Below are 1,153,433 nucleotides of genomic sequence, written 5' to 3' on the forward strand. Positions count from 1 at the left end.
GACATCAAATAGAATAAGCATGTAAGGTCTGTTGTAGGGAAGACAAATGGTTGACTTTGGTTTATTGATAAAATTCTGGGAAAGTATAGCTCATCTATAAAGTTGACCACATACAGAACACTTTTCGAACACATTCTTCAGTACTGTTCAAATGATGGGGGGTCTCAAAAGGATCAAATTAAAGGAAGACATTAAAGCAATTCAGAGATATGCTACTGGGTATTACAGTAATGCTCCATGACCTTAGGTGGGTATTCCTGGATGGAAGAAGACCTCCTTTTCACAAAACGCAGATGAAAAAATTTAGAAAACTGTCATTTGTGATAGACTACAAAACAATCCAACTAGCATCAACATAAATATTGCATAAGGACTATTAAGGGAAGAGTAATAAGCTTGTATGAAAGCATACAGAGAGTAATTGTTCCCTCACTCCATTTGTGTATGGAAAATTATTGGGAATGATTAACAGTGGTACAGGTAATGTGACCCAACGTTGGATCATGGTTTAACTGGATGTGAACAACATCTGACCAGGATTATACGAGGGGTTTAAGGGAGATTTATTTGTAATAAATGAAGCATGCTCTGCTTACTTTTACTCTATTAGATCATGCAGTATCATATTTTGGGATAGATCCACAAACCAATAGAGTTTTAGGGTACAAAAGCATGTAATAAGCCTCATTTGTGCTGTAAATAGAAAAAATAGCATGATAAACCCTATTCAAACAACTAGATATACTAATTTCTGCTTCTCGGTATATCTATTCCTTAGCAAGTAATATGTATCTTTTCGCATTTCTTTGAACCAAACTGTCTTCCTTCTGTGGGAGCAGGAACAGGAAAAGGACTATATGTTGACAACAATATTGACCATTATATGAAAACTTTTTGAGTTCTGTCAGTCAGGGAATTTGAACTCTGCAGGATTAATATTTATGACAGTGAACACTGGTGAAACATGTTGGAGAAATCAGCAATTTAAAACAAATACACTCCTGGAAATGGAAAAAAGAACACATTGACACCGGTGTGTCAGACCCACCATAATTGCTCCGGACACTGCGAGAGGGCTGTACAAGCAATGATCACACGCACGGCACAGCGGACACACCAGGAATCGCGGTGTTGGCCGTCGAATGGCGCTAGCTGCGAAGCATTTGTGCACCGCCGCCGTCAGTGTCAGCCAGTTTGCCGTGGCATACGGAGCTCCATCGCAGTCTTTAACACTGGTAGCATGCCGCGACAGCGTGGATGTGAACCGTATGTGCAGTTGACGGACTTTGAGCGAGGGCGTATAGTGGGCATGCGGGAGGCCGGGTGGACGTACCGCCGAATTGCTCAACACGTGGGGCGTGAGGTCTCCACAGTACATCGATGTTGTCGCCAGTGGTCGGCGGAAGGTGCACGTGCCCGTCGACCTGGGACCGGACCGCAGCGATGCACGGATGCACGCCAAGACCGTAGGATCCTACGCAGTGCCGTAGGGGACCGCACCGCCACTTCCCAGCAAATTAGGGACACTGTTGCTCCTGGGGTATCGGCGTGGACCATTCGCAACCATCTCCATGAAGCTGGGCTACGGTCCCGCACACCGTTAGGCCGTCTTCCGCTCACGCCCCAACATCGTGCAGCCCGCCTCCAGTGGTGTCGCGACAGGCGTGAATGGAGGGACGAATGGAGACGTGTCGTCTTCAGTGATGAGAGTTGCTTCTGCCTTGGTGCCAATGATGGTCGTATGCGTGTTTGGCGTGTGGGGAGCAATCTCCTACACTGGCCATACACCACTGGTGATCGTCGAGGGGACACTGAATAGTGCACGGTACATCCAAACCGTCATCGAACCCATCGTTCTACCATTCCTACACCGGCAAGGGAACTTGCTGTTTCAACAGGACAATGCACGTCCGCATGTATCCCGTGCCACCCCTCTAGAAGGTGTAAGTCAACTACCCTGGCCAGCAAGATGTCCGGATCTGTCCCCCATTGAGCATGTTTGGGACTGGATGAAGCGTCGTCTCACGTGGTCTGCACGTCCAGCACGAACGCTGGTCCAACTGAGGCACCAGGTGGAAATGGCATGGCAAGCCGTTCCACAGGACTACATCCAGCATCTCTACGATCGTCTCCATGGGAGAATAGCAGCCTGCATTGCTGCGAAAGGTGGATATACACTGTACTAGTGCCGACATTGTGCATGCTCTGTTGCCTGTGTCTATGTGCCTGTGGTTCTGTCAGTGTGATCATGTGATGTATCTGACCCCAGGAATGTGTCAATAAAGTTTCCCCTTCCTGGGACAATGAATTCACGGTGTTCTTATTTCAATTTCCAGGAGTGTAGCTTTAATGTGGGTGATCCTGAGAAATACTGGAGAGTTGGTCACCATAGTGCAAGGTACCCTATGTCAGAGTATATATGTAGATGTATATATGTAGATGTAGACTTAAGAACAGATGTTAAAGAAAGCACTATTTGTGGAGCAGTATCCTGCAAGATCTCTGAATAAATGTTGTCAGAACCTGAAGCTTTACCTTTCATCATCTTATAGATGACTGAGGTTGAACCCTTCTTTGGAAAATAAGGTACCACACCACTGTTAAGATAGTTAATATGCATTTCATTTTGAAGGTGACTGTGATTCTCACTGTCTGTATAGCAGCATGCTCATTAGCAATAAATGTCCAGAGAAGGTGTTCTACTGAGTCCACAAAGCTCCTAGGCAAACTCTTGTTATCTCTTCATAGATGTGAAATAATTGCAAGTGATTTAACTTTTTCAGCCAGGAATATGTATTGCTGTCAATATGTATTGAACATTAAATGATTACATAGATAATGTTCACTATGCACAAGTTTATGATTAATAGTTTTCTCTTGTACTCCCCCTTTAATTGTGGCTATTCTCTAAACTTAGTTTATGCTCTTGTGTTGGAATTGATCAATGGTAAACTCTTCATGGTTCATATCATTGTTCTTAAATTGCTCAGTTCTCCACTCCACGGTGTTCTGGTTTTTAATTTTGTACTCCATAGTTAACAGACATTATAACACTTCTATCAGTTTATGTGCTGACATTACCTTCATCATAGGGCATGGAAACATCTCTATTACATGAGGTATAAGATAACAGTTGACGTGTTTCAGGTCAAAAGCAGTTTCCATTGAAGTCTGTTCAGTCCAATTCACATTTGGAATTCCTTGATGAAATGTGATGACACTGTGGTTACTCATGGTGACACTTTTTACCGTTCAACCATGATTCTCCCCATTCAATATACACAAACAAATGTGCATACTTATAACCACTACTATGAAAATAACTTTGACTGTACAGTACTTTGTTGGTCTAACCTTTATTACTGGCTGCTAGAAAGAGAGTCACTAACAGCAAAAGAGCTATTATATCTGTGTTTCTGCAAACACATTAAGTGACAGAACACTATGTGTTGCCCAAAAGTGAACACATCAGTAAACACATTATATTACATAAGGTACAATCAAATTAATACACATAATGTGGGACTTTGTATATAAAGTACACACAACTGTCTTGCTGCATATTGTAAGAAATTGTAATATTAATTGTAAATAAAACTGGCATAGATCACCCAATTAAGCCACATGAAATATTTTTAAATGTAAAAACATTGGTGTACTGAGAATGAATAAATCAAATTTTATGAATTATTATGATTTTTATTTCTGAAATTTGTTACATTGAGTCTGAAATATATCAATTTACAACTGACTTATGATTAACGTAAATATTTTATATGTTTTTCCTTTTGGGTGACAGTGGCTTCCACAAAGGCAATTAAACAATATTTCTGTGCACTACAACTTCCAACACAAGTTTTGTTTCAGTATGCAGCATGAGTAGCAAGAATAATGAAGTCGGGTGCCATTAGGCATCATAATTAATCTTGGTTTATGTGAACTGAAATTATTGGCCGCAGGAATAAATACCTCAAGAAAGCTATGGAGGCCATAGTCATACCTTTCTTCAGAACACCTCTGATTGACCTGTAATTAGACATATCTTTTTGCACCCTGCCAGAAATTATTTCTTGTCTGGAATGCCTGTTTACCATATGTGTTCCGAAGCAAACACACAAACTTATGAACACTGCCGGACAGTGACTATGAATTATAGTCTTGCATCAAATCAGCCTACAAGGTAATGCCATATTTAATTCTTTATTTACATTTTCTTTGCATGGAGCCACCACAATATGACTTTTGCAAACAGGAATTATGGAAATTGCAACACCAAGAAGTAAACGCATGAATTCAATACCACAGGTTAGGTACATGACAAGTAACAAATGATTACCTTTTCAAATCTGTACATGTCCTTTGAGCCCTACTATTCAGTATGTCGTGTGGCCACCAAGCACTGCAATTAGAGCTGCTGTACACCATGACATTGAATCAATAGGGTTCTGAATACATTCCTGAGAGATTTCCCTCCACACAGTTTGTATCAGAGCCCACAAATCCATGACACCAGTTACTGGAGGACTGTGATGCACTATGTGCTGACCCACCTTATGCCAGACATGTTCCATGGGCAACATGTCTGGCAAATGTGCAGGCCAGAGAAGCAATGATACCTGTCACTCTTCGAAGAAAGCCTGTACATTCTTTGGAATATGTGACCAGCATTTTCCTGTTGAAATGTGGCCTGTGGAGATGCCTGAAGCAGGGGGAGTACCTCAGGCTCCACAACCTCTGTTAGGTACTGGTTGCTGTTCAAAGTGCCTGCAATACATATGAAGCGAGATTGGTTGTTGTAACCAATGGCGTCCCAAATCATCATGCCTGGTGTTTGTCCACTATGCCACTCCACAATGCAGCCTACCAGGTTGCGCTCACTACGGTACCACCAGACACGTATGCAACCATCACTGTATGACATGTTGTAGTGGGACTCATCCGAAAAGATTACATGTTGCCACTCAGCACCCCAGTGATAGTGTTCACATGCCCATTGCAGTCAGAGGTGCTTGTGGTTTCTGGACAAAGGAAGCCAATGTAATGGAATGTGTGCAACCAGTCCAATCTGTAGCAGATCGTGACAGACCATCGATGCAGACAAGTTCACACCTGTTGCAGTGCTCCACCAATGAGCCAACACTGTGGATGACGCTGTATGGTCTGTAATGGCCATACAGACAAGATGATGGTCATCACATGCTGTGGTCATGTTCCATGGTCCAGTTCTCATGTGTCACTGCGTTCGACCTTCCTCTATCCACTGCTTCCACACACGCATCACTGTTGTAGCAACATGCCCTGTGCGAGCCAAAATGTCACAGTATGACAACCTTGTTTCCCAGAGACCGATCATTCTGTCTTGTTAGAAATTGCTCACATGCCGATATGGCTCCCTTTGACATTGACAAGGCATACTGGCACTCACTGTATTGTTTACACCTTGTGTGACAGCTCTGCACCAACTACACTGGACGCAACACCGACCCTATCGGACCGACACGATAGGGCGCTGCTCGGCCTACATGTACCCCATCTCGCTGCAAAATGTATCACGTATTGCTTGCATACCTGTGGCCACTTCCACGAAGTGTGGCACTATTCGGGTAACTCCTTCTAAGTGTTGCTCTTTCCACAAATGGCAATATAGTATTACAATACTTACATTTACAAAATATCAATAGATATTATAAATAAAAGTCTGCTGCCATGTTTTTCTGTCTGTATGTGAAGGTAATCTCAGAAACTGCTGTAGAGATTTAAATACAGTTTTCACTAACAGATAGAATGATTCACAAGAAAGGTTTGTATATATAATTAATTGCCTCTAAACCAGCAAAGTCGTGCAGCCACAGACACGTGGTAACCCCTTGCAGTAGGTGAGGAAATAGCAACATCAACACACATTAACTTACTGAACACAGTTTTATTTGTGAATATCAAATACACAAGAACACAGTATGCTAAACAACCAGCACACAAAAAAGGAAAGTGAAGTTAAACCAAAGAGTCTCTTCAACCAAAGCCCAAAGGTGCTGTTTGAGTGGTCAATAGCCAGCACATAGACCTCACACGCCTGTAGTTCAGAGCACAGTGGAGAAACTGGACAGGATATGCTTATCACAACAAAGTCCTCTAGCCATGTAGGAGCACGAAGGCAAAATCCTGCATGAGAGGGAGGAGGTTCATTGATGGAAATGTGGTCCACAAATGGCAGTCATAGAGGGACGATAATGAAGAGTGCACCATCACTTGAAATTTTAGCCATGAAGAGGTCCTCATCTGCATCTGCCAGCATATGGAATGTGGGTTGTGAATGTGTCAAGTTGGACTGTCAGAGAGACAAGGAAAGTGGAGGCTGTACCATCTCATACCTCAATGGAGAGTTCATCACAGTTAAGGCTCACATCAACTGTAAATGTTGTAGATGGGAGAGGGGAGGCGAAGGGATAGAGAGTGATGTGTTACATGGGGACATGATGTCATTGGACAGAAGTTGTCCGCTGGCAGAAGAAAGCAATTAGATATACCTTTAATTTAAGTAACTTAATTCCTTTTGTTGAGCATAAAATGCTTGCAGTCCCCAGTCTATACATACTCAAAGTACTTACACATGCCAGACAGAAGGTCCAGATGTACGTTCATATGGATTCACAAAGAAGAACTTCCTGGACATTTCTTGGACTAGGTTGAGTAAAGCCAAAAATAATTTTATACATGTTAATAAAATGTTTTTCACATGACACATAGAATTGCTTGAAAATGGTAGAGTCATGCATAAAATAAAAAGCATTCTATAACATAAATGATTTCATAGATAAAGAAAAAAGTATGACCTTTAACTATAAATGTGAATGTGTACAAAACATGTTGTAGCTTACGGCACAGAACTTAATTTGTAGTCCCATGTAATTTGTGTAAAGAAATTAAGTAGTACTTAATGACTACAAAATAAAATGAGGTGCCACATCATTATACCCACATAATTTTTATTGTTAGTTCCTCTATTTTTAATTTGCAAAGAAAGCATTATGTGCTTCTGTAAATTCCTCAGAAAATAATCATATAATTTATATTCTTACTGATCACCTAGGATTTTTTTTTTAAATTTGTGCCACAAACTGTAATAGCATGGTGAAAGACTCAAAATAACAGTAAAGGGAAGAACACTCAGGCATCAATCATGCAGGGAAGCAGATTTAATTTCCTACAGCAACATCTGCCTCACTTCTCTGTGGAAAAAACTAATCTGGCTGGCTTTTGGTATCACAATATTTCTTCCCAGTTACTGACATCTTCTAAGAAAATGTTAACTATTTCTTCTCCTGTGAAATGTGTGTAATCTGCACTTAATTTGATGACCCCAGAGACCTTAAAGAATTATAAGTCAATCAGTAGTTCAGCTGCTGAAGTATATCATTCATGGCCATGTGACTAAATTATTTTACGATAAATTGTAAACCTCAGTGAGAAATTTGTATGTACCACAGTATGAAAACTGTGTTAGTTACAGTAACTAATAACAAAACATATGCCAAAATCAAACTCCAGATCGCAACACACTCTTAAAAGAGCTTCCACATTATGGCATTAAAGACAGATCTTTGACTTGGATAGAATCATACTTACAGAACAGGAAGCAATGGGTTGTCTTAAGTGAGACAGGTACAGCATTAAAATCAGACTGGGAAAAGTATGGAGTTCTGCAGGGCTCGATTCTTGGGCCACTACTTTTCCTGATCTACATTAATGATCTATCAATCACAATTAATAACAGAGCAAAATTAGTAATGTTTGCCAATGATACAAGTATCCTCATAAAAGGACCTACAGCCAGCAGGATACAGCCATGAGAGTCTCTACTGAAGCACACAAATGGTTTATGAGACTGTTAGTGTAGTTCAGTTATTATTAATAGTTGTGCATTTACCATTTGAACTTTTATCTCTCAGTGATCAACATTGGCTATTGTTCCAATAGAATCACCTGTAATTTTATAAAGTTCATTATTTGCAATGATTATGATCTTTATAATTTTTGCAGATTTTTGAATGGTAGATTTTTACAAACTCCTCCTGACAGCACTACTTGCTGCTTGCTCAGTGTCATAATAGCCAGTTCAGACTGACATTTTACCCACATCTCTGTCTGTCACAACATAACTTCTCTTAGCTATTCGACTATCCAAATCTTGAGGTAAGAATCTGACCTCTTCTGCTGATTTCCTCTCCAATCAACGCTAAATGCCATCCTTTGTAGACTCAGTTCCTTACTAGGCATATGTTTATTAATGAAGGTTTATGTAACAAGATAAATAACACATCTCATTAGACATAACTTGTTGTCAGGAAAGGATGGACAACAGAAAATGCAAGTTATTCTTTTTTTACTTGCAAAACTGAACAAAAATTTGGGGGCATTTGGTATCTACATGTACAAAAGGCATGGAAAGGAAAGGAAGGATGATTAGGGTTTAACATTTCATCAGTGACAAGTTCATTAGTGATCACGTACAACCTCAAAAAAGGGAAGGAAATTGGCAGTGCCCTTCCAAAGAAATAATCTTAGCATTTGTTTAGGCAATTCAGGGGGAAACAAACACAGATACATTTGGATGTTTCCCTCACAATATTCTCTTGTCTAAATTGTAACATTGTGGAATCAGTGAAAAAGCATATCATAGGTTCCTTTTACTTTCTAGAAAAAAAGAAACAGAAATGGAAGTGTTTATAATGTCAACAAAAAATGAAGAAATTCAAATCTTAGTGTGGTGCCACTGATTTCCTGAACATTTTAATTGTCTTCTACAAAATATGAGAATTATTTTAAAATTACAGTTCCTAATGATTTAATTATCATTTTGAAATGCAGGAAATGAAATGTAAATGACTTAGGAACTGGCTTATCAAAAGCAAATGCACACATAGTTATGCGCATAAAATTTCATCTAATGGCAACAAGACACTGCATAGAATAGACATAAAAGTAAGATCTTTACTGTTGTACTATTTTAAGACTGAACATTTTAGATTTTTTATAGACCACATGTGCTTCTCTCTTCAATTATCAAATCAGTCGCCAATGAAACACAGAAGCTTATGTATTTTGTTTATTTACAGGATATTTTGTTCATTGGTATTATGTTGTCATATTATTTGGTAACTGTGCATTCACAAAGGATAATCTTAGCCAAGAAAAATATCATCAAAATTCGCATGGACAAAACTGAGAAATGTATAGCAATCGGTTTCTAATAATCTGTTTATAAAAAGTCCAGCTAGATTTGAAGAAGTGTTTTGCTACAGTCAGTGTAGCAAAGAGCAAGTTAAATCATCATCATCACTTGAACTGCAATATTGACATGGACAGTCTACTAGGGGGCATTTGTTTTGCCAAGCAATGGTGGTGATTTGACTTTCATCTTAACACACTGATGATACCCACACAGTGGTTAAAATCTAGCTAGAGCTGCAATACAGAGATTATTAGTGACTGATTGCTGTACATTTCTCAATTTCCATAAACACAGTCACTGATCACACCCATTCCATATGAAATCTAACCTGATTTCCATAGGCCATTCCAGTACATACATTATCTCAATGGATTTATAATTTCATTCAAAAGAAACTCATAAACACTAGTCCAAAAATATTCTTTTGGTTAATACTTTCTTAAAAATAGTTCAAGTCACAGAAGTGTCATCATTCTTCCAAGTTCTGTTTTCAGTAGGCTGCCAACAGAAATGAAATCACAAACTTAAGATTTTCAAATTTAATATGAATGGCTTTCTGGTAGAGCATTTATTTTATTTTGAAAAGAAGTTCCAGTAATTTACAGCCCTTACTTATATACACCATTTAATTTAGACCATTTATGTCTTGAGAGTGAGATCTTGAACTTGGCACTTTCTTGTAAAAGCCAAGTTCAAGATCTCACTCTCAAGACATAAATGGTCTAAATTAAATGGTGTTCCTAGGTTTAATACAATGAAACTGAAAAACCCAAACATTCTCAACCAGTACATTAGAGAATTAGAAACACACAAACCTGAAGTGGAAAGTAAAATTAACAATGATGATACTAATCAAGCCTGGAACGCTCTGAAAGAAAATATCACACGAGCAACTACCTCAGTTTTGGGACATTTTACTACAACTAAGAACCCCTGGTTTGATGCCGAGTGCTCGAACGCTATCGAAGATAGAAAATTAGCAAGGGAAAAATTCCTACAAAAACCAATAACACAAAACAAACTTATTTTTGAAGAGAAACAGAAACATGCCAGGAAACTCATTAGGAAAAAGAAAAGGGATTTTATGAATTACAAATTAAAAAGAGCTGAGAATGACCGTACCACAGACTCCAGAGGATTTTTCAAGAGCATAAATATGTTTAAAAGTGGGAATATAAAAAATTATGGACAGTTCATAACAGACCCAGATGGCTCCTTGCTAACAGAAAGAAGTGACATTGCTAACAGATGGAAGGAATATTTTAATGAGTTACTAAATGCTCCAACTATAAGCGTCTCTCAGGAAGATGACAATGAATATCTTACTGCTGACCCATCGGACGAAGAGCCCAGCTTAGCAGAAATTAAAGAAAGCATCAAGAAGCTGAAGAGACATAAAGCTCCTGGAAGTGATGGTATAGACACAGATATATGGAAGCTCAGTAAATTTCCTTTTGTAAACTGCTTACACAAAATCATCACCAACATCTGGAAGCAGGAACAGGTCCCACATGATTGGAAAGAAGTAGTTGTGTGCCCTATATACAAGAAGGGGGACCCAACAAATTGTTCAAACTACAGAGGAATTGCGTTACTAAACACAACATATAAAATTCTGACAAATATACTGTTAGCAAGGATAAGCCCTTACGTTGAAGACTCCCTAGATGATGCCCAATGTGGATTTAGACCTAACAGATCGACTATTGACAATATATATGTCCTAAGGATGTTGGGTGAAAAGAAATATGAATTCAATCAAAATGTACATATGCTTTTCATTGATTTTAAAAAAGCTTTTGACAGTATCAACAGGGAATATTTATGGAAGTGCATGAGGCAGATTGGCATCCCTAACAAATTGATAAATTTAATAAAAGCTTGCACTTTAAACTCAAAATACAAAATAAAAGTAGCTGGCAAACTTTCTGAAGACTTTGAGGTTAAAACTGGAGTCAAACAAGGGGATTCACTCTCACCAGTTCTTTTTAACATAGTAATCAATAGAATAATCCAAAAAGTAAAGCTACTACAAATTGGAGCACAACTGGAAAGCAAAATTAACATTGTAGCATACGCCGATGACATTGCATTATTATCTGACAGTGAGAATGATTTGAAGCTTCTTACAGCACAATTAATTAAAGCCACAAATGGCACAGGCCTCCAGCTGAATACAGACAAAACAATGTACTTTATCTTATCCCGCTATCCATCAAATAATAATGTACTGCAAATTAATAACACAGCTTTCACAAAGACAAATGAATTTAATTACCTTGGTACAATAGTAACCTCTGACAACTCCATAAAAATTGAAATAGAATCACGAATTCAGAAGGCTAACAAATGCTACTATAGTCTCTTGACAGTTTTCAAAAGTAAGTTAATATCTAGGAACACCAAACTACAAGTATACAAATCATTGATTATACCAGTACTCACCTATGGATCTGAAACCTGGACTCTCACAAAAAAAGAGGAAAACAGATTAAGAGTATTTGAACGAAAAATTTTGAGAAAAATATTTGGACCCATAAGAGATAGGATCAGTGATGAATGGAGATTGCTAAATAACAATGAAATTTACAAATTATATAAAGACTCCGATATAGTGGCCAAAATTAAAGCCAAAAGACTGAAATGGATAGGGCATGTCATCAGAGCACCACCAAACAGGACCATCAAGAAAGTGACTGAAGAGATTCCCACCGGAAGACGACCTCTTGGACGCCCACGCAAGAGATACTTGGACAATATTCAAGACGATCTCAGAAAACTAGGACATGACAGACAGTGGCAAATTACTTGTAAAGACAGAGCAAAGTGGTTCAACATTGTCCATTCTGCAGCAAAAAGCCTTCATGGATTGTAATGCTTAATAATAATAATAATAATAATTACTTATATGTATATACTACTACATATCGATTTTTATCAGCATTTTATGAATTATGTAGTACCTCATTACTTGACTGAAGTATTTTGACTCAGATTTATTACGGAGCCTAGAAATTTAATTCACAAATTATCAATTTTTTCTTTGACTGTCTCAAACAATATGCAACTGTTGTGTCTTGTGTACTAATTAGTATTATAACTAAAGATGTTTTTTCTTTTAGGTGCGTTATATATGTACAGTTCATTCAATTTAATTTTATACAAAAACTGGAAAATGCTCACTTTGGTTCTCTGAATATTATTAATGAGGCTTCTGGAAATAAGCAAATGTGTATAGGTGAAACAATATGAAAGAGGTGCTTCATTATTGAAGAGTGTAATACCTGTTCTATTAATAAAGTGGAATATGTGGCATCTTTGTATAGACAGGTAGTCCTTTGTATTTTTTGCAGTTCATAAAGTGGTCTTGTATATAACTACATCACATTATTTAGAAACAAGTTGATAATATTGGTAAGGAAAGTAATCCAAGCGTATGAGCACATTTTGTATTAAAGAACTGCCAATTTCATAAACTAATTCATGACTATATAAATCACAGACAATAAGACTTCCAGTACTTAGCTAAATGTGATTCTGTTCTTGTTACTATTGTGTTGTCCTAGAAATATATTTGTTCAACTTGATGTTATAACAATTGGCAACGAGGTAGTGAATTTTTCTATTTCATCATTGACCCACAGGTTTCCATGGCTATTTTAGAGCAACTATTGCAAGGTCTCATTGAACAGCAAACGCTTCTCACATCTGCGATTCGTGATTTTGTCACGGAATCCAATGCAGGGCATCTCTTGTCGTTGTCTCTACCTCCTTTTCCTCCTTACGACGAGACGGCGGAAGAATGGTCTGATTACGAAAAAAGTCTTCGACAGCACTTCTTGGCATTTCATGTCGCGGATGACCAAACATGTAAGTCTCTGTTCCTTTCATGGATTTCACCTCAAATGTATCGGTTGCTGTCGCAATTGGCTCCTTTGAAAGATCCTGCGTCTTTGTCCTTTGCTGAAATGTGCTCACTTCTGTCCGTATATTTTCAAAAGCATACGCATGTGGTAGCCTCTCGTGTTGCCTTTTATCATTGTCAAAAGCGACTGAATCAATCCTATCATGCTTGGGCTGCTGAACTTCATGACCTCAGTCAAAGGTGTCAATTTGTTACTGACGTTCACAAAGAATCCTGCGCCGATTCCATGGTACGGGATGCTATTATCCCGTCGGCGCCCGACAAAGAAGTTAGGCAATGTGCCCTTCAGATGGCAAATCTGACTCTAGATCAAGTCCTATCCATCGCTCAGTCTTTTAAAATTTCTCGCGCCGCTGGAGCGCAAATAGTGGTGTGGGGTGATGTCGGGGAAGTACAACCTCTGTGCGCTGTTTACAAAGCGTGTGGCGTGTCCCCGCTGGCCGACATGGCCGCAGAACGCTCCCAGACGCAGCCTCAGCCTGACCATAAACAAACCTCTAAGAAACTGCAGCAAAACCCACGGCAACTTCCTTCATGTCTGCGGTGTTTTATGAAACATTCACGGGAGGATTTTCCCCAACATTGGGCCGTGTGTTACAAATGCAAAAAGAAGGGTCATGTGTCATCCATTTGCAAATCTGACCACATACCTGACATTCATGAACGTGATGCTGATTCTGCTTCTGTGTTGTCTGTCAATGGTACTTCTTCCCTTTCAGGGAAGTTATTCCTCACTGTCCAAATCCTTGGTCGGGATGTTCGCATGCAGATGGATATTGGTTCTGCTGCCACTATCATCAATTCTCAGATGTATCTTCATTTGGGTTCTCCAATCCTATCACCTGTCACTAGGCAATTACGGACGTACAATAAACAGAAGATTTCTCTCTTGGGACAATTAAATGCAGGGGTATCTTACAAATCCGTTGTTCGCACTGTTCCCATATTTGTGGTCGACCATAGTAACAAGGAGAATCTTTTTGGTTTTGATGCCTTTCGCGTTTTTGGGTTGTCCATAGATGACTCTGTCAATATTGTCTCTGATGCTATTTCTTATGCTCAATTGGATTCCTTGTCGACAACATTTTCGTCCCTTTTTTCTCCTGGGTTAGGCCATGCAAACAACTTTGAAGCTCATATCATGCTCAAACCCACTGCTCGGCCTAAGTTTTTTGGGCTTGGCCCATTCCTGTGGCCCTTTGTGATTGGGTCAAATGGGAGCTGGATCGTCTCATTGCTTTAGTGGTCTCGCTTCCTGTCACTTCCAGTGAGTGGTCCTCTCCTGTCATTGTCGTTACTAATTCCAATGGCGATTTCAAAGCCACTGTAAATGTTCAATGCCTCATTGACACTTACCCTATGCCCTGACCTGAAGAATTGTTCACTAAACTTGCTGGAGGCCAGTATTTTTCTAAACTTGACCTGTCAGAAGCTTAACATCAACTTCCTCTTGATGCTGCTTCCTGGCAGTTCCTGGTCCTTAACATGCCTTTTGTCCTCTATCAATACCAACGATTGCCATTTGGGGTTGCCAGTGCCCCTGCTCTCTTTCAGCGATTCTTGGAACAATTATTGCTCCCTGTCCCTGGGTGTATAAATTACATGGATGACATTGTTGTCACTGGCTCCACCACTGAAGAACATCTTCAGAATCTCCACACACTTTTTCATGTCTTACAGACTGCCAGACTTAAGTGTAATCTTCAGAAATCAAAATTTTTCAGGCATCTATCACGTACTTGGGGTTTCAACTCTCTCAGGATGGTATTCGTCTGCTTCAGCAAACTGTTGCTGCGATCAGTGCCTTTCCTTGCCCTACATCTGTTAAGGAACTGCAGGCCTTCTTGGGGAAAATAGCATACTATCACAGGTTTTTACCGTCTATGGCTTCGGTGGCTCAGCCGTTACATAGCCTGTTGCATAAAAATGTGCCCTTTCACTGGTCTGCATCATGCAATGCAGCTTTCCAGAAATTGAACAATATGCTGAAATAGGCCCCGTGCCTGGCTACTTATCGACCTGGCACATCTTGTTCTTGCCACGGACACCTCTCAATACGGGGTCAGTGCAGTCCTTGCACACCGTTTTTCTGATGGTTCTGAACAACCCATTGCTTACACCTCCAAAACGCTCACTGATGCCCAATGAAAATATTCTCAAATTGAAAAAGAAGCTTTGACCATTATTTATGCTCTTCATAAGTTTAGTATTTTTCTCTATGGATCGAAATTTCATCTTGTTATGGACCACAAACCACTTGTTTCCTTGTTTCAACCATTAACGTCGCTTCCCGACAAGGCTGCACACCGCCTCCAGTGTTGGGCTCTTTACTTGTCTCGTTTCAATTATGAGATTCATTTCTGGCCAATGGCTCAACATGCAAATGCTGATGCACTGTCTCGCCTTCCCATGGGTCCTGATCCGGCATACAATAGGGACGAACTTTTGTGTTGCCACCTGGATGTTGCCGAGCAGCGGGTTGTGGACAGGTTCCCCATCACCGGGGACCGGCTGGCAGCTGCTATGGGTTCTGATCCTACCATCTCCCGGGTTTTATGCTGTATTCAGAACGGTTGGCCAGATTGTCTGTCCACTAAGACTTCTGATCCGTTGCGGAACTACTACACTTTGCGTTACCGCCTCACAGCTAGGAATGGTGTTATCCTCCTTTCCACCGACAATGCTTCGCCGCATATTGTGGTACCTGCGTCTTTGCGTGCTTCGGTCTTGTGCCTCCTTCACCAAGGGCACTGGGATGTCTCTTGCACAAAATCTCTGGCACACCATCATGTGTACTGGCCCAGCATCGACTCTGAAATCACACACATGGTCACTGCCTGCGGCCCTTGTGCGTCACAGGCCGCCGCACCGAAGTCATCTTTGTCACCGTGGCCTTCACCTGAGAAGCCCTGGGAGCGTATTCATGCTGACTTTGTGGGACCTTTTTTAGGTACTTATTGGCTTCTCATTATCGATGCCTACTCTAACTTTCCTTTCATTGCCCGTTGCATGTTGCCTATTACTGCAGCAACCACCAATGCTCTAGCTTGCATTTTCTCTTTGGAAGGCCTTCCCTCTACTCTTGTTACTGATAATGGTCTGCAATTTGTCTCTTCCGACTTTGCGGACTTTTGTGCCCGTCATGGCGTCATGCATGTCACGGCCCCTCCGTTCCATCCACAATCAAACGGTGAGGCTGACCGACTGGTCCGCACATTTAAGGCTCAGATGAGGAAACTCCTGACTTCTTCTGCTGCTTGATGATACGCTTCTCCAATTTCTGGCTTCTTACCATTTTACCCTCATGGGCGACCACAGCCCGGCATAGCTCTTACATGGCCGACAGCCCCGCACACTACTTCATCTTCTGCGGCCTTCCACCTCACGGCCGCAGGTGCCTTCGCTTGGCCGGTTCACCACCGGCGACCTTGTATGGGTACGGGGATATGGTAGGCAGCCAAAATGGAGTCCTGGCTGCATCTTACGACACCGTGGCCGATGGCTGTATGAAATCTAGACGGACACGGGTGTTGCAGTACATCATTCGGACCAGCTTCAGCCTCGTGTGCCGGCAACACCTGTTCCGAATGCCGTTACACCACCTTCGACTCTACCTGACACTGGGGATCTTGGAATCTCTCATTACTCACAATGCAGTCCTCTCACCATCGTCTCGGTGCCAGCACAAGAACTGACGCCACCAGGAGAAATGCCCATGCAGGAACCAGATGACCATCATCTGTCAGAGCAACTCTACTTGCCTTCTTCTCCTATGGACGCCAACACATCGCCCATGTCTCCTGTTATAACAACCGGACTTGCCGCAACGGGCAGATTGGGGCACGGGGCCCCAGCAGATTCGACCCCCACATTATCATCGGGAACACTTCCGTCCATACGGGAAGCCACCTCCTCGAGACTTTATGTCCAGTCAAACAACACCTATGGACGTTAGCAATCTACAGGCCACTTCCATCAAGACCAGTGGAAAAAATGCAAAGGGGGAAAAAGTGTTGTGACTCGCCGATCTTTCAAAGTGCTGCCGCGCAGTTACGCGCGTCCTCTACATGCAGCGCTGTCTTCCGGCCATGCAGCAGCCGCGCCACCTAAGCGGCCAGCCAGCCAGCGGCTGCTAGACTTGGACTCAGTGCTGATTTGACTACTACAGTGTACACACATCTTACTTTGTTTACTTGATCTGAGACTTACATGTATTGTGTCATCCTGGAAATAAATTTGTTCAACTTGACGTTATAACAGCTACACTTTTGCTTTGTTTCCAAATTCTGCATACCTGCTTCTGCTATTCTGCTGTTCAAAATTACACTTACACCCTTAACATTATCATTACATTGTTTCCAGAAACATATTTTTGCTTAGGCATTGTCTTACTGTTTGCATTTTGACATAAGTGAAGTTATTGATACTTACTATCACTTTTTGTTCAACAGTTTCGCTGTCATTCAGTCTTGTACTTTTGTTTTGAAAATGCTCAAGGCAAACTGAAGTGTTGCAGCAAAACTTGTTACTGGTATATGATATTAAATCATAACCAAGAAAACCTTTTCAATTTTATTCATACATCCACTCACAATAATTAAGTTACAATGTATGTGGTACTGTCATGTGGAATGTCCTATTGTTTTCCACTGAGAACAAGAAACATTAAGGGTTAACGTGGCCAAAATGAAGGACACTTCTAATCAATGCTATATTTGTACTAGCAAGAGACCAGTAAACAAAACAATCTCCATCTACAAGAAACATTAATAAGTTGTATATGGGAGACTACTCTAAGTCTGAACAAATGGACAGCATGAGGGGATCAGTTCTTAAGAGAGACACAGTCTAAGAGTAATCTGTCATCAGCAGCTGTGTTAAGTCCTGGAAGATGTCACAAGGAATTTGATTGTTTTGTTTAAATTATATTCGTAAAGGAAGCCCAAATTTCAGAGTAATTGATGCAGGTGTTAATATCAGTTGTAGTGTAACTAACAGAGCTAAAGTATTTCAGATAGAAGGAAATTTTGATGATGAAATGTTCCAGTAACTTTTGAGTGAGTTTATCTATGTTCTGTTGTTAATAGAAAACATACCATATAATCAAGAACAACTTGACAGAGATGAATTCAGAGAATTCAGTCTGACATTCTGCATCCTGTTACTGCCTGGTCCGCAACACTCGCTGGAAATGCCTTTCATTACACTATGTGTTTCCATGGCTGGTAAACAATATATAGGGAGTCCATAAATTCCCTTTACAGCTTCAGAATTGTATTACAATGGCAGTTGTTGAAATATTTTAACAAAATTTCTTTTATTCAAAAAACGGCTCTGAGCACTATGGGACTTAACATCTGTGGTCATCAGTCCCCTAGAACTTAGAACTACTTAAACCTAACTAACCTAAGGACATCACACACATCCATGCCCGAGGCAGGATTCAAACCTGCGACCGTAGCAGTCGCGCGGGTCCGGACTGAGCGCCTGAACCGCTAGACCACCGCGGCCGGCATTTCTTTTATTGTAATAACTGTTTACTAAAGTTTTTGTATACAGGGTGTTACAAAAAGGTACAGCCAAACTTTCAGGAAACATTCCTCACACACAAACAAAGAAAATATGTTATGTGGACATGTGTCTGGAAACGCTTACTTTCCATGTTAGAGCTCATTTTATTACTTTTCTTCAAATCACATTAATCATGGGATGGAAACACACAGCAACAGAACGTACCAGCATGACTTCAAACGCTTTGTTACAGGAAATGTTCAAAATGTCCTCCGTTAGCGAGGATACATGCATCCACCCTCCGTCACATGGAATCTCTGATGCACTGATGCAGCCCTGGAGAATGGTGTATTGTATCACAGCCGTCCACAATACAAGCACGAAAAGTCTCTACATTTGGTACCAGGGTTGCGCAGACAAGAGCTTTCAAATGCCCCCATAAATGAAAGTCAAGAGGGTTGAGGTCAGGAGAGCGTGGAGGCCATGGAATTGGTCCGCCTCTACCAATCCATCGGTCACCAAATCTGTCGTCGAGAAGCGTATAAACACTTCGACTGAAATGTACAGGAGCTCCATCATGCATGAACCACATGTTGTGTTGTACTTGTAAAGGCACATGTTCTAGCAGCACAGGTAGAGTATCCCGTATGAAATCATGATTACGTGCTCCATTGAGCGTAGGTGGAAGAACATGGGACCCAACCAAGACATCACCAACAATGCCTGCCCAAACATTCACAGAATATCTGTGTTGATGAAGTGATGACACAATTGCGTGCAGATTCTCGTCAGCCCACACATGTTGATTGTGAAAATTTACAATGTGATCACGTTGGAATGAAGCCTCATCCATAAAGAGAACATTTGCACTGAAATGAGGATTGACACATTGTTGGATGAACCATTCACAGAAGTGTACCCGTGGAGGCCAATCAGCTGCTGATAGTGCCTGCACACGCTGTACATGGTACAGAAACAACTGGTTCTCCCGTAGCACTCTACATACAGTGACGTGGTCAACATTACCTTGTACAGCAGCAACTTCTCTGACGCTGACATAAGGGTTATCGTCAACTGCACGAAGAATTGCCTCGTCCATTGCAGGTGTACTCATTGTTCTAGGTCTTCCCCAGTCGCGAGTCATAGGCTGGAATGTTCCATGCTCCCTAAGATGCCGATCAATTGCTTCGAACGTCTTCCTGTCGGGACACCTTCATTCTGGAAATCTCACTTGGTACAAACGTACCGCGCCACGGCTATTGCCCCGTGTTAATCCATACATCAAATGGGCATCTGCCAACTCTGCATTTGTAAACATTGCACTGACTGCCAAACCACGTTCGTGATGAACACTAACCTGTTGATGCTACATACTGATGTGCTTGATGCTAGTACTGTAGAGCAATGAGTCGCATGTCAACACAAGCACCAAAGTCAACATTTCCTTCCTTCAACTGGGCCAACTGGCGGTGAATCGAGGAAGTACAGTACATACTGACGAAACTAAAATGAGCTCTAACATGGAAATTAAGCGTTTCCGGACACATGTCCACATAACATCTTTTCTTTATTTGTGTGTGAGGAATGTTTCCTGAAAGTTTGGCCGTACCTTTTTGTAACACCCTGTATACTAAAATTTTGTGTTTCAGATACTCTGTTGATGGAAGGAACAGAACCTTTATAAAATGGCAACTCCTCAAGAGAAGGCACAATGTGTGTCCTGGTTTATTGAGAAAAAATCGGATGTTCAGACTCAATGAAACTTCAGAATAAAGTATGGAAGAAATCCATCATCGCGCCCTTCAATCCGTGCATGGCTCAAAAAATTTATAGAGACAGGGACAATGTTGGATAAAGGGAGGAGTGAGCGACCAAGAACATCCGAAGAAAACATCGATTGCGTTTTAATCATCTTCATTCATTCACCTATGTAGTCCATCCGCACTGCTGCCAGACAGTTGCAACTACCACATTCAGCTGTGCATAAGGTCTTCCACAAGAACATATGGTTGTATGCTTACAAAGTGCAACTGTTACTGACACTTGGGCCAAATGACAAGCCAAAATGGACAGAGTTTGCACTCAACATGCTGGAATGCCTTTCGGAGTATGAAGCATTCCTCAAGCAAGTTTGTTTCAGTGACGAGACAGCTTTCATTTTTCTGGGACATTAAACAGACACAATGTGAGAATGTGGGGATCTGAACACCTCCATGTGACTAGGGAGCTTCACCGGATAGTCCAAAACAGAATGTGTGGTGTGGAATCATGTGCAACTGAATAATTGGTCCATTTTTCTTCAACGAGTCAACAATTACTGCAGATGTTTACCACAACCTTCTGACCGAATATGTAGCACCACAATTGATTGACTTACAACCAACTATCATTTTCCAGCAAGATGGTGCACTTCAACATTGGGAACTGCATATTCGTCAGTTCCTCAATGAAACATTTCCAGGCAGATGGATTAGTAGGGATGGGCCAATTCCTTGGCCACCACGTTTGCCAGATATCACTCCCTTGGACTTTTTTATGCGGGTATGTAAAATATAGTGTGTATCAAACACAGATATGGGACATTGCTGACTTGAAGCAAAGGATCCGTAATGCAATTGCCACCATTGATGATGCTATGCTACAGCGAACATGGCAAGAAATCAAGTACTGTCTTGATGAGCTTCGTGCAACTAAAGGCGCCCATATAGAGGTCTTTTAAACACTGTCAAAAAACTTTTATAAATACTGATTCCAATAAAAGAAATGCCATTAAAATATTTCAACAACTGTCGTTGTAATAAAATTTTGAATTTGTAAAGGGACTTTATGGACATTGACTTGTAGTGAAGGATCCGTAATGCGATTTCCACCATTGATGATGCTATGCTACAGCGAACATGGCAAGAAATCAAGTACTGTCTTGATGTGCTTCATGCAACTAAAGGCGCCCATATAGAGGTCTTTTAAAGACTGTCAAAAAACTTTTATAAACACTGATTCCAATAAAAGAAATGCCATTAAAATATTTCAACAACTGCCGTTGTAATAAAAATTTGATGTTGTAAAGGGACTTTGTGGGCACCCTGTATACCATTTGTCACTAGTATAGTTACTTGTAGGAGCCATAACTTGATCTTCCAATACCTGCTGATGTTTCATTTCAGCTTCCATGAAATTACACTTTTTAACACTGAAATAAAATTTAGAAGGTTAGTTATGTGTTCAAGTAAATCCTGCTGATGAGACACTGCAATTCTGTTGAAGTAGGCACTGACAGCTACTGGTACTCCAAAATTTGAGAAATGTCCCATTTGCTGGTAGGGATGGGATTTGAGATCAACAACTTCTCAATGCTTTTCTCGTTAGGCACTTTTTATTAAAATCTCAAAATAATGAGCACATTTCTTACATGCACATAGGGACAAGAAGCTTTGACTTCTCATCCAATGGAATAATGCACACTGTTCCAGCTCATGTATCCACTACTGGGCAGCAAGGTGCCCATGGGCACAGGCTGGCAAACAGCTAACATGTGGGCAGTGAGGCAGCTGGGCCATAGCCTAGAAAATCTATGGCAGCAGCTGAAAACATGTATACAGGTGTGGTCAAGTGCTTACACATGAACAGAATGAGTGCAATTGGTATGCCACATGGTAACCTATACTAGCTGTGTCTGCCTCAGCATGAGCTGAGAATTCCCAGAGTTGTCTTTACCTTATGGTGGATTGCTGGAACAGCCTGCAGTAATGGAGATACTAATATCTTGCATTCTATGCACTCTTAAAGTAGTATTTGAGCCAACTAGTAGTAGATCTGCAACACAGTACAATGAATGAAAGGAAAAGATAAATTTCCATTTCCTCTGAGCCTGAGCACACAGAACAGCATCACAACAGCAACAAGAAAAATCTGTACCATATAATATTATAGTGCCTGTGTTATTCTGAATACGCTGCATGCATGCACATCCACAGGAACAGGCACTGTAGCAACTACAGCCATTATGGAATACACAAAATTATTTGCAATTGCAAATATGTACAACCATCAGCTGTAGAAAGGAATGACAACCAAGATAATTTGTGCCAGTCCGAGACTCAAACCTAGATTTCCCACTTACTGAGAGCAGTCGCTTCACCGCTCGGCTATCTGTGCACGACTCATGGCCAGACATAAACTTCCATTCATTGTCAACCAGGCATCTACAACCTGTACTCGTACATCCATTATGTATATTCCCATCCAGATGAGACATTTTATTTGAGAGTCGCTTGCCCAGTTTCAGTGGACAAATACAATATTGCAGTGCCTGTGTTATTTTGAATAAAGTGCAAAGTTCCTTGAGACATGCATGTATGTCCAAAGGAACAGGCACTGTGGTGGCTACAGCCACTGGGAAATACATATAATGTACTTGCAATTGTGAATATGGATTGACGACAACGAACACCTGTATGGGAATATACATAATGGATGCATGTGTACAGGTTGAGGGACATGCTTGATGACATACGGAACTTTGGGTCTGGCTGTGAGTCACACACAGATAGCCAAATGGTAAGGTGACTATTCGCAAAAAGCAGGAAATCCAAGAACAAGTCCCGGTCCAGCGCAAATTTCCATTGTCGTCATTCCATTCTAGAGCTGATGGTTGTCCATTTTCGCAATTGTGAATACATTTAATGTGTTCCATAATGTCTGTATTCATTGCAGTGCCTGTTCCTTTGGACATGCATGTATGTACAAAGGAACTTTGCATCATATTCAGAACAACACAGGCACTGCAATAATGTATTTATCCACCTACACAGGGAAAATGACTTTCAAATAAAATGTCTCACCTGTACAGGAATATAAATAATGGATGTATGAGTACAGGTTGTAAATCCATAGTTGATGACATATGGAAGTTTGGATCTGGCTGTGAGTCATGCTTGGATTGCCAAACAGTAAGGCAACTACTCACAATAAGCAGGAAATCTGGGTTCAATTTCCAGTGTGGCACAAGTTTTCATTGTGGTCATTCCATTTTACAACCGATGGTTGTCTGTAATAGGGGAGAGAGTGTGGCAGATATGATACGCGAGTTGGGATGGAAGTCATTAAAGCAAAGACGTTTTTCGTCGCGGCAAGATCTATTTACGAAATTTCACTCACCAACTTTCTCTTCCGAATGCGAAAATATTTTGTTGAGCCCAACCTACATAGGTAGGAATGATCATCAAAATAAAATAGAAGAAATCAGAGCTCGAACAGAAAGGTTTAGGTGTTCATTTTTTCCCGCGCGCTGTTAGGGAGTGGAATGATACAGAGATAGTATGATTGTGGTTCGATGAACCCTCTGCCAAGCACTTAAATGTGAATTGCAGAGTAATCATGTAGATGTAGATGTATTCACAATTGAGAATATATTTAATGTAGATCTGTACCAAGCACATAACACACAGTTTCACTTACACATTACAGTTTATTGACGTACAGCTTTCAATGGCAAGCATCTATTATCAAGTTTCCTACAAAAATCTAAAATTACTGAAAATGTTCAAATTCTATTAACTGAACATCACATAAGTAATTCGCAACATAATATAGTATAAACTTTTTGTAAAACCCCTGAGAAAGTGATACTTTCATCACTATTTGCAAGCCTTTTGGCAAATCGATATTGTAAGTAGATTTCTTGTAGATTTTGAACATTGTTATTAGCCGTAGATTTTAGCTTTTTTTAGATGACTTGATAATGGATGCTTGTCATCCAAAACCAGTTGTCCATAAATTGGGATGTGAAAGTGATACTGTATACTACACACTATGTTCCGACCGGTTGCTGTTATTCTGTGCAAACATAGCAATTATTACCAATACCTGCCTTTAATCCAACAAGTGCTTGTGTAGAATAGTTGTTTCACATTGCTGGACAGAGATGCATATCTCACTGGAAAGATACGTAGAAGCCTAAGTTCTGACTAACCTTTGATTTTTCTTGTGAGACCAAATGAGAAGATACTTTTGAAAATAAGTGATAAAACTGATATGTAAACTGCCAAAAGGGTATAAAATTTAAATATTTCCTGACTGAGATGAATAACTAGAGGAAATAATAGATTTTGGAATATTTTGTGACTATCATGTCATTTTAGAGAGTAAAAATAAAATTTCGTGATTTTTGTGGATTAGGGGGCTCAAAAATATGCCTTTTGATGTGTAATATCCTAACTGAAAAGGATTTTCTTTGTGGATAAACATTTTGCTTGGTAAATTTCCTCTTGATTATAACGTATATTGAAATTTCTGACACGAGAGCATAAATTGGTACAAAGTCTGCCAAAATTTGCTCAAAAAGTGGTTTAATGAACCCAAAGAGTTTTCTTTATATTGTGTTTCTCTTATAAAACACTGAAAAAAACACTGGAAAAATGCAAAAAGCTTCAGCCAACAATATTCATCAAGTCTTGCTTTGATTCATTCCTAGAAATCAATCTTCTGCTTGCTTGCTGGCCTCTAATATATTCTTTTCATTTTGTGTGAGTATACACTTTACCAGAATTCTCTGTTACTTCTTTTGCACAACTCTCTATGAACTGTCCATGACATGGACACTTTGAAACTTGCATTGGCTCTTCAAAAACTTTCTTATTTCTGATAGTTTGAGTACACAAGTAAGTGGAGGTTCATACACATATTCTGAGTGGCCTATCAGTTCCAAGAGTTAAGTTGCATTTGGATTTACTGCAGGTATCTTCCTAGGCCAAACAGATGTCTCCTAATGTGTCGTCATCTTTATTCCTCATTTCAATTGTGTTCTCTGGACCACTGCCCTTTCTTCCTAGTCTTCTGAGCATAAAAGTGTCTGGAGCACCATTTCACGACTTTAAAAAAAAAAAAAAAAAAAAAAAAATCCTCTCATATTTTAGATGAGTTGATTGTAAACCAGTAGCGACAGAAAATGCGAACAATGTATTTCGCAAGCAGTTTTAACATCAAGTTGTTGCCTTTAAGGCCATGTTTTGAAATCAATCTGTGAAAAATCCTATTTCCAGTTGTTTACTACAGACAGAGGATTATAGGTCCAATTTCTAATGATGCCAGATCAGTTCGAAGTGCACCTGTCCCTAAAACCTGAGTTATCCTGTAATCATAAGCCTGATCTGCAGGGATATCTGTGACAACAGTGTCACTCAATGGAACCAAAGGCTCTGGAAAGGATATTTTGACAAATGAGGGTTTGATTTCAAGTTCTCTTGCACTATCAAGCATGTTGCCAAACTTACCCCTCCACTTGTTGTTAGACAGTTTTCCCATCCAACTGTTTAATCAAGCGCACAACAGTAGCTCATTGGTATGAAGAGCACAAACAAACCAGATGAGTTTACAATTCAACTTCGTATCAGTCCAATGCATGACTCCTCGTTCCCAAGTGTTCAAATTCACTGAGTCCCAAGTGTTCAAATTCACTGAGCCACCAATAGCCTCCGAACTTTTATCAAGGCTGGTTTTATTTAAAAACTCCAAAAGATTGTTAGCAATAACTTCAGCAGGTTTCCTATTAGTTAACTCTTTCTCTGGAGTAAAATATCAAAGATGCCTTCCACCTGGCTCACTGCAAACAATACTGGGAAATTGATGACTTAAGTTATCTACTTGTAACATAACTTTAATGAAATCTTGACATCAATCAGAGAACATACATTCAAGCTCACTTATCCTATGTTGAGCATGAATTATTCATCAAGTGATTTCCTGACTTTTTCTTCGGCTCTTTTTACTTTGTTGTGATCAACCACAAGTCTCCTTCACTAATTAATTCAGCATCCAAATGTACAGCTATTGTAATGACAGCTGTACCACGTAGACCAACACTGTAACTAATACTTTGCAATGCAACATTGCAGAGTTATAATGTGTTATATTAATATATACGTGAAGCAGAAGGTACATCAAAATCATCACACAGTATCTCCAAAAGGATCTCCAGATTCTTCATCTTTAACATCAGTTCTCTCTTCATCTTCTTTGGAGAAAAGAATTTACTTTGATTGCAATGTTAACTCTTCTTTCCTTTTTTGCTTATATTCAGAAATTCTTCTGGACTCATCTTCTTGCCTCATCTGCTTTTTAAATTGTATCTTTGCTCAGGTAGCTCTGGTAACCCAATTTGATTCTGTCCAACAGATCCATCTTTCTCTCTTTGACATTTATTACTGTAGTTATTTGACAGGAATCTTCATATCCTTAGAACAAGAGCACGAGACATACACTTCACATTTACAGTCAGCACCACTTAGGCATGGACCCTCAAATTCTGAACATACTTAATCTCACATGTGCAACTGAGGACTGCAAGCAGCTTGTCTAATGTTCCTGTGAAAGCCTCTTTCACTTCCAGTTTTCCTATGCCAAGTAACAGCTTTTATACAATATATACAGTAATACTATGCATTAATTTGTATTTCTTGAGTTTATGCCTGAGTACAGGAAATCAGGTACCATACTTTGTTTTGAACTTTTTTTTTGTTTTTGAAACTTTACAGATCATCCACACACATACTGAACCAAACAGAGTTGACCATGCGACCGCCAGTGGGCACACATCGTCAGACACAACTCTGTGCTGTTTATTGAAAGGCATCTTCAAAATACCATGACCTGCATATGAAATGTTTATTTGACAAACCGGTATTAGGGTGTATAACCCATCATCAATGGCATCTGATACAGAGGAACAACCAACTGTAAATACATCAATTTCTACATAATTTTAATATAATATCGAAGATATGACAGCAATAATATATATGACAATCTTTGCTGTGTACTATGTGATAGGATATGAAATCCATTCTATCATACTGACACGTCATTATTACAGAGGTACATTATATAATTAAATTTATATTTCTGTTATACACAGTGGTCCACTTACATATTTCCTTGCAAATATCTCTGAAATAATAGATACTGAAAAACAACTTCTAACAGCTGGGAACGTAAGGCAAGGGCTCATGAAAGCAAATACTAAGAGACATCCTAAAACTTTAGGAATTATTATTTTTAACACAAAACTATGTTTTTTAACACTTTCGCTGTGGCTGACGCTTATAAGCATCACAACAGGCCACGAGCAGTGCGGCTGATGCTTATAAGCGTTTGCACTTATTATCGGATTACTGTCTAGTTGCAGCGTCTAAGCTAGCATTAATGCGTGTAAACTTTTGTTTTGTGTGATCAGTTATCGAATGTATATCATTCGTAATGACGGCTAATGAACCGACACCTAGACCATCCAATGTGAAGAGGAGCAGGAAAAGTGTTAAATTGACAGAGGAACAGTTACTTAGTGTACTAGACGACAGTTATTTTCTGTGTAGTGAGGACGAGGCATACCACGGAGATTGTCATTTAGAGGCTGCAGAAGAATTGCAGAGTGATGATAGCATGGAATCTGTTTCGTGACAGTTCCGAATCTGATGATACGGATCACGATTGCGTGGAAATCGACGACGAAAAAGAGCCTGACTTGTCACATGGAGATAATCCAGGTGAGTCCTGGTATAAAGAACCACATAATATGTAGTATCACACATTTACAAAGAAAGAAGTTCTGCAAATTCATCCTGCTGGCAATTCTCCTATAGATTTCTTCAGATTATTGGTAGCAGACAAAGTGTTGCAACTTGTAGTTGACGAAACGAACAATAACGCAGTCAACATATTGCTGACCTAAAATACAAAAGAGGGATCTAGGATCTGTAAAAGGAAACCCCTAAATATAGGCGAATTACTAGTTTTCCTGGGTGTTTCGTTACATATGCGTAACATAAATATCCGCGATTACAAGACTACTGGAAGAAAGAACCGTTGTTTTAGAATAGAGGAACAGCGATGAGACCGGTATTTGATCATATTACGCTCTCTGCATTTTGCAAAAATCCACTTCCAGGAAACCCGAAACCAGACGATCGTTTATGTAATATACGACCTATATTGGATTATTTTAACACGAGAATGTCTCAAGTGTATTACCTGGGAAGACATTTAACAGTAGATGTATCAATGATTCTTTGGAGGGGAAGATCGTCATTTAGACAATACACAAAAAGCAAACGTAATAAAATGGCATTAAGATATACATGGAATCCAAATTTTTCCTGAATGCAGTGGATTTGTTGCTTGTTTGAATCGTATTTTTTGTTACATTATCAACAAATCACGAACATTTGAATGACACCTGTGACCCCTATAGGTGTCAGACAGCAAACAGACTTTAAAACATGACCACAATAGTCAAAGCTTATTTGAAGTAATGCATCTAAGGTGGCATCATTAAGTCAGTATAGAACATGATCCTACAGATCTTACAAGGTCTTGACGTCAGCCTGTAGCTCAGGTGTGCTTAGGAGTGTCGGCTCCAAGCGGTAACTGCCGTTTCAGTGTTTCCGGCCCGACATCGCACTGGAGAGTTGCGCGCCTGCACCGGTGCTGCAGCGAAAGTGTTAAATGGACACAATGTTTCTTACACAGTTTATAATATGAAAAATGACAAAGAAGGTTTTGGTTGCATCACAATATGTCAGTTACATCCAGAGAAATTGTGAAGTATTGGTGATGCTTGAAATAAATAAAATGCCCCTCTATTGCACATTAGGAGATGCTATGTGAACCCCATATTGCTCATAATCGCAATGTAATTTTCGTACTTTGATGCAACAAATGGTTTACTTATTGATATTTACACTGTTAAATGGACTGGAAACATTTATGTACATTCCTGTTTGTTACTCTGCATCAAGTACCATTGCCAATGGATCATACACCTATGCACTGGTTTCACACATTTCAAGTGCAGTTCATGTTGTTTTGAATATGTTCTTTCAAGCTTTACTGAAGCTGCAGAGTACCAAGCATTCAAGATGTTAATCCTCTGCTGTGTTAGCTGGAAGCCTCGAAGCAGTCGACGTTGTTAGCAATTAGGGCATGGATTTAACTGCCTGTTGAATGAAATATTGATAATGCCATATATGGCAGCTTTAGTATGAGTTCAGTTGCCAACAAATCACATCACACATTTAAGATCTATTTCAACTTGCTGTAGCTAATCACATACCTGCACATTACATTTGGTGACTTACATGCTTCATTAGTGAAAAAAAATAACTGCAGGGAAACACTAAACACTACATGTGAGTGCAGGTTTTCTCGGCGAATTTCATATATGAAGTCTTCACGGGTTGTCAGCCGAGTAGCTTCGTCATCTCGTAGCAACGTTTCGATGAAATGCGTCACAGCAGATTTGCTTCTCTGACCCAAGCATACACGCCTGATGTGTTCATTGCGGCGCTGTGAGATGCAACGCTGCATTTGTCCTGTATATTGCATACCACATTCACATCCAATCTTGTACACAGGTGCCGTCAGACCTAGTGGATCCTTGGTTGAACTGAGAAGGTCTGATTTTTCCCGCTGCACGGAAAATGGACTTCACTTTATGTTATCGAGAATTCTCGTGATCTTGGCCGTTACAAGATACTGCAGAAGCTACAGAGCAAAAAGGGGAAGCTGCTTAGTAGGTTGGCCTTCTTACTCCAATGTCGGGATAACGAAATGATGCCTAAGTTCGCCAACTTACAGCATCCTGTCAATACCAACAGGACGAGACATGTTACAACGAGTGAGCATGGCCCTGGTACGAGAACACATCAGGGTCGTAAAACTGGAACTCGAGAAGAACGCTAGAAGCCTGCTTTCTCTAATCCTCTGACTGGCTTCCTGTCTCCCGGAACACATCTGGGATTGGACAGAAGGCAATACCTTTACCAATGGCGAATAGTCCAAGAAGAAAGCCACCGAAAGACAGTGCAAGAAATTCCTTCAACTTCTGAAGTGTGACAACAGAAAGAAAAACCATCTCCCAACAATGTGGTCATTAATCTAATCAAACAAGGAATTGGATGGGCCAACACAAGAGGTGCTGTCCAAGGGCCTAAACTTTGCCCCTGTTCCGAGGGCCCTGCCGAAACAGGACATCATAAGTGGGGTAGAGCAAGCCATAAGGAGACCACCTGAAGAGGTTGCAGATGAAGTACGAAGAGACATCTGCAAAGTACTAGACAAAGGAAAGATGCCAAAGAATAACATTTCGGCAGCAGAACACAAGGCACTATGGGCACTCAGGGAGGACCAGGACACAGTGGTCTTGGCAGCGGACAAAGGGAACGAGATGGTGTTGCTTAAATCAGAAGACTATTGGCAAAAAATAGATCCCCTCCTGCAGGATCCTGCCTACAAATGACTAGGGAAGGATCCCACCCCAACAGTGACTCACAAGACCGTTGAGATGCTAAACAACTCGGGACTCAAGAAGAATATCATCAAGAATCTGTACCTGAGGGCACCAACCACCTCATCTCCACAAAGAAGGCATCCCATTACGACCTGTTTTGAACACTATTAACTCGCCGACATATGGTATTGCAAAGCATTTATCACAGATGCTAAAACACTGTGAAAAACCATATGAAAAACGCAGCTGAGTTTGTGAAGGTACTACAGAGCACACGGCTGGAAAATGAAGACCTTTGATGTGGCATCCTTATTCACATGAGTACCAATAGAAGACTACCTGGCTTTACTCAAAGAACACTTTGAGGAGGATATCGAGGTCTTTCGCCATGTGCTAATAACCACCTATTTCAAATGTGGTCGGAAGTTCTACAAACAGATAGATGGTGTAGCTATGGGATCCCCCTAGCACCAGGCAGGGCAAACCTATACATGGAGCACTTCGAAAAGCTAGCACTGGACACTGTTAAACACAAGCCAAAAGCCTTCTACAGGTACGTTGATACTTTTGTAGTTTGGCCACATGGTAGGGACAAACTGCTAGAGTTCCATCAACACCTCAATGGGATGCATGGAAATATCAAATTTACCATGGAGATAGAAGAGAACAGAAGCTTACCCTTTCTGGATATCCTCATCACAAGAAACATGGACAGCACACTGGGACACACAGTGTACAGAAAAAAAAACACACACACAGACCTTTATCTTAATGCCAATAGCTGCCACCACCCTGCGCAACCCAATTCTGTACTCAACATCTTAGTGCACAGGGCGAGGTCCATTTGCGATAAGGCAAGTTTGCCAGGAGAATTGCAACACCTCAAGGACACCTTCAAGAAAAATGGATACAGTAAAACACAAATAAGGAGAGCTCTGAAGACCGACCACAAGGAGAGAGAAGAGACCAGATGAAGACGAAGCAATGGGCTGTGCATTCTTGCCATATGCGGGTCCTCCAATGGCCAAGATCACGAGAATGCTCAAAGAAACAAAGTGAAGACCGTTTTCCGTGCAGTGGGAAAAATCAAAGACCTTCTAAGTTCAAGCAATGATCCACTAGGTCTGACGGCACCTGGTGTGTACCAGATCGGATGCGAATGCGGGATGCAATATACATGACAGATGCAGCGTTGCATCTCACAGCGCCGCAATGAACACATCAGGCATGTACGCTTGGGTCAGAGCAACATATCTGCTATGCCAGAACATAGTATTAACAAGAAGCGCACCTTCGATTTCGAGGACACAAAGAAAATGCAGTACAAACGGATTTTGGGACTCAGTACGCAAAGAGTCCATAGAAATACTCTTACACGACAACCTAATCAACCGCGACAACGGCTACCATCTCAGCATAGCCTGGGAGCCTGCAATCAAGAAAATCAAACATTCCATTCCAGCAAGGGCCATGGACAGAGCAGACAGACGGATGCCGGGACACTAACCCCGCACACGCGTCCCTCCCACCACGGGCCGCTCCAGGTGCATCGGGCGATTCCGCGGGCGATTATCCGGCGGCGGAAAGCTAAGAGCGGTCCAGCAAAGGTATCAGCCCACGACCGACGATATCCCGACACTTCACCTGAAGATGGAGAGACATTCCATCGAAACTTTGCTACGAGATGACGATGCTACTCGGCTGACAACCTGGAGACTCCATATACCAAACACTACACTTTTAGGAAAATACTCCACGATATGAATACTACAGGCAATTTAATCTTTCCAAGGTTTCACGTTCTACTGGCAATAATGCTAACCATTTTTGCAAACAGGAATTAATCTGGTACACTAAAGACCCTTGTGGCAATCACATCAACTGATGCAAAGAAAACTTAACTCAAAATAGTTTAACTGCTTCCTCTTGTCTTCTAAAATACACACAAACTTTGGACAGTGCACTTGGTCCCCTTCACTTTACATGACAAATGCAGAACTCAACCTCTTCCCCCACGCACGCACGCACCTGCCCACGCATGTGTGCTCTGCATTACCTTCTTGAGTTGCCTACATAACTGAACTACTACTATTGAGACTCCTGTTTCACATGTTTTGAACCTGCAAGTGACAAACCACAAGTTCGCATTTGATAAGTAAGTTAACTCAATTTTTGTCTCTCAACAATAGCACAAACAGCAGTTTGCTGAAATGCTTAATACAATTCTCTAATTACCCCCACAGAAGCTTTTTCAGCCCATGACAACCATCTTCCCCCTTCACACCTTACCCACAATTTTTCTTACCTCACTGCACAAGACAAACTAATTATTTTTTGACGACACTTACACAATGTTCTTACCTCTTAACTTTCTCGTAACAGTGAAGGGCATCTTACAAGTGGATGCTTGCTTCATGTGAAGTACACAAGTAACCCACATTTATTCGGGGGACTAAGTTTTCAGCTCTCATCACAATACATTGCTAAAAACAGCTTGGAGCAGTAGCACAAACTTTAATAAGAGCAAGATTTTATTCACAGTTTAGATCACGCCATTTAAAATTTATTACAATAAATTTCTTCGTTGCTAAATCTAGCACTCTTCTTACTTCGTTTGGTCATTGTGCATATTGTTCTTGCACTCTGGATGAAATTTCAAATCAGATCCCAGCATTCTCCACAGTCACTTAAATATTTGAAATTCTTTATCTCAAGTAATTTTCTCTCCACCTTTTACCCAAGAGTTTAGTTGCAAGGAGATGGTGTGCTTTTTATAAATATGGCACAAAAAAGCATTAAACATGATTTTATTATGATTCTGATACAATATATTTTATTGCACTTCTGCAATGAAATTTCTATATATGATTGAAACAATATATTAAGTACAAACTGAAGCCAAGCACAGCAAAGGGGCCAGATAAATATATAACATCTAAAATATAGTTTCCAAATTCATAGAATGCTAAAAATCCTTGCAACAACAACATTCATAAAATACCAACACCATATTCCATGGCAATCTTCATAAAAGAACGAAATAAAGTTTGGGGGGGGGGGGGGGGGTTGTGAAAGGGCAGGAGATAAAGGCCACGTTGTAAATACCCACCAAATTTATACAAATTCATTATAATCAATAGTTAGAAACAGTTCATTTCACAAGTAACAGGAACATCAAGTACTGTTACTTCTTATTAACAAATTATTATATTGTTCACAAAAATTGCAATATATTCTCAAGTATACATAATTACATATGACATTAAAAGAAGGGACTATATATAAACAAAGTAAATAAAGTAATGTCAAATTACACTGAAAAAAGAATACAAAAGTATGTCCATAGTAGTATTTAAATGCAAATAAGTTACAACAGATAACACGATTCAAATTATGTATCACTGCCATTTTTATAATTTGAACTTGACCTGTGGCAGCAACGGGTTAGCCCAAATTGTTTGTTTTCAACATACTGACTTGGGTGGAAATCAATCAACACCTTGAAATACGTCATTTATTTAATATACTATGCCTTCCACATGACATAGTATCAATTTACCTGTTTGATATTTGCAGATTTTCTTATGTTACTTATTTGCATCAGTTGAACTAAAAGCAGTCAATCTTATTTCACCAGTGACCCACCCATTCGAATTTCATAACTACTTCAAAATATTTTCTCAAAATTTTTTCAACAAATCCTGATAAGCTATCTTTTACATTAACATTTAATACTACTTTTGGCAAAATGTTTTTATCTGCCCATGTATACGGCCTCTTTACACAACTCAATGTGTGTCTAATATAACCACTTGCAACAACAGATACGATTTTCCTTGGCTTACGAGGCATGCAAGGTGAGAAATACTGATTACTAAAACACTGTTAGCACTTCATGATGGTTGCAAGGGTATGTGGAATGACTTATAGCAGGATGGCAGTAAGATCCAAGAGTTTAGTGTGGAATATGCACCTCAGCTGATGCTCCAAAACTTATTACTCAAGGTATTAATACTATTGATGTTATAATTATTATTAAGGTTATTGTTATGATTCACACTTGAAGTAGTTAACCGAATAAGCAACTGGTGTTATATCTCAACCGCACATAACCATACGAACAAATTCTTCATAATTAATATTTCCTTGAGAATCTTCCTGACCAGCAAGTAGTTGCTCAACTTCTTCATCTGTCAGTTTTTCACCTGTAAAATAGTACATTTGTCTCAGTATAATTTCACAAATAGTAAGTGAACATATCACTACTAAAAAATCTGAAGAGAAGCTGAAGTTAACAGAAGGTTTCAAGTAATCTTTAACTCAACAGAAGTATTGCTTGTCTCCACAGCAGCACATAAACCTCAAATTTTTATGGGCAATTCACATGCAGTGGTGGTAGTGTATTACATACACATTAAGAAGACGCACAGCAAGGAGGTTGATGTGATTAGTTTGGTCTACAGAATCTGACACTGACGTGCTGATCAAGTTCTGGTCATTACCAATCACCTTTAGATGTCAAGCAACCTTTTCGTGCAACTGTCTACAAAAGCAGAAGTGAAACAAAATGAATGGTCACTTAATGTCATATGTAATTGAGTAATTAATTTATTGACATTTGAAGTGTAGTCTGCTAACTAACATTGGCAGTGCCCCAACAAGAGTCAATAACAGCTTACATCAGATTTCCGTCAGTAACTATTTACACGCACCAGCCACCTTACCATGCAATATCTCATTAAGGGATCATTAATTTTGTTTTTGTAGGCAGATGCATGAAAGGGTTGCTTGTCAGCTAAAGTCGGTTGGTAACGACGAAAAATTGGCCAACACCAGTCAGCGTCAGTTTCTACAGATTCAGCTAACCCCATTAACCTCCTCCTGTGCATCTTCTTAGTGTGTGTGTGTGTGTGTGTGTGTGTGTGTGTGTGTGTGTGTGTGTGTGGTGTGTGGTGTGTGGTGTGTGTGTGTGTGTGTGTGTGTATTAATATACCACATTTGAACTGCACACACAAATTTATTTGAAATTTGTGTGCTGCTGTCAGAGAGAGAGAGAGAGAGAGAGAGAGAGAGAGAGAGAGAGAGAGAGAGAGAGAGAGAGAAGAAACAAAACACAAGATACTCTCCTGAAGCTAAACAAAATGTTAAATATTTACACAAGAAACAATTTTACATTAACAGTACGTTGTACTGTTAGCATACCTAAAGTTGACAATAAATGACGCAATTCAGCTGATGAAATATATCCATTCCCATCTTTATCAAAATGCCTCAACCCTTCGATGAAATCATCTGCAGTGTCTGAAGTGCGGTTCTTTGAAATAGCTTGGTAAATTGGCAGAAATACCTCAAAACTTATTCTTTCATCTGCAAAAGAAAAACAAAAGTGATGTAAAGTATATGAGACCTGTAAATGACTGCAAAGTATGTGAACAGCAGTTTCACATCCAGCAAATAAAATGTTGACTAGTCTTCTCAAATGTCATCAGATTCGCATACAAAAATAATTTCCTACTCAGGAGATCCTAGGAAACAGAACATGAGTTATTCAGTTGGAATTCTATGAATATCACCACAGGAAGCATTATTTTCTACTACCAGCAACAATGGAAAAAATATTTAATCTTACTGTAATATATTCTTTGTTTTAAGTTCTACTATCAGTAAAGTAAAATATCACAAAGCAAACAAAGGTATCACTGTTGCTATCAACTACAACAGTAAAACTAATATGCACACCTCCCTGAAAGACCTACACTACCATACAGCAGTAACTACATTTTACACAGAGGACTTTTGCATCATTACATGAAGTGCGATACAAGGTGCCAAAGCCAAAAGCTGCACCAATATAACAACACTGCAGATCTGAAGAAACTTTTCTTATTTTACACTGCTGTTTGAATTTTACTGTGATGCATCAGAGCTTCTGGCAACAAGAAAGCCACACACTGTCTTATATGAAGTCACTTATCCATGAAATGAATACTAAGTTTCAATTACAATGCTACAATTTGTGTTTGGTGTATATTGCAACTCGTTATGACCTGGCCTCAAGATAAAGTTAGTTAGAATGTGTCTGAAAGTTGGTTACACACCAATGAAAGTTGAAAAATCATTGTTCTTGCATTGAAGTCTAACTGCAACAAGATGTATATGATTTTAAATGGCAGATTTAATCCACTGTAACTGTTACTCACAACGTTTATGGTGCTGTGATTTTGACATTAGGAAGGTAATTTTTTACTAAACTCAAGAATTCCAATAAAAATGAAGGTCAAACTTTTTGAAATGCAGGTCTTTTGTTAACACAAGTAATACGGCTTATGACCTACATGGGTTTTCAGTGAACCCCATGAATCTGTCTAAGACCTGGCGTTGGAAATGTAATGCATGAACAACACAAAGCTGACAACTTTCCAATCTATGAAAACATCATACTCCTTTAAGGCAGATGCCAGTTTCAACACGATTTCTGTCCAAGTAGTAACTAAGCAGCAGCTCACTTACAGAATGCAATATACTTCAGCACTTTTCCTTTAAGATTGGAGCCTCTGCAAACTGAGTTGATCCTGGGCTTACAATTTTAAAATAATCTGATTCATACTGGGGCTATACGGTTTTTCACATACATGCAGTATTATTGGTAAAATACTGCAAGCTACCAGTGGGGAAAAAACCAGACCAACTGATTGATGAACATTACTTCCCTCCCCTTCTAAAAAAAATTATCCTCACTTTAATAATACAATAACGAAATTCCATGTGAAGTAGTGGAGTACAAGTTTCTACATCTACATCCATACTCCGCAAGCCACCTGATGGTGTGTGGCGGAGGGTACCCTTAGTACCTCTATTGGCTCTCCCTTCTATTCCAGTCTCGTATTGTTCGTGGAAAGAAAGATTGTCGGTATGCCTCTGTGTGGGCTCTAATCTCTGATTTTATCCTCATGGCCTCTTCGTGAGATATATGTAGGAGGGAGCAATATACTGCTTGACTCCTCGGTGAAGATATGTTCTCGAAACTTCAACAAAAGCCCGTACCAACCTACTGAGCATCTCTCTTGCAGAGTCTTCCACTGGAATTTATCTATCATCTCCGTAACGCTTTCGTGATCACTAAATGATCCTGTAACGAAGCGCACTGCTCTCCATTGGATCTTTTCTATCTCGTCTATCAACCCTATCTGGTACGGATCCCACACCAGTGAGCAGTATCCAAGCAGTGGGCGAACAAGTGTACAGTAACCTACTTCCTTTGTTTTCAGACTGCATTTCCTTAGGGTTCTTCCAATGAACCTCAGTCTGGCATCTGCTTTACAGACTATTAATTTTATATGGTCATTCCATTTTAAATCACTCCTAATGCCTACTACCACATAATTTATGGAATTAACTGCTTCCAATTGCTGACCTGCTATATTGTAGCTAAATGATAAAGGATCTTTCTTTCTATGTATTTGCAGCACATTACACTTGTCTACATTGAGATTTAATTGCCATTCCCTGCGCCATGCGTCAATTTGTTGCAGATCCTCCTGCATTTCAGTGCAATTTTCCATTGTTACAACCTCTTGATATACTACAGCATCATTCACAAAAGCATAGCAATGGTCCTACGACACTCCTCTGCGGCACACCTGTAATCTCTTACTTCAGAAGACTTCTCTCCATCGAGAATGACATACTGCGTTCTGTTATCTAGGAACTCTTCAATCCAATCACACAATTGGTCTTATAGTCCATATGCTCTTACTTTGTTCATTAAACGACTGTGGGGAACTGTATCAAATGCCTTACAGAAGTCAAGAAACACGGCATCTACCTGGAAACCTGTGTCTATGGCCCTCTGAGTCTCATGGGCGAATATCACGAGCCGGGTTTCACATGATTGTCTTTTTCGAAACCCATGCTGATTCTTACAGCAACATTTTGCAATTGCGTCAATTTTGCTGTGCATATACTGACAACTGCTGTTTTAACCTGTACAGAGTAAATGGTAATTGACAACTTTAGAATGATGCTTGTGAAAGCTAAACCAACTTTATGAAAAATAAGCACACTGACAGTAGAAATAAACACTAAGTTTTTTAAAGAAACAGTTAAAAAGAATTCTATCTAATCAAATGTAGTGTTGTGTGCAAAAACCCAAGCCAAAACAGAAATTCTAAGTAAATTTAGTGACACTGGTCATGTTACTTCCCCTGAAAATTAAAAGAACAATAACAAAATCATTGCACAACAGTATACATATTAACAAGTAGGATTATGTCAACATATATTTCCAGTTAAGTGTTTTAATTAGAAGATAGAAACAATGGAATGTGTATTTATGGTGTAACATAAATCTCTTTAATAACTGTGAAATATCTGTTTATATTTTAATGTCAGGTGGATTCGTTATAATTTCTTGAAATTACCACTACTTCACTGGCAATTAATTTTGGTCGTCAGGGCGTTATATCAAGGCAATAACAAGAAACCTAACCACACAAGTACAAGTTGAACTCTCACTCTGGGGGTTGTTTTATTATTATTATTATTATTATTATTATTATTATTTCATATGGCTCAGTAGCCTGGTGCATGTCTTTATTGGACATCACTTTGGCCCTTACCTACCACAGCTATTCAAACCATGTGTCTTTTCTGGAGACTCTTCACATAGCTGAGTTATAGCTGAGTTAAGGCTGTGTTAAAACAGATTAAAAATCTGTTGTTCAACCAACATTTGATCCCCCGATTTGTTTCCAGGCAAGTGCTTTATTAAACTGCCTATTGGCTTCTTTCTCTGGTTTTTCGGCTGATATCTAATGATTTTACTGACTTTTTGCCAGCACGAGTGCTTGGCATTGTCAAAGCTTCACCCTCCATTGCCGATGGTGAACAATTCACCACCAGCAATGGAGGGTGAAGCTTTGAAAATGCCAACCACTTGTGCTGGTGAAACATCAGTAAAATCATTAGATGAACATCGGCCAAAGAACCCAAGACAGAAGCCAATAGGCAGTTTGTCAACAAGTGGCCGCAAAAGCCTTAACAATTTTGTAAGTGCTTTATCGCTAGACCACCAGGCCCAACATGTATGTAAATAGGTCTTCACTATAGTGTCTTAGATGCTTAACTTTTTTTACACTGCCAAGGGATGACAGACCTTAGTACCTGATATATTTCAACTTTATATCTCAACCCATTCCTGAGAAAGAGGGATCTTGGCAGGCAGACAAAGTGATCCTATAAGCGTTATGTTTTTTTTATTGACAGATACAGAATCCTAAAAATTAAATTTAGGCTTCTGTTTGTCAGTATGTAATGATCCACATAGAAGAGTGGACAGAAAATGAAACAACATCCAATGGTGCAATATTTTACATTGTGTTGCATGTTCTCAAAAAAATAATGGAAATACATTCCTGCCAAATGATAATATACAATGTTACAACAGTCATGTGAAATATAAGCAAGTAATTCATTTTTTATGTCTTGTTTGATAACTTTGAAGGACAGAAATTGAGTTAATTGACAATGAACTAAACTGTGTTTCAGACAAACAGTTTGAGAATGAATTTTTCCTGTACATTTAGTACAGCTGGGAAGCAAAGAGAGAGAGAGAGAGAGAGAGAGAGAGAGAGAGAGAGAGAGAACTTCTACATAGGTGTCACACGCTGTGTACCAAGTAATTTCACAATCTTACACAGCACTGCACTGTTGTTTGCCACACAAAAACTACAGTATTTCAAAATGGTAAATTTATCAGACACTTTACATCAAACAAACCAGTCATAAATGCTTTCTACAGTGGGACAGCTGGAAACTGGCAGTAAAATCCCGCAATAACATTTGTACAATTTTAAAAATAAGTGAACAGTTCCACCCTTCCATTATACTGTTCCACTGATTTGTGCTTTATATAATTTGTTACCTCCTGAAGCAAACTAGGTAAGTACACACACAGTTTTCCCACTAACTGCAAAACCAATTCACTATCATGCAGCTGTGCCTCAATCATTCACACCCAGCTACACTCCTGATTGTTTTTTTTACAGCTGCATTGCCAGAAAAGGTTCATACTGTGGTACAAAGAGAAATTTGTCACTATCAGATCAGTTCGAATGCTTAAGTGCTGCTGAGCTGTCAACTGATTAACATTTCTGCAAAGTGTCAGCAGCTTAGGAAAATATGCATCTTTTTGTATTAAAAATATCATTTGTCTTTCAGGTGCACTTCTTTGACACTAAGTGGCTCATGTATTACTTTACTGCTCATTTAATCCAACCTTTTTGGCTTTATGAGGTACAATAAACCTTGTACCAACAAAGAAAAATTTGAGACTGTCACCAGGATTGTACCCTGGGGTCTTCTATACAAGCTACTGATGCTAACCTCTCTACCATTACGCAATCTATCTGTGGCTGACAACAACAAATGGTCTAGCAAAATTAAACATGCAAATTCTGTTACAATAAGATTGTCTTCAGGATCTCAACAATAACCCACAGCTTCTCCAAAACTTTCCTGATCAATGAAATACATGACTTTTTCCGATACATACATCATGTTTGACAACAGTGTTCCTTATTCTGACAGATGACTGAAGTTTTATCCAAGAAAATGTAATAAGAGACTCAGTCCTACATAATTATGAAACTAGAGAATTCCATTGAATCATTAAAATTAAGTTTCATCTCCAAAGAATCTACAGTGCTTATGCAAATATTTCAGATAACAATTTTTGGAACCTGTAATTCTAAAGATGTGACAATTACCTGGCTTATGTTGCTGGGTGAATTTCTTGACGTCTGATTCTGTTGGATTCTGTCCCAAAGCACGCAGAACATCACCTATCTGAGTCACGTGGATTTTGCCATCACCACGGGAGTCAAACAGCTGGAATGCCTCTTGAAATTCTGTAAAATTACACAAAATATAAACTGATAAATATGACACAGAGAAGCACTGAGAAAAAGTTTTACACATACACTTCCCTACCATATCAGGGTCAAGGTTTATGTCTGTTCTGCTGTTATTTGCTAGTTCAGGAAATATCAGTAGCACCAGTAATAAATTTTGGTGACATTTCTTAAAGTAACAATACACACTTTTCCATTTACAAACCGCTACTGGCAAGACTGCAATGCTTTGTCTAGAGTCTAGACAGTATTAAGATCTAGGTTTTGTCTCACTTTTCTGTCAAACTAGAAGGTAAGTTCCCTACCTAAGTCTGATTGTACACTTGTCCTAAAACAAAAAATTAACTGATAGAATGTGGCATACTGTGAGCTGAATGCCACAAGCAAAACACAGTAGAGGGCCTACATCATAAGAGGATGAAACCTTGCATCAATGGACCTTCAGTGAATGATCAAGGTAAATTTGTACCACCTGTGGCCAGCAGTGAGATGTGTGCCATGTCCAAACATTTTTACTTCCTCAGTAACATCTGATTACCATTCCTCAACATCAGCTATTTTTAAGGGAATGGAAACAGTCACACTACATCCCCAGCAGGTGTCCTTGGCCACTATGAATGTGTGTTCATAGCCACTCCAGTATGACCTCGACAATGTCTAGTCTATGGAACACCATTCCTCAATTCAACACTTGTAAGGTACACGTGTGCATACAGGAAATAACCATGGACACTCAAACAACTGAAGATTTGGTGAAACAATATGATGGAGAACAGCATTTTGCCCATGCTACCCTAAAGGTAGTAACCTTTCAAAAATTTGATATATAGTCCAACTTCTGCAGAATCCCTTCCAAGGTCTTCTAAGCTGTCCGGAAGATTATGCTACAGATATGTCAGCAGCAAGATTGTTCATGATATTGGTGTGATTCATCACTAGACACTGTGCACACTCTACCAAAGCCAGTTAGGTATAAGGAGTCCCATTTGCCTTAGTAACAAGGGGAACTCCCCATTGCACCCTGGCAGATTTAGTGGTAAGAGGGCCCAGTGGACTGTTTCTAAAAAAAACTGAACACAGAGAAAAATAGCATTGCGGTTAAGTGATTATGGTGTTGGACTGCCAAGAGGGTGAGCCATATTCAAACCTCCCTCATGCCAATCCTTTTTTTGTTATTCAAATTTGTGTGTGTGTGTGCGTGCGCGTGTGTCGTGGTGTAAAGTCCATTTGCAACAGCAAGATGTAAGGTAGGGACCTGTAATGATAGCCAATTCTGCACAACCACTATTAGCAGCAGAAAGGAAGTGACTTTCGAATGGGAACCGGAAACGTTTGATGAGAATGTGGCAAGTCAACCAAAACCTCCACCTGAAAACACATCTGATTTGTCATACACAGGATTAAAGACAGTATGTGTGTCATGAGAAGAGATTCCTGTCGACACACCTAACTTGTATGACTGGTAAATGAAATATGCCACCTTGGCTGATATAGATGTTCATATGAATGTGCTCACTCCCAAGGATATGTGAACATAACAGTTTGTCACATACACTGCAACAAATTAATGCACCAGTTTCACAATCACAAAGTTTCTCTGTGCTCTGTCAAAACATGTTTTTAACATTTTTGAAGTTGCATTCTGTTTTGGAAGTCTTGATTCTTGAATTCCTTTGTTGTACCATAGTTCACACTTGTTTATTTGTTGTTTTCACTTCTGTGAGATGTCTATGTTGTATCTTGCCTGCTCTCACTAGTCATCACGTTTACTTGCGATGATGATGATATTCTTTGTTGTGGATTGGCAAGACAGCCAATCCACTATGACAGGAAGCCGAAAGGCACGCGTTTAAGCTCACGCAGGCTGGCGTGAGGTCTGGAACAGGACACGAAAATGAGACTAGTAAGTAAACGTACGTAGCTGCTGGAATACTTAACTTTAATCCATAATTGGTGAACATCGCTCTTGACAGTACATGTTTTACAGCATCAATAGTAACTGGTAATAGCGCCTTGCTAGGTCGTAGCAAATGACGTAGCTGAAGGCTATGCTAACTATCGTCTCGGCAAATTTGTCAGTGAACCATCGCTAGCAAAGTCGGCTGTACAACTGGGATGAGTGCTAGGAAGTGTCTCTAGACCTGCCGTGTGGCGGCACTCTGTCTGCAATCACTGATAGTGGCGACACGCGGGTCCAACGTATACTAACGGACCACGGCCGATTTAAAGGCTACCACCTAGCAAGTGTGGTGTCTGGCGGTGACACCACATTCTTACCACATGACTCATATTCTACAGCCAGTATATAGCGTGACAACTGCCACGACAACAGAAAGAGAATCAACATTTCTATTACCGGACAGACAGTTCATAATGCTGTGGAAAAAATTGGGCGAGGGAGTCTAACACAGCTCTCCCACTTCACCGTCCAACACAATGACCAATTACCTACGGCACAGATGCTGTTTCAGGCTGCTCTTTATTGCACTACTACTTTTTGAACCATTCACTGTTTCTATTTTCCTTCTTTTCACAGTTCAGTACATCTTCCTGTTTTCATGTTTGTTCTGTGTTCAGTTTTTGACAGGCTACCCATTGTGACATCTTACCACTAACTCTGAAGGAGGTGCGATGGGGAGTTCCCTTGTAAGCAACTATTATGGTAGTTTTCTCTCAAGCACTGCTCTGTCTGATAATTGTATGCAGGTTTTAAAATGGTCACCGGGGAGTCTAACATTTCCAACTATGCAGTAGGATTGAAAGCGTGAGAGCAATGGCGAAAAACAACTCCATACTAGTGCATTTACCCGAAGTTCAGGAGACAACGTTCCTGTGGAAAAATAGGCTCAACAGCTTGATCCCCCACTGGGATGTGGTCGAGTCCCATAAACAATGTGCACTGAAATCTCCACAGAGGAAAGGTACAATATGATAAGTGGTGAAGTTAAAGAGAGCATCTGTCTGCCGATTCATGGTGAGGCCACATCAAGGGGGCATATGTGTATCCTACAATGCACAGTCAATGTTTTAGCAACAGACTATAATGAGGGGGAGGGACAAGGGGTGGTTTGTCCATTACTTACAATAGTTCAACTGAAACCTACAGCTCACCATTGCACCTCTTCTGTATATTCATCAAATTCGTTAAATCTTCCTCTTTGAATTCATCTACTAACTAATAGCTATATAGTGGGTGTCCCTCCTAAGAGTTGCTACATTCTTTTCTGATGTTTTGGCAGATAATTTAATTTTTGTACTGTGTCCTGCAGTCAGCCCAAACAAATACTGCACATCACACTTTTCATGCAATGCCCAGTGTCGACAGGAAGTTACAAAAAAAAAATATTTTTAAAGCAGAATACCACATACCCATTTGATAGAGTGGTCCCTAATTAGTATAGTGTGATAATTATTTCATTAATATGTATTAACAAGGACATTAAAACCTTTAAAAATAACCAGTACTCCAGCACCGACTGAGCAGCACAGCTACATGACAGCAGCAGTCAGCACTGGCCAGAGTGGTGCTTCTCTGTTAATACACACTCATGAAATTAATCACACTAGACTAATTTGAGACAGTTCTATTGAGAGTGCATGTAAAATTTCACTAATTAAAAATGGTTTTGTTTGTAATGGGAAACAAACCAATACTTTCCATCAACACTAGGCATCACACAAAAGACATAATGAGCAGTGTGTTTGGGCTGACTAGCTACATATTGCAAAAACTGAACTGCAGTTATCTACCAGAACACCACAGAAAATGTGATGATCACTTTTGAGTAGCATCTCTTGTATTTTACTGATAAGGCAAAATATATGACTCACTGCTTAATACTGTGTGTCCACCTTTAGAATGCAAAACAGTAGCAATTTTACATGGCAGAAGTCTTGACAGTTCTTTGTTAGGTTTCCAGAGATTTGTGGCACAAAATCTCTCTGTGAAAGTCTGATGTTCAACACCATTCCAGACATGTCCCACAAAGTTCAAATCAGATGAATTTGGTGACTAAGACATCAAAACAAGTTCACTACCACACTCCACAAATCACTACACAATATTTCTTGCCTTTGGCGAAGACACTTTTCCTGCTAGGAGAGACAGCCGTAGGGTAATGTATCAAATATGAAAGGACGAATGTTATCTTCAATAATGTTCATGTGAAACATCTATCACTGTGCCTTCGATTACTACCGCAGGTCCCATGGATGCCCACATGATTATCCTGCACAGCATAACACTGTCTCCATCGACGTGTGTCATTTGCAGAGAGAGGGTTTCGAGAAGCCCTTCACCCGGATAATCGTGTATCCGGACAACTGTTATCTGGAGCAACAAGACTCCAGGACTGTCACCACAGATCACTGCCTATGCTGCTTTAGAGAGCAGGTAAGCCTCCAACCTCCATGTTCTGTGATGTGTTGATGTCTGTTTCACCTAATCATGGTTTCACTGACCTTCAACCACTTTCCATAGATGCTCATGACACCAGCACACGAGCAGTCAATCAGTTCCATTGTTTCCTATACTCTCTTTTCCAGGTACCAGGCCACAATTTGCCCTACATTGCTGCTAGGATGATTTTGCAACTCTGATCTGGTTATATACTTTCCTTACTTGACGTGCCTGCAGTAACACCAGGTGGCATTCAATCTCACAGTGGTCCTAACATTGGCTCGTCAGTATTTATCCATTACACAAAAACTTTACTATATTTGGGTGAGTTTCATGAAGTTTCATAGCTATTTGATGTTCACTCATAATTTACTGTTAGTATTTGCCTAGTCTGATGGTGGTAGCTAACTATGCTATGTATTCCATTTTTAAGATGATTCAATAACTTTAGTGTGTGTGCTTTGCCCTCAAGAGGCTTTTGCACAAGGCAGGGAGACATCTTTTCAAATCACCCATCCATCCTTTCACTAATCAAGACGACACTCAAACATATCCACATGTTGCAATTAAGAGCACTTAATATATTATTATTGCTCCCTGAAAGTACACCCATCCAGATAGAGTGTTTTTGCTTTTAGAATTGGATGAATGGGAGTTTCCAACAGACTCAATGGTATTATTGATCCCTTTACCTTTAACAGTAAGCCAGTTGGAGCAGGAAGGAGTAGAAGTTCTCACTAGAACAAGAGACCTATTCATTTTATTATGGATGAAGAGGAGAAATATTAGACTGACAATTATGAGGAATTTCAAATTAGTGATCATGGTATTCTAACAAGCAGCTACGGAAATAAAGGTGAATCCAGACAGATCAAAGGTTTCCCCGGTCAATGTTTTGCCACAACAGCCATCCACCTTATCGACAAGTAACCCACTTTGAGGTTAATTTGTGCACTCCAAAGTGACTACAAAATTTAACACCTACAATAGAACCAGCAATATAAAACAAGTTATCATTAAATTCCTAAATATTATGAATAAAACTTTATGCTACCACAAATACAGATATCCCTTACAATGTTTTACATCTACATCAACACTTTGCAAACCACTGAAGTGCATGGCAGAGGGTATGTTCACTATACCCGTTATTAGGGATTTTCTCCAGTCCATTCATGAACAATGATTGTTTGAACACCTCTGTGTGTGTGCTGTAATTAATCTACTCTTATTCTCATGATCCCTATGTTAGTAACATAGGGAAGTTTAGTATATTCCTAGTCACCATTTAAAACCAATGTTTGAAACTTTGTCAGCAGGCTTTCTTGGGATAGTTTCCATCTATCTTAAAGATGCCAGTGGGTCAAACAAACTTGTGACCATTCATGCTGCCTTTCTCTGTATATAAAGGGTGTGTAAAAAACAAGCAGGGGGATAGTTACAGAAACCAGTACCTGTATGTTAGAAGTATTGACCCTGGCTGTTGTGACACTTGTCTCACTACAACAAGGCGGTGAACGGTTGTCTCATAAAATTCCCGAGGCTGTGATGTTAATCAGTTGCGCATGTACAGCTGGATGTCATCGTCCGAGGTGAATCGTTTGCCCTCAGAGCCTTTTTAAGGGGACAAAAAATGGCGTAATCACGGGGAGAGAGGGGTCCGGACTGTATGGAGGGAGGCCGAGAACCTCCTATCTGAATTTCTGCAGTAGTGCCGTGACTGTTGACCGTATGAGGCTTTGTATTGTCGTGGAGCAGAATGACCCCGAGGGTGAGATTGCCTGGTCATTTTTATTTGGTCACTTGGAAAAGGTGGTCAAGATTCGCAGGTAACACAGGGGCATTCACTGTTGTTTCGTGCTGCAGGAAGTGAATCAGAAAGGGGCCATCTTGGTTAAAGAAGAACGTCAGCATAACGATTCACCTCTGACGATGACATCCAGCTGCAAGTGCACAACTGGTGAACATTGCAACCCTGGGAATTTTATGAGACAGCCATTCACTGCCTTGTGTCACAGTGGGGCAAGTGTCTCAACAGCCAGGGTCAATACTTCTAACATACAGGTACTGGTTTCTGTAATTACGCCTTCGGCTCCTTTCTTTTTGAATGCCCCTTATACATTCAATATCCCCTGCTAATCCCATTTGGTAGGAGACCCACACACTAGCAATATTCTAGGATGGGTCACACGTGTGCTTTGTAAGCAATCTCCTTTGTAGATTGACTGCACTTCCCTATAATTCTACTAATAAACAAAAGACTGCTACATGATTTACCGACAACAGCCTATGTTATTGTTTCACTTCACATCCCTATTGTCTTACACCCAAATATTTGTGCAAGTTCATAGATTCGAACTGTGACTCACTAATATATTCATAGGGTACTAATTTCTTCATTTTGTGTTTAGATACAAATGAAAAATATCAGAAGAGTAATTCCATTTGTACCATAGCCATACTACACAGTAACAGTATCTTCCTAAGGCCTTTATTATAGACAAATCTTTTCCACAGATTTCAATAGGTAGTCTAACAAAGGTGAACACTTATGTTTAATCAGGGTGTATATTGGGACAAGGAAAAAATTCCCGGATTTTTCCCAGATTTCCTGGTTAAAAATACACTTTCCTATATGAAAACACACTTTTGTGTTAAGTGACAGAATATTTTCCCTCAGAACTGTAGAACTTATCAATCCTGGGAATGGTTGTGCTTTTACACATAAGAGTAGAATTTCCCAGCACTTTAGAAAACAAAACTCACGGGAAAAATCACGTTCAGGAAAGATCTTTGATGTGCAGCAACATGGACACTGCATATTTTCGTATTAAGAAAGTATAAATTCTAATTCCACTAAACACCGCATGGTACTTTCCAAAGCATTGAAATCAAGGTTGTGATGTGCTTTTTTAAGCCCATCATAGCTCATGTCACATGATCTTGCCAGTTGATGACATCGGTTATTCAGAGCATAGGACACATGATGTAGTCAGCCAATAGCGAGATCACTGTTAAGTAGTGTGAACACACAAACAGGAAAAGTAAATGGTTTAAATTAATATACATAGTGTTACAAAAAAGCACAGCTTTCACATATAATATTAGTCTCTAAGGTTAATAAGCTGCAAGAAAAGCTAAGCTTTTCACATATAATGTAGACCTTTTTTGCACTTTTACACTCTAAGATGTATCGCACACGTGCCAGTAAAATTTTTAACGACGACATAAATGTCTCCTCTTCTGGGCTCCAGAGCACCAATATCAAATGCCTATTACGCCTACTATAAGCAAAAAGCTTTATGTTAGGAAATAGTTTCACATTTCACTCATATGCTCCAGTTTCTCAAGCACAAGATTCAAAAGTAGTAGTAGGAAATTTTTTAAATAAATTTGAAATTGTCATATTCTTCTTTAATTTGTGTGATGTCCCCACTTCTCCTTCCTCATTCTAACAATCTTGTCATCACTAATTCTGTAACTATTCCTGCCACTGCAGTAAATTATTCGCTGTTCAGTTATCCTGCAATTATTCTCCGGTTAGGGAGTTTTTACATGTTTGTACAATGCATTGCTGCTTCCAGAATAGAACTTAAGCAGCTGCTAGCCGGGAACTGTACCACTGGACCCTAGCAGTGTAGCTATCTGGCAAAAAATTTGTCAAAATTTCATTTTCTTGGATATACCGAGAAGATAATGCATAATCTTTCTTACCTGTTATTCCTGTTAGTAGTTTATTTCCACTCTGGTAGTCTGAATCTATGGATTTCGCTAGCAATTATAACAACATTGACCATTCACAAACCCAATAAACCACATACGCAAACAACGATTGGCGTTCACCCGTTCGGCTTTACTCCCTGTCCTCTTTCGTCTGCAGGAAAGTTTATTTCTAGATGTGATGAGAATTCCCCTGATCGAGACGACATGTACACTATGCACGCACTCGGAAACCAGTTTATTATTTGTTCAGAAATCAACTGATGGTGTGTTCAAAAATGTTCGAAAATCAACAGGGATGCGTTTCAAAATCATATGAATAATCTATAGACCAACATGCACTGAAGGCTAGGCGCTTTTGGAAACAACGTCTTCCCCCTCTCCCCCCTCAAGAGTATGAATATGGCACCCCCCCTCACTGCCACCCACGTCAGGTATCTCAGTTTGTCATCGTCCCCCCCCTCCTACTCCAAGGTCTGGGTCTGCTGCGCATGTGTGAATCTGACAGCTTGGGTGTGCCAGTAAAATTCTTCCCGGTAGCATCAAGCTGCTTGCTGTGACTGCTTACACAACTAACAGCCACACTGCAATAGCCATAAGTGGGAGAAGGTACTACTCATATGCGACTCAACTGTGCATGCGCATCAGCCCACTCACAACTGCTAAAACAAATCTATCATAAACAGTTGTGACATCACACTCATCGGAGGCAATTTGTTGTTACGAAGCAGTGCATAGTCTTCCTAAAGCCTTTGGCAAATTTTGCTGTTGGCAGACGCTTGAATGAGCACTGTTTTGTTGTTGTATATGGCGAATTTCCTTTGCAATTTAAGTTATTTTCGTTTTTTTTTCTCTTGTTCATGTATTATTACCACAGTATTATACCCTCTGTTACAGTTTCAATTCTTACCAGTCAAAATTACAGAAAATTAACTGAAAACTAAAACAATGAAAAATTCCTAGAATTCTAAACAATTTGCGGGTTCCTCGCAGTTTGCTCCCAGATGAAAAAATTCCCGGGTTTTTCCCTGATCTCTTGGGTCATATACACCCTGCTAATATAATTCTGAATTTTTCTACAAGAGAAAGGATGTGAGAAAGTTAAGCTTTGGTACACCATGACAACCCTGACTATTTTGACAAATTAAGCAGGGATGTGACAAAAAACGCCAAAAGCTGCTTAACCTGTGTACAAAGTCGAGAGTCAAAACCTGTGTAGTGTAGTTGCATGCATTTATTCTGCTGTTTGAAACAGATACTACACAGATTCTGATTCAGTATTTACAACATGTGAATTTCTTTAAAATAATGTACATGTCAAATGCTTCACATGCAGTGGTCACAAAAAATCTATTCCAACAGAATATTAGGTAACTGTAACCTGGCAGGTTTTACACAAACATGGTGGTGATTTGTCAAACTGTTAATCTGGAATTTCTCAAAAGATGGATAATGTTAAAAAAAAGCCAACCTACTTTAATATTAGTAGGCCCTAATCCACTGCCAAATTGCTCTCACATAGTAAATTCTATATTCCAAGAGAACAGATGGGAAAAAACTCAATCTGTACTCTCAAAGCATTACTCTTTTCCATTTCTGTACTGTACAAATGTATGATAAGGAACTTCGCAGAGTCGACAATGTTCTTTGGTTTGCGGTCCTAACAATCTTAAATAGGACAGGGGGAGGCATATTGGAGAAGAAATTATACATTGCATGCTACTTTAATTGGAATATTAGAAGGATGCTGTAACAAAGAGATTGAGAACTGTATACTATGCCTACATGCACTTACAACTGAAATACGGAATTATTTTTTGGGATAATTCTCTCAGTCAGAAGCTCTTTAGGCTACAAAATGGCATTGTAATAATGGAAGAAATAAAATAGAACAAAACCTGTAAACCATTCTTTAAAAAGCTGGAAATTCTCCCACTTCCGTGTATTTATGTGCATGAGAACTGTTTCGTGGAGAAAAAATGCAATGGGAAATCCAGCTCTTCCCAAAAAATGAAAATGTTCACTCCCATAACACCATGCAGAAATAAAACTTTCACACAGAGCCAATAAAGACTAGCCTAAATAATGGCATGTCAAAATTTAACACTAGCAAAAGCAACACATTCTCCATAATGTGGACTACCAAGGAGGGGCATCTTTTGTGCCCACCACAAAATAAATACAATTTCACTATTTGTTGTTAACTTAATAAAATACTATTTAAATAGTACAGTAATGGACCCAAAACTATCTTTTAGCACAATCTTTGCAATACCAACACATTTTTTGAAATGTGTACACCAATGGGAAGGTTACTTTAGGATCCCCACTACTTTTTTAAACAAACTTCTGAAACTCATTTCCTTTTACTTGCAACATACTTTTTTAAAGAGATCCACAGGCCCATATGGAAGATAGATCCCACATGGGGAAACAGGAATGACATTTGTTGGGAAAATGTTGTATTCACTGCTAATGTTTTGGATCAAATTTTACTGAAAATGTGAAACAATTACTGAATCTGGTAAAAAAAAAAAAGGTTTACAAATATTTCCAAAATTTAAAATATGAAGTACAGAACTACATGATATTTGAAAGATGGAGATAACACACCCTCCCGCAGTACTGTGACAAGTTACCCACCAAGGCATGATTGACTCACTACTACTGTGACTTGCACAAGTTCCTACAGGAAGTACACAAAATATTTATCTTTGTCCCTTAGTGATTTCTATAAATGTTACTGTAATACAAATATTGCTTTACCTATACAGTATATACAATCTCTCCACCTGTACAATATAATGGTCTGTATGTATAACTTTATGCGCATTTAGTGTAAAATTACAACATAAATTAAATCATTAATATATTTTGTTATACCCTTACTTCCCCTAATCAGCATAAACCATTTGTGTGATATTTTATTACTAGGACCAATAAAGATCTATTAGATAAGGTCTTAAAGTGTAATTGCTCTGACAATTCATACAGGATGAAAATTATAACTTGAGCAAGGGGTAATCAAATGTTAAATTTTATTGTGTGTTTTATAACAAAATTTTATTACTGTGATGCTGTTTGTTAAAATCAGCTGTTCTTTGTTTATGGTGAAATTTTACCACAATTTGACATGTCTCCTGCACCTGAATCAAAGGATTTAGATTATGTACGTTGTGAGACAAACAAAACAATTCACAATGCATTTTTAGAACGTTAACATAGTACACAGAGAGGTAACTGTGTGCCCTTGGCAAATGGGCACAGTCATTATTGTCTATATTTAATTTATGTTACTGCCAATGAAGAAAGGTTAACAGATGTCCCTCCAGGCACTAAATACATGCGGTACAGTAGTAAATTATGAATCGTCTTGTACACAGGAACTTCGTCAATAACTACATAATTAAGGAGTCAACCACAATTCAAATTACACCGTGTGTGTGTGTGGGGGGGGGGGGGGTGAACTTACACAGGTTTTATTAGAAACTTGCCAACACATCATGTAGTCAAAAGAAATATATGCACAAAAACAGCAAGAACTCATGGAGGAAAAAAAAAAAAAAAATGCTGTATGGGTGGAAGGGGAGGAGGGCACAAATTCACTATACTGAGATTTTATCACCTGGCCCACTGACAAAAAGTATTCATTCTAGCTGCATGTGAGAAAGGGTTTTAGTCACTTCCAGTTCCCCATTTTATTCCAACCCACTGCAAACAATTCTTCTAGCACACAGAAATAACTAGTCTCTGATTCCACACAATGAAGTGAAGTGCCATAGGGAAATTATATCCTTAAGTGACAGCAGTAGCCAATAGCAATTAGAGATCACACACACATTGTGGAACACCTAAAAATTAATATAGTGAAATAAATTACAGCGGATGTAGGCGAATATGCAATCACCTAGTAAACAAATTACATGAGAAACTAGCACCCGTAAAATATCAGGTTAAGTAGTTGGGATTGTTTAACCAATTATTACTGTAACAAATCATGACTGTTCCCAAATGTACAGAATTACCACGATAAGCAGCGAGGTGTTGCTCGTTCAGATCCCCACTGTCTAAAACAATTTTAATACCTGCTCCAATTTAATTAACATTTGCGTTCTAACTTCATTCAAACAGAACAGTAGTAACAAACTTACTTACATGAAACTACTGCAAACACAAAAATCGACACAAACTTCTTTGTGCATCAAAACTGACATATTCGCATGAATTTCATACACAGTATTAATTGCTCCTCTTCTGTATCTTTAAACTGTGCACGCATACAAAGACGAAACCTTAAAAAATCTCTGAAACTTTCACAGTTTGTATGGTGCGCATGCAGTGTATTTTCTCGTTTTTGTTCGCTGATATACCATTTCTTACTTGGGGGGGGGGGGGGGGGGCGTGGTTCTAATATACATTCTGATACATTCGGTGCCTTACCCAAAGCACATCTCTAGCACAACATTAGATGAAAGCTCGTTTAAGTTTATATGGTACACCATCCGAACTGTCATACGCCTACATACGACAATTAATGATCGCACCAGAACAACAATACATTACGTACCCTCAACGGATGTCATTATCTTATTTGATACTTCGTAACCGTACATTTTGATGCAGTGTAACGCAGTGCACACGGAATATGAACAGAGCTCGAAGACAGTCTCAAACGTACTGATGCGAGGTACTTCTGCACATAATCCACAAAAAGCAAGCACACCGCAACCAGTTATTTAGCTTTCAAAGTACTGCCTAATAAGGAAAAGTTTGGCGCGGGGCGTGCCCAGAATGAATCATGATGTAAAAGTTGACCTCCTTTTACAATGCCTTTCAGCACTTACCGGCCAGCTGGTCCTCTGTATAAGAAACCTGCAAATATTAACAGAAGGATTTCAATTTCAGAACATCAACAGTAATTCAAAAATCTGAAATAATCGACTAATTAAAAGAATATCGAAATCTACCATTCCGCCTATCTGCTATCACAGCTTCTTTCAAGAATGGAATGTACCATAGATTATGACACCTGTAGAAGTGCAACTGCACCTTAGCGCCACTCTTTGGTTTAGACAGAGGTATACCACAATAATGACGTCCAGGATGTAGGTCATTCATGAACAACCTATAACAATACGTTGGAATTAAACGTTCTTCACTTCGCAATTGGCAAGTATTTTTCTATCGTCATCCCAAGGGTTCTTTTTAATGGAAGAGTGCAACTGGTGTTACATATCTGTTTAATGCTCGTAAAGTTTTCAAATGTAATCACAACGGTATTACGTAAAAATATAAAAATATAAATGTATCCAACATCAGTCACGATTTCGTTACTTAATTTAACGTAACCTATAAATGATGAAAAGTACGTAGGATCCCGAAAATTAATCCATAAGAAGCGATACTAACATGAAACGAATGCTCAAAATTTTGTCTCGTGTGAAACGTTATCGTTCTTTATTTTTGTTTTTCTTCTTTGAGGTAACGTACCTTTTAACTGATAAAAATGGAATATCTGTAATTTGCCTGTAAAATCTCAAAGGATAACAAAACGAATGAACATGTGATTTGGTTGGATGTCTGTATCTAATAAACATATGGATAGTATGATGTCTTTTAGAACATGATTTAATAACCTGAGTTTGGAATGCAGATTGTAATCGGATGCCTACCTATGGTTTGACATCCAGTTCCTGTTGGCTAGATCTCGAGAAACAGACTGCCACATGTGTGTACTCGTTCTATTCCGTTGAATGATGTAGTGTTGAACTTTTGAATTTTCAGCTTTCACTGTTAAGCAAAATGAAGACTAAGCTTTCCCAGCTAGTGTGTGAATTTTAAATTCAGTCACAGTGTGCCTATATGGCATGTTTGTCTATCATTTTTCAACATATTTCTGTAAATGTTTTAAGTTTTAATGTTTAATCTATTCAGGTACGCCAGTGTACTCGTTCTATCCCGTTGAATCATGTAGTGTTGAGTTTCCAGCGTCCACCGTTAAACACAACGTAAAGTAGTGTGTTCTGACATTTTACTGTACAGTATAGTATGTTACGAAATTTTGTCCAGTTGAGAAGACTAAACTTTATGAGTTTATATACGACACGTTTTACTTCACAAGTGATCTGCGAAGTTTAAAATCAAATTCTAGGCAATTTGTACACCATAACATCTGCACTGGCGAGTAGTTATCCATTTCACTTATCAGTAATTCGAGCGATGGTAAAAATCTTGTAACAGTGCTTACATCTCAACTTGTGCATATAAGATCAGGAACCCTCTGATCACTTTATCAGTTTAAGTGTACACATGGCCTAAGTACTGCTGTTGGAAATACATTATTCTGATTCTATGTTAGAGATGCTTATTATTCGTAAAGGACAAACTGAGTAACTGTTTCAGACTTTTGATAGTGGCATTCAAGCGACAAATATCACGAGCGAAAATTGTGGCTCTCTTCAGCTTTTAGGCGAACATGCTATACAATGTAATACAGTGCTTAACATTTGTATCCCAATGTGACATATTTTATACACATAAAATACGAAACCAGGTCTCCCACTTGTCAAAAGTGACCGATTTTTACCAATTTCTCGCACCAGACAGGCCCAACTCAAACTCTGAATGTCATACGACTTCGCCTCAAATATTTTGGAGTATATATTAAGTTTTCATCTATTTAAATAGTATAGTTCACCACGGAGGTATGAAGCTCTATTCTCCTTCGGCTGTACCCTCTGTTGTGATGCTCTCAAGCTACAGAAACGAATTGCTTTCTCTAATTTCAAAAATACATTTTCAAAATTGTTGCAATTAGGATGAAGATCTACATAATGAACTCCATATGCCTTCTGTATGGAGCTTTTTGTGTAATACATCAATGTTGCCAACAAACATTTATAAAGTATCATTAAATACTGCCAAAATTTTAAAAAATCCTGAGCAGCTTCTCAAGTCATTATATGAATCATATCACGTGTTAGTGAAATGCATTTCTATTTCTGACAAACTGTTGCACGGTTCACATGCTTCACAAGGTTACACATTTATAACTTTCGGTGGAGCACACCAGACACAGACGTCACAGCAGTTGCAGAAGCTGATTTTGGCGAAACAACAATTCACTTGATATCGAGTGTATTCGTGGCAGTATGATAGTTTTCTTTCTTTGTGCGTGCCTCCCTTTGAGATGCCACTTGTTTGGACATGTTTTGTGGATACTACAGCACTGTGTCCGCTAATATTAATACAGTACAGCTCTTAAAAAATATGTCTGCTGTGTACAATGTTAATGTAACCCTTGTGTGTCTGTATATTTATAAGGCACAGTTCTGCGTTTTAATGGCTGTCTAAAGTATATTTCCGCCATCTTTAGTATGGATAGGCACTGTGACTACTGTGTTCAGATGTGAGCTGAGTTGGTGATCCTCGCTCTCAGCTCCATAAATTCGTGGCTTTGGTCATGCCGATTGAGACTGTTGCCAGTGAGTATCAGTATGGGCGGCCAGAAGTGGGGATCTAAAGGTTTTCCAGCATGTCCCAGGTGTCCCCAATTGGTCCACTACTGTGGCCATCCAAGGTACTGCCTGCACTGATGTTGACACATAACCTGTGGACAAGTGGAAAGTCATTCCAAGGTGTGGCAGCCATAGGAAGGCTTTCTGTGGCGCCGATTGAAGGACATCTTCGGTATATCTGATGAACAAGTTTCAGGAAATCCCTGTTCCAAGGCAAGTCTTTTGGCCTACAAGATCTGGGCAGTCACAGAGGGTGGGATTCCTGGCAGTTGGGAGCTCCACCATTATGTGTTTCATGAGGCCCCTTAGAGATATGGCTGCCAGGGAGGATAAGAAATCCAGTGTGTATTCTGTGTGTATACTGGGAGGAGTCATGCCATATGTGAAACGGTGCTTTCAGATGCCATGAAGGGCACATGGTGCAGCCAAATGCAGTCAGCTTATGTCAGTACAGACAATATGTTCGAGTTTGGATCGGAAGAGAGTCTCTCTGATTTTGGGCAACTATCTTAAGTGGTAAAGATGGCCAGTCTTGCTTATGAGATAAAGGTGGAGCTCACCCTTTGTAGTATCATCAACAGGAACTACTGCAGACCTTTGGTAAAGAGCCAGCTGGAGGGTCTGAATCAAAGGCTCAGACTGTTTTGCAAATGTGTAGCCTGCAGATTCCTCGACTTGCGCCATAGGGTGGTGGGTTTTCGGTTTCCACTTAATGGTTCAGTGGTCCATTACACATAGGAAGCGGCTACACAAGTAGTGGGGGCTGTGTGTAGAGGACCTGGAGGTTTTTCAAATTAAAGGGTCACAGGAAACTACACAAAGAGCATCAGTCTAAAAGGGTGCAGGGAAACATAGGATGAGGGTAGATTTAACAATATTCAGTATTGTAGTTGTATAGTGTTGTAGCTGTGGTGGAAAATAAGAGTTTCAAGTGCTAATAGAAAGCACTAAAGCTCAAATCGTTATAGGTACTAAAAGCAGGATAAAACCAGATATAAGTTTAGCAGAAATTTTTACAAAGGACCTAATCTGCTCAGAAAGGATAGATCAAATACAACTGGTGGTGGAGTGTTCATTGTGATCATAAGTAATTTGCCTTATAATGAAATTGAAGTAGATAGTTCCTGTGAATTAGGATGGAGAGAACCAGAATAAATTAATAATTGGTTCCTTTTACTGATCACCCTGACTCAGATGATAACGAAACTTGAGTCTCATTCCAAACAGGTACCTCACTCATACGAATATAGTTGGTGGTGATTTCAATCTACCCTCGCTTTGTTGGTGGAATTACATGTTTAAAGTCGGTGGTAGGCGTAAAGCGTCATCCAAAGTCGTACTGAGTGCTTTTTCTGAAAACTATTTTGAACTGTTAGTTCAGGAGCCTTCTTGAAGTGTAAATGGTTCCAAAGTCGTATTTGACGTCTTAGCAACAAATAATCCTGAACATACAGGAAGTATTATGAAGAATACAGGAATTACTGACCACAAGGGCGTTGTAGACTGAATACAGTAAAATTCAATAGTTTGAAGATGGTTTGACAAAACCTCTGATAAGCACTTAATTGTGAACTGCAGAGTAGTCATGTAGATGTGTTTGATTTGTTCTCATATTTTACGTTGAGCCATCTGATTCCTATATACAGATATAAACTGTAATATTTAGATGACAAAATGTTATGCAGACGTGACTGACATGTATTGATATCTTTCCCAGTTACACTTGATCATGGTTCAAAAGATGATACTGTTATAGTGAAAACAATAAAAAAACATACAGTCATACAATGTCAGTGTTATGGAAACTATGAGTATGGTATGCAATAAGGGACAGATCACTTGTAGCATATTAATGTCAGTCTATTTACACTCTTTGCCAAAGAAACTGGTAATAAACTGTAATCTGAGTCTTTGTCATATTTTCCCGCTTAATATCAGTTATTATAAGAATGATGTGGTGACTTATCAACATTTGACTTCAAAACTTTAAGCAAGGGATTTCAGGACATGGTAGCAGAATATGGTACTGCATTATGAGGTAGGGACAAATTTCTTATAAAAGCTTTGAGTGACACAATACAAATTGCAGATATGCAAAATCCGACACAGTCTCCAACTTTTTTGTGTGACTGGCCTTCTGTGCATGTTTTGTCTAAATAGGATGATTAATCGTTAAATTTATTGGTGGAGTGATACTGGCCATCAACGGAACAGAAGGTAATGTTACCAGCAAATGGTGTGTGTTCATACTGGATGAAACATCAGTATAATGTCATATTGCTTAGCTCAGTGCAGAATGGTGAAAGGGATGTTATGAGAAACTATCTGCCTCACTGAGAGTCAGGTGATACAGAACAACAGAGATAGTGGCATTAATTAATCACTCCCAGACATTACTAAAGAAACTAGCACTAGCAGTAGAGTTCATTAATGGCCAGAGCAAAATTCGTTATGGATATTCTCAACAATGATGGTTTAGTAGGCTTTTCGCACTGATGAGAAGTGAAAGAATAGGAAAAGTCATGTTCAAAAGTTTGAAAAATCAACATTTATTTCTATGACAAAATATATTCATACAAACATGTGAATCAATATTTAATGGGCAAAGAATAGCGCCCTTTTACTCTATTTACTGTGTTTTGCCTTCTTTCTCAGTGTCAAATAATGTCAAAGAGACTGTATTTTCCTCCTTCCATGGCTAAAAAAGGTCCTTTAATGAAAAGAGTTTCATTTATTTGTATGCTTATTTATGCACACTATAGTTTTCTTTCTTTTTCCAGATCCTCTAAAACCTAAATATTTCTCCACTTTTGGAAGTTTAGCCTCTTTTGTGGAAGAACACTCATAGGGAAAATACACAGATCCTGCGTCTTTTGCAATATTTTACAAAAACAAAGCAAATAATTAAAAATAAAGACTAAGAAGACACATAAGCACATAATCCACTACCATACATTAAATGAGTGCGGCGATAATAGGTTAACTTTCCATGTTAGTAGACGACACCACTGTACCCTCCCCGGCTGTCAATGTCAAAACTTTCTTCCTGAGATTCCTTGATGTTGACATTCCATTTCATCCCTCTTTGTTGATGGTCAGTATTTATTCCATCATTTGAAATGTAATGTGGACCATTATGATGTTCAAGTCTGTTCTGTTCCATGATGTCCTCTGTGAATCGAGCTTTATCCAGCGAACCACATGTACATATATGGGTGCTGATAAACACCCAAGAATCACAATGATGCTGACTAGCAGGTTCAATGCAATATGATGTGAGAGGTTGAATTGAGACAGCACATTCCTTCATAACCCGAGAGATATGTCACACTGAGACACAGCCAAGCCAGAAGATTATAGTTTATGTCTGGAAAGGGTTTCAAACCAAGGGTTTTAATTTAACTATTTAACTGTCTAAAAATTGGTTTTTCAATGACATATGAATGGAGCTAATAAAATCCAACTGAAAGAGTTAGTTTTACTGTGCTGAGTAATGTTTAGCTTGTTGCTCACATATGGTTTCAGAATAAAAGTATACATTATCTTTTGATTATTAAATTAGCTGAATAAAATATTAATAAAACTTACCACTGTATTTTATATGGAAGTAAAATATGTTAAAAAATGTGGGTTGATATTGCAGGACAGTGGCGCTGTAGTACATCTGTTCTACAGTACTACAGCAATCATGAAACAATCCTGGTTACTCATGGCAAGATTTTTAATATCTAAACATAATGAAGCAATTCTGTAGAGTTACTATCGTAGAGCAGAATAAGGTTACCCATTTACTACATATAATCTAAATGCATGTATACAGTTTGCAATGAGGCAGATTAGACACCAACATTTGATGTTGATAATGATTTGAAATACACATCCTACTATGAAAGCATAGTATAATTTTTTGGGCACTGCCCTTTCAAACAGTGATGATTAACAATTGACATTTATATTATAGTGCCCAATGAATAACATAAATAACTGAAAATTCATGAGTATAGAAAATGAGCACACTCAGAAATTTATCCAAGAGAGTGCAATATTCTAAAATTGCTGTTTCTGGTGTAATTTGTTTGATAAGTTTGAAGGTATGTCACACACTAACATTTACAAGAGATACAAAAAACAGGCCACATCTCAAAAATGATAGGTGTCCACTCAATACGTTTTTGGTAAATTACTTTAACATTTGAAAGGTAGGTATATTTCTTAGCATGCATAAGTTACATCTCTTTAGTTTATTAATATGATTATGGATACCATCTTTTTTGAGTTAATGATCACAAACTACATCTGCATATGACTCAAATGAAGTACATTAAAGAGTTATGAAATAAAGCTAGTAAAACTAGTATATAACAATAATATTAAGTCCACACTGAATATTAGAGGCGTAAAATTGTAAAAATTAACTTACTCCCAGAAATCCTGTTGGATATCAACAAAAACAAGCAGTGAATAAATACCACCAATAAATATTCCAGATTGTGGAGACAGAGGAACCAAAGTTTAAAAACCCCTAGTCTATTCAACTTTGATCACATCTGTAACCCTGTGTGCCTACAAATTTTCACATTCGATTACGTTAATGAATTTCTAGCATCATTTATTCTATTTTTGAATGTCAACTGACATAATTAAAGCTTGTCAAAATGCGTTATGGAAGCCACATTTTTCGTGTAGTTTGCATAAAATTCTTTCCACACCTAGATGAATGTCAGACACTTCACAGAACTACTACCAAACTGGCTTTTAGAAATGACGCTTAGCAGCCTAGGACAGAGACAAGAATTTCTTCAACTCACTTGCCAGACACCTTATTATGCAGCCTTTCCATCTGAACTGAGAAATCTGTAACTTTTTGACAGCGTGTTGCATTGAGTTGCAGTCTGTAGAGACTAAAGAAGTTTGCACTTCGCAAGAGGATATCTTTTTGACATTACAATTTGACATCATTTGTCTTTTTTCTAGCACAGAAAATAGCATTTTGTCTTTGTGACTTTGCATTTGAATCCACAGCCAAGTCATAGATGGGCGCATCTACAATATAGCGTGCCCATTTTTTCAGGGTATGCTACAATTCCTGCACTGAATGTAGTCCTGGAAAGCCCTCATAGATCTAGGTTATGCAAGATAGGAAGGGAGAGGCTTTGCAAGATTTTAAGATGAATGGCACCCAGGTATGTTACAGGTACATTCATGTTCTGCTATTGAGGGAGGAAAGGAGTGTCTGGGTAATTAGCATCAGATTTAGTTTTTGGCTTCTGACCATTCCTTTTTATAGCTCAATAAGGGCTCTCCAAGCAAGCGATAAAAAAAACTGGGTACTCTATTTTGGCAATGTTCTATAAAATTCGCATTCTCTTTGAATGAAAGGCAGCACTGTGCATTGTGGAAATAACATATTTTCCTATGAACAACATAGCAACGAAATAAACTTTAACTGTGTGCCAACTGTTAAATTCACACATTAGTAGAGACTGCCCACCTTGGAACGGAGGGCCAAGCATACAGATTAGGTTCCCAAATGAACGAGAGGCTCAAAGACTTCTTAAGTAGCAGAATCCAGTATATTGTCCTCGATGTTGAGTGTTCATCACCAACAAGCGTATCGCCACGAGTACCACAGGGAAATGCGTTAGGGCCACTCTTATTCTCTGTATAAATAAATGATCTGATGCACATGGTGAGCACTAATTTAGACTGAGGTGACAAAAGTTATAAGATAAAGATGCACATATATAAAGGGCAGATGTATCCCATATAAAAGGTATAAAAGGACAGTGCATTGGCAGAGCTGTGATTTGTACTCAGGTGACTTATGTGAATAGGTGTCTGTCATGATTACGGCCACGCCATGGGAATTAACAGACTTTGAACGTGAAATGGTAGCTGGAGCTAGACACACGGGTCATTCCATTTTGTAAATCGTTAGAAAATTCAATATTTCGAAATCCATAGAGTCAAGAGTTTGCTGGGAATACAAAATTTCAGGCATTACCTCTCACCATGGACAACGCAGTGGCCGACAGCTATTGTATTGTATTGTATTGTATGTTAACCGGGGGCCTAGAAACGACGGAGAGGCTCCATCCCCGTCGCAGTTGCTGTGGTCCACAACCCCACGATGGATACCGCAGTCCACTTCACCCCTCTGCCACCCCAAACCGACCACTCTTTCAGGGTTATTGTGCGGTTTGGCCCCCAGTGAAACCCCCCCCCCTCCCCCACCGGAACGTCTCACACCAGACAAGTGTAACCCCTATGTTTGCATGGTAGAGTAATGATGGTGTATGCATACGTGGAGAAGTTGTTTGCGCAGCAATTGCTGACATAGTGTAGCTGAGGCGAAATAAAAGGAACCAGACCGCATTCGCCGAGGAAGATGGAAAACTGCTTAAAAACCATTCACAGACTGGCCGGCTCACTGGGCCTCGCCACAAGTCCGTCAGACGGATTGGTGCCGGGGACCAGACACTCCTTCCCAATCGAGAAAGCAGTGGGTTAGACCGCACGGCTAACCGGGCGGTCTGCCGACGTCCATCACTTACCGACCGAGAGCAGGGGCATTTGCATAGAGTTGTCAGTGCAAACAAAAGCAACACTGTATGAAATAACCATAGAAATAAATGAGGGACCTTACGACGAACGTACCTGTTATGACAGTGTGGCGCAATTTGGCGTTAATAGGCTATGGCAGCAGAAGACTGATGTGAGTGACTTTGCTAACAGCATGGCATCGCCTGCAGGGCCATATCGGATGGACGCTAGACGACTGGAAAACCGTGACCTGGTCAGATGAGTCCAGATTTTAGTTGATAAGAGCTGATGCTAGGGTTCGAGTGTGGCGCATACTCCACGAATCCTTGGACCCAAGTAGTCAACAAGGCTGGTGGTGGCTCCATATTGGTGTGGGCTTTGTTTACATGCAATAGACTGGGTCCTATGGTCAACTGAATCGATCATGGAATGGAAATGATTATGCATGGCCACTTGAAGACTATTCACAGCGATTCATGGACTGCATATTCCCCAACGATGATGTCCTGTCACCAGGCCACGAATGTTCACGATTGGTTTGAAGAACAGTCTGGACAATTCAATAAAATGATTTTGCCATGCAGATCGCCCGACATGAATCTATCGAACGTTTATGGGACATAATAGAGAGGTCAGGTCATACACAACATCTTGCACCGGCAACACTTTTGCAATTATGGACCAGTGTAGAGGTAGCATGGCTCAATATTTGTGTAGTGGACTTCCAAAGACTTGTAGAATCCATTCCACGGTGAGCTGCGGCGCTACGCCAGGCAAAAGGAGGTCCAACCCGATATTAGGAGGTATCCCATGACTTCTGTCACTTCAGTGCATAGCTGTTTGCAGGCAACACTGTGGCACATGGGAAGTTGTCGTTGAGTGAGTAAAGGACGATACACGATGACTTAGAATTTCTGGTGGGTTTGAAGAATGGTAACTTACTCTAAATGTAGAAAAATGCAAGTTACTGCGCATGAGTAAGAAAGGCAATCATGGAACGTTAGAATACAGAAGGAGTAGTGTGCTGCTTGACACAGACACATTAATTAAATATCTAGGCAAAACGTTGTAAAGTGATATGAAATGGAACGATCACATCAGACTGGTAGTAGGAAGAGGAATTTTGGGAAAATGTAGCTCATCTATAAAGGAGAGGGTGCATAGTTTATTAGTGCGACACATTGTTGGATACTCCTCGAGTGTTTGGGATCCACACCAGTTCGTGTTAAAGGAAGACATCGAAGCAATTCAGATAGATGCTGCTAGATTTGTCCCTGTTAGGACTGATCAGCACACATTTATTATGGAGATGCTTCGTGAACTCAAATGGGAGTACCTGGAAGAAAGACGATAGTCTTTTCGTGAGGCGCTATTGACGAAATTTCTTGCGAGTGGAACATGAAAGGAAATGCCTAACAATGATATGTGATACCCTCCACCATGCGCCGTATGGTGAGTTGCGGAATATGTATGTGGATGTAGAACGCAGCTATACAAACTCAAACTTGCATGTCGAACCCTCTCAAACAAAACGCAATGAAAGCTATACCTCGATGGAATAACTTCGTGATTGGCGTTTGGGCGAAGGTGATGAACTTCCGAACGTTATTTTTCACGCACTCTTTTCTTGCTTCATACAACTTGGTTCTTCTGTCTCCTCCTCTCGCCTCACTAGGAACTGCATCTTGGTCCAGAATTTTGTGACACAATCCGGTAACCCCACCTTTTTTAATTTGTAAAATCGACAACAACGCCGCTTTTCAAACAGCAACATTTTCGATCTCCTCGCCTCTCTTTTTAGGTAAAGAAAAACTGGTGGTGATCGTTCGTTTCCTTCTTTCATCCTAGCCAGATCCTCCTCCTGAGGTAGATACTCATCGAGCTTCGCACTTGCTCTGCCACTCTTGGTTACTTTTCTGGTAAAACGTTTGGTAAATTTTTCTTATGTCTTGCATGATATGTTCGTTACATCTTAGTTTTCCGAAGGGATGTTTACAATCAGACAGCTTTGGGAACGCCTTGGGTATGTAAGTGACACAAAGTCCCATGCTTAAGTACGTAGAAGCAATAGACGGTGACGAGGGGGTGGGCGGAGGGGGAACCACAGACCGGGTCTTGAAAAGTAGGCAGTAGTCTGTACATGCAGAGAAATTAAAAGGGATAGTAAGTACGACGAGCTAAGTTAAAAAATCAAGTAGCATAAATAAAAAGAGGTGATTAAACCACATGACCGGTGGAAAATTTCATTCGTTACTGCCACAATCCTCTCCCCCAGTTGTTGCTTAAAATCCTCTACAATGGACAATTCCTGCGAAACTGAAACTGGGAGCAATCTGGCACCAGTGTAAGTGTGGTGCATAGCACAACTAAGCTAGATCACGCGCACTCCTTGCTGCTCCCTGCGAGAGCTACTGCATTTAACACACATTTTGTTTAGTTTTGTTATGCAGTACACTTTTGCTTTGCTGGCGGATAATTATTCGTTTCAGTTTCGCAGGAATTGACCATTAAATTGATCGAACTACGCCACTGTGTAGGAGAGAGAGCACAGATCGTACCACGAATTTGTTGACGCTATGTCATAATAATTAGTGTCAACACAGTTTTCATTGTGTAACATTGTTTTAGTAATACTTTTCGTTTTCTTACTTTTCTGTTTCGGAAAAATTTCTCTTCCACTGATCAGGATGCCACTTACTTTTCCTGGAGGGACCGTCACCCTTGGTCATTTGCAACTACTACAACGGGTTCGACTTCTTGCAGAATTCTTACTGTTTCAATTACTCCCACTTCGTTTATACCACCTTCTGCATTTAAACCGTTCACTAAATCACTCATTTTCTTCAAAACACTCACACAAATACGTCAGGAAATACCATACTGATCAGCTGAATTGTGCTTATCAGCCTATATTTCGACAATGCGTGGGCAGCGAGAGCTTCATTGTTGCGTACGCGTTCGCTACAGCGCAGCCAACCTAACGCTGAATAAGAAAAATATCCCTTTTAATCGTAAGAATCTGAAAAGTCACTTTGAATGTCTCGACTGGTAAGTCTGATATGAGTTGGCGTGCTTTGCATCCGGCCATGGCACATCGACTGCCATAGCGGTTGAACTTAACAGATTTTGCAATCTTTGGACATCTGGCGGACTTTGCATCCGAAGACAACGTACAGTAAGCACCTTTTGCAACCGAACACGATTTTATACGACCATTTTCAACGGTTTTTAGCGGGTTTTGCACCCAGAAACTTATTCCATCGTGTAGGCGCTGAAAAAATCTATGCGGCAGTGTGGCCAAGTCAAAATCGACAAAAATGTACACTACTGGCTATTACAATTGCTATACCACGAAGATGACGTGATACAGACGCGAAATTTAACCGACAGGAAGAAGATGCTGTGACATGCAAATTATTAGCTTTTCAGAGCTTTCACACAAGGTTGGCACCGGTGGCGACACCTACAACGTACCGACATGAGGAAAGTTTCCAACCGATTTCTCATACACAAACAGTAGTTGACCGGCGTTGCCTGGTGAAACGTTCTTGTGATGCCTCGTGTAAGGAGAAGAAATGCATACCATTACGTTTCCGACTTTGATTAAGGTCGGATTGTAGCCTATCGCTTTGCAAAAACAGACATAATGTCTTATGGGATAACAGCAATCAGTGATTTTATGTTACTTAAAATCCGTCTTGATTGCAATTTTTTTTTATTATTATTCATATGACCGGTTTCGGTTCATTCAGAACCATCTTCAGATCTGTAAAAATAATGATACTACTTTACTATTTCACGGAAGCAAATCTTTTTCATCCTATCTAATCAACATCAAATGTACCAGAACGTACCTGATATTTCAGTTACAGGAGTAACCCGTCCAAATCCAGCAACTTTCACATGCTACGTCACATAAAATTGGTTGGCAGAGTGCACGTCACTTATATTAATTATAACACTATTACCGACAGGTGGCGTCTGGTGCATTTGTTACATTCCATTTGCACATACTGTATTCACTAGATCTTTTTTATATTAAAAATATTTAATTAAAATATGTAGATGTCAAAGTTAAAATCTGTACTTGTCAGGTTTAAAAAACAGTAAAATTATCATTTTTATACGATCTAAAAAGCATAAGGCGATTTATATATCTATGGTGCTGGTGTGAACTTGTTTTCCTCTACGGTCTGCTTCCGTGGTTCCCGCCATTTTGGTGTTGTGCCGCGGTCCGCTCAGTCGTCTGATGTCCATCGCCGCGGGCAAGAGGGCCACACAGGAGGCGCTGCACGCGTCTTCCGGCTTCTCCACCGCGCATCATCTCTCATCCCTCGGCCTGGATCTCCACACGCAACAGTTGTCATCTTAGTAGGTCGTCATAAATGCTAAAATAGGCGTTATGATTGAATTCGCTTTGCTCGTTTAGGATTAAATCCGGATCTTTATTTTTGTGGGTGTATATTTCGATCTCTTCCAAAATGTTAAGAAACCGTCCCTTATGAGCTCTATGCAGGATGTCTAAATTGTTTTCAATATTCGTGACTGAGTGCTTTGTCGCAGCCATATGCGCCCCAAAAGCTGTTTTGTTTTGAGAGTAGGTGTGCTCCCTGAATCTGGTTTCAAAGTTCCTACCAGTCTGCCCTATATATTGTTTACAGCAGTCATTACATTTGATCTTATATACACCTGAATCCTGAAATTTATTCCTACTATTACATATTCTATGCCGGAGCTTCAATTTTAACGTGTTATTTGTTCGGAACCCTATTTTAACGTCGGATTTACGAAAGCATCTTTCAATTTTGTCTGCAGTTCTTCCATTGTAAGTGAGAGCTACATATTTTTTCTTGTTGTTCCTCTTAACTGCTACTTGACTTCCTTCTGTTTGTTCCATTTGCCTCTTCTTTATCTTCCTATAAATATTCATCACCTGCTTACACGTATATCCGTTCGCTACGGCCACTTGTTTTAAAATACTTAACTCCTTTTCTACTTCGTGTTGGCTTAGTGGCAATCTTAGTAGCCTGTATACCATCGAAGTAAAATATGCCCATTTGTATTGCGGTGGGTGACAAGAGCGCTCATTGATAACTAGATCTGTATACGTAGGTTTTCTGAATATGCTAAATTCATGCTTCCCATCTTTCTTTATTAGTGTTAAATCTAAGTAATCTATACGGTTGTTTTCTTCAAATTCCATGGTGAACCTAATTTTCGGGTGTTGAGAGCTCATTTTTTGTGCTAAGTTTTCGATATCATTTTTATCTCCTTTGTATAATAAAATGGCTGACATTTTTGTAAATCACTTAGAAAACAAATTCTTTGATGAAAATCCTAATATCGCTGAGAAAATTGTATATTACACGAAGTAGAAAAGGAGTTAAGTATTTTAAAACAAGTGGCCGTAGCGAACGGATATACGTGTAAGCAGGTGATGAATATTTATAGAAAGATAAAGAAGAGGCAAATGGAACAAACAGAAGGAAGTCAAGTAGCAGTTAAGAGGAACAACAAGAAAAAATATGTAGCTCTCACTTACAATGGAAGAACTGCAGACAAAATTGAAAGATGCTTTCGTAAATCCGACGTTAAAATAGGGTTCCGAACAAATAACACGTTAAAATTGAGGCTCCGGCATAGAATATGTAATAGTAGGAATAAATTTCAGGATTCAGGTGTATATAAGATCAAATGTAATGACTGCTGTAAACAATATATAGGGCAGACTGGTAGGAACTTTGAAACCAGATTCAGGGAGCACACCTACTCTCAAAACAAAACAGCTTTTGGGGCGCATATGGCTGCGACAAAGCACTCAGTCACGAATATTGAAAACAATTTAGACATCCTGCATAGAGCTCATAAGGGACGGTTTCTTAACATTTTGGAAGAGATCGAAATATACACCCACAAAAATAAAGATCCGGATTTAATCCTAAACGAGCAAAGCGAATTCAATCATAACGCCTATTTTAGCATTTATGACGATCTACTAAGATGACAACTGTTGCGTGTGGAGATCCAGGCCGAGGGATGAGAGATGATGCGCGGTGGAGAAGCCGGAAGACGCGTGCAGCGCCTCCTGTGTGGCCCTCTTGCCCGCGGCGATGGACATCAGACGACTGAGCGGACCGCGGCACAACACCAAAATGGCGGGAACCACGGAAGCAGACCGTAGAGGAAAACAAGTTCACACCAGCACCATAGATATATAAATCGCCTTATGCTTTTTAGATCGTATAAAAATGATAATTTTACTGTTTTTAATCCTGACAAGTACAGATTTTAACTTTGACATCTAATATTTTAATTAAATATTTTTAATATAAAAAAGATCTACTGAATACAGTATGTGCAAATGGAATGTAACAAATGTACCAGACGCCACCTGTCGGTAATAGTGTTATAATTAATATAAGTGACGTGCACTCTGCCAACCAATTTTATGTGACGTAGCATGTGAAAGTTGCTGGATTTGGACGGGTTACTCCTGTAACTGAAATATCAGGTACGTTCTGGTACATTTGACGTTGATTAGATAGGATGAAAAAGATTTGCTTCCGTGAAATAGTAAAGTAGCCTATCGCGATTGCGGTTCATCGTATCACGACATTGCTGCTCGCGTTGGTCGAGATCCAATGACTGTTAGCAGAATATGGAATCGGTGGGTTCAGGAGGGTAATACGGAACGCCGTGCTGGATCCCAACGGCCCCGTATCACTAGCAGTCGAGATGACAGGCATCTTATCCGTATGGCTGTAACGGATCGTGCAGCCACGTCTCGATCCCTGAGTCAACAGATGCGGACGTTTGTAAGACAACAACCATTTGCACGAACAGTTCGACGACGTTTGCAGCAGCATGGACTATCAGCTCGGAGACCATGGCTGCGGTTACCCTTGAAGCTGCGTCACAGACAGGAGCGCCTGCGATGGTGTACTCAACGACGAACCTGGGTGCACGAATGGCAAAACGTCATTTTTTCGGATGAATCCAGGTTCTGTTTACAGCATCATGATGATCGCATCAGTGTTTGGCGACATAGCGGTGAACACACATTGGAAGCGTGTATTCGTCATCGCCATAGTGGCGTATCACCCGGCGTGAGGGTATGGGGTGCCATTGGTTACACGTCTCGGTCACCTCTTGTTCGCATTGACGGCACTTTGAACAGTGGATGTTACATTTCAGACGTGTTACGACCCGTGGCTCTACCCTTCATACGATCCATGCGAAACCCTACATTTCAGCAGGAGAATGAACGACCGCATGTTGCAGGTCCTGTACGGGCCTTTCTGGATACAGAAAATGTTCGACTGCTGCCCTGGCCAGCACATTCTCCAGATCTCTCACCAATTGAAAACGTCTCGTCAATGGTGGACGAGCAACTGGCTCGTCACAATACGCCAGTCACTACTCTTGATGAACTGTGGTATCGTGTTGAAGCTGCACGGGCAGCTGTACCTGTACACGCCATCCAAGCTCTGTTTGACTGAATGCCCAGGCGTATCAAGGCCGTTACTACGGCCAGAAGTGGTTGTTCTGGGCACTGATTTCTCAAGATCTATGCACCCCAGTTGCGTGAAAATGTATTCAAATGTCAGTTCTAGTATAATATATTTGCCCAATAAATACCTGTTTATCATCTGCATTTGTTCTTCGTGTAGCAATTTTAATGGCCAGTAGTGTATTTAGCGGCTTTTTCATCTGGGCTACCAAATTTTGGCACAATATCGACTGAAGCACTGCACGTTACCTTTGGATTGCCGCCGCTTGATGTACATTTCAGAGAAAAACAGACATCTGATCGTGGAAGAAAGGCCAGCTACATAAAGTAAATGAAACTCTTGGGAACCGAACAGGTAATCGCATCTCCATTACGGGGTATATATTAGATTAAAGGTAAGAGAGATGGCACTTCTCTACCCTTGGAAGACGAACGCATTTTTTTGCGATACGTCACAAAGGAACTCCAAATGGTTCACACTGGACCAAACACTGTCCTTGCTCACTATTCAGCAGGACACTGTCCCTATCTAGAATATCTGCTTTGAATTAAACTGTGGAACAACAGGTACCTGCTACCGGAATGTCCAGTTTATGAAACATCGATGGCGGAGGGGAGACAGTAACAGCGATACTTTCTTGTCTAGGAGGCATTGTGCAATGAAGCGAAATGCAGCTTTAAGAACACAATAGTTGCAATTTTCTCAGAGGCAAACAAAAATAGTGCCCGCTGATTAACTAATGCATACTCGTGGCAGCAGGACACGACGTGCTACGGAGGAAGGATAGGGGTTAAGTAGCTGAATGTAAGCATATAGCTTAAGTAAATTGTCAACTTGTCTTCAGATGCGTAGCAGAAATACGGAGGGAGACTGGATCTCGAGTATCTTATGTACCACTGCCTGACAAAAAAAAACTTAACCACACAGAAAACATAGTCGGACGTCAGTGTAACTTAGTACATGTACACACCACTGGCCGATATCTAAGTGGTACCACAAGTTATCAGTATCGTTCGAGTTTAACGCTATTACCAGGTCTGGTAGGATGTATAAGGGGCCTGAATAGCGTTAGACATTGAGTGAACACTGTGAAGAACACGAAGATACCGCGTACTTGTGTGAGACAGCGTTATCAGCACCCGACAAAGTTTGAAAGGGGCCTAATTGTGGGTCTTCATTTGATGAGTTGGTAGAATCGTGCAATAACCATATTTGTAGGGCATCGGATGTGACAGTCGCCCGATGTTGGATTACGTGGGAACGTAAGGGCAGGCATATTCGTCGTCAAGGTTCTGGTCGACCACGACTGGCCACCACAAGGTTCAAATGGTTCAAATGGCTCTGAGCACTATGGGACTTAACATCTTAGGTCATCAGTCCCCTAGAACTTAGAACTACTTAAACCTAACTAACCTAAGGACACCACACACATCCAAGCCCGAGGCAGGATTCGAACCTGTGACCATAGCAGTTCCGCGGTTCCGGACTGTAGCGCCTAGGACCGCACGGCCACCGCCACCACAAGGAAGGATCGCCATATTGTGCACCAAACCCATCTTTAACCCCTTCACGATTGAGCCTAGAAAATTACCGTCGCAAACGTAGACTGCCGCAAACACAACAGCACAAACGGCTGAATTTGGAGTTGTGCCGTGTCCAGGAAGCATGGAATGCTGACGAATGAGGTCGCACTGTGTTCGGCGATGAATCACAGTTCTGCATTAATCTGTATAACCATCGTGGGCTTGTATGGTGGCGACCTAGGGAGAGGTCCCTTTCTTCCAATGTTTTGGAGGGGCACAGCGGTGTTATCCCTGCCGTCGTAGTGTGGGAAGACTACAGGTCACAAGTGGTAATGACTGAGGAAACTCTGACGGCACAACGGTGTGTCACAGACATCCAGCATCCTCATGTGTTACCTCTCATGCGACAGTATGGTGGTGCCATTTTTCGGAAGGTTTATGCTCGTTCATACATGCCACGTGTCTCTGTGAACTGTTTCCGTGAAGCTGAGGTACTCCCACGGCCATTAAGATCCCCAGATCTGTCTCCAATAGAACACGTGTGGCACCAGTTCGAACATCAAATCTTTCCGTGTGTCAGTATCCAGGATATCAAGGATCAGTCACAACAGTTGTGGGACAGCTTGCATCAGGAGGAGAATACAACTGTTTTGTGATCACCTTCCCAACAGAATTAGAGCATGTATCCAGGACAGAGGAAACGAAATGAAACTTCACGGTTTGACAGGCTATGTGATGTTACTTCAGTCGTTACAAATTCGAGTAAAATTTACAGAGAACTCGGCAGTAAGAGTTCCCTTATCTCTATGACGTTGTAGTCCCTCTTGCCTGGAGGTACACACTGAATCGGTTGGGAAGGGTGTCATAAAGCCGTTGAATCCTCTCCTGAGGCAAACTGGCCCACGCCTGTTGTAACTAGTCCTTCTACATCTATATCTACTCTGCAAATCACATTTAAGTGCCTGGCAGAGGGTTCATCGAACCACCTTCACAATTCTCTATTATTCCAATCTCGTATAGCGCGCCGGCCAGAGTGGCCGAGCGGTTCTAGGCGCTACAGTCTGGAACCGCGCGACCGCTACGGTCGCAGCTTCGAATCCTGCCTCAGGCATGGATGTGTGTGATGTCCTTAGGTTAGTTAGGTTTAAGTAGTTCTAAGTTCTAGGGGACTGATGACCTCAGAAGTTAAGTCCCATAGTGCTCAGATCTATTTGATCCATTTTTTTTCGCGCGGAAAGATTTCCCTATTTTATCGTGGTGATCGTTCCTCGCTATATAGGTCGGTGTCAACAAAATATTTTCGCACTCGGAGGAGAAAGTTGGTGATTGGAATTTCGTGAGAAGATTCCGTCGAAACGAAAACCGCCTTTCTTTTAATGATGTCCAGCCCAAATCCTGTATCATTTATGTGACACTCTCTCCCATATTTCGCGTTTATACAAAACGTGCTGCCTTTCTTTGAACTTATTCGATGTAGTCCGTCAGTCCTATCTAGTAAGGATCCCACACCTCACAGCAGTAATCTAAAAGAGGACGGACAAGTGTAGAGTAGCCAGTCACCTTAGTAGATCTGTTACATTTTCTAATAAAACGGTCTTTGGTTAGCTTTCCCCACAACATTTTCTGTGTGTTCCTTCCAATTTAAATTGTTCGTAATTGTAATACCTAGATATTTAGTTGCATTTACGGCTTTTAGATTAGACTGATTTATCGTGTAACCGAAGTTTAACGAATTACTTTTAGCACTCATGTGGATGACCTCACACTTTTCGTTATTTAGGGTCAATTGCCACTTTTCGCACCATTCAGATATCTTTTATAAATCGTTTTGCAGTTTCTTTTGATCTTCTGATGACTTTATTAGTCAATAAACGACAGCATCATCTGCAAACAACCTAAGACTGCTGCTCAGATTGTCTCCCAAATCGTTTGTATAGACAAGGAACAGCAAAGGGCCTATAACACTACCTTGGGGAACGCCAGAAATCACTTCTGTTTTACTCGATGACTTGCTGTCAGTTACTACGAACTGTGACTTCTCTGACAGGAAATCACAAATCCAGTCACGTAACTGAGACGATATTCCATAAGCACGCAATTTCACTACAAGCTGCTTGTGTGGTACTGTGTCAAAAGCCTTCCGGAAATCCAGAAATGCGGAATCGATCTGAAATCCTTTGTCAATAGCACTCAGCACTTCATGTGAATAAAGAGCTAGTTGCGTTTCACAGGAACGATGTTTTCTAAACCCATGTTGACCGTATGTAAATAGACCGTTTTCTTCGAGATGATTCATAATGTTCGAACACAATATATGTTCAAAAATCCCGCTGCATATAGACGTTAACGACATGGGCCTGTATTTTAGTGGATTACTCCTACTACCTTTCTTGAATATTCCTGGATACTGGCACCGGAGATGACGTTCGAGCTGGCACCACACATATTTAACCAGGAACAGATTGGGAATCTTGATGGCCATGGAAGTGCCTCAACATCACGTAGATAGTTCATAGAGACATGTGTCATGTGTGTATGAGCATTGTCCTGTTGAAAACTAGCACCACAATATCGTCGCATGGAAGGTAACACAAGAGAACGTAGAATGTCCGTGACTTACCGTTGTGCGATCAGAATCCCTTCAGTCACTACCAGTCACCACCTGAAGTAATACCCGATGGTTCCCCACATCATGAGGCTAGGAGTAACATCGCTGTGCCTCTTCAAAACATTGGAAGAATGTTACCACTCTCCAGGTTGGCGCCGTAGACGTTGACAATGGCCATTTGGGGTTATGTAGAACCATATTTCATCGTTGAACACAATGCTTCGCCATTCATCAGCAGCCCATGCTTTCCAGTCATCACACCACTCCAGCAACCGTTTTTGTTGTCTTGTTAACAACAGACTCCGCACAGGGCGCAGTTGCCTAGTCTGGTTGCTGCTAGTCTCTGACCAGTGGTGCAGGATGACACAGGATGTATCAGAGAATTTGTTACTTGTTTTCGGATGGCAGGTGCAAAGGTGAATGGATTACAGTGTCTTTGGCGCACAATACGACGCTCCTCTTTTCTAGTGGTCAGACGTGATCGACTGAAAACGTGACGACGAATATGCGTGCTCTTACGTACCCATGTAATCCAACATAGGCCGCTGCCACATCCAAATGCCTCACAACACTGGATGTTGCACAATTTTATTTGCCGCCCAAATGGAGACCAACAATAAAGCCCTTTCAAACTTCGTCAGGTTCTGATATCGCTGTCTCACACAAGTTTGCGGTATCGCCTTGACTTGGACTGTGATCACTCAACATTCGATGCTTTACACACGCCTTATACAGGGTGGTCAGAAACAGTCTGAAAAGCTTGTAAGGTTGTTGCAGGAGAGGTTGTGCTGAGAAATCATTGTCAAGAAAAAGTCGATACTTGAGGCTGTTTTCGAGTTATTTAGTACTGAAGTTAGCTAATTACGTCATCACGCGCGCTAATTTAAGCAGCCTGCCAGAGACAATGTTGCCAAACGTGTCCATTTGGTTTCCTCAAACCCAAAAAACGTAGCTTCTGCTCACCTACCTTAATTGTGTCACTTCAGGAAATGCACGATTTAACTGGTAATGAACATTCGAACAAGTGGTAACTCACGAAGGCACAAACGTCTATGCATTACCGCATTTTAACGCGTGCAAGTGCTTAAGTTTGCGCAAGCTGCGACCTGATTGTCTAACTGCAGTGCTAAACAACTCGAAAACGGAGCGTATAGATTTTTTTTCTTAACAGTTATTTCTTAGCTCAGCCTCGCCTGCAGCACCCTTAAAATCTGATCATCTTGTATATTTGTACACACTACCAGGCCAGTTATCTACACTAAACACAAACAACACTAATGCACTCTAGTGGCCGTTCTGCCCATCACGGAGAAATGAATTGCAACTAAACGTAAGCAAACGTAAACACCTCTCACGGGTTAGGCGATATGTTTGTTCCGACTGGCTGACTGTGGCTTGCAAGACTGTAGGGGGAGCGATGTATGACCGCGGGCCATATGATTAGCATGTCGCCCATCCTCCCTCCAGCCGTTATGGAGACGAATGCTGATGATACTGTCACTTCTCTATTCAAGCAGCTCCTCATTTGGCGTCAAAAGGGATAGGCGGACCCTATGCCAGACCTTCCAACTTCAGAAAACGAATCTTAATAGGTACCAGTAATCGCATCCGCGTCCTGCCATACAAAAGTCAGTGACGATACCCTGTTCGTGTACAGAGGCGATCGAGAATCTCACCTCTAATCATTTACATGCCTGCCAATGGTGTGTACATGGTTCAAATGGCTCTGAGCACTATGGGACTTAACATCTATGGTCAGCAGTCCCCTAGAACTTAGAACTACTTAAACCTAACTAAGCTAGGGACATCACACAACACCCAGTCATCACGAGGCAGAGAAAATCCCAGACCCCGCCGGGAATCGAACCCGGGAACCCGGGCGCGGGAAGCGAGAACGCTACCGCACGACCACGAGCTGCGGACGGTGTGTACATACACGAAGTTATATTGACATTCGACATGTGTTTTGGCTCCTTCACTTTGTTTGTCAGGCAGTAAAGAAAATAAAATGTTTATACAGGGTGTTTATATCTGGAAACAAATAGTTGTTGAAATATGTACCATGTACGCTTCATGCAACTGGCAACACTGCCTCTGCTATGTTTTTGTGAGGCTAGGCACGAACGCATCAAATTTAGCAACAGAAGCTTTGGTGTGTCAGCTTGATGCTTTTATTATCGTTTTTGTGTATTTCCATCTGTTTTATCAATGTGGTGAAATTTTGATATACAGTAAACGTCAATATGGGCGGTAGGAAACGTCTCATCGGCGCAGGCTACAGAAAATTAGTTGAACAAAAGAGGAGGAGGGGATAAGAAGAGTTCGATCAAACGCTGAAGTTACACACATACTTCGTTAACAGCAGACTAGATTCTGTAGCTGCAAGTTCTTCCTCTCCTGAGAACTGGAAACCTACAAATGATTCACTGTGCAGCGACGATTGTGGTGAAAAGGTCGACCTTAGTGAATCTGAAAATGATAACCAACATACAAACAATTCCACGGCAAGTGAACCAGAGTTAGGCCTGGGGAAAGGTACGTCAGATATTACAGTTGCTGAAGATCCCTCTTGTATGAAATCGGTGAGAAAGCATGAGATCACACTTTACGAAAAGGAATCGTGCAACGTGATTATTTCATTTACTCTTCCAGTCAGGGATCGCTTTGCTGCGTACCATGTAATGTGTTTGGGGGTCCGTCCCAGATCGGCACAAGTGGCTTTAGTGACTGGAAACACGCTAATCGAAGAGTAACTGAACGTGAAAATTCCAGTGAACATCATGATTGTGTTGTAAGTTCAAAATAAAGCGGAAAGACTCTAAAGAAGAAGTAAATTATTGGAGAAATGTACTGCAGAGGGTAGTGGCTATAGTGAAATTTTCTTCAAGGGGATTCTCAATTCGTGAAGATGAGGAACTGTGATTCCTTAAGTAATCGTAATTTTATGATTTTTTAGAGCCGGCAGCTAAATTTGATCCATTCTTAGCAGGTCATACAGCTAAATAATGAAAGCCGGGTAAAGCAAATACCTCATATGTATCATTTAGTACTTATGCAGGAATTATAGATATTCTGGGGAAGACTGCCATAGAAGAGATAGCTGATGCAAAGTATTTCTCCATTATTGTGGAACTACCCCTGATGTTTTACATAGTAATCAGTTAAGTTTCATTATACGATATATGAATAAAGATGGTGTACCACACTAGCGGTTTGTAGCGTTTATGCAAACTTGGCATTTTTCATTTCTTGCTCCACTCATTCCCTGAATCTGTTAGGATCAAGTGCAGCCACCATTTTTTGACCTGCTACAAACCATTTGCAACTTTTTCAGCTGCAAAATACTGGAAAACTCTACGGTCACTTTCTGAAGATGCAAACTTAAGTTTAAAGTCTCTCTGGATTACAAGATGGTGAGCTCGAGAAGATGCCTGCAAGAGCATAAAGGCTAATCGGGATGCAGTCAAAAAACTTCTGAAGTGCTTTTCTGAAGAGAAAAGCGAGAAAGTTGTGATTAAATCGGAAGCAACAGGGATATTGCTAAGGTTTAACTCTAAAGATATTGAATTCAGGGCTACAATGTGGGGGAGTATTCTGGAACGTTTCCATGTGGTGAGTCCAAAAACACCACAGTCAGAAGAAGTTAACATATCTGCAGTAGCGAAACTTTATGCCTCGCTTCTGGCTTTCATAGATGAGATGACAAAGTCTTTTGAAGTGCACAAAAAGTTGGGGGGAGAGAGAACAGGAGACTCCACAACACCTTCTTCAAATCAATGAAACTAAAGAAAAACACATGAAGAAACGAAAAAAGTTCTTTGACGACTCTAGCTCTGAGCCAGAAAATGAAACAGTGGTTTGTAAATCTGATGCTGACATACTGAAGATAAATCATTTAATTATATAAATTTGACGAAAATGGACCTTGACGAACTCTATACCGTTGCAAAACAACTGTAGCACGTTTATTCAGAGGATATACAGGAGTCTTTTGGAACAGAATGTGTCCATCTCAAAAGTTTCATTTAGTTCTGGGCACGAGAACGGTTTTTCTTTACCGGTCCTAAATAAAAGGCTAAGAGAGAATTATCTCTTTGATATTTATCGAAACATCAGAATCGCTCTTCATATTTATTTGAGCACACCAGCAACAAACTGCTCTGCTGAACAATCGTTCTCAGTTCTTGGAAGAGTTAAGAACTACTTTTGCGCTCCTTAGACTCGGGAGCGTTTGAGATATCTGGCTGTACTACCAATTGAAAATGATATAACTGAGAAACTGGACTTTGAGAATATGATAAATGAGTTTGCTGATAACAGGGCAAGAAAAAGCCATTGAGCTACTGGCATTCTTTGTTGATATAATAATCCTTTTTTGTTTCTATTGAGTTATCCTTTCTTTGTTTGCGTGTGTAATTAGTAATAGTGTGTTTGGGGTCTCCATCCTGAATTTTGTACACGCTACATCTTATTATTCTGATCTCAAGATTAGTTATCATAATTGCGTACAATATTGTCCTTTTTCAACAATTTCTTCTGTAAATAATATACGTAGGTTGGAACTTAAATAGCGGCAACACTGCTGTGGAGACACTATGCAATGGAATCTACTATTGTCGCTGATAGCACTAGTTGTTGACAAACCTACCTTACCTATGAGCAAATGGACTCGCCCGTCCCACGGCACCGGCGTGCGCGCAATCAAGGGAAACACAGTCACTTGTGAGCGATGGGTCTAACGTAACGATGTCACTATGTTTTCGAAACAGGAACAACGGAATTGGATCAAGATTGAATGTGTCAGAGGTCGTACAGCACGACAGTGTCATCAAGGTCTTCAAGAGGCGCGTGGGGAACCGGCATTGCCCCAGTATGGTGAAAGTTATATTGATTCTCGTGTACGACTGTGATGGTGTTATAAAAAAAAAATGGTTCAAATTGCTCTGAGCACTATGCGACTTAACTTCTGAGGTCATCAACGCCTAGAACTTAGAACTAATTAAACCTAACTAACCTAAGGACATCACACACATCCATGCCCGAGGCAGGATTCGAACCTGCGACCGTAGCGGTCGCTCGGTTCCAGACTGTAGCGCCTAGAACCGCACGGCCTCTCCGGCCGGCCGATGGTGTTATTATAACGCATTACGTTCCTCCATGGCAGACCGTCAATGCACAGTATTACTGTTCGTTTATGGAGCATCACCTGCGACCAGCTTTGCGAAAGAAGCGGCGACACTTTCTGCGCAACCCACCCATCATTTGCACGACAATGTGTGGGCGCATTCAGCGCAAGATGTGGCTGCTCCGTTCGGTCGATGGGACTGGAAAGTACTGTACCATCCACCATACTCCCCGGACTTAAGTCCTTGTGACTTTGATTTGATTCCGAAGATGAAGGAACCACTTCGTGACATTCGCGTCAGAACTGTTCCAGAGATTCTACAGGCAGTAGACAGCTCCATTCGCACCATCAACAGAACAGGCTCAGCTAACGGTATACTACGCCTTCCACATCGCAGGCAACGCGTTCTACACAACAGTGGTGACTACTTTGAAGGACAGTAACAGGTGCAAACATGTAACTCTTTTTGTATCGGTTGTCAATAAATAGTTGCCACTATTTAAGTTCCAATCCTCGTATATTTATTTTAAAAAACTTGTTTACAGTTTTGCTGCTAAATGTTTTTCAGGATTGCCTAAGTTTGCTGTTGGGGGAGGGGGGGAGAAGAAATCAATTATTGGGCCCATGAGCCTAACATTACATAAATAGGGAGCTGGGTGTTTGGCACAACTATCGACAACGTGCACGAGATACAAGAGCGTATGTTCCACACAAACGGCCAAACCCGGAGACAGCCAGGTGCGTTCGCACTGCTTCGTGATGCTTCGTGATACCTCCGCATTTCAGCATATATGGCTCAGCAGTCAGTGCATTCAGAAAGTTCTCGTTCCGAAATGTGCGTACGTAAGACTAAAATCAAGGAATGTTGCTTCTAGGAGGGCAATATTAGCTGCACAGAAAACGTAGTTTAAATCAGAAATGAATTGTGGTAGAGAATATGTGATCACGTGATTACACATCTGAAATTAATGCAGATGCGCATGTCAGCCCTCTTACAGCCTGTAGAGTTTGATATATTGGACAGTGAAGTGAGACAAGACGTTAATGAAATCGTGAATACCACGCACTAAAAGCAGAAGTCCAAAACGGGTAAGCTATTCAGTAGTAAATAACTTTCAGAACCAATTCAAAAGATAAAGTTAGCAGAAATTTTGACTAATCTGCCGGTTTTAGAAACAACCAGTCATGACCTCATTGTACTAGAAGACTTCAAATACCCGCCTTCACAAAAGTTTCAGAAAAACAACTAGAAGCAATAAAAAAGATTTAGAATCTAGAAATCTCGTAGCTCACGAACTGAAAAAGATGTAACATTGTTTCTACTGCCTCAGCATATAAAGAAAAAAAATTTTCAAACAATTTCAGGAGAAAAATGAGTGATAATATCATAGCAATCAAATCAGACAAAAGTGATGAAATCAAAATGGAAGATTTCTTAAACTCTGCCAACTTCCAGGAGGTGAAGAAAGACCCCACACAGTCTTATAATGTTAATGTAAAAAGTATTGACAAACTGTGTAAAAGTATCATATTTGCTCTAACTATTTCCTCTTCAACATGGATCCTGTAGTTCCAAGGTTGTATGGCTCCCGTAGTGCCAAACTATTTTCTTTTGACGTCAGCAGCTTATTCACTAATATATCTGTGGTGTCACCACCAGACACCACACTTGCTAGGTGGTAGCTTTAAATCGGCCGCGGTCCATTCGTACATGTCGGACCCGCGTGTCGCCACTGTCAGTAATTGCAGACCGAGCGCCACCACACGGCAGGTCTTGAGAGACGTACTAGCACTCGCCCCAGTTTTACGGACGACTTTGCTAGCGACTACACTGACGAAGCCTTTCTCTCATTTGCCGAGAGACAGTTAGAATAGCCTTCAGCTAAGTCCATGGCTACGACCTAGCAAGGCGCCATTAACCATTTCTAGAGAGAGTCTAACTTGTATCATCAAGAATGCTGTATACAAATGATGGATTAAAGTTAAGTATTCCAGCAGCTACGTACTTTTCTTTATAGCATTCATTACGTATCCTGTTTCAGACCTAGCGCCACCTGCGTGAGTTGACGCGTGCATTTCGGCCTCCTCTTGCAACACAGTGTTGGCTCTTCTGCCAACAGTACAATATCCGTTCAGGAGTGGCTAAACAATCTTAGAGACTTGTTTGATAACCCAGGAGTTAATCCAATTGACACAGCTGATATAAGTTTAGGAACATATACTTGCCTAGAATAAAATTATTTCCGTTTCCGTGGCAAGATAACAAGCAATTAGATGGTATAGCAGTGGGATTCCCCTTCATTCCAATCCCAATAGAAATCTTCATGGAAAACTTCGAAAAACATATCTTGGAAAGTAGCCCATTCTCATCCATGGACGGACACTCGTTTGTGTATGTTTATGATGTGCTCTGCTTGTGGACGGGTGCTAATAAATAACTTCAAACATGACTCAAACAGATAAATTCTAAGCACAACAATAAATATTAAATTCACAACAGGGTATTAGGGTAACGCCATAAATCATTTAGAACCAACCAAAGATAACAGTGGCTGCATTCATACTTTCAATATTTACAGGAAGCCCACAACCACTGGCATTGTTGCACCTGTCAATTCTCAACACCCAGCGCCATATAAAAACGCTGCCTTTTGTTCGATGATGCATCGGCTAATATCCGTCATCATGATTGATAATAACTTCCAAACTGAATTAAATACTATCAAATAAATAGCGTCAAGCAACAGATACACTTCTACCTTGGTGGAATCTGTAATGCATAAATAACAAAAATAACAATCCTTCTTTCTTCCTTGCCCTGTGCCCGACCCGCCGCGTCAACACCTTACAAAAGGTGCACAGTTTCTTTCAATGTGGTCAGAAAGCTTAAATACAGGAACTTTAAAATGCCATGTCATGTGCACAAAACCACTGGACACTTTTGTCCAATGGTAGAGACAGCACATCGGCTGTGGAAAAGAGTGTAATGTACTAAGCCATTTGTAATTATGGCACATTCTATTTAGGCCAGTCTAGCAGGGCAGTGTCTACCTGCTCGAAGGAACACCACGCAAGTTGGAAAGTTAGAAACGGACCGAGCGAGGTGCACACTGGACTGCCATTCGGGAGGACGACTGTTCAAACCCGCGCCCGACCATCCTAAGTCATATTTTCTGTGATTTCCCTAAATAGCTGCCAGCCGTGGTGGCCAAGCGGTTAAAGGCGCTACAGTCTGGAACCGCGCGGCCGCTACGGTCGCAGGTTCGAATCCTGCCTCGGGCATGGACGTGTGTGATGTCCTTAGGTTAGTTAGGTTTAAGTAGTTCTAAGTTCTAGGGGACTGATGACCTTAGAAGTTAAGTCCCATAGTGCTCAGAGCCAGCCTAAATAGCTTCAGGCAAATGCCGGGATGCTCCCTTTGAAAGGGCACGGCCGACTGACTTCCCCAGCCTTCCCAGATCCGACGGGACCGATGCCCTCGCTGTTTGGTCCTCTCCCCCAAATCAGTCAACCCCACCGACTTAGAAAAGGAGACTCTACTTTTGCAGATAACCTTCTTAAATAAGGACATAGTTACAAGGTACAACATGAAGTCTTACCTAACATCGACAACTGGAGGAAGATGAACTACTCTGAAATGATGGAAATTAATAAACATATGTCTACTTAACGATGCTTAGTACTGCGTGATTAATAGTTCCCTTGCCTGTCACTTCTAGCTGCAGATACTGCTAATAATGCCACCGAGAACACTTTGTAAATTGGCCCTCCTGCTTATATGTATAATTCTTCAGATGCTGTAGTTTCTCTTGCAATATTAACAAAAATTTACTTTGTATAATTAGAGTTGTTTCACTTACCTATTTGGCCTAACTTGTAATAGTGGTCTTGTTAAGTACAAGATTACTGTATCATGTTCAGCCACCCACTTGGAACATGACATCGAAGTTTACTGTATACTGTTCACGTCTTTTTATTCTCAGAACAATTGTTGTAATTGTTCATGTGGTTCATTATTTAATGTGTCATATACTTTATCTAAACTAAATAGTTTTACAATATATTTTACTGAAATAATTCCTCCCGTTTTAGTCCTAAATCGACCATTAATAAATATCATCGCTGGAAACGAACTGAGATGCTCTGTAGATGCACTAGTTTAAAATGACTGACTGTACCTGACGACGGCACAAAATATTGTTCAAAAATGTTCAGATGTGTGTGAAATCTTATGGGACCTAACTGCTAAGGTCATCAGTCCCTAAGCTTACACACTACTTAACCTAATTTATCCTAAGACAAACACACACACCCATGCCCGAGGGAGGACTCGAACCTCCGCCGGGATCACAAAATATTGTAGAATATTGCACCAGCGTCGTGTGTTTTTACATTCATAATGCATCAAAAGAACCAACGGAACAGTCAATTAACGCACTTCAAGCAGCGCACTCCTAAGAAAAAAGATTGGTTTAACACGTTCACGCCGGCGTGTACCACTGAAGGCTCACGCTAGATCCCCCAACCGGGCGCCGTGTACCACCGGTGGCGCATGCACGAGTTTACCAATTATGGCGCCAGCAGTACACTAATGTATGACGTTTTACCTATCAGCGAGGTGCAACGAACAGCCGTGAATACAATTTTATTGGACTCTTCAACGACAGAGCTTTCAGAACAACTGAAATAACATATAATAATCAATTTAGTATACAATTATTTTAGGTGATATCTCGTTGTTTCAAAAGAACGGATTTTAAAAAATAAAAGATTAATATAGTAAAATAGTAGCCCGGGGCGTCTAAATACGACCGTCACACTGCGGCAAGAAACGGGAAGAGCAACGCCGTCAGATTCAGGAAAGGATGAATACGCGCCGCCCCACAGTGAGAAACACAATTCTCAAGGCCGGCGTGAACGTGTTAACGTGGTTCCTGTCATGTGATTATGAGACTGGTTACGTACTGGAATTCATTGTTAATACGGGAGCCGCCAACGACATCAAATAATACGGCCTGGGGAAATCGGTGGATATAGTGGTCACTCTTCTAAGACCATACCTTCAGAGAGGGCATGCTTTTGTATAACTTGCACTCCATTCGAGCGTTATTTGCATGGTTGCACGACAGAGATACAAATGAGCGTGGCACCGTCTGCAACAAACCGAACAAGGTAGCACAGACGTTAGCACACTGGTCTCTCATTCGCGAGGAGACGTCTCAAATCTTGGTCTGGCCATCAAGACTTACGGTTTCCGTGATTTCGCTAAATCGCTCCAGTTAAATGCCAGGATGATTCCTTTGGAAAAGGAACGGCCAGTTTCTCTACTCATCCTTTCATAATCAGGGCTTGTGCTCTGTCTCTAATGACCTCGCTGTCGACGGGACGTTAAACTCTAATCTTCCTTCTTGTCCGCAACAACAAGCGAGGTACGCCCAAACTGGCAGAACAGCAGAAGAAAGATGAAAAAATGTTCAAATGTGTGTGAAATCTTATGGGACTTAACTGCTAAGGTCATCAGTCCCTAAGCTTACACATTACTTAACCCAAATTATCCGAAGGACAAACACACACACCCATGCCCGAGGGAGGACTCGAACCTCCGCCGGGACCAGCCGCACAGTCCATGACTGCAGCGTCTAAGACCGCTCGGCTAAGAAAGATGAAGTCTAGTTTAGGTCAGCTGATATTTTTGCTAGCAGTTAAACGATGTGATGAAAGATCAGTTTGGGTCCTGACCATTTGGAGCACAGCGGAATTAAAGGATAAAAAAAAAAACCGATGTGTACTCTTGACTACACTGAGTTATTGGAGACAGTGGACATATCGGATGTGATTCAAAGTTCGATAAATCTATTTGGAAAATAGTTAAATCGTAAATGAAGTATTTTTCGTGTTTTGCACGTGTCTGTCGTAAATGTGCACATAATACCCAAACCGAAATTGATTCACTAGTGAAATTTCACATTTTTCTTGTAAGATAAATTTTGGAGACGTATTACAAAGCAAAACTGAAAAGTGTCACATAGAACCCGTGGCTAGCTGTGTCATCCCTTCAGTCAACGCGATATTACAATCCCAAAAGATGGTGAAAACAATAAAGCATATGCTTTATGTGTTCGAAACGGAAAAAATGGGAAATATATTAGTTTCATATGTAAAATACGTGGTATGGGATTATGCAACGAGCTGTGCTTCAAAATATACAATACAAAACAAATTTTAAAGTCATTCAAAATTATCACTGTAGAGTTATAAACTTAAATGCAGACAAAAATTTCAGTTCCTTCTTGGTTTTAGGTCTTCATTTTCTGATGTGTTTTGATTGTAGTAATAAATAAACACATCTTTATTGAAATGCTTCATTCTGGTCATATTGTTGTTTGTTTTCTGTTTCTGAAGTGACGATTGGTAGTGTATTGAAATAACGAAATTACAACTGGAGTACATCGTACAGCAGCTTAATGACAAATCTCTGTATGTGAAAGGCAATATCCAGACTGACTGACTCATTCGCTGACTCATCAACGCCCAGTCCAAATCCCTGAGGAAAGAAAATTGAAATTTGGAGAGGGTGTTGATCGTATACTTAGGTGTTGTTTAAGCAGATATTTTTCGGAATCCCACCCCTAAGAGGAGAAAATATGTCGATATTAAGGCAATTTTGAAGCTATACCAACGAATTTGGTTCATCGGTAAGAAATAAAGAAGTTCGTGTTTCAGCGTTTTTGGAAGTTCAGGGAGTAAAATAATTTTTTGGAAGTTCAGGTGATAAAATGGTGGGTGAAACTTCTTTTTGAAAACAAATCATTATTAAAGACCTACTAAAACATTTTTAAAGCTACGTCTGTGAAAACTGGTATTTGAATTCTCGGTTAGAAATAAAAAAAATATGTGTTTCAGTGTTTTTGGAAATTCTTTCCCCTAAAGGAGTGAAATACGGGATGAAAAGTTTTATGAATTTATTTTGCTTTAAAACTATATCAATGAAAAACTTGTATTTCACTTTTCGGTTAGATATAAAGAAATGCGTGTTAGGGTGTGAATGTTTCTATGGAAATATCACCACAAGAACGCATTGGCATGATTAATAAAAACCTTGGACTTCAGCTACCAGAATCCCTTTATGGTGAAAAGTACATGCTTCTACGGCCCTTACTAGAGTGAAAAGCTTAGAAGGTGTTGCAGTGTGTAAACAACATAAAAATTCGATTAAAGAACAACAAAACAAATCTTTGCAGAACATCAGTCTACAGGATCGAAAGAGTGGGCTCTAAGCTAGTAAAAAATAAGACTGAAATGCAGTAATAACGCAGGAAGAAATAGTGAGTGGGCCACCAGTCACGTCATATGGAAAAGCATTTCTTTGTTGAGAGTAGCTGGATGATGCTTTTCAAAACGGAGGTGTAGTAACATGTAGTCACCATTGTAACGTGAAATTAATTCTATATTTCATCACATATAAATTGAAGGTGGAGGGGGGAGAAAGGAAAGGATGGGGAGGGGAAGGGGAAGGGATTACTGATGTCAGCTGCATCGGGACATTACGCGGAATAGGCGGCGATAAGTGAAAACGTGTACCAGACCAGGATTCGAACCAAGGATCTCCTGCTCAGTCTGATCGCAACTGCGTGGATTATCTTGATACACCTCACGGCCGACCCACATTCCCACCGACCGCCACTTACCCGCAGGCCCGTCCATTTCCTCCATGCTCACTATTCCGAGATCCCGCAGGAGGTCGGATGTACTTGTGCATCGACACTGAAAAAGTGGATCCCTTGCCCATCTAGACGAATCAATTATATGAATTGGTTTTGCCTGTTCTTTCGGACATGTCCGAAAGAATAGACACCACGTGGAATTCACAGCTGTGATACACTGTATGTAAATTGAAGTGGAGGGGGGAGAAAGGAGAGGATCTATTGATATCTAAACCATAGGGACTTTACTCGCAATCTGTGGCGGCGAGCGAAAATGTGTGTCGGGTTGGGATTCGAACAGGGGATCTCCTGCTTACTAGGCAGCTGCTTTAACCACTGCGCCACCCGGACACTGTTTATCGCAACTGTGCGGATATCTCGGCTGATTCTACGTAAAGTTCCGATCCAGCTGACATCAATAGACCCTTCCCTTTCCTTCCCCTTTCCTTCCCCTTACCTTCTCCTTCTTCGCCCTCCACTTTCAATCCACATGTAATATATCACAGCTACGGTTTCCGCGTGGTGTCTGTTCTTTCGGACATGTCCGACAGAACAGGCGTCACGCATTCATATAATCTATATTTCATGTAAAAAGTAATAATATGCAGTAATTTATAAGCTAAAATATAACAACCAACATAAATATGTATTTCTAGTATTACCAATGCCGAGTCTAAGGTCGGACGCAAAAGAAGGATCGGAAATATCTAGTTTGTTCCTTCGCGTGTAGTGTAGTTTCGGGTCATGCCTCCGCTGACACATTATTTCCGTGCGGAGAGGAGCTCGCCCGCGCGGACCACTCCGTATCACGTGAGGTCGGTCACACCCTGCTGCCTTCCACGGCGTCCAACGGCTACGAAAACTCTACAGCCACAATTATTCTCTCAGCTTCAATTCAGTAAACCATTGATTTGAAGATGGAAAACATATGAAATTGTAAAACTGCACGTTAATACCTTGTATTTTGCTGCTTCTGAGAATACGCTGATTCTGTCACTAATATCTGGCCAGAAATTGTTTTTAATAATCTTCAGAGTCAGTTGAGTAATTACACAAAAATTTTTCAGGTCAGTATAGAGATAGCTGTTAAATAACTGAGTTATGTGATCACTGCAAAATGTTAATAAATCTTTCTTTGAATGTAATTAATTTGAAAGGGTCCTACGGGAATCAGCCTTTAATATTCGTTACGTAAAAAAATTACTTGAGTTATTTTGTGTAAATGCGTATTGTATACCGGCATGATCGTATCCGCTAACTAGTTCCGTTCAGCCGTGCAGTGGGCTGCAATGGGACGGAAGAAACCAATACAACGTCTGACTAGAGATAACTAACCTCTTTCACCACGGGGAGAGTCACAGTCAAAGAGATACTGCTAATTTGTTTAGTATACCCATAAGTATGGTTGGGGATATTAAAAGATGATTTGAGACTAAGGATTCCATGCAGTCTGTCCCTCAAAACGGACAGCAAAGTGAGCTAAACGAAAGAGAAACGTGATTAATCATAGCAAACATTATGCGTAATCTTCGATTAAGTGCTCTTAAGACTGCAATCCATCTGCTGTAAGAATGTGGTAAGCAAGTAAGTGAATCATCAGTCCAGAGGATTATAACAGAATAAGGGTACAACGAGAAAACAGCAACAAAGAAATCATGTCAAAAATTGAACTGAAGCAAAAGGTACCAGTCCACAATGGACCACATTAACAAAGGGCCAGAATGGTAAAATGATGTTATGCTTGCTGATGAGAGCAAATCCAACTTCCTTTCAACAGATAGAGAAACTATAGTGTTGCTAAAGCCTAATCATGAGCTGCAGGCTTAACATTTGCAACCTAGAATAAAACATGGAGGCGAAGTTCTTTCGTATGGTGCTGTGTTTCATCATCTGGTGTGGAAGACAGCACGTTCAAAAAGGAGGGGCACCTCAGCTACCAGATGGAAACTATTCAGAAGAGTGCAGAGAAGTTAGAGATTAAATGTATATTCAAATTTTTCAAAGGCAATGACCTGAAAGGATATATCATACCCTGTAAAAGAATGACTTCTTTATAACAGCCCCAGAATTATTCAGACACCATTTCAGTATGCACACTTTAACCTCATAGAGAACTTATGGGACAATCTCGATAGAAAGAGAACTACAATTAACTAGAAATAACAACTGGAAAATAAACTGAAGTCAAAATTTTTGCATATACCTCTAAAAATCAGTGGTACCATGCAAGAGCGTTTTCAAAGAGGTTGTGAAGCAGCGGGGATATCCTTCAAAGTTCTGAGCTCGAACATTACTCCTGTAGTCAAGAACCATTTTATTTTGACAGTATAAATGTCTAGCTTATTGCCCGCTGCTCGGCTTGCGTATGGTCTGCACAGATCTTCTTGTTTTTCTATAATAGAGTGTTTATGTTTTTCACAAATGGTAACACTTACTACACTTTTCATGCTAATTAAGACCCTAGAAGTATTATATTTTCGAAATGTACTTCTGACTAAAATGCGATTCTGGTAGCTGGAGTCCAAAGTTTTTGTTAATCATGCATTTTGTATTCTTGCGGTGATATTTCCATGGAAACGTTATCCCTTAACACATATTTCTTTATATGTAACCGAGAAGAGAAAAAGCCATTTTCATAGATCTGGCTTTAATAACTTTTTAATACAACGAAATATTTTCTTAACAATTTTCAACACTTATTTCACCCCTTAAGGAATGAATTTCTAAAATCAGTGAAACACATATTCTTTTTTATTTCTAGCAGAGAAGCCAAATAAAATTTATCATAGATTTAGATTTGAAAATGTTTTCGTAATAAAATAGCCCCATAAAAATCTTTCAACACCTATTTCACTCACGTAGGGGGTTAAAAAGTCTACAACTACTATTTTACTTCCTTAACGATTGAATTTCCAAATATGGTGAAACACAAATGGTTTTTATATCTGATTGAGATACCAAACACCAATTTCCTTAGTTGTAGCTTCAAAATTGGCTTAATAGCGACATATTTTAAAAAAAGGTTTCAGACTTTATTTCACGCCATTATGAGTGGTATTTCAAACAGTTCCTTCTAAAACGATGCCTACAGTAAAAGATCAACATTCTGTCCAAATTTCAACTTTTATCCTTAGCAGATTGAGGAGTCAGTGAATCCGTTTTGCCCTATATCACCCTCTCAAGGGTTGAATATCCAAAAACAGTGAAATGTGTATATTTCATTACCAACCAAGAAGCCAAATTCAAAATTTCGTAGATTTAGCTTTAAAAATCCTCACATAATGAAATAGTTTCATAAAACATTTCATCCCCTTTTCCACCCTCTGAAAGGATGAATTTCCAAAAACACTGATATCCGACAAGTCAAATACCTATTTTCATAGTTGTAGCTTTAAAACTACTTCCACCCTCTGAAAGGATGAATTTCCAAAAACACTGATATCCGACAAGTCAAATACCTATTTTCATAGTTGTAGCTTTAAAACTACTTAGGCAGCACTCTAATAACGATTTATTTCCAAAAAACGTTTGCCCACTATTACACCACCATAACCGATAAATTTCCGAAACTGCACATATGTTTCTTTATTTCTGACTGTGAACCCAAACACCAGTTTTTGTAGGTCTAGCTTCAAAATCAACTGAATAGCGATATAGCTCCAACAAATTTTTCATCCCTTATTTCACCTCTTTATAAGTGGTATTTCGAACAATCCGTTTTTAAACAGTGCCTACAGTAAAAGATCTACATCCTGTACACATTTCAACTTTCTATCCTTAGCAGCTTGGGGAGGGCGATGATCAGTCAGTGGCTCAGTCTTGCCCTATATCACCCTTTTAGGGACTGAATAGCCAAAAAAGTTAAATGCTTATATTTGATTTCCAACCAAGAAGCCAAATTCAAAATTGCATAGATTTAGCCTTAAAAACGCTAACATTATGAGATAGTTTCATAAAACACTTTATCTCCTCTTCCATCCTCTTAAGGGATGAATTTCCAAAAACTCTGATATGCGAGGAGTCAAATACTTATTTTCATAGTTGTAGCTGTAAAACTAGTTTAGTAATTCTCTAATAATGATTTATTTCCAAAAAGCTTTTGCTCACTGTTACAACATTTCAGGGGTTAAACTTCCGAAGCTGCTGAAACACATGTTTCTTTATTTCTGACTGCGAAGCCAAATACCAGTTCTCGTAGGTCTAGCTTCAAAATCGCCTTAAGAGAAGGTTTACTATCTTTTGGTTTAAAAAAAGGATTTTTTTAAATTGCAGTTTTGGATCCATAAAAGTGCTTAGAATCCACCCCTGACAGGATTTTTCCGAATACGGAACGGAAATGTTTGTTATTCGCGGTGGAACAAAAAAATGCACCTGCCTGAAAGCGGCCTTTTTCAGGCAAGAGTTTCTTTCTTTCAGGGGACTACACAAAATTCAAATCAAAGTTAGAACGCATGTGTTTGGAAGTTTGCCCCCAAGCATTTGCATTCGGGTGCGAAAAATGTGGAGATTGCGACTTTCCTAGCAGTGAGCAGCTTCAACGAAGGGTTTTCAGCAATTCTGAAGACCATGACAACGATGGACGTCACCCTGGGACTCTATTCGACGCAGTTCGCCAAGCATTCGGACGACTACCGGATTCAAGCGGCCGAAAACCGCTTGCCATCAGCCGTACGAGCAGCTCTGGAACAACGCAGGATGGCCCAGATCGAGCAGAACGCCCTCTATGAGGAAGATGAAGGACTAGTTAATGGACCCAGGATAGCAGATTGAACGTACGTTGTATAATATTGCATTTATATGTAATCAAAACTACAAACCCGTTTTTCTCGAAATGACTTTTTTTTATCGCTGTATGGTAACTTCAAATCTACTGAACCGATTGGCATGATTCCTTGTTTGCGACGAAGCTAACTAAATTGTCTATGAACTGTACCTCTTTTATTCCGAGCCATCAACTATAAATATTTTTACTTGGCCGACGAAGTCGGAAAAACAAAGAAACAAAACCCTATTTTTTTCAAATGGCCGCCATCTTGTTGCCTAAGATCCAAATACCTTAAGCGAGGTACAAAGCCTAAATAATCGTATATACTTCGCTAACGTCAACTCAATTTAGATATCACACGAGCCGGCTGCCCTCTGACATACTGCGCTTGGAGGTCTACACCGAAATTTTGTTTCGTTCCGACGCCACTTCCGCCTTTTCTCATCGACATTTCCGGTCGAAAAATTTCCATTTTATAGAGGAAATATCAATAAACATTTTGACCAAATTTGGCATTGATACCTATAACAAATCCCGAGAAAAAAACTCTACAAAGAACATGCTTTTTTCGGGTTAAAGATAGTAAACGTCCCCTTAGTAGCAATATAGTTCCAAAAAGGCTTTCATCCCTTTTTCATCTGTTTATGGGTGGTATTTCGAACAATTCCTTTTTAAACAGTGCCTAAAGCAAAAGATCTAAACGCTGCCCACATTTCAACTTCCTATCCTTAGCAATTCGGGGAGGGCGATGATGAGTCACTGGATCAGTCTCGCCCTATATCACCCTTTTAGGGATTGAATTTCCAAAAAAGTGAAATGCTTACATTTCATTTCCAACCGATAAACCAAATTCAAAATTTCATAGATTTAACTTTAAAAATCCTCAAGTAATGAAATAGCTTCATAAAACATTTCATCCCCTTTTCCACCCTCTTAAGGGATGAAATACCAAAAACACTGATACGCGAGAAGTCAAATAAATATCCTCATAGATGTAGCTGTAAAAATACTGGAGTAGCTCTCTAATAATGATTTATTTAAAAAAAAAACTTTGCCCACTATCACACCACCATCATAGGGGTTAAATTTACGAAATTGCTGAATCTCATGTTTCTTTATTTCTGACAGCGGAACCCAATACCTTTTAACGTTGGTCTAGCCTCAAAATCGCCTTCATAGCAGTATAGCTCCATAAAACCTTTCATTCCTTATATCACCCCAGTATGAGTGGAATTTCGAACACCCCATCCTTATACGACGTCTATAGTAGAAAATCAACATTCTGTCCCAATTTAAACTTTCATCCTTAGCAGTTTGGGGAGGGCAATGGTGAGTCAGTGCATCATTCTTGCCCTATATCACCCTTTTAGGGACTGAACATCCAAAAATAGTGAAATGCGTATATTTCATTTCCAAACGAGAAGCCAAATTCAAAATTTCGTGGATTTAGCTTTAATAATGTTTTCATAATCATATAGTTTCATAAAACATTTCATTCCCTTTTCCACGCTCTTGAGGGATGAATTTCCAAAAGCACCGATATGCAAGGCGACAAATACCTGTTTTAACAGTTTTCGCTTTAAAAATGGAATAGTAGCTCTCTAATAATGATTTATTTCCAAATAAACCTTTTGCCCACTATTACACCACCATAGGGGTTAAATTTCCGAAACTGCTGAAACACATGTTTATCTATTTCTGACAGCGAAACCAAATATCATTTGTCGTTGGACTAGCTTCAAAATAGCCTTAATAGCGGTATAGTTTCAAAAAACCGTTCATCCCCTATTTCACCTGTGTTTATGAGTGGTGATTCGAACAAACCGTTTTTGAGCAGTGCCTACAGTAAAAGATCTACTCCATGTCCACATTTCAAGTTTCTATCTTTTGCAGTTTGGGGAGGGTGTTGATGTGTCAGTGGATCAGTCTTGCCCTGTATCACACTTTTAGGAATTGAATTTCCAAAAAAGTGAAATCATTATATTTCATTTTCAACCGATAAGCCAAATTCAAAACTTCATTTATTTAGAATCAAAAATCTCACGTAATGAAATAGTTTCATAAAACATTTAATCCCATTTTCCAATATCTTAAGGGATTAATTTCCAAAAACACTACTATCCGAGAAGTCAAATACCTATTCTCATAGTTGCAGCTTTGAAAATAATTTAGGAGCTCTCTAATAATGATTTATCTCCAAAAAAAAATAACCTTTTGCCCACTATTACACTACCATAGGAGTTAAATTTCCGAACTGCTGAAACAGAGGTTTCTCTATTTCCCGACAGCGGAACCAAATACCTCTTTTCGTCGGACTAGCTTCATAATCGCATTAAAAACGGTATAGTACGAAAAAACAGGTCATCCCTTATTTCACCTCTTTATGAGTGGTAATTCGAACAATCCCTTTTTAAACAGTGTCTACAGTAAAAGATCTACACACTGTCCACATTTCAACTTTCTAACCTTAGCAGTCCGTGGAGGGCGATGATGAGTCAGTGGATCAGTCTTGCCCTATATCACTCTTTCGGAGATTGAATGTCTAGAAAAGTGAAATGCTTATATTTCATTTCCAACCGTGAAACCAAATTCAGAATTTCATAGATTTAGCTTTAAAAATCGTCACGTAATCCAATAGCTTCATAAAACATTTCATCCACTTTTCCACCCTCTTAAGGGATGATTTACCAAAAACACTGATATGCGAGAAGTCAAATACCTATTCTCATAAATGTATCTATGAAAATAGTTTAGTAGCTCTCTTATAATGATTTATTTAAAAAAAAATACCTTTTGTCCACTATTACACCACCAAAGGGATTATATTCACGCAACTGCTGAAACACATGTTTCTTTATTTCTGACAGCGGAACACAATAACTTTTTTCGTTGGTCTAGCTTCAAAATTGCTTTAATACCGATATAGTTCAAAAAATCCTTTCATCCCTTATATCAGCCCTGTATGAGTGGTATTTCGAACATCCCCTCCTTCTACGACGTCTATAGTAGACGATCAACATCCTGTCCAAATTTCAACTTTCATCCTTAGCACTTTGAGAAGGGCGATGGTGAGTCAGTTGATCAGTCTTGCCCTATATCACTCTTTTAGAGATTGAATTTCCAAATAGTGAAATACTTATATTTCATTTCCAAAGGAGACGCCGAATTGCAAATTTTGTAGATTTAGCTTTAAAAATGTTTCCATAATGAAATAGTTTCATAAAACATTTCATCTCTTTTTCCACGCTCTTAAGAGATGAATTCACAAAAACACTGATATACGAGGAATAGATTACCGACTTTAACAGTTGTAGCTTTAAAAATGGTTTAGTAGCTCTCAATAATAATTTATTTCCAAATAAACCTTTTGCCCACTGTTAGACCACTATAGAGGTTAAATTCCCGAAGCTGCTGAAACACATGTTTCTTTATTTCTGACTGCGAAGCCAAATACCAGTTCTCGTAGATCTAGCTTCAAAATCGCCTTAAGAGGAGGTTTACTATCTTTTGGTTCAAAAAAACGACTTTTTTTAAATTGCATTTTTGGATCCATAAAAGTGCTTAGAATTCACCTCTGAAACGGTTTTCCCGAATTCGGGACGGAAGTTTTTGTTATTCGCTGCGGAACAAAAAAATGCACCTGCCTGAAATCGGCCTTTTTCAGGTCCTTCTTTCAGAGGACGAGTTATTGTATTGGTGCCCTGGAGGAAACACACAAAATTCAAACGAAAGTTGGGAAGTTAACCCCCATGCATTTGCATTCTTGTGCGAAGACTGTGGTGATTGCGACTTTCATAGCAGTGAGCAGCTTCAACGAAGTGTATTCAGCGATTCTGAAGACCATGAGAACGATGGACGTCACTCTGGGACTCTATTCGACGCAGTTCGCCAAGCATTCGGACGACCACAGGATTCAAGCGGCCGGAAACCGCTTGTCATCGGAAGTACGAGCAGATCTGGAGCAGCGGATTATGACCCAGATCGAGCAGAACGCCCTCTATGAGGAAGATGAAGGACTAGTTTAAGGACCCGGGATAGCAAATTGAACGTACGTTGCATAATGTTGCATTTATATGTAGTCAAAACTTTAAACCCGTTTTTCTCGAAATGACTTTTTTTTTTATCGCGCGGTATGGTAACTTCATATATACTGAACCGAATGGCATGATTCTTTGTTCCCGACGAAGCTAACTAAATTGTCTAGGAGTTGTACCACTTTTATTCCGATCCATTGACTATAAATATTTTTACTTGGCCGACGAAGTTGGAAAATCGAAGAAAAAAAACCCTATTTTTTTTCAAATGGTTGTCATCTTATTTCCTAAAGTCCAAATACATTAAAAGAGATACACGGCCTAAATAATCGTATATACTTCCCTAACGTCAACTCAGTTTAGATATCAGACGAGATGGCTGCCCTGTGACACACTTTTCATTCCCTTTTCCACCCTCCTAAGGGAATGATTTTCCAAGAACGCTGATATCTGAGAAGCCAAATACGTAATTTAACAGGTGTAGCTTTAAAAATGGTTTAGTAGCTCTCTAATAATGATTTATTTCCAAGTAAACCTTTTCGACCACTATTACACCACCATAGGAGTTTAATTTCCGAAACTGCTGTTTCTGACAGCGAAACCAAATACCATTTTCGTTGGCCTAGCTTCAAAATTGCCTTAATAGCGGCATAGTTCCAAAAAACCGTTCATCCCCTATTTCGCCTCTTTATGAGTGGTAATTCGAACAATCCCTTTTTAAACAGTGCCTGCACTAAAAGATCTACACCCTGTTCACTTTTCAACTTTCTATTCTTAGCAGTTTGGTGAGGGCGACGATGAGTCAGTGGATCAGTGTTGCCCTATATCACTCTTTTAGGGACTGAATTTCCAAAAAAGTTGAATGCTTACATCTCATTTCCAACCAAGCAGCAAAAATCAAAACTTCATAGATTTAGTTTTAAAAATGCTAACATAATGAAATAGTTTCATAAAACATTTCATCCCATTTTCCATCCTCTTAAGGGATGATTTTCCAAAACCACTGATATCCAAGAAGTCAAATACCTATTTTCATAGTTGTAACTTCAAGAAAACTCTAGTAGCACTCTAATAATGATTTATTTCTAAATAAACCTTTTGCCCACTATTACACCACCATTGGGGTTCAATTTTGAGCAACAGCTGAAACACGTTTCTTTATTTCTGATTGCGTATGAGAATACCAGTTACCTTAGATCTTGCTTCAAAATCGCCTTAATGGCGATATAGTTCCAAAAAACCTTTCATTCCTTATTTCAGTGGTATTTCGAACAATCCCTTTTCAAACAGTGCCTACAGTAAAAGATCTACACCCAGTCCACATTTCAGCTGTCCATCCTTAGCAGTTTGGGGAGGGCGACGATGAGTCAGTGGATCAGTCTTGCCCTATATCACCCTGTTAGTGACTGAATTTCCAAAAATGTGAAATGCTTATATTTGATTTCCAACCAAGAAGCCAAATTCAAAATTGCATAGATTTAGCTTTAAAAACGCTAACATTATGAGATAGTTTCATAAAACACTTTATCTCCTCTTCCATCCTCTTAAGGGATGAATTTCCGAAAACACTGATATGCGAGAAGTCAAATACCTATTCTAATAGTTGTAGCTTAGAAATACTTTAGTAGCTCTCTAATAACGATTTATTTCCAAATAAACCTTTTGTCTTCTATTACAGCACCAAAGGGGTTAAATTTCCGAAACTGATGAAACACCTGTTTCTTTATTTCTAACCACAGAACCAAATACCAGTTTTCGTTGGTCTAGCTTCAAAATCGCCTTAATAGCGATATAGTTCCAAAAACCCATTCATCCATTATTTCCCCACTGTATGGGTGGTATTTCGTACAACCAACCACTTCTTAAACGATGCCTATAGTAGAATATCTACACCCTGTCCAAATTCCATATTTCGTCCATAGCAGTTTGGGGAGGGTGATGGTGAGTCAGTGGATCGGTCCTGCCCACCTGCTAGGGGCTGAATTTCCAAAAAAGTGAAATACTTGATTTTCATTTCCAACCGAGAAGCCAAATTCAAAATTTCATAGATTTAGCTTTAAAAATGCTCAAGAAATAAAATTGTATCATAAAACACTTCATCCCCTTTTCCATCCTCCTAATCGATGAATTTCCAAAAACAGTGCTATCCGAGAAGTGAAATACCTATTCTAATAGTTGTAGCTTTAAAAATACTTTAATATCTCTCTAATAATGATTTATTTCCAAATAAACTTTATACCTATTATTACACCACCATAAGAGTTAAATTTCCGAAACTGCTGAAACACGTATCTTTATTTCTGACAGAAACAAAATTCCAGTTTTCGTAGGTCTTGTTTCAAAATCGCCTTAATAGCGATATAATTCCAAAAAACCTTTCATTCCTTATTTCAGCTCTTTATGATAGGTATTTCGAACAATCCCTTTTCAGACAGTGCCTACAGTAAACGATCCACACCCTGTCCACATTTCATCTGTTTATCCTTAGCAGTTTTGGGAGGGCGACGATGAGTCAGTGGATCAGTCTTGCCCTCTTTCGAGGGATTTAATTTCCAAGAAAGTGAAATTCTTACGTTTCATTTCCAACCGAGAAACCAAATTCAAAATTTCATAGATTTAGCTTTAGAAATGCTCACATAATGAAATAGTTTCATAAAACTTTTCATCCCCTTTCCACCCTCTTAAGGGATTAATTTTGAAAAGCACTGATATCGGAGAGTAAATACCTATTCTCATAGTTGTAGCTTTGAAAATACTTTAATAGCTCTCTAATAATGATTTATTTCCAAATAAACTTTATGCCCATTATTACACCACCATAGGGGTTAAATTTCCGAAACTGCTGAAACACGTTTCTTTATTTCTGGCTGCGAAACAAAATACCAGTTTTCGTAGGTCTAGATTCAAAATCGCCTTAATACCAATTTAGTTCCAAGAAATCTTTCATTCCTTATTTCAGTTTTTTATGAGTGGTATTTCGAACAATACCTCTTCAGACAGTGCCTACAGTGAAAGATCTACACCCTGTCCACATTTCATCTGTGTATCCTTAGTAGTTTAGGGAGGGCGACGATGAGTCAGTGGATCAGTCTTACCCTAATCACCCTTTTAGTGTCTGAATTACCAAAAAAGGAAAATGCTTGTATTTCATTACCAACCGAGAAGCCAAATTCAAAATTTCATAGATTTAGCTCAAATAAACTTTATGCCCACTATTACACCACAATGAGTGGGTATGAGTGGTATTTCGAACAATCCCTTCTTAAACGATGCCTACAGTAGAAGATCAACGCCCTGTCCAAATTCCATCTTCCGTCCTTAGCAGTTTGGGGAGGGCGATGGTGAGTCAGTGGATTAGTCTTGCCCTACTTTTATTGACTGGATTTCCAAAAAAAAGTGAAATGCTTACATTTCATGTCCAACCGAGAAGCCAAATTCAAATTTCGTAGCTTTAGCTTTAAAAGTTCTAACATAATAAAGCAGTTTCATAAAATACTTCGTTTCCATTTCCATTCTCCTAAAGGACGAATTTCCAAAAACACTGATATCCGAGAAGTCAAATACCTCCACACGTAGTTGTAGCTTTGACAATACTTTAATAGCTCTCTAATAATGATTCATTTCCGAGAAAACCATTTGCCCACTATTACAACACCAAAGAGGTTAAATTTCCGAAACTGCTAAAACACGTTTCTTTATTTCTGACCGATAAACCCAATACCAGTTTTCATAGGTCTAGCTTCAAAATCTCCTTAATAGCAATGCAATTCCAAAAAACCTCTCATCCCTTATTTCACCCCTGTATGAGTGGGTATGAGTGGTATTTCGAACAACCCCTTCTTAAATGATGCATAAAGTAGAAGATCAACACCCCGTCCATGTTCCATATTCAATCCTTAGCAGTTTTGGGAGGGGAATGGTGAGTCAGTGGATCAGTCTTGCCTACCTGCTAGGGACCGAATTTCCAAAAAAGTGAAATGTTTATACACTCCTGGAAATGGAAAAAAGAACACATTGACACCGGTGTGTCAGACCCACCATACTTGCTCCGGACACTGCGAGAGGGCTGTACAAGCAATGATCACACGCACGGCACAGCGGACACACCAGGAACCGCGGTGTTGGCCGTCGAATGGCGCTAGCTGCGCAGCATTTGTGCACCGCCGCCGTCAGTGTCAGCCAGTTTGCCGTGGCATACGGAGCTCCATCGCAGTCTTTAACACTGGTAGCATGCCGCGACAGCGTGGACGTGAACCGTATGTGCAGTTGACGGACTTTGAGCGAGGGCGTATAGTGGGCATGCGGGAGGCCGGGTGGACGTACCGCCGAATTGCTCAACACGTGGGGCGTGAGGTCTCCACAGTACATCGATGTTGTCGCCAGTGGTCGGCGGAAGGTGCACGTGCCCGTCGACCTGGGACCGGACCGCAGCGACGCACAGATGCACGCCAACACCGTAGGATCCTACGCAGTGCCGTAGGGGACCGCACCGCCACTTCCCAGCAAATTAGGGACACTGTTGCTCCTGGGGTATCGGCGAGGACCATTCGCAACCGTCTCCATGAAGCTGGGCTACGGTCCCGCACACCGTTAGGCCGTCTTCCGCTCACGCCCCAACATCGTGCAGCCCGCCTCCAGTGGTGTCGCGACAGGCGTGAATGGAGGGACGAATGGAGACGTGTCGTCTTCAGCGATGAGCGTCGCTTCTGCCTTGGTGCCAATGATGGTCGTATGCGTGTTTGGCGCCGTGCAGGTGAGCGCCACAATCAGGACTGCATACGACCGAGGCACACAGGGCCAACACCCGGCATCATGGTGTGGGGAGCGATCTCCTACACTGGCCGTACACCACTGGTGATCGTCGAGGGGACACTGAATAGTGCACGGTACATCCAAACCGTCATCGAACCCATCGTTCTACCATTCCTAGACCGGCAAGGGAACTTGCTGTTCCAACAGGACAATGCACGTCCGCATGTATCCCGTGCCACTCAACGTGCTCTAGAAGGTGTAAGTCAACTTCCCTGGCCAGCAAGATCTCCGGATCTGTCCCCCATTGAGCATGTTTGGGACTGGATGAAGCGTCGTCTCACGCGGTCTGCACGTCCAGCACGAACGCTGGTCCAACTGAGGCGCCAGGTGGAAATGGCATGGCAAGCCGTTCCACAGGACTACATCCAGCATCTCTACGATCGTCTCCATGGGAGAATAGCAGCCTGCATTGCTGCGAAAGGTGGATATACACTGTACTAGTGCCGACATTGTGCATGCTCTGTTGCCTGTGTCTATGTGCCTGTGGTTCTGTCAGTGTGATCATGTGATGTATCTGACCCCAGGAATGTGTCAATAAAGTTTCCCCTTCCTGGGACAATGAATTCACGGTGTTCTTATTTCAATTTCCAGGAGTGTATTTCAATTCCAACCGAGAAGCCAAATTCAAAATTTCATAGATTTAGATTTAAAGATGCTCACATAAAGAAATAGTTTCATAAAATATTTCATTCCGTTTTCCACCCTCTTAATGGATGATTTTCCGAAAACACTCATATCCGAGAAGTCAATAACCTATTTTCATAGTTGTAGCTTTGAGAAAACTCTAGTAGCTCTCTAATAATGATTTATCTCCAAATAAACTTTATGCCCACTATTACACCACCATGACTGGGTATGAGTGGTATTTCGAACAACCCCTTTTTAAACGATGCTTACAGTCCAAATTCCATCTCCCATCCTTAGCAGTTTGGGGAGGGCGACGATGAGTCAGTGGATTAGTCTTCCCCTATATCATCCTTTTAGGGATTGAATTTCCAAAAAAGTGAAATGCTTATATTTCCATTGCCAGCCGAGAATCCAAATTCAGAAGTTCATAGATTTACCTTTAAAAATGCTCACATAATGAAATAGTATTATGAAACACTTCATCTCCTTTTCCATACTCTTAATGGATGAATTTCCGAAAACACTGATATGCGAGAAGTCAAATACCTATTCTAATAGTTGTAGCTTAGAAATACTTTAGTAGCTCTCTAATAACGATTTATTTCCAAATAAACCTTTTGTCTTCTATTACAGCACCAAAGGGGTTAAATTTCCGAAACTGATGAAACACCTGTTTCTTTATTTCTAACCACAGAACCAAATACCAGTTTTCGTTGGTCTAGCTTGAAAATCGCCTTAATAGCGATATAGTTCCAGAAACCCATTCATCCAGTATTTCCCCACTGTATGGGTGGTATTTCGTACAATCGCTTCTTAAACGATGCCTATAGTAGAATATCTACACCCTGTCCAAATTCCATATTTCGTCCATAGCAGTTTGGGGAGGGTGATGGTGAGTCAGTGGATCAGTCCTGCCCACCTGCTAGGGGCTGAATTTCCAAAAAAGTGAAATACTTGATTTTCATTTCCAACCGAGAAGCCAAATTCAAAATTTCATAGATTTAGCTTTAAAAATGCTCAAGAAATAAAATTGTATCATAAAACACTTCATCCCCTTTTCCATCCTCCTAATCGATGAATTTCCAAAAACAGTGCTATCCGAGAAGTGAAATACCTATTCTAATAGTTGTAGCTTTAAAAATACCTTAATAGCTCTCTAATAATGATTTATTTCCAAATAAACTATATACCTATTATTACACCACCATAAGAGTTAAATTTCCGAAACTGCTGAAACACGTATCTTTATTTCTGACAGAAACAAAATTCCAGTTTTCGTAGGTCTTGCTTCAAAATCGCCTTAATAGCGATATAATTCCAAAAAACCTTTCATTCCTTATTTCAGCTCTTTATGATAGGTATTTCGAACAATCCCTTTTCAGACAGTGCCTACAGTAAACGATCCACACCCTGTCCACATTTCATCTGTTTATCCTTAGCAGTTTTGGGAGGGCGACGATGAGTCAGTGGATCAGTCTTGCCCTCTTTCGAGGGATTTAATTTCCAAGAAAGTGAAATTCTTACGTTTCATTTCCAACCGAGAAACCAAATTCAAAATTTCATAGATTTAGCTGTAGAAATGCTCACATAATGAAATAGTTTCATGAAACTTTTCATCCCCTTTCCACCCTCTTAAGGGATTAATTTCCAAAAGCACTGATATCGGAGAGTAAATACCTATTCTCATAGTTGTAGCTTTGAAAATACTTTAATAGCTCTCTAATAATGATTTATTTCCAAATAAACTTTATGCCCATTATTACACCACCATAGGGGTTAAATTTCCGAAACTGCTGAAACACGTTTCTTTATTTCTGGCTGCGAAACAAAATACCAGTTTTCGTAGGTCTAGATTCAAAATCGCCTTAATACCAATTTAGTTCCAAGAAATCTTTCATTCCTTATTTCAGTTTTTTATGAGTGGTATTTCGAACAATACCTTTTCAGACAGTGCCTACAGTGAAAATCTACACCCTGTCCACATTTCATCTGTGTATCCTTAGCAGTTTAGGGAGGGCGACGATGAGTCAGTGGATTAGCCTTACCTTAATCACCCTTTTAGTGTCTGAATTACCAAAAAAGGAAAATGCTTGTATTTCATTACCAACCGAGAAGCCAAATTCAAAATTTCATAGATTTAGCTCAAATAAACTTTATGCCCACTATTACACCACAATGAGTGGGTATGAGTGGTATTTCGAACAATCCCTTCTTAAACGATGCCTACAGTAGAAGATCAACGCCCTGTCCAAATTCCATCTTCCATCCTTAGCAGTTTGGGGAGGGCGATGGTGAGTCAGTGGATTAGTCTTGCCCTACTTTTATTGACTGGATTTCCAAAAAAAAGTGAAATGCTTACATTTCATGTCCAACCGAGAAGCCAAATTCAAATTTCGTAGCTTTAGCTTTAAAAGTTCTAACATAATAAAGCAGTTTCATAAAATACTTCGTTTCCATTTCCATTCTCCTAAAGGACGAATTTCCAAAAACACTGATATCCGAGAAGTCAAATACCTCCACACGTAGTTGTAGCTTTGACAATACTTTAATAGCTCTCTAATAATGATTCATTTCCGAGAAAACCATTTGCCCACTATTACAACACCAAAGAGGTTAAATTTCCGAAACTGCTAAAACACGTTTCTTTATTTCTGACCGATAAACCCAATACCAGTTTTCATAGGTCTAGCTTCAAAATCTCCTTAATAGCAATGCAATTCCAAAAAACCTCTCATCCCTTATTTCACCCCTGTATGAGTGGGTATGAGTGGTATTTCGAACAACCCCTTCTTAAACGATGCATAAAGTAGAAGATCAACACCCCGTCCATGTTCCATATTCAATCCTTAGCAGTTTTGTGAGGGGGATGGTGAGTCAGTGGATCAGTCTTGCCTACCTGCTAGGGACCGAATTTCCAAAAAAGTGAAATGTTTATATTTCATTTCCAACCGAGAAGCCAAATTCAAAATTTCATAGATTTAGATTTAAAGATGCTCACATAAAGAAATAGTTTCATAAAACTATTCATTCCGTTTTCCACCCTCTTAATGGATGATTTTCCGAAAACACTCATATCCGAGAAGTCAATAACCTATTTTCATAGTTGTAGCTTTGAGAAAACTCTAGTAGCTCTCTAATAATGATTTATCTCCAAATAAACTTTATGCCCATTATTACACCACCATGACTGGGTATGAGTGGTATTTCGAACAACCCCTTTTTAAACAATGCTTACAGTAGAAGATCAACGCCCTGTCCAAATTTCATCTTCCATCCTTAGCAGTTTGGGGAGGGCGACGATGAGTCAGTGAATTAGTCTTCCCCTATATCATCCTTTTAGGGATTGAATTTCCAAAAAAGTGAAATGCTTATATTTCCATTGCCAGCCGAGAATCCAAATTCAGAAGTTCATAGATTTACCTTTAAAAATGCTCACATAATGAAATAGTATCATGAAACACTTCATCTCCTTTTCCATACTCTTAATGGATGAATTTCCGAAAACACTGATATGCGAGAAGTCAAATACCTATTCTAATAGTTGTAGCTTAGAAATACTTTAGTAGCTCTCTAATAACGATTTATTTCCAAATAAACCTTTTGTCAAATGGCTCTGAGCACTATGGGACTCAACATCTTAGGTCATCAGTCCCCTAGAACTTAGAACTACTTAAACCTAACTAACCTAAGGACATCACACACACCCATGCCCGAGGCAGGATTCGAACCTGCGACCGTAGCAGTCCCGCGGTTCCGGACTGCAGCGCCAGAACCGCTAGACCACCGCGGCCGGCAAACCTTTTGTCTTCTATTACAGCACCAAAGGGGTTAAATTTCCGAAACTGATGAAACACCTGTTTCTTTATTTCTAACCACAGAACCAAATACCAGTATTCGTTGGTCTAGCTTCAAAATCGCCTTAATAGCGATATAGTTCCAAAAACCCATTCATCCATTATTTCCCCACTGTATGGGTGGTATTTCGTACAACCGCTTCTTAAACGATGCCTGTAGTAGAATATCTACATCCTGTCCAAATTCCATATTTCGTCCATAGCAGTTTGGGGAGGGTGATGGTGAGTCAGTGGATCAGTCCTGCCCACCTGCTAGGGGCTGAATTTCCAAAAAAGTGAAATACTTGATTTTCATTTCCAACCGAGAAGCCAAATTCAAAATTTCATAGATTTAGCTTTAAAAATGCTCAAGAAATAAAATTGTATCATAAAACACTTCATCCCCTTTTCCATCCTCCTAATCGATGAATTTCCAAAAACAGTGCTATCCGAGAAGTGAAATACCTATTCTAATAGTTGTAGCTTTAAAAATACCTTAATAGCTCTCTAATAATGATTTATTTCCAAATAAACTATATACCTATTATTACACCACCATAAGAGTTAAATTTCCGAAACTGCTGAAACACGTATCTTTATTTCTGACAGAAACAAAATTCCAGTTTTCGTAGGTCTTGCTTCAAAATCGCCTTAATAGCGATATAATTCCAAAAAACCTTTCATTCCTTATTTCAGCTCTTTATGATAGGTATTTCGAACAATCCCTTTTCAGACAGTGCCTACAGTAAACGATCCACACCCTGTCCACATTTCATCTGTTTATCCTTAGCAGTTTTGGGAGGGCGACGATGAGTCAGTGGATCAGTCTTGCCCTCTTTCGAGGGATTTAATTTCCAAGAAAGTGAAATTCTTACGTTTCATTTCCAACCGAGAAACCAAATTCAAAATTTCATAGATTTAGCTGTAGAAATGCTCACATAATGAAATAGTTTCATGAAACTTTTCATCCCCTTTCCACCCTCTTAAGGGATTAATTTCCAAAAGCACTGATATCGGAGAGTAAATACCTATTCTCATAGTTGTAGCTTTGAAAATACTTTAATAGCTCTCTAATAATGATTTATTTCCAAATAAACTTTATGCCCATTATTACACCACCATAGGGGTTAAATTTCCGAAACTGCTGAAACACGTTTCTTTATTTCTGGCTGCGAAACAAAATACCAGTTTTCGTAGGTCTAGATTCAAAATCGCCTTAATACCAATTTAGTTCCAAGAAATCTTTCATTCCTTATTTCAGTTTTTTATGAGTGGTATTTCGAACAATACCTTTTCAGACAGTGCCTACAGTGAAAATCTACACCCTGTCCACATTTCATCTGTGTATCCTTAGCAGTTTAGGGAGGGCGACGATGAGTCAGTGGATTAGCCTTACCTTAATCACCCTTTTAGTGTCTGAATTACCAAAAAAGGAAAATGCTTGTATTTCATTACCAACCGAGAAGCCAAATTCAAAATTTCATAGATTTAGCTCAAATAAACTTTATGCCCACTATTACACCACAATGAGTGGGTATGAGTGGTATTTCGAACAATCCCTTCTTAAACGATGCCTACAGTAGAAGATCAACGCCCTGTCCAAATTCCATCTTCCATCCTTAGCAGTTTGGGGAGGGCGATGGTGAGTCAGTGGATTAGTCTTGCCCTACTTTTATTGACTGGATTTCCAAAAAAAAGTGAAATGCTTACATTTCATGTCCAACCGAGAAGCCAAATTCAAATTTCGTAGCTTTAGCTTTAAAAGTTCTAACATAATAAAGCAGTTTCATAAAATACTTCGTTTCCATTTCCATTCTCCTAAAGGACGAATTTCCAAAAACACTGATATCCGAGAAGTCAAATACCTCCACACGTAGTTGTAGCTTTGACAATACTTTAATAGCTCTCTAATAATGATTCATTTCCGAGAAAACCATTTGCCCACTATTACAACACCAAAGAGGTTAAATTTCCGAAACTGCTAAAACACGTTTCTTTATTTCTGACCGATAAACCCAATACCAGTTTTCATAGGTCTAGCTTCAAAATCTCCTTAATAGCAATGCAATTCCAAAAAACCTCTCATCCCTTATTTCACCCCTGTATGAGTGGGTATGAGTGGTATTTCGAACAACCCCTTCTTAAACGATGCATAAAGTAGAAGATCAACACCCCGTCCATGTTCCATATTCAATCCTTAGCAGTTTTGTGAGGGGGATGGTGAGTCAGTGGATCAGTCTTGCCTACCTGCTAGGGACCGAATTTCCAAAAAAGTGAAATGTTTATATTTCATTTCCAACCGAGAAGCCAAATTCAAAATTTCATAGATTTAGATTTAAAGATGCTCACATAAAGAAATAGTTTCATAAAACTATTCATTCCGTTTTCCACCCTCTTAATGGATGATTTTCCGAAAACACTCATATCCGAGAAGTCAATAACCTATTTTCATAGTTGTAGCTTTGAGAAAACTCTAGTAGCTCTCTAATAATGATTTATCTCCAAATAAACTTTATGCCCATTATTACACCACCATGACTGGGTATGAGTGGTATTTCGAACAACCCCTTTTTAAACAATGCTTACAGTAGAAGCTCAACGCCCTGTCCAAATTTCATCTTCCATCCTTAGCAGTTTGGGGAGGGCGACGATGAGTCAGAGAATTAGTCTTCCCCTACATCATCCTTTTAGGGATTGAATTTCCAAAAAAGTGAAATGCTTATATTTCCATTGCCAGCCGAGAATCCAAATTCAGAAGTTCATAGATTTACCTTTAAAAATGCTCACATAATGAAATAGTATCATGAAACACTTCATCTCCTTTTCCATACTCTTAATGGATGAATTTCCGAAAACACTGATATGCGAGAAGTCAAATACCTATTCTAATAGTTGTAGCTTAGAAATACTTTAGTAGCTCTCTAATAACGATTTATTTCCAAATAAACCTTTTGTCAAATGGCTCTGAGCACTATGGGACTCAACATCTTAGGTCATCAGTCCCCTAGAACTTAGAACTACTTAAACCTAACTAACCTAAGGACATCACACACACCCATGCCCGAGGCAGGATTCGAACCTGCGACCGTAGCAGTCCCGCGGTTCCGGACTGCAGCGCCAGAACCGCTAGACCACCGCGGCCGGCAAACCTTTTGTCTTCTATTACAGCACCAAAGGGGTTAAATTTCCGAAACTGATGAAACACCTGTTTCTTTATTTCTAACCACAGAACCAAATACCAGTATTCGTTGGTCTAGCTTCAAAATCGCCTTAATAGCGATATAGTTCCAAAAACCCATTCATCCATTATTTCCCCACTGTATGGGTGGTATTTCGTACAACCGCTTCTTAAACGATGCCTGTAGTAGAATATCTACATCCTGTCCAAATTCCATATTTCGTCCATAGCAGTTTGGGGAGGGTGATGGTGAGTCAGTGGATCAGTCCTGCCCACCTGCTAGGGGCTGAATTTCCAAAAAAGTGAAATACTTGATTTTCATTTCCAACTGAGAAGCCAAATTCAAAATTTCATAGATTTAGCTTTAACAATGCTCAAGAAATAAAATTGTATCATAAAACAGTTCATCCCCTTTTCCATCCTCCTAATCGATGAATTTCCAAAAACAGTGATATCCGAGAAGTGAAATACCTATTCTAATAGTTGTAGCTTTAAAAATACTTTAATATCTCTCTAATAATGATTTATTTCCAAATAAACTTTATACCTATTATTACACCACCATAAGAGTTAAATTTCCGAAACTGCTGAAACACGTATCTTTATTTCTGACAGAAACAAAATTCCAGTTTTCGTAGGTCTTGTTTCAAAATCGCCTTAATAGCGATATAATTCCAAAAAACCTTTCATTCCTTATTTCAGCTCTTTATGATAGGTATTTCGAACAATCCCTTTTCAGACAGTGCCTACAGTAAACGATCCACACCCTGTCCACATTTCATCTGTTTATCCTTAGCAGTTTTGGGAGGGCGACGATGAGTCAGTGGATCAGTCTTGCCCTCTTTCGAGGGATTTAATTTCCAAGAAAGTGAAATTCTTACGTTTCATTTCCAACCGAGAAACCAAATTCAAAATTTCATAGATTTAGCTTTAGAAATGCTCACATAATGAAATAGTTTCATAAAACTTTTCATCCCCTTTCCACCCTCTTAAGGGATTAATTTCCAAAAGCACTGATATCGGAGAGTAAATACCTATTCTCATAGTTGTAGCTTTGAAAATACTTTAATAGCTCTCTAATAATGATTTATTTCCAAATAAACTTTATGCCCATTATTACACCACCATAGGGGTTAAATTTCCGAAACTGCTGAAACACGTTTCTTTATTTCTGGCTGCGAAACAAAATACCAGTTTTCGTAGGTCTAGATTCAAAATCGCCTTAATACCAATTTAGTTCCAAGAAATCTTTCATTCCTTATTTCAGTTTTTTATGAGTGGTATTTCGAACAATACCTCTTCAGACAGTGCCTACAGTGAAAATCTACACCCTGTCCACATTTCATCTGTGTATCCTTAGCAGTTTAGGGAGGGCGACGATGAGTCAGTGGATTAGCCTTACCTTAATCACCCTTTTAGTGTCTGAATTACCAAAAAAGGAAAATGCTTGTATTTCATTACCAACCGAGAAGCCAAATTCAAAATTTCATAGATTTAGCTCAAATAAACTTTATGCCCACTATTACACCACAATGAGTGGGTATGAGTGGTATTTCGAACAATCCCTTCTTAAACGATGCCTACAGTAGAAGATCAACGCCCTGTCCAAATTCCATCTTCCATCCTTAGCAGTTTGGGGAGGGCGATGGTGAGTCAGTGGATTAGTCTTGCCCTACTTTTATTGACTGGATTTCCAAAAAAAAGTGAAATGCTTACATTTCATGTCCAACCGAGAAGCCAAATTCAAATTTCGTAGCTTTAGCTTTAAAAGTTCTAACATAATAAAGCAGTTTCATAAAATACTTCGTTTCCATTTCCATTCTCCTAAAGGACGAATTTCCAAAAACACTGATATCCGAGAAGTCAAATACCTCCACACGTAGTTGTAGCTTTGACAATACTTTAATAGCTCTCTAATAATGATTCATTTCCGAGAAAACCATTTGCCCACTATTACAACACCAAAGAGGTTAAATTTCCGAAACTGCTAAAACACGTTTCTTTATTTCTGACCGATAAACCCAATACCAGTTTTCATAGGTCTAGCTTCAAAATCTCCTTAATAGCAATGCAATTCCAAAAAACCTCTCATCCCTTATTTCACCCCTGTATGAGTGGGTATGAGTGGTATTTCGAACAACCCCTTCTTAAACGATGCATAAAGTAGAAGATCAACACCCCGTCCATGTTCCATATTCAATCCTTAGCAGTTTTGGGAGGGGAATGGTGAGTCAGTGGATCAGTCTTGCCTACCTGCTAGGGACCGAATTTCCAAAAAAGTGAAATGTTTATATTTCATTTCCAACCGAGAAGCCAAATTCAAAATTTCATAGATTTAGATTTAAAGATGCTCACATAAAGAAATAGTTTCATAAAACATTTCATTCCGTTTTCCACCCTCTTAATGGATGATTTTCCGAAAACACTCATATCCGAGAAGTCAATAACCTATTTTCATAGTTGTAGCTTTGAGAAAACTCTAGTAGCTCTCTAATAATGATTTATCTCCAAATAAACTTTATGCCCACTATTACACCACCATGACTGAGTATGAGTGGTATTTCGAACAACCCCTTTTTAAACGATGCTTACAGTAGAAGATCAACGCCCTGTCCAAATTTCATCTTCCATCCTTAGCAGTTTGGGGAGGGCGACGATGAGTCAGTGGATTAATCTTCCCCTATATCATCCTTTTAGGGATTGAATTTCCAAAAAAGTGAAATGCTTATATTTCCATTGCCAGCCGAGAATCCAAATTCAGAAGTTCATAGATTTACCTTTAAAAATGCTCACATAATGAAATAGTATCATGAAACACTTCATCTCCTTTTCCATACTCTTAATGGATGAATTTCCGAAAACACTGATATGCGAGAAGTCAAATACCTATTCTAATAGTTGTAGCTTAGAAATACTTTAGTAGCTCTCTAATAACGATTTATTTCCAAATAAACCTTTTGTCTTCTATTACAGCACCAAAGGGGTTAAATTTCCGAAACTGATGAAACACCTGTTTCTTTATTTCTAACCACAGAACCAAATACCAGTTTTCGTAGGTCTAGCTTGAAAATCGCCTTAATAGCTACATAGTTCCAGAAAACCTTTCATCCCTTATGTCACCCCTGTATGAGTGGCATTTCCAACAACTCCTTCTTAAGCGATGCCTGCAGTAGATTAACATCCTGTCCAAATTCCAACTCCCACCCTTAGCAGTTTTGGGAGGGCGATGGTGAGTCAGTGGATCAGTCTTGCCCTACTTTTAGAAATTGAATTTCCAAAAAAGTGAAATGTTTATATTTCATTTGCAACCGAGAAGCCAAATTCAAAATTTCATAGATTTAGCTTTAGTAATGCTCACATAATGAAATTGTATCATAAAACTTCTCATCCTCTTTTCCACCCTCTTAAGGGATTAATTTCAAAAAACACTGATATCCGAGAAGTCAAATACCTATTCTCATAGTTTTAGCTTTGAAAATATTTCAGTAGCTCTCTAATAATGATTTATCTCCAAATAAACTTTATTCCCACTATTACACCACTATAGCGGTTAAATTTACTATACTGCAGAAACACACGTTTCTTTATTTCTGACCACTGAACCAGTTTTCGTAGGTGTAGCTGCAAAGTCGCCTGAATAGCGATATAGTTCCAAAAAACCTTTCATCCCTTATTTCACCTTTTTATGAGTGGTATTTCGAATAACTCCCTTCTTAAACGATGGCTACACTAAAAGATAAACACCCCGTCCAAATCTGAAGTTTCTATCCTTAGCAGTTTGGGATGAGCGATGATCATTCAGTGAGCCCGTCTTACTCTATATCGCCCTCTTAGGGATGGAATTTCGAAAAATTCCTTCTTAAACTGTCACCTACGGTATGAGAACAATAGTCTCTCCAAATTTCAATGTTCGATTCTACGCGATTTGGGCTGGGCGATGATGAGTCAGTCGATCAGGACATTAAAGTATTATTTCAGTAAATACTGTCTTATTTACTTAAAAACTGTATGTCGTAGTTTAAATTTTTTAAGGGAATGCATTTTTCATATAGTGATATTTTATTTGTGTGTTATGAGTCGATGTGAAAATAAATTATATACTACCAGAAACAGTGAGACAGGGAAGTAATCGAATACTAACGGCATGCTCTGCAATTTTATGTTTCTTTGTGAATACACAGTCTGTTGAATTATTGTGCGGTACTGAATAATTTGCTGTCTGTGTTTCTTTGTACGTACTCCCATTGCCAAATTTCCATGCTTCCCTGGTATTGCTGCAATGCTACTTGTGTATGACACGAGATTGAACCTAGACACATACCATTTGGAAGTCAAAGGTTCAGAGTTAGTAAAGTTTTGGGGAGGCATATGTTACAGAACCTTTTCGTTTCATTAAAATAAACCTTCGTCGTAAAATTATCATGATAAGTTGCAATTCATGTGTATTAGTATTGTGCATATTTTCGTTGCGTTCCTCTGCTGTTTTATTGCACATTACCGAGGAACATTAGAGAAAAATTAATATTCAACAATACTTTATCATTACCTACAACACTCTTGATGGTGTAGTTTTTCGATTCTACGATTCTATATGCCTTTGATTTGGGGTTAAATAAATCGCCAAGCCAAATTTGAAACGCATTTTCATCCGGGAAGCAGTGTTCTCGGAGGTTGTTCGATAGTACACGAAAGAGGTAAGCAGCTGAGGGTGAATCATCAGGATGAGTGCGTCAAATTCCCAAGCAAGATGATAGATTAATTCAGCAAAGTGCTGGCGTTGGTTATTGTTCAGTAGTAATATTCGATTTAGCCTTCTTGGTAGTTTTTCATTCATTAAAGCCAACAGCCACTCTGGTAGTTGGCAAAAATGTCAGCTGCGATGGCCACACCCTACGGAAGCATTTCGTAAAACACAACACTATCTTTGCGCCACTTTGTGCCTACAAACTGATCTTTGTTTGAGGGAGACGTATTCGTTAGGGCTCAGCCTTCACTTACATTTTATAAGTTAACGTAAAGGCACCGCATCTTGTCACCAATAGCGATATTTAGTGTGAATACTCCGTGTTGTTCACGAGCCAACCGATAACGTTCAAGCAAAAGTGCAAACACGGCAATCCATAGGTTTTTGTTGGTTTGAACAAGCGCATGCACTACCATACACTGCACTTTACAGCCTAAGCTATTGAAAATAAATGTCTCATCAAGGTTAAATGGTTGCTGTTCATCAGAACTGTCATACGTCGGGTAAAATGTCGTCAACCATCGTCGATTAGTGTTCATCTAATTGTTTCAGAACGACTGTCCATGAAACAATAAAACTATTTTCTGATGAGATATTTCCGATGGCGCTGTTCCATGGCACAAAAGTTTCGGAATGCCTCTGCTACCAACACTCTGCTATTAAAATGTTAGCTTTTTCCTACTTGAAACTCCATTTCCTGATGTCCATAACTGCATTTCAAAATACAAAAATCAATATCTACCAGCAAGCACGATACCAGAGCTTCAAATAAAAATAGTAATTGATAAGTGCGCTCGTAACAACCTTCACGCAACAGCATCAAACAACGACGGTACGAATTTACGCACCAACATAATTTTTCAGATGAATTTAACCGCGACGGTACATTACATATTTTAATAGTCCTCATGTCGAATGCAGCACGAGCAGTTGTTACATCGCTGTGCACGGTGGTCACTTGGTTTATCGTAGACATTTCACGCTGAAACTCACGTTACAAAAACAAATATTTTTACGCTTACAAAAGCGAGAGCAGGTACATGCACTGTAGATCATGGGCGTAGGTGCGATCACTTACCTGGGCGGGCGCCGGCTGCGACGAACCGGCTCGTGGTCTTCCGACGCCTGGAAGTCATACTCCCGAGCAGAAAGTGTTCTGAGCAACCACGAACTCCTTCACAGAAAGTGAAATAAATTATCATAGTACTTCTATCGGGCAGATAATTTTACCAACTAGAATAAATGCAGTTTAAAATATTTACCGGTAAGAGAAGAGTGGCCTCAAGCGCGTCTACAGCACAGGGAGTTGCGCACTAGGCACTGGACCACCAGACTACTACCATAGACAGCGGTGTAACAGCACGAGCAGACGACGAAGCCTCCTCCTGACACTGACGCATGCTACAGTGTTGCCAGTTTGGGCAGAGATCGAGATTTGAATTTGAGGGTGACTGATCGACTCGGAAAATTTATTTATGTTTATCGAATTAGAGCTAGATGTTCTTAATTATTTTTATTTTCGTCTTTTATAAAAGGTGTTAGTTGCCTGTTCTACTAAACAAAACTTTTAGCGTCATAGCGCCAACTCCTTGGCTATTTTAATGTCAATGAAATAAGCTCTGTTTTGGAGTTACAAGGTTTAAAATATTTCTGTTTATGTTGGAAGTCGATCTGATTCCCTGATATAATGGTATGATCATGAGTTAAATATTATTTCGCAGCACTGTTGATTTTTACCGCTAATAATACACCCATATAATCCCGTTCAACAGCAAGCAAATTAATTACACCCTGGCGAGGTATTTCTATGTTACTGAGTTTGGGCTGTCTTTGAAAGACTCTGCGATCGACATGTCTTCAATCGATAGCTCGCAGAAACATTCGATTATAAATCCAAGTTCGCATGAGCCAGTTACACTTTTCACTATAGCCTCACAGTCAGATTCGCTTTCGACCTCACTACAGCTAATATTTTTTCTCGCAACTTCAAATACTCCACCTGTTGCAAGATCTAACCTAGTAGTAGGGTAGAGTGCAAGGCTCAAAACAAAGATGGTAGCGAGCCTTCCCACTACTTCAGATAGGAGAAGTCAGAGGTAACATTCCGTCCCCCTCAGCTCTCTGACTGGTTTAAGCACACTAATCCTAAGTACAACCAAATTTATGAGGGAAGATCGGAAAATAGCACAACCCTAAAAGTGGAAATGGTTGAAAAATTGCTATAGTGTCCTCACACTGCCCTTCCTGCAGATTGAGCGTATAATCCTCGTACGCGTATTTACACCCAAGAAGTCATGAGTTTGGGTCCTGACAACGGCAGTTATCCGAATATTACCTAATTTTCACTTTCCAAAGAAACACGATGTTGTTACTTGGTTAAGTTACTTGTTTTAGTACTAAACAAGCTGTTTTATCAATTATGGATTTATTATTTTCGGTTTTGACAACTGTTGAAAGTATGCACATATGCCTTTGGTATGTCAATGTTGTTCTGTACTAGAAGCAACCGTTGTGTGACAAAAATTTGTTTCACGTCTTGAAGCAAACCTATCAGCTGTTTCAAATAGCTGCGGATGAAGTAACAGTCGTATTTTAAAGGAATATTTCGTTCACAAATAACTTCAAGTCTTACACTACACTTAGCTCAAAGTTTGGACAAAAAATGTATGTTTTATCAATTTAGGCAATCATGTTGCGAGTCTAATCAATTTTAACAATGATCTGTTCATGTCGGGTTACTTGAAAGTAAAAAAGGGGAATGCGTTGTGCATATATCATACAGTGTCTGCTGGACTTCTGCCAGTGTAGCGAAACCAATCTTGAAGCTACAGTAGAGTGCAAGAAGAGTTTCTTACGGAGAGTTGATGCTGAAAAGACTCTTGATTTCATCCTTATTATCAAGTCATCTCTTCACACATATTCTGCAACCACTATGAAGCGCATGGCGGTGGGTACGTCCCATCGTAATACTCCTACGTCTACATACTGACACTTTGAGCGCGATGGTACGGTGCATAGCGGAGAGTACCATTTACTACTAGTAGTCATTTCTTTTCCTTCTCCACTCACAAAGAAAGCGACGGAAGAACGACTGTCTATAAGACTCTGTATGAGTCCTAATTTGTCTCATGTTCTTGGTACTTCCGCGAAAGGTACGTTGGCGGCGGCAGATGGTGATCCTCTAAATGTCCGAAATAGTGCCTCGCGAATAGAGCGCCGTCTACAATTCAGGAATTCCTGTTTCAGTTTAAGAAACAACTCTGTAACACTTGCTTGCTGATCGAACCTACCGGTGACATATCTACAGCACCCCTCTGAATTGCTTCGGTGTCTGTCTTTAATCCGAGCTGGTGGGGATCCCAAATATTCAAGCAGTTCTCAAGAATGGGTCGTTCTAGCATTCTATACGCCGTCTCTTACATAGATGCGTTACACTTTCCTAAAATCCGCCCAGTAAAACGAAGTCGAGGACTTGCCTTCCCTGCTACGAACCTGATGTGCTCATTCCATTTCATATCGCTTTGCAACCATACGCCCAAGTATTTAATAGATGTTACTGTGTCCAGCATCACACTACTAATGCAATATTCGAACATTACAGGATTGTGACACCAGATTACAGGATTACTGACACCAGACTCAACATATTTCCCATCAGGTGAAATATTTCTCACTGGCTCTGACTCACTTTAAGTGGGAGACGACACCTCGAACTTGTTAGTTAGTGGGACAGGTGCAATACCCTGAGTTCTCCCTCTCTCCCCTGTACAAGGTGCTAGATTTATCACTGACATGTCAATCACAGCCAAGTTGACGATTGGTGACAGATCTTGCACCTCCTGTAGAGAATACAGTATCCATCGGAGAATATAGAGCTTGAAGTCTCTTTGGTGTCTCTGGTATATGTATCTCGGTAGCTCTTCCAACATACTGATTAGCAGCAGCTTCCAACCGCTTGAAAGCAGTCTGGCCAATTTCTAGCTGCTTATGTACAACAACTAAGTCATCCGGTGACCGAGAACACTGTTGACGGTGAGGTTAAATTTTGGCTGGAGCAATATTCCATACAACTGTAAAAACATAGCTTTCAGTTAAGCTCGCTCTGAGTCTCTTTAAATTTCTGGATCTTCTATGCTGTAAGGATTATAAGTTATCTTTAAGAACAGAAGCGAGTAACACCCAAAAAAGGTATTTTTGTTGAGAGGATTAAAACCCGGTTAAAAATTATGTTCAGCTTCGTGTTCTTTTTTTTCCCTTTTTTTTTTTTTTTTTTTTTTTTTTGAGGTAACAGACTTGAAAATACTGGAAATTTACGAATAATTTCTTGTCACTGTCTTTTGAGTCGCAATACTGTAGTGACAAATTTAGCTTCACGCCCCGCGCTGCGCTAACGTTATGTAGTGCTGGATTTCTTATTTAATCAAGGTTAAATTTATTAATTATATGTCAACTGAATTTGAGAGCAGGTTTAGCAAAATAGTATTAAACAAAGGATCTGGGTAGACCGGCTGCAAGAACGTGAATGAATTATGCTATAAGTATTTATTTACAGAAAAGGAAATGTTCAGGAGAACGGCTATTAATCTCAGTTACCATTTTCAAATTACAGTTACAAAATAATTAACGCCTCTTCATCATTGCTAATGAAATAATGAAATAAAAATTTTCTTTCAGCGTGGTTGTCAGGGTTTGTAGTTATTGTTGCTAATACACAAACTGGATGTTGACAGGTGGACATTGATGGGAATGCTGAGGTGCAAGATTTTTACCGGGTAGTGATCTGTCTCTTGGCTGATTACAGGCGAGCGACGGCTGGGAGCATCTACGGGACACGGCTGGTAGTGAATGCCTTTCTGCGTTAGCGGCAGTGATTCTGAGAAGTGTGCATCACAGAAGTAACTCAACTGAGGGCTATAGCTGAAGCGTCTACCTCGAAATCTAGCAGTGGTGTGGCTTCTCCGAAGTCTCGCCGTGCAGTCCCACACTGGGACGATCTCTCTTCTAGCATTCTTCAAATATTTCTCTTCGTATATCCCTTCATTCGAGTGTTCTGCTCTGGTTTGTTAGCACTTTACAACAACTTTCGTGGTTGTTGCGTTCAGAACGCAGTTCCCGCAGTAAAAATGTAGGTGGTGAACGAAAATATGGAAACACCAAAAACACAATACACCGACGCGACAAAAGTCATGGGATAGCGATACACACGTACACAGATGACGGGCCGGCCGAAGTGGCCGAGCGGTTCTAGGCGCTACAGCCTGGAACCGCGCGACCGCTACGGTCGCAGCTTCGAATCCTGCCTCGGGCGTGGATGTGTGTGATGTCCTTAGGTTAGTTAGGTTTAAGTAGTTCTAATTTCTAGGGGACTGATGACCTCAGATGTTAAGTCCCATAGTGCTCAGAGCCATTTTTGAACAGATGACGGCAGTATTGCGTACACAAGGTATAAAAGGGCAGTGCATTGGCGAAGTTGTCATTTCTACTTAGGTGATTCCTGTGAAAAGTTTTCGGCGTGATTATGGCCGCACGACGAAAATTACCAGACTTTGAACGCGGAATGGTGGGTGGAACTAGACACATGGGATATTCCGTTTCGGATATCGTTAGCGAATTCAATATCCCGAGATCAACAGTGTCAAGAGTGTGGCGAGAATACAAAATTTCCGGCATTACCTCTCACGAGGAACAACGCTGTGGTCTACGGCCTTCACTTAACGATCGAGAGCAGCGGCGTTTGCGTAGACTTGTTAGTGCTAACAGACAAGCAGTACTGTGTGAAATAACCGCAGAAATCAATGTGGGACGTACAGCGAACTTATCTGTTAGGATTTTTTTTTTTGTCATCAGTCTACTGACTGGTTTGATGCGGCCCGCCGCCCGCCACGAATTGCTTTCTTGTGCTAACCTCTTCAACTCAGAGTAGCACTTGCAACCTACGTCCTCAATTATTTGCTTGACGTATTCCAATCTCTGTCTTCCTCTACAATTTTTGCCCTCTACAGCTCCCTCTAGTACCATGGAAGTCATTCCCTCATGTCTTAGCAGATGTCCTATCATCCTGTCCCTTCTTATCAGTGTTTTCCACATATTCCTTTCCTCTCCGATTCTGCGTAGAACCTCCCCATTCCTTACCTTATCAGTCCACCTAATTTTCAACATTCGTCTATAGCACCACATCTCAAATGCTTCGATTCTCTTCTTTTCCGGTTTTCCCACATTCCATGTTTCACTACCATACAATGCTGTACTCCAGACGTACATCCTCAGAACTTTCTTCCTCAAATTAAGGCCGGTATTTGATATTAGTAGACTTCTCTTGGCCAGAAATGCCTTTTTTGCCATAGCGAGTCTGCTTTTGATGTCCTCCTTGCTCCGTCCGTCACTGGTTATTTTACTGCCTAGGTAGCAGAATTCCTTAACTTCATTGACTTCGTGACCATCAATCCTGATGTTAAGTTTCTCGCTGTTCTCATTTCTACTACTTCTCATTACCTTCGTCTTCCTCCGATTTACTCTCAAACCATACTGTGTACTCATTAGACTGTTCATTCCGTTCAGCAGATCATTTAATTCTCCTTCACTTTCACTCAGGATAGCAATGTCATCAGCGAATCGTATCACTGATATCCTTTCACCTTGTATTTTAATTCCACTCCTGAACCTATCTTTTATTTCCATCATTGCTTCCTCGATGTACAGATTGAAGAGTAGGGGCGAAAGGCTACAGCCTTGTCTTACACCCTTCTTAATACGAGCACTTCGTTCTTGATCGTCCACTCTTATTATTCCCTCTTGGTTGTTGTACATATTGTATATGACCCGTCTCTCCCTATAGCTTACCCCTACTTTTTTCAGAATCTCGAACAGCTTGCACCACTTTATATTGTCGAACGCTTTTTCCAGGTCGACAAATCCTATGAAAGTGTCTTCATTTTTCTTTAGCCTTGCTTCCATTATTAGCCGTAATTTCAGAATTGCCTCTCTCGTCCCTTTACTTTTCCTAAAGCCAAACTGATCGTCACCTAGCGCATTCTCAATTTTCTTTTCCATTCTTCTGTATATTATTCTTGTAAGCAGCTTCGATGCATGAGCTGTTAAGCTGATTGTGCGATAATTCCCGCACTTGTCAGCTCTTGCCGTCTTCGGAATTGTGTGGATGATGCTTTTCCGAAAGTCAGATGGTATATCGCCAGACTCATATATTCTACACACCAACGTGAATAGTCGTTTTGTTGCCACTTCCCCCAATGATTTTAGGAATTCTGATGGAATGTTATCTATCCCTTCTGCCTTATTTGACCGTAAGTCCTCCAAAGCTCTTTTAAATTCCGATTCTAATACTGGATCCCCTATCTCTTCTAAATCGACTCCTGTTTCTTCTTCTATCACATCAGACAAATCTTCACCCTCATAGAGGCTTTCAATGTATTCTTTCCACCTATCTGCTCCCTCCTCTGCATTTAACAGTGTAATTCCCGTTGCACTCTTAATGTTACCACCGTTGCTGTTAGGATAGTGTGACTAAATTTGCCGTTAAAGGGCTATGGCAGCAGACGATAGAAGTTAGTGCCTTTGCTAACAGCACAACATCGCCTGCAGCTCTTCTCCTGGGCTCTTGACCATGTCACTTAGACCCTAGATGACTGGAAAACCGTGGCCTGGTCATATGAGTCACGACTTCAGTTTTTAAGAGCTAATGGTAGGATTAGAATACGGTCCAGACCCTGCAAAGCTATGGCCCCAAGTTGTCAACAAGGCACTGTACAAGCTGGTGGTGGTTCCAAAATGGTGTGGGCTGTGTTTACATGGAATGGACAGGGTCCTTTGGTCTAACTGAACCGATCACTGTCTGGAAATGGTTGTGTTTGGCTACATGGGGACGATTTGCAGTCATTCGTGGACTCCATTTTCGCCGCGTGGAGTGGCCGCGTGGTTAGAGGCGCCATATCACTGATTGTGCGGCTACTCCCGCCCGAGGTTCAAGTCCTCCCTCGAGCATGGGTGTGTGTGTTGTTCTTAGCATAAGTTAGTTTAAGTAGTATGTAAGTCTAGGGATCGATGACCTCAGCAGTTTGGTCCCTTAGGAATTCACACACATTTGAACATTTGAACTTAATGTTCCCAAAAAAAGATGAAATTTTGTGGACGACAGTGCGCCATGTCATCAACACACAGTTGTTCGCGACTGGTCTGAATAACCATTCAGAGGAAGTCATGCTTCCAAGTAGAGAAGGAATTAGCAAACAATGGTTTAAATGGCTCTGAGCACTATGGGCTTCTGAGGTCATCAGTCCCCTAGAACTTAGAACTACTTAAACCTAACTAACCTAAGGACATCACACAAATCCATGCCCGAGGCAGGATTCGAACCTGCGACCGTAGCGGTCGATCGGTTCCAGACTGTAGCGCCTAGAACCGCTTGGCCACTGCGGCCGGCAGGAATGAGCATATTTCATCAAAATAAAAGAGGTATTAGAGATGAAGTTAATGAATTGCTTATAGATGTTGACTCTGAAATTATTGGTATATCTGAGCGCCACTTAAATAATTTGACAATTCAGAGGCATCCTTTACCAGGATACAGATTAGCTGGCTGTTTTTCAAGGAGTTCCTTGCGGGGTGGGGGAGTGGCTATGTACATAAGAAACAGTATTCCATTTCAGTCCATAGACGTTTTACGGCACTGCAGTGAACAGATATTTGAATGTTGTGCAGGGGCAGTTGAATTTAGTGAAACTAAACTTCTAATTGTTGTTATTTATAGGTCCCCTAATTCTGACTTCAGAGCATTTCTGCTCAAGGTAGAGAGGGTTCTTGATTCACTTTGTAGGAAGTACCAGAAGTTAGTTATATGTGGTGACTTCAATATAAATTTTGTGTATGGTGGTGCCAGAAAGAGGATGTTGGTAGATCTCTTAAATTCATATGATCTGATGCAGACTGTTTTTCCCAACTAGCTTGCAGGGGAACAGTAGCACAGCCATAGACAATATTTTTATTCATTCTTCATTACTAGAGGGGAATTCTGTTAGTAAAAGTTTGAATGGTCTTTCAGGCCATAATGTACAAATTTTAACACTAAAAAGCTTTTGTACTCAAAAAAATGTCACATGTAATTCCAAACTGTGTAGGAATGTTAATCCAACAGCAATAGAGGTTTTTTTTTAAACCTTGTCAAGGAAAAAGAGTGGCAGGATGTTTACAGTGCCGATAACATAGATGATGAACACATTTCTCATGCTCTTCGAGAGCCGCTTTCCATTAGAACGTACTGAACAGGGTACTAGCAGTAATAGGCAGCGCAGGTGGTTGACTAGTGGGATAAGGATACTATGTAGAATAAAGCAGGAATTATATTAAAATGTTACAAGTGGTCACAATCAAGCTACGGTAGTCCATTACAAACAGTATTGTAAGGTGCTTAAAAATGTTATTAGGAAGGCAAAGAGTACGTTGTAAGCAGACAGAACAATTAATTCATAGGTTAAAATTAAAACCATATGGTCAGTTGTGAAGGAAGTGTCTGGTCAGCAGCAGAAGGTCGACGATATAAAGTCAGTTTATAGTAAAAATATTTCTGCTTCTGATAAATCAGATATATGTACAGTGTTTAACAATCATTTTATGAGCATTGCTGGTAGATTAAATAAAAATTTAGTTTTTACAGGGAATCATATAACTTTCTTGGCAAATGCCTTTCCGAGATTGATGTCTGAAATACTCCTCTGTGATACAGACAAGGGGGAGATTGAGTCAATAATTAAATCACTGAAGACTAAGGTCTCTCATGGATACGATGGAGTGCCTAGCAGAATATTAAAATACTGTGCTGTACATGTTAGCCCTGTATTTAGCCATATCTGTAATTTTTCCATTAAGAATGGTCAGTTTCGTGAACTACTAAAATACCCAGTAGTAAGGCTGCTTTATAAAAAGGGAGAAAGGGATAATGTAGACAATTTTAGACCTATTTCTATGCCATCAGTGTTTGCTAAAGTTATTGAAAAGACTGTATGTAAGAACAATTGATCATTTTATATCACGCGATTTGCTATCAGATATACACTTCGGCTTTAGAAGTCGTTTAACAACTGAAAATGCTATATTCTCTTTTCTTTGTGAGGTACTGGATGGATTAAACAAAAGGTTTCGAACGCTAGGCATATATTTTGATTTAACTAAGGCATTTGATTGTGTTAATCACCAAATATTGCTCCAGAATTTGGGCCATTACGCAATACCAGGAGTCGCTCATAATTGGTTCACCTCTTACTTTAGCAACAGACAGCAAATCGTCATTATTCACATTGTTGAGAATGGCTGTTATGTGGGGTCTCAGTGGGGTACTGTCAAGTGGGGGGTGCCGTAGGGATCAGTGTTGGGGCCACTCCTGTTCCTTATTTATATAAATGATATGCCCTTTAGTATTACTGGTAGCTCTAAAATATTTCTGTTTGCTGCTGACACTAGCTTGGCAGTAAAGGATGTTGTGTGCAACATTGGCTCGGTCGTGACATAAGTTCATGGCTTATAGAAAATAAACTAACGCTAAATCACAGTAAAACTCAATTTTTACAGTTTCTAACATACAATTCAACAAAACCTGACGTTTTAATTTCACGGAATGGGCATAGGATTAGTGAAACTGAACAGTGCAAATTTCTAGGTGTTCAGATAGATAGTAAATTTTCGTGGAAAGCCCACATTCAGGATCTTGTTCAAAGATTTGATGCTGCCATTTTTACTATTCAAACGATATCTGAAGTGAGTGATCGTTCGACACGAAAATTAGTCTACTTTGCTTATTTACATTCGCTTATGTTGTATGGTATTACATTTTGGGGCAACTCTACCCATTCTCAAAGGATATTTTTGGCTCAGAAACGGGCGGTTCTAGCAATAAGTGGTGTAGGTTCACGAACCTCTTGTCGAACCCTGTTCACGAGTCTGGGTATTTTGACATTGGCCTCTCAATATATATATTCCTAAATGTCATTTTTTGTTAACAATATTAGCTTATTCCCAAAAATAAACAGCTGTCACTCAGCTAACACTCGGCAGAAATCAAACCTGCGTTTGGATAGGAGTTCCTTAACTGTTGTGCAGAAAGGCGTGCAGTATACTGCTACATCCATTTACAATAAGCTACCACTCGAATTCAAACTTCTTAGCAGTAATCCACGCGCTTTCAAATCGAAACTGAAGAGTTTCCTCATGAGACACTTCTTCTATTCTGTCGAGGAGGTCCTGGAAAAATTATGCTGATTCTTGTTGTGTTGTTGATTGCTTTTACTTAAACGTATGGATAGACATTTTTCGGGTTCATAAACATTTTATTTTTATCTGTTATTACTTTTATGTTGTAATTTCATGTACTGACACATTCCATGACCTTGGAGATTTGCTCCTCAATTTGCCCCTGCAGTACTTGACGTGTAAATAAAAATAAAAAGATTCTGGACAATTCGAGCGAATGATTTAGCCAACCAAATCGCCCAACGTGAATGCCATCGAAGATGCAAGGGGCATAATAGAGAGGTCAGATCGTGCACAAAATCCTGCACCGGCAACACTTTCGCAGTTTTGGACCGCTGTAGAGGCAGCATGGCTCAATATTTGTGCAGTGGACTTCCAACGATTTATAGAATCCATTCCACGTTGAGCTGCTGCACTGCGCGGGACAAAAGGAGGTCCTACGCGATATTAGGAGGTATTCCATTACTTTTGTTGCCTCAGTGTACATTACGTTGCCTAATCGGTGCCGGCCCGAGTGGCCGAGCGGTTCTAGGCGCTTCAGTCTGGAACCGCGCGACCGCTACGGTTGCAAGTTCGAATCCTGCCTCGGGAATGTCTGTGTGTGACGTCCTTAGGTTAGTTATGTTTAAGTAGTTCTAAGTTCTAGGGGACTGATGATCTCAGATGTTAAGTCCCATAGTGCTTAGAGCCATTTGAACCAAGCCAAATCTGTGAAAAGTACCTTTGGCATTGAAAACACCTTCCAATCGCCTAGGAATGGAAAAATACAGGTCCTGTATGGTTTTCAAGGGAATCTTATTCCATTTTACCTGCAACATAGTGGCGAGTTCAGCTAACCATTACGGAGCTGGATAGCGATCACAACCTCCTCTCCAGTGTAGACCACCAAGACTCCGTAATAACGAGATCTGATGGCTGTAGTGGCCAGGGAAGACGCGACAATACACCATCGTGCTCACACAACTAGTGTTTGACTATGCGAACTTTGTTAACAGGGCCCTGTCGTGTGGGAACACAACATCACCATTGAGGAACAAACATTGTACCGTAGAATGGACCTGATCAACTAAATTGGTCACAAAAACCCTGGCAGTAATGCGAACTTGCAGAGTAAGCCTGGGGCCCCTGGAATACCACGATATGGCTGCCCTAATCATCACGGAACCCTCGCCATGTTCCACTATTGATACGTAAACTCGGCCACAAGCTGGGCATTTGTGAAACAGGACTCATCCGACCGTATGACTTTCTTGCATTGTTCCACAGCCCGGGTTTTATGACTTCGGCAACAAGTTATCATGTTGAGGGCATTTGCATCACTGGTCAGTGGTTTTTGAATTCCGGTTCACCCTGCATTCCCAGTTTTTGGAGCTCCCTTAGTGTTGTTTTGATGCTGACAAGGTTCGCGGGTGTGACATTCGATATTGCAGTGACTTTGACAGCTATTATCCACTTATTTTTCGTAACAATGCTCTTCAGTGACCGTCCGTCACTATCACTCAACACGTACTTTCGTCCACGTTGCGACTTTTACGCTTTCCATTGTTGTTGTTGTTGTTGTTGTTGTCTTCAGTCCAGAGACTGGTTTGATGCAGCTCTCCATGCTAGTCCATATAGTAAAGCCGTATGCTCTCGGGAAAAAATTACGGCTGTAGTTTCCCCTTGCTTTCAGCCGTTCGCAGTACCAGCACAGCAAGGCCGTTTTGGTTAGTGTTACAAGGCCAGATCAGTCAGTCATCCAGACTGTTGCCCCTGCAACTACTGAAAAGGCTGCTGCCCCACTTCAGGAACCACACGTTTGTCTGGCCTCTCAACATATATCCCTCCGTTGTGGTTGCACCTACGGTACGGGTATCTGTACCACTGCGGCATGCAAGCCTCCGCCGGCCGCGGTGGCCGTGCGGTTCTAGGCGCTCCAGTCCCGAGCCGCGCTGCTGCTGCGGTCGCAGGTTCGAATCCTGCCTCGGGCATGGGTGTGTGTGATGTCCTTAGGTTAGTTAGGTTTAAGTAGTTCTAAGTTCTAGGGGACTGATGACCACAGCAGTTGAGTCCCATAGTGCTCAGTGCCATTTTTTTTGCAAGCCTCCCCACCAACGGCAAGGTCCATGGTTCATGGGGTAGGGGGGGGGGGCGGTTCGGTACGGTGCCTCTTGAAACACGAAACACTTCGGCTACCTCGGTTACGGAAACACACCACCACACGAGCACCATCAATTTGACCACACTCGAATTCACTTAGCTCCTACGTAGTAATGGGTTGGTTCATAGCTTCGTAGCGATTTTTTTTTTTTTTTTGCGTGTTGGTATTCCGGGCTCTGTGGGTTTATTTATCGATTGTAATTTTTTTTTATTTGTAGTTCGCTGTTGTTATCTGAATTTAGGTATTGTGATTCTGTCATTTGGAGATAGTGAATGGAGCTGTGGACGCTAGAAAATGGAGTACGAAGTGGAGAAATGGGAACATTTCCGACGTATTCTTCTATTTGCGTTCAATAGAGAGGTGACAGCCGCGGATGCAGCCGGAAACATTTGCGCCGTGTATGGGAATAATGCCATTAGACACAGCACAGCAAGAAAATTGTTAACTAGTTTAAAGGACTATCGATTTGACATTAATGACACTCCATGTTCGCCGGACGGAGCGGCCGAGCAGTTCTAGGCGCTTCAGTCTAGAACCGCGCGACCGCTACGGTCGCAGGTTCGAATCTTGCCTCGGGAATGGATCTGTGTGATGTCCTAAGGTTAGTTAGGTTTAAGTAGTTCTAAGTTCTAGGGGACTGATGACCTCAGATGTTATTTCCCATAGTGCTCAGAGCCATTTGAACCATTTTTGAGCCATTTGAACTCTACTTTCAGGGAGAGGTTTCTCAACAGCACACGTCCGTTTTCCCGTGCACATCTCCACACCCGTCGTTTACACCTGTCATCAATGGCCCGAAGAGTAACACAGTTGCCTCGTCGCTGGTTTTCAAGAATGCCATTTTCCCATGCAAGACATATCGTAGCCGCGGCGGTTCACGAACAGTTTACAAACTCAGCCTATTCTGAAGTGCTTCCACCCTCGGCATGAAAGCCAACGATCTTGTCATTTTTGACGTAAGATGAATCGGTCCGTTTCCGCATTACAACGACTGCACTGTTGTCAGCACCCCGCTTCTTCCCCCTTTCTTCTGACATGCTTGATATATCCATCTCTGCTGACGCTGCCACGTGCTGTCTATGTGTGGTTATTGGGTTATTGCACGTTGACGTCAAACTAGGCTGTGGTCACATTAATGTGACTGCAGTACGTATCTTAGACGCAAAGAGCACGCGTAGTAATTTGTCGCCACTCTAAAGCAGATTCATCGTGATAAATGCACGAGCTGTCTAAAAAGACCTGTTTCATACGAGACAAATGTTACGTGAACGAGTTATTCATTCTACCTTGAAAACCGTGCACTTTAAATTTATCCTAAAACTCTGTAGAATGCCACAGTCGAATATCTTAGACATATCATAACAATTTCGGATGGCAGAATTCCGTTATTTAGTACACGGTCGGTGAAATGGCAGCTGACACATTCTGTCGAGGGCTCATTCTGGAATACAATTTATGACAAACATATACTATCAATCATTCCTAGCCACATTCAGTTTTACTAAGCTTTTCATATGGAAGTTAATAGTGAAATTGTTCTTTAATATTCGTTCCAATACAATTTTTAAAGAGAACTCTAGTAGTGGCACGTTTTAGTCTACCTGGATAGCTGTCATATGAAGGGCTTATTTCAATAGTGGTACAGGTCCATTACCTTCACTTTTCTGTCTATAATGCTTCTACAATTAATGATCCAAACAAGCAGAAAGAAAGGTTCATCTCTAACAAGAAGCCATATGCTTGGATATTTCTGGTATCTCAACTGCGCATTTTTCAGCGTTAATTTAATTTTAGGACTCTGTATCTCACAATGAACAAAAACGAACTCGTAGCACTATTGAAATTAGCCCTTCATATGAAAGTAATGCATTACATACACGGCTGAGTGCAGTAGTTGTTCCAGAAGAACATGCTTTTAACATTGATCATTGTCGTTTGGTATTACAAACTCGTTTCTTGTATTAAGTCGTCTTGGCGCCAGTTTGCACACCCGCCGAACAAATCTCCCCGAAACACTTTGCGTGAAAAATTTCCATATTTGGCTGCCACATGCTGCTGGCCACGGGGAAGTTCCTTCTACGACAGTCAGGTTTCCAGAAAGTTTTCTTTGTCCAGTTAGACGGGCCAGGGTTTAGAGAGGTACGGCAAACCGTCTTCCGACAAGAAGCTAACAGGTATTTTCCAGGAAAACCTTTTCTTGTAGTAGCGCGTACACTGCGCTCCCACGATCTGCCGTTGTGAATTGAACTCTTCACAGTGCCTACGTCAGTGTATGGAATCAGATCACGCCATATTAAGTCAATTAGCTACTACGTTTGGTACCCACAGAAGAGTTCTGTCACAGGAGAATAAAATTGCTACACGTTAGTTTGTAATTGGAAATTTTGGAAATTTGAGGTAAGTTCCTATGGGACCAAACTGCGGAGGTCATCGGTCCCTAGGCTTACACACTACTTAATCAACGTAAACTAACTTACACTAAGGACAACACGCACACCCCTGCCCGAGGAAGGACTCGAACCTCCGACGGGGGGACCCATGCGAACCGTGAGAAGGCGTCCAAGACCGCGCGGCTACCTCGCGCGGCAGGTTCTAATTGTTGAGTAATATTTTCATATCATGATTTTGCTCCGGCTTCTTCAAACAATTATTACTGAAATCAGCACAAATTATTATCGATATTTATCTCTCTGGCAGGTGACTACACAGTGTTCCGCAGTACCCTAGAAACTTCTAAAACTTTCCTGGTTGGGAACTCTAAAAATAGTAATAATACTTATAAGTGTGCCGATAGGCACTACCACTCCTCACATGCAAATGTTTTCACACATGAATTCTGGAAAATATAATTATAAGGGCGCTAATAGTCAGCAACAATCCACATGCACATGCTTTTCTTGCATATGTGGCAACTTTTTCTTTCTCCATGTTTATTTTGCAAAGAAGAAACTGCTAATTTATAATTCTTGTAGTTTAGCATTTCTATTCCTCTATTTAAATGGTGCTTAGACAAGCATAATGCATCAACAGCGTATTCACTTCCTCATTGATTAAGCAAACAGTACGTTTATTAACTTTATTTTTCAAACCTCTCATGTTTTGGTTCATGACACAAAATATCCTCATCATTTTGTCTTTATTTACAGTATTCGGAAAGTCAATTATTTTACTGTTTTTCAGTACTGCCTTTCTGAATGGACAGGATAACGTAAGTGAAGCAGTCCCAGCCACACTAGTAACTAAAAGAATTTAGTCGCGTGTGACTGCACCCCACTTCCATCACTTTACTCAGCTAAACTGTCTTCTGAGCAATGTTTCCTCTTCCTTTTAAGTTCTAAGAAGCTTAATGTATTTCCAACTCCCAGTAGCACTAAGAGGCACATCTCTCAAGTGAGCCCTATCCGAAGGGAACAGAAACCGCCCGAGTTACCAATCCTCAGCTGTACACCTTTGTTAAGCCAAAGCACATCATACAAACCCTCGGGAAGACTGACGTTTGTGCGTACAGTTGCTGCTCCTAGCCTGTCCACGTTATCCTTAATACTACTGCTCACATTCCTGATCAGGCTCTAATCAACGCCCTCAAACATCAGTACCTTATCCTCCTCACAAATTCCCCAGTTAAGTCCTCAATATTCTGTACGACCCAGTCAAGTTTCGCACTTGGTTTCGTAATGCTTGTCAACTGGAAATCGAAGCCTAGAGGGATGTAAATAAAATTAGTCAAATATGTTCAATCCCCCCCCCCCCCTCACACACACACACTGCTCTCATTAATAAACGGTCACAACGCCCATATAGTACTGGGGACAGAAAGTTGGCTGAAACCAGACGTAAACAGTAATGAAATCCTAAACTCAGATTGGAATGTATACCGCAGAGAGAGGCTGGATAGTGAAGGGGGAGGCGTGTTTATAGCGATAAGAAGTGCAATAGTATCGAAGGAAATTGACGGAGATCCGAAATGTGAAATAATTTGGGTGAAGGTCACGGTTAAAGCAGGTTCAGACATGGTAATTGGATGTCTTTATAGGCCCCCTGGCTCAGCAGCTGTTGTGGCTGAGCACCGGAAGGATAATTTGGAAAATATTTCGAGTAGATTTCCCCACCATGTTCTAGTTCTGGGTGGAGATTTTAATTTGCCGGATATAGACTGGGAGACTCAAACGTTCATAACGGGTGGCAGGGACAAAGAATCTAGTGAAATTTTTTTAAGTGCTTTATTTGAAAACTACCTTGAGCAGTTAAACAGAGAACCGACTCGTGGCGATAACATACTAGATCTTCTGGTGAGACCCGAACTATTTGAAACAGTTAACGCAGAACAGAGAATCAGCGATCATAAAGCGGTTACTGCATCGATGATTTCAGCCGTAAATAGAAATATTAAAAAAAGGTAGGAAGATTTTTCTGTTTAGCAAAAGTGACAAAAAGCAGATTTCACAGTACCTGACGGCTCAACACAAAAGTTTTGTCTCAACTACAGATAGTGTTGAGGATCAGTGGACAAAGTTCAAAACCATCGTACAGTATGCGTTAGATGAATATGTGCCAAGCAAGATCGTAACAGATGGAAAAGAGCCACCGTGGTACAGCAACCGAGTTAGAAAACTGCTGCCGAAGCAAAGGGAACTTCACAGCAAACATAAACATAGCCAAAGCCTTGTAGACAAACAAAAATTACGCGAAGCGAAATGTAGTGTGAGGAGGGCTATGCGAGAGGCGTTCAGTGAATTCGAAAGTAAAGTTCTATGTACTGACTTGGCAGAAAATCCTAAGAAATTTTGGTCTTCTGTCAAAGCGGTAGGTGGATCAAAACAAAATGTCCAGACACTCTGTGACCAAAATGGTACTGAAACAGAGGATGACAGACTAAAGGCCGAAATACTAAATGTCTTTTTCCAAAGCTGTTTCACAGAGGAAGACTGCACTGTAGTTCCTTCTCTAGATAGTCGCACAGGTGACAAAATGCTAGATATCGAAATAGACGACAGAGGGATAGAGAAACAATTAAAATCGCTCAAAAGAGGAAAGGCCGCTGGACCTGATGGGATACCAGTTCGATTTTACACAGAGTACGCGAAGGAACTTGCCCCTCTTCTTGCAGCGGTGTACCGTAGGTCTCTAGAAGAGCGTAGCGTTCCAAAGGATTGGAAAAGGGCACAGGTCATCCCCGTTTTGAAGAAGGGACGTCGAACAGATGTGCAGAACTATAGACCTATATCTCTAACGTCGATTAGTTGTAGAATTTTGGAACACGTATTATGTTCAAGTATAATGACTTTTCTGGAGATTAGAAATCTACTCTGTAGGAATCAGCATGGGTTTCGAAAAAGACGGTCGTGTGAAACCCAGCTCGCGCTATTCGTCCCCGAGACTCAGAGGGCCATAGACACGGGTTCCCATGTAGATGCCGTGTTTCTTGACTTCCGCAAGGCATTAGATACAGTTCCCCACAGTCGTTTAATGAACAAAGTAAGAGCATATGGACTATCAGACCAATTGTGTGACTGGATTGATGAGTTTCTAGATAACTGAACGCAGCATGTCATTCTCAATGGAGAGAAGTCTTCCGAAGTAAGAGTGATTTCAGGTGTGCCGCAGGGGAGTGTCATAGGACCGTTGCTATTCACAATATACATAAATGACCTTGTGGATGACATCGGAAGTTCACTGAGGCTTTTTGCAGATGATGCTGTGGTGTATCGAGAGGTTGTAACAATGGAAAATTGTACTGAAATGCAGGAGGATCTGCAGCGAATTGACGCATGGTGCAGGGGATGGCAATTGAATCTCTATGTAGACAAGTGTAATGTGCTGCGAATACATAGAAAGAAAGATCCCTTATCATTTAGCTACAATATAGCAGGTCAGCAACTAGAAGCAGTTAATTCCATAAATTATCTGGGATTACGCATTAGGAGTGATTTGAAATGGAATGATCATATAAAGTTGATCGTCGGTAAAGCAGATGCCAGACAGATTCATTGGAAGAGTCCTAAGGAAATGCAATCCGAAAACCAAGGAAGTATGTTACAGTACACTTTTTCGCCCACTGCTTGAATACTGCTCAGCAGTGTGGGATCCGTACCAGATAGGGTTGATAGAAGAGATAGAGAAGATCCAACGGAGAGCAGCGCGCTTCGTTACAGGATCATTTAGTAATCGCAAAAGCGTTACGGAGATGATAGATAAACTCCAGACTCTGCAGGAGAGACGCTCAGTAGCTCGGTACGGGCTTTTGTTAAAGTTTCGAGAACATACCTTCACCGAAGAGTCAAGCAGTATATTGCTCCCTCCTACGTATATCTCGCGAAGAGTCCATGAGGATAAAATCAGAGAGATTAGAGCCCACACAGAGGCATACCGACAATCCTTCTTTCCACGAACAATACGAGACTGGAATAGAAGGGAGAACCGATAGAGGTACTCCTCAGGTACCCTCCGCCACACACCGTCAGGTGGCTTGCGGAGTATGGATGTAGATGTAGATGTAGACAGTTCTATAGCATGTTAGAAGTACTGCCTCCAATTTTTAAAGTTCAGTTCATGCAACAAATGATGAAAAAAACCATCTTGTTTCAACCAATGTGCAGTGACGCGTTCCGTTTTCTACACGACTCTGTAATTGTTTGAGATGTTTTATTATTTCTTGCCGTCAGAGAAGCATCTGAAGAAGCAAAGCCAACATTTCAGCATTTAACTCATCCAGATTTATTTGAACATGCACGCATGGTGCAACAAAAAACTAAAATGAAAGTTTTAATAACCTCATTTGACCCCTATGAAACTGGGATTTGACGACGTTGCTTCTCTGAAAACCAGTTGAAGAAGATTGATAATGCACGTAGTGCTAGTTTTGAAATGTCAGTGAAGGATGTAGCCAAAAATCATGTCATCCGGGTCAGACTAGAAGAGAAGAGTCACATCAAGACCAAGAAGACCAAATGTATGTTTATTGCGAACATTAACGTACTTGTTTATGGCATAAATGCTAATAAAATCTTCTTTTACGCGCAACTTACATTTTCCAGCGCGTAAGGGACGTTTCCCGTTGGAACATAGCATATAAAAAGGTGAAATTTGCTACAGACTTTGTAAACACTGTAACACTACTTCCTGTGGTACAAGATTTTTCAAAGTGAGTTAATGCCCGATTTATTAAAACTTTCGTGGGATAAACATTCGTGTTCATCATACACATAAATTTAAAAAATTGCTGCGAGAGTACTGAGAAGGATACATAGAAACTAGTACTCAGATTTGTTTATCTGATCACTAAGAATAGCCTACCGCATTGTGAAAGTGATAAGTAATCTTTGATAAAATGTTCCTCATGTCATAGTATGTGTACTAAAAGTATCCAGCAATCTCCTAATCAAATTATATGACACGAAAAATTGAAAAAATCCATATTGTAGCCAGCAAAATAATGACAACATATATGGTTCAGTTGACTATCAAACAGCAAAAGTTACATTAGGTTATACACTGAAGCGCCAAAAAAATGGTATAGGCATGTGTTTTCAAATACAGAGATATGTAAACAGGCAGAATACGGCGCTGCGCTCGGCAACGCCTATATAAGACAACAAGTGTTTGGTGCAGTTGTTAGATGGGTTACTGCTGCTACAATGGCAGGTTATCAAGACTTAAGTGAGTTTGAACGTGGTACTATACTCGGCACACGAGCGATTGGCCACAGCATCTCCGAGGTAGCGATGAAGTGGGGATTTTTCCGTACTACCATTTCACCAGTGTCCTTTAAGAACGGGACCAACGACGACTTAAGAGAATCGTTCAACGTGACAGGAGTGTAATCCTTCCGCAAATTGCTGCATATTTCAATGCTGGGCCATCAACAAGTGTCAGTGTACGAACCATTCAATGAAACATCATCGATATGGGCTTTCGGAGACGAAGTCCTGCTCGTGTACCAGTGATGACTGCACGGCACAAAGCTATACGCCTCGCCTGGGCCCGTCAACACCGACCTTGGATTGATGATAACTGGAAACATCTTGCCTGGTCGGACGAGTCTCGTTTCAAATGGTATCGAGCCGATGGACGTGTACGGGTATGGAGACAACATGAATCCATGGACCCTGCACGTCAGTAGGGGACTGTTCAAGCTGGTGGAGGCTCTGTAATGGTGTGGGGCGTGTGGAGTTGGAGTGATATGGGACCACTGACACGTCTAGACACGACTCTGACAGGTGACGCGTACATAAGCATCCTGTCTAAGCGTACATAAGCATCCCATATCACTCCTGTCTGGTCACCTGCATCCATTCATGCCCATTGTGCATTCCGACAGACTTGGGCAGTTCCAACAGGACAATGCGATACCCAACATGTCCAGAATTGTTACAGAGTGGCTCCAGGAGCACTCATCTGAGTTTAAACACTTCCGCTGGCCACCAGACCCCCAGAAATGAACATTATTGAGCATTTTTGGGATGCCTTGCAACCTACTGTTCAGAAGCGACCTCCACCCCTCCTTACTCTTACTGATTTATGAACATCCCTGCAGGATTCGTGATGTCAGTTCCATCCAGCACTACTTCAGACATTACTCGAGTCCATGCTACGTCGTGTTGCGGAACTTCTGCGTGCTCGCGGGGACCTACACGACATTAGGCAGGTGTACCAGTTTCAAAAAATGGTTCAAATGGCTCTGAACACTATGGGACTCAACATCTTAGGTCATAAGTCCCCTAGAACTTAGAACTACTTAAACCTAACTAACCTAAGGACACCACACACACCCATGCCCGAGGCAGGATTCGAAGCTGCGACCGTAGCAGTCCCGCGGTTCCGGACTGCAGCGTCAGAACCGCACGGCCACCGCGGCCGGCGTACCAGTTTCTTTGGCCCTTCAGTGTATGTACTGTACCTGTGTATTTTCTTGTAGGAGCTCCTCTTAACTTTTTCTCGGCAGCTGGCCTACACGTCACGCTTCGTTACCGGGTTTCCCCTCCCTCCTCCCTCTGTCTCCTGGTGAAGTTACTTAAAGTTGCGTCACTTCCTGTCTTTCCGTATTTCCGTCGATGACATCAACAGTGTTAACATTTTGCGATACCCACTAGTGCTAAGTAAATACGACATGAAATTAAAAACTTTGGAGGGAAATATCAGGAAAATTTGTTGTATACGTCCACTTCTGCTAAATAAATACGAGTATTCAAGATAATTCTTGTTAAAGCTTAAAAACCTCCGAAGGACGTAGATGGCACTGACGCAAGTAATTTTATAGAAGACACATGGGATCCCAAATGTTGGGAAATCTCCAAAAAATGGATGACAAGTACTGAACATATGACGTCACTAGGTCACTAGGTAGCGTGCCTCTTGCCCACATGCAGCGGTTGAGCCTTTCGGTGTGTCGCATCTTACCATCCCAACCCAAGTATCCACGTCGGTGTGGCTCTGGACCCAAGTGCTCGACTTCAACGTGTGGAACTCAGGGTTCGAGTCTTGTGTCTGGTAGGAAGTTTTATTTTTATTTTTTTTTCATCGCGATGAGCAATTATGTGTTTACATTGAGGTAAGATTTATTATTTTATTTACCGGTATTACGGTCTCCGCTAGTTTACTGCAAAGTACAGTACAAAAAAGAAAAGCCTACCGTACTGCGTCGCAAGTAAATGAGTATAACGTTCCGAACTGCACCGTTACCAGTAAATGACCGCCGGCCGCGGTGGTCTAGCGGTTCTAGGCGCTCAGTTCGGAACCGCGCGACTGCTACGGTCGCAGATTCGAATCCTGCCTCGGGCATGGATGTGTGTGATGTCCTTAGGTTAGTTAGGTTTAAGTAGTACTAAGTTCTAGGGGACTGATGACCACAGATGTTAAGTCCCATAGTGCCCAGAGCCATTTGAACCATTTTAGTAAATGACCTACGTTTTCTTTACTAAATAATGTCTGTAAACGAAATAGAAGGGGCAAAAGAACAGAAACACAAAACAAGAACAGCTTTTATTTGGTTAGAGCGAGGACAATAATTTTGTAACTTTTACGTTTATAACAGATCGCATATACAAAAGGTGTTCGAAATTTGCACCGTTTGCTCGAAAGCAAGTATTGCAATGCTCAATCATCACTTCACTCTCAAGCCTAACCGTTGCACGTGCGGCGAGGTAAGTCACGTGTTCCACATTTCTGATCCATTTCTAGGGTATTTCCCGACATTTGCGACCCAATGTGTCGTATATTAAATTTATTTTCCTATCATCATCTACGTTGCTTCGGGGGTTTTTTAAACGTTAATGTCCGCCGCTCGTGGTCTTGCGGTAGCGTTCTCGCTTCCCGAGCACGGAGTCCCGGGTTCGATTCCCGGCGGGGTCAGGGATTTTCACCTGCCTCGAGATGACTGGGTGTTTGTGTTGTCCTCGTCATTTCATCATCATCCAGAAAAGTGGCGAAATTGGACTGAGCAAAGATTGGGTAATTGTACGGGCGCTGATAACCACGCAGTTGAGCGCCCCACAAACCAAACATCATCATCATCATCACAAACGTTAATAAGAATTACCCTTTAGAGATAAGACTTATCCCCCTTCTCCACTACCGAGCGAGGTGGCGCAGCGGTAAGCACACTGGACTCGCATTCGGAAGGATGACGGTTCAAACCTGCGTCCGGCCACCCTGATTTAGGTTTTCCGTGATTTCCCTAAATCGCTTCAGGCAAATGCCGGGATGGTTCCTTTGAAAGGACACGGCCGACTTCCTTCCCTAATACGGTGGGACCGATGACCTCGCTGTTTGGTCCCTTCCCCCAAATCAACCAACCTTCTCCACGGGGTGAAAACACAAGTATCATAAACAGTTCATAAGTCTTGTTGTCCTCTGGGGGAAAGCCTTGAGTGTACACACTTCATCATGCGGTTCGACTTGCCATTTTCTCGCAATTTTTATAATTGTATTGTTTTCGCACATTGCAAATATTGCGTAACTGGCAGTTTCTTCACCTTCCGGTTTCAAGTCATCACGGCTCAAAGTATTATAAATGTTTGTGTGTAAGGGTGGGTTGAGGAAAGGATTCGTAATATTTTTTCCCAACAACTGTACAAGGTTGTAAGGAAGTATTTATGCATTTATATCAAAGTCGCATTTTAATGATATTACTGGACTAGTTTCGAGCGTGATTCATGTTAATTAAAAGCACTCCATCTTCAAGCCACGAGTGGCCTACCGGGACCATCCGACCGCCGTGTCATCCTTAGTGGAGGATGCGGATAGAAGGGGCGTGTGGTCAGCACACCGCTCTCCCGGTCGTTATGATGGTGTTCTTGACCGAAGTCGCTACTATTCGGTCGAGTAGCTCCTCAATTGGCATCACGAGGCTGAGTGCACCCCGAAAAGTGGCAACAGCGCATGGCGGCCTGGATGGTCACCCATCCAAGTGCCGACCACGCCCAACAGCGTGTTAATGCGACACGTAATAAACGTCTGCGCAACAAGAATATCTTATCGACTGCCGTGAATATGTAATGTGGCTTGGGAAGGAGATTCACCTCATTAGTCACGGGCCCGTCGAGTAACACATCAACTCCAGACGCTCTCACGCAGCGTGAGTCACTGCAGTTCGCTCGCTACCTAGGACAAACGCTTATCAGAGCTGAGTGCATGTTCGTCGCGTTTGGAATTCATGATGCGTCCCTTGAGAGTCACGCCAGTGCTGAGTCACATCCTTCCTAAATTGACTGACAGACACGCGGCGGCCGTATGAAGATCAGGCTAGCTCTAATCTAGTTTAGCTAAACAACAATAAAATACAGCTTTGATATGAATGCGTAACACCTTTCCGACAACAAAAAAGAGCTGCTGTGCAGGAGGGACCGGAAGATTCTTCTAGAGCGTGAGGGTGACAGCTTGTAGGAATTTGAGCACATAATGAATTCAAAGTTTACACACAATAATAACTCACACATTGATGGTTTGCACGAAGCTGTAGACGTGTACACGGTAACAGTAATGATATCCTCCTCCTCTAAAAAAGACACCTCCCTATGAACGCTATAATTCTCATACTTTCGTTCGTTTTCCTTGATAAGGTTCAAACATTACTTGCTCAATTTGTTTCTCAATATGACTATTAAATATGGAACTGTGATAATGAAAGGTAATAAATTGAAGGTTTCTTCTTATTAAATAAGAGAAACGTAAGGTAATATATTTTTTGTGTATTCAGATTCAAGACCTTGTTGTTGTTGTGGTCTTCAGTCCTGAGACTGGTTTGATGCAGCTCTCCATGCTACTCTATCCTGTGCAAGCTTCTTCATCTCCCAGTACTTACTGCAACCTACATCCTTCTGCATCTGCTTAGTGTATTCATCTCTTGGTCTCCCTCTACGATTTTTACCCTCCACGCTGCCCTCCAATACTAAATTGGTGATCCCTTGATGCCTCAGAACATGTCCTACCAACCGATCCCTTCTTCTGGTCAAGTTGTGCCACAAACTTCTCTTCTCCCCAATCGTATGCAATACTTCCTCATTAGTTATGTGGTCTACCCATCTAATCTTCAGCATTCTTCTGTAGCACCACATTTCAAAAGCTTCTATTCTCTTCTTGTCCAAACTATTTATCGTCCATGTTTCACTTCCATACATTGCTACACTCCATACAAATACTTTCAGAAATGGCTTCCTGACACTTAAATCTATACTCGATGTTAACAAATTTCTCTTCTTCAGAAACGCTTTCCTTGCCAGTGCCAGTCTACATTTTATATCCTCTCTTCTTCGACCATCATCAGTTATTTTGCTCCCCAAATAGCAAAACTCCTTTACTACTTTAAGTGTCTCATTTCCTAATCTAATTCCCTCAGCATCACCCGACTTTATTCGACTACATTCCATTGTCTTAGTTTTGCTTTTGTTGATGTTCATCTTATATCCTCCTTTCAAGACACTGTCCATTCCATTCAACTGCTCTTACAAGTCCTTTGCTGTCTCTGACAGAATTACAATGTCATCGGCAAACCTCAAAGTTTTTATTTCTTCTCCATGGATTTTAATACCTACTCCGAATTTTTCTTTTGTTTCCTTTACTGCTTGCTCAATATACAGATTGAACAACATCGGGGAGAGGCTACAACCCTGTCTTACTCCCTTCCCAACCACTGCTACCCTTTCTTGTCCCTCGACTCTTATAACTGCCGTCTGGTTTCTGTACAAATTGTAAATAGCCTTTCGCTCCCTGTATTTTACCCCTGCCACCTTTAGAAATTGAAAGAGAGTATTCCAGTCAACATTATCAAAAGCTTTCTCTAAGTCTACAAATGCTAGAAACGTAGGTTTGCCTTTCCTTAATCTTTCCTCTAAGATAAGTCGTAGGGTCAGTATTGCCTCACGTGTTCCAGTGTTTCTACGGAATCCAAACTGATCTTCCCCGAGGTCGGCTTCTACTAGTTTCTCCATTCGTCTGTAAAGAATTCGTGTTAGTATCTTGCAGCTGTGGCTTACTAAACTGATTGTTCGGTAATTTTCACATCTGTCAATACCTGCTTTCTTTGGGATTGGAATTATTATATTCTTCTTGAAGTCTGAGGGTATTTTGCCTGTTTCGTACATCTTGCTCACCAGATGGTAGAGTAGCAAATACAAAAGTTGTGCAATACTTTTAATTAGCGGTCTGCATCAATTTTTATACAAAAGCAGGAGCAGACACTAGAACAACAAAATATAGAAATCATATACATTTACAGCAATATGCGTATCCGAAAGCCAAGGTACTGTGCATGGCGCATGAAACTTCTCACCAATATTAGCGATTTTTTGTCCTATTACGTTCCTGTATGGAGCGGGTCTATATGTCTATGTGCCTTAATCTCTCTCGTCTTATTCTTATGATCCATAGACGAGGTATAAAACGAGGGATCAGAATTGTTCCCTACGAGTAAGTGACTGCTCTGAAATTCACACTTAAAGTGTGGGACAGAGGGTTCATCGATCCACTTGCAGACTGTTACCCTTCTGTTCTGCTATCGAATAGCACGTGGGAGAGGCGAACAAATAAATCTTTCTGTGTGAGTTCCGATTTCTGTTATTCTATTACGATTATCTTTTTTCCCTGTATATATGGGAGCCAACAAAATATTTTAGCATTCAGAGGCCAAAGTTGGTGACTGAAATTTTGTGAAATGATCTCGCCACAATGAGAAACACCCTTTTATCATCGGGTTTTTATTAGGTCGCTTTCTTGTCTATCTGCCTATCTGGTCGTACAAAGTCTGCATTTAACTTTAAACTAACCTCCTGATGAGCTAGAGTTTTGAAATTAATCTGTTCGAGGCTGTATGCGAGTGGAAGGGCACGTATTGCGCTCGCAACTTTAAGCAGCTTCACAGAAAAAGTGTCATCAAACGCGTTCTTCGTTTGGTTTCCTAACTTAAAATTTTCGCTTCCGAAAAAGGCCATTTAAACTAGTAATGAGCATTTGAACAAATGGCAACTAACAAACTCACAGACGGCTGTGCATTATGGCATTTTCTGCGCGTGCGAGTGCTCGATTTTGCGCGCGGGCGACCTGATTGCCTAACTTCAATGCTAAATAACTCGGAAAGGGCGCAACGTATCTAATTTTTTCTTAACAGTTATTTCTCAGCACACCCTCCTCGGCAACACCCTTAAATCTACAAGCTTCTCACACTCGTCCTGACCACGCTGTATAACTAATTATTTAAATAAAAAATATAACTTCAACAAAAAGGTTTAAAATCCATTAAGGAATTTCACTCATTCACGACTAAAAAGCAGAATATAATTATTTAACTAAAAATAAAGTTTTAATGACTAAAAACTATAAAATGATTTATCCTAGCCCCAGTTTCCTAACCCCATACAGGCGGTCCGGAAAATTTGTGCTTGTAAATTTTTAATAGGTATGACAATACTTATAAAATTTATAATGAAAAACGTTGGGTGCATACAATACATAATTGATGCATTGGTAGTTCAGCTCCTGGCAATTATCTGTTGCATACGACCCACGTTTTTCGTTATAAATCTCACAAGTGTTGTCATTGAAAAAGGTAAAGTTCCGCGTTCTGGTCATAGACGGGACAGTCGGGCCCGACTGACCGCCATGTCAGCCTCTGACAATAGTGTCACTGGATGCAGTATAGGGAGGCATGTGATCACCACACTGCTCACCTGGACGTTGTCGGGTCTCTTGACCTTGGAACCGCCATTAATCGGTCGAGTAGCTCGTCAGTTCGGTTCGCTAAGTGCACACGTACCAGTGCCACCAATCTTGCTAGTTTACTTGTAATGGTGCAGATATCAGAAACCCACGAGGGTAGCCAAGAACGCTAACGCGCTGCATCCTGGACTCTGGTAGGCACGCCGGCCGCAGATCGAATCCGTCCGTCGGATTCACGACGATGACCGGTGCCCCGACCAGCCTGGATGTGGTTTTTAGGCGGTTTTCCACATCCCGCTAGGTGAATACCGGGCTGGTCCCCACGTTCCGCCTCAGTTACACGCCTCGCAGACATTAGCACACATTCGCACTATTCCATGGATTACACTAGACGCAGATAGTTGGGGTACACTAATTTCTCCCTGAGGGGGTATGGGGTGGCGACAGGAAGGGTATCCGGCCACCCCTTCCAATTAACATGCCACATCCGATTAACCAGCAGACCCCGCAAGTCGGGATAAATGCTTGGAAAGAGAGAGGTGCAGATATTAGATATTTATACAGTTCCTTCATGTGGCACGCCAGTTAGCACACTAGAGTCGCATTTGGTAGGACGACGGTTCCAATTCTCGTCCGACCATCCTGATTTCGGTTTTCTGTGATTTTTCTAAATGGCTCCAGACAAATGTCGGGATGGTTACTTTGAAATGGCACTGCTGATATCCTTCCTCATCCTTGAAACTATCCGAGCTTGTTCTCGATTTCTAATGACCTCGTTGTCGATGTTAAAAGCTAAACTTCCTTCCTCTTGCTTTTAGTTCCTACATATCGATTCTACATTTTACATTTTAAGATTTGCACTTTAGAGCCTATGTTTACTGGACATTTTTGCTTATTTTGGTCCGTACCACTACCTCTCAAAATATGGAAACCAAAGAGCTTGCAGTAGAAGAGATTTGTTTCACAGTGTCGCAGACGAAGAAATGCTCATAGCTCTTAGTGTACGCATTTTAGAGTCCATGATTACTGGCCTTATATGCTTCGAATGATCGTTTCCTGTCGTATCCCTGAATATTGATGGTTTCTCCTGGGGTACCCTGCAGATGCATTATGGCACCTGCCGATTTGGCGCGTGGCTGTCTGATGTGGGCCAGCATGCAAAGCGAATAGCAGGATAGCAAGACGCGCACAAACGCGCATCCTTGTGTGAAAAGTAGGTGCTGAAAGAAATATTTATCAGTTCACGTTATTTTTGTGTGAAAAGGAGAACACACATAATAATTTTACGGTGAACGGGCTGAATCTGTAAAGCAATGAATAACTCAAGTGAAATTATAAAATCGTGTGAATGCTAATGCATTGTGGATGGATGAACTTTGGACATTGTAGGGACGTTTTCTATGAACTTAAAATATAATGAAGTCAGTGTTTAATATAAACTGCTTCTGATTTCAATAGACCTTTCACGCCATTTTTATAGTTATATGGAAAACTGAAAGTAGGTGTTTGATAGTGTGTGTGTCACTTAGGCACATGTTTAGAAACTTTGTCGTTGTGATACTTGTACTTTGGGAATAAAGCCACCAATCAATGCTGTCAAAATCAGGAGTCTGGAGCCATACGAATACGACAGCAATCTAATGAATTCAGTATTCAAGAACCAAAATTTAATGCAAATATATTATGTGGGGGTTACAAACTCATATCAGTTCTGAATACAGTGCTAGTGTTTGTTTCTGCATGACGTCGACATTATGTCAGCAAGTAGTGAAGTATAAGACCACCCTCCCGTTGGCAGATCTGAAACATACTAGTGAATATTTAACCACAGGTTCTTCGCTGAAGCCTCTCCAAGATCATATTCCTTAAACTCTAAGAATTGTGCTTGGATATTTGCTTTGAAAAAGACAGTCTGTTTCCTTCTCAATCGTTTCCCAACCGTAGCTTGCAGTCGTAGTCTTTCCTCCTTCCTCCTAACAAACGATTTTCTAATCATTCCACCAACGAGATAGGCCAATGTAATCACACAGAGCTGCCTCCAGATGTTACACTAGTGGGTCTGAAACTCCAAATCTTTTGTAATGACAAAATTTCAGTATAGCAAAATTTGCTCCTCGTGGAGAGCGTGTCCAGACCTCAACAAGTTTTGAAAATCCAACTTTCCAAACACGCTTGCATACCTTAACAAAATAGATGGGAGCTTTACTTCTGTGGAAATTATTTACACAACAGAGAAAAATCCTACTTTAAAATGCCCATTGCATAAAGGGAAATAGCCATTATGTTCAACAAGTCTGGTTATCTCATCATTAACGTTATCAAATAGGGTAGAGAAATAGCTACTGGCGGAGAGTCGATAAGTCATTACCCAGTACATCTTTGGCGGTGTCACTACATTACTCCAATTCTCCTGTGTAGTCGATAATGATGATGATGATGGAGATGATGTTTGGTTTGTGGGGCACTCAACTGCACGGTCATCAGCGCCCATACAAAGTCTCAATTTTTTCACAGTCCAATTTTTTTCACAGTCATATCCAGCCACTGTCACGAATGATGAGGATGATGATGAATTGATGAGGACAACACAAACACCCAGTCCTCAGATAGAGAAAATCCCCAACGCCAGGAATCGAACACGGGACCCTGTGATCCAGAGGTAGCAATGCTAGACAGTAGACCACGAGCTGCGGACCTGTCTAGTCGACAAGCTCAGTATTAAACAGTGGATCTTTCAATACACCTCATATAAAAAATGGTATAGAAGTATATTGGATAACGAAAAAACCAATATGTATTCCAGTTTATGCTCCCCATCCAAATCAATACCCATCAAAATCCCTAGTCATCGTAACTGTGAACCATCGACAGGTACGTTCTCCACCATATTTGGTCGTGGCGAGAGCACGGCGACAAAAGACAAATTATCATATCACAAGAAAAAAATCATAAGTGTGTAAACAAGGCTGCCTACAGGACCTTAAAACACACACACAAAATTTTAAAAAGTGTTTCTTACTGTAACTTCCAGTTACTTCGATTCGTTCGAGTGTTATTCCTCTATTGCTGAATAGCTCTCGTTCGTGGTGTAGTGACTGGCTGGGTAGCACACATTTTACCGGCCTATCGATAACACCGTAGAGCGTGGCAGTAACGGTAGCAGTGAAGATGAGATTAAGATCATGACCTATCAAAAAAAGGGAAAAATGTTAAGTATATATTCAGCACTGAGCTTCAGGAGGCTCTCTCTCATACACACACACACACACACACACACACACACACACACACACACAAATAGTGATACAGAAGATACTTTGGTATCATTCCAGGTGTCTAACTGACTGTAGCAAAGTCAACATACCTGCCATTAAGCCAGCTCCACTTTTGTAGATATGTGTTACATGCATTCGCTGATTAACTGTACAGGCACTGCTTTATACTACTTTTTCAGGAAGGAAGATTGGGAGGAGGAAGTGGAAGGGGATGGGAGGGGAAGGATGGGATAGGGTGCTTTGGTTTTCCCAAATAATACTTTTATATTGGCGAGAGGGAACCCAGTTTTCCAATGATTTATTTTTATTTATTTTCTAGCCTTTTACATTTAGATTCGCTCATGTACGTGTTTGACACATATATTGCACAAATCTTCTCCCCCAACCTCTCTGTGTCCACCTCTTCCTCTGCCTATCTCTCTGTCCAACTCATTCTCTCACCTCTACCTTTCCACCTCCTCTTTCTCACTCTCTCTGTCTCTCCATCTTCTCCTCCCCCTCTCTTTGTTCATATCCTCTGCCTCCTCTTTCCGACCATATTTTTCTGCCCCCATCCATCTGTCCATATTCTCCTCCCGATCTCTCTGCCTATCTCCTCCTCCCTTCGTCCTTTCCCACTTGCTCTCTCCCCCACTGTATCTTCCACCTGCCTCCTTCATTTCCCACTCCACCTCTGTCGCTATCTGTCTCCTCCTCCTATTCTCTCTGACCATCTCCTCCCCCATCTCTCCATATATCTGCTCTTCATGCCCTGTTTGTCCATTCCCTTCTCGCTTTTCTCTCTGTCCATCTTCTCTGCCCCCCACTCTCAGTCTGTTTCATCCTCCTGCAAATTCGCTCTGTTCATCTCCTCCTCCCCACTCTCTCTCTGTCCATCTCATCTTCCACCTCTCTCTGTGTCTATTCCTCTCATCCCGTCTCTCTGTCAATCACCTCCTCCCTCTCTCCATCATCTCCTCCTGCCCCTCCTTCTGTCCACCTCCTCCTCCCCTCTTTCGAGAATCTCCTCCTATCCCCCTCACTGTCTATCTACTCTTCCCCCCCTCTCTTCTTCCAGTTTCTGTAAATCTACTCCTCCTTCCCATTCTCTCTCTATCCATCGCCTCCTCCTCTCTCTCCCTCTTTGTCCATATGCTCCTCCACCCTCTCTCTCTGTTTATATCCTCCTGCCCCCTCTCTCTGTCCATCTCCTCCTCCAACCTCACCCTATTCATCTCCAGCCCCCATCTCCCCGTCCATCTCTTCCTCCCCCTATATATTACATGAAATTCTTTCGTGCATTTCGTAATAGTAAATATGTACTGATATTTTACACACAATTTTACCTGTGATTTAAACAAGAGGTGAATTTTCCTTGGCTCTTCCCCTTCAGATGATTTTGTGGTAAAGACCCATAATCTTTCATGTTCATTATTATGACGTATAGAAACACTTGCAACCACACAAATTTTTCTATGCCTTGAACAAACACTGTGCATTTGACGTGGTCAAATTTTCTCAGTAACTGTGGCATGTCATTGTATCAAATCACTGCATCATTCCAAGAAATACGATGATGGTAATTACTGTTTGTAGAACTTTGGGGATGTGGAGAGCAGAGAAAGCAAATTCAGCCCAGAATTTAACTGCCACAGGGTTAAGAGAGATGCAGAGGTAGCAATTTACACTTCCCTCCTATGGTGCTGATATAACACATATACTTGTACTTTGTCTTTCGTACCGAGCAACAGTACAAAAGAAGAAGTGACACATGGAAGTAAAGAAAATTGGAATATTTCATGGAAGCTGCTTATTGACATACTCGTTTTCAAAATTGGTACCAGCCATCATGGGCGTCCACAGAAATTTTCCAAGGGAGAGAGGGATCGGGAAAATCTCTTAAATTGCCATTTTTGATTTAAATGCACATTTTGACAACCACACAAACGTAAGTTATACAGAAACTGTTAAATCCATAGCAGTAAATTAGTGTGATGAGCCATACAGTGCTATTATTGCCTCAAAGAGAAGTTTGGTGGCATCCGGGGAAATCATTTCTAGAAGTGTATAAGAAATCTGTAGTGAATAATACTCTGGACTTCAGATTCCAAGTGAGAGAGCGGGGGGAGGGGAGACTAGTGCCCCATCTTGCCCTCTTCCCCCCTTTCCTTTGCCGACGCCGATGTTACAAGCTATGTGTCAGTTCTCAGAAGTAAACTATGCAATACCTGCTACAACGCTAAACACCAAATTTCTACTGTGAAATATGTAACGATGGCAGTGGTCCTACGTAAAACACTATCATCCGGAAGTCTTCCGATTTGTACTGATTAAGAACTAGAGAGCCCAACGCTCAAGAATAGCACAACAAATAGTAGTAAATCCTTGAGCAGTCTTTTTTTTGTGTTTTGGCATTTCAGCAATGCTAACAACCTGCTTGACGCTACAGACATATTGATTGTTGTTCATTGCAGAGAATAGGATTTAGCATTTGTGCATTTGATTGATCTTCTTTTACACGATATGAGCGACAGAATGAAACATAGATCTCATATACAAAGAGAAAACTCTTCCAGCCGCAATGTATTGTAGAGATAAAGTTCTGCAATTATGAATATCTTAAAATAAGAAACCTGAAAATTTCGATTACCAGTGTCTTATGCCTTTCCTTTACAATTGTAATTCAAGCTTTTGAAACCTCATATTCCAGTCTGATTTGCAATTCCACTGAACGGAAACCTATTCATATCATTTTGTGAATTACGGTTTTAATATTTTCTGTATAGGTCCGTGTTATAAATATGAACATGTTCAGTAGCAGTCTGTACTATAATCAACTCGTATATTAATATATGAAACATATTCTCGTTAATGACAAGGAACCCAGTTATCTGTTTCAGCTGATAATATACAGTGCAGCTTAACTAGTCAGTTGGTAACTTTTTCTTCGCTTATCATCCTGAGTTTTCGTCTATACTTAGCTCAGATTACTAACAAACATGTTTTTTTTTTGTAAGATGAGGTAACACCGACATTCTGAGAACGATCAGATACAATGCAGTTCAGTTCGTCGGTACGCGTGACAGCATGCGCTACCTATGTCCCAAAACGCCACGCATTGAAAAGGGATATTTTCGGAGGTCATACCTCGGGTTCTATTGGCGACTGAAAGGTAGGGTCAAGTTTTTTGGATTGCCCTTGTGCTTAAGACGATTTGTACACCCAACAGAAGAATGATATTACTGTAGCCATCCTACAGTATTCTTCTTCTTTCTTGGTTCTACAGCTCAGGATGAGCCTTGGCCTCTTCTACAATTTCCTTCCATTTCTCTCGGTCCCTTGCCAATACTCTCCAGTTTCCACAGCCCATCTTCCTAAGATCTTCGATTATTCCATCTTCCCATCTGGCTCTTGGTCGACCACGTCCTCTCTGCCCTCCTAGCTTTCCTTGTAATATTATTTTTGGTACTTCTGTATCATTCACGCGAGCCCCGTGTCCTGCCCACTTCAGTCTCGATGATTTCACTATCCTTCTGATGGGATGGTCTCTGTATATGATATACAACTCATGGTTGTATCACCTCCATCTTCCTCTTTCAAAGATTGGGCAGATAATTCGTCTAAGTACAGGGCTATTACAAATGATTGAAGCGATTTCATAAAATCACTGTAGCACCATTCTTTGACATATGGTCACGACACACTACAGATACGTAGAAAAACTCATAAAGTTTTTTTCGGCTGAAGCCGCACTTCAGGTTTCTGCCGCCAGAGCGCTCGAGAGTGCAGTGAGACAAAATGGCGACAGGAGCCGAGAAAGTGTATGTCGTGCTTGAAATGCACTCACATCAGTCAGTCATAACAGTGCAACGACACTTCAGGACGAAGTTCAACAAAGATCCACCAACTGCTAACTCCATTCGGCGATGGTATGCGCAGTATAAAGCTTCTGGATGCCTCTGTAAGGGGAAATCAACGGGTCGGCCTGCAGTGAGCGAAGAAATGGTTGAACGCGTGCGGGCAAGTTTCACGCGTAGCCCGCGGAAAATTGTCTCATGCCACAACTGGAGACCGACAGCGCCGACTTCATCTTTCAACAGGATGGTGCTCCACCGCACTTCCATCATGATGTTCGGCATTTCTTAAACAGGAGATTGGAAAACCGATGGATCGGTCGTGGTGGAAATCATGAACAGCAATTCATGTCATGGCCTCCACGCTCTCCCGACTTAACCCCATGCGATTTCTTTCTGTGGGGTTATGTGAAAGATTCAGTGTTTAAACGTCCTCTACCAAGAAACGTGCCAGAACTGCGAGCTCGCATCAACGATGCTTTCGAACTCATTGATGGGGACATGCTGCGCCGAGTGTGAGAGGAACTTGATTATCGGCTTGATGTCTGCCGAATCACTAAAGGAGCACATATCGAACATTTGTGAATGCCTAAAAAAACTTTTTGAGTTTTTGTATGTGTGTGCAAAGCATTGTGAAAATATCTCAAATAATAAAGTTATTGTAGAGCTGTGAAATCGATTCAATCATTTGTAATAACCCTGTACTTTTCTTTCAAACGCATCCTGTGTTTCAATATCTTTAGTTGTTAATGTCCAGGCTTCAGAGGCACTGGTCATATAAGAGATTTAAACATAGTTAATTTCTTGGTACGAGTCAGTAGCCTTGGGGATAGAGGTCTTGTTAGGGCAAAATAGGCTCTATTGGCTAGTATTAATCTCTACTTAATTTCATAGGAGGTATCATTTAGATGCATAACTGTCGAGCCCAGGTACTTGAAACGTTCAACTCTCTCAAACGTATAATTCCTATTGTTATTGCATTTGGCATATTTTCTCTATGTTCTTTTCCAGCTGCCATATATTTTGTTTTTTGTTCATTAGTAATTAACCCCATGTTCCTACTAGCCTTTTCAAGAGCTTGTTATCTGCGTAGGCCAGTATCTGCACTGATTTATAGAAGATCGTTCCCCTATTTAGAAGGTTTGCGTTTCCCATCACCTTCTCCAGGGCGGCATTAAAGAGAAGCATGCAAATGCATCCCCTTGTCGCACTCCGTTTTTAATACTCAATGTATGGGACATCATTCCTCCTATTCTTACACTACCTTGCGTTTCGCTCATTGTCATTCTCACCAGCCTTACCAACTTTCTCGAGATTCTCAGTTCATCTAGAGCTTGATATAACTGCTCTGTATTTATGCTATCATAAGCTGCTTTGAAATCTATAAAGAGGTGATGCGTGCCAACCTCATATTGATTTGTTTTTTCCAGGACTTGTTCAAATGGTTCAAATGGCTCTGAGCACTATGGGACTTAATATCTTAGGTCATCAGTCCCCTAGAACTTAGAACTACTTAAACCTAACTAACTTAAGGACATCACACACACCCATGCCATAGGCAGGATTCGAACCTGCGACCGTAGCGGTCGCGCGGTTCCTGACTGAAGCCCCTAGAACCACTCGGCCACTACGGCCGGCCAGGATTTGTCTTAAGGTGTATATTTGATTCACGGGAAGGAATCCGCATTGGTACGGCCCCGTCTCCCTCTGTATGAACGGGAGTATACTGTCGAATAGTATATTAGAGAATATTTTATATCCCAAATTAAGTATTGTGATCCCTCTGTAATTGCCACACTCCATCTTATCACCTTTCTTATATTTGGGACATGTGATACCCTCTTCCCATTGTTGGGGCATTTTTTTCCTCTTCCCACAGTCTGGTGACCATTTTCAGAAGGCTTCGTTCCAGCACTCTACCTCCTTGCTTAAACAGTGCAAGGTCAAAATTTGAATGTTACACATTTCCTTTAGCTTAGGCAAATGGAATAGATCAGTTGATCTTTCGACATTAGACTTGGTCTATGGTGCGCCTTACGGGGCTTATGGAGGCACCATTTAGTTCATGGACGGTTCCTGAGAAAACTCGTAAAAAATGGTGTTTGGGCATCAAAACCGAGTCATGGATTCCAAGCCGGTTATGCACAGCAAATGGCTGAAAGTTTTAAAATATATTCCTAACATTCAAATCTCATAAAGTGTTAAAATTTTACTGATATCTTTATCTATCCGAGATATAGGGGCTCAAAGTTACCCTACTTATAAACATAAAATACGCACGGATAATTCGGTGTGAGACGAAATTCAAATAATAAATAACCACAGCAAATTGAACAGATTTTACCAGTATATTATCTAGGCGTTTATGTAGAAGTGCCATCTTCCCGTTCTCAAAACACCCTACCTGTCGTCGAGATACGCCACAGAGACATGGTTTTTGGGTACCAAAACAAAGCCGCGAATTCCAAGACGGCTACACAGTAAATGACTGTAATTTTTGCGAAATATTCATAAGATTCAGATCTCGAACAACCCTGAAAATCTGCTTGATGCATTTATCCGTTTCTGCGATACAGAGGATCAAAGCTACCCCACTTGTACACGTAAATACGCACATAAATTCCGGTGTGAGGCAAAAATGTAGTTTTTTAAGTGACATAGCACGGAGAAATATGTGTTTCCCTTATTGCTTGCTCAATATACAGATTGAATAACATCTGGGACAGGCTACAACCCTGTCTCACTCCCTTCCAAACCTCTGCTTCCCTTTCGTGCCCCTCGACTCTTATAACTGCCATCTGGTCTCTGTACAAATTGTAAATAGCCTTTCGCTCCCTGTATTTTGCCCCTGCCATCTTTAGAATTTGATAGAGAGTATTCCAGTCAACATTGTCGAAAGCTTTCTCTAAGTCTACAAATGCTAGGAACGTAGGTTTACCCTTCCTTAATCTATTTTCTAAGATAAGTCGTAGGGTCAGTATTGCCTCACGTGTTCCAACATTTCTACGGAATCCAAACTGATCTTCCCCGAGGTCGGCTCCTACCAGTTTTTCCATTCGTCTGTAAAGAATTCGCGTTAGTACTTTGCAGCAGTGACTTATTAAACTGATAGTTCGGTAATTTTCACATCTGTCAACACCTGCTTTCTTTGGGATTGGAATTATTATATTCTTCTTGAAGCCTGTGGGTATTTCATCTGTCTCATACATCTTGCTCACCAGATGGTAGAGTTTTGTCAGGACTGGCTCTCCCAAGGCCGTCAGTAGTTCCAATGGAATGTTGTCTACTCCCGGGGCCTTGTTTCGACTCAGGTCTTTCAGTGCTCTGTCAAACTCTTCACGCAGTATTGTGTCTCCCATTTCATCTTCATCTACATCCTCTTAAATTTCCATAATATTGTCCTCAAGTACATCGCCCTTGTATAGACCCTCTATAAACTCCTTCCACCTTTCTGCTTTCCCTTCTTTGCTTAGAACTGGGTTTCCATCGGAGCTTTTGATATTCATACAAGTGGTTCTCTTTTCTCCAAAGGTCTCTTTAATTTTCCTGTAGGCAGTATCTATCTTACCCCTAGTGAGATAAGCCTCTACATCCTTACATTTGTCCTCTAGCCATCCCTGATTAGCCATTTTGCACTTCCTGTCGATCTCATTTTGAGACTTTTGTATTCCTTATTGCCTGCTTCATGTACTACATTTTTATATTTTCTCCTTTCATCAATTAAATTCAATATTTCTTCTGTTACCCAAGGATGTCTACTAGTCCTTGTCTTTTTACCTACTTGATCCTCTGCCGCCTTCACTACTTCATCCCTCAGAGCTACCCATTCTTCTTCTACTGTATTTATTTCCCCCATTCCTGTCAATTGTTCCCTTATGCTCTTCCTGAAACTCTGTACAATCTCTGGTTCTTTCAGTTTATCCAGGTCCCATCTCCTTAAATTCCCACCTTTTTGCAGTTTCTTCAATTTTAATCTACAGTTCATAACCAATAGATTGTGGTCAGAGTCCATATCTGCCCCTGGAAATGTCTTACAATTTAAAACCTGGTTCCTAAATCTCTGTCTTACCATTATATAATCTATCTGATACCTTCTAGTATCTCCAGGATTCTTCCATGTATACAACCTTCTTTTATGATTCTTGAACCAAGTGTTAGCTATGATTAAGTTATGCTCTGTGCAAAATTCTACCAGACGGCTTCCTCTTTCATTTCTCTCCCCCAATCCATATTCACCCACTATGTTTCCTTCTCTCCCTTTTCCTACTCTCGAATTCCAGTCGCCCATGACTATTAAATTCTCGTCTCCCTTCACTACCTGAATAATTTCTTTTATGTCATCATACATTTCATCAATTTCTTCATCATCTGCAGACCCAGTTGGCATATAAACTTGTGCTACTGTAGTAGGCATGGGCTTCGTGACTATCTTGGCCACAATAATGCGTTCACTAAGCTGTTTGTAGTAGCTTACCCGCACTCCTATTTTTTTATTCATTATTAAACCTACTCCTGCATTACCCCTATTTGATTTTGTATTTATAACTCTGTATTCACCTGACCAAAAGTCTTGTTCCTCCTGCCACCGAACTTCACTAATTCCCACTATATCTAACTTTAACCTATCCATTTCCCTTTTTAAATTTTCTAACCTTCCTGCCCGATTAAGGGATCTGACATTCCACGCTCCGATCCGTAGAAGGCCAGTTTTCTTTCTCCTGATAACGACGTCCTCTTGAGTAGTCCCCGCCCGGAGATCCGAATGGGGGACTATTTTACCTCCGGAATATTTTACCGAAGAGGACGCCATCATCATTTAACCATACAGTAAAGCTGCATGCCCTCGGGAAAAATTACGGCTGTAGTTTCCCCTTGCTTTCAGCCGTTCGCAGTACCAGCACAGCAAGGCCGTTTTGGTTAGTGTTACAAGGCCAGATCCGTCAATCATCCAGACTGTTGCCCCTGCAACTACTGAAGAGGCTGCTGCCCCTCTTCAGGAACCACACGTTTGTCTGGTCTCTCAGTGTGAACATATTCGCAGTTTTTTCTTTTATTCCGAGAGGGAAGGAAACAGTGGCATTGGGAAGGAGAGGGAAAAGTAATAAATAGTAGATGATACTAGACAGTGGTTGTGGTATGGAAAAAGTCATGGAGACAGTGGCAGTGTGTGAGAAAGAGAGGGACACAGTTGCAGTGGAACGTAGTTGACAGTGACAGAACAGCGCGTGGAAAAGAGTATAGAAGACAGTGCCAGTGGGAGAGGAATAACGATAAGGAAAAAATGAAAGTGGGTGAGAGCCTGTGATAATGAGAGACAGAGTCCATGACAATCACAACGAGGAAGAAAGAGAAAGTGACAGTGAGAAGAGACCATAGCAGTGGGAAGGAATGAATGACATAGTAGCAGTAAGCGAGCAAGAGCGAGAAAGTGACAGCTGGAGGAGACATTATTAGTAGGACAGAACGAGGGAGAGTATGATTGTGAGATAGGAGACACCGAAAGTTAGAGAGACATAGTGAGATAACGACAACGAATTGGGCTGAATTAGTGAGAACGCGGAAGTGGAAGTGGATGTGTACGGGCGACTTACAGCGATGGAGTAGTAGGTGTGAGCAAGTTACATTTAAGGGATCCTGTGCAAGTTAGAGGGGTAGTTACATGTTGGAAAGAGCGCGAACATGTTAAAATTCCTAAATTTTTGGGAAAATTTTTAAAGGTACTGAGGCAGCTGGTAACTCAATTTTCAGAGTCTTTGTGCTCCGATAGGAGCATTTTCAGTCTTAAGGGATAGAGCTTCAATGTATATAAAAGTGTTAGATTAGATTGTTAAGGCTCCATGATGTGAACCGGAAATGAGAAATTCGTTGTTACTACTAAACAGTGAAGCAAATGGTAATTGTGAAAAATTTTAAAGACAAAAACCGCTCAGCCGGTCGGGGTGGCCGAGTGGTTCTAGGCGCTACAGTCTGGAACCGTGCGACCGCTACGGTCGCAGGTTCGAATCCTGCCTCGGGCATGGATGTGTGTGATGTCCTTAGGTTAGTTAGGTTTAAGTAGTTCTAAGTTCTAGGGGACTGATGACCTCAGAAGTTTTGTCCCATAGTGCTCAGAGCCATTTGAGCCAAAAACCGCTCACCGTATTTTGTACCTCTGGTGATACCAAGTGTGTCTTATTTTGCTTCTGCCTCCACAAAAGTCAAATGGAGCGTTATGTTGCTCCACTATGCTTAAGACTCAGTGATCTGATGTTTGGATACTTCTCTTCCTCTCCCTCTATCTATCTATCAATCTGTCTATCTACGTGGCGTATTTCGAAAGTAACGTCCGATCGGTCACGAAATGGAAACCACAGTAAAAATCAGAAGTGTTTATAGTGCAATAGTTAGCCGCACCTTCCAGCGACGTCTCTACATAGTCGCCGGCCGCTGTGGCCGAGCGGTCCTAGGCGCTTCAGTCCAGAACCGAGCTGCCCCTACGGTCGTAGGTTCGAATCCTGCCTCAGGCATGGATGTGTGTGATGTCCATAGGTTAGTTAGGTTTACGTAGTTCTAAGTATAGGGGACTGATGACCTCAGATGTTAAGCCCCATAGTGCTTAGAACCATTTGAACCATCTCTACACAGTCGCCGCTCCGTCTGAGACATTTGTCGTAGCGTTGTATCAACTTTCCAATACCCTCGTCATAAAAGGTGGTCGCCAGCACTTTTTGACGATTCTCTACGCTGATCTGCAATTCGCTGTCTGTGCCAAAACGTTGACTCCATAGCCAGCGGTTCATATCAGCAGAGATGAAAATCAGAGAGCGAAGTTCGGGCTGTATGGAGGGCGATCAAACACTTCCCATCGAAAGCGATGCAGGGGCGTCGTCACTGCCCCTGCAGAGTGCGGCCGATGATGATGATGATGATGAGGATGTTCGGTGTGTGGAGCGCTCAACAGCGCGGTCTTCAGCGCCTGTACGAGGTTCCAATTTTTACATAGTCCAATTTTTACACAGTCTAGTTTTTACACAATCTAGTCTAGCCAATGTTACGCATGATGATGATGAAAATGCGGCCGAGAACTGTCAAGAAGAAGGAAATGCATGACTGTTATGTTGTGTGGGTTGCATCAGATCAGGCGAAATCTCTCACGGGCACTCATACTTCGCGGGAGACACTATTTTCTGCGCATCTTTATGTGCTCACTGTGCGCTCAGAACAGAAAAGACAGACGTACCGCAATCAATGGGCACACGAGAAACACCGTCCAACACACATATTAAAAGATTTACTAGATTGTCACTGTGGTTTCCATTTCGCGACCGATCGGACCTTACTTTCGGAATACGCCTCGTATCTACTCTTTAGTGGTCAACTCTGAAGTTGATTTGCAGCAGTGTACAGTTCACTCTTCTATCTTCCTTTCTCGTCATTCCTGCCGATGTAGGACATTTCACATCACTCAAAATCTGATATTCTTGTTAATCCCTAACGATTCCTTCCCTCAGTATCTCCTTGAGTTATCGCTCCAGTGATGCAGTTCTATCTTAAAGTGTGTCCTATGGGCTTTTTTCTTCTTGTCTGGATGTGCTTCCAGAGAGATCTAATTTCTTGTATTCTTTTCAGTAGCTACTCACTTGTAACTCCGCTTCTCCATCTGATCTTTAACATCATCTGGCAGCACTAGTTCTCTGGGGCAGGGTGTTCCAACACAGTTTCATAGGGCACGGTAGGGATAAGAAAAACCAACTGGTTAAATCCGATACCGGTATTTTAGTTATGAATAACTGGTATTTTTCGGTATTTGTTTCGTCTCGGTTTTAACAGGTGTTTTTTGTTTTTTACTAATAACAGGTAAGAAAACGAAGTATCAATTATACGTAGCAGCAGTGCTAAAAGTTTTGGTTTTTAAATAAGCCTTTTCTAAAACAATTTTTATTCGTAAAATTTCCATTGCTTTGAAATATTGCGCTACAATAGAAAATGGGGATAAGCGATAATAACAATGCTGACAGAAAAGAGCAACAAACACATGGCGTAAGAATTGGAATAGCATGGTCTGCTAGATGGTACACACGTATATGCAATGTGTAATATTTCCTCCATCTGTCGTCATCGGACACAGTTGTATTACAGAATGGCACCATCCCAAGTCTGGGAGTATTTTAAGAATTGCGTTTTCAGTGAAGTATAATGCTTCATTTGTTCTAAGAGATTTTAAAACGGGGAGAGTCACATCAAACTTATGACGTGATATGGGGAAAAAACTTAGAAGCTCATAATTAATTCATAGTTTACGAGAAAAACAGAAAGTAGCTGATCTGCTACCTATGTCTACCTAATATGTCTTTATCTGGAAACGGACAAATTAACAAGAAAAATAGAGTTCTTCAGTCTCAGTTTTCACCCTTTAGCGCTGACTATTCGTAATGACCAAATAGTGGTATGATCCTCGATTACAATGTGATTTTTGAGCAGAGTTTCAAAAAATTAGAACCAATAAGAGAAACTTTTCTTAAGCATTCAACCACTGTAGCATTCAACCACTTTTCACTTTTTGGAGAAAAGCAGCGAACGGTGGACGGACTACGTTTTCTGTTATTTGTCTATTTATTTTACACTACTGGCCATTAAAATTGCTACACCAAGAAGAAATGCAGATGATAAACGGGTATTCATTGGACAAATATATTATACTAGAACTAACATGTGATTACATGTTCACGCAATTTGGGTGCATAGATCCTGAGAAATCAGTACCCAGAACAACCACCTCTGGCCGTAATAACGGCCTTGGTACCCCTGGGTCTTGAGTCAAACAGAGCTTGGATGGCGTGTACAGGTACAACAGCCCATGCAGCTTCAACACGATACCACAGTTCATCAAGAGTAGCGACTGGCGTATTGTGACGAGCCAGTTGCTCGGCCACCATTGACCAGATGTTTTCAATTGGTGAAAGATCTGGAGAATGTGCTAGTCAGGGCAGCAGTCGAACATTTTCTGTATCCAGAAAGGCCTGTACAGGACCTGCAACATGCGGCCGTGCATCATCCTGATGAAATGTAGGGTTTCGCAGGGATCGAATGAAGGGTAGAGCCACGGGTCGTAACACATCTGAAACGTAACGTCCACTGTTCAAAGTGCCGTCAATACGAACAAGAGGTGACCGATACGTGTAACCAATGGCACCCCATACCATCACGCCAGGTGATACGCCAGTATGGCGATGACGAATACACGCTTCCAATGTGCGTTCACAGCGATGTCGCCAAACACGGATGCGACCATCATGATGCTGTAAACGGAACCTGGATTCATCCGAAAAAATGACGTTTTGCCATTCGTGCACCCAGGTTCGTCGTTGAGTACACCACCGCAGGCGCTCCTGTCTGTGATGCAGCGTCAAGGGTAACCGCAGCCATGGTCTCCGAGCTGGTAGCCCATGCTGCTGCAAACGTCGTCGAACTGTTGGTACAGATGTTTGTTGTCTTGCAAACGTCCCCATCTGTTGGCTCAGGGATCGAGACGTGGCTGCACGATCCGTTACAGCCATGCGGATAAGATGCCTGTCATCTCGACTGCTAGTGATACGAGGCCGTTGGGATCCAGCACGGCGTTCCGTATTACTCTCCTGAACCCGCCGATTCCATATTCTGCTAACAGTAATTGGATCTCGACCAACGCGAGTAGTAATGTCGTGATACGATAAACCGCAATCGCGATAGGCTACAATCCGACCTTTATTAAAGTCGGAAACGTGATGGTACGCATTTCTCCTCCTTACACGAGGCATCACAACAACGTTTAACCAGGCAACGCCGGTCAACTGCTGTTTGTGTATGAGAAATTGGTTGAAACTTTATCCTCATGTCAGCACGTTGTAGGTGTCGCCACCGGCGCCAACCTTGTGTGAATGCTCTGAAAAGCTAATCATTTGCATATCACAGCATCTTCCTTCTGTCGGTTAAATTTCGCGTCTGTTGCACGACATCTTCGTGGTGTAGCAATTTTAATGGCTAGTAGTGTAATATTTCATTTATCTAGAAAGCAAGGGAGTCAAAATTTTTCAATCTTTGTTCGATTTCTGTGCTCATTGCAGTGAATAACAGGAACAGAAAACCAAAAATAGGTTATTTCGGAAAGCGGTTATTTTGAGCAGTTTTAACATTCAGGATACAATAGTGTTGAAAAAAACGATATAATCTAAAACCGGTTGTTTCAGCAATAACTGCCATCCCTAGGACACCGCCCCCGCATGCGCCCGCCAGCTCTCCCACAGACAGGAGCACGTAGTATAGGCTACCCGTCAGACGACATCATTGTGTGCGTTCTGTGCACGCGAGACCTGCTTGGCTATACCTGCCAGTGCTTACCATATACCTGCATGTATATACATACTCCGAAAGCAACCGTTTGATGCATGGTGGAGGGTCCGTTGTACCACTACCAGTCATGTTGTTCCACTTGTAAGTACGACGAGGGAAGAACGCATGTCTATAAGCCTCCGTACGAGCCCCAGTTTCTCTTATCTTCGTGGTCCTTACGCGAGATGTACGCTGGCGGCAGTAGCATCGTTCTGTGGTCAGCTTCAAATGACGGTTCTCTAAATTTTCACGGTAGTGTTTCACGAAAAGAACGTCACCTTCCTTCCGGCGAATCCCATTTGAGTTCACAAGCACCTCCGTAATACTCGAGTGTTGATCGAACCTACCGGTAACAAATCCAGCAACTCGCCTCTGAATTTGTTCGATGTTTTCCTTCAATTCGACATCTTAGGGATCCCAAATACTCGAGCAGTATTGAAGAATGGGTAGCTGTCTCCTTTATAAATGAGCTACACTTTCCTAAAATTCTCAAAAGAAACCGAATCCGACCATTAAACCTCTCTACTACCGCTCTCACGTGCTAGCTCCATTTCATATCGCTTTGAAACGTTATGCACAGACATTTAATCGACGTGACTGTATCAAGCAGCACACTAAGAACGCTGTATTTGCACATTATGGGATTGTTTTCCTCCTCATCTACATTTACTTACATTTTTCTGCATTTAGAGCCAGCTGCCATATATCGCACCAACTAGAAATTTTGTCTAAGTCAGCCTTTATCCTCCTACAGTCATTCAACGACGATAACTTCCCGTACACCACAGCGTCATCAGCAAACAGCAGCAGATTGCTTGCCACTCTGCCAGTCAGATAATTTATGTATGTAAAGAATAAGAGCGGTCCTCTCACACATCCCTAGGGTTCTTCCGACGATATCATTGTCTCTAACAACGTACTGGGTTCCATTACATAAGGAGTCTTCCAGTCACTCACAAATCTGGGAACCTAATGCGTATGTTCACACCATCTGTAGTGGGGCACGGTGTCAAGCGGTTTCCGGAAATTTAGGGCGTGGAATCTGCCTGTTGCCCTACATTCATGCTTCGCAGGATATCATGAACTGAATTTCGAAAAAGTGATGCTTTCTAAATCCGTGCTGATTTGTAGATGGAAGCTTTTCCATCTCAAGGAAAATTATCATATTGAACATGTGTTCAAGAACGCAAACGAATGTAAAGGATATCGGTCGGTAATTCTGCGGGTCCTTTCTTTTAGCCTCATTGTGTAACCTGTGATTTTTTCCAATCTCTTGGGACTTTATGTTGGGTTAGAGATTCGCGATAAATGCAAGCTAAGTAAGGAGTCAGTGCCATAGTGTACACTCTGTAAAACCGAATTGGGATTCCATACCGACCTGGCGACTTGTTAGTTTTTAACTCTTTCTGCTGCTTCTCCACCCCAGGGATGCCAAGTTCTGTCCTTCATACTGGGGTCAGCGCGACGCTCGAACAACTGTATGTTTGTACAATACTCTTGCGTGAATGGTTTCTTAAACGCGAAATTTCCGACAACAGCTTTTGTTTTGCTGTCTTCTTGTTCCACACTAGTGTGGTCAACGAGTGACTATACAGACGTGTTCGAACAGCTTAGCGATTTTATGTAGGACCAGAATTTTCTATGTTCGTGGCGAGATCTTTTGCTGAGGTTTGACGCTTGCAGTTGTTGTACACTTCGCATGACGATCTGTTTACATACACCCGAATTTCTACTATCTTTTGCCTGTCGTCATTGGAGCTTTTTTAAAGCGAGAGGCGAACAGGCTGTGCTTCTACAGCATTTCCGAATTTTGCTATTAAACCACGGAGAGTCTTTTTCGTCCGTAATCCACTCACTCGGCACACACTACTCCAGATCGTGATTTACAGTCAGTTTAAACTTTCCCCAGAATACCTCTACATCCGTCATATTAGAAATAAATAATGCCTTTTCATTATCTAAGTGGAATGCTGGCAACTGATTATCTGCTCTTGCTAACAAAACTACTCTCCTAGCCTTCTTCATGGATTTAACTTCGGTAACCATTGTCGGAATGATGAAATTATGATCACTAATCCCCAGCGATGAATTCAGAGGGTGGCCCGGGGAGAGAAAAATTCCCCCCGAAAATTAAAAATTCGATTTTAGACAATCAAAATGAAAAAAATTCTCCGCGATAAATACTTATCCTTAACGGTAAACGAATGTACACGTGTTTCTAATCAAAGCGAATTGTCTTTGCTAGTTCGTTATGTTGCGCTGTCTGCGTCTTTTGAAGTGGAGGAAAGTTTTTTTATGTCTTGTTGAACTGAAGAGTACTACAATAATTTGACAGTGAACTAAAGAATCGAAAACTCTCTAATTAGAATTAGTAACATGCTCTTTCGATGGTGCTGCTAATTTTAGTTATTCTGTCAGTGGAGTCCATGCTCAATTATCAGACAAAACGGGGCACGAGTTGCTATACATTCACTGAAGAGCACATGTTTTGTCAATTGCTGCCACTAACTGTTGCAATAAACACCCTATAATAAAACGCACATTACATATTGCTAAGGACATTTGCAGACTTTTTCATGCTTCTCTTAAACGAGGAAATTTATTGCATGAAATTCATTGTGCTTTAGAACAACCTTATTTTAAAAAACCCGAAGCTGTTGACAGCCACTGGTTGCTAACCTATCACACAGTTCATGCTCTATTAATACGCCACATGCCATTATGATGGCATGTGAACATATACACGAGGACGGTGCGGATTTAGCAAGTTGTGCAAAAAAATGTTCAAAGGTGGGTGAAATCTTATGGGACTTAACTGCTAAGGTCATCAGTCCTAAGCTTACACACTAATTAACCTAAATTATCCTAAGGACAAACATGCACACCCATGCCCGAGGGAGGACTCGAACCTCCGCCGGGACCAGCCGCACAGTCCATGACTGCAGCGCTTTTAGACCGCTCGGCTAAACCCGCGCGGCGCAAGTTGTGCATTAGGAATCTTGTTAGAAATGATGAGTTATAATTTATTGCGAGCTAGCTTCCCAAAGATGTTTGGGCTCACATGCGCTTCTCCTTCATCGAAATGTCTTGGCTCAAACTCGGCTAGGGGTTGAACAGTACAGAAATCGCTTCTGTTTTACTCAATGACTTTCCATCAGTTACTACGAACTGTGACCTCTACAATAAGAAATCATGAATTCAGTCACATAACTGAGACGATATTCCATGAGCACAGAATTCTACTACAAGCCACTTGCGTGGTACAGTGTCAAAAGCCTCTTGGAAATCTAGAAATATGGAATCAATTTGAAATCTCCTGTCAATAGCACTCAACCCTTCGTGCGAGTAAATAACTAGTTGTGTTTCACAAGAACGATGTTTTGTAAATCCGTGTTGACTGTGTGTCAATAGACCGTTGTCTCCGAGGTAGTGCATAAAGTTCGAATACAATATACACTCCTGGAAATGGAAAAAGAACACATTGACACCGGTGTGTCAGACCCACCATACTTGCTCCGGACACTGCGAGAGGGCTGTACAAGCAATGATCACACGCACGGCACAGCGGACACACCAGGAACCGCGGTGTTGGCCGTCGAATGGCGCTAGCTGCGCAGCATTTGTGCACCGCCGCCGTCAGTGTCAGCCAGTTTGCCGTGGCATACGGAGCTCCATCGCAGTCTTTAACACTGGTAGCATGCCGCGACAGCGTGGACGTGAACCGTATGTGCAGTTGACGGACTTTGAGCGAGGGCGTATAGTGGGCATGCGGGAGGCCGGGTGGACGTACCGCCGAATTGCTCAACACGTGGGGCGTGAGGTCTCCACAGTACATCGATGTTGTCGCCAGTGGTCGGCGGAAGGTGCACGTGCCCGTCGACCTGGGACCGGACCGCAGCGACGCACGGATGCACGCCAAGATCGTAGGATCCTACGCAGTGCCGTAGGGGACCGCACCGCCACTTCCCAGCAAATTAGGGACACTGTTGCTCCTGGGGTATCGGCGAGGACCATTCGCAACCGTCTCCATGAAGCTGGGCTACGGTCCCGCACACCGTTAGGCCGTCTTCCGCTCATGCCCCAACATCGTGCAGCCCGCCTCCAGTGGTGTCGCGACAGGCGTGAATGGAGGGACGAATGGAGACGTGTCGTCTTCAGCGATGAGAGTCGCTTCTGCCTTGGTGCCAATGATGGTCGTATGCGTGTTTGGCGCCGTGCAGGTGAGCGCCACAATCAGGACTGCATACGACCGAGGCACACAGGGCCAACACCCGGCATCATGGTGTGGGGAGCGATCTCCTACACTGGCCGTACACCACTGGTGATCGTCGAGGGGACACTGAATAGTGCACGGTACATCCAAACCGTCATCGAACCCATCGTTCTACCATTCCTAGACCGGCAAGGGAACTTGCTGTTCCAACAGGACAATGCACGTCCGCATGTATCCCGTGCCACCCAACGTGCTCTAGAAGGTGTAAGTCAACTACCCTGGCCAGCAAGATCTCCGGATCTGTCCCCCATTGAGCATGTTTGGGACTGGATGAAGCGTCGTCTCACGCGGTCTGCACGTCCAGCGCGAACGCTGGTCCAACTGAGGCGCCAGGTGGAAATGGCATGGCAAGCCGTTCCACAGGACTACATCCAGCATCTCTACGATCGTCTCCATGGGAGAATAGCAGCCTGCATTGCTGCGAAAGGTGGATATACACTGTACTAGTGCCGACATTGTGCATGCTCTGTTGCCTGTGTCTATGTGCCTGTGGTTCTGTGAGTGTGATCATGTGATGTATCTGACCCCAGGAATGTGTCAATAAAGTTTCCCCTTCCTGGGACAATGAATTCACGGTGTTCTTATTTCAATTTCCAGGAGTGTATGTTCCGAAATCCTGCTCCATATCGACGTTAATGATATGGGTCTGCAATTTAGTAGATTACTCCCACTACCTTTCTTGAATATTGGTGTGAACTGTGCAACTTTCCAGCTTTTGGGTGCGGATCTTTCGTCGAGGGAACGGTTGTGTATAACAGTTAAGTATGGAGCTATTGTATCAGCAAACTCTGAAAGGGACATAACTGGTGTACAGTCTGGACCGCAAGACTTCCTTTTGTTATGTGATTTAAGTTGCTTCACCACGCCGAGGCTATCTGTTTTTAAATTACTTATGTTTGCAGCTATTCTTGATTCGAATTCTGGAATATTTACTTCGTCTTCTTTGGTGAAGGAATTTCGGAAGGCTGTGTTTAGTAACTCGGCTTTGGCAGCACTGTCGTCGATAGTATTTCCCTTGCTGTCGCGAAGAGAAGGCATTGATTGTGTCTTGGCGCTAACATACTTCACGTACGATCAAAATCTCTTTGGATTTTCTGGCAGCTTGCAACACAAAGTTTCGTTGTGGAAACTATTATAAGCGTCTCACATTGAAGTCCGCACTAAATTTCGAGCGTCTGTAAAACATCGCCAATGTTGGAGATTTTGCTCCTGTTCAAATTTGGCATGTTTTTTTCGTTGTTTCTGCAAGTGTGTTCTGACCCGTTTTGCGTAACAAGGAGGATCAGCTCCGCCGCTTATAAATTTTTTTGGTATAAATCTTTCAATTGCTGCCGATATTTTTTTTTTGAATTCAACACACATCTGGACTACACTTACATTGTTAATTTGGAATGAGTGGAGATTGTCTCTCAGGAAGGCGTCAAATGAACTTTTATCTGATTTTTTGAATAGGCATATTTTTGTTTATTTTTGGAGGATTTGGAGGTTACAGTATTCAGTCTCGCTACACAACCCTGTGTTCACTAATCCCTGTGTCCGTTTTGATGCTTGTTAGTAGCTCAGGATTATTTGTTACTAAGAGGTCAAGTGTGTTTTCACAACCATGTACTATTCGTATGTGCTTATGAACTAACAGCTCGAAATAATTTTCAGAGAATGCATTTAGCACAGTTTTATGAGTACCTCCGGATTTAAACATGTATACCGAGGGTAAATTAAAGTCACCAAAGTCAAAGTATGAGTCGGGTACATGTTTGAGATTAAACTAAAGTTTTCTTTGAACCTTTCAGCAATTGCATCGTCAGAGATGAGAGGTCGGTAAAAGGATCCAATTATTATTTTATTCCTGATGTAAATTATTGCACGCAATTATATTATTTTATTGATTCTCATTATTTTATTGTTTAAGATAATTAATTAATTTAGGCTATACCTGTTTATTACCTACACATAATTTAATTAAATATCAGAGTTGTAAGTATTAACCGCTGCTATCTTTAGCACGGTATCACTAAAATTTGAAGTCTGAAGTATTAACCGTTGCTATTTTTAGCGCGGTGTCATTAAAATTTGAAGCCTACACCATTACCCCCTCCCCAGTCAAGCTTAATATGCTCCCTCTCACCCGCAAGAAAATGGCTTCATTCATCAACTCTAATCCCAATCTCTATACTGACACTGTTCTTAAGATCAGGCCTGTTTGTAGCTACAAGGACTAAAATATTTCCACTGCGTGTGGGCTGTCGAACTAGCCGCTCAAGACAGTTTTCTGGAAATCTGTTTAAAACTGCTTCACAAGACTTTCTCTCCTTTCCACCTCCAATAAACCATAGGAATCCCACTCTTTACTCTGTAAGTCAAAGTCGCTTTCAGCTGTTATTGCATGCTTTGGGTACTCCGCGCGGCCGTAGTCTACGGGATATAGAGCCTGCAACAATTAACAGGTAGCCCACATGACTCCACGAAACCGGTGGAATGGCAGGAAGACTCCTACGTGAAATTCCGCTGCAATCTTACAAATCACTTGGGTTCCAGCCAAGACCTAATTCCGTCCAAGGCAGTATTGTATACCTCAAATATTCAGAAGTTAAATATCACATGGGCAGTATGTCTTTTTGGTAAAGAAAAAAGTGTCAGATTCGCACTCTTTTTTCAATAGCAGTATTTAGTTGGTAGAGCAGGATTTCTTCAGATTGTTACTTCGTGATGGGATATTTTGAACGTTCGTTCTCCTAAAACTAATTGCCTCTGAGATAGGTTGCTGGAACCACTACTCAGTGTTGATGATGCCACTATTCATAACTTGAAAAATTTATCACATTGCATCTACACGCCCGTCTCCATAGCTTAGTGATCAGCATGTCTGGCTACTATGCTGAGGCCCACGTTCGAATTCTGGTACTTCCAGGGATTTTTCCTTGGTACGAATGTAGCCCTCAGACTTTTCGAAGACTTTTAGAGTACATGGCGAAGTCGCAGCTGCTGGCCAGTCCAGACCCATTACAAAGTGAGAGAGGACAATAAAATTGTAGCAGTATTTCTAGTCACCGATTCAGATTGTTTAGGCCGAACTGCCCTTCTGGAGAAAGCCTAAGGGACCATCGGCATGTCCATCCCTAATTAAATTGACTACAGGAACCTTTTGCTGTCGGAGGAAGCACGCAGTTGAGCGACGTCCAATGTCACAAAACTACTGAAGACGCCCTCTCGGCCTCATTTTGTTACTATTCATGATAGGCATCACTTCATGACCAACTCTAGTGCGGTATTTGCCGCCTTTTTAACGATGCATGTGTTTTTTCCACCACCTTGGAAGCAATTGCACACACTTATGTTCAGCTTTCATCAAGATGTCCACGGTAGAATGCTCGTAGCACAGCAGTCCGTGGTTAAGTTGCAAATACGCAATTGGCACCGCAAGGAATTAACTTCACGCTATCTACAGAAACATCGCGCTGCCCTATCTGCGTGCTCTCATTTCGTGGACAGGACTTTCTCTGATTTTCTGATTCATACTTTCTCTAGCGACTGGACGGTAATCATTATTTAGAATGTGGTTCTGTATCTTTTCTCGTACATTTGTTTTGATACACAGCAAGCCTGCGGATCGCTGTACAGTCCAGAATTGTGGGCTGGGAAAGTCACACTTTACGTAACGAGACTGCATCGCATTTCTGTGTTTCGTTAATAACATATCCGATTTAATTACCACTGTCCGTCTGATAGTGATCTTTAGACTCTCCTTGTTCATTTTATTAATCATTTATTTACTTATTTCGGCAACTGAATTCTCTCCCGTATAAGAAGAAAGCCAATACTACCACGGTCCAGGGAGCAGAGATTATCAAGTGGAGCCACTTTAATCTGACGGTATGGGAAGTAGTAACAAGTAGAGTTCTTTTATTTCTTACAATTAGCTGTGTATTCGGCATGTATTTATTCCAGTCTTCTATTATTCCATCTCCTCCTTTCCCCTCTCCCTGTGGCTCTCCTCCCCTTCTCTCTATCCATCTTTTCCTCTCCGTCTCTTTGTCCATCTCCTCCTGCCTACTCTCTTTGTCTATCTCTTTCTCATACCTCTCTCTGTCCATCTCCTCCTCTTCCCTTTCTTTTTCCTTCTCATCTTACTTCCTTTATCTGTCCATCCCCTTCTCTCCCCTCTCTGTCTCTCTCCTCTTTTTTCCCTTTCTGTCCATTTCCCCCTCCCCCTCTCTCTGTCCAACTCCACCATCACCCTACACCCTATCTGTGCCCATCTCTTCCTTCCCTCTGTCTGTCTGTCCATTGCTTCCTACCCTTTCTCTCTCCACATTATTACCCCTGTCCCATTACGAGGTTGCTGGTTCTTAACCCCATAATATTTCTTTCCAGGTAGTATGTAGTATGTGTACCAAGTTTAGTTGAAATAGATACTAGGTCTTGGGAGGAGCTTTATATCCGTGGCTTTGTCCACGTATGCCACATATATTTAACATATATCAAAGATATTTGCACACGTAGTTCATCTGCATCTCTAGCGAATTTCGCCATGCAGTTTCGTTCTCACGCAGCTCAATGTCTATAGTGTCATATCTCCTGAACTGTGTGTCGTACAATGAAATAGTTTTGCAGGTACATTTAGTGGTACGTATGAATACTGTGTACAAAATGTGTCACGGATACAATTAGTAGTAAATAAGCAATTTAATACGTGATGCGGCAGTTTTATTGCATGAACAACGAAACTGTGGTAAGCGTTAAACTTTTCTCCTTGCGTCATTTTGTGGGGGTTGTCAGCGAGAACGAGTTTCGTGAAGGTTTGAAATTATGTGTAAAGTTTGTCGCAAGTCACTAAGTGCTCCCATTCTCACATTCTGGATGAATAAATCCGTGTAGTCACGTGTCGTGGGCCACACTATTTTTGACGCTCTCCCCCCCCCCCCCTCCTTTTGCTAGGAAGGTGGCTCATATCCGCACAGCGATTCTTTCCAGGCAGTAAGGGATATGTATACCAAGTTTCGATGACATCGGCCCAGTGGTTTAGGAGGAGATATGGAACATACGTACCTACATGTGTGTGTATCTTCACTTTGGAGCCGCTATTTCTCCCTCAATTGGCATCTCAAGGCTGAGTGCGCCCCGCTCTAGTCCTCCAGAAGATGATTGAGACCTTGGCTGAATGGACCATCTACTGGATCATCTACTGGAGGACTGGAGGGGGGTGCGCTCAGACTCATGATGGCAGTTAGGAGCTACTTGAGGCGAAAGTAGTGGCTCCGAAGTGAAGCAATGCCCCTCCATATCACATCCTAATGACGCCACTGGCAGAGAATTACACTGCGGTAGGTAGGATCCATCCGATTCACTATCTGTACCAGAACGTGGAGCTTTGCTTTGCTTCTGGAAATACGCTGGAAAATGTTTACCACTCGCTATACCTTTCTCGAAACATAATGGAAATTGTACACCTGCTACATATTTTTCTTTGTAACAAACAACAACCACAATCAATCGTTTAAGTAAGTTTCAGACAGATTCTCTATACAGAAGGTTTAGCAGCAGTAAGTTTTTTTGTGTATAAACACCTTATGAACAAGTGTTTATTAGGTATATAGGGCCTGTTCATGAACACGAAAGTAAAATAGAAACATCTCAGAATGAATTAAGTATACAGTCCTACATAGGATGTTACACGTCACATTCCTGTGTTCACCAAATACGCTTGCTATCCAACATAAATAGGTGGCAGGAAGAGAAACCTTATTACTGAAAGTAGTTACTATTATTGAAGTGGCTTGCATGCACGCGGAAATTTTACAGCCTCGTCACACGGCCAGACAGGGTTAGACAGCAGCTAAACAAAAATATGTAGCAACACAGATTAGCAGCAGTTTATAATAATTTATTAAAATAAAGAATACACTTCAGTACGAAGGTAACAAACAAGATTTATGTGACAGCCATTTATAATTGTTCTCATATGGAGTAACCATTTAGTTTGTAACTATAAAAGCCGATCCAGAAGCTGAGAAAAAAGGAAAATATATTAATTAGCCTAGAGATAATGAAGAAAGAGACTACGAAAAAGTGCAGCAGCATATGATATACCCATTAAGTACTCAACATATGAGACGAAAATTTTGCTCATCGTAAATTAAGCAGTGTTAAGAATCCTTTTGCTAGAGTTAAGATAATTACGGTAAGTACTCCTCATTGGTACAATATATAATAATTTTGTAGGCACAGTATAAATGTAGATGAAACGGTAATGCAGAGTGATGTTGGCCACTTATACACGTGGAGAAGATACAAACATAATATATTTTAACCATCAGTATATTCTCGATGGGCCAGTATTACCTTTCGGCGAACTGATGGTAGTCTTCTCTTGGAGTCGAGTGAAGCAGCGATAACACAGGTCGCTGAATGAAGGGTATGCCGGATAAATATGCGCCTTTCAGGATTCCCTTGAGACAATAGCGCGACCACGACCGCATCTCTCGCAGGTAAAAACGCAAAACATGAATTTACTCTTGTTTAGTTTTTGAGATAAAGTTTACTTCGACTTATTGATCCTGATCAGATAATAGATAATTTTGCAAAATAAAATTTAAAAAAAAGTCTTTATGTAAATATTTTCACATTAAGTCATTTCGTCGTGGCCTCTGTGTAAATTTTCCTCGTAAATGCAAAAGGGCGCACACTCACAGCATATTGTTATTGCTTGTTACGTATCTCCCCATTTTGGAAAGCAGTTCTTGAGTCAAGACAGCGTTTCATAAGACGATCTTGACAATGAGAAAACCTGTTACTCACTTGACAGTAACGTGTGAAAACGGAGATCTGTTTTTGAGAGTGATTGACAGCAATCAGACACTGCTCTAATCATCGATTCTCTCCAGGTCCTCCTACATATCACTACAGCCTTCTGGCGCTGCAGACTCTCTATAGACAACAACATCGTTCACGAACAGCTTCACGGAGCTTCCGAACTTCCAGTCACGCGATATTTCACTCTTTTCTAGTTACGCGTAATTTTGACTCTTTTTTTTTAGGTTGCTTGACTTATGCGGCGTTCTTTCAGTTTCATTGTATAGAACTAAAAATTTATCATTTCTGCGATAGTAGCAGAAACATTGACTAAAATCCAAAAAATCAGAAAAATTAGTTACGCAATATTGTTTCTTCAAGGACTATTTGTCATTTCAATGAAATTTAACCTCGTTTTCAAATTTATAATTCAGTTCCCCTTATACTAACCTACTTCTGCATTTCAAGAAAGAAGAAACGAGACTCTTGAAAAATACCCAATATTAATATGCAGTTACGCATGTTATCCTGCTCTTTTTACGAATATTCTCTCGCCTTGAAAGATTTCTGGTCATTTGTTGTGACACCTCTCCGTCTGATCTCCAGCATACTTACGTTTCCATGCCAGAAATCCAGCTGGACGGTTTTTACGGGCTGCAAACTGACTCAAAATAATCGGAAAAAACCGCTCCTATATCAATACACCGCAAGTAAACTTACAGCGTGTGGCGGAAGGTATGTGGTGCATCACAGTTACTTTTTCCCTTTTCCGTTCCAGGAGCGAATGGTATGCGGGAATAACAGATGCCGATATGTCGCTACATGATTTTGAATCATTTTCACTTTTCCTTCACTATCTCATAGAAACACTGCAAGGAATACATGCTTGAACATAGCTACGTGCAAATCCGATCGTCAGGCAGTGCGCATGCTGTGTCACTTCAGTTGAACATCCCGTGGTCCACTGTACGGAAGGTCCTTCGAACCATTCTCAAATGGTATCTGTGCAAGATCCACATAGTACAGCAGCTTGTACCACAGGACGCACAACGACGTGTTGACGTCGCTCTTCATCTTCACACAAGGATTGAAGTTGACGAGGGCTGGCCGTAGACTATCCTGTGGATGGACGAAGCTCATTTTTCTATGACGGCTGAGGTGAACACACAGAATAGCCGAGTATGGGATTCACCTCCAGTAATTGTGCATGAAGTCTTCTGTACGGTGAACGGGTCACCGTATGGTGTGGCTTCACGGCTACGTTCATCATTGGCCCATTCTCTTTTTGAACATGCTGGCGGTCAAGGGCCAAAGACGTGCAGTGTGACTAGCCAGCATTATTGTAGTATGCTTCGCCTGCATGTCATATCCTCCCTACAGGATAGAGGCGCACTGAACTCAACAGTTATGCAAGATGGGGCCCCACCGCACATCGCTCGTGAAGTTCACATGCTTCTCCGCAACACATTTGGAAACGATCGAATTATCAGCTGATCGTTTCCAGATACTTGGCCGGCACAATCAGATGATCTCACCCCCTGTGATTTCTTGTTGTGAGGCTACCGGGAGGACGGGGTTTACCAGGGGAATATTAAAACATGTGCTGATCCGAAGCGCAGCATATCAAGAGAGGTAGCCAGCATACCTATACACATGCTTCGTTCTGCTGTGCAGAATGCAATCCTGCGCTTTCAGACTTTTCTGGACACTAATGGGAGCCATATTGAGCGCCTTTTGTAGAAGTAATTGTACCGGTATGTAATGGTATGATGTACCGTAGCAGCACATTAAAAGCTTTTCAATTGAACTGATTCTGCATTATTTCTCTTCCTCACGTCCAGGTTTGGTACCCGTACGGTAGTTAATATCCGTGTTACAACGTGTTAAATAGGAAAAGTTTAATTATAACCACCCAGTATGTGCAGATGCTAGCCAAGTCTGAAGGTTGCGCTGTTGTATTTGACCACGAACTGCACCTGTGCTATGTATTCGATATGTTACAAGTCTCATTCGTGGTCAGAACAGTGTCCTATGAAGTTGTACGTTCGTTAAGTTTGGAACGGGGAAAAATTGCTGGACTCGTAGGGTGGGTGCTTCCGAAGTATTCCGTATTTCAACTGGCACCGTATCGAAGATTTTATCGCATACAGAGTGCGTTCCGTAAGTAATGCGACCAATTTTTTTTCTAACGCAACGGTACACCACAGCGTGTTGTAAGATGGAGGGGGTGTGTTAGCTTCAAAACGCTCTTCGTCTCATTCGGCTGCGAGCTGCCTAAGAGTCAGGACGTGCGTTTCCATCAATCCCGTTTTGAGTTTATGTAACACGGCACAATGGATCATTCTGTAGAGCAACGGTACGCTATCAAATTTTGCGTTAAACTTGGGAAGTACGCAGCCGAAACGTTTCCATTACTTCAGCTTGCCTTTGGCACTGATTGCTTGTTCAAATCACAAGTTTTCCGATGGCACAAGTCGTTCATGGAGGGGCCGAGAGGACATCACCGACGAACCTCGCAGTGGACGGCCATCAACCGCACACGTCGACGAAAATGTGACGCGTATGCGCGATTGTTCGAACTCTGACAGACGGCTGAGCCTTCAATTGATAGCACAAACTCTAAACATGTCAAAAACAACCGTTTTCTGCATTGTGACCGAAGATTTGAACATGAGAAAGGTGTGTGCCAAACTCGTCCCAAAATTGTTGACCGACGAACACAAGCACACGCGAGTGCTTCGGAGCCGAGAAATGTTGGAAATGTGTGAAAATGATCCTCATTTCTCAGTTTTCATTGGTGCTGAGTCTTGGATTTTTGAGTACGACCCTGAGACCAAAAGGCAGAGTTCAGAGTGGCACACCCCATCGTCGCCCCGTCCCAAGAAGGCACGCATGAGCAAGGCCAGGATCAAAACCATGCTCATTGTCTTCTTTTACGTCAGAGGCATCGTCCACTACGAATTCGTACCTACTGGGACTATAGTGAACTCAGCTTTCTACTTGGAAGTGCTCAAAAGACTGAAAAGGAGGATCTCGCGCTGCCGAAGCGACATCAAGGACACGTGGAAAGTTCACCACGACAACGCGCTGAGTCACAGCGCCTTCATTGTCAACGACTTCCTGGCCTGGACCAAGACCCCATTGGTTCTCCAGCCTCCCTACAGTCCTTACCTGGCTCTCGCTGACTTTTTTTTTGTTTCCTCGGTTAAAAGGAGTCATGAAAGGAAAACACTGGGACACGATTGAAAGCATCCAGGCGCATGTTACATCAGCTCTAAAGGACATTCCGGAAAAGGCATTCCAGGATGCCTTCCAGGCATGGAAACACCGCCGCCAGGAGTGTATCGACGCAAGAGCGTGCTATTTTGCAAATTTTTGATTATTTGTATGAATATATTCAATAAATGATTTTTTATGAATTAGGTCGATCTTATGGAACGCACCTTGTACAAGGAAAGACGGAAAACATCATCGGCTACGTCACAACGCGGACGAAAGTGTGTGTTGAGTGATCGTGACAGACGGTCACAAAGTGGTTTCACGAAAGATAAGAGTGACGAAAGATAAGAGGGACGAAAGGTAAGAGGACGACAGCTCCAAAAGCCACTACAGGACAGAATTTCGCACCCACGAACCCTACAAGCACAAAAAAAAAGAACACGAAGGGACCCCCACACTCAGGGAGTTGCAGGGCGAGCTGGCTTCCAAAACGAGTACTGCAAATGCGTGTAACAGGGAAACGTGGTGCCGAAGCCATAAAACCTGGACTATGGAGCAGTGGAAGAAAGTCATTTGGTCGGATGAGTCTTGTTGCTCATGGTTTCCAACCACTGGCCAAGTTTACGTTCCAAGATTAGAAACATGGCGGGGGTTAAGTGAAAATTTGGGAAGCCATATTGTGGTATTTCACTGGCCCCATAATTACTCTGCGTCGCACTATTGTCAAGGATTATGTGTCCATTTTGTCTGATCAGGTCCATCCCATGCTATAACGTTTGTTCAACTATGGTGATGCCGTGTTCCAAGACGACAGGATCCCTATCGACACAGCTCGCGTCGTCCAGGACTTGTTTTGTGAGCACCACAATGAATTGTCGCACCTCCCCTGTCCACTACAGTCACGAGATATCAATATTATTGTGCTTTTGAGCTCTACTTTGAACGAAAGGGTGCGTGAACACTATCCACTTACATCATCGTTACCTAAAATTACCGCTATTTTTCAATAATAATGGTACAAGACTCCAATTAAAATCATACAGGACATGTATTTGTTTCCTATAAGACGACTGGAAGCTGTTTTGAATGCCTGCGATTTTCCTACACCGTATTAGGCGTAGTAATGCGTTGTATGTGTGGTGTTTCTGTATTTTTGCCCACTCCGTGTATGTAGGTGGGAACAATATGTTCCTCGACTCTTCTAGGAACATAAGATTTCGAAGTTTTCACAGTGAACCAATCTGAGATTCACAAAGCCTATCATGAAGTTTGTCATTTCCCTAAATCAGTTGAGGCGAATGCAGTAATCGTTCATTTGAAAGGAAATGGCCCATTTCCTTACTCATCTTTCCCCAATGCGAACTTCTTCTCCGTCCCTAACGACCTCGTCGTCGTCGGTACTTTATAGCCCAATCTTGCAGCCACTGGAGTCAAATGAGCATCTCAGTTGTGCTTTCGTTGTTTCTGAACGAACCCTTAACGAAACGGGCTTCCCAGACTTACGAGCATATTCAAGTATTGGTTCAACGAGGGCTTTAGAAGATACCTCCTTCGTGGGTGGACTGCACTTCCTAAGTATTCTTTCAACGAATCTGTCTGGAATCTACCTTTCCATGATTAGTTTTATGTAGTCCTTCCACTTGAGGTCGTTCCGTCACGTACTATCAGATATTTGTCGGCTTTTACTGTGTTTCACTGACTGTTCGGTAAACATGTGATCATACAATAACGTATCTTTCCGCCTATTTATGAGCAACACACTACACTTGCTTAGGTTGAGGGTCAGTTTCCAATCTCTGCACAAATCATCGATACCCTACAGATCCTTCTGCATTTCTCTACAATTTTCCTGACCTGATCCTCGTTAATATTCAACAGTATCATCCGCCAACCGTGTCATGGAACTTCCAACGTTATCCACTTCGTAATTTATAATACTGTGAACAGTAACCCATACATACACTATGTGATAAAAAGTATCCGGACACCTGACTGAAAATGACTTACAAGTTCGTGGCGCCCTCCATCGGTAATGCTGGATTTTAGTGTGGTGTTAGCCCACCCTTAGCCTTGATGACACCTTCTACTTTCGCAGGCGTACGTTCAGTCAGATGCTGGAAGGTTTCTTGGGGATTGGCAGCCCATTCTTCACGGAGTGCTGCACTGAGGAGAGGTATCGATCTCGGTCGGTGACGCCTGGCACTAAGTCGGCTTTCCAAAACATCCCAGAGGTGTTCTATAGGATTCAGGTCAGGACTCTGTGCAGGCCAGTCAATTACAGGAATATTATTGTTGTGTAACGACTCTGCCACAGGCATTATGAACAGGTGCTCGATCGTGTTGAAAGATGCAGTTGCCATCCTCGAATTGCTCTTCAATAGTGGGAAACCAGAAGGTGCTTAAAACATCAATGTAGGCCTGTGCTGTGATAGTGCCACGTAAAACAACGGGTGCAAGCCCCCTCCATGAGAAACACGACCACACCATAACATCACCGTCTCCGAATTTTACTGTTGGCACTACGAACGCTGACAGATGACATTCGCCGGCCGGTGTGGCCAAGCGGTTCTAGGTGCTACAGTCTGGAACCACGTGACCGCTACGGTCGCAGGTTCGAATCCTGCCTCGGGCATGGATGTGTGTGATGTCCGTAGGTTAGTTAGGTTTAAGTAGTTCTACGTTCTAGGGGATTGATGACCTGCGTAGTTAAGTCCCATAGTTATCAGAACCATTTTTTGAAGATGACATTCACTGGGCATTAGCCATACCCACACCCTGCCATCAAATCGCCACATTGTGTACCGTGATTCGTCACTCCACACAACGTTTTTCCACTGTTCAATCGTCCAATGTTTACGCTCCTTACACCGAGCGAGGCGTCGTTTGGCATTTATCGGCGTGATGTGTGGCTTATAAGCAGCCGCTCGACCATAAAACCCAAGTTTTCTCACCTCCCGCCTAACTATCATAGTACCCGCAGTGGATTATGATGCAGTCTGGAATTCCTGTGTGATGGTCTGAATAGATATCTGGCTATTACACATTACGATCCTCTTCAACTGTCGGCGGTCTTTGTCAGTCAACAGACGAGATCGGCCTGTACGTTTTTTGCTGTACGTGTCCCTTCACGTTTCCACTTCACTATCACATCGGAAACAGTGGAACTAAGGATGCTTAGGAATGTGCAAATCACACGTACAGATGTATGACACAAGGGACACCCAATGACCTGCCCACGTTCGAAGTTCGTGAGTTCCGCGGAGCGCCCCATTCTGCTCTCTCACGATGTCTAATGACTACTGAGGTCGCTGATATGGAGTACCTTGCAGTAGGTGGCAACGCAATGCACCTAATATGAAAAACGTATGGTTTTGTGGATGTTCGGATACTTTTCATCAAATAGTGTATTATAAAAGTGGATGTATGTACGAGGGATGTTCAATAAGTAGTTGAACATATTTTTTCTTGGTGTAGGTTGGTTTTATTAGGAGTTCCGATAAACCGTATTATTCCCCACTCTTTTATCTACAAATCCGCATTTTTAACGTAACTTCCGTTCAATTCGACGGCCTTAGGCCACCTTACTGGGAAGGCCTGTATGTCCACATGGTACCACTTGATTGGTCGACGTCGGAGCCACCATCTTGCTGTGTCAATAACTTCTTCATCATCCACGTACTGCTTCCCGCGGAGTGAATTCTTCATTGCGTCAAACAGATGGAAATCAGAAGGTACGAGTTCCGTGCTGTAGGCTGGACGAGAAAGAAAATCCATTGAAGCTTTGCGAGCTCCTCTCGGATGCACAGACTTACGTGAGGCCTTGCGTTGTCATGGAGGAGAAGTTCGTTTGCATTTTTGTGGCGACGAGCACGCTGAAGTCGTTTCTTATATTTCCTGAGGGTAGCACAATACACTTCAGAGTTGATCGTTGCAGTGTGAGTTGCGATATCGAACCGAATAACCCCTCCCGAATCCCGGAAGACTGTCGCCTTGACTTTACCGGCTGAGGGTGCGGCTTTGAACTTTTTCTTCGGTGGAGAGGTGGTGATGCATCACTACATGGATTGCCGTTTTGTTTCCCGTTCGAACTGAAGATCCCGTGTTTCATCGACTGTGACGGTGTCCGACAAAAAATGTCACGATCAACCTCGTAACGCGCAAGCAATTCCGCATAGATGGTCGTTCGTTGCCTTTTTTAGTCTTCTGTTAGGAGGCGAGGAAACCGGCAGGCACACACCTTTGAGTATCCCAACTGGAGTAAGAGTGTGTCAACGCTACCAACAGAGCTGTCTAGTTGTGCAGCGAGGTGTTTGACTGTGATCCGTCGATCACCTCGAATGAGAGTGTCTGCGCTCTTCAACAGTGCAGGAGCCACAGCTGTGTGCGGCCGGATGACGTGTACATCTGCGCGACCTTGTTGTGATGATGATAAACGCCTCGCACAACGAGTCACCGTGCTTTTATTCACTGCCAGGTCTCCGTAAACATTCTGTAGGCGCCTGTGAATATCTGCGACGCTCTGTTTTTTCACCAAAAGAATCTCAATGACAGCATTGTGTTTGGAGCTCAACCCCAGCTACAGACGCCATTTTGAAGGCTGTGTACAGCGCCGCCACTTATCGAAACTTCATGAAACAATATAGGCTGAACCGGGAATATTCTACAATGTCCCACAACAAATTTTGCATTTTTTTCAACCGAAAATGGCTGAGAAAAAAATGTGTTGCATTACATACTGAACGCTTCTCGTATGTGTGTACACCGATCAGCCAGAACTTTACGACCACATACCTAACAGTTGGTTGCGCACCTTCTGTTCGGGTAACAGCGGCGACGTGTCGTGTCATGGAAGCAATGGGGCCTTGGTAGGTCACTGGAGGGAATTGACACCACATCTGCACACACAAGTCACCTAGTTTCCATCAATTCTGGGGTGGGGAAGATGACCTCTAACACCACGTTCAATCAAATCCCAGATGTGTTCGATCGGGTTCAGATCTGGCGAGTTGGGAGGCCAACACATCAATTGGAACCCGCCACTGTGTTCCTCGAACCACTCCATCACACTCATAGCCTTGTGACATGGCGCGTTATCTTGCTGAAAAATGCTACTGCCGTCGGGAAATATGATCGTCATGAACGGGTGTACGTGGTCTGCAACCAGAGTACGATACTCCTTGGCCGTCATGGTGACTTGTACTATCTCTGCCGGACCTATGGATTCCCACGTGAATGTTCCGCAGAGCATAACGGTGCCTCCTCCTGTTTGTCTCCGTTTCGCATTACAGGTATCAAGGAGCTGTTCCCCTGGAAGACGACGGATTCCCGTTCCCCCATTGGCATGATGAAGAATGTTTCGTGATTCATCAGACTATGCAACGCTCTACCACGGTGTAAACGTCCAGTACGAATGGCCACGTGCTCATTTCAGTCGTAGTTTCCGATGTCGCCGCGTTAACATTGGCACATGCACGGATAGTCGGCTGCGGAGGCAAATCGTTAAGAGTGATTGGTGCACTTTGTGTTCACATACACTTGTATTCTGCCCAGCATTAAAGTCTGATGTTAATTCCGCCACAGTTCGTCGCCTGTCCTGTTTTACAAGTCTGCCCAGCCTACGACGTCCGACATCTGTAATGTGGGGTGGTCACCGAACCCCACGCCGTCTGGACGTGGTTTCACCTTGTTTTCGTCACGTGCTGAAGGCACTCACCACAGCACTCCTCGAACACCCGACAAGCCTTGCAGTTTCCGAAATGCTCGTGCCGAGCCTCCAGACCAACACACTCTGCCGTCGGTCCAGCTCAGATAGATCGCGTGCCTTCCGCGTTCGACACACGGACAGCACGCTCACTGATACTACATGCGCCGTGTATGTGTCTGACTAGCAGCCTTTTCTCGCCAAGTAACGCTGCTATCGCCTGGACGGGTTTATATCGATAACAGGTCGGCAGTCGTAATGTTCTGGCTGATCAGTATATGTTCCACATCTACTCCTAAACCACTGGACCTATTTCAACCAAACGTGGAGCACATATTCCTTACTGTCAGGCAGCAATCGCTGTGGGGTAAGAACCACCTACCTATCACCGTTCAGAACGTATGACGTCATAAAAGGTAAGACGCGAGAAAAGTTGTTGCTTCATGCATGACGTTTAAATTTGTTGCTTATGTACTACGAACTGAAACACTGCTGTATCATGGATAGTGTTTAAATTCATTACTTCTTTGCTACTAACTCTGTTCACAATATGTTTCACAGACAGTATCCACGTATGCCGCTGAGTTTACCTACGCGTGAAAAATGTCGTATTATGTATGAAGTTTTAATACATTTATTCTTTACCACTAAGACATTCATGCAGTCGAGTCATCTGAAGGAAATCCTTGTTCACGTGGCAGCACTTTCGACAGCTTTCAACTGCGAAGCACAAACGGTTGTAGGAGACAACAATAGCCATCTATAAAGCTATGAAGAGGCGTTGACATAAAGACGTCTTGAAAATCGCGTTATAGACATGCGAAGCGGCGGCGCCCTGCTTACAGAGAGTGTTCGGTATACTGTAGTCACACATTCGTACATTATGCACATTTCTTTGTACGATTGTCTCATAACTTCAAACTTATTTTCACGAAAACCTGGAAACGAAATTTTTTCGATTTTACACTACAAACGCAGTTCATTTTTCGTTTTAATATCTTTGAAAATTGGCGAAATGGATACTCGGGCAATGCCAGGTTTGTCAGCTGGTGGTTCTCTAATACTTCATCGAAGAACGTTTGAAGCTACTTTTACATCTGAAGATTTCGCTACGTTATCCACTTTGTATTTACAATGCAGTGAAGAGTAATGGTCCTATAGCACTCTATCACGACCAAAGCGACTTTGACGTCTGAAGATTTCGCCCCATTAAGAACGATATGCTGTCTTCGATTTGTCAGGAACGCTTCCAGCTTATCATAAAGCTGGCATGATATTCAGTACACAAACATTTCGTTCGTTGGGTGCCATTGTAAACCTGTCTCCGACGACTACCAGAAGTCAAAGAACAAGGCATCACTGGGGGAACGGTATCTACTGCCTTCTGCTTCTCTTGTACGAACAAAGTGAGCTGGGTTGCAGAAGGTCGATCTTCGCGGAATCCATGTTGATTACTGCAGAGGAGGTTTGTGGCCTCCAGAAAGTTCACAATAAAACGGTCCTAACTTCTTCTTCTTTACTTTGACTGATACCGATTTAGCACTGCTATTCGGTTAACACTGTTTTATGAGTAGCTGAAGGGACTGTCTTTCGAGTACGTGTTTATAACGTTTACCACAGTGTTCTACAAGTAAGTGAAGTAAATACGCAGTTGATACTTTCCTCCACCTTGTCAATTAGCACGTACTATCTGAAAGGTCCTTATGACGCATAATCCGCAAAAATTCTGCAGCAAAACGTTCACTAAAACATCTCATAAGCTGTTATTAAAGCACCTCCTACCTGCCTATTTAATCTAACGCTAAACAAACTGTTTCTTTCGTGGACTAATTTGTCTCTGATAGGTTCTGGTGGATAGCTTCCATTTCTACGAAAGATTGAGATCGTTGATACGGCTCACAAGCACACATCAATCACATACAATATAAATACGTATAAGTGTGACGAATAAACAGTTAAAATACACAGAAGTATTATTTGTGTAAGTGTTACCGTAACAATAAACAACTTTTACGTTACTGTTTGTTAATGAAAGTGGATATGTGGACAGGCAGAGCAACTTTGTTATCCGGAAACGTCTTTCACAAAACTAGTAAATCTGATGCGTATTGGCTTTTAGGAGTTTACATTTGTTAGTGTTCAAAACCCGGCCAGTGTGGCCCAGCGGTTCTAGGCGCTTCAGTCTGCAACCGCGCGACCGCTACGGTCGCAGGTTCGAATCCTGCCTCGGGCATGGATGTGTGTGATGTCCTCAGGTTACAGTAGTTCGAAGATCTAGGGGACTGATGACCTCAGGTGTTAAGTCCCATAGTGCTCAGAGCCATTTGAACCATTTTATTAGGTCGGTTTCCTTGGACAGCGCCTTGTTGAAAACTTGGCTCCGCGACTTCGGAGGTCTACATCACACTCGAACCCTACCATCAGCTCCTATCAATTGAAACTGGGACTCATCTGATCAGGCCACGGTTTTCCAATAGTCTAGAGTCCAATCAATACGGTCACGAGCCCAGGAGAGGGGTTGTAGGCAATTTCGCGCTGTTAGAAAAGGCACAAACATCGGTTGTCCGCTGCCACAGCCAATTAACGCCATATCTCGCCACAATGTCCTAACGGATACGCTCGTCGTACGTTCCACATTAATTTCTGCAGTTATTTCATGCAGTGTTGCTTTCTGTTAGCACTGATAACTCTGCGCAAACCCCGCTCCTCTCGGTCGTTAAGCGAAGGCCATCGGCAGGTGTGTTGTCCGTGTTGATAGGTAATGTCTGAAATTTGGTATTTTCGGCACACTCTTGACACTGTGAATCACGGAATATTGAATTCTCTAGCGACTTCCGAAATAGAATGTCCCATGCGTCAAGCTCCAACTATCATTCCGCGTTCAGAGTCTGTTAATTCCCGTCTTTTGGCCATAATCACGTCGGAAACCTTTTCAGATGAATCGCCTAAGTAGAAAGGCACTGCTCTTTTACGCGATACTACCGCCATCTGTATATTTGCATATCGCTATCACATGATTTCTGTCATCTCAGTGTATGTGGAGATGTTTTTCGTTAACTAACCCATCCATCACTAGACTATTAAGTCTGGCATCCAAGTATTTTACACCCTTGCCGGCATAATGACTTTAGTGGAAAACTTTTAGGGTGTAGTCGCATAGCTTCTTTTGTTTCTGCTGGAAGGGCGCCCTTTACATACTAGAAGAGCTTCAGTCACTGACATAACATGATTTCTGTAGCATCTTTCCTACTATAACCAAGTATCTGACAGAGTGCCTTCTAGTACTCGAACGTGCGGCTACCCTTCATCGACATATTTATGTGCCTATCTATATTTTGGATATTTTATAAGGCAGTTTTAGCATGTGTCGATTGAAACGTAATTTTAACTTGGGGTGTTACTGGAGGAGTTCTCGTGGAAAGTAATTCGAAAACTGACTTGAACTTATGTAAGACACTTTAATGTTTGCCTATCGGAGTTTGTTTGTTTTGATGCACTGCAGCAATGAAATGTCGGTTGGCAGTTGACAGCATGATTGCAGAGACGTGCGTTCTGCAGCATCCTGCAAGACGTCTGTTGCCAAGGCTTCGTTGTCGCCGATCGCTGGTCTGTCAGAATACACCACAAATAAACTTTCACTGGTTCAAAAGCCAAACGGGATAGTGTCAGTCGAGTTAAATAAATATTAAGATCGTAGATTATTACAAGCAACAGTGGACTGCTGGCCGAATACTAAGCCTGACCTCCAGTACTCCCGTTTATTTTTCACATCACCAAACGTAAACTGTTTGGGATGGTTCAAATGGCTCTGAGCACTATGGGACTTAACTTCTGAGGTCATCAGTCCCCTAGAACTTAGAACTACTTAAACCTAACTAACCTAAGGACATCACACACATCCATGCCCGAGGAAGGATTCGAACGTGCGACTGTAGCGGTCGCGCGGTTCCAGACTGTAGCGCCTAGAACCGCTCGGCCACTCTGGCCGGTTAAACTGTTTAGGAGATGGGTCCTCACACAGATTCTGATGCAGTTTTGAGCATACTAAACCTGACCGTAGACAGTTCACTGCTGCAAATAACGATCCTTTTCACTCGTAGTATTCGTCAATAGTGGTGGCCGAGCGGTTCTAGGCGCTCAGTCCGGAACCGCGCGACTACTACGGTCGCAGGTTCTAATCCTGCCTCGGGCATGGATATGTGTGATGTTCTTAGGTTAGTTAGGTTTAAGTAGTTCTAAGTTCTAGGGGACTGATGACCACAGATATTAAGTCCCATAGTGCTCAGAGCCATTTGAATCATTTTTGTACATTTTTCCAATCACTTGGAACGCTAAATCTCTCCATCGAATTGCAATAAACTGAGCCTAGAAGTGGAGCAAGTTTTTTAATATAATGGATGTATAGTTGTATAGGTACCCCGTAAGGTTCTGTCTACTGTTCCATTCTAGAGCGATGTTAGAATATACCAGTGAGCCGCCCCGACTTCGCAAGAAAATTGGGAATTTGTGATAAGTTCTATGGGACTAAACTGATGAGGTCATCGGACCCTATGCTTACACACTACTTAATCTAACTTAAACTAACTTACGCTAAGGACAACACACGCATCCATGCCCGAAGGAGGACTGGGGGGGACCCTCGCGAACCGTGACAAGGCGCCAAGACCACGCGGCTACCTCGCGCATCGACATCGCAAGAGTAGTACTAAGTATCTACCGCCGGATGACGTGGCGTAGAGGTAATAAATTGTACACACAAGCCTTCCTCGTGAATCAGTCTATTTATTAATGAAAACCGTATTACAATCCCTACAGTAGTTCCTGGGATTAGTCTTCACATATATATAGAAAAATGTGGCCAGGGACTTTACTGTATGCATATGCAGTCTCATTTTTCGATGCATCTTTATCGAGTTCGTTCGACGATTGAAATGAGGAACCGTAGTGAACAAATTCCGGAAAACGGAATTTACCACTTAGGTCTTCTTCCTGGCACCCTCCGTTTAGGTGCCAGTGTGGTCATTATGTGACTTGATGAAATGACTTCGATTCAGTTAGTAACTGAACACCGGAGTTTCGTACGATTTTTTGTTCGAATTCGTTGAACGCTTAATGCATGGTTCTCCTTATGCTCAGTTGGCTTAATTTAGTTTTTCTTCGTCATCAAGACTCTAATCGTTAAATGTTTGGCGAAGTTCTCTTTTCTTTCGGAGCAACTCTTTAACACGACTGTCGAAGCACAGCTTGTCTTTTCCATTCCTCAGAACTTTCCTCGGCACATACCTGTTTAAGGCAAATAGTATAATCATCCTAAATTTTATCCATTTCTCGTCAAAATTCTTAATTTGAGACATAAACGTTATGTCGACCGTTCAGGTAATCTGGAATCTGCTCTTGTCATGCTTGCTGAGCAGCAGTTTCTTCCTACATTTCTTTACGTCCCTATTTCATACGTTTTCAGTTATGTTACAAGGGCCTTGTGATCAATGATTCCCTGTCCCACGTTAACTGAGTTGAAAGTTCGGACCCGTTTGTAACCAAGAGATCTTTGATATTACCTTCACGAGTCGGTTCACTGATTAATTGCTCAACATGATGATCGAATAAGGCATTTACAATAATATTACATGAAATCCTTCCCTAAGACTCTGCTAATCACTAGATTCTAAAATTTTGTAACAGGTGGGTTGAAATTTCCTCGTAATACAATGAAATGGTATGGTAAATTGTTCGCTAACTTCTACAAGTTTTCCCCTAAAGGTGCCGCCACTACGGCTCCTGAGGCAGAGGGTCTATCAAAGCCCCAGTTGTGATGTGTGATCCACATTTAAAACTTATCATCACCAAACGATTTCGAATTTGGAATCTGTATTACCTCACTGGATACTATAGTATTATTAGTGATTATAAATACTCCTCCACCACCGGCGTGAAGTTCATCTTTGTGACATTTACTCTCATTGTAATTTGAAATTTCATTGCTATCAAAATCTGGTTTCACCCAGCTTTCTATCCCAAGTAATATGTGGGCATTATTACCGTTTATAAGAGAGACTGGTTTTGGGATACGTCCACAGATGCTCATGCAGTTACCTAATTTTATATCAATATTTTCTTTATCCGATTTGCAATACCGACTGCCACACTCTGTACGTAATAGGGCTGATATTTTTCCCTCTTCAAAATCAGTATCCATCACCAACACCAGTATGAAGTATATATTTTCCCATCGCATCCTAGACACGCTCTGTGGGTAACAAATCAGTATACCGAGCAAACCAGACAAGGATCCGTACGTTCCACAAGGCGTTTGTAATGTAAACTATTGTATAGGGTCTTGCGTTACGCTGCTGAAATATGCCATATGGTACCCTGGTCATGAAGTGCATGACGACAACGTTTACCATTCTTGCTACATAACGGCGAGTATTCAGCCTCCCTTCAACAGTTGAATCGCCACATGCTTAAAGGGCCATAATCACGAAATATCCAAAATGTAGTAAAGCCATTGAAGGACTGCTGAGGCGTGGCCACATCTCTTAATGCTAGAAGGCACTCTGTCAGGTGCTTGGTTATGGTAGGAAAGGTGCTACAGGAATCATGTTAGGTGCTATAAGGACTTCAGTCAGTAACTGAAGTCTCCAAGCATATCAAGGGAGCCCTTCCAGCAGAAACAAGCGAAGCTATCCGGTAACACATTGGAAGGTTTCCACTAAAAGAAAGTCATTACACTAGCAAGGGTGTAAATTATTTAGATGCCTGACTTAACATCCTAGTGATGTATAAGTTGGTTAAGGAGAAACATATTCCATACAAGCTGAATGTGACTATGGGAAGCCTTCACCTTAACGATGTTGCAGAGCTATGTACCACTGGAGAGCTAATGATTCGCAAGAGAAGGGCGAAAAAAATTTATACTAAGCATACAGAAGTAGCTAAACGTACAGACGAGTACCATGTACTTGCTATGACTTTTGACTACATGCGGAATGTCCCAAATCCAGAGATTTCTGTCCAGGATACATTATGTCTGCTACAGTTGACAGCTTATATATTTTGTATTCATAAAATTAAATAAAAAGGCTAGGTTCGAGTATGATTCGTGCATTGAGGGTTCCGTACAAATTTAATTATGCATATAAACAGCTCATCCATTCTGGGAATCGAGAATCTAGACCATTTTTGCTTTTGATGAGAAAAAAGTCATTCCTTGTCTGATGACAGAATTTTAAACATTGCGACCCAGTCAGCCTTAATGCAGAACAACTGACTGCTTTCATTTAAAGTCTGAAAGTCTGACGTCAGATAACAAACGACAAAAGAAATGTTTTTTTGGCAACTGCCTGTAGGCTTCTGTCTCGGGTTCTTCGGCCAACGTTTGTCTGGTGATTTTTCTGACGTTTCACCAGCATGAGAGCCTGGCATTGTCAAAGCTTCACACTTCATTTCTGGCGGTGGACTGGAAATGGAGGGTGAAGCTTTGACAATGCCAGACACTAGTGCTGGCGAAACGTCAGAAAAATCGTCAGACAAACGTCGTCTGAAGAACCCGAGACAGAAGCCAACAAGCCGTTTGTCAACAAGTGTTCACGAAAGCCTTAACAATTTTGTATATATTTTTTTCGTGTGATATAATTACAAATTAACAATTTTCAGCGATTTTACTTTACTTATACTCTGAAACCTTACATATTGTCAAATTTCATCATTGTAGATCAACGGGAAGTACCCTATAGATTTGATGAGTGAGTTTGCGGGAATCAAAATTTGCGACATAAATGGCCGTACCTTTTGATTTCATTAACTTAAAAGCTAACGTTTATTATAGCGCCAAAGAATCACAGACCTAGGAATGTGACATAAATTTCAACTTGATCCGTCCACCCAGTCTACAGAAAGATGGATCTTACAGACAGACAGTCTGATAACAAATGATACGAAACTTTTTTTGTGTGTAATATGACTACAAAATAACAATTTTCGAATTTTTTCCTTTAGCTGTAGTGTGCAACCTTGCTTCTTGGCAAATTTCATGATTATAGGTCAACAGGAAGTAGACTACGGGTTTTGCTGAGTGTGCGAGTATCAATATATGTGACACAAATGGCAATATCTTTTGGCTGCACTGACTTAGAAGCTTCGGTTTTTTTACATCGCCAAGGGACCATAGGCCTCAGCATGTGACATAAATTTCAATTCGTAACGTCTACACGTTCCCGAGAAAAAGGGTTTTTAACAGTCTGAAAGTCAGACAGTCGGATGGACGGATAACAGAGCGATCCTGAACGGTTTCCGCCTTTAACAATTGACGTACGGAACCCAAAAAATAATGCACATATGTTTATACGTCATGGAGGTATTGGAAAGCAGATCCCTAACAAAGTATGCGCTTTCCTCTGCAAGTATCTGCAGAACGTTCCTCCATCAGTCACTGGATTACACTTATATTCCGTGAACTGTGGAGGAAAACAAAAATTATGTTGTATCAGAAATGTTATTGTTATTGTTATTGACTGACTGCAATTGGTTTGAGAAAAGTCAACATTATTCCCCTGTCACATGACAATTCTTTCTCCCTTGTGACTGGGATTTCAGCAGAATCAAAAGAGAACTTAGAAACTACCACAGGTTCTATACGATACAGGAACTAGCAATGCTCATCATAAATTCCAGCGAAGTTCAAAAATTTATTGTGGCAGAAATTTTTAATTATTGCTTATTATTGAAGCCACTGGCAACGGCCTTACCACAGTGCATACACCGGTTCCCGTCAGATCACCGAAGACAAGCACTGTCGGGCGTGGACGACACTTTAATGGGTGACCATCCGGGCCGCCATGCGCTGTTGCCAATTTTTGGGGTGCACTCAGCCTCGTAATGCCAATTGAGGAGCTACTCGATCGAATAGTAGCTGCTCCGGTCAAAGAAAATCATCATAACGACAGGGAGAGCGATGTGCTGACCACGCACCCCTCCTATCCTCATCCTCATCTGAGGTTGACACGGCGGTCGGATGGTCCCGATGAGCAACTTGTGGCCTGAAGACGGAGTGCTTTTTTAAAATTAAAACCACTGCTGAATGCGTTTATTAAGAGAAAAACAGTATCTACTATAGGAAATCCTGCTACTTGCTAAAAGGTCCTCAGCTATCGAAGTTTAAACTTTTTTGTGCGCACAATTTTTTTTCACAGTGTGAAACGAACGCTGATATTCACGAATATTATGTATTACTGATAATTTTGTTTTTTGGAGAGAAAAGAAAAATGATTTAAGTGTAATTACGTTTTTATTACCTTCATTGAAACTAGTTCGGAATGACTATGGACCTTTCAGCATGTAGTGATCCATTTCGCAAATCAGTGCTGTTATCATGTCCAATAGCTTTCGATGCATTGATTCCAGGAGCTGGAGAAGAAAGGGCCTCGAAAATCGCTGCTTCCTCTGACTTTTCACTGCGTCGTTTGCGGACACGTTGACTTCGATCTCACCATCGTAAACATAATCGAGAATCATGGCCGAACACCATATAATGCTACTAAACTTTCAAGTGTACTCTGATTCTGCAGCGTGGAAGTCTCTTTCGTCTGTGGTGTGGGGTCAATGGTAAGCGACACAGGGTAAATCGAGATCTCAACCCAGCAGCTTCTAGTAATCTGCTGCCGTCGGTTCGTTGTTAACACTGCGCCTGTTTTTCAGCTGTTGTCATCCGTCTGTTCGTCAGAGCAAGTCGAACAATCCTACGATTTTCTAGCGCTGTAGCCCTTCTGGCAGGATTTCAGTCTACTCTTCTTGACATGCCGTTGTCGTGAGACCATCTTATTACTAATCGTCCTGCAGCCATTGCACTACAGCATGATACTACCATGCTTTTGATGCTAATGGTTTAACCTTTCTCAGAGACTGACAGATGGCGATAAGCTTCACGTGCACGTTCTGTGGTCATGCTGTGTTACGATCCCCACCTGAAAAGTTCCAGCAACATTAGACACACTCATGCACTTACTCCATTCTTCATTTGTAGGACTGATTTTTTCTGTAAAATAAGCTCGCATTGGGATGAAATTTCCATCAATGTCTCCCAGAGGTATGAAGTAGGTGTATCAGTTTGGTAGCGTCCAGTCAAGGTGTTTGTGGTGTAACACTTTCCAGTTCCGTAAGGGTAATATTTTATCGAGAATCTGGAGGGGATTATCTGTGGACAGAATCACATGTTCACGTCAGAAGATTCCAGGTTGGAATCCTGGTATGGTCGCCACATGAGTGGTAGCAATATTATGTTGATACGGGGTCTTCACATGAACGGTTGCTGCGCCTGCCCTGAGATTAAACTGCACCCTCAAATCTGTGATACTTACTATATTTGTTGCTAGAACCACCTGAGATCGCTCAGTTTGGATCTACACATGCCAAATACACTTTCCAGACATACCTTGCAGAGATTTTAGCCCAGAAACGAAAGGCTTGCCCCTATAAAAAATGTGGAATGATCATTAATAAATTATTTAATTATGCAACAGATTATATGAATGTTGATCTGCATATATAGTTACGTGTATATAGAACACTCAGAGAACCTTGCATGTTTATGACGCCACTTTCACCAGTCCTTACATACTTGTAACTATTCGCGCAGATTAACATCCGCATTATCAGTTGCGTATTTAAATAATTTATTAATGGCCATTTCATATTTTCCATCGGGGCAAGCCTCTGGTTTCTGCGCCAAAATCTCTGCAGGGTATGTGTGGAAAGTGATTTTGGCATGTGCAGATCGAAAGTGAGCGATCTAAGGCGGTCCTGGCAACAAATATAGTAAATATCACAGATTTAAGTGTGCAGTTTAATCTCAGGGCAGGTACAGTAACCTTTCATGTGGCGATCACGTACCAGGATAATACTGCCAACTTGCGCAAGCTACACATTAGAGTGGTGCAACGCTCCGTGTTTGACCGGTCACGGCTCGCCTGTTGACATGGGGACCGAGCCGCTCGTGTCCGGCCCCATACGACTCGGCTCGGTCACGTACTCGCCCCATGTCTGATGTCCGGATTCCGGACACGCGGATAACCGAGCATGACCGGTCACCGCTGACGTCTCACCTCGCCTCGCCACGGCTCGCTGCTCTGTACCGTACAAATACAACGCCTCTCTCTCTCTCTCTCTATTTCTGTCTGTCTCTCTCTCTCTCTCTCTCTCTCTCTCTCTCTCTCTCTTTCTTTTAATACAAAAGTAACGTTTCCAAGAACGGGTACGTTACACAGCTAAATTCATAGTGCACTCTCTTTTATAACATTTACTCCCGTCTTCCTAACGTCCGGGAATTTTGTTGTAAATAAAACATTGATCAGAAGATACCAATCTGTGTTAATGTAATGAGATGTGTCAAATAGTGCACCTGATTATGCGAATCAGTCCACATATCAACTATCGCAGCACATGTTTTATTAATAACTTCCGCAATAACAGAAGGCATTATACTGTTTCGTATTGCATCAGTTTGTTCTTTGACATGTCTGCTTATAGTAGAGGGATGTGGCATGACATCTGCCACGTTAACTTTTCCATAATGCGCACCTAGATGTAATAATTCTTGGCCTAGTTCTCTGAAACCTTCACCGCAAACAGCATTAAAAGGTCTCATATCTTTAGCACACATTGCAACACACTTTGCTGTAATACTATTTTTTATTACTGCCGGTATTCCTGAAGGAGCTGTATCTTTGTGAGGTTTCTTGCAACTGTGTTTCTTTAAAAGAGTGGTTCCCGATTGGAAACACAATAATGTGGAGCAGTTTATGCACGGCTCAAATGGCTCTGAGCACTATGGGACTTAACATCTATGGTCATCAGTCCCCTAGAACTTAGAACTACTTAAACCTAACTAACCTAAGGACAGCACACAACACCCAGCCATCACGAGGCAGAGAAAATCCCTGACCCCGCCGGGAATCGAACCCGGGAATCCGGGCGTGGGAAGCGAGAACGCTACCGCACGACCACGAGATGCGGGCGTTTATGCACGATACGTATCCAGTAGACGCACTCTTTTCGTCTACAACCACCAAAAATTTGCTCCGTACTTGGCTTTTTAGACCTTCCCGTCTCTTCAAAGTGTAAACATTGATTTCAATCTTACGTCTTACTGCACTGGTTTCCTCGCACTGCATGATTGTAGAGAGAGAGAGACACACACCACAAATGAGAAGCCCGTACTGGCTGCAGTCTCACACGGATAATTACACGTGTAATGTGTTTGAAGTTGCGTGCTACGTATTCGGTCACGGCTTCTATGCTCGGTCACAAGCCCTAGTGCGGGCAGCCTATCCAGTTAGGGTGTGCTCGCCCCATCTCGTATTTTGTGCTCGCTTACTCGGTCATGCAGGACTCTACTACACATACTCTGCTACGCTAGCAAACAGCTCCTGCGTTTAGTGCATGTCTGAGTAATTAAGGGGCATCCCACAGTTCTCCACCCAACAGCAATCTTCGATAAACCCACATCAATAAATCTGCCTTCATTCGGCTCTAAAGCAGAGGACCGCAATCGGTTTTGGGACTGCTGCAAAATGCTAGTTCAGTGTCTACCTTGCTTGTCATACTAGCTGTCTTCAACAATTCATCCATCCGCCTGGAGGGACCGAGGATAGTCTCTGAACTCATGTGACAGGCATTATTCGTGCTGTCATGAGACTCGCTAAGCAGCCTGCTGCACCCAATGTGCTCATTGTAGACACCGCCATAGTCTCCACATTTCGGACAAGTGGACATTGACCTTCCTTCCAGACATGCATATCGGCTGTTTCCATGAGGAGTCTCCATTACCAACCTAATGCAGGTACTCCAAAGGGCCAGCAAGCCCACCCTCTCTCCACCTTTCGAGGAGATCGGCCAACTTCCCAACAGGTGAGGCGTCCATTGTTGGTAGTGATGGGACTAACGACTGTTTTTAACAATCGATTGGGCAGCCGAAGGTTTTTTTCGTTCAGCCGGTTTTGTCAGTCGAATGAAAGAACCGAACGAAACATGTCTCAGCGACCATGTCAGCTATACGAATTTTTTCACTCACCGTGTTTGAGTGGTATAATTCAGTGTGAGATAACTGACGAAACAAGTCTCCGTCGGTTGCGGCCGTTATATGAATGTTTTCACTTTACTTTTTCAGGCTTTTCAGTTATACATGATACATGACTAGGGGTGACAACTTCTTAGAGATAAAATAGTGTCTTATTTCAAGGAGTTGTAAATAAAGTATATTTCTAAAAATATAGTACATTGAAAATGTATGGATTTACTTAATGAAATGCGAATTTTCGTACTTGTGACATTAAATATCAATTTTTGGTTGCTTTTAATAGTTTAATATCTGGTGCTGCACTGTAAATTTGTGTATATACAAATGAACAATCACTTTTTAACACGTTTTTATTAGGTCGGTTTTGCTGGCCGCGGTGGCCGAGCCGTTCTAGGCGCTTCCGTCCGGAACCGCGCAACTGCCTCGGGCATGGATATGTGTGATGCCCTCAGGTTAGTTAGGTTTAAGTAGTTCTAAGTTCTAGGAGATGATGACCTCAGGTGTTAAGTCCCATAGTGCTCAGAGCCATTTGAACCATTTTATTAGGTCGGTTTCTTGTCTGCTTTTTTGGTACAAATTTTGCAGTTCATTTTAAGCTAGTTTCCCGATAAGCTAGAGACTTCTAATTTTCAACATAGCTCAGAACTGGATGATACTGTAATATTAACTCGCTTTCGAGTCTGGTTTGTGGTGGAGGGTACTTTGTTTTTCGGTCTGTCTGTCTGTCTGTTCGGTGCTAATTTTGTAATTGATTTTAAACCAACTTCCTAATAAACTTAAGACTTGAAACTTTCAGCTTAACTCAGAGCTGGATAACAATGCAGTGTTAAACCGCTTTCTTTTCTGGTGTGTGGCGAAGAGTAGGTACTTGGTGTAAGAACTGAATGACACTGCAATATCAGTTCGCTTTCGGGTCTGGTGTGTAGCGGAGGGTGCTTTGTTTTTCTGTCGGTCTGTCTCATCATCATCATCATCATCATCATCATTTAAGACTGATTATGCCTTTCAGCGTTCAGTCTGGAGCATAGCCCCCTTATACAGTTCCTCCATGATCCCCTATTCAGTGCTAACATTGGTGCCTCTTCTGATGTTAAACCTGTTACTTCAAAATCATTCTTAACCGAATCCAGGTACCTTCTCCTCGGTCTGCCCCGACTCCTCCTACCCTCTACTGCTGAATCCATGAGTCTCTTGGGTAACCTTGCTTCTCCCATGCGTGTAACATGACTCCACCATCTAAGCCTGTTCGCCCTGACTGCTACATCTATAGAGTTCATTCCCAGTTTTTCTTTGATTTCCTCATTGTGGACACCCTCCTGCCATTGTTCCCATCTACTAGTACCTGCAATCATCCTAGCTACTTTCATATCCGTAACCTCAACCTTGTTGATAAGGTAACCTGAATCCACCCAGCTTTCGCTCCCATACAACAAAATTGGTCGGAAGATTGAACGGTGCACAGATAACTTAGTCTTGGTACTGACTTCCTTCTTGCAGAAGAGAGTAGATCGGAGCTGAGCGCTCACTGCATTAGCTTTGCTACACCTCGCTTCCAGTTCTTTCTCTATGTTGCCATCCTGTGAGAATATGCATCCTAAGTACTTGAAACCGTCCACCTGTTCTAACTTTGTTCCTCCTATTTGGCACTCAATCCGTTCATATTTCTTTCCCACTGACATTACTTTCGTTTTGGAGATGCTAATCTTCATACCATAGTCCTTACATTTCTGATCTAGCTCTGAAATATTACTTTGCAAACTTTCAATCGAATCTGCCATCACAACTAAGTCATCCGCATATGCAAGACTGCTTATTTTGTGTTCACATATCTTAATCTCACCCAACCAGTCTATTGTTTTCAACATATGATCCATAAATAATATGAACAACAGTGGAGACAGGTTGCAGCCTTGTCTTACCCCTGAAACTACTCTGAACCATGTTGTCGGTCTGTCTGTTCGGTACAAATTTTACAGCTGATTTTAAACTAATTTCCCGATAAGCTATAGACCTGAAACTTTCCTCTTAGCTTAGAACTGGATGACAATGCAATATTAACCCGGTTTCTTTTCCTGGTGAGTGACGGAGAGTAGGTACTTGGTGTACCACTGCTGTTTCCCTGTTTTATTGTTCCAGTCGCGTTATTCACTTAAGAATGATTGCTGCTAAGCTTCCCTGTCAGCTCAATTCTCTCTAGTTTCTACATTCACGGCCCTCTCGCGAGATATGCCTATGAGAAATGTCAGACGGTTTTAAAACAGACGAATGAATATTAAATAATCTCTCCTAGCCCCATACAGATTCCTAACGCCATAGAGATAGTCCTGAAAATCAGTGATTGTGAATTTTTAATTGCTATGACACTACCTGTAAAACTTAAAACGGGGGGCGTACGTATATAGCTGATGACGTTTTCTGTACGAAATATTTAGCTTCCACACAAATAAATGGCTGATTACTCAAATGATTTTGTATTTGTAGACATCGTCACACATTGCCTATAAAACGAAATGCAAACTGTCGCTAAATGAGGTAAAGTTCCTTTCTTCTTCATATATCCTTAAGGGAACCATTGCACTCACCTTGGACCCCAAATAGGGCTGCGTTACGTACGGATTCCCACGGATTGGTCCTAGTTTTGAAGGCGTACAGAGACATTCTGGGGTATTTTTATACAACTCTCCGGGCTAAGCCTGGACCTCTTTTCGTGCCTGTGGAAATTCGTTAGATTGGAAATAGAGTGCAATAAACATTAGTTAAAGTTCATTAAAGGAGGACGTAACTATATATAATTTCCTCGTCTTAGTCTACTAAAAACTCAGGGGCAAACACGGTTAGCTACTCTCCTATGCACATACAGTATGTTCCAAAATTTTATCTAAAACTTTGGTGACGTGTATTCTTGAAATGGGAATAGGTGGAAAGGTGATGTACTCACACACATCTGAATCTGTTTTTCCTTAGTTCCCATATTAATTATTGCCTGACCACCCTCCATCAGTTGGCAAAGTGTGTGGGATGGTTTGTACAGACCAGATCTGATACCCGTATGCTGCGGAGCCCCATTATATTTTTTTATTCGTGTGGGACTTGCACGAACTGTGAGCTCGCATCAGAGCAGAAATAGTACACTTAAATGACGACATGCTAGGTCGGACATGGAACTGGAAAACCACTTAGATAACCTGTGTTCTACAGACGGCGCACGCATTTAAGGGGACCATCCGTTTCCCCCGTCCCCCATTTTATCGTGACAGTTATGATTTTTGAAACTCTTTCTCGAATTTTTCATGGGTAATTCGGGAGACCCATTTGTCTCCGGCTTAACAATTATGAAACGATTTATCCTGAATTGTATGTTCATTTCACCCGTATCGGTAAGATGTTATTGAAACGGTATTTCCCAAATAAGTAATGTATGGAGCAATGACAAAACACAGTTCGTTGTAGAAACTACGAAAGCAATGTTAGTGACTAGAGTGAATTATTTTGAAACTTGAGTTAAATGTTTTCATAAGACTGTTGAAGAATACAGACATACTGAAGAAAATTTACAGGACTGATAAACACTGTATGTCTGTTCACACTACTTCGTCTTAGAAGATATAATGAAACATAAATTAATATAGTTTTTGTAACGAATTAAAGTTATAGTTTGCATTCATTAGGTTCAATTCAGACTTCTTTTGTAATATTAAAATTTTTTAATGAGTCCCGAATTTGTCTCTAGGAAACATGTCAGCTTAACACACTGAACTCTGTTAATCGGCTACTGGAACCTTTGGTGCATATAAACATTACGCAACAAACAGCGCTTTTCTATGTATCCCCATTTCTAAAATATATGTGATCAAAGTTGTAAAGAAAAATTTGGAACACCTTACTTCTTTATTGAGACAGTGAGAAGCCACCTATAATGGGCTACCGCATACACAGCGACGCCGCCTTACCCACCAGACAACTGTAGGTCTTAAATGTCATTTGCCTTCTGTTCATTGATCTGTATAAAACTAATTTCAAAAATGGTTCAAATGGCTCTGAGCACTATGGGACTCAACAGCTTAGGTCATAAGTCCCCTAGAACTTAGAACTACTTAAACCTAACTAATCTAAGGACATCACACACACCCATGCCCGAGGCAGGATTCGAACCTGCGACCGTAGCAGTCCCGCGGTTCCGGACTGCAGCGCCAGAACCGCTAGACCACCGCGGCCGGCAAAACTAATTTCATTTACGTTCATTTTCCATACTGCAGATTAGTACTACCTCTGAATATGAACGTTTCTATAATGCGCTTTCCCAACTCCTTGTTAGTCTCACGTGTAATTTGTATCTGCTGATCGGTAGGAAGCGTGCTCCCGCTGGCATTGTCAGCACTGAAACGCAAACGAGGGAACATTCCCCCTCTCATGTCCCCGCCCCCTTCGGAACATCGTGGCCATTGACCAGCTTACGTCTACAGACTGTTTGTGTCCGGGAAAATAATCCGATTCGACCCACATGTTAGGGGTTTTTGAAGATTTTGTCTGTGGTCGGCAATTTAAGTGATGACAGGCTTGCCCCAAAGATACGTCAGGTTAATTATTTAACAATTCAATCCACAACAGTACATGAAACAGTTTTAAATTATGAAAAGAGAAATTACTCCACTCAGTTCATAATGTAATGTACATGTATACTGCGTATGTTAACTTCGGCTTACCCCTGGGATATGTCTCACTTAGGACCACGCTCTGTCAGTATAATGTAGCACTGCTTTAATTCAGCTAACTAAAGTATTGCAGGCTGGTTTCACTCATAAGAATGAATGGGTAGCTCAATCAGCTAAAACACTAAAGAGCGGTTTCAATTAAAAGGATGTGTACATGGTTCGACCGAAAGAAAAACTACCAATTGTTTTCACTTGAAAAGAAAGAATGAATAAATCAGTCAATATGCAAATCTACAACGGTGTCCAATCTTTTAATTCGACGGCTTTCACTAGAAAAAAATAAATGGATAATAATCCAACCGAAAGGTAAAACTACAGCCGACTAACGCAACTGTTTTTATTCAGTTGCTCCCACATACTAATTTCGTTCAAAAGAGTGGATGAGTATTCCAGCCAGCTAAACGACTATTTTCATTCGGTTGCTCCCCCAGACTGATTTCACTCGAAACAATGAATGAGTATTCCAGACGACTGAACCGATTGTTTTCATTCGGTTTCTCCCACAGACAAATTTCACTCACAAGAATGAATGAATCATTCAACCGATGTGTATAACTACAACCGAATGAGTCGATTGTTTTCCAATCCATTTTCAAGCCATAAGAGGATAGCCGTGGGCCGAGCATGAACTTTTGTTGAGTTTTATGCAACAATTGTAGATATTTTAAGTTCTACACAATTAAATGTTGTATAATATATTAAAGCTATTTGGAAGATATCGTTTATTTTTCAGTTACTGAATTTTATGGCATGTAATTTTCAAAGTATTTTAAAAACTAGTTACATAACGTATGGAAGACTAATCCATAATTCGAAAGGGAGTAAGGAAGATTGGGTTCAACGTCCCATCGACATCGAGGTCATTAGAGATAGAGCACAAGCACAGATGGTGTCAAGGATGGGGAAGGAAATCGACCGTGCGCTTTCGAAGAAAACATAGCGGCATTTCACTGGAGTGATTTAGGTAAATCACGATAAAGCTAAATTGGGATGACCGGATGCGTGTCTAACAGTCATCCTCCCGATTGTAAGTCCAGTGTGCTAACCACTGCGTCACCTCGCTCGGTTCCATGCTTCGTCGTTCTACGCCATCTTGTACCTTGGAAAAGAAGGTGGTTTATCACGGACCATGTGATACTTGCAAATGATCTGAGTTTCTTTAATGTCTTAACAGTTTTAACTGTCTAGAAAATGAAAATCTGTGTTACTGTCCACAAGCTTATACACTCTAATACAAAATAGCGACACACCACGAAGGAATTATCCGAATGGGAAAATCGGTAGATGTGAGGTACATGTACAGACAAGCAAATGACAGTTTCAGAAAAACTGGATGATTTATTCAAGAGAAAGAGCTTCACAAAATGAGCAAGCAAGACAATAACGCATTGGTCCACCTATGGCTCTGTATAAGCAGTCATTCGGTTTGGCATTACAGAAAGAGTTGTTGGATGTCCTCTTGAGGGATATCGTGCCAAATTCTGTCCGACTGGCGCGTTAGATGATCAGAATCTCGAGCTGGTCGGTGGGCCTGCCCATATGGCTCTAAACGTTCTCAGTTGCGGAGAGTTGCGGTAACCTTGTTGACCCAGGTATGATTTGGCAAACACGAAGACAAGCTATAGAAACTCTCGCCATGCGCGGACGGGCATTATCTTGCTGAAATGTGCGGGCTTTCATAAACGGAAAAGGCGTGGGTGGTGGCCCTCAACTACGTACCCTCCGGCTCAGTGTTGTAATATTAAAATTTTTGGCTGGTTTCGTTGCCTAGGGACTGGGATACGCAGTTGCCGCATTACAGGCCAAATACTCGTGAGTCTACAGTATACGACAAGAATACACATATGAATCGAACGGTCGAAGGTTTCTATCACTCGGCAATTGCGAATTATGAATGTAACATATAAATTTATAAATGAAAGATTGCAATTAAATAAAATCTGCAAGTACTATCTTAACGACTTTAAATGATGAGTACGATAGTAGAAGTACTTCTGAGAATGCAGTTTATTTCTGCAAAACACTTATTGGTGTCGGTGGTCCAGCAATTAAATAAATTATTAGTTGAATAACAGGGAAACAATAGATTCCTACTTCACGTAATTAGTTAGGAACAACAACATAGCTAGCGAGATATTCACTTCCAATCGCCTACTACATCTTCACTGTAGAAACCACGGAAATCTCACAAGTTCAGAAGTCGGCACTCCGAAGTATTTCCATCTCTCGCGACCACGCGCAAACCGCTCCACTCTCTTAAGTCCTTCCGCCGACTCCGCATCCGTCGCGCCGTCGCGTCCAGCGCTTCCCGTGTCGTGTGTCGTACCCTCCAGAACTCCTCACCCAGAACTCCTCATCCAGTCTCCCCATTCACGAGCGCTGTGATTGGCTAGAGCGTTCGCGCCATGTCTTCATGCCAACGCACCCACACGAATATAATGAAACACATTCGAAGTAATGGATTTACAGTTAAATAACTTGAAATTATATAAATGTTCCTACAGCTGGACCGTAAACACGCTATAACACACATTATTAGATACATAAACAAATTAAATAAACATATATCAAAGAAATGGAACAAAAGGTAGGCCAGTAGCATAATGTCTCTGTGCTTCCTATAAAACAGTAAATATTTGACCAATTTCTTCGTGAATAGTATATATCGGATATAAACAAAGACATAGACGAAGAAATATATTTATAAGCATGCTGCTACCGTTTTTTCGTGTTTATGGCCCGACGCAATCGATAGTAATCGGCCACTTTGACCTCCAATAACTCATGTACTATTCAAGTTACATGTCTGTAATTTATCCCAATTTTGGTTTACACTAATAGCTTTCTAAAGACACGTAGATCGACAAAATCGGATGAAGCGTTTATATTTTGGAAATTCGTTGCTGGGTGTTACTTGTATACTAAACTTTAAACTAATAAATATATTGAAAATCTGAGTACATCATCAGAAACTTCCTGCAAATAATAGTAACGTGCATGTTTCTTTTTTAGTTATCATGATTAATCTGGCTACTATTAATGTCTATACGAACTGAGAAATGTCTGTCATTAAGGTTTCACAAAGTCCGCCACCTTTGACACTCCCGGCGTGTCTCTCAACTTCGAACATATAATATTTCCAGGGTGCCACAACTCGTCCGTTACCTCACAAATGTAAGGCCAGGATGGCTTACCATGAAGGGTAACTAAACGGGGCGTATAGTACCGTCGTCGTACTGCCGTGCTATAATGGTGCCGCGGATGGCAACCAAACGGATCCTACTATGAAAAGAAGTGACACCCCAGACCAGCACTCCTGGCTATCGGACCGTATGGCGGGAAACAGTCAGGTTGTCACCACTCTGTAGTGCATCTTCAGACACGTTTTCGCTGGTCATCACTAAAGACAGTTCTACTCCAGTCAATGTCTCTTAGACTGAAGACTTTGTCTGGAGAAGTCCTGGCCGGCGGTGAGATACTAACTTGAGCGTAGACTGCAATACGTCCCGACAACCAGGAGCGATGGTCTGGAGTGCCATTTCATTTCATAGAATCTTTGGTCGGCATCCACGGCAACCTTGCAGCACAGCGGTAAGTCGTTGATATTCTACGCCCCGTTTTGTTCCCCTTCATGATAAGCCACCTGGGACCTACATTTCAACACGATAATGCTCGCCTGCACACAGCGGAAGTTTCTACTACTTGTCTTCGTGCTTTCCAAACCCTTCCTTGGCGAGGAAGGTCGCCGGATTTCTCCGCAACTGAGAATGTTTGAAGTGTTATGGGCAGAAATCTCGAGACAGCTCCGGATTTTGACGATCTAACGCGCCAGTTAACAGAACTTGGCACGGTATCCCTCAGGAGGATATCCAACAACTCTGTCAATCAATGTCAAACCGAATAGCTGCTTGCATAAGGACCAGAGGTGGACCAAGCGCGTTAATGACTAGCTCATTTTCTGAAACTATTTCTCTTGAATAAATCATCTATTTTTCTGAAATTGTAGTCATTTGTTTGTCTCTACATGTACAGTCGTGGACAAAACGAGCGAGACACCTCGCCTTTAGGTTATGCTGATCCGCACAGCTTTAAAGTCTGCTACACAGCATAACAGGCAAAGTGATGAAGTGCTACCAACATACTATGCACAGGCGTGAAATTGAGAGACTATCCGAACTTTGTCAGACTGTTTTCAGTCATGTGTATGACTATGCTGGTTAGTGTGTTAAACACAACACGTAAATATAAGATGTAAATGAAAGAAGAAACGCTAGTTAGTATGAACTGTACTAATAAAAATGAATTTCAGTTTATCGAGACAACATAACTGTTTAAGTAAGACAAAGTACCCCAGATCGTTAAGAATTAGCAAAATATTAAGCGTATTCGGCTGCAAAACGGTCTGTATCAACGTTCAGACCAGTCATACTGGATTACCGTTGCTGACCTCCCATGAAAATGCGCAAATTTAGCAATGCATGAAGTTTCATAACGAAATTCAGTGCCACACATAATTCAATTCAGTTACTGACAGAAGCGGAAAAGTAATCAGTAAGAAGTATGAAATTCTACAAGATCTTCATATTTACATCCACAGGACGCCGGTACAGAATAAAGGTAGTAATAAAACGTATTTGGGCGCGTGAATTTCTTAAAATTGGTTTACTGCCAGTCTATCTGCCTCCATCGTGATTAGAACCGAAAACAAACCAGACATCACTTGCAGTAGCAAATACCTTCCACTACACTAGCAAATGGCTCTGAGCACTATGGGACTTAACATCTATGGTCATCAGTCCCCTACAACTTAGAACTACTTAAACCTAACTAACCTAAGGACATCACACAACACCCAGTCATCACGAGGCAGAGAAAATCCCTGACCCCGCCGGGAATCGAACCCGGGAACCCGGGCGTGGGAAGCGAGAACGCTAACGCACGACCACGAGCTGCGGACTACACTAGCAGACAACCCAGGCAAACAGTCCTCTATTATTACCACAGACTTGAATAAGCCGGCAATTTTGCAATGAAAATGGCAGAATGATATGCAGTTTCCGTTGCACAGAGCTGTCTGGACACAAAAACAAGAATTTTCTACCTTTACGTCACCGCTTATGTGACAATCACTCGGGATGTTTATCGAAATAACAAATTACTATTATTATCGGGTAAATTTAGTAGGATAATTCTGCACCACCCCAGGAAATAAACGGCTACATAGCTGCCAAACGTATTCTACAATGTTTCGAATTCTCCATTAGACTCGCCACAGCCAGAAAACGTTCATTAGCCAAAGTGTTTCTTAAGCTACCTGGCAATGAAAATGCTCGCACTTCTAAAATGCGGTGGCATTAATACTGGGATCTGAATTACCACGTGTATAGGTAAATGGATTTTATTTGCATTCCTGTAAACGTGATTTGGATCGAAAGCATAGCTGCGAGTAATATGCTGATGTATCGACTGCAACTAGAACATTTCCAATAAAGAGTAGGGGGGGTTATTTATGCGGCCCTCACCTTTAGTAACTGTCGTAGCTATTTTCGTTGTTAGGATTTCGTTAACTAATCGGTAAAAATGGAACCCTACTAGTCTCACTTTCTTGACCGTCTGTCTGTCTATCCAGCCCTTAAAACCCATTTTACTAATTCGTAACGATCTGGGGTACTTTGTCTTACTAAAACAGTTACGTTATCTCGATAAGCTGAATTTGGTTCAAATGGCTCTGAGTACTATGGGACTTAACATCTGAGGTCATCAGTCCCCCAGATCTTAGAACTACTTAAACCTAACTAACCTAAGGACATCACACACATCAATGCCCGAGGCAGCATTCGAACCTGCGACCGTAGCGGTCGCGCGTTTCCAGACTGAAGTGCCTAGAACCGCTCGGCCACACCGGTCGGCGTATGTATTTCAAGTCCGCAGCTCGTGGTCATGCGGTAGCGTTCTTGCTACCCGCGCCCGGGTTCCCGGGTTCGATTCCTGGCGGGGTCAGGGATTTTCTCTGCCTCGTGATGACTGGGTGTTGTGTGATGTCCTTAGGTTAGTTAGGTTTAAGTAGTTCTAAGTTCTAGGGGACTGATGACCATAGATGTTAAGTCCCATAGTGCTCAGAGCCATTTGAACCATTTGAACCAGCCATGTATTTCAAAATGTTTATGTAGTAATCGACGAGAACTCGTTGTGTAAAACAGAAGTGATATCTGGCGTTCCCCAAAGAAGTGTTATAGGCTCTCTGGTGTTCCTAATACATACACGATTTAAGAGACAATCTGAGCAGCCCTCTTAGGTTGTTTGCAGATGACGCTCTCATTTACCATCTTGTTAAGTCATCAGATTATCGAAACAATTGCAAAATGTTTTAGACAAGAGAGCTATATGGTGAGAAAAGTGGCAATTGACGCTAAATAATGAAAAGTGTTAACTCATCCACGTGAGTACTAAAATGAATCCGCTAAGTTTCAGTTACACGAAAAATCAAACAAATCTAAAGGCTGTGAATTCAATTAAATACTTAAAGATTACAGTTGCAAATAACTTAAATTGGAACGATCACATAGATAACGTTGTGGGGAAAGCGAACCCAAGACAGCGATTTATTGGTAGAACACTTAAAAGATGTAACATGTCTACCAAAAGAGACTGCCTACACTACGCTTGTCCGTCCCCTTCTGGAGTACTGCTACGTGATGTGGTATCCGCATCAGATAGGACTGACGGCGAACATCGAAAAAGTTCAAAGAAGGGCAACTAATTTTGTATTATCACAGGGCAGATAGTATCATATATATGATACGCGAGTTGGAGTGGCAATCATTAAAACAAAGTCGTTTTTCGTTGCGGCGCTATCTTTTCACGAAATTTCAATCACCATCTTTCTACTCCGAATACGAAAGCATTCTGTTAGCGACCAGCTACATAGAGAGAAATGATCATTGTAACAAAATAAATCAGAGCTCGCACGGAAATATTTAAGTGTCTGTTTTTCTTGCGCACTCTCTGAGAGGTTCAGAAGAAATAGCTTGAAGGTTGTTCGATGAACAATCTGCCAGCTACTTAATTGTGAATTGCAGGGCAGTCATGTAGATATAGCCCGCCTAGCTAGCCGCGCGGTCTAACGATCTGCTTCCCGGGTAGGAAGACCGGCATGTCCCCAGCACGAATCCGCCCAGCGGATTAGTGTCGAGGTCCGTTGTGCTGGCCAGCCTGTGGATGATTTTCCATCTACCTTGGCGAATGCTATCTGGTTCCCCTTATTCCGCCTCAGTTACACTATGTCGGCGATTGCTGCGCAAACACCGTTTCCATGTACGCGTACACAATAATTATTCTACCACGTAAACATTTGGGGTTACACTCGTCTGGTATGAGACGTTCCTGGGGGGCCTCCACTGAGGGCTGAAACGCACTACAGCCCTGGGTTCGGTGTGGGGCGGCGGTGGGGTGGGTGGACTGCTGTGGCATGTTGTGGGTTGTGAACCACTGAGGGCTATGGCGGGACGAAGCCTCTCCGTCGTTTCTAGGTCCTCGGTTTAAATACACAATACACAATACAGGAGGTGTAATGAATGTAAATGACGTTGGTAGCATTGCTGAAAAACAATTGCTGACAAAAAAGGTCGATTCTATTTTTGTGTTAACAGATAGCGTTTTGTTTACTGTCAATCTATCCTCACTTTCCCGTTTCCTGTACATGTGCTCAGTACAATGTTTAGCAGTGGTTGTAAAAAGTCTGGTGACAGCTTTTGTTATATTTGTGGTGAATTTGTGATTAAAAAACACCAAAGGGACATTCCAATAAAGAGTAGGGGGGGGTTATTTTTTCAGAAAAATGTTTATCATATTTTTGATCTAAACTTGGTGATCAAGATAAATCTTGGGCGCCGCATAAGGTATGTTATGTGTGTGTTGAAGATCAGAGAAAATGGTCCAAAAAGGAGAAAAAAGCCTTTAGATTTGCTATTCCTATGATATGGAGGGAGCCAAGAAATCATTCCGATGATTACTACTTTTGCAGTGTTGGTATTACTGGTGATAATTCGAAAAACAAGAAGGTAATAAGCTACCCTAACCTTCAGTCCGCTGATTCCTGAACCACCAGATGATTTAAATTCTATTCAAACAGAAGTATTTGCTGATCTACAATCTTATTGAGATGAACCAGATGATAATGAAGTCCATTGTAATACAGAAAGTCTACAGCCCAAATTGTTTACTCAGACCGAGCTTAACGATTTGGTTAGGGATCTGGGCGTAACGAAAGAAAAACCTGAATTGCTTGGCTCTAGATTAAAAGAAAAGAACTTATTGGCAGTTGGAACCAGCATATACATATATAGAAAGAGAGAGCAGCAATTTTCCAAGTTTTTTCAACAAGAAGGGGATTGAGTGTACTGCTCAGACATTCCCTGTCTGATGAATGAATTTGGTATTGAATACAAAAAGGAAGACTGGAGGCTGTTTATTGATTCATCCAAAACTAGTTTAAAGGCTGTTTTATTAGGCATTGATAGCATGTATGCATCTACACCTGTTGGACATTCTGTACATATGAAAGAAAGCTATGAAAACCTAGAAAGATGCTAAATAAAATAAGCTATTCTGCTCATGGTTGGATGATATGTAGTGATCTAAAAGTAACATGCATGCTTCTTGATCAGCAAGGTGATTTCACCAAATTTCCATGCTTCTTGTGTGAATGGGACAGTAGGGCTAGGGATCAACACTGGTGCAGAAAGAACTGGCCTGTGAGGGAGTCTTTAAAACCTGATGAGAAGAACATTCTACGCAAAATCCTTATAGATCCTAAAAGGGTACTCCTACCATCTCTACATATAAAGTTAGGCTTAATGAAACAGTTTGTAAAGGCTTTGCCTAAAGATGGACCATGTTTTAAGTATCTCTGCCAGAAGTCTCCACTCCTCTCAGAAGCTGAACTAAAAGAAGGCATCTTTGTCGGACCTGACATTAGAAAATTGATGTTTGATGTTAACTTTCGATCCACAATGACCTTAAATGAGAAAGAAGTATGGGTATCATTCAAGCAAGTCGTTACAAAGTTCTTAGAACATGAAAACGACCCAAACTATGTTTCTATTATAGCTACAATGTAAAAGAAGTTTAAAACTTTAGGATGTTTAATGAGCTTGAAAGTTCACTTTTTGAACAGTCACCTTGATTACTTCGCGGACAGTATGGGAGATGTTAGTGAGGAGCAAGGAGAGCGTTTTCACTAGGACATTAAAGTGATGGAAACACGCTACCAAGGCCGCTGGAACACCAACATGATGGTGGACTACTGTTGGTCACTTCACCGAGAAATTCAGCAAGCGACCCATCGTACAAAAAATTACACAAGAAGCTCAAAGAAAAAAGAGAAAGAAAATACAAACCAATTCCAGCTGAGAAGTCAAACCTCCATTAACACATATCATTGTTTTAAGTAGCTTTCTGTAAATACAAACCATGCTTACGTTGTAACAAAGCGTTTCATTAATTTCCCCATTTACCATACAGCATAGGATTCTTATATTATATAGTAAAAAGCATATTGCTCTAAAACTATGGATGATACAAAAAAAACTAAGGCTAGATTTGTATTCAGCTCACAAAAATCTATAAAGATCAGCTATCAAAGAAAAAAATTTTTCAAAAATATTTTTTCGTTGGCCTGTGTTATTGTTGTGTGGCCGAGTAATAATCACCCCTTATGAGGCAAACTGAGGAGCTACTTGATGGAAAAGACGCGGCTCCGGTCTTGTAATCTGACATACGGCTGTGAGAGCGGTGTGCTGACCACATGACCCTCAATATTCGCATCCAGAAACGCCTGTGGGCTGAAGATCACACGAGGCCGGTCGGTACTGTTGGGCCTTCATGGCCTGTTTGGGTGGAGTTTAGATTTAATTTTAGCAGAATAATAATGTAACACACTGCTAAATACATATTTAAATTTCAATAGAATATTTGTTCCAAGGTACGTGACCATGTTGTACCTGGGTACAGTATTTCACATTTGGAATAACCTTAATTTTCTAGAGTAAAAACTTAGAGCAATCATTCCATAATGGAAAAAGTAAATATATTTTGTTTTTACAACAGGACTAGCTAGACGCGAAAGTCTGAAAAGTGTTCCAAGGTACAACACTCTCACCTGTATGTTAAGAACACAAGTTATATAAAAAGTGGATTTGAGGGATTAAAAAACCCTGGGCATATATGTTCAACTGTTGTTGTGGTCTTAAGCCCGAAGACTGGTTTGATGTAGCTCTTCACACTACTCGATCCCATGCTGTTGTGTACATAGTTCCGCGTAGTCAGCGCGTAGACAACTTTCCCACTAGAGCGCGCCCCGCTAAGCACCACAACGCAGGCGCAGCGCTCGTCCATCTTCACACTACGAGATGGCGCTGCCTTAGAGACTGACCAAATTCTGCTTCTGCCGATCCGCATATTAATATGTAACGCAGCCAATGAGATTGCTGCTAATGTAGAACCTTTTCTCCTCGCGGATCATACTCCTGCAGAAATAAATGAATGCGCGAGGTATTATAATGAGTGTACAGACCTCCGATTAGTCAGTCTGCATTAGTCTGTACCAGTCTATAGTCAAGTTTCAGTCTGCGCCTAATAAGATTACCATATTCCTGCACATAGCCATGAAGATAAATGAATAGACACTTTGTCAAGTATCAGAGATATGTGAGAATAAGATTAACGTACCAAAACCAAAGGAACTTCAGATTGTCAATTGTAAACAGCATCCAGAATCAAGTTACGTAATGTCTACGCTTTTTATTATTTTAATAAATGTGTGTGAAAATTATTCAAGTTCTATTTAAAGTTGGTCACTGTCAATCTGCTGCTCTAAGCGTGCAAGTGGCATTTCTATCGTCAGACCTAACGACAGAAGATAAACACGCCACAATAAGACCACGAGACATATTACTGACACTCGCCTACTTCATTAGAGCGACAAGTCAAATAATCTGATCGTGTGTACGGAAGGTCTTACAGTATGCACACCACACGTGCATGCCTTTTCGTCTCCAAATAACGACTGCAATTTACATACTTAATCTCCTTACTGTATCCATCTCTTGGTCTCCCTCTACAATTTTTGCCTCCAACACTTCCCTCCATTACTAAATTAGTGATCCCTTGATGTCTCAGAATGTGTCCTATCAACTGATCCCTTCTTCTGGTCAAGTTGTGCCACAAATTTGTTTTCTCTATTCGCATTCGGCAGGAGGAAGGTTCAAACCCATGTCCGGCCATCCTGATTTAGGTTTTCCGTCATTTTTCTAAATCGCTTCAGGCAAATGCCGCGATGGTTCCTTTGGAAAGGGCACAGCCGATTTCCTTGCCCATCATTCCCTAATCCGAGCCAGTGCTCCGTCTCTAATGGCCTCGTTGTCGACGGGACGTTAAACACTAATTTACTCCACCTCCCCCGCCCCCCCCCCCAATTCAGTTAAGTAGCTCCTCATTAGTTATGGAATCTATCCATCTAATCTTCAGCATACTTCTGCAGCAACGCGTTTCAAAAGCTTCTATTCTCTTCTTGTCTAAACTGCTTGTCGTTCATGTTTCACTTCCACACATGGCTGCACTCCACACAAAAACTTTCAAAAAAATGGTTCAAATGGCTCTGAGCACTATGGGACTTAACATCTATGGTCATCAGTCCCCTAGAACTTAGAACTACTTAAACCTAACTAACCTAAGGACAGCACACAACACCCAGCCATCACGAGGCAGAGAAAATCCCTAACCCCGCCGGGAACCGAACCCGGGAACCCGGGCGTGGGAAGCGAGAACGCTACCGCACGACCACGAGATGCGGACACAAAAACTTTCAGAAAAGACTTCCTGACAGTTATATCTATACGTGATGTTAACTAATTTCTCTTCTCCAGAAATGCTTTCCTCGCCATTGCCAGTCTACATTTTATATCCTTTCTACTTCGGCCATCATCAGTGATTTTGCTGGCCAAATAGCAAAACCCGTCTGCTACTTCAAGTGCCTCATTTCCCAATCAAATTCCCTCAGCATCCCCTGATTTAATTTTGCTATATCCCATTACCTTTGCTTTCCCTTTTTAAGTGTTCTTCTTGGATCTTCCTTTCAAGACACTGCCCATTCCGTTCAGTTGCTCTTCCAAGTCCTTGACAGAATTACAATTCAAAGTTTTTGAAACTTCCTGCCAGATTAAAACTTTTGTTTTTGAAGAATCTCAATTTGTTTGTCCCATAACATCCGTTCAAGTTCATTGTTGATCCATTTATTCAGTTTTTTTATTACAGAGGGTAGCTAACCCTCTGACCAAACACGCTGAGCTGCTGTGAGGGCATTAACTAAGCTACCCAAGCACGACTCACAACCCAACCTCACAGCTTCCGTTCTGCCAGTAGCTCGTCTCATACCTTCCAAACTTCACAGAAGCTCTTCTGCGAACCTTGCAGAACTAGCACTCCTGGAAGAAAGGATATTGCGCAGACATGGCTTAGCCACAGCCTGGGGTATGTTTCCAGAATGAGATTTTCACCCTGCAGCGGAGTGTGCGTTGATATGAAACTTTCTGTCAGATTAAAATTGTGTGTCGAGCAGAGACTCGAAATCGGGACCTTTGCCTTTCGTGTTCTGCAAGATTCGCAGAAGAGCTTCTGTGAAGTTTGGAAGGTAGGAGACGAATACGCATTCCTATACCAGTGTCTTTGGCGCTTCAGTGTATCTTTCCCCTGCTGAATTATGCTTCTAAATCTTTGCCTTTTTCCTCTAGCCATTCCTGCGTAGCCATTTTGCTTCGGTAGCTCAGTTGGCAGCCAGCATGGTAGCTCAGCGTGTTCAGTCAGAGAGATACTTGTCCTCCGTAATAAAAAAAAAAAAAAAAAACTGAGTAAAGGAACTAGTGATCAACTTGAACGGATGTCATGCGACATCCGCCCTGACCAAAGACATCGAACAGTATCGAACACAATGAAAAAAAGAAAAAAAAGAAAAATTAAAAAAAAGTTGGCATAGCACTTGCCTACTTAAAGAAAAGGTCCCGAGTTCGAGTCTCGGTCTGGCACAGTTTTAATCTGCCAGGGAGTTTCATATCAGCGCACACTCCGCTGCAGAGTGAAAAATTTCATTCTCAAAGGTTTTACTTCTTCTCCCTGAACTTTCATTCCTAGTCCAAACTTTTCTTTTGTTTCCTCTACTGCTTGCTCAGTGTACAGGTTGAATAACGCTCACGACAGCCTAGAACCCTGTCTTATTCCCTTTTCTACCACTGCTTCCCTTTCATGCCCCTTGACTCTTCTATCTGCCGTCTGGTTACTGTACAAGCTGTAAATAGCGTTTCGTTCCCTGCATTTTAGCCCTGCTACCCTCAGAATTTCAAAGAGAGAACTCCAGTCAACATTGTCAAAAAGCTTTCTCTAAGTCTACAAGTCCTATAAACGTAGGCTTCCGTGTAAGTTAAGTCGTAGGGTGTGTACTGTCTCGTGTGTTCCTGCATTTCTCCGGAATCCTAACTGATCTTCCCTGAGGTCAGCTTCTACCGGTTTACCCATTCTTCTGTAAAGGATTCGCGTGAGTATTTTGCATATTAAACTGATAACTCGGTAATATTCACATCTCTCAGCACCTGCTGTCTTTCTAATTGGATTTATTGTATTTTTCTTGAAGTTAAAGGGTATTTCGCCTGCCTCTTACATGTTGCACACCAGACGGAAGAGTTTTGTCATGGTTGGCTCTCCCAAGACTGTCAGTAAGTGTGATGGAATGTCTTCCACGCCTGGCTCCTTGTTTCGACGTAGGTCCGCTAGTGCTTTGTCAAATTCTGCGGACAGTATCATGTCTTCTATCTCATCTTCATCTACATCCTCTTCCATTTCTATCATATTGCCTTCAAGTTCATCTCCCTTGTATAGACCCTCTACATACTCCCTCCACCTTTCAGCTCTCCCTTCTTTGCTGGTTTTCCATCTGAGCTTTTGATATTAACACGTCTGCTTCTCTCTTCTCCACAGGGCTATTTAATTTTTCTGTAGGCGGTATCTACACTGAAGAGCCAAAGGAACTGGTAAGCCTCCCTAATATTGCGTGTGGCCCCGCGAGCACGCAGGAGTACGGCAACACGACGTGGCGTGGACTCGAGTAATGTCTGAAGTAATGCTGGAGGGAACTGACACCATGAACCTGCAGCGATATCCGTAAATCTGTAAGAGTACGAGGGGGTGGAGGTCTTTTCTTAACAGTACGTTGCAAGGCGTCCCAGATATGCTTAATAATGTTCATGTCTGGGGAGTTTGGTGGCCAGTGGAAGTGTTTAAACTCAGAAGAGTGTTCCTGGACGTGTGGGGTCCTGTTGGAAATGCCCAAGTCCGTTGGAATGCACAGTGATCAGACAGGATGCTTACGTGGGTACCACTTGTCAGAGTCATATCTAGACGTATCACTCCAACTTCACACGCCCCACACTATTACAGAGCCCCTAACAGCTTAAACAGGCCTCTGCTGACATGCAGGTTCCGTGGATACATGAGGTTGTCTCCATACCTGTACACGTCCATCAGCTCGATGCATTTTGAAACGAGACTTGTCCAACCAGGCAACATGTTTCCAGTCACCATCAGTCCAATGTCGGTATTGATGGGGCCAAGTAGGGCGTAAAGTTTTGTGTCATGCAGTCATCAAGCGTACACGAGTGGGTCTTCGGCTCCGAGAGCTCATATCGATGATGTTTCATTGAATGGTTCGCACGCTGACACTTTTTGATAGTTCATCATTGAAATCTGCAGCAATTTGCGGAAGGCTTCCACTTATGTCGCGTTGAACGATTCTCTTCAGTCGCCGTTAGGCCCGTTCTTGCAGGATCTTTCTCCGGCCGCAGTGATGTCGGAGATTCGATGTTTTACCGGATTTCTGATATTCATTTTACACCCGTGAAATGGTCGTACGGGAAAATCCCCACTTCATAGCTGCCTCAGTGATGCTGTGTCCCATCGCTCGTGCGCCGACTGTAACACCATATTAATACTCACTTAAATCTTGATAACCTGCCATTGTAGCAGCAGTAACCGATCGAACAACTGCGCCAGTCACTTGTCTTTTATAGGCGTTGCCGGCCGCAGCGCCGTATTCTGCCTGTTTACATACTCTGAATTTGAATACGCATTCCTATACCAGTGTCTTTGGCGCTTCAGTGTATCTTTCCCTTGCTGAAATATGCTTCTAAATCTTTGCCTTTTTCCTCTAGCCATTCCTGCGTAGCCATTTTGCACTTCCTGTCACTCTCATTTTTTAGACGTTTGTATTCCCTTTCACTTGCTTCATTTGCTGCATTTTTACATTTTCTCGTTTCATCAGTTATATTAAATACCTCCTGTGTTATCCAAGGATTTCTATTAGACCTTTTCTTTTTACCTATTTTAACCTCTGCTGCCTTCACTGTTTCATCCCTCAAAGCTACTGATTGGTCTTCTACTGTATTCCTTTCCTCTGTTCAGGTCAATCGTTGCCTGACGCTCCGTCTGAAACTCTCAACAACCTCTAGTTCTTTCAACATACGCAGATCCCATCTTCTTAATTTCCTATGTTTTTTGCTATTTCTTTAGTTTTAATCTAAAGTTCATAACCAATAAATTGTGGTTAGAGTCCACATCTGCCCCTGGTAATGTCTTCCAATTTAAAATCTGATTCCGTAGTCTCTGTCTTACCATTCTATTATCAATCTGAAACCTTCTTTCATGATTATTAAACCAACTGTTACCTATGATTAAATTATGCTCTGTTCAGAATTCTACCAGGCGACTTCCTCTTTCATTTCATACTCCCAGTCCACATTTATCTACAATTTTTCCTTCTCTTTCTTTTCCTAGTATTGACTTTCAGTCCCCCATCACAGTTAAATTTTCATCTCTCTTAACTATTCGAATAATTTCTGTTGTCTCATCAGACATTTCTTCAATATCTTCATCATCTGCGGAGCTAATTGGCATATAAACTTCTACTACTGTGGTGGGTGCTGGCTCTGTGTCTATATCGGCTACAATGACGCTTCTAATGGTAGCTTACCCTCATTCCTATTTTCTTGTTCCTTATTAAACTACCCCTGCATTACCCCTATTTGATTTTGTATTTCTAACCCTCTATTCACCTGACGAGAAGTTCTGTTCCCAATCCCACTAAAGTTCACGATATCTAACTTCGACCTATCTATTTCCGTTTTAAATTCTCTAACCTACCTTCTCGATCGAGGAATGCTTCTCAAGATGACGACATCTTCCTGAGTAGTATTCTGGAAATGTGGGTATAGCTGCCGGATTCTGTTTCCACAATCGATTTTCCCTTCCACGCAAATGCAAAACATTTCTTGAAATGTATTTGGGTTGTCAGATAAAGTGTTGTTTTTATAAAAAAAATGGGCTAATCTGGACGGAATAACTTTTTATCGAGTGAAGAAGTAGAAACATTAGACTAAACATGAAGTTGTCTTCGTCTAATACTTAATTGATGAGAAACAGCAATTTCAGTACCCTACATCTGACACTCGAACAGAACGACGTCAGGCCTTAACACGACAGCGAAAACCGGTTTCCGAAATTCGGTTTTTGTATTCCATAAGTTGTGTCACATGTAAACGTAGTGTGCTCTTTGGTAACGGAAGTCATGGTATAGCGATATGCACGTATACAGATGGCGGTAGCATCGCGTACACGAAGTACAAAAGGGCAGTGCATTGGCGGAGTGAAACGGTTTCCTGCGTGATGAAGGCCGCACGACGGGAATTAACAGGTTTTGAACGCAGAACATAGTTGGAGCTAGATGCATGGGACACTCCATTCCGGATATCATCATAGATTTCACGATCTACAGTGTCAGTAGTGCGTCGAGAATACCACGTTTCAGGCACTACTCTCACCACGGACAACGTAGTGACCGACGGCCTTCACTTAATGACCGAGAACAGAGGCGTTTGCGTAGAGATGTCAGTGCTAACAGACAAGCAACATTACGTGAAATAATCGCAGAAATCAATGTGGGACGTACGACGAACGTATCCGTTAGGACAGTGCGTCGAAATTGGGCGTTAATAGGCTATGGCAGCAGACGATCGTCGCGAGTGCCTTTGCTAACAGCATGACATCGCCTGCAGCGCCTTTCCTGCGCTCGTGACCATATCGTTTGGACCGCAGAAGATTGGAAAACCATGGCTTTCTCTGATGACGCCCGATTTCAGTTGGTTAGAACTGACAGCAGGTTTCGAGTATGGCGCAGACTCCACGAAGCCGTGGAATAAACTTGTCAACAAGTCACTGCTAACTTATGGCGGCTTCATAATAGTGTGGGCTGTGTTTACGTTGAATGGACTTAGTACTCTGGATGTTCGGCTACTTAGAGACCATTTGCAGCCATTCATGGGCTTCATAAAATTTTTATGGATGACAACGCGTCATGTCTCCAGGACACAACTGTTGGTGATTGGTCTGAAGAACATTCTGGACAATTCGAACGAATAGTTTTGCCACCTGCATCGCCCGACATGAATCCTGCCGAACGGTATTAGGAGCGATCCCATGACTATTGTTACCTCAATGCATCTGTACCAAACTGTTTCGGTTGTCAGGTGATTACTGACATCACGTTCTGGTGTACCATTGGGCAGTCTGAAGTAAAGATGCGTATTGAGGGGTGGCTCTACGGTGGGATATTGTCTATGCTATTCTGGCAGATGATTGGCTGGTATCAGCGAGTCGACAGCTTGAACCCAGAGATAGTGTTTTTTGCAGCGAGATGTCAATGCCGCACGGCAGTTTTCTTGAGATCTTTGAGACTCCAGTCCAATGGACCGCGTGTATTCGTCAGCCAGCTGATCCACAAGACCCGGTTTCACCAGTATAAACAAGAGGCCACTGTGCGGCATCGACGTCACCCTGCAGGAGAACTACCCCTGAGTACAAGCTGCCCATTGGCTGTTGGCTGCCAATCAACTGCAGGGGTAGCACAAGCAATAGCCTACCATGCATCCAACTCTACATAGGCACCTTTATTTCAAACTGCCAAGTGGTACACCAGAATGTGGCGTCAGTAGTCACGGGACAACCGAAACAAGAGAGTGTATATATAGGGAATACCATCCACCGAATCTAGCCAATTGTTTCCTAGTCGTTTTGGTTTTCCGTCGAGTGTAAGACGTCGATCATAGAGGACGTAAGTGACGCGGTCTTGGCTTCGGTCGAGGATGGCTCGGAAATCTATCAGTCGAAGACTTAAGATACTCGCCTATAGGAAGCGTCAGTCGACTGCCTCATTACGTGACTCAGGCTGTGGAAGAGGACAACGAGCTAAAAATATACCTGGCGACAGACATGGATTACGAACAGAATCGGTTTAAGGCCCAAGTGGCACAAACAGCTGCTTGGGGCACCAAGCTGTGAAGGGCGCTAAAGGCGCACGCAGTATAGAATTTGCACACGGTGTGTATCGTAACTAGTGCTGGAAACAACGTGTTTGCACGTTAACTAGATTTAGTGTTATTTTTACAGGTCTTACCAAGAGCCCAATGAACATCAAGTAATGTATGTGGGATGGGGGTGGCGTTTGGAAAGGGGGTTGGGAGGGCGCCAGATAATTTGATGCATGTGTACGGGGGTGGGACAACAAATGATATGTCACTTGTGTGGAAAAACTTTATGGAACCTACGCCACAGGGGCTTGCCTCCCTCATAGTGCGGGTACAGAAGATCAATACAGGACATCCAGCACTGTAACTGCCGCAGCAATCCGCAACCAGCACTGACACCAACACGGAAGCACGTGGCTTTTGGAAACCTAAACAAAACTTAACGGCACAGGCGAGCCCCTGTTAATCAGACGCATTTACTGGATATCCAGCTGAAATACACTGCCGAATAACTGGCACCATACAGGGAAGCCGTACCGTACACTGCATGCAAACAAGCTCCACACATCCCCCACACAGTGAGATGATCTATGGCCGATCTCCCACTACTGTATAACGATATTGATTGTTCTAGGAAAGTAGCAGCCGCAGCAACTGGGACACATCGCCATCGCCTGTCACGGTAATGATGCATGATACCTATACTAACAAATCCAACCTTGCATGAACTATCGCAGCTAGTAAGCCACTACTGCTCTTACTACCCATCCCACTGTCGCAGAGGTTTTTTTCCCACGGCACGAGCCATGGCACTTTTTTCCCTCTGCTCTTCAAATCGCTACCCTCACTCGCGTTTCGTCCACTATCTATCACCTGATGGACCGTGTTAATGCGTAGCCTTACCCAGACGCACGGACAACATCACAGCCCAGCATCCTGTGATCCACCCACTAGATAACTAACATGTTTACGGAGGTGACAGTAGAACTTTTGGATTGGTCACCACGTTGGTGCGGGCGTGGAGGGGCCCCATCTCTATTAAAAACAAACCATTAAAGCTCGTTGACCGTTGGAAGTAACGCCACTGCAGGTGTCAAATCCCTTTGGAGCTGTGGCTGAAGAAGACGCATGAGGGAAACGGATGACGCCGACAGCGCCCAAAACTTCGAAACCTCATGTTGTGGTGATGCAGCTCGCGGGTGATTTGCGCGAACTGTTCCACAAAGTAAAGTACTTCTTCGGCGGCCACGCCTTGGAGGCCACGCCTATGGGCAACGGTCTGTACAAGATCCACCTGTCAACAACAGAAGACGATCACAGGATGGTGAACTTCTGTTCACAGAACAACCTGAAATTCCACACATATGCAACAGCTCTTGAGAAGTCTCTGAAGATCAACCTAACGGGCTTCCATTCAGCTTCAGGCAGTGCCTCAGCCCCTATGGGTAGGCAGCAAACGGGTCCCAGAGAACTCAGACGCATGCGGTGTTCAGAGGCAGATGGTCAGCCAAGAAATCTCTCGCTAAAATATTGTTGTACCAAACTGTTATTACGAATTTGACAGAAAGCGAAATATATTGTAGATCCGTTTTAATTACACTCATAGCTTCAGCACCGAGAGGAAAGGGGCGATAAAAGTTTTGTCGACCTGTGCTTTCGGCTGCCAGACGTCGTATTAGCTAGTCTCGCGTTTTACCTCAAGACTACGGTCGTAGTCAAGAGTAATGTACTCAGACTGCAGTGAAGACTTCCTCCGGGAAGTGCCACAGTCTACAATGTTGCCAGATCGAGCGTATTGACGGACATAGAATTCTGAGGGGAGCACGACTGTGTCGTCCACCTTACGTGAACGAATCGGCGGTCAATTTTTTTTTCTTAAGACTGTATCTACAACACATATTGCACGCTGAAGACCCAGAAGAATAAAAAAAAAAACAAAATTAGTTTATGAGAGCAACGTTAACTATAGCGTTCGAAGTATTCATAGTATTGTATACGTGTGTGTAAACACCTTCCAATGCCCGCTCAAGGAAGACAAGAATACACAGTCTAGTTTCAATATTATAAATACTCCTCAGTTTGTGGATGAACTCAGACTTAGTTGATAATCATTTCGGATATTTAGCAGTACTGTAGCCATTGGTGTTTAACTCGTTTTCAACCAATGATTCCCACAGCTACAGGAACACTACTTGTTATACCTCTTAGACAAAATACTTACGCAGTGCTATCAGACGGAAAGATCAACCTGACAAACTGTGGGAAGTTTGTTTTACAACCTTCAACTGGATAAAGAGCTTTTCCTATTTGAGATATCTGTGAACGTTGCTGCATAAGACGATTTAAGAAGAAACAAAATTCCTTCAGATACGACAATGTTTAAAGAAATCGTCTTAGCGGCACTAAATCGCAGTTTGTGAATCGTTTACCGGCCGTCTCTGCCGCATTTCGCTGGTTGGAAGGCAAAAAGCTTCCTGACAAATTTCACAGAAGGAAAAGGGGGACGAAATGTCTCCCACTGGAAGGTCATGATGTTTTATTTAAATGGTTACAAAATCATGTAAAACGAAAAATGAGGTTGTCAGTGTAAGCACATTACTGTTGTCAGTATGATGTTGCACTGCCCAAGGCCTGTAATGATAAAGGGCCCGTTTAGGTCAGGCATGTTGTATACAGAAGTGGAAGAGAGAGCACCACTAAATTGTACAATCCGTATGCGTTGCATACACACATAAATTACTGTTGCAGTGTACTTATGGAGCCCAATGAGTGAATTGCGTATTTTCCAGTGAGAAAGAGCACTGGCCAACAGTCTTCGCTACATTAGGTTACTTAAACTGGTGTCCTCTATGATAGAATTTATGGTCAACAACTAAGTGTAAGGTCAATGAGTCGGATGCGGCTTTTCCAACTGTGAAATACTTTCCTACATTATAGAAGCGAATATTAAATTTGAACTAATATTGCGAAAATTTTGAACTTGGATAGCTTAGAATGAAAATCTTTCTGTTTATTGCAAAGGAAAACAATTGATTTTCTAAAACATTCTCTCTCGTACACAACTTGAAACAGGTCACGTCGACCAAATCATGTGGAAGAATTGATAGCGACGTATATCGGAAAGCAGTAAGATCTCTTCCCTTTTGGTTTGCCAGTAGTAAATGAAGAAAGGCAGCGCGTTTTTGTTGTCAAGTAACGTATCCATCAATTACTTTAGTTTTAATGTAATCTACGAGTAATTGGTGATGTTTGATATTAACATGAAAAGGATTCCGTAGACACGGAAAGAACCTGTTCTTGGGCAACTACTTCTATAATGACCAAAAGGCGTTAAATGGTCTCCTAGCACATGTGTCCCAGCAGCAGTCTGAAGAAAATGATAGTAATAATGACGGTAATAATCGAATTATCTGGTAACTTCAAACTTCACAGTGGATTTTCTCGAACTAAGAAATTTGCTGAATTAGTGAAAATTTCAAAATGGCTTCACATCGAGGCTATTATGCCTAGAAGAATCTTTACATCCTGCTGACATGAGAATGGCATAATCTCCGCGTCAGAAGCTTGCTTCTACTTAACCATTTAATAGACTCGCATTTTTTCCACCGTGACTAATTTTGTGAGCTAAGCACATCATCCGTTACAGCACACTCCTGGGGCTGGGAAATGTGGCCACAATGGTCTGGTGGAACGAACTATCACACGTGCAATGGGTGGGTTTCAGGCATTTACATTTAAGAGGCACAAACAGATTTACTGTACCTCTGGTGACCTCAAGAGAAATACGTTATAATCCAGAAACCGCATTAAACATCACGTTCCTTCGTTACCAACTGGGCAGAGCCGGTTTATGTTGGGGAATGACATAGGCGGAAGTCATAGTAAACAGAAATACTGTCGCCAGTAAACTTACTTAGAAAATGTTATTTTATTTGATGAACCGATAGCCATTTAAAGGAAGAGGGCTCTTATTTTACTTGTACTTGATTGAACTAGAGACGCGAAAAATTTGGTGCTGGACTGTGATTCGAATTCGTATCTCCTCTTTCGAGGATCTGAATCTCTCATAACAGTATAGTTCAATCATTTCGTTCCTTTTCCCAAGACTGCAATCTTCTCTAGGTCTTCTCCAAAGGTAAGTATGTGGGTCTGAATCCTGATCCATTACAAAAATATTCATAATTTCATTTCAAGCCCTATCACGTGCACACCGGCCTGCTAGTGAAAATTAACGTGCATTTTTAATGCCTACAATCGCAATAGGTGTCGTTGTTTCTGGTCAAACACGCACACATCTTACTGTTGGTGAGTAAGCAATTGATAGTTAACCTATATTTATGGATTTTAAGGAAGGACGGTAGGTGTGCGGTTCGATTGTCGCTCAGGCGCAAAAATTTGTATCCTTATTTTAGATTCAAACATCTAGCAGCTGGCAAGAAAAACCGATACGTAACATTTGATTTTACTTAGTTAACAATCCGATTACGTGTTGGGTTCGTATCTCCGTCACAGAACTTCACATCATGCACTTCATCTTTAAATGCATGCACATTTTGTTACTTCTGAGTGGAGGTATATCAGACATCTTTCGTGGTTAGTTAACAGGGACGAAACGGACTTGATAGGAGTCCCGGTTTATTACAAAAACTGTTGTCTTTTATTTTCAAATTTCGGTAATTCATGACTCTTCATGGCTAGTCAGCAATATGATATGATTAGATTAGATTAGATTAATACTTGTTCCATAGATCATGAATATGACATTTCGTAATGATGTGGAACGTGTCATTTTAATGAAAGATTGCTTTACTTACCATGATTAAATTTCTTTACAATTTTTTACTCTCTCTCTCTCATTCTTTTTTATTTTTATCTCTCCCTCTCTTCTCTCTCTCTCTCACACACACACACACACACACACACACACACACACACACACTTACCGGCGGGGCACGAAAATGTCCGTGAATGAGTTTCTTAGTTTTGAGTACACTTACGAAAGAAATACAAAAACAACTATGAGAGTTACTCATTTATGATGCTTAGTTTGCAGTCAGTTCTGAGTATTATTAGTAACGACGGACCAGTCCCTAAACCTATTTACAGAAATGCGAATCAGACGAATTACTTATTCTAGGCCGTAGCAGCCGCGTCTTTGAGACGCCAGCTATGGTCACTTCCCAGTCCGCTGTAGGATCACATAGGTCCGTCTTCTGCGTGCTGGTACTGTAAATGAGATTTGGCAACAAGGCAAGGTATGTTTCACAACTCTGTGATCGACGAGTTACTTTCTGGTGAGCCCGGAATTAAGCCTCAAAGTTCATTTGATTTTTCCTGTCATTTCCATTGAATAATATGAGTTACACTCCTGGAAATGGAAAAAAGAACACATTGACACCGGTGTGTCAGACCCACCATACTTGCTCCGGACACTGCGAGAGGGCTGTACAAGCAATGATCACACGCACGGCACAGCGGACACACCAGGAACCGCGGTGTTGGCCGTCGAATGGCGCTAGCTGCGCAGCATTTGTGCACCGCCGCCGTCAGTGTCAGCCAGTTTGCCGTGGCATACGGAGCTCCATCGCAGTCTTTAACACTGGTAGCATGCCGCGACAGCGTGGACGTGAACCGTGTGTGCAGTTGACGGACTTTGAGCGAGGGCGTATAGTGGGCATGCGGGAGGCCGGGTGGACGTACCGCCGAATTGCTCAACACGTGGGGCGTGAGGTCTCCACAGTACATCGATGTTGTCGCCAGTGGTCGGCGGAAGGTGCACGTGCCCGTCGACCTGGGACCGGACCGCAGCGACGCACGGATGCACGCCAAGACCGTAGGATCCTACGCAGTGCCGTAGGGGACCGCACCGCCACTTCCCAGCAAATTAGGGACACTGTTGCTCCTGGGGTATCGGCGAGGACCATTCGCAACCGTCTCCATGAAGCTGGGCTACGGTCCCGCACACCGTTAGGCCGTCTTCCGCTCACGCCCCAACATCGTGCAGCCCGCCTCCAGTGGTGTCGCGACAGGCGTGAATGGAGGGACGAATGGAGACGTGTCGTCTTCAGCGATGAGAGTCGCTTCTGCCTTGGTGCCAATGATGGTCGTATGCGTGTTTGGCGCCGTGCAGGTGAGCGCCACAATCAGGACTGCATACGACCGAGGCACACAGGGCCAACACCCGGCATCATGGTGTGGGGAGCGATCTCCTACACTGGCCGTACACCACTGGTGATCGTCGAGGGGACACTGAATAGTGCACGCTACATCCAAACCGTCATCGAACCCATCGTTCTACCATTCCTAGACCGGCAAGGGAACTTGCTGTTCCAACAGGACAATGCACGTCCGCATGTATCCCGTGCCACCCAACGTGCTTTAGAAGGTGTAAGTCAACTACCCTGGCCAGCAAGATCTCCGGATCTGTCCCCCATTGAGCATGTTTGGGACTGGATGAAGCGTCGTCTCACGCGGTCTGCACGTCCAGCACGAACGCTGGTCCAACTGAGGCGCCAGGTGGAAATGGCATGGCAAGCCGTTCCACAGGACTACATCCAGCATCTCTACGATCGTCTCCATGGGAGAATAGCAGCCTGCATTGCTGCGAAAGGTGGATATACACTGTACTAGTGCCGACATTGTGCATGCTCTGTTGCCTGTGCCTATGTGCCTGTGGTTCTGTCAGTGTGATCATGTGATGTATCTGACCCCAGGAATGTGTCAATAAAGTTTCCCCTTCCTGGGACAATGAATTCACGGTGTTCTTATTTCAATTTCCAGGAGTGTATTATCGCTTGAGGTGTAACAAAAGTTTGTAAATTTACAGTTTTCAGCCCAGGAATGTCGTTGCACGTGGAAATAGCAACCAATCTCGTCCTTTAAATAGCCGTTTGCGAGTTCTAGCCACTACTGGCATCGTAAGAGGAAGCCAAGATACGTACCTCTTCGCTAGCTCTTTGGTAACGTGCTGACCTGTAATAAAGCGTGAAAGAGCTACAAGCAGTTAGACCAAACATCGGTAAGGAAATGGCAAGAACATACTTTCGACTCATAGTGCAATGGTTAAAAACTTACAATGCTGCATAACAGGTAACGCCTGTTTCCATTGCTGACAAGCAAATTTTTGGTTTCTAGGAATACATAACTTTATTTATGAAATGCCACATTTGCATACCTCTTGAGTATGACTCAGCACACCAATTAAACACAGACCCAATCGACATCTAAGTGAGTAGTATTTTACTAATCCGTGCTGATAGAGGCACGCTTGTGTACAGATACTCAGTTTATTAAAATTGACTTTTCTCTTAAGGTTATCGTGGGTAGTTTTATTTCATTTCTTATAATACAGTGCACAATTTTCCTGAAGAATATAATAAAATATAATAATAATATAATATAATATAAATAAAAATAATTAAAAAATAGAAATAAATAAAATATAATAAAATATAAATTTATAAAAATTTTAAAATAATTAGTAAACATGAGAGAGAAATTAATCATCAACGATATATGCGAATTCTCTGATGTTATCTATAACAGTCTGACAATGCTCATGCAGGTTGTTGGTTACATGCATGTAGAAAACTTGTTCTGACTTAAAGCTGTCAAACAAGGTTTGAAGAAGAATAAAATGCCACTACCACACGACAGCAAATTTAGAAAATACTTTTCTGACATATTTTGGCACGATGCGCTCTCCCCATACATAATACAAAAGTTTGAGATGGATCCGCTGCCTGGCTGTCTATTAAACCTGAAAAGAACAAAATGTCGCAGAAGTTAGCCCATTTTCCACATGCGACTATTTTGGGTTGAGAAGTGAAGGGAATTATGTTCAAAGTTCGATTAGATTGATAATCTCAGCAGACAGCAGAATTGCGTTATAAAAAATGTAGCAGTGATTATACTCTATCTCGCTACATTTTAGCTACCGTGCGCGGCGCTTACCCTTACGCTATTGACTGACACATGGGTACAGCAGCTCCAGAAGTCAACAACAACTCCCCCAGAACTTCCGCATTCCACAGTGCTGTGAGATAGTGCATATGGCCGAATCTAGACTTCTGAGAGACAGACAGTTACAGGTTTTCTTTTGCACTGCACGACGTTTTCAACAAATAGACAGCGCAATAGAGAAGCTAAAGTGGAAAGGAACACTTCCTATTTAAACTTCTGCATCCTACACTGTTGGCAGTTCTGTGTAGGTGTCAGTTACATGATTTAATTTCGGTGATTACAAAATAGACTCGAATGAATGCACTGGGTAGCCGAGGCAGCTAGTTCATGGCGATTCGGTCAACCAAGTAAATGAAAGTACTGAACATGCTGCAAACCACTACAGGGAGCCTGTGTGTCAGAATTCTCATCCAGTGTGGCGCAACGGCGTTACGATAGAAAAATGCGTCACAGAGAGGATGACTTGGAGGCTGTTGGATTGATGATAGGTTTATATAGTTGTGGTCTGGTTCCGATTCCAACTTCTGCTGATGATTTTTGATAGTGTGAGACAGATTCTATTCTCTTCTGGCTACGCCAAGTAAAGAAGGTATAATCGCATTGTGGTCTGAAATTCACATTAAACATGATATTCCTTCTCTATGGAGTAGACATTAGGTTGAACACAATAAAGTCAAGAGTGGAGACATGTAGAAACTCTATCACCAGTAACCTTTCTTATACTAGTTATTTATTTCTAGTGACGAAACAAACGCTGTGTAGGGTCACAGGACACTTATTCCATCTTTTATTTGAGCTTCTGTATGTCGATAAAATTGGTTCTGAATTGGGAATGCAACTAAGACCGCTCTTAACGTGGAATTTGATCCCTTCGTGACAATACAGCTCGACTACAATTTGTTGTTTGTTCAAAACTGCAGATTCCTCAACATCTCCACATGTTGCACGTGAATGGGATCGAATCCTGGCCCGGCACTAAAGTTTTCATTATGTATTATCAAGCTCTAGCATGAGAGCACCTACCTGCTGGTGGATAATAATTTTGATTTTTAATGTATTTTCATTCGTTGTCAACACTAACGATATCTGACGTTTTTGACTCCCAGTGAGACATTGAACTATTTGCGAGATCACTGTAAGTTCAAGGATGTTATTCCGAGCTGCTGGTAGAGAAAAATTCGGTAGCTGACGTCTCTTCGTGTGCAATCAACAGGGATATGTGTTCGGTTCGATTCCCAGTCAGCACTGAACTCTTCGTCATATTATTTCTAGTTCAAACATGCTCACATGTCTCTGCTGGTGTAACAAATCCATATTTAACGTTCGTTTTCTCTAGAATATAACAGCGATAGGTGCCGGGTTGGAGTCCTGGGAAGGAAAAAATTAATGTTTCGTCTCGTCATTTCAGTTAAAACATCTTGCTGCTGCCGACAAAATCCGATATGTCACAGTTCATTGTGCTTCGATATCAATACGCTTAAGTTCTGGTTTCGAATCCTGTCCAACACAAAGCTTTACCTCACGGCATTTCAAGTAAGTTACTTGTGAATAAGCAATATTTAACATCTCTCGTAGTTCGTTAACAGGGACAATAGACGCTGGGTAGGAATTCGCCTCTGTTAAAAATGTTTATGTTATGTGATTTAAAGTTGATATTTGCTAACTGATACTGCCTAAAATCAAGGTATATCACTCTTTGTATGCCTAGTCAGGAATGACTGTTAGTTTCCGTCAGTCACGAAATCTTTCCTTAGTCTGCATGACCTGGGTTTGAATCCATATGCAGAACGAGAGGGTTCGTCGTGTCATTTGAAGTTCATACATATTCTCTACTAGCTGCTCGTGAATAACTTAAATATTTAATGTCATTTTGTGTTAAATAATAAGTATGGTATGTTAATTTGAAGAGGAAATCATGAATACGACGAACTTACTACGTGCATTTCGTGTCTGACTTAATAATGAGAGTGGTAACATTTCAGGTATGTCATTTATTGCAATAAATGTGAGCTTACAAGTTTTAAGGACAGTCTCCTCTGTGATAAGGTGTTCCCTGATATTTGTAGTATCGTGGTATTACTTTACATCTTGAGTTATTGCGATATGCCGGCCGGAGTGGCAGAGCGGCTCTAGGCGCTACAGTCCGGAACCGCGCGACCGCTACGGTCGCAGGTGCGAATCCTGCCTCGGGCAGGGATGTGTGCGATGTCCTTAGGTTAGTTAGGTTTAAGTAGTTCTAAGTTCTAAGGGACTGATGACTTCAGAAGTTAAGTCCTATAGTGCTCAGAGCCATTTGAACCATTTTTTTTTTTTTTTTTTTTGCGATACAGATCAGTGTTTTCTAGTGGTGACTTGTTTGAACTATTTTAAATAGTCAAACGACTGTACCAAGGAGCCATTAGAGGACCTGCTAGACAGCTGCGGCATGCGGGATGCATGCCAATAAGGCGAAATGCAATTCAGGTCTTTCGGATACTATTGAGCACGACTGTACATTCTTGTGTAACAGACATTCAAAGAGCGATCAAAGATGGCCATCCACGCCGGAATTCATGGTAGTAGGCTATCTTCCCTAGAAAGGCCTGAATCTCCTTCGCACACAAGGGGCGAGACGTAGACGTCAGAACAGAGATATGGTTCGGCTGAGGGTAAACATCATCCCGCGAGAGCTCGAACCTCAAATAAACAACAGAACGTTGAAAAAACTGAGATTTCGTGAAGTTACACCTTAAGCCTGCAACTTTAAGACAGAAAACATAGTGCAAAAATTTTGCGAGTGGTCGACCGCGGAGGAGGCCGTGAGAACAATATCATCCAAATAATTAATGCTATCTGAGACAGGCAAAATCTATTGTAACAAAAATTGCTGGAAAATTGCAGGGGCGCAAATATTGATAGTAACCAAAAGGCGTATTCCAAACCAGAACTCGCCGAGGCTCTTCGTCCACAGGAACCTGGATATAGGCATCAGACAAATCTGTTTAGAAAAGTACTGGCCACCCGATCATTTCTCCGACAGTTCCTCCTGACACAGGAGAGGATACGTGACCACAATCGACTGTGCGCTGACAGTAGTAGTTTCCGCGACTGTTTTCGAATTACAACCAGCGGAGGCGACCATCCACTAGCCATAATAGGTTGCACCACCCCTAGAGATTGGAATCTGTCCAATTCTGCTTTCACTTGACCTTTCAGGGCGACAGGAAAACGATGCACACAACAACAAAAAATGAGGCCAAACCATGGATTTAAAATAAAAATGAGCAGAATAGTTCATAGCACAACCTATAGCTTCCAAAGACTGAGAATACGTTACATGATCGGACACGAGGTGAACTGCGTCGGTGATAGAGAATACAAATGCCTGAAATGCGTCCATCCAGAACAAATTCTCAACACCGGCATCACCAACCACCAAAAACGCAATGGACCGAACCACTGTCTTCTAAGAGGCAGATCTCGTGCCGCGCGGGGTAGCCCGCGGTCTATGGCATCTTGTCACGGTGCGCGCGGCTCCCCCGTCGGAGGTTCGAGTTCTCTCTCTAGCATGGGTGTGTATGTTGTCCTTAGCGTAAGTTAGATTAAGCAGTGCGTAAGCTTAGAGACCGATGATCTCAGCAGTTTGGTCCCATAAGATATTTCCAAAAATTTCCATTTTTTTTTCTTTTTTTGCAGATTGTCCCAACATGCCGGCCGCTGTGACCGAGCGTTCTAGGTGCTTCAGTCCGGAACCGCGCTGCTGCTTCGGTCGCAGATTCGAATCCTGCCTCGGGCATTTATGTGTGTGATGTCCTTGGGTTAGTTAGGTTTAAGTAGTTCTAAGTCTAGGGGACTGATGACCTCAGATGTTCAGTCCCATAGTGCTTAGAGCCATTTCTTTTTGTGCCGACAGTTCAGTGTTCTGTTTGTTATAACTTCCGTGTGACAGGAGTCGACGACTTCGACCCTAAACTCATATACACTCCTGGAAATTGAAATAAGAACACCGTGAATTTATTGTCCCAGGAAGGGGAAACTTTATTGACACATTCCTGGGGTCAGATACATCACATGATCACACTGACAGAACCACAGGCACATAGACACAGGCAACAGAGCATGCACAATGTCGGCACTAGTACAGTGTATATCCACCTTTCGCAGCAATGCAGGCTGCTATTCTCCCATGGAGACGATCGTAGAGATGCTGGATGTAGTCCTGTGGAACGGCTTGCCATGCCTTTTCCACCTGGCGCCTCAGTTGGACCAGCGTTCGTGCTGGACGTGCAGACCGCGTGAGACGACGCTTCATCCAGTCCCAAATATGCTCAATGGGGGACAGATCCGGAGATCTTGCTGGCCAGGGTAGTTGACTTACACCTTCTAGAGCACGTTGGGTGGCACGGGATACATGCGGACGTGCATTGTCCTGTTGGAACAGCAAGTTCCCTTGCCGGTCTAGGAATGGTAGAACGATGGGTTCGATGACGGTTTGGATGTAGCGTGCACTATTCAGTGTCCCCTCGACGATCACCAGTGGTGTACGGCCAGTGTAGGAGATCGCTCCCCACACCATGATGCCGGGTGTTGGCCCTGTGTGCCTCGGTCGTATGCAGTCCTGATTGTGGCGCTCACCTGCACGGCGCCAAACACGCATACGACCATCATTGGCACCAAGGCAGAAGCGACTCTCATCGCTGAAGACGACACGTCTCCATTCGTCCCTCCATTCACGCCTGTCGCGACACCACTGGAGGCGGGCTGCACGATGTTGGGGCGTGAGCGGAAGACGGCCTAACGGTGTGCGGGACCGTAGCCCAGCTTCATGGAGACGGTTGCGAATGGTCCTCGCCGATACCCCAGGAGCAACAGTGTCCCTAATTTGCTGGGAAGTGGCGGTGCGGTCCCCTACGGCACTGCGTAGGATCCTACGGTCTTGGCGTGCATCCGTGCGTCGCTGCGGTCCGGTCCCAGGTCGACGGGCACGTGCACCTTCCGCCGACCACTGGCGACAACATCGATGTACTGTGGAGACCTCACGCCCCACGTGTTGAGCAATTCGGCGGTACGTCCACCCGGCCTCCCGCATGCCCACTATACGCCCTCGCTCAAAGTCCGTCAACTGCACACACGGTTCACGTCCACGCTGTCGCGGCATGCTACCAGTGTTAAAGACTGCGATGGAGCTCCGTATGCCACGGCAAACTGGCTGACACTGACGGCGGCGGTGCACAAATGCTGCGCAGCTAGCGCCATTCGACGGCCAACACCGCGGTTCCTGGTGTGTCCGCTGTGCCGTGCGTGTGATCATTGCTTGTACAGCCCTCTCGCAGTGTCCGGAGCAAGTATGGTGGGTCTGACACACCGGTGTCAATGTGTTCTTTTTTCCATTTCCAGGAGTGTAGATTTGAGAATTACATAACGTCACTGCAGCACCTGTGTCGACCTGTAGTCGGATCACTTGGCGAAAAACATTTAACTCGATAAACAACATGGGGGAAGTCACATGCATTGGAGTCACATGGGAAGCGATGCTGCCTATCTTCGGACAAGCATTACAAGTATACTTATATGGATATGGTGTCTGTTCTTTCGGACATGTCTGAAAGAACAGACACCATTGATGATCTGTAACCGTCTAGAACGAAATTAGAATTATATTAATACCTTTAACTGCTAACGGGCGTTGATATATATCAACGGGGACAGGTGAAAATGTGTGCCCCGAGCGGGACTCGAACCCTGGATCTCCTGCTTAGATGGCAGACGCTCTATCCATCTTTTTTTTTATCTCATTTTGTTCGCTTTTGTTCGTTGTATCTGCTCGGCGCGGACGTCGTTAGACACCCGATTAAGTTCGTTGATGATCAATTAACTCAGTTTTTTTATTACAGAGGGTACGTAACCCTCTGACCGAACACGCTGAGCTACCGTGCCGGCATCCATCTGAGCTACCGAGGGCACAGAGACGAGGGCGACTGCACGGACTATCTCGCGCACGCCTCCCGCGAGACCCACATTCTCACCTTGTATGTCCACACACTACATTCGTAGTGTCCCACCCCCAAACACTCATTACTCGTGGAGGACATTCTTACCAAGTCCCGTAAGAGTTTGAGTAAGATGTGTGCATCTGCACAGAAGAGGAAGGTCTTACGGGACTTGGTAAGAATGTCTTCCATGAGTAATGAGTGTGTTGGGGTGGGACACTACGAATGTAGTGGTGTGGACATACAAGGTGAGAATGTGGGTCTCGCGGGAGGCGTGCGCGAGATAGTCCCTGCAGTCGCACTGTCCTCTGTGCCCTCGGTGGCTCAGAGCATCTGCCAAGTAAACAGGAGGTCCTGGGCTCGAGTTCCGGGCGAGGCACACATTTTCACCTGTCCCCGTTGATATATATCAACGCCCGTAAGCAGATGAAGGTATTAATATAACTCTAATTTAGCGTTACAAGTAGCCCAGCGTTAGAGCACGCCGAACGCTAGTGCTGGACAAAACAAGGAGGACGAGACGAGAACGTAGAACGCTGACGCCGACGCTGCTACGTTTGCAGTTGCGTCTACTTTCCCTGCCTTTTTCAACTCGGCAGTGGCCCTGCCAGCACCAGTGCCGCTTATACGTACAAGCTATCTGTCGTTCTAGTTGGCACTTGGTGTGACACTACTGCCACATCACCCCACGCTTTAGGTAGGTCATCCAGTGCAAAGATTGTGCTATTCTCAAAACTTCAACCAACGGTTTTTTTTGGCGTCATGCACCATAGAGCCTATAGAGTCATTACAGGTATCAGTAACGAATTGACATATACGTCTAAGGCAGTGAATTTCGGCTGCCCTGGTCGTGTATGACTGGTTTGGTTCGTTGCGGAATCGCTAGAATTCAACTTGCATCGCTCTGAAATGCATTCGTTTGCGATAGTAGTTGGGCAATAAACTGCACATGTGATCAAAAGTAAGGGCTGCCGGTTCTTGTAAAGAATAAGCGATACACATTATGTGGAAACCACGAGTGGAGGAAGGCTTTGCACATATTCGAGTCTCTCACGCCGAAAGCCAAAGAATGATGTCTGAGTCTTTTTTCGTAAGCGCCCCAGTCCACGGCTAAATCATCATACGCAGGCAATATGGGTGGATGGAGCGGTGGAACGGTACCCTGTTTGGTAGTGGAAGCCGAAGTAAGTTTATTCATTATAGGCGCCGTGCTATCGACCCTGACTGGACAGCGCACTTCGGCTGTGACCTCCTTGTTGGCTTCCATTAATAGACAGGGTACCGTTTCACCGGTCCATCTACCCACGTTGCCTGCGTATGATGATTTTGCCGAGAACTGGGACGCTTAGGAAAAAAGATTCAGACAGCATATTTCGGCTTTCGGCGTAACGGATTCGGATCTGTGCAAAGACTTCCTCCTCTTGTGGTTTCCACCTAAGGTGTATCACTTATTCTGTCAACTTGCCCCTTTACAAAAACCGACAGCTCTTACATTTGATCGCATTGTGCAGCTTATTGCCGAATTACTCTCGCAAACGAACGCATGTCACAACGACGCGAGTAGAGTTTTACCGATGCCGCAAGAAACCAAACCAGTCATACAGGGCCGGGAGAGTCGAACTGCAGTACCTTAGAAGTACGTGCCAGTTCGTTACTGATACTCATAGTTACTCTTATGCAGACTCTATGATGCACGATGCAATTGTGTGTTTAGCTCCAAATAATGAAGTGCGCCAGAAGGCTTTACTCTGCAAAAAACGCTCTTTGGCTTAAGTTCTGAAAATAGCGCAATCTTTTGAAGTTCTCGGGCAGCGGGTGACCAAATTCAAGACTGAAATGATGGGGCAGTAGTGTCACACCATGTGCCCACTAGAACGACAGATATCTCGCACGAAGAAGCCGCAGTGGTGGCGATAAACATGCGGGATCAGCACCGAGCTGGCCAAGGTGGGGTGAAGCAGCTGCAACTGCAACCACCGCAGAGCCGGCGTCAGCGTTCTATGTTCCCGTCTTGTCCTTTCTGTTTTGTCCAGCACAAACGTTCGGCGTGCCCTAGGATGGTTCAAATGGCTCTGAGCACTATGCGACCTAATTTCTGAGGTCATCAGTCGCTTAGAACTTAGAACTAATTAAACCTAACTAACCTAAGGACGTCACACACATCCATGCTCGAGGCAGGATTCGAACCTGCGACCGGAGCGGTCGCTCGGTTCCAGACTGCAGCGCCTAGAACCGCACGGCCACTCCGGCCGACCGTGCCCTAGGAGCTGGGCTACTTGCAATGCTTGCCAGAAGAAGGGCCACATCGCCTCTGTGTGTCATTCACCGACGGTTGCTCAGGATATGGACATGGACGTACGAGGTGCATTCAAGTTCTAAGGCCTCCGACTTTTTTTCTCCGGACTGGAAAGAGATAGAAACATGCGCATTGTTTTAAAATGAGGCCGCGTTAATGTCAAGACGTCCCAGAGATGGAGCACCGTATGGCAGATGGAATTTTACCGCCAGCGGCGAGAATGAGAACTGTTTTAAATACTTAAAATGGCGACGTTTTCCTTACTTGAACAGTGTGCAATCATTCGTTTTCTGAATTTGCGTGATGTGAAACCAATTGAAATTCATCGACAGTTGAAGGACACATGTGGTGATGGAGTTATGGATGTGTCGAAAGTGCGTTCGTGGGTGCGACAGTTTAATGAAGGGAGAACATCGTGTGACAACAAACCGAAACAACTTCGGGCTCGCACAAGCCGGTCTGACGACATGATCGAGAAAGTGGAGAGAATTGTTTTGGGGGATGGCCGAATGACTGTTGAACAGATCGCCTCCAGAGTTGGCATTTCTGTGGGTTCTGTGCGCACAATCCTGCATGACGACTTGGAAATGAGAAAAGTGTCATCCAGGTGGGTGCCAGGAATGCTGACGGACAACCACACGGCTGCCCGTGTGGCATGTTGCCAAGCAATGTTGACGCGCAATGCTGACGCGCAACGACAGCACGAATGGTACTTTCTTTTCGTTGGTTGTGACAATGGATGAGACGTGGATGCCATTTTCAATCCAGAAACAAAGCGCCAGTCAGCTCAATGGAAGCACACAGTTTCACCGCCACCAAAAAAATTTCGGGTAACCGCCAGTGCTGAAAAAATGATGGTGTCCATGTTCTGGGACAGCGAGGGCGTAATCCTTACCCATTGCGTTCCAAAGGGCGCTACGGTAACAGGTACATCCTACGAAAATGTTTTGAAGAACAAATTCCTTCCTGCACTGCAACAAAAGGGCTGCGCGTGTGCTGTTTCACCAAGACAACGCACCCGCACATCGAGCTAACGTTACGCAACAGTTTCTTCGTGATAACAACTTTGAAGTGATTCCTCATGCTCCCTACTCACTTGACCTGGCTCCTAGTGACTTTTGGCTTTTTCCAACAATGAAAATACTCTCCGTGGGCAAACATTCACCAGCCGTGCTGCTATTGCCTCAGCGATTTTCCAGTGGTCAAAGCAGACTCCTAAAGAAGCCTTCGCCGCTGCCATGGAATCATGGCGTCAGCGTTGTGAAAAATGTGGACGTCTGCAGGGCGATTACGTCGAGAAGTAACGCCAGTTTCATCGATTTCGGGTGAGTAGTTAATTAGAAAAAAAAATCGGAGGCCTTAGAACTTGAATGCACCTCGTAAAAAGTGTGACTCCAGTGCTTGTGACTTCTCCCAAGTTGTTTATCGAGTTACGTGTTTTTCGCCAAGCGATCTGGCTACAGGTCAACACAGGTGCTGCAGTAACGTTATGGAATTCTCAAACGTTTGTGAATTTAGGCTGGCCGTCGTCAACACCTGTCACGCGAAAGCTCGTCATTATAACAAACAAAACACTGCACTGTTGGGACAAATTACGGCATCTGCCTCTTACAAGCCAGTGGTTCGCACCATTACGTTTTTGATGGTTACTAGTGTTGAGAATTTTTTTCGGAATGGAAGCAATTCAGGCATTTGGATTTTCTGTCACCGACGCAGTTCACCTCGTGTCCGATCAGGTACCGTATTCTCAGTTTGAAACGCTGTCTGAGGAGTTTTCGGAAGGTATAGGTTGTGCTTCGAATTTTTCTACTCATCTTTCTTTGAAATCCACGGCACGTCCTCGTTTTTGTCGCGTGCGTCCTATTCCTGTCGCCCAAAAAGATCAAGTAAAAGCAGAATTGGACTCCAATCTCTAGGGATGGTATAACCTGTTATGGCTAGAAACTTTGCTGCTATGGCGACTTAAATACTATTGTCTACGCACAATCGATTGTGGATACTTATCCTCTCCCGCGTAAGGGGAACTGATGGCGTCGTTATCAGGTGACTATTATTTTTCTAAAACTGATTTGGCTGCAGGTTCGCCGGCCGTTGTGGCCGAGCGGTTCTATGCACTTCAGTCAGAAACCGCGCTGCTGCTACTACGGTCGCAGGTTCGAATCCTGCCTCGGGCATGGATGTGTGTGATGTCCCTGGGTTAGTTAGGTTTAAGTAGTTATAAGTCTAGGGGACTGATGACCTCAGATGTTAAGTCCCATAGTGCTCAGAGCCATTTGAACCATTTTTTTTGCAGGTTCCTGTGAACGAACAGTCTCGACGAGTTCTAGTTTGGAATACTCCTCTCGGTCGCCATCAATTTTTGCGCCTTCCTGCTATTTTCCAATGATTTTTAGAGCAACTGACTATGCCTATCCCGGGTTGCATTAATGAACTGTATGATACTGTTTTCGTGGGTTCCTCCACCACTGATCATCTGAAGAATTTGTGCACTTTGTTTTCTGTCTTACAGTCCGCAAGCTTATGATGTAACCTAACGAAATCTCAGTTTTTCCAACTTTCTTTTGTTTATTTGGGGTTCAAGGTCTCACGGGATGGGGTTAGCCTTCTGCCAAACCTCATCTTTGCTGGTAAGCCTATGCATGGCCTTCTTATCTAGGAAGGAGATTCAGCCCTTTCTAGGGAAGATAGCTTACTACCATAAATTACTGCCGACGTCGTCCACGTTGATTTCGTTGTTTAACCCTCACACTTCCTGGCAAGATAGGAAATCGCCTCCAACACTGGGCACTGTTCTTGTTTCTTTACACTTACAAAATCCATTTTCGACTCACGTCAAAAAAAACACCAAAGCGGACGCCTTGTCCACTCTTCCTTTGGGTCCAGATCTCGACCTTTATCGTGAAGAACTGCTTTGCTTCCGTCTTGATACTAAAACGGGGCCCATTATCAGAGGGTTTCCCAATTACGACCTCGCGCACAGCACCTGCCATTGCTACTGACCGAGTTCTCCGCCACGTGGTTCGGTTTGTTCAACAGGGGTGGCCATATAAATCGCCGGGTCGGCCTTCCGACACTCTGCGCAACTATTTTCCTTTCGGCATTTCCTCTCTGTTAGAGAGCCTGTATACAGGTTCTCTGCCTTCTGTTTTTGACGGTGTTTTGCTGTTGTCCACAGAAGACCTATCTCCCACACAGTAGTCATTCCCACTTTCTCCACGAGGGCCTTTGGGGAGTTCTCTCACTACACTATTAGCTAGGAGACATGTTTCTTGTCCAGGGATTGATGGCGAAACTGCCCGTTTTGTCGCTGCTTGTGAGCAGTGTGCCCGACAATAAGCGGCTGTCCCACAGGCCAGCTCTACGCCAGCCATGGGAATGCATTCATGTAGACTTTTCGGAACCATTCTTGAATTCCTACAGGCTCTTGATTGTAGATGTATTTTCCCAGTTTCCTTACATTCTCCAGTGTGCATCGACATCGGATGAGGCCACAATTCGTACGCTTTTAAGGTTCTTTTTCTATTGAGGGGTTGCCTTATACCTTAGTTTCCGATAATGGGCCCCAGTTCGTTTCTCACACCTTTCAACTGTTTTGTTCCCGTCATGGAATGTGACCTAGTAGATAGTGTCGGAAGTTCCATGCGGCTTTTCGCGGATGATGCTGTAGTATACAGAGAAGTTGCAGCATTAGAAAATTGTAGCGAAATGCAGGAAGATCTGCAGCGGATTGGCACTTGGTGCAGGGAGTGGCAACTGACCCTTAACATAGATAAATGTAATGTATTGCGAATACATAGAAAGAAAGATCCTTTATTGTATGATTATATGATAGCGGAACAAACACTGGTAGCAGTTACTTCTGTAAAATATCTGGGAGTATGGGTGCGGAACGATTTGAAGTGGAATGATCATATAAAATTAATTGTTGGTAAGGCGGGTACCAGGTTGAAATTCATTGGGAGAGTCCTTATAAAATGTAGTCCATCAACAAAGGAGGTGGCTTACAAAACACTCGTTCGAACTATACTTGATTATTACTCATCAGTGTGGGATCCGTACCAGGTCGGGTTGACAAAGGAGATAGAGAAGATCCAAAGAAGAGCGGCGAGTTTCGTCACAGGGTAATTTGGTAAGAGTGATAGCGTTACGGAGATGTTTAGCAAACTCAAGTGGCAGACTCTGCAAGAGAGCTGCTCTGCATCGCGGTGTAGCTTGCTGTCCAGATTTCGAGAGGGTGCGTTTCTGGATGAGGTATCGAATATATTGCTTCCCCATACTTATACCTCCCGAGGAGATCACGAATGTAAAAATAAAGAGAGATTCGAGCGCGCACGGAGGCTTTCAGACAGTCGTTCTTCCCGCGAACCATACGCGACTGGAATAGAAAAGGGAGGTAATGACAGTGGCACGTAAAGTGCCCTCCGCCACACACCGTTGGGTGACTTGTGGAGTATAAATGTATATGTAGATGTAGAATTCATCATGTTCCGGCTCCACCATTCCACCTTCAATCAAATGGCGATGAAGTACTGTTGTGGCGGCTACTGTGGGAGTCAGCACCGACTCAAACAAGGAATGAGAGACGTTGCGATGGCCGGGGGCAGAAATCCAAAATGATCTATACAAAACACTTGCAACTTAATGGAAAACTTTATTTCTAAAAAGGCAAGAAACTAACTTAACTTCTTGTTATGAAGTGGCTTGGCGTGCTTCCAGTGCCTCCCAGGTGCAAGTATTGTACACGCTATTACTTCTCGTAGAATGCAGGCCAAGTATCGTTTTCCTATTACTCAGTGCTGACTCTCTCGAACTGGGCCCCACCATCGATGGGCGGCTGGTTATGCCAGCGTTGACAGAGGGCGCTGAGCTCTGTCTTCCTGAAGGTGTGGTGCTGCCCGTTCTTTACACTGGTATGCAGGTCAGGCGCCTTCTTAATGCCGTTTTGCGACATTGTCGGTGTGCAGTAGATGCTTTAGGAATGCACATCCCTCCCTCCTCCCCCCCCCCCCAAAATGAAGCACCGTTGCTCTGTAGGAAGGCATCTTACGACAACGAGGGGGGAAGGCAGGAAGCTGGGCGGAGTGAGGAGCCGGGAACTGCAACTGGGACCGACGCCAAGCTCCTGACGCGCCCCGACATCCATCCTGCTCTCCGAGGGGAACGTCGGTCGTATGATACCCGAAAAGGCGTCCACCGGCTTCCTGACCAGTCCGACGGAAAACGGGGAGGGCGACGACGACGACGTAACTTTTCTTTTAGGAGTGGTCGGTTTCCTGACCGATTAAAGTACTCGGTAGTGAAGCCACTTTATAAAAAGGGAGACGGGGATAATGTTGACAATTTTAGACCTATTTCTATGCCATCGGTGTTTGCTAAAGTTATCGAGAAGGTTGTTTATACAAGGTTACTGGAGCATTTAAATTCACATAATTTACTGTCAAATGTACAGTTTGGTTTTAGAAATGGTTTAATAAATGAAAATGCTATATTCTCTTTTCTCTGTGAGGTTTTGGACGGATTAAATAAAAGGTTGCGAACGCTAGGTGTTTTCTTTGATTTAACGAAGGCTTTTGACTGTGTTGACCACAAAATATTACTGCAGGAGTTGGACCATTATGGAGTAATGGGAGCAGCTTACAGTTGGTTAACCTCTTACTTTAAGAACAGAAAGAAGAAGGTAATTCTCCGCAATATTGAGAGTGGTAGTGATGTTCAGTCCCAATGGGGCACTGTTAAGTGGGGCGTTCCCCAAGGGTCGGTGCTGGGGCCACTGCTGTTTCTTATTTATATAAATGATATACCTTCTAGTATTACAGGTGATTCAAAAATATTTCTGTTTGCTGATGACACCAGCTTGGTAGTGAAGGATCTTGTGTGTAATATTGAAACAGTATCAAATAATGTAGTTCATGAAATAAGTTCGTGGCTTGTGGAAAATAATCTGATGCTAAATCACAGTAAGACTCAGTTTTTACAGTTTCTAACTCACAATTGAACAAGAACCGATATTTTGATCAGACAGAATGGGCATATTATAAGCGAGACGGAACAGTTCAAATTCCTAGGCGTTCAGATAGATGGTAAGCTGTTGTGGAAAGCCCATGTTCAGGATCTTGTTCAGAAACTAAATGCTGCTTTATTTACGATTAGAACAGTATCTGAAATAAGTGACAGTTCAACACGAAAGTAGTCTACTTCGCATATTTTCATACGCTTATGTCGTATGGTATTATTTTTTGGGGTAATTCTTCTGATTCAAAAAGGGTATTTTTGTCTCAAAAACGGGCTGTTCGAGCTATATGTGGTGTAAGTTCGAGAACCTCTTGTCGACCCCTATTCAATAGTCTGGGAATTCTGACATTGCCCTTACAGTATATATTTTCTTTAATGTCGTTTGTTGTTAGCAATATTAGCTTATTCCCAAGAGTTAGCAGCTTTCACTCAGTTAATACTAGGCATAAATCAAATCTGCATGTGGAATGCACTTCCTTGACTCTTGTGCAGAAAGGAGTGCAGTATTCTGCTGCATTCATTTTCAGTAAGCTACCACAAGAACTCAAAAATCTTAGCAGTAGCCCAAACACTTTTAAGTCTAAACTGAAGAGTTTCCTCATGGCTCACTCCTTCTATTCTGTCGAGGAGTTCCTGAAAGAGCTGAAAAATTAAGCAAATTCCAGTGTTACATTCTTGATCTTCTTTATTTAAACTTACAACTTGTCGCCTGACTATGTTTCTTATATTTCATTTTATCTGTTTCTACTATCGTGTTATAATTTCATGTATTGACTCGTTCCATGACCATGGAGACTTCTCCTTAATTTGGTCCCAGGCCGGCCAGAGTGGCCGAGCGGTTCTAGGCGCTACAGTCTGGAACCGCGCTACTGCTACAGTCACAGGTTCGAATCCTGCCTCGGGCATGGATGTGTGAGCTGTCCTTAGGTTAGTTAGGTTTAGGGAGTTCTAAGTTCTAGGGGACTGATGACCTCAGATGTTAAGTCCCATAGTGCTCAGAGCCATTTGAACCATTTTTGGTCCAACGGAACAATAAATAAATAAATAAAAGACGACGACGGCGGTGCCCGGTCCATGGCGGGCGCCGGGACGAGCGCCGGTAAGTGCTGCTGATGCGGCAGCTCTATCGGTTCCACAGATGGTGCCGAAGAGGCCCCCGGGGGCGGCTACGCCAGCTGCAGGCTCCCGGTAGGAAGCGAATCTGGGGACAGAAAATCTGCGAAAGAATCTCGCAATCGATACGCACAAATCTGGTTCTGATGGCCGAGCAGCAACCAAGCAGGACCGACTGGAAAATGGAAATGAGCGTTTGGCGTCATTGGCCGGAAGGCCCCTTACGGACCAGGTCCGGCCGCCTTGGTGCAGGTCTTATTACATTCAACGCCACAATGGGCGACTTGCGCTCCGGATGGGGATGAAATGATGAAGACAACACAGCACCCAGTCCCTGAGCAGAGAAAATCCCCGACCCAGCCGTGAATCGAACCCGGGCCCGTAGGACGGCAATCCGTCATGCTGACCACTCAGCTATCGGGGCGGGCAGGACCTTGAATTAAATACGTGCAAGCACCCACATTTCGTTCCTCTCTCCCACAGCCTGGTGCGAACAAAAGCTCTGAAAAGAATCGAATCATTAGGCTCAAAGCGATACTTGCAGAGCGTGGGAGGCGCGGTGTGCTGCGGTGTTTGTAGCAAGTGCAGCAGCGTGCGGTGGGCGCTCCGCCGGCGACAGACCGTCGCGGGGCTGGGAGCGGTGCGTTGCAAGGAAGAGAAGCAGCACTTGCTCCTGTGTGTGGGAGGCATGTAGTTTGTTCATATGTTTCTTGAACATACACACAAATTGTTCAGTTTCTCTGTTCGTTTGGGGATGAAACGAAGCACTGATAAGGTGACTGATACCATTGACCGTACAAAGTTGTTCAAAGTCATGAGCCACAAACTGTAGTCCGTTACCAACACATCAGGCAAACCCTCCCAAGCAAAAAATAGATGACAAAACCTGATGGCACTATGTGATATACTCTAGTTCACGATCACTGTAAACGGATATTTGCTAAAAGAGTTCACAAAAAAAGCCAACGAGTGTTCCAAAAGGGGCCAGAAAAGTCAATATTCATTCATTTCCACGGCGGTTGAGACTCTGGCCATGCTGAAAACTTGTACGGTGAGGCCGATAGATTTTCAGCACAAGCGCGACACTGTGACATCATCTGTTCAATGTGGGCGTCCATGCCCGGTCAAGTACAGTGCCGATGCGCTAAGTGTTTTGTGTATACAATTCCTCAATGTCCTTGATGGGGCAATCAACACATCTTTTTGCAACACTTTAGAAATAAGCACACGTGATTGTCCAGAGTCATTTTGCAATAAAATCACACTGTGATGCCGACGAGCAAAATCTTGGCGTACAAAAGAATTCTGAGTGTTTTTCACTAAACGAGGTCAAGCAGTACGGATGTTGTGCAACAAAAGGTGCAAGACGGGGTCTGCTTCTGTGGCCTGTGCAATTTTCCTATAGCTCAGTCTGTAGAAGTTCACTGTCCTGCGCATCGATCTGACAACAAGACGTAGTAGTAGCATCCAATTCACAACAAGAACCAACAGGTAGGCGATAAAGGGCGTCAGCATATGCGTGCTTAGACGTAAGCCGGTGCAGTATTCCGTACTGATACGGTGACAATAACAAAGTCCATTGACTGGCCTGGATAGGAGCAATAACACCAGTATCTCTCCATTCTTTAAGTTCAGTTACAACTTTGACGCTAAGTGCAGGAGGAACGGGATGTGCCCGAAGAAACTTAGGCTGCACATTCTTCGTTGTAACGTGCACCACAAAATTATTTACTCTGCCAAGTCCTTCAGAAAATAAACCAGGAAAGTCACAAGCAGTTGATTAAAACTGTTTCTTGGTCCGAAAGCAGAAACAGAAAGTACACTACTGGCCATTAAAATTGCTACACCACGAAGATGACGTGCTACAGATGCGAAATTTAACCGACAGGAAGAAGATGCTGTGATATGCAAATTATTAGCTTTTCAGAGCATTCACACAAGGTTGGCGCCGGTGGCAACACCTACAACGTGCTGACATGAGGAAAGTTTCCAGCCGATTTCTCATACACAAACAGCAGTTGACCGGCGTTGCCTGGTGAAATGTTGTTGTGATGCCTCGTGTAAGGAGGAGAAATGCGTACCATCACGTTTCCGACTTTCATAAAGGTCGGATTGTAACCTATCGCGATTGCGGTTTATCGTATCGCGACACTGCTGCTCGCGTTGGTCGAGATCCAATGACTGTTAGCAGAATATGGAATCGATGGGTTCAGGAGGGTAATGCGGAACGCCGTGCTGGATCCCAGCGGCCTCGTATCACTAACAGTCGAGATGACAGGCATCTTATCCGCATGGCTCTAATGGATCGTGCAGCCACGTCTCGATCCCTGAATGAACAGATGGGGACGTTTTCAAGACAACAACCATCTGCACGAACAGTTCGACAACGTTTGCAGCAGCATGGACTATCAGCTCGGAGACCATGGCTGCGGTTACCCTTGACGCTGCATCACAGACAGGAGCGCCTGCGATGGTGTACTCAACAACGATCCTGAGTGCACGAATGGCAAAACGCCATTTTTTCGGATGAATCCAGGCTCTGTTTACAGCATCATGATGGTCGCATCCGTGTTTGGCGACATCGCGGTGAACGCACATTGGAAGCGTGTATTCGTCATCGCCATACTGGCGTATCACCCGGCGTGATGGTATGGGGTGCCATTGGTTACACGTCTCGGTCACCTCTTGTTCGCATTAACGGCTTTTTGAACAGTGGACGTTACATTTCAGATGTGTTACGACCCGTGGCTCTACCCTTCATTTGATCCCTGCGAAATCCTACATTTCAGCAGGCTAATGCACGACCGCATGTTGAAGGTTCTGCACGGGCCTTTTTGGATACAGAAAGTGTTCGACTGCTGCCCTGGCCAGAATAATCTCCAGATCTCTCACCAATTGAAAACGTCTGGTCAATGGTGGCCGAGCAACTGGCTCGTCACAATGCGCCAGTCACTACTCTTGATGAACTGTGGTATCGTGTTGAAGCTGCATTGGCAGCTGTACCTGTACACGCCATCCAAGCTCTGTTTGACTCAATGCCCAGGCGTATCAAAGCCGTTATTACCGCCAGAGGTGGTTGTTCTGGGTACTGATTTCTCAGGATCTATGCACCCAAATTGCGTGAAAATGTAATCACATGTCAGTGCTAGTATAATATATTTGTCCAATGAATACCCGTTGATCATCTGCATTTCTTCTTGGTGTAGCAATTTTAATGGCCAGTAGTGTATATTGCCCTGTATACGAAGACCAAACAAATCAAATGAACCTAACCCAAAAATATTTTCACAGTCTCACAAACGCATTGTAATTGTCACTGGTCTGATGTGAGACTGGAAAGTGGTGAGATTAAGCAATGTAATGGAAGCGTCGGTGTCTAAGCGAAGTCGGAGACAGCGTCCGGCAATGACTAAGTTCACAAACAGCTTGTCTGACTGTCATTATACAGCACTTGAGCGGAGGTGACGACACATCCTGTATTTGTTCATTACTAGTACCGGTAGTCGGTTTCGAAAAAAACTACATTCACTGAGTGACAAGATGCTCCGCGCTTACGAGAGTGGACGTGGGTAGAATTCTTTTTCTGTTACAAGTACACAGACTGTACATGACCTGGCTTTCCAAAAGCAAAGCAAGTCACATTCGGAGAACGGCAGTTTTGTCTTTTATGTGTGGTAAAGCAGCGCGAACATGATTTCACAGTAGACACACGCGTCGACACTTGTTTACTCTGTCCAGGCGCAGTGGCCTTTTTGTTTGCGGTGGTTGGTCGCAAGGCCGTTTATTTCTTTATGTTACACTGCAGATGGGAGCTACCTCGAAGTTTTCATGACACTTCCACACGAGTCCTGATGTTCAATAATTTATAACACTTGTTCCAAAGTAAGGTCAGAACGTCTGAGAATTTTTTTTCACTACTCCTACCGTCTGGCACATTGTACGTAGCTGCATCGTGAGTAATTGCGTCACTATAGTACTGTCCACAGCTACAATCAAAACGACACGGTCTTATCAAACCCCGAAGTTCAGTGACCCACTGACAGTAGGTCTGTTCTGGCTTTTTCCGCAATTGAAATAACTTGTAACGATCAGCAGCAGCCGCGCGGATTAGCCGAGCGGTTCCCGAGTTCGAGTCTCGGTCCGGCACACAGTTTTAATCTGCCAGGAAGTTCTTACGCCGGCACGGTAACTCAGCGTGTTTGGTCAGAGAGCTGGCTGCCCTCTGTAATAAAAGAAAAAAAACTGAGTGAAAAGATCAACAAAGAGCTTCGACGGATGTCATGTGACGTCCGCTACAACGAAATACATCGAACCATGACGAACAAAATGAAAAAAAAAGAAAAGAAAAAAGCGTTCTAAGGCGCTACAGTCATGGACTGTGCGGCTGGCCCCGGCGGAGGTTCGAGTCCTCCCTCGGGCATGGGTGTGTGTGTTTGTCCTTAGGATAATTTAGGTTAAGTAGTGTGTAAGCTTAGGTTCAAATGGTTCAAATGGCTCTGAGCACTATGGGACATAACATCTGAGGTCATCAGTCCCCTAGAACTTAGAACTACTTAAACCTAACTAACCTAAGGACATCACACACATCCATGCCCGAGGCAGGATTCGAACCTGTGACCGTAGCGGACGCGCGGTTCCAGACTGAAGCGCCTAGAACCGCTCGGTCAGACCGGCCGGCTGTAAGCTTAGGGACTGATGACCTTAGCAGTTAAGTCCCATAAGATTTCACACACATTTTTTTGATCAGCAGCAACTTGTACCTGATCATCATAATTCTTAGTGAGGGCTGAAACAAAATCTTCAAAAACTAGCATCTCCGACCTACTAGACCGGCATAACTTCTGAGCAAGGCAAAAAACTCCTGTGCTGGTCGTTGACTAAAAATAAGAAAGTTTCACAGTACTTTGCACTTGATGTGTAGCACAATGGGCGTTGAGCCGAGCGTAACTCTCATTCTATTCCTCTTGTTATTCATTGAAAGCTCGGAATAGTGAAATACACGGAGGCGGTGGCGTGGATGTAGCTGGCTGTTGTGGTGGAGTTGATGCAGCAGCATCTTGTACAGTAATGGGCCGCTGGACTGCCGTCACAAACTGCAACATTTTGTGATTCTGAAACTGAATAACCTGCATTAGATCAAAGCCAGCAGCAACCTGAGGCGTAGGCATAGGTGGTATAGGAGTTGGGTTAGAGACCATTTTAATCAGAGGAGCAACACAACAAAATAGTTAGAAGCAAGGCAAATACACAAAAAGCGGTAGCGTTGCGGCTAGTCTGCAAGAAAGAACACAATTAGTAGCAATGCTCCACTGAAAGATAAGAGAGAAATATTAGTAACGGACTGTGACGAAGTGGTGAAAAGCGAAGGCAACGTTTGTTCTATAATCTGTGGCGCCAGATGTTGTTTCACCTGCTGTGGGGGTCAGCACCGCCACAAACAAGGAAGGAAAGAAGTTGCGATGGCTGGTGGCAGGAATCCAAAATGATGTGATTAATGGAACACTTCATTTCTAAAAAGGCAAGAATCATAACTTCTCGTTAAAAAGTTGCTTGATGTGCTTCCTGTGCCTCCTACACGCAAGTACTTTACGCACTATTACTTCTCGTAGAATGCAGGCTAAGTATCGTTTTCCTATCACTCAGTGCTGACGCTCTCGCAACCTGCAACCAAACTAGACCCGACCATCGGTAGGCAGCTAGTTAAGTCAGCGTTGACGTGGGACTCTGAACTCTGTCTTCCTGGAGATGTGGTGCTGCCACTATTTGCAATGGAGCGTGGGCGAGCAGCTTCTCAACGCCGTTTCGCATTGCTGCACTGGTCAGTGTGCAGTCGATGCTTTAGGACTACACAAGAATGACTAGTGCGTACATTCAAGTCCTAAATGTAAGAGTCTATTGTAAGTTCTTTACAATACAACGCCTTCTCCATTTTCTGAGCACCTGACACTTCACGCCTTTGGGGAGTGGAGCCCATCTGAGTTGCTTTATGAATAGCAGCCATGCATGCTCCTCCACCTTCTGCAGCCTTTGCCACACCAACTGTGGTAAGGTTCATCTGGCTGCTTCGCTCTCAGATCACTGGTGTGGACACGAGGCTTTGTTCACCAGCCCAAGTGGATACCAGCTACTGTTGTCCACTGCCAGGAACGCTGTCTGTATAACATCTGTATGGCTGATGAGCTGGTGACACGTCACCTCGATCAGCTGCGCCCCTGCTTGCTGCCGGAAGCTACCAGTTTGCAGCGGTGGTCCCCATCGCCGCAACCCACACTGCTGCCTTCCACCCTGAGCCCATCGTCACCTGCTGTAGTGGCAATCCTGTCCCATTGGCTGCCTCCTCCACGTGCAGTGCCCTCGGGTTCCAGCTTCCGAGTGCTGAGTGCCAGTCTGTCTCTGACCATGAGTCTGTTGCTACAGGCTGATGTTTTGGTCGGGTCACCTCCACGGGCCCCTCTTCCATCATCACGTCAGCCGTTGTCACCGGTGGGTCCAGCCCTGCTGTCCCCTCACTCAGAACTGCTTGGATGACACTGATATGGCGATGTCACCCTCACCTCTGGTGCTATCATGGGGCATTGCACGGGCCCACCACCCCCAGGTGAACCCGTGTGCCTGTACATTCTGGCCTTATGTTCCAGTGCCTGCCCAACACATCATCCCAGCCCTTCCATCGCCACTAGCTGCCAACACTCGGGCCTCGATGAATGTGTCTCTCGTCAGACCACTGTGCACCGTGTGTGGTGTTGCCACACGTGCATGTTTGAATTGGCCACTGACTGTATCAACACGGGCCGGTCGCTGAAGGCCAGGGAGGTGTACACAGAGCAAAGTCTCCACCATTTCATCTACTGGCGACTGATGCATATATATTTGCGGAGCAGTGTTAACTGGCTCTCTTGTGTATCTTTTCAATGTGACATTCACGTCAGTGTACTGTGTCTTGTTACGTGGGAATTTACAAGGGTCCATTTTTCCATTGTAGTTGTTTGCTTCATGAATAAAGCTATGTTGAAGTTAATTTGGACCGGTCTTGTGTACTACATAGGTACAACACAAATATATCAATAACAGTTTATGTAACGAAGACCTTTAATAGGAATTACAGAACAGCAGTGTTAGAGTATACAAGGATATGATTCTCAAGACATTTCCTCCAGTGCTCTCTGACAGATGACGCAGACCAAAATCCAATCCCCGTTAGGTACTGGTTTACAGATAACCAATGGGAGATCTGGAAATCTGCCAAAGTATGTAGTGACTTGGAGAAAATCCAGTGGGTGATGGGAACATTTCAACTTTTAAGTCACCAGGCCCACTTGGAATTTTAACAGCTCTGCTGCAACAAGCAGATGACTGATTGATAAGAGGCCTCTGCAGACTGTTTAGAGTCAGTCTAGCATCAGGAGTCATTCCTAATGCTTGGAAGACAGTGAAGGTCATTTTCATTCTAAAGCCAGCAAGACCTGATCATACAAAGGGTTAGTATATGAGACTAATCAGTCTGTCCTTTTTTTAAAGACATTAGAAAACTGGTTAATGTGTCTACTATAGAAAGGAGGTTAACTGAGGTTCCTATACACGAAAATGGACCTGTGTATCAACAAGGCAAACCATGCAAAGGAGGAGTTCACCAACTTGTTGGGGAGGTAGAGAAAGCTCTACATTTTCAGGACATTGCTTGCTTCATCTTCCTGGGTATTTAGGAGACTATGAGAAATATGACCTTTGAATCCCCAACTAGAGGCACAGAAGAGCATGATGTTAATACTATTTTATGTAGGTGGATTAAGACAATGCTGAGTATACAAAAGATGAAAGCCATTAAGATGAATGTGAAAATGGTGATCAACACCACCAATGCATGTTCATAAGGGTTGGGGAGGGGGGGTCTTGTCACCTCTACTGTGGAACCTAGTGGTAAATGGACTCATTAAAGATTTAAATGCCAAAGAGTACTTTTGCTGAGGATACTCAGATGTTTTAGTCATCATAATACTTGGCAAAATTGCAGATACTGTTAGAACACTGGCACAATGTACTCTGAACAATGTGAAAAGCTGGTGTAAGGAACAGGATCTAAGTGTCAGTCCCAGAAAAAACTGTTGTATTACTGTTCATGAGGAAGCATATCCAGGAGATTACTGGAAGTTTAAGCTCTTTGAATAAATTCTACCAGCAGCAGTTTGGCAAAGTATGCAGGGATAACCCTGGACTGACATGGACTCCTTAGATAAGGAGATTAAGTTACAAGGCAAAAGGTGCTTTCATGTGCAATAGAAGGGTCTAAGTCCTAGGAGCATGTGCTGGATGTACATCTCTGTAATAAGACCTATGATTAATTGCAGGGTTGCAGTATGTTGGAATAAATAAGAACAAAATGTGGCTGCTACAGAGCTTGAGAATGTACAGAGACTGGCCTGCCTGGCCACAACAAATGGAATCAGTAGCATGCCCACTGCTGGGATAGTGACCAGGCTGAACATCACTTCATTACACCTCTGGGTTGCAATACAGGCTGCTACAGGGGCATACAGATTAAAAACTGGAAAAACCTGGAAATCATTAGGATATTCAGAATCTCATATTAATGTACTGAATGTGTAACTATAGAAAAGATCAAGGATATGCAAGATGACTATACATTAGCTTCCGTGTTCTTCAACACACCTTTCAATGTAGCAGTTCAAGGTAGGGAGCAGAGGAAGAATGAACCATGGTGCCGTTCAGGTGACAAAGTCTGGTTTAATGACGGTGCTGAGGCCATTGAATGTGGGACACTACCCAGACCAGAGAGTGGAATTTCTCCAGGCATGCTGGCTATGGAATTTCTGGTTGAGATATTATCTATCAGAGTGTGCATTGAGGAGAATTTGTGTAGAAACTACATGGATTGTAGCATCTACATTCACACAGACAGCCAAGAAGTTTCTATTGAGCCATGAGATCAAATATCATCACAGAATGCCATGAATCCCTTGTGAAGTTAGGTGAAAGCAGCAGAGTAAATCTATTGTGAGTCCCTTATCCCTCAGGTACTGGTTGGTTATATTTAAACTGATCATGTTTCGAGTGCTGGAGTGCAGGCTGTGTATATTGCAATATGCTAAAAATTCATAGGTATGTTCATTAATTGGTGTGCTTGTAGAATACAATGAAAGTAATAATAATTCCAATAACGGCTGCCAAGTAAAAATGTGGCACAGTCAGAATGTGAAATTTTTCCTGTTTTGACATCAGTATGCTCTTTGTTGCTTGGGAATGCGTGTTGATTTATTTGTGAAGTGACTGTAGGTGTAAAGGTTTAAGAACGCTGATTTTTCTGTATGAAACACAATGACTATTGAGAACAAAGAGTGTGCACTGCTGGTAAAGTTATTTTATCAGAATGGCAGCAATAAAAATGCTGCATTGTGGGAATAAGACCAACAGAAACAGCTGCAAAGGGCCCCATCTCAATAAATGGGCTAAAGAATATGATCAAGAAATTTAAAGAAACAGGCGAGTTAAATGATGTAACAGGGAGGGTGAGGCAGTTGTGAGGCAGTTGTTGATGAGGTTGCCGTAGCTATAGCTGATCAAGTAGGTCATGCCTCAGATGCTGCAGGCAGTGCTTGAGCTGTGTCATGGGAATTGTCTCTCCTCTGGTCTAAAGTTCAGAACATATTGCAGTGCTCTTTCACTGGTGTCACTACAAAATTTGGAATGTGCACCAAATTAAGCCCCCAGATAGGCTACAATGTTGTGACTTTGCTCTTTATTTTTTTGATACACACAGAAATGGATGACATGTGGCTGAGGGGTATTCTTTGGACAGACAAGAAACATTTTACACTCCATGGTTCTCTGAATCCACAGAACTGTTGCATGAGATGTTCTACTCTACTACATATTGCTCAGGAACATTCACTCCTCTCAGCTTATGTGACTGCTTAGTGTGGATTTACAAGCTCCTTCAGTCTCAGTCCATTTTTCCTTGAGGAGATCACACCTTGCAGGCATTTTACATGTGCAGTGACATCTGCACATTATAAGGACCTCCTTGTGCAACATGTAATCCCAGCTTTGCAAGAACACAGTTGTGTCCACACTGCTATTTTCATGTGAGATGGGGGTGACACCACATGCTGCTTGCCAGATGAAAGACTTCCTCCACAAAACCTTCAGTAATGACTGCATCATCTCCAGGAAATTTCAAGATGTGTGGCCTTCCAGATCTGCTGAACTAAATCCATGTGACTTCTGGTTATGGGGATAGCTGAAAGACCATGCCTATCAGTGATTTATCCACACTAGAGCTGTAAAATTACTGTGGGCTACCATAGACTATCATAAGTGAGAGTAGATTATGATAGTTCTCCTAGTAGCTTTGGTCAGTTAAGAACATAACCTTGTTACTTTGCATATACAGTAAGTGTCTCTCTAGATTCTCCTACAAAATGAAAGCCATGAACTGTTTGAAAACTGAGCGTGGATATAGCCTGTGTAACCTACAGAACATTTTTGTTCTACATAGTTATCCTCCTGTCTGTTGCTTAAAAATAAACAATATTTGTAGGAAAATTGAAATTATCAGTATTCAGTTCAGGTTTTATTAGAAAATTGTTAATTTGTAATGTGAAACATGGAACTTGTAGCAAAAATTAAAAAAAAATTATAGAGTTATCACATAGTGCTAGAAAATGCAACTTCCTCAAAAAGAAATAAAATTTAAAAAAATGCAAAACAGAAACATACCAAACATTGCTTCAGTACTACATTGAGCTTATGTAAAACATGTTTCTGTTATTGCTAAACAACTTTCCCACTTATCAGCTATAACAGGAAACTCTTACCATTGATCAGTAAGAAGACAATTCTGTTAAGTAGAAAATAACAACAATAATTATATTGATGTTTTTGTGTTTGTGCATGTAAATTGTACTTGCATCAAAAGCAGCTGTTTTGGTTACATGAAAGTGCAGAAGTTATGCAAGTGGCTAATTTTTTTTTTCCTTATAAAATGCGATTTATATTTTATAAGAATATAAAATACACTACGGACTAACACTGAATGATGTGCAGCGCTAATCATGTGCAAAACAAACCAAAAACATTTTCTCTCTCACACATTCCTTTATGTTTCTGTCCCTACCAATGCTACCAATGCTACTGGTAGTCCTCCCATTTTCCAAATCCTTTATGTACTGAACCATAGTTTTGGTAGAGCACAACTCTAATCCATACTCTTGCTGATCTGGAGGATGGCATACAATGACTTATCGCTCTGATTACACTGGATATGTTGTGAAGAACTGTCAACCATGCTGTGTAATGGATGCAGAGACCATATTGTACACATGTTGTAACTTTTGACCATGTCCCAATAAACATGTCACAACAACTGTTATCATGTGTTTCATTATTCCTCCCCTTTTCCCATACCCACACCACATTTTGACTGCTTAAAGTGCCATATTTTCACCTCGTGGCAGAAAACAAAATAATTTTTTTTCAGCATACTCCATGAGCACACCAATACCTATGATGATGGATATAGTGAAAAAAACCCTAAGAGTAGACTATGTGGTGGCATGGGAGATGAAACTCTTTCTGCTATTTTCTTATACAGTACTTAACAAATATACACTACCATGATGTTTTAGCTGGAGGGAATCCTCATAGTGAACCAGAGGATTTGATAAAAAACTCCTTTTACACTACATGTGACATAAGCTTGTAGACAGTGTGAGACACAGAAGTTTGACTTAGTCTGGGGAGTATTCACAGGTAGCTGAAGTTTTCAGGGTGACCCCTGATGATAAACATAAAATCTGGGTTTGAGTCCCAGTGTGGAACAAATTTTCATGTGTCACTATTTCGTAGTAGATCTATATGTAATACAGCTGATGTCAAGGAATCCACTTTCAGCAAATTAGTTTCAAATTATATCCTTCACAAGCTACAGTTATGTCACTAGCTTAATTCATAACCACAAATTCAGGATTCTTGACCACAATCAAAACTTTTTAGTCTCAAAGTACTAGAGGACAATTCTTCTCATGATACAATCCTTGGTTATAAAAACTGTTACACATTTTGGTAAATAACCCACTTCTCTACTATGTAATAAATATACATTTTTGCCATTGCTATTTGGCCAGTCAGTATTATCAATGGAAGCAACATATGGAAGTAACAGAACACTTGAATGATCATCTTAAATTTTATTATGTGTAGTGCTTTATTGCCACTATCAGTTATGTTCTTAGAACATTATCAGGGACATAATAGAGTGCATATGGACACTGCCCTATAGCAACACTAACCCTTCTGGAGAGAAGGCATAGTGAAGCAGCATTGTTAACTTTTTAGTCTGGTCTCTGACCTCAATGCGTGTAGGCACATGTGTCAAGTGATAGAATAAGCTGTATGTATTACAGAATGTATGTGTGCCTTTATCTTGCTACCAATACCCACTGCCTACATGTTTATGCAAAACATTCTAAACATACTTGAAAATTTCTTCTTCCACGAGTGTGCAAACTTTAGTGACTCACAAGTGCCTGTTGTGACACTGTGCAGGGTACATCACTACAATAACCACATCATTCCCTATTATTGGACTATGTTAAGACTGAGTTTGTACTGAATGCAATGACTTTGGTCAATCACTTCTTGGAAAGTCTGATCATGTCAAATCCATTTTTATGACTGTCTTGCACCTGCGAATCTCAGAACATATTTGTATTTCATGCCATATTCAGATTCATTTGCTCTGGCCAGAATTCAATGCCAGCGATATTGCTTCCCACAGCAAGCAAAGCTTGTGCTGATGGCTACCAACCTCACATGACTTCCACCAAACACAGGATTGGCCATTCCCAGCCCCCTCTCCCCCTCTACACCAGTTGCCATATGCCATGTGCCGTTCTGTCAAGTGGGGCCCACTGCTGATACACCCCTCTACAGCCATCAGCACTAGACACTGGATACAGCATGCCATATCACAAAGTATGCTTACAACCTGGCAGGACATTCCTGCATATGAATGACACACTGCTATGGTTTGCATCCCCGAAGCTGTCATTATGCCTCCATAGGGATGACATCCTAGTGCAGGACAGAATACCAGACTTTGGCATTGTATGTTGCAACTTTGCAATGAGGATCCTATGATTCACACACTCAATCATAGGATCAACATATCAGGGTTCAACCTCCTCCATGTCAAGCTATGGTTTGCTATAGCAGAGCTAATAATGCAGCATAACTTTGTCCTTGATGTCAGGTGAAGTTCGTGACACTGACTGCACACATAAGCAGCAATGACAGTTTAATGGATGACATCATTCTCTGCCCTCCAGCCTGTGACAAGTTCGCAACAGTGAAGTGCCCCATATTAGAGTGCCTATCTCTTTCAGCAGAACAGTAGCTGACACAGGTCATCTGTTACAATGAACTAGTTCATGGACACCATCGCAGTTGTGACATAGACTCCATGCAATCGCGAACCATACTGTATTGTCTGATGCCATGTTATGATCTCTCTGGCTACTTAAGCTTCCACTGCACATCCAGTCATCACTCCCGGTTGGTGAGTATAATCTCATGACCAAACGCATCATCTTCGCTGACACACCTCACAGGATAAGGATGGACAACAACGGTATAAGCCAGACACCAATCTGTAGAGTCAATGCACATGCAACGCATTGCTGCACATGGCACCAGCTGAAAACTAGCTGCCCCTACCAGCACTTTCACTGACTGCAGCTGACCACAGCCAACTACCTTCAACACTCCCTCAGTCTGCACCCAACTGGCAGACTGCCATGCTCATCAGCAATGCACAAAGCACACCAACTGATAGTGCAACAAGCAGCCCATCACCCACATGCCACTGCTGATTTCTTACACGTTTCAGAGTGCAAGTTCAGAGCTGTCATTACCTGGACTAATATATCAGCCTGACAAGTTTGCACCAGGCTGTTGTGACATATCAAGCTGCCCATCCTCCATGTTGTATGCCACTGCCTTGAATGTGACTCACCTGCCTCCCTCACGCAGGTTGTATCTTATGGATTGCACAATAGGAAGATTTTGTCATGTGGACACAGGTTTTGATATTAGTGTACTCCCTCATACACTGGCTTCTCTGCCTTCTAGGACACTGTTGACTGCCTTATGAGCTTCTAATAATTCCACAATTGAGGTTCACAGATCTACTACTGCAACTATCGACTTGGCACCCAATCTACAACTGCACTGTGACTTCATTTGTGCCACAGTTGTTAAACTGGTCGTTGACGCTGACTACATTTCTCACCATGAGTTGGTTTCTGACCTCGCCTGACACTTGGTCAAGCACATCCCCACTGGATCAGTTATCCAGGGATTTTCGCTGCCTACAGTCATGGAAAGACTACCCACTATTTCACCACCTATTTGCAGTGGACTCACTTTGCAAAACCACATAGCCACAGTGGAAGTATCGCTTGCCACTGAGTGAGAGATCATTGCAAGCTACAGCTCCACACACGCTGCTACATACATAGCCACACTAGATTGGTCGGAGTATAGCACAGTGTTCAGAACAATGGGTGTCCTTGCATCAGCTGCATGTAACATTCCACCTTCTTTGAATCTGTGCCACTTTGTTATTAATAACAGTACACTCCACTGCATTATAGCCACTCCTAGACACCAACAGAGCAGAAAGTGCACCGCTTAACTCCTGATTACCTTAGGGCTGCGAAATAGATGGTGGACAAAATGTTAGCTACTCAAATAGTCCAGCCACCTGACAGCTCCTGTATGTCTCCAATCCATCTCGTATGTAAAGACAATGTAACTTTTTGGCCATGCAGTGATTATCGATATCTTAATGTATGGACCATTCCAGACTCTTACCCTCTCCAAATCTTTAAGTCATTGCACATGTCCTGATGGTTGCTACCACCTTTAGTGTAGTAGATTTCTGGACCACATACCTGTAGATACTGATGCACCTTGAGAGCATCATAAAGACTGTTATAATTACATGCTTAGAGCTCTTTGAATTGTTACGAATGCTGTAATGTTTAAAAACACTACTCAGGTCTGGCAGAGATGCACCAATGGCACACTTTGCCATATTGATCAGTGTTATGCCTACTTGGACAACATACTGGTAAGTTTGCCTTCCCCAAACGAAGACAAACTACATCCCAAATGAGTTTATGAGTCTTTGGACCGGGGGGAGTAACTGTTAATGAAAATAAGTGCCAGTTATGCAAACATACTGTGACTTCCTTTGGGCATTTACTCAGTGCTGATGGTTACAAGCCAACTGATGATCACACTGCTCTTATCAGTTCAGTGTTTCCTCCTCAAATGTATTGAGAACTCTGTAGGTTCTCAGGAATGGTAAATTTCTATCACAGATGCTTATTACATGCTGCTAACATTCTCCTTCCGCTAACTCAGACCCAACAGAGACAAATATGCGAAAAAGATAGCCACATGGACACCCCACATGCTTCACACTTTCAGTGACCTGAAACAGTGCTTCCCAAAGGCTGTCACTCTTACATTACCAGATCATTGCGCCCACGTTATTACTACATCTGACATGAGAGATACCACCATCAGAGCCATCCTTTAGCAACAAGTTGACAGAGACCTCTGCTCCCTCTGTTTATTGTCGAAAAAACTCCTGAATTCTCAGAAGGAGAGGTCAGCATATGACTGGGAGATCCTGGTAACCTATGAGGCCAGTAAATTCTTACAGGACACATTGAAATGCCAACTCATCCCCCAGCTGCTCAATGTAGAGTTTCAGGCATTTGGACAATGTTTTTCAATTCACTACCAATGTCCAACATTTAAACGGGGCTGAAAACTTTATTGCAGACTATCCGTTTTAGAGTGTCAGCAATTGTTGACAACCTTGACTTTGACATGAAGGTACAGGCCCTTTCTGAGTGCCTGACCATGGGGACAACATCTGCAAAATCCTCCACCATATTAAGCCTGTCTCTATTTCCATTAATCAGCTCAAGCCATCTCATGTACTCCCCAGTCACACTGAGGCTGACTCAGAGAAAAATGAAGAACCTCTGTGGACTGGCCCTCTATGGAGCATCAAAAGTAACGTGGAAGGACGCAAGTCTTAGTCAGTCTCCGTCTCATCTGATCAAGGCTGTGTCATAGAGAGTGCACCACCATCTAACAACCTCCTCTGTTTCATCATGTATGGATGGATCCCTACCAAGGTTGACAACACTAACCCCACTTGACTGAATGCATAGTGAAGCAGCCTCACATTTTAGCCTTGTCTCTGACCTGCATGTATCAACTAATAGAAAAAATTGCATGTATTACAGTGTGTATGTGTGTCTTTATCTTGCTACTGATACCCATCACCTGTAAGTGCTTCAAAACACATCTGGATTAAAAAAAAAAAAAGAGATACAGCACAAAACACAGTGTAATAATATGATACCTTCACATGTATGCTGTGGTTAGTGCCAATATTTCAAAGCTCTCTATAACAAAATGCTGTACACATACAGCCTGATGATGATCTAAGAGTGTAGCCTGTAATGACACTAAAACAATCTGTATGATTGTAATTGTTCTTTTATATTCTCCACTTTTGTGCTAATGCAATTATGTTCAACATGCAACTTACAAGCTAAAGCTCTTGATTGTACAGAAACAAACTTTTTGAAATGGTAAATTTAGATAGAGGACTGAACAGCTTATTCTGATTTTGATTTATTTTTATGCTTGTTAATACAGGTACAGTGATCATTCATCTGGTCTTTAGATTTACTCCAGATGTTTAGAACTGTAAACTGAATATGATGTCAACAATTTTTACAGCAGAAGTAACTGTAACATGTCGATGGCTGAGTTTTCATAGTCACCTATTTTGCATCTTAAGTGCCGATATTAATATCTTTTCCTAATTTTTTATTTTAAACTGGAAGTAATTTCACAACACACCTATGAATGATGTTTGCTTAAAAACGTCTTTAGTATTAGAATTACTGAAAAATCTATGCACAAAGATTTAACAATACTCTATGCCAAAAATATTATTCTGGAAGTCTCACTGCCAATTCAGTACTAAAATTGTATCCAACAAGAAAATTATAGCTACATAATTTGACAGAAGGCAAAAGCACTATTGGCTCAGTACTATACTTTGGTAGCAGGCTGTTGCACAACAAATGTTTGCAATTGCAGTCTTTCTCAGTGTATTCCACTGATGAATTCTTCTCAGGTTATCAGCCTAGTGGTGGCATCATCTTGTCACAATGTTTCAATGAGTTTCATACCCATCATCTTCTGGCCAGAAGATCATTGCAACAAGATGATGCCACCACTTGGCTGATAACCCGAGAAGAATTCATCAGCACAACAAATGCTTTTCCAACCGTATTTTTTTCTTCTATAAAATTATATAAGAATCTGTGTAAGAAGACATCAAAATGTGTTACTGCCTTTGTTAACAAAATAAAGTAGTGAATGAGACTACCAGTGATGCAAGCTTGAACAGTTTACTATTATACGATTCCATTTTTTGTTTGTTACTCATCTGAACAACAGCTAATGCATATTATGTAGTGTTAATTGGTGTCCCATTACCAGTGCCAGTATTTAGGCCCTGTTAACCTCCTCTATCATTTACACATGAGATGTATTTTGCATGGTTTACAACTATATCATGAGTTCTAAATCATTTAATTGCTTGATCTGATATTATTGAACCTCTGTCTATAGTTGAGTTCAGGTTCTTCATGATAAAATTCATAAAATTTGCATTTATTTTTTAAAGTGCATCACAGATATTACTTGTCTATCTTAGTAAAGGTTAGGAAAGAGCGAGGGATAAATGAATTTTACTAAATCTTATGTTTCCTTTTTATAGATTTAAGGGTTTTATCAAAGTTATGATAATTCTGATAGTATAAATGTCTTTGTTTAACTCATGAAATTTGTTTATGAAAACTTCTGAATAATAATGCATTTATTAAAGATCCCTCTCTTCTGCAAACTTTTATTTTCAGATATTCTAATTTCAGTTTAATGGGATATTGTTCTCTGAATTTGCAGCGAACTCATCTGTTTCCTTGATTTCCCACCAACAGCAACAAACTGTCCATTCGCATGAATGGACACAGGCAGACAGTGTTTGTTGGTAATGAGGATCACCCTGTGGCTAAACATGCCTTGGTGCACAACCAGCACATCTTGGCGCAGTGTTACACCGTCCGGGTTATCTGGATACTTCCTACTAACACCAACCTATCCGAACTCCGGAGATGGGAACTTGCTCTTCAATATATCCTCTCTTCCCGTTATCCACCAGGCCTCAATCTCCGCTAATTTCAAATTTCCGCCACTCATACCTCACCTGTCATTCATCAACATCTTTGCCTCTGCACTTCTGCCTCGACTGACATCTCTGCCCAAACTCTTTGTCTTTAAATATGTCTGCTTGTGTCTGTATATGTGTGGATGGATATGTGTGTGTGTGCGAGTGTATACCCGTCCTTTTTTCCCCCTAAGGTAAGTCTTTCCGCTCCCGGGACTGGAATGACTCCTTACCCTCTCCCTTAAAACCCACATCCTTTCGTCTTTCCCTCTCCTTCCCTCTTTCCTGATGAGGCAACAATTTGTTGCGAAAGCTTGAATTGTGTGTATGTTTGTGTTCGTTTGTGTGTCTGTCGACCTGCCAGCACTTTCATTTGGTAAGTCACATCATCTTTGTTTTTAGGTATATTTTTCCTTCATGGAATGTTTCCTTCTATTATAACCATATCATATATATATATATATATATATATATATATATATATATATATATATATATATATATATATACAGGGTGTTTCAAAAATGACCGGTATATTTGAAACGGCAATAAAAACTAAACGAGCAGCGATAGAAATACACCGTTTGTTGCAATATGCTTGGGACAACAGTACATTTTCAGGCAGACTAACTTTCAAAATTACAGTAGTTACAATTTTCAACAACAGATGGCGCTGCGGTCTGGGATACTCTATAGTATGATATTTTCCACATATCCACCATGCGTAGCAATAATATGGCGTAGTCTCTGAATGAAATTACCCGAAACCTTTGACAATGTGTCTGGTGGAATGGCTTCACATGCAGATGAGATGTACTGCTTCAGCTGTTCAATTGTTTCTGGATTCTGGCGGTACACCTGGTCTTTCAAGTGTCCCCACAGAAAGAAGTCACAGGGGTTCATGTCTGGCGAATAGGGAGGCCAATCCACGCCGCCTCCTATGTTTCGGATAGCCCAAAGCAATCACATGATTATCGAAATATTCATTCAGGAAATTAAAGACGTCGGCCGTGCGATGTGGCCGGGCACCATCTTGCATAAACCACGAGGTGTTCGCAGTGTTGTCTAAGGCAGTTTGTACCGCCACAAATTCACAAAGAATGTCCAGATAGCGTGATGCAGTAATCGTTTCGGATCTGAAAAATGGGCCAACGATTCCTTTGGAAGAAATGGCGGCCCAGACCAGTACTTTTTGAGGATGCAGGGATGATGGGACTGCAACATGGGGCTTTTCGGTTCCCCATATGCACCAGTTCTGTTTATTGACGAAGCCGTCCAGGTAAAAATAAGCTTCGTCAGTAAACCAAATGCTGCCCACATGCATATCGCCATCATTTTTGAAACACCCTGTATATATATATATATATATATATATATATCTAAAAACAAAGATGATGTGACTTACCAAATGAAAGTGCTGGCAGGTCGACAGACACACAAACGAACACAAACATACACACAAAATTCAAGCTTTCGCAACAGACTGTTGCCTCATCAGGAAAGAGGGAAGGAGAGGGAAAGACGAAAGGATGTGGGTTTTAAGGGAGAGGGTAAGGAGTCATTCCAGTCCCGGGAGCGGAAAGACTTACCTTCGGGGGGAAAAAGGACGGGTACTCACTCGCACACACACACATATCCATCCACACATATACAGTCACAAGCAGACATATTTAAAGACAAAGAGTTTGGGCAGAGATGTCAGTCGAGGCAGAAGTGCAGAGGCAAAGATGTTGTTGAATGACAGGTGAAGTATGAGTGGCGGCAACTTGAAATTAGCGGAGATTGAGGCCTGGTGGATAACGGGAAGAGAGGATATATTGAAGAGCAAGTTCCCATCTCCGGAGTTCGGATAGGTTGGTATTAGTAGGAAGTATCCAGATAACCCGGACGGTGTAACACTGCGCCAAGATGTGCTGGTCGTGCACCAAGGCATGTGTGTGTGTGCGAGTGAGTACCCGTCCTTTTTCCCCCCGAAGGTAAGTCTTTCCGCTCCCGGGACTGGAATGACTCCTTACCCTCTCCCTTAAAACCCACATCCTTTCGTCTTTCCCTCTCCTTCCCTCTTTCCTGATGAGGCAACAGTCTGTTGCGAAAGCTTGAATTTTGTGTGTATGTTTGTGTTCGTTTGTGTGTCTGTCGACCTGCCAGCACTTTCATTTGGTAAGTCACATCATCTTTGTTTTTAGATATATTTTTCCTTCGTGGAATGTTTCCTTCTATTATAACCATATATATATATATATATATATATATATATATATATATATATATATATATATATATATATATATACACATTGTATATTGCATCTGGCACCAGGAAACACTATCAGAGGCCAAGACAGAAAAGAACACCTTATTATGTAGTAACTCCATATATATATATATATATATATGGAGTTACTACATAATAAGGTGTTCTTTTCTGTCTTGGCCTCTGATAGTGTTGCCTGGTGCCAGATGCAATATACAATGCCATTATGCCTTCTTAACTTATTCTAAATGGTAAAATCCATCTATTCTGTTTTATCCTGCATATCATGTAAACTACATTAACTAAATTGGATATTTTTGCAGTATAAATCAAAAGAAAACTCATGATTCAGCTGAATATGTGTCAAAACCAGACTATAATTAGGTCCATACTAACACTTTCATGAGAAGTTAGAACTGGTTGCCACACCAAGCCGCAAACACGGTTAATTAAAACTCTGTATTGTTTCCTTACCCGCTCAGCAGTAGGTCTACAATATATGGAGCTTGGAAGCTAAGTAGCATAACATGACAAAATGAAACCTTGAGTCAATTACCAGACATGTATGGACAGTGTAACTATTAGTGCATCACCTGTGAACTGCAGTGTCCTGAGTCTGAGTCACTGTCCAACATGCAATTTTATCTTTAGTATAGTACCCCTGATATTCACATGTGTGACATGTATGGGTTCTAAAATGCATACCTTAAGAGCTATGAACACTTGTTCAATACAGGAGATGTGTATCACAATAACAGGGATGAACAAGTGCTCATTGACCATATGTATGCATTTTATCACCCCTGTTCACTGGACTTTTTTTCTTGTTTTGGTCCACACTACTTCCTCCCAAAATACAGTAAGCAAAGAGCTTGCAGTGGAAAAGATTTATTTCACAGTATCAAAGATGAACAAGTGCTCATAGCTCATACTGGGCCCTTTCTTGTTTCTTATAAAAGTTAATCATCTGTCAATATTTATTAAGTCCAGTTCACTGCTGTACACAGATGATACAACATTTCTCCATAGTAACAATGATTTTAGTAGTCTTAGAACTTGTGTTGCAAAGACAATTGATCAAGCACCCTATTGATTTAAAGCAAATGGATTCTTGCTGTATGAATGGTATTTAGTCTAAAAGGCAAGCTTTTGTCAGGTGACATAAGTTGTGTTATGTGTTTGGGGTATATTTAGATCATAAATTATCTTGGGACCTACATGTACAATATATTCGTGGTAAGTTATCATGAGTAATTTATTTATTAAGGTGACTTAGGGATTGTATACCTGAAATATATGTTATAACATCCTATTCTTCATTTTTTCAAAGCATAGTAACATATGATATCATGTTGTGGAGAAACACTAGTTGTGTTCATGACATCTTAATATTGCAGAAGAAAGCTATTAGGGTCGTTACTGGTTATTTCTATAAGACACATTGTAAACCTTCACGAAAAAAATCTTGACTGTAATAAACTTAATTTATACAAAGAAGAATTTACTGGAAGCAAAATGCAGAGAAAATGTATATTGTTACAACAAAAGAAGCAGTAGCTGCATTTATACTTCACTCCAAAAACTGTCAAATCATTTAGTAGCCATGAATTCACAGCACACAAATTATTTAACAACCTGCCACAGTGTGAGCAAGCATTCAAACAAATATTGCATGACTGGTTAACTGCCCATCCATTCTACACTATAAAGGAATTTATCAATTGTACTTTTAATAACAAGTCCATTGTTTCTTTTAAATTATCAGTTGCGTTGTACTATGTGTGTGATGTTGTCTATTGCTGTAATGTCCCACTGCAATAAAATTATTATTATTATCGTTATTATCATTGTCATCATCATCATCATCATATTGCCTTTGATTTTAGACTTCTAATTTGTCTGACAGATAGTTAAAAATTAATATCAAGAACCCTTAATTCTCTGTTTTTGGCACCCTGACATGTAAGATTGTACCTTGCAAAATACATTATTCAAACTGAGAAGTTAAAAGACATTGTTTCCTGTAAAAGGTTTTACTTGAAAGTCCAACTGTTTTTAAAATAAATGATGTTGATTTTTCTGAAACATAATACACTGCATAGATAAATAATCACAAGTGGCAGCCTACTTGGACTTAAAACATGTTATTTTAAATTATTACTCCTTCAGGAGTAAAAAATTTAGAATGGTTCTCTCAGAATGACTTATGATGGAGATACGTAAGTTACGAAATGTATGTTGTCATGTTGGTGGGTGGGTGGGTGTGTATGAAAAATGAAGTTCAACTTCCTATAATGGATTATTTGTAATGTTAGGAAACACTTCTCATATAATCATAGAGCAACTAAAAAACAATTTGTAACACTATCTGATATCTCTTGATTCTGTTATATTTTCTTCTTTTTGCATTCTTCCACAATTTTCTATGCTTAATTCCTGAAATAATTCTAAGGAAATTATACTCTCAATGTATAGTAATACTATGTTTATTTTCAAATTATCTTGAAAGTTTTCCTGAAATTAGATTATTTGCAGAGTATTGTATGACTGAAAGTTGTGTACTTGATTCTTATTTATTTTGTTAATTGTTTTGTATAATTTGAATTCGTAAAAATAAGCAGGTCAGAAAAAATTCAGAGCACAAATCAAAAGCTAGGGCGAGTCACATCAAAAAATAACTGCACCATCAGGCAATTATAACTTGATAGGGAAGGTGGTTATTATCCACAAAGTGGGAGTGTCAAAGAAAGCACAGCAGATTCCTTACAAGTATGCCTTATCTAAAACCATTTTTTTGGTGTTGTAGAATAACAAATGCACAAATACTATAATGTAACAATATATTTTTACTTCAATCAATATATATTAAAACAACACTGCCCAAACACTCTTTATGCATAAACAACAATAGGAAATATACACATTCATGAAGCTGAAGAATAAATCTGTCAAATATAAAACAGTTTTCTGTACAAAATAACATTGAACTTGGAAGTTAAATTAGTTATTATTGAGAGATATTTCCTGCTCAATAAATGCAGATCACAAACTTTCAACAAATTAGTAAGTGAGCTATTGAATCCCGAAAACAAATGTTCACTGTATTACACACTCTTTGAAAAAACAAAAATTGAACAAAGCATTTCTATGTAGCAACAATTGTCTTTTATTTCATACTTCTTGAACTCAGAGAACTGTTTTTATGCAGCCATAAAGTCTCTATCTTGTAATCCAAAGACACCTTTTCCTCACAAAAGCCATGTACAATGTAACACTAATCCATTTCAAGCTAAGACAAATTACAGAAGTAATGAACTTTTCTGCTAATATCTTACACAATATCACCTTCATCATACAGTTTCCTTTAATTCCATTCCTGAAGTGATGTTGATGATTCCAATTATGCATATTAAATTGCATCTTATTTTAAATAACACACTAATTCAAAACATATGACACAAACTCCTGTAGCTGTAAAATATTATAGTAGAATTTTCAAAATTATTGTTGGACATTCAAAATTGGTTTTGAATACTGGTAGCATAAGTGGAAAGTTGTGTCTCTAATTAAACTGTTACAATGTTTACCTAAACATGAGTTTAACAGTTAAGTTACATACATAAAAGAAAAGTACAGATTAGAGTATCATTGTTTTGCAATGTGAAATTCAGATGAAACACAATGACAATTTCAAAATATACAATGTGTGTTGCTGTTAGTATGTTTCAGAAATATAATTATTGCTTTGTCATTTTATGAACTATTTTCCTGAAAACATTCATATACTCATATACTCACAAGCATTCTCTGCAAAATATAAATTTCTGTACACACTGACTTCAGCAGGAACTATGAATATAAATTTTTCAAGACATGAAAGTTTTCCTGATATGAAATGCCAGAAGAATTACATTAATATCTGAAAGAAGGATTATGACTGTAATTTTTAGAAGCATGGTTATGTATTGTGGAATGTTTGTATAGCCTCCACCTGTATGTCTTATGCTCTTTAGCTTGTATAGATTTAAAGAACATTATTGTGTTTCAGAAATCAGTCAAAGCTTTCACTGATTCCTAAATCATAAAGATGTACTATATTCTCAGTTTCACATTCTTGTATTAAATAAATAGCACCAAGCCAATGTGAATGAAAACTGAGTTAACACTTTTAATATGGTGCCCAAGTCTCATTCAGGCACCTGAGTGAGACTCGAGCACCATCTTGGAAGCATTAAAAGACTTTGATGAAAGGAGTAAATACATAAATGTCTTTATCAGTGCAGTTGGAGAAATGCCTGGTACACATTGTGCTGTCTTAGAATATATTTATTCACAACTGGTTTTGATCATTGATCATCTTCACAGTGGAAAAACATCTATTGTGACAACTTCATGTGTCATACATGCTTTTTAACCAGAAAAGTATAAAACATATCTGACTTGCAAACATCAGAAAATGACACTTAATGTCATAATGCTAGCTTAAGCGTTCAGAAAACATTGAAAACATGAAACCACATAACAGCAGTAAGTGCACAGCATCATTGTTCAGGCACATTGGTTGTTGTGTCTAAGTCATAGTGCTGTGCACTAATTGCTGTTAGATGGCTTCATGTTTTCAATGTTTTCTGCTTGTGTAAGCCAGTATTATGCCGTTAAGTATCATTTACTGATGGTCTCAAGTCAGCTATGGCATATATTTCTTTGGTTAAATAGCATGTATGGCATGTGAAGTTGTCACACTAGATATTTTTCCAGTGTGAAGATGATCAGTGACTGAAACCAGTTGTGAATAAATATACTGTAAGACAACACAATGTGTACCACACATTTCTCCAAGTATATCAATGCTGTTCACACTCGCCTGAAAAAATGATGCTTTTCAGTGGAGAGAGAGCAAAGATATGACAGTTCGTTAGAACAGTGTGATTGAAATGTATACTGCCATCCAATATCATACTCAAGTAAGCCTGTGAGGTGTACTAGAAAACAGGGAAGAGTAATTTAAGTATTTTAGAAAATAATTATTAATAAGTTACATGAAGGAAACCCACTAACTCCATTAGTATTACTTTGTTTCTGATTACCACTAACTTGTGAATTATTCCTACAATGAAAAATTTATTGTACTGTGGAGTAAATCATTTGAAAATAGTCTTCCATTTGTAAGAAAAATGCAAAAAAGAAAACAAAAAGAACATGGGGTGATAAACAGTAACACCGTGTTCCGTTATATAAGAGTGACATGTATGAACAGAACTATATGCTGTATTGTTACTTTTTTGACAGGAGCTGGAAGGAGCCAAACAGCACTCAGGGTAGTTGCAGGCTTCAGTTAAATTGACACATCAGTATGCAATACAAACAGATTTTTCATATGAAATGATGGACACATATAATATTCTGTGATAGATGATTCTTTGGTAACTGAACCAACTGAGCCATGACAAATACAGTTCTATAATATAGAAACCAATCACACAAAATTGCAAGCCAACAATGAAATTCTTTTCTGGATCTTTACAATGTTAGGAGTTGTCAGGTGCAAGGAAGATGATTTGCTAATCAGAGAACTGTTTCCAGATACTTGCAGTAAGGGATGTCAACTTATTTTTCTGGAGTTGTGTGTTTTTGGAGTATTCTAGAGCATTAATTTATCATGTGGACTTTAATGAAAATAATATCTCAGTTTTTCCTTGCATTTTTATGATTATTAGCCAAGTAAGCAGGTTATAACATAATTATCTTCCAACTCTTTTTATTTCTGTGTGCACAAAATCATTGTGCTGTAACAGTTCCATATAAGACTGACTTAGGAATCTATAAATAAACATATAAGCTCACTTCTCCTTATCTGAAGACACCACTCCATGCCACAATGGAAATTACATTTATATTCCATTATTTTTTTTAAAAATGAGATGCAAGACAATAGAATTTATATATTTCAATTTTTCTGTCTTCTGCATTGACACTTGTGTGCTGTTTATTTTATTGTTATTTGTCATTTTTTTAGTTCCTGTAGAACCTGATTATTTTAAATTATCTATTTAATCCGAATTACTCATTGAATCTCCTCTTCAATATTCAAGCTAATTTCTCTAAATCCATCTTATCCTCAACTAGACTGGAAATTTAATCCTGGATTAAAATACACTTCTCAGTAGTATTTACACTTATCAGCTTACATTTTATTCGTTTAATCTTCAACTGGAATTAAAACGCATTTCCAAGTAGTAATTATACTTATCAGGTTACATTTTTTTGCTGTGCCCACTTATTCTTTTGTATAGGCTGTGTACATGGGTTCAGTGACCTTATTGTACCTATTTCTTGTACAGATTTTTATAACTCTGAGAGTATTTCATGCATTTCTTTGCAAATATTTGAGGCCAGAATTAATTAAACTTTTTTACAATGAAGTTACTAAACTCACTCTGCTGTTTCCCTATCTCGATGCTTTGGGAGATGGTTGGATGTGTCTGTTTGCCTCTTGTTTAGGACTTCCGAAGTTGTTTCCACTCTCTCCAGCACTTAACAGTAGCTTCTACTCCAAAAGATTATTTTTCCCAAATGCCATTATTTTATCTGCAATGATTGCCTTCTGAATTTCTTCATAGGGAATTTCAATGTTATATTGGCTTCCCTTTATTTGTCACTACACAAATTCTTTATGATTTAATATGTAATTAGTTGATATCCAACTGAGCATTTTGTTCACTATCCCTAGAATATTGTTTGTTACAGTTTTCATTCCAACATGATATCTATATCTCTGTTTAAATGCACTGTTGTCTGTGTGATACATTCCTATCCTCCAAGCATATCATCTTCTCTTGTGATATTTTGAAGTGTGTTAGCTAGAAATAGTCACAGGAAACTATTTCAGTTTCTTGTTTTCCTGACATTTTCTGCCCTTGAGCACATGCTGCTGTAGAACAGTGGCTGTTGCTGGTCTGTTTTGATCTCAGTAACAACAGTTCTTACTAGCAGTGTTTCAATTATAAGTCCATGACCAAAAGTCCTGCATATACTTACATTTTATTAAAGTAAAATAACTTCACCTTATCACTCCCCGCTCTTTCCCATGCAGCGAGTTTATGTGTTGCACGAGAATATCAGTCAAGTCATAGCAATGGCATCATGATATCGTTTCCTTATTTGTATCTATAACAATATCACAAATTTCTATTATTATTCATATTGCAGTCTAATTATTTGATCGTCAAGTTTAAGGCACACTTAATGAATTGTTCAAACTCTGGACATGACATGTTTGCTAAGGAAAAAGCCACTTGCTGGTGATAATGATAAGGCTACGTTATTATGGCTATATTTAAAATTGATCTCTGTAAAGTAACAGTGCATATATTTAACCAACAAGGATAACTACTTTAAAGTGTAATGTATTCTTTTGTACATTGATAATGTGAAGGAAGTTCACTAACATGCATAACTAGTACACAATTACTGAATTTATGTAAGTTTTACAGAGGCCCATTCTCAATGAAACTGTTTTTTGGTTACAATACTCTGTCAGTACAAGAAATAAATTGAGACTCTTGCAACAAAGTCTGGGAACAATACAGATCTTAATATCAGGCATATTCTTACAATGTACATAGTAAAATTAGGGCACTGAGACTGAAAATTTGGCTTAATTTATCATCCCTGCTACCCCCCAAAAAGATAACATTTCTAAATTTTATGTATAGTACTGAATACAAATATAAATTTTAAATATGCTCTTGTTTTCATACTGTGTGATACTAAATTAAATTTTGCCACAAGTATTTCACACTTCTGAACTGAAGTTTATTGTAATAATGCTCTAGCTAATTTTCATCTTGGAAATTTCTGGAGTCTTCAGTTTATCTTTGCTTTTAACTTACAACTAGGAAGCAGAAATGGGTACAGTCTAGCCATAAAAGGCAGTTTACTTATTTCTATTACAATGTTTGAAATACCCATGAAAATTTTGCAGAACATTCATGGGAGCTGTAGGTTTTTTCTTTTACACCATCTGAAGTATTCACTTTTTAACGTTCTCATTTGTGTGAGTACACAAATCAGTATACATTATATTTAATTTTGGGTGGTGACTTTTCAGTTTTTAGGAATTCATCTTTAAAAAAATGACTGAAAGAGAGTAGAATTTTTTCTCGATTGCACATATGATAATGATAAACAGAAATAAAATAAAATACATTTTCCAAGTACTCCTGTTGTGTTAGTACAATGAGAAACAAAATTAATCAATTTCCCAAGCAGATTTGATGGAAACAATACAATATTAACAACCTTAGAAAGAGAGGATAGACACTGCCAAACAAGTATTTTTTTTCAGAATGTGCACATAGTCTTGACATGTTCCTTAAATATGTGTACTCTTCCACAGAAAATTAACAATATTTTAATAGTAATCACTTCCTCACTACATGGAAAGGTAATATTTTTCTGTAAATATTATCCATATGTTATCTGATATTGTACACTGTCAAACTACATTTAACTTATCTGATATTGCATGTAGAATTATTTTTGTTCCCCTCTGCATTTGCAAAGCCCAATGAACAGCACTCAGTCAGTTTGAATATAAGTGATTTTTGAAACATTACAAACAACCAGAAAACCATCATTTTCACCGTCTTTTCAGTGTCTTTCTTTAGGATGACTTGAAACATGGTCAAAAAATTGGTTTTATAGTCGTTTTAGTGTTCCAAAATGATTCAGCTTTATACTGCCTTATTCATTCCAGTTGCCCTGGGTGTGAAGCCTACACAGTTATAGCACCCAGTGAAGTCAGGATGTGAAATAAATTGTACATTAAAAAATGGTATCGTATTGCATTATCTTCTGTTCTTGATCCCAGAGTTTGGTGTCATAACAGGTTCTTTCTTCCAGAAAGACACCTGCTATGATGTCAGTACGTTCAGACCAACAAATGGGAACAACATGATGACATACTACATTTTAATGTACTTTAGAGTCACTGCAGGTGGTATGTACAGTTATATGAAACAAATTATTTGTATTTTTTGACATTAAATGATACAAAATAATTGCCTGGTAAAAATTAATTAATAAAGCAAAAAAATAACCATCATTTGCACTTTGAAAATACTAAGTGAAATTATTCGTCCACAACAGTGCATAATATGACAGAATATTAGATCTGGCACCATGTGAGCTTGATAAAAATTTTTAAATGTTATGAAGACTGGGAAATGAACACAAGATAAATATGACTTTAAAGCATCAAGTGCTATCACATGATAGGGAACAGTGATGACATTAAGAAGCTTACTGGTACATGTTTCATAACCAAATGGAGACATCTAAACTTGTTTGAGTATTATAAAATATTTTGATAAAGGTGACACTCTGTTCAGTTACTTTCAAAGCGGTCTTTATGACATGATACAAAATTAAAATCTTGTGTCCTAAAATAGCATATATTATTTTTTTCAAGATGATGTTTGAAATCAGAGGATCCTTGCAATTGATGATGGTTTAGCAAATCCAATGAAAAGTAAGAAGGAAAGATGGAGGTGGACGGAAAAAGAGAGTAAAAAGAACAAGGAAAGGAAGAACTAAATGAAGAGGAAGGGAGTCAGAGAGAAATTCAAGAATGAGAGACATTCTGAGATTTTGTGGGATGAGAATCCAGTTCATTGATGACATCTAGAATGAGATAACTATTCAAAACTATGCAAAGATAATATAATCAACAAACTGAAACAATGTGAAGGGCTGTAATGATTTTTTTACAGACAAAAAAATATTATTATTTTATGCTACAATGATCAGATGCTCTCAAAAATATGTTGATTTAGACATAAAGTGGACAGTGTAACTAGCACAATAGCAGTGTACACTTAGTACAGATAAAACATTTTACACTATGGTTGGGATGTAAGGAGTGTCTAAATGAGGCATATAAGATGAGCTATCACCTTCATAAAAAATTCTAAGTATACATTCCTGCTACAGCATACATGTATGTCATTTTCCAATGATGTGGTGTTATATTTCCTGTTTCAGTGAATGACAGGCTTTCTATAACAACCACTGGTTGCTGTTTTCCTACAGTTTTATAGTACACTAACATGAAGCCCAAATTTAATTATATGGGGAAATGATTTACTATCACATATGATATATGAATATTGTATGTCAGTTGGTGACAAATGTCCTGCAGTAATGTGGTGTATCACACTTTCTGATGACAATGAGTAATTTTGAGATTTTTAGGGTCATTTAATATAGATATATCTGAAAAAGCTGCACTCCTCCAAGTGCTGAGTACCAAATTATTAACTAACTTTTGTTTACATTATAGATCTACATATATGGTATATTTCATGCAACCTAATCAGTGAAATTTTGTTACAGTGTCTAGCAGCTACAACTTTATTTTGCTGTGTAAAATTTTAACAGTCTATTAGTCGATGTAATGCATACAGAATAAAATCACCTAAACTTATTAGACTTTTTTTAGTGTTTTAATTAAAAGTGCAATCAAATGTTTAAAAGGTCACTAATGTCTGAAAATACAAAAACACATATGAATTTATATTATGACTGCTGGATGAAGACTAATTCAAGCTGATCTCACAGAAGAGAAGGCAGTCCCAATGATCAATTACATTGGTGACAGTGCTACAGAACAAAATATGTAGGCAATTTATATGCAGTTTACAATCTACTTGCATCAGACAGCTGTTTACTTATTTATTAAATAATACTTAATAAATGAATTCATAACTGCACCTTAAAGGATTTGAAGTAGTTACAAAATTCTACTGGTAACTGATTTTTAATGTAATGAATATGGTTTATTTTTGTAGACAACTGTGAATTTGAAATTAGTGATGAAATTAAATGAGAAAGGGGCATTTAAAAATAAAAAATGTAAACTAAAATATGAAGTAAGATCACACCTATCAATTGCTGACAATTTTAACTAATACAATAAAAAGTTGTCAGGTGTTACCTAAACACTAAGATATTGTTTATCACCAGTAATTGAAAGATACTGTTAAACTTCTTTAAAGGAAAATTTGATTTTTTGCCATGAACATTAGCTGCAGTTGAATAAAAATATAGTTCTAAATTAAAGAAGTAAAAGACCTTCAAGTAACGTATCCCACATGCCATGGAATGTATGTTATAATTCTAGATTGATGAAGTGATTTTCAAAGGAAGGAGAGCAGTGTATATCAGAAAAGAGGGAAAACCAGTGAATTACATTCAATCAAAAGAGAATATAATGTCTCAAAATACCAAAATACTTCTTTCAATTATATAGACACATTTATTCCAGACACCAAAGAAAGGATTTATATTCTCCCTTCATTTACCAAAATCAACACACTTTAATATCAGTTCCAAACTGGTGATACGTTCCAATCATTTTGTTACAAAATATAACACAGAATATGCAGATGAGTATGGGGAAAATGGGGCTACCATACATTAAAAACATAAAATTAAGGAGACATTTCCTTTGACTTTATATTATCTCAGATGCTTGAAATCAATGATAAGCAGAATTGAATAGGTTTAATTTACACACAATCATTTTAAGTACAAAATTGTAGCAAAACATATGCAGATATGCCTGAAGCTACAAGCAATTATCCCAAGCGACAAAACATTAAAAGCTTATCAAATTTTGTGCAGTAACAAAACTCTCATCACTCATCATTCTAAATAAATAATGTTTATGAATATCACTGATCATACTTATTACAAAGAGAATGTCTATGATTATGGCTAATTCTATTTATTGAATATGCTGTTACTGTTATTTGACTGAGATCTAAGATGACCTAGTAACTACATCACACCCACCAATTAAGATTTGGAAATTTAAATAAACAAATGACCTGATTATTTTACAGTGGTACCTGTTCATTTACATACAAAAATTTGTTTCTTTGTTTTACTTAAACCATATAGAGTAAAAAAAGGAAAAACAATGATCGAGCATATTCTCACACATAACAGCATGTATCAAAACTTAATTTTGCTCATATTATTAACAGAGTACAACAATGAAAACATATTTAATAACAGCTCTGTTTAATAGACTGCATCATTTTGATCAATGACAAAAAATAAAATAAAATAATTTCATAATTTTGTCACTGTACACATACAACCAGTCACCAAAACTGCATTCTTCTAAAGGAAAGTGATAGGCTTGAAATACCCCATATACATAGCAGTTATGGATCTGTTTATTTCAGTAGGACTTTCATATGAATTATCAGTCACAAAATTAGGCAAGGCACAAACACATATTATGAAGAATATCACAATATTTAAGTGCAATGTATACAGATTACTTAATATTTAAAATCTTTGATAACATACTCCTGCAAAAAAACAACAGTTTATATATTTGGCATCCAAAATATATAACACTAAAAAAATAAAGCATTCACCCAATATTTGTTTGAATCATGTTTTAACAATTTCTATACATTTTGTCTTTAAGTGACATGCTTATAAATTTTTCACATTTTATTTTTAAATTGTTCATTCATTGCAGGATGTGTGATTGAAAGAGCTTAAACAGAAATGTTCAGGATAAAACACTCAGCTTTAAGTAAAAATACTTGTTGAAATTTCAGTCTTGTTGCACTTTGAACAACACAGCTGTTGCTGAGATGATGTTTGTAACTCATCAAAGTACCTCATTCACATTTGTTTTTGTTATGTACAGCATACACAGAAACAACAATGTATTATGTTTGATGTATAATATTCGATAACTTTGCTGTAAACACTTGTGAAAGAAATCTTCAAGGGAACATGTCTACTGTATCATGCAGCAGATACCTCCAACTGGAAACGGTCCCTTGTCCTTTAGGTGCCTCATTAAAATAGCAGATTCATGATGTAATCCATTTGATGCCTTTGTTATATTGACACCTGATGATGTTACAAAATTAATATCTTTCTGATGTGAATGTGCAGCAGACGAAATCTCTGAATTCAGCTTTGAAAAATTAGCATAACCGAATTTGAAAATATCAATATTTTGATTCATTGCTGCTATGACGTCTATTGCTTCTTCACTTTTGACATCATCTTCTGCAATATTAACAGTGCTGTTAGATGTTTCTGACAACCAGCTTTGTGATGAATCACTTTGTATCATTACTTCTTCTTCTGATTCAGTGTCAGTCTGTGAATCATAATTATTTCTCTCCACTGGAAGACCCAAACTGTAATATTTCCCCACAAATAATGATGGGTCACACATGCATGATACATTATCTGATGATTCCAGCTTAAGCTCAGTTTCAACTTGACTGTTCAACTGTTTTTTCAACAGCTCAGAATCCCAAATGTAAAATTCAGCTTCGCAGTCAATCATATCAGAAGTATCTATTTGCTCTGATAATGAATTATCCATATTTACCACTTCACTCAAAGCACCTTTAGTTTCATATTCTTCACTTTCATGATGTTTGTCTGATGATTTATAAAATTCATTAATAATGGAGTTATGGATGTGATTTTTGTGAGGTGATTTTTTCACTATCCTACAAGGCTCCTTATCCTGCAGGGAAAGAGTAAATCCACAGTCAGTGTTAAGGCCATGGATCTTAATTATTGAGCAGATATTTTTTTCAGTATTATTATCACATTTCATATTGGAATTAAACTTGAGCAGTTTCATATGAGGAATTAAATTAGCTAAAGACACACACCCTTCACAAAATTTTATTGCAACCCTTATACTTGCATCATCCATGTACAAAAAATTAAGAGATGATGCAAGCAAAGGGTTGCGTAGCACGTTTTTTGGACCGGATAAAATAGGTTTTGCTAATTCTTCATCTGTTTCGGGACTTTCACTCTCTTCATCACTCCCACACATATAGCTTGAAGCAGCACTTGTAAGACATATAACTTCCTTTCCTTTTTGTGAGTGAAGCCATTTTTCAACAGCCTCTTTAATTTTCAAGTTCTTAAAGTGCCTTAACTGCACTTCATCTAATGCCTCTTTTACAATAATGGCTGACGTATTTTCTGCATACTGAATTAAGCTAGTGCTTGGAGTTACTTCAGTTTCCTGGTCATTGGAATCATGGTGTGTCATTTGACTGGTAACAATTTGATCACTTTCAGTTGATGTGGAAGTAGGTTTCAACTGAAGTTCTTTGTGCCCTTGTTCAAAATTTTCTTCAGTGCTTTGGCTGCTCTGTATTTCACTTTCAAATTTATCTTTGTTACTTTCATCATGTTCACTATGGCCTGCGCGGTCATTTGGACAGTGTAGCCCTCCTGAGACATTCTCTGGCAGTAGGGTGTGTGTTTCTTTGAGAGATTCAGAGAGAGCCCCAGTATTTAAGGTAGAACAGCTCAGATTACCTGTTTGATTTGTCTCCTCATGAGGTAACTCAGTGTCATCAGTTGAACTGAGGAAATTCTTTGATGCAGTCTCATTTGACTCTAATGCTGTAGTTTTGGAATCATTTTGTGTGTGTTGTATTCTGCTTGACTCATCCGAAAAATAGTCAGATGATGATACTGTAAATGCATCTTGATTGTTGCATATGGAAACAGTGTCTTTTAATTGTGATTTATTCATATTTATTGTATCTGGAATGCAGTTCAACTCAGAGTCATGATCTACTATTGTGAGAGTTTCCTGACTGGTGGGATGTTCTGAAGGCATTGTCTGTTTCACAGGCGACAATATGCCATGGTCATCTGGCATACCATTTTGCATGCTATGATCAGCACCAGCTTCTTCAAATACACTTCTTGGTTCAGTTTGTCCTTCATGTGCTGCATGTTCATCCTTTGAATTGCTTTTGCAAGACCTATCGTCATGAGCTATTCTCTTGATGGAATTTTCTTCAAAACATACAGTGCTACTATTGTAAGGGACATTATCTCCTTTTTCAACTGCTGAAATAGACCCTTTTTTAGTAGCGTCTGCTGCATTTTGTGTGATTCCCTTATTTCCTTTCTTTGATCGTCTACTCACAGTATTCTCATGTGCAGTTAATACATCACTACCTTCTGACACCACTTTCTTTTCAGTGTGTTTCACCTTTTTCGCTTTTGATTCTGACAGATGTTTTTTGTGACCTCTGCTTTCACTTTTTGACAAGGGTACATCAGCCTTCTTGACAGCATTGTAGCATGATTCTGTCCGTAAACTTGTTTCCACATCCAAAGAACTGTCAGCTACACAACTGCAGTTCTGTGAACTGTACATCTTGACTGATTTGTTGTTGTCAAGGAGGTGCTCTTCAGATATCCCTGCAATATCCTCACTGGCTTGTACATCTGAAACATATAAAATAACAAATGGCTTCTATCATCTACACCACTATTAGTGAAACTACTGTTACTACAACAACAAGAACAACATGCTATTATTATTATAATTACTGTTATTTTAATTATCAACTAATAAGAACATGAATATGTATATTCTACTTGGATGAACACACACTTATTTGAATGAAAACTGTAATATGATGAAAGAATGACTAGAATGTAATGCACCTTACAAAAACACAGTATGGGGTAGGACTTGCAGATGTTTATAAGCATGAAATATTTTTACATGGCATTTTAAGTGTCCTCTGAATGTATATGTAAGATTTGCATGTACTGGGTTCTTTAAAAGAACAGAAGAAAAAAGTGTTGTAGCTTAAAATGGTTATTATAGCTTAATGGTTCAGTCACAATTAATTTTTATTACAAGAGAAATTGCACCATTTCAGCTGTAGAAATGAGATGCAAAAACTGGCCATAATGCTTTAAAAGAGCAACTCCAGTATTTTCCAAGAATGATTTACATAACACTTGGAAAACTTAAATCAGGATGACTGACTGGATTTCAAAACCTTCTCCTTCAGCTTTACTTAATCACTGTGCCACAGCACTTGGTGAGGTTGTGGAACAGCCAGCGGAGTATTATATTATTCTCAGTGAATGGTTAACTGCAAGGCCAAAGAATGAGTTGGTTCAACATTCAATAAACATTGATGTCAGTAGAGATGGAGCAATAGTTCAGAAGAAGACAGACAGGGGACAGTGCAAGTTATGAGTTTGTTAATGACACAGTTGTGGCACTTCCCTAAACTGATCCATGTAAGCTTCAATTACCAGTGTCATGTAGGTGAAGGCATGGTACATTAAATTATTACAGCATCAAGAAAAGGACATTATGCATTATAAACTGAATCAATGATTCAGTTTGTCCAGTTCCCCTCTCCAACCATGTCTTCTCAGAAGCCTTTGGATTGCTCAGAATAAAAAATAACAATGAAGTGCACATGGAGGAGAAAGACAGTTTTAACATTTAGGAGATATCATATCCATATTCTTAATGTATTTTGTTACCTCATTTCTGTACTCTTTAGATGTTGTTTACTCACAAAATCATAGATCTACATAAGTACTCATGAAAATATAAGGAAGTTACAGCTAGATATTGTTAGTTTGCCTAGTTTTGTTACTGTATGTCAACTCTAACATTTTCTTATGGGTCAGATTTCCTTTATATCCAGATAATTTCTGTCTGCTGCTATGATCCAGTTGAAGGTTATCAATTATGAATGGTGTATTAGCTTTTACATGAAGTTGTACGTATAGTGTAAATACTAAATATATTTTAGGCATTTTTGATATGAAAAGCCACAAAAATGCAACATCACTCCACAATTTCAAGATACAAAATAAGAAAAGAGGCACTGTAACAGCACAAACCTTTACATGAAGCTTGAGTAGCTGGCTCGGGTATATTTTCTGAAGTAACTATGTTATTAGTTACTGAGGTGGTATTGAATTCCACTTCCATACCTAGGGCAGATGTATTTGTACTTCCCACTTGGGCTGCAACAGCTAATTCACAGTCTTTTGATGCATCAGGCCCAAGTTGGCTTAAAGGTTTCTCTGCTTCTTTCTCATATGAGCTAGATCCTTCAGAACCATCATCTACCTGGAATGTAAATTTGATAATGCAGTTATAATATATACTGTTTTCTTTGTCATATTTGATTTTTCTTTACATTACATTATTTAAAGTTTTTTTAAAGAAAGATATTTGCAATTAAAGCAAAATTTGTTACTTCATGCACATAAAAACACAGCATTTCATTTCATTTTATTATCTTCCTGTATATCGTTTACATGATGTAGGAATTGTCACAACAAAGTTATCATACTAGTACAAGTACTACAGACATAATAATGGAATATCACTTTCAAGGCATTTTTTAAAAGTACAAAGTACATATAAATTAAAATTTTTGGCTATAAATTTACACACAATCAAAGTACTCATCTATGTCATAGAAAGTTTTGCTTAAAAGGTAATTTTTAAGCTCAGTCTTAAGTTTTACTTCATCTATTATTGCCTTCATGTAGACTGGCAGAGCACTGTAGAGTTTTATTCCAAAATAACTTACATGCTTTTGGGTTTGTGTTGTCCTTACCCTTTCTACATACAAATTCTTACGAGTTCTAGTGTTATAATTATGGCAGTCCTCATTTGTACGTAGATTTTTCATATGTGCTCTTGTACACAGAATGCTTTTAAAAATATACAGTGATGGTATTGTGAGTATTTGCAGTTCTTTGAAAAGGGGCCTACAATGAGTTCTTGGAGAGTTATGTGTTATGATTCGTATAGCTCTTTTCTGAAATTTGAAGATATCTGTTAAGCTTGATTTAGTTTTACCCCAGAACACTATGCCGTAAGACACGATGGACTGAAAGTATGCAAAATACACTAGTCTAGTACAGTCTGTGCTGCATACTCTAGATAATATCCTCAATGCAAAACATTCCGAATTGAGCCTTGAGATGGTCTTTCCAGCTTAAGTTCTGATCAATGTGCATGCCCAAAAACTTTGTGAATTGTACACTCTCTATCTTCTTATCCATTAGTTTCAACTGGAGGTCCATATCTTGAGTTGCTTTGCCATACTGTATATAATTTGTTTTACTTAGATTAAGTGTTAACTCATTAGCATTAAACCAATGTTGAATATATTTCAGGACTATTTCAGTTGTGGTGGTTAATGATTTTTTATCATCACTTATAATTATGCTAGTGTCATCTGCGAACAACATTATTTTGGTAGAAATATTAGGATTTTTTATGTCATTTATATAAAGCAAGAATAATAAGGGACCAAGAACACTGCCCTGTGGGACACCTATTTCCAATTTCTTTGGATCTGAGACCCACTTGATTTTCTGATTTTTATGTTCTGCGATGATTTCTACCACCTGAGTTCTATCTTGAAGGTAAGATTCAAACCACTGCTTCACAACTCCCCTTACACCTATTGCCTCCATCTTGTTTAACAGAATTTTGTGATTTACTGTATCAAAAGCTTTAGATAAATCTAAGTTAATTCCCGCTACACATTTTTTAGTGTCGAGACTCCTGACAATCTCTTTGGTATAGGCATGGATAGCTGATTCTGTGCTGTGACCCGAGCAAAAGCCATGTTGATTGCAGTTTAGAAGTTTGTGAGCATCTAAGTAATTTATGAGTCTGGTTTTCATTAATTTCTCTAGAATTTTTGAAAATGATTGGAGAATTGGTCTATAATTTTCTACCTTGTATGGATCTCCTTTTTTAAACAGAGGTCTAACCTTAGAGATTTTCAACCTCTCAGGAAACACACCTTCGCTGAAAGACAAATTGACAATATGTACCAGGGGCTTTATAATTGGTTGGGCAACTTTTTTTTATTATTGACACAGGCACTTCATCCACACCTGCAGACTTTTTTTTATTTTAGACTCTTTATCACCTTTAATATTTCATTATCATTTGTAGGAGTTAACAACATACTACTGTCTACTTTTGGGGCTGTTAATTTCTCATGTTTAGTAAAGTTTTTACTTAATGACACTGGTACACTTAAAAAGTAATTATTAATGTAATTTGCCAGAGTTTCATCTTTTAATTCAATATTTTCACTATTTTTGAGTACTATTTCCTGATCCTTGAGGCCCTTACCTGTTTCCCTTTTCACAATTTCCCGAATAGTTTTTGATTTATTGCCTGATTTTCTTATTAATTTATCATTACTTAGTAATTTTGCTTTTGTAATTACTTTTCTATGTATTTTTTTTTTTGTAATTTGTTACAAATTCTTTAAACTTGGGGTCAGTTCAACTTTTCAGTCTATAGTTAAGCATTTTCATGGTCCTGGAGGAATTTCTAATACCTGTTGTGATCCAGGAGTTAGCATGTGTATGCCCATATGTGTTTGTTTTGACAAGTTTCTTAGGAAAACACATTTCAAAATTCAACATAAACAGGGAAGAAAAAACATTATATGCAGTGTTTGTGCTAGTTTGTAACAGTACTTCTGCCCATGATTGGTTAGTCAGTGTATTTATGAAGTGACTGCAACTATTTGTGGAGAAGGTTCTTTTGTACATTTGGTATGAACTATTTTTGGTCACAGGGGCTATGGGAAATTTAAGGATAAGTGCATTGTGATCAGATATTCTTAGGTCAACATTTATTACATCTATATCTATGGCATCTTTATTTGTGAAGATATTATCTATGAGACTTTTTGAAGAGTTTGTTATTCTTGTAGGGTTAGTTATATGTGGATACAAATTGAAGCTATGTAAAACATTCAGGAACTGATCTTTGGATGCACTTTCAGTCAATAAGTTGACATTAAAATCTCCAATTATAATTATTGTTGATTTTTTATTATGTAATATTTTGAGCAATGCCTCTAACTTATTTCTAAAAATTTCAGGATCACCACATGGTGATCTGTACACTGACATTATTATTAATTTACTCTTTTGCATATTCAACTGTATTGCTGCAGCCTCATTAATTGGAAACCATTATTCATTAAAATCATTACACTTTTTACATAAAGCAGTTTTAATTTAGAATAAATTGAACTAAAAATGTATAGCCATATTTTCAAAACATTTTTAGAAACAAGCATAAAAATCAACCTTCGAATACCAGTGCATTTATACTTTAACAGTATTTACAACTGATAGCAAAGTGGAGTTTTAAATGAACAGTGGATCACTTAAGTAATGACAAGAGAGAATTAGTTATCATGTGTATCCTTGTTTATGATCTGAACTGTAATCTTGGCATTTTATTATAAAAATGTTCAGTAAGCTGCCCAAAGAGAGAAGATAAAAAATTGTGAATCTACAGAAGTCCACAAATAAGTTGAAGGGGAATCAGATGAGCCATTCATTCTATGTACAATAAAGATATGAGGATTCTGGTTCTCCAACATCTGTTAGCATTACAGGATAATGTTTATGCAAAAATAAAACTTCATTCTTTTAGTAAATCTATTTATTTATTTGTGTGGCTCACTGCATGTTGCAAGCCTTTTTAGTTGGTGTCTTATTTCAACAACTGTAAGTAATCATACATCAATGTGAAGTGAAATATGACAGGTATATAGCAAATGAATAGTGTACAATATATTGCAGATGAATAGAAAGAGTTTCTTCCTGTGTAGCAGCTTTTCTTCAAAGGATCTGTCTGATGCTGCACTGTAATTTGATCTTATTTGTTTTTGTACTATCACATCAACTGAGACTGCAAAAACAGTGTCCATATTTGCTAATTATGAATGTATGGAATGCTTCTGCCTATCCAGTTATGTTATTTAAAACACAGCACACATCTAACTTTTATTTTAATAAATGTTTAAAGTTCCAGTTTTCCTCTGGTTAACAAACAATATTAAAAGAGTCTCCAGAATTAAAAAGGGTGGTAACAGCTGCCACAGATTAGTTACAGATCATTATTAGTAATTTTAGTACTTTGTAAGGTAGTTGAGGCCATAATATACACTCATTGTCATAGTAACCTTGGGAAAGTGACCTCCTTTATAACAAAGAACCTGATTTTCATGAGGAAGAAATACCACTGCAGTTCTTTTGGAAATTAATGTAAAATATTAATATCTTTTTTAATACAGGAATGTGGCATCACTTGTTTTCTGTGACCATTGAAAAGCCATTGAGTGAATTCCTAGTGATATTTTATTTGGGAAACTGGATTTTTATGGAATACATAATCACGCTTGACTGTAATTACTTTTCATTTTAACATCAGAAAATGATATCTTTCAATCAAAACTGAACATGTCTTAGTTGAAATTAAAATTAGAACACATCTGCTCTCTATCAGAAAACAATGAGTATCTTGATTCTTCTTTCAGCTGGCATACTGCTAATAAAATTCTATGTAACAAGACAAAACACATCATCTTCTGTTTGAAGTGTGAAAGGCCATAGAAACTGAATCACTAAAACCTTTAGATGTGCATATTGGCTACCTAGTGCAGAAACAAAGAGAGATAGTCAACAATTACTATCATTGTGTGACATACTTTGGGATATTCCAGTCACTGTAGGGACATTCCATCACATTACCAACATGAAAAAAAAAAACAGTTTTTAAAAGAAGTTGAGCATCAAAAAGGGGTTTCAGGAAAGGTCGTCCAACAGCTGAACAGATCTGTAACCTCAAAAGGATTATTAGATATTGTACTCTATGTCCTAAGCAATATTTTTTTATGGACATAAGGCAATCCCACATTTCAATAGACCATAAAGTCCTGTTAATTTGAGATTGACTTTAAAGTGCTGGCATTAATTACAGCCACTCTGACAGATACAAATTCCATAATAAAGTTCCTAGGATGCTTCTCAGATTGATTTGAGATCAAAACAGGAGCCAGACAACATGATGAGATGTCACTGATGGTCTTCAACTGTGTTCTTGAAAAAACGAAAAATATCATCAGGATCCAGTGAGCAAGATTAATAAAAACCGACTACAGCCTGATCAGAATGAGAACTAAATTGTAGGGAATTATGGTGGTCTGTCTAGCTTTTGCTGATAATATAGCTGTTTTGTCAAATTATGTAGACACTACTAGGGTTCAGATCGAAATATAAAAGCAAACCAACAAACAAACTGATCTGCAAATATAATTTGAAAAAACACCAGAAATAATAACTAATACGGAAGATGTCACTCCTAAAACCCCAGATGAAATATGGAGACACCAACAGACTAAAAATGTTTAAGTAGCCAGGAGAAGTCATTAATAATAATAAAAAAAAAGAGCCATTCATATAACACTAAGATACATCACTATGAAACAGTTCCAAAGCCAGTAGTCATGTATGCAACTGAAACCGTATCTCTAAATGCAAATGAAAGCCTCCTTGAAGGACTATGGAGAAAAGAGCATAGAATAATTAGAGAAATCATGGGATCTAATTATAAGAATGGTGTTCACCAAAAAAGATACAATAAGGAAATTTATGGAAGAATAAAAAAAAAATTACAGACTTGCAAAAGATGTATTATTTTATGGTCACCTCAAATAAATGGCCAGGAAAGGATTTAACAAGGAGATGTTCCAATTATTTATTCAAACCCCAAACCAAAATTCCCAAGTTTAGATACAAATCAAACCTAAAAATTCTTGTAACAGGGATTTCCTCCACAAGAAGATGATGATAAACAGGTTACACTAATATGAGCAGCCAGAAAGAAGAAACACTGCCCCTTGCATGGAGGAGAATAAGCAAGCCCACTCGCAAAGACTGAAGTATATCTGGGTGACAAAGAAAGCAAAGTTCACTGCAAGATGTAAAAAGACTTAATGTGGGCCTAGATGGCACCACCAGAATAAATAAAAATAAAAAATAAAATGGTCATGTAATTTGTATGATTGATCAAGGAGGTAGTGTCATATATTTTTTTATGAGGACCGAAGTACTTACAATTGTGAATTTAAACATTTATGTTTTGTTACATTGTATTAAAAATAATATTTCTTAACTTGTAATGAGGGAACAGGTTCACCAAAACAACCATGGAAAAAAGGCTAATTTGAATGTACAATGACACAGATTACTAATAACATAAATTCTCAGAAAGTGAAACTACTCAGACTCAATGGTAAGTTAGTACACTCATTCCAGTCTATATCACTAAAAAGTTTCAAAATAAAATAGTGCAGCTGGCAGTCAGACAACAAATTGCAGCCTACAACATTACTTAGTTATTTGATGTGCATAGTGATTAAGTTTTTTCTATGAAAATTCATTGTAATCTACTGTACTCTAATGAAATGTATATCTGTATCAATGGCAAAGCCTATTTCCTACTTAAATGACCAAAAGCTAAAAATGATTCTTTATTCTATTCATTACTAAATGAAGCATAGGCAGAATATTCTTTACTAGCAAAATATGATGAGAAAATCTAACAAAGGGTAGTTTTTAGTGTTGTGTACATATGTAATTAATAACAGTTTTTTTGTTCTTATACTTTTAATTTATTCAACATTGTGGAGGGCCCTCCTTGATGATGGTCTCTATGGAATGCAGCACGTAAGTGAGACAGTTATTTTCAAGTTTGTCAACTGGAAATATCCTGTAATCCAGATACATCATGTCTTTGAGATTGACAGTTGATATGGACCATTTATCCAACAGCAAACTTTGAAAGCCAGGACAGTTCACCCAACATTAACCACTCAAAGCCATTTTCTAAGACATTACCAAAGTTAGTATATCAAATATCATTATCAAAAGACACTTAGAGTGAAATCATAATTTCTGTTAACATAACAAGTTACAGACATTGCAGTACAACAATATTTGTATGAAACACATACACAATCCAAATGACTGTGTGAAGTTCCATCCAACTGCCAATTACATAAACCATACATTATTTGCAATCTTAACTCAGTATGATTAGCCAGTTGAGTGCCAAGAGACAGATTTAATTGCAAAAGTTGGGAAGTGCTTAATAAACTTCATGTTGGAATGGGGAGGAGAATGAGATGACTGTTCACATCCTTCTATGTGAGTGGAAAGAGCAGTCAATGAAATGGCATTACATGATGCAAGAGAACAAGAAAAACATTTTAAAATGTGCACACCACAGGATAGGACATGGAAAGTGTCTTTTGGGATAAGAATGGTGAATTCCTGGTGGTTTTTATGGAGAAAAGGAAAACAGTCAATCTGGTGCAATACATAAGCAGTCCATATACAAATTTAAGCTTGTCTTCAATGAGCTGGCCTATTAAAAGCTCCATCCCATGAGCATATTAATGCAAAACAATGCACAAACCATTGCTGAGACACTGAAATTTGGAAGGGAAATCTTACCTCATCTATCTTACAATCCACTTCTAATGTCATTAAATTACTAACTGTTCAGGCTACTAAGTGAAGCATTACCTTGAAGATGCAAAGAGTTTGCAAAATTCTGTGCAATAATGGCTGAGAAACAGAGGCAGTGATCTTTGGCATTACCTTGTTCACAGGCATATAAAAATATTGAAAAGGACAGAATATAGTAAAAAGAGAATAATTACTGATACTCACAAATTCTGTAATTACATGTATTAACTTCACTTCACTTTCTTGTGGAATAAAAGAGAAATGACTTTATAGGAATTGCCTTCTGGCAAAACCACATGATAAAATAAATAAAGTTGCAAAAAGAAGACTCCAAATGAATAACAAGAAATAGAATGGTTGTACTTATAAAAATATGCCAAGAATGACAGAACCTTTTATAAAGAGGACTGAGTACCTTAGTGTTGCAGCAGCAGTCAGGGGTTTCTTCTGTTGTAGAAAATGGCAGACAAGAAGTGCTGCAAGATGAAAAAATGGCATGCAGGCCACTCAGAATCAGAGAAAACGTATCTCAGAATGCCTTTGGTTAAAACAGCTGTCTTTTTATGTTTACATTTACTAAAAAGTTTTGTAAATTAAACATTATGTAGGCTGATTTAGAAACCCTGTTTTGACTAAAACAACAAAACTGAATCAATGGTAAGATATCACATTGTAATATTCACTGTAGAATTATGAAATATGAAATTAAGCTCTTCGTTACAAAGCTACTTTCCAACTGTATTCTTTTGCAATGTTTTAGCACCTTTCAATTAGTTCTTTAAGGCTGTAGTAATGACTTTTATATCCATTGTTAGTAAATAATTTTAGTTTGCATTGCATACTTATTTAAGCTACAAAGTTTCCAAGAAAGTGAAATGCACACGTTGAGCTACCACCACCACAGCAGGAGCAATAGCAGCAGGACAAGATAGAAATAACATAGTTGCATACAATGGATCCTTGACTTTGAAGGACAAAAGTTCTGCTGGTTAAAGCTAATACAGCAGTTTGAAATCTGGTTCCAAACTCTAAGTCTCACCAATAAATCAGTAACCTTCTGGTCTCTGCAGGTCTCTTCCACATAGACAACCCACTTTCATGATTCTTGAAGCAAGTGTTTGTGATGATTAAACTAAAATCTGTGCAAAATTTTAACAAGAGGCTTCCTCTTTCATTCCTTTCCCCCAATCCATATCCACCCAACATTTTCCCCATCCTGCTTTTCCCACTATTGAATTCCAGTCCCCAACATAATTAAGCTTTCATCTCTCTTAATTACATGAATAATTTATTTCATCTCATTATACTTTTCTTCAATTTCTTCATCATCTACACAGCTAGTTGGCATATAAACTTGTGCTACTGCAGTAAGTGTTGGCTATGAAAATGCATTCACTAAGCTGTTCACAGTAGCTTAGCTGCATTCCTATTTTATTATTCATTATTAGATATACTCCTTGATTACTCCTGCTTGATTTTATATATATAATCCTGTACTGACCTAACCAGAAGGCCTGTTCCTCTTGTCATTATACTTCCCTAATTCCCACTATATCCAATTCAAAACCTATCAATTAATGGAAAACCCAGGATGGAAAAACAACAGCATAATGAAAAGGATGGATTGCTATTCGCCATGTAGAAGAGACACTGATTCACAGACAGCCACAATGAAAAGACTGCTATACATTTTAGCTTTCAGAAAAAGGCCTTCTTCTATAGTAGAACGCAGACATATTCACATAAGCACAACTCACTCACAGTCACATGACCACTGTGTCTGGCCACAGTTGCTGGACTGAGTCATAACTGTACCCAATGGGAGCAGCAATCTGGTGGTGGGGTAAGGAGGAGCCATGGGGCAGGGATGAGGTACAGCAGAGTGGCGTAAAAGAAGGCTTAGTTCTGTATGTGGGACCCTGCAGGGACATGGTCAGGACAGGGTAAGTTTGAGGGTGGGGGCATACAGATGTGAATAAAGAGAAATAGAGAAGGGGAAAACGACTAGTGAGTGCACTGGTGGAATAGAAGGCTGTGTTGTGCTGGAGTAGGAGCAGGGAAGGGGACAGGTAAGTAGAGGACAGGGACTAGGAAAGTTTGAAGCCATGGAGGTTAGGGGAACATAGGATATACTGCAAGCAGATTTTGCACTTGTGCTGGTATTGGTAAGAAGGACCCTAATGTCACACACTGTCAAACAGTCATTGAAGAGAAGCAAGTTGTGTTGGGCAGCACGTTCAGCAACTGTGTGATCCAGGTGTCTCTTGGCCACTGTTTGTTGGTGGCCATTCATGCAGAGAGACAGCTTGTTAGTTGTCATGCCCATGTAGAAAGCAGCATAGTGGTTGGAGCTTAATCTGTAGATCACATTATGGCTTTCACAGGTAGCCAAGCCATTGATGGGATAGGAGATGCCTGCCTGGAAGTAGAGTAAGTGGTGTGGGAGGATGAATGGGACAAGTACTGCTTCTAGGTCTAGTGCAAGTACATGAGTACTGAGACAAGAGGTTGGGGACAGGGGTGGAGCGGGGATGGACAAGGATATTGTGTAGGTTTGGTGGGTGGAGCAATATCACTGTGGAAGTATTGGGAAGGATACTGGGTAGGATATTCCTCATTTCAGTGCATGGCAGAAGCAATTGAGTTCCTGGCGAAGTGTGCAATTCAGTTATTCCAGTGCTGAGTGGTAATAAGCCATGAGGGAAGTACTCCTTTGTGGCTGGGCAGTGAGTATGTGGGAGGTGGTGGATTACTGGAGGGACAAGGCACAGGAGATCGGTTTCTGTACAAGTTTGCATGGTTAAAAAAAATCAGTCTGTGGGGGCCTCCATGAGACCCATGGTACATTAGGAGAGGGACTGCTTATGTCTGCAGATGGGATGACCACAAGTGGCTAGGCTGTGTGGTACGGACTTCTTGGTGTGGAGAGGATGACAGCTGTCATTGCAGAGGTATTGCTGGTGGTTGACAAGTTTGATTTGGACAGAGGTACTAATGTAGCCATCCTTGAGGTGGAGGTTAGCATCAAGGAAGGTGGCTTGTTGGGTTGAGAAGGACCAGGGGAAGTGAGAGGTGGAGAAGGTGTTGAGGTTCTGGAGGAATGTAGACAGGCTGTCCCCATCTTCACTCCCAGTTATGAAGATATCATCAATGAATCTGAATGAGGTGAGGGTTTTGAGATTCTGGGTGGTTAGGAAGGATTCATCTAGATCTCCCAGAATAGAATGGCATATGATAGTGCCGTGCAGATGGCCATCACTCTAAAATGGATTTGTTTGTGGGTGTTGCATTCAAAGGAGAATAATGGTGGATGAGAATATAGTCGGTCTTGCTGACGAGGAAGGACATTGCAGGTTTTGAGACATATGAGCACTGAGAAAGGTAGGGTTCAATAGTGGCAAGGAATGGACATTGGCCCTGCTGATCACTGTTGGTGCCAGCTCCCTCTACACTGACATCCCAAATGCCCATAGACTTGCTGCTATTGAACACTACACTTTCCAGTGCCAAACTGACTCCAAACCTATGACCTCCTTCCTGGTAAGCATGACCAACTATGTCCTCACCCACAGTTACTTCTTTGAAGATATCACTAACAAACAAATACATTGTACAGCAATGGGTACCTAATTCTTCATAGCCACCCAAAAATCCCAAGCCCCTCACCTGGTTCAGGTTCACTGATGACATCTTCATGATCTGGACTGAGGGTGAGGAAAACCTGTCCACATTGCTCCATAACCTCAACACCTTCTCCACCACTTACTTCACGTGGTACTCATGAGCCCAACAAGCCAGCTTCCTTGATGATGACCTGCACTTCAAGGATGGTTACATCAGTACCTCTGTCCAAATCAAAGCTACTAAACACCAGAAATATGTCCACTTTGACAGCTGTCATCTTCCGTGCTGAGAAGTCCCTTCCATACAGCCTAGCCACCCATGGTCATCACATCTACAGTATTGAACAGTCCCTCTGCAAATATGCTATAAGACAATAAATAAATATATAAATAAAATAAAAAAAGAATATGCACCTCAAAGAAGTTATGGAGATAGGGCACAAATTTATGTTCACACAAGGAAAATGCGAAATTGCAAATTGGTGGCTGTTGGATGAATGTGTGATGCTGCAGCACAGTTTCACTGCACAGCTGGCAAGGATAGTAAACAGGGGACAGTTTGATACCAGGGCACCAAGTGATTCTGAATTTCAGTCCATGTACTCAGGTGGATAGTAACTATACCTCACGGACAGGAGCATGAAGAATATACACAGTTGTCAGCATTGCAGGAGGATGTGTATTTGGGCTTCAAGAAGCTGGTTCGAGTAATCATTGAATTATTCAACATTTGAATAGGAGTGATGCCACTATTCAATGATGTCAGCAGCAGTTGCATCAACCATGCCTGAACATAGCTTCAAGAAGGTAACAGTTGACGAAGGGAGACAACAGAATGTGAGGACTGAGTGGTTGTTATGGGGGCACTCATAGCCCCTGATTCATCATTATCATCAGACATTCAGCTGGTGCTTCAGCAACCAGTAGTACTATTAATAGGCAGCTCACAGAAAGGGGGGGGGGGATGAGCTCCCAGTGCCCCTTGCACTGACTACCACTGACTTCTATACACCAAAGTGCCTGTTTGCAGTGGTGTATGGCCTGGTATCTCATTGACTGGAGTAAAATTGCATTCAGTGATGAGGCTTGCTTTGAGCTGAGCCCAATGACCAGCCAAGATGTGTCTGGAAACATCCAAAACAGTGGTGGGATGTACGGCACAACAGTCAGGAGTGATGGTCTGGGGGGCCATTCCACTTCATAGCAGGATTCCTTTGGTTGTCACCCATGGCACCCTTACAGCACAGCGGCATGATGACAATATTCTACATCTCATTTTGTTGCCCTTCATAGCAAGCTCTCCTGGGCTTACATTTTAGCAAGATAATGCCCTCCTGCACCTAACAAAATTTTCTGCTGCTTGCCTTTGTGCTTGCCAAATTCTACTTAGGCCAGTGAGGTTGCTGGATTTGACAACCTAAACACCAACTAGATAGAATTTGGCACAATATCCTTCAGGAGGACACCCAACAACTCTATTAATCAGTTTCAAGATGAATAACGGCTTGCATGAGGGCCAGAAGTGGACCAATGGGCTACTGACTTGCTCAATTTGTGAAGCTCTTTTCTCTTGAATAAATCAGCCAGTTTGTCTGAAATTGTAGTCATTTGTTTGTCTGTACATGTACACCACATCTATCAATTTCCATCCCATAAGGATAAATCACCCATGGTACGCAATCCTCCCCCTCCCCCCTTTAGCGTCTATACCAAGGGTCTCCCTGAGGCCTTCACAGACCAAAATTAGCCACCCAAACTTGTACAGAAACAGTTCTCCTTTGCCTTGTCTCTCCAGCCAACTACCTCCTCCCACATACCCATCATCTGGCCACAACAGAGCACTCCCATTGTAACTTAGTACTGCTCAGGACTGGAGCTACTGAATCACATTCTCCAACAGAGTTCTGACTACCTCTTTTTATGCTCTGAAATGAAGAATGTCCTACCTTCTGTCCTTTGCAAACCTCCCATAGTGGCATTCCACTGCCCACTAAAGCTGCAGAATATTCTGTACATTCCTACACCACCCCTGCTCACAACCCTCTTGTTTTGTGGCTCATATCTCTGCAATAGACCTAGGTGCAAGACCTGTTCCATACATCCTCCCACTACCACCTACTCCAGTCCAATCACTGGCATCTCCTGTCCCATCAAAGGCAGGACTACTTGTGAAATCAGTTGTGTGATCTACAAAGTAAGCTCCAACCACTGTACTGCATTCTATGTAGGAATGATCACTAACAAGCTGGCTGTCTGCATGAATGGTCACCAACAAACTGTGACTGGGTGATACCTGGACTATCCAGTTGCTGAAGATGCTGCCCAACATAATGTGCTTTTCTTCAATGACTGATTCACAACTTGCACCTTCAGGATCCTTCCTACCAACACCAGCACAGGTGGAATTTCTGTCGCAATATATCCTACGTTCCCTTAACCTCTTGGCTTCAACCTTCTCTAGTCCCTGTCTTCCTCTTGTCGATCCCCTTCTCTGCTCCCACTCCAGCACAACACAGCCTACTGTTCCACCAATACTGCCTCCTCTCCCCCATTCCCCCCCCCCCCCTCAAGACTGCAACCTAGCAGCCCCTATCCTGTCACCACTGCATCCCTGAGTACTCCCACAAACATCACTATGCCTTCGCCCTCCCCACCCTGCAATTTCCCCATCACCAGCCCATGCCTTCTCCTTACCCCCACCACTGGATTGATGCTCCCATCAAGCATAGTTAAGGCACAGTCCAGCTACAATAGCCAGAGACAGTGGTCATGTGCATGTAAGTTGTGCTTGAGAGAATCTGTGTTTTTTGCTGCAGAAGAAGGCCTTTTGGCCAAGAGCTAAAATGTCTGGCAGCCTTTTTGTTATGCCTGTCTGTGATTCAGTGTCTCCTCTGTGAGTAGCACTCTGTCCTTTTCATAGTATTGTTGTAACTTCAGCCTGTTCATTTCCCTTTTTAAATTTTCTAACCTGTCTGCCAAATTATGGGATCTAAAATTCCATGCTCCAACCCATACAATGTCTGTTTTGTTTCTCCTGCTAACATACTCCTGAGTTGTCCCCACCAAGAGATCCATATAAAGGACTATTTTACGTCTGGAATATTTTACTCCTCTGTGAGTAGCACTCTGTCCTTTTCATAGTATTGTTGTAACTTCAGCCTGTTCATTTCCCTTTTTAAATTTTCTAACCTGTCTGCCAAATTATGGGATCTAAAATTCCATGCTCCAACCCATAAAATGTCTGTTTTGTTTCTCCTGCTAACATACTCCTGAGTTGTCCCCACCAAGAGATCCATATAAAGGACTATTTTACGTCTGGAATATTTTACCCAAGAGGAGGCCATCAACATCTAACCATATAGTGGAAATTTACGGTAGTAGTTTCCTCTTGCTTTCAGTTATTAGCATGTCCAATCACCCAGACTGTGCTGTTACAAGGGCAGATCAGTCAATCAACCAGACTGTTTCCCCTGCAACTACTGAGAAGGCTGCTGCCCTCTTCAGGAACCACACATTTGTCTGGCTTCTCAACAGATATCCCCTCCACTGTGGTTGCACCTATGGTATGGTTGTCCGTATTGTTGAGGTACAAAAGCCACCCCACCATGACAAGGTCCATGGTACAGGGGAGGGGGGAAGGGACAAATACATTGTAGCAAACAGATGATCCCTCAATAACCATTCACCTCATTAATGGACAATGAATCACATGACTTGTTATAGGTACTTGCTAGTCTCACTACACACTATTAATTGTTCATAGTGCTTACATGTAGAAGTAATGACATTTACGAAACATCAACTGTGTCAGGGTAAAGTTGCTTTCTGCCATTAATGCAGCATATGAATAGTCTGCACTGAATACAATGATGATATGGGAAGGAATGAAACTGATATGCTTTCAAAACACATATTTTGCTAAGCTTTCATTCCAGAAAATGCTTGTCCATAGTGGTTAACCTTCTCGAGTCTCATGTTTCTCTCATATTTTATGATCAAAGTAATAATAAGCAGTTTTGTAACTGGAAACATAGTATTCTATTGCTACAGTAGCCAACTCATGCAAATACCTGGGTGTAACACTTTGTGGGGATATGCAGTGGAATGACAACATAGGCTCAGTCGTAGATAAAGCAGGTGGAAAATTTTGGTTTATCGATAGAAGAGTAGGGAGATAAAATCAGTCTACAAAAGAAATTGCTTGGAAGTCTCTTGTGTGACCTATCTTAGAATACTGCTGAAGTGTATGGGACTCATACCAAGTAGGACTAACAGGAGATATCGAATGAATACAAAAAAGGGCAGCACACAGGGTATAGGTTAGTCTGATCCATGGGAGAGTGTCACAGATATGCTGAAGATACTGAATTGGCATATGCCTGAAGACAGAAGCAAAGTATTCCAAGAAAGTCTACTTACAAAGTTTCTAGAACTAGCTTTACATGATGACTCTAGGAATGAACTACAACATCTCTGCATCACTCCCATGGGGTTGTAAGGACAAGACCAGATTAATTACAGCATACACAGGGGAATTCATTTTGGTTCCATATATGAATGGAATAGGAAGAAGCCCTGATAACTAGTACAATAACAAGCACCTTCTGCCATGCATTCCATGTGGTTTTCCGAGTGTGGCAATACATGTAGATTGTGACAAGAGTATCTTGGACTTGGTCCAAGATGTAGACTTTTTTTTTAATATTTGCTCACCACATCAGCTTTCAAGTTTAGTCTGCCTATAACAGGAACCTCAACAGTAGAAGTGAGGTGCACTGCTTACAACACTACTTTTATGCAACAGAAGAAGACTACACAGAAGTAGAGACTTGTTTTCAGTTTAAGAAGCATTTTTGAATGAAAGTAAAATAATTTATTTGCAACTTTTCCTTCACCATTATTAGCCCTCATTCCATGTTCTTTAGTAAAAATATGTTTTTATTTCTTTATTGTGTAAAATTAGTATGGAATAGTAATAAAATTTTATGAGAAAATTTATTCTGTGGGAGTAACACAAGTGATAATCAACAGTGCACTGTTCACAGCATACGAGAGTTGCAACTTTAATAGTGGCAACTATTTATTTACAGCTTGTACAAAGCAGAACATGTTTCAAGTTTTACTGACCTTCAGAGTAGTCACCAGCATTGTGTATAGCCTGTCAACAGTGATGTGTAAGTCGTGGGTTACTCTTAGCAGTGCCAGTTGTGTTGAGATTTCGAGCAGTGCGGTCTATTGTCCGACAAATTTGTAGCAGCTCTGAAGTGAATGCCATGAAGTGTTTCCTTCAGTTTAGAAATCAAGTTGAATGTATTAGGGCTTAAGTTAGGGGAGTGCAGCCCCATCAGTTAAACACTTCAGTAACAGCTTGCACTGTATGTGCTTGAGCACTGTCCTGCAAAATGACAGTCAGGTCCTGCAAAAACTGTCATCACTTCTGTCTCTATGCTGTTCATTTGTGGAACACAACCTACAACCAGCTTAGAGACAGAAATGATGAAACTTTCTGCAGGACCTGACTATCATTTTACAGGACAATGCTCAAGCACATACAGTGCAAGCTGTTACTGATTTGTTTGACTGATGAGGCTGCTGAGTGCTATACCACCTACTGCACTGTCCTGACTTAAGCTCTCGTGAGTTCAACTCGATTTCTAAACTGAAGAAAACACTTCACGACATTCGCTTCAGAACTGCTACAAATTCGTCAGGCAATAGACCACGCCGCTCGAGGTGTCAACACAACTGGCACTGCTGAGAGTATCCTATGACTTCCACATCACTGGCAATGGGTTATACACAATGCTGATGACTACTTTGAAGGTCAGTAAAACTTTGAAACACATATCTATTTTGTACGAGCTGTAAATAAATAGTTGCCACTATTAAGGTTACAACCCTCATATCTTTATAAAATTACATTATTTGATTTCATTTTCTGTGGTATTCGCTGATGATTCACATGTGCTTTGTATTAATTGCACTAATAAAGTCAATTTTTTGTGTACAGTATTCATGTACATGTTGTTTATGTTGTCCTTCATAAGCAGTGACCCTGGAACTAAAGTGATGTGGTAGTCAACAGTTCATTAATCCATAGGTCACTTTGTTACATATTGGCATGTCACCCATGCATAACCCATTGTGCACTACTGACAGTGCAATCCATGGCATCAAGAATGAGACTGACATTCTACAACACCCCTCTATGTCACTGCTGCCATGGAATTATGCACCTCATGCTGATATCAGTTGTGATATCATGGGATCACTCATGCCAGTTGTGCCATCAGATTCAGTGCCACTGCCATAGGTTGTTGTTTTGCACAACAAGACAGCAGGATAGTGTGACATCAAACCGAAGTTGAACATACTCCCAGTTCAATCATGTGTGCTGGTACCGATCACATGAGCTATAAACTTTCCGCTCAACAGCTCTCCTGCCCTACCAATGTGGCAATTACAAATCCAGGTACCACTATTCATACTCAAACAGCCAAATATTTGGTTTGCTATTGTGGAGAATATTTTTATACAACAGCAAATATATGATGAATTTGAGTAATTTATGTTGTTGATCTACAGCTTCGATCAATGTGCTTCTATGGTGGTCTTGGACATTATTTTACACATTGTTTAACATATCTGCTGTACTCTCCCTCCCCCACTGCAAGACTATAGCACCCTCAAAGTTGTGTTGACCTCTCTCTGCAAGAAGCCATCAGGTCAGTGACCAACACAGCTTCTTTACCACTAGCAGTGCATTAACTGGTTGCTTTTGGTGACACTTATGTGCTATCATTGATTACAGCATTCTTTCGGATGTTCTGCTGTTACACATTTAGCAGCAATATTTACTTCTGCATTTGCATTCAACCTTAACTGCACATTAAAGTCAGCCATTATGTAAGTTTCTGCAAGTGGCTGATAGAGCACATGGCCTGATGGACTCAAATGCTGCCACAACCATGAAGAGCACTGAGTATTGCCAGACGCAGCTGACATGGAGCTGCCAAGAAGCACTGCCACAACTGACCATCAACCACCAAGCTTCACTGAGGATTTCTGATCTCTCTATGCTTCCATGAAGAAGCTGACTAAACAACTCAGATACTGGAACTGTGAAACACAATGGCAGATGGCTTGACCATACAAACTGACCACCCACCACAACTAGGATGTCATGAAACCAACCCAACAGGATTTTGCTGATTCCACAGGCTTTTTGGTTTTCAAGCTATGAACTGTAAAGTTACATGTTCTCCTCCAAATGACTCTCAAGATCTATTTTAGACACAACAGATCATGGCAGCTATGCTGCCAAGGGGAAAAAAAATAGTACACCTGGAAAGACGATGCTGATTTTATTCTGATGACAGCATATGCCACTGACAATGGTTTCAACATCATCCACCAACAGATAGCATAGTGGAATAACTACCAGACTCCCCTTTAATAGGGAATGCTCATAGCCAGAAGGCTTTGTGTGGTGCAAATGTGACAAGCAAGCAGACAACTATGCCACAGATATGCTCTCATGCTTCCTACAGCCACCTGAGTGAGTTTAAAACAAATTGTGGCCTTCTGCATGGCAAGATGGTCCTTTTGGAGAGTTGCCACAAACGTTGGATGTGCTGCATCACTTGTGCAATGATGCTGGTATCACTGGTCATGGCAACATTCTACACCTGTAGACAAAGTTCTTGACATCTACACAGCACAGATGCCCACCAGGATTGTAGCATTGTTGGGGCAGCAATGGCAGATCATATAGCTTTCACAGCTTAGATTTGAGGGCTTGTGATCCCAGACATATCAACATGAACAGCTGTGAACTGGTTATTAGCAGTGAGACTATGGGCATGCACATATCTAGCTCATCTTCCACTCATGCCACAGCATCGATGTGCACAGCTTGACTGGTGTTGTCAGGGGATCACTTGGAAGATGTAATGGCACGTTGAGGCCTTCAGCAATGAAAGCAGATTCTGCCTGCATGCAAGTGATGGTCGTTTGCCCTTATGACGTAGACCTGGTGAGTGCTGATGGGACAAGAAGTGATTCATGTGACTCTTCAGTCCTTAACTCTTATAGAATTACAGGAAGAGGTTGAGCAGGTGTGTTATAATGTATCCCAGGACAGAATTTGCTATCTACATGCTTCAGTGGATGCCAGAGTCAGTGCCTGCATTGCTGCCCATGAATGCTACACTATGCGCTAATATGGGTGTTTCAGCCTGGGTCAACACCTGATGCCCAAGAACTGCTTGTGCTATTGATCTGTAAATGCAATCATTTCACATATTCCATATGCACTGATGCAACAATAAATCTTAAGTGAAATGGAAACCTGTAAAAGGGAGTACTAATTTTTTTTTCCCAGCAGTGTACAAGCAGCGTCTACCTCCACGGGTTGGTGTTGGAAGACACGAGCTGTGAACAACTAAAAATGATGCTACAGTATGCGAGTTGACTTCCCCAGCAACTGTCAGACATGCAGCATCATGAAAACTGTTTATTTATGATCACTCTACAGGGCTGATGTTTATAGTCAACACTGGGTCAGATGTCAGCACATTGCCTGTTAGAGACTTCCCAGATGCCAAATACACCGGCACAGCTCCCTTGAAAGCATTCAGTCACACTGCCATACAAACATATGGACTAAAAACAATGGTGTTTGACCATGAACTCTCTACCTTTGTACTTATATGGATATGGTGTCTGTTCTTTTGGACATGTCCAAAAAAATAGACACCATTGATGACCTGCAGCCATCTAGAATGAAACTAGAATTATATATTAATACCTTCAGCTGCTGATGGGCATTGATATGTATCAACAGGGACAGGTGAAAATGTGTGCCCTGACCGGGACTCGAACACGAGATATCCTGCTTACATGGCAGATGCTCTATCCATCTGAGCCACAGAGGGCACACAGGACAGTGCGACTGCAGGGACTATCTCATGCACGTCTCCCACGAGATCCACATTCTCACTGTATATGTCCACACACTACATTCGAAGTGTCCCTACCCAACACACTCATTATTTTTGGAAGACATTCTTACCAAGTCCCGTAAGAGTTTGGGCAATATGTGAGCATCCGCACAGAAGACGAAGGTCATGGCTGGTATTTCCAGAACTATATTCTTATATGGATATGGTGTCTGTTCTTTCGGACATGTCCAAAAGGACAGAAACCATTGATGACATGCAGCTGTCTAGAACGAAATTAGAATTACATATTAATACCTTCAGATACCATATCCATATAAGTATATACACTCATGCTCATAAATTAAGGATAATGCTGATACATGGTGAAACAATGCTCTGGTGGACAGTTTGTGGGTTTAAATCACCTCGAGGTATGCCCATGCAGTGCAACTGATCTGTGGTCATCGCACTGTGGTTCTGGCAGCAGTCCCCATATGCAGAGGTGTGCTGGTGCATGTCAGAGGACGGTGCAGCAAGTAAGTGTGCAGACATTTTCAGCCGTGTTATTGGTGACTGTGTGTTGAGAATGGCTCAAAGAACACATATTGATGACGTTATGAGGGGTAAAATACTAGGGTGACTGGAGGCTGGTCAAACACAGCAGGTGGTAGCATGGGCCCTCCATGTGCCACAAAGTGTGATCTCAAGATTATGGCAATGATTCCAGCAGACAGGAAACATGTCCAGACGCTACAGTATGGGACACCCACAGTGTACAGCACCACAAGAAGACTGATATATCACCATCAGTGCCTGCAGATGGCCACGGAGTACTGCAGGTAGCCTTGCTTGAGACCTTACACAGCCACTGGAACAGTTGTCTCCAGACACACAGTCTACAGATGACTGAATGAACATGGTTTATTCACCCGGAGACCTGCAAGGTGCATTCCACTGACCCCTGGTCAAAAGAGAGCCCTTAAAGCCTGGTGTCAAGAACACAGTACATGGTCATTGGAACAGTGGTCCCAGATTATGTTCACGGACAAGTCCAGGTATAGTCTGAACAGTGATTCTCACTGGGTTTCCATCTAGCATGAACCAGGAACCAGATACCAACCCTTTAATGCCCTTGAAAGGGACCTGTATGGAGGTCGTGGTTTGATGGTGTGGGGTGGGATTATGATTGGTGCACTTACACCCTAGCATGTCTTTGACAGAGGAACTGTAACAGGTCAGGTGTATAGGGACGTCATTTTGCACCAGTATGTCCACCTTTTCAGGGGTGCAGTGGGTCCCACCTTCCTCCCGATGGATGATAACGCACAGCCCCTCCAAACTCCCATCATGGAGGAGTACAGAAGATATCAGGTGAATGGAGTGGCCTGCCTGTTCTCCATACCTAAACCCCATCGAGCACGTCTGGGATGCTCTTGGTCAACGTATCACTGCACGTCATCAAATCCCTACGACACTTCAGGAGCTCCGACAGGCACTGGTGTGAGAATGGGAGGCTATACCCCAGCATCTGCACAACCATCTGATCCAGAGTATGCCAACCCATTTTGCAGCCAGTGTACGAGTGCATGGTGATCATATCCCATACATGCGCAGGAAACAGTGGTGTTTTGTAGCACATGCGTCTTGAGATGGTTTTCTGAACTTATCACCAATACCGTGGACATACAGATCTGTGAGATCTGTGTCGTGTTTGTTTCCTATGTGGCTATGCTATTAGCACCAGTTTTGTGTAGTGCCACATTGTGTGGCACCACATTCTGCAATTATCCCTAATTTATGAGCATGAGTGTAGTCCTGGCAATACCAGTCATGACCTCTTTTGTGCGGATGCACATATATTACCTGAACTCTTACGGGACTTGGTAAGAATGTCTTCCATGAGTAATGAGTGTGTTGGGTAGGGACACTACGAATGTAGTGTGTGGACACATAAGGTGAGAATGTGGGTCTTGTGGGAGGCGTGCATGAGATATTCCCTGCAGTCGCGCTGTCCTCTGTGCCCTCTGTGGCTCAGATGGGTAGAGCGTCTGCCATATAAGCAGGAGATCCCGGGTTCAAGCCCCACTCAGGGCACATATTTTTACCTGTCCCGTTTAATATATATCAATCCCCATCAGCAGCTGAAGGTATTAATATATAAATCTAATTTTGTTTCTCTACCTTTGTGCTTGCCAACACTGACCAACCCATTCTAAGTGCCAATATCCTTATGATAAACGTTTTGATTGTGTACTTGCACTGCACAATGCCCGCCTTGTTCATACAGCCAATGGACTGATTATTCCCAGAGTCAAAGGACAATTGACATCCTGCATCGACAGCAGGAAAGACAACCTCACAAGCCTATCCTACAGATGACAGAATCTGGTGGGAGCAGTATCACAAGAACCTGGAATCAGTTATCCTTAACTTGGAGGAGAAGGCTGAAGCAAATAGTTGTGAAACGAATGAATTATATCAACAGAACAAAGTTGTGGAAGCTACTATTTTTTAAATTGTGTCCAACCTTCAGGCTGCTCAAATCTTGACAGAATGGATCATAGCAGAACAGAGAGGAGTTATTTCTTCACCCTCTGCTATAGCTTCCAAGCCACTATGACCTATGACAGATAGGGGTGTGACCAGACACAAAATGGTACACCACATATGGCAAATCTGCCAGTTTCTTCATGTGATCACAAAATAGTGCCTGACCATCTACATGAGACCAAGGCTGTCTTCTACAAGATATTACAAAAAGGTGTCATGCACCCATCTGAAACCTATTGTCCTCTACTCTACACCTCATGCATAAAAAAAAGGCTCATTGTATCCATGTGGCAACTATCAGGCATTGAATGCCAGAACCATTCCAGACAGATACCCCATGTCATACATCCAGGATTTCACAAATTCACTGATCAGCAGAAAAGTTTTCAGTGAGTCAGATTTTCATAAAAGTTACAATCAGGTATCTATGGCAAAGCCAGACATATCAAAGACTGCAATTATTACCCCACTTTGAATTTTTGATTAGGCTGTTTGGGTTTAAAAATGCTACCCAGACTTGGCAGTGTTTTCTGTCTGGTGTAGGCCAGCTCACTGATTTGCTTCTCTTGATGACATTTTGGTACTATCAGAAAATGCCAGAGACAGTGACAAACATCTGAATGAAGTGCAAAGCAGGCTAAGTACCCATGGAGGCATGCTGAATGAAGGAAACTGTATGCTCAGTGAACTAGTTTTAACTTTCCTTGGCTACAGAGTGTTGGTCCAAGGCATCTCCCCTTTACTGGAGAAGTTGGAGATGTTATGTTCTTTCTCTCAATCTCAGAACTACAAAGAACTCAGGAAGTTTCTCAGAATGGTAAACTTTTATCATTGCCATCTTCCCTGAACTGCTGCCATTTGGACACCTCTAACCAACACATTAACTGCAGATGTCAGAAGTGGCAAATGCCTCCTTCTGTGGAAAACAACATAAATTCTGCCTTTAGGAACTGCAAAACTGCCCAGCTGATGTGGTGCCCCTTGCACATCCCACCCTGAAGCATTTTTCTGACAGAGATTACAGTTCACTCAAATTTGCTGGAACTCCTCACAATGTATGAGAGCATCAAACATTTACACCCCTTTATAGAGGCCAGACCTGTCACTATTTTCACTCACCACAAACCCATTGCAGCAGCTTTCCAGAAAGTCAATGACAAGTGCTCCTCACCATATTGAGTACATATGCCAGTTTATTATGGTCATCCATCACACCCACAGAGCTGACAATGTTGTGGCAGACTATTTCTCACACATTAGTGGACTGAACATCGCGTTGAAATGTATAGTAACTGCCAGTGCCCAGCTTTCTGACTCACAGCTACAGAGAATGTTAACTGATTCATCCAGCCTGTGTTTACAACTACTGGAAGCATCATGCAGCACAGCTAAAATATAGTGTGATGCCTGGACTATGACTGTACATTACACCCAAGTTTCCATTGCATCCACAACCTGGAATATCCTAGAACGAACTCCACAGTGAAACTGGTGATGGACTGTTTTGTGTGTGGCCTTCAATCAAGAAAGGCTCACAGGCTTGGGCATGCACTTGTACCCAGTGCCAATGCAGCAAAGTGGGACAATTCCCAACATCAACAGAGTGATTCAGGTATTTCCACATTGATTTGGTCAGGCCCTTTCCCCTTATGAGGGTTATAGGTACTTATTTATGGCACTGGATCATTGCACTCAGTTCGCAGAGGCCATCCCGATCAATATTTCCATGGAGACAATGACATGGGCACTTACTGGAACTTGAGTGGCATAGCTCAGGCGGCCCTTTTCCATTACCACTGGCCAGGAGCATCAATATGAATCATCACTTTTCCAGGAACTGTTGAAGTCATGTGGCTTTCAGCACCATTGAACCACAAGCTACCAGCCGGCAAGTAATGGTGTGGTGGAAAGGCGGCAGCAAACCTTAAAGTCACACTGATCTGCAAACAAGATTTCTGGAAGCACACATTGCCACTGATGTTGTTAGGTCCATGTACTGTACTGAAGACTGACATTGGTTGCTTGTCAGCAGAGAACCACTACACATCCCAGCAGAATTTCTAGCACCCACTCCACTTTCTGACAAGGTAAATTTATCCAACCATATGCAACAGCTCTGTAAACACACTGCAAAGCTTCATACTAATCCATTGTTGCAGCATCGCACTCACTCAGTTTTTAGACACAAATCTGTCAAAAATTGTTCATATTTCATGCTCCTTGTGGGCAATCTACATCCTCCATATGGTGGCCTGTACCCCATTTAACAATGTGACACACACAGAATGGACATTCTTCTCCAGGGAAAATGAATCAATGTTTCCATCAAGTGGATAAATCTGCTTGGGTGCTTTTGACATCTTTCAACACTTCCCCAATGTCCTCAAGTGCTCCTGTGACAGGAACTGTGAGCCCAGCATCTCTGGTCAGCTGTTCCATGGGACTGTAGGCATTGTCTACCTTGACTGGCTATCCACAAGGTCAAATTCAAGTACCCTGATATCTCTGTTGCTCTGCACTTTAGGAAGGGGTTTGTGTGAGAGTGATACAATCGGTAATTGAGACAGTGCACTCTTTGCAGTGCATCTGTATAAAACCTCTTCTTTGATTTTGTTTATGGTTGGCAACTGCTGATGATTCACATGTGCTTCTGTATTGGTTGTGCTAGTAAAGTCAATGTTTGCTGAACAGTATCTGATAACATGTTATTTTTGTAGTATGAGTGCTCCTATAATTCAATGCCACTTTAAGCTAAAATACAAGGGACTTCCACTGTAATGATTTAAAATATTTCTTACAGTTCCTTGATGTCTTCTCCTTCGGCGCTTTTTTTTGTGATGCTTCACAGAAATTACTTCTGTAGGTGGAGGCTGTGGAGGACCTCCTTGAATTGTGAGACCTGAAACAATTTTACATAACCCTCCTTCATTTGTACATCTTTAACTGACAAACAGTAATAAGGATTTAAGTTCTGTTGAAACCTGTAGTCAGTGGTACACAAAAGGTAATGAAAAGGATGAAATATGATTAGTTCAAATGAAGCTGCATCAGAAAAATAACAAAACTGTACATGGTGCAACAATAGTGGTAAACAGTAATAAGCAGCAGTACAAAAAATTTCTTCAATTTAATAAGTAACATATCTAATAATAAAAAATAAATAGAAAATTCCATAAGGATCTGAAACTTCCTGGCAGATTAAAACTGTGTGCCGGACCAAGACTTGAACTCGGGACCTTTGCCTTTCATGGGCAAGTGCTCTACCAACTGAGCTACCCAAGCACAGCTCACGCCCCATCCTCACAGCTTTACTTCTGCCAGTATCTTGTCTCGTACCTTACAAACTTTACAGAAGCTCTCCTGTGAACTCTGCAGAACTAGCACTCCTGAAAGAAAGGACGGGGCATGAGTCGTGCTTGGGTAGCTCAGTTGGTAGAGCACTTGCCAGCGAAAGGCAAAAGTCCCGAGTTTGAGTCTCGGTCCGGCACACAGTTTTAATTTGCCAGGAAGTTTCATATCAGCACACACTCCACTGCAAAGTGAAAATCTCATTCTGGAAACATCTCCCAGGCTGTGGCTAAGCCATGTCTCCGCAATATCCTTTCTTTCAGGAGTGCTAGTTCTGCAGGTTTTGCAGGAGAGATTCTGTTAAGTTTGGAAGGTAGGAGACGAGATACTGGCAGAAGTAAAGCTGTGAGGATGGGGCGTGAGTCATGCTTGGGTAGCTCAGTTGGTAGAGCACATGCCCGCAAAAGGCAAAGGTCCCGAGCTCGAGTCTCGGTCCGGCACACAGTTTTAATCTGCCAGGAAGTTTCATATCAGTGCACACTCTGCTGCAGAGTGAAAATCTCATTCTCTCCATAAGGAACTATCAGAAATGAAAATGTATGTGCCTGATGTAAACAATTCCATAAATAGCAGAGCATTAAGGTCACAACATGTGTATGACTGTAAAATATTACAGTGTTTAGTTGGTATTTTATGAGTAAGGAAGCCAATCATGTGTACCTTATTTGTGGACTACTTTTCCATATTTCTGTTCATATTCGAGTATCACATCATTATATTTCAATCTGAAAATTTCAATCAGCTGCAGGGAAAGAAGTGAACTAGGTGCACAGTCTTTTAATTTTTCCAGACTTATCACCAACCAACTTTCATCTCTTCATTAAACTGATAATAAACTCAAGGATGCTGTCAATAACTGGCTAAAGCACTACCTGGCATAACTCTTTGATGAAGGGATGAAGCACCTGGTGTCATGGTATGACAAAATTTGAATTCAGGTTGTGATTAAATGAAGAAGTAATGTCAACATGTAAGTACAGATGAAATATAGAAAAATAATTTCTTTTTTCGTTTTTGATAGCCAGTCATAGATTAATTTAAGAATAGACACCATATAATCTGATTTGTTCTACACCCTTGAAGATTTTTTTGTGACAGGCACTAAAAACATGAATTAATAAAAACTAGATACTATTACTAGTGTCTAACATGCAAAGAAGATAACAATGCCTCCTTTTTCACCTATTGCTTGTGGTTTCATATGACTTTGGTACAGTGCTCTGTGCTTTTCTGTAATGACTCATTGTCATGAAGATGCTGTAGGCATGGGGAAACTTACCATTATAATCTTGCTTGCAAATTAAGGTATCAATCACTTGTATGCCCATGAAAGTGACACAAGTTAACTTCAATTATTGGTATTTTTACAGTTTTTGTTAGATTTCATTGTTTTCTATGTTATGTGTTTTTATTTCTCAAAGTAATAAAATTAATGATCTAGGAAATATAACTTATGTTCTTTTGAGTTGAATCTTTTACGTGACCTACTGCAATGATTTGTTGGTAATGTTTGCTCTTTCCTTCCCTAGTAGTTCTCTTTTCCTCCTCCTTCCCACTGGCTGAACATTACACTAGAAGGAGTGTATTGCTGAAACTAGCACTAATAAATTCAGAAAATATTTGTATGCATATGTATTTATGGTGGAACACCTGAAGTCTAGCCGTCAGATAATTGTTATAGAATGTTCTTCTTAACCTTGAACAAGGGAAAGAGAATAAATATTTCTGTCAGTCTTAATGGCTTACATTTATGAGTGGCATTACAATGATACTAATTATTACCTCACATTACACCATAGCCTTGTAATGATAACTTCTTATCTCAAGTTTACTGTACATAAATTTAAATCTGACTTATTATCACACAACACTCTAATGCGTTTTTCGATAGAGAAGACTTTTCTTAGAAAATAGTTTGGACCTTTGACATTTTAAGAACTGTAATTTCAGTACAAATGCAAAATATGATAAAAAGCTTACCATTCATACTGAACACAGGGGGCCCAAACATATAGCCTGGGTAGACATATGCAGGAGGATGGGGTGGGTAAAAAGCTGGCTCTTCCTCACAAGCTATAACTTCTTCACATTCCTCAGGACTTCCAGGAGATTCTGAGCTCTGTGGTCCAGAGTTCTAGTAACAAAATAATAGTTATAAATTTTATGTATAAACACTTTCTTGTCATATTTAGAGACTAATTTATGGTAAGGTACATACTAATATTGGCACTTCATCTAAGCAACTGGTCATATATAAGTGCCAATAAATCAGAGTTAGTTAGTTTGTTACTTTCATTTGCATGATTAATCATATTCACATTCACATTAATAATACACATTCATACATAAATATGGATATGTGCTGATCATCTACATTAAAATAATATTACCATAGTTTTATGAGTTAATAATTCCTACTCATCATCTTTTACACATCACGAAATTAGAAATTCATCTACAGAAGAGGAGTAGTTATCAAGAAGAAATTTTTCCAGTTTGACTCCAAATTTAGCTTTATTGTCTATTAAAAATTTTATGTCATGTGTAGATGTTCAAAAATATTGGTGGTTGTGTTGTACACCCCTTTTTGTGCCAATGACAAACTTATTGTGGAGTAATGAACGCTATTTTTTCTTCTGGTATTGTAATTATGTACATAACTGTTCCTTTTGAACTGCAGTAAATTATTTACAACAAATTTCATGAGGGAATAAATACTCTTTTAAGCAGTGGTAAAAATGCCTAACTCCTTAATCAGATGTGTACACAATGATCAAGGGTGAGCACCACATATTATTCTTACAGCACATTTCTGAGCAATGAACACTTTACTTCTTAAAGTTGAGCTACCCCAGAACATTATTTCATATGAAATTATTGAATGAAAAAACACTGAATATGTCAAGTTACTGATTTGTCTCTTGCCAAGATTTGCAATAGTCAAAGTGCAGATGTGGCTGAAGTTAGTTGTTTTAGGAGTTCCAATAACTGTTTTTTCCAGTTTAAATTCCATAAATAGGGACACCTAAAAATTTTGGTGTTTCAACTATAGTTATCATTTCTGCACCATGTGTTAGACTTATCATTGGGGTAGTACCTCTAGATATGCAGAACTGAATATGTTCTTTCTTTTTGAAATTGAGAGTGAGACCATTCACAGAAAACAGATCAACAATGCTTCCAAGAACATTATTTACCACTTCTTCTGTTGCTGAATGTATGTTTGGGTTGATTACAACATACAGTAATGATTGGAGGCACTAAAGATGTTTACAAGAATGAATTATCCAAAGCCATTAACAATTTGAAAGAACTTTTGAGCTCTACAGTAAGAATGCCAGTAACTAACTGTCATTCGGATTCCCCACAGACATGATCTTAAAAGCACTTCCATTGTGAATGAAGCAATCACTAAGGCCAATAGACAGTTTGAAAAGATTTGCTGAGCATTCAAGAGCTCACATTCATTGTGTGTAGATTCCCTGGATAACATCTAAATAGCAAGGGAAAGACCATTAGGTGGTAAGACGTGAGACTTCCTCAGTTCATTAGGCAGATTCAAGAAAACTGAGCCTTTTTGCCTCCTCCATCGGGTATCTGATTCAAATGTGTCTTCTGCAGCACAGAAATCATCACCTTCATTGGAAGCAGAACAGGCTACACCACTGGTACCATCAACAATAGTATCAATTAAACCAGCAGAAGCAGTAAGGATCAACCACCTCTTAAGCAAAAGAAGAGTGTCACCACCAGGCCATTTCAAGGATTTATTATTGGTGATGGCAGTAATCAATCAACGAGGTGAGCAATGTGACAGATTCTCAGAATGGCAAATCACTAGTAATTTTACATCAAAATTCACACGTTATATCAAGTCCCCAGGAGTATACAACATTCTGTTAGAACTACTGATGGACTAGGGAGACCCAGCCATGACCAAATTCTTCAATCTGGTGTGCAAGATGTATGAGACAGGTGAAATACCCTCAGACTGGCTGAAACCAGATGTAAACAGTAATGAAATTCTAAACTCATATTGGAATGTATACTGCAGAGACAGGCTGGATAGTGAAGGGGGAGGCGTGTTTATAGCTATAAGAAGTGCAATAGTATCGAAGAAAATTGACGGAGATCCGAAATGTGCAATAATTTGGGTGAAGGTCACAGTTAAAGCAGGGTCAGACATGGTAACTGGATGTCTCTATAGGCCCACTGGCTCAGCAGCTGTTGTGGCTGAGCACCTGAAGGATAATTTGGAAAATATTTCGAGTAGATTTCCCCACCATTATTTTAAGTGCTTTATCTGAAAACTACCTTGAGCAGTTAAACAGGGAACCGACTCGTGGCAATAACATATTAGACTTTCTGGTGACAAACAGACCTGAAATATTTGAAACAGTTAACGCAGAACAGGGAATCAGCTATCATAAAGCGGTTACTGCATCGATGATTTCAGCCGTAAATAGAAATATTAAAAAAGGAAGGAAGTTTTTTCTGTTTAGCAAAAGTGACAAAAAGCAGATTTCAGAGTACCTGACGGCTCAACACAAAAGTTTTGTCTCGAGTACAGATAGTGTTGAGGATCAGTGGACAAAGTTCAAAACCATCGTACAATATGCGTTACATGAGTATGTGCCAAGCAAGATCGTAACAGATGGAAAAGAGCCACCGTGGTACAACAAGCGAGTTAGAAAACTGCTGCAGAAGCAAAGGGAACTTCACAGCAAACATATACATAGCCAAAGCCTTGCAGACAAACAAAAATTACACAAAGCGAAATGTAGTGTGAGGAGGGCTATGCGAGAGGCGTTCAATGAATTCGAAAATAAAGCTCTATGTACTGACTTGGCAGAAAATCCTAAGAAATTTTGGTCTTCTGTCAAAGCGGTAGGTGGATCAAAACAAAATGTCTAGACACTCTGTGACCAAAATGGTACTGAAACAGAGGATGACAGACTAAAGGCCGAAATACTAAATGTCTTTTTCCAAAGCTGTTTTACAGAGGAAGACTGCACTGTAGTTCCTTCTCTAGATTGTCGCACAGATGACAAAATGGTAGATATCAAAATAGACGGCAGAGGTATAGAGAAACAATTAAAATCGCTCAAAAGAGGAAAGGCCGCTGGACCTGATGGGATACCAGTTCGATTTTACACAGAGTACGCGAAGGGACTTGCCCCCCTTCTTGCAGAGGTGTACCGTAGGTCTCTAGAAGAGCGTAGCGCTCCAAAGGATTGGAAAAGGGCACAGGTCATCCCCATTTTCAAGAAGGGACGTTGAACAGATGTGCAGAACTATAGACCTATATCTCTAACGTCGATCAGTTGTAGAATTTTGGAACACGTATTATGTTCGAGTATAATGAGTTTTTTGGAGACTAGAAATCTACTCTGTAGGAATCAGCATGGGTTTCAAAAAAGACGATCGTGTGAAACCCAGCTCGCACTATTCGTCCAAGAGACTCAGAGGGCCATAGACACGGGTTCCCAGGTAGATGCCGTGTTTCTTGACTTCCGCAAGGCGTTCGATACAGTTCCCTACAGTCATTTAATGAACAAAGTAAGAGCATATGGACTATCAGACCAATTGTGTGATTGGATTGAAGAGTTCCTAGATAACAGAACGCAGCATGTCATTCTCAATGGAGAGAAGTCTTCCGAAGTAAGAGTGATTTCAGGTGTGCCACAGGGAAGTGTCGTAGGACCGTTGCTATTCACAATATACATAAATGATCTTGTGGATGGCATCGGAAATTCACTGAGGCTTTTTGCGGATGATGCTGTGGTGTATCGAGAGGTTGTAACAATGGAAAATTGTACTGAAATGCAGGAGGATCTGCAGCGAATTGACGCATGGTGCAGGGGATGGCAATTGAATCTCTATGTAGACAAGTGTAATGTGCTGCGAATACATAGAAAGAAAGATCCGTTATCATTTAGCTACAATATAGCAGGTCAGCAACTAGAAGCAGTTAATTCCATAAATTATCTGGGATTACGCATTAGGAGTGATTTGAAATGGAATGATCATATAAAGTTGATCGTCGGTAAAGCAGATGCCAGACAGATTCATTGGAAGAGTCCTAAGGAAATGCAATCCGAAAACCAAGGAAGTATGTTACAGTACACTTTTTCGCCCACTGCTTGAATACTGCTCAGCAGTGTGGGATCCGTACCAGATAGGGTTGATAGAAGAGATAGAGAAGATCCAACGGAGAGCAGCGTGCTTCGTTACAGGATCATTTAGTAATCATGAAAGCGTTACGGAGATGATAGATAAACTCCAGTGGAAGACTCTGCAGGAGAGACGCTCAGTAGCTCAGTACAGGCTTTTGTTGAAGTTTCGAGAACATACCTTCACCGAGGAGTCAAGCAGTATATTGCTCCCTCCTACGTATATCTCACGAAGAGACCATGAGGATAAAATCAGAGAGATTAGAGCCCACACAGAGGCATACGACAATCCTTCTTTTCACGAACAATATGAGACTGGAACACACTCCTGGAAATGGAAAAAAGAACACATTGACACCGGTGTGTCAGACCCACCATACTTGCTCCGGACACTGCGAGAGGGCTGTACAAGCAATGATCACACGCACGGCACAGCGGACACACCAGGAACCGCGGTGTTGGCCGTCGAATGGCGCTAGCTGCGCAGCATTTGTGCACCGCCGCCGTCAGAGTCAGCCAGTTTGCCGTGGCATACGGAGCTCCATCGCAGTCTTTAACACTGGTAGCATGCCGCGACAGCGTGGACGTGAACCGTATGTGCAGTTGACGGACTTTGAGCGAGGGCGTATAGTGGGCATGCGGGAGGCCGGGTGGACGTACCGCCGAATTGCTCAACACGTGGGGCGTGAGGTCTGCACAGTACATCGATGTTGTCGCCAGTGGTCGGCGGAAGGTGCACGTGCCCGTCGACCTGGGACCGGACCGCAGCGACGCACGGATGCACGCCAAGACCGTAGGATCCTACGCAGTGCCGTAGGGGACCGCACCGCCACTTCCCAGCAAATTAGGGACACTGTTGCTCCTGGGGTATCGGCGAGGACCATTCGCAACCGTCTCCATGAAGCTGGGCTACGGTCCCGCACACCGTTAGGCCGTCTTCCGCTCACGCCCCAACATCGTGCAGCCCGCCTCCAGTGGTGTCGCGACAGGCGTGAATGGAGGGACGAATGGAGACGTGTCGTCTTCAGCGATGAGAGTCGCTTCTGCCTTGGTGCCAATGATGGTCGTATGCGTGTTTGGCGCCGTGCAGGTGAGCGCCACAATCAGGACTGCATACGACCGAGGCACACAGGGCCAACACCCGGCATCATGGTGTGGGGAGCGATCTCCTACACTGGCCGTACACCACTGGTGATCGTCGAGGGGACACTGAATAGTGCACGGTACATCCAAACCGTCATCGAACCCATCGTTCTACCATTCCTAGACCGACAAGGGAACTTGCTGTTCCAACAGGACAATGCACGTCCGCATGTATCCCGTGCCACCCAACGTGCTCTAGAAGGTGTAAGTCAACTACCCTGGCCAGCAAGATCTCCGGATCTGTCCCCCATTGAGCATGTTTGGGAATGGATGAAGCGTCGTCTCACACGGTCTGCACGTCCAGCACGAACGCTGGTCCAACTGAGGCGCCAGGTGGAAATGGCAAGGCAAGCCATTCCACAGGACTACATACAGTATCTCTACGATCGTCTCCATGGGAGAATAGCAGCCTGCATTGCTGCGAAAGGTGGATATACACTGTACTAGTGCCGACATTGTGCATGCTCTGTTGCCTGTGTCTATGTGCCTGTGGTTCTGTCAGTGTGATAATGTGATGTATCTGACCCCAGGAATGTGTCAATAAAGTTTCCCCTTCCTGGGACAATGAATTCACGGTGTTCTTATTTCAATTTCCAGGAGTGTAGAAGGGAGAACCGATAGAGGTACTCAAGGTACCCTCCGCCACACACCGTCAGGTGGCTTGCGGAGTATGGATGTAGATGTAGACTTAAAGTAGAATATAATAATTCCAATTTCAAAGAAACCAAGTGCTGAAAGGTGTGAAAATTACCGAACTATCAGATTAATAAGTCACAGTTGCAAAATACTAACGCAAATTCTTGACAGATGAATGGAAAAACTGGTTGAAGCTGATCTCGAGGAAGCTAGGTTAAGGAAAGCCAAACCCATCTTTATAGCACTTGTAGACTTAGAGAAAGCTTTTGACAATATTGGCTGGAATACTCTCTTTCAAATTCTGAAGATGGCAGGGGTAAAATACAGGGAGCAAAAGGATATTTACAGTTTGTACAGAAACCAAAGGCAGTTATAAGAGTTGAGGGGCAGGAAAGGGAGACAGTGGTTGAGAAGGGAGTGAGACAGGGTTGTAGCCTATCCCTGATGTTATTCCATCTGTACATTGAACAAGCAGCAAAGGAAATCAAATAAAAATTTGGAGTAGGAATTGAAATCCAGGGAGAAGGAATAAAAACGTCAAGGTTTGCTGATGACACTGTAATTCTGTCAGAGGCAGCAAAGGACTTGGAAGAAGAGTTGAATGGAAAGGACAGTGTCTTGAAAAGAGAATATAATATAAACACCAACAAAAGCAAAATGAGGATAATGGGATGTAGTAAAATTAAATCAGGTGATGCTGAGGGAATTAGAATAGGCAATGAGACACTTAAAGTAGTAGATGAGTTTTGCTATATGGGCAGAAAAATAACTGAGGATGGTCGAAGCAGAGAGGATATAAAATGTAGACGGGTTTTGGCAAGGAAAGCGTTTCTGAAGAAGAGAAATTTGTTAACATTGAGTATAGATTTAAGTGTCAGGAAGTCGTTTCTGAAAGTATTTGTATGGAGTGTAGCCATGTATGGAAGTGAAACATGGACGATAAATAGTTTAGACAAGAAGAGAATAGAAGCTTTTGAAATGTGGTGCTACAGAAGAATGCTGAAGATTAGATGGGTAGATCACAAAACTAATGAGGAGGTATTGAATAGATTTGGAGAGAAGAGAAATTTGTGGCACAACTTGACTAGAAGAAGGGATCGGTTGGTAGGGCGTATTCTGAGGCATCAAGGGATCACCAATTTAGTATTGGAGGGCAGCGTAGAGGGTAACAGACTAAGAGATGAAGACACTAAACAGATTCAGAAGGATGTAGGTTGCAGTAGGTACTGGGAGAAGATGAAGCTTGCACAGGATAGAGTAGCATGAAGAGCAGCATCAAACTAGTCTCTGGACTGAAGACCCCCCCCCCCCCCCCCACACACACACACCAATGTAAATTTGAAATTATGGCCAATGCTTGATATTAAAATAAAACAAATTTCTTTCTTCTTCCATATTACTTGATTTTGAATAGCTTTCATTACGTTTCTGTCGCAAAAAACAGCTTTTTGTAAAATAAAATCTCAATGTCCTGTGTTGCCCCTTTCTGTAGGATAACATAGAACACATGAAATTTCATTTAAAAAGGCTGTAAGATGGAAAATTAAACTGAAAATGTTCAAAAATGCACAGGCTACAAAGTCACCAGGATTTTGAGCATAAAAGTTTATAGGTATACTTGAGTTTAATTGGAGAAAGCATCAATGAAAAAAGGTGTCCTATTTTACCCCGTACTACAGTAAGTATTATAATCTTTAAATGACTTAATAAAAAAGGGCAATTCATAAATGAAACTTTTTATTCCGTTCATTATATTAATTTGTTCTTTAAGAGAATAATTTTTTGTATCTCTATTCTAATTTTATCTGTGATATGTGTCTGTTGGAATCAATATCTTACTGAGAGACGAATTTTTGGAAAAAAATACATTTTGATGGCATTTGTTACTGATTACATCTTTGATCAGTAATACTTTTAATTTTGATCAAAACTGTTATTTTGTTCTTGTATTGTCAATTAAATGTGTAACAATTTTCAGATTTTTTAAATATCTGTGTTTATCTGTATAATTTGAGTTTTGTTGCTTTATGTTATTGCTTATATGTGTAAAATGTAATGCTTCTGAGATGTTAAAATTTTGATATCCTTATGTTTCTGTTTCATGGCTTATCTGTTCAAAAATTTGCATATTTTTTATTATTTTTTAAATTTTACTTATGTCTGTACCTGACAACTCTTATGAGACATGAGATGTTTCATAAGACTCATCAGGTAAATTTCCTCCGGGGTTCTGGAAGACATCTGCAGTTTTATTTTTGCAATGTGCAGGTGGTGTCAGACTAAATAAATTTCTCTCATCACATTTTTTATGTAACATCCAGTGTCGATTGGAAATGTTGTTTTATTTCTCATCACAAATAAAATGTCCTTTAAAATGAAAATTTGTTAGTACACTGAATATCACAGTTGACTAATTTGGGACTGCTCTATTAACCCGTAAAATATAAATTCATTTTAAAAATATTTTGATTGTGTTGAGAAAAACACTGAAATTTTCCGTCGATATTACATGGACATTACGTGAAAGACATGATGGGTAGTATTTGTTTAAGCTGATTCCATCTGCAAATCATGAAGGCACAGTTGCTAATACCAGCCAAATGTATGAGATAAAATGCGTGTGAAACTCTTAGGAGAGACTCCTGGAATAGATGTCAGGTGTCACACAACAAAGACTTTTGCCCAGTAATAAAGCCGTACCTGTGACTCTGAGGAACTGTGCATATGTGGCAGGCAATGAACAAAGGCAGTGGGTGGATTGAACCATTCCAGTGGTTGCAGTGGCAGTGGTTGACAAGGAATGGCAGCCAGCACAGGCGCAGGTGCTGGGGCGGGTCCCACCAGCACAGTAAAGTTGCACAGCTCATAACCATCTCCTGCAATAAGAGTAAACATAGGCAAAATGTCACTACAGAAAAGTCCAAGTGACATTACTGTCAAATGTAAACAGCTGTGTAATTGACTATGCATTGTACATTGTGATAGCAACTCTGTTTCTTCTAGAACTTGGTGATAAAATACATTCCACATTTGAGGAAATTTGATTGTTAGCTTAAATTCAGACACAATACAAACATCTAAATCTACATTTATACTGTTTGTCCACGATAAGTTGACGATTCACTACGGCTGCAGAGCGCCGATGAGTGGTGAGAGGAAGGCAGCGTCGGCTACTTTCGGTAATGCTGGCACTATTACCCGCGTTTTGTACTTAGCAGGAAATCGGAGGCGGCACTCGCTGAAAGACTGGGCGCTGAAGTGACACTTTCGTCATATCGGAAATCACCTAATTTGTGGACATAATCATGCTCGAGATTTTTACGTACAGCTTATGTAATATTTATCCATCGCAAATAATGAAAAATGAAAGATGGATCTACAACTTACTGCGTCTGAAAAAATTGTCAAAATGATGTTCACTAAAGATCACTGTCATTTCTGTTTGATTGAAGATCATCATCATCATCATCATCATCGTAGCTTGAGGGCGTGGCACTGATGATAGCTTAATCGATGACCATTTCCATTATTCCATCTCATGTCCAATACCTTTCCCCTAGCTGCTGCACTTTCTTGGCGTAACCTTGCAAGTCATGAGCAGTAACTGAAAGGAAAACAGCATTATCGGTAACAAAAATTCTGCTATCTTTCCTTCGACATGCCACCCGTGAAATTGTTCTCCCTGAAATTGTGTTTTATTTTGACTCATGCCATCTCTGTCGGATTTAGATCGCAGTTGTGGGGCGGTAAATGGTCATTTTGTAGGCTCTGCTCTCAGCAATTTTATCCACGGCGCACACTTTCACGGCTGGTTTGTTTTGCTTTTTAGACAACAGTTCAGTCTTCCTCATTGAGTCGTTGCAGTTTATTTACCTGTCTCGCTACCACTCTAACATCGTAATCCTGAAATCATATTTATTAATGATTCTGTCTAACTTCTTGCTGCGGTATTGTGCACAAACACAGAATTGAATGGAATATAGAAACCACACCATATCTGCCAGCACCCTCAGTCGACGTCCGTTAGTTTCGTCATCTTCAACAAATTCGCTAGTTAGTGAAAACAGTTTCTTGCATGAAACTTCCTGACAAACTAAAAATGTGTGTCCGACAGGGTTCCCAGATTCGAGTCTCGGTCTGGCACACAGTTCCAACTTGTCTGGAAGTTTCAAACCAGCACACACCCCTGTGCAGGCTGAAAACTGGTTCTAGTTTCTTGCAATTTGCAGCAAGTACTTACCGAATTTGTCATTTTGTATAAGTTTTTTTCAAGCTTACGGAAGTTGCGTGTGTTCAGTAGCGATGCGAAAATGTCAGTGTCGAAAATGAGAACGGCACAAAGACAGATGGGCAGAAAAAAATGTACCAGTGGAACCCCTAAACACTTATAATTGGCACCACCAGTCAAAGTGCGAAATGAGTTTATTAAACAATTTGTTTCACGAGAAGGGAAAGCAGAATGACAGTATAGACGTCTTTAAATTTTAGCCGACTTTTTTTTAAATGTTACTGTAAACATAAACGCATTTCATTTGCGATAAAAGTAGTAAATACAGCTTTCAAAAATCGGAGAGTAATTAAAAGGCAGTCTCTTGGTGAGATACCACGCCGAATTTTTGTTTCCTGTTAGCGAATATTTGATTATACAGTAGACAAGAGATGTTCGAACTTGGCATATGACATACTCAAAGTTTTTAATCTGAGTGAAAAGTTTCTTGGTAACATCCTCTAACATTTTTTATTTTGTATTTCGTCACGATTTTTATTCATTAATAATAATGAAACAACAGTGAACACTGCTTTGGTTTTTAAGAACAGCTCCACTTCTACAGCAAGTACTTGCAGATAAACTTATCCAACTGACATGAACAAGTAAACTTGCGTAACATTTTGTTCTAATGTAAACACCTTAGCAAATACTTACAGAACTTACTTAGTAGTAAAGAGCCTTTCGTAATAATTCGTGTCTAGGGGCAGCTTGACGTTGGCAGCGTGCGGAGAAAAATGAATATGTTTCAAGTGGTGCCGATCTTCTACACTTCTGGCAGCACTAGCGCGATCGTCAAGTTATTGTGGCCATTGCCAAACAGTATTACTGGTAGCACTATCTTCTCCTCGCTTCCCTATTCATTTATGAATGGTGCAGGGGATGAATGATTATCGGTAAGCATATGCATAAGCTTTATTTCTCGAATTTTCTCGCCTTGGTCATTACGCAACATGTTCGCTAGAGGAAGTGGTACGTCGCCTGATTCGTGCCGGAACGTATTCTCTCGAAATTTCAAATAGCGAAACTCTCTTTGTTGTACAACACCACTCTTGTAGCGTCTGCCAGTGGAGTTTCTTGAACATCTCCGTAACGATCACGCTCCGACTAAATGATTTCTTGACGAAACGTGTCGATCTTCGTTGAATCTTGTCTATTTCTTCTATTAATCCAGACTGGTAAGGGTCCCAGAAAATGTGTACTAACAGGAATCAGTCGTAGAAGTGTTTTGTTAGCTACGTCTTTCGTGGGTGACTTACATTTCCTTAATATTTTTCCAGTGACTCTCAGCCTGGCACCAGATTTCCCTACAATTAGTTTTATGAGGTTATTCAACTTTGTGTTGCTCTGTACATTTACTCCTAGGCATCTTACATTTTATACTGTTCCAGTGATTTATCGCCAACAGAGTAATCATACACTGTTGGTTTTCTTCACCTATTTATGCACGCTAAGTAACGTTGTTTCAACTGCCTGTCGCTGCGCCAATCATCGATCACTGCAGGTCTTCCTGCAATTCACTGGTCTGCTGACTTTTCTACCTTCGTATGGACAATCATGTCATATGCGAACAACTTTATGGAGCTTCCAAAGTTATCCACTACTTCATTTATGTAGGTGCGTGTTGGTAATCTTGGCTCTGAGCGCCCGTAAACTCCCAAACACAAATTTAAATAGGCCGTGTATTATGAATGAAGAAACACACGGCACTGGTGTAATATTCTACAGTGTTTATTGTTCACAAACCGATTTTCAGTTGTTACACCACTGTCAAGTGCAAAATTAAATATCATGTGTGGTGGTTAGCGGAGAGCAAGAAATCATGTAGGCCCCTATCTATTATAAATCACAGTGACTGCAAAGTCACCGTTTTCACAATAACAGTTTTACAGTGTCTGGTTGTGGTTTCAGTCACAACTAGAAGTCATAAGTAACAACTAAAAGTAGTATTTAACATTCAACATAGTGAGCCATATGTTGGCCGAAGTTCGTCATTTTTTCTACGAACTTTGTGTCACGCTATCGAGTCTGGCTATGATTTCAGTGTCAAGTCGCAAGGAGGATTAAAAGCAGCATTTAACATTCAGTGCCGTGTGTCACCTGCAGACTGACATTTGTACTTCGTTCTAAGAACTTAGTGTCTCATGGATAACCCAGCTGTATCCAAAGAAATGGACCAAGAAGCTCATTTGCTCTGAGAAAAAATTTACTCTTGGTGTTTTATCTGGAAGCACTGATGTGTTTGGCTAGATATATTGGACGCCGACCCCACCCTCTCCGTCCCCTGAAATTGTGGTTGTGTTGCATATACGGAGGTCTAGGTTAGTGTGGTGTCCATACTGTAAGACCTTCGGTACACACACCATCAGATTATTTGACTTGTCGCTCTAGCGAAGTAGGCGAGTGTCAGCAATATGTCTCGTGGTCTTATCGTGGCGTGTTTATCTTCTGCCGTTAGGTCAGACGATAGAAATGCCACTTGCACGCTTAGAGTAGCAGATTGACCGTGACCAACTTTAAACAGAACTTGATTAATTTTCACACACATTTATTAAAATAATAAAAAGCATAGAAATAACTTAACTTGGTTCTGGATGCTATTTACGATTGACAATCTGAAGTTCCTTTGGTCTTGGTACGTTAATCTTATTCTCACATATCTCTGATACTTAACAAAGTGTATATACATTTCTCTTCATGGCTATGTACAGGAATATGATAATCTTATTAGGTGCAAACTGAAACTTGACTATAGACTGGTGCAGACTAATGCAGAGTGCAGACTGACTTATCGGAGGTCTGTACACTCGTTATAATACCTCGCGCGTTCAGGTATCAATGCGCGAGTGTGATCCGCGAGGAGAAAAGGTTCCATGTTAGCAGCAATCTCATTGGCTGCGTTACATATTAATACGCGGATCGGCGGAAGCAGAATTTGGTCCGTCTCGTAGGTAGTGCCATCTCGTAGTGCAGAGCCGGACGAGCGCTACGCCTGCGCTGTTGTGCTTAGCGGGGCGCGCTCTATTGGGAAAGTTGTGTACGCGCTGACTACGCGGAACTTTGTACACAACAGTTAGGTAGAAAGGTAGTAATTCGATTGAGAATCAGTGAAACCACTGATGAGAATGCCAAATAGAAGTCGTTGTAACAGATTGTCCTCTAGTCTAACCTAATGTTTACGTCTGCGTCATATTTAAACCTACTGAAAGCACTTATCGTAGTAAAAACTAAAGCTGCAAGGTAAATTCAGAATACGTATACTAGATAGTGATGCATATTGTACACTTATATCGCATGTAAACTACGAAAACTGCAAGGAGGCGCTTCGACTAAGTAGCTTTTACCAAATGTGTAACAATAGTGGATTCACAATCCGGATATATATTTTTTTCACTACAATACACAGGTAAACTTTTATGTGTATCTTCAAGTATTCCACTTCAACTATGCCCGACGTCAGCTTTTCACTGAAAGATCTGTCTGGCCCACTATTTTCATTTGCATATCATCCATCTTAACACACATAATCAAGTCTTCATCAATAACTACTTGGCGGAAAATTTAGGAACACGTGTCGGCTTTAGAAAGTGGAGAATTGAATGCTCGTAATTCGCACACGGTGTATTTCACATTCATTTATTATCTTTTTCAAATCACATAATCAATTCAACGACACACTATTGAAATATTCGGTTTGCACCCTTTACGGAGAGAATGAATCCCATTGCATTGACACCTTTCACCTTGACAGAAATACCAGTGAGAAGATATATTGACTAGTGCCTGTTAGTTGCCACTGGCGATTAACAACAGTCTAACTAAACACTTTGGCCCGAGGTTCTTTAGTAGTTCTTCGATGATACAGTCTTCAACGGATGTCCTGTTGTTTTTTAATTTAACATGATTGTGGGTCTCTTCATGTGTCGGTGAGAGTATTTCTGGGTGAGTGGAGATGCTGTCCTGTGTTGGGAATCTTGTTTAAGGTTCAGGGCAGTTATGGAGATCAGAGAAATAACTTGCTAATCCCTGACAATTTTCTTTACTGGTTAATACGAGTTTTCCATCTTGTTTTCTGGTATAAGGTATGAAGTATGTACCCACGGACCTTCCTTGCGAAAGTCCTGCAGAATTATCTCGTATTGTGCTTGCGGAAATTTCTCTCTATAGCGTCCAGTTGCTCCTTCATGTACATTCTCTTGGTATGTCGATGAGTTTTGCAGTTTGTTTTCTGGATTCGTTAAAACGATATAGGCTCTCCGAGGCTTTTTTACTGTTCTATTCATGGACGGCCTGTTTGCGCCTTGCTAGTGTATTTTCACATTCTGAGTCCCAACATGGGTGTTCATTGTTCTTTTTCCGTTGTATCAGTTCTTTTCTAGTCCGCCCCCGATAGCTGAGTGGTCGCCGGCACGGTAGCTCAGCGTGTTCGGTCAGAGGGTTTACCTATCCTCTGTAAAAAAGAACTGAGTGAACGGATCAGCGAACAACCTGACCGGGTGTCATCGAACGTCCGCCACGAACAAATTTAACGAACACTATAGGACAAAACGAGATAAAAAAAGTGGTCAGCGCGACAGAATGACAATCCTAAGCAGCCGGGTTCGATTCCCGGTTAGGTCGCAGATTTTTTCCTCTAAGGGACTGGGTGTTGTGATATCTTAATCACTATCACTTCGCCCCATCGACTCGCAAGTCGCCGACGTGGCGTCAAATCGAAATACTTGCACCCGGCGAACGGTCTACCCGACGGGAGGCCCTAGCCACGCGACATTTACATTTAGTTCTTTTGTTTTTTGTGTGATCTTTCTATGGAATTCTTCCCATATATTTTCTTGTTGTCTTGCCCATTCCTGCTTTTTGTTGGATTCTATTATCTTTTTCGTGTCAAACTTCGCTATGTGTGTCCTTTTCTGATGAATTATCTTTTGTGTAAATTTGATTTTGATTCGAGTACGGTAGTGGTCTGACTCAACATTCGCGCATCTGCGAACTTGAATGTCGTGGATCTCTTTAGCTGTATTGTCTATTTGGAACTCTCCCAGCCGCCGTTTAGGTGACCTCCGTGTTTTCTTTTTTATTGTGGATTTGGTGAGGGATGTTGACATAAACTTCAGGTTGTTCTGTTGTATATTTGTGTACGGGAAACTTTCCCACAGTTCTCTGGTGACTTTTTTTCTCTGCCGATTTGTGCTCTGAAATCACGTAGCAAAATTCTTATGTCATCTTTGGGGATCTTGACCATCACTGTCTCTAACGTTGCCCAGAATTTCTCTGTTGATTTGCGGTATTTTTTGCTATCCCCATTCCTTGTGTGTGTAGATTGATCATGGTATATTTCTTGTTTGCGCACTGTAGGCACATCGTCACTAGCCTACTGTTTATGGCGATGACTTCTCTGATTGAATGGATTATCTTGTTGTGTGCCATGAAGGCCTTGCCCAGAGGTGGAACACCCCTTGCTATTCGTTTCCTGTCTTGCTCTTGGTGTGCAAAATTTAAAGGATGACAGTAATTTTTGCATGGTGTGTCACTGCTAAGTAATATAGCCCGATGAAATTCGGACCATAAATTGAAAAATTCTACATCTACATCTACATCTACATTTATACTCCGCAAGCCACCCAACGGTGTGTGGCGGAGGGCACTTTACGTGCCACTGTCATTACCTCCCTTTTATATTCCAGTCGCGTATGGTTCGCGGGAAGAACGACTGTCTGAAAGCCTCCGTGCGCGCTCGAATCTCTCTAATTTTACATTCGTGATCTCCTCGGGAGGTATAAGTAGGGGGAAGCAATATATTCGATACCTCATCCAGAAACGCACCCTCTCGAAACCTGGCGAGCAATCTACACCGCGATGCACAGCGCCTCTCTTGCAGAGTCCGCCACTTGAGTTTGCTAAACATCTCCGTAACGCTATCACAGTTACCAAATAACCCTGTGACGAAACGCGCCGCTCTTCTTTGGATCTTCTCTATCTCCTCCGTCAACCCGATCTGGTACGGATCCCACACTGATGAGCAATTACAGTACAGTAGGTAAGTGAAAGAAATACGCTGTGAGACGAACAGAAACGACACTTTCATTCAAAAACAATAATTACACTGAAGTCATCGCGATTTATGAAGGTCTCTTGGGCATTATAAAAGGCAGGAGATATTTCGTAACAGGATGTGTGATCACCACGGTCGGAAATACACTACTGGCCATTAAAATTGCTACACCACGAAGATGATGTGCTACAGACGCGAAATTTAACCGACAGGAAGAAGATGCTGTGATATGCAAATGATTAGCTTTTCACAGCATTCACACAAGGTTGGCGCCGGTGGTGACACCTACAACGTGCTGACATGAGGAAAGTTTCCAACCGATTTCTCATACACAAACAGCAGTTGATTGGCGTTGCCTGGTGAAACGTTGTTGTGATGCCTCGTGTAAGGAGGAGAAATGCGTACCATCACGTTTACGACTTTGATAAAGGTCGGATTGTAGCCTATCGCGAATGCGGTTTATCGCATCGCGACATTGCTGCTCGCGTTGGTCGAGATCCAATGACTGTTAGCAGAATATGGAATCGGTGGGTTCAGGAGGGTAATACGGAACGCCGTGCTGGATCCCAACGGCCTCGAATCACTAGCAGTCGGGAAGACAGGCATCTTATCCGCATGGCTGTAACGGATCGTGCAGCCACGTCTCGATCCCTGAGTCACAGATTGGGACGTTAGCAAGACAACAACCATCTGTACGAACAGTTCGACGACGTTTGGAGCAGCATGGACTATCAGCTCGGAGACCATGGCTGCGGTTACCCTTGACGCTGCATCACAGACAGGGGCGCCTGCGATGGTGTACTCAAAGACGAACCTGGGTGCACGAATGACAAAACGACATTTTTTTATGATGAATCCAGGTTCTGTTTACAGCATCATGATGGTCGCATCCGTGTTTGGCGACATCGCTGTGAACATACATTGGAAGCGTGTATTCGTCATCGCCATACTGGCGTATCACCCGGCTGATGGTATGGGGTGCCATTGGTTACACGTCTCAGTCACCTCTTGTTCGCATTGATGGCACTTTGAACAGTGGACGTTACATTTCAGATGTGTTACGACCCGTGGCTCTAACCTTCATTCGATCCCTGCGAAACCCTACATTTCAGCAGGATAATGCACGACCGCATGTTGCAGGTCCTGTGCGGACCTTTCTGGATATAGAAAATGTTCGACTGCTGCCCTGGCCAGCACATTCTCCAGATCTCTCACCAATTGAAAACGTCTGGTCAATGGTGGCCGAGCAACTAACTCGTCACAATACGCCAGTGACTACTCTTGATGAACTGTGGTATTGTGTTGAAGCTGCATGGGCAGCTGTACCTGTACACGCCATCCAAGCTCTGTATGACTCAATGCCCAGGCGTATCAAGGCCGTTATTATGGCCAGAGGTGGTACTGATTTCTCAGGATCTATGCACCCAAATTGCGTGCAGTTCTAGTATAATATATTTGTCCAATGAATACCCGTTTTTATCATCTGCATTTCTTCTTGGTGTAGCAATTTTAATGGCCAGTAGTGTAGATGCATTGCAACCTGCTCGCCTGCTGGGCACAAGGTTAGTAAGGAGTTGGTGTGGTAACGGCGTTCCATTCATCCACTGGCGTGTTTGGCCACTGCTAGGTGATCATTTGTACATGTGGACGTACTGCAGAGCGACTCCCCAGCGCATACCACACGTGCTCGATGGGATTTAAATCGGAGGAACAGGTAGGCCAGGCTCTTCGACGACTATCCTCCCGTTCCAAGAGCTGCCCCACCTGTGCAGTTCCATGCGGTCGCCTTGTCATCCATAAAAATGATGTCAGGGCCAAATGCGCATCTGAAAAGATGCACATGGGGAAGGAGTACAGTGTCACAATAACAATGACCACGGAGTGGGCCATATTAAAAGATTTGGAGGTCAGTGTATCCATGCTACATTGTGCCTCTCCAACCAAAACACCTGGACCACAAAATTGTTCCTGTGTGCATTACGTGTGTCCACCTCTCGACAGATGTGCGTACGTGCTGAAGAGCGTAGGTACAGAAGAGGACTCTGCCCCACATTAAAGGTTTCTATGGATTATATTTTTTGTTTGTAGTTTGATTGTTGATTGAGTGTTCAGTTCGTAGTTTCCTAAGTTTATTTTGCAGTGCTAAAACTGTAATTGGCATCCGATCTAATGGCGGGAAAATAGGTCACTTGGGCTACCTCCAATAACCTAAGTCATCCGACCGCCACCTTTTCCTAGGAATTGGCGGGAAAAGGACTAAGCCTATGCTGGATAGGATGGATGTATGTCTTTATTTTAAGTCTTCATTTAAACAATTTGAGGTAGTACCTCCATCCAGAGTGTTCACCATGAGGTCTGGAGTCCAACTGACCTATTACACAGTACTGCCACCAGAGGGCGCTGTTATCCCTCCTGTGACACAATCCAAGATGGCGGTCTGGAGGGGGAAAGTGTCAAGAAAAGGACTCAGCCTGTTCTGGGCTGCTGGAGAGAAAAAGGAGTTACTTTATTTTTGGAACAATTTCTTTAGAGACGAATTTCACAAAGTTTATTTATTACACTGATACAAAACACTCACCCCGACGTGCTTAGGGTCACAGTAAGTAGTCCGCATACCTGCAAACTACTCGTAAATAATGCAGTACACTGATGTGCAGACACGCAAACAAATCGTAAATCACCAAAATAATGCAGTTCACTGATGAGCAGACATGCTCACTAATTATAAACTGTCGAAATAAAGAAATACAATTTATTTAGGGATATATTTCACCTGCAAACGACTCGTAAATCACCGAAATTATGCAGTACACTGTTGTGGAGACGCAAACAACTCGTAAATTGTCAAAATAATTCATGTAAAAGGCTCTGCAAACACGCTTGCTAATCGTCAACTGTCGAAATCATGCATTGCGCAGCACCCAGACTTGTTCACAAAATAATGCGACAGACACGACAACAACACGTAAATCACTGAAATAATGCAAATATAACGCTCTGCCAACACGCTCACAACGCTTAAATGGCCGAAAATAATGCACTGCAGAAACACTCAGTGCACGTAAAAAACGCGTCGTATCAGTGAACTGTCCCCCCTACAGAACTCCAAGGCACGCTCTCGCTGGTCCTATACGTGATACGCGTCTGGCCATGTGTGTTTACCATTGCTGACGCGATGCCTGTGGATACTGACATCACAGGTCGTACTATAGAAATCTGTTCCAGAATAACATCAACTGCTTTTTCCCTAGCGATCCTAACAGGGCATATGAGGCGCATCTAGCCATGCACGCTTGCTTACCTCCCCAACATGGCTGACGCATCACCACAAAATGTCCACATGGCGACTCACCATCTAAAAGGTTCTCAATGCTATATTGACGTCACATGGCTATGTAAAATAAGACCCAAGTCGACCTCTCGGAAATTGTATAGTGTCCCAGAAATAGTTAATGGTTGCTTTCGTAGGAGCATTTGTGATGTCTCAGGTTGTTTACATGGAAAAACTTGTCCTAACAGAACCTGTTTAGCGAAATAGCACAGAATAGCGCCGAATGAATTCCTGCTGATGGTCCTAATGTGACACTCCGTCCATCATGTGTTAAGTCCTGCTTTCAACAAACATCTCAAAATGCAAATGTTCTCACAGCTACGTAGAGGCTCCAACGTCCCGACACACAGGATGTATTGTGAATGAATGGAGCATTATGATTGGTTCTTACGGGATTTACTTGCCAAATTACTGACACACTGGTGTGGAAGCACTGTCCACCTTTTTTTTCTTTCTGCAGACGAAACTTCCAGTGGCAAAAAGTATTTTGCACCGACAATTAAACCTTGAAAAGTGGCATACAGATCGTCAAATATGGAAAGATTCTTACTCAGTTACACTGCTCTGCCACTAAGGACAGGGGCTTCAATATTAGAGCATGAAACCGATCTCCAACCCAGCAATATATCACCGTGTACTGTGTTAGTGTAGTAAACATACAATTAGTGTCCTGCACCTTGCAAAATCGCCACTTTTACGTCATTCCTACAGCATCAGCCGCCAGACACTCATACATTTATCGCGAAGACAGACAGCATAACCACATGTACTGTAGGTATACTCCTCCCTGCACTAGATATTTCCCATGAGGTCTGGCAGTCATCCACTCCTGACACGTGACCAGAGCGCGAGTGCCTACTTTAAATTTCTGATTTGCATTGGCTGGAAGGCCTGAACGTTAAATAATTTCGAGGTGTAGTCTGGAGCTTATGAAAGTGATGAGTCAGCCGGCAACTCCCGTGGTGTTTAGGTGGCAGGCCTCTGGGCTGGAGTTTTGCGTTATAAAGTGGTTATCATCTGGAAGCCTGTTGTTAGTGATCTTACTTGGTCAACGAGGTTATTTTTCCGCTACATAAAGCCTACAAAGCGAAATTGTGTTCCCGTGCGCGTGTCGAATTTCACTTGGGCACTTTCTCGGAGTGTGTTGCTGTTTAATGAGCGTGGACTTGTTCGGTAAAAGGCGCAAGAGCAGAACATATAGTTATTAGCTAGAGGTGGTATTGGATAAAACTTACGGAGTACTAAAATTGATTCACACAAAAAAATGTCGTTTGTTACTGGATAAATATGAGTGTGGAGATTTTGTGAGGCATTTCCCGTTATTGACATTGAACTGTATTGTTGTTTTGCTTTGTGGAGATTATCGACAGGAGCTGTTAGTGGTCAGTTGGGGCCAGTGTATGAATTACTGGTGGTATTCCAGTCCAATGTTCGGATCTCGGAATCTTTCCTAAAAGTGGTTATACGAGGTGTGGCTATGAAGCAGCGGGATTGATGCTGTCACAGAGTAAGTACGTATGAGCCAAAGATGAGCGACCAATAGCTGTGATGTGTGAAGTCTCCTCAGTCGAATGCGTCATCTCTGATGTCTGTAGGCAAGTCAGTGTGGCAGTGGCCTTCGTTTCTGTAAGAGTTGTTACTTTGTTCTGCCGCAGAAATGATACTTATAGTAATAGAGCAACCAATTCTTGAGAAGTTTCACACGAAATTTGGAAAAAAACTGCTACTGAATCCTATACTTAAGTTAAAAGAAGTCTATGGCAAATACCGTTTATCACGTATGCGAGTTTCTAAGTTTTTGAATGGTTCAAGCGTATCCAATATGGCGGAGAAGATGTTGACGATGATACACGCCTGGGACGCCCTTCAACATCAAAAACGGATGAAAAAGCGAAAAAGTAGGAAATCTGATTCGATATGACCATCGCTTGAGTATTCGATCGATTGCTGAAACTGTCGTAATTGACGAAGAATGCGTAAGACAAATTTTACACAATCATTGTAACTCGAGGAAAGTGGGTGCAAAATTAGTGCTGAAAATTTTCACGATCGAACAAGAAGCAGCTCTTGAAAATGTTTGTAGCGACACTTTGAATACCACTGAAATTGACTGTAATTTCTAGCAAAAAGTGATAATACGTAACGAATCTCGGGCTTTTCACTTATGATCCAGAAACTAAGCGTCAGTCCATGTATTGGAAGGGGCTAATTTCACCCTAGGTGAAAAAAAGCTGGGAAGAGCAAATCAAGGTTCAAAGCGATGATGATTGTTTTATTTTTCAATATTCGTGGGATTGTGTATTTTTACTGGATTCCTGAAGATCAAACTATTAATTAACGTTACTACCTTGAGGTTCTTGCGCAACTCCATGTGAAAATAAGTAATAAAAGACATGAATTGTGGAAGAACCTGTCACGAATTTTGCATCAAGAAAGCTCACTGCCTCATACCACATTGTCTATTAAGAGGTTTCTAGCAAAGTACGGCATCCTATTGTTATATCATCCACGCGATTTCACTGACCTAGCGCCATGTGACTTTCATCTATTCCCCAAGGTTAAAGCTGCAATAAAAGGAACAATATTTCGGCCCGTTGAAGCAGTGAAAGAAAAAGCGACACGCTTCATCAAAGAGCTCACAGAGGAAGACATCCAGCACAGTTTCCATTAATGGAAAATTCGCATGAAATGTTGTAGGGACAGAGAATTGGAGGGTATTGAGGGTGACAATAACTAATTATGTACGTTTTTGAAATAAATATTTTGCAACTTTAGCCACATCTCGTATTACTGCAGGGTTTTTAATTATTGACTTCGGAGTGATGAAAAGTTTAACCCCGTCTCGTGGCGCAAAGCGAGGCTGGCGACCCTAATTTATACTAATTTTACACGTGTAGCAGTGCAGAAAATTAATCCAGTTCCGCTAATAAACGTTTCCAATTAAATCCACTGAACAGTGCGTTGCGTAATTAGTTTCACGCGCCGCACATCGCCAAGAGTTCGTGAATTCTGGCCGAGGCCGCTAGTGTTGTTTCGCACGACACTACGAAAGCCCCGAGGCACGGACGGAAAGAACGTGTCACGTGACAGATTAAGTAAGACATACATATACTGGTGATGAGCTAATAACTTTAATGTTTTCATTTAACGTACGTAACAAATTTATAATATAGTCACGGAGAGTTGTACAATGAATAAGGCAGTCACGTCTAACTTATAAGCGGCAGTCAAGTGAAAACTATGTAGGAGGGAGAAAAGTAAGTAAACTGTTTATTATTTCAAAAGTAATCGCCATAGCTGTTAATAAATTTATACCATCGTGAAACAAGTCAGTCAATGCCATCATGAAAAAATGTTTGTGGTTGCCTGAGCAACCATGATTGTGCCCAGGTGCCTACGTTTTCGTGCGAAGCAACTCGACGGCCACGAATGTGCTTCTTCATGGCACCAGAAATATGGAAATCGCATGGGGAGAGATCGGGAATGTGTGGAGGATGTGGAAGAGTTTCCCGGCGAAACTTCTGCCGCGTAGTCAAAATAGCCTTGGTAACATGGGAGCGGAGATTAGCCTACAACAGGATCATGCCTTCCGTCAACATTCCTGCGCTTTTGGACTTGATGTGCGTTAATTGTGGTGCCGTTTTCCAGGAATTCAATGAATGGCGGGCCCTTGCCGTCAAAGAAAAAGGTCATCTGGACTTTCACGGAGCTTGGGTACCTGTTGTTTCGACTAAGCGACAGATGTTTCGCTGTACATTCCTCATCTCACCCCATTCGATTGCAATATTTTTGGAACCCTGAAGAAAGACATTCGTGGATGTCGATTTGCTTCTGACGAAGATGCACATGCCTAGAACAACCATGGTTTCGTAGGCAACCACAAACAATTTTCCATGAAGGGATTGATCATCTTGTCTCACATTGGGATAAACGTATTAAAAGTTACGGCGATTACTTTTGAAACAATAAACAGTTTACTTACTGTTTTCCATCTTCCTCTGTTTCATTTGACAGCCCCTTATACATTCTGTTGTTGCCGGAGGACAATTGGCTCATATTTACAGTTTTTTACTACTGCTGTCAAAGTTTTAAGATGAAAATTCTGTGACACTGTTAAAGAACTGACGTGTTCTGTCGTAATGTTTCGTACTGCAGGTGTCGGAAAAAAAAGAGAGGAAACTCATGATTGCACTTTTCAAAGAATGTACCAAGTACAGTAAAGCCTACAAATGACCAACGCTTACAGATACATGTAAAACATTTTTCAGCATTAGTCATTTCTTTATTATAGCGCTATGTGTGTCGATGGTTCCCACCGTTATTCTCAGGTAGAGAATTACGTAGCTACACACATGGTGTTAGTGCAGGGCACCAATGCCTTTACACAGCTGTAGTCCAAGTGTGAAACAGGCTATGTTTCTACTTTTGAGGTAATGCAGAACCAAAAAGATGCTGCGTACTGCTATGTATTGTATGCAGAAACTTTTTGGTTCTACTTTTGCTCAAAAGAGGGAACAATCTGTTTAACAATTCGCTTGCTGATGTGAAAATCCGTCTCTGCTCTCCTTCAATATTAAGAAAGTAAGTACGTAATTCTGCACCTGAAGATAACGATGTAGACCATATAAACGCGTGTTGATTCTGTAACAAAGTGACTGGCACAGAAAACTATTTTGTTTATATTTAACCATCAGTCGCAATTCTCATGATGCCGTTCTTTATGGACGAAATAACTAAATGATCAGCATTTGCTGCAAGGACGAGGTATGTCTCCATTCACCAGCCGGTTGTAATCACCATTTGCGGAGATGCACATGTGAGCGCGGTCGAGTGTCTTGGCAGCAAGGTGACCAGACGAAGGCGGCGGCCGCACGTGGGGAGAAGCAGGTGGCGTGCTGCAGACACCGATCAATGCGCCAGCGCCGCCACCACCGCCTCGCGTCCAGGAGCACGGCTTCATCAGTTCCCGTTTCTCTCAGCATTCTCAATGTAGCTGCGTCACGTGTTCCACTGACTGCACTTCCTGAATGGTTCTCCTGTTCTGGCCGACTGTGCTCACACCGATATCTGGCAGCCCACTAAACTTTTAGTAAGTTCGTATAGCGCCAATGATCTCGGACATCTGGGAGTATGAACTGGCTGATGCAAGGAACATCTGAAGATAAATTTGACGTTCAGGTTCTTTAAAAAAAAAAGGGAAGTGAAAGTATTTGCAACAACAGGCCTACACGTTTCAGACACAGACTGAATTGTATGTCGCTGAATATTTAGTTGTTTAATGGAATGGCCCTTGTTCGTAGAATGTAACAAGTATCCCGGACACGATGGAGTCCCCGATGAAATCTATACCATTACGGAGTTTTCAAAAGTTTCTTATTAATGGTTTAGCCTTCTAAACCTCGGAATTATAACAGAAAATGCAATAATTTATAAGGAGATATTAACATGGCTCTATTTAGTATCTATAGAGCCCTGTGCTGAATCTGTGGTGCAGACCCTAACAAGAAACATTCTGTAGTAACCAAAAAACGAAAACAGTAGAATTCCAGAAAAATTTTACAATCTTAATTATATACAATACATAATTATTATTTAATTCTGTAACAAATATGCTGTACAATTCATAATTTACAGAATTTTGATATAAAAAAATATGAACAAAAATTGAATACTGAAAGTATATAACTGTGTTCATTAACGACGGTATGAAGTAAGATGTATTTTTTTAAAAAAAGAACGGAAAGTAGAAATCCAGATATTTCAAATTTGAAAATAACGTATTGTAACTACAAGCAAACACGTTTGTTAGCAAAATACAAGATAACAAAAGGAATGTAACAGTCAAGCAATATTTTGCTTTTGTTAAATTCAAATACAACATTCTAATTTTGTCCATCTTAAAGACCGGAGGTGGCGCTTGTTAAGACAATAGCTGTAAATATTTTAGCATACAGCCACTACTATTAGGAACATAATCCACAGCAACCTGTTTCGAGAGTCAAGCTCTCATCATCTGGTTTACTAACTTAATCTTACATAAAATACACTTCAAAAGCACTCAGGCTCAAAACATCAAAACAAATAGAATTAATCGGATATGAAGTCCTGGTCATACTTTAAAAATGGTAGCACGAGATTCCCTAAGCCGTTTATCCACGTTACCGCACATTCTCCAAATCGTTGTTTCCGTAAGCCGGTAAACACCGGACATCTCACCTGCCTCTCCGTGCATCACTAGCTCGTAAACATATGTACGGATCCGACATACTGCACTGAGCCATCTGCCGTTCCGTAACTTTCTAAAAATGTTACAAATGACATGGAGAGACACCATAAAACTGTTATTTTGCCTAATTGTTGACATTTACCATACTGACGCCAACCTAAAAAAATCTAAAAAAAACATTGAAGAAGTTGTCAAACATATACACTGTGATCAAAAGTATCCGAACACCGGCTGAAAATGACTTACAAGTTCGTGGCGCCCTCCATCGGTAATGGTGGAATTCAATATGGTGTTGGCCCACCCTTATCCTTGATGATAGCTCCCACTCTCGTAGGCATACTTTCAATCAGGTGCTGGAAGGTTTCTTGGAGAATGGCAGCCCATTCTTCACGAAGTGCTGCACTGGCATGAAGTCGGCGTTCCAAAACATCCCAAAGGCGTTCTATAGGATTCAGGTCAGGGCTCTGTGCAGGCCAGTCTATTATAGGGATGTTATTGTGTAACCACTCCGCCACAGGCTATGCATTATGAACAGGTGCTCGATCATGTTGGAAGATGCAATTGCCGTCCCCGAATTGCTCTTCAACAGTGGGAAGCAAGAAGGTGCTTAAAACATCACTGCAGGCCTATGCTGTGATAGTGCCAAGCAAAACAATAAGGGGTGCAAGCCCCCTCCATGAGAAACACGACCACGCCATAACACCACCGCCTCCGAATTTTACTGTTGGCACTACACACGCTGGCAGATGACGTTCACCGGGCATTCGCCATACCCACACCCTGCCATTGGAGCGCCACATTGTGTACCATGATTCGTCACCCCACATAACGGTTTTCCACTGTTCAATCGTCCACTGTTTACGCTTCTTACACCAAGCGAGGCGTCGTTTGGCATTTATCGGCGTGATGTGTGGCTTATGAGAAGCCGCTCGACCATGAAATCCAAGTTTTCTCACATCCTGCCTAACTGTCATAGTACTTGCAGTGGATCCTGATGCAGTTTGGAATTCCCGTGTGATGGTCTGGATATATGTCTGTCAATTACACATTACGACCCTCTTAAACTGTCGCCGGTCTCTGTCAGTCAACAGACGAGATCGGCCAGTACGCTTTTGTTCTGTACGTGTCCCTTCACGTTTCCACTTCACTATCACATCGGAAACAGTGAACCTAGGTATGTTTAGGAGTTTGGAAATCTCGCGTACAGACGTATGACACAAGTGACACCCAGTCACCTGACCACTTTCGAAGTCCGTGAGTTCCGCGGAGCGCCCCATTCTGCTCTCTCACGATGTCTAATGACTACTGAGGTCGCTGATATGAAGTACCTGGCAGTAGGTGGCAGCACAATGCACCTACTATGAAAAACGTAAGTTTTTGGTGTGTCCGGATACTTTTGATCACATAGTGTATGTGAGACTACTCAAACCCTGAAATGAATGGAAGAGGACTTAGAGGTGATACTAATGGATAAGAAAGGAAAGAAATTCGACCTGCTTGAGGAACTTGAAATAGGAATCCACTTGATTAAGTTTGACAATGAACTTAATATATAAACTAGCGAGAATGTTAATGGCTTCTTCAATGTTTTTTTTTTAATTTTTTAAAGCTTGGCATTAGTATGAGAAATCTGAACGATTTGGCATAGGTATCTATTAGTATGGTGTCTCTCCATACAGTTTGAAACATGTTTAGAAAGTTATGGAACATGTGATGGCTCAGTGCATTCCCTCAGAGCCGAACATGTGTTTATAGACTAGTGATGCACGGATGTGCAGTTGATGTGACCGGCGTTTACCGGATTACCGAAGCAACGCTTTGGAAAATGTGCGGTAACATGGATAAGCGGATTAGGGAGTCTGGTGCTACTGTTTTTAAAGTAAGACGAGGACTTCATGTCAGAATAATTTTATTTGTTTTTATAATGTGACCTTGAGAGCTTTCGAAGTGCATTTTGTGTAGGGTTAACTTAGGTAGCCGGATGATGGGAGCCTGACTCCCGAAACGCGTTGCTGTGGATTAGGTTCCTAATATTAATGGCTGTATGCTAAAATATTTATAACGATGAAATACAATATGTTTCCATAATTTTTCATTGACGAGTTAAGTTATTCGAAAAGGGTTCTCCTGCCTAAAGATCTCAAGAATCCGCTACTTGTGGCAGGAAGTAAAAGACAATTATGGGCCCTGGTTTGGATGAAATGACACCGTTTTTGCCAACTAAAGTGCCATGTGTCTGATCAGGCACCACTGAGAATTTTACGCGATGAATCTCGAGGTTTGAGACGTTCATGTTGACTTAATTCATACCAGCTCTTCACCAAACCATTCAGCGAAACAAGCCCATACAAAGTAATAACGTCTATGTCTTTTACGAACGTATGCACCACAGTATTAAAACGAAGAAACTTAATTATTTTATATTTTTGTGGTGCGAGCGCCTAGGCAGCATGTGGCCCTAGGGGTTAACCTGTAGTAATAACCAGCTGTATATTATATAGTGTTAACACTGAAAATGTAGAGGAATGAAAACATGTGAACTTTACTAAAAATACAAATGTAACTAGCATTTGACTACACGGTTAATGAGTAATAACTGGAGTCAATCATTTCTAACAAATACTTGGAAGTAGCCTGTAAATCCACAAACAGGGTGATTCTGTGATGTTACAAACTTTCTGGGCTGATGAAAAAGGATAAATGTATCCATTTGAGATAAGCAACCCTGGTCCGGAAACGACCGAGTCGAAAGTTATAGGCTCAAATAGTTCTGATATCTCTGACCTAGCTACTGTGCAACACATCTTTTCTACCGAACAACTGCCCATAGCTCTTAAGGTATGCATTTTACACCCGTTAGTTACTGGAATTTTTTTCTGGTTTCGGTCCGTACTACCTCCTCCAAGAACATGGAGACCAAAGAGCCTGCAGTAGAAGAGACCTGTATCACAATATCAAAGATGAATGAGTGCTCATAGCTCTTAAGGTATGTGTGTTTTAGAACCCACGTTTACTAGACTATTTTCCTTGTTTTAGTTCATATTACCATCTCAGGAAGTTGATTAAAGTACAGTCTTAGCAACAACAATATCGGTACATGTATTCCACTGTCAGAAGTATGAGAACGATTTTCGCTTACAACATTTTGACTCGGTCGTGTCCGGACCGGAGTCCCATACCTCAAATTGATACATTTACCATTTCCATCATCCCAGAAAGTTTATAACATCATCAAGGTATCACCTTATATACAGAAGCATTAGCGCATTTGCGGGTTCTCCAACGTATTTGTTAGAAATGGCTGACTCCAATTGGTACGCCGGCCGCGGTGGTCTAGCGGTTCTGGCGCTGCAGTCCGGAACCGCGGGACTGCTACGGTCGCAGGTTCGAATCCTGCCTCGGGCATGGGTGTGTGTGATGTCCTTAGGTTAGTTAGGTTTAAGTAGTTCTAAGTTCTAGGGGACTTATGACCTAAGATGTTGAGTCCCATAGTGCTCAGAGCCATTTTTGAACCAATTGGTACTCATTAAATGTGTAAGGCTACTAACATTACTTATCATTTATATGTAAAATTATCCATGTGTGTGCCTTTGTCTGTCTCATTTTTACTGTCCGAGCTATGTCTACATCTAAAACTGTCTATTTTCATATCTGTATAATTGTAACCCATCGCATTCTTCTATTAGTTACAAAATTTATAAAGACCTTAATTTACATATGTGATGTACATCTACGGACAAAAAATGATTGCAAATTGAGTAAGTGAGTAACGCATTGCACCATCTCTGGCCTTTATGCAAGCAGTTATTCGGCTTGCCATTGATTTACAGATTTGCTGGACGTCTTCCTGAGGGGTATCGTGCCAAATTCTGTCCAATTGGTGCGTTAGATCGCCAAACGAGTTGCCTTAGGGCTCCTACAAAAATCCTCAACTGCGGAAAGATCCGGCGACCTTGCTGGCCTAGATAGGGTTTGGCAAGCACCAACACAAGTAGTCGAAACCCTCACCGCGTGCGGGCAGGTATTATCTTACTGCCGGCCGCTGTGGCCGAGCGGCTCTAGGCGCTTCAGTCTGGAACCGCGCGACTGCTACGATCGCAGGTTCGAATCCTGCCTCGGGTATGGATGTGTGTGATGTCCTTAGGATAGTTGGGTTTAAGTAGTTCTAAGTTCTAGAGGACTGATGACCTCAGATGTTAAGTCCCATAGTGCTCAGAGCCATTTAAACCATTATCTTACTGAAATTTAAGCCCAGGATGCCTTGCCGTGAAGGTCAGCAAAACAGGGCGTAGAATATTGTCGACATACCGCTTTCGTGTAAGGGTGCCGCGGATAACAGTCTAAGGGTCATGAAAATAAATGGCACCTCAGACCATCATTCCTCGTTGTCAGGCCGTATGGAGGGTGACAGGTTGGTAATCCACCACTGTCCAAGGCGTCTCCATACACGTCTTTGCTGGTCATCGGGCTCAGTTTGAAGAGGGACTCATCACTGAAGACAATTTTTACTCCAATAAATGAGATTGCAGGCCGAAGACACGTCTAGAGACGCCCCAGACAGCGCTGGGGTAACAACCCTCTAATTTACGTCAGTAGCTGCATCACAGTTTGTGTGTCGAAAAGTTGTTTTACGATCAGTATGTTGGGATAAACAGTCACATACAGTTTAAAGAGGTGACAGCCGTATGGCTGATTCAGTTTAATTAGTTAAAGTTTTATCTAAAGGCAGTCATTTAATCTACAACTGGCACACAATTGATAGTATTAGGTAGGTAGAGATTTTGAAGGATAAATGAGAATGCATCCGTTCCATTGTGTAAGTAAAAGGAAATACAATAACTGGGTTCTCAGATCTCAAGCGACCTACTGTAAAAACAGCAATGAAACGGTAATGAAACGAGCATCTCGCCAACTCTGTGAAATTGGGGGAAAATCGGTGTTTGTAGGGCATACTGAGAGAACTGTTGGTAGAATAAACTATGCTTTATATACTGCAGGAAGTTGTGTGTGCGTGTGTGTGTGTGTGTGTGTGTGTGTGTGTGTGTGTGTGTGTCAGGAGGGAAAGATATCAAACAGTCACTACACTGATCGAGGTGGCGCAGTGCTTAAGACACGAGACCTGTGTTAGTGAGGGCCAGGGTTCAATTCCACGTCCGACTACCCAGATGTAGGGCCTCACTTACGACAAATGCCGCTTTCTTCCCCACCTCTGTTGAGCGTGAGCTTGTACTCCGACTCAGATAACCTCTTTGACGAAAAATGATTAAGACTATGAAGAAAAAAAAAGAAATTAAGCGTTTAATGTCTCGTCGATGACGAGGTCGTTGGAGAAGAAGCACTAGCTCGGTCTGGGGAAGGAAATCAGCCACGTCTTTTTCGAAGTAACCGTGCCAGAATTTGTTGCAAGCGCTTTAAGGGACTCGCGGAAAACCTAAATCTGCCTGCTAACCTCCAAAATGCTGGTTCATTTTGTCACCCTGCTCGGTGAGCATGAAGAGCACTGACGCTATGTGTTTCGTGTTTGAACCTCGCCGTTACAGTTAAGAAAATATTCACGTCATTAGTAACAAAGTATATACCAAACCAGCTAGCGACGCTGTTTTATGGTAATAGAACACGCTACAAAAGGACGTTTCTTGACTTACGGTTCAAAGAAAAATTATTAAAAAAACTAAATACGCTATGGGATTAGCCCCTTCATAGCTCACATAAACTTGAAATCTCTTGCGCAGCGAACAGGCTAGCGAGACTGAAAAAAAGCGCAGTTTACTACTCTTTTTTTTTTAAGTAAAAATTCAAATGGTTCAAATGGCTCTGAGCACTATGGGACTTAACATCTATGGTCATCAGTCCCCTAGAACTTAGAACTACTTAAACCTAACTAACCTAAGGACAGCACACAACACCCAGTCATCACGAGGCAGAGATAAAAGTAAAAGAGCGGAGCCACATAATATCGCTAACGTGAATCTGCAACAGGATCCTAGAGTACCTTCTAAGCTTAAATATTACAATGGGGAGACGTAAGTCATCGGGTAACGATATGCACCTATACAGATGGCGGTAGTATAGCGTACACAAGGTATGAATGGGCAGAGCAATGACGGAGCTGTCATTTGTACTCATGTAATTCAGGTGAAAAGGACTTTGAATGCGGAATGGTAATTGGAGCTAGACCCATGGAACATCCAATTTCGGAAATAGTTAGCCACTTCACTATTCCGAGATCCACACCGTCAAGAATGTGGCGAGAACACCAAATTTCAGGCGTTACCTCTCACCACAGACAACACAGTGGCCGTCGGCTTCTCTTAACAACCCAGAGCAGCGGCGTTTGCGTAGAGTCTCCAATGCTAATAGACAAGCAATTATGGGTGAAATAACCGCAGAAATCAATGTGGCACGTCACACTAACGTATGCGTTAGGACAGGGTATCGAAGTTTGGCGTTAATGGGCTATGGCCACAGGCGACCGATGCGAGTGCCTGTGCTAACAGCACGACGTCACCTCGGCGCTTCTCCTCGGATCGTGACCACATTGGTTGGACGCTAGATGACTGGAAAACCGTGGCCTAGTCAGATGAGTCCCGATTTCCGTTGGTAAGAGTTGATGGTAGGGTTCGAGTGTGGCGCAGACACCAGAAATCCATGGACCCATGTGTTTACATAGAATGGGCTGGGTCCGCTGGTCGAGCTGAATCGATCATTGACTGGAAACGGTTATGTTCGGCTACTTGGAGATCATTTGGAACAATTCATGGACTTATTGTCCCCATACAACGATGTCACGTCACTGGCTAAAAATGGTTCAAATGGCTCTGAGCACTATGGGACTTAACATCTGTGGTCATCAGTCCCCTAGAACTTAGAACTACTTAAACCTAACTAACCTAAGGACATCACACACATCCATGCCCGAGGCAGGATTTGAACCTGCGACCGGAGCGGTCACGCGGTTCCAGACTGAAGCGCCTAGACCGCACGGCCACACCGGCCGGCACACGTCACTGGGGCACAATTGTTTGCGACCGGTTTGAAACACATTCTGGACAATTCGAGCCAATGATATGGCCAATCAGATCGTCCGACATGAATCCCATCGAACATTTGTGGGACTTAATTGAGAGATCAGATCCTGTACAGAATCCTGCACCGTCAATACCATCGCAATTATGGACGGCTATAGAGGCAGCATGCCTCAATATTTCTGCAGGGGACTTCCAACGACTTGCTGAGTCTATGCCACGTCGAGTTTCTGGAAGACCGACACGCTATTAGGAGGTATCCCATGACTTTTTTCACCAGTGTATGACGATCCTAGAGGAAAAGAAGCCTCTGAAAGTGTTAGCAAAGACTCAGAAAAAAAACAAGTGAAATACATTTCACTTTAGTTTCAATAACTGACTTTGTGTCTTGTTTAGACAAAAACCGATACAGTGGTTGTGCAACAGGTTTTATTATCTGTACATGTAGCGCATGGCGTTAAAATTGTGGTCGATTCCGGTTCCGTGCGAAGTACCTCCAGATCAGAGTCTGGTGGTTATCACCAGGTGCGTATTCAGAAAGAGAGGAAAGGCTTTCATGAGAGTCGTGGCACACTCCCCCATACCCAGAAAAGCAGCAACACTGTACTAACCGTCCACGAGACACATGACGTTTGTAGGTATCTGAGAAAACGCAATTGGCCATAGTGAGGGTCTTTTTAACGTGGAGAAAGAAGACGTTACGGAACAGCCACGAAATTGTTGTTAAAGAATTCTACTGGCAAGGAGAAGAACCGGAGCTCGTCAAGCAGATGCATGGAAATATCCATACAAAACTTTGCTAGCGTTGGGAGACAGAATGAACCGTACCAAAAGAGACCCTGCGCCCCTGGCAGAATAGCTTAGGCTGCGCCCACTACCCTGACCCTCCCACCGCCGGAAAAACTGCCCACCAGCAATTTCGTACTGTTGTCATAATAATCCACCACTTATAATTTACCGCTACTGCTTTCGAGCCAAGGGCCATTCTCAAGCGGTACCTAGGTACAGTCAAGCTGTTGGCATATGGACATTGAAGAACCAAAGAAACTGGTACACCTGTCTGTATCGTGTAGGACCCCCGCTTGCATGCAGAAGTGCCGCATTACGACTTGGTATGTACTCGACTAATCTCTGAAGTGGTTCTGGAGGGAACTGACACCATGAATCCCGCAGGACTGTCCATAAATCAGTAAGAGTACGACAGGGCTCTTCTGAACAGCACGTTGCAAGGCATCACAGATATGCTCAATAATGTCCATGTCAGAGGAGTTTGGTAGCCAGCGGAAGTGTTTAAACTCACAAGAGTGTTCCTGTAGCCAGCCTGGACGTGTGGAGTGTATCATTGTCCTCCAAGTCCGTCGGAGTGCACAATGGACATGAATGGAAGCGGGTGATCAGACAGGATGCTTACGTGCATCTCACCTTTCAGGGTCGTATCTAGACGTATTAGGGGTCCACTTTCACTCCAATGCACACGCCCCACACTATTACAGAGCATCCAACAGCTTGAACAGTCTCCTGCTGACACGCAGGGTCCATGAATTCATGAGGTGGTCTCCATACCCGTACACGTTCATCCGCTCGATACAATCTGAAACGAGTCTCGTCAGGCCAGGCAACACGTTTCCAGTCATCAACAGTCCAGTGTCGGTGTTGACGGGCCTAGGCGAGGCGTAAAGCTTTGTGCCATGCAGTCATGAAAGGTACACGAGTGGGCCTTCGGCTCCGAAAGTTCATATCGATTATGTTTCGTTGAATGGTTCGCACGCTGACACTTGTTGATAGCCCAGCATTAAAATCTGTTGCAATTTGCGGAAGGGCTGCACTTCTGTCACGTTGAACGATTCTCTTCAGTCGCCGTTGGTCCCGTTCTTGGAGGATCTTTTTCCGGCCGCGGCGATGTCGGAGATTTGATGTTTTACCGGATTCCTGATATTCACAGTACACTCGTGAAATGTTCATAAGGGAAAATTCCCACTTCGTCGCTACCTCGGAGATGCTGTGTTCCATAGCTGGTGCGTCGACTATAACACCACGTTCAAACTCACTTAAATCTTGATAACCTGCCATTGTAGCAGCAGTAACCGATCTAACTACCGCGCCACACACTTGTTGTCTTATATAGGCGTTGCCGACCGCAACGTCGTATTCTGCCTGTTTATATACAGGGTGGTCCATTGATAGTGACCGGGCCAAATATCTCACGAAATAAGCATCAAACGAAAAAACTACAAAGAACGAAACTCGTCTAGCTTGAAGGGCGAAACCAGATGGCGCTATGGTTGGCTCGCTAAATGGTGCTGCCATAGGTCAAACGAATATCAACGGCGTTTTTTAAAAAATAGAAACCTCCATTTTTTATTACCTATTCGTGTCGTACGTAAAGAAATATGAATGTTTTAGTTGGACCACTTTTTTCGCTTTGTGATAGATGGCGCTGTAATAGTCACAACAATATAAGTAAGGCCTATTTTCGGTGGCCTTACGACACCAGATACTTGAGCAATGCAGCTGATGACCAACGTCACAGCATACATCTGTTTATACAAGGGTTAATTATACATGGACAGGGTACAGACGTCTATAGATACAACGACTAATAACTCCTGTAATATCATTAATGAGCCACAGAAGGCTTATTCGTGAATTCCTTTTTATCTACACAGCAGATCGTATCAACCGAAACTTGGGAGCAGCAAAAGTACTGGCTGGAGGGACAAGTATATTTCATATCGCCTACACCTCTTTTTTTCCCCTTCCTCCCTCCATCGTCGTATCTCGCTCCAGTCGACAGCAACCGGAAGCCTGCGGTCAAACATCATAACAGCATTTTTCCTTCAGTACCCGCTCACCGGCCGTTGAGATCGTACAGTACCGTAGTGAAACAGCACCAAGAACTCCACTGTTGAACACGAACGAACTGTGTAGGCAGCAGCTGTGCGCACCATGTGCGCTGTTGACACATAAGCCATATAGCGATAGACTACTGTTCGGTATTAATCGTTTCTATATTATGCTAATTGGACGCAGTGACACTGTAGAAATGGACACTGGGACAATAGCGTGCGTTTACAGCCGCCAGCCGGGGGAAAGGCTTCTTCTCACAGGCAGAATATAGTAACACGAGGGGTAGGAGAAACTTCGTCCTCTCCCGGTTAGTTCTTAAACTGTCTTTCTTACTTATTTCAGTCAGTTATTGGATCTCCTCTTCGTATGCTCTCTTGACGGGGTCCTACCTCACGTAACTCCAAGGTACGACCCTTGAGACAAAACCTCCTAGTCAGAGACTTCACTGTTTCCGTCTGCGCCTTTGGTTGTTAACATAGACAAGTTGAAGTGGCACTGTTCAGACTGTGTCAGGAACTTTTGTGTAGGAAGCGCGGTCGGCTGTGGTGTCACTCGAGTTAAATCGTGCAAGGAAAAGTAAAAATTCAGCGTAGGGACTTCGGTGCGAGAATTCATTAAATTTTGCTGCAACTTAGAGGTTGGTCTCTGCTTCGGTTGCAAGCACAATAATTATCAGCGAGCTGCAGGCGGTAGCAGTCTGTTCCAGGTTAACACGCCTTCTGGCGTACCCGCAAAGCACGCAACAGCCACCGCCCGGGACTGCTACCGACGGCTGACAGCCGTCAAAACTCTCACTTCAGCTCCCCACCACACACCGCCCGGTAATGACTCGCTCTAATACACTCCCGCCATAGTCCTCCTGTCAATGTTCCGTTTGTCTTTCAAGAGTTGATAAGTTCGATTTCGATGTATCGATTGTCAGCCTCGCTGAGACTCTTTGGACAGTCTGTCGTCGCGAGAGGGCGCGCGCGCCAATACAGAGGCGCTTATTATGCCGTGCGCAATCGCGGGTGGAGATTCTGATAGCAGCAGACTGGAAAAAGTACGCGCGAGGCTGTTGAGTGACTTGCTTCAATACTAAATAATACACTATTACCTTGTTACATTTGCTAAAACTAAATATTTTTGTTATTTATGTCCCACTGCTTGTGAGACATGTCAGAAGAAGTTTTTATGTACATGATTTGCTTCAGTATTAATCTGCGCACAGTTCCTAAATCATTTTCGGTATTTATGTGCCATTTCTTGTGAGGCGCGTTAGAGGAAGATTTTGGTGTATACGACTGCTTTATCATGACATGTAAGTTTATTTTGTTTTTCTCTGCTACAGAAATTAAATGGTATACACCGTATCGAAAGGCATCCCGGCGCAAGGTGAGGCTCACGGGCATGTTTTACTTGCGTGCTGGCTATTAAAGTTGACTTCGACCTGGTACGCCTTCTTCACGAGATTCTGCAACCGCTACGTTTTCCTTAAAGATTGTTACAGTAACGTTGTGGTTATAAGTTTTGTATCTTGAGCCGGCCACATAACTGAAGTTGTATATGGACATTTTGGGGAGTGCCATAGTTAAGTTGTCAGTTGCGCTTTAACGATTTCAGACAATTTACCTGCCTTTTGAATTTTAAAATGTTTTATTCCAATTATCTGTTGCGTTAAAGATTTTAATTAGTCCACTTTCCTTGAATTTAAAAGCTATTGTAGTACTGTCAATTGTCAGATTGAAATTTTCACTCTGCAGCGGAGCGTACGCTGATATGAAACTTCCTGGCAGATTAAAACTGTGTGCCGGACCGAGACTCCAACTCGGGACCTTTGCCTTTCGCAGGCAAGTACTCTACCACTTGCCTGCGAAAGGCAAAGGTTCCGACTTCGAGTCTCGGTCCGGCACACAGTTTTAATCTGCCAGGAAGTTTCATTGCCAATTGTGTTTCAAGATGCTAGTCTGTTTCCGCCCCACTAAATTTAAATAATTTTATTTGCAATTGCCTTAAAGACCTCTGACTGAATTAAATATTTCGTTACTTCAATTATCAATTCTGCCATAAAGATTTCTAGCTGATTAACTTGTTTTCGTCTAAAGTTATGTTGTACAAGTACCAACGTACTCGCCCGCCCGGTTTGCCGTGCGGTCTAACGCACGGCTTTCTGGGCGGGAAGGAGCGCCGGTCCCTGGCACGAATCCGCCCGGCGGATCCGTGTCGAGGTCCGGTGAGCCGGCCAGTCTGTGGATGGTTTTTAGGCGGTTTTCCATCGGCGAATGCGGGCTGGTTCCCCTTATTCCGCCTCAGCTATACTATGTCGGCGATTGCTGCACAAACAAGTTCTCCACGTTCGCGTACACCACCATTACTCTACCACGCAAACATAGGGGTTACACTCGTCTGGTGTGAAACGTTCCCTGGGGGGTCCACCGTGGGCCGAACCGCACAATAACCCTGGGTTCGGCGTGGGGCGGCGGAGGGGTGAAGTGGCCTACGGTAGTCGTCGTGGGGTTGTGGACCACTGCGGCTGCAGCGGGGACGGAGCCTCTCCGTCGTTTCTGGGTCCCCGGTTAACATACAATACAATACAATCATATAATAATGGGTCCTTCCGTCTAGATATGCACAATATATTAGATTTGTTTGTATTGAGGATCAGCTGTCAATCCCTGTACGAAGCGTAAATCCTCTGAAGCTCTTCCTGCATTTCAATACAGTTTTCTAGCGCTCCGACTTCTCTTTATCCAACATCAACCGCGAAAGGGCTCATATAACTTAAAAATTCATCTGCTAGGTCATTTATATACATTGTGAAAAGATGGCTCCGTAACACTCCCTTGGGGTGCGCCCGAAGATACTTCAACGTCGGGAGATTTCTCTCCGTTAAGAATGACACGCTGTGTTCGGTTTACTAGGCTGTCTTCAGTCCAATCCCACAGCTAGTTTGATATTCCGTAGACTCGTACTTTTTTCAGTAGGCAACAGTCAGGAACTGTATTAAGCGCGCTGTGGAAGTCTCGGAACACAGCATCAGCCTGGGCGCCGGTGTCTACTGCTTTCTGCGTCTCGTGCACGAGCAAAGCGAGTTGGGTTTCAGACGACGGTTTTTTCGGAATCTACAAGGGGCGTTCGATAAGTGATTGAACATATTTTTTTCTCAGCCAATAGTTGTGCGACATTGTGGACTATTCCCACTTCAGCCCCCGTGGCGGCGCTATACGTAGCCTGCAAAATGGCGTCTGTAACGGAGGTACGTTCCGAGAAGAGAGTCTCTTTTGGCGGAAAGCCAGAGTATCACAGATAGTCATAGGCGCTTGCAGAATGTTTAGGAGATCTGACAGTGAACAAAAACACGGCGAGTCGTTGAGCGAGGCGTCTGTCATCATCGCAACAAGGTGGCGCAAACCTGTCCGAACGCCCGCATGTAGGCCGGCCTCGCACAACTGTGGCTCCTGCAATGTTAGATCGTGTTGACACTCTTATTCGTGGTGATCGACGGATCACAAACACCTCGCTTCGCAACTGGACATCTTTGTGGGTAGTGCTGACAGAGTCGTCCACGAGTTGGGGTACACAAAGGTGCGCGCCCGCTGAGTTCTTCTCCGCCTAACAGAAGACCTTAAAAAGTAAAGAAGGACTATCTGTGCGAAATTGCTTGCGCTTTACAATGCCGATGGTGACAATTTTTTGTCGAACATCGGCGCAGGCGATGAAACATAGGTTCATCACTTCGAACCGGAAACACACTGGCAATCCACGGAAAGGCACCACACCACCTCTCCTCCCAAGAAAAAGTTTGAAGTCGCGCCCGCAGCCGGTAAAGACTGGGCGACGTTCCTGTGGAACTCTGAAGGTATTATTCTGTTTGATGTCCTGCCTCATGGTGCAACCATCAACTCTGAAGCGTATTATGCTATCCCACGCACTTAAACCGCGTGAGTCTGAGGCAGACACCTATATGCACATTGGGGGAAGAAGGTTACCCAATACACACTCTCTTTTTCTGCGGGCAATACGCGAACAATAGACACACACTACACTTAGGCTACACAGATACTGACATAGATATATATATATACACAGCAATAAGAGACGAAGAACAATGGGCACAATTAAACGAACTGACAAACAGTATGTCAAAAACAACACATGAAGAGTACATGCGGACACGACATTACAGACATGCCTATGTGCAGCGTAACAACAATCTCCAGAGGATGGACAGAGATACCTACAGTGACAGCGAAAAGAGTGACAATGAGGAGGAACAGGAGGAGGAAGCTGAGATGACAGTAAATAAGCATAAGGTGCTGGCGATCTAGCCAAGAAATCACCAAATGCTGTACATGTATGGGCACGTAAAGTAGTTAATACTTAGGATTAGTAATAAATAGGATAAGCAACATTATTTCTCCACTAATAACCATTTTTGTGTGTGTGTGTGTGTGTGTGTGTGTGTGTGAGAGAGAGAGAGAGAGAGAGAGAGAGAGAGAGAGAGAGAGACTGGCGGTCAACGGCTCGAAGAAACCATTCCGAGGTACTCACCGTCAGTCACATTCGGTGATGCTACTAACAAAATCTCTCCTCTATCCTATCTTCTTTTATATTCTTCTTAAAAAAACAACAAAATTTTATTTATATTTCAACCTTAAATTATTGTTATTTAGAAAAGTATCATTCTTTGTAAATGTTGTAGATAAAACAAAAGAAAGCTGTAAAAAGATGAAAAACGAAAATTGTAAGATGTACGACTTGTTTTAAACATTAGGTAACAGGTCTATAATTTGGCAATAAATAATAAAAAAAATAATACCCAAGAAAACTGAAGAAACGACTTCAGCGTGGTCGTCGCCACAAAAACGCAAACGAGTTTCTCCTTCTCCATGACAACGTAAGGCCACGCACAAGTCTGCACACCCGAGATAATGTCGCAAAACTTCATTGGACTGTTCTCCCTCACCCAGCCTACAGCCCGGATGTCGCACCTTCCGACTTCTATCTGTTTGGCTCAATGAAGGATGCACTTCGCAGGAAGCGGTACGTGAATTGTGGCGAGGTTATTGATGCACCGAGACGTCGGCTCCGACGTCGAGCAGTACATGCGGCTATACAGGCGCTCCCAGTAAGGTGGCGTGAGGCCGTCGCATTGAACGGACATTATGTTGAAAAATATGACTTTGTAGCCCAAAGAGTGAGAAAAATATGGTGTACTTGAATCCTGAATAAAACCAGCCTGCTTTCAGAAAAAAGTGTTGCATTACTTATTGAACGCCCGTCGTATGGTGACTGCTGCACAGGAGATTTTCGGTCTCAAGAAATTCATAATACGCAAGCATAAAACATGTTCCAAAATCCTACAACAAACGGACGTTAGCGATATAGTGCTATAGCTTTGTGCGACTGTTCGACGACCCTTTTTGAAAATGGAGAAGATTTGCGCTTTCGCCGATCACTAACAGTGCTCTCTAGTACAGTTATCTTATTATTAATGGATATAATCAACTTTAATTAACGTCAAAGTGGAGTCCAAAACATTAGTCATTACCTAATTGGCACTCAACGTGGAGCTTAAAAATTACATCATTACAGCATAAACGACTTATCCAATAAGACCAGGAGCACTATCAGATTTTTCGCTAATAATGCAGTTGTCTGTAGGAACGTGTCGTAAGGAAATTCAGACAAATTTAGAACCAAGTACCACTTGTTGTGACGAATGGTGTCTCTCGTTAAACGCAAATAAAATCAAGCAGTGCCCATAACAAAGAGAATAAAAGCAATAGTACCCTACTACAAGATTAGTTTTGAAGAATATTCTCTTTCACACACACACACACACACACACACACACGACTACGGAGAAGAGAAAAGAACATACATTCACATGTTGGTAACACAACATACACAGAAAACAGATGAATAAACATAACCACTTTGCTGAGTGCTGCACGCGGAAGTACAGTGCTATTTATCTCGTGAAGTTTTAAGAAAGTACTCGGATCTGGATGTATTCGTCATGAGGGATTGTACGCGATTGTTACTAATACAAAACTGTCCAAATTCAGTCTACAGATCGCTTTTCTCTGTTTCCACATACCGATTTCGTTCGAGCTGTCCATTTTTAGCTCTATTAAAAAAATTTAAATTACAATTGGTTCAAATTATAAGAAGTTTCAAACTTGTGTTAAGAACCGGCCGCTGTGACAGAGAGGTTCTAGGCGCTTCATTCCGGAACCGCGCTGCTCCTACGGTCGCAGGTTCGAATCCCGCCTCGGGTGTGGATGTGTGTGTTGTCTTTAGGTTAGTTAGGTTTAAGTAATTCTAAGTCTAGGGGACTGATGACCTCAGATGTTAAGTCCCATAGTACTTAGAGCCATTTTTTGTTAAGAAAGTTTTAAAATCTTTAAGAAATTAGTTAGAATACAACAGTTGAGCAAGTATTCGTTTTTACAGTGACAGAGTAACGTGTGGAATTTGGGAAAGAAAGTTCACTGTCATAACTAGCCTGCTGCAGGTTTAGACAATTCTTTAAGAAACCTAACTGGTGCAACACATACAGCGCTGAAAAGCGGCCTTTATCTGTAGAGAGTGAACTGACGTAATCCAAAAAATTATCTTAAGCATAGCATTACAGACACTGATATGGAATTCAATAGTATTAAAATATTTTAAAAGAACATTATAAAACACCTACAAAAATTTTCTAAATTTTTTGCAAGGATCCTAACTGAAGCAAAATTTGTAACACTCAAAAGTGCCTTCCATCGCCTGACAGAAATATGAAAGATTTTCCTAAATGTGACAAATGAAACACAGATGAGGAGATTATTATTAAAAAGTTTTATAAAACCTAAAAAAGTCCACAAACTCTTCTCCTCTTGCCATCTGGCTATCGTAGAGCCAGTACCGTTCGAAAGAGCCCTCTGTAGCCATAAATAATTCATATATAAAGATGTTCCGAAGCCTAACATAAATGAGGCGTTTAATATCATCACTAAACTAGTTACATTAGAAAATTCCAAAAAAATATTTCCTCTTCCTTCTATTCGGCGATCGTAGAGGAGTTTCTACTGTGGCAGGCCGAACGCCCCACGCCACGATGAAGTTTCCCCGGCCGTGTCCAGTTCGCCGCTGCCAGTGCGCTGAGGGCCGCCGCAGCTGCAAAGTAAGGCTACAACATGTATTCAAAAATTTCGTAATAGCTGCTATGCCTGAAGTCACTTTGCTCATTAAGTAGTTTCTTTCGGCCTTTCAGTTGGTGGGCGTAAATTTCCGGTTCCTCCAGCACATTCGTATAAAATCTTTTCGTAGATCTAGCCGCATTTCCATTTGTTCACCTACTGTGATAACCTTATGCTAAACGATAGCAAGCGTAAAGTTTACACAATAAGTGAAAAAATGGAAGTGCTACATACAGCTCCGAAACGTTTTTATATGAATGAGCAGTAGCAACTGGAAATTTGGGCCCAAGTGAAAGGCCGAGAGAAAGTACTTAATGAACAAAGTGACTTCATGCATAGTAGCTGTTACGAAATTTTTAAACACATGCTATAGCCTTACTTTGGGATAGTGTTGGTCGCTGTACCAAACATTTAAAGTTCTTTTAAAATATTTTAATGCTATTAAATTCCACATCAGTTTTCCATGCTGTACTTAGGAGCATTTTTTATGAATTATATCAGCTCATGCTCTACAAATAGAGAGTGCTTTTCAGCGTTGTATGTGTTGCATCAATGAGGTTTCTTAAAACATATTTCTAAGGCCGCAGCAGGCTGGTGTTTGGCTAGTTATGACAGTGTACTTCCAGTTCCACATTCGACAGGTTTCTCTATAACTGTAGAAAATGGTATGTTGCCCAACTGTTGTATTGTGACGAATTTCTTACAGATTGTGAAGCTTCCTAAATATAAATCTTAAATAATTTGTAATTTGAACCAACTGTAACTTAAATTTTTTTCTGTAAAAGATCCGAAGACGGGCAGTTGGCGCGAAACCGTTCTTGTGGAAATAATGAAAAACGATCTGAAGACTGAATTTAGACAGTTTTATTCAAAGTAAGTAGAAGTGGGAAAACACCAATACTGGATAAGAGAACGTGTGTTAAAAAAAAGGCGAAATTTGCCAAAATTAAACGTGCAACCAATTTTCTTTCGATCTTAACCTCCGCTAACAACGAAAGAAAGAGCGGTGGTTTTTCAGTATATGCAACTAGAGGCAAGAACACGATGAGTAAAATGTACGCCACTTTTATAAGGGAAATAATACTTCTAATCTATAAATACCAAAATGTGTAGATATTTATGTATTAATGTTTTCAGAATGACTACAGAAGACGCTTTATAAATAAAAGCGAAACGTTCCCGTTGAAAAATACGCTTTAATAACTTTCAGTAAGATTAAGACGGAAAAACTAATAATAATTTATTAGTGGGGAACCTTTGGAGCACATGATATCGTAAATGTTTAGGGGTAGTGTTAAAGAAGCTAAATGAAGTGAGATGAACACAAAAAATCTGGAGAACAGATGTCTGACATCGGCGCTCTTCATATCCAGAAAAATTTATCGTATGGCCGTTGGCTACAAAATTCCTGAAGATGGCCGCATCTAGCGAAGCATGCTGTAAAGGGAAGCTGTATGCTACTTGCGTCTACTTCACAATTGTATTTACTAACTACTGTTATGTAGGACAGTAATAAAAATGAGTAAATTAGATTTTTCTAATACATTTTCTTTATTTATTCCACTATTATATTTAAAAGCAAACGGAGGTTACAGCTCAGGTAATCCTTGTTTGTCTGTATCTACAAGAATGCAAATCAATGTTGGTGGTGGTTTAAACCATGTATCATACAGCACATTATGACGGCATTTCTTAGGTTACATAAAGGAAACGGTCCAATATAGGGCAGTGTCCAAACCAATTAAAAGACGCAAACGTGGATTATGGAGTGAGATTACAAATGAATTCAAGAATTTTGAAAGGATGAATGAAAAAAAACACAGTTAAATACTGTAAAGAAGTCGTTGAACGGTGTGGAACCCGAAGACAGAAGTTCAGTGAATTAGAAACCCTTGTATACGAACAATTAAAAAAAAATGGCTCTGAGCACTATGCGACTTAACTTCTGAGGTCATCAGTCGCCTAGAACTTAGAACTAATTAAACCTTACTAACCTAAGGACATCACACACATCCATGCCCGAGGCAGATTCGAACCTGCGACCGTAGCGGTCGCTCGGCTCCAGACTGTAGCGCCTAGATCCGTACGGCCCAACAATTTATTTAAGCCTGAAATGAGTTAAGTGCAGTGCATGATACAGATTTACAAATTGTGGAATTGTATTATGCTACACTAATAGCCCTGCACTTAAAGGCTTCATCTGATTGGCTATTCGTTTTCAAGAGGGAATACAAAATTACGAGCAGAAAGATTACCAAAATTGTAAGTAAAAACTATGTCAATAAACTGGAAGAACTTGTAGACTGTTCGAAGGTGTTTGTTGCAGCAACTAATGTCATATGCCAACAATATGAAGAAGCATATGTCATCAACACAGAGTAATCCTGTTTTAACTACAAAATGAACTCGACCCACAAGTTATCGTTAGGTGGAGAAGATGACACTAAATGTAATGTAGACCATCTGTATGCCACTTCCCACAGTTAAACCATAAAATATGCCCTTAACGAAGCAGGATTTCTTTTACCTACATTTCTCTTATGTTTGCAGGAAGAAAATGGTGTATTTGAACCGCAAGTTCAGGAACTGTGCCGGCTGCTGTGGCCGAGCGGTTCTAGGCGCTTCAGACTGGAACCGCGTGACCACTACGGTCTTAGGTTCGAATCCTGCCTCAGGCATGGATATGTATGATGTCCTTAGGTTAGTTAGGTTTAAGTAGTTCTAGGGGACTGATGACCTCAGATGTTAAGTCCCATAGTGCTCAGAGCCATCTGAACCTTTTTTTCATTTTTCAGGAACAGGTGAATAGGGTACTTGCGCAAACCCCCAATGTCATTGGGGAATTGTAGTGCGTCAGGCAAAATGAAGAAAAGACTGGTGAAAGATTTTAATGAACGTGTGATTGCTCCCTGCGCGAACAAAGATTTTTCTGTGTTCCTTGTCAGTAATACAGGACAGAAGGATCAGGCGCTGTACAATTTTGCTGGGGGAGTAGTCGTTACGCTACGACCCAGATATAATGTTGCAAACAGTTAACAGACACGTCAATGACCGGACCGACACTTCATAATTTGTGAATAAAAATGAGGGGGCACGACGTAGATTTGTACATAGATCTCCCGATTCGCAGTCGAACACCGTGACCACATGACCGCGACACCGTGCCTCTGCGAAGTCAACGTTGCATATCTTTAGCTTAGAGCGTTCACTGTTTCTATTTTTTTCTTGTTGCACAATTCAGTGCGCCTTCTTCCTGTTTTCATGCTTAATTTATGTTTAGGTTACGACGGGCTATCCAGTGGGCCACATTACCACTGAAGCGATGAGGAGTTTCCCTTGTCAGTCTAAGTTCGAATTTCTCGACCTCCGTTATCGTGTGGAAAAATTTAGGGTTGCTGATAAGAGGTCAGGAGTGCTCTAACGCGGAAACGGCTATTAGGGTGGCGGTCGTGCGTGTCTAATGCACATGGTTCTTTTTAGGTTACTGGACCTCCACCCCTCCACGTGCCTTGGAATCAGAGATGAATTAAAACTAAACTCCGCGCGATAAGGCCCTGAAGTCTCAACGGCACCGGCCGGCCGCCGCGTCATGAACTGCCTGCCGAAACAGAACATACATCAGCCCTTCTCAAAGAATACTCGATCTCGCACATCGGGAAAGAAAGTTACTATGACGTCACTAAACTGCAGGAACATCCTTGGTAAAGTCTCATAATTAGTACCGCTTCCTAAAGGTAATAATACCTAGATAGTATTAGGTACAGAAAAGTGGTCTCGTGACATTATTTTGAATGTCCTCTCCGAAAACTGCTTCGATCCGATAGAAAATCAATTGGTGAATTGTTAACGTAGAGAAAGGTATCAGTGGTCGCAAGGCAGTTCAAAAATGGCTCCAAGCACAATGAGACTTAACATCTGAGGTCATCAGTCCCCTAGACTTAGAACTACTTAAACCTAACTAACCTATGGACATCACACACATACATGCCCGAGGCAGGATTCGGACCTGCGACCGTAGCAGCATCGCGGTTCCGGACTGAAGCGCCTAGAACCGCTCGGCCCCTAAGGCAGTGATAGCATCTATGACGACGGGTAATTTTTGCCTATCAAGAGTGATAGGGCAAACACTGTTGAGTATCTGCGTAGTCAACATTAAATATTCAGTGCTGAGGACGAAGATGTTGACTGCAAACGGAAAAAAATTCAGAAGCATCCTTCAATGTTAGTGAACTGCTTATAGATGTTGACTCTGAAATTATTGGTATGTCGGAGTAGCACTTAAATAATTTGACAATTCAGAGGCGTTCTTTACCAGGATACAGATTGGCTGGCTGTTTTTCAAGGAGTTCCTTGAGGGGTGGAGGAATGGCCATGTATGTAAAAAACAGTGTTCCATCTGAGTCCATAGATGTATCACGGCACTGCACTGAACAGATATTTGAATGATGTGCAGGGGCAGTTGAATTTAGTGAAACTAAACTTCGAATTATTGTCGCTTATTGGTCATCTAACTCTGACTTCAGAGCATTTCTGCTGAAGCTAGAGAGTGTTCTTGATTCACTTCATAGGAAGTACCAGAAATTAGTTATATGTGGTGACTTCAATATAAATTTTGTATATGATGGTGCGAGAAAACGGATGTTGGTAGATCTCCTAAATTCATATGATCTGATGCAGATTGTCTTTTTTCCAACTAGGGTGCAGGCGAACAGTAGCACAGCCATAGACAATATTTTTAATCATTCTTCATTACTAGATGGGCATTTGTTAGCAAAAGGGTGAATGGCCTTTCAGACCATGATGCACAAATTTTAACACTAAAATGCTTTTGTACTCAAACAAATGTCACATATAATTACAAACTGTGTAGGGAAGTTAATCCAACAGCAATAGAGAGTTTTTTAACCCTTGTCAAGGAACAAGAGTAGCAGGATGTTTGTAGTGCTGTTAACATAGATGACAAATATAATGCTTTCCTTAACACATTTCTCATGCTCTTATAGAGTTGCTTTCCATTAGAACATTCTGAATGGGCTACTACTAGTTATAGGAAGCCCGGGTGGCTGATTAATGGGATAAGGCTATCATGTAGAACAAAGCGGGAATTATATCAAAATGTTAGAAGTAGTCACAACAAGCTACAGTAGCCCATTACAAACAGTATTGTAAGGAGCTTAAAAGTGTTATTAGGAAGGTAAAGAGTATGTGGTTTGCAAATAGAAAAGCTAATTCAAAGGATAAAATTAAAACCATATGATCAGTTGTAAAGGAAATGTCTGGTTAGCAGCACAAGGTCGACGATATAAAGTCAGTTCGTAGTAACAATATTTCTGTTACTGGTAAATCAGATATATGCACAGTATTTAACAACCATTTTCTGAGCATTGCTGGTGAATTTGCCAAGAAAGTTAAATGTTAGGAAAACCAGATGTCAAACTTATATTGGTAGGGAGAAACTTAAGAAAATGTAACGAAAGAAGTGGTTTACAAAACACCTGTCCGACCGATTCTTGAGTATTGCTTATCACTCTGGGACCCTGACATGTAAGACTAGTAGAGGACTGAGAGAAGATCCAACGAAGAGAGGCGCGTTTCGTAACATGATCGTTTGGTCGGCTCGAGTGCATTATAGAGATGCTCACTCGAGCTAATATAAAGCTTTACTTACTATCGCTCTGCTCAGGCGTCATTTGAAATGGGGGGGGGGGGGGAGACAGGTCTCAATGGTTCCAAAAGTAGGGGAAAGTCGGGAAAGAGTACGCACTTAGAATTTAACCGCTCATACCCAGTAGATGAGAAGATTAAAACGAACTTTTCGTATAAGAAATTATTGCTATTTGGGAACAACACACATCAGTTACAGCTGCCTAACCTTTTACATAAACCTTAAATATCAACATATGTAAGATGCTTTTCGTTCGTAGTCCTAGCCGCATCGTCTGGTAAGAGTAGAAGACACTTAGTCAAAGCGTGTGCACTAACATATATCACAAGAAAATTCACCTTGTCTTTCATAACCGGTGAATTCTTCATGCCATATTTGGGAGTCATTATCACACTTCATCCAGTCTTCCACGATAGTCCCCCTGTAGACTTCACCACACTCTGCGTAATTCAAAATATCAGATCCCACCTTGGATTTGGACCAGGTTGTTCGTGAAGATGAACTCCAGATTAGCCCTAGAGATTCTGCGTTATTGGTACTGTTGTTTTGTCTCTTCTTGGTTTTGTCAGATTTAGCTTGTTCATCTCAGAATGCATTTTTCTCGGATTTTTTTGACACTTTCTTCTTTGTTGTGGATCGATTATATTTTGGCAGTGGGTAAATACTGGATAGGCCTACGCCTTTTCGTATATCAGCCCTCTGAACTTCATTTGAGTTACGTTCTTGGTTTTTCCTTGGTGACTGCACAGTAAATCATCTGTCACTGAGGAGCAGCAGTTGTTCGTGGGCTCCTGTTAATCTTCTTTGCTTTCTTGAGTTGTTAGAAATTCGGCTCTCTCAGTGATTTCTGATAGAGCAAAGTCTTCTGCTGTGGAGACATCCGGATTGAACGGGAATACTCCAGTTCAGTCGAAGGATTTCTCAGCTGTTTGGATTGTGGCTGCTTTAGATGATGATGATGATGACATTTGATTTCTGGGGCGCTCAACTGCGCGGTCATCAGCGCCCATACAAAGTCCCAAGTTTTACATAGTCCAATTTTTTTACACAATCCAATCTAGTCACTGTCACGAATGATGATGATGACGACGAAATGATGAGGACAACACAAACACCCAGTCCCCAGGCAGAGAAAATCCCCAACCCAGTATGGAATCGAACCCGGGACCCCGTGATCCAGAGGCAGCAATGCTAGCCACTAGACCACAAGCTGCAGACAGGCTGCTCTAGAAAATGCAGCTCGAAACAAGGCACTCACATCTGTCTGCCTAATGGCTCTTCTCGTATTAGTAACCGCTAGAAACGAAGAGGGAGGGGTGTTAAGAGTACGCGCCTAGTCTTTCCCGCTGTCACAACGTACTCTTAATCGATGCGCCAAGGAGTTGAAAAAAATATCACAAATGGCAGTCTCTGCTTGGTTCCGCTGTCAGTTGTATTCACGTGCTACAACCACTAAATCTGACGGAGCTCTTCAAGATTACATGCGATGGCGTCAATATCCACTGAAGAGTCAAAGAAACTGTTACTCCTGCCTAATATCCGTGTAGCGCCCCCGCTAGCACGCAGAAGTGCCGCAACACGACGTAGCATGGACTCGACTAATATCTGAAGTAGTGCTGGAAGCAACTGACACGATGAATCCATAAATCCGTAAGAGTACGATGGGGTGGAGATCCTTTCTGAACAACGCGTTGCTAGGCATTCGAGATATGCTCAATAAAGTTCATGTCTGGGGAATATGGAGGCCAGCGGAAGTGTTTAAATTCAAAAGAGTGTTCCTGGAGCCACTCTGTAGCAATTCTGGACGTGTGGGTGTCGCATTGTCCTGCTGGAATTGTCCAAGTTCGTCGGAATGCACAATGGACATGAAAGGATGCAGGTGATAAAACAGGATGCTTACGTACGTGTCACCTGTCAGAGTCGTATCTAGACGTATCAAGGGTCCCATATCATTCCAACTGCACATTATTACAGAACATCCACCAGCTGACATGCAGGGTCCATGGATTCATGGGGTTGTCTCCGTACCCGTACACGTCCATCCGCTCGATACAATATGAAACAAAACTCGTCCGACCAGGCAACATATATCCAGTCATCAACAGTCCAATGTCGGTGTTGACGGACCAGGTGAGGCGTAAGGCTTTGTGTCGTGCAGTCATCAAGGATACACCAGTGAGTCTTCGGCTCCAAAGCCCATATCGATGATTTTTCGTTGAATGGTTTGCACACTGACACTTGTTGATGGCCCAGCTTTGAAATCTGCAGCAATTTTCGGAAGGGTTGCACTTCTGTCACGTTGAACGATTCTCTTCAGTCATCGCTGGTCCTGTTCTTGCAGGATCGTTTTCCGGCCACAGCGATGTCGGAGATTTGATGTTTTACCGGATTCCTGATATTCACGGTACACTCGTGAAATGGTCGTATGGGAAAATCCCCTCGTCCTCGGAGATGCTGTGTCCCATCGCTCGTGCGCCTACTACAACGCCTCGTTCAAACTCACTCAGATCTTGCTAACCTGCCATTGTAGCAGCAGTAACCGATCTAACAACTGTGCCAGACACTTTTGTCTTATATAGGGGTCCGCAGCTCGTGGTCGTGCGGTAGCGTTCTCGCTTCCCGCGCCCGGGTTCCCGGGTTCGATTCCCGGTGGGGTCAGGGATTTTCTCTGCCTCGTGATGACTGAGTGTTGTATGCTGTCCTTAGGTTAGTTAGGTTTAAGTAGTTCTAAGTTCTAGGGGACTGATGACCATAGATGTTAAGTCCCATAGTGCTCAGAGCCATTCTTATATAGGTGCTGCCGACCGCAGCGCCGTATTCTGCATGTTCGCATATCTCTGTATTTGAATACGCGTACACCATCATTACTCTACCATTCAGACATTTGGTATTACACTCGTCCGGTATGAGACGTTCCCGGGGAGGGGGCAGGGGGTTTCACTGCTGTCCGATCCGCACAATAACCATGGGTTCGGTGTGGGGCGGCGCTGGGTTGGGTGGACTGCTGTGGTCTGTTGTGGGGTTGTGAACCACTGAGAGCTACGGCAGGACGAATTCTCTCCGACGTGTATGGTCCCCAGTTTAATACACAATAATACACACACAATACATGTAGACGTAACTAATAGTAATGTTAATTTAGGTACTCACCATTCATGTAATACATGTTCCCATGGTCCACGTAGCCGTTCGTGTACACGTATTGCTCTTCAGGAACATTCACCAAACCGCACCGCTCATTTGGAATTACTTCTTCGCCAATCTGCGCTGCAAGAACGAAAAACCGCCGTTAGCAGAACACAGAGATTCCTATAATATTAAATACCATTCTATGATTTAAAATTATGCAAAATGACCTTTAGGTTTCTATGTCCCCATCGAGCGATGAAACAGCAATGGTTTTGTACGTAAGTATACAAAAATACTAAACAAGGAAGAAATACAGCATTACACATCCTTAAAAAGAACTTTTCAGCTAGATACATTTTACGGAGAACGAAAGTTTTACTACAAGCTTGTCGTGGAGGATCTTGAAGACAGAATTAAGGCCAACACCAGGTTAAAAAGAAATAGTCATTTACAAGACAAAGCAAAATAATACAACGTGAACTTCTTTGAACCAAATTTAAGTGGGCGTAGCTTTCAGTTCGCTTATTTCCCTGTTTTCTTTCCTTTCTTTTAAACGTTTACTTATGTACTCGTTACTGTGCTTATTTACTGCCTCGGTCTAGGTGGCAGCACCTGCTACAAAGGGAGAAGACTAACTTCAGAAAATAAAACATCTCCTCGCCTCAGCGACGAGGTATTATTCAAGGCATCAGCAGCTGCAGAAGTTGGTTGTTTTATTTACCAATAAATGCAAGCCGCCAACAGTAAAGAACTGTGCAGATTAATATGATAAATCATTCGCTATTGGGAGAGGCTGCATCCCACATACATCACACTATCAGGACGGATAAAATGCTACACCGCTGCGTAACAAATGCCCCCCCCCCCCCCAAATTCTATAAGTCCCTCCAGATCCTTGAGCGTGATGTACTCCGCCTCGCCTTCCGTATACGCCTCCCGTCCCCCACGTGGATCCTCTATGATCTCATTCCTTTCCCCCATCTGCTCCTATTCCTCAAACATATCTGCATCCTCTACACCTCCCGCCGTCTTGAATCCCCTCACCCCCTGGTTGCTCCTCTCCTCTCCCATCCCCGCCCCCTGCCACGTCTTCACCGTTGTGTCCCCCCTACCCTCCATCTCTACACCCTACATCTCCTTTCCTAAGGTGGCTTCCATCAACTCCCCCTCCCAGATGATGCCCTCTCTCCCTCCATTTATCCCTCCTATCAACTCTGATCCTCACTCCCCCTCCTTTCCTCTGTCCTTTCCCTGGGCTCCCTCTTCCCCCTTTCTGTCTTGTTTTCTCCCCACTAAACCTCTCCCTACCTCCCTTCTCCCCCCCCCCCCGAGTCCTTTTGTATTCCCCTTCTCTGCCTACCCCACTCCCTGTCGCGTCTGACCAGCGCTCCCCACCCCTCTTATGGGTCCTCATCCTCCATCAGCTCCTTTTCCGGCTCCCCCCCTTTTTTTATTTTCCCATCATCTGTCCAGTTTCCCCCCACCTGCTCTCGGCTGTGGTATGTCACATTTGCCAACTTTTTAGTGCAGTGTTTCAGTGAGTGTTCAGTGTTGTTCGTCTTTCTCATGTTGCGAACAGAAACCATGCTGTCGCTGGGTGTGAATTTTATGTCTTTTGCGAACAGAAACCAGACTGTCGCCGTGTTTTTTTAATTGTCTGTCTATTGTTTTACCTGTCTGCTTTGTATGTATTTTCATAGCGTCATCATCCCTCTGTTCTTTGTTTTAAGTTCCACGATTTCTTTTCGCCATGTTACTCTTTAAGTCTCCGATTTTATCGCCTGTTTTTATTATTTATTCTCTTCATCTTTCTAACAAAGTCTGTAGGCTGAAGAGCGGCATATTAAGCTGCTGCCAACCCGCCCCCTTCGGGGGGAACTGAAATTCAACAAAGGAAAAAAAAATGTAACAAATGTTACTTCTTAATTTAATTGTGTTGCCTTCGTGATACTCTTATCTTTTACTAATCTCTGGTTGCAGTTTTCATACATTACTCAGCTGTACTGTGATATTGCTTGCCACCAAAGCTAACTGCACAGCTAGGAGGTAAATCATTTTGTTCTATCACATATTGTGTCATTAGTTCCTAAGCACTCTTCTCCTTTCCGTAAGCACTCACGACCTCGGGACGTATTACAGAGTGGTTATAATTAAACTTTCGCTACTTGGGTCAGTGTAGACGGAAAACTATTTACCGTATGTGTACCCAACTATAAAGGAATGATGTTCAGAACGTACGCTGCAGGATTTGCGTTGTTAGTAGTGTAAGTGTCATGACTTGCTGTCAGGCGCCGGTACCTGTACAGTGACTCAGGAGTGAAACACAAGCATCAGTGTGCATTACAGCTGCAGACAGTCAGCATGGGTCTGGACAAGACGAGCAGGTCCTTATTCGTAAAGTTGTTTTATCAAAACAACAGCAATAGTACTCGCGAGTATCGACGCATTAAAGGAATACGGAGAGGTCCTCTTTCCGCATCGGGGTTGAAGAGCATGGTTCGGAAACTCGAATTAAGTGGCGATTTGGGAATTTTTCCTGGGAGAGGCGACGGCCAGTTGTACACAGCGCACAAGCTGTGTTACGACAGTTCTACATTCCATGGTCCACCGCTCGAAAAGTGCTGTTTAATAATTAATGTCGTGTGACTAGGGCCTCCCGTCGGGTAGATCGTTCGCCGGGTGCAAGTCTTTCGATTTGACGCCACTTCGGCGACTGGCGCGTCGATGGGGATGAAATAATGATGATTAGGACAACACAACACCCAGTCTCTGAGCGGAGAAAATCTCCGACCCAGCCGGGAATCGAACCCGTGCCCTTAGAATTAACATTCTGTCGCGCTGACCACTCAGCTACCGGGGCGAACGAAAAGTGCTGTGAACAGTTGTGAAATGTTACCTCTAGTGTGGTGTCGTGGATTCAGATGGTGGTAACTTTGAGCAACGTTTGTAATATGGAACGTAAACGTGGTACGCAGTTAACAACAAATATAACCCTTTCATGTGGATATTAAAATGTGTTTCTTTCAATGGTTTATTCGTTATTTCTCTTCCGAATGTCTCTACAAATGTTTTCACAAAGCTTCATTGTCCTGCAATCCCTCGTTTTCCATGGGCACCCTCTCATGTAGCGAAAGTTTAGTTACAACCACCCTGTGCGTTAGAGTGAGATTGCCAATTTTTTGAGCCGTTGATATGAAAGACTTTACTAAGAGACTCATTATGGAGAAAGATGTTACCTGCATTATCGGACATTGCATCAACGGCTGGGCCTTTCTAATAAAAAGAAATATAATAAATTACTAGCAAATTTCCAGACGAAAAGTGAAGACAAGGCGTATATTATTAAAGTTTCGTAGTCTTTTGAACCGCTTCGTGAATGACTTATATTAAAGAGATTACAGGTATTAGTAACGCATAAAAAATATCTTCTATTCAATGAGACACTTTTAACGCATGGGAATATACCTTGCCTAGTTATTCATTTGACATCAAACCCTGAGAACCATCTTTATGAGAGATATTTAAGTACCGAGGTGGGGTTCCTCTTATTTCCTCAGCGCAATGTGCCAAGCTTGTTGCTCCGCGCTATTTATGACTTCAGTGAGTGTTTATGTAATGTACTGAAGGATTTTATTTCAATTGTTAGTGGTGTTTATGCAAATTAAACAAGGGCAAGAGCCCCTGCATAAACTAATCCTCTAAAATAGTAACAAATGTAATGTTCCCGCCGGCCACTGTGGACGAGCGGTTCTAGGCGCTTCAGTCTGGAACCGCGCTGCTGCTACGGTCGCAGGATCGAATCCTGCCTCGGGCTTGGATGTGTGTTATGTCTTTGGGTTAGTTAGGTTTAAGTAGTTGTAAGTGAAGGGGACTGATGACCTTAGATGTTAAGTTCCATAGTGCTTAGAGCCATTTGAACCATTTTGTAATGTCCCCACCTGATGAATGATCCACCACATATTTGTTTATTGTTCTCTTTATTTTTCACAGGTTGGTTCCGAATGTTTGAGTCAAAGTAACTTGCTCGTGAAACTATTCACCAGAGCTTACGTAGCGAAAGAGTTCATTTCGGTTGAACGTAATGACCAGGCCGTTGTTTGAAATCCAATAGTGTTCCCATCTAAGTTTGGACAGTTCTTGTCATATGAATGGACAGTTACCCTGTTGTAGTATTCCACCACTTGGAATGGACGCTTAAGGATTAAAGATTAGCCGTCCGTGGTGGCCGAGCGGTTCTAGGCGCTACAGTCTGGAACCGCGTGACCGCTACGGTCGCAGGTTCGAATCCTGCCTCGGGCATGGATGTGTGTGATGTCCTTAGGTTAGTTAGGTTTAAGTAGTTCTAAGTTCTAGGGGACTGATGACCTCAGAAGTTAAGTCCCATAGTGCTCAGAGCCATTTTTGATTAAAGATTGGCTCCTTTTCACCTTTAACATGTTCACGCCGGCGCTGAGAATTGTGTTTCTCGCTGTGGGGCAGCGGGCATATTCATGCTTTCCTTCAGCTGGCTGCGCTGCTTTTTCTGTTTCTCGTCGTAGGACAATCAAAATGTTCAAATATGTGTGAAATCGTATGGGACTTAACTGCTGAGGTCATCAGTCTCTAAGCTTACATATTACTTAACCTAAATTATCCTAAGGACAAACACACACACCCATGCCCGAGGGAGGACTCGAACCTCCGCCGGGACCAGCCGCACAATCCATGACTGCAGCGCCTTAGACCGTTCGGCTAATGTGGGACAATCATCATATTCAAACGCTTTAGGCTGCTATTTTAATATATCGACCTTTTATTATGAAACTGGTAGAAGTCCAGCCTTTTAAAACAACGAAAAAGCACCTAAAATAATTTGGCCCAAAATTAACCACAAATTATGAGAATGCTCTCTCGTTGAAGGGGCACACAAAATTGTATTCACAGCTGTTCGTTGTGCCTGGCTTATAGGTAATACATCGTAGGTTGTCATACAGCTGTAGCATAATGTGTAGAGTCGAGCGTGAGCCACCAGTGGTACACGCCGCCCGGTGAGAGTGTCTAGCGTGAGCCACCGACGGTACACGCCGGCGTGAACGTGTTAAAGGAACTCACTATCGACTGACATTTATAGGAAAACTAGTGGACGACTTGCAAGTTGCAACGCAATATGACTAATATTTACAGTATCAGCGACGATTTTCACAATACCGCACTAACTATCAGGATTATGGCCTCATGACTTTGTCCGACACCATAACACTTGTAAAATCGAAACAACCCTTGAAGAATCCCATCCTCTAAAGTCGACAGGACGGCTTCACGAGTACAACTGCCTGCTCCGCTGTAGTATTCCTAGAACCACTCTGATGAGTTTTCAGCTTACATATCCCATTGAAGCTAACTTTAATTTCTAGTGGTGTGAGAACCATTGTTAGTGGCTTGATAGAGCCTTCATACAAAATCGTCCAATTATCGTTAGCGACGACAGCATCTGCGTTTGACCAGCATTCTAACCAAAGTGGGTCGCGAAGTTTTCAATCGTGTATTTCTGACACAAAAGATCAATAGTGCATGGAGGACCACTGAATGTCCAACAGTTTGTGACATTATTAGTCCAAATTCGATCCCCGTAATTTAAGCTCTCACGTAAACAGCTTAATCTATATTGGATGTAAACAAACCAGTCAAAATTCGGTTTATCAACATTGTATATCATTTATTTTTATTTGCGTCCATGTAGAAGGTGTACTTACAATGTTTTCCAGTATTTAGTCCAACATTCACAATTACTAGAATGTATCAGGTATTTCCGTGACGTAGTCAACTCGAGTCACCACATTGATGAACATTTAAACTGGAAGAAATACATTTGGAACTCCGAAACAACTTAGTTCAGCCCCATTTTCATTTCCAACCAATGCAAATATGGGAAAGCACATATCAGTAAGTTGAAATATATTCCGTAATTTCATTCAGTAATGTCATGTGGAATAATGTTCTGAGGTAACTCATCTTTAAGAAAGCCCAAAAACGTGCTGTATGAATAATATGTGGTGCTCAAGCACAATCATCTTGTGAATATCTGTTTAAGGAATTAGGTATTTTGACTACTGCCCCATAGTATATTTATTCCCTCAAGACGTTGGTTGTATATAATCTACTGCGGTTCACAATGAACAATAATATACGTAATAACAATTCCAGAAAGAAAATGACAGTAATTACTCCACATTAACGTTGTCTTGAGAAGAAAAAGGGATTCACAATGCTGCTACCAAAATTTTTGATCACTTACCGAATGATATAAAATATGTGACATACAAGAAAGTTAAATTTGAAAACAAACTGAAAAAGTTTCTCATTCACAACTCTTTCTGTCCCGCAGGCAAATTTCTATTTATGCAATGTGCAAAAGGTGGTGGCTAGCAAATAATAACTCCTAACTGAGTTTTAAAAAAATAATTATAAATGGTAAGCATGTAACCACATTTGCATATGAATATGTAACGTGAATGTGTAAAGTGACTTATTCCATACCGTTACTATCAATCATACAAATGATCCATGAAACATGAAACTAACTACACTACTGGCCATTAAAATTGCTACACCACGAAGATGAGGTGCTACAGACGCGAAATTTAACCGACAGGAAGAAGATGCTGTGATATGTAAATGATAAGCTTTTCAGAGCATTCACACAAGGCTGGAGCCGGTGGCGACACCTACAACGTGCTGACATGACGAAAGTTTCCAACCGATTTCTTATACACAAACAGCAGTTGACCGGCGTTGCCTGGTCAAACGTTGTTGTGATGCCTCGTGTAAGGAGGAGAAATGCGTACAATCACGCTTCCGACTTTGATAAAGGTCGGATTGTAGCCTATCGCGATTGCGGTTTATCGTATCGCGACATTGCTACTCGCGTTGGTCGATATCCAATGATTGTTAGCAGAATATGGAATCGGTGGGTTCAGGACGGTAATACGGAACCCCGTGATGGATTCCAACGGCCTCGTATCACTAGCAGTCGAGATGACAGGCATCCTATCCGCATGGCTGTAACGGATCGTGCAGCCACGTCTCAATCTCTGAGTCAACAGATGGGGACGTTCGCAGGATAACAACCATCTGCACGATCAGTTAGACGACGTTTGCAGCAGCATGGACTATTAGCTCGGAAACCATGGCTGCGGTTACCCTTGACGCTGCATCACAGACAGGAACGTCAGCGATGGTTTACTCAACGCCGAACCTGGGTGCACGAATGGCGAAACGTCATTTTTTCGGATGAATCCAGGTTCTGTTTACAGCATCATGATGGTCGCATCTGTGTTTGGCGACATCGCGGTGAACACACATTGGAAGCATGTATTCGTCATCGGCATACTGGCGTATCACACGGTTACACGTCACGACCACCTCTTGTTCGCATTTACGGCACTTTGAACAGTGGACGTTACATTTCAGATGTGTTACGATCCGTGGCTCTACCCCTAATTCGATCCCTGGGAAACCCTACATTTCAGCAGGACAATGTACGACCGCATGTTACAGTTCCTGTACGGGCCTTTCTGGATACAGAAAATGAACGACTGCTGCCCAGGTCAGCACATTCTCCAGATCCCTCACCAACTGAAAACGTCTGGTCAATGGTGGCCGAGCAACTGGCTCGTCACAATACGTCAGTCAGTACTCTTGACGAACTGTACCTGTACACGCCAACCGAGCTCTGTTTGGCTCAATGCCCAGGCGTATCAAGGCCATTATTACGGCCAGAGTTGGTTGTTCTCGATACTGATTTTTCTGGATCCATGCACCCAAATTACGTGAAAATGTAATCACGTGTCAGTTCTAGTATAATATATTTGTCCAATGAATACCCGTTTATCATCTGCATTTCTTTTTGGTGTAGCAATTTTTATGGCCAGTAGTGTAACTACATCCCAACACGTTATGCAGTGCCGAAGAATACCCTCTAGGATTGGTGCACGTTGAGGGGTTGTACTGTTAGTAATTCATTTGCCACAGTTACTGGCATTCCCATGGCGCGCAGGAGCTTGTCTGTGCACCCTCTGTTTCTTCCCCGCATACAATAACTGTGACGAGTTTAGAAGTGAACATTGATTAAAACTTCAATTATACGGTGCCCCACCGACGAATACGTATTCCTGTTGAGCAACTGCAGCCATTTGAACGAGATCGCATTGTGGGTCTGCGGTAAGCCATATGGACACATCGACGGACTGCTGTACATATTGGGCACAGTGTCGCTTATGTGTGGTTGTTTCCATCAGTGGTCTATGGAACATTCGCACACCTGCAGACCAGGTTCTGGACTTCTGCGTAGCACAGAATTAGGCCGAGTCTGACGCGTATAGCTGCCACGTGGTCTCTGGCGCCATGTCACGGATTGCGCGGCCCCTCTCGCCGGAGGTTCGACTCCTCCCTCGGGCATGGGTGCGTGTGTTGTTCTTAGCATAAGTTAGTTTAAGTTAGGTTAAGTAGTAGGTAAGTCTAGGGACCGATGACCTCAGCTTTTTGGTCCCTTAGTAATTCATACACATTTGAATATTTTTTCTGACGCATATTTCGAGCAGCGGTGGCCGACCGAACATCAGCCATGGAAGAAATTCGGGCACATGTTTCACCTATTGTGATGCCGAGGAACATTGGAATCCGTCCGCTTGCAGTAGGACTAATGTCACCGGCAGCCACCGACACCACGACACTCTTAAACATGGCTACTCTGGTGTCGTGGAAGACTCGACTAGAGGATGGAATGACGCTCTGTCGTCTTCAGTGATGAGGGTAGGTTTTGTCTTTATGCGAGTATTGGACGTACAGGCGTATGGCGTAGAGCTGGTGAGCGGACTAGTGAGTTGCATGCGTTCACGACACGCAGATCCCGCCCCAGATCTAATGGTGTGGGAGGGCACCAGTTACAACTCGCTGTCACATTTTGTGTTTCTACATGGTAAAGTAGCCATTGCCCGCTACATTGCATGCGTTGTTATGCCCGTGATACTGCCATTTCTTCGACTGTGAGGTGGTGTGGTTTTTCAGCAGGACAAAGCACGTCCATATGCGGCTGCTGGTATGGATTGTGCTCTTGTACGTATACAACAACTGCTCTGGCTAGAAAAGGCTCCAGATCTCTCGTCAGTGGGACACACAGAAGTCATGGTGAAGTGGGAACTTACTCGTTCCCCAGAGTCTGCGAGAACCACTGCCGAATTGCAACAAAGGTTACAAGATGCTTGGGACAGTCTGTTGCAGGCTTTCATTCAGCGTATAATCATTTGCATGCGAGAACACACGCCTAGGTTGCTGCCAGAGGTGGATCCGTGGTATACTGATGCGACTGTTTGGGTATCCATTATTGTGACATGTTAATTTCATTTGGTCTGAATTTATCAAGTACTCCTACAATGATGAACTATTTCTGGCACATCCTTTGTCAATAAAATGACTTTAAATTTGTGGGTGTTGCATTTTCTCCGGCAGTGTATGATTTAGTTTTATTTTCATCAATGTATAAGGTGTAACTACAATGTTTTACTATATTTAGCCCAATATTCGCAACCACTAGAGAGCATCTGGACTTTCCGTGACGTAGTCATTTCGTGTCACCGTGATATAATCCCAGCTCACAATACGGTGCTCTGTTTCGAAGGGGGGAAGATTGGTAAATTTGTTGTTTCGCTGTACTACATTCATCGCGGAGATTAAGTGTTCCCCCACTTGAAGTCGGAAATAATATGACTCCACAGTCGTAAACTTCTTTAGTACGTAAGCCTGGCGGTCAGAATTATTTAAATAAGGTTTAATTCTTTCACCTGCTGTCTATATGGAAACAATCTCAAGATGTTGAATGGCACAATTTGTTGACATTGGTTCACACAACTAGAAAATTGTTAGTATTGTCAAATAAAAAATCTAGAAGTTCTTGAATTGATGGTTTGGTAGCAGTCGTGGAGTGTGAGATAAAAATTGTACTTCAGTCTTACAGTGTGATTTAGCTGCTCCTACCGATGTCGTTTTATACAACCCGCAATATTTTATCTGGCCTTGAAGAACCACGCGCAAGATTTTCTTATTCCCTCGCTCGCTTCGTGCTTAGTCCTATAGAAAAAATGAACAAGATCTTTTTGTAGGAAATTTAATGTAGTTAAATATTGTACTTGGATATGTTTTCGCTGGAGGCCACGGTTTTTCGAGTGAATCAAGAAAAACGCACTTCCATCCCCACTCATCCCTCATCAGTCAGGATTTCTAGTATGTTGTTCGTGGCACTACCTTCTACTACTGTACATGAATTTCCGACTACACGAACTAATCCCGATATTTGATCTTTTTTGGTCTCTGTTGATTGGGATTTTACGCCACCAGCATAGCTAGTTATTTCGTTAACATTATTAATTTAAACGTGTCCGTGAGGGCAATGAAAGAAAAAAAAACTTCTTTTGGAAACGTTACCCTAAAACTAATTATGTTACCAATTCGATCCAAACTTAACCCTTACAAATGATTCAAAGGGCTCCAAGCACTATGGGACTTAACATCTGAGGTCATCTGTCCCCTAGAACTTAGAACTACTTAAACCCAACTAACCTAAGGACATCACACACATCCATGCCCGAGGCAGGATTCGAACCTGCGACCGTACCAGCAGCGCGGTTCCGAAGCGCCTAGAACCGCTCGGCCACAGAGGCCGACATTAACCCTTACAAGCACATCAGTTTCGTAATCCGAAGGTTCTAATACAACACTGTCATCGTGTATTTTACGCTGTTAAAATTCAAAAAAATGATAAATAAAATTTACACAAACGTCAGTCTTACAACTTGTAAGCGTTCGATTAACCCGGTGGCGTAATAAGGCCAGTCAGTAAAGACCAAAAAAGGTCGAATGTGGGAAATAATCCGTACAGTTGCACGTTTCGGTACAGTGACAGTGACAGAAGGGAGTGCCATGAATGACACACTAGAAATTCTGACCGATGGCGCTGAGGTGCGAGTGGAGGTGCGTTTGAAGGTCACTTTTGTACGTTTCTCTTGAATAGCTCGAGAACTACAGCCTCTAGCGATATCGTGTCCCAGTAAAAAATTAACTACGTTGAATTTTTTTCAAAAAGGTCCCGTTCATTTTTTTTCTATAGTAATAACAGATTGCGCGTAGCGAGCGAGAGAATATGAAAATCTCGCACATTTTTGAAGAGGTAGACATAACATTGCAGGTTGCAGAAAACGACATCGCTAGTGGCAGGTGAATCACCATCTTTATTAACTCAAAGAGATAACGCAGAACGTGAACTTTGTCTTTTCGATGAATACAATGAAGTAGATCCGCAAGGCACTTTAACTGCATCATATTCACATAGAATTACGTAAAGGTTCTTGAAATATCGAGCGAGCCAGTTCCAGGCACATCCCTAAAGAAATTTACATTATTCGAAGCTTCTTACTGTTAACGGCCTAACATCTAATACCTCAAGTCTAACTAGGGAAATCTTGACTTCCGGTCCCTATCTACAGAAGCGATAAATTAGTTTTAATACGAAAAGTATGAGGCACCGATGTGGGACAGAGTATGCATGTGACAAATTTATGCAGCCATTACCACGTTGTCAGGACAAAAATAGAAAAACGCAGAGTGTTGTATACATTTGTTGGCTCGATGTCAACGTGGCCGCATTACTCTTGTCTCTTTATAAACGCAACATGTTAAGGACCATTTTTCTCGGAGCTCCAACATTATTAGGGAACTTTCCTCCATTGGATCTCTGCCAAAAAATTTCATTGTGAGCGCTGGTCTACGTGTTTAACCATCCCAAAAACGTTAACTTCACGGAAACAAGTCGATGGCGTAAGAAACGGATGTCAAATTTATAACGGTATGGTGGAGGTTATAGCATAATGCGACGATGAAAAATTGAGGAAAGCGTTTCAAAGTGTATTACTGAATATCGTAGCGGTGGAAAGACTTATTACAAAATATCAGTATCTCCTGGATGCATTTAAAAAGTTGTGATGTTGTTGGGCTTCTAAGGAATATACACAGTGCTAATTTACACTGTACTAATCACAATGTCGCTAAATGCAGGCACATTCGTTTGTATTCGACCCGGAGATACCCAGTTTGAATCCTAATGGTGGAAGACAGTTTCATTACATGTATTTGGCGGGTAACAGGAATGCAGGTACCACCTCAATGTCTTGGCGTGAATACCAAAACTCTCCACAGTTGTCTTTAATATTTCTCTTAATACGATATGATCCCCCTGGAAAACCGGGGCCCTGATAGTACTAGAATTTAACACAGGATGCTAGCCCGTAGTAATGAGACAGGAATTTTTTGATTACCAGTTTATACCCTTACGAGGTAGATCTAAAAATGGTTCAAATGGCTCTAAGCACTATGGAACTTAACATCTGAGGTCATCAGTCCCCTAGACTTAGAACTACTTAAACCTAACTAACCTAAGGACATCACACACACCCAAGCCCGAGGCAGGATTCGAACCTGAGACCGTAGCAGCAGCGCGGTTCCAGACCGAAGCGCCTAAAACCGCTCGGCCACAGCGGCCGGCGGGGTAGATCTATGGAACATAAATAAAGAAAATTTACATTGGGAAACTTCTTTTTTGTTTTTGGTTCGATAGATTGTACAGAAACCAAGTTGCGGTTGCAAGAGTTGAAGGGCATGAAAGAGAAGCAATAATTGGGAAGCGAGTGAGATAGGATTGTAGCTTATCCCCAATATTATTCAATACGTACATTGAGCTAGTAGTAAAGAAAAGATAGGAGGAATTTGGAAAGGAAATTTAGGTTCAGAGATAAGAAATGCAAACTTGGAGGTTTGCCGATGATATTGTAATTCTGTCAGAAAGGTTAAGAAGATGGAAGATCAGTTCAACAGAATGGGTGGTGTCGTGAACAGAAGTTATACGCTGTCCAGACACATTGATGTGGCCACCCGACAAAAGCCTGAATTACCACCTTCTGCCGTGAGGACCGCTATGGCACCTACAGGAAAAGAGTCAGTGAGATTATGTAACGTATCGACGAGGATGAGGAACCATACGGCCGTCCGCTGTGGCCGAGCAGTTCTAGGCGCTTCAGTACGGAACCACGCAGCTGCTACGGTCGCACGTTCGATTCCTGCCTCGGGCATGGACGTGTGTGTGATGTCCTTAGATTAGTTAGGTGTAAGTAGTTCTAAGTTCTAGGGGACTGATGACCTCAGATGTTAAGTCCCATAGTGCTCAGAGACATTTGAACCTTTTTTTTTTGTGGAATCATGCCGTGGGCAGCTGCCCTAGATTTCACCGTTGAGGATCCATTGAGCGAACAGCCCGATCGAGGTGATTTCGCAGCTTTTCGATTGGGTTTAATTGCGGAAACCTTATCGGCCAGGGAAGTACAGTAAGATCATCTTGATGCTATGCGAACCACGCACATAAAATGGGAGCTGTGTGACACGTTGCATTGTTCTGCTGGTAGATGCCATCTTGCCGAGGAAAAATAAACTACATGTAGGGGTGGACATGGTACCCACGGATAGATGAATACTTGTGTTGATCCATAGTGACTTCCAGATTGACGAGATCACTCAGAGAGTAACAAGAACACATCCCCCAGATCAAAACGCTCCGTCCTCCGGCTTGGTCCCTTCCGACTATTGTTGCAGCGTGTTTGCTTCCCGTTCGATGGAGCGTAAGACGTGATTCATCTGAAAAGGCTACCTGTCGCCACTCAGTGGACGTCCACTTGCGATACAGGAGTGCAAATACCGGCCTTCGTCGCGGATGAACAGCGGTCAGCGTGCGTGCATGAACTAGGAGCCCGCTGCAGAGGCCTCTACGCAGCAACTTTGCCGGCCTTGTGACCGAGCGGTTCTAGGCGCTACAGTCTGGAACCACGCGACCGCTACGGTCGCAGGTTCGAATCCTGTCTCGTTCATGGATGTGTGTGACGTCGTTAGGTTAGTTAGGTTTAAGTTGTTCTAAGTTCTAGGGGACTGATGACCTCAGAAGTTAAGTCCCATAGTGCTCAGAGCCATTTGAACCATTTGCAGCAACTTCCGTTGATCGGTCGTTTGTGATACACTGTCGGCAGCCCCTTCGTTCATCTGCATGGTCAGTTGCTCACCATTTGCGTGTCTATTCTCCCGTACACATCTCCGCAGCAGTCGTCCACACCTGTCACCTCTGGCCCATTATGCACCACAGTTGCCTCGCCACCAGTTTTGGATAGCGCAGTTTTGCCATGCACGGAATACTTTAACCGCTGCGGCACGCGAACAGTATACAGACTTACCCGTTTCGGAAATACTTCCATTCGTGGCCCGAAAGCCACTTATCATACCTATTTGAACGTCAGATAAATCGCTCCGTTTCCTCATTACGACCACGACATCACTGTTTTCGGCGTCCCCCCGGCACACTTCGTACACCATCCACTGTTAGTGCTGCCACCTGCTGTCTGTGAGTGATTGCACGTTGACGTCGAAAATAGGCGGTAGTGACATTAATATGACTGGACCGTGTAATGTGAATATCAACCAAAGGGTAACAGAATGTAGTCGAATCAGGCGATTCTGAGGGAACCGCAAAAATTGACTAGAAGAAGGCATCGGTTGAGACACTAAAAGGATTAGGCGTGTTTGCCAGTAAGGCAACAAAATAACTGAAAATGACAGAAGTAGAGGGGACGTTAAATGCAGACTGGGAACAGCAAAAAAAGCGTTTCTAAAAAAAGAGAAATCTGAATCATTGAATAAAATTTAGGTGATGGGTAGTCTTTTCTGGAAATATTTGTCTTGAGTGTTGCCTTGTATGCAAGTATGACTAGAGCCTCCAGTCGCGTAGGCCGTTCGCCGGGTGCAAGTCTTCCGATTGGATGCCACTTCGGCGACTTGCGCGTCGTTGGGGATGAAATGATGATGATTAGGACAACACAACACCCAGTCCCTGAGCGGAGAAAATCTCCGACCCAGCCGGGAATCGAACCCGGGCCCTTAGGATTGACATTCTATCACGCTGACCTTTTTTTTTTAATTCTTCGTTGATCTCATTTTGTTCTATTTTGTTCGTTGTATATGATCGGGGCGGACGTCTTATGACACCCGTTCAGGTTGTTCATTGATCCGTTCACTCAGGTTTTTTATTACAGACGGTATTTAAACCCTCTGACCGAACACGCTGAGCTACCGTGCCGGCACCACTCAGCTACCGGGGGTGGACTGTATGCAAGTGAAACGTGGGCAATGAGTAGTTGAGACAAAAAGAGAATAGATGTTTTCGAAATGGGATGCTACAGAGGAAAGCTGAAAATTAAATGGCCGGCCGGTGTGGCCGAGCTGTTCTAGGCGCTTCAGTCTGGAACCGAGCGACCGCTACGGTCGCAAGTTCAAATCCTGCCTTGGGCATGGATGTGTGTGATGTCCTTAGGTTAGTTAGGTTTAAGTAGTTCTAAGTTCTAGGGGACTGATGACCTCAGACGTTAAGTTCCATAGTGCTCAGAGCCATTTGAACCATTTGAAAATTAAATGGATAGAACGGATAACTAATGAAAAGGTACTGAATCATCTGAGTGGAAGGAAGATTAAATTTGAGACTAGTCTGTCGAACTTCAAAGCATAACGTTTAAAAGGAACTGATGCAGAGTGCGTGTATCTGATGTGCTACAGTTTGGTCATTTACGTAAATAGTGCTGTGGAAAGAAAAACAGATACAGGTCGTGAAATGTGAGGACATAGTACGTCTAATTCCATGAAAGTAATAATCAATAAACGATCGCCCATTTTATTCCACTAAAATCAGAATGTGCTGTCTATAGAAATGAAAACGAACCCTGTATGAATTTCGTATTCAGCTTGTCTGAACTTCCTGCCATAAACTGTAGTACATAGATTTAATTTTTAGAAACCCCCAGATTATAGCGATTCATCACTCGTTTACAACCTTCAACAATTTTGGCAGTGAATTTTGTTATATTCAAAAACAAGAGTCAACCGCTGGACACAGCAGCGCAGAAGCAGACAGTCGGAACAGAGATGGTAGTATCAGTCGCGACTCACATATGTCATCAGGTAGGAGAATATTCCTTGTATATAACTTTGGTCTTCCAAAATATTGATAGGAAACAGGGAAAAAAAGAAACCATGTCATGTGTCCTTTCAAAATCTAGCGAGCATTTGTTTTTCGAACTAACATACACTTTAAACAACTCTTTCTTTCACCTTGTAAGAACACAGATATCAAGGCAGATAGAATCAACCCTCAGGGAGTGATACAGCGAATTAGTAACGCTCACGAGAAGCCCCACTGTACTCAAAGGATGCTGCTTGGCGCCAGCCGTTCGTTTTGGCGCGTAAGTGAAGCAGTTGTGAATGAGCCTTCAGGAAAGTAGTAATGCGAGTGTGCGGGTTGTGGCGATCGGGTGTAAAACTTCTTAATTTATAGAACTAAAGTCAGAGAATGTCACTTGAATTGAAACATATTCTAAAGACTGTTTTGGCAGTGGCAAACTCGATTCAAACGGTGCCAAGCGCATGATGCGGTTGCAGAGGGAGTGTGACTAAGCTCTTAGCAATAACTTTGCTTATGTTTAAAGTATAATAAATCAGTTGCTGTCAAATCTGTGTGAACTTCATTGAACTTCATCATATTCATGATAGACAGTGCACGTCTCAGCGACAACACGGTTAAGAACTTTCTCGAACTGGAACGAGTTCAAAATGGCTCTGAGCACTATGGGACTTAACATCTGAGGTCATCAGTCCCCTAGAACTTAGAACTACTTGAAACTAACTAACCTAAGGACATCACACACATCCATGCCCGAGCCAGGATTCGAACATGTCGTAATCACCAAGTACGAATGCCTACCAAAACTTAGACAGCCAAAAATACGCGAGTTGGTTTAATAACTAGGAGGAGCCACTTAAAATCTGGTGAAACAGTATGCTTATCTACAAACATCTTCGCAGCCGAAATTATTCGAGCGTGTGTTATAATGACTGGGTCGTTCCGGTGTTCCAGTGCGTGAACTTGAAACACTGACATTAACATTTCCTTGTTTTATGTAGTACGAAATTAGCAGATGTCGTAGATGACTGAACTAATGACAAAGTTTTAGTAACCAGCAATAAATTCACAAGCCAATGGCCTCGCCGCAGTGGTGACACCGGTTCTCGTCAGAAGACTGAAGTTAAACGCTGTCGGGCTGGGCTAAAACTTGGATGGATGACCATTCTGTCTGTCGAGCGTTGTTGGAAAGCGGGGTGCAATCAGTTCTTGTGAGGCAAACTGAAGAGCTTCTTGACTGAGAAGTAACGGTTCCGGTCTCGTAAACTGACATACTGCCGGGACAGCGGTGTGCTATCCGCATCCTTTGACACCTGTGGGATGAGGATGACACGCCAGCCGGTCGGTACCGTTGAGCTTTCATGGCCTGTTCGGGTGGAATTTATTTAGTTTAATACATTTATAAACGACGTGTGGCATTAAAACTCCTGTTATGTAAATTTTGTGACAGTGTTGTGTATTTGATGAATTCAACGCGTGTGTTGTTCATTCAGTTTTTGCTGCCGAATTAAATATTAGTGGTGGAGAAAGACAGTAAAATTGAAATAACGAAAGCTACAGCTAAAATCTGTCCATTCGATAAGGGCATGAGGTAGGCGGTGTCTTTAGTGCTTTTCGAGGGAAGAGCTGGGGCCTGCCCTAAAAAAAAAAAAAAAAAAAAAAAAAAAAAAAAAAAAAAAAAAAAAAAAAAAAAAAAAACACGCGCGACTGCTACTGTCGCAGGTTCGAATCCTGCCTCGGGCATGGATGTGTGTGATGTCCTTAGGTTAGTTAGGTTTAAGTAGTTCTGAGTTCTAGGGGACTGATGACCTCAGATGTTAAGTCCCATAGTGATCAGAACCATTTGAACCATTTGAAAGTCACCTTGGAAGTTTCTACTCATTTTCCCACACTACAATGCCATGTGCACTATCATAATACGACATTCAAACATCCCGCAACTTTACGACTGGGAGACGGAGGAGGGTGTACTGGAACATTCCTCCTATTTACCTGAAATCAGTCATTGTCATAATGATATCTTTCCTGAAGCGAAAGAACTGATAACAGTAATAAACTTCTCTGACTATGCCTTAGTACACTCTTTTAAAACATACAACAACGAAAGAGGCTCTATTGTGCATACTCCGTTTGCCGCTTGTTTACACACTCGTCCTTTCATCAGCAGTAGGTTTACAGTTTAGTAGCTTTCGTATTTGTACACTAAGGGAACAGACACGTGTTCTTCCATCAGCAGTACGTTATAGCGAAGGATTGTAATCACTTACAGTCAAGTTCAAAAATGGTTCAAATGGCTCTGAGCACTATGGGACTCAACTGCTGTGGTCATAAGTCCCCTAGAACTTAGAACTACTTAAACCTAACTAACCTAAGGACATCACACACATCCATGCCCGAGGCAGGATTCGAACCTGCGACCGTAGCGGTCGTGCGGTTCCAGACTGTAGCGCCTTTAACCGCTAGGCCACTCCGGCCGACTACAGTCAAGTAACTTTCGTATTTTTACACTCAGGGAACAGCTCTCGTAGAAGCTCTTGCAGTGGAAACCTAGATACATCTTAAACATCTTCAGCAAATATCAGAAAGTGAGGTCACAAACGAAAAATAGTAGCAAATTCGTGATTCCACTGCAAGAGAAGAGCATAAAGAATTAAAATATGTTTCGCGTCGGGTCTGTTAATGACAAGAAATAAACCAGCCTGACTAGTCTGAGGCCCTGAACACAGATCGTCTGCCTATAATTCAGTCGCACACAAAATTTAAATCCTAGACAGCAGAAATGGCATAAAACAGTCGTGGCAATTCACGGCGATATTCTATGTGGACGAATGCCAAGGCTGCTTTCTTGTGTCAGGTCTGCACGACCACTGAACATCATCGCTCCCTGCATCATCCTCCCTTCGTGTTTTGTTTGTTTTTGGCGCTGCTATTTATACGAGGTGCGCGGTTTCCTCAACTGTGAAGGTTAGGCAAAGGATGTCGTTGTATTTTCCTGAACTATTACAACTCTTACAATGTTCGAAGTTCTCTAATGTGGGTTGACGTTCTTCGTAACCACCGGTGTCTCATTTATCTTCTACGCAAATGGGCATAGAACGTAATGTAACCATCATCAGAATGATGTCTCTCAATCAAAGAAAGCGATCCTCGTACGCATACATTTGATCTCAGACGTAGAGCGACATGAAATAGTGTTCTCACACATACCACAATATTTATAAATGCTGCATTCGAGAAACTAGTGTATTTCTGGCGAAATTAGAAGTTGCAATTTGAAGTGTTATTGTCGTGGCAACAAGGGAAAAAAAAGGGGAACATATACAGGGTGACTCACCAACTATTGCCACCTAGAATAACCCCGAAAGTATGCTAGTAGCTAAAAAGTTTGTGGGACAAATGTTGCATGGAACAATGGAGGCCATAATATGACGTTGGTTTTTTGTTGCTTGGTGGGGTCGCGTCAGAGATATGAAGGTCAACTTTGTTTTTTTTTTTTAAATAGGATGCTATAGTTCGGTACTTATTTTCTGATAGCGGCTATCGAAACGAAACCAATGATGTGTAACAGTAAGGTCTTTTAAGGTCAAAGAAGGTCAAACAGGTCGCATGAACGTCTGTTTACAAAAGGTGTTCGAAGTGATGACCATTGGTATCAATGCAATGCTGCAATCTTCTTATCATGGATTGAGTGGTATTCCTTATCACTTCGGCTGTTACCGAAGCACATGCTTTGACAATTCTCTCTCGTATATCGTGTAAATAGTAAATATTCGCCGAATATGGCGTATTCACCTAACGTGCCATTTACATGTAAACACCATTCGACAGTTTCGCAATACAACACTAATATGAACGGTAAGACTAGTATCTTCGAATCAAGCGAATGTGAGTGATGTATTCCTTCGAAGAACAAGTCGATATGCTTCTCATTTACGGAGAATGCCAATGAAATTCAGTGAGAGCTAGAGACTTATACGCTGAAAGATATCCTGAACGTACTCACCCTTCACGTTGTACATTTAAATATGTGTATGATAAATTGAAAGCAACTGGATCTTTAACGCATCGGAAACATATCCGGCAAAGGAAAGTTACAAACGAGGAAACGGAAATTGGTAGACTTGTAACCGCGCGGAGTGGCTGTGCGGTTTGAGGCGCCATGTCACGGACTGCGTGGCCCCTCCCGCCGGAGGTTCGAGTCCTCCCTCGGGCATGGGTGTGTGTGTTCTTCTTAGGATAAGTTAGTTTGAGTTAGTTTAAAGTAGTGTGTAAGTCTAGGGACCGATGACCTCAGCAGTTTGGTCCCTTAGGAATTCACACACATTTGAACATTTTTGATACTTTTGCCACTGTGGTTTGAGACCCTTGTGTTAATTCGAGTCAAATCGCAAGGGAATCTTGCATGAGCCAGAGCAGTGTTGTTCGTGTTGTGCATTGCCATAAATATCTTCCTTACCATATCAGTCTCGACCAAGAATTAACTGGTATGGATAGTATGCGTCGCATTGAATTCTGCCGATGGGCTCAACTTCAGATTCAGAGAGATGACACATTTATTAATTTGATTTTATTTACCGACGAGGCTACATTCACGAACCACGAAAATGTTAATTTGCATAACATGAATTACTGGGCAACTGAAAATCCATGTTAGCTGCGGCAAGTAGCACACCAAAAACCGTGGTCGGTGAATGTATGGTCGGGGTTTCTGGAGGGCAGAATTATAGACCCTCATTTCGTCGAAGGAAATCTTAATGGTTGGAAGTACACCACTTTCTTGCAAGAAACATTAGGTCTGTTATTGGAAGAAATACCTTTAGTAACAAGGAACAGATTGTGGTATCAACACGATGGGTGTACGGCACAGTTTTCGATGATGGCTAGAAATGAGTTGCAGAGACAATTCCCAAATCGTTGGATTGGACGCGGAGGGGATGTGTCGTGGCCGGATCGTTCGCCAGACTTGACGCCTCTGGATTTTTTCTTGTGGGGATTCGTAAAAGACATTTTTTATAAAGACGTTCCAACTACACCTGAAGGTATGAGAGAGAGAGAATTGTCAAGGCATGTGCTTCGATAAGTGCCGAAGTGGTAAGGAATACCACTCAATACATGATAAGAATATTGCAGCACTGCATTGATACCAATGGTCATCTCTTCGAACACCTTCTGTAAATGGACGTTCATGCCACCTTCGAAACTTTCGTTGACCTTAAAAGACCTTAGTGTTACACATCATCATTTAAAAAAAACGAAGTTGACCTCATATCTCTAAAGCGACCCCATCTAGTAACAAAAAACCAACGTCATATTATGGCCCCCATCGACCCATGCAACTTTTGTCCCACAAACTTTTCAGCTCCTATCATACTGTCGGAGTTATTCTTGGTGGCAATAGTTAGTGACTCACCCTGTATTTTAATTGTTTACGGTAAATCTCATGTGTGAAACAAATGAATTTATTAATTGTTAGGTCAAGTCCGTTTCGTTTTTGTAGTGGAAACGCCATCCTTCGCCATTTGCGTGTAATGTACTACACGTACATTATTGCTGTAACACAGCACTGCCGGTGGAATTACTAAATCTCTTAACTTTTATTCTGACAAAGGAATCAAGTAATGGTACAGGCTACCCTCCGCCACCCACCGCACAGTGGCTTGCGGAGTATGTACGTAAATGTAGAAAAGATTGTTATATACGACAGAGAGGTGCGGTGACGCATCAAAAACTGTTTTCAGTGAAGATACTCTATACTGAGTATTAGATAATAATTGCACTGTGGTTTTGTCTGCACCTTAATACACTTAAAGCTATGAAAATAAAGACAGGAGCAACTGAACAGTGATCCCCTGTAGAGCATTCTACCCGCCTTAGCGGCAGTGTTTGCACAACCAAGTAACAAGCAGAAGCGGTTTCGGCAGACGTTGGTAATTACTGAGCGGTCTGAGATTGCCAAACGCATGAGCTACAGTTGTACTGGTGTCCCGAAGCTGAAATGTGCCTCTACAACACTGCAGGCGACTTCCGCATGAATAGTGATTGGGAAAGCCTGTATCGTACACTACTGAGATTTTTAAATTGTACTATTTCTTACTTAAATAGTACGCACAATTAATTCATCTATATTAATGGCGGATGAGCGCCGTGGTGGTAGATTGAATTGCTTGTAGAAATACAACAGTCAGACACTTTGTTTTTGTAGCTTCATTTTAAGCTAGAACGCGTTTTGGGCTGTCACTCATCTTCAACTTGCGTAATATAAGCGGCAGTGAAATGAAAAAGAGATAGGTTGTCCACATGTTGCCAAGGTTGTTTCGAGTACGCTGCAAACTTTTCCCCGGGGAAGGCCTTACACATCCACCACTCAGTTTCCATCTTTCCCAAGCGATTTCCATATTTATGCAACGCTGAAGAAAGACGTCGCGCACACTAAGGTGTCGATTTCCGTAAGAGTTCGGGCAACCTGTGCGCATTCGCACCGACGGAGGTCAATGGCTGGGTAGCCTTTAACTATATATATGAAGATAGTAACTGTTCTCGAAAGAACAGATACCATCGATGACCGTGCAACTTTCTCTAGAATAAATGATAGTTAATTGAAACCATCAGCTGTCGACAGGTGTTGTTGATATACTTTGATGGGGACAGCTGAAAGTTGCGCGAATAATGAGTGGAAGGGCAAATATCTATTAGGTATATTACGTATATAAATTGTGGGCAGTTGGGAATGTGGGCCTCACGGGGAGCGTGCAGGGGATAAGTCCCTGCGGTCGCCCTGTTCATCTGTGTTCTCGGTGACTCAGATTGATAGAGCGTCTGCCATGTAAGCAGGAGATTCCGGGTTCGAGTCCCGGTCGGGGCACACATTTTCAGCTGTCCCCATCAAGGTATATCAACAACACCTGTCGGCAGCAGAGGGTTTCAATTAATTATCATTTATTCTAGAGTAGCTGCACGGTCATCAGTGGCATCTGTTGTTTCGAGAACAGTTACTATCTCCATGTATAAAACAAACGTTGTTAACACTCTACATCTTTATTCTCCATGTATACATATTTATTTATAAACATAGTCACCCTGGAGACGAACACATTTTTCCCAACGAGTAAACAGTTTTTTGATACTGTCTCGCCGGCTTCATCAACATCAAAGTGAAGTCCTTAATGGTGTTCTTTAAGTTCTGGAGGAAAAAAAAAATGAAAATCGGCGGGGGCCAAATACGAACTGTATGGAGAATGGTCGATGACAGTGAATACAAGGCGTCGGATGTCGCCGCAGTTGTGTGTGGTCTGGAGTTGCATGCTGAAGGACAGGGTTCTTCATGTGTGCATGTGTGGACGAACTCTTCTAAATCTAAAATCGATTACAGCACACTATTTATCACACACCGACATATTATGTGCAACAATTCTGAGCCCCGTTGTGGCAGAGGGCTGCAAATATTTAGACATGAAGAATAAAAATGTAGAATGTTGGTAACGTCTGTTTTATTTTAAAGGCTTTAAGAGTTTTCACCTAAAATATTCGGAGGGATTACTTCTCAGGACGACCTCGTAGTTCCAAACCAGTAGCCGGCCGAAGTGGCCGTGCGGTTAAAGGCGCTGCAGTCTGGAACCGCAAGACCGCTACGGTCGCAGGTTCGAATCCTGCCTCGGGCATGGATGTTTGTGATGTCCTTAGGTTAGTTAGGTTTAACTAGTTCTAAGTTCTAGGGGACTAATGACCTCAGCAGTTGAGTCCCATAGTGCTCAGAGCCATTTTTTGAACCAAACCAGTAGGGAAAAAGTCACGACTGATGACCACAGCAGTGTCCCATAGTGCTCAGAGCCATTTTTGAAAAAGTCACACAAAAACTTCACTTTCAAGTTTGTACTGAAATAAATTAAATTTATTGGCATGAAATAACCCCAGAGAAGTCTGTCACTTTTATCCGACACCACATCCGGCTAGGTTTTAGCTCCACATTCTGCTCTGAGGCCTCATTTTACCGAATAAGTCCACTCTCTCTAACGACACTCGCCGAAAAAACAAAAAGGCGCTAAATACTGTTCCATGCCTACCCTCGGGAATGCACTTACGATTCTCTCAGTCTTCCCTACTGTCTTAGCTAATTTCGTTGATCACGAAAGGTTATCTACACCAGACTTGAGGTATAAACATCGAAAACACTACCTACATCCCAGAGGGCACACAACCTCTCAATCTCACAAGGACTCTTCGATTTCCGTAAAACACAGACCGCTCCACGAAATTGATTTATCTTCAGGTATTTCACCATATCAGAATCAGGAGCAGAATGCAGCCTTTCATTGGCCGTTTCCTGTTCCCACTTAAAGCTTCTGTAAGGTGCTGCTTTCTGGTAAGTCCTTTAGAAATCTCTCTGCAAGCAGTGTTGGAGACACCATCCACGCCGGAGAAATATTCTCCAGAAAAATCCGCATAGTCAGCTTCGGACATTACTCATTTAGGAGGATTACGGAAAAACGTCCTTCTCCCCTGCAGCTGGAAACTGGCTGAGGCGACTACAAAAGTGGACAGGTCCGCAGCTCGTGGTCTTTTGGCTAGCGTTGCTGCCTCTGGATCAAGGGGTCTCAGGTTCGATTTCCGGCCGGATTGGGGATTCTCTCTGCCCGGGGACTAGGTGTTTATGTTGTCCTCATCATTTCATCATCATCATCATCATTAGTAACTGTGGCTCGATTGGACTGTGTAAAAACAATTAGACTGTGTACAAAATTTGAAATTTGTACAGGCGCTGATGACCGTGCAGTTGAGCGCCCCACAAACCAAACACCATCATCATCAAAAGTGGACAGGGATATCACACATGGACCGACATGAAAAGATATGTTACAAGGCGCATTACGTTTTTTCTGTAATTTATGGATCATGTTTCCGCCCTTATACACTGAAGCACCAAAGAAACTGGTATAGGCATGCGTATTGAAATAAATATATATGTAAACAGACACAATACGGCGCTGCGGTCGGCAACACCTGTATAAGACAATAAGCGTATGGCGCAGTTGTTAGATCGGTTACTGTTGCTACAAGATTTAAGCGAGTCTGATCGTGGTGTTGTAGTCGGCGCATGAGCGATGGGACACAGCATCTCCGAGATAGCGATGAAGTGGGGATTTTTCCGTGCGATCATTTCACGAGTGTAGCGCGATTCACTGGAAGAATCCTAAGGAAATGCAATCCGAAAACGAAGGAAGTAGGTTACAGTACACTTGTTTGCCCACTGCTTGAATATTGCTCACCAGTGTGGGATCCGTACCAGATAGGGTTGATAGAAGAGATAGAGAAGATCAAACTGAGAGCAGCGCGCTTCGTTACAGGATCATTTAGTAATCGCGATAGCGTTACGGCGATGATAGATAAACTCCAGTGGAAGACTTTGCAGGAGAGACGCTCAGTAGCTCGGTACGGGCTTTTGTTGAAGTTTCGAGAACATACCTTTACCGAGGAGTCAAGCAGTATATTGCTCCCTCCTACGTATATCTCGCTAAGAGACCATGAGGATAAAATCAGAGAGATTAGAGCCCACACAGAGGCATACCGACAATCTTTCTTTCCACGAACAATACGAGACTGGAATAGAAGGGAGAACCGATAGAGGTACTCAAAGTACCCTCCGCCACACACCGTCAGGTGGCCTGCGGAGTATGGATGTAGATGTAGATGTAGTCATAACTCTGGTGTTATACGCCGGTAATATTATGATGTTCTTGAAATTAAGCTCTACAAGCAACCAGGAAACAGGTAGCATGTCATATTTAAGAGGTCCTCGAGTGCCACTAAGTAGCAAAGTTATCACAAGTTGCTCAAAAACTTAAATACACTTTGTTAAGAAGACCACCTGTTAAGAGATCCATTAGGGAGACAGGGTAACGAAACCACAGAAACAAAAATTATATCAATAAATTTAGGCGTCTTTTTAGATGAGCGTGCATACCGAAGAAATAGGAAAAAGAGATAACGAAAAAAATAATAAACTTGGCCAGCCAAATTAAAAGGCTATTAGTAGAATCAATGCATTACATTCTGAAGCTATTTTAACAGCTTTAGCAATGATCAGAATACGACCATTACTCTATGGGCTGAGAGGAGGTTTTAGCACAGTGCCTGTGGATGTGCTTCAGTTAATATTCAGAGTCTGCTCGCTTCACCTTCAAATACGAAAGAAAGCTGTGATTTATTAGCTGAAGAGAAGTATCTGTAATAAAATCTGGAATCTCATAAGAATACAGACAACAGACAAAATATAAATACGGAATCAGATTCTGTTGCAGTGAAAAAACGCGGTGTTAATGCTAATAAACGGAACATGTGTCTGTAAATGAGACAAAGGCTGGTCCAAAGTCATATACAGGGCTATTACAAATGATTGAAGCGATTTCATAAATTCACTATAGCTCCATTCATTGACATATGGTCACGACACACTACAGATACGTAGAAAAACTCATAAAGTTTTGTTCGGCTGAAGCCGCACTTCGGGTTTCCGCCGTCAGAGCGCTCGAGAGCGCAGTGAGACAAAATGGCGACAGGAGCCGAGAAAGCGTATGTCGTGCTTGAAATGCACTCACATCAGTCAGTCATAACAGTGCAACGACACTTCAGGACGAAGTTCAACAAAGATCCACCAACTGCTAACTCCATTCGGCGATGGTATGCGCAGTTTAAAGCTTCTGGATGCCTCTGTAAGGGGAAATCAACGTGTCGGCCTGCAGTGAGCGAAGAAACAGTTGAACGCGTGCGGGCAAGTTTCACGCGCAGCCCCCGGAAAATTGGCTCATGCCACAACTGGAGACCGACAGCGCCGACTTCATCTTTCAACAGGATGGTGCTCCACCGCACTTCCATCATGATGTTCGTCATCTCTTAAACAGGAGATTGGAAAACCGATGGATCGGTCGTGGTGGAGATCATGATCGCTATTCATGTCATGGCCTCCACGCTCTCCCGACTTAACCCCATGCGATTTCTTTCTGTGGGGTTATGTGAAAGATTCAGTGTTTAAACCTCCTCTACCAAGAAACGTGCCAGAACTGCGAGCTCGCATCAACGATGCTTTCGAACTCATTGATGGGGACATGTTGCGCCGAGTGTGGGAGGAACTTGATTATCGGCTTGATGTCTGCCGAATCACTAAAGGGGCACATATCGAACATTTTTGAATGCCTAAAAAAACTTTTTGAGTTTTTGTATGTGTGTGCAAAGCGTTTTGAAAATATCTCAAATAATAAAGTTATTGTAGAGCTGTGAAATCGCTTCAATCATTTGTAATAACCCTGTACATACAATGAACAGGAAGAAACGAAACAAACGAACGTGAATGTAGAAAAGAAGGTTCTCCAGCGAGCATTATATGGGAGCCCCTTCTGTAAGAGTAAATGACTAGAGTTGATAGAAAAAATTGACTCAGCCTAGAAGACCGGATATGAAGGAGAGTTTATATCATGAGACAACATGATATTAGACAATATTAGCCATGTAGTGGCTAGAAAGGAGTACACCATCTTGTGACTCAACTGATACTCTCTGGACTGTAGTAATGCTAGCGCATCTGAATCGCCTAATAGATTCGGGGACCTGGATTGACGCCAGTCGTCGTGCAGCGATATGGCGATACACCTCTATACCAGGGCTACGTCCCCAGCGGCTAGTGAGACGACGAGAAAAGGATGTCGACACAGTCAGCGCTATCTATACGCAAAAGGCGACATCACAAGCAGTCTCTCTCACACAGTCCCCTGCGATGACTATTTTTTAATGTAATCAGTTGATGAATATCATATTAATATTATCATATAACGTCAGTAGTATGTAAAATCTGACTTCTGCGCAACTGCAATGCAGCAGTGTGAACAATTTAAATAAGTGTCATAAATTGAGTTTCCGTTTGATGATGCTCAGTTACAATAGCCTAAGAATTATCGTATGCATGTCATTGTACTGTACATATACATGTTTTGGAGAAGTTTGTTGTTACCTCTTAAATGAAAATATGCTTAAGATATTTTTTTAATTCAGCATCCATGAATCCCATTTCATTTAAGTCTGTGTAAGGTATATCAGCTAATCTCTTCGTTTGCTTATACCTACTATGTATTCTTGTTTTAAAACATGTTCTACATCCTCAAGGATCCCTGCACTATGGATCTATGGAACAAAGGGTAATTTAATTGAGCCTAATCTGACTGGATGCATCTGTGGACCAGAGTGCCATTGGCTGTAAGGGATCTCCGAAGCAAAAATAATTGTTTAATGGCCACAAGTAGTTAGTTTGGCAAGTTAGGTAATGGTACTTGTAACAATAGCAATATTGTAGTAATTATTTTTATTCCATACTCTTCCATAACAATACCAAAACAACACAACACTGCTCAAGCACACACTTCACAGTCATCCACACAAAACACAATAAAGCGTAGGACACGGCATGGGGGTCTCGGATCCGAGTCACGTCCGGTTCTCCATCATATTTACATTCATGCTAATGCACCAGAACATGTCTCTATACTCAGTCACAAAGAAGCATAGTAGAAAGGAACGCTGCAATTTATATTCCCGTCGACATTGAGTATTTTGAGTGGACTCAGTCATAGAATTACTTAACATAAAATTATACAAGCCTAAACATTTCGGTAACAGGCCTAGCAATTAACTTGAGTTCTTAAGTACAAAAGGATATGCTTTGGTTGTTTAGACGAGAGGTTACCGGATTTGTCTGATGGTGAGGTTTTTGCGTCATCTCTCTGACAACATCTGCCACTAAGCATGAAAATTTTGTCAATTTAGGGATAACTGGCCTTCCTTCCGTTTATGGTTGAGATGGTTCATGTATTACGTGTTCGATCTGACTTGATTCATCTGTGTGTCAGGTTTTGAATGAAGATAAAGGTGATAATACTGCAACATCTAACCCATAAATATAATCATGCTCTTAGTAGAAGTCAAGATAACATGTGCTGGTTTTGAATAGAACAATACTCTTATAAAATGCAAATTATTATAGTGGAGCAGGTATAACTGTAGACTATGAAGATGTTAAAATAAATAGCGTCAGTTATACTGCAGTTTACGCTTTATATAATTCATAGAAAATCGGAATAAATGGTATAAGAGGACTTAACGGGTCAAATGGAAGGAAATTGTCATCTGCAGAGAGGTGAAACATAAGCAGTGGTCATTTCTGCGCAATAAGTAATGCTTCCAGGATAGATGAAGATTAGTAATTTCCTAAGAGATTTGTTAATCAAGCACAAAAGATAATATTAACGCAGTCTTGCTATTTTCCCATAAATATCTAAAACAGGAGACGGGTGCTGTCATTGTTCTCATTACAAGAATTAAAAAGTCCTTCGTGTAACGTCTATGTGACGATAAATCACAGTATTGCGCAGAGAAAGATCACACACATCTGGATCGCCGTTAATGTTTCATACTAGAAGGCGCCGAAGGCTGACTGCTCTGAAACAACACGACAGTGTTCTGTAGAATGACTACACTCGAACCCCGCGCTTGTTGCTGACTTCATTGCTTATCGCAGCCACGGCTCCCGAGTACTAAAATCCACCAGCTTGTGCCTCTCCACCGTGGACTGTCTGAATCAGCGTTACACGCAAATCCGGAATTTTTAACGAGAAGTGGACGTTGATTACAATTAGCTCGCTTACGTTCCGACTCGTACTTCAGAGGTACGTGATGGAAACTAGTTACAAGAAGTGGAAGTTTGTAACCAGGCCATCAGGCATTATAAACGGCCTCATTATAGAATAACACTATGGACACATTTTGAGATCAAGAAAGTGTATTGTCCGCACTGTGTAGAGACTTGGTTCCAGTTGACAGTGTTGGTCTCAGAAATGTAAGGGTTAGTGGTATTTGTCAAAATGAAATAGTAATTACAAGGAATGCTGCGTAATGAGTTACTCAGGAATCAGAGAGCAGGATGGAACAAGACTGAAAACTACAACTTCTTACTTGCGTGTATTGTGGCTTGATTTTCCTATTGATTTAGAGCTTCCTGTCCTAATGCAAACTACTTCACTACGTAAGAATGCCGGTGGTTTCTATTACTGTCTTTATCTAAATTTAGCTACTGCTTACTCCGTAATAGGTTATCTGTCAACAGTGGCGGTCCAAAATATTGTCAGTCACTAGTTGTGTAAGCCAATGAATCAATAGAAAACATAAATCTGGGAGGATAGATTGATTTTTGGAGTCTGAATGACAGCGAAGAAAAAAAAGTATGCCATCATTCCAATGAACTTCGAAATCACGATTATATGAACGTCATTTTTAAGTTGCTTCTCGCAGTTCTGAACACCTAGATACTTTGAAGTTTGCCGACAACACTATAATATTTGACTGGAGTGTAATCTTGGACGGAAATGAAACTTGGACGATAAGCAATTCAGACAATAAGAGAATAGAAGCTTTTGATCTTTGATACTACAGAACAATGGTCGACTTCGGTTTATTGGAAGAATTCTAGGAAAGTGTGGTTCATCTGTAAAGGAGACCGCATATAGGACATTAATGCGACCTACTCTTGAGTGCCCGCATCTCGTGGTCGTGCGGTAGCGTTCTCGCTTCCCACGCCCGATTTCCCGGGTTCGATTCCCGGCGGGGTCAGGGATTTTCTCTGCCTCGTGATGGCTGGGTGTTGTGTGCTGTCCTTAGGTTAGTTAGGTTTAAGTAGTTCTAAGTTCTAGGGGACTTATGCCCACAGCAGTTGAGTCCCATAGTGCTCAGAGAGCCTACTCTTGAGTATTTCTCGAGTGTTTGGGATCCGTACCATGTCAGATTAAAGGAAGACATCGTAGTAATTTGCTAGATTTGTTATTGATGGGTTCGAACAACATGCAAGTGTTACGAACATGCTTCGGGAACTCAAATGGGAATCGCTGGATGGAAGGCGACGTTTCTTTCAAGGAAGACTATTGAAAAAAAATTGGAAAACCGGCATTTGAAGCTGAATGCCGAACGATTCTCTTGCCTCCAACATACATTGCGCCGGCCGGGGTGGCCGAGTGGTTCTAGGCGCTACAGTCTGGAACCGCGCGACCGCTACGGGTAGGTTCGAATCCTGCCTCGGGCATGGATGTGTGTGATGTCTAAGTTCTAGGGGACTAATGACCTCAGGAGTTAAGTCCCATATTGCTCAGAGCCATTTGAACCATTTGAACATACACTGCGCATAAGGACCATGAAGATAAGACACGAGTAATTAGGGATCATACGACTGCATATAGACAGTCTATTTCGCTCGCATATTTGCGAGTGGAACTGGAGGGAAGTGACTAGTAGGGTACGGGGTAACTTCCGCCACGCCCTGCACGGAAGACTGCGGAGTATCTAGGAAGATGCAGAATACTGAAGATAAGATTGGTAGTTCGGATAGTTAATGGTGGTTCGATGAACCCTCTGCCAGGCACTTAAATGTGATTTTCAGAGAATCCACGTTTATGTAGATGTAGAATGAGGAAGTACCGAATCGAAGTGGGGAAAAAATTAACAGCAGAACTTGATTAAATTTTTGGGTGTACATACTGAGGCAAACTTGAACTGGAAAAAGCGTATTACTTAGCTTCTCTAATAATTAGGTTCAGCTACTTTTGCACTTCGTATAGTTGCTTATTTGAAAAAAAAGAAACTAATCAACGTCCTGTCACATTTTGCATATTTCCATTTCGTAATGTCTTATGAAATAATTTTAACTCATCACTCAGAAAGAAAGAATTAATTGCACAAAAGCAGCGAGCAGTAATAAGAAATGTGGAGTTCAACCAAGGACGTTACGTAAGTATCTCTTCAAGGAGTTAGGCATTTTAACTGCGCCGTTACAAAACACATATTCGCTAATGAAATTCGTCATAAATAATACATCACAATTTCAGAACACTGATGTCCATGCTTACAACAACAGAGGAAAAAATTATCTTTCTTATCCATTGTTAAAGCTGTCAGCGGCTGAGAACGGATTTCAATATTCAGCAACAACAAATGGTTCAAATGGCTCTGAGCACTATGGGACTCAACATCTTAAGTCATAAGTCCCCTAGAACTTAGAACTACTTAAACCTAACTAACCTAAGGACATCACACACACCCATGCCCGAGGCAGGATTCGAACCTGCGACCGTAGCAGTCCCGCGGTTCCGGACTGCAGCGCCAGAACCGTTAGACCACCGCGGCCGGCCAGCAACAACAATTTTTGATTATTTGCTCAATGACATAAAATGGCTGACAGGTAGCGAAGCAAGTTCTAAGTCTAATTTAAAATCATTTCTCCTGGCTACGTCCTTCTATTCCGTTGATGAGTTTCTACTTAAAACTGATAGCCAGTATATCAAAAAAATTTAAGAAATGTGAAGTTGCATGAACATGATTAAAAATAATAATGTCTTTATTAATGTTAACACTAGTCACATATACATATCCTGTAAGTTGACACGTTCCAAATCATTTCGACAGAAGAATCGTCCAAATGATCTACGAAACATGTAACTAACTGAGTGGAGGAATAGTAATGGAGGAAAGTTTGGAGAGTACAAATTGTAGTGAGAGACCTAGGCCTGAATACAGTAAGGAGGTTCAAATACTTTTAGGTTGCAGTAGTTATGCAGAGTTGATGAGGATTGGATAGAATAAAGTAGAGTGGAGAGTTGCATCAGACTTGTCTTCGGAATGAAGGCCGCAAGAGCCTTTCCTCATTTCACACACTCTTGCTTCATACACTTACGCAATATTATGCTTTGTCCAACTCACAGCAACTGTCTTATGGAATCTTACATGTTTTACAGAAGACAGCAACAGCAACTTTCTCCAGTTACTTAAGCTCAGGTTAGTCGGCTTGACTACAGTCTCTCACTGAGAAACCTCGCTGCTGGAAATAAATATCATCCCCGGTAGAGAAACACTGCAGAAAAATGCTAGTTCCAGTTTTTAGTTCGCTGCTTCACCGAGCAAAGTGGGACAGTTGTTAGAATACTGGACTCGCATTCCGAAGAAGGCGGTTCAATTCCCCGTCCGACCATTCAGATCGAGTTTCTTTTTGAGTTCCCTAAATCACTTAAAGTGAAATCCGAGATGATTCCTTTGAAAGAGCATAGCCGATTTCCATCGCCTCTCTTTCCCAATCCGAACTTGCGTTCAGACTATAGCGACCTCGTGGTCGACGGGACGTTAAACGCTAACCTTCCATTGTTTGCGCTATTTGATAATTTGATGGTTGCGTTAGGGATGCATTTTGCAAGATTTTTGTCTAGAAAGGAAAAAAAAAAGACTTTCATGTGCGAAGAAACGTTTCGCTACACAAGGAAGTTGCCACTTCAAGCCATGGTGGTAGTATTAAAATCGCAGAATTTGGGGCACAGGTACAGAATACCAGTTCTCAATCTGGCTGGTTAAATTCAGAGTCTCTTTACAGTGTTGTGCTGAAGTGTGAAGAGTGAGATGTTCGTCAGCTACGACAGTGAAATATCGCAGCCAAAGTAGATTATGCGCCAACTATGAATTTCGTTGTCACCATTTCGTTGGATCCACATCAACACAAACATTAATATTCAGTATTTATACTCCACTGCATTCCATACTTAAATATTAGGCACATCTAAAGGAAGACCTGCAATTAGCACTTTGTTGAAGATAGTAACGTTGTGTACCCACATTTTCCTCGTCATTTATGGACAAACACAGAACAGTGATGCAAAGGAAAAGACGTTCTACTATATGTCTCTGAGTATTCGTAACCCTAATATCTACATGTTTTCAGACAGCGTGAGATGGCACCGGCTTAAGATAATGGATTCGCATCGCGAGGACGGCGGTTGAAATGTCCGGCCATCCAAATCTGGGTTACCCACAGGTACTCTAAACTGCTCATGGCAAATGCCGGAATAATTACTTTGAAAAGAATCTAGCCCATTTCCTTTTCCATTCTTCTTTAACATAAGCTTGTTCTTCGTCTCTAGTGACCTAGGTGATAACGGGAGCCGGCCGGAGTGGCCGTGCGGTTCTGGCGCTACAGTCTGGAACCGGGCGACCGCTACGGTCGCAGGTTCGAATCCTGCCTCGGGCATGGATGTGTGTGATGTCCTTAGGTTAGTTAGGTTTAATTAGTTCTAAGTTCTAGGCGAGTGATGACCTCAGATGTTAAGTCGCATAGTGCTCAGAGCCATTTGAATCATTTGATAACGGGACGTTAAACCTTAATCTTCCTTCCTTCCATATGCATTCAATATGTCTTAGATGTTAGGACAGAGACTGTCGTCCACTCATTAAAGACGAAGGTTAATAATTCACAACCTATTTTTCTATTGGGACGGTATTTTTTTTTTTTTTACATATTTGTAACCAAGGGGATATGAACAGCTGTATTTCCAATGGTCTATAATTTTCGGCACGTTAAAAAACGATCAGCTCTGTTAATAAAGAGCGGAGAGCCTTAAAATGCCACAAACGCCACAGTTACAACACGTTCAGACTCATGAGTCCTTCCCATCCCATCAGACAAACCATCCATTAATATGAGGAGTTGACATCCACCGACAACAAGAAAATAGCCACTTACTGAATCCAGAACGAATTTTCAATCTGCAGCGCTATGAGCGTTGACGTGAAACTTCCTGGGAGATTAATACTGTGTGCCGGATAGGGACTCGAACCCCGGACCTTTGCCTTTAACGAGCACGTGCTCTGCCATCTTAGGTACCCGAAACATGAGGTACTGGTGGAAGTAAAGCTCGGGTAGCTCAGTTGCTAAAACACTTTCCCCGCAAAAGGCGAAGGTCCCAGGTTCGAGTCCCGGTCCAGCACATAGTTTTAATCTGCCAGTAATTTTCATCTATTGCATGTTTGTATCGTCATTTCAACATCTTTACATGGGAAAACACCACACGGCGACATTTATGTTACGCAATACTCATGAAATCAACAGCGAGCGCTTAGAATCCATTTTAATCTATAACCTGGAAAGAAAAATTTTGCTGCTGATTGCGGACACCTCGCCACCTGCTCTCCCAATCCCTTTAGAGGGTTACCGTACCGACGAACAACCAACGAAAGGGAGAAAACATAAAAACGCATCATAGACGCGATACATCCGTTACATAGCAGTTTCGTCACTATAGGCAATTGAAAGTGGCAAAATTACACTGTCATCAGCAGACCTTAAGCTGTTAGTCGCTACGTGGCAGAGGATACTTAGAATACAAGCATTATTTAACAGCTACCTTATGGATGCTGTGCTAGAAGAACGACGTCTCCTGAACCTCCCTATAAGGTGGGATGCGTCTAATTTTGTTGTTATAATCATTACGTCAGATGCGCTTTTTGTTTTCTTACGTACAGGGAACGTACTCTGCACGGATTTTATGAGCAAACCTTTACGTAACGGGCGCCTACTGCGTAGCTCTACCACCAAAGACTGTTGATCGTTTCTGTAACTTTCTCACCATGATTAAGCAAACCTGCGACGAGTTACAGGGTTCTTCTTTGCATATTTTTCTTCTTCTTCTTTTTCTTCTGCGTCTCGCTCTCTCTCTCTCTCTCATCCGTTAATCCAATAATACAGGGATTCCATAATTACGAATAACACGCAATAACCGAATAATCGATCGATCGAATGTTTTGTAAATAAAACTGTAACGTTTATCGGGTGCACAGAAAGAGAGCGCTCAGTCTCTATTCCTTCGAAGCAAAACGTTGAGGTGGTTGCATCAGCCCTCTTGCGTCAGCACTTTAGGGAAGCTGGGACGCGCCAGCCGCTGATTGGTTGAGACACCTGTAGCGTGTGACGAAGTTTGAATGGATGTAAATCTTGTAAAATTGCTGAAATCTTTTAACTAGATTGCCTCAATTTTCTCTGCGCAGTGCTGCTTGAAATTTTAATAAGTGTATTGTTTTTAAGTTTTTTTATGTCATGAACCAGTTCAGAATCTAAAATTAGAAGACGCAGGAGCATCGACGGTTGAATAAGACAACAGAAAAGTTCTACATAGAAAAGACTATTAGTAGAACAAGTCGTATAGTAGGCTACGTACGTGCCTAAAGTTGCAAGCGAAGCTGAGGTATTGAGCAGGAGCCATCTATTAAAAAAAGTAGCTGGTTGTGTTTACTGATGAGATGTGAATTACGAAAATGTAAAGCAAAAACAGTTTTTACGAACTGTAACGGTTCGTATCCAATATGAGATGTTTAAATAGTCACGAAGAAGAAACCACGTATTGAGTAAATGGACTGTGTTCGTTCTGGTTAAACGTGTCTAAAGGAAAACCGTGTTTGCAGCAGCACACAGTTCCACTTATGCAATACGCCAGCACAGGCAATACACAAACATGCTGTCTCAAGTTAACTAGCATTGCACCAGCCTGTTGGTCTAATGAGCTACCGCTATGAAATACTGACGAAAATGCATGTTTTTTACTGTGTGAGAATCTGTAGTTAAACCAGAGTCTTTAGTTATCTCAGTAATTTTGAGGGCTGTGATTTCCCAGTTAATATGCGAGCTAACGTAGAGTATCTGACTGTACATGCACATAGTTATTATTGAGCAAATGAAAGATCATGCCGACAGTGTTAGCCTAAAAGCATAAAGTTATTACTAATCAAACAGGTAACTCGAATTGAAGTGGAGGAGACGATAGAAAAGTTTACCAGATCCTGAAGGAAGGAAGAGATATTTAGTGTTTAACGACCTGCCGACATCGATATCATTAGAGACCTAGCTCATCCTCGGGTGTAAATAAAATGGTCATATGATTTTCGCTTTAATCGATTCATGGAATCCACGGGAAACATAAATCTGGGTTCCGGACGGGGATTTGAGCCTTGCTCCTCTCGAATACGTGTCTAGTGTCTAAACCATTACGTCACCGCCGGCCGATGTAGCCGAGCGGTTCTAGGCGCTTCAGTCCGGAACCGCGCTGCTGCTAGGGTCGCATGTTCGAATCCTGCCACGGGCGTGGATGTGTGTGATGTTCTTAGGTTATTTAGGGTTAAGTAGTTCTAAGTCTAGGGGACTGATGACCTCGGATGTTAAGTCCCATAGTGCTTAGAGCCATTTGAACCATTACGTCACCTTAGTTGGAGCGAGATACTGAGTCGAGTTAGTACTGTTTATCGCTCTGCTTAAACCTATCCGCATGTGTTTAGTGTTTGTTTATTAAGTAGTGAAGACATTAAATAAATACGGAATCGAAACATCGCAGAGATGGTCATTTATATTTAAATCGTTTAGGTATTCACCGTGGAGTTAGCTGTTAGGTTATAGATTAAAATGGATTCTAAATGTTCGCTGTTGATTTCATGAGTATTGCGTAACATAAATGTCGTCGTGTGGTGTTTTCCCATGCAAAGATGTTGAAATGACGATACAAACATGTAATAGATGAAAACACCGGAGTCGTTGTCAGTGATACATCTTTTACGCTGGCATGCTGAAAAGTAACACCTCCGAATTTTTTTAGTGAAAACTTTTCAAGCTTAAAAAAAGCAAACGTTATTAACATTCCACAACTTCATTCTTCATGTCTACACATTTGCAACCCTCTGCTGCTAGAGGGCCCCGAACTGTAACGTATAACATGGCGGTGTCTAACGTAACGATGTCGTTGCGTGAGAAACAGCGTGCTGTAAGTGAGTTTCGAATTAGAAGAGTTCGTCCACACATTGAGCACCCTCTCCTTCAGCATGGAAATGTCAGATCACACACAAGTGCTGCACATCTACAACAATCCGACGTCTTTAGATCACTTCCATCGATCATCCTCCATACAGTCTCGATTTGGCCCCATCCGACTTCCATCTGTTTCCAGAACTTAAAGAATACCTTCCAGGACTTCGCTTTGATAGTGATGAAACATTGCAAGCAGAGCCGAGGTTGTCTCCGTAAACAAACTCTAACATTCTACAGAGACGGTATCAACGAACTGATCTCTCGTTGGAGTCCAACAAAACATTTTCAAAATAAATTCTGACCTGGTCGGTGTTCGTCCTTCTGGTGGAAATAAATCGAAAAAGTCTCTAAAATACTTAACGTAGCATACAGGAGATGAGAGAGAAGGAAGTGACCGAACACTTTATTTACCCAGGTCTGCAAGCAGCATTGTAAAACTATGGATGGGCCAATCACGGTTCTGTCAAGATAAAAAGGAAATAAAGGGCGCCCCACTCATGCTAATGGAAAGGTAGCTGCACGTTTCCCTTCTGTGAGTGGCCATTGTAGGGAACGTTGCGGATGCATAATGGGAAAATACCATCAGTACCACCAAACAACTTCAAGCAGGAATTAAACAATTGTAGTCGAGAACAGCTTAAACCGTAAGTGCCATTCTTCGCAAAAATATGTTTTTCGCATCAAAATGAGTTTCAAGCCAAGCAGAATACATAGCTAAAAGAGCTATGTGCTGCAGTCGCTTGTGCCGGCCGCGGTGGTCTCGCGGTTCTGGCGCTGCAGTCCAGAACCGCGGGACTACTACGGTCGCAGGTTCGAATCCTGCCTCGGGCATGGGTGTGTGTGATGTCCTTAGGTTAGTTAGGTTTAAGAAGTTCTAAGTTCTAGGGGACTTATGACCTAAGATGTTGAGTCCCATAGTGCTCAGACCCATTTGAACCATTTGCAGTCGCTTGTAAATAGTTCTTTTAGTCAGAAACAGAATTCTTCGTGTATACTTGAATGTCGCAAGCGCTCGGACGTTCGAAGAGAGCTAAATGGCTCTTATTCCCACTCTTTACAGACATGTTGTCTTTCATGTTCGAGGTTGCTTCGTCCTCATAGCACTTAGAGATAGATTCACATTAAGATGGCACACATGTTCATATTTCTCCACATATGGTCGTATGTAAGAAAAAGAAATGTTACCCTGCACTTCCCACCGAAACGGGTCAGTCTTCGAAGATTTATGTGATAACTGAATAATTGAATATTGTGTTGACATAGAAAAAGTGTGGCATTTAATAGGAATCAGATTCGAAAGACCGTGGACAGCTTCTTTTAAAGTATGTTTCCATTATTATGTAGGTGTTTACGAAACTGTTGTTTTTCGGAACTTTTTTGGAAGAACGTCAGCGAAAAAATATTTACGAAAGGATACAACTCTGAGCAGAATGACTATATAAGATGTAAATATAATTTTATACAGCGGATTAATTTGTGTATTTTTCAACTGAAGTGAAAATGGCTGAATCCATCAGAGTAAAGCACTGACAATAATGTTCGTCGGGTGTTTTAGGTGGTTACTTGCACCCTTTCCGCTGATGCCGGACTTATTCCCTACATGATACTCTGAAAACACAAGAAGAGAGTTTCCGCTGTTGGGTGACCAATGAAATATGCTATAAGACAAAAAAGAAACACACACACACACACACACACACACATACACACACACCACGAATAAAGTATCCAAATGGGACTGAAATAGGAAGATGTGATGTACATGTACATAAAACCAAAAACTGCGGTTTCAGAAAAACTGGATGATTTATTCAAGAGAAAGAGCTTCATAAATTGAGCAAGTCAGTAACGTGTTGCTCCACCTCTGGCCTTAGGCAAGCAGTCATTCGGCTTGGAATTGATTGACAGAGTTGTTGGGTGTCCCCCTGAGAGATATCTTGTGAATTTTGTCCAATGGGCGCATTAGATCGTCAGAATCTCGAGATGGTTGGAGCGCTCGCCCTGCCCATAATGCTCCAAAATTTCCCAATTGGGGAGAGATCTGCCGAACTTGCCGACCAAGGTAGGCTTGGAAAGCACTAAGACAAGCAATAGAAACTCTCGCTGCGTGAGAATTGGCATTATATTGCTGAAATATAATCCCAGGATGGCTTGCCATGAAGGGGAACGAAACGGAGCGCAGAATATCGTCGATGTACCGCTGTGCTGTAAAGGTACCGCGGATGACAACCCTAGGGATCTTGCTATCATATCAAATTGCAGCCCAGACCATCAGTTCTGGTTGTCGGTCCGTATGGTGGTCGACAATCAGGTTAGTATCTCAAGGTTGTCTGGGGCGTCTCAAGAGTCTTCGCTGGTCATCGGGGCCCAATTCGAATCAGAACTCATCACTGAAGACAATTCGAGCCCAGTCAATTATATTCTACGCATAATGTGCGCGATACCACTCCAAACGCGCTTGTCGGTGCTCAGAGGTCAATGATGGTCAGCGCAAGGGGTGCCGCGAGCTCAAGTCCCCTTTCCGTGAGCCACGTATTAATGGTCTTTGTGGTCACTGAAGCACCGGTTGCACGCTAGATCGATGATAGAGATGAATACGGGGCTCTGAGTGCCTCTCTGGCAATTTCTCACTCCTCACTTTGTCTCATCTTTTTAGGTAGCCCTTTCGTCCTTGACGATGTGTGCGGCCATGGTTCACCCATTCCTGCCAACATCGTCGAACAGTAGCATCACTCCTATTCAGATGTCGAGCGATTCGCCGATTACTCCAACTGGCTTCAAAAAATGGTTCAAATGGCTCTGAACACTATGGGACTTAACATCTGAGACCATCAGTCCCCTAGAACTTAGAACTACTTAAACCTAACTAACCTAAGGACATCACACACATGCATGCCCGAGGCATGATTCGAACCTGCGACCGTAGCGGCCGCGCGGTTCCAGAATGAAGCGCCTAGAACCGCTCTGTCACAACGGCCGGCCAACTGGCTTCTTTGACCCCAATTACATGTCCTTTCTCAAATTCTGACATCTTCGTATATGAAACTTCCTGGAAGATTAAAACTGTGTGCCTGGCCGAGACTCGAACTCGGGACCTTTGCCTTTCGCGGGCAAGTGCTCTACCAACTGAGCTACCCAAGCACGACTCACGCCCCGTCCTAACAGCTTTACTTCTGCCAGTACCTCGTCTCCTACCTTCCAAACTTTACAGAAGCTCTCCTGCGAGCTTCTGTAAAGTTTGGAAGGTAGGAGACGAGGTACTGGCAGAAGTAAAGCTGTGAGGACGGGGCGTGAGTCGTGCTTGGGTAGCTCAGTTGGTAGAGCACTTGCCCGCGAAAGGCAAAGGTCCCGAGTTCGAGTCTCGGCCAGGCACACAGTTTTAATCTGCCAGGAAGTTTCATATCAGCGCACACTCCGCTGCAGAGTGAAAATCTCATACTGGGATCTTCGTATATGGTTCACATGCCTATCTGAGGAATAGTTACTGTCGAACTGAGTAAACGGAATGAAATTCGGAAAGACTTTATGCCCTTGTATCGACATGTCCCCTGTTTACTATCTTTGACAGTTGCACGGTGAAACTGCGCTGCAGCGTCACGTATTCATTCATCGGCAGCCAGAGTTTACAGTTTTGCATTTTCCTTTGATACTTGTATGAATATCAACTTGTGACCAGTTTGCCTAACTCCTTCGTGGTGGGTCGTTTTTTTTTCTTTGAGTGTACATTACTTCCCTCCTGTTGTGGAGGGAACAGGTCACAGAAACAAGTGAACAAGCGTCAGATCTACAAATAGTGAAGACTTATCAAGTCCGAGTACCGCATAAAAGAAGAGAAGGATAAAAGAAGGAAAAGATACGTGAACCAATCCAGGCATTCGACAGGAGTGAATGTTGAGTACTAGAGATAACAACCAAATTTCAGAACGAATTGTAAGTACGTTATCTAAAAACTGTGCTATAAACTATAGGGAGATAGATATCAGCATCAAGAATGTCATATTATGTTCCTTTTTAGCGTGCCTTGTTTTCTGCGAGGGACCAAATAGAAACACGCCATGTACCCATTTGTCAGGCCCTCTCTTTCATCTAACCAGGCGTTCTACGTATTTTAAGTTACGTATATCACGATAAACATGTTAACTCAAGGTTAGCTAACCAGTATAGAAGCCGAAATATGGATATTGACGGTTTTCTACCTTCAGTAATCAAAAGCATTGAATTTTCTTTTCCTCCCACTGATTTCCTCTGCTCATAACCATCGATATTTCGATACTGTGTTGACTAACATGTAAAGTAAAGCAAGATTACGAGGACAGTGCCTCTGTAAATGATTGTAATTCCACACAAAGCTGCACGTGCTAAATTAAAATCAGTCTTATTTGATCAGGAAAATGGAATATCCAACGTTATGATCAAATAAGCCGTTGACGTTAATGTTTGAGCTTGTAACACCTAAATGCCTGTATGACCATTTCGGAGCTATTGTAACGACAGAGAGGTACCATGGAGATCATAAGATGAACATACAAAAAAATCTTCGAAGATTTTATCTATGGGGTGTTACTTTGAACGTATCTTAATAGCTTCATTGAATACACTGAGTTTTTGTATGGAAGTGAAGCCTAGAGAAAGACAATCTAATTATTGTCAAACCAAATAGAAAAAATGCACGAGTCCTTCATTGTATGCTCAGTTAATAAATTAAAAATAGTCATAAAATTAGACAGCTTGAATCTTTCTGAATGTCAGTCTCACCAGGACAAGGAAATCGTGTGGAAAATGGAAAAGTTCACTCCTCTGACAACATGGGACTGCATTATGAGTCTACTTATATACTGAAAGTTACTTCGAAACGCATATTTTTACAGAAAGGAAACAAGTGTCGGAATTTCGTAAAAAATCGGCAATAGAGGGATTAAACTTATGCGCTACCGCTACCTTCATAAGATTGTATCAACTGTTAATACCGCGTGTAAGAAGGAGATTGCACCAACTGTTATACCGTGTGTAAGAAAGAGAAACATCTACCAGCACGTTTAGGAAAACGAGAGGGGCAAGATCGTGGACTATCTATACTGCCGTTTATCGTTCAGCGATATTGTTGTCCACATTAGTCGCGACCCCACGACTGGCATCCGTAAGTGGAATCGATAGGTTCAGAAAGTCCATACTCGACGCCATGCGGCTGCTTGAGGGCCTCGCGCGAATAGCGCCCAAGAACACGAACATATTGATCCCACATCCACATCACGTACCTCGAGTCATAAAAGGGTTTTGTTAGTAGCAAAACAAGTGTACACAGTGTGACGACGTCTGGAAAAGCATGGGCTGTCAGAGGTTTCCCTTGACGCGGCAGCATAGAGAGGAGCGCAATAGATGTTCATCCAACAACAATGGACACAGGAGCGGCACCACATCATCTTTTTAGACGAGTACCGGTTTTGCATAAAGCATCACAATAGAAGAATACTGCATGAGTCGCAAACTTCACATCCCACCCCTGAAGTAACACAATACATGACATATTATGTGCAGTCCAGACAACCATGCAATACAAGTATTTTTGTAACCATACAATATTATTGTATGTATCTTCATGGCCATGTAGTATTTTAATGTATTTTCTAGTTTATCGATACACTCCAAGGAAGAAAAGGAAAGACCACAAAGGAATTATCCGAATCGGACTGAAATCGGTAGATGTGATGCACATTTACATGCAAACAAATGGTTATATTTCAGAAAAACTGGATCATTTATTCTAGAGAAAGAGCTTCACAAATGGAGCAAGTCAGTAATGCATTGGTTCATCTTTGACGCTTATAAAAGCAGTTATTCGGCTTGGCGTCGATCGGTAGGACTGTTGGATGTCCTCCTGAGGAATATCGTGTCAATTCTGTCCAATTGGTGCGTTAGATCGTCTAAATCCCGTGATAGGCGGACCCTGCCTACAATGCTCCAAACGTTCTCAATTTGGGATATATCTGTCGACCTTGTTGCCCAAGGCAGGGTTTGGCGAGCAAGAAGGCAAGCAGTAGAAACTCTCGCCGTGTACGGGTGGGCATTGTCTTGCTGAAATGTAAGCCCAAGATAGATTGCCATGAAGGGCAACAAAACGGGGCGTAGAATATAGTCGATATACTACCGTGCTGTAAGGCCGCCTTAGATGACAACCAAATGGTCTTGCTATGAAAAGAAATGGCATCCTAGACTATCGTCACTCCTGCCTGTCGAGCCGTTTGGCGGTTAGCAGTCTGGTTGATATCCCACCACAGTGCGGGGTGTCTCCAGACGCGTTTTCAACCTGGAATCTCATTACTGGAGTAGAATTGTCTTCAGTGATGAATGCCGCTTCGAACTGAGAGCTGACGACCAATGAAGAGCCGGCCACTGTGGACGAGCGGTTCTAGGCGCTTCAGTCCGGAACCACGCGGCTGCTACGGTCGTAGGTTCGAACCTGCGTCCGACATGGATGTGTGTGATGTCCTTAGGTTAGTTAGGTTTGCTTAGTTCTAAGCTTAGCGGACTGATGACCTCAGATGTTAAGTACCATAGTGCTTAGAGCCATTTGAACCATTTGAACCAACGAAGACGAGAGTTTCTAATGCTTGTTTTCGTGTTTTTCAGACACTACATTGGCCAGCGTGGTCGCCTGGTGTCTCCCCAATTGAGAACGTCTGGAGCATTACGGGCAGGGCCCTCCAACCATCTCTGGATTTTGACGATCTAACGCACCAATAGGACAGAATTTGGCACGATATCCCCAAGGAAGACATCCAGCAACTCTGTTAATCAGTGCCAAGCCGAATAACTGCTTGCGTAAGGCCATAGATGGACCAATGCTTATTGACTTCTTCAATTTGTGAAACTATGTCTCTTGAATAAATCCTCCAGTTTTCCTGAAACTGTAATCATTTGTTTGTCTGTATATGTACATCACATCTACCGATATCCGTCTCATCGCATAATTCCTTCGTGGTACATCATAGTTTTGTCTCAGAGTTTATTTTATAGTTTAGCGATATGGGTGTGTATTTTAACACTGTTAATAAACTGTGCCCTATTTTCGAGGTCGCAGTGACATTATGTTTCAACAAGATAACGCAAAACCGCATGTTGCTCTGCTGTCCTGACGTATCTCGATGCAGAGGTACTTCGACTGATGTCCCGGTCACCCTGTTCTCCAGATATGGCTCCTATTGAAAATACTTGACGGTGAATCGCAGAGAGACTGTCTCGCCACTCGTCATCGCTCACTACGACTGATGAACTCTGGTATAGAGTTAAAGCAGCATGAAATGATGTACCTATATCTTTCATCCAAGCACAGTTCAACTCGATGCCCAGCCGGACTATAGCCATTGTTTCTGTCAATGGTGGCAGCTCCGTGCGCTAAGTTTCGTGCCTTCTACACCCCCAAGTCACCTACAATTTTAATCATTTATTCTTCATGTCATACAGCATACGCAAAGTAAGTAAAATCTAGGCATTTTCTATCCTCACTAGTGTTGCAATATTAATTGGCAGCAATGCAGAGGCGACAGAGCTGAGGATAACACGGAAAACATCTCCGTAGAAGATTGGCAAAGAACTAACACAAGTACACTGACGTAAGGGTACTTGTTCATCAGAGCATACTACACTGTAACGTCATTCAGACCACGTTGTAGAAAAACAAAACCGGCTCTACTAAGTTTTATTTAATCGTATGGCTAGGGCCCCCCGTCGGGCAAGCCGTTCGCTTGGTGCCGGTCTTTCAATTTGATGCCACTTCGGCGACCTGCAGTGGATGAGGTTGATAGGAAGATGATGAGGACAGCACAACACCCAGTCCCTGGGTGGAGAAAATTCCCCGACGCAGCCGGAATCGAACCCGGGCCAAGAGGATTTACAATTCGTCACGCTGACCATTCAGCTACCGGGGGCGGACACTCTATTTAGTAATAGACTTTCACTACGAAACAGAGAGTCAGTGTCGATTAAAATCAGAAAGAAGATAATTTTCTCAGGAGGGGTGTGAGTTATTTAGCCAATAAGAATTAGCACTATTGGGCCTAGGTGGAGAATCTATGTTGTTGGGAGAAATCGAGAGTAATTGATGGTTGCTGACAAATCTGTCAGTTACTGGGACGAGTACAAACGATGGATGATTTAATCGACAGAAACTCTTATTTTAACAGAAATAGTAATAATAGTGACGTCAGTAGTTGTAGTAGTAGTAGTAGTAGTACAAGTAGTAGTAGTGGAGATGGCGGTAGCAGAAGTCGTAATAGCATTAGTTTCGGTTGCACTAGTGTTTCACACCAACTTCTAGTTTTCAAAAGCCGTTTCATCGTTGACTCAACGAGGTGATTACAGAGATGTATAAAAATTAGTAAAGATGTGTAACAAAGTAATTATTGACTGGAACAGGTAACTGCTTTGTAAAGGATATACGTTACAACCACTAAATAAATAAACGTTAGAATAATGAATTCTTGTGGTACCAGTTTAGAAGAGACTTCATAGTAGTAACTAGGCCTTGCAAAAGACGGAATATTTCTCCAGTTTTTCTCAGCAGGCACGGAAAGGAGCAAGATCATCGGCATATAAGGGGCAAGCGACTGAAAATGAGATAAATGAAGAAAAATTAAGTAAACTGCTTATTATTACACGTTAATGCATGAGACTGTGAAACAAGAAAGTCAGTACCTTCATGAAAAAATATTTGCGGTTGCCTGCGGAAACATTACTGTTCCTCAGACCTGCACCTCTTCGCCTGAAGCAAATCGACGGCCACGAATGTCTTTCTTCAGGTCTCCAAAAATATGGAAATCGCAGGAGGAGAGATAGAAAATGTATGTAGGATGTGTAAGGACTTCCCAGCGAAACTTCTGCCCGCCCACATGTTGCCAAAGTTGTTTCGAAAAAGTTTCAAAAGTAGTACTCATCTCTCCCCATGTGATTTCCACATTTTTGGAGCCCCGAAGAAAGACATTCGTGACTGTCGGTTTGTTTCTGAGGAGAGGTGCACATTTGGGTAAAATCATAATTTCGTAGGCAACCACAAATATTTTTCCATGAGGATAATGACAGTCTTGTCTCACAGATATGTAAATGTTTTAACAATTATGGCTAATTTGAAATAAAAACAGTTTACGTACTTTTTTCCATCTCTCTCATGTTCATTTGACTGAGCCTCATAAAAAAATGATTATCGCGCTTCGCTCGGAAGGCTTTCATGGCTGCCTAGGTTCTAGTTAGAGCAGAGACTGTGCGCTCACACTAGTAGCTCGATAAGATAAATACGCCGCACAATATGACAGAAGAGCGGGTTAGTACTCGTGTTTGCATATCTGACTAGATCTGCAAGTACTTCGAGAGGTCGAGAAGGCACCGTTTGTTTAAAACGGTCATCTTAAACAGACTCGATTAATCGCTGAACATTGCTGTTTGGTTCAATGTGGTCTATATTTACCAAAAACATCTCTTAGATTGGTGAACTAATAAGAGCAAATAGTATCATGGTCCACAGTAGAAGGGCGATTATGAAGGCTGAGAGAATTTGTAGACAGCGAGGGGTGGACTCGGCGGCACGATTCCTCTGGCGCGGGGCCAACTGCGGTCGATATGGCGCGTCGACGTTTCCCACCTTCCTGCATGCTGTCTGCAAATATCTCCCTTCCACTTTTCTAAAATAATAATTAAAACTTTTCTAAATTTATTCAGTTTTTCACTGCCGTTGTTTATAGAATGAACCACCAAGTGATAGTTACATTATTCGAATACGACCTATGCCTTTGGCCACACACGGGTAAGCTATGTACTGAGTTACCACCTTAGGAAATCTATGTTTCGGGAAAGTTAATATTTGTACTAATTACAGTAAAACAGGGAAAGGGTTGAGATTCTTTAACGTTTGCGTCAATGGCTGGACTTTAGTAGCAAGTTGTTTCAGTATTAAGTTATAATTGCAGGTGTGCAAACATTAGTGAGACAAATTTGGTAAAAGATAAGTCATCTGATGGAATCGTTTTATCTCTTTTCTCTTAATCAATATTACTCTCGATTTATTTGATATTGTGTTTTTTACACCGTCTGATCAAAAGTATATGGACACCTATTAGTATTCATCAATATGGATGTGTCCATGCTTCGCCTCTCTGACGGCTTGAACTCTACCTGGGGCACGTCCAGTGATGTGACTGAATATCTGTTGAGGAATGGCAGCCAGTCCTTCCTCCACAAGCCGGCCGCTGTGACCGAGCGCTTCTAGCCGCTTCAGTCCGAAGCCGCGCTGCTGCTACAGTCGCAGGTTCGAATCCTGCCTCGGACATGGATGTGTGTGATGTCCTTAGGTTAATTAAGTTTAAGTAGTTCTAAGTCAAGGGGACTGATGACCTCAGATGTTAAGTCCCATAGTGCTTAGAGCCATGTGAACCATTTGAATCTTCCTCCAGAGCCGAAACCAGAGAAAGTAGTGATGTTGGATGCTGTGGTCTGAAGCGAAGTTGACGTTCTAACTCAACCCAAAGGTATTCCATTAGGTTCAGATCGGGACTTTGGGTAGGCCAGTCCATTTCAGGGATGTTATTGCCCACAAACCATTGTCTCACAGCTGCAGCATTACGACAGGATGCATTGTCATGCTGATACAAACAACTAACGTGTAAAAATGGTTTCTCTAATGTACGCAGTACACAATTCTGTAAAATGTGTTCGTATCCAGTCGCATTTAACGTTTCCTTCAGTACAACAACGGGACAACACCTTAACCGGAAAAAAACGCATACCAGAATACCACCTCCTCCTCTCTGGTTGTTAGCACTACACACGACGGCATGTAACGTTCTCCAGGATTCGCCAAACACATCCATCAGGTTGTCGCGTAGTATATCGTGATTCATCCCTCCAAGTAACTCATTTCCGATCATTCACTGGCCAGTGGCGTCTCTCTTTACATCGCGTCAAGTGTTGCTTATCACTGACTGCACAACTGTTTGGCTCGTGAAGAGCTGCTTGACTATCGTACACAATTTTTTTAAATTCTCTACGTACAGTCATTGTGCTAACTGAACTGCTGATTCCTTCCGTTGATTTTAAGCGATTTTTTTTACAACAACCCACCGTACTGTTCGGCGGTCTTGTTGTAACTTTGGATGTTCCATTGCATTTCCAGTTCACAATCATTTCACCAATGGTCAACGTGGGCAGCTTTAGTGGAGATGCAACAGTCCTGATGGATTTGTTCAGGTGACATCCAGTTACTAGCCAACGTTAGAAGTGACTGAGCTCTCGTGACCAACCCAGTCTGCTGCTACCCCTTCTATACTACCTACACAGAACTCCCCACCTCCTTTTGTACTATGACCCCCCTCTCGTAACATCTGGTGGTCAGTACCGCATTACATTCGGGTTGAAAAAAAATGCAGGAAAGTACACATCCACAACAATTTAGCTGTTCTCTCTCGTTTTCTGAGACTTCTTTCCTTAGAACCTTTGAGAAAGGTATTCTAGCGGTATAAACAGAGTAATTATACAACAAAATAAAACACAAGATGTGAGACCCGGTTATCGTCGTCAGCTGGAAAAGGAACTCCGTTTCCAATTGAAGGAGGTGAGTATCTGTTGCTCAGGCACTGATGTATTTTAATATCGAAGTTTGATGGTGAACCGTCATGCTGAATTCACCTCTACTGGTAGGCAAAAAGAGGTACAGTCTCAAACAACAGACAGCGCATCACGATGGAGTACCACGTCAGTTGCGTATAATATTATGTTGATAATTATTACTTTGGGTCTGCCTTATCCCAACTGAGTACGACGCATTTTTTATTTGCAAGGTATCTTCAGTGACCTAAAATATATATACGTACTTTTCTTTATGCTATTTTTCTTTTCATTTCTTACGTTGTATATTGTGGTTATAAATACTTCTGGTATATTCGGCTTTTCATTGATGTAGTAATAGTTAAAATTTCTACTTAAATTTTGTAGATGTTGATCTACGAGGCGCCTTCAGTGAGTAATGTAACAGATTTTGTTCTGAAAGCAGGTTGGTTTTGTTCAGGATTACAATGCATCACATTATTCCCCACTCTTTTGGCTACGAAACACTATTTTTTAACATAATCTCCGTTCAATGCACCGGCCATACGTCACAAAAATGGTTCAAATGGCTCTGAGGACTATGGGACTTAACTTCTGAGGTCATCAGTCCCCTAGAACTTAGAACTGCTTAAACCTAACTAACCTAAGGACATCACACACATCCATGCCCGAGGCAGGATTCGAACCTGCGACCGTAGCGGTCGAGTGGTTCCAGACTGTAGCGCCTAGAACCGCTCGGCCACTCCGGCTGGCCATACGTCACATTAATGGGAGGGCGGTACGACCGCATGGTACCACTCTACTGGTCGACGTCAGAGGTAACGTCTTGCTGCATCAGTAACCTCCCCACATCCACGTATTAATTCCTGCGGAGTGTATCCTTCGTTGGGCTAAACAAATGGAAGTCACAAGGTGCGAGATCCGGGCTGCACGATGGATGAGGAAAAACAGTCCAGTGAAGTTTTGTGAGCTCCTCTCGAGTGTGCAGACGTGTCCAGTTGTGCAGCGCGGTGTATGATTGTGATCTTTCGATCACTTTGAATGAGAGAGTCCACACGTTCCAATACAGCAGGAGTCATAGCTGTGTGTTGTCGGTCGGCACGCGGGATATCGGATAAGTTTGCTCGACCTTATTGCGATGCTGACAAACGCCTCGCCCAACGACTCGCCGTGCTCTTGTTCACTGCCAGGTCTCCGTAGACATTGTGGGATCGCTTATGAGTATATCCGGTGTTCTAGTTTTCCGACAAAAGAAACTCAGAGTCAAGTCTCTGCTGCGAATGCATCTCCGTTGCAAATGCTATTTTGAGGACTACGTATAGAGCCGCCACCTATTGGAAATTCATGAAACTATAGTGACTGAAGCGGGAATATTCCATGACGTCCTACAGAAAAATTCCTCATTTTTCCAACCGAAATTGGCCGAGAGAAAAGTGTTTTGCGTTACATACTGAACACCTCTCGTATATGTGCTCATATCCTGTTTTACAGCTGTTATTCTTCTGCTTACTGCCATAGGAAATTTTGTTGTAGCAACACTAGGAAATGATCTTTCGTTTTGCTGTTATGTTTTGGATGGTATTGCCGACTGTCAAATGTTCCTGGCAGCTATTGAATGCGTGTTGGTGATATCAATTATCTAAAAATGTTCAAATGTGTGTGAAATCTTATGGAACTTAACTGCTAAGGTCATCAGTCCCTAAGCTTACACACTACTTAACCTAAATTATACTAAGGACAAACACACACACCCATGCCCGAGGGTGGACTCGAACCTCCGCCGGGACCAGCCGCACAGTCCATGACTGCAGCGTCCTAGACCGCTCGGCTAATCCCGCGCGGCAATATATCAATTATCTCTGTCTGTCTCTGTCTCCCTCCCTCTCTCTCTCTCTCTCTCTCTCTCCCTGTGTGTGTGTGTGTGTGTGTGTGTGTGTGTGTGTGTGTGTGTGTGTGGGTGGGTGGGAGGGTGGGTTAGTGATTGGGCGGAAGTGAATATGTGTTTGTCTTAATGTGGTTGGATGTATGAATGAATTTTTTTACCTTATCATTTGTTTTTTCAGGTTTAGCAAAGTTTTTTTATATGTGTCTGGTCGTTTACCAGGTGTTTTTTCTCTGCACTAGCATTCTGAATATGGTAGTTTTGCTGCATTGTTATAAAGCATTTGTTATGGTGTTTTTCCTGATATTTTCATATCTTGTTCTTGGTTGGCAGGATAATGGTTATGGTGTTTCAAGTGCTCTGCAAATTTGGATTAGTTTCTTTCGTACTTCCAACCTCTGATGTATTCTTTGTAGTGTGTTTTAAAATTCCTGCACTTCATGCCTATGCAGGCTATCACGTGTTGCAACTTTGACGTTCAGTTTTGTATTCCTGATCCCAAGAATTTGTCCTTCTTGACTGTCGATTGGCTTAAGTCTGGAGAGTTTTATATAAGGTGGCTCCATTTCTTTAATTAGTTTGCCATTCTGTAAGTGAACTTATGAGTCTCAGAAATAGTGTACCATGTGCATTTGTTTCTTTGTAGAATTGTCATTGTGTATACACAGAATACACATACACAATGACAACATCACACAGAGACAAAGCATATGATCACTATGACTTTACATACGTAAATTAACTCTCAGAGTGGCAAGTTTACTAAAGAAAAAGGTCCACCATATATGATATACAGCTGTACAAACTCTCGAACCTTAGGCTATCCTACAATAAATAGGGACAAATTCTTTGGATCAGGGTTATACGGACTTGAAGGTCAAAGTTGCAAACCACTACAGCGAATAGAGGCATGACATGCAGGGATTTCAAAACACAGAACAAAGAACACATCGGGGATTGGAAGTATGAAACAACCCCATTCACATTTGCAGAGCACTTAAAACACCTCAATCATCATCCAACCAGATATGAAAATCATCGGGATAAAGAACCATAATAAATGCCTTCCACCAGTGCGGGAAAAATATTATATTCAGAAAGCCAGTGCACAGTACAAAAACATGGTTAACGACCAGAAATATATCAACACAAATTCTCTGTTAAACGTAACTGTTGAACGTTATAAAACAAAACGTAACTGTTGAACGTTATAAAACAAATGATATGGTAAAAAAATCCTTTCTTACATCGGACCATACTGCGACAAACACACACACACACACACACACATTACACTCATCTACTCTTAACAGGTACACATACCCACGCAAATCTCATTTTTTCACGACGGAAATGGCCTGCTAGCATGACGAATGGGAAAAACGTTTTTAATAAGCCGGATTACCATGGCCTTCGATGTTTCTCAGCTATTCATGCCATTCGACTTTACTTAGCTGGAGACCTCAAACAGCCTAAAACATTAATTTCCAAATTTTGGTTCCTTACTCTAAAGTACTCAGTTTAGGATTGTTCACCATATGTCTAACATTGGCTCAAGATTTCGACACTCAGTGTGGGGTGAACGGCAGTGAAGTTGAGTAAAATACTGAAGCCATTGGTGACAGCATGAGTCCACATTGATATTCCTTAGCATAATACATGACAATGTGATTACTTTCGACTAGTTAATGGCCTTTTCAATGTTACCATCAACCTGGATAGTTATAATGCGTCGTCAACGGTACTGGAATCAGAAACTCCTAATTATAACATCACTCCTTTGTACGACCTACTCTCACGTGAGAAGTTTTCTTACCGCAGTATTTGTCCGCCCCCGGTTGCTGAGTGGTCAGCGCGACGGAATGTCACCAAAGGGCCCGGGTTCGATTTCCGGCTGGGGCGGAGATTTTCTCCACTCAGGGACTGGACATTGTGTTGTCCTAATCATCATCATTTCATCCCCATCGACGCGCAAGCCGCCAAGGTAGCATCAAATCGAAACACTTGCACCCGGCGAACGGTCTACCCGACGGGAGGCAATAGTCACACGACGATCGCAGTATCTGCAGTTTTGTTTTACCTTCGCTGATAGCAAAGCACATTGTCACCGATCTCTCAACATTATTTCGTTCTCTCTAAAAGCTGTTAAATGCAACTCTCAAAAATTCTCGAGAAAACCGATATTGAAATTTTCTGAGTCTCTTTAGCACGCTAATAGAGATATAAGTTCGCTACTTCGAAGGGGCAGCGTGGCTCCGTGGTAGAATGCTCGTTTGCCATTTGCGCGCCCTAGGTTAGATGCCTAACTGCCCAAGTCCAACTAGCATTTCCGTGAAGCGTAAAATAAATATAGATGAAAAAATAATTTTTAATGTTTTTTTAATCCAAACAATCTTTATTAACTAATTTTTATAAAATAATATTTAACGTGTTTTTTATTTGCAATGAAAACTACACTGATGAGCCAAAACATTATGACCACCTGCTTAATAGGTTGTTTGTCCGTCTTTGGAACGAATTACATCACTGATTCTGCGTACTAGGGATCCGACAGTTTGTTAGTAGGTTTGTGGAGGTGTGTGGCATTAGATGTCTACTCACAGGTCATGTAATTCTTCTAAATAACGGGCCGCTCATTAGCGTACGCGGTGATGGTGTCCGATAGCAACCCATACGGGTTCCATAGGATTTACATCAAGCGAATTTGGTCGCTGAGACGTCAAAGTGAGTTCACTATAAAGCTCCTCAAACCACTGTAGCACGGTTCTGGCTCTGGGACACTGACAATTATACTGCTGAAAGACGACATCGCCGTCGGAGAGGACATCAAGCACGAAGGGATGGAGGTGGTTCGCAGCTGTCAGCGTGTCTTTGATTATTACCACAAGTTCCACGCAAGTGTAGGAGACTGTCACCCGTAGCATAATACTGCTCCCACCAGCCTGCGTCCGTGGCGGGCTGCACGTTTCGAGACGCCGTTTACCTCGACGACGACGTTTGTGGAGACGACCATCGAACTAGTACAGCAAAAATGTGATTCACCCAAAGAGCCGACACCGTGAATTCATTGTCCCAGGAAGGGGAAACTTTATTGACACATTCCTGGGGTCAGATACATCACATGATCACACTGACAGAACCACAGGCACATAGACACAGGCAACAGAGCATGCACAATGTCGGCACTAGTACAGTGTATATCCACCTTTCGCAGCAATGCAGGCTGCTATTCTCCCATGGAGACGATCGTAGAGATGCTGGATGTAGTCCTGTGGAACTGCTTGCCATGCCATTTCCACCTGGCGCCTCAGTTGGACCAGCGTTCGTGCTGGACGTGCAGACCGCGTGAGACGACGCTTCATCCAGTCCCAAACATGCTCAATGGGGGACAGATCCGGAGATCTTGCTGGCCAGGGTAGTTGACTTACACCTTCTAGAGCACGTTGGGTGGCACGGGATACATGCGGACGTGCATTGTCCTGTTGGAACAGCAAGTTCCCTTGCCGGTCTAGGAATGGTAGAACGATGGGTTCGATGACGGTTTGGATGTACCGTGCACTATTCAGTGTCCCCTCGACGATCACCAGTGGTGTACGGCCAGTGTAGGAGATCGCTCCCCACACCATGATGCCGGGTGTTGGCCCTGTGTGCCTCGGTCGTATGCAGTCCTGATTGTGGCTCTCACCTGCACGGCGCCAAACACGCATACGACCATCATTGGCACCATGGCAGAAGCGACTCTCATCGCTGAAGACGACACGTCTCCATTCGTCCCTCCATTCACGCCTGTCGCGACACCACTGGAGGCGGGCTGCACGATGTTGGGGCGTGAGCGGAAGACGGCCTAACAGTGTGCGGGACCGTAGCCCAGCTTCATGGAGACGGTTGCGAATGGTCCTCGCCGATACCCCAGGAGCAACAGTGTCCCTAATTTGCTGGGAAGTGGCGGTGCGGTCCCCTACGGCACTGCGTAGGATCCTACGGTCTTGGCGTGCATCCGTGCGTCGCTGCGGTCCGGTCCCAGGTCGACGGGCACGTGTACCTTCCGCTGACCACTGGTGACAACATCGATGTACTGTGGAGACCTCACGCCCCACGTGTTGAGCAATTCGGCGGTACGTCCACCCGGCCTCCCGCATGCCCACTATACGCCCTCGCTCAAAGTCCGTCAACTGCACATACGGTTCACGTCCACGCTGTCGCGGCATGCTACCAGTGTTAAAGACTGCGATGGAGCTCCGTATGCCACGGCAAACTGGCTGACACTGACGGCGGCGGTGCACAAATGCTGCGCAGCTAGCGCCATTCGACGGCCAACACCGCGGTTCCTGGTGTGTCCGCTGTGCCGTGCGTGTGATCATTGCTTGTACAGCCCTCTCGCAGTGTCCGGAGCAAGTATGGTGGGTCTGACACACCGGTGTCAATGTGTTCTTTTTTCCATTTCCAGGAGTGTAGATACCTCATCCAGAAACGGACCCTCTCGAAACCCGGACATCAAGCTACACCGCGATGCAGAGTGCCTCTCTTGCAGAGACTGCCACTTGACTTTGCTAAACATCTCCGTAACGCAATCACGCTTACCAATTAACCCTGTGACGAAACGCGCCGCTCGTCTTTGGATCTTCTCTACCTCCTCTGTCAACCCGACCTGGTACGGATCCCACACTGATGAGCAATACTCAAGTACAGGTCGAACGAGTGTTTTGTAAGCCACCTCCTTTGTTGATGGACTACATTTTCTAAGGACTCTCCCAATGAATCTCAAACTGGCACCCGCCTTACCAACAATTACTTTTATATTATCATTACACTTCAAATCATTCCGCACGCATACTCCCAGATATTTTACAGAAGTAACTGCGACCAGTGTTTGTTCCGCTATCATATAATCATACAGTAAAGTATCCTTCTTTCTATGTGTTCGCAGTACATTACATTTGTCTATGTTAAGGGTCAGTTGCCACTCGCTGCACCAAGTGCCTATCCGCGGCAGATCTTCCTGCATTTCGCTGCAATTTTCTAATGCTGCAACTTCTCTGTATACTACAGCATCATCCGCGAAAAGCCGCATGGAACTTCCGACACTATCTACTAGGTCATTTATATATATTGTGAAAAGCAATGGTCCCATAACACTCCCCTGTGGCACGCCAGATGTTACTTTAACGTCTGTAGACGTCTTTCCATTGATAACAACATGCTGTGTTCTGTTTGCTAAAAACTCTTCAATCCAGCCACACAGCTGGTCTGATATTCCGTAGGCTCTTACTTTGTTTATCAGGCGACAGTGCGTAACTGTATCGAACGCCTTCCGGAAGTCATGGAAAATGGCATCTACCTGGGAGCCTGTATCTACGAGAGCAGTTCAATAAGTAATGCAACACATATTTTTCTCGGCCAATTTTGGTTGAAAATATCCGGAAATTTCTTGTGGAATATTTTCATACATTCCCGCTTCGTCTCGTATAGTTTCATTGACTTCCGACAGGTGGCAGCGCTGTACGGAGCTGTTAAAATGGCGTCTGTAACGGATGTGCGTTGCAAACAATGGGCAGTGATCGAGTTTCTTTTGGCGGAAAACCAGGGCAACTCAGGTATTCATAGGCGCTTGCAGAATGTCTACGGTGATCTGGCAGTGGACAAAAGCACGGTGAGTCGTTGGGCAAAGCGTGTGTCATCATCGCCGCAAGGTCAAGCAAGACTGTCAGATCTCCCGCGTGCGGGCCGGCCGTGCACAGCTGTGACTCCTGCAATGGCGGAGCGTGCGAACGCACTCGTTCGAGATGATCGACGGATCACCATCAAACAACTCAGTGCTCAACTTGACATCTCTGTTGGTAGTGCTGTCACAGTTGTTCACCAGTTGGGATATTCAAAGGTTTGTTCCCGAACTTCTCCTTCTTCATGACAACGCAAGACCTCACACAAGTCTTCGCACCCGAGAGGAGCTCACAAAACTTCAGTGGACTGTTCTTCCTCATGCACCCTACAGCCCCGATCTCGCACCGTCGGATTTCCATATGTTTGGCCCAATGAAGGACGCAATCCGTGGGATGCAGTACACGGATGATGAAGAAGTTATTGATGCAGTACGACGTTGGCTCCGACATCGACCAGTGGAATGGTACCGTGCAGGCATACAGGCCCTCATTTCAAGGTGGCGTAAGGCCGTAGCATTGAATGGAGATTACGTTGAAAAATAGTGTTGTGTAGCTAAAAGATTGGGGAATAACCTGGTGTATTTCAATGCTGAATAAAACAACCCCTGTTTCAGAAAAAAATGTGTTGCATTACTTATTTAACTGCCCTCGTAATATATTCTGGGTCTCACGAACAAATAAAGCGAGTTGGGTCTCACACGATCGCTGTTTCCGGAATCCATGTTGATTTCCCCCGACAGCAACAGTGTCAGCAAATATGTGATTCGTTTGGAGAGTGACACAGAAATTGGACATGGGACGGTAGCAAGGATCGAACTCGAGTCAAGGACTGAGCAGTCCCGTGCGCTACCATCTACACAATGAGAACAACTGACACTCATTTTATCTGGCGGACTGCTTGAATTTGCACACGCAACGTCCTGATTGGTTAATTTGAATTCTAATTAAATCGGTAACGGCACAACGTATCGAATTTTCTCCTAACAATTATTTTTCAGCACAACCTACCTCTTAAGACCATTCCAAGCTTTTCATAGTGTTTGTGACCACCCTGTAAAGACGTCCTGGTGGTTTGCCTCTCGTAGCGGCTCCAGTGCAAGGTTGTCATAAACTGTAACCTAGGCATCACTAGCATCCTTACGAGAATTATATCCATTGTGAAATGAACAGTGACTGACGTCTAAAATAAGGAGGTACCAATGGAATCGTACACTCTTCAAGGACTACCCATTTTTTTTTTCATCTTGTAGCAAGTACATTTAGGCATGAAAACTCATGTTTTACTAAATAATAAATTTCTGCACACCTGAAAGGTAAACTGCTGCTGAAACAAAAATTTTACACATCTTGATGCAGGTTCTGTCTCTTGCAGCGTTAAGTGTTAGATCTTGGGAAGTAGCTCTATCGTGTAGTACCGCTTGTGAAAACAAACATCCAGACAAAATGTACCCACAAAAATCCACTGTCAAATGATGTGAAGACAACTGGACAATCACTGCAGGGAGATGGCATACATGCAGGCTTTCCTTGTGTGATCAGTGATCAGAAATGTAGGTTTGAACGTCATGTTCAGTAAGTTAAGAGGTGTCAAACGAAACGGAAACGTGAAAGCAAAAACCGCTAGTCCCAAAACCGTGAAAACATACATGCAGGCTTTCCTTGTGTGATCAGTGATCAGAAATGTAGGTTTGAACGTCATGTTCAGTAAGTTAAGAGGTGTCAAACGAAACGGAAACGTGAAAGCAAAAACCGCTAGTCCCAAAACCGTAAAAAAGGGCAGTCTCAGCAATCTGAGTTAGTCCCGACAAAGGAGAATGTCCACTCAATGAGAAATGGGTTCGGTATTCCGAGACATTTCGGCTCTCAAGGAGCGTGGTGCTTCAGTAGTGATACCTGTGTTCAGTCAGTGGATAAAGTGGGACTGTATGCTGCGACATGCCGTACTGGACAACGCCGTGTGACCACAGTACAGGATCTACATCTACATAAATACTCCACAAGCAATCAAGCAAACGTGCAGTGCATGGAGAAGGGTATTTCGTGTCAATATTAGCAGTTTTCTGCCCTATTCCATTCGCGGTTTTGAGCGAGGGGAAAGTGACTGTCTGTATACATGATCGCGCCCTCGTTCCACTTACGTTTTTCTTCTGATTTATACCCGAGTTATACGATTGTAGCAACAGAATTCTCCCAGTCTTCCTCGAATACAGATCTCTAATTTTACTCATAGTGTTTCGTGAGAACTATATGGCCTTCTTTTCAAAGATTTCCATTTAAGTTCCCCGAGTATTTCTTTTACACTTCCATATGGGCTATACCGACTCCTGATGAGCCCAGCAGCCCATCTTTGAATTCTTTCGGTGGCTGTTGTCATGCCTACTTGATAAGGGCTCCAAAATTTGGAACGATACTCTAGAATTGGTCGCACTTATGTCTTGTACGTGATTCCCTTCACAGATTCACTACACCTTCCGAGAACCTTTGCAACAAATGTAAATCCTTAATTCGCATATATTGATTTTACGTTTTCGTCCCATTTAGTATTGCACCCTCAAATATTAATAGGGCGTGACATGCTTAAAATTTTCGCCACTAATCTTGCAATCAAGTACTATCAGACACCTAGTTTGCACGACCGTAAAGGATGGTTCAAATGGTTCAAATGGCTCTGAGCACTATGGGACTTAACAGCTATGGTCATCAGTCCCCTAGAACTTAGAACTACTTAAACCTAACTAACCTAAGGACATCACACAACACCCAGTCATCACGAGGCAGAGAAAACCCCTGACCCCGCCGGGAATCGAACCCGGGAACCCGAGCGTGGGAAGCGTGAACGCTACCGACCGTAAGGGATTTCACAGCTTCGTCCACAATGCTGGCTCGACACTAGGGCACAGCAACGGATGGCTACCTGACTGCGTCAACATTTTTACAACGTCCGCTGCGAGATGGAATTTTGGCACGCGTGCTATTGCTTCGGCTTGCACTGTCTAGATGCCAGAGACTACAGTGGGCATGTGAATGACGTCGCTTGTGTGCTGAGAGACAAAATGTGTTTCTGGCCATTTCATCCTGTCTTTCAGTGCTAGTCGTATGAATGTTGGACGATATCGTGGTGCCCTCAGCCTAGCAACTTGCACGGTTGAGTGGCATAGCGGATAAACGCCACGGATAATGATTTAAAATGACGATGGTTTAAATGTGACACTTAGACTCCTAAGAATTGAGGGCAATGTTAACAGCAACCACTATATCACAAATGTTTAAGATTAAAAGGTTTTGCCCTCTTTCAAGCAGCCCCGTATACCCTGTCTCAGAAGGGCCACATTTAACTACGAAACTGCATCTTCTCTTCTAAGAACGACAGATTTCATGCCTTTCCTGCTGCTCACGTTTGGATGAAAATGTGCTTATTTGACCTGTCTGCGGTATAACTGGTTCGCAGCTCGTTCGTCACAATTTCCAGGAACCAGTGTGGGTGCTTTGCGCTGTGTAGAGAAATATTCCTGGCTCTCTTTGATACATGGCATGACTTTGAGACTTTGAATTCAATAGGCGGTGCCTTCTCATGGTGATGAATTCTCATTGTCAGCAATCATAGGCAATTTTTTTCATTGTCATAAACCTAATCAGCACCTGAGTAATTTCTGTTAATTCCCCATCCACATTTTTCTGTGATGTATTATGAAACACGTATCCTTTTTGTCAGCAGAATGTCTAACTTCAGTGTGCACTAGCAATCCGCCCCGGCTTCGCACGTGTATCTCTAAGTGTCTATGGTAAACGACTTGCATGTTATGTACAGAAAACTTCCTCGTGAATCAGTCTATCTATTAGTGAAATCTGTATCAAAACCACTATAGCAGTGCCTGCAGTTAACCTTCACGTACAGTCAAAAAAAGGCGGCGGGGGACTTTAATTCATTATAATTCAGCAAATTTGCACAAAATACATATGAACTGTATATACAAACCTCCCTCCTGAATCATTTTATCGGTTACTGACAAACTTATCAAAATCATTACGGTATGTCCTAAAATTAACCTTCACATAAAGACAAAAAACACAGCAAGGAACATGAATTTATACGAGGGGCGTTCAATAAATAATGCAACACACTTCTTCGGAAAGTAAGTTGGTTTTATTCAGCATTCAAATAGGCCATACTATTCCCCTCTCATTTGGCTACAAAACCCTCTTTTTCGATCCTGCATGTTACCACTCTATAACTTCCCCATCATCCACGTACTGCTTCCCGTGGAGGGCATCCTTCATTGGACCAAACAGATGGAAGTCGTGAGATTCGAGATCCGGGCTATAGGATGTATTGGCAGCAACACACCTCTGAGTATCCTAACTGGTGTTTCAGTACTACCAACAGAGACTTCCAGTTGAGCAGTGAGATATTTTATCGTGATCCGTCGATCAGCTTGAATGAGAGTGTCCGCATGTTGCAGCATTGGAGGTGTCGTAGCTGTGTGCTGCTGGCGGGTACCCGGGAGATCGGACAGGTTTGCGCGACATTCTTGCGATGATGACAGACGCCTCGCCCAACGACTCACCGTCCTTTTGTTCCCTGCCTGGTATCCGGAGACGTTCCGTAAGCGCCTACGAATATCTGCGATGCTCTGCTTTTCCGCCAAAAGAAACTCAATGACAGCACTCCGTTTAAGGAGCCGTTTTGAAGGCTACGTATAGCGCCGCCACCTATCGGAACTTAATGAAACTATAGCGGCTGAAGCGGGAATATTCGACGAAGTCCAACAACAAATTCCGAAATTTTTCAATCGAAATTAGCCGAGAAAAAAAATGTGTTGCAATACTTATTGAATGTCCCTCGGAGTATGTAGTGATACTGATTGCAGCTTACGACCTGAAAATAACTTACGGTCGAAATTATAATCGTGGAAATTGTAATAAATAGCACAGTCGATGGCGAACATGATGCAGCATAAGAAAATCAACGAGACTTTAATCCCAGAACAAGTACAACTGTGGCGTGACGCTTATTTCAGGTCCCATGTGGCCTTCTTGGTGTTGCATTTTTCACAAATGTTTTGAGCGTGTGAATAGTTTGTGCCTTAGTGAGTTGGAATGACGCCCGATTAATATGTTACTTACGCTTTTCCTATCACAAAGTAGCTCCAGGCATTATTAATGAGATTCATGAAGATCTACACGTGTTGCATGTACTGTCGAATAAAGAAGCAACCTAATAGAACTTTGCATACGGTGCTCAGTGCGATCTAACAATTATTCAAAATAATTGCTTATTTGCTCTGTGAATTGGATAGGATGACTTTCTCGGAAAATTTCTTCCCGAATCCGGATTGTGCTTATGCCGTCACTGCCATCGGATAATATCGTTTCCACAATCATATGTTGAATGAAATGTTCTTGATTTTTTCCAGTACTGATTCTTTAATGCAGACAGAATGCGGACACCCTTTAAACGCTGGCAAAGAAGAGTGTAATATTCAGTTCCTGTATAGTACCAGCACTTTCCCTAAATGGTATGTCCCGCGTCCGGCCATCCTGACTTGGGTTTTCCGTGATTTCCCTAAATCGCTCCAGGCAAATGCTGGGATACTTCCTTTGAAAGGGCACGGCCTAATTCCCTCCCCGTCCTTCCCTAATCCGACGAGACCGATGACCTCGCTGTTTGGTCTCTTCCCCCAACCAACCCACCCCATAAATTGTATGGAGGCACACGCTACTTATTCGTTAAATGTATTCGCAGTTTCGAATATGGATTAGCACCAGTAGTACGAGGGCTATCCACAAAGTACATTACGTTTTGGAATTAAAAATAAATAAAGTATTGGAAATTTTTTTATTATATGCAGATGACAGCCACACTTAAATACTGCTTTTCTACATAGTTGCCATTTAAATTAAGGCACTTATCGTAGCGATGGACGAGCTTGGAAATTCCTTCGTCGTAAAATTCGGCCGCCTGCGCCTTCAACCACGTGGTTACCTCTTCTTGAAGCTGTGCGTCGTCGTCAAAACGCCGCATAGCCAACCACTTCTTCATTGCTGGGAATAAGTGGAAGTCGCTCGGTGCCAGGTCGGGACTGACGGCGGATGAGGAAACAACTCCCACTTAAACGATTCGAGAACTTCACGAGTGGCATTTCCCATGTGGGCCCGGGCGTTGTCGTGAATCGGCAAGATCTTTGAGCCCAACCTTCCCCTGCGCTTCTTTTGTATTGCTCTTCTGAGGTTGTGCACTGTTTGGCAATACCTTTGAGAGTTTATTGTAGTGCCTCTTTCCAGGAAATCCACAAAAATCACACCTTTTCTGTCCCAAAAGAAGAGGTAACCACGTGGTTGAAGGCGCAGGTGGCCGAATTTTACGACGAAGGAATTTCCGAGCTCGTCCATCGCTACGATAAGTGCCTTAATTTAAATGGGAACTATGTAGAAAAGTAGTATTTAATTGTGGCTTTCATCTGCACATAATAAAAAAAAATTCCAATACTTTATTTATTTTTAATTCCAAAACGTAATGTACTTTGTGGATAGCCCTCGTATAACAGAATGACAACAATGAAAATCTGTGCCGCCCGGCACTTGATGATGATGATGTTTGGTTTGTGGGGCACTCAACTGCACGGTCCTCAGCAGCCGTACGAAGTCCCAATTTTTACACAGTCTTCCCGGGTTCGATTCCCGGCGGGGTCAGGGATTTTCTCTGCCTAGTGATGACTGGGTGTTGTGTGATGTCCTTAGGTTAGTTAGGTTTAAGTAGTTCTAAGTTCTAGGGGACTGATGACCATAGCTGTTAAGTCCCATAGTGCTCAGTGCCATTTGAACCACTTTTTTTACACAGTCCAGGTTTTACACAATCAAATCGAACCTCTATCACGAATGATGATTATGATGAAATGATGAGGGCAACACAGACACCCAGTCCCCAGACAGAGAAAATCCCCAACCCTGCCGGGAATCGAACCCTGGAGCCTGTGATCAATAGGTAGCAACGCTAAACACTTTTTTTTTTAATCTCATTTTGTTCTATATTGTTCGTAGAATTTGTCCGGGGCGGACGTCCGATGACACCCATTTAGGTTCTCCGTTGGTCTGTTCACGTAGTTTTTTGTTACAGAGGGTAGTTAACCCTCTGACCGAACACGCTGAGCTACCGTACCGGCGTCACTAGACAACGAGCTGCGGACGCCCGGTACTCGAACTCGAATTTCCCACTTATCGCGAGCTGTCGCCTTACCATTTAACTATCTGAGCAAGACTCACACCGACCCAAACTTCCATATGTCGCCAACCATGTGTCTACAACCTGTGCTCTTACATTCATTGTGTATATTCCAGTGCAAAAAATGGTTCAAATGGCTCTAAGCACTATCGGACTTAACATCTGAGGTCATCAGTCCCCTAGACTTGGAACTACTTAACCTAACTAACCTAAGGACATCACACACGTCCATGCCCGAGGCAGGATTCGAATCTGCGACCGTAGCAGCAGCGCGGTCCGGACTGAAGCGCCTAGAACCGCTCGGCCACAGCGGCCGGCTATTCCCGTGCAAGGAAGACATTTTACTTGAAAGTCTCTTGTCCTGTGTCGGCGGATAAATACGATATTTCAGTGCGTGTGTTATTTCCAATTACGATGCATGCATATCTGAAGGAACATTGCATCGTAATTGGGTATAACACAGGCACTGCAATATCGTATCGCTACTTATTCTGTCGGTACACAACTTATTTCGGTGCCCAGACCTCTTACTAAAAATGTAACAAGCGACGGTGTAATTAGTCGAATGTGATGTACTGACATTCACTCCCACCTGTCCTTGGATGCTTAGTGCTTCCTATTTACCGTTGAAATTATTTTTGTTATTTTCGTTCTAATAATTAGACTGTTTTCTTGTCCCCGTAGGTTGCCCCGCAAACACCTTGAGGAGTATTTTTACTAGTACGTTTTAAAATAGTTGCCATTCCACACGTGAGCGAAGAATTTAGCCAGGTGCTTTGTTTTTCCATTGTTCTGCCTCTTATGATTACTTCGTGCCAACTGGCAGTCAGTTTCGAAATGTGCGTCATACTTTTGTGTAAACTTACGTGTTCTCACTTAGTTCTCGAAGTAGTGCATGCGGGCCTGTTGCATCTATTGAGTGCTCTGTGTGAAACAGCCAATTTGTTCGTCTAAGAAACCATTTTAGCTACTTTATCATATTCTTAATCATTTCATAAAGGAAACTCTACATCGACACAATATTACAAGTACGAAAGTGATTCTGTTACCTTCAATCCCATTAACAGGCAAAGCCACTGCTCTTGCCAATGGTCTGTTTAAGGAGCAAAATACAGAGTCAACGTTCATCACTCTTGTTAATTACGTGCAAGAATACTGTATCAGCCACTGATTACATACACTAGGGATAAGATTCAGTTCCTTTCATCACAAAGCGGTCTTACAGTATCCCTTCCAACTACTAAATAATTTCCCTTATTGTCAGCTGTTGTAGAATTCTCTGAGACGGGCTTGACATTCAATCACTGGCGAGAAACAGTCATAGAGGTTAAACACAGGCTGTTAGACCTACTCCACGTTCTTGAATAAAACCGCTTGAATATTAAGCAGCGTCATATTGTAATATTAAACGAGATTTTTAAAACAAGTGCCTACGTTTAAGTCATAGGACAACGGACCTCTTAGTTGCGATGAGACTGCTGTCATTTCGAAGAGAATCTCTGCAGATCGCTCGAAACACTGCTCTTTTTTTCAAATAATTGTTACTTCGTTTTACAGTATGATGTAGTTTATTAATCAAAAGACTTTTATTCAGATAGACAGCGCCTACAGAGGCCTAACAATTAATATTTTTCTCCGTTAGCTGAGCATTCTACGTACTTGCGATAAACAGCACGAGTGCGTGAATCCCCCCATTATTTTCAATTGTAATAGCACTTGTTCCTAGAACTTGTTATCTACAGACTACTTCTATTGGTGCTTGAGAATATATTTATTTTCCAAGTTCGGATTACATCCTGCCCATGCAACATTTAGTGGCATTAACAACTGGGCCCCGTCACTCAAAACTCGGTCGGAGCGTGACGTCTGAGCGACAGAGAACGAGGTTCCCATTTCGTCTGTTTTAAAATGTATCAGGTTTCTCAGTATTCAGAGTCCTGAAGTTGAATTTCTATTACGAAAATAAATATTTACTTTGCATCCAGTTAACAAAAATCCAGGTCGTTCATTAGATCACTCACTGGCTGCCTGAATCCATATTTTTATCCGTATACTGATATTCCCAACTATTTTCCGTTTTATTGAGTAACACGACTTACTCTTCGAACACAGCTAAGATTTTGATCACCGCGTCTGTCGAAGTTCCTATTCCCACCACTGTTTTTCTTTTAAGAAGTAAGTTCACTAGTTTGTTTAAAAGTGACGTCTTTCCTAAATTTTAGTCGCCATCTCCTCACTGTTCCTCGACGGTCTTCCTTTTATTAATTCAGGTGACTGAACTCTCTTGACGATAGCGCCATTCAGCATCTGCCATTTGTCCTTATTCACCCTGAGTTACGCTATTGTTTAGTTAAGCATGTATCAGTTGCCCTCATAGCTGTATTTCTATCTAGTTCTTCGGCTGCCAGTTGGCTGCAGTTTTTGATTAGAGGCTGTTGTTGCCAGCCTTTCAGATGTCCGTCTGGACTGTTTAAACAGTTAGCTTTTGTTTCTTTCTCTTATATAACATGCGTTACTGTCTCCTAGTTGCTCACAGTTGATACATATTTTGTAGAAGCGACATTGATTGGTTGCGTAGCGAAGTTGTTTGTACTTCTGACACTTCCTCTGCAATGACTTTTTACTTTGGTATGATTATATTTGTGAATCCTTTTTAATTAATAACTTTTTAACATGAATAATTGCCAATATTATATATGGTAACTGTTTATTACTTGTCGCTGAAGTCACTACACAAGCGTACAGAATAGTGTTACACCTTTCTTTTTGAAGAGACTCATTAGTGACGCTTAATGCCTTTTTTCTTCTTAGCTCTCTGTCACTTCATCTCTGGTTATCTCCTCGTGCACATGTGTAGACGGCGTATTCGTACTTTTTCAGAAATGAATGGTTTTCATGAGTGTTACAAGCCCTCAGAATATTGTTTTAAGATGCTTCAGTGTAAGTAACTAATAAAATTTACTCGCATTCGCGAGAAGCGGGTATAAATCCTCAATGGGTCATCTTGGATCAGTTCTTTGAAAGACTTCAGGCGATTGTTAAAGTGGTCTCACTGTCGACAGAACGTTAACAACAAAAATATCTGCTGTTCTTCTTCACATTACTTATGGTCAGCCGCTACGTGCTGAGTGCCATGACTAAAGATAAACTGTCTGTAGTTCATTCGTCCTCAAACTGTACGTACAGTGTCCTTGGTTGGTTGAATATCCTGGCCTTCGTCTTCTTTAACCTACCAATTTACTGAACTGATGAACTGAGCTATAAATTTTACACGAAACTGAGACACTACGCGGTCATCAAAATTAGAGTGTCTTTATGGGGCTAAGATTCTCATTTTAAACAGTAAGAGAGACACTCAAGAAATACAAAAGAGGGTACGAAAAGCAATCAGGAGAATTTTAAATTCAAATTATACTGCAGAAGGAACATACAGACTCAACATGGAACAAAACCGACAGATGTAAAGCTAATTTCGGGGGTATCCGAAGGAAGTGTTACAGGACAGTTACTATTTATAGTGCATGTAAATAATCTGGTAGGATGCGTTGGAAAATCTCCAAGGCTATCCGCAGTTTGATGCGGTTGTCTATAAGTCGGTAGCTACGCCAGAAGACAATAACGATTTGCAGAAGGGGCTACAGACGATTGATGAACGGTGCAGGGACTGGCAGTTGCACTGAACGTACACAAATGTAACATATTGCACGTACATAGGAAAAGAAATCCACTGCTGTAAAACAAGACTGCTGATGATAAATTGTTTGAAACAGTAACAACCGTAAAGTATCTAGGAGTATCTATCCGGAGCGACCTTATGTGGAATGACCACAAAAACCAAATAGTAGGAGAAGCAGACGGGAGACGGAAATTCATAGGAAGAACCTTAAGGAAATGTAATTCACCCGTTAAAGAAGTGGCTTACAAGGCACTTGTTCGACCGATTCTTGAGTATTGTTCAACAATCTGAAATGATAGAAGAGATAGAGAACATTCAGCGAAGAGCGGCGAGGTTCGTCACGGGGTTGTGTGGTCGGCGCGAGAGCGTTAACCAGATGCTCAACGAAGTTTAAGCGCATGTTTCCACATCCATAAAAGTAATAATTATTCATTATGACATGTTTTATTGTTTTAAGATGTAATCTGTCCACTATTTGTATTACATTTCCTGTGTTTTACTGCAGATCTGAATATGGTCATTTCTGACCGACAACGGTAGTCTGAGGACCAAAAATCTTGTGATCATTGACGGAAGTAAGGAAATTTATTCTATGCTCAACAAACTCGTTACAAGAGAGGCATTGTGCAGCACAGAGTTGTTTAGTATTGAAATCTCGAAAGAGCACTTTCCAGGAAGAGTCGGATTATGTATTACTTCTTACCGCATACGTCTCGCGGAATGACCACAACGAGAAAATTCAAGATCGTAGAGTTAATACAGAGGCTTTCCGTCAGTCACTCTCCCACGCACCATTCGCGAATGGTACAGGGAAGCAGGGATCAATTAGTGGTACAGAAAGTACCTTCCGCTACATACTGTCAGGTGGCTTGCGGAGTATTGACGCAGATGTAGATGTAGACTAAGAACAAATAAAGAAATTGAAAAGTATATTAAAATTTATTTGGATATGAAATTCTGTGTGGATATGAAAAGAATGGAACCAACCAGATTCACTAGACAGGTTGTGAAATTCTAAGGAAGTGGCAATAAATTGAAATTGAAACAATCAAATGGATTGGAGCTGTAAAAGAAGATCTGAAGGAAGCAGGAATAACACAGCATGAGATTGTTGACAGAAAAATTTACAGGCAGAAAATTCATGACTGAACAGTCGGCTGGCGCGGGGCAGAAAAATCCAAGTAGACCGGTACTAATCGGCCTAACGAGTGGAAAAGAGCCCATCCTGAGAGAATGAAAGTAATGTGGGCCAGGGAAAAGCCGAAAAAAACCTCATACACAGTGTTTTCGGGATATAAGTGTGGATATTTCTATTGATGACTAAGAACAGTGTACTAAACAACGAAAGATCAATATTTACTTCATTTGCAGACTAATAATTATAGCTATTAGAAGTAGTATGATTTTAAGTTGGTTAGTGTCTCCAGGTGTGGATGTATAGACAAGGAACAGTTAGCCTATGCTGACAGGTGTGACCCACTTAGTGGAGCAGTTACGACTGTGCAGAAAACATCAGATAGTAAATTATGTGACGTGTTTGGAGGAAGACTGTTCCCATGCAGTCCAACATCGGGCCGCTGTTACATCCGAATGCCCCACAAATCTAGACAGTGCGAGGTTCTACTAGCCGGCCAAATGGAGAAGCATTTTGTTGCCCATTTCAAACTTTGGTAGGTGCCGATAACGCTATCTCACACGAGTTCGCAGCACTTCTACGTCCCACTGTGATCACTCGACACCTAACAATGTCCACATCCCTTACAACCTTACCATGCCTATTAATAACACTAAACACGCGCAACTCTAATGTACACTGGTGGATGTTCAAGACGTCACGGAGATTTGTAACTCATTTACACACTTTATTTACACAACTCGTACCCGCTGATGATGTATACGTGTTGTAAGATGTTACATTGACATTCGACCATATCTTCTGGGTGTTTCATTTTTATTGTCAGGCAGTGTACATATTGCAACCAAAACACTGATCTGTGCATTTCGCATGACAAAAATATTGCTACGGAAATCTGGATATAATCGGCACAGGGAAACAACTGTCACATTATGACTCCCCTGAGTACCTTGGACTTAGACTAGGCCGCACTTTCACTTTCAAAGCTTACAGAGAGAACACGCAAGTCAGTCTGCGGCCGTCTTAATATAATACGGAAGCTTACCAACAGTACATGGGTGTCACAGGAAAATGTCCTACATATATCTCCATTTAGCTCTACTTTTCTACATGAAAGAACAGGAAGCACGAGTTTGGCAAAAGTCCACACAAACAAAGCAGGTTTACACTGGTCTCAATGAAATACACTGAAGCGCCAAAGAAACTGGTACTGGCATGCGTATTCAAATACAGTGATATGTAAACAGGCAGAAAACGGCGCTGCGGTCAGCAACGCCTATATAAGACAATAAGTGGCTGGCGTAGTTGTTAGATCGGTTACTGCTACTACAATGGCAGTTTACCAAGATTCAAGTGAGTTTGAACATGGTGTTATATTTAGCGCACGAGTTATGGGACATAGCATCTCCGAGGTAGTGACGAAGTGGGGATTTTCCCGTACGACCATTTCATGAGTGTACCGTGAATATCAAGAATCTCGTAAAACATCAGATCTAGTAAAACATCAAACATCAAATGACATCACTGCGGCCGGGAAGGTTCTGCGAGAACGGGACCAATGGCGACTGGAGAGAATCGTTCAGACAGAAGTGAGGCCCTTTTGCAAATTGCTGCAGACTTCAATGCTGGGCCATCAACAAGTGTCAGCGTGCGAATCATTCAACGAAACATCATGTATATGGGCTTTCGGAGCCGAAAGCTCACTCGTGCAACCTTGATGACTGCACGACAAAAACCTTTACGCCTCGCCTGGGCCCGTCAACACCGACATTGGACTGTTAATGACTTTAAACATGTTGCCTTGTCGTACGAGTCTTGTTTCAAATTGTATCAAGCGGATGGACGAGTACGGGTATGGAGACAACCTCATAAATCCATGGAACCCACACGTCAGGATGATAATATTCAAGCTGGTGGAGGCTCTGTAATGGTGTGGGGCGTGTGCAGTTGGAGTGATATAGGACCACTCATACATCTGGATACAAGTCTGACAGGTGACACGTACGTAAGTTTCCTGTCTGATCACTGCATCCATTCATGTCCATTGTGCATTCCGACAGACGTGGGCAATTTCAGCAGGATAATGAGACACCCTACACGTCCAGAGTGGCTCCAGGAACACTCTTCTGAATTTAAACACATCCACTGGTCACCAGACTTCCCGGACATGAACATTATTGAGTATATCTGGGATGCCTTGCAAAGAAGAAGAAATATCCACTTCTCGTACTCTTACGTACTTACGGACAGCCCTGCAGGATACATGGCGTCAATTCCCTCCAACACTACTTCAGACATTAGTCAAGTCCACGACACCTCGTGTTGCGGTACTTCTACGTGCTCGCGGGGGCCCTACACGATACTAGGCAGGTGTACCAGTTTCTTCGGCTCTTCAGTGTACATGCATGCCTAAGATAGCCACACATGGTACGTAAACCATAGATGGGAAGCAACAGTAATGTACAAAAGACAGAGATGTAGAGAAAACTCCCTCTGTGCGTATGAAAATGGTATAGTAGCCGATGGGTCGCCTGGAACTGCCCATTCGTAGGCAGCAACGGTGATCTCATATCAGTCACTACCCAGGCGATAACACAAACTTTAAGCACTTAGCAGTGAAGGAGAATGCAAGTTCTATTAAACACACTAATATATCTTTGTTAAATGTCTCTCTAATTCTCGAGGATATTCTCCAGAAATAAAGTGTAGTTAACATTCCACATATTAGTAAAGTTCACCTATCTACTGAAACTGTGTGTATATTTTTTTTGTCCATCTCTCATGTCCTACGCACGTCGATTGCTAGGACCAATGTGAAACTTCCTTTGCTGGTAGAGATGTATAGGTGTCTTTCCATTCTCAGATTTACTGTCATTGAAAATATTTAGATTAGATTTTTCCATACTCTCCACATTGGTTTTATCATTAAAAACCTTACAATCCGCCATGTTAGCATCTAGACATAACTGGACTTTTTAGATTGGTCCAGACAGGTAAAAATATGTACCAATAGAATAGCTTAGAGAGATTTCAACACAATCTGTTGCGTGTTTCTGTAGGCAGTTAGCAACGACCAGTAAACTGTCTTGATACATAACCATTATCAATTTCACGTTCCTCATGGTTTTCCCACTACTACGATCGAATCACCAAGTTTAAAGTGCTGGACATCAGGATTTACATCAAACTCTCTTTCCGTGTTTCTCATGTGAAGATATAGCAGTAAGAGCTCTAGCGATGCGATGTCTACGATAGCGCCATTGAAGATGAAGTGCAAATCGGCTAATATTAGAGTAGCCTGTATATCCCTGTTTAAATCTTTTCTTTCATTCTTTCGTAAGGCGGTAAATGATTCATTCCCCAGCTCTTAGATGACCATAAACATTGTATATGAAGATTTACTCATATGGTTCGCACTCTATTAGATGGTTTTTATGGAACCGTGTTATTTCTTGCAATGGAGTATGGCAGAGCCTACTACTTTGTTTCATCACTGAGTATAACATCTCGACTGAATGACAGTTGGCTAAGTGTCAAATTGTCTTGCTCAAAGAAATTCCTGTTACAAGCAGGTGACTTTTTTTTTTTAATCTTTGGATCATTATCCAGTAGGATAGGAAAGGTTAGGAGCAATTTATTTTCGTTGGTAGTTGTTACATCTTTTCAGTACCTGTTTATCTTAGTATACAATGAAGCTTCCTGCTCATAAACATAAACAATAAGAAACCTCTCGCTAATATTCACTGCATCCATAAATATAACAGTCCAGCTAATCATTGACGTTGTTTACAGTACATTTTAGTAGGTAAATATACAGCTTTGTACGTGAAATTAACACATGGACAACTCTAAGTTGTGTCATTTTGCCTCAATTCAGAATTAATACAATACAGTGCAATTACTTATTCTACTCACTCATTAATTAACCAGTGAAGCGCGGGATTAGCCGAGACGTCAAAGGCGCTGCAGTCATGGACTGTGCGGCTGGTCCCGGCGGAGGTTCGAGTCCTACCTCGGGCATGGGTGTGTGTGTTTGTCCTTAGGATAATTTAGATTAAGTAGTGTGTAAGCTTAGGGACTGATGACCTTAGCAGTTAAGTCCCAAAAGATTTCACACACATTTGAACATTTTTTAACCAGTGAGGTTTGAAGCGATATTTATGATGTAAGTACCATCAGGCATGTTGTTGTGTACATAGTTCCGCGTAGTCAGCGCGTACACAACTTTCCCACTAGAGCGCGCCCTGCTAAGCACAACAGCGCAGGCGCACCGCTCGTCCGTCTCCGCACTACGAGATGGCGCTATCTTAGAGACGGACCAAATTCTGCTTCCACCGATCCGCGTATTAATGTCACGTAGCCAATGAGATTGCTGCTAACGTAGAACCATATCTCCTCGCGGATCACACTCGCGCAGTGATACCTGAACGCGCAAGGTATTATAACGAGTGTACAGACCTCCGATTAGTCAGTCTGCATTAGTCTGCATTTGTCTGTACCAGTCTGCATTAGTCTGTACCAGTCTATAGTCAAGTTTCAGTATGCACCTAAGAAGATTATCATATTCCTGTACATAGCCATGAAGATAAATGTATAGACATTTTGTCAAGTATCAGAGATATGTGAGAATAAGATTAACGTACCAAGACCAAAGGAACTTCAGATTGTCAATTGTAAATAGCATCCAGATCCAAGTTAAGTAATTTTATGCTTGAAACTTTCTGGCAGATTAAAACTGTGTGCCCGACCGAGACTCGAACTCGGGACCTTTGCCTTACGCGGGCAAGTGCTCTACCGAAGCACGACTCACGCCCGGTACTCACAGCTTTACTTCTGCCAGTATCTCGTCTCCTACCTTCCAAACTTTACAGAAGCTCTCCTGCGAATCTTGCAGAACTAGCACTCCTGAAAGAAAGGATATTGCGGAGACATGGCTTAGCCACAGCCTGGGGGATGTTTCCAGAATGAGATTTTCACTCTGCAGCGGAGTGTGCGCTGATATGAAACTTCCTGGCAGATTAAAACTGTGTGCCCGACCGAGACTCGAACTCGGGACCTTTGCCTTTCGCGGGGCCCGCGAAAGGCAAAGGTCCCGAGTTCGAGTCTCGGTCGGGCACACAGTTTTAATCTGCCAGGAAGTTTCATATCAGCGCACACTCCGCTGCAGAGTGAAAATCTCATTCTGGAAATTTTATGCTTGTTATTATTTTAATAAATGTGTGTGAAAATTAATCAAGTTCTGTTTAAAGTTGGTCACCGTCAATCTGCTACTCTAAGCGTGCAAGTGGCATTTCTATTGTCTGACCTAACGGCAGAAGATAAACACGCCACGATAAGACCACGAGACATATTGCTGACACTCGCCTACGCCGTTAGAGCGACAGGTCAAATAATCTGATGGTGTGTGTACCGAAGGTCTTACAGTACGCACACCACACATGTAAATACTGTTATTTGTGGTAGAAATGACGCACATGGAGAAGGAGTACAGAGTCACACAAATTGTGAATGGAGAGTGAACCTTGTTCAAAGATTTGGAGGTCGGTATGTGCAGGCAACATTGTCATCCCCACCATAAAGCCTGGACCACCAAAACGATCATGTTCGACAATGTTCCTGGACACATTATGTGTTCTCACTTCTCGCCGTATGAGGGGTCCAGCATTGTTTAACATCTCATGTTGGTGGTCCAGATATTACGGTGTGGGAAGGCATAATGTTGCATGGACGTACTGCCTTCAAATTTTTGAACACGGTTCACTCGCAAGGCAGTGTAATTGTGACACTGTACTCCTTCCCCAGGTGCGTAATTTGAAGGGTGCATTCGGGTGTGACTTCATTTTTATGAATGACAACGCGCGACCGCATCGAACGACGCAGGAGGAGCAGCTCTTGGAACAAGGGAATATTAAGCAAATGGATTGGCCTGCCAGTTCGCCCGACCTAAGTTGTATCGAACACGTGTGGGATGCGTTGGACAGACGTATTGCAACAGGTCTACATGCACCAACGACTGTCAAACAGCGCCCTACCAAAAGAAATCCTTACCAACGTTGTGGCCACCATGGGAGCACGTTGCATAAAATGAGTAGCTGTGCGTAGTGATCACTCATCCGATGAAAAACCATGTCCCGAATTTAACAATGTCCAGGGACCATTATAAATCGCTGTGATTTCAGTGTAATTATTTTCTGTGAAAAAAGTGTCAGCTCTGTTCCTCTCACTACGTATTCCTTGTTATCTTCTGTACTGTACTGTAATAGCTCTTTGTATGTATGGTCCAAGTTCCATCAAGCTATGTTACTAGGCAGTGAGACACCATGCGAAAATTACTTTCGTCCTTACGTTTTGCACCCTACATTAAGTACGCGTAACATTATCACCACCTATGTGTTGTGGGAATGAGCGTCCCAGGCCACATGGAAGGCTCGTGACGAAGGTGAAAAGTGTGTTACAGGCGACAGTAACACCATCATGAGTTAATCGATATGTAGAAAATAGGTAAAGCTGATGATCTACACTCCTGGAAATGGAAAAAAAACACATTGACACCGTTGTGTCAGACCCACCATACTTGCTCCGGACACTGCGAGAGGGCTGTACAAGCAATGATCACACGCACGGCACAGCGGACACACCAGGAACCGCGGTGTTGGCCGTCGAATGGCGCTAGCTGCGCAGCATTTGTGCACCGCCGCCGTCAGTGTCAGCCAGTTTGCCGTGGCATACGGAGCTCCATCGCAGTCTTTAACACTGGTAGCATGCCGCGACAGCGTGGACGTGAACCGTATGTGCAGTTGACGGACTTTGAGCGAGGGCGTATAGTGGGCATGCGGGAGGCCGGGTGGACGTACCGCCGAATTGCTCAACACGTGGGGCGTGAGGTCTCCACAGTACATCGATGTTGTCGCCAGTGGTCGGCGGAAGGTGCACGTGCCCGTCGACCTGGGACCGGACCGCAGCGACGCACGGATGCACGCCAAGACCGTAGGATCCTACGCAGTGCCGTAGAGGACCGCACCGCCACTTCCCAGCAAATTAGGGACACTGTTGCTCTTGGGGTATCGGCGAGGACCATTCGCAACCGTCTCCATGAAGCTGGGCTACGGTCCCGCACACCGTTAGGCCGTCTTCCGCTCACGCCCCAACATCGTGCAGCCCGCCTCCAGTGGTGTCGCGACAGGCGTGAATGGAGGGACGAATGGAGACGTGTCGTCTTCAGCGATGAGAGTCGCTTCTGCCTTGGTGCCAATGATGGTCGTATGCGTGTTTGGCGCCATGCAGGTGAGCGCCACAATCAGGACTGCATACGACCGAGGCACACAGGGCCAACACCCGGCATCATGGTGTGGGGAGCGATCTCCTACACTGGCCGTACACCACTGGTGATCGTCGAGGGGACACTGAATAGTGCACGGTACATCCAAACCATCATCGAACCCATCGTTCTACCATTCCTAGACCGGCAAGGGAACTTGCTGTTCCAACAGGACAATGCACGTCCGCATGTATCCCGTGCCACCCAACGTGCTCTAGAAGGTGTAAGTCAACTACCCTGGCCAGCAAGATCTCCGGATCTGTCCCCCATTGAGCATGTTTGGGACTGGATGAAGCGTCGTCTCACGCGGTCTGCACGTCCAGCACGAACGCTGGTCCAACTGAGGCGCCAGGTGGAAATGGCATGGCAAGCCGTTCCACAGGACTACATCCAGCATCTCTACGATTATCTCCATGGGAGAATAGCAGCCTGCATTGCTGCGAAAGGTGGATATACACTGTACTAGTGCCGACATTGTGCATGCTCTGTTGCCTATGTCTATGTGCCTGTGGTTCTGTCAGTGTGATCATGTGATGTATCTGACACCAGGAATGTGTCAATAAAGTTTCCCCTTCCTGGGACAATGAATTCACGGTGTTCTTATTTCAATTTCCAGGAGTGTATAAATCTTTGAGCGACGACTAACGTCAGATTGCGACATTACGGCAACTATAAATGCGTATCCTAGAAACGCTGAACCTCGTGGGATGTTCATATGGCCAATACTATCTTTCTAAAAATACTAATTATCGTGAGACAGCTACTGAAGAATGAGGTAGTGGTCGTCCACGAATCATTCACGACCATTTTGTAAAGCAAAATAAGTGTCAGTCTGTGACACAATGGCCATACTACAATACTGGAAAAGGTTTAAGGCTCCGCAACAGATATTCTTCTCGTGTACCATTTATTTACCAAATGCATCTTCAGTTACGAATGCCGTGGTTTGAGAAGCATCATAATTAGATCTTAAAATATAAAAAAATGAGCTGCCTGGTGAGATGACAGCACGTCCGTAGTCGAGTCTGGCTACTCCGTTTTCCAGTCTAATAGCTACTCTACACATGCAGCGCGGGATAGACATAGGCCGCAGCTGTGTGACACACAACTGCCACATCACCATACATGACGTTTTCCAACGAATTCCAAATTCGTCTATTTTCTATCCTGTCCCACACTCAAGGTTTGTCATCAATCATCAGCCCTAACAAGCTTTTCGTAATGCACAGGGATAATGTGGCATGTGCGTGGGCGTCAGGCGATGTTTGCGTTCGGCCATGTACTTAGAATTTCAAAAAGCTATGCCGCGACTGATTGCACTTGTTTCCGACCACAGAGGTAAACCAGGAAGTTATAATGTTAGCGATCATAACATAATGCTTAATTAGCGTAAATGCTGCTGTTTGTGTTTACTACAGAGATGTGAAGAGATCTATGTCGTGTATAACCGCAGCCTCGTTTGCTTACTGTAAATAACATTCAATTATTTCATGTGCCAAGAATCTCTATGTTTTTACGGCACAAATTGAATTCCTGTAACAGTCTATCTATATTATATTATTCTGGTAAATCCAGACTTAGTACCTAAATGCGACGTGTTCGTAAATTCTACTCACGGCCTCAGAAAATCAACTATCAACGATGGACGATGGTCGATGGAATATGGGAGATAAAAAATTAAGTCGCCGTGGCATTTTGTAACTATTGTAAATCAATTCTTACCACTAAAGAAACCTACCATGAAGTGCGTAGGTTTTATCATATATAAATAATGCAAATGCCCGATGTTTACTTAGCATATGATTTGGAAGAAGAAATTGAAGTACCATAAAATTCACGTAAAAGTAAAATATAGATTACAACAAAGCTTAAACGCGACACTAGTGAATTCACTACTATCCGCTGAGCTAAGAGACAACATCCTTAGGGGACTCATGTCCATAAGTGAGGAATCTTCTAAATCTATAAAGCAGTTCGAAACGCGGTGATAATGTCTACCGTAACAAAATGAGACACAATGATGCAGATACGAGGTATACCAGAAAAAAAAAAAACATTTGTGACACTTGGCGTGTATGGCGTGACTCTTCCTGTGGCATACATAACGTGGTTCTCTCGTACGGAAATACGGGATTCACAGCGGCTCCCCTTACTACAGATCTGGCTATACGGCATTACGTCCCCCTCGCTAGATAACCGCTCTCTGGGTGTCAACGGTGGTCGACTGAGGCGGTGATGCGGACGGATGTCTCCGGGCGGATATTCAGTCGCTTGTGAGTGCAAAGAGTTAGTTCGCCACTCTAGGCGCTCAGTGCCTTCATACTGCAGTTATTCGTCCACCAGACCGGCCCTGCGAGGTCCTACATTATCGTCCATCAGATGGAAACCACAAATACGACTCACACACAATTTCATCACTATAGACAGAAGTCGTCTCAGTTCACTTAGGCAACAAAAACAACAGTGAATGTTCTCCTGACATTACGCTTCCTCAGAAGAGAACACTGGTGGCGACATATACACAGTTAGCCATTAAAACTACAGCAGGATGTATATCACGTAACGAAATTTACATTACTGTACAGCATGTTCAGCATGTCAAATTGATTCCATATTTTTAGATTTCCAGAAGGCTTTCGACACCGTTCCTCACAAGCGTCTTCTAACCAAACTGCGTGCCTATGGAGTATCGCCTCAGTTGTACGACTGGATTCGTGATTTCCTGTCAGAAAGGTCACAATTCGTAGTAATAGACGGAAAGTTATCGAGTAAAACAGAAGTAATATCCGGCGTTCCCCAAGGAAGTATTATAGGCCCTCTATTGTTCCTGGTTTTTATATTAACGATATAGGAGACAATCTTAGTAGCCGTCTTAGATTGTTTGCAGGTGATGCTGTCATTTACCGTCTTCTAAAGTCGTCAGATGACCAAAACGAATTGCAAAATGATTTAGATAAGATATATGTATGATGCGAAAAGTGGGAGTTTACCCTGAATAAAGAAAAGTGTGAAGTTATTCACGTGAGTACTGAGAGAAATCCACTCAATTTCGATTACGTGATAAGTCATACAAATGCGAAGGCTGTAAATTCAACTAAATACTTAGGGATTGCAATTACAAACAACCTAAATTGGAACGATCACATAGATAATGTTATGGGCAGAGCAAACCAAAGACTGCAATTCATTGGCAGAACACTTAGAAGGTGCAGCAGGTCTACTAAAAGGACTGCGTAGGGAAGACACGAATGCCACACTAATTCCTTTTCTACATGTCGATGCTTATATACTCGCATCGGAGTCGCGCTACATTGTACACCGAAGAGCCAAAGAAATTGGTACACCTGCCTAATATCGTGTAGTGCCCCCGCGAGCATGCAGAAGTGCCGCAACACGATGTGGCATGGACTGGACTAATGTCTGAAGAATTGCTGGAGGGAAATGGCACCATGAATCCTGCAGGGCTGTCCATAAATCCGTAAGAGTACGAGGGGGTGGAGATCTCTTCTGAACAGCACTTTGCAAGGCATTACAGATATACTCAACAACGTTCATGTCTGGGGACTTTGGTGGCCAGCGGAAGCACTTAAACGAAGAGGAGTGTTCCTGGAGCCACTCTGTAGTAATTCTGGAAGTGTGGGGTGTCGCATTTTCCTGCTGGAATTGCCCAAGTCCGTCGGAATGCACAATGGACATGCATGGATGCAGGTGTTCAGACAGCATACTTTCATACGTGTCACCTGTCACAGCCGTATCTAGGCGATCAGGGGTCCCATATCACTCCAACTGCACACGCCCCACACCATTACAGAGGCTCCACAAGCTTGAACAGTCCCCTGCTGACATGCAGGGTCCATGGGTTCATGAGGTTGTCTCCATACCCGTACACGTCCATCCGCTCGATAAAATCTGAAACGAGTCTCGTCAGGCCTGGTAACATGTTTCCAGGCACTAACAGCCCAGTGTAGGTGTTGACGGGCTCAGGCGGGGCGTAAGGCTTCGTGTCGTGCAGTCATCAAGGGTACACGAGTGAGCCTGCGGCTCCGAAAGCCCATATCGATGATGTTTCGTTGAATGGTTCGCACGCTGACGCTTGTTGATAGCCCAGCACTGACATCTTTATCAATTTGCGGAAGGGTAGCACTTCTGTCACGTTTAACTATTCTCTTCAGTCGTCGCTGGTCCCGTTCTTGTAGGATCTTTTTCCGGCCGCAGCTATGTCAGAGATTTGATGTTTAACCGGATTCCTGATATTCTCGGCACACTCGTGAAATGGTCGTACGGGAAAATACCCACTTCATCGCTCCCTCGGAGATGCTGCGTCCCATCGCTCGTGCGTCGATTGGAACACCACGTTCAAACTCACTTAAATCTTGATAACCTGGCATTGTAACAGCAGTAACCGATCTAACAACTGTGCCAGATACTTATGGTCTCACATAGGCGTTGCCGACGGCAGCGCCGTATTCTGCCTGTATGTGAATACGCATGCCTACACCAGTTGCTGTGGCCCTTCAGTGTGTATTCGCCGCAGTAACGCTCTCTAACGGAAACTTTTTGATGGCCCCTCATATTAGTTTCTGCTGCTTTTTAAAGAGAAAAATCGAAATTGTGAACATTTTTCGTACATATTGTAACTGAAATTATGGTAAATGCCTAAAACTTCTAAGTATAACGCCAGTAATTAAATAAAAGTTGTGGCGAGTAACAACTTGAAATATTAGATCATTCGATTCCTTTATTCATAACTGGACAGACTTTTTTATATTAATTGTTACTACAGGACTTCTCTTCTTGTTTTACGAGACTGTAGAGTGGTCCTGAGTAAAAGTAGAATCAGCCGGCGGCTATGAAGGTCCGATAGAAAGTTCGGGAAATTAATATTTTCTGGTAGTCAAGAAATTGCAGCCTTCTAGTAGAGTGCGCAGAAAATCCTGTAAACATTGTCTCGCGGCTGTTAGTAGGTATGGAAGCTCTTGTTATTGGTTGTAATGGAAACCACGTCTTGAGGGTGCGACGACAGGGATAGAAAGAAGGTACCTTTATTCAACGGGGTTTGAAAAAGGAGCCCACATATCTTAAAACAGACCGCCCGTGAATGCAGAGGAGCGCGCTCTTCTTTCACTGCAGATAAGTAAAGCCTGGAAAAAGCACACTTACCTTTGGCGGCGGCGTCTTCGGCGACCTCGGGGGCTGGCCGCGCGCGGCCCAAGTAGCCCTTCTTGAACAGCACATCCTGCCGCGGCGTCGTTATCTTGGTGTACTCATCTGGAACACAAAGAAAACCAAGCGCGGGATCAGTATCTGACACTGGTTTGAAACAGAATATCGCTTACTGCCCGTCAAGACCTTTCTACATCTACATCCATACTCCGCAAGCCACCTGACGGTGTGTGGCGGAGGGTACCCTGAGTACCTCTATCGGTTCTCCCTTTTCTTCCAGTCTCCTATTGTTCGTGGAAAGAAGGATTGTCTGTATGCTTCTGTGTGGGCTCTAATCTCTCTGATTTTATCCTCATGGTCTCTTCGCGAGATATACGTAGGAGGGAGCAATATACTGCTGGACTCTTCGGTGAATGTATGTTCTCGAAACTTTAACAAAAGCCCGTACCGAGCTACTGAGCGTCTCTCCTGTAGAGTCTTCGAGTGTACTGTAACCTACTTCCTTTGTTTTCGGATTGCATTTCCTTAGGATTCTTCCAATCATTTCAGAAGTAAAGTCCATTAAAGGTGCTAAGTGTTTTTTATGAAAGGGAAACTGCCTGAGAAGTGAATGAAGCACGTTTTTAGCCAATCCTCGATGTTATTCAATCTGTACATTGAACGCGAAACCAACAATAAATGTCGAGGAGTAATTGAAGATCAAGAAGAAGAAATCTAAACTTTGTGGTTTGCTCATGGCATTGTCAGTCTGTGAGAGACAGGTAAGGAATTGGAAAATCAGTTGAATGGAATGGATACTGTCTCGCAAAGAGATTATAAGATGAACATAAACAAAAATGAAACAAGGTTAACGGAATGTAGTCGAATTAAGTCAAGCGATGATGAAGGAAATGAGACATCAAAGGTAGTTCCAGGAGTTTTTCTATTCGGGCGGCGATATAACTGAAGCTAGCCTAAGTAGACAAGATATAAAATGAAGACTGGCTATAACATGAAAATCATTTGTCAAAAAGAGGAATTTGTTGATATCGAACATAAATTCAAGTGTTAGGAAGTTTTTTCTGAAGGGATATCTTGTATCGTTAGACAAGAAGACGTATGAAACGTGGTGCCACAGATAAATGCTGGAGATTAGATGAGTAGATAGAGTAACTAATGAGGAGATATTGAATCGAACTGAGAAAAAAGAAGGCACAACCTGACTAGAAGAAGGGATTGGTTGATAGAACCCATCATGTGGCTTGACAGAATCGTCAGTTTGTTAATGAAAGGAAATGTGGAAAGTGAAAACTGTAGAGGAGACCATCGGATGAATACAGCAAGCAGGTTCAAATAAATGTAGGTTGCAGTGGTTATTCGAAGATGAAGAGACCTGCACAGGATAGAACAGCATAGCGTTATGCTTCAAACCAGTCTTCGGACTGAAGACCGCGACAACTACATTTTCATGTTTCCCAATATTGCATTAAAAACTACAGTCACGTTGATAGTATTTAATGTTACGTTAACAGCAAGATGCACTACGATAGCCTAATGAAGTCCAGGAAATACTTGATTCACTCAACAAATTCTTTGCGGAAAAACGGATGTAAATAATGGTTCAAATGGCTCTGAGCACTATGGGACTTAACTTCTGAGGTCATCAGTCCCCTAGAACTTAGAGCTACTTGAACCTAACTAACCTAAGGACATCATACACATCCATGCCCGAGGCAGGATTCGAACCTGCGACCGCAGCGGTCTCGCGTTTTCAGACTGTAGGGCCTAGAACCGCTCGGCCACTCCGACCGGCCTGTATAGAATGGTCCCTACACAGAATTATTCCAAGTAATTTTCTCTTTTCACTTCTACTTGGTATTAAATACATCTTTCATCTGCATGTGTCATTAGATAAATTTACAGAGGGAGGTGACGGGCCGGCCGGTGTGGCCGTGCGGTTCTAGTCGCTACAGTCTGGAACCGCGTGACCGCTATGGTCGCAGGTTCGAATCCTGCCTTGGACATGGATGTGTGTGTTGTCCTTAGGTTAGTTAGGTTTATGTAGTTCTAAGTTCTAGGGGACTGATGACCACAGATGTTAAGTCCCATAGTGCTCAGAGCCATTTGAACCATTTGGAGGTGACGGAGGCTTTCGTGGCCACTTGTTGACAAACTGCCTATTGGCTTCTGTCTCGGGTTCTTCGGCCGACGTTCATATAATGATTTTTCTGACGTTTCGCCGGCACGAGTGGCTGACATTGTCAAAGCTTCACCCTCCATTCACCACCGGCAATGGAGGGTGAAGCTTTGACAATGCCAGCCACTCGTGCCGGCGAAACGTCAGAAAAATCATTATATGAACGTCGGCCGAAGAACCCGAGACAGAAGCCAATAGGCAGTTTGTCGACGGAGTGGTTCATACAGGCGACTCTTATTCGAGAGGGCCATAGTTCAAATCCTCGTCCGGCCATTCTGATTTATGTTTCCCATGATTTCGCTAAATCACTATAGATTGATGCCGGGTTGTCTCCTTTGAGTACACAACTGTAGGTTTCCTGCCCCATTTGTCCACCTGAGAAGCTGTTCTGTATTTAGTGCACATGTATTCAATGAGACTTTAGACGTCTCATCTACTCCTTCTGTTCTATAAGTCAACTTAACTCGAGGTGGTCAGTGTTAGCGTGATTCGCACTGAAGATAACAAATTATAATGTTTACAAGAAACCAGTTACAAACCCAATGTGGCAGACTGTTGCTCCGGATAGACGCTGAACTCAGTTGTCTATTATTTTGAAGTGGACAGGTGAGGATCAACAGCAATGGGCACGTAGAGGAATCCTCAAAGGAGGAAATGCAAACGGGCATGATGGGATACCGATACGATTCTATACAGAGTATGCGAAAGAACATACTCCTCTTCTAGCAGCAGTTTACCGAGAGTCCCTTGAGGAGCGAAGCTCTCCTAATGATTGGGAAAAAAAGTGGCTGGTCATTCCCGTTTTCAAAAAGGGTCGTCTCTCAGACGCAGAGAACTATATGCCTATTTCAGTGACGTCAGTCTATTGTAGAATTTTAGAACACGTTTTGTGCTCGTGTGTTACGTCCTTTCTGGAGACCGGAAATCTCTTCTGTACGAATCAACAGTCTGAAACTCAGCTCGCTTTATTCATTCATGAGACCCAGAGGGCAGCAGATACCAGCGCCCTGGTTGATGACGCGCTGCTTGAGCTCCAGCAGGCGTTCATTATAATTCTGCACTGTCGCTTAGTGAACAAAATACCAGTGTAGAGGTTAACAGATTAAATTTGTTATTGAAATGAAGAGTTCGTATCAAATAGAACACAAAAAATTATTCTTAACGGAGAGGAATCTTTAGAGTTCGGGACCATTACTCTCGACAGTATATATAAACGACCCAGTGGATTACGTCGGAATTTTCATAGTGGTTTTCGTGAATGGTTCTGTTGTATACAGAGAAGTAGCAACACCAGAAAATTGCAGCGAAATGCAGGAAGATCTGCAGGGGATTTGGGCTTACTGCAGTGATTGGCAGTTGATCTTCATTATAACATACGTAAAGTATTGCGTACAGTTAATCGGAAATACCCCTATTGTACGATAACACCATAGCAGTGACATCCATTATATATCAGGAAGTACGCCTACTGAGCGATTTAAAGAGGATCGACCACACAGAACGAATTGCAGGAAAGGCAGATGCCAAACTGAGATTGATTGGAAGGTTCTCCTTAGAAAGCGTAATCCACCCCAAAAGAAGGCAGCTTAGGGAGTCTCGTTCAACAGATACTTGAATATTGCTTGTCAGCCTGGGATCCGTACCAGAAAGGGTTAACAGAAGAAATAGAGTATGTAAAGTAGAAAACAGAGCATTTCCATGCAGGTTCGTTAAGCAATAGCAAGGGAGTAACGGAGATGCTCACCCAACTCCAGTGGCAGACGTTACAAGAGAGGCGTTGAGCATCACGGTGTGGTTTACAGTTAAGATTCCGTGAGCGGACTTTTCAAGAAGATATTACTACGTCATAAGAAAATCCCACGAAAAGACCATGAAGGTAAAATTAGAGACATTCGAGCTCATACGGATTGTTACCAACAATCGTTTTTCCCGCTCACCATTTACGAGTGTAACAGGAAAGGGGGGAGGTGGCCTTGGTACAATAACTATCCTCCGTCACACACCATAAAGTGTCTTCTGGAGTTTAGATGTAGATGCAGATGTAGGTGTAAACGGTGGAACATCTGCCGTGGCGCGCATCGACCACCAGGAAGGAGTCACTTTATTACGAGGCAGGCGAGGACAAGGCCAAAGGCGTCACTGTTCACCGCTTGGCGACTTGTGACTTCACCGCTAGAGTAAAACATGTCAGGGTTAAAGCTGTTACAAAATAGAGATCAGGTGAATGAATGTTCCGATTTTTCTCAAATTGTTTATCTATGGAAACGTGTTATACAGATAAAATTTCACAAATATCCAGTCCGTCTTCGGTAAGATTTAGCAGACGGTAGATTAGATTAATCATTTTACAACAGCACACTCGCCTTGCTAGTGACCACACGAGGTGGTCTAGTGGTTACCACACTGGAATTGCATTCGGGAGGACGACGATTCAAATCCGCGTCCGGCCATCCAGAGTTAGATTTTTCGTGATTTCCCTAAATCGCTCCAGGCAAATGCCGGGATGGTTCCTTTGAAAGAACACGGCCGATTTCTTTCTGCATCTTTGACACCATCCGAACTTGTGCTCCCCTCTAATGACCTCCATGTCGACCTTAAACCCAGTTTTCCTTCCTTTTTCTTCCCTTGATAGTGACTTGACACCCTGTCGAACCACGACACATGATCATTGTTTTTCATTAGTATGAATCGGATCATCATTCGGATCTGCCTTAACTGACTGGATGCGCATGAACTGGCTTCTAGGAATCTAATCAACTGGAAAATCTTCGCTGCTCCTACGAGGGCCTGCTGAAAAGCAAGGCATCCGATTTTTTTATTCTGTTCTCACTGTCGGTTCGGGTATTACATGTCATGCATTTCACTCTGTCGACTTTCCTGTTACGCTGACATAAGTTGCATTCCTCTGCTCTTGGAGGGCTCCGAATTATAGCGTACAGCAAGGCGATGTGTAATATAACTATGCCGGTGCTTGAGAAACAGCTTACCGTAATCGAGTTTCGAATTCGAAGAGATCGTCCACACTTGGAGCATCCTCTATTTCAGCATGACAATTTCAGACCACACACGAGGGCAGTGACATCCGCAGCAGTCCGGCGCCTTGTGTTCACTGTCATCGATCATCTTACATACAGTCCCGACTTGGCCCCAACCGATTTGTATCTGTTTTCAAAATTTAAATAGCGCCTCGAGGACTTTAATTTGATAGCGATGAAGCTGAGGTAAGGTTGTGGCTCCCTCAACAAAGTCAAACCATCTATAATGACGGTATCAACAAACTGGTCGCTCGTTGGGAGAAATGTGTTCGTCACCAGGGTGACCAAACATGTAAAAATGAAGAATTAAGATTTACAATGTGAATAACTTTTGTTTAAAAAGCTTTAAGAGGTCTCACATAAAAAATTCGGAAGCATTACTTTCCGACATGCCCTCGTATAAAGTTTTCTTCCATACTTTCACTTGATGCTCAGCTACTACAATTGCTGTGTTTTGTTTTTGAACAAAAGACAGTCCTAAATTTTACGCACGATACAAATCGATTTTCATCAAAGATAGAAATTCAATCGCAAACCATACCTTTGATACATAGATCAGTAATGTAACAAACATGCTCAAATATAACAAAATAAAATACATCATATTTGAAAAATTGCATTTACGATCTTATTACGTAAGTAAAAAATTATAATACAATCAAATATTACACACACACACACACACACACACACACACACATCCTGGTGTTAGTAATAGCTTGATTATATTTAGGTACCGTTTGAAAAAGAGCCACAGTAGCAATGAGTAAAAAACATATCATTACAATGCATTTACATTGTTCCTCTAAATAATTTCAGGTTTGGTTCATTCAACAACACTACGTCCTATGCCTTTCCTCATCCTTTACCAACTAATTTCAGTGTCAATGAAACTTTCCTTCCTTTCTTTTATACGGGTACTTAACAGTCCCTCGATATTTCTTTGGTGTATATAGGGAAAACGAGTTGTAAAGAAGGTTTGCGCTAGATATAGAGACAGCAGACAGAGAAGCTACGTCGAATACGGATCAGGATAGTATTTAAGTGCTGCAACTAACAACTATCCTGTGTATATGTACTGGCTCAGATTTTTCGCATAAACCAAATTTCAATTGTTAGTGAAGCGAGCGGCAACCTTCAAATCAGTCGTGGTACTGACAAACCGCAATTTGTCTACGAACGAACTTGCTTACAAAACGATTTGATTATAGGATATACTTTGGGTTGCTGCCGTAGTTAGATATGTATCAGGTTCAGTTAGCTCGCGATATTGAATGTGTAGATCTGTGGGTAGCGTGGATATTCAGGTGTTAGTTCAAAAAATGTGTGCGTTAGACAGATAATTTTGCGAATACTTACCGTCAAGACGTTTTCTTTGACGCTCAATGGAACACCCACAAATGACGTTTATTGAACACAGATTGCCGTGCCTGCTCGACATTCTTCCTGCAGGAGGTCGGCAGAATCATTGTTTCTGAATTTCATCTTTAACATTATACACGCCTGTCAGGCCTATTATATCATAACTCGGTAACCTGAAGTAGTTCTAAGAATGAAAATCGTAGCTCAATAAATTTGCGATAGTACAGCTGAGATTGTTTTTATTAACCATTAAAATTTCTGTAAGTTGCGGTGTTTAACGACATGAAGATTATTATGGCCCATACAGGGATCGCGAAGAAAGTTTATGTATTTCTCTTTTATTGGCTATCGGGTCGTATCTATTCAGCTATCTCAGTAATTTAAAGAAGATACGATAGCGTAATGGAGACGATTTTCTTGTCAGTTGCGACGGTACGAACGTAAGTACAACACAACGCCCAGTCCCCGAGCGGAGAAAATCTGCGACACGGCAGTCAATCGAACCCGAGCCCCTTCGGTTAGGAATCTGCCGCGCTGATTGCAGAGCTACTGAGGTGGACGAAGTATTAGGTTAATTACAGCACTACATTACGAATATGAGCACTCATTTCCCGTTTTTTATGCTGTTCACTTGAGTGAAAAGTGAAATGAAAATTTTCCTCTATCACCTCTTTACAATCTTGTGTGTTGTACAAAAGTAAATCTACTAACTGATGACTACACAGCTCTGTACTTTCCAGTAAATAATGCAGGTTTCGAAGTCTCTAAACTTCCTCAGTTTACTAGCGGATTATGTCTGTCACCCGCCGTAGCACGAGCGGATGGATCAAAACATAATGCCTTCTGTGTCATAAAAAATTGAATAATGAACATATAACTGCAGGAAATAGTACAGGTGATAGCCTGAAGTGTCCTATACTCAAAATTACCGTTCAGCTTAGTCATCGTGGATTTTTACATTTTCGCGCCATCACTGCACCGAGGTTATGAGAGAAAGAGGCCGCGGCGCGTACGTCACGAAGGCAGATCTGAGCTCGCTCGCTCAACTCAGCAAACAAACTACGTTTCAGTACCTGTTAATTCGTAACTAGGTGTGTAAGTACAAACGAGAATTCCATCTTCTACTGGAATCCGCTATTATGGGGTCTTACTGTTACTAGTCATACAATGATCGGAAGTCCATAGGCCTACTTATAATTTGTTACGGCTGTTTGGGGTACAATAAAATTAAAATTATGCCAAAATGATTATCAGTGGCATAAGGCACCACTTCTTGTATGAAATGAGGACTGTTAAACAGAAGAGACTAAATGCTATAAATAAGCCTTCTACCATGTATATCGAGTACTGATCTTAAATTAAATTTTGTTGTAGTACTGCTAATCAGTAAGGCTTCATAATAGCATATTCCAGTAGAAGATGTCATTCTGATTAGTACATACACGCCCAGCTGCGAGGTAACAGTTTAAAAACGTATTTTGTCTGCTGAGCTGAGCGAGCGAATGAGTTCAGGCGTACCTTCGGGACGTACGCGTCGCGGCCTGTCTTTCTCGTGGGCCTCGCACTGAAAACACGCATAAAAACCAGTTTGGAACAATTCAGGGTTTTGCTTCTTGAACCATGTTTTTAAAGCGGTTTTAACATCATTCATGAAGCAAGCGTAAGTGTACGCTGTAACAGACATCAGCAATGTGTGGCGTTGGCTGAAAAAGTTTGGTAACGAAGAAATGGAAATCCAGATAAACCGCGTAGCGGACAGCCGGCATCTGTCACAGATGCCAATTGAGGACGCGTTGAGGAAAAGATTCGAGGGAAAAGACCCGTTAGAGTTCCCCATCAACAGCGAAATTTATGTAACCAAACTTAAGGAGACAATAAGAACGAGGGGACCATGCCATTACGTCAGTGCACGCCCCCGTACCTCATTTTTCACAACCAAATCGACTGAAAAAAGGGGCTGATCACTGGTGCCCCATACACATTAAAGTCATGATTTTGCCCCGTATGACTTCTGTTTGGACCTATGAAAGGTAACCTAGGTGGTCACATATTCAATGACTTGGATGAGGTTAAAACAGGGGTCAAGAAGCAAAACCTTGAATTTCTCCAAACAGGTTTTGTTTCTTGGGTTCGACGATAGCGCAAATGTGTACAGATGCATGGTGATTTTGAGCGGTAGTGTTGTGAAAAGGACAGTTCAGGCTATGGTCTGTACTAATTCCGCTGTTATACGTTCATTATTAATTTTTTATGACACGGGAGACATTTCTGTTTGATTCACCATCTTACTTAGAAACAATGTCTATTGATGGAAACGTTAAAAGTCTGTAAAAAATTGTACCCCATTATTATAACATCTGAGATCCCAGAACGTACAGTGGATTGTTTCATCCATAAGCCGAAAGCAAGTACTAGCATGTTATCAGATCCGCGAATGATGCGAAATGTTTTCATAGAAGTTCCTTTTTTGTCGATGCCTGTTTACAGTCTAGTAAAATTATTGGAAAATAATAGTGTTGTGGCTACAGCATTCAGTCTGAAAAATCAAGGGGCAGAAACAATCCACGTTGTATCTGTCCTACAGAAATAAACGGTCGTTTTGAAGGGAGTGTTCTCAGCTAGCCTTGCAGTATTTCACAACTAAATTAATGTACATGTTTCGACAAATTACCTTAAAAGCCCTGTGTGACGATGTCATATTCGTTTGTCGTTACTTCTTTTCACTAGCGCTGATCGCAACTGTGACACAATCATTGTATTCTGGTACGCACGTTTCACAGTAAAGAGAACAATTATATTTCCTTTTCTGTCAACATTCCCAGCCATGTTCATGGTAAAAAAATAATTGTGTGGTTTTTGGATCAGTGCACGATGTCTAATAAAGCTTTCAGGATCGAAATTCTTCCGTTTACAAACATTCTCTGCCATACAAGCTATAGCTCAAGAAACAAAAAGACAGTAACGACTAAAGAATACTAGACAATGAGAACCGGCATAGCGAGCACCATACTAGTATAGAGTGTCTGTAACATCATTCAGGGTTTCCGTGACTTGGTAAATACAGGCTCATTTCATCCTATATCCTAGTGCAATTACCCGTTGTGTTCGACGTGTTCACTATAATTTGGTTAATTTCGCAGAGCATGCGTACAATTCTGTTTTAATTTTTCTGCAGTTCATGTTCGGCAAGTAACGCTGTTGTTTTGCAAGGCGTCTGAGAACCTGAAAGTAATCTGATATTCAACTGTTCATCGCATAGATTATGGATAAACTCAAAGAATTTGAGAGTAAGAGTAGATCAGCGAAGCATCTGTACACAAATATGAAATAAAAATCTTTGAGTTAGCTACATACCCTTGTCTGTTTTTGTTTCTCTTAGACTGGTGAGTTTTTTAACGGTGTGGCGATAGAATGAGAATAAAACCATCATTTCGAAATCCCATGCATTCACTTCTTGGTCGATTCTTCGAAACAAGTGTACGTGAGAAGACTAAACAGATTTGCGGTGGCTTGGAAAATATTGGCAGCTCGCTAACAGCTCTGTTGCTTAAAGTTTGCTTTCTTAGCCTACGTTTTTAACGAGTCGCTGTTATTTGGCGGTACCGCTACCGTCTTCACACCTAAACCAACCGTACGGACTACAAGCGTCAGCAGTTGCTCCTCGCTGTACAATAGCTGCTGAAAAGGAGGATAAAAAGTATCTTCTCACAAAGGCATTTGTAGTCTGTAGATTCCAAACATAACGACTTACTCTCTTTATTTTTTCGCGATGATAAAAAAATAGTAAGAGAAACAAAATAGCTCCTTACGTTGGGTAGGCATCACCTCCGATCGATCAGGTCTTCGAATGGCACCTTAACGGCCAACAAGGAACAGATTTTCGAAAATTTCTTGGTTTCTGCGTAGTTCACCCAGAGAAGCACAAACGTAGTAATAGATTACGAGAACGACCATGTTTCAGAAATATTTGCAGATGAAGTTGATAAAACTGTTATAGACATAGAAAAACATAAAAAATTAAGCAGTAAAGACGTAAAAATAGACGTGATAAAAGTACAAATACAAGTGTTGAAAGCGAAACTTTCGGAATTACTTACAGAATGCCCGTGTAAAAGATGATTCTGATGCTTATTAAAAAAAACTGTAATTGCTCTAATTAAAAAGAGGAAAATATTAAGCTTTGCCGCGCGGGATTAGCCGAGCGGTCTGGGGCGCTGCAGTCATGGACTGTGCGGCTGGTCCCAGCGGAGGTTCGAGTCCTCCCTCGGGCATGGGTGTGTGTGTTTGTCCTTAGGATAATTTAGGTTAAGTAGTGTGTAAGCTTAGGGACTGATGACCTTAGCAGTTAAGTCCCATAAGATTTCACATATATTTCTTTTATTAAGTTTTTACTGCTAAAGAACAAGCTGATTTTAAAAGTGGGTGTGGGTTAAAGGGTCATCTTCAAGTTATGTTATAGGAAAAAAATAAATTAATGATTCGATAAAATCGCTTCTGAGACCACTGAGACCCAAAGAATGGGTCTACAAATATCACTTCATGTAAATGATGTAACGTCAACTGCAGTACATTAAGAGATAATAGAAAATTCAGAAAGGAAGAAAGTGACTTCTCTTTCGTCAAAACTGTTTTTTATGACGTGACGTTTCAGGCTCTGCCACCGGATGTCGTTATGTAAATCCCATAATATTTCTTGGAGGCAACTTTTAAAAACTGTGAGGTGGCCAGTAGTAACCTGATGGTATCGAACAGCTGCCTTTTAGAACTATTGTGAGATTTGCGCAACATGATCCGGCTGCAGATACGAGATCCATATATTTTCTGTGAACTATGAAGAATCTTCTGAATCACTATAGTGTTATGAAGAAAGAATAATTATCGATCCGTCTTACGCATCTTCGAGTTCCGGATAACGTTTGAATTTACTTTACCTGTACAGAAACTTCAACAAGAAATGGAAAAACTCAACAGCAAAGTATACAAAACGAATTAATCAGCACTCTGAAATAAATACAGCGAAGACTGGCAATAATGTTATTGATCCAGTTGAAGAATTCGAGTACTTAAGTCAGTCGAAATAAATAAGCAGATGAGTTCTCAAAGAATAAACAAAAATACGAATGGCGTGGAAATCGTTAAAAAAGTTGGACACCATTTTCAGAGTACTTTGGCAGTTTTTCTGGACAGAAAATCTAGGACACTGAATCAGCAAATTACGCAGAAATTTGAAGTTGTCGGACTTAAAGTCGAAAAACAAACATTGAGAATAGCGAGAAACGACCAGAAGACTAACTAACTGACAGAAAGAAGAGAGTACATCATGTTACATAGGGACTGCTAATAAAATGGAATCCAGATGGACTTGGTATATATATAGCCAGATTCGCTTTCAGAAGATAGCTCAGAACCCTGGTTTCACTTCTTGGTGGGAACAAAACAACACGTTGTCCTGGAGAGCCAGCCGGAGTGGCCGAGCGGTTCTAGGCGCCACAGTCTGGAACCACGCGCCCGCTACGGTAGCAGGTTCGAATCCTGCCTCGGGCATTGATGTGTGTGATGTCCTTAGGTTAGTTACGTTTAAGTAGTTCTAAATTTTAGAGGACTGATGACCTCACCAGTTAAGTCCCACAGAGCTCAGAGCCATTTGAACCATTTGTCCTGGAGAGTTGTCTACAGACAGAAGTAGTTTCTGGCATGTTGCAGGAAGTGTAATAGAATTGCTGCGCTTCGTGTCATGTTTGAACTTAGAGGATAGTGCCAGCTGTGATGTATTATAGTAACATCTAGTGAGAACCTGGCGAGCTACTAAATACGGACCAGCTCTAAATGTAGACAAGTACAAAGTTGTATACTTCACGAAACATGGTAGATTTTGATCATACGAGTTGAAATAGGTTCATAAAATGGGTGACTTCGGCACATTCATACGGTAACGGACACTGCGAAAGTTCTACGAATAAGTTTATTTATAAAAGAAGTGTTATTTCTATACCCGGCTAGAATTAAAGTATGTGAGCTTATGCCTGGTTTGACCAACGGGGGAGAGCTAATGTGTACGAAGAAGAGCAGCGCGGCTGATATCAGAATGCTTTCGCCCAGGCGAGAATGCAGTGGAAGTAATATCTAAACTAAGCTGTCTAATATCTTGCGAAAACTTACTCACAGAACGCCACTGTCTTGTATTTAAAGTAGAACCAATACGTAGTTTTATGTTCCGGGAATGCTAGGTCAAAGAAACAAGACTAAAACACTTCGCGCTGAAGCATGTTAGTGACTACATCTTCCACACCCCATCCTTTATGAAAACTGCTAAAAACTGATATATGGAATCATGAAAGATGCCGTACGTCATGCTATTTTTGATTTTCGTAGTATATACTTGATAAATTTAACGAGGTTGGTACTTTATTAAGCATTGAACACGCTGACAGCCACACGGTAATCAACATGTTAATAGATATTAGGGCAAGTTTTGCAGGATGTAACTTCCTCACAGTTAGTTGCACCATCTGTGCAATGTTTGAGTCGCCGAGTAATTCCGAATGACCAACTTAGTCATCAAAGTACCACATACACTGAGGTGACAAAAGTCATGAGATACCTGCTAATATCTTGCCGGACCTCATTTTGAATCGCGTAGTGGAACAGCTCGAAATGACACGGACTCAACAAGTCATTAGAAGTCCCCTGCAGAAATATTGAGCCATGCTGCCTCTACAGCCATCCATGACTGCGAAAGTGTTGCCGGTGCATGGTTTTGTGCTCGAACTGACCTCTCGATAGGTCCCATAAATGATTAATGGGATTCATGTCGAGCGATCTGGGTCGCCAAATCATTCGTTCGAAGTGTGTAGAATGTTCTTCCAACCTATTACGAACAATTGTGACCCGATGAGATGATGATTGCCAACTATAAAAATTCCATCGTTGCTTGGGAACATGAAATTTCCCGAATGGCTGCAAATGGTAGCCATGTAGTCAATGATAGGTTCAGTTATACCAGAGGACCCACTCCATTGCACGTAAAAACAGTCCAAACCATTATGGAGCCACCACTGGCTTGTACATTGCCTTGTTGACGACTCGAACCATACCATCAGCTCTTATAAACTAAAACTGGGACTCATCTGACCAGGTCAGTCGGTTAGCGTCCAAGCGATACGGTCACTAGCCTAGGAGAGGGGCTGCAGACGATGTGCTGTTAGCGAAGGAACTCGCGTCGATCGTCTGCCACCATGGCCAGTTAACGCCATATTACACCGCACTGTCCTTATGGATACGTTCGTCGTACGTCGCACATTGATTTATGCTGTTACTTCACGCAGTGTTGCTTGTCTGTTACCACTGACAACTCTTCGCAAACGCCCATGCTCACGGTAGTTACGTGAAGGCCGTCGGCCACTGTGTTGTCCATGGTGAGAGGTAATGCCTGAAATCTACTATTCTCGTCACACTCTTGGCACTGTGGATCTCGGAATATTGAATTCTCTAACCATTTCCGAAATGGAATCTCCCACGCGTCTAGCTCGAACTACAATTCCGCGTTCAGAGTCTGTTGGTTTCCGTCGTGCGGCCATAATCACGCCGTAAACCTGTGTATATGAATCACCTGAGTAAAAATGACAGTTCCGACAGTGCACTGGCCTTTTATACCTTGTGTATGGAATAGTACCGCCTCATTTTTACGTGCATATCGCTATCCCGTGACTTTTCTCACCCCAGTGTAATCAGAAATAATCTTACCGCACTTCTCTGGGGCACATCAGGTATTACTTCCGAGCCTGTAGATGACTCTACACCCATGGTAACTTTCTGTGTCCTGGCTCTCGAGAAATTTTCAAACCTGTTATAAACGTCGTTAGATGTTCCACACGTACATATTATCTTTGGTAGGTGCTGGTGTTGTACTGAATAAAAAGTTTTTCATGAGGCCAGAAACAAGGAATTCACTACATAAATTGAATCAGTGACACTTTAGTTATTATGATAAAGATCGCGGATTGCGTTTCACATGATCAATATTTCCGGAATCCATGCTAGTTTCCATGGAAAAGTCACTGTCATGCCAATCAGGTCGTTGCGTCTGAACACAGACCTTTTCATAGAAATCTGATACATATACATATGATTGTTCTCTGGTGGCCACTGTTATTACAGTGGCATTTTGATTATTGCTACCAGTCTCTCTGTAAATATGATCCAAAATCTCAGGTACATTTGTTATCGACAAGTATAACGCGAGCATATTTTTGTCGTGAGTAGGGTTCCTAATTGTTCATTATAGGCAGTTTTTAGCCGTAGTTTTTATAATACTCCACTGGGACGGAGTTTACTACCGACGTTGCCCCACACGCTTTCTATTGGAGAATATCTGGGATACTGATGACCACGGGAGTACGTCAACATCACGCACTCAGTTCATACAGATACGTGTCATGAGTGGACGAACATTATCCAGTTAAAAATAGCATAACGACCCCGTCGCCTGGAGGTAACACATGAGGACGCAGTATGTCCGTGACGTACCGTTGCGCCTTCCCTCAGTTACTACCAGTCGTGACCTGAAGTCATACGGCACCGCACATCGCGACGCCAGGGTAACACCGCTGTGCCAGTCTGAAGAATAGGACCTCTCCCCAGGTCGCCGTCATACTCTCTGACGATGGTCATCTGGGGTAGTGCAGAATGGCGATTCATTGCTGAATACCATGCGAAGCCATTCCCGGTCACGGCACCACTCCAAATTGAACCCATCCTGCTGTGGGGTTAATGACAGCTTACGCTTAGGACGGTAATTTCTTAGTCTGCCTGCTGCCAGTCTCCTACGAGTGGTGCGGGTTGGTTCAAATGGTTAAAATGGCTGTAAGCACTATGGGACTTAACATCTGAGGTCATCAGTCCCCTAGACTTAGAACTACTTAAACCTAACTAACCTAAGGACATCACAAACATCCATGCCCGAGGTAGGATTCGAACCTGCGACCGTAGAAGCAGCGCGGTTCCGGATTGAAGCGCCTAGAACCACTCGACCACATCGGCCGGCCGGTGCGGTATTACACACAATGTTACAGGGAGTCTATTACTTGTTTTCGGATGCAAATTGCGGCTGTAAAGGGGTTAGCATGTGCTTGGCGGAAAGTTCGGCGATCGTCCCTCATTGTGGTGAGACGTGATCGACTGGAGCCTTGACGACTATACCTGCCCTCCCGTTTCCATGCAGTTCGACGTACGGCCGCTGTAACACCTGAATGCCCCAAAAACCCTAGATATTCCGTGATTCCACCAGCTGGTCAAATGGAGGCCCCTTTCAAACTTTGTCAGGTGCTCATATGTTGTCTCACACGTGTACGCGGCATCTCAGTGTCCTTCACAGTGATCACTAAACATCTGACGCTTTTCACCCCACCTATACATTCTCCACCAGCCCTGGTAACAGCACTAAACACGAAAAATACTAATTCACTCTGGTGGCAGTTCTACCTGTTACAGAGAATTACAGTCCTTGTCACTTATGTAATCGCTGATGGTCTGTACGTATACGAAGTTACATTGACACCCTACCATCTCTTCTGTGTGTGCCACGTTTTTTTCCTCATACAATGTAATTTCGCATAAAGTTCTATACGAGTCACAGTTTCTAAAATTCTGATTTTTTTATTATCAACTGTGAGTTACTTAACATTTTGTAGAATGATTCAGTAATATACATACTAGTGGATACACGTTACCTTCTGAAATCAACAGATTCTCCTGCAGTAGAGTCTGGTAATCAACAGAAGGATTCAACTTTAACTTGTATACCATTGATGTACTAGGCCAAATATTTTGCGTGCAAATTCCTTTTCTGTTATAATTGAATTAAGATTTAAACTATGTCCCATCTCAGAGCATCATAAATTCCGGAAAGCATTTCGGTTTTTTCTTCTAATAATTTTCGGGTGCACAGCCGTATCCCGTTGACATTCTGCCACAACATTTCGGCCCAGAGATATCCAGTCATTTTCACGTGAGTAGACAACTACTGAAGAGCTAAGGTTCACTCACGGCATTTATGCCGAACCTCGGGCATGCGAAATGTGCTGGCGTCTTTCAGTTCATGCGTCAAGTGATGACATGCGCGGGCAGTCGAGTTGTGTGCGCTGCCCTTGGTGGTGGAAGCAAGAGATGATCTAATCACTGAGTATCGAATGGCCCTGTCGACTCCGTTGTGACTGGATAATTTTAGTTATAGGATTCCAATTTTTACCCAGTTGAAAGCCGTTGTCACGATCTATAAGATTATCCTCAAGACGTATTTTCACCAATTCTTTGATTACTGAATCCCAAAAACTGGAAACTGGAGCTAAAATATTTGTTCTATTGCATTCCATTGAGTGTCCCATGGAAATGCAGAGTTCTGCTACTGCTGATTTTAACGGTTGCCAAAGACGGGTGTATCTTTCGTGTTACGTATAGCGCTCTTGACAGTTCGTGTCGTCTGGCCTATATATGCAGCACCACACTCACAGGGAATTTTGTAAACGCCCGCTTTTTTCAGTTATAAGTGGTCTTTAACCGATGCAACCAGGACCAAGCTTTTCAATGGAGGACGGAAGATAACCATCTTATTATTCCTAAGCAATCTGCCTATTGTAAAAGACACATTCCCGTAATATGGAAGGAACGCAGTTGATTTATAGTCATCATCAGTTTCCTCAGTGCGTTGCTTCTTTTTATTACAGCAGTGCATAGCCTTCCCAATTTGGCGTGAAGTGTAGCTGTTCTCTTTAAAAATCTTCACCAAGTGATCCAAGTGGGGGTTATCACCGTCCGATGTTACGTGCGCCCGATGTATCAAGGTACTCAGAACACCGGCGGTTCGTGGGGGTGATGGCAGCACCACGTTTGGAGATATAGATCTGTGTGCATGGGTTTTCTGTGCACAGAATGTTCCAATGACCCGTCATTCTTACGGCACTGTCTGAGGATCTTGAGGAGGAGAAAGCACTTGAGTCTGCTGTTTTAAAGCCCACGGTTTTGTGGGGTTATGTAGACGATACTTTTGTTGTATGGCATCACGGCAAACATGAACTGGAGAAATTCCTCTGTCACTTAAACTCATTACATGAGAACATCAAATTTACGATGTAGACTGAGAAAGATGGGCCTTTTCCCTTTCTAGACGTGCTAGTACGCCGTTCTGTCCTTTTTTTTTTTTTTTTTTTTTTTGCATGTGTCGTCGAACTTGTTTGAAGTGTCGCCGAACCCGAGGTTGACACTCTTTGACCATTATAAGGAAATTTGTAGGCACGTTCGAGCCTCATTTCGAACTTCTGTGCTGTAATGGGAGAAAGTGACGAGGTTTCAAAATAATGGACTTTTAATTTTGTTGCGCAATGTATTTTGGGCGTCATATGGTGATTTTCTTTGTCGTTTGTGTGGTGTCACCGCCAGACACCACATTTGCTAGGTGGTAGCCTTTAAATCGGCCGCGGTCCGCTAGTATACGGCGGACCCGCGTGTCGCCGCTGTCAGTGATTGCAGACCGAGCGCCGCCACACGGCAGGTCTAGAGACACGTCCTAGCACTCGCCCCAGTTGTACAGCCGACTTTGCTAGCGAAGCTACACTGACAAATACGCTCTCATTTGCCCAGACGATAGTCACCATAGCCTTCAGCTACGTCATTTGCTACGACCTAGCAAGGCGCCATTTATCCTTTGCGATGTATCTTGTGAAGCATGTACTATCAGACCGATGTGCACCAATTATGGATTAAAGTTAAGTATTCCATCAACTACGTACTTTATTTGCTACTATACATTCCCTTAACTGTTCCAGACCTCACGCCAGTCTGCGTGAGCTTTAACGCATGCCTTTCGGCTACCCGTCACTGTGGATTGGCTGTCTTGCCAGTCCACAACAGTTTGTACGTAGATGGTGAATGGAATTTGTGTATGAAACATGAGATTTTTGCATTCAGTTCCTCAACAATATAGTAAGTGCTCATAAACTTAGGATTCTTACGAACTTATTTTTCTCTCCTCTGATCTTTATTCAAATGTCTGCAGATGCTCATTTACACACTATATTTTCGAAAGTATTACGTACGCTTTAACTACATATACAACCAAGACGAAACAGACTGCTTTCAGCAGTGACGAGATTTTTATTTAAATGACATTTTGAGCTACCCCGGTAAGTTCGTGTTGCTGTTAAACTTCAAGGCACGTGCTTGCGGGGACTTCAAGATAACTTTCTACTATTACACTAGCTCAGACGTGTTCCATTTATAAGGTGTAGGACACAGAGTGTAAGCAAATTTGTATTGCACGAATTATATCTGTAAGGTGCACATATACTGAGCAGCTGCATGAGGTCTTTACAAGGAATATGCTTCAGTTTAGTCCTTCTTTATCTCCTGTTAAATTCCACTTTAATTTTTGCATTGTGCAATGAAAAAGTTCTTGCCACTGCAAAATTTAAAAACAAAGTTAGTCAGACTGCATTTATTCACATATGGGTTAGATTCTATATGAAGGGGTAATGTTGCAGGACAATAAAATTCTGGGAGTAGTCTATTATGAACTCACGGGTTAAAGTACTAAGTAGTGCAATGTTTTTAGTGTGGTGAATGCATCTTGGGATGGAGGATGTTTACATGTGATAAAATGGATCCCCAGCTGCGTCTACAATTGTCTGTCACGGTTAGATAATACAGGGACCTGCTGTCCAATTATTTGCTTTAGTTTGTTCGCCTGCAACACCAGCCAGGTGACATTTACACTTGGTGTGACAATGTCCCATCCCGTTTTTATTTACCAAAAGAGACTGAATGTAACAATCCATTCCTCTCTAACTGTGTCTGAATAGTTTGAGGAAGACTTAACGGGACATGTCACCTGATCTCAGTCGTATTGAGCACATCTACGTCGCCACCCAGCAAGATATGCGCGTCTGCGAATCAACTCTGAACATCTCCTTTAATTGTGACAGGTGATTGAGCGGTCACGGATCATGATAGTTCCCCACGGTCGTCAGTGTCTTGCGCTCATGCCACACACGGCACTAGGTACGTATATCTAGTTCATTATCCGCCTGGTTAGCTGAGTACGCCGGCAAGGTAGCTCAGGGTGTTCGGTCAGAGGGTTAGCTACCCTCTGTAACACAAAACTAAGCGAATGGATCAACTATAAACTTGAACGGGTGTCGTGGTACGTCAGCCCTGAACAAATACAACGAACAAAATGAGTTTTTTTTTTTTTAAAGAAGTTCTAACGTGCTTGCTTCCCATGCAACGGGGCCAGGTTCGATTATCGGCCGGGCAGTTTCTCAGCTCGTGGACTTGTCTTGCAACCCGGCGACCGAACTTCCCCGGATGGGGCCTCCCGGCCATCAATGCCACACGATCATTTCATTTTCTAGTTCAATTTGCTGATGAGTGTACTTGAGATTAGGCTATTAAATTTACAAACATTGTTGTATCTAATATACTGTATCGTCTAATGGAATTTTATACAGATTTTTTAAAGTATAAATAGACTTCACCTGTTTAACTGGGCTACGTATACGTCACTATCCGGTGATTGTCTGCAAACGCTGTTTCCCATTCTTTAGGTACTTACGGACAAAGTCCACAAAAATATATACGCAATCGAGATGGTATTTCGTGTGTAGAACAATCAAAAACAATTTCATGAAATGTCCACTGTTTTCGAGACGCACTTTCATCATCGTGAGTGAAGGAGAAGAACTTACAAGGGAGTTGCGACAGATGGGTTCTTGTGGGCAAGAACCAAAGGACTGCAGGCAATGTCACGGGAAAAATCTTCTGTGTTTCAGAGTGTATTTCGCTGACAGATTATCTCCAGGAGGGAGGGGACGGGGACGGCGAACACAAATTACTGTGGTGACCTGCTATTCAAACTGGAAGAGGCGGTGAAAGTGAAAAGGCCAGGGAACCTGCGGAAGCCGACCTCTTATTGCGACACAATGCTTCCGTTCCCAAGGCTTGTGCGACTCTAGACGTTTTGAGAAAGTGCTTTAAGAGCGTGCGTATCTTCCACCCTAACTAACTACATCTCATTATCCAAATCTGAGAACACATCCCAAGTTTGCTACTTGCGAGCGATAATGACAGCATCAGGAAATATTTCGGTGCGCAGAAGTGTTTCTTACTTGTTGTTGCTCAAAATAATTTGAACTATACTGCAGAAATGAGTTTATATCTTTGGTGAATATGTGGAAAAACTTAAAACATTCTTTATTTTTTGTTATTTGAAAATCTTTTTAACAACCTCTATGCTTCTGGGGGTCGATTAACTTCACTGCTGGAGAACTGCAAGTTACCACTGTCGAAGAGTTTTCGAGTCGAGGATGACAGTTTGGATTAGGGGCAGTAATGAGAGTTGTCAGTGAACTCTCTGTATATTTGCCTAACCCATGTAACCTATCAAGATTAATGCTGGAAAAATTTTGCCTGCCGTTTAAGTTAAAGGAAAAGGTATTTTTGTGCTCTATTTCACAGATGACCAGTAAACAGAATGATTGATCCAAGAACGAAAAAGGCTACAATATGATTTCTTAACGGCTTTCTTTTCCGGGTCGATTTCAGTTGCATGTGTCTTCTGCAAGATAGCGAGCCGGATATCCACTATCTTACGCTCTGTTTCTGTACACTATAAAGTAAGGTCAAACTGTCACGAACCCGAAGACTGGCTTGAACGCCGTAGTCATTTACAAGCCATGTATAACTGGGGATGAGATGCTCCAGCATTCTTCCGGCTTTGAACTGACTTACCCAGACCCTTGTAGTGGGACCTACAATTTAGGTGGTCTCAGAAACACGTCAACACTCGACATTTTTCATTTTCAAAATCATTTCTAGAGGTGAAAGACGTGATAATTACCAGATAAAATCCTAAGACTGAGTATCGTAACATAGACTCTTATAGCCATAGTCTGGAAGTTTGCGACTGAGGTACCGAGTCGCAGAACATAATATGGAATTGATATTTACAAATTTTCAGTTTTTTTCTGCCAACATTAGATACTCGATGACTACATAACTCAGTGAAGTTTATTTTTGTGCATAAGCACCAACGGACGCTTATTGTGTTTTCCTTGTTAATAGCGCTTACCAAGCACAATGTTCCAGCGGTTAAAACAGTGGACTCGTATTTGTGAGGAAGTACAATTGAAATACCCTTCTGCCTATCCACCTTTCTGGGTCTTAATCATATTATAAAGGGTGCTCAACCGGAATTTAACTTAATTTCTTCTGATGTGGTTAAAGTCTTCGTATCTAAGATACGCAGGTTGTACCATCATATAGATGAGAAGAATAATGGTTTTTAATTTTGTACTTTTTTTCACCGACTCTGAGTTAATAAAAAAGGGAAGTTGCAGTTTGACATCATCTCTGCATCGACGCCACTATAAATCGAGCATTAGCTCAATCGGACTAGAGGGGTGAAGAAATTCGCCCATAGCCTCGCTGAGAAACCATGCCAGTATTAGATTGAATTGATTAGGAGAAAACGTCAGAAAATCTGAATCAGAATAGTCAGACGATGGTTTGGACCCGGCTCCTACCGAAAACAACCAGTCTACAGGAACACAAACCTACGAGGACATGCTGCTAAGTAACTCCACCGAGTTTTTTACGTAAAAGCTCTTAAACCCTTTTAAATAAAACAATGTTATTAACATTCAACATCTTAACTCGTCATGTCTACATGTTTATTTCTCAAAATAGTGACAATGGCGACGAATACATTTCTCATCACGAGAGACCAGTTTGTTGATAGGACACTGTACAATGTCTGACTTCGTTGACGGAGCCATGTTACCTCTGCTTGCACCGCTTCATCAGTATCAAAGTGAAGTCGTCGAAGGTGTTTTTTAAGTTTTGGGAAGAGATGAAAATTGGATGGGGCCAAGTCGGGGTTGTACAGAGGATGATCGATGACAGTGAACGTAACGCATCGGATTATTGCACATGTCTCAGCGCTCGTATGTGGTCTGGCAGTGTTATGCTGAAGGAGAGAGTGTTCCATGTGTGGACGATGATGATGATAATGATGATGATGTTTGGTTTGTGGGGCGCTCAACTGCGCGGTTATCAGTGCCCGTACAAATTCCCAACCTTTGCTCAGTCCAATCTCGCCACTTTTATGAATGATTATGAAATGATGAGGACAACACAAACACCCAGTCATCTCGAGGCAGGTGAAAATCCCTGACGTCGCCAGGAATCGAACCCGGATGTGTGGACGAACTATTCGAATTCGAAACTCGATTACAGCACGCTGTTTCTCAGTAACCGACATAGTAAAGTTACAAACCGCCATGTTAGACGCTTCCATTCGCAGCCCTCTAGCGGCAGAGGTTTCCACCTTGCGTCATTGGATTGGTTGATGAATCTCTGTCGATATTCTACGGGTGTGACTCGGAGTAACTGGAACAGCATTCAAGCACAGGTCTTCTTAATTCAGCAGCATCTCGCCAGGTAGTGGATTATCAAGTTCTACTGAAATACTAAACTAAACTAAACTCCGTCCGAACAGGCCTTGGAAGGCCCAACGGTAGCGATCGACTGCCGTGTCATACTCAGCACACAGGCGCCACTGGATGCGAATATGGAGGGGCATGTGGTCAGCACACCGCTCAACCGGCCGTATGTCAGTTTCCGAGACCGGAGCCACCACTTCTCAATCAAGTATCTTCTCATTTTGCCTCACAAGGGATGAGTGCACCCCGTTTGCCAACAGCACTTGACAGACAGGATGGTCACCCATGCAAGTGCTAGCCGAGCCCGACAGCGCTTAACTTCGGTGATCTGACGGGAACCGATGTTACCACTGCGGCAAGGCCGTTGGCACTGAAATACAGGGTGTTAAAATAAAAGTTTTCCATATTTTTAGAGATGATAGTACGGTCCAAAACACGAAAATAGTCCAGTAAAAATGGGCTCTACAATGCGCACCTTAAGAACTATGAGCGCTTTTACATCTTCGTTCTTGTATTGCAAGCTCTTTGCTATTACGAAAAACCTAGACAATGCAGTAAACAAGTGAGTAACTAATGAGCCACATTATTCTGGTCTATTTTCTATTACACACGACCTGCACTTGTGAGCCATCGCTGAAGGAGGTGCTGAGTATGGTGTCAATTGGTTCAATTGGCTCTGAGCACTATGGGACTTAACAGTTCCCTAGAACTTAGAACTACTTAAACCTAACTAACCTAAGGACATCACACACATGCATGCCCGAGGCATTATTCGAACCTGCGGCCGTAGCGGCCGCGCGGTTCCAGACTGAAGCGCCTAGAACCGCTCGGTCACACGGGCCGGCGAGTGTCCATTTATATTAAGGCATGCTTCTGTCCGACGTCTTAGAGAATCACGTATTCTCTGAAAAACTCAAGGTTTCACAGATACCCTGGCAGGCACTGATGACCCGTCCCTGTAGTGTTTGTACATTAATGGGCTTGTATACACCAAAGATTTCAAGTGTCACCACAACCAAAATTCCAAGGGATTAAGCTCGGTGGAATGGGCTGGCCAACGTACTGGACCTCCCCGACCAATACATTGCACATTAAATGTCGGTGTGAAGTGTTCTCGGACATTTCGGAGGAAATGGGTAAAAATCAACAATCCCTCACAGCTCTTAAGGTATGTGTTTTAGTGCCCTTTCCTACTAGATATTTTTGTCTTGTTTCGGTCCATACTACAACATCTCAAATTATGGAATACTTTTTTAACGCCCTGTATATCTATGAAACGAGTTACTCTGTTGTCCCGCTGACATTTTTCTTGCCGGCCGCGGTGGTCTCGCGGTTCTAGGCGCGCAGTCCGGAACCGCGCGACTGCTACGGTCGCAGGTTCGAATCCTGCCTCGGGCATGGAAGTGTGTGCTGTCCTTAGGTTAGTTAGGTTTAAGTAGTTCTAAGTTCTAGGGGACTGATGACCACAGCTGTTAAGTCCCATAGTGCTCAGAGCCATTTGAACCATTTTTGAACATTTTTCTTGTTTGAATTTAAGAAACTGATAGTTGAATGCTCGGTATTATTGAAAACCCATCAACAGTTGTAGTTAAAGGAGTTCACAGTACGTTCCTTCTGCCAGATGTGATGCTACTAACCAAGGCCACTAAACAAAGGAGGCGTGTCCTCAACAGCTGCGGCACTTCCATGCAGCGCCATTGAGCCAGCTGAGTTATTTCATTGTGAGCGCCTCCTTCAGCTGTCCGTAACTTGGAAGGCGGCCGCCGCAGGCGCTACCATCGCCTGAGCGGCACCGTGAGTGTCGGCGTCGTTCGCATTTTATTTATTCTTTTCCAGTGGCTAGCCGCTTCTTTTTCTGTCAGCATCTCGTGCTGGTTATAATAATAGCTGGCATGCCGTGGCTCGAGCGCAGGCCCGGCACGCTTCGCCGGACTGCACTCCATATAAACGCCGCTCTTTCGCTCGGTTGACGCCAAGCAGACCCACCACTACAACCGATAGACCGCCGCCAGAAGCCAGTTAATTCTATTCTACAACACCTGGGCCATTAAGAAAACATGATTAATGTTTCATAGGCGGAAAGAAAGTAAGCTGCGTAGTTGAAAAATGTCATATTACCGCACTGAGCTGCTGGTAACATTCTTTATTTCGGCAACCACTTAGGATCGACTGACCATCATCAGGTTCATAAAAGTATTACAACTTGATTTTAGGTTAAACGCAATATCATTTCGTGAAATGTTGAAACCATATCGTATTATAAATTAACTATAATTACAGTTGTAACCTGAATGAGTACATTGTATAGCACAGTTTTTATACCTACATTGACGATGTAATTTACACTGAGGTGACAAAAAGTCTTGGGATAACGATTGCACATATACAGATGGCGGCTGTACCGCGCACAAAAGGTATAAAAGAGTAGTGCATTGGCGGGGCTGACATTTGTTCTCAGATGACTGATGTGAAAAGGTTTCCGACGTGATGATGGCCGCACGAAGGGAATTAACTGGATTTGAACGCGGTATGGAAGTTGGAGCTACACAAATGGGACACTCCATTTCGGAAATAGTTAGGGAACTCAATATTCCGAGATCCACAGTGTCATGAGTGTGCCGAGAATACCAAATTTCAGGCACTACCTTTCACCACAGGCAACACAATGGCCGACGGCCTTCACTTAACGACCGAGAGCAGCAGCATTTATGTAGAAATGGCCCTGAGCACTATGGGACTTAACATCTGAGGTCATCAGTCTCCTAGAACTTAGAACTACTTAAACCTAACTAACCTAAGGACATCACACACATCCATAACCGAGGCAGGATTCGAACCTGCGACCGTAGCGGTCGCACGGTTCCAGACTGTAGGGCCTAGAACCGCTCGGCCACACCGGCCGGCATTTGTGTAGAGTTGTCAGTGCTAACAGACAAGTAATACCGCGTGAAATAATAGTATAAATCAATATCAGATGTACAACAAACGTATCCGTTAGGACAGTGCGGCGAAATCTGGCGTTAATGAGCTACGGCAGCAAATGACCGTCGCGAGTGCCTTTGATGACAGCACTTCGCCGGCAGCGCCCTTACTGGATTCGTTACCATATCGATTGGAACCTATACAACTGGGAAACCGTGGCCTGGTTATATGAGTCCCGATTTCATTTTTTAAGAGGCGATGGTATGGTTCGAGTGTGACGCTGAGCCCACGAAGCCATGAAACCAAGTTGTCAACAAGGCACTGTGTAAGCTGGTGGTTGCTCCACAAAGGTGTGTCCTGTGTTTACATGCAATGGACTGGGTCCTTTGGTCCAGCTGACTGAAAATGACCATTTTCACCATTCATGGACTTCATGGTCCCAAACAAAGATGGAATTTTTATGGATGACAATCGTCAAATCACCGGGCCACAGCTTTTTGCGACTGGTATGAAGAGCATTCTGGACAATTTGAGCGAATTATTTGCCATCCAGATCTCCCATCATGAATCTCATCGAACATTTATGTGACATAATCGAGAGGGCAGTTCGTGGACAAACTTCTGCACCAACAACACTTGCAAAATTTTGGACGGCTATAGAGTTAGTATGGTTCAGTATTTCCTTTCTGTGACTCAAGCACGCAACGCTACCAGACTGCATTAAATCTTGCGGGTAGGCAGTGGTCATAATGTTTCGACTCATCAGCGTATGTAATCCGTGTCGAGTATGGAGGCGCATTTATTACGTCATTTACATGAACTAGGGAGGGGCTTGGTTGAAATCTCCGTCTGGTTATCCAGTAATATTTACTCTGTGGTTTAACTAGGTTAATTATTCCTACTGTCAGGATGGCTCGTTTGGAAACGCCACTGTCGATTTTCAGCCTCTTTCTTGTACAGTCTGAGCCTTTGTCTCTAATATAATGATTTCAACGTCAACGAGGCTTTGAGCCCCACTATTTCTTCGTTCCAAGTTTTGTAATTCGAGTTCGGATAACGAATCATATGACAGAGCAAACTATGTGTTTGTGGAATTACTCACAAATAGCCAAAGCTCAAAACAAAATACTCCATGACACGGACGTGATTGCTCGGTGCTGCCAAAACTACTTCGCACTTGTGTGGCATACATTTGTCGAGAGTTTCTCTGCGTTCTACTGACATATTCTGGCACTCGTCCAGAAGAGCAAACTGCAACTCTGGAAATGTTGCGAGAGTAGCTGGTCGGCCCAAGCCCTTCTTTCAGGCATATCCACCTCACTGTTAATGAAGGTATGTCCAGGAATCAGCTAGGATACCGATATGAAACAATACATCGGATTGTTGACTCTCGTCTTTGCGTCTTAGACGAATATCAGATTATATGGAGATTCGCGTGTCCACCAGATCTGATTCTGACCAACAGTATTATCTTGTCAGTGTGATATTTCCGAGAAAAAGTGCGCTGCATATAAAACCCCCTCAACTCTCACTGGAGAACAGAATACTCCTGCATTCAGAGTGATACTCTTCTCCAGCTCCCCTCCCCACTCCCCCTCCACCTCCAGGAAAACCACCATGTCACTCAGCTCAGTGGCAATACGGTGATCTGCTGCTAATGGCCGCCGCTGTGGCCGAGCGGTCCTAGGCGCTACAGTCCGGAACCACGAGGCTGCTACGGTCGCAGGTTCGAATCCTGCCTCGGGCGTGGATGTGTGTGATGTCCTTAGGTTAGCTAGGTTTAAGTAGTTCTCAGTGTAGGGGACTGATGACCTCAGATGTTAAGTCCCATAGTGCTTAGATCGATTTTACTGCTAACCCACACCGTGGAACAAAGTGTGTTGATGCCTCTTCTCGAAGGCAAAAACATGTAACTCGAACTAATGCTGTAAATCCTGCCATTGGTTGCATGCCACGCAACATTCCGCCTCTGTTTACGATGGTTTCTTATCAACAAGTAACATAATTCTCCGCTCTTGTTACTCACGAACAGTCTCATCCTGCTCTTCAAAACTTTGTATTGTTTCAGAAAATAAAGCCGCAATTTGAGCTTACATACAGCATCGCCCTACTGTGACTGGCACGCATCTTCCTTTCAGTGATACAGGAAGCCGCCAGTGCCAGTAAATCACGCTGTGGAAACCATGCAGTAACTCGAATAAAAAATCAGATTAAACTAGGACACACTGGAGAATTTCAATAACTGAACACTTCTCTGTTTCGAAACGTACTCTGCTATCAGTACTTCATTTATAAATATTTTTTAGTGGATAAGCCTTTCCTTTTTATATAGCTATTGTAAACAGCTGTGCTCAAAGCTATTCTAGAAGAGATAACCTTCGAGGAATATCAAAGGGCACAATATCAGTATGTGAATGAGTCTGAACGAGCCAGAACTGTCGGCCTCTAGGAAATCGGTATGTCATAATGTGGATAGTAAGCTCGTCAAACAAAATATTGTTCACCCCCTTGAAAGATCACAGTGGCCACTTTGGAACACTGTAGATGGTGTTGATTGGTACCAGGGTGTGATGTGCGTCTCCATCGCTGACGTAAGTCATGATAGTGAAGTGGTGCTTATGTGTTAGTCGGTTGTATGTATTTAGCGTATTAAGATGGGTTGACATCAAGACGTGACGGAATGGCAGAAAGAAACTACCGCGTTTCGATGTGCCCAAGACCACACTGTGAATGAAGTTGCCTGATTTGAAAATGTTTCAACGCGAATTCTCCTACGTGTCACCAAGCAATGGCGCACCAATCTCAGCCGTGGAACACAGCATAGAAACAATAGTCGTAAGAGTTTCAAACCGACAGGGACCAGATATGAGTATCACACCAGTTACCGAGAAAACTTTTCAAAGAAAACTGCATCCGATGAACAGTTGGAGATGGGTACCACGCAAAAGGCCATTGCTCACAGCAGTACATAATGCTCCACGTCTTCGGTGGGCCAAACAACAGAGGAAATGGACAGTTCCTGACTGTAGGAGCGTAGTGTGATCCGACAAGTTACGATTTGCCGCGTTTTAAATAATGCGAGGCATCGAATGCACTGTTGTGCAGCAGAATAATTTTATAGTACATGTTTAATTTTTTCAAAAATTCTACCAGGCGAGCTCGGAGTAGAGAAGGTTACTTCTGGGCTGGTGTGCCAATTAGAATGTCAACAAAGTACATCACGAATGCGACAGATCTTAGAGAGAGGCGGGCAGAGATGCAAACGTTGCCATGCTACATAACAAGGCACGGTGAGGTAACACTACGTAACTTCACCAGACGAGCACCACTCAAAAATCAAAAGTAGGCAGAAAGAACCACAGCGAGCCAACGAGCGCTGACGGGTTGATAAGTGAGGGTAGATGCGCTCATACACCCAGAGCCACCACGTCATAGGACTGGGCTCGCCCTTCAAATAACGAGGCTTTCGGAGCTCAAAGACACATTCAGTCGTGCTGTCATTCTGCCCATCTCGCTAGAACGAGAGAGAATGACAGTGTATTGACTTTCAGCGAAACCATGACAAGCTGATCGATGATGGCCAGCCTGCTACCTGCTGGCTGACTTCAACATCGAGATGCAGCCAACCTGATGCATACCACAGCTGCGGTCTGCCGTTGTTGCCTGTTGGGTCACCGTTGATGAGAAGACTACTACTCAGCCAGCTCTACTACACTACGAGCCATCGCAGGTCTGCAAGCTGCCATCTCCACACCGACCAATTGTTGTGCGTCCGCGCAGTCTCGTGGCTGACTCCTGAACATCTGCTTTTCGACCCATGGTGCATAACCAGAGCCTAGTTTTCACGACAGCCAGCATCCTGGAGCACAGTTGGCAGTCTCCATCTGAGCACGCGACGAGCTGCCTTCGAGAGTACCGAGGTGGAACCACACTGTCTTGTGGGACGTTCGGCCAGTACAGCACGCGACCGAAGCGCTGACAAAACGGACCGATGTCGCCACTCGCTGAAGAGCCATCAGCACTTCTTCATGACACATATTTACGTCCAGTCACTGAAGATACTTATAACACTTATAACTCTGTACACATTGTACAAGAAATAAAATTCCATTTCCTGTATACGTATCCTTTTTTGAGGTGCAAGTTTCCCTGAAGTTAATTTATTGCAATCAATGTAGATTGATATTTCTTTAGTTTCTGTTGAAATATTACATCCGAGTCTTAGAAGTAATGTATTTGTAGATTTATTTTCTGTTTTGCCATAGATCACTGCTTATCAGTTCGTTTACAGTTCCTTCGAATAATCGCTGCACTTCAAGACCGCTAAATTTGTGTGGTAAAAAACATGTCTGTTTCTTGCTAGTGGTCATGCATGTAAATTGTGAGACCCATGTTATACTTAGACAAAGGAATTTAAAAAAAAGCCACTTTGCCCATATGTATAACTTTATGGAACAAACTACTCAAGAGGTATTGCATCCTACTCATAAAATTATATTAGTTAGTTTTTCTATACCCATCCTATATTCCCTAACGAAACTAATGGCGTTCACTGGAGTTTGAGGATCCTATATCCTCATACATCATTTATATTTATTATTTTTTCGGCATTTATACTAAGTTTATGCTTCCTGTGGCTGCATGTAGAAGTGTGGTATATCGACGATCACACAGCAATAGCTGGTGTTGCTGTGCCCAGTGGTAAAATATAGTCTTTGCCTGTCGACAGTATTCTGTGAATTGTTGTTCTTGTTCACGTTGTGTGAGCGCTGGGCGCCAAATTTCAGTAGTTGCAATTGGTTGTTAGAGCTGGTCGGTAGCATTCGTAAGATGTGGGAGCGTCGATGTGCATGTCGCAGCACATTATCACATTAATTACTGTGTAGACAGGACGTTTGACATGTTATTAATCAGCCTGCTTGGTTGAACATAAGATCCACTGTGAAATAATTTCTGGAAGGTTCTGACATACAGACATTTTTCAGACAGTAAATAGGAAGTCCTTTTTTCCGATTTTAACTGTTCTAACTTAAAGCCTTCACTGTCCGCATTATCATCCATGTGTGGATAAATTTGCACAGTTTCTTTTATTCAGATAATTTAATGCAGCAAAGAGAGACTCGTGAGCCACAGTTTAGGAAAAGATAGGACAGAGTTGGAATTGCAACGGGAAGAGGATTAATGTGGCACTGTTATTTCGGTGGAAATGTTACGGAAGGTGCTCAGAAAACAGGATTTTCTGGGAGGAAAGTTAATTTCAGATGTAAAATCTAAAAGCATTCCAGGAGAAATTAAGAAATGATGGTTGATGCCAGCGTTCATCAAAACATCAGAAAAATTAATGACGTGTGCCAAAGATAGTTGCACAAGTAGCTCAGCAGTCAAGCCTGGTGTTGATGTGTTAAAATGTGTTTATTAATTGCATATGCGCCAGTGCGTCTTGAAAGTGATTCAGGGAGTGTTTGAGAGGTAGAGAACGGGAGCATCGAGGACAATGAAGCAGTCGATAGCTGGAGAGTGGTGACCCTTAGCGAAGCTGCAAGCCGCGCTGCCGCCGCAAGAATATCTCTGAGGCTGGGAAAAGGTCAGCCGCTCTCGGCACTCGGCCAGCGGACTATCAGCCGCCCAGACACCTTCAGAGCTCACCACGTGCCTTCCTTCCGTTATTCTTATAGCTGCACGTCAGTCTAACTCATCCTCCGCGACACTGTAAACGCAAGGCGACCCAAAACTAGCACAGAAATTTAAAAGCCAGCAGCTTGCTGAATACTCGTAAAGATTCAATCAATTTCACAAGACGATATCTTCTATACGAATGAAGGCAGAAACTCCTGGTGAATTTTAACTGATGCATACAATTAATTTTAGGATCAAAGTTTTCATTTATATTTCACAAAAGTTTAATGCGTCCTCCACTGGGCGCTCGACAAAAATCACTACGATATCAAACTCACACCTTGCTTTTGCAAGCGTATCGACAGCTACTGCGTTCACTGCTGTTGAAATATGTGTACGGCACATTTGGGCGGGAGTCCCCTTTAGGGAGTTCGGCCACCTGGTGCAAGTTTTCTTATTTGACACCACTTCGGCTGCCTGCGTGCCAGTGATGGTGAAATAATGATGAGGACAACAAACACCCACTTCCCGATCGAAGAAAAGCTTCGACCCGGCCGGGAATCGGACCTGGATCCCACGCATGGCTTCCAGTTGTGCCGAACGCAGCTACTGACGCGGAAGCTACTGCTGCTACACGGCGTCGCACTTCACCCAACGTTGTTGGAAGCTGAGATATATATACTGTCTTTCACAAACCCTAACAAAAAACCACACATACCGTGAGACAAGGCAATGCCACATCTGTACGCCCCCTATGGGTGATCCGTAGTTGAGGCAGCTCATTAAGAAATGCTCTTACATGCGAGTGTCAGAATGGACTGTAGATTATTTCTCGGCCGGCCGCTGTGGCCTAGCGGTTCTAGGCGCTTCAGTCTGGAACCGCTCGACCGCTACGGTCGCAGGTTCGAATCCTGCCTCGGGCATGGATGTGTGTGATGTCCTTAGGTTAGTTAGGTATAAGTAGTTCTAAGTTCTAGGAGACTGATGACCTGAGATGTTGAGTCCCATAGTGCTCAGCGCCATTTGAACCATTATTTCTCGAGAAACGGTTCAAAACACATGAAGCTTTGGATAATCTCTCTCGTACTCGACTATGATACGTCACTGCTGTGTTCTCCATATTCTTAAGTTGCGGCGGTTCACTTTTCCACTCGAATGGAATTTAACCTCATCTTTCAACGCCAAACGTGAAAGGGAGTTACGATATTGCAGCGACTGTGTTGTTCCGAAGTACGTTGCTTTGGAAAAACACAGGCACTGTAGTGTCGTACTTATCCGCCGACACCGGACAGGCGACTTTCAATTAAAATGTCTCCCCTATACGGGAACATACAGGGTGATTCAAAAAGAATACCACAACTTTAAAAATGTGTATTTAATGAAAGAAACATAATATAACCTTCTGTTATACATCATTACAAAGAGTATTTAAAAAGGTTTTTTTTACTCAAAAACAAGTTCAGAGATGTTCAATATGGCCCCCTCCAGAGACTCGAGCAATATCAACCCGATACTCCAACTCGTTCCACACTCTCTGTAGCATATCAGGCGTAACAGTTTGGATAGCTGCTGTTATTTCTCGTTTCAAATCATCAATGGTGGCTGGGAGAGGTGGCCGAAACACCATATCCTTAACATACCCCCATAAGAAAAAATCGCAGGGGGTAAGATCAGGGCTTCTTGGAGGCCAGCGATGAAGTGTTCTGTCACGGGCTGCCTGGCGGCCGATCCATCGCCTCGGGTAGTTGACGTTCAGGTAGTTACGGACAGATAAGTGCCAATGTGGTGGCGCTCCATCCTGCTGAAATATGAATTGTTGTGCTTCTTGTTCGAGCTGAGAGAACAGCCAATTCTCTAACATCTCCAGATACTTTAGTCCAGTTACAGTAGCACCTTCGAAGAAAAAGGGACGAAAAACTTTATTGGCTGAAATGGCACAGAAAACGTTCACCTTAGGCGAGTCACGTTCATACTGAGTTGTTTCCCGCGGATTCTCAGTGCCCCATATACAGACATTGTGACGGTTGACTTTCCCGTTAGTGTGGGAAGTTGCTTCATCACTAAACACAATCTTTGAAATGAAAGATTCATCTGTTTCCATTTGAGCAAGGATAAAATCACAGAAATCGATTCTTTTAATCTTATCAGCTGCAGACAGTGCTTGAACCAATTTCAGACGATAAGGTTTCATAACTAACCTTTTTCGTAGGACTCTCCATACAGTTGATTGTGGAATTTGCAGCTCTCTGCTAGCTCTGCGAGTCGATTTTCCTGGGCTGCGAACAAATGATTGCTGGATGCGTGCTACATTTTCTTCACTCGTTCTCGGCCGTCCAGAACTTTTCCCTTTGCACAAACACCCATTCTCTGTAAACTGTTGATACCAACGTTTAATACACCACCTATCAGGAGGTTTAACACCATACTTCGTTCGAAATGCGCGCTGAACAACTGTCGTCGATTCACTTCTGCCGTATTCAATAACACAAAAAGCTTTCTGTTGAGCGGTCGCCATCTTAGCATCAACTGACGCTGACGCCTAGTCAACAGCGCCTCAAGTGAACAAATGTACAACTAAATGAAACTTTATAGCTCCTTTAATTCGCCGACAGATAGTGCTTAGCTCTGCCTTTTGTCGTTGCAGAGTTTTAAATTCCTAAAGTTGTGGTATTCTTTTTGAATCACCCTGTATATCGTGTATGTATCAGTACAGGTTGTAGACGTGTGGTTGACGACATGTTGGAGTTTGGACCTGGCCGTGAGTCGTGCTCGGATAGCCTAATGGTAAAGCGACCGCTCGCAATAAGCGGGAAATCCGGATTCGAGTCCCAGTCCGCCACAAATTTTCAATTTCATCATTCCACTACACAGCTGATGGTTGTCCATATTCACAACATCGAACTCATTTCATGAAAGGAAGTTGCCTTCCAGCCCCACGCCCAGAGGAAGTGACAAGACGACGAGCCGAGTTCTGTGGACTACGTGTAAAACTCTGAGGAATTTGCTCTAACAAGGGGACAGAGCCTACTCATCATTAACAATTTCATCAAAATGTATGGTACATGCAGTGCTTGGCCAAAAATGAAACTGACAGAAGTGGGAGCCTCTGACAGCCAAGCGTTTAAAGTAAATAGCATTTTTGATGCGGATAGGGTGAGGCACTGACTACGGAGTCGTCGTAAATAGCATTTTTGATGCGGATAGGGTGAGGCACTGACTACGGAGTCGTCGTACCCAGTCCTGGTAGCATCGCTGAAATGGTTCTACTGGTAGGGCCTTTAACATATCGATCACATTCTTTTGAATGTTCTTCAGAATCCTAAACTTATGTCCTTTTAACACAGTTTTTAATTTCGGGAAAAGTCACAAGGACTCAGATCGGGCGAATAGGATTGGGGAGGGGGGGGGGGGGGGAGGGGGGCTGTGGAAGGCAAAAATTCCGTGATGGCTGCGTGACATGGGGCATTGTCATGATGCAGTATCCACTTGTCTGCAATGTACGGTCTCACTCGGTTCATACTTTTCCTGAAATTGATTAATTATTCTTATTATAGCTTTGTCTATCTTATTGCTGCAGGAGTTCCGACTCCTGGGGAGGTGGGTGGGTTATTAGTATTGTATTTCATGATTTAATACTTACTACTACACATTGATCTTTCGGCTTTTGGCAAGATCAATGTGTAGTAGTAAGTATTAAATCTTCTGTGGGTAGCAGGGGTTACGACCCCTGGGGAGGTTGGTGGGTTATTTCCATGGCTGTGTGCATTGACTGCATGCTGCTGTGTAAGGCGTGTGACCTTGAGCGGGACTTAGCCGTTGAGCGAGCCAGCCGCGCAACACGTCTTTGTAAAACACTCGATTCACAGTTTGTCTTGGAGGAACAGATTATTTATGCACGATGCCCTACTGTCAAAACAGCAAATTAGCATTGTTTTGATCTATGATTTGCTCATTTGAGCATTTTTCGGTCGAGGAGATGTCCAATGTGCCGCACCTCATTTTGTCGCTTTTTCTCAGGATAGTACTCAAGAATCCAGAGTTCACACGACTGTGATTGTTCTCAGTTGTGAGGTTTTTCGGCATCATTTTGGCACAAACATTTCGCATGTGCAAATCTTGGTCAAAATTTGATGTGCGGTGAAAGTGTTTAACTTAAACAGGTCACCGATTATCCTTATTGTTAACCATTGGTCTGATCTCACAAGACCACGCCACAATCGATGTTTCCATCGGTTTTTGAAGCTGAAGGTCTTCCTGAGCGAGGTTCGTCTTCGATGTGTTCTCCACCTTCCAAAACTGATTTGTGCCAGCGAAAAACTTGTGCTCTTGATAAGGGATGTTCCCCATAGGCCTGTTTCAAGATTTCAACGGCCACACTCGCAGATTCTGCAAGTTGAACACAAAACTTGACTGCATAATGTTGCTCTAAATTTCACTGTTCCATTTTCGTAACGCACAACAGAAACATGACTTCCCTGATGGTGCTCCCAAAAATCACATGATGGCTGTAGGGAGCTGAAACTCGGACTGACGAAAACATGGAACTGGAGGTTAGGACATGTTTCCATCGCGTGACAGTAGTGTCCAATACGACCAAGATGTGCGGCTGTTTAGAGTTTGACAGCTTTAACATGTACGCACGACAACCTATGTCCCACAGAGGTCGACATTAATTTCAAAATCATAAAGAACTTATAGCTGACACACATGTCACTTGATACAGAAGTAAGCAATACGTGCCATGATGACGAGCTATATACAGGGTTATTACAAATGATTGAAGCGATTTCACAGCTCTACAATAACTTTATTATTTGAGATATTTTCACAATGCTTTGCACACACATACAAAAACTCAAAAAGTTTTTTTAGGCATTCACAAATGTTCGATATGTGCCCCTTTAGTGATTTGGCAGACATCAAGGCGATAATCAAGTTCCTCTCACACTCGGCGCAACATGTCCCCATCAATGAGTTCGAAAGCATCGTTGATGCGAGCTCGCAGTTCTGGCACGTTTCTTGGTAGAGGAGGTTTAAACACTGAATCTTTCACATAATCCCACAGGCATGGGGTTAAGTCGGGAGAGCGTGGAGGCCATGACATGAATTGCTGATCATGATCTCCACCACGACCGATCCATCGGTTTTCCAATCTCCTGTTTAAGAAATGCCGAACATCATGATGGAAGTGCGGTGGAGCACCATCCTGTTGAAAGATGAAGTCGGCGCTGTCGGTCTCCAGTTGTGGCATGAGCCAATTTTCCGCGGGCTACGAGTGAATCTTGCCCGCACGCGTTCAACCGTTTCTTCGCTCACTGCAGGCCGACCCGTTGATTTCCCCTTACAGAGGCATCCAGAAGCTTTAAACTGCGCATACCATCGCCGAATGGAGTTAGCAGTTGGTGGATCTTTGTTGAACTTCGTCCTGAAGTGTCGTTGCACTGTTATGACTGACTGCTGTGAGTGCATTTCAAGCACGACATACGCTTTCTCGGCTCCTGTCGCCATTTTGTCTCACTGCGCTCTCGAGCGCTCTGACGGCAGAAACCTGAAGTGCAGCTTCAGCCGAACAAAACTTTATGAGTTTTTCTACGTATCTGTAGTGTGTCGCGACCATATGTCAATGAATGGAGCTATAGTGAATTTATGAAATCGCTTCAATCATTTGTAATAGCCCTGTACTGATCAGCCAGAACATTATGACCACCGACCTACTATCGATATAAACCTATCTAGACGATAGCAGCGTCACCTGGCGAGGAATGACTGCTAATCAGACACACTCACGGTACACGTAGTATCAGTGAGCGTGCTGTTCGAGTGTAGAATGGGAAAGGCGCTCCATCTATCTGAGTTTGACCAAGGACAGATTGTGATGGCTCGGAGACTCGGCACGAGCATTTCAGAAACTACACGGCTTGTCGTGTGTTCGAAGAGTGTTCTGGTGAGTGCCTTCAACACGTGGTCAAAATAAGGTGAAACCACGTCCAGACGACGTGGGGTTGAGTGGCCACCCCTCATCACAGATGTAACGTCGTAGGCTGGGCGGAGTGGTAAAACAGGACAGGAGGCGACCTGTGGTGGAACTAACATCAGACTTTAACGCTGGGCAAAGTACAAGTGTGTCTGAACACGCAGTCCACCGAACACTCCTAACGATGGGCCTCCGCAGCCGACAACCTATGTTAACACCACGATATCGGCAACTACGACTGAAATGGGCATGTGGCCATCGGCACTGGACGTTGGCACTGTGGCAGCGCGTTGCACGGTCTGATGATTCCCGATACCTTCTTCATCATGCCGACGGGAGCGAGCGAATCCGTCGTCTTCCAGGGGAACAGCTCCTTGACACCTGTACAGCAGGACGGAGAAAAGCTGGCAGCGACTCCATTATGTTCTGGGGAACATTCACATGGGCATCCACGGGTCCAGTGGAGCTCGTGCAAGGCACCATGATGGTCAAGGTGTATCATACACTGGTTTCAGACCACGTACATCCCTTCATGGTGATCATGTTTCCAGACGGATGCGGCATTTTTCAGTATGATAATGCGCCATGTCTCAAGGCCAGGAGTGTGATGAAGTGGTGCGAAGAACACAGTGGCTAGTTCCAATTGATGTGCTCCCCCCTCCCCATCTCGCCAGATCTGAACCCGATCGAACACATCTGGGAGGTGACTGAACGTGGCGTCAAGATGTCATCGCCCCCCTCCCGGAATGTATGGGAAGTAGGTGACTTGTGTGTGCAGGTGTGGTGCCAAATCCCTCCAGCGAGCTAACAGGCCTCATTGCCTCAATGCCACGACGCGTTGCCGCTGCTATCCGTGCCAAAGGTGAACATACCAGATATTAGGCAGGTGGTCATAACGTTCTGGCTGATCAATGTACGTCAGAACACCGGTCCGGCAATGAAATATTTTTTACACGTAGCTCATGGTGTACAACAAGGTTTCTTTTAACAAATACGTAAGATCGCTTCCCATCACCATCAATAATTATTGAATTGTTGGCATTTTCCCATTATTATGATGAAACTGTTTGTTAGAGGAATATTAAAGGTTTGGTGGCGTCGATTACGTTTCTTCTTCCAGGTACTGCGAAATTTAATTCATTGAACTAAATCTGTAACATGTTTTGTAAAAGTATGGTTAATTAAGAAGTAAGTATAAGTAAGTTCCTAATATTCAAACCATAAATTTCATAAATCTAAAATCATTGCTAGAGTACTTCTCCATCATACGACTTTATAAAAACACATGGCCGCAAAAACTAACAAAAACTAAACGTTTGATACGAATGTATGATGAACAATGTTACAATGATTCACTTGGTTCGAAACTGCAGAGAGGTTTAGAATTAAACTGTGAAAGTCGGTGCATACTCTGGGGGCCAGGAACTGTGCTATCCAAGCCTTCTCCCACTGTCAGTCAAATTAAGTCAATAGACAGTTCTTCCTACCTTAAAACTGGATATGACATCGTGTGAGCTGGAATCGCACCGTCTCACAGCCTTTGTAGCCACCTCAGCCACTTAGCGGACATCCCGCTCACACAGCAATGCAGTAATGACTTTTTGCTTTACGAACGTTGCAAAATAAACACGCAAGTGAGAATTAAATGTATGAAATTTTCCGTTCGTTTAACTATAACCTTTCGTGCATTTTTCAATTTTCTTTCCAACGTTTCGATCTATCAGTCACAAAAACTAGGGATTTTATTTAAAGACTGAAAGACCAATCTTACAGCTACACGTTTCATCGTTCGCTGCAGACCTCGACCGTACGAGGGAGGGATAATTGTAAATTTGCAGACGACACCCCTCTACTGATTTCTCCTTTTTCCTGTTCTGTTCGCTGTTGATGGTTGGGAACAGGACAAATTAGCGTCAGACCATAATTTCAACGGATCGATTTCGAGAACCTGTTGGCCGTAAGATTTTATTTTCTAGTTGGTAGCACGACCCAAATCACTTCAATTTTCATTCATTCTTTTCCAATGGTATAAAACCAATAGTGGTCTAACCTGCAAAGTGGCGGTGACAAGGCAGATGAGATTGTAGATGTGCTCCCTTATAAGATGCGATAGCTGTTACCTTTTTATAGCAGCAATATATTGCAGGGAGAACTCCGTTTCTGTGATTATTATTTTTACTGTAAACCTGATATGCATAAAGAAATATGGATTAGATCACTATCATGGTCGTAGTCTGACTGAAGAATGTAGAAGGTCTAGGATGAATGTTCCATTTCTGATTCATTTCTCTTGGGTAAATAAAATTTTAGCTTATTTATCGGGAGTAACGTTCATTTGGAAATTCTAACGTGTTGAATCCAATTATACCATTTTTATTATTATTATTTTATTTCTTAGGACAAGAGAACCACTCATAAAAATTTAAATTATGAGACTAATAATCAACCAATCACATTTCAGTTTTTCGGTGGACGCTTTTCTTACAGCAACGCTCTCTTCCAGCTGATGTGAAGTAAAGACCCCATATTCTTTTCATACGTACTACCGTGAACGACTGTTTTTTCCTTGTGTATTTTACTACTACAACGTAGCCGTTACGAACATGCAGGTTTGCAATTTTTCTTCTCCGTTGTTTGTGACTAAATTTCCAATCACAAGACCGGCTCCCCAACGTAAATAGCGGTCGATTTTGGTAACAGCGGCTGGTATTATAAGATCACGTTTTGGCACCAGTTTAATAACCGATTATCAAACAATCAGCAGTCTAGTACGACAAGAAAAGGTTAATTGACACTGAAAATGTTTCACTTCCTGCACGGGTTTCACGTATTCCTACCACAGAATCGTATGTTATGTCACTAGTATGTGAAAGGAGATGTTTGTCCTCGTCATCAGGTCACAGTGTTGTCATTCGTTGATTTTGAAGGGTACTGTCAACCAGTATTCACTCTTGTCGAAAGATTACATTACGGATTCACAAAATGCATAAACACACGATACACTAAAATGCCTACTTGTATTACAATAGTATTGCTTTAATAGTGTCATCTGATCTAGAGATTCATTCATAATCATCTCAACGCCCACATGACATTAAACTCTAACTATCTAACTTGTTGAATCTAGTTCCTCCCACATCCAAATCTCATTTTCTGGTACTAATAACACACCGAAGAAATCTTTATCCAAAAGTGTATCACTTTCATTTATGCCGGGCGACACTGGAACTACATGAGCTAAACCTACAAAAGAAATACACATTTTTTAAAAATATCATGTTAACTTGTAACTTAGCTTATTAACGATATTTCTGACTCCATGGTTGGACTCTAACTGTTTCACATGTCCCAAAATAGCCCTTGTGCGTCACTGCTCCTCTTACAAAACCGCAGCCCAGTCCACTGCTTACATGTGGTCAGGAGTTCTTTCTTTCTGCATCGACTTCTATAATCCGCGAATCACTGTGAAGTGCGTAGCACAGGGTACTTTTTATCGTACCATATACAAAGATTCCTTTCTGTTTTATTCACGGATCGAGCGTAGGAAGAATGATTGCTTGTATGCATCTGTGCGAACTGTTGCATGTCTGATTTTATCAGCACGATCTCCTCGGGATACATACGAACGGAGCTGAAAAATATTATTAGTTTCTGTCTTGAAAGACACTTCATAAAGTATTATAAGAAAATTTTAGTGAGTCTTACGCCATTTCCTTCGAGTGTCCGGAAGTCAAGATTTTTCTCAACACTTCTGTTGCGTTCTCTCGGGAGTCAATCAAGCTCGTGACATTTCGCACGGCTCAGTGTCACTTATTAGGCCGAAATAGAGTTGCGCTGTACCAAAATTAGGTTTCAGTAGTTTTGGTACAGGTCATAAGCGACGTAATAAATGGTAGGACTATCGGTAGTATTGGTAGCATCGCTAGTGAAAGATATGTAAATGAATGTGTGGGAGAAACTGGGAGCCGAGGGCTTCTCTTTGCTTTTGTTTGTTTGTTTTGCACACAATTAGAGCCACACATCGTTCACTGTTAATCCATAGTGTATTTTAAATCCTTACAAAATATAGACTGCAATTTATATGCAATAAAAATTAGTTGATTGAGTAACTTCTGCGCTTTTATGTATTAATTTTGATGCAAGTACAGTTTACATGGGCTTCAAACATAAAAGAAAATCTGTACAGTTATAGTCGTTGTTTTGCACTCAGTAGAAGTTCTTCATCATGATCAAAGTCAAGACTTTCCTGTTGTTACTGATAAGTGCGAAAGTTGTTTATGAATAACAGAAATATATTTTATATAACGTCGAGGAAATATTGAAGCGATGTTTGATTTTTTTTTAATTCGACTTTTTTTGGGGGAATCGCGTTTTATATAGCTTTATGATAAATCTGTATTCTTTTTGTTTTTACTACAATATCCCTTTGTTTCACGCTACAAATCAACAATTTTCAAATAAAACCTGAATTAAACACTGAAAATTTCAATTCTGCTATAAATCCTACTTACTTTTAACTGACAGGCAGGAGGATAACTGAGTAGAACAAAAATTTTCCGTAGGTTACGCAGCCCTTTGGATATCCTCACTCAGGTTCTAGACGGTTCACCGCTTCCAGTTTCTAGGGGAATCTAGTAAGACACTGATCGCATACGCAAACAAAGCGATAGAAATGAGGTAATGCCCGAACGTATGCAGCACACCTAAGATGCAGGAAACACGGTTACGATCTTAACTGACGAAGGCTGCTAGGAAAATTATCGTTGTTACGGTGTAAAGTCAAGCGCCGGCACGCCAGTCGGAAACGAGAGAGCAGAGAGGGCTGTGAAGAAGACGTCAGCCAATCGTACGCTGACCGTCCTCTCTCCAGGACGACAACGCGACAGCAGCGGCCTCTATGCGAATAGGACGTATGCGCCGCGCCGACTGGTAGCGGACCCCACCACATCACTATTGCAGGCGTCCAGGTCCCATATTCCCCTGATACCAAATACGTAGGCATTGCTCTTCCATCGCCATGCAGAATATGAAACCCAAAAAGGACTCATGCTGATAAAAGCGTTGTACGCTTTGTTCACCAGCAGGGAACTGAACCTCGACACCAAGCTCCGGCTTTACCGGGCCCTTCCCTCACCAATGGCTCCATAACGTGGGCTATGGTTAGTGCCTCACGGATGTAGACCCTCCAGCGCCTGCAGAATAAGGTGCTTCGATGGAGCCTGCATGCCCCTCCCCTCACGAGTGTAGTTACCCTCCACGAGGAAACGGACATGGCCACTCTCGAAACGTCCATGCGAGAGAAGGCAAGGCGTCTCTATGCCAAAGTAGAAGCCCTACGCGACCCGGTCGCTGGCTTACAAAATATTGGCACAAAGCCTCCCCAGCACTGGCACGGACACCCTGTTCCTCTCACCATCATTGAGGACTCCGATTCTGACCATGGCTAACGATAGCACTATTACGGCCACCAATGAAGCATTAGTGTTGACTTGGTATCAACCATCGTCAACCACCACTGTGGATACGTAATGTAGTTCGCAGTTAGTTAAAATTTGACAGCGACCTGAACTTCCACCGTTGGAAGGTTGTATGGGACTTCAAGTCCCACTGCCAAACCTTCAACGTACACTCCAGTGATGTCTCTCGAATGACATCATTGTCGAATGGAAGAGTTTTACTATCCACCAAGACAGTAAGACCGTGAGCCACCGGTGAAGCTGTATTTCTCGTTGCTTGCGACACATCTGTTCAGCACAAAGTTAAGTATTGTCATGTACTTTTCGTAATAAAACTCATTAATATAATTTGCTTGAATTATTGTCTAGAGATCCGAGGAGCAGGTTTCCTAGACGGGGGTCTTTGACAACTAGGCAGTATTCAACAACCGTAGTCTACGCCTGCTTATGAAAGACTATGGTAGCCTAGGGTAATTTTAACATTCTAGTCCGAACTGATATTGGTCCCACAGTCTTGAGGAAGAAAGGAGATTAGAGCTTAACGTCCCGTCGACAACATGATCTGTTCAACTACGGGCCATACTAGTATTACGTACGCAATCTCTTTTGCAGAAAGACTGTTGCTTCCCAGTACCCTACCAATCGATCATAGCCCTCCATTTGCTTTGTTTACATCTAAGTCTATATCGGCGTACAACTTAATAATTACTATTGAGTATATGACTCTTTTAAACAAATGTCTGTATAATAGGCCCATCAAAAGTGACTTTATTGAAAACAAAAATTAATTTACACCCAATCACCGTTGAAAAAACCGTCAAATTACCTTTACTTCAAAATGTAGCAAACGCATAGAAGGAAGACAAGTGCTTAATTTCAAAGTAAAAGCATGCCAACACGTATAGGCATTTTGCATCGGTACAATTGAAAGCCAGATGGCGTTCTAAAGAGAGAAAGTTGGTAGTGTAATTGACTCCATGTGTTACGTCTAAGAAAGGTAGTCGCCAACTTCAGGCCGTCATCTGAAAATGCTTATAGCGTAAGAGGTATTGTATGCAAATCCTCTACCCGTGACTGTTCTTCCGCATATCTAACTTTTAATATTGCGTACCAATCGATATACAACGGCGTTCTTTATCTCTGTCTCTATATTCTAACAAACTTTTATCAGCATTTTTCTTCTCATTGTACAAAAGGAGTCTTCGCTTTTCGCCGGCCGGAGTGGCCGAACGGTTCTAGGCGCTACAGTCTGGAACCGCGCGACCGCTACGGTCGCAGGTTCGAATCCTGCCTCGGGCATGGATGTGTGTGATGTCCTTAGGTTAGTTAGGTTTAAGTAGTTCTAAGTTCTAGGGGACTGATGACCGTAGAGTAGGGCTCCAGAGGACGTGCTTAGGAAAAGCAATCGGCTTTGGTATCTTTCGAGGGAATATGTCAGGGTTTACTTGAAGAAACTTATAGAAACCAAGAAATTTTAAATCTTATCGATGGGCAGACTCTTTCCAGAACGGCAGTCTCGCGTCTTGACCTACTAAACTTGGTTACTTGAGCTCTGATAATAGATAGTGCAACAAATGAGACATGGCACACAAGTGCTCTCCTAGCGTAATTAGCTGTTAAAGGTGGAACAAAAGCGAGGCTGTTGCATCAGTTTGGAATATATGTGGTTCCGTATGAGTTTCCCAAATGAAGACCTCGGCTATAGACAATGGTGAGGGACAAGATGGTTGTCTTGAGAAACAGCGCAATAAAGTTTTGATAAAATCTCATACATACGATGTTTTAAGTACATCCATTGCTATTTTTTATTCAGATAAGTCTCTATTTTCAAGTTCGCCCCTTTAGCTGAGTAGTCAGCGCGTCTGATTGCCACGCAGCGGGCCCAGGTTCGATTGCCGACGGGGTCGAAGGGTGCCTCCGCTCAGGGACTTGGTGTTGTGTTGTCCTCAACGTTACGTCATCATCGACCCGCAAGTCGCCCAATACGGCGTCAGCTAAAAAGACATGCAACACGGCGTCTAACTTACGGCCATCAACGCCATACGATCATTTCATTTCACTTTTTTTCTGTTTTCAGATATTTCTAGAGGAATTATATATTTTTAAAATAACAAATTATATCCTAAATTTTATTCCAAAAATGCATCAATGAATGCTTGACATTGTTTACTTGCAAACTGATTGCATTTAACACGAGTTAGCTGTTTACGTGTGGGGGTAGTTAACGAAACATTACTGTGAACCCACTAAAAAATACAAATTTAAAAGTTCCGAATAGTTTCAATTTACGATACTAAGATCTACATTACCAATTGTTGCAGCAATAAAGTATAACAACCTCAAAAGTTACTCTATGATTCAGTACAATATGTAATTAATCGCGCTGTCGCCTTACTATAGTACGTAAGCAATATTAAGGATGGCCCTAAAAAATTCTGCCATAGCACTGTTACGTATATTCACGTAAACTATGGAAAGGGACACAGTATTGTTTACTTCCTTAAATAACTCTTTACATTAGCAAGAACTTCTGAAGCGTATTCCAGGAGCAAATTCCGGATCTTTGCCTGAGTCGTATTTACCCGCATCGTCCTCGGATTTGTACAAATCATCACTGAACAGGAATTTTCCTGGCAGGAGCACCGCACATGGTACTACTACTGGCAGCCATATTTTTGTCACTTACCACTGTTTACATGCACACATCCTGACAAAGTTGCCACTAGCAAGAATCTGAAATTAGATATAGAGCAGCCATTTCTCGGTTTATCTTGTAACTGCCAATTAATATGGATAAAGCATATGAGGCCGAGCGGTTCTAGGCGCTACAGGCTGGAACCGCGCGACCGCTACGGTCGCAGGTTCGAATTCTGCCTCGGGCATGGATGTGTGTGATGTCCTTAGGTTAGTTAAGTTCAAATAGTTCTAAGTTCTAGGGGACTGATGACCTCAGCAGTTAAGTCCCAAAGTGCTCAGAGCCATTTGAACCATCTGAAAGCATATGACGTTCCATGTGTTACATGTAATGGCTCTGTTTATCATAGATTGTCCCTTACCACTGTTTACAGCTCAGGTCTTCAATTCACCTTTGCCTATTCTTCTGTTGCTTTGCCTCTCAGGTTTTCAACACGTATTCCACAATCAGAGGTATTGCGGCAAAACACAATAAGACGTATTTAGAGATTAATAAGTGTATAAATGCTTCAGCTTTTGAAAAACCAAGCAAGAATGGAAGTAAGATAGAAGCCCCGACAACAACGAGGTTATTCTAGATGGTGAAACATCGAATAGAGTCTAATTTCCTTATGTTGCCTTCAGAGTTCTCTCTCTCTCTCTCTCTCTCTCACACACACACACACACACACACACACGTCATTTCCTCACAGTCCATCAGATGCTACGTTTTCTGCGCAAATTAATCAGGCGAGCCCTGGGCATTTGCCAGACAGAGTTCTTCAGCGGGTCCCCAATCTCTCGCTACGTCTGTCGTGGAAAGTGCGGCTGTTGTGCTTCCACGGCTGTTGGCCGTTGGATAGGAGGCGTGTCTTTCTCGTATCCTCCTTGGTGTTGCCCCCAGCAGCTTGGCCGCTCGCCCTACGGAGGCACGTGCGTAGCAGGTGCGTTCTTTATTCCCTTCCTTCACCCGCTTGCCCGTCTTTGTCGCCTTCCCATGCTTACTTCATTCAGCCGGGTAGTAGACTACGACGCACAGCATTCCTCTAGGTTTCTGTAGAAACGCTGCCAAGGCGCGTGACTTCCCGTAGAAGCTCTTTCGGGCTGGCCTCAATAAAAAGCACGCTTTCGCTTGAGTCTTTTAGTTTTTCCTGGAGTTTGTTTGTAATATTAATACCTTGTGACATCTTCAGTCTCCTGGGTAGAAAAGTGTTCTGTGCTGCCAGCTACTAAATTGAGCAGCTGCTCAGACTTATGAATGAAGAGTCACAGAATTCTCTGTGATATCTGTTTCACATATGTCCCGCTACAGTTTTTAGTGTTGGCTTACTTGTGTCCCACATCTGTCTGTTTCTGCCATCTAGCGAGAAGCTCACGGAACTTGGAGAAAAATACTATGGTGGATGCGTTGGATAGTTAGAGGGCTGTGTGAAATCAATTTTGGCGACGTGTGTGTATAACTGGCACAGTTCCCCCATTTCACAAAAATCGAATCAGATCACTAACTTCTCCACTCCAAGAGTATCTAAAGTGTGTCGTTGTGTTCCCTTATACACCATAGACTTGTTTTTGAAACGTTACTGCTCTCCTCAGCAGCGTGATTAGTGGAACGTATACGCTCCATCAAGTGCAAAGGAATTTTTTTTAGAGAAACTGGTATGTCGTATGTCACTAGAATTTTTAGATTTTGTAGAAAATTCAAGTGTGATAAATTATGTTTTTCATCCTAATGAGAATGAGTATCTTTTGATACTGAGCCGGCCGAGGTGGCCGAGCGGTTCTAGGCGCTACAGTCTGGAACCGCTCTGCTGCTACGGTCGCAGGTTCGAATCCTGCCTCGGGCATGGATGTGTGTGATGTCCTTAGGTTAGTTGGGTTTAAGTAGTTCTAAGTTCTAGGAGACTGATTACCTCAGAAGTTAAGCCCATAGTGCTCAGAGCCATTTGAACCTTTTGGTACTGACTACACCTTTTTCCGTATTTACTATCCTGATAACTTCCCTCCAAAAGCAAATATTTAGCTTTGTAAATCCTAGATTCAAATGAAAACAAGGGACTAGTTAGGACCATGGGACACGTTATGTCCTACAACACTGATTTTCGAAATCGATCAACTTATAAAAAATTGTAGTGAAAGTGTAATACTGATCGTAACAGATACTAATTTTTGACCTTTTAATTTTGAAATGTATCTAAAATGAGTTTTACCCACGTAAGGGCCAAGCTGATTGCTGGAAAATATAAACTGCGAAGACTGTGCTAGAATTTGAATGTTATTAAAACTTCAAAACTTTGTTCGAACTCAGATCGTATTATGAGACTTAATAGAAGATAAACTCGTAGATTTTCTTGCTGGGCACTGCAGTGCACAGTGTTTAATGACACGGAACAAGACCAGTTCACACATAAAAACGAATATAATGTCAGTGGAGCAGCGCAGGCTAGAGCAAAGCAAGAAGTCAAAGGTTTCCACTGAAGTGCGTAATCACAAGTAAAGTTCGTCCAAAGCACAGAGGTGAACAGTCCGATCAAGAGTCCCACTTCCATACGCCGTTACAACACTCCAGGATCCTAACAGAGCTCAAGTCGAAGTTACTGAAGCTTCTTTATTAGCACTCTTTTATAAAAATCGGTAATTAAAAATTTATATTTGCAACGCAAAATGGATTTTTGTGTGCGATATGTAGTTAGAAATAAGAATACGTACATTTTTCATAAAAATGACAATTAGTTATGTGTTAATTAGCATGTATTTGATGAATCTTATATTTCAATAACGTAGATATTCGAAGTGAACGAAAAAAAAAAAAACGAAAAACATAATAACCAACTCAATACTCGAACTAGCGAGTACTAGTCTCGTGTCCTACCGACTTTTCTTCATCAATATGTATTTTATAGTTCATCTAAATGCTCTTAGAATATACATCATTGATTTAAAAGCTTGCATCGACCAGGAATCGAAACCTGACCTCTCACCTGGCAGGTGAGTGTTCTACCATGGAGCCACACTACCTGTCGAAAAAAATCGACCTTACCTTATGGTGTAAACGACGAGCGGAAAACTTCAAAATAGATTACGTCCATAATATTTTAGAGTTGCATCGATGTGCTATGCTGGACTGATATTTGAGTACTGAACTTCACGTACCATAAATATAAACAAATTACAAAGATCCGACTATCATGTGGACTCCTTGTAAGACACTCAGGGCAAATAATAGCTCTTAAAAAGAAAATGGAGCTTTGTATAGCATACCAACACATCGGTGCGTCAGTGGTGGAGAAAACGCAACGTCAATATTTATTCAGTTCAGTACACTGCTTAGATTAAGTGAATAAAACTCAATGTTACCATTTTATTAATATATAAAAACAGCTCGCTCTAGCACCAAAGTAGGCTTCGTTTCTTTACCTCTAGGTCCATTAATTTTCAGAACTTCAAATGCTTTGCTATGGATTTTATGCAATAGGAACATGTTTGGTTGACTGACTGAATCAAAGTTGTCATTACTTGAGCATAACGACATTTTGAGAGATTGCGCTCTTGTCTCATGGCAAAATGCAAGTGAAAGTGGTATCTCTTTACCGTCATCCGATTATATGTTAGCTATTTTATCGTATGGATAATTCTGATAGGTGTTTATGCAGTGTAATGTAATGTTTTTTCTGTTATGAGTGTTTTGTAAAAGTGAGACGAGGAGAATGTTTGAAACCTGGCTCTCGAGCAGCTCCGTGTTGGCCTACAAGCTTAACGTCCCAATAAAACAGATGGATCATCGTAAACAGTGTCACTTTCTCTCACTCCATTACGCACAATATGGAGGTTAGGAATGTAACACAGGGAACTGACGCACTGTCTCGCTACTCACAAAATATAAGCTACCAGTTCACCTCTCCTTACTGGGCAGCTAGAGGCGATGAAAACTATCTTCTGAACCACATGTTTCCTGGTCCAGCTTCATCGCAATATTTCAATATCCATTGTTCGATTATGCGTAATTTAGTTACGCTCTACGTTTGATATGACAACAGGGACAGATTCTTCATTAAACAATCGGTAATAACCAGTTCGTCCTATCACTCACATCCCAGTTTGATACAGAACAATGGAAATGATAATCTTCCTGATGAAACTCCTGAAACAGCTGCGCTTATTGTCACTGTACAAAAGACATTTAGAATTTCAGCAGAGCTTCAGAATGAAGCACACCTACTGTCTATAAAGTACATAACGAGTGTATCATTTTAATATGTACAAAGGCTTTCCTCATAACATCTACGAGGGTCACTCCAAAAGAAATGCACACTATTTTTTTTTTTAAATCCATCTTTTATTCTACATGTCTGAAAGTTTTACAGTGTGTAGATACATCCTTTAGGAACAATATTTTCATTTCTCCACATAATTTCCATCCTCTAAACTGCCTTACGCCATCTTGGAACCAGCGCCTGTATACCTGCACGGTAAAATTCTGGACCAACCTATTGGAGCCACTGTTTAGCAGTGTGCACAAGGGAGTCATCATCTTCAAACCGTGTTCCACGAAGAGAATCTTTCAGTTTCCCAAAGAAATGATAGTCACATGGAGCCAGGTCAGGACTGTTAAGGCAGGTGTTTCAGTGTTGTCCATCCGAGTTTTGTGATCGCTTTCATGGTTTTTTGCCTGACATGTGGCCGTGCATTGTCGTGCAACAGCAAAACATCTTGCTTTTGCCGATGTGGTCGAACACGACTCAGTCGAGCTTGAAGTTTCTTCAGTGTCGTCACATATGCATCAGAATTTATGGTGGTTCCACTTGGCATGATGTCTACAAGCAAGAGTCCTTCGGAATCGAATAACACCGTAGCCATAACTTTTCCAGCACAAGGTGTGGTTTTGAATTTTTTTTCCTTGGGTGAATTTGCATGATGCCACCCCATTGATTGCCTCTTCGTCTTTGGTGAAAAATGATGGAGCCATGTTTCATCACCTGTCACAATTCTTGCAAGAAATTCATCTCCACCATTCTCGCACTATTCCAAAAGTTCGCCTGTTTCTTTGTGAGCCACTGTCAACATCCTAGGAACCCACCTGCCACAAACCTTTTTTAACGCCAACACTTTCAGTATTCTGCAAACACTTCCTTCCTCTATCCCAACGTAGCGTGACAATTCGTTCACTGTGATGCGTCTGTCAGCAGTCACCAATTCTTTAACTCTCTGCACATCGTCTGGAGTGTGTGCAGTACGAGGCCTGCCGCTGCGAGGACAATCCTCAATATTGCCGTGCCCGCTTTCATCACGTAACCTGCTTGCCCACCGACTAACTGCACTGCGATCGACAGCAGCATCTCCATACACCTTTTTCAACCTCTTGTGGATGTTTCCCACTGTCTCGTTTTCACAGAACAGGAATTCTATGACAGCACGTTTCTTCTGACGAACGTCAAGTGTAGCAGCCATCTTGAAGACATGCTGTGACGGTGCCAGTCACGGGAACAGGTTGAACTAAGTTTGAAAACAAGTGGGAAGGCTGTATCTACATACTGTAAAACTTTCACGCATGCAGAATGAAAACTGTATTTTTACAAAAATATTGTGCATTTCTTTTGGAGTGACCCTCCTACATCTACACTCCGCAGGCCATACCACGGTGTGCGGCGGAGGAGGCTTCTGGTATCACGGAGTTTTCCCCGTCTCCACTATTATGTTTACAAACTGTACCGGGGAAGATCGACTGTCCACAAACTTTGGAATTCCCATAATTTTCTCGTCGTGGTGAGTTGGTGAGACATATGTAGGAGAAAGTAGTATGTTGCCGGATTTTCCATGGAACATGCTCACTCAATTAGAACAGTAAACCTCTTCGTCATGCACAACGCCTCTCTAGTAACGTTCACCACTGTAGTTGATTGAGAATCACTGGATTAACGTATGGCGTGTTGGAAAAATACTTGCATATAGTCCTCTTTTTGTAGCAACTCTTACGCGACCATAGCTGTGTTTACTAAATAAATTTCTAAATTCCTCGCTGAAATAAAATTCTTCATATTTTGTCATTAGTTTTTCACAAAATAATGCATCAATATATTGAAAGTTAAAGCATGATCAGCACACAAGAGTATCAAAAGGAGATGGCATTTTTCCACTTCTACTGCATTTATTTTATGTATCAATATACTAAATGCAGCAGAAGTGAAAAATGCCATCTCCTTTCAACAAATTTCTCCATGTATTACCCACTATGAAGGAAAAGAGTATATTCCATGAGCAGGAAGGTTTATGGGGCAAGATAATGCTTAAGAAGTCCTGGGATTTCAATGGTATCAGGTGGTTTAATTATACTATTTGATATGGTTGGAAGCTTGAGATGTAGTTATTAATTCATATCGCCGCGAGAGACATGCGTTCTCGTTTAAAAACGACTTAATCGCAAGAAAACTGGCAACAACAGAACCAAATATGTAATTAATAGTCATAAAGGCACAAATGGCTCTGAGCACTATGGGCCTTAACTACTGAGGTCATCAGTCCCCTAGAACTTAGAACTACTTAAACCTACCTAACCTAAGGACATCACACACATCCACGCCCGAGGCAGGATTCGAACCTGCGACCGTAGCGGTCACGCGGTTCCAAACTGACGCGCTTAGAACCGCACGGCTACACCGGCCGGCAATAGTCATAAAGGCCATTACATATTTCCTAAAAACGAAAAAGAAGTAAAGGTGTAAAATGTCTTTCATAACAATAAAACGATTTGTGCCGAATACAGTTGCCGGTAGATGCCAGACATTATGACATGAAATGCTCACTATAAGATGTATGATGAGCTCAAACGTCACTTCATTGCCTTCCTCAGAAAGATAGGCAACATTACCGACACACGTCAGGTTTGACATGCGGCGGGCAGGCACTATATCGAGAGGGTTGGCTGTCCCTCTGGCGAGTAGGGATCAGTGGATGGGTGTCTCTGTACACAGGCATTTTTGAAGTGTCCAAAAACTGTGTATGGGTAGCAGCGAGGCAAACTAGGGACCTTAGAAGTACGCTTTGCCGTTTTATTGGCACATGCGTCAATGTCGCAGTCACCCATGCACACCCACAGGAGGGCGCGAAAAAGGAGGGATGGAAATCATAAACACCCTTTTCTGCTTCGGATCAAGATCGAATTTCGTCGAATGGTTTTGAACGGTTCCTAATGGTTTCACACTGTAGACCAAAGAAAAAAATTGCAGTCACGCTATACTCCATAGGAGCGAGATCACGTTCAATGTCCTCAGAGAAACGTTGAATAGTGGTGTGTCAGCGCTGTCAAACATTGTCAAGAACGCCGCCCCGTTGCACATCGCACTGCAAACTCTTGTTGTCGAGCGTGAAATGCGTGAAAATGAACTCCTCAAAGGAATCGGTGGTTACATCACACCCTTTACGGCACCTCCTGAGGTCGTTTCGTGCCGTCGATTTTGAGTAGTGGTGTGTCCGAAATGTTATCCTCCGCCACCCAAAAAAGAAAATCGTGTGATTTCGACACTGGCCATCGCACTTCTGACCTCTGTCGCAGAGGCGTCAAGAGAAGGGGTGAGATGTGGGTAAGGAGTGTGGTGGTGACCTTCTGTTGTGAGACTTCCACTGTGGTATTGGGCAGAACTGTGGTGACATTTTGTGCTAATATGATATTATTCACGTATCTTACACTTCACATGAACAGAGCCATAGAGTGACGTTTCAGGGCTCCACGTTTCTGCATTATTACAATGGAAGGTTGTAGGCACGCTCGAGCCAAAATTCAAACTTCTGCGTCGCAATGGGAGAAAATGAGGGAGTTTATTAATTTTGTTGTATTATTATATTGTGTTGTATTGTGTCATTACAACGAGCGATGTGAACCAAAGGGCAGACTCCAAAGTTAAATGATAAGAATCTTTAGCAGCAAATACATTACTGGAGATCTCTGTTAAGAAAATTGTTTCTGCTTTTATTCATGCAGATGAGACAGCAAAGCAGAAATGCTGATTCACTGAGGGTGCCTCGTAACAGCTGACCCGTATTTCCATACACAAACCGAACCTAATGTTTTCCTGAAGTAAAAAAAAAAAGGGAGCAGTATTCCAGTTTACCGCTGTTCCCTGTAACCCATTAAAAGTTACTATGAAGAGGGACAAGTATAGAGTCTCTCTGCATGAATGTAACTTGTACTATTTAGCCCGATTTCTAGATTTTCAATTAATGTTTCGAATCTTATGAGCACTCTACGCAATGGAAACCTATTTTCAGTAACTGTTTAGCGGGCAATTCTTAACCGTTGCACGAAGTGAACGTTTCTTTCTTCGTTTCATGTATCACGACAATCTGCGTTTTCTACCTACTGATTAGACAGAGCGCCAAAAGGGCTGGCACTGAGCGGTTTCCTAAATCACTTCAGGTGAATGACAGGATGATTCTTTGGGATAGGACGCGGCCGATTTCACGTCTTTTCCTTGTTCAGACCGAGATGAGCTCCATCTCGAAGGCCCTCGTTGTTAACAGGACACCAAACACTAATCTTCATGCCTTCCTCCCTATTGTTACTGCGAAATGGTTTCAAAATGAAACTCATGCTTACAGACGAGAGACTGTTTGTTGGCTACCACGCAAGATTCAGCGTGTGTCATTACTGACACTTTCTACAGTGGGGCTCTATTATGTAGTGTGGAATATCTACAGCTACCTATGAATGTGAGCTGCTAAACTATAATGTCAGCCATTAGAGAAGGAGAACCATAGGAAAACAATGGAGAAATATTTATTGCTTTCGTAGATAGATTTCGCCACGCAAGAATTAATTTTCCTTTGGAATCGTAAATTAAAACGGTAAAGAAAGACTTAGCGTATATAAAAGAGTTGGTAATCAACTGAGCCGGCCAGTGTGGCCACGCGGTTAAAGGCGCTTCAGTCTGGAACCGCGCGACCGCTACGGTCGCAGGTTCGAATCCTGCCTCGGGCATGGATGTGTGTGATGTCCTTAGGTTAGTTAGGTTTAAGTAGTTCTAAGTTCTAGGGGACTGATGACCTCAGATGTTACGTCCCATAGTGCTCAGAGCCATTTGAACCATTTTTTAATCAACTGAGTTATCAAAGTGTAAACACGCAGACATAGTGAGATAAATGAAAGGAAAAGTTTCCCAAATGTCGCAAGATGGATAAACAGGGATGACCGGAGATGAATGTTTTAATGTGACTGCATTGTTTGCCAAATATCGCGCATATAAGAACCTAAATCACAAACGGAAGCAAGCTGTGATAGAGCACGAACTTTAGCGAGATTTTTTTCATAGAACTTTTTCAGTTATATATAGTAGAACAAAACAGACATGTACACAACAAAGTTCTAAACAATGCAGTCATTTTTGATGAGCACCAAACAGTTATTAACTAATTTTCCTCTGCTCATTACAATGCCGAGCATTAGTGTACTTCACACGGGGAAAAGCAACGCCCGACCTAATTACATTAACAACCGGTGGTGCTGAACAGATGGCAGCTTAGGTGTTACTTTTAAGTGTTCTTTATCCCCACATAAATTAGTATTGGGCTGGTCCCCCTTTTTGTTTCAGTAAGAATACGCCGACGCTGAAAATAGGAAGACGCAATTTTTACACTTCAAAAAAATTTTCAAATGTGTGTGAAATCTTATGGGACTTAACTGCTAAGATCATCAGTCCCTAAGCTTACACACTACTTAACCTAAATTATCCTAAGAACTAACACACACACACACCCATGCCCGAGGGAGGACTCGAACCTCCGCCGGGACCAGCCGCACAGTTTTTACAGTTGGCAGATAGATTACATATATGATCATCCCGTTAGGTAATGGTAACGTGAAAGCAAGTAACTGCTGGTTGAAAAATTTGCTAAATCTATAATATACCTACATCCACCATCCGTAAATACACTAAGAGCGATTATAAAAATATGGTAGTAGTATAGTACGGATTTTTTACCATCAACGTTAGGATCTCATCAAAAGGAAATGCAGACATTTTAACTCAACATTAGAACCCAGTTTCAATTTTTCTACCAATAAAAAACGGTTTACTATAAAAGAATAGTACTCTGTGTTCTGATCTTTCTCGTGTAGCATGCAGCTGAGGGGTGAAGAGCAGAGATTAAATGAATCACACACTTATTAAAGCTGACTGAAATGCTGCGTACATTTCCGATAGTCGGTCTTTTAGAGCACTTACTTATTTCAGCCAATGGCGGCAGACAATATCGGCTTCGTACTACTGTTTGTTGCTTGGATCGCGCATGCGTACCTCACAGAATGCGGGAGATACAAATGGAGACAAATTTGTAGAGGTAAACTATTCGTCTGCGGTGTCTAGCTTTAAGCGCCGTATCCATTACTTTCGCAATAACGTCCTCCCCACGATCTTCTGCCCAGTGATATGTAGTGGTAACTGCTTCCGTACACGCGTAAAGGAGGTGACGTATTGGGTGCAGCTGGTAGCGACTGTACATGGTGTTTGGCACGTTTCAGGTGTGGAACTAAAGGCAGAAGAAAAGACATGGAAGGGTTCGCCGATGTTTACTGCGGCTTGGAATGCGGGCCAAGGAGCGTTACGCAACGGCGCCTGTTTAGGAGGGTACACACGGCTGCAGGACCGCCATTCACAACAGACCGCCTCTCCACGCACGTTCAAAAGATAAAAAAAGGAAACCTCTCTCCTCCGAACTGTAAACGGCCGAGAACTAAAATAACGGCAGCTTCGTTACTATAACTAATATTCGGATTCGTTATATTTATGCGGATTCTCATTTTCCGCCTTTTGTATGCTGCAGTAAATATTTACAAAAAGAGGTAATAACAGCAATTAAAGTTACTAATGGCGCACCGTATTCAAAATCCTGACACGTTTGTGAAGTACTCTCTTTCATCTGAATCGGTGGATTTAAAGAGAATGTTGTTTACAAGGTCACTTACCCAAATTTTCTTGATCAGGACGTTTTAACACTTGTTGGCAACAGTGCGATATGTGTTTCCGTAAACTCTAGCAAGCGTCATTGCTGTTTTGGAGGCATGCGTGCGCGCCAGCTTCTAGTATTTTTGTCCTGTTGTCTCGTTTTTCCGTACACGTACAGACATACACTCACTCACTCACACACACACACACACACACACACACACACACACACACACACACCAAAATAAATAAACATACTGATGAACTGTAGAGGTTATCAGAAATGACCTATGAATATTAAGAATCTACAACAGTTCTTGCTCCCCTATATTTCCAAAAACGCCTCCTCATCGAGACAACCTTTATTCATATCACAAGGTCGTATGATCTGCGTTGGACTCTTCAGTCTTCCTCGGAAGTGGGTGTCAGCTTTTAAATTTATTTAGTAGTCCTTCTGTGTCGGACAATCTTTCTTAGTTAAAGAACCTGTCGATGTTTTGGAAACTATCCTGCATTATATTTCCATCCTAACGTTAACCATGATAAACGAAAATAAATTAAAATCCAATTCCACCAAATACCGCGACAATTTCTCGGCGCAACAAATAGTTTGACGGCAGACATCAAAATCTTACACAAAGAAGCAATGATGAATAGGCAACGAACCGAAGAAAACAATTGCCTAGACTGGCGAATCACTGATATCGACAGTCGTATTAGAAGAATATACTGGCTTTCAGGAGAGTTAAGACGCAAAAAAAATTGCAGACATTGGCTGCGAGCGGGCACTGATTGAAATCAATGGGGGAAGTTGAAAATTTGTGCTGGACTGGGTTTTGAGTCCGGGTCTCCTGCTTAATAGGCAGATGCGCATCACTGCACCATCTTTCTTTTTTTACCTCATTTTGTTCTATCTTGAATTTTTTCGTGGCGGACGTCCGATGACACCCGTTCAGGTTCGTTGATTTGTTCACTCAGTTTTTTATTACAAAGGATAGCTAAACCCTCTGAAAGAACACGCTGACCTACTACTGTAGTGTCCCTTGCCCATTACCCTCATTACTCGCGGCATTTCGCCGATTCCCATAAGATTTCAAGCCTGGTGTGCATGCGCACTGAGGAGATCATTGGTAGCCTCAACTTAATTATTATCTGAAAGAACAGACACCACATACATATTTCAGGAGAATGTCTCCTCAATATATCATTGTTGGATGTACACAGGCAGTTGGTCATTTATGCAGTGGGAGACATTCACCTGGTTCCCTTGGGACACGTAGTGTTTATAGAAAGCATTATGAAATTTGGTGATAACGTTTACATTATTGCTGTCCACATGTATCCCTCTGTGGCTGATATCTTTTTAAGCCAGGCGTGGAACTTCCCAGAAGAGCCTTAGTGCATGATATAATGCCAAAATTGTGCTCCAGTGGCTTGAGGAGCATGTTGATGAGTTTCATGTAAGGCACTGGTCCCCACAAGCGAGGAGCGTGAACGTTATCAAACACACCTGGGATGTCGCTGAGCAGCAGCTCGAGCTCAGACTAAGTCAGCGTGATCTTTGGAAATTGCGTGCGCTGAAGCCATTCGCCACGGGCTACATGTCAAGGGCTTATAGAACCGTGCAACGATAAAGTACAGCTGTTTTGCTTCCCACATGTGGACCAGTACTGTATTAGGTTGCTTGAAACACGTATTAGGTGGACGATTATAACGCTATGGCTGATATCTGTACATCCTAGGTCCATTAAAGTTATAGACAAATTTTTAAACCCCTTCTATGCGTATAACATGTGGATGCACTTTTCTCAATTTGGAAGATTGCGCTCTAGGATAACTGCAACATCATCAACGTTATTATAAAACAAGAGGCTTTCCTGCACGTAGAAAAAAGCTTTCCCTCATTACATAGAAAGAGATCGGTAGCTTATGAGCCTCGTGAATGATCAATACGAATGTAAAATGAATTTTGATATTTATCACAGTATGGAGCAATATGGTTAAGGTTTCAGGCCCGGTGGACTTGAGGTAATCGAACGCGGGACACTGTCTCATCTGTACAAAAAGGTTGGGAGGGGCTAGCCGTGTCTTGTGGAAGGAATTATCCTAGCCTTTGCATGAAGCTATACTGAGAAAAAACCGACAAGACCAGTGGAGATGTAATTCACAATGGACTGACGGAGATTTACATTTAGTTTCTCCAGAAAAAGTCTACAATTCATTCATCATTCTTTCGTTTACTCACACACCGTGTTCCGAAAACTCTAGTGATGGAGGACAGCCCTCAGTGAAATGTCTGTTTAGATCAACAAGCAAAAGCAGTCATTGCTGGCAACGAATATAGCTACAGAAGATGGCAACAGCGACTAACAACTAGTGTTAGTCGCAGTGTTAATTACGAAGAGTACGTATTGATTATCTTTTTAGAAATGTGTTGTAAATCAGGGGCTTACAAATATTTGCAGGAAAGCAGCTACTTTCAAATATGTTTAAAAAAATTTTAAAATCTTTTTATTGACATCTTGTAAAAAAAAAGCTTCTGCAAAGAGTATTAGCTGTTGATAATCCTTTATTCCAAGATTATATAAGACCAGTTTCGCGATCTTGTAACCTCATCTTCAGGTGAAGAATCTACAAAATTATAGAATGTGGATTAGGGACAAACAAATAACACCAAAAATGAGCGATGGATTTTGTCACCTGAAGATATGATTACATGATCGCGAAACTGGTGTAATCTTGGCATAAAGGATCGTAAACAGCCAATGCGGTTTCGAGAAGTTCTTTTACAAGAACTTACCAAAAATTTTTAAAGAAATTTTTTGGCATGTATTAATTAAACTATGGATGCCTACACCATGAAATCATGTGTACTCTGAAATAGGCTATGCACTGGATCTGACGCTATTCAGCTGCTGTTTCTAGGTCCTTCTTCATACAAAGTATGTATGTAATTTTACTGATTTTACAGAACACTGTCAGTTGTCTTTTAACTGTGATATATAAAACCTATTTAATATGAACATTACTGTTAACTGAAATTTACTTCCCCTAGTACAAATACACATGTACATCATTGGATTGGTGGCTATTACGACTTACTTTAACTCTATGTTCGCATATCTAGGGGTTTAAAGTTCCCTGCCTGATGTCCTCGGCACTTGTTAAGGACTGCTTACCATGCTTGGATGTAAAGTTTATGTGGAAATTATTTTTACTTCTAATATTGTAGTTTTGCATTTTAAAGTTCATCCTCAAAAGTTCATCCTCAATTCACTTTTATTATCAACATACGCAATTCGAAAGTGAATACCACTATTGTTTCTCATATATATACGACCTTCCATACCATATACAACAGGCAGAACTATTTCTTTTTGTGGTTGACACTAGTAGTCTAAACAATCCAAACATACATATATAGGTAGGGATAGCAACAGATGAAATTGTAAACAAGGTTCTTATAAGTATAGTTGCGTGGCTTTCTGTGAATAGTCTCACTCTTTATTTAAGAAAATAAAAATAAAAAATCAGTTTTGCACAAGTAGGGGTACTACACCAGTGATAAGTAACACATGTTGAGGATATGATAACCAGGATGGAAACTTCAAAAATTTTAGGTGTCCGTATTGATGAGGATTTAAACTGGAAAATAGCACATTTCAGAATTCCCAAAACAAAATTTCTTCGGCAGCCACATTTGCACTTGGGAAGACACAAATCAGTAAGTTGACCTACTTTGCGTATTTTATATTATTATATATATTCCACATATTGTATGGGATACTATTCTGAGCTAGGAATAATGAGGTGCTCATCCCCTATCAACTTGCAGGCACATGTTTAAGGAGTTAGCCAATTAGATTATTGCTTCACAATATATTTATTCCCTCACGAAGTTTGTTGTGAATAATCCACTGCGGTCCAAAAAGAACAACTGATGTACATAATTATAATACTAGAAGAAAAAAATTACATTCATTCTGCACATTAAGGTTTTCTCTAGCACAAAAAGGGAGCACAATGCAGCCACCAAACCCCAGACGGCAAAGTTAAACTGAAAACAAACAAAAACGTTTCTCTCTGACAACTCCTTCTATTCCTCAGAAGAATTTCTGTTTTAGTAATATGTGAAAGTTGGTGACTAGGAATTAATAATTCACATCTGTATTTAAAAATAAATAGATAAATAAAACCACTTTTAAATAGTCAGCATGTAGGGATGTTAACATACGAATGTGCAATGTTGATGTAAAATGACTCGTTCCACATCATTACGATCAATCGTACAAATTATCGATGGAAAACGAAAATAACTAACGAACTGGACATACAGGCACGTGATTGGACGTATTCTAAGGTCCGTGAAGATGCTACTGCAAGGTATTTCGTTCTACTGTACGATGCTGTGAAATAAATATTTGCTTGACCATACCTGCATCGTTCAAGAGGATGTACCACCGAAGAATATCGAGTGAAAGAACATATGATATGCTAGCAATCCTGTCTGCAGGTCAACTTAGTGAGAAAGATTGTTGTGTGCAAAGCAGGCAGAATTGAGCTTTTTAATCAATTTACTCAGGTATTAACGACACCTCACACTGGAATGTCCCTATCTCGTGACGCAAAATCTTCAGTTCGAAAGTACGAGCAATAGCCGTTAAATTATCCAATAAAAAAATTCTGTACAGTTACGCTATACTGCTACGACAGGAGAGTCGGAACGTATGCTGCATCCGTATATGTGTTTGGAACAGCACGCGGTATCGGGTGCGTTATCACGTTACGGGTGTCAAAAAAGCAATAACGTTTCGAGCAGTACCTTTATCTGTTCTTCTCGTCCTCATGAGTTACCGCGTAACTTTTGAAATCACGTTCTGCCGTGTGATGACGGATTAGTCATAAAGTTTTATTAAAAACTAGAAAAAATAAAGTTACGTAATTAATTTGTGTTTGTTTGCAAGTACATTTCTGCGGTCCTGGAGCACTTTGAAATTCCTGCGCAACAGCACCGATAGTACCCCACCAGAGGAGTAAAAGAACTGCGCAGCTCACTGATTACGTGAAGTATCGCGAGGTAATTCGTTTTCGGCACCTATTACAAAACCACATTAGTAGGTAAGTGCATTCTCACATTTTCTTCTTTCCATCGATATTTTATTAATCCAAGTGGGCCTGGGGGTAGTGTAGTATTTTCTGGTTATTATTTTATCATTTGCGTCCTAATCAAATAAGAAGAATCCTTGTTGCACCCACGACTGTACCAGCATTAACCTCTATGCAAGTGAAACAGCGACCGCTCTCTCTTACTGTTTTGATTTCTATTTCGTTTCTGGAGAGTAGTGGTCAACCTGCGTTTCAGTACCAAATCAGTCCACAAAATCAACTGTATTATTACCGAATGAATCTTCCAAAATAGCAGCGAACCGTGAGGTGTTCTGAGTCTCCCAGATTAAAACTGTGTGCAGGACCTGGACTTGCCTTTCGCGGGTAATGCTTTTGCCTATGCTTTTACCAAGAATTTTTACTGTTTATTTACATTTGAATATTTGTCCCTATAATTATAAAAGCGCTATGAGGCTATTGAAAGCTTAATCTACAGATAAAATCTATAAGAACAATCATTTGTTTCACAAATAGTTTTAAAGTTAAGAAATTATCGCATCTAAAAGAAACTGATCCAGTTACAACAAAACCATCTTACGACAAATCTTTGACAAGATAAACCACATTATAGACATCACTTAAATTATGAAGTGACTGAGAATACATTCAGTACCAAGAACCAACTGAGCTAGAAATTAAAACTGTTATCTCTCATATTCACGAGACCACAGCACCAGAAATCAACATAAATAAGCCTATATGCCTTAATGAGGAAAATATTTTCCATCATTTTACATTCCTGTGCAGCATTTACTTAAATAAGTTATTGTTTAAAAAACCCTCAAAAAACTAATTTTTTTTTTTTTACTTCTTCCGAGCTAGAAGCTATATCTGACTTCCTACTAGTACTCTGCTTAGGGGGATCGGCATTTCACTTTTTACCAGTCTTCTTTTTCTGTATATCAGCTTTTTGTTTTGTACCTTATCAGAGCTTTGTTCAGAACTGACATTTTATTTCACTGATTCTTGCTGTGTTTCAATCACTTCTTCAGTTTTTGGAGGGTACGTCGATAACACATTAAACTGACGAACATATTTATACGCGTTGTTTATGCTTCTGTGCTGCATTTTATGTACTGCAATGATTCCTGCAACACCTTCTGCCTTTCTTCCGAAATATTATTTGTCATATGTTACCAGATTCTTTTCTGTGGTTATTTTTGTTGAATCGTTTATCGAAGTCCATCGCAGTTTAGCATTTGTATGTAATCTTCAGTGTTGTCCGAACTTCTTTTCCGAATGATGGAATTTTTAAAAAAATTCACATAACTACACAATTGCTGTATTTTTTCTGGATCGTACGTCACATCAGCAGCAGTTAGTACTTCCGCAGTGGTGAATCTGCCACTATTTCTTCTGAAAAATGCTACAAACTCTTTTCATTTATTTGAAACCCCAGTGGGATTCAGACAGGAGTCTCATTTGTTCGACGAGATGTTAAACTCTAATCTTCCTTTCTCTTCTCGTTTGTGCCTACAATGGCATTAACAACCTGATGCCCTGTCGATCGTACTTCTGTAGTTATGGTTTTGGTACCAATGTTCTTCCATAGATTATCCCAATGGCCGACTGAGCTACCCAGACAAGACTAACAATGCGTCTTCACAATTTAACCCTATCAGTACCTTACTAGTACTTTGCAGACTTCACAGAAGCTCTCCAGCATACTTCGATGGAGCAGCACTCCTGGAAGAAGGATATCGCAGAGTCACAGCCCAGGGAATAATTTTCGCAACGAATTTTGTCCTCTAAGTGGAGTGTGCGCTTGTTTGAAAATTCCTGGCTTCACGGTCCGGCGCATGGATTTGGTCTGACTGGAAGACCCAAACCAGTGCCTACTCCGCTGCAGACTGGAAGATTCATTCTGGAATGCAGCTTAACAGCTTTTACAGGATTAATTGGCTGTCGTCTACTAATGTCTGTTGTTAGCATGTTCAAGTCGTTACCAAACATGGCAGCAGAAATCTCACTCGTACTGTGTATACAGCTGTAACACTGTATATACTGCCCTTCACACAGCGCTAACAGCCGCGAGCGTAGCTTTGCAGATACAAAGCATCGATATTACTCCTACATCATTTACGCATTGTGTTCATTCCGGTAACTGATACTCTCTTGTATTCACAGAGGCAACGAATTAGACATAACAGTAGCTGAGTTACTGAAGTCGTGAAGACAGAGCTTTTTGCGCGAAAATTCATCTGTTATTAGGCGTCCTGCACACTGAGAATATTAAAAAATTGTGAAATAATCTTCTTAGCTGCCTAATTAAGCAGTAAAATCCCCTCATCTCTGCACTGTTTCGTAGCGTTTAAGTAGGGAGCGAGTTTTTGTCGCAGCTGGAATTCTCCGGCTGACGCCCTTTCTGATTGCCTAGGGCATCTGCGCGGCTGCTGCTGTTCTGTTTCACACGACTATAACAGCTACTTAAGTTGCTTGCGTATCTTGCTTCATACCATAAAATTCTTTTACCTCAAGAAATCGTGCTAAAATCACTCTCAGTAACTAAATCGTTGACGTGTTATAACTCGCGCGCGTTTCGAACGCTAGCTTCAGGAAGGAAGATTCGGATTGAACGACCCGTCGATAACGGAATCATTAGCGACGCAGCGCTAGCACGGGTTGACAAAAGATGGGGCAGAAAATCTGCAGTGTCTTGAAAGGAACCATATAGGCATTTGCCTTGTGCGATTTAGGGAAACCACAGAAAACCTAAATCTTGATGGGGCGGGATTTGAATCTTCGAGCTCCAGCATGCGAGTCCAATGTAGAACAGCACCACCTCGATCGGACATAGGTTCACGACGAAAAATATTCGTTTGTGGTTCAAATACGCCTGTCTGGCTGAATGGCTACGCGTTGTCGAAAGCCACTTAAAAATTAAAAGGCTCAGAAGTTTAGTGTGAAGTTTAAATAGCATCACTCACTCTCAATGGAACGATGAGTACACAGGTCAGATCATCGAAGTTAAGTAACGCCGAACATGGCCGTGCTCGCGTGCGTATAGCGCAAGTTGAATGATTTGTTCGATCGATGAGGATGGGAAGTGCTGTCCCATATTACCGTTAAGCGTCCGCTGAAGAATATTTTAGAAGAAATGCAAATCTACATTTACACGAAAAGAAGAGCAGATAGAGTTACTCAATGACCAGAGTTTAGCGAAAAGTGATTTCTTGAACTGTTTACAAAATGAATATCAGAGGATGCATCGTCACTTTTTATCCATAACTTACTGATCTGTTGATAATATCCCCTTCTCCTCCCCCTCCCCCCCCCCTCCACCTGAGTCCTTTCCTCAGGTAACTGGCCCACAGCTGTTGCAACTGATCCTTGATATCCTGGATTCTGAATACTTACACTGGAACGGAGTTGATGTCCGAACTGGTACTACACATGTTCTATCGGGGACAGATCTAGGATTCTTGCTGACCAAGGAAGTACCTAAACATCATGCAAACCGTTCACACAGACACATGCCATGTGCAGACGAGCATTGACCTGTTGAAAAATGGCACCACCATACGGTCGCGCGAGAAGTAACAGATGTGGCCACAGAATGGCCGTGACGTAACTTTGTGTCATCAAAGTTCCCTCAATCACTACAAGCCGTGACATGAACTCATACCCGATGGTACATCACACCGTGCACTGTAAACTGCTAGGACTTTATGCACAGATAACAAATCGCTTATGGATGGTCTTCTGGTTATCAGACTGTATCTATTTAACAAATATTTGAATATAATGAATACATACTTAGTGATATCGAAGACTAATAGTGTGCAGCAAGGTATACACCATCGATAATAGCGTGTGGATCCCACTTTGAAACAACTAACGGCAGATATCGGTATCAGAAAAAACTTGTATAACAAAACCAGGACTTCTTTCCTACTATTTGATCTCAATCCGAATAATGGGGTACGCCGATAAAAGTTAGTCTTACGAGGAAAATCCTACATTCAATCTCTGTTCGTTCACCCTGATGCGTAGAAGAAATGGGCAGTACTTCTCTGCGCACGTCAATGCCCAACCCGTCCCCAGGTTCTTGTCGGGAACGAGAAAGTCAAAAGTTCAATGTTCTCATAATAGAGATGGGTGTCGTACAACGCAAATGAAGCCCACAATCCAGTGTTCGCTATCAACCGTATCATATATCTTCACGCTAAGAGATATTGCACAAGGGTCGGGACACTGGTGGACAGCCTGGTGAACAGAAACCTGTTCGCCAGCAGCTCCTCTCTCGTTTTCAGCGAAATTCTGGTGCTGATAATATACTCCACCACAAGATTCGAACTGAGTGCCTACGGGTCTGACACTTTACGCACAGACTGTGGTCCGCAGCTCGTGTTCGTGCGGTAGCGTTCTCGCTTCCCGCGCTCGGGTTCCCGGGTTCGATTCCCGGCGGGGTCAGGGATTTTCTCTGCCTCGTGATGACTGGGTGTTGTGTGATGTCCTTAGGTTAGTTAGGTTTAAGTAGTTCTAAGTTCTAGGGGACTGATGACCATAGATGTTAAGTCCCATAGTGCTCAGAGCCATTTGAACCACAGACTGTGTTGCCCTCAGCTATGCAGGCGAGTTTTAATAGGTGCCTGGTGGTTATAATTAAAGTGCAGCTACTCACAGAGATCCAGTGTGTGCTGTAATTAACGTATGACAGCGAAACTTCGTAGATATTCTAATACGTTAATGCGTAACCGATTTACACCGGAAAAAATGAGTTCCAATTTTGCCCACTAGGTTCAAATCTGGCGCTATGAATACAAGAAAGACGTATAAAAATGTTTCCACATGTAATGGATTAGCAACGGGCCATGGACAGAAAGGTAAAACAAATGAGAAAGGCATAATGTAGATTTTATTATTAATCCCTGCTTTCAGATTTGTTCAATATGAGCAACAGACGTCGACGAAATGCTGTACTACCTCAGATTTGCACCTGGTGGCCAAAATTTGAACTAATTGTTGTCAGTGTAAATCGGTTCCACATTAAAACACTAGCTTATCTGTCAAATCTCGCTGCCATACGATAATTACAACCCACACTGGATCTCCTTAAGTAACGGACTTTAATTATAACCACCTGCCATTTTACGTTTAAAATAACTTTCCATATGATGTAAACCATTAGCAAAAGGAAGGAGCCAGTTGTTTAGGCGCTTATTTTTGAACGATTTAATCTGGCTGAGACAGACTCCTGTGTGTGTGTGTGTGTGTGTGTGTGTGTGTGTGTGTGTTGCTTCCGTGCATTAAAAAAAGATTGAGAATCCGAACACAGAGAGACCGTAGGTTCTGTTTCGACAGCTCGAAGACAGAAGCAAGTGCTGAATATATGAATTATCATACAAGTCAGTAACTTCGGCGAACGTAAAAAAAAGTAGGACCTTCGGTCATTATTACGTGTGTTCTAAAAGGTTTAGCGAGGGCATGAAGGCAACGGCCTGCCTTGCTGCTCCTGCCTTGGTGGGAACTGCAGACACGTAACGCGCCTGTGAGAGCAGAAGACGGGTGGAATCCGTATGAAATCATTGCGGCGGCTCTTCAACTTTGGAAAAAAAGGCAACAAAATAAGTAAACAATTTTATTAACCTTTTCTGCTGCAGAACTTGCTGCAAGGTATATTGGAGCCGCGCGGGATTAGCCGAGCGGTCTATGGCGCTGCAGTCTTGCACTGTGCGGCTGGTCCCGGCAGAGATTCGAGTCCTCCCTCGGGCATGGGTGTGTGTGTTTGTCCTTAGGATAATTTAGGTTAAGTAGTGTGTAAGCTTAGGGACTGATGACCTTATCAGTTAAGTCCCATAAGATTTCACACACATTTGAACATTTTTTTGGTATATTGGAGGTGACGTTGCACGCCGTACAATGAATACATGAAGGTGCAAACAACAGCATACCTGCTCAAACAACTTGGGGAAATGCAGCCGGGTTACGTCTTCGACAACAGTGGGTATTTCGACAGGTGCTCATCCTGTCATTTCCAAGGTGCAAATTGAATGAGAGAGGGCTTTGCAAGGAATTTGTAAACCCTCGGCAGGCGACTAAACCGGTTGAGAGGAAGACTAAACAGCCTCCTGAAGAAAAGTTCCTTATCGCAAGAGACTGTCAAGAGTCTTAACTCGCATTGTGCTGCTCCCCCTAGAAGATTCCAGGAAGCGGTTCCTCTTATTTCTATTGTCACTACCAAAGGTGGCCAGACATGAAGTGCAGCAAAACGCCTTTGGATTTCTTATGTCGTTTCTAGGGAGTGCGTTTGAATTACTGATATTTTAGTATGTTCGTCTCTCTTATTCGTTACAGTTAACTGAGCTTAGGTTTTGTGTCAAATTAAGAAGGCTATTTCGACGTGTGTTGACTACCGCTTACTTTCTATTTAATAAGCAGTTGTGTGAACAGACAGATGGAGTTGCGAAGTAGACCCCTTTGTCACGTGTTATTACCAACATGTTTATGGAAGATTTAGAGGAACGTGCCCTGAAGTCGGCTGCATAGAATCCCGAGTGCCTCTTTTTTGTCTTTTAAATATGTAGATGATACTTTTGTTTTCTGGCCTCGTGGCAGTGAGAATTTAAACAGCTTTTTGGAGCACCTGAATTCAATCCACGCGAATATTCGTTTCACTACAGAGGTGGAAAAAGATGACTGCTGTTCCTTCCTTGATGTGTTGCTTTGGAGGAAGGGTCACGGTAGGTTTAACCATGACGTTTATAGGAAACCAATTCACAATGATTTATATCTTCTGGCTGATACTTGTCACCCTCCGAATCAACGTGAAGGCGAATTTCGTATCTTGGTTCATAAGGCCCACGTCATCTCAGACCCTGGAAGACAGCCAGCTGAGGTAGCCCACGTTGAAGTCACTTTAGCCAGAATGGTTACAGTGAAAGACAAAGGAAACACGCGTTGCGCTATCGACCAACCGAGAACTGGGTGAGGGATGAAAATAACGAAGTGGCACCAAGATCTAATGCCTTTTTACCTTAAGCAGATAGCATTTCCAGCAGGAAATACGGTATGAAGTGTGTTTTTCGACCGTTATCTACGATTAGGGCTCTTTTAGTGTTTGTACATGAACAGTGATGGTTTACATAAGGCGGGTGTCTAACGTATCCCTTGCATGTCATACATTTGTCAGACCATCAGGACCGTGGAGGACCGGTGTATTGAGCATAAGCCTCACACACCCTTACAACAGCCGAACAAATCTGCTACTGCAATGAATTGTCTTGTTAGCGGTCAACGCAGAGCTTCTGGCGTGCAATTCCAGCAAATGGGATAGTGTTGTTAAGGAAGCAATGGAGATTAAATTAGTAAGTGACCATTTAACTACAGGCGGAGTCCGCCCCCGGTAGCTGTGTGGTCAGCGGGACAGAATGTCAGTCCTAAGGGCCCAGGTTCGATTCCCGGCTGGGCCGGAGATTTTCTCCGCTCAGGGACTGGGTGTTGTGTTGTCCTGATCATCATCATTTCGTCCCCATCGACGCGCAAGTCGCCGAAGTGGCGTCAAATCGAAAGACTTGCACCAGGCGAACGGTCTACCCGACGGGAGGTCTTCGTTACACGACATCATTATTATTACAATCGGAGGTTTTTGCTTAAATTCTATTTGGAATCCTGCACTCTACCTGGTCAAATAACAGACGGACAAAGTTAATGCTACTTGCTGACCCATTGGTAATTGCTAAGCACTATCGGTAACATCTGACATTGGTCATCCTTGCTTGTGTGGTTTCGCTAGTCGAAAAAGGGTTCAAATGGTTCTGAGCACTATGGGACTTAACATCTGAGGTCATCAGTCACTTAGAACTACTTAAACCTAAGGACATCACACACGTCCATGCCCGAGGCAGGATTCGAACCTGCGACCGTAACGGTCGCGCGGTTCCGTAATGAAGTGCCTAGAACCGCTCGTCCACCGCGGCCGGCTTTTCGCTAGTCGTCTACGGTGTGTTTTGTGTTCTGCATATGCCGGATTACGGTTCTTGGTCTGCGTAGCCCCGCCTACCTACGTTTTAAATTTGTTTGTACGGCGTTCTCTCCTTGCATTGTAACCCTCTGCCAGGCACTTTATTGTGAATAGCAGAGTAATCACGTAGATGTACATGCAGACGTCAAAGTATCGACGGTTGTCGAAGAAGTCACTCAGAAGAAGTTGTTTGAGCATTTTATACACCGGGAGGACCTCAGGTTTCACAGCGATATACCTTAACATCAAATAGTTGTCTCCCCGCGTTTCGAGGAATGCAGAGGTGTCACATGAGGCACACTGATAGTAGTTGATCTCCTATATATAGTTAACTCTTGCCGCCACCTCATTGGCAATGGAATCTGGACTGACAAAAATTTCTGCATGCTTGCAACTGTTAGCATGCTGAATACGTCACGCAAAAGCTATAAGGGGCGACCAAAAAATTTCCGTTCGGTGGCCGTACACTCCAGAATCGATATGCCAATCAGGAAAAATCGCCGTGAGCATTGAGGTTATCATCCAATCGATGCATAAGATTTTACCCGTTTGGTAAAGCACTGCGTGCTGCTGTGTGAAGAAGTCCATAACTGTCTGCTGCACATGCTCGTCCGACACTAATCGTCGAATCTTCAAGGCCTGTTTTAGGGAACCGAAGGCATGATAATCGCAAGGGGAGAGATCAGGACACTGCTAGAGTGTTTCCCACTTGCGCTGGCGTTACTACTACGTTACAACATTTGCGACATGGGGACGTGCGTGATCATGAAGCAGCAGCACACCTTGTCGCACGGAACATGGCGTGTTAGTTCATTATGGTAGTTTTCGACAGACCTGCTGCCCCATACACATTATTCATTCTCACGCACGTCGGAAAGACACGAATGCCACTCTAATCCCTTACCTGCCTGTCGGTGCTAATAATTGCGCATCGGAGCCGCGCTACGTTGCATATACGCTGCAGCAACGCCCTCAGGAGAACGGGATCTTTTTGATCGCCCCTTATATATAATCAAGCATCCCTACGGAATATATACAGTCCTACGATTTGCAAAAGCACAAACCTGTCTCGGTGTCTCTTTCTAACCAGTGAAGATGGTTTTGGCTACCTAAAAATGTGTAGCAGAAGGACCGAATATTCCATTTGAGAATAACTCCGCTATTCATTGTGTAGCGTCTGGAATAATGTTACACAATGTATTTAATATCTCAATGTTCCGTCAAGCTAAGGCTAACAAGAGTCGCTTCCTGGACCAGAGGTTGCGAGCGTGCGACTTGCATATACGAGGGTGAACCAAATGAAAAACTTAAATATTTTTTTAAATATTATTTATTGTGCAAAAGTGGTACAAAGCTGTATCACTTTCCAACATAATCTCTCCCACGCTCAATGCAAGTCCTCCAGGGCTTACAAAGTGCATAAATTCCTTTAGAAAAAAATTCTTTTGGTAATCCGCGCAACCACTCATGCACCGCGTGGCGTACCTCTTCATCACAACGGAACTTCTTTCCTCCCATTGCGTCTTTGAGTGGTCCAAACATATGGAAACCACTTGGGGCAAGGTCTGGTGAGTATGGTGGATGAGGAATACACTCAAAATGCAGGACCGAGCGGGGTGGCGCAGTGGTTAGACCCTGGACTCGCAATCGGGAGGACGACGGTTCAATCCCGCGTCCGGCCATCCTGATTTAGGTTTTCCGTGATTTTCCTAAATCACTCCAGGCAAATGCCGGGATGGTTCCTCTGAAAGGGCACGGCCGACTTCCTTCCCAATCCTTCCCTAATCCGATGAGACCGATGACCACGCTGTCTGGTCTCCTTCCCCAAACCAACCAACCAACCATCAAAATGCAGGTCTGTGATTGTTGCAACTGTTGTACAGGCAGTGTGGGGCTTTGCATTATCATCTTGCAAAAGGACACCTGCTGACAGCAATCCAAGTCGCTTTGATTTGATTGCAGGCCGCAGATGATTTTTTAGGAGATCTGTGTATGATGCTCTGGTGACAGTGGTCCCGGTAAGAATGTAATGCTTCAAAATGACGCCTGTTTCGTCCTAAAAGAGAGTCAGCATGACCTCCCCTGCTGATGGTTCTGTTCGAAACTTCTTTGGTTTTGGTTATGAGGAATGGCGCCATTCCTTGCTCGCTCTCTTCGTTTACGGTTGGTGGAAGTGAACCCAGGTTTCGTCCCCAATAACGATTCTTGCAAGGAGCCCATCACCTTCTCGTTCAAAGCGCCGAAGACGTTCTTCACAAGCATCAACACGTCGTTCTCTCATTTCAGGAGTCAGCTGCCGTGGCACCCATCTTGCAGACTCTTTGTGAAACTGGAGCACATCATGCACAATGTGGTGTGCTGATCTATGACTAATCTGTAAACATGCTCCAATGTCATTCAGTGTCACTCGGCGGATTTCCTTCACTATGGCTTCAACTACTGCAATGTTCTGTGGAGTCACAACTCGTTGTGCCTGACCTGGACGAAGAGCATTTTCCACTGAAGTCACACCATTTGCGAACTTCCTACTCCATTCGGAGAGTTGCTGCTGTGACAAACATGCATCACCCTACTGAACCTTCATTCGTCGATGAATTTCAATAGGTTTCACTCCTTAACTACGCAAAAACCGAATAACAGAACGCTGTTCTTCCCTAGTTCATGTTGCAAGTTGGGCGGCCATCTTTATACTGACACTGCGGCGGAATGTGTGCATCTGCACTATGCTGCCACCTACAGGCCATTCTGCACGCTGTTTGAAGTACGCCTACCAACTTAAAGGATAACGGCGCGAAATTTCGATTTGTTATTACAAAGTTAAGGTTTTCATTTGACTCACCCTCGTATAAGTCATAGTGAACCTTCCATCACATAAAAGGCAGAGGAAATGACACATTAGATGCTGTTTCTTCAAACGAAACTATGGACGTAAGTCTACCTGTCTAAAACCGACGTTTTTAAGACGCCTCTGTAGCGATGGCTATTGAAATATAATAATAGTTTCTCTCGATCTATAGGTAGCAGTGTCCAGCACTGACCAGGAAATTATTGTCATCACCGGAACTACAGCAACAACCTTGTTTGATCCAGGCAAGTGTACCACGTCTCCGCTGGCAGACGGTCGAAAAAAAGACGTTGAGCCTTGGCAGGAACTTCTACGTAAAGAGTTATCAAGGCACGATTTGCAGTAAGATATCTAGAAAGGTTTATTATTTATTTCAAGTTTCTGCTACCAGTCACTTTATTTTATGCTTAATCTAACATAATGCAACGCATTTCGAACATGTTCTGTTCATCTTCAGGCGTTTATACATACATACACACATACATATAGAGAAATGTTACTTATAAATAAACAGTGTTAAACTTGATTAATCTAGAACTCTTTGTCCTTTTTTTTTTTTTTTTACTGTAGCTGCTCGTGTGGCATTTGGGGGGGGGGGGAAGGAGGGGGGGCAGTGTACGGCTAGAAATCGAAATCAGTGATGTCTTCTGCTGGTTTTCTTCCTTGTGGTTGACTATGTACCGGGTGATCAAAAAGTCAGTATAAATTTGAAAACTGAATAAAGCACGGAATAATGTAGATAGAGAGGTACAAATTGACACACATGCTTGGAATGACATGGGGTTTGATTAGAACAAAAAAAAAGTCCGACAGATGGCGCTTCATCTGATCAGAATAGCAGTAATTAGCATAAAAAAGTAAGACAAAGCAAAGATGATGTTCTTTACAGGAAATGCTCAATATGTCCACCATCATTCCTCAACAATAGCTGAAGTCGAGGAATAATGTTGTGAACAGCACTGTAAAGCATGTCCGGAGTTATGGTGAGGCATTGGCGTCGGATGTTGTCTTTCAGCATCGCTAGAGATGTCGGTCGATCACGATACATTTGCGACTTCAGGTAACCTCAAAGCCAATAATCGCACGGATTGAGGTCTGGGGACCTGGGAGGCCAAGCATGACGAAAGTGGCGGCTGAGCACACGATCATCACCAAACGACGCGCGCAAGAGATCTTTCAGGCGCCATCTGTCGGATATTTTGTGAACTTCGTTTTCTTTTTTTGTTCTAATATAACCCCATGTCATTCCAATCATGTGTGCCAATTTTTCCTCTCTCTCTACATTATTCCGTGGTTTATTAAGTTTTCAAATTTATACTAACTTTTTGATCACCATGTATATCACAGCCTGTATAGGATGCAGATAGATCTGCATCAGTTATGTGTTACGAAAATAGTAGTGAAAGGCTTTTATATAACAGATCAAACGCCTGAAGATGAACAGAACATGTTCGACACGCGTTGCATTATGTTAGATTAAGCATAAAATAAAAAATGACTGGTAGCAGAAACTTGAAATAAATAATTATCCCATACAGTCACGGTGCACAAACATAGCCATTATTGCTGAAAATAATCTAGAAAGGCATCATCTCGCTCTCCTTTAGGAATCGATAAAGTTACAAGAAGTTTATTTCGAACATACGTATATAATCAGTCACTCCTGCCACCTTCCAACAGTGAATGGAAGGTGAAGACCGGTAACTGAACAGTACACTAATGTGATCACACTGCCGTCACAAAACTCAATCTCTCGTTGCCGTCGTCTCTTACGCATAGTGTATTTGATCAGTGAAGCTGAGCAATACGAGCCTTAATTTTACGTTTTGTAGCTGTAGACGATATGCTCGATTCCTTCTCAAGGTTGACGTGTGCTACTGACCATGGAGCACGTTATAGGTAAACCAGCGTTTGAAACATGGCGCGTCGTTGCACGTGTAGGGCCGGCGCTGCCCCAGGAGCGGGAGGCCTCTGGCGGCGGAGGTCGCGCGCTATCGATTAACAGTAGCCGCCGCGGCCACCACTACTAACGGCTCCCGAACGTTCGAAGCACTCCACTTTGCTGATCGAAAGGGTAAAGGGCAAACCGCGCCCATTACTAACGCGTCTGAATGTCATAGCGTGGCTCCAGCTAAAATACAGACCAATTGACCCAGACAGCAAGCGGCCAGCACCCTGAATTAACAGCGACGTGCTACCACTAGTGACAGCTTCTGTTTCATCAGATTCATTTAGGTCCAGGGAGGTTGAAGTGGAGAATGTGCGCGGACTAAATAGCTCTAGGAAACCGATGGCTCATAGTACCAATCCATATTTTACATAAATAGTTTTGCCTAGATGGTTCTAATGGCTCTAAGCACTGTGGGACTTAACATCTGAGGTCATCAGTCCCCTAGACTTAGAACTACTTAAACCTAACTAACCTAAGGACATCACACACATCCATGCCCGAGGCAGGATTCGAACCTGCGACCGTAGCAGCAGCACGGTTCCGGACTGAAGCGCCTAGAACCGCTCGGCCACAGCGGCTGGCAGTTTTGCCTAGAGCGAAACATTGAAAATGAGATACTCATCCGCAGGATTTTTGAAAATTCTCGTTATTTACGTCCGTATGTACAAAAAAGAATAAATTTGATTAAGGATTTCGCCGTGGCCAAACTGAAATTCCTATTTTTTCACTTTTCCTCGTATCAGGCATTTTTTTTCTTTGTGGAAGTTTCGAGATACAGGAAAAGGCAGGAACGATGAGCCGAGAAGTCCAACAGTATAACAAAAGACCAAAGAAGAAACTACTACTATTCCCGGTTTTACAATGTACTTACATTTTCCAGTAACCCAAAATTATACATCAAATTTAATTGCCATTTTCCATTTGTGCTTACCTGTACATAAATTTTCTTCAGTATTTCTTCTAATTAATATCCGAATTCTTTGTATTCAGGTGGCCATTGGTCCCCTCTTTTCTTAATTGCGAGTGGTTCCCATTCCATGATCCGTCGTGGCAATCTTTCCTGTGACACCCTTTTCAAGTGTTCATACTGTATGAGTCGTTTTTCTTCCATAAAATCAATGATCCAACTTGTGACAGCTATTTCCTTCCTGATAAGTTCATTTCTGACTCTTTCCAGCCTGGATATCCCTGCAGGCTGTATCGAAAAATCCGCCTTAGTTGCTACCAATCTTTTAATTTATTGGGATTTAATCCTCATCTTTCTGTTCCATGTGTCATAATGCTTTTAATAATTCTTTTGAAGATTATTTCATTTGTTTGCTTGCTTAGAGAGATTTGAGCTCACACGGAGGCTTGCCGGGAGTCGTTCTTCCCGCGAACCATTCACGATTGAACAGGAAAGCTTGTGATAATGGTACACATAGTACTTTCCGCCACTTGAGGAGTGTAGATGTAGATGTAGTAGATGTAATGTGTTGATCCTATAAAATGTTAGAGGAAGTAAGTCACGAGGCATAAAGAAGGGTTTCCGATCAGAACTTACATCGTCGGATGTTATGCTATTTTGAACGGTTTCTTTTCTATGACATGTTCCTCATAGGAGGAAAAAAATACAACGCTGAAGAATATTACTGGTTCACAGTCGACTATGACCTGTTATTTCACAGTCGATATACACTTTCACTAATTCTGAAATTAATCAATATATTTTTCAACACGACTCTTTTTCATACAGATGGTATCTTAAGAAACGTATATTCCATAGTGAGAAGTATTTGTGTCATCGATTCTAGTCTCTCGACATGTTTCTGGATTCCCTTGTTAGTCATATTTCCTGCGATTTCTCGGAAGCCTGGAGGTCACACAAGAACTGTGTGTGTGACACTTCAGGTTCCAGCTTTCTTTCTGCAGATATCTTTGTTTTACTTTTTGGCTTCGTTGTCATTTTAGCGTGTCATCACAGCGCGACCACATGAGGCCAGGTCAACTGTACAAGGATGGGTCGCTGCTCCCAGATACCCCGCAGCAGCCACAACAAACAAATCCATGCGCGCAGTTTCTGTAGCTGTCACACGAAGTGACTAAAACACTCGACTTGTATACGGAGTTAACTTAGTTTAAATACCCTATCATGATTTAATCTTTCCCTGAATCACTTAACGATCAGTGCTGCGATGGTGACTTCAGGAAACTCGCTTTTAATTTGTCAATTATGATTTCAGCGCAGCAGTAAACATAATTTAATATGGGTATAATCGAAGTCTGCCTTGAATCAGGTAAGATAAAGGACATCTTGTTGTACACGTTGAGCTGCACTGCAACATTATTTATTTGCCAGACCGATGTTCGGGCACATAGTTTATTATCACTAGCTTCTCGCACAGAGGATAAAGCCGGCCGTGGTGGTCTAGCGGTTCTAGGCGCGCAGTCCGGAACCGCGCGACTGCTACGGTCGCAGGTTCGAATCCTGCCTCGGGCATGGATGTGTGTGATGTCCTTACGTTAGTTAAGTTTAAGTAGTTCTAAGTTCTAGGGGACTGATGACCACATATGTTAAGTCCCATAGTGCTCAGAGCCATTTGAACCATTTGAACAGAGGATAAAACACAAATGTATGCATGTCGATGTTGATAACACGGAACATTTTGTGTACATTAAAGTAGAAACGGAAAATTACTTACATACTGCGCGCACACACATTAAACAACACAGATTATATTGCATGTACGTCCGTCTTGCTCAATCTGTTGTTCATAGCAACTGGAAACGGTTTTTATTTTTTTTATATACTCTATTCTTATATACTATTTGTCCAAACGCTATATTCAATGTTCATAGCGAGTGTATGCCACCAATTTTGTCTACATATGGTCTAAGAAGTAACAAGTAAAATGTACAACAGGCTGTTCATAAAATCATCGTGCAATTACAACAGTGTTGGAAATGATGTTCACGGGTGGTTCCCAATGTCTGGACCCGCTTAATTGTATTGGAAAATACTTTCTGCAGTTCTGATTGTGATATGCTTCTCACGTACTCTGTTATTTCAGTTTTTAGTTACAAAGCGTGCATGGGCGATTGCGATACGCTACAGATTTTGCAGTAGCGTCCAAATGTTGCTACCCATACCTCAGTTTTATGATCACGCAATGACGTTTCAAGCACAGCATGACAATTATCCGTTGAGCATAAGCATGTGTTTTGTGCGTTGACATGACGACAGACATGGAACCTGGCCTTGCCTGTGTAGAAGGTGACGTCAAGAATATCTGTGGTACCCCTTTCAATAGAAGATGTAAACCATTTGCAGTAACGGATTCGCTTTTCATGATCCACATATTTCAATTCCTCACTGCTGACACTTTGTGTGGAAACAATTTCAATGCTTGCCAAACCACTTTATGCACGGTTGCAAGCCCGATATCTTTTTCTTGCGCCAACTAGCGCAACGATTTTACTGGATTCTGCTGCGTAGAGTCATAAATGTCCAATAACTTTTGTTCGTTTAGTATAGGTGATCCCCCAGTTCGTTCGGCGTCTAACACTAAGCCCATCTCTCTAAGTTTCTGAGTAAGTCGATGAACTGTATTACGATGAGGTAAAGTACGGAAGTTTTGAGCAAATGCCTCCTGCACTAAATCCGCGTATTTAGCGCCTTTCCGAAACACATGTTCAACAAGAAAAATACCTTCTTCATTTCAAAGCACCACGATTTAAAAACAAATTGAACGTCCCACATCGCATTCAATAGCTTTTATCAACTTAACCAAACAGTTCAACTGTACGCAACAGGGGAACAAATTAAAAAACAATCACATATCTATGAGAAAGCAGTTCTGTCAACTTGTGTTGTGCCAACTTTGTTTCGAACTTCCAACATAATGTACGTCGGTATTCTAGTCCACAGCGACTTTCCGAACGCACTAGCCGTCACCACCAGTGCCACATTTTCTTACTGCGACAGTAGTGTCTGATACGACTAGGAAGTGTGGCCATAGAGGGTGTCAAGGTTATAACATGTACGCACTGTGGTGTCACCGCCAGACACCACACTTGCTAGGTGGTAGCTTTTAAATCGGCCGCGATCCGCTAGTATACGACGGACCCGCGTGTTGCCACTGTCAGTGATTACAGACCGAGCGCCGCCACACGGCAGGTCTAGAGACAGATCCTAGCACTCGCCCCATTTGTACAGCAGACTTTGCTAGCGATGCTACATTGACAAATACGCTCTCATTTGCCGAGACGATAGTTAGCATAGCCTTCAGCTACGTCATTTGCTACGACCTAGCAAGGCGCCATAGCATTTGATAATTATTATTGTGAAGCCTGTACCGTAACGAGAGTTGTTCACCAATTGTGGATTGAAGTTAAGTATTCTACCAGTTACTCTTGTTTTGCTAGTCTTATTTCTCTGACCTGTTCCAGACCTCACGCCAGCCTGCGTGAGCTTTAACGCGTGCATTTCGGCCTCCTCTAGCTATACGGTGTTGGCTTTTCTGCCAACACATCACGCACGACGATCTGCGTACCGCAGAGGTAAGACTGATAACGGATCCAATCGTTATTATGTAGGTGTGGTTACGTACGGGAGTATAATTAGATTTTACTCGTAAATATTCCATAGGTTTTCTGTTCTCTATCTCCACATCAGTTTGAACCATCATGCAGATTTTATACTCAACAGACACGTTGTTTGACGTAGACGTGCACATTATGTGAGTAATATTATGTTTCTACAAGTTATCACTGTCGCAAAAGACGGTGGTTGATCTATATAACTGTGACCGCGGAAGAAAGAGGCCAAAAAAGAAAGAAGGCAACACGTATATTACGTTTCTACTTCAGTGTATACAAAATGTTCTATGTTATCGAAATCAGTATGAATACATTTCTTTGTTTATCCTCTGTATCAGATGCCACTGATAATGGGCTGTACGCCGTCAGTTCAGGAAGTTTCGAGACTGGATTACTAAAAGAAATAGAGGACAGTTAAGATGGTGGTTTTAATGTTTCAGTGATCTACACAGTCTCCTCGTACTTCAGTACAACACACAGAACGTTCATGCAACCATGTGCAACTGTTCGAAGAGCCCTTCTTTGGAATGTTGTTCAACTCATGCGTCACATTGTCTTGACTCTCAGTTACGTCATCAAAAGCATTGAGCCTTCATGTGACTGTGCTAGGTTCGTATTTGTAACAGCAAGTCTCATCACCCGTGATAATTTTTTCCAGAAAAGAATTGTCCACATTTTACATTTAAGTCAAGTTACGGCAGGAGTCCAGGCGTTGTCGTTTTTGCTCGGAAATCAAACTCTGTGGGACAAATTTTGTACACACTTTTTGTTTCCAAATCATTCTGGAGAATATCTTCAGCACTTGTTTTAGAGGTGTTGCTCCTTTGCGATTTGTGAAACAAAAACGTTGACGCACTATGACTGCTAATTCACTAGTTAAGCACTTGAGTATGAATGGGTTCTGCTTCAAACCATCATGTTATGACCTTTTTTTTAAGTATGAGTGTCTTTCGCATGAAACCACCAATGCTACTGCAAGACAGAGACATCTAGTGGTACACTGAGGTACTTATACGAATTCAGTACGCTGCAGCCGTTACTAGTTCAAGCTGACACAGTAGTTATTCCGCTGGCGTCGCTCGTACGCCAGGAATAAAATCAGTTCAAATGGCTCTGAGCACTATGGGACTCAACTGCTGAGGTCATTAGTCCCAATAAAATCAGTCACGGAACTTTGTTGAAGGGTGGTGTATACCTGAATACCTTTCTGTCTAACAAATGGTTTGAAAGTGCAGCTCATGCTGTACTCCAACACGACCTTTATCAAATAATCACAAGTCCTGGAGCATCAAACGTACAAGACTGTGAATCAGCCTAGTTTTACCCTATTGGATACTGCATCATTCCATTAGCTAACCTGGTTAATAGGAGAGAAACGGCAGGTTCGGTCATTTGGCTCAAGCAACTCGGCTGCGATTCTGGCGGTACGATTCTTGCAGTATGCTGCCGCAACACCAATGCACCATAGTGGTACCAAGGCAGTGCAGACCCACCCAGACCCAACTACGTTCCTGTACAGGACGCGTGGGCGTTGCCATCTTGGGTTTTTCCCAGTGCCGTCCAGTCTCTACCCATCGCTCTTAGCACCCAAAATCATCGGAAAATAGCTTAGGTTGGAAACATGCTGTAAGGAATGGAAAAGAAAATCTTTCAGGCACATTTAAACAACGATTAGAGACTGACATTTTCACTCTGCAGCGGAATGTGCGCTGATATGAAACTTTCTGGCATATTAAAACTGTGTGTTGGACCGAGACACGAAATCGGAACCTTTTTCTTTCGCGGGTAAATGCTCTACTGACTGAGCTACCTCACAGTTTTACTTGGAAGGTATAAGACGAGATACCGGCGGAAGTATAGCTGTTAGGAAGGCTCGTGAGTCGTGCTTAGGTAGCTCAGTCGGCAGAACACTTGCCCCGGAAATGCAAAAGTTCCGAGTTGGTCTCGGTCCGGCACACAGATTTAATCTGCCAGGAACTTTGAATGGTTAGAGGAGTTGCAAGGCATTGCACTTCCTGGAGCTTTTGACGACTGAGAATCAATTCACGGACAATTCTCCCCGAACGATAACTCAGGCATGAGCATTTTCTTTCTCCGCAAGTGATTTCACATCTGTTGATTCCTCGCAGTTAATCACAAAATGGTTCAAATGGCTCTAAGCACTATGGGACTTAACATCTGAGACCTCAGTCTCCTAGGCTTAGAACTACTTAAACCTAACGACATCACACACATCCATGCCCGAGGCAGGATTCGAACCTGCGACCGGAGCAGCAGCGCGGCTCCGGACTGAAGCGCCTAGAACCTCTCGGCCACAACGGCCGGCAGTTAATCACAATTGCTGGCGTAGCATGATGCTACATTAGAGAAAATTGTCGTTTCTACTTCTCACAGAAGCAAATTTATTTTTCGAGTAACCTTAACTTGCACGCTAAGTTCCGAAAAATAAAAGAAACTTGCACGCTACCCTGTAATGTTTCTTCTCATCTCCTTCTGATGAAGGAGGATGGATGAAGAGGAAAGTCCACTGGACCTGACGGGATACCAATTCGATTCTACACAGAGTACGCGAAAGAATTTTCCCCCCTTCTAACAGCCGTGTACAGCAAGTCTCTAGAGGAACGGAAGGTTCCAAATGATTGGAAAAGAGCACAGGTAGTCCCAGTCTTCAACAAGGGTCGTCGAGCAGATGCGCAGAACTATAGACCTATATCTCTGACATCGATCTGTTGTAGAATTTTAGAACATGTTTTTTGCTCGAGTATCATGTCGTTTTTGGAAACCCAGAATCTACTATGTAGGAATCAACAGGGATTCCGGAAACAGCGATCGTGTGAGACCCAACTCGCTTTATTTGTTCATGAGACCCAGAAAATATTAGATACAGGCTCCCAGGTAGATGCTATTTTTCTTGACTTCCGGAAGGCGTTCGATACAGTTACGCACTGTCGCCTGATAAACAATTTAAGAGCCTACGGAATATCAGACCAGCTGTGTGGCTGGATTGGAGAGTTTTTAGCAAACAGAACACAGCATGTTGTTGTCAATGGAGAGACGTCTACAGACGTTATAGTAACCTCTGGCATGCCACAGGGGAGTGTTATGGGACCATTGCTTTTCACAATATATATAAATGACTTAGTAGATAGTGTCGGAAGTTCCATGCGGCTTTTCGTGGATGATGCTGTAGTATACAGAGAAGTTGCAGCATTATAAAAATGTAGCGAAATGCAGGAAGATCTGCAGCGGATAGGCACTTGGTGCAGGGAGTGGCAACTGACCCTTAACATAGACAAATGTAATGTATTGCGAATACATAGAAAGAAGGATCCTTTATTGTATGATTATATGATAGCGGAACAAACACTAGTAGCAGTTACTTCTGTAAAATATCTGGGAGTATGCGTGCGGAACGATTTGAAGTGGAATGATCATATAAAATTAATTGTTGGATAAGGCGGGTACCAGGTTGAGATTCATTGGGAGAGTCCTTAGAAAATGTAGTCCATCAACAAAGGAGGTGGCTTACAAAACACTCGTTCGACCTATACTTGAGTATTGCTCATCAGTGTGGGATCCCTACCAGAACGGGTTGACGGAGGAGATAGAGAAGATCCAAAGAAGAGCGGCGCGTTTCGTCACAGGGTTATTTGGTAACCGTGATAGCGTTACGGAGATGTTTAACAAACTCAAGTGGCAGACTCTACAAGAGAGGCGCTCTGCATCGCGGTGTAGCTTGCTCGTCAGGTTTCGAGAGGGTGCGTTTCTGGATGAGGTATCGAATATATTGCTTCCCCCTACTTATACCTCCCGAGGAGATCACGAATGTAAAATTAGAGAGATTAGAGAGCGCACGGAGGCTTTCAGACAGTCGTTCTTCCCGCGAACCATACGCGACTGGAACAGGAAAGGGAGGTAATGACAGTGGCACGTAAAGTGCCCTCCGCCACACACCGTTGGGTGACTTGCGGAGTATGGATGTAGATATAGATGTAGATGAAGTGGCAGTGAGTATTCAGGACGAGGTGTGGCGCTCGTTATTTCGTTATAGCATAGTAAATTCCGGAAAGGAAATATTCTGTTGTCGCTCCTAGGTCAGCTTTATACAAGCCAGTTCTTGTGAACTGATTTTTATAAGAGCCATGAAACTCTTTGATATGCGAGATAAAGTTAATTTGGTACAACTTTTGTGCCACTTATTTTAGCCTTGTTGCCATCTGATTACACTCAGAATAACTCAGAGATCCGACCATTAGAGCGGAAATTATAGACCGCTAACAGTTAAAAAAAACTGGCTCTGAGCACTATGGGACTTAAATGGTTCAAATGGCTCTGAGCACTATGGGACTTAAATGGTTCAAATGGCTCTGAGCACTATGGGACTTAAATGGTTCAAATGGCTCTGAGCACTATGGGACTTAACTTCTGAGGTCATCAGTCCCCTAGAACTTAGAACTACTTAAACCTAACTAACCTAAGGACATCACACACATCCATGCCCGAGGCAGGATTCGAACCTGCGACCGTAGAAATCCCGCGGTTCCGGACTGAGCGCCTAGAACCGCTAGACCACCGCGACCGGCTGGAAGGGTGGTGACGGGAAAGTTATCGTAGTGCAGGGACTATAAATTAAAAAGGAAAGAACTTGTGCGAATTGCTCGTGAGTCAAGGAGCTTCCTTAAGAAAGCTAAGCTATAACAGCATGGGAGAGTGAATAATTTCATATGAAATCCTCGTATTTCTGAAAAATAATCGCTCTAACTTTCGTCGCCGGATTTTTGTCAGTGGCAGCGTCTGCAAAGTTAACTAGCTATTCGGCTGCCCTTGGGGCACGCTACGGCTGGAGAGACGGGTGCTGGACGTGATTGGCACTCTTGCACAGGGAGGCGCTTCGATCCGCGGCTCTGTGGAATCCCGTGTCGCCCGCTGCGTGGCTCCTCGCCTGTTTTCCAGCCTGCGCTGCGGGTCGTCTTCAAGAATACATAGTTCGGGAATTTGTTAACAATATTCCGCGACTCACTTTAAAGTGTTATTTATATTATCAACAGAAGCGCATATTCTACTGTACATTTCATCAATTAAGCTAACTCTCTTGGATAACGATGGGCAAGGAAATGGGCCGACGTTCATACAAAGGAGCCATCTCGAATTCACTTGAAGTAATTTAAGAAAATAATCGAAAAGCTAAATCTAAGTCACCTGAGAGGATTGTGAGGCCTGTTCGTCACATGAATCACTCGCCCAGAAAACAATTCCCTCTGGAAGGTCTCTGTTGGATTCCTTTCATGTTTAATTTCTTAAATCTGTTGCCATTTATGGAATAAATTCCTCTTCTAAATGTACTGTGGCGTTTCTGACTATCTGGGAGGAGACTGAGCAGTGGAACGTGTTACTTTTACACATAAACAAGAACGATCTGTCACACTACTACACTTTAAAGCACAGTTTATATGTAATTCTTATATGTAATTCATGTCACACAGTCTCATACGGAACCTACATCCGCTTTCTTTTATATACTGTATATGATAAGATACTGTCATCCCCCTTCCCTTTTGTGTGAGAGGATGAATGAGCAGATGTATTTCTAGTTGCATGCTTGAGGGTAGCAGACAAGGCTGTCTGCTAGAGAACAGTAGGACCAACGTCGGAACAGGTAGCTACGCTTCCTAAAAGCAAAGAGGTTTCTATCCTTAGTATGGTCCTGTCCGTCCGTTGTCATGTTGGTATAGGAAGCTGCCCCTCTGGCCACTTCCGTTGGTCTTTGTGAGACCGAGGAAGCACGCTGGGCAGTAGGCAGTTGCAGTGTGGCCGTGGCGAGCGTCTGAAGTGGTAAGATCTCCGGCTAAGCGCATGTCTGTTAAGTCCGTAGGACAATGGATTTCTTAAGTTCAGCCTAACTGAAAATTTAATCACCTTGATTTCAGGTTTAGCTCTAAAATATCTAATGCTATCTTAAAGTGCAGCGGAGTGTAATTCTCGTGTTAAATTCAGATTATTTTGCGGTAGTTGCTTTGTTACTACTTTGTGAGTAAAGTGGAACCACGTGTTGATCAGTAACTCTAACTAAGTTCATCAATCTTAAATGCGAATGTTTGTGTGCTTATAACGTCTCGTCTTGACTATATTTTCAATATAGTAACTTTTCTTTATGTTCAGCTCACGTGGGGTGTACTTTGCGAGACCACTACCACGTGCTTATATAACTGTTTGACCCATCAGGTTAATAGTAAGACGTTAGTAACCAGTTCAAGGTTTTTCTTTTGTCAATTGCTTTTCGATCTAATGTATTTTAATTATCAAAATTATTGTGGAGTTGTACGCTTTGTGTAAACCAAGTTGACCACGTGAAGCATGTGGTGTAATCATCAAAGTAGCCCTCAGCTATTCTTTTTGCGAAGACTTCACAAAGAGTTAATATGAATTTAGTATACCAGTGTGTGGTAATTACATGACGGACAGGATTGCGGTATGAACGTAATTTCTTTGGGTAAAAACTGAATCTGTTGGTTGTGGTTAATTTCTTCTTGCTTATGTTTCAATGTTCTTCGTGTGTTTATTTTATGAATGGAGTGTTGTATGCAGTTTCCCAAATCTTGGCTCCATATTTTATGTGTTCCGTAAGATTACAATCTCACATTCTTTTCAATCGTAAATAAGGCACCAGCTCAGTTATAACTCACGTATAATATGCTGAAATTTCAATGAACAATCTTAAAATAAATTTCCAAGTATAAACTGATTTCTTTCTTTTTATTTAAATTCTCCTTTTTATATATATATTTTACCGGTTTTGTATGACTATTAAAAGATTATCATTAATGTTAGTCTGCTAAATATCTGATGAAACAGTTGCCCAGTAATCCACGGTTAACGTCCCCAGACAGATCACGGCTTTTAACGCACTTTCATTGTCAATTAGCACCGATTTCAGCATACCAAATTAAAGTTACAACTTTACGAATACAGCATACCAAAAATAAAGTAACAACATTACACCTCCCTGTTTCAGATCCAGTTCTACCTATTACGTTCGCCACTATTTCCCCTTGATACGTACTTGTTTTTCGTCCTCTTTCACGAGAGTGACAGTGTATATAAGGTGTTAAAAAGTAATATTTCATGCTTTGAGAAGTGTTAGTATGGACCAAAACAAGATAAAAGTAACCATAAACATGAACTCTAAAATACATATCTTAAGACTTTTGAGTACCTGTTCTTCTTCACAAATCTGAACCATTTCTTCTATTGCAAGTTCTTTGCCATTACAGCTACCTACAGAATGCAGTAAACAATTGAGGACACAAAATGGAAATTTGTGGTAAGGTCTTATGGAACTAAACTGCTGAGATCGTCGGTCCCTAAGCTTACACACTGCTTAATCTTATACTAACTAATGCTAAGGACAACACACACACCCACGCCCGAAGGAGGACTCGAACCTCCGACGGGGTGAAGCCACCCGAGCCGTGACAAGGCGCCTTCAACCGCGCGGCTACCCCGCGAGGCAAATGAGGATACATTATTTTGTTATATCTATGGATATAGTGTGCAGTAAACATTTGTTAGTGTTGTTATTGTAAACCGCATTCACTTACCCAGAACTCTGGGTAAGTGCAGCGCATACATTAGTTCTAAACGAACCAGTTTGTGTTTCATAACCAAGACGTGTGGGCTGACGCAAATCAGCATATGTATCTTAATACATACTCCGCAGTCCACCGTAAGTGTATGGCGGAGGATGCCTTATATTATTAGTAGTCATTTACTTCCCTGTTCCACTCGCAAATAGAGCGAGAGGAAAACTATAATAGACTATATGCCGCTATACGAGCCCTAATTTCTCTTCTCTTATCTTCGTGGTCCTTAAGTGAAATGTACGTTGGCAGCTGTAGAAAAGTCCTGCAGTCATCATCATACGCCGGTTCTCTAAATTTTCTCAATAGCGTTTGAGGAAAAAATCGTCTCTTCCGTCTCTTCCCCCCCCCCCCTCCCCCGTCCCCCTCCCCCCAAGGATTCCCATTGAGTGAATCGAACCAACTGGTAACAAATCTAGCAGTCCACCTCTGAATTGATTAGATTGCTTCCTTTAAACTGAGCTGGTGGGGATCCCAAATACCCGACTAATACGCAAGAATGGGTCGCACCAGTGTTCTTACAGATGAACCACACCTTCCAAAAACTCTCTCAACAAACCGAAATTGACCATTCGCCTTTTCTTCTACCGTCTTTACGTGCTCGTTCCATTTCATATCTCTTTGCAGCTTTTTGGCCTACATATTTAATCGATATGAATATGTCAAACAGCGCACTACTTATGCTACATTCGAACACTACAGGATTTTTTTCTGCTCGGCAGCATTAAGTTACAGCTTAAAGTCACATCCAACTAATATTGAATTACGTGTGTATTTGCGCGGTACTGTGCATAGACTTTTTTTTGAATGATTCTAAAATTGTCACGGCAGAATCGAGTGGCCTGTAAAAATATCCAATAGTTAATTTAAGTTCACCTAGACCTGTTGCACGAGGGGGTAACTTCACAGTCAGAATGAATTTCGACATCGACACGTACATAGTTTTTGTTGACTGTTATATACTCTTCCCCTTCTACAGCGTCTAATCTGTCTTTTTGATATACGTTCGATGCCCCGCAAAATATCTCAGAGCTTCCTACTTCTGGTATCAGCCAGCTCCTGTTTTCGAGAATAATTTGAGCGTGACAGTTTACCTGAAGGTCATTAAATTCAAGAACTTTCTTACAAATATTTCGAAAATCTACTATTAAAATTTTTACATTCGATGGGTCTTTACTTTGTACGCGGGTTGATTTCTCACTCTGGGTATCGACTGGCGAGGATTCATCATAGGATCTCAAACTATCGTCTAGTCTAAAAACTCCATGTTGCCTCCACAAATACTCTACCCCCCGAGTAGTTGTTTCCTTTGTGCAGTGCATCCCTGGCCTATCAACGGGAGTCTTATAGTTCACCACCCCACAACGCAGTTCCATAGATATGCAGCGAAGACCATCACGGAATCGACGGAGCCTTTGACTGGGATCATTCATTCGGCTCCAAACCAATCCCCGATCAACTCTGTGAAAGATGCAAAGATGCTACAAAACATGAGCTCTGCTTGCACCGCGCGAGCGAGGCCAGCAGCCTACACCACTTCCGCCAGCCACCCGTATAACTATGGATGGCCTAAGAATCCTAGCGACAGGAGTTATTGTTACCGGTGTGAGCCACAACTTGCAGAAGACAGCACCCCTGCACGCTCGATAGCCGCAGACATTACCTCTTCCACATCTCGGATGAGACCCGCCGACAGACATACCGAGTGCTCACTAGATTTCTTAGTGGCTACGGACGTTAATTCGTTAAGGGGCTCCATAACGCGCCTAGTATTGGAACTCCCGATAACTAGCAAACCCTCCAACTCAGAGGGTGAATTGGCGAGCCCGTGAGACCAGCCTCCACATTGACTGTGTAAGTAGGCTGTTTATGTTTTCTTATTGGCAACGTTACGTAGCGCTCTGTACGAAAATCACTGGCTGTGCTGTGTGCAGTCTGTGGCTAGTTTGCATTGTTGTCTGCCATTGTAGTGTTGGGCAGCGGCAGCTGGATGTGAACAGCGCGTAGCGTTGCGCAGTTGGAGGTGAAACGCCAGCAGTGGTGGATGTGGGGAGAGAGATGGCGGAGTTTTGTAATTTGTCATGAACTGATATATATATTATGACTATTAAGATCCAGTCAATAAGAAATTTATGATCTACTTCCAAGAAAACGAGGGCACATAAATAGACATTTCCCTTCACAGGAATTGCATAAATAATTTATTTACGATTTGGTAACTTATCTGCTAGTGTAAGTTCTCGTGATGCATCACTCTAGTGTTAAGATGTGACATAAGTATTAGACATGGCCATTTTTACTGTAATATTTTTTCTGCTTGAGCTTTGTCATGTATAGATATAAGTTTTATATTTTTTATATTTGCTGCTGCTGTTTGCCAGGCATAGTGCTACTGAATTTTAAATTGTGTTACTCTGTTAAGCTAGTTTTACTACTGACTTATTTTTCTTGTTACTGCACATTGGCTCATATTAGTTGTAATGTTGCATTGCTTGGTAATTTAGATTTACTGTAGCTTGCTTTGCAATTTTCCATTTTTTTTTTTTTTTGCATTGCTGTTTGTGTTAATTTGTTATGTGCTGCTGCATTGCCTCGTCCCTTAGTTTAGCATCTGAGCTCAGTAGATTTAAGTTAGCTTAAGAGGGGGTAGCCTATAAGACAATGAGTTATGATGAATTGGAAGAAATGCATTGAGAAGCTATACGAAAAAGGTTTGGCAAAAAAAAAGTAGTGTACAATGGAGAAAAACTATTTTTGACAAAGGATGTGAACAGAATACAGAAAGCAGGCTTAGACAGGACTTTTGGGAATAATGATGAACGAAGGGAGATCTCCATGCAAAATACTGCAGTAAAACAAACCCTGTCCTTTCCTTTTGTGTTATCCCACTATGTGTTTGTGTACCCTTGTGTATTTGTTTTCTTCCTGTCTCTGTGTAGTTTCATAGAATTTTTTCTTCTTTTAATATTAAGCTACATTCACTATGATGAGGAATACTGTTATCCTCAAATATAATTGGCATTAATAATATGTTATTGTTCTAAAGGGGACGTTTCAACTGTCCGCCTCCAGCGACACAAACAGGTAACCACGTGCCACTCATCCTGCTGTTAGTGCTAAACCCTCGTGTCTGGTACTGCGAAATGCCTCGGCAGCAGACCCCCTTGTGGGATAATACGTGACACCTGAGGTGCCCCAGGCGACGCGCCATATTCTCCGCCATCGCTACTCCTCGAGGCAGCTGTCTCAAAACGGTTAACCGTGTCCAAAAGCGTCTTCATCTGTTCGCAGACTACTGCCAGTTCTTGCTGAGCCCACACAGAGCATGCTCACATCCTATCCGTCCTTGCACACAGAGAACGTTACATATGTAGCTTTCTAACTTCTTGACGTGTCATGAACCAAGACTGAAGCCTTACTGAGCTACATAGCTGGTAGCTCGAAAGAAATGACAACTGTTCTACAGACAGCGCGAACCTACATTTTACAGTTACTAAAACACGAGATTACACATCCTAAATACAAAAAGCATAGAATTCAAGAATTAAACGATGAAAAAACACAGAAAAAGTGTGCTTGTACCAGCTTGTACTTTGTCATCATTTCTGCCACAGGTCGCAACCCATCTTGCTTTACAGAGCGCCCAAGTCTTCAAAAATGGCTCTGAGCACTATGGGAGTTAACACCTGAGGTCATCAGTCCCCTAGAACTTAGAACTACTTACACCTAACTAACCTAAGGACATCACACACATCCATGCCCGAGGCAGGATTCGAAACTGCGACCGTAGTGGTCCTGTGGTTCCAGACTGAAGCGCCTAGAACCGCTCGGCCACACTGGCCGGCCAATTTTATTTTCCCATGTTTGAACTCACAGCCTGCTGACGAACTCTGCCATTCATTAACCAAATCGAGACGTGACAGAAAAGGTATTGGCTCTGGGTGTACACGAAGCTTTTTCTGGTAGTGATCTGTGTACATTAAGGCGGAACTAGGAAGCCGACTCTGGATTTGCGTAAATGGGCATACAAACCACACTGCTGTTGGCTGCGCGCCAAGCCTCCCCACGCTTAGCTTCGATCTGAATCTGGCTCAGTTCCATGGCCAAAAATGAAGTACTTAACGTGCAAAGGCATGATAGGGGCTGTTGAAAATAATTCAGACATACATATATGAGGGAATTAAATGAGTCGCTTTCTTCTTTCGCACCAGTAAAATTTATTTCCACGAATTCTTCCCGTGTACTATACTCAGCTTATACAGTCCCTCAAAATCTTGGCAGAACATATCCAATTCAGTCGTTTTGGTTACAGCACCTAAATTTTTTTTGAGTTTGTCTCGTCCCTTGCCACGTATAGCCGTTAACTACCTGTGCTGAATTTGTTAATTTTTCAGTCGGAGAGCAGTCTAAAATTTAAAAACGTCTAAATGAACAGTCATGTCTACCATGGGCGTACAGAGCGAAGGGCAGTTTTTCACTAGTTTACTGTTTTATTTAATAAGAAATGCTGCATGTTTTCTCGGATTGTACAAGTGCATTCTTGTATTTAAAATGTTTATTAAAAGCAGTTTTTCACTGGTTTACTGTTTTATTTAATAAGAAGTGCTGTATGTTGTCTCGAGTCCTTGTTTTCTGAGACTAGTATGACCTGCCCCCCCCCCCCCCCCCTAGTTCAGATCCTGGGTACGCCCTTGATGTCTACTGTACACACATGACGGTGTGATTAAGAGCACCATAAAATGGAAGCAATTTTGAACTGTAAGTACATAATATGAAAAAAACTGTCCAGTACTTAATGATACTATGCTGTCAAAAAGAATAACAATAATAATACATAATATTGCGAAGCAAATATGTGGACTACGTCTCATCATAGTAAATGTCTCTTTAATACGAAAAATATACAAAAAGTTTCCACTTATGGAACGCAAGCACTGAAATAAAATAAATACATATTTCACAGTTTTGGCATTAAACGTCTATAGGTGATTGATCCTGTCACGGGAACAACTTTCGTTAGAGACAAAATCATTGGGGGGCTTAGAGGGGGGTACAGGAGCACCTGTCTCCCACCTACGGGGTTAGTACAAATAAAACATCGCTTGTTTGAACATTGTATTCATGACCCACGCATTTTGCACGTATGCACTTGCAACTATGGCCGGTAGTTGGTTATGGTAGAAGCACTGCTGTTCCTGTTCGGTATAATTTAAACAAGCAAGGTTGGCAATGGAACAAACGTGGCGAAGTTGATCACTTCAGTAATTGTTTGTAAGCATACATTATTACTTTTCTTCCCACTGTGCGTTAAACAGGAGACGATATGAGTGGGTTTAAACGACGAAAGACACTTCACCATTTTTTTCAGCAATTGTGGATTAAGCTGCTACTAGTAATTCCTCTCTAAGTAATGTGAGTGATTTATGCGATGATGAAGCTATTGTGTATGAACATGGTATCGGTCATTTGGTGAACAGAAGTCGACAACTGACCGACGAGGAAATATTTCAATGGTTAAACTGCAGAATATATCCTTGCGGGGGCATAGAGATGATGGATTATTGCTTGGTGAGGGCAGTCAGGAGACGGATAGCGAATCATTGGGATTTACTAATGAGAGAATCTTTCGTGCTTTACTGATATTTTGAATGGACGCAGGCGATGAATTATTAATACAACACATGCAGTCCGTCTCAAAAAATGCCAGCAATATCAGTAAGACAATACAAAATGATTTGACAGATTGCTGTGCTGATGTGATCACTGGAAAAATGGTTGAATCCATAAAGGAATCCAAATTTTTCACCATAATAGCAGATGAGACAACTGATATAAGCATTTCTGAACAATTACCTGTATATATACATTTCTTTGATGTTCAGAGTAGCGTTGTAAGAGAAGAATTTCTAAAATTCATTTTTGTTACTGACCTGACGGGTGACAACTTAGCAAACACCATCCTGCAGGAAGTAAAAGCAAATGGCATTGATGTAGCTTATTGCCGACGACAGTCCTATGACGGAGGAGCTAATATGAGTGCTAGATTTAAAAGAGTTCAAGCACTTTTATCACAGGAAAAGCCATTGGCAATTTACAGTCACTGTGTTAGTCACAGGCTCAATCTTGCGCTAAGCAAAACCTGCACTCCGAGCAACCTACGAAATGCTATGTGTGTAATTGGTTCAGTAGCGAACTTCATCAGGGAATCTGCTCAACGACCACACCTACTAGAGTAAGAAATACAGTCATTTCTACCAACAGAAAAGATTCACACAATAAAGAAACTGTGTGAAATACTTTGCGTAGAGAGACATGATGCTGTCCTGCAATTTCGAGACATCGTTCCTAGACTAACTACTGTGCTGCAGAAACTATGTAACATTCGCAGTGGAAGCAGTACTGCAACTTTTGCATTTTCCTTACTTCATGCTGTGCAACCCTCAGAATTTACTGTACGTTTCTGTGTACTTGCCAAAGTACCTGGGATTACATTTCCACTTAATCGACAACTGCAAGACAAGGAAATCGATTTGTTCCAAGCATGGAAACTCGTAGAAGCAGCGTGAGTCAGCTTGAAAGAACTTCGTCAGGACAGTATTTTACACCACCATCCTGCTTTTAAGGCAGGAGGAGAACTTGCTGAGAAATTTGGCAGTGAGATAAAAGCTCCTAAAACAATTGCCCTACAGAAGAATCAGACAAGTGCGCCAGCTCAGTCACACGAGTAATACTTTAGAATGGCAATTTTGACTCCTCTTCTAGATTTTCTGTGTAATGAACTGGCCTATAGATTCCCCAGAGGACCTTCTGAAGCGTTGGCAATTTAAAGAAGCTAATACCAAAATACATTTCTGATGGGTCCACTGGGGAAGTGTTGAAGAGCGCTGAAATATACAAAAATGATTTGCTATCTTTCACGGCTTTGGAAGGGGAACTGATGGTATGGAATCAGTTAAGGGAAAAACAAAACCACACTCCAACCTCACCAGTTCATTTTGTGTTCCAAGTATCGCAGTCTTCCTTCAGCTCCTACCGATTCTGGCCATCACTACTGGCACAAGTGAAATAGAATTTTCTGCGCTGCTACGCATAAAAAATTGTCTTCATAGCAACATGGCAGAAAACGGACTGAATGACTTAGCTCTGATTCACAGTAACAGGAACATCACATTTAAAGCAGAAGAGGTGCTAGAAGTCTCCTGTTGAAAATTTAAGAGAAGAATGAATTAGCAGTATCTTTGAGAGTGCAGTATTTTTTAGAGTGTTTCTTATGTTATACCTGTATCAAATGTTTATTTAACTTGCTTTGCTGTAATTAAACCAGTAAAATTTGAATAAAATAATGAAGTTGATTTAAATTTATGACAAAGTTCTTGTGAAGACCAACTTGACCTTAACATATAGGTATCCATTCTTAGACAGATACACTGTGCTCTGCTGTGACACGGATAATTATTGATGTGAAAGATTATGCTCACCCCGAGAAAAATATTGTAAATCCATCCCTAGACAAAATGTTAGCTGACAATTCTTAGCGATGCTAGGCATCCCTTAGTAGTCACCCGTCCTGGAACGACGAGATTTCATTGTATTAGCGGGGTCTATTAACCAAGTGTGCTGCATACTACCTACAAAAGTAAATTGATAGCGTGATTTTCAAAAAGAAACCCTTAATTCTGAGTGTCACTGAGCGGAGGATGATATTTTAGAAGCTAATCAGAAATTTAATTTTACTGGGCCTTCTCCTTTCGTATAGAGGAGATGACTGGTTTGAAGACAACACACTAGATATATGCACGCTGCAGAGTGCCTACACCCTGCCGTCTGTCAGGGGCATAACCAATATATTGATGGGTTCTGCCTACACATGCCAAAACGGATTAACGTTAACTGTGTATTCGTGTAACTGTAGCATCAAAAGGCCATCTTCCAAGTTAATAAAGACTAATTATTAAACTTGTATAAAGCCTGAAACTAAAAAAAAATAGGTACAACAACCGTATATAAAATATCAAAAACAAGGAAAGAATAAGGACAGTGATGTGTGTGATTAACAAACTACGCAGTGCACAAATTAGCAAAAGTGAAAAACTAGACAAGAACATCAGACAAAATAGAAAGTTATTCTAAAAATACAAGGTGTACAACTTTGCTTCCCCCGTTTTTCCCCAACATTTGAGGCTTTAATGAAACAAATTGGTTACACATGTGTCACTCAAAGTATTTTCCATCGCTGGCCCTTGCTTTCTCCCATCTTCGGGGCAGTGTACGAATCCCGCGTCGAAGAAATTGTTCATCTTTTGAAGCAATCCACGAAGCGATACAATTTGTAACTTCTTCATGAGATCGGAAGTCTTGGTCAGCCAGGCCATGCGCCACTTATCTAAACAGATGATAGTCAGAGGGAGCAATGTCTCGAGAATACGGCGGTTGGGGTAGGACTTACCATTCTAACGTTTTCAAGTACGTTTCGACCTCTTTTGCAACGTGGGGTCGAGCGTTGTCGTGCTGCATAATCACTTTATCGTACCTCTCGCTGTATTGCGGCCTTTTGTCATTTAATGCTCTGCTCATACGCATTAATTGCGTTCGATAACGAGTCCCTGTGATTGTTTCACTTGGTTTTAACACCTCATAGTACACGATGCCGAGCTGGTCCCACCAAATGCAGAGCATGATCTTGGAGCCGTGAATATTCGGTTTGGCCGTCGACGTGGAAGCATGGCCGGGATATCGCCATGATTTTTTTGCTTTTAGGGTTATCGTAATGAACCCATTTTTCGTCCCCGGTCACAATGCGATGCAGGAATCCCTTCCGTTTTTGCCTCTGAAGCCACAAACACCGTTCAACGTCTCTTGGTTTCAGCTCACACGGGACGCAAGTTCCTTCTTTCTGAATCATGCCCATAGCCTTGAGATGTTTTGAAATGGCTTGCTGTGTCACTCCCACTAATGGTGCCAATTCTTCTTGAGTTTGACGCGAGTCTTCATTCAGCAACGTCTCCAATTGTGCATCTTCGAAAACATTCTCTCTTCCACCACTATGCCGGTCTACGATGTTAAAATCATAAAATCACCGTTCTTGAAGCGTTGAAACCACTCACGACGCGTTCTTTCACTAATAGCGTCCTTACCATACGTACTTGAGAGCATTCGATGAGACTCATCCGCTGTTTTCTTCATACTGAAACAAAAAAGTAACACCTCCCGCAAATTACGAGAATTAGGCCCGTAAACTGACATTTTCAATCAAGAACAGCTTTATGATGCAGACACAAATCGACTAATGTTTGAATGAGGTTATGTTGACCGAGGTCCAAGCTAACTGCCTGACGTCTGCGATCTGTTTCTTTCGGCCGCTACTTACCGTTGTCGCCACATATCGGCAAACGGCGGAAGCAAAGTTTTACACCTTTTAACTCGTCCATTAACTGCTGTTATATATTTTTCCCACAATTCTCAACGATTTTCCGTGTGGAGATCCTAATGTTTGTGACAGTCTCGTAAATATGGCCGCTAAATCGCGTTGAAATGATGTCATTCGATCTGGCGAAGTCTGATTCATTTAGAGATGGTGGTGGCAGAAAGTGCCTTCCACACAAATTGGCTCGCAAGGGGATGAGAGGTGGCGGCGCGTAGCTCCTGATCGCGGGTCAGTCCGTCAATGTCGTGGGTTAAACTGCTAATCTTCCGTAGTGCTAATTCTACTTAGGTGTACAAGATTAGCCTGCTGCTTTTATTGGGGTTGGTCCTCCATCATTTCCTGCCACCATCAATCAGCAACACAAACATAACATTGCATCCTGCGCTTTAGACACATCCCTGATAGCTCGCTGAGGAAGATTATCAACGATTCAAGTAGCATAAAATCCTTCCAAACAGGCAGTAGAAGCTCCTTTAGGAATTTAGCAGATAACATTACTATTAAACGTTTTTCAATACTATTTTTTTGTACTTTAATCACATGTGTGTACCGCCAAGCATCGGAAACGACCTGCAGCCAAACATTTCGTGTAGCAACGACAGATAGTTCTTGGTGAATAGCAGGACGTTCTGCCATTGCGATTAGTCGTTTCTATTTAGTTCCTCGCAAGACAGTTTTTAAAAACTGTATATTAACTACGGATGGCCAGCCACACTGCTTTGTTCGTGAACACTGGTCTGCCTTAAACAAATTACCATTACTGGCGAGTGTTGCGTGCACCGACTCAATTTGCCATGCCCTTCGGTGGGCTCAGCTTCGTTCTGCGTGCGGTAATCCAATTACACCACGTACATTGCAGACGGTATCTTTTTCCTAACAAAGGCTCTTCTAGCACTATACCGTTACAATAATGTAGACATGCCAGACTAAATACCCATACACCCTTATGTGTAACTTGCCAACAACGATTGAGTAAAACGGCTAAAGCTTAATTCTGGCTCATACTCATGAGGTTTTGGGGTAAGCAGAACGCTCATTATTTTGGAATTTTCCAGGTGTCACATGCTAAGGAAAAATTCCACTTTTTTTGTGTATGCATTGCCAGCGCACTCAACTGCATTAGTATCTAGTCGTAAGAAGAAAAGTTTAAACAAATCATACAGTGCAGCAACGAAAAATATTGTGACTCTGTGCGGACGTTTAAGTCGCAGGAGGAATGGTCAAAATTCAGGCATTTGACAGGAACGATCATGCGAAGTAAAAATGTCCAGTAAACAAACATAACTTAGGAGTTGTACAGTAGGAGAGATGTAATTTTTTAGTTTCTTCCGGCGTATTTGATAATCAAAATATCCACGGGTGTACTGCCGGTCTACAGTGTCCAACGGGCACAATATTTCGGCGATCATACATGTCGCCATCATCAGGTGAACCGACGGACTGAGCTCCTGTGAACGTGCCGGCACGGAGATCCGTACGCTATGGCTGCTCCGAGGGAACTGGGTTCGGTCGCGGCGGCGGCCGATTTAAATACCCTCCGCCCACGGCGCGCTCCCTCCGCTGTCCGTGCCCCGCGCCACGGTCGCGAGTTGGAACAGATTGCGACGGCGTCTGAGATGACGTCGGAGTGATGGCTCTGTCCGCCGTGGTCGTCACAACTATACGTTTGCTCGGTTTACTCTTGATTAACCCAATCGCTGGTTCCAAAGCCTTGCTAAGATTATAGCCACAGTCTCGGTTTATGAGGTCGTCACTGGTGCGAATTTCGATGGCCTCTCTAACAACGCATTTTGAAGAAACACCGGGTCGGAACTGTGTTTTGTCCTCCGAATAAAACTCATGCACTGGTGGGGAGCGCCAAAGATGACCTCGGTTTGAGGAAGGCCGGCGTGTACCAGATTCCGTGTCAATGTGGCAAGTGGTATATTGGTCAGACGATGCGTACCGTCGAGGATCGATGCCGTGAACACCAGAGGCACACTCGACTGATGTATCCGAGCAAGTCGACGGTCGCTGAACATTGTCGGAAAATCACGCAATGGAGTATGAACGTACGATGACTCTGGTACAGACGTCTAGATACTGGGACAGCGTTCCTCTATGTGGAAGTGTCACATAGAGGAACTTCGCAGAAAGGCTCACGCCAGGATGCAGATTCTGTACCCTGTCTTGAACAGCACCAGTTCCCTCGACCCCGCAACAGGAGTAGCGATCTATCGAAGTCTAATTCGACCGATACTGGAATATGCGTGCCCTGTATGGGGCTATGCAGCCAGATCGACGATAGATCGCTTACAGAAGGTCCAAAATAGAGCGTTACGACGGGCCTTACACGTCCCCACGCGCTTCCCCGCGGCAGACCTGCATGAAGCCGCAGACATAGAGCCACTCACAACACGATTCCGTGCCCTGGCAGAAGCGTTCTACGCCACGGCGCGGAATTCAGAAAACGACTTAATAAACACCCTTGGGCAATATGAACACCATAGGGACAGATATACAAGACCCAAGTCGCTACTCCAGCAGTAGCACTAACAGAACAACTAACAACTCTCAACAAACAGCAACTTACAACAGCACAGTAACAAAAACAACACACAGAAAAGAGGAGGAAATGTCCAAAGGCGACAATAACCTCCACCAACACACCCTCTAACGGTAGAGGACTAAAAGAGAGAAGAGAGACCGAACCCAGTTCCCTCTGAGCAGCCATCGCGTACGGATCCCCGTGCCGGCACGTTCACAGGAGCTCAGTCCGTCAGTTCACCTGATGATGCCGACATGTATGATCGCCGAAATATTGTGCCCGTTGGACACTGTAGACCGGCAGTACACCCGTGGATATTTTGAGTAGGAGAGATGTTTCCCATTAGCGAATATGAACAAGTGCTCATAGCTCTTCAAGTACCACCACTTCTAAGAAAACTAAACTGCATCCGAACAGGTACCGACCGACTGCCGTGTCATCCTCAGTTTTAAGGCATTACTGGATGCGGATATAAAGGCGCATGTGGTCAGCCCGTCGCTCTCCCGGACGTTGTTAGTTTTCGTGAGCGGAGCCGCTAGTCCTCAGTCAAGTAGCTCCTCAATTGGCCTCACAAGGGCTGAGTGCACCCCGCCTGTCAACAGCTCTCGACAGGCTCGGACGGTCACCCATCCAAATGTTAGACAAGCCCGACAGCGCTTGACGTCGGTGATCTGACGGGAACCGGTGTTAGTAATATACTACCGCTTCTCAAAATATAGAAAGCAAAGAACTTGCTGCAGAAGAGATTTGTTTCACAGCATCTAAGATGAAGAAATGCTCATAGTTCTTAAGATACACCTTTTAGAGCCAATGTTTAGTAGACTCTTTTGCTTTGAATGATTGTTCCTGTCATATCCCTGATTGTTAATCGCTCCACCTGAGACACGTGTATAGTGCACTCCGCTGTATGGAGAGAGTCTCATTTAGGAAATGTAGTTAGTAATTCCTTGCAATATCTTTTATTCTAGGATTGGTACTAATGCAAACTACATAGGACAACTTCTTAGACTGAAGCACTGGGACAGACGTTTTCGTACAACTCAGCTGGTATGAATGCTGCCCACGAAAGGCACATATCCAGATTCGAGTCTAAGTACAAGACATTTTGAATGTTTCCAAATTTTGAAATTTTCAAGAAGTTCCAGTGCTCCTAAAGTTGATTATGTACAGAGTTGAACAAAGAACACTGTAAGACTAAGAGAAATGGTACGAACGCTGCATTACGCAAAAGATGGAACTCATTGGCCAGTGGCTATTGCTGAAGTTTTGTATAACAACCTTCTGCATTGGGAAAAATCATTTAATCCATCCATATATAGAGGGTGGCCAGGGACAGTATGAAAAGTTTGTAAGGGTGTTGCATGGTAGGTTGTACTGAGAAATAATTGTTAAGAAAAAATGTCGAAACGTTGCGCCGTTTCTAAGTTAATTAGCATTGATGTTTGCCAATCAGTCAGTTTCCCGCGCAAATTAAAGCAGCCCGCCAGATACAATCGGTGTCAGATAACTGAAATGCTAATTAAGACGGATACTGCGCAATCTATCGCCATTTTTCCCTTAATAATCATTTCTCAGCACAACCTATCCTGCAACATCTTTACAAGCTTTCCAGACAGTTTCTGACCACTATGTATATATTTCGTGTGACTAAGTGACCGGTTTCAAATCTTTCAATTGGATACCACCGCCGGCCGGTGTGGCCGAGCGGTTCTAGGTGCTACAGTCTGGAACCGCGCGACCGCTACGGTCGCAGGTTCGAATCCTGCCTCTGGCATGGATGTGTGTGATGTCCTTAGGTTAGTTAGGTTTAAGTAGTTCTAAGTTCTAGGGGACTGATGAGCCCAGAAGTTAAGTCCCATAGTGCTCAGAGCCATTTGGACCATTTGGATAGGTTCTAGGCGCTACTGTCTGGAACCGCGCGACCGCTACGGTCGCAGGTTCAAATCCTGCCTCTGGCATGGATGTGTGTGATGTCCTTAGGTTAGATAGGTTTAAGTAGCTCTAAGTTCTGGGGGACTGATGACCTGAGAAGTTAAGTCCCGTAGTGCTCAGAGCCATTTGAACCATTTGAACCATTTGGATAACACTTCGGCGACTTGAGTGTCTCTCATCTACCTCAGTTATCCAACCGGGGAAAGAGGACCTACCGTTTAACGTGGAATCCGAACCACGTGTCGTTCCTGGCAACTCGTCACATCGTTGACAGGTGAAAGCTAGAGTAAAGGCTGACTGAAATTTTCAGTAGAGCGGCCGCGATGTGATACCGTGACCTCTCTGTTTCCAGGCACCATTAGATCACCAGGGGTTCTAGATAATCTCACAGCTGGAACAAAAGTACTTCCGTGCGAAACAGCATTCCCAGCTTCTTTTTCAGCAAGCTATGTAGGATGAAGTTGGGATTCTTTTCTGAAAATAGATACAAGGTTTTCTACTCTGATTTGCATTCATTACTACTTACTCCCGTATACAGCACATCTCTTGCGACTAAAAAAAAAAAAAAAAAAAAAAAAAAAAAAAAAAAAAAAAAAAAAAAAAGAGAGACCTTAGAAACACTTTTCTTCTGAATAAACAAAAGTAAATAGTGCAAGTAAAGAAGACGACGTTCTTCACTCTGCGACATGATCAAGACATTCTGTACTATATAACGCAGGTTTTGTCATTCTGCTACCAGTTCCTTCAAGACTCCAGCTGCTTCATTTTCAGAACATGCTGCTTACACAATTAAAAAAAATAAACACACACACAATGTTCTGTGTGTAGTTATTGTCTTCTCACCTTGTGAAGATACCAAGGAAGACAATAATTCAAATACCATGCGAGGTAGGGCACTGCTGAGAAACTGGGCTCACTTTTGGGAGGACAGTGGTTGAAATCCCCATCCAGAGACCGTCATTTAGGTTTTCCGTGTCTCCCCTAAATCACCTACATCAAATTCCGGAACGGTACGTTCGAAAAGGACTCAGCCGATTTCCTTTCCTATACTTCACCAGACCAAGTTTGTGCTTCGTCAGTAATAATCTGATTGTCGACGGCACATCAGACCCAAATTTCTTTCCATATGATGGGGACGTTACGCTAGGCGTTGGCTGTGTATTGGTTCCATGTTTCCTCATCTCCCATGTAACTCACCGTCGTATCCATGTATCTCACGCATCCCCAGTTTACACGCCACAGGAGGGGTGAAAAAGGACGGATGCAAAAGCATAAACAACGTTTTCTAGTTTGGCCAGGTGCAAATTTCGGCGAATAGTTTCGAACGGTCTCTAGTGGTCCCAACCTGTAAACCAAAGCAAAACTTGTGCTCACGCTCACTTGTGTGGTCTGTGGGTCACGATATTAAGGAATTATTTCAGCTACCAGTGAAGATACACTGTACAACACAACTAAAAGTTTACTTTTTCGAAACTCCGGGATTGTGATCCATTTAGACGCATAAGTTTGAAATATGGCTCAAAGGTGCCTACAACCTTCCTCTGTAATGGTGCAAAAGCGTGGTGTCCTGCAACATTACTCTCGGTCTTCTAACAGCAAGGTGTCGACACATGCGAAACAAAGATCAGATGTCAAAAGTTCATGGGAGTTGTAAGGTGGGTTAATGATATCTCACTGGCGCCAGATTTCCCGCAATATTGCCCCATGCCACCGTGGATGCGTCACACGTTGGGAAGGTCGTTACTCCCCCTGTTAACCACATTTCACACCTTCGTTTGACGCCATTATGATGGAGCTCAGAACCGCGACGCTCAGCGTTGAAATCATGAGGTTTTCTTATGGGTGACCGATGAAAACATTTCAGACCCACTGCTGGTCAGAATCGACACGAAAAGGCCTCATAACATCACATAAAGAGCGTCAATGAAGCCACCCTCTCCCTGTGACGTTGATTTCCATGCATTTTGCCGGCGAAAACGATAGTTAGCAGTGCGAAGAGCAACAGGTTGACGTTCTTGACAAACGTTGCCACTACTGACATCCTACGGATGATTCAGTCGTTTTCTAGCGATATCGAGAGGGTCCAACCCGAATAAAGGTGACCTTATCCCTTTGGGGTACAGCGTGGCAGCAATTTTCTCTTGTATACAGGCTGGAACCACAATGGACTATTCAAAACCGTTTGACGAAATTTGATCAGGATCGGAAGCAGAAAAGCGTGTTAATGCTTTTTCAGACCTCCTTTTTCGCACCCTCCTGTGGCAGGTGCACGTGTAAGTGCAACATGGACATTTGTGTGAACTGCCAAACGATGTCTCTAAGACCTCCCAGTTCGCCAACAGCCTCTGTGTCACTCGAGCTCTTTTGTTGGGCACTCATTCACTGATTCCTTCCCGCTGGCGGAACAGGTAACCCGGTCTACACTAGCACCTGCTGGCCGCATACAAAATCAGACCGGCGCCGAAGGGTTGCCAGTGTGGACGGCGGGTATGAACGAGTAGACGGGTGACTTGGTGCAGAGACATTTTAAAGTTTCCAAAAAGAGTGCTAAGGTGGCACCGACGGTGTTGCCAAACTGGGCGGTCTTAGAGGAACACTTTCCCGTTTTATTCACATGCGTTTCAATGTCGCATCCCCCGTTTACACGCCACTGGAGTGTGTGAAAAAGGAGGGATGAAAAAGCATAAACACCGTTTTCTAGTTTGGACCAGGTTCAAATTTCGTCGAAAGTTTTGAACGGTCTCTAGTGGTCGCAGCCTGTAAACCAAAGCAAAACTTGTGCTCTCGCTACATTCCAGAGGGGTGAGATCACGTCGATGGGGTTGCAGCCCCTTAACGTCTTTTTAAAAGATCTGAGTCGTTCTGGGGAATGTCAGCAGTGGCAAAATCTATCAATATCGTCGCCCTGTTGCTCAGAGTACTGTAGACTGTTGTTTTCGACCGCGAAATGTGTGGAAATCAACTCCCAAAGGGAAGGACTGGTTTCACTGACGCCCTTTATGTGACCTCTTGAGGCCTTTTCGTGTCTATTCTGAGCAGCTGCGTGTCTGAAATGTTTTTGTCAGCCAACTATAAGAAAACCATGTGATTTCCACGATGGGCGTCGTGGTTCTGACTTCTATCGCAGAAGCGTCAAAACAAAGGGGTGAAATGTAGGTAAAATGGAGTATGGCGACCTTCAGATCGAGTGATACGCGCACGGTGGCGTTGGGCCGAACTGTGGTGAAATTTGGCGCCAATGTGACGTCATCAAACTACCCTACATCTCACTTGAATTTCTGAGTTCTGGCCTCTTTTCGTATATGTCGTCACCTTGCTGCTTGAAGCGTTGCCGAGCTCGAGGGTGACTCTTCCAATCATCAATGGTACTTCTCCCAGCAGGGGATGCAAAGTCACCCCCAAGAAATGCTGATAGTTCCACCCTGTTAGGCGACGTGGAAGGAAGACTGGTCCCAAAATACGGTCGCCAATTATCCCGTCCCACACATTCCAGCTGCACTGATGTTGATGAATTGCTGTCACCATACCATGGGCGGTTCTGCATACTATCCCAAAGATGACTGTTATGAAAGTTGAAGATACCACTACGCGTAAAGATGGCCTCATCTGTGAATAGGATGGATAACACAAATCCCGGAATCGTGGTTGCCTCGGGAAGAAACCAGTGACAAAACTGCTCCCGGTGTGGAAAGTCTGTCGCTAGTAGGCCGTGCACACACTGTAAGTGATAAGATTAGTAACGACTGACATGAAGAATGTTCCACATGGTCGTCGGGGTTACCCTGTACGGGCGGGCCAACTGTCCGTTGCTATTTGCCTATCCGTAAGTAAACACCATGTCGGAAAGCTCTCAGTTCGAATACGGAACCATTGGGTGCAACTCTGTATCACAGCCACTGCAAGATGACTTAGTAAGAGAAGCGAATCGTATACAACATTACCAATTACTATGACAGGAGAGGAAGCTAGAACGTGACGTATGAAGAACAGTACCATTCTCTAGGAGGAAACCACGCATACTGTAACTCTGGCTGCACGGTACAGCGCGTATTAGACCGCAGTCTCTGTAACAACATATGAGTGAATAAGTGGTCTCTAGCATGGAAACCATGCATACCCGGACGTAAGTCTATTAGACCCTTTTTTATTCAGTATCCTCTCATCCATCAATCCCTAAAGCTTGTACACGGTGGAAAAAATCACGCTGTATATTGGTGAATGTTTTCCTTTATATAATGTCATTTTCGAATATCTGATGGCTACCGAAGTCACATATCTGAGATGTCATTGGAGAATTTGAAGAGGTTGTTATAGAGCGGGTGGTAGTACGGTAGCTGTTGTCTATGTTATCCTAGTGGCTGATTGGAATGCGTCTCTAATAGGTGACTGATAGAAGGTAGCGTATCGGTTGTTTGTTGCCTGTACCACTCTGGTAAGTGATTGGTAGGCGCCGGCCGTTGTGGCCGAGCGGTTCTAGGCGCTTCAGTCTGGAACCGCGCAACCGCTATAGTCGCAGGTTCGAATCCTGCCTCCGGCATTGATGTGTGTGATGTCCTTAGGTTAGTTAGGTCTAAGTAGTTCTAAGTTCTAGGGGACTGATGACCTCTGATGTTAAGTCCCATAGTGCTCAGAGCCATTTGAACCATTTTTATTGGTACGCAATATCTCGTTGGCGATTTTCTATTGTCTTCCAATCACCAACGAGAGACTGCCTACGAATTACTTACCAGAAAGACGCCGGCAACAGCTAGCCTATTACGCTATCTTCTACCAGTCACCTACTTGATTTGCCTTCCAATCAGCCACCAAGGTAGCACAGGCAACAGCGAAGCGTATACCCATCCCCTCCATAACAGCCTCTTCAAACTGTACTGTGACATCTCAGATATATGACGTTGGTAGCCACCAGATAACTGAAAATGACAGTATAAAAACACACACACTATCATTCAGTTTAGCGAATTAAATACTTTGTGTCGTGCATATAATGTGGTTCATATGATGTTTGGATATATGTCTTTGTGCTGCTATGAGGTTGCATGGCAATCTTTTCGCTCGATTTTTGAATTAATTGTGTGGCGTGGAACTTTAATTTTCTCTTTCGTTTCAACTTCCCTGATCATTTACTTGATATTAAAGTGTATATGCATTACTTTTATTCTGCCGCCATTAAATCATTGTGTGTAGCGAAATGTAAGCGTTTTTTCTCATAACCGGCACATTTGGTAATTCTTGACTATTATTTCATGTCATTGATAGCATCCACTAGTCTAAGCTTCATGTATTCCCGTTCTATACATGCATTTACAGTAAACAAGGAAAAAGGCGACGCTGTTTCAGCTTCCAGAGATGCAGTATTCGCTTCTACAGCAGAACATATATTCAGTGTTGTAGTTTGACTGTTATGGCTACGTAACGGTTTCTACAGTCCAATGGCGCTGTGATCGACTATAAGTCGTGTAGCTACAATGCATTCACTACTGCAGGACTTTTATAAACGGTTTTCATGGTCATTTTTATCCACTTTCATATTCCTACACTCACTATTGTATCGTTGCGCTGTTTATGTGTGTATTGCTCAAGTAATCTTGATTCCTAACTGTAGTCAGATTGCATTCAGTACTTAATCACTAGGGTCGTAATTTTATCTGTGATAGGGCACAGTTTGTTCAAATCAAGGCATTTGGGTTTCCTTGCACAAGTCATAAAATTTTAGACCACAGCAGACGCCTTAAAAGCTCCACACGCAATTGTGGTAATGTCGCAAATGGTTACTCAGAGGAACGCAAAGTAGAACGTACGGGGAGGAACGTATTGTACTACATGTGTAAGCAGCAGTAGTAGAGAAAAGATCGATGCTCAGTAGTTTGTCTTCAAGATTAAAAAACAGGCTCTGTCTCCATTAGAAGTTTAATCTCTGCTCATTTTGCTGAACTGAAGTGGAGAGGGAAGGAGGGAGACAGACTGAGAGACACGCACGCACGCACACACACACACACACACACACACACACACACAGAGAGAGAGGGAGAGAGAGAGAGAGCTCATGTTTCTGATTCTAGTTCTGTAGTCACAATTATTTTCTTTTTAATAATCGTATAAATTTCGCTATACGAGAAGTTATAATTTATTATCTGTGTTCTTCCTTCTTCCTAAAGTATAATTCTGAAGATCCTTAACTCAGGCGCCAGCTTAATAATTATTCTCAGTCATTAGCCATAGAGGTGAGTATAAACAATATTGTTACTTCGTCTTTAATTATTCTCAGTCATTAGACATAGAGGTGAGTACAAACAATACTATTACTTCGTCTTTGCGTGCAATTATCCATGCGGTTCTCTGGATTTGAAAAAAAATTTAGTTAAAGTATAGGGTTCACCGCAAAATGATGGCGGAACATAGATATATTTAGTATTAATCTGTCTGCATAAATAAACAACTAAATGCCTCGAATTTGAAGATAATCTAAATCCACCTGAAGTACAGTTATTTGAGCTAATTTAAATTAATAAAGTATTACATTCTGACAACGAATTTTCAAAAAAGATCTTAGGTAGTATTAATTACCTAAGACCTGAGCGTTCCAAGCACCGACAGCTTTGACGTTCATTTCGCAAGGTTTTAATGTCCATTGAGGTTCATTTGTGGGTTACTCTGTACGTGTCACCACGCATACTCCGTTACACCGTATGCTGGAAAAATAATGTATCTCTGAATGCTCATATATCTCAAGATTACTTGAAATATCACTGTAGTTGTAAAATTCAAGAAAAGTCCCACATGTGTGTAACATATATTCCAACCCTAAGCAGTCACATATACGTCTCTTTAGAGAGCTCGTCTTCGCCAAAAGAGAGCACTGTGCATACGATTGTGAAACAATCGACGCGAAATGTTGTGATTTAAGCTTAGGTAGCAATATGTGGAGAGGCTGTTCATGTTGCTTTACGTGGCGTTTCCTGGATCACAAATTATTATATATGCTGGGCATCCGCAGCAGTTGAAAGGCATGATGTTAGGAAGAATTTCGCTAACAGCTGGTAAAATTGTTGTTTATTGAAATACAACTGGTTTCGCGGCCTAAAGCCACATCATCAGATGCACCCTACGTGGTAAAGAGCAAAGTACTCTGTCACCACATGTTGTGGATGTTAAAATTAATAAAGGAATGTCTAACATATGCTCACAACGTTAAAGGGCATAGGCATCCCTTTTTAACTTGAGTGTATTTTAGACATTCCTTTATTAATTTTAATAGCCACAAAATGTGGTGACACTGTATTTTTCTCTTTACCATGTAGGTTGCATCTGATGATGCGTCTTTAGGCCACGAAACCGGTTGTACTTCATGGACGTTTGCGTCAATGAACAGGAAAACTCACTGACATTTTCTAAGCTATCCTCGGCAAGTTCGCTTGAAGGTGGCTGACGTGTTTGCCGCCGAAGGCGGAGAGAGAATCTGTGATTGAAAACACGCTACAGCTCAGCTTTCAAGAAACTGTCAGATCGCGTTTCCCAACATAACAGGCTAGAGAAGATATACGATGGGCCTCTGCGAGATGGGAGTGGCAGCAAGAAGGGGCTGGCAGTAAAATGGAGGTGGCAGCAAGATGGGGGAGGCAAACTTGAGAGAGAAACAGATAGGCTGCAATGAATGTCGCACCGACATGAAGGATATTAAAGACGAAGCGATAGCGCAGTTGAATAGGGTGACGGACAGGGAATTATCCGTGACATAGCTGAAGGAACCGTCCCGGTAGTTGCCAGAAGTGATAAAGGGAAAACACGGAAATCACAAACCACGATGGCGTAAGGTGTGCGCCTGTGAAGTCTGCTATGTATATATACGTATGATTTGATAGTCTCGGCTAGAGACTGTTGTCGCTGGCATATTTCTCATCAGTTCCACTAACAGGCTTGTTCTATTTGATTAAAGGGCCCACTCCAGGGGAAATATAAAAATTTTCTTCTCACATTACGTTGCTCATATACCACGAAGAGAAATTTCTTCGAAGTTACTGTATTTTCCTGTCTTGAGTCGTGCACTCGAGACCAACTGATATACAGGGTGGCGCGTGAAATGTATTACCAATTGTTTCTTTCACAATTTACGACGCACATTAGATATCCCGCTGGGATCTCCACAGCAGTACCAGCAGAGCTTGGAAAAACAAATGATTTACGAAATGACGTGTAATTCACGATACCGCCGCTAGGAGACTAGTAAGCAGCAAATGGCTGACAATGGAAGACTGACGACACAGCAACGATCGGCAATTGTGTTACTTTTTCATGAAACGAAAAGCCTTGTTGTGACTCAGAGGCGTTTTCGACAACAGTTTAACACACGATGCGTCCCTTCCAAGAAGACCATCCACAGGTTGTACGATAAATTTGTACAGGAAGGAATAGTATTGGAAGCGAAGCGACCTCGGCCTAAGCCTGTTTGTTCGCCGGAGAATATTGAAGCGGTACGAGTTGCTGTACAGAGAAGTCCCGGGAAATCGTGTAGAAAGGCAGCAGTGCAACTGGGAATATCCAGACGCTCCGTTCAACGCATTCTTAAAAGTGACCCCCATATGTACCCATGCATGATGACCTGTGCACTGAAACTCACTGAAGAACACAAACAGCAGAGACTACTGTTTGCTCAGTGGGCGGAGTATAAGGAAGAAACTCTCAACAACGTTTGGTTTCCAGACGAGGCGCATTTTCATTTAGACGGTGTGGTTAACAAACAAAATGTACGCTTTTGGGCCACTGAAAACCCACAAGTGCTTCATGAACGACAACATTATGCTCCGAGGATTACAGCGTGGGCAGCAATTTCCAGTCACGGACTTATTTGACCCTTTTTCTTTGAAGAAACTGTGAACAGCGAGCGTTATTTGAGCATGCTTCGCAATAGCTTCATTCCACATCTTCTTGCTACTGTCTTGCCCTTCAACACGCAGTAGTTCATGCAAGATGGAGCAAGGCCACATACTGCAAACACTGTGTTGGAGTTTTTACACGAGCATTTCGACACGCGGATCATTTCACTCAGGTTTCCAGGTCGTTTCAATGACGGACAAAATTGGCCCCCCAATAGTCCAGACCTCAATCCATGTGACTTTTTTCTTTGGGTGTACCTAAAGACAAAAAATTTCCCGAAACGTCCACGTTATTTAATGGAGCTCAGAAGACTTATTCTTCAAGCTTGCAGTGAAATTATGGAAGACATGTGCCGTAGGGTAATCACTAACTTCAGTGTTCGTTTGAAGGAAGTTAGGAAACGAAATGGTGGACAAATGGTTCAAATGGCTCTGAGCACTATGGGACTTAACATCTATGGTCATCAGTCCCCTAGAACATAGAACTACTTAAACCTTACTAACCTAAGGACGTCACATAACACCCAGTCATCACGAGGCAGAGAAAATCCCTGACCCCGCCGGGAATCTAACCCGGGAACCCAGGCGCGGGAAGCGAGAACGCTACCGCACGACCACGAGCTGCGGACAAATGGTGGACATATTGAGCATGTGCTGAGTTAGAACAAATCTCCATGGACGGCTCTTCATTGTAGTATATGTTCCTTTCAGATTGTATTGACAATAAAGTTTATATTCAAAAACAAAATGGTAACACATTTCGTGCGCCACCCTGTAGCTTTCCTGTGGTCTCCCCTAGTCACTAATAGGCATTTGCTTCATAAAGGCTACGCCCGATTTGCTTAGGTTTTCCGTTTCTAGAGATGTCGATAAGGACGGAGCATTCATATCTGATCGCCAGTCATTCCTTCCTACATTCCTTACAAGCTGACATAGAGAGCCACGTGCATCACGCGAAGCGTTACTCGTGTCACAAGCACAGCTTGCAGACGAGGCAAGCTCACTTACAGCTGACCCGACGAAGAGTCGAGTATTTACGCGCAGCTCTCTAATTGCTGTGGAGTCGTCTTCGCAGCTACGGCGTCGTGTCAGCTGTCCGAGAGCAGCCTCGTGCGGGGACGTCAGCACTTCTTTCATATAAAGCACGGTCTTTATCCATCCCGTCTCCTTTACGACATCTGAACGGTCCGCAAGCAGGAAAGGAAATATAAGTAAATTTACTTACTTTGAATGTGTCGAAAACTTCAGCGCCACATTAACGCACTGGACTCGCATGTGGGAATTTTACGGCATGGTTTCAAAGTCGATTATTACGAATTGGGTTCTGGTGTATCTTCAATGAAAGAAATACCAAGGTCGCAAGTTATCGATAGTGAATATCAATTACCAATGTGCCAGGTAGCATTAACTCTGCCCCTCTGTTGTTTGACCAAGGAAAGTGCAGGATTCGAAGCATAGTTTAAGCAAAAACTTCAATTTCTATTTGTAAGGTTACATGCTGCTTTAATCTCAACTGCTTCCTTTATTTACCTCGTTATTTTCACCAAACTGTACGGGAGTTTTAGCTTACACCAGTAGCATTTCCGACTGCATTGGTCATATTCTGCGGAAACAATAAATGAAATGAATTTTTCGACAACCATCTAAGATTAGGGCACTTTGAGGGTTAGCAAAGAATGATCTTGGTTTGCGTAAGGCGGATGTCTAATGTATCCCATGCAGCTGTGACATGTCATACATGGTCAGACAGACAGAACCATGGAGAAACTGTGTATTGACCATAGGCGTCAGACACGCTTACAAGCCGAGCAAATCTGCTATTTCAGAACATGGCCTTGGCATTGGTCGTTCTATGGAATATAATATATGGAAAATAATTTGTGGAATAAAATATATGGAATATAACAACATGGAGATTCTGACGTACACTTCTAGGATAGACATGCTCGATTCCATGATGTTCAAAAATGGTTCAAATGGCTCTGAGCACTATGGGACTCAACATCTTAGGTCATAAGTCCCCTAGAACTTAGAACTACTTAAACCTAACTAACCTAAGGACATCACACACACCCATGCCCGAGGTGCGACCGTAGCAGTCCCGCGGTTCCGGACTGCAGCGCCAGAACCAATAGACCACCGCGGCCGGCTCCATGATGTAACCAAGGACAGAAAGAAGGTCATCATCGGTCGTAATGTCATCTGCCTTTTTATTTCATTGCATATATAGACTTCAACTGACAGTGCAGCTATCATCAGTGCGTTATAAGTAGTCAAATAGACTGAACCTAATTATAACGACACAAATTTCAATCTAACTCAAGCGTGTACAAGCATTAGTCGAACTAATAGTTGGGCTAATAGTTGGACTAATGCTTGTACATTCCTGAGTTAGGCTGGAATAATTGCGTTCAGTCTACATGACTACTTATAACGCACTGGTGGTAGATGTACTGTCAGTTGAAATCTAGTTCTGCAATGCAATAAAAATCACAGATGACATTACGACCGATGTAGAATTTTTTTCTGTCCTATATTTGGATAGAATTATTAAGAAAAAAGTTGGGGTTAAATTATCAAGTAGCCTCATACATAGAGAGGGAGGTTTTTGCTTACATTCTGCTTGGAATAGCCGCGCGGGGTAGCCGCTCGCTCTCGGGCGTCTTGTCACGGTCAGTGCGGTTCCTCCCGTCGGAGGTTCGAGTCCTCCCTCGGCATGGTTGTGTGTGTTGTCCTTAGAGTACGTCAGTTTAAGTTAGATTAAGTAGTGCGTAAGCTTAAGGACCGATGACCTCAGCAGTTTGGTCCCTTAAGCCTTACCACGATTTCCAAATTCGCAGGGACGGAGTTAGCGCTAGTTGCTGTTGGTAAATAATATTTACTATCGATAAGTTTTGATTTTAGTCCTCTTTGGTTGTGTTTTGTCTTTCTCGTTCCGTCTGTCTTGAAAACGACAGTATGTGCACCTGTCGAAATGTCGGCGGTTGTCGAAGACGTCAACGGTTACATTCCCGTAAGTTGATTGAACATTTTTTCACCAGGAGAAACTCGAGTTTCATGACCAATGGAACTGTTACTTGGGAAATTCCCTATCATAACTGAACCTTACTGACTGAAACGATTTTCATAACTCACGCGATTGACTTCTTTCCAGAGAAATAACTCTGTGTGTCTTAAGCGTATATGACTGACAGAGTGTGTGTAGAGTTTAATTTTGTTTTTGTCGTCGACGATGGAGGCAGAAGAAGAGAGAGAGAAACAAATCTGGGTAGCAAAATATTCCGGTTATCAAAATTTCTTCTCTAGCCACAAATCCAAACGGCTATTTCTAAGTCGGGCGTTTCTCTACTACAGTGATTTATTACCTGGCTGAGAAAGGGATAAACTGATTCTCCAGAACACCTCGGATGTATTGCTTTAAGTGTACCTTACACTAAGCCGCAGTCGACTGCTTCTTTGATGCTACCACAAACTATTTACTCTTTCGTCTGGTTAGGAAACGCGGGTATTTCGCTAAAAGTCTCTTCTAACTGCAGACCGATAACAACTGATACTGTCTAAGTGTCTGACAAACAATCAGGATAAAAATTACACACACTGCAGAGGTCCATAAATTGAGAATTTTGAGATAAGGAACTGACATCGGAAATGAATACTGCACGCAGTACGAAGTATTGGATGAACAACGCATTTGAAGCACGTATTTGTAAACTGATTACGTTTGATAAGAAACAACTATAGTGCGGACAGTACAGCGTGGCACTCAGCCGCGAACGTCAACAAACGAAAAGTTAGAACGCCCAATGGGTGAGGAGCTGTGAGAGCCAACAATCCCGCCTCCCTGTCGCAGGACTGGCAGTCTACAGCCGTGTTCTGTGCTTCTGCGAAAGCAGAACTGACCTGTTGTCATAGGGATCGCCAATCCATTCTGGTGTTGTGACAGTTGTACTGTCGGCCCTGGTGGCCTAGTTTTCCACATCTTAACGACGCAACAGCAAAAGCCCTATAGGTCAGTTTAAAAAATGCTAAAGAAATAAAATAAAAAAGGCGGTGCGGAGATTTCGGCTGGTGGCGCATTAAGAGAAGTCGAGATCAGACAACCAGCCATGGAGAATCAACGCAGGGATGTGCATTAAATCGGACAAAATACCTCTGAGAAGATGACCTTTACATTCGTCAGAGAGGTGAGTTTGTAAAAAAAAAAAAAAAAGTACCAATAAATTGTAAGCTCTACTTCAAAAGAAGAAAAAATGGTTCAAATGGCTCTGAGCACTATGTGATTAACATCTGAGGCCATCAGTCCCTTAAAACTTAGAACTGCTTAAACCTAACTAACCTAAGGACACCACACACATCCATGCCCGAGGCAGGATTCGAACCTGCGACCGTAGCAGTCGCGTGGTTCCAGACTGTAGTGCCTAGAGCCGCTCGGCCACTACGGACGGCTCAAAAGAAGAAAGATTTGGTTTTAAGATGAAATAAAAGTTACAGTTCATTTCCAGCAAAATATTTTAGTTAACTCAAGAAATTCCGAGTATGGCTAAAGGAAAGAAATAAGAAAAAGGGGATTTGAGTCCTGCTTTGCGTACAGTTCGAATCACGGGCGAGCCCTTGAGTTTTGTAAAAACGCGTGGAAACTAAAACATAAATAAAGCGGAAGAGCGCTTGTCTAGTAAACCAGGAGTCGCGAGTTCGAACCTCATAAGTGGCAAGTGCATTCTGAAAAGCAGTTGCTCATGGTGCCCATTTCGAAAGTACCAGCCAGAGCTACGAAAGGTTAGCAATGGGCATTATCTTCAACAGCACTCTCGCATGTGAGTCGTGTGAATGGTGTTATTAAAATAGTGCCAAAAGAGCACTATTTCTGGCGACCTTATAAGAGAGAGAGAGAGAGAGAGAGAGAGAGAGAGAGAGAGGCGGCGGTGAAGCGCATGCCTGGAATCCGAGATGTAGCAGCATCGAATACCGGCCAGACCACGGAAATTTTCAGTCTGCTTTTAATGAAGCCTTCACCTCTCAACGATGCGAAGAGTCGCCAGGGGCGACACGTGGTTCGGATTCCACGCTACACTGCAGATCCTCTTCTGCTGGTTGGATAAACGGGGTCGAGTAGGGACACGCAAGTCGCCGAAGTGGCATCCACTGAGCCAAGCAAAATTATTATTACAGTCTCTTCAAAATAATAAAAGGAAACAACAAGTAACGCGCAACCCAAAGGAAATCAGAGTACTCAAAGCATTTGGTAATGGCTACCGCGCCATTACATGCTTAGAATGGCAGTGTCGTAAACGTGGTAGTTCAGGCCCGACCTCTAGCAGTATCTTACACAATCATAGTTTAATAACATTCCCCCTGCCCCCCCCCCCCAACTAAAACTGCCACCTTAAAGAGTCCGCAAAACACCCGCAACACCGACATTCGTGACGCGGCCTTAGAAATAAATCGTCGCTTTCGTGCCCACGTTGACGTTTACCACTATTTACAGTTCATAAAAAATTGGAAATTTATGGTAAGAGCCTATGGGACCAAACTGCTGAGGTCATCGGTCCCTAAGCTTAGACACTATTTAATCTACCTTGTAGTAACTTACGCTAAGGACAATACACAGACAAACACACACACACACACACACACACACACACACACACACACACACACACACATACACACACACATACACATGCCCGAAGAAGGACTCGAACCTCCGACGAGGGAGCCTCGCGAACCGTTATCAAGGCGCCTCAGACTGCGCGGCTACCCCGCACGGCTTACAGTTCATGATTGGTTGCCAAAAATGTAGCATCACTCGTTGTAGGAACTTGCAATCAAGCCTTTCGTAACTGAAAGAAATTCAGCTCCATTGCTAGGAACCTATAAAAAAAAATTGGCTCATTCAAGCCAAAGAGGGCTGGATAGGGATCTCGCCAAAGAACTGTCTGTACAGTTTGAGGAAATCGTGCCGGAACACGAGGGTAAAATTCGTCAATAACCCCTTAAAGTTCACACTCTGAATAATACTGTGTGGAGAGTACTGGCAGAACAGCAATTACATACCTATCATAAAGAAAGTGTGCAACCAATGGGGCAAAATTCTGACAGTGGGTTATGTGGTGGTGGTAAGTTCCTCTGGGACCAAACTGCTGCGATCATCGGTCCCTAAGCTTAGACACTATTTAATCTCACTTATACCTACTTACTCTAAGGAGCATACACACACACACACCCACAAACAAACACACACACACACACACACACACATGCCAGAGGGAGGACTTGAACCTTCGATGGTGGGAGCCGCGCGTACCATGTCAAGGCGGCCCCCGACCACGCGGCTACCCCGCTCGGCAGTGTGTTATGTTTTAATGTTTTACATTGATGATGGGTTTAAATGTTGCTGCGAACTCAGGATATTGCAGTAAGATGTGTTTTATGTTGTATTCACCAAATATTCTTGTCGTAAAACATAATGTGACAGGAAGAGAACCCCCTACCAGAGAAAGTAGTTTCCATTGTGAGGTGAACTACTTGGAACAAAGTAACTATACAGCTCCGTCATAGGGCCAAATAGGGTTACGCAACGCTACAACAGAAATGTCGCCAATACATATGCAAAAATTTTTGATAATTTATTAAAAAATACTGTAACACTTTTAAGCTAATTAGTTAATTATTCTTTCGAGAACTGACAGGGCACGCTGCTCCAACCATGTGCATGTACAGGGTTATTACAAATGACTGAAGCGATTTCACAGCTCTACAATAACTTTATTATTTGAGATATTTTCACAATGCTTTGCACACACATACAAAAACTCAAAATGTTTTTTTAGGCATTCACAAATATTCGATATGTGCCCCTTTAGTGATTCGGCAGACATCAAGCCGATAATCAAGTTGAGCCGGCCGAAGTGGCCATGCGGTTAAAGGCGCTGCAGTCTGGAACCGCAAGACCGCTACGGTCGCAGGTTCGAATCCTGCCTCGGGCATGGATGTTTGTGATGTCCTTAGGTTAGTTAGGTTTAACTAGTTCTAGGTTCTAGGGGACTAATGACCTCAGCAGTTGAGTCCCATAGTGCTCAGAGCCATTTTTTTTTTGATAACCAAGTTCCTCCCACACTCGGCGCAGCATGTCCCCATCAATGAGTTCGAAAGCATCGTTGATGCGAGCTCGTAGTTCTGGCACGTTTCTTGGTAGAGGAGGTTTAAACACTGAATCTTTCACATAACCCCACAGAAAGAAATCGTATGGGGTTAAGTCGGGAGAGCGTGGAGGCCATGACATGAATTGCTGATCATGATCTCCACCACGACCGATCCATCGGTTTTCCAATCTCCTGTTTAAGAAATGCCGAGCATCATGATGGAAGTGCGGTGGAGCACCATCCTGTTGAAAGATGAAGTCGGCGCTATCGGTCTCCAGTTGTGGCATGAGCCAATTTTCCAGCATGTTTAGATACACGTGTCCTGAAACGTTTTTTTCGCAGAACAAAAAGGAGCCGTAAACTTTAAACCGTGAGATTGCACAAAACACGTTAACTTTTGGTGAATTGCGAATTTGCTGCACGAATGCGTGAGGATTCTCTACCGCCCAGATTCGCACATTGTGTCTGTTCACTTCACCATTAAGAAAAAATGTTGCTTCATCACTGAAAACAAGTTTCGCACTGAACGCATCCTCTTCCATGAGCTGTTGCAACCGCGCCGAAAATTCAAAGCGTTTGACTTTGTCATCGGGTGTCAGGAGGGCTTGTAGCAATTGTAAACGGTAAGGCTTCTGCTTTAGCCTTTTCCGTAAGATTTTCCAAACCGTCGGCTGTGGTACGTTTAGCACTCTGCTTGCTTTATTCGTCGACTTCCGCGGGCTAGCGTGAAACTTGCCCGCACGCGTTCAACTGTTTCTTCGCTCACTGCAGGCCGACCCGTTGATTTCCCCATACAGAGGCTTTCAGAAGCTTTAAACTGCGCATACCATCGCCGAATGGAGTTAGCAGTTGGTGGATCTTTGTTGAACTTCGTCCTGAAGTGTCGTTGCACTATTATGACTGACTGATGTGAGTGCATTTCAAGCACGACATACGCTTTCTCGGCTCCTGTCGCCATTTTGTCTCACTGCGCTCTCGAGGGCTCTGGCGGCAGAAACCTGAAGTGCGGCTTCAGTCGAACAAAATTTTATGGGTTTTTCTACGTATCTGTAGTGTGTCGTGACCATATGTCAATGAATGGGGCTACAGTGAATTTATGAAATCGCTTCAATCATTTGTAATAGCCCTGTATATAGCCATATTCTAAGACTAGGGATGAGTACAGGTTTTCTCACATAACGAGAAACATATGGAGAGTTTATGATGAAAAAAGTCAGCAAAGGTTTTAATTAGTTTTCTAGGAACTTCAGAGGAGAGAGCGGCCAAGCAGACGGCAGCTCATCGCACCTTAAGGTAAATACCGCGTCCAGAGGCGTAAACTTCTTGGTCCACCAGCGAGTGACCGTGGGCAATCTTTTGCTCAATTTGTCACATAAATAACCATCCACTGTAGACTTGATTGTCATTATGAAAATAATACCGAACTTTGAAACGGAATCGGATGATCTTTCATAGTACTAACCAATATCATAACGAAATCGTAAGAATAATTTTGTAAATAAACTTATAGTTAAACTTTAATATTGTCGTGTTTAGGATAATTTAACTTTCTGAGCCGGCTTCTGTGGCCGAGCGGTTCTAGGCGCTTCAGTCCGGAACCGAGCTGCTGCTACGATCGCAAGTCAGAATCCTGCCTCGAGCATGGATGTGTGTGATGTCCTTAGGTTAGTTAGGTTTAAGTAGTTCTAAGTCTGGGGGACTGATGACCTCAGCTGTTAAGTCCCATAGTGCTCAGAGCCATTAGAACCATTTTTTAACTTCCTGAGGGTTAATAATTAATATTGTTGTGTTTAAGATTATTTCACTTTTTGTTGTTGACTAGATGCGTTATCCTGAGAACTGTTTTAACATTGTCACATTGTAAACTGTGTAAAAGCGTGTATTTCTATGCAAATATTGCGACATTAAACAAGTCAATACAGCTCACACAGTTGTGTTCAATCCTAGAATAAGTAAACCAAATATATCAGCTTACACACTTAATTTTAGTGTGAAAATAATGCGTGGCACTAGTTTGCAGTTTACTTGCACTGATTTACTTTGAACACTCGTCTTGTCCTGAATGAAGTGGACGATGACTAACATAGCTAGTAGAATATCCAGATGGGCGGCGACGGTAGTTAATTCCTGGTAGTGTCTCGATGCACGCTGTTGATATTGTCGCACTAACTGTTAATACGCTCTTTCTGAGTAGAGCTGTGTGTCTTCTATTTCCGGCGTTTAGCGAGTGGTTGTTCACCTGGGAACTGATTGCGTGACGTAAGGCGGAAGCGTGATATAAGCCGTGTTGTGTGAGCCTTCGATAGCGTCTGATCATAACTATTTAGCGCAACCCTCAAGGATGACCTTGAAGTATGGCGACCTTTCTATGAATAGGTGTGTATCGTATGTTCTGGCGATAAAAATTAAATATTAATTTTCCATCATTAGTATCTTATCTTAGAGTAGTCAGTTTACCATCGTCTGTCATCTGTATAATTTTGACCCTGATCATTTGATTGATCAAAACCAATCACACTACTTAAAATTTGTTTAGTTGTTTTGTTTCCATCACAGTGTCACGTCGGACAGTCGTGAAAGCAGAAATACGTGTTGATCTCTTTGACAGAACGTGGTTTCAGAAAGCTTACACAAAGCAGCTTCTTATGCATCACATTTAATCATCTTTGGAGCCGCGGTCTATATGAGAGTCACGCATCATATCAAAAAGGCAACAACGCATTATCCCAGAGAACGTGAGAATAGTTGTTGTAACTGCTCGTCGTCGTTCTTGAAAATATTATTCGATAGTGTCCAAAAACTATGCATAGTCAAGAAACAATAGTACACATCACTAAAGGGCTGTCAGAATTGCTATAGAATAAGGCGAAGCGCAAAGCCAAGATATTTGGTGTAAAACTGTATCCAACGCACGCAATTACAAATATTCTGAAGCAGAAAATTCAAATTTAAAAATTATTAAAAAACCGTATATCACTTCCACGGCAACAGATGTGTTAGACGGATGGTGACTCGAGCTTGGCAACGCCTTTGTAGGCCCCCTATGAAGTGATTCAACAGTTCTATTGGCAGTAGATTGCATTCCCGAGGAGGTCTTGCTCAGTCCTTGGCAGCCTTTCATTAATGCGGTTCGTCTACCTATTGTATCCCACACACCTTCTACAAGATTCAGGACCGGAGATCTTTAGGCCAGTGCTTAGGTATACACAGACATCTCTCCAAAAGGGGGCAAAATTCTAAAATTCCTATTTTGTATATAAATGATTCTGTGAGTATCGTGTCCGAAGCACTAATTTAGTCGAGAAGTATACGACACTAATTGTATGTCAAACTATCGATAACTATCCACTTAGTACTTTTAAGATCGATGGGTAGGTTACTTTGAATCCTAAGCAGTATGCATGTATCAGTAGTGTACGAAATCTTTTGAAATTATTAATTTGAGTATGGATGCTACCTTTTTTATTCAACATAATAACGTTATAATTGTGGTGTGCTTACATGTTGAGCAACCAATGGACTATGAAACACAGGTAGAAAATATTCACATAAATTTTATTATATGATAATTATTTTAGGCTGGCACTGAAATTAAAAATGTGAAATACAAAATAAAAAGAGTCAGAAAATACTGTTGGAGAGCAACAAAAATAACAATAAATAGAGAATAAACTTTAAAAACACGAATTGAACTTCGATGATTTTTACAACTCTTTCCCAGAAAACCTTGTAGACAGGGCAACAACAGCTGTGACTAATCATCCTAGGGATCAAGAAACCGCTTCAGAAATATTTAATCTTTTAAGTATCTGATCGCAATTGGTTTCGTGGCACTAAAAATCACATCCTCACGTTACATCTGCATAAAAATAAATCATGAAAGAGTAACAGACCCCAAAATATGCTATAATATGAAAAAAATTTTAACAGCTTTTAGAAGCATGTAAAACAAGAAAACTGTACTAATGTAACTAAGTCATAAGAGGTAAATTGCGCGGAACGTAGGATCTACCATTCGTTGTCAGTCCAAACTAATAAACCGCTAAATGGCGGTACGTCAGTGAATCCAAATCAGCCCGACATAGGGAACCAAGTCCAAATCGTCGGTGGAGCCTAAACAAATTATATCATGGTAATCCTCTGGTAAGGCGAACATACATAAAAAAATCATAAAAGACCTGATGGGCGGCTAGTTTAAAGAACAGAGGGAGAGTTTACAGCGAGATGGCGCAATATCCCCGAAAAACTGGACAATATGTGTTAAGAAAGTGGATTATTAACGGAAAAAGAAATATGAATAAAGTAAAGAAGTATCACAACTCCAGTCTATGCGCATTTCAGGAAACACTGACCGCGAAAGTAAACAGCCAGCATACATTTTTACATAGTGGGGGGTATTTTAGGGTCTGCTAATCTTTCATGATTCATTGTTATGCAGACGTTACCTGGGGATGTGGTTTTAAGTAGCACGAAACCGGTTGTGATCTGATAACAAAAGATAAAATACAGCTGATACGGCCCCTGTAACACTTTGCCTGCGAAACTTCGCATCTGACCACGTTAAAAGATTTATTGTCTCACTTCCACGTTTTCTGTTTAATGTTGACTGGGATAAATAAAGCTAAATAAAACGTGTTTTGAAAGCTGTATTTTTTGTGTTAGTTGGAAAAAGTGTAACCAAGGGCCAGCATTCGACTGGATGAATGTGAAAATCTCTGAAATCGCTCTTAAAATGGCCCGTAGAAATGACTTTTAATAACTCAGGCATTTAAATGTGATTTGCAGAGTATCCATGTAGATGTAGAACCAGGGCAGTCCTCTTCTGTCTGTCACGTTACTGTACAATCAAGCCAACTGGACTTCTGAATTCGTAGCTCTGTGACTGCACTGGGTGCTGTGTTGCACACAATAGATTTTGAGAAGGTTGTAATTCCCAGAGGGGACATATTTTTAACGTCTAAGCTTCACGCTTTTTTCCTCTCTTTTGTCGTAGAAAACGGTATCTTTTTGAGACTGGTGTGTATAGCTCCGAATATTAAGTATAAATGTAATAGCACAGCACAACTGTGTTCTTCAGAGAGCACTACAATAGGTCTGCCGTGTAAAACTGATATTCAGCAGGCCACGACGCGTCTTCTTCGTCCGCAAAAAACGGTAGACGTCTGATGTGATTCCGTGGTGCAGCAAAGGGATTGGGCGTCCTTATGGGAATTGGGGGACGGATGACAGATGACGGGCACGTATCTGTTGATGTATTTTTGTTGCTCTGGGAATTGGAGTCGGAATCCATGCGCCAGGGAACCGACAGGTCGATAAGGGCTGTATGAGGAAGTGACAGAAATGATTGAGGATACTGTTTCGGCACGGTTCTGTGAAATTTCACATCCATCTTGGGGACGCCGAGGGGCCAGTTCACCCTGTGAATACACCGACATCTACATCTGTACTCCGCAAGCCGCCGTACGTGGTGTGTGGCGGAGAGTACATGCTGCACCGGAAAGGCTTCACTCATCCTATTCCAGTAGAAAAAAGACGCAAGAAGAAAGACCTCTCCGCATAAGCTCGAATATACCTTAATTTTACTGTGATGTTCATTAAGCGGCATGATGTTGGAAGAAGTAATAAGTTCCCTGAGTCGCAATGGTTATCTTACTCTCGAAATTCTGTGATAGGGAACCCTGTTCATTCACAGATTCTCACTATAGTTTGTCGAACGTCTCTGTGATATTCTCACGTTGACTAAACGAACATAGCTCTGAGAATTGCGATCCACTATGAATCTTTCCTTTCTCTCCCGTTAAGCCAACTTGGCAAGGTATCCAGACCGTCGAACAATACTTCAGAATTAGTAGAACGAAGGTTTTTTTTTTTCAAGTTACCTCCTTCACGTGCGACTTACTCTAATTTAGGATCATTCCTATAAATCAGGGCCTAACATCTGACTTCCACAAGTGTTCCATCTGGTCTGGGAAGACACTTCCAAAACCTTTACAGCTGTGACTGATTCCTGTGACTGATAGTCATCCTTTACAAATGTTATTTCGTCTTAATTGCGCCGAAGAACGGTCAAACCATCACGAACAATATAAATATCTCGTCATCACAAAGAGAGCACGTAATTTGAGTACGCTGCCATTTTCATGGAAATGGTCCCTTGTGCTGGTAAACACTCTGAAATAGTTTTCTAAGCCGTAAATCGCTGTATAACTAAGACGAGATTTTAATACATACGGCCAAACAGGAAAATGTCACCTTCATTAAAATATCACTCTATGTATCAGAAACAGCACATGAGGAATTTTTCAGAAGCATTCAACTACTTCGATATTTAATGTAAATTATTCACCAATTGTTGTCGAAATTCTTATAGTACCCGAGTTTGCACATAAAATTACTGGACTTCAGGTCTTGTTTCGACACATGTTTGCCATCGTTAGTGGATACTTTATATTCAGTTCTGTAAAATGTGAACATGTTTCAAGTAACAATTAATCTAACGAAATTAGGCCTAAAGCAATTTCTTCCTGTAATTGTTATTAGTTTAATTTTTTCTTCATTCTTAAGTTATGTATGACCCTCTGTACATTACTGTATATTGGTAGCTTGTCATCTGCATGTAAATTATGTTAACTGTTACCCAACACTCTAGAAAAAATTAAGATAATAACAATAACAGACAGAAACTGTTTTAGGCCTTATTTCGTTATGTTAATTATTACTTAACCAGCCTATCTTTGGAGTATACGAGTGTTGCACCTGCCCTCATCACTCTAGTTGACGTAGTTGATAGCCATACTAAACATCGGCCGCTTTCGACAGACGAAGTTAGCACGAGATGAACGGGTTTAAACATTGTAAGATAGCAAAAAATAGAGAACACCAGTTTCAAACCAATACTGAAAACAGAAAGAATTCACGAAATTATTATAAATGCGAACATACTTTGGCCGGCCGGGGTGGCCGAGAGGTTCTAGGCGCTACAGTCTGGAAACGCGCGACCGCTACGGTCGCAGATTCGAATCCTGCCTCAGGCATGTATTTGTGTGATGTCCTTAGATTAGATAGGTTTAAGTAGTTCTAAATTTTAGAGGACTGATGACCTCAGATGTTAAGTCCAATAGTTCTCAGAGCCAAGACATATTTTACAATGGGAAGCGTACACTGAAACTAGGGAAATATGTGCATCTTCGTACTTACCCGATGCACTGACCCATATTTTGTGCGTGCGGTAGTAACAGCTCGATTTCTGATAGTGATTTTTCGGAAGTATGCCTTCCAGTCATCTTCCGATCGGCTACCGTGTCACCAGAAAGATGGGCAAAAGATATAAGGCTTAAATATCGGTACAACAAATATAGCTCCCACGGCTGAGCTCCTTAAGTCTAATAGGTTAGAGAACAACATTTTATTACTAGGAACCGCTAGAAAGCTGGCTTCACAAGTCCTTATTTGGGGAGGAGGTGGGGAGAGGGGAAGGCAGTCGAACTATCTGTAGTGGACAGAACACGAGCCTGGAGTTTAAATTTCTCTCTCTCTCTCTCTCTCTTCTGTTGTCTATCACCTAGGAGAGGTAAAGAACGCTGAATCACTTCAGAATACTGCTTTGTGGAGCTGAAATGAGACATATGTATCAAAAATGGCTCTAAGCACTATGGGACTTAACAACTGAGGTCATCAGTCCCCTAGACCTAGAGCTACTTAGACCTAACTAACCTAAGGACATCACACACATCCATGTCCGGGGCAGTATTCGAACCTGCGACCGTAGCAGCAACGCGACATATGTATCGTTTCTCAGGTTGTGCGTCTCACACAACGACGATTATACACACTCCAACAGCGCATTTGTTGATGATTTATAACTCCGTTGCTGTGGAGTCGCGATCCACCTAGAAATATTTAAAAAGCGCTATTGTACACGCTGTATAAGATCGATCGACAGAACTCTACCCGCTCGACGGTATCTTACTCCTTGCAGCTTCTCAAGTAATTGTAGATGTCACGAGTGATATCAGTGCTAAACCCAAAGATACGTTTTCCTAGCTGCGGGAATTTCTCGCAACGTGCTGCGCACAGTGCGTGTAAAGCCGCGCTCGCCACTCACTCAATGCGGACATACCAGCCAGTTTTCCTGGGGTGCGGGCGACGCAGTGCCGGTGCGGGCCCTACGGGCGGGAAAGGCTCGCGTGCTTCGGGAGGTGTGCCTTCCGCACGTCGCAGTGATTTGCTTTGTTGGAAGAGTGGGGGAGTCTAACTGAGCAGCAGCAAACTACCACGTGACAGCTACAGTATTTGTTCGCGCACACGGGCAATATCAGAGAAGCTAATTCTTCAGATATAATTATTGAAACATTCACCAGAAATGTCGGCTGATCGCTTATCTGCCTCAGAGGATGAGCAGCTTATCGTGCTGGTATCCGACCAGCATATTTTGTGGAACATGGCAGAAGCCGAGTTGCAAAACTAAATGCAAAATGAGTTAATCCGGGCACAAATCGGAAGAAAAATGAATGAAACATGTATGAAGAAATGTCTTTGATTATATACAATGTAATACATTTTTAAATATAATTGTACTGAAATTTTAACCACAATCATAATGAGTTGAATGTTATTATGATCAATACTGTGAATGGCGATTAAAATTCGGCCTGTTGACACAATCAGTGAATCAGCTCCTCACAGTGAAGCCCTCAGCTTTGGCGTAACCGCTAACACCAGTCAAGGCTATCATATGCTCCTTGCACGGTTCATTGCCGGCCGGAGTGGCCGTGCGGTTCTAGGCGCTACAGTCTGGAGCCGAGCGACCGCTAAGGTCGCAGGTTCGAATCCTGCCTCGGGCATGGATGTGTGTGATGTCCTTAGGTTAGTTAGGTTTAATTAGTTCTAAGTTCTAGACGACTGATGACCTCTGAAGTTAAGTCACATAGTGCTCAGAGCCATTTTTGCACAGTTCATTAATTTGTGATACGTCTGCGTTGTAAGACAGTGGGAGCTGGCGTTCCTCCGCATTGTCGAGCAACTGTTTTGTTACTAAAATGTTTTACGCTCGTTCTACTTCACGATCTAAGAACATCTGTGTGAGTGCTTTGCGCTTCCTGAGTACTCTTCCCAATAATATACGGTCTTCCTCTTCTCCTCTAACTTCTATGTACTTTCTGACTGCCAAAATTAACGGCTTTTTAGATCGATCACTGGGCAGCATGTTTTACCTTTGCTGCTTCCGCTACTACTGTCGCACCGCGCTGCACCGTGCCTATAATAGCAAAATGCTCCTCGCAGCGCGCTGGAACTCGCGTCGTGCCAATGAACCACACAGTACTGTTCTTGTCTGGGGGAAATTGAAGCATACACCGACTTCCAACAAACTGTGAAAATAAATTCAAACCTTTCTGAAACTTCTTCTCGCTTTGATCTCCACAAAAAGTGTAAAGTGAAAAAGTTTGTCGCTTACTACATTTCAGATGTTGGCTTGTGTACTGTGTATTGTGTATGGAACCGGGGACCTAGAAACGACGGAGAGGCTTCGTCCCGCCATAGCCCTCAGTGGTTCACAACTTCACAACAGGCCACAGCAGTCCACCCACCTCACCGCCGCCCCACGCCGAACCCAGGGCTATTGTTCGGTTCGGCCCCAGTGGACTCCCCCCCACCCCCCTGGGAACGTATCATACCAGACGAGTGTAACCCCGATGTTATGTTTGCGTGGTAGAGTAATTATGGTGTACGCGTACGTGGAGACAGTGCTTGCGCAGCAATCTCCGACATAGTGTAACTGAGGCAGAATAAGGGGAACCAGCCCGCATTCGCCGCGGCAGGTGGAAAACCGCCTTAAAAACCATCCACAGGCTGGTCGGCACATCAGACCGCGACACTAATCCGCAGGGCGGATTCGTGCTGGGGACTGACAATCGCCTTTACGCTTGGAAAGCGGCGCGTTAGACGGCGCGGCTAGCTGGGCGCACGGGTGTTGGCTTACTAAAAATTCCTTGTCATACGTGACATTTTAATTTATTCCTTCAATGTTACTGTCTCTGTTGTCCAGAATGTTTGCACACGTTATCGACACGTGTTACTGAAGTCAAATATAAACTGAGGAGCGCCGGAACAAAAACCGATAAATCCGCATTTGCTGTTAATACAGAAAATAGCAAATAGTGATCTCTAAATGGGTCCACAAGCTATAAAAAGAAGAAAAAATGCTTCAAATGGCTCTGAGCACTATGGGTCTTAACATCTATGGTCATCAGTCCCCTAGAACTTAGAACTACTTAAACCTAACTTACCTAAGGACAGCACACAACACCCAGTCATCACGAGGCAGAGAAAATCCCTGACCCCACCGGGAATCGAACCCGGGAACCCGTAAAAAGAAGAAACACACCATTAAACACTTGATGTCTCGTTGTGCTGACAATTATTTTGTGACAGCATGTATTATTACTCCTGTATGTCCCCGCTACAGCTCAAACACGTGAACACAGCAAAAGTGGATATATCGGGTTTTGTTCCGCCACTCCTCAATTTATGTTGTTGTAGAACACATAGTTTAGGAGATAAGACGTGATAAATATTAAGCAGCGAGAAAAAAAAACTTTTGTTAAAAGCTTAAATCTTTCTCTATTTCAACTGCACAAAATTTTCACTGAATTAAAAACGGGTGTCAGAAGGTAGTTCTCGCATCACTTTGTCATGTACGGTTGTCGCATTATAAAAAATACAACTTTCAATTTTTACGTTGTGACGCGCACTGCACCCACACCTAGGAAAACGTTTCACGCAGCGTCCTTGCGACACACATCGGACAGCGGAAGAGGCGAGCGCATACTGCAGCACGCTGCGATAGATTTCCGGGCCTAGGAAAACAAAGTGGAACGCTGTCTGTTGTGCTCTACGCCAGGCCTGTTCAGGAGGCGGCTAGGCGAACCTGAGTAGTGAGCGCTCGGTAAAATGCAGCTCCCAGACGTCATTGTGCAGAGCAGGGGAAGTGCAAACTGTGCATGGATTCAGATGAATGACAATATGTTAAGTTCGGAGTATTTATAAACAGAAGCGTACATACTAAATGGCACAGTGCTTAAATTGGAGAGCAGCTCTTATAAAATCGATGAGAAGCAGCGTTATGGCCAGGTTGCGAACTTCAAAGCGAGGGTCAGACACGCCAGTATCAATTTAAAACAGGCCAGTGCAGACTGTCTTACTACCCTTAGAATATATAGACATGCAGTGTGACAGGCAGTTCAGTGATAAGTTTCATAAAAGGTAAGTCTTGTAAGCTTGCATAAAAATTTTCTTCAACGTAAATTCCCACAACTTCACAGGTTTTTAACTACGATTATGTCGATTCTGAGCCTACATATTTGTGCGAGCAATTCTTTCGCAATAAAGAGAACGAAATCCAACCACAGCAGCTCACTAACAGACGTCAGTTTACATAAAAGTTTACTTTCGAATTAACAGTGCTTACGATGTGGTACCAGAGTTTGATGCTGGAGTGAAATGCAAAATAAATAGTATTCATTGACATGCAGTGTTTATATGTTTAGCGTGTGAATAAACTAGTCATGTAATGCATGTTGGTCTCAATTTAAACTTCGAAAATGACAGTCATCATCACGCTGCATCAGCCGGAACAAATATCATGTTTCGTACTTAGTTACCCCACGTTCTCTGCTTCATCAATTAAAAGAAATCTAAATTTTATTTCATTGTCATGTCTCATCAATGCAACAGTTTTAGGAAATAAATTTGCCACGAATGGCATTAATTAGCCACCGTGAAGTGATACATCTCTGCATAACTATTAGCTTCCGTAGAATAGTTTCGTTGATGAAGTTTCTCGTGCTGAGCTGCCTTGTTCTGATTCCTCCTCCCCTCACCTCCCCTCTTCTTCCCTTTCCATTACTCGCCGTTACCGGCCGAGGTATGAGCGCCAGCCAGCTCGCACGAGCAGATTGGTGAACAGGCCTGGTTTACACGATGGTGTTAGTAACAAAGACGTTGCACTTCCAGACAGTTTAGTCTTGCTTCCTCACATATCAGTAATATATTCACGTTTGACTCCAGACGAGAGGACCATATAGTATCTTGAAAGGGTGCTGCAAATCTTGATTTATGTTAGCATCTCCGCCACACACCATAAGGTGGCTTGCGGTCGTGGTGTAAATGTAGATATTTTGTTGTTGTTAATGACTGAACCACTGCAAAGAACTTCATTAGTGACGTCATGAGCCACCATTTGCATCCAGTTGAACTCGGCGCGTTCAGTAGCCATAGACAGAATCTTTCTATCATTTCCGACAAATACGTAATGACGGAAATGGGTCTGCACCGTGAATACCTTGACCAAATATGACCAAAGCGATACTCCAGTTATCCTTGCCTATGGGATATGTTGATTAAAATTTCATTCTTATGCTAGCTTATTGTCAGTAGTTTGTATCAGGAAAAAAAGGATCCTTCCTATTGATGAATTTTGGGACTATGTGATGGCTGTTGGGAGGATCCACCGTAACTAAAAATTTTCAGATGGAGTTTGAATAATAGTATGGCGAGAAGACATGCACGTGCAGATTATCTCCATCTTTAGCACTCTGAGAAATGTCCAAATTTGGCATGAGGGATATGGGAGCAACACACCGTCAGATTGCACGGGCAGTTGACTGTAGTGTAATGGCTGCAGAACGAGATGAACGATGGGCAATAGTACAGCAAGAAGAGCAGACACGCGTCCTTCCACAAGAACTACGGCTCCAGAAGATTGTGGGAATCTTCGACAAGTTGTGACGAATATACGGATGACAACAGCTGAAATCAGGACAGAGAATAGAGGCAGAGTGGCACTATCAACCGATGGGAACAGATTACTTAAAGTTGGGTTGAGCTCTCGAGCTGCTATGCGTCGATTAATCCTGACACAAGGCCACAGAGAACAGCTACTTGCATATTGTACAGCCAGAGTCAAGTGGCATTGGGTTCAAATGGTTCAAATGGCTCTGAGCACTATGAGACTTAACATCTGAGGTCATCAGTCCCCTAGAACTTAGAACTACGTAAACCTAACTAACCTAAGGACATCACACACATCCATGCCCGAGGCAGGATCGAACCTGCGACCGTAGCGGTCGCTCGGCTCCAGACTGAAGCGCCTAGAACCACTCGGCCACACTGGCCGGCCAAGGGGCATTCTTCGGTGTTCAGTGGTGTGCCTCGATTCGGTCTGTGGCGGTCAGATCGACGCTGAAGTGTCTGTAAACGACCTGGTGAAAGCTCACAGCAAGCAGCGACTATTGAGATGCACACCTCCCCAACTCATAGAATCACGATCTGGGGAGCTATAAGATTTGACTTGAGGACTGATTTGGTAATTGTTGAAGGGAGGCTGAATAATCGTCTGTGTGTAATACGAATGGAAAAACCTGTTGTCATATCTATCACGACCAGGGTGCAAAATCACACATTCCAGCAGGATAATGCAACGCCACGTAATGCAGATCACATCACAATCGCCTTGGGGAATGTACAGATCCTTGATTATCCTGCTCAATCCCCTGATTTGCCACCCACATTGCGTGTCAACGGATGCGGTGGGAAGATATATGTTGTCATACTAGCCTCCAGGCAGAAATCTTATGAACTAAAACAGCACGTGTTTCAGGCATGCCAAGCAATTACTTAACATAACATTCAGAGGCTGTTTGTTTTCATGTCACAACGAACACAAAGTTTTATTTGTGTATGTGGCGTTAACACTTCATCTTGATATTGCTGATGAGCATCTGCTCCGAATGGAACGAAAATTTTTATAGTTTAATATCCGTTATGTGATGAATACCTTCATAAAGTTGGATAAAGATTGGATTGGTGCTTCGCGTTTTCCATTTCCGTCAGTGTGCTGAGTGCACACAGTATTTTTCGACCTGACCGGTTTTTCTCTAGCGGGCTGATTATCTGCCCAACTATCGGGGCCTATTAACAAATTGACGCTTCTCTTCATAATTATAGAGGGCTGCACGGAAGTATGCAACGATTCAAGGGCTGATTAGTACTGGTTCAATCGCGACAGCAGTGAGAGTCGAGGTCTCCTATCTGTCGTTAAGGCATACAGATGCAGACGTGTCACATGCATCTTCCGCCCAGAGCGGGGGGACAGACCAGCTGGTGAGGCGCATGGGATGGAGCAGCAGCGCCAGAGGCTAGGGACGCCAGGGGCCCCAAACCAGAGCAGCAGCCTGAAGCATGTCGGCAACAGTCAACGATGCTACTAGCTGTTCACAGACAGCGGTCGGCACCATTTGCATCCATACAAAAGCATCACTCACACTATCATCTTTCGTTGCTAAAAACAAGTCATTAATCACAGGGCACACATTTAACGATTTAAAACTGATTTCTGCTAAAATTTGAAGAGCTGGATTTGGTCAGAAGTGTTGAGAAGCTTGTTTGTGTGCCACGTGTTCACAACTGATGAACAGAAAATGAGGCTAATTTTGAATAATTCTGCTTGTATAGGGAGTCCTAAGCGACGATGAAATCCGTACTACGTCATCAAAAAATAAATAAAAAATCTCCGCGGTCATGTAGACCACGCAATGCCAACCAGCCAGCGCATGATCCTATTCCAGTGGCGTCATTTGGTTGCGGTGTGGAAGAGTATGTGGTCAACACACCACTTCTTCAGCCGTCGTTAGTTTTCGAAAGGCTGTGGCAACTACTGCTCTCCCAAGTCGTTCCTCAATTGACATCCTGAAATATAGTGTACTGTGAACTGAAACCGAGTCTCCTTCAGGACAACCAGATGTGCTCACCATTCAGGTACAGAGGTTTACAATATTTCATAAATGATTCAAAATAGTTCAGCAAGTACTTATGTGCAAATAGTCTAGCATATTTCTGTGTGATTACTTCAGGTAACTGTGATTGTGATACCACTGTATATTCTTTTTTATGTGAAACGATCTACATTTATTGACATATTTCGGGAGCTGTTACACTTCTTGAAATTTGAATGTCATGATATGACTCTTATTTGTTTCTTTTTTTGTGTGTCTTTGTCCCGCATCGGCGCAGAGCTGGCATGGTTATTAATGGATTTGGCGTGGTTGGTTCGACAGGTTGCTGGATGCCATTCCTGTCGCTACTCCGTTATCCCCTGGGACGGAATATGTGTGTCCCTGCTGTCTGGGTGTAGTATTGTTCGTGTGAAAGTGAACAAGAGTTTTCCAAATGCTTGCGAATGGTGTAACTGACGCGGAACTTGCGCACCAACCCGGTTTTCACCAAATTTAATGTGGGAAATCGCCTAAAAGTCACACCCAGGCTGAACGGCACACCGACCTTCGTCGTTAATCCACCGAGCGGATTCGATCCGGGTCCGACGCATCTCCCCGTCTCGGAAGTGTCGGTTTAACATTCATGACCCTCCGTCTGGCACATTGATTAGTGTTTACAGTGAAAATATTAACAAAAGATGCTACGCAAAGTGTGCTAAATGAGGAAGTCAAGACAGCTGGTTCAGAGCAGTTTTATATTCATTGCATTACTGTGCAGGAACTACCCTCTACAGGCGACTTGTGGTTCAAATTTAGTGCATTTCCCGTGTCTTTTGCGAAAAGATTCATTGCAAATTTTAACAACTTTAAAATCATTACGTTCTTTACAATAGCTGTTAATCGCTGTTAAAAAACGCAGGACGTTTGAGAAAATCGCAGTTGTTTCAATATCTCGACAGATAAAAAAGCGTTGCGAGTATTAATCATGCATCAACATAATCTCCTATCTGTATTCTATCGTTTTTTACGAAATCATGGATTAACGTCTCCATTATTTCACGAAGCATTAAGTCAGTCCACGTTAAGTAAGAAACTTTGTACACAGGGAGTATCATAATTAATGGCGTAAATGTGTACAGCTGAAAGTACACGATACCTGAAGCAAGCATGGGCTCTAAAAGACAAACCTTAAGAGCTATGAGCAATTCTACCTCTTCGATATTGTGAAATAAATCTCTTATACTGCAAGCTCTTTGCTTTCCAGATTTTGAGAGAAGGTAGTAAGGACCAATACAATTTAGAAAAACTGGCTCTAAAATGCATACCTTAAGAGCTATGAGCATTTTTTTCCAGTAGAAGAGATGTTTCGCGATAGAGAAGATGCAAAATTTCTCATAGCTATTAAGGTATGCTCTTTAGGTTCCATGTTTACTGAACATTTTTTCTTGTTTTGGTCCAAACTACCACGTTTCAAAATATAGAAAACAAAGAGCTTGCAATAGAAGAGATTTAAAAATATCGAAGATGAAAAATTGCTCGTACCTCTTAAGGTATGCATTTTGGAGCCCATGCTTATCAAACTTTCTTGCTTCCAATATCGTGTACTTTCAACTGTATGTGTTTAATTACGATACACCCAGTGTTCATTAGGAGTAGGTGGCGTTTATGGCAGCAGTTTCACTCTTCAGCCATCAACATGCGAAAATCACCATTCATTAAGTAAATCGATCTAAGGGCGCAAAGTAATAGATGGATCCAATTGTTATTATGGGTAATGAAAGTGAAAACTTGGACACTATAAATACACAGAACATAAATGAACAGCACTAAGGAGAAAAAGAAAAATGAAACTTCGTATTACTATTCACTTCAGCAACAGTAGTGTGAAGGAAAAGTTAGCTGCACTGCAGAAAAATAGCCAATACGCAGCAGTCGCTGAGGATGGTAACGCTGCCTAACGATAGCTGCCGTTACTTAACAAATGCAGTTGAGCGGAACTTCACCTTCAGGCTTTTTAAATGAAGATTTTCATTCATGTTATCTAATCCTCAGTTCGTATCGTTGTATGATTTTTATGACTATAAACTATTAGTACGAAATGGCGTTCGCTCGTTTCATGATCTGTTTTACCATCTGACAAGCCCTGTTCCGTCTATGAGTTCCATTGTGTATAACCCGCTTGAAACGTCTTACAAGTAATACTTCCTCTTGGCTTCCAGGAAGAGACCAGGCGAGCTCACTCACGAAGACCTTGGCCGCAGATTGCGCTACACCTCGTCTCTGTGATGACACGGCGAGTTATCTGCATAGCTCTTTCCTGCTCGCACGCTGTGCTGAAGATTATATGTCGAGGGGAAATGAACACCGGTGATGTTTCCATGGTCTAGGTCGTAATTGCTCAAACTGCGCTCCGCGGAGTGCTTAGTGTTCCGTGAAACAATTCCAAGTGCTCCGCAGAAAGGTAAGGGCTTTTTAGGGTCCAATACTTCAGTTGGTAAAAATAGAACCCTTATAGGATCACTTTCTTGTCTAACTGTCTATCCGACCGTTTAAAAACCTTTCTGTCAGGAACGGGTCGACATATCAAGTTGAAATTTACGTCACATATTAAGGTCCCTTGGTAATGTAAAAAAGTTAAGCTTCTAAGTCATTGTAACCAAATGATACGGCCATTTATGTCATATGTTCTTATACTCGCAAACTCACTCATCAAAACCTATAGGGCACTTTCCGCTGGTCCAGAGTCGTGAAATATGGCAAGAAGCAAGGTTTCACAGTAAAAGTATCCAAGCGCTGTATCATCATACGATAAATAATTAAAAAACAGTAAAAGTAAAGGAAAAGATCCGCAAATTATTAATCTGTAATTATATCACACGAAAAAAGATTTTGTCATTTACTATCTGACTGTACATTTGAAATTAAAACATTTTCAAAAGTCTTAGAATCCATGGGGCTGATACTAGCTAGTATCAATGCCGATAAAAGGCAAAAGTCATCGAGATTCCAGGAATGGATAAACTGTCTACATACACAATTAAGTTTGTGCGGAACCCTCAGAACGCGAGTGCTGTTTGCACATGGCCAATTTTTTTATTACAATTTTTTTTTTATTTTTAAGAAATATATGTGGCAAAGATCTCAATACAGAAATTTTTCCGCCGTTGAATGGCGTGTAAGGTAGAGTAAAGTAGAGTAGAGAGTAATATTTAGACCCTTCCACGTGAAACAGAAACTGTGCAGAGGCTAACTGGCGTTCCGTTTAACGTTTTCGCCCGTCGGCTTCTGAGTACTAAAATATTGGAAGAATGTACAGTGCATCCAGATACGCTCGCTGCCAGAAGCAGTGTCTCGCGTCTGTGTCTGTATGGCAGCAGACACAGAGGTTGGACATTGAGAAACACTCCGTAAGCGGGACAAAAGCCGCTTTCAGTGTGTTTCATTGCATACGAAACTGCTTTTCACTTGCTTCTTAAGTTAGTAATCCCTCCTCGTTTCTTCTTGCAGTTCAGTCACAGGCGGCCGGCCGGTGTGGCCGTGCGGTTAAAGGCGCTTCAGTCTGGAACCGCGTGACCGCTACGGTCGCAGGTTCGAATCCTGCCTCGGGCATGGATGTGTGTGATGTCCTTAGGTTAGTTAGGTTTATTTAGTTCTAAGTTCTAGGCGACTGATGACCTCAGAAGTTGAGTCGCATAGTGCTCAGAGCTATTTGAACCATTTTGAACCATCAGTCACAGGGGAATCGACAGATTAATTTAAAAAAAAGGTTATTCTTGTACATACCTGCAACTCTCCCAATTTAGGCTATAGTCTCCCTATTTTTCACTTTCTTTCGCACCTCCTGATTAATCCATTATTTCTCCCAATTTTTACTAATTATCGTCAACCCTAAGATATTTGTTTTGAAAACTTGCTATTTCAACTTTTTGCCAATGGTTGGAATTCGTTTGCTCATTCGTCAGTTTTAATCGATTTTTTGCGTGAAGTTCTGCGTAATGTGAACTGGTGGATAAAATAAACATTTACAGTGAATGAACTTAATGTCTTGTATGCTTAAATTGTCAGAGTACCTTGCTTCGCCAATAACATTGTCATTTTATTCACCAAATACAGTATGTATCCGCAACATAAAATTTAGTGCTCCTCCCTGAAATCCACATTTCAGTGGTGCTCCGTGACTCAAAAAGTTTGAGAACCCCTGGTCTAGGGGGAAGGACCTTGCGTAAACAACTGTACAGAAACTTAATTTTAGTGATTCACAGAAACCAGAAGGAACAAAATCACCACCACCACCATCATCATCGTTATCGTTTAACAGCACATTTGCGGCCTCGTCCATATCTTCCTATAGAGCTAAATATTATTGTTTATGACATTGTCTAGTGTTCCTCCTCTGTCTGTATTGCCCGTATTACCAATCCCGTGTGTTCTGTCTTTCTACCCGCAGAGTCCCTTCAAATTCTCTCTCCAGATTTACCCGAACTATTCTCGTTGGTTCCTTCATTACTGTGCCCCACATCACTTGAGTCTAGTTATTCTGACTTACTCTAATAGTATTTTCTTAATCCCAGCCATCTCTCACCTCTTCTTTTCTTAACTTGTCCACTTTTGTTTTCTGTTTCATAGATCTCAAGAACTTAATCTGCAACGCCCGCAAGGGTGCATGTTCCTATAGCATGCCTTAGGTCTAGTTAGCAGCAGCTGTTGTGCAAGACTGGTTTTGTATTCTTGGTAACTGGGATCCCATAGAAGCGAGGTATGATGGTATGAGACCTCTTTCATAGATAAATTGTCTTGAAATTACACTAGCAAGATAAGCAAAGGTTTCATTATTACAAAGAAAAAAAAAGCACGTGGAGTAGTTACGATCGCTCTACTGCCGCTTAGAGGTTGAACCCGATACTGTCGCCAAATATGGTAATTAGCTCACGTAATTTTCCTGAGCGGCTTAACTACAAGAAACGTAAACTCCCACAGCACAATGAGTGGTACAACACGGCAGCTTGTGTCACTGGGTATAACTGAGTTGGGAAAAATGGTACTGGCAAGAGTATCTTAAACTTTTAGGTTAATTCCTAAAGGACGTCCAGGAAAAATAAATTAGGTTTCAATGTTCCCGCCTCAGGAATTCTGAGTCGAAATACAGATAATGCAATAAAATATTTCCACAGCCACTCGAAATCACGTATAGCTGTGCAGTGGAAGGCGACAGTTTTCCACCACCAGGTCAAGTAAGGTAATGTTTGGGTGGTTTGAAAGTGGCAAGAGCTTCTATACTTCAATGCCATTTCATAATGACGTTAGATAATGCGGAAGAAGTGGAAAGAAGAACTGTCGAGGTTTTTCATATAATTCAGAATGTCTCCTACATGCGTACGAAGAAGCAGGTGCCTTATCATAAGTAGATTTTAGACTATCCTGGGTAGCAATAATGAAAGCATTACGCCTGCTTACATTGACTACGTAATGTCTGTTCTTACGCACAGATATCGGCAGCAATGGGAATGACCTCATAACATCGCATTTGGTATGTATTCTGCTGTCCGCTATTCTTAATGCCTACAAATTCTGTTTCACACACTCTAAAGACATTATCAACAACATGTGCAACTTAAATGCGTTTACAGTTCCCTCGTTGCCCTCCATATGAAAAGACATGAGGTCTTGGTTAATATCTTGAACTTGTATTCGGGAGGGGCAGGTTTCACAACGCCGCCTCACCATCTTGATTTGGATATCCCGTGACCTCTCCTATTAATTTCAAGTAAATTTCGAAAATATTACTTCTACAGGGTGAATCTGAATCATCTGCAATTTTTCGGAGGTGGTTCAGGGATATATTCTAAGTATGTTGGTATCAGGGACCTGTGGTTTCCAGTGGCTCACTGCAGAGTAATAATGCAGTTATGATTTATTAGATTTATTATCACAATTAAATTTGTTTCTGTGACCCCATTTGCATTTGTTTCTATGAAAATACCTTCAAAACAGTGCCTAAGCCTATAATATTGAATCACGAAAAGCTTGTAACATGTGTGTAGACGAGCTAATCGGCCGCCTAGAATTGCTGCAAGGTAAGACAAGTTTGATATACAGCTGTACGCTGGTGAGCACGGGACTCAGGGAAGGCCACAGCGGATGCTCTAGGTCAGCCGGGGATGAGACAATGAGCATATGGCCTGAAATTGGAAATTCCCGGTATGGGGAATTTCGACGACATGTCGATCGCTTATGACGCCTGGCTATGCTCGCAGCAATGGCAGGCATTGAGCCAAACTGAAAGACAAGAAAATGTTCAAATGTGTGTGAAATCTTATGGGACTTAACTGCTAAGGTCATCAGTCCCTAAGCTTACACACTACTTAACCTAAATCATCCTAAGGACAAACACACACACCCATGCCCGAAGGAGGACTCGAACCTCCGCCGGGACAAGCCGCACAGTCCATGACTGCAGCGCCCCAGACCGCTCGGATAATCCGGCGAGGCAAACTGAAAGACAGCTCTTACAGCTCTCTCAGAGGCTGTAATAATTTATAACCAAATATTAATGCAAATATGAATGCATGAGCAATCCCAGAAAAATGAGGTGCATCCAATGACACAACAATATTTAAGCATTTTTTGAAACCTCATAAGTTGATATTTAACACCGAATAAACATTTACACAATGGATCTCTGAAGTAAGTACTTATAAATGCTTCATGCGATTTCAGCATACAATATCACAAAAAAAAAAATGGTTCAAATGGCTCTGAGCACTATGGGACTCAACATCTTAGGTCATAAGTCCCCTAGAACTTAGAACTACTTAAACCTAACTAACCTAAGGACACCACACACACCCATGCCCGAGGCAGGATTCGAACCTGCGACCGTATCAGTCCCGCGGTCCCGGACTGCAGCGCCAGAACCGCTAGACCACCGCGGCCGGCTACAATATCTCAGATGACAGCATTGCATTACAGTTGTCATCATCAAAGCTACACATCTGAATATATTTTATTTATCGGTTTACGACGTCTTTTATATCATTTTCATTATGCAAATGTTAGTCAGAACATTGTATTCTCCACATTTACGCAACAAATGAACACAGCATCAGTACCTCACGTTTTGCCATACTTGTATTTTTATTTAATGAACAGTTTACTATTTTGCCAGTAACTTTATTTAAATGTTGATTCCAAGTGCTATTAAAAAACTGTGCTCATTTAAAAGTGGTCAATCACATGTGCTAGTGGACAACACAATTGAAAAGGGAACCAAAAATCGCTTCCATCAGGTAGGCATAAATATTTGTTTAAATATTTAACAATAATCCATTGTCATTAAACATGAGCACATTAGCGCAAGAATGCTAGATTATTTATTTATGAACCAACTCTTGGAGGAGGAGGAGATTAGTGTTTAACGTCCCGTCGACAACGAGGTCATTAGAGACGGAGCGCAAGCTCGGGTGAGGGAAGGATGGGGAAGGAAATCGGCCGTGCCCTTTCAAAGGAACCATCCCGGCATTTGCCTGAAGCGATTTAGGGAAATCACGGAAAACCTAAATCAGGATGGCCGGAGACGGGATTGAACCGTCGTCCTCCCGAATGCGAGTCCAGTGTGCTAAACACTGCGCCACCTCGCTCGGTGAACCAACTCTTACTTATAATTATAATTATTATAAATTATCTGAGTGTGACAGAATGTGTATAACATTCCTCTATTTAAATATAGTTGTAATATACTACGCAAAATGTTCTTGTTGAATCAAATCATGCCTTCAGAGTTTAAGAATGATGTATTTTTGATGGGGACGGCCTTCAGCCGATGGAGAAGCAGACAATAGCTGAACACAAAGAGAGTCAAATGAAGACTGGGACTTTTCGAGTGAAGATCTCAAGAGAGTGATTCTGGACACTTTACGTCAAGTTCTTGAAGGTGGTGGAGCTACCTGCAGTAGCGTGCATTATCCTGTCGTGGTGGTGTTCGATTCTAGGCGTTGAACAGCTGCTACCATTCTTTAACTTCTGAGGGGACTTACATTTCGAGATCTTTGAACTTGCTCCATAGTAGGACTCTAACTTTTGCCGCTTGATTTACGGAACAGAGAATAGACAGAATATGTGTTACTAATCTTTGTGTGTGTGACTGTTCAAGCTTTCCCGGCGGATGTGTTGTAAATCGTCTTCACTGGTTTTCCGCCGGATCACGTTGTGCAAATTCCACAATATTTCCTCGGAGCAACTGTCCGACATCTTCAGGTGGTTCAACCTTGCTCGTGGCTAGGTACGACTCACGGTATCCACACACCGACGCTTCGTGTTCTAAAAAACGTGTAAGCAGAGAGCGCGTTCTAAAACCGGGGCGTAGGAGTGTGGATACCGTCAGTCATACCTAGCCACGAGCAAGGTTGAACCACCCGAAGATGTCGGACAGTTGCTCCGAGGAAATATTGTGGAATTTGCACAACGTGATCCGGCGGCAAGCCGAAGAAGACTATTTACAATCTTTGTGTTTGTTAATTTGTGAATCATCATGATGAACTCTGAACTGTTTTGAGCTGGGTATTTGCTGTGTGTAATTTAACTGAATATTGTAGGACCATTTCTCGTTTGTTTGAGATTTCCTTTCTTGAGTAAACATTATTCAACGTAAATCTCTGTCGAATTCGTCAATCACAGACGTTAGAGTACAACCCTGTTTATTAAATTTTTCCTTTTATTTTATATTTCTGTGTATTTTATTAACTCACAATTCTACACAATGCATAGATTACGTTACTGCAGGATCACGGCAACAGGTTATTATCTGTAGCGAATTAGCTGCGGGCCACGAAAGCAGACGTGCGCGGCTCGACCCTATGACCACATCGAGCTATTCTGTTTAAACAGAGCCTTGCATAGCCTCGGTACCTACAGTACGAGTAACCGCAGGTTAAGACGCAACTGGTTTGCCCGTTTGGATTGCTGTTTTGAAGGGCAACTATGCAGCAGTAACCGTTTCGTACCGTCGCAACCTGCAATACAAAATGCTACATACAGTTACAAAATTACTGTGATGTGGTTACAGTCGTCGTGATAACAACTCCGCACAGCGCCGTGTCGCTTTTCCATTGCAAAAAAAAAAAAAAATGGTTCAAATGGCTCTGAGCACTATGGGACTTAACATCTATGGTCATCAGTCCCCTAGAACTTAGAACTACTTAAACCTAACTAACCTAAGGACACCACACCCAGTCATCAAGACGCAGAGAAAATCCCTCACCCCGCCGGGAATCGAACCCGGGAACCCGGGCGTGGGAAGCGAGAACGCTACCACACGACCACGAGCTGCGGACTTTCCATTGGAGTCAGTGAATCCATACAGGAGGTGTACACAGGACAACTCATTGTCAGTAGACCTATCAATTCGGCCGTGTATCACCACTAACGTACAACAGTGCCGGAAAAACTACTGCAGGATAGACCCAAGCAGTACTAACTTCTAGCTTTAGAGAGAACAGTAAAGTGTGGATTACTATTGTCAACAACAAGTAACGTGAGTAAATGGAACAAGTGTCTTTCCAAACAGTAATCACAGCGCATACCGTCTCGATATCTACGCTGTTGTGCAGATGTATCTGCGCTGTTGTGCAAATATTTTCAGTGCAATACAGTAACTAAGATAAATGTGAGTAAGAAATTAAACGAAATGAAATTGTTCTGAAACGATCTACTGGGGTCCAAGCGTCCCTTATAACACAATGCTCATAAAATATACCTGAATAATCTCCGAAATTTAGTCGGTTCGGGTTTTCGCTATATTCGCTACATAAGGCTGCGGTTGACTCCTTTATTCGTTCTTCTCCGACCCAGGATGTATTTCAGCATGACTGACGGGATCCACACGTATTGGAATCAGGCTGCTAGCCAGCAGGAATTGGTAAAATTACGGTGCGTTTAGAGCCGCAAAGAGCTTCAATTACATCATCGCTTCCAGTTCCTATTCTCGCGAATTCCGTAAATAACTCTTGGCGAATACCAACATGTATCCTCCCGCAAGGAGACAGGAAATTCCTTCTCCACCCATGTCAAGTGTGAGCTGGTTCTTCGTGTGTGATGACACCAATATAAAAGTCAGAATGAGGTAGTACCAACTGTCAGTGGAAATTTTAACACCAGAGACGAGCGTCTAATGAGTGAAACGTAGCAATACAACTGCTACCTCGCACTATGAAATAAAGTACACCAGTACAGGAAGCAAGGTACGACGTGACGACAGCAGCAATAAATGAACTGCCTTCAACCTGTGGTATCTGCTCAGACTCACCTTTGAAAGTAAACGCCTCACCGAACTCCATGTCTGCCGCGATCTTTCATTTTATAAACACACACAGAAAGAGCTACAACTTGTAAATATTACGGTTTTCACTAGACATTGCATCACGTAATCTATCACAATTAAACGTCTTGAGTCACTTTTACAATAAAATGTTTCAATGGCGCATTTCGATGCCGAATCTCTTTATCTTCGGTTGTCATTTTTGGATAATACACATGTCGCAGAATACTATGTTTATTCGGGAGCTCTTAATCACTATAATCAGACGAAGCAGACCACATCCGCTGAATTTCAGAAGACAGCATCTTTTTAACCTCTCGACACTTGGTAAATATCATATCGTTTCTTAACAATAGTTAGAAATTCGCGTACAAGAACGTCGTGTTCATTCACCATAGATAATTATCATCCGAATATGAAGAAGTAATTCTTCGATAAGCGCCATTGGTTATTACGCATAACTGACTGTTTTATTGTGATATAAAACGTAATTCCATGTTTGTCATTCAGTCGTCTTACTGGTGAATCAGAGGGAATACCTGTAATATTTAGAGAAATTAAACACCTTCCAAATTCAAAAGACAGCTAATGGCCCACATTCTGTCAGACAGCTATCTCTTCTTGCAGCTCACTCTCATCAGCCTTTCCTCCCTCACCACTTTTCTCTCTCCTTGTCTACAGAGTTCTTTATTGAAATTCTCTTCTTTCCCAGCAACCATTCTCACTTTCATTTCAATCCTTTCCTCTTTCATTATCCCTTCCACTTTTTTTAATACCATACAAAGCTTCAACAATGCTGAGCTAGTCTATACCATTACTATTGCCTCCATTATTTTATTATTATTGTTAGTAATAGTGTTACCATTGTTATTATTATTATCGCAAATTATTACTTGTTATTAATAATGTAAATTATTATTATTGAATTTGTTATTTAATAACTAATTACTATCATTCTTAATTACTCCATTATTTTATCAACATTATTAGTGTTACTATTATTATTATTATTGTCACTATTTATTTTTATTAATAATGTAAACTATTATTACTATTGTTATATAACACTTTTTGTATCTTTTGTAGTGATAAGACTTATGAGAAGGCCTTAAGACCCTAACCTGGTCATCTTAAATAAGCAATAAATAAATAAATGTTTTCTCTGGTCTTCAAGTACGACTGCGGTAAAATTTTACTGTGACTGTTGGTCTCTTGAATCGGTAACTACTGGATTAAACTGCCGAAAACAATCTAGTCAGAATCCATCATCAAAAGCTACGCAAATATTTTTCAGTTATGCTTTCAAGCGACTTTCTCAACAGGGTCAAAACAACGAAATCTTTTTCGTATGCGTACCATCAAATATTCATTAAGGTTTCTAGCACCCAGTACAAAATGTTTATTATTTTATTTTTTAATATAATTTCATTCACTCTTCCTGACATCTACATCTGTACTCAGCAAGACACCTCACGGTGTGTGATGGAGAGTACTTATGATACCATTCCATTTTCTGTCTTTCCTGTAATATTTAGAGAAATTAAACACCTTCCAAACTTCAAAAGACAGCTAATGGCCCACATTCTGTCAGACAGCTATCTCTTCTTGCAGCTCACTCTCATCAGCCTTTCCTCCCTCACCACTTTTCTCTCTCCTGATTGAATGATTGTTGATAAATCTCAGTATTAGCTCTAATTTCTCTGATTTCTTATTGTTATTTCGCGAGACATATGTGTAAGGACGTGAACCCCGTACGATGGAAGGCTGTTATTGAAGTCGCTCAAGGAAAAAACAATTAACTCTTTGCCAGGATCATGAAGCCGTCCTGATGTTGGTGTGACTCAAGTAAGCTACATTACTATACAGTAGTTCCACTGTGATCCATTCAACAAGGTCAAAAGTTAATCATGCCTGTCCTTGTCAAAAATGGCTCAAATGGCTCTAAGCACTATGAGACTTAACAAATGGATCTGAGCACTATGCGACTTAACTTCTGAGGTCATCAGTCGCCTAGAACTTAGAACTAATTAAACCTAACTAACCTAAGGACATCACACACATCCATGCCCGAGGCAGGATTCGAACCTGCGACCGCAGCGGTCACGCGGTTCCAGACTGAAGCGCCTTTAACCGCACGCCCACACCGGCCGGCTGGGACTTAACATCTGAGGTCATCAGTCCCCTAGACTTAGAACTGTTTAAACCTAACTAACCTAAAGACATCACACAAATCCATACCCGAGGCAGGATTTGAACCTGCGACCGTAGCAGCAGCGTGGTTCCGGACTGAAGTGCCTAGAACCGCTCGGCCACAGCGGCCGGCCTGTCCTTGTCGAAATTGAAAAAGTATTCTTCAGAATATTTTGAGAAACTCATATAATCAATATGTTGTGTATGAAATCTGAATTCGGGCTCCACTGTAGATAATCTTAATCGAAAATTGGGATCAAGGAACGCAAACCGTTTTCATCACACTAGGTCTTTTAGATACTACCAAATTTAACAGCACAGTCACTTCTATTTGCTCATTAAATTACTGAAAATCAACTAACTGATTTAGCGCACAATTTTTTTTCCGATACAGGAGTATTTCTTTGTCTCATGACAAATTATATTATGATACGTTACATTGGCAAATGTGAGAGGTTGTGCAACAGTTGCCACTGAAGACATAGTTAACAGAGTCCCTTTTCATTCAATCTCATTTTGGTTTTTCACGGCTTCCCTAAATTACTGCAGACGAATATAAGGACGGTGTTTTCTTCAAAAACACAGTCTTAAAACTGAGCTAGCGCCCCTTACTGTGAAGATTGTACTGTCGACTGACGCAACATTTCTTTTTCCTTTCTGCACTCCTAAACCAGTCCACAACATTTTCCTATGTAAAGAACTTAAACTCGGAAACAAGCCGTTTCCGAAACTTGCAGTAACAAGCGTACCTAGCAGCCTGTTATCCAATGTACACTTTACTTTAAGAGTGCTTTTAAATGTGTTAAATGTGTGCTGCATCAAAATAATTCTATTTAATTACTTGATAAATATAGAATTGGTGCTTCATGGTGTAAATTTCCATTTCCGTCAGAGTATTTAAGAATATAGCAAATCACTGGGTAGTGTTGGATACTGCTGTGAACGGAATTATAATGTAGCATATGGAATTCGATAGCATGTAGTGGCAATTTCTACTCACCTAAGGTCCAGATAATGTCATAGCCGTCTTATTAGCAACTTGTTCTCTATTTCTCCGATACCTGCATTTTTTCTAATTGAATACAGTCTTTTTCGCCAAGTTAGGAGATATTTCTTATAATTTACAGATGTATGTAGATTGACTAGCGGGCGTCGTTCACTTTGAAGAGGCGAAAACCAGATTCAGAATGTCTCGATCAGAAGACCGTGGATACATGCTTATCAACATTGTGCTAGCTCGCTGGCACTTGCCTGTTAACAGATATACACGTACCTAGCAAGTGGGCTGCCATGCAAGTATCTGAGAGGTTCGACACTCGGAAAGTGTTCATTTGACGTATAGAGACAATACGTGATAACATATAAGTGCTCTGCAACAAAGCAACGAATGCACTAGTGATGTTGAAAAAGAGCGAACTGGTTTGTTGGGTTGCATCTAACGAAGAGAGCCGGCCGCAAAGCATTAAAGATGTCATTCCCAAGTCCAAGGTTGGCACCGTAGGTTTCCGAGAAAAATGGAGATAAAACGTGCGTCGCCGACAAATGCTCGTGCCACAGCGCCTCCTCTTGGCAAAAAGGACGCCGTTAAAAAGGTGAAGTAGGACTGCAAGCTCGTTAGCAGATAAAACGAGTCGAGAACAACATAACCACCGTAAAACTCTTGCGCCAGCTGCGACAAAATGAACGCAGGGAAACGTGCGAAAATACTAGCAACCTGTTGCCTTTTAATTGCAAACTGCGATGTGTTGTTCGCTGAAGTATCGCTCTTTTCGGAGCTATTATTCTGACCAGGTATCAGAGACACCTGAACAACGAGAAGTTTTGATGCAGTTGACTCTTAGAGACAGGCTGCCCGAGTAAGTCGAATATTTGGACATAACATGTACTTGGATGACGACAGATTTACACTGGTAATACCAGTAATATGAAATGTGTACTGTTTGAGGCTTTCCCGGCGCTGCATCTGCTTGATAGGTTCCCGGGAATTACGCCGGATAATATTGTAGAAACCGCACAATATTTCAGCGAGACAACTGCCCGCCATCTTAACTGTAAGAAGTGCCATTTTTTAGAAAAAGGAATAATGATTAGAGTTTAATTTTGCGAACAGCTTGAGATCAATAGAGAAGGCATATAAGATCAGTCAGACAATGGTTGGCAAAAAATCGACTCCAAAAAGTAAAGTGTGAAGTCATCCGCTTGAGTATTAGAAGAAATCCACTAAATTTCGGTTACAAGATAAATCACACAAATCAGAAGGTTGTTAATTCGACTAAATACTTACAAGGGAAACTCTCCATCGCATCCCCTCAGATTTTGCACTAACGTGGCCCAGTGAATATCCCGACAAAAACTGAACACAAATCTGGCATGAAAACAAGAAGAAGATATACTGAACTGTGAAAAAAGAAGTAAAATGGAAAAAGTGAACGATCCATGCATAAGATGTGCAACACCGAACAAACTGCGAGAATCACGCTGTTGTGGTTGTGTTGTCACGATGATGCACCTAATCTGTGGACACAATGCAGGAGGAATTGAGACTACAATGTACATATTGTTACGAACTGTAACTAAGGATGTAGGTATTAGGTAATATGTACTTACGTACTGTGGTCGAAATGAAATTGGCAGAAATTGCAGAAAGTTTAGCTCGCACAGAAAGTTTAGCCCTAAAGCTCATGAGAATGAAGTATACTGTGCAAAAGAGTAAAGGTTCACTTTTCTGAAACCCTGTCATTTTCATTCACTGCGCTGCAGAAGTTCGAAATTTGGTTCTAATGTGTCTAAAACTTTCTTCTGTAACGGTACAAAAGCGTGGTGCCCTGCGGCCTCACCCTCACCCTCGGACTCGGCGGCTATAAAACGTCAAGGTGTCGACACATGCGAAGAGAAGGACAGAGGTAAGAAGTTCATGTAAGGTGTAAGATGGGTTAATGATGTCACATTGGCACCAAATATCACCACAGTTCTGCCCAACGCCATCGTAGACGTGTCACACGACACAAGGTGGGAAAATCGTCGCACTCCCCCCCGCCGCAACAATTTCGTGCCTTCTCTTGACGCTTCTGCGGTGAAGGCCACAATCGCGACGCCCAGCTTTGAAACAATTGAAACCACGCGATTTTCTCATGAGTGGCCGAGGAAAACATTTCAGACACATCGCCGCTCTGAATCGACTCGAAAAAGAGTCAGGAGGTGGGATAAAGGACAACAATGAAACCACCGCTTCCGTTGGCGCGTTCACTACTGTTGAAAAACTGCATTTCAAAGTGCGATGTGCAACAGAACGACGTTCTTGACAACCTTCGACATTACTGACACCCCCTGAACGAATCAGCCCTTCTCTAAGGACATCGGGGGGTTCAACCCTATTGAATGTGGTTTGATCCCTTTGGAGTGTAGTGTGACATCAATTTTTGTTCTGTTGTACAGAGTGGAACCACTAAGGACGGTTCAAAATCGTTCAATGAAATCTGAAGTAGAAAAGGGTTTACTGTTACGACATTGTTCTCAAGATGTAATTAGTAGGTGGACGTAGTAACTAAATTCGAGTTGTAAGTAGGCTGTTTAGGTTTTTATGTTGGTAACGCCACGTAGTGCTCTGTATGAAATTCACTGACTGCGCTGTATGCAGTCTGTGGCTGGTTGGACTCATTGTTGGAATTTCGCTTGAGTAGTGTTGGACAGTGGGATGTGAACAGTGGGTAGCGTTGTGCAGTTGGAGGTGAGCCGCCAGCAGTGGTGGATGTGGGGGGAGAGATGCCAGAGTTTTGAGAGGACGATCTGGATGTGTGTCCGTCAGAAAAAGGAAATCTGTTTAACTGGATGTCACAAAATTATATATGATGACTTTTGAACATTATTAAGGTAAATTCATTGTTTGTTCTCCATTAAAATCTTTCATTTGCTTAATATGCCTATTAGTAGTTAGTGCCTTCAGTAGTTAGAATCTTTTATTTAGCTGGCAGTATTGGCGCTCGCTGTATTGCAGTAGTTCGAGTAACAAAGATTTTTGTGAAGTAAGTGATTCATGAAAGGTATAGGTTATTGTTAGTCAGGGCCATTCTTTTGTAGGGATTATTGAAAGATTGCGTTGCGCTAAAAATATTGTGTGTCAGTTTAGTGATGATCAGAATAAGTAAAGAGAGAAATGTCTGAGCACGTTCCGTTTTGCTCAGGTGTTTGAAAATCAAATAACGTCAGAGTTTTTCCAGCACTGTCATTCATAATTTTTAAAGGGGACGTTTCAGAGTGAGAACAAATCTGAGGTTAATACTGCTTATTATCACATTGACACAATTAACACGCACTTTCCATAATGTCAAACAAGCTTTGTTTAATTGATGTGTTTTTAGTGCTATGACATGTGTAACAAACTAGAAAGTGAACCCCGCTACATTAAGTACCGTACATGTCGGTCAGAAACAGTCTGAAAAGTTCGTAAGGGTGTTCCAGGGTAGGTTGCGCTGAGAAATAATTTGTAAGAAGAAATTCGAGATTTTGTGCCTTTTCCGAGTTATTAGCATTGATTTTAGGGAATCAGGCCGTTGCCGCGCAAGTTTAAGAGGCCCGCCAGAGACGGTGTTGCCAAACGTGTACATCGTTTGGTTTGCTAAAGCCGAATAAGAGAGCGCTACATAAATTGGACATGGGACGGTAATAAGGATGGAACCCGAGCCAGAGGCTGAACATTCTCCTGCGCTATTATCTATACTATGAGAACAACTGACTGACTGTATCTGGCTGGCCGCTTGAATGTGCGCGCGGAACGGCCTCATTGACGTACGTCAATGGCAATTACATAGGAAACGGCACAACTACCGAATTTTTTCTTAGTAATTAATTGTCAGCAGAACTTATTCTTTAACACTCTTACAAGCGTTTCAGACTGTTTTTGACCACCCTGTATATGAATCAAATATTTGAACCCTATTTCAGTGATTATTGGATGTTTATGTATTTTGTCCAGGCTTGTTATATTACTCAGCGTCTATAGTACTGTGGGAAGCTAATGATTATTTTTTTGTCTTAAGCTATGTTAACTCTTTCAGTTGCGATGTTTATTGTTAAGAGGGTTTGCAATCACAGGTGCTTACACATTAACTCATTCTTGCTAGTGCGAATGCTCTTGAGGTATAGTACACGCTACACAATGCAGATAACTGCTTTTAGAATCTTTATATTATTCAGTTCCATGAACTATTACTGTAGTGTGTGACTAAGTAATGATTTTCGCTTTTTTGGTACACAACCTTCAATTAACCTCCATTAACTAAGGAGACTGCCTACACTACACTTGTCCGTCCGCGACTAGCACCCGAGAGTACAGACAATGTTCACTCGAACTCGCAGGGTTGTAAAGCCATGTCAGGTATCTTGCTTCAGAAAATCAGCTTGTTTACAGTATGACAAGTGCGATGATATCTACAGCACCACGGAATGACAGCAAGGCGACCTTTGTTGCGGCTTCCTTTGAAGGAGAAGCAGAGAGAAGTGCGCCAACATTTATTCGCCCAACGAGAACAGTGGAAACAGCAGTGGCACCATATCGTCTTTTCTGACTTGTCTCGGTTCTGCGTACAGCACGCGATAGAGAAATCATGTGAAGCCTTCGAGGAGATCAAACATCGTCAGATTGAATTCATAATCGACATACGGGTCCAGTACTTTGCATGATGGTATGGAGTGCCGCTAGTACTTCTGATTAGCATTTCCGGTAATGTGGATAGCAGGCATTACATTTCTGATGTGTTGAGACCGATGGCGGTGCCCTATCTCAGAAGTCTCCGTGACATTATCTTTCAACATGATAACGCAAGACCGCGTGCTGCCTGTGCACTCCTGGCGTACCTTCATACACGGGGTGTTCGACTTTTATACTGGTCAGCACGTTCTCCAGTTCTCTCGCCCACTGAAAACGTGCGGCCGTAGGTTGCCGAGAGACTGGCACCCCACCACTCGCCAACCAACACAGTTGGATTCTGGCACAGAGTTGCAGCAGTATGGAATGGCGCACCTGTATCTGTCATCCAAGCTCAGTTCGACTCGATACTTAGCCTGTTTAGAGCCATTGTTGCTGCCACACGTAGCGCCAATGTCCGTTACATTTCGCACCCCGTATACTCTCAAATCCACTACAAATTTAATGGCGTACTGTTCCTCCTATACTGTCTACGCACAATAAGTAGAATTGAATTATTTTCTGTCGTTTAGGGTGTTGTACTGTTGATAGGTTTTCTTGGGATAGTTCAGAAAACCCATCAACATTACAACACCCTTAACGACAGAAAATAATTCAATTTTACTTATTGTGCGTAGACAGTATAGGTGGAACAATGCTCAGATTACCGAACAATCGCACTTATCTCACATGCTAGCAAAGTCATGTTGAAAATCTTACAATATAGACTTCGCCAATATCTAGATCGAGAGCTACCTGAAGAACAACATGAATTTAGGAAAGGAAGAGGAACTAGAGATCAAATTGCTAACATTCGGTGGATTATGAAAAAAACAAGAGAATTCCAGAGAGATGTGTACCTCTGCTTTATTGTCTACGCCAAAGCCTTTGACTGCGTCGATCACAACAAATTATGGAACGTACTGAAAAACATGGGTGTACCAGATCACCTCATTCATCTGATACGGAGTTTATACCTTGACAAAGAAGCCATGGTGAGAACTATGTATGGAACAACGAAATGGATAAAGATTCGGAAAGGGGTCCGGCAAGGCTGCATACTGTCACCGTACTTATTCAATCTGTATGCAGAACATGTTATGTGGAATGCGAGGCTAGATGAAGGAGAAACAGGAATTAAAATAGCTGGAATAAATGTAAAGAACTTCAGGTACACGGATGATACGATCCTGTTGGCAGAAAGTGAAGAAGAATTGAGAACACTCTTGCTGAAGGTGAAAGACGAAAGCGAAAAGGTCGATCTTAGGCTGAATGTGAAGAAAACGAAAATTATGGCAACTACACCTACCAATTCGTGGGATATAGCAGGAGAAACCATTGAGGTAGTGACCACATTCAGTTACCTCGGTTCCCAGATCTCTGCAGCCATGAAATCCGGATACGCCTGTTGCTCGGTAGACAGGCGATGTCAAACCTTGACAAGGTTATAAGGTCCAGAGATATAACACTAGCAACAAAGATCCGTATTGTGAGGGCTATGGTCTTTCCAGTTGTGATGTATGGATGTGAGGCTTGGACCATTAGAAAGGGTGAACGGCGAAGAATTGACTCCTTCGAATTGTGGTGTTGGGGGAAACTTCTTAGAGTTCCATGGACTGCAAAGAGAACCAACAGATCAATATTGGAGCAAATAAAACCAGATTTCTCCCTGGAAGGTCTAATGTTAAAACAAAAGCTGACCTACTTTGGACACACAATGCGAAGGCATGATGTTGTTGTTGTGGTCTTCAGTCCTGAGACTGGTTTGATGCAGCTCTCCATGCTAATCTATCCTGTGCAAGCTCCTTCATCTCCCAGTACCTACTGTAACCTACATCCTCCTGAATCTGCTTACTGTATTCATCTCTTGGTCTCCCTCTACGTTTTTACCCTACACACTGCCCTCCAATGCTAAATTTGTGATCCCTTTATGCCTCAGGACATGTCCTACCAACCGATCCCTTCTTCTAGTCAAGTTGTGCCACAAACTTCTGTTCTCTCCGATCCTATTCAATACCTCCTCATTAGTTACGTGATCTGCCCACCTAATCTTCAACATTCTTCTGTAGCACCACATTTCAAAAGCTTCTATTCTCTTCTTGTCCAAACTATTTATTGTCCATGTTTCACTTCCATACATGGCTACACTCCATACAAATACTTTCAGAAACGACTTCCTGACACTTAAATCTATACTCGATGTTAACAAATTTCTCTTCTTCAGAAATGCTTTCCTTGCCATTGCCAGTTTACGTTTTATATCCTCTCTACTTCGACCATCATCAGTTATTTTGCTCCCCAAATAGCAAAACTCCTTTACTACTGTAAGTGTCTCATTTCCTAATGTGATTCCCTCAGCATCACCCGACTTAATTCGACTACATTCCATTATCCTCGTTTTTCTTTTGTTGATGTTCATCTTATATCCTTCTTTCAAGACACTGTCCATTCAGTTCAACTGCTCTTCCAAGTCCTTTGCTGTGTCTGACAGAATTACAATGTCATCGGTGAACCTCAAAGTTTTTATTTCTTCTCCCTGGATTTTAATACCTATTCCAAATTTTTCTTTTGTTTCCTTTACTACTTGCTCAATATACAGATTGAATAACATCGGGGAGAGGCTACAACCCTGTCTCACTCCCTTCCCAACCACTGCTTCCCTTTCATGTCCCTCGACTCTTATAACTGCCATCTGGTTTCTGTACAAATTGTAAATAGCCTTTCGCTCCCTGTATTTTACCCCTGCCACCTTTAGAATTTGAAAGAGAGTATTCCAGTCAATATTGTCAAAAGCATTCTCTAAGTCTACAAATGCTAGAAACGTAGGTTTGTCTTTACTTAATCTTTCTTCTAAGATAAGTCGTAAGGTCAGTATTGCCTCACGTGTTCCAACATTTCTACGGAATCCAAACTGATCTTCCCCGAGGTCGGCTTCTACCCGTTTTTCCATTCGTCTGTAAATAATTCGCGTTAGTATTTTGCAGCTGTGACTTATTAAACTGATAGTTCGGTAATTTCCACATCTGTCAACACCTGCTTTCTTTGGGATTGGAATTATTATATTCTTCTTGAAGTCTGAGGGTATTTCGCCTGTCTCGTACATCTTTCTCACCGGATGGTAGAGTTTTGTCAGGACTGGCTCTCCCAAGGCCGTCAGTAGTTCTACTGGAATGTTGTCTACTCCCGGGGCCTTGTTTCGACTCAGGTCTTTCAGTGCTCTGTCAAACTCTTCACGCAGTATCGTATCTCCCATTTCATCTTTATCTACATCCTCTTCCATTTCCATAATATTGTCCTCAAGTACATCGCCCTTGTATAGACCCTCTATATACTCCTTCCACCTTTCTGCTTTCCCCTCTTTGCTTAGAACTGTGTTTCCATCTGAGCTCTTGATATTCATACAAGTGGCTCTCTTTTCTCCAAAGGCCTCTTTAATTTTCCTGTAGGCAGTATCTATCTTACCCCTATTGAGATAAGCCTCTACATCCTTACATTTGTCCTCTAGCCATGCCTGCTTAGGCATTTTGCACTTCCTATCGATCTCATTTTTGAGACGCTTGTATGCGAAGGCATGCCTCGCTGGAAAAATCATTAATGCTGAGGAAGATTGAAGGAACTAGAAGAAGAGGACGTCAGAGGATGAGATGGATCGATGGCATCACAGAAGCAATATGTTCCAACCTGGAAGGTATACGGGAGAAAGTGCAAGAAAGGAAAAAGTGGCGTGATTTGGTTCATGGGGTCACGAAGAGTCGGAACCGACTAAACAAATAGAGAGAGAGAGAGAGAGAATGTTGATGGCCAGCGGTGCCTTGTAAGGTGCGCTAAAATGTATGGTGTGACTTACCGTCGTTAAAGGAGATGGTACGGCTCGGGGGCGGAGGCTGCGGCTGCGACTGCGGCGCGTGGGGACGGTACGGGCTGTGGCCGCGCCCCGCCGAGCCGCCGCCGCCGCCTCCGGCACGCGGACGCGTCGCCTCCTCGCCATCTTCTGCGAACACCACCACAACATGCTCACACCTGCACGCTCCACGCTCTTACAGTAGCTACACAAGTTCACAATAACAATAAGCTGAAGCAGAGTGCCGGAAAGAAAAGTTAAGCTCCCAGAACACATGGTCGGATGTCAATGTAATTTTACCTACGTACACACCATCAGCGAGTACTTAAATGATTACAGATACGATTCTCTACGACAGGTAGAAAGACCACCAGTGTACATCAGCATTATTCGTGTGGACTCGCTGCAATATTGATTGGAGGGAATTAAAGGCACGTGGGTATATGCTGCCGTTACCACCAAAAGACAAACGACTGCGTTTGGGAAGCATGGAGTGTTCGTGAATGGTGGTCACAGTACGTTCACCCATTAGCTGTGGTCTTGCACTGCTCTGAATGACCATCGTCGGCGAGCATGGCGGCGAGCTGGGGAGAGATCTCATTCTTGCGATGTTTTGGACAGGCACAGCGGTGTTACTCGTGGTGTAGAGAGCCATCCCGTATGACTTCAGACCACTGTTGATAGTGAATGAGGAAATTCTGACGACACAACGATGCAGAAAAGAACGTTCAAATGTGTGTGAAATCTTATGGGACTTAACTGCTAAGGTCATCAGACCCTAAGCTTACACACTACATAACCTAAACTATCCTAATGTTTGTTATTCGCGGTTGAACAAAAAAATGCACCTGTCTGAAATCGACCATTCTCACGCACCAGTTTCTTTTTTTCGGGAATTTCTACTTTGTAGCCGCGAAAAATTATTCTATGCGCTTGCCCATGACTAAAACCGATAAAGTGATCAAGGAGCTTACGACGTACTACGGCTTGGCAATCCGACGGCATTCCATTTCGGTGGAACAGATGAAGAAGGCAATTTGGGCAACGTATTTCCACAAGTGTTCGACGGATGACCACCCACAACACCAAACTTGTCCGGCTGGGGAAACCAGTTGGTGCAAGTGGCGCATTGCAGAGGCTACCGGACATCTGGACGAATATCAACACGACCAGCCACTCTCCAAAGAAGTTCAAAAAGTGATTCAAATGTTCAAATGTGTGTGAAATCTTATGGGACTTAACTGCTAAGGTCATCAGTCCCTAAGCTTACACACTACTTAACCTAAATTATCCTAAAGACAAACACACATACCCATGCCCGAGGGAGGACTCGAACCTCCGCCGGGACCAGCCGCACAGTCCATGACTGGAGCCCCCTAGGCCGCTCGGCTAATCCCGCACGGCCGACACAACGATGCGTCGCGTTCATCCTACTTCGTCATGTGTTACCTCTCATGCAAGAGTATCGTGTTGTCAGTTTTCAACAGGACAATTCTCGTCCACACATGGCACGTGTTTCTATGAACTGTCTGGGCGATCTTGAGGTACTCCCATGGTCAGAAAGATTCATAGATATGCCTCCCGTAGAAAATATGTGGTATCAGTGCTGACGTCAACTCCGCCCCATTGCCAGAATCCACGACATCAAGGACCAGTTACAACAGTTGTGGGCCAGCGTGCCACAAGAGGGAATACAGCGGCTTCATAATACTCTTCCAGATCGAATCAGTGCGCACATCCAGGCCAGAGAGGATGCAAAGTAATTATGATAAGTTGGCTCATACGCCAAAGTTCTTTATCAGTTTCACTCGATACTGGAATCACCCTCTGAACCCGTGAAGTTCCCTTTCATTTGCTCCTTCCATTCTGGGTGCTTTACTTTTTCTGTCGGGCAGTGTTTGTGCAATATATGCTATCGACCCTCAGCAGATACGTACGGTAATTTCTTTTTGTCCGCAGCGGAAATCTTGCACCTGTGTCAGGTCAATTCAGATGACTTCTTTAACCCACTGGAGTGGCCCAGCACACACGCGAGATTTCCTCTGCTGTTGAAAACGAATTACCGCACGATACTCCACTTTATCAGTGGGCTGCGACACATTGTTCTGTCTCCTCTAGTGGCATGCTACGATACGATGGCGTGGAGATTTCAATGTGTACCACCGCTGATGAGATATACCCGGAGAAACACAAAAATTAATTACGTAACTTTATTTTTTTCGAAGTGATAATTAAAACTTTCATTATCTTATGTCCGTAAGAAAACCCGACAGCTCTTAATTGCCTAACGAATCAGTGATGAAAGTGTAGAAAGTCACGAAATTAGTTGTGTGATAAGGAACGACTTATGGACGTTAATTAGATGTTGTATTCGCATCCTAGTTAAGTTTCCAAACAACATTGCAGTTCGTGTTTCACTTATAATGCCGCATCTACTTACGTATCGAAAGTATAATTTTCATTTATTACAGTATGCAATGAAATGACATGACCTGCCCAGATAGCTGAGAGCGCCTTAGCTAACTTACAGGACTCGGAGAGGCAAACCAGCCCCGGATCGAATCCGCCTCGCGGATTAGCGACTGCCGCCTCGGATACACACTACGCAAACACTTAGAAAACGTTATCACACGTGAATACGAGATTACACCAGAGGTAGACAGATGGGGTACACAAACTCGTCGTCAAGAAGGGCATCCGGTCACCAACTGCTACTAACACTGCCAAAACCGTTCTGTAACAATGCCGACCCCGTAGAGAAATGTGAAAGGGCAAAGAAGGAAAGAAGAATGTGAAATAACTTAGTCGAAACACAAAAATATGCGAGTCATAAAGCATAAAAACGTTAAATTAGTGATAGTCCCGAAGAATACACACATACTTCGGTGGGAGACCGAAACTTGCTCTGACCTGCCAGTTAGGCGAAGTTTTTTAAATTTTTTAGGAGCCTTTGCTGCATTCACCGAACGAGACTTAAGGAATCCTCAGAAAAATCAGCCTGCCTTTTCCCAGAACAGTTTTACTTCAAATGGTTCAAATGGCTCTGAGCACTATGGGACTTAACATCTTAGGTCATCAGTCCCCTAGAACTTAGAGCTACTTAAACCTAACTAACCTAAGGACATCACACACATCCATGCCCGAGGCAGGATTCGAACCTGCGACCGTAGCTGTCGCGCGGTTCCAGACTGAAGCGCCTATAACCGCACGGCCAACAGTTTTACTACCAACTCGTTGAGATAATTCTTATTGGCATTCTCGAAAGTGTTCAGGCATGATTAGGGATAACCGTTAGAATAACCACTGCACATTGTGGTGCCACACTTGGTCTACGCAAAGTGTCGTTCTGTACACTTTTGTTACTCCAGCTTATGATCGGAAGAATTAAATCGGACCCACATGTTTTTTTTCCCATCTCGGGCGATTCTCCCACAATTTGGTTGATTTAGGAGACTTTTTTTCTCGCAGTAGATCTATTCGAGTCAGGAATCGGAACAAAAGATGCGATCGTAACTTTTCTGCTCCCCCACACACTGGTCGTCCTTGTCTGAGTCCACATGACTCTGATATATCAAAATACTGGAGACGTCCTCGAGTTTCCGCGTGCTCCCTGAGATATCTCTTCAATATCAGTATCCGAATGGGTCCACTTTATACTAGCTGCTAGAATGCACCACACAGCCGCGCATCGGATCGCTGCATGTGAGAGCGGATTCGCTCTGTAACAGCGGATTACGTCGTAGTCAAGAAAATCAGGGCCAGAGGAGAATCTGTCCGCAATAAATCAATAACAACATACCTTGTTTGTACTTTTCTTAACGAGACCAGCAGGTGATATGAATTTGAAGAACCTAGCAGTAATCGTAGGTTAACATACTTACGGTTCTTTTTGATAACTCCTATAAATGTCACGGATAATGAAAACCGCACCTATATAAAAATATGTGAACTTTGCGCTTAGTATTTCTGGAAGCTACCTGCGACTAAGTCAAGTCGTACTTGCATCCCGATAGTCTTCGTCCACAGGAATGCTATTTATGTGTCACCATCTAAAAATGTGTGCGTGAATTCCTAAGGGATCAAACTACTGATGTCATCGGTTTCTAGACTTACACACTACTTAAACTAAGTTATGCTAAGAACAACACACACGCCCATGCCAGAGAGAGGACTCGAACCTCCGGCGGAAGGGAGTGTCACCATTTATCTGCCCTTGGACACTCCCAATTCATCCTAGTGGTTGACCGCTTGAACAACTACCCTTTGTTCGACTCTAATTTTCGTAGTGTTCAGTTCGTCCGTCTTTTGTGTTTGTGTGGTTATAGGTTCTATATAGAAGTGTCAAAGACCAGCCACGGTCAGCCATGTGGGTTTGATGAAGAGTACTCGTATATCCTAAAGAGAAAGAAAGTAAACAGGACTGTGATTTGGCGCTGATCAAAACAGAAATTGACGTATTGCCGAGGAATTTTTATGACCAAATATCGTAAGGTTCTTAGTTCAAAGGAGTATCAGTGTGCAGCAACAAAATTGCATTATATTGGGATTTGATAAGAAGAAACTTATCATAGATCACACCAAAGTACAAATGGAAATGAAGCATAAAGTAGGAAAAGGCAGGCAACTCGACGGTTAGAACTGGAGACCTACGCTGCAAAAAGAAAGGAGCCTGAAAGACTGCCTAATGGCCAAACTGAATTTGCTACTAACACCCGTTTTAACGTTTATGATGATCTGCTCAGCCCAGCCAGGTGGTGAGATTTATTTCTGCTAGAGGCGGCTGGTGCTCACAGTGAGGTGCTGTGCCTCCCTGCAACTCACCAGCTGCGTAAACTTCCTGCTACGGGGAGAAGAGCGCCTCCAATAGTCGACATAACATTCTACGACAAGCACTCTTACATTTGCAAATAGCACTGATCCTAGTGGTTTAAAGATGAAATCCTGATTTTCCTTCTTTTATGTTGTAAACGCTTTCCATATATGAAAGATCATGGTGTACATTATCACGTTAAAATGTATTGTTCGTTATTACGTAAGTTACATCCTTCTGAAGTATATCTTACCTTACATAAAATTTTATAATGCTCATATATCTTATACTTGGTAATATTCACGATTATGAACGAGACTGTTTCCATGTTTTGAAGACACATACAGAGAATGCGCGCATATGGTTCTAGGAGTTGGAGCAGAAGCTATGTACAGCTTATGTCCCCTATATATGTTCATATTCGTGGCCTTTTGGTTAAACAGACAAAGTATCTTACGTGCTTTACATGTACCATGTGCTGATCCACGGGTGTGGACCATATTGTAATTTATGCGATATTTGAGTTCCGTTTTGTAATTTGGTTTTTTGGATTTCGACTGAAATTTCTGAAAATCTGGTCACAAGTAAAGATTTTGTGATTGTGTCAGGGAGTTGATAAAATAAATTGCGATCATTTCTATTTGTAAAAAATTTGATATTGCAGTAGTTGTTCGAACATCTTCGTTCCTCTTCATCAGTAGTTATCACAAATTAAAACATCATTCAAGTACCATCGGCTGTTCTACCTGCCGGCCGCGTTGCGAAGTTCGGACTTAGGAATTAATGTACCTTCTTTCGAACTTCTTTGGGCACAATTTTCACTGGATGCAGCATACATGACAGCAAATGTGACTGCTGCAGAGACTAAGAAGAAATGTCATCTTTAAGCTATGATCGGCAAATCTACAACAGAGCATAAAATGGTTTGCTCTTTCCGGATATCATAGTGTAAACAACTGATAAGCTGAGATCTGTAACTGAAAGAGCCTAAAGTACAAATGCACAAATACTAGGACGGATCCTAGAGGTTTTTTAATCTAGTTTGTAGGGAAACGTACCCTGAAGCGCCAAAGAAACTGGTAGAAGCATGCGTTTTCAAATACAGAGGTATGTAAGCAGGCAGAATACGGCGCTGCTGTAGGCGACGTCTGTATAAGATAACAAGTGTCTGGCGCACTTGTTAGATCCGTTACTGCTGCTACCCTGGCAGGTTATCAAGATTTAAGTGCATTTGGTGGTGTTATAGTCGGCGTACGAGCGAGGGGACAGAGCATCTCCGAGGTAGCGATGAAGTGGGGATTTCCCGTACGACCATTTCACGAGTGTACTGTGATTATCAGGAATCCGGTAAAACATCAAATCTCCGACATCGCTGTGGCCTGAAAAAGATCCTGCAAGAACGGGACCAACTACGACTGAAGAGAATCGTTCAACGTGACAGAAGTGCAAACCTTCCGCAAATGCTGCAGAGTTCAATGCTCGGCCATCAAGAAGTGTCACCGTGAGAACCATTCAACGGAACATTATCGATATGGGCTTTCGGAGACGAAGACCCACTCGTGTACCCTTGATGACTGCACGACACGAGGGTTTACGCCTCGCCTGGGCCCGTCAACACCGACATTTGATTGTTGATGACTGTAAACTTGTTGCCTGGTCGGACGAGTCTCGTTTCAGATTGTATCGAGCGGATGGACGTGTACGGGTATGGCGACAACCTCATGATTCCATGGACCCTGCACGTCAGCAGGGGACTGTTCAAGCTGGTGGAGGCTCTGCGATGTTGTAGGGCGTATGCAGCTGGAGTGATATGGGACCCCTGATACGTCTAGATACGACTCTGACAGGTGACACGTACGTAAGCATCCTGTCTGGTCACCTGCATCCATTCATGTCCATTGGACATTCCGACGGACTTGGGCAATTCCAACAGGACAATGCGCCACCCCACACCTCCAGAATTGCAACAGTGTGGCTCAGAGGAAACTCTTCTGAGTTTAAAAACCTCCGCTGGTCACTAGTCTCCCGAGACATAAACATTATTGACCATATCTCGGGTGGCTTACAACGTGCTGTTCAGAAGATATCTCCACCAACTTGTACTCTTACGGATTTGTGGACAGCCCTGCAGGATTCATGGTATCAGATCCCTCCAGCACTACTTCAGACATTAGTCGAGTCCATGCTACGTCGTATTGCAGCACTTCGGCGTGCTCGGGGGGACCTACACGGTATTAGGCTGTGTACCAGTTTCTTTGGCTCTTCAGTGTATATTATAGTATCCACAAATCAAAAAGTTCTCTTTTTTCGCTAGCTGTGGCAACATTGCTCTTCTTTTCTACGGGCGCTAAATTCTTACATGTGGTCGACTTCGAGAATCTTGTTCAGTGCATAGCTGCTGCAAGCAAGCAATGAATGTTTGGCTCCAGAACCTGAATGGTTCATTTACAGTGGAGGACGGAAAAACATGTCGTCTTCATTACAGAGTGCATGTGCCCTCACCTTACGACGATGGCATGTGTGTTCCAGCACCGCTTTTGTTGTGAGTACTCGTGTGCAGTAGTAATTAAGCTGGACGTAACTGTGGAAAGGCTGTCCCTCTTTCCACCTGAATACAAGAGGAAAATATTTGCTTGTAATTAGGTTCTTCAGATACATGAGAACCTGATGCACAGCCTTTGAAGAATGATATCTTTGCTGAGATATTTTACAGAGTTTCGAAGAGCCTTCAAAGACAGTATTGGAAACCTTTTTCTGGCAATTTTGTTACATACTTTGATGAATGTGATGAATGAACTAGATTACTTGGAGACATAGAAATATGTTACTAAATGCAAGAAATCCTCATATTTGTACCCTGTTTGTGAATCAAAAAAGTTGACAACAAAGCCAGTCCAGAAAGTATTCATTGCTCATCACATGATGAATCACCTATGTATGCACGGTCTCTGCAGGAATCATATAAGAATTCACCCTATAGAAGTAAATGAAGTGTAAAAGGCTAACAATCCGCCACGGCTTCGCAGGGTAGTTCAAAAAATTCAAATGTGTGTGAAATCTGATGGGACTTAACTGCTAAGGTCATCAGTCCCTAAGCCTACACACTACTTAACCGAAACTATCCTAAGGACAAACACACACACCCATGCCCGAGGGAGGCTTCGAACCTCCGCCGGGACCAGACGCACAGTCCACGACTGCAGCGCCTTATCGCCGGGTAGTACTTCGTACCTACGACCGGAGGAATTGCCTGGCATAGCGGTAAGAAAAGTATGTACACAAATCTCGTTCGTGAATCAGTCTGTCTATTAATGAAAACCGTATCAAAATACTTAAATAAGTTCCTGAGATAACTGTTCACCTACAAACAAACGCAGCGGAGGACTTTAGTTTATAATGTGTATAGATAATGATTTATGAAAGCCATATAGAGGGTTTCGTGGTTTACATCCCGATATAGCACCCAAACAGTTTGTGTGTGTGTGTGTGTAAAATATCTACCCGACAAAGCACTTTATTAGTGCGATCAGTTGCTAAGCTTTGCATTTTATCCTGGCCCTCTACGCTCATTTGCCTTTGTAACTTTTCTTATATGGGCCGACTGACGTTAATCATGCAATTACACGTATGTGCAGAGGTTGTTAACGCAAAAAATATCCGCGTTGCTTCTAGAATATCAATGAGCGGACTTGGGACTGCTGAAGTTTTGAGTCAATGATACATCACTCATTTTATTGTGGTCTTTTCTCCTTTGAGTTACGTCACACAGATTTTGACTTTTTCATCGACATGTGGCACTGTTAGCACAAGTATCTGCCTTTAATTGCAACTGCTTTAGCTCTCGTGTGCAGTCAAATATTCCGAGGGTGGTAAATTATCTGAGGCTGTGTTGCACACTTCTGTTGTAGAGCAAAGATCTTTTACCATATATTTATGAGAGGTCACCGACAAAGTAAAATAACACACTATTCTAAATTCTAAAACTGCAAACCAGAGTAGATAAAAACCGTTATAATTCCAGTGTTCATGTGTTGAAACATAGAGTACGCTGAACTGACAGCACGTAAGATCAAAGAACGTGTAAATTTACCCCACACAAGGAACCCGCGACGCAGCACTGTGCTATCACTAACATCGTATGGCTGACAATACTGGATGTGGCGTAAGTCACTTTACTAAAGTAAAGTAGCGAACGAAGTAATTATCAGTATATACGAGGGTTGGAACTTTAATAGTGGCAACTATTTATTTACAGCTCGTACAAAACAGATGAGTGTCTCAAAGTTTTACTGACCTTCAAAGTAGTCACCAGCATTGTGTATAACCCGTTGCCAGCGATTTGGAAGTCGTAGGATACTCATAGTAGTGACAGTTGTGTTGAGAGTTCGAGCGGCGCAGTCTATCGCCCGACGAATTTGTAGCAGTTCTGAAGCGAATGCTGTGAAGTGTTTCCTTCAGTTTAGAAATCGAGTAGGACTCACGAGGGATTAAGTCAGGAGAGTGCAGTAGGTGGTATATCACTCAGCAGCCCCATCAGTCAAACAAATCAGTAGCAGTTTGCACTGTACGTACTTGAGCATTGTCCTGCAAATTGATGGTCAGGTCCTGCAGAAAGTGTCATCACTTCTGTCTCTAGGCTGGTCGTAGGATGTGTTCCAAAAATAAACAGTTCAACTCGATGTCTAAACTGAAGGAAACACTTCACGGCATTCGCTTCAGAACTGCTACAAATTCGTCGGGCAATAGACCGCGCCGCTCGAACTGTCAACACAACTGGCACTACTAAGAGTATCCTACGACTTCCACATCACTGGCAACGGGTTATACACAATGCTGGTGACTACTTTGAAGGTCAGTAAAACTTTGAGACAGTCATCTGTTTTGTACGAGCTATAAATAAATAGTTGCCACTATTAAAGTTTCAACCCTCGTATGAGCCGCCACTGCACAGTTTTAGTTATCCATTAAAACAAATGATTTGTGCTTCTCTGTTGGACAGTCACATATCAAATTCCTCGTGTTGTATATGCATATTACTATTTAATACGTATGATAATGTAGGAAAGTTGCATGTCAGTGGTAATATTGTTGTAGATTTAACGAAGTTATACCAGAAAATGACTGCCGTAAAAAAAAAAAATCGCAACACCAAGTAGGAGTTGTGCAACATAAGCGAAAGTTGGTTGTCGTGTTTCTGCATCGGAAAGATGCCTATTGAAATTTCGCGCTGTTGCATAAGAGTGGCTCAAGTAGCGCCACTATAACGAGACAAATCACGTTTCCTTCAAATAGAAGCTGTAAGGGTCGTGAGCGTTAGTTACGTTTGAGATCTGACGTAGTAAGTTGATGTTAGTCAGCTTACCCCGTCAGATGGTAAGTTATGTTCGTTGGAACAATATGCGTAAGTACGCACTTTGTGTACTGCTATTTTGACGGACATTTTACTTGGCAAACATTGGTTGGCCTGAGAATCACAGTTCAAAAATGAGTTGCTGGAGCTATTCTAAACTTGCCTTTCAATGGTAATTCCCTCCGCATTGACTCAACGCAGTACGCCATTGAGCGCCCTGTATGAATACTACCACCACCACCACCGAGTTAAATTTACTATAAGCCACTGCCTATGCTCTATTGTAGCTGCACGAAGAACAGGCACCCAGGTTCGGACGTGGGCCTGTATAGAGTTTTAAAATGATAGGAAGTTTCGCTACAAAATTTGGTTTAAACTACACTCCTGGAAATGGAAAAAAGAACACATTGACACCGGTGTGTCAGACCCACCATACTTGCTCCGGACACTGCGAGAGGGCTGTACAAGCAATGATCACACGCACGGCACAGCGGACACACCAGGAACCGCGGTGTTGGCCGTCGAATGGCGCTAGCTGCGCACCATTTGTGCACCGCCGCCGTCAGTGTCAGCCAGTTTTCCGTGGCATACGGAGCTCCATCGAAGTCTTTTAACACTGGTAGCATGCCGCGACAGCGTGGACGTGAACCGTATGTGCAGTTGACGGACTTTGAGCGAGGGCGTATAGTGGGCATGCGGGAGGCCGGGTGGACGTACCGCCGAATTGCTCAACACGTGGGGCGTGAGGTCTCCACAGTACATCGATGTTGTCGCCAGTGGTCGGCGGAAGGTGCACGCGCCCGTCGACCTGGGACCGGACCGCAGCGACGCACGGATGCACGCCAAGACCGTAGGATCCTACGCAGTGCCGTAGGGGACCGCACCGCCACTTCCCAGCAAATTAGGGACACTTTTGCTCCTGGGGTATCGGCGAGGACCATTCGCAACCGTCTCCATGAAGCTGGGCTACGGTCCCGCACACCGTTAGGCCGTCTTCCGCTCACGCCCCAACATCGTGCAGCCCGCCTCCAGTGGTGTCGCGACAGGCGTGAATGGAGGGACGAATGGAGACGTGTCGTCTTCAGCGATGAGAGTCGCTTCTGCCTTGGTGCCAATGATGGTCGTATGCGTGCTTGGCGCCGTGCAGGTGAGCGCCACAATCAGGACTGCATACGACCGAGGCACACAGGGCCAACACCCGGCATCATGGTGTGGGGAGCGATCTCCTACACTGGCCGTACACCACTGGTGATCGTCGAGGGGACACTGAATAGTGCACGGTACATCCAAACCGCCATCGAACCCATCGTTCTACCATTCCTAGACCGGCAAGGGAACTTGCTGTTCCAACAGGACAATGCACGTCCGCATGTATCCCGTGCCACCCAACGTGCTCTAGAAGGTGTAAGTCAACTACCCTGGCCAGCAAGATCTCCGGATCTGTCCCCCATTGAGCATGTTTGGGACTGGATGAAGCGTCGTCTCACGCGGTCTGCACGTCCAGCACGAACGCTGGTCCAACTGAGGCGCCAGGTGGAAATGGCATGGCAAGCCGTTCCACAGGACTACATCCAGCATCTCTACGATCGTCTCCATGGGAGAATAGCAGCCTGCATTGCTGCGAAAGGTGGATATACACTGTACTAGTGCCGACATTGTGCATGCTCTGTTGCCTGTGTCTATGTGCCTGTGGTTCTGTCAGTGTGATCATGTGATGTATCTGACCCCAGGAATGTGTCAATAAAGTTTCCCCTTCCTGGGACAATGAATTCACGGTGTTCTTATTTCAATTTCCAGGAGTGTATGAAAAGCACCGGTAAACAACATTCACAGATTTCAATCTACAGTCATCGTATTTAAATCGTTTGTATTCGTGTGAGGCTTCCAGTCAAAGAGCTTGCACAATGAAACAAGTATGGAATTTTTTCAGGTATTACCGTTTACTAACTAGGAGACCAAGCTTACTCGTCTTCATCGATTTCGTCCACATTTAAGATAATTCGCAACTTGGCCAGAAATGAAAGTGACAGAAGTGAAAAATCCATATGACCAGGCCTTTAGGCGAAAAAAAGCATTTTTTGTGCTGGTCGGGCGAGGCATGAGCCACTAGTGTTAGCGTAGTTTCCGGGCAGCAGTTGGCTCAGCGGAATGATTAGAGAATGGTGACCCGGGGACCGGGAGATTGTGCCCTACGTTGATTCTTTTTTTTTTCATTTTCAATTTTTACGTTACATACACTGCAAATAAAACAATATAATGCTAAGTATATTGTACGTGATGTGATGAAACGCTGTTAGCAGGAGAACAAATTTCTTCTGTTTAATCGACTCATGGGGAGGACAAACAAATCCGCAATTATACGATGAGATTTTTCAAGATGAAGAAGGACTGCCATCATGCGGTATTAAAGTGATTCTCCCCAAATGCACACCGTTAGTGCAACCCTGCGATGGCTATTTTTTATCGTCAGGTAAAGAATTTGATCTAACAACTTCAAAGCTGGTCTTATCTCGTCGACAGAGTAAAAGAAATCAAATCACAGGAACACTGCATCGAAATAAATGCCTCTGTACTTTACAGTGTCGTCAGTGACGAAATGTGTTGTTACACGTGGTTCACTGCCAAACTGTGCAATGAGGGCAAACTTTTATGAATGTAAACCAATTTGGTTTATTTATTTTATTGTATAGAAACTTTAAAAGAACCGTGTAAATGTGAAAATGCGGCGTTTGTACGCAAATCATGAACTGTTAAATAATAAAAATATCCAATTTTATACACGAAGAGGTCGGTCGCGGTGGCCGAGCGGCTCTAGACGCTCCAGTCCGGAACCGCGCGACTGCTACGGTCGCAGGTTCGAATACTGCCTCGGGCATGGACGTATGTGATGTCCTTAGGTTAGTTAGGTTTAAGTAGTTCTAATTTCTAGGGGACTGATGACCTCAGATGTTAAGTTCCATAGTGCTCAGATCCATTTGAACCATTTTATACACGAAGATCTTGTGTATTCCTTACAATCATTTCCTCTAAATTTCTTCGCAATCCCAAATTTTCCTTTACCTTTTCTTTTCATATTTGTTAAATATTAATAAATACAATATATGGGCATTATTTCAGTTTAGTTGCAATGTAAGTAATGTAAAAGTCGAAAACAAAAATAGTTTTCGCATAGGGATGCAATCATACAACCTTCAGATTACCGTTTTCTACACTTTCTGCTGCGCTAACCATTGCCTGGAAACTACGCTAACGTAAACTGCTGATCTCTCTCCCGACCTGTGCCAAATATATTATTTTTTTCTAAACGCATGACCATCCTGTCACCCTCTTGAAACATAAAAATTTCACTTATGGAGTAGTCCATGATTTTACTCCTTGTAACCAGTGTGCCAATTCCATGTATCAGTCCCAAAGACTGCTGTATGAACACCTTCCAGCTGTAGCTGTTTTCTTTTCAGATGAATTTCCCAATGTTGTAAAAGCATTTCATATGTCACTTCAGAGCGTGATAAGTTCTACAGTACGCAGCAGTGCGCAGACGCGGCTTGTTTCCGGTGCCGCACGCGAAGGGAGCGGCAACAACTGTCATTGGCATAAACAAGTAGCATTCACCAGCGATACGCAGGCTACGAGTATTTGTACACGGACGCATGTGTAGCGCCAGCTGCTGCGTTTCGAAGCAGCGCGCCCAGACCTTCGGTGCGTGCAGCGAAAGCAGTCTGCTTTATTCCGTGCCAAGCATGGTTTCTGCATGGTGCTTTAAAACAAGTATACTGTGTTTTCTTTTCAGGGAGGTAAACATTGCATTGTCGGTTAAGACACAGCAGAAGTTATCATTATTACTCTAATCTATTGTTCTGCTGCGTAAAAGTACCATGCGCAGAGCAAGAATGTCTCGTAACCATTTGAAGTTAACTACAACTTCCTATTTGGGTTCTTTCGTATGTGTCGGATAAATAACGTCAGACAAATGCCGTGATGGTTCCTTCAAGAATGACACTATCAGTTGCTCCTCTTATGTACTCCAACTAGTTAAGTTATTCAGAACAAATGACTGTTGTACACAGTATGTTTGTTGTTTTGATCACTAACATTAACGTTGGTTTAATTCAATCGTTCAGTCCTCACACTTGCCAGCTATTCTCATCATTTCGTGATAATTCCGGCATCTCACAATACATACGATCTGCCTTCTATCCACGTATCTCGGCCTGTTCCTGGAATTATTTACTTCCAACACCCATTCGACAAAAATTACAGTGAACTCATATTATAATTTGTCCACAAGCACTCTAGCTTTTCCATTCATGTGTCCATTCTAAGGCATTTTTTCGTTGCAGAACCTTTTTATTCCTTACTCGACCTCTCCAACTAATTTTAAACACTCTCCTATAACACGACGCCTCAAAAGCTTCTATTTGTTTCATTTTTTTTCGTAGTGTGTTTCACACCCATAGACAGCAGTGATGCAAAAAAAGTTTATTGTTAGAAGCTGTTTCTTTTTACAGAAAGCCCATTAGCTTTGTTCAATCCCTGCTGCTACGTCTTTCTTGCATCATCCTTGTTTAAAAATGCTACGTACGGACACTCTCCTATAACACGACGCCTCAAAAGCTTCTATTTGTTTCATTTTTTTTTCGTAGTGTGTTTCACACCCATAGACAGCTGTGATGCAAAAAAAGTTTATTGTTAGAAGCTGTTTCTTTTTACAGAAAGCCCATTAGCTTTGTTCAATCCCTGCTGCTACGTCTTTCTTGCATCATCCTTGTTTAAAAATGCTACGTACGGACTTCAGAAGGTAAGTGACACATGTCGTACCACGCTAAGACCATTATGCAACAAGAGTGGTGCATGGTCAGAAGAGATTACATGTTCAATGTCACCTGCAGACGCAGTTCTGCCATGGTACGGGTAACAGGCGCTGTAACCAGAAACATACTCCAAACTTGAAGTACTCGCGACAGTATGATTTTGTGGGCAAAACTTCTTACTTGCATACAGATTGATTGTGACATTCTGGCTGTCTATGTACCGAATGCACCGTCGCGTCCAGCCGTAGCTGAAGGGTGCTGATAATTTGGCCAAGGCCGCACAGTCGTGGGTGAAGCTGATCGGGTAGTTCAGATCTTGCGCCATGCGATTTCCGTCTTTTCGGAAACGTGAAAGAATATGTGGGGGAAAAAGATTTTCCAAAGATGAGGACGTTCACACAGTGGTTCTCGAATGGCTCCGTGACCATAAGCGGATCTCTATCGTCGAGCAACTAAACGATTGGAAGAGCCGACCGTTGTTTACAGAGACTTGGTGGCTATGTTGAAGAATGGTGTCATGTATCTGTGTCACTTTGATGCTTAGTGCATCACTCGACAACAGTTACTTGACATCTTGGATATTCCGGAATCCAGCCGGATGTTCGCGTCATTCTCGCACGATATTTCAACAGCATGCCTCGCTGTCTTCTTCAGGTGCTACCTGAGACTGGTCCTTGGGTCGATCGAGTCCAGTATTTATGCCTGGAAGGAGCTGGGCGTTCCCTAATCGGTCCGCGCCGAGTCGAGTGCTCCTTCTGTGGTCCGCGCCCGCCATACTCGGCTTCAATGGACCCCTCCAGTCGCGGATGTTCCAACTGCCGTCCGCGCCCCAACTGCGAGGCACGCTGTTGAAATATCGTGCGAGAACGACGCGGACATCCGGCTGAATTCCCGAATATCCAAGATGTCAACAGATCGCCGGGAAAGCATGAAGAATTAGAACAGTTACTTGGTTTACCGTAATAATGTGTCGCTCACATTCCGAACTTCCCTTGTACTTCCAAGTTGGCATAATTGGTCCACGTCTTCAAGTGTGGTTCGTCCAAGTCCAACTTTTATCCCTCCCAGCATGCCTACCTGCAACGCGAAACATTGGCTTAGTTTGTTTTTTTGTTTCTATGCATATCGTAGCCATCAGCTAGCACACATTTCATTAAGCAGCCGACTCTGGTCCTGTTCGCTATCATCAATCACTGCTATGTCCTCACCGAATCGTGCTGATTTCCTATATGCGACAAACAATTTCCCATTAAATAGCTCTTTACTCCTTTCATTACTTCTCTAACACGCAATTTAATTAATAGTAGTGTCAGAGAATAACCCTACATTACTTCTTTCCTGAATTCGACCTATTATGTCATAGCACTATCGCCATGTGTTTCTCATAATGAGACTGGATTATTGTTACATTACTGTAGACATTACAACACTGCTTAAGCGTAAAATATTTCGTTCTATTCCACTATTCTGAAGCCTTCTCCAAATCTACAAATACGGTGTATATTTCCTTGTTTTTCCTAAATCTATCGTCTGCTAAACTTGACATCTACATCTTTAGTCCACAAGCCACCTTACGGACTGCAGAGGTCGATACTGTGTACCAATATCACTTCTTCCATCTTTTGTTCCATTCTCTAATGGTTCACGGGAAGAGCGATTGTTAGCAAGCATCCGTATGAGCCCGAATCTTACTCAGATTACTTTCATAGTCTTTTCGTGAGATTTACGTGGAGGACGCAACAGATCTCTTGGAATTTTAACAGTACACCACACTGTGATGCTCAATGCCTCTTTGTGGCATCTGTCGCTAAAGTTGGCTGAGCATCTCCGTGACGCTTTCACGCTTACTAAATGAACCTGTAATGGAACGCGCTGCTCTTGTCTGGCTGTTCTCTATGTCCTTTATCAATTTTATTTGCTATGTATCCCAGACGGACAAGCAATATTCAAGTATTGGTCGAACGATGGTTTTGTAAGCTACCTTTTTTTACGGGTGGACTACACCTCCTGAGAAACCTTCCAGTAAGTCTATGTGGTATCTACCTTAAAACTACTTAAACCTAACTATCCTAAGGACATCACACACATCCATACCCGAGGCAGGATTCGATCCTGCGACCGTAGCAGCAGTGCGGTTCCGAACTGAAGAGCCTAGAACCTCTCGGCCACAACGGCCGGCGCATGCACGGCAGTCCGTGGTGCTCACACTCCGTATAAACCACCATGCCCAGCTGTTTCTTATGTTCAGATCGCGGTGACTTCGGTTTAAAAAATGTCCGTAAATATAAATGTTACTTCTGTTCGTCTAATTGCGTATTTACATCTGTTATCTTTTGTACGACACTGTAGCACTTCTTTCTATGTATAGATCAGGCTTCATTGAGCTATGTTACTTGACAGAGACACGTAAAGCGAAAGTTATTTTCGTCCTTAAGTTTTGAACACCAGTGTATGATTCCTCCCACTCTTCTTTCCTTACCCACTGAAAATTCACGTTTTAATTGCTTTCCTAAATTAAAATCATTTAGTAAAATTTTAAGTTTTTTATGCACACATGCATCAGTTAGTGAGTGCGGAAGTAAACTTAAGGGGAGGTTTACTATCTTTTGGTTAAAAAAATCGATTTTTTAAAATTCCCTTTTTGGATCCATAAAAGTGTTTAGAATCCACCCCTGAAACGGTTTTTCCGAATACGGAACGGAAATGTTTGTTATTAGCGGTTGAAAAAAAATGCACCTGCCTGAAATCGACCTTTTTCACGCACCAGTATTTTAATGGAATTTCGACTTTGTAGCAGCGAAAAATTATTCTATGTGCTTGCCCATGGCTAAACCTGATAAAGCGATCAAGGAGCTTACGACGTACTACGGCTTGGCAGTCCGACGGCATTCCATTTCGGTGGAACAGATGAAGAAGGCAATTTGGGCAACGTATTTCCACAAGTGTTCGACGGCGCATTGCAGAGGCTACCGGACATCTGGACGAATATCAACACGACCAGCCGCTCTCCAAAGAAGTTCAAAAAGTGATTCATCCGATCTACGAGGCCCTTTCGGAGGACGAGTTATTGTTCCAGTGCTTGGGAGGAAACACACAAAATTCAAATGAAAGTTTGAACGAGTGTGTTTGGAAATTAGCCCCCAAGCATTAGCATTCTGGTGCGAAGACTGCGACATTCCTGGCAGTGAGCAGCTTCAACAAAGGGTATTCAGCAATTCTGAAGACCATGGCAACGATGGACGTCACCCCCGAGACTCTATTCAACGCAGTTCGCCAAGCTTTCGAACGACTACCGGTTCAAAAACTGGTTCAAATGGCTCTGAGCACTATGGGACTTAACTTCTGAGGTCATCAGTCCCCTAGAACTTAGAACTACTTAAACCTAACTAACCTAAGGACATCACAAACATCCATGCCCGAGGCAGGATTCGAACCTGCGACCGTAGCGGTCGCGCGGCTCCAGACTGTAGCGCCTAGAACCGCTCGGCCACTTCGGCCGACTGAACGACTACCGGATTCAAGCGGCCGAAAACAGCTTGTCACCGGCCGTACGGTCGGCTCTGGAGCAACGCAGGATGGCCCAGATCGAGCAGAACGCCTTGTATGAGGAAGAGGAAGGACTAGTTTACGGACCCGGAGTAGCAGACTGAAAGTAAGTTGCATTATATTGCATTTATATGTAGTCAAAACTTCAAACGCGCTTTTTCTCAAAATGACTTTTTTTTTATCGCGCGGTATGGTAACTTCAAGTCTACTGAACCGATTGGCGTGATTCTTTGTTTCCGACGAAGCGAATTAAATTGTCTAGGAGTTGTATCACTTTTATTCCAATCCATCAACTATAAATATTTTTACTTGGACGAAGAAATCGAAAAATCGATGAAAAACCCTATTTTTTTCATATGGCAGCCATTTTGTTTCCTATGGTCCAAATAACTTAAGCGAGGTACAACTCTTAAAGAATCTTATATAATTCGCTAACGTCAACTCAATTTTGATTTCAGACGAGCCGGCTGACCTGTGACATACAGTGCGTGGAGGTCTACATCGAAATTTTGTTTCGTTCCGACGGCATTTCCGCCTTTGCTCTCCGACATTTCCGCTCGAAAAAATTCCAGTTTGTAGAGGAAATATCAATAAACATTTTACCAAATTTGAGATTGATATCTATAACACATACCGAGAAAAAAATTCTCAAAGAACATGCATTTTTGGGCCAAAGATAGTAAGCCTCCCCTTAAGTTGAAAGGTTTCGTACGGTTATATCTTGCTGTGTAACAACGTCAGTAGAACGCTGCGTTCTTCAAGAACACACAACAGTTATGCACAATATATGACAGTTATCTTAAAGCATAGGACTAATACTTCGCGGGAATGTTTCCAAGAAGCGCGAATAAAAAATTTATTTCTATTAGGACGACCAAAACGTCTCTCGGAGAGCTCCACACTAGGCTTTTGTGAAACTTCCGCGCAGCTTTCTTAATGTAATTACCCATACCTCTTGACTCTTTTGATCAACTTGTAAGAAAGCTAGTTGCATAATTACAGATGTAAGGGAACTGTTATTGTCAAATCAGAATCAATTACGCTAGTTTACTTGGCACTCCATGTCATGAAAAATCAAGACAAACTGTTTGAAGTAAGAGCTTTTCAATTTATGTGATTAGATAAGGAGGAACAGATTATCGTAGCGTCAGCGATATACCACTGGAGTCAGAAACGTCGCTGTTCAGATACACGAGTTGGAACGCAAGGCAAATGGCAGCCTGCGGTTATTGCCATACACCTTGTCTCCTCTCCTGTCTTATCAACGTACAATGTCCATTAACGCTCTTGTCCGTACAACACAGCGGAAACAGTCGTTCCCATCTGAGCGGAATCCTTCTGTCCCATTCTATTACCGATTCTCTTTGTCGAAATCTTTGTCAGCAGCAGGAATGAGACTCTCGAATGATCTCCCTCAGTAAATACTGTCCAGTCACATTAACCCTTTCGTGGGTAAAATTATTGAGCAGGTTTTTTTTAATGAATGGAGAGCAGATAGTAGTTAACAGATAGGTATATTTATCATACAGAATATCAAATTTGCTCCAACTGTGAAAGTGAGGTCACACAACAAGATGGGGAGTGTTCTTCCCACTGCCCTTCCTTGGAGTTAAATGACAAAAACAACTTTTTCAATATATATCATATTTATTTGATAAATTTAATTCTCTTGTTACAATTATTGTTCACAATTACTTGCCATGAAATTTCCTGGAACATGGGTCTATGCAAAGTGGTATTTGACAATATGTACAAATACAGCGAGTGCTCTTTTCCGCAGCTTTGATACTACAATGACGGCACGTCCAGTAGGTTCCTCCTAAAATGGGTTGATGCTCCCCTACAGCCACATGACGAAAATCTTCAAGTGCTTTACCACTTTTTGCCAGAAAGACAGGTTTTGGTCCACGCCTTTTTTGGTATGAGAAACCAGCGATCAATTGTCTGGCTAGATGGAGCCTGTATGTGAGCTGATCATGCTGTCCACTTTCTCTTTTACTTATTTTCCTCAGGATAAAACTGTTCACTGCAGCAACGTCCACCAGGAAGTAAAATATTCTGTGCCACCATTTTATAGAACGTCTGCCAATAGCATACCTTTCTCGTAATTGATTAAACTTATCGACACCACCCATTATTTTGTTGAATTTTGCCACAACTTCAGGACAAGAAATCTCTGTACTAGTACCATCCTTGTTTTTCCTTTCCACTGTGGCTGTTTCTCACGGGTCATGAATTGAGGACAGGAAAGTGACTGGACGGGGCCGGACGGAGTGGCCGAGCGGTTAAAGGCGCTACAGTCTGGAACCGCACGACCACTACGGTCGCAGGTTCGAATCCTGCTTCGGGCATGGATGTGTATGATGTCCTTAGGTTAGTTAGGTTTAAGTAGTTCTAAGTTCTAGGGGACTTATGACCACAGCAGTTGAGTCCCATAGTGCTCAGAGCCATTTTTTGACTGGACGGTTATCCATCCATTTTGCTGCAGAAATGGCTCCTTTTGTTTCGTACTGGAATTCTCCTCGTTCCAATTTTACGTTTGCCTTCATAAATTTGGGTAAATCAAAAGTATTTACCTTATACCATAGCTTTGAGGAAAAAAATCACAAAATGTCAGGCAAACAGCACTGAAAGGCTCCTCTACAGAGCAACACTCAGCTATACAATGCCTCTGCGCGAAGGTACTGCAAAACGGCGCGAACTTCCGATTGGAAGTAGTACCCTATACTGTTCACTAGGTGGTAACACCGTACAGATGTGGGAACTGTGAATCCCACGGGACTAGGAGCGAGTTCATTGTAGTGGGAAGCATGTTTCCCACGGCTCACGAAAGAGTTAATGTGATCACCTCTGAGTGGTCTGAATTACCACCTTTTGCAGCGCGCACCGCTGCGAGACGTACAGACAGAGACTGAATGAGATTCTGGAAGGTACGGACAGGAATGTGGGGCCGTGCTTACCCTAGTTCCGCGGGTAATAGCGCCAGGTTTCTCGGTTGAGGATGCATGACGTTAACAGCCTTCTCGAGATGGTCCACACTTTCTCGACTGGGTTTAAATCCGAGGAGTACTATGGAAAGGGGTTTACGCTGCTCTTCGAACCACGTACGTACATTACGACCTATGTGACATGTTGCGCCGACCGGAGTGGCCGAGCGGTTCTAGACGCTATAGTCTTGAACCGCGCGACCGCTACTGTCGCAGGTTCGAATCCTGCCTCAGGCATGGATGTGTGTGATGTCCTTAGGTTAGTTAGGTTTAAGTGGTTCTAAGTTCTAGGGGACTGATGACCTTAGCATTTAAGTCCCATAGTGCTCAGAGCCATTTTTTTGACATGTTGGATTGTCCTGCTGGTAGATGCCATCGTTTCGAGGAAAATCAAACTGCATGTAGGGCTGGAAATTTTCCCCAAGGATGGATTCATACTAGTGTTAATCCATTGTGCCTCACAGATTGACGAGATCACCCAGGGAGTGCCACAAAAATATTCCCCAGACCATAACGCTCCCTCCTCCGGCGTGGACCCTTCCGACGATTGTTGTAGGGCCATACACGCCAATGGCTATCTCTCCGACGGAGCATAAAACGCGATCCATCGGAAAACGCCACCTGTCGCCACTCATTGGACGTCCAATTGCGGTACTGGTATGCAAATTGCAACCTTCATCGCTGATGAACAGCATTCAGCATGGGTGCATGAATCAGGTGTCTGCTCCGGAGCCCATAATCAGCAACGTTCGCTGAACAGTCGTTAAGGTGACGCTGTTGGTAGCCTCTTGATTCATCTGTGCTGTCAGCTGCGCAATAAAAAAAATGTGTGTGAAATGTTATGGGACTTAACTGCTAAGGTCATCAGTCCCTAAGCTTACACACTACTTAATCTAAATTATCCTAAGGACAAACACACACACACCCATGCCCGAGGGAGGACTCGAACCTCCTCCGGGACCAGCCGCGCAGTCCATGACTGCAGCGCCTGAGACCGCTCGGCTAATCCCGGCTGCGAAATAGTTGCACGTCTATTCGCTCGTGCACGTCTCAATAGTTGTCGTTCACCCTGTCGCCCATGGCCCGTAGTACAGCACAGTTTCCTCGGCACCGGTTTTAGATAGCGCCATTTTGACGCGCACGGTATGCTTTACCCAGAGTGGCATGTGAACAGTTTACACACTTAGCCATTTTGGAAATGTGTCCACCCTTGGCATAAAAATTAATGGTCATACGCTTATGGACGTCAGATAAATCGCTCCGTTTCCGCATTACAACGACTGCGCTGTTTTTCCTCGTCCCCCCTCCCTCCCAACGCTCTCACTCTTTATATACCCTCCACTGGTAGTGCTACCACCTGCCGCCTGTAAGTGGTTGTTGCACTTTGACGCTGAACACGGGCGGTGGTCGCATTAATGTGACATGTGACTGGATCGCTTAATATGCAGTCTAGCAACAGAAAGAAAATGATTGCTAAAAAAAACATTAACGTCGAATATATGTTATGTTAAGCTATGTTAATCGGGGACCTAGAAACGACGGAGAGGCTCCGTCACCGCCGTAGGCGCAATGGTCCACAACCACACGACGACTACCGCAGTCCACTTCACCCCTTCGCCGCCCCACACCGAACCCAGGGTTATTGTGCGGTTCGGCCCCCGGTGGACCCCCCAGGGAACATCTCAGACCAGACGAGTGTAACCCCTATGTTCGCGTTGTAGAGTAATGGTGGTGTACGCATACGTGGAGAACTTGTTTGCGCAGCAATCGCCGACATAGTGTAGCTGAGGCGGAATAAGGCGAACCAGCCCGCATTTGCCGAGGCAGATGGAAAACCGCCTAAAAACCATCCACAGACTGGCCGGCTCACCGGACCTCGACAAAAATCCGCCGGGCGGATTCGTGCCGGAGACCGGCGCTCCTTCCCGCCCGGAAAGCCGTGCGTTAGGCCGCACGGCCAACAGGGCGGGCTACATCGAATATAAATCTAAGTGTTACAAAGTATTCTCAGAAAGTATTTCTATACAGTGTAGCCTTGTACAGAAATGGAAAGTGTACAATTAGCAGTTCAGACAAGAAGAGAATAACCTCCTGCACTATGTTAGAAAACTGAATAATATCTCCAACTCCCAGAGACAGCTATGACTAGTTCGCTGAAGCAACGGTAATGTCTATCTTTGTCCCTGTACACACTTGTTACCCCATTCCGTCCATCTTTCCAGCCAGATCTCCCTCATTTCCCAGCGCACTTAAATGGGGCAGTATACCAAAATTTCCCTCACTCAGAACTATCTATGTGAGAACATTTCACTCTTATACACCTATAAATACGTTTTATATCTGCCATGATCACCGTTATTATTATTATTATTATTATTATTATTATTATTATTAATGACAGCAACAGCAGCCACATCAGTAGTTGCAGAAAAACCGCTAGTATTAACTTTATTAATTCTTAGTACTACTTATTCACATTGTCTCTGCATACGTTCATGTAATTTTAATTTCATTAATACTATTTTATTACTACTTGTCACACTAAGATTATTGTTATTTATTAGGTATCTATAATATTAATAAGATACTGTATATTTGGAACACTGGCTTAATGTTAGAGAGGGCCTGAAGGACCTAATCTGAGCAGAATAAATAAACACACAAAAACTTTACAGATCAATATCGTCTACACTTAGTCTCTTATAGTTATCTGTCAATCGCTTTCTGCAACAGCCATTCATTTTCAGGCAGTTTTATGTAGAATATAAACAAATATATTTGAAATAAACTTGTCTGTGATGTATATACAGTTAATTTTTCGTCGTTCACTGCCCAGTCATTTATAAGAATATCATAGTATTATCGTAATACATGAATGACTTTGGAGAGATCCAGAACATTGGGACAGCTAAATTTTAACAGAATGGAGGTTCTTCGTGGTCTATGAATCCTCTAACAGTATAGCGGATATAGTGTTAGATTTGAGATATAATTTAAGTAATCGATTATCGATTATTGAAGTAAAGTCGATCACAGCACCTTTTAGCGACTCTTTTATTTAACCTAACTTGACATCGCGTTAATCCTGTTTTTGTTACACACAAAACTTGGTTTCAACAGTAACACAACATTGCTGATACTTTGCTGATTCAGCAAATGCCAAACAAACCTTCCGAACTTGTATTTTCAGATCCCTGTAAGAAATCCGTATTTCGGATGTTGAAACCAGATAAATCCATTATCTCATGTTTCGCTACCATAAATTGAGGACCTATAACAACTAGAGATCACCACAAGATAATAAGTTTCATGGGCGAGCTATGATACTCTTCCTGGTAATTACAGAATTTTATCCTATGCGGACAAAGGAATCTGATATGCAGTAGCAAAACTCCATTAAACGACGTTTTCAAATATATAGGTCATCAACTAATGTCAGAGGAAAAAGATCTTGTATACGTACAACTGGATTCCAAATACATCAAGTGTATTAAGATTAGGAAAATATTAATATCAATATTGAGTTATCCATAATTTTGGAAATATGGTTCTAACCGATAATCTAAGACCAGTTTTGGAATCAGCACAATTCCTTTAAGATGAGACAGTTCACGCGTCAGTTCACTGTCTCCCTAAAATTCATAAAAATTGCTTTTCTTTGATTTTGCTAAGATGGCAGAAAGAGTCGTGGAAGGAATTACTAGCTGAAATTTTGTTGCTAGCACATTTGTGTGCATTTGTACCACATTAATGTGAGAGGGACAGTCTGCTTTATGTTAAAAGTATTATAAATCAAAATATTTCTTGGCGCCAGGCAACTTACTTCTACTATGAAGTACGTAGTTTTACTCTGTGTTTATGACCTCATGTCCCCTAAACTGGTTGGTATAGGCATGTTTGTCAGCAAACCAAAATCAGTAACGTCTTTGGACCAAATGATGAAAACGCTACTGTTTGCGTTTGCTTAACTTCTTGTTTGTTTCCCGAGAACGACCAGTCACAGGATGCTACCTACCGTACAACTCTGCGAATTCTCTGATGAAAGATACCTTCCTCAAATTTCATTAAGAGTTTCATTGTTGGTGCGGAATAGAGAAGACATTGTGTGGGCAACTGTTTGAGACTTCTAGTTAGGTCACTCTATAGCTACCGTATAATGGTGCGCTACGTTTCCCACTCAAACGTAACAGCGGTGGGAAGAATGTAAGAAACGGGGAAGCGCGTTGCATAATAGATACCAGACGGCAGATAACGAGCAGTCGAGGATTACGAGGCGCGGCGATATCGCGTAAGCGCGTGACGTAACGCCGGTAGGCGCTCTTCTGCAAGCGCTCACCGATGACCTAAATCGGAAGCTCTTATCACATGTTAGTTACGATGCTTGTCTAATGTCAGCAAGTGCTCTTTTTTCTAGTGTTCGACAAAACTTTGAACTTCAACGAAGGGAATGCTTGCAATCCCTCGAATTTCTCCTTCAGAAAAAGTACCTTCTGCCATGAACAGAGTTAATGTTACTGGCGAGGTGTGTAGCACAATCGTGAAGATCACTAACGCTTTAAGCTATTCTCTACATCCAGTCGTAATTGAAGTTTCTACGCTAGTTTCTAAAGCTTTCGGCTCGTTAGTGGACATGGCGTCATCTACCTTGACTTTGTTGAAATGTATATTATTGGTAGTTTTATTACCTTAAAAAGGTAAAAATAGTTCTGTTGAAAACGTGGAAGATGTTTTCGTTATGCTTCACCAATATTTCTTTTTTTTTTTTTTGCCTCATCAATACTCTTACTCTGGGAGTATGCGTGCGGAACGATTTGAAGTGGAATGATCATATAAAATTAATTGTTGGTAAGGCGGGTACCAGGTTGAGATTCATTGGGAGAGTCCTTAGAAAATGTAGTCCATCAACAAAGGAGGTGGCTTACAAAACACTCGTTCGACCTATACTTGAGTATTGCTCATCAGTGTGGGATCCGTACCAGATCGGGTTGACGGAGGAGATAGAGAAGATCCAAAGAAGAGCGGCGCGTTTCGTCACAGGGTTATTTGCTAACCGTGATAGCGTTACGGAGATGTTTAACAAACTCAAGTGGCAGACTCTGCAAGAGAGGCGCTCTGCATCGCGGTGTAGCTTGCTCGCCAGGTTTCGAGAGGGTGCGTTTCTGGATGAGGTATCGAATATATTGCTTCCCCCTACTTATACCTCCCGAGGAGATCACGAATGTAAAATTAGAGAGATTAGAGCGCGCACAGAGGCTTTCAGACAGTCGTTCTTCCCGCGAACCATACGCGACTGGAACAGGAAAGGGAGATAATGACAGTGGCACGTAAAGTGCCCTCCGCCACACACCGTTGGGTGGCTTGCGGAGTATAAATGTAGATGTAGATGTAGATGTAGATGGTCCGCTTTAGTCGCTCTATCTTCGCTGGTTAAAGGTATCTTCTCGTTTGTTTTATTAGTCAGAAAAAGCAAAACAATGCTATTAAAAGAATCATGGAAGACGCTTCAGCTCTATACATGAATCTTCCGATGTTGTGCATTGGAATATCACTAATTCTCACTCATCCTCACATCTCATCTCCGTTTGCGCAGTATCAAAAAATAGTTGAAACGGTCGGAAGGTCATAGGCTATATATTTTTAATATATCTCATGTATAAATATACATGTAATATATAAAGGAGAAATTTTGTTACCAAAAATTTCGAAAAGTTCTTGACTGATTTATTCGAAATTTTTACATGTTCGGTTGTACAATATAAAAAACAGTGTTATCAAAAATCTCTAGATGTTCTCGACCTGTGTACTTCATATTTTTATGTGATAATGTAATAAACATTCAGACAGTAATGAACCGCATACTTTTTTTCAACAATTCAAGGGTTTTCTGTTAAAACCGGCAGTGAGAAAGAAAATGTTGCGCTATGCTCTGCTGTAAAAATGGGTTATTTTGTTTTCTTTCTCGCAATCAGTTTTAATTAAGATTGCAGAACATTCAAGTCATAGGCAAATTGTTTCTACCATATATATTTTAAACTAAAATTGTATGCACAGCAATGAGCTGTTTTGTTTTCTTCCTCGGAGTCGGTTTTCACAGAAAACAAGGAAAGCGTATTTATGGCTTATCGGCTTATGATTAGAATACTGCTACTGAATCTGAATTTACAGTAACAATAAACGAGACTCAAAGTCAGAGAGAGCGGATAAGGAAGGATGGACAGAGAGAGGCTAGCCGCTGTGGCCGAGCGGTTCTAGGAGCTTCAGTCCGGAACCGCGCTGCTGCTACGGTCGCAGCTTCGAATCCTGCCTCGGGCATGGATTTGTGTGATGTCCTTAGGTTAGTTAGATATATGTAGTTCTAAGTCTAGGGGACTGATGACCTCAGATGTTAAGTCCCGGACATAGATTGGAAAGGGAGGAGATGGATAGAGAGAGGGAGGGGCAATGGACAGAGAGAGGGGGAGATGGATATCAGGACGTACATCCAATTCTTATAGAGATTTAGCAATTGCAAAGCATTGCCAGATGCGCTAGTATCAACACAAGTTTTGTATCATCTCTTGATTTCGGAATTCATTGCACAGAAAACAAAAAACTGACGCTGTGGCATGTGTATACATTCATCTCCAATGTGTCCAGACCATGAAATAAAAAAAAAAATACATTTGTGTAACGACAAAGTCGTCTGTTTCTCACAGCACTCCTGGGCAACGACAATACGTGATGAAACGTCCCCTTGATCGGATGCGTACTTGAATCCGCCGTAGCATATCGTCGATTAGATCATCAAGCCGGCCCGTGTCCAAACTGGCCCACTCTTCAATGACGATTCTGCGTAAGTCGCGCAGAGTACGTGGTCGTTGTCGACGTTCAAAAATAGTTCGTTTCAATCGATCACAGACATTCTGGTTTGTGTTCATGTCCGGGTAAGAGGCAGGTCGCTCCATTCTGGTGATGCTGAAGGAATGTGCTCACGACGACAGAACGACGTGCATGCGAGTTATCATCCATCAAGACGAAACTGTCACAAAAATGTTGGCAATAAGGTCCCAGTATTGGTTGCAGATTCTTGTCCCTGTACCACAGAGCCTCAAGAACCGAAACAGATCTATGTTTGCCTCATATAATGCCACCGCAAAACATCAATCCGCCACCATCTTTTTCCACATGTGGAACACAGCGCAGGGGGCGTTAAATATTACCGGGTTGTCTCCAAACACGTTGTCTGCGATTATCAGGGTACAAACAGACCCGAGTTTCGTCCGTAAACAATACCCGACGCCAATCCTCGGGCGTCCGTTCTGCACAGTTGTTTGCCCATCTGCAACGGAGCCCATGGTGATGTGGTATACGACATGACGTTCACAATGGTCATAGGAAATTGATATTCTAATCATGTAGTCGCCTCCTACCCATTTGATGCCATACATGATGTCGTGTAACCTCTTCGAACGCCGACTTCAGTTCTCGAGCGCTCAGTCCACGGTTCCTTTGACTCAAAAGTCGTAGATGTCGATCAGCCTGTGCGCCGTGAATGGCCTGTGCAGCTAAGTCCTCAACAGCACCTGTCAATTGGAACCGATTCCATGTCCCCACAACATCACTTTGACTCCGGTGCACGCTTCGAACAACTTCGCTGATTTACAAGCCTTCTGTGCGTCACATGGTAATGCAGACCCGATCAGTGGTTACGACTTCGCTTCGTTGCACGACTATTCCACGGACGGCCCTAATGTGACTCTACTGGTGCTTAACTTCCAACTGAAATGCTGCAGTTCAGTCGAGTGCGTCGCTCTAACCATAGGAAATGCTCGTGGTACTACTCAACCACGCTATTAATGCACTTAGCCGTAATTGGAAACACGCGGGGACGTTACTTTAAACAAGCGGAGGGGTCTAAGGAAAACGCATAGCACTGTCAATGCTTTCAGGTCAGTTGTGCTTTTACTATCAACCTCAATTACGTGGTGGCTCACAGTAAACCAACAGAGGCGTTCTCATCCCCAGGTGCAGTAATATTGTAGTCGAATAATAACTGAGTATATGTTTACAAAAATGGTTCAAATGGCTCTGAGCACTATGGGACTTAACATCTATGGTCAACAGTCCCCTAGAACTTAGAACTACTTAAACCAAACTAACCTAAGGACATCACACAACACCCAGTCATCACGAGCCAGAGAAAATCCCTGACCCCGCCGGGAATCGAACCCGGGAACCCGGGCGTGGGAAGCGAGAACGCTACCGCACGACCACGAGCTGCGGACATATGTTTACAATTAATATCAAAGGTAACCTAACTGTAGGTACAGAAACAGTACCAACAGCATCGTACCTGCACGACATATCTGTAAGATGCAAAAGTTTCATTGATGTGTGTATATAAGACAAGATTAGACTAAATGATAGCGCACATAGACACACTTAAGTAGTTATCCTTCCTGTGCTCCGTACACTGTTGGAACAGGGATAAACCATAACATGTAGTACTCATCTTGTGGTTGAAGCGCACTTTTTTCCGTGTTTCTTTCCAAATACATAATTATGGAAATACATTTGTACTTCGAGCAAACATATATTCCCTCCAGAATGAGATTTTCACTCTGCAGCTGAGTGTGCGTTGATATGAAACTTCCTGGCAGATTAAAACTGTGTGCCGGACCGAGACTCGAAGTCGGGACCTTTGCCTTTCGCGGTAGAGCACTTGACCGCGAAAGGCATAGCTTCAGAGTTCGAGTCTCGGTCCAGCACACAGCTTTAATCTGCCAGGATGTTTCATATCAGCGCACACTCCGCTGCAGAGTGAAAATCTCATTTTGGAAACATCCTCCAGGCTGTGGGTAAGCCATGTCTCCGCAATATCCTTTCATCCAGGAGTGCTAGTTCTGCAAGTTTCGCAGGAGAGCTCCTGTGAAGTCTGGAAGGTAGGAGACGAGATAGTGGCAGAAGTACAGCTGTGAGGACGGGGCGTGAGTAGTGCTTGGGTAGCTCAGATGGTGCCGGCACGGTAGCTCAGCATGTTCAGACAGAGGGCTGCGTGCTCTCTGTAATAAAGAAGCCTGAGTCAAGAAATCAACGATCAGCTTTAACGGATATCATGTGACGTCCGCCTAGACCAAACGCAACGAATTATAGCGAAAAAAAAATAGAAAAAGACGGTACAGCACTCGCCCACGAAAGGCAAAGGTCCTGAGTTCGAGTCTCGGTCCGGCACACAGTTTTAATCTGCCAGGAAGTTTCAAGTATTTCCTCCATTACGAGGGACGTTCAGTAAGTACTGCATCACTTTTTTCTGAAAGCAGTTCGGTTTTATTCAGGATTCCAATACATCATGTTATTCCCTACTCTTTTGGCTATGATACTACGTTTTTAACATAATCTCCGTTCAATGTTGCGGCCTTAAGGCACCTTTTAATGGTTATATAGTTATGGAAATACATTTGTAACTTGAGCTAACATATATTTCCTCCAGAATGAGATTTTCACTCTGCAGCTGAGTGTGCGTTGATATGAAACTTCCTGGCAGATTAAAGCTGTGTGATATCATCGAAGTTAAAGCGCTGTCGGGCGTGGCCGGCACTTGTATGGGTGACCACCCAGCCTGCATGCCTACACGGCTCCACTCTACTGGTCGACGTCGGAGCCAACGTCTTGTTACATCAATAACCTCCCCATCATCAACGTACTGCTTCCAAACAGATGGAAATCGGAAGGTGCCAGATCCGGACTGTATGGTGGATGAGAAAGAACAGTCCAATGAAGTTTTGTGAGCTTCTCTCAGGTGCGCAGACATGTGTGAGGCCTTACGTTGTCATGGAGGAGAAATTCGTTTGTATTTTTGTGTCTACGAACATCCTGAAATCGTTTCTTCAATTTCGTGAGTGTAGCACAGCTGTGTGCCGCGGGCAGGCACGGTGGAGATCGGACAGGTTCGCGCGACCTTGTTGCAAGGATGACAGAAGCCTCGCCCAACGACTTACAGTGGTCATATTCACTACCACGTCTCCGTAAAAATTCTGCAAGCGCCTATGAATATCTGTGGCAACGGCCTCGCCGCAGTGGATACACCTGTTCCCGTGAGATCACCGAAGTTAAGCGCTGTCGGGCGTGGCCGGCCCTTGGATTGGTGACTATCCAGCCGCCATGCGCTGTTGCCATTTTTTGGGGTGCACTCAGCCTCGTGATGCCAATTGAGGAGCTACTCGACCGAATAGTAGCGGCTCCGGTCAAAGAAAACTATCATAACGACCGGGAGAGCGGTGTGCTGACCACGCCCCTACTATCCACATCCTCAACTGAGGATGACACGGAGGTCGGATGGTCCCGATGGGCCACTTGTGGCCTGAAGACGGAGTGCTATGAATATCTGAGATGCTCTACTTTTCCATCAAAAGAAACTCAATGACAGCTCTCTGCTTGTAAGTCACCTCCGTTACAGACGCCATTTTGAAGGCTAAGTACAGGGTTATTACAAATGATTGAAGCGATTTCACAGCTCTACAATAACTTTATTATTTGAGATATTTTCACAATGCTTTGCACACACATACAAAAACTCAAAAAGTTTTTTAGGCATTCACAAATGTTCGATATGTGCCCCTTTAGTGATTCGGCAGACATCAAGCCGATAATCAAGTTCCTCCCACACTCGGCGCAGCATGTCCCCATCAATGAGTTCGAAAGCATCGTTGATGCGAGCTCGCAGTTCCGGCACGTTTCTTGGTAGAGGAGGTTTAAACACTGAATCTTTCACATAACCCCACAGAAAGAAATCACATGGGGTTAAGTCGGGAGAGCGTGGAGGCCATGACATGAATTGCTGATCATGATCTCCACCACGACCGATCCATCGGTTTTCCAATCTCCTGTTTAAGAAATGCTGAACATCATGATGGAAGTGCGGTGGAGCACCATCCTGTTGAAAGATGAAGTCGGCGCTGTCGGTCTCCAGTTGTGGCATGAGCCGATTTTCCAGCATGTCCAGATACACGTGTACACGTGTAACGTTGTTTTCGCAGAAGAAAAAGGGGCCGTAAACTTTAAACCGTGAGATTGCACAAAACACTTTAACTTTGGGTGAATTGCGAATTTGGTGCACGAATGCGTGAGGATTCTCTACCGCCCAGATTCGCACATCGTGTCTGTTCACTTCACCATTAAGAAAAAATGCTGCTTCATCACTGAAAACAAGTTTCGCACTGAACGCATCCTCTTCCATGAGCTGTTGCAAACGCGCCGAAAATTCAAAGCGTTTGACTTTGTCATCGGGTGTCAGGGCTTGTAGCAATTGTAAACGGTAAGGCTTCTGCTTTAGCCTTTTCCGTAAGATTTTCCAAACCGTCGGCTGTGGTAAGTTTGGCTCCCTGCTTGCTTTATTAGTCGACTTCCGCGGGCTACGCGTGAAACTTGCCCGCACGCGTTCAACCGTTTCTTCGCTCACTGCAGGCCGACCCGTTGATTTCCCCTTACAGGGGCATCCAGAAGCTTTAAACTGCGCATACCATCGCCGAATGGAGTTAGCAGTTGGTGGATCATTGTTGAACTTCGTCCTGAAGTGTTGTTACACTATTATGACTGACTGATGTGAGTGCATTTCAAGCACGACATACGCTTTCTCTGCTCCTGTCGCCATTTTGTCTCACTGTTTTTCTACGTATCTGTAGTGTGTCGTGACCATATGTCAATCAATGGAGCTACAGTGAATTTATGAAATCGCTTCAATCATTTTTAATAGCTCTGTATAGAACTACATGAAACTATAGGTGGGAATATTCCACGGTGTTCCGTAACAAATTCCGCATTTTTAAACCGGCCGTCGAAAAAGTGTGTTGCAGTACTTGTTGAACGGTCCTTGTAATACGTTATAAAGGAAACGCAGACAGAAGTGAGTTTCAGCCCCAAGATGAATATCTCAGTCAGCGCCATTCCAGAGGTTTCCAAGTAAGCTCTTCAACAAATTCCGTGGATGATAAATGAGAAGAATTTGTGTTTGCTCAAAACAGAACCACATGTCAATATCTTCGGTATTAATAAACCGCTTCAGCTGTTTAACATATAACTAAAACATGAGAGCTCGAAACTTTGTACTAAGCATTCGTTGTCTGTCAAAATAAGACACTCCTAAGAGGTGGTACGTCAACGAATAAAACAGCTGGATGCATTGATTCCAGTCCAACATGTTAGATGGGGCCGCTTCTCCGGTCTATACGCAATCACGGAACAGAGGACGTGACCTCGTGTTGTCTCTTACTGGGTACGAAGTTCAGAGCTTTTTGACTCTAATGTCTTAGTTACCCTGTTCATCTGAAGATGTGGTTCTTAGTGTCATGAAACCGCCAGTGATATAAAATAAGCTGAAGCGGTTTATTAAAACCCAAGAAGACTACTCATAACTGTGGTTGCCCTATCCATTACAAGGCTGCCTGCATATGTTCATAATTACAAATATGGTTAAGTGTTTAGTACCGTCTGCCGTGCACTCCTCAGTGGTTTGTAGAGCATGTGTGTAGATGCAGAAGGCACATTTGCCATCTAAAGGAGTTATAAAACTACATTTCTCCTACTCGGCGTAACCTTTGCTCCCGCAGGCTTTCTGTCTTGCGTGTGGGAGCGTCCGTCCAAATTGTCGGCCGCGTGCTTAACGTCCGCCAGAGAAAACCGGCCGAGTCCAGCCTCAGCTTGATGTAAAAACTCCGCACAGCGCTGCAGACTCTTGAGGCGTTGTCCGCCGCTCACAGACGTGTTCTTTCATCCATTAGATCGCCGTGATTCCGAGTTCCATCAAAGAAAATTTACAGAACTATGGAACCGGAATGAAATTTTCACTCTGCAGTGGAGCGTGCGCTGATTTTAAACTTCCCGGCAGATTAAAACTGTGTGTCGGACCGAGACTCGAACTCGGGACCTTTGCCTTTCGCGGGCAAGAGCTCTACCAACTGAGCTACCCAAGCACGATTCACAACCCCTCCTCACAATTGCACTTCCACCAGTACCTCGTCTCCTACCTTTCAAATTTCACAGGAGAACTTCTGTGAGGTTTGGAAGGTAGAAGACGAGGTACTGACGGAAGTAAAATTGTGAGGACGGGTCGTGAGTCGTGCTAGGGTAGTTCAGTTAGTAGAGCTCTTGGCCGCGAAAGGCAAAGGTCCCGACTTCTCGTCTCGGTCCGACACACACTTTCAATCTGCCAGGAGGCTTCAGAACCATGGAACTTCAGCGTGTTTCCGGTGAAATTCTTCCTGGCGTATTCACCACAAAAGCTAATTCCGTGAAACTGTCAGGCATCAGAACACCCATAAACTTTCAGAAAGCAACAGTTACTGACATATATTTGGTTCATTTAGGTCCAAAGCTTCCAGCAATGCAGAGTAGACATACATTACACTAAAAAACAAAAGCTTTTTGACTTTCAATAGTTCCTACCCATGTTGAACATGTTCTTATTCGTTTCCGTAGAGATGTATAGCTACATGAGGGTTTGAGATGGGGTGCTATATTCATATTTATCGGAATAGCTTTAGACGTTTGTCTTCGGGATCTGAGTGATGGGAAATGCTTTTGCAGAACGGAAAAACTCTTTTCGAGGAGGAGGGTGCAAAACGTGTTCACCAGAATTTCTGGAGGAAAAGAAAGACACTTGGATCAATTTTGTTGTGGTCGTAGAAGACTTGAGTAGCACAAATCTGTCAGACCAACAGCTTAAGCTATGGAGTAACTTATGAACAAGAAAAACGGTAATAGGCAGTGACAAACACTTCCACCACAGTAGTCTCTTTAGCAAATTTCTCGCAGTTTTCATCTCCATTATATCAATATCTACTTACACACTCCGTAAGCCACCATACGGTCCATGGAGGAAGATGTTCTGTACCACTGTTAGTCATTAACTTTCCTGTTCCACTCGCAAACGGAGCGACGAAAAAGCAATTGTCTATATGATTGCATACGAGCCTTCATTTCTGTTGTCTTGTCTTCGCGGTCTTTACTCGATGAGTACAATCTGTTGAGAAAAACGTGGAAATCCCAAAGCACAGCAAATCAACATGCCTAATACGGTGTAGGAAACCAGTTGACATACAAAACGGCCTCCAGTCAGCTCGGAATAGATAAATGCAGGTCCTGTATGATTTACAAGGGACTCTTATACCACTCATACTGCAAAATAGTAGAAAGTTCAGGTAACGATGATGGAGATGAATAGCGATCACGAACCCTTCTCTCAGAAGTAGCCCACAAAGACTCAATAATATTAAAATCTGATGACTTTGCTGGCCAGGGGAGAGGAAACAGTTCATCCCCGTGCTCACAAAACCAGTTCAGGACGATGCGATATGTGTAACAGGAGTCCTGTCGTCTTGGACCACAACATCACCACTAGGTTAGAAACATTGTACCATGGGACGGACCTGATCATCCACAATGGTCACATAATCCTTGGCAGCAATATCACCTTGCACAGTAGCCATAGGGCCCATGGAATACCAGGATATGGTTACCCAAATCATCACCGAGTCCCCGCCATGTGTCACTGCTGGGACGTAAAATCGGCCAGAAGTTGGAAACACTAAAACAAAACTCTCCGAGGAAATGATTTCCTTCCATTGCTCCATAGTTCCGGCTTTATGATTTCCGCACAATTATTACGGGAATTTGCGTCAGTGAAGAATTGCTTTGAAATTCCAGCTCGCTGTACAGTTCCCTGCTTCTGGAGCTCTCTTCGTGTTGTTTTTATGCTGCAGGGTTCGCGAGGGCGGTATTCAGTTCTGCAGTGACTTTTGCAAATGTCGTCCTTTTATTTTTCTTCACATTCCTTTCCAATGTCTGTCCGTCATGATCACTCAACACATACTTTCGCCCACGTTATGACTCAGCGGATGACGTTTTTCCGCTTTCCTGTAAGCGGTATAAATTCCACACACGGTGGCTCTTGAAACGCCAAACCGTTCGGCTACCTTGGCTACGAATCACTCATCATAGAAGCACCAACTTGCTCACGTTCGACCTCACTTAGCTCCGACATATTTACATTCCCCATTGGGGATGGTCCAACAGCAGTGTTAGGCGATGAAGGGTATGCCAGGTGGCATGGATAGGGTGGGTTGGACCCTCAGTTCAGATGTAGTTGGGTGTGCAAGGCGTGTCATGGTTGGAAGAAATTGTAAATATCAGAGTTGATTTCAACAACTGGGAGGAAAAGGCGACCGAAATTCCGCTGGAAAGGAAATTGATCATTTGGAGATTGAAGGAACGTTCATATATCTAATAACTCTTGTGTGTAGTTTCACATTCGGTGTGTTTTCTAATGTACAGTGAAGCGAATACCATAAAACGAAGTGATATTTTGAGTTGTGAAAACGAGAGAGTGCAGTTTTAAATTGTGAATGGCTATGGTAATTTAGATTAAGCACACTCAATATCAGAGAAGATCAGAGAACAAGTAGAGAAGGTTTACAAGATACGCATTTATTTTTTGGATGCAGCCTGTACAATGCCTGTGAGTAGTCGGTTTACCTGCTTGTTCTATTCGTCAAATAAGTTCTCTTTCTTCGAACCTTGTTCGTTTCCGATTCCTGATCAACTCTAAATGATAACCGAAACTTAACGACATTTTATCTGCATACTTAGCATAAGAAATGTGTGCCATTTATGTTTATATCTCATTCACTTAGTTGTAGTTATTTAACTGTTGTGATTTATACGTCTTGTGACGTATGCTACTCTTGAAACTAATCTAGAATTCAACTAGATAGATGCAGTCTCTCACTTAGAGTCCAACCACTACGAACAAGGTTCTAGATAATACGGAGAAAATACAAACAGTGGGCTGAAACAGGGCTTGACTCACCATACATTTCTGGGGACTTATAATGCGCTTAGCTAAAATTTCTGTGATTAACTACAACCGAAATGCCTGGTAGCCGCATAACACTAAATAAATAACGCAAATGAGATAGCTTTAAACATACTCCGCATACTTCCTGATAACACTAAATAAATAACGCAAATGAGATAGCTTTAAACATACTCCGCATACTTCCTGATTTTTTTTGTGAGTAGTATATCTTTTGTTCTGCTTCTGCCTTTTTCTGTACACCGCCCGGAGTAGCCGAGCGGTCTGTGGCGCCTTATCACGGCCCGCGCGGCTGCCCCCGTCGGAGGTTCGACTCCTCCCTCGGGCGTGGGTATGTGTGTGTTGTCCTTAGCGTAAGTTAGTTTAAGTTAGATTAGGTACTGTGTAACTTAGGGACCTATGACCTCAGCAATTTGGTCCCATAAGACCTTACCACAAATTTCCAAAATTTTTTTTCATATATTCTGCGGAGTCGGTATTGATATATGGGTTGAGGCAATGTAAATGATAGTCGTTGGTCGGGTCACGTTTTCAGTGGTATCTCATTGCCTGATAAATTATCGAATGAAGTGTCGGAGTATTTGAGCCATTATTCTCGTATTTTAATCATTGTGGGGCATTTACTTTTCACAAGATTAATTTAAGCTAAGGGCACGTTAGAGCATTCGATAAGGTTCGTGACTACTACTTTCTGCATCACTGTCTAACGGTGCTAATGGTCTGTCTGTCTATGTCTCTGTAACGTTAAACCCTAACTACCCACCCGTAAATCTTAACAGAGTCGCCAAAGAAATATTGTATTTTACAGCGATGGTCGTTAAGTTATGTTGCTAGAAGCATTCAGCATCCAACACTTCCAGTTCAAACGGGGATAATACTAATCAGAACTGACTAGGATAGTTTCGCAGAACAGTTCTGCGAAACTTTAGTTCCCAATCCCCGGGAGCTCACCTTCTCCGCCACTGGTCTGGTATCGAGAAATTTGTGCTTGCTTCAGTGAGTACTTTTAAGCGTTATGCGGGGAAATTTCAGAGACTGGCGAGATTGACTTAAATGATTAAATCACAAAGTTGGTAGAACCGACCTTAAAAACTTTACCTCATAGTGAACCGCGGCTCATTGAGGTTTAAGGACGTAGAAACGAAACTGTTGTTAATGTTAAACCACTGACACACCCGCAGCACTCTAACTGTATTACGGTTCCTCACCCATATGAACTCTGTGTCAACTTGTGTTCCCTCAGTCTCTAGCGAGGCGTCAATAAAGCTCATTAATTCAAATAAAAACGGTCTGCTTACCCCACCCGGCAGCAGCAACATCTACACAATTAAGAGCGCCCAACTGTCGAGTCATGCTGAATCTGTATACAATCAGATGGAGTGTAACTGTAACACAACACGGTCTATCATTCACAATGTGCGTCTAACTGTTGAGAGAGAAAGATTCTGAATAATTTTTATCTCCTGCATTAGAAATTGCTGGCAAACGCCTGCTCCTGTAAAAAAAACATTGTGTTCGTTTTTGAAATAATGCAGCTCGACACACATTGAAAACATCACGCAAAAATGTGATAATATACGGAACAGCGCACCAGAAAATGGAAACCATTTTCCAAAATACGTCGTGCAAGAATTAAATACAAAAATATCTTGACTGGCAGCAGCAAAAGTTATTTTGTAAACTAATCCGTTGAAGAATGAATTTTCGCTCTAATCTGAAATATTCTGGTAACTGACATTGAATACCGGACCGGGACTCGAACCCTGAACATTTTCTCACCGCAGACTGTCGCTCTAATACAGTAGCCCCCCTGCGTACCGTGAGGGGCAGGGTTCATGCATGCATGCTGACTGCTGTTCATAGGCGACGAAGGCTGGAAAGTGCACGCCAATACCTCAACTGAACTTCCATTAAGTGGCGACAGGTGGGATTTTCAGATGAATATAGTTCTATGCTCCACTGGACAGATGGCCGTTGGCGAGTACGTCGTGAAATGTCTGAAAGCAAACACCCTACAACAATCGTCGGAATGGTCCAGGGCGGAGGAGGGAGAATTATAGTCGGCAATGCTTTTGCGACGTTCCCTGGGTGATTTCGTCATTCTAGACGCCACAGTGGATCAACACAAGCATGCATCTATCCTTGGGAACCATGTCCACCCTTACATGCAGTTTAATTTTCCTCTACACGAAGTCGTCAGGCAGCAGGGCGATGTAATATGTCACACAGCTCGCCGGTTACGTGTGTGGTTCGAAGAACATCAGGATGCCAGAATGAGATTTTCACTCTGCAGCGGAGTGTGCGCTGATATGAAACTTCCAGGCAGGTTATAACTGTGTGCCCGACCGAGACTCGCACTCGGGACCTTTGCCTTTCGCGGGCAAGTGCTCTACCAACTGAGCTACCGAAGCACGACTCACGCCCGGTACTCACAGCTTTACTTCTGCCAGTACCTCGTCTCCTACCTTCCAAACTTTACAGAAGCGGACGCAGGAGAGATCATATCGTTGCCTGCGATGGAGTGATGTTTGTAGCGCCACAGATAGCATTGGAAGGTAAACAACTCGGCGTATTCCTTAGCACCTAGCTCCCGCTTTTATGCGCCATACGTTTGTAGAGCTGCTGACTCGGTCAAGATGCTTGTTGCACAGTTTGATCTCTATCGCCTTCACTTGTAACATAATTGTAGTTAGTCGATGCAGCAGACAAGTTCTTCGTTTCATGAAAAGTAATTCTGTTCTTGTGTGTCGTCGGGAATAGCTATATTACCATTTCATAAAAGTTTGGTGCTATACAGTACGTAAACTTCACTACATCAGAGGGCGAGTATTAGATATAAACAGAGGTGCATGAGGAAGAGAGCTCAGTTGCTTTTGCAGGACATACTGTTTGCCCAAGTGTGTCAGAACAGTAGGGCACTCTAACACAGTATATAACGAGAAACTGACATTTGTTATGTCATCAAGTTCCTGGAAGTAAACATACCGGACGGTGACAGAACGAAGTGCATTCGAACATTTTCCTTGACAACGTGACGGTTTCAGTAACAGAGGCACAGACAAATAGCACAACACAAATTCCTTACAGATTCTCCGCTCTCCGTTACGTAAAATATTGTAAACGTATAAAACCTCTTAAAAAAGTCATATTTCAGAACCGCTACGAGCTTCAGATAAAATAAATCTTTGCGATCATCTGTTCACTTTTCGATACCATGACATTACTTACTACAGCCTATTTGGCAACATTTTTACTGCGGCTTCAAGTAATATAAAACCCTTTTTTTAAGTTCATAAAAAAGTTTTATCCTTCAGTCACTTTCCACTGATATTTTTATTAACTCGACTCGTTTCAGCAGCTTGCTGCCATTATCAAGTGCAATACAGTTACAGTACGTTACATTAATCTGAAGTATGTTGAGTATTATTTTCTGAGTATGCCAGTAATTGAACCCTCTACAGAAAGATATATTTGATTGAGTAAGTATCTTAAATGAGCTGAATGTTTAAATCTTCGTTAGTGTCTTTTACTTACAGTTTTGCTGGAAATGTGTTTGTCTGATTCTCAGAGCATAGTAATAAATACATCGTTTTTCCTTAACGCTTACATATTCACATGTTTACATTATTTCAGAGACGGCTAAGATAAAATTATTTCAACTGCTAAAATAGTACAAACAATGAAGATCGAATGTTTTTTATATAAGTGTATTTATCTCACGGTACAAATTAAGTAGTATGATTATTTGGTATGTCTTGTTTATACAGTAATGTTAGGATTTTTTAACAATGGAGAAAATTTTTAAGAAATTTACATTGTTACTTTCTAGCTTATCATTCGGCGACTTATTACCATGCAGTGTCCCATGAACGAAAATTTCTAATTATTGAGGGTATTTTAATTCTGTTTTGCAACTAAAAGAAAATGCTTGTTACGTCACCAAAGCTGTGCGGGGTAGCCGCGTAATCTCAGGCGCTTTGCCACAGTTCGCGAGGCTTCCCCCGTCGGAGGTTCGAACCACCCTCGGGCATGGGTGTGTGTGTTTTCCATAGCGTAAGTTAGTTTAAGTTAGAAAAGCCTAGGCACCGATGACCTCAGCAGTTTGGTCCCATAGGAATTTACCACAAATTTCCAACTTTTTTTCGTCACCAAAGGCGTTTCGTTTTATTGAAACGAAACATCATCAGTCGTCTGTAATGAAACAGACTTACAATTTCACTTACTTTCTAGATCAAGAAACAGTTTGTTACGAGAAGTTGATTTTTACTTATGGAATTTCATGTCTGAATTTTCGCTCACTTCAGGAAACGCCGTTTACTTGCACGTTTTTGGGTTATTTCTGCGTTTGGCACCGTTTATTCTGGCCTTTTCCCGTACTGATTTGCAGGACTATACATTTTTTAATGTTAAATACAACACAGTGTAGTACTACCACTGTTTATTTGCAACCTTTTGGCTAGATATGTATCTTGTGTTTTGTGTAGTGTTGCCAACTTTCTCACTAGTTCCGTTTGATGTAATACTGGCCGTTGTGTGTTATTCCTTTTAATTATGTTACTATGTATTTAATTAGCGAATAGAGAGAAATGGAGTAGTGGTGGAATTGAAAATCTTAGTGGGAGTAGGTCGAGGTGGGGATAAGGCAAAGTTGAGTGAACAGTAAGTGTACAGTAGTGGGAATGGAGAGTGCGTTGGAGGAAAGAGTGAGGGGCAAGAGGTGAAATGATATGGGGGGGGGGGGGGGTGAGGGGGAAGAGACAATGAGAGAGTGAAGTTAGGCAAGGGGAAAGTAGTTTTGTTTTCTTTTCATTATATATGATTTTTTGCAGTTTTTTGAACCGTGTCTGGATTCAAGTATTTATTTATCTTCTTTTACAAAGCTTGGTCTGGGGTATTCCTGTTTAAGGTGGCCTGCAAATGTTGAATGGTTTGTACCGTATTTCCATGCCCATAATGTGCTCTTTATATCTTGTGTCGAATAAAGAAGATTTCTAATTCTTCACGTAAGTTCATTTGCAGTCTTTTGTCTATTTTAAATAATATAGGAAAAAGATTCGCCATATCATGGATTGGAGACCAATGCACTTTATGTGGCTGGCTGATTTAGTCAGTCATTTACAAAACAGTGTGTAGACATGCAAAACCTTCTACCTAGGCCAACGTGGGAGAAACTTCCAAAAACAGGTACAATGAAAACATAAATGCCTTCCACGCAAACAATTACACTAAATTAGCAGTACATATATGCATAAAGAACACTGGGCACCCATTCCATGATACTACGATGATCTTCATATACTACATAAAATGGACAAGGAAGGACAAATGGACTTACAAAAGATTAGAAATTTTAATTGGTGGCACAGTACATGGTGACAAGTTGCTAAATGATGAACTATGATAAGCTATCAAATAACAATGTGAATTTCTTCAAACATTTATCCAATGTGAAGTGCACGTTTTACATAGTGCTTGATTTGTGATGGTACGCAGCTCTGATGAAAAAAGAAACAAAGAACCGCAGATCTTGAAATGTGGAATGGCAGCACTTTATTTTTTACCAGTACAAATATTATACTCGCACTTTTAAAATGCCCAGAAACGCGTCAAAATAACGTTTCAAGAATTCTAAAACTCAGAAATATCTTCCCGGAAGGCCACAGTACTGGACCCTCTTTCTTTACGAATCAAGCACTGTGTATGTAAACATTACTGAATAACCAAGACAGATTAAATAATCAAACTGTTTAATTTGTGCCATGACAAATATACTTCTATAAAAATATTCGATCTCCATTGTTTCTTCTATCGTAGGAACTGAAATAAGTTTATCTTAGCAGTCTCTCAAATGATGTAAACATCTGAGTGTGAAAACGTCAAGGAAAGATGATGTGTTTATTGCTGTGTTCTGTATGTCAAACAAATACATTACCAGCAAAAGCTAAGTAAATACATTATTGAAATGATTTAAACATACTAACTGCTTGAGTACACAATAAAATTAATATATCTTTCCATACTGGGTTAAATTACGATACATAACTTCACTGGCTCCACCAGAAAACAATATTCATCATACTTCAGAATAATGTAATGTACGTGTAACTATAGTACAGCTGATGATGGCAGTATGCTGCCGAAACGCTTCGTGCTAATAAATATTAGTAAAAAGTGACTGAAGCAGCTAAAATTATTTCATAAAAATAAAATCTATCACGTGCCACAGCCGTCATTGGATAAATACATTATACAGGATGGATTTTGTTTTATTTGACGCCACAGTAAGAAAATTGCCATACAGGCATTTGTAGTTAATGTTATGCTATTGTAAGATGATCAGATGATCAAAACCGGTAGTGAATGAAGGTTTAGTTAATCATAAGCTCTTAGCAGTTCTGGGATATGACAATTTTCAAATATTTACAAGCTGTGGGGCCACCACCTGCAAAGAATAAATCATAAAATCTTAATTCTTAGATGGCGGTAATCAGAGAACATTTTACGCCTCTTAAAAACTTGAATTCGAAAAACAAGGTAAAAGCACAATCGATTACTGGTTATTTTGGTTGGAAATATGCAGTGTTTTAGGAATGTATTATTTGCAGTTTTGAAGATTTCGTTGCTAAAAATACTAATCAAGTCTTATAATGTAGAGAAGTCAGACCAATGTCACATAGCGTACGTTATACAACTTACGTGTAGTTGCCGGTCTTGAATACTCAGACTCTACTTCTAAGTGATGATGTATGGTATCTCAACAAACTCTGTCAACTGTCAACAGAAAATACGGATCTAGAAGATACCTTTTCATTTCCTAGAAATACAACTACATCAAAGAAATGTTGATGGTATCAGTGGAAAATGTACAGGAGCTCTGTTGAACGGAATTCACGCTCTTTAACGTTAGCAACTTAAGGCTATAATTATATAGAAACTTATTATTATTTTCGCTGGTTCTGCCCTAGACTTAGTACCTTCAGTGCTAGTCAGCATATCGGGTAAGAAGTTTACTCCAGCGAACTGTATCAGCTACTGTGTTTTCAGTTTCCTCCCACTGAAGATTCTTTGCAAAGATTCGTTTCCAGATGTTACGAGGTTTACCTCTACTTCTGTGTCCATCCGTTGATTTCCGCAACAGTGTTAATTTATGGATTCGCCCATCTTTTAGGCGTACAATATACCTTCCAAGTTCCAGTCTTCTTCCAGCAACGATTCTGCGCAGGCAGCATAGACCATTTCTTCTCAGTACTTCATTATTTGCAACGTGGTCACTATCACCGATCTTCAGGACCCACCATAAATCCCTTTGGTGAGAAACATTGAGTTTGTGTGCTGATTTCGCTGACATTTCCGAGGTATTACATGTGTATGTGGCCATCAGAAGGATGATAGAGGAATACAGACGAAGCTTTGTGGTCATACCTATAGAGTCTAATTGCCACATGGATCATATTCATTGAAAGACTGCAGGAGATTTCCGAATTCTGCTGCTGATGGCTGCATCTAATTCTCCGTTATTACATGTATGGAAATCAGTCAACATCGTGTAGTACCTTCTGTTGCCTTACGATTTGAATAGAAATGTTTCCACTTTTTACGCACGTCATTTTGGTTTTATCGCAATTTATTTTTAGCCCTACAGAACTGACCATTCCATCCACATTGGATGTCATTAGTTGGAAACTTCGTGTTGTTCCTGCCATAAGAACGATGTCATTAGCAAAATCCATATCCATATGCCTAGATCGCTCATTTCACTGTAATGCCCATGCTGTTCATAGTTACTGCTTTAAGCGTAGTGGGAACTGAAAAGCTCTTTAACCAGGTATCTTTTAATTTGTGATACGCTTGAGACTGAAATAACTATAATAATAATTGTTATAACAGCTGTCGATCGAGATGGCTACCCAAAAAAACGTAGGTATAAATAGATACGTTAATCAACGTAAATTCTACACTTAATACTGGTCGTTGCTGGACAGGGTGCTCAAAATGGTTCAAATGGCTCTGAGCACTATGGGACTTAACTTCTGAGGTCATCAGTCCCCTATAACTTAGAACTACTTAAACCTAACTAACCTAAGTACGTCATTCACATCCATGCCCGAGGCAGGATTCGAACTTGCGACTATAGCGGTCGCGCGGTTCCAGACTGCAGCGTCTAGAACCGCTCGGCCACTCCAACCGCCGACAGGGTGCTCATTAAACAACAATTTAACATCCTAAGACAATCATAATCATGATCATCATTACAGTATAATAATAATAGTAGTAGTAGTAGTAGTAGTAGTAGTAATCGTTGTTTGAATAAATACGCTGATGTTCCCTTCTTAATGCTCCCCAGAACTAAATAAAAGAACAATCTGAGATCTGTTACCTGTATTGTGCAACTAAGATTCAGTCAGTGTGAAAATATCTCATTAATCGTAAATAAAATTCAGTGGGAGCCACAACAAGAGAGGTGTTTTTATCAAGGAGAGACCTAATCACAAAGATTCGACAGCCCACGCTCCACGGCGAGTCGAGAAGCACATTAGCTCCTCCATCATACATCTCGCTTGTAATAGTGACAGTAAGGTCGATAAATTTGGTATTATACAGAGTAGTGTCGACAGTCTATCTTCTGTATACATCCTCTAATGAAACAGGAATGATTCTAGTGTAGGTATATTAAACACTTTAGCAGAACACCGAATGGTACTTGAACACCTTTGGTGCAAAGTCAACGTTGTATCTGCGGTCAGGACGTAACGTAACATTTTGTCAGTTAGTGAAACTGATTTTTATGTCAACATCTCCATTCATATAGCACTCCCATGTTGTTCACTTCCACTTCGCCACTAGACTACACATAATAATACTCCTTACTCCCGTTGGGAAAACTCTGAATGTATGTTTAGAGGTTTATTCTGGAGTTTTAGTTAACTTTGTAGTGTAGACTTATGCAGTCTGCAACGCATATGTCATTTGTTTTGTGCACCTAGCGACCATTGCAGACAGCGCAGTCAGGCGCCAGCTGCCACTTGGGATACATGAGGAGAGTAGCAAGTTACGTACCTAGTTTTTTCTGTATTATTTCACAATTTAAATCTCAAATTAGTAGCAGCTGGATGGATAGGGTGTGTGCATGATGTGTGCGGACGCAGGAGGAGCTGGCTGCAGTCCTCGAACAGCTGAAGACTGTGTAATCCGCGAAGAGCCGTCTATGGGCTGCTGCCTAAGATTGTAGTAGTGGTGAATAATCTGGCGCGTCATATGGGACACTCCATTTATCGCTTGTTTCGCCCACGGGCTCTGCTGCCGGGGCACCTCGCAGTGTACCTGACGCGGAGAATCCGCCCTCACCGCAGTGGGAATGGTGGATTGTACCATGTTCGCGTCGCTCGAGTTGGAGAGTCAGTGTGGGGACTGGCCGTCTGACCTCGCCCACTTCACCCTGGGATTGGAAAAGTGGCCGCTCCTTCAACAGGGTCCAATCAAGCACGTGGGAGAAGGGGGTCTGATGGTTAGCTGGTACTCCATTGTTGAGCCGTTATGAAGCCCCTTAGGAAAATAGCGTTGTTACACTCTGGAATAGTCTCACAGGCTAACACTAAAAATTTGTTAAATTTATTCACTGGCGACACAAGGCGTCAAGGCGCCTCAGTCAAAGCTAGGCGGCAGTGCTGAGAAGGCAGAGGTGAACACAGAAGCGACTGCGACAAGCAGGACCGGCCAAGTGCCACAGTCCGTCAACGAAGCACAATGACATCACGGTAACGAACAGATATCGTCATGCTTTTAAAAGAGCAGAGTGTTACAAGAAAGTCCAGTTGTAACACAACAGTAACTATTCAGCCACTGGTGCAGCAAAAAAGAGCGTCTGGAAGACGAATTTAGGAAAGTCTGAAACCACTAGGAGAGCTGATGGCGCAAGAAAACTAGTACACGTGATGATGTCAGTGCTACCCCCAGTGCAGCAGAGCACACGGAAAGCGCCAGCATTAGTATTACGCCGTACTTAATTTCACTCTCAGTTGCAGCCGTCACGTGTTACAGCGAAGCTATGTCAGTCGGCCCTCTGCACTCTTGGTTCAAATGGCTCTGAGCACTATGGGACTTAACTTCTGAGGTCATCAGTCCCCTAGAACTTAGAACTACTTAAACCTAACTAACCTAAGCACATCACACACATCCATGCCCGAGGCAGGATTCGAACCTGCGACCGTAGCAGTCACGCGGTTCCGGACTGAAGCGCCTAGAACCGCACGGCCACCGCGGCCGGCCCTCTGCACTCTTAATGGTCTACAATCATCTATGGAGTCGCAAATCTCGCTGGAGAGACTCTGCCACTTTAAGCTTCAGCGTCATCACTTCAGAGTCATCACTGACGGGTTTCTGAGGCCCCCATCATTATTCTGGAGTATTTGAGTTTCGTCAGCAGAGCCAAAAAGCTGTTCCCAATCCACCATCGTGAGAGGAACCCACTGTTTCCGCTCGCCTCGTCCAGCTGCTGGCCTCTGTCTCCTAACTGGAGGCTACGGGTCTAACTACGCGACAACGAGTACCACAGGCTGGTCTGTAGAGCAAGTCTGCTGGGCGCACGTGCTCGACGAGAGCGCTTCTAAGATCAGCCATCAGAGAATGCTGCCCATCGCCATCCATACAGAGCCGCGCCAGATGCGACGCCTGGAGGCCATCGACCGGGCTGTGACATATCGGCAGCCACGCGAGCCTTCCGCGGTGCAGCAGCAGGCCGGAGTGGCAGAGCGGGTCTAGGCGCTTCAGTCCGGAACCGCGCTGCTGCTACGGTCGCAGGTTCGAATCCTGCCTCGGGCATGGGTGTGTGTGATGTCCTTAGGTTAGTTAGGCTTAAGGGGCTCCGGAACGCCCTATCCTTGCAATGTTAAAATAACGCTTATAAATTGCATCTTTCCTCACAAAGTATTTGAGGTAGAAAGTTGAACTTTTTACAGATTATTTATTGGAATATGGGCTACAACTTAACACAGGGATTTTACAAAATTTTAGTTCAGTTATTAAAGATGATTTTTTTTCAATTGTAATGAAAATTCACAACATTTTTTTGCAATTTTTTATTTATTTATTCAAAAACATACAGTTTTTTGGAAAAAGGCTGTGTCAAATTATGCAGAAGGTACTGTGTAACATTTACTGAAAGTTTGAAACAAATACGTTTGGAAGATCCTTAGAAAACATGTAATTAGTATGAGAAAATAAAAGTTTTGGGAATCGAGCGACAAAGTTTGGATTAACTTTTTAGTGCATTCCAGGTCCATAGGATGGATTATCTTCATCCTCTGCAAACTCTTCCTCCAGCTTCCTCTTGTTCCTCCTCCTGTTTACTCTTGCTTGTATTTCTAGACTCTTTACAGCCCTGTCTGCAGCCCGAAGGCGTTCCTTGTCTAAAGCAAGCATCGCTTGTACCATGTTAGAACCTATCTTCATTCCCGTATTTCTAAATACCTTGCACCTTACAATGTTGCCATCATTGAAAGTCGCAACAGCAACTTTACTTTTACTCATTATTATACTTCAACAAAACAGAGACTCAAGAAACAGAATTAATTACGAATATTTTCGAGATAACGATAGAGTAAATAAACATGAAACAATCGACAATCACACCAGCGATATATATTGAACCATCACAGGTTAGCCACAACACATACTTTATCTCACATCACTAAAATGTACCTGATGAACACGGACGTTAATAATAACACCATTTGACAGCAGTTTAACAGCGCCATAGTGGGTCACGCCCATGTAGAACACATTTAAAAAAAAAAAAAAAGTTGTAGTCTTCGGAATTGAATAAATTATATATCTATTAAAAGGTAATAGTTTGCAGATTCAGAAAACGCAAAAAAGTAAAAATTAAACTTTTCATGATTTTGAGCCTTTCCGGAGCCCCTTAAGTAGTTCTAAGTCTAGGGGACTGATGACCTCAAATGTTAAGTCCCATAGTGCTTAGAGCCATTTGAACCATTTTTTGAACTAACCGCTGTATTAATCATTTCATTGATTATGGGAAAATACAGAAGATGCTTAAACATTGTATAACATCTATATACACCAGGGGCGTTCAATATGTAATGCAACACACTTTTTTCTGAAATCAGGTTGGATTTATTCAAGATTCCTATCACAACGCTATTCCCCACACTTTTGGCTATAAAATCCTATAATCTTCGTTCAGTGTGACGGCGTTACGCCTGCTTAAGTGCAGAGCCTGTATGCCAGCATGGTGTTACTCTACTGGTCGACGACGGAGGCAACGTATTGCTACATTAATAACGTCCCCATCATACAAGTAGTGCTCTAGCGGAGTGTATCCTTCATTGGGCCAAACAGATGGTCGGAAGGTGCGAGATCCGGACTTTAGGGTGGATGAGACTGAACAGCCCAATGAAGTTTTATGAGCGTCTCTGGTATGAGCAGACTTGTGTGAGGCGATGCGTTGTCATGGAGAATGAGAAGTTCATTTGCATGTCTGTGGCGACTGACACCCTGAAGTTGTTTCTTCAATTTCCGTAGGGTACTAAAATACATGTCAGATTTGATCGTTGTACCATGAAGGAGGACATCAAACAGAAAATCCCTTCAGTCACAGAAGACCGTCGCCATGAATTTACCGGATGGGGGAGCGACTTTGAACATTTTCTTTAGAGGAGATGTGGTGTGGTGCCACTCCGTGGATATTTTATCGCCAGTGACGATGTTCGACAAAAAAATTGTCAAGATCAGCCTCCTAATGCGCAAGCTATTCCTCTGAGATGGCCCTCTGTAGCTCTTTACAGTGACGTGGAATTGAGCAGCGAGGTCTCTGTGATCCGTCAGTCACCCCGAATGGAGTGTCCGCACGTTCTAACCATTTCAGGAGTCACAGCTGTGTGCGGCCACCGAGCGAGGTGCCGCAGTGGCTAGCACACTGGACTCGCATTCGCGTGGACGACGGTTCAATCTCGCGTCCAGCCATCCTAATTTAGGTGGTCCGTGATTTTCCTAAATCGCTCTAGGCAAATGCCGGGATGGTTCCTTTGCAAGGGCACGGCGGACTTCCTTCCCTGTCCTTCCCTAATCCGATGACCTCGCTATCTGGTCTCCTTCCCCAAATAACCCAACCCCCCCAACCATAACTGTGCCTGTGTGCGGCTGACCGGCGCGCTGGAGATCGGACAGAGTTCGCGCGACGTTGCTGCAATGATGACAGACGCCTGGCCCAATGATTTACGGTGCTCCTGTTGACTGGCAGGTCTCCACAGGCGCCTATGAATATCTACGTTGCTCTGGTTTACCGTCAAAAGAAACTCAATGAAAGCTCTCTGCTTGTAACGCACCTCAGTTACATACGCCACTTTGAAGGCTGCGTATAGTGCCGCCATCTATCGGAACTTTATGAAACTATAGGATCTGAAGCGGGAATATTCCACGATGTCCCACAACAAATTCCGCATTTTTCAACCGAAACTGTCCGAGAAAAAGAATGTGTTGCGTAAATTACTGGACGCCCCTCGTATATAAATAACTAACTCTCTGTTGCTGTTTTACTGTTAAGTTTCTAATCTAATTCCCTCAGCATCGCCTGATTTAATTCGACGATTATAATTAAAGTGAAACTTTCAAAACGCTGTGGAAACAACACCACTGGTCAGAATGACGTCAAATTGCAACGGAATATTATCGGAGAAGGAGGAAAACATATGGCAGAAGGAAAAAAATAGTATGAAAATTGATCAATATATGTCGCTGTATGTGTCAGAATACGTAAATTACAACACTTGTCACGCGCACGACCCATTGAAGTTGGTACATGGGTACACGGGTTTTCATCCTTTCGCGTCTGCCACTTTCGTCATGACTGTCTCAATGCAGGATCGCGCTCTGCTTGTAAAGCTGTATTACAAGAATGATGACTGTGGACACGTCGTTCTGCAGAAGTTCCGGACACTGAAGGGTTTGAAAAAAGGCGTTGGTTCCATGACTGTCGTGGGTCTGGAGAAAATGATTCGGAAATTCGAAACGACGGGTTCTTTTGGTGTGCAACCTGGTAGAGGGAACAAATGAATTGATTCGACGTCGGTAGAAGCAGTGGCCACAGCAATGCAGGAAGAGACGAGTGGTGGTGTGCAAACGTGTAATGCACGGAGAATTGCCCGAACATTGGACATACCCGTGAGCACGGTGCGTAAAATCCTTCTTTGCTATCCATTCAAAATTACCCATGTGCACGAGTTGCTTCCTGTTGACCTGCCAGCAAGAGAGACCTTTGCTTTGGAATTTCTTGCTCGCACGGAAGTGGACAATGATTGGCTGTGGAAGATTTTGTGGACAGACGAAGATCACTTCCATCTGAGAGGATATGTCAATACACAGAATGGTCGAATATGATCAACGGTAAGTCCACATGCAAAGCAACCAGTACCACTTCATCCTGAAAGAGGTCACTGTGTGGTGCGGGTTTGCGGCGTCATTTATCATAGCGCCACATTTTTTTCGAAGAGACCGGTGCTTCCGGTCCTGTTACCTATACCGTCACTGGTAAGGACTATGAGTGTTTGCGCAGCCACGTAATTCCAGCTCTCCAACAGCGTGGATATGTGGATGGGATCATTTTTATGCAAGATGGCGCACCTTCGCACATTGCAAATCCAGTTAATCAGCTGCTGAAGCGCCATTTCGGAAATGATAGAATTATCAGCCGCCATTTCCCTACAGCCTGGACGTCCCGATCACCTGATCTTAATCCATGTGACTTCTGGTTGTGGGGCTATCTGATAGATGTTGTGTTCAGTGTTCCGATTGCATACTTAGCTGCATTGAAGGCACGCACCACGGAAACACTTCGATCAGATGTGGAAGGTGCTGTTTCTCGATTTCAACTTGTTGCAGAAAACGGTGGACAGTATATCTAAAATGATTTGACTTTGATTGATGCTTTTTATGCGTTTTTTTGGACTCAGGACAAGTAAAAACCGAGTGATGCTTTTTATGCGGTTTTTGGCCTCAAGACAATTAACGATTTTTCCCATCCGATGTAATATGACCTTGCCGTGGTGGATGGACTTACGTAACTAAAACAGTATTACACCTGTACATCCATTCACACTGAGTAGTACAGTTTTTTTAACGTCAAACGTACACCTTAGGCATTGTCGTATGATTCATTTGTCATTTGTAGTCGACAACTATTATGATGCTTACAGCGCCATGTATTGCTTCATGACGTCATTCTGACCAATGGTGTTATTTCTATAGCAGTTTGAAAGTTTAAATTTAATTATATTGACCCTGTATATATCCTTTCATCTGATCTTCGAAGTCCTCTGCTGCCTCTGACAATTACCATGTCGTCAGCAAAACTCAAAGTTTTCGTTTCTTCGCCTTTAACTTTAATTCCATTCCCAAATTTATCTTTAGTTTCCTTCACAGCTCCTTCGAGTTTATAACTGTAGTCTGGACTCTATACAAGTAGTGGATAACATTTCATCAGAATTTAAAAAAAAAAAAAATTCCAGACAACGTTGTTAAAAGCTTTCTTCAAACCTACAACTGCTATAAACGTTAATAAGCTTTTCTTCAAACTATCTTCTAAAATAAGTCGCAGGGTCAGTTTTATTTCACGTATAATACATTTTTCCTGAATCCAAACTTATCATTCCGCAAATTGGCTTCTTCCAGTCGTTCCATTCTTAACTTGTAGAACTAGTATTAAATTCTTCTGTGAACAGGATCATATGACGTAAATGCTCATAAATTAAGGATAATGCTGATACATGGCGAAACAACGCTCTGGTGGGCGGTTTGCGGGCTTAAATCACTTCGGGGTATGATCATGCGGTGCATTTGACCTGCAGTCGTCGCACGGTGGCGCTGGCAGCAGTCCACATACTCAGAGGTGTGTTGGTGCATGTCAGAGTACGGTGCAGCGAGTAAGTGTGCAGACGTTTTCAGACGTGCTAATGGTGACTGAGTATTGAAAATGGCTCAGAGAACACATACTGGTGACGTTATGAGGGGTAGAATACTAGGGCAACTGGAGGCTGGTCAAATACAGCAGGTCGTAGCACGGGCCCTCCGTGTGCCACAAAGTGTGATCTCAAGATTATAGCAATGATTCCAGTAGACAGGAAACGTGTCCAGGCGCTACAGTACGGGACGTCCACAGTGTACAACACCACAAGAAGACCGATATGTCCCCTTCAGTGCCGGCAGACGGCCACGGAGTACTGCAGGTAGCCTTGCTCGGGACCTTAGCACAGCCACTGGAACAGTTGTCTCCAGACACACAATCTACAGACGACTGAACAGACATGGTTTATTCGCCCAGAGACCTGCAAGGTGCATTCCACTGACCCCTGGTCACAGGAGAGCCCGTAAAGCCTGGTGTCAAGAACACAGTACATGGTCATTGGAACAGTGGTCCCAGGTTATATTCAAGGACGAGTCCAGGTATAGTCTGAACAGTGATTCTCGCCGGGTTTTCATCTGGCGTGAACCAGGAACCAGATACCAATCCCTTAATGTCCTCGAAAGGGACCTGTATGGAGGTCGTGGTTTGATGGTGTGGGGTGGGATTATGACTGGTGCACATACACCCCTGCATGTCTTTGACAGAGGAACTGTAACAAGTCAGGTGTATCGGGACGTCATTTTACACCAGTATTGCGGCCTTTTCAGGGGTGCAATGGGGTGATAACGCACGGCCCCATCGTGGAGCAGTACTTTGAAACAGAAGCTATCAGGCGAATGGAGTGGCCTGCCTGTTCTTCAGACCTAAACCCCATCGAGCACGTCTAGGATGCTCTCGGTCGATGTATCGCTGCACGTCTTCAAACCCCTAGGCCACTTCAGGAGCTCCGACAGGCACTGGTGCTAGAATGGGAGGCTGTACCCAGCAGCTGCTCGACCACCTGATCCAGAGTATGCCAACCCGTTGTGCGGCCTGTGTACGTGTCCATGGTGATCATATCCCATATTGATGTCGGGGTACATGCGCAGGAAACAGTGGCGTTTTGTAACACTTGTATTTCGGGACGGTTTTCTCAACTTATCACCAATACCGTGGACTTACAGATCTCTGTCGTGTGTGTTGCCTGTGTGGCTATGCTATTAGCGCCAGTTTTGTGTAGTGACACGCTGTGTGGCACCACATTCTGCCATTCTGCAATTATCCTTATTTATGAGTGTGAGTTTATATCATTTATAGCCTTCTAAAATTATAAAATAATTTCATGCCATTGGTAGTTTTCAAGCGATAGGTTTTAGAGACGTATTAGAGACAGTCTTGTAAAGTCATTGCTTGCGCGAGGCGCCTCGTCGGCAGAGCTCTCTACGTGGTCGCTATGAAGTGCAAACCATCATAACGAGCACAGACGAAACACAAACTACAGCGAAGAACAGAATAAGGATGGGAATTGTTTCCAACAGTGTATACACCAGTATAGACCATGATTGCGAAGCAAGCACTCATCGGTTGACTCTAGAGTTTCTACCAGCACTTGACACCATACCTGACGAAAATAATGTGAAGGATAGCTTGGTAAACACAGACATCAAATAAGTATTAAATTCTAGCAATAATGCAACTGAGAAAATGCTAATCACTCGTTTTCGTAATGTAATTTTTTTATATCTATTTCAGAAGAAGAAGAAACATGTACAGTCTGAAAGAAATGGGAAATATTCCGCTATTGTATCCAGTAACAGTATCATCTGCTGTAGCACCATGTCTGCTGTACTCCTCGCAACATAACAGAAGTGACTGCATTGCATAGTAAAGACTGATCCATTATTTCTTGACTAACGGACTGAACAAAAGGGCTGAAGCTCAATCACGTGGAAGTGTTTCCACTCATGCCTCTTTAATGACAAGCGTTCTGTCGGAGACGCCACTCAAAACAGTGTGACTGTAAACGCTCATAGTAACTTATTCAAAGCCTGAAACCTGTTTTAATACATTATATATGCTAAAGTTACGTCACATTTCATTACCTACAGACCAGCTGTCTATCTCATACCTCTGATTACCTGAAATTTACTTGCTGGTCGAGATGTATACAACCGTTCACTTGAGTTTACGTGTTGTTTCTGCCTCATTTATAAAACGTAAGCATCAGCTAATGGTACCAGAGCATTACTTCATACACCTTACTAAAATGGGACCACAAATACTCACAGGTTACGTTTGCGTCTACTTCAAATTCTTCTTTCAAAGCACAGATTATTAGCAACAAGGGGGAAACTCAGAGTTTTGATTAATATTGTTATCGCCAATTGTATAAAAAAAGAAACCAATGCGGTATGCGGAGTAAGTTGAGAGTACTGTTATCGTCGACGACAAAAATATCTCGATGGCTATATGCGTTAAATCGAATTTGGAAGCCAAACTTTCGATGACTCCGATTCCGACCAATGTCAAGAATAAGACTGGCATTATACGAAAAGTCATTAAGGCTAAACTATGTCACCATACGATGTTGGTTTCTTTTTCAATTAATTAAAACGATTCAATAAACAATCTATTGCAACATAGCCTATCGTAACAAGAAGACGAAGAGCAATTGTTACCTGAACTAATGCGTAACTATAGCAATTTCGTTCGTGATGTCTGACAGCTGTTCCGCTAACTTACTTGGCATACGGCTGTTAACTGCATACGGACTGTTAATGTATCAATAACATAAATTACTAAATACCGAGACACCAAAGCGCTAATATCAAGAAAACTTTTGTTCCGAGCACGTGTGTGTTTCGTGCGTCTTTTAGAGGCCGATAGGACGCTGCCAAGAGGACGGCGAGCGCCAGGCCAACAGGTTGAAGGAGCGCCAACTCGAACGGCTGAGCCGTAGTAGTGTCACTTTTAGAAGAATACGCCTGCCTAAGTCTGAATCAGCGGAATATTTCCACCGTTGCCGGTTCACGCTACAGACGCCGTCGCGACGGCAGCGCCGGTAACAGGCTTCTACGGGAATAAGTGAAGCGGACGGCAGAGTGGAGGGTACCTGTCAGATTGAGACGCACGAGGCGGCAACACGGCACACGTCAGAGGCGGGACGCTGACAGCGCAAGGAGCCGGCATGACAGGAGAGCTGGAGAGCTGCACTAGCAGAGGCGCAGTTTTCAGGGAAAGCAGCGAGCGGGGACACCCGAGCTACCGGCGCTGGCGAGCGCGACGCAAATAGCTGCGCCGGCCTTTCTGTCTCACGGGGACGTCAGCCGCGCGCCGAAATAGACTTACTGTACTGCTTGATGAGCAGGGCGTGGTTGGCCGATCCGATGACGTAAAGCACCCGCTGCTTCCTCCTCCACTGCATGCTGCCCTTCCGGTGGCGGAAAGTATCCTGTCGGTAGCACTACACACGTTTCAGAGATAGCGCGCGGGAGTGTCTGCGAGGCGTGAGGCGTTCACTGTGTGAGCACCGGCAGCAGGGGAGGTGTAGGCGTCGGTGGCGGTGTGTCGCGGGCAGCGCCGGCCGACTGGCGGCGCGGCGGCGGCGTCTTCTCGCGGCGCATCGAGCGGCCGCCGCTCATGCGCACAGACGCGCGCCGTCTGCCCAAATTCTGCGAGCTCTCGGCGCCTATCTAGCCCTGCAAAAACGCCCAATCCGTCGCCTTCGCGGTATAAACGTCACATTTCCGGATCTGGTTTTCAGGCTGATCTGTAACCCACTGCCGTCTTTCATTTTAGCCTTCTCGAACTATTCTGAGCCGCCATTGCGTCTCTGCATCTATATTGTAAACGTAAACTCCGCTCACAGGCTCTGGTGGTTTCAACGGTAGCGACCTCCCACCGTGTCATCCTCTGCCAATGACGTCAATGGATGTGGTACGGAGGAGCGTGGGGTCAGCACACTACTCTCTCGGCCGTTGGCCCCTTTCGTGACCTGGAACCGCTACTACTCGTCAAGTAGTTCCTTAATTGGCCTCACGAGGCTGCCCGCTCTCCGCTCCAGTCTTCCCACACAGAAAAATCCTTGACAGTACCAGGAATCGAACCCGGGTCCTCCATATACCTGTCAGCTGCGGTGACCACTTTTTTCTATATGTTTATTCGTCAGTGTTACTGTGCGGCCAAAGTGACTGCTGCAGTCCTCCTGATGTAAACTTTTTCGACTTCTTTGTGTGGCTCCTGCTTCTACATATCTACATATATACTCCGCTAGCCACTAAGCGGTGTGTGGCAATTGAATCTCAGTGTAGACAAGTGTAATGTGCTGCGAATACATAGAAAGAAAAATTCCTTATCATTTAGCTACAATATAGCAGGTCAGCAACTGGAAGCAGTTAATTCCATAAATTACCTGGGAGTAGGCATTAGGAGTGATTTAAAATGGAATTATCATATAAAGTTGATCGTCGGTAAAGCAGATGCCAGACAGATTCATTGGAAGAATCCTAAGGAAATGCAATCCGAAAACAAAGGAAGTAGGTTACAGTACGCTTGTTTACCCACTGCTTGAATACTGCTCAGCAGTGTGAGATCCGTACCAGATAGGGCTGATAGAAGAATAGAGAAGATCCAACGGAGAGCAGCGTGCTTCGTTACAGGATCATTTAGTAATCGCGAAAGCGTTACGGAGATGATAGATAAACTCCAGTGGAAGACTCTGCAGGAGAGACGCTCAGTAGATCGGTACGGGCTTTTGTTGAAGTTTCGAGAACATACCTTCACCGAGGAGTCAAGCAGTATATTGCTCCCTCCTACGTATATCTCGCGAAGAGACCATGAGGATAAAATCAGAGACATTGGTGCTCACACAGAGGCATACCGAGAATCCTTCCCACGAACAATACGAGACTGGAATAGAAGGGAGAACCGTTAGAGGTACTCAAGGTACCCTCCGCCACACACCGTCAGGTGGCTTGCGGAGTATGGATGTAGATGTAGATGTAGATGTAGATGTAGTGGGCACAATTCGCGCCAAAGTCATATTTCCCCCCCTCTGTTCCACTCGCGGATCACGCGAGAGAAAAACGACTGTCTGAACGCCTCAGTACGAGCTCTTATTACCCTTATCTTTGAATCGTGATCATTGCGCGATTTGAAAGTTGGTGGTAATAATATATGCTCTACATCCTCGGTGAAGCTCGGATTTCGGAATTTAGTGAGCAGCCCTTCTGTTTAGCCCGCCGTCTATCTGCAAGTGTGTCCCACTTCAAACTTTCTAGGAGATTTGTAATGCTCTCGCGATGGCTAAATGTACTAGTAATGAATCTTGCCGCTCTTCTTTGGACCTTCTCAATCTCTTGAATCAGGCCCAACAGGTAAGGGTCCCATACAGACGAACAATACTCCAACACTGGACGAACTAACGTATTGTAAGCTATTTCCTTTGTTGAAGGACTGCATCGCCTCAGTATTCTACCAATGAACCGCAATATAGAGTTCACCTTACCCGTTACTTGTGTAATCTGATCATTCCATTTGAGATCATTTCGAATAGTCACACCCAGGTACTTGACGGACGTTACCGCTTCCAAAGACTGAGCTTATAAGATGAAGGACAAAAGTAGATAACCGTCCGTTTCAGAAATACTGTCAACGATTTCAAAACCGTCATCGTCTATTTCGGGACCAGATTCTTCAAACAGACCCAGCATTTCTTCATCTGTCAAACTTACAACATTTCGCTATTATGACAACTACGGAAGTACATTGCAACAACGAATGTATGGGAACTGATCACGCCTGTAATATGTTTTGCCCGGCCGCTGTGGCCGTGAGGTTCTAGGCGCTTCAGTCCGGAACCGCGTGACTGCTACGGTCGCAGGTTCGAATCCTGCCTCGGGCATGGATGTGTGTGATGTGCTTAGGTTAGTTAGGTTTAAGTAGCTCTAAGTTCTAGGGGACTGATGACCTCAGATGTTAAGTCCCATAGTGCTCAGAGCCATTTGAACCATTTAATATGTTTTGCAAATCACATAGCACTTCGTGGAAGCACGAACATCCATAAGGCTGTTCGTCGAAGTACTTAAAGAGCGAACAACTGACTTCAAATCATCGCTGCTCGGAAATAAAGCATTGTGAAGAGCAATCAGGAAAGACGCGCTCGGAGATTCTTCGAGCACTTGACTTTTAGGTATATCACAACACACCCATAATATTTACGAGCAGCGATGCAATGAGTTAAAATTTCATCGAAGAGTACTTCGCTCAGTTCTTTTTGTGGTTCCGTACCTTAATCGTTCAAAACTGAACCCTTATAGGATCACTTTCTCGTCCATCCGTCTATCTGTCGAACCGTTAAAAACTGCTCTTCTCAGCAACGGACAGACGTATCATGTTGAAATTTATATCACGTTTTAAGATCTACGGTCCCTTGACAGTGTACAAAACTGAAGCTTCTCAGTCAATTCGTTCAAAAGATACAAATGCCAGATTTACCATTCCTTGATTCCTAAGGATGTGCCCTGCCAACCGAACGCTCCCTTTAGTCAAATTGCGCTGTGTATTTCTTTTTTCCCCATTTCGATTCAGTACCTCCTCACTAGTTACTAGATCCAGCTACCTAAGTTTCAGCATTCTTCTGTAACACCATATTTCAAAAATTTCAATCCTCTTCTTGTGTGCACTGGTAATCGTCAGACTTCCAGTTCCGGACGAGGCTACACTCCAATAAATATCTTCAAAGATAATGGGAAATTATATTTGATGGGAAAATATTTCTCTTTTTGAGAGACATTTTTCATACTATTGCGAAGTTTGCGTTTTATATCCTCTCCACTACAGCCATTGTGAGTTATTTAGCTCATCTATTACTTTCAGGTCTCATTTCCTAATGTAATTCCCTCAGAATCACCTCATTTAATTCGACTTCATTCTGTTTGGTTTACTTTTGTTGATGTTCATCTTACAGCATATTTTTAAGACATTAACCTTTCCGTTCGACTGCTCAACAAAGTCCTTTACTGCCTCTAACAGAATTATAACGTTGTCAGCAAACCTAAAAGCTTTTGTTTCTTCTTCTTGAACCTTAATTCATTTCCCAAATTTATCATCGGTTTCCTTCACAACTTGCTAATGTTCAGATTGAATGAAAGAGGCGCTAGAATGCACTCCTGTCTCATTCCCTTCTCACCTACGGCTTTCCTTTCACGTCTTTCGAGTCGTACAACTGCGGTGTGGTTTCTATATATGTGGCGGATAATCTTTATCTCCCTATATAAGGGACGAAGTTTCCGTTCGAAGGCCACACAGGACCCGTGCCTACATGTCGGTGCTTATATACCCGCATTGCAATCGCGCAGGGTTGCATATACGCTGCAGCAACACTCTCAAACGAAAACTTTTGATCGACCCATATATTTTATCTCTGCTATCTTCAGAATTTCAAAGAGTGTATTCCAGTCAACATCGTCCAGAGCATTCTCTGAATTCGAAATGATATAAATGGGCGTTTGGCTGTCTTCAACCTTTCTCCTGAGATACGTCGTTGAGGCAGTACTGCCTTGCGTCTTCGTGTTTCTGTTATCAGAAATTATCTTCCCCGAGGTCGGTTTCTACGGGTTATTCCATTCTTCTTTAAGGAATTTGTGTCAGTTTTTTTATAAAAATGAGATATTAGGCCGATAGTTTGGTAATAATCAGATATATCAGCACCGACCATCATTTGAATTGGAATTACGAGTATAACATTTTCGTTGAAGACTGAGGGCGTTTCTCCTGTCTCATATGTCTCGCACACTAGTTGGAATAACTTTCTAATATGTTCTCCCAAGGATCTTTATAATTCTCAGTGAATGTCGTATACTCCAGGCGCCTCCTTTCGACTAAATCTCTCAGTCCTCTATCGACTTATGGCAGTATCATTTCAGCTTGATCTGCTTCCTCTTCCATTTCTATACTGTTATCTTCAAGAACTGACCTTCTTTGTACTCCTTCCATCTTTCAGCTTTCTGTTCTTTTTTTAGCACTGGCTAGCCATCCGAGCTCTTAAAATTTATGTAGCTGCGTCCCTATAGGCGGCATCTACCTTTCCCACAGTCAAATATTCGTCTACAGCCTTACTTTTTCCTGTAGATATTCCAGCTTTGCCATTTTGCACTTTCTGACAGTCTAATTTTGGACGTCTGTATTTCCTGTTGCCTGTTTCATTTTCTGCAGATTTTCTTTTCATTTTTCGTTTTTTGCATTTAGAACCTCATGTGCTATTCCATGATTTGCACTAGGACTTGTATTTTTGCCTATTTCATCGTCTGCAGGCTTCACTGTTTCATCACCCAAAGCTACCATTCGTCTTCTGTTGTAATCTTCCGCCCAATTTCACGTAATCATCGACTAATGCTTCCCTTGAAATACTACATCTACATCTACATGGATACTCAGCAAATCACATTTAAGTGCCTGGCAGAGGGTTCATGGAACCACCATCACAATAATTCTCTATTACTTCAATCTCGTACAGCGCGCGGAAAAAACGAACACCTATATCTTTCGGTGCGAGCTCTGATTTCCCTTATTTTATTATGGTGGTCGTTTCTCCCTATGTAGGTAGCCGGCACGGTAGCTCAGCGTGTTCGGTCAGAGAGCCGGTTGGCCTCTGTAATAAAAAAAAAACTGAGTGGAAGGATCAACCACCGAACTTCAACAGGATGTCTTGCGACGTCCGCAACGACCAAACACAACGATCAACAACGAACAAAATGAAAAAAAAAAATGTAGGTCGGCGTCAAAAAAATATTTCCGCATTCGGAGGAGAAAGTTTGTTACTGAAATTTCGTGAGAAGATTCCTCCGCTACGAGAAACGCCTTTGTTTTAATGATGCCCACCCCAAATCCTGTATCATTTCAGTGATGCCCTCTGCCCTGTTTCGCAATAATACATAACGTGCTGCCCTTCTTTGAACTTCAGTCTTATCTGGTAAGGATCCTACACCGCGCAGCAGCATTCTAAGAGATGAGGGATTCCTTTCAGCACTCATGTGGATGACCTCACACTTTTCGTTATTTAGGATCAATTGCTAATTTTTGTCCCATACAGATATCTTTTCGAAATTGTTTTGCAATTTGTTTTGAACTTATGATAACTTTAGTAGTCGATAAACGACAGCATCATCTGCAAACAGCCTAAGACGGTTGCTCAGATTGTCTCCTAAATCGTTTATATAGATAAGGAACAGCAAAGGATCTATAACACTACATTGCGGAACGTCAGAAATCACTTCTGTTTTACTCGATTACTTTCCCTCAATTACTACTAACTGTGACTTCTCTGATAGGAAATCATGAATCCAGTCACAGAAGTGAGACGATATTCCATAAGCACGCAATTTCACTACAAGCCTCTTGTGTGGTACCGTGTCAAAATCCTTCTGGAAACCTAAATATACGGAATCAATTTGAAATCCCTTGTCAATAACACTCAACACTTCGTGTGAATAAAGAGCTAGTTGTGTTTCACAAGAACGATGTTTTCTAAATCCGTATTGACTTTATGTAATTCATAACGTTCGAAGAGAACATATGTTTCAGAATCCTGCTGCATAGCGACATTAATGATATGGGCCGGTAATTTAGTGGATTACTACTACTAACTTTTTGAAGATTCGTGTGACCTGTGCAACTTTCCAGTCTTTGGGTACCGATCTTTCGTATGATTGTTAAGGAAGACTACTAAGCCTTGAATATCAATTAGAAACTACCACAGCTGCATTAGTTCACAGCCGGCCGCGGTGGTCTAGCGGTTCTGGCGCTGCAGTCCGGAACCGCGGGACTGCTACGGTCGCAGGTTCGAATCCTGCCTCGGGCATGGGTGTGTGTGATGTCCTTAGGTTAGTTAGGTTTAAGTAGTTCTAAGTTCTAGGGGACTTATGACCTAAGATGTTGAGTCCCATAGTGATCAGAGCCATTTGAACCATTAGTTCACATTTAGTATGTAACGAGCGGTTTCGTTCAAATCAACATCATCATGTTCCACAGCCAACGGTCATCGTAACAATTCCTCACAGAGTTGGGCCAATACCACGGTTTAAGAAGTCTAGTTATCTTGCGCGGCGTTTAAGTCAAATTCTGCAACAGGACAATCATAAACACTCCGTCGACTGCACGATAAAAGGAAGGCGAGCAGTGAGTGCAGGCAGCTTGGCATGTTGTGTACGTTACACTCGATTCCGGTATTCACGGATTGCCAATTTTCCTCCACTTACTGCTCGCCGTGCTTCTACCAGGCTGCCGACGGAATTTTTGATGATGGCCTGTTGCAAAATTTGCCTTTAACGCTTTGTAAGATTACTAGACTTCGTAAGTCATGGTACTGGCCCAACTCTAAGGGAATTTTTTATGAAGACTGTTAGCTGTGTAACGTGATGTTATTTGAACGAAACTGGTCGTTACATAATAATGTCTATTACTACAGCTGTTGTGGTTTCCTACTAATATTAATAAGAATAATTTGTGTTTCACGCCCCGTCGGTAACGAGATGATTAAATATTCAGCCAGTTTTTGAGGAAGGGTGTGTAAGGAAATCGGAATTGTTCTTTTCACAATAATTATTTCGGCATATGCGACAAACGAAGTACGGACATTAAGGAAAATCCAGATCTAGGTGGTAGGATCTGGATTTTAACCGCTGTCCTCCAGAACGCCAGTCCTCTGTCTTACAATTCTGACATCTCACTCGGTCTGAAATGGAAGTAAAAGTCCACGGATCCGTGAACGCAGTCACAAATCTACTGTGGGTAGATACTGTGTCTCATGTAATGGCAGCACAGATATTTCATGGAAAACTCTTTTAAACCCAGTACGGTGGAAGGAGCCCTAAAGGTATTAGCAGTACATGCTTGCATTAAAAACGATTAGTACTTCTAATAAGAAAACAACAACTAAGAGAGCGAATCATAGGCTTTTTATGCCTTTGAAGGACACAGCGCAATGAAAATGGTGCAATGATAACTACATACAAAATTAGCTGTAGATTTGTTGTTGGCAGTGCTCCTATATATCATATAAATGTGAAGATTAGGCTTCACTGGCTCAAGGAGCCACACAGACCAATGGAAACATGTCATTGGGTCTTACGAATCAGTTCTGAAATAATGCCTGCAGTCACCTATATGCCAGAGAAATGAAAACCTTAATCTTATAGATGAGTAGCTTTACTAGCAACTAGGAAACAATACAATTTCGTGCAACGTCTCAAAGATAAAATTAACCTTGATAAAATCGTTGTAATTACGTTCATTCCGATACTGTGATTACTCAGTCGTCTAGTTTCCTCTAGGTCTCTGAACATCTGATAGTAATTCTGCAGTTTATTTATGTTAGGCATTAAACCTTTTCCAAGGAAGTTAAAAGAGTGCGTAATAAACATTATACTGTCTTTTACCAGATGCACATACATACATGCTGCTAGCAAGTACTGAGGAACTTGGAAATTTGTGGTAAGCTCCGGTGGGACCAAACTGCTGAGGCCATTGGTCCCTACTTAATCTAACTTAAACTAACTTACGCTGAGGACAACACGCACACCCATGCCCGAGGAAGGACTCGAACCTTCGACGGGGAGAGTCGCGTGAACCGTGACAAGGCGCCTCAGATCGCACGGCTACCCCGCACGGCGCAAGTACTTAAATGTGGTGTCCTGTGGTGATATGTTACCAACTACCGCGTGTTTTAGGGCTACAAAGCCAAATTCTACGCATTGTACCCGACGCTGACGTATACATGCCAAACTCCCTCATTAGAGTGTCATTAGCGACTCCAGTATTCCATAGCGAAAGCCTAAAAGTTTTGCGGCAAAATTCCACGTTCACTTTTCTCTTTTCATCATTAAAATTGTTGCAACAGCGAGTAAAACTCGATTAATAAATCTTCGAAGGCAAACACTCTAACGAACAGTTGCTTTTCATTCCTCCCCACCCCTTCCAAAAAGTTCTTAGGCCACCGCTTTGGAAATAATATTGGTATTTCTTCCAGAAATTCCAATTTAAACTCCTCGAACATTTCTGTTACACTTCCATAAGTACTATACCGTCCTGCAACGATTCTAGTAGTGCATCTTCGAATTCATGCGATATCTGTTGTCATTATTGTCATACCTACCTGATGCGGAATACAATCGCTGGAATAAAATTCCTGAATTTGTTACACTTGCCTCTACTATGCAGTTTCCATACATATGGACTGCACTTCCCTAGAACCTCTCAAACAACTTTTTTTTTTTTTAGATCCTATGGGCCAAACTGCTGTCATCGCTCCCTAAGCTTACACACTACTTAATCTAACTTAAACTAAATTACGCTAAGGACAGCACACACACCCTGCCCGAGGGAGGACTCGAATCTCCGACGGTGGAAGCCGCGCGAACCGTGACAAGGCACCTGAGACCGCACGGCTACCCCGTGCGGCTCTCAAACAACTCTAAGCCTTCCAATCGCCTACCTTGATACTGATTCTACGTATTCATCCCATTTCATAATGGCCTAAATATACGAGACAGTCAAATGAAAACGAGGCACGTGGATAAAAAGTAAGTAAATTGTGTATTATTTCAAAACTAATCGCCATAATTGTTAATATATATATCCCACTGTGAGACAAGACAGTCAACACCTTCATGGAAAAATGTTTGTAGTTTCCCACGGAACAATAATTGTACCCAGGCGTTCACCTCTTCGTCCGAAGTAAATTAATGACCACGAATGCCTTTTTTCAGGGCTCCAAAAATGTGGATATCGCATTAGGGCAGATCGGAACTGTATAGAAGATGTGTAAGGGCTTTTCAGCGAAACCTCCGTTGGGCCACATGTTGCCAAGGTGGTTGTGAGTACGTTGCCGAAGTTTGACTGAGAGGCCGTTACACATCCTCCATACAATCCCGATCCCCCCCACCCATGCGATTTCAATATTTCTGTAGCCCTGAAGAAAAGCATTCGTGGCCGTAGATCTGCTGATGAAATTGACCATTAATCTTGTAATCGGGTACTACTTAGTTCCTTTTCCTTGTTATAAGTATTACCCGGCTTTCATCTACGATTAAAGAGAGCTTAAGTTCATTGTACTAAGTAGAAATTTTATTCAAGCTTGTCTCCATTGCCTTATTTAGTATCGATGCCGGATTTTGACATCGATATTGAGCTGAACGCACCAGCTTTGGGCGTCCAGAGCTAAGTTTCGTGCCGTACCGCCGGCGGCACGGACTTCGCGTCACTTGGCTAGGTCCTGTGGCGGCATTACCTAAGATGAAAGCGTGTGCGTTTTCCTAGTACACTTGTGTTGACGTATCAAATTGTCTCTGATCATCCACGTTACTATTCGTACACAGTTATTCGCTTGCTCTTGGTTATTTATCTCCGTTCGTTATTGTGATTTTGTTCGTATGGTGTTGACAATACTTCGCTTTCACGTTTTAGATTCCTCTCGGTTGGTCCTTCGGATTTGCGTACAATTTTTGCTGTCGTCCACTCGGTCCTTTCAATCACTCAGCGTTTCCTTAGAAACCCCTGAAGTAGTGTGTTACAAGATCTGGTTGGTTGGTTTGGGGAAGGAGACCAGACAGCGTGGTCATCGGTCTCATCGGATTAGGGAAGGATGGGGAAGGAAGTCGGCCGTGCCCTTTCAGAGGAACCACCCCGGCATTGGCCTGGAGTGATTTAGGGAAATCACGGAAAACCTAAATCAGGATGGCCCGACGTGGGATTGAACCGTCGTCCTCCCGAATGCGAGTCAAGTGTCTGACCACTGCGCCACCTCGCTCGGTTTACAAGATCTCACTTGACTCCATGACGATACTTTCCTGTAGACAACGGAGTCGTCAGCAAACTGTTTGATGCTCCTAGTGATCATATCTGATAAATCGTTTATGTATATTGCAAACATTAGAGGTCCTACTACGGTACACCCAATATTACATTAGTTTCGTGAACCGTCCACTTCTGGTTTAACGTTCTGGGTTTTATTACTCAAATATTCAATCGAGGCAATCGTATATCTGCGAAGATACTCCGTATTACCATATCTTGGGTGGTAGTAGTGGGCGATGTGGTACAGTGCCGAACGCCTTTCGGACATCTAAGAGGACAGTTGGTTCAAAATGGTTCAAATGGCTCTGAGCAGTACGGGACTAACATCTGAGGTCATCAGTCCCCTAGAACTTAGAACTACTTAAACCTAACTAACCTAAGTACATCACATACATTCGTGCCCGAGGCAGGATTCGAACCTGCGACCGTAGCAGCAGCGCGGTTCTGGTCTGAAGCGCCTAGAATCGCTCGGCCACAGCGGCCGGCTAAGAAAACAGTATCTAGCTGTTTAGCTGCAGTGTCTGATATCTGATATGAAGAAAGCAACCTGTGTTCTAAACCAGTGCTTTTCTGAATCCGTGCTGATTTTTTGAGAGAATCTTCTTTCCCTCCAGAAACGTCATAATGGTTGAGTTCAGAATATTCCCTAGAATTCTGTAGCAGATTGACTTCAGTGACACTGGTTTGCAACAATGTGCTTCCATTACTCCACATTTTTGTAAACAGCAGTGGCCTGTGCTCTTTTTCAGTTACGCTGTAGTATTCTTTGTACAAAATGTCTCAACAGCAAGGTTTTCACAGAGTCCTATTCTGGATGGCCCGACAGGGATTTAGACTCTACCCCAGACCAATTCAAGTTCAGTGTCTTAACCACTGTGTCAACCCGCTTGTTGATGATCATGGAATACACACAGTCAGTAGTCGGTCAGCAGTCAGTATTCAGTTTCTGTCATTGAGACAAATGAGAACACATTTAACTGGCATCTATGATTAGTTTTAAATATTGTCTAGACACTAAAGAAACCGAGTAAGATGGAACGGTGAAAAGGCTCTGAATTCGTATACTGATGGAGCGATATTCAAATCTCCGTCCGGTCATCACGATTTTCAGTTTCCGTGGCTTCCCTAAAGCGGATTGCATGAAACGCAGAATTATTACTTCAGTAACGCATAGGACGATTTCTTTCCCCACTCTTGTCGATATGAGCCTGTAATGCAACGTCGACGTTATTTTATACTTTAGCCCTCCTTCCTTGGAGAAAATAGATACGCTGTCAAAACTCGAGGAAAAATTTCTGTCTGCTTTCGCTAACAACGGAATAGAGAGGAGAAAAGAAGATATCAATAAAAGAGTCGCTTAGAGGAAAATAAGAAGTAGAAAAGTACTTGCAAGAGTTGCGCAGTACAACCAGGTGTAAGGCTAAGTGTCGTCACCCGCCACAAGAAGCTTTTAGGAGTTTGTGTTGCTCATACAATCCGATAGTTACAGCAAGTCGGTAACGTTACCTAACAGTAGTTGAGCATAAATACACTGAAGCCACTAAAGAAACTGGTATAGGCATGCTTCAAAAAAATGGCTCTGAGCACTATGGTACTTAACATCTATGGTCATCAGTCCCCTAGAACTTAGAACTACTTAACCTAACTAACCTAAGGACAGCACACAACACCCAGTCATCAAAAGGCAGAGAAAATCCCTGACCCCGTCTATAGGCATGCTTATTCAAGTACAGAGCAGTCGGCAACACCTGTAAAAGACAAGTATCTGGCGCAGTTATTAGATCGGTAACTGCTTCTACAATGGCAGGTTATCAAGATTTAAATGAGTTTGAACGTGGTATTACAGTCGGTGCAAGAGCGATGGGAACAGTATCTCCGACGTAGCGATGAAGTGGGGATTTTCCCGTACGACCATTTCACGAGTGTACCGTGAATATCAGGAATCCGGTAAAACATCAAATCTCCGACTTCACTGCAGCCGGAAAAAGATCCTACAAGAACGGGAACAACGACGACTGAAGAGAATCGTTCAACGTGACAGAAGCGCAACCCTTCCCCAAAATTGCTGCAGATTTCAGTGCTAGGCCATCAACAAGTGTCAGCGTGCAAACCATTCAACGAAACATCATCGATACGGGCTTTCGGAGCCGAAGGCCCACTCGTGTACCCTTGATGACTGCACGACACAAAGCCTTACGCCTTGCCAGGGCCCGTCAACACCGACATTGGACTGTTGATGACTGGAAATATGTTGCCTGGTCGGACGAGTCTCGTTTCAAATTGTATCGACCTGATGGACGTGTACGGGTATGGAGACAGACTCATAAACCCATGGACCTCGCATGTCAGCAGGGGACTGTTAGGATGGTGGAGGCTGTGTACAGGTTTGGGGCGTGTGCAGTTGAAGTGATATGAGATCCCTGATACGTCTAGATACGACTCCGACAGGTGACACGTACGAAAGCATCCTGTCTGAATACCTGCATCCATTTATATCCATTGTGCTTTCCGAGGGAAATCCAGCAGGACAATGCGACATCCTACACAACCAGAATTGCTACAGAGTAGCTCCAGGAACACTCTTCTGAGTGTAAAGACTTTCGCTGGACACCAAACTCCCCAGTCATGAAAGTGCTGTTCAGAAGAGAGCTCCCCCCCCCCCCCCCCCTCTCGTACTCTTACGGACAACCCTGCAAGATTCATGGTGTAATTTCCCTTCAGCACCACTTCAGACATTAGTCGAGTCCATGGCACGTCGTGTTGCGGCACTTCTGCGTGCTCGCGGGGGCCCTACACGATATTAGGAAGGTGTACCAATTTCTTTGGCTCTTCAGTGTATGTGCTGTGTGGCGCATACATACACCAGAACATGATATTACTTATGATTACATCTATTCTCATTTAGGTCTTTCAAAAAATGAAAACAAAATAACGTCTTCATACCCTATGTCATTTTTGTGCAGAGTTGATAGTAAGACGGCAGCTTTCTAAAAACTTTAGTAATATGTACGCAGTAGCTGACCAGAGCTTGGAATTATTGTAACCCATCTTTATGAAAAATATTCATGAATGGAGTTAGAATTACCATCCGGTAGTTAGCATCCACGTGATCTGTCATCTGCATCCGTTTCTCTTCGCCTATTACTCGCCACAGGTGTGATCCCCGTGACCACACCAATCACGCATCTTACGCAAATTGGGCCTCTATCGAAATAAGTTTTTGATTGCTGTCGCGCTGTTATGGTTTGGGATGAAACACAACACGGTGCTGTTAACAGAGTCCACGAAAGTGTAACAGGATCAATCCCGCGTACGACCATACTGATTTAGGTTTTCCGTGATTTCCCTAAATCGCTCCATGCAAACGCCGGGATGGTTCCTTTGAAAGGGCACGGCTGGCTTCCTTCCCCGTCCTTCCCTAATCCGATGACCTCGCTGTCTGGTCTCTTTCCCCAAATAACCCAAGCCAACCATTGCTGTCCTCTATTTACATGTAAAAGACTTGGTGGATAACACGGGAAGATACATGAGACTGTTCGTTGATGATGCTTTTGTATACTGGGAAGTAACAGCAAAATAAAATTGTTAAAATTGTAATGAAATGCAGGTAAGTCTGTCAAGGATCGGCGCTTGGCGCAAGAGCGCGCTGTTGACCCTAACTGTAAGCAGATTTAGTGTATTGTGCATACATAAGTATGCCGACAGACTTGTTACTTTTTTATATTGGAATCACTACTGATAATATCTAGCTGTATGATTCTGGAGTGACGTAAAGTGGAACGACCATATAAAAACTTATTACAGTAAAGCCAGATGCTTGACTGAGATTCACTGCAAAAATTCTAAATAAATGTGGTTCATACCTGAAAAAGAGAGCTTACACAACCCCCGTTCTACCAATTCATGAATACCGCTCAGCAGAGTAAGTCCCTTACCGATTGGGATAGAGGAGCTGAAAAATATTCAAATAAGAGTGGTGTATTCCATCATGGATACGTTAAGCAAATCGGTGATGTTAATCAAACTCCATAGGCAGATGCTACGAGAAACGTTTATTAGCTTCATTGTGAAACAGCAGTCCTTAATATTCTGCCGACAACTAATAACTCATGTATGAAACCTTGATTTGATTTACACAGGGTAGAGTAGTATTCTTGATTATTCGAAAATTCTCATTAAAGTGCGAAATTATGCAGACTAACAATACAAGAAAAAACGAATATTTTTAAATTCATTCGCTTTTGAGACTCGTAAGATATACCGTTCATTTTGAAACTGAGTTTTTAGTTATATCGGTGTAGCAGAGCGTCTCGCAAATCCTTTGCAGTGACTCCATACGCAAAGCATTTCATTTCTTAGAAACAGATGTCTTGGGGAAAAACTAACTTTCTCTGTATTGCTGAACTGCGAGAGTCCTACCTATCGACTAGCACTCAATTGCAGCAAAATCCAAATTTCCTACCAGTTACCCAGATGTGCGTTTTCTCGTCTTTGTCGAATCAGAGCTTGTGCTCCGTTTCCAATAACTTTAAACCCTAATCTTCCTTCTCTCCTAGCGAGTGAATTTTTTATAGCAACGTGGTCATAATAGTAAGCAACAAGCCATCCTGAATCACTTTTGCATAGTTCTCCTAAACTAATGTAGCTGAATAATGGGACGTCTCAGCCTATTCTCTCCCATATTATCATCAAACGTGAGCTTAATTTCTGTATCAAAAGAGCACTGGTCAGTAAGACTTTAAACGTCTACAGGCTGAAAAGTGATGAGTTAAACAGCAAAGTCGGCGCATACACGTTTGAAAGTCAGTGTGGCCGGGTTCGCACTGCCGCCGGCAGACACAAAGCAAACACAGATAAATGGACGCCAACGAAGCAGAAATCTGAGGAGTCTCGAAGCGTGTGGGAGCGGCAGCATAGCAATCGTAGGCGCGCCATATAACCCGTCCCGACGCTGAGATAAAATATAGATTCGTAATCGAGAGCACAGGATTTCGAAATGTGAATCTGCTTCAGCCCACTGCATCACTCGAGGATAATGATCGTACGGAGTCTCCAATAGTTCCCTTCTTTGCGAGGTAGTTCGACTCTAATACTACCATTTTTATAGGAAGTTAAGTCCTACATAAAAGAAATTTCCTTTTTCTTGAAGGCGATTGTCGACACTGAAGAACCATTTACAGTGTCTGGTAATGTGAAGCTTCTCGTTATTTGGATATTATCTGGAAAAGGCTGTCTGTAGTAAACAAAGCATGTAACTCTCTGTTGAACCCTTGTGGACACAGGACAGAAGCTGGTTAAACATTGAGCAAGGAAAGTCGCCAAACAGCTGTTCTGTTTGAGACGTTATTTTATTTTATTTTCACAACCAGTTTCGGCAATATAATATGCTATCTTCAAGCCTCACTTCCAGCTCTAGTACTGATGGCTCCAGTATGCCAATATCGACACGTTTGAATGTCTATTCATGAGGTGTATATGGGGCCTGAAAAAGGCATATTGAGTTGCCGAAACTGGTTGTGAAAATAAAATGAAATAATTTCTCAAATCGCACAGCTGTTTGACGATTGTCCTAGTTGAAAAAGCAAGTCACTGTTCACTGAACGACGAGATGAGAACAACACTACGACATAATTGTGAATGTCATTAATAGGCCGATATTTAAAATTTGATATCTGAAAATTTCTTCGATATTTAATTTCGGAAACTAGGTCCGCCTACTGCAAAAATTTTCTTTTCGCCAAACGCTTTCCACCATGCATATGTCACTGTTGATTCCGAAACTAATGTTCGTTAGAACTATTACACTATTTGCTTTTGTTCACATACTTTTCAAATTGTTCTTACTTACTGTACCATCGAAAGTCGTTCCATGCACATCACACAATTACGACTTAAAACCGCGTTAGTTTCCCTAGTTGTTTGTGTGGTGAAACGTACTTTAGTTAGAAGATGCGGAATTGTATTCATCAAAATGTGGTCTCAGTCTAATAGCATTTATATGTAAGTACGGGGAAAACTGACCACAATTACAACTTTACTGAAGCAGTTTTTTTTTCTTATTGTGTAATACCGTCTGAAGCAATCAACCAATACTACGCTGATGAGCCAATACATCATGACCACTGCTCACCGCGAACTTTAATACCTCCTGGTGGTGGTGTGGTCACGTGACGCAGCAAGGAAAGAATGTAAGCGGAAGAGAGACGATTGGGCAGTCATTATAGCGCGCCTGCAACGCTTCATACTTGAAGTCTCCCGCTACGGCTATGACATCTTTCAGCAGGATAACTGTCCGATGTTGCAAGGCATAATCGTGCTACAGTGGATATATCGGGCGCCAGCTGCGTGCCAGTAAATCGCCACGCCGTAATTTATGGGACTTACTTGACCTGTACGCGGACACCTGGTGCAACATACTTCTGGAATCCTGTCAAGAACTTCTGGAGTCCATACCAAGCGGAATCCCTGCTATATTGTGTTTGCATAGTGGACCAACACACTATTAAACAACTGGTCATAATGTTTTTGCTCATCGATGTAGTTGCGACCTCCTCGGCAAATCAAACGAAGTTTAACTCATTCCTTGATTCAGTGCTACATATCTTTGTTCTCAAAAATTACAAGCGAAAGCGTTGCGCTTACAACTTACCACAAATTTCTCATCATCCTTTTTTAGAAACATCGCGAAAAGTAGAAACAATTTATATTGGGATTTACATACAGAATAGACAATCAGTCGCCTAAAAAGTCAAGCCACACATTTGTTTTAGATTTAGCCATGAAAGAGAGAGACTGCACTACATTTTAGAAAGCCTTTTCTTCGGTGTGAAGTAAGGGGATTTGTACAATTATTATCAATCACTACCGACAGAACATTCTCGTCAACTTTTGCAGCGTTTGATGGCACTGTCATTGTTCGATGCTTTCACTGAAAGACTAATTTAATACTACAACCGTTGGCCCACTATGCGCAAAATTGAAATACCTAGCTGAATATCAAATTCCATGTGGTCAGGTAACTTATTTGTAATGTCTTGAAGTTTTAAATCATTTTCTCTGAACAATACCATATGACAAAACTATGACAACGTATCAAAACAATCTGTTTCCACGAGAATGAAAATGTATTGTATATGCCATAACACAGGCCTTCTCTTTGAAATCAGTGCTCTCGATAAAAAAAAAAAATCTTTAAAAACAACCGCCATATACAGTTTTTAATCTCTGCCAGGGGTTAATTCTTTAGTCCATGTCTTCCGTGACATGAAAAGACAAACAAAATGAACAATTTGATGTTACTGTTGTTAAAAGTTAAGCAACTAACAGTAACTGTATCACTCCTATACACCATGGTTCAAATGGTTCAAATGGCTCTGAGCACTATGGGACTTAACTTCTGAGGTCATCAGTCCCCTAGAACTTAGAACTACTTAAACCTAACTAACCTAAGGACATCACACAGATCCATACCCGAGGCAGGATTCGAACCTGCGACCATAGCGGCCACGCGGTTCCAGGCTGAAGCGCCTAGAACCGCTCGGCCACACCGGCCGGCTATACACCATGTGCGAGATCACAAACTACACTTATGGAAGCAAAGCAAAATTTTCTTACTGTGAAAAGCGTAATCTGAAGAAAAAAAGCTTAAAAGCAATACAAATATCCATCATGCTTGAAAAGTTGTCTACCCTGAAAAATTTAGAACGACTTATAACGTACTTCCTAGATCAGATACAGCGCTTAAAATCCAAACAGCCGTCAAAGGAAATCCATGTTACTGAACGGCATCAATGGCTGTTGAAGCCCGTATTTCTATAAATTTTTGTCTGTCATTGTTGAGAAATATCTCTAATGATAGCAGTGTTCCTTGTCATAAATTAAAAGTTACATTCGTGAACTTATCTACTGATACTCGTTATATAATCCATACAGTATTCCATTGTAAACGTTATCTAAATTTTCAGTAAGTTACAGAGCTTATTCAATATCAGTAGATAGCTACGTTAATAGTATGAAATTGATATACCACGTGTAAGTAGTGCTTCGACTTCGTCCTCGTTACAGAGAACCGTATAGAGTCACACCACCTTTACATCAGCCTGCTAATTCTTAACTGTAGAGACAAAGAACTGAACAAAGAAAAGTGCTTCAGTTATGTGAGAAGAAACTCAGAGGTAGAGAAATAGAAATATTCACAGCAACGAAATAAGAACTAGATGATATAACTGTCGACGTTTAAGATAATTGCTTGGCGTAACACGGCATTTTTTCCTGCAACCCGGGGGAGCGCTAATTTTGTTTTTACGTTTTGGTTTCACCTACACCTAAGCTGTTTCTTATTTTTCGTTCCATGCTTCGAAGCGCGACAGGACTCTCTTTCCTGTTGTCTTTTTGGAGTAGCGCAATCCTTTCCTTCAGTAGTCGACAAAAGGAACATGACAGAAGCTTTTACAACTTATCACATAGTTTCCTCTGTAGTAAGTACGAAAATTGTAGTTCATAGCAGTATACGACAAAATATATATTTTACATCCATCATGTGTTTGCCTTGTAAATATGTGTTGTCATCCAGAAGGACGTTATTAACATTGAAGCTGAACTTCTTTACCATTTCACTTTGATTTTGTTCTCCGCATCGAAATTTTGTCTGGACGCCTTCCTTACGTCTTTAGTCTGTGAATGTTGGGGGAGTCAGGCAGTTTCTGCCGGCAAACTGCGTCAGACTTCTGGTGAACGCCACCAGCGTATGTTGGCACCCCAGAGAACAAGTAGTCCCTCGTAATGCCGCTACTTGTGTTGGCAAATACACAGGCGGCATGTTCACCGCGAGCAGTGCTGAAGCAAGGAAGTGCCAGGACATAAATCTCGACGTCTCTGCAATGACTGTCCATGGTGTCAACACAATACATTGCCAGCGAAACCGTTATTCACCGAAGAACGCAGAGCTTCGATGGCGATATCTAGTCACTCAGTCTGGGACTCGTCAGAGAATGACGGTGTGCGGGTCAATCAAGGTTTTTTTTTTGCGGTGTCCACATCCCAGTAGGTGAATCCCTGGTTGCAATCCAAGTCCCGGCTCAGTTACTCGATTTGCCAACATTTGGAAAACTGTCACTCATTTTCACATGAATATACGCAGACAGCTAGGATACACGCATTCCATTCCGAAAAGTAACGGGGTCTCGACTGGAAGGGCATTTGGCCAACCCTTAAATTAACCATGCCAAGTCCGTTGACAATCAGGCCCACGCTGCGCCAATGATAGACAAAGAAGATGGAAAGCCTAGATCTGGATGGCCACACGGGTATTTCTCCTCATGCGCCTACGCGTTCAGTAGGTTTGAATAGGCAGCATGAAGCACGCACGTGGGGGCTGGGAGGTTGTTACTTTCCCCTTTGACCTGTTTTAACGTCAAGTCGTCGACCTCCGTGGGATCGAAGTAGTGTCGTTACTTCCAACAGCAAAGGTCATGGGTTCGTGCTCCGACTCGGACATGGATCTGTGTTTTCAATTTTTGAATTTTAAATTAACAACAGCCTCAGCTGCAATGTTTGTCTAGATTTGCCTAGGTTTCAGTTGGGATAGCCCAACCTTCTTCAGAATAAAAGGAGCTACGATTTGTCCAAAATGGACAACGTCAAAAACTAAAAACTATAATATAGCAATACATCGTCATATTGCAATAACTTATCTGGGAAACAGCCTCGGCCCCACTTCGCGACCGCAGTACGGCAGCAACGGATGTTGTACTGGAACTGGATATAGCCTCGAGAGCGCATGCGCGATAGTGTGTCATGCGTACTTGTTAACACTGGTACCAACATGTACTCCTCAACTTAAATTTTTTATGAATAACCAGGTGCGGCTAACGAAATTGAAAGGGCCTAGAAATGTTGAAAAAAAATTTAATTTTTTGTTTCTGCGTATCTTTTACAAAACTTGTAAACGCACTGCAATGAAATTAATGTCTAACAGCCACTAGTATAATGTGCTGTACATGTTCTCAAATGTATTGGATGATAAAAAAGATTACAGACAACAAAATACTAATGCTAGACTAGGTTGCCCACTGACTTTTTTTATGGGAAGAGTGGCGTGATTACATGTATTACTGTAAACTGCGCAAGTATCGGTTCGGAAATTAATCAGCCGTAGTTCTGTTTCTATAGTGTTTTCATTTTATATTATTAGATCCAGTGTCTTTGATTCAATGTTGCTTATAATGACATCGTGGAGAAAAATTCTTTGCATAATCTGTAGAAAAGAGCAGGCCACTCGTCATCAGTCCACTGTCTTCATTGTAGACGGTAGCGTCGTTTACTGAAGATACGCGACAGACGTTTTCTTTTCTTTTATGAAGTCAACAGTTCCCAATTTTCCACCGACTGTGACAACACTTCCTAAAGACTAGAAAAGGAGGGCTAGGGTAAATAGAGACGGAGTATTAGCACGATGAACAAAATACCGTATGAAATCGGTCGTTCCTTTTTAAAGCAATCGTAGGACGTTTAGGGTAACAATATTTTACCTAAATTTGAATGGTTCGATTACACTGTGACAAAGTCATCGGATAGCGATATGTATGTATACAGATGGCTGTAGTATCGCGTACGAAAGGTATAAAAGGTCAGTGCATTGGCGGAGCCGTCAGTTGTACTGAGGTGACTCAGGTGTCCGACGTTATTATGACCGCACCACTGGAATTAACAGACTTTCAACGCGGAGCTAGACTCATGGGATATTCCATTTCGGAAATCGTTAGGAAATTCAATGTTCCGAGATCAACTGTGTCAAGAGCGTGCCGAAAATACTAAATTTCAGGCATTACCTCTCACCACGGGCATCGCAGTGGCCTAAGGGCCTTCACTTAACGACCGAGTGCAGCTGCATTTGTGTAGTGTTTTTCAATGCTAACAAAGTCCGCCCCCGGTAGCTGATTAGTTGCCGGCACGGTAGCTTAGCGTGTTCGGTCAGAGGGCTAGCTGCCCTCTGTAATAAAAAAACTGAGTTAATGGATCAACGGCGAACTAAAACGGGTGTCTTGCGACGTCCGCCCCGAGCAGATGCAACGAACTAAAAGGAACAAAATGAGTTTTAAAAAAAAAGTGGTCAGCGCGACAGAATGTCAATCCCAAAGGCCCGGTTTCGATTCCCGGCTGGGACGGAGATTTTCTCCGCTCTGGGACTTGGTGTTGTGTTGTCCTAATCATCATCATTTCATCCCCATCGACGCGCAAGTCGCCGAAGTGGCGTCAAATCGAAAGACTTGCACTCGGCGAACGGTCTACCCGACGGGAGGTCCTAGTCACACGACATTTTTTTTTTAATGCTAACGAACACGCAGCATCGTGTGAAATAACCCTAGAAATCAATGTGGAAAGTATGACGAACGTACCCCTTACGATAGTGCGGCGAAATTTGGCGGTAAAGGGCTACGGCAGTAGACGACCGACGGTAGTGCCTAAGCTGAAACGCACGACATCGCCTGCAGCAGCTCTCCTGGGCTCGTGACCATATCGGTTGGACCTAGACGATAGGAAAACTGTGGCCTCGTCATATGAGTCCCGATTTCAGTTGGTAAGAGTTGATGGTAGGGTTCCAGTGTGGCACAGACCCCACGCAGCCATGGATCCAAGTTGTCAACAAGTCACTGTGCAAACTGATGATGGTCCCATAATGGTGTGGGCTGTGTTTACATCTTATGGACTGGGTCCTCTGGTTATGTTCGCCTACCTCGCCATTTACAGTCATTCATGGACTTAATGTTCCCAAAAAACGATTGAATTTTTATGGATGATAATCTGCCATGTCACTGGGCCACAATTGTGTGCCATTCGTTTGAAGAACATTCTGGACAGTTCTAGCGAACGATTTGGGCACCCAGATCGCTCGACATGAATCCTATCAAACCTTTACGGGACATAATCGAGAGGTCAGTTCGTGCGCAAAATCCTGTACCACCAACACTTTCGCAATTATGGACGACTATAGAGGCACCATGGCCCAGTATTTCTGCAGAAAACTTCCAACGACTTATTGAGTCCATGCTATGTGGAGTTTCTGCATGATGCCGGGCAAAAGGATGTCCTACACGATGATAGGAGGTATCCCATAATGTTTGTTACCTCAGGGAATAGCTGATTAAGTTCGGCGCTACCTCGCATGTTACGAGTTTCATAACAGACTTTCATTGATCCACAGAAACGAGAACATGGCCGCGATAACAAGACAGTGAATTCCCCTGATATCAGTCGGCATTCGGCTCTTAAAGTTCAAACACTTCGTAAATTAATTTTAATCTTGCTTGATGTTCGTTACATACCGAGATATCTGCATAACAGCTCTTCATCTGAATCAGTGTCACTGCTCGTAGTTACACATGCCTTGTCATATTATCACATCTATTTCAAAACTCAAAGTACAGATTCCGATGTACTCATACGACATACGCCTTTCCTCAGGTGAAGAAATATCTCCTGCGATGCCTTGTGCTATGTGGTATGGCATAGAAAATATTCAGTATAAGTACACCTCACTCAAAGTTTCCAGAATGAAATTTTCACCCTACAGCGGAGTGTTCGCTGATTTTAAACTTCCTGGCAGATTAAAACTGTGTGCCGGACCGAGACTCGAACTCACGAGTTCGAGTCTCGGTCCGGCACACAGTTAATCTGTCATGATGTTTCACTCAAAGTTGCTAAAAATCTTATATACAAAACCAATGTGTGTGATAACAGCTCAAAAGACGATCAAGTCAGCTATGAAGACACGCGTGATGTAAGAAAGTAACGATTGTTGATTATTGCAGAACTGATAAGCTTTAGGGAAGACACCGAATACCGCATTATTTTATTACGTTTTTAGCTTACGTGGTTCACTATTCTTTTCCTCATAACTGTGGATGATGTCTGACACTGAAGTGTGAATGAGTGTGCTAAGTACTTTGAAGTTAAGTGTGACGTTTGCTTTCAGCTTGATGAGTAAGAACTGATCATTTGACTGAATGTGATTCCGTTGCATTCTGGCACGGTAGAGTAATTTCAGTGCCAAAATACCAATAAAAACATGCTGGGCTTCATTAATAGGGAACCTAGTACCTTTTCTTTGCACCAAGTATACTACCTTCCTTGTAGGTGTTCCTTGTTTTACCACCTCGTGACCCGATCCCTCGAAGGGAGGGACCGGTTGCAGTTCGAAACTGCCACAGGTCGAAGATGGACTGATACTAGTCACGATGTTCCGTATCTTAAAGTTCGGCCATATTGATTTGGGTTTTCCATCATTTCCCTAAATCGCTCCTGATAAATGCCGGGATGGCTCCTTTAAGAGGACACGGCCTGTTTCCTTCCCCATAGTGGAATCTATCCAAGCTCGATGTCGACGTCACGTTAAACCCAAATATTCCTTCCCTCTTTCCTTTTTTTCACATAAGGTACACTATTTCTTTTGGAAGATCAGTAAAAAACGGCTGCCTCTTATACAGGGTGTCAATTATTGAATTATACGAAATAAAATCGTCATACTTCTGAACGGTTTGCTTTAGGACGTTCAAACTACACGGTTGGCAGCGGGGCATGATGGGATTTAGTATGCTCTTGCGCACGCGCCTTGTTGCTGTCGGCCATTTGCACCTGAAAATGTCACGGTACAGCGTGCCTGAGCGTACAGCGCTTGTGAAGGCCTACTATGCGAACAATAAGAGTCCAGCTACAGCTCAAAGGAAGTTTGCGACCGAGTTCGAGCTGAAGACAACCGGTCCAAGTGTGCTAACAATAAAGAATTCGATTCGCAAGTTTGAGAGAACGGGTAGTGTTCGTGATGACAGTGTTGCCAATGTCGGTCGTCCAAAAAGCGTGAAAACGCCTGAAAACATCGAGAAGATACGCGCTGTGTTTCAAACCAGCCCCAGGAAATCGATGAGACGAGCTGCACAACAGGTGGGAATCAACTGGGAGACACTGCGACAAATTGTTGTTGAAAAGCTGCATCTCTTCTCATACATAATTCAAATCCATCAGCCATTAAGACCCAGGGCCATGAAACAGCGGTTGTGTTTCGTCAACACTATTGTCCACAGAACTGACGAACAGGACTTTGATGTGAATATGGTTGGTTCACCGACGAAGTTCACTTTCATTTGGATGGTTTCGTCAATAAGCAAAATTGGCGCATTTGTGGGACAGAATCCGCATTTCGCGACTGAGAAGCCTCTTCATCCTCAACGATCGACTGTGTGGTGTGCAGTGTCCAGTCACGGAACAATCGGTGCGATATTCCTTGATGGCACAGTGACTACAGAACGGTACGTGAAGGTTTTGGAAGATAAATTTCATCGCCATTATCAAAAGTGACCCTGATTTCGACAAGACGGTGGTTCATGCAAGACAGTGCTCGATCCGATAGAAGCAGGAGAGTGTTCGATGTCCTGGAGAAGGACTTTGTGGACCGCATTCTGGGGTACCCAGAGGCAACTGGCATGGGCCTCGATCGGCCGCCATATTCCCCGGATCTGAACACGTGTGACTGTTTTTCTGGGGCTATATTAAAGACAAGGTGTACAGCAATAATCCCAAAACCACTGCTGAGCCGAAAACAGCCATTCATGAGGTCATCGAAAGTATCGATGTATCGATGTTCCGACACTTCAGCTGGTCATGCAGAATTTCACTATTCGTCTGCGCCACATCATCGCCAATGATGGCAGGCATATCGAACATGTCATAACCTAAATTCAATATCTGTAGTGACATTTACATTTTGGATAAAGTGTGTGCACGCCGTAATTTGTAACTAATTTACGTTTTTTTTCAATAGTTTAATAATTGTCATCCTGTACATGTAATTGAGCAGAGTTGCCTGTTCTCCTATTTGCTGTTGCAGTTTGCTACATTTCGATACTAGAAGTGATCTACTTGTAAGTCAACGGTTTATAGCCGCTCCAGACGCTCGTTAGTTTCTGTACACTGTGAAGATATTTTTACTGTGTTTTAGAAATCGACCCATTAGCTCATCCTTCAACAGTGAGCAAACAACCATCGTTCGAGCGCTTGATGGAAGATTATAAAAATATAAACCAATGCACTGACAAAAAAGTGAACTACGCAGAATACATGAGCCGAAGTCAATGTAACTTTGTACATGTACGCACCATCATCGGATATGCAAATGGTTAGAGTTGCGATTCTCTGCCGGGTAGAGTATACAAGGGGTGAGAACATCGCCAGATATTGAGTGATTACTTTTAAGGATAACGAGATGCCGCGTGCTCGTGTGAGACAGCATTATCAGCACCTGACCGTTTGAAAGAAGGCCTCATTCTGGATGTCCATTTAGTAATATCTTCATTTGTGTGACGTTTGGATATGACAGTAGCCCAATGTTGGATTGCTTGGGAACGGGAAGGCAAGCATATTCGTCGTCAAGGTTCCAGTCGACCACGTCTGACCACCACAAAGGGGGGTAGCCGTATTCTGCACAAAGCACATCATAACTCCTTCACATTTGGGTTTGCCATCTGAGAACACGTAATGAACTCTCCGTAATATTCCGTGTCTTCCCGCATCATCACTCGGAGATTAGCAGCGACTGCACTACAGAACTACCGTCCCATACATAGGCTGCCATTAACTCCACCACACAAACGGTTGCGATTGGAGTGATCGCGTCTCCGGGAAGGATGGACTGCTGATTAATGGCGTCCCACTGTGTTCAGCGACGAATCGAGTTGTGCGCTACCCCAGACGATCATCGTCAGCGATTATGGCGGTGATCTACGGAGAGATCCCATTGTTCCAATGTTTTGGAGATTCACATCGGTGTTATTCCTGGCGTCATGACGTGGGGAGCCATCGGGTATTACTTCAGATCACGTCTAGTAGTGACTGAGGGAACTCTAACGGCACAATGGTGCATCGCCGGCATCCTGAGTCGTCATGTGTTACATCTCATGCAACAGTATTGCAGTGTCATTTTTCAACAGGACAATGCCCCTCAACACAAGGGATGTGTCTCTATTAACCGTCTGCGTGATACCGAGGTACGTCTGTGGCCAACGAGATCCCAGATCTGTTCCAGATAGAACATGTATGGGTCCAGCTCGGACGTCAACTCCGTTCTAGTACCCAGTATCCAGGATATCAAGGTGCAGTTACGACAGTTGGGGCCATCTTGCATCAGGAGAGGATTCAACGGCTTATGACACCCTTGCCAACCGAATCAGTGCATACATCCAAGCCTGCGTTCTTGTAACATCATACTGATAAGTGGGCTCACGTTGTCAAGTTCTTTGTCAGTTTGACTCGATTTTGTTGTCTCTACAATAATATCACATATCATCTCAACTCGTGAAGTTTCACTTAGTACATCCTCCCCCCCACCCATTTTTTTGGTCAGGCAGTGTAATTGAACAGACTCGGAAGCATTACGGGCAGACATTCAGCCTGCGCCGCAGTCCGTTGCAATATAGCCGTTGCTAGACAGCTAGTGCTCTCATTTGATATCCAACAGGCTCTTAAGACTTACAGTCTCGCTTTGGCAAAAACGCTTGAGAATCGTACACACCAGAGTATCGGTTGTTACTCAGAAGTATGTGCTACATCCGTGCGATCGATGAACAAATTTGAGAATCCATTGGCGTACGCTTCCCTTTTTGGTGAGAGGACATGGATGCACTAGATACAATGACAGAAAGAGAGCACTACTCTCTCTGCGCTCATGTGCACGTTTTATGTAGGAAATTACATGCAGAGTCACTATACTGTTTCCTGATCACCCTTTACTAATATCGGAAGCAGTTTCCAAATAGTATGTGTTGCTATCTTATTCATCTGCGGCTGGATATGAGATACATGCCACAACGCAAATGGCGTGAAATAGGTCCTCTTTAAAAGCAGACGTGGCTTAGGAAAGCAGCAAGTGAGAAATTTCTGGTCTGGTCCAAAAGTTTCTTGCGAGCGGCGATAAGATAACGGGAGCGAAGCACACGTGGCTACGGCCGGCGCTACTACAAACGCTTGCTGTCGTCCCGCTATCTCTCTCACTACGATAGCGATAGCGCTAACTAGCTATTTATTCTTTTGAGGTCAATCCAGCGACGGCTCTCCTTTCTTGACTAACGTGGCGTACATTTAAGGTGACTGCAGGCAATGAAATTATACCCTGCCACGAACATTCAGTAATTAGCAGACACTCGTTTCGTTGGTTTGAAAGACATCGTCATGCGGCTAGAATATTTCACATCCTCTCACAATGTGAAGCCGAAGAATGCACGTTCTCATGTTAGAAAAGAGAGAAGTTATCTGTTAACGTGTCGACGACGGTGTACACTGCCTGATAAAAAAAGTGAAGTACCCTGAAGACATGGTCGGAAGTCAGTATGACTTTGGACTCGTACTTACTATTTCTGGGTATGTAAATGATCAGAGTTGAAATTGTATCCGACAGATAGAAGGGGCACTGGAGTGCTTTAGTGCTGCACATATTTAGTGTTGGTATGAGGCCTGGCAGGATATATAATGGGCGTTACTAGTGTCAGATTTTGAGAAACACTCGGAAGGACACGAGGACCACACGTACACGAGTGTGACAGCGTTATCAGCTCCTGACAGAGTTTGAAAAGGATCTCACTCAACTAGACCGCGGGATATTGTTAAAAACAAACGATAATGTTTAAGTTTTGCGATTTTAGTTCTCGCAAGGCGTTCTGATCATTCCCGCGCCTTGGTGGCACCCAAACAAATTCAGTAATAAATGCAAAAAAAACTCGTCATTTTTTCCGTTTTTTCTCCTGCTCAGGTTCTTCCTCTAACGCGTTAGTTGAGCGTGCACTCTTAACCAAGGTGTAACCGCCTCTCTGCGTATACGGAGTACGTGGATGTCTCGGCCGTGGCGTTTCCGACCCTACTTTAGGTGCCACAGGTAGCGTGGCACTTCCGACCGACCAGTTTTCCGCCAGAGCCTCTCAAACCGCTGCTTTACATCAGTCGTTCATCAGCAGCGGATGTGTCAACGTCAGTGAGGCAGTGCCCTCGCCGACAGCCTTCGTTTCAGTGCAAATTCGTATGCTACTTGAGTTCTACACACTGTGAGTACTGGACATAATTACAACAACGAAAGGAAAAATGGTTCAAATGGCTCTGACCACTATGAGACTTAACTTCTGAGGTCATCAGTCCCCTAGAACTTAAAACTACCTAAACCTAACTAACCAAAGGACATCACACACATCCATGCCCGAGGCAGGATTCGAACCTGCGACCGTAGCGGTCGCGCGGCTCCAGACTGTAGCGCCTAGAACCGCTCGGCCACTCCGGCCGGCCGAAAGGAAAGCCGTGACTTCTCAAGAATAGTCATCGCCACTTGGTGCACAGAAAATGTGGCGCGAACACGAGCTGATTGTACGTGAATACCAAGCGGAGTAAGTGCCGAGGTCATTTAATTAAATTGCATATGGCAGAATAATTGTTGAACAGCAACATTCTTGCTCTCCTGATCGAGATGTGCAGGTTAAAAATGAAAGCGTAACAGCTTGAAAGGGTGCCTGTTCCCCATATTTTTGAAAGGGAGTTTCCAGATTTGAAAGACCAAGGTTTAGATTTCGTATCAGATACGCCGAATCATGAGAATTCCAGAACTGTATTGTGAATAGCAAGAGGGGAAACTACTGGGACGTCCCAGAACCCTGCCACTAGTTCGGAGATTCAACTGAGCGAAGACATTTTGAAATTAACTCCGTGAGGAAACGGAGAAGATCCTGTGTGATAATGGAACATGTTTTTACCAACGGGACATTGGGTACTTGCTTGAAAAAATTTAAACAATTACACACAACCCATGTCAATGTCGGAAACACAGAAGAGGGGATGAAGGTATTTCTTGTTTTATTTGCTCTCAGGCGCCTTGTCACGGTCCGCGCGGCTCCATCCGTCGGAGGTTTGGTTCAAATGGCTCTGAGCACTATGCGACTCAACTTCTGAGGTCATCAGTCGCCTAGAACTTAGAACTAATTAAACCTAACTAACCTAAGGACATCACACACATCCATGCCCGAGGCAGGATTCGAACCTGCGACCGTAGCGGTCACGCGGTTCCAGACTGAAGCGCCTTTAACCGCACGGCCACACCGGCCGGCTCGGAGGTTTGAGTCCTCCCTCGGGCATAGGTGTGTGTGTGTTGTCCATAGTGTAAGTTAGTTTCACTTAGATTACGTAGTGTGTAAGCTTAGAGACCGATGACCTAAGCAGTTTGGTCCCATAAGATCTTACCACAAAGTTACCACAAAGCTACAATTTGCTCTGCTCCCAGACAAAATTCAAAATATACATGAAAAATTTTTCTCCAGATTGAAAAAAAGAGGTATCTCGGTGGTTACCGAAAACGTCAGTGTTAAACTTCGAAATGGCTACAATAAAAGCTATGAAAACAGTGTTCCCCAAAACGTCCTGTATGGTTACAATTTTCACATAAACCAAAGTCTGTGGAAGAAAATACAAGAACTGGAGTTAACGGAGGAATACAGGGATAGAGGAGACGTCCGATTGTTTTGCCACGTATATGTTGCAGTGGCGCATCTTCCACTAATGAAGCGTGGATAGCGTGGATAGTAACAACGGAGGAAATGTCAAGTAGAGAAAAGTACTTGCAATTCGCAGACTACATGGTCAGTCAGTGGATAGAAAATCCTAGTATACCAAATGAAATGTGGAAGCTGTTCAACTAACGGCTCAGGACGCTGTCGAACGTTGGCGTAGGAAACTAAACCTCAATAAACCAAAAACAATCTAACGTATTCTTTCTGATAAATATGTTCAAGTAGGGAGCAGTGAATACTATATTAGACATTATAAAAGATCCTGTCACTGGTCTGCGTGCTGTGGGAGGGGAGGGGGAGTACTCTGAAAACTTCGGTGACTTGTTTGAAACGTAGCGAAATGTCCAGAATCTTTCGAATGTTATGTTACATTGCATGAATTCCATAATAAAGTTCACAAACAGAAAAATACTTGAAAAGTGATATGTTTCAGTCGATATTTTTAGAATAGATTTTCCATTCAGAAGATATACACCAAAGAACGGTTGCATGTAAATGCTCCAAAGTGAAGGTTGCGCACCTCGCGTGACAGCTTGACACTGACTGGAAATAGCCGTAATGTCAATACGCACGGAGCTTCCAACTACTACTGATATAGCTTGGGCGAGTGAAGCGTATGACTGAAAAGGCTACACTAAACTGCTTTTGGAACTACTGGAGAAGCAATGTGTACATGCCCTCTTAATCCTTTAGCATTGCTTTCCCTTGAGAGTATAGCGAAAACTGTGCAAGGCTGTAGTTGTGCTTGCAGTTTTAATTCTCCTTGAGTATACCAGGAGGGCCGGCCGCTGTGGTCGAGCTGTTCTAGGCACTTCAGTCCGGAACCGCGCTCCTGCTACGGTCGCAGGTTCGAATCATGCCTCGGGCATGGATGTATGTGATGTCCGTAGTTAGTTAGGTTTAAGTAGTTCTAAGTCTCGGTGACTGATGACCTCAGATGTTAAGTCCCATAGTACCTAGGGCCATTTGAACCATTTTTATACCAGGAGGTTAATGAGTTTCCCTCCGAATTTCGAGACTGCATAGTGCTGGTGTAATCATCGGTCACGTACTACGCTAGTTTTTGAATAACATGACTGTAAATATCTGCATGCTGACCTTTATTGGCTCATATATTGAATTACTGACCAGTTTTCAGACATAGTTGCGATGGTGATGTGTTTGTCATATTCCGCACACACGTCGAAACTCTACATATATGTAGACTTCCGCGTTAAATACTGCATTCAGGAATGCATTTTCATGTAATTAATTTGCTTGAAAAAAAGATTACAGGCAGATTTGCAGTACCCATTTCCACTAGACATGATTTGTTCTTCTTTGTGTGAGGAACATGTCCTGAAAGTTTAGCTGTATCATTGGTCACAACTAGGGCTAGGGTTTTTACGACAATACTCGGTAAAACTGACGTGTTCCTTAAATACATATCAATGATTGTTATGAAAAAATTTAATAGATTACTGTAATTTGTCAAGTCATTTTTACGCATACATGGCCATTTTTCTCTGTTAGGGCATATTTTAGTAAGTAAATGGACATATTCATTACTTTTTCACTATTGAAGAAGACGTAAAGGAATTTTCTCACGCAATTCTTTCTTCCGTGTTACAATTCTCAAAATTGCGCATCTCATTTTGTTTCCTGGAAAATAGAAGATATCTACCTTCCTCCTCCATTTCGTTTGAATTCACCCTTAAGCAACAGCGAATTTGTGTAGCCTATTGCTACTTTATGAACAGGTAGTTGTTTAAGCCATTCTGGACGCAGAATTCCAAACAAGTGTCGTACTGTGTAACGCAATATTGTTAAAGTCGGAAGTATGGGCTGTATAGTTCAGGAAAAATTCCTAAAGTGAAGCAAAGTATCAGAGTAAAATTACAACAGTTCGTGTCTCCATATGATGAGAAATATTTTCGACTGATGGTAAAATAATGCATTGTAAATTGTGCGACTTACGAGTAACTGCGGAGAAATCATTTAAGATTCATCAATCTGTGAAGAAGTTTTTACAAAAGAAAATAGCTCTGAGCACTATGGGACTCAACTTCTGACGTCATTAGTCCCCTAGAACTTAGAACTAGTTAAACCTAACTAACCTAAGGACATAACACACATGCATTCCCGAGGCAGGATTCGAACCTGCGACCGTAGCGGTCTCGCGAAGTTTTTACAGGTTTCCTTTGTGGTGAAATGCAATTAATAAACTGAACTAGCCAAAATTTCGTGAATTCTTAAAAAAGTACATAGGCAAAACTTCACATTCTTCCACATTAAGGAAGGATGAAATCTGCCAAAACTATGAAAAATCAATGCATCAAATCGGACGAGTTGCAAATGAAAAACATGGGTATCAGCTGATGAAACCACGGACTCTGTGGGAAGGTATATTGCGAATTTCATTGTGAGGACTTTGGAAGAATATGGTCCAGGAAAAGAGTTTTCAATAAACTGAGAACATTCAGTGTAAGTAAAATTTTTCACCATTTGTAAACTGTTCGACAGATCTACGAGTGCGATGTTGCCCGAAGGTGTTAAGCATTACAATGTACTGTCCTCCATAACGAATTCTGTTCCATATATGGTGAAAGCTGCAGTTCACTAAATGCATTGCACAGTAAAATGGTGACTTGTTTAGCTCACGCTTTACACTGTCTTGCAGAAGAGATTCGCAGTAAATTCTGTACTGTTGACAAATTTATTGGGCGTGTCAAGAAGGTATTTTTTAATGCCCTGCAAATGTTGCAGCAGTTAAGTTGTCAGCTCCAGAATTTTTCTTACCGTCATCTCCCATTTTGACAAGATGTAGGTCCCAGATTGATGTTATTGTTCATATTTTTGTAAATTTTTGGCCATAACAGCAATTTTTGTGCATATTTTGCGGATGTTGCCCGAAGGTGTTAAGCATTACAATGTACTGCCCTCCATAACGAATTCTGTTCCTTATATGGTGAAAGCTGCCGATTCACTAAATGCATTGCACAGTAAAATGGTGACTTGTTTAGCTCACGCTTTACACTGTCTTGCAGAAGAGATTCGCAGTAAATTCTGTACTGTTGACAAATTTATTGGGCGTGTCAAGAAGGTATTTTTTAATGCCCTGCAAATGTTGCAGCAGTTAAGTTGTCAGCTCCAGAATTTTTCTTACCGTCATCTTCCATTTTGACAAGATGTAGGTCCCAGAATGATGTTATTGTTCGTATTTTTGTAAATCTTTGGCCATAACAGCAATTTTTGTGCATATTTTGCGGTTATTAGGTCACAAAAAGTTTTTAACTCCACTCGTAACACGTACACAGTACTAAAATCCCTAGACGAAATCGCTGACGCACGATAGTACGGGTGTTTTCGAGTAGCCGCTTCGAATATCGCTGGAGAATGAAATTTTCGTCAGTAGTGCTTGACAAGCAAGAGAAACAGAAGTGGTTGTACGATACTACTGCTTTCTCGACTGAGTATCAATGTACCTGGTCTGCAAATTACTGTACGCCATATTTTAATAGAGTGCAGTTTATTTTCTGATGAGAGGGCGAAAGTGAATTTCTGTGGGGATCTGCCCTTTATTTTAGCCAATGACGAGACGAGTGTGGTAAAGGTTTTGTGAAGTGTCTGGACTGCGTCCCAAGCTTTAAGGCTGGGGATGTTAGTGTGTTGCATAGTGGCTAGCTCGTCCTTTTTATTTCAGTGATCAGCCAGCCACAGCTATCTACTGTATTATTTTATTCCCATTCCCCGTTTTTTCGTTTTTCCTGTAAGTTTTCGATCTGTATGCCGTGTGTGTGTGTGTGTGTGTGTGTGTGTGTGTGTGTGTGTGTGTGTTGTCGCGCGCTTCTTTTTACGAAGTTGCTTATATTTTTTCTTGTAGTTACAATTTTTAATAATTTTTCGCCCTTTATCCACACCCATCTCCTTAAATTTTTTTACGGATGCTAAAGATATTGTTGTTGTGCGCCAACATCATCATCATCATCACGGATTTCCGGAACGCTAAGAACCAAAATATCGATATAATAGGACAAAAAACACACCGAAAACAGCAAATGATTGCTAACTTCTTTTGTGTACTTCTATAGGTTATATAAGCTCAAAACGAGAAGAATCGTTAGTTTTTTGCTACGTTAAAAAATCAAAATCAGAGTTACACGGTCGTTCAAATGGTTCAAATGGCTCTGATCACTATGGGACTTAACATCTGAGGTCATCAGACCCATAGAACTACTTAAACCTAACTAACCTAAGGACATCACACACATCCATGCCCCAGGCAAGATTCGAACCTGCGACTGTTGCGGTCGCGCGGTTCCAGACTGAAGCGACTAGAACCGCTCGGCCACACTGGCCGGCTACACGATCGTCATTTCATCATCGGAGTTGCACTTTGTGCTATACAATCAACTTCTGCACCAAAGTACAAGCCTATGTACAATATGCTTGGCAAAAGGCACGCTATGACATTTATATATCAATATCATCGTTCGAAATTGTAATTAGTGTGGCGTTTGATGTTGGACTGTTTGCATGCAGAAGTGGTGTCGAATGTGAAACTATGGTTTTAATCAGATGTGCTTATTGTTCTGTTTCACTTTGCTTTGACCACTTCATTGAAATCCCACACCTGCACTTTGAAGACTGACTGGCTGTGCAGTACCAGGTCAGCAGAAAAAGGTTTTCAGATGGAGTAATTATCTTAAACGGAGAGAAGTATAGCAATAAGTCATGACTTTGAAATATGTGTGTTCTCTGCATCTACATCTATATACATATCCGTAAAGTGTCGTATGGTGCGTGACGGAGGGTACATTGTACCACTACTAGTCATTACTTTCCCGTTACACTCGCAAATAGAGCGAGGGAAAACCGACTGTCTGTATGCCTCCGAACGAGCCCTAATGTCTCTTTATCTTCGTTTTCCTTACGCGAAATGTACACTGGCGGCGGTAGAATCGTTCAGCAGTTGGTTTCAAATGTCGGTTCTCTAAATTTTCTCAATAGCGTTCCTCGAAAAGAACGCCGCCTTCACATCAGGGATTCGCATATATGAGGGTTGTCCAGAAAGTAAGTTCCGATCGGTCGCTAAATGCAAACCACAGTGAAAATCAGAAACATTTTATGTGCAAGAGTTAGCTACACTTTCTAGATACTTCTCTACATAGTTGCCGCTCCGACTTAGACATTTTTCGGAGCGTTAAACCAAATTTCCAACACCATCATCATAAAGGGCAGTCGCCTATGCTTTATGATAATTCTCTACGCTGATCTATAGAGCGTAGCCTGCGCCCAAGTGTTGTCTTCGTATCCAGCATTTCATGTGAACAGAGATGATACTCAGGACTAGCCAATTAGGGCTGTGTTGTGGGTGATCGAACACCTCCCATCGAAAAGGCTGTAGGAGCGTCTTCACTGCCCCTGCAGAGTGCGGCTGAGGATTGCCATGAAGAAGGAAGTGCGTGGTAGTTGCGTTAGGTGGGCTGCATTCATTAAGGCGAAGCGTCTCAACGGGCCCTCCTACTTGGCGGGAGACATCGTTGTTCTAGGCACCTTTACCCGCTCACAGTGCGCTCGCAACTGAAAAGAGCGTCTTCATGCGATCGACGGTCATACTAGAGACACTACCCAACACATCTGTGCGAAGCTTCATCGGGTTTTCACTGTGGTGTCCATTTCGCAACTGATCGGAACTTACTTTCTGGACAAGCCTCGTAAGTTCCCTAAGCATTTCCGTAATACCTGCGTGATGATCAAACTACCGGTAACAAAGTTCCTCTCTTTGACCATAAATAGGAGATCGTTCGAATGCCTCTCGTCGTTAAGACGGTCAGTTTAGCATGTGGATGTTTCATGCCACAGTTTTGGGATGAGCTGCTTATATTTTAAGCACATTTTCGTGCGGTTCTGAGAGACAGATGTCACGCACTTCCCTTGAGGGAAGAATAAGCTTTGTTCCAACATTTGGTTTCAATCTTTTCCTTCCCTATCATCATCATCACCATCATCATCATCATCATATCATCATCATCATCTACAACAACAACAACACAACCCTAAACACGACACACACTTATCATATTCACCTAGAATACATATTTATGCGTAAGACAGAACAGTTGCACATCGCAAAAAACGAGTAAGAAAAACCGTTCCGATTAGGCAGTCAGACATTTCATTGGGTTTTCAGAGACAGTAATTCTACACCATTTTACTTTACTAACAGCGGCTTAAGAGGTGAATTTCCCGATAAGAAAGTTCGCGTACTTCAAGCGTTGGATATTACGCTACTGAACCTCGAACACCTTCCCCTCCCGCCCAGTTCCCCGTTTCAAGGAATGTCTCTGAACAGCGTTCAGACTGGACACGGAAAACGACCTGGCGACGAAGTCAGTGTAGCTGAACTGTTAGTAGAGTGGGAGCGGCTGTGTGGAGCACGGAAGCGTTAAGGCGCCAGTCACGGCGTGGCCACTTGCATACACACGGACACCCGCCAGCCAAACATCGCCGCTACACAACGGTGCTCCCAGCAGACACCGCTCGCACCATAAATCACCATGAGCTGTTCTCTTTCTTTCTGTCTCTCTCTAACCACACACACACATACTCTCTCTCTCTATCTCTCTCTCTCTCTCTCTCTCTCTCTCTCTCTCTCTCTCTTTCACACATACACACACGGTGCGAGCTCTGCCCACAAAGCGCTACCTGCAAAATTCAGGTGTCGGTCCGGGACACATTTTAACTTTCTGCAGATGATCTTCGTTTCATAATATACATTTCCGAAAGAAAAAGTAATTGTTATTGTGATTTAGTCTGATAATGCCCAAGGAGATCAAGTCAGTTAATTGCTGAAATACAGTGTTCTTTTTTTAAATAAAAGAAGAAGCTACGCAGGAAAACGGCTTTCCTTACGAGACTACTTATTTGACACAGAGTTCTTATTCTGGCACAGGATAACGCAGGGCTTCCCAACCTTTTTAGCTGGCGGACCCCTTCTTCAGTCGAAAATCCATGGCGGACCCCTAGTCAGTCAAGAGCACAGTAACTTCAAAATTCAGAACGAAACCTATGGGAACTGAAAGCTTCTTAATGCAAGTGCCATGTTCCCAATGACCCCCCCCCCCTCTCCCCCTTCCCGAAGTATCAATAGTCTTTGGTTTAGAGATGAATGAAAACAACTTGAAATTAACGATCCAATTTGAATTCCCCCTGTATCCAGACACTGACTAGTGGAATTACTCACTTTGTTCAACACACTGTAGCCTGATTAAAATTACTTGGTAATTGACATTTCACACGTTGGAGCTGGCTTCCTCCAAGTGCAGTCAACGTCACTACCAAACTGTTCGCTGTTGACAAGCTGCCGCTTGTGGTCTGTTCACTTCCACTGTTTGGCTACTGTTGTGTAAGGAGCATGCATATTTCATAACAGTCGTGTGTGTGTGTGTGTGTGTGTGTGTGTGTATGTGTAGTATTTCGTGAAGTCCGAGGAAAAATGTTCAAATGTATGTAGTGTGTGTGTGTGTGTGTGTGTGTGTAGTATTTCGTGAAATCCGAAGAAAAATGTTCAAATGTATGTAAAGTCTATGGGACTTAACTGCTGAGGTCATCAGTCACTAGTATTACACACTATTAAACTAATTTAACTTCCGCTAAGGACAACACACACACACACACACAAAATGACGGCGCAATTTAACTGGAACCATTGAACTGTTCGGAAGGACTCGCGTACAAATTACACACTGAGTTTTAACCTCCTTTGTCTCCATAAAGCCCATTTCTAAATAGCTTTTGTTGTACTTACGCTTCTTGGTTATTCCACAGGGAGCCGGCCGCGGTGGCCGTGCGGGTCTAGGCGCTGCAGTCCGGAACCGCGGGACTGCTGCGGTCGCAGGTTCGAATCCTGCCTCGGGCATGGATGTGTGTGATGTCCTTAGGTTAGTTAGGTTTAAGTAGTTCTAAGTTCTAGGGGACTGATGACCTAAGATGTTAAGTCCCATAGTGCTCAGAGCCATTTGAACCATTTTTTATTCCACAGGATATTGCAACCAATGGAGTACTTGCAGCGTTTTCACACAATAAATCCGGCTGTGAGCTTCTTGTGATTGTTGTTCCTTTGGTCGTCCTCCCTCCTCATTCATTTCAACTGGAAACTTCCCTTTTCGTGAAGGCGATGGAGAAACTTCACCCTTCTTCAATGATCCTGACTTCAGCCACCGATCCACGTTAGAAGTAATAAATTGACCAAAAATGGACTTATGAAATAGGTATTGCACTGACAAAGCAAGTTTAACATTTAATGATGCCTGGGGCCGCATACGTGCCAGCGAGCGCTGTGATTGGTCGACAAAGCCCGCTCCGCGCATGCGTAAAATTTTTCAGCGCATCTAGCGCCGTGAGCCGGGGCACAAACGACCCCCGTATTGTTGCGAAACAGTCGATCAGAGAAGCCGCATTCTGCGGCACTAAACTGTGTATGCGTTCTCAATAGAAACCGCAAAGGCTGCTTGGGAATACGACCTGAAGTAAAAGTACACATGTTATTCACACGGAAAAAAGTGATGAATTTGATTTTCACATTTTTATTCAATAATCTTACTCAGGGAAAGTCTGCGATAACGTTTTCTCCTTGGTTTGAGATTTGAAACAAAGCCTATTCGGTGTCGTGGAGACAAGGTGATGTTTTACAGAGAACTTGTGGCCTCGGTTCCGAAAGCGATCATCGGTGGCTGAGTGAGCGGTGTCCTAAGCACCTGCTCTTTCATTACAGCCGTGTAACGATACTATCCCAGTGCCACACAGCACTATAGTGCTACAGAATTTAGTTGATTTTACGAATTTTATGCTATTGTCCACGCCAGCTTTTAATGCAGGATTTGTCATTACCTTTATCCCGTATTACTCTCGTCAGAAATTTATCGATACCTTATGTAAAGATATCCGGTTATTTTTGGAACATGGAGTGCGTATGATGTGAAGCATAGCTTCAGGATTGTTTAAGATTTAGTATCTTACAGAACACTCTCTAATGTTTACGTCATACTTCATCACGATTTGTAGAGGTTACAGATTAATTTGTGTGTTAATACCATTATCGTTCCAAAACATCTTTTGGAATTACGGTAACGTCGAACACTGATTATAACAACATGTCGATATAAAATGTTTGACACATGGAGTGTTTCTTGTGTAATTCTGGCCCGAGATAGGAGATACGAAAAAAGTTTCAAATCACATTTTGAATCTAAAAGTAACTGATTTTTTTCCTGCGGAGTACAATACAACACGCCACCAGCATACTTAATTTTAATAATGGCTACTCTACATTTCATTTGATTAAAAAAAAAGCGGTAATATATTTCTCTCCGAATTTTATGTGTCTTTCAAATACGACACTCTTGAATATCTGATAATTTTGGTTCAAATTTTAATATCTGTATCTGTAACTTAGTATTACGAGCCTTTTTTTTCAATCTCCGATCAGTCGTGAAATGGAAACCACAGTGAAAATCAAAAATGTTTTACTAGCAACCTTTAGCTACACTTTCCAGATATATCTCTATGTAGTCGCCGCTCCGACTTAGATGTTCATCGTAGCATGGAGCCAACTTCCCAGTACCCTCGTCATAGAAGGAGGCCACTTGTGCTTTCCTACAATTCTGTAGGTTAGACTGCAGCTCGTTTTCTGTGCCAAAATGCTATCATATGCAGCGGTTCATGTGAGCAAAGAGATGAAAATCAGAGGGAGCCAAGTCCGGGATGTATGGTGGGCAATCAAACACTTCCCATCGAAAACGCTGTAGGAGCGTCGTTGCACCTGTAGTCTGCAGCTGAGCAGGAAATGCGTGACAGTTACGTTATGTGGGCTGCATAAAAGCAGGCGGGACCACTCAGCAGGCACTTCACACTCGGCGGGAGGCTCTACTGTTCTAAGCATCTTTTGTGCTCACTGTGCGCTCAGAACTGAAAAATGCGACGAGACGTGACTGAGCGGCATACCAAGACGCTGCGCAACATATCTGTGCAAAGCTTCATCGGGTTTTCTGTGTGATTATAATGTCACAATCGATCGGAGGCTGCAAGAGAAAATAACCCTATAGAATGAAAATTCAAAGATTCTGGGTACATTTCCAGTTATATTGGAACCACCCACCGAGTAAGTAACTTTCAAGTGAGCGCGACAAATTGTTACACATAAAGTTAACAGGCTACGCTGCAACTTCGTACTAAGTGAAAATGACAAGACTGTGGTTGACTTTTATGATTACTTAAAAGTCTGTGGTCAGTTGTGTATCAACGTAGTGACTGTATACAAGTTTTTAATAGCTAAAACTTCTTGTAACATGGACACGGTGGCGTACAGCTATCGCACTAGTTGTCTGCGTTGAGGGAGGCGTCGCGAGATTCGAGCCTGAGGTTGTTGCTCGTTTATTCTTCGATTTTTTTGTCTTCTTATACGTTTGTCTAACTGAATGATGGAGCTGGGTATTTCTCGTTGCTACTTAAGCTCCATCATAACATGAAACAAAGAAGCTTTGTAGCAGTGTGACTGTGAGCACTGATTGACTAGACTTTATCTTGAGAGACGCAAATGTTTGTTTTAGGGAATACTGAAGTTAAACTTCCTGCATTTAACGCGTTTCAGTGAAGTTGAAGGTTATGTTTGAGTGAAGCGTGTTACCTTTGAGAAAGCAAGCTCTGTTACTGAGGTGTTAACAGAAATTCGCATCAGTAAACTCAGATTTGAGTTCTTGTCTTTTAACGCGGAGCATCAAAAGTGGAGAGGAACCGATGTCTCTTTTTCTCAGGGAAGCGCTGGTCTCGTTTCTTATGATGTGCTTCTTGCTCACAGATTCAAATTCCTAGCGTGCACAAAGGCCTCGCATCGAGACAGGCTACAAAAGGAGCCACATGAAGTGCTATGTTGACAGGACTTCCTACTGTGCTCCAGTACGACCTAATCTGACGACTAGGCGATGTGTAACTTCATCTGGTCTCCAGCAAACAACGAACATGTAAGAAAGTTTTGAAACACTCCAATGAGCAGGTGGATGGCCGTGAAACCACACGAAGGTTCAGGACAGGGAAATCACGTAAGCTGGGGGAGTTTAGCTTCCAGTGGAAGGTGTGATACAAAATTCAGGTGAAAAAGGGATGCAGAATGAGACTGTTGCGATTTGTAAACAAAGATAGTCCTGGAAGCTATAGGAGGGTAGATGACAGCGCACGGTGTTCCACCGGAGCCACAGACTACCAGCCAGCGCGTGTGCTGTATGCGTGCCGCAACAATTTTAGCCAAATGTGGTAGCTTTTATTCAAGAAAGAACAATGAGCGACTGGTTGTTAAGGACTGAGGCATCCTATATTCTCCGCCGTATTTGCTGTTACATCCTAGTTTGGTAACAAGCCTCTATACGCTACCTGATCAAAAGTACCCGGACAGCCCTATGTAAGGCGGAAATATCTGTTTCTCACGCGTTCAAAGAGGACTACCCATTAAGCGGTTTAGAGAAATGACGGAAAACATAGATCTGGATGGCCGGAAAGGGACTTGAAACGTGGTCCTCCGGAATCCAAGCTAAAGTTTTCAGAGTCCAGACACATGTAAAACGAATTATTTGTGATGTGAACTGAAGAAAGTCCTGCAGGGGCTTAATTAAGGGATTGACCAAACTTTTGCTTTCCAATATTTATCATTAAAAATATCTCTTTTTCAAACCAAGTGTTCATGTAATCAGTACTAGAAATAAGAATAGTCTTTACAAAGATTAAAGCCACGTGCTTTGATATAGAAAGATGTTCATTATTCAGAAGCACGGATTTTCAATAACTTGCCACATTACATATTTTGTGACAAGTTTTTTATTACCTTCTAAATGAAAATATATTTAAGACATTTTCTTATTCCATGTCCATGAGAATCATTTCATTTGGACTCTGTGGAAGGTATATTAGCGTATCTCTTTTTGTTCGTAAATATTTATTTTATATTCTTGTTTCCTTATGTGGTCTACATCCTGGGGGATCTTCTCACTATAGATCTATTAGAACAAAAAGTACGTCTAATATAATATAATCCTTGGTATTAATACAGAAATCAAGCTGCCGTCGCACTGAATAGCGGATGCGTTAATGTATCACCGCATCAAAACATGGTGTCGCACCCATGCTCAGTACAGGCATGCAGACTATCTGCTTCATGTAGTAAGGTTTAATACACAACGGCTTTCAAATCGCCTCACATATGACACTTTAATGGGTTTAAGTCTGGAGAATGTGTTTCCTACGGTTAATATCTTATAAAGAGTTGTGGAAGTTCTAAGATGGAAAAATACTGTTTCCGGAAACATGCCGAAGAAATATATATCATTCTTCTGTCTATGATGAATGTGTCCTGAAGTTTTGTGGCTCGTTTTTGTTATTCCCTCCACAAACGTTGGCTGTGATCTAGTATCCAGTAGTGATTAACGAAAGTAATTTCCAAGAGCTGAAAAAAGAAAGAAATCGGAAAATACGTTTACGTGTGCATTTGCCAAAATATGGAAGTTGGTGCAAACGAAAAATTCAACATCATTATTGGCGAACAAAAGTGAGCATCATATTTATTTTGTTGAAAGCAAGCAACTACTAGGGGCGCCCAAGGGTCTGGTGTATATTGAAGGATTCGTCAGAGGCCTCCCTAGCCGTTCTGACACATGGCAGGGAAAAGAGAAGGATTGCGATGCTGCTGGCGGGCTGGAGATAGCGGCTGGAGGACGGGATCGGTGTAAAGTGCACAGATAAGCGGCCGCTCTCATACATCATCCGCGTGTCACGCAGATATCGACGCACGCCACGCATCGCTCGAGCATGCGGCTCTGCGGCTGCCTTGGAGAATGGGATGAGGTGCAGCCCAGTACTGCTGAATCATGCCGACTGCTTCTGTCGCGACCGTCATAATTTAGGCAAGCTTCTGCCACACCTTTTCCTTCCCTTCTTAGCAAAGATATCGAGATGTTTCCTCAATCACAGGCGAAAATTTACGTTTCTTTGCAAAGAAAAGTTTTTACTATCGGTGCATCGAAGCAACTTAAATCACTTACTAAAGGCAAGACCTGCGGTCCAGACTGTACACCAGTTAGTTTCCTTTCAGAGTATCCGGAAACAGTAACTCTTATTTAGCTATCATATACAAGCGCTCGATTGTCGAATGGCCCATAACTAAAGACTGGAAAGTTGCACAGGTCACACCAATACCAAAAAAGAAAATAGGGGTAATTCGCTGAATTACAGACCCATGTCGCTGACTTCTATTTGCAGTGGATTCTGGAACATGTACTGTGCCCAAACATAATGAATTACTGTGAAGAAATCAATTTATTGACAAACAGCCAACACCAATTCAGAAAACATCGTTTTTGTGAAACACAGCTAGCTGTTTATTCTCTCAAAGTAGCGACTGCTATCGAGAAGGTGTCTCAAATTGATTCTGTATTTCTATATTTCCGGAAGTGTTTTGACTAGATTCCTCACAAGTAATTTTAATAAAATTGCGTGGCTACGGAGTATCGTCTGAGTTGTACGACTGGATCGTGATTTCCTGTCAGAAAGGTCATAGTTCGTACTGACTGAGGGAAAGTAATCGAATAAAACAGAAGTGATATCTGGTATTCCCCATGGAAGTACTATGGTGCTCTAGTGTTCCTGATCGATACAGTAGTAACAAAAATGTACGGCACAAATTGCGTGGCGCATTCCCTACACGTAGACAAAGAAATTATGTCATATGAACGTGGGTATGGAAACGCTTTGTTTCCACGTTACATTTTCTTCAACTCATTAATCATGGGAAACACACAAGAACAGAACGTTAGAGTCATGGGGAACACTCATTCACGGTGACGTCTGGTTACATTGTACACCGCCCGTGTGTTGTTTAAGTGTCCCTGTTGCCGTGCGACGTACTTCATTGCTTGTTTACGGGTTACATCAACTGTTCCAGCGATCAGTACGACCGTTGCAAGCACAGGGTTACTACGTAGATTTAATCACAGGCTTGGCCCGTGCAAATGCAGAGATGATTTTAGCCAATTTGATGTGTGGCTTAGCTGACAACAATTGCGCTCGTGCTCAACGTTCGTTGCGGGAGAGACTACCAGGACGAAAGGGCCCAGACAGAAAAACGTTTGAAGTGATCAATCGTCGACTTAGGGAACATGGGGCATCTAAGCCTGATACTGCTGACAGGAGGAGAGGGGGTGGGGGTGGGCTAGAAGGACAAGGACACCGCAACGGGAGGCCGGGAGGTGGCAGTTCTTCACTGAATGTTGACTACATGACTGTCTGGCCAGTGTTACACGTGGATCAGCTGTATCCATACCATTTACAGCGCGTGAAGGCGCTATCTGCAGCTGATTTTCCTGCATTGCTCTTCTGCGAATAGTTTATTCAACAAAGTGTCAAACCAAATTTTAGTACAACGGTGCTGTTTACAGATGAGGCGTCGTTTCAGCCTAGATCAGGCTGTAAATTTTCTCAATCGGCATGTATGGGCAGACGTCAATCCTCATGCAACTATTGAAGCGAGTCATCAACAAAGATTTTCTGTCAATGTCTGGGCCGGCATTGTTGGTAACTGTTTGGTAGGGCCTCACTTTCTTCCGTGCTGGCTCAAAGGACAAAGTTATCGTAATTCCGTAGAGAATATTCTTTCTGATCTGTCAGCAGATGTGTTTTAGCTGTACGACAAAACATCTATTTCGTGACACAATGGAACACTTCCTCGTTATAGTGTTAATGTCCGTCGGCTTCTAAATAACAGGCTCGGTGACAGATGGATAGGTAGAGATCTACATCTACATCTACATTTATACTCCGCAAGCCACCCAACGGTGTGTGGCGGAGGGCACTTTACGTGCCACTGTCATTACCTCCCTTTCCTGTTCCAGTCGCGTATGGTTCGCGGGAAGAACGACTGTCTGATAGCCTCCGTGCGCGCTCTAATCTCTCTAATTTTACATTCGTGATCTCCTCGGGAGGTATAAGTAGGGGGAAGCAATATATTCGATACCTCATCCAGAAACGCACCTTCTCGAAACCTGGCGAGCAAGCTACACCGCGATGCAGAGCGCCTCTCTTGCAGAGTCTGCCACTTGAGTTTGCTAAACTTCTCCGTAAAGCTATCACGGTTACCAAATAACCCTGTGACGAAACGCGCCGCTCTTCTTTGGATCTTCTCTATCTCCTCCGTCAACCCGATCTGGTACGGATCCCACACTGATGAGCAATACTCAAGTATAGGTCGAACGAGTGTTTTGTAAGTCACCTCCTTTGTTCAAAAATGGTTCAAATGGCCCTGAGCACTATGGGACTTAACATCTATGGTCATCAGTCCCCTAGAACTTAGAACTACTTAAACCTAACTAACCTAAGGACATCACACAACACCCAGGCATCACGAGCCAGAGAAAATCCCTGACCCCGCCGGGAATCGAACCCGGGAACCCGAGCGCGGGAAGCGAGAACGCTACCGCACGACCACGAGCTGCACCTCCTTTGTTGATGGACCACATTTTCTAAGGACTCTCCCAATGAATCTCAACCTGGTACCCGTCTTACCAACAATTAATTTTATATGATCATTCCACTTCAAATCGTTCCGCACACATATTTTACAGAAGTAACTGCTACCAGTGTTTGTTCCGCTGTCATATAATCATACAATAAAGGATCCTTCTTTCTATGTATTCGCAATACATTACATTTGTCTATGTTAAGGGTTAGTTGCCACTCCCTGCACCATGTGCCTATCCGCTGCAGATCTTCCTGCATTTCGCTACAATTTTCTAATGCTGCAACTTCTCTGTATATAGCATCATCCGCGAAAAGCCGCATGGAACTTCCGACACTATCTACTAGGTCATTTATATATATTGTGAAAAGCAATGGTCCCATAACACTCTCCTGTGGCACGCCAGAGGTTACTTTAACGTCTGTAGACGTCTCTCCATTGATAATTGCCTGGCCTCAACGCTCGCCGGACCTAAATCCACTGGAATTTTATTTGTGGCGGCATCTGAAAGCTCGTGTGTATGGAACCCCAGTACAAGAAGTTCAGAGTCTCCGTGCCCGTATTATGGGAATACTCCTGGGATACAAAACTGCATTCGAGATTCACTACAACAGCGGATTGATGCATCTATCAGTGCCCACGTAGGGCAATTGAATATCTCCTGTGAGAAAGAGTTGCATGTCGTATGCTGGTGCGTTTTGTTCGTTTGTATTTCACAAGATTAATGAGTTGGAGAACATGAGTTGGAGAGCATGGAAACAAAGCGTTTCCAGGCCCATGTTCATACTATATAATTTCTTCGTCTACATATGAGGAACATCTCCCGCAATTTGTGCTGTGCATTTTTGTTACAGCCGGTACAAACGATGTAGAAGACAATACGGGCAGTCTTCTTAGATTGTTTGTAGATAATCCTGTCATTTACTGTCCTTTAAAGTCAGCAGATGATCAAAACCGATTGTAAAATTTTCTAGAAATGATATCTGTGCAGTGCGAAAAATGGCAGTTGACTCTAAATAACGAAAAAGTAAAGTCATCCACATGAGTATTAAATGCAGTCCTCTTGATTTCCGAGAACTCTGTTACAGGAAGCACATATCTCTATATGCTTGAGAACTTTTTTCTCATGATTTAATTTACCAACAGGATGGGGCACCGCCATACTTGCATCTGGAAGTGTGGGAATTTTTAAATCAAAGAATTACTGAACGATGGGTGTGTCGCACTGGACCAAATGATGCAGCCTTACATTAGTGGCCTTCAAGGTCACCCGACCTGACTGTGATTATTTCTTGTGGGGATTTATAAAAGACTCTGTTTATGTGGCTCAGTTATCAACAACAATTAATGAACTGAGACATCGCATAACAGCAGCTGTGGAAGCTGTAACTCAAGACATGCTCGCTGCAATGTGGGAACAATTTGAATACAGCATTGACATATGCCGTGCATCTCGAGGGGGGCATATTGAACACCTATGAAAAAGTATGAAAAAACTTTTTGAGTGTCCCGTTCATCAGAAAAAATTCATTGTATATGTTTATTAGTTTCAGAAATATAGACGTTCCAAATCGGATGTTTCTTTATGATACACCTTGTATAACCATCATACTCCTTGGTGTAACTATTATTTTAAAGAGATTGATAATTAATTTGAACATTAATAAGAAGTAATCGTTATGATTTTATCAAGACGTTTTCGCGAAAAATCTACGGCGTGGGCCCCAAATGCGCACACAGATTTTTTTAATATTTGTCTGCTTTCGAACAGAAACTGCAATTATGGGTTCTGCACCGTGGTGACATGGAACACTTAGGTTCAAAGCAAAATAAAATATGGTGTTACGAAGTTAGAGGGCTTGATAAGAACGGTACCCTAACTAGTTCATAAACGTGTGTGTTTGCCTTTAAGCTTTGCTTGTTTATGTCTGGCGTCCCCTGTCAGAGGTTCACACAGGAATTTTGGCGCGTCTGGCTATCTTGAGCGGCCTTTACTCCACTCGCTGACTTGAGCCAACAGCGTAGGCCGTGGACACAGTCGTACGCGCTGTTCCCATTCCCAAGGTGCGCTTACGCCGCTGCCGCCGCCTGGATACGCAGCAACATCCGAGCTGCGACGCGCCGCCATCCGCAATCATCCGCGCACGTGCTAACGTATTTAGCTGGCAGATGCTGGCGATTTCCGAAAGGTCAACAGCTTTCTAGGGCAACGCTTTATCGCAACCAGCTCACTCCTCCTCACCTGGACTACGGCGCGATCTCCAAGTGCATTTGCAAAATAAGGAAACAGTCTCGGAGGTATTATACAAATGTTAAACAATGTAACTTGAATTAGTAGAATTTAGAACAGTCAGCAAATATTTTTAGTGCACTGGAGCAAACAGAAAGTGTTCCACCATAAACACCTTGACCGATCGCTACAAAACAGATACTCCAGTATTTCTATGGTTGTGCGATATGTTGATCAAAATTTCATCGTTATTCGAGTTTATTTTCAGTACAGACAATAGCCTTTCCTTCAGACGATTAATGTTATGAGTACGTATTGGCTGCTGGGTGTGTTCTACGTTACAGGAACTCTTCAGGTGGATATCGTTACACAGCATGCCCAGAGAACGTGCACATGCAACTTACAGCCATCCTTCGAACTTAAAGAAAATTCAAACATTGGTATCAGGAACATGGGAGCTAAATACCAATAGATCGAACAGACAGTTGATTGTAGTGCACCGACGGCGGAATGACTGATTACGAAATTGACTCAAGATAACAGTGTAACTAGATGGGTGGGAATGGGTCCTTTCAGAAGGACTACGCCACCAAAAGATCGTAGGATTTTTCGACTGGTTCTGACAGACAGGAGGATGCCAAAAGCTGAAAACCGGGAGGAATTTCATCAGTAACGACCGGTAACAGAGTACTGGAAGCTGGGTTGAGATCTCGAGTTACCATATGTCCTTTAATGCTGACACCATAACAGGGACTCGTATGGTCAGAGTCACTTGATGTGATGTTCAGCGATGTATTTCGCAACTGTTTCAGTCAGTTAGTCCGACGCCAAAGTGTCCGCAGAGACTGCCTGGAGAAAAATCACAGGAAGCAGCGATTCTCGAGACTCAAAAGTCTCCAAGTCCTGGAATCGTGGCCGGCCAGAGTGGCCGAGCGGTTAAAGGCGCTACAGTCTGGAACCACACGACCGCTACGGTCGCAGGTTCGAATCCTGCCTCGGGCATGGATGTGTGTGATGTCCTTAGGTTAGTTAGGTTTAAGTAGTTCTAAGTTCTAGGGGACTTATGACCACAGCAGTTGAGTCCCATAGTGCTCAGAGCCATTTGAACCTGGAATCGTGGTATGAGAAGCTATTTCATATGATAACAGGACTTATTTGGTAATTGCACAAGGGAGATTGAATGCTCGATAGTGTAGGGAAAGAATGTTAAACACTCTTGTCATGTCCTTTATCACCAGGGTACGAAATGGCGTATTCCAGCAGGATAACGCAAGACCTCACATTGCAGTTCACACCATTTGTGCAATGTATGGATCTTTGACTTGCATGTCCTATCCGCTGATTTGTCACTCATAGAACATGTCTGGTATGCGATGGGAAGACGTATACTATCATACGCTATCATACAAACTTCCAGACAGCAATCTTAATGAACTGATACAGCATATGTTGCAGGCATGGCTAAAAATTCCTCATGATGACATTGCTTCCATGCTACAATCAATACAAGAGTGTATCATGCCCGTGAGGATCACAGCTCATACTGATGTTGATAATTGACATCATTTCCGAATGTAATGAAAATTTAGTCGTTTAATACTTGTTATGATCATCTATTTCTCAAAGTTTGCTTTGATAATTATCGGACTGGTGCTCCACGCTTTCCATTTCTGTAAGTTTTTTGAACGCACAATGTATTTCTGTTTCTCTGGCGGGCCATTATCTGTGAAACTTTGGGGGTCCCCTTAATCACTGACGTCTTTCTTCTTACTTATCGGAGCCTCCATGGAACTCTGCAACTATCCAAGGTGTGAGTCGTGCTGGCTCAGACACGTTGGCAGTAAGTCAACGTTTCGTATCTGTTGTTAAAGCGTATAAGTTCAGACGTGTCACGTACATCTTCCGTTCACAGCCCCGTGATATTCGTCTGTTCACCTCCTTTTAGGGACAGACCAGCTGGTCAGAAGCATCCGATGGGTCAGCAGCGTCAGAGACAGGAGATAAGAGGGGTCTCAAACCACAGTATCAGCCTGATCGCCATCTTTCATTACTACGCACAACTGATTAAGTAAGCAACGGAATTTAAAGATATAATACTAAGATATTTCAGCTGACATTTGAAGAACTGATCTAATGTTCTGAGAAGCAACATGTCAGCGAAGCAAATAATGTCTTTGAACCTAGGCGACAAGCTTGTAAAACAAATCAGGACCTAAAGATAAAGCTTCAGGTTTTTATCACATCTCTGCAATTGTTGATTTCACCCCTTGTAGCTCTGGTGTTAGAAACCTAGTGCTTTGGCCCTCGAAATGGGGGAAGACTGCGCTGAGAAAGCATTGCGCTGTACTATTTTGTGTTTGTATGTGTGTGTGTGTGTGTGTGTGTGTGTGTGTGTGTGTGTGTTTGTGTGTGTGTGTGTGTGTGATGGCGAAAGTGGGGTTGTCATTTACAGTTCCTAAGCACCAGACTGGGTACTAATGCATTGGGTTGAAGCCTAAACATCTACACTGTGCCTGATATATGAGAATATGTGACAATGTTGCCAGTTCGTACTTATGGAATAAATTCTCACCACAAATATTTGACCGGCAAATGTACGAGAAGTAGTGACGTTCATTTAATCACCAGGTTATGTGCCAATGTCCGAACTTTTTCCTAGTGCTACATCAATAAGAGAAAAGTGGCTCTGCTGATGGTGATTCGTCCGTCGAATGGTTGACTAAGTTCAGCTGAGCCCTTGTTGCTATATGCTTTTAAAACGAGCAGGTACTGGGCTGGCGCCCGGTTTCACATTATTCTTACGTTGTCCAAAATACTATGCTCTTTATATCTCATCAGTAATCTGCACCAAACAAACACTCCTAAGACACAACACAATTCGTGAGGAAAAGAAACCAAAGGAATTAGGTGTTGAACTGCCTCTAAGAGCCGCCCACTCAACAAACTGAAGCGACCCTTTCCTTATTTCCCTCTTAATGTTATAGACCTTAAAATTTGTCTAGCAACTCATTCTACAGCTACATCTGTAGAAGAAGGATTCAGAGCAAAAAAGGCTTAGCTACAGTCTGAGGTAGGTTCACAGCGAAAGGGCTCGCTCTTCAGTTGTGTCAATACCCAAACAAATGTTGCCGACTACCGACAATTCTGTGTTGTGAACATTAGAGTATCTGTAGAAGTTCAATGAGTGGGAGAGTGCCATACTCAATCTTTGCGAGCTTCCGAGAGTTGTTTCCAAATAGCTCAGATTCAATAATACAGAACGCAAAATACAGCGATCAGTTGCGCGTCAGAATGACGTTTAAATCTGTCGCAAAGCCACACTCAGAGTATAACATGCTTCCTAGCGAGAAATTACAGCTGGGTAACCTTGATCTCTTCAGTAACAGCAAATGAAACGGAGACTCAGACAATCACAGCATGGGTAAGGTCGTTGCACCGTAGCTACCTTCGCTTCGTCATCGACCCGTACCTCGTCTATTTGCATGCATAAGAAGTCAGCTCCTGATACAGACTTACACGTGCCCTTTATAAGATGATAACAGATGATATAGCACGATATATACTGTGTTTTTAAAGACTGTAAAGTGACCACTTTTGCCCCCGAACACCACAGTTTGAAATGAAAAATAGTGGAATTAAGTAAAATATTCCTCAAGATTGTTGGTTATGTACGGTGTTGTCTTAAGCGTGGCTCTAATAGAAGAAAAGTTCTTCAATAAGGTAGCTAGCAGTCACGGTAACATCTGCAGTTTTCTGTACAATCGAAACCATGCAGCAATCTAGCATTCTTCAAACATACACAGTAAAGCATATATAGACGTTGCGTTAAAAATTTCGGGAGACCCCAGGACCACAACCAGAGAAAACATAGCCGAATCAGCAGACACAACGTGTCACGATGGATCAAGATCAATAATTACAAGATAAATTTCGTCTTTTTCATCCTTTAACAGAAGTGGCACCACAATCTGTACCATGGTGGGATGTTAAATCTCTTCCGTCTACAACTACATCTACATGGCTACTCTGCAAATCACACTTAAGTTCCTGGCGGAGGCTTCATAGAACCATAATCATACTAATTCTCTATTATCCCACTCTCGAACAGCGCTCAGAAAAATAAGAACACTTATATCATTCCGTGTGAGCTCTGATTTACCCTGTTTTGTTATGATTATCGTTTCTCCCTATGTAGATTGGCGTCAACAACATATTTCCGCATTCGGAGGAGGAAGTTGATGATGAAATTTCTTGATAAGACCCCGCCGCAACGAAACACGCCTTTGTTTTAATGATTTCCACCCCAAATCCTGCATCATGTCTGTGACACTCTAACCCCTATTTCTCGATAATACAACTCATCTATCAGTGTTTGTCACAAAGATGCGCTTCATTTGACACGGAAGCTTGAACATTCGCTTTTGACCCCGTTTTCGGGAGACACGGATTTCGATTCCCCAACGAGCCCCCCTGATTTTCTTTGCTCGCACAGTCCACATAAAACACCTGCAGGGATGTTTCCCTCAAAGGCTGACGGCAGATGCCTTGCAAAACAAGTTACTTCTCTGTCTCTAGACACCATGATTTCGATAGGGCAGTGAAATCTAAGTTTATTCTTTGGTTCAAATGGCTCTAAGCACTATGGGACTTCACATCTGTTGTTATTGTTGTGGTCTTCAGTCCTGAGACTGGTTTGATGCAGCTCTCCATGCTACTCTATCCTGTGCAAGCTTCTTCATCTCCCAGTACCTACTGCAACCTACATCCTTTTGAATCTGCTTAGTGTATTCATCTCTTGGTCTCCCCCTACGATTTTTACCCTCCACGCTGCCCTCCAATACTAAATTGGTGATCCCTTGATGCCTCAGAACATGTCCTACCAACCGAACCCTTCTTCTGGTCAAGTTGTGCCACAAACTTCTCTTCTTCCCAATCCTATTCAATACTTCCTCATTAGTTATGTGATCTACCCATCTAATCTTCAGCATTCTTCTGTAGCACCACATTTCGAAAGCTTCTATTCTCTTCTTGTCCAAACTATTTACCGTCCATGTTTCACTTCCATACATGGCTACACTCCATACAAATACTTTCAGAAACGACTTCCTGACACTTAAATCTATACTCGATGTTAACAAATTTCTCTTCTTCAGAAACGCTTTCCTTGCCATTGCCAGTCTACATTTTATATCCTCTCTACTTCGACCATCATCAGTTATTTTGCTCCCAAAATAGCAAAACTCCTTTACTACTTTAAGTGTCTCATTTCCTAATCTAATACCCTCAACATCACCCGACTTAATTCGACTACATTCCATTATCCTCGTTTTGCTTTTGTTGTTGTTCATCTTATATCCTCCCTTCAAGGCACCATCCATTCCGTTCAACTGCTCTTCCAAGTCCTTTGCTGTCTCTGACAGAATTACAATGTCATCGGCGAACCTCAAAGTTTTTATTTCTTCTCCATGGATTTTAATACCTACTCCAAATTTTTCTTTTGTTTCCTTTACTGCTTGCTCAATATACAGATTGAATAATATCGGGGAGAGGCTACAACCCTGTCTTACTCCCTTCCCAACCACTGCTTCCCTTTCATGTCCCTCGACTCTTATAAGCCCCCTAGACTTAGAACTACTTAAACCTAACAAACCTAAGGACATCACACATATCCATGCCCGAGGCAGGATTCGAACCTGCGACCGTAGCAGCAGCGTAGTTCCGGACTGAAGCGCCTAGAAGCGCTCGGTCACAGCGACCGCCGCTTATTCTTTAAAATACATTAGAGAGCTATGAAAATTCAATGTGAAAAGTAGCAGACTACTAGAGATCTTCCCCGTAAGGACTAAATTACGTTTTCAGCAAAACAGGAATATGACGTGCGTTTCCTCTCGTGGATTACCATCACGTAACTGCGTTCTGTTGGCATCGACCGCAGAAGTGGAATTGAACCTACTTGTATGATCGTAACGACTTCTAAATAAACAATTTTTTACCACTATTCTTTTAAGTGCATTATCTCCCAAGATTCTTGCACTCGAATGAAATTCTGAAAACAAAACGTGTAAAAGAGCGTCCTTGGTTAAGAAAAACGGTATGAAAAAGAAACACTTCAGTCTTTTTTCTTATGCGTCAAGAAAAACGATTACTTAAGATGTAGCTCCTAATTTAGTTTAAGTGGGCAGCTGGTGTGTGCTCTGTCCTTGCTTGAGAGCTCACGCTTGACGACAAGTGTGCAATCATTGAGGATTGCCCAGCGTTCCCAACCAATAATCAGTTCCACATTTCTCGCAAGGAAAAACGCCTTTGTTTTAATCAATGCCACTCCAATTCACGTATCATGTTTGTGGCACTCTCTCCCCTATTACGCGATAATACAAAACAAGCTGCCCTTCTTTGAACTTTTTCGATGTCATGTGTCAGTCCCACCTGATGCGGGTCCCACACCGCACAGCAGTACTCCAGAATAGGACGGACAAGCGTGGTGTAAGTAGTCTCTTTAGTAGACTTGTTGCTGCTCCTAAGTGATCTGCCAATGAATAGCAGTCTTTGGTTTGCTCTACCCACAACACTATCTATGTGATCGTTCTAAGCTAGGTTATTTGTAGTTGTAATCCCTAAGTATTTAGTTGAATTTACAGCCTTCAGTGTGACTTATCACGTAATCTAAACTTTGGCGAATTTCTTTTAGTAATCATGTGAATAACTTCACACTTTTCTTTATTCAGGGTCAATTGCCACATTTCGCACCATACAGATAGCGTATGTAAATCATTTTGGAATTTGTTTTGGTCATCTGATGACTTTACAAAAATGACAGTATCATCTGCAAACAATCTAAGAGGGCTACTCAGATTGTTCCCTACGTCGTTAATATAGATCAGGAATAATAGAGGACCATAACACTACCTTATGGAACACCGGATATTACTTCTGTTTTACTCGATGACTTTCCGCTTATTACTACGAACTGTGACCTTTCTGACAGGAAATCACGAATCCAATCGCACAACTGAGGCGATATTCCATAGGCACGCAGTTTGGTTAGAAGACGCTTTGGAGGAATGACACAGAAGAGGCTGTTGTGCCACGAAATACAAATGGTTCAAATGGCTCTGAGCACTATGGGACTCAACTTCTGAGGTCATTAGTCCCCTAGAACTTAGAACTAGTTAAACCTAACTAACCTAAGGACATCACACACATCCATGCCCTAGGCAGGATTCGAACCTGCGACCGTAGCGGTCTCGCGGTTCCAGACTGCAGCGCCTAGAACCGCACGGCCACTTCGGCCGGCCCACGAAATACATTTCAATCAGAACGGTTCGCAGCATGTATACGAACATTGCATATGAAAACTGCGTGGTCGAGAAGGCATTCAGAAGCGAACAGAGGAAGCACCGAAGCCCAGACGACAGCGAACGGTCCAGAACGATTCAGGATGCATTTTCTTCAGTAAAGAATAGTTCAAGCAGTGGTGATGATGATTAATAAATAAAGTATTTAAAATGACAAAGATTGGTCATTTTATGGACACGATTTTCACACAAGTCTATGAACTTTAGGGACCATAGTCCGTTGTTGGCTGATTACGACCTTGTCAGCCCCAGGTAGGTCGGTAAACACCAACTGTCTTGACCAGAAATTACGGTGAAAATCGTGATACGACAGAGATTCCCCTACTTGTAACGGCACTCACGCTCAAAATCAGATACTAAATGTACAAAAATGTAAATTAATGTAGATGATTAAAAAACAAAGCCACAATGTTCGAATACAGCATTAGTAATGTGCTGCTTGACACGGTCAAGTCGATTAAATATCTAAGCGTAACTTTGCCGATATGAAATGGAACAAGCATCTAAGGATTGCAGTAGGAAAGGCGAATGGTCGACTTCGGTTTATTGGGAGAATTTTAGAAAAGTGTGGTTCGTCTGTAATGGAGATCGCACGCAGGACACCAGTGTGACCCATTCTCGAATACTGCGTCGAAGCAATTCAGAGGCAGGCTGGTAGATTTGTTGCCGGTAGGTTCGAGCAACATGCAAGTATTACTGAGGCGATTCGGGAGCACAAACAGGAATCCCTGGAGGGATGGTAACATTCTTTTCGAGGAACACTATTAAGAAAATTTAGAGGAGAAGCATTTGACACTGACTGCAGAACGGTTCTACTGCCGCCAAAGTACATTTCACGCAACAACTACGAAGATAAGAGAAAATAGGGCTCGCATGCAGGCATGTAGATAGTCGTTTTTCCCTCGCTCTGTTTGCGAGTGGAACAGAAAAGGAAATGACTAGTAATCGTGCAGGATACCCTTCACCATGTACTATACAGTGACTTGCGGAGTATGTACAGTATGGAGAGAGTAAAGAATAGTTGGGAACAGGCAGCCCAGTGGACGAGTCGAGGATCACATTAAACAGGCCGCACCAAACTTATGGTTTAATGTAGGGGAACATGTAAATTTGTCGTTGACGGGGTTTTCCACTATGTTTGTATTGCTGTTTCTTTTTTAGTTTTTCCTAGATTTTTTTCAGTTTTTCATTTCTTTCTTAGGTATATTTCATTTATTTAGCTGTAGGTTGCTCTCAATCTAAACGGCTTCTCGGTTTTTTGTTGATTTTATTGACAAAAATTTGTAAACATAGTTTGCAATAGCGTGTCAAACTGAACTAAATGAACGTCTTTACGGTCACTATACCTAGAAAGCAGCAGCGGCAGCCATTGCGACGGCGACGTGTGAGAGAAAAGTGACTTCCCCAGGAAACTTTTTTTTTTCCCGCGCCGACTGACACGGAAGGGCGTTGTGTAATCTTGGCCAGCGGGGTGCTGCTATCTGTGTTATGGGACGCCTAACGAGGACGACGATTCAGATTTGACACAAGCTCTCTCAGGATAAACACAATGGAGATTCGTTAATGAATGTGCCGATCGATTGCTCGGTCCCCCAGTAAATTAATTGCTCCTCCCTGGCAGGATTTGAGCAACATGCCAGCCATGGCCCTACAACAAAAACTGCAAGCACTCTTCAATCAATACGTATTCTGAACTTTACAGACTGAAATTTATTATCAGTTGCATTATTTACTCTAAACATAGTCGTGGATGGACCCATTAAACAAACCCCGTTAGTCCAAAAGGTTTAGAAACTGGACTGATAAAAAATAGAGAAATTTTGTGATGGTGGTTTTATTGCTTCAGGTGTTCTACATAGTTCTCCCCCCCCCCCCCCCCACACACACACACACACTTGAGTAGCCAGGACTGTAGATTCAACGATCAGACATCCCCCTCGTCATCAGCCATGAACCATTTCTAGTTGCCTGTTGGCAGTATAAGATGGTTTTCCGCCTTTTTCTCTTCAGGTACACTTATTCCCTCTCGAATTGGTGCAGTTATGCTTCTCTTACTTCAAAATCCTATTTCAAGTGGTTGAATGACCTTCTGCAGTAGTACTTTCAGGGTTACTAATTTCATCCCTAAAATATTTTACCCGTAACGTATTATGCCCGCTGCCTACTCCATCACCGATTATCACCTTTTCCAGGCAGTCTCAAGTATCTACAGCGGTCACTAGTTTCTACGAAGTCGCCAGCACAACAGTTAATTCTTCCGCATGAAGATAAAATAGTAAGACGGTCGAAATGAGCCGAGGAAGGGTGAGACAGCAATGTCGGTATTCACTACCGCTGCTCCTACTGCGCCGACTGCTGGCTCGTTAACCACAGGACTTAAACCAGAGGGAGGCGGAGAAAGTGGTGTGTGCTGTAGCGTTCAGCGACCGCCTGCTAACTCTGTTGGTTAGTACTCTTGCCAGCAACATTCCCAGATGGGCCAGCGCCGCACGTGCCTTTATATCCCGACGCAGCCAGCAGCAATAATGCATATTCTACTATTCTTCATTTATGATCTCCGTAATTTCTACAGTTTCAAGTACTTCGTTCTATTTGTCACTGTTTTTGCGGTGGCACTCGTTCCCTACACTTGGACGAACAATACGCAGTTAAAATAGTTGCGAACAGATATTTCTTCTTTATGTCTCATAAAGAAGGGTAGGAAAACGGATTAGGTTTAAGCCCCGTCAGCGACGAGGTCATTAGGAACTGTTTGGTGGGAAAGGTGGCGAAAGGAAGTCGTTATTGCCCTTTCAAAGGAACCGTCCCGATATTCCACTTCAGAACTTTTATGAATATTACGGGAAACCTCAGTCTGGATGGCCGGACGAGAATATCGCCCCCCCCCCCTCGCCCCCCCCCCCCTCCACCGTATATGAGTCCAGTGTCTTACGACTCTGTTCCCACGCATGCTATTGTCGTACGAAGCGTAACGCTTTAAACGTTCCTACTTACTAAGTGCAACAGAGACGACCTTCCTAGAAAAACGTAAAGCAACCAGCACAAAAATTGAGTGTTTTGTTGCATAGAAGTGCTGCGCAAAACTACCAAATGTAAACCAGCGTATCTGCTATATGTTTGTACCATAACATTATACAGAAGAATGGAAAAGAAAAATGAAGATCTTTTAGATGACGATCAGTTTGGCTTCCCGAAAGGTGAAAGTGGTGTGAGGGGCAGTTCCAGCATTGTGGTTGAAGAAAAATCAAGACACGTTCATAGGATTTGTCGACCTGGAAAAAGCGTTCGACAATGCCAAATGTTGCAAGATGTTCAAAATTCTGATAAAAATAGGAGTAAGCTATAGGGGAAGACGGGTAATACACAGTATGTACAAGAACCAAGAAGGAACAATAAGGCTCTCTGACAAAGTTCATGTTAACTATAGCTGCACAGCCTTGGAGCGATCACATCGTTGGAGATTACACACATCCTTATGGCAGTACAAAACAGGAAGATTTAATTCAAGAAAGCAATAACGTTCTACAACAATAGGCTATTCTCCTTGTCTAATATCTCGACAGTTAACAGTTTAACGCGTAGCGTGACCGGCTCTAGTTTCTAAATGAATCCAACAGAGGATGTTTTGGATTGTCTTGGGAGACGTGTTATTACTCATACGGCAATAGGAGAAACCTGTCTGTACTATACCTCAGAAGAAGCTTTGAGCTAATGTTTCGTAAACGTTAGGTCGCTAGAGACGGAGCCAAACATAAGCTGGAGAAGCCATTGCGGCTTGTTTAGGAAATCAGCTCGTCATTCAGCAGAAAACATTTATGGAAACCACAGGAAAACTAAATCAGCATGACCGCACGAGGATTCAAGTTTTCTCTTGAATGTTGTTCAACGTGGCAGATAACTACCAAGTCGCATTCAAGGAAGGACCTAGAAGATATCAACAACGAGTTGCTACAGTTACAACGAATCAGTACATTCACTAGAAATGTGTTAAGAAAATATTCACAGAGAAGTCATAAGCCAATCTTTCGGTCAGAGATGACTGCTATATCGTAAAAGTTGTAGTGAATATATATATAATTAGTATTCGAGATAGTTTATAAAACTATTCATCTTCCGCCATTACACATTTGTTGTCACCACTATAAAAACAATGTATGGAGATTAGGGCCGATGTAGAGATACATACTATTTGATTTTGCCCTCCCTCTATGTACGAATAAAAAGCGCCAAATAATAACACGAAATAACGTCAGCTATGGTTTGTGTGATGACTAACGGAGCGACAAATGAATGAAGAAGAAACTTGTTTTGTTTTGGATATGATGGGACCACGGACGACGAACCTGAATATCTATAGGCATATAACTCATGGCTACCGTGAAATTTTCCGGTGAATTCAGCTCCATATAAATTCCTTCTTCATTACTACTACGGGCTACTCCACAAATGAAATATAACTACGTGGCAAAGGATGTAAAACCATTATCCTTCGCTGCTGAAGCTATTACAACTGTGGATAATTCGACTGTTTGTATGCTTCCTCATGACCGTTATCTGCCAGTGTCATATATGAAAGCCGCAATAACGTCGGACAGTTGTTCTCGGAATTCTGCCAACTGCTTAATGTGAGATAGCGTCGCTCTTCCTTGCTGCACTTCACAGAAATGCAGGATTTGCATGTCAATAAGCTTTCTGCCTTCTGTACAGTTGACTGTGTTGTGTGTGACTGCGAAATTAGATCAAGCATAGCACGTCCCCGAGAAAGAGGCTGGAGAAAGATATCAATGGTAGATGATGCTCCAGAATGGTACAACTAGATAACAAAAGGTGTCAGTTCTATAGCCTTGACTACCCTCGCAGAGAGTGAAAGACTTTTTCCCTTTTGGGAGTCTGTAGTTATGTTGAATCACGGTCAAACAGTACTGAGATCATATTCCCTTTTACAAGCCTTTGAATGATTGACAACCAAATGTTTAAAATAGCAGTAGTGAGCTGAGGGGCCTGACACGGAACTTTGTGTAACGTGCCGATTCTTAAAACGAAGTGAATGTTATTTGTGAGTTGTTAATGACTTAAACATTTCTGCTGTATTCTGTACACAGAGGTGGCAAAAGTCATGGGAACCTCTCAGCCTCATCTCGTACCTCCTCTTCCCCACCGTAGTGCAGCATCTCGATATGGCATAGACTCAACAAGTCGTTTGAAGTGCCATTCACAAACACTGAGTCATACTTCCTCAATAGCCACCCATAATTGTGAAAGTGCTGCCAGTGCAGGAGTTTGTGCACGAACTCATCTCTCGATTATGTCCCATAAATGTCCGATGGGATTCATGTCGGGAGATCTGGGTGGCCAAATCATTCCCTCGAATTGTCCAGAATGTTCTGCCATGAGGCATTGTCACCCATAAAAATTACACCGTTGTTTGGGAACATCAAGTCCATGAATGGTTATAGTGGTCTCCAAGTCCCTGAACATAACCATTTCCAATCAATGATCGGTTCAGTTAGGCCAGAGGACCCAGTCCATTACATGTAAACACAGCCCAGACCATTATGGAGCCACCACCAGCCTGCACAGTGCCTCGTTGACTACTTGGGTCCATGGCTGCGTAGGGTTCTCACCACACTCGAAACCTACCATCAGCTCTTACCAGTTGAAATCGAGATTCACCTAACCAGGCCACGGTTTTCCAGTCGTCTAGGGTCCAACCGATATGGTCACAACCCCACGAGAGGAGTCGCAGGCGATGTCGTACTGTTAGCAAAGGCACTCGGGTCAGTCGTCTACTGTCATAACCCATTAACGCCAGATTTCGCAGCACTGTCCTAACGGATACGTTCTTCGAACGTCTCACATTGATTTCTGCGGTTATTTACGCAATGTTGCTTGTCTGTTACCGCTGACAACTCTACGCAAATGCAGCTGCTCTCGGACGTTAAGTGAAGGCTGTCGGCCTATGCGTTGTCTGTGATGAGAGGTAATGCCTGAAATTTGGTACTCTCGGCACACTCTTGACAAGATCTCGGAATATTGAATTCCCTAACGATTTTCCGAAATCGAATGTCCCATGCGTCGAGCTGCAATTACCATTCCGCGTTCGAAGTCTATTAATTCCCATCCTGCTGCCATAAACAAGTCGGTAACCTTTTCACATGAATCACCTCAGTACAAACGAGAGCAAAGCCAGTACACTTTTTACACCTTGTGCACACGATAACGCCGTCATCTATATATGTGCATAGCGCTATCCCATGACTTTTTGTCACCTCACTGTATAAGTATTTCTGCTTCTTTCTGGCCACAGTAGTTAGCCATCTCTTAGTGACGTCGCTGTCCTTTAGTCTTCGCAAAGTGATTTTTCTCCTTGTAAAGGCAGTAATTTTATTTATCAGTTTTTGACGAAAGAAGTGGGATACATGGTTGTGTGAGTAATCTCCTGCTAGGTTTCACGTCCCAGGTCCGTAAAGCATGAAGCTAATATTTTCGTGTATGTTGACGGTAACCAGACTGCCGGAAAAAAAGACGTGTCTATTGGCCGCTCGGGGTAACCGCGTGGTTTGGGGCACCTTGTACGGTTCGAGCAGATCCCCTCCCCCCACCCCCACCCCCACCCCCACCCCGTCGGAGGTTCGAGTCCTCCCTCCGGCATGGGTGTGTGTGTTGTTCTTAGCGTAAGTTAGTTTAAGTTAGATTAAGTAGAGTGTAAGCCTAGGGACCGATGACCTCAGCAGTTTGGTCCCACAGGAGCTTACCACAAATTTCCTATTTTCCGTGTCTAATTGGCGCATTAGTGCTTTCCAACAGAAAAGCTATAATGTTACTGTAAGGTGATCAGGCTGGGCAGACTAAATCCCATAACGCGAACGCAGAGTATTAACTATCGAAATAGAAAAATGGGTCAGATCTTGCAAATGGTTCGAATGGCTCTGAGCACTATGGGACTTAACATTTGTGGTCATCAGTCCCATAGAACTTAGAACTAACCTAAGGACATCACACACATCCATGTCCGAGGCAGGATTCGAACCTGCGACCATAGCGGTCACGCCGTTCCAGACTGAAGCGCCTAGAACCGCACGGTCACACCGGCCGGCCAGATCTTGCAGCCCACAAGAGAGGGCCTAGTTTTTAAAAGGCTTTCTAGAGAGTTTCTGATTAATTCCAGTCTTGTTCCTCATTTCCACTAACATGCGCACTAAGTTAATATTTATGCAGCGTGTCCCATTTACCTTGACTGCCCCAAACTACCTTTTGTTCAGAAGCAAAATAAAAAATGGTTCCTGTAAATATTGTTTAGATACCAGAGGAAAAGTAACAATCGTCTTTTTACTTTGTTCGTTTAAAAGATAAAAACAGCTCTAAGTATTTTTTTCAATAACACCTTTTTTTATTCGGTAATCCACTCATTCTCCTCAAGACCCATTCAACAACAGATCACGTGAACATAGTGTTATTTTATTTTATTTATACGTCAAGTGCCGTAGGACCAAATTAAGGAGCAAATCTCCGAAGTCATGGAACGTGTCAGTACATGAAATTACAACATAAAAGTAATAACAGATAAAAATAAATGTTTATGAACCAGAAAAAAGTCACTCCATAAGTTTAAGTAAACGCAATCAACAATACAATGAGAATCAGCTTAATTTTTCAAGGAACTCTTCGACAGAATTGAAGGAGTGACCCATGAGGAAACTCTTCAGTTTAGATTTGAAAGCGCGTGGATTACTGCTAAGATTTTTGAATTCGACTGGTAGCATATTGAAAATGGATGCAGCAGTATACTGCACACCTTTTTGCACAAGAGTTAAGGAAGTCCGCACCAAATGCAGGTTTGATTTCTGCCGAGTATTAACCGAGTTAAAGCTGCTTATTCTTGGGAATAAGCTAATATTGTTAACAAGAAATGACAGTAAGGAATATATATATTGAGAGGCCAATGTCTAAATACCCAGACTGGTGAACAGGGGTCGATGAGAGGTTTTTGAACTTACACCACTTATTGCCCGAACCGCCCGTTTCTGAGCCAAAAATATCCTTTTAGAATGGGAAGAGTTATTAGAAACGTAACACAAAACTGACATTGAGTTTCCCGTCCTATCACACAGTGCAAGTATCCTAGGTACCAAACACACCCACTTGTCGGAGTCGACAGTAAATAAATCGAATCACCAAGGAAATGCACAGTGGTCATTCAGTTAACCACCTTCAGTTGAATGTTTGTGTGAGTACGATGTACACCAACGTCGAGAAGGTAGAAACAACCTTCAGCTGAAGGTGGTTCACTGAATGAGCGGTGTGCGTTTCCCTTGTGTTCCATTTTGTTTACTGCCAACTGTTACAAGTGGATGGCTTACGTAATCCCCGGGTACTTCTATATCTACATACATACTTCGCAAGTTACCGTACAGTGGGTGCCGGAGAGTATCCTTTACCACCACAAGACACTATCTTTCCTGTTCCATTCGCAAATAGTGCGACCAAAAAACGAGTATCTATATGTCTCCGTGCGAGCACTAATTTCTCCTACCTTGTCTTCGTGGTCTTCACGCGAAATGTACACTGGCGGCAGTAGAACCGTTCTGCAGTCAGCTTCAAATGCTGGTTCTCTAAATTTTCTCAGTGGTGTTCCTCGAAAAGAACGTCGTCTGCGCCCAAGGGGTTCCCATTTGAATTCCCGAAGCATCCCCGTAATACTTGTGTGTCGTTCGAGCCTACCGGTACAAAATCTAGCAGCCCGCCTCTGAACGTCTTCGGCGTCTCCCTTCAGTCCGACCTGCCGCGGGTCCCAAACGCTCGAGCAGTACTCAAGAATAGGTCGTACTAGTGTCCTACATGCGGTTTCCTTTTCAGGTGAACCACTTTCCTAAAATTCTCCCAATAAATCGAAGTCGACCATTCGCCTTCACTACTACCCTCCTTACGTGATCGTTCCATTTCATATCACTTTGCCGCGGGTCGCCCAGATATTTGATCGACGTGACTGAGTCAAGCAGAACACCACTGATAATGTATCTGAACATTACGGGCTTGTTTCTCATTAGCATTAGATTTTTCTACATTTAGAGCTAGCAGCCATTGATCACACCAACTAGAAATTTGTCTAAGTCATCTTGTATCTTTCTACAGTCACTCATAGACGACACATAGAATCACTAGCGAACAGTCGCAGACTGCTGCTCACCCTATCCCGTATGCCCATACCTTCGTTATTAGTCTGTAGTACGGAGCCGTGTCAAACGCTTTTCGGAAATATAGGAATATGGAATCTTCTGCTGACCGCCATCTATTGTTGCGAGGGTATCATTTGGGAGCGATGCTTTCTAATACAATATTGAGAAAAGGTTCAAGTGGCTCTGAGCACTATGGGACTTAACATCTGAGGCCGTCAGTCCCCTAGACTTAGAACTACTTAAACCTAACTGGCCTAATGACATCACACACATCCATGCCCGAGACAGGATTCGAACCAGCGGCCGTAGCGGTCGCGCGGTTCCGGACTGAAGCGCCTAGAACCGCTCGTCCACAGAGGCCGTCTCTGAGAATAGGTATAAGAATTCTGTAGTAAACCACTGTTAGGGATATAGATGTGTAATTTTGCAGGTCTGTACTTTTGCCTTTTTATATATAGGAGTCACCTGCGCTTGTTATCCAAACGCGGTGTGCTAGTAGAATCAAAGTCAGTTCACGTGAATAGTGCACTGTAATACGTTTTTGAGCAGGTCTTGAGGAGACTACAAGCAGTACCGAATAAAAAATGTAGGGTCCTTGCAGGTGTGTCCGTAAACGGTTTTCTTCTTTTGGACTGATATGACATAGTGCCGACAAAAAGGATATTCGGTCACAGAAACCAGTGCCAAGCAGACGACAAGCATGCAATTATCTCGACAGACCATGTATCGACAGCGGGATAACACCACGAATAATAATAATAATAATAATTATTATTATTATTATTATTATTATTATTATTATTATTATTATTATAGAATGGATTAATTTTGACACATGGCTTGTTCTTGCACTACCCAAATTAACAGCAAAGAAGAAACTGTTTAGTTTATAACTTCCTGTCGTCTCCGCGTCGGCCGCTGTGGCCTTTAATAATCAGTCAGGAACCATAAGCAAGCACAAGAAAGAAAATTTCAAACTTCGCTCTACAGTAACGTCGTCTCATAGATTTACAATTCGTGGATGTGCCACTGGTAAGGAAAAGCCTTCCTTTTAAGATCCCTCACAACAAGATTTATATTTGTAACATAAACCGTGTTGTGTCCAACGTTTGCCTTAAGCGATTTAAGGAAACGACAGATCACCTATATCTGAATGGCTGAAGTGGATCATCCAGCTAAATGCGAGTTCGTTGTCTTAACCATTGCGCAGCAGCCATCCGTCGCTTTTGAAATGAACGTGGTCTAAATCCTCGTCGGTAACTTTCATGGAATGGAGTTATTCAATCTCAGAACCTTACGAATGGCTCATGTGCGTAATCCGTTAACGAAAGTTTAGTTATAATGATATATATATATGCTCTGTTTGCGATCTATTGTTCAGCAAAGTTTGTGTGGTGAGATCCTGAAGCATACTGTTGTTTCTGGCGTCAGTAGGACCTACTACGTCCAAGAAAAATTTGCTTGCTAGTGAATGAAAGAAATCTATGTCGCTGTCAGAGTGCTTTTCATGAAAAAAACTAAACTCTGGGGACAAGGATGCACATGCTGTGTTTACACTATCGCGTAGTGGAATTTTAACTTACTTGTAAGCGTTTATAAATTCCGTGTTCCTGAAATAAAAAATACCGTTCTACGACAGGTATTCAGATATGCAGGAAGACGTAGTGAGAACGAGAAACTCGCGCTCCCGTATGTATGTGTGTGTGTGTGTGTGTGTGTGTGTGTGTGTACAAGTCTTCCTTCTCATCAGTCGACACCTTAGCGTGCGTGACGCAATCCCGGCAGTTGCACGACACATCCCAAATGCTGTCACGTAACAAGTCTGACAGTTTCCTCTGCACACAGCTTAACATTTTCTTTTCTCTTTTGTAGACGCGTCCAGCGGAAGAAAGCTGTAGTACATTCAAAATAAGCAACTACCAAGAACAGACAACTCGTGGAGGAAAACACGGATCAGTTATTGACACAGTTAAAAGAATGGTGGTTAGTAAATCCATGTCATCGCTTTGGAGTTACTTCAACAGGATTCTATTATCCGTGTCCGAGCTATTCGCATCTCCGCAATTAGGAACTAATGAGAGACACGGGGTGCGGCAATCGATAGCGCTACTCTAGACAAGGGTGCGGTAAACAGGTCTCGGTTACAAATTCACTCCTACCAGAGCGGAGTAAATAAGGAAACTTCTCCATGTCCTAACGACCTAGTTAATAAAGGGAGCTCCAATAACATAATTGTAAACTTGCAAGATCACCGTACACTTTTCGTTAAACACATGAAAGCTGTTGTCGCACTATACTGCAAACTAATTCGTCTTACGATTATTTACTACTTCTCGAAAGGTAACTGGTTAGTACCTAATTGTTGAAAATTGTACCTAATTGTTGAAAAGCGAGGTAGGCTACACTAATCAATCACAACTTGACGATATGTCATCCAATTGAGTGCTGGTTGAACTTGGTACTCAAAATCATTGCTACTCGTCGTGCAATGTTTTCCATAAGCTGTCAGTGTGTGATCAAAAATGATACTATATTCTAAGGCGTAGGTGATGTGGAAACTGTGAGCTGCGGTCTAATGACGTCTATGAAGTGTACGATATTGGGTAGAAATTTGGGTACGACATCAGCTTTATCCTCAGTACACTGTACCACACTGTGGACTACTAAACATGATACGATCATACGATGTATCTTCGGAAATATGTGACTGTTTCGATGACTAATCTAATGTGTTATACTAGACGGCGAATATCCCACAGAAACGAAATTGACACTAGGTGTGACCCTAGGAAGCTTAATAGGACCTCTGTTTTTGATATACTAAAATATATTTATCAGACAGGACAGAGCAAGTTCGTTAGCTGAAGTGAAAGCAACTGCTCTAGGGGTAGGCATCCCCGAAATCAAGACCCTGGTCCTCCAGGTTGGGGGTTGTGCTTAGGGCCAGCGACCCTATCACAGGATCCTGTAGGAGAAAATGGATTGCTACGAATCAGAATGACAAGAATGCTGGGCCACCAAACTTGATGACGAACTTGCAAAATTTAAAGGTTATGAATATGGGAACATGGAATGTATTAAGTCTCTATAGATCAGGATCACTGATAAATGTCATACAGGAACTTGAAAGGTATAAAATGGATTTAGTTGCAGTACAAGAAATCAGATGGACGGGTAATGGAAGTATAAACAAAAATAAGTATACAATAATGTATGAGGGAAATGATACACAAATACATGCACTAGGGACAGGATTTATAATAAACAACAAATTGTTACCTTTTATTAGGAAATTTGAGGCAGTGAATGAAAGGATATCTCACATTACGATTCAATGCAAATATAAGACTTTAAATGTTATAAATTGCCATGCTCCAACAGAGGATAAAGAGGACAATATTAAAGAAGAATTTTACAACAAATTGGAACAGGTATATGATACATTCTCGGAAAATTCAATTAAAATAATTCTAGGAGATTTCAATGCCAAGTTAGGACATGAAAATCATTATAAACCTACAATTGGACCTCATAGTCTACATCAGCAGAGTAATGAAAACGGAACAAAACTTATTAGCTTTGCCACTTCCAAAAACATGTTGATCAAAAGTACATATTTTGCACATAAAGATATACATAAACAAACATGGGCTTCAAGAGATGGCATCACAAAAAATCAAATTGATCATGTATTAATCGAAAAACAACATCATAAATGCATACATGATATCAGAAGTCAAAGGGGAGCAGACTGCGATTCGGATCACTTTCTTGTAAAAGCCAAGTTCAAGATCTCACTCTCAAGACATAAATGGTCTAAATTAAATGGTGTTCCTAGGTTTAATACAATGAAACTGAAAAACCCAAACATTCTCAACCAGTACATTAGAGAATTAGAAACACACAAACCTGAAGTGGAAAGTAAAATTAACAATGATGATACTAATCAAGCCTGGAACGCTCTGAAAGAAAATATCACACGAGCAACTACCTCAGTTTTGGGACATTTTACTACAACTAAGAACCCCTGGTTTGATGCCGAGTGCTCGAACGCTATCGAAGATAGAAAATTAGCAAGGGAAAAATTCCTACAAAAACCAATAACACAAAACAAACTTATTTTTGAAGAGAAACAGAAACTTGCCAGGAAACTCATTAGGAAAAAGAAAAGGGATTTTATGAATTACAAATTAAAAAGAGCTGAGAATGACCGTACCACAGACTCCAGAGGATTTTTCAAGAGCATAAATATGTTTAAAAGTGGGAATATAAAAAATTATGGACAGTTCATAACAGACCCAGATGGCTCCTTGCTAACAGAAAGAAGTGACATTGCTAACAGATGGAAGGAATATTTTAATGAGTTACTAAATGCTCCAACTATAAGCGTCTCTCAGGAAGATGACAATGAATATCTTACTGCTGACCCATCGGACGAAGAGCCCAGCTTAGCAGAAATTAAAGAAAGCATCAAGAAGCTGAAGAGACATAAAGCTCCTGGAAGTGATGGTATAGACACAGATATATGGAAGCTCAGTAAATTTCCTTTTGTAAACTGCTTACACAAAATCATCACCAACATCTGGAAGCAGGAACAGGTCCCACATGATTGGAAAGAAGTAGTTGTGTGCCCTATATACAAGAAGGGGGACCCAACAAATTGTTCAAACTACAGAGGAATTGCGTTACTAAACACAACATATAAAATTCTGACAAATATACTGTTAGCAAGGATAAGCCCTTACGTTGAAGACTCCCTAGATGATGCCCAATGTGGATTTAGACCTAACAGATCGACTATTGACAATATATATGTCCTAAGGATGTTGGGTGAAAAGAAATATGAATTCAATCAAAATGTACATATGCTTTTCATTGATTTTAAAAAAGCTTTTGACAGTATCAACAGGGAATATTTATGGAAGTGCATGAGGCAGATTGGCATCCCTAACAAATTGATAAATTTAATAAAAGCTTGCACTTTAAACTCAAAATACAAAATAAAAGTAGCTGGCAAACTCTCTGAAGACTTTGAGGTTAAAACTGGAGTCAAACAAGGGGATTCACTCTCACCAGTTCTTTTTAACATAGTAATCAATAGAATAATCCAAAAAGTAAAGCTACTACAAATTGGAGCACAACTGGAAAGCAAAATTAACATTGTAGCATACGCTGATGACATTGCATTATTATCTGACAGTGAGAATGATTTGAAGCTTCTTACAGCACAATTAATTAAAGCCACAAATGGCACAGGCCTCCAGCTGAATACAGACAAAACAATGTACTTTATCTTATCCCGCTATCCATCAAATAATAATGTACTGCAAATTAATAACACAGCTTTCACAAAGACAAATGAATTTAATTACCTTGGTACAATAGTAACCTCTGACAACTCCATAAAAATTGAAATAGAATCACGAATTCAGAAGGCTAACAAATGCTACTATAGTCTCTTGACAGTTTTCAAAAGCAAGTTAATATCTAGGAACACCAAACTACAAGTATACAAATCATTGATTATACCAGTACTCACCTATGGATCTGAAACCTGGACTCTCACAAAAAAAGAGGAAAACAGATTAAGAGTATTTGAACGAAAAATTTTGAGAAAAATATTTGGACCCATAAGAGATAGGATCAGTGATGAATGGAGATTGCTAAATAACAATGAAATTTACAAATTATATAAAGACTCCGATATAGTGGCCAAAATTAAAGCCAAAAGACTGAAATGGATAGGGCATGTCATCAGAGCACCACCAAACAGGACCATCAAGAAAGTGACTGAAGAGATTCCCACCGGAAGACGACCTCTTGGACGCCCACGCATGAGATACTTGGACAATATTCAAGACGATCTCAGAAAACTAGGACATGACAGACAGTGGCAAATTACTTGTAAAGACAGAGCAAAGTGGTTCAACATTGTCCATTCTGCAGCAAAAAGCCTTCATGGATTGTAATGCTTAATAATAATAATAATAGACAGGATTAGCAGCATTATTATATTGTTCGCTATTGTGTTGAGTGAATTATCGTCGGTGAGCAAATTGTAGAAAGACTTGGAGAAAATCTTCATTTGATGTAGTGTATGGCCGCTCTTTTTAATAAAAGAAGAGAAAGAACTCGATAGCATCTGAATAGATAATTAGTGGTGAACATCATGAGCACACAATAGCGTATGAAAATTTAGCTGTTATTCTAAGACGTAAAATCAGTAGTAAGGAAGGCGAATGAAAGACTTAGATTTATTGGACAGGTTCTGGGAAAATGCAATGCCTCTGTAAACAAATAAGAGTACAAAACGCTAGTGCGACAAATTCCAGAGTATTGTTCCAGTTTTTGGAATCCTTATAAAATAGCCAAGACAACAGACATCGAGCGAATACAGAGGTGCGCTGCCAGGACTACACTGTTCAGTCACATTAATATGATCATCTTTTAAAAACCTGAACAGCCACCCTATGCAGCGACACTTGCAGGATTAGGTTCTGGAAGGCACTAACAGTAATATGGAGCTATGCCGACTCCATTGCCTTGGCCAGCTGCACTGAGTTTCTCGGTTGAAGATCCAGGGTGCCAACAGCCCGATCGAGGTGTCCAGAGGAGTGTGGTAAGCTCATCCTATTGCCCCTCAAATCATGCACGAGAAGTGCGAACTGTGTGACACTTAGCATTGTCCTCCTGGTAGACGCCATCGTGCCGAAGAAAAATCAGACGCCACGAGAGGAGAACATGGTCCCTAAGGATAGATGCATACTTGTGTTGATCCATTGTGCCATACAGAGTGACGAGATCATCCAAAGAATGTCACAAAAACACTCCCTGCACCTTGACGCTCCCTTTCAGGCCTGGACCCTTCCCACGATTTTTGAAGGGTGTTAGGTGTCAGACGTCTCACCCCGTAAACGCCAGCAACCGTCTGTCATCTGAAGAGCCCCCCTGCCGTCCAGTTGCGGTATTGATGTGCAAATTCCAGCCTTCGTAGATGATGAACAGCAGTCAGCATGGATGCATGAATTAGTTGCCTGCTTTGGAGGGTCATACGCAGCAACATTCGCTGAACGGCCGCTGAGGAAATGGTTCAAATGGCTCTGAGCACTATGGGACTTAACATCTGTGGTCATCAGTCCCCTAGAACTTAGAACTACTTAAACCTAACTAACCTAAGGACAACACACACATCAATACCCGAGGCAGGATTCGAACCTGCGACTGTAGCAGTCACGCGGTTCCAAACTGAAGCGCCTAGAACCGCACGGCCAGCTGTTGAGGAGAGACTGTTGATAGTCACTTGATTCAGCTAGGTGGGTAGCCACTTACGGTGCCCCTATGGTTCATCTGAGCGATCAGTTGCTCAAACTTGCTCGTCTGTCACTAATGCACATCTCCGGAGCTGTCGTTCACCCCTGTCATCTATGTTATGGACAGAAGCGCACCACAGTTGCCTTGGCGCCGGTTTAGGATACGCCATTTTGCCATGCATAGTATACATACAGTTTACAAACTTAGCCGTTTGGGAAATGCATCCACCCTTGGCCCAAAAGCCAATGATCATGCCCTTTTGGACGGCAGATAAATCGCACTGTTGCCGCACTTCAGCAACGACTGCATTGTTTTTCCGTGTTCCCTCGACATGCTTTATACACCCTCCACTGCTAGTGTGCCATCTGCGAGTGGGCATTGAAGATTGACGTTGAACATAGGCGGTAATGTGAGTGGACTATGTATAACAGGAAGGTACAACACATATGACAGTGCTCGGCGAACTTAAGTACGAAGATATCGATGAAACACTGTTGGGTAAATTTAGAGGACCTGTATTCGATGAAGAATATGCAACCATTGTGCTGTCACGATCGAGTCTTTTGTCTAGGGATAATGAGTATAAGATAATGGAGATTAGGGTATGTATAGAGCCAAATAGATGTTTTTATTGGGTCGCTATCTTGTTTCTCTGTCTGTTCAGCACAAATTTTGTAATCGATTTTACACAAACTTATCTGTGAGATGGAGGCTTGAAATTGTAAATGTAGCTCAGAATGGATGACAGTGCAATGTTAACTCGATGTCTTGTCGGTCTGTTCGCTAAGGGTTGGCGCAGCAGCGAAAGTGATGGTAATGACTGACATCTTGACTCCTCTGCAGAACTGGTGTGTTGTGCAGATAGTATCAGAATGCATTCTAGGCGGTAGGCGAGTGGACAGGCACAGCTCAGCAGAGGCAGGAGGAAAGATGAGACGCAGAGAGAGAGGGGGGGGGGGGGGGAATTATATGTGTGCAGCATATGTGCCACATGTATACATGGGAATATATATATATATATATATATATATATATATATATATATATAGGAGAAATTATTTTATACTTTTTAGTCGAATTTAAAAACGTGTTACATTAAAAATTTGTTTTTATTTCCATAAATATTTCCTGTTTCTAGTCTTATTGCACGATGGATTTTAAACATTTTGAAGACTAGAAACAGGAAATATTTATGGAAATAAAACAAATTTTCAATGTAACACGTTTTTAAATTGGACTAAAAAGTATAAAATAATTTCTCCTAGCTCCATACAGATTCCTAACCTCCCTACAAACTGTCCTTAAGATGTGTACTTTTGGACTGTTAATAGTTATGACAGTACATGTAAGATTTATAACGAAAAACGTGAGTGCACCAAGTGCCATAGATGACAGGGGTGAACGACGGTTGCAGAGATGCGTAATGGCGGACAGACATGCAACTGTTCACCAACTGACCACCCAGATGAGCCAAGGGTCTATCATCAGTATCTCCTCAATGACCGTTCTGCGAAAGTTTCTGCGTATAGGCCTCCTCCGCAGGAAGCGCATGGTTCATGCACGCATGCTGACTGCTGTTCATCGACGACGAAGGCTGGAATTTGCAAGACAGTATTGCAACTGGACGTCAAATGAGTAGTGACAGGTGGTCTTTTCAGATGGCTCTAAGCACTATGGGACTTAACTGCTGAGGTCATCAGTTCCCTAGACTTAGAACTACTTAAACCTAACTAACCTAAGGACATCACACACATCCAAGCCCGAGGCAGGATTCTAACCTGCAACCGTAGCAGCAGCGTGGTTCCGGGCTGAATCGCCTAGAACCGCTCGGCCACAGCGGCCGGCTCGGTCTTTTCAGATGAATCACGTTATATGCTCCATTGGACATATGGTCATTGGCGGGTATGGCGTGAAACGTCTGAAAGCAAACACCTTACAACAATCGTCGAAAGGGTCCACGCCAGAAGAGGGTGTTTTATAGTCTGAGAAATGTCTTCTTGGCATCCCTTGTGTGATCTCGTCAGTCTGGAAGACTTACGATCAACACAAGTATGCATCTATTACGCATCTAGCCTTGAGGACCCTGTCCACTTCTCCATGCAGTTTGTTTTTCCTCGGCACAGTGGCGGTTACCAGTAGGACAAGGCAGCATTTCACACAGCCCACAGTACACGTGCGGAGTTCGAAGAGCACCAGGATGAATTTACCGTACTCTCCTGGCCACCAAACTTCCAGATTCAAACCCAATCGTGGATCAGTGGAAGCACCTCGATCGGGCTGCACGTGCCATGGATTCTCAACTGAGAATCCTAGCTCAGCTGGCCACGTCACGGGAGGCGGCATGGCTCCACATCCCTGTCGGTACCTCCCACAACCTCACCGACTCTTTTCCTGGTCGTCTTTCAGAGGTCCGTGCTGACAAAGGTGGTCATTCAGGCTTTTGACAGGTGCTGACATTAATGTGAGTGGACAGCGTATGTGTCTGATGCCCCTCATTCAAATCGTCGGCCATCTGATTCTCAGCAGACCGTTGATTGGCCCATAAGACTAAGCAGAGACGACATGGTTGATGTTCGTCAAACACTTTTGGCCGTACTGTGCGGCGGTTCACGCGTGTTGAAACGTCATCTCTGCGATATTAAAGATTCACCCTAGACCCAGAAACCCGAATTCTTTTGTTCTCTCCAATATGCTATGACTCATGCGTTTCCCACCAGTTGCCATGCCCCGTTCAATGTTGCTTAGCTGGCGACGTGTTGTTGTGTCCAGCATACTCGTACACCTGTCCGTAACAGACGGTTCAGATATCGCATCTATAATCGCGTCAAACGTCGCACCTAGTCGCCAAATCGGGCGTCGTACGTGGCAAATCCTCAAATGGAAAACAGTGTCCGCTTAACTGTTGAGTACAAGTGACTGCAGTTGCTGCGCGACAAAACGTTGTTCGTAGGTACATCGTAGCTCGAAGCACACACTTCTCTTACTGTTAGTTAACTGCACGTCCTGTGTTGCTTGCATCTTGGAAGTGCTTTCCAGAAGATGATGCTTGGTGAAATTGCCATCGACTTGAAACAATGGTAGGTGTCAGTTAACTGAGGAGCCAATTCTCGCTATTTCTGCGTCATCCAAGGCCGATTTTAGCGTGGATCTGCAAACGTATCTAACAATCATTCTTGGTGTCAGTAGAAAACAATGCGGAATTTGGAGGTCCACTTTGCTGACAAACACCTTACCTATTTTACACAAACTAAAAAGATTTAGACATCAGCAGTGGATTTCTTATGGATTTCATAGCAAACATGAGAAATTTTACAGCTCTGTGTAATATTAATTACACATCACGAACAGTTTGGTGGAAGAAATGGCAAGACGTTTAAAATCCATCCAGGACGATGGAATATCACTGAAAGTAGTTCGGGTGAAAAAGAAAGTGTTTTTCGTCTAGGGGATCCAAAAATTCTACATCGTTACTAACGATATCGTTGAATTTGTTACAGTTTGTTCCTCCTGCTGGAAAAGGCCATTTGTGAAAACAGCGCAGGGAATAACACGTTCCAAACACTTTTGTCACACCCAGAATTGTTCTCCGCTGTCAACTGTGCATGGTGTTCTATAGAGCTCACAAGCCTCTGACTCCAACGTTTCCGAGTGAAACAATATTTAATCGTACACCAGCAGTTTAGCTATTACTCGTTCACCTGCTATAGATACTAATGACGCAAAATGCGAACGTCAGAGAGCCTTACCGTTTGTTTCATTCTCATTCCAGTCACAGAGCTTTCATAGTCTTTCATTTCAAGATTAGGAATTAATAATAAACATATATTTTCTCAATACTAGTATCCATGTATTTCGTTCTATGATGCAACTTGATTAGTTTTCTGTCAACTCATTGAAGGAAGTAATACTTCCAGTACTAGAAAAAAAATAATGTTCAGCAGCAGATAGTGATCGTAGTTAATTCGTAAAGTGAAAATAAACCTCATTGGCAGCAAACAAGCACGCTGATGCAACAAAGTACAGTATAGAGATAGGCCGACCATGTGTTGGCTTACTGCCTCTTCAAGCTCATCCGTACTGGCAAGCGACGGAAGACATGACCTTGAGCCCTACGACGGCGAAGTAAGTTTTTCTTTCTGTTTGGCGGCTTACGTGCCAGTTCTGTTTACAATTACATATCAAAAAGTTTTATTCCGACTGGAGACTAATACTCCGTACGTCCTAATTCAAACTGGCCTAACCGTTAAATGGAACCAACATAGTAGTATCAACAGCAACTGCAGCAGAAGCTTGGAAGTGGATACTCGGTGAATAAATTAAGCATTAGAATATTGTGCGAAAACTGAAAGCCAAGAGAAATACGTTGCACCCAGGGCCTGTGGCCGGTTCGACAACACTTTTCCACAAGCAACTTATTAAACTTATTATCATTTGCCTTCCCCTCCCCCCCCCCCTCACTTTTACCAGTGTCATTTCATCTACATCTACACCAACATGGGTACTCTGCAATTCACACTTAAGTGCCTGGCAGAGGGTTCATCGAACCACTTCCCTGCCTCGTGATGACTGGGTGTTGTGTGATGTCCTTAGGTTATTTAGGTTCAAGTAGTTCTAAGTTCTCGGGGACTGATGACCATAGATGTTAAGTCCCATAGTGCTCAGAGCCATTTGAACCCTTTTTTTCGAACCACTTCACAATAATTCGCTATTATTCCACTCTCGAACAGCGCGCGGAAGAAACGAACACCTATATTTCTCCGTGCAACCTCTGATTTCCCTCATTTTATTATGATAATCGTTTCCCCATAGGTAGGTTGGCGTCAACAAAATATTTTAACACTCGGATGAGAAAGATGGTGGCTGAAATTTGGTAAGAAGATCCTGCCGCAACGAGAAACGCCTTTGTTTTAATTATGTCCACCCCAGCTCCTGTATAATGACCGTGACACCTTCTCTGGTATTTATCGATAATGCAAAACGTGCTGCTCGTCTTTGAACTTTCTCGATGTACTCCGTTAATCCTGTCTGGTAAGGATCCCACACTGAACAGCAGTACTCCAAAAGAGGACGGACAAGCGTAGTGTAGGCACTCTCTTTAGTAGATCTGCAGCATCTTCTATGTCTTCTGCCAACGAATCGCAGTTTTTGGTTCACCTTCCTCACAACATGTTCTTTGTGTTCTTTCCAATTTAAATTGTTCGTAATTGTAGTTCCTAGGTATTTATTTGAATTTACGGCCTTTAGATTTGATTTGATATCGTGGATTTCTTTTAGCACTCATGAGGATGACCTCTAGCTTTTCATTATTTAGGGTCAAACGGTTGAAATGGCTCTGAGCACTATGGGACTTAACATCTGAGGTCATCAGTCCCATGGAACTTAGAAATACTTAAACCTAACTAACCTAAGGACATCACACACATCCATGAGGCAGGATTCGAACCTGCGACCGTAGCGGTCGCGCGATTCCAGACTGAAGCGCATAGAACCGCTCGGCCACACCGGCCGGCATACACCAGTGAACCAAAGCATTGCAATCACCCGCTTAATAGCAGATTGTTATATAGTTTTGCAAAGCAATATAACAGAAATTCTGCGTGGCCTGGATTCGACAAGTCCTTGGTAGGTTTCCAGGGGCATGTGGCACCATTTGCATACGCCCAAGTCGTCCAGTTCCCTTAAATTCCGTGGTTTGTGGACGTGAAGCTTGCGCCCATGACGTCCCAGATGTACTCCCTCGATTTCAGATCGGGCGAATCTCGTGGCCACGGCATAAAATGATTTCATTATTACATTCCTCAAACCACTGCAGCACGATTCTGGCCTTGTGTCACGAACAATAATCGTGCTGGAAGATGGTATCGCCTTCGGGGACGACAGCAAGCATGAACGGATGCAGGTAATACGCAATAACGTTCACGTAGCCCACAGCTCTCATGGTACCTTCAATTACTACCACAGGTCTCACGGAAACCGAGATGAATGTCCCCATGGCATAACAGTTCCCCCCACTGGCCTGTGTCCGTGACGCGATGCATGTTTCGAGCACTCGTTCTGGTGAATGTCAACGTATCCCGACACGACAATCACATAGTGTAACAAGAAACGTGGTTCATTCGAGCAAGCGGCACGTTCCCATTGTTCCACGGTCGGAATTTGATGATGCCGTGCCCACTGCAGTGTAACTGACGACATCTTTGGGTCAGCATGGGAACACAGTGGTCGTCTGTTTAACAATGTGCGCTGAAAAATCTACTTCGACACATTTGTGCCACGACCAACGTTGTACTGTGTCGTCAGATCTGCCATAGATCGCCGCCTATAGGTTCACAGGTACCTTCACGTTCTGTGATGAGGCGTGCGCGTGATTTCACTATCCTTCGACCACTGTTCATAGATACTTACAAAAGTAGCACATGAACAGCCAACCAGCTTCACCGTTTCCGAGATGCTTGTTCCCAGGCAAAGGGTCGTAACAATGTTCCGTTCATCAAAGTGGCTTACGCCGTTGAATTCTCCATTTTCAGCCCGTATTGTCGCTAGAACGACTCACCATTCGTGTCTGCTACGCTTATATACTTACCTACGGCATCACGTGATCGAAACTCCGTCAGACAGTATTCAGGCTCGCGGTGGGCACTGGCGATAGTGATTTGGCTAAACGGTCCATCCTTTACGGTGCTGGAGAAGTTTTCTAGTGGAGCGCTGCTCAAACATCCGTCCAGCCATCCAGACTTTCACTTTTCAGTATTTTTCCAAACATCACTTATTGCGAATGCTGTGGTGATTTCTTTGCCACAGCCACTACTGATTTCCTTCTCTATCCGTGTCTTCTAAGCTCGTGCATCATCTCTGATGACCTGCCTTGGTCCGGACGTAAGGTTCTAATCGTTCTTTCTTGGGGATACCTGAAGAGGAGAACTTACATACATAAACCAGAACTGGTGTACTCACGATCCAAAGCAACAATAAATCTGAATAAACCTTTTAATTTGAGGCGGCTTGCAATGGAACTTCCTGGCACATGCGTACATGGCACTAAACCTGGACTTTATCACGGACTTTTTCATTCCCGGGCAACTCATTACCGACTGTCTCATGCTCATAGATGCGGGCAGATTGCAACTCTGAGATAGACAAACTGCTGTTCTCAGTTGACTGTTTGTACAGTGTACCCAAGGAAACTCAAGGGTCTAGTCTAGCTTTCGGTTTTAATTTGAAGGGTTGGACAAAAATATGGAAACACCAAAAAAACAAATATAACATATTACCATGGCTAATACGGTTTAGAAAAGCTGCTAGCATTCACAACACCTTCCAGTCGTCTCGGAATGGATTAACACAGTTCCTGTATGGTTATCGAGGGAATCTTATACCCTGCTTCCTGCAAAATAATAGCTGGTCCAGGTAATGATGAGGGAGGTGAGTAGTGATCTCATACTCTTCTCTGAAAAGTACACCACAAACACTCAATAATGCCGCGCGGGGTAGCCGTGCGGTCTGTACGCATTGCCACGGTTAGCGCAGCTCCCCCCGTCGGAGGTTCGAGTCCTCCCTCCAGCATGGGTTAGTTTAAGTTAGGTTAAGTAGTGTGTAAGCCTAGGGACCGATGACCTCAGCAGTTAGGTCTCATAGGAACTTACCACAAATTTCCAATTTCGATAAATAATATAGAGATGTTGGGACTGTGGTGACCAAGGAAGAGGCGACACATATCCTCCTGTTCAAAAAACACATCATAGACGATTCAAGCTGTATGAACAGGGGCCCTGTCGTCTCGGAACACAGAATCACCAATGAGCAATAAAATGTTTTACCGTAGGATTTATCTGATCAACCAAAATGGCCACATATTCCTCTACAGTAACGCGATCTTGCAGGATATCCGTGGGTCCCACGGAATACCACGATATGGCTGCTCAAATCGTCACTGAACCTCCACCATGTTTCACTCTTGGGACCTAAACTGGCCAGAAGTTGGAAATAGTATGAAACATGACTCTTCTGATTATATGAAATTGTTCCATTGGTTCATAACCCAGGTTTTATGGCTTCGGTACAATATTTTCCTATTATGGGCATTTGCGTCACTGATGAGTGGATTTGGAATTCCAGTTAACTCTACAATTCCATGCTTAAGGAGCTCCATTCGTGTTGTTTTGGTGCTGACAGGGTTCGCGAGTGCGACATATAGTTCTGTTTTCGCCACAATCCCCTTAAATGACCGTCTATCACGATTATTCAACATTTACTTTCGTCTGCGCTGTGGCTTAGCGGGCGGTTTTCTTCCGCTTTCCCTGTATGCAGTATAGATATAGTGCCCCTTGAAACACCAAACACTTCTGCTCCTTTGGTTATGGAGGCACCGAACAGACGAACACAAACAGTGTGCCCACGTACGAATCCGCTTGGCTCCGACATAATGCTCTCACAACCGCACAGAACACTGTTCTGAACAGGACTGAGACTTGCAGCGCGTTGAGGACATCGCTCAGGTGCTGTTCGTGGTCAAATACAACGGCGCAATCTGCCAGCTTGGCTGGAACCTGCATTTACGTTCAAGCATCCATTCCTCGGGGAGTTTCCATCATTTTGTCCATACCCTGTATTTACGAGATTTATCGAGAGGGAATATCAGGTAGTAATAGTGATTCTGTTAGAGTGTTGTCCACCCCGTGTGACCAAGAACAACAGTAGTCGATTACCTGACAGAAAAAAAATCTCTACAAATTTTATTGAAGAGATGAAGCAACTGTCCTTGGAATGAAGCTAACAATTATGAGACAAGAAGCACAAAAAGTAAAAAAGAAGGACTTCACTATGAACCTAACTTACAGCAGTAATTAACCTCTCTATGAATGCTGTCTCTCAGAGGAAAATACTCAAGTCTGACGCAGAATATTTACTGCCAAGTGGGGTTGTCTCGGTGACGGGTTGCACGAGCACGTGACAGCTGACGTTACTGTGAGGCGACATAAAACTGTCAGCAGATCTTGTGCCTACAGAAACTCCAAAAGATCGGGGAAAGACCAGATATGTAACAGTTTTGAGACATGGGATTCTGAAAAAATGTTGATTTTTACCAATAAACCTCTATGGGCAAGTAATCATCAGAACAGCAAAAGTCTGCTTCTCGGAAAATACGAAACGAAAGACTGAGTGACGTGGGCCAATGGTTAAGATGTTGGACTCAACTTTATGCTCGAAGCCGGCCGCTGTGGCCGAGCGGTTCTAGGCGCTACAGTCTGGAACCGCGCGACCGCTACGGTCGCAGGTTCGAATGCTGCCTCGGCCATGGATGTGTGTGATGTCCTTAGGTTAGTTAGGTTTAAGTCGTTCTAAGTTCTAGGGGACTGATGATCTCAGATGTTAAGTCTCATAGTGCTCAGAGCCATTTGAACCATTTTTTTTTCAGGCTCGAATCTCATACTGCCATCCTGATCTGCGAGATCCGGGATTTTTGCATATAAGCGTCAGCAGTTCGAGGTCTTGCGATTGGCGTTGGCCTTGTCGGAGATTTGCTCCGCTCGAGACTATGTGTGTGTGTGTGTGTGTGTGTGTGTGTGTGTGTGTGTGTGTGTGTGTGCGTGTTATCATCATCGACGCGCAAGTCGCTGAAATAGCGTCAAATAGAAAGACTTGCACCAGTTAGCCAAACTCCACAGAACGAGTCTCTCGGCCAAATATGCCATACGCACATTTCGTTTCACATGTAAATAAGGCAGCCAGTAACTTGAATGTAATGGTTGGATAAAACTTTAAAAGTATCTGACGAAGGAAAGATGTTGCACAGTATGGTGCAAAGATATTTAATGTAATTCGTTAGTCTGTTTCTTACCTTCTTACCTTCAATATCGACACACAGCACAGAAGCTACTTTTGCAAATTTCTTATTCTTGGACACAATACTTCTTGTATTGATGTTTCGATACATGCAGTTTCGTCAAATATCGTGTGGGAAGGCAGAGAGGTTACAGTTAAACATCTGTCGACCTTCCCTTCATCGGGGACTGAACATAAGCCCAGTCTAACGGCGACGGGATATATAGGGCATGACTTGAGAAACGTGTCCTGGTATCCGACTGAACTGATTATGAAAACTACGGAAAATATAAATCGGAATTTGAATCCAAATTCTTTTGAATACTAATCCAACGTTTTAACCACTTTCTGATATCGTTAGTTAACGGAGTAATACATGGCGATACAAAGCAGACACATGATTCACAGGCACACCTGTAAGATATGTAAAATTTGCTCATTTTGAAACTCTACACATTTAGAAAGAATCCAATGTCAACTGGGCAGGGGTCTTCTGCGGTGACTCTGCGAAATCTCAGTGTCAGTGTGGTTCTCATCACACGAATGTCTCAAAACTAGTTTGCACAACTACACATTTATGGTAAGCAGAGTCACTATTTCTAACCACTGCGGTAGTGTGCCATTTACAAATATTGTCAAACGACTTCCGTTTATCAAGTTTCGCGATAAAATAATAAACTTTCTGTTCCTTAACTAGTGGGCCTACTGTGTCAAAACTGCTTGGTGACTCTCTCAGCAGTTAATATTATTTCCACTCAGCATGGTCCCTTATTGTGTTGTCTATGGCAGGAATCACGGCCACACTAGTATTTACTTGTATTCGTTAGCAGTCCACATGTACTTGTCGTATGTGCCTGTTGAATCAGACACTTATTATTATACTCGTGCACAGAACTGGAAATACTGTAAAGGAAAATGAAAAGGTAGATTTCAGTTGCTTAATGTTGTGATTCATTTTACATTAAAACATTGGTGTAACGATACCCTCGTAATTAAATAACTAAAACTATGATAAATTTGGGTTTCCGTTAGTCACCTTTACTTAATCTACAAAGACCCTCTTTGAAATTAATAATGTCAATAATTAGCTTTCCTTGCAGTCCATAAAAAGTCAGTCTCGTAAGTTCAGATAATATGTTCATAAGGCTCACAAAAAATTCATTGCAGTTCGACCTACAACACATTGCCACTTACATATGGTCTTGGGGTTTTTATTTTTCAGACAGTGTGATTCTTTCAAAAAGTCCACCGATGGGATTTACTGATTCTTGATCAGAAGCTGCGTGTAGCATTTATCGCCAGGCTCTGCAGTCTGGTGACAAACATTGTAACTGTTTCTTGCTCTCTATTTCATCCCAGAGTTCACAGAACTCGCTTCACTTCACGTCGTTTATAGTGGAAATAAAAAAATAATAAAAGAACACCTTAGAATCTTGTTTTTGTACAGACATACATCCGTACTCGTTCCCCTTCCCTTTACTAATAAAATGGTACGGAACAAAATGAAAGCAAAGAGAATAAAAAATAAGAAATACGCAACCACTACGCTTGTCAGATCAATGTATGACCTGATATGTTCCTTAAAGAATTAGCCGTGCTGTCTCAGGCGTCTTGCCACGGTTCGCGCGGCATCCCCCGCTGGAGGTTCGAGTCCTCCCTTGGGCATGGGTGTGTGTGTTGTCCTTAACATGAATTAGTTTAAGTTAGATTAAGTAGTGTGTAAGCCTAGGGACCGACGACCTCAGCAGTTTGGTCCCACCAAACTTACCACAAATTTCCAATTTCCTTAAAGAATGGCAATGGAGCACAGCTATTGCTGGATTATGGATAATGATTTCGATGTCAACTGGATGTTAAACAACAAACCACAAAGGCAATTTACTTCTGTCACACGCCCCACTCGAAAGAACGCGTTTCGCTCGATGTGAAGGCGCATTCAGAGGCACGGAAGATGCACTAGTCGTGACAGTTATGATCTGTTACGTCACGCGAGTCGATGCTTAAGAGTTATTTACCGATATAACTGCATGCATTAACGCTCCAAGTAGTCTCAAAGACGGAGCACAACGCGTGAAGTAGGAAGTAAAGATATTAGCAGTTTGGGATGACGTAAGCTGCGCGATCACGAAAGCGTCGTGCGAATGGCGTCAGAAAGCAGCTAGGCGTCACGTTCCGCCAAGAACGACCCAGAGCCGTGTTTTACTGTCGGGGCACTGGAAGTCACAGATAATTGTCAACGAGCCTTTCCATTTTTCGTCCCTTAACAATAGAGAAAGCGTAGAGTTGTCGCGAGCAGAGCCCTGCGTGTGGCAACGTGCGGCCAGAAATAAGCTGCCAATAAGGTCGCGGCTCGCACCTAGCTACTACGGCCGTCTGCACACGCACACCGCACGAATAAACTTGCAATTTTACCACTACCGTCGAATCTCTTCACCGGAAGCCATACGAGATGGGAGAACCAACGGAAATCTGGCTCCCCCTATTAGTAAAAGTCGTATAAAACGAAGTCAATTTTAGCTGCAAGTTATGGCATCGGCACAATCATTATGACACAAACTTCCTTCGAGGCCATTGTTTAACGACAGCATTAAACTTAGAAAACGTAGGTATCACCTGCTGGGGATACAGCGGCCTTTGTAATTAATATTCAAATACAGGTTAACGCAGAATTTGTCACTATTACCAGTTTCACTCGTCAGAAGCGAATATTATCTGATCTGTGGTAGTTACATTATGTAACAACATCAGATAAAGCTAATCACTAAAATTTGGCTTAAAATACCGTAACTTACGCTCTAACCCCTAACGTGTTATCACAAAGGCAATGATTGTAAGTTATCATGTTGAAAGCCAACTTTTAATGATTAACTCTATTTGATGTTGATATTAAATAATGCAGTTTCTACATATGCGATGAAGCTCGCGTCTCTCAATCGAAATCGGTAACACTGAATTAAGTTTTGAGCGACCTGTTGCTGTTTAATCAGAATTTTTATGCAGAACTATACGTTAAAAATAACCCAAGACACCGACACCTGACTCTGCGGTTGAAGCTCAAGATTTAAAACTAATTGTAAAAAATATTGCATGTATCATCTGCACTAACACTATCTGCTCTATAGCTTAACGCATATACTTACGAGGTCGTGAGGTGAACTTGACCCGGACTGAATTCGTATTTGAGTAACGACCGATATTCTGGTTCACTGGCAAGCACGTCGAAGCTTAAAGAACAGAGTACACTAACAGATGAAGCGTGAAAATCCATACACAACAGTATTTACATAACTTTCCCTCTCGTCTATAAGTCTCGGAGAGAAAAACAAATTCAAAACCTTGCCAAGGCAAGTGTCCATCGCTCTGGGACAGAGAGATATTTGTTTTAAGCCTAGGTAATGTCTTTTCCTATCGTTAACCTTTTTATCTAACGCTGTACGCGTGTAGTTTTTTACTACTGACACCAGCGCAAATTTGTGGTGCCAAGTTTGATATTATTCAGCACTGAGGCACTATAAATGCATTACTGACAGCAAAATGTTTAACAATTTTTCTCGTGCGCATTTCCAAAGGATACAAATACCATATTTCACATAATTCTCCCCGAGCCTGCTATATCGCACATTGTTGTTGGCGTGGTCTTCACGCTAATCTATCTTGTACAATCCTCGTTTACAGTTCTTACATTCGTAACTTTATTTTTTTCTCGGTTCCAGATTTATGTGTGTAATACCAAGCTATTACCTGTGACTTGTCTTTGTGCAGTTTTCTTAGGCTTGTCATTACGTAACTGTCTTCCCTGATTGAGAAGTATTTCTCGTTGTTTCTGCTGTAAAGTTGTTGCATTATGTGCGGAGTACACAGTTCGCTGCAGCACTGTGCACAGCCGTTGGTACTGAAAGACGGCGAGGCTCGTTGAAAGGCGACGCGTTTCCGTAGCCTTGCGACAATGCACAATGTCCGAAATAGACGTACGGAATGTGGCGCGTCGGATCGGTGCGCCGCTCTCGCGACTTGGGTATCTGCTTTGCACTTGGCGCTGTTCTGAATACTTAAGATGCACCGTGCACTGTAGGTGTTGATCGCTTTATGAGCTTGCGCACGAATCTTCTTATAACAGTACCACTCTTTCCACAGGAGAGTTTTCCTCCATTCTCCGCAACAACAAAAGCACTATTTTTGTCAGTGCTACTTAGTTTTTTTCCGCCTCTCATGAATTCCACCACTCCTTACACACGCTTGAACACAATGCAGTTCGTATCAACTTGCCTGTCCAGTTAACCTCTTCCTCTGCCAGTTAAAAAAATTCCATCCCTTTTCCAAATTCCTTGATTATCTCCATAAATCCTACATATTCCACCTCCTCTTCAACTCCTTACACTCTGTATTCTGTTCCAGGACCACTATAACAGACTGCCTTTTTTGATTCTCGAACATATTCTCAGTTCGAGTATAATGAATTTCCTTGAGACAGAGAAGTTGCTGTCCATGCATCAGCACGGCTTTAGAAAGCATCGCTCTTGCGAAACGCAACTCGCCCTTTTTTCACATGATATCTTGCGAACTATGGATGAAGGGTACCAGACGGATGCCATATTCCTTGACTTCCGGAAAGCGTTTGACTCGGTGCCCCACTGCAGACTCCTAACTAAGGTACGAGCATATGGGATTGGTTCCCAAATATGTGAGTGGCTCGAAGACTTCGTAAGTAATAGAACCCAGTATGTTGTCCTCGATGGTGAGCGTTCATCGGAGGTGAGGGTATCATCTGGAGTGCCCCAGGGAAGTGTGATAGGTCCGCTGTTGTTTTCTATCTACATAAATGATCTTTTGGATCTGGTGGATATCAATGTGCGGCTGTTTGCTGATGATGCTGTGGTGTACGGGAAGGTGTCGTCGTTGAGTGACTGTAGGAGGATACAAAATGACTTGGACAGGATTTGTGATTGATGTAAAGAATGGCAGCTAACACTAAATATAGATAAATGTAAATTAATGCAGATGAATAGGAAAAAGAATCCCGTAATGTTTGAATACTCCATTAGTAGTGTAGCGCTTGACAAAGTCACGTCGATTAAATATTTGGGCGTAACATTGCAGAGCGATATGAAGTGGGACAACCATGTAATGTAATGGCAGTTGTGGGCAAGGCAGATAGTCGTCTTCGGTTCATTGATAGAATTTTGGGAAGATGCGGTTCATCAGTAAAGGAGACCGCTTATAAAACACTAGTACGACCTATTCTTGAGTACTGCTCGAGCGTTTGGGATCCCTATCAGGTCGGATTGAGGGAGGACATAGAAGCAATTCAGAGGCGGGCTGCTAGATTTGTTACTGGTAGGGTTGATCATCACGCGAGTGTTACGGAAATGTTTCAGTAACTCGGGTGGGAGTCTCTGGAGGAAAGGAGGCGTTCTTTTCGTGAATCGCTACTGAGGAAATTTAGTGAACCAGCATTTGAGGCTGACTGCAGTACAATTTTACTGCCGCCAACTTATATTTCGCGGAAAGACCACAAAGATAAGATAAGAGAGATTAGGGCTCGTACAGAGGCATATAGGCAGTCATTTTTCCCTCGTTCTGTTTGGAAGTGGAACAGGGAGAGAAGATGCTAGTTGTGGTACAATGTACCCTCCGCCACGCACCGTATGGTGGATTGCGGAGTATGGATGTAGATGTAGATGCTGATTCTGCAGCTGACTAAACATTTGAGGAGACTAAACAGCTTAAGTCATCAATTCCTGTTCACCCCAAGTAGTGCACCCAGTCTGTCAGCGTACAGATAAAATCTGTGTACAAGCGTCAGGAAGCGTTCTTAAAGTTTTCGTAGCATGTGTGTCAGGCAGAACATGGAAACCAGCCCAGTGTTCACCTATTGGGATGTGAGAAACCACGTCGACGCCGGCCGGCACATCTACACCTCGTCGTTAATCCGCCAGGTGGTTTCGATCCGGGGCCGGCATGTCTCGCTATCCCCGAAGCGATTGCGATAACACGCGCGCCTCCCCTGCGGATCCCTCTTTTTGAATGATAGTCACACTTACTCATCCTTTCAGCCCTAGGCCCTCACTTCCCATAAATCGTCCTGATGGATCAAGGCTCCACTACTCCACCTCTCATTCACATAGGCTTACCACAGCACCATCCACGCCACAATTCCACATCCCGTTTGTATAATTCCCAACACTGAAAACACTGCTCCTCCCTCATACTCTCCAACATAGTTCTTCACTCCTCCTTCCCCCTTTACTACCTTCACTGAATGCTAACTGCATACAACGACCAGTTTCCGCCAATAGCATCGGCAATCACACTTCAATAGGACCCACACACCATCACCAGTATTTTCCAATAAATTCCCTGTGTTTCAAACGACTTTAATTAAATTTTAATCCCGTAATTTCATAGTTTTAATTGTAAAAATATGTCTCAAATTGCGTTAGGTTAAATAGTAGCAGTATACCAATAAATCACAAAAAATGAACGAAGAACAGAGTCATCAGTGGCATAGCCTTCACGTTACATCATTAGAATGGGACGTGCGCAATTCGATTCCTAAGAAACCTCGGTGCTTTTCGAGTGATCTGATGTCGCCACGTTTGACTTGTAGTTATAATTTCTCGTCCACAACTTAAAAATATCTACATTACACAAAAAATACGATGTAGTAATTACAAAATAACTCGTCTTCAGGTGAACAGCAGCTTTACTCGGTAATCCATGATGATAAATTGTGGAAATGCAACAGCGAAAAATCTTAGAAAACCTTCATAAAATAATTTGAATTTCTTTATAAATGAGCTGGCTGATCAACGTTGGCTTGCGACACGGCTTGTTGTTACGTGCTGTTTACGCCTGTCGTGAATATTGGACGTGCCTGTACTGTGCATTCATATGGAATTTTTTATGTAGCCACATACAACAAGGCTGGGATAGGATTGGATCCGCACTATCTAGGTTGAGACGTTTTATCTGAATGTAGTTGAATTGAATCAGGTGATGCTGAGGGAATTTGATTAGGTCATGAGACACTTAAAGTAGCAGATGAGTTTTGCTATTTGAGAAGCAAAATAACTGATGATTGTATAAGTAGAGAGGATATAAAATGTAGACTGGCAATAGCAAGAAAAGAGTTTCTACAGTAGAGACATATGTTAACATCGAGTATAGATTTAAGTGTCAGGAAATCCTGTCTGAAAGTATTTGTACGGGTTTTGTCACGAATGGAAGTGACACATGAACGATAAACAGTTTTGACAAGAAGAGCATAGAAGCTTTTGAGATGTGGTGCTACGGAAGAATGCTGAAGATTAGATAGGTAGATCATATAACTATTGGGGAGGTACTGAATAGAACTGGGGAGAAGAGAAATTTGAGGTACAACCTGACCAAAAGAAGGGATCGGTTGGTAGGACACATACTGAGGCATCAAGGAATCACCATTTTAGTAGTGGAGGGAAGCGTGGGCGGGGGGTGGGGGGAAGGGGAGGGGGTTTAAAATCGTAGAGGGAGACCAAGAGATGAATACAGTGAGCAGATTGAGAACGACGTAGGTTGCAGTAGTTATTCGGAGATGAAGAGCCTTGCATAGGATAGAGCAGCATGGAGAACTGCACCAAACCATTCTTTGGACTGAAGACCACAACAACAACAACAACAATAACAACGTTTTGTCTCGACACCATTCGTACTGGTGCCCTTTTTTTACTATATTTTCACGTTCGTTACGTAGTTTGCATCGTGGACGTAAATTTTATGTACAAACTTGCGTCTAAATTCCAATACACACAGACACACACTTATCTGTATGTACACAGGCATGCATTTAATCAGGACTTTACACCGATTATCAGATTATGTCAGAGTTCAACAAACCAAGGAAGGCGTACATCCCGTCGACAGAGAATTCATTAGAGATAAGCCAAATCTGACGTTGTGACTTGGCCCCCTCCCTGTTAAAAAAAATGGTTCAAATGGCTCTGAGCACTATGGGACTTAACTTCTGAGGTCATCAGTCCCCTAGAACTTATAACTACTTAAACCTAACTAACCTAAGGACATCACACACATCCATGCCCGAGGCAGGATTCAAACCTGCGACCGTAGCGGTCGCGCGGTTCCAGACTGTTGCGCCTAGAACCGCTCGGCCACACCGGCCGGCCCTCCCTGTTAAAAGCTCCCTGGCACTCTAACTTGTGATCACGTGAAAATCATAACGCTATGACGTTATGTTTTTATAAGAGTCGGTTCGGAAGAATATACGCACGTTCTTACAAGTAAGAATTAATATGACTAGAATCTGATCCTGTATTTGTATTCTACGTAGATTTGCAGCACTTTCTCCAAATTGTAGGGCGAAATTGCTTCTTCTTTATTGAAGGCGTCGATTACTTCGGAACAGCCCTATCATTTCGTTGCTTTGCAGACAAATGATCTCTTTTATCCTTAATGGTTATGAAAGCAGTAAAATGAGTTAGTCATTTTACAGTAACCAGTTTGATTACGTCGTAGCCGTTATCAAAATATTGTTAGTCTTAATAAAATATTTATAGTTACCCAAATCCTTCCTTTGATTAGAATATTAACGGATAATTGTTGGGGTTCTATGTAACGGCTGTGTTGCAGTTGACGAAGCAGAATATGTTTGCTTCATATCAGTACGTAGGATCTGATGGTATCAACAGCACAAGCAGTGGAGATGTATTTAGTACTGCTACAGCCACCCAAAATCAGAGCATAGAAGAGGAGGTGGGTATGATATCGAAATCATCAGGGATGGACGGTGCACTTGAGACGGACAATAACTGGAAAATAAATAGATTGTGCCCTGTTAAACGGCACCATCACGACATTCGCCTAGGCTGCATTAGGTAAAACTAGGGAAAAGGTAGATCTGATGATTGGGCTCCTACGACTAACGTCCATTCGACAGCGATGTCATTAGTGTTGGAACACAAGCTCGGATTGTTTCAAGGATGGGGAGCGAAGTTGGCCGTGCCATTTCAAAGGAACTATCCCGTCACTTGCCTGGAACGATTTTGGAAAATCACGGAAGACCTAAACATAGATAGGCCTTGCACAATCGTCCTCTGACTGCAATTCCTGTGTGCTAACCATTGCGCCACCTCTCCCGGTGTGTTGTGTCCTAATTTACTACATGTTCATATATACTGTTCGGGCCACTGTTACCCGCTCTGTTAAAATTAAGCACAAACTGGAATATAAATACTTGAAAATTTAGTTATTGAAAATAAGAGAATTTGTAATCTCTGTGTTTAGCTGCATACGGTATTTTGATAATAATGTAGTTATCAGTACCACAGTGTTTTTGTTACGTAAAGCGTCTGTATTGTAACATCACAGTAACAAAGACATGTATGTGTTTAAATTTCCACCATAATTTGCTTTTCATTGCGTACGGTGTGAACAGACGTAGGTGATGTAGGCTTTACAAACACGTCTGTTATAGTTTCCGCACAACAGTTTCGTCGTATTGTTAGTGCTTGAGCAGAATCCTCAGCAAGCGAGCACATTTTACAGTTTTCCCTATTGTTGAGCCACCCAGGACTGAGATAGTATTTTCTGATTTTTTTGATACTCTCGTGAAGCTCAGTGTCCCATATAACATTCGAAGGTGTGTGGTTGATGTAGTATGTTGCTTAAAAGTGACTGTTGAAGCTGTTCCAAGTATACTTTCCTTCTTCTTAATTTGTTGCGTTCCAATCGGGAAGGGATCAACTGAAGTCCACAAAATACATGCTCTGTACGCGGAAATACATAGACTGATATAGAAAAAGGCCTTTGGCCAGCGATTTGTCTTTCGTTTAAAGATGTAAGTACTTTTAATTTGATAGTGTGTCAACAGTGCCTAAAGTTCTAATGTGATCTAAGAACATTTCTGCCATTTTGTTGGCTCTTTTTCTGAATTTCCCATCCTGAAGCATCTTACTCACAAGTTAAGTTACTTTTCTTTGGGATGTAATTGACCACAGCAGTATCATTTGCAAAGTAAAATGAGCTATGAAATTTCCTGATTGTTATTTGCTATGGAGGTTCACCTTTTTTCCGTATAATTCTTGGTAGTTTCACTTCCCTTTTAGCAACTGCTGTCCTAAAGCGTAAGAAGTGGAATAGCTGTCACACGTTACATTCAGACCTAATAGAGCGCTGGTGAGATCAGGCACAAAGTTCGATCCGTGATATGTTTCAGAAGCAGACGTAGCAGCGATTCCATAACATAATTTCTGGAAGAAGCCCTCACTTTCAGAAACTTTACTCATTCGATCATCACATTCAGAAGCTGATTCGTCACAATCAGAAGGATTTACGATCACTTTCTGTCTCAGCATCAGTAACAGATTTGTTCACTAAGGTGAGTATTCACGAAGTAAGTTATTCTTGGCAAGTGTAACTTGGCAGTAGATTCCACCGAAGTGGCTAAGGTAAAAGGACGTCTTATCGAGTCATATTGATTTGAACATCACACACGTAGCAGTTGCCATTTGGGACAGGATTACTTTAACATTCAAAAAATATTTTTGAGTACAAACTACTTTTGCAATTACGGAAGAAATCTGTTACCATCACAAACATAACTTATTTTACAAAAATTTATGATAATACTAAAAGAATACTGACGCTAGAACTTGTGAAACGAAGGATTCCCAGGAGTATGTTGAGACCTCGAAGAATTATGCAGCCAGACACAGAGAATCTCGGACACCATTAGGAAAAGGACTGTGTGCTTCGGGCACATTCTTTGATTGGATCAGGGGAGGTTGACACATCAATAACACAGCTTCTTTTTTTTTTTTTCAAACAAGGGGAAAAGAGTATGCTGAATCCAAGAGGTACAAAGGGATCGGGAAAAATGGGAAATCAGGAAACAGATTTGCAACATGGCGACATTTAAACAAAAAATTCGGCTGTCACACATTTCAGAGACAGAATTATACCCCGGGAAAAATCATGATGGACAGAAGAGCGAAGAAGATTGCGAAGTACGAATACTGGACAGTGATAAAGACCAGAAGAAACAAAACCGAGGAAACTTAACTTGGTCCTCATGTCGGCAACACGAAAAGAAGAAGAAAATGAAACTGTTTTTGGGTCCTACAGACACGAATTGAGCAGCAAGCTTAACCTACGTATCAGCTCGTATAAAAGTCACTCGTGTAGACTGACAGGCGGAAGCGTCAGCAGTTCAACTGGGAGCTTGCTGAGCCTTTCGATCGGCGGAGGGATCCGCGTCTTATCTAGAATGTGTCATATGTCAGTTGCTGACTCAATTTATATACAATGCGAAAGTCGCCTTGTTGCTGGCAATATTTTCTGCGTAAACAGGAATATTTGAATGAGATGGAAAGGAGTCGCTGCCAGCGGTGCCGAAGCCGCAGCGCGCTTCCACAGTTGGCGCGTCCTTTGTGTGTTAAGAATAGTCACGTGCGGCTGATGGCTCGCCTCAATTAGACTGGCCGCGCTGCCAGGTAGCGCCTCAACAAAAGTTCATCACGCTGCCCGACACCCGAAACTGGACCAAACCGCTGCGCACGCACTTCCCGCTTCGTAGTCTTTAACAGACATCTCGGTCCAAGAAATTTATAGACATAAAAACATAAACGTTCTTAAAATTTATCTGCTGCGAAGTCTTTGATGCACTCCAAGCAAAGAAAATAAAGAGAGAAACAGCAAGGCGACAGCTTCCGCTCCAGCAGCGCACAGGAAGAGTACATCGTTCGTTTGTGAATTATTTTACGAGCTTCTAACTGGAAGTTACTGATTTAGCTGCGTGTTTAGTAGTTTAATTTCAAACATTTCTTGCGCGTTTGTGCATTTATTAGGCTCACTCTTGCGTTATAATGACAGTAAATTATAGAGTTCTACCGTCTTTTGTATGGATAAGGACTGTGATTTCTGTGATTGGTAGCGAGTTGAAATGGCTCAAATGGCCCTGAGCACTATGGGACTTAACTGCTGAGGTCATAAGTCCCCAAGAACTTAGAACTACTTAAACCTAACTAACCTAAGGACATCACACACATCCATGCCCAAGGCAGTATTCGAACCTGCGACCGTAGCGGTTGCGCGGTTCCAGACTGTAGCGCCTAGAACCACTTGGCCACTCCGGCCGGCAGATACGAGTTGAGTTGGTGACCTTCGCTTACAGCTCCAGGTGGTGCTGGCTTCAGTCACGCAGCTTGAAGCTGTTGCCAATGGGCATCACTGTGGGGTCTGGACGTGGGGATCTAAGGAACGTCCAATGTGTCCTATGATCGGTCCACTGTAGGATGATTACTCACTTGTGACTGAGTGGCAGCTAATTTCAAGGTGTGGCAGTTAGTAAAAGACTTCCAGTAGGACGGAGGGAGAATTGAAAGGCTTCACAGGTTCGCTTAAAAAACAAGTTTTGGTCGCTATATGTAGCTGATAAAAATACTGAGCCAGGCAATCACTTGCCCTGTCTTAGAGGAAACCTCTCGGCCTGCAAGATCCGTGCATTCACAGAGGGAGGCTTACTGGTAGTCAGGGGTTCCAATGTCAAGCGTGTAATTGGCTCCTTTAGGGATATGGCTGCAAAGGGGAGGAAGAAATCCATTGTGCACTGTGTGTGCATACTGGGGGCGGATTCATCCCAGATGTGGAATGGGTGCTTCCAGATGCCATGGAGAGCATAGGGAGCAGCCAATTGCATGTGGTGCCTCATGTCAGTACTAATGATATGTGTTGCTTTGTATCAGAAGAGATTCTCTCTGGTTTCAGACGGCTAACTCCAGTGACAAAGATTAATGCACTTGCTGCCCAGAAGGAGGCAGAGCTCGCAATTTGTAGCATCGTCGACAGGTGCGATTGAGGACCTTCAGTACAGAACCTAGTGCAAGGTCTGAATCAGAGGTTCAAATGGCTCTGAGCACTATGGGACTTAACATCTGAGGTCATGTCCCCTAGAACGTCGAACTACTTAAACCTAACTAAGCTAAGGTCATCACACTCGTCCATACCCAAGGCAGGATTCGAACCTGCGACCGTAGCAGTCACGCGGTTCCGGACTGAAGCGCCTAGAACCGCTCGTCCACCGCGGCCGGCTGAATCAGAGGCATAGACAATTCTGCGACAATGTAGGCTGCGGGTTTGTCGACTTGCGCCATAGGGTGGTGGGGTTTCGAATTCCACTTAATGGGTCAGGGGTCCTTTATGCACAGGAGGTATCTACACGGGTAGCAATGCCGTGTGGAATGAACTGGGCGGCTCTGTAGGTTAAAAGGTCTAAAAGAACAAAACTTCTTCACTATCAAAGGATTCACGGCACATATAGAACGAGAATAGACCTAGGAAGAACAGATATAGCAGCTGTAAATTGTCGTAACTGTGTTAGGAAATAATCAGGGCTCCAAGCGCTAATAGGAAGCACTGAAGCTCAAATCGTTATAGGTACTGAAAGCTGGCTACAACCGGAGATAAGTTCACCAGAAATTTTTACAAAGGCCATAACGGTGTTGAGAAGGGAGAGCTTAAATACAGTTGGTGGGAGCGCTCTTATTGCTCTTAGAAGTAGTTTATCTTGCGAAACAGAGTCAGCATGGGTAGAGGTTATATTTGCAAACCCATCCCTCCCTCCACTCAGATTATACAGTTGCTGAAAGGTTCAAAGAAAACTTGAGTCTCATTTGAAACAGGTTTAAAGTCGGTGGTAGGAATAAAACATTGTCCGAAGTCTTACTGAAATACTTTCTTCGAAAATTATTTTAAACAAATAATTAAAGAGCCCAACCGAAGTGTAAATTATTGCGAAAACTTGGTGGACCTCTAAGCAACAAATAATCCTGAGCAATTGTGACCACGAGGTCGTTGTAGCAAGACTGAACATCGTAACATCCAAACCCACGAAAAGCCACGAAAAGTAAGCGCAAGATATACAGCTCAAATATAAATTCGATTGATGCCTTCCTAAGAGACCGTCTCCTCTCCTTCCAATCTAACTACGTAAACGTAGACCAGATGTAGCTGGCATTCAAAGAAATAGTATCGATGGCAGTTGAGAGGTTTATGCCAAATTAATTAATAAGGGACGGAAGTGATCCCGCGTGGTGCACAAAACAGATCAGAACACTGTTGCAGAAGCAACGGAAAAGGGATGCCAAAGTTCAAAGAACGCAAAATATCCAAGATTGGTGATGTTTTACAGCAGCTCCAGGTTTAGGGCGTACTTCAAAGCGAGATGCTTTTAATAGTTGCCACAACGAAACTCTTCCTTGAACTGGCAGGAATTCCAAAAAGCTTCTGGTCGTATGCAGAGAACACCAGTAGCAAGACAAAATCATTACCTTCAGTGTGCAATAGCAGCGGTAATGTTATCGATGAAAGTGCCACTAAAGCAGAGTTACTATATACGTTTTTCTCAAATGCCTTCACCATATAAGACGAAGTAGGCCTAAATATTCCAGAATTCTAATCAAGAACAGCTGTCAACATGAATAACTTAGAATTAGATTTCCTAGGTGCAGCAAAGAAGCTTAGATCACTTAGTAAAGGCAAGTCTGATATAATAGCTCCACGCTTAACAAGCGTTCGCTCGACGTAAGATCCGTACGTAAACACTGGAAAGTTTCACAGGTCACACCAACACTCAAGACAGGAAATAGGGGTAATCCGCTGAATTACCGATCCATACCACAGACGTCCATCTGCAGTCGGATTTTGGAATACATACTGTGTTCGAACATTATGGATTACCTGGAAGGAAACGATATATTAATACGTAGTCATAGTGCGTATGGTGTGTCGTCTCAGTTGTGCGACAGGATTTGTGATTTCCTCTCAGAAAGGTTAAAGTTCGTAGTAATTGACGGGAAGTCGTCGAGTAAAACAGAAGTGAATATGGCGTTCCCCAAGGAAGTGTTAGAGGCCCTCTACTGTCCCTAATCTACTTAAATATCAATGATTTAGGAGACAGTGTGAGTAGCAGTCTTAAACTGTCTGTTGATGATGCTGTCATTTACCTTCTAGCAGGTTCATCAGAAGATCAAAACCAATTGCAAAATGATGTAGACAAGATATATGTCTAGTGAGAAAAGTGGCAATTGGCTCTAAATAATGAAACGTGTGATACCATTCGCACGACTACTAAAAGGTATACGTTAAATTTCGGCTATACGATAAATCACACAAATCTAAAGGCTGTAAACTCAACTAAATACCAAGGGATTACAATAAGGAACAATCTGAATTGGAACTATCACATAGATAATATTGTGGGGAAGGCGAACCATAGACTGCGATTTATTGGCAGAATACTTACCAAGATGCAACGCCACGATAGTCCGTCGTCTTTGGAGTATCATTGCGCTGTATGGGAACCTGATCAGATAGGGTTGACGGAGGATATCGAAAAAGATCAAAGAACATCAACTAGTTTTGTATCATCGCGAAATAGGGGAGAAACTGTCATGGATATGATACGCGAGAGTGGATGGCAGTCATTAAAACAAAGGCGTTTTTCGTCGCGGCAAAATCTTTTCACGAAATGTCAATCACCAGCTTACTCCTCTGAATGCTAAAATATATTGTTGGCGTCCACCTTTGTAAAAAAATGAGTGAAGTCAGAACATTGAAAGACTTTTGTTCTTTTTTCCCCCGCTGTTCGTAAGTGGAACGCTAGAGAAATAGTCTGGAGGTGGTTCGATGAACCCTCTGCCAGGCACTTAAGTATGATGTGCAGAGTAGCCATGCAGATGTTCAGGAAGTCTTTTACTTAGCAACTAACTTCTCGTCTTTTGGTACACTTGTTAACTAGAATGCATCTTCTGGGAAACTTCTTCTTCTATCAGGTGCCATAATTCACCAGTTTTGCCCGTTAGAGTTGTTTAAGCTCATAAGCGTAAGAGTTTGCGATGTGATTCACCTTGAATTAGTACTCCGGAAGTGAATTGCGGTTTTAAGACGTTTTTTCTCTTCAGGCAAATGCTTGCTTTAGGTTTCCATCTCTGCTACAATCGCACCTCTTGCTAACCCACAGTAAACAGAATCTTTTGCAAGGAGATTAATCGGCGCACAGTCATATTACTTTAACTGTTCTGTAGATCCCTTAAATCGCATCAGGCGAATGCCGGGATGGGTCCTCCAAAAACCCCACAGTTGTTTTCTTCCATTATCCCTTCCCAATTAAGTTCCTGCTTCTCCTGTATTTACCCATCTGTCGACGAAACTTTAAACGCTATACTTACTTTTTTCTGTCCAGTATGTGAAATAAAATTAAACCGTTAACCAAGAATGCGCTAAACTTTCTGCAGTAAACAAAAATTAACACCTATGATCAACTGAATAAAACATTACGTTTTGTTACTACGTTTGTACAATTATTTACATCATATCAGTTGTCAATATAGTGCTGACTGACCACGCTAATCATAAATCTTACATTTCAGTACGGAAATGCTTCAGTGGCCGAAGTCATTAAATTTTAGTAATGTGCCAGCGCGTCGTTTCTCGAAAGCTGCCCGGTGAAGGGAGAAGTCTAATTCGTCATATTTTGCTGTCAAATTGAGGTGAAGCAGATTTCTTCTTTCCATCACGACACCGTTAAACACTGTAGGTCGTCGGCCTTGGAGCCTTACGGGAGAAGTGGTACGTCTTGTGCCTTTTATTTCATAATCAAGCCCAACAATACTACCCTACGCTATGGTACACTACGCTTCTCAGCTACTCATTACGGATATCATCGTTGCGTATTTGTTTACCTAAGGTTATATGTTGGTTGGAGAAAGTAAATGGTAAACCACCGGAACGCATACTATGTCAATGAAACAACGTGCGAGTCACAAATTGCCTCCAAAGCGCATGCTGGTCCATTGCTCTAGTGTGTGGGACCCACATCAAATAGAACTAACAGTAGATGTTGCACATATACGCAGAAGGGCAGTATGAATGGTCACACGTCTGTATGACTCGCAGGGGAACGTCACGGGAAGGCCGAAAAACCTGAATTTGCACAAGCTTCAATTTAGACGCTAACTATGAAGCGACAGCCTACTTACAAAGTTTCAGGAACCGCTATTAAGCGAATAATCTAAATATATTCTTCAGCCTCCCTGCGTATCGCTCCGTTAGTGGCCGCGAAGAAAAAGTTAGACTAATTATCGTGCGCACACAGTCATTTAACAGTCATTCTTCCCACGCGCCGGCCGGAGTGTCTGAGCGGTTCTAGGCGCTTTAGTCTTGAACCGCGCGACCGCTATGTTCGCAGGTTCGAATCCTCCCTCGGACATGGATGTGTGTGATGTCCTTAGGTTAGTTAGCTTTAAGTAGTTCTAAGTTCTAGGGGACTGGTGAACTCAGATGTTCAGTCCCATAGTGCTCACAAGGGAATCTCCCCTTCGCACCCCCCTCAGATTTAGTTATAAGTTGGCACAGTGGATAGGCCTTGAAAAACTGAACACTGATCAATCGAGAAAACTGGAAGAAGTTGTGTGGAACTATGAAAAAATAAGCAAAATATACAAACTGAGTAGTCCATGAGCAACATAGGCAACATCAAGGATTCTGTGAGCTCAGGAGCGCCGTGGTCCCGTGGTTAGCGTGAGCATCTGCGGAATGAAAGGTCCTAGGTTCAAGTCTTCCCCCACGTGAAAAGTTTTTATTTTCAGACAATTACCAAAGTTCAGGCACTCACACATAATGAACTTCGCTCTCCAAAATTCCAGGACATGTTCAGATTTGCTTGGACATATGCATGATTTGACGGACTACACACAGAAAAATTTGAAAACGTTAAAAACATGTTTTGACAGAGCACAGGGAAAATTGTGCGACTGTGAATCTGTTGCATTCATTTGTTGCAGTTTATGTGACAAACTCGTATGCTTTCATCACTTTTTTGCGAGTGATTATCACATCCACAAGAAAACCTATATAGGGCAAGGCAGAAGAATCTTTTTACCCATTCGCCAAGTGTACAAGTTAGGTGGGTCCACAACATGTTCCTGTCATGTGACGCACATGCCGGCACCAGTGTCGTATAGAATATATCAGACGTGTTTTCCTGTGGAGGAATCGGTTGACATATGACCTTGCGATCAAATGTTTTCGGTTCCCATTGGAGAGGCACGTCCTTTCGTCTACTAATCGCACGGTTTTGCGGTGCGGTCGCAAAACACAGACACTAAACTTATTACAGTGAACAGAGACGTCAATGAACCAACGGACAGATCATAACTTTACGAAAATTAAAAAAAAGAAACTTTTCACTCAAGGGAAGACTTGAACCAAGGACCTCTCGTTCCGCAGCTGCTCACGCTAACCACGGGACCACGGCGCTCCTGAGCCGACAGCATCCCTGATGTTGCCTATGTTGCGCATGGACTATTCAGTTTGTATATTTCGCTTATTTTTTTCTTAGTTCCGCACAACTTCTTCCAGTTTTCTCGATTGATCTGTGTCCAGTTTTTCAAGTCCTATCCACTGTGCCAATTTATAACTAAATCTGAGGGGGGTGCGATGGGGAGGTTCCCTTGTCAGAGCCATTTGAACCATTTTTCATTTCTTCCCACGCTTCATAGGCAATAGGAATGGGAAGACGCTCTAATACGCGGTATCATGCTATTTAACCTGTGTCACGCGCTTCACAGTGTTTTACAGAACATGTATGTAGACGAGAATGAAAAAATTGGTTACTTATTTGAAAGTATTATCGATGATGTAAATTTTCGGAGCTCGTTAACATACTACGACGCTTGATGGACAGTCATGGTAAATTACACTTCCACTCCCGCTCAGCGGAGCCTTCGCTGGCTTGATGCTTGGGCCTGGTGCTGCGTTCGTCCTTCATTGTTGTTTCTTTTTGAGTGCAGGTGCCAAGGCTACTCCCTGGGATGGCGAGTAATTAAGACCAGCTCTGTTCCTGTACAAACAATGGCATAGGCCACGCCTGCCGACGAGGTGGCACGGACATCTGTCTTAGAAACGACGCTTTCCGTAAACAACACAGAAACGTTCCTCTTCTCCACGATGCATCGCATTTGGCTGTGTTCCACGGGCGACCTCTCCTGCCGCCATTCATTCGGCGTACCGCGATCGCAACACTAGCCAAAAAAAAAAAATTCGAAGCTGAGTATATACCTTTTTGTTGTCCACCAATAAAGTGATACTGCTGTCATTGTTGCCTGCTCAAAGGCTGTTGTGGCAGAAGCTGTTCTTCTAAAGTCGAACTTCCGAATGAACGTACAATGATGTCGTTTGCAGTTCGACTTCAAGTCTCTCAATTATGAACTAATCTCGTACTAATCTCTAACTTTGCAACAAGTAATGACTTGATTATCAGATCGAATGAAACTCAGTAAGGATTCGGACTCTGCATTACATCCCCGACGCTTTACTTCTTTAATCACCGGTGTTTTCAGTCCCGGCAGCAGCGAGGTCAATAGTGAGAACCGTGGCTCAGTCTGGGGAGACGCGTGGCGCCATCAGTCCTTCGTTCACCTGAAGTGACATAGGTATATGTTAATAAATCGAAAGTAGGATACCCTCACCAGTACTTACACTCTTCGCAAATACACATCTGTACAATAGTTGCTGCGCCACCACAAAATGTTCTAGTGCTACAATAGCCATTTACAAGCCTCCTGAGTTCTGACCGTTACTTTCCCTCTGCACTCTCCAAACTAATCACCAGATGAAATAAAGATAAAACAATATTACATTCTTTACAAAAAAAAAAAGGCCATTCCCACGGGGCTCTGTCTAAACTACTACAAAATTACAGTCGCTTAAATAATAATCATACATCTGCAGCAGATGCATGTTACAGAAAATCTTACATTCATACCTATGGTATTTTAGAATGCAACAGTAAAATTCCGAGGTGCTGTAAAGGGCGCTTGCAGGAAATATTTGAGGACAAAAAAAAATGCATTTTCTATGATGAAACAGAGCACCGAAAATATGGGAACCGTATACTTGGTCATTCCGATCGTCTAACGTAAACCAACTACACAACCTTCTCCGGAGACATTTGGAAAGTATGGCTTTTGAAACACTAATGAGATCAGATGAGGACTTAATTGGCTGCATGAAGAATTTCACAGCGTAATAGGCATCTACGAGCGAGTACGTCTGTCGTTGGTACGCAACATGTACATCTATACACCTTACGGTGTGTGGCAGATCGTACTTGACGTACCATTTTCGGCTCTCCCTTCCTTGTGTAAGGCATGGTAAAATCCTGAGGGAAGGTACTTTACACACGTCCCAAAATGTTGTTCATTTCGTTTTAGTATCATTTTCGATGAGAACACCTATTTTTTAGACAGGTCTCCTTCGCTAACTACAGTAGATACTTTATATACACAGTGTCCCATGTACCGTGCCCACCCCAAATAACTTTTTGTCCAGAAGCAAAATTAAAACCGTATCAAGCAGATCTTGTTTTGCTACCAGGGGGACAACAATCACCATGACTGCCCATTTTGTAACTTTTTTAGTTACAAATGTATAAACATCAGTACATCTTTTTTTTAATAGCGCTCTACGTTTTCTATTCGGTAATCCACTTTTCTCCTCAAAAACGGGTCATAATCTACCATTCACGTAAACATGATGTTATTAAAAAAGTAGCACAAAATTGACTTCGACTTTCTTGTACTAGCACACAGTGCACGCAGGTACCCATCTTTTAAATAAGAAAACATTTTTGCAGTTATGCTTCTGGTAACTTAAATTCTGCGCAGATGAGTAGTAATTCTACCTCCTCTTCATTGGTGAACTCACACTAACCGTCAACTGAATGTGATTGATTGAATGACCGACTTGCATTTCCCTTACGTTTCCATTTGCGACTCAATCAAATGGACAACTTACGTAACCTCAGATACCTGCTCTGTGTGCTAGCTGAGTCAAAGTCAGTTTTATGTTACGTTTTTAATAACATCATCGTTATGTGAATGGTACATTGTGATCCGCGTTGGAATAGGAGAGTTAGTGGATTACCGAATAAAAGAAGAGAGTGCTTTTAAAAGGAAGACGTGCTGCTGTTCATATCGTCGTAACGAACAAAGTCAGAATAAATTCAATCATTTAATGTCCCCCTGGTAGCTATGCAAATAATGCTTGAAAGATTATTTTTTATTTTGCTTCCGGACAAAAGGTTTTTCGGCATGATCGTGATTAATGGGACACCCTGTACATTTTCCTTCATTACTATTTTATTTTTGTTTCCTTTCCTTTCTATTAAAGACCATTGAATAACTCTTCAAATCTGGATTATTTCCAGTGATTGTCACATTGTCGAAAGATAGTCAGCACAACCCTTTACTGCTGTTCACAATTCAGCCACAACACTTCGAAATTCATTATTTGTAAGGACCACATATCTCTTCAGTCTAGAGTAATCTCCCATTAATTTCTTACATGTCAACGTAGCAACTAAGAAATCGGACGATCATATCTCAAACATATAACTTCTAACAATATACCAGAAAGGTAATTTGTGGTGGAAAATATTTATGAGCATGTATCATTTCTGAGGAAGAGGATGTGGAACAAAAATGGAAAAAATTCAGAAACATCGTCCAGTACGCCTTAGATAAGTTCGTACCGACTAAGGTCCAAAGCGAGGGGAAAGATCCACCGTGGTATAACAATCATGTACGAAAGGTACTACGGAAACAAAGAAAGCTTCATCATAGGTTTAAGAGTAGTCGAATCATAGCTGATAAGGAAAAGCTGAACGAAGCGAAAAAGAGCGTAAAGAGAGCAATGAGAGAAGCATTCAACGAATTCGAACATAAAACATTGGCAAACAATCTAAACAAGAACCCTAAAAAGTTTTGGTCATATGTAAAATCGGTAAGCGGATCTAAATCCCCTATTCAGTCACTCGTTGACCACGATGGCACCGAAACAGAGGACGACCGAAGAAAGGCAGAAATACTGAATTCAGTGTTCCGAAACTGTTTCACTGCGGCAAATCGTAACACGGTCCCTGACTTCAGCCGTCGCACGGACGCCAAAATGGAAAATATTGAAATAAACGATATCGGAATTGAAAAACAACTGCTATCACTTAGTAGCGGAAAAGCATCCGGACCAGACGAGATACCCTTAAGATTCTACAGTGATTATGCTAAAGAACTTGCCCCCTTTCTATCAGCAATTTATCGTAGATCGCTGGAAGAACGTAAAGTACCTAGCGACTGGAAGAAAGCGCAGGTCGTTCCCATTTTCAAGAAGGGTCATAAATCAGATGCGAATAATTATAGGCCTATTTCGCTTACGTCAATCTGTTGTAGAATAATGGAACATGTTTTGTGTTCTCGTATTATGACGTTCTTAGATAATACAAATCTCCTTCATCATAACCAACATGGATTCCGCAAACAGAGATCATGTGAAACTCAGCTCGCCCTATTTGCCCAAGAAATTCACAGTGCCGTAGACACTGGCGAGCAGATTGATGCCGTATTCCTGGACTTCAGGAAGGCATTTGATACGGTTCCGCACTTACGTTTAGTGAAAAAAATACGAGCTTACGGAATATCGGACCAGGTTTGTGATTGGATTCAGGATTTCCTAGAAGAAAGAACACAACATGTCATTCTTAACGGTTCAAAATCTGCAGATGTAGAGGTAATTTCGGGAGTACCGCAAGGAAGCGTGATAGGACCTTTATTGTTTACAATATACATAAATGACTTAGTTGACAACATCGGTAGCTCCGTGAGGCTATTTGCAGATGACACGGTTGTCTACAAGAAAGTAGCAACATCAGAAGACTCGTACGTACTCCAGGAAGACCTGCAGAGGATTAATGCATGGTGCGACAGCTGGCAGCTTTCCCTAAACGTAGATAAATGTAATATAATGCGCATACATAGGGGCAGAAATCCATTCCAGTACGATTATGCCATAGGTGGTAAATCATTGGAAGCGGTAACGACCGTAAAATACTTAGGAGTTACTATCCGGAGCGATCTGAAGTGGAATGATCACATAAAACAAATAGTGGGAAAAGCAGGCGCCAGGTTGAGATTCATAGGAAGAATTCTAAGAAAATGTGACTCATCGACGAAAGAAGTAGCTTACAAAACGCTTGTTCGTCCGATTCTTGAGTATTGCTCATCAGTATGGGACCCTTACCAGGTTGGATTAATAGAAGAGATAGACATGATCCAGCGAAAAGCAGCGCGATTCGTCATGGGGACATTTAGTCAGCGCGAGAGCGTTACGGAGATGCTGAACAAGCTCCAGTGGCGGACACTTCAAGAAAGGCGTTACGCAATACGGAGAGGTTTATTATCGAAATTACGAGAGAGCACATTCCGGGAAGAGATGGGCAACATATTACTACCGCCCACATATATCTCGCGTAATGATCACAACGAAAAGATCCGAGAAATTAGAGCAAATACGGAGACTTACAAGCAGTCGTTCTTCCCACGCACAATTCGTGAATGGAACAGGGAAGGGGGATCAGATAGTGGTACAATAAGTACCCTCCGCCACACACCGTAAGGTGGCTCGCGGAGTATAGATGTAGATGTAGATGTAGAAGACCTGTGTCTGACATGTTACAAAAAAGGGAAGATGTGCATTTTTACAATCCATGGACATCGTCGACATTAAAGCTGGAGAAATGACTCCGTCATACAATAATGGAGGAAGGAAGCGACCAAGACCTCTTCAAGAAATTATGCGCTTGTAGTGGTTTAGGGAAATCACGGGAAACCTAATGAAGATTTGGAACCTCCGGGTAGATTAAAACTGTTCGTCGGACCAGGAGTCGAACCCAGCACTTTTGCCTTTCGTACACAATTGCTCTACTGACTGAGATGTCCAAGTACTAATGAAGATTGCGGGGAAAGTGGGGGGGGGGGGGGGGGGCTTTGAAACAGAACACAGGTCTAGCCATTTAGCGCGTGCGCGACATCAGTCGCTAAGAGGCATCACAGTCGTGATGAGGATACTAAGCACAGATGTTTGCCTGGAACGCGCGAGGCGTGCGCGGGTTCTGGGAGAGATGTGACAATGTTGGCGCTAAGCCGTGGTACAGAGGCACGAGCACGGAGACGCTGATAAGCGGGGAGCGAGGGCCGCGCTGTCGCAACGCCGGCCTTGGCAGCGCCTGACCTGCCCGCCTGCCTCCGGGAAATCCCTTTTCTCGTACTTCAGTCGCCGTGTGGACCGACTTATTACCCGTTCGAGGCCTTGGGTAATGATCGCGGCACCGACACAAGTGAAGTATGAAGAAGCAAATGTCAGCCACTTTCGTCGAACGTGTTCTCTTCCGGCAAGCAGCGTGCGTCTTAGAGGCAGGAAATGTTGAAGTGATCCTAAATTCAAATTCCTATTCTCTTACACTTTAAATTTCGGAGGAATATCTTGAAAACATGTGATATATAGCGCTGAACGACCAGTAATATTTCATCGTCTGTCTTTCAGTACGCAAGTAAACATATCCTGAGGGGATACGCAGGGTAAACCCGAACTCAACCGAAGAAATTTCGGAAATTGTTGCTGGATATTTTCTGAGACCTGTGTTCTCTGGTAGTTCGTTACAGGGTAACAATGTAATTGCACCCTCCATACCCTCTCCATAGCCGAGATCGCTAACGTTCGCCGGTGTGGTGACGCTCGACTCGGAGGTAATGACAGTATTTTGACAGAAAGGGAAGAAGAGCTGGGGGCGTACAGTTCCTGATCACCAGACTTTGCTGAAATGTCCGAATTAAATTCCAAGCCTCTCCGCAGTGTCGCATGAAGGGAAGGCATGTGACACTCTCGAGGCTGATTCGTTCGTTGGATGAGGAGGTTAAGTTCGGCGGCCGACCCTTCATGGATAAGCCTGTCCATACTGCTGTATATCATCGGGAGAGGGTAAGCTATGTGCCGGCACCAGGTTTCTCTCTCTCCCTGCCCTCATCATCTCATACAACACAAACGTAACACTACACTATACACGCTTGTTACACTCACCCACACTGTAAAAATACACATATAGCACCCCAGCAAGAAAATTGATACAAGTAAAATACGGCATTTTTAGTTTACGTCACTGAAAAATACGTATGAAGTGCCCGAATGTGCACGCAGAATACAATGGAATTTACTGCCCACAATACTCACTTGAAATTTTAAGAAAGCGTATAGTAGTTCAGTGCAAGTTTTATAGAATTAATTCTTTAAGTCCAGTTTTCTCAAGTACTGCATTTTTTAGTTGTGTCACTGTTCTTTCCAGGGCGCGATATGTCACAAATATTACATATCCGCAAGGAAAGGGGCCAATTTTTCCATTTTTCACCAATGTAATTATGATTTTGTTTTTCTTTTGCCCTAATTACTTTTGTTTCTATAAAAATACCTTCACATTAGTGAAAAGTCCTGTGATGTGGTTGTCGTCGCTGTAGGAATATCTCAGCATTGTGTTGTCCCGCCGCTCTTCCATTGTATTCAGGGAACCACACACGAGATGCATATCGGCCAACTCTTCACTAGTAAATCTGTCCATACTGCTGTGTATTTCTGTTAAGGTACAACTAAGATTGCCACAAAAATAAACCCCGCGACAGAAGCGAATACTACTGAATGCAAGCTTGACGGTGAAGAGTAAAGCAGACAAAGCTGTTATCAACAGAAAGTATAATGAGTGGAATGGAACAAGTTTGTTTCGTAAGTCACACACCGCGCACCTTCTATGTTTGAACCCTTGTGTAAAAACTTTACCGCAATACGGTCACAAAACCGAGCTAAGAAATCAAACGAAATACAATTAGTCCGTGACGAGCCACCAGAAACCACGGGGCATTTATACCAGAATACTAAGAAAATACCTCTCACGAGCATCTGAAATTTTGTCGCTAATGCTCGTGTTTAGACAGTATTTAGGAAACGTTTCATTTCTTCGCGTACATTAATATGTTTCCATTGTGAAATGTGTCTCAAGCGTGTCGGATTAGCCAATGCTTGCAGAATTTAGTGTGCTGTATTTTTTTTTTTCGGGCGCTGAGAAAGGAAAGAGACCATTAGGAAGAAAGAGAGTTAGAGTTTAATTATCCATCAACAATGAGAACAACATAGAGGGAATCTGTGGGTTGGACAGGGCTGGTAGAGGATCTCTGCAGTGTCATTGAATGAAACAACCGAAACAATGAAAACACAGGCCCAAATGATCGAAAACAGATTTTGTTTCACTGATCTTTAAGATGATTTCAATGTGCTAAACAGTGTGCTACTATTCCTGTGGGAATGGGTTGCTAGGATACATAGAAAAAGATCCAAAGAAGAGCTACACGCTTCGTTATAAGTGTTTTGTGGTGTTAACGGCAGCTTACGGTCGGGAAGGTAACACCCCATTCCGGCTCCTGTTAGTCTTCGATCAAGGGTGCGAGATGACACAGAATGTTGCAGGGAATCCATCACTTGTTCTCAGATGGCTGCCGCAGATGTGAAGGAGTTACGATGTGCTTGGTGCACCATACAGCGATCCGCCCTTGTGGCGAACACGCGTGGTAGACCGGAACCTTGAGGACGCGTATGTCTGCCGCCTCATTGCCATACAGTCCAACGTCGAGCCTCTGTCACATCTCAATGCCCCACAAATGTGGATACTGTACGATTCATCCAGCAGGCCAAATGGAGACCCACGATGTGGCCCCATTCAAAGTTTGTCGCTGGCCGGAGTGGCCGAGCGGTTCTAGGGGCTACAGTCTGGAACTGCGCGACCACTACGGTCGCAAGTTCGAATCGTGCCTCGGGCATGGATGTGTGTGATGTCCTTAGGGTAGTTAGGTTTTAGCAGTTCTAAGTTCTAGGAGACTGATGACCTCAGAATTTAAGTCCCATAGTGCTCAGAGCCATTGGAACCATTTGAACCAAACTTTGTCAGGTGCTGATAACGCTGTCTCACACAAGCAGGCGGCATTTCCGTGTCCTTCACAATGATCACTCCAGATCTTACGCTGTTCAAGCCCCTTATATATCGTATCAGACCTGGTTACAACACTAAGCACGGACGACGGCAACGCATTCCCGTGGCTGTTCAACCTGTCATAGACAATACTGCAACTCTTTTGCGAGAGTTGGCTAGTCTGTTATGTAAGACATCAGACTCGTATTCGAGAGGAAGATTGGAATCCAATTCGTCGTCCAGCCATTCCAGCATAGCTTTTCCGTGATTTTCTAAACAACGAGCTTCCGTAGCCAAATGTCTGGTGTTTCAAGAGGCACAGTTTCGAAGATTTATACCTCGTACAAGGAAAGCGGAGAAACCTCATCCGCTAAATCACGACCCGTACTTTCGCGTTGAGTGATGGCGACAGACGGACATTGAACAGGATTGTGAGGAAAAATAAGAGGACGATATCTGCAAAAGTCACTGCAGACCTAAATTCGCACTCGCGGACCTTGTCAGCACTAAAACAACACGAAGAGGTCTCCAAAAGCTGGGAATTGCAGGGCGAGCAAGAATTTCAAAACACATCTCTGATGCAAATTCCTGTAAATGGAAGAGAGGAGCCGGCCGCGGTGGCCGATAGGTTCTAGGCGCTTCAGTCCGGAACCGCGCAACTGCTACGATCGTAGGTTCGAATTCTGCCCCGGGCGTCGATGTATATGGTGTCCTTAGGTTAGTTAGGTTTAAGTAGTTCTAAGTCCTAGGGGACTGATGACCTCAGATGTTAAGTCCCATAGTGCTCAGAGCCATTTGAACCATTTTTGTGGAAGAGAGGAGCACAGCCATAAAAACTGGAAGAAAGTCATTTGGTCGGATGAGTCTTGTTTCACACTGATTCCAACTTATGGCCGAGGTTTACGTCCCAAGAGTGAAACATGGCAGAGGTTCAGTGATGATCTGTACACCCATATCATGGTATTCCATGGTACCCATGGGTACTCTGCAGCATAACTGCCAAGGATTATGCAACCATTTTGGCTAATGAAGTCCATCCCAAGATACAATGTTTGTTGAGATCTCAATATTATTGAGCCTTTGTGGTCTACTTTGGAGAAAAGGGTGCGTAATCGCTATCCACCTTCATCTTCGTTACCTAAGCTTGCCACTATTTTCGGAACCGCGGGACTGCTACGGTCGCAGGTTCGAATCCTGCCTCGGGCATGGGTGTGTGTGATGTCCTTAGGTTAGTTAGGTTTAAGTAGTTCTAAGTTCTAGGGGACTTATGACCTAAGATGTTGAGTCCCATAGTGCTCAGAGCCATTGCCACTATTTCGCAGGAAAAACAGTATACTATTCCCCTGAAAACCCCATAAGGACCTTTATTTATCCATTCCGAGACGACTGGAAGCTGTTTTGAATGCGAATGTGTTTCCTACACCGTGTTAGGCATAATAATGCGTCGTGTTTTTGATGTTCCCGTATTTCTGTCCAACCCCTGTATCTGTATAGCTAAACATGAAAGATCTGTTTTCCTTTTGCGAAACAAAGCACTAGAAGCAGCAAAGAAAAGCAGTCGTAACGATGAGGCAACTTTCGCGATGAGACGGTTCTCGCAGCAATATTCTGCTGTGCTTAGCATTCATCGCCGGTGGCCGCTTGCCAGTTCAGTGATTTAATAGCGACACTGCTGAAATTCCAGACGAAACTAATCAATAGAGTGAGACAGACAAAACTTCCTAAAAAAAATGTTTTTGATAAGCCTTCCTACTCAGCGAAGTTTACCTCTTTCGTTGGACAGCAGGTGAATCTAGCTCTACAGGTAAGGAACCGATTTCCCAGTCCTAAGTGAATCATTTGGTATATGTTTAGGAGCTCCGTACGATTCCGCATTCTATTAAATATGAAAGCTTTCAGCCTCCGTTCTGACTGCTGCTATTATTAATGCCTAAATTTATTGATAATTTCAATTTTGAAGAAAAGTACATGACAATTTTTGTGTCTTATTATGAGTAATTTTTCGAGTGAAGAGCAGCGTTTACATTTCTCCACGTTCAGTAAGCACAATAGCCACTGCAAGAAATCTCTACCTCATTTCTTAAATCTTCCGTAATCCATATCTTACTTTTATTTCTCCGCGTCTTACATGTTGACTAAATGTCTGAAAACGTTTTGCATGTACTCACCTCTGTATACATACCCATTCTATTCCCTACGGGGAAGTAGTAAAGAGCGTGGATTCCTTCATTACTTTAGACACACCTCAATTTGTATAAGAACGTAATGTATATGTAACCTAAAAAAAAATAGATTCCAACAGACATTTCTGTGTTTTACGGCTTACAGGTGAAAAATAATCAACCGCTAAGAATTCAGTACCTCGTCTCTGAAATAGGTGGATATTTCAGAACACTGATAACGTATGTAGAACGACCTACATAAGTTTTTCGGAGCTAATCACTTTCGCATTAGTGAAAGCAAAATAATCAAAAATGGTTCAAATGGCTCTGAGCACTATGGGACTTAACATCTGAGGTCATCAGTCCCCTAGAACTTAGAGCTACTTAAACCTAACTAACCTAAGGACGTCACACACATCCATGCCCAAGGCAGGATTTGAACCTGCGACCGTAGCGGTCGCGCGGTTCCAGACTGAAGAGCCTAGAACCGCTCGGCCACACCGGCCGGCTAAAATAATCAGACACAAACAGACTCTCACAGTTTTAAGAAGGAAAGAATATGTTAAAAAACTAAAAACCCGCCTCGATTGCGAAATAAGCACCTAGTGTTTTTTTTGCAATCGAGGTGGGTTTTTAGTTTTTTAATATATTAACCAACGATTGCTGACGCGCTGCGATGTTGAAGGTTCTTAGGAAAGAATATCCTCCCAGTACAGTAATGAGTCTATGTTCTGGTCTACGTAGAAACCGTTCTTTTTTCGGTGAATATCTAAGTACTATTTTAGTATTTAGACTGAATATTCATTACATACAATGACAATGTACCGTACCGAAACGCGAACCCAGATCTTCGATGTGAACCATAAGAGCACTATACATGCAGCGACTCGCTACTTTGCATTTTAGAATGACACTGTTGACCTACACTTCTGCCTTTCGATGGTCCCTTTCGTGTCGCTTCATCGAGCACCAGCTTCCCTAAATGATTTATCGCGGCACTACCGTCTCATTCGTGATCTTCTGAGGGATCCTCGATCCAGGTCTTCCTACTCTTTATTCCTGTACTCGCTGCTTGTTCGATCAGTCACAACAGACTGTCGCCACCTAACTATAACATGATCGGCTGTAACGAAAGAATATTTGAGGTTAAGTGACTGAGCGAGCATTTCCATTGCCTTTCATGTAACATATTTTATCCTGGCTCTACAAACAGCGTCTCTGCAGCATTTCCACCTTCTTTACTTACCGTTAACGGCTTACCAACTATTATACCGAAGAACGAAGACGATGAATAGAGTTTAACGTTTCATCGGCGGCTAGGCCGTAAGAGATGGAGCACAAGTTCCAATTGGGCAAGGATGAGGAAGGAAATCGGCTTCTTCTTTTCAGAAGACTGAACCTGGCATTTGTCTTATGTGATTTGGGAAAACCACAGAATACCTACATCTGAACTGCTGGACAGACACTTAAATCTCACTCCTCGCGAAGGAGCTCCCAGTGTCTTTACCACTGCGAGACTTCGCTCTGTCTTACTCTTCCAGCGTTGTTCTCTTATGTGTGGTCTTTATGGATACATATATCGGCAGTTAGGAACATGACATTTAGCCAATCGCTGACCATTTTTGAACATATGCGCAGCTAATGTTAACAGAGCCCACTAATTCAATGGCGTGTTCCAAACAATAAATACCGGTAGCTAGACTGATAAAGGCATCAGTTATTACCCTTAATGAACTCGTTAAAGGTTCTTATGAATGCAAATCTACGAGAGTAAAGTGAGGCACAAAAGATGCAAACAGTGCAACAAAAAGCCACTATGACAGTATGTGCAAAGAGGAGTGTCTAAGGACTGTTGACGCAAGGTTTCAATACGATAAAATTCCATGCTTCTGGGCTGTTATGTCCCGTACTCGGTTCCCGACAGATATACGAAATCGTCAGATACCAGCCTGCAGAGTATTTCATGTCTATGTGTGATCCATACGCTCATAATCTTGTGCTGGGCCTACAATAAACCTAAAGTTCTCCGATATTGTGTAGCACACTTTGCAGGTGACATTATGTTGCTTAGATGATGATGATGAAGTCCAATGCTCCTCGACAGTGCGTAGGGGACGATGCGGGAGACCCGCGCCGCCGTACTAAGCGAGGTCCTAGCGGAGGTGGTTTGCCGTTGCCTTCCTCCGACCGTAATGGGGATTAAGGATTGTAAGTGGGCTGTTTATGTTTTCATATTGGTAACGCCACGTAGCGCTCTGTATGAAAATCACTGGCTGTGCTGTGTGCAGTCTGTGGCTAGTTTGCATTGTTGTCTGCCATTGTAGTGTTGGGCAGCTGGATGTGAACAGCGCGTAGCGTTGCGCAGTTGGAGGTGAGCCGCCAGCAGTGGTGGATGTGGCGAGAGAGATGGCGGAGTTTTGAAATTTGTAAGACTGGATGTCATGAACTGCTATATACATTATGACTTTTGAACACTATTGAGGTAAATACATTGTTTGTTCTCTATCAAAATCTTTCAGTTGCTAACTATGCCTATCAGTAGTTAGTGCCTTCAGTAGTTTGAATCTTTTATTTAGCTGGCAGTAGTGGCGCTCGCTGTATTGCAGTAGTTCGAGTAACGAAGATTTTTGTGAGGTAAGTGATTTGTGAAACGTATAGGTTAATTTAGTCAGGGTCATTCTCTTGTAGGGATTACTGAAAGTCAGATTGCGTTGCGCTAAAAGTATTTTGTGTCACTTTAGTGAATGTTTGAGTACGTTCAGTTTTGCTCAACTGTTTGAAAAGCAAATAATGTAAGAGGTTTATCAGCACAGTAATTCATAAATTTTTCTAAGGGGACGTTTCAGGATGATGATGAAGACGACATAACAACAGCCAGTCATCTCGCGGCAGGTGAAAATCCTTGACCCCGCCAGGAATCGAACCCATGACCTCGTGCTCGCGAAGCGAGAACGCTACCGCGAGACCACGAGCTATGGGCTATGTTGCTTAGACAGCACCTGTTATTCACTGATGTGGAACACAGATAACTTCTTACTATTGTCTCTGCATATTTGTTTATTATGCAGCATTGACATATTCGTAAGTTACGTTCCTGCTGGGAAACTCGATTAAGGGGAACACTTTCTTCTTAGTATGTAACAATATTTATTAAACTTTTAATATTATGATACTCGCGTAAGAATGCGAGCCGAGCAAATTCAGGAGAAAACAAAAATATTACAAATTTCCTTAGTCATACAACCCACTGACACCGAGAGCATTACAGGAACCTTTGATAGCGCTGTTTAAAGCTGTTCGCCAGTCATGGAGTACTTCATATTTTTTGTGTTAACTGAAACATTACATGACTGGAGGCAAACAAACAAGTATCTGGGACAATTGTATCCGATCACAGTTAACCGCTTTCAGAAGCAGAGTATTAGACTCCCGTGATAGGGCGACCTAGGCGCCATTACTTAGTTGCAGTGCATAGAGGAGCAGCGCCGTTGTGTCTGTTTTGAACGACAAATCGCATTCTTATTGTCACCGTAGTGAAAGTGTGCTGGCCTGTTCAAAACTGTGACAAATTAATATGAAAAACTTCGTAGGAAATGTACTCAGGCACAGTCCATATTGGTATACAGTTACTTCAAACGACGATTGAATTGGCTCCTGAAATATCTAGCATGGCTCTAGGCTAGCTTTCTCATGTTATTTAAGAATATACTTCATATTTACAGGGTGTTTCAAAAATGACCGGTATATTTGAAACGGTAATAAAAACTAAACGAGCAGCGGTAGAAATACACCGTTTGTTGCAATATGCTTGGGACAACAGTACATTTTCAGGCAGACAAACTTTCGAAATTACAGTAGTTACAATTGTCAACAACAGATGGTGCTGCGGTCTGGGAAACTCTATAGTACGATATTTTCCACATATCCACCATGCGTAGCAATAATATGGCGTAGTCTCTGAATGAAATTACCCGAAACCTTTGACAACGTGTCTGGCGGAATGGCTTCACATGCAGATGAGATGTACTGCTTCAGCTGTTCAATTGTTTCTGGATTCTGGCGGTACACCTGGTCTTTCAAGTGTCCCCACAGAAAGAAGTCACAGGGGTTCATGTCTGGCGAATAGGGAGGCCAATCCACGCCGCCTCCTGTATGTTTCGGATAGCCCAAAGCAATCACACGATCATCGAAATATTCATTCAGGAAATTAAAGATGTCGGCCGTGCGATGTGGCCGGGCACCATCTTGCATAAACCACGAGGTGTTCGCAGTGTCGTCTAAGGCAGTTTGTACCGCCACAAATTCACGAAGAATGTCCAGATAGCGTGATGCAGTAATCGTTTCGGATCTGAAAAATGGGCCAATGATTCCTTTGGAAGAAATGGCGGCCCAGACCAGTACTTTTTGAGGATGCGGGGACGATGGGACTGCAACATGGGGCTTTTCGGTTCCCCATATGCGCCAGTTCTGTTTATTGACGAAGCCGTCCAGGTAAAAATAAGCTTCGTCAGTAAACCAAATGCTGCCCACATGCATATCGCCGTCATCAATCCTGTGCACTATATCGTTAGCGAATGTCTCTCGTGCAGCAATGGTAGCGGCGCTGAGGGGTTGCCGCGTTTGAATTTTGTATGGATAGAGGTGTAAACTCTGGCGCATGAGACGATACGTGGACGTTGGTGTCATTTGGACCGCAGCTGCAACACGGCGAACGGAAACCCGAGGCCGCTGTTGGATCACCTGCTGCACTAGCTGCGCGTTGCCCTCTGTGGTTGCCGTACGCGGTCGCCCTACCTTTCCAGCACGTTCATCCGTCACGTTCCCAGTCCGTTGAAATTTTTCAAACAGATCCTTTATTGTATCGCTTTTCCGTCCTTTGGTTACATTAAACCTCCGTTGAAAACTTCGTCTTGTTGCAACATCACTGTGTTCTAGGCGGTGGAATTCCAACACCAGAAAAATCCTCTGTTCTAAGGAATAAACCATGTTGTCCACAGCACACTTGCACGTTGTGAACAGCACACGCTTACAGCAGAAAGACGACGTACAGAATGGCGCACCCACAGACTGCGTTGTCTTCTATATTTTTCACATCACTTGCAGCGCCATCTGTTGTTGAAAATTGTAACTACTGTCATTTCGAAAGTTTGTCCGCCTGAAAATGTACTGTTGTCCCAAGCATATTGCAACAAACGGTGTATTTCTATCGCTGCTCGTTTAGTTTTTATTGCCGTTTCAAATATACCGGTCATTTTTGAAACACCCTGTACAAGGTTGCATAAACTGTCTTTTCTTAAGTTTCTATAGTGCTAACTTTCTGAGGTCATTTATCCGTTACAATACCGGTAATGGTGCTTTTTTTCTCCTCCCCCATTGCGGCCGCATTACTCTCAATTAGTAGGCTCACCTCTGGAGGTTTACCGTAGGCTTCCTTCGAAGGACACTTCAGGGCTACACACACACACACACACACACACACACACACACATCTTGCGTCACTATAAGCTCATAAATCACAAGTATCCCAGCCTATAAGTTTGTTTACTAGTTCTAAGTCTAAACAATTCACAATCGTTAGAAAGGCTAAGGCTCCCATATATTAATAGTGGTTCACTTTTTCCACTGATATACTTCACATCTTTCGTGGTTCACTTAGTGGAATAGCAAGGTATCAGTATCAAAGAGAACAAAATACATTGGCATCCTAGACTATAACTTAGCTGTATAAGATTCAGCTTGTTTTCATCATTTGTCGCTGTTACTGTTCTCCATTTTATGCGAGGATATTAACTTCTATTCAGATTACTCATATAGTTCTCAACAGCCATGGTTTCTGTCTTATACGTCTGACTCCGCTCCTGCGGCCCGTTCTTGTCACTTCTATTGACATTTCTTAATATTTCCTCTCCGCGTATTGATTGAGGTTAGCCAGAAAATAGCGTGACAGAGGCTGTTCTTTCTTAGACTGACTTTAGTATTCCCGTATTGCGGGCTGGTTTTACCGAGGACACCGATTCCTGTGTTGAAGACTGATAGCATTGCTACACCGAGGGAAATAAGACTTCTTTTCTCATGGCTTCCACAAGCGATTTTTTGCTCTTATTTTCACATGATAGACCCTAAGTTTTGGTTGAAGATTACTGGCCAACTTTTCCGCGCGAATCAAACTTTTCTGATAATATGATGCACGAAGACTTCAAACTACCAACATACTATTAATTAATTGAGAAGGTCACAATAACATAAATTCCAATAATTTAAAAGGAATTCATAACGAGGAGTTTTACTGTTATAGAAAACGTTCACAAACACGCTTACAAGCTGTCATCCCAATGTAGATCTGATACTTTGCACTGAAAACAAATTCAAATATACTTGAGATAAGTGTATCAATTCATGATTTTTCATTTCAAATAATGTGGGAGCAACACGAAAAAACTAAAAATAGCTTGATGAGCAATCATCGATAAGAGGACTAATTTTTTTCGTGAAAAAATGCTAAAGCATTTGCACTCCAAACGTTTTCCAGGGTTACGGTAATTTTTACTCCATTCCATTCGTCGAACAGACGCCCAAAACTATAGGCCTGTATCTCTTTTGTCCGTCAGTTGTAGAATTTTGGAATATGATTTATGCTCGCTTTTTATGTCATTTTCGACGGCCGAAAATATCCTCTGTATCAACCATCATGGGTTACGAAAAGAACGATCATGTGAAACCCAGATCGCTCTGTTCGTCCACGAGACCCAGAAAGCTGTAGATACCTGCCGTTTTCCTTCACTTCTGGAAGGCATTCGATATATTTCTGCAGATACATTCTCATGAGCAAAACACAAGGATACGGAACATCAGACAAACTGTGTGATTGGATTGAAGAGTTTGTAGCAAACAGAACAAAGCATGTCATTGTTAACGGAGAGCAGTCTTCAGACAGAAAAGTAACTTCGGGCATGCCCCAGGGGAGTGTTATAGAATCATATTGCTTTTCACAATATATATTAATGACCTTGTGGATAACATCTGAAGTTGCACGAGGCTTTTCGCAGACGATGCTGTTGTATACAGAGAAATCGCAACGCTACAAAATTCTAGCGACGGGGGGGGGGGGGGGGGGAGGGTTGGGGGTGTCAACTGGCACTCAACATGAACAAATGTAGCATATTGCGAATACATAAACAGAAGGAATCCATTATTACACTACTGGCCATTAAAATTGCTACACAACGAAGATGACGTGCTACAGATGTGAAATTTAATCGACAGGAAGAAGATGCTATGATATGCAAATGATTAGCTTTTCAGAGCATACACACAAGGTTGGCGCCGGTGGCGACACCTACAACGTGCTCACATGAGGAAAGTCTCCAACCGATTTCTCATGCACAAAAAGCAGTTGACCGGTGTTGCCTGATGAAACGTTATTGTGATGCCTCGTGTAAGGTGGGGATATGCGTACCATCACGTTTCCGACTTTGATGAAGGTCGGATTGTAGCCTATCGCGTTTGCGGTTTATCGTGTCGCGACACTGCTGCTCACGGTCGTCGAGATCCAATGACTGTTAGCAGAATATGGAATAGGTGGGTTCAGGAGAGTAATATGGAACGCCGTGCTGGATCCCAACGGCCTCGTATCACTAGCAGTCAAGATGACAGGCATCTCATCCGCATGGCTATAACGGATCGTGCAGCCACGTCTCGATCCCTGAATCAACAGATAGGCACGTCTGCAAGACGACAACCATCTGCACGAACAGTTCGACGACGTTTGCAGCAGCATGGGCTATGAGCTCGGAGACCATGGCTGCAGTTACCCTTGACGCTGCATCACAGACAGGAGCGCCTGCGATGGTGTACTCAACTACGAACATGGATGCACGAATGGCAAAACATCATTTTTCCGGATGAATACAGGTTCTGTTTACAGCATCATGATGGTCGCATCCGTGTTTGGTGACATCGCGGTGAACGCACACTGGAAACGTGTATTCGTCATGGCCATACTGGCGTAACACCCTGCGTGCGGATATGGGGTGCCATTGGTTACACGTCTTGGTCACCTCTTGTTCGCATTGACAGCACTTTGAACAGTGGACGTTACATTTCAGATGTGTTAAGACCCGTGGCTCTACCCTTCATTCGATCCCTGCGAAACCCTACATTTCAGCAGGATAATGCACGACCGCTTGTTGCAGGTCCTCTACAGGCCTTTTTGGATACAGAATTTGTTCGACTGCTGCTATGGCCAGCACATTCTCCAGATCTCTCACCAATTGAAAATGTCTGGTCAATAGTGGCCGAGCAACTGGCTCGTCACAATACGCCAGTCACTACTCTTCATGAACTGTGGTATCATGTTGAAGCTGCATGGGCAGCTGTACCTGTACAAGCCATTCAAGTTCAGTTTGACTCAATGCCCAGGCGTACCAAGGCCGTTATTACGGCCAGAGGTGTTTGCTCTGGGTACTGATTTCTCAGGATCTATGCACCCAAATTGCGTGAAAATGTAATCACATGTCAGATCTAGTATAATATATTTGTCCAATGAAAACCCGTTTATCATCTGCATTCCTTCTTGGTGTAGCAATTTTAATGGCCAGTAGTGTATATGGTTACCCGATTACATAACAATCACTAGATGCAGTTACTTCCATAAAACATCTAGAATTATGTATACGGAGCGATGTGAGGCGGAATGATCACATAAAACTAACTGCGCGTAAGGCAGATACCAGCCTGAGATTTATTGGAAGAATCTTCAGGGAATGTAGTCCATCAACAAAGGAAACATCTTACAAAACAATCGTTCGACCAATACTTGAACATTTCCCGTGAATATGGGATCCGTACCAGACAGACCTGATAGAGGAAATAGAGGAGTTCCGAAAAAGAGCATCGCATTCTTTCAGTAAGCACGAAAGCGTCAAAAAGGTGATCAACGAACCCCAGTGACAGATGTTGCAAGAGAAGTATACTACAGCACGTTATAGTTTATTGTTAAAGTTCCGAGAGCGTGCTTTCCTAGAAGAGTTAGCAAATACACTCCTGGAAATGGAAAAAAGAACACATTGACACCGGTGTGTCAGACCCACCATACTTGCTCCGGACACTGCGAGAGGGCTGTACAAGCAATGATCACACGCACGGCACAGCGGACACACCAGGAACCGCGGTGTTGGCCGTCGAATGGCGCTAGCTGCGCAGCATTTGTGCACCGCCGCCGTCAGTGTCAGCCAGTTTGCCGTGGCATACGGAGCTCCATCGCAGTCTTTAACACTGGTAGCATGCCGCGACAGCGTGGACGTGAACCGTATGTGCAGTTGACGGACTTTGAGCGAGGGCGTATAGTGGGCATGCGGGAGGCCGGGTGGACGTACCGCCGAATTGCTCAACACGTGGGGCGTGAGGTCTCCACAGTACATCCATGTTGTCGCCAGTGGTCGGCGGAAGGTGCAAATGCCCGTCGACCTGGGACCGGACCGCAGCGACGCACGGATGCACGCCAAGACCGTAGGATCCTACGCAGTGCCGTAGGGGACCGCACCGCCACTTCCCAGCAAATTAGGGACACTGTTGCTCCTGGGGTATCGGCGAGGACCATTCGCAACCGTCTCCATGAAGCTGGGCTACGGTCCCGCACACCGTTAGGCCGTCTTCCGCTCACGCCCCAACATCGTGCAGCCCGCCTCCAGTGGTGTCGCGACAGGCGTGAATGGAGGGACGAATGGAGACGTGTCGTCTTCAGCGATGACAGTCGCTTCTGCCTTGTTGCCAATGATGGTCGTATGCGTGTTTGGCGCCGTGCAGGTGAGCGCCACAATCAGGACTGCATACGACCGAGGCACACAGGGCCAACACCCGGCATCATGGTGTGGGGAGCGATCTCCTACACTGGCCGTACACCACTGGTGATCGTCGAGGGGACACTGAATAGTGCACGGTACATCCAAACCGTCATCGAACCCATCGTTCTACCATTCCTAGACCGGCAAGGGAACTTGCTGTTCCAACAGGACAATGCACGTCCGCATGTATCCCGTGCCACCCAACGTGCTGTAGAAGGTGTAAGTCAACTACCCTGGCCAGCAAGATCTCCGGATCTGTCCCCCATTGAGCATGTTTGGGACTGGATGAAGCGTCGTCTCACGCGGTCTGCACGTCCAGCACGAACGCTGGTCCAACTGAGGCGCCAGGTGGAAATGGCACGGCAAGCCGTTCCACAGGACTACATCCAGCATCTCTACGATCGTCTCCATGGGAGAATAGCAGCCTGCATTGCTGCGAAAGGTGGATATACACTGTACTAGTGCCGACATTGTGCATGCTCTGTTGCCTGTGTCTATGTGCCTGTGGTTCTGTCAGAGTGATCATGTGATGTATCTGACCCCAGGAATGTGTCAATAAAGTTTCCCCTTCCTGGGACAATGAATTCACGGTGTTCTTATTTCAATTTCCAGGAGTGTATATTGGTTCCTCCTACGTATACCTAGCAAAAAAAGCCATGAAGATAAAACTAGAGAAATTCTCAGGTCCACAAGGAGGCTTACCGGTAATCGTTTTTCCTGCGAACTATTAGCGACTCGAACAGGAAAGGGGGGAAGTGACAGCGGTACACTGAGTCCCCTCCGTCAGACAACATAATGTGGCTTGTGGAATACAGACGTAGACGTACATCCAGATCCGTTTAGCACAACCAGTTAATATTTTTGCACAATAACTCATATGTCGCGATGCACAAAATTTCTTCCTACAAGCACGGGTCGTACACCGTGCGGCGCAGGAGCAGGTGACGCCGCTGCTGAGTGTCACGTTGGCGCACAGGAGTCTACACCTCGCAGCTCTGAGCCACCCTTCAGAAAATTACTCTTCAAACACCGAAAACTGCACGTCGTCACCCAGTCGGCAGAATGTCCAGCTTCCCCAGTTCGCTCCCGTTTCATAAAGCTTCGCTCTTCCCTTGTTCGCCCCATAAGGATGGTCTTGTGCGGAAAGCTGGTCCCGGAACCTACATTCCTCGCCGCATGCAATAGCATATTTTTTCAAGTCGACTGTAATTGTTCTACAAAAGTGCGGAGGGGTTAATGCCAATGAGCGAGTATAGTTTGTCACCGGCAGCCAGTCGCTATCTCACCTTTTTGTCGACGGCAACGTCCATCTTACTTGCGCACGAGGAAACCTGGAGCAGTATTCTCAGCAGCAGTTACAAAAAGGGCAATTTTTTAAGTTATGAGAGAACGTGGCTCTGTTGCCTACGTTCTACTAGTGAGCTTTGTCATAAAGTTATTAGTAGAGGAGAGCTTAGCAGTATAATTTCAGCAGTGGGAAGGAAGGATGAAGGAAGGAAGGAATGAAAATATGGGTTCAGATGAAATAAACGATGGGGAAAAAAATGGTTCAAATGGCTCTGAGCACTATGGGACTTAACATCTATGGTCATCAGTCCCCTAGAACTTAGAACTACTTAAACCTAACTAACCTAAGGACGTCACACAACACCCAGTCATCACGAGGCAGAGAAAATCCCTGACCCCGAAACGATGGGGAAAGAGAGGGAAAAGATGGGTGGGACTTAGTGACTTCACACGCACAGGAGATTGTGTTAATGCAATGGCAAAATTTGAAGATTTACGCCAGACCGGGAGTCGAACCCAGAGCTTCTCTTCTTCAGAAGGGTTGTCTTAACCGCCTCGGATATCTCGACAAGCTCAGCGTCCCATACAATCCAAATGCTCAATTTACCGCACCTGACATGCAGCGTCTCTCGTCTATTAACTGCCTGTTCGTAAATTGTTGATTCCCTGATAACCGTATGGCATTGATGGCTGAGAGCCCCCACCTGGGGAAGTTCGATCGCCGAGATGCAAGTCTTTTCAGTTGACGCCACACTGAGGTACTTGCGTGTCGATGATGAGGAGGACAACACAACACTCAGTCCCCGAGCGGAAAAAATCTCCGAGCTGGCCGGGAATCGAACTCGGGCCTGCTGAATAGCAGTCAGACGCGCTGACCACTCAGCTAATGGGGCGAACTAATAAAATATATAAATTAGGGTTTAACGTCCCGTAGACGACGAGGTAATTTGATATGGAACACAGGATCTAAATGGTGAAGGATACTAAGGAAATCGGCCCTGCCCTTCCAAATGAACCACCCTGTCCCGAATACAATTCTAGTATCTTATCTTGCACAGCGTGGTTTTACAGTCAAGATGCGGTGAAAGGTCACTCGAAGATATTTCGGTGTCGACCAGTGTTGCAGCAGTTCGTCTCGTCATTACAGATTTAACTCTGCCGCGCCTCCTTGTTCTTAAGGTGGAATACTTTAAATTGTGTCTTGCCACTCCGGAAATAACTTGACGCCAACAGGGTGTGTCTCAAGTAAATGTCTTCCAGAAATAAATTGCATGTAAAACCATGTGAACTGACAGATAATGTCTTTTCCCTGTACTGATAATTTCGTGTGATTAGGGCCTCCCACCGGGTAGACCGTTCGCCGGGTGCAAGTCTTTCGATTTCACGCCACTTCGGCGACTTGCGCGTCGATGGGGATGAAATGATGATGATTAGGACAACACGAAACCCAGTCCCTGTGCGGACAAAATCTCCGACCCAGCCGGGAATCGACCTCGGACCCTTAGGATTGACATTCTGTCGCGCTGACCACTCAGCTACCGGGGGCGGACTTCCCTGTACTGAAGAATGAGCTGAAGAACACAGATATACACTATGTTTGAGAATTAGTCGCATGCTTATACACATGTCCTCTACTTACAGTCGTCCCTGTTATCGCCTCTATAGATATTTACTCGTCCATCTGCAACGTCCTTGTTCGTTTTATTACAACTGCTTTACTCAAGACATATGAGTAAGCATTCTAGATGTGCCATGTAACTCATATTAATGGACTAGGCTCTTGACATGAAGTTGGGTGACTCGGAAAGAGATGGAGGAACGAATTTTTAGCTTCATTTTGTCGCCGATACAATAGGAGTAGTCTCGAAGACGTACATAGTTTCTGATCACCAGACTGTGCACCAAAGCCTTATGCTACATTCCAAACCTTTCGGGTAGAGACTATCTTTTTCTGGAAGAGTAGTCTTCTGATGTTACCTATGAACGCGGACGTGAAAGAAAGGGAGTTTTTTTAACACCCTGAATGGCTATATACTATACTTGAAATGTGCTCAGCAGACTCATTTACACTGTATAACGATATGTTATAGATATAAAGAGTAAACCACCGATTCTTTGAAGAATCTAGCTCTCATGTGTAAAACAGCCTCAAACGTCTGATTACTTTACGAATGAAATGGTTCAAATGGCTCTGAGCACTATGGGACTTAACTTCTGAGGTCATCAATCCCCTAGAACTTAGAACTACTTAAACCTAACTAACCTAGGGACATCACACACATCCATGCCCGACGCAGGATTCGAACCTGCGACCGCAGCGGTCGCGCGGTTCCAGACTGTAGCGCTTAGAACCGCCTGGCCACTCCGGCCGGCTTTACGAATGAGTTAATGTGTTAAATCTTTGACATCACGCACGTAAGCGATAAAAAGTTTATGAAAGGTTTGAAATAATGCTTAAAGCTTGTTTGACGTCGCTAAACGCTCTCCTTACGAAACACCGGATGAATATGATCTGGGTAATTAGCTCTCCTTTTTAAGCAAAAGCTAGTCTTTCATGCATCTCAGTCTTTATGACGTCGTATCTCCTGAAATGTATGTCGTAAAATGATATAATTTTGCTGACACATTCAATGATACACGTAGATACTCTCTGCGAAGTAAGCTGCGAATAGAGTTCGTAGTGAAAACGTAAAGTACAGCGACATGACTTATGTTGAAAGTTTCACCGCGCGCCATTACAAGCAGAAACTAGTTTTTCACACATCTAAATGTCTATGGCGTCATATCTCCTGAAATATGTGTTGTACAATGGCATAATTTTGCAGGTTAAATCAGTAGTATATTACGTGTAAGTTGTTAAGTACTTCAATTCTCAAAACGCTGAATGAATCAAGTCCGGATACTTGCACCGGCAATTACGCTGACAGACAAACACATAGTTACTAACTGTACTACTTGTGTTATTGTCCTAAACTTTTAACGAGTAAATTATGACAGCATTTTAAACTTTTTAATTCGGTCAATAATTACTCGAAATGTTGATGGTAAAATTTTTGTTGCCCCTCGAAGTCGTTAGATTGGCAAGTTGCAATTGAATATCGTTCTGAGTCCCGTTGGAAGAGAGAGAGCAGCAATGACGACAATAGGGGCGGCCTCCTGTTACTGCTGAGCTCCGCTTTAACGTTATCTTAGTAAGTGTCGCACTTACAGTTTACACAACTCAAACTTCTCTTTTTGTACGAATACTTTAGTACACTCCTACTCATTCCTCCTCCACCCTTCTTCTTCTTCTTTTTCTGCTTCTTCCCCTTTGCATTCATTGAATATACTAGAACCACGTTTTAATAACTTGTCTCGCGTTTTCTTCGGAGGCTTATAATTGTGTTTCTCTGAAATGTACAGTCAGAACTCCCCTTAACCTGTCTACTACAAATGTTGAAAAATGTTTGAGCAGTTTTTCCTTGAATAGTACAGTCCTGTCCCGACTGTTATAGCGTTTCACTGCTGTGTGCTGGTATAGTGTGTTCATCAAAAGCTAGAGGGCGATTAGTGATTCACTCTTCCGACACAAAGTACAGAGTTTCACAAGTCGTGGCTATAGGACCAAATACTAAGAGTACTTACAGGGTGACAATTATTGAACTATATGAAAAAATACGTAACGTAGGTACAAACTACGGCGTCCACACACTTTCAAATGTTCAAATGTGTGTGAAATCTTATGGGACTTAACTACTAAGGTCATCAGTCCCTAAGCTTACACACTACTTAACCTACATTATTCTAAGGAGAAACACACACACCCATAACCGAGGGAGGACTCGAACCTCCGCCTGGTCCAGCCGCACAGTCCATGACTGCGGCACCATGGACCGCTCGGCTAATCCCGCACGGCCCACACACTTTATTCAGCATATAAACGTCACTACAAATACTCGGATTTAAGTTATGACACGTTCAATATGCCTCCCATCATTAGTAATGATGTGGCGCATACGAATAGCGAAATTCTGCATGACCCGCTGAAGTGTCGGAAAAGAGATGCTGTCGAGGACCTCCTCAATGGCTGTTTTCAGCCCAGCAATGGTTTTGGGGTTATAGCTGCACACTTTGTTTTTAATATAGAAATTGCATGTGTTCAGATCCGGAGAATATGGCGGCCAATCGAGGCCCATGTCAGTGGTGTCTGGGTACAGCAGAGTCGGAATGCGGTCCCCGAAGCGCTCCTGCAGGGCATTGCACACCACACAGTCACCCGTTGAGGATGAAGAGACTTCTCGATCACGAAATGCGGATTCTCAGTCCCCCAAATACGCCAATTTTGCTTATTGACGAACCCATTCAAATAAAAGTAGGCTTCGTCGTTAAACCAAACCATACATGCGCATACTAATTCCCGTCATGCTCCGAGGCCGACCGTGCAGTTTCAACGTCCTAACGCAAACCCGATCAGAAGTTATGACGATTTTATTTTATATAATTCAATAATTGTCAGCCTGTCGGTTGATGACCAGAAGTTATGAATAATCAAAAAGAAAGTAGCAGTGAGCAGTCATTGTAAATGACTCTCAACATTTCGTCAGAAACCGAAATTGTGCAATGGTAGTTTGAATTCCTTCCCGCTGTTGACGAAGAACCGGCCGGTGTGGCCAAGCGGTTCTAGGCGCTTCAGTCTGGAACCGCGCGACCGCTACGGTCGCAGGTTCGAATCCTGCCTCTGGCATGGATGTGTGTGATGTCCTTAGGTTAGTTAGGTTTAAGTAGTTCTAATTCTAGGGGACTGATGACCTCAGATGATAAGTCCCATAGTGATCACAGCCATTTGTTGACGAAGACTGGGCAGTAGTTGTACCAAAGCATAGCGGACCGCGACACGAAACCAGTTTAACAGTAGGAACATTAGGCTTTCAGAGCTGTGTGTGACTTCAGAGTGAGGTGAAAAGAACAGACCTATTTAGAACCTTGAACATAACGAGTTTGGTCCTTGCCAAACAGAATTCGCGGGAAGTGTGGCTCTCCTGCTTTCATCTCAAGACGTCTGCAGCGGAAAGTCTTCGTTTGCTATTGGAAGTGTATGGAGGACGGGCTCGGTCGGAAACAACGCGTAGATACTGGTTTCAACGATTCAAAGGCAACGATTTTGAGGGGAGTGACAAAATGTGTGCCGGTTGGTGTGGTGTTACATGAGCTGCTGCAACCTGGTCAGACGGTGAATGCTTATCACTACGAAGGACAATTACTCAGTTTGAAAGGCAAACTTGCAGAAAAACGCCCACAGTATGCTCAGAAACATGACGAAGCCATTATTTTTCATGACAATGCCAAGCCACATGTTGCAAACCGCGTAAAGGACATTTTATAGGCCGGCCGAAGTAGCCGAGCGGTTCTAGGTGCTACAGTCTGGAACCGCGCGACCGCTACGGTCGCAGGTTCGAATCCTGCCTCGGGCATGGATGTGTGTGGTGTCCTTAGGTTAGTTAGGTTTAAGTAGTTCTAAGTTCTAGACCTCAGAAGTTAAGTCCCATAGTGCTCAGAGCCAGTTTTGACATTTTGTAGGGACTTCGATGGGATGTCTTACCTCGTCACTCATATTCAAGAGACATCTCCCCTTCCGATTACCATTTGTTTCGATCCATGCAGTATGGCCTTTCTGAATAAATTTCAATCTTTCAGCGATGTCGAAAACAGGCTCCACGAGTGGATCGCCTCAAAAAATCCTGCACTTTTTATTGTGGAATCTATTTGCTAGCCGTAAAGGTTATAGCTGCCGAAGGACATTACTTTCAGTAAATTATCTCATGCCATTCTGCTAAAATGAGCATATGTTTGGCTCAAATGGTTCAAATGGCTCTGAGTACTATGGGACTTAACATCTGAGGTCATCAGTCCCCTAGAACTTAAAACTGCTTAAACCTAACTAACCTAAGGACATCACACACATCCATGCCCGAGGCAGGATTTGAACTTGCGACCGTAGCAGTCGCGCGGCTCCGGACTGAAGCGCCTAGAACCGCACGACCACAGCGGCCGGCTAGGGCATATGTTTCCCGCTCAAGAAACATGAAGAATTAATTCAAGCACCCAATAGTTACAGGCAAGAGGCATTTCTATCTACAGATAAGGAAGTCATTTAAAGGTAAGTGCTTTATACCATTAATGTTTCAATGGCATTTGCACTTTCGATGTCAGCAGTTAGTAATCTCTTGTTGAAGAGTGTCCATCTGGGCTATATTTTGTGGGACAGAATCCTCATACGACTAGAAGCAGGTCAGATACCGATCGCAGTTTTAGCAGCGCTGAATGTTCCACGAAGTGTCATTTAAAAACCTTGGTTACGTTTGAAACACAGGAAACGTTTTCACCGATTTGTACAAGGTCGTCCAACAGTAACCACTCCACAGCCAGGTCGTTTCTTGGCCTTAAGCAGGTAACAAAATCCAGTGACAATAGCAAAGCAATTGTCTGAAGAGCTTACAGCTTTCTTCAGTTTGTTTTCCAGAAAACTGCGCTCCGGACGCTCGGAGCACTTGGTCTGAAGACAGACAGCGTTTGCATCGCTCTCTGCAGTGTTGATACGAGCCTGTTTATTGTGGAGTCTACAACATCGAGACTGGACCCTGGATGACTGAAGGGATGAGTTCTTCACAAATGAATTTCATGTGGTTTTCATAATGACTTCCGTCTCACATTCGTTTGAAGGCGCAGCGGTAGGTAGCACAATCACATGAACACCATGCAGAGATATCACTGTAATGGTGGATCTACATCTAGATATATACTCCGCTAGCCACCAAGTGGTGTGTGGCGGAGGGCACAATTATCGCCAAAGTCGTATTTCCCCCCCTCAGTTCCACTCGCGGATCGCGGGAGGGAAAAACGACTGTCTGAACGCCTCAGTACGAGCTCTAATATCCGTTATCTTTGAATAGTGATCATTGCGCGCTTTGAATGTTTGTGGTAATAATATATGCTCTACATCCTCGGTGAAGATCGGATTTCGGAATTTAGTGAGCAGCCCCTTCCGTTTAGCGCGCCGTCAATCTGCAAGTGTGTCCCGTTTCAAACTTTCTATGAGATTTGTAAAGCTCTCGCGATGGCTAAATGTACCAGTCACGAATCTTGCCGCTCTTCTTTGAACCTTCTCAATCTCTTGAATCAGACCCAGGTGGTAAGGGTCCCATACAGACGAACAATACTCTAAGACTGGACGAACTAACGTATTGTAAGCTATTTCCTTTGTTGAAGGACTGCATCGCTTCAGGATTCTACCATTAAACCGCAATCTAGAGTTTGCCTTACCCGTTACTTTTGTAATCTGATCATTCCATCTGAGATCATTTCGAATAGACACACCCAGATACATGACGGATGTTACCGCTTCCAGAGACTGGGCATTTATTTTGTACTAGTACATTAATGGGGATTTTCGCCTTGGTATACGCAGTAGGTTACACTTACTAATATTGAAAGATAACTGCCAGTCATTACACAACGCATTTTTTTTCTGCCAATCCTCATTGATTTGTTCACAACTTTCGTGTGATATTACTTTCCTGTAGGCTACAGCATCATCGGCAAGCAGTCCTAGCGTGGAGAAGCATAATGTTGGATGAGCTTACGAAGTTCCTATGTCCATCCACGATATAACCCAGAAGAATACTGTTAACGCCCAGAGTACAGAGTTGAGATTTCCTCATCATGAACGAAACTGCCGTTCTACAAAGAGCCTCTACGGTGAATGAATTTCTGGCAAGTTGAGACTATCGGCAACATGGAGTGGCCAATGAGCCCTCCGGATCTGAATTCTACGGTTCAAATTTAGGTTACAGTGGGTAGTTGAACTGCATCCCGTCAGACACCACAAATGGTTCAAATGGCTCTGAGCATTATGGGACTCAACTGCTGAGGTCATCAGTCCCCTAGAACTTAGAACTACTTAAACCTAACTAACCTAAGGACGTCATACACATTCATGCCCGAGGCAGGATTCGAACCTGCGACCGTAGCGGTCTCGCGGTTCCAGACTGTAGCGCCTAGAACCGCACGGCCACCCCGGCCGGCTCAGCCACCACAAATGACTTAATAAGACCACCACTCCCAATATAGATGTTCATCAGGCATGTGATAGACTGCTACCACAGTGGAACTGCCTCAGAGAGAGCCTGCCCTGGGCCTGCCAAGCGTGTATTATAGCTACAGGTCATCGGATATCCTATTAAGTTTTGATGTAGTGAACACGTTTTAGCAATTTTTTGTTATTTATAAAATGTATATTTTCGGTTTCAACAACTATTACGTGTTATGGACGTTGTTTGAGGCAAATATCTTCTGATGGAGATTTTCTTTGTTGTGTAACGCTCCCGGCATCCAATTCAGAGCATGTAATGTCATTTCATGTTTACGTTTAGCTTTTAAAACCGGTGTAGTTACCTAAATTGGTCACTTCCGTTTCTATTGATAACGTGTATCGATAATTTTCTCCTCTTCTCGTCTTCAGGGAAATATGACTAATACCTCACTGTAAACGTTCGTGTGCGAATTAAGAAGGTATCAGTCGGTTTTGATGTGCTCATTTGCAGCACCAGTTTTCTTAATGAGAGCTGGACTTAGAATCTACAATAAAACGTGAAAGTTCTAGGTTTTCACAGTGCAGTAGAATTCAGTTACCTTTTTTGCCATTACAGCACTGCTTGTAGATAACGCAGAGTAGAGTCAAATGTATAGCTATGGTTTAATAGCACAGAACAAGAATCATTTGTGCCGAACACACAGAAAACTTGTTGCTTACAATTCAGCCATAAAAAGTCGGTAAATTATGATTTGTGCTTTAGCTAAATTACATCAGTGAAGTGTTTCGAATCACGTCCAGGGATCGTAAGAATTCTGTGGTACTGATGTCTACAAGCATAATCCGCAAACTTACATACGGTGCACGGCGGAGGATACCTTGTCCTATCGCTAGCCATTCTGCCGCGTGGAGTGGCCGCGCGGTTAGAAGCGCCATGTCACAGAGTAGAGTCAAATGTATAGCTATGGTTTAATAGCACAGAACAAGAATCATTTGTGCCGAACACACAGAAAACTTGTTGCTTACAATTCAGCCATAAAAAGTCGGTAAATGATGATTTCATTTCCTATTTAGTAACGCCGATAAAGATACAAGTCTTTCCGTGATATGGTATTGAGATGTTTTCCCTTAACTAGAATTGATACGTTTACAAACTGTCCTATTTTTATCGCTCCCAAGTCGTCTTTGCTGTGAACTGGTCCGCTTACAAATCTATTTGTTCTGCTCTATAGGTATTGTAAACTTTGAGATACGGATCCGATGAATGCTTTACTGATTTTTTAATATAATTTCTGTGGCTTTCCTGGTCGGAGGGAAACCTACATGGATTTCTTTTTTTATCGCTCCCACGTCGTCTTTGCTGAGAACTGGTTCGGTTACAAATCTGTTTGTTCTGCTCCATAGGTATTGTAAACTTTGAGTTACGGATCCAACGAATGCTTTACTGATTTTTTAATACAATTTCTGTGGCTTTCCTGGTCGGAGGAAAACCTACATGGATTTCTTTATACAAAGCAATAATAAACTATTCATATTAAACCTGTAATAGTCGACTAGAAGCAAACTAACAACATATCTCAACAACTGAAATGCTGGATTTGTATTTGGTAAGCTTCAAATCCATGATACAAAGCCCTGATTTACGTTTTCTGTGCTTTAGCTAAATTACTTCAGTGAAGTGTTTCGAATCGCGTCCAGGGATCGTAAAAATTCTGTGGTACTGATGTCTACAAGCATAATCCGCAAACTTACATACGGTGCACGGCGGAGGATACCTTGTCCTACCGCTAGTCATTCTGCCGCGTGGAGTGGCCGCGCGGTTAGAAGCGCCATGTCACAGATTGCGCGGCTCCTCCCGCCGGAGGTTCGAGTCCTTCCTCGGACATGGGTCTGTGTGTTGTTCTCAGAGTAAGTTAGTTTAAGTAGTGTTTAAGTCTAGGGATCTATGACCTCAGCAGTTTGGTCCCTTAGGAATTGACACACACACACGCACGCACACACACACACACACACACACACACACACTAGCCATCATTCCCTTTACTGTTCTACTCCCGCATGGTGCGAGGGAAAAACGACTGTCTATATGCCCCCGTACGAGCCGAAATTTATCTTACCTTGTCTTCGCACTGTTTAGGCGAGATATATGTTGGTGGTAGTAGAACCGTTCTGCAGTCAGTTCCAAATGTCTTTTCTCTAAACTTTCTCAAAAGTCTTTCGTGAAAAGAACGTCGTCTTCCCTCCAGAAATTCCCATTTGAGTTCACGGAGTATTTCCGTAATACTCGCGTATTGCTCGAAGCTACCGGTAACAAATCTAGCAGCTCGACTCTGAATTATTTCAAAATCTTGCCTTAACCCGATCTGCAGGGGAACCCAGACACTCGAACAGTACTCAAGAATGGGTCGCGCAAGTGTTTTATACGCGGTCCCCGTTACAAATGAGCCACATTTTTCCAAAATTCTCCCAGTTAACCGAAGTCGACCATTTGCCGTGTCATGTGATCGTTCCATTTTATATTACGTTTCAATGTAACGTATAGATATTTAATCGAAGTGACTGTGTCAAGCAGCACACCACAAATATTTCATTCGAAAATTACTGCATTCTTTTACCTACTAATCTACTTCAACGTACATACCGCTACATTTCATTTAGAGCAAGATGACATTCATAACACCAAATAGAAAATCGATCTGAGTCATCCTGTAGCTTCCTACAGTCATTCAACGTTGACGCTTTCCCATACACTATAGTGTCATCAGCAAATAGTCGCCAATTTCTACTCACATTATCCGTCAGATCGTTTTTGTTTACAGAGAACAAGAACGGTCATGTCACATTTCTCTGGGGCGCTCCTGACGATACTCTTTTCTCTGATGAAAAGTCGCCGTCCAGGGCAACATAATGGGTTCTGTTACTTAAAGTTGTTGAGTCACACACATATCTGAGAACCCAGTCCGTATGTACGAAACTACATTGACAGTCTGCATTGGTACACTGTGTCAAACGTTTTCCGGAGATCTAGAAAAATTGAATCCACTTGTTGTCAATCATCCGTGGTTCGCAGAATATCGTGCAAAAAAAGGGCAGCCTTCAGCATAACCACGATTTTAGACAATGTTACACGCATTAGTGAATTCAGATAGTTGTCGACTACATCAGTACAATCAGAATCACAGGTATAAAAACACATGATAATCACAACACTCGTAGTTAATCCCTTTATCTGGAAGGTATCTAAAAGCAAAGTGAGGCAGTGAACGTTGGAAGCAATGCGGAAGTCCCACATTCCTGTTCTGGGAAAGGTCCTAGTGCAGATGGATTGCCATTGCTGATCTGATACGAACCGTCAGTTGTGTATGTGTACCGTGAGGATGGTGAGATGAATTCTGATGTAGTATTGTAGCGTCTGATCTATTTGTTAAGAATGAGTTTTGAATTACGCCATATGCCATATTCCTCTCTAATACCAACAAGGAACTCCTTGAGTTTCATCAACTGTACCACATGCCGTCTCACTAAACTGATTTCCCCCATGCCGAGCGCCACTGCTTGATTGTAAGTTAGCTGTATCGGCTAGGGCGATGAGCTTGTAGGGGGTTAATTACCTCAGTTCTCAGTTAGTCTACTGTAAGGATTCATCTAAATCTACATGGATACTCTGAAAATCACATTTAAGTGTCTGGGAGAAGGATTGTTGATCTAAGGCGAAATAAATGCGTGATCAACTCTCTCTCTCTCTCTCTCTCTCTCTCTCTCATACACACACGCCCGCATCTCGTGGTCGTGCGGTAGCGTTCTCACTTCCCACGCCCTGGTTCCCGGGTTCGATTCCCGGCGGGGTCAGGGATTTTCTCTGCCTCGTGATGGCTGGGTGTTGTGTGCTGTCCTTAGGTTAGTTAGGTATAAGTAGTTCTAAGTTCTAGGGGACTGATGACCATAGATGTTAAGTCCCATAGTGCTCAGAGCCATCTGAACAATTTTTACACACACACACAAAGAAAGTTATAAACTGGTCGCCCAACACGTTACGGATATATTTCTCTTCTAAGAAGTCACTAATGGAGTAAAATATATGAGAAACTTGTTAGTTCTTTATATAGAAAAAAATAAAATAAAAATGCGCATGTGAGCTGGTTTCACGTACCTCACAGTCGATGAAATAGATTAAAGTAAAAACCGTATTGCTGTCAACTAAAAGGATTTCTTGTTACCAGAAAGGTTCTATGCCACCGCCGTAAGGGAACTAGTGTTTTCGCCACAACCAGGTCATCTCTTATCGTTACTAACGGCTTGTTTATCACATTACATAGGAGCAATATCGGTCTGCCAGTTTTTGTGACGGAACAGGAAGAACGCCTCCGATAATATAATGAGTAGCCACTATGTTTCCAAGGCACTCGCGTTAACGGCCCATTGTCTGACATAACACGTAACCTGAGCACCGTCTTCATACGCTTCCCCAAACGTTAAGGAGAAGGCCAGACTCTTTCTCCATTTACGTGACAATATTACAAGAGATGCGAAACTAAAGTTCCTGCGTTCAGATAAAGGGTTTACAAGATCCACAGAGAGATAGCTCAGGCTGTTTCCACCAAGCCGATTTTAAGGTGGCGTTGTGACGCGAGGAAGGGCATTCGGCCAAAGAAATTCATGCCAGATCGCGTGATGCGTGAGTGCTCCCCGTGTTGCGACCATGCAACTAACGTACTAAAGAAAATAAAAGACTGTGACAACAAAACGAACGCTTGGTGAGAGTTCTGCAACTTTCTCCTAATTATAACGGATTACTGGCAAACGCAACAGGCACGCGTTTCAAATACATCGCCAGATTTTAAACGATTCTTGAGAACAGATACTTCCTTCGTTTTCGAAGAACTTTGAAGAAGGCTATTTTTAATACTCTTCCTTCTCTCATTGTCCTCCACCTTGTTAGCTTCAACAGTTTTTTGGACTGCTTTCTAGCTCCAATAGCATACGTGTTGAGCCTTTGGTGACGTATCAAGGAACTCTCTTACTGCGTACAGCAGTTTGGTGTCAGCTGACAGGTTTCGATGATGACACGCACAAGGAACTTTCTGGCACCACTCTGCTACGCTTCCGCTGTTCCGCTGTCTACATGTATCACATAAGCAATATTCATAACTTTAGGTAATTCCCTTTTTCTACAACATATACGATAATGGCGTAGTTTCTACTTAACACACGAAAATTAAAATTTATTTTGCACGCTTCTTACGACTCGTGCCATCAAAGGATGGGGCAGGATTATTAAGTAACTGTCCGCGGCTCGTGGTCTTGCGGTAACGTTCTCGCTTCCCGCGCACGGGGTCCCGGGTTCGATTCCCGAGATGACTGGGTGTTGTGTGTCTTTCATAATCATTTCATCCTCATTCACTCGCAAGTCGCCGTAGTGGCCTTAAAGAACTTGTGGAGCGACGGCCGAACCGCCCCGCGAGGGGTCTCCCGGCCACCAATGCCATACGCTCATTATTATTATTAAGTAACTCATTTATGTTAACTTATGCGTATAAATTTTCAACCAATAGGGTGAGCACAATGGTAAGACAAGAAACTTGTATTCGGGAGGTCGACACTTCAAATCGCCGTCTGGCCAAACTGGTTTAGGTTTTCCGTTATTTCCATAAACTGCTTAGCCTCAATCAGTGTATGGAAACAACGAAAAACCTAAATCTGTTGAGCCAGACGGGAATTTGAAGTGTCGACCTCCGGAATACACGCGGACGGTTCGTTGCGCATCATTCTTCAATCCGAGCTTCTGCTCCTTCTCTGATGATGTCGCCATAGACAAGACATTAAACTCTGGTGTTCCTTCCGCAAGGGTGAGTGATACCGATAAACATAACTTTTACGTAGTTTACCGCACCAGTTCCGGCGTTACGCTCAACCGCTTCACGATTCTCCCTCAGATACAGGATCTGTGCCATTCTCATCAAATCTGTTACTGTGTTCGAATCCCTAGGGGAGGTATATTTCGTACTTCTTGAAGAGTTTATTACTTTATTTAGCGACTTGTGTCTTTCCTATGCTATTCATAAAAATGTACCCATAGATCTAAAAATGTAAGTATGTATGTATGCCCCACATCTTTTCGTAAACCACTGGATCGATTTTGACCAAACATGGTACACATATTACTTGCTGTCTGGAATGAATCTCTGTGGGGGTAAGAACCATCTACCTTTCAAAGGGGTGGCGGTGGAAAAGTACTGTAGCTCATGACGCGCAAATAGTCAGACTATATTGATGCATTATTTGAGAATGAAAGCACTTAGTGACTAGCAACGAATCTTACACACGACTTCAAACAGTAAAGAAAATTATTCTCGCTGACAACCTAGACAAAATTACGAAGAAAAAAAGTTTATCTCTTAGTACATTTTTGCTGCTGTTGCAGTAAAAATGCCGCATCAGGAATGACGTTTTAATTTATTACTTCTTTACTATAAACTCCATTCACAACACGTTTCACAGACATTAGTCACATATGCCACTGAATTTAACATTGTACGACATTTATTTCAGAAGATACAACGTCATAAATACTGAGATGCGTGAAAAACTGGCGTATCATGCATGATGTTTAAATTTTGTTACCGCTTTGCTATTAACTGTGTTCGCAGCGTATTTCGCAGACAGTAGTCACATACGCTGCCGAATGCAGCTACAAAATTATACTATTGCACGACTCATAGTTCAGAAGATACTACATCATAAACATTGAACTGCGAAAACGAAACTACAGTCGAAATTCGCTAGAGATACGGGTGAAATATGTGTGCAGATATTTGTGAAATATATTAAATATATGTAAAATATGTGACATATGCTTATGTGGACAAAGCTGAAGACAAAAATTTCCTCCGAAATCACTGGATCGATTGCAGCCACACTTGGTACACATATTACTCGCTATCTGCAAAGAAATACTCTGGAGATAAGAACTAGCAACCTCGTTTTGGAGTGGGGGTGATAAGGCGGAGAGAGAACGGTGGGAAGAAGAGAGGAACAGAGAAAGAGGGGTAAGAACGAAATGTAAGTACCTATGGGGGAGGAGGAGTTGGACAGAGAGAAATGAAGGAGGAACTAACTGGATAGAGAAAGGGAAGAGGGGGGGGGGGAGGTAGACAGAGAGGAGTTGGAGGAGGAGATAGATTGAGAGAGTGAGGAGGAGGGGGTGGACAGAGAGAGTAATTGGACGCAGAAAAGGAAGAGGAGATGGTCATAGAGAGAGAGGAGAAGGTGATGGACTGAAAAAGGGGGACGAAGAGACAGATAGAAAGAGGCAGAGGAGGAGATGGACATAGAGAGGGGGAGTAAGCAATGGACAGAGAGAGGGGCAGGAGGAGATGCAGGTGGTCAGAAGAAGATAGAGGGGGCAAGAGAAGATGGATAGAGAGGGAAGACCGCTAGTCTCATCGACATTTAGGTTATTTATAACGAAATGTAAGTTCAGACTGGAAAAGGATGGAGCCTGGGGTCGGTAGTGGCCTCTTAGAAGAAACCATCATGGCATTCGTTGGTAGATTCTTATGGAGACCACGGAAAAATTAAATCGCGATTACTGGACGGAGACTTAAACTCCGCTGCTTCCGTTGACTATAGTGGTTTCTTAACAAGTTTTGCGCCTCGTATGATCGATGAGAGATCTACAAGGAGATAGTGGTGGAAACAGTAGCGAGCCACTTCGCTCTAGAAATAGTAGATGAAATGCGGTGGACATCTAATAATACTAGACACGCGCGATACATCCTGTTCCATAATTTAAGTTGTTCAAGAACCAAGCGACCATGAGGACGTGATAAAGCGTTCCACGTGTTATAAGTGAACACTGTTGTAATATTATTGTTAAACGTACGAGACTGCAACATCATGTGTTCTTATTAAAATACCTTTTCAGCTTAATCATGACTAAACACAAAACATTAAACGCATTGGTACATGATAGATAAGAAACGGGCGACTTGCCCGATTAGGAATATTCAACTTAGTGCAAGTAAGCTTGAATGGTATCACACAGAATTCCATTCGAATGTTAATTTTCCCAGCAAACTTGCAAAAGAAGAAGATTGGGGGTTAGTGGCTTGATATCGACGGCATTAGCTAGGACGCAGGAACATGGAACGCGAAATTGTTCAAAATGTGTGTGAAATCTTATGGGACTTAACTGCTAAGGTCATCAGTCCCTAAGCTTACACACTACTTAACCTAAATTATCCTAAGGACAAATACATACACCCATGCCGGTGGGAGGACTCGAACCTCCGTCGGGACCAGCCGCACAGGAACGCGAAATTATTCGTCACTTGTTCATCATGGAATTGGTCTAAGGTGGTTTAGAGAACACAAGAAAAAGAACAAGCATGATGATATCATGGAAATGAGGAATTCCTTTTCACACTAACGTGTACAATGAATAAAATATTTCATCTTTTTACACGGTCCGATTACCTCAGAAAATAGCTAATGGGACATATAAGTAAACTCGTATCTAATTAATGCTCCCGACCATGGTGAATGTAAAGGTAAATTTTCTAAAACGAATCCTTTCTCACGTAGAGTTTAATAAGTCAGTAACATCATCCTCAAGATCAGGAAAAACGGTTTTATTGCTTTTGATGCATCAGTACTGGAAGTAATCAGATGTGATTCGATTGAAGAAAAACAACAAAAATATTCATCTAGTATATTTCGTGGAAAACATGGAGAATGTAGCAAATATTGAGAGATGCGAGTGTTGGAAAAAGTCGTTGAGCGATCCTTGAGATAGCAATGGAGGAGGGGGAGAGCCGACGCTATTCTGTGACCTAGGTTCGCACTACTCGGACCTTGTTTTTTCAATAAACTTATAGAACATTTGCAGAAATAAAAGGGTTGCACTCCGCCATAGTTTTAAAAGAGAAATAAATAAATTGTCGGAAAGCCATGAATATGAGCATAAAGCTGTTTCGTGCAAGCTGGAGCTTACAAAAAGGTAAGAAGTGAAAAGCTAGAAAATAAATTTACTAGGCGAAAGTGGCTACTTTTATTGAGTAATCTTAGAGAATGGGAATTTTCGAGACATAGAAAAACATCTTCGTTGTGGGAAGCATAATTTTTTTGTTTGTTTACAGTTGACAGTGAAGAAGGAAAAAGAAAGAAAATTTCCTCATCACTCTCTGGAAGCTAACTCATTGAAAACTATGAAAGTATTTTCAAAAAGACCCTTCTTCATGTACATAACTAGTATCAGCGCCATAAACGTCGTCAAGTTGTTCCTGCCCACAGATATAAGACGTTGCTTTCACTTCACTTTCTTTCTGACGCTTAAAGTTCGATGTTATCATCTAATACAGTCAATGGCAGCAAGATTTCTCTACGAGCCATAAATCGGATATGACCTGTGCCACTGCGACACAGTGTGTGGCCACTTTATGGCTGAGCGCGCAGAGTAACGGTATCTTCTGCCTCGTGTGGTCCACCAACTCGCAGGTGTGTTACACACCTCTGCATCAGTCCAGGGGCGGAAGGAGCAATACGTCGATCGTCACCGCCAACGAGATATCGTGATTGCTAAGTCAACATCGGTTACGTAAACTAAACAGACATTTTCAAGTAAGCGCTGACTTTTCAGAAAAAGGCCTCCCTTTTTAAGAAGATACAGGGTTCTAATACTGTGCAGTAGCTGCATTAACCAGGGAACTGTTTTTCCATGACGCTACGTTTCTATGGTTAAGTGATTTAAAAGGTGAAAGTATATAACATCTATGTGTGAAACACACCAGGTTTGTTAACATAGTGAAAGTAGTGCACATTACTTCCTTGCTCTAAGGACGACTAGGGATCGAACTCATTTTTGGCTACAAAATAAACACACTGTCCGATAAGATTGTTGGGTAAGACCTGCGGAAACAGTGTATTGTCTTTAAATAACTCACTTTATAAATTCCTTACATAACAAGATGAAACGGATTTGACGCCTAATGAATGACTACACGAGGAGCAACACTGACTACATGGCGACACGGGAGTCTGTTGAGAATTCAGACGAAGCACTAAAAGCTGTTCCGTTAAGTAGGTGGGCGTAGAATGGGAGGCGGATGCGAGTAAGAAAGAGATATTGTTCCAGAACCGTAAGATCACACACCGTGTGTACAGGAATAGGCACGTTGGCGTCTGAAATCAATATGGCCGCGCACGATCGAGCACTGGAACCAACGTGTCCGAAGCGTCGGACGCTCGGCCACAAGATCGTTTACTTGCGACCAGAAGCCTGCGTAAGGGCCGTGATGGACACGAACGCATTTTAACATTTAAATGCAAGCAGACTGATCTAAGCAGTAAGTAACACTTTAGAATAGCTTGAAATTGCGAAGCTGTTTGAGGTTAAAAGCATGAAACTACAGAATGTCTCGACTGAGAGGGCGAAAGATTTGAGAATCCTAGTCTCGATAGGTCTTTTGCAAGATAAATACTGCATATTAGCAGTGCCACTAGAAGCAAAACTACTGGTACATTACCACTGACTCTGAAGCTATACCGACGTTTTAAGATAATAATTTAGGATGTTGGACCAAGCCATTCTTTCCAACACGCTGCTTTCAGCAAGAATGATTTTAAAAACTGTTTAATTCGAGAAACAAAAATGATTAAAATCGCTAGCACTGAATGTGGCGCCTAGTGCATATTCAGTAGTAAAATTTGGAAAAAATTGTTGAACTGTGGAGCGCAAACGTGTGTTTTTCATTGAAAGAAGCAGCATTTCAAATTCTATGGGTTATAACTTCTGATTACTGAAAAGAAGAGCAAGGCAAAGTAATTTACGGCCATTATTAGACTATCAAATAATCAAGCATAAAATGTGTAATGGTATTGATCTCTGGACACTCTACGATAGTGGCGGTAGCAGAAAAGAGGCGTGAGATATTGCTGCAGACCGTGGCATTCTCTGACCAACATCGTACCAACTAGCAACACATTATCCGAATTACCGAGTGTTTATAGTTGCCAAGGGTTACATAAGCAGCTCCAGCGAACAGAGATGATCTAGGACAGGTAAACAACCTAACGACGCGAAGGAAACGCTGGCGGAGATTAGTCCATCACGACGCCTCGCATTAAATCCATTATAGCTTCCTAACGCACTGTAAACGTCTACAAAGTGGAACTGAACCAAACCACAAAAACGCCACATGCAGAGCCGTGCAGAAGCAGTAAAATATCTGCGGACGGCTGTTCACGATGCACCGGAGCGCAGCCACAGTGGCGTCAGAGGTTTGCTCTTCAAACGCCCTCTGCGCTTATGCTGGAAACGTGACACACATTCCGAAGACTAGAGCAGCGTTCTCTTCAGCGTCGTACCCGGAAGACGAACGCGTGTTACCGAACTGCAGTCTCAGTTTATCACGGACACACGAAAGGGTTTCAAATGCGATTTCGATTAGAGAAAATTGGTCCGTCTCTTGGGACTCGAAGAGAGGCAGAGTCGAAAACAAGCCGTGTGGTGGAACAACATTCTGTTGTAGAAGAGGAAACTGGAATACGAAGAGCGTCCTGAAGTGAGAGTCTCGTAGCCCAGCAATCCTTCGTGCTCGCCACGAAGAGGAGTCCCAACCTTCGATCCGCATGTCGGGGTCAGTACGGTCTGTAATGTGAGTGCAGCGGCCAGAGTCGAGCACGGAAGCTAGTGCGAGAAAAGGATCGGAGAGACGAGGTGATTGATTGCGGCAGTGGCGGCGACACTGATCGCGGGCCACGTTACGTAAGCGGCAGGTAAAGCGGCGCGCGGTTACACAACGGGGGACGGACCGGAGTCGGCGCGGACGGCGTTTTCGGAAGGAGGCGGGTGTCGGACGTCGGGTGTCGGGCCGCGGACCACCGGAAGGTGGTGATCGATAGAGGCGCGCGCTACTCACCGCAGATGGGGAGCACCCTCCAGCGCGTCTTCCGCTTGTTGCCCTTCTTGCCCATGGGCCTGCCGGCATGCTCGTGTGCGCGAGGCGGAGGCTGCGGCGCGTCTGGTGCGCGCCGGCGGCGGCGGCGGCGGCGGCGCCAGCGCAGCGCAGTCACATGGCCGCGGCCGCCGCTCCGCGCACGCGCACACCACTCGCTGGCGCCGACGCCCCCCCGTGCAATTTCAGCGCCGCTTCCCGCTTCCCGCTCAATTCTTTTGGCCATGCGCCATGCGGCGCGGACACCGTCTCTTCTTGCACGCGCCCAGACGCTCCGTCGCCACACCGTCCGCGACTCCGCCGCCGGGCCTTCCTCTGACGAGTCCTACGCGGCAACCACTGCACGCCATCCCCGGCACTGCCTTCTCGTCTCTCCTCAGCCGTATAAAGTCAGCTTTACATTTGTCCTCTGCGAACTACTTTACGGTGTGCTTGTTCTGTGTAAGGTACACATCTCACTTGTGCCATACAGGGTGTTCAAATGGTTCAAATGGCTCTGAGCACTATGGGACTTAACTTCTGAGGTCATCAGTCCCCTAGAACTTAGAACTACTTAAACCTAACTAACCTAAGGACATCACACACATCCATGCCCGAGGCAGGATTCGAACCTGCGACCGTAGCAGTCGCGCGGTTCCGGACTGCGCGCCTAGAACCGCTAGACCACCGCGGCCGGCCATACAGGGTGTCTCACAAGGGGAAGGCCTTAGACACGGCCAACAGATTCGGCTCAGATTTGGCAGGTCGCTTGTGTACAACCTAAAACGAAGGAATCTAAGACATTTTGGGTCAACACCCCCGCGTTTGTGAGAAAATCACCCCTAAAAGTTATGACGAGCGATCGACTCAAAGTTGGCCGGATCGGTAGATAATTGTAAATAGAGCATTTTTCATCACCAGGTATGTGGTCCTAAAACGCATACTTCTCCAGAAATCGAGGTAAGAAACTTATACAACTGCTGCGTCTGTCAACGCTTTTCGCCGACAGCACCGATAGCGCAACGGCCGAGGTAACTGGCTGCGAATCTCGAAGAAACGTAGTGGATGTTATTCTTTTGGTTTGTATTTTTCCATATCTCAATTGACAGGAATAGGACGATTAATAAGGTAAGCAAATCAACAAGGAATGATAATAAGGTGGGCATATAAATTTGCCAAACCTCTTGGGATAGTAAACAACTAAAATGTTACTCCAGGTCACTTTACAATGTCTCTTCCAGTCACTGTTACATGTCCTCACTTTTCTTCGAAAAACTAGATGGATGGTACTTATATAAGCATTCGAAACAAATATACTCAAGAGCATCTAATGAATGCAATCAATCTTTCAACAGCTACACTGTTCCTTCCCTATGATATGACGAATGGGCAACCGGGACAACATAACTCTCCCCGCGTTTCTATCCCGTGCCTCGCTGTAAATCTGCGATCCCTCGTGAGGAAGTCGCAGCGCTTATACTCGGAGTTGTTTTCATGTGACTAGTTTAATACTTTACTCACGTTGTTTGGGAAATTAGTTTGCCTACCTTATTATTATCATTCCTTATTGATTTACTTACCTTGTTAAGCCTCCTATCCCTATCAATTGAGATATGGAAAAATACAAACGAGAAGAATAACATCTAGTAGGTTTATTCGAGATTTTTTTAATTTTTTTTTTTTAGTCTCATTTTGTTCGTTTTTGTTCGTTGTATCTGCTCGATGCGGACGTCGCAAGACACCCGTTTCAGTTCGTAGTTGATCCATTATCTCAGTTTTTTTATTACAGAGGGCAACTAACCCTCTGACCGAACACGCTGAGTTACCGTGCCGGCAATTCGAACCCGGGTTTTCTGATTCGCAGCCAGTTACCTTGACCGTTGCGCTATTGGCGCTGTCTGCGACAGCCGTTAACCATGTGGGTACACACGAGGCAGTTGTAAAACTTTCTTACCTCGATTTCTGGAAAAGTGTGCGTTTTAGGACCCCATACCTGATGATGAAAAATGCTCTATTTACAATTATCTGTCGATCCCGCCAACTTTGAGTCGATTGCTCGTCATAACCTTTAGGGGTGATTTTCTCAAAAACGTGGGGGTGTTGACCCAAAATATCTTACAGTCCTTCGTTTTAAGTTGTACACAAGCGACCTGCCAAACCTGAGCCGAATCGGTTGGCCGTGTCTGAGGTCTTCTCGTTGTCAGATGGAATGGTCAGTATTCAGGGATACAACAGGAAAGATCATTAGAAGCAAAAAAGGGCTACTAAAATGCATACCTAATGCTTTACAGACGAATGGAAAAACTGGTAGAAGCCGACCTCGGGGAAGATCAGTTTGGATTCCGTAGAAATATTGGAACACGTGAGGCAATACTGACCTTACGACTTATCTTAGAGTAAAGATTAAGGAAAGGCAAACCTACGTTTCTAGCATTTGTAGACTTAGAGAAATCTTTGACAATGTTGACTGGAAAAATCTCTTTCAAATTCTAAGGGTGGTAAAGGTAAAATACAGGGAGCGAAAGGCTATTTACAATTTGTACAAAAACCAGATGGCAGTTATAAGTGTCGAGGGGCATGAAAGGGAAGCAGTGGTTGGGAAGGGAGTGAGACAGGGTTGTAGCCTCTCCCCGATGTTATTCAATCTGTATATTGAGCAAGCAGTGAAGGAAACAAAAGAAAAATTCGGAGTAGGTATTAAAATCCATGGAGAAGAAATAAAAACTTTGAGGTTCGCCGATGACATTGTAATTCTGCCAGAGACAGCAAAGGACTTGGAAGAGCAGTTGAACGGAATGGTCAGTGTCTTGAAAGGAGGATATAAGATGAACATCAACAAAAGCAAAACGAGGATAATGGAATCTAGTCGAATTAAGTCGGGCGATGCTGAGGGAATTAGATCAGGAAATGAGACACTTAAAATAGTAAAGGAGTTTTGCTATTTGGGGAGCAAAATAACTGATGATGGTCGAAGTAGAGAGGACATCAAATGTAGACTCGCAATGGCAAGAGGATATCAAATGTAGACTCGCAATGGCAAGGAAAGCGTTTCTGAAGAAGAGAAATTCGTTAACATCGAGTATAGATTTAAGTGTCAGGAAGTCGTTTCTGAAAGTATTTGTATGGAGTGTAGCCATGTATGGAAATGAAACATGGACGATAAATACACTCCTGGAAATGGAAAAAAGAACACATTGACACCGGTGTGTCAGACCCACCATACTTGCTCCGGACACTGCGAGAGGGCTGTACAAGCAATGATCACACGCACGGCACAGCGGACACACCAGGAACCGCGGTGTTGGCCGTCGAATGGCGCTAGCTGCGCAGCATTTGTGCACCGCCGCCGTCAGTGTCAGCCAGTTTGCCGTGGCATACGGAGCTCCATCGCAGTCTTTAACACTGGTAGCATGCCGCGACAGCGTGGACGTGAACCGTATGTGCAGTTGACGGACTTTGAGCGAGGGCGTATAGTGGGCATGCGGGAGGCCGGGTGGACGTACCGCCGAATTGCTCAACACGTGGGGCGTGAGGTCTCCACAGTACATCGATGTTGTCGCCAGTGGTCGGCGGAAGGTGCACGTGCCCGTCGACCTGGGACCGGACCGCAGCGACGCACGGATGCACGACAAGACCGTAGGATCCTACGCAGTGCCGTAGGGGACCGCACCGCCACTTCCCAGCAAATTAGGGACACTGTTGCTCCTGGGGTATCGGCGAGGACCATTCGCAACCGTCTCCATGAAGCTGGGCTACGGTCCCGCACACCGTTAGGCCGTCTTCCGCTCACGCCCCAACATCGTGCAGACCGCCTCCAGTGGTGTCGCGACAGGCGTGAATGGAGGGACGAATGGAGACGTGTCGTCTTCAGCGATGAGAGTCGCTTCTGCCTTGGTGCCAATGATGGTCGTATGCGTGTTTGGCGCCGTGCATGTAAGCGCCACAATCAGGACTGCATACGACCGAGGCACACAGGGCCAACACCCGGCATCATGGTGTGGGGAGCGATCTCCTACACTGGCCGTACACCACTGGTGATCGTCGAGGGGACACTGAATAGTGCACGGTACATCCAAACCGTCATCGAACCCATCGTTCTACCATTCCTAGACCGGCAAGGGAACTTGCTGTTCCAACAGGACAATGCACGTCCGCATGTATCCCGTGCCACCCAACGTGCTCTAGAAGGTGTAAGTCAACTACCCTGGCCAGCAAGATCTCCGGATCTGTCCCCCATTGAGCATGTTTGGGACTGGATGAAGCGTCGTCTCACGCGGTCTGCGCGTCCAGCACGAACGCTGGTCCAACTGAGGCGCCAGGTGGAAATGGCATGGCAAGCCGTTCCACAGGACTACATCCAGCATCTCTACGATCGTCTCCATGGGAGAATAGCAGCCTGCATTGCTGCGAAAGGTGGATATACACTGTACTAGTGCCGACATTGTGCATGCTCTGTTGCCTGTGCCTATGTGCCTGTGGTTCTGTCAGTGTGATCATGTTATGTATCTGACCCCAGGAATGTGTCAATAAAGTTTCCCCTTCCTGGGACAATGAATTCACGGTGTTCTTATTTCAATTTCCAGGAGTGTAGTTTGGACAGGAAGAGAATAGAAGCTTTCGAAATGGGGTGCTACAGAAGAATGCGGAAGATCAGATGGGTAGATCACATAACTAATGAGGAGGTATTGAATAGAATTGGGGAGACGAGGAGTTTGTGGCACAATTTGACAAGAAGAAACGACCGGTTGGTAGGACATGTTCTGAGGCATCAAGGGATCACAAATTTAGCATTGGAGGGCAGCGTGGAGGGTAAAAATCGTAGAGGGACACCAAGAGATGAATACACTAACCCGATTCAGAAGGATATAGGTTGCAGTAGTTACTGGGAGATGAAGAAACTTGCACAGGATAGGGTAGCATGGAGAGCTGCATCAAACCAGTCTCAGGACTGAAGACCACAACAACAACAACACAACAAGAGCTATGAGCACTTGCTCATCTTCGCAAGTGTGAAACACATCTCTTCTACTGTAAGCTCTTTGCTCTCCATATTCGGGATTGAGGTAATATACACTACTGGCTATTATAATTGCTACACCACGAAGATGTCGTGCTACAGACGCGAAATTTAACCGACGGTAAGAAGGTACTGTGATATGCAAATGACTAGCTTTTCAGAGCATTTACACAAGGTTGGCGCCGGTGGCGACACCTACAACGTGCTGACATGAGGACTTCGACCATAGATACTAGTAGACTGACCTTGGTGTGCAGAAGCTATAGGGCTGGTGTGGCTCCAACATAAACCACGTGACTGTTGGCAAAACGAGGCGGGATTTCAAATCAGCGGTCTTCCATCCTATGATTGTATCGTATTTTCCAAAAATGTTCAAATGTGTGTGAAATCTTATGAGACTTAACTGCTAAGGTCATCAATCCCTAAGCTTACACACTACACAACCTAAATTATCCTAAGGACAAACACACACACACATGCCCGAAGGAGGACTCGAACCTCCACCAGGACCAGCCACACAGTCCATAACTGCAGCGTCCTAGACCGCTCAGCTAATCCCGCGCGGCTCGTATTTTCCCCACGTTTCTCAATTGACTGCCAAACGCTTCCAACAAATATTACTTTTTTATTTGCGAAAAATTATGTCAGAACTACATTTGACCTGGATTTGTTCACAGTACCATTAATAAAATCTAACAAATACATCGAACGCCACTTTGGTGGGCAGCGGGACGAAATTACTATAAACTATCAATTAAAGTAAAATGTCGTTAAAATTCTTTTAAACAGTAAGAGTGGGCTCGTGTCAAAACTTTAAACATTGGATTCGCCATGTTTTGAGCTCTAGTCACTTATAAAAGAAAATGGGATACGGGAATTATGTCAACTATAGGTGCCAATATTTTAGACTTTAGGAGCAGGTCCATTTTAGAGTATCAATTTTAGGTGCACTTCAAAGGTTCAGTTCCCACTATTTTTACAAAAGTTTATACTATCAGTTTAAGAAAATGATGTTGAAGATGAAAGGTGACGCTTTGAAGTTTCAGAAAATAGTTTTGCAGCCTAGATTTAAAAATGACTGACACTGTAAACATAAATTATAAATATGCATTGTAAATAATAACTAACCTATCAAAACACTTCTCCGCGAAGTGCTTCGAGCAAAGGCACGTATGTGCAGATGGCTTAAAGTTTTTCCGTTTCAAGACCTGTATCCAAAGCTGCCTTCGGTTTTCATCCTTAGGGAACCTATGAGTAGGAACGAGAAACAATTATACTTACGTCTGTAATCGAATTATCACAGATACTTTCAAAAATGTAATATGAATCTGACTTTACAGGCATCACTTTCAACAATTTAATTTACGTGATACTCTATTTCAAGTGTAAAAAACATATAAAAGTCACTTCAGCAGATTTCAATAAAGGCATCTGCACTAACATAGAAACACTTACATGTGAAATGTGTTGCCATTTCCCCCGACAAAACGCTGAGTACAGCTATAAGCGCAACACGAAACAACCATGTTTTGCCAACATTCACGTGACTTCAGCCCAGAGATGTTGGAGCCACGAAAATGACGTCAGGACCAGTCTATTATACTTATGGTCGAAGCATGAGGAAAGTTTCCAACTGATATCCCATACACAAACAGCAGTTGACCGGCGTTGCCTGGTGAAACGTTGTTGTGATGCCTCATGTAAGGAGCAGAAATGCGTACCATCACGTTTCCGACTTTGATAAAGGTCGGATTATAGCCTATCGCGAATGGGGTTTATCGTATCGCGATATTGCTGCTCGCGTTGGTCGAGATCCAATGACTGTTAGCAGAATATGGAATCGGTGGGTTCAGGAGGGTAATACGGAACGCCGTGCTGGATCCCCACGGGCTCGTATCACTAGCAGTCGAGATGACAGGCATCTTATCCGCATGGCTGTAACGGATCGTGCAGCAATGTCTCGATCCCAGAGTCAACAGATGGGGACGTTTGCAAGACAACAACCGTTAGCGCGAACAGTTCTGCGGCGTTTGCAGCAGCATGACTATCAGCTCGGAGACCACGGCTGCGGTTACCCTTGACGCTGCATCACAGACAGGGGCGCCTACGATGGTGTACTCAACGACTAACATGGGTGCACGAATGGCAAAACGTCATTTTTTCGGATGAAATCAGGTTCTGTTTACAACATCATGATGGTCGCATCCGTGTTTGGTGACATCGCGGTGAACCCACATTGGAAGCGTGTATTCGTCATCGCCATATTGGTGTATCACCCGGCGTGATAGTATGGGGTGCCATTGGTTGCATGACTCGGTCACCTCTTGTTCGCATTGACGGCAGTTTCAACAGTGAGCGTTACATTTCAGATGTGTTACGACCCGTGGCTCTACCCTTCATTCGATCCCTGCGAAACCCTACATTTCAGCAGGATAATGCACGACCGCATATTGCAGGTCCTGTACGGGCCTTTCTGGATACAGAGAATGTTCGACTGCTGTCCTGGCCAGCACATTCTCCAGATCTCTCACCAATTGAAAACGTCTCGTCAATGGTGGCCGAGCAACTGGCTCGTCACAATACGCCAGTCACTACTCTTGATGAACTGTGGTATCGTGTTGAAGCTGCATGGACAGCTATACCGGTATACGCCATCCGAGCTCTGTTTGACTCAATGTCCAGGCGTATCAAGGCCGTTATTACGGCCAGAGGTGGTTGTTCTGGGTACTGATTTCTCAGGATCTATGCACCCAAATTGCGTGAAAATGTAATCACATGTCAGTTCTAGTATAATATATTTGTCCAATGAAACCTGTATATCATCTGCATTTCTGCTTGGTGTAGCTATTTTAATGGTCAGTAGTGTAGATCAAAGAAGAAGAAACTGTCTGGTAAACATGGGCTCTAAAACGCATAACTTATGTGCTACGAGTACTTCTTCGGTAGAAGAGATGTGTTTCACAGTAGTGAAGAAGGGCAAGTGCTCAAAACTCTTAAAGTATGACATAACCAGGTAGCCGATACAATGATGATACTCCTCCCATGATACTACTCCCATCATTTTATAGCGGTGGATCTGCCACACGGCCGGAGTGGCCGTGCGGTTCTGGGCGCTACAGTCTGGAGCCGAGTGACCGCTACGGTCGCAGGTTCGAATCCTGCCTAGGGGCATGGATGTGTGTGATGTCCTTAGGTTAGTTAGGTTTAATTAGTTCTAAGTTCTAGGCGACTGATGTCCTCAGCAGTTGAGTCGCATAGTGCTCAGAGCCATTTGAACCATCTGCCTCACGTCACATACACTATGTGATCAAAAGTTTCCGGACACTCCCAAAAACATACGTTTTTCATATTAGGTGCATTGTGCTGCCACCTACTGACAGGTACTCCATTTCAGTGACCTCAGTTGTCATTACTTGTCGTGAGGGAGCAGAATGGGGCGCTCCGCGGAACTCGCGGACTTCGAACGTGATCAGGTGATTGGTTATCACTTTTGTCATACGTCTGTACTCGATGTTTCCACACTCCTAAACATCCCAATGTCCACTGTTTCTTATGTGATAGTGAAATGGAAACGTGAAGGGACACGTACAGCATAAAACCGTACATGCCAACCTCGTCTGTTGACTGACACAGACCACCGGCTGTTGAAGAGATTCGTAATGTGTAATAGGCAGACATCTATCCAGACCATCACACAGGAAATCCAAACTGCATCAGGATCCACTGCAAGCACTATGACAGTTAGGCGGGAGGTGAGAAAACTTGAATCTCATGGTCGAGCGGCTGCTCATAAGCCACACATCACGTCGGTAAATGCCAAACGACGCCTCGCATGGTGTAAGGAGCGTTAACATTGGACGACTGAACAGTGGAAAAACGTTGTGTGGAGTGACGAATCACGGTACAAAATGTGGCGATCCGATGGCAGGATGTGGGTATGGCGAATGCCTGGTGAACGTCATCTACCTGCGTCTGTACTGCCAACAGTAAATTTCGGAGGCGATGCTATTATGGAATGGTCGTGTTTTTCATGGAGGGGGTTTTGCACCCCTTGTTGTTTTGCGTGGCACTATCACAGCACATGTCTACACTGATGTTTTAAGCACCATCTTGCTTCCCACTGTTGAAGAGCAATTCGGGGATGGCGATTGCATCTATCAGCATGATCGAGCACCTGTTCATAATGCACGGACTGTGGCCGAGTGGTTACACGACAATAGCCGGCCGGTGTGGCCGTGCGGTTCTAGGCGCGCCAGTCTGGAACCACGAGACCGCTACGGTCGCAGGTTCGAATCCTGCCTCGGGCATGGATGTGTGTGACGTCCTTAGGTTAGTTAGGTTTAAATAGTTCTAAGTTCTAGGGGACTGATGACCTTAGCTGTTAAATCCCATAGTGCTCAGAGCCATTTGAACCATTTTTGTTACACGACAATAACATCCCTGTAATGGACTGGTCAGCACAGAGTCTTGACCTGTATCCTATAGAACAGCTTCGGGGTGTTTTGGAACGGCGACTTCGTGCTAGGCCTCACCGACCGACATCGATACCTCTCCTCAGTGCAGCCCTCCTTGAAGAATGGGCTGCCATTCTCCAATAAACCTTCCAGCACCTGACTGAACGTATGCCTGCGACAGTAGAAGCTGTCATCAAGGCTAAGGGTGGGCCAACACCATATTGAATTCCAGCATTACCGATGGAGGGCGCCGCATTCATTTTCAGCCAGGTGTCCGGATACTTTTGATCACATAGTATATAGTGGTCAGTTCCGTATTAAATAGGGTTGTCCGTATATTTTTGACCAGATAGTGTATTTCATGCACTTTAAAATAAGCAGTCCATCTTTCATCATCCGTCTGGGTAAGAATAATCTAAGTTGGATTACGTATGTCAAAGTGCATGAAATATTTTTCGAGCCAGTTGTATTTTGCCCACTCTGCGTAAGGATCTACTGCTAGATAAGTGCCTTTGACCACACGTTTGGTGTTTCACTGTTTGTCACAATATTATTTCTTCACGTCGACCTCCTCATCAGAAAACGACGATTCCGATACTGTATCCAAAACTGTTGACTCAGCCAATCCGACAAAATCGTGGAGCAGTAGGCAGTAAGAAATTTTGTGTTCTAAATATCATTCATAGGTCTTGAAACATGCAATGAAAGTAGCTGGAATCTTTTATGAGGCATGAGTGGTATCTAGTATTCCTCTTCATAACGATGATGGTACCTATTCCATAAGACAACAGCACACTAAAGAAGAACGAAACAGTTTATCTGATCGCGTGCAGTTCCTTCTCAGGAGCAGCAACACTTACCAGTGATTCTCATGGTCTTCGTTTCATTTTGGTATGACAAGAGACTTGTTTAAGGATTCAGATTGTATGTTTGCATTTATCATGTGGTCTTCATGAAGACTTCTCAACAAGGAATTTTGACATTAACCGTCAGTGAGCAGAAAATCCTCTCCGTACAAGGTGAGTATGTATTTATAGTGGCCGCGCGGGATTAGCCCAGCGGTCTAGGGCGCTGCAGTCATGGGCTGTGCGACTGGTCCCGGCGGAGGTTCGAGTCCTCCTTCGGGCATGGGTGTGTGTGTTTGTCCTTAGGATAATTTAGGTTAAGTAGTGTGTAAGCTTAGACTGACGACCTTAGCAGTTAAGTCCCATAAGATTTCTCACACATTTGAACATATTTTTTTTGTATTTATAGCCTTTTCTAAATCACGCGTGCCTTTATATTCGCTCAGACCTTGGAAAAAGATCAAAAGAAAATGGACCTGGCTAGGCAAGATATACAGATAGAAGTGGGAAGATGGACCAAGGGAGTAACCTCGTGCAACCCAGCGATGGGGGTCAGTGGTTAAGATATTGGATTCGTATTCTGGTGGGGCATAGTTAGCCTACATTGCTTCATCGAAATGCCATGATTGTCCTTCAATAAAATCACATCTGATTCCTTCTAATCTCCTTATCTAATTTAACTAGTGTTCTGTCCTCAAAGACCTGGCTGGTGACAGGACTTGAAACTCTAATTTCCTCCCTATGGGGCTGCAGACCATGTTCTGTGTGTTATTTATGACTACGCGTGCGTTAAGCGTTCGTGGCCACCGAATAATGTGCACAGCTTAAATGTAGGCAACGCCCATGAAGTACGAGGGTGTTCCGAAAAGTAATGCCTCCGAACGTTTATGTGGAAACCCTAAAGCCTTTTTAAATAAAACATACTTTATTAACATTGTACATCTGTATTCTTCATGTCTACGTATTTACTTCTCAACGTAGTCACCCCCTGGCAACGAACAAGTTTCTCCAAACGAGAAACCAGTTTGTTGATACCGTCACTGTAGAATGTTTGGCTTCGTTGACAGAGCCACAACCTCACCTGTGCATTCACAGCTTCATCACTATTGAAGTGAAGTCCTTGAAAGTGTTCTTTAAGTTCTGCAAAGGGATGAAATCCGATGGGGCCAAGTCGGGACACTGTGGAGGATGATCGATGACAGTGAGCCCAGGGCATCGGATAGTTGCACACGTCGCAGCGCTTGTGTGTGGTCTGGCTTGTCATGCTGAAGGAGACGGTGCTCGATGTGTGGACGAACTCTTCGAATTCGTGCTTTGTTTTCTGAGGGTCCCTCACGCACCGACAAAATTGCGTTACACACCGTCACGTTACACGCAACAACTCAGTGCCCTCTAGCGGCAGAGAGCTGTAACTTGCTTCAGCGAAGCGGGAATGTTGGGAGTAGTACACATGACATCTAATACCTCAGCCGGTATTGAGAATAGAATAAAAAATTCGGAGGCTTTACTTTTCAGCACGCCCTCGTATTACAAAGAGTCTCGAAATTAATCGGCATTAGTAACGGTTTGAGATATGATATGAAAACCTGCGAGCACTACCCACTCGTCACCACAAGAAACAGCTTTGCATGTTATGCAAGATTACGTTATTAATTTGGCCACTGCACACAATTAAAATGCCATCATATTGATACAACATCTTAGTGTACTCCTGACCATATCTAGTAAATATGAGTCGGCTAATCGTGGGCGAAGTTGTAGGAAGCAGGGTTCATAAATTGAAGTCGATTTCACAAATTACTAAAATTTTATTCAGATTTAAAAAGCACATGAAATCTTACTCCAATGTTGTTAGGAAACAAACACAACTAAAATCAACATGAAAAGATGAAGCTAATAATGTGAGACTTTGATTGACTTCGTTAGAAAGGCTGAAACAACAAATAAGAGTCCCTCATATTCGCAAGTCACATTTTCAAATAAACAACAGAAATAACCCAATGAACTTTGCATCCAAGAAGCACCGCTGATCAGAGTACGGCCTCTGAGATAAGAAACAAACACCTCATACTATAGCAAAAAGTGACACTTACATTTTCAAACTACAAAGTCAATATGGGACGACAGCCAGGAAGCGAAAGATAGTCGGCATGTGACGACTCCCAGTAAAAACGAATGATAAGATTACGAAGTTCTCCCTACTCAGCCACCGCTTTCTTTGGAGGTGCGGCAGCAGTCTTGCAGCCAATATTAAGAACGAGAAAGTGCCTCGAAGCGTGAAAATATAGGGAAACACTGCAGACGTTTCCTTGGTATGCGTACAAATACGCATAAAGAATTTAAGATTTGAACCGAGTTTGAACGGTCCTTTGCTATTGGTTGACGAAGCATAAACAGTGTCTAGAAGGGGCAACAATACACAGGATTGGACAAACAGAAATACTGTTGAGATTGAGCTAAATTTTTCACATTTTATGGGAACGGAAAGGCAGGAATTTTGTGGACATCCATGCTGATAAGGCATCTTCCGGCCAGGCGTCCGGGATTCCCTCCGGGCAACCGCAAATTCAGAATAAGCCCAGCAGGCCCTGGGTATCACCCCAACCAGTTTTCCTGTCATACCAGACAGCGACCACGGATAGTCCCGGAAATCTACTTCCTTGTGTAAGAACCTTTCGGCCACCACCCAGCAGTCCACCCGCTTTAATTTAAGAAAGAAATGTAACTGAAATGATACAGAGTCGCGAATCTATCTGTACCAGTCGCGTACAGTGTGTCATTTAGGGAAACTCGATAATCTAAGAGAAGTTCCTGTTTCTCATTGTAACACGTGCCGACATCCTTGGTCTCCATCCAAGCTGCTGTGGCCAGGTACGGCGGGTAGAACGACGAAATACAGTCTCATGATTCTCCGTGTTCGGCGATCCGAAAGTAAACTCTTTCATTGAAACCCTCTAATGACAATCCCTATCAAAAACAAATAATGTTCGTACCAGCCAAGCACGAGATTTAGGAACTCCAAAACTGTGTTGTGGCTGCCTGCGTTACCCAAAGGAAATACCTAAACTGCGATAACACGTTGCTTTACAAAAGTGTTATCGAAAAAATGCCTGATATAGTGCCTGAAGAGTGTGCAGTTGTAGATCCCAGAAAGTCAAAATCAAACGCACTCAACAGCTCCCTGATAATCGGTGGTAGTAACTATTGCTGTCCTGATTGTCAGATTGCGTAGATACAAATTAATTTGCTGATGTGACATACTTCTCGTCATAAAATGCTTGTCGGGTCACAATGCGGACCCGATTCGACTTCTTGGTGTTCGTAAAATCAGCTTCTTGGATTATCAAAACTTCGTAGGATAAGCAAAAAAAAAAAAAAAAAAAAAAAAAAAAAAAAAAAAAAAAAAAAAAGACCGAATATTACAATTGCTCAAAAGACCAATGCATCATTGCAATCATTAATTTTTTCTATAGTCCAGAGCGACGTAAGGCAATGACTTTCGGAAACATCCACTTCCTTGGTCGATAAACTACCATTTAACCTAGTTACATGCCCCACCCACATGCACATAAGCTCCTTTAAGTCTTTATTCACCAGTAAACTCTCTAAAGACGTAAATTAGTCAATTGATTCTCACATTACTTCTGATGTGTATGGCGCGAGAAACTGAGCATTTTCCAGGTAGCATTCAGAATCGTTTACAGTGTTTTATAGTTTCCAGAGTCACAGGAAAGTATAGCTCACAACTTTTTTTTTATCAAGGCATGTTTAGGATTGGCGTATATCTACGCAATAACCCAATACGATGTTAACCTCAAAATTTCATAAGGTTCATTTCAGCATTTTATCTCTCCATCTGTCCTATATTAGGTGTCTTAGTACCTAATCTTGGTAGCAACTCTAACGGCCCATGTATGGTAGAACTGCCTGTCAACCATCAGTGCTATGAAAACACCTGATGTGTAATGTGACGTGTGGATACTGTACACTTAGTGTGTATCTTATCATTGTAAACAGTCACCACATTACACAGTCGGTCGCAAATGTGGCAATTACGAGGGCCGTAGTAAACTATTGTCACACTGCTGTACAAAAAGATGCCAGACGTTCAACAGTGGTATAACAAAATTATATGTTGTTCAGTTACCACTGTAACTCATTTTATGTATTTTTTGTTACAATTACGTCTAAGTATGATAATACGGTTGTCAAAAGATTGTGATCAGTAAATTAATTTATTTCTTATGTCAAAATGTATTAATTAACCACTGCTCCATAGTCATTACATTTCAACACAGCCACCTGAAATTTTTCATAACGTACCACTACCCAATGTATCAAACCGTACAGCAAATATTCCTTAACGAACGGGAAAATTTGTTAATAGAGATCACAGCCACTCTATATACACTGCCTGACAAGAAAAAGTAACATCCAGAAAACATGGTCAGATGACAATGTAACTTCGTCCACGTACGCTAGCGGCCGGTACGTAAATGATGAGAGGTGTAATTCTCTGTGACAGGTAGAACTGTCACCAGAGTGCATTAGTGTCGTTCATGTTTACTGTTGATACCAGACCTGATAGGATATACAAAGTGCGTAAACAGCGTCGGATGCTGAGTGAGGGCTGTGAGGGACACGGAGGTGCCACGTACTCGTATGAGTCAACGTTATCAACACGTGACATAGTTTTAAGGAGTCTCATTGTGGGTCTCCATTTGGCCGGCTTGTCGAATCCTGTAATATCCATATTTGTGGGGCATTCGGATGTGACTGAGGCCCGATGTTGGACTGTATGGGAACGTGAGGGCAGGTACACTACTGGCCATTAAAATTGCTACACCACGAAGATGACGTGTTACAGACGCGAAATTTAACCGACAGGAAGAAGATCCTGTGATATGCAAATTATTAGCTTTTCAGAGCATTCACACAAGGTTGGCGCCGGTGGCGACACCTACAACGTGCTGACATGAGGAAAGTTTCCAACCGATTTCTCATACACAAACAGCAGTTGACCGGCGTTGCCTGGTGAAACGTTGTTGTGATGCCTCGTGTAAGGAGGAGAAATGCGTACCATCACGTTTCCGACTTTGATAAAGGTCGGATTGTAGCCTATAGCGATTGCGGTTTATCGTATCGCGACATTGCTACTCGCGTTGGTCGAGATCCAATGACTGTTAGCAGAATATGGAATCGGTGGGTTCGATCAAAGCCCCACGGCTTTGATCGAAGAGTTTCAGCGGCCGTGCTAGGGAATTATCGTGCCATGCGTAGGCTGCTGTTAACACCATAACACGAAAACGGCCGCGTTTGGAATCGTCTATGGCTGATAAGCATGGAATACTGATGAAAGGAGTCGCGGTGTGTTTACTGATGCACAAGCCCTAACGACCGTCGTCGGCGAGTATGGCGGATACTGGTGAGAAATCTCATTCTTCTAATGTTTTGGAGAAGCATACCGGTGTTACTCCTGACGTCATGGCATGCAGAGCCATCCGGTATGACTTCAGATTACGACTGGTAGTGATTAGAGGAACTCTGACGGCACAACGCTACGTCACGGACACCCTGCGTCCTCATAGGTGCCTTTCATGCGACGGTATCGCGGTGCCAAGATACCATTTCTCCACAGGACAATGCTAGTACACACATGGCATGTGTCTCTATGAACTGTCTGTGTGGTGATGAGGAACTCCCGTGGACGGCAGCATCCCCAGATCTGTCCCCTATGGGACATGTGTGGGATCAGTTCGGATGTCAACTCCGCCCCAATCCCATTATCCAGGATTTCGAGACTAGTTATATCAGTTGTGGGCCAGCTTGCCTGAAGAGAGGGCACAATAGTTGTCTTTGCCCCTCTCAACCGAATCAGTCCTTGCATCCACGTCAGAGAGGACGCAACGTCGTACTCATATGTGGACTTGTACTTCCAAGCTCTTTGTAAATTTGGCTCTGTTTAGTAGTCACGGAAATAACACCACATATACCGTCAATTCGCGAAGTTTCATTTTGTTACCTCCTCCTCTTCTGGGTACTTCACGTTTTTGCCAGGCAGAGTATTTCTTCCGTTGCCCAAAGAGGACTTCCAAACCTTCATATTTCCCTTACAGACTCTTTGCATCAGTTACATCGCAAATAATAGGGTCTTTGTCGCTAGAAATATCTACTCTTTAGTAACCGCTGCCCATATCGTTCAGCCATCCTGGTTGTGTTCAGTGCCTACCTATATCAAAAGCTACTCGCTGTAAATATCTCATTACATTATAATTTGTTACAGCTGACGGTCACAGCTCGTTTTGGTCAAGACAGTTTATATCAGTAAACAGTAGCACTAGTCCGTAGTACTCTTGTACGCTGTAATTTTTACGGACAAAATGTTTACCAATTGATATGGTTTATTTATATGTGCTGCGAGATAACTATCTCTCATTGTTGTCATTATACCTGGCAGATTCTGAAGATGGTTTCATAGCCGAAACACGTAATATTGTAAAGTTTATGCAGTGAAACAGCGACCACGACAGAGTATTACACTGTCTGACGCAATTGTGATCGGAGACTCTTTTAATGGTCTTATGTCATTTACTGATAAAAGCCAAAACGTCGAGGAAAATATAGCAATTGCTAAGGCAGATGGACAGACATCTGCGGGAATGCGGAATTACACAGATCTAATTATGGAGATTTGTTTTGCAAACCCTCATAGGCCTCGTCGCTACTACTGTGGAGCCCGAGCTGCCACTGTTGTTACCGCAGGCCAAGTTTTTGAGTTAGTGAAACGACTTCTGGTGCAGTACACCACTAAGGCAATTTCTCCCTGCCACTATTACACCGCTATGTCCCAGGGTCAGGTAACAGGATAGGAGAAAGAAGGTTCTACAACATTCCAACAAATTAGTAACAAATTCACCCAGGTGAGTTAAAAATGTTTACGTATCTTTGTGAGTTGTTGAATAATAAAGTCTGCAACACCGCATGTAATATAACACAAAAAGGTCCTCCATGGCTAAGAGCAAATAATCGTAGGTATATTTTACAGTACATAGCAAATGCAATTTACAATAACTGTCTGTTCACTTCTAAGAGTTCACTAAACGACGATCCCTGTCTAAGTCAGCCCGAAACGATGATCTATAACAAAGTGGGCGAGAGCTGCTCTTCTGTCTTCTTACTAGGCTTCTGTCCATCTTCATCCGGTCATTGGCGGATTGTACTTGACCGGCAACTGGCCGAGGCGAAGTCGATATCTTCATCCTCAGCGCCTCCCGCGGCGATGGTGGAACTCGCGCAAGTGGCGAGTCTATGGCACTGGCAACAGCTCTCATCTTTGGGCCCGTAGTGCTTTTGCCCTGGCTGTGTCTTATTCGAATGACACAGCCATTTGTGCCTGAAGTTAAAGGACTTCAGCAATACGAGTTGCATTTACTTACATTACATGCGATTGACGTGATTAACATGAAACCACAGCGCAGTTCGGTTGTAATGACGGCTGAAAAGATGCGATCTGCAGATATTGTTTGAATCCAGAATGAGATTTTCACTCTGCAGCGGAGTGTGCGCTGATATGAAACTTCCTGGCAGATTAAAACTGTGTGCCGGGCCGAGACTCGAACTCGGGACCTTTGCCTTTCGCGGCAAGTGCTCTACCAACGTTTTTTTTTTTTTTTTTTTTTTTTTTTTTTTTTTTTTTTTTTTTTTGTAACCTCATTTTGTTCGTTATAGTTCGTTGCAATTGTTCGTGGCAGACGTCCCCAGACGCCCTTTGAAGTTCGTTATTGATCCATTCACTCAGTTTTTTTTTTATTACAGAGGGCAGCTAACCCTCTGACCGAACACACTGAGCTACCGTGCCGGCATTGAGCTACCCAAGCACGACTCGCGCCCCCTCCTCATAGCTCTCCTTCTGCCAGTACCTCGTCTCCTACCTTCCAAACTTTACAGAAGCTCTCCTGCGAAACTTGCAGGCACACAGTTTTAATCTGCCAGGAAGTTTCATTTCAGCGCACACTTCGCTGCAGAGTGAAAATCTCATTCTGGAAACATCCCCCAGGCTGTGGCTAAGCCATGTCTCCGCAATATCCTTTCTTTCAGGAGTGCTAGTTCTGCAAGGTTCACAGGAGAGCTTCTGTAAAGTTTGGAAGGTAGGAGACGAGGTACTGACAGGAGGGCTGTGAGGACTGGTCGTGACTCATGCTTGGGTAGCTCAGTTGGTAGAGCACTTGCCCGCGAAAGGCAAAGGTCCTGAATTCGAGTGTCGGCCCGACACACAGTTTTAATCTGCCAGGAAGTTTCATTGTTTGAATGTTTGCAGTTACAGTGCAGCTGTCTTCTTCCGTCTTAAGCTCCAAGTTACAACCTCGTTTCCCGCAACATCGACACTGTGTTGCTGAGACCAAATCTTTCATGAAAATTATGGGCATGTGCCTGGAGATATACGTAGCTGTACGTTATTTATGATGTTTGAAGTGTGTACTTCACGATCTGGCAGAAGTTTGGTTACTTTTTTACGGCAGAGATAGGATCTAAGACACAATGGCAAAATCGGGTGCAAATGTCTTCTATCAAAATGCTCTAAACACAAACAACGTGATTTTTGCAGACAACCTTGTAGGTAGGCAATCACAGCTATGACTAGTCATCTTGGGTATTAGCAAACCTTTTCAGCTGTATTTAGTCCTTAATTATTGGATCACTACCGGATTCGTGGCACTAAAAGCCACATCTTCAGGTGAACGTCCAGAAGGAATAACAATCCTGGAATATACACTGGAATGGTAAATTACTTTTAAGATTGTACGTCACTGTAAGCGTCTCATGAAAATGAACTTAAATTTGCTGCCATTATATGCAGACGATACATTCACAGTACGGAACTTGTGCTGCAAAAGTTGCTTCTAACCTAAAAAAAACAAGAGAAAAACACGACAAAATGTAATATAGCAGCATATTATATCTACCACATAATACATTTATTGTAGGTATAAAAGGAAACTTCAGGCCACTGATGATTCTTCCCAAATAAAAGAAGCGGAACGCGTATGGCAATGAACAAACTGCCTACATTTTGTTGCACAGGCGATACATACCTCCACAAATCCGATTCTATCAAGTTCATATAGCTCAAATTTACTACTCGTTTATATAATCAGCTGACATGTTGCAAACTTTAAGTACAATAATTATTGTGGTTACAGTGATGAAATTATACTTAAATAACAATTTTGGCTGGGGTTCAGAGATAAGGATGAAAGGCTGGGGGCCGAGGGAGAGGAAGAGAAAGGGAAAGAGAGAGTGAAAGAGATAGTGGAAAGATCAAACTTTCCAAAGCGGGGGGTTCCTAAGATAATATATGTTATGTGTAGTAACTAACTAAAGGTTAGGGTAATACATTGGTTATTGCTTTAAAACATGCAGATAGATGTACAATTTGTGTCATTAGTTGATGTACGTATACTTTCTAGCTGACAGGGGGTATACGCTGTTGGTGTGATGGTATATTTGTAAATGAGGTCAGTCCATTGATATTTGGGGGATGTCATGGTAACATAACTAAATCCTTATGGTAGATATTAAGGTAGGTCTGTGTGTGTGTGTGCATTGCAAAGTTACTAATGTAGGCAGTTGCTGAAAACGGAGATGATACTCCTGTAAATATTGTCATTTGTGTCATTTAAGATGGATTCAGGTTGTTTTGATTGGTGTTGTATATTTGGAATGTTTCAAGGATGCCCAGGGTTTATTTTTTTTTATTTTTTTTTTTTTTAGATTCGACGTGTAGGATGCTGATACTTGTGTTGTTAACATGGTGTTTTGTTTCGTGCAGGTGGGTGGCTATTGCTGACGTGTGGCAATTTTTTTGTTTTTTGGTGCTGTCATGTGTTCTTTGAATCTTATCTGAAATTATCTACCTGTCTGGCTTATTTAGAAGCAGTCAAAGACCAAACACTCAATTTTATACAGACCTATGTGGTGAAGTGGGTTTCGTGTGCCGCTGTTGTGAGGTAAATATTTTCAGATCTTCTTGTCTGTGATAAAGGATATGTTTATGCCTTTCAGTTTGAAGGTAATGGCAGTCTGATATGAAATATTACCTAGAAATGGAATTGTGTGGAAGATGTTGTTTTCTTTTAGTTTTTTGTAATGTGGTTGCTTTGACATTATTGTGTGTTTTAGGGTGTCTGCTATGGAGCTGTTATAACAATTTGCAATGGCTGTTTGTTTTACTATTTCAATTTCCTGTTCACACTTTTCTTCAGAGGATGGTAGTGGTATCGCTCTATTGATCATGTACCGGAATGTTGCCATTATTGCGCTGTGGGGTGAAAGGAGGAGCTATGGATTGTATTACATGTTGTGGTGGGCTTCCAATAAATTTCAAACTGGTGTCTATTATTCTTTATTCTAGTGGTAAGGTCCAAAAAATTTATTCTGTCACCTGTCTGGTGTTCAACTGCGAATTCTGGGTCAGGGATTTTCTCTGCCTCGTGATGACTGGGTGTTGTGTGATGTCCTTAGGTTAGTTAGGTTTAAGTAGTTCTGAGTTCTCGGGGACTGATGACCATAGATGTTAAGTCCCATAGTGCTCAGAGCCATTTGAACCATTTTGAACCATCAACTGCGAATTTTATGTTTTCTTGAGAGTTGTTGAATAACAGGTTCAACTCACTGATGTCATCTTATGTACCATTGAATAAAATGGTGGTATCATTTGTTTATCTCTAGTAGTAGATGATATTTTTGGGGAGATAGTGACTGTAATTCCGGATTTTGTCTTCTAAATTGCTTATAAATATTTCAGAAAACAATCTGGAAAGGTTTGAGCCCATTGCCAGGCCATCTGTTTGTTTTTAGCGTTTACTGTTAAATTTGAAATAGTTGTGTAAAACTGTGACTTTGAGCAGTTCCATAATTCAGTAATGTGAGTTGAAGGGATTGTTTGTTGCTTTTGTAGGTTAGCATCAATTATCTGTAGTGTGGGATCTATTGGCACAGAGGAATAAAGGTTTTGTATGGCAAATGAGGCAAGTGTGGCTCCATCAGGAACTTCTATGTTTTTAACATATTGTGTGAATTCTACTGTGTTTTTAAGTTTTCTGTTATTATCTAATGTGTATACTTCTTTGAGAATTTTGAAGAGCATTTTGCTGAGTTTGAATGTTGACATGTTTCGACAGTTCTCTATAGGCTTGATGTATGTACTATTTTTGTGTATCTTTGGCTGAGATCTAAGGCAAGGCGCTTGTGGACTGATTGTTACAATGTTACTTGCTTCTTGGATGATGAGTAGGAAGTTTATGATATTTGAAATGTGTTTAATCTCTTTTTATATTCTGGCTTTTGGATTTTTTGGTATTTCTGTTATGTTCTTGGCTTGGAAGAAGTCTAAAGTTTTTTCTATATATTTTGCCCTGTTCATTACAACAGTTGTATTACCTTTCTCAGATCCTATAGTTATTGCGTTACTCATGTTTAATTTAGTCTTAATGGTACATGTAAGGGCTTCTTGTCTTTTCTTGTATGCTGGGAATGGTTTTCCAATTACCTTCTAAATAATTTAGTTAATTTTGTGGAAGGTTACTATTCTGTCATTTTCCTTCTTAAAGGCTATGGTTGAATTCTGTGTGACACTAGTGATGAGCTTCTCTTGGTTCTTTCGGCCCAGTGGAGCTTGAATGTTGAGTTTTAATTATTTGCAGCGTAGTTCCTCTTCTTGGAAGAATCCCAAGGAGCTACAATTCATCAACGAAGGAGGCCGCGTTGCAGAATCCAAGTATGGTCGATACTCTAGTATTATTAGCTAAAATGGGATCCTGACCAGTGTCTAATTCATCAACGAAGGAGGCCGTGTTACAGGATCAAAGTCTGGCCGATACTCTACTCTAGTATTATTAGCTAAAATGGGATCCTGACCAGTGTCTAATTCATCAACGAAGGAGGCCGTGTTACAGGATCAAAGTCTGGCCGATACTCTACTCTAGTATTATTAGCTAGAATGGTATCCTGACCAGTGTTAAATCAACGTAAAGAAAAGCTCCAAGCTAAAGCCGCGCGATTCACCACGGCCTGTGTAGTCAGCGCGAAAGCGTCACAGAAATATTCAAAAAACTCCAGTGGGTGATCGTAGTAGGATGGTGGTGGGTACTATGGCAAGTATTAACATCAGAATTTCAAGAGAGGACATCCCAGGACACGTACCGAGAGGTGCTGAAATGCGGCGACTCTTATAGTTACTCAAGAGAGTATTATTTTCTGCCAGCCGCTGTGGCCGAGCGGTTCTAAGCGCTTCAGTCTGTAACCACGCTGCTGCTACGGCCGCAGGTTCGAATCCTGCCTCGGGCATGGATGTGTGTGATGTCCTTAGGTTAGTTAGGTGTAGGTAGTTCTAAGTCTAGGGGACTGATGACCTCAGATGTTAAGCCCCTTAGTGCTTAGAGCCATTTGAACCATTATTTTGTAGCGCCATCTTTTTCTTCGAGTACGCAAGTGATGATATTTCCGGCGCACAGCGAACCGTCTGTACCAATGTGTATTGGTTTTAATATTATAAAATACGCTAGGACACGTAAATAGCGTAAGCTCTCTGTAATCGTAGATTTAATCTGGCAATTGGACTGGTACGACCTAGATTAATGAAAGTACGATCGAACTCTCCGCGTTCCACAATCACAGTACACCCATTAAATAAATCTCCATTAAATTTCACTTTAGTCAATGCTTGTATTCTTATCCTGTCTAGCTCAACTGTAGGTCAAATCACAACCAGAAGATTAATTCAGGCAGTGAAACTGGCTACTGGAAAGTTATACGAAACTAGCGATCTGCCCGGCTTCGAAAGCCGGCTGGACGGTTTATCTGGCGTAGTGATGATAAGTTATACATACAAACCTTATCCGTGAATCAGTATTAGTGAAGATCATATCAAAATCCCTACTTGGGTGTCATCCGAAGAACGTGGTCTCATCGCAAATATAGTGCCTCACGACGGAACCACAACTAAGGAATGTCGCTGCCTAACGCAGCAACGAATGAGAGACGTCGGCGTACACACACCCTCAAGAGGCTCCATACGCATACGCCACCGCTGCTGGAAGAGTTCTAAAGTCAGAGCGCAGCGCCGCTTAAATCCCAGTCTGCAGTCATCCCTTACGACAGTACCGTCTTATTTCATATTTAGCAGCGCTAGTTGTATTAGAAGCCAGAACTGCCTGTCCTCAACTGTACATTGAGAAACTGGAAATTTGTGCTAAGGACTGTGGGACCAGACTGCTGAGGTCATCGGTCAAGAACAACGCACACACCCATGCCCGAGGGAGGACTCGAACCTCCGACGGGGGGAGCCGCGAGAACCGTGACAAGACCCCCTAGACCGCACGGCTACCCCGCGCGGCTCTGCACATTGAGAGTATCAAGTGATGAACTGTAGTGTACAGTGACAGTAGCAAGTCCATTTGGTATTCTGTGGACATGGATTGTTTCCAAGTTAAGTATTTCAGACTGTTCTAGTTTTAATAAAGTGGTCTAGTATTTTGTGTGTCTTTTGGAATCTGCTCGACCTCCTCCAGAAGTAAATTTCGGCTTACTAGAGCCCACTACAGCGCCGTCGTGAATGTCTCAATTTTTTTTTTTTTTTTCGTCCGGCACTACACCTACAGTATTTCGTGAGTTTATCCTCACACACGGACAGGAAAACGTAGCAGGAGACTTTAATTTACAGTATATATGGATTGGTTTTATCGATTCTGGTCAAGCTTCGCTGCTCTTTGGAGTTGGGCAGCTGTTTACTTTACTGCTTTTCCCGCCAGACACCGCCTCCTCTATAGCTGGCCAGCTCATTACTATAAACAATAAATTATATACATAAACCTTCCTTGTGAATCAGTCTATCTGTTAGTGAAAACCGTGTCAGAGTAGCTTTAGTACTTCCTGAAGTGAGCCTTCACATACAGACAAAAAAAAACTGTGGGGGACTTAAATTTATAATAATGCAACTCAGCGTGACATGAAGCTTCTGAAGTAAAATAATTATTTATACTTTCTTTCATATTAGCACTCTTCATATTAGCACACTTCCATAAAACTGTGTGTTTTAACGACTCGAAATGTTTCTAATTGCAAGGGGAGCCGGCCGAAGTGGCCGTGCGGTTCAAGGCGCTGCAGTCTGGAACCGCAAGACCGCAACGGTCGCAGGTTCGAATCCTGCCTCGGGCATGGATGTTTGTGATGTCCTTAGGTTAGTTAGGTTTAACTAGTTCTAAGTTCTAGGGGACTAATGACCTCAGCAGTTGAGTCCAAATGGTTCAAATGGCTTTGAGCACTATGGGACTCAACTGCTGAGGTCATTAGTCCCCTAGAACTTAGAACTAGTTAAACCTAACCAACCTAAGGACATCACAAACATCCATGCCCGAGGCAGGATTCGAACCTGCGACCGTAGCGGTCTTGCGGTTCCAGACTGCAGCGCCTTTAACCGCACGGCCACTTCGGCCGGCAGTTGAGTCCCATAGTGCTCAGAGCCATTTGAACCATTGCAAGGGGAGTAAGGTATATAAATAGGAGGGTCGTTCAATAAGTAATGCCCCACATTTTTTTCAGAACATGTTTATTGTTACTAGTCAGAATTTGGTGACAATATACATCAATATGTTCTATGGCTGTACGCCAACATTGTGGAGGAGACTGTGTTCCCTGCTGGTAAAGGCTCTTTTCATGTAGACATAGCCATGTTTTCACTCCATGACGGACACTCTCGTCATCTTCAAAGTGTGTTCCTCGTAGAATTGTGATGCGCCGGTCGGCACGATTCAGCATGTCTGGAGCAGAGGCTGTGCGAGAACATCCCAAGCGTGGCTGATCATGTAGCTCTGTTTCTGCATTGCCTGAGACTGTAACTTCCTTTACTCATCACCCAACTGTACGCCTATCGACTGCAACATCGCCATACACTGCACACAAACGTTTATAGCTGTTCATCACGGTTTCTTTTTCTGCACACAAGAACTCAATAACAGCACACTGCTTGTAACGTGAGTCGTATGCAGACGCCATTTTGACGCTGTACTACGGCTCTGCCATCTGCCACAACGGTTCGAAGCTTCACCGGCGCACAGAACAAACATCAAATGTGAAGCACCAACAAGGACGTTTGTCTATGTATATTAATGGCTTTTTAAAAAAAAATTGGGGCATTACTTATTGAACGACCCTCTTATATGTAACACTGTCCTCAGGTACCGTTGATGACTGCAAAGGATTTGAAGCACTTTTAAGTAAACTTACTAATGTAATAACGAGAATGTGGCAGTCAACTAAAGAAGTGGATACTGATCGCAGAAAATAATACACTACACACCAGTACAACTTCAAGCTGACAGTCTTTAATTTCAAAATCAGTCAGATTGACAGGCAGGAGATTAAAAGGTGTTCTGATAATAAACGACGACTATACAGCGATATCATCACATTCCTTGAGCTTGTACTCCGTCTCTAATTATCTCGTCATGGAGGGGACGTTAAACCCGAATAATCATTCCTTTGAATCGCCAAAATTAAGGCATCTTGGCTCTTTTCACTGGTATCTGCTCGATTGGGGTATTTCATTCGTCGTCAGTAAGGAAATGATCACAGCTAGTGAATCCGTCCCTAATTTTGGCTTCCAGTCCTAATAAGAATTTACGTCGACTCCACATTCAGCAAGTTGCAAAGCCAGCGGCTCCGTGCCAGCAGCCTCTGTCAGTGTTACGAGTAGCTGCAGCTTCTAGACAACTCTGGATCTGGCCCTCCTTGCGAACATATCTGTCTTCACAGTGGGTCTTCCCTATGATGCTTATTCCAAGTCGATGCCGTCTACTATTTACAGATTGTGTTTATACTAAATGTATTGTTTTAAATTCGGTATATAGTTCAAAACTAACAAATAAATCATTCAGCTTAAATAGATGTTAACAACAATTAATTAACCGCTCTTGTAAATTTATTCCAAAATGTTACTCAAACTCAAGACAGATGGCAGATATGTAGCCACCCTACATTATGGGCTGCCACTTCACGACACTGGATTTAGCTACCACCCATTCTTAAGCTATTTAACGAGATCCTGTACTAATCGAAAAGAGTAAGCATGTGTGATATCAAGTCTCATACATTCATTTTATTCATTGTTGTTATTACGCAAAGTACAATACCTAGTAGACAAGACTCGCTATATTAATGCTGTATTTACACAGTTCTAGATATTTTTAATATATTTTATGGTACGACTTCCATTTTACACGGTCCAATCACATTAATGTGACCATCGTCTGTGTTCTACGTCAATGTGCAATAACCACTCACAAACGGCAAGTGACAGCACTAGCAGTGGAGGGTATATGAAGCATATCGGGGGATGCAGCGAACAGTACAGTCGTTGTCGTAATAAGGGAACGGAGACATTTATCTGACGTCCAAAAGGGTATGATCATTGGCTTTCAGGTCAAGGGTGGAAGCGTTTCCGAAACGGCTAAGACAGTAAATTCTTCGCATACCGCCATGGTTACAGTACACCGTGCATGGCAAAATGGCGCTATCCGAAACTGGCGCCTAGGCATCTGTGGTGCACCATTGGCCGTAGATGACAGGGGTGAACGACAGCTGCGGAACTGACATGCAACTGTTGAGGCAACTGACCGCCCAAATGAACCAAGGAGCTACCAACAGTGTTTCCTCAACGACCATTCCACGAACGTTGCTGCGTATGGGCCTCTGCATTAGGCCCTTTGTTCATCCTTCCATGCTGACTGCTGTTCATCGGCGACGAAGGCTGGAATTTGTACGCCAGTACCTCAACTGGACGTCCACTGAGTGGTAACATGTGGCTTTTTCAGATGAGTCCCGTTTTAAGCTTCATCCGTCAGGAGACCGTTGGCGTGTACGTCTGGCGTGTACGTCTGGAAGCAAGCACCCTGCGTGCGTTATGGTCTGGGGAATGTCTCCGTGGCATTCCCTGTGTAATCTTGTCATTCTGGAGGGCACAATGGACCAACACCAGTGTGAACCTATACTACACCCCTACGTACAGTTTTTTTTTCCTAGGCACCTTGCATATACCAGCAGGACAATGCAACATATCAAACAGCTCACACTGAACGTTTGTGGTTCGAAGAGCACCAGGATGAAATGAAATGTCGTGTGACTAGGGCCTCCCGTCGGGTAGACAGTTCGCCGGGTGTAATTCTTTCGACCTGACGCCACTTCGGCGACTTGCCCGTCGATAGCACCAGGATGGGTTTAGCGTACTCCCCTGGCCACCAAACTCGTCGAATATAAACCCGATCGAGGATCTGCAGGACCACCTTGATCGGGCCGTTCGCACCATGGAGATCCTAAACCCTAGTGCAGCTGGCCACGGCACTGAAGTCCGCATCGTTCCATATCCCTGTCGATACTTTTCAGAATGTTACTCATTGTCTTCCTGCACGTCCCGCAGCGACCAGCGCTGCGAAAGGTGGTTATTCAGGCTCTTGGCAGTTAGTTACATTTATGTGAGTGAACAGGGTATGGCAGTAAGTACTTTCATTCTACATCTAATTTTTTACGTCTTTCGTTACTATGCCCAGTCGAAGGCAGTTTCCTGTCCAATCATGCACAGCATCGACTACAAGCTACTATCACAGAATCACAGACGTGGTGTAAAGAAATGTCGTGTGACTAGAGCCTCTCGTCGGGTAGACCTGTCGCCTAGTGCAAGTCTTTTTAGTTGAGGACACTTCGGCGATTTGCGTGTCGATGGGGATGATATGATGACGAAGATAACGCAACATCCAGTCCCTGAGCGGAGAACCCGCGCCCCTTGCATGGTATTCTGCTGAGCCGACTACTCAGCCATCGAGGCGGACACGGATGGTTCAAAATGGTTCAAATGGCGCTGAGCACTATGGGACTTAACATCTATGGTCATCAGTCCCCTAGAACTTAGAACTACTTAAACCTACTAACCTAAGGACAGCACACAACACCCAGTCATCACGAGGCAGAGAAAATCCCTGACCCCGCCGGGAATCGAACCCGAGCCCCGGGCGTGGGAAGCGAGAACGCTACCGCAGACACGGATGGAGTGAGACATTTTCGGGCAAGAAAACTAAGAATAATTTCCTTTTTGGAAAAACTGGTGTAATCCAGTCCTTTTTTATTGAGTCTTCTGACTGGTTTCCTATAAGTCAAATATAGTAATCGTAGCTATGCTAATTCACTTCAAATGTCAACGGCTGAAGAATAAACCAACATGTGACGTGACAGACAAATGCTACAAAGTCACTTTTCTAGATACTGCATTCGTCTAACATTGGCCTTATTTCTCCACTTTGAACTGCGTTCAGATGGTTCTAAGCACTATGGGACTTAACATCTGAGGTCATCAGTCCCCTAGACTTAGAACTACGTGAACCTAACTAACCTAAGGACATCACACATATCCATGCCCGAGGCAGGATTCGAACCTGCGACCGCCGGCCGGAGTGGCTGAGCGGTTCTAGGTCCTTCAGTCTGGAACCGCGCGACCGCTACGGTCGTAGGTTCGAATCCTGCCTCGGGCATGGATGTGTGTATTGTCCTTAGGTTAGTTAGGCTCAAGTGGTTCTATGTTCTAGGGGACTGATGACCTCAGAAGTTAAGTCCCATAGTGCTTGGAGCCATCTGAATCCGAACCTGCGACCGTAGCAGCCACGTGGTTCCGGACTGAAGGGCCTAGAAGTTGAACTGCGTGTAAGGTGTCGGAGGAAGAACTGTTTTGTTTATTTCCGTATTCATTCTACTTTGATTCTCTTAAAGAACTAAACGATTATGAGTTCCATGTTTTAGTTTTCTGTTGTAAACTCCAATCTCGTTATTCTTGGCGGCAGTGACCGTGATATTCTTTAGCAGTCTGCGCTGTCATACGAAATATTCCGTTCGCGCAGCGAAAGTTACTTTCAAGAGCATCACATAGAACGTTATATACAAGTATAGATCGGTTTCTATCCTACGCTGAAAATGAATTTTTAACGGAGAAAATTAATTTTTATGAGCCGGTATCACTCATGCTTCGATCTTGTAAATTAGGATTCAAACTTACGGAAAGGTAAAAACTATTGTCAGAAGAATGCTATTTCACTCCGGCGTCTCTTTCTTGAGACTATAAGATATATGTATAAAATTTAGTAACGGCTGCGTGTTTGTGTTCTGGATGGTCAGTTTCAATTTCATTTTGGTTACTGCAACACTCTTCACAGTTAACATATCATTCAACCGATGTATTAGTATACGTCACCTTCGCTTTAAAAATAATTTCCGTATTTCTGACCACATTTCAATCAAACGCAAAAATAGTTAGGCTGTTCCCATATCTGTAGAAAATTTACAACAAGAATGATTTGGGTAAACAACGACGCAATCCGCAAGCTACTTCAGATCATTAACGACATTGTTTATCAAATAATTTGCGCTAGTTACGAAGTACAGCTTCCTCGCGAAGATTATTGCAGGAAACAAACTTTACCCATGGTTCAACTCACGTCTTTCAGTGTACAAGAATATAATGAAGGGGACTGACAAATCAGTTATTCATTACAGCAGATGTACCTTTTATAAGAATTTTGGTATTGTGAAGGTGTATTTAAATTAATTGCACGTCTTTGTCGAAATGTGACACCAATTCAAGTGAAAAATATCCGCTCGTTTTTCAATAAATATTTTCTTAGTACAACTTCTCTAGTTTCGTTCATTTGAAAGGGACCTTGTGAAAGTTGCACAGGAGGAAATAGTATTACAGGTCTTTTGCTCATTACTCAGACAATAGAAACGTATTTAAATAAATGAAATAGGGACCCCAAGATGCGAGGCGCAACTACATTAAAAATGAAGATTTGTCGGTTCAAACGTGACATCGTTTAGGAAAAGGATGGATTCTGGGTAATGCTATGAGCATACACTAGCGCCTGGATATCGAAAACAATTTCACAGACCACATTTTGTCAAGCTATAGCTGAATACAACAAACAATACTGGAAAAAATGTGTTTTGTACTAAAAAATGATATATTCGCTAACAAATTATAAATTTTAAATTGGCTTCTGGAAATGGGGAAATGTCTCGTAGCGCAACCGAAGTTAAGGGTCACCAATTAATGACAGAATACAAGAAAAACCCTAAAACATATCAGGTATCTCCGAGAGTACCTCAGGAATGATACAGACATTTCACGACGAAATCAGTACAAAAATTTACTTGATTCTACTTCTTGTATTTTGTCTGCTTTTCCGTCTAACGTCCCATGGTAGTGTTATAAAACATAAAAGTTTCCTTTTTTTTTTTTTTTTTTTTGGAACATACATAGACTTCCTTTTAGAAGTTCGCTTCGTCTTTGAAAATCAGTGCATTTGATCGCTAAATGGGTTAGAAATAGTCGATATTTTATGGCTGTTCTTAAACTAATGTTATTTGCAGGGTGCCATATTCTAGTATTCTGTCACGTACAGGGGTCACTCTTAAGTCACCAGGCGCATTTCCTTTAGTGTTTCGACAGATATTTACAATTTCGTTATAGCAATGTGCAGCTGGAATCAACTCAGACAAATACTGCTCAACACGTTTTGCATGCGATGCCCAGAGACGACGAAAAGCCTCGGTACGTTTGCAGTTACAAACAAAATAATTTTAAAGCGGAATTTTACGCGCCCATTCGACAGAGCGGTCCCAAATTAGTCTAGTGCAGAGGTGGGCAATAGTTTTGGCTCGGTGGCCACTTAGTGGAAGCAGAGGTTATCGAAGGGTCGCACCTTTTAAAATGATTACATGCATTAGTTAATTTTGCATTTCAGGAGAGTTATAAATTGTTACATAAAAATTCTGATTTGGCAGGCCACACAAAAATCTTTAGCGGGCCGTATGCGGTCTGCGGGCCACTATTTGCCCACGTCTGGTCTAGTGCGATGTTCGCTTTATCTATATGTGTGAACAGGGACATTAAAAGATGATGAACAACAAGTATTCAAGAAACCGTAGCACTACCCTGGCCCGCCCTGACTCTTACCGCCATGCAGCAGCGCTGATCAGTTGCTGCTGGAGTGTTGGTGTTTTAGTCACTGTTAATACACATTAATATCACGATTATCAAATGGTTCAAATGGGTCTGAGCACTATCGGACTTTACATCTAAGGTCATCAGTCCCCTAGAACTTAGAACTACTCAAACCTAACTAACCTAAGGATATCACACACATCCACGTCCGAGGCAGGTTTCCAACCTGCGACCGTAGCGGTCGCGCGGTTCCAGACTGAAGCGCCTAGAACCGCTCGGCCACACCGGCCGTCATCACGATTATCACACTGAACTAATCTTAGACCGCTCTATCGTATGGACATTTAAAATTTCGCTTTAAAAACCACTTTGTTAGTAACGGGGAAACAGTCAGACGCGTTTCGTCGACACTGGACGTTGCACGAAATACGTAACGAGCGCTATTGTTTGAGCTGACTCCAGCTACACTTTGCAAAAACGCCAGTGCATGTATCTGCTAAATCATCGTGCCTGATGACTCTTAAGAAAGACACCCGCTGTACTCAAAATGTTAAAAGTTCCTCGTGCTGGTCCTTGACGGGCCAGTTGGGCCCGACAGACCGTGGTATCATCCTCTGCCAATGGCGTCATCGGATGCGGTATTGAAGGGCATGTGCTCAGCACACCGTTCTTCCGTTCCTTGTTGGGTTTCTTGTGCTTCGAATCGCTATTAATCGTTCGATCAGATTCGCAGGTGGCCTTACGGGGCTGAGAGCAAACTGTACAACTCCTCTCACCGAGGATAACATCACTGGCAGCACCGGGAATCGAACACGTGTGTTCCACATGGCGGTCAGCCGCATTTACCACTCAACTACAGAGGCGGGCGGTATAAGCACACCGAACAGAAAAATTAGTCACCCCTAGAAATCATCACCGCCTCTAGCGCTGATAACGGCCTCAATCCGACGAGAGAGTGCCCGCAGGTTTCTTCAGGTATGCCTCATACCACTGAAGCCACTCATCGATGGTTATGCTATGAGATGCTCCCATATTTCGGGTGTACTGATTCCTCCTTTTCATCCATTGTTCCAAATAGTCCCACACATTTTCTATGGGATTAGGAACGTGTGATTTGAAAGGCCACTCGAGATGCGATAGGATGGCTGAGTGTTGGTCAAACCTGGAAGATATGCGTAAAGCCCTGTGAAGACAGCTTTTGTCATCTCGGAAGACAGGACTGGTCACAACTTATTCATCATGAAGATGTACAATCAAGGGCAAACGTGGGCACCAAGTATGTCGTAATAAACATGCTGCTTGAAGTTAACGATATCCTGAATGAGTGGCCCCACTCTCAACTCATCACAGAACCGCCTCATCCTGGACTACGCCCTCCACACACTGCACGTCAAATTCCTCACTGGGCAGTCGGTGCGCTCCACTCCCGACACCATTTGAGAAGAGGCAAAATCGCGGCAGCTCGGACAACACTAAGTGCCTCTAGTCAGCTACTGCCCGGTTTCTGTGTTGTATGGCACACTGAAAACGTAAAGTCTTATGTGCTGCTGCGAAGACTGGACTTTTGCGTTGTACCTGTCTCTTCGCAGTGTCCGCTCGAAAACTGGTTTTATTGGACCTGCATTCACTGACAGCAGCAATTCCTGTTGGGTATGAAACCAATTGCTATTGACAAGGCGTGACACTCATCTCACGTGCACGTCGGTCAGAATTTTTTTACAACCACCGTTCTTGCACCACGTTACATGGCTGCGAGTGGTACCCATCTCCTTGTAAACGTGTTATACAGTCCGCGTTAATACACCAACAAATCGGGCCGCTTTATTGACGGTGAAGTCATAGTCCCAACCAAACACAATAGCTCGTTTGGGCCATTCTGCCACGTCTCCACGTCGACCCACCTCACTGCGCTGATTCCATACAAACCGACTGACACATACATAACATATCACTTCAATGTCTTACATCAACGGTGGAGGGTCACATGACCGACACCTTCAGGGTGTTTCGAAATTACACCGACAGTCTTTGAGGAACAAAATGAGGCTAGGAACCTGCCTTTGTACGAGAGCAGGTCGCGGGCAGAACGTCTCGCAATATACCAGACAGCAATCTGGACGTTAGATGGCACTGAGCGCGGCCACGCCTGTCACACCAACACTGTACAGACCGCTAACAGCAGTAGCGGCTGAGGGAACGACAAACATGTGCAGCAGAAACACAGCTCTCAGTCGTAGTTTGTCGCGTGCTGGTGTGCAGCATCATGGAAGCTTTCACCAGGGTTGAGCAGCGCAACGTGCATTTCTTATATGGTGGGGCGAGAGACAATGGGCACTCAACGTTACGCATGTGTGGGCAGCTACGAGGGTCACTCCAAAAGAAATACACAATATATTTTTTTAAATCCATCTTTTAGTCTACATGTGAAAGTTTTACAGTGTGTAGATACATCCTTTAGGAACAATATTTTCATTTTTCCACATAATTTCTATCCCTCTCAACTGCCGTACGCCATCTTGGAACTAGCGCCTGTATACCCGCATGGTAAAATTCTGGACCAACCTGTTGGAGCCACTGTTTGGCAGCGTGCACAAGGGAGTCATCATCTTCAAACCTTGATCCTCGAAGAGAGTCTTTCACTTTCCCAAAGAGATGATGGTCACATGGAGCCAGGTCAGGAGTGTAAGGCGGGTGTTTCAGTGTTGTCCACCCGAGTTTTGTGATAGCTTCCATGGTTTTTTGACTGACATGTGGCCGTGCATTGTCGTGCAACAGCAAAAAAATCCTGCTTTTGCCGATGTGGTCGAACACGACTCAATCGAGCTTGAAGTTTCTTCAGTGTCGTCACATATGCATCAGAATTTATGGTAGTTCCACTTGGCATGACGTCCACAAGCAAGAATCCTTCGGAATCGAAAAACACCATAGCCATAACTTTTCCAGCAGAAGGTGTGGTTTTGAATTTTTTTCTTGTGTGAATTTGCATGATGCCTCTCCATTGATTGCCTCTTCGTCTCTGGTCAAAAATGATGGAGCCATGTTTCATCACCTGTCACAATTCTTCCAAGAAATTCATCTGCAACATTCTCGTACTGTTCCAAAAGTTCACTGCATACCGTTTTTCTTGTTTCTTTGTGAGCCACTGTCAACATCCTGGGAACCCACCTTGCACAAACCTTTTTTAACGTCAACACTTTCAGTATTCTGCAAACACTTCCTTCCCCTATCCCAACGTAGCGTGACAATTCGTTCACTGTGATGCGTCTGTCAGCAGTCACCACTTCGTTAACTCTCTGCACATTGTCTGGAGTGTGTGCAGTACGAGGCCTGCCGCTGCGAGGACAATCCTCAATATTGCCGTGCCCGCTTCCATCACGTAACTTGCTTGCCCACCGACTAACTGTACTGCGATCGACAGCAGCATCTCCATACACTTTTCTCAACATCTTGTGGATATTTCCCACTGTCTCGTTTTCACAGCACAGGAATTCTATGACAGCACGTTGCTTCTGACGAACGTCAAGTGTAGCAGCCGTCTTGAAGACATGCTGTGACGGCGCCACTCACAGAAACAGGTTGAACTAAATTTGAAAACAAGCGGAAAGGATGCATCTACACACTGTAAGACTTTCACACATGCAGAATGAAAACTGTATTTTTACAAAAATAGTGTGCATTTCTTTTGGGGTGCCCTCGTATATCCCAATAGGTGTCAGCAGCACCATTCTACGTTTGCGGCAATCCATCGACGTCTTGGTGAAACTGGTGGTTTCACAGGGCGTCGACACGACAGAGGTCGCGCGGGAAGGGTACACATGACACGATTTGCAGAGGACGTACTAGAGAGGTTCGACGCAAACCCATCCATAAGCACCCGCACTGTGGCACACGCAATGCGAAGCTCTCACACAACGGTTTGGCGGGTACTGGATGAGGAGATTCCATCTCCAGAAGGCAAAGGGGCTGTGGGCCCATGATTTTGCTCCGCGTGTGGAGTTCGGGCAATGGTTTCTGCTGTGTTGCGCAACGCAGCCGTACTACGCTCTGTGTGTTGTTCATCATGGACGAGGCGTCCCTCACCCGCCAGGGCAACTGTGTTCAACGGGGGAGGGGTTGAGGCGAACCCCTATGCCACACACAAACAAGGTCATCAGGAAAAGTTCACCATCGATGTTTGGCAGCGCGGAGTGACCGCGCGGTTTGAAGCGCCATGTCACGGATTGCGCGGCCCCTCCCGTCGGAGGTTCGAGTTCTCCCTCGGGCATGGGTGTGTGTGTTCTTCTTAGCATACCTTAGTTTAAGTTATGCTAAGTAGTGTGTAAGTCTAGGGACCGATGACCTCAGCAGTTTGGTCCCTTAGAAATTCACACACATTTGAACACTTGAACCATCGATGTTTGGGGTGGTGTGGACCACCTTTACTTGAAACGCTCCTCCATAATTACAGGCAACAGCTGTACAACGTTCATCCGGGAAGTGCTGTCGCAATTACTGGATGAGGTGTTACTCGTAGTCCGTCGACGTATGTGGTTCCAGCACGATGGGTCACCCACACACTTCACTCGAGCTGCCAGAACCCAGATCGGACGGATGTTTGGGGATCAGTCGCCTGACCTCAACCACTCGGAGTTCTTCCTGTGGGTCCACGTGAAGAACGTGGTACGCAAAACCGTATTGGAGTCAGCGGAAGCCCTAGTGGCGAGGCTACATCCATTGTGTGAGGCTCACATCACGCCGGATACCTTTGAGCGAGTGCGGCAGTCAATGATATGCAGATAAAAGCAACGCAGGAGACAGGCATTTTGAGCAGCTACTGTAATTGTATTTTATTCGGAAGTGGTGAAAGCATTGTTCCTAGGAGTACCAGCGATCCGATAAACTAATTTAAACAAGTGGAGAAAATATTTCACATATTGCTTACTTTGTACAGCGTATTTAATTTCTTGTGCCAGCGGAGTATATGCTAATATACTTTCCCGGCTCCTGTTGTCTGATATCTGCCAACAGTGTCTACACGTATGCTTCATCCCCGTTTCCTTCCATTCGTGGTTCCTGTCCTGTAAATTCAATAAAGGCGCCGAGGTCTGGGAATGTCTGGCGCTTTTCACGTAATGCGGAAGATTGCCGCATACTCCAACCTAGTAGACAGAGATGGCTGCCGCGTAGGTCGACGTTCGCCCACGTAATTTCGACGCTGGCGGTCTCTGTCTGTGACATCCAGTACACCACATCGCAGAATATCGGAGACTGTATAGGGCATTCCGTGGGACACCACAATGTTGATAGAAGTCTGTGTCTGACACTGTTAGCCACCACGGCAACAGAGCATCACATTCATTGGAGACAAGGCGGGCCTGTGCAACTATCTCCACTGGCGATCGTGGCAACTGGTCGCCATCAACGAATATAAAAAAATCACAGATCTCGACTTGGCCGCAATCTTTTCGCATTCAGCGTCAGGCTTGTAGGCGGAGAGGAGGCCTAGAGGCTGGTGCTCTCAAGGTATAAAATGGCAGTGCATTAGCGGAGCTGTCATTTGTAGTCAGGTACTTCATGTGAAAAGGTTTCCGACGCGATTATGGCCGCAAGACAGGAATTACCAGATTTTTAATGTGGAATGGTAATTAGCGCTAGATATAAGGGACATTCCATTTCGGAAATCGTCAGGAAATTCAATATTCTGAGATCCACAGTTTCAAGAGTGTGCCTAATTTACCAAATTTTAGGCATTACCTCTCACCACGGACAACGCAGTGGCCGACGGCCTTCACTTAACGACCGCGAGCAGCAACATTTCCCTAGAGTTGTCAGTGCGAACAGACAAGCAACACTGAGTCAAACTTCCTGGCAAATTATAACTGGGTGCCGGACCGAGACTCGAACTCGGGACCTTTGCCTTTCGCGGGCAAGTGCTCAACCAACTGAGCTAACCAAGTACTACTCATGTCCCGTCCTCACAGCTTTAATTCCGCCAGTACCTCGTCTCCTACCTTCCAAACTAGAAACACTGAGCCAAATAACGGCAGAAATAAATATGAAAAGTAAGACGAACGTATCAGTTAGGACAGTGCGGATAAATGTGGTGTTTAATTGGCTATGGCAGCAGACGATCGATGCGAGTACCTTAGCTAACAGCACGACATCGCCTTCAGCGCCTCTACTGGGCTCGTGTCCATATCAATTGGACCCCAGACCAGAGGGAAACCATGGCTTTGTCAGATTAGCCCGGATTTAAGCTGGTAAGAGCTGATGGTAGAGTTCGAGTGTGACACAGACTACACGATGCCATTAACCCACGTTCTCAACAAGGCTCTGTGCAAGCTGGTTCTGGCTCCATAATGGTGTAAGCCCTGTTTATATAGAATAGACTGGGTCCTCTGGTTCAACTGAAATTATCATTGACTGAAAATAATTATGTTCGGCTACTTGGAGACCATATGCAGCCATGCATGGACTTCATGCTCCCAAAAGACCACGGATTTTTTATGGATGACAATGCGCCATGTCGCTGGACAAGATTGTTCGCGATTGGTTTGAAGCACATTTTAGACAGTTCGAGCGAACGATTTGGCCACGTGTATCACCCGACATGAATCCCTTACCCACAGATAATGTCAAAACTAGTAGGACTTCCGGCTATCAGGTCTTTAACTGGTGGAGCAGCTGTCATTGCGTGAACACTGAAATATGCAGAAAGAGCTCAAGAAAAGTTTATGAGGTGAAAAGACTCAATAGGATGATTGCGCCTGTGACTATTGGAAAAGGACTATATTCAAAACCACGTATAAAAGGGCTTGGATTGTTCATTAAAAAAAGCTCCTAACTATATCACCTAACAGACTGTTTACACCGATCCGCTGCAATCCACAAAAAATTCAATGGTCCAATGTTTCATGAAGTGTCTATGAAGAATTTGGTAAGACTATATGGAAATCTAAGGAAATTGTAAAAAAAAAAAAGAAACTGGTATAGGCATGCGTATTCAATAACAGAGGTATGTAAACAAACAGAATATAGAGTTGCGGTCTGCAACACCTATATAAGACAACAAGTGTCTGGCGCAGTTGTTAGATCGGTTACTGCTGCCGCAATGGCAGGTTATCAAGATTTAAGAGAGTATGAACGTGGTGTTATAGTCGGCGCACAACCGATGTGACACAGAATCTCCGAGGTAGAGATGAAGTGGGGATTTTATCGTAAGACCATTTCACGAATGTACCGCTAATATCAGGAACCCCGTAAAACGTCAAATCTCCGACATCGTTGCGGCCGGAAGAAGATCCTGCAAGAACGGGACTCACGACGACTGAAGAGAATCGTTCAACGTGACAGAAGTGCAACCCTTCCGCAAATTGCTGCAGATTTCAATTCTGGGCCATCAACAAGTGTCAGCGTGTGAACCATTCAACAAAACATCATCGATATGGACTTTCGGAGCCGAAGGCCCACTCGTGTACCCTTGATGATTGCATGACACAAAGTTTTACGCCTCGCCTAGGCCCGTCAATACCGACATTGGACTGTTGATGACTGGGAATATGTTGCCTGGTCGGACGAGTCTCGTTTCAAACTGTATCGAGCGGATGGAAGTGTACGGGTAAGGAGACAACCTCATGAATCCATGGACCTCGCATGTCAGCAGGGAACTGTTCAAGCTGGTGGAGGCTCTGTAAAGGTGTGAAGCGTGTGCAGTTATAGAGATATGGGACCCCTGATTCGTCTACATACGACTCTGGTAGGTGACAGGTACGTAAGCATCCTCTCTCATCACCTGCATCCATTCATGTCCATTGTGCATTCCGACGGACTTTGGCAATTACAGCAGGACAATGCTACACCCTACACGTCCTGAATTGTTTCAGAAATGCTCCAGGAACACTCTTATAAGTTTAAACACTTCTTCTGGCCACCAGACTCCCCAGCCATGAGCATTATCAGCATATCTGGGATTCCTTGCAACGTGCTGTTCAGGAGAGATCTCCACCCCCTCGTACTCCTGCGGATTTATGGACAGCCCTGCAGGATTCATGGTGTCAGTTCCCTCCAGTACTACTTCAGACATTAGTCGAGTCCATGCCACATCGTGTTACGGCACTTCTGCGTGCTCGCTGGGGCCCTACACGATATTATGTACCAGTTTCTTTGGCTTTTCAGTATAGATGTTGCAGGAGGACCTGGAACCCACTGAGTAGCTAATGTTAAAAGATTAATAAGATTAAAAAGGTAAAAAACCTGAATAGCGTCTACTTTTAGTCATTCGGAAACACACACCCATCTGAAAAATTTTTCCGGCCGGGGTGGCCGAGCGGTTCTAGGCGCTACAGTCTGGAACCGCGCGACCGCTACGGTCGCAGGTTCGAGTCCTGCCTCGGGCATGGATGTGTGTGATGTCCTTAGGTTAGTTAGGTTTAAGTAGTTCTAAGTTCTAGGGGACTGATGACCTCAGCAGTTAAGTCCCATAGTGCTCAGAGCCATTTTGAAAAATTTTACTGCTAATTTACCAACAACCATGTCTTCCACAATTTTCAGTGATACCAAAATTTCAATAGTTACTAGTGTGGACACTGTCTCATGTTCCTCTTGACGCTTGGAAAGAATAGCAAGAATTACAGACTGATGTGACGAAAGTCATGCGATAACCTTGCGCACATACACAGGTGGCGGTAGTATCGCCGACAAAAGGTGTAAAACGGTAGTGCATTCATTTGTACTCAGGTGATTCATGTGAAAAAGTTTCAGACGTGATTATGACCGCACGACAGCAATTACCAGACTTTGAATGTGGAATGATAGTTGGCGCTAGATATAATGGACATTCCATTTAGAAAATCGTTAAGAAAGTCAATATTCCCAGATCCACAGTGTGAAGAATGTGCCGAGAATACCAAATAACAGCCATTACTTCTCACCACGAGCAACGCTGCGGCCGACGGCATTCACGTAACGACCGAGATCAGCGGCGTTTGTGTACAGTTGTCAGAGCTAACAGATACGCAACACCTTGTGAAACAAACGCAGACATCAATGTGGAACGTACGACGAAAGTATCCGTTAGGACAATGCGGCGAAATTTGGCGTTAATAGGCTATAGCAACCGACGGCCAACGTGAGTGTGTTTCCTAATAGCACAACCTCTTCTGCAGAACCTCTCCTGGCCTTGCGACCATATCGGTTAGACCCTTGACGACTGGAAAACCGTGGCCTGCTCAGATCAGTCCCGATTTCAGTTGGTAAGAGCTAATAGTAGGGTCAGAATGTCGTGCAGACCCCACGAAGCCGTGGACCTAAGTTGTCAACAAGGTACCGTGCAAGCTGGTGGTGGCTCCATAACGGTGTGGGCTGTGTTTACATGCAATGGATTGAGTGCTCTGGTCCAGCTGAAGTTGTCATTGACTGGAAATGGTTGTTTTCCGCTATTTTGAGACCATTTGCAGCCATTGGTTCAAATGGCTTTGAGCACTATGGGACTTAACTGCTGTGGTCATCAGTCCCCTAGAACTTAGAACTACTTAAACCTAACTAACCTAAGGACATCACACACATCCAAGCCCGAGGCAGGATTCGAACCTGCGACCGTAGCGGCCGCGCGGTTCCAGACTGCAGCGCCTAGAACCGCTCGGCCACTCCAGTTTGCAGCCATTCATGGACCTCATGTTCCAAGACAACTATTTTTTATGTCACTGGACCACAATTGGTCGCGATTGACCTGAAGACCATTCTGGACAGTTCGAACAAATTATTTGGCCACCCAGACTGCCCAACATGAATCCCATCAAACATAAAATGGCTCTGAGCACTATGGGACTTAACATCTATGATCATCAATCCCCTAGAACTTAGAACTACTTAAACCTAACTAACCTAAGGACGTCACACAACACCCAGTCATCACGAGGCAGAGAAAATCCCTGACCCCGCCGGGAATCGAACCCGGGAACCCATCAAACATATATGGGACAGAATCGAGAGGTCAATTTGTGCACAAACACCTGCACTAGTAACACCTTTTGCAATTATGGACGGCTATAGAGGAAGCATGGCTCAATATTTCTGCAGGGGACTTCCAACGACTTGTCGAGTTCATACTACGTCGATTTGCTGCACTACACTGGGAAAAAGGAGGTCTGACATGATGGAAGGAGGTACTCCATGACTTTTGTCACCTCAGTGTATGGCTTCGACGCTCTGTAGCATCGTCGGATGGCGTCTCCGGACACGCTTCCTATCCTCATGTTGTTCCTCACGATACACTTCGAAGTTTGTGGATGTAATTTTGAAGGAGCTTCAAAGCGATCACTATGTTTTTTTCTGGGCTGACTGGTATTTTATCCGATGTGTTTATCTTTAGTCAGAGGCGTGCAGCAGTCGGAGTATTTCTGCTATGAGTAGTCAGTTTGTCCATAGAGTGAAGTAAGGGGGTAAAAATTGATGAAGGAGATAAGGCTTGTCTACAGACAAAAAAAATCAGAGTTTTTTCTATTAAAAATGAAACGCCTCCAGCTGTATTTAAGATTTTATATTTACTTGGCTACTAGTTTCGACGTTGCATCAACGCCATCTTCAGGCACTATATAACAACACCATACATAAAACAAACAATGTGAGACATCAGTAGTCTGTGAGCTAGTGTACATATGTAAGGTCTGATTGGCAATGCATATTTTCCTTTCTGTTAGTTAAATTGTACACACAAAGAAGAGTTTTTAGGGTAAGATTATTCGTTTTTAACACAATTCTAGTACTGTTTCATTCCTATATTGTTATCTCTGAGCAATGGCATGTCACTTAGACTTATATATACAACCATTTTTATTCTAACGTCTGGTATTGATCTATAACGGAAATAACCGTGTATATTTAACATCATTTGTACTTGTTTTTGTCATAAAAATTGTTAATGTCAAGGTAAATTGTATCAGTGAAAACGAACGAAATGTAACTGCTTTTAATGAATTCATCCTATATATAATATATTTATAATATATTTATTGTGTACACTAGCTCACAGACTACTGATGTCTCACATTGTTTGTTTTATGCATGGTGTTGTTATATAGGGCCTGAAGATTGCGCTGATGCAACGTCGAAACTAGTAGCCAAGGATATATAAAATCTTAAGTACAGCTGGAGGAGTGTCATTTTTAACAAAAAAAATTATACCAGCTGTGTCTCACCTTCATCCAATTTGAATATGGATGTACAAAGAAAAAATCAGAGTGGTCTCATACTCAAAGAATGAGTGTAGGGGAGCAGATGCAAAAATCCTGCTCGTAGCAACGCCCTGACGGATGTGGTTTGTCATTGCCTTCCTCGGACTTGTTATGACGAGTCGAGTATGTATCTGTGTCTTGTGATGAGTGCTTGTATAGTTTAGTGTTGCGTTTGTGTTGTTATGGACGAAGGGAAAGGGGAGGGTGAAACATGGTGCCTCTATATAGCCTACTCCTCTCGAATGGCAGCAAGTTCCATCGAGTCCACACGACGGACGGATTACCACCACACTGTCACGACTATCGAGGCGCATTTAACTACAGTAAGCACGTTCAGGTGGATGTATGATGCCGTAAGTTATGCAGAGGTGAAGATGTTTTCACTGGATAAACGAGCTTGGAGCACTGCATCAAACCAGTTTTCCGACTGAAGACCACAGCAAGAACAACATTAAATATGAAACACAATGACAGTTTTGCACAATTATTCTTGTATAACAATATGTTTTACTTCCTGCTTAAATAATTATGCAACAATTAGTAGTTAGGGCAGTTGAGGTGCATGTAGGATATGATGGGACCTGAGCAACATTACATGCTATAAACACGTCTCTTAATTCTAGCGTTCTTTTTTGACTGTTTAGTTTTCTCAACTAGAATGCCAAGAAGAACCTCATTGACTAATTGCCTGTTGGATTCTGTCTCGGGTACTTCGGGTGACGTTTGTTTGATGAATTTTCTCCACCGCCAGTAATGAAGAGTGAAACTTCGACAATGCTAGGCACTCGAGCTGGCGAAACACCATAAAAATCATCCAAAAATCGTCGGCCAAAGAACACTAGGCAGAAGTCAACAGACAATTTGTCAACAAGTGGCCACGAAATCCTTAACAATTTTGTAAGAGCATCTCTGTTAACCACAAAATACCTGATGCGTGGATATACTCTTTAGTGTCGAGACTAGTTTCCCAAAAGGGCATCTTTAGTTGGTCCATAAAGAAATAATTTGACGCTATCTGAATAGTTGTACACGTAAGTTAGCGATGTCAAAAACACAGATGAAAATTATCGTTATGTCACTCGTTTACAAGTAAGTTTGCTTTGACTTGCAAAATGATTTAGATAAGATATCTGTATGGTGCGATAAGTGGCAATTGACCCTGAATAAGGAAAAGTGTGAAGTTATTTACATGAGTACCAAAAGAAATCAGCTAAATTTCGATTACGCGATAACTCACACAGATCTGAAGGCTGTAAATTCAACTAAATACTTAGGGATTACAATTACAAATAACCTAAATTGGAACGATCACATAGATAATATTGTGGGTAGAGCAAACCAAAGACTGCGATTCATTGGCAGAACACTTACAAGGTGCTACAAGTCTACTAAAGAGACTGCTTACACCACGCTTGCCCGCCCTATTCTGGAGTATTGCTGTGCGGTGTGGGATCCGCATCAGGTTTGACTGACGGGTGACATCGAAATAGTACAAAGAAGGGCAGCTCGTTTTGTATTATCGTGGAATAGGGGAGGTAGTGTCACAGACATGATACGTGAATTGGAGTGGCAATCATTAAAACAAAGAGTTTTTCGCTGCGACGTGATCTTCTCATGAAATTTCAATCACCAGTTTTCTCCTTCGATTGCGAAAACATTCTGTTGGCACCCACCTACATAGGGAGAAATGATCATCACGATAAAATGAGAGAAATCAGGGCTTGCGCAGAAAAATTTAAGTCCTCGTTTTTCCTGCGTGACGTTCGAGAGTGGAACGGTAGAGAGACAGCTTGAAGATGGTTCATTGAACACTATGCCAGGCACTTTATTGTGAACAGCAGAGTAAGCACGTAGATGTAGATGAGTCAAAAAACGTAAAAAAACATGCCTGTGGAAACATGACACTTGATGTACTGCCTGCTGTCTTATACAGGGTGTTACAAAAATGTACGGCCAAACTTTGAGGAAACATTCCTCACACACAAATAAAGAAAAGATGTTATGTGGACATGTGTCCGGAAACGCTTAATTTCCATGTTAGAGCTCATTTTACTTTCGTCAGTATATTCTTCCACCTACGCTCACTGGAGCACGTTATCATGATTTCATACGGGATACTCTACCTGTGCTGCTAGAACATGTGCCTTTACAAGTACGACACAACATGTGGTTCATGCACGATGGAGCTCCTGCACATTTCAGTCGAAGTGTTCGTACGCTTCTCAATAAAAGATTCGATGACCTATGGATTAGTAGAGGCGGACCAATTCCATGGCCCCCACGCTCTCCTGACCTCAACCCTCTTGACTTTCATTTATGGTGGCATTTGAAAGCTCTTGTCTACGCAACCCCGGTACCAAATGTAGAGACTCTTCGTGCTCGTATTGCGGACGGCTGTGATACAATACGCCATTCTCCAGGGCTGCATCACCGCATCAGGGATTCCATGCGACGGAGGGTGGATGCATGTATCCTCGCTATCGGACGACATTTTGAACATTTCCTGTAACAAAGTGTTTGAAGTCACCCTGGTACGTTCTGTTGCTGTGTGTTTCCATTCCATGATTAATGTGATTTTAAGAGAAGTAATAAAATGAGCTCTAACATGGAAAGTAAGCGTTTCCGGACACATGTCCACATAACATATATTCTTTCTTTGTGTGTCAGGAATGTTTCCTGAAAGTTTGGCCGTACCTTTTTGTAACACCCTGTACGAGGTGCATTCAAGTTCTAAGGCCTCCGATTTTTTTTCTAATTAACTACTCACCCGAAATCGATGAAACTGGCGTTACTTCTCGACGTAATGGCCCTGCAGACGTACACATTTTTCACAACGCTGACGCCATGATTCCATGGCAGCGGCGAACTCTTCTTTACGAATCTGTTTTGACCACTGGAAAATCGCTGAGGCAATAGCAGCACGGCTGGTGAATGTGCGGCCACGGAGAGTGTCTTTCATTGTTGGAAAAAGCCAAAAGTCACTAGGAGCCAGGTCAGGTGAGTAGGGAGCATGAGGAATCACTTCAAAGTTGTTATCACGAAGAAACTGTTGCGTAACGTTAGATCGATGTGTGGGTGCGTTGTCTTGGTGAAACAGCACACGCGCAGCCCTTCCCGGACGTTTTTGTTGCAGTGCAGGAAGGAATTTGTTCTTCAAAACATTTTCGTAGGATGCACCTGTTACCGTAGTGCCCTTTGGAACGCAATGGGTAAGGATTACGCCCTCGCTGTCCCAGAACATGGACACCATCATTTTTTCAGCACTGGTGGTTACCCGAAATTTTTTTGGTGGCGGTGAATCTGTGTGCTTCCATTGAGCTGACTGGCGCTTTATTTCTGGATTGAAAAACGGCATCCACATCTCATCCATTGTCACAACCGACGAAAAGAAAGTCCCATTCATGCTGTCGTTGCGCGTCAACATTGCTTGGCAACATGCCACACGGGCAGCCATGTGGTCATCTGTCAGCATTCGTGGAACCCACCTGGATGACACTTTTCGCATTTTCAGGTCGTCATGCAGGATTGTGTGCACAGAACCCACAGAAATGCCAACTCTGGAGGCGATCTGTTCAACAGTCATTCGGCGATCCCCCAAAACAATTCTCTCCACTTTCTCGATCATGTCGTCATACTGGCTTGTGCGAGCCCGAGGTTGTTTCGGTTTGTTGTCACACGATGTTCTGCCTTCATTAAATTGTCACACCCACGAACGCACTTTCGACACATCCATAACTCCATCACCACATGTCTCCTTCAACTGTCGATGAATTTCAATTGGTTTCACACCACGCAAATTCAGAAAACGAATGATTGCACGCTGTTCAAGTAAGGTAAACGTCGCCATTTCAGGTATTTAAAACAGTTCTCATTCTCGCCGCTGGCGGTAAAATTCCATCTGCCGTACGGTGCTGCCATCTCTGGGATGTATTGACAATGAACGCGGCCTCATTTTAAAACAATGCACATGTTTCTATCTCTTTCCAGTCCGGAGAAAAAAAATCGGAGGCCTTAGGACTTGAATGCACCTCGTATATTTGAGTCGTAGCGTTAGCAATTGCAAACGACATAATAGTAAGAAGCCTGTCAAACGTGTAAGGCGGTTGGCCAGAGTCGCACCGAAACTAACGGCTGAATCGGCTGACGTCTGTTTACACGAGGAGTCCTGCATGTGTGTTCTTAACATTAGAAACTTATTCTTACAACCTTTTCGGATAATGTTAAGTCATGTGTTTCGCTGTATGCATAGGTTGACTGAAGTTGATGCTTTGGTCTAAACTAAGCTCACCTGAGAAAAATTTGTCGCCAAAGAGATCACGCAAAGACGAATTGCTAAACCTTTACAGGTGGCGCAGCGATCGAGTCACGTGCTCAACCTTGCGATCACTGCCTCTACGTGTGACGCATTTGTGTTTCAAGCGGACATCGTACGCAGACATAGATGTTAGGACGTAACAGAGTGGCAGAAAAGAGCAATCGTGTTTGGCCATGCTCACGGCCACGCAGTGTATGAAGTTGCTGGATTTGCTGGTGTTTCGCGACTGGCTATTCAGCGTGTCTACAAGCACTTGTGTAATGCACGTCTCCATGTTACACGACGTCAGACTTGTGGTCGAAATAAGGTTCTGGCCGAGAGGGGCAGGAGACGCGTTTCACGGAATCAAAATCTCATCCAAATCCGACAGGAACTGCTCCAGGCAGTGAATAACGGTCCAAGAGAACACTGCGATGTGCCCGGAAAGCAGTGAACATTTGGAGTCGGTCACCTTGCAAGAGGCCACTGCTCACACATGTACATAAAGACGACAGCAACCGAGTTCATCGGACTGGAAGAATATGTGACTGGTTTTATGAAGACTGCCCCACTCTATTACATCTCGATTCGCCTGGAATATCACCTGACTTGAACCCCACACAAAATCTGTGGGACACGTTGAAACAGTGGGTAAGACGTCGTCATCAGCATCCTCACAATTTGGTGGAATTGCCCTACCAAATCCTTAACGAGTGGCTTAACCTAGAAGCAACGTATCTGCACAGCCTTGTGGACGCACTTCCTAACCGAATACACGCGGTTATCAAGTCCAACGGCGGCATTAGACAGTATTAAATTATGGCTCTGATGGCTCTGAGCACTATGGGACTTAACATCTATGGTCATCAGTCCCCTAGAACTTAGAACTACTTAAACCTAACTAACCTAAGGACAGCACACAACACCCAGTCATCACGAGGCAGAGAAAATCCCTGACCCCGCCGGGAATCGAACCCGGGAACCCGGGCGTGGGAAGCGAGAATGCTACCGCACGACCACGAGCTGCGGACTAAATTATGCTTGTAATGATTTCTGTAGGTGTGACTAAATTTTTGTCCAGTGAGATTAGTTTCGACAATATATACTTTCAACACAGTGTCAGTAGATAATTATGTCGTTCTTCAAATGTTTGGGAGCTATGGAACACATCTTACAGGAAATATTTTATGGTTCATGTGGCTTTGAGCACTATGGGACTCAACATCTGAGGTCATCAGTCCCCTGGAACGTAGAACCACTTAAACCTAACTAACCTAAGGATATCACACACATCCATGCCCAAGGCAGGATTCGAACCTGCGTCCGTAGTGGTCGCGCGGTTCCAGACTGAAGCGCCTAGAACTGCTCGGTCACACCGGCCGGCAGTAAATATTTTAGAATGCTGGGCTTGTGCCCATTTTCGCTATACTTACTGTACAGGAACACATTTACACCATGATGTGCATTTCTGTTAAACGTTACACTGCCAGATAGTGTAAACACGTTTTATTGCACGCATAGAAGGGAAGGAAGATTGGGGTGTAACGTCCTGTAGAACATCGAGGTCATTAGAGACGGAGCACAAGCTCGGAATGGTTCAAGGATGTGGAAGGAAATCGGCCGTACCCTTTCAAAGGAACCACCCTGGTTCAAATGGTTCAAATGGCTCTGAGCACTATGGGACTCACCTGCTGAGGTCATTAGTCCCCTAGAACTTAGAACTAGTTAAACCTAACTAACCTAAGGACAGCACAAACATCCATGTCCGAGGCAGGATTCGAACCTGCGACCGTAGCGGTCTTGCGGTTCCAGACTGCAGCGCCTATAACCGCACGGCCACTTCGGCCGGCGAACCACCCTGCACTTGCCTCGAGCGGTTTAGAGAAATCACAGAAAACTGAAACCTGTATGGCCGGACACTGATTTGGACCATCGTACTCTCGATTGAGAGTCCAGTGTGCTAACCCCTGTACCACCTGGCTTGGTTACACTCAGAAAGGATAGTGTGAGTGCATATAATTCATTGTGGGTCCTTTATGGTTAGCAGCATGTTAATGGGGCAGTACTCTACCAATGGAAAACACTAAAAGTTGCTAAACCAATGCGATCTTTTCAGGCTTCGAGTGTACAGTAGCTAGGGTGGCAAACTCTCCCGTATTTCCCGGAGTCTCCGTTATCACAGCAGTTTTTCTTTAATCCTCTCGGCTCCCTTATTGACCGCCTCTTTCTCCGGTATGTTTCGCCCAGGATCACTGTTATCAGTATTAACCCCGTGAAGTACTATCGATAGTTCAAATTCCCCTACCGAAAAATCTCGAAATATTTTCCTTTAATAATCGACACTACTATCGACAGTTACACGCCTCACAGACATTTCATGGTTTACGCTAGACGCAGACAGCTGGGGTACACTCATTCTGTCCTGGGGGGTATGGGGTGGCGGCAGGAAGGGCATCCGGCCACCCCTTAAAATTAACCATGCCAAATCCGACTTTAACCATGCCCGACCCTGCGCAAAATCCGGGACAAAGGCACTAGTTATAGAAGAAGACTATTGTCGATAGAGTCTATTTTTCTGTTCGTGGTTCTGCAGAAATATGACGATTTGGCTCAAGGCAAATCGAGGAGCGGAGAAAAAATGACGTAGCCTACGCGTCTAGAGGGGTCTTGAGAGGAGTATGTTTACTTGTTTCTCGGTCAGTACTGGCAATCGACAAATGCGCTTGCCTCGTGCCGACGGCAGCTATGGTATAAATAAGGCACGGAAGTAATAATGGCTCGCGAAAGTGGCTTATAGGGACGTTCAGATTTAAACACATTTTTTACATTATTTACTTCTCAACTGCCTTACACAAGCTTACTGTCCGCTCTGTAAGCGTGACTTCAGCATCGCTCATAGGGGTGATTCCGACTACACCTAACATTATTCTACAGGATGTTACAAAAAGGTACGGCCAAACTTTCAGGAAACATTCCTCACACACAAAGAAAGAAAATATGTTATGTGGACATGTGTCCGGAAACGCTTACTTTCCATGTTAGAGCTCATTTTATTACTTCTCTTCAAATCACATTAATCATGGAATGGAAACACACAGCAACAGAACGTACCAGCGTGACTTCAAACACTTTGTTACAGGAAATGTTCAAAATGTCCTCCGTTAGCGAGGATACATGCATCCTCAGTTCAGGGACTGGGTGTTGTGTTGTCCTTATCATCATCATTTCATCCCCATCGACACGCAAGTCGCCGAAGTGGCGTCAACTCCAAAGACTAGCACCAGGCGAACGGTCTACCCGACCGGAGGCCCCAGCCACACTGCATTTCCATTTCCATTTGAACAGTCACCTATAATTCCCACTTTCCAGGTCGTTCCATCTGGTGCTACAATATTTCTACCCGAAGGAAAATAAAATAGTCCACAACCTTCGTCATTTCGTTGTCCACGATGCCCACGGCCACGAGTTGACCCAGCCTTTTTGGCTGTAATACTAGTAATTAGTATTAGAAAACGTACTGGTATCCAATTGTGGAATAATAGAGGAGATAACACTCCTTCATAAATGTAATGTAAGATTTCTAAAAACTCAAGAAAGCAACAACCTATAAACATAAGTGTTGCAATTAAAATGTGTCTCTGCAGCACATACATAAACTATAATTATTATAGAAACAAACACATAAACATGTATACCTTCCTCATCAGTATTCAGTAGAACATACTGAGAAGTAACATCAGCTTCTGATGAAAAATCTGGAACTACAGGCGAGGGTTATTCTTCCTCAGATGAAAACTCCAGCAGCTCGCCCTCAGACTGGTGATTCACAATCTCATTTAGCGCATTTATAATGCCCTCTTCTGTTCGTAGACGTTTGGCCATAATAAATTTGTATGTTGCACGCACTGTTTACATAGTATTTCATGAAACAAAACACTGGCTGCTCACTACTTGCATACACAGTCAGACGTGTTTCAATCTGTTCTCCCTCTCCTCCCCTGAGAAAACTGCAACATTGTCAGGCAGTGAGATAAATGGGAGTTTTGGGATTGTTGACAAAACACAATCTAACAATAAGCATGAAGCTACACGAATAATGCAGTTGTTATAGCGGCTAAAGTGGAGGGGTCACAGCTGACCCATCCGCGATTCTAGGTGAATTTTCATATTACTCTTTTAAGGTTTTCCCGTAAAGTGTAAAACTACTAACTACTTCATTTCATAAAAAGTGAATTCAACACTCTACGCATTAATGCAAGAGAGTGACAAACGAAAGAATTAAGAAACATCGGCAGTTCTAGTGTTAAAATGCTACTACTACTGCTATTATTATTAGGGCGACCAACATCTAATCATCGTTTTAAAGGAAATGACCAACATCCGAACATTATTATAAGGGAGATTTAGTCACAATAAATCTCAACTGCATTTTCTTGTAATGGGTGGTACAGACAAACGTCCATATACACTCCTGGAAATGGGAAAAAGAACACATTGACACCGGTGTGTCAGACCCACCATACTTGCTCCGGACACTGCGAGAGGGCTGTACAAGCAATGATCACACGCACGGCACAGCGGACACACCAGGAACCGCGGTGTTGGCCGTCGAATGGCGCTAGCTGCGCAGCATTTGTGCACCGCCGCCGTCAGTGTCAGCCAGTTTGCCGTGGCATACGGAGCTCCATCGCAGTCTTTAACACTGGTAGCATGCCGCGACATCGTGGACGTGAACCGTATGTGCAGTTGACGGACTTTGAGTGAGGGCGTATAGTGGGCATGCGGGAGGCCGGGTGGACGTACCGCCGAATTGCTCAACACGTGGGGCGTGAGGTCTCCACAGTACATCGATGTTGTCGCCAGTGGTCGGCGGAAGGTGCACGTGCCCGTCGACCTGGGACCGGACTGCAGCAACGCACGGATGCACGCCAAGACCGTAGGATCCTACGCAGTGCCGTAGGGGACCGAACCGCCACTTCCCAGCAAATTAGGGACACTGTTGCTCCTGGGGTATCGGCGAGGACCATTCGCAACCGTCTCCATGAAGCTGGGCTACGGTCCCGCACACCGTTAGGCCGTCTTCCGCTCACGCCCCAACATCGTGCAGCCCGCCTCCAGTGGTGTCGCGACAGGCGTGAATGGAGGGACGAATGGAGACGTGTCGTCTTCAGCGATGAGAGTCGCTTCTGCCTTGGTGCCAATGATGGTCGTATGCGTGTTTGGCGCCGTGCAGGTGAGCGCCACAATCAGGACTGCATACGACCGAGGCACACAGGGCCAACACCCGGCATCATGGTGTGGGGAGCGATCTCCTACACTGGCCGTACACCACTGGTGATCGTCGAGGGGACACTGAATAGTGCACGGTACATCCAAACCGTCATCGAACCCATCGTTCTACCATTCCTAGACCGGCAAGGGAACTTGCTGTTCCAACAGGACAATGCACGTCCGCATGTATCCCGTGCCACCCAACGTGCTCTAGAAGGTGTAAGTCAACTACCCTGGCCAGCAAGATCTCCGGATCTGTCCCCCATTGAGCATGTTTGGGACTGGATGAAGCGTCGTCTCACGCGGTCTGCACGTCCAGCACGAACGCTGGTTCAACTGAGGCGCCAGGTGGGAATGGCATGGCAAGCCGTTCCACAGGACTACATCCAGCATCTCTACGATCGTCTCCATGGGAGAATAGCAGCCTGCATTGCTGCGAAAGGTGGATATACACTGTACTAGTGCCGACATTGTGCATGCTCTGTTGCCTGTGTCGATGTGCCTGTGGTTCTGTCAGTGTGATCATGTGATGTATCTGACCCCAGGAATGTGTCAATAAAGTTTCCCCTTCCTGGGACAATGAATTCACGGTGTTCTTATTTCAATTTCCAGGAGTGTATTTTGAAGAGGAGTACTTCAATAGCTACATTTAAGGCATCACACGGATGATTTGTTGCGTTACGGAATATGTGATTTGAGCATTTGGTTTCACCAACTGTTTTTTGTTTTCTTGGCACGGTTTGTACATAGAATTATGCTTCTCGTAATTTACATTTGCGTTATCTGCACAGTATGCAGTGAGGTTATTTACAACTAAATTATGAAAATTCAGTAAAGAATTGATCAGACTGTGAACATCAATATTTGTCTCATCAACCTGTTCAGTGAAGTCCCGTAGCCTGTTTCTTATTATGTATTCACTGTCAAAATACATTACAATTAGAGGGAACATCTTTCTAGTTTTGTGCCTAGAAGCATCATTTGCAATAGAGAAAAAGTTGCTTGATTTCGCTGGATCTTTCAAGATATCTTTGAGGTTCTGAATACTTTTTGGAGCCAAAATGTTTTTCACGAGTACTTCTGCCTTAGTTCGACCACATGTCATCATCTTCACCAAATTAGAATCATGGAAGACATCTTACGATAGCGTATTTCCACAGTTCATACTTCTGTAGCTGATATTATGTTTGACAGTATAAGAAGCTTTTTATAGCTAACCTGTAACGTTTTTCATATACTTACTGCCATTATCAAAATATCTGAGCAAATTTGAGGATGCCTTCACTTCCTTTTCTTCCTGACTATAAAGTTGTATACAGGGTGTTACAAAAAGGTACGGTCAAACTTTCAGGACACATTCCTCAACACAAACAAAGAAAAGATGTTATGTGGACATGTGTCCGGACCGCTTAATATCCATGTTAGAGCTCATTTTAGTTTCGTCAGTATGTACTGTACTTCCTCGATTCACCGCCAGTTGGCTCAGTTGAAGGAAGGTAATGTTGACTTCGGTGCTTGTGTTGACATGCGACTCATTGCTCTACAGTACTAGCATCAAGCATATCAGTACGTAACATCAACAGGTTAGTGTTTATCACGAACGTGGTTTTGCAGTCAGTACAATGTTTACAAATGCGGAGTTGGCAGATGCCCATTTGATGTATAGATTAGCACGGGGCAATAGCCGTGGCGCGGTACGTTTGTATCGAGACAGATTTCCAGAACGAAGGTGTCCCGACAGGAAGACGTTCGAAGCAATTGATCGGCGTCTTAGGGAGCACGGAACATTCCAGCCTATGACTCGCGACTGGGGAAGACCTAGAACGACGAGGACACCTGCAATGGACGAGGCAATTCTTCGTGCAGTTGACGATAACCCTAATGTCACCGTCAGAGAAGTTGCTGCTGTAGAAGGTAACGTTGACCACGTCACTGTATGGGGAGTGCTACGAGAGAACCAGTTGTTTCCGTATCATGTACAGCGTGTGCAGGCACTATCAGCAGCTGATTGGCCCCCACGGGTACACTTCTGCGAATGGTTCATCCAACAATGTGTCAATCCTCATTTCAGTGCCAATGTTCTCTTTACGGATGAGGCTTCATTCCAACGTGACCAAATTGTAAATTTTCACAATCAACATGTGTGGGCTAACGAGAATCCGCACGCAATTGTGCAATCACGTCATCAACACAGATTTTCTGTGAATGTTTGGGCAGGCATTGTTGGTGATGTCTTGATTGGGCCCCATGTTCTTCCACCTACGCTCAATGGAGCACGTTATCATGATTTCATACGGGATACTCTACCTGTGCTGCTAGAACATGTGCCATTACAAGTACGACACAACATGTGGTTCATGCACGATGGAGCTCCTGCACATTTCCGTCAAAGTGTTCGTACGGTTCTCAACAGCAGATCGGTGACCGATGGATTGGTAGAGGCTGGGGATCGGAACCGGGCCGTTAGGTACGACATTCCGTCGCGCTGACCACTCAGCTACCAGGGGCGGGCACTGTTCAACTGGGAGATGGGAACAACGGAGTGTTTCCAAAGACCATGCAGGACCATCTCAGATCGCAAAATGAAACGTGGTTCAAATGGCTCTGAGCCCTATGGGACTTAACATCTGAGGTCATCAGTCCCCTAGAACTTAGAACTACTTAAACCTAACTTAGCTAAGGACATCACACACATCCATGCCCGAGGCAGGATTCGAACCTGCGACCGTAGCGGTCGCACGGTTCCAGACTGAAGCGCCTAGAACCGCTTGGCCACACTGGCCGGCAAAATGAAACGTGACTGAGACCTGCTGCAGTGGTTGGCATCTTATGATAAGGGACAAAAACCGAAACACATTGTAAAATGCACTGAGACCAAAGCACGTCGAGTATAGGGTTCAGATGACTGTACTACGAACGTTGAAGAACTGGAAGCTTTTATAGGTATGTTCAACGCCCATGGTGCTATATAAGTGAAGAGCTTAGAAATAGACACATTGTGATCAATGAAGTATAGAAATAATTTTGTAAGGTAAACAATGGTTCGTGGAGTTTCAGAGAGATAATGCGTTACCTCAGCTTTGGCATTAGATCCACAAAATCACAACGACAAAAGAAGACAAGTTTGCTTTGGTATCAGAAATCTGGTATGAGTTCACTGCGAACGCACAATGTAGGTACGTGCCGGGTCCGTATATGACAATCGACATACAGCTTTTCCCTTCAAACTGCCGTTGCAGATTCGCACAGTTGATGGCCTCACAACTGGACAAATACAGGCAAAGGTGTTGGACGTCAGTAGATAAAGACTCCAAATATATTGTGAATACTTTCCCTTGTAGAGGAAAGAATGACACTAGGCCTAGCGACGAGCGTCTTGGCGATTTTGTTGTGCAACCTGACCTCAATAAAGGAAGAAATGTCACCTGTGACAATGTTTTCATCTCCTTGGCTCTCCCGGAAATCTTGAAAGCAAGTGCTGCAAGTGTAGTGGGCACCATACATCGATCTCGTACGGAAATTCCAGTCTGTATCAAAAGGGCAAAAGAATTGTTATACAGCAAAGTGTTGTTGAAGAAGAATGATACCATACTGACAGGGAAAGAGCCACAAGAATGTTCTGATTTTCAGCACTGTGCACCGTTATGTTAAAATTGAAGAAGTCAATACAGTTACATCTCATAGCTGCTCTAAATATGGAGTGGACGTGGTCGATCAAATGGCTCACAAATACGCTGTCAAAACTCCATCAAGACGTTGGCCTGTTCACACATTTTACAACTTGCTGGATTTGGCTGGTATAAATGCCTACGTATTGTACAATGCTCTAAACGGGAGAAAGTTAAAACACAGAGACTTCATACTGCAGTGGGGGAGGAGGTTGCTGAAAATTACACAGCTACCAAGAAGACTACCACCTCCGTCACACCCGAAGACATTCCTGAGAGACAAGAAAAGCGGACACGTTACCTTGTTAAGTCTAATTGTGAACGAAACGACACGTTACCTTGTTAAGTCTAATTGTGAACGAAACAAATCATTTGTAAAGTGTCATATGTGCAAGTAAATTGTCTGAACAAATGTACGTCAGAAGACTATTATTTGTGCTCATTGTGTGATGGTAGCCAGTAAAGGCACCCAGCAAATGCGTGTGCTGTTTTAAAATAATAAAAGATAATTTGTAAAAATCTACTTTACTTTTGTTGATTTCGTAATAAAATTTCTAGGAGTACAAAGAATGGATTCATAACCGACTGATACAGGATAATACAAGGGAAAAGATACGCGGGTCATTAGTGACCCAAGCGCGGCTCTAGGCATGTCCAGGTATCAGCTGTTCTAGTTTTAAGGTCGTGTAGATCTCAGGCACGACACTGCGCGTTCTTTCTAAACGAGCAGGAAGTGTTCGTCCCTTGCAGTGTGCAGTGCTGCTGCATGCCAGAGGACTCTGGCGGCAGCTTGGCGAAACAGCACGCGACCACAGGCGCCTCCTACTGTTAGCGAGCCGCCTTTGCTCTCTAGATGTACTTATCTTAATTGGCGTATCTGGTAAAAAGAATTGCCGTACCAGGAATTGTATCTTTTCTGTACGACACATTTTGAAGCATATTGTTTGCCAAAGGGTTACAGAAAGGACTGAATGCTCTTCTCTGCCTAGTACTCATCCTTCCACCATCCATTTGGACGACACCCGTCCACCGTCTGTGTGTGTGTGCGTGTGTGTGTGTGTAACGACAAGATGATTAGCAGCCTGACTAAAATAAGAAAAAATTAATGTGGTAAAAACGTATAAAACATTACACAGAAGTAAAAGATAATAAGTACTTAAAATTGCACTTAGCACTATTGCGCATGCTTTAAATTCCTGCACATTCAGTCAAATTTTCAAAAATGTACAATTAAAATATATATTACACTAGAGAGAAGCTAAAATAGCCACAAACGGATGTGTGGCAAGCTGAACACTTTAAAAGAACAGGGATAAGCCAGCAACTCTGATAATAACACATCAAAAAATCCTCCCTATTATTTTAAGGAGCATTTCGCATATTTCACAGAATCTTAAAAGTCGTACCATATTCGTCTCATTGTTATAATACTAGGGAAATTGAGCAAATGAGCAGTTGTCCTCTTGTCTGAAAACAAAACACGGTCAACTAAAATGTGGCGCACTGTATTCTGCATGGGAGAGTGTTGCACCTTGAGAATAGGGAACCATGATATTTCCTGGTTGGTGTGAGCGAGCTTTGAATCATAAGTAGTGTGTGCTACAGACTGCCATAAGCAGATTTTGGTGTTTTCTGCTGCTCCTGTTATTGTGAGACATGAGATTGAGCTTAGCATTTGTAAATATTTTTGATTCTGCACATTTAAGTGCCGTGTAACGCATTAAAGGCAGTTTATAGCTATTGTCAATTATTCAGTTTCAGACTTTTATGCCGAGTAAAATACTTTAAAATTTTAAAACTAGTTGTACAATGCGATGTCGGTCAGTCACACTTCGTTGGTCGTACACCATCTTGTAATTTGAAACGGAAGCAGGAGCAAATCCAGGCTTCGATTACAGAGGTCCAAAATTGTTCGTGATTTAGGATGATTTTCTAAACGTTTGACCATCGACATCTCTTTTCAAGCGAAGAGGGAGTTCGAATTCTTGTATTAGAAACGAAATAGAAACACCCACAAGCTGTTGTACACCTCTGCCATTTCTTTCACAATTACGATGTTTTCTTCGCTGTAAGATGTGGGCGAAGGGGGAATGAAATAACGCCTTTTTAGTGTATTGGTTACACTTATTCTAGTTTCCCATGCTTCCCCATCTCCCCTCCCCCCCCCCCCCCCCCCCGCCACCGAGCAAATATAATTTGCCACAGATTCATAGGATTGTAATATTTATAAAAATAGTATCAGAGAATATGACTTTTATGACGGTAATGTATACAATTCATAGGACAAACTCAAGCCGTCTCTTCTTAATCTTTGCAAATCTCGTGATAACTGCATCAATGTTAATAACCCAGCGGATATGCAATAAAGCAAGACCAGTCAGTCGTTCTTCCCCAAGCCAAGTACTGAGGCGACGAAGGGTTGAGAACGTACGTTCTGCTGTTATTACACTAACTGATAGCGTGGATAAAATTTTTAGAATCCTTCTAATGCAAGAATGCAATTCACTGTCGCACATCCCGATATCAAGCAGAGACTCCGGAATTTTAAGACCAGCCGCGACATTCACTTCCACCTAACGACCAATGGTTTGATTTCTTGTACTAAAAATGAAATAGAAGCACCCAGAAGCGGCTTGTACACCTCCGGTGTTTCTTTCGCAATAGCAATGTTTTCTTCGCTATAAGCAGAAAAACCCTCAAACTGAAAAAATTCATCACATCTGGGCAAAGGCTCCCCTTCAGTGATTTCCTTGTTATATATGTCGAGAAACCATAAGCGATACTTTCATTTCCACTTACAATTGCCCTGTGACTTCTTGAGCTTTAAGAACAGCTGCCGGAAAACCGAATCCATATATTTCTTCTGTTCTAGAACGCTTATGGAGTCCTTCACAGCATTCACTGGTCTCTTTAAATCTGTAGTTGATGATTTAAAGAAAACGGTTGAGTCACGCAGTTACCTCTATAGTATGAATAAGGAAAATAAACACGAAAAACTGAAGACAATAACAATGATAGTAATTTGTGTACTAATAAATGAGAAAAAGGAAAGAAAAAAAGAGTAGTATACTTCCTAGCATACCTAATACGTCACTCAAATAGACAGCTGATAGAATGAATTCAGGGCTGCGTGAGCCCAGCAGAAGGCACTGACTGGTCTTCGGACTTCGTTTTGCTATTTCGCCACAGTCATAGCTTATAGAGGACGTAGCATATCTTCACCAAACTGCCACATTCAAACCGCAGATGACCGCCATGTCTCTCCACCCAATGTGTGTCGCAGATTCCCTGTCATCCAATGTGCGTCGCAGATTCCCTGCATTGCTTTTCTCCCAAACACTTGCTTAAAAACGCTGTATCTGTTTGCAGAGGTTTTAGCAAACGCTACGATCTTCATAATTGTTATCGGTGCTTTGTGATAAATAGTGATCTTGGAAGAAATTCGAGACAATTGTTCAGTAAATGATTGATAGAGGAGAAATGATTTGCGTGAATTGCTGTCTTGGTAAGCTCTTGACTGACACTCCTCGATTCGTAAACCATAAATACCGGTAAATAGCTCTCGTGTCAATTCCAGTACAAATCTTCGTATCAGTATTAAGTTTCTTGCAAGGATCTTTCATTATATGAGCAAGAGCGAATCCAGTTAGTCGACGATCTTCATTTGTATCTTTGGGACAAATCTTTTCATAAATATGACAAAATATAATAATATCTTCCGCATGAATTTCTTCGTGAAGATGACGGACAGATAAACTGAGCTGTTTAATATCAGAAATATAGCTGGTTGCGTCAAACATAATGGAAAAACTTTGCTTCTCTAACTCTAGATAAAATTTGTCTTGAATTTTTTCTGTGCATACGTCAATCAGTTGTTCTTGCGAAGTTTGGCTTATGGTTCAAATGGTTCAAATGGCTCTGAGCACTATGGGACTTAACATCTGAGGTCATCAGTCTCTTAGAACTAATTAAACCTAACTAACCTAAGGACACCACACACATCCATGCCCGAGGCAGGATTCGAACCTGCGACCGTAGCAGCAGCGCGGTTCCTAACTGAAGCGCCTAGAACCGCTCGGCCACTCCGGCCGGCGCGTTTGGCTTATGTTTGTGTCTTTCGAAGAGTTGTTTTTTAAATGAAGACATAGATTTGAATCACTCGAATTAGTTCCGAAGAGCAACACATCACTGAAACTCCTATCATTGCTAAATACAACGTCTTCTGTCTTATAATCATGAGCATCACTTTTTGTATTTCTTTGTACACATCCCGTAATCTCTTCGGCAACGTAAATATTTTGATGGCCGTAGACGATTATGCTGCTGATAATTGGACGCAACCGTTTTCTGCTCTCTTTAACTTGAGCGTCTCTCTGTGAACAAATCTGGTTAGTAACGTTGATGTCAGGAAGATGAAAACTAAGGAGAGAGTTTTTGCCAGCCTCGACAACCAGTTGATGATATTTGCACCTCTGGTGAAAACGATTTCCCTTTCTCCAAGCAAATCGTCAAGATTTTCAGAGATTCTCCGATCAGTTGCTTTAAAGGCGTATTCGTATGAAAACCACCGCTAGAACTTGCGTTTGTAACAGTGCAGTATTTGCAGTAAAGCCCTTGATCATCATGTGGCATTACAAGCTACTGGAATTTTTTCGAATGTGATCTCTTAACAAATACTTTTGACTTTTTTCTCTCTTTGTGTAACGACATACTAAGGAAATTCATATTCGGAAGGAGATGGCCGGTGTCGCTCTAGTAGCGTATCCTTAGGGTAATCATCTAAAGGAGTTGGATAAAAATATGGAAACACCGCGAGAAATGCATGCTTGAACGTAAATGCAGATGCTAGCCAATCGTGGAAGTTGCGCTGTTGTATCTGACCACGAATGGCACATGTGTGAGGTCCTCAGTACGCTGCAAGTGCCTGTCATGGTCGAGAAATGGTTCAAATGGCTCTGAGGATTATGGGACTTAACATCGGAGGTCATCAGTCCCCTTCAAATTAGAACTACTTAAACCTAAGTAACCTAAGGACATCACACACATCCATGCCCGAGGCAGGATCCGAACCTGCGACCGTAGCAGTCGCGCGGCTCCAGACTGAAGCGCCTAGAACCGCTCGGCCACTGCGGCCGTTTGGCATGGTCAGAACAGTGTTCTGTATAACTGAGAGCGTATTATGTAGGAGCTCATTACATTGAAAAGTGGACAAATTTTTGGTGCTCATATGGTCTGTGACTCCGTGACGTAGGTAGCTAAGCCACAACACGATCGAAAGAGTGTGTTCAGGGATCATGGCGGACGGTCATTGAAGAATACTGTGACGAAAAAGAAGAGGATGACAGCTGCAAGTCACATCAGAATTGACTGTCGCACACGCGAACCCTGACAGCACCGAAAGCAAGCGAAGACAGCTCCATTTGCATGGAATTGCAGGATAGCTGGAATTCCAAAGCCAGTCATCAGTGATGCGAATGCCCTTAACTGGAAAATGTGGCACCAACACCATAAAACTATGAGGCAATAGATGAATGTTACTGCAAGCTCTAATTACTGTCAAGGATTATATGACCCTTTCGGCTAAACAGGTCCATCGTATGGTACAACGTTTGCCCACCAGTTGTGATGCTGTGTTCCAAGACGCCAGGGCACTTCTTCACGCAGTTGACATCTTCCAGAACTGGTTTTGTTAGCACTGTCGCATCTCCTCTGGCCAACACAGTCACACGATGCCAACAATATTGAGCCCCTGTGGTCTACTTCAGAGTGTTCCTCTTCATCCTCCATTCTAGTTACCTAACCTTGCCACTATTTTGCAGGAGGAATGGTATAAGAATCCCTTGACAACCATACAGGACTTTTACTTATCCAGTTCGAGACGACTGGAAGCTGTCTGAATGCCAACAGTTTTCCCACATCATATTTCCATGTCTTTGTTCGTGCCGGTATGTCACACTGACGCATGTGACATCCTGTATCTGATGAATCTGGAAGATCATACTGTTACTGCGGTACGTTTCCGTTACTACTTGTAGAAACAAAGCTAGGCCCGACTTTTCCAGGTTTCTCAACTGCAGCATCAGAACAATAAACACCATAATCATTACGAGTGGGAGATGGAACTCTAAGTGTGGACGGCGATTCTTCTGCTCTCTCGTTTTCCGAATTGACCCTCTTACTAAAAAGAAGTCCAGTCGTCCTGACAAATGGATAACGTCTCAACTCATACATTTTCTTCAAGCAATCAACCTGCCAAAGTAAGAATTAATGTAAGAGTAAAACAATGGATTATGATGATTCATTACTTTAGCGAGCAAACCGCTGATAAGTTATGAAGAAAATGTATTCGGTCTGCAATTGTTTATATTTCCACGTGCAGGTGAAACGTTTTCCTAAAAATTATTTTATATTTTTAATTGCTTCTGTCTTCAAATACATTTAAATTTCTTTCGCTTCTTATGAGCACAGTGATGCAGTCTCTGTGTATAGAACAAAAATATTTGCTGCAGTTAGATAGACCTTAGGTCCACTCCTATTCGCAATATACATGGTGTTACAAAAAGGTACGGCCAAACTTTCAGGAAACATTCCTCACACACAAAGAAAGAAAATATGTTATGTGGACATGTGTCCGGAAACGCTTACTTTCCATGTTAGAGCTCATTTTATTACTTCTCTTCAAATCACATTCATCATGGAATGGAAACACACAGCAACAGAACGTACCAGCGTGACTTCAAACACTTTGTTACAGGAAATGTTCAAAATGTCCTCCGATAGCGAGGATACATGCATCCACCCTCCGTCGCATGGAATCCCTGATGCGCTGATGCAGCCCTGGAGAATAGCGTATTGTATCACAGCCGTCCACAACACGAGCACGAAGAGTCTCTACATTTGGTACCGGGGTTGCGTAGACAAGAGTTTTCAAATGCCCCATAAATGAAAGTGAAGAGGGTTGAGGTCAGGAGAGCGTGGAGGCCATGGAATTGGTCCGCCTCTACCAATTCATCGGTCACCGAATCTGTTGTTGAGAAGCGTACGAACACTTCGACGGAAATGTGCAGGAGCTCCATCGTGCATGAAACACATGTTGTGTCGTACTTGTAAAGGCATATGTTCTAGCAGCACAGATAGAGTATCCCGTATGAAATCATGATAACGTGCTCCACTGAGCGTAGATGGAAGAACATATGGCCCAATCAAGACATCACCAACAATACCTGCCCAAACGTTCACAGAAAACCTGTGTTGATGACGTGATTGCACAATTGCGTGCGAATTCTCGTCAGCCCACACATGTTGATTGTGAAAATTTACAATTTGATCACATTGGAATGAAGCCTCATCCGTAAAGAGAACATTTGCACTGAAATGAGGATTGACACATTGTTGGATGAACCATTCGCAGAAGTGTACCCGTGGAGGCCAATCAGCTGCTGATAGTGCCTGCACACGCTGTACATGGTACGGAAACAACTGGTTCTTCCGTAGCACTCTCCATACAGTGACGTGGTCAACGTTACCTTGTACAGCAGTAACTTCTCTGACGGTGACATTAGGGTTATCGTCAACTGCACGAAGAATTGCCTCGTCCATTGCAGGTGTCCTCGTCGTTCTAGGTCTTCCCCAGTCGCGAGTCATAGGCTGGAATGTTCCGTGCTCCCTAAGACGCCGATCAATTGCTTCCAACGTCTTCCTGTCGGGACACCTTCGTTCTGGAAATCTTTCTCGATACAAACGTACCGCGCCACGGCTATTGCCCCCTGCTAATCTATACATCAAATGGGCATCTGCCAACTCCGCGTTTGTAAACATTGCACTGACTGCAAAACCACGTTCGTGATGAACAGTAACCTGTTGATGCTACGTACTGATGTGCTTGATGCTAGTACTGTAGAGCAACGAGTCGCATGTCAACACAAGCATCGAAGTCAACATTAACTTCCTTCAATTGGGCCAACTGGCGGTGAATCGAGGAAGTACAGTACATACTGACGAAACTAAAATGAGCTCTAACATGGAAATTAAGCGTTTCTGGACACATGTCCACATAACATCTTTTCTTTATTTGTGTGTGAGGAATGTTTCCTGAAAGTTTGGCCATACCTTTTTGTAACACCCTGTATGCGTTAAGTTAGGTGAAACGCATTAATCCATAAGGGAGAGGCACTTAGCAAATTCCGTCGTATACGTTAGCGGCAGAGGCGGACGCCGGATTTTTTTCACGGGGGGAAGGAGACATTTGAGAAATTGGTAAAATGTAATAATCAGAACTAAAGTAATATATTCACAAATTTGTAATTGTTTTAATACACAAACAATGACAAAATGGCATCCTGTACGTAAGGAAAGTTTACCTCCGAATTCTGCCATAGACAATTACTTGATAACGAATAAATCTAAAGCAAACCCGACAGAACGCGAGATAAAGCAGTGAGTAAATAAGCAGACAGGGAAAACAGTAGCGTGACTGGTGCTGTGCTAGGAGCAGTACTTTCCCATGATGTGGGGGATCGGGTACACGGCCTCCGGTTCTTCGCCACGGGAAAGGGCCTTCTAATTACTTCTATGACCTGTGGGCCTACCTGTAGACTTAAGAACCGTGACGGATTTATTGTTGTTAGCAGTCCTTAACTTGACGCCGTTACCTGGCGGGAACGTTTCCCTTAGCGGGTGAGACGGGAAGCCCGTCCGCGTCAGCTAGATTTCAGGCAGTTTCCAGTGTGAAGAATAGCTTGTAATGCTTTAGAACTCCTCACCTTCGAGGCCCACGTTATTTTTTGAAAGTTGTCTGAAAAAATTGTAAACTAGTATTATAAAAATATAAATGCTTCGAGTTATCTGATTATTGGTATGTAGTCCACCCCCGGCACCTGAGTGGTCAGTGCGACAGAATGTCAGTCCTAAGGGCCCGGGTTCGACTCCTGGCTGGGTCGGAGATTTCCTCCGCTCAGGAACTGGGTTTTGTGTTGTTCTTATCATCACCATTTCATCCCCATCGACGCGCAAGTCGGCGAAGTGGCGTCAGATCGAAAGACTTGCAACCGGCGGACGGTCTAGCCGACGGGAGGCCCTAGTAACACGACATCTACATTGGTATGTAGGCTAATAGAGTAATAATTAAATAGGTGCATTATTAAATATACTTCTTACAAGATTTTTCTCAACTGCAGCACTTACAGATTTCAGTAGAATAATTGTTCCTAGGTATATCACCATGTTGCAGCTTGGAATGTTTTTTCGCATTCGGAAATACCTTACCTTTCCGAAGTAATTTTTGTAATTTCAGAAAGAGTCTGCAGAATGCACAAAATGATTTCTGTCATTTTACAATGAAATAAGGAAATAGTGTAAACTTTTATTACAGAGCTGGATAGAGGTGAGAGCCTGAGAAGTTTTCAAAGGTACAACAGCCCTTATGCTACTCCACTTTAGAGTGTATTCTCGCTGGTACAAGAAGCCACTCGTCGTAGGGCTGTGTCGTATGCCAAGTAGAGTGAGAAAGACCTCCATTCATCGTGCTGACCAGCTATATTTGCTTGTCCATTCTTATTCTGTCTTACGACGAAATGAGTCCATTTACAAATTTTGTCATTGTATTCATCTTGTCTTATCCCGAATTAAGTGAAGAGATTTAAGTGCCGTTAAATCAACAGCAGAATCGTCTGCGAAAACTCCGTCAGACTGATAACCTTCCTATTCCTGAGTGACCATCCTCCTATCGGCAATTTGGTATTACAACTGAAAAAAATGGTTCAAATGGCTCTGAGCACTGTAGGACTCAACTGCTGAGGTAATTAGTCCCCTAGAACTTAGAACTAGTTAAACGTAAATAATCTAAGGATATCACAAATATCCATGCCCGAGGCAGGATTCGAACCTGCGACCGTAGCGGTCTTGCGGTTCCAGACTTCAGCGCCTTTAACCGCACGGCCACTTCGGCCGGCATTACAACTGAATTAACAACACCATGCGTTACCTACTTGTCAGTATACAAAATAGAAATCAGCAATAGACTTCTTTGGAAAGTAACGCACGTAAGAAGTTTTATAAACAAAAGTATATATATATATATATATATATATAGCGGCGTCGACATGCGGATCTTGTCAGTCGTACCTAGCCACCAGCGAGGTTCAACCGCCTGATGATGTCGGACAGTTGCTCCGAAGAAATATTGTGGGATTTGCACAACGTCAGCCGGCGGCACAACCGTGAAGACTATTTACAACAAAAGTATTATTTGGAGTTGCTGTTCTCTATGCTTGGCCCATAGGGTACATACAGGGTGTTTCAAAAATGACCGGTATATTTGAAACTGCAATAAAAACTAAACGAGCAGCAATAGAAATACACCGTTTGTTGCAATATGCTTGGGACAACAGTACATTTTCAGGCGGACAAACTTTCGAAATTACAGTAATTACAATTTTCAACAACAGATAGCGCTGCAAGTGATGTGAACGATATAGAAGACAACGCAGTCTGTGGGTGCGCCATTCTGTACATCGTCTTTCTGCTGTAAGCGTGTGCTGTTCACAACGTGCAAGTGTGCTGCAGACAACATGGTTTATTCCTTAGAACAGAGGATTTTTCTGGTGTTGGAATTCCACCGCCTAGAACACAGTGTTGTTGCAACAAGACGAAGTTTTCAACGGAGGTTTAATGTAACCAAAGGACCGAAAAGCGATACAATAAAGGATCTGTTTGAAAAATTTCAACAGACTGGGAACGTGACGGATGAACGTGCTGGAAAGGTAGGACGACCGCGTACGGCAACCACAGAGGGCAGCGCGCAGCTAGTGCAGCAGGTGATCCAACAGCGGCCTCGGGTTTCCGTTCGCCGTGTTGCAGCTGCGGTCCAAATGACGCCAACGTCCACGTATCGTCTCATGCGCCAGAGTTTACACCTCTATCCATACAAAATTCAAACGCGGCAACCCCTCAGCGCCGCTACCATTGCTGCACGAGAGACATTCGCTAACGATATAGTGCACAGGATTGATGACGGCGATATGCATGTGGGCAGCATTTGGTTTACTGACGAAGCTTATTTTTACCTGGACGGCTTCGTCAATAAACAGAACTGGCGCATATGGGGAACCGAAAAGCCCCATGTTGCAGTCCGATCGTCCCTGCATCCTCAAAAAGTACTGGTCTGGGCCGCCATTTCTTCCAAAGGAATCATTGGCCCATTTTTCAGATCCGAAACGATTACTGCATCACGCTATCTGGACATTCTTCGTGAATTTGTGGCGGTACAAACTGCCTTAGGCGACACTGCGAACACCTCGTGGTTTATGCAAGATGGTGCCCGGCCACATCGCACGGCCGACGTCTTTAATTTCCTGAATGAATATTTCGATGATCGTGTGATTGCTTTGGGCTATCCGAAACATGCAGGAGGCGGCGTGGATTGGCCTCCCTATTCGCCAGACATGAAGCCCTGTGACTTCTTTCTGTGGGGACACTTGAAAGACCAGGTGTACCGCCAGAATCCAGAAACAATTGAAGAGCTGAAGCAGTACATCTCATCTGCATGTGAAGCCATTCCGCCAAACACGTTGTCAAAGGTTTCGGGTAATTTCATTCAGAGACTACGCCATATTATTGCTACGCATAGCGGATATGTGGAAAATATCGTACTATAGAGTTTCCCAGACCGCAGCGCCATCTGTTGTTGAAAATTGTAACTACTGTAATTTCGAAAGTTTGTCCGCCTGAAAATGTACTGTTGTCCCAAGCATATTGCAACAAACGGTGTATTTCTATCGCTGCTCGTTTAGTTTTTATTGCCGTTTCAAATATACCGGTCATTTTTGAAACACCCTGTACATGTGACAGCGCCTGCAATTGAGAAGCACATTCCAGTGCTCGACAGGAAAAACAAGTCCGTCATAGATATGTTATTTAAGCGATGTCTTTTTCGGAAAATACCTATCGGAACTAACGACAGACTAACATCTTAACTCAAGAAAATCAAATCCCGGAATCGCCAGTTCAGGCTATGATGCACTGCAGTTCACATTAATAAGGATTGCGACTGAAAGTAAACCACATAAGTGCGTAAAAATACATATCTTTTTCTTATTTTTCCTGGCCTTTATCCCGTATCTTCACTGGATTGGCAAGTTAATTTGTTAATTTCCGGTTGTGCCAATGTGAGTGATAGAAGGTAGTCAGATGCTCTTTCTGCTGTAATGTTTCTAGCTTATTTTTGGTATTCAAAGAAAGTGATGTGAGCTCTCGTTTCATTCGATACGTCATACTTGATAGCTGTCCACTGGATATTTTTCAAACAGAAAGTCTTGAGTAGCCAACATATTACGCCACAGAGTTTCTGACTACAGGCATTTTAATCTTTGGTTGTCAGTAGCATTGTCGTTGCCAATAGCATTCGGTGAGAAGTAAGTGAGGGAGTCGGGTGTTGCATACGCTAGTGTGCGGTCTGAGCGCATTGATACAAATACAGAGGATGTTGACTTTTGTAAATATGATTTTGTAAAGATCGATTTGAGAAGTGTGAAGTGTTTGATCGCGGTTAATTTATCATGACTTTGAGAAAGACAAATACTTATTAGTTCAGATTAGTTGCTTTGACTGTCGAGACGAGTCCAAGTAAAAATATTTGTTCACATGGCATGCCGGAAATTGGGTGTTTGTGTTTGTCCTCATCATTTCCTCATCATTCGTGACAGTGGCTAGATTGGACTGTGTAATAATTGGGACCTTGTACGGGTACTGATGACCGCGCAGCCGGCCGCGGTGGTCTCGTGGTTCTAGGCGCTCAGTCCGGAACCGCGCGACTGCTACGGTCGCAGGTTCGAATCCTGCCTCGGGCTTGGATGTGTGTGATGTCCTTAGGTTAGTTAGGTTTAAGTAGTTCTAAGTTCTAGGGGACTGATGACCACAGCTGTTAAGTCCCATAGTGCTCAGAGCCATTTGAACCATTTTGATGACCGCGCAGTTGAGCGCCCCACAAACCAAACAGGACTTGCACTCAGAGCTATAGATGCACTACTCCTTTACTATTTCAGTAACTAGTCTCTTGGTGGAGCAATATTTTTCTAATAGGAAGTAATTTTTATAAGGATGATTGTAATTGTTAAGGAATCAGAGTTTCGAAATACAGTTTTTGAATGTTAGTCTCTTTCGATCATTTAAGAAGTCGAGTTTCTGTCGCTGTCTTCTCAAGAAAGTTTTATTTTCTAATTGTCTGTCGCCGCATTGCACTGAGCGGAACACAGTTGCACAAAAGTTAAATCAATGTGCTTAGAGTAGCCGTTCTTCCCTCGCTTTGCATTTGAGAATGTTTTTCCTTAGCTGGTTTCCCGATGCGCTGCATTCTTATTTTCATCACTTACGAGAGGTATCGAATTTCCGCTGTCACAAGTCACATGAAAATTTGTTAAGGCTAGTTCAGTATCACAGTTAGGACACACGAGATCATTTATAGTTAAGCTTCGCATTTCAAAATTGTTATCGGGTTCAATTTAGGTTAAAATTTAGTTTAGGTCTCATTTACTTTGTCAGACAGTCTTATTATTCTAGTGCAGTGTCACATTAGCGTGTGTATCATTTAATGTTTGGAATTGTATGTAGTCAATTTTGGCTCGTAAATTTACAGGGAATTTTATAGAAGTATTGTGGTCATTTATTCTTTCAAAACTCGGTTTATGATTTTGTGTAGAGTTTTTATTCTGCTAGTTTTGTGAATCGCAACTGCAAGTAACGCACTGTGACGCCACGCATTGTAGCACTGTTCACTACACTGCACAGTACAGACTCTCACAGAATAGCTTCTTTATGATACAGTTTTACGTTTTGTAATTATTTTTGGTAAAATTTAATTGCGGTACAGTTATACAGTTTCAAAAATGGTTCAAATAATTCTCTAAGCACTATGAGACATAACATCTGAGGTCATCAGTTCCCTAGACTTAGAACTAACCTAAGGACATCACACACATCCACGCCCGAGGGAGAATTTGAACCTGCGACCGTTGCAGCAGCGCGGTTTCGGACCGAAGCGCCTAGAACAGCTCGGCCACAGCGTACACAGTTTCAGTTCGACCTGAGAGCTCTTTTTATCAGATAGCGTTTATGTAATCACATCACTTACATTTTTCAGTTTCACATTCAACACACGTAACTTTAAGAATAGGAAAAAAGTTCGGTTTAGTTAAGAACAACAAGAACACATAAAAACCCTAAACAGTTACACTGCCCCCACTCCTACGCCCATCCCTCACCCAGGACGGATATTTTGTGTACCCCAACCGTCTGCGCCTAATGTTATAATGTTATCCCGTGTGAAAGTGTGCGAACGTTTTTCTAAATGTTTGCAGTCGTGTAACTGAGACGGGATGTGGATACCAGCTCGGTATTAACCTAATCAACCCTTCGTCTTTATAACGGCGTGAACTCTGCTGAGGACACTTTAATTGAGGTGTTTGCATGTCTGTGGCGGATTGGCAGCCCATAATTCCGCTAGAGCCGAAACTAGGGAAAGTAGTGATGGACCCTCGACTGCAGAGCGAAGTTGATGTCCTACCGCATCCCAAAGCTGTTCCATTGGGATCAGGTCGGGACTATGGCCAGGCCAGCCCATTTCAAGAATTTTATTGTCCACAAAAAATTGCCCCACAGATGCTGCTTTATGATGGGGTGCATTGTCATGCTGGTACCAGAAATCAGTGTCTCCGAACTGTTCCTCTACTGTACGCAGTATACAGTGCTCCAAAATGTATCCATATCTTGAAACTTCGTGGCAGATTAAAACTGTGTGCCCGACCGAGACTCGAACTCGGGACCTTTGCCTTTCGCGGGCAAATGCTCTACCATCTGAGCTACCGAAGCACGACTCACGCCCGGTACTCACGGCTTTACTTCTGCCAGTATCTCGTCTCCTACCTTCCAAACTTTACAGAATCTCTCCTGCGAACCATGCAGAACTAGCAGTCCTGAAAGAAAGGATATTGCGGAGACATGGCTTAGCCACAGCCTGGGGGATGTTTCCAGAATGAGATTTTCACTCTGCAGCGGAGTGTGCGCTGATATAAAACTTCCTGGCAGATTAAAACTGTATGCCCGACCGAGACTCGAACTCGAGACCATTGCCTTTCGCGGGCAAGTGCTCTACCATCTGAGCTACCGAAGCACGACTCACGCCCGGTACTCACGGCTTTACTTCTGCCAGTATCTCGTCTCCTACCTTCCAAACTTTACAGAAGCTCTCCTGCGAACCATGCAGAACTAGCACTCCTGAAAGAAAGGATATTGCGGAGACATGGCTTAGCCAACGCCTGGGGGATGTTTCCAGTGTGGTGTCACCGCCAGACACCACACTTGCTAGGTGGTAGCCTTTAAATCGGCCGCGGTCCGCTAGTATACGACGGCCCCGCGTGTCGCCACTGTCAGTGATTGCAGACCGAGCGCCGCCACACGGCAGGTCTAGCACTCGGCCCAGTTGTACAGCCGACTTTGCTAGCGATGCTACACTGACAACTACGCTCTCATTTGCCGAGACGATAGTTAGCATAGCCTTCAGCTACGTCATTTGCTACGACCTAGCAAGGCGCCATGACCAGTTAATATTGAGATTGTAAAACCTGTACAGTCAAGAGCGATGTACACCAATTATGGATTAAAGTTAAGTATTCCAGCAGCAACGCACCTTATTGGCTATATTAATTACATTGTCATTTTCCAGACCTCACGCCAGCCTGTGTGAGCTTAAAAGCGTGCATTGCGGCCTCCTCTAGCAACACTGTGTTGGCTCTTCTGCCAACACAAAATCCAGAATGAGATTTTCACTCTGCAGCGGAATGTGCGCTGATATGAAACTTCCTGGCAGATTAAAACTGTGTGACCGACCGAGACTCGAACTCGGGACCTTTGCCTTTCGCTGGCAAGTCTGGAAGGTAGGAGACGAGATACTGGCAGAAGTAAAGCTGTGAGTACCGGGCGTGAGTCGTGCTTCGGTAGCTCAGATGGTAGAGCACTTGCCCGCGAAAGGCAAAAGTCCCGAGTTCGAGTCTCGGTCGGGCACACAGTTTTAATCTGCCAGGAAGTTTCATATCAGCACACACTCCGCTGCAGAGTGAAAATCTCATTCTGTCCATATCTTCCTGAATTTAGCATTTTGTTAAGCGCAATAAGAGGACCATTCCCAGACCGTAACCCCACATCCTCCGTACATCACTGTTGGCCCTACGCATGACGTAACGTTCTCCAGGTATTCGCCAAACCCATATCCTTCTATCCGAGTGCCACAGTGATTCATCACTTCAAATCACTCCTTTCCAGTCATCCACTGTCCAGTGGCGTCGCTTAACACCTCCCTGCGCACCGTCATTGTGCTGGATGGACTGGTGGTAGCACTTTGAAACTGACGAGTGGTTCCTTCCGCTGACTTCATGTGATTTTTTATAATGCAACGCTCGATTATCCCTGTCCGCCAGTGCATGAGGTCAGCCTGGTCTTGATTTATCCGTGGCTGATCGTTCGCATTTCCACTTCACAATCACATCATCAACAGCCGACTTGGGAAGCTTTAGAAAGGTTGATATTTCCAGTGTGGATTTATTTCTGAGGTGACATCTAATGATTATTGCACGTTAGAAATGACTGAGGTCTCCTGACCGACCCTTTCTACTGTTAACGCTACACTACTGACAGCACAATACTCCCCTTTCTTCTTTTACACTGGCGGGTCTGTCACTCGTGGCACATTGCGGCGAATTCCGCATTACATTGGACTGTCTTGATAGCTTTGGTCAGATAGTGATTATCAGTGATTATTCTACTTGCAACAGACAAACATAAAACACCCTAAAATCTCAAAGACAGAATGTTTTAATGAAGATTGTGGTTCACTTTCTATTAATAGAGCAGATGACAGGCCACAATTAATGACTAACTAACTAAAACGATGACCAACGCGTAATCATTCTGTATGGCCTCTGGGTCATGAAACTCAAACTCTTAGAAAGGGGTCACTGGGTATCATCTGTATAAAGGGTCATGTCAGGCATTACGTGTGTAGTGGATGGATATCGACTTACAAGATGACCACAAGGAAACCGGATGTTTGTAATTTTTTATATTTATTGGACTCTAAAAACTTCTCGAGAAAATAGGCTTTGTAGTTTTCCAACCATGTTAAACACGCTTGAAAACGGTACACATTTTTCGACGACCAGTGTGACTCTGTAGTAGAGTTCTCGCTCGCTGGCTGTGGGTGTGTATGTTTTGAGAGGGAGGGGGAGCTAGGTTAGATTCCAGGTGGAATAAAATTTTTAAACAAAAGTGCATGTTCTACGAGCATCTCCATGACGTGTAGAATAGATAAAGCCCAAGAGACTGGTAATCACTTAATTGAGTCTCGTTTCGGTCATTATTTTTTTCGTTTTCTTTTCAGTTGAGTGATTAGTCGGCACGTTCAAGACTCAAATAAAACACATTGTTAGTGCGATCTCCGTGAAAAGCCTCCGTAGACTGTTTCTACTAATTGCAGACCCACATTAGTCATTGGGAAAAGAGCGGCAGAGTTTCTGCAAATGCATCAACCTTGATCCTTTGTGAATCTGGCCCATCCTACACTGTGGACTGGCTTACAAGCCCAGCTGACATGCTACAGTCCTGACGCGAATGTCGACTGATGTCCGGGATAGACACCGGCAGTTGGGGCTTCAGTGCTTGGTCGCAACACGTACAAAAAAAAAAAGGTTCAAATGGCTCTGAGCACTATGGGACTCAACTGCTGTGGTCACAAGTCCCCTAGAACTTAGAACTACTTAAACCTAACTAACCTAAGGACATCACACACATCCATGCCCGAGGCAAGATTCGAACCTGCGACCGTAGCGGTCGTGCGGTTCCAGACTGTAGCGCCTTTAACCGCTCTTTTTTTCTTTTTTTATAGACGCTACCCCCTTTTTTATTTTTTGTTTTTTATATTTGTTTTTTGGTATTTTTTTCTTTTTTTCTTTTTTCCTTTTTTTATTGTTGACGCTACCCTTTTTTATTTTTTTTATTTTAAGAGTGTTCAGTTATGAGTAGGTGGAGACAAGGCGGGCAGGGGTCGAAACCCGAGGCCTGGCCACGATGTCTCCCCCCTCCCGTCCCTGAATCACTCCCTCAAGTAGCTTTTTGATTTATTTTTGTTTTATTTTTATTTTTTTTTCACCAGGAAAAGGGTAAATGAAAAAAAGATCTTTATTGGTACAAACTTAAATACAACAGAAATGCCATCCTTCCGGCGAAAATAACACAAGACATTATACTCGTACAAGGCGAGCAATTTTTTTTATGAACAAGGTGTAGGAAAAAAAAAAGAATAATAATTCTGATGTAAGCTAAGAGGTGTGAAGCAATATACAGTGAAGTGAGGGAAAGACCAGTGTTTCCTGGGGTAGTGCATTAAAGAAAGGAGGCGCGTGTCCATGCGCCTACTCCACTGTGGCTTACAATGTAGAAAGTAGCGCGGGGAGTCTCAGATGTCAGCAGGGGGGGCGGGAGTGCTGTCGGCGTGTGGCACCATCCAACTGAGCGTGGGTGAAGTAAAGATCACATGTAGGTAATTGGCGAAGAAGGCGCGGTAGCGCGGTCGGTGTTCGACTTCACTGTGGGCGGTTTGTAAGTACTGCCAGAAATCAAGGCGTGATTTGTCGCCATCATTATACATGTAAGTGATCGTCCATCCCTTGACCCATACAATCGCATGATTTTTGGAGGCGGGGAAATAAGTATTCTCAGGATGGATAAAAGTCCACGGGTCAATCGAGTCCGGCGGATCGCGGAGGTAACAGGCAACGAACTGTCGGGCAAGTTTCCATACGACACTGGTGGCAGCACAGGTCAGTTGATGGACATCGTCATCCACGAGGTGGCAAATGGAACAAAGTGGAGAGTCCTTTAGTCCGATGGCGTGAAGACGATGATTTGTGGCGAATTTTTCATTTGCGACTTGGTACCATGTTGCCCGGACGTTGGAGGGAAGAAAAGGCTGGTGGATGTGACGCCAAACCGTTGGCCACCGCGTGGACGGATGTCTCAGTTCGATATTGTTGCTGGATATGGAACGAAGGAGTGGGGTGTAAAAATCTTTAGATCGAGGAGAACGCGTGGTCGGTAAGTGTGTGTGAGCATAACTGAAGTCGACGATGAAATCAGAAATGTGCGTCAGATGGTGCTTGATGTGTCCGACTGGTACTGGTGGTGTTATGGTCGCGGGCACAAGAATTTCCAGCAAGCTGCGCGTAAGGGAGGTGCCCCCGTGCCACTGCTTGTGCATGGTGGACATGTACAGGGACGCCGCGCGGAGTCGCACATTGACAAGGCCGAGGCCACCCGCTCGCGGGGGAAGGGTGAGCGTGTCGTAGCGGACCTTAAAGAGCGTACCGGCCGTAAGGAAGTATCCGAGGGCAGCCTGGAGGCTGCGTCCAATAGTTGATGGCGGCGGGAGGACCTGTGCGATGTGTACCATTCTGGCCGCCATATGTTGATTGAGGTATTGGACACGTTGTAAAGAATCGAGTCGTCGGAGAAGATTTTGTCGCACCTTCGTGCGGATAGTTTGGAGTGCACGCCGAAAATTGATGGCAGCGGAGCGGCGTACGGTGGAGGTGAAAATGATACCAAGGTATCGTAGTTTTTGTACACACGGGAGAGGTGCTAAGTAGTCATGTGAGAGGCCGTGTTCAATGGGCATCGCCGCGGATTTAGCCACATTCATGTTACTGCCCGCTGCAGTGCCGTACGTTGATATCAAATCAAGTACCGTGTGTGTTTCACTCCGTGAGCGGATCAAGAGGAGGAGGTCGTCCGCATACGCACGACATCGAAAACTGTGATCGCAAAGTGAGACCAGAAATGTGGCTCGTCAGACTCCCGATGAGTGGCTCCAGGCTTATGGCATAGAGTAGGGTCGAAAATGGGCAGCCTTGCCGTACGGAACGCCGGATCGCCACTGGTCCCGCCACACGGCCATTAACCTGAATCAGCGATTCGGCGGTGCCGTACAGGCGCCGGATCACGTCGATAAAGGCTGGTGGAAAACCCATGCGGTTCATCACTGAGAACAGAAAAAGGTGCCGCACTTTGTCGAATGCGCTGTCAAAATCAATGGCAACCACTGCGGCGCTGAGTCTGCACGCCGCCGCCAGTGCAATTAAATCGCGACATTCTCCTGTGGCCGTTTGTATATTAACTGAGCCGCCAGGAGTTGTCTGTTCCGGGGATAGAATGCTAGGCAGGATATTGCGGCATCGCGTTGCCAGTAGGCGTGTAAAAATTTTACAGTCTGCGTTAAGCAGAGTCAGGGGACGGTAATGTGCTGTCGTCACACCTGGTGTCGGTTTGTGGATGGGTATAATTATTCCCGTGACGAAGGACGGCGGTACGGCGTTCCCCATCGTCAGCAGTTCATGAAACATCGTTGTCCACCGTGACGCCATTAGTGTGAAGAAAGCGCGATAAAATTCTATCGGCAATCCGTCGACACCAGGTGACTTATTCAGAGCACCTTTTTTGATTGCATCGTGGATTTCGTCACGCGTAATGGGCTCCATCAGCTCGTCCGCTTCGTCGCTGGTGAGGTTGCGAATTACGTGTGGTAACACAGACTCCTCAGCGTGGTTGTTGGTAGTCTCCTCCTGGTACATTGTGCGGTAGTGGTCGACAAAGGCACTGACGGTTTCGGCCTGGCAAGTGACGTGCTGGCCGCGACAGGTGGTGATCTCGGTGATGAGTTGTTGTCGTCGATGTCTCCTATCGGAGGGGATATGATGCATGGTCGGATGTTCTTGTTCCGCCGAATCTTGACATCGGGTTCGCACCATAGCCCCCTGCAGTCTACGGCGTGTCAAAGTTACAATTTGCGCCTTAATCCTGCTTCGTTCCCTCTGGGTGTCGGGGGTGGGCGGTTGGGCGTCCAGGTCGCGGAGAACGGCGTAGAAATAGTCGGTAGTGTGCCGGCGCTACATAGCAACTTCCTTTCCATACTGAATCAAAGTACGTCGAATGGCAGGTTTGGCACATTCCAGCCACCAGGTCAAGGTCGTGCGGTATTTAGATAAGCGACGTTCACAGGTGGCCCATGTCTCGGTAACACGTTGAAGACATTCGGGATCATGAAGATGGGAGGTGTTTAGCTTCCACGGTGCACGACTACGCCAGACCACTTGCTTGGGGAGGAGAATGTTGCAGATGTAGGCACAGTTGTCCGAAAAGGCCTAGGGCCAAAGTTCTGCGCCTTGGACTGCAGGTGTGAGTTCCCGAGAGACGTAAATTCTATCAAGGCGGCTCGCGGAGTGACTCGTCTGGTAAGTATGGCCAGGCGCGTCGCCGTGCCGAACTTCCCAAGTGTCGCGGAGCAACAGATCTCGGACGACAAGACGCAGTTCTTGACAGGTGTTGTAATGGGGAACTTGATCTTTAGGGTGCAAGACACAATTAAAATCACCCCCAAGCAAGTAATGGTCGCAGCGTCCAAGAAACAAAGGAGCGATTTCTTCTGAATAGAAGAGTGCCCTGTCGCGTCTGCGGGTGGAGCCTGACGGAGCGTAAATGTTGACGATACGCGTCCCCATGACGGTGACGGCCATGCCTCTGGCAGATGGAAGGTATGTGATATCGGCCACTGGAATGCCTTCTCTGGCGTAGATGGCTACGTCGCGTCCCAGGTGGTCACCAGGAGAAGGATAAGTGTTATATCCCGCGACGTCTGGAAGTGTGGCCAGGTGTACTTCCTGTAGTAGTGCGATATCGACGTCCGACGCCCATATCATCTCTCGCAGCAGTTGAAGTTTCACGGGTGAGCTAATGGTGTTAGTGTTGATCGTCGCTATTCGGTAGGTTTGGAGCCGTACCCCGCCGTGGAGGGGAACTCCACCGGCGGAGGATGAAGAGGGACGAGGCAACGGTGAGTCGTGCCGTACGCCACCTGACGGCATTATCAGCGGCGTAACGATGCTTCCGTCCTGGTCACCAGGAGAAGGATAAGTGTTATATCCCGCGACGTCTGGAAGTGTGGCCAGGTGTACTTCCTGTAGTAGTGCGATATCGACGTCCGACGCCCATATCATCTCTCGCAGCAGTTGAAGTTTCACGGGTGAGCTAATGGTGTTAGTGTTGATCGTCGCTATTCGGTAGGTTTGGAGCCGTACCCCGCCGTGGAGGGGAACTCCACCGGCGGAGGATGAAGAGGGACGAGGCAACGGTGAGTCGTGCCGTACGCCACCTGACGGCATTATCAGCGGCGTAACGATGCTTCCGTCTGGGGTAAAACTGTCCCCAGCGTGTGGTCCGGGTCCTCATCGACGTCCTCACTCCACACCATTGAAGGCGTTGTCGTTGTGATGGTTGTACGTTCCACTTCGGTCGTAGGGGCGGAAGACGTCTCGGCGGCAGTCGCATTGGTGGAGTCCATTGGTTCAGGAGCACCTGAGCGAGCCAGTAGAGTAGGCATCGACGTATCCACAGTCGGCGTCATGTTGTCGTCATTCGTATTGTCGTGTAGGTTCTCCGAGGCCTCGTCGGGTTGGACGGCCTCTGGAGCATAAGGGGGAGGTGATCCGTCTCGTTCCGAGACCGTACGGCGCCTCCTCTTGCGCCTCTTAGGTGAACGTTGTTTGCGGGTTCGTCCCTCCGTGTCGGTAGACGGAAGGGAGTCGCGTCGCTCTGAGAGGAAGGCCGTCGCGGGAACGTCAAATGAAGGGGCGTCCATATGTTCAGGCGGCTGGGTGTCGGAAGTCGTCGCTGTTGGTAGTGGCGCCGGAGTAGCGTCAGGCTTTGAGCGCGACGTGTCGGCCCCGGCGGTATCCGTAGCAGCTGGAAGGGTCACCGGTACGTGGTCCGATGGGCGGCGGCCGGTGGGAGGAGAAGAGAGCGCCGATGCGTAGGTGATCGGTAAAACCGTCGGCGGAGCCGGAGGTGCCACGGTAGCGGCTATCAATTGGGTGATTCGTCGCTGAAGACACTCAGATCTGAGGTGGCCTTCTTTGCCGCACCCGGAACAGGTCTTGGGTTGGCCGTCGTATATGACAACCGCGCGGCACCCGCTAATTTGCAGGTAAGATGGCACGTGGCGATGGAGGTCGATGGTGATCTGCCGTACACCGTTAAGAACGGGGTACGTTTGGAATTGCGCCCAGCGTTCGGCAGTGTGGCCATGTACAGTGCCATAGGGGCGGAAAGCCGCGATAACGTCTTCCGCCGGAAGCTCGAACGGGAGTTCGAAAACTCGTATGGTACGCATTCCTAAGCCGGCATGGTCGACAGTGACCGCTCCGACATTGCCGTCGGCGTGGCAAAAGCGTAATCCATAGTTGGTGTCACGAAGTATTCTTTCACATACCGCGTCATTGACGACTTTGACGTACACATTACTGCTTAATATGGACAAATGGATGCCCAAGATGTCAGAAGCTGGGATCTTAGCAACGTCGCGTAGGAAGCGTTCCACTTCCAAGGCCTTTGGTCGTGCGTAGTCGTTGCAGAAGTTGAATCGTAAAATTGATTTTCGAAAACGGTTGCCCGCATCTCGTGGTCGTGCGGTAGCGTTCTCGCTTCCCACGCCCGGGTTCCCGGGTTCGATTCCCGGCGGGGTCAGGGATTTTCTCTGCCTCGTGATGGCTGGGTGTTGTGTGCTGTCCTTAGGTTAGTTAGGTTTAAGTAGTTCTAAGTTCTAGGGGACTGATGACCATAGATGTTAAGTCCCATAGTGCTCAGAGCCTCGAAAACGGTTGGCCATGGTTCTAATGCACGTAAGCGACACGTAAGTGACGGCCGCTGAAATGTAAACAACAGCGAGCGAGCGCGCTCCGCAGGCGGAAACAACAACACGTCCGCACTGCACGGCGGCGAAAGCCGGACTATGCTCGGCCACTTCGGCCGGCGCAACACGTACACTGTGAATGTCGAAGGAGAGGGGTAGTCGGGATATCTTAATCGGTTTTGCCCTTGGTGGTTGAATGACCAGCAGCAACATCTGCAGCCGCCACGACATTGTCTATCACTATCACAGAAAAATCAACGGACACTATTGTTTGTCGCTTCAGCGCTTTGTAATTTCACCGCTCATGCGATGATCGAAAAGACGAACCATTCTTCATTCGTCTTCAGTGAAACAGTTTCCGAAAATATAATTCAGGACTTTGAAATGGTACAACTGGAGTTATCACATAATTACTTTACTTTTAATGGGAGGGTTTACCAGAAGAAAGAGGGTCTTGCCATGGGCAGCAGTAGATCAAGCTTCCTGGCAGATTTATTCTTAAACACGTAGAAAATAATTTTTTAAAGATAACAATAGGATCAAAAGTAAACAAGTATATTACTGGGGTCATGCTGATGATACATTGCTAAGTAGTATATGATGGCACAAAAGATACAATTCTAGCCACAAAAATATAAAATTCACAGTAGAGAATGAAGGTAACAAAATTACAAATTACGTTGACCTCAGAATTACCATTTTATTCCAGGACAAGTCACTTTTCTACACAGAATTCACAGCACACCCAAGCAATTCTTGACCAGTGCTTCTATCTGTAACTGATTCTAGCCCAAGTAGTTCCTCTGTGATGATGAAATTTTCATTCATTCGACGGATACAAATGAGTAATTGTGCAATGTCTTCGTTACCTCTACTCTCATCAATTGCCAAGGAAATCCAAAGAAAATCTTTGTTCGCAGTCTTTAGCTGTTCTGTGAGTTCATCACCAATTAAGTCAGTGGGTCGATCGAGCAATCCAAGCCAACATGTCGACACTCTGTAAAGCATGTTGGGCTACAACAGTGGTATGTGGTCGAGTGTTATCTGTTGGAAAACACCCCGTGGAATGATTTTCATGAACGGGAGCGTAACAGGTGGAATTAACAGATTGATGTGCAAATTTGCAGTCAGGGTGCGTGGATAACAAGAGTACTCCTGCTGCCGTACGAAATCGCACTCCAGGCCATAATTCAAGGTGTCGGTCCTTTGCGTCTAGCATGCAGACAAGTTGGTTTCAGGCCCTCGACTGCCCTCCTTCCAACCAACAAACGGTCATCACTGACTCCAAGGCAGGACTAGCTTTCACCAGAACACACAACAGAACGCAGCATGTCATTGTCAATGGAGAGAAGTCTTCCGAAGTTAGAGCGATTTCAGGTGTGCCGCAGGGAGTATCGTAGGACCGTTGCTATTCACAATATACATAAATGACCTTGTGGATAACATCGGAAGTTCACTGAGGCTTTTTGCGGATGATACTGTAGTATATCGAGAGGTTTAACAATGGAAAATTGTACTGAAATGCAGGAGGGTCTGCAACGAATTGACGCAATGTTGCAGGAAATGACAATTGAATGTCAATGTAGACAAGTGTATTGTGCTGCGAATACATAGAAAGAAAGATCCTTTATCATTTAGCTACAATATAGCAGGTCAGCAACTGGAAGCAGTTAATTCCATTAATTATCTGGGAGTAGGCATTAGAAGTGATTTAAAATCGAATGACCATACAAAATTAATCGTCGGTAAAGCAGATGCCAGACTCAGATTCATTGGAAGAATCCTGAATACTGCTCGCTGGTGTGGGATCCGTACCAGATAGGGTTGATAGAAGAGATAGAGAAGATCCAACGGAGAGCAGCGCGCTTCGTTACAGGGTCATTTAGTAATCGCGAAAGCGTTACGGAGATGATAGATAAAATCCAATGGAAGACTCTGCAAGAGAGACGCTCAGTAGCTCGGTACGGGCTTTTGTTGAAGTTTCGAGAACATACCTTCACTGAAGAGTCAAGCAGTATATTTCTCCCTCCTACGTATATCTCGCGAAGACACCATGAGGATAAAATCAGAGAGATTAGAGCCCACACAGAGGCATACCGACAATCTTTCTTCCCCACGAACAATACGAGACTGGAATAGAAGGGAGAATCGATAGAGGTACTCAAAGTACCCTCCGCCACACACCGTCAGGTGGCTTGCGGAGTATGGATGTAGATGTAGATGTAGACCTCCACCCTTAACTCCAATGGGTTCTCGCATGGCACCCCTGCAGTCGCATATGGCGGTGGTTTGGGGTCAGTGGAATGCACGCTACAGCTCGTCTCGTTGGGAACTGTCCTTGAAGTTAACGATTTGTAACAGTTCGTTGTGTCACAGTAGTGCCAACTGCTGCTGAAACTGCTGTTGCAGATGTAGTACGGTGCGTCAGTCATACGCTGACCACGATGGACTTCCGTCTCGGTAGTGCCACATGGCTGTCTGGAGCCCAGTCTTCTTACGACCGTACATTCCCGCGACCACCGCTACCAGCAATCATGTGCAATGGCTACATTCCCGCATTCCTACCAAGTCTTTTGCAATATCGTAGAAGCAAAATCCACCTTCTTGTAGCCCTATTACACGACCTCGTTCAAACTCAATGTTGTGTTGATGGCGTCTTTGTCTCCGTAAAGGCATTCTTGACTAACTTCGTCTCACCAAGTCCAGTCTCGAGGCTAACTAACGCTCACCACCGTTATAGCATGTATGTAAAGAAAACCTGATCTGCATACTCAAAGTGGCGCTGCACTAAACATAAGCAACGTTATACTTCAAACAAGGAAAGCCGAAATGCATACTGAAAATGCCAATATTAAGAGTCTAGTGGAAGCATAAAATAAATTGAGAAATAGTTGGGATATTGTTTACGCAAGAAGTGGCAAGGTATCAGAAAGTATTGCAATATCCCCTGCCTTACGTATAACGATTCTTGGAACAGAGAAACTGAAACGCAAAAGAAAATGCTTTGTAGATGGAACACTAGAAGAAGATGAGCCAAGAGGACGTTTTAAACTAAATGTGTTCAATTTTATTTTAGATACAGTTGTAAGTAACTTAATTATAAGGTAAATGTAAATGTCGTGTGACTAGGGCCTCCCGTCGGGTAGACCCTTCGCTGGGTGCAAGTCTTTCGATTTGACGCCACTTCGGCAACTTGCGCGTCGATAGGGATGAAATGATGATGATGATTAGGACAACACAACACCCAGTCCCTGAGCGGAGAAAATCTCCGACCCAGCCGAGAATCGAACCCGGGCCCTTAGGATTGACATTCTGTCTCGCTGACCATTCAGTTATCGGGAGCGGACATTGTAACGTAAGCTGCCATAGACAATATGATGGCCAAATTTGATATTTTTCGGAACTATTCAAGCCTAGACGATTCATCACTATCAGAGCTATCAGTAAACATGATTCTTTGTACAGCGTAGACGTTAATCAGCAGGATTTGAAAGAAAAATATTTGCAGTTAAAAAAGATTCATGAAGCTAATTTTGGGTCCGAGACACTTCCCGCTCCACGCCTTCTCAATGCTCTTCATAAGTGGAATTTTAATAACACATTTCTAAATATAGTGGTAGTCTTACGAATTTTCTGCACTTTGCATGTTACTGTTTGCTCAAGCAGAGTGGTCATTCAGCGTTTTTACAAGAGGTAAGAATTTTTTGATAACTACAACAGGGTGAGAGCGGATTTTTGGATTGTCTGTGATTGCAACAGTCACTTAACCTCCTCATTAGTTTAGAACGGGATTATAAAAGAGTTCACATTTAAAAACGCTAGTAAGAAAGTATAGCTGCGTTAAATTTCCAATATATGTCAACTGCGAGCATGAAAAAAGTTTCTTAAAAAGGCATTGTGTGATTTTTATGCATTAAAATCTTCTGACTTAATCAAAAACTTAAAAATATATGTAGAGTCCTAAGAATGCTTACCTGGGGCCCGAAAACCCTAGCGCCGACCATGTGTGAAATCGTAACGATGAGTGAAAGTTGTTCGTTACAAAATATGTAGCCTCTGTAAGTTAGTTTTGGGGGTTTTAGTGGTCATACTACTGCTGAGTAGTGACATGTCTTATCTGGAGCTGCAATTGGGAAAACTGCATGAAACCATTCTCCAGCGTGGCAGAATACGTTTTTCATGCGAATAAAAAAGTTGCCGGGATCCTCAATTACCTCGACGAATTGGCTCCTTGTAAATGAGAGAGCCCAAAGTGTACAACGATATACTGCTGTCGACTGAAACAAAGCACGAAACTCGCAGTATTTATGCGACGTTTGGGCACGTGTGGCCCCACTTAAGGAAGTATTACACGAGCTGGAGATCCCCAGGGCACCGCAGCAGGCAAATCGCTATTGATTCCGGCAGAGCTGTTGTGTTCGTCGAAAGGGAAGACACGCCTGTGGTAGGGGAGATGCCCAATGCAGTTTCTTAAACGGAAAATCTGAGTTACGGACTGTCTCCACTGCGAATCGATGTAGACATATACCATTTGCAGGGTCATTTCAGGGTTATTCGTAAGTAACGATGCAAGTAAGCAAAATATTTATGAAAAGTAATATTTTTGTATATGCTTGATATCCTTTTGAAAAACACAATTAGATAGTTCTCTGCATAATTAGTCATAATGTACACTTTTTAGCTGTGCACAGGGTTTTTTTTTTCCTTTATTAAACCTCCACCGCATTGTGAAAGTCGTCGGCGTGTATAAAAGTATTTCGCTGTCCTGTGAATCGGTTCTTCGTTCTTCATAACACTCATATCAGCACCACAATCAGTCAATTTCATTTCTATCATTTACTCACAATTTCACATAATCCAGTCTGTTAGTAGACAGCTCTCGCTAATTCATGGACTCGTTCATTGATGGTTAAACGCATGTCAATCGGATGGTTTCTTCAAAATATTCAACGATTTTATCAGTAACTACATATAATCTCCCTCTTCTTATTCATCTTGAATTTCCCTTACTTCCCCCTAAAAGTGTCAAGGTCGCTTTGGCCTGTCTCGTCCCCTCATAAAGTTTTCACAATAGCTGGAAAAGTGTTGGCAATAAATTGCAGGAACTATTGCCCGCTTCGCGAACAGAAAACGAATCACATTTGGCGGAATTTAAAATTGACAACACATTTTTAATCTCGCATCTAAGGAAAGCTTGATTGTTACTTTTTATGCGTTACTGGCCCCATCGGAAGACGAACGAAGTTTTCGAACTCCATATTTCATTTCATTGGCACAAAGAATATGCTTTTTCATAATTACGTACTTGTTCCTATCACTTGAAAGAGGATGATTGTACGAAACGGCCATAGCTTAAAATAAAATAAAATTGTCATTCTAGGAGTTATGGTGTTCAGTTCTGCAGGATTTTCTTCTATATTTATAACATAGCACCAACTAATTGCAAAAACATTAAATAATCGTGCAGAACAATTAATAACAAAAACTTTACCATGAACATTAGGATTTCCGAAAGATGCTTGAGACTTTTGGAAGTTGCTGCCAGATAACACACGATCATATGTGGCACCAACACTTTGTTTCCCCATATGATATTCTAGGCAGCAGATCTTCAAGACAAACGAAACTTACATCAGGTGTTCACTAGAGGCATAATAGAACCCTAATGTTGTCACAATATGACTGATAGTGTAAGCCATCCTCAGATTATTTTTCTGATGAGAGTATCATCGATGAATGCTTGGAAGAAAGTGTTAACTAATTTGGACACTATTTTCACTTCGTGCATTAAATAGCAGTTCTCTTTAAATGTGAGTAAATGATAAATAATGTGCATGACAAAGAGAAAGGACACAATATTAACTTATCACAAGAATTACAAGATTATCGGCAAAGTTCGTTTAAATATGTGAGAGTATTCCTACGCCGGCCGGTGTGGCCATGCGGTTCTAGGCGCTTCAGTCCGTTACGGTCGCAGGTTCGAATCCTGCCTCGGGCATGTGTGTGTGTGATGCCCTTAGGTTAGTTAGGTTTAAGTAGTTCTAAGTGCGAGGGGACTGAAGACCTCAGATGTTAAGTCCCATAGTGCTCAGAACCATTTGAACCATTTGAAGTATTCCTACGAAATGATGTGAAGCTGAACACAACACTAGTAATCCCGAACACAAACAAAGTAACTCTGCGATCATACGTAGTAGTCAATCAAATGGTGCTCAAAAAGACGAAATAGCGGAAGGTTTTGTATAAGTTTCTTTAAGACAAGCTTTCTATATTTTCGAGGGTTCTGAATCAGAATTTTCGAAGTCCAACCAAAATATTGGCGTGGAATTGGATCAAAAATGGACAAACCTCGAGAAATGGGACTTTTTTGTTTTTTCGCTTACAACTCCGTAACGACGTAATTTTCGGCAAAGTTTACAGTTTATGAAAATAAAGAACATAAAATTTCCCACAAAATAGGTCTCAGTGACTTTTTTCGTCAGATGAACCATATGCCGTGTAGGGCGTTTTGACGTTAGTGCGCTTCTATTGCTGAGGAGATGGGCACATGCATTGCCAAATTCCATCCTCCAGTAGTATCACGATGTTATTGGAGTGGTTAGTAGTTAATACTTGCTGTGGTGGATGGGTAAGATGTTTGTGAGATTCAATGACGTCCCCACTCCTGACAGGGGGGAAGGCCGGTCCTTTGTGTTTGGTCTCCTGCGCTGGCAGTTGTTTACGAGTTCGCCCTCAGATGGCTGCTTAGAACGTATCTGTGGTTGATAAATTAAGTATATAAAATAGTTGTATGTATTGAGTACAAGTGAGACGTGTGTTCTACATGTTGAAGATTCTTTAACTACGTCGACGAAAATTTAATTGATGCGGAGGCTAGGACGGTTGCGGCTGGTTGCAGCAAGAAAGAAACTCGATCTGCTCAACCGGATTTTGATTGCAAAACCAACTATTTTTTTGTGAGTCGGCTATTAGGCCAGAGTTTCTGGCTCAACAAAACAACTCCCAGCCAATCGATATATTGTATGGGTAAGCTGGGCCTGTGAGAGATTGTTCCGAACCTTGCTGAGAGACAAAACAATGAATTAGGACTCTCAATAATACGTCGTATTGGACCATTTCCTGACACAGATACGGCAAATTGTCAGGTAACATATCGAATGCATGAAGGTTCTGCACTGTAATCGTAAGCAGGTTGGGAAAAAAAGAAAAAAAAACAGTGAAGTCCATATGCTACAGAAATTGATGCTGCTATGCAGAAAATTTTCGACTACCTCCGTGACAATGATGAGGAGAGTCAATCTTTCCCTTCAGTAGTTAAAAGACCAGATTCACAGTGACGACCATCCTGATGTCAAGACTGGAAGTTCAACTTTTGAACTGTGCAAGTAATGTAGTCACTGCTTCATCTGTGAAGAAATGAACTGTTGCTTGTTTCAAAAACGCTTGGTACAAAATTGTTACATGTAATTGGTATCACTCAAGATGGTCATCTCCAGAGGAAGATCGTCGGCATGTGGTTGAAACAACAGCAGACACATTCGATCGCAGGTTTACAGCACAACGAAATATTCCCTCCACACCAGATTCTTACAGAGAACGACGTCCTCATCCCTGATACTGTGCAAAATTCGATAACCGACTAGCGACGAAGAAGAAGCGAGGAACTTGAACTCTTTTGTCACCACTGCCTGTTGGCCTGGCCACATTCATCTGTAAGAGGTACAGCTCTCAGAAACTGCCTTAGGATATAGTGCCTCCTATACAGAAGCCGTACGTTTTGAGATGTCAGCAATGACGGCTAAGGGATTGGAATTTGATTCATCTGCGTCATTTTAATTTTTCTTCGACAGTACCGACAACAGCACCCAAACTCTTGGTGGAAACAAGAGTTCCCCTGTAATGGGGGGAATCCAGTGTACCACACCACACGTAGGTAAGCCATATTTCACATGGTTGCTCTTATAATTTCCCACTGTGAAACTCATGAGTCATTAGTGTAAGAAACGACATACATTGGTATCAGCCCTAATTATTTACCCAATACCTGGTATGAAATGAAATTAGCCGTATATTATCTTTCTTAGCTGTAACATAACTATACGTGGTGTAACAAAGACGTGTGACACAAATTGCAGGACACATTCCTGAAGAAATTATGTTACATGAACATCAGTCTGGAAACGCTTTGTTTCCATGTTACAAGTCATTTTCTCCTACTCATTAATCATGGAAAACACACAAAAACAGAACGTCAGAACCATGGGGAACATGCACTCTTGGTGACGTCTGGTTACGTTGTGTACCGCCAGTGCTTTGTTTTACATTTCCGTGTTACCACACGAGATTCGTCATTTGTTGCTAACAGATATGTTACCTGTAACTGTTAGTGTTCAGCGATCAGCACGACCGTTACAAGCACACGGGTTACTATGTAGAGGTGATCAGACATCTGGCTCGTGCAGTGGTAGTGTACACAGATGCAGAGATGCCAGACGCCCATTGATGTACGGCTTAGTTGACGGCAATAGCACTCGTGCTCTGCGTTTGCACCAGGAGAGATTTCCAGGACGAAGGTGCCCTGACAGGAAAAGGTTTGAATCCATTATCATCGGCTTAGGGAACATGAGACAATTAATCATGATACTCGCAACTGGGTGAGACCAAAAAGGACGGGGACACCACAATTCTTCATACAGTTGACGACGATCCTAGTGTCAGTATAAAACATGTGACTGCTACGCTGAATGTTGACCACGACTGTCTGGCGAGTGTTGCACGAGGACCAGCTGCATCCATACCACTTACAGCGAATACAGGCACTATCAGCAGATGATTTTCCTGCACTACTCTTCTGCGAATGGTATATTCAACAAAGTGTCAACCCTAATTTTAGTGCAACTGTGCCGTTCACAGATGAGGCGTCGTTTCAACGAGCGCAGATTGTAAAATTCCACAGTTGGCATGTATGGACAGACGCAATCCTCAAGCAGCCGTTGAAGTAAGTCATCAACAAAAATTTTCTGTCAATGTTTGAGCCGGCATTGTTGGGGACTGTTTGTTCAAATGTGTGTGAAATCTTATGGGACTTAACTGCTAAGGTCATCAGTCCCTAAGCTTACACACCACTTAACCTTAATTATCCTAAGGACACACACACACACACACCCATGCCCGAGGAGGACTCGAACCTCCGCTGGGACCAACCGCACAGTCCATGACTGCAGCGCCCAGACCGCTCGGCTAATCCCGCGCGGCGGGGACTGTTTGGTAGGGCCTCACTTTCTTCCACCCAGGCTCAATGGACAAGGCTTTCATAATTTCGTAGAGACTGTTCTACCTGATCTATTAGCAGGTATGCCTTTAGCTGTGGGAGAAATCATGCACCACGTGCACGATGGAGCCCTTCCTTGTTTTAGTATTAATGTTCGTCGGCTTCTAAATAACAGATTCGGTGACAGATGGCCAGGTAGAGATGGGCCAATTGCCTGGCTTCCACGCTCTCCGGACCTTAACCCACTACACTTTTATTAGTGGAGGTATTTGAGAGTTCTTGTGTATGAAACCCCAGTGTGAGATCTTTAGAATCTTCATGCCCGTGCCGGCCGATGTGGCCGAGCGGTTCTAGGCACTTCAGTCCGGAACCGCGCTGCTGCTACGGTCACCGGTTCGAATCCTGCCTCGAGCATGGAAGTGTGTGATGTCCTTAGGTTAGTTAGGTTTAAGTAGTTCTAAGCCTATGGGACTGATGACCCCAAATAATAAGTCCCATAGTGCTCAGAGCCATTTGAACCATTTTTGAATTCATGCCCGTATTATGGAAGGCTGTGAAACCATACGCAATACTCCAGGGATACATCAGTTTATCCGAGATTCACTAAGACTGTGGGTTGATGCATGTATCAGTGCCCACGGAGGGCATACTGGACATCTCCTGTGAAAAAGAATTGCTTGTTGTCGCGGCGTTCTGTTCGTGTGTTACCCAAGATTAATGAGTTGGAGGAAATGAGTTGTAACATTGAAACAAAGCGTTTCCAGACCCATGTTCATATAACATAATTTCTTCGTCTACATGCGAGTAATGTGTCCTGCAATTTGTACAGTACATTTTTGTTACACCCAACTCACTATCTCATTTTCCTACTGAGTCAAGTAAAAAAAGAGGCAGTGGTGCACGAAGCATTAAGAGGATGAAACATGTCTGAATTTGCTTAAAATTATTATATTAATAATATAATATTATGATAATTGTTATTGTTGTTACCAAATGCAAACTAAAGCATAATAAATATGTAAATCATGTAAATTATTTAAACACCTTTTAATTGACGTTTGAATGAACATCGTGGCATACTGAGAGATGACGAGTTGGGTTTTAGTGGTTGCGTCTGGATTTACGCTAGCTTCAACATGCGCTACATGCCATACGGTTGGTCTGACGAAAAGAGACATTCGAAAATAGTTTATCGGAAAATTTATTCCCATTATTTTCATAAATAAGTCTTTCCCAGTTATATTCGAAAACCCCAAAAAGTCCTATTTTTTCGTGGTTCTTTCCATTTTTGGCCCACTTCCGGGCCGATATTTTGTTTGGAATTCAAAAATTCAGATTCAGCACCCCCTAAAACTTATAGAAAGATTGTCAAGAAAAACTTCTACAAAATTTTACTCTAAGAATCACTATTTGACTGACTTGTAGATGGCCGCTCTACGACGACTGGATGTCGTGTCATCCTCTGTCGTATAGGTTTATTTGAATGCGGTATGATGCAGCACAGTGTCAACACATCGCTTTCGCTGCTTTTGTCAACTTTCCAGACCACTGTAGTTCATATGTCGTCAACAGGCTGAGTGCATCCTGCTCCATTGCTCCCAACAAGGAAAACTTCCTGGCAGTTTCAGGATTCAATCCAGGGTTCTCCGCATGACAGTCAGACACGCTGACTATTCAGCTAAGGAGGAGGAACACCAATGTGAGTGGAAGACTTTAATTTATTGGAAGAAATCTGGATGACAGCAGTACATGTGCTAAAATACCAAATATACACATTTGTGCAATCTATTCTGCAGCATTGTTCCAGTGTATGAAGTCCTAATCGCAGGCTTGAAAGCAGCCAGCGAAGGAATTCAGTGGCGAGTTGCTAGTGATAGTATTGTAAAAGGTTAGTATGATACACGCTAAATTTGCAACCAAAATGCACAGCCATTTTGATTGAAAATCTTTTATGCATCTACAGCTATACTCCACAAGCCACTTTAGGGTGTGCGGTGGAGGGTAAAAAAATGGTTTCAAATGGCTCTATGCACTATGGGACTTAACATCTGAGGTCATCAGTCCAATAAACTTAGAACTACTTAAACCTAACTAACCTAAGGACATCACACACATCCACGCCCGAGGCAGGATTCGAACCTGCGACCGTAGCAGTAGCGCGGTTCCGGACTGAAGTGTCTAGAACCGCTCCGCCACAGCGGCCGACGTGGTGGAGGGTACTTCTGGTGCCACAATATTTTCCCACCTTCCTGTTTCACTCACCAATGGCGCGCAGAAAGAGCAATTGTCGGCAAAGCTCCGTATGATATCTAATTTCTCTCATTTCCTCGTCGTGATCATTGCACGAGACGTATGTGGGAGAAAGTAATATGTTGTCCGACTTTTCTTGGTTTATGAACTCTTCAAATGGACTCGCATTCATGAGGACGACGGTTCAAACCCGCATCCGGCCATCCTGATAGTTTTTCCGTGCTTTCCCTAAATCGCTTCAGGCAAATGCGAGGACGGTTCCTTTGAAAGGGCACGACCGACGTCATTCCCCATCCTTCCCAAATGCTATGGGACCGATGATCTCGCTGTTTGGTTGCCTCCCCCCAAATCAATCAACCAACTAACCTCTTGAAATTTCTCCATGGTGCACAACGCCCCTCTTGCCGCTTCTGTCACTGGGGTTTTTCTAGTACCCCCATAACGCTCTCTCGCAGAGTAAACGATCCCGTTTGTATTTTCTCTTTTTCTCCTGTTAATCTTATTTGGTAAGGGTCCTTTTGGTCGAACGAGTACGTTGTAAGCCATTTATTTCCCGGATGAATAAAATTGCCTTAATATTATCCCACGGAACCTCAAATTGGCACCTGCTTTTCCTACTACTTGTTTCATATGGTCATTCTACTTTGTCACTACAAAAAGGAGACGTTTCACGCAAAAACTTATACGTGAATTCAGAAAACCGGTATTCAAGATAGAATATGCAATAGTTCCGCTACCTGCATACTATGTGTCACACAGAGACTAGAGATAGTGATAACTAGCAATAAAATATTAGGACGAGTACGGGGGCAAGGAGATAGTCATAAGACAGTGGCTGACTAATGTAAGTACGAGTTCCCATCCTCCATGCACTGTACAGTGCCTTGTGAAGCACACCTGCTGATGCGTCTCCACAGCTGTTGTCAGGTCTGCTCCCCTGCTACCACTGAACACAACAGTTTATATTCACAGAGTCGCAGTGCACTTCCCGAAAGCTACTGAAAGAAGCTGTGTGTCTCCATTATCTCTCATATCCATGGAACCCCTATATGCGAAGCTGTACGGAAAAGTATATCAAGAAGGACACAAAGGAATTACAGACTTTGGCTGCAAGAATTACAGGCGATTTCGCCTGATTGGCGTACTGATTCTGGACTGTACGGCCTTCGAACAGACACTTTTGATCTCCCCTCATATGCAGGAATTACTCCACTGAACTCAGCCTCTACAGACTTGACAAGTTCTGCACTTACAAACTTTGGTACTGTTCTAATTAATACGAGGGTTGGAACTTTAATAGTGGTAACTATTTATTTACAGCTCGTACAAAATAGATATGTGTTTCAAAGTTTTATTGACCTTCAAAGTAGTCACCAGCATTGTGTATAACTCGTTACCAGCGATGTGGAAGTCGTAGGATACTCTTAAATGATTCGAATGGCTCTAAGCACTACGGGACTTAACATCTGAGGTCATCAGTCCCCTAGACTTAGAACTACTTAAACTTAACTAACCTAAGGACATCACACATCCACGCCCGAGGCAGGATTCGAACCTGCGACCGTAGCAGCAGCGAGGTTCCGGATACGCTTAGCAGTGCTACTTGTGTTGACAGTTCCAGCGGAGCGGTCTATTATCCGACGAATTTGTAGCAGTTCTGAATCGAATGCCGTGAAGAGTTTCCTTCAGTTTAGAAATCGAGTTGAACTTACGAGGGCTTAAGTCAGTGGAGTGCAGTAGGTGGTATAGCAATTAGCAGCCCCATCAGTCAAACATATTAGTAACAGCTTGCACTGTACGTGCTTGAGCATTGTCCTGCAAATGACGGTCAGGTCCTGCAGAAAGTGTCATTATTTCTGTCTCTAAGCTGGTCGTAGGTTGTGTTCCAAAAATGAACAGCATAGAGACAGAAGCGATGACACTTTCTGCAGGACCTGGGCATCATTTTGCAGGACAATGCTCAAGTACGTACAGTGTAAGCAGTTACTGATTTCTTATACCGCCTACTGCACTCCCCTGACTCAAACTCTAGTAAGTTCAGCTCGATTTATAAACTGGAGGAAATACTTCACGGCATTCGCTTCAGAACTGCTACAAACTCGTCGGGCAATAGACCGCGCCGCTCGAACTTTCAACATAACTGGCACTGCTAAGAGTATCCTATGACTTCCACGTCGCTGGCAACTGGTTATACACAATGCTGCTGACTACTTTGAACGTCAGTATAACTTTGAAACACGTATCTATTTTGTACGAGCTGTAAATAAATAGTTGCCACTATTAAAGTTCCAACCCTCATACGCACCATTTTTGCCCAGACAGTCAGCAAACTCATAGTACGTCCCTCTTACACAACGGAGTCAGCGGCACAATCTCTCTGTTGCGATCAATAACACATACTACACATCATCTAAATGCACAACACTTGAATGTTTCAGGTATATGCTTGTGTAACATGAACTTAATTGTAGTATTTCGCCACCGTACATATCAACCACGGGGACTTTACACTCTTACATATGAACGTGTATCGGATTATGGGACGGTTCATCTTCATCCTTCTTATTCATTATATATCCCAATATACACTACTGGCCATTAAATTGCTATACCACGAAGATGACGTGCTACAGACGCGAAATTTAACCGACAGGAAGAAGATGCTGTGATATGCAAATGATTAGCTTTTCAGAGCATTCACACAAGGTTGGCGCCGGTGGCGACTCCTACAACGTGCTGACATGAGGAAAGTTTCCAACCGATTTCTCATACACAAACAGCAGTTGACCGGCGTTGGCTAGTGAAACGTTGTTGTGATGCCTCGTGTACGGAGGAGAAATGCGTACCATCACGTTTCCGACTTTGATAAAAGTCGGATTGTAGCCTATCACGATTGCGATTCATCGTATCGCGACATTGCTGCTCTCGTTGGTCGAGATCCAATGACTGTTAGCAGAATATGGAATCGGTGGGTTCAGAAGGGTAATACGGAACACCGTGCTGGATCCCAACGGCCTCGTATCACTAGCAGCCGAGATGACAGGCATCTTATCCGCATGGCTGTAACGGATCGTGCAGCCACGTCTCGATCCCTGAGTCAACAGATGGAGACGTTTGCAAGACAACAACCATCTGCACGAACAGTTCGACGACGTTTGCAGCAGCATGGACTATCAGCTCGGAAACCATGGCTGCGGTTACCCTTGACACTGCATCACAGACAGGAGCGCCTGCGATGGTGTACTCAATGATGAAACTGGGTGCACGAATGGCAAAACGTCAATTTTTCGGTTGAATCCAGGTTCTGTTTACAGCATCATGATGGTCGCATCCGTGTGTGGTGACATTGCGGTGAACGCACATTGGAAGCGTGTATTCGTCGTCGCCATACTGGCGTATCACCTGGCGTGATGATATGGGGTGCCATTGGTTACACGTCTCGGTCACCTCTTGTTCGCATTGACGGCACTTTGAACAGTGGACGTTACACATCAGATGTGTTACGTCCCGTGGCTAGCCTTCATTCGATCCCTGCGAAACCCTACATTTCAGCAGGATAGTGCACGACCGCATGTCGCAGGTCCTGTACGGGCCTTTCTGGATACAGAAAATGTTCGACTGCTGCCCTGGCCAGTATATTCTCCAGATCTCTCACCAACTGAAAACGCCTGGTCAATGGTGGCCGAGCAACTGGCTCGTCACAATACGCCAGTCACTACTCTTGATGAACTGTGGTATCGTGTTGAAGCTGTATGGGCAGCTGTACCTGTACACGCCATCCAAACTCAGTTTGACTCAATGCCCAGGCGTATCAAGGCCGTTATTACGGCCAGAGGTGGTTGTTGTGAGTACTGATTTCACAGGATCTATGCACCCAAATTGCGTGAAAATGTAATCACATGTCAGTTCTAGTATAATATATTTGTTCAATGAATACCCGTTTATCATCTGCATTTCTTCTTGGTGTAGAAATTTTAATAGCCGGTAGGGTACAATTAATTTCCTTGACAGAGAGAATGCTCTGTCCACAAATCAGCACGGATTTAGAAAGGCTTCCTCGTTCGAAACTCAGCTAGCCCTTTTCTCACATGATATCTTACGAACCATGAATGGAGGGCAACAGGCAGATTCCATATTCCTACATTTCCAGAAAGCGGTTGACCGGTGCCCTGCTGCAGACTGTTGACGGGCATGCTGATTACGTTCCCAGATATGTGAGCGGCTCGAAGACTTTTTAAGTAATAGAATCCAGTATGTTGTCCTCGATGGTGTGTGTTCATCAGAGACAAGTGAATCGACAGGAGTGCTCCAGGAAAGATGGATAGGACCGCTCTGTTCTCTATATACATAGATGATCTTATGGACAGGGTGAGGAGCAATTTACGGCTGTTTGCTGATGACACTGTGGTGTACAAGAAAGTGTCGTCACTGACTGTAGAAGGATGCCACGAGTCTTAGACAGAATTTCTAGTTGGTGTGATGAATGGCAGCTTATTGTAAATGTAGAAAAATGTAAGGACAACGAAGATAATATGAGAGAAATTAGGACTCGTACGGAGGCTTCTAGACAGTCGTTCTTCTCTCGCTCTATTTGCGAGTGAAACAGAAAAAGAAATGACTAGCAGTGTTACGTGGTACCCCCCGCCACGCAGTACAGCGGCTTGCGGAATAGGTATGTAGATGTAGATACTGCACAGATATTTCCCCTCGTACCATGAATACTGAACACAGTCCAGTGATGGCCCTCATTAATGCTTTAATTTAGATCCACTCACAGTCAAGTTATAAGTGCTGGCGAACAGTAGTACTCTTGACAGTCTTGCCTGTTGCTCCGCGAGCTGTGGTAGTTACAACAGAGCTACTGCTACCGTTGCTGCGGCTAGTGGTAGGCATATTATGGGTGTAACAAGGGAGGGTCTTAAACTGAGTCATTCGTGTAAAAATTTTCGTTAAAATACTAAAAGGGCATAGCAGTGGTCGTGTCATACCGTAAAAGGCATAAAATAGTGGATTTCAAAATTGCAAATAAGGTAATTAATACTGAATTAGCGTCTTACAACATTAAAAGTGTGAAATGTTGAAAGTGTAAAACTATAAGATCTTGCTCTGGAAGTATAAAAAATAAAACTGTATAAAAATCCACCTTAATATATTGAAAGCACAGAACAATGGATATAGATGTATAAACACAATGTGTGATCAAAAGTATCTGGACACGTGGCTGAAAATTACTTACAAGTTTGTGGCGGTCTCCATCGGTAATGCTGGAATTCAATGTGGTGTTGGCCCACCCTTAGCCTTTATCACAGCTTCCACTCTCGTAGGCATATGTTCAATCAGATGCTGGAAGGTTTCTTGGGGGATGGTAGCCCATTCTTCACGGACTGCTGCACTGAGGAGAGGTATCGATGTCGGTCGGTGAGGCCTGGCACAAAGTCGGCATTCCAAAACATCACAGAGGTGTTCTATAGGATTGAGGTCAGGACTCTGTGCAGGCCAGTCCATTACAGGGATGTTACTGTCATGTAATCACTCCACCAGAGGCCGTGCATTATGAACGTGTGCTCGATCGTGTTGAAAGGTGCAATCGCCATTCCCGAATTGCTTTTCAACAGTGGATAGTAAGAAGGTGCTTAAAACATCGATGTAGGCCTGTGCTGTGATAGCGTCACGCAAAACAACAAGTGGACAAGCTCCCTCCAAGAAAAACACAAGCTACACCATAACACCACCGCCTCCGAATTTTACTGTTGGCACTACACATGCTGGCAGATGACGTTCACCGGGCATTCGCCATACCACACCCTGCTATCGGATCGCCACATTGTGTACCGTGATTCGTCACTCCACACAACGTTTTTCCACTGTTCAATCGTCCGATGTTTACACTCCTTACACCAAGCGAGGCGTCGTTTGGCATTTATCGGCGTGATGTGTGGCTTATGAGCAGCCGCTCTACCATGAAATCCAAGTTTTCTCACCTCCCACCTAACTGTCATAGTACTTGCAGTGGTTACTGATGCAGTTTGAAATTCCTGTGTAATGGTCTGGATAGATGTCTACCTATTACACATTACGACTCTCTTCAACTGTCGGCGGTCTCTGTCAGTCAACAGACGAGGTCGGGCTGTACGTTTTTGTGCTGTAAGTGTACCTTGACGTTTCCACTTCACTATCACATCGGAAACAGTGGACCTTGTGATGTTTAGGAGTGTGGAAATCTCGCATACAGACGTATGACCCAAGTGACGCCCAATCATTTGTCCACGTGCGAAGTCCGTGAGTTCCGCGGAGAGCCACATTCCTTTTGAAGATGTGTAATGACTACTGAGGTCGCTGATGTAGAGGACCTGGCAGTAGGTGGTAGCACAATGCACCTAATATGGAAAACATGTGTTTTTGGGGTTGGTTCAAATGGCTCTGAGCACTATGGGACTCTACTGCTGTGGTCATCAGTCCCCTAGAACTTAGAACTACTTAAACCTAACTAACCTAAGGACATCACACACACCCATGCCCGAGGCAGGATTCGAACCTGCGACCGCAACAGCAGTGCGGCTCCGGACTGGAGCGCCTAGAACCGCACGGCCACCGCGGCCGGCTTTTGGGGTTGTCCGGATACTTCTAATCACATACTGAAGGTGCCTTTATAATGTACTGTTGTATTTTTGTTGTCGTTGACGAATATGGAATCAAAGTAGCAGTATGTCTACCCCAGAGCAGCGTATAATCTGCTGCTCTCGACCAAACATCAAAATCTACATCCTTATTTTGCAATTCATATATAAATGCTTGTCATGTCTCATTTATCAAACACAATTCTGAATGAACAAGGAAATCACATGTGTAATCTGTTTGTCTTATTACCTAAGTTGTGTAATTTGCGTATTATTTTCTACGAGATGAAAACAAATACAGGCACATAATCAGAGCATTAATAAATGTGCAGAACAACATATACGTCACAACGCTGGCTGGCACGGGCCGTGACGTCCAGTCTGCCGTGTTGGTGGTTCTGGAGTCTGCACTGTCATTCAAGTGTGGTCAAGTGCCATATTCTCTCACAAATGTCATTACATCGATATAATCAATTTACAGAAAAAATACTGATAAATACAAATTTTTTATCTTTACCAACTTAGTTAGGTTTAAGTAGTTCTATGTTCTAGGGGACTGATGACCACAGCAGTTAAGTCCCATAGTGCTCAGAGCCATCTGAACCATTTTTGAAGGATCACTGCTACTGAAATGAAACATAGCATTATGCATTATTTATATCTATGTATAAATATTTTTCTGATTTAACTCTCATCAATGGTCCATTTTGTTTCTGCTTCCTATATCCGGGTCTGGAGTTCGCCATTCTACCATGACTTGCACTTGTCCGTGCTAATTACCCATACACAATATTTCGCCGACGGAGCTCACATGGCGCTGGCAAAATTCCACCACGAGACAGGGTACATCGCACGACAGCGACGGCTCATATCACACCGAGTTTTAACGTCGACAAGCGCCTAAAGCGTGCATTGCTAACGCCATACGAAACACATCCGAAAATCGAGACGCACATGCTCTATGGCACGATTTACCGTCTAGACACCATGGAAACCATAAAGTGACGTACATCCGTCCCTTGGACAGTGTACTAGAGACCATGGAAAGTAAACAGAAACAATTTCATCGACCATGGTGATAATTCTGAAGGCTCTTCTACGAGAATGCTATGACAGAGTACGACGCTCAATCGCGGAAATCGGACAACAATTGTGAGGCCCAAAGAAATAATAGCAGTATTCATTTGTTTGGAGTACTCAGTATTGCAACGTGCCTGGTTTGGTATGCCACAAAAAGTGCCAACTGGTGATTACATATAACTGGCAACGGAATTTTAATTCAATCTGACAACTTCCAGTAAATGTTGGCGTGAAGATGTCACAAATACGCAACTCATTTGGCCACATTCAACAAGAACTCGTGCTGAAAACTAATGGAAATGACAAACAATACAACAAACGGAAAATTACGCCAAGCAACATTAAATTACATTAAACTGTTCATCCATGGCGACGATTGTGGATGTCGAATGGAAGCGAATATGGGTTTGATTCTGAGTTTCCGCAACATCTCTCTCCACTTCTCTGACCGGAACTGAGGTCCATTGTCGGAGATGATGCTGTCGACATGGCCGACTTGCGTGAGGAACTCCTTGCAGAATGCTCTACATACTGACTGCGCAATTGCTTTCTTGAGCGGGGTTAAAGTGACATACTTGGATGTCAGCTCAACTAGCACAAGGATCTACATCTACATCTACATCCATACTCCACAAGCCACCTGACGGTGTGTGGCGGAGGGTACTTTGAGTACCTCTGTCGGTTCTCCCTTCTATTCCAGTCTCGTACTGTTCGTGGAAACCCTCTATTTGTTCGCACGAGTGGTTACTGCAAGATGCTTCAACTTTGATGGGATGGTGGGATATAGAGGTGCTTGCGTTGCCACAGTGACGTGTTCTTACTTCTGACACGCTTTGCAGACAGCCAAAACCCTCCTGATTCTTCTGTCCATATTCTTGAAATAGCACAGCGTGCGTAATTTTGCACTTCCTGGATCCAAAGTGTGCGTAACTCATGTGCGTGTGTCAGATGATCTTCTTCACCAGTTCATCTGGAACGCAAACGCGCCAGGGCGCTCCTTCTCCCTCACTTCGAAAGAACAGAATGCCTTTTCGTACTAAGTAAAACTGCCTCAGTTTTGATTCCCTCTTGTCTTTCATTCTCTGTTGTAGAGCAAATAGACCTGGATCCTTTTCCTGCTCCTTTGTGATGTCCTTGAGGCTCGAGGTTACATAATTCTCAAATGCAACCTTCTTCATATAGAACAAGGTGTAGTGTTCGTCTTCCAGTGGGTTAGCCTCACTTGTTTCTAGCCCCACAGGTGAACGTCGTTTTTCTCATTTTTCTCCCATACAAGAAAAAACGAAATTTCCCGAAGCCGAAAACAACTGCCAAAGCTTCTAATTCAGTAACCGAATAATTTCTTTCACACTTGCTGAGGCTTCTAAAAGCAATGGTTTTGTGCACCATGTTTTCCCCTTGCTGACATCGTAGGGAAATCACTACAGCAATCCCAGAGTAGGAGCTGTCTGACGCCATGCAAAAGTCCTCCTCCAGGTTGGAGTGCGAAAGGATTTGGGCATTAATCAGCGCGGTTTTGAGGCCTTGGAATTCATCTTCCGCCACGTCGTACCATTCCCATGGCTTATTTTTTCCTCTGAACTGACATAGCCGCGGTGTCGCTAATTTCTTCACCTGGACGAATCGTTTATAGAAATTTGCAATGCCAAGGAAGCCAAGTAGTTGTTTCTTGGTTCTTGGCGTAGCAAATTTCGAAATTGCCTCGATTTTGTCCGCGTCTGGTGTGATTCCTTCCGCGGTAATTATATGTCCGAGGAATTTCACTCCTGAGGTTCCTATGAATGACTTCGTGAGGTTGGCGGTTACGCCGCTTTCTTGGAAGGTTTGTAGGATTTCTTTGAGGATCGCATTGTGCCCACTCCACGTCGGTTCTCCTATCAAGAAGTCGTCCACGTAGATGGTGATCCTTTGCTTAATGGAATCAAAGATGCTATCGAGTCCTCTGATGAAGGTAGGTGAAGACACTTTTGCCGGCCTTTGTGACAGAGCGGTTCTAGGCGCTTCAGTCCGCGCGAGCGCTACGGTCGCAGGTTCGAATCCTGCCTCGGACATGGATGTGTGTGATGTCCTTAGATTAGTTAGGTTTAAGTAGTTCTAAGTCTTGGGGACTGATGTCTTCAGATGTTAAGTCCCATAGTGGTCAGAGCCATTTGAAGCGTTTGAAGACACGTTTATCCCGAATGGTAGACGTTTAAATCGATAGCATTTCCCGAATGCAAGGAACGCCGTGTATTTCCTGCAGTCTGGGTGGAGCATAATTTGCCAGAAACTGGACCGCAAGTCAAGAGATGAAAAACCGTAACACCATGGAAGTTTTGCAGGACTTCCTCCAGATTTTCCGGACGATCTGCCTCCGGCTCAGTGTTTGTATTGATTTGTTGCGAATCCAGCACCAAACAGATCGAGCCGTCAGCCTTCTCTACCACTGTAAGTGGGTTGTTGTACGTGGAACTTGTTGGTTCAATGATGTATTCATCAAGCATCCTCTTGAACTCAAAAGAAACCTTCTGTCTGTAGGCGTGTGGGATTTGGTAGGGAGGCACGAAGAATTTAGTGTGTTCCCGCACCCGAAACGCAGACATGAAATTTCGGATTGCTCCGGTTTTCGGTAGAAAGACATCCGCGTTTGCTTTAATATTCCCTCAAACTTTTCTTTTTGCTGGGTCGGGATGTTTACTAAATTCACTAGCATGTGATCAATAGCATCGCACATCTCTCCTCGAATTTGCTCAACATCTTGAGTGTTGCGGCTGCACTCATGGTGCCACGATTGATTTTTTGCTTCCTCTCTTTTTTCTGCGTAGTTTAGACTGAGGCATTCGGCAGGGATTTATGCACGTATTTCGTGGTCTGCGAAGGAAATCTTCATGGCTCCGTCTTTATGTAAAGTCAATTCTCCTCGCCCTAGGTCCAATATGGCCTGTTGTTGATTTAGAAAATCCATACCAAATATTATCTCAATTGCCAAAGAAGGGACATCCAGAAAATTCGCTTCTAAGGTATGCCCTTGACAACTGAACGTCAACCTGGTTTGTAACTGCACTTCTGTATGCTTCCCTCTCACAGTGCCGGTGATTCTGGTTTTCTTCAGCGTGAGTGCCGGCCAAGTATTATTCGCAGTGCATTACTTGTATGCCGAATCCGATATTGCCGTCAATTGGCTTCCACTGTCCACAATCCCGGTTAGATTGACCTTGCCGACTGTGATGTGAATGATGGGGTGTAAATCCGGTTGTGTCTTGAGCTCCTTTTGTTCCCGTAGCAGTTCTCTTGTATCTTCATATTCTAACAGGCTAATATCGCTCGTTCCGATAGTTTCTGCGGCATTGTTTTGAGCTGAGTCCGCAGTTGCTGTTTGTCAATTCCTGTTTGAATTTTCTCTGCTTGACCCCAGCGATGGGTTAGTTAGGTTGCCTCAATTCCACATATTCGCTACGTTGGTCATTCCATTGACCTTGACCATTGTATGTCCTGCTATTGCTTTGCTGTTGGTCCCTAGAATCCTGCTGGCCCCGGTTCGAGTTCTGTTGCTCTCTCCAGTTTCCGTTTCGCCGGTAGTAGTAGTTGTTGTTGTTATTATTATTATTATAATTTCCTCGTCTTCTGCTATTTTACCAAGATGGCTGGTTATTCCAATTGAAGTTTGAATTTTGATTTCGATTCGGTCGATGTTTTCCCCCATTTCGGCCATTGCCATTCCTCTCTGGCAAATCTGGCCAGTTACGGTCATTATTTCTATTTCTTCCCCGCGAGTTGCGAATTTCATTCACGTACTCGAGTTCGCACAGCGCCCTCTTTAAAGCTTCGATTGAGTCGCTGCATCTACCGATGAGCAGTTGCTGGTAACGTAATGGTAATTTAACGTAGCAGTGCCTGATAATTTCTTGGGGAGTGTATGGTTGATCCAAGAATCGGTTCTTCTTGACCAGGGACTCGAAGAATTTGACAGGACTGCGGAATCCTGACGCTTCTCTGTGATTTCCTAACATGATCTCCTGTTTTATCCTCTCCTGTGTATCTTGCGACCAGTATGCGCTAAGGAATGCGTCCTTAAAATCTTGGTAGGAGCGACAACTCTCCGCAACTCCGCGCACGTGTTGTGCAATCCACCCTTCTAAGAAGCCACAGATAAACTGGAGCTTGTACTTCAATTGCCAAGATTCTTGTAGCACGTGACCGTACTGTGTCATCCAGGTCTTTTGATGTAATGCGTTGTTTACCTCCCTGTCGACTAGAAAATTCTGGATGGTCCAGAAAAGTGTGTGGTCGAAAGGTTCGACGTATCCGCAGTACGAATTTTCCCTCTCGTCTGCAGCGCCTGATTCCATGTATTCGTGCCCAAACGATCCTCGTGCACAGTTATGGTGTCCCCTCGTGTTGTCAGATTCACGTAATATCGTTTCTGACGTCTGTAGACGTGTAAAATTGTTTTCCGGCTCGGTCTCTGACATGCTGCGTGTCACCGGCGGAGTATTTTCTATTACGCGTTCCGCCGCGGCAGGAGCTTTTTCTGCTGCATTCGCCCCTTCCTCCCGATAGCGCTCTACCGGACGAGTTTGTGTTTGCAATTGCGCTGCCCGCTCATGTACCTGCCGAACGTCCTGAGCCAACTCATTTTGTTTCGCGGCGACTCGGGTCTGCTGATCTTTAACTTCAGAGATTTCGGCTTGTTTGATTTCTAAATTCGCTTCGTCGCCTCACTCATTTTTTCCTGCATTTCTTGAATTATTTTTTTGCTTTGCTTTAGGAGAGCTGCAAGTGCCTCTAATGTGTTACACACCTCAGTTCTTACCAGTTTAACTTGTTCTTTACCCACTGACGCATCCTTTCGTGCTATTTGCGCCACCAGTCGCGCTGTTTTGGCATCGCACTTTCCCTGGTCCGCGGCATCACGCGTTTCTACTGTCGTTTCCTTGACATTATCCAGTTCTTGACTCCATCTATTCCGTCTGTGACCGTTCTTATGACTAATTTGTATCTTTCCTCCTCTTCCTCCCGTCTCTTTTTCTCTGCCTCTTGTCTCTTCCTTTCTGCCTCTTGCATGTTGCATGATAGCCTCAAACTGAGGTCCACCGCTAGCACCTTCCGTACTAGATGAATGAGATTCTATCTTTCTGTGACGTTTCGTTCGTGATTCCGGTCTGCCAGTTTCACTGATGGTGTGTCTAGTACCAGCAGCGCCTACATTTCGTTCTGCCGCGGTCTCCCGTTCACTTTCGTCACTTGACTGAGACATGTGGACATACTCTGCAGGTCCTACGTTCGACATTTCTGCCCGATCTGCAACTGTATTTACTTGAGAATCCCGTATAATATCTGCCTGGTCACCGGTAATAATCTGACGAGGATCCATGATTAATAAAACACAATTACTTCCGCTACTCTGGAGCAAGCGTGCCTTGCTTCTTGTAAGCATGCACCCTAATTCGGACCCAAACGAATTTAAACACTACACTTTCCTATGCCACACAGATTCTACTCTAAATTATGCCCCCGTGAGCTACTGATTCCTAGTTCCTGACAACGAATTCAAATAACAGAACGCTTGTCTATGCTAACAAGCAAAAATCTCAATCTGTCCTAACAAATCAGCACAACGGCGTTCCCCGTCAGAAACAAACAAGCAAGTGACACAGAAGTCACAACCACAACATGAAAATACACACATATAATAATTAAATATTAGTACTATGTCCAGGCGCCGGCAACGCAAACCTATTCTACCCTGTGCACCACATTAAACTTGGGGAACAGAAAATTCACTATGCAGCACTATCTACTATCTGACGGTCACAGAAGGTGTCATCAATTCAAAATTCTGCGCAAGGGTCGTTGAATTGAATTACTACGCGCCGCAACGCGATCTGACGGTCACAGTAGATGCCATCAATCCGAGACCCTGGTAGGGGACGCCGCAATGAAAGATATCCATGGTGCTGACTGTATAAAATGATTGAGAATATAGTAAAAGTTACTAACAACATTTATTTTTTGAAGAAAAACAGACGTAAATTATAGTTATTGATTAAATACAATAAACAACTAACAGTTGGGTTAGGAGAACAATGGACAAGGATCCTGGGTGGCAGAAGAGAGTCAAGCACTGTGGCCCTAAAAATGTGGATAACGCAATCTGAATTGATCTGACGCTGAGCAGACTTTGATTGATAATCTACAGAATTCTAGATACGTGCAGCTGAGAGCAAGCGGCTGTTGAGATCTGTACGCCCTGACAAGGCCGGAGCAGCAGTACGTTACCCTGTTTGCTTCGTGCAGCGATGTAACTTGCAGCTGGCGAGATGTGTGCGGCAGAGGCGAGGCGTAAGGCGGCACCTGTGAATCGATGGCGGCCACGAAAGAAATGCAAAATCTCACGGTCTAGCGATCAGGCAGACGGATCGCAATTTACTCTCTACCAGAGCCCTGAAATCACGATAGATTTCAGTATGTGACACACCCGTTCGCTGATCGTACCAAGGACCAATTTGGCTCACTCATATCATAGAGCGAACAAGGGGACCAAACGTCAAGACTGGTGTCGGCCGGAGTGGCCGAGCGGTTCTAGGCACTACAGTCTGGAACCGCGCGACCTCTACGGTCGCAGGTTCGAATCCTGCCTCGGGCATGGATGTGTGTGATGTCCTTAGGTTAGTTAGGTTTAAGTAGTTCTGAGTTCTAGGTGACTGATGACCTCAGATGTTAAGTCCCATAGTGCTCAGAGCCATTTGAACCATTTTTCGTCAAGACTGGTAAACCAAAAACGAATAAGTGTGCCCTCAGCAAACAAGTAGTCGGAGACGTTTGAAGTCACACTGTCGGTACAGTAACAACTTCACCACAGGCTCCCCAGGCTAAACTACTCATAAGTGAAGTCAGTCTTAGGACAGGTCCCAAGCACCAACCACTCATGCCAGAGCATCAACCTTCCAGACCGAAGTCCAGAACCCTAGTGCCTTCCACCTCTCCGGATAAAAAAAATTCCGTTTTTCCACAAAGTGCAAGAATTACACCACCTTTACCCCATCTTGAGCGAATCACAGGGCTTTAGAGGCGCTAAATCTCTCCTCCTAGACGACAGCAGAAACTCATGTCGAACCAGCACAAGAGTTAAGAAACCTGCATCTCTGGAAAAAAAAGAAACCGCCAATTACTGTTTTTTTTTCAGTTTTCGCAGAGGGAGAAGATGTTATTCTCTGATTTTGTGTCGCTTCCCGCAGCAACAAGCGAACAGATACAATCTTAGAGATCTTTATCTAAATCGCCTGTGCCTTGGAGCATGTTAGTCCTAGCAATGAGGTGTAATAAAGACTCTATCTCTAAATGTTTCTCAGATGCTGCAGTTTCTTATACAACTGAGGCAGCCAATGGAAGTGAGTCACAGGCCTATTTGCAGTATTGGTGCACATGAAAACTTGTGAATGTTTATTACTTGTGGCTTTGCACACAATGCCTAGTTTACGACTCCACTGTGTAGACACGTCCCTTCAGTCTGTCGCCCCCAGCCCAGCCTTCGGCTGGCGCCAATGCAGGTATAGTGGCATTGTCCTGCTGGAGACCTGTCTCGACTAGGGGCTGCTCTGTCTGCCCTGCACGGCTGTGGGCCTGTCCGGCAAGATCTACTAGGGATGGGCTCGCCACCAATTCCTTTCAACTTCCAACATGCTGCTTCTACGACCTAAGAACCATAAAAATACCTCATGCTTTTAGCGCCCCACCAGGCTCCATCAACGTTTGCTCAAGCTGTTAACTTTATAGAGTGCCGGCCGGAGTGGCCGTGCGGTTCTAGGCGCTACAGTCTGGAACCGAGCGACCACTATGTCGCAGGTTCAAATCCTGCCTTGGGCATGGCTGTGTGTGATGTCCTTAGGTTAGTTAGGATTAATTAGTTCTAAGTTCTAGGCGACTGATGACCTCAGAAGTTACGTCGCATAGTGCTCAGAGCCATTTGAACAATTTTTTGAACTTTATAGAGTCTCGCCCAAGGTGCGTAAAGTTGTAATAAAATCTTTAATAATTTTCCATATACGAAAAATAGGTGAGAGTAACTTGTCCTCTATCAATTGTGTTTTGTATTGATATAGTCATAAAATGTCATATCTGTACAGCATTCTTGGTGCAGCTATGAATTCTCGCTGAAGTTGTGTAGGCTATGTGTTCAGCATTAATTTATCTGACAATGGCCTAAGAAGCCAAAAGCCGGGTCATAACGAACTAATAAATATTATTGTAGAAAATTAATACATTGTATACAAGTTATTAATATGTCTATGTTCCTCCAAGAATGGATGGAATATTACAGGAATAGAAAGCAAACGTTACTATCATTCTACATGTTCATTCTTCATGTTGGTTGGTTCTACATCTACATCTACATTTACACTCCGCAAGCCAACCAACGGTGTGTGGCGGAGGGCACTTTACATGCCACTGTCATTACCTCCCTTTTCTGTTCCAGTCGTGTATGGTTCGAGGGAAGAACGATTGCCGGAAAGCCTCCGTACGCGCCCGAATCACATTCGTGATCTCCTCGGGAGTTATAAGTAGGGGGAAGCAATATATTCTATACCTCATCCAGAAACGCACCCTCTCGAAACCTGGCAGCAAGCTACACCGCGATGCAGAGCGCCTGTCTTGCAGAGTCTGCCACTTGAGTTTGCTAAACATCTCCGTAACGCTATCACCCTTACCAAATAACCCTGTGACGAAACGCGCCGCTCTTCTTTGGATCTTCTCTATCTCCTCCATCAACCCGATCTGGTATGAATCCCACACTGATGAGCAATACTCAGGTATAGGTCGAACGAGTGTTTTGTAAGCCACCTCCTTTGTTGATGGACTACATTTTCTAAGGACTCTCCCAATGAATCTCAACCTGGTACCCGCCTTACCAACAATTAATTTTATATGATCATTCCACTTCAAATCGTTCCGCACGCATACTCTCAGATATTTTACAGAAGTAACTGCTACCAGTGTTTGTTCCGCTATCGTATAATCATACAGTAAAGGATCCTTCTTTCTATGTATTCGCAATACATTACATTTGTCTATGTTAAGGGTCAGTTGCCACTCCCTGCACCAAGTGCCTATCAGCTGTAGATCTTCCTGCATTTCGCTACAATTTTCTAATGCTGCAACTTCTCTGCATACTACAGCATCATCCGCGAAAAGCCGCATAGTACTTCCGACACTATCTACTAGGTCATTTATATATATTGTGAAAAGCAATGGTCCCATAACACTCCCCTGTGGCACGCCAAAGGTTACTTTAAGGTCTGTAGACGTCTCTGGTTGATTGATTCACTGGAGGGGACCAAACGGTGAGGTCATCTGCCCAACCGGATTAGGGAAGGATTGGGAAGGAAGTAGGCTGTACCCTTTCAAAGGAACTAGCCCAGCATTTGCCTGAAGCCATTTAGGGAAATCATAGAAAAACTAAATCAGGATGGCTGGACGAGGGTTTGAACAGTCGTCCTCCCGAATGTGAGTCCAGTGTCCTAACCACTGCACTACCTCGCCCGGTATTCTTCACGTTCAAATGTGTGTGAATTTCTAAGGGACCAAACTGCTTAGGTCATCGGTTCCTAGACTTACACACTACTTAAACTAACTTATGCTAAGAACAACACCCATGCCCGAAGGAGGACTCGAGCCTCCGGCGGGAGGGGCCATATTTTTCATGTCTACCTATTTCTTTTCCAACATAGCCGCCCTGTCGGCAAACACATTTCTCCCAATGAGAGACCAGTTTGTTGATACTGTCACTGTAGAATATGTGACTTTGTTGATGGAGCCATAACCTCACCAATGCTTCATCACTATCAAGATCAAGTCCTCGAAGGTGTTCTTTAAGTTTTGGAAAGGTGAAAATCGGATGGGGCCTAGTCGAGTCTGTGTGGAGGATAATCGATAACATTGAACCCAAGGCGTCCGATTGTTGCAGATGTCTCAGCATTCGTGTGTGGTCTGGCATTGTCATTCTGAAGGAGAGAGTGCTCCAAGTGTAGATGTCCGCTTCGAATTCGTGCTTTCAGTTTTACATAATTACGTTACACACTGCCTTGTCACGGGCTACAATTCGGAGCCCTCTAGCGGCAGCGGGTTGTAACTTGCGTCAGCGAAGCCAGAAAGTCAACCAAGTAGTATGCATGACATTAATACTTCAATCGATTTGTTTTTGTTTATTTATTCGAAACTTGTCCCATTGCAATATCTGTAATACCGCATTGTGTGTGTGTGTGTGTGTGTGTGTGTGTAGCCTACTCCTCGCGAATAACACCAAGGGAGCTGTCACGCTTAACGTCCCCATCCGCCGGACGGATCACCATCAACAGTGTCACGTGCCCTCACGTCATGAGACACTGCGGTGAGTTTTGGTGAGCGTTGGCGCAAGGCTTGGTGATCAGAAACTCTACGCCACCATCTCTCCTTCCCTTGTCGGCCAAATACTGGCGGCGGATGCTTTGTGCATCAATAGGATTCGAACCTGCTAACCCCGGGTCGAACGCTACCGCACAAGCGTGCGTTAGCGACCTCAGCCATGGAGGTAGGTCCTCAACCGATTTAGAGAACAGAACAAAAATTTCGGAGGTATTACTTTTCAGCACGCCGTCGTAAAATGTTATCGGAAACACATGCATCCATAATGTCATCAACCAATCAGGTAAAACTGGACCGAATATCACTGTTGTTGCAAACTGGTTTAGGTGCATACAGCACTCCAGGCGTCTACAACGGCAGTACAGGCCAGTTGATAAACCGCTTTACATACTTCTAAGAATAGAGTCATTCGGGCCACTCGTTCTGGGTGTTATAGTTTTCGCAAATGTTACTGAGAATTTCGTTAAATCCAGCCGTTATACCATCACAAATCGAATTTCACCTACTCAAGAAACACCTGTAACCTCTCCACACAAAGGTATTGCATATTCCTGTAGATGCACAAACAATTTGTCACTAATACCGCAGGACGTTGTATTGGTGTGCCTTTCATACTCTGACAAGAGTGGTGCCTTTGTATGGCCTCGGAGTTTCCCCGTATTTTGAATGACAATGACATGTTTGTTGAATGAGATTTTAAGTCATGACTAATCCCACAGACTCTGAGTATTACATTCTAAGCCGAGCCACACTGGCTGGTTCATATATCTTTCATCAGTAATCGGATAACCACATAACTTACATTCCATCGAAATCTTTTGTGTATTAGCGAGGTCGGCCGGTGTGGCCGAGCGGTTCTAGGCGCTTCAGTCTGGAACCGCGTGACCGGTACGGTCGCAGGTTCGAATCCTGCCTCGGGCATGGATGTGTGTGATGTCCTTAGGTTAGTTAGGTTTAAGTAGTTCTAAGTTCTAGGGGACTGATGACCTCAGATGTTAAGTCCCATAGTGCTCAGAGCCATTTGAACCATTTTTGTATTAGCGATTTTCTTTGTTTTAATATCGCTTTTACGAGGCTAAATTATTTCTACTAACTACTGTGGATATTTCTTAATGATTTTAGTAATTTGTTATACTACAAACCCACGATGCGCATCGAATATTAATCACACTTGCTGCATATTATAAGTATTCTGACGATAATGATATCGTCATCATTTCTGGTGCTGCGTGCATAAAATGACGTCTAATCACATATATGTACAAGAGCCGAGACTGGGTTTAGAACCAACGACAGACAAGTTTGGGATGGTGCAGCGAAGGCTTCCAGAATTCTGCAAACGCCAGTCGCTCTTTATCAATAGTTCGTGTTTGAGCCTTCAATAACATGGCCGTGATTTTTATTACTCCCTTTCCTGAAAAATTATGTTCAAGAGCAACGTGGTACGGCGTTTATCAGTTGTTATCTATGTGACATTTGCAGAGATAAATGTGAATGATGTGTTCGCTCACGAGTGATAAGCAACCTGATTCTATCAGTCAATGTACTTCATTACAGATTTTGGAAGTGGACCTAGAAATACGTGGATATCGGTCGTGTTCCGTCCGTCAGATGTATGATGAAATGTTCGTCAAAGCTACTGCATTGTCGTCGGTTATCTATATTTCCCATTGTTATGACTGATTCATTTCACGAACCAAATTGCATTTACCTTCATACAGCAATCCCCAGAGCATTATCGATTTTTTTGAAAGAAAGATTGCAATGAAAGGTAGATAAATTGCTTTTAACATCAAAAATTTCACCACAATGTTAAAACTTAATGTGTTGTATGCGAGATAGTTGCAGGTAGTTCTAATTCTCGAAGTAACTCATTTTGAGGGAACTTCAGTATCTTTGTTATAAAACTGTCTACATTGCACTTTTTTAGTGTTTATGCCTCGTACTCAATAGTACGAGGGCGTGCTGAAAAGTAGTGCCTCCGAATTTTGTATGTGAAAACTCCTAAGTCATTTTAAATAAAAAAAAATTATTAAATTCTACATATTTCTTCTTCCTGCCTAAATATTTATTTCTTAAAATAGTCACCATGGGTATGAACACATATCTCCCAATGAAAGACCAGGTTGTTGATACCGTAACTGTAGAATGTTTGATGGAGCCACAACCTCACCTCTGTTTGCAACGCTTCATCACTATAAAGGTCAAGTCCTCGAAGGTATTCTTTAACTTTTAGAAAGAGATTAAAATCGGATGGGGCCAAGTCGGGACTCTATGGAAGGTGATCAATGACAGTGAACCCAAGACATCGGACTGTTGTAGGTGTTGCAGCGGAATATCTTTCTGAAGGAGAAGGGTCTCCGTGAGTGGACGAAATCTTCCGAATCGAAACTCAATTACAGCACGCTGTTTGCCATCACCGACGTTGTTACGTTACAAAAAAAATGGTTCAAATGGCTCTGAGCACTATGGGACTCAACATCTTAGGTCATAAGTCCCCTAGAATTTAGAACTACTTAAACCTAACTAACCTAAGGACATCACACAAACCCATACCCGAGGCAGGATTCGAACCTGCGACCGTAGCAGTCCCGCGGTTCCAGACTGCAGCGCCAGAACCGCACGGCCACCGCGGCCGGCTGTTACGTTACACATCGCCACATTACACACTACAATTCGGCACCCTCTGGCGGCAGAGGGCTCAAAATATGTAGACATGAAGAATGGAGATGTAGAATATTAACAACGTTTGTTTTATGTAAAGTGCGTAAAGAGTTTTCACATAAGAAATTCGGAGGCATTACTTTTCAGCATGACCTTGTAATTTTCGGAAGTCACTCATTTAATTCCGAGGCGGAGGAATATTTAACGTCCCGTCGACATCGAGGTCATTAGCGACGGATCACAATCTCGAATTAGGGTAGGATGAAGAAGGAAAGCCGGTCGCGGTGGCCGTGCGGTTCTAGGCGCTGCAGTCCGGAACCGCGGGACTGTTACGGTCCCAGGTTCGAATCCTGCCTCGGGCATGGATGTGTGTGATGTCCTTAGGTTAGTTAGGTTTAAGTAGTTCTACGTTCTAGGGGACTGATGACCTAAGATGTTGAGTCCCATAGTGCTCAGAGCCATTTTTGAAGAAGGAAACAGGCCGTGCCTTTTCGAAGGAACCTTCCCCACATTTGCCTTAAGCGATTTAGGTAAATCACGATAAACCTAAAACAGGATGGCCGGACGCTGGTTTGAACCGTCGTCCTACCGAATTTCATTCAAATATAGCTTCTGTACCACGTAATTTTATTTTTAATTTTTGGAAAAAATGGTTGTGGAGTAACAGCGATTACTATAAATAAATTTAGCATTAAGGAAACAGTCTTAATCGCGTTTCTTATTGATTTAGTGCCGACCGGTTTCACCCCATCGCAGGGGCGACCTTCAGGACGAACATATGGTCAACTGCTGGTGGCGTCACGTCTTTCAAGTCTCCTGCCACATCGTGGAAGACGTGACGTCACCAGCAGTCGACCATATGTTCGCCCTGAAGATGGCCCCTGCGATGGGCTGAAACTGGTCGGCACTAAATAAATAAGAAACGCGATTAAGACTGTTTTCTTAATACTAAGTTTATTTTTTATGATGACATGCTTCACAATTTTGCCCTGTAAGCGTATAAAATAAGTCGTCGTATAAATTGTCAATGTTAGAGTAAGGAATGAATAAGAAAAAATAAATTTTTAGTTAGTTTTTTATTTTCCTTGTCCCCAGTTTGCGTTACCTTTGATCTTTATCGAGTATGAATGTACAGAGTTTTCGTACACATCTCTTACAAACTTCTAGGACGTGTAGGGTGTGCTTAATAGATGATGGTACCTTTCTCGTGCTGTAGAAATAAACTTGTTCTACTATGTGTCCAGCTCTCCCGCGTCTATTAGATGAAGGAATGATAGTAATTTACTGCGTCTCTGCTACTTACAAATTTATATATATTTTGTAATCAGTGCTGCACACCTTAAATGTATTTAAAAGAACCGCCTTACGAAACCACCAAAGTCTGCTTAATATGTATTTATTTGTAGCAGCTTTCGATTGTTTAGTGATGCCGTTACTTAGACACTAATATGCAAAACACTGAGCAATATTAAACGACAAACGTAACGCACAGAAATACATTCAGTGTTCCTTCTTCCACTGATGGTCCATATGCTGTTGCGCTATTATAACGATGTTTAACATTGACCGTTATTTGCACAGTAATTATCTGATTAGAAATGAAGTCATTATCAGAGTGTCAGTAAATTTACGTCACTCTTTTACCCACTGGACACTGGTACAAAGTCCGGTGGCCAGTGGTTAAGACACTTTACTCGCGTTGTGGTGCAGCGAGACTCAAATCCCAGTCCGGGTACCCTGATTTACATTGCTGTCCATTAACAATGCAACAAGAGGAAGGATAGCACATAACGAAATTTTACTTACTTCATATACAAAGCAGAGTAGGAAGCCTCTGGCAGCCTCTGTTTTCCTTGGAGCCTCCACACATGGACATGTACATCGTGATACTGTACGCAGAAAGGGGCCTCGTCTGAAAAGACGCCTTGCTGCTACTCCCGTGTGTAATGTCGTCGTTGGACGCACCACTATAGGCGCTCCACTCTCAGCTGTTGCCTCAAGGAGAGCCGCGACAATAGTGGTTGCGCTGACAAATTGTGGTGCTCCATGCGTCGCTGCATGCTCCACTCTTCGTGTGGTATTTGTCTTCCTGCAAACAATACCATTTCTGTGTTCTACGTACGTGACGAGGTTGTGCGAACTTCAAAAATGGCTCTGAGCACTATGGGACTTAACATCTATGGTCATCAGTCCCCTAGAACTTAGAACTACTTAAACCTAACTAACCTAAGGACAGCACACAACACCGAGCCATCACGAGGCAGAGAAAATCCCTGACCCCGCCGGGAATCGAACCCGGGAACCCGGGCGTGGGAAGCGAGAACGCTACCGCACGACCACGAGATGCGGGCGTTGTGCGAACTGCCGATCGAATAATACAGTGGTGCCATTAAAACTGCAACGCCATGAAGACTACGTGTAACAAACGTCAGACTAGCACGAAGTGTGCTACATGCTTAGATATGCAGATGATTAGCATTTTAGTACAATATTACAAATGACATAAGCAACGCCATCTACATTCTTTATTTAAGGAAACATTACACAGCGATTCTCTCATTTAAACATCGTATTTTAATCTTTGAATGCATGAGTGTCTGTACTCGCAAAAAAAAACAATAAGAAATGTAGTAATTAACGGAAAAATTGTAAAATTTTGAAGGGGTCGGTGAGGCAGAATGAATAAGTAAACATTTGTTATGCAATTGGGATCCTTATTTTGGTATAATATGGAATACAGTACCATAAATACGCATCCGTTATCCGTAGGGATAACATCCCACTAACTGCTAAAGCTTCAATGGTTTCATTGTTATTAATTTCTATTGTCCAGAATCAAGTTTTTAAGGCCTGTAACGTAGTTTCGCTAAAAATGCAACGTATTCTCGCGTGGTCTTAGGCGCCTTGTCACAGTCCGTGCGGCTGCCCCCGTCGGAGGTTCGAGTCCTCCCTCGGGCATGGGTGTGTGTGTGTGTGTGTTGTCCGTAGTGTAGGTTAGTTTAAGTTAGCTTAAGTAGTGTGCAGGCTTAGGGACCGATGAGCTCAGCAGTTTGGTCCCATAAGAACTTACCACAAATTTCCAATTTTTTCCAATTTCTTCTTCTTCTGCATATTCTCCTTTCATGGATTTAGGTGACTTCACCTGTTCCGGTTAACAAGATCTAGCGAACACTTCCGTGGTTTTCGCCTCTGTCTTGTCCTGTGTGATTAGTAGTCAAAAATTAGCTTTGAAGTCTACCTTCAGGCATTCTGTCTACATGTTCCCACCATCGGTTCTGATTTACATCTATTTCCTTGTGCATTGAATCAGCTTGTAATTCACTACTAATCTCTTCATTTTTGAAGTGATCTTTTCTGGTGGATCTGTTAACGCTATGGAGAAATCTCATTTCCGTAGCCTTGAGTCTGCTCATATCTTTTTGTGTGGGGGCCTGATATCAGATCCATAAAGCATAGTACGTACTGTCTTGACTTTGTTAAACTTCATCTGTGTCTCTTTCGTGGCTTTTTTCGTAGCGATTTTCTAATTGTCCCACAGGTTGCGTTAAATTTTAGGGTTCGTCACCAGCGCGAGGCACTGTGCGCTGCAGTGGGTGGCGTCGGCCATGTGGTAGCTCCGCCGGTGACGGACCGTCGCGGGGCTGGGAGTGGTACATTGCAAGGAAGAGCAGCAGCACTTGCTCAAGTGTGTGGGAGGCACGTAGTTTGTTCATCCGTTGTTTCAACGTACGCACAAAACGTTCAGCTTCTCCGTTCGACTGAGGACCAAATGGAGTACTGGAAAGGTGAGTGATACCATTAGCTGTACAAAACTCTTCCAAGTACTGAGCTGTACACAGTGGTCCGTTGTCTGTAACTAGCATTTCAGTCGAACCTTCCCAGCAAAAACTAGATGACAAAGCCTCGCAGTCGAGTTCATGGCCACTGCAGACGGATATCTGTTAAAAGAGTCCACAACAATAAGCCAACGAGTGTTCCAAAAGGGACCAGCAAAGTCAATATGCACTGTCGCCACAGCAATTGAGACTTTGTCCAAGCTGAAAACGTCTGCAGCAGGGCTGATAGATTTTCAGTGCAAGCGCAACACTGTGATGTCGTCCGTTCAATGCCCGGCCGAGTACAGTGCCAACGTGCCAATTGTTTTGTGCGTACAATTCCCCAGTCTCATTGGTGGAGCAAGCGCAAAACATCCTTTTTGCAACCGTTTAAGAACAAGCACACAGAATTTTCCAAAGTCATTTTGCAATAAAATCGCAGTGTACTGGACGGAGAGGCCATGTCGACGAGCAAAATATCGGCGCACAAAAGAATTCAGAATGTTTTTCACTGAAAGACGCCAAACAGTACGGATGTAGTGCAACAAAAGTTAAAGTCAGGATCTGCCTCTGCGGCCTGTGCAATTTTCCTGTAGTGCACTGGAAAACTCAGTAAAAGGTCAGTATCCTGCATATCGATCTGACAGCAAGATGTAGCAGTAGCATCGAATTCAGAATCAGAACCAACAGGAAGGAGAGAAAGGGCGTCAGAATTTCCGTGCTTCGACATGGGCCAGCAAAATATTTCGTACTGAAACTGTGACAATAACAAAGCCCAGCGTTGCGGCTTCTGAGCTGTATGTGGTGGAAAATGTTTGGATGGATGAAACAAAGACTGAAGTGACTTACGGTCCATTAATAGGTAAAACTTCCGACCAAACAGATAATGGTGAAACTCTGTTACACCATAGATAATAGCGAGCACTTACTTCGGGATTTGAGAATAGTTACATTCAGTCTTGGTCAATAACTTGTAAGCGAAAGCAATCAGTCTGTCTTGTGAATCAAATCTGTGAGAGAGCACAGCTCCAATCCCGAAGTGTCCACTGCCAAAACCACAGGCTTAACGGTATCAAAATGAACAAGGCATCTGTCACTCAACAAGGATTTTTAAGCCACTGGAATGCGTCCTGACACCCTGGTGCACATTCTTCCGGCGCAAACGATGCAATGGAGCCGCGATCTGGGCTGTGTTGGGTATTAACTGGATATAATATCTCATCTTCCGGAGAACTGACTGCAATTCCGTCACGTTCCGCGGGGAAGGAAATCCCAAATGGGCAGCAAATGTGATTGAAGGGGATGAACACCATAGCTATTAAGAACATGACCTAAGTACTGAATTTCAGTCTGAAAACGGCCATTTCTGTTCAGGCGACACTTCAGACCTGCAGCTAAAAATACTTGAAAAAGTGTACGAAGGTCACTAGTATGTTCCTAGGATGTACGTCGTGACACCACAATATAGTCCAAGTAATTTCAACAGAATGGAACTTTTGCAGTAAGCTGTTTTAAGTAGCATTGGAATATGATAAGCACGAGAGCGCCGCCAAAGGGTAAGAGCAAAAATCTGAATACCCCTAATTGTGTTGTAGTGTCGCAAGTTGTTCTGAGCGAATGTTTGTATTAGGATAGCTTGCTGTATGTAACTTCGGGGCTGACATCTAGCGGCCTACCCGTGCTTCTGTCACTGCCTGTCGTGGGAAAGCTATTTAATGTCTCTGACTGAACACGTACATTCACCACCTATAAGAATCTAAATAAAGGATAGTAGTTTTTGTGTAATCGCTTTCAAAATTTGTATACTGCACCTTGTTATTAATAGAAAGGTGGTGTGAAAATCTGAATTTCCTAGCGGGCATATATTCGGAGATAGAAAAATTTACTTTAAAGTTAGAAAAACTACACTTAAGAAAGGAAATTCACGTGGGAACAATGACGACTTGTTTTTGGTTGTCAATTGAAATACTCCCCTGAAGTATCAGGGTATAGAATTATTTCTTTGAAATTTAATTTAAAAATTTCAAATACCTTACAATTTTCATAGTATGAAATCTACAGTAACTTCAGAAAGAACTAATAAAATCTGTATTTATTTTATTATGTGTTATGTGAGCCTGTGAGTAAACGAGAGTGTGAATGTGGGACATTCGTCTAATTTCAATATTGCATTATATACCGTCTTAAGTAACCTGCAAGAATTACACAAGCCTGTTGTGGGAAAATGATCCTAGGGGGATTTACCCACTTTGCTGATGACGTATGTCTAGGTGTGATTGCTATTGTAACAAAGCAGCCAGAAAGTCAGAAGGAGTAAAATCTGTATCTAAAGAATATTTCCAGAATTATTGTCTTTTCGTTTTCGTTTATTAAACATTACTTTAATATGTGCATGCCAGATCGACACAAATGCGACTGTGAATAAGGATTGGCGCAGGCCAGTTTTGGTGCAAGTATGATCATGAGTGAGTATTCTGATTGGCTGTCAGTCAGTATGATCAGCCAATCAGAACTGAGACGGTTCACGCTCATTACCTGATAGTTATACTGGGAGTGAGGCTGGAAGAAGGGAGTCACTTGCTAGCTTTGAACATGGACGGTCATGTTACTAGTGTCGGTAAAAATGTGTATGATGAACAATTACTTAGTGTTTGAGTTATTAGTGAGCTAAGTCGACAGCAGTTGTTGTTGAGGACTGCTTGGCGAAATTTCAGAGGTTTTGACTAAATCTGTTGGACAGATATTCGCGTGTGTAATATTGGCCTTCATAGAATCTGCGTGGCATGTTTCAGTATTCAACTACTGAGCATATTTTTGGCGAGCAGTTTCTTTTTAGAAATCCACAAGAAGGACCGAATGTAATAACTCATATTAGTGGTGAAATTAATGACTGTGAAAACATTGTTTAATTTGGGTCGGGTTTGGACAGATTTCTGGCTGCTGTGCATGTGAAATGTGTGTATGAATCGTAAACTGGAAGGAAATAGCCAATAGTTTAAATGTGGACTGAATAGTACCTTTTCCTTGGTTATCAAGTACAAAATAAACATTATTGTGTGGAAATTTCGGACATTATTTTCCAGAAGCCAATCCATTTTCTTACTGCCCGGTAAAATTGGATGACAGTATTTCCACAGAACTTTCTTTCATAACTAGAGTTGCGCGGCCTCAGTAATTGTAGATATTAGGTGCTGTTTTTTATCAACGCTGCTTTTACATCATCTTGTAAGTATCTACCTTGCCGAGTGAGCAGACGCCGTTCTGAGGCAGGTGAATTTTTTTGCAGCCTGCACTGTGACAACGACGAATAGACACGAGAAATTAAATGGTTCAAATGGCTCCGAGCACTATGGGACTTAACTTCTGAGGTCATCAGTCCCCTAGAACTTAGAACTACTTAAACCTAACTAACCTAAGGACATCACACACATCCATGCCTGAGGCAGGATTCGAACCTGCGACCGTAGCGGTCGCGCGGTTCCAGACTGAAGCACCTAGAACCGCTCGACCACTCCGGCCGGCGAGAAATTAAACCCCGACACGCCGCATTGTGTTGACCACGAACACTTTCTGAGACTAATCATCTAACGTAATCTGCAAATACTCATCGCGTAAGTCAACTTGGGAAAAATAACGGCCAGCACCAAACCTGTCCATCAATTCTCCAGGGCGAGGCAACAGATGAGTATCAATTATTGCTTGTGGATTCACATTAGGTTTAAAGTCAACAAAAAGAGGAAGTCCTCCAGAAGGCTTTGGTAAGATTACTAAGAGAGAAGCCCATTGACAAGCTTTAATAGGAGCAATAATACAATTATCTTGCCATTCTTTAAGCTCACTTGCAACTTTGTCTCTAAGTCCATGAGGGACAGGACGTGACCGAAAAACCTTACATTGCGCATTGTCCTTCATTGTCATGTGTGCACAAAACTATTTGCTCTGCCAAGTCCTTCAGAAAATAAATCCGGAAACTCCTCAATCAACTGAGTAACACTGTGTTTTAGGTTGAAAACAGAAACAGAAAGTACATTGTCCTGAACGTGAAGATCAAAAAAGTCAAATGATTCTACCCAAGAATATTTTCACGTTCTCGCGAACGCAAAATTGTAAATGTCACTGTTGTGGTGTGAGACTGGAATGTGGCAGTCAGACTACATGTAGCAAGCGCTGGAATGTCCTGACCGTTATATGCAGTAAGTTATGCACAAAAGTTTGTTAACTGTGGCGCGCCCAACTGTTCATAAGCGTCACAATTAAGCAATGTAACAGAAGAGCCACTGTCTAACTGAAGTCACACACAGCGTCCGGCAATGACTAAGTTCACAAACAGTTTTTTCGACTGTCGTTGCACAGTACTTGGGCAGGGAGAAAGTACATCTTGAATTTAGTCATTACTAGTACTGATAGCCAGTTCAGAAAAAACTGCATTCACTGACTTGAGTGAGAAGGTGTTCCCAGCTTACGAGACGAACGTAGGTAGTGTTCTTCTTCTGTTGCAAGCGCACAGACTTTACGTGACTTGCTTTCCACAAGCAAAGCAAGTCGTGTTTCGCGAAGGGCAATTTTGTCTTTTATGTGTGGAAAAGCAGCGGGGACATGATTTCACAGCAGACACATGTGTTGACACTCGCTTACTCTGTCCACAGTAGGGTGGCCTCGTCGCACGCGGAGGTCGGTTGCAAGGCCATGCCTTTTTGTCGCTTTGAATTACACTGCAAATGGGAGCTACCTCAAAATTTTCCACGGCACTATCGCATGAGTCCTGATTTTCAATAATTTGTAACACTTGTTTGAACTAGGATCAGAATGTTTGATAATTTGTTGACGAAACCTACTTTCTAGCACATCACATGTAATTGCATCATGAATCATTGCGTCACTATAGTACTGTCTTGTCAAACCCTGAAGTTCAGTGACCCACGAACAGTATGTCTGTTCTGGCTTTTTCAGCAATCTAAAGATCTTGTAACGGGCTGCAGTAACCTGTGCCTGATCCTCGTAATACTTAGTGAGGGCCGGCCGCGGTGGCCGTGCGGTTCTAGGCGCTGCAGTCCGGAACCGCGGGACTGCTACGGTCGCAGATTCGAATCCTGCCTCGGGCATGGATGTGTGTGATGTCCTTAGGTTAGTTAGGTTGAAGTAGTTCTAAGTTCTAGGGGACTGATGACCTAAGATGTTAAGTCCCATACTGCTCAGAGCCATTTGAACCATTTTGAACTTAGTCAGGGCGGAAACTAAATTTTCAAATCTAGCATCTCCGACCTACTAGTCGGGAATAGCTTCTAAGCGAAGCGGTAAATTTCTGTACCGACCATTGACAAGAAATAAGAATGTTTCGCAGTATCTTGTACTAGATATGTAACACAATGAGCGTACCACACGTTCCACTCCTCTTGTTGTTCATTGGAAGCTCGGAACAGTTGAATGCTCGAAGGCGGTGCTGTGGATGTGGCTGGCTATTGTGACGGAGTTGATGCATCAATGTGCATTCATGAGCTGCGGGACGGTCGTCACCAACTGCGAAATTTGGTGATACTGACACTGAATAAAAAACGTGTGGTCAAAGACAGCGCAACCGGAGATGTAGGCACAGGTGGTGTAGGAGGCAGGTTAAAGGCCATTTTAATGACAGAAGCGCCACAACGAAATGATTATAATCAATGCAGGTACAGAAACAGCGGAAGCGTTGCGGCTAGTCTCCAACAAAGAACACAATTAGTAGTAATCCTGCTCTGGAAAAAAGAGAGAAATATGCTGTGACAGAGAGGTGAAGAATGAAGGCAGTGTTGGTTCTGTAATCCTCGTCGCCAGATGTTATGTCAGCTACTGTGGGAGCCAACACGGACACAAACAAACAAGGAGAGACTAGAAATCTACTCTGTAGGAATCAGCATGGGTTTCGAAAAAGACGATCGTGTGAAACCCAGCTTGCGCTATTCGTCCACGAGACTCAGAGGGCCATAGACACGGGTTCACAGGTAGATGCCGTGTTTCTTGACTTCCGCAAGGCGTTCGATACAGTTCCCCACAGTCGTTTAATGAACAAAGTAAGAGCATATGGGCTATCAGACCAATTGTGTGATTGGATTGAAGAGTTCCTAGATAACAGAACGCAGCATGTCATTCTCAATGGAGAGAAGTCTTCCGAAGTAAGAGTGATTTCAGGTGTGCCGCAGGGGAGTGTCGTAGGACCGTTGCCATTCACATTATACATAAATGACCTTGTGGATGACATCGGAAGTTCACTGAGGCTTTTTGCGGATGATGCTGTGGTATATCGAGAGGTTGTAACAATGGAAAATTGTACTGAAATGCAGGAGGATCTGTAGCGAATTGACGCATGGTGCAGGGAATGGCAATTGAATCTCAATGTAGACAAGTGTAATGTGCTGCGAATACATAGAAAGAAAGATCCCTTATCATTTAGCTACAATTAGTAGGTCAGCAACTGGAAGCCGTTAATTCCATAAATTATCTGGGAGTAAGCATTAGGAGTGATTTAAAATGGAGTGGTCATATAAAGTTGATCGTCGGTAAAGCAGATGCCAGACAGATTCATTGGAAGAATCCTAAGGAAATGCAATCCGAAAACAAAGGAAGTAGGTTACAGTTCGCCCACTGCTTAAATACTGCTCAGCAGTGTGGGATCCGTACTAGATAGGGTTGATAGAAGAGATAGAGAAGATCCAACGGAGAGCAGCGCGCTTCGTTACAGGATCATTTAGTAATCGCGAAAGCGTTACGGAGATGATAGATAAACTCCAGTGGAAGACTCTGCAGGAGAGACGCTCAGTAGCTCGGTACGGGCTTTTGTTGAAGTTTCGAGAACATACCTTCACCGAGGAGTCAAGCAGTATATTGGTCCCTCCTACGTATATCTCGCGAAGGGACCATGAGGATAAAATCAGAGAAATTAGAGCCCACACAGAGGCATACCGACAATCCTTCTTTCCACGAACAATACGAGACTGGAATAGAAGGGAGAACCGATAGAGATACTCAAGGTACCCTCCGCCACACACCGTCAGGTGGCTTGCGGAATATGGATGTATATGTAGATGTAGAAGTTGCGACGGCCCATGGCAGGAATCCAAAATTATCTATACGTAACACTTGCAGATTAATAGCATACTTTATTTCTAAAAAGGACAGAAACGTAATTTCTCGTTATGAGGTGACTCTACGTGCTTCCTGTGCCTCCTACATTCAATTACTTTTACACACTATTACTACTCTCAGCAGGCAGGCTAAGCATCGTCTTCCTAGTACTCAGTACTGATGCTCTCGAAGCCTGCGACCAAACTGGGCCCTACCAGAGGTGGGCGGCTGGCCACGTCAGCGTTGACAAGGGGCGCTGAACTCTGTCTTCCTGGAGGTGTGGCGCTTCCCGCTCTTTCCGTTGGCGCGCGGCTCAGTGCCGAGGCCTACGAGAAAGACAGGCCGCGGCGCGTACGTCACGAAGGTCGTCCTGCGCTCGCTCGCTCGCTCAAATCAGCTGACAAACTACGTTTCTAAACCTGTTAACTCGTAACTAGGCGTGTCCATACAAACGAAAACTGAATCTTCTACTGGAAACCGCTATTATCGAATCTTACTTTTTTTAGGCTTTCTCTGCCTCGTGATGACTGGGTGTTGTGTGATGTCCTTAGGTTAGTTCGGCTTCAGTAGTTCTAAGTTCTATGGGACTGATGACCATAGATGTAAAGTCCCATAGTGCTCAGAGACATTTGAACCACTGTTTTTTGTTTTTAGTCCTATAATGATGGGCAGTCCATGGGCCTACTTATAATTTTTTACGGCTGTACTCGCGGACAATAAAATCAAATCATGCTAAAGTTATTATCAGGTGCATAAGGCACCATTTCCAGCATGTAATGAGTAATGTTAAGCAGGAGAGACTGCATGCTATAAACAGGCCGTTATAGCATTTATATCGAGTATTGATATTAAGTTAAATTTCGCTGTAGTACTGTTAATCAGTAAGACTTTATAATAGCAGATTCCAGTGGAAGATGCAATTCTCGTTAGTACTTACACGACCAACTGCGAGTTAACGGGTTTAGAAACGCATTTTGTCTGCTGAGCTAAGCTTGCGAGCGAGTTCAGGACCACCTTCGTGACGTACGCGCCGCGGCCTGTCTTTCTCGTGGGCCTCGGTTAGTGCCGTCTTGATGCCATTCTCCAACAATTTTTTTCAGTACCCCATACAGTTTTAATCTTATCTGCATTATTTATTTCTGTCGGGACATGCATGCTTCTGCGGACTTTAATGACTTTACCTAAAGTAGTACAGTATTTTTTGTAGTATGCAGGTAATGTCGGATCATGACTTACTCTGGGCTTTATATAAAGTTCCCTCCTCCTCTTACATGAGATTTTATTTCCCTTAGTGATCCACAGATTACTGTGTTCTGAAAGTTGGCCTATCTTTGCTTGTGTCAGGGGATGTGCGGCGTGGCCTGACAAGGGCGCCATTGAGAGGTGGCACCTGTGGGAGGGCCGGACGGGTGGCCGAGCGGTTCTAGGCGCTTCAGTCCGGAACCGCGCTGCTGCTACGGTCGCAGGTTCGAATCCTGCCTCGGGCATGTATGTGTGTGATGTCCTTAGGTTAGTTAGGTTTAAGTAGTTCTAAGTCTAGGGGACTGATGACCTCAGATGTTAAGTCCCATAGTGCTCAGAGCCATTTTGAACCTGTGAGAGGAGAGGATTATCATAAACATGTGACCAACAGCAGAGACTGGTTCGACATGATGGATAATTGTTGAAACGGTATACCCTGTGTTAGAAGCATTTTAAATAGCTCACGAAATGAGCAAATGGCATCGTTGGCCGGGCGCCAAGTGCAAGTCTTATTTCAGTCGACGCCACACTGGGCGAGTTGCTCGCCGGTGATGAGGATGAAATGATAATGAGGACAACACAACACCCAGTCCCCAAACGGAGAAAATCTCCAACCCGGCCAGGAATCGAACCCGGGCCTGCTTGCATGGGAGGCGAGCACGTTACCACCCAGCTAAGCAGACAGACTTAAATTGCTCAAATCCGATGGTTTGGCGGATTGATTTACTGACGGTACTGGTTTAAAGTTTACATACTGCACAAGCGAGGTGTGCAGCTTCACACACAGTGGAAACACTATGTGTGAGGTTATTGGTGAACATTATTGCTGTTCATCATTCCTCGGCTGGACTTATGATATGATCTGGGTATTCTAATTGATGCGGAACTGCTCCACGTAATTTTTGAGCGTCAGGTTGTTTATGAAGTGCGTTATCATTTTGTTGTTCTTTCAGACAGTGAGGCTAATCTCTGTACGTTCTTACATTACATTAGTTTGTTGTAGAGATGGGCTGTCTGCTCGTTAACTGATTCAAAGAGCCAGATCGTTGTAAACAGTGGATGATTGGTGATTCGGAAAAATTAATGGTAGCTCATCTGATTTAAAAATGCATGTGTAGCGGCTGTAATGAAGGGAATGAGAATTCTGTGGTAGGCAGCTGCAACGGCACCCCACGCCACATCCTTAAGAAAAAATTTCCCAAACTGCATTCTTTATTATTACATACAGCTTTTCTCATCCATGACAACAACAGAAAAGAAAAAGCTCTGGTGTTTTTTTTTTTCAATTTATTGGCTGCAGGCCATAGCGTTCAGCCATCTCAATAATAATGCAAATAATGACATTAAGAAAGTAAGCACAATACAACATCCACTCTCTGGATGGAAAAAAATCTTCAAACTGGCCGGGAATCGAACCTGAACCTGTTTACTTAGCAATCCGCTGTGCTGACTGCACAGCTGCCGACACAAACCACAAGTCAGTTCTTCAGAACGCTGCATTAACACAGAAAATACTTCCAGCTCTTGATTTGAAAAAAATATCTCAAATTTCAGAAGCTCAATAAAAGTTTACATACTTATGAGTGAGTTGTTACATCTTATCCTTTGACTTAGTATTGCACTCGAAATGTGTTTTCAGCAATCATACAAGCTGCAGTCTGCAGCCACCATGCTGTCGGGGCGTATTGCAAAGTGACCCAGGCGTCACTCCCCTCCCATCAGCTCAACGCTCCCCACCGATCTAACCGATCAGACTGTAAGCTCACTGCGCCCCACCACTCTCAGGGACCAGGTTGCAAGGTAGCTCACTAGCTCACTGTTCCCCATTACTCTTACGGATCAGATTGCAAGGTAGCTTACAGCTCCCCACCACTCTCGCAGACGAGATCAAACGGAGCAGAACACATGGCGGCTGGAGGCGTTACTCTGTTCTCTTCGCTCTTGGCACAGTGACACAGCCTGCAACTCGCTTTCGTGACTGAGCACTAGAGATGGGGGATCCGCTCCTGAACTAATTCATAGAATTGAATCTTTCAAAGGAGTGAACAATCAGTGATTCAGAAAAAAAGAACGGTAGCTCCAGACGTTTCCCACAGCAGAGAGAGAAGAGAGAAGAGAGAAGAGAGAGAGAGAGAGAGAGAGAGAGAGAGAGAGAGAGAGAGACGGAGCATATCAGCGGGGCCTCTGCGTGTCAGAGCACACTGCACGCCACACAGCCAGCGCCGGCCTCTGCCCTGCTTCTACCTTGGCTGCCTGCATTGTGCAGTGCCCCATTGGATTTTGTGTTTCACATATGCCGTGCCGTCTCTGTGGTTCCTCTGCCGCATGCAGTGTCTGGCGCAGCTTAACTTAGCAACGCACTCTGTCGGCGATCGTTTCAGTCGCACGTCCTGCCCTCTGGGCAGTTGATGCGAGCAACAGGACAGAGAGCCTCCTAGCGGAGAACATAAGAACTACTTGCAACAACCTGCTCGCAAGAGAACGGACAATTTGTCTCGGAGCAGGTGACTGGTGGCCGTTCACCGCTCCCCCCACCCTCGGAACTCGCCCGCTCAACACTCATCCCACCGTTCTCGACTCTAGACAGAGCGTTGAGCAAAGCAACTCAGGTGTCACTCTGGTCTCTGCGGTCTTAGCTCACGCAGTAATACAGCTCGCGGCTCGACCTGCTTGACTCAGCGCCTCTGCATCGGAGTTTGTCTCTACTGGATATTGTTCTTCGTAGTAATACCGCTATGTATATTACATTATTATGTTATGTATACATCATTTGTTTTTATTTTATTTTTATTTGTTTTAACTGATCAGATTAGGTCCCTGACGACTCCTCTTACTATAAAATTTTTATTATGGACACTCGAATTTACGCTTTAATTACGAGCGAACCGATAAATGTATCGCAAAATGTGATACACCAATATTTTCCTTGTTTTATTCTGCGTAAGGCTATATGCGGCACTTTAGTCTTACAGTCAAATTTATATATTTTTTTTTCTTATTCTGGTTCGGATTTTGCGATTTTAGGCGTCTTCGGAAGGAAACATTCACTTTAAAAATATATGGCTTGCGATGTAGTTGTACGAGGTTAATGAAATTGTAATACATTGTAGCCAAATATATTGTTAATGTAAATCTCAAGTTACAACATTTTCCGATCACCCAAAAAACCACGATAGTGCAAAATAAATCAATAATCAAAAACTTTGTCATATCGTGGAAATTTCAATAAACAATACAAAATTCTTACTCATTATCTGTGTTACTTCAAAATAGGATCAAATAAGATCAAAATACAGGTATAGTACTGGAATAAACCAAGTTTAAAGGGCAATGTGCCTTCCATTTATTTTCTATTGTGAATGAGTGGTGAGTCATGAAAAAGAGCTAGTTCATTTCAGGGAGTGAACAGTTCTGATCTGATCTCTGAAAAGAACAGTTTTGCCCATCTCTACTGAGCACCCCTCCATCCGAGTTCAGCTCTTCCTAAGGTGACGACATATATGACAAATAATTATTTTAACATACATGATAGTCATAGTCCATGTATACAAGGTGTCTCGGGAGGAATAGTCAACAGTCAGGGATAGGACAGAAACGATTATTTGAAGCAAAAAACTAAATATGGGCATATGCCCTATTATGAATGGTTTCTGAGGAGGAACCCATTTAATGTCACTTTTGTACATTCTTCTTGAATAATACGAAATCCGTGACCACTACCGATAACTTGTTACAGTACAAAATTAAACTACATTCAGTTTCCTATAAAAAGGTCCTATTCATTTTTTTCTCAATGACTTATAGGTCGCTTGAAGATAGCAAGAGAGTACTGAAAATCTTGCGTGACGTGCATACTCTGAGCTGTAGGTAGATTTTGTAAGCCAATTTGAGGTAGTTTCCCGACTTGATAGACCACACGTCCTATATCAAATTATTCGTCTCGACTTCGTCTACACTACTGTGGTACTTTCTAAGCAATGGCAGAGTACTGAATAATAAAGAAAATAAATAACAATGTACATTAAATATGTTCTGTCTCAGAAACCATTCAGAATTGTGCATATGTCTACATGAAGTATTTTGCTTAAAGCAATCGTCCATGACATATTCTTGAATATTGACCATTCATCCTGGGACAACCTGTTCATTATGTTTAATTTTTTATTTATTCGTGTAATCTGAACTGATTAATGCCTTCAGAAGCACTCTTACAACAGACCAGAGTTTTAAGTGCAATTACAAAAGTTATCATAGTTTCTTAAAAAAATCGAAATATTTTTAAAATGGTATCCCTCCTTCTTCTCTCTGCATATATTGGGCATTTGCCTGTTACACCCTCTTGGCTGAAACTGTAGATCTCCCTCGGCCTTCCTAAATATCTTCTGCCCACTGGATAATAATTATCATCAATTTTGGTGATCTGTCGTCGTTCAGTCTTGTGACATAATCTTTCCAGTTGTTTCTGTTTCTTCAATCGGCTCATTTAAGTTTTTCTCTCTCAGTTCTTTTCCGATGTCTACATTAATTCTCGCGCCAGACAGAATGTACCAAGCTACTCTTATTAGCAATCGGATCTCTTGTACTTGTACTGTGATGGGAATGAGTGTTTCTGCTGAGTTGTCCCGGCAAGAGCTTCAAGGTCTATGGAGCAGTAGTTATTATGAGCAGTAATGGATCAACATTAAGATTGGTCATTTGGGTTGCAACGCCCTCCTGTACAGTACATGCTGACCTGAAGGGTTTTTCGACGACGTTGTCAGCTTAAGAAAAAATTTGTCGTGACTAACTTCCTTTACCTCCGTGAAATAATCAGTATGTCTATGTTTTGTTTACGGTTCAGTGAATGTTACCGCTAAAGTCAAGTACCGATTTAGTTCCTTGGTTGGGACAATGGGATCAGTTACAGCTTCTACTTTGCCTGCTCTTCCCTACATCACATAAGCTTTTTCATAGAGCACCTGGTCTTTTATGTTTTAGACTGATGTACTGGCATGCCTTGCTTATCGTTTCTCTCAGACCGATTGGCTCTGTTTGCTTTCTGCTTGTAATCAATTTTACTTTCAAGGGTAGGAGGTCGTTTGTAAATCGGATGTCTTTTGCCTGCGACATTCATGAACTGTTTCAGCTCTTCTTTTAGCCAAGGTGCGTATTTTTCTTTCAAGTTTCCGGTGTTTGGGGGAGCATATTTATTGTGTAATAGTTTGGCATTAAATCCATGGAATTTATCTTTCACGCCCAGGAATGGAATGGAAGTCGTCTCCTAAATTATTCTCTTGTGCCCCCGGTGCAAGTAAAGGTACACTGATCCACTTAAAGTGCCCTTATGTCGTCAGTTACAGTTTATTCCTTGGATATTTTAGAGAATAAGTCATGAATATGATGTTGTGCGCTGACATTCCAGATGCGAATTTCTTTGCTTGTGGATTTTGTGGCAAATGTGTATGTGGGGGTGTGACTGTAGGCTGCATGATGGGCAGGTGCAAGTTGAAATGCTTTTACATTTGAAGAAGAAACTACACATCTGAATTTAACAGTGAATGGGCAGAATATTTATGTTAGTGTTACTAGCATGATTTGTATGTTCCTCAGTCGAATCTAATTTTGAAAAGTCAGTTTTGAAACAGACTATCCCACCTACTTTCGGAGGTCCGTAGAGGACGCAGTTTAAGCAAGTTTTTAAACGGATTTTATTTTTACTAACATATACTTGACTTGTGTACGAATGCACGCTTTCGCGGCGATATCCGTTAATAAAACATTCTCGGGTTTCAAGCCGCGTCAAGTGGTTTACTGCCCATGAGCTTTCGGCAGAGATCTCCTCTGCCATTGTCAAGTGGATGACTGTCGTGTAGTTGTCATTGCCGTGCTTATATAGCCGTGACGTCGCTCGTGACGTCACTGGTGCTCGGTGCCGCACCATACATGGTAATGTTTTGGCCGCGCGACCGCCGGACCCGCTTCAACTCTCTCAACACCGGATCCCACGCCGTACTCAGCTGCAATCCACTGTCTCTACTGAAGGTGTTGTCAGAAATTCTAATCTCTATGGTCTCGTTTATCACGCTATCCCAGAAGCCATTAGTCCGTTTAATAACAGACGTTTCATCGAATGCAATTCGGTGTCCGTTTTCCAGAGCATGTTTTGCTACAGCTGACTTTTCGGGATAGCGCATGTTCTATGCGGCGCAGCTCAATAGTGCGAACAGTCTGGCCGACATAGAACTCCCCACGTCCACACGGTATCTTGTAAATTCCTGGCGTTCTGAGGCCTACATCGTCTTTCACAGATTTCATTAGTTGCCGGATCTTTGCCGGAGGCCTGAAGATTGTGTCTATTTTATGCCTCTTCTCTGCCGAAACCACTAGATGCGGCTTGAAACCCGAGCATGTTTTATATACTTGACTTGTTTCTCTTCATTGCTATTGGATGAGTAGCACAGTGCGTAATAAGTCAAAGCGTTTTATGCAGTTACTGCACCTCATCTGTTAGTTCTGTGGTGTCTTAGGACAGTGGAGTCTATATTTACGGAACTAGAGAGAATGCTTGGCTTGAGCAAGGTGTCCACGTTCGTTAGAAGAAAGACATGGATTTCGATATCCTGAGTTGCGGAGTTCGTCGAAATGAATTGAAAGTCGTGGCCAATTACAGTAACAATGCAGGCGCACTGGTAGAACTAGTGACTGCGTAAGAACAGAAGTCCATTTACATTGCTTTTTTCCAGCCATTATCCGCACCATTATCCGGCCATCTCTTGTTCACTCGCTATGTAGCCCGAATTCGGAAATCCTTCCGTATTGTCAGGCTTTTATTCGCGAGTTTCTTAATTACTATGACTATTTCAGGCCTTTTCATATATGATACAAAATTCACGATTGTGGTCTAGGTTTCGCAGATCACACCATCCTACGACCTACTCTATAACTTATGATTATAAATGTGCTGCATGTATGTTTGTTCTTACTTTAAGCTTTTACAATTAAAAATGTCTAAGTTAATAGTAAATATTTTAATTTTACCAGTGTACTTTTCGGTGCTGCACAACAATACGTCATCCACACTGCCTTCGCCCAGAAGAATTACGAGCAACGTTCGGTACCATTTTACAAAAATGGAAGCATAAGGAAAATGTCGCTACTGTCGGCAGATAATTTCCATGGCTTCTGGCTCATCATCAAACCTCAAGAGACATCTAAAATTGAAGCATCCTACAGTACCTCTGGAACGATGTGGGCCAGGAAGCCGATCAAGATTGCCATCAATCGATGCAGAAATTCCAGAAATCATTTATCGTGAACCGTCTTCACTGATGTCTGCTTCCACCTCGGGTGAAGGTATCCTCCCACAAAGGCAAATTGCTTAAGCTGTATCCAGCCTATCACTGTTGTTAGCGTCTAGACAAAGTCCTGGTTTATTTCCTTTTGTGATGCCCTCACCCTCAACTCCTTTTCATTTACAACAACCAATAAATAAATTTTTTAGTATTATAAAGACGCTCCCGTTAAATAAAAGTATGTCATTAGATGTACAGCTTTTAAAAATGATTTGCAGAGAATACCATCCATTCTCTATAGTCGAAGACACAGAATTTTAAAAAATCATATATATATATATATATGTGTGTGTGGAACAGACGCAGTCGGGAAACCGCCACTGACATGTGGAACCGTCGTGCCCTAGTTTGCTAGTTTTGGTCCACCCCGGGTATTTTATTTCCCCGGTACCCACCATATCTGGTGAGCATTCCCCTATCCGCCACCTGGGGAGGCGCCTGGTAGGGCGCCTCCCCAGGTGGCGGATAAGGGAATGCTCACCAGATATGGTGGGTACCGGGGAAATAAAATACCCGGGGTGGACCAAAACTAGCAAACTAGGGCACGACGGTTCCACATGTCAGTGGCGGTTTCCCGACTGCGTCTGTTCCACATGCTAGTGGCGGCTGATTTGTGTTTCAAGGCTCCACAACCTTGATCCTACCAACTGGCACATGTCAGACCAAAATACAATTACAAGTAAAATCATGGTTCGTGTATGTAATAACAAAAGTACCCCAGGTGGTGAAATCCACCCACCTAGCAGAAAGGTGGCAACCGGTCTATCGGATTCTGGGGAGACCGGACCTACACGACTTGTGAGTGGATCGGAGCACTCTGGAAAACTTCCCAAAAATGAAGATTACATTGGAACAGTAAACATACGGACACTAATACAAACGGGAAAATTATACACATTAACAGAAGAATTAAAGAAGCTGAAAATCCAAATCCTAGCAGTACAAGAGACCAGATTTCCTGATAATCAAATCACTGACTACAATGGCTTCAGAATTTTCAAAAGTGGAACGGACAGAAAAATTGGTAAAGGGGCAAACATGCTTGGTATGGCCTTTATGGTCGAAAAATCCTCAGTTAAATTTGTAAAATCTGTAAAAACTATTAGCAATAGACTAATGTTTCTTAGGTTGAAACACAAGAATAAATATTACACCCTAATTAATGTTCACGCACCCTGCAACGTTGACAATAGAAAGGACCTAGACAATGTGGATAAATTTTGGGAACGATTAGAACTTGAAATGTCAAAGATACCGAGGAATGATGTCAAAATACTTCTTGGAGATTTCAATGCACAGATTGGCAGATAAAAGAAATACAGGAAGACGGTTGGGCTATACCCAGCACACAAATTGACCAACAAAAATGGCATGCGACTAATCCAACTTTGTCAACAATTCAACATGAAAATCAGCTCAACGTCGTTCAATAAGAAACCAAGAAAACAGAAGACCTGGAGATCCCCTATAAGCCAATTGGGAGAATTTCAAATTGACCATGTGGCCATCTCATATAACTTCCAAAAAGAGATCAGAGATATCCAGGTTAGGAGAGGTGCAAATATTGACTCAGATCATTATCTCACAAGAGTTCGGGTCCAATTCACCCCAAGAAGGAAAACACCAAGAATTCCACCAGCAATCCCAAAATTTGACCTACAAAAACTAACAGAATCAGAAACAATTAAAAAATGGGAAAATTCTCCCGCAAACAACTGGGAAACATTCAAGGAAAAAATCACAAAAATAGCGAAGGAGCAAATACCATTGAAGAAGAAGCACAAACATCCATGGTGGAATATGGAATGCGAAAAGGCAATTCAAGTTCGTACAGAAGCCTTTGCGAAGTACAGTTCAAATAAAAATGAGAAAACTCTTCAAAACTTTTTAGAAACACGGAAACTTTCAAATAAACTTATTAGACAAGAGAAGAGAAAGTATGTAACTCAGCAACTGGAATCAATAGAAGCAGATTTTAAAAATTATAATACGCATGGATTCTACAAAACTTTTGCAAACCAAATTAAAGGGTATATCCCTCAAAATGTCTGTTTTCGGAAATCAGATGGGAATCTGGCACTAAGCGACGAAGAAAACTGTGAAGAATTAGCCAAATATTTTGAAACGCTACTAAACTGTCCAGAACCAACAGAAGCTCTTCCAATATCCAGCACTAAAGCCCCGCAACAGCAAGACTCTGTACCGCCAACTGAAGAAGAAATTATCAAACACATAAACAAACTCAAAAATAACAAAGCATCAGGAGAAGATGGAATTGTAGCCGAATTTCTCAAAAGTCTAGGGTCTAACTCAAGAAATGAGCTAGTTAAAATTATTCAAAACATATGGGTTACTGAAGAAATACCAGAAGATTGGAAATGTGCCCTAATACATCCGTTACATAAAAAAGGGGATAAATCGGATGTGAACAACTATAGAGGAATCTCCTTACTTGCCGTCACATACAAGAAATTATCAGCTTGTCTTCTTGAAAGAACACAAAAACTGCTAGAACCCAAAATCTCAGATTTCCAAGCTGGTTTCAGACCAAACAGATCATGTCCAGAACAAATTTTAAACTTGAAATTGATTACAAGGATGAGACAAATGCGAAGGAAGCCTACAGTATATGTCTTTGTCGACTTTAAAAAGGCATATGACTCAATTCACAGACCCACACTATTTAAAATTCTTGAAGAACAAGGACTGGATAAGAAGACACGGAACATCATAGAGCAGACATTAACAAATACAAAATGCAAAGTGAAATTCATGGGAAAACTTTCAAAATCATTTGAGATAAAAACTGGGGTTAGACAAGGTGATGGATTATCACCTCTGTTATTGAACTTAGTTCTGGATAGAGTCATGGCAGAATGGGAAAAAGAACTCAAAAAAGAAAAGTGCTGGAAACCAATATCACTGGGAACCAAAAAAGATGACCTACAAATCCCCTACTTAGCCTACGCAGACGATCTTGCAATAATGGCAGATTCTAATGAAATGGCAGTCAAACAGATAAAAACCTTAAAGGAGTGTGCAGGAAAAGTTGGCCTACAAATATCTTTTGAGAAAACGGTGTTTACAACAACAAATCTAGAAATTTCTAAGTTACAAACCAAATATGGAGAAATTAAGAGGGTACCATACTTTAAATATTTAGGAGAGATAATTTCTGAAAAATACTCACAACAAGAAAGAATATTAAAAGCTCGTAGGGGTCTAGGGCTGGTCCAAAACATTTACAATAAAAAATGTCTATCTATAAATACAAAAATTAAACATTATAAGTCGGTAATTAAACCAATAATGCTATATGCCAGCGAAACCTTGACACTTAAAAGAAAAACAGATATGGAAAACCTGAAGAAAGAGGAAAGGAAAATCATTAGGAAAATTCTGGGACCAAGATGGACCAAAGAGGGGTATAGATTACAGAAAAATTCTAAAATTGAAGAATATTCTAACATAGAGATAGACATGAGGAAGAGGCGTCTAAAATTCTATGGCCACATAATGAGACTTCCCGATCACAGACTTACAAAAAGAATAGTAAGATACGTAGCATCCCTTGTTAATGGAGGAGAATGGATCAAAAATGTAAAGAAAGATCTGGAATTAGCCAACATTACTACTGAAGACATGAACAAAAGAAACAATTTCAAACTTAAAGTTGACAAATGGGAGGTCAAACCAGAGACAAAAGCGCCGAGAACTGGAACAAAATAGAGCGAAGAAAGAAAAGCTGAATTCTCGCAAAGAATGAAGACCTGGTGGGCAAACAAGAAGAATAAGAAGCCCCAGAAGTGAACCATCTTTACTTAGCGTCTTCCATGTTGGGAGCTTTACGACTAATAATTATATATATATATATATATATATATATATATATATATATATATATATATATATATATATAATGTGTCCAAATTATAATTAACGTTGTCAAACTCTCTAATACCCAGTTTGCGTCATGAGTTATTTGATACAATTAAAAACGATTTGGCCACGACAAAGGCAGTCCGTCTTACATCTGATGCGTGGACGACTGTAAATAATATTAGTTTCTATGCACTCACTGTACATTTCACAGATGAGAACCAAGCGGGGTAATGCAGTGGCTAGCATATTTGACACTCATTCGGCAGGACGATGGTTCAAACCCGCGTCGACCATTCTGATTTAGATTTTCCATGATTCTCCTAAATCACTTAAGGCAAGTGCTGGGATGGTTCCTTCGAAAGGGCACTGCCGATTTCCTTCTCCATCCTTCCCTAATCTGAGCCTGTGCTCCGTCACTAACGACCTCGCCGTCGACGGGACGTTAAACACTGATCTCCTCCTCCTCATAGATTAGTCATACCCTATAGAGTTCTCACAATTCGAAGACAGATACTGAGCAGAAAACATCTCAAACTGGGTAAAGTCTGTTATCCCAAATACAATATCAATTTTAAAATCACTTCCACGATAATAAACACTGCGGGACAAATATGAAATTAACTGCCACGCTTCTGAAACCTCCACATACCCCATGCTCTGCACATTTCTTAAACCTCATTGTGCAACACGCAGTTCAGAAGTTCAAATAGAAAACCGCTGATGAGGTCAAATAAGTTATGTTTTTTAAAGAGAGACCTTTTGCCTTGAACACACTTGCTGAAATATAAGAAAATTAAAAAAAAAGACCGACTGAAACTGAAACAAGGCGTCCCAATCAGATGGAACTCTACTTACGAAATTTTGCAAAGATTTACTTTAAATAAAGCTCAGATAATTTCTTGCCCTTCTATTTTAGGTGGAAAATCGAGCACCTTAAACTTAAAAGATACAGACTGGGAGATAATGTAACAGAAGTTTCAAATTTTGAAAGGTGACCAAGAGGTGTCCTCAGAGAAAACAGTCTCACTTTGAAACATTAAAATCTTGCCAAGATTAATGTAACGGCAACCAAAATCTTTTAAAGACAAAAATAAAGAATATCCTCAAGAAACAGTCATTAGTTGATAATCTGCCGGCCGGGGTGGCCGAGTGGTTCTAGGCGCTACAGTCTGGAACCGCGCGACCGCTGCGGTCGCAGGTTCGAATCCTGCCTCGGGCATGGATGTGTGTGATGTCCTTAGGTTAGTTAGGTTTAAGTAGTTTTAAGTTCTATGGGACTGATGACCTCCGAAGTTAAGTCCCACAGTGCTCAGAGCCATTTGAACCATTTTGATAATTTGCTTAAAGGGTTATCAGAGCGGTTTGGGGTTGTCTCCAGCAACGATCTGATTAGTCAGGTAACGGACTCCCGATACAAAGGTAAGAATTTTCAGACGAAAAAAAGTTCCATAACTGCTATATGAAGGCTGTTGCAGAAATGAAAGCACTGATTGTTCAAAAAGAAAGAACACAGCTCATTTCTCAACTAGTTACCACTGTAACGCATAAGAATTCTTCTACCTCGGAGGGGTTCGATGAAATTATTAGTCAGCTTCAAGTAAGTCACTACTCGGAAAGCGCAGCAACTATCGAACTGGATAAATATTTAGCGAAGGGATATTTGCCTAGAAACAGAGATCCCTTAAAGTGGTGGGAAACAAGAAAATTGCCGTGGCCAGCGCTGCATCAATTGGTTCTAAAAGTACACTTCTGGAAATGGAAAAAAGGACACATTGACACCGGTGTGTCAGACCCACCATACTTGCTCCGGACACTGCGAGAGGGCTGTACAAGCAATGATCACACGCACGGCACAGCGGACACACCAGGAACCGCGGTGTTGGCCGTCAAATGGCGCTAGCTGCGCAGCATTTGTGCACCGCCGTCAGTGTCAGCCATTTTGCCGTGGCATACGGAGCTCCATCGCAGTCTTTAACACTGGTAGCATGCCGCGACAGCGTGGACGTGAACCGTATGTGCAGTTGACGGACTTTGAGCGAGGGCGTATAGTGGGCATGCGGGAGGCCGGGTGGACGTACCGCCGAATTGCTCAACACGTGGGGCGTGAGGTCTCCACAGTACATCGATGTTGTCGCCAGTGGTCGACCTGGGACCGGACCGCAGCGACGCATGGATGCACGCCAAGACCGTAGGATCCTACGCAGTGCCGTAGGGGACCGCACCGCCACTTCCCAGCAAATTGGGGACACTGTTGCTCCTGGGGTATCGGCGAGGACCATTCGCAACCGTCTCCATGAAGCTGGGCTACGGTCCCGCACACCGTTAGGCCGTCTTCCGCTCACGCCCCAACATCGTGCAGCCCGCCTCCAGTGGTGTCGCGACAGGCGTGAATGGAGGGACGAATGGAGACGTGTCGTCTTCAGCGATGAGAGTCGCTTCTGCCTTGGTGCCAATGATGGTCGTATGCGTGTTTGGCGCTGTGCAGGTGAGCGCCACAATCAGGACTGCATACGACCGAGGCACACAGGGCCAACACCCGGCATCATGGTGTGGGGAGCGATCTCCTACACTGGCCGTACACCACTGGTGATCGTCGAGGGGACACTGAATAGTGCACGGTACATCCAAACCGTCATCGAACCCATCGTTCTACCATTCCTAGACCGGCAAGGGAACTTGTTGTTCCAACAGGACAATGCACGTCCGCATGTATCCCGTGCCACCCAACGTGCTCTAGAAGGTGTAAGTCAACTACCCTGGCCAGCAAGATCTCCGGATCTGTCCCCCATTGAGCATGTTTGGGACTGGATGAAGCGTCGTCTCACGCGGTCTGCACGTCCAGCACGAACGCTGGTCCAACTGAGGCGCCAGGTGGAAATGGCATGGCAAGCCGTTCCACAGGACTACATTCAGCATCTCTACGATCGTCTCCATGGGAGAATAGCAGCCTGCATTGCTGCGAAAGGTGGATATACACTGTACTAGTGCCGACATTGTGCATGCTCTGTTGCCTGTGTCTATGTTTTTTAATTCTATTTAACTGTTGAGGTAATTGTTTTGAAACACCCTCTGCAGTTATTGGACGCAGTTCCCGCTCCACTCCTGTATATGTAACAAAAGTGATACAGAGAGGGGTGGGGGGGTGTTGCAGAGCGGCACATATATATACGGAGTACTGTTGTTGTTTCAGCATTGCGACTGCAATTGTAAAGTACCTTGCTTACCTCACGGATGATTAATTGAAGTACGAATTGTTGCACAGAGAAGTAACACCACAGTAGAAAGGTATAGATGAATTAATCCAGACTACAAAAGAGATTGAGCGAACCTGTTAATATTAAATTTCAAGAACAAAAGCTAAGTTTGGCTGCCGCTTCTACACACATGGCGCTTACTGAAATTTTAGAATACAGACCACTCCTTCAGAATTCAGGTCTAACGGCTAGCCAGGTTACATTACATGCTAGAGTGGAACATAATACAAATAGTGAAAGATTTAGGGCATGCAGGTGCTGATGACATGGTTTGCAGTGAGACATAATAGATGTCTCAGTGGTTAGATGAATGGTCTAATAAGCAAAAGCAAATTAGTGTTAAAGCTAGTGCTACTGCAGTTAGAAATTAGAAGGAATAATGAGTAGGGAGTGGAAACCAAGTGGATGACACATTAGGAACAGATGGGAAGTACGTAGCCAAGTTATCCAATCCTTAGTAGGAATATATAAATGTAAATTTAAAGGAAAAACAGGAGGTTATGTGGAAGAAACAGTACAGTTCTTAGAGGCAGAAACAGAATTAAGGTAACATAAAAGAATGGGTATGTCTGAATGCAATGTGTTACGTATATGGGGCAAGTACCATAAAAGGTTCGTTGGCCAGAATTGAGCGTATAGGTGATAGAACAAAAACAGGGCATAAATGAACTAAGAGATGGTTCAAATGGCTCTGAGCACTATGGGACTTAACATCTATGGTCATCAGTCCCCTAGAACTTAGAACTACTTAAACCTAACTATCCTAAGGACATCACACAACACCCACTTATCACGAGGCAGAGAAAATCCCTGACCCCGCCGGGAAGCGAGAACGCTACCGCACGACCACGAGCTGCGGACAACTAAGAGAAATACTTTACAGAGAAGGAATACCGCCTAGGGCATTGCAATAACTGGTATATGAACAATACGGTAGGAACAACGACAAAGAGATTTAGAAATTACGTTGATAGAATACGAAAGAGACAAGAGTATTGTTCCCCATATACGGAAGTAGACACTGTACAGAATATATTAAATGGATTATACTTATAACGTGCAGAAACAATTAATTCATAATAAGTCTAAATCGTTCAAAGAATTGAATGCTATCGTACGTCATATACGAGCGATACAATACGTTGCTGAAAGGCAGGAAAAGCAATGCGTATTGCACCACAGTCAGAAACAGTTAAAATACTTTACATGTGGTAAGAATGGCCATATTAGTCGGAATTGCGCTCAGAGTGAAACAAGAGCAATCGCACAGGACAGACCAAACAGGATCACGAAAATAGTGTTGGCGTTGCGGGGAACAAGGCCATTTTTGTCAGGAGTGCAAGGCAAACAGGATCTTGGAAAATGATTGACACTGGGGGTAGAGACCCGGCGACGAGGAAAATTGGGCATACGAACGGGAACGGGTATTAAAGGGATAACAAAAATAATAGAGACACAAGTAGAGTACCATTCATTTGCATTTACTAATGAAGAGGTCGTCCGGTAGCGTTCTCGCTTCCCACGCACGGGTTCCCGGGTTCGATTCCCGGCGGGGTCATGGTTTTCTCTGCCTCGTGATGACTGGGTGTTGTGTGCTGTCCTTAGCTTAGTTAGGTTTAAGTAGTTCTAAGTTCTAAGGGACTGATGACCATAGCTGTTAAGTCCCATAGTGCTCAGAGCCATTTGAACCATTTTTGAACTAATGAAGAAACGATATGTAGCCATTGGATTCAGGAAGTATGGTCATGGTCATTGATGAAAAGTGGTGAGGGCAACAAAGTACATCGCAATTTGAAGGACATTATCGAAGAAAAGGATACAAGACCACCAATGAAACAACAATAGGAATAATAGACCAGATTACTGTTGCGATAAGATCTGGCCAATACACCTGGAAATTTCCAGTAAGAATAGTGCACGGCTTGGCCGTCCCATGTATATTGCGATCTGACTTAATTGCCGAGATAGGATTGATATTAGATGACGCAGACAAGATTTTATTTCAAATTCAAACCGGATGTCATGCAATTTTGAGCTTAAAATAGGAAACAGAAAATAACGGGGGCTATCAGGTAGTGCAGATCGATGGGTTCATGAAAGATAATGCCGACCCTATAAACCACTTGAGGCAGGGAGACTAGGAGATAATTAGGTAAATTGCCAAGTTTCCGAATGTTTTGACTGCTGAATTAGGCAGTACATCGTTGATAGCGCACACTAGTTAAGACGATATTCCGGTGCGCAAGCCCCAGCATCGGTTCACGCCATCGAGAATGAAGATTCTGTGGGATCTGGTTAATAATATGAACACAAAGATATAGTCATCGAAATACCTATATGCTACGCCTATTTTCATGGCGTCGAAATATAATGGTGAGCACAGGCCTGTAGTTGATTATAGATATTTGAATAACAAAGTAATTACATAATCAGTTCCCTTGCCTGATCTTCAGTCGAGCTTCGACAGGTTCAAGGGAGCCAAGGTCTTTCCCATCCCTGACCGAGCACTTACTCAGGTACCTCTGGCAGAAAAACCGCAACCTATAAAGGCGTTTAGTACAGATGGAACATTTACAAGTTCTATAGCGTTCCGTTCGGTTTATACACCGGGACTTCCATGCTTACACAACTCATGGTCTAGATATTTTCGGGTATTAAGTTTTGGCAGTCTAAAATTGCTTGGACGACCCCGTAATATACAGCGTGTTTGTTTCAACTTGATACAACCAAATATCTCGACAATGATACATGCGAAAAAATGTAGGTGGAAGTTAAGTAAAGGGGACTTCCCTGTGCTACTGGCCGGGTGTTGTGTGCTGTCCTTAGGTTAGTTAGGTTTAAGTAGTTCTAAGTTCTAGGGGACTTATGACCACAGCAGTTGAGTCCCATAGTGCTCAGAGCCATTTTTTTTTGTGCTACTGGCCACCCCCTAACCACCGTTGCTGTATAGGCGGGGCCAACTTCGTATTTTCAAATGGGAACCCCACATTTTTATTCATAATAACGTACTGTTCACTCCAACCATTGTTTTCCAATGTGGTAAATGGCGCTGTAATCGTCAAAAAAAAGTATGCTTGTTTCCGCTATTAAGAACCAACGCATTTGTTTCTATATTTAACTTACGATGTAAACGTAAACCTTAATTTTCTATATTTAACTTACGATGTAAATGTAAACCTTAATTTCTAATGGCTGGCATTTATGTTAAAAACTTAGTTTAGTGTTGCAAATGTAATTGAATAGTTAAATATGGTTAACCGCCTCAATGTCTGGTTAGAAACTACGTTCAGCTTGATCCAGTAACAACGACGTGGATGTTACAGTTTTGTTCCCACCGGGATGCTTGCTATCGGTGCGTCCTTTTGCGTTTCACCACAATTATAATTCACAATGCTTTTAAGCTGCATATATCCATTCCACGCACGAATTAATAAGCATATCGAAACGGAAGGTCGTCAGTTTGTACATTTATTGTGAATGAACATTACGGTGAGAAGCAACAGGCTCAGATATCAAGCTTCCGGATGGGAACAGAAAAATATAACATTCACGTCGTTGTTCCTATATCACACTAAACGTTGTTTCTAACTAAAAATCGAAACGGATAATCTTACTGTACTGTAAAATCAAAATTGCAACACTAAACATACCAAACGATAGAACACTAACGCTTACATTTACCTCGTAAATGAAATGTAGAATCAAATGCATCGGTTCTTAGTTGCAAAAACAGACGCACTTGATATTTTTCGATTACAGCGCCACTTACCACAAATGGAAAACAGTGGTTTCAGTAAACGTACGAATTTTTTGCGTAGAATCCGAATACGCCATAAAAATGGGTGTCCCATTTTGAAAATACAAAGTGGACCCAGCCCATACAGGAGGTGTGGTTAGGTGGCCAGTTCTGGCACACTGATGTCCCATTTACTAACAATTTTTCACCTACAACGTTCTTCGTACAAAGTGTGGGTCTCGAGATACTTTGCTTTTTCAAGTTAAAACAAACAGCCTCTATAGCAAGATTGTGGATGACCATTGTAACCAACTCTATGAAGTATTTACGAGGTTCGGAAAGGTGAAACTTAATGCAAACCCTGAGAAGATGAAAATAGCTTGTGCAACCATGCAGTTTTTAGGCCATCTGGTAGCACCTGTAGTAGTGACTATTGAGCCTGGCAGAGTACAGTCTATTGTTGCTCGATTCGAGGAATGGCGATTTTTTTTTTTTTTTTTTTTTGTAGGTTCATTCCGGGATTTGCTCAGAAGGTAGCACCCTCTCAATGGGTTACGTAAAAAGAACAAAGTTTCTGGAGAGAGTCGCAACAAGAGGCCCTCAGTGCCCCAAAACAAGCGCTCAGTGCTTCTTCCATACTGACATTACCCAGTTTTGGTACACAATCTATATTAAAGGCAGTGCCTCAGTGCGAGGGTTGGTGTGGTGTTACAAGAGGGAAAGGGAGAAAGACGACCTATAGTTTACGCTTAAAGAGCGCTCAGTAACAACGAAAATAAATACTGTTTATGAAGTCGCAGCTTTAGCTGTCCTGCTTGGCTCGGAATTTCTATTTGGAAAAAAACGCATTTTCGGTTAAAAACAACCAGGCGCTGAGTTCGATCTTGGGAAAACCAAGGAAGATAGAGCTCATACCCAGATAGGTGGTATCGATACTTTCATTAAATTTCGAAGTGGTCAGCGTTACGGGCAGTGACAACATTATCGCTGATACATAGAGTACGATGTTAGAAGTCAGTCAGGAGAAAACGGAAAAACTACCTACTGAAAGTGTTAACCTAATTCTGATACCAGTTATTTGAAGGTATCATGGACTATCAAAATGACATCTGAGACATCAGCGAGAAGCTTCAAAATGGAGAATTTTAAGCCACATTTGATGCAGGGGGTGGTGTTGAATAGCTCAATATGACAAATAACCTAACATTGTGGTGCCACAAGATCTGGTGCCGTATTTTGTAAAATATTACCATGAATCCGATAGTTGGACACCTGGGGTATTTAACACTAGTTATAAAATACGTGAGAAGATTTTATGGCACATGGATGACGATATTGGCACTAGAATTGGTGTAAGGCGTGTGCTGAATGCAAATTGACTCAGAACTCAAAGGTCGGTATATTAGCATCTAAATCGGTTGAAAGGACATTCAACGAGCTTTTTCGACTTTGTGCGACCGTTACCCAGATCTCTGTAAGGGAACTGCAATATCCTCTTGTGGGTGGACGCATTTTCGCGTTTCATGCGATTCTCCCCAACAAGTACTGCTATGACTAGTCCACTTCCGCTCTTAAAAACATAGGAACGTGCAAGTCGACCAAAACTTTAGTAATGGACAATGGCATGTGTTTCACATGGAAGGGGTTAAAGAACTTTTGTGTTGACCTTGGTATCCATCACAGTATGTAACGTTACGAGTATGTGGGTGACTTACTCGTCACCAAGAGCTTATACTGAGGGAGCTGTATTTGCTTGCTTGACTGTGTGCGAGTGGGCGGGACGATGACGTCACGCGTCCACTCCGGGGGAGCTCAGGTGCAGAGACAATGAGCCTGTCGCCGGCAATGGATAAATCCCAGAGCTGACAATTTGGACGGCTGATGCTCGCATTGCCTTTGTGCAGCATATGCTCTAGGAAACGGCGGAGTATCAGACGATCATAAAGATGGCCACGTTAGAGCTCTTTGTGATTCGACAGTAGCCCATCAATTATTAATGGAAATCTCAGATAAATGAGTTACATCCAATGACACAACGATATTTCAAAGTCTTTAAAACTACAGAAGTTAATACACTCCTGGAAATGGAAAAAAGAACACATTGACACCGGTGTGTCAGACCCACCATACTTGCTCCGGACACTGCGAGAGGGCTGTACAAGCAATGATCACACGCACGGCACAGCGGACACACCAGGAACCGCGGTGTTGGCCGTCGAATGGCGCTAGCTGCGCAGCATTTGTGCACCGCCGCCGTTCAGTGTCAGCCAGTTTGCCGTGGCATACGGAGCTCCATCGCAGTCTTTAACACTGGTAGCATGCCGCGACAGCGTGGACGTGAACCGTATGTGCAGTTGACGGACTTTGAGCGAGGGCGTATAGTGGGCATGCGGGAGGCCGGGTGGACGTACCGCCGAATTGCTCAACACGTGGGGCGTGAGGTCTCCACAGTACATCGATGTTGTCGCCAGTGGTCGGCGGAAGGTGCACGTGCCCGTCGACCTGGGACCGGACCGCAGCGACGCACGGATGCACGCCAAGACCGTAGGATCCTGCGCAGTGCCGTAGGGGACCGCAATGCCACTTCCCAGCAAATTAGGGACACTGTTGCTCCTGGGGTATCGGCGAGGACCATTCGCAACCGTCTCCATGAAGCTGGGCTACGGTCCCGCACACCGTTAGGCCGTCTTCCGCTCACGCCCCTACATCGTGCAGCCCGCCTCCAGTGGCGTCGCGACAGGCGTGAATGGAGGGACGAATGGAGACGTGTCGTCTTCAGCGATGAGAGTCGCTTCTGCCTTGGTGCCAATGATGGTCGTATGCGTGTTTGGCGCCGTGCAGGTGAGCGCCACAATCAGGACTGCATACGACCGAGGCACACAGGGCCAACACCCGGCATCATGGTGTGGGGAGCGATCTCCTACACTGGCCGTACACCACTGGTGATCGTCGAGGGGACACTGAATAGTGCACGGTACATCCAAACCGTCATCGAACCCATCGTTCTACCATTCCTAGACCGGCAAGGGAACTTGCTGTTCCAACAGGACAATGCACGTCCGCATGTATCCCGTGCCACCCAACGTGCTCTAGAAGGTGTAAGTCAACTACCCTGGCCAGCAAGATCTCCGGATCTGTCCCCCATTGAGCATGTTTGGGACTGGATGAAGCGTCGTCTCACGCGGTCTGCACGTCCAGCACGAACGCTGGTCCAACTGAGGCGCCAGGTGGAAATGGCATGGCAAGCCGTTCCACAGGACTACATCCAGCATCTCTACGATCGTCTCCATGGGAGAATAGCAGCCTGCATTGCTGCGAAAGGTGGATATACACTGTACTAGTGCCGACATTGTGCATGCTCTGTTGCCTGTGTCTATGTGCCTGTGGTTCTGTCAGTGTGATCATGTGATGTATCTGACCCCAGGAATGTGTCAATAAAGTTTCCCCTTCCTGGGACAATGAATTCACGGTGTTCTTATTTCAATTTCCAGGAGTGTATTTCACAGTGAACAAATAGACTACTGGCCATTAAAATTGCTACACCAAGAAGAAATGCAGATGATAAACGGGTATTCATTGGAATAATATATTATACTAGAACTGACATGTGATTATATTTTCGCGAAATTTGGGTGCATAGATCCTGACCCATCAGTACCCAGAACAATCACCTCTGGCCGTAATAACGGCCTTGATACGCCTGGGCATTGAGTCGAACAGAGCTTGGATGGCGTGTACCGGTACAGCTGCCCATGCAGCTTCAACACGATACCACAATTCATCAAGAGTAGTGACTGGCGTATTGTGACGAGCCAGTTGCTCGGCCACCATTGACCAGACGTTTTCAATTGGTGAGAGATCTGGAGAATGTGCTGGCCAGGGCAGCAGTCGAACATTTTCTGTGTCCAGAAAGGCCCTTACAGGACCTGCAACATGCGGTCGTGCATTATCCTGCTGAAATGCAGGGTTTCGCAGGGATCGAATGAAGGGTAGAGCCACGGGTCGCAACACATCTGAAATGTAACGTCCACTGTTCAATGTGCCGTCAATTCGAACAAGAGGTGACCGAGACGTGTAACCAATGGCACCCGGGTGATACGCCAGTATTGGGATGACGAATACACGCTTCCAATGTACGTTCACCACGATGTCGCCGAACACGGATGCGACTATGATGATGCTGTAAACAGAACCTGGATTCATCCGAACAAATGACGTTTTGCCATTCGTGCACCCAAGTTTGTCGTTGAGTACACCATCGCAGGCGCTTCTGTCTGTGATGCAGCGTCAAGGGTAACCGCAGCCATGGTCTCCGAGCTGATAGCCCATGCTGCTGCAAAAAGTCGTCGAACTGTTCGTGCAGATGGTTGTTGTCTTGCAAACGTACCCATCTGCTGACTCAGGGATCGAGACGTGGCTGCACGATCCGATACAGCCATGCGGATAAGATGCCTGTCATCTCGACTGCTAGTGATAAGAGGCCGTTGGGATCCAGCACAGCGATCCGTATTACCCTCCTGAACCCACCGATTCCATATTCTGCTAACAGTCATTGGATCTCGACTAACGCGAGCAGCAATGTCGCTATACGATAAACCGCAATCGCGATAGGCTACAATCCGACCTTTATCAAAGTCCGAAACGTGATGGCACGCATTTCTCCTCCTTACACGAGGCATCACAACAACGTTTCACCAAGCAACGCCGGTCAACTGCTGTTTGTGTATGAGAAATCGGTTGGAAACTTTCCTCATGTCAGCACGTTGTAGGTGTCGCACACTGGCGCCAACCTTGTGTGAATGCTCTAAAAAGCTAATCATTTGAATATCACACCATCTTCTTCCAGTCGGTTAAATTTCACGTCTGTAGCACGTCATCCTCGTGGTGTAGCAATTTTAATGGCCAGTAGTGTACTTCTAACATCTCTTTATTTAAAATTGTTGTAATATATTAGTCTTATGTGGGAAAACGGTAAAGATGAATCAAATCATATCTTTAGAGCTTAAGGACGGTGTATTTACCGAGCGAGGTGGCGCAGTCGTTAGACACTGGACTCGCATTCGGGAGGACGACGGTTCAATCCCGCCTCTGGCCATCCTGATTTAGGTTTTCCGTGATTTCCCTAAATCGCTCCAGGCAAATGCCGGGATGGTTCCTTTCAACGGGCCCGGCCGACTTCCTTCCCCGTCCTTCCCTAATCCGTTGAGACCGATGACCTCGCTGTCAAATGGTTCAAATGGCTCTGAGCACTATGGGACTCAACTGCTGTGGTCATAAGTCCCCTAGAACTTAGAACTACTTAAACCTAACTAACCTAAGGACAGCACACAACACCCAGCCATCACGAGGCAGAGAAAATCCCTGATCTCGCCGGGAATCGAACCCGGGAACCCGGGCGTGGGAAGCGAGAACGCTACCGCACGACCACGAGATGCGGGCACCTCGCTGTCCTTCCCCAAAACAACCCCCCCCCCCCAACTGTTTGTTTTTGGTGGGGACGGCCTTCAGCCAATCGAGAAGCAGACTGTGGAAGAACATTATGGGAGTCAAGTGGAGACAGGGACTTTTCGAGTGACAAGCTCTACAGGTGATTCTGGACACTTGGTGTCGAGTGCGGAAGAATGCAGACCTGCCTATGGTAATGTGCATGATTCAATTGTATAGGTGATTAGCCGGCCGGTGTGGCCGAGCGGTTCTAGGCGCTTCAGTCTGAAACCGCGCGACCGCTACGTTCGCAGGTTCGAATCCTGCCTCGGGCAAGGATGTGTGTGATGTCCTTAGGTTATTTAGGTTTATGTAGTTCTAAGTTCTAGGGGACTGACGACCTCAGAAGTTAAGTCCCATAGTGCTCAGAGCCATTTGAACCATTTTTGTATATGTGATTGATTCTGGGCAGTGAACGGCAGCTACAATACTCTAACTTTAGAACAGACTTTTATATTTGAGAGGTGTTAATGTACTCCAGAGTAGGGCCCTTTTGCCACTTGCACTACGGAACTGAGGATAGACAGTATGGGTGATTATTCTTTTTATCATGTGTGTTAATTTGTGAATCATCATGTTGAACCCTGAACTCTTTTGAGCTGGTGATTATTTCGTGTGTTGCGATAACAAAGTGGACTTCGTTTTCGCATGTATTTGATTACAGTTTCGTTTGGGGATTTTGCTGCCATTCTCGTAACGATTTAACGAAGCTTTATTGCATTGATAAGGGCATTTTTGTCTATATTTTAACTGAATATCATAGGTTCACTTCCCATTTATTTGAGATGACCTTTCTTGAATAAACATTATTCAACATAATGTTGTCGTATACATCAATTACAGATGTTAGAATAGAACCCTTGCTAGACAATTATTCATTTAACTTTTATGTTGTATTCCTGTGTATTTTATTAACTAGCAATTCTAGCCAGTTCATAGACTATTTGATGGCAGGACTACAACTACAGGTTATTATTTGCAACGAGTTGGCTGTAGGTCATGAAAGCAGACTTGCGTGGCTCCATCCTATGACTACACCGATTTATTCTTTTTAAACAATCGCCGGCCGGTGTGGCCGAGCGGTTCTTGGTGTTACAGTCTGGAACCGCGCGACCGCTACGGTCGCGGGTTCCAATTCTGCCTCGGGCATGGATGTGTGTGATGTCCTTAGGTTAGTTAGGTTTAAGTAGTTCTAAGTTCTAGGGGACTGATGACCTCAGATGTTAAGTCCCATAGTGCTCAGAGCCATTTGAACCATTTAAACAATGGTGCATAGCCAAAGTACTTAAGTACAAGTAGCCACAAGTAAAGACCAAACTGGTTTGCCCTTATGGAACGCTGTTAGGAAGAACAACTACTCAGCAGTTAGGTACTGTCGCAAGCAAGACCACCCCACACTACCCCAACTCATTTTATGCGGAAACAGTGAATAGGAATTTATGTTCTGCGTTGATACTCTGCTATAGCAGCGATCAACGGGCCTGGGATCAGTCATTACCCTGACTGATGTTGGCCTTTGATGCAGAGAAACATGAGTCACTGGACCACGTCATAGCTATCCATCAGGTTTAAGATTACAACCCCTTGTGTAATTTGTGGCTCATACATGACCTGTTGCCAGAGAGGATAACCCCCTCAGGAATTGATTACACAGTGGAGGCAAGACAGAAATAATATTTGAAGAGACCATTAGACAGACAAGCAGTGGTATGGCATAAACCGGCAGCCAAACCTGTACTTGGAAGGCGATCGCGTAATGACACAAAATCTGGGAGTAACTGGCAAGGTAGATGATAAAATTGGAAGAAATTGTTACCGAGGTACACCGGACATTGAGAAATCGTAGGAATTTTTAACTCCTTTTACTGTTATTGTTTGAGCCCAGAAGAAAGAAAATGTTTAAAGCACATCTCTCGATGATAAACAGGTGCCTAGAGCCACAAATAGTCAACACTAGGGCGATACTGTTCGGAAGTTTTATGAGGAGGGGTGCGGCCGGGGGGGGGGGGGGGGGGAGGGAGAGGTACGAGGTGCGATAATAAAGTAATGAGACTGATTTTCTTTGCAAGATGTGGCAACCTCGCAGGCTTGTGCAGGGACAATATCTTTGGCCTTGGTCTATAAGCTGCTTCTAGTCCAAGCAGCACATCGATGCAACTGCTCAGTCGTGAGTTGTGCTGTAATAAGTTAACACATATTTTTGTCTCTCGTCATGTAACTGGAACTACATAATATTGCGCAATGGTATGCCATTTCTTTTTGCGTTAAATTGGGTGAAAACGGAATGAAAACTTACGGTAAGCTTCAGAAGGCTTTTAGAGAGGAGGTTATGTCAGGAGCTAAAGTTTTTTGTTGGAATAAAATGTTTAGTGAAGGCAGAACGAATGTGGAAGATGAGACAGAAGTGGACGGCCATCAACCTCACGCACGGATGTCAGCTTGGCCAGGGTACGTGAACTCGTACGATCTGATGGAAGATTATCCTTGAAAATGATTGCACAATAACTGAACATCAATCGAGAAACGGTTCGTCTAATAATAACTGAAGATCTTGGTATGAGAAAGATTTGTGCAAAAATTGTCCCCAAAATCTTACACCACAACAGCGATAAACACGGAAAAATGTGGTAGCCGATCTGTTAGAGCAAACTGAAATAAATCCATAATTGTTGAGCCATGTTATCACTGATGATGAAAATTGGTTTTTTCAGTAAGATCCAGAGAAAAAAGGCCAAAGTTCGCAATGGTGCTCAAAGGGATCACCCAGACCAAAAAAAGCTCGCCTGTCAAAGTCAAAAGTGAATGCATGCTTGTGTGCTTCTTTGATTCCAAGGGAATTGTTCATAAAGAGTGGGTGACTCCTGGACAAACAGTTAACCAATATTACTACAAAGAAATTTTAGAAAGACTTCGTAAAAGAGTTCTTCGTGTCCTTGCCAACATTGCTGACAACTGGATTCTGCATCACGATAATGCGCCATCCCATACTGCTCTGTCAGTACAGCAATTTTTAACCTCAAAACAAATTTCAGTACTACCACAGCCACCTTATTCACCAGATATCGCTCGGTGCGACTTTCTATTTCCAAGAGTCAAAATGGCGCTCAAGGGACACCATTTTCAAACAACACAAGATGTCCAAAAAGCTGTGACGAGGGTCTTGGAGGATATTACAGAAGATGAGTTCCAGAAATGTTACCATCAATGGCAGAAGCGCTGGAAAAAGTATGTGCCATCAGAAGGGAACTACTTTGAAGGAGACAACACTAAACTTGACTAAAACGGTAAGCAACATTTTTTTCACACCAGTCTCATTACTTTATTGTCGCACGTCGTATATGCCGTAAATTCTCACATCTTTGCTTGTGTTGAGTCGAGGATTTGCATATCTTCAAGGTGTTTGAGGTAGCCCGACAAGGTTGCCATCGTGTGACGATGGCTGGAGAGACAGGAGGGGCATGGAATCAGTTATAATGAATTGTCTTATATGCGACCAGAAGTAGGGACTGGTACACAATGGACCGCTGTTAAAGGGTGCTGTAAGGAGTTGCTGAAGGACAGTATGCCCTGTGTTGGAAGCATTTTATACAGCTGGAATCATATGGTGGCCTTGCCAATGGATATATTTTGCTGCTAGAAGTGTAAAGTTCCTATACTGCACAAGTGAGGTGTGCGGCTGGATATGCAGTGGAAACGGCAAATGTGAGGCTGTTGTTGCACATTATTGCTGTTTATAGTACCTTGCCCGGCCTTGATAGACGATCTGTGTCTTGTAATCGATGCAGAGCCATTACACGCAATTTCTTGAGCGCCAGGTTGTCAAAAATGAAGTGCATCATTGTTGTGCTTACACAGTCGGTTTAATCTCTGTACGTTCTTCTGTCACGCTAGTTTGTTGGGGCTACCGCGTGCTATTTCTGTGGCGCTTGGGGCCGCGTTGCCGACCTGCTGCGTTGTGAGCACGCAGGCACTTTGGTCTAGATAAGATCGCGCAGCTTATCTTTATTTGTAGTAAACCTGAGTGATTTGTCCTGACTTTTGTTGGTTCTTTTGTCAAGTTATATGTTACTGTGCTGCAGGTTGATACTGAGAACTGTGCCTAGAACCCGAATTCTACCGCTGCCACTACAGATTTTGACGAATGTTGTAAATGTTAGTATCTCTTAGGTTTTCGACTATCGGGTAACTCATTGGTATCTGGTTTCACTAGCAAAATTCAACTTTACACTGTTACACATCAGTTCTTAACTGAGGAATCGTTAATTTAATGGTTTTAAGGTAAGGGTGTTGGAGGGGAAATTGCCAGCACTATGAGCAAAGAGATATTTAATGTTCCTGTAGTCAGATTTTATTATAGTTAACCACTCACTTGAAACTCTTGTGATAGCATTTGGTACTCCTCGGCCTCGCTCCGGCAGCGTACGTATACAACTAAGGGGTCCATTTGCCTTGATTGTACTTTAGCGGTGGACTCAGCTGACGTGATAAGATTATAGTTCTGTATTATGTACATAAAATCTAATTATGATGGTAAAGATTTTATGTTGGCGTCTAGTAATAAATACACTCCTGGAAATTGAAATAAGAACACCGTGAATTCATTGTCCCAGGAAGGGGAAACTTTATTGACACATTCCTGGGGTCAGATACATCACATGATCACACTGACAGAACCACAGGCACATAGACACAGGCAACAGACCATGCACAATGTCGGCACTAGTACAGTGTATATCCACCTTTCGCAGCAATGCAGGCTGCTGTTCTCCCATGGAGACGATCGTAGAGATTCTGGATGTAGTCCTGTGGAACGGCTTGCCATGCCATTTCCACCTGGCGCCTCAGTTGGACCAGCGTTCGTGCTGGACGTGCAGACCGCATGAGACGACGCTTCATCCAGTCCCAAACATGCTCAATGGGGGACAGATCCGGAGATCTTGCTGGCCAGGGTAGTTGACTTACACCTTCTAGAGCACGTTGGGTGGCACGGGATACATGCGGACGTGCATTGTCCTGTTGGAACAGCAAGTTCCCTTGCCGGTCTAGGAATGGTAGAACGATGGGTTCGATGACGGATTGGATGTACCGTGCACTATTCAGTGTCCCCTCGACGATCACCAGTGGTGTACGGCCAGTGTAGGAGATCGCTCCCCACACCATGATGCCGGGTGTTGGCCCTGTGTGCCTCGGTTGTATGCAGTCCTGATTGTGGCGCTCACCTGCACAGCGCCAAACACGCATACGACCATCATTGGCACCAAGGCAGAAGCGACTCTCATCGCTGAAGACGACACGTCTCCATTCGTCCCTCCATTCACGCCTGTCACGACACCAGTGGAGGCGGGCTACACGATGTTGGGGTGTGAGCGGAAGACGGCCTAACGGTGTGCGGGACCATAGCCCAGCTTCATGGAGACGGTTGCGAATGGTCCTCGCCGATACCCCAGGAGCAACAGTGTCCCTAATTTGCTGGGAAGTGGCGGTGCGGTCCCCTACGGCACTGCGTAGGATCCTACGGTCTTGGCGTGCATCCGTGCGTCGCTGCGGTCCGGTCCCAGGTCGACAGGCACGTGCACCTTGTAGGGAAGCAGCCTACTCACGCTGTAGTAAATTCACATCAGTTTCCATTGTGTGCCAGCCAGTCTGCTGTAACTAGCTCTGACGTCATAAATGTTGCGCAATACCTTAAAAATCAAGCAAATGACCTAAAACTTTTCTAGCATGTCAGGAATAATACTAAATTAATGTGTGTTAAATATCAGTTCGATAACTTCAGCCATTTTCGAAATTTGGACGTTTTTCTGAAAAAATCATTGGCGCAACAGAAAAGAGCTAGAGACTTCAAAATTTATATTTAGATTCATCTTTCATAACGATTTAATAAAAACAGTACTTTGGATTTCACAAATTAAGACTTTAGTGGAAATTCATGATTTTCTGGTTTTCATCTCAAAACTGAAGGAAGCAAGATAGATTAAGTAGGCTAATAAATAAGGCTAGGATGTTTAGATTTAAATAGGCTGGAGGTCCGCTATGACTATGAAGATGTGAAAAGTTTCTTTTGAATACCTATAAAATTATAGCGATAGCGGATCTCAAAAGGGTCAGTTCAGAGCTCATCTACTGCGTGCAGTGTAACTTAATTAATTCTCTCGCCCAAAATATTTAACTTAGCCACGTCAAAATTTTATTATCAATACTTACCTGCGTGCTGAATGCACGTTTAAATTAAGAGCTTCATCGGCCATCAGCAAAAGAAGCTATAAATTATTATGTAACTTGAAGTGGTGCGTTACTAGCCCAGCGGCTAGTCGGGAGAGCCGATTTGATCAGGCGTTCCCTTAGCCGTCCGCACCGCGGCTATATATATAAGAGCGCTGCGCGAGGAAGGAAGGCCCCAGTTCTCTCCAGACGCTGAATAGCACGTCAGCTGTGTCGGGAGTCGCGTCGCTTCGGTAGCACTGCTACAAACAGCCTCGGGTGCCGTATTAAGTTACTAGAGATGCGCGGAACCGTGAAATCATTTCAAGTGAAGTGGTTAATTCTGGGATGATTTTCATTATCTAGCTTCAGTTTGCGTATTGTCGTATTTTCACGTGCCGTCGCGGGACAGACATTCTACCAATTATTTAGCGTGGCGTTTGATGAAATATTCTCATCAAATTTTGGCGAGCATTCTTTTTAACATTTAATTCGGACATTTATAGTTGCATTAGTGCATTAGACTCTGAACTGCTCTGTTAGTTAGGTTGTAGGGATACTTGTGTTTTTTATCAGTGGATTTCAGAATATACTCAACTATTTTGGAAAATCGTTTTTGATTAGAAATCCCGGACAATCTCCTAATTCCTCAGAGCTATAAGCTGCAGCTATAATGGTATTCTCAGATGAAGTGGGCACTAGGATCTCTAAATACTGGCTTCACGTTTGGTTAAATCACTTTCTGGGAGCCAAAAAAGTAAATAGAGGGCCAGTGTTGAGAACGGCGAAAGACAGCATTAACAACATTCTAAAAGCCTGAAACTGATTCAACATTCAAACATTTGTATTGCAAGCATTTATACAGCAAGCATTTCTATTTTCGCAAGTATTCCGCCGCCCCACAACCTTCCGCCGACCACTGGCGACAACATCGATGTACTGTGGAGACCTCACGCCCCACGTGTTGAGCAATTCGGCGGTACGTCCACCCGGCCTCCCGCATGCCCACTATACGCCCTCGCTCAAAGTCCGTCAACTGCACATACGGTTCACGTCCACGCTGTCGCGGCATGCTACCAGTGTTAAAGACTGCGATGGAGCTCCGTATGCCACGGCAAACTGGCTGACACTGACGGCGGCGGTGCACAAATGCTGCGCAGCTAGCGCCATTCGACGGCCAACACCGCGGTTCCTGGTGTGTCCGCTGTGCCGTGCGTGTGATCATTGCTTGTACAGCCCTCTCGCAGTGTCCGGAGCAAGTATGGTGGGTCTGACACACCGGTGTCTGTGTTCTTGTTTCCATTTCCAGGAGTGTACGTAACCAGTCGCTTTTTTACAATTTATTCAACCATGAACATGTTTTTGAGCCACTGCAGACTCATCAGATGGAGGTGTTACAAGAACATTATGTTGTGGACCAAGTGTAGCTAGATGCAGTGCTCGTGCTGTTGTCGGAAATGACGGAAATTTAGTAATCGGTGACGAAACATTTACGAGACCGAAATTTTTTATGTTTTAGGTACTTACAGGGCACTGCTTTGTGGTATCCACATCAGACTGCTTCTCATAACGTGCAATATTAAGCTATGTACACAAATAAACATTGTATTTAGCTACATTTGGTTTTACACTGATCACAGAATGTAAACATTCGATGTTTTTACAAAGAATGTGGATATGAGAGATATTACACTTTACTACTTAATAGTCTTTGGCAAGAGATGCATTATATTATGGTACAAATATTACTAGTACAGAGTTTACAATTCAGTAAATGTTGGTAGATGCAGGAGTGTCTTTATATCGACAAAAATCTCATTCCATAGAACATGAATGTAAAGATCAATAACAACAGCAAGTAAGCAAAGAACATGTGGCTAGTACCAGTCGTAATAAATCCTTGTTTGGCCAACATTTGAATGACTGCAACCATTCTGAAGGACTAATTCATACGAATTTAAAAATCCTTCACTCTGCCCCAAAAGGACCGTTACTTAACGCATTCGAAGAAATTGATATCTATGCGTATCGTAAAAGTGAACCCCTAGCTCTACTCAATGAACAGCAAGACTTTAGGGAAAAACATTCTTATGACCTTTTTGAAGACCTATTATAAAGAACTGCTCTTTTGTTTTCGTATTATTACGTTCATATACATTTTTATATTATGCTGACGCTTGTTTTATCATTCGTATTTTACAACTACGTCTTTTAACTATCTGTATCTCATTTTTATAATGGTTCTTATTTTAAAAACCACAACACAATTACATGTAAACTGTCACTTCACACTTTTCTTATTTTTTATTGGTATCCATATTTTTCCATCAAAGGATGCTAGTCGTCGCTTATTTTTTATGCCCACTTTGTACTTTGCCATAGCGGTATCAGGCACCTGGTTCCCACCAATCACCATACACTTTCATTAGCATTCTGCTGCCAATATTAGCCGGCCGAGGGTTCTAGGCGCTACAGTCTGGAACCCCGCGACCGTTACGGTCGCAGGTTCGAATCCTGCCTCGGGCATGGATGTGTGTGATGTCCTTAGGTTAGTTAGGTTTAAGTAGTTCTAAGTTCTAGGGGATGATGACCTCAGAAGGTAAGTCCCATAGTGCTCAGAGCCATCTGAACCATTTTTGCCAATATTAGAACCCATACTATGTCCAACTTGACAGACAATTTCTTGTGAACAGATTTTAGAAGAAAACGTAATTTTAAGCTGATTATAAACCTATAATTTTATCCTTTTATGACGTATAATTTTTTCATAATGACGTATACTACGCTAATATTGACAAAGGCGTTAAATTCCGCCAGTTATAACTTGTTACAGCACCATAGATTGTCGCAGTGAGAATAAGACGCTATTTCCTTGGCAATCGCCGGCATATCTATACAAACACTGTTTTCGAGGTCGAATTGTCAACCCTTGAGATATCTTTCGCAGTACACAATACTCTATGATCATCTGATGCCTCACCGGGCTAGGACACCGTTTCCACGGCAACTATCGATACACTTTAGTATCATAATTTCGCTGTTATTACAGAAATGTTGGTATGATTCCACCATAGGACAGTCATTTTCCATGGCGCTGACATCAGAAGAGAGCAAAATTAACCGTATTTCTATGGAATCACATAACTGTAACATACGACATATCTCCCCCTAGTACAATCTTTGACAGCACCACTAACGTCTACACCGGAACAGGACGCCATTTCCATGGTAACCATCGATTATCCACGTAAAAGCTGGGGCAACGACAAACTTTGGTGCAGATTTTGTAGTTCTGAGTTTAGAGGGCAGCATACTCTAAGCCTTATTTAATACCAATAACCATTTTAATTGTATAATTAATATTCATTGACGAATAATGATCAATAATTGACATTACGATGTATTCCAGCTGTGACTGTTCCTTTGTAGTTATATAATCATGAACGTGTTTTCTGATTGGTTACTTATGATGTCCCACTCAGAACGGTGGGTGTGACCAGCCCTATTAATACCCGTTCCCTCCATGCACGAGCGTGAGGGTCGACGGAACTCATCTAGTAGTGTCCATCCACCGCTCTGGGTATAAATTATCACTATTTATCTTATTTTTATATGTTTTTTCATATGCTTATTATAATGTCTATACTATTTTGGCAATATATCTTTACAGAGTCTGAAGATGACTCTATGAAAGAGTCGAAACCGGTCACTCTCTCCAATAAAAAATATTTTAACAAAATTGCGATCAAGACTGTTTTAAATTTTAATTTCTCCCAAATATCAATTCACAGTTGAACGCCAGATCACTGAAGGAATTAACTTCCTTGACATGACAATCACAAAGCAGTGTCCTGTAAGTACCTAAAACATAAACTATTTCGGTCTCGTAAATGTTTCATCACCGATTACTAAATTTCCGTCATTTCCGCCAGCAGCACGAGCACTGCATCTAGCTACATTTGGTCCACAACATAATTTTCTTGTAACACCTCCATCTGATGATGAGTCTGCAGTGGCTCGAAAAGATGTTCATGGTTGAATAAATCGTAAAAAAAAGCGATTGGTTGCATATTTATTACAAGATAAAGGCCAATTTAAATCACAGTCGCAGTTCGTCATCCACAATGGATATACTGAAAAGATTTTATGGTTCAAAGGATTGCTTGAATTTTAATGTTTTGGATTAACTCTTTGGTAATGTTTTACAAGGTCACTCTGCAATTATTGGTCCCAGTTTCCACTCCACTCCTATACATGTAACACTTGGTAATTTAATGGATCTTCCAGATAGCTTTTTAGAAGAGCAACTTCAAAATATTGACACAAGTTTATTATGGAATAAAATAAACGACTTGGAAAACTGACTGCTGGAATTAGACTGAAACACCCAAATAATGATGGCAGTTAATTTCTGCTGCCCATTTATTTTAAGAAATATACATTTAAATCTCCAAAAACAACCGTTTGTTTCTGTCTGACAGGAAGTTCAATAATGTATCTAGATTTCTCATAAATAGCAGAGCTTCCTAAAGGGAACTGTAGACTGTGATAATTACCGGAAGTATTCTGCAGTAACAATTCAAAAAGCACATACTTCTGTGTTCTGATCAACATAATCTTTTCAACATCTTTGACTTTGTTTCCCACTTTAACATGTGTTGCAACTCCTTTTTCCATGTTATCTCTACAGGAATATGATGCCAGTCTAGCCACAAGTCTGCAGAAGTGAGCGTACCATGGCTCACGGCAACTCGTGCAGCCAACATCATTGCTCTCTAAGAGGGAATTGCACTTAGGCGTATGACAATAGCATCTCATAGATGGCAGATGTAATGAAAGCGGAAGCCCAGGACTCAAATCAGCAACTCAGCTTACAGCCAGGGAGGTGGTACTCAGGTGCCTCGCCAGACAGATTGAAGGTGGTAGTTTGGAGTCATTTGGTACGGCCCTTCACCAGGGGAAGTCCCAGGCTCGTCCACATCTTCTGTAAGTCACTGAGGTGACCAGTAGCTGCTTGCAGCGGCCATATCCAACTGCTGCCGGCTGGCTACGGTCTCGCAGACGAGGTCTTTTCTCAGGCAGCAGGCAGCACCTCACGATTCACCAGCCGTTATCCTGTAACTATTGAGACTGATTCCGTCGGAATCAGAGACTCTTCTGAAATAGGGCCATTTAAGCTGGATATAATCATCGCGATATAATCACCGCGGTGTCTCAGTTATTGAGTTCCACTTGCCTTAGCACTTTCCGTCAGTGTTAGGTGGTGGTGGTGGTGGTTAGTGTTTAACGTCCCGTCGACAACGAGGTCATTAGAGACGGAGCGCAAGCTTGGGTTAGGGAAGGATTGGGAAGGAAATCGGCTGTGCCCTTTCAAAGGAACCATCCCGGCATTTGCCTGAAACGATTTAGGGAAATCACGGAAAACCTAAATCAGGATGGCTGGAGACGGGATTGAACCGTCGTCCTAGGGAATGAGAGTCCAGTGTGCTAACCACTGCGCCACCTCGCTCGGTCAGTATTAGGATGCCATGGAGTGGCTGGCTTGGATGTTACGTATTGTTGTTGTTGTTGTGGTCTTCAGTCTTGAGACTGGTTTGATGCAGCTCTCCATGCTACTCTATCCTGTGCAAGCTTCTTTAATTCCCAGTACCTACTGCAACCTACATCCTTCTGAAGCTGCTTAGTGTATTCATCTCTTGGTCTCCCCCTACGATTTTTACCCTCCACGCTGCCCTACAATACTAAATTGGTGATCCCTTGATGCCTCAGAACATGTCCTACCAACCGATCCCTTCTTCTGGTCAAGTTGTGCCACAAACTTCTCTTCTCCCCAATCCTATTCAATACTTCCTCATTAGTTATGTGATCTACCCACCTAATCTTCAGCATTCTTCTGTAGCACCACATTTCAAAAGCTTCTATTCTCTTCTTGTCCAAACTATTTACCGTCCATGTTTCACTTCCATACATGGCTACACTCCATACAAATACTTTCAGAAATGACTTCCTCACACTTAAATCTATACTCGCGATTAACAAAGTTCTCTTCTTCAGAAACGCTTTCCTTGCCATTGCCAGTCTACATTTAATATCCTCTCTACTTCGACCATCATCAGTTATTTTGCTCCCTAAATAGCAAAACTCCTTTACTACTTTAAGTGTCTCATTTCCTAATCTAATACCCTCAACACCACCCGACTTATTCGACTACATTCCATTATCCTCGTTTTGCTTTTGTTGATGTTCATTTTATATCCTCCCTTCAAGACACCATCCATTCCGTTCAACTGCTCTTCCAAGCCCTTTGCTCTCTCTGACAGAATTACAATGTCATCGGCGAACCTCAAAGTTTTTATTTCTTCTCCATGGATTTTAATACCCACTCCAAATTTTTCTTTTGTTTCCTTTACTGCTTGCTCAATATACAGATTGAATAACATCGGGGAGAGGCTACAACCCTGTCTTACTCCCTTCCCAACCACTGCTTCCCTTTCATGTCCCTCGACCCTTATAACTGCCATCTGGTTTCTGTACAAATTGTATATAGCCTTTCGCTCCCTGTATTTTACCCCTGCCACCATTAGAATTTGAAATAGAGTATTCCAGTCAACTTTGTCAAAAGCTTTCTCTAAGTCTACAAATGCTAGAAACGTAGGTTTGTCTTTCCTTAATCTTTCTTCTAAGATAAGTCGTAAGGTCAGTATTGCCTCACGTGTTCCAGTATTTCTACGGAATCCAAACTGATCTTCCCCGAGGTCGGCTTCTACTAGTTTTTCCATTCGTCTGTAAAGAATTCGTGTTAGTACTTTGCAGTTGTGGCTTATTAAGCTGATTGTTCGGTAATTTTCACATCTGTCAACACCTGCTTTCTTTGGGATTGGAATTATTATATTCTTCTTTAAGTCTGAGGGTATTTCGCCTGTTTCATACATCTTGCTCACCAGATGGTAGAGTTTTGTCAGGACTGGCTCTCCCAAGGCCGTCAGTAGTTCCAATGGAATGTTGTCTACTCCGGGGGCCTTGTTTCGACTCAGGTCTTTCAGTGCTCTGTCAAACTCTTCACGCAGTATCGTATCTCCCATTTCATCTTCATCTACATCCTCACCCATTTCCATAATATTGTCCTCAAGTACATCGCCCTTGTATAGACCCTCTATATACTCCTTCCACATTTCTGCTTTTCCTTCTTTGCTTAGAACTGGGTTTCCATGTGAGCTCTTGATGTTCATACAAGTGGTTCTCTACTCCAAAGGTCTCTTTAATTTTCCTGTAGGCAGTATCTATCTTACCCCTAGTGAGATAAGCCTCTACATCCTTACATTTGTCCTCTAGCCATCCCTGCTTAGCCATTTTGCACTTCCTGTCGATCTCATTTTTGAGACGTTTGTATTCTTTTTTGCCTGCTTCATTTACTGCATTTTTATATTTTCTCCTTTCATCAATTAAATTCAGTATTTCTTCTGTTACCTAAGGATTTCTACTAGCCCTCGTCTTTTTACCTACTTGATCCTCTGCTGCCTTCACTAGTTCATCCCTCAAAGCTACCCATTCTTCTTCTACTGTATTTCTTTCCCCCATTCCTGTCAATTGTTCCCTTATGCTCTCCCTGAAACTTTGTACAGCCTCTGGTTCTTTCAGTTTATCCAGGTCCCATCTCCTTAAATTCCCACCTTTTTGCAGTTTCTTCAGTTTTAATCTACAGGTCATAACCAATAGATTGTGGTCAGAGTCCACATCTGCCCCTGGAAATGTCTTACAATTTAAAACCTGGTTCCTAAATCTCTGTCTTACCATTATATAATCTATCTGATACCTTTTAGTATCTCCAGGGTTCTTCCATGTATACAACCTTCTATCATGATGCTTTTACATATTATGGCTCCATATTACAAGGTTACCAGTGACGTACTGGGGCTGTTATACTGCGTCATTTGCACTCCTTGATTATGGCTCATCTCAATGCTGGAATCTATTACAAACGGCGCCCTGCATTCTGCAACAGTGGCAGGCTTTGCATGGTCTAGATACTGATTCCGACACACGGTATGAGCTGTACCCGATTCTCTACTGTCTGCACCAAGTAATAGTTTTAAAAACTTTTGTTCACGCCTGGTAATTGGCTCTACCTTGCTTTGTGTCGATGTCTATATTGAAATATAAACATTAGGCTTAATCGCTCATAGTTTGCAGCATTTTGCGATAATCTATCTTGCACATTCTAGCCTTATTATAAGCTGATATTTCTGTGAAGACACTTATTACAGGGCGGTAAGGGAAACAAGCATTGAAACATGTGAAGGCATTGCTAATTACACATATAAAATTTTTTTCGCGATTTTCTTTAGATTTCTATTCTTTTTCTTTTGTTCATATGGGCATTTCTAATTGTTATTATGTAACATTCTACTGTGGTTTTTAAATGTAAAGATGCAATTGTGATTATTTCGTTTGCCAATGGATAAATATGTTTCTTGCTTTGTACCTGTGGTAAAGTTTGTAAAGTTCTCTTTTGGAATATTATTAATTGTGAAAAATGCAGTCAATAACATTTATAAAGGTTTATGTAATTTACGATAAAAATATAACATCTATAGACAGGGGACAGCGATAGTGATATCGAGAGTCGAAAGTTTGTTGCGTAGTAGAGGGGATGGTGGATGGCGTGTCTGTGAAGCGTGCGCGGGAAAAATAGTACTTTGTTTCATGAAAAGCATACGTAATTGTATGGACAGTGATACCGAACTATCAGATTGTTAATTCTCTTTACCACTGCGGTATGTAATGTCATCGCCAGCGAACTTTAAGAGCAAATAAACCGGACTGTGAAAGTGCCGCTAACATTACTTTGTTGTGGCCGACATGAACTGTGCTTTTATGCGAATGAACTTTGCTGGTATTGGTTTTGGGTGGTGGAACTGTTGTATATCACAGTCTATCAAGCCGTGAAAGTGAAGACTAATTAACTGTGCAATATAAATGGCTTTCAGTGACGTTGTCGAAGTTTGAAATGCGAGAACAGAGTGAACATTGTTTACGGTGTGTTTCACACACAAGAACAATTCTATGAACTGTGTATTTGTGGCTAAGACTATATGAATGTGACGAACCGTGTAATTATGGACGATAGCGTCACAGACAGTGCATAAAGTGTAAAAACGAGCGATGTCTACGTCATGTACTTTGAAAGAGACGACATGTCAACAACGTTCGTATACTGGCGTCTTGTAGTTTGTTAATCACCACGGGGTTAATGATACAGCTGTGCCGGAACTTTATTTGCGTTTCGCCGGAGAAGATTAACCAGCGGAACTGTCTGTATCCTGCTCTCATCATCGTAACCCGCCGACATCGTGCTACCTAACGCAACACTTGGTATGCAACAAAAAGTTAAGGGATTTCGCCGAACGCTATCCCCTGACCTAGAAACTTACTTTCTCTATTAAAAGTATAAGAATTACAGACTCTGTTTAATTAAATTCTTTGTTTAGTTTAGTTTGTTTGCTTTCTGCTAACGAAAATAAAATTACAATCAGTGAATTAAAAGTTGCCTGGTAGTCATTGTTGAAACACCAGTAAATATAAAATTCTTCCTCTCATTAGGACTAATTCTCCTTGCATGTCAAAATTATTGTAGTTATTTTATGTAGTTTTATGTATTGTTATGAGACTAGATATATGACAGTGACTAATAAGAGTATTTTGTCGCAAAATATGGCTTCGCGCGAAAATTACGGCGACCGCCATAATTGCTTGCGTTCTGACCAATAACGTAAAAGCTGCTATTCCCGTATTGGTGCTTTTCCTGTCGTGAACGGGATTTATAAATGTCAGCTGTCAAATCACGTAGTGGCTGTTTACCCAGTAATAAAAGTTTTTGATATTGTATTGCTAAGAGTGGTAGACACTGTTTATACTCAAAAGTGGGTAGATGTGTGGTGAAACCCCCCCAGTATTGTGTGTGATTCACGAAATTTTGTCACTTTTTCTAATTCCTTTCAGATATTGTCTTAGATGTCTTTGAAGTTTCAGAGAATATATACACAATTTTGTCGGTTCAGGTTAATTTCAGAGCAGTTTCTCGTGAATATTACAGTTTTCAGTTCATAAACAAAGTGGGATCGTGACCTATTGAGAAGTATAACAAAGAGTGTGGTTTTCCAACTAGAATTTTGGATGACTTCACAGTTCAGATTTTGATCATTATTTTTCCTGCGGGTTGAGGTAATCACAAACAGCAGAATCTAACATTACCCTTTCGCCAAACCCAGCTATACTCGCTGAAAACATGTTCTTGCTGCCATGTGCTGTACATTGCTCCTGAATATGACTTAGCTTAATAACAGGGGAAAACTATTCTTATTAACCTGACCAACCTTCAGCAGAAGCTACACACTGCCTGATACCCCAGAAAATTATGAAACTCTGGGAAGTGTGACATTGTGCTGATTTCTTTCGCATTTTGATAGAAAGCAGAAATGTTAGTTTAACATCTAGTCAATGTCTACATTACCGGAGACGGCGAACACGATCGAACTGAGCAAGTGTCGTTCAGAAAACTGACCGAGATTAGTTTCAACGAATCATCTCGAAATATCCTTAAAGCGTTGTAAAGTGAACACGGAAAATCTAAATCTGGGCGGTGCTTCTCCCAAAAATGAGTACTATGTTCTAATCACTGCTCCGTCTCGCTGGAATCGCTATTAATGCGGTATTTCATTCTTTGTAATAAAATCTGTAACTACCTCAAAAACAGCCGATTCCAAGAGTGGTAGAGAAAGACGTTGTCATCACCAAGAGGAGGAGAGATAGCAGTGTCCTCATTACCGGACTGCTCGTCAACATCCTAGCTTAAATTCCCAATTCTTCCAAAATATCTCAGGAAGTATGTGTGCAGTCCTTCTGAGGATGATCCGTGAGCAGATGGGGACATCCAGACTGGCGGCTATCTGTTAGAGGTGTGGATTGTGGAGCAACATCCGCCAGTTGCCATCTGTCACCAATAACATACCCTGGTGAAATTTGGAAATTTGTTGTAAGGACTATGAGACCAACCTACTGAGGTCATCGGTCCCTAGGTTTATTCACTACTTAATATAATTTAAACTAACTTACGCTAAGGACAACCCAGACACCCATGCCCGAGGGAGGACACGAACCTCCGACGAGGGAAGCCGCGCGAACCGTGACAAGGCCCCTAAGACCGCTAGCTACACCGCGCGGCATACCCTGATGAGCCAGAACATTATGAACATCTGCTTAACAGCTTAACTGATTCAACGTATGATGGTTCAAATGGCTCTGAGCACTATGGGACTCAACTGCTGTGGTCATAAGTCCCCTAGAACTTAGAACTACTTAAACCTAACTAACCTAAGGACAGCACACAACACCCAGCCACCACGAGGCAGAGAAAATCCCTGACCCCGCCGGGAATCGAACCCGGGAATCCGGGCGTGGGAAGCGAGAACGCTACCGCACGACCACGAGATGCGGGCTCAACGTATGAGAAATCTGACAGTTTGTTGGTAGGTTTGTGGAGGCATGTGGCATTAGATGTCTAGCATAGGTCATGAAATTCGCGTAAATAATTGGCCGCTGATTTGCGTGAGCGATGATGGAGCCTGATAGTGACGCAGCTGATTTCCGTAGGATTTACTTCATGCGAATTTGGTCGCCGAGATATCAACGTGAGTTCACAATACTCCTCAAACAACTGTAGTACGGTTCTGGCTCCGAAACACAGACAATTATACTTCTGAAAAATGACATCACCATCGGGGGGGACATCAAGCATAATAGGATGCAGGTGGTTCGCAGCTGTCAGCGTGCCTTCGATTACTACCACAGATCCCATGCAAGCGCAGGAGAATGTCTCCCGCAGTATAATACTGCTTCGACCACACTGCGTCCGTGACGTGCTGCACGTATTGAACCGCAGTTCACTTCGATGACGGCGTTTGTGGAAACGACTAGCGACCAAGTGATTCACCTGAAGAGCCGATTGACGGTCGAATCTCGATGGTCATGTGCCCAATGCAATCGTAGCTGACGGTATCGTTGGGTGAACATGTGAACACGTAGGGAGGGTCTGCTGCGAAGCTCCACGTTCAACAACGTACGAGGAACGGTGTGCACCCGCATTGTGTTCTTTTGGCACAGTTGTCACAGATCACCATTTATCCAACTTTACAGAGCAGACAAGCCTCTGAACCCCACGTTTGGCGAAGAGCCGTGGACGTCCAAGTATTTAGTAGCTAGTGGTAGTTTCACTGTCCTTCTACTCTTTCCGTAGATGCTCATGGCAGTAGCACGTGAAAATTCGACCAGCTTCGCCGTCTCCGAGATACTCGTTCACAGGCTCTACGTAAAAATAATCTGCACTTTGTTAAAGTCGTTTTTCTCAATGTCTTTCCCCATTTGCAGCCCATATCTTCACTAGGGTGATCCCCGTCCTTGTTTGCTCCGCTTATACAGTATACTTCTGTTAGCGCGTCACGTGCCCGCAACGCCACCAGGCGGCATCCAATGCCGCGGTGGGCAGTTGCGGCGGGGCGAGTTAGAAATTGCGTTAATGTTTGACCACTGTCTTTCTCCGCACTGTGCACTACAAAAAGTTCCACCTACCTCAGTACGGCGTCTGGTCACCAGCTCGATTCTCTGCATCGTAGATACTGTTCAGACGATGCTAAAAGTAGCATGAAGGAAAACATCGTCAATACTTACGTTTGCAAAGTCCGCCTAAATTCTGGTAGCAAGCTATCCTGTAATTTCTTATAAGGATTTTCGGGTGGAGGGCGATTGCTTCATTTTTTTTTTTTAGAAAAAGTGTCGAAATTCCGCAACAAGTTCTTTATTTCTTTAGGTTCAAAATCAAAGAAATAGCCTTCAGCCCGTATTTATTTAAACGACTAATACCTATGTCCTCAGCTCACAGTTCATACAACCCAGTATACACTCAAGACAGCCAGAAATGTACTTAAGTCCGACCCGAATTATTACGTGATCTACAGTCGATGATCTGCTACAATATATGAGTTTCACATTCGGTCTTTTTAAGTGGATTTCTAATAAAGAAACTGCTCGCCAACTATTCCGTAGATGAATATGAAACATACCACGCGGAATTCTACAAAGACCGAAAGTTCTATCCGACAGATCACTTCACAAAGCTCAGATTTTAACAATCTGTCCTTAAATGCAACTGCTTTCAAGGCAATACAATCCGGATGCGGGAAGCCAATTATTTCTTCATTTACACATAATAAAGACGGAAGCGTTCAACATGACCTGCACGTCCGATAGCTGACTAGCTACTCACTCACTGCCTTCCTTCCAGGGCCTATAAGTAATTGCAATGCGCGGGAAATGCTTAACTCTGAATGGTTGTTCAAAATGACCAGCCAATCAAAACAATCCTTCGAGATAATTCTCGTGCCAAAACTGTCCTACGCCAATCACTATTCACAGATGCATTTACGTCACTTCATCATGCAAATCTTAATAAAATGTTTAACAAAACCAAACGAAAATAAAACTAATCTTGAAATGACTTTAGAAAATCATTACTCTGCAAATGGCTATTCTGGCTGCCTTCCTACAAAAGCAAGTACCCTTGGACATGCGTCATCAGCAAGGTAGGGAAATTACAGCTCTCATTGCAACAGCTTGCTTCACACTTTCCCATGACATACTGTAGTTATTTAATGTTTAACATCAGATAATATTAAATCTTTATGTATGTCCCACATATACACTCTCACTCACATTTGTTCACACAAGAAAACAGATAGTTATTAAATAAATATTAATCCTTTCTGAATTTTATGTTACGAAAATGAAAAATAGCGAACGTTTTTAATTATAAAAAATCTAAATAAATTGTTATGCCATTTAGTGAACTTCAGTAATAATTCGAAATGATACTAAAAGACAAGCTGCTATGAACCTTAACTGACTTTAATCTTATAAGTGTCTGTTTTTGGTGTTTTAGGTAATTTTCTCTAACTCTGAAAGTATTCCAGCTAGAAATCTGAGATTTTTATACAATCTTCTTTTTAATAACAAAGGGCAGTATATTGACTTTTAACTAAATTGAATAATATTTAATATAGTTTATTTAGATTCTTAGAGGCTTGAATATTCTGTCGCTCGAATTGACCAAATTGACACAGCTACCTCTTCCCACAGCTAGGCTAGCGACGGGTGAATGAGTCACGCTAAGATACAAGCGGCTGTTTCTATCACCGCCAAAGGCTCCAAAGCTACGAGCCGTACCGCAGAGTAGTGCAATAAATGCTATTGCGTATTGACTCGCGATGTTACATAGTGGTCATGATGTTTTGGCTTATCAGTGTAAATACATTACTAAACTCAGCGGCCGGCCCCGGAACCGCGCGACTGCTACGGTCGCAGGATCGAATCCTGCCTCGGGCATGGATGTGTGTGATGTCCTTAGGTTAGTTAGGTTTAAGTAGTTCTAAGTCTTGGGGACTGATGACCTCAGATGTTAGGTCCCATAGTGCTCAGAGCTATTTGAACCATTTTAAACTCAGCACGCACTCTCCAGTCTTCTCCAACAAGTAGCTAAAATTACGATACAGACATTCTACGCACATAAGGTCCCACAACTCGCTCATAGGGGGGCCTCACGAATCAGTGCTGTTGAATCACCGTTTAGTCCTCAGCCAGTTTTGTTTAATTTGTTCGTTTAAAGAAACTTTTGCATCAGAGGTACAGTCAGTATCTTCCTCTCATTTACATAATGAAGAAAACAATATATGAAAATTAATGAACTCTCCTCAAACACAGAGGTGGTAGTGGTATTAATTAGCAGCAGAATTTATACCTTTACGGCTTTATCAGCATAACATTACAATCACTGTTAATATAACCTAATACGAGGAGACTTTTAAGAGTAAGTTGCACATAATTCTGACAGACAAAGTAACTTTTCTTGAATGCTGCATTCCACTTCAAAGTGACATATACTTGACACCAGACGCTGGGTGTTCTACCAACCCTTCAATTCCTCGACGCTATACATCCGCTCCATGGTCACAGAGTCGTTCGATAAACGCTGCGTGAACATCCGAAACGTTGAAAAATCTGCTATTGCTGTGAATCAGTGCTAGACATTATCTGTGGTCGATGCCGATAGTCTGCTGGGCGGCCTTGGTGAAATTATTGGCACTATTTAATTACGGTTGAATGCGACATAGCATACGGTCCATATACCGCCAGAATTTCACGGTGTATCTGTGTGCCATTCAGATGTCCTACTGTTCCACGGACTTCAACTGGAATACGTTTCCAGTTGCCGCGCCATTTCACTCCCACGTAGTGATGCACCTGTTATCCGTGCCGCAGAAGAACAATCTGCAGTAAATCCACAATACGTCCTCTGTTCTGACAATCCACCAGTCTTGTTGCCCAATAGTCATAGCGTGGTATGAAGTGTAACTTACTTCCTGAAGTCCTCTCGCAATACCCAAAAATATTTTAAGTCATTTTCTTATAGCTTTTCCCTGTGGAACCACGGCAAAGCTTGGAGATAACTAATTACCGTACACTCTTGTTATTTGGTAATAAGATAAACCGAAAACTCGGTTTACGCCTACTAGATATTTGGTACCTGCCGAATTATATCGAAAAAATCCACCGCTTAAACCAAATTTCGGAACATTCGTACTAAAAACTGAAATTTCGTCCATCGCATTACATATTCTATTATTCGTCTAAACCGAATATGTACATATGTAGTGCTGTGCACTATCGTATTTTCCGTAACGCATTTCACACATTCCTCATTGTACTGTATTGCAACTTCGCAACAACTGCCCGATCGCATGCTTGCTGCTCACGCTACCTCCACGGCGTAAGTAGGGTTGCCAGATTAAATTGACAAAATTACCGAACATTGCCTGGCGAAACGATTTGCTGAGCTGAAGCCTGAGTCTTTAAAGCTTACTAAGCATTAAAAATTATATTTATCATTGCTAGTTATAGCTTTCAACACGATTTTGTTACTTTTAATCTTTTTCGTAAAAATTGTTGCATGAAATCTTTAAATTGTAACGAATGCGTAATTCTGCTTTTACCATTTGTTTCTAACGTCGACGATAAATGAATACCCTGCCTGAAGACTCTTTCCACAAAGGCATTACTGCATGAAAGAATTATTCTTTTGATAATTTTTAGGTGTTTTCCACGAAATTGAGTTTGTGGATGTAGATGCTTTGGAAGAATTACAAAATTTTATTTGATGTACGTATATCTTCGTGTAAACTGTTTAGAAATGTCTTAAATACCTACCACCTTTGACAGTTCTACAGCTTTTTATTTAGATACGCAGAAGCACTACACAGTCAAATGCAACTGTGTTAAAAACGTAAGTTCACCTGATTAACCTGTGCGTGGCGTAGGCTGAAATGCAGAGAAAGGACACGCAGCGATCAATCACGAAAGCAGCGGGCGCCGACTGGCAACAGCGAACCAAATGTTTGTCTTGATTTTGAAAATCAATAAATGATATGAATGGAATTCTAAAAATGCCAAACCACTCATACTTCAGTATCGAACACTGAACAATGGCTAGAAATACCGAACAGTTCGGCGAAACACAAACACCTGGCAACCCAGAGCGTACGACGCAAGGCAGGTGGAACCATGGGCTGGTCAGCAGATTGCACATTTCACGGGGGTCATAACAATTCAGAGAGCTCTCACTGTCTGCGAACAGTGAATGTTTCTTCCCCTTTCGCTCCTCACTCGGAATACGTCTCCGAAACAGAAATGAGCTCGTAATACTCTGATAAAACAAAATCTGCAAATTCTACACGTGGTTGACAGTAAAGAGAATGTGGTGTCACCGCCAGACACCACACTTGCTAGGTGGTAGCCTTTAAATCGGTCGCGGTCCGTTAGTATACGTCGGACCCGCGTGTCGCCACTATCAGTGATTGCAGACCGAGCGCCGCCACACGGCAGGTCTAGTCTAGAGAGAATCCCTACCACGTGCCCCAGTTGTACAGCCGACTTTGCTAGCGATGGTTCACTGTATACAGATGCTCTCATTTGCAGAGACGACAGTTTAGCATAGCCTTCAGCTACGTCATTTGCTACGACCTAGCAACGTGCCATATTCAGTTACTATTGATATTGATATTGTGAATCATGTACCGTCAAGAGCGACGTTCATCATTAATGGATTAAAGTTAAGTATCAAACCAGCTACGTCCGCTTTCTATATTCTAGTTTCCTCGTCATGTTCCAGACCTCACGTCAGTATAGTTCTTCCCTCCTCACGCCAGCCTGCGTGAGCTAAGACGCGCGCATTTCGGCCTCCTCTAGTAACACGGTGTTGGCTCTTCAGCCAACACAACAGAGAACATTAAAACACAGGTTGCAGAACACTTTTAGATCGCTATGTCTACTCTCTCATCAATAAGTTAGACTGAAAACAGAGACAAGTCTGTCAAGCTGTTCATTTAACGCGTGAGGCCAGCCAAACAAGTAGTAGTGGAAAAAAATGGTTCAAATGGCTCTGAGCACTATGGGACTTAACATCTTTGGTCATCAGTCCCCTATAACTTAGAACTGCTTAAACCTAACTAACCTAAAGACATCACACACATCCATGCCCGAGGCAGGATTCGAACCTGCGACCGTAGCGGTCACGCGGTTCCAGACTGAAGCGCCTAGAACCGCACGGCCACAAGTATTAGTGGATTCGCCGTTGGAATGGTTCAAACACATACGCCATTGGCAGATTCCGTTTTACGGCTTCGTGCTTCAAGAAAAAGGCAATTTCTGGGTTCGTGTGTTCTGAGGACTGGCGTTTTAAAAATATCTGTGGAGAGGTACACAGTAAACGAAGAAGATGCCAAGGAATGAGCGCGGGAATTTCAATCCAAGCTCTCGTTTGTATCACCCAAGGCATGTGTTTAGTAAGAAGTCTGCGTTTTCTATGACTTGATGATTGGAAAAGCACATGCCAATGACGAAAAATGTCAGGGAGGGAGGGGAAGCAAGAGAAGATCAAACCATCAGTGACTGGAAAATACAAAAACCCGCGATGTTTTAAAAATGTCAACCTACTCAATCTGGCATGCCACTACGAGAACAAAAATAAAGTTTGAATGACCAAATCTCCTCCTTAGCTGGCTCTTGAAGGTTCAACAAATGGCTAAGAGTATGAGAAATGTTCTGCTGATTTTGGTCTACTGCTTGGCCAGTTCGACGGCCTGAAACTTCGGAACATAGTTTTCTTCTTACCAACTAACATCGCGAGCCTTCTGTACCCACTGCATCAAGGAATAATGGTCTAAATGAAGGTTAATTACAGCCAACTTGTTAAGGCTGCCATCAGTGCAAACTATAAGAAACAGTTCGTAATTAGATGGTACTGCGAGCTCTCAGCAACATATCTGCTGCTTGGAATGAAGTTAAAACAGACACCATAACTGTTTTAAGGCTTGAACAGAAACTCACAACGCCGCTTAAACTGAAGAGAAAGCATGATCCAACATCTGAACTTATAATGCGGATACAGTTTTGGATTCTGATGCTGCTCCTCTACAGCCTTACACCCGGTTGGTGTCCTCTTATACCGTTAATATGGAAGAATCGACGTAGGCAGATGTCTGTGCTGCTGAAGAAGGAAGGAAAGATTGGATTTAACATACCGTCAACATCGAGGTCATTAGAGACGGAGGAGAAGCTCGGACTGTGTCAGGAATGGGGGAGGAAATCGGCCGTGCCCTTTTAAAAGGAACCATCCCAACATTTGAGTGGAGCGGTTTAGGAAATCATGGAAAATCTAAATCTGGATGGCCGGACGCGGGTTTGAACCGGCGTCCTTCAGAATTCGAGTCCAGTGTGCTACCCCCTGCGCCACCTCGTTCGGTGCTGAATAACCAGTCATCAGTTCTGCTGATGATGCGGAAGAGACTAATTCGTTACTGTCATCTTCTGAGGAAGAACATGAAGATACGGCAGTCAGTTCCTGTTCTAGATAGATTTGCTGCCACTTCTGACGTCTCCATGGCATTTCAGGCTCCTCTGGTTGTGGTATATTCATAGTGCCATAGTATTACGACCAATATTTAGACTAGAAACTGATTTTATCAAATAATGTATAGAAGTAAAATGTGTAACGGATAAAAATTTTTGTAAATAAAATCTCGTGTTTCCATTAAAACTTAGTGCGATGAAGAACAGTTCATTAAAGTTCAAGATTATCGTTTGTTGTATTACATGACTCACTAATTAAACGGGTAAACTATCATTCTATAAAATGTATGTAATTGTATTGTTTGAAAACAACAGCGCGGCTCCCCCGCGTCGGAGGTTCGAGTCCTCCCTCGGGCATGGCTGTGTGTGTTGCCCTTAGCGTAAGTTAGTTTAAGTTACGTTAAGTAGTGTGTAAGCTTACGGACCGACGACCTCAGCAGTTTGGTCCCATAAGATCTTACCACAAATTTCCCAATTTTCCATTTTTGAAAACAACAAGCATTTGTCAATATGTACATATACTTTTTCAGTTGAACAAATTCCAGAAATACAGTTGTACATATGGAGTAGTTATTTTTTCTTAGAGTTCATGAAAACAAGAACACTCATATCGTTGGTACCCATAACAAGAAAGTTAACTCAACGATCGTATATTTTAACAGAAAACTCGTTAATTCAAACGTTGTTAAAGCGATTTGCTTATTCTCGGTCCCCCGGAAATTCGTTTAAACGAGGGTCTACTGTATTCACAAATGTTCTAATTTGAATCATCCGTTCTCTCTCGTATGGGCTTAGAGATCTCTGAGGCCTTTCGGTTTACACTCGGTTGTCATTCATGTCAGCTTTCACCATCTTCTCTCTCTCTCTCTCTCTCTCTCTCTCTCTCTCTCTCTCTCTCTCTCTCTCATATTTTCGCTTCCTCTCTTCGCTTCCAGTTCACATCACTTGTCAGTTTTATTGACCCTTGGTATAATAAATCTGGCTCCGTTTTCCTAAATATCCATCTCATCATCTTCATTGTCAGTTTAAACGTAAATGAATAGTGGAAGGAATTATATGTGAATCTCACTAAAACTGCTTAATAGAAACCACAGAAAAAATCCGAATCAACAAACCGGAGTAGGAAGCAACCGACCCAGGAATGAGGTCCTTGACTCTGCTTAGCTTTCTAAACGTAATTTTGCATGTCTAGTCATGACTCGCATTTCACAAATGGTTCAAATCGCTCTGAGCACTATGCGACTTAGCTTCTGAGGTCATCAGTCACCTAGAACCTAGAACTAATTAAACCTAACTAACCTAAAGACATCACACACATCCATGCCTTAGGCAGGATTCGAACTGCATTTCACACTAACGTGTTATAACTTACAGTAAACAGTCACTGTCTGGGTTATGTGCTATAAGACATTGTTACACTGTTACATTGTTACATGAATTACTCTAGTTTCGTTTCTGAGAACAAAGGAATCGACCGACTGATTCGTGAAACCTGATATGGTTGTGAAACTAATCTTCGCCTTACATATGTGACACGTTCTAGCATAGGTGAATATACACACAACTTTAACAAGGACATTTATCGCTTGTTGGGAAAACTGCAGTGTACAGTCCAGCAACTTACTGAAGTAATTCTTGAGATTCGAATCTGGAGTAGGCAGGCGCAGTGATGTAAGAATTCGCGTTCGCTCAGACAACCTGCGTGGTTGCTAGTGCGTCAGCCGGTACTAGGTTCTACAGTGCAGCGATAATTAAACGCTAATGATGCCACTTCACACACTTCTTTCAACATTTCTTCCATTCTTCGCCATCCTTTACGAAACAGGAGATGACTTAAAGTATCATCTTCTAAACGTTCGAAACAAGGAATGAAGATAAGGGTTTAACGTTCCTTGAAAGATAAGGTCATTAGAAACGGAGCGCGAGCTCGGATTAGGAAGGAAGGGTAGAAAATCGACCAAGTCCTTTTCAAAAGTACCGCTTTTAGCGGTTCATGGAAACCAGGGAAAACCTAAAACCGGATGGCTTAACGCAGATATGAACCACCATCCTCCCGAATCAGAGTACAGTCTCTTACCATGGCTCCTCCTCACTGGCTCTCTATGCGTTCAGGATCGGTAATTTTGTGCTGTGTATGATTTCACACACAAACTCACTAGGAAGCTCTATTATTCATTCCCATTTTTTCGATTTGCTAATATAGTGTGTGGAAATGAACTGCATGCCTCCGTAGTCGTCCTACTCATGTAGCCTGGATTTATTTGAATTGTATGTGACAGGCACTAGTATGATTTTACATTTTACCTTAAATATTTCTCTAAAGCTACCAAACGGCGGTTCTAGAAAATGACGTCCTATTTCTTCCAGTTTTCGGAGAACCTGTGCAACACTTCGGAGTCGACGGATCCGAGCCCTAGCAGCATGTAACTACACTTAAACCAATCCCTTTTTATCCCCGGATTTACCATCGTTTCCTTGACGCACTCTAGGCGAAAAATAGGATTTTTCCTTAATGACGCAGCGACCGCTTCCTGTCTTTATTCCACGGACGTAGCATGCCGTTGTCAATAATACAAGGTACGAGACATTAAAGTCTTTAATATTCTTCCACTGAATCTCCTTGGCATCTGCTTCTCCAACAATGCGATTAATGCGACAGTGTCACTTTAGGTCGCTGCTGACGCTAACACCCACATATTTTACAGTTGCTTCCAATGATTTGTCTACATCTACATAGATGCTCCGCAAGCCATCATTTCCTTTCCTGTTCCACCCGCAAATAGAGAGAGGAAAAAACGACTGTCGCATGAAGTGTGCCGGCCGGAGTGGCCGTGCCGTTCTGGGCGCTACAGTCTGGAGCCGAGCGACCGCTACGGTCGCAGGTTCGAATCCTGCCTCGGGCATGGATGTGCGTGATGTCCTTAGGTTAGTTAGGTTTAAGTAGTTCTAAGTTCTAGGCGACTGATGACCTCAGCAGTTGAGTCGCATAGTGCTCAGAGCCATTTGAGCATGAAGTGTTGACTGCTACTAACAAGGGATTTCAGATCGATTCCGTATTTCTGGATTTCCAAAAGGCTTTTGACACTGTACCACACAAGCGGCTTATAGTGAAATTGCGTGCTTACGGAATATCTTCTCAGTTATGTGACTGGATTTGTGATTTCCTGTCAAAGAGGACACAGTTCGTAGTAACTGACGGAAAGTCATCGAGTAAAAAAGAAGTGATTTCTGGCGTTCACCAAGGTAGTGTTGTAGGCCCTTTGCTGTTCCTTATCTATGTAAACGATTTGGGAGACAATCTGAGCAGCCGTCTTAGGTTGTTTGCAGATGACGCTGTCGTTTATGGACTAGTAAAGTCATCAGAAGATTAAAACAAACGGCAAAACGACTTAGAAAAGATATTTGAATGGTGCGAAAATTGGTAGTTGACCCTAAACAATGAAAAGTGTGAGGCAATCCACATGAGTGCTAAAAGGAATCCGTTAAACTTCGATTACACGGTAAGTCAGTCAAATATAAAGGCCGTAAATTCAACTAAATACCTAGGAATTCCAATTAAGAACAACTTAAATTGGAAGGAACATATCGAAAATTTTTTGGGGAAGGCTAACCAAAGATTGGCAGGACACTTGGAAAATGTAACAGATCTACCAAGGAGACTGCCTACATTACGCTTGTCTGTCTTCTTTTAGAATACTGCCGCGCCGTGTGGGATCCTTACCAGACAGGACTGGCGGAGTACATCGAAAAAGTTCAAAGAAGGGCAGCCTGTTTTGTATTATCGCGAAATATGGGAGAGAGTGTCAATGAAATGATACAGGATTTCTGCTGAAAATCATTAAAAGAAAAGCGTTCTTCGTTGCGACGGACTCTTCTCACGAAATTCCAATAACCAACTTTCTCCTCCGTCTGCGAAAATATTTTGTTGACGTCGACCTACATAGGGAGAAACGATCACCACAGTAAAGTAAGGGAAATCAGCTCATACGGAAAGATATAGGCGTTCGTTCTTTCCGCGCGCTATACAAGATTGGAATAATAGGGAATCGTGAAGGTGGCTCTATGAACCCTCTGCCAGGCACTTAAATGTCATTTGCAGAGTATCCATGTAGATGTAGATGTAGATGCCTCCGTATGAGCCCTAATATCTAGTATCTTCGTAATACTTACGCGAAATGTATGTTGGCCGCAGTAGAATCGTTTGGCAGTCAGTTTCAATTGCTAGTTCTCTAAATATTCGTGTTCGAACCACCGGTAACAAATCTAGCAGGCCGCCTCTGAATTGCTTCGACGCCTTCCTTCAATCCGACCTGGTACGCATTCCAAACACTCGAGCAGTACTCGAGAATAGGTCGCACCAACGTCCTATATGCGGTCTCCTTTGCAGGTGAACCACGCTTTCCTAAAATTCTTCCAATAAACTAAAGTCGACCATTCCGCTTCCCTATCATAGTTCTCACATGCTCGTTCCATTTCATATCGCTTTGCGACGTTACGCCCAAATATGTAAACGACTTGACTGTGTCAAGCAGGACACTAGAAATACTGTATCCGAACATTACAGGTTCGTTCTTCCTACTCATCCTCACTAACTTACAGTTTTCCACACATAGAGCTGGCTGCCATTCATCACACCAAATAGAAAGTTTTTCTAAGTCGTCTTGTATTTTCCTACTCTCACTCAACTTCGACACCATACAGTACACAACAGCATCATCAGCAAACAACAGTAGATTGTTGCCCACCCTGTCCGCCAAGTCAGATTGGTTCAAATGGCTGTAAGCACTATGGGACTTAACATCTGAGGTCATCAGTCCCCTAGACTTAGAACTACTTAAACCTAACTAACCTAAGGTTATCACACACATCCATGACCGAGGCAGGATTCGAACTTGCGACAGTAGCGGTCGCGCGGTTCCGAACTGAAGCGCCTAGAACCGCTCGGCCACAGCGGCTGGTGCGAAATCATTTATGTATGTAGAGAACTACAGCAGTCCTACCACTCTTCTCTGGGGCACTCCTGACGACACCCTTGTTTCTGATTTATGATCAGTGCTCTAATCGACCAATAGTTCAATCCTCCTGTTTGTGCGAAATTATTTATATTGAGGTTTAGCTGCCAGAACATGAACCAAGTGGATATATTTTGCAGGTATTATTGCACTTAGCTACAATTTTCTTGTGTTGAAACTTTTCTGTATGAGAAATAACAGCCTTACGAAACTTCAGACAATTCTCCACCATATCGTTGACGTATATTGGAAACAGCAACGGTCTTTTCGCTCCCTCGCTATAATCCCGACATAATTAAAAGCATGAGTCAATAAATAAATCTAATACATCAGAATACCGCATATCGTGTTAAATTTCGCGCCTATACGTGTCTAGACGATGACGCGTGGAAGGTAGTGGATAGCGTTCCACGGCCAGTGGTTAATGATCTACAGTCAGAGAGAGATGGCAAGTGTGCTGTGTGTATCTGACTAGAATAATGCCATTTTTGTGAACCTGAGCGCTGTCCAGAGAGCACCTCCATAGCGACATTGTATTTCATGGAAATTCGTGTTCAGTTGAATACAGGTTCCAGAAAAGGATAAGCCACAAACCAGGAGCGTCCTGACCGCCCCGGTTATCCAGCAATGCCACATCGTTTCCCCGTCTAGGAGATTTCGCTACACACGGACCAATCCGTCTTGTGGGTTGTAGCAATTTAAGGACCCAAATAAACTTGGTACATCACGAGAGGTCATTCGTTAAATGGAATGCTGTCGCCAGGGTTCTATATGCTGCAGGCTTCCAGTGCCTTGTCGAATGATGGAATAAGTTTTTAAGTTTTTCAAGGTGGGCATGCTGAAAAGGCAAATAAATTTAAGACTGGTACGCGCGGCTCTGAGAGTTTATTCCAGTTTGCGGCTCACTGACTCACCTCGTACGTCCGACGATTTCGCAACTTTACGAACGTGTCTAGCTCTGTCTGCCAGGGAGGTCTAAATCCGTTCCGATAATCAGTAAGATATACTACTGGCCATTAAAATTGCTACACCACGAAGATGACGTGCTACAGACGCGAAATTTAACCCACAGGAAGAAGATGCTGTGATATGCAAATGATTAACTTTTCAGAGCATTCACACAAGGTTGGCGCCGGTGGCGACACCTACAACGTGCTGACATGAGGAAAGTTACCAACCGATTTCTCACACACAAGCAGCAGTTGACCGGCGTTGCCTGGTGAAACGTTGTTGTGATGCCTACTGTAAGGAGTAGAAATGCGTACCATCACGTTTCCGACTTTGATAAAGGTCGGATTGTAGCCTATCGCGTTTGCGGTTTATCGTATCGCGACATTGCTGCTCGCGTTGGTCGAGATCCAATGACTGTTAGCAGAATATGGAATCGGTGGGTTCAGGACGGTTATATGGAACGCCGTGCTCGATCCCACCGGCCTTGTATCACTAGCAGTCGAGATGACAGGCATCTTATCCGCATGGATGTAACGGATCGTGCAGCCACGTCTCGATCCCTGAGTCAACAGATGGGGACGTTTGCAAGACAACAACCATCTGCACGAACAGTTCGACGACGTTTGCAGTAGCAAGGACTATCAGCTCGAAGACCATGGCTGCGGTTACCCTTGACGCTGCATCACAGACAGGAGCGCCTGCGATGGTGTACTCAACGACAAACCTGGGTGCACAAATTGCAAAACGTCATTTTTTCGGATGGATCTAGGTTCTGTTTACAGCATCATGATGATCACATCCGTGTTTGGCGACATCGCGGTGAACGCACATTGGAAGTGTGTATTCGTCATCGCCATACTGGCGTATCACCCGGCGTGATGGTATGGGGTGCCATTGGTTACACGTCTCGGTCACCTCTTGTTTGCATTGACGGCACTTTGAACAGTGGACGTTACATTTCAGATGAGTTACGACCCGTGGCTCTACCCTTAATTCGATCCCTGCAAAACCCTACATTTCAGCAGGATAATGCACGACCGCATGTTGCAGGTCCTGTACGGGCGTTTCTGGATACAGAAAATGTTCGACTGCTGCCCTGGCCAACACATTCTCCAGATCTTTCATCAGTTGAAAACGTCTGGTCAATGGTGGCCGAGCAACTGGCTCGTCACAATACGCCAGTCACTACTCTTGATGAATTGTGGTATAGTTTTGAAGCTGCATGGGCAGCTGTACCTGTACACGACCATCCAAGCTCTGTTTGACTCAATGCCCAGGCGTGTCAAGGCCGTTATTACGGCCAGTGGTGGTTGTCCTGGGTACTGATTTCTCAGGATCTATGCATCCAAATTACGTGAAAATGTAATCATATGTCAGTTCTAGTATGATATATTTGTCCAATGAATACCCGTTTATCATCTGCATTTCTTCTTGGTGTACCGATTTTAAAGGCCATTAGTGTATTACACTGGTGTGCAAAACTTAATGACGAAATTACCTGCTGCAGCATAGTATAGAAGGTAACTAGAAGAAATACAGAATGAGACGGACAGAAATGTCATTTATTCAAAGACAATATTTATACTGACGTCATTGCGAAATATGATGGTCTCCTGGACATTATAAAAGGCGGGACATGGTTCGTAATAGGGTGTTGGATCACCGTGGAGGGCAATCCATGCGCTGAAATCTGTGCTCTTGCTCCCATGCTGGTTACAAGAGTTGTGAGGAATTATTGTGGTAGGCCGTTCCATTCCTCCACTAGCGCGGTTAATAATTATAGAATGGTCGTTTGTGCTTGTGAAAGTGCATCCCACAAGTGTTCAGTGGCACGTCAGTTGGGAGGAAGAGCTGCTCCTGCTGCACTGTTCGATGTGGCCGAGCGTTGTCATCCATAAAAATGAAGTCTGGGACGAATGTACCAATGAAAAGACGCACGTTGGGAAGGAGTACCGTCGCAATAACGTTGACCAGTGAGAGTACCTTGTTCAAAGATTTGGATGCCAGTACTAGAGATGGGCAGAGTCGTTCATCCTTTGGAACTAGTTGGCTGATCATCGCTCTTTTTTGGGAACCGTTCATTTTTACTCGTTCACCGTTCATTGTGCTTGGTATATGGTTCTTATGAAAAACTGAAAATTAGTAGCATAGGTGACTGAAGATGGAAGGCGCCAAGAGGGGGCACTTGCCTACCCCCTGGAGTACAGAGTTTTCATTCATAACTGAATTCTCACACACTTGTAATTTTCGTGATTCTTTTAAACATCTCGTTTAGCCAACTGCAACGTTATGTGGATGATCGCAGTGAAATAATATAAGGTGGCGCACGAAAAACCCGGTCCCGAGTACAGACTGCCCGCCAATTACGCACGATTTGTTGACCGCTACGAGCAGAATAGATAAACATGTAATAATTAGACAGTGGAGAAATAACAAATAAGCTAATGCAAACAACTTCGAAACAATAGATGACGATTGGTAAGCGACAATGTGCAGTCTAGTACTCGGGGCCGATTTTTCGTGCGCCACCCTGTACCACTGAAATAATATTGTAGGAGTTGTTACATTCTCTTTACAAAAGATGACACCAACACTCGATTACGAAGCGCGGGCTTCATTTGGTTGTGGGTCGGTCTCCCTTCCATAACAATGAACATACTTTTGTATCTTGGATCAAGAAAAGACGGAAAATGGCCACTCGTGTGTGCCGTGCCGAAATCCTTTGCGTGTGTAATAACAAAAAATCTTGCCTTTTTACAAGTATTTCTTCTGCTCTTTATCGAAATAGTGAAGTAAGCCGATACTCCGTTTTGTTACGTGAAAAGATGTACGCATTCCATACCACGTAATTTTTATGTAATTTACGTAATCACAAAATACATTTTAATTACCGGTCGTGGACGCTGAATAGAATACGAAAAGAACCAGAAGTTCAGAGTTCAGAAAAAATTTGAAATGGATCTAGAACGGGCGTGCGAAGCGAACGAAACGCACAACAACAACTCGATACTGAACTATGATCAGTCGGCAGTGGAACTGCGACTAGTGGCCACGCGAAGGACGAGTCTGGCCGAGCGAGATCGAGACAGATGGGAACGGGACCGAGGCTGGAACGAGACCGGCCGACGTGCCGTTCGGGAACGAGACCAAGCGTTTTCCGTTCCCTGGAACTTTAAGTAGAGAGCCGTGACCTTAGAATTCGTTCCTCGTTCGTTCTGTTCATCTTGGTGAACCGTTCCTTTGGACCCGTTAGTTCGCGAACGACCCACCTCTAGTCAGTACGCCTGTGGCAACATTATTCTCCACCACACCATAACACCTAGACCCCCCACAACGATCGTGTTCGGTAATGTTGGACGTACCCTCATACAGCGAGAGGTGGGAACACGTATTCCACCCAGGAAAACTGCGCGAACATTATCGTTTTGGTACTCCAGGTGATAGAATGTGAGGAGACATAATGTCCAAATCCTCAAACGAGGTAGATTCACTGGTTAACGTTACTGTAACACTACTTCCTTCCCTTATGTGTCTTTCCAGAGGTGCATTCGGCCCTGGCTTCCTGTTTGAGGATGATAGTGCGCAATCGCATCGCACACCGCAGTTAGAGAAGCTCATGGAACGAGAGCATATTCGACGAATAAACTGACTTACTTATTTCCCCTGCCTTAAATCCCATCGAGCAGTAGTAAACAGCGCTGGTAGACGAATGGAACGCTCTACTAGAGGAAATACCCTTTGAATAAGTATCATTTCTGACCGTCTTCAGTTACCTTCTGTACTGTAGCAGTTATATGCATGATCAGTTTCATTGAACTATGTTACTTGGTAGTGACACACCATGTAGAAGTTCATTTCGCTCTTCAGTTTTGTAGACTGGTGTATTGTCTACTAGTCGACGTTGTGAAACTGTCTAATGCCTTCCGGAAGTCAAGGCAGCTCGCTCTGAATGTAGAAAAATCTAAGTTGAAGCAGATGAGTAGAAAAAACAATCACATAATGTTCGAATACAGTATTACTGTGCTGCTTGACAGTCACGTCGATTAAATATCTAGGTGCAACGTTGCAAAGCGATATGAAATGGCACGAGCACGTGAGGAATGTAATAGAGAAGGCGAATGGTCGACTTCGGTTTACTGGGAGAATTCTAGGAACTTGTGGTTCATCTGTAAAGGAGACCGCATATAGCACACTAGTGCGACCCATTGCTCAGTGCTGTTAGTGTTTGCAATCGAAACCATGACGGATTAAAGGAAGACATCGAAGCAGTTCAGAGGCAGGCTGCTAGACTTGTTATCGGTAGGTTCGAACAACACTCAGGTATTACGGATATGCTTCGGGAACTCAAATGGGGATCACTTTTTTTTTTTTTTTTTTTTGGAGGAGCATTCTTGAGAAAAATCAGAGAACCGGCATTTGAGGCTGACTGCAGAACGATTCTACTACCGCCGACGTACATTTCGTGTAAGGACCACGAAGGTAAATTAGCGCTTGTACGGAGACATATAGATAGTCGTTTTCCCCTTGCTCTGTTTGCGAGCCGAACAGAAAAGGAAATGACTAGTAGTGGTACTGGTTATCCTCCACCATGCACCATATGGTAGCTTCCGGAGTATGTATGCATCTAGATGTAGATGGAACACGCAGTCGACCTGCGAGCCGTTATTTAATCTCTTTTTTCTGGTATTTGTCCCGTACCGTCACGGGGTCGGCATGTTTATCGGTTTGTTCAAATGGCTCTGAATACCATGAGACTTAACATCTGAGGTCATCAGTCCCCTAGACCTTAGAACTACTTAAACCTAACTAACCTAAGGACATCACACACATCCATGCCCGAGGCAGGATTCGAACCTGCGACCGTAGCAGCAGCGCGGTTCCGGACTGAAGCACCTAGAACCGCTCGGCCACTCCGGCCGGCTATCGGTTTGTTAATGTTAGTTGTTGTCGGCCCCCCAATCCACCTACCCCTCCCCCCCCCCACCCACACACACACTGCCCCCACTCCCGACTCTTCTGCAATCAGAAACTCGGAAAACTACAAACTGGAGTGTAATAGTTTTTACCTCATAGTTATTTAACAATGTCGAGTTACCGTTCATCAGAGATTGGCTGAATGCGCTGAATAATAATAATAATAACCAAATATGGAGAAATTAAGAGGGTACCATACTTTAAATATTTAGGAGAGATAATTTCTGAAAAACACTCACAACAAGAAAGAATATTAAAAGCTCGCAGGGGTCTAGGGCTGGTCCAAAACATTTACAATAAAAAATGTCTATCTATAAATACAAAAATTAAACATTATAAGTCGGTAATTAAACCAATAATGCTATATGCCAGTGAAACCTTGACACTTAAAAGAAAAACAGATATGGAAAACCTGAAGAAAGAGGAAAGGAAAATCATTAGGAAAATTCTGGGACCAAGATGGACCAAAGAGGGGTATAGATTACAGAAAAATTCTAAAATTGAAGAATATTCTAACATAGAGATAGACATGAGGAAGAGGCGTCTAAAATTCTATGGCCACATAATGAGACTTCCCGATCACAGACTTACAAAAAGAATAGTAAGATACGTAGCATCCCTTGTTAATGGAGGAGAATGGATCAAAAATGTAAAGAAAGATCTGGAATTAGCCAACATTACTACTGAAGACATGAACAAAAGAAACAATTTCAAACTTAAAGTTGACAAATGGGAGGTCAAACCAGAGACAAAAGCGCCGAGAACTGGAACAAAATGGAGCGAAGAAAGAAAAGCTGAATTCTCGCAAAGAATGAAGACCTTGTGGGCAAACAAGAAGAATAAGAAGCCCCAGAAGTGAACCATCTTTACTTAGCGTCTTCCATGTTGGGAGCTTTACGACTAATAATAATAATAATAATAATAATAAGTACACAGAATATGAGCAGTCGTAGTGTTTAAAAAATCACCGAGACTCTAGGTGATGAGTAGCTAACTTAGTTTGTATACAGTAAATTTAACTAGTAAATAGTTATATGCTAGTAAAAGGGAATTATCTCATAAAGAGGATTGGGTTGTTTGGGGGAAGAGACCAAACAGCGACGTCATTGGACTCATCGGATTAGGTAAGGATGTCGGCCGTGCCCTTTCAAAGGAACCATCCCGGCATTTGCACTGAGTGATTTAGGGAAATCACGGGAAACCTAATTCAAGATGGCCGGACGCAGGATTGAACCGTCGTCCTCCCTATCGCGAGTCCAGTGTACTAACCACTGCGCCACCTCGTTCGGTGTCTGTCTGATAAAGAGAAAGCGCACACTGTCCTGTGATTTATATATGTAACATAAGAATTAGGGTAAAACGTCTGTGCTCGGAAGTAAATAAGTGAATAAACACACGCTTTAAAGTATTAACTGGTTTCAAAGCTTTCCCTTCAGGGTTAAAAGGTGCGGTATGGAAGTGAATTTTTCGTCCCATGTGAAGTCAATAGTGAAGTAAGCATATAATGCGTGAGACATTGTTAAAAGCGATACAAACTACTTTCTCCGTTGAAAACCTAAAGCCTGACCTTTCCGTCGACTCTTCCTACCTCTAAAACGCCAAGCGTAATTTACGAGCTGTGGTTTCAAAGCTAGAGGAGTAGTAAATCATAAAATAAACTACGGAGGAATATTTCTTAACTGAGTTCTTCACTCTGCAGGTTACATTGCAAAACAGTGTGATAATAAAAGACACTTCTGAACGACTGTCATTCTGTTGCCTAAATTTATGTGAAGGCATGTCCCGTATTTGATGGATGGAATGATAGCTCTGGAAGAGTTTCAGTAAAAATTGGAAGCCTTTCTCAGAAGTTCCAGGTCAGAATTCATTTGGTCTATATAGCGTTGAAGGCTTCCTGATGACAAAAAATATATTACGACATGCTGTGTGAGTATCATAGCTTGCTATACAACCACCCACAGTGGGTCAGGTTTTCAAGGTTCCATGATATTCTTCGAACCTAGACAGGAAGCATGTGAGCCCAGTTTTCTGATTTTACGTGATTCGTTCTGATTGACTCACTTGAGTCTGCACCCTTTGTAAACGACCATCTTTGCGTAGAGAGATTACAAAAGCAATATTTTGATTCCCTGTAAAGATATAAAGCTGAACTCGTAACGAAGACGTGGTGCTGGGCTGTATCTTAAGTCATAATGCAGATCAGAAAGCCTATATAGCAAATGGGTATAATCAAGCTGCCTAATTGTTGGAACTGATGTGTAACCGTAGTACTGTCACGTCTTTCTCGTCATTGGCTGTTGTGCCATACAAGTCACTGAGGTAACCGATTTTGACAAAGAGCAGATTGTCCCAGCGCCATGGAACGAGCATCTCGAAAAAAGCGAATCTATTCGCCTGTTCTAGTGCTGCTGTAGTGAACGTCTCTGGAAAGTGTTTGTTAATACTGTGAAACCACGGGTAGACGGCCAGTTGTTGGACGTCCATGCCTCAGCAAAGAACGTCGAGCTCGAAGGCTTGCCCACTCTGTGAGACAGGATAGGCGGCGATCTATGGCAAAACTGACAGTATAATACTGGTACAGTCACAAGTATTTCGCAGCATATTCACAGCACATTGTCGAACATGGGGCTCTGTGCAGGGTACCCCTGCGTTTTCCCACATTGACCTAACGACATCATCAGTCAGGATTGCAGATGGCACTGTATCATCGAGATTGGACCGTTTATCAATGAAAACGTGTCACCTGGTCGGATGAATCAAGTTTGTCACACCAGTTAGGTGGCTGTGTCTGGTTATGGTGTCATCTATGCGAACGGCTGCTTGAAACATGCAGCGCGCCGCGGATGCTGACCGGTTGAGAGCGGTGTTATGCTATGGTGGGCATTCACTTGGGCTTCAGTGGGAAGCATGGTGGTAATCGAATGCACCATGAAAGCTGTGTACTATGTGAGTATTACCACCTGCAGCTCTTCATGCTTGTTTTCGTTCCCGATGGCGATGTAACATGGAACCAAGATAACTGTACACGTCACAAGGATAAAATCGTGCTACATGAAGTTGAAGAACATGATAGTGAACTCACTGCAAGGTTTTGGCCGCCAGATCCGCCTGATCTGAACGCGATGGGACACTAACGGGTGTCAGCTCGGTGCCCACGAACTGACGGTCTAGAATTTTTGGAAACCGCGTGACCTGTATGAAGACATTTGGTGCCACATACCTCCGGGAACTTCCCAAGACCTTGTCGAATCCACGCTCCGCAGAATCTATGTTGTATTGCGTTACAAAGGTGGGCCATCACGCTATTACTCAGGTGACTGTAATGTTTTGGCTCGTCAGTGTATGTCCATTCATGCTGCTCTTGCACGTTTTATAATGTCATCCTTCCACTTTCCACTGTGTCGCCTTCTCCGTCTTTTCCTATGACTCAGACACTACTCTGGTCTACACTCCTGGAAATTGAAATAAGAACACCGTGAATTCATTGTCCCAGGAAGGGGAAACTTTATTGACACATTCCTGGGGTCAGATACATCACATGATCACACTGACAGAACCACAGGCACATAGACACAGGCAACAGAGCATGCACAATGTCGGCACTAGTACAGTGTATATCCAACTTTCGCAGCAATGCAGGCTGCTATTCTCCCATGGAGACGATCGTAGAGATGCTGGATGTAGTCCTGTGGAACGGCTTGCCATGCCATTTCCACCTGGCGCCTCAGTTGGACCAGCGTTCGTGCTGGACGTGCAGACCGCGTGAGACGACGCTTCATCCAGTCCCAAACATGCTCAATGGGGGACAGATCCGAAGATCTTGCTGGCCAGGGTAGTTGACTTACACCTTCTAGAGCACGTTGGGTGGCACGGGATACATGCGGACGTGCATTGTCCTGTTGGAACAGCAAGTTCCCTTGCCGGTCTAGGAATGGTAGAACGATGGGTTCGATGACGGTTTGGATGTACCGTGCACTATTCAGTGTCCCCTCGACGATCACCAGTGGTGTACGGCCAGTGTAGGAGATCGCTCCCCACACCATGATGCCGGGTGTTGGCCCTGTGTGCCTCGGTCGTATGCAGTCCTGATTGTGGCGCTCACCTGCACGGCGCCAAACACGCATACGACCATCATTGGCACCAAGGCAGAAGCGACTCTCATCGTTGAAGACGACACGTCTCCATTCGTCCCTCCATTCACGCCTGTCGCGACACCACTGGAGGCGGGCTGCACGGTGTTGGGGCGTGAGCGGAAGACGGCCTAACGGTGTGCGGGACCGTAACCCAGCTTCATGGAGACGGTTGCGAATGGTCCTCGCCGATACCCCAGGAGCAACAGTGTCCCTAATTTGCTGGGAAGTGGCGGTGCGGTCCCCTACGGCACTTCGTAGGATCCTACGGTCTTGGCGTGCATCCGTGCGTCGCTGCGGTCCGGTCCCAGGTCGACGGGCACGTGCACCTTCCGCCGACCACTGGCGACAACATCGATGTACTGTGGAGACCTCACGCCCCACGTGTTGAGCAATTCGGCGGTACGTCCACCCGGCCTCCCGCATGCCCACTATACGCCCTCGCTCAAAGTCCGTCAACTGCACATACGGTTCACGTCCACGCTGTCGCGGCATACTACCAGTGTTAAAGACTGCGATGGAGCTCCGTATGCCACGGCAAACTGGCTGACACTGACGGCGGCGGTGCACAAATGCTGCGCAGCTAGCGCCATTCGACGGCCAACACCGCGGTTCCTGGTGTGTCCGCTGTGCCGTGCGTGTGATCATTGCTTGTACAGCCCTCTCGCAGTGTCCGGAGCAAGTATGGTGGGTCTGACACACCGGTGTCAATGTGTTCTTTTTTCCATTTCCAGGAGTGTATTTCCATCTGTTGGACTACATGTTCTGTCAACCTCCATTTCATTTTTACTATCGTCATTATATCTTCCACTACAGTCGTTCCTCAGCCAACATTATGTAAGTAAAATAAGTGCCTTCCTGATTGCTCAGCCTCCGACCTCACGCATTTCTATTAAAACACCATCGTCTCCACGCCCCTTGGCCCTGTGACCGAGCGGTTCTAGGAGCTTCAGTCCGGAACCGTGCTGCTGCTACGGTCGCAGGTTCGAATGCTGCCTCGGGCACGGATGTGTGTGATGTCCTTAGGTTAGTTAGGTTTAAGTAGTTTTAAGTCTAGGGGACTGATGACCTCAGCTGTTAAGTCCCATAGTGCTTAGAGCCATTTGAAACATCCACGCCCCTTTCCTTTCTTCATACCTCCAATGGTTTAATACCGCTAATCTAGCATTACTTCTACAATGTCATTGTTTTCATCTTTATTTGCGTTAGGGTTTAAGAACTCGCGGACTATGATCCTGAGCACTCGCTCCAGCTCACGCTCTTGATCGTGAGCAGAGTAGTTGCGGTGTGGTGGGGAGCGAGGGAAATGCACACGCACCATGTGGTCGCAACACGGGGGAAACGCCAGCTGTGAAATAACGGAGGGTCAGTTTTGACAACGGTGCCTTCTAATAGCGTCAGTAGGGAGTCGGCGTTGTGTAACGTCTCCGCAGTGCGAGCAAATGTTATTTAACACAAAAAGGTGTTCGAATAAGGTCAGTGTAACGTAAGAGACTGAATACATTCAAGAAGTTGAATATACAAAGGCATTACGTGTCTTACCGTGTTAAAGAATACGAAAACGGAAAATGTGAATGACCTCAAGGTGTACACGAGGTTTCAAAACTTAAAAGTGACCTCTCAGAAGAAGAAGAAGAAGAAGAAGAAGAAGAAAGAACAAGAAAGGGATTGTGCCGTCTGGATAAACTGTAAAATTGCACTACTTCGATACAAAAGCCCTTTCGCCCTCGTAAAGCGTAGTAATACAGTAAAAGAATACTTGGTAGTTACAGCTGAACATTTATATTAATTTCAGGTATAACAGTTTGGTGGGGGTGCTAAGAAGAAGAAGAATAAGTAGAAAGAAGAAGAAAGGGATTGTGCCGTCTGGATAAAAGAAGAAGAAGAAGAAGAAGAAAGAAGAAGAAAGGGATTGTGCCGTCTGGATAAACTGTAAAATTGCGCTACTTCGATACAAAAGCCCTTTCGACCTCGTAAAGCGTAGTAATGCAGTAAAAGAATACTTGGTAGTTGCAGCTGAACATTTATATTAATTTTAGGTATAACAGTTTGGTGGGGGTGCTAAATATTTGTAAAGTTAGTTGCATATTCCTTAGCGCTCTATGAAAGTGTAGATATCGTAGGAACACAGCTGGCTTTAACATTCTTAGCAGCGTTGAAGAAAGAGTAGAAAATGTGAATTTATTAGTTTGTGTATATAGACGTAGCGACATTCAAGTTGCGAAAAAAATCGGGATTCATAGCGAAAACTGAAAAAATTTCCAGTGCTCAATTCGTGTTCACTTGCAGCTTGAAGTAATTGATGTGTAATGCGACAAGGATACGGACAGTCTAGATTTCTCTAAACATTTCCCTCAAGATAGGTTTCCTCGTTCACATTTCTCCACACGGCTTCCCACCCCATTCCTGTGTTGATGGATAGGGTACAGTACTCACTGCTCGCAGGCATCTGCTAACCGTCTGCTCGTGGAGCACGTTTGTTGTGAAGCCTTAATCTATGCATTACACTACATAACATTTTTAAAAATCTTATAGTACTTCGACAATGATCTCTGTTACTGTAACATCAGCCACCTTAAACGATGAAATATGCTGTACTTTTATTGTTTCCAATTATTTCTCGTATCAAATGCTCACTTAAATGCTCACTTAAACCTCTCACGTCCTCTAGAAGACATTTACGAATTGTTGTAATTCATCATATTGTATTATACTTCATTAACTCATTTGACGACTCAGTGGAAGAAGTTGATAACTTCACGTACCTAGAATGTAAAATAACCAGTAACAGCACAAGTAAGCATTAAATTAAGTTACCGTTTGCAAAAGAAATGTTTTTATGAAAGTATTTGCCGTGGTCCACAAAATAAACAATTAAGGAAGATTATTGAAGTGTTTTATTTAGTGATTTTCCTGTAAAGTGCCGAAATGTGAACACAACGGTGGAGACGATAAATGTTTACTTTCAAGATGCAGATCTGGAGGAGAGTAGGTGTTAAATGCAAATTTAAAATAACAAGTGAGGACATACCACAAAGAGAGAACCAAAATGCTGGACACATTTAAAAAAGGTAAAGAAATTGAGTTGGACACTGAACGAGAAGAGTCAAACATAATAATGCACGCGTAGGAATGGTGACTTGGAAGAGGACTGGAAGAAGAATATGATATCAGTTAACTGACATGAAAATAAACGCATCATACGCAGCTATAAAAAGGATGGCAGCCCACCCGGTTAGCCGCACGGTCTAACGCACTGCTTTCCGGGCGGGAAGGCGTGCCGGTCCCCGGCACGAATCCGCCCGGCACATTAGTGTCGAGGTCCGGTGTGCCGGCCAGTCTGTGGATGGTTTCTAAGGAGGTTTTCCATCTGCCTCGGCGAATGCGGGCTGGTTCACCTTATTCCGCCTCAGTTACACTATGTCGGCGATTGCTGCTCAAACACTTTCTCCACGTACGCGTACACCATAATTACTCTACCACGCAAACATTGGGGTTACAGTCGTCTGGTGTGAGATGTTCCTGGGGAGTCCACTGGGGGCCGAACCGCACAATAACCCTGGGTTCGGTTTGGGGCGGCGGTGGGGTGAGTGGACTGCTGTAGCCTGTCGTGGGGTTGTGTACCACTGTGGGCTGCGGGGGGGGACGAAGCCTCTCCGTCGTTTCCAGGTCCCCAGTTCCAGATGGTTCAAATGGTTCTAAGCACTATGGGATTTAACATCTGAGGTCAACAGTTCCCTAGACATAGAACTACTTAAACCTAACTAACCTAAGGACGTCACACACATCCATACCCGAGGCAGGATTCGAGCCTGCGACCGTAGCAGCCGCGTGGTTCCGGACTTAAGCGCCTAGAACCGCTCGGCCACATCGTCCAGCTCCCCAGTTCCATTCAATACAATACAATACAAGGGATGGCAGAAAACCGGGACTGCAGAATGCTGAACTTGCATTCGTCCGCCTCGATGGTCAGAGCTGCGAATTACTAAACGAAGGGCAGGGCTGCTGAGAGCCACGACTGGGCCTGGGGCAGGATGTGTGATTGGATCCCATCTCTAAATGAAGCAGGCCAATCTTTTCGTTATTTTAAACACATTTTGACCTGACTTAAACGTAACACAATTTTGGGAACATTGGAAATACACAAGAGATACTCATTTGTATGAAATATATAATAAATATTATTTCTTATTATTTCTTATTAAACATCAGACGCATGTTCACAAATATGATGTTTACAATGGCACTGTATATTGCACGAGATATTGCCTGTGAAATAAGAGCGAACTAACAGTTGTTCATGGCTTTATACGCTGAAGAGCCAAAGAAACTGGTACACATGCTTAATATCGTGTAGGGCCCCCGCGAGCACGCAGAAGTGCAGCAATACGACGTGGAATGTACTAGACTAATGTCTGAAGTAGTGCTGGAGGGAACTGACACCATACATCCTGCAGGGCTGTTCATAAATCCTTACGAACGAGGGGGTGGAGATGTCTTCTGAACACCACGTTCCAAGGCATCCCAGATATATCCAAAAATGTTCATGACTGTGGAGTCTGATGGCCAGCGGAAGGGTTTAAACTCAGATAAGTGTTCCTGGAGCCACTCTGTAACAATTCTGGACGTGTGGCGTGTCGAATTGTCCTGCTGGAATTGCCCATGTCCGTCGGAATGCACAATGGACATGATGGATGCAGGTGACTTGGAAGAGGACTGGAAGAAGAATATGTTATCAGTTAACTGACATGAAAATAAACGCATCATACGCAACTATAAAAAGGATGCAGGTGACCAGAATGTTTACGTACGTGTCACCTGTCAGAGTCGTATCTAGACGTATCAGGGGTCCCATCTCACTCCAACTGCACACGCCCCACACCATTACAGAGCCTCCACTAGCTTGAACAGTCCCCCGCTGACATGCGGGGTCCATGGATTCATGAGGGTGTCTCCATACCCGTACACGTCCATCCGCTCGATACAACCTGAAACGAGACTCATCCTACAAGGCAATATGTTTCCAGTCATCAACACTCCAATGTCGATGATGACGGGCCCATGTGAGGCGTAAAGCATTGTGTCGTGCAGTCATCAAGGGTACACGAGTGGGCCTTCGGTTTCGAAAGCCCATATCGATGATATTTCGTTGAATGTTTCGCACGCTAACATTTGTTGATGGCCCAGCATTGAAATGTGCAGCAACGTGTAGAAGGGTTGGATTTCTGTCGCTTTGAACGATTCTCTTCAGTTGTCTTTGGTCCCATTCTTGCAGGATCTTTTTCCGGCCGCAGCGATGTCGGAGATTTGATGTACGAGGTGCATTCAAGTTCTAAGTCCTCCGATTTTTTTTCTAATTAATTACTCACCCGAAATCGATGAAACTGGCGTTACTTCTCGACGTAATCGCCCTGCAGACGTACACATTTTTCACAACGCTGACGCCATGATTCCATGGCAGCGGCGAAGGCTTCTTTAGGAGTCTGTTTTGACCACTGGAAAATCGCTGAGGCAATAGCAGCACGGCTGGTGATGTGCGGCCACGGAGAGCGTCTTTCATTGTTGGAAAAAGCCAAAAGCCACTAGGAGCCAGGTCAGGTGAGTAGGGAGCATGAGGGATCACTTCAAAGTTGTTATCACGAAGAAACTGTTGCGTAACGTTAGCTCGATATGCGGGTGCGTTGTCTTGGTGAAACAGCACACGCGCAGCCCTTCCCGGACATTTTTGTTACAGTGCAGGAAGGAATTTGTTCTTCAAAACATCTTCGTAGGATGCACCTGTTACCGTAGTGCCCCTTTGGAACGCAATGGGTAAGGATTACGCCCTCGCTGTCCCAGAACATGGACACCATCATTTTTTCAGCACTGGCAGTTACCCGAAATTTTTTTGGTGGCGGTGAATCTGTGTGCTTCCATTCAGCTGACTGGCGCTTTGTTTCTGGATTGAAAAATGGCATCCACGTCTCATCCATTGTCACAACCGACGAAAAGAAAGTCCCATTCATGCTGTCGTTGCACGTCAACATTGCTTGGCAACATGCCACATGGGCAGCCATGTGGTCGTCCGTCAGCATTCGTGGCACCCACCTGGATGACACTTTTCGCATTTTCAGGTCATCATGCAGGATTGTGTGCACAGAACCTAAAGAAATGCCAACTCTGGAGGCGATCTGTTCAACAGTCATTCGGCGATCCCCCAAAACAATTCTCTCCACTTTCTCGATCATGTCGTCATACTGGCTTGTGCGAGCCCGAGGTTGTTTCGGTTTGTTGTCACACGATGTTCTGCCTTCATTAAACTGTCGCACCCACGAACGCACTTTCGACACATCCATAACTCCATCACCACATGTCTCTTTCAACTGTCGATGAATTTCAATTGGTTTCACACCACGCAAATTCAGAAAACGAATGATTGCACACTGTTCAAGTAAGGAAAACGTCGCAATTTTAAGTATTTAAGACAGTTCTCATTCTCGCCGCTGGCGGTAAAATTCCATCTGCCGTACAGTGCTGCCATCTCTGGGACGTATTGACAATGAACGCGGCCTCATTTTAAAACAATGTGCATGTTTCTATCTCTTTCCAGTCCGGAGAAAAAAAATCGGAGGCCTTAGAACTTGAATGCACCTCGTATTACCGGATTCCTGATATTCACGGTACACTTGTGAAATGGTCGTACAGGAAAATCACCACCTCATCGCTATCTCGGAGATGTTGTGACCCATTGCTCGTGCGGCGAATATAAGACCACGTTCAAATTCAATTAAATCTTGATAACCTGCCTTTGTAGCAGCAGTAACCAATCTAAGAACTGCGCCACACAGGTGTTTTCTTAATAGGCGTTACCGACCACAGGGCCATATTCTGCCTGTTTACATATCTCTGTGTATGAATACGCAAGTCTATACCAGTTTCTTTGGCGCTTCAGTGTATATGATAGAAAATTTATTTTACAGTAGCATTTGCAACTGAGCATCCTGGGGTATCCGAAACATTGAGAGACTTGGGGCTCCCATAACGCTTGGGCCCCGGGAATTTTGCCCCCACCCCTCCCCTCCCCTCCATCCCCCACCTCTTGTCAGGCCTGCCTAAAGGACCCGGGTTCGATACACGACCGGCTCGAAGATTTTCTCCGCTTGGGGACTGAGTGTTGTCCTTATGGTCGTATCCTTATGCTTAACATACAGCTACTGAGATGGCTGAATGGGCACGTTCCGAGAGCCTATAAACTGAAGAGAAAGAACTTTCAGTGGTCGACAAGCCTAATAGATAGTTCATATCATTAGAATCCATCATTATTGGTGCATATTTGTGCAAAACCTAACGACGAAAGTAATTTTCGCATGTCACCACTAAGTAACATAACTCGATGAAACTTGGACCATACACAGAAAGAACTGTTACAGTATAATACAGAAGGTAACTGAAAGAAATAAGCAAGGAGACGAACAGAAATTACACTTTCTTCACAAAATACAATTATAATTACACTGAAATCACAGCAATTAATGATCATCTTGAGAGGTGGCATGAGCCCCCTCTCATATTTCTATCTTATTCTGAGTAATTCGATTTTCCTCTCTAATTGCATGCGGTGAAAAGTTGCTAGTCCTTCAGATGCGGACTTCCCACGCAGCGTCTCTCGTCACCCGGGTGGTCCGGTGACAGGCCAGTTCTGCTGATCTTGGAAGCGTTAAGCCAACGGGTGCGAGGGAGTCGAGTGGATGCTTTCGAGACGCCGACATTGTCATAAGAGTGGGAGCGACATGCCCAGAGGGGTCAGAAGGAGCGGCTGGGCCAGAGATTCCGTTACTTCGCAGAAACTTAGTGAAAACACTTTCTGGCGGGTTACCAGCGAGGCGTGGGAATGACTTGTGTTCCCAGGCAGTCTTGGCGGGCAAATTCCCGCGTTTTCTGCAAAATCATAACTGTGATTGGTTTGCTCAGGGCATAGCTCCGTGACGTAGCAAAATCGGCGCAGAAATTGGCGCCAAGAATCTCCATTGGTGGAATGGTAGTGCTTCGGCAATAGAGTGGAATTTTCCGCCGGTTTTCGAGTTGCTGATTGGAACGTTTAACCACGGCCACTGTCGTGGGGGCGGGAATGTTCTGTGTTCGGCTTGTACGGGTGCTCTTCAGAGGGTCGGCTCTCGCCTTTCGGTCGGAGTAGGTTACAAGACTGAGCTCTTGCTGCTATGTACAGCCTGCCTTCCGTTGGCTGTCTAATATACTGTAATATATAATTGTAACTGTTTGACGAAGTTGCTGAAGTTTCGACTTCAATGTAACTTTCCGAGTACAGTTGGCAATTGAGCGTAACTGTTGGACGAAGTTGCTGAAGTTTCGACTTCAATGTAACTTTCCGAGTACAGTAGGCAATTGAGCGTTCTGCGTACAAGCGGCCTATGTTGTCTGTCTTGAGCAGTTTTGGCTAAAGTTGACTGTATCGGAGTTACTGTGTGACTTCGCTTGTTAAAATCAATCACTGTACCGTCAGTGATTGTGTGGCGGGCCTTCTTCGTCTCCCTCAGAGGCGCATTTGTATTGCTAGGAAGTCTTTAGTCTGGAACAGCCAGACCAGGATAATTTGTTTCGGGCTATACTCATGACATTATCATCACCACGACGGGACGCCGAAGCAACCAGCCATCACCTCCGGTACGCCAGATCGTGTTCTTGCAGTTAAGAAGACAGCTTGGTAATGTATGTCCGCAGCACCGGCAGATTAGGGAATTTTGCTAGGTGATAATCAGAGCTCAGCAGAGCGCGCCTGTTCGTCTTTTCTAACTTTGTTCTGTCTTTGGTGTTCATTGTCTGAGTTATCACTACTGTAGCAGCAATTAATGTAGGGTTGGCTGGGTGTTTCTCTTAAGATTTGAGTTGCAAGGAGTTGGCTCCACATACCACTTCGTCATAAATGTCACAATCTAGTTTATGGACAACTTCACCTTCACAGCATTTATTTGAGTGTCCGATTTGATCCAATTTGATGTATTGTAAATGTTTCATATGTTTTGTTTATTATTTTGAGTTTAGTCATAATAAATCAAATTGTTATTTTGGACAGAATTTTCATTATGTCAATCGGTAGAGCAAACCTTACATTTCCCACTACGTTAATGAAACTTTCTTTTATTTAATTAATTTCTATCAAATTAAATTATTGCAGGTACCAAACTCTTTTCTTCTCCACTTGCAGGGTCGATTACAGTCAGTTCGCGTTTCTTTTTAATCCATGTGCAACAGCAAAAGTCGGAGTTAGTAAAGGGGGGGGGGGCTTAGAGCATCATTTACATATGAAGATTCTAGAAGAATTTAGTGTTAAATACACTGCTAGCCCCGGCACCTGCAATCTCCTAGACATTACAAAAGGTGGGTCATGGTTATTAATTGGGTGTGTGATCTCCGCGGACGATAATGTTCCTTGCTGCAGAACATGTTTCCACCACTGGCCATATAAGGATACTTTCAGCATTGTCAAACATGATCCTTTTGGTGGTCCAGGTGTTGGGAGGTATAATGTTGCATGGGCGTACTGACCTCCAAATCTTTGGACACGATATACTCACTGCTCAGCGAACTGCTTCCCCACGTGCGTCTTTGCAGGGACGCATTTGTCACTTCTGTTCGTCTCGTTGTGCATTTCTTGAGTTACCTTGTCTACAGTAATCTAGCAGCTCTTTCAATGTATGTTCAAAGTTTCATCGAACTATGTTATTTGGCAGGCATAGATCATGTGAATGTTGCTTCCGTCCTACAGTGTTGCACACCAGTGTAATTTTATTATCGTTTGCTCGAAATTCTCGCCTTCTCAGTGATAGCTATCTCGTTCCAGTTTTCTTTTCAGTTGCTCTCTTCATACCTAAAACAATCACTCAAAGAAAAAAGAGCCACCGCGAAGAAATTAACCAAATGGGAAGGAAATCGGTAGGTGTGACATATATACAAACAAATGACAATTTTAGAAAATTTGGATAATGTGTCAGTTTCCCAAACGGAGCAAGTCAGTAATGCGTTGGTCCACCTTTAGCCCTTATGGAAGCTGTTATTCGGCTTGGCTTTGATATACTTGTTGCATGTATGACTTGTCATTTCTTGTATCGTAATTTCTTATATCGTAAGCGAAGCTACCTACTGAAAAATTTTCTTTGTTTGCCCTACTTTCACATTAAAACGTTCAATTGGTATCTTTTAGTGGGATTATCTGTGTTTTATTGGCTTCCTTAACTCTTTTTAGAAGTCTTAATGATGATAATTATAATACTCATCATAATCATCTTTTGAGCATGCTGGTGCATACACCTGAAAGATTACTACAGCATAGCTTAAGTTTTTTGAAATGTGGCTTTATTTTGTTTGAGATTCCTTCAGTAGCTGTAATTTTTTTTGTCTTCTTTACGAAAAGCCTAAATCCTAATTTTCTCCCTTCTTTGTTTCTCTGTAGTAAAATGCTTTACGCTATTTCAATTCTGTTTATTCTTCGTTTGTTCGTAGCGCGTCTGACATTCAATCTATAGCCCACTTGAAGTTACTTCATTGTCTTAAAACTCAACTAGCCTCTGTCCCCATCCCAGAGCTCTGTAATTTGTCCCCCAAACACATTGGTAAAATCAGTTGTTTTTGAAGTCAGTCATCCTCTTTAGCCTAATTTCGTACAGTTTGGTCTGCGCGCTGAAGTAAATGAGCGTGTCCCATTAAGATGGCACTTATTTTTATAAAGTTTGTTTCTTTGTGCTACGCCCTAGTTTGGTTTCACTGCACGAAAAAGTTGTGTGAAATTAGCGCTCCGTAGGAAGGGGAAGCCATGCCTCTAGGCCCCTAAATGGGAAAGAACAGAAAAACCACACAAATCTCATTTTTAATCTCTAAAAATATTATGCTGAAGTGACTCATTAATCAGTTACTTACAACTCATTTTGTTACATTAATATTAATAATTCAATTCGAACATTGTGTACAGTGTCTGAGGAAAATCAGGTGAGGAAGTCAAATTTTCTTTTATAAACCCACACTCTTTGGTAAAGCCTCTTTCATAGCCTGGAAATTTCTGGCGATAATGATACACCTGCTTCTGTTTCTCACTTTTTCTAAATAACGGAGTCCTCCATGACCTTGACGTCTCGCTCTGCTAAGTCATTTTTAACTTCGTTTAGTCACTGCGCCTAAAGCACTGTCGAAATCATTTTTATGCCAGTGTAAAGGATTTGTCGTAAAGAACTAGTTGAAGTCCAATCTGGTAAAAAGTAATACTTTTATCCGAAACAAATCGTTATATCCCATTAATGATGATTTCTGTGATTCGATCGAGTCATGCTTCAACTCTTGTAATGTTTTCCCCTGGTAGTTCCGCCTCGTTATTCAGTGCACTGGCAATTTTTATTTTTGAATTTGAATACAAATTAGAATAAAAAAGGTAAGGTGACAGATTCAGGAGATTGGTATATCATATGACTTTACACGAATACAAATATCGCAAACTGCATTGTCTCCTTATGCTTCTAATTCAAACTTATCACGGAACACAAATATTTTCAAGGGACAAGTGGTTTCCACCTTTCGTAACGGGTAGTCCGTGGATCACAATACTAGGAAATCATTTCAGTATGACGTCCTCTTCTCTGAGGGTGGATATTTTTGTGTGTGTTATCAGGCGATATTCCTCGGTCTTCTTTGAAGTTAACTCCAGTTCTACATTACTGGAACTTCAGTCATCATTTTAGCAAGTCGGTGTGAGAAAAATTAGAAAAACTGATAACAAGCTAATCACCGAAATAAGAGTAAAATTAACAGCACTGAATGAGTAGTGGCTTTTCTTTTCAAATGTGTTTAAATATAACATTCATAAAAAAAATGATTTGTCGAATTGTTGAACTCATATTCACTTCGCTCTCGTCTCTTCCCAGTCGCTTCTCGCTCAGATGTTCCTCGCTAAGTACCTGGTTACCGACTCCTTGTATTAACCCTGGCCGCACTTTCAAGCGTTTGTTGACCAAACAATGTTTTCCCTCAATAGTGCCATTTAAAGCACTGGCATGTAATATGCCATTGTCATAAAGTTTTTGAACAAAATCTATAGCTTTCCTCGTATCAACGTCCTAAAAACCGTCCAGCTTCGCCGGCCGCGGTGGCCAAGCGGTTAAAGGCGCTACAGTCTGGAACCGCGCGGCAGCTACGGTCGCAGGTTCGAATCCTGCCTCGGGCATGGATGTGTGTGATGTCCTTAGGTTAGTTAGGTTTAAGTAGTTCTAAGTTCTAGGGGACTGATGACCTTAGAAGTTAAGTCCCATAGTGCTCAGAGCCATTTGAACCATTTGAACCTTCCAGCTTCTTTTTGTAAGTTTGATTCTTGACACCAAATTTCTAATTTTGGTACGCAGTTTCTCAGATACTATGTCGGAATTCATGGTTTTCCACAATAAATCACCTACTGCACAGCAAGAATGGCTCTTCGATAATGTGTTAATTCACGTTACTGTAAATTCTAGAGGAAACGCTTTAACAGATATTTTACTTCCAGTTATTTCATGGGAATAGTACCTAAGCAAATTTTTCTTTCGTAAACGAACAGAAGACGGACGTTGCCCTTGCCAGTTGAGTCATGAAAGGGAGGTGCTAGGGTCACCCTGCCCCCTCTCTACCTATTTTGGGCCACTGACCTATTCAGTCATCTTGTCAAGGTTATCGGCAACATACCAGCGCATTCAGTTAATATGATAGAGGTAAAAACAATTGCCTACATTGAGTGACTAATAAATTTGTCATCAGGAAGTAATATTTTACAGAGTTGATTGTTTTTTATGGATTTTAGATTTTGATGCCCCGGGAACAGACTTCCCCATTACACTACTGAGCCCAAATTTAACACTGCCCATTTTTACATAGAATGGAATCAAACTGAAGGGTAGCTCAAGAAACATAAAATTCAAAAATTGTTTATTAGGAGCCACCTTAGGACCACAGACATAGATCGTCTACTGCTGACCTCCCATTTGTAACAACATAACATGGAATGTGTTCTCCGAATCCCTTTCGACATGTTCAGTATAGCTCTCAGCAGTCAGTTGTCACCCTTTTTATATATTCTGCATACAAATAGGACAAGCCTGACATCCACGACCTGGTTGAGGCACGGACATACAATGTCTTTTCTACCACTGCTTCCACTATAGTTTGATGGGTAATATTGACAGGACCAAGTGAATATCCGATGACCTTCACTGTCACTCCATCACTCGTTCCCATCTGCTGACACCACAATCTGCCCTTCGTCAAAGTCACTTCACTTTACAGTTTTTCCAAAACTCTGCACACGCACTCAGCTATTTGACTCCTCTTCTAATCTACACATATCATAAAAAGGGATTTATGTATATATGTATGTATGTTCCGTATCTCCTCCTAAACCACTGGACCGATTTCAACTAAACTTGGTACTCGTATCGCTCACTGTCTGGGAAAAGTCGCTGTAGGGGTGAGAACCACCTACCTAAGGGGTGGGGGTAGGAATGAAAAGGGTTTGTATTCCACGACGCGAAAATACCCAGATATTAGTTATCCACTATTTGAGAATGAGAACACTTAGACTTGCAACAAAATTGACACATAATTTCAAACCTTTCTCGCTGACAATCCCCATAAAATGATGAAAGGAAAAGTTTATCTCTTACATTTTCGCTATTCTTGTAGTGAAACTGCCACACCAGGCATGATGTTTTAATTTATTGCTTCTTTACTACTAGATATATTCACGAAACCTTTTCCAGACAATATTTACATAATCCGCTGAATGTACCTACAAAATTATACCACTATACGGCATACAGTTCAGCAGATATGGCGTCATAAACATTCGTCTGTGTGAAAATGAAACTGCACGGCGAAATTTGCTAGAGACATAGGTGAAATATGTGGTACAAATGTGTTAAATATATTATGTACACGTGAAGTGTGACACGGGCGTACGTGGGCAAAGCCTCAGGTAAAAATCTTCTCCTAACTCCTTTGTACACAGGTTACTTGCTATCTGGAAAGAACTACTGTGTGGGTAAGAACAAGCAACCTCCTATTGAGATAGGGGTGATAACGTGGAGAGATAAGGGGAAGAAGACGGTCACAAATATGGAGAAGGAGGAGGATATGGACTAATAGAAAATAAAACTAATAATACATACACACCTAGGCAATGCTGGGTACTCAGCTAGTTACTAGGGTAAAAAACAATATGTTCTAAATTTGAGTATGTTTTTATCACAGTAGGGACACACAAAACTAAAACATCGAAATCAGCTACACTACAATCTGCAGACAAATGATTAAACGACTATAAAGTTGTATTAGCTGCGTGTAAGTTGACAGCGTATTTTCATTAGCCTAAGTTATAACATCAATATTTGCATGATAATGTTAAGTTTCGTGCCGTTCTCTGTATTCTTTACTTAGATTCGATTTTGTCACATAATAATACATTACTTCTTGGCTCAAGGTTAGCTTCATTATTTTTCCTTTATTTGTACGTCAGTGTACTACCCGTCCGGCAAGCAGTGTGCATTAAATGCCGCTTCCAGAATGGGAACGTAAGCTTATCCTAGATAGAATCCCCTCAGCGAATTAACGACGAGGGTCGGTTTGCCAGCCAGCCTGGATGTACTTCTTAGGGGGTTTCCCGTACCGTACTAGGTGAGTGCTGGGCTGGTACCTAGTACCGCATAAGTTACGCTATTCGGAAACATTCAGAAAAATTTCGCTCACTTTCACATGAGTAACACTACACCCAAACAGTCAGGATACACACATTCCGTCCTGAGGGGTAACGGGGTGGCGACAATAAGGGATTCTGGCCACCCCTTAAATTAACCATCCCAAATCCGTTCATTACCATGCTGAAGCTGCACCAGTGCAGGGCAAATGCACAAGAAGCCAAAATTTTCGGATCAGTGTTTTATCAATGGTGTAACCAGCTGCTTCCACGTCAACTCATAGCAGGGGGTGGTTCTAATATCGTGGATTACCAGTGTATGTTTCTGAGTTGCATAGATGAAGTTCCAGAAAGCAAGTTCAGTATTGGCTCATGTAAAGAATCGACATATAAAACTACTGGAATTCCTCACTTAAGGGCGGCAGGGAATGATGTACGAAGTCTTGCGTCCAATGAAATGCGACTCGGATAGTTTACCATAAAACATGGAAACTAGCTTTGTGCAGCAGGAGATCTCGTTAGTCTCTGCGACTGGAACTGGGAATATAATCAGGGCCACTGTCGCAAATCATTTGAGCATTCAATGTTGACTTCACTGTTCTTGTCTAGATACTTCCGCAAAATACTGGTTTACGTTTTACTCTTTAGACTTCCATTGATTTAAACTGATTTATAATGAACTTAATGGCTGTGTACGTTTCTCACTTACTTCCTGGACTCGATTTAACAGTGCTGTGGAACTACAAGTTGTATCTGGAAAGTTAGGTGCATGGTCTCAGAAAATAGAGAAAACAAGAGCTACAAAGTACCTTACTGGCTTTTAAAATAGTAACCATTAGCTACAGGTCACTTCTGACATCAATTGCACAGCTGCTGGAAAGTGTCAGCAAACACTTCTTGTAGAATCGTTCGAAGCACCATGGTTACGCATTGTAGCATATCTGATCAGTACAGGGGACCAGACGTGGTGCTACCCATCGTGCATGCAAAACGTTGCGCTGTAGACGTGACATAGTGTGGGTTTATATTATTTGACAGGCTGATCTCGCACATATAAGCCAATATTCACCATCCAATAAAGGTTTCAAATATGTTTTAATGGTTATAGATACGTATTCAAAATTCTCCTGGGCCCTGCCTGTGAAGGCAAAGGCAGGAAAGTAAATTGCACAAGCGTTTGAACAGTTTCTAGAGGAGTCGATGTCCTGACAATCTTATAAGTAACCATGGAGGCGAATTTTACAACATTTAAAGTCGTTAATAGAAAGATACAGAATCAATTAATAATCGGCATTTTCCCATATGAAAGCGAGTATTTTGTAACATTTAAAAAGGACTATAAAAAACGCTATGTGAATGAGATATAATATTCAGGATCATGCAAGTTGTCAGACATTCTCGTACAAATACTTAAGCAGTATAATTGAACTAGATATTGTACAGTTACGACGTGGCGTAATTACGTGATATTAAGCGTATAAATACAGCATAATACCGTATTAAGATGGTTGATCCACACAAGGAGAAGTTCAATGTGGGTGATTTGTTGGATATTTCGAAATACGAAACTGTTTGACGGGTCTTGCCTAATGAAATGGTCAACAGAGATGTTCAGTTTCCGAAGTACAACGCACACACCTAAGATCTTACATCTTAAAGGACAGCGAAGATTGAGTTTTTTACAAGACGAATTACAGAAAAGCCCTGAATCAGACTTTTCTCATAGCCCTTTCAGACCTGAATTTTTCCTGGAGGGAGAAAGATTTTATTTATGTGATAACGCTCTTAGGTGATTTTGAATGATTTTAGATGCAAAATTTATATAAAAATACCAGTATGTACCCATTTTCAAAACATTATTTGTACATTTGGCTTCATTTTATGGACTAAAATAACTAATTACGAAATATTCTCTATTGTAATAAGTAGTAAAATGATCATCGACAATTATCATGCAAAATAACAATAACAATATTCAATTATACAGAGGAATATAGCGAACCAACCACATCCGTGTATTCTGGCGGTCACGAGCTGCTGTGCGCTACTACATTGGCTTGCTGATATTTTCATAGTGATGTACAGCAGCTGGCAGCACTTGCGCATGATGAAAAGGTTGAACATTCGCAAATGTGTACCTCAGATTGCCACAGGAAAAAATACTACTGTTGCAGCCAAGACACAGTAACAGTTAACGTACACAATTGTAGCCAGAGGGTCTGTAAGGGACACAGCATGTTACAAGATGTGAAAGGAACAAGGCTTTTGATAAGTGGCTCGCTTCCCCTCAAAGCACAACAGTTGGGTGAATGTTCATGATATGGTATATAAACAGGAGACGCAAACCTCAAACCATGCAGTAACATTACAAGAGTTAGAGGAAGCAAATTGGTGGTGGTGGTGGTATTATTCTGGATAAGTTACCACTTGAATTGCATATCCCTGGATACAACTACTCTCGACCTGGAACTAAGCTGAGAAACTGCTTATCTTGTGGTGATAAGGGAATTAAAAGTCCATACAATGCCGGCAAGGAGCATAATATTGCTTAAAATACAAATAAAGATAGTAAAGTTGCAAATCGAATATTAGCTGATAAAGCTAGGAAAATGAATGGATGAAAGTATATAGGTATCGGATGATGTAATGCTGCGTTTGTAGTTGATTAAGCTACGTGTACCAAACTTAAATTTGGTGCAGGAATAAATCTCAAGCAAATTATGAATGCAGCTCTCAGTACTCTAAAGAAACGTGTAGGGTGTCTAAAAAAAATTGCATTCAGTCAGCACTGGGGGGGGGGGGTAAAAGTACTGAGGAGGAGGAGGAGACGACAGAGTTAAAACGCTAAGGGCTCTGCAGATGCCTGATACATGAGGTGCGATCTGTACCTGCAGGGCTATCGCCGCCGCTTCTTTAGCTGGAAGAGCTGCCGAAATAGCTCGTAGAATAAAGAATGCACCAAACACAGAAGAGAAACTACAGGAAGCTGAGACGAATGATAAGACAATGGAGGCCAAAGCTAATGGTAAAGGTCTATATTTAAAACCATAAAAGAAAAGATCTGTACTCTTATATAAAAAGTTCCGTAACTATGGTACCACACAGACCACTTACCGAGTCAGATCTACTTAAATTCGTAAGAAAATTCAAGGTACTGAGATTCTGTGGAGAGTTTTTCTGAACTGTGTTGTCAGAGGTGACGCACAACTGAAATGTTGCACGAGTATATAGCGCACACTGTGTTGCATATGTTAAAGATAATTGAAGTACCTTCCACTACTTCGACTTGTACAGCAATTTGATACTGCCTGAAAAATTGCGCCAATACTTTACCAACAAGAACCGAGCGTTCTGAAATTTTTGACGCCACCGAGACTTCAATTCATATCTCTGTGGTCATTTCTAATCTTTCTTCTGACAAATGCGTAAAACAAGCAGTACGCACATAACTAAATCAGTTGAAGTTTAGATGTCACACTTTCTTTAAAAGAACACTTCTTGATATTAAGAGCAAACTACTTTCCCCCAATATATCCAAGCAAAGGGGGGGGGGGGGATATTAGTGTTTAACGTCCCGTCGACAACGAGGTCATTAGAGACGGAGCGCAAGCTCGGGTGAGGGAAGGATGGGGAAGGAAATCGGCCGTGCCCTTTCAAAGGAACCATCCCGGCATTTGCCTGAAGCGATTTAGGGAAATCACGGAAAACCTAAATCAGGATGGCCGGAGACGGGATTGAACCGTCGTCCTCCCGAATGCGAGTCCAGTGTGCTAACCACTGCGCCACCTCGCTCGGTTCCAAGCAAAGGGAAGTGGTGTTGCATTGGTCGGTCTCGAAACATATCGGCATATCTAACACCACTGAGAGCAACAAACTACATCTAAGTGGTGGAGTCGTGGCAGTACCTTCTAGCTAATGATACTGACTATGTGAATATGTGTATAAAATGTTTCGTACAAGGCTTCGAGTCACGTTCAAACATTAATACGAGTAGAGCAGAGATAAATACAAGAAAACTGACAACAGTCTAGAGACATAAGGCTTCAATAGGATTTCCACTAGATTTCTCGAGGAGCCAGATGTGGATGGATAACACTGATAAAATTAACCGAATCAACAAGTGGATAATCAACCTGTTAGCACCATCCACGTCGAGCGTAATATCGCAAAGAATTCATACCTTAATGGTGGTGTGAATCTGTCTATGGATTTTTTCCGTACAGAGGGCGCCTAGCAGTCCAGTATGCCTCCCAGTAAGTGTTTAAACATTAGACTATCTTGAGCTGAAAATCATACATCAAATGGTAAATGTAAATGCCGTGTGACCAGGACCTCCCGTCGAATAGACCGTTCGCCAGGTGCAAGTCTTTCGATTTGACGCCACTTCGGCGACTTGCGCGTTGATGGGGATGAAATGATGCTGATTAGGACAACACAACAACCAGTCCCTGAGCGGAGAAAATTTCAGACCCAGCCCGGAATCGAACCCGGACCCTTAGGATTGAGATTCTGTCGCGCTGACCACTTTTTTTTTAAATTCTTTGTTGATCTCATTTTGTTCTATTTTGTTCGTTGTATATGTTCGGGGCTGACGTCTCATAACACCAGTTCAGGTTGTTCGTAGAGCCGTTCACTCAGTTTTTTTTTTTTTATTACGGAGGGTAGGTAACCCTCTGACCGAACACGCTAAGCTACCGTGCCGGCACCACTCAGCTACCGGGGGCGGACATCAGAACGGTAATCTTGTATATTTTGCTGATGAATAAATTATAGTATGTCTTCATCTAAAGCAGCAGCATGGCTATAAAGTGCAAACACAACGAACACAGTCATCAGAACACAACTTTTCTGTGGAAGCACGCAGTAGCATGCAATAATTAAGTTTCTTAAATCGATAGGACTGAAACCTTGCAGATGTCGCCCAGAATAACGCCAGTTCAGTATGAAAATCTGATCACTTGTCAGGGATATTTCGCCCATGAACTTTCGTCTTCGACCGTCAATAATAACGATGAAATAAGAAGTCTTTAGTAAAAATCAAGATGAGGTGACACTTCCTAGCAACAGTTTCCTATATAGGGAAGGAAGATTTGTGACAACGGAGAATGGAAGCACTCTGCCATCAGTAACATCGAGGCTTCCATATAATGCTTGAGCTTTTCTGTTTCAATAAATAAGACACAAACTTAATGGTAACGATCTCAACCGCACAAAAAATGTTGGAATGAGATTGACCCTCATGCATCTACGCATCGACTTCGGACCTTAACGGTTTAGAAACTACAGGATAGTTCATAGAGGGATCGATAGATGGTAGGTTTAGCGCCTGCATCCCACTCAAAATGTTAATAGGCTTCTTTAAACAAAAGAAACGCTTCATTGTGAACGCGAAGCGTGAGGTGATTCTAGTCCAGTATGCTATGCTAAATAACTCATATTCTGGAGGGCCACAAGAACGGAGTAAAATTGTAGCCTAAATTTGTGTTGAAAATACCCCATTTATCAGTATCAGACGAAGAGTGCCTGAAACTTTTACATGTGCTGCATGCAGGTGACCAGCTAGCATTAACTGACGTTCATGGGAGCCTAAATAGTATCCTTCCAGATACGTCGAAATAATCATCGATGATTAAGACATCTGTTAAATAGAAATTCCTCGATTTATTATTATAGTGCTGTAAACAGACAGGAGGGGAATGTAAACAAGGATTCGAGCACATCTGACAACTGTAAACGTAACAAAGTGTCAGTTACAGCCAGTCATTTATTTAACTAGCAATTTCATTTAACTTTATTCTTAAAATTTACTATTTCAGAATAAGTAACTTCAAATTCAGTGCTTTCTGATTCATTTATTTTCTCGTGAACTGTTGTGTTGCGGAAAAGCGTGACAACCTTCTTTTGCCACGCCAGTGATTATTTGTTTAATTTTCTTTACCATTACTTTTCTTAGGATTTTCGATATTCACTGCCCTCGTAGGCTAGCGACTGTTTAATTATCCTTTTTTTGCTAGTCAGTATTTTTTGTATTAAAATATTACTTGTGTGGTTCGTGAGCGATAGCACTATTTCCACCCATTTCAAAATTATTATCAGTATTTAGATTAGGTTTACAATAGATTCTTCCATCAGAAGGGTCTGTTGTACGCTTTCCTCCCAGTACCAGGTATTATTTTCCTTCGGTGACTATAGCGTTACTCATTCCAAACTTTCATTAGGCATACGCGCAATCCAGTAGGCCGATTAGGAAGGGGAGGTTACAAGTTCACATATGAAATGATTGGAAGTTTTTGACTATACAGAGCGGTTCAGTTAGGTTCCTGACCACAAGTAGCCTATGTCTCAAATTAAGTGTACCTAAACTCAGAGTACTTATCATGTAAATCACTGACGACTTGGACAATAACAATGTTGACGTCCTGTATGACGCGTGTACAGTGTTTCGCTCTTCTATTAGTGTGATGAATTTTGTTGTATGGTCAGTCCTAAGAAGTTTAAGGAATTAGCATCCATGGGGTGACTGCTCAAAGCGAGGTAGTGAAATGTGGAACTGTAGACATGCGTACTGAATTTCAATCATCACAAAACTTCCCTGCTGCTACACAATCACCCGTTAACTACTCAGCTCAGAGGAAGCATAAACGTCCAGTATAAATGTAGAGGTATTGAACCACATACAGCACATCTCACAATGACATCAGAATGGAAAAAATGGTTCAGATGGCTCTGAGCGCTATGGGACTTAACTTCTGAGGTCATCAGTCCCCTAGAACTTAGAACTACTTAAACCTAACTAACCTAAGGACATCACACACATCCGTGCCCGAGGCAGGATTCGAACCTGCGACCGTAGCGGTCGCGCGGTTCCAGACTGTAGCGCCTAGAACCGCTCGGCCACCCCGGCCGGCATCAGAATGAAACATTGTTGTGGACATACAGGGGTTTTACGTCTGGTGTGCACAATTCGTTTAGCGATTTTGTGTTAGTTACATTCTCCAACGCAGGAAGAGTTTAACAAAGTATTTCACAATCATTGTTTCACCAAAACCGTTTAGTACAGTAGACTGCGCTAAAACTTGTCAAAAAATTGCGTGGCTGACTCGTCATCCTCTGGGAAAGTTGTGGGATGCTGAGGGAGCCTCATATGAAAATATGGTGCCATCACTCTGAACCTATATAAAGTTTTGTGGCTTTGAGACACCAGAGTGCTTAAATACAGAATCTTGAGGAGTACAGATGCCCAGAAATTTGGACTCGAGGAAACGCATCGTAATAACATCAGCAGTTCTATGCTTCAGACAATGTACGAATACTTTTGAGTTGTATTGTCAATAAATTAAAAACAAAAGCTCTGTATTTATTCACTCAATATTTTTTCCAAAACCTCACTTACGGGCTTCAGGTAAGCATTCAACACACATCGTCTATGCTGCTCATGAAGAATTGGAGAAATAATTTTTTGACGTAGGCTGCTTGTGGTCAGGGATCAAAGTGAATCGCTCTGTTTATTCAAAAACCTCCAATCATTTAATATGTGAACTTGTAATCTCCCCCTTCCTAATCGACCTACCGGATTGCGATATAATTGAGCGTGAGCGCGTATGCCTAATGAAATTTTACAGTGAATAAGGCTATCGTTAACGAAGGGAAATTATACCGGTTGGTAGCAGAAGAGTGTACAACAGACCCTTCTGAAGGAAGAATCTATTCTGAACCTAATCTAAATTGAAGCACACGGGGGGTGGTGGGGGGTGGGGGGGGGAAGGGTAACACGTAATATTTTAATACAAAAAAATAATGACTAACAAAAAAAGGATAATTAAAAGTCGCCAGCCCACTAGGGCAATGAATATCCAAAATCCTAATAAAGGTAATGGTAAAGAAAATTACGCAAATAACTACTGGCGTGGTAACAGAAGGTTGTCACGCTTTTCCACAACACTACAGTTCACGAGAAAATAAATGAATCAGAATGCACTGAGTTTGAAATTACTTATTCTGAAATAGTAAATTTTAGTTAAATGAAGTTGTTGGTTAAATAAACGTCTGGCTGTAACGGAAACTATGTTACGTAAAAATTCCTTTCAGTATCCTCAGCGTAACGTAATGCAACATTTATATAAAGGCAAGCAGTTTACTTTTGATTATTGGAAGACTGAATTAAATTTAGTTTAAGTAAATTAGCAACTACATACCAATACAAAATGTATACAAAATACATACCAAGCCAGGAAAAGTCAATCGCTAAGCTAAATACAGAATAAATGAAATTGCGCACTCTTAATTTGTACTGTATCTTTAGTTATTAGTTTTTCCAGCAAAATTTTACGTTACTTTATGTGAGTGAAGTTAACACTCAGAATCACAAATTAGTTAAGCCTCTGTTATGCAATACGAGAATGAACAGTTACTGAGGTAGCAAAATTTAGACTGAAACTGGCCATTAGCAAACCCCCAAAAAAAAAAAAAAAACTGGCTGTAAATAGTTAATCAGTTTTTATATTTTTACGACACTTGGTGGTTGCATGGAAGCGAAAGGGACCCTGCTTGGTAATAATGCCTGAGGACTATAGCAACATGGTGCCCTACAAGTTCTGACTACTGCAGGTTGTTATTCATGAAAATTATTAAATTTTATGAAAGAAATGCTACTAGGTAATGCCTGTACAATAGTAGTTAACGGTCTTGCGATGTTGTAACTGTGCGGACGACGAAGAATGTAGGCGACGACAATGCTGAGCTGTCGATGTTGCCGGTTGAGAACCACAAGTCGCCTCCCTAGCCACGGATGATTATGGGATGGGCAATAGTTAGAACTGCAGCTTCCTGCACCTGTCCACTCCTACCGTGCTCTCAATACTCGGGGGTTGACGAATTGGGTGTGCCTACAGTGGCGCGAACATAGCTGCACACCGCGTCGGAGGGAGCGCCCGACAAACACTTCCGCCCTCTTTCATCACTCAAGCCGCTCCGCTACCTCTCTGCTCGCAGCGCGACAGAGACGTCAATGAACGAACGGACTGATCATAACTTTGCGAAAATAAAGAAAGTAAACTTTTCACTCGAGGAAAGACTTGAACCAAGGACCTCTCGTTACGCAGCTGCTCACGCTAACCACGGGACCACGCTAAGATAAACAACGGCACATCTACTGCCATTTCGTAGTTGCTGTCGATACATTAAAATGCAGTCCCTTGGCTATTACCCAACAATTTACAATATTTACATTATAATTACAATCAATTTTCGACATTCACAAACAAATACACTATTACATCCATTACATATTAAATATAGTCTCTGTAATGAAGCTTACGTAGAAGTACAGTAAAGGTTATCAACGGATATTACATGGCGAAACGTTTTGGATGGCGCAGAAGGTATTTTATCTGCAGTTTCGGTGGTACAAGCTGATATACAGTCCTCGTTTGGAAAAGGAGCTTCTCACAAGGGAACCTCCCCATCGCACCCCCTTCAGATTTAGTTATAAGTTGGCACAGTGGATAGGCCTTGAAAAACTGAACACAGATCAATCGAGAAAACAGGAAGAAGTTGTGTGGAACTATGAAAAAAATAAGCAAAATATACAAACTGAGTAGTCCATGCGCAAGATAGCCAACATCAAGGATACTGTGGGCTCAGGAGCGCCGTGGTCCCGTGGTTAGCGTGAGCAGCTGCGTAACGAGAGGTCCTTGGTTCAAGTCTTTCCTCGAGTGAAAAGTTTACTTTCTTTATTTTCGCAAAGTTATGATCAGTCCGTTCGTTCATTGACGTCTCTGTTCACTGTAATAAGTTTAGTGTCTGTGTTTTGCGACCGCACCGCAAAACCGTGCGACTAGTAGACGAAAGGACGTGCCTCTCCAACGGGAACCGAAAACATTTGATCGTAAGGTCATAGGTCAATCGATTCCTCCACAGGAAAACACGTCTGATATATTCTATACGACAATGGTGACGGCATGTGCGTCACATGACAGGAATATGTTGTCGACCCACCTAACTTGTACACTTGGCGAATGGGTAAAAAGATTCTTCTACCTTGCCCGATTTAGGTTTTCTTGTGGATGTGACAATCACTCCCAAAAAAGTGATGAAAACATAAGAGTTTGTCACATAAACTGAAAATAAAAAATTAAACTTCTCACTCCAGGGAAGAATTGAACCAAGGAGCTCTCGTTCCGCAGCTGCTCACGCTAACCACGGGACCACGGCTCTCCTGAGTTAACAGTGTCCTTGATGTTGCCTATGTTGCGCATGGACTACTCAGTTTGTATATTTTGCTTATTTTTTTCATAGTTCTACACAACTTCTTTCCGTTTTCTCGATTGATTTGTGTTCAGTTGTTCAAGGCCTATCCACTGTGCCAACTTATAACTAAATCTGAGGAGGGTGCGATGGGGAGGTTCCCTTGTCAGTGTCCGCCAGCTCTGGGTTATCAATAAATGATATCGCCTTCAGTGTATGTCGATTCAGTGCTCACAGTATTTCAGGCCATGCACAGCAACAGACGTCCACCGCTGCGGCGAGCACTCATAGAACACGCCACGAAACTGGGCAGACACCAGCAGCACACCGCGTCTAAAGTTCAAAGGGATGCCATGCAACACGTGTGGAAAGCAAGATCTGCGAAAAAATCTCGATACATGTGAACTCAGGCCAGAGCAGCGTCCCGGTGCTCTAGAAATTATGAAATCATGATCACACACACAGCAGGTGATTGAACATAAAGTCGAAACATGCATGTTGGTGTCTAGAAAGTGGGTGGTTAGCTTCTGTCCCGCTTCATTGCGAGCACTGGTTGTTGTATCAATATGTAGGGACAATTTCACTTTGTTAGTGGTAAAGATCTAGTAAGCATACTCGTTTGTCGGATGTTGATGACTTGGTTCCGAGCAAAAAATTACAACTCTTCGATGATCAGACCATGATATCCCTCACAGCCAATTTATGGGAAGGTGGTTGCGACCTAGATTGTATAATATGACTCAGATTCGCAATTCTCGAAACAAACTTACTGGGTTTTCGCTCCATTTGTGGAGAATTGGATACGTAAGGAGTATTACTTCTAATTCTTCATCTTCAACAACACGTACCTTTTCACTCTTGCATGCAATACTTGTTTTTTGTTCTAGAAGCGCTTGATGGGGACGTAGCCACAGACGTAAATACTGGATTGGAGCATAAGATACCAGAATGTACACACAATATACCAAATGATGGTGGTGAGTTATTAAAATCACGTATCATCAGCGAACCTCAATTTAAGACAAAATTATTTGTGTGTGTGTGTGTGTGTGTGTGTGTGTGTGTGTGTGTGTGTGTGTGTTTCACCAATACTGTTTCCTCTTTTTTTTGCAGGAGTATTGACGTCTCATGGAGGGGAACTAAGACCTCAGCTAGACCTGAGTATATGCACCCATCATTACCACAGCCCTAACCATCAAACTAGTACCTGCAGCAAACACTGCGCGTGACCCTAACGACCCAGCCCAAGCTGATGTGCTCATAACCACCTCCGTCTGTTTCGTCAAACTCGCGGGCTCAAACATTGCGGCCCCGGTCATCAAACTTGCTGTGGCCACAGCTTGCGACCCCTTCACCGCGGCTGCAGACACTGCGTGTGGCAGCCCCACTGCCCCCAACCTGGGGCATCACACTGGTGTCGCCCACAGACTCTTGTACGTTTGACGTGGTCACCACTACACGCGACTGTAACCCAAGCCTGGAGGATCACATGGCTGTCGATCATTACAGCACTATTGTGTCTAGCAGCAGCAGCAGTCAGACAGCCTGCCTTGGTAATGAGTGTCAGGTAAATTACGCAGCCCCATTGAACTACTCAATCTGCCTACCTTCCTTCATGCTTGCCGAGAAATATTGGAAAGGATCTCCATGAAATCAGTGGCCACTAGTATCCCGCCATCAGGTGCAAAGCAGTTCTGGGCTGTGAGGTGATGCACTCCCACCTGCTTCCCAAGAAGGTAGTTATGCTAGGGAAAAGCACTGTCGAAATTTGGGGAAGGATGGGGTGATATCGTGCAGCATGTCAATTGAAAAATGGTATGGAACTTATGCCAAGAGCCTCATAATGAGTCATTCTTCCAATATGCTGAAAAGATTGTCTGGTAGGGCACTCAGCCATGTACTCCACCTCGATATGTATTCATGTTTTTGAGCCAGTTAATGGGGGCCCAGTTTCATCACTCTTCCAGAAGATATTTGTGCTAAAAAGTCATGTATTAATGTCCAGAATACCAAAAAGAGGACAAACACGGCTTAGTTATCGTCGTTTCTGGCTTGCGATATAAATTGTCTGAAAAATGCATCATATATTGATTCATATGAAATAACTAATGTCTACAAGCATTATAGCTTTGAAGCCATCACATTCACCGTCACAATCGTAGACACACCAAATGTCTAGACACAAAACCCAAATTATTCAGTTCACATTTGTGGTCTGGTTGTAGATAATACACTCCTGGAAATGGAAAAAAGAACACATTGACACCGGTGTGTCAGACCCACCATACTTGCTCCGGACACTGCGAGAGGGCTGTACAAGCAATGATCACACGCACGGCACAGCGGACACACCAGGAATCGCGGTGTAGGCCGTCGAATGGCGCTAGCTGCGCAGCATTTGTGCACCGCCGCCGTCAGTGTCAGCCAGTTTGCCGTGGCATACGGAGCTCCATCGCAGTCTTTAACACTGGTAGCATGCCGCGACAGCGTGGACGTGAACCGTATGTGCAGTTGACGGACTTTGAGCGAGGGTGTATAGTGGGCATGCGGGAGGCCGGGTGGACGTACCGCCGAATTGCTCAACACGTGGGGCGTGAGGTCTCCACAGTACATCGATGTTGTCGCCAGTGGTCGGCGGAAGGTGCACGTGCCCGTCGACCTGGGACCGGACCGCAGCGACGCACGGATGCACGCCAAGACCGTAAGATCCTACGCAGTGCCGTAGGGGACCGCACCGCCACTTCCCAGCAAATTAGGGACACTGTTGCTCCTGGGGTATCGGCGAGGACCATTCGCAACCGTCTCCATGAATCTGGGCTACGGTCCCGCACACCGTTAGGCCGTCTTCCGCTCACGCCCCAACATCGTGCAGCCCGCCTCCAGTGGTGTCGCGACAGGCGTGAATGGAGGGACGAATGGAGACGTGTCGTCTTCAGCGATGAGAGTCGCTTCTGCCTTGGTGCCAATGATGGTCGTATGCGTGTTTGGCGCCGTGCAGGTGAGCGCCACAATCAGGACTGCATACGACCGAGGCACGCAGGGCCAACACCCGGCATCATGGTGTGGGGAGTGATCTCCTACACTGGCCGTACACCACTGGTGATCGTCGAGGGGCCACTGAATAGTGCACGGTACATCCAAACCGTCATCGAACCCATCGTTCTACTATTCCTAGACCGGCAAGGGAACTTGCTGTTCCAACAGGACAATGCACGTCCGCATGTATCCCGTGCCACCCAACGTGCTCTAGAAGGTGTAAGTCAACTACCCTGGCCAGCAAGATCTCCGGATCTGTCCCCCATTGAGCATGTTTGGGACTGGATGAAGCGTCGTCTCACGCGGTCTGCACGTCCAGCACGAACGCTGGTCCAACTGAGGCGCCAGGTGGAAATGGCATGGCAAGCCGTTCCACAGGACTACATCCAGCATCTCTACGATCGTCTCCATGGGAGAATAGCAGCCTGCATTGCTGCGAAAGGTGGATATACACTGTACTAGTGCCGACATTGTGCATGCTCTGTTGCCTGTGTCTATGTGCCTGTGGTTCTGTCAGTGTGATCATGTGATGTATCTGACCCCAGGAATGTGTCAATAAAGTTTCCCCTTCCTGGGACAATGAATTCACGGTGTTCTTATTTCAATTTCCAGGAGTGTAAAAAGTCAAGCCAGGAGATGTGAGGCGTAATGTAGTCGGACCCCTCTATTTTTCCCGGGGTTCGATTCCCGGCGGGGTCAGGGATTTTCACCTGCCTCGAGATGACTGGGTGTTTGTGTTGTTCTCATCATTTCATCATCATCCAGGAAAGTGGCGAAATTGGACTGAGCAAAGGTTGGGAAATTGTACGGGCGCTGATAACCACGCAGTTGAGCGCCCCACAAACCAAACATCATCATCATCATCCTCTATTTTTCCAAGGAAGCCAGTCAGTGTCCAAAACCTGTAAATTCACTGCTATTCTTATAGGATGAGAAATATTACCTCTGAATCAAAAATATGTTCTGCCTACTTTCCGTTTGCCGAAATATTGTGGCACAAGGCATTTTTGTTGCAGAAGCTTCAACTCTTTCACTAAGCATAAGTATTTAGGGCACCTGATTGACTGTAACCAGGAACAGGTATATGTGGAAATGTCTACCGAGAATGAAAAGTTCTTAAATTTTAAGAATGCCCACCACCAGCAACAATACCTCTTTGTTGTCTGACTTGGAGTGCTTACTAATTCCTGTGGAATGTTGTGAAGGTGACACCACCACCTTTCAATCTACCTTCACAGAACAACACATGCAAAATGCAACATTGTATTAAGTTGTATTCTCGTATGACAGCAGTCTCTCATCTCGAAAAACTTGCAGTGAGTGTTGATGGGAGTTTACAACATTCCAAAGTCGAACTTGCAAGATGATGATGCCTTACATGAGCAGTCAGTTGATTGTCGTCTTTGTGGTCTGCTGTTGGGTACAAATGAGGCAACTACACGTAGAGATTACTGTCATCTAATGGGGAACTTCCGTAGTGCCGTTCACAATGTATGCAACTTCTTCCATAAATTGAGCAATTATAATACTTACTTTCCTGTTGAGCTCTTCAGTAATTTTGGATGGGGAAGTGAAAAAGATAAGGCCAGTGTCATACCTGACTTAGAAAAGTAATTTTGTCTCCAAACGAATCATGTCAAAAGTGTCACTTCTTTTCCTGGCTTCATTATGATCCATGCATACATCTCTTCAAAAACATACTTAGACAATGCACTGAGTGGATATCACCAGAGTCACATATCCCGATGTAAACTTTCTGCTTGTGGTAAAGACAAGTCTTCCCTTACAAATACTCTGTAAAATCACCAGCAGACACACAGACGCTGTCATAACAGATACAGAGTATAAGTACACAGTGAATGTTTGGTAGACGTTAGACATCTGTAATTCAGAAGGATATGCTAAACTGTACATGGAGACAGATGTGCTGCTGCTTGCAGACATTTTGCGAAATTCAAAGTGTATCCCAGGGTGCATATTCTGTATCCCGTATTCTAGTAAACCACACCAGGGCTTTTGTTTGATGGGATGTTAAAAACGACATGTATCAGCACTGAAGTGTTGACTAACATTGATATGCTGCTTTTTTTCAGATGTGGAATTAGTCGGGGATTTTGCCAGTGCATGCACAGATACGCTAAGGCGAATAACTTGTGAATGAGTGAGTAGTAGTACGGCCCTTCTGATGCTCTGAGTTACATCCCTTACCTGGATATATCAATCTGTACAGGCATGCCATGCAGTAATCTCTTCCATTTGGACGGTTCTGATCACAGTCCAAATATCAAATCGTCAGACTGGAGGAGATCCAAAATATGGCTGTGAATGCTGGCGTGAGATATGTACTGGAAATAGCTCTGCAATACCCTGCCAATTTGCATGATGTGTACAGCTATGTATTGCTGTGTCTGGAGGGCCTACTCCCCTGAAACGGTTCCATGCCCAAGCTGATAACACTGGGAAATAAGCAGAGGTACACCTATATTATAGAAATCTCCAGCAGTGTCTCAGGTTGTGGATGAGACTTGTTAGAATCATCATCCCTGTTTGTAAGAGAACATAGATGTTAATACTGAAAAAGCAACATATTCTTCTTATGCTGATATGTAAAGTTACATCAATTTTTGTAGAAAAGATGTGTGCAATACATATGTAACTGCACATTGTGAGTAATAATTGTAATTAAAATTTTCTTTCCAAATCAGTTCCTCATCTGTAGGGACTGGGTTCTTTTGTATGCAATTAGTGATGTATTAAAAAATGAGTTTTATTATGTGCATTGAGGGATAAATTTGAAAAGTTATTGTTATTATTGTTATTATTATTACAACTGAAATTGTACAGTTAGGTCTGCACTACACACATCTGTTGTACAATAATAGACGCATTTTTACTCACCACCATAAAAAAAGAATCTGGCTGCATGCCTGAGGGCAGGTGGCAGATGCCATTAGTGCATGGTGTGAGGGGATGGCGGTGCTGCTTCTGTGAGCCTTCCCTGGTGGGAAAGCTGATAGTTAGGCCCCACCTCTGTGGACCTTATCTGCCTGGCAGGTCTTGCCTCCCATCTCATTGTGGGACTTAATTACTCTCTCACCTCACTGCGTGGGCGCAGCCAATAGCACCATGTGGTGGAGAGTCATACTACTAAGTCACTACTCAGTGTAGCTTTCCGGCAGTGATTCGTGGTATGTTTATTTGTATTTGAATCATAGAATGGGACAACGAGAAAGATTTATTTTAGTATTCTTTCTTCATTCACATACATTTACATCGTCATACTCTTCGCCACATTTTCGAAAGACTCGTTTTCTACATGCTTCGAATTCAGCCTGAATCATATTCACAGCTATAGGTGCAACTACACACACAGCCGTTCTTTCTGTAAATTCAGCTTCCACAGAATTTCTAGTTCAGTCTCAACACTTACATTCTTTGACATTGGTTGAATACAAGCGTTCCTACACCGTTCTAATTGCTTTATATTTACGATATTTGCATGCAAATACTCTACATTGTCGTAGTATACAGCTTTAATTCATGGAAACCAGCGTGTTAGTCTATCTACAGCAATTGCTAGTGCACAGTACAGATCAAACTCGGAAAAATCCAATGTTTTATGTAAATGTGCATGTCTCCTGAATATAATTTAAGCACAGCTTCACTCTACATATCAACTATGGACACCTCAGTCCAAACATAGAAACAGCATTTAGTGAACATCATGAATCGTAGTCACTCATCTCATTAGATACATACACTGATCAGCCAGAACATAGTGACCCGTCCAGGCGATAGCAGCATCACCTCGTGAGAAATGACTGATAGTGAGACACACATTGCACATAGTATCAGTGAGCATATTTCCATGTGTAGAATGAGGAAGGCGTTCCATCTATCTGAGTTTGACCGAGGGCAGATTGTGAAGGCCCAGAGGCTCAGCATGAGCACGACTTGTTGGGAGTTCGAGGACTGCTGTGGTGTCTTCAACACACGGCGAAACCAAAGTGAAACTCGTCCAGACATCGTGAGGTTGGGTGGCCAAATCTCATTACAGATGTCGGATGCCGCAGGCTGGGCAGACTGTTAAAACAGGGCAGATGGAGAACTGTGCTGGAACTAACATCAGACTTTAATGCTGGGCTGTGTACAAGTGTGTCTGAACACACAGAGCACAGAACACTCCCAACAATGGGCCTCCGCAGTTGATGACCCATTCATGTGCCAATGTTAGCACCATGACATCGGCAACTATGGCTGAAATGGGCATGTGACCATCAGCACTGGATGTTGGTGCAATGGCAGAGTGTTGCACAGTCTGATGAATCTCGATACCTTCTTCACTATGCTGATGGGAATGAGCGAATCCGTCGTCTTCCAGGGCAACAGCTCCTTGACAACTGTACTGCAGGATCGAGACAAGCAGGTGGTGGCTCTGGGGAAGATTCACGTAGACATCCATGGATCCAGTGAACCTTGTGCAAGGCACCATGTCAGCCAAAAAGTATCATACACTGATTGTAGACCACGTACACTCCCTCATGATGATCATGTTTCTCGATGGCAGAGGCATTTTTCAACAAAGGGAATGCGCCATGTCACAAGGCCAAGATTGTAATGGAGTGGTTCGATGAACACAGTGGAGAGTTCCAACTGATGTGCTGACCCCCCAACTCGACACATCTGAACTCCATTGAACACATCTGGGATGTGACTGAATGTGGCATCAGAGCTCATCGCCCTCCTCCCCGCAATTTACGGGAACTGGATGACTTGTGCGTGCAGATGTGGTTCCAATTCCCTCCAGTGAACTACCAAGGCTCATTGCTTCCATGCCATGATGCGTCGCCTCTGTTATCCATGCCAAAGGCGGACATACTGGCTATTAGTTAGGTGGTCATAATGTTCTCGCTGATCAGTGTACATCATGATGAACAGATAGTCTCACTCATACCTATAATACTGCACTTCAGCTCTAACACACTTTTTGTCACATTTTCCAAAGAATGTGTTAGACCTACATTCACTTGTTTAGATCGATTAGCAACCACTTATGTGTTGGAAAATAGTACACTCATGGTACTTAAATGTGGGTTGTTAAGTTAAGGAACTTTCAGTGGTGGTACAAAATAGTCGAATAACAGCAGATCTTGTAATCTGTGGGCCGCTGCTGAGGTGGTGCGTTCACTGGTGTATTCAACACAAGTGTGATCGTCCAGCAGTTTCCTGTGGCGTGCAGCGCTGCTGGAATAAATAAGAAAACGTAAGAACGAATATATTTATAAATGATTAATAATAATATTAATTAATGGATAAATACTTAATTTCAACCTTTTACTTTTTAGTCTATCTCTACTGATAGTGAAAGGATCGTCATGAAGAGCTATCACATACAGACATCAAATGATCTCTATTGGGCGAGAGTAAAGTGGGGGGGGGGGGGGGGGTAGAGGGGTAGAGGAGGGAGTGGGGCAGGTAGGGGAGAAAAGAGGCGAAGGCGAGAGGATGATCTCGACATATGTCGCCAGTGACCTCGACCTGCTACTGTAAAATAAAATTTCTATCATGTACACTGAAGCGCCAAAGAAACTGGTATAGGCACGCGTATTCATACACAGACATATGTAAACAGGCAGAATACGGCGCTGCGGTCCGCAACGCCTACATAAGACGAGTGTCTGGAGCAGTTGTTAGGTCGGTTACTGCTGGTACAGTGTCAGGTTATCAAGATTTAAGTGAGTTTGAACGTGGTGTTACAGTCGGCGCATGAGGGATGGGACACAGCAACTCCGTGGTTGCAATGAAGTGGGGATTTTCCCGTACGACCATTTCACTAGTGTACCGTGAACATCAGAAATCCAGTAAAACATCATAAATAAACATTAGGGTAAAATGTCCTGCAAGAACGGGACCAACGACGACTGAAGAGAATCGTTCAAGGTGACAGAAATTGCTGCAGATTTCAATGCTGGGCCATCAACAAGTGTCAACGTGCGAACCATTCAACGAAATATCATCGATATGAGCTTTCGGAGCCGAAGGCGCACTCGTGTATCCTTGATGGCAGCACGACACAAAGCCTTACGCTCCGCCTGGGCCCGTCAACAACGAAACTGGACTGTAGATGACTGGAAACATGTTGCCTGGTCGGACGAGTCTCGTTTCAAATTGTATCGAGCGGATGGACGTCTACGGATATGGAGACAACCTCATGAATCCATGGACCCTGCATGTCAGTAGGGGACTGTTCAAGCTGGTAGAGGCTCTATAATGATATGGGACGTGTGCAGTTGGAGTGATATGGGATCCCTGATACGTCTAGATACGACTCTTACGGGTGACACGTACGTAAGCATCCTGTCTGATCACCTGCATCCATTCATGTCCATTGTGCATTCTGGCGGACTTGGACAATTCCAGCAGAACAATGCGACGCCACACACGTCCAGAATTGCTACGGAGTAGCTCCAGGAACACTCTCCTAAGTTTAAATACTTTCGCTGGCCACCAACTCCCCAGACATGAGCATTATTGAGCATATCTGGGATTCCTTGCGACGTGCTATTCAGAAGACATCTCCACCCCCTCGTACTCTTACGGATTTATGGTGTCAATTCCCTACAGCACTAGGCATTAGTAGAGTCCATTCCATATCGTTAAATACACTTATTAAGGTATACCAAGTGGAGGCAATCTTAAGGAAGCAGCAATAAAATGCCACATTTTGTAAATACAGAGTAGACTCGGACAGACTGATACATCAAAATGAATATTCCAGCCGATATAAGAAGACATAAACTGATATCCATTGTTATACCAGATCCAAACGATCCAATAACTTATCAGATATAAGCTTTCTCAGTAATGCACAAATAATTGATGCAGCAGAGAATCTCTAAGTGACATTAACAAGAAACTGGTCAACAGGCCACAAAATTACTCTCTCCTCATATCAACATGAATCTAATAAGCATGAGAAAGAAATATAACGAAACCTTTGAAATGTAGCAATTCTCAAAGTGGAAAGCTAATAGTTAACATCAGTGCACTGGGAAACTGTTAGGAAAATCTTCATGTCAAGGACTCAGAAAATCATTCTTAGCCAAATAATCGTACATTACAACCAACAGTTTGAAATGCACCACGTCCGAGTATCCATGACAGGTATTAAAATGATTGTCAAATACATCGTCACCTTGAGTACTTAATGATTTTGATTTTGCAGAACAAACATACAGTAAAACAGTAACCTAAGGTTTAAGAGACGAAACATATCCTCCCTTATTCTGTGTGGTGACAAGAGGTCAAGACCCTCTCACAATCACATATCTGCATCAGTCGTCTCTCACGGAATTAAATAACTTCTGAAATCTCTTACTTTTCCATTGTGACGTGCATCCACCATTTAAAAGTCTGAAGGGCGATAGTGTCCCACCGGATAAACGCCCAATCCATAGTCAACCGAAGTTCGCTGTCACATCGTAACTGTCCATCTCCACCCTGTCTTTCACTTCCTGCTCCACCTGCCAACGCTCCCTCTAGCACGCGCCAGAGCCATGAATCCATTGGGAGGGGCAGACCACCAACAGAAGGATGCCGGCACCAGTGCAGGAAGGATAGGGATACAGCAACCAGTCGTAATCCCACTGGCTAGTTATTCTCGTACGGTATGTCTAGATTTCAACTATAAATAGCCCTCTTCAGTGCATTTGAGTGAATTGTAATGAAATAAACTCCCAGCCGTACATGTCACCATATGACTCTGTTGGCTTACAGGCAGGAGGAAACTGAAGATGGCTACTTATAGCTGAAATCTGGAAATGTTCGAATAATAAAAGGCAGTGGAATTGTGACTGATTGCTGTATCCTTATCATTCCTTATAATCTACAGTCGCTGTGCGCAACGATTCCGTATGGAGTCAGTTGGCGAATTATACTGAAGTCTCCACCATTCTTGATGGGCCCTTGACATTACACAAGGCAGGATAGGGCTCTTAATAGGGTGTGTGATGACCACGGACGGCGATGTCTCTGTGTGCGTTATTTGTTCCCACCTCTCGCCATATGAGGGTATGTAATGTACCCAGGAACATTGTCGAACACAATCGTTTCGATGGTCCTGGTGGTTTGGTGTTGCGAGGCATAATGTTGCACGGTCGTACTAACCCTCAAATCTTTGAACACCGGCAGTCCCCGGTTAACGTTATTGTGACACTGTACTACATCTCCACGTGCGTCTTTTCAGGTTTTTTTTTTTTTTTTTGCATTCCTTCTCCTGAGGAGAGAGGGCGGGCTGTTTTAAGGCTTATCTCAGTGCCCTTCATCAGCCAGAGGTTTACATCTTTATTTTATTTATTGTACATAAATTATATTTTTGAATACATGCTATACATAATATTGTTGTTTTTTTGTGGTTCATTAACATATAAATAAGTGATTGATAACATTATAAATTAAAATAATTGAAATATAAGTAAAAATAGATAAATGATGTATCATTGAGTAATGGTTTGCATTGTTTTTTTGTTTTTTGTTTTTTTCCTGCTATCTTGTGCAGGGGTGTTATGTATTGTGGTGTTCGTACTTTTGTGTTTTCGCTTACTTCTACGTTACAGGTTCTCCTTTCCTGTTACTACAGCACTCGGAGTTGGGTATTACAGTATTTTCCTTAGTCTATGATTGTTTTTGTTCTCTTTTGTCGTGTTTTGTGTGTGTTGATGTTGTGTTTCTGTGTGAGACTTGTGTGTTTTGTGCAGTGTGGAGCCGTTGCGGTGTTTTGGATATGGATTTTGGTGCGTTATACTTCATGTCGTGGGCTTTTGTTATGGTCTTTCGTCTAGGTGAGGTGGGGTTGTTTCAGGATGAGTTAGTTGTTTCATTGTTGGTGCTAGGTCGGGGAATATTTTGGAGGTGTTTTGGGCTACTGTACGCGCTGGATAGATGTATTTAACTTTTGGTCGTCGTGTCGTTGGTAGTTTGTTGGTCAGTATGTCTTCCATGTCTGGTCTTTCGTGGAGGATATGGGATCCATATCTTGCTCTGAGTTTTGCGAGCCTTGTCTGGAGTGGTGTCATGTCTGTGATCTGGTATACTTCGTTGCTTGGGGTGCGGGGTGGTAGTTTTGAGATGGTGCGCAATAGTCGTCGCTCTACTGCGTATAGTTTTTTTGCTATAGTCTTCGGTATACCGCCTAGTGGCGCTGAGGCGTATTCGTAAATAGGTCTGATGTATGTTTTGTACGTGTGTATGGCTGTTCTGGTGGAACATCCATACAGTCGGCCTTGGACTTGTCTAATGAGGTTTTGTCTTCGTCTTGTTTTGTTTAGTAGGTGCTGAAGATGAGTCTTATAGTTTAGGTGTTTGTCAAGGAATACCCCGAGATATCTTGCGGAGTCTGTGAGTTGTAGGGGTTGGTTCCAGAGTCTGAGGGTGATGTCGGTGCGTTTTTGTTGTCGTTTTCGAGTCAGGTTTCGGTGCTGGAATAGCACTGATTGTGCTTTTGTGGGGTTTGGTCTTATCTTCCATTTTGTCATCCAGTCTTCGAGTTTGGTCAAGTATCTTGTGGCTTTTCGTTGTATGGTGTCTGTCCGGAGGCCTGTGCACCAGTAGGCGGTGTCGTCCGCATATAGCGCCAACTTTTCGTTGGTGTCTCTTGGGGTCGGTACGTCATGCGTGTACAGCGCGTACGAAACGCGAGTATATTCAGCGAATGGACTTGCTTGCACGTTCCTCCGACTTACTTCCCATTGAGCACGCTTGGGTGCGCTGGGGAGACGTACTGCAGAATGTCCACATGCATCAATGATTATCCAGCTGTGTCAACCGGGCTTGAGGAGTCTAGCAACCCTACCACAACAAAGGTCAAAAATTAATTATGATTGTAGTGTTGCTCACGCTGCTAAATATTGCATTTTTGGGCAACAACAAAGTTATATTATGTGGCGGGTGTCATTAGAGCACAGTTAATAAAGTCATTTCTTGAAATAATAATAAACTAGGCACTCATCTTTTCGTGTTTCCCACGCTGGTCTCGTTGTGAACTCATAGCTCAATCGTCGAAAATCTAGGTAGTATGATTCCAAGCTCGGATACAAAGAGGCCCAGGTGTTATTCTGCTATATTCAAAAGTTTTATAGATGCGCTTTACAAACCATTCTTGAAGATTAAACCTTTGCAAGTTAGGACAATGGTGATGTAAAAAAGTAATCAGCACTCCGAATTTAAGTTACACTTCTTTTTTATTACTTTTGTTGCAATATCACGCAACTCGTTTCACAATAAATACCTGAAAACATCTTCCTCACCGTTAAAGTTCACATTTCATAAACTGACTACAATTTGCGTCTTTTTAACATGACGACCAAAACTTGACTCTCTAATAACCGCTTACGCACCCAAAAATCAGTTACAAGTACGTCAAAGATCATAGTGGCAAAAGAAAGAATACACACAAGAACAATATCATTGCAATATATACATATCGATGTATCGAAGTACCTCTACATTAATGAAATCAAATCTGAATATTATCACAGAAATACGTTAACTATTTTACAGAAACACAGTAGAATATTGCTGGTATCGAGAGGTTGAGGTGAGGTGCCGTAATGGTTACGTAATTCAAGTACCATTACAGGAGGAATGGAATGCTCTACCACAAGAACTGCTCTCTGAATAAAAGTGTCACTTCTGTTCGTCTTCATTTCCCTTCCGGTCTTTCTATGTATGGTCAAAGAATCTTCGGGGTATATTACTTGATAGCGACACGCATTGCGAAAGTTACGTTCGTCTTTAAGTTCTGCACACCACTGTATTACTAATAGCTAATGTATTTATATCAAATTAAAATTACATATGGTCTAATAACGACAACAAAAAATGGCTCTGAGCACTATGAGACTTAACTTCTGAGGTCATCAGTCCCCTAGAACTTAGAACTACTTAAACCTAACTAACCTAAGGAAATCCCACACATCCACGCCCGAGGCAGGATTCGAACCTGCGACCGTAGCGGTCGCGCGGTTCCAGACTGTAGCGCCTAGAACCGCACGGCCATTCCGGCCGGCAACGACACAACACAATGCTTCACTAATCAGTGTTATACACTACTTCTGAGCTTATCATTTCTTCACTGTCTACACTACCAGTCCCATCCTGTTCAGGATCACACTGCAGAGTCTCGTAAGATGAAACTGTTAATCACGGCAGGCCGGAGTGGCCGTGCGGTTCTAGGCGCTACAGTCTGGAGCCGAGCGACCGCTACGGTCGCAGGTTCGAATCCTGCCTCGGGCATGGATGTGTGTGATGTCCTTAGGTTAGTTAGGTTTAATTAGTTCTAAGTTCTAGGCGACTGATGACCTGAGAAGTTCAGTCGCATGGTGCTCAGAGCCATTTGAACAATTTGTTAATCACGTCTTCTCTCCTTGCCGGGCAAATTCTCGTGACGTAAATTTCTTCCACCACCAGGAATCCGTGTAAGCTAGATTATTAAACATCTCTCATCATATATTTTAGAGCAATGAGGCAACGAAACAATAATAGACGAAAGCCTAGTGCACCTACGAAGGCAGTCATATTTACCTCGCTCCACTGATAAATGGAAGAGACACTGCAGTGTGTACGAAGTAACGTCCATTATGTTATATACTGGCCAAGGCAGTACATATGAAGATCGATTTGCTCGTACAGAAAGGAAGTATAGTTATATCCAGACACCTCGCTTGGGTCATAAATCACAGATTCGGTTTGGAGAAAATTGTAGCAGAAGATCAGGAAGGTTCCATCGCTGTTTTCATCTTAAGTGGGTAGAAAACAAACGAGAATAATCAGACGGTGACCTGAACTCCGTTTAGCAGAAATACGAATAAAGTATTTTAATCATTGCACCAACTCCCTCGAATGCCTAGTGCATTTCCACGCCACTGAAGTATAGGAAACACAACAGCAATGTCTGCATACACCTAAACCTACACTTAATTGTTCTATGCTCTGCGTGTGAGAGTTTTTCAGTTATGAGATCGAACTCTGTTGCTCCGCATTCTTCAGTTTAACTCGTACATCACTGCAGGCAAATACCGCTACGAATACTGGTGCAATCCAGTTATTTCGCTCCTCTTTGTAACCACTGTGCCGTCTGCTTTAGTTAGAGCGTTGAGCCGCAGCAGCAGAAGAGGCGTAAGGTATTGGGATGACCCCACAACCGCAATACCACCGGCCGAGTCACTCTTGTGGCTTCGGCGCTGCCGGTCTGCGTGCGTGTGGCAATCCGGCACTTACAGGCAAGGTGCGAAGCATGTCTCGCAAACACACACTCTTAACACATGGCGCCGTCTTGCGGTGAGCGTGGGGGCTGTTGCACGGCGAGCCATGTTCCCAAACAACAATCTGACGGTTTCGCATATACCGTTAAGCCGCCCAAGTTTTCCGAAGCAAGGAACGAAGATTGGAGTGTAGCGTCCGTCCGCCGTAAGGTCGTCATACAAAGGACCTTGTCAAGTCCGCCTAAACCAACCTCGCGTTCTTCCTGGATAAGTGAATTTACTTGAACTTACTCTAGCAGCTACTAGGGTAGCAGAGTACGTCTCGCGTGCACGTGGTTTTTCTTTAGGTTACAGAAGCGTCCCTCTATCCTTTGGGATCGGAGACGAACTGCCTGGCAGAATCAAAGATACATCAGCCACAACGTTCTCAGAGAACGCTCGTCCTTGCAGATTGGATACAGAAAATGTTAATTTCATATTCGTAAACTGCAGGAGCATCTAAGGAAAGGTCACATAATTACTATCGATTATTAAAGATTATATTGCGCAGACAGTATTAGGAACACAAAGCCGGTGGAAAACGGGAAATGAATAGGAACGAAATTCCAAGATCAGATTGAAATATTCATCGTAAGGATAAGTTAGTCGCCAATGGTGGCGATGTATTTGTTGCACTAAAGACTATGATATCTAGCGAGTTTTCACGGATTCTGATTGTGAATCAACCTGGGTGACGTTAAGCATCAAAGTTTGGCCAAAATTGGTAATCGGATCCTTTTGTAGACCGCCTACGTCAGGAGCTGTAGTGGCAGAGCGCTTCAAAGAGAACTTACGGAACATCGTTAATAACTTTCCTAATAACGTCATTGTAATAGGGGGTGACTTTAGCTTGTCAGGTATATATTAGGAGAGTCATTCTATCAAAACTGTTGTCAGTCAGACATTAGTGTAAAATTATTCTGAAAGTCTTTGAGCAGATTATTAGAGAACCAACTCGTGAAGGAAGTCTTAGGCACCCTAGCAACAAACACACCTAAATTTAACGAAACAGTTAACGCAGAGGAAAGTATCAGTGATCAGTTCAAAACGGTTCAAATGGCTCTGAGCACTATGGAACTTAATTTCTGAGGTCATCAATCCCCTAGAACTTAGAACTACTTAAACCTAACTAACCTAAGGACATCTTACACATCCATGCCCGAGGCAGGATTCGAACCTACGACCATAGCAGCAGCGTGGTTGCGTTCCAGTGATCAGTAATAGCAACTATGACGACGAGTTTTACAAAGAACGTTAAGAAAGATGGGAAAATATTTTTGGTTATCAAGAGTAACATGACAGAAAATGCAAAATATCTGAGTAGTCAGCATCAAATATTTAGTGCCGAGGAGGATGTGGAGCACAAACGGAAAAAATTTCAAAGCATCGTTCCATATACCTTAAAATATGTTCCGAGGACGGTCTTGACGGATGGGAAAGATCCAGTGTGGTTTAGTAGCCGTGTTAAAAAATGCTACGTAAACAAAGAGTTTCATCAAATTAAAGAGACGTTAAAACCTAGCTGCCAAACAACAGCTGAACGAAGCAAAAATGAGAGTAAGGAAAGAAATAAGTGAACAGTTCAGTAACTTCGAAAGTAAAATTTTGTCAGCCAATGTTACTAAAAGGTGAAGTTTTGGTCTTACTGAAAGTCAGTAAGCGGTTCTTGGGTCCGCTATTCAGCCACTGTGACCATACTAGCACCGAAACGGAAAATAACTGAAGGCCAAAATACTGAATTAGGTATTCCGGGATTTTCACCGCGGAAGATCGTAATACGTCCCTCCTTTCAGTCGTCGTAAGAACGACGAAGTGGCAGATATTGAGAACCGATCGTGGAATAGAAAAATGGTTCAAATGGCTCTGAGCACTATGGGACTTAACATCTGAGGTCCCCTAGAACTTAGAACTACTTAAACCTGACTAACCTAAGGACATCACACACTTCCATGCTCGAGGCAGGATTCGAACCTGCGACCGTAGGAGTCGCGCGGTTCCGGACTGAAGCGCCTAGAAGCGCTCGGCCTCCGCGGCCGGCGTGGAATAGAAAGGAAACTACAATCACTTAGTAGTGGAAAGGGTCAGGACCAGATGAAGTACCTGTTGATTTTACAAAGATTATGCGAAAGAACTTGCTCCCGTTCCAGCAGCAGTTTACCGTAGACCACGGGAGCAATAAAAGGTACCTAACGACTGGAAAAAAAAGCGCAGGTCATTCTCATTTACGAGACGGGTTGTAGGACAGATACAGAGATATATCGTTGACGTCAGTCTGTTGTAGAATTATGGAACGTAATTTTTTGTTCGGGAATGAAATTTTTGGTAAACGAAAGTCTCCTCGGTAAAGATCAACATGTATTCCGTAATGAGATCGTTCGAAACACAGCTCGCTTTGTTTCTGCATGAGATTCGAGAGCGCTGTAGAAAACGGCACTCAGGTTGAAACCGTGTTCCTTGACTTCAGGAAGGTATCTGACTGAGTCCTACACTATCTTTCCAAAAAAAATACGAGCTTACCGAGTATCGCACCATCTTTGCGACTAGATTAAAGACTTCCTCACAGATAGAATTAAACTCGTCTCTCTTCACGGAACAAAGAAACAGATGTAATTTCCGGAGTACCAAGGAAGTGTGAAAGGACCGTTACTTTTCACAGTGTATATGATCTAGTAAAAAGCGTTGGACTGTGGCGAAACAAGCGCTGTATCATTGGAGGGATACAGAGGCGAGCGAGTGTGTGGGACTACTAGTAGCGCCGACTCACCACAACGCGTCTGTGCGTAGCACATAAGTATTACACCATAATTTAGGAATGGAATTAAAAGTTGAAGTTGCTCTTCCAAATTTTATTGGCATGTGCTTTAGTACATTAATTTGTAAACTGTCAAATCTCAGAAAGATCAGGTCAACATTTTTCCCTAAATAGATCGTTTTAAGAAACAATAAGTGGCGCTAAATAATAAAGCTAGAAACCCAAAAATTGGTCATAATGTGCAGATGTATTTCAAAATTAACTAGTACAAGTCTCAACTTAATTAAACAAATATTTTGGTCAGAATTTATGTTCTTAAGAAAAATTGAAGGTGCTAAATATTAGACTTAGAAATATGAAATTTTGTATGAAGCTTCATTTCAACATAAAAACATTTATTATGTAACCCTATTCAGCTACCTCTAATAGTTTTCGAGTAATTTGCAGAAAACTAAATTTGGAACTAAAATGTCGTTATTTGTAGTAGATTAAGCATCTGTTGTATTAATGATAGAAAGGTTTGGTTACAGTACATGATGAAACCTGTTAAACAATAGAGCTATAACAAGTTTCAAGGCCTGGATGTAAATAATAACAAATACAAGGTCTCTTAAAGTTGTAGTTCAGAGGTCAGGTTCTACTCTCAGTTCCATTCTAAAAATTCTAGACGGCAAAGCTTAAATGCAGGTGAGCTAAAACTGTTTCTGTGATTTTAACCAACTTAACTACATGCATAAAAAATTATGAAGAGTCTAAATTAATACACAACAGTGTTATAAAATATTATGTGTCCGAGGAAGCGGCCATTACGAGGCTGCTACCGTGGGCATAGGGGGGATGATGGCAGGTGTCCCTTGGCCATCCACTGCACCACATATACAGGATGGTCGAACCACTGGAAAGAAATGAAGTACTAGATACAGGTGAAATGTAGTACTACATGCATACGGCAAAGGGATGGAGGCAGAATAGCACTTGGCAATGAGGATAGTTTTGATACTGAGGAGATGACTTAGTTAAAGGAACGTTATGGGGAGCACTAAACATTCTGGATGAGAAAGATTGCAATACAAATAGTGGAGGCTATAAAAGGGCACAGGATGTTGCTAGAACTGCATTTCACGAGAAATTGAGCATTTAAAGGGGACAGAAAGGACACAGATGGAGGACCTATAATTAGAATTTCAAGATCTCTTTTTTCAGCAAGGGCGTTTGCCTGCTACACCAGTAATGCAACACAGGATTCTGACAGAGAACGAATCACTGGTGTATCAGAGAACATACAGTCGCATCAATCAGTTTTGGAGAAATTTACAAATGAACTATTGGCTGATTCGATAATAGAAGAGATTAGTAGCCCCTGGGTGCAGGAATTGTGATTGTGCCGAAGTATCTGTGGATGGCTCAAAACCGAGCGAGGTGGCGCAGTGGTTAGACACTGGACTCGCATTCGGGAGGACGACGGTTCAATCCGGCGTCCGGCCATCCTGATTTAGGTATTCCGTGATTTCCCTAAATCACTCCAGGCAAATGCCGGGATGGTTCCTCTGAAAGGGCACAGCCGACTTCCTTCCCTAATCCGATGAGACCGATGACCTCGCTGTTTGGTCTCCTTCCCCAAAAACAACGCGATGGCTCAAAAAACTATCACTGTTGTTGTGATTATTGCCACTTGACTAGTAAAATGTAAATGTCGTGTGACTAGGGTCTCCCATCGGGTAGTCTTTTAATTTGATGCCAATTCGGCGACTTGCGCGTCGATGGGGATGAAATGATGATGATAAGGACAACACAACACCCAGTCCCTGGGCGGAGAAAATCTCCTACCCAGCCGGGAATCCAACCTGGGCGCTTAGGATTGACATTCTGTCACGCTGACCACTCAGCTACAGGGGGTGTACACTTCACTAGTGAGACTATGACAGACGCCCACCAAATTCCGAACACGAAAATATAGATAAAGCAAAGCCAGTACTCCTCAACAGTGGACTTATGGAGTGGGTATAGTCAACTAGAAGTGCCTACAGAGCATAGACCGATAATGACCTTTTCTGCACTGTGAGGACACTACCAATATAGGAAGCCTTCTGGTTTGAAAAATACAATGGCAACATTCCTGTGTTTACTGGATGGAGTGCTCAAAGGATTTAAATTGTCAGTGTCTAGTGTATCTTGATGACATAATCGTCTTTCCAAGAGATATGCAAGAGCATAGAAGACGTCTGAGGGAACTATTAAAAAGATTGCAGGCTGCCCATTTGACACTCAGCAGGGAAAAATGTTACTTTGCGCTGGAGGAAGTTATTTGGGCCATATCATTAGCAAGGATGGTGTAAGAACTGATCCTCGGCTAGTGTAAACAGTGAAAGATTATCGAGCATCAGGGACAACTATGGAGTTGCAATATTTTCTGTGCCTCACGAATTATTATGGGAAGTTCGTGAAGGGGTTTGCAGACCTTGCAAGTTCACTTATTTATTTGTTAAAGAAGGATGTTTAGTTTGTTGGATTCGAGGAATTTCAGGTAGAATTTTTCGAATTAAGAGAGAGAGTGCTTATCTTGGTGTACAGAGGAACACACTTCCACTGTTACTTGGATGGTAGGAAATTCTAGGTAGTGACAGGCCATGCTGCTTTGTGGTGGCTGTAGGGTTGGAACGACCTATCCAGTAGACTGACGAAGTGACCATCGAAATTCAGTGAATTTGTGTACAGAGTAATAAACAAACCTGGGAAAATAAATGTTAATACAGACAATAAGTACAGGCCAAGAGACAAACTTCGTCAGATCTGATGAGAGTGGTCAGTTGCTAAAAGTAAGCTAACGGAAGTAAAGAATGAGTTTATTAGACAATTGGAAACATGCTTCGTTATTACACAAATGCGTCTCATTCAGACTGAATCTATACCTCCCTCACAGTAGGACACACAGTAGCGACCACAAGACACATGTATGTATACCGCGAAGACTGTTGTACAAAGGTACAAACGTCACTGTTCCTGGCCCCGGCTTGCTTGCTACACCCATCTGCAGACTATGGGATTACAAGAACACATGTATTTTCACATGGTTTGCCAGAATATTATATACCATTTACGCGATACTTCTCGATAGCAAGCACTTAGCAATATGCTACTGATCGCTTCCACAGTATAATTCTGAAGATGGTCAACTGTGGTCCTGAAAAGGACCAAGATGATGTTTCTGGTGTGAAAGGATCAGCCGCCAGACAAACCTGACGCCCAGGGTACGCCCGATTGCAAGTCTTATCTTGGTCGGAAATCATTGCAATCTTCGTGGAGGCTCCTTTCGCTGTTCTGCAATGGCACTGTGCTTTTCTACTGCTGAATATGCTTCTCCAGTCTGCTACAGCTCATCTCATGCCAGACAAGTAGACATTGCTCTCAACGAAACCTGCAGGTTGATCACAGGTTGCTTAAGACCTACCCCAACTGATAAGCTCTACTGCCTGGCTGGAATAGCGCCACCATGGATACGCAGAACAGTGGCTGCCAACAAGGAGAGACTGAAAGTGGAACAGGACAGTGCCCATCCACTGCACGGACATAATCCACCACAGCAACAGCTGAGATCGCGAAAGAGCTTCCTGAGAACATCCGAGAAGCTCACCATTTCACCAGAGAAGGCAAGGCTGGAGTTATGGAAGAAGTCGACGCCTCACCTGCAGACGCCAGAAGCTGAAGAACTACATCCTGGACACAACGAGAGCTGGCTGGGGTGGAAATCTTTAAACAGATTACGATCAGGAGTTGGACGATCCAGAGACAACCTGAAGAGATGGGGCTTCATAACAGAAGATACGTCCTGTGATTGTGGACAAGAACGAACCACAAACCACATGCTCCAGTGCCTTTTGTGCCCTACATCCTGCACGAAGTTTGATCTCCTGCAAGCCACTCCAAGCGCCTTGGAGGTTGCAAAGTACTGGGCACATGTAATATAAATACAATTTGTATATATATATACCAGGAACCGCGGTGTTGGCCGTCGAATGGCGCTAGCTGCGCAGCATTTGTGCACCGCCGCCGTCAGTGTCAGCCAGTTTGCCGTGGCATACGGAGCTCCATCGCAGTCTTTAACACTGGTAGCATGCCGCGACAGCGTGGACGTGAACCGTATGTGCAGTTGACGGACTTTGAGCGAGGGCGTATAGTGGGCATGCGGGAGGCCGGGTGGACGTACCGCCGAACTGCTCAACACGTGGGGCGTGAGGTCTCCACAGTACATCGATGTTGTCGCCAGTGGTCGGCGGAAGGTGCACGTGCCCGTCGACCTGGGACCGGACCGCAGCGACGCACGGATGCACGCCAAGACCGTAGGATCCTACGCAGTGCCGTAGGGGACCGCACCGCCACTTCCCAGCAAATTAGGGACACTGTTGCTCCTGGGGTATCGGCGAGGACCATTCGCAACCGTCTCCATGAAGCTGGGCTACGGTCCCGCACACCGTTAGGCCGTCTTCCACTCACGCCCCAACATCGTGCAGCCCCCCTCCAGTGGTGTCGCGACAGGCGTGAATGGAGGGACGAATGAAGACGTGTCGTCTTCAGCGATGAGAGTCGCTTCTGCCTTGGTGCCAATGATGGTCGTATGCGTGTTTGGCGCCGTGCAGGTGAGCGCCACAATCAGGACTGCATACGACCGAGGCACACAGGGCCAACACCCGGCATCATGGTGTGGGGAGCGATCTCCTACACTGGCCGTACACCACTGGTGATCGTCGAGGGGACACTGAATAGTGCACGGTACATCCAAACCGTCATCGAACCCATCGTTCTACCATTCCTAGACCGGCAAGGGAACTTGCTGTTCCAACAGGACAATGCACGTCCGCATGTATCCCGTGCCACCCAACGTGCTCTAGAAGGTGTAAGTCAACTACCCTGGCCAGCAAGATCTCCGGATCTGTCCCCCATTGAGCATGTTTGGGACTGGATGAAGCGTCGTCTCACGCGGTCTGCACGTCCAGCACGAACGCTGGTCCAACTGAGGCGCCAGGTGGAAATGGCATGGCAAGCCGTTCCACAGGACTACATCCAGCATCTCTACGATCGTCTCCATGGGAGAATAGCAGCCTGCATTGCTGCGAAAGGTGGATATACACTGTACTAGTGCCGACATTGTGCATGTTCTGTTGCCTGTGTCTATGTGCCTGTGGTTCTGTCAGTGTGATCATGTGATGTATCTGACCCCAGGAATGTGTCACTAAAGTTTCCCCTTCCTGGGACAATGAATTCACGGTGTTCTTATTTCAATTTCCAGGAGTGTATATATATATATTGATGTGTATGGCTACTGTAAATTTGTATGTTTCTGACTCGAGAATAAAATAAATTCTGAAGATATAGACTGGAAATTATTTCTCTAGAGCCCCAAACTTCAGCGAGGTGCAGCGTGCAGTAAACCACTGAGTAACAAGAAACTTATCTCGTCTGTGAAGACCTTTACGTGAAAACTCGAGAAAAATAGACGTAAGTGATATTTCCAATTGCGAATACCGATGCTGGTGATATAACAGCTTCCAAATCATCCTTATAATTAACAGAATCAACAAAACTTTTCTCATATCCAGAGAACCAGCAAACATGTCTTTCACTCATCTTTCACCTGCTAGACACGCACACCTCAATCGACGTTCTCTCAACCAAATAAAGACGGAAAATGTGCAGAAGCAGTAAACAGGATAATTTACATGGGAGGGAATAATCGTCCAGCGCAAACACACATCCATATTGAATCTTCTCAAATTTCCACCGAGTAGCACACGACCATGAAGGCTGCCCAACACATATTGAGTATTGGTTCACTATTCAGCCATCTAGAGAACTACACTGTAAGGTCAGGCACATTCCTGTATCCCAACAGGCCTCTCCATTCTGGCATGCTTTAATGGTGTATATGTTCGAGAATTAACAATGAATGGACATACTGCACAGTCATTTGTCTACATGCGCAATGGTTTAGCTATGATACTGAAATCGTGAAGCATGCTGTCCCATGATTGGTCTGTGTTGAAATTACTGTAAAATTGCTAAAATTGTTCGCACTGTCAACTATGATGCTTATTATCACAGTACGTTCAGCCACGATAAGCAAACATCTCGCCACTATGTGTCAGCAGGACAGGCTGTCCCGTTAAGATTGCTAGGAAGAATGCAACCTGCGTTACTCTGGGAAGCATTGTAACAGATTTCTATGGCGCACCCAGCAGAAGACCTATCTGTTATTTACATAGACATGTGACGTAAGTATAACACAGAGAACCTTTTAGCTGTGCCTGTGAGGGTGAGCCACTATGCAAACATCTCTCTTGGTGCTGTACCCACACCTATGCGTCATCCCGCCAGCAATAGTGATTAGGTGAAAACGTGTTTCGACAGGTATTTCTCAGGTGTCATGTATGAATGAGATGCCCGCACCTCATCCTTGCGGGAACCGAACTGACAACTATGCATGGTTCGATGGCTGAGAGCCGCGTCGTCACTTCCCGGGGATACCGGTGCATCGCGACTCCTGGGGGCATGGGCGGAGTCAGTGGGATCAGCGTCATAGCAGAACAGTAGGTTGAGTGCAGAACACTAGGTTAATTTGCATAATTTTTATGTAAAACGTGGTACAATAGTTTAAGGTGGTGGGGGTGGCTGACGAAGAAGAGTGCGCCAAAACTGGCGTTGGAAAGCATGTGAAATTCGAAAATCGTACCAGAAAATGGTGGGAGGACATAAATAATTATTTAATATGGTAGCAAGGGCGGTACAATATTTTAAAGGGAATGGGAGTGACATGGAAAACCCCTTAACAGAACAATAGGTTAAGTGCTGACAAAGGGCCGAACATTAGGTTAAGACACCTAGAGTACAGTGCCGAACATTAGGTTATGCAACATGTTTGCCCTATGGAATTACTTCTTACAAGACCTACATCTTTCCAAGCAGCAGAGAATGATAAGCAAGAGAAATCCAACCCCCACAAACCGAATTTTTTTATAAATATACAATATATCCTTGAATTTCCTGTTATGAGATCCTTCCTCTCTACCAATTTCTATGTATTCCATACACTGCCTTGAATCACATAAATTGTTTAAATAAACAATATTCCACACATTGTCTAAATTGTTTAAACAATATTCCATACACTGCAACCGAATTTCCTCCAAATGACTGACCAACTGAGTCTTTTGCCCTCCAATATCCAGCAAGGGGGGGGGGGAGGTTTTACTAAAGGTGCAGGGTTTAATTAATTTAAGGATTTTTATTAAATAGTAAATCAAATTGTTAAGAGTGAGAGGGGGCTATTTAAATAACTCAGACCTGAAAGTCTACCTGTATCAGCGAGGGGGTGGGTTGGATGTTTCCTGAGGTGTGGAGGGGGGGGGGGAGGGCGTGGGGGAACAATAGGTTAAGGACCTGTCAGTCAAAAAGAAGGATAATATTAGCAGAACAATAGGTTAAGGACCTGTCAATCAAAGGAGAACAATAGGTTAATAACCTGTCAATCAAAGGAGAACAATAGGTTTGCCCTGAGTGCAAAGCTGCCCCTGATGTAGGCAACCCACACTAACAAAATGCACCAGTATCACTGGAGCCCTAGTACTGCTGTCAGCAACGCAGGGTGCTGGCACAGCAGCCAGGATGGAAGTTGCTGCTGTGTTGGCCAAGGATAACAGAGGTGTGGTTGCCTCACAGTCATGTACTGAAGTCATTGTCATTCTTAATTGTCAACAGTGTTTCCACTGGCTCCATCAACCCACAACTCACCATCGCATCCTTCAGCACAGAGAGGTGTCATTTTGCCCTGGAACAAGTGACTTATTTGGGACATGTGATTAGTTGGGATGAAGTAAAAACAGACCCAACTTGGTATAGGTAATCCTGGGACCTTGAACAAATAAGGAATCACAATCAGGTTCTTGGAGAGACCAATTACTATAGAAAAATCTTGAGAAGGTATGCGGACATTGCAAGCTGTGTTGAAGTATTAAATTGAATTTGCAAAACTGAGATGCTTTAATGTCGGCTCTGGTGTTGACCTTTTTCAAATTATGAAAATCATAGTCATGAGACTCTGTCAACAAGGCAGTGGGTGTGTTTTTGGTCAAGTGATGCATGGTGAGAAAAATCCTCACAATAGTTGAGCAGAGCCAAGAGAAATTACTCAACAACATACCTGTTTATCCTGGTATATGGGGTTACATATTTTAGATCTTACTTGTACAGTAAGAAAGTCAAGGTGGTAATCAATCATGCAGTGCTGAAGTGGTTGTTAAGATTCAACGATCCTTCAAGCAGGTTCATGAGGTGGGGATTCAGACTAGGTATGAGTTTAATGTAAACCAAAACAAGGCAAGAAGCATACAATCACACATGGATTGGGTAGGTAGCATGCCTACGACTGTTTCAAGGTGCTCTGAATCCACTGCTGCAAGTGTTGGCACTGAACATTAAGATACCATATGGGTTGAGGTCCAGGAAGTAAGGATGTGGAGAACCACGAAATTTTGTTTAGGGTATGTAGTAAGAAAGATTATTTTGGGAGGTTGTAACATTAACCAAGGTGGTGTTGTGGAAGAGAGATGAGAACAACATGTGATTGCCACATGGTGTAATTTCGTTGGTAGGAAGTAAGGGAGAATACCCATTGTTGCCGTAATTATTATTATTATCATTATTATTTTGTTTTATTTCCTCACGCTCGAAATTGAGGGAACATCGTGTCTTTCAAAAGGAAAAGGGGAGGGGGAGTAATGAGAGCTTCCTTTTCCCAGATTGCTGCACGTCAGAGGATAGTCAAGGGTTTCCCAACTTTGGCACTACTACACCTCTTCTCCGAGGGTGGAGCAGCAGCTCTTTGGGACCAGCAATTGGAAAGTGGAGCGCAGTTCAACAGGCAAGAGGATGTTACACTTGTCACTGACGGACTCTAAGGCTGACATATAATACACGGGAGGTATGGGACGAAGGGTAGAGTTTGCAGGAAATATTTTCAAAATTTCGACAGGAAGTAGAGAGGAAAAGAATGTTCACCGAAATAAGGGCGAATACCACAGATTGTGCATGTCCTATAAGCGATTACAGGAACAGCTGTAGCAAGTAGTAGAGGTAGCTCCACAAAACTTGCAAAGCCACAAGAGGGGAGTGTTGAACACTGGTGGGAAGATATTAAAAACAGTATTTGGGACCACCATCGACAACAGTATCATAGAGCTGAATGGCGCCATGGGAAGACAAGCGAGGTGGTAGACAGCAACAAAACAGTACTGAAATGGCACGCAATGCAACTGTCGAACTTGGAGCAGGATGGGACAGTACTGAAATGGCACGCAATGCAGTTGTCGAACTTGGAACAGGATGGGCTAAACACCACACTCACATTGTAGGACTTGACTGTGGAACTAATGGAGTACGCAAGGCCAACAGTTGACCTGGTTAACCGAAGTTACAGAGACCAACTGCAGTCATTCGGTAATAGGATAATTGCTGTGAGGCTTTTTCAGTCGTTAGCAGATACCATATGGGACGCATAAGTGGAAGTGCCAGCATTACTAGAAGTCGTACACCATGCTATCATTCACAGTTGAGTCTAGCGGTACTGGCACTGGAGTAGTATCTAATTGGCTTACAGTAAGTTAGGAAGGAGTTACCTCCAGAATTATGATTCATTGTCAGGCCAAGCAAACTAAATCTACAATTATATTACTGTAGAGATGGTGGAAGTCAGGATGAACCGAGCACGACTCAGTGCACTGGTAAGATTCCCATTTGCAGACGACCACGTCCAGTGTGTTTTACCATGCGTCCTTACGTAATGAAGTGGGGAGCCCTAGAGAACTATGTGCAGGTAAAGATGAGAGAAGTACTTCTGATCTCAGAGGACGTGGTAGACAAACGGTAATGTCAATGTAAGAATCTTTAACTGTCAGAGGGAACAAGTGGCCCAAACAGTGGTAAAGATTCGGCTGTTCTTATGCGAGATGGATGGCTAGGGATTCTCATGGGACATCCTATTTCCAACTAGTGATGTTACGCTCCATCTATTCTGTGTATGATGCCATACTACTACATGTAACATACTGAGCACACACAGGAAAGAAATCCACTACGGTACAATTACACTACTGATGACAAATGGGTGGAAACAGTATCTACTGTAAAATATGTAGGAGTAACTATCCAAAGCGACCTTAATTAGAATGACTACATAAAACAAATAGCAGGAAAAGCAAATGCCAGACAGACTCATAGGAAGAATCTTAAGAAAATATAACACATCCACCAAAGAAGCGGCTTAGAAAGCGCTTGTTCGACCGATTCTTGGGTATTGTTCATCCGTCTGGAACCTATAACCGGTAGGACTGTTAGAAGAGAGAGAGAAGATCCAACGACGAACGGCGCGTTTCGACGCGGTTTCGTTTAGTCGACGCGAGAGCGTTTCAGAGATGATCAACAAATTCCACTCACAGACTCTGCAAGACAGGCGTTGTGCATCACATTGAGGTTTACTGTTGAAATTTCGAGAGAGTACTTTCGGGGAAGAGTTGGATAACATATTACTTTCGCATCTCGCGATATGACCACTATAAGAAAATTCGAGAGACTAGAGCTATTAGAGAAGCTTACCAACGAAAGTTCTTCCCAGCCGCCATCCGCGAGTGGGATAGGGAGGGGAGGATCAGTTAGTGATATCAAAGGTATCCTCTGCGACACACTGTCAGGTGTCTTGCGGAATATTGGTGTAGATGTAGACGTAGCTGTACATGTAGATGTAGAGGTGGATGTAGGCGGCAGCCGGCAAAAGCGTTCCGCCGTCAGAGCTACGCTGTAGTGCTGATGTATGTCCAGGACCGAATGGCGCGCTGTTGACAGCGAATGGCCACTGCTCAGCGCAAAGTGCGCCACGGCGGGTGAAACCAATTTGCAGTCTCCAACGTGGATGATGGTAGCTGACGGTGGTGACGTGTGCCGGCTCAAGGCGATGGCAAACAGCGACAGCTTGTGCCCCCACAGAGCAATGAACAGTGACAGTGCTTGCCGACTCGGCTGGTGATGGTTAGAGAAGTAGGTGTCAAAGGCTCAAATCACAGTCCGCCAAGGCAGGCAGCCGTCAGCTGATGACAGTCACCCGGAAGGTGGGCTGCCGGTGGGAAGGCAGGAAGTCGGCAGCATTCAGACGTACCACAAGTAGTGGCCTGCAGCTAGTGAAGACAGTCTGGAAGCGGTAGCTTGCTGACTCAACTCAGCTCTCGGACTGGCGTGGACCACCCCTTTTGGTGGCTAGTGGCTGGTGATGACTCCGCCACACACCGTCAGGTGGCTTGTGGAGTATGGATGTAGATGTAGGTGTAGATGTAGATGAGAACGCCAGTCTAAATTTGGCGGTATGTATGCAAGCCTGGTGCAATACTGTTGTTGAAATGGCAGCGGTTCTGGCCCCTGTCTCTCAAAAAGTTCGAGGCCCTGTCGCGACTATTGAGAAACCGTAACGTCCTTGACCCTGCTTTCCCGCCATGTCAGCAACTCCATGTCGCTGGCAGTGCTGAAACGTAGTAACTCTTCCTTTCAGAGGTCCAGTGCGGCGACTTCTGCAGTCTCAGGGTACTGAATACATATGCTTGTGCCAGTGCTCCCAGCTACAGAGTTGCCTTGCAACACCCTTCTTATGACGTTTTTTTTTATGACTCTGTCACAGGAGCCGTCTGCTTTGCAGGCAGAACCATGACGCAACATGCCTCTCCCATTCAGAAGAAGCGGTCCATCACATCATCATCCATTTTTATTTCTAGACAGATCTTGCCAACACATCTCATGATTTGACATACGTGTACCATATATCTCGAGTCTCCTTATTGTACTCCAGAGTGAACGACTATCTTCATTGGCTGCTTATTAAATTCCTACAATGCTGGAAAAAATAGCAGCAACAAGGAGTTGGGCGACATAAACGTAAGCTGGTAGGCGTGTTTCTGCATCTGAAACATATCTATTCAAATTTCGCGCCAGTCGCATAAGAGAGGCGCTAATGGCGCCACTATGAGAATGCAAATCGAGTTTCTTTTAAACAGACGATGTAACGGTCGTGAGCTTTAATTACCTTTGAGATTAGAGTTGATGAGCTGATGTTAGTCAAGAATGCCTTTAAGGCGACAAAGACGCCTTTATAATAACCACCTCACTCAGTTTGAAAGAGGTCGTGTAATAGGACAACAGGAAGCCTAATGTTCCTTCTGCGATAGTGCAGAAACATTTGGCAGGAATGTAGTGACTGACTGCTACGGTCGCAGGTTCGAATCCTGCCTCGGGCATGGGTGTGTGTGCTGTCCTTAGGTTAGTTAGGTTTAAGTAGTTCTAAGTTCTAGGGGACTTATGACCTAAGATGTTGAGTCCCATAGTGCTCAGAGCCATTTGAGCCATTTGTAGTGACTGTACATAACTGCTGGAAGAGGTGTTCACGAGAATGACGGTCGCAAGAAGACCAGGCTCCAGAGAGCAATGTACCACTACCGAGAGGGAAGACCATCGTGTTCGGTACTCTATCTGCAGCAACATTTTTGAGCAGCAGTTGCCATCACAGCTCCACAACGAACTGTTAGAAATCAGAAAGTTCAAAGACGGCTCCAAGCCACACTCCCTGTAGCGCGCATTCCACTGACCCCAAACCATCGCCATTTGCGATTTCAGTGGTCTCAAGGGAAAGGATTGGAGGGCAGGGTAGCAGTCTGTTGTGTTTTCTGATGCAAACTGATTCTGATCGGTGCCAGTAATGGCCGTGTGTTGTTTAAGAGGTGTCCAGCTGAGGGCCTGCAACCAACCCGTCTGCATGCTAGACACACATGATCTACACCTGGAGTTATGATCTGGGGTGCGCTTTCGTACGACAGCAGGAGCACTCTGATGGTTATCCCCCGCATCCTGACTGTAAATTTGTACGTCAATCTGGAGATTCGATCTATTTTACGGTCATTCATGAAGAACATTCTATGGGGTGTTTTCCAGCACGGTGACGCTCCCCCACATACCGCTGTTGCAGACCAACATGCTCTACAGAGCACCTTGGCCTGCTCGATCACCAGATCTGTCTCCAGTCGACCAAACATGGGACATCAGCGGATGACTACTCCAGCGTCTTCCACAACCAGCTTTAACCGTCCCTGTATTGACCAAGTGCTACACACATGGAACTTCATCCCCAAACTGACATCTGGCACCTGTACAACGCAATGCATGCACGTTTGCATGCTTTCATTCAACATTCTGGCGGTTGCTTCGGTTATTAATGTACCAGCATTTCACAGTTCCAATGGCTTACTTTGCGCTTACATTAACCTGTGATCTTGCAATGTTAATCACTTAAGTAAGTTGTGTAGACAAATGTATTCCCGACATTTCATAACTCTACATTAATTAGCTTGTGGAGTTTAGATTCTTTTCTGTAATTGTATTTTCTAATACTAACCCAGTCTACTGGCAACTGATGCATTGGAAGTTCAAGTGGGTGGGCAGTTTTCCGCCTAAAGTGAATACAAGCTACACAAAGTACAGTCAGAACTACAATGGTACCAGAAATTGACATACTCATCGTCATGAGTGTACTGCGTCGTTCTTCACGGTATTACTGTTTTACTTGCTGGGGCACCAACTCCACACTAATGCCTTTTTGACTTGCTGTTAGTTCATCCAGTGAATGTAAAATATCAGATTGTGATGTGTTTTTAAGATAGCTGAGCTTCTGGGCTGGAAGTATCACCACTGGTTTGTCTGGCCAGTACAACAAAGGCTGTCACATTCACGACAGTACTCCCAGTTATGGTAGCTGAGAGATGAAAAGATGTTCCCACGATGACACAAGACGTACCGTTAATCAGCAATCCACTACATTGTAGTTATAGTCATGTCACGCCCCTAAGTCGACCTCGGTCATTGATGTTTTCTATAATCACTTCAAGTTTGCACATGGAACGTATCCAGTGCATGCCAACCCTTTGGAAGTACGGGTGTGGCGCTAGGATATCTCTTGGCTATCCTTCTGCTCTGCTTTTCCTAAAAAATTATTGTACGTCACATGCCTTTGTGTCGGTCTAGATCAGTTAGGCCAGGCATATCGTGATCAGCTCTCTCTGAAGACGACGTAGTTCTTCAGCCGACTTTAACACATAACTGTTTCTTTAGAAATAAACATCGTCTCCTGTGTTCACACCTGTACGTACTCCCCAGAACTCCCCACTTTATTGATAGGGATGGACTGTAAAGCATTTCTATCATGTGCAGGTAGTTGCTCCCAGAGGTTTGGCCAGCTCATGGAGTCTGGCTCTGTCGGTGCTGATCCATAACGTTGCATGTGACAGAATAACGACAAAGTCTGTTCATTCGGTGTAGCTGTATTCTAGTTCAGCTGGCAGGTTATTCTGGACCTCCCGCAGGCTATCCAGAAGTTCATTGAATGTATTCAGAATTGCGAATATGGACAACCATCAGCTGTGTAATGGAATGACTACAATGAAAATTGGTGCCGGACCAGTGACTGGTCACCTTACCATTTGGTTATGCGAGCGCGACTCATGGCCAGACCCAAACTTTTATATGTCGCCAGCCATGTGTCCACAACCTGTACTCGTACATCCACTATATATCTTCCCATACAAGGGAGACATTTTACTTGAAAGTCGCTTGTCCGGTGTCGACGGATAAATACGATGTTGCACCTTAATTCGGGATTACACAGACACTGCAATAGCGTAGTCAGGAAAAGTTCCAAGGGTAACAGTGTAGGGCTCAAAAGCCATGCATCGCGTGGTGCACAGCCTTCTGCAATGCTCTCACTTGTACTATACCATTCCCTGTGCTGTCAATTAGAGGACATGTCCAAAAGAACAGATACCATCTTCATATATATAAGGCTCACCGGCCATTTGACCATCTTCTTCTGTGCGGATGCACGAACAGTGCCCGAACTCTTACGGGAATCGGCAAAAAGCAGCGAGTAATGAATATGATGGGCAGGGGCACTATGAATACAGTGCGGGACAATAAGTTGGGAATGTGGGTCTCACGTGAGGCGTGCCAGAGGTAAGTCTCTGTAGTCGCACTATCCTCTGTGCCTGCGGTGGCCCAGATGGATAGAGCGTCTGCCATGTAAGCAGGAGATCCCGGGTTCGAGTCCCGGTCGGGGTACACATTTTCAACTGTCGCCTTGACTTATATCAACGCCTGTATGCAGATGTGGGTATTCATTTCATTGTAATTTCACTCTGGTATCTGACAAATCTATCAAGGTCTGTATCGTACTCAGATCTTGGTTTACCACGCCCATGGCCATTTTCACATACCCTGTCAATTCTGATTGTAGCTCTCACAACGTTAGAGCGTTATTTATTACGCCCTGCTCAAAGTTTGTCAGTTGTATAGTGTGCCACATCCTCATAGCTTTATTACTACACAGTCTAGTCACATTAATATGACCACCACCTATGTTCGAAGTCAACGTGCAATACGACTCACAGACGAGATGTAGCAGCACTACTGTGGGGAGTATATAAAGCGTTTGGGGAGACGCGAAAAACAGTGCAGTCGTTGTCGTAATGCGGAAACAGAGCGGTTTATGTGACGTCCAAAAGAGCATGATCATTTCGGACATATGTGGAAACACTTCCGAAACGGCTAAGTTTGTCAACTGTTCGCGTGCCGCCTTGGATGAAGTATACTGTGGATGGTAAGATGGTACAAGCCAAGACTAGCTGCCCACGGCATTGGAGTCAACATGGCTCCTCATCCCTGTTGATACCTTGACTCTCTTCCTGCACGTCTCAGAGTGGTACATACTGCAAAAGGTGATTATTCAGGCTTTCGACAGGCGGTCACTTTAATATAACTCGGCAGTATATTTCCTGCTTCTCTTACCTGTTCCAGCGCATCAAATGGTTCAAATGGCTCTGAGCACTATGGGACTCAACATCTATGGTCATCAGTCCCCTAGAACTTAGAACTACTTAAACCTAACTAACCTAAGGACAGCACACAACACCCAGCCATCACGAGGCAGAGAAAATCCCTGACCCCGCCGGGAATCGAACCCGGGAACCCGGGCGTGGGAAGCGAGAACGCTACCGCACGGCCACGAGATGTGGGCTCCAGCGCATCACTCAACTCCCAGATATGGACAGTATCCGTGGTGCCAATGAACGTCTTCAGCAACCTACCACCTGCTCCAACTACCCTCTCTTACGACACAGCAGCGTATGTGGTACCAAATCCACTGCCTGGCGTAACTCCCCCAAATCGCTCGCAGGGGAGACGCAATCATTGGTACTCCCTTTGTGTTTCCTCCAACACCGCCTTTTTCATGTTCACAAAGTGTAGCTCTGACAACGTCTCCTCCTGCCTCCATACACTGTTCCTCACTTCCCACACATTGTATGTTAAATTCAGCGTCCAATAGTGGCATATGAGGATATCTTCCTGCCTGGAAAAGGGTATCTCTCCTTCCAATTGTTAATTCTGCACATTTACAGCTGAAAACAAGGGAAACTACAGCCGTAATTTTTCCCGAGAGCATGCAGCTTTACTGTACGGTTAAATGATGATGGCGTTCTCTCGAGTAAAATATTCCGGAGGTAAAATAGTCCTCCATTCGGATCTCCGGGCGGGAACTACTCAGGGGGCCGTCATTATCAGGAGAAAGAAAACTGGCGTCCTACGGATCGGAGCGTGGAATGTCAGGTCCCTTAATCGGGCATGTAGGTTAGAGAATTTAAAAAAGGAAATGAATAGGTTAAAGTTAGATATAGTGGCAATTAGTGGAGTTCGGTGGCAGGAGGAGCAGGATTTCTGATCATGGGAATACAGGGTTATAAATACAAAATAAAATATGAGTAATGCAGGAGTAAGTTTAACGATGAATAAAAAATATGAGCGCGGATAAGCTACAACGAACAGCACAGTAAACGCATTATTGTAGCCAAGGTAGAAACGAAGTCCGCGCCTACCACAGTAGTATAAGTTTACATGCCAACTAGCTCCGCAGATCATGAAGAGATTGAAAAAATGTATGATGAGATAAAAGAAATTATTCAGATAGTGAAGGATGATGAAAATTTGATAGCCATGGGGAATTCGACAGTAGGAAGAGGAAGAGAAGGAAAAGTAATAGGTGAATATGGACTGGGGGTAAGGAATGAAACAGGAAACCACCTGGTAGCACTTTGCACAGTGCATAACTTAATCATAGGTAACACTTGGTTTAAGAATCATGAAAGAAGATTGTATGCGTGGAAGAGGCCTGGAGACATTGGAAGGCTTCAGATAGATTATATAAGGGTAAGACAGAGATTTAGGAACCACGTTTTAAATTGTAAGACATTTCCAGGGGCAGATGTGGACTCTGACCACAATTTATTGGCTATGAACTGTAGATTACAACTGAAGAAACTGCAAAACAGTGGGAATTTAAGGAGATGGGACCTGGGTAAACTGAAAGCACCGGAGGTTGTAGTGAGTTTCAGAGAGAACATTAGGGAACGATTAACGAGAACGGGAGAAAGAAATACAGTAGAAGAACAATGAGTAGCTTTGAGAGATCAAATAGTGAAGCCTGCAGAGGATCAAGTAGATAAACAGATGAGGACTAGTAGAAATCCTTGGGTAACACAAGAGATATTCAATTTAATTGATGATAGGAGAAAATATAAAAATGCAGTAAATGAAGCAGGCGAAAAGAAATACGAATGTCTCAAAAATGTGATCGACAGGAAGTGCAAAATGGCTAAGCAGGGATGGCTACAGGACAAAGTTAAGCATGTAGAGGCATATATCACTTGGGGTAAGATAGATACAGCCTACACGAAAATTAGAGAGACCTTTGGAGAAAAGACAACCACCTGTATGAATATCAAGAGCTCAGACAGAAAACCAGTTCTAAGCAAAGAAGGGAAGGCAGAAAGGTGGAAGGAGTATATAGAGAGTCTATACAAGGGCGATGTACTTGAGGGCAATATTATGGAAATGGAAGAGGACGTAGATGATGATGAAATGGGAGGGATGATACTGCGTGAAGAATGTGACAGAGCACTGAAAGACCTAAATGGAAACAAGGCCCCTGTCGTAGACAACATTCCATTAGAACAACTGATAACCTTGGGAGAGCAGGCATGACGAAACTCTTCCATCTAGTGAGCAAGATGTATGAGACAGGCGAAATAACCTCAGACTTCAAGAAGAATATAACTACTCCAATCCAAAAAAAAGCAGGCGTTGACAGATGTGGAAATTACCGAACTATCAGTTTAATAAGTCATGGCTGCAAAATACCAACACGAATTCCTTACAGACGAACGGAAAAACTGGTAGAAGTCGACCTCTGGGAAGATCTGTTTGGATTCCGTAGAAATGTTGAAACACGCGAAGCAGTACTGACCCTACGATTTAGCTTAGAAGATAGATTAGGAAAAGGTAAACCTACGTGTATAGCATTTGTAGACTTAGAGAAAGCTTTTGGCCGGCCGGTGTGGCCGTGCGGTTCTAGGCACTTCAGTCTGGAACAGCGTGACCGCTACGGTCGTAGGTTGGAGTCCTGCCTCGGGCATGGATGTGTATGGTGTCCTTAGGTTAGTTAGGTTTAAGTAGTTCTAAGTTCTAGGGGACTGATGACCTCAGATGTTAAGTCTCATAGTGCTCAGAGCCATTTGAACCATTTTTTGAAAGCTTTTGACAATATTGACTGGAATACTCCCTTTCAAATTCTGATGGTGGCGGCGGTAAAATACAGGAAGCGAAAGGCTATTTACAATTTGTACAGAAACCAGATGGCATTTAAAAGAGTCGAAGTGTATGAAAGGGAAGCAGTGGTTGAGAAAGGAGTGAGAAAGGGTTTTAGCCTATCCCCTATGATATTCAATCTGTATATTGAACAAGCAGCAAAGGAAACAAAAGAAAATTTGGTGTAGGAATTAAAATCCTGGGAGAAGAAATAAAAACGTTGAGGTTTGCGGATGACAATGTAATTCTGTCAGAGACAGCAAAGGAGCTGGAAGAGCAGTTGAAAGGAATGGACAGTGTTTTGGAAAGATGATATAAGATGAACATCAACAAAAGCAAAACTAGGATAATGAAATGTAGTCGAATTAAATCAAGTGATGCTGAGGTAATTAGATGTGGAAATGAGACACTTACAGTACTAGATGAGTTTTGCTATTTGGAGACCAAAATAACTGATGATGGTAGAGAGGACATAAAATGTGAATTGGCAATCGCAAGAAAAGCGTTTCTGAAGAAGAGAAATGAGTTAACATCGAGTATAGATTTAAGTGTCAGGCAGTCTTTTCTGAAAGTATTTTTATGGAGTGTAGCCAGGTATGGAAGTGAAACATGGACGATAAATAGTTGAGACAAGAAGAGAATAGATGCGTTCGAAATGTGGTGCTACCGAAGAATGCTGAAGATTAGATGGGTAGATCACGTAACTAATGAGGAGGTACTGAATAGAATTGGGGAGAAGAGGAATTTGTGGCACAACTTGACTAGAGGAAGGGATCGGTTGGTAGTACACGTTCTGTGGCATCAAAGGATCACCAATTTAGTATTGGAGGGAAGCGTGGAGCGTAAAAATCGTAGAGCGAGATCAAGATATGAATACACTAAGTAGATTCACAAGGATGTAGGTTGCAGTAGTTACTCGGAGATGTAGAAGCTTGCATAGAACTGAATAGCAGAGAGAGCTGCGTCAAACCAGTCTCTGGACTGAGGACCACCACAACAACAACAACAACCTACCACTACCCCAGCACTGCTAACATTATGACATGCATTATGGTCAGCCTTAGTTGTGACGATAACCGGGGAAAGGGAACTACAATGACTCCTCTCCGCACCCCCCACCCCCCATCCCATTTACAAAAATAACTCACAATAACGTCCAATGCAGCCTTCCTCGCAAACCTAATGTGATACCCACCGCATCATGTGATAACTATCCTGCTCTCAACATACGCAAATGTTCGCACAGGTATGTAGAGGCTCCCATTTCCCAGCACAAAGCATGTTAATGAATCCAAAATTATCAGTTGCTCTTGCTGAACTTACTCGCTGAATTACTGATGTCACTGGTATCGAGGCACCATCCACCTATTCTTTCTAGGGCTCTAATCCAATTTACTCGCTGAATTACTGATGCCGACAGTGTCGAAGCACCATCCACCTATTCTTTCTCGGACTTCCAGCGGTTATTTTACACAGATCGCTAAATTGCATTGACAGTTAAACACGCAAAATTCTCTCCACATTGTCAAATACATAATAGACTCACAAGAATATTGCAAGCTGGCAAGATATTTACCACTGTAACTACAATTAAATATTACGTTTACTGCTACAGTCTAACACCAATCAATGTACAGGTAATCTCTCCTCTAGACGACTGTGCTTCAGTATCTATAGCACATATTCACTACTGGCCATTAAAATTGATACTCCAAGAAAAAATGCAGATGATAAACGGGTATTCATTCGACAAATATATTATACTAGAACTGACATGTGATTACATTTGCACGCAATTTGGTTGCATAGATCCTGAGAAATCATTACCCAGAACAACCAGCGCTGAACGTAATAACGGCCTTGATACGCCTGGACATTGAGTCAAACACAGCTTGGATGGCGTGTACAGGTACTGCTGCCAATGCAGCTTCAACACGATACCACAGTTCATCAAGAGTAGTGACTGGCGTATTGTGAAGAGCCAGTTGCTCGGCCAATGCAGTAGTTACCACTGTAACTACAATTAAATATTACGTTTACTGCTACAGTCTAACACCAATCAATGTACAGGTAATCTCTCCTCTAGACGACTGTGCTTCAGTATCTATAGCGCATATTCACTACTGCCCATTAAAATTGATACTCCAAGAAAAAATGCAGATGATAAACGGGTATTCATTCGACAAATATATTATACTAGAACTGACATGTGATTACATTTGCACGCAATTTGGTTGCATAGATCCTGAGAAATCATTACCCAGAACAACCAGCGCTGAACGTAATAACGGCCTTGATACGCCTGGACATTGAGTCAAACACAGCTTGGATGGCGTGTACAGGTACTGCTGCCCATGCAGCTTCAACACGATACCACAGTTCATCAAGAGTAGTGACTGGCGTATTGTGAAGAGCCAGTTGCTCGGCCACCATTGAACAGACGTTTTCAATTGGTGAGAGATCTGGGGAATGTGCTGGCCAGAGCAGCAACTGAACATTTTCTGTATCCAGAAAGGCCCGTACAGGACCTGCAACATGCGGTCGTGCATTATCCTGCTGAAATGTAGGGTTTCGCATGGATCGAATGAAGGGTAGAGTCACGGGTCATAACACATCTGAAATGTAACGTCCACTGTTCAAAGTGCCACCAATGCGAACAAGAGGTGACCGAGACGTGTAACCAATGGCACCCCATACCATCACGCCGGGTGATACGCCAGTATGGCGATAACAAATACACGCTTCCAATGAACATTCACCACGATATCACCAAACACGGATGCGACCATCATGATGCTGTAAACAGAACCTGGATTCATCCGAAGAAATGACATTTTGCCATTCGTGCACCCAGGTTCGTCGTTGAGTACACCATTACAGGTGCTCCTGTCTGTGATGCATCGCCAAGGGTAACCGCAGTCATGGTCTTCGAGCTGATAGTCCATGCTGCTGTAAACGTCGTCGAACTGTTCGTGCAGATGGTTGTTGTCTTGCAAACGTTCCCATCTGTTGACTCAGGGCCGTTGGGAGCCAGCACGGCGTTCTGTATTACCCTCCTGAACCCACCGATTCCATATTCTGCTAACAGTCATTGGATCTCGACGAACGTGAGCAGCAATGTCGCGATACGATAAACCGCAATCGCGATAGGCTACAATCCGACCTTTATCAAAGTCAGAAACGTGATGGTACGCACTTCTCTTCCTTACACGAGGCATCACAACATCGTTTCACCAGGCAACGCCGGTCAACTGCTGTTTGTGTATGAGAAATTGGTTGGAAACTTTCCTCATGTCAGCACGTTGTAGATGTCGCCACCGGCGCCAACCTTGTGTGAACGCTCTGAAAAGCTAATTATTTGCATATCACAGCATTTTCTTCCTGTTGGTTAAATTTCGCGTCTGTAGCACGTCATCTTCGTGGTGTAGCAATTTTAATAGCCAGTAGTGTAATTTTCCACTTAAAAACTCTCACTCATTCTTTCGACGTTATCAACCTGTTCAATCTATACATCCCTCACGATAGGACACACAGTCATCCTCTCTAGTCTTACCATAACATAAACTATACTAACTTTACAATGCAATATATACACATTTTACTCAATGTAACCCACACTAACTTCACAATACCATATATACACATTTTAGACAAACAGTGCAGTTATCTTTTATATTTGTACAGCATCTGAAAAATTATCGTACACCTACACTCACACAGGCTATATGCTACAATGCTCCCCACTCCTAGGGAAGCACCATCAGCCTTTTCTTTCTTTCTACAGACGCGACATTATGTGGCAATAAACTTCTTTACACTGATCACCACTTAGCACCGACAACTAAACCTCCCAAAGTTTGATACATATCGTCAAATACGTAAATACACCTACTCACTTACACTCTCCTCCCACTGTGGCCAGGAGCTTGAATATTAGTACGTGAAACTGATCTCCAAATCAGCAATACATCAATGCGTACCATGTCGATGTAGTAAACATACAATTCCTATCCTACACCATACAGAATCAACCCATTTAGGTCAGAGCGCCCTCATGAAATCGAAGTCCCTCTCAGAACTGATGTACAAAGACAGACTCGTTTCCCCCTCTGTACTAACGCACTACTGTTTCTGGTCTGCCTGCTTCCTTCCGTTTCTACAGACATCTCTAGACTCTGGAATTACAAGAACACACCCATTTTCGCCATAATATTATTATCATTTTCGCTGTGCTTCTCGATATCAAGCACACAGCAGTAGCCTACTGATCGCTAGCGCAACATAGTTCCGAAGATATATACGGGAAATTATTTCTCTACAAACCCCAAACTTTAGCGCAGTGCAGTATTCTGTAAACCACTAAATCACCCAGATAATTTATAAGCCAACTAAGGTCTTTCCTAGCCGGCCGCGGTGGTCTAGCGGTTCTGGCGCTGCAGTCCGGAACCGTGGGACTGCTACGGTCGCAGGTTCGAATCCTGCCTCGGGCATGGGTGTGTGTGATGTCCTTAGGTTAGTTAGGTTTAAGTAGTTCTAAGTTCTAGGGGACTTATGACCTAAGATGTTGAGTCCCATAGTGCTCAGAGCCATTTTTTTTAAGGTCTTTCCCATGTCTCCAGAACAGGCAAACGAGTATTCCACACACCGCAATCGATCTTCCCTCAACTAAATAAATGCTCCAAATGTACCAATTTACACGGGAGTGGATAACACTCCACCGCAAACGCACCATTTTCTCAAATTTCCACTTGATCACGAAAGCCGCCCAACACATACTAAGTATTAGTTAGCTATTCAGTCATGTAGAGGACTGCAGAGTTAACTCTTATACATTACATGGCATAGAATAACACTCCAACAGGCCTCTGCATTCGGAAGACTGCTGCCGTTAACGTCGAACGTGTATCAATACCACCACAGACTTTGCATACACCGAAACATTCTAGAAAATCGGCCACATATATCTTCTATCATTATACTTACAATTAAATGTTAAGATCGTGGTCTCAATTGAATGGCACTAGGCAATGAGCGAAGTATCGGAAATACACCCCGCTGAAGGCTGTTGCTCTGGAAATGGAAATATCTGTACCTTCCTTACTACTGGAAATATTCTTCCCTTTGCCATCACAGTATTCCAAGTCAAATCCATACCCGCCTCACGACTGGACATTGTCATTTACTCTACATAAATCAAGCTTTATAAACCTCATGCTCAAATGCGAACATTTCACGCACCCAGCGCTAATAGTAAGTATAATACTTCGCCAATAACTGTTAGCCTACGATACGAAATAATACTGATCGAAAATCAACGATCTGTTTGCATGTCTCTTACGTCCTTCCTGCGAGTCCTACCACCCTGTCATAAACATAGTCGACCAGATGTTAAAGAAAAAACACGATCCCAACAACTACTGCATGTTACTGTCACAAGCGGTCTTTGTTCTACAGGTGCACACAAGTATCCATGTTAAATGCTCTTTACAAATCGAGGTACGACATTACCTCTGAATGAGGCGGTCTTTTCCAGACAATTACAGTGACGGTGATCGTATGAATACGTATTATCAGCCAACAATGCAACCTCGTCATAAAATCAATGAACTTTGAAAGTCATTCTGCTAAGGAACGTCGTATGTAAGAGGTATTTGCGACTCTCTCACACCACCCCAACTAGAAAATTCTTTAGTGTTTGCAATGCATTCTGTCTCGAGACCATATCAGAGGTTCCACGATATATCCCCCGAGTTATAGGCTATGACTGATTGAGAAGGAGCACAAACGGTAGTAGTAGATGATGTGCCGACTGAAATCCTAAGGAGAAAAAATGTACACTATCTTCCCAGATCTGTAGTGTTACGCTATATGTTAGAAATTATGTCCATCATTTGCACCCACCTGGACTTGGAATCAAATAGTTAAATTCTCCACAAACGATGCTCAACCCACAACCACGCCCCCTTGCCTACCCATGTTGGCACATCTCGAGAAATTTCGTGTAGTTGGACGCGTTAGGACACAGAAAGCTCAATTCATTCACGAGACGTGGAGTTTAGTGGTCTTCTTCTGGTCGGTTGCATATTAATTCGCTAACTTTGCTGCAGGGCTGGTTGATCAATGACATTGTGATGAGGGTCTTTCAATCTCTGATTTTACCCTAAGACAGCGAGAATGCTCTGTGACCCCCACACACAGAGAGATATATCGTAAATTAAAGACTATGCTCTAGGTGGTAGAAATACGTGGAGAGCTGTCTGGTATACTTTGATGATTTATGTGTTCGAGAATTAAGACTGAATGGAGGTACTGCTCAGTCATCTATCCATGTTCGCAATGATACTCGCAACGTGGAGAGGGCATAGTTTAGCTATGATACTGAAATTGGGGAAACATGCTGTCACATCATTGGCCAGTGTTGAACTTAGTGTAAAATTGTTTCGTGATATAAAGTTTCATGTTTATTATTAGAGAACATGGATGGTGTTTTTTCCATCCCACCCCTGCATTGGTCAGCAGATGATGATTGTGTGATATGGCTTGTTTGAGTTGGGGAAAAAGTTTTCGTGGATGGACAGAAACTTCTGGGAGTTCAAATGGCTCTGAGCACTATGGGACTTAACTTCTGAGGTCATCAGTCCCCTACAACTTAGAACTACTTAAACCTAACTAACCTAAGGACATCACACACATCCATGCCCGAGGCAGGATTCGAACCTGCGACGAAGCGGTCGCGCGGTTCCAGACTGTAGCGCCTAGAATCGCTCAGCCACCTCGGCCGGCCTTCTGGAGGTTGCTAGCAGCGAAACAGAGTGAAATATAAGGAATGAGACGAAAGGGAATGCATAGTCGTCAGCTGTTCCGTCAGTGGGAGAGACGAGTCTAAATGTATAGGTCGTCATTCGCTTTTGGACATCAGTTTGGAGACCTATGCCAACGCTGTAAAAGTCTTCTAGATGCGTTATGTTGTAAGTGGGTTTTTATTTAAAATAAGCAGACATGTGGCGTGTTATGCAAGTTGGAGTAACAAAATAATTTACAGTGTGCGATGTCTAGTTCTCTCTGAGCGGCCGTGTATCACGGCGTCTCAATGTTTGTTTAGAATGTGAGACAGGCATCTAAGCCGGCCGGGGTGGCCGAGCGGTTCTGGGCGCTACAGCTGGAACCGCGCGATCGGTACGGCCGCAGGTTTTCGAATCCGGCCTCGGGCATGGATTTGTGTGATGTCCTTAGGTTAGTTAGATTTAAGTAGTTGTAAGTTCTAGGGGACTGATGACCTCAGATGTTAAGTCCCATAGTGCTCAGAGACATTTGAACGATTTGAACAGGCATCTAAGTCATGGCAGAAAAAACGAAATGTTTGTCGTTGTACAAAAGCATGTTAGAAAACAGTGTTTGAGACAACTAAACAGGACCAGAGGGATCGTGTCATACGATAATTCCCCTAGAGCATACGTGATCAAACTTTAAAGTGGCCTCGGCAGTGTCTGTATATTTAATAGAACGTGTCATACATAAGCATCAGTAGCAGTAGCAGTTTGGGGTAAGAGCCAGTGAGGAAGGAATTATACGGCTAGGAATGCATCGATGGCTGCACGCTACGCTACTGTGAGAAGTATTGTGAAATCTGTTTCCCCGCGCTGGAGGCAGAGCACAGCTATGTGTCATTGCGCCCAAATCGGTGCCTTGGTGACTTCTAATTCGTATGAGATTTTATAGTCCGTAATTTTTATCTGTTGGGCTGATTGATTTGAATGGACGTGGATCTGTAGTACTTGTATCTAGTTTGGGGACGTACCTCATTGCATGCATTTCCACCGAATGGTCAAAACACGGTCCTGTTGCAGTACTTCAAGTCGTTCTATTTCTACAGAGGTTGGTGAAGGTGGTGGATATGTCTTTCTTCGACTTCTGCTCAGTTCAGACTTAAATTGGATCGATCACAAGAGCGAAGATGTAGAAATGTGATCAGTTGCACGATGTGTAGGGGTGACTAAAACCACATTGGAATTTTACTGTAGAAGCTAGGTTCGGGAAAGGTGACTCGTTTCGAGATATGAGAGTGACACAGATATGATTGAGTAGTGGTTGTAATTCGATGCGGGTATGTGTTTGAATGGAGAGAGGTGATTCCAAATGATTGACATCATTTCGAACATATAGCCTAACACTAGAGATCTGAGAGGCTAGTGTACATTTTTCTTCTTACGACCTCAGTCAGCACATCATCTACTAATACTGTTTATGTTCCTTCTCAATTAGTCATCGCCAATAACTCGGTGTATATATCGCGGAACCTCTGATATGATGTCGAGACAGAGTGCGTTTTTTTGTCATCAGTCTACTGACTGGTTTGATGCGTGCGGCCCGCCACGAATTCCTTTCCTGTGCTAACCTCTTCATCTCAGAGTAGCACTTGCAACCTACGTCCTCAATTATTTGCTTGACGTATTCCAATCTCTGTCTTCCTCTACAGTTTTTGCCCTCTACAGCTCCCTCTCGTACCATGGAAGTCATTCCCTCATGTCTTAGCAGATGTCCTATCATCCTGTCCCTTCTCCTTATCAGTGTTTTCCACATATTCCTTTCCTCTCCGATTCTGCGTAGAACCTCCTCATTCCTTACCTTATCAGTCCACCTAATTTTCAACATTCGTCTGTAGCACCACATCTCAAATGCTTCGATTCTCTTCTGTTCCGGTTTTCCCACAGTCCATGTTTCACTACCATACAATGCTGTATTCCAGACGTACATCCTCAGAAATTTCTTCCTCAAATTAAGGCCAGTATTTGAAATTAGTAGACTTCTCTTGGCCAGAAATGCCTTTTTTGCCATAGCGAGTCTGCTTTTGATGTCCTCCTTGCTCCGTCCGTCATTGGTTATTTTACTGCCTAGGTAGCAGAATTCCTTAACTTCATTGACTTCGTGACCATCAATCCTGATGTTAAGTTTCTCGCTGTTCTCATTTCTGCTACTTCTCATTACCTTCGTCTTTCTCCGATTTACTCTCAAACCATACTGTATACTCCTTAGACTGTTCATTCCGTTCAGCAGATCGTTTAATTCTTCTTCACTTTCACTCAGGTTAGCAATGTCATCAGCGAATCGTATCATTGATATTCTTTCACCTTGTATTTTAATTCCACTCCTGAACCTTTCTTTTATTTCCATCATTGCTTCCTCAATGTACAGATTGAAGAGTAGGGGCGAAAGGCTACAGCCTTGTCTTACACCCTTCTTAATACGAGCACTTCGTTCTTGATCGTCCACTCTTATTATTCCCTCTTGGTTGTTGTACATATTGTATATGACCCGTCTCTCCCTATAGCTTACCCCTACTTTTTTCAGAATCTCGAACAGCTTGCACCAATTTATATTGTCGAACGCTTTTTCCAGGTCGACAAATCTTATGAAAGTGTCTTGATTTTTCTTTAGGCTTGCTTCCATAATTAGCCGTAACATCAGAATTGCCTCTCTCGTCCCTTTACTTTTCCTAAAGCCAAACTGATCGTCACCTTGCGCATTCTCAATTTTCTTTTCCATTCTTCTGTATATTATTCTTGTAAGCAGCTTCGATGCATGAGCTGTTAAGCTGATTGTGCGATACTTCTCGCACTTGTCAGCTCTTGCCGTCTTCGGAATTGTGTGGATGATGCTTTTCCGAAAGTCAGATGGTATATCGCCAGACTCATATATTCTACACACCAACGTGAATAGTCGTTTTGTTGCCACTTCCCCCAATGATTTTAGGAATTCTGATGGAATGTTATCTATCCCTTCTGCCTTATTTGACCGTAAGTCCTCCAAAGCTCTTTTAAATTCCGATTCTAATACTGGGTCCCCTATCTCTTCTAAATCGACTCCTGTTTGTTCTTCTATCACATCAGACAAATCTTCACCCTCATAGAGGCTTTCAATGTATTCTTTCCACCTATCTGCTCTCTCCTCTGCATTTAACAGTGGAATTCCCGTTGCACTCTTAATGTTACCACCGTTGCTTTTAATGTCACCAAAGGTTGTTTTGACTTTCCTGTATGCTGAGTCTGTCCTTCCGACAATCATATCTTTTTCGATGTCTTCACATTTTTCCTGCAGCCATTTCGTCTTAGCTTCCCTGCACTTCCTATTTATTTCATTCCTCAGCGACTTGTATTTCTGTATTCCTGATTTTCCCGGAACATGTTTGTACTTCCTCCTTTCATCAATCAACTGAAGTATTTCTTCTGTTACCCATGGTTTCTTCGCAGCTACCTTCTTTGTACCTATGTTTTCCTTCCCAACTTCTGTGATGGCCCTTTTTAGAGATGTCCATTCCTCTTCAATACCAAAGGATTATGTAGTTGGTGGGGTGTGAGGGAGTCGCAAATACCGCGTACATACCACGTTCCTTAGCCGTATCACTTTCAAAGTTCAGTGATTTCATCCCTAGGCTGCATCGTTGGCTGATGATATGTATTCCTACTATCACTGTCACGGTATTTGTCCAGAAAAAACCACCTCATTGAGAGGTAATGTCGTACCTCGATTCGTAATGCGGGTATAGGTTTTAACATTGGTACTTGTGTGCACCTGTAGAACCAAGACTGATTGCGACAGTAACAGGCGCTAGTTGCTGGGACCGGTTTTTTCTTTAACATCTCGACGATTACGAGTCTCTTTCTAGGACACGGTGGTAGGACTCGAAAGAAGAACTTAAGAGATATGCATGCCCATCACTGATTTTCGATCAGTATTATTTGGTATGGTAGGCAATCAGTTATTGACGAAGATATATACTTAGTGGGTGCATGATATGTCCGCATTTGAGCATCAGTTTTATAAAGTTTGTGTGTTTGTGGATGACTATGGCCTGTTGTAGGGAAGGTAAGGATTTGACTTGGAGTTCTGTGATAGCAATGGGGAGAGTATGTCCAGTTGCAAGGAAGATACAGCTATTTCCAGAGCCACTGCCGATAAGAGGGTGTATTCCTGTAATTCCGCTCATTCTAGAATGTTGTTCAGTTGAGAGCGTGACCGTAACATTTAATTGTAAGTATTATGATAAATATATATGCGAGCGGCTTTTCGGAATAATTCCGTGTATGCCAAGTCCGTGGTGGTAATGATTCACGTTTCCTGTTAACAGCAGCATCCGTGCGAATGCAGAGGCCTGTTGGATTGTAGGAATGTGTATGAGTTAACTTTGCCCTTGCCTAGATGGCCAGATAGCGAACTAATACTTAGTATGTGTTGGGCTGCTTTCGTGATCAAGTCGAACTTTGAGAAGATGGGATGATTGAGAGGGAGTGTTATTCACTCGCATGTAAATTGTTCGGTTGACTGTTTGTGCACATTTGGGGTCTTTATTTAGTTGAGAGAAGATCGACTGTGGTGTGTGGACGATATGTTTGCCTGTTCTCTAGACATGGGAAAGACCTTAGTAGGCTTGTAAATTATATGGATGATTTTGAGTATGTTAGATCAGCGAGATCGGTATTCGTGGGTGGAAATATGATTTTTCATGTGTTTGTTTCTAGTTACTCAGTTATCTAGAGGACGCCCCATGTAGCTAAAGTTTCGTGTTTGTAGAGAAATGATTTAGAGTCTATATGTCGGGAATTACGTTGCGTTAGCGATCGGGAGGCTACTGCTGTGTACTTGATATCGAGGGTTATTACAAATGATTGAAGCGATTTCACAGCTCTACAATAACTTTATTATTTGAGATATTTTCACAATGCTTTGCACACGCATACAAAAACTCAAAAAGTTTTTTTAGGCATTCACAAATGTTCGATATGTGCCCCTTTAGTGATTCGGCAGACATCAAGCCGATAATCAAGTTCCTCTCACACTCGGCGCAGCATGTCCCCATCAATGAGTTCGAAAGCATTGTTGATGCGAGCTCGCAGTTCTGGCACGTTTCATGGTAGAGGAGGTTTAAAGACTGAATCTTTCACATCACTATGCGTAAAACTTGCCCACACGCGTTCAACCGTTTCTTCGCTCACTGCAGACCGACCCGTTGATTTCCCGTTACAGAGGCATCCAGAAGCTTTAAACTGCACATACCATCCCCGAATGGAGTTAGCAGTTGGTGGACCTTTGTTGAACTTCGTCCTGAAGTGTCGTTGCACTGTTATGACTGACTGATGTGAGTGCATTTCAAGCACGACATACGCTTTCTCGGCTCCTGTCGCCATTTTGTCTCACTGCGCTCTCGAGCGCTCTGGCGGCAGAAACCTGAAGTGCGGCTTCAGTCGAACAAAACTTTATGAGTTTTTCTACGTATCTGTAGTGTGTCGTGACCATATGTCAATCAAAGGAGCTACAGTGAATTTATGAAATCGCTTCAATCATTTGTAATAGTCCTGTATAATATTATGGCGAAAATATGTGTGTTCTTGTATTCCCCGAGTCTGGAGATGTGCATAGAAAAGCGACCAGGCAAGGAAGCAGAGACAGTAAAGCGTTTTTGTCGAGGGGAAACGATCGCGATTTGTAGAACAGTTTTGAGAGGGACTTCGGTTCGCTGATGTAAAAGGGGTGATTTTGTATGGTGGGGGATGTGGACTGTATTTTTACTAGATTGACACAGTACTCGGTGATATATTGCTGGGATGGCGATCGGTTCCACGTTCCAATATTCTTGCGAGTGTGGTATGTATTTGATGATCTGTAGACGATTTTGCGAGGTTTAGTTGTCGGTGCGAAATGGTGATCAGTGTAAAGTAGTTTATTACCGCAGAATGTCGCGTCTGTAGAGAGAAAGAAAAGCCTGACGGTGCTTCCCTATGACTGAGGTGGAGGGGGGGGGATCGTGACATATAGACTGTGTGAGTGTAGGTGTACGATAAGTTTTTCGGGTGCTGTAGAAATATAAAAGATAACTGCAGTGTTCGTTTAAAATTTGTATATATTGTATTGTAAAGTTAGTATGGGTTACATTGTGTAAAATATGTATATATTGCATTGTAAAGTTAGTATAGTTTATGTTATGGCATGACAAGAGAGGGTGACTGTGTGTCCTATTATGAGGGATGTATAGATTGAGCAGACTGATAACAACAAGGGAATGAAATAGAGTTTTTAAGTGGAGAATTATATGCACTATAGATACTGAAGCACAGTCGTCAAGAGGAGAGATTACCTGTACATTGATTTGTGTCAGAGTATAGCAGCAATTGTGATATTTAATTGTAGTTACAATGGTAAATATGTTCCTGGCTTCAGATATTCTTATGAGTCTGGTATGTATTTGATAATGTGGAGAGAATTTTGCGGGTTTAACTGTCAATGCAATTTAGCGATCTGTGTAAAATAACCGCTGGAAGTCCGAGAAAGAATAGGTGGATGGTGCTTCGACACTGTCGGCATCAGTAATTCAGCGAGTAAATTGGATTAGAGCAAATAATAATGTTGGATTGATTAACATGATTTGTACGGGGATATGGGAGCCTCTACATAGCTGTGCGAACATTTGCGTATGTTGAGAGCAGGATGCGTATCACGTGATGGGGCAGGTATCACGCTGGGTCCGCGAGGAAGACTGCATTGGGCGTTATTGTGCGTTATTTTCGTAACGAGGTTCTGTTAGGGCATGGATTTCCGTGCATAAAAGCTGAGAGAAGACGAAAACTAGTACAAAAGTGTACGTTAAGTATTTCTGGGGGCTATGGAATTTACTAGAGTTAGACTTGGTTATTATTTTAGATAGCAATGTGACTTGAGTATAAGATTGATAACGTCGATAGATGCGTTTGCGATGGTATGTAACTACACGCGGTGAAGCGTCAGTCAAACGTGACATATGATCCGTTAATATCCCTAAGGAGAAAGCAGGTTCTGCTATATTGGAATGGAATTCTGCAGCGTCTTCGGCAGACCGCAGTTAGAGTGAGGGTAGTGAGAACCGCCCCACGCGCCCTGTGTATAAAAGCCCCCGGTCATCAATGGCGTCTACATACAACTTTCACCTGCGTTCGGCTGCAGCTCGCAGTTGCGCTCCCGCTCGATCACGTCAGCACGTATGTCTAGGTGAACATGCATTTGGATAGGAATTTCTCAGAAATGAAGTATGAATGAGATATGGCCGCTTGTGGGACCCTGGCGTGAGGCCTGTGCGTGGTTTGACAGCTGACAGCCGCGCCACGCCATTCGGGCTGTGACAGGATGTGGCGGAGGGTGCTTGCGCGCGTTGATTGAATTACTTTGCGAGCAGGTCTGTAGGCTGTGCTATGAGTTATTTGGATAGTTTACGAGTACTGAATTATTTAGGAGGAGTCTGAATGTCTGTACTTAAATTATATGCGTCAATTAGGAGTTGTTTGCATGTTTGTAGACTGTGTATTGTAATCCCAGGCATAAGATGGCGAGTGTTTTGCGTCAGTGTGATAAATATATTCGATCACTACATAAAATGTTCCAAAATTAAATAGAGTGCACTCCTTCCTTACTCTCCCTAGCAGCCCAGCGCAGCCTGAGTCATTTTCGCGCGATTTTGCCCCTGCAGACCACCATCTGTGATTAGGTCATAGGAGGGATGACAGTACCTTCTGGTGAAAGTAATGTGTACTAGGTCAGTTGGACTCTAGATCTCGTGGTGGAGACATTGACTGCAAAGTAAAAACTAATGTCCATAATAGAGAGAGTCGTTTTCCCGCCGTTTCGCCCTACCATCTTGGATTAAGTCATGCACTATGCACATTAGTACACAAATGGTTCAAATGGCTCTGAGCACTATGGGACTCAACATCTATGGTCATCAGTCCCCTAGAACTTAGAACTACTTAAACCTAACTAACCTAAGGACAGCACACAACACCCAGCCATCACGAGGCAGAGAAAATCCCTGACCCCGCCGGGAATCGAACCCGGGAACCCGGGCGTGGGAAGCGAGAACGCTACCGCACGACCACGAGCTGCGGACATTAGTACACATTAGTGCACGTTAGCCCGACAACATGGGCTGGTAGGGGGACGTGGTGGTCGGTTGAAGATAGTGGTGGAGAATTTAACTATTTGATTCCAAGTCCAGGTGGGTGTGGCATTCGCGAAAATTGATTCTATGAAGTGGAATCACGTGACTAATGCAGTTGCCAACAGGAGTGCAACATTCTAGGGGGGGAGGGGAAGGGGGGGGGGGTGATAGGTCATGAATGAAAATGTGGAACTTCTTATTTGATCACTGAATATTGAAATTCTACACTCCTGGAAATGGAAAAAAGAACACATTGACACCGGTGTGTCAGACCCACCATACTTGCTCCGGACACTGCGAGAGGGCTGTACAAGCAATGATCACACGCACGGCACAGCAGGCACACCAGGAACCGCGGTGTTGGCCGTCGAATGGCGCTAGCTGCGCAGCATTTGTGCACTGCCGCCGTCAGTGTCAGCCAGTTTGCCGTGGCATACGGAGCTCCATCGCAGTCTTTAACACTGGTAGCATGCCGCGACAGCGTGGACGTGAACCGTATGTGCAGTTGACGGACTTTGAGCGAGGGCGTATAGTGGGCATGCGGGAGGCCGGGTGGACGTACCGCCGAATTGCTCAACACGTGGGGCGTGAGGTCTCCACAGTACATCGATGTTGTCGCCAGTGGTCGGCGGAAGGTGCACGTGCCCGTCGACCTGGGACCGGACCGCAGCGACGCACGGATGCACGCCAAGACCGTAGGATCCTACGCAGTGCCGTAGGGGACCGCACCGCCACTTCCCAGCAAATTAGGGACACTGTTGCTCCTGGGGTATCGGCGAGGACCATTCGCAACCGTCTCCATGAAGCTGGGCTACGGTCCCGCACACCGTTAGGCCGTCTTCCGCTCACGCCCCAACATCGTGCAGCCCGCCTCCAGTGGTGTCGTGACAGGCGTGAATGGAGGGACGAATGGAGACGTGTCGTCTTCAGCGATGAGAGTCGCTTCTGCCTTGGTGCCAATGATGGTCGTATGCGTGTTTGCAGGTGAGCGCCACAATCAGGACTGCATACGACCGAGGCACACAGGGCCAACACCCGGCATCATGGTGTGGGGAGCGATCTCCTACACTGGCCGTACACCACTGGTGATCGTCGAGGGGACACTGAATAGTGCACGGTACATCCAAACCGTCATCGAACCCATCGTTCTACCATTCCTAGACCGGCAAGGGAACTTGCTGTTCCAACAGGACAATGCACGTCCGCATGTATCCCGTGCCACCCAACGTGCTCTAGAAGGTGTAAGTCAACTACCCTGGCCAGCAAGATCTCCGGATCTGTCCCCCATTGAGCATGTTTGGGACTGGATGAAGCGTCGTCTCACGCGGTCTGCACGTCCAGCACGAACTCTGGTCCAACTGAGGCGCCAGGTGGAAATGGCATGGCAAGCCGTTCCACAGGACTACATCCAGCATCTCTACGATCGTCTCCATGGGAGAATAGCAGCCTGCATTGCTGCGAAAGGTGGATATACACTGTACTAGTGCCGACATTGTGCATGCTCTGTTGCCTGTGTCTATGTGCCTGTGGTTCTGTCAGTGTGATCATGTGATGTATCTGACCCCAGGAATGTGTCAATAAAGTTTCCCCTTCCTGGGACAATGAATTCACGGTGTTCTTATTTCAATTTCCAGGAGTGTAAATTGAGTTATTGAATATGATTAAAATTGAAATGGAATTAAGTGCTTAGGTAATTAATACGTTAGATGAGCGATGTGGGTGTTACTTTAGTTAGAATATTTACAGACTACTATGTCCGGCGCGAGTATAAAGGTCTAGGCTGGAGGCTGTGACGTCAGCAGTCGCTCGCTCGCGGGCCACTGATGTGGCGCGTGTCCGATTATAACGCCCGGTAGAGAGAGAGCAGATTAGCTTGTGTCATCACCCGATGTCACGGTACCGTCTTCTGGCGGCGATGATAGGAACTAAGCCAGTTGGGCTCTGGAGCTCGTGGTGGATACACTGGGTGCTGCCATCTTGAATAACAGTGCATCATGATCTGACGTCAGGAGAGCACCCTCTGGTGGCCACGATATGAACTAAGTCAGTTGGGCTCTGGGCCCAGTGGTGAACACACTGGGCCGGCCGCAGTGGTCTCACGGTTCTAGGCGCTCAGTCCGGAACCACGCGACTGCTACGGTCACAGGTTCGAATCCTGCCTCGGGCATGGATGTGTGTGATGTCCTTAGGTTAGTTAGGTGTAAGTAGTTCTAAGTTCTAGGGGACTGGTGACCAAATATGTTAAGTCCCATAGTGCTCAGAGCCATTTGCACCATTTTTGAACACACTGGGTGTGGCCATCTTGTGTAACGGTACTTGCGTCATGATCTGACGTCAGGCGCGCGCCCTCTGGTGGCACCGATGTGAATTAAGCCAGTTGGGGTCCAAAACCAGTGGCGAACACAACTGCTTGAAATTGGTTAAATAATAAAGATGAGTCTTTTTTCCCACAAATACTTAGGTTAATGGATATAGGCCAAGTGTCCTATCTTCCTGTGATTTTCTTTGCTTAGTAGAGATAAGCATTGTGTGATGCATTATCCTTTTGGAATTTGAACTTCGCACCATTTTTTTGACGGGGAGGGTGTTAGGTTAGTGGAGGTAGGGCACATGTCCTATCTTTTCGCCAAAATCCGCCATCTTGATTAACGTCATGGGCGCCATCTTGGATGACGTCATCGGCGTCATCTTGGATAACGGTAGTTTGGAATGAGAGCAGCCTTGTCCCAATACTGACAGGCCTCAATCTCAACTTTAGACCTACCTGATGGACGATGGCTGACATCTCAAGCACCCATCACTGATGCCTTCACAACGCACTGCAGACATCTCTGTCAAAAGGTATTGGCCAGTGCAGAGGCTATTGCCAAGGTTCCCCAGGAGATCCATTGTACACTAAACACCATGGCAGCAACCCTCGTTAGTGCCAAAGTGACGTCCAATGCACACATTCAACTGCTATGCCTATGCGGACGACTTGACCCTTATCGTATGTTCAGTGGCTGAAGTACAAGCTACGATGCAATGGATTACTCATTACAGTGCAGGGGCAGGAAGCGCCATGAACGACGCAAAATTATGCGCCATGAAGATCGGCCATGGCCTTCCCACAGAAAACATAGCCCCCTTTCAACTGCTGGACAGCCTCTGCTGTCTCAGAGTGATGTACACACGAGACATTTGCTGTACCTCGGCGATCAATTTTCAGGCACTACTGAAATGCATCCAGGCAAACATACAGAACCACCTACAACACACAGTGAGTATTTTCCAGATTGTCACTTTTGTCAGAACATACCTACCAGCCTGGATAACTCACATCATGCAGATTCTGCCCATTACCATGAAAATGGCAGACAGAGAGCAGGCAGCTTTCTGGTATTTTATATGTTCCGGACATATCTTCAAAGTCCAGTAGGTGCCCTCACCTTACTGTAGTGGGTTAATGTTCTCATAGGTGCCCTCACCTTACTGTAGTGGGTTAATGTTCTCACCTTGGTTAATGTGAGAGCTAAGACCATGGCACTTTACACCAATTCTATGCTCCAGTTGTGAAAGACTCAGGATATTACTTTTACTGGAATATTCACCAACACGTTCGCACCTATTTCGAGACACCCTTCGATGTCATTGGTATGTATCCTGTCTCAAATGTCCCACATTGGTTGGTTCTTTTTTGAATACACTTACATGTGCACCGGGTTCCCCAGGACCAGGAAGAAGACCATCCGTGACATCTATTGCCTTTTCCAACCATCTTCACCCCGAAACCCCGTTGGAGCACGTCACCACCAGATGCCATGGCCTACAGCTTGGAAAACGATCCATCAACTACACCACAAAACTGACACTACCACAACGTTGTACCTTCTCGTCAACGGCAAATATACTACATGACAAAAACTGCATCGCATCGTGCTGGTAGACTCACCCCTGTGCCTCAAGTGCAATGTCGAGTCTGGCTTGAGGTCAGCTTGGTGCAGCCCTGCCCACTACCCCACTACTGGCACGCTGTAAGGCACGGAATCTGACACCTCAACGTATCAGTTCAGGGTCGGTCAAGCCAGTGACAAGCCTCACATGGGAAGTGATGCATCACACATAGCCTGTCCTTCCCAAGTAGCTCTTTCCGCCTTCCTATGGTGCCAGACATCAAGCTTGACATTTCATGGGCCCACTTAGACATTGCCTCATGTCAGAAGGAAGAGCTGCAACCCAACCCGATGTGAAAGCAAAGGGTCCATGCCAGAGGGGGAGCTGTGTCTAGGGATCAAAGATCTGTCACTTCAGGTTGAGTGTGACGTAGGGAGGGCGCTGTGCATAGTTGGTCTGACCACAGAGCTGCCTGGCAGCCACTGTTCCCTGCATCTCGGACAACGACAAAATTCCCCAACTCAAGGCAAAGGCAAAGTGTGCCTGGTGCAGGGGAAGTTGTGTCTTCAGGGACACAGCCATCTGTCTCTTGGCGGAAGGTTGAGTAGGCTGCTGACCGCTACGGTCGCAGGTTCGAATCCTGCCTCTGGCATGGATGTGTGTGATGTCCTTAGGTTAGTTAGGTGTAAGTAGTTCTAAGTTCTAGCGGACTGATGACCTCAGAAGTTAAGTCCCTTACTGCTCAGAGCCATTTGAACCATTTGAGTAGGCTGCTGTGCCGGGGGTTGTTGCTCACTTTGTGGGCGACTCCACTGTGCTAAGTGGCTGTTGTTCCTCTCTCTCTTCACACGGGACATAGAACATCAAGTGCTCTGCATGCCTGCAATCCCATTTGCTGGCGTGGGATCTCAGCGCAAGTTGGCAAGGATGCTTTGCAGTACCTCTGCACAATCAGGAAGTGGTGACATCACCTGGGCCAGGTTAGCTGGGTCCAGACCGCTGAGCGACTGGGTGACTGGCCCACCATCTGAGCAGAAGTGGATCCATGGTCATCAGGTGGAAGCTCGGGCAAGTAGATGGCGAAGGGTGAGGAGTGTATCCACCTCTCCAGAGTGCATGATGTACTTGCCGAGGCGTACTGAATGAAATCGTGTGTGATGGGGCCATTGAGAGGCCCAGTATGCTGGCAACGGCGTGCTGAATGCAACGGCTCAGGACTGCCCTTGACCTTTGGGTAAGGTTGGTGGGCAGGCCCCCGCCCCATACGAGCCAGTCCGAGATGGGCTCCCAATCTTTTGCTTGTCTACTGCAATTATGGCTTCTAACGATGAGACAATTGATCTATGGGCGCCCCCAACAAGAGTATCTATGATGTCTGATCACATGTCGTCACAAGAGGACTTGGTACAGGCGATGGGTGAGAGCATTGTTAACAGACATGCCAGGATAGTTCAATAGCTAGATCAAAATCTCAAAAACGGCAAAATTATCCAGGCTGTGTTGCAGGCCATCAAAATTGAGTTAGTGGCATGGGCCATTGCTAATGTGAGGCTCGAGGGCCACCTGGAAGATTTAGAGAGAGAAAATGAGAGATGGAGACCTGGGAGGGAGTGGCCATACAAGCGCCATCCAAAACACAAACCACCAAAGAAACAACTGCTTTGTCACCAAGTGGCCGGATATGGCAGTCGTTTTAAGGAGACACTGTATGTCCTATGCCGCCAATGTTAAACTATCAAATTTTGTGACCCATTATCTTGGAAAGTTTTTAAGACACCAACTTATAATTTTCCATAATTATTGAATGCACCTTTCTAGATACACTGAACTAGAATTACACTCCTGGAAATGGAAAAAAGAACACATTGACACCGGTGTGTCAGACCCACCATACTTGCTCCGGACACTGCGAGAGGGCTGTACAAGCAATGATCACACGCACGGCACAGTGGACACACCAGGAACCGCGGTGTTGGCCGTCGAATGGCGCTAGCTGCGCAGCATTTGTGCACCGCCGCCGTCAGTGTCAGCCAGTTTGCCGTGGCATACGGAGCTCCATCGCAGTCTTTAACACTGGTAGCATGCCGCGACAGCGTGGACATGAACCGTATGTGCAGTTGACGGACTTTGAGCGAGGGCGTATAGTGGGCATGCGGGAGGCCGGGTGGACGTACCGCCGAATTGCTCAACACGTGGGGCGTGAGGTCTCCACAGTACATCGATGTTGTCGCCAGTGGTCGGCGGAAGGTGCACGTGCCCGTCGACCTGGGACCGGACTGCAGCGACGCACGGATGCACGCCAAGACCGCAGGATCCTACGCAGTGCCGTAGGGGACCGCACCGCCACTTCCCAGCAAATTAGGGACACTGTTGCTCCTGGGGTATCGGCGAGGACCATTCGCAACCGTCTCCATGAAGCTGGGCTACGGTCCCGCACACCGTTAGGCCGTCTTCCGCTCACGCCCCAACATCGTGCAGCCCGCCTCCAGTGGTGTCGCGACAGGCGTGAATGGAGGGACGAATGGAGACGTGTCGTCTTCAGCGATGAGAGTCGCTTCTGCCTTGGTGCCAATGATGGTCGTATGCGTGTTTGGCGCCGTGCAGGTGAGCGCCACAATCAGGACTGCATACGACCGAGGCACACAGGGCCAACATCCGGCATCATGGTGTGGGGAGCGATCTCCTACACTGGCCGTACACCACTGGTGACCGTCGAGGGGACACTGAATAGTGCACGGTACATCCAATCCGTCATCGAACCCATCGTTCTACCATTCCTAGACCGGCAAGGGAACTTGCTGTTCCAACAGGACAATGCACGTCCGCATGTATCCCGTGCCACCCAACGTGCTCTAGAAGGTATAAGTCAACTACCCTGGCCAGCAAGATCTCCGGATCTGTCCCCCATTGAGCATGTTTGGGACTGGATGAAGCGTCGTCTCACGCGGTCTGCACGTCCAGCACGAACGCTGGTCCAACTGAGGCGCCAGGTGGAAATGGCATGGCAAGCCGTTCCACAGGACTACATCCAGCATCTCTACGATCGTCTCCATGGGAGAATAGCAGCCTGCATTGCTGCGAAAGGTGGATATACACTGTACTAGTGCCGACATTGTGCATGCTCTGTTGCCTGTGTCTATGTGCCTGTGGTTCTGTCAGTGTGATCATGTGATGTATCTGACCCCAGGAATGTGTCAATAAAGTTTCCGCTTCCTGGGACAATGAATTCACGGTGTTCTTATTTCAATTTCCAGGAGTGTATTACTAAAAGTTTATTGTGAGGCATGTTATCCTATTTTTCAAACACTAAATTTTTTTACATAAAAACAAAACAACTTAAGATATTTTAATTATTCTAGTTTTATATGTGTTGAATCTCACACTTGGCATGCTGTGAAAATTTCATGTCTCTAACATCAGTACTTTTTTAGAAAATGGATCATTTATTGCAAAAAATGTAGCTCGGAGATACTGAAGTTTAAAACTTTTTTATTACAAATTCTTCTACAGAGTTACATTTCTACGCCTTTTATGCTCTAGAATTGCCCTGGCCCATAGTCTGTGTTTTCTTCAGTGTCACAACAGCGCAGTGCTTGCCTAGTCCTTTTCTTTCTTACTTCTTTTGTCATTTGCTGAGCAGTTAACTCTGCTTCACGTGCACGAAGCTCATCCAGTTCCTGCAGTCCTTTAGCTGTGTTCTGTCCAAATCTTACCCCTAACTTCTCCAAACCTTACATCTTTCATAGTTCCCACCATTAAAAGTTATTACAGCATCAGACACTGCTAACTTTAGAGTCATAAGGCCAACAAATACATTTTTAGGCACACAACACCATACAACAATATTGAATGACTCATTCACATTCTGGGTCTTCCCATGTAAATACTTCTTTAGAAGTTAAGGGTGCCAACTTCTGAGACATAGCAGTAGGCACAAAACAAAGCTATTCACAGCCTTCTAGACTGTGTAGTTCCCAAGATATGACTGCTCAAATGTGGCAGTACATGTGTAGTCACGAAATTTGACAGTCACATGTCAACATTCTAACTATTATTTGAAGGTCTCACAATTGTCTGATTTTAATGTATCATATATCAAAATGTTTAGGAAAATCCGAAGTACATTATGAAGTAGAAAACAGAAAATGTTAAATTTCAACGAATTTTATGTACAATGTCCCCTGAAGATCCCTTTCTGGCCAGGATGTAAAGAAAGTTCAGAAAAAATTTACAACAAAGAATTCCTGACAGTAGATGTGGCGACTGAGGAAGATAAAAAAAAAGCTGCTGAGTAACCAAAAGTTAAGTAAAGCCATAAAATGCGAACTGCCCAAAAGACAGAACCCTTTAATCGTAATCACATTTACCAACTGTGATATAGGATGAAGAATTGTATGACATGATCAGGCAACAACATTTTGAAAATGTAGATGACGAAACTTTCAGAAAAAGACTTCAAGCTAAGAAGGAACTGCCCTACATACAAAATGCTCTAGCAGCAACTAATCTCCAGAATCGACTATGGCTGAAACCATAAAAGCAAACAGGATTCCAAAGAGGAAGTCCCCGAGCGGAAGAAAGAGGGATGCAGAGAGATCAAGTAAATTTAAGGAATTCCTCAGGATGCTTTTGGGGATTCAAAGTATTAAAACTGAAATGGTGGACATTGGTGTTCAAACAGAACCAGCAGCTCCATGTGGAACTCCCTCCCTCCAAAGCCAGGGACTTAGGCAGATTGAAGACCAGGAGCGGCAGCAAAGGCGTCCCATGGTGGTTGGCTGACCAGTGGTGGTGCAGAGAGATGAAATGTGCAGGGAAGGTCGATACGAGATACAGAACAGTACAGAATCTAGCACTAACGTGCTGCCATCTTTGCGGGACTCTCCTCCTGTCAGAGTGCCACCTGTGGACCTTGTCAGACTATACCCTAACTTAGAGTTCGCCAGGCAACTTGCCATATTGGAGAAGCTGGCGGTCCAGACCACTTGCTTTGCGGCATGTCGTCTGGATAGGTCACATATATGGAAGAAAAGTAACCTTCTCGGTAATGGAAGCTGTGGACAGAATACAGCTTAAGTCAATGAATCTGCCCACTGACTTTGGAGCCCTGCTAGTCAAAAAATATTTTGAAAGACGAGGAGAAGAATTCGACCTAGACGAGATATATATACAGAGTGGGCAATGGGCGCATTGCGTTCGATTCGCGGAAAAATTGGCCGGAAAGTCATATCCGTACCTATTTTCCATCATGTATATAGTAAATACTGGTCAACTGAATGCACACACAACAGCAGACTTATAATGCAAGAGCTGCAAAGGGTAGTGGAGGAGAGGAGACTAGATGTGCTCTACCTGCAGGAGCCATACTCCCAAGCTGGGTGAATTGTTTTTGCAGCCAAAACATGGCAAGTGACCTGCAGTAGGGACAATCCAAGAGCGGCAGCAATTGCAACTGACAAAGCACTATGAGTAACAGTCCTTTCACAACTTTCGATCAGTCACTGTAATGTCATGGAGATACAGTCACCAGTGGGGGTGCTATTCATGGTCAGTATGTACTTTCAGTATGGTGATGAAATAGAAGAGCACCTGTAACATCTCACTAGGGTGACAACGCCGTTGCAGGGCCATAAGGTAGTAGCCACAGCAGACATGAACGCCAAATCCCCCCCCCCCCCTATGGTTCAGTGGCACAAGAGATGCAAATGGAGGCAAGACAGATGAGGCAATTATGCCCATGCAACTTGTGGTGGCCAAAAGGCCTAGTAATCCCACCACCGACATCGCAGGAGGGGATGAAGGCATGAACATTGAGATTACACTTGCGACGCCTAGTGCTATAAATACAGTAAACAAATGGAAATTACATGATAAGGCCACCACAAGCGATCATTTAAACTATAACAGGACTCATTGGGAGTGCCTAGCTAGGGAGGGCGACAGCCTTGCATTTCCAGGTGAGCATAATGTAGACGATTACGACAAGGAACGAGTGAGGGCAATCACAAGAGTGGTGAAGGCAACTGTACCGACCAGGGGGAGAGCTGTTCCAGCGTCTCCGTCACCATGGTCTGCCGATCCAGAGCAGATGCGCCAGTCTATCATAAGGATGAGGAGGAACTACCAGCGGAGTGTCATCTGGTGATAAAAATAGAGCTGAAAGAGACTTTTCAGCGGGAGCTTCGAGCAGTTAGGCTCCAAAGCTAGGAGCCGTATGTACTTAATCAATTGGCTATTGATGCTTGGGGAGCAGGTGCGGAGATAGGATGATCGAATCCCGGCAGGAAACTGCTGAGGTTCTCCTGTGGTCCCTGCTATCTGATGATAGCGAAGAAAGGGAAACAGAGGGTCAGTGCCAAGTAAGAGAAGAGGACAGCGCAGTTTACATGAACGAAAGGACGGTATATTCCTTTCCAGAAGGAGGTGGCTGCTCAGATCAAATCTTTAAAGAAGGTGAAACCTCTTGGGCCAGATGGCATTGTTACAGAGGTGGTGCAGTTCCTCGCCCTCCAGTTAGTGACAAAATTGACAAAGTTATACAATGAATTCCTTAGGCTGCATAAATTCCCAAAAATATGGAAAAAGGCAAGTATGGTCATCATTAAGAAGGGATGACATGGGGACCCAACAGAAGCAAAATCGTATAGGCTCTTTAGCCTACTGGGTCTTCTGGGAAAACTCTTTCAAAAATGACTGGCTGATAGGCTGGCAGCTCACAGGATGCTGTGAGGGATGAATGATGGGCAGTTCATCTTTAGTCCTGGCTGGTCAGCATCTGACGCAGTCACCCTGGCGGCCGAGGTCTGTGGCTCAACCCCATACAAGTACATCATTGACATCATGGTGGATATCAGTGGCTCCTTCCACCACCTGTGGTGGCCTTCGCTCTTCTACTGTCTGTGGGAGAAAAAGTGTCCAGCACCACTATACGGATGTCTGAGGAGCTATTGTGAGGATCTGGAGGTCTGGCTATCATCCCCTAGCGGGAGAGTGAGGAAAACAATAACAAAGGTGTGCCCCCAGGGCTCCGTATTGGAGCCACTTTTCTGGGACATCCATATGGAGCCATTATTAGATAGTATGCAGCAGAGTGAGGATGTGCTAGAGGTAATACCCTATGCAGACAACCTCCTCCTGCTGGTCCGTGGCCTTAGCCATGAGGATTTAGAGCCGAGGATTGAAAGAGCTATGTAATTTTTACAGGAATGGTGCCAGAAGACAAAGGTTGCTTCCACTAAATCTACTTATCTTCTTCTAAAAAGACAATTTGTAAGTAACCCAACTGTGACATTTGAGGGCTCACCAGTTCTTCAGCGTAGAGAGACATGGTACTTAAGAGTCATCATCGATGACAGGTGAAACTTCATAAAGCACATTGAGACTGTAACCCAGAGAGCCTTAGAAGTGCTCAATAACCTTATAGGTATTGGTAACAAGAGATTCCATTTATTGTCAGAGTTAATTAAACTTTATCACAGTAGTACACTGACATCCATTGTGGGTTACAGTTCAGAAGGCTGGGCACACAGGCTTATGAGGGTCGTGCCTGCTATGGCCGTGAGAAGTGTGCAAAGGAATATCTTTTTACGTTGGGTAGGGGACTATAGCACATCACTAGGACGACTTTGTCATCTAGACATCAAAATCAGGGAGCAAGCCACATGGTTCTGGGTTTCAAAGAGGGAAACTGGAAAGGCAAGGGAAATTATGGGTGTTCAAGTAGGGGATAAGAAGTCAATTAAAATAAAGGGGATAGAATTATGGCAAGAATCATGAGAGGCTGAAATACCAGAAGAAGAATGTTTCAACTCCTGCCAGATGTTAGGGAACAGTTAACTATAAGGTAAGTCAAACCAATGAGGGGATTATTACACTTTCTCACTGGCCATGGACAATATCCGGCATATTTATGCCGGTTTGGGAGAAGGGCTACACCTTCGTTTGACTCTGGAGCACAGGAGGGAACCACTGATCACGTGATTTTCGAGTGCCCCTTCACGATGATGTGGCAGCTGCATTATGGCACAAGTTACCCAGTAATGACACTTTCAACTTATTGCAGCAAGAGGGTACATTTCAAATCTTAAATAGCATGGCCAACAAGGTATCACTCAAGGTTCTTCAGGAATACTTGAGGGATAATCGCGACAATTAGCAAAACATGAGATGTACACCTAGTCACACCCATCCCATACTGCCATGGCATGGACTGGCCAACCGCCATTATGGTTGGGATCTGCCACACTCTGAACTTTGGGAAGGGGTGTACCAAACACCTGATTTGACAATCGCACCAATCTTGATGTAGGATGAGTTAGTACAGTAGAAATTAGTCATAGGGTATTATTAGATAGACTGAAGACTGCAACGATACTTAAAGACTTTTGGGCCAGTCCAGAGCCAGGGGCACACCAACTGGCATTGAATCGGTGGGCATAGCCATCTCATAGTAGGGTTATATCAGACTGGCACAACCTGTAACACTGCAGGTAGTGTAGTGTAGCTGATTAGCATAGAATAGCTTTAATGCATAGTCATAGTAGTTAAAACTACCAACATAGCTTGCCCGTAACACATCAGTTACTAACACACTATTTGTAGGTTGTAGATCAGATACAACAATCAATTATTGTAACACTAATTCAAACCACTAATTACATAAGGTAGTGGTTTATCATGTATAATAATAAGGATTGAATAAAGAATTTTTTTAAAAATAAGTGCAATGTTGATGATAAGGATTCACTAAGTTTCAACTATGAGGCAGCAGCAGCTGTCTGGACCCTTGTACAGATGATCGTAGCCTTCTGCCTACAAGTACCCCCACATCACATCTCCAATACTATGCTGATGTATCCTGACATAACCCATTTTCCATCATCTCAAGTGTCACAGAATCACATGGTGCAGTGGCATGGCCATCAATTACCTCTCCTGGGACATCGTCAATGGGGCAGACTTCCGGACACATCTCCAAGTACAACACTACACCCTTCGCCGACATCGACACTATCACATCAGTACTAGAAGAAACTATGTTTCAGCGCATTTTGTTAGTGCAGGTTGCATACATTAGGGGCAGGTATGCACTCATGTGCAAACTTATTGTTCTCTTTTGATTGACAGGTACTTAACCTATTGTTCTCCTTTGATTGACAGCTCCTCAACCTATTGATCTGCTAAAAGGATCCTTCCTTTTGACTGACAGGTCCTTAACCTATTGTTCCCCCACCCCATCCCACTCTCCTCCCCCCCGCCCCAGGAAACCTCCAACCCACCCCATCCCCCTCGCTGCTGTAGGTACACTTTCAGGTCTGAGTTATTCGAATAGCCCCTCTCACTCTTATCAATTTGATAGACTACTTAATTAAATGGATGAATTAATTAACCTCTTCCCCTCTGGTAAACCCCCTTCTGTCACACCCTTCCTCCCACAAATTGGCGGGAAAAAGACTCAGTTGACCTTTGTACCACCCCATGTTGCATTGTTGCCAAATTTATTCAAGATGGTGGATCCAAGAGGGTGGCAATAGATATGGCAACATCGCAATAATGTCATGGCAGGAAGTTCAAATTTTGGCAGGAAGATAGTTCAATTGGACGACCTCCACTAACCTAAGCCCTTCCTCTCCCTCCTCCCCTTCCCTCCCCCAGAAAATGGCGGGAAGTTCAAATTCCAGCAGGACAATGCAACACACCATGACTACCTCCACTAACATTAGAAAATGGTAGGAAAAAAGGGCACTTGGGCTACCTCCACTAACCTAAGTCATCCGACCGCCACTTCTTCCGAGGATTTGGTGGGAAAAGGACCCAGCCTGTGCTGGATAGGATGGATGTAAGTCTTTATTTTGCAGACAGTCTTTATTTAAACAATTAGAGGTAGTACCTCCATCCAGCGTGTTCACCATGGATTCTGGAGTCCAACTGACCTAGTACACAGTACTGCCACTAGAGGGTGTTGTCGCCCCTTCCATGACATAATCCAAGATGGTGGTCTGGAGGGGGAAAATAGCGGGAAAAGGACTCAGCCTGCGCTGGTCTGCTGGAGAGAGGAGCAACTTATTTTGGAACAATTTATGCACATACATATACATACAGAAAACAGAGCAAACACACTGCCAATGTGGAATATATGAGTGGAAGCAACTGGATGCAGTCGAGTACAGTGCTATGCTATGCCTCCCAATCACAAAAATAGTGAATTTGCGCTAGGTGTTGGTAGCTCTACTACATTTACAAGCAGTTTTACAACCCGGAACAACAGGTTATGTCATGATCGCATGGATAGAAGTGACATAAAAAATCGATAGAATTTCGAAAAATGATCGAAAATGCATATAAATTGAAGGAAAATACGCTGAAATATGGGGAAATTGAGGAAGTAATTGCGTATGTTCTGGCTGGCTCAGAACAATTCTTGTACATGGGAAGAAGTATGCAACAGCAAGAGGAATCCGAGAAAACGTCCTTATGGAAGCGAAGGGAACCAATAAAAAAGTTACTTTTTTCTCCATCGAGGCAGCACTCTACTGTGTGTCTATTGAGTTAACAGTGATACATGCGAGTTGACTACTGTATTTGACGCTTTTAAGGTAAACAGAGAACTATCTGCCTCTAAACTTACATGCATCTGCGTTAAAGGATAGCAGAGAGTGGATGGGGTGATAGATTGAGATGGGGCTGTAATGAGGTATGATTTAATGTCAGACTGACGATGCATTTTAGAGAGAGAGGGAGATGTTAGCGCAGGTCATTTGACCATTTTTTCCACTGTTCTGTCAGGATGTGTCAGTCGCGTAACATACCCTGTGTACGACTCGTATACAACCACATGTTCTGTATGTGACTTACAGCACTGTCTACTTGGGATCGTTAACAGCAAACCTCTCGGTCATCAGAGGACTTTCATCTCACATGTGATGAAACCTGACTATCCTGTTTCGACACATTCTTCCAAACGAACGAAGATTTATGCGATGTATTCCATTCCCTTGCCGCATCTTGGGTATAAAATTGAGACTTCACTTTCATAACTAAGATGATTCTATATTACCGATTGGTGTATGGAAGACACTGCAATCCCTGGGTATAATCTGCTTGACAGATGTCCTGTTTACAGAATTAGTGGCAACATGATGTGTAATTTCACATGTCAGATGCCGCTGCTTTGTGTTTATTTGTTTCCTTGTAAGAGGCATTCTGCGTTAGTAAGGATTATTTTTTATATGACTGATGCGAGCATAGTATAATTTCTGAACCATGATCGGATGTAAACAGTGGGCGCTATGCATCTCTGGAAAGCTACATTGTGCACGTAACACACAGAATAGATGTTTTAAGGAAGTAGTTTATCCATTTTACAGTTTGTTACCACAGTTTATCGTAGAGAAATCTGCAGGAAGGATGTATGTTATGCGCTGGAAATATATTTCTTACATTGGAATATTAACAGCGCTGCATTCCACATGACTGATTGGTCGGAGACTGAAGCGATCTAACATTATAGCCCGTTTTAAGTATAGAACCATGTAGCCTTAGGAGCGCGTTTGTTTAAGTTCCCTCTTACCGATACCCTCCTGGTACTGATCCTAGACACTAGAACAATACTTTAAAATTGATAGCGTAGTTGATTTACGTAAAATGCTTCGATCTCCATCCATCTGGAGCTCCATCATGCATAAAAACCAACCATTTCTGGTTCTTCTTATCTGGCTGCTATCATATCACAACACTTTCAAATCTACAACTATACACTGAGAAGGGGTGCTAACCTCCTCAACATGGGCGGGCCTGGAGAAATCTTGTGCACTTGGATGGGCGAGGACTCGGCAAGCTCCATTTATTCACGAGACGCGGAATTTAGCGGTCTACTTCTGGTCAGCTGTAGATTAAATCGGTAACGGTGCTGCAGAGCGAAGACAGTGCGAGGAGGTCTTTCAGTCTCTAACTTTATCCTAAGACTGCGAGAATGCTCTGTGACACCCAACCGCATAGAGATATATCGTAAATTATGCACTATGGTCGAGGTGCTAGAAATATGTAGAGCACTGCATAGTATACTCTGACGATGTATATGTTCGAGAATTAACAAATGAATGGACGTACTGCACACTCATCTATCTACATTCGCAATGATACTCGCAAAGTAGAGAAGGGGCAGTTTAGCTATGGTACGGAAATTAGGGAAAAAAGCTGTTGCATTATTAGTCAGTGTTGAAATTACTGTAAAATCGCTAAAATTGTACGCACTATCAACTGTGATGCTTATTATTACAGTACGTTGACAGTGTTATGGTGGGGAGGTAACACCTTATGGGGGTAGCTTGCACCGAAACAGTGACCGCGTACATGACTGCAATATGAGGAATCACTCGAAATGGAATGCAGAGCCATCAGCTATTCCGTCACTGTGAAAGATGAGTTTAAATGTAGAGGTCGTCAGTCACCTTCGGACAGCAGTTTGGAAACTCTCCACAACGCCGCCAAACTCTTCCAGTTTCCTCATGTTGTAACTGTCTTTTATTTAAAATCATACAGTGTGTGTGACTTATACTGTGCGATGTCTAGTTTTCTGTGAGAAGCAATGGATCAGAACGTGTTAATGTCAGTTTAGAACCTGACACAGACCTTGAAGTCAAGGCGAAAAAAACAAAATGTATGGCAATCTACAAAGTGTGTTACAGCAGAAAAAAAACAATGTTTCAGACAACGACACAGCGTCACAGGGAGCGTCTCTTGCGACTTATTGTATAATTTGCGGGATACGGTCATCCTCCAACAGTATAGACGACGCAACTTTACACTGGTCTGTGCAATGGATCAATACCTGTATATTTAATAGGATCGTCACATGTGCTCGATGCCAGCACGCAGACGGTACTTGTTTACAATGTATGGGAGGAGTGAGATGCGGTAAAAATCTTATCGAGTTCTCTATCGGATAGAATTACTGTAGCTTTTATGGTTTTCTCTGTTGGATGGTACAGACTAATGAACATAGCATGTTGGGGTGATAGACGTGAATGGGACCTGAGGGACACGGATCTGCTTCGGACAACAGTACTTGTATGTAGTTTGGGGCAGCACCACAATGCAGTAGCAAAATCCTCGTCCTTCCCCCATTTCTGTACTTACATACTACCTTGTGTTGCAGGAACGGGCTTCGTTTGGCCTGATCTTACACTATCGAATGGTCAAAACACAGTCCTGTAGCACTAATTCAGCTTAGCCTGTTTCTACACAGGTTGCAGAAGGTGGTAGATATAGCTTTCTCCGACTTCTACTCAGTTCCAACTTAAATTGGAACGATCACATACATAAAGCTGCAGAAATGGCAGCAGTTGCAAGACGCATAGGGACCATATAAAACGACGTTGGAATTTTACTGCAGCAGACATGTTCGAGAAAGGTGACTCGTTTCGAGATATGAGAGTGCCAGAAATATGACTCGCTAGTGGCTGTAATCATTGAAGGACTTTTCAATAAGATCCAACGCAGGTATGTAGTTGAATGGAGACCCTTGATTCCAAATCCTAGAGAGCATTTCTAGCGGATAGCGTTAACACTAGAGATCTGAAAAGCTACTGTACATTTCTTAAGACCTCAATCAGCACACCATCTACTGTTTGTGATCGTTCTCAATCAAACATTGCCTATAGCCCAGTCGATATATCACCAAACCTCTGACATGACATCAAGACAGAATGAATTACAAGTACTGGAGAAATATCTAGCGCCGGCGGCGTGAGGGAGTTGTAAATACCGGCTTCATACCACTTTCCTTAACCGAATCACTTTTTTAATTGGGTAATTTTCTTACTAGGTTGCACCATCGGCGACGTGTCACTGCACTGCTGGTCTGATTGTACACAGTCCGGCGATCACCATCTATATTCAGTGTCACGGTATTTGTCTGGAAAAAAAAAAACACTTCATTCAGAGGTAATACGATACCTCGATTTATAAAGCCAGTATAGCTTTTAACATGGATACTTGTATGCACATGTAGAACCAAGACCGTTTGTGACAGTAATATGCAGCAGTTGCTGCGATCGGATTTTTTAACATCTGGCGGTTTCTAAGACGATTACGCCTCTCTTTCTAAGACACAGTGGTACCACTCACATGAAAACTTATGAGACATGTCCACGCATCGCTGATTTTGGATCAGTATTATTTCGTATCACCAGCAATCAGTTATTGACCAAGTATTATACTTAGTAGTAGGGGGTGCATGATAAGTTCGCCGTGAGCATCAGGCTTATAAACTATGTGTGTGTGTGTGTGTGTGTGTGTGTGTGTGTGCGCGCGTGCGTGTGTGTTTTCAAACATGTGCAAAGGAAATGACTATGTCCTGTCGTAAGAAAGGTATGGATTTGACGTGGGATACTGTGACAGCAAAGGGAAGAGTATGTCAAGTCATAAGAATGGTACAGATATTTCTATTTCCAGAGCTACATTCGTCAGCAGGGTGTATTTCCATAGCTCACTCACTGTCGATGTCATCCAATTGGCACCATGATCGTGATATTTAATTGTAAGTACAGTGATAAAATATATATGCGACCGGTTTCCTAGAATGATTCTCTTACTGGGGATGCATGCCATGGACTGCCAATGGCCTGTGGCGGGTATGATTCACGTTTCTGGCTAACGGTAGGAGCTGTCCAGATGGAGAGACCTGTTGGGATGCATCAATGTAGCTGGCTTAACAGTGTCGTCCTCTACATTGCCAAATACCGAACTAATACTTGGTATGTGTTGGACAGCTTTCGTGATCACGTGGAAATTTGAGAATATTAAATATGGACGTGTTGTTGCGCATTTCGCGCCTTTATTTAGTTGAGAGAACATTTGCATCTCACAGGTGGAAGATGAATGAAAGATAGGTGGAAGATAGGTGAAAGACACGTTTTCTGGTTCTCTAGACATAAGAAACACCTTAGTTGACTTTGTAAATTATAGGGATGATTTGGAATCTGTTACATCATGGCCGGCCACTGTGGCTGTGCGGTTCTAGGCGCTTCAGTCCGGAACTGCACTGCTGCTACAGTCGCAGGTTCGAATCCTGCCTCGGGCATGGATGTGTGTGATGTCCTTAGGTTAGTTAGGTTTAAGTAGTTCTAAGTCTAGGGGACTGATGACCTCAGATGTTAAGTCCAATAGTGCTTAGAGATATTTTGTTACATCATAGACATCAGTATTCGCAAGTGTCATTATCAGTTCCTCTATTTTTTCTGAGTTTTCACATAATGTTCTTCACAAATGGGGTAAGTTTCTAGTTACTTAATGGTTTATAGCACGTTACACCCAGCTCAAGTTTCGGGTTTCTAGAGAAGTACTTTCCAGTCTAAATCTTCGGAATTATGTTGTGCAAGCGATAATGCTATGCAAATGATATTGCCATGTGCTTGATATCGAGAAGTATCATGTAAATGGTATAATATTCTAACAAACCATGTGTGAAAATACATGTGTTCTTGTAATCCCCAGAGTCTGGAGATTGGTGTAAAAATGAACCCGTCTTTGTACAATAGTTCGTAGAGTAACTTCAGACCACCAAGGGCACTCTGGTCAAGAGTCGGAAGCGGGTGACTTCTGACTGTTGGCTGTGGGAAAATATCTAGTGCTGCGAGGAGTACATACCGTGCTGTCTGTCTTCATGGTATATGTTTGAATGTCTGGCAGTCGATAGCAATATGAATTATGCAAAAGGGTGCGATTTTGTATGGTGCAGGATACGAATAGTGTGTTTACTACATCGACATGGTATGTGGTGATATATTGCAATGTTGGTGATCGGTTTCACACTCTAATATTCAAGGTCCCATCCTCAGTGACAGAGCACAGTGTAATTGACTAAGAGTCTTTAAGTATTTGACGGTATGTAGGGCACTTTTACAGGGTTTAACTGTCAGTGCAATATGGCAATCTGTACAAAATAGTTTTTTTGCTGCTGGAAGTCTCGTTTGCAGAAAACAATGGTGGATGGTGCTCCCACACCAGCGGCAGTTTGACTGGTAAATTAAGTGATGAATGGGCTGGCACATTAGGATTGCTAGGGAGAAAGCAGTCGATGTTATTCTGAAACAGATTTCTATAGTACATCCAGAGGGGGGACTTGCCTGTTATTTACATATACACTCCTGGAAATGGAAAAAAGAACACATTGATACCAGTGTGTCAGACCCACCAAACTTGCTCCGGACACTGCGAGAGGGCTGTACAAGCAATGATCACACGCACGGCACAGCGGACACACCAGGAACCGCAGTGTTGGCCGTCGAATGGCGCTAGCTGCGCAGCATTTGTGCACCGCCGCCGTCAGTGTCAGCCAGTTTGCCGTGGCATACGGAGCTCCATCGCAGTCTTTAACACTGGTAGCATGCCGCGACAGCGTGGACGTGAACCGTATGTGCAGTTGACGGACTTTGAGCGAGGGCGTATAGTGGGCATGCAGGAGGCCAGGTGGACGTACCGCCGAATTGCTCAACACGTGGGGCGTGAGGTCTCCACAGTACATCGATGTTGTCGCCAGTGGTCGGCGGAAGGTGCACGTGTCCGTCGACCTGGGACCGGACCGCAGCGACGCACAGATGCACGCCAAGACCGTAGGATCCTACGCAGTGCCGTAGGGGACCGCACCGCCACTTCCCAGCAAATTAGGGACACTGTTGCTCCTGGGGTATCGGCGAGGACCATTCGCAACCGTCTCCATGAAGCTGGGCTACTGTCCCGCACACCGTTAGGCCATCTTCCGCTCACGCCCCAACATCGTGCAGCCCGCCTCCAGTGGTGTCGCGACAGGCGTGAATGGAGGGACGAATGGAGACATGTCGTCTTCAGCGATGAGAGTCGCTTCTGCCTTGGTGCCAATGATGGTCGTATGCGTGTTTGGCGCCGTGCAGGTGAGCGCCACAATCAGGACTGCATACGACCGAGGCACACAGGACCAACACCCGGCATCATGGTGTGGGGAGCGATCTCCTACACTGGCCATACACCACTGGTGATCGTCGAGGGTACACTGAATAGTGCACGGTACATCCAAACCGTCATCGAACCCATCGTTCTACCATTCCTAGACCGGCAAGGGAACTTGCTGTTCCAACAGGACAATGCACGTCCGCATGTATCCCGTGCCACCCAACGTGCTCTAGAAGGTGTAAGTCAACTACCCTGGCCAGCAAGATCTCCGGATCTGTCCCCCATTGAGCATGTTTGGGACTGGATGAAGCGCCGTCTCACGCGGTCTGCACGTCCAGCACGAACGCTGGTCCAACTGAGGCGCCAGGTGGAAATGGCATGGCAAGCCGTTCCACAGGACTACATCCAGCATCTCTACGATCGTCTCCATGGGAGAATAGCAGCCTGCATTGCTGCGAAAGGTGGATATACATTGTACTAGTGCCGACATTGTGCATGCTCTGTTGCCTGTGTCTATGTGCCTGTGGTTCTGTCAGTGTGATCATGTGATGTATCTGACCCCAGGAATGTGTCAATAAAGTTTCCCCTTCCTGGGACAATGAATTCACGGTGTTCTTATTTCAATTTCCAGGAGTGTAGATAACACCTGAAGAACATGATGCCATTTATCAGACTTAACATTTCCTTTTCTGGGACTGAGTAATTCTTCTCATCCTTATTCAAGTGCCACTGGGTGTTCCTTAACATTTACTTCTTGGCTTTGAGTACGTCCTGTCACCTGGTTGCTGGCACCACATTACAAAATCAGTGCATAGTTGCGGTTTTAAACCTCTTGAATCGCCATTCAGAAACTGTTTAAACATGGGCTGTGCGTTCTTTAGACCAAACAGCACTTGTAGGTACTGGTAATGGCCCTATGCAATTGTAAATACAGCCTTTGGTCGGTCCTCTGGCAGTACTTCCAATTGATGGTAACCACTCTTCAGGCCTATTCTAGTAAAATATTTGTACTGATTCAAATTATCCATGGACTCTGTAATATTTGTAAGCAGATATTCATCTGTAGTTGTTCTTCTATTCAAGTAGCAATAATAGCAACAGAACAGGTTGGCCACATTGATGGTAGTTAATGTTGGATACCACACACCCTGAAATGTTTGCCTAAGCAGAATGGTAAAAGGAGCTATATACCAACAGAAAGAAGACCCTGCTAAACGTAAGAACAGCGCTTCAAAGCAAACATTTTACAGCTGTAACTGTTCCTATAGCTCATCGCTAGGAAACTTGCTTTCTCTAGGAGAGGTGCTGGGTTGGATTCCTTGGCTCGAGAATGGTATCTGTGTATAAGAATGATTGTCCACAACCGAAACAATATGCACAAGTGCCAAACCACATTAATTATTTGTTTCAAGGCCTATCGCCATATGACAGCTATTTTGTAAGCAACACATAATACAGCAATTTGTGTTTCGCAATTAGCAGTAATACATCAATAGTATCATATGCTTGATTGGAATTAAGAACAATGAATATACTGGAATACCATAAATGATGATCCTTTAAACCTATGTTATGGACTAACAGATCTTTATAATTGCATTATTCATAACACAAATACTCAAATGCATGTTCACCTTATTGGATGCATTGATGTAAGCACCTCTCGGTATTAACATGGACACTTCATTACATTTCTGCAGATACTGATGCACAAGCATACCATATTCGTTCTTTTAACGTATTTGGATTTTCAAGTCCCATTTCATAAACCCTGGCTTTGGTATAACCCCATAAGAAAAAATTCAAGTGCATAAAATCCTCTGATCCCACTGGCTATCTAATGCAACCAAAATGTCCTATCCACCATTTAGGGTACATATTGTTGAGATAATAGTAGTGAATAAGAGTAGATTCTGGTTCTATTTTATAAGAAAACTCGCTCACTCGTTCACTTACTCACTCGTTCACTCACTCACTTACTCGCTTTGTTGTAAAAAAACTTACCCAGAATCTTCACTTATTCACTACTATCCCTACTTTTTCAATTATGGCTCACTATTTTCTTTATACAAATTCCGTTTTTCTGAAAAGGTGCATGTAAGAAAAAACTTGACGTTTTCTGAAAAAATTGATTGTATAAAAAATTCGAATATACGAAGATGAGGGAAACAAACCCTCTTATTACTTTTATATCTTATACACCCAAAATTTTCCTAATTCTTTCTTCTTCAGCATCTGCGAGACTCTTACGAATTAATATTTTTCCATTGTTTTTTAATGTACTCTAGACTATACATCTACCACATTCACATGTAACTTTAATTTTCTCTCAATATTTTTTACATTCTTTACATACACTACAATACACATCCATTCAATATTTATCTTTATAAAATTCTTTAGTATTTTCTTTTTATTCAGACATCCAGCACATTCCCTTAGCTATTTGGTAATGTCCATTTAAAGATTATAAATTTTAAAGACAAACATAATTTTTTTCAAACTAGAAATTACAGATCATAAAATTCATTATTATTTTTATGTTTCTTCATCCCCTTCTTTCTCAATTTAATATTCCTTACTTCAAATAATTGAAAATCCCTACTACTAATTATTTTCAAATGTCTCTCTGGCAAAAGAACTTCAAATTCATGATCTAGTTTGAAACATGTTGTCTCTTCATATCTAGTATTCAGATATTCACAGTCAATAATGTTATACAAAACAGCTACCTCTAGCTCATTTATTTTTCGAACTCTGTAGAGCTACTTACATTGTTAAGCTCCTTCAGTAGAGCTTCCATTTATATAGAAAATTTTTATTAGAATTTTAAATATTGTTTATGATGAAGATGGCAATAATTAGTAATGTCTGTATCTTATTTTCTAAAATACATATATTCTCATCATGAAGACCCAATATTTTCTTGTTTACCTCAATTCTGTAGATTTCATATTTTTCTTATCGAATCATATTAATTGTTTTGTCATGCTCTCTGTTGTTTACAAACAATCTTTATAATTTTCTAAGCTTATTTTATTTTTAACAACATATATCTTCACTCCTTTTGATTTTTTCTTCTCATTCTCATCAACTTAATAAAAATATATTTTTGCTCTCAAACAACAGAATTCTTCCAATCTTTTTCCATTAGATTCATACATCATTTTTGCTAAAACTTTCTTGTTTACTTGTGGAATACCATAAACATTATGAATTGGATAATCACTTATATAAAAGTGATCAATCATAGATTTCATGTCGTTATAAAATTCTTCCGTTTTTATATTGTAGATATAACTGTCCACACCTTGATAACATAACTCAATATTTTCTCCATATTTTGGTTTTATAATTCTATTGTGAAAATCATACATCAGTTCTCTACTTAATAAAGTATACTCATGTCCATACAGATGGGTTTATTAAAACTGATTTTCGTCTTATTCATATGGATAGCAACAACATTATTCATTAGACATAGTCCTTTCTGTAATGTTTGGCTTTACTACAAATTTATCACATTTTTCTTTATCTGACATTAATTTTATATCCCCTCTCTTTCGTATGTTTTCTAAGGCCTTGTCAAAAAAACAATTGTATTTTGGATTTGCAGAAATTTTTCTCAAAATCATGATTTGCTTTAGTACTCATTTCTGTATGTAAATCTATGTGCTTTTTCAACAAGTCAGACTGGTTAAAGTTTGAGACTCTATGTATTTTTGTTATCTTCATTCCTAGAGACATGTATTATTTAAGGTATCTGTAGCGAACTACATAATTATTTTTGTCAGCCAGAGTAGTCAACAACTTGCTTACTTTAGTGTTAGGTACAAGCTTATTCTCTATTGCAAGTGATAAATCTTTATGCTAATCCTTTAATTGTTTGGATATTCTAGATCTACTTCAAATGTAATTCCATGTGCAGATTTATCTTGCATGATCAAAAGAATCTGGATTATCACATTGAAATCCACCATATGGTAAATATTGGCTCATATCATAACCATACAGATTGTTTGCATCTAAATATTCTAAATAATTTGTTATCTTTTTGACATCATAATCTTTCACATATTTATTTTTTGGTTTTCTATGTATTTTACAACACTGTGATATACCACATCTTATTCCTTTTTCAACCACAATAATCATATCATTATCATGTAATAATTCGAGTGGTTGTCTAGATATTTCCAGCATCACATCCCAAGAAAATCTTGGTGTAGTAAAATACCAAGATGGAGATAAATCATAAGCATTTATACAAATATTTCTAAAATTTTCAAACACATCAGCCTATAACAATATATCGGTTTTAAGAATCAGATCATGAATTCACCAAGATTTCTTATATTAAATTTTTCTCAGACTAATTTTGCATTTTTATAGTATTCTTCACTTATTTCACAATCATTTAGTTTATTGTAAAGTTTTTCTTTTGCAGTAACCTGCATCTCTTGAAATTTTTTCCAAGAATCCATGTAATCGTATGGAGTGACAGCTTTCCACATGACTAGATCCAATTAATCTTCTGTGAAAAATTTACTAATGTTTTTCACTTGATTCGTTTTCGAATTTGATGAACGTTTTTCAAGTGAAGAAGCCATAAATTTAAATGCATCGATAAATGTCATCTTCAAATTTTCTGTCATCTTGCCAAAAGTAATGTATCTTTCTTCACTGTTGGGTATCAAATGAATTTGTGTTTTATCATACCCAAGTTCTATTATAAACAGTTGTGAGACATATCAAGATAAATTGAGTAAATAAATTAGTACAAAACTTGCATGTGCCGGTTTTAGATTACAATTATTACATAACATGTTTAAACATTTTCCCATTAAGTCTAATGATGGTGAACCTCTTTATTTTCCTCTAAGTAATAACATATACACAGTGTGCAAATTTTTGATCCTGTATGTCATGATTGTTCTTCAGTAGTTAGTGGTCTTATTTCTCCATTTTGAGAATAAATTCTCCCAATATCTTTTGTTTTTTGTAACATACATTCAGTTAATTTTTTATAGCAGTTTGGTTCTCTGTATACAACTGGCCTTTATAATGTGCATTAATATATTTGATACAGTAAGAAATACCACTTTATTCATGCTTGTGATACTTCAAAGTGTATGATTCTCATGGGTTTCGTTGTCAGTTATCCATGTTTATGAGCAAACTTTCAAAATTGGCATAAATGACAAATGGAATTTTTGAGTATGCCAATAATTTTTAAAATGTAGATCTGTGCCTTTCTCTGGTAATATTACTCTTGAAGGCTTGTTAACTAAACACTTCGGTGCATGATTATCTAATTTTTCTTTACTATTGAAGTGGAGTAAACGTGTATCACAAATAAATTTTACGTCTTCATGTTTTCAAATTTGACATGAAACAAAGTTACATAAATGTTTTATACAACAATGATGGTGTGAATTACTTCCATTCTTGAAGTAAAGGAGGTGTACAGGTTTCTCTTTCATACATTCCATAACTTTTAGTTGATATATTTGATATTTTTCGCCAAATGAGGAGACGCTGATAGACATTAATTCTGGTCTCAGTTGTTGAAATATTATTAATTACTACAGGAAACTGAAAATTTTCAAATTTCTGATCAACAGCAACACCGTCATTTTTATATTTTGATACTCTTTCTGCATTTTTATTTAAAGGATATTCCGATGATACAAATTTTATAGCACACAGAAAACATTTTTGATCATTATTTTTTACAGTTTTACACTAATAAACGCATTTTTTTGGTCTGGTAATTCGATGTAAGACGATCCTCTCAGTGGACTGTATCCATTAATGCCTAGTTGCAAATCAACAATTCTGTTCAAAGTCAAACCTGATCCTCGTGCTTGAAAATTAGTCATTCTCGATAAAATATCTCATTTATCAGTCTTAACCTTTACAGTCAGCTCTTTTTCATTTGGGATCCTTTAGTTCTTTGTATGGAACTTAAATTCCATAATATTTTCACTTGTCTTCATTTGGTACTCGCAAAAAAACTTTAAAAGTTACTTTCATCCGATGGTGTATTTTTAGATCATCCTTCACAATTTTCATCATTTTTGCTCCGATGTGTTCAAGAGGAGGTTTGAGCCAAGCAAGTTTAGCTTCTTCTCGGAATTTATATGTCTGCAAATGCTTTACTGGCGAGGTATTGATTAACTGTTTTTCTATTTTTGTGTTTCCCAAAATCGAAATAACTTTTTCAATGGTTTTTCCTCATTGGTTGCGAAAATTTCAGCATCAAAATAGGGTAATTGTTTCAAAAGTGTGTCTATTAAAAATGTAACTACACCAACTTTCATCTTTTATCAACGAGAGCAATATTTTCGAATGTTCTTCATTGGAATTCACTGGAAATAATATTTATAATAGTATATAGAAATATTTTTTCCACACACAAGGAATTCGTTTCCATTCTACCCTTTTACATGACACACATTGCCTACACATTGTTCTATGACTGTCTTTTGAGTATTTCTCGAAATAAAATTATCAATTGACTTCTCAGTGTTACGATATTTACAGAATTTGGACTGTTTTAACTAGTGCTTTATGAGTTCCAGTTATGTAGAAAAAAATTTGTTAGGAAAAGTAAAATTTTCTAATTTTTGAAATATACCTCTTAACATGGGGAACTAATCCCGATGTTTTTTATACTCAATACCAAATAAATCAGTTATACCAGCTCTAAATACTTTTTTGTGAATTCATTATATTCATAGACAGTATCATCCTTGAAAAAATGAACAATCCATTAATTTATCTAAATGAAGATTTATTCCAGTAGGCGCTCCTGAAAATTCTGTAGTTATAAGACCACATATTTTATACTTAAAACTAAATTCATCAATCTCTGCACAGAAAAGTTCATTAAAGAATATACATGTTTTATATGAATATATGTTCACTACACCATTTAATTTAAAATTTTGACGTAATCCTGCACTAGAAAATAGTTTTGGATATCCTGAAATTAATTACAATGTATTCAAATTTATCATGTATATCATAATCCCAACAATTAAAACAACTACTCCACTTGGTCTTGGATATATTCCATCTATTATTTGTAAATCTTGTAGCCAGTTAGTTATTTGCTGGGAATTCATATCGTTACCTATCCACACCCACTTTCGATAAAAAAAACCTATAAAATTCCATTCACAAGCAATAGCTGGTCAAATTTCTTAGTTTGACATATAGGTTCAACTAGTTCAGGTGAAACAACAGGACATTTTTCGGCTGTGTTGGTACCAATACTTTTTTTACCATACAAGCTTTGAACACTGTAGATATCATCTTGAGATGCAATCTGAAGTTTTCCCTGCATATATCCAATTTGAACAGTTCTCTGGTATCTGACCGGTTAGCGTCGTAATTTCCCCACAATATTTTGGTAGATGTACACGCTGCCATCTTCAGGTGGTTCCTGACGAATGCTGTGCTGTTCCTCTCGGTGCCCTATATATAGTAGCCGTTGCCTCCTCCACCGTTCCTCTCCTGGTGTCTTTGGTGCGGCCGGTGCGGCGGCTACTGGAGGTGGTGGGGGAAGCGGCACCTGGATCTGAACTGGGGTCTGCAGTCTCCCTGCTGCCGCCGTCAGGGGCGGTCCTCGATCTCTGGGACTGCATCTTTCTCTCCAGGCTGAGTGCAGGGTTCCAAGCCTGACTAAGTTGAAGGCCGCTGTCTTGATTAATTAGATCGTCCTGTAGTCGGATTACGATGGCCTCTTTAGTAAAGCAGTCCCAGAAGTAGGAGGATTGACAGAGTATTTTTGTTTTTCCATAGTCCATAGTATGGCCAGTCTTTATACAATGGTCAGCCACGGCTGATCTAGTGGCATGGCTTAATTCAGTATGGCGCTTGTGTTCACGGCATCTCTCTTCTACAGTGCGGACTGTCTCCCCAATGTATGATTTTCCGCACTGACAGGGAATTTGATAAACACATGGTTTTCGAAGGCCTAAGTCATCTTTCACTGAACCCAGTAGACTCAAGGTTTTTGCAGGGGGTCGGAATACACATTTCACATTGTGTTTCCCCAGGATTCTGCTGATTTTCCTTGAGGAGTTTCCGACAAACGGAATGCACGCCAACGACTTGTGTTCTCCTGTTTCTTCTACTTGTTCTCATGGCGCAGTTTGTCTGAGTGCGTGTCTTATTTGCTTCTGGTTGTACGCATTTTTCCGGGTTTGAGAAAAATATAGGAAAAAGTGTAAGGATTTAATGGGTAAAAGTTCGTTTCTCCGGCATTCATACGCTAATTTTATTAATTAACCTGGTCTATACTCATTAATCATAAATCAAAAATGATATGGCGGAATGTTTCCTTGATTATGTTTATGAAGAAGTTTTACCATCAATTAGTAAACATTTAGAATATAAAATTAAAAATCAAATAACTCACTTGGTATTCTTCTTCTTCATGTGCCGTCTCCTCTAAGAAGGTTGGCTGTCATCATGGCAATTTCTGATCTTGATTTGGCTGATCTAAGGAGTTCTGACGTTGAGCAGTTGTACCAATTTTTTAAATTGTCAATCCAGGATGTCCGTCTTCTACCCCTCGTTCTCTTCCCACAAATTTTCCCTTCTAGTATTATTTGCAATATTTTGTAATTTACTCCCCTAATAACATGGCCTAAATATTGTAGCTTCCTTACTTTAATAGTTTTAATTAATTCTTTTTCCTTTCCCATTCTTCTTAGGACATCTTGATTAGTAATCCTCGACACCCAACTAATTCTAAGTATTCTTCTATATGCCCACATTTCAAAAGCTTCTAAACTGTTCATGTCCTTCTTTTTCAATGTCCACGCTTCCATTCCGTATAGTAATTTTGAGAATACATAGCACCTTAGCAACCTCATTTTTGTGTTTAAACAAATGTCTCTCGAACTTGGTATACATAAACAAAATTAAGGATGAAGATATAGAAATTTAAATTGAAGACCTGATACTGCTATGGGAATAACAGAAGAAAAAAAGAGAGAAATAGATACTTTATTACCTAATATTGTTCCTCAAACAACTGATCACAATTTAAGAAAATGAACTTACACAATATAAGCTAAACTACTGTTTTATTAAATCAACTTTCTTTTGCCAAGGATTATGTGTTAAAGACACAGTAATAACACATTCAAAGCATAAAGCAGTGCAGTTGCATCAGATGTCTGTCAACTACTTTTTCGTTTACTAATTATCTCATAGACAACTGTGTCGATGTGGCATTATGTTGCTAGTTCATAAATGGTTTTTTTTTTAACTGAAAGTAAATTCATGTCCATTATAATTATCCGGGCTGTTATGCCATGGTCGATTGATGACGCAAGTACTAGTGGCCACAAGCGGATATTACGAAAGGCTCTACAGGGAGGCAATCGAAATCGCTAAACACCCAAATAATTTCAACCATAAGGAGGAGGGTGTGAAATTAAACGGCATATGGATGCTGGTGTTAAAGAAGATGTGTACCAACCGCCCACTACTGGGTGATGGCAACGGCGATCGACGGCGACGGACAGCGGCCAATTGCACTGACGCTTTCAAAACACGTGACGTCACGCCGCGGCGTGGGAGCGCGCGGACACGGAATTTAGCGAGCCAGTGGGTGTGTTGGACCTTCCATTGAGCTACGGACCCCCTTGAAGATGTCTCCCGCAGTTGGAGACGAAACGTTGGGAATCGACACAGAATTCATCAACCGACCACGGCATAACAGCCCGGATAATTATAATGTACATGATATTTCCGGCCGTGAAAGTCTATGTTTTAGTATCATGAAAGTAAATTTTTTCTCATCTATCTCGCTTTTTATTTTATATTACTACTGCTCACTTGGACATATGACAACACAATTTATTGCTGTGTTACCTGAAGCAATACTGAAGGAGTAGTTATAGGTTGGCAGTTGTGAAACAAAAATGGAACTGGACAAAATCATTTTATTTTTGGTTGGCACACTTTATACACAAGCGTGTCTGCTCGAGGATTAATATAATCAACAGCTATATCTCCATATTTTTCATTTATTAACTACAATTCATATAGTTGATCAAAACTTAATAACTTGTATAAGTTGTTGTTGTTTAGCTCTTACTTCATTCACCTAATTAGAGTTGTGAATATTATTGTTATTGTTAATAAGTTCATTCACAATCAGTGTGATGGTCTCAGAGAGATGATCAATAAGTTGCTGTTTTCTCTGTTTGGAATATTCTTTATTCCTAGTCATTTTTCTCCAGCTTTTAATTCATTGAATTCTAGGGCTTGTAGACTCCCCATTTATAAGAATTATTTTTTATTAGAAAGATGAAAACTGTCAAATGATATGTTGTGTATTATATATGATATTCCCAGAATCTATTTTTTGTCTGCGACAATTTCAATGATAAGTAATGGTCATATCCAGAATTTCTCAAACAAAATATATATTTCAAAGAAATACATGTCAGTAATCCACTTCCTTTAGAATATTAAAAAATCTGTTAAAAATTATTTTTTTAAATGATAGCTGTGGCAAATACATCTAATACTGAGTCATCTATGATAAATATATTTTAATTCATTCAAAAGAAAAACTGTCAGCTAAATTTAGGTAGATAGCTTACAGATATTTGGATTCCTTTATTTGAAACGAAAAGTGTATTGATTACTAAAAATATTTTATGATTTATTTATGAAAATTGGGATAATAATCCAGGGTACAAAAGTTTGTACCCTGAAAGAAATAAACGAAATAAAACGCATTACATTCCCATTCTCAAACAAAATAATATTACCTTCATTATAATAAAACACTATAATCCTCTAACCCTAGAATAAGAATATATAAATGGTGATATAAAAAATTAACACTATCTAGTAGAAAAGTATAAGGGTCTACGGATTTTGTGCAGCCGTACATTACGTTAACATGTGCTTGCCAGCCGAACTGTCTGGAATAATGACAATTTGCTTGGTCAGTAGACACGCGTACGGTCGCACTGCGATGGGGACTATGCCACTGGCTGCCGGCCGCAGTGCGCAGTCTTTGTTCTTAGCTCACCATGGAGCCTTTCGATACAACCATAATTAGTCGGTGTTAGGATGCCAGACACAGTGATGATGGTTGCGTGTAGTGTGCATGTTTTATAATCCGCCTTTGTTAATAAAACTGTTTAAACTTACTTCTCATGTTCACATATTACCATACCTCAAGGACCCACCGCTTACAAATCCTGACAAAATATTCGTGTAATCATCAACCGGGGCAACAATACAAACTATAATGAATTGGATATTATTAACAGTTGATGAGTTTAAAGAATTGATTATGATGATGAGTAATAAGAATAGTAAACAAATAAGAAAATATTATATTACGTTAGACAAAATATTAACTGACTATATTAAATACAGATCAGAACAAGAAAAAGAAAAACTGGTCATTGATTTCTGAAATAAAATAAAAATTGAAGAACAACAAAATCAACAATTACAACAACTGGAAGAAAAGGTGAAACAATGGTTATGTTTAAAAGGTGTAGTAAATAATGTAATAGAAATGAAGAAAGAAGAGATTATTTATATTCCTACATCTATACTATATTTAAAAGATAGATTTTCTACATATAATAGTGTCAGATTAGATGATGACAATTGAATTTGTGTGTTAATTCAAGACTGTTATAATTATAAAATTGTTGACAAAGTGGTTGGAAAATATTTTGGTTTGCATAAAGATAATAAAGAGAAAGCAGTATATTAAATAAACTTTAATAATCTAAAACATTATATCAACTTATTCTGTGAATATACAAAGATATTGATTTTAATAAATTCTCACAAAAGTAAAATATATTTGGATGTAAGATTTGAATAACGTATAGAGTTTTATCTAATTGTTATTGAACAAAAACATATGTACTGTAGTTGAAGATTGGAAATTAAACATATAAAACAAAAACTACTTTGTTAGATATTTTGCCCAAAGAAAAACTAGTTTCAATTATTTCTGAAATTTAAGAAGATTATCTGGGTAAAAGTAATATAGTTAAAGAAAGCTTCAAAGAACTTATCAAATCAAAGGCATATAAATTTAAGGGAAGGCTTAAAATACGGAATGAAATAGCGAATATTTTAAGAATAAACTTTACACAATAATCTGTTTTTCAAACTATTAATCAAAATTACAGATTTCTTCACCATATAGATTGCATAAATAATTAACATCCTTATCAGTTAATTGATTTATGAATTTACAGACTGTGTCTTCTTCATCATCAGGCTAACATATAGACAGAAAATGTGAAAGTGTTAATTTTCTCAATCGCATTGCACAATACATTTATATATAAGAATTTTGATTAAAAAATATGACAACATAAGACCCAACATCTAACATAATATGAAAAAAAATTTACCCTAGGTTAAGAGGTAATGTAAATTTAAATGTGAACGAATCATTCACCATACTAAATTCAAATCCCGTTATTATTTTTATTAATAATCAAGTTTATCAAATTAAATTAAATAAAAGGATATAGTAAAAAGTTTCTATTAAATGGCAGCAATTCGAAATAAATCCAGTTCGATGAATGTACTTGAATTTATTGATAACTACAACATACTTTCATATAATAGTAATGAGGCCTTGTTGGTAAATGTTGAACATAATAATCCATGGTTTAAAGCTAAAGATGTGGCTCAAATTTTAGACAGTGAAAACACAAAAGATGCTATTATAAATAATGTTTATGATAATGATAAGATGTAATGTAGATATTTACCAGTTGTATCTAGAACAGGCCTCCAGAAAATTAATGTAAAAACTATATTTACCAATAAAGCTGGTTTGTACTCGTTTATTTTTAATTCCCAAGAAAAATAAGATAGATTATGAAAATTTGGGAGTACACAAAGTTTTGCTTTCCATTAGAAAACCGGTCAATACAAATAATAACTGAAAATTTACATGAACAAATTGAAGATTTACAAACTGATAAAGAAATGACTATATGTGTGCTGAAGAAAAGAAGAGAAAAAAATTGGAAACTTCAGCTGATGAGCAGAAGTTCTTGTAGAACAAATAAACGAATTACAACAAACTGTATTTACGCCAGCTGAAGATATTCATTTTAAAAATATGTTTCTTACTTTACAAATATTTGGTAATGACTTTGAATATGATTACTATGTGAGTAGATGTCAAAGAAAAAACAAGATTAAATGTACTTTTAGGCACACAATCAAGCTGTGAAGGACTAAGAAGAATAGAATATAAACAAAACTCAATCAACTTGTACAATAAAATGAAAGAAGAACTCAATCATAATATTAATTTTTACATAAATTACTTTTAGTTAATTCAACTTTTTCAAAATATAAGATATTTTTCATAAAATATTAAAAATTGTGAAGCATTTGGGTGTAACAGCGGCTGCATCTACATTTAGACACAAATCTTATTAACGAATCAGTTTTAAAATCACTATTTAGACCCAACGTCTTACAGAGTCGAACTTTTTTAAAGTAACATTACTTTTATCCACCCAAATATTATGTGAATTACCAAATTATAACCATTTAACATAATATTAATCTCCTTTCTTTTTTATAAACATTTCCAACTAAATATACATCTGGCGAATTAGTTTTCTGTAAGTCACACCCACAACAATTTCCTTTTACTTTTTTACTGTTTAAATCTCTCAGTTTCTATGTGACTGGATTAAAATTAATAACATCTTCAGTTTCAAAAATTTATGTTCACCAATTTGTTCTATAATCTTTTCCAGTAATTCCTTTATGTTTACTAACTCTAACTTTACTGCCTGCTTTAAATTTAGCATCATTATTAGATATAACAACATTTGTCTATAGTGTTTTCATTTTTATTGTCGAATATTTAGTGCTATCATATTCATCACTTAGATTTTTGACTAATTTAAACAACTTATAATTTCCTTGATGTCTAAATCTCTTCCACACCTTTCCTTTAAGCATTCTATTAAATATTTCTGAAATAGATGCTTTTAATTCAAAAATGGTTGACTAATGATTAATACTGTATTTCTGCATCAGCTCTTGAAAATCTTTATTATAGAATTCCTTACCATTTGTAAATTTATGTTTGTAAATTTTGTAAATTTATGGACTTTATCTCTCTAAGTATTTTTTTTTCAAAACCATTGACTACATTCGTATCTGTTTTACCTTTAACCAGAATGGCCGAAGCAAATTTTGAAAAATTTACAATTATAGTTAATGATATTTATATCCTTTATTTACTTTTGAAATTCCTTTTAAGTTACCAGGATCCATTTCTACTAGATCAACTTGTCATAAATCTTCAATGTCAAAAGAAATGATATTTCTTCTTTTAAAATGTTTTTCTCATTGGTTTATGTAATTAATAATTGCTTCACCTACAAATTTTTTTAACGAATGTACTCTTTCTAGGTTTACAAATTGTACAAAGACCTGCAATCATCTGTCATCCACATTTAGTTGTTACTCTGTGAGGATTACGAGTGTCAGGGTTTTTTCCCTTCAATCAGTAGAATTGGCCACTTATGTGGATTAAAAATTTAATAAAATATAAAATATTATTCCATTCTATCATCATCATTTGATTCTAAAATCAGTTCTCCAAACATGAGTAATTGACCTGAAACAAGTATGGTTTTAATAGATTGATTTAGAGATATAAATATTTTATCTTTCAGTTTCAAGTGATGGATTATTGAATGCAATTGGATATGAAATTTGTAGTTCATTGACATTAAGTATTTTTATGTATATTTTCAAATCAGTAGATACCGGGTCAGCAGTTACATTGGCTCCATACAAAATAATTCTCTATTGTTACATCATACTCAAATATATACACTCAATTTACATCACTTCTAACTAACTTATATTTCAGTATATGTTTGTCATGCAATCTTGAAGATCACTTACCTGACTTAGGTGTGGTGTTAAAACTGTCTTTGAGAAATAATGTGTAAAAGTTTTTTTTTCTGCTTCATTTTTTGTAAAGTAATTTGCATAGGTGTTATAGTTATCACTGTGAAGTTGTGTAAACTTTTCATTTAAGTATGTTCTAGTGATATAATTATTGCATTGTGTCGGAACACTTGTATATTCAGGATTTGTAACATAGCATTTTTCTAAATATTGTTTGGTAACTGCATCACAACTGCTTATTGGCTACTCCAACCTACTAACACTCCACCACTGAAATTAATACATCCTTTAGTTACTTTAAAATACCTTGTAATTCTTTATGAAATAATTTGATTAAATTTTCTATTTTTGGATACTTTTTGCTTCAAATTCTTTTAAATCTATATTTGGTTCATTGATCATTGCAGACTGGCAACAGCCAAGGCAGTCTCTAGATTGCATCTGCATCTGCATCTCCAGCTTATTCCCAAAAAAGTCTATTTATTAAATTTAAAATAGCATTAAACTTGTGCTTAGCAGATATAGCTATAACACAAATATGCACAAATGCCCACAAATTACTTGACTAAAATATTGTATTTGTTGTTGATTGTAGTACAGCTGACTTGGGCCAGGATATTTAACCACTTCTTTATAAATATTTCATCGAAATGAATCAAACACAAATTTTTTAACTACATAATTATACTATTATATACTACTATTATACACTATCCCATGTGTGCCAGGATTAATATATGTATCTAAATTAACTATTCCAGATTCATATTCTCTAGGATGTTTAGGTAATTCATCAATCATATAAACATATCGAAAGTATTTTATTTTTATTTGCTTAGCAAGTTTTTCAATATAAAATTACTTAATGCATTAGGATTCATATGGATTATTTTTGCAATCTTTTTACTCCAGCTGTAGCTGTTGGTTTAGTCATGCAACTAGGTAGCAAAGTGTAATCAATGCTAATGTTATTCATTTATGTAGATAAAAACATTATGAGAATTAATATTTTTGGGTAACACTGAAATGGTGCTATTGAAATTTTTATAATCCCCAACCATTTTCACATAGTTCAAGTTCAATACCTAATGTTCTCTTTCCATACATTATTCTCCTAACCACTGTTGCTCCTAATTTTCCCCCTAATGAAGCACTGGAAACATGTATTCCTTCTTTTGCAGGTGACTGAAGTTCTTTATCTGTTTCATGTCATTTTTTGTAAATATTTATTATTTCTACAGGCAATATCATCTTTTTGGTGTGCTTCATCTAATTGATTTACTCCTTGATCTCCTCTACATAATCTTTCAACTAGTTTGGTTCCCAGGCAATGAAATGTATGGCCTGGATGATGCATTTTTAATGGAATTTCGTTAATTAATGTATTTACTAAGCATTTTCCAAATTTCACTTTCCCAAAGTGTATGTGGCAAGTTATTCAGAAACCTAATCTGCTACGGAATTCCTTTTGAAATGTTGATTATAAAATCACCGAATTTATTACATAACACCTGTGTTATATCTACTTTTTCATTATGATAATTTTTATTTCCAGCAAATTCTTCTCTATGAATTACTGCTAATCGATCGATAAAATCTCTAAGATCACTCATCCAAACATAATCAACTTGTTTCTCTGTATATTTTTTTATTAAACCTTCACCTGGCCATGGCCTGAGGGCTGTTTTAGCTGGCGCTGCTTCATCTGGCGCTGTATACCTGGCTCTGATGGTATTTGATATAATTTTGGAAATTGACATCAGCAATTACTCTTATCAGTTTATTGTACTGTTTACCTTAACTTCATTTTTATTTATTTGTATTAATTTCAAAATATGATGCTAGTGTATAAAACGTTATATCTGCTTAATCTGATAAATCAACATCACTAAATTTTTCACCCATATCATCCATAGTACTCTGTTTTTTAGTTAAAAGATTCATTAGTCTATTTGTGCCTTTGTACTGTTTTCTGTCAATTTTTAATATATCTCCATTGAATTCAACTAGTAAATGACCAACAAATTTAAATGTTCCAAAATGTTTTAATCCAAAAACTGTATCTTCACTATAGCTGATAAAGTCTGACATTTTTTCACTTACATTTGTTTTTTAAAATTACTCTGAACTTTATCTTTCAACTTTTGTTTTACCTTGGTCTCTCCTTCATATTTATTCAATACATTTTGAATTTCTGATCCACTTAACGTAAAGCCATGCTCTGGACCTTCATATGGTTTAATTGGCGAAAATTATTCTAAATATTTATGATGATATGGATGTTTTTCAACCTCTCTATTTTCTTCAATAACTTTTGGAACAATATCACCTAAATCTTCAATCCTTTCTTTTACTTTTTCTATTGCATCAATAACAGCCTGATATTTTTTTATATTTTTCGTTTTCTATACTTGGTTGTTTTTTCCAGAACTTGAATTGCTCTTTCATTTCTTCAACTTTTTTCCTATTTGCCTATTTTTCCTATTTTGTATAGCTTTTTAATGACCTCTGGTACATATTTCGAAAACATTTAATATAGATGAAAAACCATGAACAAAATGATTTTTAATATTTTTGTTGTTAGAGAAACAAGAGTAGTGATTAGGTCCACTTATATTTTTGTGAAAGATTTAATTTTATCTCTGAACTACCTTCATTCTGTTTTCTAGTCATGTCCATTAAAAAATCCAAACTGATTATTCCTACATTTACTACACATTTCTTTATAATTATCAAACTTTAAATCACCACAAACAAAATTGTGGTAAATGTGATTTAAATTTGTGTCATCCTGTCTGAAAATATTTTAAAAATTTTATCTCTAATAATTTTTTTGGTATTTTAGATTATGTCTGAGTTAAATGAAAACTATTCCTTTATGTCTTCCTGTAGTAAAATATTTTCTCTTGATACCCTGATTTTCAAGAATGTCGTCATCTTGTACTATAAATTAATTATGTCACCATTGAGCTAGCAGTATAATTTCATTGCTATTTGGAATAAAAGTAGCAGCTTTCTCATTATGCTTATCTTGAATTTTTTCGCACATTTCATAAATTCTTGATGTATCGATTGATCCAAACTTTTAGAATAAACATACAAATAATTTATTTTATTATGGTTTAACCAACAAGGGGTTAAAATACAATTATTGATCATTAATGTTGTTGTTCCACATCTCCTTGGTCCTGTTATTGTGCATCGAATAGAGTTGGGTGAAAACTTACCATGTTTATATTTTGATTTCGTCTCTGGAATTCTTATTTATGGTTTCCAATCATTTTTCATTTAATTAAAATGATGTTTAATAATATAAATGAGTAGATTATCTCAACTGAGTGGTAAGTCATTTGTTCTCAAAAAATATTAACTGTGCCTATACGAGACAGCTATACTAATGTAACACTAGTTGGTTTTTGTAAAATATTTCTAACGCCAAATATTACACAAAAAATAATAAATGTTACTGTCAAGGAGAAACGATGGAAATTCATGTTGACCAATACAGTTTGAAATGCTTAGAAAAGTTTCTTCACTCAAAAAAGCCAAATATTCACTTTAAAGCAGATGAAATTTTAAGTAGAATTATTATTGATAGCGATGTTAAAATATATATGGATGTAAAAGATAGCATTGAAAGTGTGCTTGGATTTATTTATCAAACTATTGAAACTAATAAAAAAATCTTTTGCTAAAGATGTTACTAAAATCATACCATTCAAATTAATTAATATAAATTTTAATTTGGCTGATGAAATGTTTGTGAAGCATACTTATCATTTCATTGAGAAATTAATATTATTGCTTCATTCGAATCAATTGCAGAATTTGGTGGACCAAAAATTTATGAACCAAATTATCCTGTATATATTCCAATTTTTGATCCTATTCAATATTTAGAAATAGCTCTTACCGACAAAAATGATAATTTGATTGACTTCAGTAGTGCTTGTGTAATAGTTGTTTTAGAACTGGCTTAGTCACAGACCAAAAGTAACTAAAGACATCGGTGACCTTTGTCAATCTGTCAGCAGCATATGACACTGAGTGGCTAGAATGACTCCTCCTGAAGTTAAAAAAAGCATGTCCTAAGTAAGAAACTGATAACGCTTGTAGGAAATATGTTAACCAACCGCTACTTCAAGGTTATCATTGGACAAAAACAGAGCAAGTCATTTACCTTGAAAAATGGGCTCCCCCAAGGGACCATCCTAGCACCCCTACTTTTCAATCTGTACACCAGTGACATGCCAAACACTGCTAGCACAAAGTTTTGCTATGCCGATGACCTTGCCATAGCTGTACAAAGCAGCACACTTGAGGAAGGAGAAGCTATATTATCTAGAGAGTTAGAAATTCTCAACACATACTACAAAGCATGGAGACTCCATCCAAATGCAGCAAAAACAGAAGTCTGCTCATTCCATCTAAACAATAGAATTGCAAACCAGCAGTTGAATGTCTACTTTTGTCAACAAAAGGTTAGACATAATTTCCAGACTAAATACCTTGGTGTCACACTAGATCAGTCTCTGACATATAAAAAACACTTGGAAAAAACAAGCCAAAAACTAAAGACCCGAAACAACATCGTAAAGAAACTAGCTGGTACAACATGGGTTGCCGATGCATCAACTCTTTGTACTGCAGTACTTATGCTGGTGTACCCAGTTGCCAAATACTGTGCTCCAGTGCGACAACATAGTGCCCACACGAGGAAGCTGGACGTACACCTGAATGAGTCAATGAGGATTATTACGGGCACATTAAAATCCACCCCAATCCCCTAGCTGCACACCAGCAGCAACATCCCACCACCTGTATTATGACACCAAGAAGCAATCGATCAAGAATGGAGGAAACACACCACCCCGACTACCCACAAGACCTTCCAATTTATACAGTCTGAAACAACCCTACCCCAGACCGCCTAAAATCTCGCAATCCATTGTGGCATAATGGACGGAATGATAAGAAGTTCAACATTAAAGAAGAGTGGAATGCTGCAACAATAGCCCTTTGAGGTATCCAAGATCCAACTGCTAGCCTACCTGGATTTCATCTGCAGAGAAGGGAGTGGACAAAGCTGAACAGAATAAGAACTGGCCACGCCAGGTGCAATGCTATGATGCACAAGAGGGGACTCCGAGATTCTCTAGCCTGTGATTGTGGGGCCCAAGAACAAACTGTTCAACATATTGTTAGAGACTGTCATAAGAGGAAGTATCTTGGGCCATATAGTGACTTTATTAATGCCACTCCCTCTGCTAGTAGTTGGCTTCAGTCATTAGATATTGAACTATGATTAAATGTATCTGCCGTTTTTAACTTGCAATTATATCAGTCAAAGTAGGCAGTAATATTAAGTTAGTAATTTTCACAATTTAAAAATGTGTATACAGTTTGTGCCAAAAAGTAAAACTAAAGTATATGTAAATACTTAACTAAATATACATGTAAAATTAAACTTTATGTACTTGTCAATCTTTGCTGTTGTTTCCATATGATAAATAAAACAGACCAAGTCACATATTAAGTCACATATAAAGTCACATATTAAAGTCATCTATAAACGGCGATTGTTTCCATTTTTTTAATTCAATTATTTCTTATGTTCACTTTTTTCACAAAAAATCAAGTTTTTTTTCCTTACATTCAGCTTTTAAAAAAAACTGAATTTTTATAAGAAAAATAGTGAACCATAACTGAAAAAGATGGTGTAGTAATGATAACTGTAAGTTCTGGGGAAGATTATTATAAAAAAGCAAGTGGGGGATTGAACAAGTTTTCTTATAAAAAAAGGGCAAGAAACCACACATATTCACTATAGATATTCTCTAACCCCTCTACAGTAATGGGGTGGTGCCTCACAACTGACCGAAGTGGGATGTCTTCTAGGAGATGCCTAAGATTCAGCTCACTCTCTAGGAATCGCAAATACAGTAGACCAGTTGGTGTGGGATTCAAATAAACTGCTCCAATGATGTGTTCTCCCAGAATGGCGCACCATCCATTAACACCCCAGTAAGCTCGCCTGTGATGTTGTAACTGGAGGGGATTTGCAGGAGCCCATTTATGTAGATTGTGTCTATTGACAGAGGCACCATTGGTGAAATAGCATTCATCTCCCTATAAAATCTGCCTGATGCCTTCCAGATTTATGGCTACTTTATTTATGAGGCACCTGCAGAACACTACCCGATTTTGGAAATCGTTTCCATATAGCTGTTGGTGTACGTGCAGTTTAAAGAAGTGCAGTTTGTGTTCTTCCTGAATCCCTTATACCAAAGACGATATCCCCAGGCCTGCTGCAGCTCTTCTTTGTCCCAATTTGATGACAAATTGGGATTATTGGGTGAGATCTAATGACTTTCATAATATTAATAATAATGACCATAACAGTATTATTATTATTATTATTATAGGTACAAATTATACTGCAACCAAAATGCAATAGCACAATAATACTTTTGTTTATACTATATTATACATATGCATTATTTTCATTTAAGCAATGCTTACCGTATATGGGATGTGCTTCAAAATACTCAGTAACAATCTGGACAGCATTGGGTGCATCACGAATTGGTCTTTCCATGACACATTGTACTTGGAAAGCTCCCTCAGTGCTTAAACTCATCTCTGTAAGTCTAAAAACATGTGCAGAAGATAGATGTCATGTCGGAAAATGTTGTGAATATAGCCTTTGGGCCTCAGCTGCATTGTAGCATATCTCCCCATAGATCACTATAATTTTGGTGTAGTCTTCACTGGAGTACATTGCAGTTAACTTGTACTACAAACAGATGGCCACGTGACCTCATCAGAGCAGAAGCAGGAGGGAAACTCTGGCAGATGGCGGCACAGTTTGGTGGAGGTTTCTTGTACTTTTACTTCCACTTTGGACAGCAGTGAAGAGGCAACCCTTCTCTGCACTGATGTATGAGGGAAACATAAATCTACAGAGGACAGCTTGCAAGGGCCACCTGGTATATTTCCTCGTGCAATCTTTTTGGTTGTGATAACTATCAGTGCTCTCCAGGAACTAGTACTTTCTTCTATTAAGTCAGCGTTCAATTTCTGGTTAATAAACTCTTCCCTTATTGGTCATTCATGAAGGGGCACACCATACGGCATCTCTCACCTTTGTTCAGTGCTTCTGGGAAGCACTCAATACAGTGTGACATTTTGTTTAACATGGCAGTGTGGCATTTTTTGGATGGCACAACTCTCTTCAGTTCAGCAGAAATGAAGTGTCAGCGCTGTTTACCCTTTGCTATTTGTTCATGGCATGCAACTGCCAGTTGCTACAGTTCTTGATGGAATTGAATAAAGAGTATGGAGACTTAATATATTACTGCAAAGTACGGTGTAAGGAACATGCATGGATAGTTTTCCTATTTAAAACGTGCTCTTGTTGAATTTATGAAGGAAAAAGGAGTGGAGGAATGAAAATTATAAGGGATAATCAAAAAGTTTCTGTTCAAAGGCTGTGCACTCCAGAATTGGTGTGCCAATCAGGCAAAATTACCATGTGGACTGAGGCAAACATCCTACTGATGCACCAGGCTGAAGATACCCCTTTGGGAAAACACCATGTCCTGTTGCATTAAGAAGTCTGTAACTGCTGGCTGCACATCCTCATTCAACAGGAATTGTCTTCCCATCAGGGCCTTTTTAATGATAATCACACTGGGAGATATTAGGACTATAGTGTGGGTTCTTGAGGGTCTCATACTTGGGTTGGCGTAACTTCTGCATTACAACATAAGCGATATGGGGACATATGTACACACCAGCACCACTTGTCATGCTGTTCCACTATGAAGGTTTTAGACAGATACACTGCCCACCAAACATTCTTTGTTCCCCAACTGATGTCTACCGGAGTTTGTCCTTCAGCAGCCTCCCTTTTTTTTTTTTTTTTAATAAAAAAAGGCATTCTGGTCCTGTTTGGTCAAATTCTATTATAATATTGCCATAGTTCACGTCTCTGCATTTACCGCATGCACATCAGAAAGACACAAATGACATTCTACTCCCCAGCCTCTATGTGAATGCTTGTATATCCACATCAGAGTTGTGCTACACTGCATATATGCAGCAGTGCCCTCAAATGGAAACTTTTTGATCGTCTCTTATAGAATATCTGGAAAGGATTGCAGACCTCACATTTTAAGTGGACTCACATGCACACTGCCCACATTAAGACACTGAAAGGTGAGGAACAACTTATATCTGATTTGATGGAGGTGCATTTAAAAAGAAAATCACATTGTAGAAAAGAAAAACTCTGACAAACACAGTCCAGTTCCAAAAGGTCATGCACATTAATGAAAATGCAAGGTTTGAAGAATTCATTGTGGTCATGAAAGTGTTACAAGACCAGTTTTCTAACCATTTTGAGGACACAGCCAATCTTACATTTGTTTTTGAGACCGTTTGATATCTCAGTTGAAAGTGGCCCCATGCATGTGTAGATGTAAATGAGTGATCTGCAGTACAATTCCCATTTTAAAGACAAAAAATCCTTTTACATCAAAACTCTCAAGGACATCTACATTGTTTACCTTAGTCAGAATCTCCACATCTCCATGATGGTGTTGTGGATGTGCTACAATATTTCAAACAACATATGTCCGTGAAAGATCTTTTTTTTCCCTTATGAAACCAAATAAGTCACAATTACATGGGTTAAGTGAGCAGCCTAGCTCAGCATTATGGCACCTGTGCCACGGCACAGCTTGCAAGTCAAATTCTTGGCCGACCCTGTCATAGAGAGCTCCTGTAAAACTGAACTGTGATTCCATCTGGACCAGGTGGGGTGGGTTTTTAGTTTTCAACTCTTTCAGTTGCTTCTCTACACCACAGATGCCTATTACTATGTCCTTCATACATGACTCTGTGTAATTGTCAAACGATGTATATTTTTACCATCCTCCTGTGTGAATAGCTTCTTAAATGCGAGATTTATAACTTTGACTTTCTCTTTGTTGTCTTCTATTGCCGCACTTGACTGGCCAATGGGTGACTGGGTAGAATCCTAGAGCCACTTAGCAATTTTATGTACAACCAGAATCTTCTCAGGTTCTCAGTAAGAACTTTTGCTAAGGTATTACGGTGGTCGTTGTTGTGTGCATTGCCCATCTCTCTTTTTACAGATGCATGAATTTCTGTTAGCTTTTGCCTTTCATTATTTGTGCATTCTTTTTTGAACTGAGAGTGTAGAAGTCTGCTTTGTCAGAATTTTCAGAATTTTGTTATTAAACGATGGTGGGTCTTTTCCATCTTTAATCCACATATTTCTCCATGGCAGTGTACAATCCATTTAAACTTTGCCCATATTTCCTGTACATCCGTCATACTGGAACCAAGTAATGTCTATTCAGTCTGTAAGTGGTATGTTAACAACTCTACTAGCCTTCTACTGTCCTAGCCTTCTTGATGGATTTATTAACTTCAATAACCATTGTCACTATGGTGACATCATGAACACACTAATCCCTGTCTCTATACCTCCACCATTGATTAGATCAGACTTGTTTGAAGCTACAAGGTCTAAAATATTTCCATTGCATGTGAGCTGTTGAATTAGCTGCTCAAGACAGTTTTTGGAAAACTGTGTTTAAAGCTACTTCACCAGACTGCCTGTCCATACCAACTTGCAATGAATTCACACATGACCCGCTCTATACTCAGTAGGTTAAAATCAATCCAACTAATATTACATGAATTGAGTATTTCTGTATTACTGAACATAGACTTCTTTTGAAACTAATATAGTACAGCTCATTATTCTTAAATAAGTTGTCAAAAATCTACATTTCTCACTTCTTGCCTGATGAATCTGTTCAATATATTTTTGGTTTAACTAAAAAAAAAACTATCTTTTATTATAAAAGGTACTGAACAGATCAAATTGTAACTTATGGCATACAACCAAATTTGAGACTTTGTAATCTATGTAATGAGTACGAGATAAGCAAATATATTATTTGATAAAAAGTATAGTCAGTTTCATTTTCAGTTCTATTTCGTTCTTGGTAAATCATTCTCACTACTGGTAGTCATTTTCTTCTGGAATAATGTAATACAGACAAACATGTTCTTCCTGGCAAATTCCATTGAAGAATTATTCATTTATTTTTGCCCTGCTTTCGATTTAAAATCTCCCATCATCGTCTTGTAGTGGGAATTACTTTCATTTGACAGCTTCTTGTACCTTTTCTAAAAGTCTTCTACTTAGCCATCAGGTTGTAGTCTTCAACCCTTTGACTCGCCACACTGTCTGCAATGCAGCTTAGTAAATAGTTCACTCATACTGGCTATCTGTGTAGCTTCCCAGCGTGAAACTTCTGGGTTGGATTCAGGTTGGTTGGTTGGTTGATTTGGGTGAGGGAACCAAACAGCAAGGTCATTGGTCCCATCAGGTAAGGTAAGGATGGGGAAGGAAGTCAGCTGTGCTCTTTCAAAGGAATCATCCCAGCATTTGCCTGAAGGAAATCTTGGAAAACCTACATCAGGAATGCCGGATTCAAGTTTGAACCATCGTCCTCCCAAATGCGAGTCCAGTGTGTTAACCACTGCACCACCTCGCTTGGTTTGGATTCAGTGATCTACCCAGGTTGGTTCCCTTAATACTCTCTAAGATGTAGTTAAGGACTCTCATCCACAAGCTTGGGTTGGGTCAAGGCTGGGGAAGGAAACTGGCCATGGCCTTTCAAAGGAACCATCCTGGCATTTGCCTGGAGCAGTTTAGGGAAATCACGGAAAACCTAAATTTGGCTGAAGCAAAGAGGTCTTGCATTCATAAACTACATCACATTTATTATCTCAATAGTTCTTAGCACATTTTTTCACTTTTCAACATCATTCTTTTCCATACTCATGTACATGACATTTTAATTATGGTACACCTCCACCAATACTGTTTCTGCTTGCGTGTACTTTATGGGGAGTGGTGGCCATTAGGGCATTGAAAGCTTTGATAAAGTAATGGGAATTTCTAATTTACTGAAAGCTTGCCACCACAGTTCCTCAAAATACTTTCCTTTACAAACAGGAATGCAGAGTCAGATTAAGGCTTAATAACCTGTCAAGGACAAAGTCATTAGAGATGGGGCACAAGCTCATATTTTAGATGGAAGTCAGCTGTATCCTTTTCAAAGATACAATCCCAGAATTTGCCTCAAGCACCTTCCTCCAAGTTTTATACATTGATAAATACCTTAATGGTGTTTTATTTAATTATTGAGAACATACCTGTTTGCAAAAGTTAATCATAAATGTATCATAGGAAATATAGCTTTTTGAGGGACTAAAAGTGATGCTCACAGATTATTTCTTTCACTTCTGGACTGTATACAAAACAATATTATGCTGATCTGGGCTTGTTACAAGTGTCATAATTTAGAATGCTTCAAGAAATGCTTCTATTTTGGCCACCCTGTGCCCTGCCGTACAATCACAGTCAAAGAGAGCTACATGCAGTCTCACTTTTTGCTAGTCTCCTACAGTGTCTCAGATAGCTTAGAAATGCACAATATAGCACAGCAATTTGTATTTAATCATCCAACCTTCAAGTATCCATCATTTTCTGTGACTCATAATGTTATTTGGACAATTATGTGCCAGAAGTTTTAAGAGCAACAGCATTTTTGTTAAGGTAACTGGTGAGTGCGGTATCATGTTTGTTTTGTTCCTTCCAAATTGATTATGTAAGCACAGACCAGAAGTGGCTAAAATTCAAAGAAGTAATATTGACGGCATTTGATTCATACCAAATAAATTAGGAAGAGATGGAACTGATCCCCCATGATACACAAAACAGATCAAAGCACTGTTCCAGAAGCAATGAAAAAAGCATGCCAATTTTACAAGAATCCAGAATCTCCATGGTTGGTGATGTTTTACCGAAGTCTGAAACCTAATGCGGACTTCCATACAAGATGTTTTTAATAGTTTCCACAATGAAACTATCTCTAAATCTGACAGAAAATCCAAGGAGAGTTTGGTCATATGTAAAGTACACAAGCAACAAGACATAATCAATACCTTCACTGAGCAATGACATTGATTATGATAGCAATGACAGTGTCAGTATATCGGAATTACTAAATACAGTTTTCTGAAAGCCCTTAATCAAAGAAGACAAAGTAATAATTCCACAATTTGAATCAAGAACAGCTCCCAGCTAAGAAACAGATATTCTCAGTGTAGTGAAGCAACTCAAATCAATTAATACAAGCAGGTCTTGTAAATATCTAAAGGCTGGGAAGTTGTGCAAGTTACACGAACACTTAAGAAAGTACGTGAGGGTAATCTGCTGAATTATAGACCCATATCACTAAAATCAATTTGCAGTATGATTTTGGAACATATACTGTGTTTGAACACTATGAATTATCTCAAAGGAAATAATTTATTGACACAGTTAGCACAGATTCAGAAAATATAATTCTTGTGAAACACAAGTAACTCTTTATTTACATGGAGTAATGAGTGCTATCAACAAGGGATCTCAAATTGATTCCACATCTGTTGATTTCCAGGAGGCTTTTGACACCCTTCCTCACAAGTGACTCAGTTTTGTGACTATATTATGATTTCCTGTTGGGAATGTCACAGTTCGTAGTAAAAGACAGAGTCATTGAATAAAACAGAAGTGATAGCTGGTATTCCTCAAGGAAGTGTTATAAACCCTTTACTGTTCCTAATCAATACAAATTATTCAGGAGACAATATGAGTGGCCCTCTTAGATTGTTTGAAGATGATGCTGTCATTTACCAACTAGTAAAGTCATCAAAAGATCAAAACCATTGTGAAATGGTTTTGTTAAGATATCTGTATGCTGCAGAAAGTGACAACTGACTCTAAACAATGAAAAGTGTAAAGTCATCCACAGGAGTACTAGAAGGAATCTGTTAAATTATGATCACACAATAAATCACACAGATCTAAAGGCTGTCATTCATCTAAATACCTAGGTACAACAATTACAAACAACTTCAGTTGGAACAATCATACAGAAGGCATTGGGAAGGTGAATGGAAGACTGCACTTTATTTGCAGAATACTTAGAAGATGCAACAGACCTACTAAAGAGACTGTCTACACTATGCTTGTCTGTCCTCTTGTGAAATACTGTTGCACAGCACGAGATCCATACCAGATAGGATAGATAGAGAACACAAAAAAGTTCAAAGAAGGGCAGATCATTTTATATTATTGCAAAGTAGGAGAGAGTGTCACAGATATGATAGCCGAGATGGAGCGACAAAGGTGTTTCTGGTTGTACTGACATTTCTCCTCTGAATGCAAAAATAATTTGTTGGTGCCAACCTACATAGGGAGAAACAATCATTGTAATGGAAAGATTTACATATTCATTTTCCCTGCACACTATTCAAGAATGGAACAGGAGGAAATACACACATCATAAAAAGTTTTGCATCACCCTAGTTCCCAGAACCACTGAAGATAGACATTGACTGTGGATATTGTATCACAGACACTGTACCTTTGACTGTTGAGGGATGTCACTAAACCCACCCAAGGATTTAAACAACCATGCATGAGCAGCGCCTATTAGGTGGAGGGGGTCCGACAGCTGATCAGTTCCAGTCATTCCACCAGGAAGGAGGTACACGGCTCATGTTGTCTGTAGTTCAGCCATGCCTAGACAGTCAATACCACAGTTTGATTGTGTCCACATTGTTACACTGTGCCAGGAAGGGCTCTCAACAGGGGAAGTGTTCAAACGTCTCAGAGTGAACCAAAGTGATGTTTCCAGAATGAGAGCACTTGCCCGCAAAAGGCAGAGGTCCCGAGTTCAAGTCTCGGTCCAGCACACAGTTTTAATCTGTCAGGAAGTTTCATATCAGCGCACACTCCGCTGCAGAGTGAAAATCTCATTCGGGGAACATCCCCCAGGCTGTGGCTAACCCATGTCTCTGCAATATCCTTTCTTTCAGGAGTGCTAGTTCTGCAAGGTTCGCAGGAGAACTTCTGTAAAGTTTGGAAGGTAGGAGACGAGGTACTGGCAGAAGTAAAGCTGTGAGGACAGGGCGTGAGTTGTGCTTTGGTAGCTCAGATGGTAGATCACTTGCCCGCGAAAGGCAAAGGTCCCGAGTTCGAGTCTCAGTCCGGCACACAGTTTTAATCTGTCAGGAAGTTTCAAAGTGATGTTGTTCAGAAATGTAGGAGATACAGAGAGACAGGAACTGTCAACGACATGCCTCGCTCAGGCCGCCCAAGGGCTACTACTGCAGTGGCTGACCACTACGTATGGATTATGGCTCAGAGGAACCCTGACAGAATGACACCATGTTGAATAATGCTTTTTGTGCAGCCACAGGACGTCATGTTACAACTGAAACTGTGCGCAATAGGCTGCATGATCTGCAACTTCACTCCTGACGTCCATGGCCAGGTCCATCTTTGCAACCACAACACCATGCAGATCAGTACGGATGGGCCCAGCAACATGCCAAATGGACCGCTCAGGATTGGCATCACGTTCTCCTCACTGACGAGTGTCGCATATGCCTTCAACCAAACAATTGTGAGAGACATGTTTGAAGGCAACCAAGTCAGGCTGAACACCTTACAAGGGAGCCTCCCCATTGCACCCCCCTCAGATTTAGTTATAAGTTGGCACAGTGGATAGGCCTTGAAAAACTGAACACAGATCAATTGAGAAAACAGGAAGAAGTTGTGTGAAAGTATGAAAAAAATAAGCAAAATATACAAACTGAGTAGTCCATGTGCAATATAGATAACATCAAGGAGAACGTGAGCTCCGGAGCGCGTGGTCCCATGGTTAGTGTGAGCAGCTGCCGATCGAGTGGTCTTTGGTTCAAGTCTTCCCTCGAATGAAAATTTTATTTTCTTTATTTTCGCAAAGTTATAATCTGTCCGTTTGTTCATTGACGTCTCTGTTCACTGTAATAAGTTTAGTGTCTGTGTTTTGCGACTGCACCGCAAAACCGTGCAATTAGTAGACGAAAGAACGTGCCTCTCCAATGGGAACCGAAAACATTTGATCACAAGGTCATAGGTCAACTGATTACTCCACAGGAAAACACGTCTGATATATTCTATATGACACTGGTGACGGCATGTGCGTCACATGACAGGAATATGTTGTCGACCCACCTAACTTGTACAGTTCACGAATGGGTAAAAATATTCTTCTACCTTTCCCGATTTTGGTTTTCTTGTGGATGTGATACTCACTCCCAAAAAAGTGATGAAAACATAAGAGTTTGTCACATAAACTGCAACAAATGAATGCAACAGTTTCACATTCGCATAGTTTTCCCTGTGCTCTGTCAAAACATATGTTTTTAACGTTTTCAAATTTTTCCGTGTGTAGACCATCAAATCTGCATGTGTCCAAGCAAATCTGAACATGTCCTGGAATTTTGGAGAGCGAAGTTGATTATATAAAAGAATTAAACTTTTCACTCGAGGGAAAACTTGAACCAAGAACCTCTCATTTCGCAGCTTCTCACGGTAACCACGGGACCACGGTGCTCCTGACTTCACTTTATCCTTGATGTTGCCTGTCTTGCGCATGGACTACTCAGTTTGTATATTTTGCTTATTTTTTTCATAGTTCCACACAACTTCTTCCTGTTTTCTCGATTGATCTGTGTTCAGTTTTTCAAGGCCTATCCACTGTGCCAACTTATAACTAAATTTGAGGGGGGTGCAATGGGGAGGTTCCCTTGTTAGACACACTGTCCAGCGAGTGCAGCAAGGTGGAGGTTCCCTGCTGCTGTGGGGTGGCATTATGTGGGGCCGATGTACACCACTGGTAGTCATGGAAGGCACCGTAATGGCTGTACGATACGTGAATGCCATCCTCTGACCAATAGTGCAACCGTATCGATGGGATATTGGCAAGGCATTCATCTTCATAGATGGTAATTCTCACCCCTATCATGTGCAACTTGTGAATGACTTCCTTCAGGATAATGACGTCGCTTGACTAGAGTGGCCAGCATGTTCTCCAGACATGGACCCTATTGAACATGCCTGGGATAGATTAAAAAGGGCTGTTTATGGAAAACATGACCCACCAACAACTCTGAGGGATCCATGCTAAATTGCTGTTGAGGTGAGGGACAATCTGGACTGACAGTACCTTGATGAACTTGTGGATAGTATGCCACGACGAAAACAGGCATGCATCAGTGCAAGAGGACGTGCTACTGGGTACTAGAGGTACTAATGTGTGAGCAATAAAAAGGGCAGAAATGATGTTTATGATGATCTCTATTCCAATTTTCTGTACAGGTTCCGGAACTCTCAGAACTGAGGCGTTGCAAATATTTTTTTGATGTGTGTAGTTAGATAGTGGTTCCATGAACTGTCTACCATGCAGTTAACAGAATTGCAGAGTAGACATGCAGCTGTTGTTGATGATGATGATGACGATTTCACCATGGAAAATGCTGTAATGTGACTCATACTTCATTCATGGGCCAAGTCAGTATATTTTTATTTAACTTTTCAGTGACATTAGACGCATTTGCTCACTGAAATGAATCAGTCGTATCAGATGATAATTTTGACTGGGAATCAAACCTGGATCTCTGCTTAACATGAGTGGGTGCCTTAACCACCTTGGCCATGTGAGTGGGCTTCCATCCAACCCAAATTACCAACCTGCTACACACTGCAACCATAACATCACCTACCCATGAGCCCCTTACTCACCTTTCCAGATTCCCACAAGAGATCTCTGACAACATGACCAATACAGGAGTAAAAGCATATACAAGAGACTACACACTATCTGCTAGCTCATTCAGCCATTCACTAAATATCTGCACCTGCACTGAAAGAATGGATCTTTGGTCGTCATCACCACCACCTTATCGACATGGATATATGTTTTTGTTTCAACACCATTCCTAATGTCAAATAGCATTCTTGACCTGGTGGAATTAAATGTGTTACAGATCTGATGACAGATTTCACATGCTTCACAAACCTTCATGACATGAAGACTCATTTATCATCTCTGACAACATGACCAATACAAGAGTACAAGCATACACAAGAGACTATGTACTTCATCTGCCAGCTCATTCAGTCATTCTCTGAATATTAAATGCACTTTTTTCAGTTAATAAGTTGCGTGCACGTACCAATGTTCATCATCAAAATATTTTGTTCCATGTAGTAGACTACTGAATAAATGAGACACTTGTCATAGAAGGTGGAGAATCCCCATGCCTTGTCAAAATGCTCAGTTCCGTATCCAGTTATCTTCAAGTTGCACATTCAGCATCTTACAGAAACTGCAGCTTGCAAATTCATCTATGCTGACAACATCTGTGTCACCACATAAAGAAGAGAGTTCAAATGGGCAGAGGGTGCACAGTCCAAATATTTTCATAATATTTGTATGTTTACTTCATAAAGTAGCACCCACAAACTAGTTAATTAAGGACAAACATAAACATGTTCTACTTCAGTAATAGCAAGGCAACTTACTATGCTACAGCCAGATTCAGGAGTAACACATTATTGTACAGTCTCACCCTCAAATGCCTTAGTTAAGCCTCAGACAGATTGTTAACCAGTCAATACCATCATCAGATACTGGCAGCTAAAGTTGAAGGGGAGACTAGCTGGAGCTTCATGAGGAGAAAATGTGAGTATTCTATGAACAAATGCTGTAGATTAATATATTTACTAGCTGAATAACTTCCTCACTCTACAAGTAGTTGTCAGCATTGAGACACGATGGAGGGAAGGACTGCTTATATCATTCCTTTACGACCAAGGTTAGAAAAGAATGAATTTGATTGGATTTCCTCTCATTTAGCTCATTTTGCACACTTTGTTTCAGCTCGTGTCAGCTCAGTCTTGGGTTATGTACATATTGTGGACACAACTTCATATTAGCATAATATTGGACACCAGCCATTGGTGTTCCAAAATTTTAGGAGTATCTAGGTGCAATCGCAGACAGTCAGTCAGAATGGTTTCCAAATCACCACTCTTTGGTTCCAGTTGGCACTGCTCCACAGTGTGCACACCAAGCTTTGCCTACCATGTCCAAAGACCTACCAAAGGAATCTTCATTAAGTAATATAACTGCTGGTTATCAGTTTCCTCTTCCTCATATTTCTGGCTGTGTAAGACTTAAAGAGAAAATAATTTCCTCATCCTTGTGGCTAGTCAATGCTTTTTATATCACCTGAATCAGTTTCCCAGAGTACAAATTTATTCTTAAGCCTTTATAGTTGTCCACCGCAATATGTACAATTGTTAAATAGTCTTCTTAATTCCTAAATAAACTATGGTATCAAAGTGAGAGGGAATACCCGACCTATGTTGTTCCAAATTTTTCTTGTAAACTAGGCAGAAATAAAACAATTGCATCCATATGTAATGTTGGTTTTATGGAAGCAATTAACTTATTAGGTGCCAGCAGCACAGTCACCTGCTAATCCAGTGTGAAGTCTGTAGTTACCACTGACTGATGTGATTAGTCTGATAAGCCCCCTTTCTCTGACATTAAAAATTGGTCTTAGGAAGATCAGTAAGTTCTCTTCCTCTCACACAACTGCTCTTCACTTCAGTGCTTGCATTTACTGAGCAACTTTCTGCCTCCTCACATCAGAGAGGCACATTATGAGCCAGAATACTGAAGCACAGCTCTCTTCGCATCATCAGGTAACAGAAGAAAGTAATGCAGGCCCTCATTCACATGCATCTTCTCCGTCATATGCAAATGTTCTCAAATCAGACCAACTCCATGCTGACGTGCAGTCAGTTGTCAGTGATAGGACTCTGTACTTGGGCAGTTTCTCAAATCTTGTCATTATTCAGTGTGCAGTTACCAGCCGATATAATTTTGTGTATGTAGTGGTGGTCAACAAAGAGTGTAGATACAGCAGGTCTCCTGCTTGTGACTCTGGTGTGTAGATACAAACCTTTGGCACACATCATGTAGTGCTACCTTCAGCAAGAATTCACTGGTATGATGGAAGAGCTAAATTGAGAATCCCCTTGAGGCACTCGTGTGGATGAAAGAATTGGACATTTCTTTGTAAAAGACTACCTTCATTGTACTTAATTTTCTGTGATGGGAATACATTTGTCCGTGTAACCTTTGCAGAGATCAAAAAAGCCATGGCATTGATTGTTATAAAGGAACAAAGATAGAGAGAAATTTAATACTGCAGGGTGCAGGGAGCAGGACCTACCATCACTTCCAGTAGTTCCACACTGTTGAAACTTTACACACTACATTGGAAATCTGGAATTACACCGTGCAAACCCCCTCCATGAAAAACACAGCCACATCATAACACCACCACCTCTGAATTTTACTGTTGGCACTACACACGCTGGCAGATGATGTTCACCATGAATTCGCCATACCCAAACCCTGCCATCAGATCACCACATTGTGTACCGTGATTTGTCACTCCACACTACGTTTTTCCACTGTTCAATCATCCAATGTTTACACTTCTTACACCAAGTGAGGCATTGTTTGTCATTTACCGGCATGATGTGTGGCTATTAAGCAGTTGCTTGACCATGAAATCCAAGTTTTCTCACCTCCCACCTAACTGTCATAGTACTTGCAGTGGATCCTGATGCAGTTTGGAATTCCTGTGCGATGGTCTGGAGAGATGTCTGCTTATTGCACATTACGACCCTCTTCAATTGTTGTCAGTCTTTGTCAGTCAACAGATGAGGTCAGCCTGTACGCTTTTGTGCTGTACATGTCCCTTCATGTTTCCTCTTCACTATCACATTGGAAACAGTGGACCTAGGGATGTTTAGGAGTGTGGAAATCTCATGTACAGACGTATGACACAAGTGACACCCAATCACCTGACCATGTTCGAAGTCTGTGAGTTCCGCAGAGCATCCCCTTCTAGTCTCTCATGATGTCTAATGACTACTAAGATCACTGGTATGGAGTGCCTGGCAGCACAATGCACCTAACATGAAAAACGTCTTTTTGAGGGCGTCCAGATACTTTTAATCACATAGTGTATATCCAACAAAATTATAAAATTCTCTTAATGGCTTCATTTAGGATAAATAATCTAAATGCATATGATTCACTGTTAGAAGGAAAGGACCACACTCAGCAGTGAATTCTGATCTCCTATCCAAAAAATGCTGGCCATCCATTTGACAAGAGGTGTTAAGCAACATGTTGTCACATTCTGCATATATATTGCATACCGATCAGAGTGATAAAATTATATAGCCTCATACTCATACAGAAGCATTAATGATCTGCTACCACACACCACACAGATGCTTGCAGAGTACAGATTTAGATAGTCAAGGAATTTGCTTCAAATTTTAGTCCAGCCAGTTTACATTCAGTCTTCCACAATTCTGTAAGCATTACCAGGCAAATGCAATGATATTTCACATCCTTGTCAAACAGCTAGTATTCAGACTCTACTAATGATCTTGCAGTTTTCTGGAAGTTAAAATGTAATAGAAAAAAAATTATCATCAGAAATGATCACTAAAAATTTACTGAAAGTTTGCTAAAAATTGGCCTGATTTAGCATGTTAAATTCATATGGTAGGCACACAAAACAAACAATTACACCACACTAACTTTTAACACAGTGTATAACCAAGTTTATTCAAGTATTTATGGTATAGAGCTACGAAGTTATAAAGCAATGTACTGCAATTTATTTCTACATTTAGGCTACAAGATTTGGAACATTGTCAAACTTATCAAACATACACAAATTATAAAATAATGGCTGAGCACAATTATTCTTTAACAATATGACTCCATGAAGGGGAAAAAAAGACAATTTCATTTCTTTATTAGCTAGAAAAGAGCTTCATTAACAAAGTGACATTTTATTCTTGGCAGATAATATTGTAAAATAACAACTTTTCATCTCCCAACCTTACACATGTATATTATATTCACTATTTTGTATTGAAAATCGTATACTTTCATTGAAGAGTACAGAAAATATCTGTGCTGTGTACAATATTCACTGTTATCAGAGCACTGTCTTTCTGTAGAGACCAATTTTTAAACATTGCATTGAAAAATACTATTTCACTCTTAATTTTGTTTTATAAACCAATTATTACTTTAAATATTTGACAGTATACTTTTACAGAGTTTGCAACTATGTGAGTCAAAACTTCAGACTGATATCACACTAATCAAATATGGTCACAACCTGCAGTAAAATTACCGATTACCGAAACAATGAAAGTATTCACTTAAACATTTTCTTGTAAAGGCAATTTATCACACAATACTCTATGCAGTAACAGCAGCCTCCATATATATATTACCTACTAGCTAATTCACTGTTGTTCCAACACATTACACTTAACAATCACAATGCGCAACATGAGGTGTAAATGACCCTAACAAATACTAAAAGAACTACATCTCTTGTTTTTTCAGGTAATCATTGATACGCAAATCAGACTAATAATAATAATAGCAAAAATTATATAAAAATATTTAATTAATTTCATGACTGGATGACATAGTGTTCAGTAAATTCAGTGAAATTATATCACATTCACAGGAAACAACAATCCATTGACAAGCAGTTAATAGGGAAATTATGGGGGTGATCTGTTAATATGATCAAGAAAAGAAATTTTAAAAAAAGTGTCTCCTGAAATTTTATCTTGTAATGTTCTCAGGAAAGTTGTTTGCCCACCGTTGTTTAGGGTTCCTGTGCTTCAGTACTAAATGAGAGCACAAAAAATGCTAGGTATGGTCAGCTTTAATGTTGAAAACAATTATACCTGCAGGTGTCTCAAGATTAAACATGGAATCTTTTTGGGCCTATTTTTAGAAAAGGAAGTTCTGGCTACATATGCAACCCAAATCTTCATAAAGCAGTTGCTCATTTATGTAGACAAATATAAAAGCAGTGCTGCATACTCTTTATGTCCATTTATTGACAAAATGGTAACACACACATTACAAGTGACCAAACAGTAAGACAGTTGTGAAAAAATAAAAAGAGGTAGATGCAGCACTGTTTCTTGCAACATATTTATTGCTCTCTGCTTTCTGAAACCTTTACGAGTGTATCTACAGGAATTCTCAGAGTAGAAGGAATGAAACTTCCCATGCTGAATTCTCAGCCAACTTTCTCAATAACACAAGCAAACAAATTATGTTAGAAGTGTCAGATGAAAATACAGGGAAAGCTAAAATGATATAGTGAATAAGATACATTTTCATTGTAAAGCAAAATAAAAATAAACTGTTTTTGTATAAATAAATTATGATGACAATACTGAGCTTCCTCATTCTAACAAATAATAAAAACAAGGAACTAAACGTGTAACTCAATTATATTATTTAGCAAGGTCTTCTCTGGGAGGACATAGTAAGTAACTTCTGGGGCAAAGATGAAATTGGTGCCTCCTTGAGTGGAATAACAGTAAGGAAATTTATTTCCAACTATTTACACCAGTCTCTCAAGTTTCAGAAATGTTTATAGTCCATAAAATGCTGATTAATTAATTTTTTCCATCTCATGACAGAAATGAATCTCAAAGTACCAAAAAAACAAACTCATCGTATCTTCAAACACTAAAATACGTTTCAACTTTACAAACACAAGTAGTGATAAAATTCAAAATTGTGCATGGATGTTGTGCAACTTTGTAATGAAACTCAACTGAGCCACTTCAAAGTACTCACAAAATAATGTGGCTCATTATAGAGAATCCATGACAGATATACTGAACTGCTAATAGGGAGAAAGAGGAGGAAAAACGTCAACCTTAAAATTGAATTACTGCTATTCAAACTTTCGATATATATATACATCATTAAGATTTCTTAAAGACCTGAAACCTACTATGTATCTGATTATGTTGCTTAGTGAACCACAAATATTGGCTAACGAGTGTGCAACACCTAGCAAGCTGTTATATGCAAATATCAAGGGGTGCTTCTACCAGACTTCAGTGGTTGCCAAATGATGACATTTGTTGGATCTGCTCGGTAAAGAATCCCCCCCCCCTCCACACACACACACACACACACACACACACACACACACACACACACACACACACACACACACACACGCCAAATAACAACATGGACCCCGATTAGAACTTTTATAATTTCTCGATATACTCTTTGCATGAATATGGTACCTCTTATAAATTTTGATGCAAGTATTTATGAAATAAGCAGATTTCAGATAAAATTATATTTTGAGCACACATCTATGTTGTTAATAAAACAAACAGTAACAGTGCGCAGTTTTTAAGCTCTGTTTCGCAGGAGAGCTTCTGTAAAGTTTGGAAGGTAGGAGACGAGGTAATGGCAGAAGTAAAGCTGTGAGTGCCGGGCGTGAGTCGTGCTTCGGTAGCTCAGTTGGTAGAGCACTTGCCCGCGAAAGGGAAAGGTCCCGAGTTCGAGTCTCGGTCGGGCACACAGTTTTAATCTGCCAGTAAGTTTCAGTTTTTAACTTCATTGGTTAACACAATAAAATTGTCTACTTAAAATTCAGTGACATATCTGATTCTGGGATATCCCTGGAAGTTTCATGTTACATTCCTAATCGTTTTGTTGCGGTGCTTCAAATATTCTTTTTACGCAATGTAATATTCTGTATACTTGCAACGATAAACACATCTGTTTCTCGCTTTATTATTTAAATTTTCATGCAAAGTTATGGGCCAGAAATGATTCATTCTAGTTTGCCTTTAAATGGTACTGAGCAAAATGCAGTATGCACCTCTTTCACAAGAAACTTAACAATCAGCTTTGCCAGATATTACAGTGCAATTTATTACCGCTCTCATAACAATTTCTTACTTCAGCTCCTTTGTGGTTAGTCTGCACAGTGAGGTTACAGCTTTACATATTTCATTCACTCCAAATCAACATGCTTTTAGTGAATAATGTAAATATGACTCATAAACCTTAAGTAATGAAGATTACCTGCTGTATTACTGACATAGGGGACTGAAATCCATCCCACAGAAATGGGGAATGTAATGCTGCATTACCATTATTTTTCCTTATGTCATAATTTTCTGCCCTTTGTTGTTTCAGAAATTTCTGAATGAGATTTAATTAGTAGGAAATTGTTTTTGAGCCTTTAACTTATAACCCTGTAATTTTACAAACACAATACTTTACACCATTCTATTATGGCATTTTAAAGCTGATGAGAATCCTAAATTTCTTCTCTCCACAATCTGGTTAAAGCCTAAAAGTTAAAACTTACAAAAATATTCACGATGATATGTTAACATTACATATGGATTCCAACAAATTCACTGAAAAATACGTATATGGATGGCGTATACTGTTGGAGCTCTGTGCATTTTGGTACAATGCTTTGCAACAGTTGAGAATATGTACACTGCTTTGTCACTATACGTATACAAGAAGTTGTTATTAATTTCCACATCATACTGCCTCATTTTTAGAGTATATCTCTTGATAACCATAGTCTATTCATTGTACAAAAACTCCACAAAATGAACCTCTCACTGGTCACTTAAATAAAACTTGTGCAAGTACAAGTTCACATGTTGCTCACTAATGGTAAATAATTACATTATTATCAACCCAATGCTCTAAATCCTTCATGTCCCAACAGATTCAGGTACTGGCAAATATTTCTTTTATAAATGTAATTACTGACCAAATAAAAAAATCTTTGTCATATACATATATAGGAGGCATCTCAAGTGATCAAATGATTTTGGTGAGCAATCTTCTGTTAAGTTATCCTATACTGGTATTGTACAGAAAAGGAGTTATGCCTTAAAACAATATAGGCCTCTTTTTATTGTGGCTATTGGTTGGAATAACAGATTTTAATAGACTTCCATACTCCTGTGCTGCCTACAAAAATTATTAAAATAAGCTTATCTGGATAGATGAATAACAACCAAGCCACACTAAGAGACTTATGCCTGAATATTGAGGATATATGTGCATGACAGAAAGATCTTTTAATTTATCAGTGGGTGGTGCACATACCACAGCACTGGTTTTGACATTCTAACATCTAAATCTACAGAAATTGCACAAACAAACAAAAATTCTTTTCACTGTGAGCCATATGTTTTACATTTCAAATTTCTCACTGTTTCTTTCAAATATGCACTACAACAGTTCTTTCACAGATATCTCATACATCAATTGAACAATTTGGAACTGGCTATAGACTATAGATGAATACAGAAATTTTCTTACATAGATTTTGAGTGAAGCTGCATTACTATTTTAGACATAAGGCAACATAAGAATTTAAAGTTATATTGAAAAATTCAATATAATAAAAAGAATGATGGTTTAGATCTTACTCTCCTTATACACATTCCATAGATTGCTGCAGCTGCCATTTGCAAAAGCTCCTACATCTTTCAAAAATCAAGATGTAAAGCCTTTCTTAAATGAATGACTTATCTTTATTTACCTTTTTTCACTTCTACTTAATGCACATTTAGCACATTTGGTTGTCTTTCAATTTCTATCCTTCAGGCCTTAGACATACATTTAAAAAAATAAATTTAAAAACATAAATAAAATGACAATACCAGCTTTCATTTCGTGCTAAAATTGTTCTGTCCCATGCCTTGAGAGCCAAGTATTGTTTGCATGCCACTACAGTAAGTGGAAGCTCTCCTCTTCTAATCTAACAACCAGTGAAATATTTATTAGTACATACAATACCGACTGTCGAATACTGAGAGAGTCCTACATCAATTATTAATGTATCTCTTGTCTGATAAAAAGGAAAAACAACAACAACAACAACAAAAGTTTAATTACTTCTACCAACAGCAGCCAACAAAGGTATAATAACCTGAAATGGATACAGCAACTGTCTCTGCAACAGTAAATATAAAATTACATTACTTTGCTAAACCATAAAAATTAAGACCTCTAATGCACTTAGTTTGGCATGCCATTTGATATTAATTAAGTGTGAGCCATTTGCACTGGACTGCTGTGCAGTAATGTACTCTTAAAATTTAATCAATGGTCTATCTACTAAGCTGAGGCTGAAGACTATTAAGATACAATTAAGAATATTAAATGTATTGAAGCCACAAGTACATTCATTGTGCTTAGGCCTTTAAGGATCCACTGCAGCTCCAGCCCTTAATTTCACATCCTCTTTTTTTTTTTTAAAAAAAAATCTTTTTTGTTTCTGACAGCTACTAAACGTCTGCTAGTCCACTACTCAGTATTCATACTGAGGTCCTTCCACAAACTAATCAACAAATGGCAAGTAAGTATATATGAAGCTGGGATGCAGTTTCGTTGTCTGAGTTGCATTGAAGGGATGATAGCCCTAGAGTTTCTGCCTCTTCACAGAACCAGTGCCGTCACTGCTGTCACCGCTTTCATCGTCATCAGGATGCAGTGGCTGCACAGGAGGGAAGTCTGGAATCTGCTCCCTAGGCGGAGGCCCACTCCACCCTACAGAGCCAGGTCGCACAGGCGAGCCGGACTTGGGGGTGACGTGGCCACCCTGCACCGACAAAACAACTGCGTTACTACCACACCCGTGTCCTCTGCAATAAAAAACATATCTGAAAGGTAGAAGCTGATGCACTGGCTGCAAACTGACTGCTTTCACAAACATTTACTGTCCAATGAATTTACTATACTCAGTCCAGTTGACATTTGTTTGTTGCCCATGTCACCAAAAGAATTCTTGTGACACTTTTCCTTATGCATCCTGTACCATACTAAGTTTCTGCAAACAATAATATTATAAGGCTTTTTACTAAAAATTAATTTCGTAATACCGAAAATCTGATTTTGAGAAACACACACTAATATGAAGGAAGAGGTATAGAATAAAAAAAGAGAGAGTAAATAAATACAGAAAAATCAACTCATTATGCACAAAGCATTTCAATCACATATTGCAAAGACAGTGATCTGTGAAAAATTCCCAGAAGCTTAGAAAGAAGTCTGAAAAAAAAGTTAATTTCTGAAAAAGCCAATATAATGTAAGGCAAGATACCTCACATTATTGAATTCTAGTGATCCAATGACACATTTGATAACTGACACACTGATCAATAAGTAACCATAATTTTACAGTCATAAGTATATTTAGGGGCCATAGTGATCTAGCAGGTAGAGCACTAGTCTTCATCCCTGAAGGTCCCAGGTTCAATCACAAATAGGGGCAGAGACTTTTCCACATTCCAGTCTCTCCAGTGTGGCAACATGTCCACTCAATCTGCTACCATATGGGTACAAAATATTTCTCCTGCGGGTGAAAGGCAGCCGGAGCGATGGGCCCCACCAGCTGCCCCCTATTAAGCCTGTACAATTCCTACAGTCAGACCCATAGCCATAGGTTTGTGCCACAGACCTTACCTTCATCTTTAAGGTACACTTATTATGCAAAATACAGCTTTGAATAATGTTTCATTAAAAGATTGATATTCAGCATTAATAAGAATAAATTATGTCCGTAATACTTAAAACTTGTATGTAAATGCATTTTGTCAAAGAACAAAATTTAACTTAAACCTTCCTGTACCTTGAAATGTTCCTTTGGGTAAGGTACCTGTGCTCTCCAACGACACTATCCCACCTGCACTACTTAACAGCAGCATTTGTACCTATTCTGTGCAGTACAATCTGTTGATAACAACATCATATAAAATTAAGTTGTATAAAATATTAGTAAATGCAAAGCACTGTTCAGCTACCCAATTAAAAAGGTTTCTTTACATCATGTAAATCAGTCCTTTCTTTTTGCAAAATGTTATTGATGTGTCTTGGGTGGCTGATGACAGCAATTGCATGTGCAGTCTAGTGTTGATCATGCTGTTGTTGAGGGGAGAGAGACAGAGAGAGAGAGAGAGAGAGAGAGAGAGAGAGAGAGAGAGGGAGGGGGGGAGGGGGTGACACACTGTACCAGCAGATAACCTACTCCTTCCAAATAGCACCAAGAGAACCATCCACCTTAGCATCCACATCTGACATGCATATAACCACTAACACAACTACTGATAGGTTTGGGATCAAATCCAAGACTTTGATGCATAGTCTTCTTATCAGGAAATTGACACCATGATTTCTCCTCCTCTTGCCCACAAAACTGTAGAGGAAAATTTCTTTCACTACCAGGATTCAAACTAGTTCGAACGAGCCTGACCATTACAGCACTAGTATATATTGCAAGAACAGTTATGGATGCATTACTGCAACACAATAAGTCAGCTGCTTACCTCTGATGTGTTAAAAGTTCTAACCCCTGTTATTTTCAGCAGATATTTTATTGGACTCTAAATCAAAATTTTTATGGCATTTTCACAATAGTAAAAATATTTAGGAAGCTTCCTTACTTTCTAAGGCTTCCTTCAAAGTGCTATGAAATTTGAGAATATTTTGAATTTCCTACACAAGTTTTTGAGCCTGTGAGACAGTACTCTAAAAAAAAAAAGAAGAAAAAAAAAAGAAAAAAATAAGCTTGAAGTCCATCAATATCCAACAGAATCCACACAAACCCTGTTAATTTAACATTTATCCGGCACCATATGCAGAATTTTAAAAATACAGTACATTTTCATACCATCTGAGCAAAGAAAGTTCATCAGTTTCAATTGGAGGTTATCAAAATTAAACCAGTAAACAGATTAAAATTGATGGAAGTTCTAACATGTCTCTTCAACTGCAATTTTTAAATTGTGCACACATAACAAACCAGTAAGCCAGTAGACACAAATTACTATTTTAAAGAGGAAACAGGAATAAAATTAAACTTGGTACCATCTAGGCAATCAAATCACCATCCCTATTTCTATACCGTTTTTGCGGAAATATCATAGTAATTCAAAATGCCCATTAAGTATTAGTGACGTTTGCATTTTCAGGTAGACAGCTCCACTATCGTGCAGTTTGGTAAAGAATAAATGAGCCTCACTTCAGGTTGGTAATGTGAACCAGTTACTGACATCAATAAGATGAAGATATTAAGTGCATTTTCGAAAATGTATATTTCAAAACAAGACATCACTGTGAATCAGCTTTATGACAACATGAGTAGCGAGCTAGCCAGTGACGTCACAGGCATCGCATGACTCAAATGTAGCATTTTAGTTGGCTTTCACATTATTTGAATTTCATTTCCAGTTTTATAAAAGAATACTGAAATTCAAGAGGGAAAAAAGCACATTATGAGCATAAAATGACACAATTAACCATTTAAGATGATGTCCAGAAAACAGTAAAATACCCTTATAGGGTTAAGGGCAAAAAGTGAAACAAATGTTTGGCAGGAAACATGCAGAAAGTGCACCATAAAAAGCATGGGAAAAGTGTAGCAACTAAAAATGAAAATGGTGAAGGAAAGGTTGGTACTAGTTTCACTGAACTATTAAATTGATAGGATAAGAACATTTGACAAAATACAAAAGCCCCAGTTGCTAGCCTTGCTCAGAAGTTCATATAATGAAAGAGTACACAAGACAGCACATGCCAAATTTCATCAATTGCAAGTGAAGCTATTTTAACACAAATGACAGGTTCAAATATACAAAATATGTTTGGATATGCTTATTAGAGGAGTTCACTTTTAAAACTTTTTTATGTTGGTGGGCAAGTGACCACTAAAGAAAGTGCCTTTATGAGCAAAATAAAATATTTAGTGCAAAATTAAGTTATAGACACTGGATCTGAAAGTACACAAGTGTATCTGTCAGCTAATGTGAGAGGTAGTCAACATGTCTCAGATTCACAACTGGAATTCAACATCATCAAAACATGCACAAAATGTCAAATTGCAGCTATGAAATCTTGAACCTAAAAAAAAGTTTAAAGCGAGGGAGGGAGTGTATAAATTAAAAAGCAATCAAAGGGGAGAACAATAACATGTGCAGATCAGGACTTCACACAGAAGTGCACACGTTCCTTGGTGACGTGGTTTTTGGGACTAGCAGAAAATTATAACAAAAGCCACAGCATATTTTTTTGTTTTAGTGCAAGACACATTGTCGGGAGCAGTTTTTAAATTTATATAGTCAGCTGCTTACAAAAGCAAATATTTTGAACACTTAAGTGGTACCAATAGTGAGAACAAACTGTTGATGATAGTGCCACCAGTTAAGTATTGTGTGACAATGTCGAGATCAAGGGCCACTATATGAGGACTGTGTATACTGAACAAAGACAAAATCAGTTCTTGAGCATAACTCAAAAAATATAAATTGTGCATCGATGGCAATCAACATTTCTCAGCAATTTTTGTGGTTTACAAGTCTTCCAGCAGAGGAAGCTCAAATAGATAACTGTAAAAAAATTCTGAGAATGTGGCCACAGCATTAATGACTGTTTTTTGTAATGTAATGATGCAGATCTGTTACGGACACCTACCAATTTTGTAGAACACGAACTAGTAAATGAATTAGCAATTCTATTGCATTCATATGAAGAATGATTCACCATTGTTGTGTGGTTGATTCAGTTAATTTTTATATAATAAACTTGTTAAACAATGACTTACCATTCACATAATATTGCAACTGTGAAAGTATCTTCTCAATTTTATTTTAGGAATTTACGGAGAAGACAAACAACATGCCCAACCAATCGTCATGGGGTGGAACACAGAGCATTATGTGAATAATACATTAAACGTTTCTACATACACAGAAAAATGACCAGAACTTAACACTTTAATGTTCTTGCAAAACAAATATTAAGGTGTTTAGACAGATCCAAGCATCCATAAAAGAATACTGGCGTCCCATTTGTACACTGAAGTAATTTTAAAGACATTTTAAACTGCCAAATGTAATGCAAGTTAATAATAGCCTGGCTACTTAATGAGTAATCAGAAGCAAATAACAAAGGAATGCTAATTTTTTATTAAGTCTGAGACTAGTCAGAAGTACATTGAGATTTACAACGTAGAACTTTTACCACAACACCCAAAACAAAGTACTTATATGTTGAAAAAATTGCAAAAGAAGCAGTATTAATACACATTAAAACCAAGAAACAATAGTTGTTTGTTGTAAAAATTTGCATTAGAATATCAGACAAAGATACCCTTGCAAACAACATAAAACTGGACATAAATTAGAGAACTATCTATACAACCGTCAAATATATGCACCACTATCACATCAAGACCTGTCACAGATTCTTTGAGTTTTAGAGGTTTCACACAGAAATGTTTTAAAAAAACTTCACCTGGCAGATCCAACAAGAAACACCAGTTATTTTATCTATATCTACTAATAAAGTTTCAGAAACTAGTTCAGTGAATAACTGAGAAATATCTTTCAGCCTCTTTTTTTCCACTCCCATAAGAGCAGTGCAGGTAATACTGGAGAATAATACATTGACCAGTGATTTATCTAGAGTTGTTCTTATCCCATATCATTTATAGATAGCATAGAAAGTAAATTTACGATATGGTGCATTAAGAAGTATGCTCGTCTTCATACTTATAGTGGTTGTGGAATATCAGTGTAGGCACGGAAAGAAAATTATTTAGGAATCAATGGAGAAACTACACAGTTATAAAACTAAAAATAATAATATGCAGCTGTAATATACTACCACGACATAAAATAAATGACACACAGCATGCTCTTGTGCTCTGAAAGGAGGCAGAAATGTTGGAGCTGCTGCCTCACAGCAAAACACATACAGATGTTTTAAACTTTGAAAGGAATGAATGCATATTTGTGTACACTGAAATGAAATGAGTGTGACTTTGAAGAAGATCCCACCAGTTTAGCATATTTGGTAATTATACAAAGTTGCAACATCAGTTGATACATTCAGCCAAGTTTAAACATACTACTGCACAAATTCCTATACATACAATATATTAACTTCAGCAATTTCCACTGATAAGAACTACTGAAAAGGATAGAAGATGGGTAAAGCAAGAGGCACAGAAAATGGCTGAAAAGATATTCCAGGTAATTATAAAAAAGGTTCATTTGGTCAGATCCTAATGAAAAACAATGATTTGCAAAAACTGAAAAAAAGAAAAAAGGTAAAAGAAACGTTTTAGCTATTCAAAATACTCAGTAAGCACAAATATAAAGGAAGTTATAGTAGGAAAATGTACTAAAAACGTTACATAAAAGCCAAGATTTCATTTCTCATACTCTTACTTTGTCTGTTCTTTTGCTCTGTGATACTCTTACTAGATTCGTATCTTATTTATGAATTTTTTCCAGTCACCTTCATTGTTTACTTCTCAGCACATATCATCAGTCATAGCTGCTAATCATCTAGTCTACTACCTTTAGCATATTAGCAATCAGGGTGTAGTACCTCACTGTTCCTAGTGGTTATCCTGTGTCTGTTGTCTTTACATAAAATCCTGAACAATTCCTACTACTCTCTTTTACGTGTGTCATCTTTATTCGCCTCTCTTCGCCTCTGTCTCTACATAAGAATAAGTTCATTTATAGTACTTGGGCCCGACCCTGATGTGACAACTACAGCACATGGTTAAAGCAGGACTTGGCATAGAGTCATGAGCATCTATTGAATATGGAATGCTGACATGAATGTCTAATGGCAGCATGTGACATGAGACAAGACCATACAAGAATCTTAACATTGAAACTTTGCACAGATCTCGCATGCTATAAAATTTAACAGTGTATGTTACACACAAGTTGAGGTGTTGCAAAAACAACCTGATTCACAACTACATGAAATACTGAAATTACCTGGGAAATTTGTGCACTGAAAATTTCATGCTCAATCAACAGATACCACAGAAAATAATAGAATTATCTGAGAGACATGATACAGAGCTCTGTTGCAAATACATGATGGATAATGCAAGAACACACAATGCATTATGACAACAGTAAAGTTATGTTACTGATCCGAGGAGATCGTCAATGGGATTTTCCCAAAATCAGAAAGATCACCATTATACTGCAGTACTATATGATGAAGTCAGTGTGTCATTAATGAAATTTCATCATTTTCAAAAATGAAAGGTAAGTTCATTTGGAGCTACATGTAGAATAATTAAAGCTGCACTGATGTATATACACACAACGAGGTGACAGAAGTCATGGGATACCTCCTAATATTGTGTGGGGCCTCCTCCTGCCTGGTGTAGTGCAGCAGCTATATGTGGCGTGGACTCAGCAAGTCATTGGGACATCTCTGCATAAATATTGAGCCATGCTGCCTTTATAGCTGTCCATAATTGTGAGGAAGTGTTGCCAGTGCAAGATTTTGTGCACAAATTGACCTCTCAATTATGCCCCATAAATATTTGATGGTATTCATGTAGGGCAATCTGGGTGGCCAAACCATCCATTCAGAATGTTCCTCAAACCAATTGTGAAAAATGTGGCCTGATGATTTGTTACATTATCATCCATAAAAATTCCATCTCAGTTTGGGAACATGAAGTACATGGATGGCTGCAGATGGTCTCCAAGTAGCTCAGTTGGACCAGAGGACCCAGTCCATTTCATGTAAACACAGCCCATGCCATTACGGAGCCACCACCAGCTTTCACAGGGCCTCATTGTTTACTTGGGTCAATGGCTTCATAGGGTCTGTGCCACTCACAAACCCTACCATCAGCTCTTACCAACTGAAATCAGGACTCATCTGATCAGACCACATGCCTTTTGTCACCACAGTGTACAGTGAAATGAAGACTTCAAATAACATGATAAATTTTCCTAATATAATAAATGGTAAACTGGGATGAATAACAGTCTGTCAACATTAAATAAACAGGAAGTAAATACTTGCTATCAGATATAGATTTTACTAACATGAACTGTAAAACTTATAAATGAAGCTGTCTTCAATGGAAAATGAAGGAAAACAGGAATCTCCCCCCCCCCCCCCCCCCTTTAATGTGACTTTAGATCCCCTTGACAGTCTTATTAGAAATGACAAAGAAGAAATGTAAAAGTGACAGGGGTAGCTACAGAAAAGGAAAGTCATCTGTACACAAGACTACAAGACTCACTGATGATAAATAGTAACTCATAGTACCAACTGGAATGAAATGTGATAATGTAGACAATTACGCAAATTATAGGGACTAAAATTACAGCAAAATTAAAATTTTAGTGGTTCGAGGTAAAATGGAAATATTAAAACATTATTATTTGTATCAATTTAAGAAAACATCTAGGGTATGTGTCAAAATATTGTTCAAAAATGCAATCTAAAACCCATCTTGATTCTCAGATATGTTTGATCTATCTATCACATCAGGAAAATCTGAAACATCAGGTAAACAGATCAATCATAAAAAAATTATAAAATTACAAACAAATCTAGTATCTGGGGAATTAATAAATATTAATAATTAAGACTGAAGTGTAAAAAGCGATAGGTAAGAGTACTTGAACACAGAAATTACAACAAACTTGTGGTTGTGTGCAAAGAAGTGGCTTTTTAAAGGATGAACATCTTTTTATTTTCCTCCTCAATTCAGTTATATTTGTCTTGTATTACTCAGATGCTAGTTCATATTTCATTTGATATCAGCTAAACAAAAGGGTAAATGGGAACTTCATGCAATGGAAAACAATATTTGATAAAAAATATTATGGATAAGACACAAGAACAACAACAGGCAATGGGTCATCTCATGAATACAACAAGCTAAAAAATGCAATACACATTAAAGTGTTCTGCTTGGCAACTATAGACAAACAATTATATTTTCACACCATTCTCTTCATTTCAGAGATTTAATTGTATGATCTTAGTGGTAGGGAGCAGTGAGAGGCACATTGTCCTAGTGGAATTCACAAAAACCATTGCAGGCCATGCCAGGAGACTGTTACTTCTTTTGTGATTGTGATAAAAGTTGCAGAAACTGTGACCTGAAAAGTGAAGAAAACTGCTGCAGCAAGGGGAACACTGTGCATTTCCTATGTGAAGGTAATATAGGGTGTACACGCCAATTGGCAAAAAAGAGTATGTCCACTGCTACTTTATAACATAGGAGACATCAAATTTCCACCAGGACCATTTCAAGAGAAACAAATTATGTAGGACTAGATGCTTCTAGCTTGTCTTATGTGTGCTAAAGATCTACACCCACTGCCTTGTCAGACTGCAGTGAACATTGTGTCTGGAAATTATGACAGTGGATCAGGATGATCATCTCAAATGAATCCTAGTTCATTCTAAAATGTAATTTTGGATATCAGTCTGTATGTAGATAATGGGGAATGCATTTGCATGTCAGAAACATAGTGAAATGTGACAACTACAGTGGACATGGATTGATGGCCTAGGTGATGATCATGATAAATTCATGGTCATTACCACAGCCTTCCCAGGCAACACAGTTGGTCTTGAAGAAATGCTATTGTAAAGAGATAGTGGGGAGATGTACTGCATTTATTGAACAGTGAACAGTATTCTCACTTAAATTTCAAGTTACAAGACAATGCATCCCCAGGGAACTTTCTGAACTTCTGTGACACTAGTCAAAGGAAATCATTGAGTAATTCTCATATTTATATACACTTGTTACTATTTCTCTTGCTTTGTCCTTTTACAGATCACCTCCTACCCCTCACTGCCACAACCAAATGTACACTATTAGCCACTGATTTGTACCACAGAGTAACATCGTTTCCATCCATAATTGAATCCTGGTCAGGTACACAGTTCTGGCTTGTCACACACAGCCATTGCAGGAAATGCTGTATTAAGAGTAAAATAATTAGTTGTCAACTCATTTCATTTGGAGTAATAATTCTGCTACTTTTATTTATAAAGATGATAGAAAAGTTGCCTGACAATCAAACTTATAAAATCTCAAATTTTTTAAACTAACAGACTCAACTGGAAATTATTTCCTTCCAATTCTAAAAGTCATGTAACAAATGTAGTTCACATTATATTTACAATCTGAACTCTTTTACTGAGTGGTGTGGAGCAGTGGTAACCTACTGGACTTGCATTCAAGAGCACAGTAGTTCTAGTCCTCATACAGCCATCCTGAGACAGACTTCCTGTGGTTTCCTATATAGCTTAAGGCAAATGTCAAGATGGTTCCTTTGAAAAGGACATGGCTAATTTCCTTCCCATCCATAGCAAGTGCTTCATCTGAAATGTCCTCACCATGCAGATATGTTAAGCCCTAAACTTCATCATTTCTTTGCCCCTGGAAAATATATTCATTCATTGCATAATGACACACTATGTGATCAAAAGTATCCGGACACCTGGCTGAAAATTACTGACAAGTTCGTGGCACCCTCCATCGGTAATGCTGGAATTCAATATGGTGTTGGCCCACCCTTAGCCTTTATCACAGCTTCCACTCTCACAGGCACACATTCAGTCAGGTGCTGGAATGTTTCTTGGGGAATGGCAGCCCATTCTTTACAGAGTGCAGCACTGAGGAGAGGTATCAATCTCAGTCGGTGAGGCCTGGCACGAAGTCAGCGATCCAAAATATCCCAAAGGTGTTCTATATGATTCAGGTCAGGACTGTGCAGGCCAGTCCATTACAGGGATGCTATTGTCATGTAACCACTCCGCCACAGGCCATGCATTATGAACAGGTGCTCGATCATGTTGAAAGATGGAATTGCCATCCCCAAATTGCTCTTCAACAGTGGGAAGCAAGAAGGTGCTTAAAACATCAAAAGGCCTGTGCTGTGATAATGCCATGCAAAACAACAAGGGGTGCAAGCCCTCTCCACGAAAAATATGACCACACCATAACACCACTGCCTCCGAATTTTACAGTTGGCACTACACATGCTGGCAGATGGCATTCGCCATACCCAAACCCTACCATCGGATCGCCACATTGTGTACCGTGATTCGTCACTCCACACAACTTTTTTCCACCGTTCAATCATCCAATGTCTATGGTCCTTACACCAAGTGAGGTGTCGTTTGGCACGTATCAGTATGATGTGTGGCTTATGAACAACCGCTCGACCATGAAATCCAAGTTGTCTCACCTCCCACCTAACTGCCATAGTACTTGCAGTGGACCCGGATGCAGTTTGGAATTCCTGTGTGATGGTCTGGATAGATGTCTGCCTATTATACATTACAACACTCTTCAATTGTCAGCAGTCTCTGTCAGTCAACAGACAAGGTTAGCCTGTAAGCTTTTGGTGCTGTACATGTCCCTTCACGTTTCCACTTCACTATCACATCGGAAACAGAGGACCTAGTGACGTTTAGGAGTGTGGAAACGTCACGTACAGACATATGACAAGTGACACCCAATCACCTGACCATGTTCGAAGTCCGTGAGTTCCACGGAGCACCCCATTCTGCTCTCTCATAATGTCTAATGACTACTGAGGTCGGTGATATGGAGTACATGGCAGTAAGTGGCAGCAAAATGCACCTAATATGAAAAACATGTGTTATTTGGGGTGGCCGCATACTTTGCTCACATACTGCATGTCTATTTCTAAAGAATGTTTTCTTAATGTTGTTTGAATCTATATACTATTTTTGCCTTTTCTGAATTTGTAAAAGGTGTTAGAATACCAAGTCAAATTCATAGTTGATAATGCACATTCCCTTTTTTCCTTACCTTTAATTCATAACCTCCATTTTTCAATTTACTTGTTGATCTTTTAATCTCTCACAACATTCAGTATATTTTCTCCATATGTTTTACGAAGACAATAATGGAACCAATTAGGTTACAACATTAGCAAGTTGTGTGTGCAAAAGTCTAGTCATTGTCACTATTGTTCCTTAATAAGATCAAGGTATTCTTAGTGATTCTATTTCTTCCTTCTCCAACTGTGTTATTCCAGTTACGAAGAAGAAATTATGCTTGGAATCATCAGTGTTATTCAACTGCATATATCTACTGGAAATGTAAAATAGGGATAGTGAAATTACAAGGCCAGAAAGAAGTAATGCCACACTTCACAAATTATGCAACTGGGTTTTATATTCAGGTGCAGAGTGTGTCAAGGAGAAACAATTTTAGCAATAACACATTTGAAATTTAACTTTAGTAATAAAGCAGGAATTACATCCACTGTCAGTAATATGGAAGAACTAACATAGACTATATGTGGTATTGCAATACTAACAATCAGTTGGAAACCAAGATAAAAGCTATGCACACACAACTTTAAAATCAATAGCAAAATAATTCAGGGACATCAACTGTCATTCAAATGAGGAAAATAAGGAATTTTCACTTTGCAGAGTAAATATATGCATGTAGCAAAATATAAATAATTGAGAAACAGTGAAAAGATATACTGAACAGTTTTGATATGTGGCATTATCAGGAATTTTACAGCTATTAAAACTAGACAAAATTAGCAATGAAGAAATACTGTGGCCAACATGACGTGAAGCTGAGGCCATGAAAAGAAAGAAAGTTATAATTGCTAACAAGCTCATCAGAGATGGAAGATTAGTTTAGTTACATAACAATAAGAAAGGAAATCAGCTATGACCTTTTCATACACATTATCCTTGCATTAACATGTCTGTGTATGAATGCCAGCACTGATGGGGAAAGTAGAGCAATTTAATTTTACTTTTACTAGTTTTGTTCATGTGGTTTTACAAAGTGTGCATGATATTCCATGTTGTATTAAAATTAATGTTGTATTAAAGTTAATGTATGTATCACGATCATGCAAATATAACCCTGATAAGTTGCTCCTTGACATTCAGCATCTAATATATTCAGTAGTGAATACTGACTCATAGTTGTATAGACAATTGGCACATTAAAAGGTAAACAAGTAGTAGCAATTTAAAAATCTTACAAATGCAACAGAAAGGCACTTTTCATTGTCATCAAATCAGCATACAGATCACAGAGAATCTACTAATTAAAAATTGTAATGGACAGCAGATCCCAAAAATTACATTAGTGACAAACTCCACTATCAATGTTTCAGTTCAAATCCTTTTCAAATCTATTGTGTTAAAGCTTTCCTCAAAATAAAACACAAATACTTTACTGTAACATTCTATTGTAGATCCTTGGATTGGTAGTGTGTATCTTATCTACAGGCTCCAAATGAGAAGCAAACCTAAATAAATAAGTCAAATACAATCAGAATCAAAAGCCCTTGGTTCAAACAGCAAGTGGAGGATTTCAAATGTTCTTCACATTTTGTATTACAAAACCACGGAAGTACTGTTCCCTCCACCCCAGGGCATAATAGAAAGATGACCTAGGTAGGAAAATTTCCTCAAGGAACTCTAACACAAACATTGTATAAGGATTATGGTAATGGTCATAAATACTTACTAAAATCATAAAGACACCATTATCCCAATTAGGAACTTCATTGTACAATATGATCTACCTGATTTAAAGACCAAAGTTTCTTTTGTATAAAGAAAAGATTAATTTATTATTAGGATCTGTTGTTTTGCTGATAGTGAGACTAACACACGTAAGTCACAGGTCTCTCAAGAGTTGTGTTGCATGACTTTGAATAAGTATAGATCCTGGGAAATATTAATCAAGATGAAAAGTATCAAACTCTAATCAATCCCAGTTATGAAACGGCTATTTTACCTGTACATCATCTAAACTGACAAGAAACAAGATGGAAATGCAATCTACTACTGCACACCTTGAACATTTCAAAACTGTTCAGTTAATTCTATTACTAGCATATATTTTGCCTCCCATACATTAAACTTATACAATGAATACAAAATTTACAATTTTGTTTCATTTACTTGCTTATTTATAATTACTTACAGAGAACAACATAAAGAAAGATGCAGATTATTAATGCTGATTACACACAACAAAACTGAAATGTAGCAGCAGTTTCTTTTAAAATGCATGCCATAAATCAATGGCAGAAGAAAAAAACTGAATATATAAATAGCAACTGATATGCACTGAACAACGTCCATGCAAATAAAGCTGAATTGACACCTATAAATTACTAATAATAAACTATTCAGTTCATGAAAAAATTAAAAATCACATCCCTCTTTTACATATTGTTGGATTGCCTCCAGTTATTAATTTCTATCAGGACAAACTCTACATTATAAAAGATTAATTTCTTACGTGGGGGTGGGGGTGGGGGGAGCAGGTGGTGGTGGTGGTGGGGGGGTGCAGGTGGTGGTGGTGGGGTGCAGGTGGTGGTGGGAGGGGTGCAGGTGGGGGTGGGGGGTGGGGGGTGGGGGATGCAGGTGGTGGTGCGGGGGGGGGGGGGGGGGTGCTGTGAAGATTCAGGCAGATATGTAATTAACAAATTGAATACCTTCTTTCTTTGGTACCTGAATCAACATACTGTCTAGTCTTGCATGAATCTTGCATAAATCGAGAAAAACTTCTTTGTTCTCAGTGATTAAAAACCCTTAACACAGTTTTTAAAAATTTTCAAAACCATTCTGTCATTGAACAGTAAAACAATTAGCTTTTGGAAATTCATGTAACTGATTTATTTTGCAGTGAAGCCACAAAAAGAGGACACTAAATAGAATGAGGCTGAAACTTTGAATGGTATGTTCTAAACAAAAAAAAAATCAATTTGATAATATTTACAGCTATTTTATTTGTATATTCTACTAAGGAGAGAATAATTAAGTATTTAATCTAAGATAAACTTACAGAGCCCTCTTTTAGTACTGGATGATAATCTTTATTTCTGTACCTTCATGCCTTGTAGCCATAATTACTACAGCAGGCTTAGCTAAATTGCCACTATCACATCTCAATGACTTAAAATTTCAGTGTTTTATGTACAACAAAAAATGCAAGAATAGCAAACATACAGTCAAAATTCATACTGACACAAAGCTCTGTATAACACTACACTGAAACAGATATAATACATGCATAAACAACTATGATAATGAACTAATGAATACTCTCTCTCTCTCTCTCTCTCTCTCTCTCTCTCTCTCTCTCTCTAAAATTCTAACAAAAAGCTAAAACATAACAGCCTGCTATTTGCAAACACACTGAGAAACAACAGAAATAATTTGTAACAACCATCATAAAAATCTAAATGCCAATGTGAGTCAGCATTGTGAAGCAAAACCATTTTCAATCTAAAAACAATATAATGATTTATTTTTCATTTCTGAAAATGTATGATTTTAGTTGGTCATGACCTACAAAAGTATTCAGGAAGATAGCTGCCAAACAGACTTTCACATAACGTTTTAAAAACAATAGTCAGTAAATTTCCTTATATTGTATTCATGTCTTCAATCAACCATTCATTTTAAATAGCACTGAGCAAAGCTATTTAGCAAATGAGGAATCACAAGAACTGATTTCCAGTGCACAGAAATTTGGAAACTTGATAGAAATTAGGGATTGTTATGATCTGTTTGGTTACATATTTATTAACACCAAACACTGCACAACAGGAAATCTGCAATTAACTGTATGCTGAGTGGAAGACAAACATTATTGGTTTAATTCCACACTCTTCTATCAATATTATTATTTCACATAGCAAGACAGCAAAAGTAGCCAAATTCTTATGTTAGCAGTAACTCAGTTTTATCACAGTAAACATGTCACTGTAAAAAGGGTTATCCAACCTATACTATAAAATGGAAGTACTTGAAGTGCTGCCATTAATTTTTCATGTGGGCTGGTATGGTATGAAATTATTTCCAAAACGAAAATGTAGTAAATGTGTGTAACTCTGAACTACTGTCTAATTTATATATAAAAAGAAGAATGTCCACCAATAACAATGTATGACAGCTGGAAGATAAGAGCCGCATCAATGCTGACTCACACAAACAGCAACAATCCTACATTGATGTAACGGTACCAGTATAGGAACACAGTCTACAGAAAGACTCTCCACAGTATGCAACAGTGTGAATGAAGATCTGCAACTTAATACACAATTTTTCTGTTCTCCTCAGTATGTTCAACAGCAAAAAACATGACAAAAGCAACAAGCATATGAACAACTATCAGTGAAGAAGACAAACAATGACTCTGAGCTTAACATACTTGTGTGACTACTGAGGACGTATTGTGAGGCACTCTTGATGACCGCTCAGCTTAGCTCTTCCTTGATAGCTATGCCTTCAATCGCACGCCACTCCAAAATTCAAAATTACAGTTCTTTTTTTACTCAAAAACATTTTCACAAAGTTGAAGAAAATGCTATAAAAATAAATTTTCTTCTACATTATTTGATATTTATTATCTTATTCGTATACTGATTTATTGCTGTGTGGTGGATCTCAATAACTTCTCAGTTCTATGCTCCACAAAACTAAGGCGCATAGTAGAACACAGGTCCGATCTCAACACCGGCTTCTAAACAGCAAGTTTCTTTTCCAGTAAAATTCTCATGAATAAAACAATTCATCCCATATTTCCAGTACTGTACATACTCTTGAGGTCTTTACTCTGGGATAAAATTGAACCTTGCCTATGCAGAAATGGTACTTAAATGTTTTATGAGTATGTGCTGTTCTTCTTCTTAACATCCATATCTCACTGAGATTGTATGTGTCACTAATATCTTGTCCTACAATGAATATTCACATGAGCCTCACACACAAAAACAGGGAACGAAGAAAATTAGACTAAGAAATTTTGTTCTTAAAACACTTCACTATATTTTCTTAAGAAAACACTGATCGAGAATTAGCATTAGAACCAACACACGCACGCACACACGCCTACACAAATCCAGCGAAGGCCTGGGTGGTTGTGGCTGTTGTGGTGGGTGTGCTTTCCATCTTGTTCTCGACAGTTCATTGGTGTACCTATACCAAACCAAATGAATTCTCAGTCAAAGTTTTGGATGTATAGTCACAAAAGATTAAATCTTAAAAGAATTTTCATGTCCTTTTCAAACAAGCCACTGACCCTTTGCGCTAACATCTGTTTAGTAAACTCTCTCAAACATCAGTTTGGAAATTTTTTGCATCACTCATGAATATTTGCTGAGTGTTACCAGTCCCACTTGGATCTTATGTGATCATATCCAGTATGAGAAAATTTTACAATGCTCATGTGAATGGTGTTTTTATACAAATTATTGGAAAATTCTGATTCATAAATGTGGTCTTATGGTATTAAAATCAAAGAAAGCAGAACAGCACAATACTCCTCATGTCTTAACGTAGTGAATATTATGTGCACTACAGTGAACTAGCATGTGTAACTGGTAAAAGCATGTAGAAAACCAAATACAGATATCAGTATTCAGATGACTGGTAACCGCGAACAAATGAGCGCAAAGGGTAAACTGAAATCAAGAAATCACAATATAGAGCAACACCACCAAACACCATCACCACCCAACATCACAAACAGGCAGTTAATTCACAGGAACAACTAACAGTAACCATGCAACAACTACAGAGTTTGAAGTCCACATAATAACCATAGGTGAAATATTACAATGACCATTAATTAGTAATGCAGAGAATACACATTTATGATGGTATACAGAGATGAATTTACAGTGATGCTTAAATACTTTGTTTGCCACAAAAAGCTAAAGCTCTCTCACAAAAAAGGTTGGCCCTTAACTGCTGCCACATATCAAACAATATAATTTACCACCAGATTTAAATGTTTATAGAAACAGAGTGCACATGCTTAAAAAGTGGTCAAAGTTCTACTATAAATATCACTCTTGAAATGTTGTGAAATGTGTCTGTTGAGGAAATGAAATAACAGAGATGGGAGACATCTCTCTATTATTTTTTCAAATGTTGGGAAAGATGAAGTCTATGCTTACTGTGGCAACTAACTTGAGTAATTTAGCAAATTTGCTCCAGACTTTTCACCATACAGTACTAACTTTATTTATCCCAAAGTAAATCCAGCATTTTAGCACTGGATAATGTCCCTCCTTCAAGTGCATTACATTACATTAATACTTCTTCCACAGATCATGAATACAACATTTCGTAATGATGTGGAATGTGTCAGTTTAACATAAGTTTTCTTTACACAATATAATTTTTTTCAGTTGTCATTCAGAAATTCTTTAAATTTATTTTTAAATGTTGGTTGGATATCTGTCAGACTTTTAATGCTATTTGGCAAATAACCAAAGATTTTTGTAGCAACATAATTCACCCCTTTTTGTGCCAAAGTCAGATTTAACCCAGAATGGTGAAGACCATTGTTTCTTCTAGTGATGTAGCTATGCCCTTCACAATTATTTTTGAAGTGGAATGGGTTATTAATAACAAATTTCATAAGTGAATTTATGTATTGTGAAGTTACTGTGAATATCCTTCAACAAATGTCTGCAAGGTGATCTTCGGTGGGCTCCAGCTATTATCCTGATTACACGCTTTGTGCAATGAATACTTTTTCTCTTAATGATGAATTACCCCAAAATATGATGCCATATGAAAGCAGCAAATGAAAATAGGTATAGTAGGTTATATTACTGATATTTTTACCACCAAAATTTGCAATAACCCTAATAGCTTAAGTAGCTGAAACTAACCGTTTTAGCAGATCATCAATCTGTTCCTTCCAATTGAATTTCTCATCAATACACACACACCCCAGATGTTTTGAATATTCTGCCTTAGTAATAGCCTTATGTTCAAAGTCTATATTTATCAATGGTGTTATGCCATTTACTGTACAGAATTGTATGTACTGTGTTTTCTCAAAATTTAGTGAGAATCCATTTGCAGATAACTACTTAACAATTTTCTGAAAGACATTTTTTACAATTTCCTCAGCTGATTCTTGTTTGCTGGATGTGATTACTATACTTGTATCACCAACAAAAAGGACTAGCTTTGCATCTTCATGAACATAGATTGGCAAGTCATTAATATATATTAAGAACAATAAGGGAGCCAAGACTGAACTCTGTGGCACACTATTCTTGATATCTTCCCAGTTGAAGGACTCCAGTGTTTTTTGCAGACTATCTGTGCTGTTAATTTCAACCATTTGCATTCTTCCAGTTAAACATGAATTAAACCATTTGTGCACTGTCCCATTCATACCACGTATACTTAAGCTTATCTAGAAGAGTTTCACGATTCACACAGTCAAAAGCCTTTGAAAGTTCACAAAAAATCCTAGTGGGTGAAGTTCATTTATTCAGAGCATTTAATATTTGATCAGTGAAAGCATATAGAGCATTTTCTGCTGAAAAGCCTTTCTGAAAACCAAACTGGCATTTTGTTAGTACTTCATTTTTACAAATATGTGAAGCTAATCTTTAATACATTACTTTTTCAAGAATTTTGGATAAAGCTGTTGGAAGTGAGATTGGATGGTAGTTGTTAGCATCACTCCTATCCCCCTTTGTATGCAATATTTTAATAATAGCATTTTTCAGTCTATCTGGAAAAATGCTCTCTTTCAGTGAGCTATTACATATGTGGCTCAGAATCCTACTTATCTGTTGGGAACAAGCTTTTAGTACTCCTTGGGAAATGCCATCAGTTCCATGCAAGCTTTTACTGTTGAGTGAATTTATTATTTTCCTAATTTCAGTACGAGAGGTTGGCTGAATTTCAGTTCTATCAAATTGCATAAGTATTGCCTCATCCATATATTGCCTTGAATTTTTTAATGAATAGCTGGATCATATTTCTTCTAAAACACTTAAAAATGATTATTAATAATGTTTTCTACTTCTGACTTTTTGTTAACAAAAGTTTTGATTGAGTTTGATGGAAATACAGTCTTCTTGTGCTTTCAGTTTGCCTTGTTTCCCTTTTAACAACATTCCAAATTGTTTTAATTTTGTAATCTGAAAGCACTATTTTGGAGGACTATTTTGCATTACTGTGTGGAGCTATAACATATGCCTTAACTAGCTGTGCATCATGTTCAGACAGACCATTCTTAACAGGAAAAGTTTTTATTTGATTGAATTTTTCTTGTCTAGAGAAACATTATCTATCACTGTGCTGCTTTCCTGTACCACCAGAGTAGGGAAATCAGTAACTGATGTCGAATTGAAAGAACCAAGTAATACTTCAAGGGCAAGCTTTCTATCAGACTCTGTCCAAAAATCCACATTGAAACAATAACTTGCTTCCCTTGGTCTGACATACAGCACAACATAGAACACAAGTTTTTCAAAAATAGCTGAATATTTCCCAATGGGGACCTATACACAGCTATAATTCTAAAACTACCTTTATTTAGTTTAAGCTCTCGCACACATGCCTCTATCTGTTGCTTTACAAAAAAAATTTTAGTTTCTAAATTTTTCACACTATGATAAATTTTTAACACATATGGCAACTACTCCTCTCTGCACAGTGTATCTACTTACATGTACTGAAAGCTTATGTCCATCTACATTTGCCTTTCCCATATCATTATCAAATAATACAACAGCCAATGGAAAGGTTAAACACACACATAGTTTGACTGGAAATAGGACAAAACGTCTGAGATCTACATTAAATAAATTTATTTCTGCTTATCTATGAAAATAACAGAGAATATAATTAAACCAAAAGTTGCTTAATGTGAATGCTGTATCTAAATATCAAAATTTAGTAACCTATTATGGTCATAAAATTACTGAAGTTCTTAATGTTAATCACTTTTTTGTATTATAGAATTATCATTTGGCCTGTAACACAGTCTTACCACACTTCCTTGAACAAATGAACTATCTGTCAATATCTCTATCTCTATAGCTCCCAGAATATCTATCCTCTAACCTGCCCTACACACAGCTACAGGTACCACCTCAAAACTTATTCTCAGTGTCCATGTGTCTCATTTCTCCATCTTCTCACTCCACAGATCTTCTATTTCCCTGCCTCACACCCCATCCAAGATCACCACTCACCCCAGTATGCTCAATACAGCAGCAGTGTGTGTGTGTGTGTGTGTGTGTGTGTGTGTGTGTGTGTGTGTGTGTGTGTGTGACCACCTCATTTCAGAAGTAGCGGTCTGTTCTCTTACACGTATTTTATTCTATACTAGATTTTCAATTGCAGCAAATTTTTAATGGTGTTTATAAATTTTGAATGTGGGCATGGTAGTCTAGTGGACAGATTATTAGTCTTTATTTCCTATTCTTTATAATGTTCTGCTATTTATCTGGAGGTCCCAGCTTCTATCACAATTAGGAGCACAAAATTTTTCAGGTTCTAGTCCCTCTGCATTGGCCCAGGTCCACTCTGCCTGCTACTACATTGAATACTGGGAATCTCTCCCAGGGGTAAAAGGCAGCCGGGATGATGGGCTCACCATCCTCCCCCTCCCAGCACTGCAGCATTCACAGGTTGAGTACCACAGATTTCACCTTTAAATTTGGGATGTATTTACAACTTTTCAGTATATCACAAATGATTACAAGTCAGGTTCTATTAAAAATCTGGGTATGAATGTGTTTTTTTCATTCTTACTCAGCCAATGAATTCAGGTAAAGAAGGTATTTTTCACAGTGTGATTTACTTAAAATGATTTTCCTTTGTTAAGGTCAATGGTCAATTGAATGACTCTTGCTATCATGGAACAGATGTTAGACAGAACTCATCTACTCTTTTATTTAGTAAATGCTGCAGTGATCAAATGCAGATAGTAACCCTTTGTACCATACCAGGACTATCTGATTCAGGTTCCTGCTTTTTTGCAAACAGTGTGCACTCTGCAGATCGCCACAGACTTCTCTCTAATCCCCCTCAACTGTAGAATGTATATGACAAAATGATTTGGATCTATCATTTTTAATAGAAATCATATAGCAAGAAACATTTGTTTATAGACAACATCAGGATATTCCTGAGATATTATTCATTATGTTTGTACACTGTATCTGCTGTATTTGAGAATTTATAACGGTGTACTCTGTGGATGAACAGAAAAGGCAAGACATTATGCTGGTATGTGGCACTAGTTAGACCATAGACCTCTTATGCTTCATTCTCTTCCTTCTGCATCATAACCAGATGAACTGTTTAACACAGCACTAACAACAAAATAAACTAAACATGCACCGGAGGCCTACTGTCAAAGTCTTACAGCTCTGATATTATGTAAGTTGTCTACATAATTCTGATTATACACTCCTGGAAATTGAAATAAGAACACTGTGAATTCATTGTCCCAGGAAGGGGAAACTTTATTGACACATTCCTGGGGTCAGATACATCACATGATCACACTGACAGAACCACAGGCACATAGACACAGCCAACAGAGCACGCACAATGTCGGCACTAGTACAGTGTATATCCACCTTTCGCAGCAATGCAGGCTGCTATTCTCCCATGGAGACGATCGTAGAGATGCTGGATGTAGTCCTGTGGAACGGCTTGCCATGCCATTTCCACCTGGTGCCTCAGTTGGACCAGCGTTCGTGCTGGATGTGCAGACCGCGTGAGACGACGCTTCATCCAGTCCCAAACATGCTCAATGGGGGACAGATCCGGAGATCTTGCTGGCCAGGGTAGTTGACTTACACCTTCTAGAGCACGTTGGGTGGCATGGGATACATGCGGACGTGCATTGTCCTGTTGGAACAGCAAGTTCCCTTGCCGGTCTAGGAATGGTAGAACGATGGGTTCGATGACGGTTTGGATGTACTGTGCACTATTCAGTGTCCCCTCGACGATCACCAGTGGTGTACGGCCAGTGTAGGAGATCGCTCCCCACACCATGATGCCGGGTGTTGGCCCTGTGTGCCTCGGTCGTATGCAGTCCTGATTGTGGCGCTCACCTGCACGGCGCCAAACACGCATACGACCATCATTGGCACCAAGGCAGAAGCGACTCTCATCGCTGAAGACGACACGTCTCCATTCGTCCCTCCATTCACGCCTGTCGCGACACCACTGGAGGCGGGCTGCACAATGTTGGGGCGTGAGCGGAAGACGGCCTAACGGTGTGCGGGACTGTAGCCCAGCTTCATGGAGACGGTTGCGAATGGTCCTCGCCGATACCCCAGGAGCAACAGTGTCCCTAATTTGCTGGGAAGTGGCGGTGCGGTCCCCTACGGCACTGCGTAGGATCCTACGGTCTTGGCGTGCATCCGTGCGTCGCTGTGGTCCGGTCCCAGGTCGACGGGCATGTGCACCTTCCGCCGACCACTGGGGACAACATCGATGTACTGTGGAGACCTCACGCCCCACGTGTTGAGCAATTCGGCGGTACGTCCACCCGGCCTCCCGCATGCCCACTATACGCCCTCGCTCAAAGTCCGTCAACTGCACATACTGTTCACGTCCACGCTGTCGCGGCATGCTACCAGTGTTAAAGACTGTGATGGAGCTCCGTATGCCACGGCAAACTGGCTGACACTGACGGCGGCGGTGCACAAATGCCGCGCAGCTAGCGCCATTCGACGGCCAACACTGCGGTTCCTGGTGTGTCCGCTGTGCCATGCGTGTGATCATTGCTTGTACAGCCCTCTCACAGTGTCCGGAGCAAGTATGGTGGGTCTGACACACCGGTGTCAATGTGTTCTTTTTTCCATTTCCAGGAGTGTATATTTTGAGACATCACTGTTATCCACTTCTGAGTGTCATTCTTGAATAAATTATTTCATAATGTTCACACTGTAACAATTTGAGGGAGAAGATTACGCAACAACTAAAGTAATTGTAACTGAGTACAACATGTATCTGTTTTGTCTTATTGGGTCTATTTCAATCACACTGTACCTCTTTCAGCCAATTTTTTTTCTGAATGTTACTTTATGATTACTTAGGTTTTGATTTGTTTTTATTGATAAAAATCAGTTTTTCTAGGCCTATTCGATTCCATTATAAGAGTCAATATTTTTTTTTGCCATACACAAATTCTATTGTTAGATCGCCATCTTTTGTACTACAGTAGTATCCCCATCTAGGCAAAAAGAAGGGGCTTTCTCCATTCAGTGACAGAATAGAAAATGTAGAGTCTCTCTCATTTAAAATTCATCATGCATGTTATAAATAATGTTTGTCAACTGCACTCCACCCACCTACCACACTCCACCCCCACCTGCACCCCCTTCCCATCCGGAGCTTCTATGACAGACACTGCAATTCTGCTATTCAATGAGTGTTATCCCTCACTCAAACTATTTACATTCTTCCAGACCTTTCCTTGCTGAATGTAAGAACAGTCAGTTTCAGTAAAAACATATTCCTGACATTTAAAACGATAATGAAACATTTCACTATGAATACACATATGAATGCAACACATCAGTCATATAACCTTCCAAATTTTAATGTGCACTCACGGCTACTGGTATAGCAAACAGAACACCGAAACGTACTTCTTTACCAATGAATAACTGTAGAATTCCTTGCATCAGTATTATGTGCTGCACAAACTTTTCCCAAAGTTTTCCTTTTCTCCCAACTACTGCCACTATGCACAGCCACGATTTATGCCATATATTAATGTAAGGGGCTACAGTTAACATATGCAGTTCATACTTTGTTTAATTCTTAGAGCAATTTCAGATTGTCACTTACCTCTTAACTCCAAGTAAATATCAATAAAATTTTATGTTGCTTTGAATTTCTTGTTAAAATAAACTGAAATAAATCTAATAACTTTGCCTATATATATCCACATACAATTGCAAGGTAGCCTACTTCTGTCAATTTAGACCGTAAACAAATTTATTACTGCAAGAGATCCTATTTTATTGTCCTACTACCACAGCTCCATCAGACACACTTCCAAAAATCGCAATTATCTTCAAAACAAGACTTAGGTATTCACAACCTGATCACCAGTAAAAATATAATCTAGACAATCAGACAACACCATTTTTGCAGACAATTATTCAATGTTCTTTCTGTGCATTCTTGTATGCAACATACTAGGGTCATCTGATAAATATGCACCACAATTTGTTCACCGAATGCATTTATTCTTAAGAGTTAGTATTTGGTGACAATATCAATCAACATTTCTATTTTTTTTACATAGTCTCCATGACACTCTATGGCCTTAAACAATCATTGTCTAAGAGCATGTATTCTCTATTTGTAAAAGCTCTTTTTCAGTGCTCAATCAAGTTTTCAGTGCATGAATTATATTGTCGTCACCTCCAAAGTGTCTCCCACATAGATAATTCTTCAGTGGCCCAAACAGATGGAAGTCAGAGGGAACCAGATCTGGGCTGTAGATTGGATAAGGTTCTCACATTCTGTCTGGTTTAGTGATTTATTACTGGGTTCTGAGACTTGTATTTGGGCATGCATTATCAGTTCGGAGCAAGATCTCTTTTTGAGTCCTGTCAGATGGAACATATCAGAAATGGTGCTTCAGTTGGTTCAGAGTCTTCACACATGCCTCTGAAGCCTCTGAATTAATGGCTGACCCTTCTGGCAAGCCATGAAGGTTCAATACTTTTAACTCATGCTTCCCCATTGGATAAGCACTAATAACATCATTTCTGCAGGTCAATTACCATATTTATGGGCTGTGAGTGGACACAGGCCGTAGTTTTCAGCATCTTGCGCAAGTGGCCTTCGATGACACAGTTTTATCTGTCACATTATAATGGAAAAGTCCTTTTAGGTATCCCATAGTTACACTTGCTTAGAGAGGAAATCTGTGTGAGAAAACCTTGTCCACAAAAGCAACATACTGTTTGTGCTATTATCCTAAGATCTTCAAGTCACAGCACCAACTTTTAAAACATGCTGAACATTCATTGTGTGTGGACCCTTGATATATTCAACAATTCAGCCATTGTTCGTCAAAAAACAACTCTCCTCTGGTTAAATGTTCAGCATTTTCTCAATGCTTCATTTGGATACCAATCATTTTTCACCAAAATAACAGACCAAGAGATTTGTAAGTGAAGTCTGTGTGTGTAGGCACTACTTACTTCTTCAATGAAATAGACAAATTGCCTACACTGTGTCAAAAGAAACAAAACAATGAATGTTTTGTACTTTACAGTAATTATTAGCTTCTTTCCTTAAACTCGAGCAGAACCAATGCTCAAATCATCATGAAGCTCTTTTTCCAGTAATACTGCAGTTTTCAGTTTTCAGGCAGATATGTTTTCACTTCATCCTGTTCTTCATAAGCCTTTATGTGAACTAGTCTGCTTCAATGCCTCCGAGGCCATTTGTATAACAGTTGTAGAAATGACCTTATGATATTATTATGTGATCATCTTATTTTATCTTCACCTAATTTGGTTCTAGCTATAGGCAAGAAATTTATGTGCTATTAGAAGACTGTCTACTTAGCATATGAACTGAATGTCTACAGATTTTCTAAGTTTATGTCTTTAGGACAGACCTAAGATGAAATGTAACTCGCTAAATTATGAGCTTCCACAGCTAAGGTTATTAATATGTGTTGCTGTAATTACAATCAACCCAGAGGTACCTGGTTTAAAATCCAGTTGATGAGAGAGAGATTTTCATTGCCAGAATTTAGTCTGTTTGATAAGGAGAGGTGCTGGTGTGATTAGCATTGTATGTGGCAATGTCCTTGTAACAAAGTCAAGCCTCTGTACAATGTATTTCATGTAGTGATGACACAAGATGCAATCATCTGTAATCTTTCCATCATATGGCAACATTAACATTGGTGGTTGTTTTCATGTACCTCGTATCCCCATCCATCTCTCTCTCTCTCTCTCTCTCTCTCTCTCTCTCTCTCTCTCTCTCTGCCATCTCCACCCTGCTTACATCATGTATTTAGTTTCATGAACTGTCAGCAGAGCTTGTACTCTGTTTGAAATCAGACATTTCAATAGCTAGAACTTTTGTACATGATTTGCACTTTTTCCACTTTTATTTTCTTACAGATTTCTGTACAAGGTTTTACATCTACATTTATACTCCGCAAGCCACCCAACGGTGTGTGGCATTGTACACATTGCAGGAATTAAGTTATCCTTTTGTTTATTGCAATTGCTCACATTTTAACAGTATTTGTATTCAAAGTAGTTAAGAATATGGAGCAATTCTATATAACAGTTTTTGGTGAGAAGCATATTTAACTATTACAATAATTGACATGTTAAATGAGACATGTCACAAATGATATGCAGTTTAACTGAAAGTATAGCACTAACTACTATAAAAGCAAATATTTGTGATGGTTAAATTTGCTACTGTGGTAGTTACCATTAAAAGGGTGAAACATTCATCAACTTGAAGGTCGGTTTGAATAATGCAGTGCTTTATTAGGCATAGGGCCATTGAAGGTGGTATGTGTTTACCTTTCTCTGACATTTGAAGTTACTTAACAAGCCAGTTCTACAAGGACTTACAGTTTACCACAGACTCTGAACCATCATGCAACTCTGAACTTTTTTTAAGTTAGAGCTACAAATATATACATGTATATTTTGTATTTTACTATTCATTTGTGTTTGATTGGGCATTTCGGTTGATGTTGTCAGTTACGGTGAATCTGTACATGGTAGTGTTCCATAATTGTGCCGATATACAATTTGTAGGTGTGCAGCAATTTGATACTCATGGTATGCACCTGGCAACGAAGTTATCAGATATTCAAAATTGATCATAATAAACAATCATATCTAGTATAGCTGTTTGTAATTAATTTCAAAAAGACAAGAATAATTCATTACTCTACACAACAATTTGGATTTCTAATCTGTCTCTTAACTACTGAATTAGTTTCTAATTTAATTGCTACAACATATGTGATTTGTCTCCTTTAACAAAAATATTGTTATATTCAAATTTTAAGTCATGTTTTTAGAAAATAAAAATAACACTGAGTGAAATAAATTTTCAGAGCATAACGTTTATCAAAAAGCAGTCTATGTCATAACTAACAACTAGGCTTTTTATGTGTCTGCTATGAAAGAAGATGACACACAGATTTTACAAGAGAGGACACAGTTTAAACCACAGCATGACTACTTTGGTTTAAAATCCATTTTTTTTTTCAAATCACAATAAATGTCATTTATTTCTTGGTACATTGTAGTGTGAGCTAATTCTCTGAGACAGTAAAATCTCAATGACTATTGTAATTACATCCAAAGAAAGGAAATTCATTTTATGTGGGCACTACTGGCTGGGAAAGTTGTTTCTTCACTAAGTGTGTGCAGTAAGAATGGAAAATAGTCTTAATAAACAAAGTACAGTCTCCTCCATAAGGATGGAATAGTCTTAATAGACAACAGGGATTAGCATGCAATTATTGTTCAAAGTGAATCAGTTTCTTCAATCTAATCTTCTTCCTTTTTAATACTGTGTGGTCTGTCTTCAGTTAGAATATTTGTGTGATGTTCCCTCAATATCATTAGAGGAATTAAATTGCTAAGTGACCAACTGTTTTTTTATTATTGTGTGGTTTCTTCACATCCATAAACATCTTCCATACCTCTGCAGCTTGTGCTCCGCCTATTAAAGCCTCCATTTTAATGCATTTCTGTTCCTGTCTCTTGTTCTTTAATTCTGTTCCAGAACTTCTGATTTCTTACACAGAGAACTGGAAAACAATATACTGCTTGATATTCTATTTCACTACATAAGCTTATTTCAGCTTTATCGCCTTCATTAACACATATCCTGATGCTGTAGATGGACATATGTCAACTTTGAGTAAACCATTATTGCTGCCTGTAGTTGGTTGACAGCTGTCAAAGTTTTATTTCTACAACTGTCAGATAGTGAAAAACACATTACAATAAGGGTAACAGCAAGCTATTGAACAACTTTAAAACATTGCTGAAAATAATATTACAACCAACAACTATAGACAGCAACAGTGGTCTATTCAAAGTGGACATGTCCATCTACAACGTCAGGACACATACTTATGAAGGAAATAAAACTGAAATAAGCTTCTACACTAAAATAGAGTATCTAGCAGCATACAGTTTTCCAGTTCTCTGCATAATGTCCTACTGTGACATAATATATGCTGCACATCAAACAACAATGAAACTCCTGATTTCTTCTTTTCTGACCTTGTCTGTCCTGAGAACGTTTTGTTGATAACCATTTTTACTAGCAATCCTCTTTTCCAAATCATCTTAAAGTCATCAGGGAAACATTCAACTTCATTTATACTCTTAACATTGCATCTCCATTACTCTTAGAGCAATTTTCCTAACCACCTGTTTAAGAATATCATAGTCTCTTATCAAAGCCACCTTCAAAGACAGGAAGGAGGGTTTGCACATTTTGATGAAGCTAAGAGCTGTGTTGGCAATAGCATAGCTGCCAGATGGCCCGCCACAGCACAACAGGCCTGGTGAGAAAGAGAAAGAGAGACTAGCTTGGTCCAATTAAGTTAAGAACTGAAACAATCATTATTATATGTGAAAAATGTTTATTCTAGAAGAAAACTATGATCAATCCTTGTTTAAACAAAATATCTGTCATTCACCAGGGTTTTTTCCCTCTCATCTTCAGAACATTTAGCCAAATGTAAACTAAGGAAAAAAAAGATTTGCAAGTAATGTCCTCAGTTATGATGATGAATCATTGTGAACAGAATGCAAGCTCTAATAGGACAACCATTTATGTATTCTTTTCAAAAGAAGCATAGCAAACACTTTAAGAAATTTATGTAAACCAGAGAAAGCCTGTATCATGATAGCCGTGAAGATATCTGGAAATTTGGATACAACTAACTCCATTCAATGCACTGACCATTCATAACTTCATCTACAAAGAAACTCATGATCTATCTTTGACAAATTACTTTGGACGCCCTGTTTCCAACATTTATTCACTTTCACAAATTTGTAATGAAGACAGCAATTGGCAGCATAGTGAGCATTCACAAAATTTGTTTGTTGAAAGGAATCTCAACACTACATTTAACATACCACAATGACAAAGAAACCCAACTGTGTTACAAGTCAAATTCTCTGCCTTCCCTCGGAGCCTGTATTAAGGAGAGTTAGAACAGAGGGGGGGAAAAAAATTTTTGGATAGCCGTCAATATCAAATAAAGTAGGTAACTTTTTATATAGAACATTGTGCATTGCAGTATTACAAAGACAAAATTATTTTCTTTTTATTGGTAGCATTGTTGAAAACAATATAGTAGAACATCATAATATAAACCCTATTTGTAAGTATAATGTTCTAAGAATGCTGATGCTACAGTGACCAGTGTGGATACTGGAAAGGTAATCAACTTTCAGATTCTGACAAAACATTTTATCAATCTAAATCAGTGAACCAAAATGACCATATCCATGATAGAAACTTGACAGAACAAGTGTTAGAATGGAGACCTCTGCACTGTTGAAATTTTTAGTTGACCCATGAATGAAATGGGTGTTTGTTACTCTAAGCTCTTAGGCATACAACAGTGTAGCAGCAGCAGCAGCTGCTGCTGCTGCTGCTGCTCAGCCTTACAGAGGTAAGATTGTCATAAAACTTGAGTGTGTGGATCACATCCAGAAGAACACGGTTGAAGAAGTTTAAACTAAATCTGTGAAACCAAAAACCTTCTCATCGTGAAACTGTAAGGGGTAGGCTGGCAGACAAAATTATTGGTGAATTACATCAATACAATGGGATGGCCATTAGGAATGACACTGAAAATTTGTTCAGAATGAGGCAGCCTGTATGGACCAGTTTCTTCCATGAAGTGACAACAGATGAGGGACCAATATTCAACTCTACCCTCCCAGACTTGATTCGTATTCATGTATCACAACACCCAATACTCAAACTCTTCATACAGGCAGTCATGGGAGTCAAAGTCCATTTACAGAGACCTGGCACATCCTGACTGGTTGAAGAAGTGTCTGCACAAGCAGAATCAGACCCCAAATGAGTCTTAACAATCTCATATGTACTTTTGTACCAGAAAATACTTTTGTTGGAAGGAAGGCACCAAAATGTGAGGAAGGAGGGGGGGGGGGGGGGGACCTGTGATATTGTTACCGCTTTTAATAATGGCAACATGGGTACGCTGAAAGAGTTTTGGCATATGAGAGTTATTTCTGGAGCAAACTGCATCAGAGAACTTCAATGAATGGACAAGGTTCCTGCCAATAAAGCACAGTATGCAGCAGAATTTGTCACTATGGAGTCCTCAAGAAGATGACACACAGTATGGTGCAGGATGCTTCTGAGTGAGCAAAAGTAAGAAATAACACATACATTAAGTTTTTCAGATCTTGGAAGCTGTTTCTGAAAATTTACATTTTCATTTGCAGTATTCTCTAAATCTCAGGAGCCACTTGGATTAGAATATTGCATTATTCTCTAAATCTCAGGAGCCACTTGGATTAGAATATTAAAATTTTCAGGGAGTTGCATCTATTGAACTAAAATAAAAGCTCATAAATTTTGACAACACAGTCTGCAGGGATTGCATTAATATTTCTTAATTGACTGGTTTCGGCTTATATACAAGCCATCTTCAGAGTTTCTTGGCCTCCTATGGCTGGTGATGACAGACCCTTGGATTTCTCGAGAAATCTGAGAGGCTGTCAGCACCTGCCATAGGGGGCCAAGAAATTGTGAAGATGGCTCGTATATGAGCCAAAACCAGTCAAATTATTAATGTGATCTTGACTGTTCATTTTAACATAGTAAAATAAAAGCATGATGTTAAGTATAATGACAATTATAATTATACACAATGTATAAAAAATTATGCAAAATTATAACCATATAGCTAAAAAATTGTATTCCCCAAATCACTGGCTGAAATGCAATGATTTCAGAGCAGTACACTAACAACATAATATGTAATGTTCCACGAGAGTTCCACAATTATTGCTACAGTAGATTATGAAATACAAGGAAGCCAGTAATAAAATTTACATTGTCAGTATAGGGTGTTCCAACTCGCCATGATCTATATCTTAACTTCTGACAAGCAAATGGTATGACAACACTATGGTGCAACAAAATAATAAACTGATCCCACAAATGTATATTTAAAAGTAATGAAACTCCTGAAACTATTAATATTTATAAGATTCTGAATTGAAAATAATACTACAATTACTTCTTTCATGCTGAATCTTATGTTAGGCTCCTAAACACAATAGCACTATTTGATATATCAGTGAAGTGTTTGAAGACAAGTCATTTGCACCATTCAATCCAGAATTAAGGATGAACTGCATGACTTCAGATAGACATATTTAGTGTTCTGTATAATATTGCTTTTAAATAGTTTTGATGTTCTGCAAACCTTCAGTTAAAAAGCCATTTTTCCTTCTCTTAAATAGATGGCACTTTTATACATAATTTATAATTTGTCTGACATAATCTTTCAATACTAATGTTAGTTATTTCATACACCTGACAGTTTCAAATAAAATATTAAAAGAAAGGTCAGTATTGGTCATAATATTGATGTTTTATTGATAGCAGAATCAGTTTTCGATCACATAGTGATCATCTTCGGTGCTGTACACATTAAACTCGGACACTAGTATCAAGTTATCAATAACCAGAACTGAGAAGCGATCACAATATTGAGTTTTTGTGATCGCTTCTTAGTTTTGGTTATTGATACCTTGATACCAGTGTTCGAGTTTATTGTGTACAGCACCGAAGATGATCACTATGTGATCGAAAACTGATTCTGCTATCAATAAAACATCAATATTACGACGAACACTAACCTTCCTTTTAATATACCATATATGGTCGTGGTGCACACAGCACTCCATGGAGTCACCAATCAATTCAAATAAAATTATTTATTGCTACCTATATGATAACTTAACAACATATTACCAATCTCTGCATTTACCAGCAGCTTCCTATTAAACGTCCCTTGATTTTAAGACTGAGTGCACACAGTCTTGCTCTACAAAGACACTAGTGCTTTTTAAGAAAATGAAACCAACAATGAAAACAATTTCAATAGTGACCAAGTTGATTTAGTTGCTGAAAAATGGTAATAACTGCAAAATAGTGAAAGGTAATCCTTAAGAACAAAGAGGAGGAGCTGCTGACAACTGACAACAGCGTAAATGAAACTATTCTAAAAAAAGTAAAGACAGAAATGAGATTGCTTTCATGGAAAGTAGCAATATAAGAACTAGGGATGAGAAAACAAATTTGAGTATATGATCTACCAGGACAGACTTTGCAACAGTACCAATTCATCAATCTAAAGACTTACAAAATTTTGATGGAGACCACAGCTGAATCTCACTCCAGTTATGGGATCCTTGTTGTTGGAAAAGACAGCAAGTGCAAAAGAGAGTTTCCTTTGTAGTAATTTTGCACAATTTGTACAAGACTTCACTTAAACCTCTGAACTATGTAAACATTAAAGAGCTGCACTGAAGTACTATTCAAACATTGTCAGACTAAAGATAAATGCCATAAAAACATCCATATTTGCTCATTTGTTCATCATAAACACATTTGTGCATGCATAATGTTTACTGGAACTTTTTGTCACCTTAATAACACTAGAAGCAAGTAGAAAGAACCACAGATATTCATTCTCTATTAAGTCACTGTTAATTATGAAATACACTTTGAAACACTTTCAACAAGTAATTTTTAGTGTTATCCAATATATCTGCAACTGTCAGAAAATTTTCCATCTTCTCAAAGCAGCTGCCATTGTAAGTCAAATGTTTTAATTTATGAACTGCTTCATACACTATGCAACGAAACATGAAAATTACTTTTCCCATACAACTTTATTATAAATGATCTGCAAGAAGGAGGTAAGGACCTCATGGAAGGCCTGACCCTTTTCATATGCATACTGAAAGAGAGGACTAATCTGTTTTGCAAACAAAGTGTCTAGCTTGTATTTGCTCATGAGCAGAAGACTATATTGAACTAAATTGCCAAAATATAAATATGCATCCTAAGTCAAGTTAACTGTAAGTATTTTAATATAACTGTGTTGAATTCTTGGCTTTTTTTGTCAATCTAAGATTGATTGCAAACACTCAAACTACATCCAATCTATTGCCCTTTGTTCATCATAAACAAAATTTTCATATAGTAAATGTTGACTCTGATGTAACATAACAGATGCTTTCAATTATACCATAAAATTGTTTGAATTTATCAGTCTCATTTCACACCACTCATTTCAGTTACATTTACTCTAAAAGCTCTCATTGCATGATTCAAGTTTTTACTATCAATTTTGCTTTATAGAAACTGTGCCTGAAAGTCAGAACCACCTCTTTCTTGTAGTGACACAGTAGGTATCATTGGGCTAGCTTCCACAAATTAATTTCACCAAGACTGCTACAAGAGTGCTGCTCAACTAATTTTCTGGCACTTTTTTTTAAGGCTTTTGAAGTAATTGAGGTATCTCAAAAGCAATGGGTCAAAATACCTCAATACATATAGGAAGTCTCAAGTAAAGTATGATCTTTTTATTAATATTATTTAAATAAACATTGATAATAAATGCAATGATAACTTTCAATAAATATAGTTTGCCTTGAGAAAATCTGATATCAGATTTGTAACCCCCCTCTCTGCCCAGTAAAATGCAATCATTTGATACACATATAAACAATGTAATGCTTAATTTTTATTATGGCAGTTTTGTAGTGATTTTTAAGTCTTTCTATATCCACCTCAAGCCAGGTCAATCAATACATTAAAAACATGTTTTGTGTGAAAACAATTTGAACTAAAAGACACTGTCATTACAACACAGTGTTTGGGGATGCTGCAACAGTAACATTACAAGCCACCATTACAAAAGACAATGTCTCAGATGAAGGTGGGTAGAGAGTCCCAGCAGTGATGGGCAGTGGCAGGTAGTGATTGGTCTGGCAGAAAGTGTGTCACTTAAGATTGCACTGTATTTTCATTTTTAATGGTGGTATGGTGACACTGTTGAGAGCTTACCATAGTGATTCACGTATGTGCTCTTTTTGTACTGGAAATTACAACAAACAAAAATTCTGCATAGTGCTTGTTTGTTATTCAAATATATTATCATGTCAACCATGAAATGAACATGTGAATGAAATGACGTCAACAAAGGTAAATACATCTACAGGAGTTGTTGATTTGGCTACCTACTAATTGGGTGTTGATTAAATATACAAAAAATGAACTTATGTAAATTTCACTGTGTTAGACATCTTACCACTTGCCTCCATATTGTAAGTTTATTCATTCCCAATGTAACTTCTTTACAACTACCTACTAACAACATTCCACATGAAGATAAACTCCCTTTGCAGCATAGCAAAATGTAAAAAGGAGATATTTGGCATTACCTAGCAACAAGCTCTCTTCACAATATAAACAAGTAAGGCTTAAAGAAATATCACTCAATGGAAAGATGATAATGTTGCACAAAAAAAATTATTATCCTTTCAGCAACTACAAGTGTTTCTTTATTTTCTAAGGGGAGAGGGGATGTGGACTTCTGAAGCTAGCTCCCTGCAAATGGTTTTGGAGAGAATTTGGTTGGCTAGTACCAGGAGGGCAGGAGAAAAAGCACTGAAGTAACTTCACCCACTATGTCCCACAAGGTTCCAAGACAGACTAACAGAAGGCAGGGACTGAATATAATAGTAGCTGCAAGATTACTGATGAAAGCACAGTCGGCTTGCAAGACAAATTAAAGAAGTGAATCACAATACAAATAGTGCAGTGAAAGCAAAGATCATAAAGTCTCAAAACATAGTATAACACAAAATGCGTCAGACTGACACTCACATACAGTATTTCTGAATGATGATTCCATTTATACAGACTGTGTCATGTGAATGATGGAGACTCAGACATTAACAAAGTAACTTTTTTATATTTACAGAGTGTGCATTAACCAAATTCATTTATAATGACATCGAAAAAGTTCAAAAGAAGAGCAGCTCATTTTGTACTATTGCGAAAAAGGGGAGTGAGTGTGTGTGTCCCAGTTATGATATGTGAGTAATAAAGGCATTTTTCATTGTAGTGATATCTTTTAATGAAATTTGAATCACCAACTTTCTCCTCCAAACACAAAAATGTTCTGCTGATGCACACCTATGTAGGGAGAAATGATCAGTATAATAAATATGAGAAATCAGAGTTTGCATGGAAAAATTTAAGTGTTCATTACTCCCATGTGCTGTCCAAGTGTGGAACACAAGAGAAATAGTGTAAAAATTTTTGAAAAATTCTCTGCTAAGCACTGAAGTGTGAATTTTGGAGCAGTCATGTAGATTTAGATAAGCTGTGTACAAAAAAAAAAAAAAAAAAAAAAAAACGCAACTACAGTCCTTATTTAACATTAAAATTACATAACTATAATTGGCATCGATGCTCTGATCCCAGTGCAAAGAAACAGAGTGGAAGGTTTCATGGTAACTGAACAGTTGACCTTACGGTGACTTTTTCTAGGAGTTAAGGATATAGGAGCCAAATGGAAAGAGAAGAATGTTTCAGGACTTCCAAGCTACACTTTTACATCAGATCCAGGTCTTGTCACCTAATGACAACAAGTGTTGCCTTGAGGTAGCACTATCTCTTTTAAGAGCACTTGTTTTAAACAGCCTGTTTAACACTTGGAAATTTGTTGCAAGGCCATTCAATGTTTACTGTTTCATCTCATTTTCAGCCAGTCAGTCATTAGGGTCCATATTTCCAGTCTTCTTTGAGGAGCAACTTTCTTTTTTCTCCCAGGATAAAGAGAGCTGGGATATGACCACTCAAAGCTCATCTGTTTAGAAGCAGTGTCGAACCAGTGGATTCCCCATACTCCAACAGATGAGTCAGTCAAGCACCCATTCTTTTTACTTACTAAATCTCCAACATATGCTTGGACACAAACTGTGCACAAACTTTGTTACAGACAAATTTCTTATAGATTACGTGATACTATGCAATATACAGTTCCCTTGTGTATCAACAGTTCACCAGCAATTTTGTGTGTGGCAGTCTGAAGCTGAACACATAAAATAACCTACTGATGAAATTTGGGCAGGTTTACTGACAGCATGCACCTACCCTGGGCTTGACAAGTCATTGGTGTTTTCA

General features: G+C 42.4%; 3 protein-coding genes, 2 non-coding genes and 2 pseudogenes across 13 annotated transcripts in view; 2 read left to right on the forward strand and 5 right to left on the reverse strand.

Annotated features, from left to right (window-relative positions):
- Positions 1-33,737: 33,737 nt before the first annotated feature.
- Positions 33,738-55,079, reverse strand: LOC126183743 (myosin-2 essential light chain). Of its 2 annotated transcripts, XM_049925958.1 has the most exons (5): positions 54,945-55,079; positions 54,822-54,849; positions 41,715-41,855; positions 36,151-36,315; positions 33,738-35,153 (listed from the first exon to the last, which is right to left on the reverse strand). In XM_049925958.1, exons 1-5 carry the CDS (start codon positions 54,945-54,947, stop codon positions 35,047-35,049), a joined length of 444 nt encoding a protein of 147 aa, XP_049781915.1. In that variant the 5' UTR covers positions 54,948-55,079; the 3' UTR covers positions 33,738-35,046. The 2 variants fall into 2 exon arrangements, with proteins under 2 accessions (XP_049781915.1, XP_049781913.1); XM_049925956.1 differs by lacking the exons at positions 54,822-54,849; positions 54,945-55,079 and adding an exon at positions 54,545-54,714.
- A 134,134-nt stretch (positions 55,080-189,213) lies between these two features.
- Positions 189,214-189,331, forward strand: LOC126185790 (5S ribosomal RNA; annotated as a pseudogene).
- A 74,105-nt stretch (positions 189,332-263,436) lies between these two features.
- Positions 263,437-790,205, reverse strand: LOC126183746 (uncharacterized). Of its 3 annotated transcripts, none has more exons than XM_049925962.1 (9): positions 790,116-790,205; positions 591,843-591,983; positions 438,364-438,471; positions 356,983-357,099; positions 313,954-314,129; positions 305,282-305,435; positions 302,752-302,852; positions 277,363-277,594; positions 263,437-275,931 (listed from the first exon to the last, which is right to left on the reverse strand). In XM_049925962.1, the coding sequence occupies exons 1-9, from the start codon at positions 790,168-790,170 to the stop codon at positions 273,440-273,442; spliced, it is 3,576 nt and encodes a 1,191-aa protein (XP_049781919.1). In that variant the 5' UTR covers positions 790,171-790,205; the 3' UTR covers positions 263,437-273,439. The 3 variants fall into 3 exon arrangements, with proteins under 3 accessions (XP_049781919.1, XP_049781918.1, XP_049781917.1); XM_049925961.1 differs by having other exon boundaries at positions 591,843-591,986; XM_049925960.1 differs by lacking the exon at positions 790,116-790,205 and adding an exon at positions 648,431-648,655 and having other exon boundaries at positions 591,843-591,986.
- On the reverse strand, positions 397,792-397,866 carry Trnas-cga (transfer RNA serine (anticodon CGA)). Its single transcript has one exon. It is a non-coding gene; the product is annotated as a tRNA-Ser (tRNA).
- On the forward strand, positions 398,023-398,097 carry Trnas-cga (transfer RNA serine (anticodon CGA)). Its single transcript has one exon. It is a non-coding gene; the product is annotated as a tRNA-Ser (tRNA).
- LOC126185709 (5S ribosomal RNA) lies at positions 461,681-461,798 on the reverse strand (annotated as a pseudogene).
- A 320,971-nt stretch (positions 790,206-1,111,176) lies between the features above and the next one.
- Positions 1,111,177-1,153,433, reverse strand: part of LOC126183749 (homeobox protein extradenticle) — a 352,888-nt gene continuing 310,631 nt past the window's right edge. The window contains exons 9-11 of one of the 6 annotated variants that reach the window (XM_049925967.1): positions 1,114,112-1,117,140; positions 1,113,668-1,113,910; positions 1,111,177-1,113,631 (exon numbers count right to left, since the gene is read on the reverse strand). In XM_049925967.1, the coding sequence (XP_049781924.1) occupies positions 1,116,961-1,117,140 (180 nt within the window). In that variant the 3' untranslated portion in view covers positions 1,111,177-1,113,631; positions 1,113,668-1,113,910; positions 1,114,112-1,116,960. Of the gene's footprint in view, positions 1,113,632-1,113,667; positions 1,117,184-1,130,835; positions 1,133,340-1,153,433 lie in introns of those variants that run through there. The other 5 variants (XM_049925966.1, XM_049925970.1, XM_049925971.1 and 2 more) reach the window with 5 other exon arrangements.

The sequence above is a fragment of the Schistocerca cancellata genome, chromosome 4, assembly GCF_023864275.1.
Source record: "Schistocerca cancellata isolate TAMUIC-IGC-003103 chromosome 4, iqSchCanc2.1, whole genome shotgun sequence".
In the NCBI taxonomy this organism is placed as follows: domain Eukaryota; kingdom Metazoa; phylum Arthropoda; class Insecta; order Orthoptera; family Acrididae; genus Schistocerca; species Schistocerca cancellata.

Excerpts from the sequence above, each read along its gene's own strand:
- LOC126183746 (XM_049925960.1), bottom strand. The coding sequence starts at position 648,506 with ATGCAGTGGAGGAGGAAGCAGCGGGTGCTTTACGTCATCGGATCGGCC. Across the intron at positions 277,595-302,751 it reads GGAGAAGACATCAAGGAACT|GTAGATGATGGTTCTGAAGG; the intron begins GTAAGAAATATT and ends TTTACATTCCAG. Across the intron at positions 275,932-277,362 it reads TACTCAAGCTTCATGTAAAG|ATGTACAAGCCAGTGAGGAT; the intron begins GTTTGTGCTGTT and ends TATATGTTTCAG.
- LOC126183743 (XM_049925956.1), bottom strand. The coding sequence starts at position 54,590 with ATGTACGGTTACGAAGTATCAAATAAGATAATGACATCCGTTGAGG. Across the intron at positions 41,856-54,544 it reads GATAATGACATCCGTTGAGG|AATTTCAAGAGGCATTCCAG; the intron begins GTACGTAATGTA and ends GTAATTTTACAG. Across the intron at positions 36,316-41,714 it reads CACCCAGCAACATAAGCCAG|ATGAAAGAATAAGTTTTGAG; the intron begins GTAATTGTCACA and ends TTTCTTTTGCAG.